The 1,153,433-nt window shown below is 45.6% G+C and overlaps 3 protein-coding genes and 1 long non-coding RNA gene across 4 annotated transcripts in view; 2 read left to right on the top strand and 2 right to left on the bottom strand.

The window, feature by feature from the left end:
• Positions 1-347,799, top strand: part of MAP1B (microtubule associated protein 1B) — a 474,660-nt gene extending 126,861 nt beyond the window's left edge. Inside the window, exons 3-7 of the mRNA XM_078675281.1 lie at positions 164,676-164,758; positions 282,087-282,227; positions 298,777-304,693; positions 334,404-334,642; positions 342,339-347,799. Of these exons, the coding sequence (XP_078531407.1) occupies positions 164,676-164,758; positions 282,087-282,227; positions 298,777-304,693; positions 334,404-334,642; positions 342,339-342,494 (6,536 nt within the window). The 3' untranslated portion in view covers positions 342,495-347,799. The remainder of the gene's footprint in view (positions 1-164,675; positions 164,759-282,086; positions 282,228-298,776; positions 304,694-334,403; positions 334,643-342,338) is intronic.
• LOC144819442 (uncharacterized) lies at positions 20,248-21,025 on the bottom strand. The gene is made up of 5 exons (XR_013607372.1): positions 20,939-21,025; positions 20,823-20,847; positions 20,712-20,738; positions 20,544-20,605; positions 20,248-20,455 (listed from the first exon to the last, which is right to left on the bottom strand). It is a non-coding gene; the product is annotated as an uncharacterized LOC144819442 (long non-coding RNA).
• Positions 347,800-418,449: 70,650 nt separating the features above from the next.
• On the bottom strand, positions 418,450-749,545 carry MRPS27 (mitochondrial ribosomal protein S27). Its single transcript, XM_078675280.1, has 11 exons — positions 749,426-749,545; positions 696,277-696,354; positions 660,596-660,666; positions 655,939-655,997; positions 580,067-580,181; positions 577,856-577,934; positions 544,434-544,549; positions 532,678-532,780; positions 500,391-500,533; positions 476,688-476,855; positions 418,450-418,873 (listed from the first exon to the last, which is right to left on the bottom strand). Exons 1-11 carry the CDS (start codon positions 749,508-749,510, stop codon positions 418,625-418,627), a joined length of 1,266 nt encoding a protein of 421 aa, XP_078531406.1. The 5' UTR covers positions 749,511-749,545; the 3' UTR covers positions 418,450-418,624.
• A 119-nt stretch (positions 749,546-749,664) lies between these two features.
• PTCD2 (pentatricopeptide repeat domain 2) lies at positions 749,665-1,030,668 on the top strand. Its single transcript, XM_078675279.1, has 10 exons — positions 749,665-749,850; positions 767,809-767,901; positions 810,479-810,608; positions 861,766-861,883; positions 910,094-910,172; positions 918,607-918,698; positions 919,317-919,430; positions 933,063-933,137; positions 966,170-966,283; positions 1,029,062-1,030,668. The coding sequence occupies exons 1-10, from the start codon at positions 749,748-749,750 to the stop codon at positions 1,029,284-1,029,286; spliced, it is 1,143 nt and encodes a 380-aa protein (XP_078531405.1). The 5' UTR covers positions 749,665-749,747; the 3' UTR covers positions 1,029,287-1,030,668.
• The last annotated feature ends 122,765 nt before the right edge of the window (positions 1,030,669-1,153,433 follow it).

The following is a 1,153,433-nucleotide window of genomic DNA, read 5'->3' as shown; positions in this document are numbered from 1 at the left end:
GTGCATCCTAGCTTGTTGTCTGGTGACGAGCAAATACCACACTTATTGGCACGCACAGGAAACAAAGAAACTGAGCCCCATGTCAAAATCAGGTCACAAAGCAATATTTGAAAAAATTATCTGTTCATTTAATAAACTGAATAATTTACTTTCATGTACGTGTGATGTACGAAGTCGATACAAGTCCTTTTGTGGGAGAAACCAATTATTTTAACAGCGTTACTTGCTTTCATTTAATGAATTTTTATTTTAAATCAATACTTTCTGCTCCACTTCAAAGCTCAAACTGTGACATCGCGCTCACAATAAAGGTTTCCAGATCTCCAGGCATACCACACAAATGCAATGCGCCGACAATACCGTCTAATATAGTTCATGGGTTCCGGCAACATCGTCCCCTTCAAAATGAGATTACAGACCAGAATACCCGGTACTTGCGTCGGGGGTGTTTAAAAATAAAGCTCGAAGATGATTTATTTATCCTTCCTTGCTCCCGGGGACGGCGCGGATTAACTCGAAGCCGCATCCTGCCTCGCTCGAGCCCCCAGAGGGAACGGAGCAGCCATTAAGTGGTCGAGAGTGGGGGGCATCAAATATTCATGTCCCCGCGCGAGCCCGAGCCGCCGCCCTTTAATCTTTGCCCTTCTTGGGTCACAGATCAGCTTCATCTCCTGAAAGGACAATTTGGGAAAGTGTCGTCCCCTGAGGGGAAAATTTGAATTTGCATCAACAGATATGTATGATGGCTCGCTGCGGCATGAGGAATTTAGAAGAATGAAATTATTTAGTGTCAAGGTTCAACTAAACAGGTCATAAACACTGCTTAATTGTGAGATACTGTTGAATGTCTAAGAGTCATCTCTTTCTGGCAATGGGCCAAGGAGCCCTTTCACTAGATAATTTGTTAGATGACGGTGGCTTTGCAGTGTGGTAGTTTCGATTTACTCTCTCAGAATGTTTTCTTAGCATCCTATCATAACAAGCATTGGTAAATCCAATAGGATTGGCTTTAATGTGCTAACACAAGCATTGTTAGCACATTAGAGTGACATACACGGATGAGAGTCAGCAGAATTGAACAGAGAGGGGTATAGTTGTAAAGTAGTCCATTATGTAGTTCAAAGCATGTACTGAAGTGGAAGTGGAAGGATACACCCAATCAGTAGCATTAGTTGTGAGATGAATACTGCAGGGAGCTCCGACAAGACATGATTGAGAAGGTATCACCTTAGGGGGCCCCTGCAAGGCATTATGCATAGAAAATTGCCCACCCGCACCGCGGGGGCTGCAGGGGTGCCTGTTATGCCCCTGGCCAATGGCTGGAAGAGGCTGGTTGAAGAACTTCAACGATTGAATGGTGTGGACATAAAGTCCACTCTATGCATATTGTTTGCAATGGGCCTGCCAGGCTTAGTAAGAGAGTACCCATTCAAAGAGAACTCAGCACCATCATTGAAGCAACACCTGCAGGCTGGTGATAGGGATTTGATGGATGCTATTGAATTGTTGGTGAATTCAAGACGGACATACCCTGATTTGCACGGGGCAAGCCCAAAGAAAATCTGCCTGACTGCATTGTTTTTGTTTTGCATTGTTGTGTTCATTTTTTGTTATATTGTTGCTGTGTTGTTGTTTCGTTGGTGTGTTATATTCTATTGTGGTTGTTTTAATGTTATGTGCAGTTCTATTATGTTCAGTTGTGTTTTTTTATTTTGTTTCTATGTTTTTTTATCATGTTGTTTGTTTGTGGTGTTGCTATTATCTTTTATAATTATTGTTTTACTTTTTTATTAAAAATCAGCCCATTTCATTAAAATTCAAGTGGAAAAGAAATATGGCCCTGGTAACCTCCATTTGTTGTGCACTCAAGTTTAATATTACAAAAATGGGCCTTTAAACTTGTAAGTGGATTTGCTCACGTTGTATAACTCCACTTTGGTGTAATATTACCTGAAAGAATTACTCCGCTGGAAAATTGTGCCATTCCGTTGCAAGGCTTTCTGCCCACGTAGTTGAGTATCCATTAAATTATTTATTCCTCAATTTGAATCGTAGGGCGCCAACATGTTACCAGTGCATCTCTGTAGCACATGTCGAAAAGGAGTCGGATACACAGTAAATTATTAGCCGTAATGTCTGTATAGGTACAAGGATTTCATTTTAGAGATAGAAACGGGTGAGTGCTTAATAATGAGGCAGTACAAGGTGTTTGTTTCTTTCTTGTGGGTAATTTGACTCTTGCTAATGTGTGGGTATTACAAATCTTTGGCAGGAACATTGTATCCCTGGATATAACAGGAGTAAATCCCTACCCAGGGTATGAATGCAGAGGGAATATCCCCTCAAATAGTGGTATTGGAGACGTTTCTCCAAGGTGGAAACGATTTTCCTCAAAGAAAATTAATAAAATCAAAAAACTAGCAAAAGAAAATGCATTTTACTGCAACAATTTTTCGCATGTGCTTGTGTGCAATTTCCATAATTGTTTCTGCAAAAATGCTGTGCCAAAGGAGGAACTTGTTTTGCACACTGACAGTTACACCCTCCCATGGGTACTGTTGGAATAATATAAGAACTAAAAAAAAATATTGTTGACGTCAGTGTAGTAGGGTGTAGTAGGGACACATTTCCAATTTCCTTTGTCAATTGGACCCACAATTGCTATTGCCAATGATAATAAAATGCCCTGCCCTATGTGCACAACGTTCAGTTCGATAATTAGCCTAAAACCCTGACTCCCCGTGCCTTAAAACAGCACTTTCCAATAGCAGGTCATGTGATCTGGGCCCTAATTTCGCATTGGTCGCATCTCTCGGCGTTGGTGCAAGTGAACCAGAGCTCTTCCAGAGGGTGACAGGATGTGAAAAGCGGATCCCTCGAGACTGGAAAGGGATGATGACATTGACTGCCACGTGTGAATGCCTCAGATGATAGGATGGCTTGAGAGCTGCCTAAAGCTAATGTCGTTTTTCTAGCCTCGGTCTTGGCATGTGTGATGTGCTGCAGATTGACTTGAATAATGCAATCTGCTAAGTAATGCTTTTAGCACTAACCAAAACGAGAAATTGACATGCGATTGAGGTAAGCGCAGCGTAGCGCGCGCCTCAGATGATAAAAGGCTCACTGGAGTGATCCCCTTCAACCCTGCTTTTGCCACCACTGCCCCTTTATTCTCTTTTTCCCTACGCATTTTGATTGCTTCCCTTTCAGTTTTTTCTCCCTTTTGGTTTTCTTGCTCATCTAGTATTTGTACTCTGCACTTTCTCTTCGTACCTTGGTCAACAGGGACATATGTTTTTGCTGGTGCTCCACATCTTATTGGGGGCTACAATTGCGAATTCATTTCGAGATTTCACGATTATCCAAGAAATACATTGAGAGAGCATTCCTTTCTTTGGACCTCTCACCACGTAGTAACTCATGAGACAGCTCACCCTCTAGGCTTTATTTTATCCTCACTCCTTGTGCCCAAAAAGCCAGTGCAACCATGTGAAAAGGCTGCTTCCCATTACTCTTGTGCTAACAAAATAGGGCTCCTGTAAAGTCGGTGCCACAGCTTACGTCATAGTTGTCCAACTTGGATCCATGTGGATCAAGTCCATGCCAGATCTTCTCGTTTCCACAGAAGATACATTTACATACAGTTCATCCTTATGGTTCTTGTTTTACTAGTCAGTGGTTCTCCTAAAAACATGGCATACATCTGGCCCGTCATAGCCTATGTTGGATACCAATGGCATAGTCAAACATCCCATTGTCAGCTTTTTGGGGGAAGGATGGGGCACAATGTGATTTAAATATGTATATCACATTGTGCCCTATAAATATATAGATATATATATATATATATTCACTGAAAAAACCATAGGTTAGAGACCATATATAGTTAGCTGGACATTTTATTGACATAAAACCAATGAAATTCCATATATAGTTAGTTGCACTAACTATATATCGCGCACCCGCAATCCACTGCTGATGATGTCACATATTACATCATTCATGACATGGTCAGTGACATCACTGATGACATCACTGATGACATCTCAAATGACATCATGACACACCAATACCAGTTACTACATACGCACTCACTGATTCCTACGTCTACACACACATTCACTCATTCACCCATACAATCACTCATACATACAGTCACTCATTATTACAACACTATCATATGCACTCATACACCTATGCAGACACTCACACACTGCCACTCATCCATGGAGTTACTCACACACCTAGTCAGTCCTGTAAAGAATCAATCACACTTCGATTTCCTCATCTATACAGTTAAACACAGAACACCATACTTTTTCACACATATACTAACACATACTTACTCTCTTATACAATCACTGATACAAGTACACATTGATATGCACAGAGTCACACACCTCCCAGCCAGCCACACACACACTCAGTCTTTCATACATCCACTCATTCTTCAATATGTAAAACATATTTAAACTTTACAAAAACACACAGACACTAGATGATGTCATCAGTGATGTCATCAGTCATGTCATTTGAGATGTTATCAGTGATGTCACTGACCATGTCATGAATGATGTAATATGTGACATCATCAGCAGTGGATTGCGGGTGCGCGATATATAGTTAGTGCAACTAACTATATATGGAATTTCATGGGTTTTATGTCAATAAAATGTCCAGCTAACTATATATGGTCTCTAACCTATGGTTTTTTCAGTGAATTTTCAAGGTTTTGTAAATGCAAATTCCTAACTATATATGGTCTATAACCTATGGTTTTTTCAGTGAATTTCATTGGTTTTTTAAAAGCTAATATCTATATCTGTAAAATATATTCTTTATTACGTGACGTTTCACGTAGCCACGTGAGACGCCTCATGACGCGTCGCATAACCGTGACGTATCGGCTCTGCAGCGCAAACAAAACCCGTAACGTAAGCACACCGGAGCACGCTTACAGATATATATATTTTTTTTAACCTTAATTAGACAAAATCCACATGTGCACATATCTTGAGGCCTTGCAAAGGCACATCAAACAAACAGTCCCTACAATTTTTCAAAGTTTTCTTGATAATCTATTCCATTATTTTTTTTTTTTTACTGTTTCTCTTGTTACGCTTACCGGGACGCTACCCGGTACGCGAACCGGACGCTCCAAAAACACAAGATGGCGGACTCCCGTTACGCTGCCAGTTAGCTGCCCGGTTCGCGTACCGGGACGCGCCTCTATGGCGAAAAATCACAAAAAAAATGTTTTGCCCCGCGGGGCACTTTAATATCCCCCTCATCAATCCTAGGGGGTCAGGAGGGGTCTACCTTGTCCCCTTTCCTTCATTTCCCCCTTCGTTTTTCACCCCATCTTGTCTCTCGATCCTACCGAGAGACAAGATGGCGGCCGCTCCGGACTGTTTAGAATGTTGACAGACACCGGAGAGCCAATCAGCTTCGCTTCGCGAAGTTCCGTTACGCGGCAGGTACGCGAACCGGGGCGCTGCCCGGAGCGCGCTTACAGATATATATATTTTTTTGAACGTTAATTTCTCAAAATCCACTGGAACACATATATTGAGACCTAGCAAAGGCACATCGGGCTACCAGTCCCTACAATTTTGCCAAGTTTCGTGGAAATCCATTCAGCCGTTCGAGCTAAAAGTGAGGCCAACCGCCCTATGGAAAATTGCATGGGAAAAACGCGTTTTGGGACCCCCCTTTTTTCTCGGCCCCCCCTTGACGAAACCCCCCCAAATTTTCAGGGGCTGCTCAGAAACAAAATGTTCCATTTTCCTGAAAATTGCAGCCAATTCCGTCCTCAAACTCCAAAGTTATTCGACATAGAATTTTCAAAAATCCCATAGAGAAAAAATCCTAACTATATATACCTACTGGCGACCGCCAGTAGGTAATATCATTATATATATATATATATATATATATATATATATATATATATATATATATATATATATATATATTAGAATTTTCAAAAATCCCATAGAGAAAAAATCCTATGTCTAATAACTTTGGCGTTTGTGGACGGAATTGGCTGAAATTTTCAGGAAAATGGCACATTTTGTTTCTGAGCAGCCCCTGAAAATTGGGGGGGGGTTCGTCCAGGGGGGGTCGAGAAAAAAGGGGGGTCCCAAAACGTGTTTTTAACATTGAGTTTTCCATAGGGCGGTTGGCCTCACTTTTAGCCCGAACGGCTGAATGGATTTGCACGAAACTTGGCAAAATTGTAGGGACTGGTAGCCCGATGTGCCTTTTGTAGGTCTCAATATATGTGCTACAGTGGATTTTGAGAAATTAACGTTTAAAAAAAGATATATATCTGTAACAGCGGACCGGGCAGTGCTCCAGTACGCGTACTTTTCGCGCAACGGAGCATTGTGAAGCGAAGCTGTTGGTTCTCCGGCGTCTGTAAACATTCCAAACAGTCCGTAGCGGCCGCCATCTTGTCTCTCGGTAGGATCGAGAGACAAGAGGAGGCCAAAGCGAAGGGGCAAATGACCATAAGGGGGCATAGTAGATCCTCGCTGACCCCCTAGGTTTGATGTGGAGGTTTTAAAAGGGCCCCGCGGGGCAAAAAAAAATAATAATAATAATAATCGAACGGCTGAATGGATTTGCACGAAACTTGGTAAAATATTAGGGACTGGTAGCCCGATGTGCCTTTGCTAGGCCTCAATATATGTGCTCCAGTGGATTTTGAGAAATTAACGTTCAAAAAAAGATATATATCTGTAACAGCGCTCCGCTTCGCGTAACGGAGGTTTGTGAAGCTGATTGGTTCTCCGGCGTCTGTAAACATTGCAAACAGTCCGTAGCGGCCGCCATCTTGTCTCTCGGTAGGATCGAGAGACAAGAGGAGGCCAAAGCGAAGGGGCAAATGACCATAAGGGGGCATAGTAGATCCTCCTTGACCTCTTAGGTTTGATGTGGAGGTTTTAAAAGGGCCCCGCGAGGCAAAAAAAAAAAAAAATAATAATAATCGAACGGCTGAATGGATTTGCACGAAACTTGGCAAAATTGTAGGGACTGGTAGTCCGATGTGCCTTTGCTAGGTCTCAATATATGTGCTCCAGTGGATTTTGAGAAATTAACGTTCAAAAAAAGATATATATCTGTAACAGCGCTCCGCTTCGCGGAGATAAAATTATATCTGTATTACCTAGCTGTTGCTAACACCAGTTAGCGACGGCTAGTAGGAGATAGCGACCATCTTGGGCCCCACTTTGCATGTGAGTGATATTTATCACTAATGACATGCAAAGTGGGCATGCCAAGATGTTAGCGACTGGAAACAGTCGCTAACATCGCTATCTCCTATTATCAACTTTTGGAAATATTCGCGATAAGCGCGAATATCTCCAAAAGCTAGCACCTGCCCTGAGCAGTTCTAAGGCATGTTATCCAATGGGAGGTGGATAACATGGCTAAGAGCATTAGCTCGGTAATGCATGAATATCGCTGAGTTTTCAGCGATATTAATGCATTGCGGTCGTTTTTTATCGTATTTGCGATAAACCTTGATAATAGCAAGGTTTATCTGCGATAATTTCTGACGATGCTTAGCGGTAAAAAAATCGTTGCTAAGCATCGTTAGGGATAAATATCGCTTAACTTTGGTAATATGCCCCAACGTCTGTTAACGTTCGATTCGAAGGAAATCAGGAAGTGTTGAAAAACATTGTCTGCGCCATCTTGCCTTTTTTCAAATGCCACACTTTTGTCGTGCACGGCAGTCATTTTAGATGCCTTGACCAGACCCACACTGTGCACGCTGTCGATCCTTAGCATGACTCCCCACCCTCGCAAGCATCTCCCCCAGGCAGTGGTCACCCCCGCTCTCTGTCTTATGCATGGGTAATAAACCACCCCCCATCTGCGCTGCTCTTCCCTGAGAATCACACCCTGTGCCCGCCCGACACCTCCCTTTCGCCCTATTCACTACCGCACCCTCTGACACTCCTTTTCCTCTGTGTCCGATTGTCCAGGCCGGTCCTAGGGTATCAGCTAGCCCTGCAGATGTAGTTTATGGCCCCAGCTGTAAAGAATCACCCCTCTTCAAAGGAGTTATAGTAGATCAAGGCCCACACTCGATGAGATCCGTCACAGCAGACGCGTTCCTATTATCTGAAAACCATCCTGTATTGTGATTGGGGAGGGGACCGAGCCTGAAGCGGAAGATTCCAGGGATGACTCTTTGTACATCAAAGTTTTTACAATTATGTGTCACATTAAAAATATATAGCACTCCAACAAAGTAGTAAGATTATAAAACTTTAATAACTTATAAATATATACAAGAAAACAAAAACAGTAATAACATATAAACATTTTTAGGGAAAAACAACGAAGTAGCGGTCGGCTGTGCGAATAGTCCCAACGCAGCACAACGTCTAGATTACTGGCGTGGGGCGTCGCGGGGGTGGGTCATCAGTAGCAAACTGTTGTGCGAATAGTTCCAAGGCAGCAGAACGATGGCACCAAGGTGATGTCCAGTAAGTTGCCGCACTGGTTTTGGTATCCTACAATGCTGCTCCGAATAACGGCGTGGGGCGCCCCGGGGGAGGCGGCGTGAACGGGCCTCTCCAGGTGGAGTGTCATCTGTTGTACTGGGGCGCCCCTTTACCGTTTCAGTTGCCATTCAGTCCGTTTTTGGTCCACTGTGTCAAAAGCCGCAATTCAGCTGAGTTGCGCCCACTCTTGCGGTGCAGCGATGGGCGGCTGTCACAGGACTCTCAAAATGGCGGCAGGCTCTTTCCTTTTTGGGCCTGGTCCACTGAAATGGCCCTGGGACACCTTGGAAATCGGACGCTTGTCTGCTAGGTCTTGGACTCCATTCTCGAAAGCGTCCCCTCCGCCTTGAGGATTTATCAAAAGTTTTGGGGGCCCCCGACTCCTGTAGGCTTCTGGTGGGGAGCGGTTGCCATGATTGCTCGCGGAATGACCACGACGGAGCTACGAGATGGTGGTGCTCTCATGCTGAAGCCAGCTTCAGTCTGAAACATCCAGAAACAAGGTGGGGCTTTCATCGTTTGGGAAAAAAAAAAAGTTTTCATCCAATGAAAAGTGTTGTTTTTAGGTCATATGATCAAGCCTTCCATCATTAGGAAACCAAAAGTAAACTGAACCAATGAAAAGTTTTATAAACAAGTCACATGACCTGTTATGCGGCATAGGGTATAAAATGCGGAGAAAATACGTTGGCACGTGAGGCGGCGTCAGTAGCTGACCGATGTGCGAATAGGCCGAAGGCAATACAACGCGCCAAGATCCGGATGGCACCGAGGTGGTGTCCAGCAAGTTGCAGCACTGGTGTGGCCATCCTACAATGCTGAAAGTCGGCGTGGGGCGCCCCGTTGGCCTGTGAGTTTGCGTCAGTAGCGGACCGATGTGCGAATAGGCCGAAGGCAGCACAACGCGCCAAGATCCGGATGGCACCGAGGTGGTGTCTAGTAAGTTGCCGCACTGGTGTGGCCATCCTACAATGTTGAAAGTCGGCGTGGGGCGCCCCGTTGGCCTGTGAGATGGCGGCAGTAGCGGACCGATGTGCGAATGGGGCCAAAGGCAGCGCAACAATATTTTCGGAATAGAAGACACCACAAGGTGCTGAGATGCCAAGATCCGGATGGCACCGAGGTGGTGTCTAGCAAGTTGTGGCACTGGTGTGGCCATCCTACAATGGTAAAAGTCGGCGTGGGGCGCCCTGTTGGCCTGTGAGATGGTGTCAGTAGCGGACTGATGTGCGAATGGGGCCAAAGGCAGCGCAACAATATTTTCTGACTGACACCACAAGGCGCTGAGATGCCAAGATCCGGATGGCACCGAGGTGATGTCTAAGTTGCGGACCGATGTGCGAATGGGGTCAAAGGCAGCGCAACAATATTTTCTGTATGGAAGATACCACTAGGCGTTGAGATGCCAAGATCCGGATGGCACCGAGGTGATGTCTAGCAAGTTGCTGTACTGGTGTGGCCATCCTACAATGGTAAAAGTCGGCGTGGGGCGCCCTGTTGGCTTGTGAGATGGTGTCAGTTGCAGACCGATGTGCGAATGGGGCCAAAGGCAGCGCAACAATATTTTCTGTATGGAAGATACCACTAGGCGTTGAGATGCCAAGATCCGGATGGCACCGAGGTGATGTCTAGCAAGTTGCTGTACTGGTGTGGTCATCCTACAATGCTGAAACTCGGCGTGGGGCGCCCTATTAGCCTGTGAGATGGTGTCAGTAGCGGACCGATGTGTGAATGGGGCAAAGGTAGCGCAAGAATATTTTCTGAATAGAAGACACCACAAGGCGCTGAGATGCCAAGATCCGGATGGCACCGAGGTGGTGTCTAGTAAGGTGCACTGGTGTGGTCATCCTACAATGCTGAAACTCGGCGTGGGGCGCCCCATTAGTCTGTGAGATGGCGTCAGTAGCGGACCGATGTGCGAATAGGCCGAAGGCAGCACAACGCGCCAAGATCCGGATGTCACCATGGTGGTTTCATAGTTGAGAGGCACTTCATCTGCAGTGGGGCGCCGAGATCCGGATGGCACCGAGGTGATGTCTAGCAAGTTGCTGTACTGGTGTGGTCATCCTACAATGCTGAAACTCTGCGTGGGGCGCCCCATTAGCCTGTGAGATGGCGTCAGTAGCGGACCGATGTGCGAATAGGTTGAAGGCAGCACAACGCGCCAAGATCCGGATGTCACCGTGGTGGTTTCATAGTTGAGAGGCACTTCATCTGCAGTGGGGCGCCGAGATCCGGATGGCACCGAGGTGATGTCTAGCAAGTTGCTGTACTGGTGTGGTCATCCTACAATGCTGAAACTCGGCGTGGGGCGCCCCATTAGCCTGTGAGATGGCGTCAGTAGCGGACCGATGTGCGACTAGGCCGAAGGCAGCACAACGCGCCAAGATCCGGATGTCACCGTGGTGGTTTCATAGTTGAGAGGCACTTCATCTGCAGTGGGGCGCCGAGATCCGGATGGCACCGAGGTGATGTCTAGCAAGTTGCTGTACTGGTGTGGTCATCCTACAATGCTGAAACTCGGCGTGGGGCGCCCCATTAGCCTGTGAGATGGCGTCAGTAGCGGACCGATGTGCGAATGGGGCCAAAGGCAGCGCAACAATATTTTCTGGAGAGAAGACACCAAAAGGCGCTGAGATTCCAAGATCCGGATGGCACCGAGGTGGTGTCTAGCAAGCTATGCAGTTGAGTTGTGTGCGCACTTGCGGCGAATAGGTCGAAGGCAGCATAACAATGTTTTCTGAATAGAAGACACCACAAGGCGTTGAGATTCGGTTACCACCGAGGTGATGTCTAGCAAGTTGCCGCACTGGTGTGGCCATCCTACAATACTGCTCCGAATAACGGCGTGGGGTGCCTGAAGGGGGGGGGGGGGGGAGGCGGCGTGAACGGGCCTTCCTAGGTGGAGGCTCGTCTGCTGTAGTGGGGCGCCCCTTTACCGTTTCAGTTGCCATTCAGCTGAGTTTCGGCTGCTCTTGATGCTACAGCGACAGGCGGCTGCAACAGGACTCTCAAAATGGCGGCCTGTTCTTTGGATTTGGGCCTGGTCCACTAAAATGGCCCTTGGACACCTTAGAACTCGGACGCTCGATTTTCTTTTCCTTTCCTGTACATGCAAAGAAAGGTAAATGCCCGGTACGTTATACGCTTCATCTGCCACGATGAACTCTCCAGAGGAACCGAAAAAAAATATAGTTATGGTAACTATACCATGCATCGTCATATGGAGAGGTGGCACCAATTAATTATAGTGCTGCATAAAAGAGAGATTTGGAGGAGAACCCCTGACCTGCTAGTACATTCATCAAAGAAGTGGCACTGACAGCATCAGAGGCAAGGGAAACGGTCCCAAATATTTAGAAGAACTTTGGAAAGATTAAAATGACATGTTTAGATTGTGGCAAATTAATTTCATGTGGACAGATGAGTGTTACTCTAATAAATACAGCATATGAACATCATCATAGTCGATGGTTGGTAGAGACATTTGGACTATATCCTGGACCTGCCCGTCCTCGCCCAAAATGGCGCCGGAATAAATGGGACTCGTAACTCCTTGTTGTGTACTGGTTGCAGAACCTTGAAATCACGAGATACGTATGCAGTTTTGAAGCACATGGCGGGCGGGGACGAGAATTGATTGAATATTTTGACATCCCTATTGATATTAAGTTCTGATGTGTTATTGATTACTGTACTATTGAAAGTTCGAATTAACGTCACCCATGGTACTTGCCCGCAAATGTATATCTAGATAATTTTATTGTAACTGGCCCTGTCGTATTTTAATTATAAAATGTACGTCCACCGATTCCGTAACTGTTAGACACCTTAGTTCTTGCAACCTAATGGCCCGCCCGTTACGTTCCTCTACAGTGTAAATGTCTACTCATCATATACGATTACAGTTTGCTCCGTGGCCGGCCCACGTGGTTATAGGCTCGTATTTGTATAATGAAATTTTCACAATAAAGGTTTTTAAAAGAAAACATGGTAGTAGTATATACATTGGTAAAGTTTTTAATAATAGTCACTGTTTTAGAATCATTAAAAGGCAAGTGAAATAAAGCAGACCAATTACATGAAGGGTAAAAGGTATAATACGAAGGAACGCAGTAAAGATAAATGGTCAAGGGCTGTTGTGTTTTCTATTCCTGCAACATAAAGTGATCGATAAGAATCTCATATTCAGGCGTATCGGCGACTAAGACAGCAGGTCGACCCTCTTTTGCTCAACGGCTCCGTCATGGGACGAAGAAACGCTCTTTTTCTCGAAAAAATAATATATTTTACTTGCAGGACAGTTGTAAATTTTCCGGGAAAGTACATTAGCCTGGAACATTATAACATATATTTAAGAAAAAATAATGTTCGGAAGTAATAAAAAGCGTAATTTTTAGGTCATATGACCAAGCCTTTCACCATTAGAATAAGAAAAGTAAAATGAACCAATGAAAAGTTTTATTAACAAGTCACATGACTTGTTATGCTTACGTTACGCGCTGCGCGCCCCGGATGACTTCCGGATGCGCTAACGCGGCACGTCATATGACGCATTACGCGACAACGCAGGTCCAGAATATAGTCAAAATGTCTCCACCAACCAGCGGTTGGAACACAACCCCTTTCAGCAGGCTAAATAGTTCTGTTAAATGACAACAGAAGGGACAGGCAACAAGAAACATCAGTCAAAGAGGGGAGGGCTAGTTCTTCTCTACCGGGTTACATTGGGGCGCTACCGGAACTGATCGAATTGGTAGTCTACAGTGTTTCTGGATGTTTCAGACTGAAGCTGGGGTTAGCATGAGAGCAGTACCATTTCGTAGCTCCGTCGTGGCCATTCCGCAACCAATCATGGCAGCCGCTCTTTATCGTTATTTTGGGCGGGGTGGGTGGCGGAGCCGAGCTGTTTTGCAGCCATCATTGTGTGGAGTTCAGTTCATTTCACTAGTTTTGTATTTGTCATGAGGGGTTGTTCCTAATGTTTCTATTTTAGCGAGGTCAAAAAGAGATCCCGTTAGTGGCCTACTGATTTTGCTCGATTCCTTTTCTTTTTTTTTTACACGATTTTTCGTTATCTGCAAAGACTAAACAGAGTATTGCGGCTCTGTGTTTGTTTGTAAATAGAGAATGAACCAAAGAGAACCAATTCTAAAACAGTAAATACTTGGATAACAATCAATCAAATGGAGAGAGAAGCAGACACGAAGTATTACAACGGGGGCAAAGGCCTGCGTTAACTGCCCTTCACTATGTGCAAAGAGAGAGTACTCCTAATAGAAATGAGGGGGGGGGGCACCATTCAAAGCAGATCAGTGTGCATAAACACGAAAATGTTTTCACTTACCACGTACTTGACATTCGACAGCTTATGATATTTGCTATTAAAAAACCATTGAAATTCACTGAAAAAACCATAGGTTATAGACCATATATAGTTAGGAATTAGCATTTACAAAACCTTGAAAATTCACTGAAAAAACCATAGGTTATAGACCATATATAGTTAGGAATTAGCATTTAAAAAACCTTATTTTACTCACACAAAACCATTGAAATTCCATATATAGTTAGTTGCACTAACTATATATCGCGCACCCGCAATCCACTGCTGATGATGTCACATATTACATCATTCATGACATGGTCAGTGACATCACTGATGACATCACTGATGACATCTCAAATGACATCACTGATGACATCTCATTTGACATCAATGACCACATCACTGATGATATCATTCATGTGACAATACAATGCATCTCCTCACATTTTAATATAACCTCTGTTTCACCCAGTGTTAAATACAGAGTATAATTTTTGAAACCATTGACACACCAATACTAGTTACTACATACGCACTCACTGATTCCTACGTCTACACACACATTCACTCATTCACCCATACAATCATTCATACATACAATCACTCATCTTTACAACACTATCATATGCACTCATACACCTATACAGACCCTCACACTCTGCCACTCATCCATGGAGTTACTCACACACCTAGTCAGTCCTGTAAAGAATCAATCACACTTCCATTTTCTTGTCTATACAGTTAAACATAGAGCACCTTACATTTTCAAACATATACTAACACATACTTACTTTCTTATACAATCATTGATACAAGTACACATTGATCTGCACAGAGTCACACACCTCCCAGCCAGCCACACACACACTCAGTCTCCCATACAAATACTTGGACAATCAATCAATAACCCATATAGTTAATCATATAGCTACTGATCAACACATGCAGCAGTTTACAGAACAACAGACATAATGATGCACAAATTAAGACAGTTTAGTCACTAACCCATGCACTCAGTGAGACACATTTAATCACTCACTCATACATTCAGTCACGCACCTACTAAATCCTTCGTCCAGACACTTATACATCTACTCATTCTTCAATATGTAAAACATATTTAAACTTTACAGAAACACACAGTCAATGGATGATGTCATCAGTGATGTCACTGACCATGCCATGAATGATGTAATATGTGACATCATCAGCAGTGGATTGCGGGTGCGCGATATATAGTTAGTGCAACTAACTATATATGGAATTTCAATGGTTTTGTGTGAGTAAAATAAGGTTTTTTAAATGCTAATTCCTAACTATATATGGTCTATACCCTATGGTTTTTTCAGTGAATATATATATATATATATCCCAACGAAGAGTTGAGCCCTCGATAGGAAGCAGCCACTTGATCGGAAATTTGCATCCATTTCTTTTAGGGAACAGCTGCAGCAGGAGACGCAGAAGAAACAGTCATCCTCTTTCCTTAGCCAGACCGGTTTCGGGAATGTAATCCCGTTCTCAATGGCTTCTGCATACCGTGAAGATTCATCATGCACTGAAATGTCCAGGAGCAGTTGACCACTTACAAGCGGACACCCAGAATAGCATTTTCACCTGCGCACATGGGTTTTACTCATTTATTCACTAACTGCCACAATGTTGAGCTCACATGAGGCGAAAGGGTATGCACTACAAGACCCAGAAATCTAGTTTATTTGACCACGCCCTGGAGGCAGGCGTTATAATTCAAGAGTGCATACTGCATCAGCATTGTCGAGCAGAAGCCATTGAAGAAGGGATAGACTCCCGAAACCGGTCTGGCTGAACATGAACTGAAGGTGGCTGTCTTCTCTGCGTCTCCTGTTTGCAGCTGCTCCTTAAAGAAATGGATTCAAATGTTATCAATCCTGTGGCTTCTTCCACCAAGGGCTTAAACTTTGTGTTGGTATATATATGGGCAGCGTGACCAAGGGCTTTTTTGGCCCGAAACGCGTCGCTGGTTCTGTTGTTGTCTTAAAAATAAATTACCATCTTGCTGACTCTGCTGGTCCGGTCCTCATTCTTTGCTGGCGTGGAGGCGGTGTCTGCGAGCGCAGAGCGAGCTGAGGAGGAGCTTTGTCTTCATATATATATATATATATATATATATATATATATATATATATATATATATATATATATATATATATATATATATATATATATATATATACATATATATATATATATATATATATATATATATATATACATACACACATACATACATACATACACACAGAGAAAGGCTTTTGCTGAAACACATCAGTGCGTATGAATCTGCTGAAATAAACAGTGTAATTTACATTCTACCTGGAGTGCCTGCCCATTTTTTGGTTTTGGCCGATTGAAGTTGAAAAAAATGTATATATATTAAAATCCTTAAACAAACGAATAAAAGGAAAAATGAAAACATACGTAATGTATCAACTGGGTATGTGTTTGATGAAATCTCCAGTGGCAGCTCGCAAAGGGCGTGCTGCGGGGTGGTGAGGTGGTGCGGGGGAGGGGCAGGGTGGGGGGGTAGTAAACTCGGACATACGACGGAACGGAGGAACGTAATAATTACTTACCTCCGTTCCTTCGTATGTCCCACTTTACTGCACCCCACACCCTGCCCCACCACCTCATAGCACGCCCTATGCGAGCCACCACTGGAAATCTCTGATCTAGGCTTGCCAACACTCAACCAAAAGCCTAAAATCAGACTTCCAAAAAAGCTTATACTCCACCTAGTGTAATACAATCATCTCTGGCTGTGAACCTGTTGGAGTTGGGGGTGAGGGTCTTCATATAAGAATTTGGAGCAATTAAAGTAGGAGGTACATGTTTATTTTCACATATATGAATAGCTGTAAAACTTTGTGGTGTAAGAATATTTTTTAAATGGCTGTAGGTGCATAGTTGTGTCTACGATTCACAGGAGGCCCATTTTTTATGGATGAGTGAGGGGTACCCTGTTGCAAAAGACAGAAGAGCAGAATATGAAAGGTGCGTGGTACTAAAGGTAGAGTACATTGGTGTTTGTATTTTTTATACGTGGGATTGGTTGTATTGGAATCAGCAATCATTACATATGGATGGGAGGGTCTGATTTGGCTTCACTGGGCGTACGTGTAGGGTGTGGTATGCTGGTGATTCCCTATCCTGGCACCTTAAGGTGTTGGTCCGATGTACTTCTATAGACTGGCGTTGAGGTGATAGTACTCGAATACATATTGTTTGAATGTTGTGCTTTCAGATGTGTCAGGTTGTGCATACTGGAAGCTGTCATCATTGTGCGCAGGAGACATTCCTTCTAATGTCTGTGCATCTTCCAGAAAGGATGTGGAGCTGGGTGCAGGTTTTGGTGCATTCTTCAGTCTAGCACTTTATCAGGTCACTTTGGCTGGCGAGTGTGACTGGGTGTTGGGCATGTTTGGGTGCTGGCTGCACCTTTGTGGGTGTCCTTTGACTGTATTTTCCTTGTGGGTGAATGTGCATTGTTTATGGAGGATGGAGAAGGAATGAGAGTTCACCTTGTTGTTTATGAGTCACTGCTGTATTAGTTTGACATTTGTCCTGCTGAGATTGATTAGCCAAATATGATCCAAACCGGTTTAGGATAATGCCAACAATGCCCTTGTGCTCTTTGAGAATGCTGATGAGATTGGAATGGTAGAATTTATTGAAATCCACACATAAGTCCAGGAAAACATGAAGACAAGAGTTTCCAAAGCCAAGAATGCATGAAGCATCATAGCGACTAGGAGTAAGGTGGTGTCTGTAGTACAACCCAGTCTGTATCCTGATTGTAATTCATCTAAAAGTTCATTGTAAATGATATGTTCTTTAAGTTGGGAATCAACACAACTTTCCATGACTATAGCCAAAAAAGGAAACCATGAGACGGGCCAAAAAATATTAATATCTACAGCATCAGAGTTTCTGCATCACAAGCGAGACGAGTGAATGTAAGGCAACCCTGCAACTCACCTCATACAAAACAGAGCAAAATGGAAAAGTCCTTTGAATTTCAGTCATGTATCTGTGGATTGACTTTTGACACTGGCATTTTTTAATAGAATTGGAACCTTTCTAAAAGAGTGGTCAGTGTATTTTACGTTATCATCAAAGAACTGATCAAATATTCCACATTTGGTGCCAGGATTCTCAACAGAGGGAGGGGATTAGAGAGATTATAGGTCAATTGTATGGATACAAAGAGTTGTATGAGTCATTATTCGCAGGGTCTATTCATAATTTGATATAAGTTGCTTGGCATTGATAATATTTTCATATTAGGTGACCTAGCTGTTTTAGGGCTGCTGGGTTGGAGAAAGAGTGTGGGTCTCCACTATTTCTCCACCTCTCTTAGATATTAAGTTTCATCATAGAGATCCTTAGAAAACCAAGTAACAGAGAGTTGTTTTTACTTTTTGGAGGTGCTAGATTGTCAACAAGTTCATTCAAGCACACCTTTTATTAGGTAGGTCTGTGTTGACATGATGCTATCGAAGGGAGCTACATCTAGATCATCAAGTATAAGGTGATAATTTTCAAAATAAAAGAAGTAAAGGTTCTGGATGAAGGAAAAGAGAGGAAGGCTGGTGTGCCGATGTGGAGCAAATGTAGTAGAGAGGCAAGAATGAGAGGGGAAAGTTCAAGATGCGAGATAACTTGATTAAGAGAGATAGGAATGGACCTATAAGAGTAGGGATTTTGGGTGTTGTGGAGAGATAAAAGTGATGTAACTCTGGACACATATTGAAAATCTGTCGCTTTCCCTAGGGATGTTGCCTCATACTTTATAGACTGAGCAGGGTATATCCTTATTGCAAAGCTCTCCAAATGTTCAACATGACAAAAATGAACATTTCTGTGGGAATGCCATGGAAAGTGCATGGGGATTTATTTGGCCTATCTAATTACGGGGTCGCTTTTTCTATGCACGTTGTAACTGTGTGATGATGCAGACAAATGATGAACCCTGCACCATCCTGGACCAAGACATGGTCTTCCCATTGGTGCATCTGACATTCAAATTGACATTGAGTGTGATCAGCCAAGAGGTACACCATTACAAAATCTTAAGGCCGTTTTGAGGCGCATGTTGCCAGACTGTTCCTCCTCCTTCCTGTGTAAATTGTGTAAAATCCTGGAAGCAGACATTACGGGGCATATTACCAACAAATAGCGATAATTATCGCTAAGTAGGGTTAGCGGCAATATTTTTATCACCGTTTTTTATCGCTGAGCTAACTTGCTATTAGCAAGGTTTCTCTGAAAAGCGATAAAAATCCAGGCGATAGCAGCGAAATGCGTGAATATCGCTGTGAATACAGCGATTTTCAAGCATTAGCGACTAAATGCTCCTAGCCATGTTATCCACCTCCCATTGGATAACATGGCTAAGAACTGGTCTGGGCAGGTGTTAGTATTTGGAGATATTCGCGCTTAGCGCAAATATTTCCAACGCTACGCCTGCCTTGCTAATAGGCGATAGTGACGTAAGCGACTGCTGTCAGTCGCTAACGGGTTGGGTACTCCCACTTTGCATGTCATTAGCGATAAATATCGCTGACATGCAAAGCGGGCCCCAAACCGCTCGCTATCACCTACAAGCTGTCACTAACTGCTGCTAGCGACAGCTTGTTAATAGGGCAATAGAATTATCGCCGCTTAGTGGCCGAAAACGGCCGCTAATGCGGCGATATTCGCCTATCGCCCTCCTTGGTAATATGCCTCTACATTTTTAGTACTGCTTCAGCTCCCATTGGTGTAAGCCAGGATTTGATCTTGTGTGCACTGCTAACTAGGGCTGCTGCTATTACTCCTGTGGCAGCCATGACATGACACTCAGTTACATCTTCAATTGCTGTAGAATGAGAGCATCAGGTGTCATGCCTGTGTCTGCAATGTATAGAGAAGTGAAAGATGATTTAACCAGTAAAGATTTTTTACACATTAGTCAGTGTTTTTAGGGTTTCTTCAGAGGGCTCACTCTCAGTCCAGGATGGATTATATGAGGTAGCGGTGAATGAGAAGCCAACAGTGTTCATTACTCAGAAACATCCTCAGTGTTTTGCCTAGATTTTTAACAAATTTTGCTGGCCCTTCTTTTATATCCCTGTCCTAATTCCTGAGTACTAGGGTTATTGGGTGTGTGAGGAGCACTCCGTTGTATTCCAATTCTATTGTTTTAATCCACTGGTGCTGTGATTATTAAGGATAGTCCCTCCTTTGTGTTAAATAGTCAGTTATGATGGGTGTACTTGCCCATCTAATCACGCACTGTTCACTTGGTGCTCCGCACCTTAATCACACTTATTGCTGCTTATTCAATCTAATCACCACTCTTTACTGTTGCTGCTAATTATTTTAATTCCACATTACATTTCACCTTTTCTCATGGTATATTATATTTTGTATTCAAACAGTATTCATTTACAACAATTTCATTTCAAAAGAAACATTATTTCTCAAATTCTTCATTTCTGCGTTACATTATAATGTGATCATAAAGCTTTTGTTGAGAACAATGCATTTCGGCACCTTACTGGTACCTTCATCAAGGGTCAATCTGTAAAAAATAAAATTTCAAAATGTAAGTGTTCGTGTATTGTTGTCCATGGGAGCTGATGTTAATGTGTTTTGTGTTTGGTCCATACCTGATTGAAACAACCTCTCAGAATGATGTAACCACGTCAATATCACACTATCCGCTATTTTTCTGTCAAAAAAATGATAAGAACTAATTTGTAACAATTCCTTGTTTAAATAAGTGATAACTTTTCGTTATAACTACTCTCTGCCAGAAACACAATAATAAAACGTACCTTTCTCTGATTTCCGCACTTATACCACTGCGAAAACAAATTAAACGATCTTAGTTAACATTTCCTTCTCTACTATGTTACCTCCAAAGCGCTGCTTTCATGTATGCATACCTCGTTATCTTGTCTTGAATCTCATCTGAAAATATACCAGAGAGATTCTGTCATTATCTCAGACCCCCGCATTAAATCATTATCACCACTGAATAACACCCCGTCACTTTCCGTACCTGTATCCACAACCGTTACTCATCGAAAGAAAAACCGCTGCCCAGAGTCAGACATTACCGATCTCCGCCTAACGCCGCCATCAGTGCACGTATTATAAAACCCGACGTGGTAATACGAAATAAACATAGGACTATAAACATAGCTACTTCTGCCGATCATCTCCACTACTTTGGGCGCCATCTTGGCATGGTGAATCATTGGAAAAACTTGTTTGTGAGCCCGTGTATGTTCACTATCTCCTTCATAAGATACCTCACAACCATGATAGTGAACCAATCCTCTTATGAACTAAACATCAGTAAACACATCGTGCTTACAAAACATACTAATTTATTCTGCTTAACGAGTCACAAAAGGAATATACTTCCTACTATGCCAAGATCTTAATTCCTCTTACTAATGTCCACTGACATCATTAGCCGGTTAAACAGCTGTAGTTGTAAAATACATTTGCTAATGTGTTTTTAGTACTGTGTGCAATGTGTTGTGCTATAGTGTGTTATTGATGACATTGTTATTTAATCAATACAAATACTTCAGAGACATATTGTAATACCTATAGCTATACAAATATTGATACAGTCCATGTTAATAAATTCTTGAAATATATATTACCCTTCCTAATGCCGGCATCTTAAGTTCTCCCCAATTGGTTATAAGATAGTCCCTGTGCATGACCATGACGTTATTTAACGAGCTGCTACTCATATTATTCATACTTCCTCATGAGTGTTTACAGGAAACATGATAAATCATATTTATCATTGAGCCCCTTGAGGGACATCGTGTTAAGGTACTTCATTCAATATAATTCTCGTAACAGTTTTTGGTGAACAAAAAGTCAACGAACATGTGGCAGATACGGATACTTACCTAGTGTTACCGTCAGATCCTATTGTGAAGCTTCAAAAAATGCTTGATGGCATGTTGCAGGCAGCTAAAGAAAATGAATGGATTGATGATCAAACACAAGCATACTTGACAACAAAATATCCAAGATGCCCGAAACTTTACATGATCCCTAAGGTTCATAAACACCTGACCAACCCACCATTCAGACCTATCGTCTCGGGGTGTGGGTCAATCGGTCGATATTTGGATTTTTTTTTACAAAAATTTGTACAACAATGGGGTTCCTACACAAGGGACACAACGGATTTTTTGAACAAACTTTTATGGATTCAACAAGGATTTCAGAGCCATTGGATTATGTGCACCATAGATGTGGTGGCTCTATATACGTCCATACCGCATGAGGCAGGTCTTGAATCAGTAGAATGGGCGCTATTAAAAATGGGAGATCTATCAACCAATAAAGTATTCTTGTTACAAATTCTTAAATGTTGTCTTCACAATAGCTATTTCCTATGGAATGATAAGTATTACGCACAACTGACTGGAACTTCGATGGGCTTTGCAGGGGCCCCTGCTTATGCAAATACATTTATGGCCCAATTCGAGGCACAGAATGTGATGAACTCAGAACACTGGCAACATGTAAAAATGTATTGTCGATTTATTGATGATATTTTTCTCATCTGGGATGACACACCTGAGTTATTGGAACAGCTCATCAGGACAATGAACCAGATAGATCCGAGAATACAATTCACCCATAAAATAGACAGATATAACATGGATTTTTTGGATGTGAGGATCATCAAAACAGCGAGTGGATTCATTACAGAATTATATTCTAAGCCAACAGATCGAAACAATGCTCTTAATTATACCAGTTTCCATCCAAAGAGCTTGATTAAAAATCTTCCTGCCTCACAATTCATAAGGATAAAACGAATTTGTTCTGATCTACAAACGTGTCAAAACACAATCCGTAAACAGGCACAAAAATATGAGGAAAGAGGATATCCACCACTGGAACTGGAAGAGCACATAGAGAAGGTCATGAAAATGGATAGACTGGAATTACTCAAACCAAGAAGCAAAACATCAAAAGAAAGAATGGTTTTTGTAACTAAATACACAACCCAATCGAAAAGAATCAAAAGAATCATTAACACAAGGTGGGAGTTGTTATCATCGGAATCTGACTTTAAAGAACTATTCAAGGAACTACCCTTACATGCCTACACAAGAGGACCAAATCTAAGGGAGAGACTAAAACAGACACAATTGACATTACCAATAATGACACACAAAGGGACGATCAGATGTCACAATTGTACGAACTGTAATAACATTATCGTTGGAAACACATGTACCCATCCAACTACAGGAAAACAAATAAACTTGAGACACACTAGTGACTGTAATACACAGAATGTTGTATATGGTATCAAATGCCCGTGTGGCAAAATATATGTTGGAAAGACAGAGCGTAAGGTGAAAACAAGAATAACGGAGCATAAGAGCAGGATCCGCAATGTGAATTTAACATCACCATTAGCTTACCATTGGAGAGAAGCAAAACACACTATTTCCCAGCTACGTTTCTTCATAATAGAACAAGTACCAATCAGGCCAGGCATTGACAATCACCAAAAACTGTTACAACGAGAATTATATTGGATCAAGTACCTTAACACGATGTCCCCCAAGGGTCTCAATGATAAATACGATTTATCATGTTTCCTGTAAACACTCATGAGGAAGTATGAATAATATGAGTAGCAGCTAGTTAAATAACGTCATGGTCATGCACAGGGACTATCTTATAACCAATTGGGGAGAACTTAAGATGCCGGCATTAGGAAGGGTAATATATATTTCAAGAATTTATTAACATGGACTGTATCAATATTTGTATAGCTATAGGTATTACAATATGTCTCTGAAGTATTTGTATTGATTAAATAACAATGTCATCAATAACACACTATAGCACAACACATTGCACACAGTACTAAAAACACATTAGCAAATGTATTTTACAACTACAGCTGTTTAACCGGTTAATGATGTCAGTGGACATTAGTAAGAGGAATTAAGATCTTGGCATAGTAGGAAGTATATTCGTTTTGTGACTCGTTAAGCAGAATAAATTAGTATGTTTTGTAAGCACGATGTGTTTACTGATGTTTAGTTCATAAGAGGATTGGTTCACTATCATGGTTGTGAGGTATCTTATGAAGGAGATAGTGAACATACACGGGATCACAAACCAGTTTTTCCAATAATTCACCATGCCAAGATGGCGCCCAAAGTAGTGGAGATGATCGGCAGAAGTAGCTATGTTTATAGTCCTATGTTTATTTCGTATTACCACGTCGGGTTTTATAATACATGCACTGATGGCGGCGTTAGGCGGAGATCGGTAATGTCTGACTCTGGGCAGCGGTTTTTCTTTCGATGAGTAACGGTTGTGGATACAGGTACGGAAAGTGACGGGGTGTTATTCAGTGGTGATAGTGATTTAATGCGGGGGTCTGAGATAATGACACAGAATCTCTCTGGTATATTTTCAGATGAGATTCAAGACAAGATAACGAGGTATGCATACATGAAAGCAGCGCTTTGGAGGTAACATAGTAGAGAAGGAAATGTTAACTAAGATCGTTTAATTTGTTTTCGCAGTGGTATAAGTTCGGAAATCATAGAAAGGTACGTTTTATTAATGTGTTTCTGGCAGAGAGTAGTCATAACGAAAAGTTATCACTTATTTAAACAAGGAATTGTTACAAATGAGTTCTTATCATTTTTTTGACAGAAAAATAGCGGATAGTGTGATATTGACGTGGTTACATCATTCTGAGAGGTTGTTTCAATCAGGTATGGACCAAACAGTGGCGGTGCGTCCATGGGGGGCGTTGGGGCGTTGCCCCACTAGCCATGGACGACCGTCACTGTGACATGCATTATAACAGTAAAGTTTTACAAACACTTTTTAAAAATAAATCACAGCGCACTGACTCGGCGCTACCGGCCCGGGACAAGCCCGAAAGAATCGGGCATTGCTTACGAAGTGGGCCGTGGGGGGCGGGGCTGCAGCAGAGTGAGTGACAGCACACAGCACAGGCGGCAGCCAGAGCACTGAGTATAGCCGTAGCGTAAGCACTAGCAGCTGCAGCTGGGTGACACTGACCACGCATGTGACAGCCAGGAGTCATCAGATTTTAGACTTGCCTGCGCATGCGTACATGCATAAAACCTTCCCCCCCACATCCCTCCATTGCACTGAGACACAGGCAGGGACCCGGGCCCCGGTCTCATTATGGGCATATTTTATCCTGCTCGAGGCCAATCCTGGCGCAGTGGCGCTGTTAAGGCTGCGCCAGGATTGGCTGACTGACAACACTGGTACAGCAGGGATGGTGCCGCGCTTGGGTGTTGGCTGCTCAGCACAGTGTGGCCAATCACATATGGCTATATCAAGCCATGTCGAGGTGATTGGCCATTTCTGTAAGCTGCAGTCACGTCATTGCGTGTGGCGCACCCTGCCACAACAACGAAAAGTGATAGTGAAAGTAGTTGAGTCAGTCAGAGAGCGCGTGGCTCTAGTGACTCGTCGTGACTTGTTGTGCCAGTGTGCCTACAGACGGACGGACCCGGACGGAATTATATTGCACTGGCCTGCCTGGGTATGCTAATTTTATGCTTCTCTTTTAGATTCTTTATATAGTGGGGAAATATCGTCGATAAATATAAGCAGTTGGCTGCCCAGCAATACTTGGTTGTTTTGACCCTGACCCCTTGCCCCGGCCTCAGCACGCCTTGCTTCGCTTGCGGTGAGAGATCTGACAGTACTTGCAGGCTGCAGCGGCATCTTTTCTCTGACCCCTGGCCCTAACTCTTTTCTGTAGTTCCGGACCGGTGCTCTCCCTGGGTGGCAGGACTGAGAGGGAAATGGTCGCCATCGTTCTGGTTAGTGTCGACAAGCTTGTCTTTGAAGTACACGTTCCAATTCCAAATGCACCCCCTTCTAGCTAGTGATGAAACTCTCACAAGCTCCTGACGGTCTGACCCCGGCTAATGAATTTCCGATGGCTGCAACTGAACAGGCCTCAATCATGGAGGTAGCTGCTAGCCTGCTCAGTCTGTGTATATTAACCTCTGATAATACCCTGAGGTCAGGGTGCCCAATGCTGCAGTACTGTCTAATTATGGAGGTGGCTACAATGCAGCTGTCTAGTTGCTCACTGTGCCACATTGGATTCAAGCCCCTGGTGCTGTGGTGAGTAATAGAACGACTAAACTCAGATCTCTTAACTGGGGCCGAGGGGCTAAACATTTCAGCACTCAATCTTTTTCCATGTACTAGTATCGTTGGCATTTCAACTTCCAGCACTGTAAAGCATAAACCTGCCGATGCCTGTCTTGTGCTGATATATTCAGCAATCGGAAGTATATTTGCCATTGCCATCCATAGCATGTAGGAGACTCAAACACTTAAAAAGAAGATTACTAACTTATTTGTATTAATAAAAGGTGCGTATATATGCCTTTGTAAATACAGCAGTGATGTTTGTAGTAATAGAAAGCTGCTAGCTTACATATGAGAAAATAAATTAAATCTAATGCAAAAGGGAACTATATCTGACCAATGTATCATGGAAGATCAGGACCAAAACAAATGCTGCTTAGAGGTTCAGGGTCATTGCAGTCAATTAATTGCATGAATTTAATTCAGGCTGTCTTGGAAGCTCAAGGTGGAGGAGTGGTGTTTGCTTGTGGTGGTTGTTTTTTTCACCCGAAGCTGTACCGGATGTGTTTAGTCAAGTCTATTATAATGAATGTCGATCTTGGAGGCTTTAGTTTGTAGGAATTCTTCAAAGATGGCCTTTTATCATTCTTATGAGTGTTCGTTTGTAGGACCCTAAACAGATCATGACGCATCTCTGATGTATTGATGTCTTTTCATGATCTGGTGCTTGTTTACTTGAGCATAGTGACTGTTACCTGCAGCATAAAAGTAGTTTGGCCGGAAAAATGTTTACATTTACAAGTAAATGTGTTTTAGAAAACAGGGGACCCCTACAGTAATAGGTTTGCTATATGTAGGGAAACAGAATTATTTTGGGAAACGAACTATATAGCAAACAAACAATTTATAAATGCCATCTCTCTCACGAAAAAGTATTAAATAGTGGAATAGACATAAACCATGGCGACCAGATTTTTGCTATATTCTCAATGTGATGACACAATTTGATATTGATGTACAAAAAGATTCTTTTTATTCATTGATTCATTTGATTAAATCGTTGCATCAGATAGTTCTATATTATATAATGTATTCATTTACAGGTTTGATAATAATGTGAGTGACAATAAATTCATAATATGAGATTCACAAAAAGCAAAACAGAAAGAAACCACATAGACATAATTACAACAAGTCACACTGGACCGGTCAGAGTTCTAAGGTAGTAGGCAAAGCGGTTGATTTTGACTAAGCGCGTTTCGGCAAATTGCCTTCATCAGGTGACCGTCATTCGCACAACAAACTGGACAACAACACAAGATGTTTCAAGTATCAAGTTGATAGAAATCAAATATTATTTATGTATTTTCTGCGGTATGGATGTATTGCTTCTGTTTGTATTAATAAACTTTAAGACCAACCCATGTTAAATATGAGGGCCAAATCCTATAGACTGGATGCACGGTTAGCGATATTTAATCGGTTGATTTCATCAGGAAGACAGAATGGTGAGTTTCATGACATATGCCTTGAAAGAAGTTGAGGCTTAGAGCGTATTGATATTTTAGTAGAGACAAAGAAGATGCTTGACGATTTATATATTTTTTCTTCCTGCACAGCAAACACCCTCAAGAAGATATGGGACGCTTGTAATGAGCACAGCTAGGTAGTATTCTGGAATTTTGATGAAAGGTTTTTTATAGTAGTTCTTCTCCTAGTCTTGAACCGGCATGGGTCAGGTTTTATAGGGAAATCGAGTCTTATAGATGCACCGCGATGTACGATTTGTGGCAATCCTGCATGTGCTCCTATGCAGACAGCGGTCAAATCTTGTAAGGAAACCGGGCGTGTGGCATGCACGTTTGTAGGACCCTAAACAGATCATGACGCATCTCTGATGTATTGTTACTTGAGCATAGTGACTGTCACCTGCAGCATAAAAGTACTTTGGCCGGGAAAATGTTTACATTTACAAGTAAAGCCCTGTGTTCTCAGACTTAGTTAATAAAGTTATATATAGGTAGCACACTGGACTCGGGCCACTCGGCAATAAGTGGCAATGATGCCATGTACAGGTACCCCCTCCACTGTGCTTGTACACTTGTTCAGAGTGTCTCAGATAAGAGCATCCTACTAAGCTGATGCAATGCACTCTCAATAGGGTGCCGTCTTTTGTCCCAGACCCTCACGACTCACCAAGGAATAGGATATACACTAATTTGCATCCACCATCACATGGAAACAGAGGCAAAACACAGGCCCGCCCTGCAGACTCTGCTGTGCAGGAATCCCCTTCAGGAAGAAATATATCATCCCAAGGCCTAAGCATATCTTAGAGACATGGGAGTCTCAGTGGATCCTGCATTCTGCTGAGGGAATCATTTTGCATTTTGCCACTGCACGGAAACACTCATCTCCTGGTGGTTTTGTTGGGGGGGGGGGCACTGTCGTGCTGCTCCTCACTACCGGTCTCTGGGTCTTCATTGGTTCGTGCTGTGGCTGGGAGGGTGTGGCATTTTTACTGGTGATCCACAAAATGGCTGCCAAGGTTTGAGAGTGTTGTGAAAGGTGCCGCCGGACTCACAGCTGCCACAGGAGGATCCTAAAACATCCCAAGGGGAGCTGCCGCTCCTGCGATATTGTGTAGGAACTGCTGTCAGGCTTTCCAGGGGTTCCTGCTCTCTGACCATCTCCTGGTGGGTGGGTGTTGGTTGGTCATCATAGCAAAGAGTGGAGTAGGCACATGCTGAGAAGCACAGGAGGTTGGGGTGCAAGGAGTAGCCCTAGGCTAGGTGGTAGCCTGCTAGTCAAGTTACCCAATAATGTGGGTTCTTCTCCTGGTGGGGTCATTTATGTATCCACTCAATTTACAATAAACCCTCTCCTAATCTACTGGCGTTGTCTGCATATTTCTACATGCCAATTTACATCAACACACGCTAGTTTCTGATAGCAACGCTGTCCTTGAATGACAAGTCTCAGATTACCAACCGCACTCTACCGCTGTTCAGAGTAGTGTTCTCGCACTCTCAGACTTGCTGTAGCACAATAATGGAAAAACAGTCACAATCCCCAGAGACTGGCAGTCAGTCACACACTACCGGCTGCCCTCTCAAACTTCTGGGAGCCCTCTCACGCCCCTCACAGATTACCACGCGACACTCAACAGCACTCTAACCAGTCCTCACAAAGTAGCAGCACAGCATCAAGGCACTCTTGAATGAATTGTGAATTTCTGCATTTATTGTGGATGGGTGAGTGAGTGAATGCATGAATGAGTCCGGAGGATGAATAGATGCATGAGAGTGACTGAGTATATGGATCATTAGTGATTAAGTACATGGATGGACGGATGAATGTCTTGATGGGTGGAAGCTGCAGTGAAAGCCAAATCTAATGATTTTGGCAATGCTTCTTTTTCATTGGTTTCCCATTTAGGAACGCAGACACTTCCATTAATGAAGGTGCAAACACTGCCAGTTAAGCTGTTTGCACGACCAGGTCTCATTGTACGTGCGAAACACTGGCATCCTTGGGTGCTTTCACTTAGTGATTCACTAACCTCTTCCTCAGCACTTCTCGGCCCAGGGAGGTCTGTGCTCGATATATGTTCTAATCTCAACCACTGCTGACTTCTAGCCATGTGATGTGTCGTCACCCTTTGCCCCAGTGTGCTGTCACTACTGCCTTGCAATCATGTGGTTTAAGGGCTAGAGCGGCCGACTTGGCAACTGGCGAACCATCTCCGAGTCTGTCAACAGGCTCAAACAATTTTTGTGATTCTGGGCAAATCACTTAATCTCCCTCTACCTAAAAAGAAAATAGGGACCTGTCTGTCTGTAATGCAACTGGTGCTCATGTAAAGGTCTCTGAGTCTGATACCTGCTGGTCGAGTTCGCTCTGTGTAAAACTGCAAAAAAAAAAAGGGCATCCTAACTTCTGTAACAATTATTTTATGCTCTATGAGTAGGTGAGTCGTGAGTGGAGTGCCATATACAACCAACCCACCCATTTTAGATCTCTAGCTGTTACCAGTGGCTGCCCTCCATTTATTGTGTTGATTCAATTACTCCTGGTATGTTAAGTGTACATTATTTATGCAATAGTTTCTAATCTTAGGTATATTTCCTATGATGAGAGTATTCACTGGAGGCCAGTACATTAGTATGTACAGTAAAGCAGGGTTTTAGATTCCTCTCTAACATTATGCTTAGGATTCTCGCTGTTCTGTGGTCATTCCTTGGCAGTCCAAAAGTCTAGTCTGACCCATTCCTTCATTGTGTTCAGTGGATTGAATTCTCATTCATTATGCTGTATGGGTGACATGCGTTCTTGTTGCTGGCACAAGCGAATTAAATGTCAGATTTTCTCAGTTGTGGACTTAAGGCTGAGAATGTATTGCTATTACGTTCGTTTCTTGTGAGAAGTCTGCCATGATAAACATCTCGTAATGTTCTAATAAAGGGGGCTCTTCATTTATTAGCATCATAGAGTATTTATGTGGCCTGTTGGTGTCTCAGATGGCTTTGCCGTATCTGTCCTCTATCTCGGTGGAGGGGATTAGGGAGGCTATCTCATGCGGAGTGATAACAGGCTGAAATCGCCTCGAGGTGCCCCACTGCACTGCCCAGGGATGGGTGTTTCGAGCCATGACGCACTTTCAAATCAGAAAAACAGTACTAGCCAGCAGCAGCACATTTTTCAGCTTTTATCATTTACAATGCTTTCTATGTCATTTAAGGTGCGCAGAAAGCAACTGTTTTCTACACTACAAAATTCTGATTATTAAAATTTGTTATGACCAAGACTTCTTAAGGTCTAGTAAACAGTTACTTTTTGGTCCGTGGAATTTGAATGCGCATCAACTGTATTGTGGAAACACATTTGGATTTGCAATATTTAAATTTGCCTGCAGTGTAAATTGTTAGTTATGTTTGTATGTCAGTAGTAATTGTGTGGTCCATTATTAGGGCAAGGCCACATCCTATAAACAATGTTTTGGTCCACCGTCTAAAGCATTTGAATTTTCCAGCACTATTACCTGTCATGAAGCTCTGTGGTTATACTGAATAAGCAGCTACCTATGTTATATGACATCTCTTTAATAATGTAATACCTGCACTTTAACAATTGCTTTATTAACCTTCCTGCTTTCTCAAATTTGCTTGAAATTCACCATTTTTCCACGATTTTTTCAAACTTTTCCCAGGGGGAATTCCCCCCGAACCCTCCTTAGGGGGTTCGGGCGCGCTCGCTACGCTCGCTCGCTACGGTGCAGTATCATTAGCATTTTACGGCTCACCACTTTCAAATGTCACCAGCCGCCACTGGGACAAAACACAAAACACATTAACATCAGCTCCCATGGACAACAATACACGAACACTTACATTTTGAAATTTTATTTTTTACAGATTGGCCCCTGATGAAGGTACCAGTAAGGTGCCGAAATGCATTGGGCTCAACAAAAGCTTTATGATCACATTATAATGTAACGCAGAAATGAAGAATTTGTGAAATAATGTTTCTTTTGAAATTAAATTGTTGTAAATGAATACTGTTTGAATACAGAATATAATATACCATGAGAAAAGGTGAAATTTAATGTGGAATTAAAATAATTAGCGGCAACAGTAAAGAGTGGTGATTAGATTGAATAAGCAGCAATAAGTGTGATTAAGGTGCGGAGCACCAAGTGAACAGTGCGTGATTAGATGGGCAAGTACACCCATCATAACTGACTAATTCCTGAGTAAGCATCCATCCCTCAATCTGTACAAAGTGGTTTGAAGCTGACTGTGGGCTGCGGAAGAGCTATGCAGTTTTCAATAGAATGCACAAATGCTGTAAGACAATATTGATGGTTGTAATTCATGAAATAGTTAGCATTTGCCTGGGGTAGGCAGCTACTCTTCTCAAAGTATAGGCTATCAAAAGTTGACAGTTTGCATCCTTCTTGTTCTGGCTGCAGGCATCAGAAGATACAGATAGATGTCCCATGGATCACTCCATGCATTCCCGAATTCTGCATTCACACCATGCCATGCCACTGTTGGTGGCATCGTTGCCTCGATTCCTTAATGGAAAGGGGTTAGTTACAATGGCGTGCATTGCAAATGCCGGGGACGAGGTCTGCTCACCAAAGCAGGTCTCCATTCCAGCATTTGCTACTTTTCTCAAGGATCCACAGCCTTACTTCATTGATATTCATGAGGTGGGTGGATTGCGACATTTTGTGAAAAGGTCCTTTGATGTGTGAGGTATGTGAGTATTACTCACACTGCAAGAGGTGATGCTGGTCACATCACAATGCAATCCTCTTTTGAACTTCAGGTCCCAGAATTTTTATCTCATCCAAAGACTTACATTCGGTGACATAGGCTGTTGGGATTTCTCAGTGTGGACAGGATATAGGAATGCACCGACATCTCCTCGTTTCTCTTAAAGCTCTCATGCATTTTTGCTGCCTGGCTAGTGATTGGAGGCTGCATGATTTACCTCATCCCTCAAATCTTGTGTGCTCTCCAACAGAGATGGCGGCGCCCTCTATGTTTATTGCTTTTTTGCTATTATACTAAAATATCATTATTCAATATAGGTATAATAAAAATGCCAACCCTTGCTTAACGCAAGTGTCATGGAGCAATCCTGATGCAGGCAGTCGATCTGTCTGATGGTGGGCCCATAGAGACGCCTGCATCAGCCATCACAGAGATCGTCCAGAGGTGGCGAAACCTCAGCCCTGGCCTAGGAGAACTGCCACACCTCAGGCCCGCCTCATTTCTGATAAGGTGGAGCATCAACCATACGTGTAGCCCCTGGCTATTTAAGCTAAAGTCTTGCAGCACCCAGGGCTATCCGGCATTCATCCTGTCGCCTCACCCTCTCTCATTTTATCACAGGGCTGGGGCTTGATCAGGACCCTCAGTGACCCCACCTCACCTTGTGATGAGATGTTAGAAGATGGGGGTGAGAAAAGCAAGAGGCTGTATAGCACATTTGCCGCACAGGCTTCAATATTCAGTTTCCTGCTTCAACGTCTGAGGCAGGTGGGAGCACAAGCAGGTGAGAAACGATGACCTGACACAAGCTGCTGAAAGTAATTTTAAACAATTGTCAAATTTGTGGGTGTAGGTGAGATAGAATGTGTGTGTGAGCATGTGTGTGAGTATGTGTGTGTGTGAAAGAAAATAAGAGTGACAGGGGAGTGCTTAAGAGTGAGTGGCAGTAAGTGACAGTGAGTGTAATTGTGAGGGAGAATGAGTGAGTCAGAGTGAGTGAGACTGTGAGAATGCGAATAAATGAATGCGAATGAGTGTGAAATAGATTGAGGGAGTGAGAATGTGAATGAGTGAGTGAGTGAGCGCAAGGGAGTATGAGTGAGTGTGTGTCAATTTACTGCACTTTCCAATCTGGTGCTGGCACTGGAATACTAGAGGAAATTCTGTGCATATGAGGTACTGTGGGAAAATGCTGTAGCTGGCACACAGAAGCTAGTGCTAAGCATAAGGTACACCCAGTGCTTGATTTCAGCCGGTGATGCCCGGTGCTCGGCACCGGCACTTAATTGTCAACACCAGTGCTTATGACAGTGGGCCACATGGTGGCGCTGTTTGTCAAATTTACAGAAGAGCAGAACAACAGTTGTATATTAATTCAATATATAACAAATCCACCTGACAATCCCATTATGCCATAGAAAAGTTGTCAAATCTTTTAGCATGTTTGTTTTATCATACTTTCCTAGAATCAACTAACAAATTCCACTAGTTGTTCATAATGTGGAATGTTCTCTCATATTTCAAATCACTAGGTATCAGAAATACATATATAAGTGAATAGTATGAACTCATCAAGCCTATGTATGATATGTATGTATGAAAAGAGGGATGAATGCAATATGTATGTGTACCATTGTGCTCACTTCCTATTATGAAATGTATATATTGAACTATATTTAATGAAAAGATTAAATAATAAAAGACATTTTTGTATTTTTCTAACCTAGAGTGTCAGCCTGTCTCTTTCTTAAGTATACTGTTTATATCATGTTTATTTAAATATGTTTTGAAGTTGCCCTAGGAATTTCACAGTATTAATTCAATATACATAAAAAATGGCTAATATCTGCAGCCTAAGCCATTCATATAGCTTTCGGGCCTGGTTAGTCTGAACCTCACACTTGTAGGAGTGTGATGCTTTGTAGTTGTGTTGGTGCAGGCATTGGCAGCGCTGGCCGGTGCGATGGGTAGTGCAAGTTGCAATCAGCTCCTGATGACAGAGCACGGAGTACACCTGTGACAAAATGCTGGCGTACTAAAGGTAATTCTTGATGTAAGGGGCACCCACGTCAAAATGCTGCCACTGGCATTTTGGACATAAGTCTTAGAATAAGTGTCACCTATGGCCCAATGCTGGTGCTGGCAAATCGTTGGTAATTTTTGACAAAAGGGGCACCTGTGGGAAAATGCTGGTGCTGGCTCACTAGAGATAGTTCTTTGGTACATGGGACAACCATGGCAAAATGTTTGCACTGACATTTTAGAAAAAGTTTTTGGCATAAGAGACCCCCTTGGCAAATTACTGGCACTGGCTTACTGGAGGTAATCCTTGGTTTTAGCGAAGATCAATGAAGGTGTATGGGGAGGTGTAGGCAACTGGTTTGTTGCTCAAGAAGCACCACTGACCAATAGGGGCACCCATGACAAATGCTGGCCCTGGGACAATGGACGTTATTGCTGACATAAGCACCCACTGCACTTTTGGGAAAAGTGATGTCAACTTCAAGGGAAGTGTCATGCTTCATTGACCTTTGAATAAATGGATGTAAAGATCTTGCTTTTGAATGCCCTATTCCTTTTATTTTCTTTACATTTTCTTGGAGAGGAGAACCCCCTTGGAACTTTATGGGAGAAGTGGAACTCACTTTACTGTCTCACTGGAATTCAGAGCAAGTATGAGGCGGCTCATGGTCAGAGCAAGTAGTACCCCACTTTCAAAGCTCACCAGCCACCAATGCAGTGTCCACTACTTCTGAATGGAAAAAGGGCACTTATTAGGACTGTGTGCTTGGCTCGCACACCCACTCATTGATGTCAACACTAAATCTGCTGGTGGATGCAGGCTTTCAGTTGCACAACTTCCAAAGCAATAATATATGTTGTTTCTGGTCTCGCCATGTCTTCTAACTCAGAATGTCATGCTTTATAAAAAAGTGTTTATTTGAAATATATTTCAACCAGAGATTTTTATTTTCAGTTATTACCACTAAAACCTACTCAATGATCACAAGTTAAAGAATTGTGTTGTGTCACAGCAGTAGATGGGATGATGTACTGTGTTGAAGTGAAAAGCCAGGTACAGGATAGCACTCACATCAGGTTTTTCAGGGCAAATTTAATACAGGTCTAGTCAATTTTTGATCTGGCCTGACAGCTCAGCTGTGTGTGGCCTGTTGTTATGAACAGAATAGTAATACTGTACTATGCATATCAAGTAGGAGTATTCCTCTCTTACCTCATGCTATTGGCTGTTTGCTGTTGCCTTTTATAGTTCACTTGAATTGCCATGCATTAGAAACCATTTTACAAATCATTTCATCTTAAATTCTATATCTTATAGATACATTGAATACGGCAAGCAATTTTTTTCATTTTGCTTTTTCACTGCAGCAGTCATTTTGTAATATTTTAGTCAGAGCTCAAAATGCAAGCCAGACCAAATAGCTTTGTCAATGTATGTTGAAGATGCACAGACCTCCCCCTCAACCCCCAGGATGTAGCAGTCTGGTTTGCAAAATTTTGCAGCCTCAAAATAAATAAATTGAGACACGAAAAATCAAACCTTGTGGTGTTTTAGCGACAGGCACTAAGCTTTCCTGTCACAGAAATACGGTGGCACAAAAGTTAAGCCCGCAAAACAGCATTGCACAGCATGAGAAAAACTGGGAAGACGAATATTTGGTGCCAGATTAAAATTTTAAAGCTGGGGTCTTTGGCAGCACCCTGCAGTTTAGCTTCCCATCATCAAATACTTTACCCTCCCCCGACCTAAATTAAGGCGGGAGGAGGGTGGAGGGGGCTAAAGTACCAGCTCCCGCCAGCACCATGTATTTCTCATCGGCCAATTGTGCCTGCTGGTGTTGCAGGGGGTAGAAGCGGGGTGGGGATAGAGGCAGAAAGTATGTGTCACAGGGAGTGGGGGGGCAAGAAGGAGGTGGAGTGGTGGTGGGGGAACAAGGGGAAGGGCAGGAGGCAGAGGAGGGAGGTTCCATCGAGGAAGACAGCCGGGGTGGGGGATGCTGAGTAGGATGAGTGCCACGGGGGAGGTGGCCAGAACATTGACATTCCTACTGATGCCAGGTCTCCTGCAGTCTTTTCCTCATGGTTGTAACTTGTGTGTGTTTACAGGAAGCGATGCCATGATGCCAAGATGTCATGCAGCAAGAGGATGAAAAAAAACACCTCTCTGCTGCCCAGTCTTCTTTAATAAGTCCAGCGCAGCAGCAGAGCACCAATAAAAGGAAGGTTGATGCGACCTGATCTGGAATAAAGGTCGACCGCGCATTGCGCTGTCGAAACTATATATGCCTACCGAGGCGGGGTGACTGGCTGTTCCCAACATGGAGCTGTATTATCTGGCGGCGCAAATGCAGTGGGTGTCAGGATGGCTGGGTGGCAAGAACATGGGAGACACCGCCACGGATACCGCTGTCTGGTCCCAGTTGCAGATCCAAGTGCTGTTTCACCCACTGACCCGGACTCCCCGCCCCTCGCAGCTGTATCTTGCGGTAGCGCGCAGATGTTTCCTGCGCTGCTTGCGACTCACCCGGACAACAGTGCCATATGCCCCGATACTCCCCCTACTGGGCACCCCGACTGCGACGGGGGCACTGACGGTTGTAAGGCTTGACAGCTGGACCACTGCGGGAGTGGAAACGCTGGGGGACCTGTACTCCGATGGCGCCCTCCTCCCCTTTGCCAGACTTGTGGAGGACACATCTCTCCCAGCTGGACAGTTCCTATTGCACGCGTCCCTCATCCACACGCTGACTGCCGCCTGGGGTGACATGTCTGATGAGCTGCCCATACATCATTTTATACAATACCTTCACGTTATGAGCAATGGCACACACATAAATCACTGGCTAGCACAAGCTCTCCTCCATCACGCTACCACACGAACCGTACTTTACTACCATACTTGGCACGCCCTTATGGTGGTGATCCCCCCTTGTCTACTTAGCTTGCAGGCGGACCGCACACTATAATCTCCAGCCTACCTGCCCACTCGATCGCTACTGACACAATGATACTGCATTTCCCTCCCTGAACACATGGCTATATCTACCCGCACTCCCCCTACCTTTAAAGTGTACTTCCCAAGTTATTGTTTTGAAGTTTATTGGCGCACTGGTCCTGCGCCCCCTTTTGACCAGGTTCTTTGAAGTTAGTTACTGTACACACTGCACCATGGGGCCTTTGAGAGTAGCAGCCATAGCCGAGGTGATTCTAGCTGAACTCCAATACAGGCATTCGCCACTCCCATTTGGAAGGATAAGCTGTGTAGGTACTCGCTCACAGACACACCTAGGATGCCGCGCAGCCTCATCTTCTACTACCACTGCCCCGCACCCTCTTGGAGGGCAGACCTAGCTGACAATTTTCCGCGAGGCACACATGTGTAAAAACGGGCCACTATCCATCTGACGTAGTTGATGAGTGCTATAATAACACTATGCTTATAGGTTCACATAAAAAAGAGAAAAGCTCACAGACCTATACCTCAAAATTCCTAAATGTTTGGATGATTGTGCAGTACTGAAATGGACCTATTCACGCCGCCGAACCTCAGGGTTGTCGACCTTGAGGCTGTGTTCGTCTACTAATAACTCTACAGTTACAGATATACGCGGCTGGCCCTGATGGGTTGTAAGCTGAATGCTGTGTATAATGCACGTTGACTAATAAAGGTTTTAAAAAAGAAAAATAAATAAATAAATAAATAAAAGGAAGGTTGAGCCAAGAGTTTCTTCGGAATTTTGCATGGACTTTGTTAAAATAAAAAATCGTGGGATTTTTACGAACGACCCAATTTTTAGATATTTTTTTGCAAATAGTGAAATCACAAAATCCTTGAGGCTCTGGATATAAGCATCATTCTACACACGCACTGCAAAACGTGTTGAGCTTCATAGAGAGTTTTTCTCTGCTATTTAACAATGAAATAGATTGGTATGCACAGAGATTTTCCACCGACAAACAAATAAAATTTATTTTTTCTAATCTATCAAGGTCTCACTAAGTTTTGGAAATGTTTGTGTTATGACACAAAATCATGCATTTTTCTTATGTTATCTCAGTTTAATGAGTCTCTGGAAAAAGCGAATGGATATTTCGCATGCTGAACAAAGAGTGATTCAGTGTACTTGCACTCTGGGTTTATATGAAGCAAACATTTATTTTAATTTCCGAAAGCTGAAAGTGTATTCTGGGACTGGAATTATGAACGCTTAGTATGGTTATTTCAGTACAACATGATTGCCACCAATGTCACTGCTTGGAAGCAGGAGCGTAGTCTGTTGTAGCACCAGTCTTAACTTAGTTATATTTAATGCCGTCTCCAACATTTAGGTTTTGTGTGGGTACCTTGATGTATGGTATGCTTTCTCATGCACATCACAGGCTGAAGTGCAGTGGCAGATGGGGAGCTTGAACAGATGAAACAGTAGTGAGTCAGCCTGGTAATTCTGCAAGTATACCCCTGCACTCCACACAGTAAACATACAACCATGCATGCAGAATCCATTAATGCGCCAGGACCGGTCCTGCAGAAAACACCACACGTGCTGCAGTCTACTGAGTCTGTGGGTTCTGACCCAGTCACATCAAAGTCTGCTGCACCTATGCATTTCACATTTACTCCTGACTTGCTTTGTCTCCTGTCGTTGCTGGGGATGGCACAGCGAGATCTAGGTCTGCAGAGGCCCATGAGCCTTCTCATGCCTGTGGCACTACAAGTGATCCTCAAAGTGGGGGGTGGGGCAGTATCTTCATGAGCTGGCAGACTGACTATGGAACAAGACAAACAGCACTTGAAGAGCCCCAGAGGTGATCAGTAGAGCTGCCCCCCTTGCAGTAGACCCTCACTCTTAGGACAATAAAGTAAACTAGGCAGCAATCATCCTCCATGAATTGTGGCGCAAGGTTGGCGATGAGTGAAGGGGCGGGGGGGCTACAGTCTGACATTACTGCATCAGAGGGAAAGCATGCATCTCCCAAGGAGTTCAAGTTCAAGTTCAGGCATTTGTATAGCGCACTACTCACCCAGAGGGTCTCAAGGCGCTAGGGGGAGGGGTACATTATTTGTCGAATAGCCAGGTTTTGAGCTCTTTTCTGAAGGAGATGTGGTTCTGAGTAAGGCGGAGGTGGGTTGGGAGTGAGTTCCAGGTCTTGGCAGCCAGGAAGGAGAAGGATCTGCCACCCATGGTGGATTTCCGGATACGCGGGACTGCGGCGAGGGCTTGATTGGACGATCTTAGTTGACGGGTGGGTTTGTAGAAGGACAGTCGAGTGTTGAGGCATTCGGGTCCTAGATTGTAGAGGGCCTTGTGTGCGTGGGTGAGAAGGCGGAATGTAATTCTTTTGCTGACGGGAAGCCAGTGGAGGTCTTTTAGATGTCCGGTGATGTGATCTTGGCGCGGGATGTCTAGTATGAGTCTAGCTGACGCGTTTTGGATGCGCTGGAGTTTTTTCTGTAGTTTTGTTACATACATGCAGTTACTGCTTCACTGTCCACAGACCAGGGGTGAATTATTCAAGGCGTCTATCAATAATAGAAACAAGCCAAAGGCTCCAGATTCTAAGATGTAGTCTAATTAAGGAAAAGCTCAATTGTAAGTTTAAAGTGCCAAAAGCAATCAGAGAGAGAGAGGGGCGGAGGAATAGAATGCTGGCTGCTGCCTGAAAGAAAGGAGGTGAGTCAATGTCAAAACCAAAGGTAGTGCTTAAGAAAACAACAGAGATCATTGAAACAGCTGGGTACTGCAGCAGGAGTAGCCTTTTGCGTACGTGGGAGATAAGAGCAACAATAAAACAATATTTTGAGATGCAAAGAACACACAAAAACCCTCTGAATGCTGGGGGAAAGGTGTAGAAAGATAGTGAGTGATGAGGAACGGAAAGGACTGAGGTGCATTTACGGGTCAGTAGAATACCAGCAACTGAATAACCACAGGTAAATGTTCGAGCCTGATTAGAAAGAAGCCTCCTGCAGGTTTTTATGAGCTGGTTTTACACAAAAAGGGTTTAATAAATAAGATTGATTTCTTCTTGTATATTTTCTTTATATTAAATCTTCTGTATCTAGGATATGGAGTGATATAGAGTGTGTTTTGGGGCCCCAAGCAGTTAAGATTGGAATCTGTGACATGTACTTGACAAAGAAAAATGGCTTATATAAGGCTCTGATTTTGGAAAAGGGGGGTGGTGATGGACAGAGTTTCTGAATGATGCAGAATACTCTTACCAAGTCAAGAGATCATGGTTTTAATCCATCACCGTTTTTTAGCTCACTGCACCATCCCAGCTCAGAACCTGGCTATATGCAAATTAGTCTGTTCCTGTCCCAGTGCATGATGGGAACAGGGCAAACCAAACTACCAAGCCAATTCTTATACTGGGAAGGAAACAAGCTCCCGGTTTTTTTTTTATATAAGGCTCTGAACATGAAGACGGTCGTCTGTTTCGGTCATTACTCCTTCACCAAACTGCGAATTAAGCTACGTATGGACTAAATCGACAGTCATCAAGAACTAATATCAGAGGGTGATATCCCGTTTTAACGAGTAATGAATGGATACGCCTCAAGACAAATGTGTTTTTCATTGTCTTCAAATCACTGATAAAATTGCATTACAAAACAATACCAGTAGATACTCTAAGAATCGCAAAGCCGGGAGCGATAGAGAAAGTGAGTCAGGTAGACTTTATCTATACACCTATATAAGCAGACTCAATCCAAATATAAATATATTCATTTAAATTAGAATATATAGGTATTTGCAGTTCTTAATTAGGATGTGTTTCGTTTTTTCCTTTACGGCTTAATGATATGAAATGGTAGCTTGGCATCTGAATGAAAATTGTTCTATGATGGGCGAAGCGGTTGGAAATTAGAATAAGTACTAACATTGTCCCTGTGCACCATTGACACGTTGAAGACAGTATAGTCAATTTAGATCATATAAGGGGAGCACATTCAGTGAAGTAATGCACTGAGTTGTAATAAGGCATTAACAACACACTATGAAATTGAATGCACTAGTGTATGTGCACAAAATCAAAATGATATAAACAAGTATTGGCAAAGCAACTTGGTCTGAGTTTAGTTGCAAGTGCATTTTGCTTTGTCAATTATTGTTTTACTGTGGCTTTTATAAAACATTTTTGTGGTAGCGGCTGGGCCCTGACCAGTATTAAAATATTTTTTGAAAAAAATAAATTTGTTTTTGTTTTCAAAAGCATACATTGCCATAGTTGTCGCTGCCACTGAAGGGGCTACTTTGTGTGCGGATGTGCTCCAATGAAATGTTAGAATGCCATCACTCACTGTGAATCATCCAATGTCTGAAGTGAGCTGATCCATTGCCACATGCTGTATGCTCTAGTGGGAAGGACAAAAATGTGAATTGCACAACAGCAGACCAATGATTGAAGAGGGCTGGCTGAAGGCCCTATAAGTATATTAGGTATATGTAATGGGCGTGGCTTGGCCGCCAACGAGAATGGACGTGTGAGCCCTACCCTACGCTCCATACCTGCCTTCCCTCTTTATCCTGATAATCATTATTCTGGTGTCCCTATCGGCTTGAGACTGGTCACTTACCCAGCCGTGGACGTCGAGGATCGACCCGGAGCAGCGGGGCCAGCTCGGCGGCTGTGACACGGCACGCCGCGGACGGACTCCTGTGGGCGGCGCAGGCCATCTTTCTGCGGCCTGTGCACCCGGCCTCATCCCCGGCCTCGATTAGTTGGCTGCCCGCCTGGTGGTGGGGGCCGGCCGGACTCGGGTGGCGGCAGGGGGTCGGAGCCCCGACTCTGCAGCCGACATACGTGGTACCCGGTGGAGCCTTGCACCTCCCACTGCTGCTGAGGCCCGGCGGACATGGCCGCGGTGGAGCAGCGCACTCGGCGCTTTTCCGCCCGTGATCCTCGCCGGACCGACATCTGGGACCTGGAGGTTGCGTGCGCCCCCGGACCTGCCTGGCTCTACCGTGACCCTGTGGGGGCGAATTGCCTGGACTGATTGGCTGGCCTGTGGTGCTGGTGGGCCCGAGCGACTGCGGGGGACCTGGAGAGATGGCGCTGCGGGCTCCTGTGGTGGCGTAGACCATCTGCCGCGACGTGCGGTGCCGCGCTCCTCTCCCCGGTCTGGGGGCTGCGGTGTGGGCTTGCCGACTGCTGCTGACGGGAGACGCTGGAGCTCTGGTGGAGTACCCGGGGGCCTGGCGGGGCCTGGTCCTGGGGACGGCCGCTTACTGAGGAGTGAGAGCGCTAGCGCCTGCTGGCTGGGGCCCGCCGCTGCACGCCCGGACGCCCCCGCTTCGGTGAGGGGGGCAGCTCGGCCTTGGAACTTTCTTGAAGCGTCTGCCCTGGGCTGCACAGCGCTCCTAGTCGGATGTGAGAGCGGGATCCTGGCCCTGGGGGACCGCGGCGGCGCTGCTGCGTGCACGACCCGGGAGGCGAACCTTGGTTCGTGGGACTGAGCTCTTGCCCACCAGCTCGGCGAGGGCCCCTGGTGGATCTGCCTCGGGGAGTGCCCCACACCCGCTGACTGAACGCCGTGACTCGGCTGCCACCATGGGGAAGCGTCAGAAGCCGCCTCCTGCCCCTGCGGAGGACTCATCGGGAGGTCGGGACCCTGCCCCGTCCGGTGACTCGACGGCGGGCCTTCCTCAGAGCCAACTGGATCAGATCCTACAATCCATCACCGACACGAGAGAGGCCTTACATCACGACATCGCTCAGGTGTCCACGAACTTGGGGCTCCTGCGTGCGGACCACGGCAAACTGGCAGACCGGGTCAAACAAACTGAGGCTCGGTTGGACGTGCTGGAGCCCTCTCACAAGGCGTCTGAGGCCTCCCCGGGAGATCTGCAGCAACGGGTACAATTGCTTGAAAAGAGGGCGGAGGATGCAGAGGGACGCAATCGCCACAACAATATATGCGTGGTGGGCCTGCCTGAAAAAATTGAAGGTACTGACATGTTGGGCTACCTTGAAACCTGGCTCCGAGACGTGGTTGTCCAGGAGGGCCTGACGCCATTTTACACGCTGGAGCGAGCTCACCGCGTGCCGGCCCGCCCTCCTGCTGTTGGTCGGCCTCCTCGGCCGGTGGTGGCGCGCCTCTTGCACTTCAGGGACCGGGACATTATTTTACAGAGGGCGTGGGCACTGGGGCCCTACCGAGTGGACAATGCCCAAGTTTCCATCTACCCGGATTATTCCCTTGAGGTCCAGAGGCTGCGCTCCAACTTCCTGGTGGTCAAGAAGGCTCTCCGTGAGGAAGGTATCCGTTACTCTCTTTTGTTCCCGGCCCGTCTGCGGATCATGATGGAGGGCAACTCCTCCTTCTACAATTCTCCTGAAGAGGTGTGGGACTGGCTGGAACTGTACAGGGCCGGTGCGGACGCTCATCTGACACTTAGGGAGACGCGGGACGCCGCGCCGAAACCTCGACGACACAGGAGAACTAGGAGGCGGCCGACGGCTGCTCGGACTCCCTCCGTGTCACAAACTGAGCCGGAGCGCAAGGAGGCCCTCAGGGCAGTCTCTACCATGTCCAGGACAGCAGAGTCAATGTCGCCTGTGGAGTCGGGCTCCCGCAGGGGCTCTGAGGATGGGACGTCGGAGGGATCGGGCGGTGGTGGCCCTGCGCCGCCTCATGTCACTCCTGGGACTGCAGACGGCTTGCTTGACGAATGACCCCTGTACCCCCCCCTAATGTGGTATTGTAAATGCTGATATGGTTCATGCGAATAAGGTGGGGATGGGACTGTCTACCCCGGGCTGGCTGAGGGTTGTTGGGCTGATACCCTGTACACTCCGTGGCTCCTGCCACTAACACAGGATGGATGTGGGACACCTAGGGAGTAATGGGGGAGGCCGGGTTAACGGTATGTGTGGGCTCGCTGTCTGTGGGACGTGGTGCCGACCCCCCCGATCTCACACTTATTGTGAGACTCTGGTAGTTACCAGAGGCTGGTACATTGGGACTTCTGCATTTGGATGGGTTTCTGCGTTTTAGTGCCTATTCTGGGGGTGGGCGGGATGAGGGTTTGTTGGGTTGTTTCGGGACTCAGGTTTTGGGGTACTGTTAGTGCGCCTGGAGCTTTTTCAATATCTAGAATTGTATTGGCTTTTTTGAATGGGGACCCTACCTGAGCTGAAATGTGTGACTTGGAATATACGGGGACTGAACTCCATGCTGAAACGTCATAAAGTGAATGCCTATCTTGTTCGCAGGGGGATCCAGGTGGCTTTCCTGCAAGAAACGCATATTGACCAGACGGAGGGGCGGGCTTTGCAGCGTAGGTGGAGGGGACAGCTGTTTTTTACCACGTACTCTGCCTTTGCACGGGGGGTTTTAATTTGGGTGAGAGCAGGGGTTCCATTCCAGCCCTTGGTGACAGTGGTAGATCCCGAGGGGAGATTTGTGGCTGTGCAGGGCCGACTGGATGGGAGCGATTTGACACTTTGCAGCGTTTATGTCCCGAATGTAGAGCAGCCGGCCTTTTTCACGCGCTTATCGGGGAAACTGGCGGCAGTTTTAGCTAACACGGTTATGCTTGGAGGGGATTTTAACTCGGTGTTAGATGTGGAATTAGATAGATCACACCCACCATTAGTGCAGTCGGCGGCTCATAGGCTGCCGAAGAGCAGGCGAGAGTGGCAGGATAGATGGGGCCTGGTCGATACATGGCGCACACAACACCCTGTTGAGAGGGACTTTTCCTTTTATTCCCCCCGCATGCTCTGCATGTTCGACTTGACAGCATTCTCTGCTCGCCGGACGCTCAGTGTTTGGTCCGCCACAGCAAGTACTTGGCTAAAACGATATCTGACCATAACCCTTGTCTGGTGGTGGTCCAGTGGACTCAACAGCGCCAAGCTATCCCCACGTGGCGGCTGAACCCGCTGGCGTTGGAGGATGCGGCTTTTAAGGCTGATGTGCGAACTGGGGTGGAAAACTACTTCACTGCGAATGAGAACACGGCGTCGAGCAGGGCTCTGGAGTGGGACGCCTTTAAGGCGGTAATTCGGGAAGTTTGTATCTCTGCTACCGCGGGGGCCCGCAAGACCCTCCTGCAGGATCTTGCACTGAGTGAGGATCGCTTGCGCACGGAGGAGCGTACTAGTCATGTAGATCCTGAAGCTCACGGGGCTGTTTCGGCCGCGCGTGAGGTAGTTGCGTTGCAGATGGAGAAGCTCCGCTGCTTTGATTACAAGGAGTTTCTTGTTAGGGCTCATGCTGAACGTGACTAGGTGGGCTCCCTACTGGCCTGGCTAGCCAATTCTGGGACTCGTGGTACTCCAATTGTGGCTTTGGCTACTCCGGAAGGGCGCCTGGTCTACACTCAGTCGGAGATCAACGCCCAGTTCTTCACATACTATGAGCACCTCTATAGGAGCACGATACCGAGTGCACCTGCGGAGCTTGATGATTTCTTGCTTGCGGCACGGCTTCCCCAGCTCGATCCGGACCATGTGGACCACTTGGGCAGGGAGATCACTGACGGGGAGCTACGTGCAGCTATCAAACACATGGCTCGCCGCAAAACCCCTGGCATGGATGGTTTGCCAATTGAGTTTTACGCGACTTATGCGGATGTGTTGCTCCCGCGGTTACAGGCTGTTTACCGGGAGGCCTGGGATACCGGGGCTTTACCTACGATTGCTCGTGCGGCTTTAGTGATACCCTTACTGAAGCGTGGGGGCGACGCCAGCTCCCGCTCAGCCTATCGCCCGCTTTCCATGCTCACCGCGGACTATAAGATCCTGAGTAAGGTCCTCGCGACGCGGCTTCTTGCGCATATGCGAGCATTGGTACACCCCAATCAGGCGGGCTTCATTCCCCAACGCACCACTGCCACCTGTGTGCGTCGACTGCTTCGAGTCATGGGGGGCGATGTTGGAGGCCTCCCGGAGGCCGCTGTACTTTCGATTGACATCGAGAAGGCCTTTGACAGCGTGGAGTGGCCATACCTGCTCCGTGTACTGGAGGCTTTTGGACTAGGTGAGCGGTTTGTGAAGTGGACTGCCTTGCTTTACACTGCAGCCACAGCTCGAGTCAAGACGGGTGCTACGATCTCAGCTGCATACCGGGTTGGTCGGGGGACGCGCCAGGGATGCTCCTTGTCCCCTCTCTTATTCGCGCTGGCCATTGAGCCACTTGCGGCTCACGACCGGATGGGCCGGGCTTATGAAGGTCTGTCGCTGAGAGGTGAGTCCCATTACATTTCCCTCTATGCAGATGACTTGTTGATGTTTCTGGCGGACACCGGCAGTTCGCTTCGTGGTGCCAGGAGCTTGCTCCTTGACTTTGGCCGCCTCTCGGGACAGCGAGTCAATTGGGGAAAGTCTTGTCTTTTCCCGATAACACCGAAGGAGGACGAATCCCAGCCGGAGGGGGACCTTCGCTGGGAATACCATTGCCTCCCCTACCTGGGCACGCGTATCTATCATTCCTCCCTGGCTCTGTTGGAGGGTAACATTAATAGAGCGATCAGGAATCTGCAGGGCTCCATGGGCTTCTGGCGGACGCTGCCCTTGTCGGTCGCGGGGCGGGTGGCGTTACTGAAAATGGTGGCGCTCCCCCGCTTACTGTATCTGTTCCGCACCCTACCACTCTGGGTTCCAGCGACGGTTTTCCGCAGACTCCGTTCTTTAACCTCGGGGTTCATCTGGGGATCGGGTAGGCGTCGCGTTGCGCTGACCACTTTGATGCGACCTAGAGCGGATGGCTGGCTGGCAGTCCCGGATTTCGAATGGTATTACCTAACGGCGCAACTACAATGGCTTACCCAGGCGGTAGCTCGGGAATTCCGAGGTCCGGAGGGGATGCAGGGCAGGCTGTTCCCCAGGCACATCATCTCTTTTATAATCCTGGGCCAGAAGCTGGACCTAACTCAGCTCACGCTTGAGGAGCGTACCCTCCGTAGCTGTTGGCTTCAATGCCACAGGCGCTCGGGTACCGCCCGCCCGTACGCCCCTGAAATTCCGTTGGGGATGTGCACGGCCCTCCCACATGGGGGAGACTGGTTGGCGCTGGCGGCCTGGGAGGAACTGGGACTGCATATGATTGGAGATCTCTACGGCGACGGTGCGCTGCTCACATTCCAAGAGTTGCATGACTCTTATGACCTCCCGAGAGGGGACTACTTGCTCCACGCCGCTCTGGTGGCCAGTATTCAGAAGCATTGGAAGGGGGGGCTCGCCGAGCCACCGACATCAGCGGGCTGCCAGTACGTGGTCATGTCGGCCGGTACGCTCAAGGCCTTTACTTGCCTCTATCGGAGGCTCACGACTGCAACCCTACTGCCCATGGATGGCTTACGAGCCAAATGGGAACGCGATGTGGGGCAACCGATCCCCGAGACAATGTGGCCGCAGTTAGTGCGCCGCGCCTGGAAGGGCACCAGGAATGCCAGGTTCCAGTTGGTCCAGTTCTTTACGCTGCACCGCGCGTACCTGACGCCCGTTAAGATTTCGCAATATTTTGCGGGCGCATCGTCGCTCTGTCCGCGATGTGGGACAACCGGGGCCGACTTTGCACACATGTTTTGGTCCTGTGGTGGGTTGACTGGTTACTGGTTACTGGGGAGCAGTGCTGGCTTGCCTGAATGCTCTCACGGAGCGGCAGATAGTGGTGGATATGGGCACCTGCTTGTTGCTGTGGTTCCCTCACCCCCCGCACACGAGTCACTAGCAAGTTCTATGATTTGGGCCTGATTTTAGCCAAAAGGGAGATCACCATGCACTGGAAATCCAACCAGGGTCCCAGCTACCTGCGATGGAGGGCCACTCTTCAGCGCTGGGCGAGAGCTGAGTGCACACTTAGAATGCAACAGGCCAGGCGATTGGACAACGACAAAGCCCTGGATGTAGCCAGAGCATGGGAGGCCTTGGTGGCGGCGCTCCACCGACCGGAGGGTAGCTCAAGTGAGGGAGAGGAAGGGGCGGCAGCGCAGGACTGACACTCTAGAGGGTAACCTGCTTCCAAGGACACACATAACTAACACACACATGGCATAGGCACCGGGGTGTCGGTCTCCCCGTCGCGTTTGATTGTATCTGGCGGCAAACTGGAGGGAGAATTTCCGCTGGGAATATGCTTACTTGGGAGAGGCGGAGGGCGCACTGACAAGGGTGGGGAGAGTGGAGGGAGGGGAAGTTTGTAGGTTTGTTCTGTAAATGGCATACATTACGAAATGCAATATTATCCTGGATTGCCAATACTTGGCATGTCATCCTGCTACATGTATCATTGTCATTTTGGATTTGATTGCCAATAAAAATTGTTTTTACAAAAAAAAAAGTATATTAGGTATATGTATATAATTGTAATAAAATCAAAAGGTGGTGGCTCAGCCAGAGCTAACAAGACATTATAAAGGTCCTAAACCTGTTTGGTAGCATATATTGGACCCATTGGTGTGTGCAGTGCCATTTGATAGGAACATAACATACATGCGCATAGAAACCAAGGGTTCCTCATTACAGCGGATGATCAATTAGTCTATATTTGACTGATTTCAAATTACAATTATCACATCACAAAAAAAAACAATCGAATCTAGTCAATAGTGATATATGCTGAGACCTGTTCTGCTTTTGTCTGGTCTTGTTTGCCGTAGAGTGAAAGGGGATAGATTGGCAAGCAACAAACTTGTAGCCACAAGAAAGATGAAATTTAATTAAAGTATAGAATACGATAGGTTCCATTACAAATACATCTTCACTTGAATTTCAAGCAATATTGAAATTTAGACACTGAGGAATAATAATACTGTGGAATTTGTCTATTTCTCAAGTAAGCAGAAACACACAATCATAATTAAACGGTGACTTTAAAAGTATATAAGCCCTTCAAACAACAATGAAATGTATTGCTTCTTGAATAGTTAAACAGGTCCATGGTCCTAGGTTGGAACATGGTCTACCAGGGCATAGTTTATCAGTGAGTATTTATGCAGCCACGCTTTCTGGGAGGATAAAGAGAGTCCCGAGTTTGGTTCCCGCTCTACCAGAGATTCCTTTAGATCACTATCTCTACTTTATCTCTACTTTACTATTATCTGCTATGATCTTAGATTTGTTTGGCTTTTTTCAACCATACCATATAGTTTATGTGTGGTACATTATATAACAAAATTAGATTCTAGCATAACACTTTTACAGGTTTGGCTGGTGGTGGCACCAAACTCTCATCTTCATTCTACCTTTCCTCTGTGTCACTTGGGTGACCTTCGTCACACAGACATCACAGGCACAACATTGACTTTGAGGTCTGGTCCCTACAGCAAGCAGCCTTATGCTCTGAGCACACTGCCAATCCTTGGGAGGTCTTTAGAGTGATATGTGTTATCTGACAGTGCAAACGGCGCTTGAGGGCAGGCTCTCGTCTTCTGATCTCTGATGTAGCGAAAAGAAAGCGTTGTGCCGCATTGATAGTGAACTAGGACAGCCGCGTTAATCCAGGCCACTAAGCTAGTGTAATACCAGCACAGCAGATAAAACCAATAGAAAGGGCAGCATAGGGACAGAAAATGAAAGAGGCAGAATTGTTGTTACATTCTTTTACTGCCATACATTTCAACAGAAAAATGGTTCCTTGAGCTGTGGCGTAAAGGACAGTGATGGGAGTGATGGAATGGTAAAAGAGCCTATAGTGTCTTGTTATAATATTTTAATATAAAATATACACACATATATTTAAATATATTTTTACATTCTCTCTCTTTCATTCCCTCTCTCTCTCTCTCTCTCCAACTATCAACCGAAAACTGATGGAAAAATCCTCTGCCATTGGAATGAAGAAAATATTTTACATTTTTTGTGAAAACTCGCTTCCAGTTCTTTTTGTTTCCTTTGTGACTATTTTCTCTTTCAATTTTCTGATCCACTTGTATCTTCTGAATCCTTCCACAGACATATTAATAAGCCTCTAGAGATTAAAAAGATTGACATTGTGATTTACCTCTGGCAGACGTACCTAGCGTTTACTGGCATCCTCAGTCCTTGGGGTGAGTGGTATGAATGACTAGCTCTTAAAATGTCACTTTACCCGCAATCCGCCCCCACTGTCGCAGAACTGCTTATCTCACACACAAACGTAATTAGAATCCTTTTTAAAACCTGCGCCATAGGCAGCATGCAAATTCCATCTCTGTGGTGTGCATAGCTGGTGGGGGACATTAATATTCAGGCTCAAAGCCTGTCTTCAAATCTGGTTTTGGACTCCAAGGCATTTTCGCACTGAGGGCGATGCGTTACGCGGGGCACGCGTGGCCTATATTTTCACATTAGCGCACTGTAATGAGCTGAGCAGCGACTGCTGCGTTTGTTTCCCGCCAATATGCTTTCAAGCTAAATCAATGTTTATTCCTCAGCACTTCTGAAGAGGATGCGGTCTGAAAAGGAGCAAACGCCTACTCTGCATTCATTCCAGCTTGTCTTTGCTCTGGGCCTCCTTCCCAGAGCTAATCAAGAAACAATGCCGCCATCTTGTTTGGCGGGAGCACGAGGAGCGCAGTGAATAGGCTTGGGAAAGCTCAATCGACTCTTTTATCTTCTTAATATTGTTGACACTGCCTCATTTATGGTAATGGGATCATTCTGACTGAGGCAGGAGTCCATTTCTTCTGATATGACATGAGCTGGTAACCTTTGAGAAGAATGTGATGGTTGGGAGGTATCCCAGCATGTTTCATAAAAACAAGCTGACAACCTCCAGAGGTTAACGCCATAAGCTGCAAAACCTCACGCTGTGCATGTTTCAAATCTACATACTTATATGGATGTTGAGAGCAAATAGAAACAAAAATCTTACTTTGATGGCTCCATTGCTTACACAATATGTTTGAAACACATTCAATGTGTATATGTTGAGTTATGTCTATAATACGTCTATAACCTATAACAGAATATGTTTAGAGTTCATAAAGGATGGCATGTAAGGCATGGCCAGCAGCCCACGAGAGATGAGGTCTCGTGATCGATGACCAATGACCTGCATTTCTACTGCTCACCCGAGGCAGGAAGCCATCTTATTGTGGCAGAACTGTTCCTAACTTGCACTTCTACTTGAGTCAAAGATAACCCGAGGAAATGCACAGTGGCTGCCGCTTTTCTGAAGGTTTCATGGCTCCTGTGGTTCTATGGCATGAGTTTGGCATAGTTACTGATGGCCATCTGATGCTGACATTCCCATCTTGCTTGCAGCCCTAAATGCTGCCTGGTTTTTGTGGTGTTGTGCGGAAAGGGAAGCTGACCATACTTAAATCCCCTCTGCATCGATCCGACTGGTGGTGTAGGCAAACCACCCTGCGGTGACGGAAGTAGTGGAAAGGACAGATGGACCTGATTGAGGTAATGACTGTACTGATGCTACTGGTGATGCCCCAATTCACAGCCCTCCTGCATGAACCACCCTCCCCACTGACACCCTGAATTGACCCCCTGACACCCTGGACTGTGACCCGTAGCATATTCTACATTCTATCAGCAATTCATGGTACTCAGGGGAGAGCAGTGGTGTCAACTTGGCATCAGGGAAGAGACTGACCCAAGCCTCTCCTGCATTGGTCTGCGTGCCAATGTTAGCCTACGGCATCCCTGCTCTGGCAGTGTTTAGCAATGAATATGGGTCATGCCAGTTTTGCAAACTAATGATTTCCTGCAGTCCCTTCTACTATTCGTTGATGCTGGGTAAAGTAGATTTTTAGAATGGCCTAGGTGAGGGTCACCCTTGATAACATGATGCTTTCCTCCTTGCTGATTTCCCACCTAACTTGGACTAATTAATTACACCTCATCCTTTTTGCATGACAACTGTGGCTAAACTGAGGATCCACCCATCCATAGCAACAATCTTCACCGCAGTAGACCCAGATATATACATTGGAACTTTGAGAATCGTCTTTGAAAATTGATCATGCATAGTTTCTAAAGTCAAATCTCAGTGATCCCAGATTTCACTCTTATAACTTTGTTCAGCAAATACTTTCTGTTCAGGCAGGGGGAGGCAATGGCAATCATCCACCGCACGGGCACCACATTTGTGGAAAATACAGATTTGTATTCCATGGTTGCTGGGTTTTCTGGTTGATCGTGTGCGTCTTGATGAAAGTCAGACCAAGGCATCCATAGCATCTTTTTTCAAGCCACGGAAGACGTGTGGCACCAGCTGATATTTCATATACCGCCTCTAAACGCTTCTGGGCTACATTCCAATACAAGGAGCATCTGGAAGTTCAAATCAAACAAGCAGAATAACTGGGAGAAAATACGCATTCCCATAGACCCAAAAACACTAAGGGCTATATTTAAGTAACACAGAGCAGAAAGTCACCGTGCTGAGCTGCGTTACAGTAAAAGGGCAGGACTGTGCCATATTTATCACAATAAGGCACATTCCTGCCTCACACCAGCGCTGATGCACAATAGGCTGCCTATCACCAATGCAATTTTGTCTAAGACAACAGGAGTGTAACCCATAAACCAAGTTCAGATTAGGGTAGGTACATGAACCAAACAACAATATATCAACTGGTGTAGTTATGGAGGACGGTTAGGTATGTAAGTTAAAAAACTTTACACGATAGGACAAACCAGGAGACTCTTGGTAGATTTTTAGAATGTGCATACAGCATCATATATTTGAGGTCAAAAAATTAATAATTACATAAATAAACAAACGGTTATGACAGCACTGTACTCTAAAAATGCGTGAACAACCCGAATTTACCTTGGTGCTTGAACTTGAAAGTGACACACAAAGTTGTGACGTAAGTGACAATTGGTGATCAGCGAAAGAGAACGGTGCGAAATGTGAGCAATAATATACAGTGAATCAGGTGGTTCCAGACATAAATGTACGGTTGACAAAAGAATTGAGAACGATTTTGTTGGAACCACAGAGGTTGCGGCTTTTCAGTCACGCTGAAGGGTCGACGGCGTTTCGATCCAGTGACTCTGGATCATCATCAGGACATGGTTGTCAATTTATCGCAGTGCTTGCGGAGGCGTGGGAGCCCGCTTCAAGAATCCTTCGAGGGGGCGAAGGCCGCAGTGTAAGGCAGGTCGGCAGATTCCTCGGAGAAGCGGGGTCAGTTCAGGCGTGTCCGGACGGAGCATCGGCGGCGGGAGGGCACTGTGGAGTGCTAGCTGGGTTCCAGGCTTGGGAGGCACTCAGTGGTGCACCGCCACTGTCGTGTGCGGTATGCAGGAGCTTGAATTGGGGTGACCGCCACGTTCATGTGCGGATCGTCAGCTATTTCTCTTCGTTATGCCTCCTTATCTTTTTGGCCCATTCCCAGGTCTATCAGCAATGGTAAATCTGGGAATACATCAAAATCTATGGGTGTTGCCTGTGAACACCCATGCAACTCCCATGGAATGCCTCCCTGGGGCAGAGTAACACAATGCAGCGATATGAACTGTGTTGCGTTGCGTTACTCCAGATTTACCAAGTCACTTAGGGCCACGCAAAGTGGCCTTGGGTGGCTTGATAAATCACATTTTGGGGGTGCGTCACGCATGCATTACATTGCATGGTGCAAAAGCAACTCAACCCCTACATAAATATGGCCCTAAGAACATGAAATAAAGTCAAATGATATGACATATGTCGGAGTGCGTTTCCCAGTCAGATAAGGATGAAGAACTAAATCATTTTCCACCACTTCAAACTAAATCCTGTCCCTGGAATGTGATCGTCGATGAAGGGCTGTTTGTCAGAAGGATTACTTGTCTCATCAGTCTTGATACGTTGTTCTTCAAAGCCCATTAAATATTCCTAAAATCATCACGATTTGTAATGGAAACAGTGCTTTATTACTGGAGAGGCTGTCTGGTCAGGACCCACTTACTGTCTGACCACATTAGGATCTCTCTTGTACATGATACATTTCTAGGACTCCTTCAGGCTCAAGTCATGATCTGATGGCTGAGTCGTGAGAAGCTGAAGCTGTTGATACTACAGTGAAATGACATCTCGCAATCATCTGGTTTCACATCTCATAACCCAGCAGCTACTGCCCTGTTATCACACTTGGATGAGTGTTTAATGTTTTATCTTTTCGCCAACTATGGCTTGCCATCGCTTTCCCTGGAAATGACAATTGGACATTAAATACTTCCATAAATGGGATTACCGTTCATAATGCCGGAGAGAAGATTATTCATTCCAAGCATCAGCACTAAACAGACGGAAACACCATGGAATGAGGCAGCCTCAGTCTGGACCTTCTGCGGGGCAGAATCTCTATGTTCTTCCTTGAACACCCTTTCCTATCTCGGCAGAGCTGGTCTTTCACCTGTAGTCCTTGGCATAGCAGGAGTGTATAATACAAAAGTGTCTGGCTGATTGTGCTGCACCGAAGTAGAACAACCAGCTGATGAACTGTGCCGCAGGAGCAAAAGAGTGAGCGTCAATTATTCGATTCTCTGATCTTCTCTTGACTTCAGGCAAAAAGTTGTTTCAAGCAATGGCCACTGAAGCAGAGAAACTGATCTGGTATATGTATGTAAGCAACCAAACTCATCGACTGATGGACGTCGATTCGCAAAAGCATTTATCAGCTTGGAAAGAAGTGCTATTGGAGGCACTCTTTTACATACGGTACTCTTACATGCCTTTGTGACTCTGCCCCAAAACATCCAACTCCGTATTTGTAAAAGTGCAAATCAGGCATAATCCTTTCTATTTATACTAAGTGGAAATTAATATTCCTTAAATAATCCTATTTTATTCTAATTTTACAAGTTTTTGGGGTCAATTCACAGTCATGTAAGAGTACATAAAAGAATACTACAAGGTGCTACTTTATGTACTCCAAAAGGCCTTTGTGAACTGCCTTGTGTGCACTGTAGGATTTAGAAATTGTCCACATTTTGTACATTGCACGTTTTCACACTTTTCCTGTGGTTTTGTTTTCTCCCTCATTACAAGCGGAGAACTTCACTTTCAGCCGTCTCAAGTTTCTGTGCAACACTACTGCTGCTACCATTATTACTACTACTATTACTACTACTAATAATAATAATATTAATAAACAATAATATGAAGAAGAAGCTTTAAGCAGTGCCTGCTAGCACTTTTGCCTCTTTGTAGCACTATAAATAAAAGTTATTATATACACTGGATCTAATGGTACTCAATTTGTTGCTGATTGAAGGATGAAAAGGTGCTGAGATTGATACTTGTGTCCTGCAGGTCACACTCAGATGTCAGCGGTGACCGCTCCACTCACTCAGCCATCTGACCCAGTCATGCACCTTTTGATGACTTCTCCTGAACCATCATTGAAGACCCTATAAAAGTGAGACTGAGTGTCTCAAGGCAAGTGGCATAGTATCTTGTTGGCAAAAAGCCAAGACAGGACCTGACACTGAGCACCCTGCCACCTGTATCAACCCTCTTAGCAAGAGCTCAAGTTCAAAGTAAATCTTACTTCCAGAATCACTCTCAACTTTCCTAGGTAAATGAGGCAAGAGCTCCCCTAACCCCACACTCTTGCTCCCTGCCCTGCCAGTGTAATTCTGGACAGAAGGATATGCTTTAGAGAGGAGGTCATGAGCATGGAAGCTGATGATATTGGAATGTGGTTGCTTCCTCTGCTTCTTCGCCCATATTTGCTTCCCAGGCATTGCAAGATTGCAGCCATATGGAAACTGTGATTTCTCTTTTGTCAACCTGAGTCTATTTTTTGTTTCTGATTGCACACATTGTTCCCAAGAAGATAATTACTGAACAATGCAACCAAATAGCTTCAAACATGTACTCTGAACATGTCATACCTTTCATCAGCCTCTTTGACAGGTACTTCTAAAAGTGCTATATGCTGGATTACAAAACAAGTTTGCGAAGCTGAGGTGTCATCCCGGTACACTGTCACAATGATCATGCATCTGACTACTTAGGGACGCCGCAAATTAACCCTAAAAATTCAGGGGCATATCTATCAAAAAGTCACACAGCAGAATGCAGCACACATAGAAAGTAGAATAAACTAGGAGAAATACATATATTTCTCCCCATTACACCCCCTCCCCCCCAGGTATGCGTAGCATTTTGGCCATTCCCAGGTCTACCAGTAATGGTAAATCTGGGAATGCACCAAAATCCATGGGGTGTTATGTGGGTACACTCATGCAAACCCCATCAAACTCCTCCCTGGGCAGAGTAACGCAACACAGCGAATTGCGCTGCGTTGTGGTACTCCAGGTTTATCAACCCACTCAGGGCCATACAATGCGGCCTTGTGTGTCTTGATAAATCCAACTTATGCGTTTTGTTACTCTTGTGCCTCGTTGCATGGCACAAGAGCAACTCATTGATAAATTTGGCTCTCTGTGTATGTTTTCCGCAGTCCTGCGGACTCATAAAGATGATGCAAGCTAGTGCCTCGAGATGTTAGAAATATAAATGGAGTCATCATCAACTTTATCAGCAGGCATGCTCTTCACGAACAACCCTGACTGGAACTGACAACAAGAGATAAATGCAAGGTTATTGTCTGCAACCCAACCCTCTGGCCTTTCGAGTGTACTTAAGACATCAAGTTCCACACTCTTAAATTACAGTGTGAATCACTCAGACTGGTTCTTCGCAAAGGGCATGAATGCGAGGGTGACAGGAGATTATGTAACTGACTTTACCCCAATACCACAAGCCTTTGTGAGTTTCACTGCAAGAGCATATCCTGCTCAAAGATACGCCAATGTGTTGTGTGACTGGTCACTCAGTCTGGTGGCCATTTCCTACAGTTCTAATTCTATTTTCATTTTATTACCACCCTCATTTTCTCCATCGTTTAACTAAGATACTCTTTTAGTATGAATGCTAATTCTATTTGTCATACTCCTGGTGTGAATATCGCATTTATTTGCTCAGTACCTGATATTTATTTTCTTTGGGCTGCTGCATTCCAGAGACCCCGGGTCCCGCAATCATTGTTTCAGCATAAGACTGAGACTGCCCCAAGTCCTCAAGAGGGAGACATACTACTATACTTCTACTACTACTAGTAATAATTATACCAATAATATATGGGATAAAGTACCCCTTGCCATCTATTATAAAGACATTGCAAGTCACAGGGGAGAACCATGACCATAGAGAGTTCCTTTATAAGGTCATGGAACTCTGAGCTAACTTGCAATCTTCTTTTAACGTACAACAGAAGGTATATTATTCCTTCTAATACCTTATCCTCTGTAGTTATGTTGTATTATAATGCTAGGTAATCCTTTCCTTGTTCAACAGCATCTGTTTGGCTTGTGTTGCCATATGGATTACAGGGCCTTCTTTGATTACCCCATTTTTTCTTTATACGTGTACAGCATCCCATTGCTTCTATGGCTGAAATGGTGTTCTGTAGCTGCCTGTACGTTTTAGTCTTTATTACAATTATTAATTTGCACACCTGTCTCCAAACAAACCACCAGGCACTATGTATCATAACGAAATAACTATAGTTCGCTAGTCATTACACATAACAAGAAAATATCTCCCACACAGGTTCAAAACAAAAGCAACAACTATACAACCACGTACCCTCTACGCTATAGCTTGCTATTCGTGTTGGTAAGGATTTTAGTGCCCTACATAGAGGCAGTAGGCGCTATACAAATCCTACAATACAATCTCAATTACGAGAAAGAATGTTGGGTGCTATATAATAACATGTTCCTACCCTATAGGACCTAGGCCCCTTTAAAGCAACCTGACATAATAGCTTCATTCGAACGGATGTTGCTTAAGTGTGCGAATAACGCTTCCCCTAGTGCAGAAATATCTATCATACATTAGATTAAAACTAATGTTTTCCTCGTCTCTCCAGTCCCCCACACCGAATTCTAATCAACTGCTTTCGAGTCCGTTTTCTCTACGTCTAAAAATGGTGTCATGTTGCCAGCGATGATCTACTTGGAAGTGATAAACCATCGCCTCATCAAAGCTCACTTCCCTGATTAGCTCCTCCGAGGAGCGCGAGCGCAGCAATTTGTTCAAGAGCGCGACCGGAAGGGGCGGGCCGGTGTAGTGACCTTCTTAGAATAACAATTTCCACTATATAGTAGTTGAAGTATTTATTCGAGAATAAGTAGTTCAGGAGAAAAAGTGCATGCAGCAGCTCAGGCAGGTAACAGAAGAAAGACAGATAACATTCTTATAATCACCAGAGTGAATTACATTCCATTCTATTGCATAATACAATTCTAACTGCATTTAAAGAAACATGCAATCACCACACATCCCCCTTCTATAAACAGCTAAAAACAAATAATCACAAATTTACAAACGCACAAAATCATTAAATTTACTTGGAGTACGAATTGGTCTTCCAAAGCTACTTGACTTAATAGCTCCAGCATTGTGTAATTCATCTGCAGCCGGAACATGAGTGATTTCTGCTGCAGGAATTTCCGGTACTTGAGTGGAACTAAAAGTGGAGATAACAGGACCAGAAATAGCACCACCCGTTGTACATAAGTCAGGAACGGAGAGCTCAGGACTACCAGTGGCCATTTTAGCATCCAATGTAATAACACCTGGCACAGCCGCACATTGGGAGGCAACTGACACACCCTGCTCATCCCCTTCCTCAAAATTTGATAGAGCATTTAACCACCAATAATCTCTACAACAATCATCAATCTTTTCTGAGTTAAAACTAGATTTTGACAGAGCTATACGACTCATGTAATGTATACTACCATCCTCTAATTAAACAGTATTCTTCATGACCTTGGTGATTAGCTTAGGATCTGAAAATCTAGGTTTTAACTTCCCAGATTTCTTTCCAGATTTAACTCTGGCCCACTGCCCAACTCTCACAGAAACTTCTTTAGTACCATGTTTGCTATCAAAGAATTCTTTATTTTTCGCCTGGGAGTTGCTAATGGACAGCTTAACTTGATCCACATCCCAATCATACCTTTTACTTCTACCAATTAATCCGGGATTGATTTTGCAATGAGGAAATTGTTGTAGTCTTCCTTTTACCTGCTGCACTCTCCTTTCAATAGTTCTCTGCCTACCTGCTCAACTTGTAATGAGGTCATGTAGAATGTTGGAGTGGATTTGTATGAGTGGAGTGTCAGTTGATCTGGATGGCTGAGCAGCCAGGAGGCTGCTCCTGGTGGGGCATTTATAACAACTTAAAGGGCACTTAATGAACTTACCATCTTCCTGTAACTTAAGAATAAACGTACTTGATGTAACTACAAGACCCAGACTACGCATCATCTTTCATTACAATACTGGCGACGAGTTGGAGAACCTATGTGATATACATTGAATGGACTTGTACATATGAAACAGAAGATACACAAGCAAAGAAAGAAACTGAAACTGCTGAAACTGAAGAAACATTAGAAAAAGAAGAAGCGCATGAAGAAAAAGCAAACTGACAGTCCACATGCCCCACCAGTGACCAAAGACCGGTCGGCCTCAACGTGGACATGCCAGTTTTGTTGAACTTGGGTGAGTGTTAATTTACCCAAATGTGTGATTTTACCAATTGAATTTACTGGACTGGGATGACTATTCCCTAATGTGATCAGACAACCTGCAAACCTTGACGTTCATTTAATGTGTGAAGAAGCTGACTGGGAAAGTGCAGCATTGTTTTTTTTTTAATGAGTTAAACTCTACACAACTTGGATTTTGAAGATCTACCTTTTACTTTTCGGACTGAGTCGAGCGTGTTTGCTACCACCTGCTATTTAAAATTTAATGACTTTCACATAAAGATTGTCCCGCTTTCCGTTGAATTTGACCTGAAACCTGAGGAAACCGTCTGGCTGTGAGTATTTTACTTGTGACAAGTAACAGCAGACAGCGAGTTTTCCCTTCTCAGTTTCACATATAGGCAATTTGCGGCATGGGTGTGCGGCTGAGTGTGCGGCTGAAACGGCGGTAGCGTTCAAATGGGAAACACACGGAGTAGATCCAACCTGGCAGGCGGCAGCTGATGAGTCTACACTTCACGTTACGAATGATTTAAGCGGACTGACTGCGACTGTGGAAACAAAGTCTGGGGGCTGAGTGACTTCTCGTAACGTATTTTGAGACATTTGTTTAGGCTAATGTACATTACATGTTCACCAACTCACCGTATGTGGCGCCTGTGACGGTTAGGACGGTTGGCCGGCAGAGCTCTTCTTTCTTCCCTTGCTGGTGCACGACTGATGACGTAACTCGAATTCTCCGACGTGTTGGTGAAGGCTGTGACGTCGGATGGCTGCAGTGTCTCGAAGGGTCATCATTCAAAAGCACAAAACGAGGCCCATCTCCCGTAGAAAATGACGCTGAACGACGCTATGGCGGCCATCTTAGCACCTTGGGAAGGATCTCATTGTTTGACTGAGGATCACGACGTTAAAGATTGTTCATCAAAGGCTCGCATAAGGTTAATTTGGATTTGGTTGTCATCAATGCGGCGCATATAGTTAATAAGAATTCGTTGTCATCACAGCGATAGTGGCACTACTACAATGGAAACTCTGAATCTGACAAATACTTTCAGGACTCTGGGTAAGAAACCTCGAGTGGATTTTCGGATGAGGTATCACTCATCTATGGAAGGGACTTTCGAATGAGGTATCGCTCATCTACCTAGACTACGGTGACCACGTTTTTTGTTTTAAATTGTTATGTTAATAATACTTAGTGTTTTACATCTGCAATTTCACTACATTGTATTGGGGGCATGTTACTGTTGTTGGTTTGTTTGTAACCTTGAAGTGTGTTTTGCAGGAATTGTGTTGTTTTGCGGAGGACGTCGCGAATCTTCCCGTATTTACAACATTCCTTACTTGAGACAGCTCACAGGAACATGAGACATTCTTATTTTTGCTGGTCATTAGTAGTTTTTTTTGTCTCTTGTTTCCTGGAGTGGTGTTAGTAAGTGTGAGTTGCGTTTCTTTGACTCAGTTGGAGTGTCCCTTATACAGTTGAACGTGTGTGTCATAAGTTTAAAGATTTTCCTAAACTTAGTTTGTCGTGGGTTTTAATTAATCCACATATTGTTTTCCTTGGATTTACTTTCCCAAAATCAGTTTACCTTAGGTCTAAAGAAACCTATCAGATGTTTGCCGTGGCCATGGCGTTTTTCCATGATTTGTTTCCTTTGGGTTTGTATTTCCAAAATTTTGTCTATCTTGGGATTAGTTGTTCCCATAATTTGTTTTCCTTTGGGTGTAGGAATACCCAAGATTGGTTGCCGTTGAGTTAGTGTTACTCATAACTTGCTTATCTTGAGTTCAAGTGACTCATATATCGTTTGCTTTGAGTTAGAATAACTCATGATGTGTTCCTTTGTTTGTTTTGGATTTACAGTTACCCATAGTTTTTTTTTTATGGGTGTTGGCTCTGTCATGTGGCGTTTAGGTACACCGTGTGGTGTGTTGTTTTGGAAACGCAGTATGTAGTTTTGTTTATATCTTTTTACCTTGCTTTCCTTGATTTCCTTATTTAATCAGAGAATAGGGTGTATTACATGTTTTGTAGTACATCCTCTTTTCTGCCATTTGTGTATATTACCATCTCTATACAATTTTTGAGTAAGGGGGTAGGATGTGTAGTATGTTTTATTTCATAGCGTTATCAAGGAGTAGGATGAGTTATATGGCATGTATTTATTTCATACAATTTTCCTTACTCTTATTTGTTGTTCCGCTACACATCTTTCTATGCTCAAATGTGTGTCTAACAGCTTCACACTTTCTGTTTGTTCTTTCATATTATAATGAGGGAGATGTGTTGTAGTCTTCCTTTTACCTGCTGCACTCTCCTTTCAATAGTTCTCTGCCTACCTGCTCAACTTGTAATGAGGTCATGTAGAATGTTGGAGTGGATTTGTATGAGTGGAGTGTCAGTTGATCTGGATGGCTGAGCAGCCAGGAGGCTGCTCCTGGTGGGGCATTTATAACAACTTAAAGGGCACTTAATGAACTTACCATCTTCCTGTAACTTAAGAATAAACGTACTTGATGTAACTACAAGACCCAGACTACGCATCATCTTTCATTACAATAGAAATCTTCCCCGCATTAAACCAAAAGGACTCTCACCAACAGTGTCATGAATAGTTATTCTATAAGACCAAATAAGTTTGTTAAGTTCATCGTCAAAATTCTTATTAGCTCTCTTTGCCAATTGCAGAACTCCCTTTATAACTCTATTCACCCTCTCAACGACAGAATTACCCCTGGGATGATACACTGCCGTAAATTTTTGTTAAAATACCAATATTATTCAAGAAAATTCTCATTACATCAGACTTGAATTGAACGCCATTGTCCGTCAAAATTGATGCCGGAAAACCCTCTCTTAAAAAACACTTTTCCAGGAAATCAATTACAGTTTTTGTGTCAACTTTTAAAACCACCTCAATTTCTGACCATCTTGAAAAAAGGTCAACCAATACTAAAATGTACTTACAAGATCCATCCTGCGAACACACAGGTCCTAGAATATCCAAAGCAACACAATCCCAAGGTAAATTCGGGCACCCTAGAGATGATAAAGGAGGATTTAGCGTCTTTTGGGTTTTGTCCGCACTTTCACAATCGATACATGCGCGTACCTTTCTTTCTATATCCAAGTCAATCCTTGGCCACCAATACAAAACATTTATATTTCTCTTGGTGCGAGAGATTCCTGGATGTCCCTCGTGGCCTATATCAATAATTTGATCTCTTACACCAGAAGGAGGTACAATTTTTCCTCCCCTGCAAACAAAATCCTTCTCAATGCTTAATTCATCTCGCACCTCCCAAAATGACCTCAATTTCGGATCAATTTTTGCTTCATTGGACCACCCATTAGTGATTTTGTCCTTTATTGAATGCAAAATCTCATCTTTCTGGTATTCCTTTTCCCAGATTTGTCTAGAAAGACCAGGAATGTCGTCAAAAACACCCTCTACGCTGTAATCCTTCCATGGATCATTGTCTATTTCCTTAAGTGGTAATGAAAATCTGCTTAGAAAATCAGCTATCACATTCTTCGCGCCAGTAACATACTGCACATCATAAACAAAGTCTTGTAACCTCATTGACAATCTGGCAATTCTAGCAAATGTTTATCCCAAACTCATCGCCAAATCTGTAGTGACCTTCTTAGAATAACAATTTCCACGATATAGTAGTTGAAGTATTTATTCGAGAATAAGTAGTTCAGGAGAAAAAGTGCATGCAGCCACTCAGGCAGGTAACAGAAGAAAGACAGATAACATTCTTATAAACACCGGAGTGAATTACATTCCATTCTTTTACATAATACAATTCTAACTGCATTTAAAGAAACATGCAATCACCACAGCCGGCGTGGCTGACAAGAGGATGACAAGCAGCACTTCAGCAGGGGAGGCAGTTCCACTCTGACCCGTCCATCTTAAACGCAGTGGCCAGGAGACCTGCTGCTTTTGTGGAAATAAAAGGCCATGGAGCAGACTTTCTTGCACCTGCTCTTCCGCGAGCAGCGACCTGTGAGTGGGCAGTATGTCTACTTACCGTGAACGGAATATCTATTGTTATTCTTCAAAATCACCTTAGCATGCGCCAGTAACCTTTATTTGTGGCCTCTCGTTAATAGTTTGAGTTTATCCTCGTGACATCGCAGGAACTAACCGTAATGTGTATTGATTCTTGTGCCTGCCAATAAGGCCAGAGTGGGCTGTAAAGTGTGGGCTGCCTCTTTCTTGCCTGGCCATTATTACTTAACGTAAATGCTAAGGATTTACCTTCTGAAGCATGTTTAGAATATGAAACTCCTAGTATAAAGGCTGCTGCTGAACGCTTCCTCACAGTGTTTAATTTGTAATATGATAAATGCTGGCCCAAAGATCTGCTGATAAGCCCATGACCCGTGTAAGTGCAACTAAGGGCCTAATTATGATGGCGTCGGTCGGACTACCGACAGACCATCGGTGGCGGTCCAACCGCCAACAGCTCTTTGGTCCGACCGCCGTATCACGTTACTGGTGGTTGGACCTACAGCTGATGGACGCAACACCGCCACAGTGTGGTTGGAGAAGCTTCCCAGAATGGCGACGGTGCTGAGGCAGGCACCACCATCTGGATTACCGTAGCTCATTCGGACAACCTTTTCATGGTGCGGACCACGCCATGAAAAGGTTGTCAGAAAGGCAGTAGAGTGGGCCCTCAGCAGGGCACCCGGGAGTCAGAGCCCGTAGCAACATGTGCCTGGGGGCACATGTAGTGGCCCCCTACCATAACACTATTGTGTGTGGACCATGTGCCATGCACGACATGGTGCATGGCACACGGTGCAGTGGCGTTCTGATGGCGCTGCACGGCGGAGGCATCTGCTGCAGCATATTCGTATGGCTGCAGCATGCCCCCGCCATGGTACCCGCAACTTTTGACTGCCAGCCTGGTGGTCAAATTGAAATACTGCGGTCAGACCGCTGCATGCTTGTTGGTGATCTCCTGACCACCGCAAGAGCAGCCGGCGGTCTGACCGCCGGTTATCGTAATCGGGTCCTTGTGTCACAGCTCCGAATACCCATGCTGCGCAGTCTTGCATCCACCTCATGCATCTTTAATCCACTGCCAGACACTCCCTGCCCTTCTAGCTCACTCTTACAGGTTCCTTTTTTCTCCCTTCATGACAGTTTCTCAGTCTTTCTCTTCCTTACTCTTTTCACTTCTGTTTGTTTTTCCCTCTCTTGCTCTCGGGAAGCACTTCTTTGGTTGAACCACAGCACCTGCCACTACACATCTTAATTAAAAATCCTTCTTCTGGAGACATTATGGCTAAAACTATGCTCGACCTTGCAATGATCTCAGTGGACTCAACCTCGAGTATATGCTTTTATATTGTTGAACCTGTTCTCTTCTGAAGCGCTCCAAATTACCGCTGGGCCATGTTGACACTATATATAACCACAAAAATAAATAACGCATCCCCAATAACATTACATCAAGTGACTCTAGGCCTCTGGTCAAGTAAGCCTCCTTCTATTGTCCCTTCTCTTCTGTTCAAAACAACTCTACTATCACTGGATCTCTCATTCTACAATGAATAATGTATCCTGTCACTGCACACCTCTGGCTAACAGCCATTACTGCAAAAACACGGTTTGGGCAATTTCACGTCCTGCTCCTCTCAATGTATATCTCCACCAAATTACTCTTCTTGACACAGAAGAATTCTGGAAAGCAACTCTTCCTGTCAATAGACCATAGCTGGCATTGCATGCACCTGGGCAACTGTTCTTACTGCTTCTTCAGTGGTCAGGTGCCTATGCTACAGATAGCTCTAAGTGGCCGTCCACCATTTCAGTCACAGCATCCCTACGTCCAGCACTCTATATGTTGGCACCTACCTCTGCCAACTGTCATTCTTGATGGAGACTTCAAGATCTTACTACCGCTGCATTCATTTTGCCTTCTTCGCAGTAACTGCCACGGCAGCTAGGGTGACTACCTAACTCCAGGCGATTACAAACACTGGCGTCTAGTCACAAGGTATTTACACACACATTTACTCTTCAATACTGTCATTCACACACCAACTAACTTCAGTCAATATATACAGAAAATAGCCACTCACTCACCCATACATCAACTCACACCCCCAGTCAGTTGCTCATACAGTCATTAAGATACCCATTCATTCACCCGTACAGTATTACAGAAGCACTTATGCACCCAAAATGCTACTCACACTGCCATCAACTCACCCATACACCATTGAAACACCCACTCACTCACCAATGCACCCATTCACACAGTATCTAACTACCCCACACAGATACTGACACACCAACTTAAACACCCTTACCACCACTGACACACCCATACAAACTAGCATACATACAGTAACACAACCACTCATATATTATATATTAGAAGTAGTGAAACTGATTAGTAGTACATCTAGGGCCCGATGTAGGTTATTCCAATTTACCGACCCTTAAATACCGAATCATACCGATTCGGTATTTAAGAGTCGGTAAATTGGAAGTAGGCAGATGTAGGTAATTTTTATTTTAAAATTACCGAATCTGTACGATTCGGTATTTACCGAATCGGTAAATACCGAATCGTTATTTCTCATTGATTCCTATGGGCCTTGAAGCCCATAGGAATCAACGGGAAATACCGAATCGGTATTTATCGATTCGTTAAATACCGAATCCTGGCAGGGGGAACGGGGTGTCACTTTGACACCCTGTAGCATCCCAATGTCAGGCTTGTGTGCCATGTGGCACACATACATGCCCTAAGGGCATGTCTGTGTGTCACATGGCATAGGTGTACATGCACAGATGTGCATGTACACCTGAATTCGTTATTTACCATGCAATAGTATTACATGGTAAATAACGAATTCTTAGGGGCCTGTGGCACTGGTGAAAGCGCCACCTACATCTGCATTTACAGATTCGGTATTTTTACCGAGTCTGTATTTACCAATTCGGTAATTTTACCGATTCGGTAAATACAGATTCGGTAAAAATACAGAATCGGTAAAAACATGCCCCCCTACATTGGAAAAGGCATTTACCGGTCGGTAACGGCCGAATTCGGCCATTACCGACCGGTAAATGCCTACCTACATCGGGCCCCTAGTATCCTAATTTAAGTTTGTAGTACCCTACTATATATATTTAACAATCATAAAAATTTACAAAATAATCACACTCACTGATGATATCATCAGTGATGTCATTTGAGATGTCACAGACGATGTCACGAATTATGTAATATGCAATGTCATGAGCAGTGCATTGCTGGGGCATAAGTTATACTTAGGTCAGGTAACTATAATTGCTGAATTTCTTTGGTTTTGTACGAGTGAGATCTGAGCCTAATTCTAACATCCCTGCAACCCTAATATTTTTCTGTGAATTTCTAAGGTTTTTTCAATTCTATTTCCTAACCATATCGACCCTGTGACCTATTTTTTTTCAGTGAGTGGGTCTGTGAGTGAATACATGAGTCTCTGACTAAGTCGGTGCATGAGTGTCTGAGTGAGTCTGTGAGTGGGTGTGTGACTATCTGAGTGGATCTGTGAATATGTGTGTGACTAAGCGGGTCTGTGAGTGAGTGCATGAGTCTTGAGTGGGCCTGTGAGTGGGTGTCTGACTCTCTAAATGAGTCTTGAGTGCGTGTATGGCTGTCTGAGTGGGTCCATGGCTGGGTGCGTGAGTCTTAGAATAGTGAGTTCCTGAATCTCTGAGTGGGTCTGTGAGTGGGTCCATGAGTCTTTAAGTGCATCTGTGAGTGGGTGTCTGAGTCTCTGAGTGGGTATCTGACTGGGTGAGTCAGTGTCTGAGTGGGTTTATGAATTGGTTCATTAGTGTATGAGTGCAACCATGAGTGGGTGCATGAGTCCCTCAATGTGTCTGTGAGTGGGTGCGTGAGTGTCTTAATGGGTCCTGAATGGGTGCATAACTGTCTCAATGGGCCTATGAGTGGGTGTGTGAGTCTCTAAATGGGTCTTCAGTGAGTGTATGCCTGTATGAGCGTGTCCATGAGTAGGTGCATGACTCTCTAATTGGGTGTGTAAGTGGGTGCATGAGTGTCAAAATGGATCTTCAGAAGGTGTATGGTTATCTGACTGAGTGTTTGAATGGGAGTCTGAGTGGGTCTGTGAGTAAAAGTCAGGGTGTCTGTGTGGGTTTACGACTTCCTCCATAAGCGTGTGAGGCAGTCTGTGAGTGAGTGCATGAGTGTCTGAGTGGGTCTGTAAGTGTATGCATGAGTCTCTAAGTGAGTCTGTGAGTGGGTGTTTGAGGCCGTGAGTGGGTCTGTAAGTGCGTACGAGTCTCTAAAGTGTTGTGTGAGTGAGTGCATGAGGCTCTGAGTGGGTCTGTGAGTGAGTGCATGAATCTCTGAGTGGGTCTGCGAGTGGGTCTGTGACTATCTGAGTGGGTCGGTGGGTGGGTACATGAGCCTCTGAGTGGGTCTTTGAGTGCGTGCATGTGTGTCTAAGTGGGTCTGTGAGTGGGTGCATAAGTGTCTCAGTGGGTCTATGAATGGGTGCACAAGTCTCTGAGTGAGTCTGTGAGTGAGTACATGAGTTTCTTAGAGGGTCTCTGAGTGAATGCATGAGTCTCTGGGTGGGAGTGGGAGTCTGAGTGGGATTGTGAGTGGGTGCATGAGTCTGTGTGGGTCTGTCAGTGGGTGTGTGACTGTTTTAGTGGGTCTGTGCATGGGTGCCTGACTGAGTGGGTCTGTGAGTGTGTGCATCAGTGTCTAAATAGTTCTTGAGTGGCTGTATTGCTGCCTCAGGGGTCCATTGGTGGGTGTGTGAGCCTCTCAGTGGGTCTATGAGTGGGTAAAGGAGTGTTTCAGTGGGTCTGTGAGTGGGTGTGTGAGTCTCGGAGTGGTCTCTGAGTGGGTTAGTGACTGTCGGAGTGGTTCTCTCAGTGTGTGTGTCTCTGAGTGGGTGCATGCGACTCTGAGTGAGTGTATGAGTGTCTTAGTGGGTCTGTAAGTGGGAGGATAAGTCTGTGAGTAGCACATAAGCACACAAAGTAGCTCTCTTAGGTGTCAGGACTACTATGGACATTAGCATTTTGAGGTAAAAATGTTTTTGCTTTTATCCAATGCTTTTTTCAGATTGAGGAGGGCCTGGAAGCCATCCAAACAATAACGTTTTGCAAAAAGCATGACAAAAAAACAAGCATTGACAAATTCAACAGGCTAGAGGCCAACACCAGACCTGTTGGCTTTGTCAGTGCTTTTTCAAGTCTAGCATTTGTCAAGACCTTCGGATTTTATTGATATTATATGTATAATATACTCACTTATAGTGACTTTCAGCCAGGTCTTCTAATCTGTTGCACTGTTGCTATGTCCTTCACATTTTTCCGCTGCCAACTTTAGCAGTGGGTCAGCTCACTACAGCATTTGGCTTACTTCAATGTGTGACTTCATTCTGCCCCTTCACAAGGAGATCAATTAAGTACCAGTGACTACTATAGTAATGTGTGCTTTTTGAGACCAGAAAAACCAAAAGACTAGTGGTGAAAGCCATGCTTGGCTTTGCCAACTCTTGTTTGTATTTTATCTCTGAGTAAGATACTTCAGCCTCCCTCACCGGTCCCTGTCCTGTCACTCTCCATCATTCTGTGCTGGCCTCAGAGTTGACCACTGCTGTGGTTGAATCTACAACCATGACCTCGCCCTCCTTCCTTTACTCCTAAAGCTAGATAGTTCATTCATTTCTCCTGCTTTATGTGAGTTGGGGAGATTTCTTTGGAGCAAAAGTAAACCTTTTCGTGGTAACAACTGGGCTGGTAGTACATTAACTTCATCAAAAGCTGCAGCATTATGGAGCTAGCGCAAATGGCCTCAAGGAGAGGCCAGGCTGCAAAAGGGGCACTGTTAGGGGAAAGACAGCTTTCACATGTCAACATATTATTTTGCCTGCGGGACTGAAAATCCATGCACTAGAGCTGGGTGTCAATAGATACCTTCCGTGAACCTTGTGTGTGGGCTGGAAACCGAGTCCGATGGTGCACAGTCCTGGTGTGTGTGTACGTGTACAAGCCAGACTATGCAGTGAACCTCTGTGCGGATTCCTCCGGCCGTGTGCTTTTGTGTTTGAAGCACACACGCTGTTATAGTTGTCTAGTGTAACATTGCCGTCTGTGAGAAGATTGTGTTAACGGGATCGCAGCGGTCAGGAGGAACACAGTCACGCAAATAGCTGGTGGATGTAGAAAATGTGCCATCGTCTGCCAAACTATAAACGTTATATTTTCACTAAATATTGGAGGTATCTCTCAAGTGTCTCCCATGCGTGATTAAGAGATGTAAAGACAATTTGCATTAAATTAGAAACAGATTTGTGTCTTTGCTCATCGGTACATCTCAAAGGACTGTCAGTTGATTGTAGCCCCCTGTTTGAAGGACACTGCCTGTCCTTTCCTTTCCTTGTGCAGCAGTGCCTGTGACTTTGCATCAAGCCCTCTGCCGCAGAAGTGTCAATCAAGGAACTTCTCAGTCCCAGGAGGGCACAGAGGACCTTCGGTCGTCCCTCGTAGCGCCTGAGGTGCCTGGGATGGGGGAAAGCGCTAACAGGCCGCAGTAGTTACAGCTGGTAGCATCATAATGAATCGGGTCCGCATGGGATGCAGACGCAGAATTTGAAATATGATGTTGGAGCCCGCATGAGATGTCAGTAGAAGGCGAAGGTCAGGTGATGGGTGCCCTCGCGCACTGCTCATTTGAGAGCAGAATTGAAGTCCTTTCCATGTGCTGAGGCGCGGTAGGACCGTGCATTGGTAAAATGTCCCCAGTCAGTATAATGTATTGACAAAGCACTGCACTGGATGCGGCCATTTGCAGACTCCTGTCACTGTGCATGACATCCGCCCTTCTTTCTCCATTTCTTTCTGTCATGGCCTCCCAGAGGTGCCTCGCCAGATAAAGGATTACACTGAAGACAGGTACTTGGTTGCCTTTTCTTTTGTTTAGAATCACCAGTTTTTACAGCAGCTGAAGGGCTGAAGGGCACAGAGGGGAGAGCTCGTCCTCCGTGCTCCTCGTGGTCACAGTTCAAAGGTCCTTCCTTTGTCCAGTCACCCCTACTTCCTGTCCCGCCCAGAGAAGGCCGTGACCACTGAAGAGGGCGATTCAAGTGTCCCCAGGGTACTGATGCCATCAATGTGTCATTTGAACACAACATTTCTCCCCCAATTAAATGAGTTTGTGTAACTATATAAATAACTGCTGAGGGTCGATTCATCTTAAGCTTGCTCTTTGAGCCTCACCAGATTATTTCTGGTTCTTGCTGCACATCGAACAGGCTTCTGTCTTGTTCTCCAAACGTGATGTTCTGGGGTGTTCTTTGGGGGTTTACTGTCATCATCCCATCATTGCTGGCTGTAATCAGGTTCTGACCCACTGATTACTTGAAACGGTAGACTCAGGTAATAGGCGTCCGATGTTCTCAGTTGTTCTCGTTTTGCTAGCACCCAGTTTCCTTCTATGAGGGTTGATTCTTTGACTCTCCTCCTTCGATCAGCATGCTCCTTCGTCTTGTCCTTTTGTCGCTGATCTTGACAGCATACTTACTTCAGTGTCACTTTGGGCTTCTCCTAGCTTCTTCTGCTACACTTTCTCCGGTGTCCAATTTGGTATACGGAGGTGCACTTCGCATCTCAGCATGAGTGCTGACTGACACTTTCCTGCAGTGGTCTCTGGAGTGTTCTGGTAGGCTCTGACGACTGTGTTGAGAGTCTGGTGAAGTGGTGTCCTGGCAACTTCCACTTATTGCTCATTCTTCGTTAGTATTGTCATGAATCTTTCAACCATGCTGTTCGCTTGAGACCAGCGTGGTGTTGATCTTCCGATGTATGAAGTACAAGTGTGCTGCAAACTTTGCAAATTCTTGTCCATTGAATGGTGGTCCATTGTCTGGTGTAATAGTTTCAGGAATGCCCCAGGTGGCAAATATTTTGTTGAGCAATTGCGGCTGGCATGGATAGGGGTTGTCGGGGCAGAGTGCAGGTGGGCGGGTAAAGAAAAATAAAATAAAACTTGCATCCTCTCTGTGTCTCTCCTCGTTGTTCCTTGTCGTCGACCCTCTGCTCCGGCCAAAACAGGAAGCACCCAGACTCCCCATAGCCAATCACAATGCTGCAATACGGCGTTGTGATTGTCTGAGTGCCGTGGTTTGACATTCAGCCGGGGAATGGGAGCCTGGGCATGTTCCCCACCCAGGCTGTAATGCAGCCTGGGTGGAGAACATGCAAAGTGCGTATGACTGTTTGGCCGGCCAAGCATTCCTGCCCCTGCTCTGAAAGGAGAGCAGCCCCGCCCCCAAAGCTGCCCCAGCAGGAACAAATAAAGTGATAATAACAGTGAGTTGTTATTATTATTTTTTTTTTTCCACTGCTGAAAGTAGTGGGGCGATGCTCCTCAGCCTTAGCGGAGCAGCCACCACTGTTGTTGAGAGCTGGAACTACCATTGATGCATGGGTTGCCGACCGCTGGTTTACCAGTGGAAACTTTGAGTATTCATCCATGACTGCCATAAGATATTTCATCAACGTTAAGGTTCAAAGAAATTGAAAGTGATCTGGTTCCGGATGATGTCAGGTAGCTCAGACAGTGGGGTCAGAGCTTTTTTCTACACAGGTTACTTTCAATGTATGGCATTCCTTCAGTGTTTTCCCAACAATTTGATCTAGCTCTTCAAACCACACTCGTTGTCTAACGCTTTCTTGGTGGATAGGAGCTTCGATCACAGCCATGCGTTATGTCAAGATCTTGATGATGCAGATGCTTCAGGATAACGATTCGACAACTGGTCACTAATAGTTCTTCACTCACTTGTTTGAAAGTTACTAGTTCCTACAGTTAACTTCACCATCACATTCAGGAGTCTCTGTTTACTGCTGTTTATGTTGATTTACTCTTCTTATCACCTCACTCAGTGTGGGGTCAGTTTACATTGCTTTGATCATACTGTCAATAGAAACAGATGGCGCTTATGCTCACCACAAAGTTGAGGTACTCTTATGTAAGAGCGATTCACTTTTGTGAGTGTTAGTGTATATTGAGGCTTGTAATGTGCTGACTTTTGGTTCTTTCTCAGCATGTGTTTATGACTTGTGTACTCTTGTAACAGGATGCCCCACTGTTAATTTTTAAGGTGTTACTTTTGCTTTGGTGGTTGCCAAATATTGTTGGTGCTGTCTGATGATAGTGATTTACTTGCTGTAGATTAATTGGTGTTAATATTTGCTTTCCTAAGTCAACAAAAAAAGAGAGGTCTGTGGTAAAACAGTAACCACTTGCAGTAGCAAAGAAATTGGGAGAAAATTCAGTACCTGACCCAACTTAAGTAGGTAAGAAAGCCCTCACACATCGACCTGGTCGGTGTCATGCTTCATCATCGGGCCCCACCAAAAAGGTCTAATACCTTTTTGGTGTGCTGCGACGCCAGAATTACTGCGGAGCAGGTTTCGTGAAGTAGACGTGCAGTGAGAATACTTAAAAGTGTCTAATGAGTATCAAAAAACGTATTTTAATATTAGATCCCTCAGACACAGTTAAAAGTTATGTGATTGGAATGATAGCCAAGTGCAAAGGTTTGGTTAATTCCAATTATTCTTAATATCAGTCGACCTGTTTCAGCCTATGAAACGGTGTTAATTTACCAGGCATTCTTCAGGACTCATGTTGTTTAATAAACCCTGGTGGTATGAGCGCTCTAAGGCTCACCCTTACCTAGGGACGTGTGAGTGAAAAGAAAATAGAAAAGGTGAAAAAGTGCAAAAAAAGGGAAGAGCGGTTGCTCATTCCCAGTCACTCCTGAATTAGGAGGATTGCCGCACCTAAGGAGAAAGAGGGGACAAACATACATAAAAGACAAAACACACAGTTAAGTTGTTGGTCTAAAATGTACATCGTTGGTGCTCCAAACAAGTGGGAGAATAGTGGATGGCGTATAAACAATATAGTTATCACCAACCTTCATACCCCTATAGGAGATGCCAGTTGTACGTAAGGGTGACGTGAACTAGAAGTGTATTAAAAGCAACAAGGAGTTAAAGTAGTTTAAAAACACCAGAGTAATCTACTCCTATGGTGGGATCAATGGACCAAACGGTCGGTGACCCCACCCATCACCTAATGAACAGAAGTTGGTAAAACGTCTCACTTTTCAATTAGATGCAAAATGCACCATGGGTCACAGGAGGGGGGTGGAGGCTTACTTGGCACACCCTGTCGGATAAACAACAAATACAATCCACGAAGTGGCAGGTTACAGATTAGGCTATCACCCAAGGTACTTATCTTGGAAACGTCGTGAAAATGCGTGGGTAGATGATGTGAACCTACGCCCTCAAAGCCCGACACCCGTGTGGCACCTAGCTGTTCCTCAGACTGGACCCCGAAGACAGAGATCGGGCTGCTTGCAGTGTTTATGAAGAGGCGCCGCGTAACTCGGTCTTGGTCCGGGTTGGGCGTGGTGCGTAAAAATATTTGCTTTCCTACATGCTTGGCTCTCCCTTTCTAGTTCTGAGTAGGCTTTTTCTACGTCTGCCCAGACTTCTGCTTGCATAGGATGAAATCATTCACTTGTTGATGTTGAGCCAGAATAGCAAATAGCCCAATGGGACAGGTATCCACCATGATTTACATGCACAGTTGTAGGCTGATGCATGACATTTTATCAGCACTGCTGGCTCTTCTTTTGATTTCCTGAATTGCTTGGTTACAATCAGCATTCCATGTGAATTTTTTTCATTGTTTTGTGAGGACGCTCAACTGTGGGCTGATGGTGGTGTAATCAGGATACTTTCACTGTAGTTGAAGAAATTCATGCTGTATCTGATGAGCCTCTAATGGCTTCTTGGAAAATTTCTGCAGCTGGCAATACCCTAAATCTGATCCTTTTATACCAAAGTAATCTGAGATATGTGTTCATTCTAGTGATATATTGAGACTCTTTATCAGGTTCAAGTTCATGGCAACCTTTCTTGAGCAGCATACTCATGTCATTGATGTGAGCTGCAGAAGGTTGTTCTCTCTCATAGTCACGCAGTCTTACTTTACTCACTGAGTTTCTCTTTGGTACCATGACTGGGATCTGGCCCTTTCAGTTCCTCTATGATGTAATCTCTGAGGAGATCATGAAGTTCCTCTTCAAACACCTCTTCAAACTGGAAGGAAATGTTGCATTGGTGCTGAGCAATTGGTCTGACGTTTGTGTTTATGTAAAGTCTTAGTCAGTGAAAACACAGGTATTGTTGAGCAAGTAGTATTTCATAATAAATTGTGTACTGGATAGCTACTAGCTTTATTTAGTTATTCTGTTGTGCAAAAAGGGAGTAGCCACTCCACAGGAACAGGTCCATCCATGATGTGCATCAGGTGTGTAACACAGTGACCTGCAGCCGCTGCAGTACAGGGCCAAGCCTAACCCTTCAGGGGTCACCCACCTCTTTGTTGTCAATTGTGCAACACTCAGCGCAAGACCTAAGAATACATGTGAGATATTGGAGGCTCAAGCCCCTTATCACATTCTGCAGGGGGACCCCATAATTTTGCATTACTCCACTGATGCACATGTCCATCTTCATCATTCTATCTTTGTTGGGGATCCTTGTCCTGAATTTTCCAAATTATCGTAGAAGTTTGTGAGCTACCCAAGTTAAGTCTGTCACATCTGTTTGTCATAGCCTTGGTCGAGGTTTCATCCTGTGATATTTTGCAGCACATATTTAGTTTAGGGCCACTCCACTGTTAATGACGAATATTACATGACGATTTACCATTTTCAGATCAACTATGGGGCATTTTCTTTTCCGTTAATATGCGTGCAGACCATGGGCACCTACTCTTCGCAGTCCCATAAGCATGAGGATGTGCCTCTGTCCGGTCCGGACTGGGAACCAAAACCGGCCCTGGCAAAGTGCTCGGCCGGCCCCCTCCCCCCGGGCTTGGGGGTGCCGCCGAGCGCTTTGCTAGTGCCGGTTTTCGGCTGATTTTGTTGCAGGGCCGATTTTGCAGCTCGGCCATGTAACAAAACAGCCCCCAGGGGCTCAAAACCGGCCCCCAACCCGTGCGGCGCACCGGGGGATTGCCTGGTGCCCGCTACGGCCAGTCCGGGCCTGGCCTCTGTATGAGCTTTGTGATATTGGCCATGACTGTCTTGAGGTAGAGATCCTCTGGAAGTGGCGCACCATTTGGAATTGCTGCTTATTTGTCTCACAGCTCCAGGATAAAACTGGTGTTTCTTGTCTTGTTTTTGCTTTGTTTGTTTAAGGAGTTTTTTCATTCCCCTCTACAGACTAGCCTGTAAAGATTGTCCTTGCGGCATTGATGGCATGTATGCCCTATTGCTGGACGTCTCCCTGTGTGGAAATATGATTGCCAACATCCGTAGCATTCCTTTGTTTCTTTGTGATGACGATTCGTGTGTGTTGATTTCAATTCCTGCTCACAAAGATACCTGTCACTGGACCTCAACCTTCTTTTGTGATCTTTATGTGTTTTTTCAGTTCTCATTCATGTAAGTGGAATGCTTGATCTCTTTTTTCCACTTATCTGGCCTCATTTGTGTTTGATTATAGCTCCTCATCATCATTGATGCAAGTTATCTGCTATATTTTTTCTAGGCTGCAGCTTGTCTTTAGCAGTATGTGCCGCAAGCATTCCGATAGGCATTTGGTTTTGGATTTCCTCCCTGGCCATCACCTACCCTTCCGGTCTTTGGGTCGACTTTCCCTTTTATCTCTTATTCTATCTTCCCCCTCGTACACTCCCTTCTCACTCCCCCCTCTCCTCCTTCCCTCTCTACTTATCTTGCCCAGAGTACACATGATCTCTACCCTGACAGCGGAGTCCAAGCATTTTGTCCAACGCCCGGTGGAGCTGCTAAGTTCAGCTCATGAGGAGATCGGCCATGGTTCATATCCTGACTGTCACCTGCCCAGCCGGACCATGGGCACAGTTTCTCCCCTTCTCCCTGTCTCTCCCACCCCCCCACACCCTCATCGTATTTCTGGCGCTCTGCTTTCTCCTCGTCACCTTTCTTTCCAGCTGTCGGACTAATTCCCATTGGAGCTTCCTAGAGAGCTATAGAGGAGACTGGCTTTGGATTGTCTCCCTGGCTGTCACCTGCCCACTCGGTCTTTGGGCTGACTTTCCCTTTATCTCTTTTCTGTCTTCCCCCTCGTCCTTTCCCTTCTCACTCCACCTCTCCCCTTTCCCTCTCTATTTGTTTCTCCGGACATTGGACTCAGTTCTTCCCTGACATTCTCTGCTATGGCTCCTTCCTCCCCTCCTTTTCTATAAATTCTCTCAACCTCGTTGTTTGTATACTGTACCTTACTACGCTATTGTAATTGATGTAATTTGTAACGCAACATTCCTCTTTTATAGCGCTCTGATACCTACGGGTCTAGCAAGTGCTTTATAATCCTTTTGATGTACCTTCTAATGCAACGTTCCCCTGGTTATGCGCTCTGATACCTCCGGGTCTAGATAGCGCTGTATAACCTTCGCAAATAAAATAAACTAAAAACAGTTTTTTCCTGAACGCTGAGACCTGTGCAACATGGCTGATGACCGATGGAGCTGCTTGACAGCTAATGAGGAGATTGGCCTTGGTTTCCCGCTTGACCGTCACCTACCCAGCCAGACATTTGGCATTGTTCCTCCTCGTCTCCCCGCTATTACTCCTTCCTCCCCTTTCTCCTACAAAATATTGAAACATTGTTTATGTGTTCTGTGCCTTACTATGCTCTTGTATCTGATGTAACTTGTAAAACAACAATCCTAAATGTAAAGCGCTCTGACACCCTCTTGGGTCAAGTTCGCGCTATATAAAACCTAATAAATAAATAAATAAAAATACATAAATAAAATGGCTCTATGATGTGCAGATGAGTGATGTCTTCATCAGTGAATTTGTCAAACCTGCAATAATTGATTTAGCCTTTTGAGGAACATGATATAATCATCCATTAACTACCCTCTTTCTGGTGAGGCAAGGTTGAAGGTACATATTTAGCAATCTACAGATTTCTTTGGAATGCATTTGTCATGTATTTCCTCACACACAATGATGCAGTTTGATGTTTTGCGACAGGAAGGTCCTTGTTTGTCTTGCAGATACCTTTACCCACCAGTTTCTCCATGGTGAGTAACTTCTGTGCGTTGTCTTTTTCTCTATTTGCTTCTTTGAGGTTGTCCAGATTGTCTTGCCATTCTGTGTGTCCAAAGTTACTGCTGGACGTTATTAGAAAGAAACTGGTGCTCGGAGGTACACATTTGGGCATTCTACTGTTTTCCTCTCAGGGTTTTTGTCTGTTTCCTTTGTACATTCCTTGAAATGTTCTCTTTAGTTCTATAATTGTCTGTTTTAGGCTACTTAGGTTCTTTGTTTATTTTCACCTTATTTGAGTGTTGTCCCTACGTTTCTGTGATTCACAGCCACAATTAACTTGTTTTTTGGACAACCTTTTAGCTTGTCTGATAGCCTGATTTAAAATGGCGTTCCCTCATATATGTTTATGGCAGATATTTTCAAGTTTGGGGATCTCGGGTAGGCATCACGCTCCACCCAGGAGGAGCATTTATTATGTTTCTTGGGAACGGAGATAAACACTGTAAAAACAGCAAAACAGATTGGCAGTGAGCCACTCTGTAATGGCCATAAGTAACATCATTTGTCTCTCATGCCCTGGCATGGAGTAGATGTTAAAGTGTTGTGTGGACCAAAAGAATCCTCAAAGGCCCCTTCCTATGTCTGTTAAAGCATCACACTGTGCATACAATACAGCCCTAGGAGCACTATGGCGTTTGTTGAGGTGTAGTTCCCAATTTTCACCACATGATATCTCTTGGTGAGGAAAGAGTTAAATCAACCCAGGACCTGCAACCCAATAGTCCATGCTTTAAATAACTACTGGACTAAAATCACTTTGAAAATAAAACAGCAAGTAGTAAAAATGTACTTGTTGCTTGTGAAACTTTTGAAACGCCTCTGAAAAGAAATCTTGCCTTTAACTTGATCAGCCGCAGATGTAATTTCTAAAGCATGATCTGGCGAAGAAGCCCATGAAGGCTTCACAATATATGTCTCACTTGATTAGATCAAAATTAAATTCACAAATGTTACATAGCGGCAATAATTGCACTGTGCAGATTGCAGCTACTGCAGTCATGCTGTTTTTAATCATTTTATAGTTTCAATCATTGCAAACTGACAGTTCTCAATTACAATGAAGGCAGTTGCTTGAGTAAGAATAATTCTCTTTCCTTAATGAAATGAAACTTATTCCAGGAGAGAATTCTGTTTGTTAATTAAATGATACCTTGGCAGCGAGATGATCATTTTGGTTCCCCAATGCATCAATTCCTTGCAGTGGGGCTGTTCTTGAATGTAGATCCAGTTGTGAAACAATCACTTCAAAAGACACATTAGTAACACGTGCACCCCAAGATTTGTGCGCTGTGTCTTTACGTGGATCCCAAAATCTACACAGTATCTTGGACGTATCTCCACACTGCAGTCAAGGTGTTACATCCAAGTTACTGTGGCCAGTCACGTAACTCGCACATGCACTTCCTGCAGGGACTGAGGAGAAGGATCACAAAGTACACGTTTGAAAGATGAATCAATTTACCCCGATCGACCCACTGGCACCACACGGATTGTACTCAAGTTTCTATCGATAAGTGCGGTTGGGGAGGGCACCTAAACTCTTCCCTGACAGGCTGAGGACGCATTTCATCATGAGCCGCATGTGCTCCGTGATTGCTGGCGTGTCCCTGACATCACTGTGGATGTGCCCTCTACCCTCAGCCACTCTCTGTAGTCCTCATTTATGTTTAGATATATTACAAGGATTGCAAAGGTATATCCTGAATACATTCAGAACATTTCATGTTCTAGTAGCCCGCTTTAAGTTCAGTCTATCTGGCTGTTTGTTGAGTCTATTACCTCCTCTTCCGTCTTCCTGGATGCAGTCCTTATGGAGGACTGGGAGTAATGAAGATTACCGGTAAATAACCGGGCGATCCATCATACCTGCAGCTAACATGGCGTGTCTGGCATGAGAAGGCAAGGGTGAGACTGGAGCTCTTGAGGGACAAAGAAGTCATTCTTTGAAACTCCCTGCAGGTGCTGGCTGGAGCTTGTTGTATCTCCATGGTTGGAGTAATCCAGAAGCCAGTGGCATTGCTCATGTTCGCAGGGTAACGCCGATTGTTTACTATTTTTATGCTGCAACCTGTCTCTGTTTGGTTGTATACGTCTATTAATGTCTGGTCTAGTTAAAAAAAAATCTCGAACCTAATGCTGGAGACACTTAGCTGCATTCCAATAATAAAGTAGAAAAGAGGCAGGCGTTACGGGGCATTGCTTGCACCACTCCCTCCCCAGGGTGGCATGCTTCCCCCTGCCTCTCCAGAGATACATGCATAATGTGGAGAGCACAAGCAGGAGTCAAGATCTGTGGGAGTTCAACCAGCCCATGAGATGCTGTTCACTGCGTCTTGCATTTACCTGTTGATATCCATCACAAAGTGGTTCAGTGAGTACAGGTGAGTGACATCCAGGCAGTTGGATTTTCATGAATGCAAATGTTGAATTAAGAGATATCGTGATTTGGGGGAGTCATTGCACACAGGGGTGCATGTATTCATATTTTATCGTTTATGGGTTGGTAGGGGTATTGGGTGATAAGGTTGATTTTAGAGTTATGGGGTGGAGAAGGGTATAGGGTGGTAAGGACATTTACGGTTTAGGGGTGGGGAGAGGTATAGGTTAGGAAGATTAAAAAAGGGGGGAATAGGGGGTTGAGCGGTCTGCCCCAATAAACAAAAAAATTGAAATTTAAAATTAAAAAAAAGAATGGAGTCACAATTACTAATAATATATATTTAGATATATGTTATATGTATATGTGTATATATATATATATATATATATATATATATATATATATATATATATATATATATATATATATATATAATAAAAAAAAAATTCTCTGGACCGTGATTACAGCCTCGCCTTAAGGGAAGCACAAGAGAGGTTTGAGGATAGAGGGTACAACAAGGAACTCCTCAAACAAGCAAAAACTAAAGCCTCTGGGGTCAATAGGAGGGATCTCCTAACTCCGAAGGTGAAAGAGAAGGCACCCGACGAGGTGCGAATGATTACAGAATTCAGCACCAAATCGTCAGATGTGGTTAACATCTTCCAAAAACACTGGCACATACTAACTGCTGACAAAACGCTGAAAAACAATCTGCCAAAGAGACCCCTGATAACTTACAGGAGGTGTCCTTCGTTGGCAGACCACCTGGTCCACAGCCATTTTAAATCATCGGTCCAACCCATCAAGGTGACAAACATAGTTGGTTTCTTTCCGTGTCTTAAATGTAAGGCTTGCAAATTCAGTAGCAAAGCACAGGAGTATCCCAATAGAACAGGGGAGAAAAGACCCAACATCAAAATCAAACAGTTGCTCAATTGTAACTCTGAGTATACTGTATATTGCCTAACCTGTCCCTGCAAGCTGCGATACATCGGCAGCACAATAAAACCAGCAAAACTAAGAATTCTTGAGCACATGCGGGCTATTACAAATAAAGATAAGTCTTACCCCGTTGCCCGCCACTTCGCTGAGCACCATCAAAGTAAATGGGAAAAACTTAGTTTTTATTGCATGGATCAGGTACCCAAATTAGAACGAGGAGGGGACAGGGAAAAATCCCTTCGAGTACTAGAGTCAAAGTATATTATCAGTCTTAAAACCATGACTCCTTGGGGGCTAAATAACAATGAAGAACTTTGGGTCCATTTGTAAGTCCGGTACTTCAGGTATCAGTGAAAAACATCTACTTGCTTTGCCAATCTGTATATAGAGAAAAAGTGTTTTCAAACAGAAGCAAATTTGTCCTTACTAGAACTGTCTGTATTGCTTATTGAATTGCCCATTCAGGGCGTGATAAAGACACTGCTGCACTTTAATGAATGAGGAAAAAATCGAAAATGAAAGAAATATATCCTCTCAGTGCTACTAAACTCAATATAGCAAAAAGTTATTCTCGCTGTGTATATCAACAAAATGAATTCTTGTACATAGAATGGTTAATCCATATGTTTTTAATCACGCACTATGCACTTTTCACTGCACTCGCCACTTTCAAGCCGACAATGTGAATGCAATTTGCACGTTACAAGATGGCCACTGTAATTTTGCAGAGTTGTTGTCCTTCTTTTATGTTTATTAATGTGAATAGGACAATTGGCTTTATAAATGGCGACTTTAACCATACACTGTGTTACACTGACGAAGCCTGCGAAGGCGAAACGCGTCTGTAAGGGGTGAGGGGGGTTGGTGCTATTAAATTTTGAAACCGGATACCAGTGTGCCTGCCTTCTTATTTCTGCAACCCATAAGATTGGACACAGAAACGTGCGTTTATATATATATATATATACATGTGTATGCATATGTGGGTTTCACTTATCTTACCATATACTTACCTTGCGGTGTAAAGGCATGTGTGATAAAGGTATATGTGTGGTAAAGTCACACATTGTAACGGCCTTGTGTTGTAAAGGGAATGTGTGGTAAGTCATGCATGGTAAAGGCATGTGTGGTAAAAATATGTGTGGTAAAGTCATAAATTCCATCACAAGATAGTAAGACTTCAGGTCCTGGACATCAGTTAGGTTAACCATGGGTAGCAGCATCTGCCCCTGGTTTGCCCGTGTATAGCTGTGGCACTGGCCTGACTCCTGATCTCAGGAACTTCGAAAGCAGCAGCAGAAGAGCAAGTAACCATGTCTCTAGACCGCCATGTTTACTTTCAGCAGTTTCTTTCCTTGCTTTCTCCCTAACCCCATAGCTACACATTGGAAGCTGCTGGGACCAAGAATGGGACAAAGGGGCATCCCAGTGAAGTCCTCAGTGGTCAAGAGTCAGCGATCTTAGTTATCTGACAGATTATCTATGTAAAAAATATAGAGCAGATGGAATATTGTGTCAAAATATTGAGAACCTAAATATCGAGAATGTATGTGCAGGTAGGTAAGTATATATTTACTATTCCTAACTCCACATCTACGTACCTTGAAGCTATATCCACCCTCACTGTACATATATATGGAGTTAAGAATAGTAAAACTTTGTATACCTATAGAAACTTACCTTCAAGATATTTTTGCCCTCGATATTCTTGATGCAATAGTTTGTCTACACAATATTGTTTCTTCAATATTTTGTACATTGATTTGAGCTCGTTTATACCCAATAATAGGGAGTATCATGTGAGATGAACTGCAGTGGCTTTCAGCTGCGCGACTGCTTAGCAATTAAGACGTATCTACCAGTGGCGTAACATTGGCCCCCACAGTCACTGCGGTGCGGGGGGGGGGCTGACCTCCAGGGGCCCCCTCCGGCACAGTGCACGGGCTCCTGGCCTGAGAGCTCCTGACTGGGTACTTTGCAGGGGGGCCCCCTCAAGTTTCGTCACACCACTGGTATCTTCACCTTGCTTTCTATGTGTTATGTCAAATTGTATTCTTATATATCTGCCTCATGGCTGCTGGCCCTCGTCGGTGTGATGGCTTTTTTGGTTTCCTGAGCTGTTTGCCCTTCATCTTTTCATCGTCTCGCGCACCACCCGCCATTGGCCGCGTGAAATGCCAGAGTCAGCAATATCTAGGCCAGCGGCTGCAGCAATCAAGCATAGCAAGTGCAACTCAGGAAGGCTGGCTGCGGCAGGCGTGACTCATGCAGAAGGGCAGACAGGCCAAGCAACAGCCCTGGGACTGCGCGTGGGAGCCATGGACACGCTGGAAGCTTCCAGGAACGCAGCTGGGAGCCAGCGTGAAGGTGACGGGCAACTCAACACAAGGGCAAATATTGATGTCTTTATCCCCCAGCCATGACAGGATGACTTATTATGTTTGGAGACACTTGAGCCTCTGACACATCATTTATTCATTTATTTAGCAATCATGCATGCTGCAGATACACTGTCGTTTACCGCAGAGCATGAAACGAGATATAAACAACACAGTTTGCAGAAAAAGAAATGCATGGGGCCGACGAGTTGAACCAGGTAGGGAAGATTACATTCCTCTATTGCTGATCCTAGGAGCTGGAAGGTTCATTAGGGAGTTGAATAATTCCATTTCCAGAGTTTCCTGAGAACATGAACTTCAGATCCCAGGGAGGGACTATGGGTGTTCCATCGTCTTGGACCACGGACTCGATGGGACATGTCTATGGCCCACATTTATCATACGTTTTACTGGTCGCAAATGGCCCGATTCGTATGTATGAATTCCAATATGTAATTCACTAACATGTTACCGAATCGCAATATGGAATTGCGAATACATACCAATTTGTTATTAGGAAGGAACTTGTTTAGGGCGTCACTTCCTAATACTGAATCGCAGCCGTATGTAGGAATGTTTTGCGAACAAACTCGAGTTGCACAATATTCACATTTTAGCACCTACTTCAAGCAGGTGGCATCCCATTCGCAAACGGGACCCCTTCCCCTTTGTGAATGTTCATAAAAATGTTCTTTAAGAGCAGGCAGTGGTCCCACGGACCACCGCCTCCTCTTAGAAATTGAAAAGAAAACTTTTCGTTTTTCTTTTTTAATCACAACCCGTGATTTCTTAAAGGAAAATGGGCTGCATTTATTTTTAATTGTTGCTTTATTTACAAGCAATCCCAGACATGATGGTCTGCTGACCCCAGCAGGTCATTATCCCTGTGATTTTAGCGCTTCCTAATGGGTCGCAAATTGCGGCCTGCCTCATTAATAATAATGAGTTAGTTAGTTTTGCGACCCATTAGGAAACGCTAAATGAAACTCATGGAGTTTCATACATTCAAAAAGCGATTACCGAATTGCGATTCACAGAGAATCGCAATTAGGCAATAGTCATTTGAAATAATGATATATGTGGCACTATATGTTTCGACCATTTGATCGATCGTTGCTGGGTCAGGTTAGCAGCCGATGAACTTGGGTTTCTTTTTTTTGGGGGGGGCAACAGTTCTTTATTGGTATTTAATGGCACTGTCTGCACAGAACACGATACAGTATAACAGGAAATAGTAAATGTACATATATTGTCAGAGGTACAGTAGAGAAGTACAGTCACTCAGTATGCAGAACGCAGTCTCCACCCAGTGCCATAATTAGGGGCACCTCAGCTAAAGAGAAAGGGACCAGGACTGCCTGGGAGCTGAGGTTTCTGGGAAGAAGGCAACAAGAGACATCAAGGACAGTAAACACGATAGTGCTGCTGTAGGGAAGGGAACAGCTTGTTCCTTGTGGGTATTGGGCCGCCTTATGCTTGGCTCTTGTGGTAAAGCTGAGGATGATGCATTGTCTCTTACCTCATTGTGCTGTGCCATGTGACAGGCATTCTTTTTCTCTTCCCTGCCATCTTGCTGAGCTCCTCTGCAGGCACTCAGTACAGTGAATAGTGATGAAGTGGAATTTTAATCTGTCAGATTCCCCGTAGAAGCCACTGTCGGCTTCATGAAGGAAACAGCCTCCAGCCCCACATGATGCTAATGAGATGGCGGCTGATAAAAATGCCTTAATTGCCAGGCATTATTAGTAGTTTAAGGAAGATTGAGTTTTAATTGTGCCTAATGATGCTGTATGCCAAGGTCGTGGTGACCTTTTAAAAAGAATTAGGATTAAAAAACGAATGTGCTGACATTGTGGCTGGACAACAGAAGCCCCCGGAGAGAGGCTTAGTAATGAAAAATCACCGGTCTGACGTTTGACCGCCCTGTGAAGCGTTTTGTAGAATGGTCTCAACCCTCTGACCTTCAGCTTGCAACAACAAGCACTGGCAAAGGCAATAGGACGTGCTTTAATGTGCCAACTCATGTAAACAAATGCATTCACAAATGTTGTTTACACAACGTGTTTGCCAATGTCAGGTAAAAATAGCAAAAACGATTGCTCTCTGCAGTGAATGCATAATAAAGAATTGAATTTGACAAACCACATGATAAATGAACATACTATTCAGACATAAAATAGTCCCTCAAGCATCCCACAGGAAGGACTTCCTGGAAGGTGGAATGGTACTCCAAATAGCTCACAGCATGAGGGGAGAGAGTGTTTCGCCTCTAGGTGGCGCCAAAGCTCATCTGCATATTTTAAAGAATTGAGAAAAATTAATCTTCCTAACAGCTGCGATGTCACAAAAGACTTAAAAAAATGTTTTTGAGAATTTTTCATGCTCACATCAAGAAGGATGTTAATTGCAAAGTAAAGGGGATCTATAGATCAGTGAAACACACAAAAAGTGAGGAGAGGAATTCTTGCAATGCGTCTAACCACTGGCAATCACTAGGGGTAGCATCCCAACCCATCATTCTTTTACTCACCATGCCACCTCAGTTTGGACCAAGCCATATGCAAATCAGTCCTGACCTTGCTCCTCGTGGGACGGCCAGGCCAGGTCTTCCATGAACAATAACACAACTGAGCCAGGAGTGGTTATGCCCCAGTTATGGGCTCATCAGCCAGGTGCAGGTTCGTTCTAGTGGCACAGTAAGCGCTAGACCCACGTCTAGGCATACCCATGCTACTTAGGGCAGTACATGAAACGCACAAAAGGTGATGGGAGGAATGCTTGAAATTCATCTCAGCACTGGCAATCGCTCGGAGTAGCATTTGAAACCATAATTCATTTACCCACCATGCCACCTCAGTTTGAACTCAGCCATATGCAAATCCTTGACCCTGCTCCTCATGGGAACAGTCCAGCCCAAACTGCCAAGCCAGGTCGTCCCTGAACCAGATCAGAAGCAACCCAGGACCAGTTTCGCTCTAGTTATGGGCTCATCAGCTGGGTACAGCTTGGTTCCAGTGGTATGGTGAGCTTGGGACCCATGTCCGGGCATGTACTGCCCCAAGAGGCATTGGTGTTCCAAGACAAACTGACTTCCATCCTGCCTGTAGCTCTTTACAACTTTAAATGTGTGACCAAGCCATGGGGCAGGACACCCTCGGACAGCTGCCATAGCCTGGTTTTGAAATTCACTCTCCTGCCAGTATTTTGTATTTATACTTTAAGGCAATCTCTTTGCATCTTTTATCATCCGTTGCAGCAGACCATACATAGAGTGATTTACTAGGAGGCAACAATTTCCCTGAAACCTGAAACCGTTCTGCTCCTGTTCTAGGCTATTTCGTCCATGTGGCTTTATCGACTGCCAGACGAGAACCCGCCTCTCTTCTAGGGTCCTCCTCCCCTTCCTTCCTCCCACCATGCTCTTATTGGATGTGCAATGCAGCAGTCACGGAACAGGGACAGATGGGATTTCTACTGGTGCAGGGACAGAGAAACGTAGTATCACTGTGGATGTGACACCTCATGTTGGACAGGAGATGACCCTTAAAGTCCGTCACGTTCTACGTTGCCTTCCACCACTAACTCTTACAGGCTGTCACATCCTTTCCTGTTTAAAATGCAAACCTGTCTGGCTCATCATAAGGTTGTTAACTGGATTGGGGGGCTCTAGGTGAGGAAGAGGTGTGGCGCCGCGGCCAGGGCGACTGACGCTGGAATCTGGGGACCACGGTTCGATCCCCGGCTCTGGCGGCAGGTTAGCCCAGCACCATGTGACTCTGGGCAATAGCTCGCTTAATCTTCCCGACGGCCCCCAGCGCCTAGAGACCCTTACGGGTGATTGTGCGCTTTACAAATGTGGACTTTACTTTACTTTTACTTTAGGTGGCGCCGGACTGGAATGGCGGACTTGGTGCGAAGCTCCCGCCGGGTCGGGCGCATTAACGAACATAATCCTCATCCTGCCTGTTAATATCCTGCTATCTTCACACCAACTGATGTGGGACCGTGTGGAGCACTAGCGGTGTGAATCTCAGCCCGAGGTGAGGTCCGCTGTGGGAGTTTTCCGTGGCGGAGCTGGGAGCGGAGTGCCACTAGCGACGGCTCTGGAGATCTGGGGCGGCTGTGCTGCTAACGCAAGGCCGAGGACTTTGGGCCTAACTACCCTGCTGCTGATACGGGCGGCGGAAACGCTGGCCGAGACTGCGTCTTCTGGCCTAATACTTCCCCACCAGCCCCAGCCTCTGACACGGCAGGCAGCAGGACTGAATTGCCCTGCCTCACCGGTGATTTCAGTGGAGGTACGGACCCTGGGGCTGACTGTGGCCCCCTCGAGCACGGCCTGAGGAGGTGTGGAGGAAGCAGCATGGCAGGCCGGCGATAGCGGGGACACACGGAGTGAGTTATCACGGGCGTGGTGGTCTACAGTTCCCTCTACACGCCGCCGCGGAGAGGCTTCCCCCCTGGGGGCTTGCGGGAGGCGCCCCTACCCAATCCGCCATTTTGTGGGTCACCCTGGACAGACGATTGCTGACCACTCAGCCGCGCATGGGGGCCTGGCGCGCTGCTTGACTGCACCGCGTGGACACTACTGAGGTGCTGTGCGCCCACGCGGACTGGACGGGCAGACTTACTTTGGATGCGGCTGCTGGGCCTGTCACCGCACTAACTGCGCAGGTGGACGAAGCCGCCATTTTGTTTGCCCGGGCCGGAATCTGCACGGCCTGGGGTGCCTGCAGTGCTGAGGACTTGAGGGCCACTACCCCACATTTGCATCCCTCGCTGCTACCCTGCAGACACTGTATTGCGTGAGGGGAGTAACTGCTGATACTGTCGGTGCCGCACACATCTGAAGCTGGCCTTGTTTTTCTCGGAGCGGCCTGTATTGTGTGCTGGGCACGCAGGACACCCTTTGAGACGAACGCTGCCCTCCCCTCTTCCACCCTCCTGAGTTGGACGACAGGGACTCGGGCTGGGCCTGGCTGCTGCGATGGGCAAGACAGACCCCCGGCAGTCGAAGTTGCCGTTTGATACTCGACGGACACCTGGGTCGGTCTAACGAAGCCAGAGTGATGACGACCCCCCAGAGGCGCGGGATGCCAGTTGGAAGGAATTGCTGGTAAACATGCAGCAGAGCCTCTCTTCCATAGACTCTAAGATAGACACGATGTCCCTGCGCCTAGACAACGTGGTAGCGAAACTGGATGGCCACGAGGAGCGGTTGAAAAGGGCTGAGCAGAGGGTGTCTGATCTCGAAGATGGGGCGAGCACTAGTAGGCAACACATATCACAGATGGACAAGCTACTCAAGGTCATCTCTGATAAAAATGAGGAGTTAGAATCCCGCTCGCGGAGGAACAACGTCCAAATGCTAGGACTGGCAGAGACGACCAACACGGGGAGGTTGGAGGACTTTATGGAGTGCCTATTGTTTGACCTCTTTGGCAAGGACTCCTTCTCCGCGCAGTTTGTGATAGAGCGTGCTCACCGCTCCTTGGCCACCAGGCACCCCCCCTGGTGCTTCTCCACGCCCAATAATTATGAGGTTCCTCAACTACCGCGATCGGGACACGCTGCTCCGCCTGGCGAGAGAGAAGGGGGATGTAAAGTACGAAAATACTACGCTATCCTTTTACCCCGACTTCACGCAGGCGGTGCAGGAGGCACGCAGGAAGTTTATCATGGTAAAGAAGCAGCTCCAGTCCCGCAGCATTCAATACGCCATGCTGTATCCCGCCAGGCTACGGATCCACCACAGAGGCCGGCAGCACATCTTTATTACGCCACAACAAGCGGAGGCCTTTTTCAGTAAGGACCGGCGCTCCGCTTCCCAGGAAGCAGAGGCTAGACGGCGATCAAGATCCCACTCTCCATTGTCTGACCCATCCTGAACTACGCTGCTTGTGGCAGCCCACACCAGGGCGAACATGGAACTGACTACAACTTGGTGATGTATGATTGTTGCTGTTTTTGTGAAGGCACATACTGTGCCCGGCCACTCGCCCTCGTCCCGTCAGATCGAACTCTGTAGTCCGGAGGTTGTGGATGGGTGCAATATGAGAGGCGGAGTGGTACTGGCGGGAGCCCCTGGCGACCCCCGATCTAGGGCATTACCCCTGGGAGATTTATTCTTGTATTGGTTCTTTCTAAGCCAATGTTGACCCTAGGTCTTCTGGGTGTTTACGGGGGGGGGGGATGTTTATTCCTGGCATGTTCGGGCGGCCGGAGTGGGTGGGAATGTGGGGAACAGGGCACACGTTCATGATACAATGAAGCGTTCTGAGTCAATGTTTTTTTTTTCTTCTTTCTTTCGAATAGCATTGTGACAGACCTGAAGTCAACTTTATGACCATGGACAATCGAGGTACAGGGGACTCAGGCATTAACGTAGTCGCTTGGAATGTGCGAGGGCTTAATGATCCTAGAAAACGAAGGCAGGTACTGGGCTACTTGGACAGGCAACACATTAGTATTGTTTTATTGCAGGAATCCCACTTGGCGAGGGGCAGCACCCTCAATTCGCATTTTTTTTTTTTTAAAGAATAAAATAAAATAAAAAGGTTGTGAACTGGATTATTTTTTAATGTTAATCTTTTTTCTGTATTCCTTCTAAAGAGAGAAAAGGTACCCCCCCTTTTAGCTTCTGTGGATGGTAAGCACGAAGAGAATAAATGCACATAGCACACTTTCGAAAGCTTCATCAGGACTGAAAATATTGGGGAGAATTCACAATCATAGAACGTGCTCCCAAAAGTGAAATGTGCCTGGTTCACAGAAGTATAAATTGCAGGTGTTAGTGCCAATGACTTACCACTTTCATATTTATACTTCAGTTAAAACAAAATGTTGCAACCAGGGGAAGTGCTTACGAAGTTACCTCAGAGGTGGTGCTGCACATCTTGAGCCACGCAAATAAAGGGGCAAAATCTCAAAATCAGGTTTACTGTTGCAGCAAACAGAAGCACGAGTTTTGCTCCTGTTTTGCGTCATATTAAAACAAGTACTTTGGTTTCAACGGGTAGAAAGACACCTTGAAAACTCTGATAAAACAATTGTAGGGTTTTTTAACTTATTTTTTCCCAAATGAAGAAATGACCCATCACCTTAGAAGCCCACCTTTGTAACTGATAGGAAAAATATAACTTTTTCAGTTCCCATTTAGGAAGAATGTGAAAAAAGTCATGCTTTGTGTCATGTCATGTTTAAGTCTGGAATTAAACATCGGAAAACCTAATAAGGGATTCCACTCCAGGTACCTTGGCAGTTTATAGGTTCTCTTCCCAAAATGTTGCAGCAAAGCGTGTGGCCAAAATGTTCAGTAATTCACTAATTTAACTCATTCAAATGGAAGTTATTCGGCAAAAACCTAAATATGAGCGTGGGAATAATTTACACAAGAATACATTATTGAAATGTCCTTAATCTGCAATCTGCGTCAAAAGTGTTATGATGAATTAAACATTGTGGACTACAGTACGGTAGTAACAGTACCACCCACCTGCAGTACCAGGGTTGAGAGGATTACAAAAACAAACCCCTCGCCCCCCTCCCCCCGCCCGGTGGGTGTGGGAAAAGTATGAGTTGTCCATTTTACCACCTGGCTGATCTTTTGCACCCAGGAGCACTAGGCACATGTCACCACTGCCTAAGGCGGTACTGTGTGCTCCCCATGCCGCTGTCAAGAGGGTCTCTGGAGCATCCTCCCTGAGGGTGATGGACAAAGACTCCTAGTAGGACCCCTCAACATTGCACCGCTACCCACATGTCACTACTGCCTAGAGAGTACTGTGTGCTCCCCTTGCCGCTGTCAAGAAGATCTCTGGAGCATCCTCCCTGAGGGTGATGGACAAGACTCCTAGTAGGACCCCTCATTACTGCATTGCTACCCACATTTAGGCCAGCCAAACAGATGCAGATATTGTGTTCCCAACAGAAGCAGCCCATAAAATGCATCTGACAATGGTGCTAAAGTGTGATTCGCATGCGCCAGAAGCTAAGGAATTCTCTCATAATAATCCTTACCCACCACCAAGGACTGTCGGTAACTGGCTGACAACAGCGGGTCTCGCCAATCAGTGCGGGAACTTTCATGGTGTTGTGTTACTTTACTCGGGTAGTGGGCCAAGCTACTCAACATTTAGACAATCTAGCCCCGTTTGCAACAGGCACCTGATTCTGGTTTTGCTGATAACGGTACATTGACGCAGCGGCGTAGCGTGGGTTGCCAGCGCCCGGGGCAAGGCAAATGTTGCACCCCCTAACCCGTAGACTGTTAGCACTTCCTCAATGACCGGACAATCATCTACTAGTACATTTTACTTTTCTTTTCCAATTTTATGCCCCTAAGGAATTTTGCACCGGTGCAACCGCCCCTGTGGCCCCGCCCACTTTACACCACTGTATTGACGAGCATTTTACTATTGACACTACAACACTTGTTTCTTAGTGGGACACGTTCATTTCTCTTGAATGTCTAGCTACTTCAGTGGTCATGCAGCCAGAGTTGGACTCCCTCCAGCAGCGGGGAGTTCAGCTTGAAGCCTTTGTGCATAATCTCTTCACACATGGGTCTTCGTCGTCGGTTTGTTTGTGCTGCCTCTGCGGGTGTTATTTCTGATCCCATTTAGAAAGAAGCACTCTGTGAGGGTCACAGAACAGCAGGAAAATAGCACTACCCGTTAAATGCAGATTTCCTGGACTAGACAGAACATCACTTTCAAGCGATGGTGACTGGACCAGGTCGTTAAGTCATTCTCCTCATTAGCCCCTTTGAAAGGAATCAATAACACTTTACTTTCGCCCTTGTGATCTTGTCCCATTTCTAAGGGGGCAATTGTGCAGAAAATACTGAGAATCAACATGGAGTCGCCCTCCACTGACATTTACCCTTCATTCATATTTACTCCGAAAAATAAAGTGTATTGAGCACCGTCTCTTTCAAGAGGTGACTGCGGTGTACGTGTCCAAGCTATGTAGAAACTAGCGATCACTTAGCGGCATACGAGAACCAGCCTTGCTTCTCCAAAGAGGGAGTCTCTGTTTATCCCTCTGATGAACTTTGCCATTTGTCTGTGAACAACGTACTTTGGGCATTATATCAAGGACAGTGTTAAAATTATTGCCGGTTTAGCGGCAGAAAGCTGCAGCTAAACCGGCGATAATGGGCTTGATAATATGCCCTGGAGAATTCCAATAGAAGCCCATGTTCACACCAGAACATGGACTTCTATTGGAATTCTCAAGGGCATATTATCAAGCCCGAGTGGCAGTTTCTGCCTGGCTAGGGCCTCGCCTCAGCCAACCAGAACGTGGCAGTTCCAACAGCTACGCAAAAACTGCTGAATGGAATCCTACCAAATTTGTCAGGAAGCTAGATCTTGGTCCACAGATTGTGTTTATTGGGACTTGATGTAAATCCTTTCAGTATATTTTGGGGAAATAAAGGTTTAAAAATATTTGTATGTATGGACGATTGGGTCCGCAAGTGTCTTATTGAGAGTCTTGCGGGAGTGCCAAATTAAAAATAGAGCATTCTGATTGCCCCAGTGAGCTTTTTATTCCTTGGGCCATCTTTCTTCCATGGGAGTCAGACTGCAGCAGTAGCGAGTGCACTAATTGGATGCCAGCTACATGAGAAAAATGTGTCTGGCAGCCATTACAGGAATCAGGGCTTAATCCCCTGTCCTGAATAAAAAAAGAAGATTATACATGGAATACCATAGGGCTCCCTAGACCCTTTGGTGGGGACCCAGGGGGACCCCTAGGAGGCCATAATTTAAAAGAAAATGCAATTTTTGCAGCAAGCTTGCAGGACTCCTGTGGGATCGCAGTAAAAAAATGGTGGCTTGGGGCCCCACTCTTCAATTAAGGGAAGGGGCATGTGGCCCCCATAAATATACACACCCTGGGAGAAGAGGTCCCTGGCGTCCTAAATGGGCTGGTGAGGTGGGCCCTACTGACGCTCTTCTCCCAATATTACTCAACCCAAGGGGATGCAGTCCCCGGGGCTCAAGAAGTCTCTGGGGTGTGGGCCATGCAGCCCCCTCCCCCTTTAAAAAAAAAGGCAGTGGGTTATGGGGTCCATAGCCCCCAACCCCCTTTTTTTTTTTTTATTATATTTGGTCTCAGAAGATGGGGGTCCCCGGGCCCTATTTTTATATCTGGACAGCAGAGTTTGAGAGACTCTCGTGAAAGTCTTTCTAACCGAATTAAAAAATAGAGTGTTCTAATTGACCCAGGGAGCTGTTTTCCCTTGGACCAATTTGAGTCAAACTCCTGCTGGAGCAGCAGTATGCTTGGCTGCCATTACAGGACTCAGTGACTTAGTACCTGTCGTGGAGTTGAAAAAGATAATAATACAAGGGGGCAGGGTAGGGATACCCTGCCCCCCTAGGCCCAGTTGGGGGAACCAAAATATTTAAAAAAAAATTGGTTTTCCTGCGATCCTGCCGGTCTCCTGAGGGATCACAGGAAAAAATAATCAAAATGACGGCCAGCAATTTTATAAATATATTTAGGGAGGGGGCATCAGTAGGGCCCTCCTCCCTAAGCCCATTTTTGGGGCCTAAGGACCCTATCCCCCTGGGCCGGGTACTTTAAGTAAGGGATGGGGACGCTCAGTCCCTCTCCCTAAGCCTCTGTGGGCCCTGGGGACTCCATTCCCCAGCGCCACGCTTAACATTAAGCCTCGTGCCCCCCCCTCCTCCCTTTTTTATTATATTTGGCCCCTAGGATGGGGTCAATGGGTCCAAGAAGGCTCTGTAAGGTGGGGCGGGACAACTTTCCAGTAATATTGAATTTGGCCTCCGGGAATGGGGACCCTGGAGCCAAATAAAGCTTGAGGAGGGGGCAGCGTGGCCCCCACCAGTTTTTATGGATTTTGACTCCGGGGAATGAGGTCACCAGGGCCTAATAAGGCTCGGGGAGGGAGGCCGCACAGCCCCCTCCTCTCAATATATGTGTTGCTTGGTGTGTGCCCTGGGTGGGTACCTGGGCACCTACCTATATTTATGACAGGCCTTAGGGATTTGGGTACCTGGCGCCACAATTGGCTCAAAAGAAAGAGGCCGCGTCGCCCCCTCCCCGTCCCTTCAAAGTAAAGTGTTTTCACCGGGGGAAGGGGTCACTATGGAAAATGCAGGTCTGTGAGTTGTCCCCTTCCAGGGTAAAGATTACAAAGTGATGGATAAAATACAATTTTGGCAAAGGCTTGTCTATGGGCACATTCCAATGTAGGAACTGCAGGCATATTCCTAACTTCCACTGTATAAAATGTAGGTTCTATGGATCCATGCCATGTTAGAGCATTGGTGTCCAACCTAGGTCTAGGAGCGTCTGATTTTTATATTTACTACATTTTATTTTAAGAGAATATTCTGAATATCTGCCATGTATTTGGCCTTTTATGCCAACTTTTGACACCCCTGTAATTGAGACTAAAATTGGAGAATAAAGATCTGCCACCGAAAATGTACATCTAAAGATACATGTCACAGTAGATATAGCAAGGCCAATACCTCCATTATAAAAAAAAGGTGGTCTAAAACTAAATGTTATGATAGGGACGTAAAGGTCAGGGTTAACCCATATAACAGAAAATGCAGCCTTGAGGATACATATCACAGTAGAGCCTGCACATCCAGCTCTGACATTTAACACAGAAAATGAGGGTTTGTATGCAAAATGTGACAGAGGGGCCTGCACATCGAAGGCTGACATTCATCACAGAAAATGCAGATTTGTGAATACATGCCACTGTGGAACCTGCACATCCAGCTCTGACATTCAATACAAAAAATGCAGGTTTGTGAATACATATCACTGTGGAACCTGCACATCCAGCTCTGATATTTAACACAGAAAATGAGGGTTTGTGGACACATGTCCCAGTGGAGCCTGCACATCCAACTCTGATATTTAATACAGAAAATGCAGGTTTGTGAATACATATCACTGTGGAACCTGCACATCCAGCTCTGACATTTAACACAGAAAATGAGGGTTTGTGGATACATGTCACAGTGCAGCCTGTACATCGAAGGCTGACATTCATCACAGAAAATGCAGATTTGTGAATACATGTCACGGTGGAACCTGCACATCCAGCTCTGACATTTAACACCGAAAATGAGGGTCTGTGGATACATGTCACAGTGGAGCCTGCACATCCAGCTCTGATAATTAACAAGGAAAATGAGGGTTTGTGGATACATTTCACAGTGGAGCCTGCACGTCGATGGGTGACATTCATCACATAAAATGCAGGTTTGTGAATACATGTAAATTTGGAACCTGCACATCCAGCTCTGACAGTCAACACAGAAAATTAGGGTATGTGAATACATGTCACTGTAAAACCTGCACATCTAATGCTGAAATTCATCACAGAAAATGCAGGATTGTGGATACATATCGCCGTGGAATGTGCACATCCAAGGCTGACATTGATCACAGAAAATGCAAGTTTGTGCTTATATATCTCTGTGGAATGTGCACATCCAAGACTGACATTGATCACAGAAAATGCAGGTTTGTGGATACATATCAGTGAGGGAATGTGCACATCCAAGGTTGACATAGATAACAAAAAATGCAGGTTTGTGGATCATACCACTGTGGATGTGCACATCCAAGACTGACATTCATCACAGAAAATGCAGACCTGTGGATACATATAACTGTGGAGCCTGTACATCCAGCTGTGACATTCAACACAGAAAATGAGGGTTTGTGGATTCATGTCCCCCTGAAATCTGCACATCCAGCGTCAGGGTTCATTGAAGAAACTGAAGGTCTGTGGGTGCATGTTACTTTGAAACCTGCAAAGCCAGGGATAACCTCTACAATTTAAAGTGTGAATCTACACTGTTGACACTACAAGATCACACACTGATTTAGTTTTCTCTTTTAAACTGTTGGTATTTCGAGTGTAAAATAGCACGCTTAGTCTGCAGCTGTTCTGTAACGCACGGCTGTCACGCTGACTTGAAACTGACATCAGGAAGCTTTTATGAACGCCTTGTAAGATGTTACAACTCAAAAATATCCACAAATGTTAAGTGCTCAGTGACAAACATGGAAAGTTCTCATTAAAGTTTGAGCGCGTGCGTGGCCCTGAAAACATCACCAGATGCATGGAGTAAACATGCGAAAGGTGGCCTGGAGAGACAGAGCAAGAGTGTAACGAACTAGGGGGCATATTACCAAGGGTGGCGATAGGCAATTATTGCCGGTTTAGCGGCCGTTATCGGCCGCTAAGCGGCGATAATTCTATCGCTCTATTAGCAAGCTGTCGCTAACTGATGTTAGCGACGGCATTTAGGCGATAGCGAGCGGTTTGGGGCCCGCTTTGCATGTCAGCGATATTTATCGCTAATGACATACAAAGTGGGCGTATCCAACCTGTTAGCGACTGAAAGCAGTCGCTAACGTCGCTATCGCCTATTAGCAAGGCAGGCGTAGCGATGGAAATATTCCCGCTATCGCCAAAAACCAACGCCTGTTCAGACCATTTCTTAGCCATGTTATCCACCTCCCATTGGAATACATGGCTAAGAGCATTTCGTCGCTAATGCATGAATATCGCTGTATTCTCAGCGATATTCACGCATTTCCCCGCTATCGCTGGATATTTTAGCACAATGGAGAAAAACGTTGCTAATAACATGTTTTCTCCGCTAACATATCCAGCGATAGGCAGCGATAAAAAAATCGTCGCTAAGCCCATTTAGCGATAAATATTGCTACTTGTTGGTAATATGCCCCACAGAATTCTGGTTTATATAATAAATAAGTAGAAATCATCTTCACCGTCATTACTGCAACGAAAATCTCAGTAAAAATGTCATTTAAGACACTCAGAAAGATGCGTTCCTGCGCCAACTCCGAAAGCACGCACCTACCTCCTCTCCAAAAGTGAAACTAAATTGCAGTAATCTTACCACCGAGTCTATCAAATGTCCAGGGGCTCTGGAAACAGCAGCAAGTCAGCAAACTAGGTGCAGGGTAAATTTAAAGGGGCAGCACGCCACATACAACTGCACACTGTTGAAAGTATGGGCATAGGGGGGAAAGGGTTAACGGACCTGCACATGCCTCCGCCCAAGTATACAGAGGCAGGCAACGGGTGGGTGATGGTGGTGGGGAGGGGGGGTTCGCAGTACGAGGTCTTGGCATTGGCCGCCTTACACGTAGAAACCCACAGCTCCATTTGTGTTAGGATGGTGAGGGGGGGGGGCTCCTAACTCGAGGAGGGATGGAAAAAGCCCAAAACATAAAGAGGCAACGATGGAAGGGAAAATAAGGCGGGCATGATATAAATAATATAAATACAGTCCAAAACATGATACATTGTCTGTGAAGCGGATGCCGTGCTGATACACGAGCAGAGGGAAATTAAATAAAAAATGAGTTTGCAGCAACAAACATATATATTTTTTTTCAGTAATGCCACACGTAACAGGGCAGTCGCCTGGGAGGGTCCAAAACGCCAAGAGGTGGGAATAATTTAGCAGATCCACCAAACATAAGCAGGTGTTTAAGACGGGCACTAACAGAAGCCAATAGAGAAGATGGGAGGTTTTTGCATTACTTATACCGGATATAGCATGCCTCGTAGAGCAGCGCATGCACACAGCGCTAGGCTCAACTTAAAAAGCACGCTTTCTGGACCAATATTTGTCTTTCTGCCACATTTGTTGTAAATTCATTCAGGTGTTTGGAATGTAGCTGTGTCTAAAGTTCCAATGGAAAAATGAATGTGGAAAAAGCCTATTCAGAATTTTCTCGCCCCCTGCTTGAGGGATCACCTAAAAATATTCCATGCACAAACTAGACAAAAAGAGCATTTTTACAGAAATGTTCCTGAAAATTCATCAAACTGCCCAAAGTATTAGCAAAACAAAAAAAAACAATCCTAACTCGAACTTCCCAGAAGTGACCACTACTGATATATACATACATTCTCTATGGGTGGGTGTAGCTCTTATGGGTGTGAGACACTGTGTAAATCTGTCTCAACTCCTGCAAAATTTCATGCTGGAAGAGCACATTCCGCTGAATAAAAATGACCATTGATATGGCTACAAAAAATACGTTTCAGCAATGCTTGAGCCTTGTTAACCATTTTAAAAGGCTTGTGCAAAAAAAGTAAACATCGAAAGGGGACTATCATTCCACCAACAAACTGACAATAAATTGTACTATGGAATATCAAGGTTAGGAATAATGTGATGCAATAATATCATGGACAGACTATAGAGACAAAATATAAAAAGGTAAGTGCATGTAGAGGAAGTATAGATTTACTGGTCTTGACTCCACATCTTTGCACCTTCAAGATATATGTATTGTCAAAGTACACATATGTGGTGTTAGGCATAGAAAATCTATACTTACTTACCTTTCAATATTTTGTCCTTTGAAATTGTATCCATGATATTTGGTGAATATCATGATATTGCGTAGGTACACCAAAACAAACATAGAACAAAATACACAGTTCATTTAGAAAGAGAGAAATTCCTTGTAGTTCAGCTGATCTGTAGTCATCTCTGTGTCTAGTATGACCCCTACATTTCTCTCTATAAACTGTTTTAACTTAAAATGAGTATAGTTATTCATAATTCACAAAAGGAAAGGGAGGTAGAGGTTATTGTCATCTGGGTCCGCCCTCCTTAGTGTATACTCCAAATGAAACCCGAGGTCTCAGATTTAAGGACCCAGTCTAAGTGAAAGGCTCCCAATCTACATGATCAGAAATGGCCTTCAGGAAAGAAAAAATTCTTTCTTGAGTCCCCTCACTCACCACGGTTTCCCCACGGTGGCATGCTTCATCATTGGGGCAATCCCAGTTCGAACTGGGGCGTGCTACGACTTGCGGAAACTACGTAGGAGCACTTAAAATGGAAGACTATGTGTGGTGCACAGTGTGGTGGAGTGGGTTAAAGTGATTAAAAATACCTTGCTAGTGAGCTAAAATACTTTATTATCGCTCCTAGGTTGGTATATCTAAAAGGGGGTGTTACACAGAAAAACCTAACTATAATGGGTAGGAGTTCAGTGTAAGATCAACATGTTTCGAGCCTACCCCTAGCTCTTCATCAGGACCACACAGAACCAGCCCTGTGTTTGCCTCTCCTATTAAACCTAAAGGTGGAAATGAAATATTAAATCAACAAAACGCTGCAACTAATAAAGCATGCGTGGTTATACATACGATCACTATGTCACGTAGTGTATCTGTAACAGTAAAAAAGAAAATGGTTAGAGAACAACCCCCTCTCTCTTGTGGAGTAGGTGGGTACACATTTAAATGTACTTCCATGCTGGTGAGGTGCTCCTTAATGGGGCGTGCAGTCGTCTAGGTTCAGAGCGTGGTTGCAACTTAAAAGGTATAAACATGCCCAGCAAATGTACTGCATGGTGTATGGTTTTATCTTTAAAAACACACAACATATATGAGGTGACTAACACACGACACACATACAGACAGGAACACAGCGTAATATTGGGCTATAAGCACATACTTAGTTGTGAGCTGGACTGTGCTTCATGGACTCGCGGAGGCGGTGTTTCCCTGAGAAATTATCTGCCAGTATGAGGAAAAAACGGGTAGGAAATCGTTAGCATTTGAGAAACCCCCGGGTAGTCGATACAGACATCTGTCCTGTTATCTGGTTCCTGTGGAGGCAACTGTCATTTACTTCAAGGTAGGAAAAACCACATTCGGACACCTATTCGTCTCCCCGTTGGACCGCATCTTAGCGTGTCTCCGGCGGGGGACGGAATAAATGCTTCTGTGGTCTCGCATCGAGGTCTTCAAGCACTAGACCGCGGGAGTAGTTTCAAAATGGCCACTGCTGATGGCAATGGTGGCGGCCATGATGGTAGGATACGCGAGTGGGTTCCGCGGTATCCTAATGCAATACCCTGTATTTAGTTGGTGTGTGATGACGTATTGTTGACAAATACAACAACTTATTAAGAAATGTAGGTTAAAATTGCGTAGGTTAAAATTTGAAAAATACAGATGAGCACATTCACTCGGTGTAGAGAGCAAATTATGTCTGCCTTGATATTGTAGCCCCATGGGGGTGCGGATTTTACCCAGCGAATGTTATGATGTATCACTGGAGTTAGTGACACGTGGATGGATAGAGAGTGTTTCCCTCAGTGTCGTGGCATAAAACAGATGACAACACTCGCAGTGTGTGGTGAGCGAATGATGTCATAGGATGGGGTTCATCCTAGTTCTGTCTGGATAATGAAGGCACGTGGTGGTGTGGATATAAAACAGGGATTTCACATGTGTTCATTCCCTCTGTGTCGTGACATCCAGCCTGTCATTATTAAAGGTGGTAAATTTAGTCAAAAATGTGTATGTATACAGTTACAGTGAGTACATGAGGTATCTGCCCCCACCTAAGAGGTGAAAATACCTATGGTAGACTTATCTGTGGGTCTGACAAATTGTAGCTTGAGTATACCATTTAGCAAAACTGGTCCCAGGGGATGTCATCGTTAAGGCCCTGGGCGTGAGTACGAAGTTTGAAAACCCAACGTTGTTCTTTCTCATGTAACTTTTTCTCTAGGTTATCTTTATTTTTGATGTTTTCTAGTACCACCCACCTCATATCATTAGGAGTGTGTTGTTTCTCGAGGAAGTGGGTAGTCATTCTCGTGGTGGTACACTTGCAGCGTATGTTACTCCAGTGTTCCACTATCCGGGTGCTGACTTTCCTGGTAGTCATCCCTACGTAGGCCGGTGGCCGACGCGAGCACAGAGTGGGTTAAAATAAAAATTAATTACCTACAATGTCCTAATGCCTTTTTCAGCATACTGACATAGGAATAGTAAATGCAATCGTGTTAGAACAATGTTGAGAATCAGTTTCTGTTTTCATATGATATCAGAGAAGTGCATGCTTGCAGCATGGTGTTTTTTAGGAGTTGATACTCAAACACATGCACACAGACATAGACACACACACACATTCTGATATATACACACACACACACACAAACATACAAATGTGGGGTAGAGGTATGAGGGAATGGGCTGGTATACAAGTATTATGATATAAGCATAGGTAGAGGTACTAAGGTACAAGCAGGGTGATGCTTCTCAGGATTGTTTTTGTGCAGATGTCCCTTCCTGCAAAAAAAAAAAATAATAATACTGTTTACAACGCAGGCACCTGTGCACCGTGGTACAAGGGTGTCTCAGTTGGCTCTTGGCAGCACTCAGTGCACCAGTGCAGACAGAGAGCAGGAATATATCATATATTAGTATATATATGCTCTCTCCGTTTGATGCAGTGCAGTAAGGAGCCTTGCTGCGGTGTGTCAAATCTTCGTAAACCTGGCCTCCAGTCTAATTTGAATACCAGGCACCAGCTGTCACTCTCTCTGGACCTGAATCCAGCAGCTAGTAAGTGCACTTGTAGATAGAAGCAGTCTATTCACTGGTCTGTAATCCCCCCTTCCCCTCGAATGCACAAGACTGCCAGTAGTTATTTTTATATTTATATTCCTACCAAGAGAGAGATCACCAAACGTAGTACCAGAGCTTAATATGTGCATGTGGATGGTACCAGTACTTATTTCTGGGAACCGAGGGCTTGTTAGTTATCATCAGACTTTGACTAAGAGCAATAGACAGAAAGGCAGAACAGGGCGAACGAATGACGGAGACATAGATATGAAAACAGTGGCAGGGGGAAAGAAGAGATATAAAATAAGCTGCAAACGTGAAATAATGAGACAGGCAGAGAAAGGTGGTGGAAGAAAGAGACATGAGATGGTATTAAGCCTCGTTATTACTATTAACCATTTTAAAGATACTCAATTTAGTGACTTCAGGAGGACAGTAGGCAGAGTTGGTACTTTCCATCATTTGAGTTTGCAACTTGCAGACAGCAAACTATATCTGCGGCTTACCTGCAGTGGGTTTGTGAATATGTGTGCAGAGTCCAATGCTACCGCCTGGATTTGGTACTAAGGGCTGAGCAGATGTCATTCTGCCCACGGTGGCACAGTGTGGTACTTCTCTTGTAGTCGAGAGTAGCCGAGACTACCAGCCTGTGTCCAGTCCGCATTCAGCAGCGTGCTTTCTTTGATAGTACAGCCTCTGGTGATCCTCTAGCAGTGTGCCGATCTATTCATAGCTTGGAGATTAATATTTAAAAACTGAATGATGCTCTTAAAGAAACCTCTTTCGAAGGAAGAGCAGTTCCCTGAAGCAAATATAATTCACTGCTTCACAACACTGAAGATGGGTCAAAATTTTGGAATCTGGTACACCCAAGACAGAGTAATGGGCTGATTTAGACTTTGGTGGACAGAGTGCCCTCCGTCGAGGTGGTGAAGATCTCAAGGGACCTCCATCCACCAAAACTAGAGCGGTCTGTCAGACTGACAGCTCTTAAGAATGTCCTTTCAATTTTGTAAAGGTTTGATGGATGGCGCCATCAACAAGGACGGCTGCCCATTCAATTTTTACATAGTTTTCATTATTCCAAAGCAAACTCCCAAAGTATGATTTTGTTTTTGAAAAAAAATGTATGACCCCCCACACCATGGGAGCCCCACCATAGGAGACTCCTCCCGTGGTGTGGGGGTCATTATTTTTTTTTTTACTGTCCCTTACCTGGCGAATAGCGAAAAAAGTAATCCAATCACGCATTCTAAATTTGGTGGGTAGCCAGATAGCTAACCGCTGATGCCCATACTGTGTGGGGCCGTCATAAGAGTATGTCGGCGATAGTGTTGGAGTTGACATATTGTTCATTATTTTCAGTCCTTTTCATGGGAACCACATAAAGTGGTGGACACTCAGTTAACAATTCATCCATTATTTCATCCCCATAATCATTATTTATTTGAAGCTCTTTATCGGCATTAATTCCCTTCTCCTGTATCTGGTGCTTTACCTTTTTATCCTCACTTGCTTTCTCTCTTGCTGTCTTCTCCCACAGGCTTAAGGCCTCAAATTGTGCAGCTTTAGATGGGTCTTTATTTCACATAACACTTCCCTTAATTTTTCAATAATTTGCAATTCAAAAGTCCCATCTTTTGGAAACCTCAAAGCACCTTCTTTTTCAGTAATCTTGCACCATTGGTGAACCCACATACATGTATTTTGTCCCACATTGGTAGACATAAAATGCACAGGTGTTCCTTCAGGAGCATCACCAATAAAAAATAAATGTTTCACTTTACCTCCTAACAGCTTCTTTAAACCTTCAAACAGTTTCATTTTTGCAATAGTTCAATGCAATTTATTTTCTCCAAAGCTGTCAGTCTCAATGTTAGTCAGTTTTACACCTACCACTGACCCTCCACAAAATCTTACTGAAATATTTTCTTAATCAATAACTCTGTTAGTAACAACATAAATACATTCGCTACTCTGTCTGTTGTGCTAAATAAAGGATAGATGTATATTCACTGCGAGTAACACATTCCGCTTACCCTTCACAAAGTAAGACTTTCCGTTTACTCTTCAAACACTACAGGTAAATCCCTTCCGCTTACCTTTCACTCAAGCTCAGAAGAACCTGCTACTCCTTTGGACTTATCCTTCAGGATATATCTTAGTCCAAAGTTTCACCAGCGAACCCTTTTGCTGTCAATCAAGCTCAGAAGAACCTGCTACTCCTTTGGACTTATCCTTCAGGATATATCTTAGGCCAAAGTTTCACCAGTGAACTCTTTGCTATCAATCACTCACACAGAAAATAGTCCCTAATTTAACACTGCCAGCCCTACCTAGCTTCTCAGTGCTATTCCAACAGACAAGTAACCTCAGTGCAGTGTGGCTTCCATTTACCACCCGCTATTCCTTCCCGGGATTCCACAGGTGTGCATACCTGCGTGTTCCAGACAACATTGAACAAGACACTAACTTAACATGAAGAGTTAAAACATGTAATCAATAACCAAAAAAGTATGTCCTATGAAATTACCAATATAATCAATAACACCATCAATTCAAAATGAGCAAAATTTCACCAACAGCAAAAATCATTACTATTTTCAACACTTCAAAAATACATGCTAGCATATTAACAACATTTCACAACCCTATTGATACTCACACCACTTCTTTCATCACCTGCCAGTACTGCTTTGCCAGTCTTCAGGTTCTGAGCATTGGAGTCAGGAATCAGGACTTGGGACATTTATCTAACTTGGGCAATTATTTAATTTCCCTTCTTAAGGTCAATGATCCATTAGTTGAGTAGTTGATGGTGAAATCAATAATTACTAATCACCAAAGTAATCAATAATAACCATCCTCTGCTACCAAAAACTGATGGAGAGGGTAATTTCTTCTGGTAGTTTCTCAATGCAAAACCCTCATGCTGCCTCTAATTTACCGCTCAAAAGGTGTTGGGCCCTTCACACCATGTATTACCTTCAGGAGACTTTAAATAAAGATGAACAGTGAAAATACAATTATTATTGTAAGCCAAAAAAGAGAGTTGTTGATTATTTTAAAGGGTTTTATTTTCTAGTCAAAAGTTAATTTTTCTCTGACCCTTTATTCATTAGTAAAATATCAATCAGGTTACAGAATTTGGAAAACAGGAAAAATATCAATAATACAGAACACATTACAGTCTGCATATAAGCATTACATGTACTTATGAAAATGTGGCGCAAAAGTCTTAAAAGTTTCTAAGAAAAATAGTCTTGCAAAGCTAATCAATAATTAAATAGTTTGCAAAAAATCTCCCATTAAGAGAAATAAATGCATAAATCAAATAAATCTTTTTAGACCTAATTAATTAGTCAAAGCATAAACTTAAAGTTTAGCATCTAATTCTAAAGAGCCTTTCTATCTGTTGCTGCTCATGTGCATCTCCGTGTCTAAAGAGCAAAAAGGAGGGAGACAGCCCGCCCTTCACAAGACCTCAAAGGAATGTGGCCTGATGTGCCAAGATATTACGTGGAAGCAAGAAACCTCCCCCTGAATCTCCTCGGACGCACCTCCCATTCAGCAATCTCCCGGGACGTTTCTCGTACCTAACCCATAGAAGCCAGCTGAGCTGAGAAAAAAAGAAAAGCCAGCCCCCATCCAGAGAGGACAGTATTTATACCCTAATTATTGGCAGAGTACACAAAGATGTAGCATCTTTCAGGAGAACCTTCACGTGATTGGTCAGTCATGATGGCATGAGGTCACAATACCCTGACTCATTCTAAAATCCTGACTTCACCAGTTTAACAAAAGAAGCATACATGAATAACTACATTTATAAACATTTGCAACATTTACTAGGAAAAATGTTTCATTCTAATTCTCTTTCCTTCCTTCCACAGCGTAGTCAGATGGACACTTTTAACTAACACTGGTACATTGGCAGAATCACAAGAATGTATAGTTTAAGATGTCCTTGACTTCTTGTCATGAGGAAAGCTGCCACAGTCTGCGCATGCTCCCTTCTCATTAAATTGCAAGCCATAGCCTTGATGGATTCACAGGCAGCCATGTTTTGTGTAGGCCCCAAAAATAAAAAAACACAAAGATAATATTAATTTCATGTAAATCAGCCCATTATGTTTCCCAAGTGCATTATTAATTCACACACATTATAAAAAGAGGTGTTATTAACTGAAAATGTTTATCAAAATATGCAACAAGTCAAAGTCCTTTAAGACAGGAATAATAAATCTAGATTACATGGATGAGCTGGGAAGAGAGAAACACATTCTATTAATCCTCAAAGGTAAAAAGGCCACTTTTTCTCTACATTGCAAAAGAAACACATGTTAATTCAGCAAAAGCATTTTCAGGCCTCATTTTCATGTTTTTCATGTGCCATGTTTTTAACCTGCACCAAAATGTGCGTGGCAATTTAAATGCAGCCTGTCTGTAGCACAAAAATAAAACAATGCCTGACTGCAGATGAAATCTGCTCCATCATGCCCACCTCTAAATCAGGCTGCAGGCTGTGACTTTGAGGTGAAAGGTACTCCACCACCTTTGCAACGGTGTACCCTGCCACCACAATCTAAATCAGTCCCTGATGGGAAAACATTGCCATCAGAAAGAAAGCATTTCCCAGCCCAGCCAGACACCTACGGTTTCTGAATCTGGTTATCTAAGCCTTCGAGTTGTGGATGTCTATAGGAGCGGATACATTAGAAACATATTTGCAAACGTTTCTTAAAAAGTTCATACAGTTGATTATTTTATTATTATCAAAAATTCTAAAATATAAGCCCCTGTTGCTTTCTACAATGCCTGACAGAATATGAACATTTACTCAGGCCAAAGACAATGAATTCATTGCTTTTGGATTTAAACATTCTTAGAGCAATTTGGTAGTGTTAAGTGCTCAGATTGAGACATAACGATCATATACATTTTTTCCTTGTCAAATGGGATATTTGACATAAAAACAAAACATGTTCTTCAATCTCTACGGTGTTATTACACATAGTACAGAATCCACTGTACGAGAGTGCCAATTACTGATAAAACTAATAATGGGTAAAATACCAAATCTAAACATAATAAACATACATTTATTGTAAGATGAAAACTTATCATCCATGTAGGGTTCAAAATTGGGGACGGGCTTAAGGTCAATAACAGATTCAGAAAGACAACCACTCTTTGATGTGTAGCGGCACTTTTCTAAAATGTAATTCCAATACGCTAATTTTAGTCTCTCCTTGGAGGAGTCATTGATCGGTAATAGATCGTGCCACAAGACATCCAGAGCCAGGGGGCAGAACCATGTTTTACATGTTGTAGCCAGGGTTTAGTAGAAGCACTGTCTATGCACATTATCTCAAGTAGGCCTTTTCTGTAGGGGTCCGGCTCAGTGGCTGATCCCAATCTAAGCCATCTAAGGATAGGAAGATGTTCTATTCTATTTAGAGCAGTGTCAAAGAAAAGGGTCAGAATGACATTGCTTTTCGGAAGACTGAAGTAAGATATAACAAAGTTGTTTACCCTCAATGTCATTTCACTGGGATTGGCCATTTCCCAAATTTCAGCTTCGTGCAGTGCTGCGGCATGGGTCGATCATCTATAGACCTGAATGGCAGAAGACACTGGTCTATATAGTGCTGATAGTGCATTTTAAGTACCAGTGCAGCTCTATGGTGCACTATCAAATTGCTCTACTCTAATTGTGGGCTGCATTATAGTGTGTTGGCTACCTTTATGCTTAAATAATGAAATTCGGCAAATGTTTCTAGTGTAATCTGTAAGTGTGCCCCCATCTTCAATTCACCCCTGTAGGACGTGTGCAGGTTGAGAACTACATACTTCGCCTTTGAAGTATTTATTCCCAGACCCCTCAAGTCAAATAAATCAATAAATCTATTTAAAAGGTTCTGAAAGCTGCTGGGGTTCAGGTTCTAAATATTCACAAAGTATCTTGGCAAAAGAAAGTGCTGAAATGTTTTTGCCACCTAATTTGGGGAAATCGTTGACAATCATTTAGGTTGCCAAGGCATCACTGATAGTCAAATAAAACAGGGACGGGGCTAACACACAGCCTGGCGTACACTGCTGAGGATAGGTACACGGCTGCTCTGCTCTCCATGCCCGCCCCAATGTACTTTTGCATAATTGTGATCATGGAGTCTTATTAGGGTAGTCAACAAGTGAGGTCGGACACCCATAGACTTCAAGGCTTCCCACAACTTAGGTCTGGAAACTAGATCGAACGCAGCCCTCAAATCAACGAATGCCACATATAAGTGCTGCTTGTTTAATGTAATATATTTCCATGATAGTCCATGGTAATGACCCTCGCTTTAAAGCCAGCTTCCATACTCATAATTGCCTTTGCCATTTCGCTCTATAGTGTTCAAAGAGAACTATTTGTGCACAAGATTCCAAATGATCTCTTGTGGATTAGAGCTAATGTGGAGAGTGTACTAAATAAAATGTCACTTTCATTTTAGTTTTTTTTCACATGCAGCTTCAGAATCCTCATGATTTAATCATGGAAGCAACTAAGAGCTCGAGGAAGAAGCTGTCCTGACTGTCAGGCGCAAGGCTCAGAGATAATGGTCGCCAAATCGGCGCGATTAAAGTGCATTTGTGTGAACGTGCTGCATGCTGACTGGCACCATGAAAGTACAGCTTGATAGCTTTTCACATCACAGGTCAATTTCATGTATTTCTTATGCAGGAAATGACGTTCCCTGTCCTGACTTCACAACCTATTATACAAGCTAGCATGTTTACATAAAAGGTTGACTGTGTCAGGGAGCTCTGAAACAAATTTGCTCTAAAGGGATTACATCATCCCTCTTGAAGGACACCAACGCTTTACCTTCTCAGTACAAAATGGACTGAAAGACTAACATTTCCCCCAAAAATTGTAATGAAATAGAAAACAAATGTCAGCTCTGAATTTCTTGTTTTATTATGAGTGTATCCGTACTGAACTTCCAATATATTCCAAGAAATAGAATGAAGAACTTGATCAGCCATTACTCCAAATCCTTACTCCAAGCCCGGGTCTTCCTCATCACAGACATAGAACACTCGTCCTAGAGACGGGCATCTTGATGCCCTTTTAATAATTCCCTTTTTCTTTTACAAAACATGTTCTTCCTTTACTCTTATTGTCAAGGGTTTCCATACAGGGTTAAATGAAGGGGATTAGGCTCAAGTCCTAGCCAGAACCTTCATTTGGCTGGCCTCCTTCTCACTCACACACATCCCATGCATCTGTAGACCCAGAGGATGTGCTTTCTCGCACCGCACGCCCAAAGTCGAGAACGACCTCAACTGTACATCAGAGCCATCTCCTCATTCCTTGAGTTCTGGAAGTAACTGAAGGCATGATTCTTTACATAGTCTTCAGACTCAACCAGCTCAGTCGCATCCTTATTTAGTATCTGGATACCCTCCCATGGGAGACGTGGTCTACAAATTGACATAACATAACATGACATAACATAAAGAGTGTAAATATTGGGTCAAATGAAAGAGGAATCTGATTCCAAGAAGAGAACAAGGAAAAAAAATATACTGCCTGGTGTGGCAGTATTTGGTTTCAGATGGACTGGATATATTGGCTCAAGTGAAAGATACATTCTGGTTAAATAGTTAGAAAATAGGATTTGAGTGGGGATAATTATGAGCTCAATTGGAGTGGTTGCACGGGCTCAAGTGAAGATGGAGTCATGGACGCAACTAAAGGGGAATGTGGCCACAAATGAGAGGCTTAATGGCTCAAATGACTTGAGAATATCAGCACAAGTGAACTTGGAATCTGAATTCAAATATAAGGGAAAGATACCTTCTATGCGGAGTGAACATGGGTTCAAATGGTGGAATTATATAGACTTTGGGAGGGGCACATTGGTTAATTTGTAAACAAATATGTGCCTAAGGCCCTGCTCAGAAGGCGGTGGCTGGTACTATTAAATGTTGTTGCACCAAATACCCAGGCTTGTAGTCTTGAATCCAGCTCATGCCTCTTTAATCCACTACCAGACAGCCCTTGACCCTTTATCTTACTCTTGCGGGTTCCTTGTTACATTTTTTCCGTCTTTGTCTACCTCTGTCTTTCCAACCTTTTGTGTTTTCTCTCTCTGTCTGAAGCAGAAAAATCAGTGCAGGTCCCCAAAAATGAGTGCCTATGGGCCCCACTGGCGACCACTGTCTCAAATTAAGCACTGGAGGAAAAGTCAAGTGATTGAGTACATAGAGTCCCATGTAGGGGTATACATACTCCAGTAAGGAATGAATATAAGCTAAAGTAGACAAGGGATTGACACTTAAGTGATGGATGAGTATGGGCGCAAGTGGAGGGCATATATGGCCTCATGAGGAGGAGTCTCAAGATGGTGAAATTAAGGTGGCGAATAGTAATTCATGAATTAATTACTATTCAATTTATATATGATTGGAGGTAGGATATGGACTTCAGGTGAAGGGCAATATAGATCCTTAGGAGGGAGAATATGGCCTCAAATGAAAGAGACATAAACGAATAGCATATGTTACCACACCTGCTAAAATAATGCGTGCCCTAACAACGCAATCAATACCACGACTGTGTCGTTACCATGAGTTCCATTTCTACACAAGTCCTTACAACGGCTTGCTTTAGGGAAGCAATGGACTCTGGAATTGTTTAAATTCCTATTCCACCTCCAGTTATTGTATCAGTAGGGAAGGTGGACTGAAAATCTAACACCAGTCCAACACCGCATTCCCTACATCAAGTTGTTGTAATGACTTCAGTTGTAATGGATCTCGTGGTAACATCACAGTCGTACTACCGACTGCACTGTAAAGGCACTACGTTGTAATGCCTGCGTTGTAATCGACGTTTCCCCTTATAAACAGAAGTGTTATGGATGTAAGGTCTCAAATGAGGGTCAACAAAAAGAGAATCACTGCTTATGTGGACATGCAATATAGGATCATGGGCACCAGCACAATGGTCTTGTTAAAGGGAATTATAGAGCTCGCATGGATGTGGGCACGGAGGCTAATGTTGGCGAATACTGGATAAAACAGAGTGGGAATAGGAGCTTCACTAAAGTGGGATATGATTTTAAGTACTGGAGAAATATGGGTTCCGGTAGAAGGGGAATTTGGGAGAAGCAACAATCCCCCAAATCAAGTTGATGGTAATCTGGCTCTAGGTGAGGAGAGTCTGGCCTGGGAGGAGTACTATTGCTTCAGGTGGGTGATGAATATAGGCTCAAGTGCAGTGGAGAATGTGGGGTCAAACTGTTTAAATTGCCTTATGTCTAGAGAGATTCACACTTAAGCAGCCACAATATAGCAATGGGAGCCATGTCCTCTCCTGGTGCAGCGGCATTTCGCGTGCTGCAAAACTGGCAGGTGTATGACTACTGTGCAGCATGGCTAAAGCATGCTATGTTGGTTTATCCTATACACATAAGGACTGTGTAGAAGATGGCGATGAGAAGCTAAAGGGCAAATTACTTACTTGCAAACTTCGTTTACTCTACGTCATGGCCTTCCTTATGACAATCCCGAGTGATTGTGTTGTCTAAGGCTCCAATGCCCACATTTCCTTTTGTAAGACCCAAATCCTTTTGGCTTCTTTCTTTCACTATTGTGTTGTAAACGTATTTACCATGTTTTTCCTGTCCCCCCATGGAGACCTCATTCCCATAACATTGTCATTCAGAGTGTGAATGGGCAAAACCCGTGCCCACCAGAATCTTCCATCTTGTATCTGTGAACTCCAAACTATCCTGGCTGATCGCAGTTTGTGTGCTCTTCCACTACTATTCAGGTCATCAGACAACATTTAATCAAACCCCAGGCTGCAGTTCTTGTGGCTTCTGTTTTGAGGTTACCAGATAACTGCATGTGCGTTCTTTCTAGAAATTACTGTTTTCAGCTCCCTTGGTCCAATTAGTTGTCCTGAAATAAACCAACACTGTAACCTCCTCAATGCATTAGGATGTGAAAGGAAAATCATGTCCCTGATGACTAGGAGCAATCTAGCAAGCCACTTTCATTCCCCTGTGACCCTAGCTTGTAGCTACCCATCCTAGCGCCCTGGTGAACCTTGGGTGGTAAAAAGGAGCCCATTGGGTAGAACAAATGTGAATGCATGCTACAACTGCTGCTTAAACTAAAACTAAGCTTGTATTTCTGCCATAAAAACGTTGACCATCTAAATACAATGTTTGGGGTCTCGGACAATTGTTCCCAGTTCCAGCACTCCTTGCATGGAGGGCGCAGGCCGTGGTGCTGAGGAGAGGAGCCCCCTCCATCTCGCGGCCTCGTCCGAGGAGAGCCGGAGCTCGAGCCACCGCGGCTGCAGGTGCCCCTATGAAGCAATAACCTACAAATGAGGCCCTCTGGGGCCCGAGCCTCGGGGGCGGCGGCCGCGCACGGGGGCGCGCACTGTTTATTGCCAAGGTGATGGTTTTTTCTCTTGAAGGCAGAATAATATTGCTTTTAAGTTAAACGCTCCTTCGAGCGCCTCCAAGGCGCCACGCCATAGCGTTTCTTTGTTCTAACAAACGAGTCGTGTCGTCTGCACGAATGTCCAATTACTGGAAAATGTTTTATCACACACTGAACCCGCGCACGCGGTGTGCTGGCACCAGCGACGTCTTTACAAACGGCTTCGCTGTGCTTTGTCGGCATCTTACTAAGGAAAGTCCAGGAGTGCCCGGCTGGCAGGCTGTTGGCCTTATATTTACATGGACAGACGGGTGATATATTCCATGACTGAACGTCTGTCACTCTTTCCTGTCAGCCTAGGAGTAACGCAGAGCCACTGTGTGCATGTGCGGGACAACTAGCCAACAAACCAGATACACAAGGGACTCGGAAACTTGCCATTTAATGTGTTAGAACGATCAAGAGATTATATTCTTATCTGGGCTGCAGGCGCCATATATATGGCAGACAAGACCAGGGGGCTAGCGCCATATGGCACAAGAAAGGTGAATCCTCTCAACAGCGTTAAAAGGGTTTATGCAGCACCTTATATACATTACATATATACCTGTCCTTTCTTTCACAGATTTTCAGGAGACCGTGTCAGCATATCAATTAAGATTTTAAGTAGGTTACCCATTTGGGTTTAATAAATGTTAAATGGGGAAAGCTTTTTTTTCTCTGGTTGTTGGTTTTCTTATCCATTTAAATCTGTGGGCTCCAGACCATTTTCTGGGGTGTGAGTAACAGCGAGGAAGAACAGTCCATATTTGGTGAAATATAGGCACTCCTCGTCGTCCAGAGCAGTGCAGAATGGGCACCATTTTGGACCTTTAGATATACACCTACAGGCGAATACTAGAAAAACAATGGTGTATATGTTTTCACCTTACGAAAGGACACATTTTTTTCGTGGCTAGGGCTGATCTAGCCAGCTCGGACCCAACAGCAGATATTAGAAAGCTCTAGATTTTATGAGATTAATGGCACAGCCTTATGGATTTTTCAGAAAATCGTCCTTGGAGGCATTTCTTGCGACAAACCAAAGGTCACTGGGTTTGACATTGGAGTCGCCCTCGCCTTCCCCATCGGTTCTTGTGATGAATGTGCAGGCGACTTGCGCCTGATGCGGGGACTCAACCTTTTACCATGATGAAAGGCATAAACGCGCGCCGCCACCTTCCCGGTAAAGCTGCCATTTATGAAAAGGCTTTGGGTGCCTCTGTGGGTGAGAGCCCGAGCTGAGGGGGTATTGAAACGCTGCGCAACCCTTTCCTTTCACATCCTATGGTGACACGCCTGGCTTACCGCTAAAGCCACAGTGTAAAGCCTGTGAAGAGTGAACATGCTATCCTGGCGTACGGGGAATTAAAGGCAAAGTACAACAAGCAGTGGCAAAGCCAATAGGTCTCACGTACGTGAGGGCTTGCCTTTTTCGATGCTTGTAGCTAGGTTGTGCAGCAGCAGAGCTGCTGTGCAGCATGGCTAAAAATTAAAAAGAAGAACTATGGCACAGCCAATGATCGCACTTTTAAGGTCGAAATCTACCAGACAGTGCAGCTGTCTGGTTTGGTAACGACATCTTGGGGACATTTGGAAAGCTTTCCTGGGAATGCATTACTATTATTTTTTGTAACTCACATTTGCTTGCTTTCTATTTGCTGGCTCTATTTGTTTTAGGCTGTCCAGCTTGAGTTTGTCCCTTCCCTTGCCCAAACCTTATTTAATGTATTTTTCCACCAGTACTGGATTTCTGTATAAAGACCTTGAAATCTTCTTCTTATCTCATCACATTTGCTTTGCAATCAAAGATAGAGGCCATATGTCAGGCTCTGTTTTCCAGGGAGCTTGGTTTTCATGTATCTTTCTCTGACTTCAAAGTGAGAGGATTTATGTGACAATCATGCTGGCTACTGAAGGGTGCTGGAGGGAAGGCTGTATGGTGATATTTTATAGCACACGACAAAATTTAAATGTCTGTAAATAAACTGTGCTAAAATTTCAGAATGTGGACAGCACAAATGAAGCACATTTTTGGGTAATTCTGAAGTGTGGAGGAAACAAATATTTTAATACAATCAAAATAATTCAACGCGCTAGGTGATGACCTTTGTTAGAAATTGGGTTTCTACTTGGCAGAGGTTTGCATCATGTTGAAGTAGGGACCACAATCCTAGTTAGGGTAAGTCAGCTATACAACTTAAATTAACCTGTGCTCCCCCTCTGGTAGCTTGGCACAGAGCACTAAGGCTTAATTTAAGAGGCACTGTGTAAAGTAGTTGTGCAACACTTAAATTACAGTAATACAGTGAAAACATCACAAAAAAGACTCTAACCAGTTTAGGAAAATAGAGAATATGTATCTGAGTATAAAAAGACCAATTAGTAGAACTCGAGATATGAATTTTTAAAGATCAAATCCAAAAACAGTGCTTAGAAGTCAATAACGCTAAACTGTTACTTGAGGTCGTGCTAGACTAATCCACTCTATACTACTCTTATCTACTCTGCACCACTGCACTCTACACCACTCTACTCTATTTATTTATTTATTTATGGGCTTGTATCGCGCTAGAATCAACTCCCGAAGGAGTATCTCTGCGCCCAAAATACGCCAGTGACAAAAAGGGAGGAAGAATAGCCAGTCATGAGAAAAGAAAGCTAGTGGAAAGGTTCAATGCCATGTTACATTTTAAACAGAAAAGTTTTCAACTTTTTTCTAAAGATCAAATGATCTGGACATTGCCTCAACAGAAATGGGAGCTTATTCCACAGTACAGGCCCAACCACTGATAGAGCTTTGTCACCCTGCCTTGCCTTTCTAATCCTAGGAACTCGCAGGAGCAGCTGATCGCTCGACCTGAGGGTGCGGGCACTGTAACATGTAATGACACTGTAATCTACTGTGCACCACTCTACTCTACACCACTGCATTCTACACCTCTACACTGTGGGACACTCCGCTCCATGCCACTCTACTCTGCAACACTGCTCTCTACACCACTGCATTCCACACTGATGCACTCAATGCCACTCTACTATACACCACTGCACCCTTCAACAGTCTTCTCTGCTACACTGCACTCACTACACTGCACTCTATGCCACTGCACCGTATGTCACTGCACTCTACACCACTGCACTCTACTCTGCCCCGCTCTAATCTGGTCACTCTACACCAATGCACTCTATGCCACTACACTCTACGCCACTCTACTCTGCATCACTTCCCTCTATGCCACTCTACCCTATCCTGCACCATACCACTCTACTCTGCAGCACTCCACGCTATGCCACTCTATTCTGCAGCACTGCAATCTCTCCCACTGAACTTTACACAACTCTATTCTGCACCACTGCACTCTATGCCACCTCACTCTACTCTGCACCACTCTACGCCACTCTACTGCACCTGGCTCTTCGACTGCACCACAGTGCCTTGTGACAGATCTGCAGCCAGCCTACCCTCCCTCCCCTCCCCCAGCGCCATGAGACCCTCACGGGTGAGTAGTCACGCTTTACAAGCCACCTGATTGATTCATTGCCACTTCACTGTACTATGCACCACTCTACGCCACTCTACTGCACCATGCACTATACCACCAAAGCCCTGTAAGGCACTACACTCTGTCATTCCACTTTACGCCACTATAATCTAATGTAATATACTGCACTCTATGACACTGCACTCTACGGCTTTCTCCTGTACTCTGCACACCTCTACTCTATGCACCACTGCACTATTCGCCACTGCATCCTATATCACTTTAATCTACACCACTCTATTCGGTAGCATTCCTACTCTACTCCACTCCACTGTATGCCACTCAACTCTGCAACACTCTGCCCTCTACGCCAATGCACTCTATGCCACTGCATTCTACCCGGCACCACTCCACTCTGTGCCACTTTACTCCACTCTGAAACAATGTATGCTATGCCACTCTACTCCACTCTGCACCACTCCATGCTACACAACTGCAGTCTACGCCACTGGACTATACGCTGCACCACTCTACACCACTCTACTCTGTACCACTCTACTCCACTGTGCTCTACGCCAATGCACTCTACACCACTTTACTAAAAATCACTGCACTCTACGCCACAACACTCTACACCAACCACTCTGCACCACTGAACTCTACGCCACTATACTCTTCTCTGCAACACTTTACGCCACTGCTCTGTATGCTACTGCATGCTATGCCACTGTATGCTATGCCACTCTATACCATTGCACTCTACATCACCACACTCTGCACCACTCTATTGTGCACTGCTCTACAATACACCACTGCTCTCTACACCACTTTACTTTGCACCACTCTACTCTGCACCACTGTACTCTGCACCAATACACTCTATGCCACTGCACTATACGACACTCTACTCTGCAAGACTGCACTCTCTGCCATTTCACTCAATGCCACTCTACTCTGCACCACTGCATTCTATTCCACTGCACTCTGTGCCAATGCACTCTACACCACTCTGATCTATTCTGTACCTCTGCACTCTACACCATTGTACTCTACGCCGCTGCATTCTATGGTACTCTACTCTACACCTCCACACTCTACTCTGCACCACTCCACTCTGTGCCACTTTATTCAACTCTGAAACACTCTACCCCACTCTACATCACTGCACTCTATGCCACTTTACTCCACTCTCTGCCACTCCACTGTACCCCATTGAACTCATTCACTCAAATCTGCTCTGCACCACTCTACTCTACACCACCCTATTCTACGTCACTGTACTTTACGTCAATGCAGCCTAGACAACTTTACTCAAAATCAATGCATTCTATACCACTGCACTCTACGGCAATCTATTCTGCACCAATGCACTTTACTCTAGGCCACTCTACGACACTCCACTCTACAACACTCTAGTCCATTCTATGTCACTCTGTGACACTATTCCACTCTGATACTCTACTCAACTCCATCTTTGCCACTCAATTCCACTTTACTCCACTCTATTCTATAATACACTACTCCCCTTTGCTCCACTTTACTTCTCCACTCTATGCCACTTGACTCTACAACACTCTACTCCACTTTATGCCATCCCACTGTCCCACACTACTTCACTCTATGCCATTCCACTCTATAAAACTCTACGCAACACACTGTACGCCACCCTACTCTGTTCTACACCACTCTACGACATTCTATGCCGCTCCACTCTACAACACTTTACTCCACTCTGACACTCAACTCTACTCTATGTCCTTCCACTCTATGACATTCTACTCCTTCCATGTCACTCTACACCACTCCACTCCATGACACTCTAAATCACTCTACTCAACTGTACTCTACGCAGTTCTATTCTACTACATGCCACGCCACAAATTTCTTCGCCACTCCATAACACTCCACGATACTCCAATTTATGACACTACACTCCATGCCACTCTCCTTTACCTCACTAACGTTTAGCCATGCTGAACAGCAGCCATGCTGGTGTACAACTTGGTTAAATTGTATTTGCAAACCAACAAGACCTATTGGCTTTGTCAATGCTTGTTTTTGTTGCCGCATGAGGCAGGGCAAAGCAGTAGACAACACTGAGGGAGGTTGTGTGGGGGGAACACAGACAATGGAGCGTGTGGGAAAAAAAGAGATACGGTGTAGCTTGCGCTGGCCACGTCACAGCTCTTTTTTCCGTTATAGCTGGTGGTGGGAGCACCAACACAGACATCCAAAGGAGGGCGGTGGCCGGGGCAACATGGATAATGGGGAAGGGCCAAAGCAGGTGCAAGGTGAAGTGATAATTTGATATAGCTGCAGCGTATTCTTTCTTAAAATAAAATGCAGAGCCATATTATGCCACCTAAGAGAGAAGAGAAGCTGCATGAAAAATAAAAAACACAATTTTCAAAGGTAAGCATATTACTACAAACATATTAAAAATGAAAAGTAATAATGGATCGACCAGACTTTGCTGCTTCAAATGTTTCAAAACTGTGCCACTATAATATGGGAGTGGGGATTAAGACCCAGAAAGATGTATTTTAATTCTTGAAATAATGTTCAAGGCACTAATGAAGTTTACAGCACTGTACCTCGACACAAGGTGCAGATAGAAATATTGAAGTTTATATTGTGAACAAGAATTACAGTCTAAAAATACAGATGGGAGTGGCATTTAGCAAGTATCTTTAGATAGTCAGGCTCGGCAATAGATGCCGTTCATGTAAGATCTTACAAAAGTGCTGCTGGACTTCCCTTTGAAGGGGATTTGATGGGGCAAGATTGTTCAACGTTAGGTGTCTTTCAAAAGCGTTCAAATTGGTCAGAGCGTGGTTTTTCAGGACTTTGTTTCTGCCAGAAATGAGGAGTTTTTCTGGCAACTGTTTGGGTTTGTTCGGGTGGATAGCCTTGTGGGTGATGCATGCAGTCTTAAACGTTGACCGATGTTCTAATCTAAGCCAACCTAGGGGGGTGAGTACGGGTGTAGAGACTGTACAAGCTGCAGCATCGAAGACCGCTTTGAGGGGAGCTAGGTTAGACTAGTTCAGACCAGTAAGTAGAGCATAATTACACTTTACATGTGAGGTGACTGAACATTATGGTAGTCTATAGATAAGATAACCAAGCTGTACCACAGTGGCTTAATGAACCTTGAGGGGGCCCCCCTGCAGGGTACGTAAATCGTAAATCGTAAATTATACGTTCTTATATAGCGCCTTTCACCGTAAGGTCTCAAGGCGCTTGCTTTGGGAACCCGTCCTGGTTTTTCCCTGTGAGATAACCCCTACTGGGCATCCCCAAGGTGAAAGCCAGGCATCCCATCGCAGTGGGGCCGTTGTGGAGACTAAGCAAGCTATTGCCCAGAGTTGCAGAGTGTGAACCCATGATTCGAGTAGGCGCCGAGGCGAGATTTATCGAGTCCGTGGACATTTTTTAGCTCAAGACCCTGCCGCGTTGGGAATTGAACCCAGGTCCCGGGTCTGACCTCTGCGTCCGGGTCTGCCTCCTCTAACCGGTGAGCCACACTTCTCGTGTGAAGGGGCCCACTCAGGACTCAATCTAGAACTCCCCAGCAGAAGTGCGGTGCTGATGGGGCCCCCTGGAGGGTGAGGGCCCCCCACACCGCGGGTGCTGCAGGGGCCTGTGTTACGCCCCTGCTGTACCATAGTCTATATGCAGGTCAGCTGCAGTTATGTGATTCTGCATTTTCTGCTTAATCACGTATTTGCAACGTTTGCCACAGAATCCTTCATCCAGTAGCGGCTAGTGTCAGGAAAATGAGGCAACTTGGGGAGTGGTCTGTAACAAACAAAAAAAGAAGAAAAAACAAGCATTGAAAATGCAATAGGTCTCGCAATAGAAGAGTTTAACATTTTTCGTTTTGCAAATGGATGAGTGGCGTTGCGTGGATGAGTGGCGTTGCGTGGATGAGTGGCGTTGCGTGGATGAGTGGTGTTGCGTGGATGAGTGGCGTTGTTTGTGTGAGTGGCGTTGTTTGTGTGAGTGGCGTTGAGTGGCGTTGCGTGGTTGAGTGGCGTTGCGTGGGTGAGTGGCGTTGCGTGGGTGAGTGGCGTTGCGTGTGTGAGTGGCGTTGCGTGTGTGAGTGGCGTTGTGTGTGTGTGAGTGGCGTTGTGTGTGTGAGTGGCATTGCGTGGTTGAGTGTCTCGTCTTCATAAACGTTGGACAGAGTAGCGGATTGCCTCGTTGACAAAGGCCACATAAATTAGACAAACGGAAATCCAGGTAAGCACACACTGACACGGGAACTGAACAGAAAAAGACAAGCATGCACATGCATTAAAGGACATACACACAAGCCTATGAAAACACATACAATGCTAAACTAAAGCACTAGTTAGTCAGATGAGACGTTATGCAAACCTTCTTTACACAGTAATCCCGCACCAAAATTAAATAGCAGGGCTAGATTTTCCTAGAGGTTAGAGAAGCTATGTGGCCTTTAATTGAGATAGATGGCCGCGTATGACAACTCCATGTTTGTTCTGGAGTGGTTTATTGTCCCAGGAGAGCCGCAGAGTCTCATGTGAAGCAGAGGCTTGAGGAGTGTCCGCATTTTGGCAGCCCCTTTATAACAAGCATGAGATGGGACCCGAAAACACTGGAATGAGAAGGGGCTGAAAGGAGCTAGTGACAGAGTTCAACTGGAGGAGAGGTGGGCAAAAACAATGAAAAGGTGGACAAGGGAGGAGAGAAGGAAAGGTGACAGAGAACTGCTGGAGGAGCAAAGAGGAGAAAAGAAATGCGACACGGCGGGCAGGGGAGGGGGCGGAGCGGGTAAAAAAAAAAACAAGACGGAGGGAAAGGCAGATAAGGGGAGGGGGAGCAGACGGTTGGCAGTGTCCTCGGCTCTGAAGTAAGTGTTTCTTAGCACATGTGTTTGCAGGGATGCCTATCATCAGGAGAAAGGGGTCGGAGGAGGCGAGGATCGGCCGTAAGCATGTGTGCTTTCTGAAAAACAAAAATGTTAGGGGACGGCTGGGGGGGAGGGGTAAGGATAAGCTGAAAACACAAGCTGCAATCACTTGTGTTTTCAGCCGATCCACGTTTAGTTTGCAAAGCAACTAACGAGGATCAGCTGAAAAAACAAGCACTTGCAAACTAAAGTAGGATCAGGTAAGTTAAGTGAAATAAAAGGGTGGCAAATAAATGTTTGGATTTTTGTAACGTGGTAATAATTCAGCCCAAAACGGCTGCAAGGCTGAAAGATGAAGCCGAGGCACTTATGTGAAGTGCTTGTAAGCCTGTGAAGTGAACAAACAGCGCAACGAGGGTTAGGTGGGAGATAAAAAACAAAACAAAGTGAGGCTGCAGGCATGAAGGTTTGAGACCCGGCATAGGCTCAACAACCTGGGAGTGTGGGCAAATCATTCGGTCAGCACGGAGCATGATGGCTTTATTGAGGGAGGCCCCCTGCGGCAGGGTAAAACCCCCGCTGGTGGCATATCACTCGGTCAGCATGGAGCATGTTAGCTTTATTGAAGGAGCCCCCCCGCTGCATGGCAAAACCACCCGCTGCTGTGACCGCATGCATACGCAACGCAGTGTAGGCGGAGGAAAAAAGCAACACGAGGTCTGGTGTTGAAAAAGCGAAAGAGCCGTAGGCGACATGGTAAAAAATACAAGCAACATGAGGTCTGGTGTGGGGAAAAGAAAAAGAGCCATAACACACTGATACAATGCCTGGTGTTGGAAAAGCGGAAGCGCCGTAACACACTGATATAATGTGCGGTGTTGGAAAAGCAAAAGCGTTGTAAGATGTAGTAGCACACACGCAAAATGAAACCCCGCAATTTGCCAAACTGTAAGCAGCTGTAAAAGCGAAAGCGCTGTAAGACGGAGGGAAAGGCAGATAAGGGGAGGGGGGAGGAGAAATGCGACACGGCGGGCAGGGGAGGGGGCGGAGCGGGGAGAGGGTGTGAAAACAGCAGGGGCCTGGAGTGCGGCTGAGGGAACTGATGTGCACGCGCTTTTAAGCTCAATGCACATGCGCATTGAGCTTAAAAGTCACGGGCACTGCAAGGAATCGCCACGATTCCTTGCAAGTTAGTTAAAGAGTGGTTAAGCCCCAATAGTCTCGCAAGCTCGATGCGCATGCGCATCGACAGGCGAGACCTAAAAACGTACCTGCCGGTCTTCTGCACACTGCTCTGCTTGCAGATCTTCTGCTCTAGGCAACGCTCCCAGCCTCCCCTATAGCAAATCCAGATGCTGCTCTCATACCCATACCAATCCCGACATCTGCAGTGTTAGGATTGGGCGTAGCGGACTTGTTTTGCGCTCCATCAGGAGCTGTGAGCCTGTGCCTGCTGTCTCTCTACCCAGCAACACAGCTGGGTTTAAGAGATGTCAGTGCGCATGATCGTGGGTCGTCCTAAGATGGACGGCCAACCCGTCATGTGCCCGCCACTTCTCCTCCCCCTGTTGCAGTGCTGTGGCCCTGCACCCCAAGACTCGGCCACAGGATGAAAAATAAATGACCTGCATTTAGATCATTTTATTTTTTGTTTGTCTCTGCGGGCAGCGGGGCGACGATCCTCTGCCATAGCGGAGGAGCCGCCGCTGCCTGCATCTGGTTTATATTTTGCAGAATTCACCCAAACTATTTGTTTTTAGCTCAAATGGGTCAAAAGTTACCAAACAAAGAGTGCCACATGTAACGCTCCACTGTGGCAGGTCTCTTGCAAAGATTGACAAGTCAACCTTGAGGAACCGGTTGCTGTATTGAGGTGTTCAGCTGGTCCTAATGATGTGCAACTTTACACAGAGAGTATTAATAGTTTTTTAAATGAGAAAATAATGAAATAATACAACAGATTGTGCCACATTTTCTTTTCACGTAGTTTGTTCCTCGACTGCTGTATCATTCAAGAGTCCTGTCTATACATAACATGAGTAAATAATTTACTGTGCACAAAAGTATAAAATGGTGAGCTTCATAAAATTCAGTTGTTGGCTTCTTATGCACCCAGGCCAAAGGCATACTGAGGTTGCACATGTATCAGCAGCAGCATGAGTGGGTGCAAGCAGGGACCATGTCTCACCGTAAAACATAAAATGCTCAAGGCCTACGCATGCAATTGGCACATACCTTTGATTGTATTTTAACTCTGCATGGGCGCTGGATGAAAGCATATTTAATTGAATTGCATTTGTAAACCTGGTCTTTGCAGCAGGGATGGTTTTAGCACTAGTGCTGCCTCGTGCGACAATATCGGCACTCCCCCTCCTCATGACCTTCTCGCAAAAGTGCCCCTCATCTCTCCATAGCCCCTTTCTCACATACATTTCATTTGTTTTAAAGTGCTCGTAAAGGCTGGTTTCACTAATTCACTCAGCTATCCACATAAAATACAGATCTATTCTTTGCAGCAGGCATATTAACCCTTTGCGCTACTTTATAGAGAGTCAAAACTGCCACTAGACAATACTCTGATCTCTCTCTTCAGCAGGAACATTAATCACAAGAGTTATCTTGACATTTTTATTGCTGCCTGAAAGCTGGAGGCACATGGCACTCTACAGCAGGTGCTGTTAAATCATAAGTTATTGCTTGACACAGCGCCCCCTCTGAGGTCAGTGCCCACTCCCCTCCAGGTCAGCACCCAGTGCAGCCGCACCAGTCACACTGCCCTAAATGTGACTTGCCACTAAATAGATATAGTAGCCCTGACGTAGATGTGTGCTCTCATACACCCCAGGATCACACGGTGTCTTTACTTCAGGGGAAGGGCCTAAAGTAGTGCTTGCTTTAATTTGCAGGGGCTTTTCTGCAGTCCGTTGACCTGGGGAAGGTTGCGGGTGTTGCGGTAAACAGGAGTTTGCCCAGGGATCGGTAAAGAAGCGCCCAACGAACAAACCGCCAGACACTACTCTAAAAGCTGCTGAAATCAAAAGGAGTAAGCAAGAAGGCATCACCTTCATGTATAGTTAATGGAAGAAAACATTGTTGCTCAATGTCAGAAGTGTTTCTAGATGTGATGGTGCCCAAAGTAATACATCACAAGTAAGTAAAGTCCACATTTGTAAAGCGCACAATCACCCGTAAGGGTCTCTAGGCGCTGGGGGCCGTCGGGAAGATTAAGCGAGCTATTGCCCAGAGTCACATGGTGCTGGGCTAACCTGCCGCCGGAGCCGGGGATCGAACCGTGGTCCCCAGATTCCAGCGTCAGTCGCCCTGGCCGCGGCGCCACACCTCTCCCTCAAGATAGCGCAAACATCACTGCATAAAGATGAGGGCAAACAGGCTCTTACTCCCTTATTCATCCTGTTTTCCTAATTCTCCCATCCCAGACTACTCCACGGGCTCGCCGCTCCTCCCCTCTCCCATCCCGGACTACTCCAGGGGCTCGCCACGACCCCCTCTGTTCGAAATGTGTGACCCAGATGATTCTAGAAGTTATGGACTATTAGCATCATTCAGGGTTCGATTGGGATTGAAAATCGACCCGGGCACGCAAAAAAAAAATCGGCCCACATTTGCATAATCACTCCTCAGTCAAATCACTGCTTTGGCATAATCTTATAAAAAAAACAAGTGAGGCCACTTCTACTCACGCCCCCTGCCCCCTCAGTATGTGCACACATTAAGGGGCCGGCCAGCCAGACAAAGGGAGTGACACCTGTGCCTGTTGCAAAACGGAGGTAATGACGCCCATCTGCCTATAGAAAGGCCACTCAGACACCCACTGGGCCAGTGGCTGATTGAACAATAGAGACAGCGCTCAAATGACCCCCCCAGACTGCTCAAAAAAGCAGCCCACAGCAGAACTCGGACACCGGCCCCTCGGGCATTGCCCGAATGCCGGCGTTACCAATCCGACGCTGGCGTCATTGGATGTTGAGGCTGAATTGTATGCCCATGCTTGTTTCTGGTCCAGGGAAGACCTGGCTTGGCAGTTCGGGCTGGACTGTTCCCATGAAGCACAGGGTCAAGACTGATTTGCATATAGCTGGGTCTGAACTGGGGTGGCGATGTGAACTAAAGAATGATGAAGGATTCAACCCAGATCTGTGACTGGGGGTGTGTCTGAAAAGTTTCAGCACTCCTTCCATCATCTCCTTGTGTTTGCATTCAGTGGTGTTACCCCAATCTTTTGGTTTTGCTGATGCTTCTAGCCTTTGCTGTTACCAATCGGAAAAAAAGAAAAAGAAATACTTGTTTGCCAATACAAACAACATCAACTAAAAAAAAATGCTCTATGAAACGTGTGCATGAAGCATTACCCTTTCACACTTATGCATGACACTTAAGTGCTGATAGCGGTTGGGGCAGGGGAGGGAGCAGTGGAGGAACTGGTGGTTGGAGGGGTGGACACATTAAAAAAAAACAACACTGGGTGGTGCGGGGAATCAACAAACAAGCCGGGACTGGGAAGGGAGAGTATTTTAGCTGGTAATGTACACACAAGGAAGATAATAAGAAAACACATGCACTAGCATGGGGTGATGAACGAAGAAGAACAAAGTAGTTACCAGAATGTAAGCAGTGGAAGAATCCAAGTCATCGAATCAAACGGATGGTAAGAAAAGCAATGTTTCAGGGGATGGACAAACACAGAAAGAGAAAGGGAAACGATTCAATAGGAAGCAAGCAGATGAGATGTACGAAAAAAAGCCAATCAGTGGTAAGCAGCGGATTGAGCCAAAGCCAACTGTAAGTATTGGTATTGGCTAGAAAGCGAGGAAGGCACCTGCTGCCACCCCAGCTGGAGCAAGCAGCACCAGAGGCAAAGGAAAGCGTCCCTTGTGAAACCGCAGAAGGGCACCCCAAACTGTGTGCACCCTCTGTGCAGCAATCCAAATGTCTAGCGCGTGCCAGCACTCACGACTCACAATCTCTCACTATATTTCCCCTAACAGAAACTTCTTTACATGCCTGCACACGCCCAATTCTGTGTATACTTCACACATCGTCCTGTACCCTTATGACATAGAGGTATGCACACTCTTTCTCCCCTGCACACTTCATAGTTTTGCAGCCAGAAAGCCACATATTTTATAGATTTGATGTAAACATTATTCTAACAAGGGGGCTATTTATCTTATGCATGATATATTTATGTACTGTATTAACCCGCTGAGCTATCTTACTGAAATTAGAAGCTTGGATGTGCCTGTTAAATTGACTCTGCCTCAGCATTGCAAGCCTTTCAGAGCATCTGGCGTATTGCGCCATCTTTCCGTGGTCACAGACAAATCGCTTTAAGGAGGCAGTGTTAATGAATGGTTGCACTTGTCAATGATAACTTTAAAAAATATTTAAATTCTATTAAAAGGTTAAGTTTGATCTCATCAACAAACATTCACTCCTTCCTATTTCAGTTTATTTTAATGAATCGAATAGTTCACAACGCTTTAACAATGTCGTTGTGTTCACCTTGGCCTTGTGGGTTGATGTATCACTAGACAGGTCTGTGGTAATTGGCCTTGGCGCCGCTCAGTCTTTAATCCTTATGAGGTCGGTAAAATGACCACCACTGAATTAACACACAGAACCAGTTATCACCACTAACGCACTAAATGTGCCGTGTAGTAATACAGTTCCAAAGTAGCTCTCTTCGCAACATCCTCTCACATTCACTCAGTATGACTTTGTAAGCTGTCATCGCCTTGCATTCTGGGATCCGTAGTTTTTCTGTTTCCAAGTGTCAAGTACAAGTCACTATGTAGCAGGTGGCATTGGCTGATAGGTCATGAATGGCTTGGAAGCCTTGTTTGCGTCAATATGCTCACAATTTCTAAGTTCCATTCTCATCCATCGACAGTTTCTTTTCTGTGTACTTCGTGGCGTTGATGCGCAGGCCCTCCCCCTTCACGGTTCATCACACTTCACCCCCAAAGAAAAGCCTCATGTCTTTGTTCCCTTTGCTGTCACATAAAGGAAAGGTGAGCCACAGCTGACTGTACATGTGAAAGGCTCGGGCAGCAGCACACAGGCGGTGGGGGGATGCGGTTGAGTTACCGTGTCCAAACCAGGATGGAAAATGCGAATTGCAACAAAAGTGGTTAATTGAAGGGGGGATGTAGCCATCTATGTGGCATACCATACCATACCACACCACATCATACCATACCACACCACACCACAGCATACCATACCATACCATACCGTGCAATAGCATCCCATTCCATGCACAACCATACTATGCAACAACAGGCCATACCATACCACACTACACAATAACAGGCCATACACCATACTATACCACACCACATCATACCATACCATACTATACCATACCACACCATACCATACCACACCACATCATACCATACTATACCACACCACATCATACCATACCATACTATACCATACCACATCATACCATACCACACCACATCATACCATACCATACCACACCACATCATACCATACCATACTATACCATACCACATCATACCATACCACACCACATCATACCATACCATACCACACCACATCATACCATACCATACTATACCATACCACATCATACCATACCACACCACATCATACCATACCATACCACACCACATCATACCATACCATACTATACCATACCACATCATACCATACCACACCACATCATACCATACCATACCACACCACATCATACCATACCATACTATACCATACCATACCATACCACACCACATCATACCATACCATACTATACCATACCACATCATACCATACCACACCACATCATACCATACCATACCACACCACATCATACCATACCACACCACACCACATCATACCATACCATACTATACCATACCATACCACATCATACCATACCACACCACATCATACCATACTATACCACACCACATCATACCATACCATACTATACCATACCACATCATACCATACCACACCACATCATACCATACCATACCATACCACACCACATCATACCATACCATACCACACCACATCATACCATACCATACTATACCATACCACATCATACCATACCACACCACATCATACCATACCATACCACACCACATCATACCATACCATACTATACCATACCACATCATACCATACCATACCACACCACACCACATCATACCATACCATACTATACCATACCACATCATACCATACCACACCACATCATACCATACCACACCACACCACATCATACCATACCATACTATACCATACCACATCATACCATACCACACCACATCATACCATACCATACCACACCACATCATACCATACCATACTATACCATACCACATCATACCATACCACACCACATCATACCATACCATACTATACCATACCACATCATACCATACCACACCACATCATACCATACCATACCACACCACATCATACCATACCACACCACACCACATCATACCATACCATACTATACCATACCACATCATACCATACCACACCACATCATACCATACTATACCACACCACATCATACCATACCATACTATACCATACCACATCATACCATACCACACCACATCATACCATACCATACCATACCACACCACATCATACCATACCATACCACACCACATCATACCATACCATACTATACCATACCACATCATACCATACCACACCACATCATACCATACCATACCACACCACATCATACCATACCACACCACATCATACCATACCATACCACACCACATCATACCATACCATACTATACCATACCACATCATACCATACCATACCACACCACATCATACCATACCATACCACACCACATCCTACCATACCATACTATACCATACCACATCATACCATACCATACCACACCACACCACATCATACCATACCATACCATACCACACCACAGCATACCATACCATACCGTACCGTGCAATAGCATCCCATTCCATGCACAACCATACTATGCAACAACAGGCCATACCATACCACACTACACAACGACATCTCATTCCATACCATCTATGTGACAGGACATACCATACTATACAATTAAAATACATACCTTACTATACACGGACAGGCCATATCATACCGTAATATACAATGACAGGCCACTCCACACCATACAACAGGCCATACACCATACCATGCCATACAATGACAGGCTATACTATACTGTAATATACCATACCAAACTATAGAATACAATGACTAGCCATACCATACCATACTATAAAATGACAGGCAATACCATACCAAACTATACACCGTAACTAAATGACAATGACAAAGCCAATCGATCTCGCACATGTGAGACTTATTGGCTTTGCCAATGCTTCTTTACACCTGTGCGCACTTGTCATAAAATCATGCTATTTCGCTAGTAGCAATGTTTCGCTCATGTAAGATGACACACATCCCAAGGACATCAGTGCTGTACTGTCCGGTTTGCATCATCAGCCCGCGCTGCCCAGCTTTTACAATGTGACTGAACATTGAGGGTAAACGGCACGCCTTGTGCTGCCAAATTTTGATGATTATGCCCTCAGCTGCAGCTACTCTTGACTGAAGGAAAAAGACGGAACAATATTCAAAATAAAAGCTTCACTCTGCGTAGCCTGTGAAGTGCGGCATGGCCAGAGGTGCACTGCTGTTCCCGCCGCAGCCGACGAGCAGCCGCGGGTGTGCAGACGCTTCACGTCCCTGTGAGGAGCCCGCACACCCCCCGGGGGCGGAGGGGGCGCCACCTCTGCGCCGGGTCCCAGCGGAATATCTGCACTTTTATTCTGGAGCGCGCGGGTGCTGGTGAGGCGCAGCTAATCCCCACAGCTGCGGAGACTGGCTGCCCTTGGCGCGCGCGATAAAACAGACTGGGGAGGACGGTGTGTTTCTGCAGACGACTGGGAGCGACCAGGAAAGGTTGTTAAAGAGCACATACATCAGGGCACAAGTCGGGGTACCACGCGGGTGGACGGCATCCCCCCACTTATTTTCCAGGGTTTTCCAGGGTGGACGCCGTCCACCCTGCTCAATCAAAACGCCGTCTACCCTTCCCAAATAGGAGCGCGCACAAAGTCCACAAAGAATGCATTTCCGGGTGTCTGGCTGAATCTTCTCGGACTGCCGCCGGTCACCATGCCCCAAATGGCCCATCATCCCCTAATGAGAAAAGATTAGCGGGTACCTGGAAGTCAAACGGGGGAGGAGGGGGGAGGGGGATGTGCTCTCAGTGAGAAAGCAGTTTCAGAAAAATTAGCGATCACTGTTGACAAGTCTCGCAGGTGACCTTCCGAAACTAAAACGTGATCACATCCATGTTCCTTATTCTTTTGCCACAGCCATCTGCTAACTGATTTAATGTGTGCCTCGCCAGACAATAAAAGGAGCAGTACTGCATCTATTTCGACATCGCCACCAAAGGTCGAGTATTTCCAAGAATTACATTTTTAATTTTACATCTTTAACACCCAGAAAATAAACTCCGCTTTCAGAAAAAGAAAAAGAAAAATATTGTGAAAAGTATCAGACGTGTTTTAGAGTAACAATGCAGCAGGATTGTTATTTCTGCCGTCGCATATGCGGCCCTCTATTCAGCTAGAAGTAGTGTTGGGGGGAAAGTCCTCTATCCCATTTAATTTTATAGGTGATGGGGTGGCATGGTTTAGAATGCAGGGGGCCAGAGCCATAATTCCAGCTATTCCGTTTGACCAAAGTATGTGATTGTGGGCAGAACCAGGGCGTAACACCAGCTTCTCCCCATAGTGTGTACATTTGGGCATAAGAGGGTCCATTCCCTTGTTTGTAAAAATGTGAGCATTTAAATGCAGCTTATCTGTAAACAAAGAAAATCTCAAAACGCATGTTAATTTTAAAATAATTCACTCATCACCTTGATGCTCACAGAGGCGATATTTCTAAAGGGGTCGACAGCTATCTGTGTGGGCCCCTTGAAGATACAGGGCTCTTGCCTCAGATATAGCGCCTCTTGTTGGTATGTTTGCTCCAGTGCTATGCAGTGTCCAGCGGGAGCAGTGCTGTTACGGGGGGTGAGGGGGGGGGTTGGGGTTTCTACAGTAGTATCGAAGTAAACTTCAACAGAAGCAATGTGAGAGAGCAACTGAAATTATGCGATGGTGACCAAATTATGCGGCAGGGCTAAGTTATGCGACAAGGAAACACAGGAATGTTGGTGATGGTGCCTTGGAAAGTGAACCATTGAGAAGTGCAAGAGCCTCCCCACTGGGCAGATTATTGTTTAGTTGTTAACCGTGACAAAGGCTGTAGAGGGGGCTCGAGGCTGGAGAACATGGCGGCCGCAGGCTAGTGCGGTGCGCGCGCTGATCATCTGAGCTCCTCTGGCATGGGAAGCACTCCTCTCCGCTCTGAGTGAGGATCGGGGGTTTTTGAGCTCCCACTGCTCCCGCTGCTTTCTGCTTTGTTTCCCCCTACCTGACTCGGCGCAATGACTTAAACGCCGGACCGATTGCCATCGGACTGGGACTGCGGAGTAAGGTAGGAGGCTGCCGGGACCCCTTCGTTAGACCAGGTCCGCTCCGGAGACATCGGAGGAGTCACTGCCCTGTCGCACCCCCGACCCCACCCCCCTCCCCAGTCTCCCTGCGCCCATCGACTGCCGCTGAAGCTAGGACGGGGAGCGGAGACGGTGACGGAATAGCGGAAGGTGAGGATAGGACTGCCGGCTTGTTTCTCCCTCGCCTGGTCAGTCGGTGCACCTCGGATGTGTCTCGCCCTGCCTTCCAGCAGCTCTCCGCCCCCTCAGAGTTCGTGGAGCAGAGCAGCCGTGGAGCTTCGCCGGGGGCGCTCGGCGCGAGGTCTGCTTAGAGGCAGACTTGAATGTGTGGGCTCCGGAGGCACAGTGGTTCAGCTGCTACAGAAGCAGTCTGAGCCCATCAGCAAGCCCCAGGCGCAAGTTGGTGCAGGCTTAACAACACACAATACCTGCAACAGTAAGGAGCCGTGGGGGGGGCGCTCTTCGCTTTTTGAGGGATCAGGGAAATCTGGACTTGGCAATAGTAAGTGCAACTCATTAGGGGTGGCAAGTAATCTTAACTCTGTAGTTAACAATCTAAAAGAAATTAAACGGGTTAGCCAGGCTTTACTACAGCTACCAGAACCCCCTTCTTTAGAGACGGTGTCTCATATAACAGCAGCAATTGAGTCTTCTGTCCCCGCTCCAGCCCTTCCTCCCGTCTCCTCTGCAAGCAATTCTTCAAGCGAGCTTGCCCCTTCTAGTCTTCCAGCTCTACCAAAAGAGAAAGAGAAAGAGAAAAAGAAATTCAGTCAGAAACCTAAATTAACAGCTACAAAAACAGCTATAAAACCGAAAGCCAAAGGGAGGGGAAACAAAAGAGTCAGTAAAAGTAGCCAAGAAGGGGCTAAGACTCTAGGTCCAACTAACAGCGCTGTGAACATTACCCCCTCTTTACGCTCTTTTTTTAAAGTCCTGCCTCAAGTTCTGGATCTAAGCCCAGTTAATAACCAGGAAGAGAGCCTTGAGACCCCTCTGGGTATTGATATTCCCTCAGCGGGTTCACTCCCACTAACAGAAATGGATGATCCATCACCGCCCGCTCTGCCACAGTCAGTGGAGGCTAATACTCCATGCAATGTTGAAGGAGAGGCCCTAAACACTTTACCATCAGGCTCTGCAAAGGCTTCAGGGGGGAGAGAGGAGGAAGGGGAGGTCGGTATCATAACTCATACCACGACCGAGTTGGCATTGGCAGCGTTGGCAGCTTCAATCGCGTCAATGAGAGAAGAAATTCGTAGTGACTTTTTGGTCTCCAAAGCTAACCAAAACGACATTCGCTCATCTTGTGAAGCTCTGGAAAGGAAAGTAGATGGCTTGGGTGAAAGAACGGAGGCATTGGAGAGCACAGTTGGAGCGGTAAAAGCCAATCTAGAAGCAGCTGTGTCAAAAATTCACAACCTACGCAAGGAGGGAGATGCGGTAAAAGAAAGAATGGAAACATTAGAGAATTTCTCTCGTAGAAACAACCTGCGTCTTCTCAAAATACCGGAGGGGAAAGAAGGCGGGGACATTAAGAGTTTCGTTGTAAAACTTTTGAAGGAAGCTTTGGATCTCGAGGAGACAGTAGAAGTGTTGGAGAAAGACATCCAAAGGATCCATCGTGACCCATTCCGTCTTAACGCGGGCAGGTCTAAACCCCGAAAAATCCTTGTCAACTTCCTGACTTATACCTTAAAGGAGAAAATTCTCAATACTGCACTAAAACTTAAAACTACAAAATGCTCTGAATTCCCTTTCGATATCCGCTCTGATTTATCCAAGGCTACACTTGATAGGCAGTGGGAGTTGGGACAGAAGATGGATAGTTTTAGAACAGCTGGTGCAACAGTCCAGATGAGATTCCCGGCCTATTTACGCATCATGTATAATAACAAGATGTACAATGTTAGAACACCACTTGAGGCAGATGAGCTCCTGGAGACTATTCAGAACCACTCGCAGGGCAAATTTTGAATGACTAGGTCCCCCCCCCGCCTCAGTGTACTTGTTCTTACTCAACAGGATTAACAATGCAATTAATTAAGTAGGAGCTGTACGAGCTTTTGGGGTGAGGGAGGGGGGAAGAACGAGGAATAGAGGGGGAAAAATACACATATAAAATAAAAAAAATAAAAAAGAGGAGGAAATAGGATAAAAAAAAATATATATATATAAAAAAAAAATATATATATAAGGGAAAGAAAGGGAAAAAAAAAGAAGAAAAGGAAAGTAAGGGGGAAAAGAAGGAACGGAGGAGAAAAAAAAAAGGGGGAAGAAAAGGGAAAGGAATTTTAATGGAGGAAAAAAAATAAATAAATAAATAAATAAATAAATAAATAAATAAAGTAAATAAATAAATTGCACTATTTCACAAAACAACCCTTTTCTGTAGCTAAACAAATGATCAAATGGATAAATCTGGAGAAAGTGAGTAACAAATCATTAGGGGGAAAGTGGGATGGTGATGGTGATGGTGATCATGCACGACAGTATAATGTTTCTTCACAGATAATTTTAAGGAGTGCAACCCCGTGCCGAGAGTAGAGCTCAGATCGGCGCAAACCGGCCTTTCAACTGGCCGGAGTAAGTATGGAGGGGTTCTCCAGATGGGTGGGGGGGGGGGGGACACAAAAGCATAAAAATTCAAAATTATCCTCAGAAACTTGGCCCTTTAAAACAGATTTTTCTTTTTTACAGTCCAATCGCCTTAGATACAATAACTAAAAGAAACAAAGTAATAAATACTAAATCAGGTGGAATGGAAGTGAGCAAAGGGAAGGAGAAATGACATCGATATCCTTTTTATCTTGGAACGTGAATGGTTTGCGCGTGCAGGGGAGAAGAGAACGCATCTTTCAATATTTGCGCGACTCCCCGGCGCAGATCATCATCATTCAAGAATCGCATCTTTTAAAAAACGAGGCAGATGCAATTTTAAAAAAGCAAAAATGGATAGACGTATTCTTAAGCACTGACCATAATGCAAATATAAGAGGAATTCTCTTAATCTGCAAAAAACCAGCTAACGTGCGGATCCTTGAATTCAGAGAGGACAAATCTGGAAGATGGCTCATAGTCAACCTCTCTATACATGAGCAGAAATACACTTTAGTCGGATATTATGGTCCTAACTCCGATGATCCATCTTTTTTGGAGACAATAAGGAACGATTTAATAACCACCTCTGATCCCATAATCTGGACAGGGGACTTTAACGTTATTTTGAACCCCAAACTTGATAAAATCACCAATAGTAGCAGATATAGGGGTCAACCCCCCTCAAAATCTAGACAGACTATAATATGGAGGACTTGGGTCTCGCAGATTTATGGAGAGAAAGAGCCGGCTCTAAACCAGGGGTATCTTATAGGAATCTAAAGTATAAACATACTTCACGAATAGATTTTGCCCTGTTTAGTTACTGTCTCCAAAACTCTATAGCTAGTATTAAGTATATACCCTCTCACTTATCCGACCACTCAGCCCTCTCTTTCACCTTAATACTTCAAACTTATAAAAAACATCCCTCCTGGACATTTGATCGAACTATTCTTTTGGTCCCGGAAGAAGTAACATATCTCAACTTCGAAGCTAGGATGTTTTTAGATAGCAATTTGCACTCAACCTCCCTTGCCTTAGTATGGGAAACTCTGAAGGCTTACCTGAGAGGTTGCATTACCAACAGAGCCTCCTTTAGGAGGAAAAACTATCTAGCCAAAATCAAAAACCTAGAACAGGAGCTGGAGATAATTGAACAAAGGCTTAGGGGCACAACTGGCTCATTACAAGATCAAAAAAATATGTCAGGCCTCAAGAGTCAGATAGAAGGTATCCTACAAGAAAGGGTTTCAAAAAAATGGGAGGCGAGTAAACTCTCCAATTTTGAATTCGGAGAAACCGCAGGGAAGATTTTAGCCTGGAGGGTCAAAGCAGACCAAGCAAAAAACCACATAAGAGGGATCATGGTAGCGGGGGAAAATCAGCTTAGGTCATCAGATGTAGGAATTAGTTCTGCCTTTACGCAGTTTTTTGCGGAAATATATAGGGATGATATCAAAGAGGACCAACAGGCGAGGAAGTCATGGCTGGATAAGATCCCTCTTCCACACTTATCGCAAGCACAAAGTGAGGCATTGGAAATGGACATCTCAGAGACAGAGGTTAAAAAGACTCTATCCGCACTAAAACATGGCAAGGCTACAGGTCCTGACGGACTCCCCGGAGAACTGTATAGAGCCTTGGCCGATATTATTGTCCCTACTCTGACGGCCCTTTTCAACGGTATTCTGAAGGACGGTAATGACCCACCTCAATCATGGAGCGAGGCAACTATAGTCTTGATTTTAAAACCTGGGAAAGACCCAACATTATGTGGGTCCTACCGGCCAATATCATTATTAAATAATGACTACAAAATATATGCTTCTATTTTAGCAGCTAGATTGGGAGCAGTAATGGGGAAAATAATCCATCAAGACCAAAAGGGATTCATTAAAGGGCGTCAGCTTTCTGACCTAACATACGATCTAGTGGGGGCAATTGACATCGCCTCAGCTTTTTCTATCCCACTGGCAACCCTCACCCTAGACGCAGCTAAAGCTTTTGACAGGGTAAATTGGCCCTATTTAAACGATGTTTTAAAAAAGTTCAACTTAGGGGAGAAACTCTGTCGAACAATAAAACTTATATATAAATCACCAACAGCACGGCTTCTAATAAATGGTAAGCTGTCTGAATTGTTCAAGATCTCTAGAGGCACAAGACAGGGCTGCCCGCTTTCCCCCCTCCTCTTTAACCTTTACATAGAACCGTTTGCGGAAGTTCTCAGATGAGAAGACTCTATTCCATCTTTTAGGTTCGGGGAGTGGGAAAAGCGAGTAGCCTTGTACGCAGATGACATCTTGGTCTTTACTTCAGACCCGGAGATTGCTCTACCAGTAGTCATCGATAGAGCCGCAGATTTTGGACGTATCTCGGGCTATGAGATAAACGCCTCTAAAACAGATATTATGGCATGGAACATACCCGACCTACGCTCAAATACATCAAATGCTATGAGATATTTGGGAATTCAGATAGTGCAAGATATCGCACAAATCGCCCAAGTCAATCTTGAGAGAATCCTTAAGGAAATTAAAAAATCTTTGAATTCTTGGTCTAATCTCCCACTAACTATCCTAGGCAGAGTAAGCCTGCTAAAGATGTCAATTCTTCCCAAGTTTACCTTCTTATTTAATACGATCCCCCTCGCATTTGATAAAACAGCGTTAGAGAAATGCCAGAGAGAGATTAACTCCTTCGTTTGGGGATACAAGTCAGCAAGGATATCCTGGAAAAAGCTGAGGAGGAGGAGGGAAAAGGGGGGCCTATCCCTACCTGACTTACAATACTATGCGTGGGCATTCCAACTATCCCATTCAAGAATGCTCTTAAAAGTACCATCTAATACTTCAATAGGCCTCATGTTCATGGCAATGCTGATCGGTGCTGGCCTACCAACTAATGGCTATATGTTTAAGTTTGGAGAACAGAAATACTTCAAGAAAGTTAAATTAAAAATTCTTATGTCCCAAGCGAAACTATGGGCACAGATAAGGAGGAACCTGGGTTTGTCATACTACTCCAACCTTGCGCCCATCTGGGAATCACCAGGGCTCCCTTCCTGCTGGGATGATAGGCTTACTATCCCGTTGAGATCAGGAGGGATACTAACATGGGGAGATGTGTTGACAGGTAACTCTCTGAGGCCCTGGGAGGATTTGCGAGAGCAGCGGGGGATAGAGCTCTCGAGGTTTAAATACCTACAATTAGATAGCTGGGCTAAGGCAACAAACAGGTCTGGGGCATCATTAGGGAAGTATAGCATCACCGAGGAGAAATTGGTAGCGCAACCTGCAGGGGGTAAAGAGGTCTCGAAATGGTACTGGTGCCTGCTAGAAGAGATAGACGGAGATTTCACCCTCCCGGAACAACTATGGGGCTCAGATCTGGGGGCCCAGAGCATCTAAATCTGGCAGAACTCCTGTACCCTATTATATAAATGTGTCAAACCCGCATGGCTCAGACGCAATCATTTTTTTACAATTCACCGTGCATATTTTACACCGCTAAAACTTTCCAAATTCATCCCAGGGAAGAAATGCAATAAATGTGGCCATATTGCAGCCTCAGATGTCCACATGTTCAAAGAATGCCCCAACATATTACAATTCTGGAATGAAGTTAAAGCAACTCTGGACTCCATTCTTAATACTTCGATCTCCATCACACTTTCCTTGATCATATTTGGATGGGACAACAACATAAAGGGCCACGCTAGGACATTTTTGTTTTTTGCCATACTGCTTGCAAGAAGAGAGATATGCAAAGTTTGGATTGAAAACTCAGCACCATCCCACGCTAACTGGCTGTCGTCTCTCTATGCAACCTCTAAAACTGATTTGAGGAGAACAGGCGGCGAGCGTAGCCGCATCTTTTGGGACGTTCTGGTTCACTGGAGACAATGACCGGGGGTTTTTTTTATTTTTTTATTTTTTATTTTTTTTTTTTCCCCGGTCCTATGATTATGCCTTGAAACTCCAAGAACTAGGCCTCCCCCCAGACGGCTCAGAATGGCTAGTTCAACTGAATAAAATTTCAAGTTCGGAGTTTTTTCCCACGATACTCTTCGAGCCATCTTCTTGCCGAATTCCACCTAATAGAGCATAGGATGCAGAGGAAACTCTGCACCTGGATAGAGTGGCTGGCAGTTGAAGGCTAAATAAGAGGTGGCCAGGCAAATGAGGATAAAAAAAAAAAAAAAAAAGGCTGTAGAGGGGTTACTTTGGGCCAGGGGGTTGGCTTTGTCCTTGTTGGTAATCAGGAGATTCTCACTAGCAATATTGTGGCACCAGTGTGGTCGTCCTGGAAGAGATAATTCTGGTTTTGGAGTTGGTGCACACTGCTTTCTCAATGATTTTTCAGATCAACGATGGCTGTATTTTCTTGTGCCCATTTTATCTGTATTTATCCATTTTTATTTTGTGCTTTGCATATAAATGAGGTTGTCAAACTGTACATTTCCATATTTATTTATCTGATAGGCGAGCACTCATACTTTGCTGTTTGGCGAGTTTTAGCTATTAAGCTGGCAAATATTACATAACAATACATCCACTGTAAATACTAGCATTATACCATAAATGTATGTTGATATATGCCTTTATTTAAAGAAATGTCCTCCTGTTTTTTATTTACATGCTGTCCAACTGTTGGCCTATAATTTATGAAAGACAGCACAGAGAGTCACTTAAAAGTACGACAGTTTTCTGTATTTATCCACTTTTACAAATAAATGTAGACCGTAAACACATTGTTTTCTGTCTGTATTTATCTGTAAAAACTGGGAGCCTTACACATAAGCATCCTTTACAAGCGCGTAACAAAGCTTGAGGAACTGTATCTTTTTCTTTTCTCTTGACCAATGCTCCTCTGCACATCATACATGGCCTTTCCAATTGACTTTCCTCTTAGTTCCCTTGTGGAATTGTTGTTAGGGCAAGGAAGCATGGATGTTTCTAAGTTTAGGGTTAAAAATGATCACTTTTGCAAGGTCTCCATGTATTCATTAAAGGCAAACTGCTGTGTCGCCAACATCCAAAAGCGCTTTAACCTCTTCAAATATAAACATTTGGGTGCTCAAGATTGATGGACATCTATGGAATGCCTCAGAATCGTTTCTAAGGAATGAATGACGGTGACAGCAGGATGCCACCATTCCTTCAACTATGAAAATGCTGACAGTTGCCTAATGTGGAATCTTTTATTTACACTACAGCTACAGTATCTTGGGAGCCATCCTATTCAACAGATCTCCCTGCCTTGCATTTGTCCTGCTCACACCTGTCGTGATGTCACTTCCTGTCGTGATGTCACTTCCTGTCGTGATGTCACTTCCTGTCGTGAAGTCACTTCCTGTTGTGATGTCACTTCCTGTGACCACGCCTAACTTGGAGAGTCCCCCCACTTCTTTTTTTAGGACTTGTGCCCTGACATACATTACTAAATATTGTGAAATATTAGGCAAATGCTGGCGTGTCTTGCCTCCAAACACTCCTCGTGCAGCAGACAGCAAGGCAAGTCACTGGGCCTGTGAAAAAAGAACACGTCAAACTAACTGGACTTTCTTCTTCCAGGAAATGACTAGTGTGCTTGGCCAATGGGATGCAAGTCTGCCTTGGCTGTGGCGGATCAGTTGATGTGATGTTATAGCGCTTGTGAAAGCTGGGGGTGAACTGGAATACCAAGTGGCGTGGAAGAAAACGTGCCTTCTGGCCAAACTCTGGGATGCACAACCAGAGGTATTGCAAGTGGGCGTTTGCTGGTTGGTGGGTTGAGGCCAGAAGCTGAAATCGATTTCCGCTGTGCATGTTCAAGGCCCTTGGCAGCAGGATTGGTGGCCCACTGGGCAGGACCTGTGATCAATCCTTGCTTTGCAAGACCAAAGGCAGTGCAGAGCAGTGGCGGCTAGCATCTACGGGGAATGGGGGGCGCACACGCAAATATTAATATAAAAAAACTTGCCTGGACCTCCGTCCTCTGCTCCTGACCTCTTCTCAGGAACTGGATGCTGTGCGGGCACCAATCCTGGCGCTGCTTGTGGCAGGTGAGACGGAAAAACAAGCAGGCAACTCGATGTGATCCTCAAGTAGATTTATTGGTGCAGAAGTTGACCCACGATCAAGGACTTGTCTGGATGCTCCCAGGAGCACAGCCAACTCCCAACAGCTGGGTTGGCGTTCCAAGAACCATCCAGCTTGTTCTAAAGAACATGGAATCAATATCAAATATACACAACACACGGCACATGACCTCAGATAATACATGAAAGCATAACATTAAATAAGAAGGAAATAACACAGTATCCCAGCATACCACATCACCCTCCCCCATAAATGAAACAAAGGATGCATGTCCAAAAGTCACTTCGAATCGATACACAACATATTCCTTGTATTTGCCAGGTACTCTTGCCACCCAAGAAGAACGAGTTGTCACCGCTCCCTGGAGAGGTGGAACACTAGTAGGTGAAATTGAGGGAGTCAGAAGAATAGAAGGATTGGGTGCACCACAACCAGGTTGACTTTCAGAATCATGTGGAACAACGTCTGTAGATAACATGGACTCAAAATTATCAGAAGGTGGGCAAGTTTGATTGTAAATAATAGCTTGACTCTTAGAAATTGATTCAAACTGTTCTTGTTCCTCCAACCTCTACCCTAAAGTAAAACAGAGGCAGCACCAGCCTTGATGAATGGCGAGTTATATTGAGATTCACCCTTTACCACTCTTATGATTTCTTTATAAGAACAAAATCATTCTCTTTGATGTCAACATTACGTGTCTTAAACCTTTTATCATACCAACTTTTTTGTTTGTTTTGTTTGAGTAAAACTCTTTGTCCTATGTTTGAAGTAGAGACCTTGGTGCAATTTGATTTCTGACCAGAAATCAATCTGAGTCAACTGGTAATGAGCTCAGACTTCGCATTTCTACCCCTTAAGCAGGTAAAAGGAGCCACCCCAGAAGTAGTGTGGGGAGTAGTTAAGTAGCTACAAATTTGGTCTTCTTTTTACTCAACAACATTCAATCTCGCCAAAAGGGCTGTTTGAATACCTTCTTTGAGAATGGAATTAGCCTACTCCACAAGACTATTAAAAGAGGGTCTATAAAGGGCCACTTTAAGGTGAGAGATGTCCAAATTAGTTTTGAACTGATTCATTTCTTTCCACAAAAAATGAGTGCCATTGTCAGTAACCAGGGATTGGAGACATCCTTCAATGAAAAATATTTTCTTGAGAAAATCAATGACAGTTTTCGTGCTGGACGTATTGACAAATTAATAGTATATCCATTTGGAGAAGTAGTCCACAAAATCTTTTATTGTAGGGTGACAAATTGAATGGTCCAGAGAAATCCAAAGTCACTTTGATTCAGGGACCTGAGGGTAAAGGAACTGGATGAAGCGTTTTAATGCTAGGAATCCAATGCTTATCAGATACTAGACATTGTGGACACTTATAATAAAACTAGTAACCATTTTGTAAATGCCTGGTCACCAAAAGAATTGTTCGACCCTTTTACAAGTGAAGGAAATGCCTAGGGGATCCACTGTGAGCTGATGAAATCATGCACTCACGCAAACTAAAGGGTGGAATAAATAAACTACTACGCATGCAAATGTGCCCCATATATGATATTTCTGCAGCCACGCTGGCAAAACTGCCTATTTCCTCCAATAGCAGTTTACCAGGGGGCCAACCATGTTTGTTGAAATTGATTACTTTTTGTAAATTTTCATATTGTGCAGAAGCAGTATTTCGCTCTTCTGAAAGGACGCCTTCACAAGCATGCAAAACATTTACCATAGCCACAACACATTCTCCAACATCAGCCTCACAAATTATTGCGGGATAAACAGTCGGCGGTGACATTTTTACCACCTTGTACATATTTTACACAGATGGGAAATTCTTGCAATTTTGATAGCAATCTGAATAGGTGTGAGGATGCCTTGCCAAGACTATTGCCACTTAACAAATAGACTAAGGGTTTGTGAGCGGTGAATAAGTCAAAAGAAGTGCCCCAGACATAAGTTCTAAACTTATCCACCACCCAAACACAAGTGAGTGCCTCACGCTCAAAGGTACTGTAGTTGACTTCTGCAGGAGCAAGTGTGCATGATACGCATGCAATGGTATTTCCACAGCCATCAACAATTTGTCTAAAAACCGCTCCAATTCCTTTAATACTAGCGTCATCCATAATAAAAGATTTTCCTTTAAGTTTAAAGGACTGAAGGGCAGGGGCATTCAACACCAAAACTTTAATTTTCACCAAATACCTGATCAGTTTGAGGCGTCCAAGTAAACGTAACTCCTTTTTTCAACAATGCACGTACAGGTTGCACTTGTAAGGCATACCCTGAGGTGAAACGTGCAATATATTTGCCAAAGCCTAGAAATGATCTTAGGGTGTCCTTATCTGTAGGAGCTGGAGCTGCCCTAACGGCTTGCACATTGCAAGCCTTTGGTTCGACTTGTTGCACAAACATTTTGCATTTGTCCATCTTGACAGTCATACCATGTTTACCCAAAATCTCAAATACCCTGTTGAGAAGAGGCATGTGTTCCTCTTCTCTTTTAGTATATACCAAAATATTGTCTTGGAAAGCTTGAACATGTGGTACATCACAAAATATAGTATCCATCTTTCTTTGAAAGACACTTGCGGCTTACGCAAGTCCAAATGGCAGTCTTAAATATTTAAATGCTCCAGAGGGAGTCAAAAAGGTGGTTAACCGGTATCTGCAAATCAAACATGCTATTCTTGCGGCGGTCTCGGATCTTGCGAACCTCCCTATGACTTCTCCCCTTGAAGACAGACTGCTATCGGAACCTCTCCCAGAGAAGGCCATTTCCCTCACTTACCGTAAATTATGCAATAATCTCCCTGACCCCTTTCAATCTCTGCGTTCAAAATGGGAAGCAGACTTGGGCCCTTTAGAAGAGGAAGATTGGCGCTCGGCCTTAATGTCCCCAAGAGAATCGGCTATCTGCCATAGATTTAGGCTGATCCAATTGAAGGTGTTACACAGAGCATATATGTCTGCCCTCACCTTGGCAAGGATTGTCCGACGCCCTGACACCCTGTGTCTGCGTGGATGTGGCCTCCCTGGTACCTTCTACCACGTTTTGTGGGATTGCCCGCGGTGGTGCAACAGTTTTGGGATGGAGCGATCCGAAAAATGAGTAGCTCCCTAGGGAAACCGCTCTTGCTGACACCCAAGGAATGTGTTCTTAACATCTGGGGGGCCAATGACCTGACTGACCCTGAGCTGCAATGGGCGGCATTAGGCTTCTTGTTGATAAAGCGCTCGATACCGATGAAATGGGGCTCGCCGGACAAAATATTGGTGGTGAGCTGGGTGGCTGAAATGGATCGCTGCATGATCGCTGAAAAGACAGTATACAAGATTCGTGGATGCTCCAAACTGTGGGACAAAAAATGGGGGCCCTGGAATGTTTATCGAGGGGAGCTATGTGATTCTCCTACAGTTGAATTGGCCATGTCCCGAGATGGCCATATGGGAGGGCCTATGCTGTGAACATGTAATTATATTTGATATCTGTGTGATTCGCTGAGAGAAGTAGTGCTTGCGACTGTTTCCTGACTCTGCTTGCCTTGTTTTAGTTTAAAAAACAAAAACCAGGTTGTTATGGTATCCTTATGTGGATTGCTAGTTCTGCGCTTATCTTATTTTGCTACGCCGCCGGACCTCAGGGTTGTCGGCTGAAGGGCTGTGTTGCTTGACGTGGTTATGCTTACATCTGCCGGCCCCTGGGTTGTAGGCATTGAAATGTGTTTTCCAGAACTGAAAATAAAGTTTAAAAAAAATATTCAAAAAAAGGTGGTTAAGGACTGGGACTCTGGACTTAGGGGCACTTGATGGTATTTGAATGGAGGTCAATGGTAGAGAAAAATGTTGCCCATTTATATTTGCTTTCATTTCTTGTATGTGTGGAAAAGGGTGACAGTAGGGCAGCGAAATGTCCAGAGCCGCCTAGTTCCGCAGGGCACCAGAAACTTTCCATCATCTCACTCCTGGTACCAATATGTGGCTGTGTGAGACTGAAAAACAAGCAGGCAACTCCTTGTGATCCTCAAGTAGATTCATTGGTGCAGAAGATGACCAAGGACATGTCTGGATGCTCCCAGGAACACAGTCAATTTACAACAGCTGAGCTCACGTTGCATGAACCATCCAGCTCGTTCCAAAAAATATGGAATCAATATCAAATGTACACAAGACAAGGCACATGACCTCAGATAATACATGAAAGCATAAAATGAAATAAGAAGGAAATTACACAGTATCTCAGCATACCACATCGCTCCCATGCTGTAAGAGCAGTGCCCTAATTGGAGGGAGTTACAAAACAACGGGGTAATCCCAGACACTAGGACCTGGGTAATGTACAGTACAAGAGAAAATGGCCCCAGTGTATACAAACTTTAAAATGACATTTAGATATCAACAAAAGGGGGTGGTGATGGACAGAGTATCTGGGTTAATCAGAACACTCCTACCCAGTCAACAGATCAGGGCTTGATCCATCACCGTTTTTTAGCTCACTGCACCATCCCAGTTCAGAACCTGGCTACATGCAAATTAGTCTGTCCCTGGCCCAGTGCATCATGGGAACAGGGCAGACCAAACTACCAAGCCAATTCTTCACTGGAAAGGAAACAAGCTTCCGGGGACCGGTTTCTGGCATTACAGCCGTCTTCGGCCCGGCTTGCTTGAATCCTGATGGTGCAGTGAGCAAGGGACACATGTCTGAGCATACCCTTCCACACTCATGGTGGACAAAATATTTACAAAAGGGGGTGGTGATGGACAGAGTATCTGGGTTAATCAGTACACTCCTACCCAGTCAACAGATCAGGGCTTGATCCATCACCGTTTTTTAGCTCACTGCACCATCCCAGTTCAGAACCTGGCTATATGCAAATTAGTCTGTCCCTGGCCCAGTGCATCATGGGAACAGGACAGACCAAACTACCAAGCCAATTCTTCACTGGAAAGGAAACAAGCTTCCGGGGACCGGTTTCTGGCATTACAGCCGTCTTCGGCCCGGCTTGCTTGAATCCTGATGGTGCAGTGAGCAAGGGACTCATGTCTGAGCATACCCTTCCACACTCATGGTGGCCAAAATATTTACAAAAGGGGGGTGGTGATGGACAGAGTATCTGGGTTAATCAGAACACTCCTACCCAGTCAACAGATCAGGGCTTGATCCATCACCGTTTTTTAGCTCACTGCACCATCCCAGTTCAGAACCTGGCTATATGCAAATTAGTCTGTCCCTGGCCCAGTGCATCATGGGAACAGGGCAGACCAAACTACCAAGCCAATTCTTCACTGGAAAGGAAACAAGCTTCCGGGGACCGGTTTCTGGCATTACAGCCGTCTTCGGCCCGGCTTGCTTGAATCCTGATGGTGCAGTGAGCAAGGGACTCATGTCTGAGCATACCCTTCCACACTCATGGTGGCCAAAATATTTACAAAAGGGGGGTGGTGATGGACAGAGTATCTGGGTTAATCAGAACACTCCTACCCAGTCAACAGATCAGGGCTTGATCCATCACCGTTTTTTAGCTCACTGCACCATCCCAGTTCAGAACCTGGCTATATGCAAATTAGTCTGTCCCTGGCCCAGTGCATCATGGGAACAGGGCAGACCAAACTACCAAGCCAATTCTTCACTGGAAAGGAAACAAGCTTCCGGGGACCGGTTTCTGGCATTACAGCCGTCTTCGGCCCGGCTTGCTTGAATCCTGATGGTGCAGTGAGCAAGGGACTCATGTCTGAGCATACCCTTCCACACTCATGGTGGCCAAAATATTTACAAAAGGGGGTGGTGATGGACAGAGTATCTGGGTTAATCAGAACACTCCTACCCAGTCAACAGATCAGGGCTTGATCCATCACCGTTTTAGCTAAAAAACGGTGATGGATCAAGCCCTGATCTTTGGACTGGGTAAGAGTGGTCTGCTTAATTCAGGCACTCTGTTCATCACCACCCCCTTTTCTGAATCAATTTGTCCACCATAAGCGTGGAAGGGTATACTCAGATGTGAGTCCCTTGCTCATTGCACCATCAGGATTCAAGCAAGCCGGGCCGACGACGCCTGAAATGACAGAAACCGGTCCCCGGAAGCTTGTTTCCTTCCCAGTATAAGAATTGGCTTGGTAGTTTGGTTTGCCCTGTTCCCATCATGCACTGGGACAGGAACAGACTAATTTGCATATAGCCAAGTTCTGAGCTGGGATGGTGCAGTGAGCTAAAAAACGGTGATGGATCAAGCCCTGATCTTTGGACTGGGTAAGAGCGGTCTGCTTAATTCAGGCACTCTGTTCATCACCACCCCCTTTTCTGAATCATTTTGTCCACCATAAGCGTGGAAGGGTATACTCAGATGTGAGTCCCTTGCTCATTGCACCATCAGGATTCAAGCAAGCCGGGCCGACGACGCCTGAAATGGCAGAAACCGGTCCCCAGAAGCTTGTTTCCTTCCCAGTATAACAATTGGCTTGGTAGTTTGGTTTGCCCTGTTCCCATCATGCACTGGGACAGGAACAGACTAATTTGCATATAGCCAAGTTCTGAGCTGGGATGGTGCAGTGAGCTAAAAAACGGTGATGGATCAAGCCCTGATCTTTGGACTGGGTAAGAGTGGTCTGCTTAATTCAGGCACTCTGTTCATCACCACCCCCTTTTCTGAATCATTTTGTCCACCATAAGCGTGGAAGGGTATACTCAGATGTGAGTCCCTTGCTCATTGCACCATCAGGATTCAAGCAAGCCGGGCCGACGACGCCTGAAATGGCAGAAACCGGTCCCCGGAAGCTTGTTTCCTTCCCAGTATAAGAATTGGCTTGGTAGTTTGGTTTGCCCTGTTCCCATCATGCACTGGGACAGGAACAGACTAATTTGCATATAGCCAAGTTCTGAGCTGGGATGGTGCAGTGAGCTAAAAAACGGTGATGGATCAAGCCCTGATCTTTGGACTGGGTAAGAGTGGTCTGCTTAATTCAGGCACTCTGTTCATCACCACCCCCTTTTCTGAATCATTTAGATATCAACAACACCTGTTTAAGTCAATTACAGACGATAGTGATCACGTTAAAATATGTTATTTCATGCTGAACATTAGGTTTATTATGTTCAAAATTATCACATTTGTTGAATACAATCATGAGGAGATGCCCCAGAGGGGAGGAAGGGGAAAGTGCAACAATGTGCAAGTGTGAAGGTAAGTGAGAGAGGGAGGGCAGTGACCAATATGTACATCCAAACCAGAGAAGGCCAATCATAGCCGTATCAAAGGCTAACCTATTTACAGAACCTTAAACATAGGAGAACATTGTGAATCTATCACTGTTGTCCAAGAAGGGTCACTCAAAATAAAGCCGTCGACGTTTCGACCCAGGGTTAATTGTAGGCAAGTGGGGTCCTTACAGTAGGGTCTTCATCAGGACCAAACCGGGGGCACCTACAGATAATTAAAGGTCCCCTGGGTCGAATCGTCGAGGGCTTTATTTTGTGTGAACCTTCTTGGACTACAGTGATAGATTCACTGTGTTCTCTTATGTTTAAGGTTCTGTAAATAGCAATGCAGCCGGCAGCTTCAGGTTTGTTTTTTTCCTTTTCAATTATTAACGCCCCCCCACCCCCCTCCCCGCGCTCACCCGCCCACCACCTCTTCATTGTTTTGCCCACCACTGGAAGTACCCTGTTCACCAAACTTACCCACTCTATTTTGAGCAGACGGACTGTTATGTTTCACTACACCACCAGCCTGACAGAGTTAGGCTGTCGGTGTAGGTGCATTTGGGTTGGATGGTCTGATGCATGTTTTTCAGTTCAAGACCCTTAGGGAAACCCTGGTGGTCCCACACTGAAAAACTAGAAAAAAATTCTCCCACTTTATGGGAGAACATTCTCAGAGTGTTAGGGTTATTTATTTTTTCAAAAACAAACTCTCACTTTGGGAGTCAAACAAGTTTCATGAGTGGCTGCTTGAAACATGGTGGCCACTTATCCAAATTTCAGTGGCTTTAAAGGCGGACCCATGATGCGTGGTTCCCTTGATGTTTTCACAAACAGAAAACTTTTATTTTTGTAAGGCAGCAATCGTTCCTTTAAGTAACACGGGCGGACTTTTACAAACAAAAATTCCATTTAGGAATGCAAACACGTGAATGGTGTCCTGTTTCCCCTTGCAGGCCACAATCACTGTGTTTGTTGCTAATCACAGGGGAATGTAAACTGCAACCTTCCCATTTCATATTAATGAGACAGGTTGCTCGCAAAGAGTAATTTGCAACCACTTTTTGAGAAAGACTCTTGGACATCTGACCAATACATGTAGGATCATTTGTGTGGTTATCAAGATACTGTTGGTATGGCAACGTTACATCTCTGCCCTACTTGAAGGGATGCGTTGAGAAATACATTTGAATGTGAATTTTCTAGCTCAGAAATCCAAGACATATGGTTAACCCTTCCCAGCGACTGAGTGGTATCAGGTTCTGAACCACCCTCCAAACAGACTCAACCCAGCTGCCTGGGTACATGGTGACCCAAGGTAACATATGGCAACAGACTTCGAGGGAGCAGACTTTCCAGGAACATGCCCATACTTCGAATACAGTTCTCACGAATGCGCTCATGAACAATAATCTGGTGGCTGGGTGTCTCTGACTGTCAGATCTCATCCGCGTCGATCCAAAAGAGCCAGAGCTGGTCTTTCTCAGTGCCAGGCACATCTCAAAGGGACAGTTCCAAACATTTCAGATTTCTTTATGGTCCAGGGTCTCACATTCGCTATACCATTCCACGTGACATTTCAGAAGTCTTATCATTATGCATACGTAAACCACTGATTGGAAGAGAAACACTGTGTATCCCTAGATCCGTCCTATCCAGAGTTGCATTAGTCTAGACATGCGTAGCAGGCTTTTAAATCGCTTGATTACATAATACAGAGGGACGTAATCTCTTTATTCAGAGGAACGTTGCCCAATGAAGCACTGCAGAGTACCCAGACTGAATCTATACCAGCCGCTGCACATTCTGCCACAGGCTACTTTGAGGTGTCTGAGTGATCATTGCACAATGAAGTTCAATACTCATGGTGTCATGGACATCAAGCTTCGAGAGCTGCTGTCTGAGCCCCCCGGCATTCGTACCACCAGCCATGAAAGTGATGTGACTGCGCTCTTCAGCCATGGACAATTCTCAATCCACCCGAGAGCTCGGTTAGTGAATGTGCCTCTCGTATCTTCTCATTTACAAATGCACCCCGTATGTCCATGCGAACAGGGGCATCAAGACAACCTTAGCAAATGTTCAGATGGAACTCATTTTAAGAAAACAAGTATTAGTTCACAGACGTTTCTGCACAGAATTAATCAATTAAACAACTTTTTAAAATGACATCAGTGCTATTTATGAGTAGAGAAGGAAAGATTCAGCGCAGCCAGTATTTTAAACAACTGCAGTTCAGCCGAACCGAGTTTATTTAGAGCAAAGAATAGTAATTTGGCCACATATATGTGAGTGCTTCTCAAGGAAAGTGAGTGGACCCCAGGTGAAAAGAAAAACCAAAACCAAGTTTGAAGACAATAAGGTGGGGTACAAGTATACACATATAAAGTATATTGGTTGCTTTACAACGAGACAGCAGTATTTTCCATTCAGTGCAATTCTGGAAAGGACACATTAAATCACTGTATCACATTTCAAGGAAACCATCTGTCTTTGTACATTTGTCGACAATGTTTCAACCCTTTGGCAAATAATGAGGGTCTCATCAGGACTGAGATGCCTGGGGTTGGCTGAGGAAATAGAGGCCCAGACTGGGAATGGAGGACCAATCGGTAATGGATCTTGATGGATCAATTTCTAATGTCAGTGGGTGGGGCAGCAGTCCCCTATTATATCCCTTAATTGAGGAGGAGTAACTTTAGTGGGCTCTCTTTAGAAGTGGAGAGATATTGTGTGCCAGAGGATAGCATATCATCTAACTATCATCAGAAGACGAACCAATCAGTGAATGCTGCCACGCAGACTGACATGCTTTTCTGTGGGAGTACGGCTGTTATGTGTATCCTCAAAGCCTGGCCTCGCTGAGAAACTCCCTTTAATACTATGGCTAGGCCAAATATGCAGTAACTTTAATGAACGTGTTTTGGTCCAGGTGGTCATCGCAGGGGTGTAGCACAGGTGGCGTCCTATGATGCCACGGATTCTAGAGGTCTGAAGAGGGCTCCACTCGATTTCCCATCTCAATGTGTCTACCTCTTCTCTACCACCCCAAAAATGCAAATTATTTTCCTATTCTCTGCCTTAAACACATTTGTGTATAAAGAAAGCCCCCTTACTATCAGTTATTTCTGTTACTTTCGGATGGTCTATCACCCCTCCAAGACAGAACCTGCTTTTTCTCAGGATCTGGACAATCTAACCCTAGCACTGCTCCTAAATATCAAGAGAACCATAACCCCAACTCTAATGTTAAACTTAAACACAACCCTATACCAAACCCTAAATTATCCACAGTGCTAAATCATACCCTTATCCCGCCTCTACCTTACCCCTAAATGTATCTAGTTATATGTGTATTAAGGTTTTTTAAAGCACTGTGCCTCACTTTTCAGCTTCTGTCGACCACTAACAGGAAATTAAATTCAGCTTAACGATTAGAAGGGGAAGTTAAATTTCAATCGGATAGTGAAAGTAACCGTGACTGATATTTTTAGAATGCCATCAACTGAACTGTACATCAAGAGTTCTGTTGAAGGAAAGTCTGAAACGTTTAGTTTTCAGGAGTGTCCTAAACTTCATGTGGTAAAGTTCAGCTCACAGGTTGTGATTTAGGGTATTCTGGAGTCTCAGCTCCTCAGCCCAAGTACTCTCTTCCTGAAGGTTGGGTGATTAGATGTGCAAAGATTGAGTGAAGGTCTCTGGTCTTGATGTATTGACGTGTGAGTTTCTGCAGGTATTCCGTACTTTTGCCCCAGTATGCTTTATCGGTGGAGTACAAGACCATTATCTTGGTGTCCACTGGAAGCCAGGGGAGTGCTTCAAGGTCTGGCTTGATATGGCCCCACTTACAAAGGTTAAGGCACATTCTGGCCACCTGGTTCTGAAGTCTTCAGTCTGGCAATGAGTGTTTGTGTAGGAGATCAGGCTAAAGTGGGAGGAATTCCTGGAGGCGGTAGAGCTCCAGTTCATACACTGTGCTCCTGTGTTTACTACCGGCGAAAAGATGAACTTGATATCAAAAAGAATTCAGACGCTCCTCAATTTTGGTGAAGTAGATGGGGTCAATTTAAGGCCTGCAGGCTAGTCAAAGGGATATGACATGAGCCCCATTCATGCTCTAGAAACTCTCCTCCGTTAATGCAACCCACGGTTCATGGACGAGGAAATGCTGGTGGGAATCTCTAGACCGTTTTCAATATGAAACAGGACTGTGTATCGTTAACATAAATCTTGAAGATTACACAGTACTGCTTGAGGAGGTGTGCCTGGAACTTTATCATTTACATTTTTCTTGACATTAGTGGTGTTACAATGGGTTTCTTCATAATGATGCCTTCATTTTCACAAGATGCCCAAGACCAATGATAACCCCCTATGACCTTAACAACATACATGATGATAATATAGGCCCCTAGGCCATAAAAGCTACTGGTCTGGTTGCATTGTGGTTCAGGAGCTTCCAAATCCCATGATTGACAGATGTCTTCGTTGCCAGATCTTGCAACCAAGGGGTGTGGAAAACTCTTAATTTCGGGGAAAAAGAGAGAGAGAGGGAGACAGAGAGAGAGATACAATTAATTAGATGACCAGAAGTGGTAGTTTCCAGCACCCAACCGTATGAAATGTATTCTTGCCCTGAAGCTGTAAAGTACAGAAGGTGACCTCCAAACATCCAGAGTTGCCATATTTGTCATAGTCAGAAGAGGTGTGATTTGTTGAATGTGTAGTATAGATTTTAGCCTGACCTGTTGACATCATTTTGAAGTAGCACATATACAGGATGAGTCGCTAGACCTTGAGGACTTGCCCAATGGTCCTCATGGTATAGGGAATATACATATATATATATATATACATATATATATATATATATATATATATATATATATATATATATATATATATATATATATATATATATATATATATATATATATATATATATATATATATATATATATATATGATGTAGCCTTACGGCTAGAGGTCGACCTTGAAGCTGGGGAACCCGGTTCGAGTCTTGGCAGTGACGCTAAACATCCTATGATTCTGGGCAAATCACTCAATCTCCGCGTGCCTAACAAAACTGACTGTGTCCTTCTGTAACGAAACTGGTGCTTTGTAAAGCGCTTTGATACCCAATGTCTCGGGTCTAGTTTGTGCTTTATAAAACTCTAAAAAGAAAAAAAATTACCCTGGTGCCTCATTTGTGTCCCAGCTTGATTACTTCCTTCCATTCAAGCTGATCTCCAAGCAGTTTAAGGCTTAGGAAAGGGAACATTAGGGATGCACGCTTTAGACCTCTATCTGTATTTCAGTCATGCAGATAATATGGGGTTGCACTGCCCTCTAATGAGAGTTGAAACTGGAACTCAAACTTCCTTTTCGTGCCTCATAGCAGTGCAGAACATTTTGGGCTGTGTTTTTTTTTTGCAAGCATTGGAACAAAGCACCAAATGGAATCCTGTGTAAGCCATTCCTGCCCTGAGTGTATCTTCATGTTCTACTCTTGCAAAGTAGGTCGTCCTGATACACACTACAGCAACAAATGCGCCTGGACTAATCTGTGCATGGAATCACCGGAACCGGTGAGGAGTATAATCTGGTCATTGGCCAAGATAGGATAGCATGTTCTGGAGACTCCAATTCCCACTGAATTATTTCCTCTACTGACTGTGAGGATGAAGGCCACCTTGTGCTGGACTCTGGAGCCACTGTAACACCAGTACATGGGGTGGGCCCGGCGAATCCAGTTCAAGAAAGTTCAAGGCAGCAAGGCCAGCCACGTGTCACTCAGCAATTCAGAGGGAATCACATGACCCTTGCTAGCGAAGCCACCCCTTTTCTTTCATTTCAGAAAAAGAAAGGGTATGACTCCTCCGAAGTGGCATCTGAGCCTTCCATGTAGCTTTTCTTCCTGAGTGTGAGCTGCTCACACTTGCATGCAGAGGTCCCCACTTTCAAAGAACAAAATCACTGTTTACCTGCTGTGTGTGGCTTCTGGGCTGTGAGCGTCCGCTCGCACAACCAGTTTGAGTCAGTATTTACTTCCAATTTTCCTAAAAAGCTAATCAAATGTCCTATGTGTCTGACACGTGGTGCCCAATCTTGGAACCATAACAGGCCGCCCTCACTGACCACAGCTGATGTTTGCGTGTAGTTCTCAACGCGTGGCTCACTTGCAGCCACGCTCAAAGTCTACGCATGGTTCACATGCAGCCATGTTCACAGTCTACGCTTCTTCCGTACTTCACTGCAGGAAGCGAGCCAAACTCAACAACACAGCACCTCAACATAGTATCTTCTGCTGACTTGCTACAAAGGATCAACTTATCTTCTTACCTCGGGCCCCTCCCCCCCGGGTTTCCGGGGAGGTAGTGTAATGCAGGTCTGCACTCTCTCAAATTGTCCCCCTTGCTCAGCCCCCTCAGATGGTGGTGTATGTTTGGCCTAAGATGCAAATCAAGCAAGAAGTCCTCTGTCCAGTGGGCCAGGAAAAAAATTAGAGGGGTGAAGGGGAGAGGAAAAATCTAGGGGATGCCTTAGCTCCTCAGCAGTAGAAGATGTGTTTTTTATTTAAATTAAATTTAGCAGTAATAGTTCTTGTCATGGCGGTGTGTACAGCGTATTAGCAAAGGACGTAATGACGTAGAGCATAGTGAAGGTGATGGTGGTAAAGAAGAGAGGTAGCAGGGTGTTGGTACGAAGTTAAAGAGAGTAAGGAGGATACAGATAGGCCGTCTTGAATGGTCACAAATGACAGGCTGGCGAAACCAGTGTTTTTTACCCAGCGGCTCGCAGACCTGCCACATTGCTCATTGTCATGTTTTTTGCTCTATTATTCTATTGTAAATCATTGTTATGGGGGGGGATTGGTTTCATGAAAGCAAATCTAGACAGCAACACCCCCAATGCATTATTTTAATAACTGAAAGTGCAGAACTAAAAATATGGTAGTCTGGCGATATGAAAGAAGGCACAACAGCTCATGCTGTTGTTTTAGCGGGTGTGGTTCATACAAAGTGACCAGGCAGAAGCATTTAGGTAAGGAATTGTAAGGCAGCACGCTGGTTCTTCAGAATAATCTAGTAAACGTATAAAATTCTATATTGTCATGAATCCATTACATTTTTACCTACTTCTATATTTAATAGGTAGGTACCTGTGCCCTTTTAGGACTCTTGCGTTAAGCATTTACAAATTGAAGTATAATAGTAATTAATTTTTTTTAAAAAAGTCACCACATATTGTTTGTAGTTCTCAGGATTTGGTCACATTGCCAGAGCCTGCTCTTTGGCGGTACGACCGGTGCAGCCGCACCTGGTGCTGACCTCTGGGGCGGTGTCTGTGTTTAGAAATAACTTATGGGTTTAAAAGCGCCCACTGTACAGTATGGCAGAGGGTTAATGTGCCTGCTGCATAGAACCTGCACCATCCAGTTCACAGGATTGTATGTTATGTGGATAGCTCAGTGGGTTACTGCTTTTGACACAGAGATCCTTTTACTTGCAATTCATAAGTTACAATCCTAATATAGTATACGGAGCCATAAACTGACATCAAAGAGCTACATGCAAACTGTATGTTATATGTTAGAACGTTATGTTTATCATGGTTTTTTTCCCAGTCTTTCATTGCCCTAATGTTGCTAAAAAGGTTTTGTTTGGGTGAAAGCGCATTTTTATTAGTAAAGGCAACCCCAACCACTGTGTATGTTTTAAATAAAGACTTTGTGCCTCTCCAGATCAACTTCTCTTAAAATATGCTGCCTCATGGCATGGATGACACGTGATTCCTACGCCTTGTAATCCTCACTGTCTTCAGTCCTTCATTTGCAAAAAACATAAGTGCCAGGGCTCTTGCCAGGAGGCCACCACACATTGCCCCTGCCATGCTGCCAATGATAGTAACAAAACAACTACCAACCATCACACTGTTACGAGTGAGCAATTCGGACTGTTTCAGGGACCCAAAGCTATAAGAATGGTTTGAGAATTTCGAATGTATTTTGAGTTAATAATTAGCTGTTGTTGTGGTCATCTCTAAATTAACTAGACAGCGCCACCTTGTGGCAGACTGTTACAGGCCCCGGTGCTGACAATTAAGGGCCCGTGATGAGCAAGGGAACCACTGGCTCAAAGTAAGCACTGATTGTCTTTTGTAACATTTCATATAGACTGATTTACACACATATGATTCATTGTCTGCATAATGTGTGTGTGATGTAAAGTGTTCTGACACTGTACACTGGTAAGCGTAGTGCTATAAAACAGATAAATGCATGTGAGAGGGGCTGTAGAGAGACGAGTGGCACTGTTGGAGGTTCATAGTGAAGGAATATGTGGAGAAGGTGGTCATTGTGTGTGGGGGGGCACCAAAAAAGATTGTTGCACCTGGCGCCACCAGCTCTAAAGCCGGCCCTGCGTGTTGCATTATGTCATCTATCAAACAAACATTAGCAAAGCCAATAGGTCTCATCTATGAAAGAGCTATTTGCTTTGCCAATGTTTTAGGCTTATAGTACACTGGCGTGGCTGCTGTTTTAGTAAAGCTAAAAGTTACTGGCTTAGAGGAGAGTGGCTTGGAGTGTTGTAGAGTGGAATGGCTTTAAAAAAAAATTACATCTGTAGTTTTTCAATAGTACGAAATGAAGTATTCGGGTGATGGGCACAACACAAATATGGCTGTCATATATATGTAAACACATTTTAAAAAAGTGTTTCAGGTACTTAAATACAAGCTTTTGCCACAATTAGGTGCTATGTCCCTCTGCTACGTATTTACTCAGTGTTTTAACATTGCCTCCCATATGTGGACACTCTATTGCTCTACATGTGATTTTTATATTGTGCACGAAAGTTAATAATCAACTGCATACGCAATGGTCTCTGTTCTCACCCTCTCCGCTACTCCCCATGCTTAGGCACACTGGCACTAACCACACCTTGCTTCATCATCTTATTCAAACCCCACACACCTCACTCAACTTATACAATAGTCCAAACTTCAAAAATATATATTTGTGGCTCTAGCATAACCTAAAAGGTTGGTGCAAAAGCAAGCATTGCGGAGTGCAAGGAAAATGGCCAGCACCTCAGTTACTTCAATAGGAAGAGTTTGGTTGATTGAAGTTCTTTCCACAGCTTAGGCGAAAGGCGACTGGCCATCCCCCAACTGCAAGCTTTATTTATCCTGGGGACCTGGAGAAGAAAATGATGTGAGGATCTCAGGATCTCTGTAGACATTAGTGCTTTATATTGTTATCATAGTCCGATGGGGTGTTCTTGTAGTAGACTTTATGAGTAAGACAGATAGTCTTAACCGGATTATTTGGTCCAAGGACGGGCAATGAAGCTTTAGCAGAGGCAGCCCCCAACGTGGGCATAGGAGGCCGGCGCCATAACCAACGCCGGGCCCCCGCACCACCCAGAACCGGTTTTTCTCTTGGCGCCAAAAGCGCCCCCCAGAGCGGGATAGCACCCCCCCCCGCCTCCCCCCCAGCAGCGGCTGAGAATGGCACCAACACCCTAACCAATGGGGCCCCCACATTCTTACTTAATAATTTAAAATAATTGAAAATATTCTGCAGCCTAGCATCTTGAGCTGCCGGTAAGCCTAAATTTAAGGAATCAATAGTGACATTGTGCTATGTGCCTTAAATAACCCAAAGCAGGAGATAACAACGGAGAAAATATGATGGGGGAAGGAAGGACAGATTCTCATGAAAAATCACACTCAATAAATGGACCTTTGCCATGGGGATTGGTGGGTCACACATGGATGAAGGCTGTGAACGGTTGCTCCAGTGAAGTTTCTCTACAGAAAAATAAGAGCTCTGGCTGTCAGTGTTAAGGTTTAGGACGATGGGGTCCATCAGTTTCTGAACAGTGTCCAGGCAATCATGCAAGTTGGCTCAGAGATCCAGTGCTTTTTGTTTCTAATGGGCCAGGATTTGCGTATTATCCATATACGTAAATACTTGGCATCCATATAATAATAATAATAACCTGGAATTTGTAAAGCGCACAGCTATCTCCAAAGTGGTTTCCTGGCACTGGGGGCCCTCAGAAAGATTAAGCGAGCTATTGCCCAGAGTCACATGGTGCTGGGCTGCCGCCGGCACAGGGGATCGAACCGTAAACCCCGTGGTCCGAAGTCAGGCACCCTGGCCGCTGCGCCACACCTCTTCCATATGAGTGGATAAGGCTCAGCAGAGGTTGAACACAGATTGAACTGTTCTTAGCCCCCCCTCCAATGTTCAGACCTATTTGCGGAACTGTCCTGTTTACAGAAAGTAGCACTCATGGAGAAATACAAGGAGAGGTAGTGTGAGAAGGCTTTGCTTCCTTGGAAGGGATGAACCCATGTCTAAAATAAATAAAACCAGCAAATAGGAAGTCAGAAAATGTGAGTTACAAAATAAAAAGCCAATGGTAAGCAGTGGGCGGAGCGTGCTGCCAGGGAAGCTTTCTGAAAGTCCCCAAGATGGCTCTCTGGTGGGCTTCGACCTAAAAAGAGGAAAGGGGATTCATTTTAACTAAACCTTTCCAGTTTTTTTGTAGTCTATTTGGGATCTGATGCAGTGTGTGGTACACCATACGAGATATTGTTTCTGTTCCTCTGTATGTGCAGCAGGCCGCAGGACACACCGCAGCTCGTCCGGGTGCTGCAGGGCCTCGTCGTCTGTAGAACGCGTCCAATTACTGGCGCTCGGGCTCCCAGACAACGCTCAAGAGCGGGGCCCGCGGCCAGGAATCCACCAAGTGACAAGCGTCGCGGCCCTGCTAGGATTCTCTGGTGCTCGGTCTGCAAATGGCGGCTAATTGCCTTCAGCAGAGAGCAAATTAAAGGTTATGCGTGAAAGCGCGTTCACTTCAGCGCAGTGGCGCCTTGTGGCTTTATATAATACGAATTTTTTTTGTCCAGTAATATAGATTTTTAGGTACTGCGCACAATTAAAAGTAGCAATTAAGGTAGCCTGGACCCCCGCTTAATATACGCAGCTTGTTTTTTGGTGGACAAGAGAGGGCAGCAATAAAAAGTGTATTTATACATTTGTGCTTGTCTCTTGGAAATGATGTGTGAAAACGTTAGTGTTGTACTGCTCGTACGAGAGTACTGGCCCTTTAAGTTTGTTTTTCACATTCGGGATGTCCAGGGCTTGATATAGAAGTATAAAAGTGCACGTACTCCTCGTTCCAAAAGACCTGTTTGCTGCTGAGAATTGCCAGTACTCTCCGATTAAAAGCATTGGAGCGCGGCTGAGAAGTGCCGGTACTCTCCGATTAAAAGCATTGGAGCGCGGCTGAGAAGTGCCGGTACTCTCCGATTAAAGGCATTGGAGCGCGGCTGAGAAGTGCCGGCACTCTCCGATTAAAAGCATTGGAGCGCGGCTGAGAAGTGCCGGTACTCTCCGATTAAAGGCATTGGAGCGCGGCTGAGAAGTGCCGGCACTCTCCGATTAAAAGCATTGGAGCGCGGCTGAGAAGTGCCGGTACTCTCCGATTAAAGGCATTGGAGCGCGGCTGAGAAGCGCCGGTACTCTCCGATTAAAGGCATTGGAGCGCGGCTGAGAAGCGCCGGTACTCTCCGATTAAAGGCATTGGAGCGCGGCTGAGAAGCGCCGGTACTCTCCGATTAAAGGCATTGGAGCGCGGCTGAGAAGCGCCGGTACTCTCCGATTAAAAGCATTGGAGCGCGGCTGAGAAGCGCCGGTACTCTCCGATTAAAGGCATTGGAGCGCGGCTGAGAAGCGCCGGTACTCTCCGATTAAAAGCATTGGAGCGCGGCTGAGAAGTGCCGGTACTCTCCGATTAAAGGCATTGGAGCGCGGCTGAGAAGTGCCGGCACTCTCCGATTAAAAGCATTGGAGCGCGGCTGAGAAGCGCCGGTACTCTCCGATTAAAGGCATTGGAGCGCGGCTGAGAAGTGCCGGCACTCTCCGATTAAAAGCATTGGAGCGCGGCTGAGAATCGCCGGTACTCTCCGATTAAAGGCATTGGAGCGCGGCTGAGAAGTGCCGGCACTCTCCGATTAAAAGCATCGGAGTGCGGCTGAGAAGTGCCGGCACTCTCCGATTAAAAGCATTGGAGCGCGGCTGAGAAGTGCCGGTACTCTCCGATTAAAGGCATTGGAGCGCGGCTGAGAAGTGCCAGCACTCTCCGATTAAAAGCATTGGAGCGCGGCTGAGAAGCGCCGGTACTCTCCGATTAAAGGCATTGGAGCGCGGCTGAGAAGCGCCGGTACTCTCCGATTAAAGGCATTGGAGCGCGGCTGAGAAGCGCCGGTACTCTCCGATTAAAGGCATTGGAGCGCGGCTGAGAAGTGCCGGCACTCTCCGATTAAAAGCATTGGAGCGCGGCTGAGAAGCGCCGGTACTCTCCGATTAAAGGCATTGGAGCGCGGCTGAGAAGCGCCGGTACTCTCCGATTAAAGGCATTGGAGCGCGGCTGAGAAGTGCCGGCACTCTCCGATTAAAAGCATTGGAGCGCGGCTGAGAAGCGCCGGTACTCTCCGATTAAAGGCATTGGAGCGCGGCTGAGAAGTGCCGGCACTCTCCGATTAAAAGCATTGGAGCGCGGCTGAGAAGCGCCGGTACTCTCCGATTAAAGGCATTGGAGCGCGGCTGAGAAGCGCCGGTACTCTCCGATTAAAGGCATTGGAGCGCGGCTGAGAAGCGCCGGTACTCTCCGATTAAAAGCATCGGAGTGCGGCTGAGAAGTGCCGGCACTCTCCGATTAAAAGCATTGGAGCGCGGCTGAGAAGTGCCGGTACTCTCCGATTAAAGGCATTGGAGCGCGGCTGAGAAGTGCCGGCACTCTCCGATTAAAAGCATTGGAGCGCGGCTGAGAAGCGCCGGTACTCTCCGATTAAAGGCATTGGAGCGCAGCTGAGAAGCGCCGGTACTCTCCGATTAAAGGCATTGGAGCGCGGCTGAGAAGCGCCGGTACTCTCCGATTAAAAGCATCGGAGTGCGGCTGAGAAGTGCCGGCACGATCCCTTCCAAAATAGAGTGCAGGTGGTGAGTAGCTGATCGCACCTGCCGTTTGACGCACTGGTCACAGGAATGGAAAAGATTGTTCCTGTGCTCATGAACCGTGCAAGTATGTTCGGCACTCCAGACTGAAGCACTTCCCATCCAATAAAGTTATTGTGGCCCTATGCTTGTAATTTGGCGCTACCTAGTGCTAGAGCAGCAAAGCTACTACTTTATTTCACCTTCTGGAAGTGCTCGTCCTGCTTTCCTTTTGAAAAGCCTATTCTAGGTCTGGCAAAGCCAACCTGTGTTGAATACACAAAGGGTAGGCTTTGTGCCTGCTCCCTTCAAACCATTGGCTTGCTTGGATGAGCCTCCCTCAGCCACTGACTTGAGACATTGTCAGTCACATCTTGGATCAGCCAAGTGGAGGATTTTAGTCTCACAGTCAGGCTGTGTGTCTGTTTGGTGTAACCATTCGCCTCCTCAGAAGCTCTTCCACTGGAATGCTTGAGAGATTTTCTTACATTTGAAAACTACCCCCCAACATCATACTTTTTGTCACATTCAGTTCTTTATCTCCTGCCTGCAATGCATTCAAAAATCAGTTATTCTTTAAACAAATTTTCACTGAAGTCACATTGGTTCACTTTACAGCAAAGCAAATTAATTAGCAGGGACGCCAAAGGGTTGTTCCTGTAATGGTTTCCAATCGAAGAATGACCTTTTGGTGTCCATGGTAACCACATTTAGCAGCAAAGCTACCAGTAAGATTCAGCATGTCCAGCAGCCCCCTTCTCCTGCCGCTGGCCTTCGGCGAAATGCAAATTCAGAGATACAGCTGGCTGTGCCAGAATGAATATATATTACTTTTCATTGAAAACGCCAGTCAAATCTATTGGCTTGTATAATGCTTGCCTTTTCTACAGGCCACCAGTGCTCCCATATGCCCAAAAGCAGACACATGAGGTAGGTTGTGCCTCCCATCCTGGTTCCTAAGTGGGTGTGGACGTAGGACCTGAAAGCGTGTAGATCCTGGAAGTGGCTGACAGCTGAAAGACCATGCCGGGCAGTGCGAAGGACAGATTTGTCGATGAGGCACCGTAAGCATATGTACAAGGGCACCCCACCCTTGGTTGCATCACACCACAGGGAGGATCCTCAGAGGCTTCTAGGCACTGTGTGACCCTCCCAAATGCTGCACTCTATGTACTCCACTGTCCACTTGATGCATATTCAGTGTCCTGCCAGTAGAAAATGCAGCTCCTGCAGTGTTAACTGGCACCACGTGCATTTGTGAATGAAACGCTGTTTTTTTCTGAGATGCATCACAGGTACCTTTTACACTGTGTATCGGGCCCCTGCGTGCAGGGTCCACGCACCTTCAGTTCTACATTCTCTTTCAAAACCCAGGACTACGTGGACCATGTCGATGCTTTACAAATCATTCTGGTATGCTATGGATGACTAATGTCTCCACTATTGTGCCCCTCAGCTCATGCCACAGTAGGAAGGACCCCCCTTAAGAACACACCAGTTCACAATAGAAACATTTAATGCAGTTATAAATAGAAATCTGAATGAATCTCTCAGAAGGAAGACATCTGCTGTGGATTGAAACATTTTGGTTTTGTGGTTTGTGCGTGGCGAGGAATGCAAGCATGACCAGTTAACGCATGGCATTTCATTGTGTCATTCGTGCATGATCGGAAAGGAACATATGTCCTCACAGTGGCCCTGGTAGGATCAGGCATTGTCTTAAAACACAGTAGTGTCTGGCTTAAAGAACTCACTTTTTTGTTTTTTTAATTATTATATAATTCTATATACAGGAAACATCAAATGTATCCTGTGAGGAGTAAGTCACCACAGGTAAAAAAAAAACATCACTTTCGTTACTCGTTCTGGACACGAGAATCATCCCACCATTATTCTAAACATTTCCAGAAATGGTGGCAATTATCGGCGTGATCAGTTCTCAGAGAAAAGGTTTAAATGTTGCTGATCTTTGGCAATGACGTATGTATCTGTTGATTCTGATCCTTGGCAACGTGATGGAAGTGCCTGGGCAGATCCTGTCAGTATACCATAGAGAAAAGGCAAGCATGAAATAGATGGGATTTTAGCAAACTCCTTATGAAGAGGGCTGCATAAATGAAGCCAAGAACAAATGCAGGAGGGGACTCACCGCTCCTCAGAATGACAACAACTCAAGGACCATCACCAAACCACAGCATGTTAGGAGAAATGGAAGAACGTGTAAACATGAATGGAACGAAACCAGAACTTCAGTGACAAGCAACACACCCACATTAGAATGGATTTAAGCATACATCTCAGTGCTTCCTTTGAATGTTTTTTATGCCTGGGTGTGAAATTCTGCTCCACTTGTGAGTTTTTCTCACTTTGTGCTCCGCGTAGAGCATGGAGCTCCCAAAAACTCATTTGAGTTACGTTGAAGAGCGAGGAAAATCTTACTCCAGATCACTTCCCAGCAAGATTATCCAACACGGGCAGTCGCAAATGGTCGCTACCACCCATGTTGAGAAACCTTCCATTCGCGTTGAGGAAGCTGCTGTTCAAGTAAAATATCTACTCGAGTCACAGAAAAATGCAGCGCCGTCTTGTGCTGCATGTGGTGCCGTGCGCTCTGTATAACACAAGGTGCTAAAAATCTGCAAAAACGGCACGATGTAACGCACAGAGTTTTGGGGTACTTTGCGGAGTTCTGCAAACTCCGCCCAGGCCTAATGATTTTCAGATATTCACTGACCAACTAAACGGACAGGTTAAAAATGCAGCACTTGATGCAGGAGAGCCTAATGAATGTTGGAGACAACACAAACTAGTTGGTTAACAGAGGTCACAGAGTTGTTTAGCAGGTGGGAATGAGGTGCTCAAAAAGTCCTAGGCATGGATTGCCTGAAGAACAGTTGAATATCATTAACAAACCTAGACTACTAATGGCTTCAAACTGGCTTTCAGAGAATGTGTTTAGTACACAGGTTGGCGCTTGTGTGTCTGATCCGTGCTGTCCTTACTATATCAAAGCCAAAAACTTTGTGCACCTCACTTTATCCAGATGTATCTATGAGCTACACGACCCTTCTCTTTAAGCTATAAAATGTAAAACAAAATAAAGTGCAAATCTTTAAAAGGCTGTCATATTTATCTGCAACTAATGGCTCGGTTGTAATCGAAATGGTGCTCCTTTAACTTATAGGATAGTATTTTTGCTTGTTTTGACCTTGAAATTATAATTAATGGTGCTCAGTTCAATTTATTGGGTCATGCATGGTTAATAAGACCTGTAACATGTTTAAAAGGACAGAATAAAACCATGTTGATAAAGTTAATTAACAGCATCACTTAGAAAAGAAGAATCCTGTGACATATTAAAAATAGAAGTTCCATTTAAGTCTTTAGAGTAAGGCCCAGAGACTGTTTTGAGTTTTTGTGCAAACAGCAATGATTCATAAGGTGCAGTTTTGTACTGAGTACTTGAACTTGGCCTTGCATAATCGTGGTCCCAAAGTTCGCAAAATGTAGGTTTATATGAAGTAAGGTCATCAAACCCTGGCCATGTTTGGGCAGTATTTCATGTTATCAGTTCATCAGTCTGTTAGGTATCTGGCTTTTTGCTTTATATGGTTGTGACGTCCTATGTGCAAACCGCAGTCAGGGTCTAATGTACAAATTTATACTGATATTAGTCAGATTAGAGTTCGACACTCACTTGAGCCCAACCCAGAGCATATCAAGTTCTTTGTGCAAGCTGAGATAGTTGTCTGTATGGCATTCTGTGCTAGGTGAGGGGTATCTTTGTTTCTTGCTATATTCGTCGCTCAGTTGCGTGGAGGCCGTTGGTTCTCACACTTTGCACACAGGTTGATTTCGTGAGAGATGTCCACATGATGGTCAGTGGCTGGGAGTGAATAGTCGATCTTCTTTTCAAACAATAACGATTATTAAAGGTGAATTGCACATTGAAAAGGATATTTTGACATTGTCTCCCAGTTATTGGTGCACCATGAAAATCTTAAGGAGACATTACAACTTTTGAAGATCAGTCAAACGTAGGGACAAGTGAATTCCTGCTTTTAAAAGGTAGATAAAGCCCAATTTGTTATTAAAGATGACATTGGTATTTTCACCTATTTATGATATGTGACCAATGAAAAGTTTCCAGATTAGTTTGCTTTTTTTAAAACTTCTACACACAAATTCACCATTTTCTTTCTATATCTCCAGGTCAGAAAATTCTCCACCACCGCAGTGACGTCCTAGAAACTGTTGTCCTCATCAACCCATCAGATGAAGCGGTCAGCACCGAGGTAGGTCACCCATTCTCCTTGGCCCTTAACACCATGCATTTTGCAAATCAGCTCATAAACACTGAATGTCTTTTGAGGATAAGGTCCCACAAACGTCCACATCTCTCCCCAGAATCAGTAGCTTCACGCACACTAGTTGCAGGCCTTCTGCAGCTTGAATGAGTTCTTATGCGTGGCAGATGGGGCTTCTGTTCAGAAATGCAGGCATCCCACCCCAACTCACAGGCAATCCATGGCCTTAGAATCCTCATCCTCAGTATCCTCAATATAACCATACAGTTTTGGATTTACTTTCCATAATAGTAATGGCCTGCTCTAGGGGCTCTTTTCTGGCACCCCTTAGTAGTTTTAATGTGCTACCTCTTTGTTAATTCCAAATGATAGGCAGGTAAATGTAAATTTATTTCAATCAACTTGCGGTTAGTAAAGTTCAGAAAGATGGGTGGGATTCATTCAGATTCATGCTCTGTGTGAGGCACTACAGAGGTTTGAGGTTCATCTTTTACTGGACGTTAAGGTGATGTGGACTCACTTCCCTGCTCTCAGGGACCACCGCCTCAGCCAGACTCTGTCATGACAGCAACATCCCCAGTCATACAGGAGCCATGTTACTTGGTTCCTAGGGTACTAGAGACGCGAGAAGCGGTCTCCAGTTCCTAGAGAAGACACCAGTTACTCATGGTGGGAAATGGATTTCTGGAAGGAAACCAGCAAAAGGCACCATGATGAGACTGAGACTGATCCTCGAGTGTATGAGCTGCCCCATCAGTCTCATTCTGCTGAACAAAGCCTGCCCTCAGATGACATTTTCAGACTTTATTAAACCAAGCTGTAGCGGCTACCCGAAAGGCTCCTGAAGGGTCTCCTACATCCCAAAGATGCAGTCTGGAAGCTTCTCCTGATCCAGATACAGAAGTATCCGTGATGAGGATCAACATCGTAATTCAAAGTTAAAAGAAGTGACCTGAAGGGTAAAAGGTGGGATGGGTAGGGACGAGGTAGGGAAGTGGGAACAATGATAATGGAAATGTGTATTGATTGTTAGCAAATCATCGTGCTTACCAGCCCACTAAATACCTGTGCAATGTTTTATTTTGTCATCAATAAAAAGTTTTGAACAAAAAAAAGTTACCTGTGTAACTCCCATTGCATATTGCTTTAAGACACGTTCTGGACAGACCGCTAGAATGTGGAGAAGACTATAGATTATCTTGCAGATGTCCTCTGACTAACTTCCAAGAAGACTTTTCATCTGTTTTTCAGGTAGATTCCCTAATGGCTGGCCTCGCCTCTCAAGTAACTATTATATCAAAAGATGTCTCACCGGCTGATGCGTTGATAAGAAGGTAGATGGGGCCATTAATCATCCTTTGTGGCCAGAGCCAACTCTTAGGCAACATGCACAGCGCAAACTCTCTTGAGTGATTATTAAGTGCAAGCTGAAGAAATGCATCAGGGCATGGATTGGTCCTCCCATATATCTATTATTGAACAGCAGGCCTGATTTCTTTCAGACATTTACTGGGATTGCCTTTGCGCTGCTGCTTCTGGTTCCACAGTGGCTGCTAGGAGGTGCATTTGAATCAAAGACTGGAAGGTAAACAGCTCTCAGAAAGCTCTACTAAGTCTCCTGCCTTTCATTGGATCAAAGGCGTTTGGTTCGCACCTTGAAGAATTGGTAAACAAATCTATGGCGGACTTCAAGTTGTCGACTCCAAACCCCTTCCGAGAAGAGGTAAAGCACATGAATTTCACAGCTAGTTTGATTACCCCACCCTCCCCCCAGCCATCTAAGAGTGCAGTCACCCCTTTCATGGCCAGGGAGGCACATATGTTGATAAGTACCAGTCCCAGCCTGTCGTCACCACTCTCCCCCAGTGATTCTTATCACAGATGTCAACAGCAGGGCATAGGGATCCATTCTGGGAAGGGCCTCGTCCAATTGGAGAAAATATGGCGTCCTCCAAGCTCTCCTCTTCTCTACTCGTGTAATTAAGGGTCGAGGTGTAGGAGCCCGCATAGACAACCAACTGGTAAGGGCTCATGTCAATCACCTGAGGGGAACAAGGATTTCTAGTGCAGATTTTCCAGCACAGGTGATATAGACCTGGGCGGAATCCAGTCTTCTTCCCCTATCAGTGATTACCTACTGGGGATGGAGAATGGGCTTTTGCATCCCTTAAGCCTGATTTTTCCATCCTCAGTGTCCCTCAGTCTGTTCCATGTCTATTTGAAGTGTTCGGGTCCCGTTGGCTAGCGCTATTTGCCTCAGTTCAGGACGCTCTTCTTCCCAACTTCTGTTCTCTAGATCCTTCTCAGGGAGTGTTGGGGATCAATGCAATGTCTATTGCTTGGACCAGACATCTCCTGTAATCCTTTCCTCTTTTTACCATTTTGGGCAGGGTCCTTTGGAAAATCAGGGATGAATAAGCAGTGGTTCTGTTGATAGCCCTGTTTTAGCCTCAGGGACCCTAGTTCCCTCCACTTTACCAGCTCTCAGTTCAGGATTGAGCTAGGGGTTAGGAAAATAAGTGGCTAAAGTTACAACCCCTGGATAGTTAATCAGAAATGGCTTTGTGTATTAAGCAATGTATGCACTAGAAAATCCTTAACATCTTCAAAAGGGACTGGTGGCATTTTTAAACTCTGTGTTCCTCCAGATTGTGACCCAACCAGCGTTCTCAATTGTATCTTGGATGGTTTTCTTTTAGGACTAACATTTTCTACCTGCAATCCTCCCACACATTTCTGTGCTATTGCAGACTTTGTATGGGTGATGCTGTTGCAACCTCCTTTGGTTAAAGTCAGATTTTGAGTTCTGTTCAGATATGAAATTGTTTGCAGTGTTTCGAGTCTGTATATATTTAATTTTTTTTTGCATTTAGTGGGTATTTTTAGCTTGGGTACAGCCTCATGATGTAAAGGCTAGAACAATGAAAATAGGCGAGTAGGAAATGCTCCGATTACTCAACAGTAGGATTATTTACTCCGACTCCTAGTCTTTCTCGTCACAGACCTAGGTTCCCCCCAGCCCTTAATTTATAATTGAATAGGTCCCGGTGCCAAAAGATCTGCTCAGAACCCTGCAACAGGCACTATTAAATGCCAGCTCACCAAATACCAAGGCTGCATAGCCTTGAATCCACCCCAGGCGTCTTTTATCACCGCCAGACACTCCCTGCCCATTTATCTCTCTTTAGCTGGTTCGTTCTTTGTCCCTTTGTCACAGATGTTCCGTCTTTCTCTTCCTCTTTCTTTCCACTTTGTGTGTTTTTCCCTCTCTTGGTCTCGGGAAATGACTGCAGAGAGAAAAGAAGTCCTGTTCTCAAAAAATGAGTGCCAGTGGCCACCATCGGTAATAACAGGCTCAAATTAAGCACTGGTTTAAAAAGGGAAGAGAAGACCACTGGATACTGATATAAGCGTTATATTCTGGAATAGATTAGGGTGGATTCCTGTTTATAGTGCACAGGAAAGGGTAGAGTAATTACAGGTATCTTACCAGTCAAAACAGTTTTAGAATTATTTTTACTTTTAATTATAGATATTATAGGTAAAGCCTGTGTGTGTGTGTGTGTGTGTGTGTGTGTGTGTGTGTGTGTGTATATATATATATATATATATATATATATATATATATATATATATATATATATATAAATATCCAAAAACAAAAGCACCCAACAGTTGGAGGCCCACACGTTTCAAGTTAAATCTTTAATTCATCCAGGTTGCATCGCACATCAGCATGGTAGGAACAGCTAATTTTGCCATAAATTTCTGCGACTCGTTTCGGGCGTCCATCAGCCCTTGTTCACAGGTATGGCTTATATGAAATTCAGCAGCGAAGCAAGTGAGTCAATTATAGTATTCCTTCACACGTCCCGCCCCTTGGGCGTGTCCACGCATTGCATATTGGTCTTTGTAGTTCTTTCTCAATTTTACCTATAGTAGGTGCCACTGCCCAGTTTTCAAAGTTTTCAAAGCCATACCTGTGAACAAGGGCGAATGGACGCCCGAAACGCGTCGGAGAAATTTATGGCAAAATTAGCTGTTCCTACCATGCTGATGCTGCGATGCAACCTGGCTGAATTAAAGAGTTAACTCGAAACGTGTGGGCCTCCAACTGCTGGGTCCTTTAGTTTATATATATATATATATATATATATATATATATATATATATATATATATCGATACACGCTCGCTTTTTCAAAAGAAAGCAGACGGCACTCCAAACTGGTGGTGTTTTCGTGGATTTATTGGCAGACCCCCTACCCCATAAGCAGACAAACGCGTTTCGCCGTAAAACGGCTTCCTCAGTGTCAAAGTGAATAAACATGTACGCCATTTTATCTCCACCTCTTCATTTACATCAAAAGAGGACTAAGCCGAAAATTGATTAGAATTATGGCAGACATCTTGTAATATGCAAGTCTTATTTTTTAGCGTTAATACACGGAAAATTGGCGATTCATAAAGTGCTCGTGCATTTAAAAACAAAGGAAAAAACGGAGGAAAAAATCCCCCATATGGATTGATTGTTAAATACTTGACTTGCTTAGACAGAGAAAAATTATGCATGTAGTAAAGACCATTACTTCATATATATACACACATTGTTTTTCCTAGCGTATCAAGAAAACAATTTTTTTGCATTCTTTTTATAAGAAGATGTTAAGAGTAAGTATAAAGTGCAACAAATAATGCTGATATTTTATATAACACTTTGTACCGATCATCACATAATTTGACATTTCTATGTAATGAGTGTCCATCAGCGATCTATTTAAGTACACCGTGTGTTTTCAAAGTCTTTCTCTGTGTAGTTATATTGACTACGTGCAAGTCACTTTTTTCATTGTGCCCTGGATGGGCATATTTTCTTGTTCCTTTACAACATCTAGCCCTGTATGGGCATAGGCCTCCCTGGTTCAATTGTAATGATTTCATAATCAATTATACATAAGAGCATTGGGGAGAGGTAGCAGAAAGTTAGTGTCCTGATTTCGTATCAGATGTTGCCTCTTAATTTTTATACAGTTGACCTCGCTATAATTTTAATCCAGGTGTACCCAGAGTTCTTCATCATTATTTAGACCCACCGGCTTCATAGTTTGGAGGTCGATGATGTATCTCGACTCCATAGCCCTCAAAGTTCTGATCTTATCCCCACCCTTTCCTGTTTCTCCAACTGATCTATCAGATAGAAGGACAGTAAGTCTCTGTTGCTGTTATGGTGGGTTTCGAAGTGGCGTGCCACTGGGTAGTTCTTATCCTTATTGGTGATGGCACGCATGTGCTCTAGGATGCGCTTTTTTGCTGGATTGATCGTACTTCCAACGTACCTCTTGGAGCACGGGCAAACAAGACAATATACAACAAATTCTGAATTGCAGTTCAAAAATTTATTGATAATTCTTGTCGGTCGGGGGTCATTGGGTCTACCCTCGTATTTAGTCTTCTTCTGACTGTATTTACATGCTTTACAATGCATGCAGGGGTAGAAACCCTGGATTGAAAATATATATATATATATATATATATATATATATATATATATATATATATATATATATATATATATATATATATATATGAGAGAGAGAGAGAGACCTCATGATACAAGGTGTCTGATAAGGAAGACTAGGCAGAATACTAAAGATTAGCAGTAAATAATGGGGGCATGGTCCTGCCCTCTATTGAGTCTAATACTAGCATTCAGGAAACCAAGGGATCTACAGCCAGATGGAATGTCTTATATGCTACTCTGAGCAGTAAAGGTAATTCTGGAGAACTCGTTACTAAGGCATATCCCACCAGAGCTGAGGTAGCATCTGTGGCCAAACACATGCTTCTCCTTTAGAAATCAGCAATATGGCATTTTCCTGTTATGAACACTACTCTCTGAAGGTCAGAGCCAGTTTCACTCAGGTGATCTATCACAACCTCTTTAGTTGAAGCCTTTCATGCACTGTAGGGATGCACAAATGCATTGTCATGTGGTACATGCTTCCGAGTGTTTGTGAATCACGCTTTGCTGTATGACCGACCATTTCTTATATTCAATTATGAGTCCAGTGCCGAAATGGGATCCAAAAGTAGCCCTGCAAAAAATGTTTAACCCAGCTTGCTTTTACTCTCCTATTTTTCCCCTCCCTCCCCCAACTCTCTCCTTTATCCTCTCTCCCTTTCCCATCTCTACACTCTACTCTTTCTACAGGCTCCGCTATGCCCTCTGCTGGTTCCCTGACAGAATATTGATACCTAAAATATCCCCATACCACAATATCGAGTTATAAATATAGATGTCACAAAAAATCAACATCCTATATTTATAATGGTAAGCACAAAAATATCGCAAACAAATATCGGTCATAAATATAGTTGTACAAAATATTGTTTATATATATATAAAATAAAATATAAAAAAATAAATATATTAAATAATAAAAGTAATTACAAAAAAGTCGATTTAATATACATTTTAACCAATATAACAAACAAACCTAAACTAAAAAAGTTAAACACACATATATAATAATATATATATTTACTTTAAAACAATTAATAAACTTTTTTACATGTATTTTATAATTTTAAATTATATAAAAATGTAACAAATAAGTGTATGTATACATATGCCAATAACATAAAATCTATTTGAAAACAGTTTATTATAAATTAAAACATTAAACTATTTAAAATTCTTTAACCTTAAATTTCCCACTCCAGACAGTGCAACAGTAAGGAAACTGTTGGATAGTAGAGGGGTAAAAATTACTATTCCCGCTCCAGTGAGTGCAATAGTAAGGAAAGTGTTGGATAGCGGAGGGATAACATTTACTATTCCCACTCCAATGAGTGCAACAGTCGGAAAGTGCTGGATAGCGGAGAGGTAAAAATTACTATTCCCACTCCAGCAAGTGCAACAGTAGGAAAAGTGTTGGATAGCGGAGGGATAATATTTTCTATTCCCACTCCAGTCAGTGCAACAGTAAGGAAAGTGTGGGATAGCAGAGGGGTAAAAAGTACTATTCCTACTCCAATGAGTGCAACAGTATGGAAAGTGTTGGATAGCGGAGGGGTAAACATTACTATTCCCACTCCAATGAGTGCAACAGTCGGAAAGTGCTGGATAGCGGAGAGGTAAAAATTACTATTCCCACTCCAGCAAGTGCAACAGTAGGAAAAGTGTTGGATAGCGGAGGGATAATATTTTCTATTCCCACTCCAGTCAGTGCAACAGTAAGGAAAGTGTGGGATAGCAGAGGGGTAAAAAGTACTATTCCTACTCCAATGAGTGCAACAGTATGGAAAGTGTTGGATAGCGGAGGGGTAAACATTACAATTCCCACTCCAATGAGTGCAACGGTAGGGAAAGTGTTGGATAGCAGAGGGGTAAGAATTACTATTCCCACTCAGGGGCAGCCTTAGGCATGTGCAAGCTGTGCACCTGCACAGGGCCGCCAAACCCCAGGGACCGCCACTCCAATATATATCCTTAATATAATAATCCTCTGAGGATGGATACATATTTGAGTGGCGGCCCCTGGCAGGGATTTGGCGGCCTCCGACTCTGTTCCACTTCCAAACACCCTGCTCCCCCGGCCTCTTCACTGGCCTCCGCGCCTGAGTTCCTCCGGCGGCCCCCTACCTATGCTCCCTGCCCAGGGCCGCCATGAGCCTAAAGCCGCCCCTGTCCCTCTCCAGTCAGTGCAGCAGTAGGGAAAGTGTTGGATAGCGGAGGGGTAAAATGACTATTCCCACTCCAGTGAGTGCAAGAGTTGGGAAAGTGTTGGATAGCGGAGGGTAAAATGTATTCCCACTCCAGTCAGTTCAAAATTAAAAACAAACAAAATGTCAACAACTCCAAAACATATTTTAAGAACAAAATACACAAAAAAATAAATACATATGTTAAAAATTAAGATACAAAAATATTTAATAAAAAATAACATGAAAATAAAAACATTATAATGTGACAAATACCTACAAATATTATATTGAATAAAATAAAACATTTCAAATAAATATTTTTATTTAGGAATTATTTATGAACAAAAACATCAATTATTACATACATGTAGTTTAATTACTTCCTACCCTATAACACCACACAATTCACACGCACATCTAAATAAAAAGAAAATGTACTTCCATAATTAACATAATGAATTGTCAATTAAAGAAAGATTTAATTAAAAACAAATTAAAACACATACAAATTAATTATTTTCCCACCCTTTACCCCTATAATCCCCACAACCCACACCTATAACTAATTTGTAAAAAACGAATTACACAATTTAAATTGTTTTTCAATACAGCAACTAATAGTTTTTAACAACTACGGTAATCAGAATGTAAGTAAAATTAATGTAATCCACACCCCTTACCCCTATAAACCAAAACCTATGCATGAAAAGAATGAAACAATTACCCTAATTAATGATCAATTAATTAATATTAACTGTCAACTAAGTATTAATGATTTAAAAATAAAATGACTTCCCACCCTTTACCCCTATAAACCCCACAACCTGCACCTAAAATTAATTACACAATTTACATATTTAATTAATTAATATGAATTAACAACTAATTATTACTTAATTAAAAATGAATAACTTCCCACCTTTTACCTCTATAAACCCAAAATACATGCCCCCCAAAAATATAATTAAACGATTAACAAAATTATTTATCAATCATTCATTATTAATTATCAACAAATTATTACTTAATTAAAAATAAAATATTTCCCACCCTTTACCCCTACATACCCCACATCTCGCAAATAAAAAAATGGCACAATTACCATACTTAATGACAAATGAATTCATTAATGTTTATTAAAAACCAATTAATAATTAGTTACAAATACATTACTGCCAACCTTATATCCCTAAAAAGCCCATAACCCACACATAAAATTTACAAAAAAATTAACACAATTAACACTGTAAAATCTCATTAAATAAATATTAATAAATAAAAATAATCATTAATTTATTATAATTAAATTACTTCTCACCCAATTCCTCTATAAACCCACAACCCGCTGCAGAACTAAAAAACGCAAAATGTAATTAAAATAAAATTAATAACTACTAAAAATGTAACACATATACTAAAAACGTTATCAATACTTATACAAAAAATATATATCACATACATTTAAAATATATACTAAAATACATAACACTAATTAAAAAATCGATATTTTAAACAACCATTTTTGCTAACAATATGAATGACTTCTATATTTTTTTAAACGATATTTCTTACCTTAAATTCAATATTCTTGACCACGATATACTTGATGTCGCTATTTCTGTGTCACGATATTTACAACTCGTTATTGGTGTAGATCGACATTTACAACTCAATATTTGTCTAAATACCCCTTCTGCCATAAGCCTTAAAAAAGTCCAAAAACTCCCTCCAATTGTTCCAGTCCACCCTCGGGCTCGGGTTGAATGCCCAACATCAGAAATGGCCAGTACAGCCCTGTATGAGTCTGAACCGAAACCGAATGGACCTACAGGAATATAGCTGTGATCAAAATCTGTAACCTACTTTTCCTATCACCAGTAGCAGAAAGTGGGGATTATTTAATTGGGCAGCCAGCAAACTAAAACATTAAATCCTGCTGGGGGAGGGATCACACTGCCAACCTCTCAGCATCACTTCTCCCAAATGCATACTTGTTATTGTGGATCATAGTAGTTTCAGGCGCACACAAGTGGAAAGTGTTCAACCTCAGTGTTATTAGCATAGCATAAGCTTGCATCCCTGGACACGTGCTTCTTGGCGGGTGCCAGACATCCGCAGAGAGTAGCGACTATGTTTGAAGAGCTTGAAATGCTGGGCAGGTGGGCACTGTGAGAATCTGGCAGTGTCCGGAATTAGAACTGGTTGGCAGAATAAGAAGCACACATTGGTGGTGAAAGGGCGAGATTTTGATCGATACCTTATATCTATTGATCCAAACCTCGATCTGGTCGACTGAACCTTTATTGCCTGTCTTGAAAGGAAACAGTACACCTATCTGCAAATTAGTTCACCCAAGAAAGGACTCTACTCTCAAAGATCACGGACAACTTCTAGGTTTCAAAAGTTTATTGTAAAGATATAATGAGCTGCAAATACAAGCATCTCAGAATGAGATTCACGAGATACACAGGTCCAATTACATACATGTGCTCTCGAAAAGCCCTCAGACGAGCAACAGAAATCACTAACACAAGTTCTAAAAATAGCAAAGCTATCAGCATAGACGCATATCTCTCCTTCATTTAGGTTGGAGGAAAACAAACACAGGTTAGGCGTCCCTACCCTGTTCTAGATGGTATCCCTACTTAACCAAGTCCCAACCTAACAAAGGTGTCAGCAATGAATGACCCCCAAGGGAAGTCACCCACTCTAAGTCTCTTGGTGAAAACCTAAAGTTCTCCAGTCATGACCCCTCACTGCCTACCCATCCGCTCTCTAAAGGGTCCTCAGGTCTCTGCTCTAACTCCACCCAGGGGTGCTGTCCCTAATACAAAACAGTCAACAACATTTGAGACGCCCCTTGCGAAACGCCTCTCACGTGGTGCAACTTCAGGCTTTTTCCATGATGCTTTGTATTGGGCCTCAGACGTTAGAGTTGACCTTGCTTCTCAGTCTCTTCTCCGGCCCGCTGATACCCCTTAAACATTCCAGAACCCTCCTCCATGTCTGGGCCGTCTACTGAACAGGCCTCTATTCATTCACTTATAATTGGATCCCCCCTTTCCTGTTGCAGACAGATATCTGCCGCCAAGAACCCAACTCTCATAGACTTCTAAAAAGGCTTGCAACATTTCTCAGCCCAGACATGTACGTATAAATCAATGCTAAAACATTTCAGGCCTACAATATTTCACATTATGATTATAGCATTCAATTTCTTCATTTAATTAAAGCATGTTAAAACTCTTATTCTATTATTTAGAAAACATTACTCTAAATCATGGCCCATTAATGCAATGACCAAAACGTTAAACAATCTGTGTCGTGAAAAGAAACACCTTCCCTTTTAGCTCCAGCTCTGGCCCTGAGGCCTACCACGTTCTGCGTTTTATCCCAGACCATCTTATATGTTAACAGCTACACGACATAGATTCAAAATAATCACGTCTACTAAAATCATATAATGTCACGCATTTCTGTATTAATTCCACTTCTACTTAAATCTCTATATTAGCTATACATTTAGAATATAATTTCAGATACTATTAGCACTCATGGCATTTCTCTTCATGAATTATGCTCTCTATAGGTAAGTGTGATGTACTCATATATTTATATCAGTTTGCGCTCTCTCAGTTCCCCCCTTTGATGACCTCTCGGGGTCATCACTAACATTTAAACTGCAGTTATTGCTGGCATTCTCTGCGCTTCCAGAGCTCTCAGGCTCCTGTACTGATTATCTTGTATGGCAGCCAATCTCTGCAACTGTTCTCTTTGGGCCCTTTCTGACCTTCTTGCTCTGTACCATTTGAATACCCTCACCAATCCCCACAATATTATCCCACAGATCAATATTATGATGATAGGCTTTAGGATATACCAAATAAAGCTTTTGCCTAAGGTGGAAAACCACCCTCCAACTGTACTCATTCCGTGGCCCACCTTTTCCCAGACATTTTCTCTACTCAAGTCTTCGATCTCTTTGTGTATATTAGTTATGTTCTTAATAACTTTCTCAAGGGGTTTTGAAAGGTCTGGAATGTAAGTGCAACATTCCTGAACCTTCAAAGCCTTACAGACTCCGCCCTCTTTTGCTAATAAGACATCTAATGCAAGCCGATTTTGAAGAACCATAGCCCTTATCGATTGCATCTCTCCTTCTACCAGCATTAAGGACTGAGCAGTGCTGGCAGACAACCTGTCGACAACTGTTGCCAATCGTCTAATTTTAACATCATTAAGGATTATTCCCAAAAGAGGGAACATAGCTCCAAAGACATCTCCAACCATTTCTGCATCGCCTAAATCCCTCCTTCCCCTCGATGATGTCTGGCCCTCTATGATCAATAAGTCTTGTGCATGATATATTTTGGGGAAGACAATTGCCAAGTAACATGATCCATACCAGTTGTCAGGTAGTCTCACGTAAGCATTTCTTCCACATACAAAATACACATTTGGAATCACTTGCATTCCCTTCAGGAAATCCTTAGTGTAGTACTCTAAATTAAAAGCATGTTCACAGTCAACTTCACCCACGTATACATTTTCATAATACGTTTTGGCTCGGTGAAGACATAACTTTCCTCTCTGCGCTTTATCTAAAGCTATTGGACCACTACTACCCTTTCTCTTGTGTGACTTCTCTTCCTCGGTCCAATCTAATTTCCCTTGTCCTGATTTTTTCAAAATCTTTTGTCTCCTGTAACGATCATCCACCTGCCCTATGAACTTTTTCTCGACTTCTGACACCTTGCATGTCAGATTATTTCTACGGGCATGTGAAGTATCTAAGGTAATCCAAGGAATGAAGAACTTGGCCAATCTGTCTTCACTCTTCCAGTAATCCCATTTATTCATCTGCTTATAATTCGGGACTTCTGGCAACACAGAATCATAATTGGAGAAATAGTATTCAAAACTATCTCTCTCATAAAATATACTAAGCAATAAGCTACATGTAATGCCATATGTCAGAGGGAGGTGATGATATCGAATTCCTTCATCTACAGACGCAGGCAACTGCATGCAGACGTAGCAATCCTTAACCTCCATGGCATCCACGTATTCATACAAAAGTTTAGCATAAGCATTTGACCTAAAGTCTCCTTGGGACTCGTCTACATGTAACCTGCGGGCTTCTGCAGCCAATAACGCTTTCTCTTGAGTGTTTTCCCTTTTCTCACCTGCAACAGTGGGTGTAAGTGTTACTACAGAATTCGCATCAGTTACCTTTACCTCTTCCTCATGTCCCTTTACATAAGAAATTGTTACCACTAAAGCTATTAATATTATCACTCCTACTATTAGTGTACCTATTATACATTTAGCTCTGCGGTTCGGGGTGCCGGCCTCCATTTCGTCAGACAATCTAGCTTTTCCCTTTCTCTTTGCAAAAAAAGTTCTTTTCCTCTCGTTCCTTTACAGTCTCTTTCAATCCTTTTTTGTCTTTAGAATCCACACAGCTGGAGGCTGACAGCCTTTTTCGCAAAAAGTCCTTTCACAGTTCAAAAGACAACCCTAGCCCTTCTCCATCCACTCAAGGGGTTCCCTAAAATTCTCTGCTTCCTGGGCGCTAGGTAATCTTCTTTCCTTCTGCTTGCTTTATTTACAAAGTCCTTTAACAATCGACTATTAGATTTGTAGTTGCAGCTTCAATAGCATAGTTCAATATTTCCATGCGAAGAGTATGCTCTTCATGTGCTGTTATCGTGGTACCAAAGTCGGGGAATTTCAATTCTGTAAGAAACATGTGTTTTAACTTGCTGAGGCGGGGAGGTCTGGGGAGCACGAATGTTAGTGACCCTTCTTGTTCGACACCGGGTACCAACAGTTGTATTTCCACGGTGATAATGGGCTCAGAACTGGACACCACCACCGCTCGGATCCTCCCTGTCTCCGGTTTCACAGACATTTGTCGCCAGATATGTCCACTCAGGTGTGGAGTATCTTCTGTTAGGCACACGCACTCTTCTTGACCTTCTTCGGTCTGGTGCTTCAGCGCCCTGAGCACCTTCTTCTGGGTCTGAGTCTTCTGATATCGGAGGAAGGGTTGCTTCTGGAGTTGACCTCAGGCTAGAACTTCTTCTTTGCGGCCAATTTGCTTCTCCACGTGCCCTTCTACTCCTTCTCCTTCTGGTCTGTTCTCGCTCTCTTTCAGACCTGTCAGGGTCAGACTCGTACTCCCAGCTGTCTTCTCCTTCTGTAGCGTCTTCTGTTTCGCTGTTGTACTGACCGTCCTCAGCTTGGTCAGACTCGTTCCCTGCTTCCACTGGCACCTCTACAGCTTGGCTAGCCCCCTCTATGGCTTCTTGGTCCTCTGCTGGACGTCCATCCGAGAGAGGAGCTGTTTCCAGAGGTGCTGGAACCCTTTTCGTATGCGACGCGTGTATCCAGTTGGGCAGGCCTCCCACCTTTACAGCTGTACTTGTGATCAGGATGACCTGGTAGGGCCCACGCCAACGAATATCCAAGCAGCTTCTTCTCACATGTTTCTTCACCAGGACCCAGTCCCCAGGATACAGGTCATGGCAAGGGGCCTGGCACGCTGGAACCTCTGCAGCCTGCACCTGAAGGGACACAGAACGCATGGCGTCAGACAGCCCCTTACAATAGTCCAGGATCATATCATCTGTGATATTTAACAGTGCAGTAGCTGGAATAGATGGCAGTCTCATTGCTCTCCCCATTAACACCTCATGTGGTGACAACCCTGTTCTTCTGTCTGGGGTACTACGAAGGCTCATGAGTACTAATGGCAGGGCGTCAGGCCAATTCAGGGTCGTTGAGGAGCAAACTTTCGCTATTCTGGACTTGATCGTGCCATTAATTTGTTCCACAATTCCTGAGGCTTCTGGTCGGTAACTGCAATGGAGCTTTTGGTCTATATTCAGTGCAACACAAATCATCTTCACAAGCTCGCTGTTAAAATGTGTTCCCCTATCTGATTCCAAAAAGGCCGGCACCCCGAACCGAGGGATAAGTTCTCTAAGCAGTAACTTAGCCACTGTGAGGGTGTCGCACCTACGTGTAGGGTATGCCTCAACCCATCTGGAGAACACACAAACAACCACCAGGACATAGCGGAGGCGGTTGCATCTTGGCATTTCAATGAAATCTATCTGCATTCTGTTGAATGGACCTCCAGACCTTCCTATGTGACTTAGTGCAACTGGTGTTCTTTTCCCTACATTCAGCTGCTGGCAGGTCACACAACGCTGGCACACTGCTTCTGCTGCTATTCTAAACTTAGGATTGTACCAAGTCTGTCTAAACACTCTCAGCATAGCATCTCTCCCTAAGTGTACTGGACCATGTATGAGTCTAGCCATTGGACTCACCATCTCATTGGGCAACACTGCTCTGCCGTCTGCTGAGACCCAAAAATGAGTCTCACCCATTACACATCCTGCCTTTACCCATGTTTCCTTTTCTGAATCAGGAGCATTTTCTTGCATGGTTGACAATTCATCCCAAGTATCAACAGTTTCCAGTATCATGGCTAATTCAGTTCTTACATTTATTCCACCCACATCCACCTCTGTGAAAGAGTAACCTTGTTCTGCGCAATACCGCGCAACTTCATCAGCATATCTATTGCCTTTTGAAACAAAGTCCTCATTTTTGGTATGTGCGATGCACTTTACAACTGCGATACTTGCTGGACATTGCAATGCTTCTAACAACAAGCGCACAAACTCTCCATTGCGAATGGGAGAGCCTGAAGAAGTCATGAACCCTCTTTGAGACCATAACTGCCCGTAATCATGAACTACCCCAAACCCGTATTGGCTATCGGTGTAGATGGTGACTCGAATTTGATTGCCTGCTAAGCAAGCACGTGTTAGGGCAATAATCTCGGCTACCTGAGCGGAGTTTACTCCTTCCAGGCACCCTGCTTCCACAACTCCTTCAATTGTACAAACAGCATAAGCTGCTCTCAACTGCCCAACTTCGTCTCTTACACATGAGCCATCGACAAAGAAAACTTCGTCTGGGTCGGTCAGTGGCTCATCTACGATGTCGGGTCTGGGTTTGGTGCATAGTTCAGTCACATCGAGACAGTCATGGTCTGTATATTCATCATCATCATCAATATCATTTGGAAGTGGCATTAAGGTAGCAGGATTCAAAACAGAGCATCTCTTGAGGGTCACGTTCTCTGCAGCAAGAATAACTTGCTCATAGCGCGTGAGCCTGCTATTGGTCAGATGCTGTGTTTTGGTCCTGGTCATCAACAGTTCAACAGAATGTGGCACGCACACCTCTAACGGGTGCCCCATGACGATATTTTCACATCTCTCAATGCTGACACCCGTTGCAGCAACGGATTTGAGACATCCGGGCAACGCTGCGGCTACTGGGTCTAAAGTAGCCGAGAAATAAGCAACTGGTCTACGGGCATTCCCATGGATTTGGACCAACACAGACAACGCACAACCTTCTCTCTCACAACAGTAAAGAAAGAATTGTTTATTGTAATCAGGCATTCCCAATGCCGGAGCACGACACAGGTCCTCTCTCAGCTGTAAGAATGCCATCAAACAGTCTTTGTCCCATGGTACCGGATCACTCACCTCTTTGTGCGTCAGTTTTTGCAAGGGCTTTGCTTTCAGTGAAAAGTTCACGATCCACTGTCGGCAATAACCCACCATCCCTAGGAACATCCTGACCTCTCTCTGTGTCTGAGGCGCGTTCATTTTCATGATCGCCTCTATCCTGTCTGGTGACACCTTTCGTTTGCCTTTCTCAATTCTGTGTCCCAAGTACTGTACTTCTGTCAGGCAGTACTGCAATTTTCCCGGGGACACCTTGTGCCCATTGGCAGCTAGGTGATTTAACAAAGCAATGGAGTCTTCCCTGCAAGCTTCTTCTGTTTCTGACGCCACAAGGAGGTCGTCTATGTACTGGACCAGAACTGACTTCTGGGGCAGCACTAGACTTTCAAGATTTTTCTTCAGAAGCTGGTTAAAGATCGATGGACTCTCTGTATACCCCTGAGGGATACGACACCATGTTAGGACGCGATTTTCCAGCTTAAATGCGAAAAGAAAATGGCTATCTTCGTCCAAAGGGATCGAAAAGAAAGCCTGACAAAGATCTATCACAGTGAACCACTCAGCTTGGAATGGAATCTGAAACAGTATCACTGATGGATTCGGTACCACTGGACAACATGAAACGACTATGTTATTAATCTTTCGAAGGTCCTGCACTATCCGAAATTTCCCATTTGGTTTCTGCAGACCCATAATCGGGGAGTTACATGGACTACCCACGATTTCTTTCAGTATTCCCTGTTTAATCATGGACTCGATCACGGGTTTTATGCCTGCAATCGTTTCTGGAGTCAGTTTATACTGGGGTGTTCTTGGGAACTCAGCATGCGGTTTCACTACAATTTTCACTGGGTCCACCCCTTTGACCAATCCAATCTCTTCCCCAGTGAAATCCCATACCTCTGATGCCACTGTCTCTCTCAAATCCCAGGGAAGCTCGTCTACTGTCAAAGTAGGGTACAGCTCCACACATATTCTTGAGTTTGCAACTTTGAAATCTGCATCATCATCATTAGTCAATACCTCCACTCCCTGGGGTGTACAATATATAGTACAATTCAATTTGCACAACAGGTCTCTTCCTAGCAGACACACAGGGCTTGAATCGCAAACCACAAATTGGTGCTCATCGCTGTACTTCCCTATTTTCACCTGTACCGGTTCTGTCAATTGGCTGGTTATTCTCCTGTTTGCGACCCCTACCACCTGTATGGTCTCTCCAGACATGGGCAGGTCTGGAACTGCAGCTGATCTGATCGTGGATCTAGTGGCTCCTGTGTCCACCAGAAATGTCGTAGGGCACCCTGCTACTTCTGCTTCAACATAGGGTCCCCTCTGATCTACCTCTAGGGCTGCCCCAAGGGTGCAGTCTTCTCTTTCCACTCTCTGTCCGGTTAATGGGTCCACATAATAGCATTCTTCACCTTCCACAAACAGGGGCATTTGTCTATAGGTCTTACCCATACTCCCTACTCGAGGAGGTTGCGGGAACTGGGCTCGGGGAGGAGCCCCCCCCCCTTTGAGCACCTTTCCTTGGTATGGCGTCGCCCCTCTCATAGGTGCGCTCTGAACCTCTTCCTCCTCTATCTCTTGCTCTCCGATCTCCACATTGTAAGGGCACTCGCGTTTCCAATGCCCCAACTCGTTGCACTGGTGACACCTAGTCGTTTTCTTCAAGGTAGCTATGTCTACTCTGGGTCTAAAGGTAGTACTCTCCTCATTACCCTTGTTCTGACTGTACTGCTTCTTACCTCCTGTACCTGTCCCTTGCTGCTGTTGTTGCGGTCCCCCCTTTCCTGCTGCCTGCAATTGTACCACCATCAGCTTCTCTTTTAGTTTCTTAGCCTTGGAGTCTACCTCATCACAGCAGTACCTGGCATATCTCAGTATTTCATCTAGGGGTCTACTTTGCCAACAAATCGAGTGTTGCTGAATCATTAAACTAATATCCGGTCTCAGTCCCAGGACGAACTTGGACACGAATTGCCCTATGTCCTTTGGATCCATTACATCCAAGCCGCTATACTGTTTAAACGCCTTCAGCAATCTCTCGTAATATTCATGGACTGTCTCTTTGGGTTCCTGTCTCGTTCTGTCTATTCTGACCCAATCTATGTCTTGCATAGGCACTTTTTCTTTCAGCCAAGTCATCACTCTCTCGAATTTTGCCATCACGATCTCGGACGGCCCATTAGTCCTAGCATCTCTCTCTGGCTCCGTTGTGGGCCACTCAGCGCTAACCTTGCATGCTGTCCACAGATCCCCTGGTACTACAATGTCAAACAGCGTGTTCAGATCTATCCATAGGACTTTTGAGATCTTTACAAACCTCTCGACTTGCTTGTACCACTCCACGGGGCTCTCTCGTAACTTGGGGAAAGATGTGGTAAAAGCAGCTAAATCTCCCCTACTCCAAGGGACATGTACATAGCTCCCATTGGCAACTTCACGCAAAGGGTAAGCTTCTATTCCCTGCTGTCCTGGTGTTATACCAATCATGCTTCTTCTGCCGGTCCCTTTCTTGGACCACCTCTCTTCCCATTTATCTAGTGCCCTCCATGTCCTTATTCCAGTAATCAATTCCCTTATGTGTGTTTTCAGCCCAATCGTTCTCCTCTCATCTAGATCCCGATCTGAGTAATGTAGCCTGTGGTTACCCTGTAATGCTTTGGTTCTTGACAAGTCCACCATATATTTGCCTGCTAGTTCGACTAACTTCTCATGGACTGCTCTCGCCTTTCGTGTGATGTCCTTTGCCATATACAGTATTTCATCCTGTTCATACATTTCCATTCTTTCCAAAGGCAGGGTACCATCTACCATGTCATCCAGATCTGACCTTAAGCTGGAGACATCAAGTCTCTTGGCTTTTATCTCAGCTCGCAATATGTCTTTTGAAGGGGGCTCACTGGTCTCCCTACCATCCCAACTTCGAGCTCTGCGTTTGGGCTCGGGAGAATTAATGGGTGGCCTCCCTTGCTCCCATCTCTCCAGGTCCCATGCTCGGCCATCCGATCTTGGAAGGTGATGGAACACGGGCCTTTTATCCCTACTCTCTCTCTGCCTATTCTCGTCTTCTTCTCTCCTCTCACCGCACATCTCTCTGTTATTTTCCCTCTGGTCGGTACACTCCCTTTGCCTCGTATCGCTCAGTATCCGATACGATCCTTCCTGGTTCCCCATATTCCCTGGGCTGCGCTCATTTCTGTCATCACAGGGACTATGGTGCGACCTCTCACAACTCCCATTCTGTTCTCTGGTGCCAGGCACACAGTGTGGACACTTAAAGCTGTTCCTGTACTCTTGCGCTCTCCTCTCCCCTTCACTGAGTATTGGGCACGCCACCCCTCCATTCCCGGGGCCCCCGTTTTCCAGGTCTGTTCTACCTCCATTCCGGGCCCAATGGGTGACTCCCCTACTCCCTCTACAGTCCCACTCCGGGCTACTCTCCCCAGCCCCGCAGTGAGTTCGTGCTCTGCTGTCCTGACTTTCTCTTTCTGCTTCCGCAGCATTGATGCACTTTTGAGCCTTCACTGCCTCATCCCACTGCTTCATGTACTCATTTAGTTCTTGAAAGGATTTTCGTCCAGATCCCCTCAGATCCATTGGCCATCTAGGGCCCCCAGGATCTCCTCCTGGGTCCCCTGCTGTGTGCATCGGGGTACTCCACTCTCTGGGTATCGGCATCTGACTTGGGGAATTAGTGGTATCGTTCCTCCTTGCCTGCTCTGCTCTTTCTCTGTCTTTCCGCTTCCGTTCTTCCCCTTTTGCTCTCTCTTGGTCATATATCGATATTATAGGACCTATGGTAACAGGTACCTGTAGTGCATCTGGTAATGGGTAGGATGTGGCACTTTCCGTTTCCGGCGCTCTTTGTACCACAAACCTACCGACTACCTGTTGCACCTGACTAGGCTGGAACAACTCTTTCTTTGGCTCAGGATCCCACTGTGAACTGGGAAGCGGTCTATGCTCTCCTGCAATGCCCCCCTTTTCTCCTTCAGTATTCTCGACCTCTCCCCCTGCTCTATTATACGGGGGTGGCCTGTCTGTCAGTAATCTGTTTATCAGGCTGTCCTCTGTTTCGCTCTCATCATCTTCTTCTAGGGGGCTTTTATTTACTGGCGCCTCTAACACTGGGTACAGTTTATTTATTTCCAAATTATGCACTCTCCATCTTTTAGCATCCGCATCCCACCTGGCATCCTGTACTGCCCTTACCGAGCGTTTCACCCTTTCTTGTCGTCTGTTCATATTCCTTTCATGCGCTGCCCTAAGCCATGCTTCAAGGGCTTCAAACTGGGTTGGTCTAGGCAAGGGTCTCTTTGAGGTCATGACTGATTTCAATCGATGTAACACCTCTAATCTGAACGTCCCGTACTTCGGGAACGTCAGTTCCTCGTTTCCTTCAGTAATCTTACTCCACTCTGATATCCAAAGGATCGTATGCAACCCAACATTTACTGCCATATAACGAGCTGGCGTACCCTCCGGCGGGGCTTCTTCCCCTTCATACGATCCTCTCCTCTCTTTCTTAAACAGCGCTTTCAACCATTTAAAACACTTCATAATTATGCGCACAAAATCCAGCCTCGCTACTCTGTTTACTTCCTGGTGACACTCCACCAATCCTGTCGCGGCTTTTCTAGCTTGGCCTATCACAGCGCGGTCTTTCTCCTGTTGGCCAATCACGTCGCGACCCTGTATGACGTGTTCGCTAGCTGGCCTATCACAGCGCGGTCTTTCTCCGGTCAGCCAATCACTGCGCGACACCACCTGACGTCTCTTTTCTCCGCTTCGCAGCAGCACCCCTCCTTTCTCAACTCGTCTCCCGGTTATGCATGCGTCCCATTCATACACTGAAAAATGACTACTTCCGACCAAGCGGTCACTTCTCTCGACTGTACGTCCACAGTCTATCTGTAATTGTCAACACAACTGACGAGATGTCTATCGTCTCTCTGATAGGTTACTTACACACACAGTAACTTCCGACCAGCGTCCGTTACTCACGCACTCACTCTTACGTTCCCCCTATCTCGGTCTCTCGGGCGATCAATGGTACCTCATGACCCCCTTCACACTAGTTGACAATTACTCTGGGTGTCCGATACACCCGAACCACTTAAGCTCTCCTTGAACTTAAGATTTCCACCGGTTGCGCGCGCTCACAACCTGTTCCACAGTCACTCTACAAACATTCAACTCCGCCAGACATTACAACATAGATACAATACAAAAACACCGCAATCTAACACGCATAACCCTTTATACTCACTCTCAACCGATACTGCTGCTTTTTCTGTCTCACGTCATCCGGATCTTCATCTGCGGGCTGTTCTTCCGATCATCGATTTCTAGGGGCCTTGGGGTAAGCTAACCTGGCCTAGGTCACCGTCCTCAAGAAGGCAACCATCCTCTATAGCTACCAACTGAAAGGGCGAGATTTTGATCGATACCTTATATCTATTGATCCAAACCTCGATCTGGTCGACTGAACCTTTATTGCCTGTCTTGAAAGGAAACAGTACACCTATCTGCAAATTAGTTCACCCAAGAAAGGACTCTACTCTCAAAGATCACGGACAACTTCTAGGTTTCAAAAGTTTATTGTAAAGATATAATGAGCTGCAAATACAAGCATCTCAGAATGAGATTCACGAGATACACAGGTCCAATTACATACATGTGCTCTCGAAAAGCCCTCAGACGAGCAACAGAAATCACTAACACAAGTTCTAAAAATAGCAAAGCTATCAGCATAGACGCATATCTCTCCTTCATTTAGGTTGGAGGAAAACAAACACAGGTTAGGCGTCCCTACCCTGTTCTAGATGGTATCCCTACTTAACCAAGTCCCAACCTAACAAAGGTGTCAGCAATGAATGACCCCCAAGGGAAGTCACCCACTCTAAGTCTCTTGGTGAAAACCTAAAGTTCTCCAGTCATGACCCCTCACTGCCTACCCATCCGCTCTCTAAAGGGTCCTCAGGTCTCTGCTCTAACTCCACCCAGGGGTGCTGTCCCTAATACAAAACAGTCAACAACATTTGAGACGCCCCTTGCGAAACGCCTCTCACGTGGTGCAACTTCAGGCTTTTTCCATGATGCTTTGTATTGGGCCTCAGACGTTAGAGTTGACCTTGCTTCTCAGTCTCTTCTCCGGCCCGCTGATACCCCTTAAACATTCCAGAACCCTCCTCCATGTCTGGGCCGTCTACTGAACAGGCCTCTATTCATTCACTTATAATTGGATCCCCCCTTTCCTGTTGCAGACAGATATCTGCCGCCAAGAACCCAACTCTCATAGACTTCTAAAAAGGCTTGCAACATTTCTCAGCCCAGACATGTACGTATAAATCAATGCTAAAACATTTCAGGCCTACAATATTTCACATTATGATTATAGCATTCAATTTCTTCATTTAATTAAAGCATGTTAAAACTCTTATTCTATTATTTAGAAAACATTACTCTAAATCATGGCCCATTAATGCAATGACCAAAACGTTAAACAATCTGTGTCGTGAAAAGAAACACCTTCCCTTTTAGCTCCAGCTCTGGCCCTGAGGCCTACCACGTTCTGCGTTTTATCCCAGACCATCTTATATGTTAACAGCTACACGACATAGATTCAAAATAATCACGTCTACTAAAATCATATAATGTCACGCATTTCTGTATTAATTCCACTTCTACTTAAATCTCTATATTAGCTATACATTTAGAATATAATTTCAGATACTATTAGCACTCATGGCATTTCTCTTCATGAATTATGCTCTCTATAGGTAAGTGTGATGTACTCATATATTTATATCAGTTTGCGCTCTCTCAGTGGGCAGAGTGAGAGACAAGCTTTAGTGTAGAAAGTAGGCTTGATGTGCATTATGGGAAGCAGGTGTTGGTGTGCTCTGTTGTTGGCTGCCACGAAGGGGCAGAGTCAGCGGTCACTTGTCAGTGTAAGATGCGGGCACTGGTGTGGAGTATAAGCACCTGACACATGTGAGTACCGCATGGAGATGGTCTGATGGGGAGCATGATAACCTTGCTGCAGTGGGATTTACACTGAGTTCACACAGGCGGGCTGTGTGTGGTGCTGGCACTTGGGAGTGTAAGCTCTAGGCACTGATAGGACGTGTGAGGAGCCTGGTGCCTGCTCTTAACTATTCATCAATAGTGGACCCTCACATTGATACCCACTCCGCACTGCCTATCAGTGGACTTATGTGGGCAGCATATGAAGGAAGGATTGACAGATACAGGCACTAGCTGGCACTGTGAATGATTGGTATCAGTGGACAGAGTGAGGGACCTGTTAGCTGTGTGGAAATCAGGCTCTTGTGTGGACTATAAGCAGCTGACACCTCTGAGTGATGTGTGGAAATGGTGCTGAAGGGCAACTTGAGCAGCTTGCATTAGTGGTTTGTATGATGAACTAACACAGGTGTGTAGTGTGAGCAATGGTTGGCAGTATATGCAAAGGTGCTGCTACGCAGTGAGGAGCAGTGAGGCACTGGTAACCCATGCCCTTGAGCGATCAAACGTGTGTCTTTCACAAGAAGCAAATGTACTATTGATGTTCACAAAGTGAAGTGTTGTGCAATGCAGGAAGACTGGCAGACATCAAGGAGTTTGAAGTTGATATTGTTAAACGAATACAATCCTCTCCTCCCTGGAAAACACCAATATTGTGAAGATACAAAAGGCGAGCCTGACTAGTGTTCCCCTTTATATTAGGGGGAACTTCAGGTTACTGTCTTTTGCCTTCTGACCTAGCTCTATTAAGTTCCCTTGCATTCAGTGCTCGGGGGACTCTTTCACTTCAGTGCCTTAACTGGTTAAACACAAACAGTTCAGCCCTTCTGCGTTTGTTAGCAGCGTTTTACATTTTACATTCACAAATGCAGCTTGCCTGAACATATGAACATATGAGAGTGTGTGTGTGTGAGAGATAGAGAGAGAGAGAGATTGTGTGTATGTGTGTTTAATAGATCAGCAGGTGTATTCCACTATCGTTGATGGAGTTAACTTACTTGAAGTGCTGTTTGTACCGGTAAATCCATCTTTCTTAGCACCCCTTAATTCTAGTGTATTGCTAGAACCAATTTTGGTAAACTTTCTAATGCTGTTTATTACCATCTCCTATTGTCTCACCTTGGAAGTGCTTGCGCTGTCTCTTGAGACATGCTGTATCTACTGTGTGGGCTTTGAGCACGCCCATCCATTTTTATTCATTCCTTCATGTGCCCTTGTTTTCATTGGTGCATATTTTACATTTGTCCCTCCTTTCATTGTTTAGGTTATGCTTTGGAGACTAGCCCTTTAACATGGATCCTTTCACTATCAGTATTTGCCCTGGCGTACTCAGCCGAGAGCTGTAGATCATGTCCTTATCTTGTTGTCCATTGTCTTTGGTGTCACAAGTGCTTTTTCACCCTGAGGCTATGTTTTTTTCGATCCTATAAAATTTTTGATTTCATTAGCTCAAATGTCCAAATCTTAAATAATATACTCACTTAATGGAAGTGTAGTTTAAGAAGATGGTCTACAGTAGCATCAACCTATTTACATTGTGCTTTTGACAGTGTGATTATTTGGATGCGATTAAAGAGGTAAACATGCTGCTATTGCTCGACTCTATGAAAATGGAAGTGCAGCATCACTGCAGCACCAGCACATCATCCTTCAGCGCCACCACAGCATCACTCAGCAACACCTCAACACCATCGAAGCATCTCCTCAGCATCACTCAACACCACCAGAACACCACCTCAGCATCAGCACAGCAACACCTCAGCATCAGTGCACCACCATCAGCACAGTACCACCTCAGCACCATCACATCACCACTTCAGCAGCAATTCAGCACCAAAACAGCACCACTTCAGTATTAGTGCGGCACCACCTCAGCACCAGTATAGCATCACCTGAGCACTAGGGCAGCACTAACTCAGCACCACCTGAGCACCAGCACATCATCACCAAAGCATCACTCAGCACCAACTCAGCATTAACCAGCACCACCTCAGAATCATTCAACACCACCTGAGCACCACCTCCGCACAAGCACACCACCACTTCAGCACAACCTCAGTATCACTCCACACCACCTCAGCACCAGTGCAACACCACTTTAGCACCAGTACAGCATCAGTGCAACACCACCTCTGCATCACCGCAGCACCAGCCAGCATCAGCACAGCACTACCTGAGCATCAGCACAGCACCACCTCCTCAACATTGTACTACCACCAGTGCAGGACCAACTCAGTATCAGCACAGCGCCACCTCAGCACCAGCGCAGCACCACATCACCAGTGCAGCACCACCTCACCATCTGCACAGCACTATCTCAGCATCAGGACAGCACCACCTCAGCACCACCTGAGCACTAGCACAGAATCACCTCAGCATGACTCAGAACCACCTCAGCATCACTCAGCACCACCTCAGCATCACTCAGCACCACCTTTGTATCACTCATCATCACCACACCACCACCTTAGCATCAGCATAGCACGATCACAGCATCAACACAGCAATATCTCCTCATCAATGCACCACCACCAGTGCAGCACCACCGCAGCACCAGCGCAGCACCACCTCAGTTCCACCTCAACATCAGCACTGTACCATCTCAGCATCATCACTGTACTATCTCAGCATCATCACAGCACCACCTCTGCATCAGTGCACAACCACCAGTGCAGCACCACCTCAGAATCAGCCCAGCACCATCTCACTGTCACTCTGCTGTCACTCTGCACTCACTGTCACTCTGCTGTCACTCTGCACTCACTGTCACTCTGCTGTCACTCTGCACTCACTGTCACTCTGCTGTCACTCTGCACTCTGCTGTCACTCTGCACTCTGCTGTCACTCTGCACTCACTGTCACTCTGCACTCACTGTCACTCTGCACTCACTGTCACTCTGCACTCACTGTCACTCTGCACTCACTCTGCACTCTGCACTCACTCTGCACTCACTGTCACTCTGCACTCACTGTCACTCTGCACTCACTGTCACTCTGCACTCACTGTCACTCTGCACTCACTGTCACTCTGCACTCACTCTGCACTCACTGTCACTCTGCACTCACTGTCACTCTGCACTCACTGTCACTCTGCACTCACTGTCACTCTGCTGTCACTCTGCACTCACTGTCACTCTGCTGTCACTCTGCACTCACTGTCACTCTGCTGTCACTCTGCACTCACTGTCACTCTGCTGTCACTCTGCACTCACTGTCACTCTGCTGTCACTCTGCACTCACTGTCACTCTGCTGTCACTCTGCACTCTGCTGTCACTCTGCACTCACTGTCACTCTGCACTCACTGTCACTCTGCACTCACTGTCACTCTGCACTCACTCTGCACTCACTGTCACTCTGCACTCACTGTCACTCTGCACTCACTGTCACTCTGCACCCCCACTCTGCACCCCCACTCTGCACACCCACTCTGCACACCCACTCTGCACACCCACTCTGCACCGCCACTCGCCACTCTGCACCGCCACTCTGCACCGCCACTCTGCACCGCCACTCTGCACCGCCACTCTGCACTCTGCACCGCCACTCTGCACCGCCGCACTGCCACTCTGCACCGCCACTCTGCAACGCCACTCTGCAACGCCACTCTGCACCGCCACTCTGCACCGCCACTCTGCAACACCACTCTGGCAGACATCAAGGAGTTTGAAGTTGATATTGTTAAACGAATACAATCCTCTCCTCCCTGGAAAACACCAATATTGTGAAGATACAAAAGGCGAGCCTGACTAGTGTTCCCCTTTATATTAGGGGGAACTTCAGGTTACCCTTGCATTGTACTGTCTTTTGCCTTCTGACCTAGGTCTATTAAGTTCCCTTGCATTCAGTGCTCGGGGGACTCTTTCACTTCAGTGCCTTAACTGGTTAAACACAAACAGTTCAGCCCTTCTGCGTTTGTTAGCAGCGTTTTACATTTTACATTCACAAATGCAGCTTGCCTGAACATATGAACATATGAGAGTGTGTGTGTGTGAGAGATAGAGAGAGAGATTGTGTGTATGTGTGTTTAATAGATCAGAAGGTGTATTCCACTATCGTTGATGGAGTTAACTTACTTGAAGTGCTGTTTGTACCGGTAAATCCATCTTTCTTAGCACCCCTTAATTCTAGTGTATTGCTAGAACCAATTTTGGTAAACTTTCTAATGCTGTTTATTACCATCTCCTATTATGTCTCACCTTGGAAGTGCTTGCGCTGTCTCTTGAGACATGCTGTATCTACTGTGTGGGCTTTGAGCACGCCCATCCATTTTTATTCATTCCTTCATGTGCCCTTGTTTTCATTGGTGCATATTTTACATTTGTCCCTCCTTTCACTGTTTAGGTTATGCTTTGGAGACTAGCCCTTTAACATGGATCCTTTCACTATCAGTATTTGCCCTGGCGTACTCAGCCGAGAGCTGTAGATCATGTCCTTATCTTGTTGTCCATTGTCTTTGGTGTCACAAGTGCTTTTTCACCCTGAGGCTATGTTTTTTTCGATCCTATAACATTTTTGATTTCATTAGCTCAAATGTCCAAATCTTAAATAATATACTCACTTAATGGAAGTGTAGTTTAAGAAGATGGTCTACAGTAGCATCAACCTATTTACATTGTGCTTTTGACAGTGTGATTATTTGGATGCGATTAAAGAGGTAAACATGCTGCTATTGCTCGACTCTATGAAAATGGAAGTGCAGCATCACTGCAGCACCAGCACATCATCCTTCAGCGCCACCACAGCATCACTCAGCAACACCTCAACACCATCGAAGCATCTCCTCAGCATCACTCAACACCACCAGAACACCACCTCAGCATCAGCACAGCAACACCTCAGCATCAGTGCACCACCATCAGCACAGTACCACCTCAGCACCATCACATCACCACTTCAGCAGCAATTCAGCACCAAAACAGCACCACTTCAGTATTAGTGCGGCACCACCTCAGCACCAGTATAGCATCACCTGAGCACTAGGGCAGCACTAACTCAGCACCACCTGAGCACCAGCACATCATCACTCTGCACTCACTGTCACTCTGCACTCACTGTCACTCAGCACTCACTCTGCACTCACTGTCACTCTGCACTCACTGTCACTCTGCACTCACTGTCACTCTGCTGTCACTCTGCACTCACTGTCACTCTGCTGTCACTCTGCACTCACTGTCACTCTGCTGTCACTCTGCACTCACTGTCACTCTGCTGTCACTCTGCACTCACTGTCACTCTGCTGTCACTCTGCACTCACTGTCACTCTGCTGTCACTCTGCACTCACTGTCACTCTGCTGTCACTCTGCACTCACTGTCACTCTGCACTCACTGTCACTCTGCACTCACTGTCACTCTGCACTCACTCTGCACTCACTGTCACTCTGCACTCACTGTCACTCTGCACTCACTGTCACTCTGCACTCACTGTCACTCTGCACTCACTGTCACTCTGCACCCCCACTCTGCACCCCCACTCTGCAGACCCACTCTGCACCCCCACTCTGCACACCCACTCTGCACACCCACTCGCCACTCTGCACCGCCACTCTGCACCGCCACTCTGCACCGCCACTCTGCACCGCCACTCTGCACCGCCACTCTGCACCGCCACTCTGCACTCTGCACCGCCACTCTGCACCGCCGCACCGCCACTCTGCACCGCCGCACCGCCACTCTGCAACGCCACTCTGCACTCTGCACCGCCACTCTGCACCGCCACTCTGCAACACCACTCTGCACTCTGCACCGCCACGGCACCGCCACTCTGCACCGCCACTCTGCACCGCCACTCTGCACCGCCACTCTGCACTGCCACTCTGCACCGCCACTCTGCACTCTGCACCGCCACTCTGCACCGCCACTCTGCACCGCCACTCTGCACTGCCACTCTGCACCACCGCAACGCCACTCTGCACCGCCACTCTGCACCGCCACTCTGCACCGCCACTCTGCACTCTGCACCGCCACTCTGCACCGCCGCACTGCCACTCTGCACCGCCACTCTGCACCGCCACTCTGCAACGCCACTCTGCACTCTGCACCGCCACTCTGCACCGCCACTCTGCAACACCACTCTGCACTCTGCACCGCCACGGCACCGCCACTCTGCACCGCCACTCTGCACTCTGCACTACCACTCTGCACCGCCACTCTGCACCGCCACTCTGCACCGCCACTCTGCACCGCCACTCTGCACCGCCACTCTGCACCACTGCACCAACATTGCACTGCACCGCCACTCTGCACCGCCACTCTGCACCACTGCACCAACATTGCACTGCACCGCCACTCTGCACCGCCACTCTGCACCGCCACTCTGCACCGCCACTCTGCACCGCCACTCTGCACTCTGCACCGCCACTCTGCACCGCCACTCTGCACCCCCACTCTGCACCGCCACTCTGCACCGCCACTCTGCACCCCCACTCTGCACCGCCACTCTGCACCGCCACTCGGCACCGCCACTCGGCACCGCCACTCGGCACCGCCTCTCTGCACTCTGCACCGCCACTCTGCACCGCCACTCTGCACCGCCACTCTGCACCGCCACTCTGCACTCTGCACCGCCACTCTGCACCCCCACTCTGCACCCCCACTCTGCACCCCCACTCTGCACTCTGCACCGCCACTCTGCACTCTGCACCGCCACTCTGCACCGCCACTCTGCACCGCCACTCTGCACCGCCACTCTGCACCGCCACTCTGCACTCTGCACCGCCACTCTGCACCCCCACTCTGCACCCCCACTCTGCACCCCCACTCTGCACCCCCACTCTGCACTCTGCACCGCCACTCTGCACCCCCACTCTGCACCCCCACTCTGCACTCTGCACCGCCACTCTGCACCGCCACTCTGCACCACCACTCTGCACCGCCACTCTGCACCGCCACTCTGCACCGCCACTCTGCACCGCCACTCTGCACCGCCACTCTGCACCGCCACTCTGCACCGCCGCACCGCCACGCCGCACCGCCACTCTGCACCGCCACTTTGCACCGCCACTCTGCACCGCTGCACCGCCACTCTGCACCGCCACTCTGCACCGCCACTCTGCACCGCCACTCTGCACCGCCACTCTGCGCCGCCACTCTGCGCCGCCGCACCGCCACTCTGCACCGCCACTCTGCGCCGCCACTCTGCGCCGCCACTCTGCGCCGCCACTCTGCGCCGCCACTCTGCGCCGCCACTCTGCGCCGCCACTCTGCACCGCCACTCTGCACCGCCACTCTGCACCGCCACTCTGCACTCTGCACCGCCACTCTGCACCGCCACTCTGCACTCTGCACCGCCACTCTGCACCGCCACTCTGCACTCTGCACCGCCACTCTGCACCGCCACTCTGCACCGCCACTCTGCACCGCCACTCTGCACCGCCACTCTGCACCGCCACTCTGCACTCTGCACCGCCACTCTGCACCCCCACTCTGCACCCCCACTCTGCACCCCCACTCTGCACTCTGCACCGCCACTCTGCACTCTGCACCGCCACTCTGCACCGCCACTCTGCACCGCCACTCTGCACCGCCACTCTGCACCGCCACTCTGCACTCTGCACCGCCACTCTGCACCCCCACTCTGCACTCTGCACCGCCACTCTGCACCGCCACTCTGCACCCCCACTCTGCACCCCCACTCTGCACCCCCACTCTGCACCCCCACTCTGCACTCTGCACCGCCACTCTGCACCGCCACTCTGCACCGCCACTCTGCACTCTGCACCACCACTCTGCACCGCCACTCTGCACCGCCGCACCGCCACTCTGCACCGCCACTCTGCAACACCACTCTGCACTCTGCACCGCCACGGCACCGCCACTCTGCACCGCCACTCTGCACCGCCACTCTGCACCGCCACTCTGCACTGCCACTCTGCACCGCCACTCTGCACTCTGCACCGCCACTCTGCACCGCCACTCTGCACCGCCACTCTGCACTGCCACTCTGCACCACCGCAACGCCACTCTGCACCGCCACTCTGCACCGCCACTCTGCACCGCCACTCTGCACCGCCACTCTGCACTCTGCACCGCCACTCTGCACCGCCGCACTGCCACTCTGCACCGCCACTCTGCACCGCCACTCTGCAACGCCACTCTGCACTCTGCACCGCCACTCTGCACCGCCACTCTGCAACACCACTCTGCACTCTGCACCGCCACGGCACCGCCACTCTGCACCGCCACTCTGCACTCTGCACTACCACTCTGCACCGCCACTCTGCACCGCCACTCTGCACCGCCACTCTGCACCGCCACTCTGCACCACTGCACCAACATTGCACTGCACCGCCACTCTGCACCGCCACTCTGCACCACTGCACCAACATTGCACTGCACCGCCACTCTGCACCGCCACTCTGCACCGCCACTCTGCACCGCCACTCTGCACCGCCACTCTGCACTCTGCACCGCCACTCTGCACCGCCACTCTGCACCCCCACTCTGCACCGCCACTCTGCACCGCCACTCTGCACCCCCACTCTGCACCGCCACTCGGCACCGCCACTCGGCACCGCCACTCGGCACCGCCACTCGGCACCGCCTCTCTGCACTCTGCACCGCCACTCTGCACCGCCACTCTGCACCGCCACTCTGCACCGCCACTCTGCACTCTGCACCGCCACTCTGCACCCCCACTCTGCACCCCCACTCTGCACCCCCACTCTGCACTCTGCACCGCCACTCTGCACTCTGCACCGCCACTCTGCACCGCCACTCTGCACCGCCACTCTGCACCGCCACTCTGCACCGCCACTCTGCACTCTGCACCGCCACTCTGCACCCCCACTCTGCACCCCCACTCTGCACCCCCACTCTGCACCCCCACTCTGCACTCTGCACCGCCACTCTGCACCCCCACTCTGCACCCCCACTCTGCACTCTGCACCGCCACTCTGCACCGCCACTCTGCACCACCACTCTGCACCACCACTCTGCACCGCCACTCTGCACCGCCACTCTGCACCGCCACTCTGCACCGCCACTCTGCACCGCCACTCTGCACCGCCGCACCGCCACGCCGCACCGCCACTCTGCACCGCCACTTTGCACCGCCACTCTGCACCGCTGCACCGCCACTCTGCACCGCCACTCTGCACCGCCACTCTGCACCGCCACTCTGCGCCGCCACTCTGCGCCGCCACTCTGCGCCGCCACTCTGCGCCGCCACTCTGCGCCGCCACTCTGCGCCGCCACTCTGCGCCGCCACTCTGCGCCGCCACTCTGCACCGCCACTCTGCACCGCCACTCTGCACCGCCACTCTGCACTCTGCACCGCCACTCTGCACCGCCACTCTGCACTCTGCACCGCCACTCTGCACCGCCACTCTGCACTCTGCACCGCCACTCTGCACTCTGCACCGCCACTCTGCACCGCCACTCTGCACCGCCACTCTGCACCGCCACTCTGCACCGCCACTCTGCACTCTGCACCCCCACTCTGCACCCCCACTCTGCACCCCCACTCTGCACTCTGCACCGCCACTCTGCACCGCCACTCTGCACCGCCACTCTGCACTCTGCACCACCACTCTGCACCGCCACTCTGCACCGCCGCACCGCCACTCTGCACCGCCACTCTGCACCGCCACTCTGCACCGCCACTCTGCACTCTGCACCGCCACTCTGCACCGCCACTCTGCACTCTGCACCGCCACTCTGCACCGCCACTCTGCACCGCCACTCTGCACCGCCACTCTGCACCGCCACTCTGCACCGCCACTCTGCACTCTGCACCGCCACTCTGCACCCCCACTCTGCACCCCCACTCTGCACCCCCACTCTGCACTCTGCACCGCCACTCTGCACTCTGCACCGCCACTCTGCACCGCCACTCTGCACCGCCACTCTGCACCGCCACTCTGCACCGCCACTCTGCACTCTGCACCGCCACTCTGCACCCCCACTCTGCACTCTGCACCGCCACTCTGCACCGCCACTCTGCACCCCCACTCTGCACCCCCACTCTGCACCCCCACTCTGCACCCCCACTCTGCACTCTGCACCGCCACTCTGCACCCCCACTCTGCACCCCCACTCTGCACTCTGCACCGCCACTCTGCACCACCACTCTGCACCACCACTCTGCACCACCACTCTACACCGCCACTCTGCACCGCCACTCTGCACCGCCACTCTGCACCGCCACTCTGCACTCTGCACCGCCACTCTGCACCGCCGCACCGCCACTCTGCACTGCCACTCTGCACCGCTGCACCGCCACTCTGCACCGCTGCACCGCCACTCTGCACCGCCACTCTGCACCGCCACTCTGCACCGCCACTCTGCGCCGCCACTCTGCGCCGCCACTCTGCGCCGCCGCACCGCCACTCTGCACCGCCACTCTGCGCCGCCACTCTGCACCCCCACTCTGCACCGCCACTCTGCACCGCCACTCTGCACCGCCACTCTGCACTCTGCACCGCCACTCTGTACTGCCACTCTGCACTCTGCACCGCCACTCTGCACCGCCACTCTGCACTCTGCACCGCCACTCTGCACTCTGCACCGCCACTCTGCACCGCCACTTTGCACCGCCACTCTGCACCGCCACTCTGCACCGCCACTCTGCACTCTGCACCGCCACTCTGCACCGCCACTCTGCACCGCCACTCTGCACCGCCACTCTGCACTCTGCACCCCCACTCTGCACCCCCACTCTGCACCCCCACTCTGCACTCTGCACCGCCACTCTGCACCGCCACTCTGCACTCTGCACCACCACTCTGCACCGCCACTCTGCACCGCCGCACCGCCACTCTGCACCGCCACTCTGCACCGCCACTCTGCACCGCCACTCTGCACCGCCACTCGCCACTCTGCACCGCCACTCTGCACTCTGCACCGCCACTCTGCACCGCCACTCTGCACCGCCACTCTGCACCGCCACTCTGCACCGCCACTCTGCACCGCCACTCTGCACCGCCACTCTGCACTCTGCACCGCCACTCTGCACTCTGCACCGCCACTCTGCACCGCCACTCTGCACCGCCACTCTGCACCGCCACTTTGCACCGCCACTCTGCACCGCCACTCTGCACCGCCACTCTGCACCGCCACTCTGCACCGCCACTCTGCACCGCCACTCTGCACGCCACTCTGCACCGCCACTCTGCACCGCCACTCTGCACCGCCACTCTGCACCGCCACTCTGCACTCTGCACCGCCATTCTGCACCGCCACTCTGCACCGCCGCACCGCCACTCTGCACCGCCACTCTGCACCGCCACTCTGCGCCGCCACTCTGCGCCGCCACTCTGCGCCGCCACTCTGCGCCACCACTCTGCGCCGCCACTCTGCACCGCCACTCTGCACCGCCACTCTGCACTCTGCACCGCCACTCTGCACCGCCACTCTGCACTCTGCACCGCCACTCTGCACCGCCCCTCTGCACCGCCACTCTGCACTCTGCACCGCCACTCTGCACCGCCACTCTGCACTCTGCACCGCCGCACCGCCACTCTGCACCGCCACTCTGCACCGCCACTCTGCACCGCCGCTCTGCCCCGCCACTCTGCACTCTGCACCGCCACTCTGCACCCCCACTCTGCATCGGGTATTACTAGTAGCGGAGAGGAGAGAGTGCAACCAGCGATGGCAAGAAAATAGGAGGGGCGGGGGGAGAGTAGAAAAGAAGGGAGGAGGTGAGACGAACTAAGAAAGGAATGAATTGCACACTTAGGATGGCGAGTCTCTTTATACAAGCTGCAGCCAAAGTGCAAAAAAGGTATGTCAAGGATTTACAACGAAGTGCAACATTAAAACACACACAATGTGTTCACAGCCTGTGTTTTTTGCAAAGTTCGGTCTTGGCCTCAATTACGAAACCAAAAAAAACAAATATAGCTTGGAGTTGCAGTTCGGTGTACCTTACCTGAACTTTGAAATAAGAGTTGCGTGTGGAAGCCCAGTCTGAACTGGAACAGTTTAGATCAGCAAGGGGTGTGTTCCATCATGGTGAGGATCCGAGTTTGTGATCCGGATGAGTGAGGCTGATGAAGCCCTTTCCCGGCCTGGCATGCAGCAGCTGCGCGCTGAGCGCTGCTGAATGGTGAACGCGCCCGGCCATCTGGATTCACTTACGGAGGCACCCTGACAGCTCCTAATTATAATTAATGTACTTCTTTGCGCGAGCACGAACGAAAAATGCCCAAGATGGCGGAACAAAACTACATTTACCCTATCACTTCAAGCCTAATAAAACGACAACACAACGAAGACGAATCACTGGCCAGATGACAGAACACGCTAAGGAATGTGTGGAATTTGTCTCGCCAAAGCCCTAGGAGATACTTTTTTTTCTCTTCTTTAACATTAGGATCTCGAAACTCCTCCCACTTTCAGTGGGGAGGAGTCCGAGCCCTAAAAATGTGATGCCAAACTTGGAGCTTTGTTTGAATCTATGTGAGCATATGTAATTGCACCTAAAATCAGAGTTCAGGCACTTTCAGTCTGACTAGAGGCATTGAGAATGTTCTCTTAGGCCAGTCTTCTCAACAGTGCCTGCAGCCTAATTGCCTGCACTTTAAAACCGGAAGCTGCAAACCCAATATGGTTTCCAGACTGTAGCTGGTCCCTCTTGTGTATTTGGTACAGTCTCGCTCTTTGTGCTTGGGAAACCAATGGTTATGGGCAGTAGTCTCAGAACTGTAAGGTCCTGTACACGGACCTGTAATGATTGCCCGGGGGACGTAGACAGAAAAGTGAGCGTGTCCTTCGGGCTATCCGGTGGTTGCTATTAAGGTCCCGCAAGGTTGCACTAGAGATGGTGATTGTACAGGGGGTTAGTTTGCAGGACAAGACAAGTGCATTAGAATCAGCTTCAACAAGATGGTTTGTGCAGGGGAAGGGTCTCTGGTAAGTAGGAGCACTGCCTCTCACGACTCACTACTGATTTTCCTGAGACTTACTATCTAAATGAGTCAATAGTAACTTCTGCGATACCACAGTAGCACAGTCACCACAGACTAATTATGATTCTGGTGCTGATGAACAACCCATGACTGGTAATCATGCTGGTGCTTTACAGTACTAGCTTATAGCACACAAAAGAGCCTCTTTTAATTTACCTTTGAAGATTCCATTGAATGTATATGCTAACAGAACCCAAATCTCTGCAACTGAATTAGCATTTCTCTCTCCCATGACAACAGTGACTCCCATGTGTGCAGATATACTGCATGTTATGGTAAAGGCGATCAATTTCGAATTTTGGGCTGAGGTAACTACTTAAAGCCATGAAGATTTGACAACATAATGCATAAGGAGCACAGCATGTGCTGCTTTTAATGTGTCATTGTTACCTTTCAAATATGGGCCATCTACAAAATGGACATTGTTGGGCTGATTCAGACGTTCATCCTTAAAGTCTGATTTTGGCTATATGCATATTTTCATGACATTTAGACACTCATATCCAGTTTCATCACAAACCAATTCATTTGCTGACACTTCTGTGAAGTTAGGGTCAAAGGTCATTGGGAAAAACATTACAGACCTTTGAAAACATTCAAGTTTTTGAATAGACAATTAGAGAGTGCAGCCCTCCCTCTCACTGAAAATTGGTCTATTTTCTTTCAAATAAACTTGCATTCCTTGTGCTGGGGCACAACATGTTTTCTCTTTCAACTCTAGGAATGCTTTTGTGCAATTGTTGTCCAATGGAAGCGGATCAGACACATCTTTGTGTGTCAGCCTCAGTAAAGGCTTAGCCACTAGGGAAAGGTTTGGTAACCACTTTCTACAGCAGCTAACCATTCCCAAAAATATCCTGACTTCTTCCTGAATTTGAGGTGGATTCAACTGGTGAATTATTTCCACCCTCTCTGGTGACACCTTTCTACCTCCCTGTCCAATTTTGTGTCCCAGGTATTCATCTTCTTTTTGACAGTATTCCTAACTATTCTCATGCAATGGCAATGTGAAATGAACTTGACAAAAATCAATAACAGTAAGCCATTCTTCAGCACATGGAATGTGAAAAAATATATTGGCTGGATTCGGTACCACAGGGCAACATGGAAAAATTATGCTATTAATCTCCTGCACTAATCTGTTCTTTTTATTTAGTTTCTATGAACCTGTGATCAGAAAGTTATATAAACCTCCAATCAATTCCATCAAACATATTTTACTCAGTTTATCTCAAATTATTGATAACATTTCTGCAACTGATGGTGTTCCTGAATACATGTCTTTTGGTTCTAATTTTAATAAAATATGTTCTGCACATTTTATTAATCTGGCAATTCTCTGTGAACTCTCTTATTTCTGAGTTTATTATTTCTTTCAAATCAGAAGGTAATTTTTCAACAGTCTTCTCTGAAAACAATGCTACAGCTGTCTCTTGTTGGACCATTTTAAAATGTACATCCTCATCAGGAATCTGAAAATTAACATTATCTGGTGTACAGTAATTTGTGCTGTTTAATTTACAAAACAATTGTTTTCCTGCTACTAGACCTGAGTTACAAACAACAATTTGGCAATTTTCCTCAAATGGGCCTATTTTTGGTGCAAATTTTTCTAAAACTGGGTTTGTAATTTCTTTGTTTAAAACTCCTGCAACTAAGTCTACTGCTTTCACAATGGACTTGGTAAATTCAGAATTGTGAGGGTAAAACTCTCATTTTCAAACACAGCAACCTGTTGGGCTGGGCTCTGGTTTTGTCTCTGGAAATAATTCACATTTGCTCTGGACAACTTATTTAAATTAATTTTAGCATTTTCCATATGTTGTGGGACCATCTGTGCTTGAAAAATTCCTGCCATTGGTACCTGTTTCTGAACTGACATTTGCATTTGCTTAACTAGCATATTTTGCATCTGCATTTCTCTATATTTAAATTATATTTCTTCTTCCAATGCTCAAACCTGTTATAAAGATGGCAAAAGGACACATTTTCCAGCAGTACAACATCCATACCTGAATTTGCACAAACCAAAACACCTTTACTTCTATCCTGTGTTACACCAAATTTTCCTTGAGCACTTTTTACCTCTGCTTGTGAAACACACCCCTGTACCACACTTTTATTCTCTGCAAACAACTGATTCTGAAAACTTTTATGTGCAAACCTTCTTTGTATCATCATATGTATTTCTTCAAACACTTTTGGATTCATTCCCTGTCTGGCAAAACAGTACCCTTCATCCTTCAGATGGCCATCTATCAGCTTCCTTTGCAAACCAACCAATATTTGCTGTGCGTGCACACTGATCTGACCAGAGAATATTAAACCAATAACCAACTGAGTCACAAAGAATCTTATGCTAGTGGCATTAGGACATTCTCTACCACTGTGTTGCTGAAACATTGCAACACACACTTTCGAAAAACTCACGATTCACTCCTTTTAGCTCCTGTTTTGTTCTTTTAATCTGTACCCAATTAACATTTTTTGCAGGCACTCTGCCCTTCAGGAAAGTAATCACTGCTATGTTTTTCTCCATAACAACAGAAAATAATGGTGCATTCATGCAAACCCTTTTCATTGTCTTATCACCTGGCCTTTGCACAACAACTTTAGATTCAAACCACAATTTAGTCTGCATGGCAATGTTAAAGAACATTTCCAAATTAATGCACAACTCTTTTAAAATGTCAACAAACTCATCAACTCGTGGGTACCACAGCATAAATGTGTCTCTCAATTGTGGGAATGTGTTCAGAATTGCTGCAAGTTCACCTTTATTCTGTTGCCCATGCACGTGCACTTCTCCTACCTTTTCTCTCAATGAGTAAGCAAAAGCTTCTCCCTCATCCTGTTTATTATTTTCCCTAACAAAGTCTGGTGGTTTCTTTTTCTTCTCATGTTTTCTTGCCCATTTGTCTCCTAATTTCTCAAACCCATTGCATTTGAAAACATATTTTATGAATTCTGCAATGTGCAAATGCATTCATCATCCATATGTACCCTAAATCTTTTCTGAAATGGAAAACTTCCTGAAACACCAAATTCATAACGTTGAGCCAAATCTGGCAGTCCATTATGTGTAGTTAATGCACATGCAGCTGTTTCCTTACTCCGGGAAATTAATTATTTTTCCTGACACTGGTTCACATTTTCATTATTTAAACAGCAGGGACTATTAATTTCTTCATGTTCAAGTGTTGAATTTAAAACATTAAGCTGTCTCTCTTTTTCAGGGTCTGGTTTAATATGTTCCCCTATGTTCTCTATCTTTTTAATCACTTCTGCTTCCTCAAAGCAGGTTTCAAGAATCCCATTTTCAAATATATTCATTTTATCCTGGGCTGCAGATGTTGTAAACACCAGTTTCCCCCAACCTTTCAGTGCTTTTACTGTCTGGGGTAATTTCTGTTCAGTAATCTGTTAATTCTGAATTTCTGAAATAAACCCTGCCATAATCACTGATTCTGCAGCTCTTTGAACCTTTTGAGTAGGGACCATATTAATTGGGACAGTCATAGTTTTTCTAGGCATTATCTGTGCATCTGCAGTTTGTAATTCTTGGACTGAATCAGGCACATTTAAAGCAGTAACACCTGGAGGTATCACTGCATCTGGTGCTTTACCTTTTTATCCTCACTTGCTTTGTCTCTTGCTGTCTTTTCCCACATGTTTAAAGCCTCAAATTGTGCAGCTTTAGATGGTGTCCTTATTTCACATAACACTTCCCTTAATTTTTCAATGATTTGCAATTCAAAAGTACCATCTTTTGGAAACCTCAAAGAATTCTCCTTTTCAGTAATCTTGCACCATTGGTGAACCTACATACATGCATTTTGTACCAAATTGGTAGACATAAAATGCACTGGTGTTCCTTCAGGAGCATCACCAATAAAAAACAAATTTTTCACTTTACCTCCCAACTTTTTCTTTAAACCTTCAAACAATTTCATTTTTGCAATAGTTCAATGCAATTTCTTTTCTCTAATGCTGTCAGTCTCAATTTCAGTCAGTTTTACTCCTACCACTGACCCTCCACAAAATCTTACTGCAATATTTTTCTGAGTTTTCTTAATCAAAATTCTGTTAGTAACAACATAAAATCATTTGCTACTCTGTCTGTTCCGCTAAATAAAGGATAGATTTATTTTCACTGCGAGTAACACATTCCGCTTACTCTTCACAAAGTAAGAACTTCTGTTTACTCTTCAAACACTGCAGGTAAATCATTTCCACTTACCCTTCACTCAAGCTCAGAAGAACCTGCTACTCCTTCATGTTACCCTTTCTAGGTGACATAACACCAAAGTTTCCCCAGCGAACTCTTTTGCTATCAATCACTCTCACTTTAACACAGGAAATAGTTCCTAATTTAACACTACCAGCCCTACCTAGCTTCTCAGTGCCATTCCAACAGACAAGTAACCTCAGAGCAGTGTGGCTTCCATTTACCACCCGCCAATCCTTCCTGGGATTCCACATGTGTGCATACCTGTTTTTCCAGACAACATAGAACAAGACACTAACTTACTTAACATGAAGAGTTAAAACATGTAATCAATAACCAATAAATCATGTCCTATGAAATTACCAATATAATCAATAAACCATCAATTCAAAATTAGCAACATTTCACCAACAATCAAAATCCTTACTATTTTCAACACTTTAAAAATACATCTTTGCACATTGACAACTTTTCACAACCCTATTGATAATCACACAACTCCAGCAATCACCTTCTTGCATCACCTTCCAGTACTGCTTTGCCAGTCTTCAGGTTCTGAGCATTGGAGTCAGGAATCATGACTTGGACATTTATCTAACTTGGGCAATTATTTTACTTCCCTCTTAAGGTCAATGATCCATTAGTTGAATAGTTGATGGTGAAATCAATAGTTCTTAATCACCAAATTAATCAATAATAACCATCCTCTGCTTACCAGAAACTGATGCAGCGGTAATTTTCACGGTAATTTCTCAATGCAAAACCCTCATCTACCTCTATTTACCGCTGAAAAGGTGTTGGGCCCTTGACACCATGTATTACCTTCAGGAGACTTTACATAAACATTACCAGTCAAAATTACAATTATTATTTAAGGCAATAAAGAGAGCTGTTGAGTATTTTAAAGGGTCTTATTTTCTAGTTAAAAGTTAATTTTTCTCTGACCCTTTATTCATTACTAAAATATCAATCAGGTTACTGAATTTGGAAAACAGGAAAAATAGCATTAATACAGAACATATTACAGTCTGCATATAAGCATTACATGTAGAAAAGAAAATGTGGTGCAAATTGTCAGTCAAAACTCTTAAAGAGTTTTTAAGAAAAATAAGTCTTGCAAGGCTAATTAATAATTAATAATTTACAAAAATCTCCCATTAAGAGAAATAAATGCATAAGACAAATAAATCTTTTCAAAACTAATTAATTAGTCAAAAGTATAAACTAAGAATTTTAGCATCTAAACCTGTTCTAATCAGCTGCACTCTCTGCTCTGGTGATGCTCAATCTGTCTCTCTCTCTCTCCATGATCTGAGAGGAGCTGCTCCTTGAAAGCGCCCCCTCTTTCACGAGACCTTAAAGGAATGTGGCGTACCGAGCCAAAAATATGACGTGCAAGGACTTCTCTAAAAAAATATGAGCAAGAAACCTCCCCTCTCTCGGACGCAAATCTCCTCCCGGGCTCTCCCGCGACATTTCTCGTACCTAACCCATATGAATGAAACAGAGTCTAAAGAGCCTATGCCAAAAGCCTAATGAGCCCAAAAAAGCCAACCACGCCTCCAAAGAGGTCATTATTTATACTCTAATTCTTGGCAGACTACACAAAATGTTGCATTTTCAGAAAAGCTTGTACCTGATTGGTCAGCCACGATGGCAAGAGGTCTCATCATCCTGATCTTATTACAAAATCCTAACCATACCAGTTTTAACAAAGGAAGCGTTAATGATTTAATACATTTTATATGATTTTGCAACATTTACTAGGAAAAAATATTTCAGTCTAATTTTCCTTCCTGTCATATCGTAGGCAGGTTTGATTCTTTAACTAACACTGGTACATTGGCACAGTCACAAGAATGTACAGTTCACAGTGGCCTTGACTCCTTCTGTTCTTGAGGCAAGCTGGTACAATCTGTGCATGCTCTCCTCTCTTTAATGCAAGTCACAGCCTTGCTGGATTCACAGGCGGACATATTTTCTTAGGCCCAATAACAAAACAAACACAAAAGAGTATTAACTTTATGTAAAACAGCTCATTATGTTTTCCCAACCCCATACTAATATCCTTTATAAAAGATTTACTGGCAAAACTATTAGTTTAAAGCAGCTTTTCCTATTATTTGTGCTCAACATGCAAAAAAATGTGCAATGTACAACATAGCATTATTATGCATTAGTGTAAATTTTAAAAGCGCACACATACTCATAGCAACATGCTTTAATGTTTTAGCTAGCTTTTCATGCAAAAAAGCATTTAGCCCCATGTGTAGTGTTTGGTGCATTTGTTAATTAACACACATTATAAAAAGAGGTGTTTTAAACTGAAATATTTATCTAAATATGCAACAAGCCAAAGTCTCTTAAGACAGGGACAGGGGTATAGATAAGGAAAAATGAGCTGAGAAGAGAGAACACATTCTATGGTTATTCTTCACAACTAAAAAGGCCACTTAAATCACAAGTTTTTCTCTACACTGCAAAAATACATGTTAATTCAGCAAAAGCATTTCAGACTGACTAGGCCTCATTTCATATCTCATGTGCCATTTGTTTTAACTTGCACCAAAATGTGCGTGTCAATTTAAATGCAGTCTGTTTGAAGTACAAAAATAAAGCAATGCCTGACTGCAGATGAAATCTGCTCCATCACTGGGAAAAAAGCAGTGAATGCAAGCGGTAAAACCGGACGAGATTGAGAGTCTGGAAGAATACATGGATCAAGACAGATGTAGAGGCCATACATTAACTGTACATGGTAAAGGAAACTGTATAAAGGTGAACGCTTCAAACCGAGTATCCATACATGGCCATCTGATCATGGTCCTTATTGAACCGGAGCAACAGTAATTATGAAGGCACTGAATCAGTTCCTTACTCTTTGCTTCCAAAAGTGTCAAACACTGTAATCAAATTATTAGAATTTTGCAACATATCACCCAAGTCGCTGAAGGGACTTTTCACTACACATTGCAAGCGAAGTGTAGGTCAATTGTTTGCGATCTGGCACACTTCTGAGATGCAGAATGCTGGAATGATGAGTATTCTCAATGTATTCACATTGCAATGAACTTTCAAACCTGTGAACTGGTTAGCATGCTTGAAGAATTGTAATGTCTCGTTGGTAGAGTAAGGTGCTTCAAAGGTGAAATGCTCTCTCGAAGCAAAGACCATAGTGCGTAGGAAAGAGGCATTTTACATGAGAAAGAATGTGGAAGAGGATAAAAGGCAGGGTAAAAGGTCCCAAAAAATGTTTTCCCCTGTTCTAGCCCCATAAAAATCAAACCAGCCTGATGCCTTACACATCTGGTTTGGCATGTGACTGCCCTATTGAACCACCAAGAGAGAAAGACACCAATGCCTGCTGTTCATTACCTTGTGACTGAGGTTAATGTTCTTTTTCCATGTATGTATATATTGATATTTATTTAGTGCCTAACTAGCTGAGTAGCAATGGTGCACTTTACATTACCTGGTGGGATGTTGGAAGACAATCTCAAGATTGTGCATATCAAGTGGGGGTTCATATAAATGACACCAGTATATTTTGTATATTTAAAATGGAATTTCACATATTTACATTTTTATGTACCGGCAAAATTGGCGATTCGCCTAAAATTAGGCAATTTTCAGTAGAGCAAATGCTAGGATTCGTACCCAAGCCCCCAAGTTCCAAAGATGGTATGTTAGCAGTTTCAAAGTTAGCATGTTGGAAACTAGTCTACGTCTCCTCCCAATCTAGCTTCAAAACTAGATCCCAATTCGGGATACCTCATTTACTATTATACCCAGCTACGAGGTACATTACAACATTCTCCAAATGTTTTAGCCTGAGCAACAAAACTTTACAATTTGGATTCTCCAACACAGCCAAGGTATTCCAGTACAGAGAGATCCTTGCAGGCCTGATTGTAGCTATCATTGTGATATCCTGGTGGATGCCAAACTGGTAGGCAAAATGACAAGCAGCATTCAATGGGCTTAAGTGGAGGGGGAAGGCTTCCTATTCATAAGCAGTAATGTGAACTCTTCAAATTGAAATACATTTTTTAGGATGTCAATTTTTAGGTGAGAACATGGTCCCTGACACAAAAGAAGGTGGAGACCTTTAAGTCGCGACCGAACACCATACAGCTACACCACCCACAAGAACACCACCCGCAGACACCACCAACTCATCAGGACCGCCAAGAGGACCGCCTTCAAGGACCGCATAGACAGTAACGCACACAACAGCAAAGAGCTCTTCAACATCGTGAAAGAACTCTCCAACCCCAGCTCCAACACCAACGACATTCCACCATCACAAGACCTGTGCGACTCACTGGCCACCTTCTTTCACCGTAAGATCACAGACATCCACGACAGCTTCGACTCCGACACCCCCACATCCACCACCGAGACCACCCCCCCTGCGACCAACACCCGCACCAGTCGCCTGACCGCCTGGTCCAACGTCAGCAACGAAGACACCATCAAGACCATGAACTCCATCTACTCCGGATCCCCATCTGACCCGTGCCCTCACCACGTTTTCAACAAAGCCAGCACAGCTATCGCACCCCATCTCCAGAAAACAATCAACATCTCCTTCAAGACAGCAACCTTCCCAGAGAGCTGGAAGCACGCCGAGATCAACGCCCTACTGAAGAAACCCAAGGCGGACCCCAACGACCTCAAGAACTTCCGGCCCATCTCCCTGCTCCCCTTCCCGGTGAAAGTCACGGAGAAGATCGTCAACAGACAGCTGACCCGCTACCTCGAAGACAACAACATCCTGGACCCATCCCAGTCCGGCGTCCGCAGCAACCACAGCACCGAGAACGCCCTCATCGCCGTCACCGACGACATCAGGATCCTTGTGGACAAAGGAGAAACAGCCGCCCTCATCCTTCTGGACCTATCAGCAGCCTTCGACACGGTCTGCTACAGCACCCTAACAGCACGCCTCCATGACGCCGGAATCCAAGAGAAGGCCTTGGCCTGGACCACATCCTTCCTCTCTGGCAGAACCCAGAGCGTCCACCTCCCACCCTTCCGCTCCAAAACCACTGAGATCATCTGCGGCGTTCCACAGGGATCATCCCTTAGCCCGACCCTGTTCAATATCTACATGGCTCCACTCACCCACGTCGCACGACAACATAGCCTCAACATCATCTCCTACGCCGACGACACCCAGCTATCATATCCCTCACCGAAGACCCCCACACCGCCAAAACCAACCTCCACAGAGGAATGAAGGCCGTTGCCGAATGGATGAAGGACAGCAGGCTGAAGCTGAGTTCTGACTAGATGGAGGTCCTCATCCTTGGCCCCACCCCCTCAGCCTGGGACGACTCCTGGTGGCCTACATCGCTAGGAACAGCCCCAGAACCCTCCGACCATGCACGCAATCTGGGGGTCATCCTCGACTCCGCCCTCTCCATGACCAAGCAGGTCAACGCCGTCTACGCCTCCTGCTTCAATACCCTCCGAAAGGCCGCACGATCTTCAAATGGATCCCCTCCGACACGAGAAAACCAGTCACCCAGGCCCTCGTCACCAGCAGACTGGATTACGGGAACGCCCTTTCCGCAGGAACAACAACCAAGCTCCTGAGACGGCTGCAACGCATCCAGAACGCCTCGGCAAGACTGATCTTCGATATCCCCGACGCGGCCACATCACACCACACCTGAGAAGCCTGCATTGGCTCCCCGTCAACAACAGGATCACCTTCAAACTCCTCATCCATGCACACAAAGCTCTACACAACGCCGGGCCAGCATACCGCAACGACCGACTCAGCTTCTACACCCCCACCCACAGCCTCCGCTCTACCAACCTCGCCCTCGCCACAGTCCCTCGCATCCGGAAAACCACCGCCGGCGGCAGATCCTTCTACTACCTCGCCGCCAAGACCTGGAACACTCTCCCTACAAGCCTACGACAGACCCAGGACTTGCTGGCCTTCAGAAGACTTCTCAAGACCAGGCTTTTCGATCAGTAGCAGCTCCCCCTCCCCTCACCCCCCACCCCCAGCGCCTGGAGACCCTCACAGGTAGGTAGCGCGCTTTACAAATGAAATGATTGATTGATTGAAGTCTGCTGCAGCACTACAATCCATGTCAGAGGTGACTGGTTTATTTGTCATGGTCAACGACTGAGGCCGCATTATCTACAACAGAAGGTTTGGAAGAGTTGGTACAGGAATGTAACCTGCATGGTGTACAGTCGTGTTCCCATGCCCTGAGTGCCCAATTGCAAGTATCTGGTATACAGTTTTTTGGGTTTAGCCCCTCCTTCACTCTGATCAAGTGTGTGCACATAGGCCTAGGCATGCCCCTTAATGAGAGTGAGGTCCTGGGGCTGTCCTGCACCTAGAAGGGTGGACCAAGCATTCCTTTCCTTACAGGAACTACTGTCCCTATAAATGGTCTAGCATGGAGAGTGGTTGTGGCAGTGCACTGAGGGGCACATTTACTAAAGTTTCATGCAACGCATCTCAGCAAGCAAAGTTGCTGAGTTGCGTGAAAGGGAGAAAGAAGAAATGCTCCATATTTACAAATATATTGAGCATTTCTGCTCTTTTCTTGTACTGGTACAGTGTGTGCAGTTTAGCGACAATCCAGGCACCCTCTCGCCATAGTGAAACGGTGCCTGTGTTTCAGGCAGGATTGCTTTTGTGCAGGAAGGCATTTGTGCATATGGGGACTGACAAATGAAATGAACACACAAATAATACAGTTGCCATACCCCAGTGCAGCATTCAATTAAATTGCCTGTCTTGTGTAGTATTGAGGTTTTAGTGTATCAAATTACCTTTTTTTTAACAAAGTAAAGCACTGCGTTTGACAACCCATTATTGTGCTGTTGAGTGATTGTTGAATTCTGAGCAACATGAACCCCACACTATCTCCCTTAGAAGGCTGAGACTGATCGCCGTGGCTATCGCTGACAGTCAAGTGTTGAAGGGGTTGCGCTTGGCCGAGTTTGTAGAGCCATAGTAAGTAAGGTCCCGGCACACCAGAGTCAAACAATCCCAGCCTCACATCTGAGGCCAAATAGCCCCTGCTTGTCTTGAGGTCCATCCAAACAGAGTCTGGCAGTCAACCTATACAGCAATTACATATATTGACCATCTCAGACCAACTGAACCAGCAGATTCTGTGGGGCATTGCAGTTTCCACGTGTACCTTCAAGGCACTAATTTTCACGTTTCCACCGCACACTGTGTCGAAGACCTAACCTCCCAGTCTCAGCCTGTAAGACACCACTTTGCATAGAGAAGTGCATTTTCCAACTACAGGAGCATTTGTTCCAGGTAGCATACACGTTGTGTGCACAATGAGACACTTAAAAGAAGCTACTCAATCTCAAGAAGCTGTAGAATAGGGGAGGCCGGTGAATGAAGAATCAAAATCTCCTCCCATTTCACTAGAGGATACTCGAAGTGGTGTACAGAATGATGACTGCCCCAAGAAAGACATTGCAGCCACCCTAAATGGCATATTGAGGAAAGTGATGCAGACTTTGTCACTCCAAACCCAACTGGAATCTTGATTGCACTCTACAACAGGGGCGGCTGGTGACATTTGAAAGTGGTGGGGCGTAAACTAATTTGCATATTGCACCGCAGCGAGCGCAGCGAGCGAGCGCAGCGAGCGAGCCCGAACCACCTTGCATTCATCCATACATCATTCATGCATCCACCCATCCATCCATCCACCCACCCACCCATCCATCCACCAATTCTGCATCCATCCTGCATCCATCATTCATTCATGCATCCACCCATCCTGCATCCATCATTCATGTATTTTTATGACCATATAACTTGCACACAGCTTGTCAGTGTTTAATACCAGTCTCGAACCTTGTACTCCAGCACCAATGATACATGATTAATATTAATTGTTTTTAAAAACATGTATTTATTCGACACCAATTTCACACCTTAGTCGGAACATCATTTTTATTTGTTTTTTAAAATATCTATTTATTTAACACCAAAGTAAGTCATGTATACATTTTTATGGTTCGATAAGAGGTTCGAACCTGGTTTCCAAGCACCAAAGTCGGCCGTGCTATCCGTCAGGGGTTATGTAACCGGGCTATGTAGTGACCAGCCAATCCTGCGCCAGGATTGGCTGGGGGGGCACCATGACTCCTCGCCCAGTCGCCCTGTGTAACCCCGGGGGCTGCGGCCCGCCCCCTGGTCCTCTCTCTAAGGGGGAATTCACAAGAAAACGATCTGCGCATGCGCGGGCATGTTTGTGCCCAAAAATACACTTGCGCAGCTGCAGCAGCCCGATCCTTCCCCCCCCCCCCTGCGCACTCCGGGAAGGTCGGGTGTCTCCCGGTTTCCCGGCCGGCAGATAGCGCGATTTTTTAAAATAATTGTGTTTGGCTTCTAGTGACGACGTGGTGGGTCCATGGGGCTTAGTGGGGCTTCGCCCCCACGCCCCAATGGACGCACCGCGCCTGCTCTACAATGTACATTATGAATGAACACTCATATCAGATGGACTTCTGCTGAAGAGTACCAGGAAGGCCGAACTCAAGGGCACTGCCTCTAGATCACTTGGAGTAGTCAAGACCAAAAGTAGATTTGGAGGAAATGTATTGTTCCTTGATCTGTTCAGGCGAGTAGAGGGACTAGTTGTCAAGTGCACTGCCTCACAGTGGAGCGGGCCACTTGCTGCAGTCATCACAGATAAAACATCTGCAATGCCCAGGGCCAGTGGCGAATTTGGAAGCCTTCCTGAAGGATGTTAAATGTTAATGGTAATTGATGATTAAATAAAATATTCTGAGATAGATAGAGATTCTTGATTCCACCTTAGCTGATGAGGTTATTTCAAAACTTTAACCATTCATGGTCACCTGTTGCCTTCTCAATGAACTTCAAAAGTGGCCATGCATCACCATGCCAAGGGACTGCCATTGTTAAATATCTGAAGTACTTCAACTTGAAAGACCTGGCGTCATCAGCACATGCGCTGCTCTCGCCATGCGAGCTCTTCTTGCAATCAATACAGTTTGCTTTTTGCTCTGCTCATAATTTTTATTGGTGCGCGTCAGTTTGCGTCAACATTTATGGTACACAGGGTGTTATGATTGTCCCGGAGGCTATTTTGTCCTTCCTGGTTACCACACTGTCCACTTTTTTCCACGCCCACCCGGATTGGATCGTTTACTTGCGGCTTCACACACTGTCCTGTATAAGGCCGTAAGCACTCTTTTATTTTCATTTTGAGTGCGGTCTGCTTTGGCTGCGTTTGTTTCATGTATTCGCGCACACTCCGGAATTGTTATCATTGATGGCATCGCTTTGGAAACGGGACGGTTGCATCTTTCTCGATGCTTGATGACAAGTGTGTCTTGTGCTGGGGTATTGAAGCGCACGCAAGTGTATGAATATTGCAATCCAACAAGTACAAGGCTGCTACTTTCCACAAATCCACAGCAGTGTGTAAACACACAGAGGGACGCCGGTGCGCTGACAACTCAAACTCGTTGCTGTGCACACGTGTGTCCCGATCCTTCACATATACAGTCATGTACACACGCTGTGTAGGATGCTCCTTGCAACTGCCAAGTCTTGGGGCACATACACCAGTGACAAGCCTCGTGCACACCCGGCGTGAGCTGTTCACATATGTGCCCCGATCCTTCACATATACAGTCATGTACACACGCTGTGTAGGATGCTCCTTGCAACTGCCAAGTCTTGGGGCAAATACACCAGTGCCAAACCTCGTGCACACCCGGCGTGTGCTGTTCCTTAGCAGCAGCAAAATGCTGTTCCCTGAAAAACTGCACAGCAGTGTGTACACCCAAGTGTACTGTTTCTTAACAACATCTGCAAACAACTGCTGTCAACACACCCCGGAAGTGTTGCTTCTCAACAAATGCAAGGGCGTATTGTCAACAGACCCAGTATATTATGTTCTGTACCAACTCGGTCTTGCATGCGCACAGAGACAGAACCGCCCATAATGATACACAGACACACACACACACTTAGGTTGTGATCAGGCCCGGTTCTAGAGGGGGGGCCGGGTGGGCCCGGCCCACCCAAACATGAGCCTGGCCCACCCAAACAGGAGCTTTGGCCCTCGCAGTGAGGGCTTGAAGGCAGGCGCGCAAGGGCATTGACCTCAAAGTGTGTCTGCGTGGGTACGCCCGGGCTGAGACAGCTTCCTGGCGCGCACACACACAGACAGTTTTAAAGATTATCGCAGCCTGCACCCGAGTATTTCACAGGTCTTCAAAAGACCATTGACATGTTAACGAGGCTTTGTTTCTTTTTTCACCCCTCCATCCCTTCATCTCCACATGGCAAAGGCAACATATCCTTACTTTGACAACGTAGTGACCTTTGCCTACTCTACTGTTCAGCTGCGTGGATATTTCTTTTTCTATGCAGCAGGAGAAAATACCTTTGTTTATTCATATTCAGCTTTCCTGACCCCCAAAGCTGCTTATCACATCAGGCTGCCTGTGACACAAAGTTTGACTATACTATTATTTTTTCTTTTTTAAATCTGCGCAGGCCCAGGACACATACTTGTGTGAGCTTCATTTAAATTGTTTTTATCATTATCATGGCCGATGCAGGACAACAATAAGACAATACCAAATGCCCAGATAACGCTGGTGATTAATGATCCTGCTGCAGAGAGCGAGTTAGTAGTTTGTAAATGCAGATGAACTGTATTTTAGGTGGAAGCTCAGTGGGTTACTGCCTTTGTCACAGAGATTCTTGTGTTACTTGCAGTTCAGAGGTTATAATCCTAACATAGGACAGTGACCAATGAACTGTCACCAAAGAGCAGAATACAGACCTGATTGGTATAGTCAGAACTTGACTTTTTTTTTGTTTTGTGATATAGTTAGAACTTCTTCAATCTTTCATTATTCTAATGTTGCTGTTTCTTACCTCTCTTCTACCCATTCCGTATGAGTTCATGTCTTGCTCTCCTTCTTGCATATTCCCACCTTTCACCTAGCTTCTTCCTCTCCCCCTCCTCCTTTCTTTTCTGTCTTTTCCCTTTTTTCCTTTCTTCTCTCTTCTTCTTCTCTCTCCTTTTCTTTCTTATCCTCATTGATGTTTTTGAAATTTTTCTTACCTCTAGTGCCTTTTGTCTTAACCGATTATCACTTACATTATCGTATGGCTTTCTTTGTATTTTTTTTTCTTTTTGCTAAAACCCAATAAAAATGTCTTAAACTAAAAAAAAAATAAAAAGAGTTCGCCTGAGCAGATATATATTTTTATTAGTAAATCCAACCCCCAAGCACTGGAGTACTCTTTAAATCCTAAGGTTGTGTTTCCCCAGACCAAACCCTCTTAAACATACTGCCCACCAGTATGGATGATGTGTGATTTATACACTTTGTAATCCTCATTGGCTTATGGAACATTTCCTATAGACTGATTCATTGTCTCTGTATAATGTATGCATGATGTAAAGTACTGACACACTACACTGATATGAGTAGCACTATAGAACAAATGAAATGCATATGAGAGAGGGGCTACGTAAAAATGAGGGGCACTGTTGGAGGGTGGCAGTGTTGGAATCCGAGGAAGCAGTCATGGGGTGGAGGGGTGGAGGGGGGTGATAGGGAGAGATAAGGGGTACTGATAGAGGGTGGTTGTGAGGGAGTCTGAGGAGGAGGTTATGAGGGAGATGGGCTACAGAGCGATGAGGGGCACTGGTGGAGGGTGGTAGTGAGGAATTTGAGGAGGAGGTCATGAGGGGGAGGGGCTATGGGGAGCACTTGTGGTGTGTGGCAGTGAGGAAATCCGAGGAGGTCGTCAATGGGGGATGGAGGGATGAGGGGCACTGTTGGAAGGTGGTAGTAAATGTATTTACGGAGAAAGAGGTTATTGGTGCAGCTCCAAAAAAGACTTTCGCAACAGCGCTGAGCCGGCCCTGTCATGGCCTTTCTGTTTTGTTTATTTAATTAGCAGTTGGGTCATAACGGCTACTGTGGAACATACTTTAAAGTGCAGGCTAATTATATTTACTGCTATATTCAATGTTTTAAGTTTGAAGGTGATTTTACTAATGTTTTTACCAGGAAAAATTAAAGTGGAGCCTCGATGGTGCCTGATATGGGGCTGGGGCCCAAGTTCAGCTGTGAGATAAGGTGCACTGGAGAGGTGTAGTGTATAATCAAGCCCGTAAGGGAGTGCGTTGCAGAGTTCGGGGTCAGGTGGAGGCAGTAGTGAAGAGGGATTCACCCTGAAGGCTCGCACAGAGGGAGCCTTAGAAGTGTCACTTGCCTGATACTCCCATCTCAGAAACCTCCTCTTCCCATCAAAGGAACATTACATGGAAAAAACACTTTTTGAGAGTGTTACTAGTTAGAAAGAGATTTGGAAAAGAGTGCATTTTACTGGGCCTTGTAAGACTAAGAAGAGATAAAGGAGGGCCCGGACGCAGGCCTGCCCAGACATATATGCGACAAATCGAGCCCGCAGTGGCCCACCCAAATGCACCCTTGGCCCACCCAAACAAAAATTCCTGGAGCCGGGCCTGGTTGTGATGCTCATTACCCACTCTTGTACACACAAACAAACAGAGGCGCACACAGGATATGGCGCTTCTTAACAAATGAAGAGATGTAGTTGTACACACAATGGTGTTTGTGCCTTAACTCGAAAGAATTGTACAAACGCCACTAAGTGCTTCTCCCAAACAAATACAAAACCCTGCACACGCACGCTGATGCACGTGCATAGACACACTTGCAGACCCACATACATACACATACTTTGTGCTGCTCATTGACCCTAAAAAGCTTCGATGCACACGCACACACAGAGGCACAAACACTACGTGCTGCGTCTTACAAACAAAAAAGGCCTTGTGTTGCACTCACAATACTACGCTGCCCTTAACTTGAAAACAATGTACACACACAGATGTGCACTGCTTCTTAACAACTGCAATGCTTTGCTGTGCACAATAGAGTGAGTGCCCTTCTTCTTGCCTACAGGGCTCTGCTGTACACACCCCATGGGTGCAGCCATGAGCCTTGTGCTGGGCCTAGCACTGTGAAGCAATGTGTGAGTGCAGGAGCCGCAGCGTCCCTTACACACACAGCACCTCACAGCCCTCCTCTCTTCGCACAGTGCCGCTCAGCCCTCCTCGGCACAGCGCCTCGCAGCTCTCCCCTTTTTAGGCACAGCGCCTCGCCACTCTCCTGCACCTATAGTTTTTGGCCACAAAGTCTGTAATTCTGTTACAAATCAGATTTACCCATTTCTCTAGTTTTAAACCAAGGCTAATCCACCGTGTATCATTTCTTTGAGCATAAAAAAATGCAACACTGCCTTCAAAAACCCTTAAAGGAAAGAGACCATATCTAGTGATAAATCTGGAAGAGGATGTAGCTTAACAGTTAGGGCGGTGGACTTTATATCTGGGGGACCGGGTTCCAGTTTCGGCAACAACGCTATGCTTTTTTGCATCCTACATATGCTACTCGAAAACAATGTACACTACACACACAGATGAGCACTGCATCTTAACAAATGCAATGCATTGCTGTGCACAATAGAGTGAGTGCCCTTCTTCTTGGCTACAAAGCCCTGCTGTGCACACCCCGTGGGTGCAGCCATGAGCCGTGCGCTGGGCCTAGCGCTGTGAAGCCATGTGTGATTGCAGGAGCCGCAGCGTCCCTTGCACGCACAGCACCTCTTAGCCCTCCTCTCTTCAGCACAGCGCCTCTTAGCCCTCCTGGGCACAGCGCCTCACGGCGCTCCCATTTTAGGCACAGCGCCTCGGAGCTGTATATATATATATATATATATACACACAAGTAATGCAATTACATATAAATGCATAAATACATATATATGCATATAAGTGTATATAAAATTATCTAAACACATATATGCAGGTGCATATATATATATATATACTTTCTCCCAATCCTGACGGCGGCGAACAATCAGGCACAGACTCCGTGATGTACTGGCAAAAAGTATTTAATAATCCACGCAAGCCAAGACGCGTTTCAACGGCGAACCGCCTTGGTCTCATATATATATATATATATATATATATATATATATATATATATATATATATATATATATATAGGTATATATAGTTAGGATTTTTTCTCTATGGGATTTTTGAAAATTCTATGTCTAATAACTTTGGCGTTTGTGGACGGAATTGGCTGAAATTTTCAGGACAATGGCACATTTTGTTTCTGAGCAGCCCCTGAAAATTTTGGGGGGGTTCGTCAAGGGGGGGCCGAGAAAAAAGGGGGGTCCCAAAACGCGTTTTTCCCATGTTAATTTCCATAGGGCGGTTGGCCTCACTTTTAGCCCGAACGGCTGAATGGATTTGCACGAAACTTGGCAAAATTGTAGGGACTGGTAGCCCGATGTGCCTTTTGTAGGTCTCAATATATGTGCTCCAGTGGATTTTGAGAAATTAACGTTTAAAAAAAGATATATATCTGTAACAGCGGACTGGGCAGCGGCCCAGGACGCGGACTTTTCGCGCAACGGAGCTTTGTGAAGCGAAGCTGATTGGTTCTCCGGCGTCTGTCAACATTCCAAACAGTCCGTAGCGGCCGCCATCTTGTCTCTCGGTAGGATCGAGAGACAAGAGGAGGTCAAAACAAAGGGGGAAATAATTATAAGGGGGCATAGTAGATCCTCGCTGACCCCCTAGGTTTGATGTGGAGGTTTTAAAAGGGCCCCGCGGGGCAAAAAAAAATAATAATAATAATAATCGAACGGCTGAATGGATTTGCACGAAACTTGGCAAAATATTAGGGACTGGTAGCCCGATGTGCCTTTGCTAGGTCTCAATATATGTGCTCCAGTGGATTTTGAGAAATTAACGTTCAAAAAAAGATATATATCTGTAACAGCGCTCCGCTTCGCGTAACGGAGGTTTGCGAAGCTGATTGGTCATTCTGTCACTGGGCTATAGTTGGGCTACATCTGGCTGATATTTGGGCTACATTTGTTTTTTTGTGTGTCTGGCGGCCATCTTTGGGCTACATTGGGCTACATTGGGCTTCATTGGGCTACATTCGGCTAATTAGCAAATAGCTCATCGCAAACTAGGAATGGTAAAGAATCGCTATTTATTCCTTAAAGTTCGCTATTTAGGAAATGCAAAAAACTTTGATGATACATATGGCGGTTCATCTCTAACAAGATAAGAAGCATAGGGATACATTTATGATGACTGGCGCATCACCAGGGATGTGTTAGTCATTCTGTGCCGCTGTTCCGTCACCTATGGTGTGCTGCATTTACAATGCGGCGCATCATGGGGCAAAAACAGCACAGATGCGTGATGTATCTGTGCCGTAAAGGTGGCGCATTGCTGGAGTTGTATCGCAAGTGTGATGAAGCTCCAGCAAGGGTCGGGGGTGCCCCTGTCGCAGGGCTTCTGTTCTCACACAGAACTGTGGACAGAGGATTGGAACCTCGGCGAATGCATTGCTGGAGTTGTATCGCAAGTGTGATGAAGCTCCAGCAAGGGTCGGGGGTGCCCCTGTCGCAGGGTTTCTGTTCTCACACAGAACTGTGGACAGAGGATTGGAACCTCGGCGAATTAGGGTGTCCCAAAACTCACGTTAGTAATCAAAAACTCCTTAGCAAGCTAGGTACAGTGTCACATTGGATATAACAAACTCTCAATGTTTAGACAATCCAGAATATGAACTTATAGTACCTCAGGATACGTGGAACTCATGAACAGTCGGTCGTTATAGATTTCTTAGAAACCAGAACATGGAGTTAAGAAGAACAGATGTGTATTTGAAATGTTTATTTACTAATGCCGTCTTCTCAGGCGTAGTACCTTAGATAATAAAAGTACACATATTATCAGTAGCAAAATTACCAGCATAGTTACTAGTACATAAAAAGCGAATGGTGATAGTATGTTAACATGCTGTAAATGAATAAGAGTTAGCAACACTTATAAGCAGCCGCGGGCCGTGGAGGGAGTTACGGTGAGGCAGGGAGGCGGGGAGGGGGAGAAGCAGGGTGGAGAATACAAGTACACATATTATCAGTAGCAAAATTACCAGCATAGTTACTAGTACATAAAAAGCGAATGGTGACAGTATGTTAACATGCTGTAAATGAATAAGAGTTAGCAACACTTATAAGCAGCCGCGGGCCGTGGAGGGAGTTACGGTGGGGCAGGGAGGCGGGGAGGGGGAGGGGCAAGGTAGAGAGGGCTCCACCCTGCTTCTCCCCCTCCCCGCCTCCCTGCCCCATCGTAACTTCCTCCACGGCCCGCGGCTGCTTATATCTCACCCTCCCTAATACACATATTATATTATTTGCTAAGAAGGTCTCTTTGTGTTGGTTTAGGGCGTGCCCATACTTTAGTGTCTTAGATTTGAAGGAATCACATCAGCATACACCAGCTCTCTCTTCATGTGAACCGCATCAACTGTTGTGTATGTGTGTTCGGCAAAGCAATATAAAACCCGCCTCATGCCCAGAATTGGCAGAAGTTGCACTTATGTTATGAGTATGAAGTCGTGGAGATCAGACCTCATAACAATTCTGTATCGTGTTGTTCTTGAAACTTTAGCACTCGCTGTACAGATATAGTTTAACAAGTAAAGCAGATAGTAGACCAATAACATATTATTCTCATGTAAACCACGATGAACTACTAGGTGGAAAGCTAAAGCAACAACTAAGTGTCTTGTGCAGAAGTTGCAAAAAAGGAAAAATGGCGTTTAAACCGGTAATGAGCCCATGCTAACTTAACACGGTGTAAAGATATCCAGGACCTAGATGACACCTCCCCATGATCCGGAAACGAACTGAATAAGATAATAGAAGTGCCATCTCATGAGAGCAGATTGCAAGTTTATATGTGGACGGTCCGCAAGGTAAAGCATTAAAAACTAGGAAAATTTAATGCTAAAGAAAAATAAAACAGCCAAGTACTTTATCGAGTCTTAAGCCAATAGGCAAGGTAAATAATAAAAACTTGACAAATAAGTCAATGAATTGTCAATGAAATGCTAGTACTCAGCATATCAAACATGAAAAAGGTCTATGACATAACTGTGTATGCAAAATAAGCTGCAACAGCCTCCAATAGGAAGTCACCGTCTTCATCCGAAAACAGTTCAGCCATCCAATTTAAAAGCGGAAAAGAACATACGTGCTCTCCCAGCACCGGATCCTCTATCACCATCAGAGGACAGCTCGGTGGGTTTTCAAGAAAGCTCTGTTCCAAGAAAGACTGTGCTGCCGCCAGTAAATTCCAGGGACCAAGTAGTCCATGCATCAATGCCACAGCCATAATCCTTTCGCCAGGACAAACCAACTCGTGAGTAATGATAGGAGTCATCAGCTGATTAAAGTCGACGTCAGGAGAAACCGGTCCGCAGAGACACAAATCAATGGCCCAATCGAAATCACAGGTCAGGCAGTGAAATACAGGCTGGACACAGGTGAAGTAGGAGAATCGAAAAGATAATCCATATGCCGTGCTTAATATCGCCAACGGCATTGTGCCATAATATTCTAGCATGCGATTGCGGAACAGTGTCAGCAGCTGCAGGGTGGGAGGTTGCATAGGAGGGACATCCATATTTAAAAATGTAAAAAAGCACAAGAGCGTCCGCTGGTAATGCAAGTAAAAATGCCAATCCACGAACCAGAGTGGAGAAAATGGAATGAAAGGAAGCAGGGATGACTCCAAAGATTTTCTCAAATGAAGTCACGAGACCACTGGTAACAACTTTAAAAAAGTGCGCCAGGGACTTTGTGGAGGATGCGTTAAAGATAGTCGGAAACATGTTGCTGAAATTGAAAGGCAAATCTTAATTGAAAAGGGTGTGCACCTCTGTACGGGTGTTCGCTATGTGAAGTACGAAAGTTTCACGGGCCGAACTCAAGGCCACCTCTCTCTGAGACAAAAGAGCTCTTATTCTTGCCATGCCGTTGAAACGTGTCCCAAGGTTGGTATTTGTGGCCAGATTGAAAACTCCCTATGTTCATGTGTGGGAGGAAATAGAACATTTCTGCAGCAAATAACCCGTTCACTTACTGTTACGATAAAAGGAATACTTTTAATTAACTCAGAACAATCTTCATTATTGAGCATCAAATAACTACCATTTTCCAACAACTTGAACGTGGGGATGATAGCAGGAACTGGCGTGCCTTGCAACACGCAAGCCATATTTGGTCGGTGTTTGTTGCATGAACCGTGTAACTGTATGTGCCTACACATTAGTGAATGATCTGGCGTCTCAGTGCATTCCTCTCCATTCAGATAAACTTCTTGATCATCTTTGAAACATCTGTATGTGTATGGAAGCGACCAGACCTCATGAAGAAAAGCACTACCTAAAGGTTCATAACGACCTATTGGTATATATTTCATACAATTTGAAAACTTATATAAAGCAAAAGGCAGCGTTATTAAACCGTGGATAAGGCATGTTGCCAAAAAACCCGCAATCCTCTGCTGATGATGTCACTGAGCATGTCATGAATGATGTAATATGTGACATCATCAGCAGTGGATTACGGGTAATAGTATCTCTAGTTTACTCCCCTATAGCTGTCTTTCTTTTAACATAAGTGTCTGTTTCCTTCCCTTATACTTACTGTTTTTGGTTCGCTTCCGGTTCGCGTACCGGCGAGCGAACTGGGAAGCGAACTAAGAGAAATAGAGGTTGGCACAGTTCCAAATATTGTACCAATTTTTTAATAACGGGGAGGTAGTTCTGAAAAGAACTTTTTTTTTTATTTTTCTGAACATTTTTTTACTGTTTTTGAATTTTTCGGAACAGTTTTATATTTTTTTGGGTTTTTCTTGGAGGGGGCAATGAAAACGATTCATTGTAAAGGGCTCAACAGGAGCAACAAAACAAAAAAAAGAAGTATTTATTATTTTGGGCGTTTCGTACAAACTTGCATATGATAGTCAATAGCTCTGTTGATCAGAGTGATGCTTTTTCCTCCGTAGGAAATGAATCCATCGCAAAATACGCAGATGTGTTTTACATCACCAAATCTCATTTGTATATTTGGCACCATCTCCCTACCCTCTGGTCCCGTTACTTCCGGTACAACAGATCTTCTGGCCATAATAGGGAGATTATCTAGGTCGTTCCGAAACTGTGCAGCACTGTAGTTGTTAGGATGCCACCTAGTCATATGGCGATGCATTGTGTAGTTTCCGAAACTGTATTTTTTGTCGGTCCCTCTGGACAGTCTATCTTGACATATAAGGCAAGTTACGTATCTTGCATTTACTTTTTTCTGACCTTTGGGAATTTAAAAAAATTGCCAAATGAAGTTTTCTTTCCGGTGAGACGTCCTGGGCTGCTCAGGCAAAAACTGCCTCTCTTCGTGCTCGTCCTCCTGTTCCTCTTCTTCTTCTTCTTGTTGAATTATAACTTGAGCAGGTGGTCCACTCTTCCTTGGATGTGGTGGAGGTGGTGGGGAAGCACCAGCTGAAGCTACTAAAGAAGCCATTGCTCAGTGATCACAAAGGGTCTTTCTCTCACAATGATGAAAGTCAGAGTGAGGAAAGAAGGAGGGATTTTCATCATTTGGGAAAAACAAGAGTTCTCAACCAATCAAAAGTGTTCATTTTAGATTATATGACCTAGTCTTACATCATTAGGAAACCAAAAGTGAAATGAACCAATGAAAAGTGTTATTACCAAGTCACATGACTTGCTGTGTTTACGTTAAGCGCTTTGCAGGGCCTCCCGGTTTGCTTCCAGAAACCTGCGCTTTGCGACTCGCTTCGCGTACCAGTTCGCTAACGTAGTACGTCATATGACGTATCACGCGACAACGTGAAACGTCATGCGGACGGGAGGCGTCACGATGTTGTTTTGTAACGCGGCACTTGCGGTAAAGAAACGTTTACCGGCTCGCGGTCTATTTCGCGGCATCAAGGTCAGCTAACGGGAAGCTTCCCGATTTGCGAAGCGGGAACGAAGAAAAAAAAATATTTTAAAAAAAAATTATTCATAAACATATAAAATATATTTTTGGATTTAAAGAAGAATACATTTTACAGCTACAGATATTAGCTGTTAAAAAACCAATGAAATTCACAGAAAAAACCATAGGTTATGGACCATATATAGTTAGGAATTAGCATTTACAAAACCTTGAAAATTCACTGAAAAAACCATAGGTTATAGACCATATATAGTTAGGAATTAGCATTTACAAAACCTTGAAAAAACACTGAAAAAACTATAGGTTATAGACCATATATAGTTAGGAATTAGCATTTAAAAAACCTTATTTTACTCACACAAAACCATTGAAATTCCATATATAGTTAGTTGCACTAACTATATATCGCGCACCCGCAATCCACTGCTGATCATGTCACATATTACATCATTCATGACATGGTCAGTGACATCACTGATGACATCTCAAATGACATCACTGATGACATCACTGATGACATCTCAAATGACATCACTGATGACATCACTGATGACATCTCAAATGACATCACTGATGACATCACTGATGACATCTCATTTGACATTACTGATCACATCACTGATGACATCATTCATGTGATAATACGATAAACCTCTTCAGACTCTAATATAACCTTAGATACACTCAGTGTAAACAGACACTCATAGACTGTCACTCATCCATGGAGTTACTCAGACACTTAGTCAGTCATGCAAAGAATCAATCACACCTCCATTTCCTCAACTATACAGTTATACACACCTTACTTATTCAAACATATACTAAAACATATTTACTCACTTATACAATCCTGGATACAAGTTCACAATGATCCATACAGCCACTCACACATTCACTGGCTCTTATGCACAGTTATTTATATATGGTAACTCTCACATGTACTGTGTTTTACATATGTACTTACTTTGACATGTAGCACTGAGATATCCATTCACTCACCAATACACTCATGCACACAGTCAACCGCCCATACAGCTGTTTCCACATGCACTTTTGAACCCATACATCCAGTCAATCAACTGCTCACACATCTATGCAGAGAGTCATACACCTCCCAGCCACCCACACACACACTCAGTCTCCCATACAAATGCTTGGGCAACCAATCAATAACCCATACAGTTAATCATATAGCTAATGATCAACACATGCAGCAGTTTACAGAACAACAGACATAATGATGCACAAATTAAGACAGTTTAGTCACTAACCCATGCACTCAGTGAGACACATTTAATCAGTCACTCATACAGTCAGCCATGCCCCTACTAAATCCTTCATCAAGACACTTATACATCCATTCATTCTTCAATATGTAAGACATATTTTAACTTTACAGAATTATACAGTCACTGGATGACGTCATCAGTGATCTCATCAGTGATGTCATTTGAGATGTCATCAGTGATGTCATCAGTGATGTCACTGACCATGTCATGAATGATGTAATATGTGACATGATCAGCAGTGGATTGCGGGTGCGCGATATATAGTTAGTGCAACTAACTATATATGGAATTTCAATGGTTTTGTGTGAGTAAAATAAGGTTTTTTAAATGCTAATTCCTAACTATATATGGTCTATAACCTATGGTTTTTTCAGTGAATATATATATATATATGATTACATGCTTATCAACATACATAGCTACCAAGACACATATATATATGGATGCATATTTATACGCATGTATATATATATGCATACATAAAATGCATACACATACATATACAGCTGTATGTACCTACATCTATGCATATATATATTTACAAATATAATATACAATATAATACTATACAATACTATTAGCAAAGCAAATGGCTTTAACTTAATAAAAGGTGAGACCTGTTGCATTTTCAATGCTTGTTTGGTAAGCACCCTCTCGTCTGCACAATTGTTGGCATTTTATTCTAATCGTTGTCCACTGGGGCCAAGAGTCCTGTGTGGGTGTATGTTGAGCTCTAAGAATAAAATCAAAATATCATATCATGCCACTGATGAGAACTCTAAGAAGTCATCCTTGGAATGATTCAAGATGTATCGAACCACAGCTTATTCCATCACAGGGTACGTTCCTATTTCCATGTTCCCTGTGAGAATACTTACAGACTCTATTACTCAGCATCCCTCTTGGTGTCCTTGACCTCTCGTGCCTCCTTCTGTACTGGCAAGGTGGACCCAAAAGGACCCGTAGGCCATAGACAGGCGACGAGCAGCAATGTGCTGCCTTTACGGCACAGATGCGTCACACATCTGTGCAGTTTGTGCCCCATGGTGCACCGCATTGTAAATGAGGCGCATCCATGGTGGCTGAGACATGGCGCACAATAACTGGCGCATCCCTGCTGATATGCAGAGATGCGAAATTTATTGTAAATCTGCCCCATAAAATTGTTGCTTCACCACTGTACTCGACGAGGAACTAAATATTGCGAATTAGAAGAGTTTGCTGGGGCTCCGGTGCCGGGGAACTATGGGTTTATTTACAAGGCTGTTGCACCGCCTGTACATCAATTCTTCCCATATTAAAAGTGACGCACCAGAAGTGCAACAGGCTTGTAAATAAGTCCCTTCGTTCTAGTCATTGAGTGTGTGTGCTATATCATTATTAAGGGCTCTGTGCGTGCGCTGCGTGGCAACGGCGTGTCAATATGCTCTTGCATACTAGTTTTTTCTTTACCATAAATGTTCCTTATTGGGATTCCACCCCTTGCACCCCTCACCACCTTGGACTCAATCTGCACTTTAAATTAAATTCATAAATACTATAAATAACTTAATGAATAACTTTGCACGTTTCATTTCAAAGCTGACGCCAGTGAGGGGTAAACCAATTGGAATTTGCTTGTGCCTGTGACAACAAATGTATTGGCAATCAGAAACACTTCAGCCTCGTATGCAAACAAACAGACTGATGAAAGAAAGGCGTGCATCTGCAGGTGGGCAGATTAAATGACCCGGCGCACAGTGCTGAGCTGTGCTTGGTGCAGCCGAAATGGGAGCACCTGGGGCTGTGTTACATACAGGGTTCACTGTCCCACTCTGTGCTGCAGTGCACTAGTAACTGAAGTACCATGCTCAGATTGAGAGAGTACACAGTGCACTGTTCGCAGGGCGGGCACAAACTCACTCCTGCACTGGACACAAAGCATTAATGAAATGCGCACCAGCAGTTTGAAGCAGCCACTCTGCTTTGTACTGAGGTAGCAGATCCGTCCTCATGTTTAAAGGGTCCGAGATTGAGATTCCCCTGCAGATGGGTCCAGTGAGTTATTGCCACGCCTGTAGGATAATGGTGGATCCCTGTGTTCTCTTCACAAGTGGTACACTTGAGGGGCACGCTAGCTGTGCGCCAACTCTATGTGGAGCGTAGTCCGAGCGCCTCCTCACAGCCTCCCTGCCTGTAGTGTACACCTGTGTCTCTAATATGCCAACAACACAAAGGCTAAAGATTCCCTCATTTGCATGGGTCCTGCCCCCTTACAAATGAGGTCACACTCTGGGGGGATCGAGCCACCGCTCAATGTGTGCATACTACAGAAGAGGTCCCACAAGCATCTACAGCCTTCTTTTCAGGACGTAGATACTTATGCAGAAGCAGAATGCAACTCCTCACCACCCACACTGGAACCAGCAGCCATGAGGAAAACTCCAAGACAAACCACCACAAGTGTTGGGGGAGGGGGCTAGGAAGGGGTCTCCAGGGAACTGATCCTTTTAAACATGAAGATCGCTTTATTGGTGTCCTCAGGGGGCAATATAGCTACTCGCTTGGATTAAAAAGAATGAAGTATCTTTCCACTCTGAATCCTTTGGAATGGCAACTGAGATGGTAAGCCGGGAGGGGTGAGATGACTATTCCTCTGAAGGTTTTTGTGGTGGGGGAAATGATGGGGGACGAAGCTGAGCTGAAGCCCTGTAAAGGTGACCACTGTTAATTCAGTATCGGAACACACAAAGAAACAATAATACTTTGATATTGTCTTTTTCACAAAGCAACCTTTTCCTTGAAATGCACAACCCCTACACACCTGCAAGGTCTGCGTACTCTCTTTCGGTTCTAGAGCGCGAGGTCCATAATGAGTCTCAGCTGCTCTCTTGGCTATTGTCCACAGCATTGGGGTTTTACTTCTGACCAAGTGATTACAAGACCTCTGCAACTTCAACATGACTGGAAAAAAACTCATACTTTGTATTCTCCCATGAAAAAAATACTCGAAAAAACATGAGTTTTAAACGTGCTTTAGTCCTGCAATGCAAAGTCTCTCTGCAAAGGAAATAAGCACACAATGTGTAACCACCATCTCTACAGTACACCCATGTATTTGGCGAATTTCATATAGTTCTTTACTTTCTTGTTCTGTGGATTCCTCCTGAGTGCTGACCCTCTAAAACATCTTTTGTCTGCGTGATTCCAGGTTGGTCCTCACGCTAGGTCGATGAGGAAGCAATCAATAGCTTCCTGAAGACGTCTAAAGTCAGAAGTCACTGCAAGCACTAATCCTCGAGCACAACTGCTCGTCAGCCACCACTGGGCAAAATCCTTTTTGGCTGCAGGTTGGAGGAAAGGCGTGGCTGCCTTTTATTGGCTGTTAGCTTTGAGAAGAGACACAAACGCACTTTATACATTAAGTTACTATTGATTATTATTGGGCACGATATGTATTTGCCTCAAATATAGTTTCTTTTAAAGGACTGCTCAGTACCTCTTTGTACTCCCTGGGGTGGCGAGTGTAGCCTATGGTGTAGCAGCCTAAGGCCAGGCCTTGGAGGGAGGAAGTTGACACTTCTCTAACAAGCACTTGCAATGCAATAGGTCTCGCATTTGCTTGAGTTAGAGCATTTGGAGTTTTAAATGATAACGTCTTTAACCCATGTGTTATGGAGTGTATGTCAGTGGTACATAGTGGACTTGGTGGATTTTACATGTTAGTTGTGGAATTGTGTGACGTGGAATTGTGTGGTGCAGTGGGTTTGTGTAGGGGAATTATGTGGCATGAGGTGGGAGATCGTTCCGCCACCTCGCTGCCAAGACCTTGCACACCCTCCCCATCCACCTACCGCAGACCCAAGACCTGCTGACCTTCAGAAAACTCCTCAAGACCTGGCTTTTCGAGCAGTAGCAGCATTCCCCACCCCAGCGCCTTGAGACCCTCATGGGTGAGTAGTGCGCTTTACAAATGATATGATTGATTGATTGATTGATGTGCAGTGGAATTGTGTGTTAAGGAGTGTGATTATGTGGAGTGGGATTGTGTGTTATGGAGTGTAATTAGCTTAAGAACTGATGGTGTGGGAAAAAATTCTCTGGTCATTAACTAGCCCCCCAGATACCACCATTATCTGTGACTGGGAATAAACCCAAGAATGCATATACCTATTAGTGGGGAGGGTGATGACTGGGATTCAAGAGGACCAGCGCTATAGTACAGTGACCAATGGTACACTGACGAATGCAGGCAGAATACAGCTGGTTACAAATAGCACAGAGGAAGAGGGTACATATTACAGAAACATTCAAGATTAAGAACACAGTTCTTGAAAATTTTAATGACATCCTCACCTGGGTGTGAGTGCAGGGTGTAAGAGCTGAATTTCCCAAGTGGCATACACAAACACCACAATCTATACATAACCATTATATATAGACAATACATATGATTATAGAAACTGGTCATTATTCAGGAACCAACAACTGCTCCTCGATAACCGAACAAAGGTACAAAGCAGTGATGATTGCCTGTGGAGTTGGTGGTGGGCGCAGGCCTTTGGTGGAGCCTGGGAGGGTCCGATTCCATGCTCGGGTGGCTGCCGGAGGAACTGCTGCTGCTCTATGTATAGGAGCAGTAGGCAAGGGTACTGCCCCACAGAAGGAACATCCATGCCAGTGCCCGGCGAGGGCCATTGTAAAAGTTAAAGCACCTTTGGCCAATTGCATGCTGTCTTTGTAAAAAAAGACGCAAGCAAAGGCCAATAGCTTGGGCCAAAAGGAAAAGCACAGGCACTAGCATGTGCGATTCCTAGTGCTGTTTTGAAACCCCCTACAAGAGGTCTCTCCCTGCCCGAGCACTGCTGCGCACTGCAACGCTAGGCGTGAGACCTGAAAAGGACACTGGGCATACCAAAAGCAGAATCGCGTGCACGTTGCACCCCAGGGCAATTTGTATATGTTGGACTTTGGCCCTTAGGGCAGGTTCACCCCTAGACTTTTTGCGTGAAATGGTGACCTGGCAATGGTGATTTTTGGGATTCTGCGCACTTTCACTGTGTCCCAGTGGAAAGTGCGTGCGCACTCTGAGTGCATGTGCTGAGCTAGGCCTGCCCGCCCATAGGAATGCATGGGGAATGTATGTGTCCCTGGTAGTTCCTGATGCGTGGGGTGTACAGGCTTGAGTCTGGTATGTGTGAACTCGTGTGAGTGAATGCTGCGCAACGGTGTATGCAGCATGTATGTGTCTAGTAGGGAAGCGCCATTTCTAGACATGGCTGTACGTGTGCTGTGAGGGTGCTGGCGTGTGATTGGCTGGAGCTGGCTGGCATGCCAGGCTCCAGGAAGTCTGGATGGGTCTGCCCGGTGGTGAGTGGGAGATCTGCATGAGTAATGTGTGGGAGGAGTGTACCTGTGTCCTGGATGGGCTGGGTTTTCCCCACACAATGCTGGCTCCGCCCCCCTGTGGTGTGTCTAATGACCCAAGCCCTGCCAGTGAATAGAGAGGGTGGTTGAGGTAAACAGAGTACTCAAGAACCAGCTGCGACTGGTTCCGCCCCCACTCTACACCCTCAGACAAAGGAATGCACTGTATAAAAATGGGGCTGTGTCCCCACTGAAGTTGTTCTCTTCCAGGATCCTGAGGGGGCTGCTGCTGCTGGGCCAGAGGACCGCCACTTGGGGTGTCTCCCTGCCTGGAGACCCAGTGTGCTGGCTCTGGGCCCAGCTTTGCCCCTTTGCCTGCCTACAAGGACTTTGCTGGGTCCTTGCCTGATTTATAGCGCTAGGAGCGCTTGGCTTTTCCCTCTAGCGCTTGAGAGCGCTTTGTTTCGTCCTAGCGCTGGGAGCGCTGTGGTTTGTGCCCCCCTAGCGCTTGAGAGCGCTTTATATAGACCACGAGGCGCTTGGGAGCGCTTTTGTAAGGCAGGTGCCCACCCTGCATTTTGCCTGCTCTAGCGGCTGCCCCCGCCGCATATTTGCGTGATTTATTTCATCGGGAGCTCACCCCGTGTGGAAGTCACCGCCGCAGCCCAGGAACCCTGCCGGGCCGCCGCGCTGCCTACGGCGACCCGGAAGTCCCGCCTCTACACCATCAGGGCCGCGCTGCCATTGGCGGCCCCGAACCGGAAGTCAGGCGGAACAGGCGGAAGTCGACAGGAGCCTACCCTGCGCTCCGGTCCCAGGAAGTGCTGCGAGAGGAGCCGGGCAGCTGCCGAGGCAGGCGGGGCTCCGGTGCCGGAAGGAGAGCCCCGCGCTGCAGCCGAGAGGACAGAGGAAGCCGGAAGCTGCCGGGAGCCGACCCCGGGATCCGGTGAGTGAGGAGGGAGAGCGGCGCCTGCCTTCCCAGCCCAAGAGCCGCCGCAGCACGACCGGGACCAGAGTGGAGCTCCCCGGTGTGGGAGAAGAGTCCAGCACTCCAGGAAGAAGTCGCCCGGTAAGTGGAGCCGGGCCTGGGGGGACTCCGTCGGTACAGACGAAGGGAGGAGGGCGTCGGGGCACATTGCCGGTGCCCGCCCCTCCCCCCTGTGCCATCCGGGTTGCAGGAACCTACCTGGGGGCATTGTGGGTATCTCGAGCCCGTCAAGGCTCCAACGTGAGTGCCGCCATTGTGGGAGAGCCCTGAGAGGCTCCCGGGGCCTGTTAGTGATCTCGAGCCCCCAGAGGGGGGACTCCAACGACGGGCTGCCTTGTTCTTTAGAGCCTGCGAGGCTCGGGCGCACTTTGGCATAATTCGAGCGCAGAGAGGCTCCTGAGTGCCCACATTGTGTTTCAGAGCCCAGAGAGGCTCAGAGGAGGCATTTGGTAGCGTGAAGAGCCCAGCGAGGCTCAAGGGGAAACAAGTGCTTTGTGCAGAGCCTGAGAGGCTCCAACGTTGTCCCCCCCCTAGCCTCGCTTCCCAGCTGCCCAGCACTTTGTGGGCAGTTGCCACGTTTAGGCCCTGACATTGGGACACAGGGACTGCCACAGGTGGTGGCGAATGTGGATTTTGCGCTATTGTGTTGCTGTTCCTTGCACCTCTGAATGTATTGTTATGCGTCATGTGCCTTTTACACCTCTGAATGAATGTTATGCATTGCATCATGTGTTTTCCTCTTACACCCCTACAGGTATTGTAATACATAGGTGGTTGTTTTCTCCCTAGTACAGGTGGTGCTAGTGAGATCCTGGTTACCAGTAATTACTGGTTGTGCGCTCTATTGTTATATTGTGTGCTATTTTGTGCTAAAGTAATTTTACTTTCTGAAAGTGCTACTTCTGATTCCTGACAGTGGTCCAGGTGGCCCTGTCTTGTACATATCCCCTGTAAATTCTGCCCGTGCCTCTGGCACATTGTAAAGTGTGTGTTTTATCTAATGTGTTTTGGTGTAATACAAAGGCTATTTTTATATAACCTTGTGTGGAGTTTCCTTTGTGGTGGGCCTTTGGTTGTTGTTGCTGGGGTGCGTGCGCAAATACTTAGCCTACATCGCCTCCAAGTTTAGCCTTGCTGCTCGCGCCACGTTACCTAGAGGGTGAGTAGGGGTTATCTTGGCGTGTAACTCCCTTGCCCTGACTTGGGTGTGGTGGTCTCTGACTGACTTTGGCGAAAGCCCTGGCCAGCCGGGGATCCCATTTCCAACATTGGCGGCAAGCGGTGGGATAAGGATTTGTGTTTGCGTTGTACCACAGTAGCGGCTGGCCGCACTACAAAACTCTGCATTTTAGATGACCACATTTTAGGGGATTGTATTGTTTTTGAAATTCCATTGTTTCTTCTCCTGAAGAGTGTCATTTGATTGTGTTCAGTACATTTGTCCCCCGCCCTGCTTCCAGAGTTTGGTACCTGTGTCGCTTTTGGTCAGGTTGAGAAGTCAGGGGTGGTAGAAACTGCCTTACCGATCCGAGGGGAGGGTGTGTGTGGATGAATGGTTTGTTTTCCTGGACGCATGAGTATGAGTTCTCTTTGATAAGGAGATTGTTGAAGTTTTGGAATTGTGTCCTCTTACTTCAGATTGTTAAGTCCCCTGTGTTGCACGTGTCTGTGAGCATCTTGCCAAGATGGAGTCTGCTTTTAATGTCTGGGGTCTGTTTTTGCATGAACTGAGAGAGTTTTGCGAAGAGAGAGACATTGAAGTGAATGAGTCAGACACCCAGTCCCAACTTAGGGGTAACCTGATCCAATGGCAGAAGGATGACTGGGAGCGTGAGCACAGTGCGGAGAGGGCCCGGGTCTCACACCATGAGGGTGGTGGGTCAGAGGGGAGCCCTGAAGAGTCTGAGGAGGAGGAAGATGATAGCACAGGGACGCCAGCAGATAGTGAGGACCCCATAGGTAGGGAGTCCCTTGCTGGGTCCAGCGTAGGAGGCAGCGCCTCATCCCTTTCCCTGTCCCCAGAGGAGCTGGAAGATAGGAGGAGAGAAAGGGAGCACCAGCTGGCTTTAGAGAGGCTCAGGTTGGAGCATGCCCAGGCTATGGCACAGCTGGGCATTAGAAAGCAACAGCTGGAGGTTAAGAAGCAACAGCTAGAGACCGAGAGGGTCTTAGCGCAGGAAAGGATAGAGGAGGCTGAGAGGGCCTCCACCAGAGGCGAAGTAGCTCTGGAGGGTAGACTATCCCCTGCGTGCAGTGTTGAGTTTCTGGATCCCCCAGGGAGGGTTGGGTCCAGTGGTGGCAGCTATTTAAATCTCAGTCTAGAAAGTCCCAGTTCCCAGAGTATGGTTCCTGTTTCCCCAGAGGAGGAGAATAGGTTGAGGTTTAGGAACCTTAGGAAACCGTCTCATCAGTCTTGGGTAGACTTTGAGGATGACTGTTGTGGAACACTGTGGGCTTGGGTAGAGGTTCACACTGACTCTGATTTTGAAGTCTTGTTTGATCTTATAGTCAAAGAGCAGGTGCTCAGTGGTTGTTCGCCAGAGTTGCGCCAACACCTGTTGCAAGTTGGATTTACTGATACAGAGTTACTGGCAAGGGAAGCCGACCGCTGGGAAAGGGCCAGAGGTTCTCTAGGGTCATTGGTGAGTGACTCCAAAAGTAGTGGTTCAGGGATCTTCCAGCCCAGCGTGGTGGAAGAGGCTCAGTGTAGCCCAGCTAGGTCCCAGTATAGTGAGGAGGGTGTAGGGGCTCACTGCCTGGCTCAGTGGAGCAGGAGTGAGGGGGAGACCGAGGTTCCCCAGACGCCCGAAGCCCTGCCTCAGGACTTGGATGGTTTCTTGAGGGAACACCAGGTTGGGGACCTAGGCTGTCCTGTTAGTCCACTTGAGGAAGATCTCCTAGTGAGTAGAGGACCTGGAGCGTCTGTAACCAGAGCTCCTGTGGTTCTAGAGTCTGGCAGTACCGCTCCGATAGGGAGGGTACAGGAGTCCAGAGTGAGGAGTGATTGGGGGAGTTCCCCAGTGGCTGGACCAGTGGGTCAGGGACTACCCAGTTGGGCTAGGTTCCCGTGTAGTGACCATGGTGACACCACTTCTGGTCTGGGGGATCGTCACGCACTGTCAGGTGGACAGAGGGCGGGAGATCTGCGCCAGACAGACAGTCACACGACACATGGGCCATGTGTCAGCCTCAGGGAGATTGTGTGTGAGTCCCCAGAAGTCCTGGAGTGCCAGGCAATTGTTCCACCGAAGGTTTTAGACCAGAGGTTGGAAGGCCAGGTTCAGGATCAGCCTGACCTGAAGGGTAGGACAACTGTAACCAGTGTCCTGACCGGTTCTTCTTCCAGAGGAACTTCTCCAGGTGGGAGAGGGCAGACCTCTGGAAGGGGGTGCAGAGGGTGGGAGAGCCCACCTCTGACCCCGGTGCAACCTGAATGGATAAGTCCTGGGTTGGAATGGCGTTCTAGGGGTACCCCTCGCAGAGGGAGGAGGAACCCTAGGAGAAGAGGTAGGGGGAGGAGAGCCTTCCCCGAGACTCCTGGTCCGCCTGAGGTTGTAGGCCTTAGGCTGGAGAACCAGTGGCAGTCTAGTCCTGCCTTGCAGACAGGAAGAGTGGAGAATGGCTCCTATTTGCCAGGGGTTACTACCCCCCGCTCTGCGAATTGGCATGGACCAGTGGCACCTGGGTGGCCCAGGGCCTGGTCCTGGCCGCGGACAACTTGGGAGTACCAGTGGGGTAGCCCAGTTGGTCCAGACAGTGTGTTTAGAAGGAATCCCATGGGTTCACCGTGGCGTAGAACAGGAGGGTGTCCCTGCAGTTGTGGGCCCGCGTCCGTGTTCTATCGCCCCAAGCAGGGAAGTCCATCACGGTGGTGATTGGTCTCCCCTGCGTTTTGGCTGGAAGGGGGTTATGTTGGACTTTGGCCCTTAGGGCAGGTTCACCCCTAGACTTTTTGCGTGAAATGGTGACCTGGCAATGGTGATTTTTGGGATTCTGCGCACTTTCACTGTGTCCCAGTGGAAAGTGCGTGCGCACTCTGAGTGCATGTGCTGAGCTAGGCCTGCCCGCCCATAGGAATGCATGGGGAATGTATGTGTCCCTGGTAGTTCCTGATGCGTGGGGTGTACAGGCTTGAGTCTGGTATGTGTGAACTCGTGTGAGTGAATGCTGCGCAACGGTGTATGCAGCATGTATGTGTCTAGTAGGGAAGCGCCATTTCTAGACATGGCTGTACGTGTGCTGTGAGGGTGCTGGCGTGTGATTGGCTGGAGCTGGCTGGCATGCCAGGCTCCAGGAAGTCTGGATGGGTCTGCCCGGTGGTGAGTGGGAGATCTGCATGAGTAATGTGTGGGAGGAGTGTACCTGTGTCCTGGATGGGCTGGGTTTTCCCCACACAATGCTGGCTCCGCCCCCCTGTGGTGTGTCTAATGACCCAAGCCCTGCCAGTGAATAGAGAGGGTGGTTGAGGTAAACAGAGTACTCAAGAACCAGCTGCGACTGGTTCCGCCCCCACTCTACACCCTCAGACAAAGGAATGCACTGTATAAAAATGGGGCTGTGTCCCCACTGAAGTTGTTCTCTTCCAGGATCCTGAGGGGGCTGCTGCTGCTGGGCCAGAGGACCGCCACTTGGGGTGTCTCCCTGCCTGGAGACCCAGTGTGCTGGCTCTGGGCCCAGCTTTGCCCCTTTGCCTGCCTACAAGGACTTTGCTGGGTCCTTGCCTGATTTATAGCGCTAGGAGCGCTTGGCTTTTCCCTCTAGCGCTTGAGAGCGCTTTGTTTCGTCCTAGCGCTGGGAGCGCTGTGGTTTGTGCCCCCCTAGCGCTTGAGAGCGCTTTATATAGACCACGAGGCGCTTGGGAGCGCTTTTGTAAGGCAGGTGCCCACCCTGCATTTTGCCTGCTCTAGCGGCTGCCCCCGCCGCATATTTGCGTGATTTATTTCATCGGGAGCTCACCCCGTGTGGAAGTCACCGCCGCAGCCCAGGAACCCTGCCGGGCCGCCGCGCTGCCTACGGCGACCCGGAAGTCCCGCCTCTACACCATCAGGGCCGCGCTGCCATTGGCGGCCCCGAACCGGAAGTCAGGCGGAACAGGCGGAAGTCGACAGGAGCCTACCCTGCGCTCCGGTCCCAGGAAGTGCTGCGAGAGGAGCCGGGCAGCTGCCGAGGCAGGCGGGGCTCCGGTGCCGGAAGGAGAGCCCCGCGCTGCAGCCGAGAGGACAGAGGAAGCCGGAAGCTGCCGGGAGCCGACCCCGGGATCCGGTGAGTGAGGAGGGAGAGCGGCGCCTGCCTTCCCAGCCCAAGAGCCGCCGCAGCACGACCGGGACCAGAGTGGAGCTCCCCGGTGTGGGAGAAGAGTCCAGCACTCCAGGAAGAAGTCGCCCGGTAAGTGGAGCCGGGCCTGGGGGGACTCCGTCGGTACAGACGAAGGGAGGAGGGCGTCGGGGCACATTGCCGGTGCCCGCCCCTCCCCCCTGTGCCATCCGGGTTGCAGGAACCTACCTGGGGGCATTGTGGGTATCTCGAGCCCGTCAAGGCTCCAACGTGAGTGCCGCCATTGTGGGAGAGCCCTGAGAGGCTCCCGGGGCCTGTTAGTGATCTCGAGCCCCCAGAGGGGGGACTCCAACGACGGGCTGCCTTGTTCTTTAGAGCCTGCGAGGCTCGGGCGCACTTTGGCATAATTCGAGCGCAGAGAGGCTCCTGAGTGCCCACATTGTGTTTCAGAGCCCAGAGAGGCTCAGAGGAGGCATTTGGTAGCGTGAAGAGCCCAGCGAGGCTCAAGGGGAAACAAGTGCTTTGTGCAGAGCCTGAGAGGCTCCAACGTTGTCCCCCCCCTAGCCTCGCTTCCCAGCTGCCCAGCACTTTGTGGGCAGTTGCCACGTTTAGGCCCTGACATTGGGACACAGGGACTGCCACAGGTGGTGGCGAATGTGGATTTTGCGCTATTGTGTTGCTGTTCCTTGCACCTCTGAATGTATTGTTATGCGTCATGTGCCTTTTACACCTCTGAATGAATGTTATGCATTGCATCATGTGTTTTCCTCTTACACCCCTACAGGTATTGTAATACATAGGTGGTTGTTTTCTCCCTAGTACAGGTGGTGCTAGTGAGATCCTGGTTACCAGTAATTACTGGTTGTGCGCTCTATTGTTATATTGTGTGCTATTTTGTGCTAAAGTAATTTTACTTTCTGAAAGTGCTACTTCTGATTCCTGACAGTGGTCCAGGTGGCCCTGTCTTGTACATATCCCCTGTAAATTCTGCCCGTGCCTCTGGCACATTGTAAAGTGTGTGTTTTATCTAATGTGTTTTGGTGTAATACAAAGGCTATTTTTATATAACCTTGTGTGGAGTTTCCTTTGTGGTGGGCCTTTGGTTGTTGTTGCTGGGGTGCGTGCGCAAATACTTAGCCTACATCGCCTCCAAGTTTAGCCTTGCTGCTCGCGCCACGTTACCTAGAGGGTGAGTAGGGGTTATCTTGGCGTGTAACTCCCTTGCCCTGACTTGGGTGTGGTGGTCTCTGACTGACTTTGGCGAAAGCCCTGGCCAGCCGGGGATCCCATTTCCAACAGTATAAAACAGGCCCTTTTGCAGAGAAGGACTGTTTACAAGAATACTAAAGCAAATGTCCTCTCCCGACTGCAGACGTGAAGTCCTGAGTTTGTGTCTGTGCTGGGAAGAGCGAGTCCAGTAGTTAAATATGGAACACAGGCATCCGTGTGCCACTCTGTTTTTCACTGCCAGTGGACTGGTATGCCTTCTGAGAGCATTCTGGGACCTGCATTCCCCGATGGTCGGGTGCAATATCCCTCCCCGCCCCCCTCCCCCTGTGGGTTGATGCTTGGTGGTCCCTACTCTCCTCCCTCAGCCACTAAAAAGAGGCAGTCGTGTGCATCATTTTAGGTAGTCCACAGTTAGTGCTCTTCCCATGAGCCTGTTCTCCCCTGAGCTCAAGTCGGTAATCAAGTGCAGCTCAAGCCTAAAGGCATGTCTTTATTTGCATGGGCTGCCCTCCCATACCGGTATGCGCCCTTGTCACTGCGGGTGCAAATTGTGCCCCTGAACAATGGGTGTTACAGAAAGAGCTGCACAAGTGTCTGCAGCCGGTTTTGTAACATGAAGGATCCCAGGATGCTTGTTTCCGGTCCAGGGAAGACATGGCTTAGCAGTTCGGGCTGGACTGTTCCCATGAGGCACAGGGTCAGACTGATTTGCATATGGCCATGTCTGAACTGGGGTGGTGGAGTGAGCTAAAGAATGGTGATGGATCAAACCCAGATCAGTTGAGTGGGAGTGAGTGTTTGATTTGCTCAAACGCTCTGTCCATCATCCCCTATGGTATCGCTTTGTTCGACCGGAGTTGGCAGGGTATGCCCAGATGTGGGTCCGTTGCTCACTTTGCCACTGGATTCAAGATAGCCTGGCTGATGAGGGTTATGAACCTGAAACCGGTCCCAGAATGCTTGTTTCCAGTCCAGGGAAGACATGGCTTAGCAGTTCGGGCTGGACCGTTCCCATGAGGCCCAGGGTCAGACTGATTTTCATATGGCCATGCCTGAACTGGGGTGGTGGAGTGAACTAAAGAATGGTGATGGATTAAACCCAGATTAGTTGACTGGGGTTGAGTGTTTGATTTGCTCAAACGCTCCGTCTATCATCCCCTTTGGTATCGCTTTGTTTTGTAACATGGGCAGGGACACTGGCAAAAGCGAGCGCAAATGCCCATTGCACCTCTCTGCCTCTTCATCTGTGCACACGGGCCTACGTAGTCTTCAAAACATTGAAGTCATCCGTGATAGTACCACCTTTACAGGGTTTGCCCTCTTTGTAATCAGTTTGCTCTGTGAGGTGACCTAGGAAAGTGTTCTGTCCCCTTTTAGAGAAGCCACCTTATTTTTAAGGTAAAAAGCTAGTGTGTAGTAGGCCCACACTCGAATTGTTTATTATTATGGCTTTTTATATTGTGAAATCTGAAGCGTGTGTTTTTATGGTGCAAGGATATGTGCATTGGGAAATGCAGACAAATGGATGGTATTTATTGATTGATATGAGTAGAACGCAGCCGAAGATGCGTGGCAGCTGCTGACGGTGCATCCGCGCAGCGCGTGCCGCGTCGGGGCGCGTGGCCGGTCCTGGACGGCCATTGGCCTGTGGGGCTGGCGTCTCATGTTTCCAGAGGCTGACAGGCCCGGCGCAGCGCCCTCCGCACCCAGGAGACTCCCGTCTCTGAGGCCGGAGCGTCTTCTCCCACAGCAGCAGCATGTGCACGGCGGCTCTTTGTCTGCTCGCCGCGGAGACGCCGTCTGAGGGGCGCAACACGGCTCTTCTCGCAGGTCTGTCTCCATCTTTCACTTCTTGCATTCGGCTCCGCGCGGTGTTGTGTTTCTTATTGACGCTTGTTTGTAATCCCTGCCAGGTGGTTGTTAGCTTTGGGTTTTAGTAGGTTTCTTTTTTTTTAAGTGTGGCTGTATCCTTGTTTGGCTTTTGACAGATTTTGCAGCTTGCCCGACTGTCAGGCTCGCAGCGCTGTGCTTTCAATGCAGTGTGTGGTCAGGCGGGCGTCATGTGAACTGCGAGTGTGCCATAAAATGAGTTATCCTCCTCCTTGGGGATTATTACAGAGGCCCCGTGTATTTCTCAGGAGTGAGTCGTTGGCGGTGCCAGCATGTGACTGGCCTGCGCGCAGTAACTGCTAGGAAGATGTCTCCAGAGTGGACTTGCTGTTGTAAGATAACCGAATGTTAATGACGCAGTTTTTGTTAACATAGACCAGGCGTGTTGAAGGGTTATGTGTATCATGAACCTGAATACTGATGTGTATTCAAGCACGGGCAGTATATGGGTGGGGAAAGGGATGCACTTCCCGTGATGGATTCAGGATGGCCATGGCCCCACCCAGGGGCGTGGCCGTCCACCGTGCAGCAGGTGCAGTGACAGTGTGACCCTAGTTATGGATGTCCTTTACCACCCAACCACAGTGCCGGGAGGCATTTTCCTTGATTGCATTGTTTCTGTGCGTGTTCATCAAGGTCACGATGTGTGCAGTCAGTGACCCCCCCCCCCCCCACACACAATGACCCTCACCTTCCCCTGAGGGCTCCCCAGCCTCCTATGCACTTACCCGGCCTGTGGACCCCAGCAGCGAAGCGGCCATTTGAGGCTTTGTTGCCCCTGCAGGGTTTTGCAAGGAGGGGTCAGGAAAGAAAATATTAACCTTTGATCCATGGTGATAACACTTCACTGTGGCTGTCTGAAACCTGCTTTGTCTCAGTGATCTCTATAGCCAGGGCTTTAAGTGAGATGAAAAAATTGATAGGACTCTCAAAGGGGCGTGGCCGGTGTAATAAAGGGCGCGCCTTAAAAATACGAAAGCTAAAAATCTGTGCTTTGCATAGCGTGCCGCCCTCCTGATATTTTACTATTTCTGTCATTGTAAGTCAGGACTATTGGCTTTGCCAATGGTTGTTAGTTGAATAGAAAGAAAAATCAGCAACTATGGCTGCGTTGTATATAATATTGAAAATGCTTCAGTTTTGAAATCATGGGAATGTGAAAGAACTTTACCGAGTTTCTTTGAAGTCAAAGGCAGTGAAGACTGGTGCTGCTGCTGAGTTAAGATTTTTCATTCACCCTGAATGGAGAGCCATATAGGGACCAGTCTCAGCAGCTGCTTTTGAGAAGTACCGGTGCTGAGCCCACTTAAAGCCCAGTCTATATGCTCATACTTGTATCATATCATTCATATAGCACATGCAACCGACTGGCGTGGTTACTTCCGTACATAGGGGCAGATTTTCAAGCCCCTTGCGCCACTTTTGCGTCAATTTTCCCATGTTAAAAATGACGCAGAGGTGGCCTTGTAAATATGCACCATAATGTCCGAGTGCGGAGTATAGAGGAGGTACTGCATCTCTTCATACCGACTTGATACTTCATGACGGATTAAACATGCAAATGACTTCATACTTGACCCCTGGTATGTATTTTAAAATAAATGCAATAATCGTAACCACTGATTAGTAGAGCAAATTATCACGAATAGGACAATATAGGTGCTCTATTTTGTAGCAAGGTCATGTTTTGAGTTCGATTTCCTGGGGTGTGGCAGATCTTTAGCTGTGTCTGGTGAGGGAAACGCGACATTGAAATAAATGGTCTCTGAGATTTCTGACTTAAAAAAAGCATCGTTTTTTCATAAGAATGTTACAGAAATATAACTGCAGTAGTTTTGGAGAATGTTTGCATTCCAAAGAGGTCTTTGCTAGGTAAAAGAGGCCATCATCTGCTCACTGCATTCTTAACGGTGCATTTCTAACAGGGAATCAGGTGGCCCCTATTGCAAGGCCAGCAATACACATAAAACACAAAGTCGGAGCTGGATTATTCCAGATGCTTCTCTCATTCCATGTGTCCTCCGTTCATGCGCTCTGGGCACAGATGGCCAATTCACAAACGTTTTTCTGTGAGTAGTGCCTTCCTCTAGAGCTAGCTGGGTCGCCGCCTGTGATCCACTAGAGTAGACGTGCTTTGTATTTAATTGTGTATCTTACCTTACTACACTGTAGTGTAAAAACTTTCACTGGAGTGCAGGCCCGGACTGGCAAGGCCGGGCACCGGGCAATCCCCCGGTCGGCTGCCAGGGGTGGGGGCCGGTTTTGTTGCTGGGGGCCGATTTTTGGTCTGGCGAAAGTTCACTCACAGTAATCACTCATTACCCCTCGTGTCTCCTGGTTCCGCGCTCCATAAGGGCATAAAAAAAGCACATCTATCACCAATCTCTGCGGAGTGGATTCGGTACTTCAATGATCCATAAAAATAATGCGTTGGAGAACCAACTGTGCAACGTTTAATAGGGGCATGCGCAGCGCGCAGACGTCTCTGCTGCCGTGGCTCGCGCAATAAAACGTGCGCGTGACCCATGAGCCCAGGGCAGGTTGAGAGGAGCAATCCAGACCTCAACCAGAGTCTGTCTAAAACGAGTTGAGGTTAGGCAGCAGGCAGCCCCCCATAATTTAATTATTTCTAGCCCTGGGCTCTGCCTGTCCATGCTGCCGCCCGCCGCAATCAGATTCCTCATGGCAATGTGGACCGGGCGGGCCGGGATTAAACAAAAGGTATAGCACCCCCGCCCCCTGCCCCCACGCAGCGCTGTCCCGATTACTCAGACGAGGCTTCTAATACTCTTCTTGTACCTGTGCAAAGTCGGCCTGTGCATCGGAGCTACAAGTGAAAGGCAGCCCTGCATAAAGGTACCATCATTCTGTGCTGTGTGATATCTTTTTGGCTTCCCGTGAAGCTGGCAAGCAGGAGCAGCAGAGGCACGGAGATGAAATAGCAAACGAGGCCACTGCATGTACTTCGACTTTCTCATAAGGTATGACATAAGGTATGACACTGTCAAATACATTTGTTATTACAGTGATGAATATGATTTGAGGAAACGGCCCTGGGGTTAACAGGCACAGCCTGTAAGTAAGAAAAGACAGGGATAGGAAGTTATCTCTTTTAAAATCAAGTACATTTTTTAAAAAGAGTAATTTAACTGGGTAAGGAAAAAATACTAATTCCCGGCCCAGGCCCAGGGTCTTGGCCTATACCTTTTTGTTTAACCCCCGGCCCTGTTCGGTGCAGGCAGCACAGCGCACTTCTAGCGCCCTGGCCCCCTGAGTGTGACTTCACTCATTTCAGAATAAAGCTGAAATCTGTGAGCTCAATCATTTCAGTGCAGCTACTTCTGCATGATTATGATTTCAGCGAGTTGCCTCTTTCTCCATTTTAAATATTTTGTCATAAATATATTGGGAAACGTCACGCTACTGTGCTGATTAAAGACTGTAGCGTTGATAAATATCGCACCGTGATCACCGTTTGTCTGGGAACTAAAATCAACCCTGGCAAATATGTTTAAATCAATTGCACCGGGCCAGGGGCCGCAGAGTTAGCTTGAGCAACATTTTCCGGAAAGTTTGGGTGGGTTCTCCACAATAAAAATGGGCATCGTGATGTTTTACAATAAACTTTGTTGTTCACCTTAAATGGATAAAAATATACAGAATTTGTAGCCAGATCTGTAGAGAAGCCTATGACGTTTTCCAAAAGTGCAGAGTCCACTACTTTATTACATGGGAGCTATATTTATCCAAAGCAGGAAGTCTCGTGTGAGTGTACCATTGAGAAAATAAAAGTGACAGGTGAAATTGAACTGAATTCATAGAAGGCAAATGTTAATGGCCCAGGAGATGCCATCCCCGTTTGATGCAGTGTTTCCTAATGAATATATTATACAACATCCTACACTGAAAGAATCAGCACGAGTTTTAAATTGTGTCAGGACACAAGGCCCATCAGTGCACCTGTGCCTAAAGAGAGCATAGTCACCTTTGCGTTAATAATATGATCCCAAACATGCCAGCGTTTCAGAGGCTCCCACCTGTCAGGCTTGATCCCCAAGCTGATGAGAAGGGGACATATCAAACTAGATTAAATTAAACCATAAAATAGTTTGAGCTTGCTGCAAAACACTTCGTAAATCAATGTATCTGTGAAGGTGTACTGTAAATTGCACCAGTTGGTTTATTTATATTCTGAATGTTTGTGTTAGCCGTCCATGAAGTAGTGGATGATTTTATTAGTGTCTATCAGAGCTAGAATCTTCAAATGATACTGTAAAATGTATCGTTTAATTCATTGTTTTGCATACTGTCTCATGGATAGACCCACCTCCCTTCAACCTTTTGCCCTTTGTGGCAGTCAGGCTTACCTTCTTCCTTTGTTAACTCAGTGTAGTGCGAGCAGGATGTTCATGCGACAGTTGTTTGAATGTTCTCCCTCTGCCACCGCTCTATTGACATTTTACTGTTTGTAAGATGTGTTATTCACAATGGCATAGAGACAGATGCCTGATACACTTCTAAGTTCACACTCAGTATATTATTACAGCTGCAGATACCACACTTATCAAGGTTTTGTGTCACCCTTTTTTTGGAGTTGTATATAGCACAAACTCAACTTGAAGGTATCAGACTGCTTTACATGAGCACCAGTTGTGTTGCAGACATACACATTCATTTTGTTAGGCACGGGGAGATTATGTGATTTGCCCAGAATCACAGGATGCTGAGCAATGGCACTGGCAGCCCTTTGGTTCCTTCTCTCATGGCCCATGGGCCGCCGCCCCAGCAGTGCAGCACTGACCTCAAACATGATCTCATGTCAGATCCTGTATAAATGGGTTTTCTTTTTTGTCAGGTGGAGTTTGTGTGTGTGTCCAACTCCGAGCAGGGTCAGGCCAGCTGAAATATTCAGAGCCAGCAGGCAGGATATGTGTGCTGCTCCCTTTGGTGGCGCTGTGCTGCTTGACTCTTGGGGGCAGTAACTGGGGCGAAGGTTGGAGTCAGCAAATCTGCTTAAAATATATTTTTCAGCACGAGGCTTGTACTGAAAAATATATTTTAAGCAAACAACAGGGCTTTCTAGTGTGTTTTTTTTTGTTTAACACAACTGAGTCCTTTTGTTTTGTTTGCCACTGGTGTTGTTGCCACTGGCACTTGCCACTTAGGCTAACATGTACATTTCTGGGAGCACTCAGTGAGTTCCCTTGACACTGGCTCAGTTGGTTTGTGACCTCTATATTTTTTTTAACTGTCCGGATTTCAGTCCGCATTTTACATGAAAGGAGTTTGCGCTGCTAAAACCTGCACACTTTGGTGTTCAGCGGATGGTTCACTTCTAAAAGATGCAATCGGGCCACAGTGATGGTACAGTAGCTGCAGTTCCCAGTGTGCAGTCTGACAGAAGTTTTCGAAAGAGACTTGCTGTTTCATAATACCCAATTCTTGTGTGTTCTATGATGTTTTGTTTTCAATGTCTAAGGAACAGATTATCCAGCTGAATAGTATTAGTGTTGTTTGGCCTCAGAAAGCTGAAAAGGCTGGGTCTGCCTTGCATCGATTACAATCTGGAACAATTTAGCTGTACAGAGTTCTCTACAGAAGGCGCAGTGTTAGGCAAATTACATCACCAATCCTCTGATGACATCACAGAGTTGATCTCTGATCCCAGCCCAAGCCCTTCAACAGCCTCCTAGTCCTACTTGCACCTAAGGGCCCAGGGGAAGCAAGGGCAAGATGTGGAAGCTAGAACTGCTACCTCACACGGTGTGAGTGTGTTTTTATTGGCTCCCTTCACATGGTCACCCGGGAAAGAGCTATTCTCATAGTGCTGGACAAGGTGAGCTGGAAACCTTTGCACAGAGCAGCCTTGGAGAAGTGTGGCTCACTGGTTAGAGGAGGCAGACCTAGAAGCAGAGGTCAGCCCGGGACCAGGGTTCAATTCCCGGCTCGGCGGGGTCTTGAGTCCTAAAATGTCCATGGACTCGACAATTCTCGCTCCGGTGCCTACTCGATTCACGGGTTCACACTCTGCAACTCTGGGCAATAGCTTGCTTAATCTCCCCTCGCGGCGGGATGCCTGGCTTTCACCTTGCGGATACCCTGCCGGGGTTATCTCACAGGGGAATACCAGGACGGGTTCCCTAAGCAAGTGCTTAGAGACCACTTGGTGATTTGCGCTATATAGATTCCTGTACATTTACATTTACATTTACATTCCAGCTTGTGTGTGGAGGCTCTGCATTGCTGCAGTCCATAAAGCAGGTTGCAAGCAACCTCCCTAGGAAATTTGTGGTAGCCTCTGAAGCTTTTGCTAGAGTTTTTAGGGTAGAGAGAGGTGTGGCTCTCAGGCTACTTGCTAGCCATACCTCTTCTTGTTTATCCCCCTTCTCCTCCTCTCTCTTTTATAGTAAAACGTTTTTAAAGTCTTCCGGTATGGGGCACTTCACACACTAATAGGCCCTTTAAAACATTCCTTAGTTTCTATTTCTGCTCCTGCCTTCTTCATTACCTCTGGTGCAGGGTTAGAAACCAACAAAGGCAGTGTCACACCATGAGTACCCAAGGGCAAGCCAGGGGTGGGAGCTGCTACTCCTGACCAATGGCCACCCCTGACTGAGTTTCATTCTTACCATCCAGAGTCTCTGAGATAAGGTACTTGTATTAATTCAACTGAAAACGTATGGTGGAGATCAGCATTTGCTATATAATAATCAATGACACCATTCAAATCATTGTGTTTTGTGCTTAAATACAAAGTTCATAACAGCAAATCTCCCAGTGACTGCCATGCAGCAAATGAACTCGAGTTCTGAATAGTGTTTAATTACCAGCACTGCATTTAAGATTTAATAATACTGTGCTTTCCAAGTTAATTGGCATACATCTTAATTAAGTGACTTTAAGCTTAAGCATATATTCTGCATGCGAATTTCATAAAGTTACTTGATTGGCTCATCTGAAAAAAATGCAATTGAAGATGTGAAAGGAGATGTATTATAATCAACAGTTAAGGCTCTCTGTTTAACCCCTTCGACGCTCATGACGAGCTGGGCTCGTCATGAGGTAGCCTCCTCGCACGCTCATGACGAGCCCAGCTCGTCATGTAAAGTGCGGTTTTAAAAAACTCAGCACAGGAGCGGAATTTCGCTAGCGCGCATGCGGTTAAATAAAGGCAGGAAGGCGTGGAATTGCAAGTGAACATTGTCAGAGCCTTTCTCGCACAGCCTTTGGGTACTAAGGCATTGTAGCACACAGAGCATAGAAGAAAAACAATTGGGGGCCAGACGAGGAACAAATTGTGCTGCAGTGATAAGACACTGTGACTTAAGAATGATGGGTGGTTCTGGTGTACAATAACACATGGATATTATTTTTAAAACATGGCACATGGTTTAATAGACTTAATATTCAAATTGAGAATGTTGCCAATTTTGTACATATTCTTTCCAGCTCCCAATTTAAAGTTGTATGGAGAAGAAAGCTTTACATTAACCACCAAAAACACTACATCTATTATTACAAAGGGGAGTAGGTCAGGCTTCAGTATGGTTCAAGTAAGAGGGTAGAACTGATTATATGCTCAAGGTCTGTTGGGTGCTTTGTTTCTACAACTGTATTAACGATGTATAATGATTTAACAAGGATGGCATGAGTAATTTTTATTAGATTTAACACACAGATCTAGAAATATCTGCTTTATAAGGGCGCCTGAGTAGTTCTTCTGTGCACCAAATATATGTTGGACTCGGGCTGCCACTTTCTGGTAAAAAAAAAACCCATAAATTAAGACACTCTGTCATATTTTCGTCACGGACTGAAAAATAATGTAAGTAATTAATCCCATGATTGAACTTGGAAAGGACACTAACTGATGATAAATGCCTGCATTCTAAACTGCATCCTTTTCATCAGGTACCCAACGAGATATAGAAGGAAGCTATCTCAGAAAAAGTCCCAGCACCATTAGCACATGTAAAATGTTTTTTAGATACATATTCATACTGACTACTGAGACTTTGTTAGATAAATCCTTGTCGGCCTCAGATTCATCCAAATTAAAATCCAGTTTGATCTGCTTTATTACATCAAAAAAAGGCCATTTTTGTTTGCTCTTAGGGCTCAGTGAACTTTCCCACCACTAACCAGTGCTAAAGTGCTTGCACTTTCCTTTTAAACATGGTAAACTTGGCTTACACCGAATTGGCAAGTTCAACACCCCAAACTCCCCCTAGAAGTGGTTGATCACTGCGCTTTCTTGCTACACACCATGTGGGGGCTAGTCTCACTTTTACTTTGTTCTCTCTGATTCACAAAGTGTGTCTATTTTTGGTGCTCTCTGAAACAAAGTCTATGGGTACATATGACTGGGTGGGTAACCTGGTGCTCCTTAAGGTCATCATCTATTATTTACTGTGCTTTGAAAGTTGATACAATTGAATACGTAATGAAAAATGTGCTGTAAAATTCACCATTTTGGTCTGTCGTTTTCCAAAATTTTCTTGGGGGAAGAACCCCCCCAAACCCCCCTAGTAGCTGTCTGGCTCACGCGCCGGACGGGGGCTGGTCTGACAAAATTTGCCAGGGCTGCTTTCAGTTCCCAGTCCGGCCCTGCTGGAGTGTCTGAAAATGCATTTGTTTATTTGTCATGGAGCTCCCCACGTATTACTATTTTGGAAAATGGCTGTAATTTGGGAAAACATTAAGGTTCTCATAACACAGTCCCTAAATGTGGGTGTGGTCATTTCTCACCCATGCAGTTAACAAAACTGGCGGTTCCTTTTACTCTTGAGGTGTGGAATCAATAGAGATTCCGGGCTGAATCCTGATATTCCGCTTTGTGATGAGGAATTACTGGGGACATCAGAAATTGCTGGTCTGATTCCTCTGGAAATTCCTCATTCTCCACCTCTGTTTCTTCTGGAGATAATTATCCCACTGGGAATGACAGGCCTCTCCTACGGACAGTGGCAAAGTGTTTCCTTTATGGGTTCTGCTGCAGGGCAGGACTGGCCCAGTAGGGTACTGAGGTTATAGGGGGGAAGCTTTCAGGACTGGAGGGGTTGAGGGAGCTTCAGCACTGAAAGCAGCAGCCCTTCATTACTAATCCATCTGCAGCCTGCTATCTTGGCTTTGACCCCAGCACCAGCCGAGTGCGGCCTACTCCACTTAAGCCAGAGTAGACACAGAGGGCCTGGCCACAGCCGCAGACCACTCAAGGCAACAGCACTCTCCACAGGGGTATTAAATAGTATACAAGCTACCTATGCTAGCTGATGGTTCATCTGCAGCCGTGCTGTAGAACCCAATGGCAGTTTCTTCCCTGGTGTTGGACAGCTGGTGGCAATGCAGGATTAGTCAACCTTAGAAGCATCTGAAGAGCCAGCAGTGCTGCCATCTGCCTGCGTTGCTGATCGACGACCCCAAATCAGCCAGCTGAGGCCATACAAACCACCTTCTGCAGATCTGTGACCAATGACTCATCTGCCCTGGGGCACAGCCACCATTGTAGGTGTGGTATCCCTGAAGTCTGGTTGTTGAGGAGGGTCTGAAGATGAAAGCTTGCAATGATTTTTTACATATCATGACACTTTGAAAACATGAATGGTCCATGTGAGCTTCACATACAACGGTGGATTTTGGTCAGTGCCATTGATGATTTATGCACTTGGGCAAAGTAGAAACAGGAATGGGTAATGCATGCTTGGATGCAATGTTCATAGTACCAGGCAGTGTGGTTTTACATGAAATGGCAATATGGAAACTGGAATGGCAATGCAGTTCCCTGGTAGGGAAATGTGTGCTTTATATAGTCTGGTCAGTGTGTATACTAGCATGGCAATGGCTACGTTAAATACTTGTGCAATGTGGATTTCAGCTCAGTGGTGTGTGCTGTGTGGTGGTCGTGCAGGTAGTGGCATTGACAATGATGGCAAACACCTCTACTTGTGTTGAGAGTTAACCTGTAAGATCAGCTACCTTTGAGTAGTAATTATCCTGCACCAGTCCTACCACCCTCAGCAAAGGGAGTCCACCATTATTTTCATGTAGGTCTTTACTCATCTACTCATCCTGATATGTCGGGGACTCCGGCCATCAGAGGTCCAGCCTGTTGTGAAGTCCCGGAGCACTTTGCAAGCCAGCAGTCCTCTGCCTCCGCTAAACACAAACACACTAAAGGCTAACTGAGCAGAAGCAGTGCAACACAATACACAACAGTTGTGGTTTATTGTTTGTGAGAGCCTGCCCAGAGGTGGACTAGGGATTAAACCCCACAGTCTTTCCCTTTCGAAGATTACAACCAGTCTTTCACTACCGAGTGAGAGGCCTAAGGAGACTGCCAATCCACTGGACCATCATTTCCCTCCCATGTTTTACCAACTTGTATTGGCTCCTTTGAGGACACAGTGATGTTGGTGAAGACTCTTTTGACCAGCGCTGCGGCCTGTGACCGTCTTGTCCGTACTGACCAATATACATCCTGTTTAAGCCTCATTTTCTATTTTCTCTCAGCCCTCTGAGGCAAGCCCAGAGCTGGAAAATAGCATTTGGTGCTTCACGAAAATTACAAAGAAGTAATACGTTTGGCAATCGGGTATATTTGCAGACAGATCAGTGCCTCTGAAAGGGCAGTAGCAGGGCAGGGGTGGAGTCTGCCAATCAACAGTGCTGTTCTTTTCAGAAGGTCCAGCCTCTCCATCAATCTCCTGATGTCCACTAAAGGTTAGTTATCTCCGCCCTGGTCTCCCTTCCTGCACACGTGGAAACTTAATTGGATTTGTAGACGTCCAGAACTAGCAGGACCCAGCGAGTTATAAATGATCATGGACCGCCTACCTAACAGCATCACCAGCCCGGCGGTGCTTGAGATGCTGCGGAGAGCAGAAATGAATGAGAAGTGAGTTGGGTGGGTCGGAATGAGTACATCTTGTAAGCCTCCTCCCTTAGTGAAGCAATTGCCTTTCTCAGCAGCCAGTCATTAAAAGCCTTGCCTTTCTCACCTCAGTCCCATAAAAAGGATATCTCTTAGTTATTCTCATCCCTGCCAGGCTTGTACCTTCAAAGACAGTATATGTCAGTGCACCCTATCATCAGTGGCGCTGGAACAAGTTTCAGAGCAGGGGTGCTGCCACTGATTTTATATCAGTGGAGTCATAGGGATTGTAATGAATCCAAGCGTCACACAAAGAACAAGTGTAGCGAGTGTGCCACACCCCTTCAGCAGGACAGTGGTAAGGGTGCAGTATGTAGCTGGTGGTGCATTTGTAGCACTGGTGAGGCTGCACACTCATTTATAGGCCGCACATTTTCCGTTGAAATGGCCACTAAATTTGCATGGACCTACAGTTTTACCTGCAGAACTATATGGTACACAACTGAAAATCGTGTTTCAGCTAATAATTATCATTGCACATCACCAATTAAAATGTCTCGATTTGTTTTGATCCTATTAAGATCTGTTTCCATCACACTTCACAATTTACCTAAAAATGTACTTCATTTATGCTTTCTTAATTGCTGATATAATTTGAAATCTGTATAGTTTATCTACAGGTATTTACATTTTGTTGTGTTAGAAAGAAACGACATCTTTCAGTAACCCTGCACTCATTTCAGAGAAAGAAAAGTGAACACCAGTTTCCTTGATAAAAGCATAAGCAACAATTTGTCAGAAAACAGAGCCTGACATTTGACCTGTCTTTCAATGCACAGCAAATGGGACAAGATAAACACAAAACAAATTTAAAGGTGTATTTATTGCCTATTCACTTCTGAACTCCAGCATGGCTATTTGCTCCCCCCGCCCCCCTTCCAGCGTATACGCTTATCAGGGCCTTATAGCGGACTGTGGAAAAGATATCTAAGAGAAAATATACTGATGTTGGACTGTTTGAGAATATATAACACAAGGAAATAAGACCCAGTAGAGAAAAGTCCCCATTGTCCCCTCTATAAAATAGTGGAGGTGGTGCACCCCTTCTCTGGCTCCCTTCTCCACGTGGCCCTAGATTTCAAACAAGAAACATGCTAAATTAGGAATTTTCCGTCCTCCTGTTATGTTGAATTTCTGCAAAGTGAGTCGTATTTCATTCATTCAATTATAAATACAGGCTAATCTGGAAATGTTCACTCTATTTCTATGTAGTTCAAATTTCAATAAAAAGTTTAGAAAAAAATAATTCAGGGTAACCAACACTGGAGTTCTGTTCGAAATCCAACACACAGGGATAGATAAGGAGTCTGAAGGCACAACACTCTCTGCTCCTCTATTATCCAGCCTTCTGCCAGAAAGAAATGTTCAGTGCAGTGAAGTCATGTTACCCAAGAATCTGTGTGGGTCTTGTTGACAAGACGGCGCTGCCCTAATTACTTGCCTATTCCAGCATGAGGGCCTCGGTAATAAAATATCAATTTCTAAGGGACTCGGGCTGGTTCGTGTTACAAAAAACTGTGAATACGGGAATGCATCATTTCAATGGAGAAACCATATTCATTCACTGTCTGCTTGTCGAACTCTCCCACAGAGCATATAAGTTATGTGATTCTATGAAAGCGTGTCATACACGCCCAAGAGCAAATCAACAAGAAACAGGGCCTGCTCACAGAATCTGATAGACTAATAAGGCCATATATCCACCCTATTGCCTCATAGCGAGTTGATAAAACTGATTCCCTAAAAATGAAATTTGGAAATATGTGTGGAGTTCCTGCAAACCCTCTTAAAATAAAAAAACTAAATGTTGGGAGACAGGCAGAGAGCACAGGAGAATAACAGGAGCTCTGTGAAGAGAAACCCATTGCAACAATCAGACTTGCATAGCTTTTCAGCAATAAATGTTGTAATGCTTTTGCTTACTAGCACGATGCACTAATCTAGAGTGCAGCTGGTAGTGCAGACCCAACCTGACCGAGTCGAACATCTTTACTATTTGTTAGTTTCAGTTTGAACTGGAGAGCCACAGTAGCCACATCACGTCTGGCTGAGGTAGGGGCCATCTTAGAGTCAGAGGGGCATATTTATGAGAGGGTTGCGTCACGTTTGCACCACGCAAAGTGGTACATGTGTGACGCAAGCCTCTAAGTGTAATTTATGAAGCTACTTTGAATGGCTTCAAAAATTTGGAGAAAGGCAACGCAGCACAAATCGCTGTATTGCCTTACTCTATGCAAGGGTGATAGGTGTTCCATGAGCGTTGCCATGGGGATTCCCACACAACTTCCATGGTTTTGATGCATTCCCAGATTTACAAGGACTTTTAAACATGGGAATGCTCCAAAATCTTAACGAGGAAAATTATCTTTATTTCTCCTCGTTTTGTCCTCTTTCTAAGTATGCTTCATTCTGAAGCATTTTCAAAAGGGGGTGGTGATGGACAGAGTATCTGAGTTAATCAGAACACTCCTACCCAGTCAACAGATCAGGGCTTGACCCATCACCGTTTTTTAGCTCACTGCACCATCCCAGTTCAGAACCTGGCTATATGCAAATTAGTCTGTCCCTGGCCCAGTGCATCATGGGAACAGGGCAGACCAAACTACCAAGCCAATTCTTCACTGGAAAGGAAACAAGCTTCCGGGGACCGGTTTCTGGCATTACAGCCGTCTTTGGCCCGGCTTGCTTGAATCCTGATGGTGCAGTGAGCAAGGGACTCATGTCTGAGCATACCCTTCCACACTCATGGTGGCCAAAACATTTTCAAAAGGGGGTGGTGATGGACAGAGTATCTGAGTTAATCAGAACACTCCTAACCAGTCAACAGATCAGGGCTTGATCCATCACCGTTTTTTAGCTCACTGCACCATCCCAGTTCAGAACCTGGCTATATGCAAATTAGTCTGTCCCTGGCCCAGTGCATCATGGGAACAGGGCAGACCAAACTACCAAGCCAATTCTTCACTGGAAAGGAAAAAAAGCTTCCGGGGACCGGTTTCTGGCATTACAGCCGTCTTCGGCCCGGCTTGCTTGAATCCTGATGGTGCAGTGAGCAAGGGACTCATGTCTGAGCATACCCTTCCACACTCATGGTGGCCAAAACATTTTCAAAAGGGGGTGGTGATGGACAGAGTATCTGAGTTAATCAGAACACTCCTACCCAGTCAACAGATCAGGGCTTGATCCATCACCGTTTTTCAGCTCACTGCACCATCCCAGTTCAGAACCTGGCTATATGCAAATTAGTCTGTCCCTGGCCCAGTGCATCATGGGAACAGGGCAGACCAAACTACCAAGCCAATTCTTCACTGGAAAGGAAACAAGCTTCCGGGGACCGGTTTCTGGCATTACAGCCGTCTTCGGCCCGGCTTGCTTGAATCCTGATGGTGCAGTGAGCAAGGAACTCATGTCTGAGCATACCCTTCCACACTCATGGTGGCCAAAACATTTTCAAAAGGGGGTGGTGATGGACAGAGTATCTGAGTTACTCAGAGCACTCCTACCCAGTCAACAGATCAGGGCTTGATCCATCACCGTTTTTTAGCTCACTGCACCATCCCAGTTCAAAACCTGGCTATATGCAAATTAGTCTGTCCCTGGCCCAGTGCATCATGGGAACAGGGCAGACCAAACTACCAAGCCAATTCTTCACTGGAAAGGAAACAAGCTTCCACCCCCATTTCTGAATCATTTTGTCCACCATAAGCGTGGAAGGGTATACTCAGATGTGAGTCCCTTGCTCATTGCACCATCAGGATTCAAGCAAGCCGGGCCGACGACGGCTGAAATGCCAGAAACCCGTCCCCGGAAGCTTGTTTCCTTCCCAGTATAAGAATTGGCTTGGTAGTTTGGTTTGCCCTGTTCCCATCATGCACTGGGACAGGAACAGACTAATTTGCATGTAGCCAGGTTCTGAGCTGAGATGGTGCAGTGAGCTAAAAAACGGTGATGGATCAAGCCCTGATCTTTGGACTGGGTAAGAGTGGTCTGCTTAATTCAGACACTCTGTTCATCACCACCCCCTTTTCTGAAGCATTCGGAAGCACACATAGAGGAAAAAGCATCACAGGAATGTTTTTGTGCAGAAAGGTGTTAGTTACTTCCTGTACAAAAACAATCCTGCATGCAACGGCGGTGGTGCAAAGGGGCCTGAGTTGGCGCTAGGCTGCCAAACGGCGCCACTGCGAGTGGAAAGGACAGGAATGTGCTGTATTGGATAAATATGGTGCATTCCTTCCCTTTCCCTGTGACGCAGGGCAGCGCAGGACGGTGACTTGCTGCGCTGCGCCACTAAACTCCTAAGTATGCTTCATATTGTCTATTAAGCATTTGCATACTGCAGCATTACCAGTGCTGCACGCGTCACTTTGTAATGGTGTACTCTAAGAGGAAGCAGTAGAGGAAATGTGGAGGGTTGCAAATTTGCATCAACAGCTGTAGATCCATGCATTACATTCCTAGTGCCGCTGGCGCTGCTCTGCACAGTGCACTGATAGAGCAGTACTGAGGACAAGGCGTAGGGCACACCCCTGCCCAGTACCTGCTGCTTTGGTTCAATGAAGTGTGTGCCCTGCCGGCTCTGGTGGTGGGTAACATGCACACATAGGCTTGTGGCGGCAGAGGCAACGGGGCGGAGGGCATGGTGCCCACCGTGCCTGGCTCCAGGAGAGGGGCCTCGTCTATTGTGCATGAGCGTAGGCCGTGCTCCCCAGGCTCCGCGGCGGGGGCAGTGAGCAGCGATGTCATTGATGACATCATGAATTACATCACCAGTGATCAACTGATGATTTAATGAGCCGTCACACTTTACTGGCCACGCGGGGTTAAGCTGCCCTCCCTTAGGGTGCAAATCTAAATGAATAATTGTCGAGTGAGTGAACATGTGACTGACAGTACACACATTTTGTGGCTCGTGTTATTTTCATTTCGGGAGGGACTGGGGAAGTGACGGCCTGTAGCCAGGGTCGGATTGGGATTAAAAATCGGCCCGGGCATGCTAACAAAAAAAAGTGGCCCACATTTGCATATTGCCTTCCCGCAAACCACTGCTTCTGCGACATATTATTTTTTAAAAAAAAGGGGTGGGGGGAGGTGTTAAAAAAATGCATGGATTACTTCACACTGGTGAAACACACCTGAAAACAAGTGAGGCCACTTCTGCTTAGGCCCCCTGCCTCCGCTCAGTATACACACATTAATTGGCCAGTCCAGTGAGAGAAATGAAGTGACACCTCTGCCCGGTGATAAAAGGGAGGAAATGGTCGCCCATCTGCCTCGAGAAAGGCCACTCAGGCACCCACTGGGCCGCTGGCTGCATCAAACCACACAGAAATCGCCCAAACCGGCCCCCAGGCTGCTCAAAAAAGCAGCCTCAGCAGGAATTCGGATACCGGCCCATCGGGCCCACATTACCAATCCAACGCTGCCTGTAGCTCCTCATCGGAACATCGTGCGCCCGGAGCCGCCTCGCGCCCAGTGTTTCAGGACGCGGCAGCTCTTTATTCAAGAGTGCTCAGGTGCCGCCAGGCCCGCAGCCCTGCAAATCTTCTTCAAAAGACGAGTCCTTGTTGCATCTGTACCTTTAATTACACTAAGGTTCCATAATGACATACTCTGTGTTCTACATTCTGTTACGAGTGTTGGCTGTCGTGTCATTCTGATCTATACCTGGACACGACAGCATCTTGTCTTTATACCTCTTCTTGTGGGACTTTTATAATATAGACTTTTATTAGGAATAAACACCTATCTATATCACTCCTGCTGCTTATGTTGTTCTTCTTTACAACATAATATGGCGACGATGGATTGGGATCCGAAATAAAAAAAAAATGTTTTGGATGGCAGTTGAGTTTAAAAGTCAACCCACCGAGAAGCAGAAAATTGAATAAAAAGAAGAAGGAGACATCTACTTCCATGGACATGCAAGTAATTTTTGCGGTAAGATTATTTTGCCAAAATTTAATACCTTGGATGTCTGAAGGATGTTAACTGCCTCTCTTTTTGAAATGGAGCAGGAATTCCAAAGCCCGGAGCCGCGTGAGATTGCAGCGTGTCATTGAAGCGCGTGCGTCTGCCTGCTACGCGTTGTTACTGAGATTCGCTTCTTGATTGTCAGCGCGTCATTGAGGAGAAGAGCTTGACAGAGTGCGCTACGCATTTGATGTCATCACGCATGGTCAAAGGACGTGACCCAACGCGGCGGCCATTTTATGGTGATTAGAAACATCGAAGGAAGCAATTTTTGCCGTTCTTCACGAAGGAAGGAGGAAAAAGGGCAATTTCAAGTAATTTGATGGTATTTTCAATTTATTTTCAAATCGGAAGCCAAAGGGAACAGTAACTAAACATTTGCCTTAAAAAAAAAAAAAAAAAAAAAATTTTAAACTATAAACTTTAATATACAAACAGTTTATTGAGAGTTATTTAGAGAATGTCTTATCAAATACAACCCTATCAAATTAATCCTTTTCTACAGAATGCTGGAAAACCACCAGTTAGGTGGGAACAGTGGCATAAGTCATTTGAGAGTTATCTCATTGCTATAGATGGGAAGAAATATTCTGATGAAAGAAAAAGGGCTGTGTTATATGGACTTCTCGGTGATGCAGGAAGAGAAATTTTTGATAACATTCCTGAAAGTGAACCACCAGCTGGGCAATTCATTCCTTGGGATGATTACACTGAAGCAGTAAAAAGGTTAGAAAAGAGATTTCATGAACAACCTAACATTATGGTGGGAAGACACAGTTTTAACAAAAGGAAACAGTTGCCAGAGGAAAGTATAGAAGACTATGTTTCTAACTTACGTATTTTGGCAGCTAAATGTGATTTTGGAGATATGTTAGACATCTATTTAAGAGATCAATTAGTGTTTCATTGTTTCTCAAAAAAAGTACAAGAACGTCTCTTAGCATGTAGAAATCCAACCTTAACGGAAGTGATTGACATTGCTATCGGAATAGAGAGATCTTCAGTGTCAACTAAAGTTATATCTGGAACAGATAATTCAGAGGCTGTATGTTCGGTAACCGACAGGATGAAAACTATGGACGTTAGAAAGGAAAAAAGTGCCACTTCTGCCAAGAAAAATTTGTCATGTTATCGTTGTGGGTCTAAGTCTCACTTTGCTAATAATCCAAAATGTCCTGCACATGGAAAAAAATGTGTTAAGTGTAAAAAAATAGGTCATCTTGAAAGTGCATGTAAAACTATTTTTAGAAATAGGAATGTTTCACAAACCAGTGTTAATGCTTTAGATGATATGGAGGATGAAATCAGTAACCTCGTAATTAATGTGAATCTAATTGATTCGGAAACTACATTTAAAGCACCCCTTGGTGAAGCATTTATTGCAGGTGTTAAATTGGAGGTTATGGCGGATTCTGGTTCGCCTATAACCATTGTTGATGAAATAACCTATGCTAATAACTCTTTTCCCACCAAGCTTTTGGTTCCAGATGTCAATCCGAAGGCTATAGGAGGTCATTACATCAACATAATAGGTTATTTCACAGGTTTGGTAGAACTACTTGGAAGAGAGATAACAACTAAAGTTTATGTTGTTGAGAAAGGTAAAGATATCATTGGTTGGCGCGATTTAGGAAGAATGGGTATCATGTTGAAACCCGGCAGCGATACACCCATTATTCTTGGAGATGTTCCTATTGCTTTTATGGAAGAATGCAAAGTGTCTGAAGATTCACATGATTTAGAGTCGATTCTTAAAAAGTACAAGGAAGTATTTGAAGACAGAATTGGATGTGTGAAAGGGGTGGAGCATGAAATTGTATTAAATAAAAATGCATCACCAGTGGTACATAAAGTTAGAAATGTACCGTTGAGCGTAAGAGAAGAACTGAAAGACCATTTAGATAGCTTGTGCAAGGATGGAGTGATTAAACCTACCAGCTCATCTGAGTGGGTTTCAGCTGTAGTTTTAGCAAAGAGGAAGAATGGAAAGTTGCGCATGTGTGCGGATTTACGTTCCCTAAACAAGAACATTTTAGTGGATTGCCATCCCTTACCATTGATTCAGGAGATGCTGATGGCTATAGGCGAATCTACTCATTTTTCTCTTATTGATCTAAAGTCAGCCTATCATCAGGTTGTTTTATCAGATAGGTCACAGGATCTTACCACGTTTGTAACCCCCTTTGGTGCCTTCAAATATACGAGACTCCCATTTGGATTAGCTTCTGCGGCCAGTGTGTTTCAGAAGCTAATGGACTCGTTGTTTGTAGACATCAAAGGGGTGCAAGCATTCCAGGATGACATCCTCATCTTTGGAAAAGGAGTTGAGGAACACAACAAAATTTTGAGAAAAGTTTTAAGCATCTTAAGTAAGAGGGGTATGACTGTATCGAAAGATAAGTGTAAGTTTTTAGTACAAGAGTTGGAATACTTAGGGCACTCTATCACTAAGGAAGGCATTAAGCCTAAACAGGATCTGATTGATTCTATTATGCTTGCACCAGCACCAGTTGATAAAGATTCACTAAGATCTTTTTTAGGACTTAGTGAGTACTATGCACGCTTTGTGCATGGTTATGCATTTGTAGTAGAACCACTCAGGTGTTTAACCAGGAAGAATGAGAAGTATGATTGGTCTTTAATTCATGAAGAAGCTTTCAAAAAAGTTAAAGAAATGATCAAGAATGCACCTGCATTAAAGCCTTTTACTTGTGGCATCAAGTGTATTGTCACAGTAGATGCCAGTTGTGTAGGTCTAGGTGGAGTATTAACACAGTTCGTGAATGGAAAGGAGAATACTATTGCTTTCATTTCTAGAAGTTTGAGTGTGGCGGAAGCAAATTATAGTACTATAGAACGGGAAGCTTTAGCCTGCTCTTGGGCAGTCGAAAAGTTCAGAAATTATCTATGGGGTACTTGTTTTGATCTTTTTACTGATCACAAACCGCTCATTTACTTGATGAATGGAAATGGTACTGGTCAAGCTACTTCGAGATTAGTCAGGATAATTTCAAAATTGCAAGAATATAATTTTGAAGTGAAACACATCTCTGGAGGAGCAAATTTTAGGGCGGATTGTTTGTCTAGGATTCCCTTAGTGAATCAGAATGAAAATTTAGACTCAAATGAGGAAGAATGTGTAGTTGTTTCTGCTTTGGATGCTTGTGACAATACTTTGGGATGTTTTACGGAGATTGACTGGTTGGAGGGTTATAAAAAAGATTCTCTTCTGTTAAAAGTCAAGGAATACATTAGAAAAGGTTGGCCACCATTGAGAAATCTTAGTAAAGTTTTGATTCCCTTCCAACAAGTTTCTTCCGAGCTTAGTCTAGAGAATGAATTCATCACCAGATGTGGGTTTTTTGTACCACCTGAAAATCTGAAAAAGGGTCTGGTGGAAAGAGCACACTCTGGACATCCTGGCATGTCTGGAACCAAGAAAATTTTGCGAAAATTTTATTGGTGGCCGTACATGGATTCTTTTGTAGATCAGTTTGTTAATTGTTGTCCGGAATGTCTTCTATCGGACAAGCATTGGAAGAGTAAAAAAGCAGTTACTTCTACCAATTTGTTGCCAGACCAAGCATGGGAAAAGTTGGCAATAGATTTTTCAGGACCCTATAATATTTTGGCAGAAGACATGAGATATTTAATAGTTTTGACTGATTATTATTCAAAATGGATATCCTATGATTTTGTGAGGTTCCCTAGTACAGAAATTGTGATTGATTTTTTGGAGAAAGTTTTTTGTGTGGATGGATTTCCCAAGAAATTAGTATCCGATAATGGCACACATTTTGTGTCAAAAAAGATGGTTGATTTTTTAAGTAAGCATAATATCAAGCATATTAAAAGTCCGTTGTATTTTCCAGCGGCTAATGGATTAGTTGAGAGGGCTAACAAATTTTTCAAAGAAGGGATACAAACAGCTCTATCTTCAGGCATGGATGTAAGGATACATATCAAAGAAAAGGTTTGGAGTTATTTAAACACTCCACATTCGGTAACAGGTTTCACACCTTTTTTCTTATTGAAAGGGAGAGATGCAAATGATATAAACAAACCTGTATTTCAAAAAGATATGACTGCTCTTAAAAAATTTGAGAGAGATGCTTCTTTTAGTTCTATTGATGAGTGTGTTAGAAAAAATTTTGAAAAAAAGTACAGATTACAGAATGTGGTTTCTCCTCTGAATGACTTGAAAATTGAAACAGGTGATTGGGTGATCATCAGAAAACCAAAGAAAGTTGTTAAAGGGGAGTCTAGGTATTCTATGCCTCAACAGGTGGTCAGAGTGTCTAATTCATCAGTGATGATTAAGAACAAAGGCTGGTGGAACAAAAGTGCTGTTATTAGGATTGAACCTTTTCAAAAAGACATTATCCATAAAAAATGGAAGAGAAAGGTTATTTGGACGATTCTTCTTTTTTGTGTTTTAAAGATATTTTAAATAAAGAACAATCCTTAGATTCAGGGTTGGAAAAGCGATTTTCCTTACAAGAGGGTGATGGTGTAGAACAGTCATCATTGGATTCACAAGTTTGTGAAACTAGTGATGAGTCTCATCACAATTTAGATAGAGGTGAAAATGATAATTCAGTTGTGGAAGGAAGTGTGAATAATGATTCAGTTTTAAATGAAAATTCGAATTCTTCAAGTTGTGTTTCAGATAATTTAATAGACAAAACTAATCTTTTTCCTGAAATTGGTTCTGATTTGAATGAAACCTATGCTAGAAGAAATACTGTATTACCGACAAAGTTTAAGGATTATTATTTGTATTAGTGTTAGTTATTTGTTTTTTTATTTTTCTTTTGTTTATGGAAAGGAGATGTTGCATCTGTACCTTTAATTACACTAAGGTTCCATAATGACATACTCTGTGTTCTACATTCTGTTACGAGTGTTGGCTGTCGTGTCATTCTGATCTATACCTGGACACGACAGCATCTTGTCTTTATACCTCTTCTTGTGGGACTTTTATAATATAGACTTTTATTAGGAATAAACACCTATCTATATCACTCCTGCTGCTTATGTTGTTCTTCTTTACAACAGTCCTCTCTCTTCTTCACAACAGCACTGCCATCCAAACACCGGGCCGTCACCAGCGCTTAGAAGAAAAAAGCACGTCTGTGAGGCGCGGCACTCACCCGCTTTACATTTGAGGATCGTGTTTGCACCCAGCTCCATCTCTGCTGCATAAATACATCCCAGCGGCAGCTGCATAATGAGCCCTGCCGGCTGCTGGCTCATCAGGCAGCCAGCTTGATGCCTCGCGGGAGGCAGGTTGGCGGGTGACCTTGGTACGAGGCTCCGGCAAAGAACCGACGAATGAGCTCCGCTCCCGTGGGCGGGGTGGAGACTGTGCCTTCTTCACAGTGTGCATCTCGCACAGCGTGGTTGGGCCTGCGCTGCTCCCACCGGGTGTACCTTTGCCTCAATTATTGGGTAAGGTAATGCATTTAAAGCAGGCCCGGTACTAGCAGGTGGGGGGGGAGGCAGGTGGACAAGCCCTCCCACGGGAGCCCCCTGGCCTTCCCACGGGAGCCCCCTGGCCTTCCTAAGGCCCATTTACAGGTGGAAAAAACGTATATATATTTTCTTAATGAGTCATGTGGACCCGCAACCTCGTTTTCTGAGCCTAATCGTTTAGCTTCCATGATAAAAACCAATGCTCTGGCCCCTTTAAGTGCCTCGTCTCGGGACAGGTGTAAAGTCTGTGTTGATGGCGGCGGTTAACACACACGTGTGACACATCTATTATATCAAACGAGGCCCAGGAGCTCCCATTACATTGTTAAGAGAGGACACATGGCCAGTGCCTCTAGGATGTTGTGATTCTGCGGATGTGGTGTTTTCCGCATAATTATGGATTGGCAGCACGTGCCACATTGTCCATCATCTTCTACATAATTTGCAGGTTTAAATAAAATAAAAATAATTCTAGCTTCAACAGGTCTAAAGTTACTAAAACACTACCATATTTGTTGCTGCGTAGTGGCAGGCCTTTTATCATGAAGAGGAAGGTCACCTCTCTTTTGCTCATTGCTTTATTGCTGTTAAATTGATAATAATGTGGTTAAACCCTTGCCCATACAGTTTCAACGTGTGAACATCGTGAATGATGCTTCAGAATATGCCACGCTAAACTGCTTAATTTGCCTTTTCTTGTTAGATAATCTAGTACACCCTGTCGCATAGTTTAGTTCTCCCTTGCCGGAAAACTACAAGAAAAGTAACTGAAAATATCCATACAATCAATTTATATCTTACTAGTGGTTTGTTTTGTTTTTATTTTAGATTGTTTTCTGTTGGTATTTATCTGTGGAAATCAGTTACATTTTCAACTGGAAGCCATAATCCAGGACTACAAGGGAGTTGAAAAAACTGGAGGGTCTCTCAAAGGGGCGTGGCCAATGTAATTAAGGGCGTGACTTAAAAACACTTAAGTAAAAAATCTGTGTTTAGCATAGTGTGCCGCCTGACTTGTATTTTGCTGTTTCTGTTATTGCATCCAGATATGATACAAGTAACATCATACCTACAGCAAGTCAGGACTATTGGCTTTGTCAATGGTTGTTAGTTGCACAAGATAAATAAGCAGTAACAATGGCTTGTATATAATATTGAAAAAGCTTCCACTGAAAGCCCTGATGACACCACAACAATGTTGCTGCTCCTGAGTTTCAAAAAGAGAAGGGAAATCCAGAGAGAAAATTACTCTTTAACCCCTCCCATGCTGGTGACGGAACCGCTCCGTCACCAGCCTCGGTCGCGCTGTGCTGGTGACGGAGCGGTTCTGTCACGGCCCGCTCAGCGTGCCTGGGCGGCGCTGATTTCACGCCTGCGCAGGACGTTCCATTGAGCGGGCGTGGCCGTGACAGAACCGTTCCGCCACAAGCACACCGCTCCGTCACGAGCATGGGAGCACCGAGCAGCCCCTCCTCCCCACGAAGGGGTTAAAGGATTTCCCTTCCCCTACAACGCTTACCTGGCATGACGTCATGCTGCAACTTCTCCGCTAGTGAGAAGTGAGCAGTGTGAGAAGGCACACATCCATGTGCCTGCTGTCACAGCAGTCCAGGAAAAAACGGACCGCCTGTGCCAGGACGCAAAACAGAGCCCGATTGAGACCCGTTTTGAGGCCCCTTTCAAAAGGTGCTCAGCAAGGGTGAGACCCTGCCCACTTAAAGCCCTCCCGTAATCACAGTCCAGCCATGCTCTTACATGGCCCTCCCAGGTCCTGAATCCTGCAGCCGGGCCTGATTTGAAGTACAGGAATATCACAGCTTCAGCTGCCTGTGTCCTGATTTTGCAAAAGCCGGGAACAGCGTTCCCCCGCCTCCCCCCAGCTGTGGCCTACAAAAAAATATCACTGCACTGCTGTTCGCTCAATGTTGTGTCGAGTCTAAAAAGCCGAGCCCGCTGCACTTAATGTTAGAAGTGCTCTTAGGGGACAGCGCAGAGTGTGTCTAGCGGCTCTCAAGTGAATAGTTTATTTGTTTCTTGAGAGTACCGAGAGACAGCGACACCGCATGTCTCAGCCTCGGATTCATCCTGCGAGACACACAGAATGCTGAGACCTGCCAGACACTGTTAATAGTGCATGTTAAAGGGCTGAATGGGACTCACAGGAGCTCCGTTGTAGTCCATAACCGTACTCACGTGTGACTTGTTGCATCTGTTTGTCTACTCATTTCGTGGTTGGCTAGCTTTAATTGTTTAGACCTGCCTGTTCAATCGTGGCCTCATGACTGCTGGAACCAGAGTATGCCTGAGCGTTGTTCCTCTGCGTCACCTCGATGGGCTATATCAATTATCTGCCATGGCACTGGCAGCCTGTGATCCAGTGTATTCCTGTGAGCTGCTGGTCTGTCACTGAAACCCAAACAAGAAGCAGAAACATTGCCTGGTCTGGTATAACACACCCACATGTACCTCTACTCCATACCACTCCACACATAAGCACAACTACATGACTGCAGCCACGCATGTACATGTCACTACTCGCTCTCAAACAAATCCCACAAAGGCACATTCACAATCCACTGGTTTCAACCAGACACAAAATTAAAATATTTTAAAGTGCATGTGTTCTATGCCTCACCCTCTTTCCTCCTTTACACAGTTGGGTGCAGTGTCCTAAGAAGGGACATTTTAGGGATTTTGGGGTGCCCTGGGACAAATATATTTTGGGGGCCCCTGTTCAGAACAGCTTTGATTTTGTGATCCAATTTCAGCTCTTTCATGCCCTCTTTGACCAGATGACCGATACTGCACTGGCACTCTGGACCACAACCTCTGTGTTTCTATCTATTAGTCAGGTATTGGGATGTGTTTTAAAAATCTTTTTTTAAATATTGAAATACAGTAGAAGCTCACTAATATTATTGCAAATAATTTTTGCAACCTTTCTCCTATGAAAGGACCTGTTTTGATCTAAAAATCTCTTTTTTTATAGATGTTGCATGGTGCTGAAAAACAGACATTTCTCAGCAGCGTGTGTGCAATAGACTCCCACACATCACTCATATCAGAAATAAATGAAAGGCAAATGGTGTTTCAAACAATCTATGTTTTGTTTTAAAGAATCATTCAAGGTCATCAGGTCAGGACTGTGTGGAGAACAGAGCTGAATCTATCATGGGACTCCTGAAGGCTGGGGCCTTGGGCCAGCGCCCACTTTGCTCATGCCTTAAAACGTCTCTGGACCCAAGTGCGGATCCCACTCTGGTCACTCAAGGCTTCCCACATATGTCACTCTGCATTCCAATACTGCGCTAATCATAAATCCCTCCCCCGGCCCAGGTATTAGGTGCTACTCATTGTTAATGTGCTTTTGGCACTTTAACAGGGGTATAAAGCACTACATAAATGGAACTGCAGCACAATCAATTGATGCTAGTTTGACAATAGAGCAGGGTAGCTAGTCCTCAGTGGGTGCAATGACCATGCAGCTGTGGCCTCGAAAATTGTGATGACACAATGCTGCTGGTCCCCGCCCACGACTGCACTCAGGCTTCATGGCCCCTCTTACTTCTACCTCTTCTCTTGGCGGATGAGATCTCTGCTCCTGGAAGCTGGGACTATCGATCCATGCTTACCTCTAAGAGGGCTCTCGGGTTCCCTGGAAGCTCTTTAGCTATCAATTAAATAGCAAGGCCAAAGAAAGTGATGTGGCAGCAGCTAGATATTGGTGATGTGTGCTACAAGGCAGGAAGTCATTTAGCATCTTAAAAAAGCTATGAGGCTTGTGCACGAGCGGGCAGCTTGCCTGGTACATCTGCTTCCAAGCAGAGAAAAAGGCATCGTCAACCATCAAGGATCTGACATAATGATTGGTGGAGAGGTCTGTGTGATAAGCATTCAAGCAGCTGGCACTGGCTGTCTCTGATCTCACATCCTATTATTTTGTGCTCTGGTGGCTTCACCAGCAACTGCTGTTGGACAAAAGAACCTTTTTATTCAGATTCACAAAGCAATACTCATATGTTTTTATCTCCTTCGAGTCATCTGCTTAAAAAGTAAGCATTAATTTCTTGAATAACAACTATCACCTCTCAATTAGTAAGATGAGAACTTCGCCCTGCCAGATCTGACATTGTTAGGATTGTCATGCTGGGGTGTGACTAGTCTTTCAGACAGTCGGGGCTTCTCTCTGTGGGCTGCAGGATGGAAACCTGCCTCCAGGGATTTAAGTGAGATGAAAAAACTGGCCGGTCTCTCAAAGGGGCGTGGCCGATGTAATTAATGCGTGGCTAAAAAAGTAAGCTAAAAATCTGTGCTGAGCTTATTGTCCCGCCCGACTGGTATTTTGCTTCTTCTGTCATTGCATCCAGATATAAAATGCAACAACTAAAATAACACCTACAAGCCAGGGAGGGCTATTGGCTTTGTCAATGGTTGTTAATTGCATAAGATAAATAAGCAACAACTAAGGCTTAGTTGTATATAAAATGCTCCAGTTCCGAGATGATGAGACTGTGAAAGAACTATACGGAGTCTCTTTAAAGTTACCTCAAAGGCAGTTACTGCTGTAGAGTTAAGTGTTTTTTTCACCCTAAGGGTGAGGGCAAAAAATGTGAGCACAATAGGGATTCGTCTCAGCACCTGCTTTAAAGAACTGCCGGTACTGAGCACCTCCAGGACCCGGCCCACTTAAAGCCTTGCCTGCTTCTATTTAGGGCTGAATGAGTTGCCATGGTCCAGGCCTGAAGGTTCTTAGCAGATATATTTGAAAAACTGCGCTATTTATTGCAAGTTTAGACACATATTTTCTAAAAATGCCTTTGGGGCACAATTCGTCCTCCTCCACTGAAGAGCGCAGACTAGCTCTCAACCAGGGCCGGACTGGCCATTGGGGGCACCGGGCATTTCTCCGGTGGGCCGCCAGGGTGGGGGCCAGTTTTGGGTCCCTGGGGGCTGTGTTGGTACCGGGAGTCGGGAAAATCGACCCCCTGTAACAAAATCGGTCGTAACCGGTCCTAGAAAACCGCTTGGGTGCACCCCCTCCACCCCAGGGGGGGCCCGGCCAAGCAATTTGCCAGGGTCGGTTTCGGTACCCAGTCCGGCCCTGCTCTCAACACTCATACCCAGATTGAATGAGGGGCTTCAAGGAACATTTTTATTGTTGTTTTGGACTTTGCCTGGCGACGGCCACCAAGGATATGTGTTTTTATTGACAGTAATTCCTGTTTCTTCCAAATCTGTGTTTCGGACGAGTCCTGACTCCTCAGTTGTATTGCTACTGGAGTCTTACTGACATAGCGCCAACCCAACCCAATAAACCTACTCAAAACTCTACACACCAAGTTAAAGAATGGGACTTTCAGCCTTACATATGAATTGTTTAAATAATTTTTTAAGCTTTTGTTCGTTCCCTTTTCTAGCGCCCTGGCCACACTCCCTCTTTCCTCCTACCCACAATGGACTTTTCCCAACGTTGTATATTTTTCTTTTACAGGGGAGAGGGAAGGCAGACCTCTATTCTCCCCATTTTCTCCAAAGGGGTAGGTGCCCCTTTCCCCTATAGCTCTCTGCGTCTTGTTGGCCTTCCTCTTTACCTTTCCCTCTTCAGATCCTTTGTAATCTGTCTGCCGACGCTACCCCTTTCTCGCAAACTGATGTCATTCTATTGAAAAAAAGCAGTCACTCCTTTGCGTGCTTTAAAGCAACTTCCTGTTATATGCGTGTATTTTGGGATATTTTTCGTATATGGGTTACACACAAATAGCAAGCTTTATCTTTTGCAAAAGACAAGTGCAGGAACGTGCACAGTAGCAAAAGCCGTTTTAACGCAAAGGATGCTTGCTATCGATCAGTTACTTACTCGGCGAGATGTACTCGATGTATAAACTCAGTCAATGAGTTCAACTTGAGAGTTCTAAGTCAAGGATAGTCAGGCACCATTGATCGGCTTGCAGCCAGGTGGACCCCAGCCAGGGGCGGATTGGATCGCAATTAGGCCCAGGCACTCCCAAAACAAGAATTTGCAATGCAATAGGTCTCGCATTTGCAAGAGTTTGAGCTATTGGCATTGTAAATGACAATGCCGATAGCTTTAACTCTCGTAAATGCAAGACCTATTGCATTGCAAATGCTATATTTGGAAAAGCGCCCCATGCTGCGCATTCACGTAAATGGTGGCCACACTCCTTTCTTTAGGCCTGGCTCAGCTGACATTAAAGTGAAAGCACGGTATGGGGCACTTTTACAAAAAAAAAATCCGTTTGTCAAGTTGACAAACAAATGCTTTATTTGTAAAAGTGCCCCATGCAGTGGTTTCACTTTAACAGCAGCTCTGCACCTTTGTTTAGGAAGCCGTGTCTAAAGAATGGGACATGGCCGATATTAAAGTAAATGCACCATATGGGGCGTTTGTAAACCAAAAACTGAACAATAGTAAGAAAAAAATGCGCCCGCTTTCGGGCTGCAAACAACAAGCTAATGGCAGGGCCCCCACTTTATCAGCGGGCGTGCCATGCTAGGAAAAAAAAGCATAGGGGGAGAGCGTGTCAAACCATTAACCAAATAGTGCTCAAAGGTTGTAATTAAAGCCTACCGAGTAACAATACTTGTAACAGGGGATGTCCTGGTGGGAGGTTACAAAATGAGATAAGGCGGCACTAAGGAGGGGACTGCTAAGCCTATTGACCAATGAAAAGCCACAGTTTACAAAGGGCAATGACACAAGCCAATGAAAAATATGGGCAGAGAGTGGGAGAGCTTCACGTCCATACCGGAATAGAGCATGCCTCACCTAAAACGTGGCCCACATTCCCAAATGGGGGGCTAGGGGGGCTCAATAAAACCACACAGCTGATACTGTTACTCCGGAAAGGGGGGGTTAGGTGAGAATGTGCCTCCCGCCTCCACGTCACATACCTAGGCTGCCCCGCTTCCACATCACTCACCTCTCTTGCCCCCCTCTATGTCACTCACCTGTACTGCCACGCCTCTACATCACTCATCTGTGCTTCCACACCTCCTGTGCCGCTCCACCTCCACGTCACTCATCCGTGCTGCTAGTACTGTTAAGGTATTTTTTCTCATCGCACAATTTGGGTGCATTGTCCTGCTCACTCCCTGCTACGATATTTTAGTAAAAGTAAAGTTAAGGTTTCACATTTCTTGCCTTTCAATCTTGATTGGCACATCATCACTAGTCCATCTCTATATCCCCCCACTCTTCATCCGTTTATCTTTTCATCTCTCTTGTATCTCTAGGTTTCTTCCCTTATCACTGTCTTTCTATCCTTATCTCCTTTTCTCTTTCTCAGTCAGTTTTTTTCTTTATGTTCTTTTGTCTCTTTCCATCTCTTCTAATTTAACCTCTTTTTCTCTCTCTCTTCCCCCTCCCCGTTTTTCCACTATCTCTTATATTTTCCTCTTTCTCTCGCAATATTCCTCTCTCTTTCTCGCCATTTCTCCCTCACACGCTTTCTAGCAGTCTGGCACTAGCAGAAACATGCTCTACTAAACTAAACGTGGCACACTGGAGCTAAACCAGAGGGATACCAAAGTGTTGGAAGACACAGTACCAGGCATATGCTCCCTGAGGGACTCGGACTGGTCGTGATGAATAAAGTAGTACCGAACAAGAGGCAACACCGGGCTCCAACCATTGCCTGAACTCCACAAGTGAAATACACACATTATGGGGTCAGAATTGTAAATCAGTGGTATAGGCAGACGCAAGACATCCCAGTACAGGAGGGAGAACTTTCCCGAATGAGCCAAAGCAATGCAGACCTTGGACTCTGGCGCTGCTCAGAATCTCACACAGACATACGTGTCACAAGTCAAGTATCAGACAAGAATATTCCGCATCTTCTGCTAATAAATGACAGTGTCATAAGGTGAAATAGAATGTTTGGTAATGCTATTTTACACGTTTTTTAAACGCCCCGTTATCACCAGTCTAGTATTGTTCGTTAGCGCTCTACAGTAATTTGAAGGGTATTATAGTGCCAGGGAGATTTTCCCAGTGCTCTAAGTTGCACAGCTGGAGGCATCCTTCCGTCCCTCTGATGGCCATGGGACCGCCACTTCTAATGTATTTTCCCTGCCTCAGCTTCCTGTATCCTTGGAGCCGCTGTTGGCAAATTCTGGAAGAGCAAAAATGTGCTGGCCCCAGATCTCGCCAATGCTTTTACAGAAGCCAGGCCAAGGCATTGGGCGTTTCACCAGGAGGCTAGAAAGGTGGGGGCCGGTTTTGAAATGGTGGGGGCCTTTTTTTCTTTTTTTTTACTGGGGGCCGGTTTTGCAGCGGTGCTGCAGCATCGGTCTCCATTAACAAAAGCAGCAGTTCTTCACATTTGTAGCCCCCCTCTGCCACCTCCTCCCCCACCGGGGGCTAGTCTGACACATTTGCTAGGGATGCTTAGTGTTCCCAGTCAGGCCCTGGCTGGCCTAAGCAGACACTGCGTCACTTCCCATACCTTCTGAGTCAGCCATGATCCCTGTCCCGTAAGGAGGTATATTCCCATTGACTATAAACTGGCAGACTTTGCACACCCAAAGAGCTCATCCCCTCCCTTTTCATCTCCCTGTCCAAGCACACAGAGCTGGCATGACTCATTCTGTAATCTGTTGAATATTCATTCTGCAGGACACAGAGTAGGGAGCTAGCAGAAGGCCTGGTTTTAATTAAATGAAGTTCCAGCTGCCATTCTAATGTCTAGTTCAATTTCCTTTGATTATGGTAAAATTTAAAATGGCAAAGGACCCATCTAGTCAGAGCACCATTTCCTGATTTATTTAAATCCTTGGTAAGGGGAAAGCTGGCTGCGGGGCACGCATTTGTTAAAAGCGATGCTAGTAGGCTCCTGCTGGTAATGATGGCAACCAACAATTCGGCAGCAGTGCTGTGATTGCAAGTCTGATCTGCCAGCCTCTTCCCCTCATCAATGCACATCTCATGCCTGCCAAGTCACGTGCTGTGCATGCATAAAGTGAGATTAGCAGAGGAATGTCATATAATGATATGTTGAAGAGCAGTGGACGACAGGCGTCTTTCGCTCATGAGAGCAGGAGAAGGAAGGAATGGTTTGCCCACTCTTAAGTGCACAATGACTGTTAGGTCTGCCCTCTCAGGCCGCCCAAACCAGTCATGCACACTTTCACTTTTCTCCATGGAGGCTGCATTATAGCCTGCATGGAGAACATGCCCAGGCCCCCAATCCCTGGTTGAGCGTCAAACCAGGACACTCAGAACCAATCACAACGCTGCATTGCTGTGCTTCCTGGTTCTTGAGGAAAGCAGGAGCAGAGAGGCGGGACCCGGGCGAGAAGGTAAGTTACATTTTTTTGGTTTGTGCATACTCGCGTGACCTCCCTGGTCCCTACCCGCGACGCTCCCCCACACCCACCCCGCCACCCGCGGGCCATGCCAGCTGCCACTGTTCTACTGTTCATCAATCATTTGTTGCTGCTTTCTAAGAGAAGAGAAGATATCCTGTTTTCAAGGTGAAAAGTTGAAAGACATGCAGGTCTGAATTTTGGAAATGATATGGTGGAGGTTGTACATTTCATGAATGGCAGATGTTCTGATTTAGGGTTGCATGTCATTTGGATACTAGTAAACGGACACTCCCAACCTTTTGAGAATTCAGATAAGAAGCTTAAGATACAAATAAAAAATGTTAGAGGCAAATATTGAGCACTGAGGCACACCAAAAGACATTTCAGTTTTGTCTGGGACATGAACACTAATCTTCCCTAACCGAGAGTGATTTATTAGGAAGAAGGTGAACCAACTCAAGACTTGGTGATAGAAGATACGTATTGGCCTATGATGATCAGTCATATTGAAAGTTGATGATAGATCGATGAGATTAAATAGGCAGGATTCCCCATCAGTCCACACACACTAACCCCAGCAATATTGCTGAGGGTGCGAACCAGAGGCACAGGGCCAAAGGGCGAGCCTGCCTCCACTATCTCATGAATACACAAAAGGGGGCTGCCCCTTGAATCAATTCCTAAGTGTATCTACAGAGTTCTGTAGAGATGCACTACCAGTGGGGGCATCTCATAAAAAGTTACGGACTGGCTTCCCACACCGCCCGATGTCATGCTTCATCATCGGCTGTCCTCGCCCTCTAAAAACTTGGCTTGATAGAGGGCGAGCATACACCTGGAGACAGGGATGCACTTCTAAATCTAAGTGATGGCTGTGGGGGAGTGATAAAAACCATTACATTGGTCCATGTGCTATGTTTATTCAAATGGTAAATGTATGGTGGTTAAAAACTAAGTGGACGGTGGTATGGGATATTATTCTCCCTTCACCGTATTAAATGCGGTCGACATGTTTCTGCTGAGGTGTCCCCGAAGGGTACGTAGCATTCTTCAGGACCTAAAAAAAGGGGCGGTGGAAGGGGGTGTATACCCTCTGTGTCCACTTCCTTTTAACTAGTGAAAATGGAAGGAAAATCCTGTCGCTAGATCAGGGGACGGGTTTGTGGTTAAAAACACTATGTAAATGGATATTTCCCGCTTGGTGTAGTACCACTAAGAGTAACTCTGTAGAGAAAGGAAAACAAAAACAAAGCATACAAACCAAACCGTGTGAGTATGTAAACAAATAGTTTATAAACATCATCCATCCCGCGTCAAACCTATAGCGCGCGTGGTGGTGTGAAGTGGTCTTTATGAGACACGTGGCAGGTGCAACGTGTACTCTTACCATTAAAAAATGGTTGCACGCCAACTCTTATCCTGTATTTCTACCCTAAACGCTCCATGGGAGGGCTGAGGTGGAAGGACCTACTTAGACTATCTGTAGGGAAAAAATACAAAAAATCACTACTGGTAGCTAAGAGTGAGTCAGCAGTATGCCGAAAGAACCAGGACCAAGGTCCCTAGTTAAAGCAAACATAACAAGGTGAAATCCAGAACTAATGGACTACCTATTCATTCAAGTGCTCACCAGCATTCCAAGAGGCATACTCTTACTGTCTAGTTTCAGTGCTTCCAGCCGTTATTCCCGGAGGCGTCCTCTCTGTCTCCCCGCTGATGGTGAATGGTGAGAAACAGAGGGTTTTTATACTACAGAGCAGTGACTAATTAGTGAACTAATCAGTGTTAATTGGGACCAATCAGGTGGGGCGATTACAGTCACGCCTCCCACCAGGCGGTCAGGCACCCCCGTAGAGGGACACAGGAAACTCACTTAACGGGCCCAATTAACACTAAGGTAGTGTTGGAGGCAGGTTTTGAGCAATCAGGTGGGGAGATATACAGTCACGCCTTCCACCAGGCGGTCAGGCAGCCCCGTAGAGGGACACAGGAAACACACTTAACGGGCCCAATTAACACTGATTCGTTCACTAATTAGTCACTTCTCTTTTGTATAAAAACCCTCTGTTTCTCACCATTCACCATCAGCGGGGAGACAGAGAGGACGCCTCAGGGAAGAACGGCTGGAAGCACTGAAACTAGGCAGTAAGAGTATTCCTGAAGGAATGCTGGTGTGAACTTGAATGAATAGGTGGTCCATTAGTTCTGGATTTCACCTTGTTATGTTTGCTTTACCTAGGGACCTTGGTCCTGGTTCTTTCTGCATACTGGTGACTCACCCTTAGCTACCAGTAGTGATTTTTTTGTATTTTTTACCCCTACAGAAAGTCTAAGTAGGTCCTTTCACCTCAGCCCTCCCATGGAGCGTTTAGGGTAGAAATACAGGGTAAGAGTTGGCTTGCAACCATTTTTTAATGGTAAGAGTACACGTTGCACCTGCCACGTGTCTCATAAAGACCACTTCACACCACCACGCGCGCTATAGGTTTGACGCGGGATGGATGATGTTTATAAACTATTTGTTTACATACTCACACGGTTTGGTTTGTATGCTTTGTTTTTGTTTTCCTTTCTCTACAGAGTTACTCTTATTGGTACTACATCAAGAGGGAAATATCCATTTACATAGTGTTTTTAACCACAAACCCCTCCCCTGATCTAGCGACAGGATTTTCCTTCCATTTTCACTAGTTAAAAGGAAGTAGAGACAGAGGGTATACACCCCCTTCACCTTCTCTTTTTTTAGGTCCTGAAGAATGCTACGTACCCTTCGGAGACACCTCAGCAGAAACATGTCGACCGCATTTAATATGGTGAATTGAGAATAATATCCCATACCACCGTCCACTTTTACCATACATTTACCATTTGAATAAACATAGCACATGGACTAATGTAATGGTTTTTAAATCACTTATCACTCCCCCACGGCCATCACTTAGATTTAGAAGTGCATCCCTGTCTCCAGGTGTATGCCCGCCCTCTATCAAACCAAGTTTTTAGAGGGCGACGACAGCCGATGATGGAGCATGACACCGGGCGGTGTGCGAGGCCAGTCCGTAACTTTTTATGAGATGCCCCCACTGGTAGTGCATCTCTACAGAACTCTATAGATACACTTAGGAATTGATTCCAGGGGCAGCCCACTTTTGAGGATTCCCCATCAATCATCATCCAGTATACAATGAACATTTTCCTATATATTTAGGATTGTGGTTTCTATTGTATTGCATTGCATATAGCACTTGCTACCCCTATGTGGGGAGCTGCAGTGCTTGCCTAAATGGGTAGCAGGCTACACTGTGTAGGGTGTGTGATTGGAAGGATTTTTTTTGTTTTGATCCTATCTACGAAGTGTTTCCATACCATGTGTGATGATCACTGAGATGCAGTTATCATGTTATGGGATGCAGTGTGCAGCACTGTGGTGGATGGTGAAGTACGAGGGACAGGTGTGCAGTTTTTTGGTTTTCAGTATGTTTGTAGCTTTAAACAACTCTGCAGGTCCCTCTATGGTATTTCTTATGATATAGTTTGCTTAGCTGGTTACTGAACTAGGTTGTCCAATCAGAGATTTTGTGTATATTGTGGTCCTAAGCTGGCATGGTTGGAGGGAGAGGGAAGTGGAAAGATCTGTTGGGATGTCCATTGTTATTATCATCCTATATCAGAGTGTCTTTGTGTGATGTAAAGAAGTGGGCAGATTGCATAAATATTTGGGACCCACAGTGGTGGAGTACATTAAATTAGCATGAATTGTCCAGCAGTGTATGATAGATCTCTTCAGTTAAATGTTTGTTCATTTGGTGATGTCTGTTTTTCTGGATTTTCAATGCTAGTGTTGGACAACCCTCGTAGCTGACTGATATGTCTTATGTGACTGTAAGAGGTTTAAGGTACAATTTGCTGCAGACCGCTGCTTATTATGGTCTTAGAATTTTAGTGAATCATAATTGTTATATATGCTAAAAACCACATTAATATTCAACCAACAGATGTTCTTTATTGATGTAGACTATTTCGATAAAGGCACACCTTTTAATGGTTTTCCCTGCACACGATTGGTTGTAAATGGGTGTGAATTCGGAGAGGAGATTGGGGGTTGAGATTAGATTTTTTTAAAAAGATGGGGTGCTTTGGCCAGTTTTGGGCAGATAGGGGAAGATGCTGTGAGAGAGGAAGGCATTGATGAAAGAACGCCATGCTTGATTGAAGAAGTCAGATTTTTTTTGATAGTGCCGGTAGGTAGTCTGTCCAAATAACAGTTGGTGAAGTTTAGGTATTTTATAATTCTGGTAAACTCATCTCTATGAATTAAGATGAGTGAATTCCAGTTTCTTGTAGATTGGAAATAGCACAAAATAGCCTGTTACAAAGTGAATTTTTGCCCATGAAGAATCTATTAGAGTGTTGCGAGGAGGTGTGATGTTGAAGAGACTGAAATGGAATAAGATTCTAACTGGATTAAATGAATTGGCAATTTGATTTTGGAAGAGGTTTGATTCAGTAGTGAAAACTGGCAATTTATATGCTGTTCGTAATGCTTTAGATAGTTCTCGTATTGGTAATGTGGAGAAGCCTAATTTTTGTTTCCACATTGATTATTAGTTTGTGAACGGGCTCTGTAAACAATGGTTGTCTTGTCATTTTCCTTTGAAGCAAGACAGGGGAGTCTCCTAATTCATAATGTTGTCGTCTTTATATGACAGCACTGCCAGTCAAGAGAGCTGGGTCATTGAGCTGGCAAAGGAGGCGAGCCACAAATGCAGCAGAAGTCGGAGGATTCCTGGAATGTGCACTTATTTTAATTGCACCCCTTTCTGTGGTGTGATGAGATGAGGTTAAAAATCATGTGATAATGGCAGCAAATCGCAGCCTTCCCGTATTGTCAGAAATACTTGAAATGTCCCTCCTTGTTCTTAGTTAATATATCCCAAACTCACAGTGCAACGTATGTGAGATGGTGTCCTTGATGACATGCAGGCAGCCCTCCTGACTAGCACGCATGCATCTTCTTCCCCTCTGCCTGTTGTGCCTTCTCCCTCTCCTCCTGTGCGTGCATGCGTGCTTGCATGTGTCTGGTAGTCTGTGTGTGTGGCAGTATGTGCATGAAGCTCTTACAGTGCCTTTGGGTGAGAGAGAAGCATCAAACACACAAAAGGTGATGGGTGGAATGCTTGCAATTAGTCTTACAATTGGAAATCGCTTGGGGTAGCATCCTAACCCATCGTGCCTTTGCCCACCATGCCACCTCAGTTTGGACCCAGCCATAAGCAAATTAGCCTTGAACCTGCTCCAGTTGGAAGAGTCGAGCCTGAACTGCCAGGCCTCGTTCTCCCTGAACCAGAACCCAAACAACCCAAGACCGGGTTCACCCTGATTGGGGCTCGTCAGACCGATGTATCTATGTTCCAGTGGCATAGTGAGTACGGGACCCACATCTGGGAATACCCTTCCCACGTAAGGCATTACATCAAACATACAAAAAAGTGATGTGAGGAATGCTTGCAATAAGTCTAACCACTGGCAATTGCTTAGGGTAGTTTTCCAACCCATAGTTCTTTTACCCACTTGACTGGAAAGTGGGCTTCCTTAACAGGCTCATAGTCTACTTTATTCATTTCTATGAATAACCTATACCGGTATGCTACAGCATTATCTGACACAATTTGTTCAGTAAAGTATTACCTGTAATCCAGAGTTAGACTTTCCCCTTGACATGCAGCCAAGCTTCATTTTTCATTTATGAGCAGTATATTAGAAGCACTTACTGTAAATGTCATAATCTAAGAATATAAATTCAGTCAGGCAAGGAAAGTGTATATAGCACGCTATCCAGCAGAGCCTTTGTTTGTGTATAAACCAATTAAGACTCATTAATCAGGGCTCCCAGGACATAAAGTGACTTTCCCAGAATACCTGGAGAACTATTGATCTTTCAGCTCTGTAACACTACAAATATTTTGCTCAAAAAGAAACGTATTCTCGGTTGAACACTAGATACAGCTAATGTATTTGTGGCTGGCTCACAAAGCGTTGTCTGTGAGTAGATATGTCTTGCTTCTGTTGTAAGTGATGATTTGCTAGTGAACTGCCTGTCTTAATCCACAAAGTATTTTAGTTGTGTCATACTTTAGACTCAGAATGTATAAGGTGTAAAATGTGCTCAGTCATTGACCTGATGTGCAAAGCTTGTCTTCCTTCTGGGTATCAAAGTTGAGACCCAAGATAGAAGAATATGAAACACTCGCAGAAAATACATTGTAAGTCAGTTCAATGGTTAAGAATTTCTTACTCTTGAACTTCTTTAGTAAGTCACACCTAATAATGGAGTAAGACACAACTACTCATAGAAAATGCTTTTTGAATCAGGATCATCAAACCCAGGAGTAATCCAGGCCTAATATGTGTATCCAGCCTAAACAGCACAAAAGGCTAATAATTTAAGTATAACAATTTAAGTATGTGTCATAATAAGATACCGGCTTCATCTGGGGCTGAATTGGAATACTGAGCAGGTTTGGAATATACCTTATTAACCTCTTCGCTGCCGGGCAAATTCCCCCGCGTCGCTGGGGGGGAGGGGAGGCACACGCAGCGCCACGGTGCTTGTGACGAGCTCAGCTCGTCATGCTGCACGGTGGCGCTGTGCTCATGACGAGCTGAGCTCGTCATGACTACGCCAGTTTTTCAGAACGCTCAACACAGCGGGGGAATTAGCCCTGCGTGTCATGACGAGCTCAGCTCGTAATCAGCACAGTGCACCCGTGCCTCATGACGAGCTAAGCTCGTCATGAGCACGGGAGGGGTTAAGTGCTACAATGTAAGGTAAAAGAAAACAGTCCTGTTCTAAATGTTAAAATTCCAGTTATTCTAGGATATGAGCTGCTCGGAAAAGAGATTAATATTGAAATTAAATCTGCCAAGAACATATTTAAACCTAATACATAAAATGAGAATTCTTTATATGTTATGGACTGTGATAGCAATAGTGACCTTAGCGTCTTCTTGTTTGTCAGTATACCCCTAAGTGACCATGACATAATTTAGACATTGGCCATCATGGGATAGCAGGATCCGATTATCGGGATATCCACATAAAATAAATTGAAAGACAATAATTTTAGATGGAAAATGTGTATGCATTGGTTATACTGAAAATGTGTCACAGATTGAAGTGGTGTGTCTATAAGACCACCTGTGTCGTCTACGAAGCTGTGCGCCTTAACCCCTTCCACGCTCATGACGAGCTCAGCTCGTCATGAGTTACGCCTGTCGTACGCTCTTGACAAGCTGAGCTCGTCATGAACCGCGGCTTTTTTAAAAAGTCAGCGCACAGCGGGAAAACCCGCAGCGCGCATGGGGTTAATAATACCAATATGTGGCAGTCAAGTTAAACTTCTCAAGTGGTCAACGTGCACTGGTATGGAATTGTAAGGTGGGATCCTAGTCTAGAATGAGTTATATTTGATAAACCGTGTCAAACTATTTCCCATGGAGCTGGTGATTCATAGTAACTTGCTAAATATATGTTGTTCAGTCACAGTGCACCTTCACAACAAGGATTTCTCAAAGGCATGTCTCTTTGTAGTATAAAGGTTCAGGTTTGTTAATTAATTAGTGTATTAGTTAATGGTGAGAGCTACAGCCAACTTGTGTTTCACCCCTTTTGATCACAATGCGCCTTCTACTTTTTCAACAAGGGGTGGTGATGGACAGAGTCTCTGAATTAAGCAGAATACTCTCACCCAGTCAAGAGATCAGGGCTAAATCCAACACCGTTTTTTAGCTCATTGCACCATCCCAGTTTCAGAACCTGGCTGTATGCAAATTAGTCTGTCCCTGGCCCAGTGCATCATGGGAACAGGGCAGACCAGACTACAAAAGCCAATTCTTACACTGGGAAGGAAACAAGCTTCCGGGGACCGGTTTCTGGCATTTCAGCCGTCTTCGGCCCGGCTTGCTTGAATCCTGATGGTGCAATGAGCAAGGGACTCACATCTGAGTATACCCTTCCATGCTTAGGGTGGACAAAAATATTTACAACAAGGGGTGGTGATGGACAGAGTCTCTGAATTAAGCAGAATACTCTCACCCAGTCAAGAGATCAGGGCTAAATCCAACACCGTTTTTTAGCTCATTGCACCATCCCAGTTTCAGAACCTGGCTGTATGCAAATTAGTCTGTCCCTGGCCCAGTGCATCATGGGAACAGGGCAGACCAGACTACAAAAGCCAATTCTTACACTGGGAAGGAAACAAGCTTCGGGGGACCGGTTTCTGGCATTTCAGCCGTCTTCGGCCCGGCTTGCTTGATTCCTGATGGTGCAATGAGCAAGGGACTCACATCTGAGTATACCCTTCCACGCTTGGGGTGGACAAAAATATTTACAACAAGGGGTGGTGATGGACAGAGTCTCTGAATTAAGCAGAATACTCTCACCCAGTCAAGAGATCAGGGCTAAATCCAACACCGTTTTTTAGCTCATTGCACCATCCCAGTTTCAGAACCTGGCTGTATGCAAATTAGTCTGTCCCTGGCCCAGTGCATCATGGGAACAGGGCAGACCAGACTAAAAAACGGTGATGGATCAAGCCCTGATCTGTTGACTGGGTAGGAGTGTTCTGATTAACTCAGATACTCTGTCCATCACCACTCCCTTTTTGAAATTATTCCACTTTTTCAAGGCTTTGTATCAGCGCGGGGGAAAAAACAGCAAAAGTAGTGTGTCCAATCTCAACCCATACGAGAGGTGGTAAATACCTGCTTTCACTACATCAGGAAGACATTAAAATCAATGCCACTAAATAGGTACATCTTGATGAATTTTCCCTATTTATTCCTGTCTACTCGAACATTAGACATGTTTGACACTTGGTTATTATGTCAATGAATTGTGCTCAACGTTGTGGGACGTTGTACTTGCACTCTTTAGCAATTTTGTATTTTATTACACAATACCACTGCTATAGCACTATTGGACGCCTCTGAATTGGCTTTCTTGCACATCCCTGATGCCCTTCTGGGCTTGGGACGTACTATATCAAATGATGTAAATATGAAATAAATTAAATGGGTTAAAAAATGACTGTTCTAAGGAAACAACATATGTCTAACAATTGAAACAGTTCGGTGTAATCCTGTGTTACTGAATTAAACAAAAGTTAATTTGGTATGTCTGCTTTTTTTTTTCTCCTTTGGTTTCCTTCTAGGTGCGCTTGATGATCACTGATGCCGCACGGCATAAGCTCCTGGTACTGACCGGACAATGCTTTGAAAACACGGGAGAGCTCATCCTTCAGTCAGGATCCTTCTCCTTCCAGAACTTCATTGACATCTTCACCGACCAGGAGGTTTGTTGTTAGATTCCCTACTACTGAGAGAATATGAGGCAATGTCTAGCCTGTAGACTACTGTCCATTGCTACTGAACCAGCATCTCTGCACCTGCCCTCATGGCCTGCATCTTTACCCCCTTCGATACGGCCGTCGCAAGTACTATCTCCGTAGTGATGCGCATGTCCGTTGGCTGACGCGGCCCCACCCACTCAATAAAACCACCACACCACGGCGGAATTGCCGCCGCGGTTAAGCGATTACGCATCACATCATTTAGCACATGGCTGTCTGCAGCAAAAAGTGTGCTCTGCATTCTACCTGACGTATTTTCATGTTGTTGCAAATAAAAAATAATGCATTAAGATTTATGTTGATCATCAATATATCACTCACCTGGGGTGGGATTGAAAATAATGTGCAGTCATATTTCTTGTTGGGGTAAGGCAGGGGTGTCGTAGATGGGACACATGGCCCGCATCCATTCCAGATTGTCAGTTTATCCACATAACGTAAACTTATGTACAGGGATTCAAAGCGGAACCCATTTACGCAGTGAATACCTAAGCCCAAAACCTGGCTTGGCACCGCCTCTTGTGGAGCCATGTTGGACACCCTCTGTAAAAGGTATCTGCCTACCTGCTTTGTAAAAATGTATACATATATACATTTCTTTTGCAACCTATCCTTTTTTGTGGTATTGTACAACTCCTACGGAGAGGTTGAAGTGCTTTGCAGACACAAGTGGATTTCTCATGAAACAACTCCATTTAACACAACTGGCAGTGTGACCAACTTATAATGGAACTTGAGCCAAGTTTAACTGGAGCATTGCAACACTACAACTTCTTATATTGTTTTAGTAAAAATCTTCACAATAATCTTCAAGTACTGCACACCTAGTCCCTAGGGACAAACCTAACAACACAAATTGGTCCCTCCCTGAAGTAAATTACTGTGATTTTTTCTCAAGCTGCACGGACGGCTCGGTTTCTTGGGTTGAAGGGCGGAGTGGCATGCATGGGTACACTTTGGGGGGCGGGTAAGTGGGGGGTTAGTTGAGCAGAGGGTGCTTGCGGGCTGCTGTTCAGAATGTCTCTCTCGAGATGTTTGCTGACCTGAAGGTTCTACGCATCACGTGACCGGCACCTGCTGTGGAAGGATCTAGACCTCTGCTTTATGGCCCCTGGTGAGACACCACAGGGAGGGCGAACTTTAAAAACGCCGAATTTCTCCCAATAACTGCTCTAAGGAGGACATCATAGGCACCTTTTTCCGACAGGATCCGAACAAGAATGGCTGCTGATTTTCAGGGCCACCTCCCTGTGAGGTGTAAAATCTGTCAGTTCGAAAGTGGAGTCCAGCATGAGGCCCAAACCTGCCTCCAACCAGACGCCATGCTCCATCATTCCATATGTGAGCACCTGCCAAACGGCATCAGGTATTTTAGTGTAGCATCTCAGTTTGTTTCCCGCCAAAATGGTAACTGTTCTGTGGATATTCCGCTAACAACCTGTCAGAAGAATCTTTGTCAGATATACCTATTTCTTACTTTTACAAGATGACGTTAAGCCATAAGTGGCTTAACGCCCCGTGTAAATAAGGCAAAGGACATAACGCCACCAAAACATCAGAAAACGTGATGTTCAGGTGGTGTTAACTCCGTTTAAATATGCCCCTAGGTTTCTGAATGCGCAGGAGACCTCACAACCTGCTGAGAAGCCACACATGGCACACATAGGGTAGACTGGGGATGTATTGCAAACACACCCTCTGTCCAATGAGCAGAGAGGAGAAGTGGGATTGGAAGGAAAGAGGAGTCAATAGAACTCATTCATGATCATGCACCCCAACTGACCTGTCGAAATCCCATACATGGATGGGGTTGAATCAACTATAGCAGGGTGATTTCTTTGTTGTGCAGATGAATGGACATCCAAAACAATAGTGCCAAGATTTTTCAAGATTCAAGAATGTTACCATACTGATGACATCAGCGGAAATTACACCACGTGACCTTTGGCCCGGTAACAGCAACACAAAAACATCACATGATATGAATGGGATCCAGCTTAGAAGAAATGGTTGTGTGATTCTGACCTAGATGACATCATAAGAGCACTGGGTCCAGACTTAACCTCACAAACACGTCATCACTGAACAACATAGCAGGACAGTGCTTTGCTGCCAGTGTGCAGTTGCAGCTGGTGATGGTTTGAAAGGGGTGGTGCTTACACACCCGCCTGAAAGTGCTCTGCGCGAGTGAACAATGTGATCAAGCCCAACTTACTTGAGAGGGGTGTAGCATCCGCCTCTCCCTGAGAAAATGTTGACAAAATGGGGCAAAGAAAGGCATAAATCTGCTAAAAACCCATAGGCAGGGAGACTGTAATTATCCCAATTGTACTGCCGCAGCGATTTTCACACATTTACGGTTTTCCTCATTTGACATATAATCCATTATCGGCCACATAATCTGAAGATTCTAACCCCCCAAAAATTGTTTCTAGCTCAAACAGTTCAAAAGTTACTAAAATTGCAGCGACATGTGTTGCTGCGCAGTGGAAGGCCCATTGCAAATCTGGACTGATCACCTTTCTGTTGATTATTCCTATATTTTGGTGTTAAACTGGTGCTAATGAGGTGCAACCAATGCCCAGACAGTGTTACTAAGTTTAAAAATGACAAATAAATACTATTACAAAATGTGCTGCATTATCACGCATAATTTGCCTTTTCGTGCCACATAATTTACTCAACTCTGCCTTATGATTTGGCCCTCTCCTGCCACATGATTCCAGTAGAAATGGCCAGAGGATGTAAAGCAACACTGATAAACTATTCTAGAGTTGTGCTAACCAAAGGGGACACTACATAGGGTGTTTGGGGTTCACCCGTTCCAGGAGAAATTTGGGACATTGGTGAAATTTACGGTGCATTTTCAGCTTCAATTTCACCCAAAAAAGTATTTCCATGTATCATGGATTTAACCCAGACCAGTGACCAGGGGTGACTGTTTGACAATATCCAACATTCCATCCATATCTTATTGTGTTTCTAAAGAATCACGGCTGTCGGTGTACAGTACCACACTCCCTCTTTACTTCTATAGCTGTAGGGTATTACAGGACTCGGGTGTAAAGTTCAAAAGAGGCAGGGAGATGAAATGGAGCCCCCAGGCAGCATTAGCCATCCCTCTGCGGTGGAAGCAGCACCCAAGTCTGCACAGGCGTACCGGGAATTCACTCTGCGCTGTCTACTGACAACTTTCAAACATATTACTGGTGTGGCTAAACGACAATTAAAAAGGAGGAAGCAGCTTAAATTGGCAATTAGAGTCCATGGCATTATGGGCAGGGCTGGACTGGCCATAGCGGGCACCGGGCAATCCCCCGGTGCGCTGCACGGGTGGGTGCCGGTCTTGGGCCCCTGGGGGGGCCGTTTTTGTTACAGGGCCGCTTTTGCGAAAACCGGCCCTGGCAAAGAGTTCGGCGGCCCATCCAACCCCGAGCACTTTGCCGGGGCCGGATGTGGTTTCCAGTCCGGCCCTGCGCATGCAAATGAACCCTGGAACAGCTTTCTCTGCATTGCAGCTGCAGGCTAATAAGAAATTAAACTGATACGCAGTGAAACAGGATTTCTCAGTATTGCTGTCGTTCGCCTGGAGCAACACAAATAGTATACACGAAAGAAAAAGTTACACAAAATGAATACATTTTATTAAGAAAATAACTACATTTAAAACAGCTTCCAAGCATTTGAAATGGGATAGATGGGTTATTCTTCATGTACATGCGATGGGATGAATGTGTCCTGGACCAGAAAAGTATTTTTTTCACTTTTCAAAACATATTGCATACACTGCTCTTGATAATAGAGAGGGGCGTACACCTCACTGTAATAATGTTCCAGCTTCCTCATGGCACCTCTGCCCCTCCCACTTCATCGCATTACTGTTCCTCCATCGTCATGTCACTGCTTTTCCACTTTCCCCAATGGACTACTGCTCCCCTTTTTCATTCTATCGTATCACCCTGGACCCAGTCCAGTCTACCCTATTCCACTGTACTTCAATGTGCCCCTATCTGCACCAAACTTCCCAATTCTAATGTACCCCACACAACCTACCCCAATCTACCTCACCCAATCTACCCACTCCAGTCTACCCCATCCATCCCACTCCAATCTACCCCACTCCAGTCTACCCCACTAAACGTCACATCAGCCTACATCAATCTACCCCACTCCAATGTACCTCAAGCTACCTCACTGCAATCTACCCCAATCTATCTCACTCCAATCTATCCCACTCTGATCTACCCCACTGCACCCCAATCTACCCCACCTAATATACTACAATTTACTCCACTCCACTCTATCCCACCTATCTACTGGACTCAAATCAATCTAACCCACTCCAGTCTACCCCATCTGCCTCACTCCAATCTACCCTATCTACCCCACTCTACCCCACAACAATCTATCTCAGTCTACCCCACTCCAGTTCACCACAATTTACCCACTCTAATCTACTCCACTCCAATCCTCCACAATCTACCCCACTCCAGTCTACAACACCCATCCTTCCCCCATCTACCCCAATTTGGCCCAATATACACCACCCCAATCTACCTCACTCTGCCCACCCCAATCTACCTCACCCCAATCTACCCCACCTCCATCTACCCGAATCTACCACACCCCAATCTACCACACACCCTGCCTACCCCTCCTCAATTTACCACACTCCAATCTACACCAGGCTACACCACCTAAATCTACCCCAACCTCCCCCCAATCTACACCACCCTAATCTATCACATCCAAACTACCTCTCTCTACCCTACACCAGTCTACTCCACTCCAGGCTACCCCATTCCAATCTCCCCCACTTCAGTCTAGCCCAAACTACCCCACTCAAATCTACCCCACCTCAATTTACCCCAACCTTCCCCACTCCAATCCACCAAACTCCAATCTACTCTGCTCGATTATATTCCACAACAATCTGCCCCACTCCAAACTAACGCAATCTATCCCTCTCCATTTTACCCCAATCTATCCCACTCCAATCTACCTCAACCTACCCTACTCCTATCTACTCCACTCCATCTACCACACTCCAATGTACACCACTCCTATTTACCACACTCCAATCTACCCTACCCAACCTATCAAAATCGACTCCAGTCCAACCTACACACCCAAATATACCCCACCCAATCTACCTTGCCCCAAATGACCCCAACCTGCCCCAGTGTACCCCATCCAGTTCTGCCCCAATCTCCCCCACCCCAAATGCCCACCACAATCTACCCTAATCCATCCCACCCCCAATCTACCCCAGTCTACCCACCCAAATCTACCCACTCCAATCTACCATACTCCAATCTACCCCACCCCACGCTACCCTGCTACACTCACTTTTAGCCATGCTGAACAGAATCCACACTGGTGTACAACGTAGCTAAAAACACATTGCCAAAACCATTAGCTCTCTCATAGGCAAAACCTATTGGCTTTGCATATGCTTGTTTAAGGTGATGCAGGCTGGAACCAGAAGAGACCCTCATGCACTGAAGACCTCCAGGGCCATTATAAGCCATTGGACCCGACACAGAACAGCAATATTGCACAACGGGTCAGAGGCATATAGGTTATTATATACCTATAGCAAAGCAGAGGCCTCAGTTTTGACTCAAGACCGTCTGTCTGCACTCCAGTCATTAGCTCTAGTAAGGGCCTTAGCCTATGGACTAATATTGATGACATAGCAGATGTTATTAGGAACTAAGGGCCTCATTTACTATATTTTGATGCACAGCAGCGCAGCAAGCCTTCCTGCTGTGCTGCTGTGTGTCAAAATAAGAGGGCAGGAATATGCTGTATCAAGATATGGCGCGTTGCTGTCCTTCTCCCCTGTGCCGGCGCACAAACAACAGCAGTGCACCAACGCAGACACTCTTGCGCCATGTTGCAAGGGTGTCTACGTTGCAGGAATGATTGTTGTTGTGCAGGAAGGGACACCTTCCTGCACAGCAACAATCCTTAATGGTGTTTAACTCCTTCTAAGTGTACTGCAGAATACACCACAGCAATAAAAGTATTTCTCCTTGTTGTGCCACTCTGGGGAGGCGTAGGATACTGACTCATTCCCAGGTTTACAACACTTTGTAAATCTAGAAATGTGTCAGGTTCCATGGATGTTGCGTGGGAACACCCATAGCAACACCCCTGGAACACCCCTTTCATGCAGAGTAATGTGTGAAAGGGGCCCATAATTAAAGGCCATGAAAAGTCACACTGGGGGGCTTTACTTAGTATAAAAAAGTGACGTACTGGCGGTGCAATGGGCTTGTAAATGAGTCCCCAAATTACTTAAATGCCTACACATACATACTACTTTACTACTTAATTTATTTTAATTAATAACAGAATTGATCTTCTTAACCGCATGCGTGCGGCGGCTTTTTTCGCGCTGCGCGCCTTTTTTTAAAAAGCCGCGTTACATGACGAGCTCAGCTCGTCATCAGCGTGCGAGCGGCGTAACTGATGACGAGCTCGTCATCAGCGCTTAAGTGGTTAATTACATCAGTATTCCAAAAATACTCTTATTATAAGCACTGGTAAGAAGAACCTGATATGAGAATCTCAAAAGATTACATTTGTTTGTGACGAGGTGCATGTACATATGCCGGGCACAAGTCCTAAAAAAAGAAGTGGGGGGTCGCTGTCACTGGAAGTGACGTCATGACAGGAAGTGACGCCACGACAGGAAGTGACGCCACGAAAGATGCAAGAGGCTGGAGCCGGGGGTTATTGGCACATTTGCCCTGGGCTCGGACACAGTGAGGGGGCTTGTAGAAGCAAGCGAAGAGGTGAGGGGGGTCTGCAGGAGGTGACGAGGAGAGGGCGCTGTTCTGGGATACAGTGAGAGGGGCTTGTACAAGCGAGTGATGGGATGGGGTGACGGGCACAGAGGAGGAGCGGGGGGGTCACGGGTTGCTTGCAGGGAGGCATCTATTGAAGACACAGTGCAACGTCAGACTGAGCTGCCCCTGTCTGACACCTCCTCCCCGCTCAAAAGCGAAGGTGAGCAGCATGCTGTGAGCTGCGATCTCGTCCCAGAGAGGCCAAAGAGTGAAGTCCAGCTGTTTGGCAGGGGGGACAGCATCCACCAGGAAAAATAAGTGGGGGAACCCCGTCCACCCGCATGGTACCCCGACTCGAGCCCTGTACATATGTTTAAAACGTAAGCAGTTTTTATCAAATGATCGAATAACTCATATTCTCACACCTTAAATGGGGTTTAACTCTCAGTATTGACTATTTCTTTGGTACAGTGTTTATTCCTCACTACCCTTACAGTCTTCCAACCTTTTTTACATGCACAGCGGTGCTGGGACCACTTTGAAGCATGTACTAGTGTCTTGTGAAGTGAAAAGAGAGAAACGGGCATGACTAAAATGTAAAGTTAATCGGTGCCCAAATTGACCTCTGGTCACTATGTTAGGTTTCAGAGAATCAGCAAGCGGCCAACCATGCAGAACAGATAGCATATAATGGGCAATTATTTGTATTTCAGGCTATTTTTTAAAGCAGATAACTGGCATTCTAAAAATTTGAAATTTTCAGTAATCTGTTTTAATGTATCCCGATAGGAGTGACATAGCCATGGCGTATATTATTAAAATAGGTTACTCTTTTATAAACAAATACCAATATTTGTTAAAACATGAATTTCACTTACTCTTTAAGGCAGTTAGGAGGACTACACGGACTGGCGTTGTGAAGTGTAATTGTGTTTAGACCATATCCCGGTTACACCCAACACAACCTTCCCCAGGCCACCTCCCAACAGTGTAAAGTTTTGCCCATTCAACTTTGTTGGGAAGTTTCGTTTTGTGATTTTTTTATCTCTAAAGTGTTTGTACCAAGCTATTCATGTCATGGCAGTCAGATGTCTCTTTTCTGATGCACTTTAAATGTTTTGAAGTCTGTGATAGAGACTCGTGTCATCATATAAAAAACTGAGCAGCGTTCTCAGAGTATCCCCATTCAAGCATTGAAATTCTTTATGAACAACATCATTTACTGGCCCTTTGGACAGAGAAAAAGCTCATATGAATATCTCAACACAGACACTTCAACTTGATTATAATACACAACCATTGTAGGGTTATTACAGCTATATTGAACATAAGAAGATTGTCAGTATCAATACAGCAGAAAAGAAATAGGTAGTTTAGAATAGCAGATTCTTTATGTTCAAACATAGGCCAAAGATTATCTGAGAAAACAATAGCTTAGATTAATATCAGCTTTTGAGCAATCCTTTTGTGACGTACTGGAGGCGAATTGCAAATCTCCATATTTACAAGGAGAGGAAAAGCCACTCTGCATGACTTTTGCTCTCCTTGTAAATAATTATTAATAACAAAATGGGTTTGGCTCTAATCAGTAAGGCTGAGCCTGATCAACTGAACAACAAAAAGAAATGCCAATACTGATACTCAATTCTGGAGAAATATTTGAAACCAGAATAAAGACCACAGTTCAATACTCGGGACTGCTATTCAATAGCTGTCTATTCAAAAATATTTTGCAATGCACGAATTTCAATTAGTGCTCAAATTCAAAACACATTTATTAAACAATAAAGGACATGAGGATACAAAAGGGAAAAATGAAATCTCATCCGTACTCTCATTCGTTAGTCATCAAACATATTACAGCCAACCTACTATCATCCAAGCATTCAAACAAAGTACTCCACACGACCTGGGGGGAATGATTTGAACCAGTTGGTGAAGTAATAGGTCTGCTACGAAATCTGAAAAATTCTGTAGTGTTCCAAGTCATACACTATTAATAATGCGGTTAAATCAGCGGAATTTTCATCATAGTTAACAACATTAAGTGTAAACACAACTCATAGTGCAGAACTAATAAGCATCAAGATGAAAATAGCAGACCCAAAGGCCTACGCGTTTCGAATCCCTTAGAATGGCAGGATTCTCTTCACGGCCAAACGTCTCTGCACTATGAGGGACGTGGCACAATATAGGTCTGTAGCATATTGGAGGAGGCTTTGGGTGACTCCCGAGCTAGCACACTATGTTATGGCCCTATTAGAAGTAAGGGACCTAGATGTTAACAGGCATATTGTGTGGTTTAGTCATGTCAAAAACATTATTTATGAGCTGGGAATGAGCCACTTATGGACCCTCCCAGCCGGAAGTATATTTCCAAGCAAACTCGTGCTTAAGGCAGCCTACTGGAAAATGGTTAACACGAGACGGCTTGCAGCTTCCTCCAGCTTAACTCTGTCTATTTTTTTTGTCGATATTAAACATGAACCCAAATATGAGATGTACTGGGATTTAATTACCTTAGTATGAGACAGGAAACTATTCCACCAGTTCAGATTGGGAACTCTACCGACTAATGTCTTTATTTCTAAGTGGTGTAATTCCAATGCAAACGAAACTCAAGTAAATGCCACTTTTGTCCGGATTGGTCCGAAACTCTTCAACACATTTTTCTTGGCTGCCCAGCATATAATGAAACCTATTTGTGGTAGTCTGGGTACTAGGTCTAGCAGCGAGGCCTTCAGAATATTTAAAACATCATTGGAAGGCCTCACTGTGATTGCAATAGCAAAGTTCCTGGGCTGGGTTTGGACTATCCGCTGGACTGAAAAGAGGTATAGGCCGATGTTTTTCTCACCTTGATATTACTGTCTTCATAACTAAGTACGATGCACTTTACTGTAAAAACTAATATTGTATGCTAGTCTAGGCCGTACTTTTTGGGTATGTTTTAGAGTCCTCTTATCGTATTTATTGTTTTAACAAGTTCACACTTTTTTACTAAGATGATTTAATATGATTTAGTGTCTAAAATTATGATGTATTGTTCTTATGGCCTCCTATATTTTATATGTTTTTAACTTTTGTGATTTTCATAAATCGAAATAAAGTTTATGAACTGAACTGATACAAAGATTCAAGGACGGTGAATCCACTAGCTCTCCAAAGGTTAAAGTGGTGCTCTGTCTGACCTTTGGAGTACTTTGCCATGCCATTTTTGAAGCCAGGACATGTACACAGTTAAAATAATTTTGCAATGCTTTATTGTAATCTATGAATCTTGATATTGACCAGAATCGTGAATGGTGGATCACTAATATTTTTTTCACAAGCCCTTAGGAGCGACACATGTTGACTTGTACATTAAACTAACTACATTTATTCATTTTAACATGGATTGATTACAAAAAACTATCCGCTTTCTACCTTTGTTGGGCCACATTATTCTATTGTAGGTCCTGGCTGTTAAACTTCGGAGCAGAAAACACATGAGTTCTATCAATCGCATTAGAATTTTTCATGAAACATGATTGACTAATGAACGGTTTGAATGATGCTTTTCCTCTACCTTGAAACGTGAAGATTTCCCCAAACTTGCAAGTTTTGTGCCGAGAGAAATAAAACACAGAGAAATGAGGAGATCCGATAACCATTGCTAGTACGGAAAGGGGTGTATAAAGGTACCCAGAGGCATGGAAAAGTTGTCCAAAAAATAACAATATCATATTTAAATGAGGATTATGTTGCTAATTCCAAATAATCGAAAGCATGCAGTTGCCATTTAATATTTGGAAACAGGAGCCCCTTCCCGTGCTAACTCATTTTAGTTAATTTGCAAAATGAACTACAAAAGTGATTAGACATAGAAAGCACCATTGCAGGCCTCATTGATGAGCAGATAGAGAGTGAGGGTGAAAGTACCCCAATGATTGACCTGTGTCTTTCTACTTTCACCCTCACTCTCTATCTTCCCATCAATGAGGCCTGCAATTGTGCTTTTTAAGTTTATTCACTTTTGTTGTTGTTAAATTTGCAAATTAACTAAAATTCGTTAGCTCAGGAAGGAGCTCCTGTTTCCAAATATCAAATGACTTTACAACGATATATATATATATATATATATATATATATATATATATATATATATATATACCAATTTTACCAATTAAAATACCAAGATTGTATAGTTAGGTTAAAATGTCAGTTGCAAGATAACATTTTGAACTACAATCAACACTGGAAATTCACCAGTTATAGTTGCCTCAAGTAACTGTAACTCATGCCCTGAAGTAACTTTGTGCCCCACCATGCACATCAATGATGTAATTTCAGATCTTATTAGGGATGTTATCAGAGCAATGTTATGAGTGATTTAATATGTAGGGCTATAAGTAGTGCATGGCAAGTGCGCAAGTTCACGGCACAAGTTATACAAGAGTCCACATCATGATTAAGGCTCCCGGTTTTATGGTATTTATTTTTTTGCCATTTCCGTCTGTATTTATCCATAATTATTTTTTGGGTATTTTTCTGTATTTATCCACATTAATGTTTGCCACAAGCAACAGACGACGCTACAGCTAGTATTTTACCACATTTATTTAAATTGACAATGCACACATGCGCTCAGTTGTTATTGGTCAACACAATACATTCATCTGAAAACTTTTCCATTGTAGTACAAGCACATGTGACTTTGAGGACATTGAGGCTCTTTCTAGTTTGTTAATGAAATGAAGACCACTGAAAACCCGTTCAATATTTCCAGGAGGTTTAAGTCTGGGGGAGGGGGCAAGGAGTGTGAGGGATGCCAGGTCAAGCAAGGGAGAGTCAGGTACCTATAACCACAACCCAACACGCAGAGGCTGACACACACAGACAAAGTACAGACAGGCATGAACTCAGTCTCACCCTATGCAAAAACAATCAGTCAGTGCACACTCAGGCACATAGAGAGGAACAGGGAGATACACCGACAGAAAGGACGAAGTATGAATGCAGGTTTCATGTCCACCTAATATTTAATCATTTGATGATGAACTTGGGTGGGCACAGAAGATCCTGGGCAGAGAGAGGGGGAAGTGGCGATGCTGACAGGCACACACTCATAGACCGTTTTTGAGCTGCCAGCCGACCCGAGTACTTCACAGGTCTTTAAAAGACCATTCACTTGTTAACATGGCTCGGGCCCCACTGAACCGCGGGGGCTTAATTGGGAGTTTTATATAGCGCTGGCTAGACCCGAGGGTATCAGAGCGCTTTACAAGACATAGGATTGATAGAAAAATTCAACAAAGTATAACAGGAAGTACTAACAACAATGCAACAACGTGTATGAATCTCAATGAGAAACAGACAATTCAACATTATCCATCATTTCTCTCCAACTTCCCAGTGGAGTGTACAGTGGTAAACCTCCATTATTGATCAATCTTTTTTTATAGCGCCTGCTGAAACTGAATGCGTCTGAGAGCTTCACATGAAATGTATAATTGGAGTAACTGGAGGAAAGCGATCAGCAGTTGGGACATTCTGTACACCCCAGGGCAGTCACCGAGCAGAAAAGCACAGATAAATTTCCTGCACATGGGGAGGGTGGGACAGTCCGTCCTGGATCCTGTATGGCAGTCAGGACAGCCTCAAGGGCCAAAGCAGGTTTTGGAGAAAACGCCTCTTCACTTTAAAATGGGGTGATTACATGAAATACGATATTAGAAAGTAATAAAGAGCGGGGTTTGATGAATATTTACTCCCCAAATCTACCTTTCAGAGTGTTGACCAGAAGTGATTTCTGAGGGAGATGGGGCAGGTCCTAGGTCAATGGGAAATATTTAACTGAAGATAGAAAGTGGCAATGACACCAGCCTACACTTCGAGGGTGCATAGAGAGGCTTGTTCAATTGTGCCCACTCCCAGACTAATATTCAGGGCACACTGCATGAACACATGCTGGTCGATGTTCCATTACATTGTGGACTCTACAACTCCCACATTAAGCATCTTAACACTACAGAAAAATAACAAAAAAGAAACCTATGAGACATCCCAACGCAAGCACCTTCCGGGGGTCATCAGTGGCCTCTGCCCACCCCAGCGCCTGGTGACCCAGACAGCCACGCTCTCTAAACAGACCACAGTCACGCGATCGGAATGTGGAGGGGGCTTCACAGTCACGCATAAGAATGTCCTAACTTCAGAGGTAGTGGGGGGGGGGAGTGTGGGGGGTCTTCACAGAGGAAATTCGTATTATTCAAAAGAATGCCAGGAACTGATGTGTAAATGAGCCTTGGTGTTTTAGCCTCAGGTTACGGGTTTCACAACAACATGAAAAGTCACAATCCTGCCGTGAATAGAAAGTCTAAATAAACACACACACATTCAATGAATATGCATACGCTGTGAGGCTTTTGTGTCAAGCTGAGGCAAGCGCACTAAGTGGTTGGGTTCCTGGAAAGTTTACCTCCGCCTCTTTCTGCCACTTGGAGCCTGTTAACCCTTTGCGCCCGCTTACCCCAGGGTTGTTCCATCAGCCTGGGTTCACCTCTTGCTGCTCTCTGCTTGTGCTCAGCCTCTGGTGGCTAATGTTACACCATTGCAGTGGGGAGGACAAGTGGTTTGAACAGGATGAGTGAGGTGACTTGCGCATGTGTAGTGAGTCGGACAACTGGGACGAAAGTGACGTCGGTGAGAAAGTTTACTGGGGATTAGATGGTTGAGCGGCTGCGAGAGGGATAAACAGGGCATGGCAAGGAAACTCTACACTGAAGCTCGGCAGCGCAACAAAATTTGCTAGTATTTTGCCGTTTCTAAATATAAATAGAGACAAAGGAAATATAGTTTTCTGTCTGTATTTATATGTAAAAATTCGTAAAAACGGAATTCTACAAAGAGCTGCAGTTCAACTAGTCGTTACTAGATGTCCCTCACGAGTCAAATGTAAAAGCATTGAAATTATTCTTACATCAAGCTGCAGTTCCACTAGTCGTTACTAGATGTCACTCACGAGTCAAATGCAAAAACATTGAAACCCTTTCATCAAGCATTTGCATTTGACTCCTGAGGGACATCTAGTAACCACCAGTTGAACTGCAGCTCTTTGTAGAATTATTTTGATTTTGTATACTATAATATTCACTGCCCACTGCTAATCTCATCCCATAATGCTTGGCAGGGCCTTTGGTTGGGATTGTTACTTTTTTGCCAATAACTGTTCTTGGGATGGTCCTAAGAGGATGGGACCACCACTGAATCATTTAACAAGATGTGCTTTTTGTTTTCAAGGCATCTGCTTGGTTCTCTCCCTAGTTTAGGGAGGATCCCAAAATCATCACCTCTCTCACTGCTTGCTAATTTTTCAGTTACACTTTTGTGAAAGTACTATATGCTCATTAGCATATTATTTATTGTTATCATACCTGGCACTGTGCAAGATGCCATTTGCAATTATTTCACAGTGCAGACAAGTACAAAGTGCCATCAGCTATGCTAAGCAGTACTATGTGTAGTTCAAAGTATACTATGTGCAGCTACGTGTAGTGCTGCGATGCAAACTACGCCCAGGGTAATATCACCATTGAATTTCAAATGTCATTAGGCTACACTCCTGACATGGTTCTAGAATGCAAATTCAGTCCCCCGTGGCTGAGCTGTAGAAAATCCTGGCTCTGTACTTTTTTCAGTGTCTATATTATTTTGTTGCAAATGACGGTCTCCTGATGAAGGCAATGGCTGAAACGCGCGTAGTGTTCCAACCCACCGCATTGCCAACTTCAATGATCTTTTGAACATCTAGTCATTTGAAGTGTTTTTTTGTTTATAGTTCTGTTGTTCTTCAATATTGTCCGATACATGTCAAATTAATTCAAAATGATATAAATGATATAAATGTTTTTTATGAATTGAGTGTTTATATATAAAAAAACTATGGGAAAAAATATATATGAAAAAAGAAATCAAAGGGAAAAAAATATATAAATAAATGAATATCATTTCTATATAAATTGTTTATTTATCGATTCTTTATCACTTTGCCATCTCTACTGCTTTACTATAAAGATTTACCCTATAGGAAATGGCACGAAAACTATAAAGTGTTTGCTACAACTTCTTTTTCTAATGGTGAAAATCCTGGCTCAGCCATCTAAATTTGGACACTTTGTGGATCAATCCTTTGGGATGCACTGGTGCTATTAAAAGCTTGGTAGAAATGAAATACTGGGCATATGTTAGGATCAAATCGGCTGGGTAAACAACAAGTGGATGACAGCCTATCTTGCCAAAAAACTGTCCAAATACATTCCCTCGTGTACTCTTTGTTCGGAAGGGAAAGGTTTTCTTGTGATCCCCCGTATTAAACAAACCAAAATGGGAGGCAGATCCTTTTCCTATCTTGCCCCCAAATTCTGGAATGATCTTCCCATGGACATCCGTTCTTCCCCTAACTATCTGATTTTCAGGAAAAAAACTAAAAACCTTTTTGTTCTAATCATGGTGCATTCCTCCACTGTCTACTACCCCCCTCTTAGCACTTTCCGAGCGCGGTGATACCCCATTTGGGGTGATTCAGGTGCTGTACAAATGACATGAATAAATAAATAAAATAATAAATACATCTTTATCCTTTAAATCTACCCTTTTATTTGAACCATATATGCACAACATTTTAACCTATGAAACCAAGAACCTTCACTTCTGCTTCAGGTAGGGATAATTCCGTTAAGATTGTTTACGGCAAAATGGTCGAATGAGCAACGATCTCTACACAGTTTGTAAAATCAGCAAGGAGATAGAGGACCACTAGATGTTGTTTTGTCCAAGTTACCAGGTACCTTGCAAAAGATGGATTATTTCTATCTGTGGTTCAGTGCATGAAAGATACTCCAGGTCAGTGCTCAGGATCTTTAAATAAAAAACTACTGACCTAATTGTATTCAAGCTGTCGGGGTTCCTGCAAGGGATTGGTTGCAAAGAAAGCAATTTATCTTGTAATAATAGAACACATGATTAGGGCACTTTCGATTTTTATATTGATTTTAGGATTTAAGACCTATTTTAAGCGCACTTATAAATCATTTTACATTCTCGTTTTATGTACTTGTTTGAATTGTTGCTGCTGTTTAATGGGGGTTGTCCCCCCAAAATAAACAATATACTACGATGAATGTAGTCAGAAAACTGGCTGAATCTGATGATCGCTAAGTCAAAATGTTTTTTTAACAGTGCACATCACACTATTGCTACTGCACTTTGCCACACATGTTAGCAGCAGAAATATTTTCGTCATCTGCTAAATAAACTTGAGTTTATCAAACTGAAAATGCAGTTTTAGCCAATAAATGCTGCATTTGAAGTTTACATCCAAATGGTACAAATCTCTGTTCATATGCTCATGGAAAAAGTCGCTTTTATGGAACATCTAAAAAACGACAAATGGATTTTCATACGTTAAGAAAAGAGACCTCGGAATATTCAATGCATAATGTGACACATGACTACTTACCGTTCAGTGTTATTCAGTGAATTTAGTAGTCTTTCCTGAAAATCGGAACTTAATGCTCCAATATATATGCCTGTATTTTCTGGGTAAAACAGAGTACACACTTCATGTGCAGAATGTGTGTAAGGATAGCCTTGTTTCTTTGTTATATTAAAATTAATGTGGTTCAATAAATAAAACACATTTTTTTGTTTTACAGATTGGTGAGTTACTGAGTACTACCCATCCTGCCAACAAAGCAAGTCTAACACTATTTTGCCCTGAGGAAGGAGACTGGAAAAACTCAAACTTAGATCGACATAACCTTCAAGATTTCATCAACATTAAACTTAACTCTGCTTCAATTCTACCTGAAATGGAAGGACTGTCAGAATTCACAGAGTATCTTTCAGAATCTGTTGAAGTACCTTCTCCTTTTGACATTTTAGAGCCCCCAACCTCTGGAGGATTTTTGAAACTCTCAAAGCCATGCTGTTATATTTTTCCAGGTGGGCGAGGTGACTCTGCATTGTTTGCAGTAAATGGCTTCAATATGCTTATCAATGGTGGATCCGAACGCAAGTCTTGCTTCTGGAAACTAATTCGGCACTTAGATAGAGTAGACTCTATTTTACTGACCCACATTGGTGATGATAACCTCCCTGGAATCAATAGCATGTTACAGCGAAAAATGGCTGAGTTGGAAGAGGAGCAGTCACAAGGCTCTACAACTAATAGTGATTGGACAAAAAATTTGATTTCACCTGATCTGGGTGTTGTTTTTCTTAATGTACCTGAGAATCTGAACAACCCAGAACCTAATTTTAGAATACGGAGAAGTCTAGAAGAAGCTTGTTTCACACTCCAGTATTTGAACAAGTTGTCTTTGAAGCCAGAACCACTCTTAAGAAATGTAGGAAATGTAATTGATCCACTTATTCTGTTTCAAAAAATGGGAGTGGGAAAACTTGAGATGTATGTGTTGAATCCGGTCAAAGGTAGCAAAGAAATGCAACAGTTTATGCAGCATTGGACTGGCACTAGTAAAGACAAAGGTGGATTGGTTCTGCCCAATGGCCAAGAAGTAGATATTCCACTCAACTACTTAACGTCCGTTTCATCACTGATTGTGTGGCATCCAGCTAATCCCACAGAAAAAATAATTCGAGTTCTCTTTCCAGGAAACACTACCCAATACAACATTCTGGAAGGACTAGAAAAACTGAAGCATTTAGATTTCCTTAAGCAACCAATAGTAACACAGAAAGATTTAAGTGACAGTGCACCAAGCCCAGCAGTGAAACAGGCAAAGCTTAAACATAGAGCGGACAGTAAGGAGAGCCTAAAAGCAGGCAATAAAACACCTGTCAGCAAGCCTGTCAAAAAGGATTCCAGAGAAGAAGCCCCTGAAATAATAACAATGAGCCAATCAGAAAAGCCCCCAAAAGTTGAAAACAAAGAAAAGCCAACGGTGAAGAAGGAAAGGCATACCAAATCTGAAACCAGGGCATTGGGAGTCGAAAAAGATGTAACAAGTAAGGAGGAAATACAACTAAAATCTGAAGCTGTTGAAAAGCAAAAGTCAGAGGTGAAACCAAAAGTTGTAAAGGAAAAACCAGTGAAACGTGAAATGAAGCCAAAAACAGAAGAGAAAAAAGAGGAAAAGGAAAAACAAAAGAAAGAAACAGTTAAAAAAGATGAAAAAACCCCAATTAAAAAAGAAGAAAAACCTAAAAAAGAAGTGAAAAAAGAGATTAAAAAAGAAGTGAAGAAAGAAATTAAAAAAGAAGTACCTCAAAAGGAGTCTAAAAAAGAGGAGAAGAAAGAAATAAAAAAAGAAGAAAAGGATTCCAAAAAAGAAGTAAAAAAAGTTCCAAAAGAATCCAAGAAAGTATTGACTTCCGCAACTGAAGTCAAGAAACCTTTGTTGAAACCAAAGACTCCGAAGAAAGAAGAACCTATTAAAAAAGAAAGTGCCAGCCCTGGAAAACCGAAAGAAAAGGTAAAAAGTAAGGTGACAAAGAAAGAGGTCAAGATCACTGGGAAAAAAGCAGCTGCTGCAGCACTGGGAACCACTGCTGCTACCGTGGCAGCAGCAGTTGCTACGGTAGCTGCATCCGGAAATACAGCAGAACATGAAGCAGAGCGATCGATGATGTCTTCACCAGAGGACTTAACAAAAGACTTTGAAGAGCTTAAGGCAGAAGAAGTTGTGGTGGTAGCAGAAACAAAACCTGCTTATCAGGACACAGACGCCGAAGTTCCAAATGAAACTCTGCAGAATGAAGCGTATGTTGTCATGAAGCCATCTCCAGATCTAGAGGAGCATGCCTATTCAACTGACGAGGGCATTACTACTACAGAGGCTGAGGGAGAGTGTGAGCAGACACCAGAAGAGCTTGAGCCTGAGGTTAGGCACAGGGTGGATGAAAACGAAAGATTTGAAGATGAAGGAACTGGCCTGGAAGAAACATCTGACACTGGAGACTTTGAGGAAAAGGCGGAGACAGAAGAAGTGGAAGAACAGGGTGAAGATATGGAAGAGAGGGCTTCACTGAGCACTGCAGAACAGCATGACACAGAGGAAGCTGTAGAAACTGGTGAAGCAGAAGAAACTGAGGAGGAAATTGAGACAGAAGCTGAGGAGTATGCTAAATTTAAAGAGAGCAAGCCTATTGAAAAATACGAATTTGAGACAGGGGATGAACGTGCAGAAGAGGATATGGATGAAACTGCTGAAAAGGAAGATGCTGAAGAGACAGAAGAAGAAGTGGATGATGACAAAACTCAAGAAGCAAAAGAAGAAGATGAAGAGATTGAAAAAGTGGAACATGAAGAGGACTTTGGCATGGTTATGGAAGGCAGATCTGCATTCATCGGTGGTGGCGAGGACAAGTATGGACTTTACATTACTTCTTCAGATAAGAAGGCTTCACCTCATTCCCCAACTATTGAACCAGCCTCCTCCATTCATTATGAAACATTCCCTGGTGGTTCTGAAAGTGAAGCCACTGCTTCAGATGAAGAAAACCGGGAAGACCAACCAGAAGAATACACTGCCACTTCAGGTTTTACCCATTCAACTATTGAAATTTCTAGTGAGCCAACTCCTATGGATGAAATGTCAACACCTCGGGATGTCATGAGCGATGAGACTAACAACGAGGAAAGTGATTCTCCATCTCAGGAATATGTCAATGTTACCAAGTATGAGTCCTCACTTTACCCTCAGGAATATGATAAAGGCAAAGTCTCTCAGCTTTCAAATGGCTTCAATGAGTTATCTGATGCTTCTAAATCTGATGCAACAGAGGGTAAAGATTACAATCCGTCGGCTTCTACAATATCACCACCTTCATCACTTGAAGAGGATAAGTATTGCAAGTCTGCCGTGAAAGGAATGTACATTGAAGATATGGAAGACAGAACTACCACAAAACTTGATATTAGAGACAATTATTCAGAGGCGCATTATGACAAAGATAGCCCAAATAAAAGCCCTGCACCTCCATCGCCAATTGCAAAAACACCTCTGAGTGAACGTAGCGTAAATTTTGACTTAACTCCAAATGAAATAAAAACATCTGATCTAGATGTTCTTTCTGCACTGCCTGATGACCTCCAAGAATCCCTTGCACAGGGTGCCAGCCCTGACGACAAAACATTAGAAGTGGCTTCCCCATCACAATCAGCCTCAGGGAGCGCAGGCCACACACCATTTCACCAGTCCCCAACTGATGAAAAGGTTGGCCAGATTGCTTCTGAAATCATGCAGAAGTCAGCTATTCCAGTTCTTTTTGAGTTTTGTGAGACCATAGAAAAGCCTGATAGTCCAAGAATAAGTCCAATGGATGAGCCTGTGCCAGATTCTGAATCTCCTATTGAGAAAGTTTTGTCTCCTTTGCGCAGTCCACCATTGATAGGTTCTGAAGTGTCTTATGAAACATATTTAAGTGCGGATGTAAAGTCTCCCTTTGGACACGCTGTTAGTTCTTCTGAAGAAAAGAATGAAAAGGGACTATCATTCAATGAGAAAAGTCCCATTTCTGAGCATGCACCAGAACGGCTGTCTCCAAATACCAAAAGCATTGATCACATGACAACTAAGGATGACTTTACTCTAAACACAACAGCACAAAACACCGGAACCCCAAACTCGCATTATTATAGTGCATTGGATGAAAGGAAATCTGCAGCAGAGTTTTCGCCAACACAGGTGGACATGCACCACTTTGGATACTTTAAGGAAGACACCAAAATGTCAATTTCTGAAGGAACAGCCTCTGACAAATCTGCAACTCCTGTGGATGAAGTTGTGGCTGAGGACACATTTTCTCACTTGGAAGGTGTTGCCTCAATTTCTACAGCATCTGTTGCCACCAGCTCATTCCTAGAACCAACCACTGATGATGTGTCTCCTTCTCTGCATGCAGAGGTTGGCTCCCCTCATTCAACAGAAGTTGACGATTCACTGTCAGTGTCTGTTGTGCAGACACCAACAACATTTCAAGAAACAGAAATGTCTCCATCTAAAGAAGACTGCCCAAGACCCATGTCAATTTCTCCGCCAGATTTTTCTCCTAAGGCTGGAACATCAAGAACACCAGTTCAAGATCAGAGATCCCCTGAGCAGTCAACAATGTCAGTAGAATTCAGCCAAGAATCACCAGAACAATCCTTGGCAATGGACTTCAGCCGTCAGTCGCCAGAGCATCCAATAGCAGGTGCTAATATGCTTCACATATCTGAGAATGGACCAACTGAAGTGGATTACAGCCCCTCTGAAATGCAGGAGTTAAATTTTGCACTGAAAGCATCACCAATTGGACAGGCTTTATATGGCCAAGAAAAAGATCGCACCGAGCTCATTTCGGGGTCCCACTTGGAGGCCTCCCCTTCGACATCATCTGCTCATACACCATCACAACTGGCTTCTCCGTTGAAGGAGGAATCTCTCTCAGATGTCATTCAGGATGCTGATATCCCGCTTTACTCACCAGGGGCAACTAAGTTGGTGCACAGTCCAGATGAAGAACCAGACCTGGCATTTGAGAAAACATCTTCCACCCACTCTCCTAGCTTACCAGAAGGGCCTTCAGCGATTAAAGAATCGGCTGGTGGCTACTCCTCACAGTCACCACCACTACATTTTTCCTCGGATCAATTTAGTTACCAAGCCTTAGAATCAAATGACATACTTCAAGAATCCTCCTCATTGCACGGCCAGGCGCCTTCATCCTATTCAGACAAATTAGACCGTAAGAAAAACGAAAGTGTGTCTGATGCTCTCAGTTATTCCAGTGAGACAGCATACAGATATTTCACACCTAAGAAGGACTCGTCTTCTGAAGCCCGCCAAGATGTGGATTTATGCCTCGTGTCAGCTTGTGAGTATAAGCATCCAAAAACCGAACTGTCTCCTTCTTTTATTAACCCTAATCCTCTGGAGTGGTTTGCAAGTGAAGAGTATTCCAAAGAGCAGGAGAAGCCGCTCACTCAAATGGGAGGAGCGCAGCCCCCATCTGGAGGGAAACATCAAGCACGCCAGTGTGACGAAACTCCTCCAACCTCAGTGAGCGAGTCTGCTCCCTCTCAGACCGATTCAGATGTTCCTCCTGGAACTGAAGAATGCCCGTCTATCACAGCTGATGCCAACATTGACTCAGAAGATGAATCAGAAACTATACCAACCGATAAGACTATAACGTACAAGCATATGGACCCTCCTCCAGTTCCAATGCACGACCCTAACCCTTCTCCTCGGCATCCTGATGTTTCCATGATAGACCCAGAAGCTTTGCCTCTGGATCAAAACTTAGGAAAACCAATGAAAAAAGACCCCAAAGAAAAGACAAAAACGAAAAAACAAGGAACCAAGACAAAATCTTCTTCCCCAGCAAGAAAAAGTGAAAGCAAGTCAAAGCAGTTGGCTGCCTCCTCAAAATTAGGTGGACTGAAGGATTCGTCAGAGAAATCTCCCAAAACCGCTTCTCCAAAAAAGAAAGATCCAATCGAGAAAACAGTCAAAAGCAGTACAGCTACAGAAGTAAAATCTTCTAGAGTTGAAGAGAAAGATAAGGAAACCAAGAATGCTGCCAACTCCACTACATCGAAATCTGCAAAGTCTGTCACAACAGGTAAGGAAGTTCAATGAATTAAAACACAATGATCACTCGGTAAACCACTGACACCCAGATTTCTGCTTCGTTTTATTTGAATTGTACATGAATATCCTATATTTTTTTTATGTGTGCTCTGACTTTCAAGCTCAATCATCGGATGCAAAATGCTAGTTGTTACTCTGAGCAATAAACCGTTTTGTTGAGCTCGGTTTTAGGAAAAAGAGCTGTGTTTCTCAGTGCTCTTTTCTCCATCTCTACTTCTCCATGAGAGATCACACAAGTTTACCATCAAAGGTGGTTCGTCACCAATCATAGCCTTTCGAATAGTTCCTGGAGGTTGCTAGTCTCATGCCATTGGGTTGTGCTCCATGTGACCTCAAGGACAAAGGAAGTCAGGACTCCAGCTGGACATACACCTCTACTTCCTGCAGGGAGCTGCGGCACAGGAAGTGAGTGAATAAAGGGCGACATCTAGAGGTTGAGGCCAGATACAGCACGCATAGTTGAAGTTAGATCGTCCAGTAATATGTCACACTGGTGTACCTGTGAGGAAAATACAGAAATAAAGTAACAGAATAGTACCTGTGCCTGGACCGCATTCCCTGAACTGATGTGGATGTGGCAGTTAGGCTGCAGGCAACACATGAAACCATATATTTAAAATATTCCCTTTTCAGATTACATATTATAGCAGAAGCCGTTACATTTTCAAACGAGGTGAGCCTCTTTAAGTTTCAACCCTGTCCTAGAGGAGAACTCCCATCATTCCCGTCACAACCTGCCGCGTTCCCCCCCCCCCCCATGTAGTGTTTTAAATCACGTTTTCATTGACATTTGTCCATTTTCCATCTGAAAGGCGTTTTTTTATCAGTTTTGCACAGTTTTTGAATTCAATTGTTGCAAATTTCTGCGAATCTGCTCATTTGACAGTGTTATGTCCTGCAGGAGTTAGAAAGATAGAGAACCTATAATACTGCAAAATAAGCAGGGTGGTTTGGAAAATAGATCCAGGCTCTAGATCCTCTTTAATGGCAGTGCAATTCAAGACATGATAGCTGAAACCGACTATTTCAGATAACTACGAGTAGTCCAGAGGTAATAGGCGAGGATTTAATCTCAGACCAAAAGACCTCTGGAGTATTACCCCTAACCTCACGTGCCGCAGAATTTCTTGGGAGTTCTTCAGATGAGACTCATAGCCACACCTCAGTACTGACTGTGTCATGCTTGGATACCACGTTAAGCTGTCAATCACATGGAAAGGAAAGGAAGGCTATTTTAGCACAGAGGTCTACAAGGAGCTCCCTCCTTTCCACAAACTTGAATTGTCTTTCCATGTCACTGAGAAGATTGTTCCAGTGAAAGTACATTAGGGTTCTCCAGCAAGAAACTCACAAGCAGAATGGTGACACGTCTCCTGGCTTTGAGATTCTCCCTGCGCACGCTGATGGTGTTGATTGGTTGAGGCAAACAGTGAGACACTAGTTTTCAGTAGTGTGCAGTGCATACGAGCAAATAGAGTTGGGAACAGTGGAAAGGCTGTGTTATTTGTGGGTTGCAGATGGGTTGAGGGGGTTTTACTCGGTTTGTTGCAGAGATGCAGAGAGGGGATTGGTGCCAAGTGGAGATGCCAAGAAAAATAAGGGATAGCAATATCCAAATCAGCTGAAAACCCCAGACGCAGTACAACAAATTCACTGCAAGTTGGTAATATATCCGCCATTTTTAAAAAACATATGTAGACCAGATCAGAGTGCAGGTGTGCACATCTGCACGATAACATTTCATACGTGCCACAGTATAGCTCTCAAATGAATGAAAGTTTTTTTTTTGTTGCTTTTTTGCCACATACCATTAAAACAAACCATATAAGCCAGTCAGCTGTGTATGTTTTCAATTTAATTCTTCCATTCAGGATTGTGACTGTCACACGTAACAGACAACGGACAAAGGTCTTTCTCATTGCTCATCTAACACTTGGCTCCAAAAGCTCACATTCTGTATGCTTTTTATTTGGCTTACAGGAACACCAGGCAAACACTTAATGGGTTAAATCATCATAATAATAACCCAAAACATTCTTAGACTCGAGTACCAGTTTACTGTGAGCAATAGCATGCCACGTTTTGATCTTTCTAGGAGCTTCTATCCCATGGAGAAAATGTGCCTAAAATTGGAGGATGTCGCATCCACTCTATCATGTATATGCTCTAAATAGAGCAGACAGGATATCAGCTAATTTGGAGTAGACGTCCCATCTGCCCCATTTCAAGTATATAACCATATGCACACTCTAAATAGGGAAGACAGAATATCTTGCAATTTTTGGTAGAGGTCCCACATCCGCTAAGCTCTAAATAACCAACACAGACTTTAGTTCAGCATTTTTACATTTAATTTGCCACAAAAAGGAGGACGTTAAAACCATTCAGTGGACGCGGCCACCCATAAACTTCCCCTCCAAAAACCCATCAAACTCACCCCTCCCCCCACACTGGGTCATTTGCATTCGTAAGAAGGAGACAGATACCCCTAGTCCCTTGGGGGCGCATTCGAGCTGAAGAATGAAAGGACAGGGAGGTCAGCCAGTCCCTGGGCAGGCAATGTCTGTGGGCATGTTGGTCCTCTGTAGCGCTCGTTGAGATAGCACTGGGTTTCACATTTTAAGGAAGAGGTTGGATTCATCTGCTAACTCGTAAGCTAACCAATCTTCATAGGTCGAGGTTGTAGTTTTGCCCCACAGGGAGAGGATAGTGTGTTTAGCTGCCAACATTTTGTGGAGGGGGTAGCCCTGCATCTGAGAAATGGCGAGAAAGACTTTGCCCCAGAAGTCAAGCCCACATAATAAGTAGGAGGAGATTGTGTCTGGGTGGGATCAATGGAGTGGAGTCTGGCAGGCGTCAGGTGCCATCAATACAGCAGCATACATAGGATCTCCCTTCCCTGGACGTGATTGGCAGAGTTGGTGGAGCAAGGTAAATTTCGCACCACTGTTTAGAGTCAAGTCTAATATTTGGGTCTTTTTCTTATTGCTTTTGGAAAGGCACTTTGCGCATGGTGGTGGAGAGTCGAAAATTTTATAAATCTGCAAGGCCAGGTAAAATTGTTATTAGTTGTGGAGGCATTGGAGGAATTCTTTTAATGGTGTTAGGGGCTTGTTAGAGCCTGCCCTAATAGTGGCGCATGTAATTGAGTGGCAGATTTGCATATAACAAAAGCGTTTAGACTCTGGAATGCCGTAGTTACCTATAAGAGTTTAAGTAGATCTCAGGGACTCCTCAGCATAAAAATCACAAATGCGGAAGCAGCCTTTAATCCTCCATAACTGGTAATCTCTCATGGACATATCTGGCGTGAATTCTGCATTGTCAACTATAGGGGAGTGGCGATAGGAAAGAGGTAAGACCCCCATCGAAGTAGAGTCGAGTTCCACATGGCAAGTGTGGTCCGTGTGACTTGGAAGACATACAGTAGACTACCTCTTGGGCATTTGGGAACCCACAGGACCTCTCCTATAGGTCTAGCTACCAGGTTTTATTATATGTGGCACCACTGTTTATCAGATTTCCCATTTGAGTTATTCAATCACATATCGGAGCTGTGAGGCCTGGTAGAACAGGGCAATATTCAGGGTTCCCAATCCACCATCTCTAATGCGCATCATAAAAGTCTTCACTGCTAGTTGGGATCGGCCCACCTGCCCAGACATATTACATACAGAGTGCCTGTGAGCAGGAGATGTCGTCCTTTGGAATATATAGTGGCATGGCCTGGAATAGGTTGAGGATACACGGTACCAATGCCATTTTAAGTGCTGAGATGCATCCTACCTAAGAAAGGGAGTGGTTCCTCCGTACAGCCAAAGACGTTGTAGACTTGCGAAGGAGATGGTCGAATTGAGTTGCATGCATACTTGTAGGTTAGGTGTGAGCTAGATGCTTAAATAGAGAACAGAGTCCGTGGCCTAAAAAAATTCGTGGTAGTATTCAGGAAGTCCATGAGTGTTTTCCCACCACAAGAACCAAGCCCTCAGACTTGGTCATATTGATTGTAAGGCCAGCCACCTCTCAAATTCATCGAGGAGGGGAACAAGTGCCAAGAGGGAACGCTGGGGTTGAGTGAGGGTCAAAAGTAGGTCATCCTCAAAGGCAGAGATACCTTAAATGTGTCACAGCGGAAGGATATACTGTGTATCAGTGGAATATCCCTGATTTTTTTGTAGAAGAGGCTCCAGGAAGACATCAAAGAGTAGAGGAGAAAGAGGGCAGCCCTGTCTCGTGCCTTAGGATACGGGCAAGGGGCTCGAGGCCTGGTGGTTAGCTCTCATTCCTAACTGTGAGAGAAGGGTAAAGCGCCGAGATCCATTCTCAAAAACAGGGACTCAGACGTATTTCTGTAAGGTAACATTATGTTCCAGTCTACCTTATCAAATGCCTTTTCAGCATTCAGGGAAAGGAGGATTGCTGCTCTGTCCGACCTGTTCAGTCTTGTCACTATTGGTGTGATTGGGGATGAACCCACTCTGGTTGGGGTGGATCAGAGCAGGAAGGAGTTTATCTAGCTGATTGTATCTTGGTGAGGAGCTTGAGATTTCAGTTACGTAGAGAAATCGGGCAGTATGAGGAGCAGAGTGTTGGTCCTTGCCCAGGTTGGAGATTAAAGCAATGGGCACCTCGGACATGCTGGCAGTCACTACTGCAATCTCTGTGAGGCCATTAAATAATGTAGTTAGAAAGGGTAGAAGTTGGCAAGCGAACCGTTTATGGAATTGTGCAGTGAAGCCGTCCAGGCCTGGGGCCTTAGAGACCTTAAGTAGAGCATTGGCATCTATTGTCTTGTGAGGAGTGACAAGGTGGTGTAAGTCCTCTGCCACATGTGCCGAGAGGCAGGAAAGAGTGACAGAGACATGGTAAGCGTAGTTTAACTCCGGGTACACTAGGGATGCAGTGTGCAATGAGTGGTGAAAGGAGCAAAAGGCTTGGAATTTGACGGGTTGGTGGTGTGTACAGTATCGGCTTCACCCATGATTTCTGCCAGGAGTTGCCTGGTTTGGTGTCTGCAGATTGTGGGCCAGTAGGACTCCTGGTTTGTTAGCTCCCCCCCTTGTGGAAATGGGTTACTAGTCTAGTGAGGAGGTAGTTTGCCCTATCTAGTTCTAGAGTGCAGAGTTGAACACAGACTGCCAAGACCTTCCTCCAGGGCTTATTTGAGAGGAAGCATTTGTGTTTTTGTTCGAGGTCCGTAAGGTCTGTGATGTATGAGGTTCTAGTGAGGTCCAATGCACATTTGAAGCTTGTGACTTCCTGATTGAAAGCCCCCACTCTGGAACACCGCAATCAAGGCGTCCCATACCACCCGTCTGTTCACCTCTCCATTATCATTGAGGAATATGTAGTCTTTGAGGGTGGAGCAAATCTTGTCCACCGCAACCAGGTAGCAAAGCAGGAAGTCATTCACGTGCCAGGAGCCCCCAGAGCGTGGGGGTTGAAAATGGCTTCAGTTGATCAATAACGACCACAGGGCTGTGGTCGGAAAGAGTCAGAGGAAGCTGGTCCACATCAAGGAGGTCACCCTCAAGTCTTCTATCCAGGAGAACAAGGTTGATCCTGACATATGTGTGGTGTGCTGCTGAGTAGTGCAGGTAATCTGTTGTCAAGGGGTGTAGTGTGAGCCATGCATCTAGTCTAGTCAGTCACACACAACTCTCCAAGGATAAGACCAGCGTTTCCCCATGCGGTGCTGTGATTCGTCTTGCAGTGCATTGGGGACCAGGTTGAATTTGCCACCCAATATTAGAGGCCACATGCAAAGGCCATGATGGGCTGTAGTGTAGAGTGCAGGAAGGTCTCTTGAGCACAGTTTGGAGCATACACAGAAGCAATGCCTACGGGCTGTCATCTCAGGTACCTATAACCACCACCCACCTAATCTCTTTGTCTCATTTATGGTTGTGTTCGGTTGAAGTGTAGGGATTGAGTGATGAGTATTGCTACCCCCACTTTTTCTAATGTTTGGATGAGGCGTGGTATTGGATTGGGAATTTGCGGGAGCGAAGTCTGTGTGGGTTGGCTGCACGAGATGGGTCTGGTGGAGCATGCAAATGGAAGTTCCCATTGTATGGAGCTCTCCCACGATGGTGAGCCATTTAGAGAGATTAAGACCCCAGGCAATGTATGTGACTACCTGTAGAGTGGAGGAGCAAATGGAAGTACAGTAAGGTTATGGTTGCATGTTGTTGGGATCCCATGATGGACTAAAGAGGTCAATGGAGTAGCTGGGACTGCCACTATATCACTACCTCCCCCCTCCCTAACTCCCAACCAAGAACTTCTAGAAAACCTGGAAACAACAAAACAGGAGGGAGCAAAATAACAAATCAAAGACATCCTGTCTGTGATGAGTCCATTGGATCTTACTACTGACCATGGTGAAGCTTTAAAAAGGGGATTCACTGGCTGTGATGACCAAGAACAATTTCCCGGTCTCCCTGCCCTGCACCAGAGTAGAAAAATAGGAATGCTGTAGGGAGGCCTACCCATCCATCAATCACAAAGAGACATGTACTCAGTCACTGGCCTTTGAGGCGTCATCGTCAGAGTAGCTCCAGAAACGGGGATTTACTGGATTCTATTTCACTGGGGCTAGGCTGGAGCCACTCCGCATGTCTTAAAATTGTTTGCCACCCATGGTCTCGCCCTTCTATTGGGAGCTCCAACTCTGCTGCCCCCATCTGCATCCCAGGGATGTGTTTTGCCTCCACAAATGTGGCCGGGGGTGGGCCTGACCAATTCCAGGTGAAAAGAATGTGGAACTGCAGCCCAGCAATATTTGGCTTTGTGGGTGATGAAGTCTGTAACTGGTTTGAAGGCGCACCATCTGGTCAGTGTAGCCAGTGAGAGATCCTGGAAAAGGAGTGGGGTGCAGTTAAAGGATATAGGGCTCCTTGTAGAGCTTTGAACATAATCAGTTCCTTGACGGTGAAGCAGTGGATGCGGGTGAAGACGTCTGGTCTAATTTTACTAGTGTAATGAAGGGTAATCACTCTGTGGGCGCTGCCTTTGAGTATGGGGTCACTTCCGGGTTGCTCCAGAATAGTGCATGAAGAGATCAGAGAAGAATTTGGAAAGTTCCACGCAAATAACAGTAGTTGGTACTCTACTGATGAGAATGTTATTACAGCAAAATACTCCCTGTAGGTAACTACTGCGTCCATCTCCTTTTCAAGGTTTTGACCCGAGGGTATCAGAGTGCTTTACATGGTAGGTAAACATATACAACAAAATAAACAGTGTGCATTAAAACATGAGTGTCATAAAATAAGGTATTTGAATGAGCTGGGGGGGTATAGGGATGGAGATCAATAGGGGGGGAGTGTCGAAATTCAGAGGGAGATGGGAGTGTAGAAAAGGGGAGAGGAAAGAAAGGCGGGGAAGTGGTTGACAGGAGGCGAGTGCCAGGGAGCAAGGAGTGAAGAGTGTCAGGCTTCAGTGAGATTACGTTCCCCAATATTTGTTGAGAAGGAGTATTTTGAGTCTTTTTTTCAAGAGGGGATAGTAGGGGTTGCATCGAAGATCTTTGGGGAGAGAGTTCCAGATCGTGGGAGGGTTCCCAGAAAAAGCACGAGATTGGGCTTTTTTGTGTTTGAGTCTAGGAGGGATTAGGGCAAGAGAGTTGGTGCTTCTCAGAGACCTGGAGCACCCAGCTTTTTGCAATTTCTCTGCCAGGTAGTAGGGGGTGCTTTGGTGAAGGGCTTTGTGCGTGATACATGCAATCTTGTAAAAGGATCTTCCTTCTATTGGGAGCCAATTGAGGTTTTTTAGGACCGGAGAAATGTGGTCGAATTTTTTACAATCGGAGATAAGTCTGGCGGCAAGGTTGAGAACAGATTTGAGCAGAGCTAGGTGGGCTTTAGGGGTGCCAGCGAGTGTGGCGTTACCATAGTCAATACGGGAAAGGACAAGCGATTGGACAACGGTTTTAAAGTCATCTGCTGGTATGAAAGGTTTGAGTTTTTTGAGGTGGTGGAGGGTGAAGAGGGCACCCTTGGCAGCATTTTTGATGTGTGGGATGAGATTCATGTTATGATCAATGCTGATGCCTAAGGATTTGACAGTATTCAAGGGGGAGAGGGAGCAGTTGAGAGCTGTTATCCAGAGGTGAATGGGAAGGGAGTTGTTTTTAGGAGTGAAAAGGATGATTTCAGTTTTTTTGGAACCAAGCTTGTATTTTAATCAGGGCCTCGTTGAGGTGAAGGATGTAATTGTGAGATTTAATCCTGTAGTATAGCTGGGTGTCGTCGGCATAGAGGTGGTAGGATATTTTAGCTTGTTTAAGGATGAGGGTGAGAGGTTCGATGAATAGGTTAAATAAGGTAGGGGAGAGGATGGAGCCTTGCGCAACACCAAGTGAGACAGGTTGAGGCTTGGAGAGGCAGTGGCTGAGCTTAATTTGTTGGGCTCTATTTTGAAGGAATGAGGAGAGCCATTTGAGTACGGTGCCCTCAAGACCGAAGCGGACTTCGAGGGTGTTAAGAAGGGTGGGATGGTGGACAGTATCAAAGGCAGCCGAGAGGTCAAGGAGGATTAGTAGAGAGGATTCACCTTTGTCTAAGGAGCGATGGATGTCATCAGTAATATTGAGCATGGCAGTTTCAGTACTGCATCCTTTTCTGAAACCAGATTGGAATACGTCTAGGATATTGAATGAGGCGATATGGTTATCTAGTTGGGTCAGGACACATTTTTCCAGGGCTTTTGAGAGGAAAGGCAGGTCAGGTTGCCATACATGAATTGACATATGATTTATAATTATGCAAATGAAATAGGATATGATTATTATATATCTTATGAAAAACTTCAATGAAAATAAATATACTATACATATTTTTTGAAAAATAGTCTCTTGAGTACTGTGAAATTAATGCTCATTTTTTGTGACGCATTTAAAAAATGTAAAATAAGGTTGAACGATTCCTTCAGGAAAAATTTTTCTATGATGTTATTGATTATACCCAGTTCCGTGGGAATATTGGGTTGCCCTATTATCTTTTGAATATACGCGCAGTGGTTTTGTTGAATTTATGTTCGTTGATTGTCTGCTGTATTGTAAATAGGTGGTATACAATTTCATGTGTTTGTTGTATTGTTTTGTATATATACGTATAACCTATCTTACCAATGTCTGAACTCGAAACACTAACCTATACAGACGAATATATCGCACGAATAGCGGGTGATCTTTCCTTATTAGGACATCAAACGGGCAACACAGGTCTGAGTACCCAACAGACAACAATAAGGAACAACTTAGAGAGATTACATAAAAAACTAATAAGAACTGAATTACACACAAAGTTTCTTACAGACTGTCTCAATAATAACATCATCCCAGTAGGGTTACAGGTACGAAATATTCCAGTGATTTTTGTAGAGGATGAAGACTTCAAAGTAGGATTCAGCTTCATATCAAGTAAATGCTCAAGAAGCTGGATGGTCTTGAGTATTGAGACTGCCTTAAAACATATAGATAGATTGAAAAAGGAAATAGCAGAGCTAGAAAAGCAGGTGTTAGAAGACACCAGTTCTACAGATAACCAGGAATTCCTAAAAAAACTAGAGGCTACTATTGCAGATTTTCAAAGAACTAATATACTAAAAAAGACAGAGAAGTTAGAGAAAGATATAAAGAATTATGCAAGAGACCGAACATATCCCTATTTAAAGAAGGATTTTTTTGCACATAATCAATCTAATTGGGCCACAAAACACACCAACTTTTCAGACACAGGGTCATCAAGCTCTGAAGATAATACTTGCAGAGATAATACCTCCAAGTACAGATTTGGTAGAGGACAGAACCCTTCTACTTTTTTAGGGAGAGGCCAGGCTCCACTGAGAGGACGTACCCGGAGGGGTTGGTACAGGAATCAATACACCCCGGGCTACCGACAAACGAGGAACAGCTATTGCGAATTACGACCAGTTACCTTCGTCTACATGTATAGACTCAGCAGACTTATGCAACTTCTGGATAGCTTGGTACATCGTCGGGGCATTATCTGGTATGAAAACGCAGCAACTAGATCCGATCAATTTACATACCCCACCTCTATCTGCCAGTATAATATCTATAACAAAGCGGTTCTGTAATGTCATAAGGCGATCCGCTTGAAGCTCAGCTGTAATATTACTAAGGGCACCTGCAGTCTCATTTATAGTGGCCTCAACCACTCTCGTAAGCTGACGAATATTCCTACTATTAGCCATCGGACCCCAAAAGGGCAAGAAACCCTTAAAGAAGTCTCCAACTTCTTGTGCGACAGTATCTTTCGCATCGATAATACCTCTACCAAATCTTGTCTTATGGTAGTTAAAAGCAGCTATGTATGTAGGGGGAAGCAAAAACGCTACATAACGTGCCCGAAAAATCAGACGGCAACCATGTATATGCTCTATCGTAACAAACAAAATACGTGCCTTTAGCTGGCACGAACGGAGGAGATTTCTGAGACGTATAAACGTATGTTGGAACACACACACTCTTACCAAGCTGAGCTCTCGGATTCTGACCATTACCTTGCAGACAAAGATGACCTTGGTGGGGTACAATCCAAATAGGAGGAGACCTTCGCTGTCTCTCTTTCTCCGTCAGACTAACACTATATGTCGTCTTATTCCAACTGACATATGCTCGCACCTCATCTTTGGGGATAGCGTAATACGCATCAATATCTCTAATCATATCAACTATTCCCCGTATCAAGGCATTATTACTCGCTTTGTCTTTGACAGAACGTACAGACGAGGCTTCATTCGCATAGATAAACATTGATTGGAGTGCCTTTTTCGCCTAATTGGAAAAAGGCAAAACCAAATATGGCATTCCCTTATCTGTCGTATGTGGCATAAGACCACACACCCCACAATTCGTGGTATTTATGACTAGCTGATGCTGATGCAACATCTGTATAAACGAGTTGTTCATAAATTCTGACCTTCGTGTCTGTTCATGTTCAGGCTACGTATGGAACTCATGTGGAGAAACAGTAGAAAAAGAAAGAGTAGGTTGAGAGGTAGATGTAAGCGGCAATTGTGTGACAATGAAAATCCAACCCACACAACTAACATAATATTCAAAAGCATAAGAAAACACATTATTAAAAAACATTTACTATGAACCAGGATACATATTCTTATTTTAGAATCAACTTTCCTAACACTTTTATCAGAATCAGAAAACTCCATCCTCTAGCGTGCTGCTCACGGTTATTCCCTTCTTCACTTAAGTGTGCGCCAAGATCGCACTAACGACCCTGAACCACAGACCTTGTGTCAATATGTGGCTCACCCCTTTAGGCTGTACCGCGACCCTGCAGCGGAGTCCAGATGGTGACTCGAAAAAGGAAAAAGCAAAAAAGTTTCCTGATCTGACAAGGTGTAAATTCACTATATAAAAAAAGAATTTTTATTAGTCCGTGAGAATAGGCTTTCTTGGCCTCAAATCGTAGCGTTCTTTATCAGGCACAGTCTGATCCTTGAACAGAAGATCCGGATTGGTGGTGTCGATCTTCAGATGAGGAGGCACAGCAGCTTGCAGAACATCATCATCCTCGCGTTCTGACCGTGTCCATGTCAAATGAGCATCACTAAAGGGCACGAATCTAGGGACTTTTTCACATTCAAAATCAGCTATACCATCCCTAACCCACTGATCATACGGTAAAGGCAAAGGACATTTTTTACAGTGGGTGGCATGCACCCAGTTCTTTTTGCCAGCTACTCTAACAGCGGTTCTAGTAACCAAATAAGGACCAGTCCATCTCGGTTCCAAATTCTTGGTACGCTGGAAGTTCTTGATGAGGATGTATTGTCCGGATTCAATTACGTGGCCTGGATCTGTAGTAGCTGTCGGCAAACTGTCATAGACCTGTTGGTGGAGAACACGTAATTTAGCAGTCAAGTCATGTAAGTAATCTACCAACATAGGGTACTCAATACTGCTGTATTCCTTAGGACGAGGCACACAACAAACATTCGCTGGACGACCAAAAACTATTTAGTATGGGCTAAGTTCCACACGAGAATGCAATCCTTGTTGACAAAAGAGCCAACGGCAAGGCATCCGGCCATGTAAGACCAGTGCTCGCTTGTACCTTAGCTAGTTTCAGCTTCAGGGTACCATTGTAGCATTCAACAAGTCCAGCAGACTGGGGGTGATTCGCTGCGTGGAACTTCTGCCTTATTCCCAAACCAGAGCATACTTTCTTCATGATTTGACCCACAAATTCACTCCCATTGTCCGACCATACAATTCTCGGCAATCCATACCTAGGGAAATACTCTTTCAACAAAACCTTGGCTGTAGACAAGGCAGTATTATCCTTTAGGGGGTAGGCCTCTATCCATCTGGAAAAGGCACAAACAACCACAAGGACATACTTCAGATTATTGCATCTTTCCATGTGAATGTAATCTAGCTGTATCACCTCAAACGGATACGTCGGAGGAGCAAAATGACCAGCTGGAGTTTGAGTTCCCTTACCAGGATTATACTGCAGACAAATCATGCAATGTTTCACCACATTTCAGAATTCCAGCATTCTGCCAAACTGGAGCCAACAACTTGCATATTCCCATCAAACTGATATGAGCCAATCCATGAGCCATTGTAACCACTGGGAGCACATACACATCTGGCAACAACCATCGCTGGTGCTCTGACAACTCAACGCAACATACATACGGCTCATCATGTCTTTCGCCGTTTCCTTCGCAACTTCATCCGCAAACGCATTCCCTCGACCAACATCGTCCACAACTTTCTTATGCGCACTACACTTCACAATTGCAATCTGCTTTGGGAGAGTGAGAGATCCCAAAAGTTCATTCACCAACTGCCCATGCTGAATTTTCGTACCATGCGAAGTGAGGAACCCACGCTCTCTCCACAAACGCCCAAAACTATGGGCAACACCAAACGCATACTGGCTATCGGTATAAACATTCACTCGCTTTCCTTCCGACAACACACACGCTCTAGTCAATGCAATCAACTCTGCTGCTTGCGCAGAATTCTGTGGTATGCGTGCTGTCTCAACAACTGTATGTAACGTTGTGATAGCATACGCTGGTGTCGTTTCACCATTCGGAAGCTTAAAACACGAACCATCTACCCACAGCGTACCATCAACATCCGTAAGGGGAGTATCTTTTAGATCAACTCTAGCTTTTGTTTCTTCCTCTGTACGAAGAAAACAATCATGCTGTTCTTGAGCATCCGTCTCTGTAGAGATCGGCAACAACGTAGCTGGATTCAACACATTACATCTTTTAATGTGAACATGGCTAGCCAACAGTGTCAACTCGCAACCTGAAAGACGTGCACTAGTAAGGTGCTGTGTCTTAGTCCTGTTTAACAAGGTATCCACTGCATGTGGGACCATCACAATCAACGTGTTATCCAATACCAAACCAGCACACTGTCGAATAGAAACAGCCGCTGCCGCTGTAGCTCTCAAACAACTCGCAATGCTTTAGCAACTGGGTCTAACGTTGCTGAAAAATACGCACATGGACGCTGCTTGTCCCCAAAAGGTTGTGTCAACACTAACAACGCACAACCTTCTCTCTCGTGCACGTACAACGTGAAAGGCTTACTATAGTCTGGAGTACTCAACACAGGAGCCGAACACAATGCATCACGTAATTCAGAAAAACTTTTCTGGCATTCGTCAGACCAAGGAAGAGGATACGGAGTATCTTTCAGAGTCAACGCTAACAAAGGTTTCGCTAACAGTGAAAAAGTGGGGATCCACTGCCTACAATACGATGTAATACCCAAAAAAGTACATACTTCTCTCTGTGTCGATGGTACACTCATAGTGTGGCTCACTGGTTAGAGGCGGCAGACCCGGGAGCAGAAGTCGGCCCGGGACCAGGGTTCAATTCCCGACGCGGCAGGGTCGTGGACTTGGGTCAGCGGACTCGATAATTCTCGCTTCGGTGCTTACTCTAGTCAGGGGTTCCACTCGGCAACTCTGGGCATTAGCTTGCCTAATCTCCACAACGGCCCCATCAATTCCGGGGATGCCTGGCTCCACCTTGGGGACTCCCAGCAGGGACCATCCCACAGGGAAAGCCAGGACGGGTTCCCCAGAGTTATACAGCGCCAGGAAACCTACGGACGGGTAGCAGTGCGCTTTACAAGCTCAAATACATTTACATTTACAAATACATTTACATTTGCGCAATCGCTTGAATACGTTCTGGGGTCAATCTCCTTCCCTCCTTCGACAAGAGATGACCTAAGAAGGTCACTTCTTGGCGGCAATATTGCAACTTTGAAGGTGACACTTTATGATGAAGGTCAGACAAATACCGCAACAACGAAAGAGTAGCCTCTTTACAAATCTTTTTGTCATCAGCAGTAATCAACAAATCATCGACTTACTGAATAAGAGTAGAACCAACAGGTAACACAAAACCATCAAGCTGAGTTTTCAACGCTTGACTATAGATGGAGGGACTTTCACAATAACCTTGGGGAGCTCTCTTAAACCGGAAGCTTCGGCCTCCTAATGAGAAGCCAAAAATATCTCTACTCTTCTCAGCAATAGGAATACTGAAGAAAGCATTCTTCAAGTCGATAACCGAAAACCAAGCTGCCGAAGCAGGAATCAGAGTCAACAAAGCAGTGATATCAGGGACCACAGGAAACTGTGGCACGACAAACTTGTTGACCTCTCGAAGGTCGATCACAAACCGGTACACAGGTGGCTGAGAAGCATCTGTATGTTTAAGGACAGGCAAAACCGGGCTGTTACACACGTTACCTCTCGTTTCCTCAACTACACCCTTCTCAACCAGATCATAGACAATCGCTAAAAGGGCTCTCTCACCATCACTCGAGATTTTATATTGTGGTATACGAGGTAGCTTAGCATTCGACTTGAGGGTAACAACATACGGTGGAATCTGCAAAAGACCAACATCATTTGGACCTGTAGCCCAAAGCGTATCAGGAAGCAAACGCAATTTCAGTGGCAGACAATCCTTAGACAAATACATTGGAGAAATCACTTTCTTACCAGAAGGAGAACAATGCAATGTCACATACAATCTTTTCAGCAAGTCCAAACCCAACAGATTCTCACCACAACCAGTCGTTAGAATAAGTGGAGCTTCCAATTCACAAGGGCCAATGGAAAGGGGCAAAGGACTAGAAACCGGATTACGAACTGGGTCGCCTGAAAATCCTACGGAAACATTGGTCAAGCCAGACAAAGGTGCACCAGGAAGTTTAGAGTGCATAATAGAACTCTTTGTCGCACCAGTATCCAAAAGAAAAGGTTCTACCACACCTGATGTAATCACTTCAACATAAGGTCCACTCTGATCTACTGGAACTGACACTACTCCCTTACTTTGTCCTTGGCTGTCCTAGCTATCATTATAACCAGAACTCTCACCTTCGACATAGTAATCCTCAACATAATACTGGGCAGACTGACCACTCGGGACATTCTGTCTGTCAAAATAATTCGCAGAATTCTGTAGGGAAGAGGAATGCTCATTCTGGGGAATCACACCACGTCCCCTACCCCTAGGAGCTTGCTGAAAACCACCACGACCTCTTTGACCAGACACACCATTCGCACGCTGTAACAAAGCCGGGCAACTATTCTTGTAATGACCTTCCTCTCTACAATAAGCACACTGATTAGGGCCAGGAAAGAATCGCTGAACATAAGGCTCAGGCTTCTGTAACAATCTCTGAAATTGCGGAGGTTGCTGAAACTGAGGCTGATTCTGACGAGGCGGATAAGCTTGCTGCAAAAGAACTTTCGTCTTTAAATCTTTCGTTTTCTTCTCCGCTTTATCCTTCTCATCTTTATCCCTGTTCTCGTAATATTGGGCAGTAGCCAATATCTGGGCCGACGAAGAAACAGCCCATGAACTCTCAGAGTCCTTCAGCTTATTAGAAAGTTTGGGAAGCAAATTAAAGACAAATTTGTCCACGAACAACCTCTGACCACCTTCCGTACTCATGTCCTGACCACTGTGATCGATAAACGTCTCTTCGAACCTAGTGAAGAAATCAGACACACTCTCGTCTTTCTTCTGCTTGCATGCTGCTAACTTATCCCTATTCACTCGTAAAGCAGGCATCATTGTTTTCATCAAATTAATAATTCTACCTGGCAATTCTGAAACTAAAGGTTCAGGCTTAGAACCTCCCTCCTATCTACCATCTGCAGCAACAATATTCGCCCAAGTATCACCTAATTCTCCAGCATGATTCTCAGGACGAATCTTCGCCCACAAAGGTTGCGGAACTACATTACCCATCAACATATCAATGTCAGCTAAATTCATAACACACGCTTCAACTGTCTGGGACAACTCCTTGTAATAACCAGCAGGATTCTTACGAGGGTCAGGTAAGGTCTGCTTAAGAGCCAAGACCTCTGCTCTCTTCCAAGGGACATGTACCCATACTCGCTGAAAATGAGCCTGTACGGCAACAATATTAAGACCAGCATCGGCCTGAACTGCTTCCTTCCATACAGGAGGAACTTCTCTCATCGGATACTGTTTAACTTTCCTCCTAACGAAGGAATCAGGTTCGTACAATGTCTGAGGCGGAAGTCTAGACCTGAAAACAAGTATCGTCTCTACTGCATCTATAACATCAGATTCCACTACTGTCCCTCTAGCAAATTCGGACTGAACATCAAGTAATTCCTGCGGAATCAAACCCAAGTCATTATTTTCCCATTCCTGACGCAGAAACATACACATTACATCAAAAACATACCTTTGCCCAGGCGGTTCCCATTGAAAGAAAACATCCATAATCGATTGCAAATTATACCTAGAGGCATTTGAAATCCATCTACGAGCCAATAAATCCAACACAGCCCGTTCTTCGGGACTGGGAAGCTGACTACGACTCTGCTTACGTTCCGAAACAGGAGTCATATTCAATGATCCAAGCAATGGAGTCAACAAATTAGAAACAGTTTCTGTCATTCGTTTTCGAACAGAAGGAGAAGAAGCAGACATAAGAACAGGAGAATAAGTATTTTGAGGCAAAGAAGGTGTAGGTATAAAAACAGTCAGAGTCGAAGATGCAGAAGTAGAAAGCAAAGAAGTTTGAGGCAAAGCTGGTAGCAAAGATGGCGACCCTAGAGCGGGTTGCGCAGGAGGAGGCAAAACCATCTGTGGAGTACCGGGTGGCTGACCAACAGCAGGAGGTTGAACAACAAAGGGTGGAACAACCAGTGGTAATGGAGGGGCAGTAGCACCCTGCACATAAGGAGGTGGCAATCTCAACAAATGAGAGATCAAAGGATCTTTTTCAAGATCTTCAATCGCTTTCGGAGGCGAAGACGGCAAGGCCGGATAACATTTATCTATGGCCATGCAACGCTGCCTATCTAAAACTTCACTCGCTTGCTCCTCTCCATCATCCCTATACTGCCTAGCAGCTTGTAGTACTGACATATTCTTATCTTTCCTATCTCTTTTAGCTTGTTTAATTTCTCTCTGTTTGGCTTCCTTTCGCCAAAGGCGGAAAGAGTCAAACATTGCCGGCCGGGCTTTCTTCTTGAACAGCGCAACTTCCAGATTATCTAAAATATTTGCTTCAAAACTACCATATTGGGGCCATCGTAGAACACCATCTCGTTTAGTATAGCGGATCCATACTTCATTATAAGTAATAGGACCCACTCCGTGTTTTTAATAGAGCTCATAAGTCGGAGTTCCAACCGGAGGTATCGGACACGAGTCCTCCAATCGGGAATCTCTGTTGCAACCACAACTAAACCATTTCCTAATTTTGCTAAGACCAGGCATCTTAAAGCTCACTAATCTAGCTTCAAACTTCAAGGGGTTATCGACTATCGATACACTCGCAAATATACGAGCCCCTCGGCTTCGATTACTGCAGCAGTCGAATCAAACCAAACCAAGAACCAAACAAATTCGTGGGAGCAACCCACTTATACTTAACCAAAATATCTGTTACGCCACCAGAAGACCATTTATCGTCTTGCTCTACAAAGCATCTATCGAGGGTCCGAGACAGGGCGACAGTCAGGGCAGCAGTCCTTCGTAGCCGTCGGAAAGCGGGAAGCCTCGCAGAAAACACCTTCGGTCCACGTCGACATGCAGGGGTTGATGAAGTGGCGGCCTTCCTCCAGAATTTCCTCACGTGGCTCCTCACAATCCTCGGGCTTGGACCGGTACCGCTGAAATGGCCCCACGTTGGGCGGCAACTGAAGAACCGTGTCTTTCAGAACCGGCGGCGTCAGGGACACGCCCGAAGTCTTCTGGTTCCCCTGTCCTGGCCAACAGAGACACGGAATACTTCTAGGTGGCGTCCGAGATAAAATTTATTAGCTGCAGCTAGTAACAGTGAACCAAGCAATACAACACGGTGTACAACTCAGGAGACTGCTCAACTTTCATAGAGCAAGACACTACTTTTTATGCTGTTTTCAATTCATTACGAATGCACCCCCATTGCGGCAAATTCTGACCAATAGAAACACATTTCTATACATTATCACATTCCAAAAAGCTCACTTTACATTGTACCAACCCCACAAGTTAATTATTAGGACTGTCCCAAATTCGATTACCAAAAGCCGGACAAACCCATAATTGAAAGCACTACCCATGTAATGAAAAGACATAAAGAAAAGAGCAATTCAGATGTAGTGTAGGATAAGATATGTGCAAGAAAGTAAAGGCTAACGATATCCTGAACAATGATTGCAATTACAGACAAGCTCGGCTAAAGAAACCAGTTTCGTGGAAGGGTCAGTTTCAGGTGAAGGGGTCAGCATCTTACAGTTCACTCACAAATCGAAAATGCCCACGTTAAACTTTACATTGACAACGAGGCCCATGCAACTTCGTTCGTTCGTTTATCCCTATGGCCTACGTGAGGGCAACACAAAATGGAGTTGCAAACAACGTAAAACAAAATGGAGTCCAGTTCCAAAAACCACGGAACCTCAAGATAATACCCCTGGGGGCAATCTACCAATAATGGCCAATGCATTTAGGGTAACAACTGATACTAATTGTAACTTGGAGGTGGTACCAATTTTCAACCTATCTACATACATATTAAGTAAAAACGAAATAGATGTCTTGAGCTATGGTTTGTCATTTGTACCGACAAGTAGAAACGACCGGTTTAATATACAGGTGGAAATGTACAAGTTATTCAGAATAATACGATTGAAATATTTTTTTAACAAAAGTCCCCTACCAATACAGAAACCAGTCACAGGATTCCGTTGCCCTTCTACATTCTACCCGGCAACCAACCTGATGCCTAAATAATTAATTACCTTTGAAAACGTGGTTCTAACCGAGATTGAACAAATGTTCGACAAGAGGAAGTATGTTAAATACAACTTCTCGAAGGACGAACATGGGACTCTAAAACACCTTGCCAGTCGGGATGAAATAGTGATTAAACCAGCCGACAAGGGTGGTAGTATCATCGTGCAGGACAAAGTTGACTATGATCAAGAAGCACTAAGACAACTACAAAATAACTTGCATTACAAAAAACTATTAAGAGACCCAACAGACAACATCAGAACAAGTATTGTAGGTCTCACTAGACAAGGACTAGATGGTGGGTGGTTAAGTCAAAAAGAATTTGACTATCTTAATAAAAAAGATTATTCTATTCCGGCGTTTTACACACTGCTGAAAGTGCATAAAGACAATAAAAAAAACCCTGGAAGACCTATTGCGGCTGGTTGCCAATCAATTTTACAACCACTTGCTGAGCATGTGGATCACTTTATCAAACCAGAAGTGTTATTGACAAAATCATACACCAGGGATAGTACAAGCGTGATCAATTGCCTAGAAGGAAAATCATATAACAACCATATAAATGTCCTGGTCACCATGGACATAGAAAGATATGATTATTATATATCTTATGAAAAACGTCAATGAAAATAAATATACTATACATATTTTTTATAAAATAGTCTCTTGAGTACTGTGAAATTAATGCTCATTTTTTGTGACGCATTTTAAAAATTTTAAATAAGGTTGAACGATTCCTTCAGGAAAAAATGTTCTATGATGTTATAGGTTAGAGATGGGGCGTAGGTTGTTAAGGTCGTTAGGGTCAGCGGAGGTGTTTTTGAGGATGGGGGAGATTTGGCCTAGCTGAAGGGAGGCGGGAACACAGACCGTGGAAAGAGAAGAATTGATTATGTTGGTCCAAACCGGAGCAATGACATGTTTGAGTTCTTGGACCAGGTGTGCGGGAAGAGGATCTTTAGTGTGAGAGGAGGGTTTGAGTATAGAGATGATATTGGTGACAGCGGTTTCGGAGATAGAGGAGAATTCGCTCCAGGAGGCATAATTTTTAGCATGGTGGTTCGTGACAGTGGAGACAAGTTGAGGGCGAACAGTGAGGGATTTAGATGGAATTTGAGGTGGGGTGGAAGAGGATGAACTAGTGTTAGGGATGTTATGGGGGGAGTTGATTGAGGGGAGGTTGGGGTGGGAGAGGGGTGGAGGCGAAGGCGAGTTCAATCGAGTTGACTTTATTAGAAAAGAAGCTGGCGATTTATTCACATCGTTCAACAGACGCTAGCATTTTGGGGGGGCCGGAGCATGTTTGCTTTTTAACAATGTTAAATAGTTCTCTGGGGCGGTTTCTGGCCTGATCTAGTTTGGACCGGAGATAGGAGGCTTTTTCATTAAAAAATGTGTTTTTTGTATAGGGCTCTGGCCTTTCTGAGGAGGGCCAGATTGCCAGCAGAGGGATGGTTCCTCCAGGTCCATTCTGATTGTCTGAGGGCCCGTCTTTCATTATTGAGGTCAGAATTGAACCAGGATTTGGCGGAAAGTTTTTGGTTGTTTGATTTTGATTTCGGCAATTTGGTCAAGAGCTTCAGTAATAGAATTATTGTAATGGTCGGTTAGGTCTTTAGTACTGTGGGAGAGAGGGGCGAAGAGTAAGTGAGTTTTAATTGTGGATTCCAATTCGCCCGGCAGAATAAGGTGAAGTTTACGAGTAGGTTTCAGAGGTAGACTGCCGATGGCGCGTAATGGAGCAATTCAGGGTGAAGAGGATGAGGTGTTGGTCGGACCAGTCAACAGGAAGAATGTTAGCGAGGAAGGCCAGATCCTTGCAAGTCAGAATCGCATCAAGGGTGGCACCTTTGGCATGAGTTGTGGATTTGCAGAGTTGAGTCAGGTCAGTGATGACCATGATGCCGTTAAATAGGGAGACTGCGGGGTCCTCATTTTTATTCCTGTGGATGTTGTAGTCCCCAAGAAAGAGATTTTTAGAGTGGGAAAGTGATGCTTGGGTAATAAGATCAGACATCTCTCCAGTACAGGCGATAGAATTGCCAGGAGGGTGGTAGATAGTGTGAAGCCTAATCGAGGGGGAGCCAAGAATGTTGATGTCAGCGCCTAGGTACTCAAATGTGGAAGGGTCTTGCACCTGGACTGTTGAAAGATTAAGATCTTCTTTAAAGATTAGGGCAAGGCCACCTCCTATTTGCTCACTTCTATCTTTCTTGATGATGGAATAACCAGGGGGGATTAGCAGGTCGAGGATAGGGGTGGAGTGAGGGCTGAGGCAGGTTTCAGTAAGGAATGCTATGTCAATGTTATCGCGGAAAATGGTTTCCGCAATCTCAGTCGCGTGGCAGGAGGCGGATTGGCAGTTAATCAGCATGCACGAGGGGTGGGGGGTTGGGCAGTTTGGAGGGGGGACGGGGGTGATACGTCTGAGTTGTCGGGGGGGTCTAGGTGACGCCGGAAGTAGAGGGAGTCTGCTTGTACCAACGAGAACTGGAATAGTGGACTGATGGTTAAGGGGAGTGGAGGGAAAGGATGGTGATGGAGAGACAAGAGCGCTAGTATGAGAGTTAACTTCTAGGGCTGTCGTGCAGGTGTCAGGCTGTGGAGGGGGGCGTGATGGTATAGAAGGGGGGATGATTTTGGTAGTTTTAGTGGGTTCGGATAGGGTAGAGCCGTTTAGGGGGAGGGGTGGGCAGGGGGAATGTTAGTGTTGGTAGCAGCGCCAGGTGGAGTGTGGGTGTTGGCAAAAATGTCATGTCGGCAGTTTGTAGGGGGGTTGAGGGGAGGGGTGTTGGAGTGTATAGAACAGGGGATGGTGTAATGTGAAGGGATCGATGTGGGGGCATGAACCAAGGAGTGGGCTTTGGTGAGGAGTGAGACTTCAGTTCTAAGGGAGGTGAGTTCAATGGCAAGGGATGATAGGAGAAGTTCAACTTTAAGGAGTGATTGGGTAAGAAATGAGGAATGAAGTGGCTCAATAGTGTTAATGAAGTTAGAGGGGTTAGAGTGGTCTAAGGGTCGGAGATAGAAGGGGGGCCGGGGTAATAGCCTGGGGGAGGGAGGACACCAGAGTTGTGGTGAGGGGGAGGATCGTCATTGGGGAGAGCGGGGGCACAGGAGATAGACGGGGGTGGGGTGTTCAAATTGGGTGGAAGGATTGGAGATAGGAACAGGGAGATAGAGGGGTGTGGCGTCTGGTGTCATTTGGGTTGCATGAGAGAATGAGGGAGTGTGGGAGGGAGGAATCGGAGGGAGGGACATGGGAAGTAATAAGGGGCTAAGGGGAGACGTTAAGCGGGGAGGGTGAGGGAGAAGTGCATCAGAGGGTGGGCTGAGGTGGAATTCAGAGGGAGATGTGGGTGTAAAAGAAACTACGTTATTAGTATGAGGGGAGAGTCCGGGTAGGAGAGGAGGTTGGGCTCAAGAGTGGGCAAGTTTGTGAGGGGGGAAAGGAGGGCTTGGGGGGGTTGGGCGTTGGGGGTAGTGGGGGAGTTGGGGGCACTAGTGGACAGAAGAGGTAGGGAATCGATAACACAGATGGGGGGGCGTGAGCTGTAAGACCGGAAGTAAAGAGGGGGGGTGGAGGAAACAGTGGATAGTGATGGACCCCGGGGTTGGGGTGAGTTAGAGAGAAGAGACAGGGGGGCAGGGAAGAGGAGAGAGGTGAAGGGTCGCATGGTGGAAGGGGTGATAGGGGAGCGTTTGTGGGTTGTAAAAGGAGTTGTGAAAGAGCATGAAAGTGGAGTTCAAAGATGTATAGGTGGATTTCGGAGGCTTGGATGAGAATGTTACCAGACTTGAAGATGGAAATATCTATTTCACCCGTAAAGGCTGCAGATGGGTTGGTGGAGAGTTTCAGACCGTAAGGGATCTTGCGGGAGGTGGTGATAGGAAGGTGTTGAAGAAAGAGGCTTTTCCATTTAGAAGGGCACTTGGACAAGAAGATGTAGTTGGTGGTGACGGAGGAGTTGATGGAGTTGATAGTGCTATCTATTAGACAGTGGTTATCTTAGATAGCTATTTCATCATGTTTCTAGTCTCCGTGTAGTCATAACAGTGATCTAGTAGCTATTCTCCAGGACCAATATCTACCTAATCTACATAGTGATTGGATTTTAATGTATGGGTTCATTGATTATCTCCCAATCACACATACCTTGGTTTCAGTATTGATTTGTGATTTATTGAGCAATGACCCAAATTGGGTAAAAATTCATGCCTCCTCGAGTTGTGCACAATAGCACGTCGTTTGTGTGAATTTGATCAGGACCGGTTCTCTGGACGACCTACCTTTTGTGGGCTAATTAGATTATTTGGAGCACGTATGCTGGACCTCGCTGCGCTCTAAATCCCTCCCTTTGTTAGATATAAAAACAAATGCTCCATGGGCAGCGAACCCAGGGGGGGGGATTTAACTATTATCAAGTTTTGGGCCAGCAGCCCACGTGGCACGTGGGGGCCCAAGTTTTTTTGTTGGTTTTTTTGGGACAAATATGGGAATTTCACTGGCAATTTTATAAAACGCACTGACTTTTTACAAAACTGCAGATTTAATGGGTTTTTTTGCAAATCGCAAAATCCTGGAGGGTCTGTCTGCTCAATGGACAAACCAAGACAACTTACTAGGAATCTGATGAATAGTCACTCAATTATAAATCTGAGTTATCCATTGTCACCAACAATTTGGAAGAAGGTAGTTCTGTAGCACATTGTCATTCGTAACCAATGAAATCTTGGATAGATGCAACCTTTCATTGTGTAGGGCATAGTTTATGATTTATAGCAACCATATGGCATGAACAGCTGGATTGGTTGTATCCACACAGGAACTTGGTAGCATATATATTTAAGAAGCGATTTGAGCTAACACCATCAAAAAACAATAATAAGCTACAATGACCACATTCACAATTGCACATCACAAGGATGTCCAAGAACTAACATACATCGGGCTATTCACTAAGACATTTTGGAATAGGTAAAGTAATACTCCTATCATTTTTTTACATACTTGTACATGCCATTGGGAAGCAACACCAAACCTTCTAATATGGGAATAATATGGCAATATTCTGGGAATATTTATGTACAGTTAGTACAAACAGAGAAGACTGTGGCCTCGCTGCAGTTTTAGGGATTCTAACATGTCCGGGCCGATTTGCAAAGACTACGTAAGAGAGTATTCATGTAGCATTATTTCCCATATTCATAAATGCTTTTGTGACTCCCACCCAAAGTGTCCAGAAAAAGTGGAGTTGCAGATTTTGTTCCAAGTTCACCTTTGTTCAGACACACTCCTGAAGCCACAGATGGGCTAATGAGAGGTTTAACAGCTAGTGGTACCAGAATAGGCAGCTGACCGATTCCCACCCCCAGTACAGAGCCCTACCTTGGCTTTAAAAGGTATTTCAGAGAATTCTGCACCACCTACCTTCAATTTACTGCAGTGAAGCTTAACTCCTCCAGTAACAACTTTCTGAATCAATTAATATTCTATATTCCGTGTCAGTTTAATTGCCTTACGAATTTTATAATCGTTCTGTATTTTTCTTAAGTGCACCTTTGAGTTTTTATTTATTGAACCTGTAACTGGTTATTACTTAAGGACCCCCACATTAAGAGTTTCATCTATCATATCACAATTGCCATCTCCTACTAGTCTGGTTCTCCTTGTTAGGCCTGCATGAGCAGGATTGTTTTTTTACTTAAAAGTACTGTCCAAGGCAACTTGTTATAAGATGAAGATTTACTGCCTCATGCTTAAAAAACAGTTCCTACTTATGACTTAAACCCTTTGGAGATCCTTTGTACCCCACAGTGAAAGTAGGCATTCCACCTCACATGGACTGTGTTACCACCTTATGAGAGCTCAGGTGTTCTCCAGCCTGCTTCCCAGCTATGTATATAGCCAGTTTCAGGTGGGTAAGTTAATAAAATGATGCTCCAACACGTGCCCCTGCTCTGTTGTCTACTACAGGCCTTGTCAAAAAGTATTCCTGTTAAGACTGACCGATGATGTGAAATCCTGGTCCTCCACTCCCGTTTCCTTTACTTTTCAAATCAGATCTGCGATATCTGCACCTCCTCCCCAGCTAAGGTGTGTCTCCACTCCATATAAAGTGCCTTGAAAGAAGTCAAGATAGAAATGGGTCCACATGCTCTCAAAACTTTAGCACACAGTAATGAGTATGCTACAGAGTTACTTAATTTTAAATGTCAGCAGACACTTGCAGGGGCATAGCTTCAGGGGGTTATTTGAGGTGTGGCACCACCAAATAAAGGCATTCTTGCTTTGTTAGTTGGGTCTGGATGTCCTGGGTTGGGTTTGCTATCTCTGTGTGGGTTTCTCTTCGTGAGCCAAGAATGAAAGACAAAACAGTGACCTTTGATGTGAACAGGAGAGAGAGAAAAAGAGAGCCAGTGAAACAGATATCCATATGGTGGCTGAATTTCATAATGTGAAGCAAGATAAATTGGAATCAATACTGGCTTCCCTATTTGTCCAAATTGTGTGATCCTCAGCAAATATTTTACTTCAGAGCCTTTTTTTCTTTATTATAACATATAAGCACAATTTTAAATACTTGAATTCAGGATGTGCACTACACAAGCACCTCTTATATGTGTTGTAGTATGCTCTGGTGCTATAAACCAAAGCACGCAGCAGCTGACCAAGGTTTCGCACATCAACTTTGTCTGTTTCAAAGATATTTAGTGGTGCTGCTACTCTCACCATCCGCTGCCAAGGATGTATATCAAAGCAATAGAATAAAAGAGTAGAGAGGCGCACTCAATGAAGTCAGTAATACAAAGAGTCCATTAAATATGTAGATCTTCTGTTCTTTTCTTAAATATATTCTTTATTTTCTTTCACATACAACGGCACAGCCAACGCGTTTCATTCCCATTCGTGCCTAGGGAATTTCATCAGGGCATATACTAAATAGTCAGGTCGATACGGTAGTCCTAGATGAGGTTGCTCCTAGGAAGCTGGTGTAGGAGAATGATCACAGTAGACCACGACGTATTCCTGAAAAGGCTTGACACTCAATTCCAAATGGAATGGTGGTTCGAGTTCCCCGAGTTAGCTGAGATGTACAACTTTGGAGAGTCAAGGTGTATATTGATCCTGGACCCCTTAAGGGAACTGCAAGGCGGAGGAGGGTCCGCGCGCTCGGGAAGATAACCGGCGTGTATAGTGGTTGTATTCGCGTTATTACGAAACGGTACCTCTGATATGGTCTCCGTTCTCCGCCGCTCCTCCTCATGGATTAATATTAATCCGTTCTCCGCCGCTCCTCCTCATGGATTAATATTAATCCATGAGGAGGAGCGGCGGAGAACGGAGACCATATCAGAGGTACCGTTTCGTAATAACGCGAATACAACCACTATACACGCCGGTTATCTTCCCGAGCGCGCGGACCCCCCTCCGCCTTGCAGTTCCCTTAAGGGGTCCAGGATCAATATACACCTTGACTCTCCAAAGTTGTACATCTCAGCTAACTCTGGAAACTCGAACCACCATTCCATTTGGAATTGAGTGTCAAGCCTTTTCAGGAATACGTCGTGGTCTACTGTGATCATTCTCCTACACCAGCTTCCTAGGAGCAACCTCATCTAGGACTACCGTATCGACCTGACTATTTAGTATATGCCCTGATGAAATTCCCTAGGCACGAATGGGAATGAAACGCGTTGGCTGTGCCGTTGTATGTGAAAGAAAATAAAGAATATATTTAAGAAAAGAACAGAAGATCTACATATTTAATGGACTCTTTGTATTACTGACTTCATTGAGTGCGCCTCTCTACTCTTTTATTCTATGCTCTGGTGCTACTTCATCTATAATATAAAAAAAAATATTCCACATTTAGGGTTTACATGACTACATACTTGCCTCTTAATTCACTAATAGCATTGCTGTCACGAATGCTTCTAAAAATGATCACTTAATACATGTCTGCAAAAACAGTGATAAAATCGAATGTACTAAGTCGAAACGCTTCCGCATGTTAAAGAAATAACATTTTTGACGTTTGAAGAAATGATGTAATATTTTTACATTATATTTGTTGCACAATATACATGCCAAACGTTTAAATGGCTTTTCACTTGCATGGACTATTACAGCCAAGGCAGACTAATGGTTCGGCTCATCCTATTAATTGTCTGCACTCCCTTCTCTATTTGTGACTCAGGCTCAGTATATGTGGCCATCAATCACTCGATAAAATAATTTGTAAAAGGTGAGGATGTAAACATGGAACCCTGCCCTCATGCACCAATTTGACAACTCTACAATCAAGGCTTCTGGTTGCAGAGCTGAATAAGAGTGTGTGCAGTGAAAATACTTTAAAATAAGTGATCCCAGGGCTGGGATCTCCAGGCCATTGTGTTGTACGTAACCATAGACATGAGTTCCTATGGAGAACTACGAGGCCCAGGTGGGCCGGGCAGGGACGTAGCTTCAGTGGGGATGTTTGGGGTGTGACACCCCTCAAATGCATTCTTGGTTTGGTAGTTGTATCTGAGGACCATGAGACAGGTCTGCTATGTCTGTGTTGGTTTCCCTCATTGTTCTCATTTCGCTAAGGCTGTTCGAACTATTCCAGTTTTTGGATCGAGATCCTAAATATACATAGTGACCGGTTTACTAAAAAAGTAGTAATCTGCACCCACAGAAGTGCTCCTTGAATGAATGCAAATGTACTACTTTTTGAAATTCACAAACATTGGTAGGAGTAGGCTTGGAACGCTGCTCCAGTCTCCAGTTTCAAGGTATACTACTGGCAGTATTGGGATGAATGCTTGCAAATAGTCTAACAAGTGGCATTTGCTTGGGGTAGCATTCCAACCTACTGTTTTTGCCCACTGTACCACTCTGGATGGATGCCCACCTAATGAAAATCTATACTGACACTTTTCCTCATGGAAACAGTCCATCTCTAACCTTGGTCATCTCACCCCTCCACTCTGTAGCCCACTGCTATTTTAGTTGGGAAATTTGAGATTCACATCCCTCGAATTGCACTGACTAAGCTATGTCTCTGGAAACCTGCCTTTTTGTGTATTTTTGGTCATGTGGCGCTGAATGCCGGCATCTTATTTGCCATGAAGCCCCCATGCTCCAGCATTAAAGAGAATGCTGAACTTGTATAAAAGCTGTAACATTGGAAAATAAGGCATGTATGCCCTCCCTCCTCCTGCCACTGTGTTTTAGTCAAACACTGCAGCTCTTAGAATACCCAAGATAAGGCCATCGTTAATGTGGATTTGGCATAAGATAGCGCAGTGCAGCAAGATACGTTGCCCTACGCCAAGTGAAAGGGCAGAAATTCACCATATTTATGCAACACAAGTGTATTCCTGTCCTTTCCCCCTGCACTGGCATCGTTTCAGCAGCCTAGTACCAGTGCAGGCACCCTTGCACCATTGTGCAAGGGCGCCTGCGTTGTGGGCAGGATTTTTTTGGCGCAGGAAGGGGCAACTTCCTGCACAGAAACAATCCTAAGAGACAATTTCTTCTTTCTATATGTGCTGCAGAATGCATCACACATAGAAAGTGGAAAAAAGAGGAGAAAAAAAGATATTTCTGCTCCTAACGCCACAGGGAGCTGTAAGGATTTGGTTCTTCCCCAGGTTTACATGCTCTTGAAAATCTGGGGGCAGAGTCAAAATCCATGGGTGTTGCGTGTTGAAACCACTGCAAAGCCTCCCGAGTTTGCGCTGCCTTGCCTTATTCCATATCTGAGGCCATTCAAAGCCACACATAGCGTCTTTGCATGGCACTCATAGATATGAATTTGCAATTTGTGCCACCGGAGCGTCACAAAAAGTGACGCTTCAGAGGTGCAAGGGGCTCGTAAATATGCCCTTAAGTGTTTTTTCTTAGATGAAGGATTGGCCCTTCACCACAATGTGATGCTCAATTATAACCCCCCAGTGGAAATTCCAATTAACCAGTCAAACTTGGTTTCTAATGCAAGAATCTGCTGGCATGCCTGTGTTTGGGCATCTACTCAACTGCCATTGCCAAAATCCAGTGGATGCTAGTTGCAATTGGGTGAAGACATTGTCATCTGACTTGGTCTCTTGGTTTCAGTTGGTATTTTTATTCTCTGACATATGTAGTTCGTTGAATTAACTGCTGCTACGTCATAGCAGTGAATTACTGGGTTTACCATCCAATGATTGGCTCTCTACACTTGCCACAAATAACGGACAGACCATTTGTATAGCTCACACTATACCAAGTTGTCTCTAGGCGCTGAGCACATTCACAAGCATCTAACTGTATATTTTATGGTAATGTCTTCATTATGGAAACGAAAATTCATTGTTTTTTGTTTATATTTCAGGAACCGGAAGTAGTAAATCGGCAAAAGTAGCAGCTGTGCCTCCTGGACCTCCTGTGTATCTGGACCTTGTTTATATTCCGAATCACAGTAGTGACAAAACTGTTGATGTTGAGTTTTTCAAGAGGGTGAGGTCGTCCTATTATGTGGTGAGCGGTAATGACGCAGCAGCAAATGAGCCCAACAGAGCCGTTCTGGATGCTCTTTTAGAAGGCAAAGCCCAATGGGGGAGCAATATGCAGGTACGTATTTCCGGTTATGAATAACGCTCTTCAGATGAAAGGAAACAAAAATAACTAAAAACTCTGGTATAAAGAGAAAGTTCACAAAATAATTAAATGGTAAACGAGAAAGATAATACTGAGAAAAATGTATTTCGTACAGCAGAATGAAATAATATCACACCTTTGATCAATACTTCACAAATGACAGAGACTCTTGCATTCGTGCACCCATAACCCGCTCACCCCCGGTGAATGGTTTGTTATTGCGCATTTGGGCTGCTAAGCGCTGCTGCGTTCCATGATTCCAGAAACCCGAGTGGGCAGAAATCTTTCCTAAATCAGTTTACTACCAGAAATCACAGTACAGAATTGATGTAATCTGTATTGACAGTTTGTTAAAAAGCTCCATTCCCAAGACAAGTGTTCTGGAAGCTGGACATCCCTTGTTGAGATCCCCAGGATCTTTTTTTCAATTTCAAAGTACTTTATTGATTTTCAAGAAGAACAATACAAAGAATAATACTGTAACAGGGTTAGCATATCATGTGTGTAAGGTAAAAATATCACGTCTAGAAACATAAAGTGAGGTTATTACGCCTATGAGAATATCAAGAGACGAAAGTGATCAATAGAGAAAGAAGAAAGACAGGCAGAAAGGAAAAGGAGAAGAGAAGGAGGAAAAGAAAAGGAGGGACAAAGGCTAGTCGAGCGATAACATATGCTTCCAAAATTCTATGCAAATGTTGGCACAAGAGCAGTACGGAGGGATCAAAATTGATGGACAGTTCACATCAATCAGTAGTTTGTGTATAGATTATGTAAGAAAGATTACATACTAACGGATCTGTAATGTAAAGAGACAGTAAAATAATTTTTAAATTGTCATCTACTATTGACCATGACACATACTTCCCTAGACTCCATGTCAGAGAGTCACCTTTCTCTCAACCTGGGTCAATGGCTACAACCAAAACTTACATCTGATGTAACTCAAGAATTCAGCACTCTCCCACCATCTAAAGTTTGCAGCGATGAAACAATACCCTACAGTTTAACTCGTTGGATAACTTTTTGTAGTTTACTTCCCTTGAAAGGAAAGATGGGATGCATTGAGGAAAGTGCCACCCAATAATATTAGGGGGATCATTTTCACAACTTTGTAAAAATGTCCTTCCAACCTCTCTCACCAATCCCTGGGGCAGGGAAGCAGAGAGGGCTGTTGCTTGAGATAGAAACTTTTATTGAGGTGAGAGTGCATTGACAGGCTGTGCCTCTTACCTCTCTGTAACTAATTACATTCAGTTAGGACTCACAAGTTAATTCTATATGCTGCTGGAATAAGCAGCTAGGCAACCAGAGTGTTGAGACACAGTGATGTATCAAACAAACATAAGAGCAGTACCATCAGGATTGGATCAAAGAGCAGTCTGAGTGGGATGACTACAAAAGAATAAGAAGAGAGTCCTTCTTTTATTTATAAAACCCCTCACTCACCAACCTGGTTGGTGACATGCTTCATCATCGGGGTCCACCCTGATAGCCGAGTGCAATCAGGGTGTGCTTCGACACCTGGATCACAGTGGAGCTGGTACTTGTGTGAGTGGTGTAAAAAAAGCGTTAAAAATTGTCCTGGTATAACTTATGTGAAATACAAATTTATTATCAAGCTACTGGACAATATTAAAAGAAGGTGTATGGATACAATAAGGTATGTTATGACCAAGTGTATCTCTATGTGATAGGTCTACATGTTTCAACCCGTTGATGGAAAATACCGGGTTTTCTTCAGGACCGTCCAGGGTACTAGGAGTACTCTCCATTCACCTTTATGAATTTATTCCTTTACTCTCCCACTTGTTTATTTATATGAGACACAGTGATGGCCACTGCCTAGCCAGTGGGTTAATGAAGGAAGAAATTAAAACTTTTTGACTTGAAAGCAGAGAAACACAACTTATTAAGGAAGCAATTTGGTTGTTATTCCATAATATAGTGTTCTGACTAGCAGAGGCTTGCTAATTCTTTTTCATTCTAGAAGTAACTGTACTAACAAGGAAACAGTACCTGCTAATACTAGCACTGTTACTGTCTAAGTTTGGCAACCTGGGTGTTGCACTTCGAGGATGCACGCCGCTAGGGATACATAGGAGGCAGGTATATACAGAAACAGGAACTTTATTAAAGAACAAGTAAGGGAACCCCACCAGGAGCTGGGTCACCAGGCACTAAAGTACACTCAACACAGTCTTCGCTGTGGCTTTAGACCTGCCCAATATTGCCTTCCAGTGTTGTGCTGATAAATAGGAACGTTTAGAACTGTCTACCAGTTTTGGTTTGTTGTCATAGTTGTGGATTCTACAGTTTGCAAAAGTATTGACGCCTCCTGAAAGGAAACCGGTAATAATTTCTTTGCTAGAATAGTCTCTGAGCAATTTAGTTCAACACCCACAAAGAGTACACAGAAGATTCTGGCATATTGATACTTAACTAGAGGAAAGACCATACACTACTCTGTCTGCTCGTTGGATCACAGTTGCTTTCTGGAGATGATCCCTTTAATGACATTAGTTTCACACATTCTAAGATGATGATATGAAACAACGAAAACTGGATGCAAGCTGTCAATTTTTGTTGTTGGACAAGAGCATTGCTCAAGTAGGATCACATGTAGCACCACTGATGATGAGGATAATTATTTAAAGAAATAATAATAATAATTCTTAGTATTTATAGTGGCAAATACCACACATGTGCGGGTTCCACCCTCTGTAGACAACAGTTGTGTTTATTACCTGTTGTAAGGTACTCAATTTAGCTATCTTGAAAGGATGAAAGTCTGAATCTGCCTTGCGATAAGATAAGTGCTGATAGAATGTAATGAATAGGTACTTGTGGAAGGTGCCACAGATGATGATGCCCCCAAAGTAGTGTCTGACCTTTCTGTTGCAATCTGAGCTGTAGAAATGGGTCTCCTAGCCCTGTGAGCTAAGCCTCTTACCGGTGGTTCTACTTTCTCTTTCCCCTGCCCTGAGGAAGAGGTGCTTTCCTTTCTTCTAACTGAAATGTCATTGATTCCATGGCTTGCTGTATTCCGAATGTAGCACAACCTGTACAACTCACTTAGGTCAGTGTAGAAAACTTAAAGTTTTGCGTTCACCTGTGCTCCTATACAAGAGGCTAGTAAGAAAAGAGGGGCCCCTTTATGCCAAAGGAGTAGGGCACTGTACAGTGGAAAAAGAGAAAGTTCCTTTGGGCGGAATAATATTTACCATACGTCATATGATCAGCACACTACATACAAGCCAGGCATTGCACTTATCCAACTCACTTACCCATGTTACAGAAGATTGAACCATATGAAGATAGGAAATGAACAATATAAGCAAAATTTTTAAGTTACAAAATAATTTATTAATCATAAAAATTCACCAATAAAATAAAACAAACAATCAACGTACATGATCCCTCACAGTGAATATAAACAGCAATGTTTGTTAGAAGGCTGTTGCATGAAACAAACACAGTAAAAAGAGAGTAAAAATAACAGACAAACACAATATGTCTTTGGAATTTACACATCAGTCATAAAACAATGTCTAAAGCATGGAACTTAGTATATTATAGTTGGTACTCATAGACCATGCCTGTGTAGACAGATTGTGTACTAGACTAGGCGTTGACTCGTTTCGATGGATGAATATGTCCATCTTTTTCAAGACCAGTGGATTAACTTTCTGTAATTGTTAAAAAGTTTTATGAAATCATCTATGGGGACCTAGGTTAGTGTTGCTGAATTTCAAACTGGTATCCTGCACAAAAACATTAAGTAGGCCTCTGCGTAAAATTAAGCAAATCTTACATCAGATTATTTTTTAGTAGTCTCAACTATTTCCAACAGAATCTATTTAACTTCTGTCTTAACTATACTCATTTGATGCTAGCCCTAACCTGTAAAGGTTCTCATTTGTTCGTCTAGATTGGATTGCTCAGATGCATTGTAGTGGTAAAAATCACAAAACAAAAAACAATGGCTATAGAAACATTGGCAAATTATTTCGTTTCCAAACAACATTTAGCATTTACTACTTCTACGAAATATACAAATCAAATGTGCACCAGTTTGAACAAGGGAGAGTTTCCAATAAATGAAACTAGATACTTCGTTGTTTCAAAGACTGTAAATCAATTCCAATGATATGACAAGTTGCTGTCATTGATTTCATAAAACAACTTTGCAGTGTAGAACATTTACTCCTGATGGACAACGGAGAAACAGCGGCCCTCATCCTCCTAGACCTCTCCGCGGCATTCGACACTATCTGCCACCGCACCCTAGTGCAGCGCCTCAGCAACGTCGGAATTCAGGAGAAGGCACTGGAATGGATCGTCTCCTTCCTCGACGGAAGAACACAGAGAGTCCGTCTACCACCGTACAAGTCAGAGGCCACCGAAGTCATCTGCGGCGTCCCTCAAGGATCCTCGCTGAGCCCCACCCTCTTCAACGTCTACATGAGCCCCCTCGCGCCCATCGCACGCCAACACAACCTGAACATCATCTCCTACGCCGATGACACCCAGCTGATCCTCTCCCTGACCAACGACCCCGCCGCTTCCAGAGCCAACCTTCACGAAGGGATGAAAGATGTAGCCGAGTGGATGATGACCAGCCGCCTGAAACTGAACTCAGACAAGACGGAAGTCCTCATCCTGGGCTCCTCGCCCTCCGCCTGGGACGACTCGTGGTGGCCCCCCGCCCTGGGCACCGCACCCACACCGACAGACCACGCACGCAACCTGGGCTTCATCCTGGACTCCTCCCTCTCCATGACCAGACAAGTCAACGCCGTCTCCTCGTCATGCTTCAACATCCTGCGCATGCTACGGAAGATCTTCCGGTGGATCCCCACCGAGACCAGGAAGACGGTCACCCAGGCCCTCGTCACCAGCCGACTGGACTACGGCAACGCCCTCTACGCCGGAACCACTGCCAAGCTCCAGAAGAGACTCCAGCGGATCCAGAACGCCTCAGCCAGACTCATCCTCGACATCCCCCGACGCAGCCACATCTCCGGACATCTGAGAGACCTGCACTGGCTCCCCGTCAACAAGAGAATCACCTTCCGTCTCCTCACCCACGCACACAAAGCCCTACACGATCAAGGCCCGAGCTACCTCAACAACCGCATCAACTTCTACGCTCCCAAACGCCACCTCCGATCAGCCAGTCACGCCCTCGCCGCCGTCCCCCGCATCCGAAGAACGACAACAGGAGGAAGGTCCTTCTCCCACCTGGCCGCCAAGACCTGGAACTCCCTCCCGACCGACCTGCGCCTGACCCAAGACCACCTCTCCTTCAGGAAGAAACTCAAGACCTGGCTGTTCGAGCAGTAGCAGCACCCCCCCCCCCCAAGCGCCTTGAGACCCTCTGGGTAAGTAGTGCGCTCTATAAATGTCCTTGATTGATTGATTGATTTACTTCACTAGCTCCGTATCTGGCATAGTATAAGACATGTATCACCCATCCCATTGTAATATTTTATTGGAGACAGTAGACTTACATTCATTTACATATTATTGATTCTTCTAGCCTGAGGGCACATATTTGCTATGATCATTTGCTTTGAGAAGAAACATATGTCCTCTGCCTCTGATAAGCGATCAATGGGAGTTCAAACATGCAGGTGTGTTTAAGAGTGTTGGAAGTTTGCACTTTCTGAAGGTTTTGCCTTTTTGCTGAAACCTACTTTTGCTGGCTTTGGGACTCTGTGCACTTTCCCTTGCTAACCAGTGGTAACGTGCTTGTAGTCCTCCTTTCCACATGGTAGAATTGTAATACACCGTATTGGGTTATTTAATTAGCCTGTAAATTGAAAGCTTCCAGTGGACTATAGCTCTCAATGTGCCATTCAGTACAGTGGCACTGTATGTCATCAGGCCGAACATTGTAGCTTGTGCATGCACTATTTAAACTGCAAACTCAATCTGTCAAAATAACCTCTTTTGACAGGCCTAAAACTTCCTTTTATATGTTTGTCTCCCTTAGGTGGGCCTTTTTACCCATAAGGCAAGATGCAAAGTATTTTAAATTGGGACATGTGAAAGTTTCATGTTTAACATGTCCTTTCAGCAACTAGCACTTCAAACCTATTTTCACTGTAGCAAGGCTGGCTGCACCATAAGCACACACTGGGATGCAATATTAGTACTGTATCTCGGGGATGGGACTGGGTAGAAAAATCATTAAACAACTATTTTTAATAGTTATTTTAAAAAATCCAATTCAATTCTAAATATTACGGAAAAGAAACTTTTAGAAAGTTACCTTAACCCTGCCTGAAATCCATGGATGCCAGCCAGCAATTACCATCTGAATAAGCATGAATGAGGTGTGAACTTGCTCCCAGACGTCACAATAGGCTGACCTGAATGGGTAGAAATTGCCATTCTGAACCTGATAGAATATGCATGCAGGGCCTGTAAGGAATCTTTTTGACATGAAAGTTTAAAATCATGCTTTATTGTCACCTCCTGCTTGACAGTTCTGCTGGGGTTTTCATATGAAACTTGGGATGTACTTCAAAGAGGCCTCCCCTGTTATAGGCAAATGCTAGCTAAAACTTGGGCAGGTCCCTTCTTTGGTCTACCCAACCAGACAGGACCCACGCACAGTGTACCTCTTTTTGACATTACTGTGTGAAAGCCTGTTTGACTGGTCTGTTGGGTTTACATACAACATTTTGGGCACACTTCAAAGGAAGGAAACAAGATGCATTTTGTAAGAGTCTACTCTCTGGTTGCTGAAAACTCAGGTTTTGCTCTACCAGACTTCTGTCTCTGAGGTTGCTGTCGGTACAGGACCTGCCTCCACTGGATTTTAGTATTAGATGTGGAAGGGCACCAGAATTACCATACTACAATCCCCAAACCTACCCCAACCCTCAGAGCCGAAGTTGAATGTGGCCAAAACTTCCAGCCATCTTGAAACCTGGTTGGTGTATCTGACCTGCGGATCCACTGCGGTCAGCGTCAAATTGCACAGAGGTCCGGGTCTACTGCAACATTTTACTATCATTGGCAATTCATGCTTCTTGGAGTTATTTTAACCTAAATACTTTATCACATTTTACTCTATTTTCCGAATTAATTTTGAGATTTTAATTGTTTTGCATTTTAATTAAATGTTTTGCTCTGCATAAGTTAAACCGGTCTGCTGTGTGCCACAGCTTCCAGGGGGTTGAGCTCCGGTTTATTTAGTGACTTTAGTGGTTCACCCTGTAACAGAGTGTGATTATTAGTTTAGGTTTGTGCATACCCCCCTCAACTAATAACCCAATGTCATACATAGAGGGTTATGACATTGTCTTCAGGAATGCACATAGTCTGACTCAGCAATGGGAATGAAAGGAAAAAGGAGAACGCAGCCAGTTTGCTGTGCTCAACCTCAAACATTGTCATTGATGGTTTAATTTTGGCAAAAGCGTAAAATACATCTGTCATTATCAGTTGTTGATCAAAACGCTATTTGATTAATTCAATCACATTCCTTTAATTTACCAAAGTTTGTGCGAAAGCTTTAATTTTTTATACTATTTTCTTTCCACAGAAACATTCGTAAATGTATTTTGTTAATCCCTACAACTGATTAAAAAATGTAAGTGTATCAATTTGAAATAACTACCTTTGTGAAAGATCTTTTGTTTTCTCTACTTTGCAGGTGACGCTGATTCCGACACATGACTCCGAAGTGATGAGGGAATGGTACCAAGACACTCATGAGAAGCAGCAGGACCTCAACATAATGGTGCTCGCTAGCAGCAGCACCGTTGTTATGCAAGATGAATCATTCCCTGCTTGTAAGATTGAACTGTAAGAAGAAACACATCAACCATCCACCTGCAACATTGAACTTTGTTTCCAGAAATCAGCTAGTTTATGAAAACATCCTTTTCTAAATACACAATCAACCTGATTCTACTGCTGGTCATGGACTTATATACCTGCCAAATGCTAAGCCGTCTGATGGTGGCGAAAGTCACTCATGGTTCCTCAGTCTTTGCTCTGCGCTGATGCGCGTAACGTGGAGCCCACTATAGGGTTCACATTGCTGCTGAATTGCAAATGATCAAGGTTCATCAATGCTGAAAATTTGGAAGCCATGCACTAACAAACCCCCACGGACCTGAGACTATCCGACTGACAGTATAAGAGCGAGAGAGAGGGTGGGAGGGCAGAAGGAGACTAGAGAGTAGGCATATATTCATTTAACAGCACTAGATATGTAGAAGATGCCACATGTACGTGAAAGCCAATTTTAATTTTGATTGGGCCGAGCTGTTGTGGAAAAGTCTTCATTTTTCGAAGCATGGTTGGTTGAAAATAGGAATTTCGGAAGGGACATTAGCTCTAAAATGGCATTAGACGCCGGCTGCTTAAACTTGAACTATGTTGATTGATGTCACCAACAATACTGATCGTAGGCTGAAGCATGCACGTAGTTGAACCCTTTTTTTTTTAGAAACCTCATATTATTCTTTCACCATGCTAAATCAAATGTTTGTCTAAGGCATGCTCCCAATGACGGATCACGAAACCCAACCTAAATTGTCCAGCCCCTGCATGTGTAAACGCTCTATCATGAGAACCAGTTCATAGAAGCAAAATACCAAAGCAGTTGGGAGTACTTACAGTAGACATTTTGCCTTAGAAAGTCACTTGAATGTACAAAGATTCTTGATGCACTTATTTTTTTAATGTGAGATGGCAAGGGTGCAAACCAACAGTTTAGAAACACGGGTGCACCAGTAAGAGACTTGTGTGTGTGTGTGCATGTGCTTATTTGATTGGTTTATCCATGTCATGCTACAGTATGGGTCATTTAACACTACAGCGGTGCATTTGGTCAGCTGAGAAAAAGCAACAGAGCTCTTCTACAGCAAATGGCAGAATGGTAGGAAATACATTTTAAGAGTTTCTATTTTAACTTTTTTATTTTTACTGTTTTAATTTAATTTTTCTTTCATTGATATAGGCTGAAAAGTTGTAATATATGAGGGATATTTTTTACGTCTGATTATTATTTTAAAAGGTAATTTTTTATTTGCTGTTGAGCTTTTTATGCATCCTTTTTCTGATCTGGCAATTGTTTTTATTTACAAGCGCATCGATGGGTAATCCATTTTTGTGAAATTGGATATCATGTCATACAGCCAGATTAATTTAAAAAGTACAAAAAATATTCAGCCATTGATTATGGCAAGAAAAGGGATTGAGGTCTAGGTTGCTGGTCAGAGCAGTAAGATTTTGTTCAAGACATTGTTTTAGAAGGATTTGTTAAGGAAACATTCTTACACCTTGTGGGATTTCTTATATACTTTGTTGCCTAAGGTAGAGAATATAAGAAATGATTTGATTAATGCAATGCATACTATGAACCTAATCCAGAAGAGAGTCATATATAAGTAGGGTGAGTGTTCTCATTCCTAAAACATGACACAGATGGGGATATTATGGCCCAGAGGAAATCTGCTGTATGGCCTCAATTTTAACTACAGTCTGATAGGTGTCAATATAGCACTAAAGGAAGACAAGCTCCAAGCATATGGAGGTTTACTTTCTGAACAGCACTGAAGTAGTTTACATTTGTAAATTCTAACTCGTAAATGGTAACCTTGTTTTTTTAACGTATTTAATTAATTTCTTTAATTTAACATTTCTAGTTTTTTTCTAAATATTCACAATCATATGTTTGCACTATGAATGTTTCCAAAGTGTTTTTTTGTATTGTACTTTTACAAACAATGTCCTGGAAGTTTGGAGTTGTTTGAATTATTTAATGCTGTGAATTATACTTCTGAATGGTGATTAGATGAAAACATGTTTACTTTTAATTTTGTTAGGAGTCATATTTATTGCTTTATCTTTAAAAGCACCAAAACCTTTTGCCGTGACAGAATCATACATAGTTTCATTTAGTTAGGTCACTTGTTATTTTTAAATTCATTTATGTTGAATTTGCATTTTTTTTAAATAGAACTGCCAAGATTTTGAAATGAGTAGGTTCCAAGGAATCTTATTGAACATGTTACCATTTCCGGCCTCCTTTGAATTAGAATGCTAAAGTGAAAAACATTTTCATGAATCTAGAAAATATATACATCAATGGTATTAGGCAAACTTTTCATAAGACCTACCACTGCAAGCCAGTTTCTGCTGCTGTCGCGTTCAAAGTATCGGTATCCAGGCAGTGTAAAGAACCCACAAAGTTATCTCTGAAATTATTTTGAAGTCAGCAGTTAGACATCAATCAAAAACAATCTAAATATTGCTGACCCAAAAAATGTTTGTCTAAATTATATTTCAAATTCAAATTTGCAATTGTATGTATTTATACTAGTTAGTTAAAACCATTGCATAAAACACCATGTTAAAAGCAAAATATTTAATAATGTATGCTTCTAATGGCAGTGGTTGGTGAACGATATACAGCTGCCAACGTTTACTGACAACATAGTCACTATCAAGTATTAAAAATGTAATGCCTGACGTGCACGAATTCGCTCATATGAGTCTTAAAACATTGTTCAATGTTAATGCAATATTGCAGCTTACTGTTTTGCATGTGTGCTGCTAACATAGGTGGAGCAAAAACGTATTATACGCAGTCTCCTAATGATGCATATTTCAGGCGTACATTCTTGTTGTGTTACCAGTGAATACAAACACATCAGTTCGACAAATAATGGGGCAAGATGGTGCCATTTATAAGCTTTTGAATTTGCACAGATCACTTTATAAGAAGGCTGTGAGACTTTAAAAGATTATAACATGATGTCCAATTAAAGGAATAAACCCCTGTACTTCTGTATGTTTATATTGGACTAATACGGCAACAATCATACCCTTCGAGTAAGTCTTGCACTCATACATTCACACATACATTAACAACTGAATTGTTAAATATATTCTGTGCAATAGCACTCTATCAAGCTTCCAGCTCCACATAGAATAAATAAACTAATCAAAAGACAAACCATGCATATTGGTATGCATTGATCTGTATGGTGCCCAATTACCTTGTCCATACTATGAAGTCACACATCTCCGGTTACATATATTGAGCCACTAATGAGTACGTATACAGCTACTTTCACAAACCAATGAACACCCCTGAAAATGCTGTTGATTTTAATTTAGGAACATAAAGGAATAAAATTCTTAAGAAAAGTCAACGAGCCATCTTTGTCTGCCAAGTATAGAATGTTAGTGTTAGTGATTAAATGGTTTTATCTATGGAAGTGCACATCTTATGTAGTATTTCAGCATCTAGTTTCAGATCCCGAACACTGAATATTGGTGTATTTGTAAATAGTGATTAGACATGCCACAGTATTTTGAAATTTAACTTTTATTATAGCACAGCTCCACCAAATGATGTTAGAGTGCTCTACAGTGAACCGTTAGAAATATATCTGACCTTAAAGAACAAAGGGATGCATGAGATGTTAGAAAGTTATTATCGAAATTTCCTAGACTCCGATCCAAGTTTTAAAAAAACACAGAAAAAAGGAGTCTTTGTGAAATTTCCTGAACAAAAGAAGGGAGGGTTAATAAGTTCTTCTGTGGACTGGCACTGAGTTCCGCAAGCTAGTTGAAGTGCCAATAAAAGACGGAGTTAAGAGCAATGGGCACTTCTGCTTGATATACATGGGGGCAGGTCTGGGACTATGGTGCCTCTTCACGTTATTGCTATTATTAATCAGCATGTTTCTTGTGACTTTCATTGCCTAAAATCTACATAGAGTTAAAATATACAGAAAGGCAGATGGTGACATTGAATACATAATAGAAATATTCATCACTTCCTTGCAACAACTGCCAACTTAGAACTGGTAACAAACTTAAAATGTGAAATAAAATCAATATTTAACTAGGTTCATTAGGATGGATTTCCAGATTTTAGTAATTGAAATAAAACAATGTGAATTAACTAGAAAAGCAACTGACCCATGTGTGCCAGAGCCTGTTGCAAACTTATATGGCAATTTAAGCATTTCAGTTTCTCTTTGTCTTGTTAAAAATGGTAATTACTTATAAGAGGCTGAGCCAAAATTAAAATTTTGAACCAAATACAAATACGTTTATCAATCAAGGAAGTGACGTGCTTAGTTTATTTCATTGTGGAGCATGGAAGATAGTCTAGATAGCGCACGAGAATCATCCTAAAATGAGGAAAAGGGTTTAGTTGCAAAACTAATCTTCATTACAAGCTCCCTAAAAGAATATAACACTGAATTTCACGAGGTACAGTACATATCTTGAAATGGTCTACACTAGCTCCAACAGGATGCGAACTTTGTGAAGCGCAGTTGACCAATGTTATATTGTAACTTTACCCAGAAATGTCAGTTTTAGTGGCCTTATTGTTTCTGAAATGCTGTCATATGCATGCCAGTCTACAATCAGTAGTCACCGAACACAGTCATCAGCCACATTTGTGATGGAAAATAATGCCTGACTGTAGCATCTGGAATAGCATGTCTGAGTGAGAGTGCGATTGTATAATGGAATTTGTCAAAACACAGATGAACAAAGCCACAGAAGAAGAAGAAATAGTGCAACACGGTTACCATGTCAGGCTGATCAAATGTATCTAATGCTTAAATAATTTGTTTAACTGTTAAAAAAATATATATTATGCGAACAAAAAAACGCCGACCAAGACGTTTTGAACAGGAAGAACGCTTCTCTGCACTGCTCCAGCTTCAGGCTCCCGACTGCAGGAGCTGCGCGTAGCCTTCAAACAAGCCTGAGTGTTGTAAATCACCAGATCACATTGGCAGCTGTGAAGTATGCTTTAACACTTTTGCATGCATCCATGTATCTTGCCACGTATGGAAAGGAAGAGTCTTGTTGCTGGCCGAGAAGCACCTCACAGTCCTCTCTCTTGTTCTGAATGGTGTTTGTGTCAGTCTGCAGCTGTGTATGGTATTATGTCTTATAACCTTGCATCACCTTTAGTCTACCAAGTCATATCTAATGTAGAGAAATAGTTTCCAGTGAGAGTATTATGTAGTGCTTTTATGATATTTGTGTGCAATACCCCTCTCCCATGGAGGGTATTTGATGTTACGGAAACAACCCCAGTTCCACAATAAAATACTCAAGTGGTAAAACGACTATATTGTGAGGCTTTTTTATCTGTGCATGCATGAATGTTCTCTCAACTGACCCAGAAGAATCTGTTGAACTACCAGATGGTACCACAAAACGCAACCAGGAGATGGTACAACGCCAAATAACCAGAAATGCTTCCTTAATACACTTTGAACACACCTACCATAGTATCTGAGGGGCTACGTTTGTTAGTGAAGTCCTCATGCAAACAAATGTGTTCAGTTGTAGGTTGTTAGTAAAGTGTATCTGCCAAATTTCATATTACCCATCGTTCCCACACTTATCCCGAAAAAAATGATGCTCCACTTGTGTGGGTGGGCCTACCGCCTACAATAGGACACAGCACAAAATGCAACATGGACACATCAATATTTTTCACTCAAAACAAATCATTTTTTTGCATTTTGGACAACTGTGTATTTTGGGCCATAGCTCAGTCTTCACCCTAGAAAACCTACCAAATGTTCACATGTGTGGATCTCACAAGTTTTTCTTACTCAGAACACTTGCAAATCTCAAACTTTGGCTATAAACACACATTTTCCTTATTTCTGAAAGGAAAAGACTTTGCAGGGATCCACAAATGTCCTACCATCCAGCGTTCTAACAAGTCTCCAAATAAAAATGGTATCTCACTTGTGTTGGAGTGACAGGAGCCTACAACAGGAAAGGGCCCAAAACTCAACATGGACACATTAAATGTTTCGACTCAAACCAACCCTTTTTTTGCAACTTGGGTTCCTGGGATTTTGGCCCGGCTCACCCGGCACCTTGGGAAACCTACCAAACCTGCACATTTCTGAACACTAGACGCCCGAAGGAGTCCAGGGCCATGTGACTTGTGGGAATCTCTCAAGGTGTACTTACCCAAAAGCCTTCACAAACATCAAACTTTGGCTAAAACCATGCATTTTACTCACATACCTGAGAGGGAAAGTTTCAGATTTGCCGGGATCCACAAATGTCCTGCTACCTAGGGTTCCGATGTCTCTCCCATTAAAAATGGCATCCCACTTCTATTGGTGATTCTAGTGGCAACAAACGAAAAGGCCACAAAACGCATCATAGACACATGAAAACCAACCCATTTTTGCAATTTGGTTAGCTGAGGATTATCGGCCGTAGTTCAACGAGCACCGAGGGAAACCTAACAAATCTGAAAATGTATTAAAACTAAACACCCGGGGGGATGTCTAGGGTGGTGTGACTTGCATGGCTCTCCAGAAGTTTTCTAACCAAGAAGCCCTTTCAAACGTCAAACTTTGGCTAAAAACACACATTTTCCTCTGGTCCAAATAACTTAGCTACCTCTATCACTTATCCCTCCAAAAATCATTTTATGGCCTTGTGTGTCTCAGGCTCTTAGCTCACCCACACAAGTGGGGTACCATTTTTTATGAGGAGACATGGGGGATGTTGGGTGGTAGTAAATATTTGGATTGATAAACAAAAACTGTACATTGAGTCCTGGGATGCACAAACTTTATTCACGTTTTTTTTTTAAAGAATTTCTTTATTCAAGTCTTCTTCAAAATTCGCTGTTTTTCAATGTAGCCAACGCATTTTGCTTTTTTACTAGAGACTTCTTCAGAGCAGGGCTTATTCCGTTGGTAATGCCTAATGATCACATCACATAAATCATATATTTTTCTCAGTCTCCAAGTATCTGTAGTCAATGGACATCTATTCAAGATATTTGTATACATTTTGCTTTTTCCATATGATCAATATGGCTTAATTCCAAGTGTCTCTTATTGCTGTATAGGAATCCCGCTCACCAGGCCAGGGGCTAATTTTCTAATGCACATGTATCAAGCCTATGTTGGCATCTAAGATCGTACAAATGGTGAGCAGCGCCTTGTGTGTGTGTACAAGTGGTTCAAAAACCGTTCGTACACACAACGCGCTGCTTGGAAAATATATAGATCCCCACAGAGGTTTTCAATGGCTGCTGGGTAGTAAAACCATGTGACATTCATGTAAATCACACCACCTTGGAACCCCCACACTCACCAGGTGTCTGGTTTAAAAAATATTGCGGGTTGAACTACAGAGTGCTCTGCGGTGTATGTCACATCCCTCGTTATGTGCAGTGCTATAACTGTAAAGCACTTGGCAAACAGCATAACTACAATTTTTTGACAGAGGACGAACATTGCAAGCAGGCCTCAAATATGACCCATGTGTATAGTGCTGGATTCATGTTCTGTGTGTCTCTCGGACCTTAATTACCGGCCTTCTACCTATGTGATATATCTATGACCGCATTCATAGGCTACGCTTTTCCTACCTGTCCTGACTAATACAGTATATATGCAAAGTGAACATTTAGTAACACCTACTGTGGAAGCCACCTGAGGCTTAGGGAGGTGTGTCTTTCATGTACCTTTAGCGCACTCGCTGTGCTAAATCCAACTCCTTTCAGTTTGTAGATGTAAGTTTGGGGGTGTCCGATGATGCCTTCGGGACTTGGCATACATTTCTCTAACTGCGTGAGGATATCTACCTTTGAAACTAAGATAACCATGCTGGGGAAGACTATCTAAGTTTCCTATAGAGCACTTCAAAAACATCTAAGAGCTTTAGGTTTTGCCACACAGGGTACACATTGACAGCGTAGTGCATGTTCAGATCATTGTTATGTGCAGTGCTGTGAATGTAATGCACTTGTTATACAGCGAACAGAACGTCTACCACATTCTGAGGGCAGATGAAGGTATCAAGCAGGTCATAAAGAAGACCAAGATGTGAATGACAGCTTGCCTAATGAAGTAGTGGCCTATGGAAGGTATGTATCCATGAACAGCTATTAAAGGGTATGTACTATTACTAGGGCAGCTCCACTTCTGTCAGTTTACCAAAACTTACAAGCTCCTGCAAGAATCCTTTGCGGCAAAATAAAAGTGTACCACATTCCACAGTGTCAGCTTTTTACAGCTCACTGAACAACTCAACTCCTGTATAAAGGTTATAACCTTTATGAAGGGGTGATTGGACAAGCTCCCATACAATCTTTGCAGTAATTCCTAGCATGGAAGGCCAACCTACAGGATTTAGAGCAGAGTTCATCCCTGTATATATTCTCAGTCTGTATACATAACCAGTACAGCTCTCCCACATGTGCATATTGATGCCATAATAAACTCTTTTGTTTAGTATGTATTACCTGAACAACAGTCACTTTTTATACAGGATTAAGGACTCATCAAAGTCTATATTCTTTCCAGGAGTATACATCTCTGGAAACTTGACAGACACATTTTCCATGACAGGCCACATTTTTAACAACCTGTCATAGTCTGGATGCTCCTGGGGCAGAGATTGGCGGTAACAATCTGGCCTTTCTCGACCTCATGATCAATGCCACTCCAACTGGTTTACAATCAGAACTATACAAAAAGCCCATGTCCAGGAACTCCCTCTTGGCTTATGACAGTCATCACCCTAAGTCATTACGGGATAATTTGCCATTTGGGCAATTCCTGCGAGTCCAAAGAAATTGCTCCACTGGCACAGCCTTTAAGATGCACTCTACGGCACTTAAGACTCAACTCATCAATAGGAAATACCCTCCTCGCCTGGTACATCGAGCCATGAAACGGGCTAGTAACAACAGCCGAGCAGCAATACTGGAACCAACTCCCCCGAAACCACCACTGGAAAGACTTACTTTTGTACACACCTTTGGCACATTATCAAACAATATCAAAAAAGCAGTAAAGAAACGTTGGTCGATCTTGAACTCAGGACCCCATTCGATCCAACAGCCGTTGTTCTCCTTCAAGAGAGGTCCTAATTTGAGAGACCGAATGGTCCATACTAGACCACGTGATGAGACCCCTAGAGCAGTGGGCACTTTATGGGACCTCCCTCCAGTATCCGGCCATCATCCATGTGGCACATGTCAATCATGTGCTCAAACGTCGAAAACTACAGAAATTGACATCGGTACATCTAGACCCTGGAGGCAAGTGAGATTTACTAATTGCAACAGCGATAAATTAATTTACTTGATCACCTGCCCCTGCGGCCTCAGATACGTAGGGATGACTACTCGCAAGATCAAGGTGAGGCTGTCTGAACACAGAAGTACCATCAACTGTAAGAGGCAGGCAACAAGACTTACCACTCATTTCATCACCTTGAATCACTCACCGACGTCATTCAAATGGACGGTACTAGAGAAACCGTTCATTCCGTCCCACGTCACAAATGTGAGCAATTTCCTGCTTAAGAAAGAGCAAAAATGGGTTTTGACCCTTGGCACTGATCGTACAGGTTTGAACGATGACATACCCTGGTCTTCGTTCTGATACAACTACCTGATTAATATTCTGCTGTGTGACCAAGATTTAAATAAATATTTAAATGTGCTAATAATCGTATTCTGAAATTTTCTTTTCAGTGGTTAATCCAGTATCACAGAGTAAAATGCTACCTTTTTGGTGACCTTTTAACCTCTGGGGGACACCTATTACCATTTAAAGTCGCAGAGGGGCTTAGGTTAGCTCTATTACTAACAGTGCGCAGACTCGACCCTGGCAAACACTGTAGTTCGGTGTTTATTTACCAACCATCTCCATAACAACGCGGGGGCTGCCCGCTATTGGTCGAATCCCTCTAGCGCTGACCCAATCCCTGCCCGCTATAGACCGAATCCCTCTAGCGCTGACCCTATCACAGCGCGGTTGGCATCACTAACGCGTGACGCGGCATCCTCGCGCATCACGTGGTTATATTGGGCCAATTAGACACAACTAGACAAAATAGCGAGTAAACAGACTGCCGGCACCTCCCCAGACGGCACAGATGCCGCGTTGGAGTACCGACGGAGAGGTAAGGCTTCCGTGAGTGCATTGAGCACGCTTTCTTTTGTTGCTGGCACCCATATTACTACAGGGCGCAGCATCCCCCTTTTGACAATATACACAGAGCGATAATGTGGCGAAATGGTTCCACTTCACGCGGCATCGCTAAAATACTGGTATTTGTTTCGGGGCTCTTTAATCAATAAAGGGATTACCGCTACTGCACGTATTCATGCAAGTGGTAGCACTGCCTGAGGGCATATGTTCAGCAGCAGCACAATATCCCCTTATTACATACAGTATGCTGAGAGCAGGCTTAATACTATGGAATAATCCCATGTTTACAACTGGAAATCCAGATGGACACATGGCTGAATAGGCTGAGAACGGGTATGACATCAATTGTACCGTTCTGCTGTGTCACACAAGCACACCACCATACTCTTGTGTGCCCTAGCCTTAAACTATGACAGTATGTCTCGGCGACGAATGAATGAATCTTTTGTTGACATTTTGGTGAGTGATTCAGCTGTTGGATTTATTCACCTTTTTCAGAGCGGTGCTTCACCTATGTCCTGAGCCGCAGCCAGGTGGGGTGAGATCTTTACTTCTTACAAATCAGGTAAGAAGTAGTCTGTGAAATTTGTAAAAGTTTCAAATTCTAATAAAATGGGATGACACTAGTAGAATACAGTGTGTAGTGGTTGTATGTCCTGGATATAGACCTCACCAATGTTGAGAATGATCGATGGTGGACAAGGTAGTTTACTGTTGGACAGGTGGTGGGTGATGTACTTATGCCATGCATTTCTTTTTCAGTTGAACACTGAATTCGTAAGAGGTATCGGAACGAGTACACCTAGAAGGTCAGGTGACATTTAAAACAATAACTAAATCGTTCCATGTACTCTTCTTTTTATAGAACACAAACCTTCTCACTATAGGTTTTTTTTTTGTTTTTTTGTTTTTTTGTTTGCAGTAGCGTCATTTCTGGGTCCTGAAGAAAGCAAGGCCAGAGGGCCACTTATTGCTGAAACATGTCGACCACGTTCCACCGCTAGACAGTTTATAAATTTCCCCTGTCTTGGCTATTTTTTAACCTTGGTGTCGGGAGCTACACTTTAATAAAACATTTTTGCTCCTCAAACCAATTTTACTCACTTTCCTTATTACTCTTGGTATTACTTTTTCGTAGCACTGCACTCTTTTTTTTACCCCGTCAGCCACGTTGTGAGTACATATCTCTCTAACTTTCAACAACCATGCCCTGACCAACAGGAGGGTTAGTCCTTCTCTGTTGGAGAAAATAACAGGTGCGTTGTCTGTCCTCGGAGCCCCATATGATGAAGGGCGGTTCCGAGTGGTGACTGATGGGTGCCAGAGACCGGACGTAAACCTGACCTGGCTGTTATAACTTTCACTGTTTGGCTTTTTGGTAACCACCCCTGTTCATAGTAATCACCTGTAGGAATCTGACCCTCTGATACTCTTTTGTGATAAATGCTCCTGGGGCAATGCATCAGAATTATCATTAATATGCAGTGTGCTCTGCAATATAAGAAACCTATCTCTGCTCATGACCGGCGGGAAGTTAAGTAGTGCCCAAACCATGCTAGTGGACAGGTAGGACTGCACACTTATAGGCATATTTACAATGCCCCAGCTGCACTTTTATACCACTGGAGCATCACTTTTGTGATGCTCCAGCGGCACTGTGGTCCGGCCCATATTTACAAGGCCATGTAAAGCCACCAGGCTTTTGATGGCCTTGTTAATATGGCCCCTTATGACGCATTACTCTGCAAGAAAGGGGTGTTCCATAAGTGTTGCTGTGGGTGTTCCCATGCACCACTGTGGTCTGCCCATATTTATAAGGCCATGCAAAGCTACAAGGCTTTTCATGGCCCTGTTAATATGGCCCCTTTTGACGCATTACTCTGCAAGAAAGGGGTGTTCCATAGGTGTTGCTGTGGGTGATCCCACACAACATCCATGGAATCTGACATTCCCAGATTTACAAGGCTTCGTGGAAATGCGTCAGATTCTAACGCCTCCCCAGAAGAGGTGTGAAAGTGGCACAACCGAGGAGAAATATCTTTATGTCCCCTTGTTGTTTGCTCTTTGTATGTGAGCTGCATTCAGCAGCACACACAGAAGAAGGAAAACACCAACAATTATTGTTTTTGTGCAGGAAAGTGTCCCTTACACAAACTATCATTCCGGCAGTGCAGGCACCATGGTGCAAGGGTGTCTGCGTTGGCACTAGGCAGCCAATCCTTCAGGAAAACCCTTAAAACACACTTGTATGCGAAAGTACGCTGATCTGCCCTGAGCCCGTGCTAATAAAGTGTCAGTCATGAGCGCTACGAGGCCTCCGGGTAGATAGCGCTATACAAGTGTAATTTAATAATAATAATAATAATAATTGTGCGCCAGCGTAGAAAAAGGACAGGGAAGCGACGTATTGCTGTAAATATGATGCATCCCTGTATTTTTCTAAACACACAGATCAAGGCAGCAAGATGGCTTGCAGTGCCACGCTGCGTAATTTTCTAGTAAATATACCCCATAGTTTGTGCAATATCACTATGTTGAGCATATGGCAAACATTTTTTCAACTCCCCAAGTGATGTGCAAGTCCACCATTGTGCCCTACAATGAGGCCTCAGAGTACCGCCATGCTCCCGCAGAAATTGTCTGGCACACAAATTTGTTTGGGGCACAATTTCCTCAAGGAAGTCATCATCCAGCAAGAGATGGATGTATCAACAGGTAAAAGCCTTCTGTATAGACTTTACACACCCAGAGTGTGCAGTGAATGGGGGAATTTGGGGAGCTGCCAAGGGAGCAAGCACTTGGTCTGTGCTTGCCGCTGCATGTTACTGTTCTCTGGATTGGGCTACCCTTCTACTGCCTCTCCACTGCACAGACCATGTTCCTCAAAATCACTGGAAGACAAATCATCAAATTCAACTCCGCTGACTGAAAAATCCCTTTTAGATTCTGCTTCATGTTTTACTCCCTCTAATGCGGTCTCAGTATCTGATCCTACCTCAGAGCAGTCCTTTATCACTCAAGGTAGTGCCTGGGTAAGAGAGAGCGAGAGCGAGCGAGAGAGAGAGAGAGAGAGAGAGACAACTCACTCTCTGCTTCCAAGCTGAGTGGTCGCTCCCCTGCTGCTGCTGCTGAGGTATCGTTTCTGCAGCGCTTAAGCCCTGACCTGGTCTGCATTTACAATTACTGCCTGCTGTGTGCCCTCATTACGCTGCTTGCTGGAACTGCCGCTTTGGCATTTTAATTATTGTATTTACCGATTTGCCGATTCTAAGTGCGTTTGTGCTAGCGTGACTCTGTTGCTCATTGTGTGTTCACCTCGCCGCTTTATCTCTTCAGCATTCGTTTGCCCCCTAGCGCTCCTGCCGCCCTGACCCCCCCACCTCCATTTTGTTGTTGTTGTCGTCGTCCTTTGCCCGCCCCGCCTCCCAGCTGAAGCGCCCTCGCCCCTCCCCCCCACCTTCCATTTATGGCCAATGCCCCCACGCGCAGCGTCCACGCGCTACGTACACGCCGAAGGTGCGCCAAAGGTAAGCCCGTCTACGCCCGTCCGCGCCTGGACCGCGCCCAACGCCAGACCCCCTGCCCCTCGCGCTCCCCAGCCCTCCCGCGCTACCTACGATGCCGCCACCCTTCTAGCCCTTAACCCCGGTCGCGCTCCCAACTGCGTCCAAGCCGCTCCTGGACGCACCCATGGACCGTTCTCCTGCTACTCCTGCAAATTTAGCGGTACTGACAACATCTCCGCTCCAACCGCACCACAGATCCCCGACCGCAACCACCTACAATGCATCCTTCTCAACACCCGCTCGGTCCACAGGCACGCCATTGACCTTTGGAACCTACTAGACACCATCTCTCCTGACGTCGCCTTCCTAACGGAAACATGGATGAACGCTTCCTCCGCCCCTGACATCGCCATCGCTATCCCTGAGGACTATAAGATCACACGCAAGGATCGCACCGACCATACAGGAGGTGGAATCGCTATCGTCCATAAGAAAACAATCCGCATTTCAACCAGCTCTGATGCCAACCTCGCCAACTCTGAACACCTTCACTTCCAGATCCACATCGACCCCAAGACCACACTCAGAGGCACCCTCCTCTACAGACCACCAGGACCCCGCGCAAAATTCAGTGAAGACATCACGGACTTCATCACCCCACACGCGCTCCCCTCCAAAGACTACATCCTTCTGGGAGACCTCAACTTCCACCTTGAAAAGAGCAACGACCGCAACACCGCCACCCTCCTAGACAACCTCGCCAACCTCGGACTTAAACAACTGGTCACTTCCCCCACCCACATCGCAGGTCACACCCTCGACCCCATCTTCACCTCCAGCAACCATGTCTCCTTCAGCCACACTACAGATCTCCTCTGGACTGACCACAGCTGCGTTCACTTCACATACAACAAGCCGAAACCCATCATCCACCTCCAACCAACTCTACAAAGAAACTGGAACAAAATCACCATCGACCAGATCTCCTCATCGCTCCTTCTAAACCCCCCAGCCCTCTCTTCTAATGCCAACGAAGCCGCCTCCAACCTCACCCTTTGGCTATCCAACACCGCCGACACCTTGGCACCACTGAAAAAACGCCATCACAAACTTGGCAACAAGAAGGCCTCATGGTTCAACGATGACCTCAAGAAATCCAAGAAACTGTGCCGCTCCCTTGAAAAGACCTGGAAGAAAGACCCATCCACCAGCAACAAGGATGCCTTCAAAAGCGCCATTCGTACTCACCACCAACTGATCCGAAAAGCCAAGAAAACATCATTCAAGGATCGACTTGACAACAACGCCCACAACAGCAAGGAACTATTCAACATCGTCAAGGAATTTTCCAACCCCTCGGCCAACTCCAACGACATCACCCCCTCTCAAACCCTCTGCGACTCCCTAGCCTCTTTTTTCCACAACAAGATTGCTGACATCCACAACAGCTTTGACAACCAACCCGGAAGCCAACCCACCCTACCATCAGCTGACCATCCTCCCCCCGTTAACACCCTCAACGCCTGGAACCCAATCTCCACTGAGGACACCATCCGCCTGATGAATTCAATCCACTCTGGATCCCCCACAGACCCATGCCCCCACCACATCTTCAACAAAGCAGACTCCGTCATAGCTCCGCACCTCCGAGACATCATCAACTGCTCCTTCAACTCCGCTACCTTCCCAGAAGATTGGAAACACGCTGAACTCACCGCCCTTCTGAAAAAACCAACAGCGGACCCCACCGAACTCAAAAACTACCGCCCCATCTCGCTTCTCCCATTCCCGGCCAAAGTCATCGAGAAAGCTGTCAACAACCAGCTCGCCACCTTCCTCGAAGCCAACAAATCCCTCGACTCCTCACAGTCCGGCTTCCGAGCCAAACACAGCACTGAGACCGCCCTCATCGCAGCAACAGACGACATTCGAACTCTACTGGACAATGGAGACACAGTCGCCCTCATCCTCCTCGACCTCTCCGCAGCCTTCGACACAGTCTGCCACAGCACCCTTTTACAACGCCTCAGAAACATCGGAATCCAAGGAAAAGCACTGGAATGGATAACCTCGTTCCTCACCGGAAGAACCCAGAGAGTCCGCCTCCCACCATTCAAGTCCGAGGCCTCTGAAATCATCTGCGGCGTACCACAAGGATCCTCACTCAGCCCCACCCTCTTCAACGTATACATGAGCCCCCTCGCGGCCATCGCCCGCCAACACAACCTCAACATCATCTCCTACGCGGATGACACTCAACTGATCCTATCTCTCACCAAGGACCCCAGCACCGCTAAAACTAACCTACACGAAGGAATGAAAGAAGTCGCCGAATGGATGAAACAAAGCCGTCTGAAACTGAACTCAGATAAAACAGAAGTCCTCATCTTAGGTAAATCCCCCTCTGCATGGGACAACTCCTGGTGGCCGGAAGCCCTCGGAAATGCACCCATCCCGACAGACCACGCACGGAACCTTGGCGTCATCCTGGATTCTTCACTCTCAATGAACAGACAAGTCAGCGCCGTATCCTCTTCCTGCTTTAACATTCTTCGCATGCTCAGAAAAACCTTTCGCTGGATCCCCTCCGAAACAAGGAAAACAGTCACCCACGCTCTAGTCACGAGCCGACTGGACTACGGAAACACCCTCTACGCAGGTACCACCGCTAAACTCCAGAAGAAACTACAACGAATCCAAAACGCCTCAGCCAGGCTCATATTAGACATCCCACGCAACGAACACATCTCTGGTCACCTTAAAGACCTCCACTGGCTACCCGTCAATAAGAGGATCACTTTCCGACTGCTTACCCACGCACACAAATCACTCTACGACATCGGACCCGATTGCCTCAACTCTCGACTTTCCTTCTACTCCCCCTCCCGCCAACTTCGCTCTTCCAGCCAAGCCTTCGCCACTGTACCTCGCATCAACAAGACCACCATGGGAGGCAGATCCTTCTCATACCTGGCTGCCAAAACATGGAACTCACTCCCCGCTTACCTTCGCCTCACCCAGAATCACCTTGCGTTCAGAAAGCTGCTCAAAACGTGGATATTTGACAAATAATCCACCTCCCCTTCCTAAGCGCCTTGAAACCCTCTGGGTATGTAGTGCGCTATATAAATGGTATGACTTGACTTGACAGAGAGAGAGAGAAAGAGAGAGAGAGAGAGAGAGAGAGAGAGAGAGCGAGAGAGAGGTCATCAATACATTAAGTAAAAAAAATCAGTCAAGTAAGCCTAACGCAAACGCTTCTTAAAACGTTCTGAAGAGATCCACCTCACTGATGTACAAGTGAGCAATGTACCGCAGGTGCTAGTACAGATGATGTAGCAGCAAATTATTCATAAAAACAGTCATCATCAAGGTAATATCACACTACAGTGTTTGAGCATGCAATGACTGTTTAAATACCAGCATTACTTCAACAAGAGAAATAACTCGCAAAGGGCCAGTGCAGTGAAACAGCACTTCAGTCATAGAATGGATTTCCAGGGTGGACCTAGTGGGGGCGTACCAGGGATGGGAGCAGAGCCCCTCGGTGAAGTCCCTGGATGACTGAGCCTGTTAAATGCAATGGAGACAAATTTAGTCAGATAGATATTTTGAGAGGTATTGTCTGGATTGAAGGCTGCAACAATGGCCTGCCAACAAGTATAAACTCCCAATTTGTTCCAATTTGCACTCATCCAACAAGGCTGGGCAGAGGCACACAACATGTTTGAGAGATTCGTCACACTGTCCACAGCTGCTATAGAATTTCCCTTCATGCGGCGACACCAGCTGGCAAGGTGCTTCAAGAATGGCCACTCCCCCAACCTAAGGGCGATAAATCTTGCCTTTAGATAATTAGAATGTGTACAGACAAGATATGGGGGGATGCTGGCTGGTACGTATTAACTGCCCAAGCATGCTTACGCTTGGCTAGGATGGCTCTGTCAGAGTGGTATGATCAGAGGTGGACATTTTCTAGTACCAAATTTGAATGCTGATTGACTCAGAATGATGGCCCAAAGTTCATTCACCTTTAAAAGGTGCTAACAGTCCTCGAGGAAGAGATGGTGCACTTGACTTGACCCACCAGAGCTACTTTCAGTCCATATCAATTCCTTCAAAAGCCAGCCCTAGCTCCCAGCAGTTTATTACACAGGTTGAGGTAGGCACTAGCGCCAGCTGATCGGAAAGACCCAGTTTCAACCTAATCTGGGCAGTGGATGAGAACTTTCGCAGCCTGAGAACACATTTATATATTCATGTGATGAGTTTGTTTAATAAACTGCTGTCCTTGCCTAGTAAGATTTCACTAGCATTTGTAAATGATGGGGAAGGTTTGGCCCTCCTAACTTCTAGCAGGGAAGAAAGGCTTGGCCGGATTAGTGATTTAGATAAGGTCACCTTGAGGGTCAGGGTCTTTGCTTCAAATCCTTACATTGCCTGATAAAGGCGCCCCTGGCATCAATATGTACCCCCAGGTACATGTATGATTGTTCCACCACAATCTTGTTGCTGTTGTAAAGCTAGCAACCTCACTGGTACTTTTTCCTACCAAACGTAACTACCTTAGTTTTTTGCAAATTCACCTCCAGATTATTAATAGTTGTGGAGGTATGTGCAGATGGTTTAGTAGGCATTGTAACCCTACTGTTGTGGAACTAAATAGAGCAAGGTCATCAGCAAACAAGAGGTTACTGATCTGTATGCCACCAATCTTGGGGGTGGGAGGTGAATGTTGATGGAGTCGAGGGATTGTGACTAGTTGTCAATGAACACATTAAAAAGTAGGGGGGCTGACATGAACCCTTGCTTTACACCCTGTGAGGTGGTGATTTTCCAGTACAGATGGGCACCCCTAGTTTAATGCAAAACCAGATGTTGGGTTGGAGTGTAAATGGATACTGGGCTCCCGGGGTTTTGAGGGAATTCCCCACTTCTTCATTTTGGACCAGGGAACCCCCCTTGGTACTGAGTCAAATGTAACCTTGAAGTCAACAAAACAGCAGTGCAGCAAGGAGTGTGAAGATGTTGCCATGTCTGTCTAGATTGATATTGCTAACAGGCTGATTAATGTACCAGATTTTGCTGTAAAACCTTTTTGGTTCCTTGGGATAAGCCCCTTCGATTCCACCCACAGCCGTAGATCCTCCAGCGAGCAGGCTGGTGTAGTGTTTGTCCTCATTTTCAAGGAGCGCAATCAACCTGTATTTACTCGCATCTGATCTAGAGCCCCCTTTATAAATGGGATGGATTATCGTCTGACGACAGGATTCTGGTTTAATTGCCCTCCTCAGGCAATAATCAAAGAACATAGAGAGTCATCCTCCCCAAAACGGGATATCCTGTTTAAAAAGGACCTGAGGCAAGCCACTGGGCCCTGAGGGCCCGTCCTTCCTTGTCTTCGATATTACATGGACGAGCCAACTTGTCAGGGGGAACATTTCCATGGCTGGGGAAAGCAAGTCTTCTTGATCATGGTGCAGGATGTGAGTGGAAATTACACTTAGACGTTGAATGCCCCTGTCCAACAGTCACATTTCTTGCTTGTCAAAAAAATGCTTGGGGAGGAAGAATGGTCATTCCAATTCGATGATATTCACACATCGTGGACCACTGGTTATGTTAATTTGTCTAATCACTAGTGCCCAATAACTCCTGGAATTTGGAATCTTACTTTCACATAAGAGAGTTGCCCAGAAGTGTTGTAGACATTTTTGCTTCTCTTAAAAAATTGCCTGTCTTTAGGTTTTCTGCGCCAACTTAAAATACAGCAATCAACTCCTTCGCTCCAGGATACTTCCAAATGACACTCAGGGCCCTGGTATGGGCTTTCTTTAGATCCTAAATCTATGTTGTTGCTACAATTGGCTTAGAGGAACTGGGCCATCAAGCTGGTCAAGAAAATTTGAAGAGCAGACGAGTGATGACGCTCGAGCATGCTGTAATTGGAGGCCCATTACCTGCCCCAACTCCAACTATGAGTCATGATGGTATCACTAACAGTGTCATTCCAATTAAGGCGCTTAAGGTCTCAGCTGGTATTCCTTCACAAATAATCCTGCGGAAGCGAGATATGATGAGCTGGTGTTTATGGTGATGATCTGGGGAAGATTATCACTCTCTATACTTGTAGCAATACTATAGCTTTCACCAGAGCCTGACTAATGCCGGCTTCTGATGCGCTTCATCGTTCCTCTAGATGACTTCTCTCTCCCAAGAAACCTGCCCAGCAGCTTTTGGCTTACTGCGATTCAGAGCGATCTTTCTTGTACCTTGCAGGAACCCCTGGGACTTCCAACCCTCCCTTCCAGCCGAGGCGTCCCAGGTCTTACTCGATCTGTTCCGGGAACCTGTCCAACCACCAATTATTGTCAGTTGCGATACGCCGCCACTGCCACATAAATAACAGTAACCTGGTCCTGATGATGGCCTAAACACTTCTACAGGCCGAAACGCAATCGATTTTTACAGCGAAAATTGTGGCGCTATTTTCTCCAGGGTACCCTACTTGACTCCTTTTATATATAGTATCATTTATTGTTTGGGTATCCCAACTATGTAAATCTCACTCCCACTTATTCTTTGTTGCGCCCTACCTGTCGCTGTTCATACTTCCTCACGTGACACTTGCGCCGTCACAATTTTTCACAAGCACTTGTGCACAGTATTCCAGAGGTTACATGCCATTCAATGTATCGCAGTGTCACCCTTCCATATGTTTGAATATATGAAGCTAAATATGACAAATATATGCATTTACTAAAGTACATTCTATGTTGCCAAAATCTTTGTCTGCCTGGTTTTGTCTTGCTCTCCTTCCGTTCTCAGCAATTAATTGTGCTGCCTGAAATTGACCTTTAATTAGCACCCCTGGAGACATTGTTGCATGTTACAGATGTTCGACCTAGTCTCTTTAGGGTGTATGGGCTACCTCCTGTAGTCTGATACTGCTTTCTACTGAAGAAAGCATATTCATATTACAGATCGTATAATCAAGGTAGGAGCAAGTTTTTCCATGGGTTCTTGTCCAGTTCGGTAGTATTTCTTACGGAAACCAACCGTTCAATACTTAATAGCCTATACTATTAAGTTGCAGAACCAAGAGTTCGGATAAGGTGCTTAGTGAACAACCACTTGGCCTGGATTGTTCAATGATGTTCTGCAAGCTCTCTGGAAGAGACCCATCAAAATCCTTGTGATGATCTTGGAAGTGGTTTGTGTTAAAGTCCCCGGTTGTAACACAATCTGCCTGGGGGTAGTCCTTAACTAATTTGCATAGGATCAGTATTAAACGATTGAGTTCTGACCTCTTTTACCTCGTACAGGGATTGATGTAAACATTGATCAGCAGGAGGGGGTGCTGTAATCTCCAATTGATAATTTCGATTCCTATCAACAAGCTCTCTTGTAACGTTAATAGATCGGTATTCCTTAGCAATTTAACTGAGGTGTATATAGATAAACCGCCTTTTGACCTCCCATACTTGTGCTGTCTAAGAGCTGGCTTCCAGTGCTAATTGAAACCTTTTATCAGACAATTGAGCTCAGCCCATGTTTACTGCAGAGCTAAGATATCATGACCATTTAGAAACGTGATTAGATTGGGAGACGGTAATTTCTGCATAAGGCCATTAATGTTCTACAAGCAAAGGATAGCAAAAGTGGCTTGGAGCATATGGGTGCCCTGGGGCCTGTTCAGTCAATACTTCTGAAAGACAGAACTGTGGGCAGTCAATTCGAATCATTCCTTAGGGGATTGGTGTCTGCCACTCTTTGTTCGCTGAAAATTGTAACGGCACCACCCTGGGCATTTTTTTAAGATTGAAGAAGGTTTCTTCCTATTAGTCTTTATAGGGGGTCTGTGGTTTCACCAACACAGCTGGATAACCAGTTGCTTTGAATGGTCTGATCTTAATGCTCCATGTGTTCAATGTCTACATTCCAGATAGCACTGATGAGGCAAGAGTAGGTGAAGTAAACGTTGGTAATGTAGCTTCCGAGGTTTGAAAACCCTTAGGGGGGAGAAATTCAATTGACACTCTATCACATGACTCCAAGTCACTCATCCCAGGAATGGCCTTCAGTATCCTTAAAATGTTCCCCTTATTTAAAATGCCATGTGGTCCTTGCTATTCTTCACCCGGAATGAGCAATAGTTTTAAAGATTGTGATACTGCTTCCTGCGGTGAGCCATAGGACCTGGCTGGACACCAATACAATTCTCTGATGGATCCCCACCTGTGAGCAGTGAGGGGAGCTCGATTCTTTTTTTGGTTCCACATGGGGATTCGTTGGTCCGAGGGTTTTTATAAGCATTACTTCCAGGCCCGGGCAGAGTTGCTGTTGACTAGGGTGGAGGGCCTAGATAGTTCAGGACGAAAGTCATGGTTGGTCAGCTGCCCGTTTTCACTCGGGCCCGCACTAGTAGTCCTTGATGTTGCATGCATCTTGTTGCCTTAGCCATTGACTCTGCCCATTGCTGGGAGGGCCTTGTGGTGCGTTAGTGCCAGCAGAATCTGGGCCATCTTGGTGGATCTGAGATGGATTTTGGAATGACGGTTGAGGTCTTCTTTGCTCGCCATTAAGTGGAGCAGGTTCTGTTTTTTTTACTTATGAACAGCAGAAACAGGTTGCGAGTTGCGGAAGAGGGGCCCCTAGTTGTCTTGTTTCCTATTTTTCTGACTCTTTTTCTTTGCCTCTTATGGAGAGGATGTGATGCCGGAGTTAATCGGTGACCATGTTTCCAAGGACTGGCTTGATCGCTGGGGTAGGAGCTTTTGTTATAGGCGGTGAGGATGGTGCCCGACAGTTCTAGATTCATGGTTATTAACTAAATGTTTGTATTATTGGGGGGGCATGTTGACTGTAGTTCATCTGAGGCAATTGTTCCAGGGGGACAGTCAGCGCTGTTGTGGGTCCAGATGATAGCAGCATCAACAGCTGCCAAGGGACTGGACATCGAATGGGGAACATCTGGCTCCAGGCCAGAACTAGAGTGCACATCTGATGTTTTACCGTTGTGGGTCACAGATATTTGTTGGAGGGTTATACATGTGTGTTGTTGGCTTTGGCCGCAGCCACCAGGAAGTCCCTTAATTTCCGTCATGACAGCATTAAGAAACATCCGAAGTAAAGTCAGGCTGCCTATGAAGGGAGAACAGCAGCACACAGACTGCACAAGATTGGTGGTTCATTGTGCTCTACGGATCACTTTATTTAGATTGTCAACCTAGTTGTCTGCCCCTGCCGTGAAAACAGCTAATGAGTTCAGGAGCTCCACTTGTATATCTAATTCATCTGAATGATAATTTAAGGCATAGGCAGGGTTTGTAGTGTTTGCAAGAGTTGTGACCAAATTGTGCTGGGGGAAGCTGTAGTTATGTCAGGAGCAGATTTATCTTACAGGGCCAGGACTTTGAGTGGACTCGATAAGGAAGAAGGCAGTTCCAAAAGGGATTGATAATTTAATTCCATGCCACCAGATCTGTGAACACAGTTTTCTGAACTATCCAAGTTGGGTGGTTTTGTAGGTGAAAGTAATATTATATTTCTTTCTGGAGCCCTAGTCCACTGGGCAGCCGGTGGACTGATGATGTGGTCCACACCGGTTTCATGCATTGGATCTGGCAGAGGGCCAGCTGTTGGATTTAAGTAGCCTCTGGTTTGGAAGCTTTGCACGCCCTGATGAACAGGCTCCGAAGAGAAAAGAACAGCTTCTGAGGGAACAAGAGAGGAGTCTCTTATTTCAACTGTTGGTGAACAATTATAAGGGGTTATGGCGCCCAGGGGGACAACTGTTGGCCAGACTGCTGGTTTGCAGAAGCTCAGAAAGTTCTTTCTTGGGCTCTGCCAGCTGGGCTCCAACACCCTCGCCCACCAAGCTGCTTATGGTCCCACTGCAATCAGGAACCGGCAGAACTGACAAGGGAGAATTTTAAGGTCGAAATTTAAACATCAGAGGCCTTTTCTTCGACTGCACCGGACTAAGTTGAGTGGGGAGATCACCCTCGCATCCTGTGGTTACGCCTGCTCTATCTACTGTAGAGGATTTTTAAAAATAATCCTGGAGGGTTGTCACACAGGGGCCTGGAGTGCCAACCACTCTACTGCTGTGTAAAGGAGTGGTGAGAATATGACCAGAGGCTGTGGTTGGTTCTGAACATTTCAAGATCATAGGAACAGTATCTAATACAGGAGACTAAGGCGGTATAGACGGTAAAGAGCATTGTTGAGTGGGCTCCGGGTGCTGATGGAAGATATTTCCCAATCCCGCGGGGAGTCTCCACACTGCTCAACTGGTTCTTCCTGAGCCATGGGTCAGTTGGGGGCTCCTTTCTCGTCTTGCCTGACCTTATAGCTCCCGAGGGCAGGGACTTGCCTCTAATAGCACTGTCTTGCCTTCCCTCTGCGGTGGTCTTCAACTAGATACAAGTGAAGAGAATGAGTACGCTATCTTTAGCAAACTGGGGTGCCTTGTCCAATTCTTTGAAGACAAATGGGCACAGTGTTCTCAAAATGCACTTACGGCGGCCAGCTTGCTTAATGCTGCCTGTTGTTGTATAAGAAAAGAGGACTGTCTATTTATTTTTTATTTTTTTAATTTTTCAATACCTTTATTGTTATCGTCAATGTGTACACAGCTATTCAGCCAACAACCCGGAGGCAGGCAGCTTAATTGCATTGCATTATACCTTCGATATGTGCATATGACGTACACTTGTGCAAGTTTTCAACATATGTTCAGAACTTGTTAACCAACAGAAAGAATCGTAAGCGAGTGTCGCAAATCAGCGAGCAGTACTCCGAATGAATATACATGGATACAACTTCATTCATCCGCTGTACAATATGGCTGGTCGTACACCACGGACCCCACTCTCACACTCCTCAGTCTGACCCCTCCCGCACCCCTCAGTCACTGTCATTCCCCTCCGCCCTAGCCAGCCAGTCCACCAATGGCTGCCAAATGTCTGCCGGCCTGGAGCGCATTGGCATCATTTCCCAATAGGCAGTTAGTTGGTCTTTGCAGTACATTGCAGATTTTACCCAACTTGATATTTTCGGCGGAGCCCTTTGCTTCCAGTGAATTGCTATTTGTCGCTTGGCCAGCAATAACAGAAGAGCTACCAGTCTCCGGGACGTGCTTGGTATTGGCATTACAAATCCCAGGAGTGCCACAAGCGGGTCTGGGTCTATGGGTGTTTCCACTATCTGCACTATGCTACGGAAGACTATCTCCCAAAATCTGTGGATTGGTCCACATTCCCAGGCTAGATGATAGAACGTAGCCTCCCTCACACCACATCTCCAGCAAGAGGCATCTGCCTGCAGACCCATTTTAACTAATTGCTTGGGTGTGCGGTACGTTCTGTGTAAGTTGTTGAAGTGTATGAGCCGCAACCTATAGTTGAGCGAGAGGTGTTCAAGTTGTGTGCAGCAAAATGTCCATTGTTTTTCCGTAATACTAATACCTGCCTCTGCCTCCCAAAGCACCCGTGAGTCAATGTGCGGGACAGGCGTTGCGTTCTGTGTAGCCCTATATATGCGTGTTATCAACTTATGTGAGGAGGCGTTCGAGAGTATGTCCTCCAGGGCCGCTAGTGATGGTGGGGCCTCAGGGAAGACCGGGTACCTGTGTTTGCACGCAGCCCGTAGTTGATAGTATAGAAGTAGTTCTGAGGCCGTCGGGTCAGTCGACTCAATCATATCCTGTAGTGTGATGAAAATGTCATCTGGGTACAGGTCGCCTGCTACTTTTAGACGACATTCGTGCGCTCTACGTACTACTGCCGCGACCGTTAGAGGTCCCAGCAATGGGTTGCCCTCCAATGGCATGCTCGGGGCATATAGTTCACTTACACCTGCCCTTTTTGCAATACCCGTCCACGCCCATCGCACCACCTCTACAGTATCAATGTCCTCTTGGGACCGTTTGTATTTCTTATATGCCGCTGCCTTAAGGGGGCAGGGGGCCGCCACGTCAGTCTCTATCGCCACGTGCGGTTGATAAGGGATCGGGTGGTGCCAGTAGTGTAGGTATTGGGCCTGCGCCCTGTATGCATATAGCTCAAAATCCGGAGCTGCCAGACCTCCCTGGTGGAATGGAAGTGTAAGAAGATTCCAGGCCACTCTAGGCTGTCTGCCCGCCCAGACCAATTCGATTATAGCAGACCTAAGAAGGCGAAAAAACGCCATAGTTAAGGGCAAGGGTATGTTTATAAATAAGTAAAGAAATTTGGGAACCACCACCATTTTGGCGATAGCAATGCGGCCCGTCAGCGATAGCGGGAGAGTCTTCCATTTCTTAACCTTGCCCTCAAGCCAATCCATTGCCACACCGAAATTTGATAGCCAGATGTCCTGGATAGAGCGGCTAATTATGATTCCTAGGTATTTGACTTCATCTGCTACCCAATCTATCGGGAATTCAGTGTGGAATTTATTTGTGCCGTCCGTTAATGGCAGCATAGTCGATTTCGACCAGTTTATGTTTATACCGGTGAGTCCACTGTACCGTATCACCTCTCTCATCAGCGGGTCAAAGTTCTCTGCCGGATTCATCATGTAAATTGTTATATCGTCGGCATACATGGATATGAGCAGGCCGCGCGACGTAAAGCCAATGCTTCGCTGAGTATGATGTTGACGCATGCGTGCCGCAAGTGGTTCAGTTGCAATAGCGAACAACAATGGCGACAGCGGACACCCTTGTCTAGTCCCTCTTGTAATAGGGATAGGAGCCGAGATCTGTCCATTTACCCGAACTCTAGTGGTCGGGTTGTTGTATAATATGCTGATGCGTTTGGCGAACAGCGGACTGAAACCCATACGGGTAAAAAGGGTAAGCAGAAACTTCCACTCGAGAGAATTGAATGCTTTTGTCGCACCCAGTAGCGCGGCTGCGGCCTGCACCTTGGGATCTAGATAGTGCAAAAGTCCAAACAGTACCCTCAAATTATGTGAAGTGGACCGCTCCAGGACAAATCCCGATTGGTCGGAGAGCGCTATTTGCGGCAGCATGTACTTAAGGCGGTCCGCAAGCAGCTTTGCATACATTTTAGCATCTATATTTATTAGCGAAAGTGGGCGATAGGAGTCCGGATTAGTGGGGTCCTTATCGGGTTTGAGCAGTGTGATTATCATAGCTTTGCGCATCGATCGTGGGAGTATACCTGATTCTACTGCTTCCTCAAAGACTCTGTACAGTCTGGGTACTAGGATGTCCGCATATTCTTCATAGAAGTCTGCGGTTAGCCCGTGGGGGCCCGCGCTTTACCCGGAGGCAGGCTAGCTATTATTGCTCTGATGTCGTCTTGTGTGAACGGCAGGTCCATGTACTGTCTGGCCCCATTGTTGAACCACGCTAAGGCTATTGTGTCTAAATAGTCCGTAAGTGTCTGGTCGTCCGGCGTCACCCTGGATGTGTACAGTGCCCTGTAGTAATCAGTCATGACTTTAAGTATGGCGTGGGGTTCCCTGACAATGTCACCTCCCTCATCCTTGAGTTCCAAGACATAGTCCATCCCTCTCGGCGGTCGAAGCATGTTCGCCAGTGTCCGTCCAGCCCGGTCGCCCTTCCCATATCTTCTAGCTTGACTATCCTTGGCCAGAAAAGCCACTTCCCTATCTGCCTCTTCCTGGTATTGATTAAGTTTCATTCTAAAATCAGCCCGAATCCTATCTGTCGGCGCTTCAGTTAATAGAGTTTCAAGCGCAGCCAGTTCAGTTTCTAGTTTATTTAAAGTGTCTCTTATGGATCTAAGTACCCCAGTTTTCAGCGACATGCAGTACCCTCTCATCACCACCTTGCACGCCTCCCATATTGTGCCCGGGGAGTCCACTGAACCGTCATTTAGCTCAAAGTATTCCTCTAACTTTTCTCTTAGATCTTGCTTGAATACCTGATCCCGAAGCGCCCGGGAAGGGAATCTCCAGCTGAATGGTTGGACATACTGCGATGGGGTAGTCAGCGTCAGGCAGACCGGGGCATGGTCAGAAAGTGATCGTGGCAGGTGTGTTACCTCAAGTGTTAAGGCATGGATGTCCCTGGATAGAAACCAGTAGTCCAGTCTGGACCATGCAGCCCTATGTAACGTTAAGCATGTACCCTCCCGGGCCTCGGGGTGTAGTACCCTCCATGAATCTACCAAGTGTGCATCAGTCATGATATCACCCAGCGCCTCAGCTGCCCTAGGGTGGTGTTCTCTGGCCGCCCCCTGTCTATCCATGGTGTCCGACAGTACTACATTATAACCCCCCCCCAGATAATCGCGGCCGGGCCCCGAGTCTGAATCTTATGCCATATATCACAGTAGAAATCAGGATTGTCGTCATTAGGGCCATAGACATTCACCAACACCATTCTCATGCCACACAGCGTCCAACCAAAAGTATGAATCTGTCATCAACTTCTTGTACCACCTCAAACGTTTTCCAATTTAGACCCCGTTTAACCATTATCGCCACCCCACGTGAGTAGTTAGAATACGATGTGTGTACAACCTCACCCCATCTACCGTGTCTGAGCAAGGTAGTAGCATTGGCAGTCAAGTGAGTCTCTTGCAGGAAGCATATGTCTATATCTTTTTCTGAGTAAGAAAGCTTGCACCAATCTGGCCTTCCGTCTATCATTCATGCCTCGTACATTCCAAGTTAAGCATTTCATTTGCTTCACGGTTGCATTGTTAAAACGTATATTCCTCGTATCGCAACATATCTATACATCGTCCCATATTCCTGTATCCATGCGAACAGCGTGGCAAACCCCAACAAAGTTCCGGTCCTCAACATGTCCAACCAGCCACAGCACACTGCATAACATCGTTGCCGACCAGGCAACCCCTGCTGTCAAGTATCCAGCGCAGTGCAGTTATTCGCTTTATACGATTCGTCGCTTACAATCAAACATATATCAACAGAGCGTCCCAACCTTGAGTCATCACAATTCCCACCCGCTCCAACCCCCCCAATCAGGTTGTGCAATCCCCTCCCTCCCGAACAACAGAACCTCATCATAAGTCTTCGTCAATAACAAAGCAATGGGAATCATCCCTTGGGGTACGCAGGTTGGTCTCCTACTAACCCTGTACTTTTGCCAGGGCGATCGAGCGCTGGCCTGGATGCGACCGCTCAAGGACTCGCCACCCTCATGTGTATACCCGAGCTTGGTAACTTATCTGCATATGGCGAAACCACAGTGCGTCCTTGCCACCTGCAGGCAGTCTCCGTATGGACACAGTGCATTTACTGTAGCTCACCACCAAAATTCACTCAACGTCGCATAGTCTCTCCTGCATTTCTGGCTCCTCGGAGTGTGTCTGGTTTTTCCTCATCTCGTGCCAGTTGTTTAGCATATTGCAATGCCGCTTTTGCGTCCACGAAGAAAGACGGTCTGCCTGGACCCTGCACCCTCAGCTTCGCAGGGTAGATAGGCGAGTACTTAGTTCCGATTTGCTGGAATATCTTCTTAGCCGGTACGAATTCTCTCCTGGCTGCCTGGACCTGCATGGTGAAATCTGGAAATATTGAGATGTGGTTGCCCTGATATTGCAGATCTTTCGTGTCCCTCGCCATGCGCAATATGGTGTCCCGGTCTCTATAGTTCAAAATGCGCACTATAATGGGCCTGGGTGGTGCACCTGGTTTGGGTTTGGGACCAAGGGTCCTATGTGCCCTTTCCACTAGGAATATCTGTGAGAGCCTTGATCCAAAAAGTTCAGTCATCATTCCCTCCACATACAGTTCCATGCTTGTAATATTTGTCGATTCCGCCACGCCTGTGATTCGGACGTTGTTGCGTCTCGAGCGTGCCTCCAAATCTTCGTTCTTTTGCTGGATTAGCGCCAGTACCATGTCCATGCCGCGTAATTTCTTGTCCATATCAGTGTGGCTCTCTTCCGTTTCAGTTACTCTCGTTTCTAGCACTCCCACTCTCCCCTCCTGTTTGTCCATGCGTCTGGTGATGCTGTCCATGCGGGCGGCCAAGTCGTCCATCTTGTGATCTATGCCCTGCAAGCTCGTTTTCAGTTCCTGGAACATAGATTTTATGTCTGCAGCCTGCGAGCCCCTCTGGTCTTCCTTCGACACGTCGTCTTCTTGCTATTCTTGTCCAGCAGTTTTCTGTTTGGTCTTGTCGAAGGTGAGCCTTGGCTGCCTCGTGTCCGGCTTGCCCATTGTCGCTTATAGTCGCCGCGTACAGGCAGGTGTGACGGTGCCGCAGCATTATATAGCCAATATCTCGTGTCTACAAATGTCCCCACACTTTGTCGCCGATATTCCCAACAGCAATGGATTGTGCGCCAAATCTCCAGCAGGGTTCTTCCACGCCGTGTCCACCTCGCCCGAAACCGTCAGTTGTGTAAACGTGTACTTGGTGTGAGTCCAGGGCTGTCCCCTGTCGCAGGCGTTCCCCTTCGTGGGTGCTCGTAGCCGTCCTCACCTCTCCAAATGTCACAGACCCCCCAGCATGCCAAAGGACTCACAGGCCTTCCCAATAGTTTTTCTCGCTGGGACGGGTGCAGGTCAAAATGGCCGTTCACGCCTTTCTGCGTTTACTTGTCCCTTTATCCCATGCACCGCGGGCAAGCGCTCCAGGTCGCAGCAGCCTCCACCTCTGGTCACTCTTGCGTCGCATTATCACGGTCTGCCGCTTGTGTTGTGGCCTCAGGGCAGTAGCCGACGGCCTCAAGTATCTCCTCGCTAAGGGTTGGCAGCTTGCATTCAGTCCCCTTCAGCTACACCGGCGACGCCATCATGGCCGCCCGATCTCACAACTCCTAGGGTCCGGTGCAGACGCAATGCCTCAGCGCTAACGTTTCCGGCCAGTACGAGGCTCAGTAGCATACAGTGTCCATCCGTTTGGGTCCAACCCAGGTCGCTCGCCAGTAGCCCCACCAGATCCCTGCACGCGCCTTGATCACTTATCTGTAGTGGCTCGCCTGATTTCTTGTGGCGCGATGCAGCGCAGGGTCTCCTCCGCCTGTTACGACTCCCCAGTGGCAGCGCTTCTCGTACCTCAGCCCGCCAGTGTCATCATCAGTTGGGTTCGCGCTAATGGTACCTGGGTACAGGCCCCACCCGTCTGGCACTTCGGACTTCCGCGGCGTAGCGCTGCTCCCTTCCGGGCTGAGGAATCACGCAAGCTCCCGGCTTCCGCACGTTAACCAGGCCTCTGCTCAGCTCATGGTCAGCCTGTGATTTCTGCACTCCAGCTGGCGTTACGAGTCACAATTTCCCGCCGGGCAGCACATATGCCTCTGCACTTACTCCCGGGGTCGTAAGGTCCGAGACTGCACACCAGAATCGCCGATAAAGGCCGGATTAATGAGCTCGATCGGCGGAGCTGCGAGTTCAGGCAGCCATTCTGCTTCGCAGCCAAGCCACGCCCCGAGGACTGTCTATTTTTGACTATAGGCAACAAGCAGCTTAGCATGAGGAAGAGCTGGATAAGTATTGTAGAGTAATCGCTGCGGGTCCTGTGATAAAAAGCCTCCTGGAAACAAGCCGGTGCTGGCCACCATCCCCACGTGCAAGCCGCACCAGCCTAAAGCTGGCTACTTCTGCACAGCAGAAGGTCAAGCTGGCGAGTCAGGCTTCAAGCACCAACCATGGATACAGAAATCATGTGGAGGAGATCTTCTGGCTTCTTCTGGGCTACCGGGTTGCCAGCAACCAACCAGCATACTCCCGCAGAGCCTTGATCAGCAGACTCCCGCAGAGCCACGAGCCCCAACAGACAGGTGAACACGCTGGTGGTGCAGTGCAAAAAACACTGCACTGCAATGCTGGCTCGCTCACTTTGCCCATAGAGCCCCTGAGCTTACTGCAAGCCACAGGTATGAGCAGAAAAAACAACAACTTTGGGCTGTGGTCCGAAGCAGTCACTCGAAATCCGAGGGACCGAGCCAAGTGTACTGCCCGCGCCGAAGACCGAAACCACGCTGCACCTCCCTCTTTCCTGCAGCCTGCGGCTTGCACAGCGCGTGACATCAACACAACATAGAGGAAGTATAAATGAAAGGCGAATGAGTGATCATCTGGGAGGAGGATCACTATTAGCAAACCAGATAGCTAAACAACCATTTGCAAATCCAATATGCCTGACCTCCAGTGCCAGCCTTTTGCCTTTATCAATGCATGTTATGTTTTGTCATGGCATTAGCAAAACTGTATTGTTGGGGAGAGCTGCTGGGCCATTGACAGTATAAATTAAATTGTCTGAAATCAAAATTCTGGCTTTTATCTCAAGAAGCACACATTGTTATAGTAGCCTCTGGAACTGAAGAGTCCTAGTTTGTGTGCAGAAACGTTCCTTGTGAAAAGGCAGAATGCCATCACTCAGAGTGAAGTGGGCTGACCCATTGTCCCATGCTGTATGCTTACATTGTTGGAAAAAAGATGTGAATGACACAACAACAGATCAATGGATGAAGAGTGCTGGCTTCAAGTCCTTATAACTATTTCATTTCTATATAATTTTAGTAAAATCAAAAAGTCAATAAGAAGACACAACATAGCAAACACATCGATAAGCACTTGACCAAACTCAAGTTTCACCCTTTTGTAACTCACTTCACTCATTTCATTCAACTTACTCAAAAGATATATTTTTTGGGAAAAACGAATGCTAAATAACAAAACCTACCCACTTACTTGGACTGTTAAAATAAGCTGTTTTACCCAGATGTGAAAAAATGGCTCTAAATATAGAGCCTTCACACACATAAAAATTCTATCAACTATATAATTATAAGTGCATACACGTGCTCCATCATAACTAAGGTATCCACTTATCACATCGCAACCGCCTTATATACAGAGCTCCTTTCTTCTCTTGCACAATTCGAAGCCTAGGATGCTTCTGTGACTTCTTAGATATAGTCTCAACATTTGAATGAAACTCCATTCCTTCAACATGATTCATACTAATTTTCACTCTCCTCTCACTATAATCTCCAATACAATTACGCTCTGCATCAATCAATTTACAAACACTTCTCTCATGTTTGCCATTAGTCTTTGAATTACAAAATATAACAGACTGTTATAAGAACTTAATCTTACAACTTCAGACATTTCAGATATAAAAAAACATTATAATCTATATTGTATTCTCCTAGAAATACCTGACGCATAAGGAAAAAGTAAACACTAAATAAGCCATTTGACAAAGGTAACTGGGTATAGGATACTCCTGAAACATAAGTAGGCAGGTGTGTGCAGATTAAGGAATTAGAAATATTCATTATATTATTATACTCATCATGCATATTTGCATAAGTATTTTCCCCAATGCTTCTATTAAATCTAGTTCTAAAATCTTATTTGCTATTTCTAGTTCTGTTATTTAATTTTGTAGTATTTAAATGAATTGAAGCATGTCCGACAAGGAAGTATAAATTGGCCAAGATTCTAATTAGTACTGTTAAATTAAAAATCATAAAACTATTTTTAGAGCCAAGCAAAATCTGTCTTTACACGAAGCCATCTTCTTTCATTGAAAACAGTCTCCTAATAAAATCTCAGTCTCAAAAACAAAGTACAAAATTGAATAATTCTTCAAAAATGGGCATTTATCGAAAATAGTCCTTTAATCAACAAATATTGTGAGCATTAGCAAAATAGTCCATTAGAAATATTCATGCAGGAAATAAAATAGATACGGGCATATAATTCAGCAACTCAGATATTCCCAAAATACAGGCAGGCATGGGAAACAGCTAATGTGGCACACAATTCTGTTCAAATGTTCACAAAAATTATGCGGGAAAGAAATAAAGTTCAAGTTAATTGTTCACAAAGCCTATGGGGACACAATACTATCTACACTATCATCAGCTGGATACCAAAGTAGGTACACAATTATATTTCTAAAATGAGGGCATACTCTCAATATGCTGGCAAATCAAACATTCTTTTCTAAGAGCTATGCAGGCACGCAAAAAAAAATACTAGACTTTTCTAGATGCTAAAAAAATCAGTTCCATGACTTCAACAGGAAATCAGTCATGTTGTTTACCTTCATTCTCAGTTCATATTTCAATTTATGGTGGATCTTCAAAGATAAATCGAAAAACTCTTAGCTCAATGTCTCTTTCCTCTGGTTCAGTCTTTGTTAGATATGCCCATTCAGGAGCTGTATACTTCTTGTTTGACACTTCTAGTCTTGTTGATCTTCTGACTTCAGGCCTTTCAATCTCTTTGCCATTTAGATCTGTTACTGCTTCAGCTGACTACCCTTCATGGCTCTATAGACTTTTGAACGTTTGTAATGCTTTGTCTCTTTCTCACACCTTCAGAAGAATCAGCTTGTATCAAGTTTTCATCTTCAGTTACATTTGCTTCTTGATTTGCACAACTTATAACTGGAACACTTTGATTTGTTCTTGAGGTTTGATTGTCTTCTTGATGACAGCTTTGTGTGCAGGCAGAGGTGTGCATGAGAGCATCAATTCTTGCACTTCGATTTTTTAAAGTTAGATTTTGTTATTCTTGTTGTTGTGCTTGTTGTACTCTTTGTTATTCTTGAAGTCTTTGTTCTCCTCCCTCTGGATCCAAATCAGCAGCTTGTGGCACTGCTTCTTCATCTGTAGTCCATACTCTTTTTGTGTTGAGATGTGTGGATATGATACAGCAAACTTCACAGCAGAGTTCGACACCAATATGACTTCATAGGGCTCCTTCCACTGAGGCTCCAGGCAGATCTTTTGAACATTTTTCTTCACCACAACTCAGTCCCCAGGTTCTAGGTCATAGCAGGGCTGGTTAGTTTCTGAGATATACTTTGTATCACCTGGTGAGAGATTGAGTGTACCAAATCAGTACCACCTTTGCAGTAATCAAGAACCAGATCATCAGTAATATTCGCAAGAGCAGCTACAGGACTACCAGGAATCATCATGGCTCTCTCCATTAACACTTCATGTAGTGCTAAACCTCTGCTTTATTTGAGGTTCTCCTCATGTTGATTAGAACTAGAGGAACAGCATCTGAAAATTCTATGACATTCAAGAGCACATTTTAGTCTGCTTTGCTTTTATCGCACTGTTCGCTCTATCCACTGCACCTAATGCTTTGAGATGGTAACTAAAATGGTACTTTAGGTTTATTTTCATTGCTATATTGTCTCTGTGACACATGTTGTTTACACACAGTTGGCTTACAACCTGCTCATAGTTTACAAATTGCTAGCTTCAAAATTGCTCTAATTTCCTTTGTACCCATTTGTCACGACATGCAAGTGTTTTATCTTCTTCTTGTGGTTGGCCCTCCCCTGAAGCAAGGATCAAGTACTTGTGTCCATCCATTGCTCTGGAGTTTTTGAACTACTTTTTTTGTGTTCAAGCACTCCATATGAGTATTTGTGTTTCAGCCCCTACCCTGTACTCCATGCCATTGCACTCTACTCTGCACCACTCTTCTCTACACCATTTCACTCTACTCTGCACCCCTCTACTCCACTCTACGTAACTGCATTCTATTTGGCACCCCTCTACTTTATGCCACTGCACTCTACGCTACTGCACTCTACTCAGCACAGTTCTATGCTACAGTATTCAACACCATTGCACTTCATGTGACTCTGCTCTTCTCTGCACTGCTGCACTCCACACCACTCTTCTCTTCTCTGCACCACTCTACATCCCTACACTCTATACCACTCTATGCTGCTGCACCACTATATACCAGAGCACTCTACCCAGCTGCACCACTGCACTCTACACCACTGCACACTACGCCACTCTGTTCTTCTCTGCACCATGCTATGCCCCCCACTCTACGGCACTGCACTCTATGCTACTCTACTACATGATACTGCCCTCTACTCTGCACCACTCTATGCCACTGTACTCTACTCTGCACCACTCTATGCCACTGCACTTCACGCCACTCAGCTCCTTTCTACACCACTGTACTCCAATGCATGTCACTCTGCTCTTCTCTGCATCACTCTACGTCACATGCCATTGCACTCTGTGCCACTGCACCAGTCTACTTTGCACTCCCCTTACACCACTCTAATCTGCGCCAATGAACTCTACGCAACTCTATGTTGCACTACTCTACTCTATGCCACTGCACTCTTCGCCACTCTACTCTGCACTACTCTATGGCACTGAGCTCTATACCCCTCTACTCTGCACAACACTCTACACCACTGCACTCTTGTCCACTCTACTTTATTTTGCACCACTGCACTCTACCCCACTCTGATCTACTCTGCACCACTGCAGTCTATGCCACTCTACTCTATTCTCCGCTACTCCACTCTATGCCACTGCACTCTACACTGTACCAATGTACTCTGCAGCACTTTACTCGGTGCCACTGCACTCTAGGCAACTGTACTCTAATCTTCACCATTGTACTCTACGCCACTAAACTCTACACCACTGTACTCTATGTCTCTCTAATCTACTTTTTGCCACTGCAATATGCACCACTCTACTCTGCAACACTGCACTCTACCTTGCACTACTCTGCGCCACTAAGCCACTCTACTCTGCACCATTCTACTCTATGCCACTGCACTCTAAGCAAATGCACCCTGTGTCACTGCACTCTACTCTATTGCACTCTACACCACTCTACTCTGCACTACTCTACTCTATGCCACTGGACTCTACACCACACTACTCTGCACTGTACACCACTGTACCCCACTGCACTGTACTCCACATCACTCGTCAGTGAACTATATGCCACTCCACACTATTCTAAGCCACTCTGTGCCACTCCACCCTGTGCCGCTCTATGCCTCTCTAATATATGTCACTCCACATAGTGTCACTCTACCCCATTCCACACAGTGCTACACTACACCACTCCAAGCCACTCTATGCTAATCCATACCACTCTATGTCATGCCAAACCGCTCCACTGTAGTCTACCCCACACACAGTACGCCACTCTACTAAGCTCTGCTCTATGCCAATCCACTCCACACCACTGCACTCTACTCTAGGCCAGTCCACTCTCGGTCACGCCACTCTACTCAATGACACTCCATTCTACGCCACCCCAAGCCACTGTACTTCACTACACACCACTCCACTCCACTCCACTCCACCCCACCCCTCTACTCCACTCCACTCCACTCTGCCATACAACATGAAGAAAAGACATTGGCAAAGCCAATAGCTCATGCTTTCAGGACAGGAAACCTGTTAGCTTTGCCTATGCTTGTTTAAGTGAGCTCCCCATATGATTGTAAAGAAGTAGGCAGGCCAAATCTAGGGATAAAATGCATCAGTAAAGCTTGACTACATTGAGTGCGTCACAACGCCTTGTCGAGTATGCCTCCCGACAAGGCAAACAAATGACCACTCAGATGCATGTAAGGCCATTGGAAAATGGCATTTCTACAAAATCTACTTGTAGGCTTGTAAAATGACCTTCTGAATTTCCTGCATTACTTATAATCACCTGTATTTTACTATCAACACTGACTTGCTGACAGGCTACAGACCTTTGACACAGGTTTTCAGCTGTGTTTCTAAAGTGAGGATTAAACTAATACTTTTTGAATGTGGCTAGCACTCCATAATGTCCCATTTGTAGGTCTGTGCATGCATCTTGCCATCTACAGTAGCACTGAATCTGCCAACATGCATCTACATTTAACCTCCACAAATCATCTGTATCTTGAGCACATCCCACTTTCTCCCAACATTTCTTTCATGCCTGACACCTGACTTTGCAAGTGTCTGAGTTTGTCCAAAGTTTGAACTGCCATTGATAAAAAGTAATATACAAGTTCCACTTCTATTTAATAATCCTCACCCAGTACTAAGGTACCAGGCACAAGAACACAGCATTTTGCAACCTCATCTAAAAAGTTGTTGCCTAATGAAACCATGTCATCTCCTCTCTTGCACACAGCGCATTTCGCAACAGCAATTTTCTTTGGAAATTTTAGAGCTTCCAATAAATCCAAACTTGGTAGGACATTCTTCATTGGCAGGCCATCGATGTCATGAAACCCCGCTGGTACCACAATTGGCCAAAATCGTGAACCACATCATAACCATACTGGCTATCGGTGTAGATAATAACACTCCATTTATTGATCATGCAGCATGCTCTTGGAATGGCAATCAGTTATGCTACTTTTGTTGAAGTTACATTACACAAGTATATTGTGATGTTTAAACTTCATATGCTACTCGAACAATTCCATGATGATCGCTCTCTTTTTTTTTTTAACATATGTTTATTGGTATTTCCAATGCCTATTCATAGATATACAGGATTTCTGTAAACCAGTCATTACATCTAGTTACGTTATTGCGGAAACATTGAGGAGAGGAGTTGGCCTAACGGCTAGGGCGGACAACCTTGAATCTGGGGAACTGGGTTCGAGTCTCGGCAATGACGCTGAACATCCTGTGATTCTTGGCAAATCACTTAATCTCCCAGTGCCTAACAAAAATGAATGTGTCCTCATATAATGCAACTGGTGCTATGTAAAGCGACCTGAAACCGGATTTGGGTCAAGTTCGCGCTATATAAAACTCTATAAAATAAATAAAATTTAAATAAAAATTATTTGTGACTTGGTGACAAGTAGGTACTCAAAACTCTATTTCCAGCGCCATTCAATGATAGTGTCCAATTAATACCTACAGCGTAAGATAGGCTGACTGGGGCCAGTCGTGTCTTGTAACCTCTTGTATGTTATTGACCTAGTGGAAGTCCACATTGTGCTTACATTTATATAACAGCAGCAGTGTATGAAAATTATCAACAAACTAAAAAGAAATAATCAACTGTGAGGTGTGCAAAACCTATTTCCGCAGGTGGGTATCTCAGCTCTGTAATGTTTGGAGGGGCAGTGGGTGTTCAAACCCTGGGCAAGTGGGGTTTGGTCGATGATGATTCCATGATGATCTCTCAGACAAGAACCATCCACAAATAGAATTACATCAGTCAACAAAAGTGGCACATATTCAATGTCTGGTCTTGTCTTGTTGCATAAGGTAGTCACATCAATACAGCCATGCTCAAAGTCATCAAATCCATCATCAGCTTTCACAGCTTCTTTCTTTGACAAAGGCAGGAGTGTGGCAGGATTCAGGGCACTACATCTTTTAAATGAAATATTCTCTCCTGCCAACATGATCTGTTCACGGCTTCTTGTGAGATGCTGAGTGAGTTTACAAGCAAGCAATGTATGACTATTTAACCAACACAATAAGTGTATATCCCATTACAATTGTCTCACTCTGTACCATTGCCAAAGCAGTAGCTGCAATGTTCTTTAAACAACCAAGCAAAGCAGCTGCTACCGGATCTAGTGTTGCAGAAAAGTATGCAATTAGTCTTTTTGTGGAACCATACTTTTGGGTAAGAACAAAAAGTGCACAGCGTTCCTTTTTGTAAACAAGATAACCAAAATTATTTCTCATAATCAGGCATTCTTACAGTTGGAGCTACGCACAGACACTGTTTGAGCTCCAGAAAGGCTTTCATATATTCATCATCCAAGGGCACTGGCTCACCAACATCATTGTGTGCCAGTCCATGCAGCAATCAAAGAAAAATTTAGAATCCACTGACAACAGTAGACAACCATTCATACAAATATCATCACTTCTTTCTGTGTCGTTTGTAGGTTCATTTTCAGGTTACAGAAATGTGTTTTTGGGACACCTTCCTCATTCCCTTTTCAATTTGGTGTCCCAAATAAATGATGTTTTGCATTTGAATAGGAGACACTTTACGCCCATTTGTAGCCAAATAATGTAATAAGCAATTGTATGCAATTGTTTAAAGCTTACAGCCTTCTGTTGTTTTGACTGCAATCGTCAACATACTGCACTGGTACTGAGATACAATGCAACTTTAACCCTTCCAAACTTTGCTTGAGTTTGGGCAAAACAATTTGGGGGCTTTCTGTATACCTTTGTGGGATCCTACACCAAAAAAGAACTTTCATCTTTAAATCTAAACACAAAAAGATACAGACTATACTTGTGAAGAGGGATGGAGAAATATGCCTGGCATAACTCAATTACTGTGAACCATTTTGAATAAACTGCAATTTGAAACATAATCACTGCTGGATTTGGTACACAGGACAACATGGAATCACTGTATCATATATTCTGTGCAAATCCTGTTGTATTCTCTGATTGCCACTCAGGTTCTTCAAGCCAATTATAGGTGAATTACATAGAGTTCCTAGAACTACGTTTAAAATAACCGGTTTGATCCCTTTTTTCAATGACCGGTGCAATCCCCTCCTCAGTGTCACAAATAAGCCTATATTGAGGAGTATGGGGATAAACTGCTTTCGGTTTTACCGTGATCTGCACTTGCTCTGCACTTTTCAGCAACCCAATTTCTTTTCCTGTAAAACCTCCTTCTTCACAGTGTGCCTTACATATGGAGGTCAATCCTCTGTTGCGAGAACTGGGAACAATTTAACCTTTATCTCTTGTGATTTGTTTTCAAAGTCCATGTAGTCATCTTTTGTTTGAATTCCAACACCATTTGGTGTGCAGTAAATCACGAAATGCAACTTGTGCAAAAGAAAATTACAGAACAAATTCACTGGACTTGTCTCGATAATTATGAATTCATGGTTATTAACATATGAACCAATTTTAACTGTGACATTTGTGGACAAGTTATTTGTCACTCATTTATTTGAAATGCCTACAACTTCAGCTTATTTTCCTAAGGGGGTAGGGTGTAAAACCTCCACTGGTCTTACCCAAGATCTGGCAGCACCTGTAATGATTAAAAGTGATTCTGGGTGGCCATTTATTTCTCCTTCAACCAAAGGACCATTCCTGGTTTCCCTCTAGATCTGCTCCAAGCATACAATCCTCCCTCCTCTAGTAGGCAGTCTGAGTGTATCCGCAAATTGCAGAAAATCAAACCATGACATCATCAAATGCTTCACAGGCCCCACGTCATGGGTTTCGCCCACAGTAGTCGTACCAAAAAAGGACAGTAGCAGAGCCGTGTGCATTTGTGTTGATGGGGGTAATCCTTGCTCAACACAATGGGCATCCGAATGCTCAGAGACATATCGAGGCCTATGCCAGTCAAAGTCTGTCTCAAACAGAACATGCCTACTCTCAGCCAGAGAAGGAGAGTCTGGCTGTAGTGTGGGTCTGCAAACATTTTTATGTATTCCTCTACGGAAAATAATTCACTGTCCTCATGGATTGCCAGACGTTGCTTGCAATTTATGAAATGCGAAGGTTAAGATGCCCCCTCGCACTGAGAGGTGGGGGTTAAGACAGTAGGAGCCTAGCCCGCAACCATGATGGCCGCCTGATTCCTCGGCTCCGTCGACCCTCTTGCCTTTCTCCCGTATTCCGCCCTATCCTGCTGGTGATCCTGATTTTGAGTGGCGACGTCGGAATCGGGAGGCGACCCCGGTTCTCCCGGTGTGCTTTCCTGTTCGGTCCCCGCAGTGGAAGTGACGAGGCGCCCTCGCCTCCTCCTGGTGCTCCGCGGCGGTGTCCGGGTCTTTGTTCTCCGAGTGCGGACAGCCCTGAACTCAACGACAGCGGCCATTGTTGGCGAGACGGAGCCGGTCGGCGAAACGTGGTTGCCGCACTGTGTTTTCCGCATCTTGGTTCGCCGCTTCAGAGGCTTTGTGAACCGCCGCAGAGAGGGATACATTGTATCGTCTCCCCAGCCCCCGGACGGCTCAGCTCACTACTTTGTCTCCCCGAGCGCTGTGGTGGGCGCCATTTTGCTGACTACGTTCGGCACCTGATTGTGAGGATCCTGGGCTCCTACTTACGACACGGACGCCAGTCCACGCCACTTTGACACCGTGTGGGAATGGAGTGTGCTACCCCTGTGCCCCCGGACTGGTTGTGCTACGATGAGTGCTGGCGGGGTGATCAACTACTTGCTGGGGGTGATGGCAGCCAGCTTCCGGGACTACTACGCGTTTGTGCGCCCCATGCTCAGGGGACTGCTGCATCCTCTCTCCCCGAGGCTCCAATGTCGATTGGTGACGTTTTGGGCGCTCTAGGCACGCTGAGAACTGCCCTACGTATTGCTGCCCGGGATTTGGGGGACCAGCTGGACGCGGCTCTGTCTGTAGTACCCATGCCTGTCGGTGACTGCCCTCTAGTGCGGGACGCTGCGCCACACCCTGTGCTTGACTACTGTGGTTTTTCTGCCCCGGTCGCCACGGAAGCGTTGAGGGTGCGAGACCCTGCTCCTGCTGAGGTGCTGGCTGGAATATCCTTGGAGAGGTCTGATGTTTGTGGAGCTGTGAAATGGCTGGGAAATCGTCACCGGGTACCACGTATAGCGACTCCTTTTGGGACTACTGGCGTGCCTCGTTGCCTTACCCTGGAGCGGTTGCTACTGCTTGGACTGGCCGACCTTGGAGGATCGCTACTGTGCGCTTCTTCCTGTACCGCTGCTCCTCGCATGGCTATGTGTCGGATGGACTTTGGTGGGCGGCGTCCTACCTTGCTGTGGTCACCTTGTTCGCTCACTTCATCCAGGATGACTACTATGAAACTGGACTATGTCACTACACCGGACCGCGGGGGGGAGGGTTGAGGGTGTCTCCTCTCATGTCAGGATTGTTGTTGCTCGCACTGCTGGGATGCTGATGGATAGCCGGGGATATTGAACATTCGTCTTGTATCGGTACCGGGGTCTAGGGACGGGCGGCCCGAGTAATACATGCTGGGAGCTGGTCTATTTCTCTCCTCCTCCACTCTTTATATTTTTCCTTACTGTGGGGCAGTTCCGGGGCGACAGGCACGCTGTTAGTGGTCTTGGCCGTAGCCATTACAGGGGTGCAGGGTGGTGGGTGTGGGGGGGGGTTTGTTATTTTAGTTTGTTTTGTTCTATGGTCTCTATCGCTCTTTTCCGGCTTGGGAGGGTTCTTTCCTCTTCGTAGGGTTGGCTGTTTCTGGGTCTTGCACCTTTTCTCTTCCTGTGTCTAGACGAATCTTTGTTTCCTGTTCTTAGGGGTGGGCACTCTGGGATTGTAATTGGAACTGTCGCTTTTTGTAATGCTGCTTATTGTCCGGTCTTATTGTTGCGGTGGCTTAGCCCATATAGTTGCGGTATTTATAGCCTAATTTCGATTGTACATGGGGTACGCCCCTCTTGCTGCGTTTCTTTTGTGTCCCTTTATGTAAGGTGTGTAGTCCTTCCTGTTGCAGCCCCCTCGCTTCATCTAAACTTAAAAACGAAAACCTCCTATCCTGTGTTGCGCACCCCGTAGTCCCTTCTGGCGTACTTTGCAATATCCTGATTGTTTATTGGCCTGCTGTTCTCCTGTTTTTATCACCTGTCTTTGCGGCCGGCCGTGATGGTTGTGGGCTTGCGCATGTATCTCCTACTTTTATCTGAATAAAGGTTTTCAAAAAAAAAAAGACTGCAGGAGTATGACTACGAGATCATGCACAAACTGGGGAAGGATCTAAACCCGGCAGATTACTTTTCACAATTGCCTCTATCTCATCACAATTGGACTTCAAGGACAGCTGAAGCATATCTCAACTTTCTTGTGAGATCCAGCACGCCAGTGACAGTCTGTTAAACAAATCATTGCTGCCATCAATGCAGATAAAGACATGACCATAATCAATGAACATATTACCACACGCTCAAGGAGGAGAAGCACCGGCCCCCTTGCCGATTTTGTTGAATTCCAAAAGTTCAAAAATGTACGAGATGAGTTTGCAGTCACCTGAGAAGGTGTAATACTGCGAGGATCAAGAATCGTCATACAAGACAGTGGGTGATCGAGCTGGCCCATGAAGGGCATCATGATATCATAGCCACCAAAAGAGCCTTAAGAGATTGAGTGTGGTTCCCTCAGCTAGATGAGCGAGTCGAGAAAGGGCCGAAGGTGTGCCACATTTGCAACTGTATTAAGCAGCACCCAGTGACAACGTTTGACCTTCCTGCAGATGCTTGAGCAAGGGTTGCAGTTGACTTTTTGGGCCTTTGGGAAATGGACACCATCTCATGGTAGTAATAAACAAATATTCATGTTTTCCTTTGGTGGAACACCCATCTTCGACAACCCATGACAAAGTCATAGAATGGCTTGATGACATCTTTCCAACATGGGGTATCCCTGAAATCCTCAAATCTGATTATGTCCTGCCCATTAACAGCAAAGAGTTCAAAGAATTTCTTGTCCGAGTCAACGTCAAACACCAAAAGAGTACACTCCTCTGGCTTCGAGCAAATGGTGTAGTTAAACGATTCATGGGTACCCTCAACAGTGTCATTCAACGAATGGCCATAAAGGGAATTGATCTGAACCAAGCCATGTGCCTGGCCCTCCAGGCCTATCGATCAAATCCTCACTCCACAACTGGTGAGAGTCCAGCCGCCTGTCTATATGGGAAAGCCATCAAAACAAAACTAGCTCAATAGACCCTGGATCGATCAGTGAATATTGACATGGTTCGAGACACAGATGTGACTCAAAAAAGGAAAACTAAACCATATGCAGGTAAGCCCAGCAGACAAAGGAGACTGGGTACTGGTTAAGCAGAGACTAAGAGGGAAAGCAGGCACTCCTTTTGCAGCTGATCCTTTACAGGTGGTGGTGTGCAAGGGACATATAGTGACAACATATCGTCTTGGACAGTTTATAACTTGGATCACATCACATTTTAAACACCTAATGCAACACTTGTCGCGTCCTGACACCATACGTGGGGCTACCAAGCCAGAAGGTCCGGCTCTGTTGCTGTTGCCCGGTGAGGGTGGACCTCGATCACCTTGGATCACCCGAGCCAGCAGACAAGTGCTAGCCCCTCACCCACAATTCAAGGAAATGTAATTTTATTGATGCCTGGCACTTTTATTTAATAAAGGGGGAGATGTAGCATTTTGACGCACTAGGAACCTCGTGGTTCTGTAGTGTAGTTCCTATATTCCCAATAGGCTCTGCGCATTGGAATAATATATCCTGCAGCTTAGACATAGGACTGAGGTCTACTAGGTCTCTGCCGAATATATTAGACTTAATTGTGAGTGCCAGCTACCTTAGAGGTCACTAGAAACTTTCTCGAATAAACAAGAAGGGATTAGTTTCTGACAACCATATAACATGACAACTTTGTTTCCCCAGAATGAAACGTATCTCTAGAGTCGCGGAAACAATAGACAGCTATTTCACTCAGTCAGATGTTCATGCTTCGTTTCACCAGAGTTTCTTAGAAATAGAGAGGCAGGCGTTTTCAATAAAAGTATTTATTGAACAGTCTTATTTCTAAAGCATAAGAAATGCACTGCTACAATTGAAATGCTAGTTAAAAAGTATAATGCATTTAATACGAATAGTATTATAAAATAGTACTGTAAAAGCATGATATGGTTTCTAAGCCATAAACATAGAATACATAAAATGCATAAAATACATACAGTGATAAAATAGTGGCTACAAGTACTCAACTGGTGCATCTAAAATACGCCTACCCCGGTGTACCTAACCTAAGTCTAGTACGAGGGAGGAGTAAGTGTGGTGTAGCTTAATTCTAGTAATTTTCTGCCAAGAATCTGTTCCAAGAATTCTCTAAGGGTCTAATCAACTCCGTACCTTGGTTTTAGAATGATAGAGGTCTTGTATCTCTCTCTCAGGACTCGATCTACCAGCAACCCGCAAGAGTAGCCTGGAAACACCTGAGCTGGATTTCTCGGCAAGAGAAAAGACAGCGTCTTCTCAGTGCGTCAGTTGGAGGGTCGGCTTCCTTTGGAACTTGCAGCAGCAGGGCATCGGGCAAGTAGTTAGTCGATCTGCTCCTAAACCACTGTGTGTTTGACTGGGCAAATGTAGGCATATTTATACTTTGAAGGTGCCGAGTTTGACGTAAGATTGGACATAATATCGTCACTAGTGTCTCAGTTCCTTGAAAACTCATGGAGTTCTTGGATAAATTAGTATTCAAGCTGGGGGAAGTCCCTGACTGCTGAAGGAGGGTTTTTCCAAGAAATCGTTGTGGATTTTCAGAACTAGTGGAAGTAGCCATGCCGTATTTGGACTGCATAGGCAAAGTCTAAATATGGTTATGATTTCTATGCCTATATAAGGATAGGGTGATTTATACCTATATATGGGCATGAATCGGGAAAATTGCACTAGGGTCCTAGATTCCCACATAACACCCACCCCACGATTATTAAGTTCAATAATACCTAAGCACTGAACATATCTAAAGCAAAGTGTTCACAATCCCACCCCAAAATACAAAAATGCATTTGAATAGGTTTGTTCACATGAAATGAGTATATACTGCATGCAATAGTTATTGGCGTCATCTGAAATCAAGCATAAATCATGAGCATATATTCTATCATTAAATAAAGCGATAGTACATTCATCAATTGATACCTGAAATCTGTCCCATAGCATAAGTTTTTAACTGTGTTTGTATTCGAGGTTGAAGCCAAATATTGTCATATAGGAAGTTCAAACACAAAATCTTGTTCTCTAAGAATAGTTCTACTTTAAGCAGATTACTCTGTGCCAAAAGGAGGGCCGGACTGGGAACCAAAACTGGCCCTGGCAAAGTGCTTGGCCGCCCCCCCCCCTCCCCCGGGCGGGAGGGGGGCGAGCGCTTTGCCAGGGCCGCTTTTCAACCAATTTTGTTACAGGGCCGATTTTGCAGCTATGCTGCAAAACCGGCTCTGCAACAAAAACGGCCCCCAGGGCCCAAAACCGGCCCCCACCCTTGCGGCCGACCGGGGGATTGCCCGGTGCCCACAACGGCCAGTCCGGGCCTGGCCAAATGTTCTATTTTGGAAAAAGTTCAAATTAGTGTATTGTTTTGAAAAAAATGAAGGCCGAATTGCAGAGTTCAGGAAACGCTGTGTGAAATAATCAAAAGTTATTCTCAGGATTTACAGGAGAAAACATCAGATTGTCTAGGCTCGCAAAGAAACCGTCTACTGTGGTAGGTGATAGTGGAACCACTTCTGTTAGCAGATCAAAAGTGCAGAAGTGTGGATCATCGCCGTCAGCGTTTGATGCATTAACAATGTCCGTAGTAGATGGTACCTGGATGCCTGTAGTTTCTCGTATCTCACCCTCAGTTAGACTTGCCGGTGAGACCTCAATGAATGCCGTCATCAGAATTGGCAGCCGTTGGGGGCAACACGATGCATGAGCCGTTACTGGACCTAGCAAAGCATCAACATCCGATGGAAGTACTGATGGAAGTGTAAGACAAATGTCCAACACGCATTCCTGTCCGCAGAGCAGGCAGCGAAGAACAGGTAAGATGCAATCTTGCCAGATTGGTCTGAACGATAGATACCATGTTGTGCTCAGATCTCTTAAACGAGCCAAGCCAAGAATCTGTGAAATCCTTTCACAATATCTCATTGCAAGGAGGCATTGTTCCATGGTAGTTTCGGTGTTGCTGGTGACCGGACTTGCCCTATCGCAGCAGAAGAAATAAAAATAAAATTCCTGCTACTAGTCCCAAGATGAGAGGCAGGCCGCCGAACACAGTGTGCATGAAGTTTGGAAAAATGCAGAGGACTGCTTCAAATGGTGTTAACAGTCCCGAAAAAATCGACTTAAATACATGTGCGATGCCGCTGGTATCAGACATGTTTAAGATTTGACTTAACATTTCTGCGAAATGTACTGGGCAGTTTGTTGATAATAATGCATGTATCTCTGCTGAAGACCTTGCTACTTGCAGATCATACGTTTCTCTAGACGAGGTCGGTGGCACATTTTTTTGTAAAAGAATGGCTTTCATTCTGCTTAAAGTATCAATTTGTATAGAAGAGATATTCAGTGAAGGTCATAAAGCCGTCTCCCTTTCTGTCTCGCTTTTTGGATACAATACTTGCATACAACAAGTGACCGTGGATGACACAGTTAGGAGATAACTTTTTCCTGGCAACATGCCACAACAGCTGTGATCAGTCAGCATAACATAGCTGCCATTGGATAGCTGCCTGAAAATTGGTACTATCGCTGTGGAGGGGGATCCGTGCAGGTGACATGAGAGGTTATTTGCAGAACCGTCGCAGGCTCCGTGCAAATTAATACCCTGGCACAGAAGTGTACCACTCAGTGAGTTTTTACAATTCTTTCCACTAAGGAATACTTCATGTTCCCTATTCCAACATCTGTGTGTGTATGGTCAAACCCAGGTCAACTTAATGTATTCTTTACCCAACCTTTCATAGAGGCCCTCTGGTATATGCTCTAATAAAAGAGAGAGGGACCCCAACACCAAAGGGATAAGGTTCCACAGTTGACACACGTCAAAATGTAATTCCCTTTGGGCGAATTATCATGGAAAGGCAAATTCTTACCAGTATGCAAATATACACTCAACAATCAAATGATATCAAACCATAACACGGAAGCAATACAAAAAATGTTAAAAACGTCTTAAGTGAAAACACAATAATAAAAGTAGATCTGCACAGTTTATTACCATACACTATAGTTTGTTAAAAATGGGAAACATACACAAAACGGAACATTATATACACAATACATCCAACATTACAATAAAAAAGGAGGTACAGGTGAAGGGCTAAATTCCGACCAAATTACAGAATTTTCCTTAATTTATTTTCCCAGTATTACTCCTTGGAGTAATACTGGGAAAATAAATTAATTGTTATTACTCCAAGGTACCAGTTCCATGGTTTTGTTGCATAGTCCTTTTTTTCTTACTGCAGGTTCATCAAAGGTGATAAGTCTTTCAGTTTGAACCTCTTGAATTGTAGCAAGATTTGGTCGTCTGCTACTTCTCGGGAGTCCACTGGGCCTACTACTTATTATCGGCCACATGTTGTGGTTTGACCAGGTCGATGGATACAACTCTGTTCTCCCTTTTACCACCAAGGGGCGGTAGTACTACTGATCTTGTTCCTAGGATTGCCAAGACAGGTACTGCTTTTCTGTAAGAAGGCCCAAATTCCTTCTTCACCGATTTTCTCTCTGACCAGATCCCCAATCTTTGGAATCCAGACAGGCCTTGCTGGGACAGGTGGTCTGTCTTCAGTGGGCGTTTGCTTCTGTATTGAAATTTCTACTTCGAAATTAAGCTAGTCCCCCCCTGCCAGATTAGCTAAGGTTAAAAACCCACCCAGAGTAATTAGAAAATGGAAAAGTGTAGAAGGGAAGGTTTTGGAAAATGTGCTAAGTTCCTCAATGGCGCCTCTCCCAGTTGAGGTGGAAGAAGCTGCCACAAACTACACGAACTGGCTTGAGGCAGCTTGTCTTCACATAGCACCTCCTAAAACATACCATTCTACATGTCTAAGTCCTTCAGCCCCCTGGTTCTCGGAGCAGATCAGGGACCATAAAATTAGCTGTAAAAGACTTGAAAGAACATGGCCGAAAAACTATAAAGAGGAGGATAGAAAGCTACTCAACGCTGAGCTGAGAGAGTACAAACTGACGATCCAAAAAGCGAAACACGACTACTTCTCTATACGCATTAAGGAACCCAGCAACTCCTCCAAGGAACTCTTCCAGACAGTTTCATCCCTGGTAGCCCCCAAGCCAGCAGAGATTACCCCAAGCCATGAACTCTGCGAAGACCTAGCCAAGTTCTTCCAGACAAGGTAAGAAAGATATTCCTTCCGTTAGACAAGCAAGTTATAACGGGGTCCCTGACACCAATAAGGAAAGAAACAGTATTAATATGACGCTACCCAATTTTGCCCCGACCAATGAGGAGGAGGTCGCGAACAGACTATTAAGGATAAAATCGGGATCCCCATCAGACCCCTGCCCAGCCACGGTGGCTAAATTAGCCCCCGCTGCCATGGCCGCTGGTCTCACCCCACTGTTCAACGCTATGTTGGACAAAGGTGAATTTCCATCACGATGGAAACAAGCCTCCATACTCCCTCTACTCAAAAAACCGAACCTTGACATAACCGATTTGAATAACTTCCGACCTATTGCCAGACTACCCCTTCCAGCGAAAATTATGGAGGGTATCTTAAACACTCAGTTGAGTGCCTTCCTGAGAGCTGGTCAATGTTTAGATCCTTCACAGCACGGATTCAGGGCGGGTCATAGCACCGAATCCGCACTGACCAAATCGGTAGAGAACATAAGATCTATAATGGATACAGGAGGCAGAGCTGCTCCGATCCTGCTAGACTTGTCCGCGGCCTTCGACACGGTCCACCATAAACTTTTAGTGGACCGGTTGAGGGCTTGTGGGATACAAGGAAAGGCCCTTAAAATTCTGCATGCCTTCCTATCCGGAAGGACTCAGAAGGTAGCTCTAGGCACCTTTGAGTCCGACCCTTTTGTACTCCCTTGTGGTGTCCCTCAGGGGTCTTCCCTGAGCCCTACCCTTTTTAATGTTTACGTTTCTACCCTTGCGCCAGTGATCAGATCCTTTGGCTTCCAGTTAACATCTTACGCAGATGACACTCAGATAGTGGTGTCACTGCTACCGGGTGAAACAGACTACACAGCAGATAGATTCAGAGGCTGTATGCGTGAAGTTAGTACTTGGATGGCAGGAAACTGCCTAAAACTGAATTCAGCGAAAACTGAAGTTTTGCTATTTGGAGCCAGAGATAACTTCCGGTCCCCTCGTTGGTGGCCAGAGGAAATGGGGATTCCTCCGGTACCGGTCATGAAAGTTAAAAACCTGGGCGTCCTGATGGATGACTCCTTATCCTTCAGGCCCCAAATAAATGCCCTCTCTTCAACCATCCATTTTATGCTTAAAACAATACGGAAAGTTCTGCCGGTTCTTGCAGAAGAGCACAAAAAGACAGTGGTTACTAGTCTAGTGATATCTCGCCTGGACTACTGCAACAGTCTGCTCTTAAACGCACAACAGGGAATTCTCAATAAACTCCAAATTCTGCAAAATGCAGCTGCCCGTTTGATCACAGGAGCCTCTGAACGTGACTCGGTGGCTCGGGACCTGGTGATGCTACACTGGCTCCCAGTCCGGAAAAGAATAATATTTAAATCACTTTGCATAGTCTTCAAAGCACTCAATGGTTTGGGCCCTCAGTGCATGACTATGCTTTTCCACTGGTACAAACCAGTAAGAGCCCTTAGATCGGCTGAGCAATGGCTGGTGGTAGTCCCCAGAGCCAGGAAAGCTCGTTGGGGGGGTAGGAGCTTCTCCTTGGGAGCGGCTAAAGCATGGAATGCTCTGCCGCTCAGCCTCAGACAGACGCAGGACCTCCTATCTTTCAGAAGAGCTTTAAAGACCTGGATTTTTACAAACTAACTTCCTCTGATGTAACACATGCATTCTTAGTCATACAGCGCCAGGACACCTCCGGGTAACAGTGCGCTTTACAAATGTGAAAAATAAATAAATAAAAAATAAATATTGTATTACTCAGACTTCTTCTTGTTTCATTTAAGTCCTGTAAAACAGTCAAACAATCTTTGACATCAAAGGGTTTTTGGTCCACCACTGAAGTCTGACAATCGAGGTCTTCGATTATCATTCTAGTACCAAACATTAGTTCAAACGGAGTGACTCCACCCAGAGAACTTCTTGGCAGATTGTTAAGACTACGTTGGACTCTTATTAGATGTTTGACCCACCCATCACCCGAACCTAATACCTTAGCTGTTATGGATTGCTTTATGTCACGTTTTTTTCTTTCCACTACCGCATTACCCTCAGGATGGAAGGGACTAGAATACCGCAATGCAACGCCCAAGCTAGCCATGGCCTCCTTGTAAGCTCTAGAGCTAAACGCAGGACCCTGGTCAGAATGTAGCGTGCCAATTGTGTATGTGCCGATAAAGACTCGCAAATCCTTTATAACAGTTCTGGCTTCAGCTGAGCGCTGGGGACTTATCCAAATAAATCTGGTGCAGGAATCCACTGTGACCATGATATATTTATAGTTACCATCCCTCTGTAAGGGACCACAGTGGTCCAGATAAACACACGCTAATGGTTTGTAAGGAACTAGAAGGGGCGTCTGTGTAGGTCGCTTTACTGTAGAAACTTTCATTTTTTGGCACATTTCACATTCTAGAACATAGTTTCTAGTTTGTTTCCTCATGCGAGGCCACCAATATCTCTGTTTTAATAAAGATACCGTGGCGGAAACTCCTGCGTGTGCAGAAGCGAGCCCTTCATGTGCTGCTAAGATTAGTCCAACCTATGTTCCATGTTTGGAATTGCCCTATCCCCCACTCCAGGGATTCGAGCAAAAGGAACATTATTCGCATCAGTTATATATGAGTACTTTATTGGGAAGCCTTTCGGGAGTGTCTTACCACTGTCTTTAACTGAAGTAGTGACAGCTTGCATTAGTTCGCTGTCTATTTTAGTTTTTGATTGAGTGATCGCAGCTACGGAAGCCGTTTGCACAGCTGCCTTCGCGGCTTCATCAGCCAATGAATTCCCTGCAACGTGAACGCCATCACGCTGATGACTCAGTGCATGAATCACGTGAGTCTTTTGTAGTTCTTTCTGTAAAAGAACTACTTGTTCCCAAAGCGTGTTATGCTTAATTGAGCCACCTTTTGCATCTTTGAAACAATTTTTAAGCCAGTTCTGTAGATTGTAAGACTGGACACAGTAATATGAATTGCACACTATTAGTGTGGGGAATTCGCGATCGGTATTTTCAAGCGCCATCTTGAAAGCCTGTAGTTCAGCTCGCTGAGCTATACAGTCTCCGAGTGATTGAGTTTTAGTGACCATAGGTCTGAATTTACCTTCGCGCCAACAACCTTTAACAATCGCGCACGCAGCACTATAAGCTTGTTTACCCCCAATTGCGGGCTGTGCTGATCCGTCTGTATATATTATACAGCTGTAATGTTCTAGAGGCAGAATTTCGGTCGGCAGAGGACATTCGTATTCGTATTGTAGGAATTCGTGTGCATTCAAGTAGGGGTCAAAAACATATTCAACGTTTGTTGCAGCAAGAGAGTTAACCCATTGTATCCATCTTGGATGTAAAGCCTTTGCATATGGAATGCTTGCTTTTGTCACTGCCTCTAAGGCAGGTACAGGTGTAACGATCATTATGCGTTTACCCTGCGCGAGAGCTCTCTCCTTTGCTACTGCAGTTTGAACTGCTGTCAGAATTTTTTCTGTTGAAGTGAATTTCATTTCAGCTTGTGTGTACAAGTGTGATTTGTATGCTATTGGTACCTTTTCCCCTTCATTAAAGGTTAGGTATGTGAATCCGCATTTCCCTGGGATGACACGGATCACGAGATTGAGCGCATTGTTGCGTGTATCTAATTGTTTTTGTTAACATGTCTGTTTGTACGGAACGCAAAATTTCTGTATGTTTCTGAGACCAATTTGTTGGTTTGAAATCAGGTTTGATTAGTTCGTAGAGAGGTTTAACCCTTTCTGTGTAATTTAGAACATAAGTTCTTCCAAAATTCAGGAAACCTAGAATTGACTACGTTTTTCAGCGTCTTTGGAGGTTGAAGCAGCGCACATTTCTCTAGAAAGTTTGCTGCCAGGCTTTTGCCTTCACTTGATAACTCGTATCCTAAGAATAGGACGTTGAGGTGGGCAATTCGTGATTTCTTAAACTTGAATTTATACCCTTCAGAAGCGAACCCAAGTCTTATGGTGTACACTCTTTTCAAGTGCGCGTCCAAATCATCATCTGTAACATAGATGTCATCGACATAAGATAATACCTCATCATCGTACATTTGTAGTATTTCTGTTACTCTGGCTGAAAATAACCCTGGACTATTCTTGAATCCCTGGGGGAGACGGCAAAATTGTTCATGTGTCCCCAAGATTGAGAAAGCGGTCAAGTGCCTACTTTCCGATGCAATGTTTTGACAGAAAAACCCATTTGAAACGTCTCATGTGGTTTTATATTTTTTGCGCACGATGTTATTCATCAGTGCTGCACTATGTGAATTTTGTACTGCAAAAGTTTTGCAACATGAGTTTAGGTGTCTGTAATCCAAAACTAGACGATATGAATTGTCTGGCTTGGAGACAGGAAACAAAGGATTGTTCATTTGTGAGGTGCATGTTTCAATCACCCCTTGATATTCAAGTTGATCTAAGATCTCCCTGACTTGTTGTTTAGCTTCTTGCTTGACTGGATACTGCCTCTGTGCAGTAGGTTGATTTTTTAACTGGATTTTGTGGTGAGGAGAGTCCTCATCCCATCCTACGTGATTTTTATATAATGCTGGGGCTTGAGCTACTGCCCATTTCCTGGCATATGTATATTTTTTAATGAATTGGAATGTGATTTGAGAAGGCTGGCATAATTATCTCTTCGCCGTGTGGGCACTCCCTAACAAGTGCAGGTGGCCAGTCTCTTTCAGCTAGAAGTATGTCATAACCCTTGGAAAGCTTGTCCCAAAAGAGAGCTTTTAATTTTCTAGTTATGTCCCCCTGCATCCGGAGTGTCACTTCATATAACTTGTGGGGTACACTAACCCTGGTGTCGGCAGTTTCAACCTGAATGCATTCATTCAAGTCCACGGTCTCCAGATGATCCATCAGGATCTTGCGAACTATGGTTACTTCTGCTGCGCTGTCTAGCATTGTCTGAGCCCATTCCCCGTTCTTGAGTTGTGTCCTCAGAATCCTCGGCATGTCTGATCTTTATGCTTGCTACCTTCTTTTGGGAAAATTGAGCTTTTTTACATTGGTGAACAGGTTCTTTGTCTTTGGACTTGATGCGTTCTTCTTTGTGTTCTGACCGTCCTCTTCTGTCCGATTTCTGCGAGGAAGTCTGAAAAGATCGAGAGGGACGTGTGTCAATTCAAAATTCAAAAATACTTTATTCGGATTTCAACAAATCCATAAAAGCGACATAATTAAAAGTACATTTAAAATTACAAAAACTTTCACAAGTAGTTAAAGACTGCAAAAAAAAGCATACAAGCATAAATGTAAACAATCAGTGTATTCCGATTACTAAAGTGCAGTCCAATTTACTAAACTGCAAAGGCATTGGGAACTGTGCGGCGCATAAACATTTCAAGGTGATTCCATCGATTTGCGTGTAGAAGAAATAACTTTCAAAAATGAACTTACACGGAAGATCAATTCATCGTTTTCTAGTTTTAAAAGCATAGAGTAGGATTGAGTCAGGGAAACTGGTCTGTGTTTTTTAAAATATGGGGCTAAAAACCATTTAATATATTTCATATAAAATTTACAGTTAAAAAAGAAATGTAAGTCATTTTGTCTGCTGAATCCATCACAGGGACAGGGGCATGGCGTGTTTCCAGAGGTCATCATACTATGGCCCATAGGAAAGCAAAGTGAGTATTTTATAGTCCCAGCTCTCAGGCGATATAATAACGATCTTTCCCAATTAGTCAATGGAAGTCTTAGGTATAGAGGAATTTGTTGTGGAGATGAGTCATTATTTACGTTATTCACATATGACTTAACAGTTTGTTTTTGCAATTCTTCCTCCAACCTCTTTTTCCTATAAAGGGCATAGAGTTCAAATTGTACATCCTTTTTATCTGTACTCTTAATATGAGAAGGATCGTTGATAAGATGGATTTTGCCTATGCTGTTTAGGCTTTCTTGTGTTGCCCGAAGCCACGGGATACTCATACCTTTGTCGCAAGCTAAACACTCCGCCACAATTTCCTGAGTTAGGGTAGCGCGGTCATTGGCCCAAATGGCCAGCCAAAATAGTGCAGGCCGTGTAGCGATAAAATCAGTTATATAGGGCAAGTTGAGTTCAGCATGGCAGATGTACCCGGATGAGGAGATTGGGGCTCCAAGTAGTTTCCTGCATAACCGATTCTCTTCTGTCTGCAGGCTGGGTGCTTTCACTATCCCCCAAATCTCCGCACCATAGGTTGCTACCGGGGCACATTGCAGTCTGTATATCTTCACAATTGCATTAGTTGTTTCAGTCCTCTTTGGCCGTGGAAGGGAAATAATTGAGTTTATGGCCTTTGAGAACTTGCCTGTGGCGTGGGCGAGATGCCCACTCCACAGGCCGTTCGCAGCAAAGACCATACCTAAATAAGGAAATGTTTTTGTAGAGTACAACTTATCTTGTCCTATAGAAATGGAATTAAGATGTTTTGCCCCTGGCCCGCAGGCCATAATAAACGATTTTTTAAAATTCACTTTCAGATCCAAATTCCCCATAAAATGTGCAAAATTCTTGACCAGAGTACGTAGGGCGTTTGGTGTTAGGCCCATAATCACCGCATCGTCGGCGTACAGAAGTGCGGGTAACAATCTCCCTTGAATTCTCGGGGCGTCAGTGGTCGTTTTTTTCAGGGAATCGCTCAGTCCGTTTATATAAATGATGAACAGCAGGGGTGCTAAGACGCACCCCTGTTGGACGCCTCTTTCAACCTTGATTGCCCCTGAGATCTCACCCTCCATGCCAATCCGTACCTGTGCTTTAGTGTCTGCATGTAAATAAGCCAGGAAATGCACCAAAGGTTCGTCAAGGCCATAAGAGAGGAGAGTCGCCCACAGTTTTGACCTGTTCACTAAGTCGAATGCGGACGACAAATCCATAAATGCTAGGTAAATAGGTGAAACCCTAGCTATGGTGTATTTGCCAATTATGAGGTTGAGGTTCAGGCATTGTTCAGTTGTTCCAACCTTACTTCTGAAGCCCATTTGGCATCTGTCCATCACCCCTGATTCTTCGGCCCAGTCATTCACTCTGTTATACAACACCCGACCCAAAATTTTCAAGGTGTTGTCCAAGAGCGAAATGGGCCTGTAATTTGCAGGGTCAGATCTTTCACCTTTTTTGTAAATGGGGACTATTATGCTTGTTGACCAGGTGTCAGGAATAGGGACCAACGGCAAACAATTGAAAACATTGACCAAAATGGGTCCCCAAAATTCCGGCTTGTGTTTAATTAGGTCGATTGGGAAGCCATCCGGGCCAGGCGCCTTGTTCCCGAGGCTTTGATTAATAGCCAAGATAACCTCTCCCTGGGTTATGTCTAGTGAAGTCAGTTTGCCAGGGCTATAACCATCTGTAGAAGCAACAGGGTTGGCGTATATTTCGGAGAAGTGTTGTTCCCATTGCTGGCTTGAAATGGTGCAGCTAATTGGTGATAACTGTTTTCCCATGTCCCGCATCTTCCTTACAGCAGGCCAAAAGGTAGCGCTATTTCCCACAGCAGCTGAAACAGTTAATTCCTTCCAATGTTCTTCCACGTGTGTCATTATTTTGATATCTATCAGGTTTTCTTAACCCCTTCCATGCTCATGACGAGCTGAGCTCGTCATGAGGCACACTGGAGCTGCGCTTATGACGAGCTGAGCTTGTCATGAACAATGGGATTTCTCCATCAACAGCACAGGAGGGGAAAAGTCATAGCAGCCAAGGTGTTAAAGTATCCCTATTTCTGAGGTTGTACCTCTTTTCAGAGGGCTCCCTTTGGGGAGACCTAACTCCTCGTTAAGGAGATCGTCCTCTGGACTAAGAACGCTTCTCTCTAGGAAGTGCCTGTTTACTGTTTTCCCACTTCTTTTTAGGAGTAGTGAGATTATTTTTTATAAAAGTTGTTTCAGGATTCTCTGTTAGTTGTGGTTTTAGTGGTTTCCCACCCAAACTATCCCTACCTAGTTCTTCATAGGATTTTTCAATAATTCTGGCAAGATCATAAGGTTGCTCAGTAAAGTCTGTTTCTTTTAATTTCTGGCGGATTGCCACTGATGCTGCTTCACCTTTAATGTTGGCTAATAGTATAGCCGAGACCTGTTTAAAATCTTTCAGTAATTTCATACCGAGATATAAAGCCGGTTCGGGACCGTATTCATTTTGAATCTGTCTTAGAACGTCTGGTATTACCGCCATGGACGGAAAACAATGTGTTTTAGTATAGATTGAAGCAAAGACTGTACCCCAAGTGTCACAGTCCTCTATGTGTGGTGCAATCCCCAAAGGTGAACAGATTGTCAGAATCCTGTGTTTCTCATGAGGCGTACTATCGGGAAATACTGCCTCTATTTGAGTAATTGTGCTAACCAGAACGGAATTTGTAGTCATTTTGCTGGTAGTTTACCAATGACTGACTGTATAGTCTGTGGTGTGATTTTGTTTGTGTTCCCCTGGTGAGGGGTGTGCTGTGGAATTCTTACGGCTGGTTTGGCTGTTAATATCCGCATGACATATTGAACCAATTGTCTATGTATTTTAATTAATTGTTTTAGCTGAGCTAACATTTCTGCATCTGACATCCTTTCAATGTCTGGATGTGGTGTATAGCTGGCTAGTACGGGCCATGTTGTTCCTGGTCTACCTAGTGGACCGAGCCTGGTAATGTGATTTTTATGTTTTAGGGCGCCTTTAAACCAGAGCGGATGCTCTTGGTAAGTTAATGGAATTTCAATGTCCTCGAAAGGAACGTATTCCGCTGGAGGTTCCTCTGCTTTGTAGTAGTGGAACTCACGTGTTCCCGCATTAGCTGCTGGAAACTGAATCCATGAATAGAATACCTCTGTCTGCCGATATTCATGTGCCTCTATGTCAAAGATTACTCTGCCACCTCTTGCTGATACTCCATTATTTATCAGTTTGCAAGTTATACTTTTCCTTACATTTACCGGGAGCAGTATAGCATCCGTGTCATTTTCTAGGATCTCAGCGTCATCTAAGATCGCTTGAGCTGCTGCTGCAGCTAATTCTTTGTCAGTAACCATTATTTTTACTGATTGAAGAGTTTGCAGAACAAGTTTCAAGGAAACAATGATTAGGTGCAAAATATGTTGGAACACTGTATCCTTCAACGTTGTATAAACCGAAAACTAATACATAGGATTTTTTGTCCTACTCAGTTTTGGCGGATACTATCCTTTTCACCCACTCCACACGTCTCTTGGAGTTTTTTACGGGAGAAAAGGGGTCTGTGTGAAAAGCATGACTGAGTTACTCTAGTATCTAGCGTTAAATTATCGCCTTACCAAACGTTGGGCGCCATGTAGTGTAGTTCCTATATTCCCAATAGGCTCTGCGCATTCGAATAATATATCCTGCAGCTAAGACGTAGGACTGAGGTCTACTAGGTCTCTGCCGAATATATTAGACTTAATTGTGAGTGCCAGCTAGCTCAGAGGTCACTAGAAACTTTCTCGAATAAACAAGAAGGGATTAGTTTCTGACAACCATATAACATGACAACTTTGTTTCCCCAGAATGAAACGTATCTCTAGAGTAGCGGAAACAATAGAGAGCTATTTCACTCAGTCAGATGTGCATGCTTCGTTTCACCAGTGTTGCTTAGAAATAGAGAGTCAGCGTTTTCAATAAAAGTATTTATTGAACAGTCTTATTTCTTAAGCATAAGAAATGCACTGCTACAATTGAAATGCTAGTTAAGAAGTATAATGCATATAATGCGAATAGTATTATAAAATAGTACTGTAAAAGCATGATATGGTTTCTAAGCCATAAACATAGAATACATAAAATGCATAAAATACATACAGTGATAAAATAGTGGCTAAAAGTACTCAACTGGTGCTTCTAAAATGCGCCTACCCCTGTGTACCTAACCTATGTTTAGTACGAGGGAGGAGTAAGTGTGGTGTAGCTTAAGTCTAGTAATTTTCTGCCAAGAATCTGTTCCAAGAATTCTCTAAGGGTCTAATCAGCTCGGTACCTTGGTTTTAGAATGATAGAGGTCTTGTATCTCTCTCTCAGGACTCGCTCTCCCAGCAACCCGCAAGGGTAGCCTGGAAACACCGGAGCTGGATTTCTCGGCAAGAGAAAAGACAGCGTCTTCTCAGTGCGTCAGTTGGAGGGTCGGCTTCCTACGGCACTTGCAGCAGCAGGGCGTCGGGCAAGTAGTTAGCCGATCTGCTCCTAAACCACCGTGTGTTTGACTGGGCAAATGTAGGCATATTTATACTTTGAAGGTGCCGAGTTTGACATAAGATTGGACATAATATCGTCACTAGTGTCTCAGTTCCTTGAAAACTCCAGGAGTTCTTGGATAAATTAGTATTCAAGCAGGGGGAAGTCCCTGACTGCTGAAGGCTGGTTTTTCCAAGAAATCGTTGTGGATTCTCGAAATTTAGTGGAAGTAGCCATGCCGTATTTGGGCTGCACAGGCTAAGACTAAATAAGGCAATGATTCCTATGCCTATATAAGGACTGGGTGATTTATACCTATATATGGGCATGAATCGGGAAAATTACACTAGGGTCCTAGATTCCCACATAACAGTTCTGGGCACACTCTGAAGAGGAAATACATAATATGTGGGGAGGTATTAGGGTGTGGTTAATGTGAAGTATGATGTAATGCACAGAGTGTGAGTGTATGGTGAAGAATAAAGTAATGCTTGAAAGTAGCTTCCGTGTGGCGTAATTAATCGGCATGCTCCTGGGCTGGGGAAGATGCTACACATCCTATTCTCTGCCATCTTATTTTTCTGCATAGAAGGCACCATTTGTAATGCATTTTGAATGCTATTAGGATAAATCTGCGAATTTGATTCCAGTGACCTTCCTTCACAAAAATATGGCAGGCTCCTGATTTCACTTGAACATTGTTAGAATTCTTATCAATAATATTGCCATTATTGATAGTAAATAAAACGAAAAAAAAAGTGGCTGAGAAACATTCTTTCAAATAGTTGATGAAGGACCTTTAAAAGGACCATTGCAGATGGTGTGCATTTTGTGCAAGGTGAAAGTAGTGATAGTGGTAGAAGTAGAGGTTGTTTGCATCATGACAATCACTACAATATTGTGCAAAGGCAATGATCTCCTCTAACGATTTTACTTGCCTGCAGTATATGCGCACTGATCTCTGGGCGCAATCCCAACACCTTCTTTTGCTGGATCATCAACTTCACTGTGCTGCTTGTAAATCTACATCAAGCTCTCATAATAAGCATTCAATCACCTGAGTTTTGCATCACTCTTACCATTTATGACCAATTGACTTGTTTCTGGGAAGCCTTAGCTTGCAAATGCTCATTAACTTGTTAATGTTTATCCATGACTGTCGAGAGAGTTTATTACTTGGAACAACACTCATGACACTGTAGAGTCAAAATGTGCAAGCTGTAGACCTGGGTTTTTTAGTATTCCTGACGAAATGACAATACCACATCCACAGCTGCAGGTTAATGGATAGTTAACAACATTAGTGGTCTAACCGGGTTATGTGCTCTGCCTGTCAAAATACGCCAAAACACAATTATTCAAAGCTCAATTGACTGTGTTGTTTATCAGAGTTCTGGGACATCAAGAAGGTCAAATGTTTTATATTGATGGCAGGACCAGCTGTTCTAATCTTGTGTCAAAAATGGAAGTTTGAGCGCTCTCTAAATTGGATGCGGTGTCTCTGAGAAATAAATCACCGAGTGGATCATATATGGGGCCAAAGGGTCAGACAGAGTAGTAAGGAACTTTCTCTGGTCCACGTTTGGCACATATATGTTAATCAGAGCTACGTCGCGTCCCTCTAGTTGGCCAGTGACTATCACATATCTACCTTCTGGATCTAGCAGGTCACCATATGCTGGAAATGGACACCCGCCAAAATTAGCACCCCTCAGGCGTAGGCTGAGTACGTAGTATAATAAACCTGACCTCTCCATCGCCTTTGTAATACAGCTCCCTCTTTAGCAGTTATATGCGTCTCCTGCAGCAATGCCACTTGTATACCCCTCTTATTTAGGAATGAAAACACCATGTACCTTTTAGTCATAGTGTGCATTGCCCTGATATTCCATCAGAGTATTTTGTAATTCAAGGGGGCAGCCATCGCGCTGCTTGAATATTACTCCAAGTTCTAACCTGGCTCCACAGCGATCCTCTCCATGGTTTCACAACTCTAATGTGGACTTTCACCCATATTAACGGCGAGGTGTGACTCGTGGTTCCCCTATTAACTAATAAACAATCATAATCCCAACTCTCTCTCCTCAGGAAAAGCAGGCACCACCCCCTCCCCCATCCAAGGCACACAATGGGTCATTCTTTTGAACTAATTTACAAAGCCTGTAACATGGAAAAAGAAAGCATTGCTATCAGCCGTTGAACTTCACAGATGTACTAGATTTTCCAAATATTTGTATGCATGAACTTAGGAGTAGCAAGCAGCAGATAATGAAATTAGGGGAGGCTGAAAAGATGCTTATATTATTGTCATGTGTACTGGCGCACCACATTTCCAATTTCTTTATCCTGACTTCAGTGGCGTAACGAAACTTGAGGGGGCACCCCTGCAAAGCACATGTAGGGGGCCCCCATCCCGCGGCGGCTCGGCCCACCACCTACCACTGTGCCCTACCACCCAGAAACCTAGGCAAGGAGGCAGGAGCTAAAGAACAGAGCCAAGAAGACCGGGGATGGAGCGGTCTTCAATGTATAGTATTGTTATATTTATAGAGGGCCTACTACCCCTATGTGGAGCACTGAAGCACTTGCGTACATGAGTAGCAAGCTACAATATGTGTAGGGTGTGTGGTTGGAGGGGCGTTGATTTTGTTTTGATGCTATGTTGGAAGTGTTCTCATTCTATGTTGTGCATGAGGACCACTGAATGGGGTGCATGCAGCTTATTGTGCAATAGGATGCAGCGCTTAGCAATGGCTTACGAGGTGAGAGATATGCACACTATTTTGTTTTTCATCTCTCTGCAGGTCCCTTTATGGTATCTATTTTGTTCAAATCCCACGTTGGTGATTACTGCACAGAGTCATCCATTCTGAAAATACTGTGCCTACTGTTTAAAATTAATGGGCCCGAGTGGGCATAGATTAAAGAGTACACAGTGAGTGATGCAACAGTGTGAGAGTAGGGTACGAGGAGCAACTGCAGGGTGAGTGAGGTGACCATATGTAAGTTCAGAGTTGGACGAAAGAATGCATTGTTAGTGATGGCTTTATTTGAGTGAGATTGCAGATTGAGAAGTGAGAGGGACAGGTGAGTGAAGTGTGACATGAGTGCAGGGTGAGGTACAGGGTGAACAGCGAAAGTCACAAGTGCACTGTGAGTGCAGAGTGATGACTGAGTGCAGGGTGAGCGGGTGAATGGTGGTCAGTGTGAGTGCATTGTGATTGCTGTGAGTGCAGGGTGAATGTAAAAGTTAAGGGCGAGAATGAGGAGTGAGTTGTCTGAATGCAGGGTGCATTCCCGAACACTTGAAGTAACTCAGCAGGTTATTGACGGAGGCGTAGGGTTTCAGGTATAAATTAAACTATTGTTATTCTGGCATTAATAGGGATAGAGGGTTAGGAAATAATGTGCTGATTGTGCAACAAACTTCCAGTCTTATGATTAGGGTTGCCAGCTCATTATTTTGATGCCCCTACAGGACAAAAATAAGCATCACCTAAAGCCGTGTTTTCAGCACTTATCTGTGCATACTTTGAACAGCAAATATAAATAGAAAACACTTTTGATTGTGTTCTAGGGATGCCTGAATGATCCATGACTGATAATTAAAGGGAGGGAACAAAGACAGAAATGTCACATTACAAATGAATACATACATTTTTATTTATAACCCTGTTTAGTGTCAAGACGACCCTACTTTATATTCCTTTTCATGAAATGCATTCTCAAACTACATCAGTAAAGGTTAATTTCAAATGTAAGGAATAAGCAGAGTGGGGGCCCAGCAGGTACTGGAATCAGGGAAAAAAAACGACGTCTCGGTAACCAGTTTACAAAGGTATGTAAATATGCAAATGGTCTCTCGCCTCGAGGCAGGTGCCTTCAACCCCCTTGCATCTAGGCCTGGTACCTTTACCCTAATCAACAACCTTTGATACTGTCTATCATCAGACACAACTACTGTGACTTGAGAAGCTGGACCTATAAATAAATGATCACCTCCCACCTCAGCGACAGCTAAAGCTTTGTATCTAAATCAATATTTACCTCAGCTGCTCTGTGGCATCCCACAAGCGTCACTCGTTTCACCAGTCTTGTTCAACCTCTACCTTACCAGATCAATCAACCTCACTTGCTATAACTATGCAGATGACATGTAGATTATTTTAAAACTAGGAGACCCTACAAGAGTCAATAGTCAGATGTTCGGTCTTTAAGGCACTTTATAGTTCCATAGAGACCTTCAAGGGGAAGGCACACAGTAGCTACAAGTGAAATTCCAATGATACAGAAAAGGACACTACTGTTGAAACTAGCACCTCAACTCATCACATCTGCTAATTAAAAAAAGGCCACTGGTGGAGCTACATTCTCAATACAGGTGGAAAACACTCGACCTCCTTGCCAGCAAAGATACAAAATCTTCAAGTCCACCGTAATTTCAGGAAGGAAGTAAAACCCTGTTTCTTCCAAAGATAAAAACCACAATAAATAGGTCCCCTGACTTCAAAACAAATTAACAGAATAGAAGAGAACACTTCAGTCAAGCATTCCGAAAGTCACAGAAACACCACCATTAGATTGCACGAGGGGTGGCTGCACACCGCGTAGGGTACATGAGAATAGTTCTCAGGTAGCACTGGAGTCAACACAGTTTGATTCTATCACTGTTGAGTGTAATATTTGCAGGCTGGATGCTAATTATACCCTCTCAGTGATGCCAAAATGTCACAGGATCGTAACCATTGCACTGCCAGTTGCAGGCTGAATGGCAAGTATACGGATAGCACATGGTGAGAAATCACTTGTAGTCCAGCTAAGTATTACCATAACAGATTGGAACTGCAATTGGACACTGCCTGGAAACCACCACCAATCCACTCAATAGCAAAGAGGACATGTGCCTAATGAGTGAAGAGATCTGCCATATGTGGCTGCCATTATAGCCTTTACAGCCGCCACATTGGCCCTCTGCGCTATATTATAATGAGGCAAAACTGTGACGGGAAAAATATATTTCTCATCGGCCAAATTCTTAACCACAAGAATTATCTTACGGTTTCTTTTGCCACACACAGGCTCTCGGGTACCAGCAGGAATCACATCTTGCCAGCCAACAGAGACCAAACACCTAATCCAGTTACCGAAGCAAACACCCATCTCCAGTAACATACCCGTTGAGCCACACTTAATTCAATGAGAAGTACACTCTCCTTCACTGACAGAAACATCACCCTGTAGCGTTGTCAACATAACCAATCTCCTTCACAAACAAACACACCCCATGAATAACACAGTCCCACTCCTTCAATTTCAGGACCACCAACTTCTTCGTTAATAGTGCCTCTCCCTCCATCACCTTCAGTGACAGAAATTCATTCCTTTAGTAGCGAAAAACCACTTTCACAAGCGAGAGCCAGATTTTTTGTGAGAGGAACCTCCATTGACTTCCAGTTAGCAGACTTCAGATCCTGTTTCCCAGCCTAGTGTGAAATACAAGGACCATACCCATCCTCCAGTGAAAGACCCAAGCCCCTTCTTTACCTATCCAATGAGAGCATTGTACCCAGTGCGTGAAATGGAAAAATAGAAGTGCAGGTACCCTGTACCAGAGTACCTGTTTGTTTCAGAGAAGTGCCAGTACTCTCCAACTAAAGCTATTTCCCTTCTCTTGAAAAGTGCAGGTACTCTCCCTCTCAAAATAAAAAAGTGCCAATACTCAGTACTGGCCCATTTAAAGCACTGATCGTACCCCAAACCGCCCCTACCTTACTGAGAGTATGTACTGATGAGAGGCCAGACCTCTGCTCCGTGATATTGTATTGTATTTGCATTTATATAGAGCTTACTACACCTGACGAGGCGTCAAAGCTATTTATCGGCGAGTACCACGCTACTCTGGAACTTATAACGAATTAGTGGTGAATTAGTATAGTGAAATATGAGAGTAATTTGAGTGGTGAATATGTTAGTCAGTTATTTGGATAGAGAAAGATAGTGGAGGGTTAGAAGAGGGAAACGGTTTGTATTCATATAGTGCTTGCTGCCTCTCATGAGGTGTTGACGCGCTTTTTGGTGAGTAGCACGCTACCCCGGAACCCAAACAAGGTGGAGACAGACACAGACCACACACACACACACACACACACACACAAGAACTCTCATGCACATGCCATCAAGGGCCGGTCACAGACGTTATAACAGGCTTTTAGACCCTCATCCACATACAACACCGGACATTGTGTGTCAGGCCTTCATCACTCACACACAACCTCATGCAATTGGCAATTAAGTGTATTATTCCGCCTTCCAGGAACTCCTTCCATTGGAATGTATGACGGGCAATTTTACATCTGAAAAGTATACTTCAATGTCTCACTATTTGCCACATTTAGTTCTTTATCTTCTATAAGTGTTCTGTACGGAAAGCCACTATTTATTGCTGTTTCCCCCACCTTTGGTAAACCCACTAGGTCAACAGAATTTGTGCATGAAAAGCATGCAGGATCATTTGTGCATGCTTACATTTGCTTTCATTAGCTCAGGTAAGCCTTACCTAATGGCTTTTGCAGGTGTGTTTTTCTCTCTCTCCTTTGTCAAACAATCACTACTCAGAAGGAAGGCTTGAGGTTGTACTTCGAGACTTTTTTTTTTCCAAGGATGACCCAAGCCTCTGTGTCCTGCTTCTCACAGACATGAAACCAGACTGTGCATTAGGCCTCTCACAGACATGAAACCAGAATGTGCATTAGGCCTCTCACAGACATAACTGGGGGCTGTATTAGGACTTTCAAAGGTGGTATGTCTGAATTTCGAGTTTTAAATATTGTGTCACCAAAATGTTGTAGCAAATACATAAGTGTAAGTCCAAATAAGTAAGTATAGCATTACTTTTCTTAACTCCACTTCTAAGTACCTTGAACTCACTTGCCTTACACCCACCCACTCCATCTGTACAATCTCCCCTCGCTACCTGCACAGCCATCCATCTCCAGCTATGCACTCACTGCCCTTTAGATAGTCACCCCTCTAGCTGCACAGCCACTCCACACATAGTTCAATCACCCTCTCTTGCTGTATATTCACCCCCTCTCTTTCTGTTTCCCCCATATTTTATTTTACAATCACCTCTCTCCTGCTTCAGTCCGCCTTCTCTTGCTGCAGTCACCGCTCTCTAGCTGCTCAGTCACCCCCATTGGTGCACAGTCACCAATCTCTTACGGCACAATCACACTTTCATTTTTTTTACAGCCCCCCACTTCTTGCTTCCCAGTCACCCCTCCCTTGCAGTGCATTCCCCCATCTCTAGCTGTACAGTCAGTCCTCTCTCCTCTGTATGCACAGTCACTCCTCTTTCTTCCCAGTCACCCTTCTCTAGCTCCCACTCTGCAAATTCACCCCCACAGGCTCTTGCACAGAGTGCAGTTACAGTCATAAACACATTTGCACGCACATGCTTACACACAAAGCACATACATACACACACACGTTTTTAGATGCCTGCCAACATTTTCGAACAGGGCAGTGGAAGATTTTGAAAATAAAATCATGGTAACCGATTTTCTTCTCTGACTACTATTGAAGCAGAAGCAATTTTAGGAAGGAGACAGGTAAAATAAAGCCTGTTTGCCTTTAAAATCTAGTCTCCCGCCTGAAACGGGTCTATTATGAAGCATGCGTTTAGTAGGTAATTTCATAACTATGTCTTCAGTCCATCATAACTACCTCTATCGCCCTCCGGCCATGTTCGCACTAGACAAACCACATAATTAAATCACAGAATTCCCCTGTGTATTCTCTTGAATTCGCATAACCTCAAGAGTGTTTTACTAGTTGCGATTTGCTTTAGAACTTCAAAAAACGTTTTCGTATTGATGATAGGCTGGCTCCTAGGATGCTGCTCTGCTAATGCAGCCTCATACAAACAGGGGGTGGCGCTCCTCATTAGTGCTGTGCCAAACACAAAACAAATATCACCTTACTGGTGCAGGTCCAGGGTTCCGCATTGCTCAGCCTGAGATGGGCATCCTCTAATTATGAGCGACCCAGGGACCTTATTCTCCACTGGCTCCAAATGTTCTCCTATGTGATTGGTCACGAGTACTCTAACTTTTGGACAGGCCTTATTTGTAGCTGTTCCTGGTTTCCACATTGGTCCAGACTCTCTTGGGGGCAGGACAGTAGCATTCAGCAGGGCCGCCATAGGTAGCGCTTTCGCGCTATGGATGATTGACAGCCCGGCTCTGCTGAGTTTGGGAGCTACGTAATTGTTTAATTGGCAGCGGCCCGCAGTCTAAATTTTGCGCACTCAAGGCAAAATAAAGCCCAAGTTTCTAGGAAAAGTATTGCCCATTTGTGCGGGGAAATAGCCCAACCTGGCAACACTGCGAAGAGAGCCGGCTGCCGACCGAGGTGTCACCATTGATTAATTAAGAGGCGGGGCCCAGGCGTGCATACCAGCCCCTTAATTAATGACAAGAAGATGCTTTGGCATGCCCTGCGTGTGGCGCACCACCATTTAATCAATGAGGCGGCCGCCTGCGCACCATTAAGCTTGCTAGCTCCACTGAGAGTGAGGGGGGCAGGGGCCCCTGGAGCGCGGGGCCCCGCCGCACCGCGGGGGCTGTGGGCGCCTGTGTTACGTCCCTGCCTGACTTGAATTACACATTCAAACAGTAGCCATTTGTGAAAGTATGGAATCCATGCCATGTTGCTGTTTGCAGATACCGATTAAGGTGGTACTACAAAAAAAATGCCATTGGAACCATACTCTTGGTGAAGTTTGCATATGCCCCTAAAGTGAACGGTCAAGTGAATGGTGTCTGTAGGAAAGTGCCCCATTGTGACATGGTCACCCCCACTTTTTGCCACTGGTACAGATGTTTATCGACTGATGTGCACTGGGTCCTGCTAACCAGGCCCCAGTGCCAGTGCTCTTGCCCTAAAATAAACTACATGTTCAATTGTAAAACCAATTGACAAGGACTTTAGCACCCCTATAAGTCCCTAGAAAATGGTACCCCTGGTACCCCTGGTAGCTAGGACAATAGAGTCCCCCAGGGCTGCAGCATCTATTGTGCCACCCTGAAGGACCCACACCCAAATCCATGCAGACTGCCACTGTAGCTGCGTGGAATCTTGCAAACCATTGTGAAAACAAGTCATGATATCCACACTGCTAGCTAGCGCGGTAGGAGTGCTGTCTAGTGCTCTGCCCCGCCCGCCCCTGCCTGCATCCAAAAACCCCTGTTTCCGTCATTCGCGCTGATTGCTAGTGCGGTAGGAGTGCTGTCCTGAGGCGGAAAGCCGGGACTGTTTTTATCTTGTAAAATAACTGCTGCTAATTGTAGAAATACAGATTGCGTGTATTTTACATTGTCCCACTGTGTGTTTTTAACTTGTACTTGCACTTAGCAGGGCGCGAACCCCGCGTTCCCGCCTCACCGGTCCCTCCATCTTGAGTGAGGGGGACGAGCTGGGCGAGCACTCTAGTGCTCTGCCCCGCCCGCCCCTGCCTGTATAAAATGTCACCCGGCTCTAGGGAGCGCAGCGGGCGCGCCGGACGCGCGCCGAAGCCGCGCCAAAGCCAAGCCCGTCTGCGCCCGTCCGCGACCGGACACGGCCAAGGGCCACTACCCCATGCCATGTGAACCGCATAAGATGGAGTCGGAACGAGCTTGCAAAACTATCCACCGCCACATGTAATCCCGGCCTCCACACTATAGACATAGGGGAGGAAACAGGCTGCAGATATTGTCAATTTCGATGTATAACGTCAATAGTTGATACCCGGGACTGTTCTATCCTGTCCTGTGGCTTACTCAATGTGAGATCACTACGACGTCATAAATTCGACATCCATGACCTACTAGTGGATAGACAACTGGACCTGGTATTCCTCACGGAAACGTGGCTGGATGGTCAATCCGACCCTGACATCATTCAGGCATTACCAGAAGAATACCTGATGATGAGGTTGGATAGACCTGATGGCAGAGGAGGAGGTATAGCCATTGCTTTTAAACAGGAGCTGGCCTGCCAACTGGAACAAGTACACATGGCAGACTGCGAGGCGGGTGTTTTCACCATAAAAATCAATGGGGCACCACGGTGAAGGGTTATTTAATCTACCGTCCTCCAGGCCCCCTTGCAAGGTTTAAAAGCAACTTGATAGAGTGTGTCACTGAGATTGCGCTGAGGAGAGATAAGTTCCTATTACTAGGAGACTTAAATATGCATCTAGAGGATCAGATGGACAAAGGAGTAATGGAGTTTCGCCAAGAACTTCAGGCCCTACAACTAGAGCTAAAGGGCCAGCTCCCAACACATCGGCATGATCACCTGCTTGACCCTGTGTTTGCGAACTGGGAGGAAGTCACAACAGCTCCCCCTGTGCCTCTCCCCTGGACTGACCATTTCCTGGTACCTTTTGAAATTTCCCTCCCAAAACACAAGCTGATAGACCCCACTCCCCTCAACTATCCCAGGCGTAACTGGGCCAGGTTTTCCCTGCCTGACTTCAATGAAGCTCTTATGGCAGAGGGCCCCCCTGGAGGTGACGATGCGGACTCGGCCAATAAACTGCTTAACATCCGCATCACGGCGGCTCTGGATCAGACGGCCCCTCTGGGCCGGCCGAAGGTGGGCGGTCGCAAACAGAGAACAGCACCCTGGTTCAACGAGGAACTACGGAGTGCCAAGAAGAACTGTAAGCGAGCAGAAAGGCAGTGGAGGACAGCCTTTGACAGCCAAGCTAGAGAAAAATATCTCACTAATAGACGAACATATCACAATCTAATTAGGAGAGCAAAAACGGCCTACTATGCCGACAGGATTATGGGTGCAGAAAATTCAGCTAAGGAATTATTCTGTGTCTATAAATTCCTGGCTGTCCCCAAGTCCTCGTCCGGGTCAGAGGATCACTCTGTTGCTGCATGCAATCGCATTGCAGACTATTTCGGCGATAAAGTCTCGAAAATCTACTCTGCCTTCCCAACCCAACCCGTGGCGGGGGGGGAGACTGAAACATCAGTTAGAGAGGATGAGGGACAAAGTATGCTGCTTAACTTCTCCACCCCACCAACAGAAGACCTGATCAAAATCTGCAAGTCAATAAAGTCAGGCTCCCCACGGGATCCAGCATCTCCTAAACGGCTGGGGGACAGCTTGACGATACTAGAACCATACATCAGGCATCTGCTGGATGTCTCTTTTAAATCCAGCAGTATGCCCATGGAATGGAAACAAGCTGTGGTGCTCCCCCTCTGTAAAAAGCCAAACATCAGCTTTGAAAAGCTGGAGAATCTGCGCCCCATCTCCCTTCTACCCTACTTCTCGAAAGTGGCGGAGAAGGTGGCTAATTTGCAGTTAACGCAATTTGTAGAGAATTCGAATCTTCTACATCCCACCCAGTTTGGATTCCGGCCTCGGCGCTTCTCATGGCATCTGAAACCATTAGGCAGGGCGTCGACGAGGGCCAAACAATGGCCCTGATCCTACTTGACCTTAGCGCTGCGTTCGACACTGTAGCTCATTCCATCTTGCTACAGTGTCTGAACAAAGGAGGGGTAAGAGGTGCAGCCCTAAAATGGATCCAGTCGTTTCTATCTGGCCGGGGTTTCCAAGTCAGGCTAGATGACTGCTACTCCGAGCGAGTTGCTCTAGACCAGGGGGTCCCGCAGGGCTCGTCTCTGAGCCCAACCCTTTTTAATCTTTATGTCGCCCCGGTTGCCACCATAGTGGAGAGTCACGGCTTGCGCATGGTGTCGTACGCTGACGACACGCAGCTGGTCATCTCCCTATCGCAGGCGCCCGGTCTTGCGGCAGACATCTTCAGAGCATGCATGCAAGATCTAGCTGCCTGGATGTCTGCCAACTGTCTCAAGCTCAACGGAAGCAAGACTGAGGTGCTGGTGGTAGGGGGAGACCGTGCGGCCTGGACGTCAGCGTGGTGGCCACCTTGCCTAGGACCTACACCTATCCCCTGCCAAGAGGCGAGGAACCTCGGTGTTTGGTTCGATTCCAACCTTACCTTCGGACCCCAAGTCAACCGTGTGGTTGGCTCTTGCTTTGGGACCCTCAAGACCCTTAGGAAGGTCTTGGAGCTCCTGCCCATTAAAGCCCGCCAAACACTCGTGCATGCACTAGTCACGTCCAAAATGGACTACGGCAACCTGCTCTACCTGGGGACCCTCGAGAAGAACTTAAACCGCCTGCAGGTTTTACAAAACGCCGCAGCCCGGCTGGTTCTTAGACTGCCCAGAAGATCAGCATCTAAAACCGCGCTCCGTACACTACACTGGCTCCCAGTGAGAAATAGGGTGGAATTCAAAGCACTCTGCACATGTCACCGGATTGTCAATGGCAGGGCACCTCTCCCCCTACAAAATCTCTTGACGCAATACGAGCCTTTGCGATCCCTTAGATCTTCTGGCACAAGACGCTTGTCCATTCCCAAGGTGTCCAAAGCTAGGATGGGTGGCAGGTCCTTTAGGTACCTGGCGGCATCCAGTTGGAATAAACTCCCCGTGGCATTATGCTTGGAATCCTCAGAGCCCATTTTCAGAGCAAAACTAAAAACTTTTCTTTACGCCCAGTAGTGGTCCACCTTTACAGCTCTTCTGCAAGCGCTAGCACTACAGCGCGGGGACACGCCGTCTGGCGTCACCATGCGCTCTACAAAACTCCCTATTATTATTATTATTATTACTGCATGCAATATATGTAAGTCACCTCTACAGCAGACCAAAAGGAATGGTGCATTCTAGTACATGTGGGGCCACATCTGCATGAGCAGATCTGCCTCTGTGATGCTTAGTTCCAGTGCTAGATAGTGCAAGTGATATGGGAGCCATTTAAATATATGTGCTGGGCAATGGCCATTACGAGTTGACCAGCTACATACTGGCTTCACTGAAAATAACAGTGTTTTATATCAAACACCTCGTCTTATCAAATCCATACTGAAGCCAGTTTCGGATTTGTCCTGACATTCACCCAGAGGGCACCTTAGAGGTGCCCCCTGAATCTACTGGTCTCTTAGTGCGCTGGTTGACTGGTATCGTTCAGCCTGCCACCACAGACAAGTTTCTGACAGCTCGCAGGTGACAGCTCATACTCTCGGAGGTCAGAAACAATGCCTGCCTTGGAGGAAGGTGTTCACACCACCTCCAGCATGATGGCTAGTGATTTAGCATATCAAGGCCAAAGGCTTCGAAGCCTCTACCGCCTTTGATATACGACCCCGGCTTCCCCCAAACCTGGGTGATGCCGCCCCTGCTCTGAGGCCCATTTGGCACCAGGGCATGCAGGAAAATTAGCTACTCAGAAGGCGTGTTCACTCTGAGGCTAGTCACACCCTTAAGGTGGGCTATCTGAAGTGGACAGAAGAAGGTTTCGATCATCTTGTTTTTAGTGGAACTAGGAACTCTGGGTCAGGTAATCATATAGGGGGTGTGGAAACCCCAGGGGTAAGTAGCCCTTAACACCTCTACATTCAGTATTTAGATAGCCCACTGACACCAGGAACTCAGATGTGTCTAATGGGAACAGAAAGAGGACCAGCTGCCAGCACTTCCCCAAACAGTCAGCATCTCCCTTCAAGTGGAAAAGCCACTTCCCTGCAGTCTGCAGGTACCGACCGCATTCATCGGGTTCACTGAGGAAGCAGCAACCCAGGAAAAGGACTTTGCGGCTCCCAGAGGTCAGACCCAGGTCCCCGGCGAGTTTCGAGCTGCTAGACCCTCCAGGAGCCCCCAAGCACCAATACCCTGGATTTCAGAACCCTTGCAGCAGCCAAGGCTTGCTACACGGACCCTGACAAGACCGACCCACCGATGAGGGACATCAGCATCACCAATGCCAACCCTGAGAGTGGCCCTGCTGACCTGTTTGCCCCCATCATCAGGTCGACCCCAAGAAGCAAGAGCCTTCAACGCAAGGGACCTGCCGGACACAGCAGCTCTGCAACCGAGCCCCACAGCCCGAGTCTGAGCCAATTGACGGTGTACCCTTGCTCCAGAGACCCTCAAAAGTCAAGATCCCCCCCCCCCCCTTGGATTCTGCTGGACTTGTCTCCAAGTCCCCACTTGCAGCCTTTTGATTGTTACAGGTTTTCAGACACACCAGGGCAAGTAAAACCAAACTGCTAGTGGTTCTATAGACCTTGGCCCCTAAGCACCTTAATCCAAGAGATCAACCCTAACAACCGTTTGTAAGTATACCTATGCAGTGTAAGTTTCTTTAATAGGAGAACATTAGCGACTTTGAGGCTCTTGCCTCAAATCTGACAGCTTTTCCTATTCTACTGTTTTTCTGTAAAAACAATAACTCCTAAAATACTTACCTGATTCCAATGATCTTGGTGTCTAAGTTAATATAAAAATACGTTACCTTTCTTAAGTGGTCTCGTATTTCTTCTCGAGTGTGTGTCTCATTTACTGACTCTGTGTGCACAACATATTCTCTAATAAGCCTAAAGCTGCTCGACCACACTACCACAAAATAGAGCACTTTGGGATTCTTAAAGCAAGCTCTTGTGACCTGACGTTTCTGCACAGTGTACCTAATTTTTGTACACTATATAGAAATTCAGTTTCCTACAGACTCCACACTTAATTATGGAACAATTCAATACTGGCTGTGATCTACTGAAAGATTCCTTGGCATGACTTATAAAGGACTGGGTGAAATAAATTACTGATAAGACATTATGGTCCTGTCAAAAAGGATTCGAGACACTGTTTAGTATTAAGACTGCAGAGATCTTTGTGCTGGAGAAAAAGGGACCTGAAAGAAAATATGCAGAATTACGGAGAGTTTGATTTAAAATTATGTAGTACAGTTAAGAATCAATCGGGGATTGAAGAAATTATGGAGGATTTCCTCTCAGAAAATGATTGAAAACATTTATTAAAACATGCTCCTTTCTTGTTTTGCAAAAGCCCTCTCCTGAGTGATTCAATTTAATTGTGGGGTTTGATTTAATCAGGACTGCCCATAAGCAAAACATTGGCCAACCATCATCCTTCCCATCAGCCCTTACGTTTGATGGAGGTTCTATTACTAAAGTAATCTCTTCATAGGCATAGCAAAATGAGTTGTCAAATTCCTCCATGGCCCAAAAACTCAGCTGTCCATCTGACAGGATGAAGACATAAGCATTATCATTTCTTGAATATTTTGAGTGCGTCTCTAAAGAAGGTTAAGTTTAAGATTTCCTGACTGGAAATACAGACACTCATTACACAAAGGAGTCACATTTTTGTTCTGCCTGCAGGGTTAATACCTGGCAGAAGGTCCCATCCAATATAGAAAAAGATCTCTCCTGATGACCATCCAGATGGTGAGAAACGTCTGCCAACAGACTTTCCCACTAAGAACCATGGATAAGCAGGAGACTGATTAAGTGAGGCCTGATTGTATTAAGCCTTGCAACCTACAAATGGCAGCACAGTACACAAACTCTGAACTTCATACTGTGAGGTCATATACCGTCTACACTTAGAGCAGCATTCTAATGGAATATATATGCGCAGTATATGCAAGGGGTGCTGGTAGATGGGATATATATGCGCAGTATCTGCAAGGAGTGCTGGTGGGTCTCTCTAAGACCAACCAGCATCTGTGGTGATAATAAGGTACCCCATCAACCCTTGAGGAGGGTGGGAGGGAGGCAGATGGATATCCTCCTCCTCGGGGGAGAACCACAGGCATGTAAAGAATAACTGCCTGATGTACCCATGCAATTCAGATCTCTGCTCTAATGACCACGAACTGCTTCACATCAACCTAATCAGCCTCATCTATCCATCATGGTTGAAGGTGCTTCAAAATCCAAAATATTTCATGGAAAATGAACTTTCACCATCACTGAGATACGAAATTCCTGACAACCCATTTAAATCTCCTTGGAAATACTTTATGTTTCAGCACTACCTGACCTCCCCCGGTATTTGGCTGAAACATGTCAGGGCCTCCATGGTATGAGACTAGAAAAGACCCTTTAGCTTCTAAGTTACTAGACTGCATTATGCTGCTAGGTTAGTAAATGTGGATGAGTCTTGGAGCCTACAGCAAGCTACAGCTTCTCGAACAGCTAACCAGTGCCTTAAATGGCTCTATGGGTTCTAGAAAGAAGACAGTGCCTGGAGTGAAGGCTTTTGGGAACAAAGCTATAACTATATTTTGGCTAGAAAACAACATCCTACAACTTCCTAGAGAAATACAAGATCCTTCCAAAGGTCTGGCAGAAACCTCGGAGGCCTATCTGGAAAGGAAGTAAACAGGTTACAAGTGTGGACATGGTGCCGGAGATCTGGAAATCTTAGGTAACACACTAATATTTAAAGCTAATCTTCTGAGGCCGTATAAGGGACCCAGAAGGAGCTGTAGCAAAGGCGTCGAGCTAAAGAAAAACATCCATGTAATCCATTCATATTACACATCTTATATTATTTCGATTTATTTAATGCCACATAAAAAACGATAAACACGTATACTCAAACACACATGCACACTTAAGGAATTGAAGACATGAAACCTCTTTTTAAGGAAAAGGTGTGTTATCTTTATTTATCTACAGGTAATTCTAATGCAAACAAGAACATTGTATTGGATATATCCCATGAAGGGTGCAAACAACTGTATATAAATAGGTATATACCAACAGACAGTTTAATGTTTAGAAAAAATGGACAACCTCAAGTTGAGTACAGGAGCTATGCTGTTTGAGTCAATCCTTTAGCAGCAAGCCTGGCTTCTTGCTCCCGTTTGGCTATTTCTCTCATCTCTTTTTCTCTCTCAATCATTTTTGCCTGCTCTATACTCCAATCTTTCATGCTCTGCTCATAGGCTGCAATGTCTTTCGCCTCAGCTGCAGGCAGTTTTTCTTGCACAAGATGGTTGATGCAGGTTAGAAGACTCTCAGATTCAATTTTCCCGGATGAACACAGCTTAGAAGATAGTTCCTGAGAAGGGAGAGTGAAACAAAGAAACAAAAATAAATACAAATCAGAGAACTTATATATAAAGATGAAACTAGAAGATCATTTAACAGTCATAGTTTCTCACACAACTAAAATAGTTCAACCGTACTGTTAAATTATGCTGCAAAGCACTTGAATTGAGAAGAACTCTTTGCCTTTTAGGTTTCATGCCAGGCAACTAGTTTTAATTATTTTACCAACAATGGACAAAGTTAAATACAAAAATATAATGCAACAACTCCCAACTAGCCAGCTTTTGAAGAAACTAAAATGACATTGTCTGTAAATAAAGGACAGTAACCTGGTAGAGACTCTGTCTAGCTACAGATTCCTTACTCATGCTTTCTGAGCATTCTCCTATGTGCGCCAGTAGGTGCTGCCATTGGTGATGCACCTGTGTCATAGGCATTGTCCGCGCCGGAAGTGACGTGCAGGGTGCCAATATAGGTGCAACCTCAGATCGCTGACTTAAGTTTCATGACTACTTTCCATGCCAGGAGCACGGAGCTATACTGAGATAATGTGACCAGTGTGCGAAAGTGAAGTACTCACAGACCTTTTTGGAAGGAAGCTGCATTTTGTAGTGCAGGGTGGATCGATAAGGAATCTGTGGCTAGATAGAGTCTGCAGACTTCCTACCTTATATTAGATACTAGCAATACCTCCCCAGAAGAGTGTCTACAAACTGTTTAAACTAGAATGTCCAGGAAGACCGAAAAGGGTGAAATGTTCATCAGACCTGACTGTATCCAGAAAAGGCACCCCACAGACTAACACAGTGGTTGCATCCTTGGCTCTGGTAAAATGAGCCTTCAAGCTATCAAGGGGTTGCTTCTTGGCCAGGGCATAACCTATCTTGATACAGAGTACACTTCATCTAGAGATGGTTAATTTCCGTACTGCTTTCTCTTTTTTTGTTAGCTCCAGCAAAGCTAACAAAAAGTTGATCATCCACCAGGATATCCCATGTGGTCATTGTGGGCCCAGCTGGTCCTGATCTTCTTCAGAACAGGGGTAGAAAGTGGTATTGGCGTGAAGGCGTACAGGAGTACTCAGCTCCACTTGAGATGAAATGCATCTCTGAGCGACAGTCGCTTTGGAAATTCCAAAGCGTAGAAGTGCTGGCATTGCGGATTCTCGTCAGTTGCAAAGAGATGTAGCAGGTTCTTCCCAATCGTTGACGAGGCCTTCGACCACCTCAGGATGAAGATGCCTTTTGTGATATGCGAGGCGCTGGCGGGTGACTTAGGGTGCCCTGCGGTTTAGGGCTCCAGCCAGGTGCTGTACGACCACGAAAATGTCTTCATGTACCAGCCATGCTTAGAGGTGCAGAGCTCCTGGCTCCGGGTCAAGGACCCCACTCTGCCCTATCTGTTGCAGTACCACATGGCAGCAGTGTTACCTGTGAATACCTGAACCAGCCTCCCCTTGATGGATAGGAAGAAGGCTTTCATTGCCAAGCGTACTGCCCTCAACTTCAACATGTTGATGTGGGGTTGAGACTGTGCCGGAGACCAGAGTCCGCTGATATCCACCTCTTCCAAATGGCCACTCCAACCGAGAGGGGACGCATCTGTGATCACTGTGATTTTCGAGTGGCGAAATGAGAGGAGTCTCTGCCACTGATCCAATCTTTGTTTGTCAGCCACCACTGCAGGTCTTTTGCATTTCCCTCCAATATCCGGACCAGATCAGAAAGATTTTCCTTATGCTGAATCCGGTCCCACCGCATCCAAGCATATTCCAACAGGCATGCTTTACCAGCAGGATGCAGGAAACCATGAGAACCAGAGGCCTTAGAGTTAGTCTTACATTTGAATCATAGCCTGGATTGTTGTGAATCTATCTAGGACCCTAATCAAGATATCCCTGATTCATGCCCTTATGTGGTTATAATAAAACATATCCTTACAAAGGCATAAGAATCATGTCCATATTTAGTCATAGCCAATGCAGTCCAAATACGGCAAGGCTACTCCCATAGACTCCTAGAAAGTACAACGCGTTCTTTAAACAAACCAAGCCTCCAGCAGCCCGGGAATTCCCCCTGCTTTTGTTTTTGATTTGCACAAGAACTCCTGGAGTCCAGAAAGAACTGTTAGTTCTTAGTGACGTCTTATGTCCAACCTTACGTCAAACCCGGCACATTCCAGGTATAAATATACTAATGTTGCCTTAAGCAAACACACGGTGGTTTGGAGCAGAGCGGCTATCTACTTGCCCGACGCCCAGCTGATGCGAGAGCCGAAGGAAGCCGACCCTCCCATTTGACGCACTGAGAGAGACGCTGTCTTTCCTCCTGCCGAGAAATCCAGCTACGGTGTTTCCAGTCACCCTTGCGGGTTGCTGGGAGATCGAGTCCTGAGAGAGAGATACAAGACCTCCTTCATTCTAGAACCAAGGTACGGAGCGGATTAAACCCCTTGAGAGAATTCTTGATTCAGATTCTTGGCAAAAACCAACTTATCTTAAACTGCAACTTACTTACTCCTTCCCACGTATTAGGCTTAGGTCAGGTACACCAGGGTAGGCGTATCTTAGAAGCACCAGTTGAGTACGTTAGTCAATGTTTTTATGTATGTATATATTTTATCCGTTTTAAAGTATCATATGGCTAAGAAACCATATCAATGCTTTTACAGTATTATTTCATAATACTCCTTTTACTGTACGCACTTTACTTCATGATAAGTATTGCAATTGTGGCAACTCATTTCTCTTGCATGAGAAAGAAGAGAGCTCAATAAATAACAACTTTTATTGAAAACGCCCTTCTCTCTATTTCTCTGCACTCTGGTGAAACTAAGCATGCACGATTGACTGAGTGAAATAGCTGTCTATTGTTTTCACACAACTCTAGAGATATACTCTTTATTCTGAGGGAGCAAAGTTGTCATGTTTATGCGGTTGTCAGAAACTAATCCCTTCTTGTCTAAATCAGGAAGGTTAACTCTTTCCTGAACATTCGAGAAAGTTTCTAGTGACCTCTGAGCTATCTGGCAAACCTAATTAAGTCTAACATAGTCAGTAGAGACGTAGATGAACTCAGTCTTACGTCTAAACTGGTGTTTATGTTATTCCAATGCGCAGAGCCTATTGGGAATATAGGAACTACACTAGAGGATATCCTGAACTCACTTCTCTGGAGGATAGGGGCAGAAGTGTACTGTGTCCAGGATAGCTCAGATGAAAGAGAGCATCTGAGCGGGAGTCAGGTGTGACTTCACCACACTCATAGGGATTCCCAGCAAAATCAGGCGGTCGTCCATAGACTGGATGTGGGTGATGACTGTCTGAGGCGAGCTTGCTTTTAACAACCAGTTGTCCAGTTAGGGAAACACTAGAACCTCTAACCTCAGCAGGTAGGCACCAACAACCATCATCACTTTCATAAACACCCAAAGAACGCTGGTAAGTCGGAAAGAGAGCACAGCAAACTGGAAATACTCGACCCAGCATGAACAGCAGGTAACGTCTGTTAGGATGGGCATATGGAAATATGTGCCCTGCAAATCCAGCATCACCATACACTCTCTGTCATCCAAGGCAGACAAACCCTGAGCCAGAGTGAGCATTTTTAACTTTTCCTTTTTTCAGGAAGTAGTTGAGAGGGTTTACGTCTAGAACAGGACGGCGGCCTCATCCTTTATTTTCGGAAATTAGCAGGAATAGCAACCACAACCTACTTCTGATATTGGCATCTTCTCTATAGCTCCTAATGCCAAGACTGGCCTCCCTGTTGCAGGAGAAAAAGGTGGCCCCCGTCAGCCAATCTGAGGTGGCAAGGGCAGTGGAGTTTATTGTTTGCCACTGAGGCAGGTAGTGACAGATCCTACAGCCAGCGAGCTTCTCATTATGTTGCGGGGGGGCATACTAAAGTGGCTTTGAGGTTGCGGCTGCTGGGGCGTGGCAGACTAGGTAGACCTCTGGCCATGGGTCTCAGAAGATCTGTGAGAGCCACAGACACAAAAGCCTGATGGCCGGGATGGCTAGGGGGAAAGAACGCCACTGGTAGCCCTTACTTTAGCCATGGAAGAACCAAACGGTGGGGTGTGGCTGTCACAGGGCCAAGGTGACAACCTAGCAGGGACCATGCTATCCTTGAAATGCTCAAGCGCTAAATCTGCTTTGTCATCAAACAGGCGAGTGCCATCAAAGGACATGTCCTTGAAAAGCCAGTCGATCTCAGCCAGATGTGGCCTCTAAGTGCCACTGACAATGCAAACGCTGTGCTAAGAGAGTCGGTTGTATCCAGTCCGCAACATTTGGTGAACTTTGCTGCATGCCTGACATCAACAATTGCTTGGGAGAGTATCGTTCGGGCCTTCTCTGAAACCATGAGCAGCACTTGCGTAGCCGAATCCCATACCATATGGGAGTATTGGCTCAATAAACATGCAGTGTTCACAGACAGCAGTGCAAGGCTGGTGGAAGAGAAAATCCTCAAAAGTTTCGAGATTCTTGGGATTCCCTATCCGGTGGTGTGGTAAGGAATGCTTCAGGGTTAACTTAGGTTATAGAAGCTTGGACCACCAGGCTCTTGGGGGGTATTGTGCTAGTTATAGAAGGCTGGGTTCCTGGGCGCAGGGCAATGATGGGCGACAATGATCCAGTGCACGGAAGCACCTGTGTAGGGCTTGGCCCAAGCCCGGAGCAGGACATCGGAGAGGGCTTCATTAAAGGGGAGTAGAAGTTCTGAAAGGGATACCCCGGGTTGAAGCACCTCTGCCAAGACTTTGGTCTTGACCTCTACTGAGGGCAGCGAGAGCCTGAGGACCTCAGTCGCCTATTTCATCAACCTTGCAAAGGAGGCCCGCTTTCCTCTGTAGCCACAGTAGGGGAGGAGACCAGTGTCTGATGAGCTATTCAGACCACTAGCATCAGCCAGTTCCTCATACCAGTTTTCCTCGGCCACAGTCTCTTCTAGAGGTTTGGGATAACTATAGGGATTCTCAGATCCCCGCCAATCATAATCATCACAGGGTCTTTCAGGAAAAGAATGCCCTGTCTCAGAATCAAACTGTCTGGGTCCAACTGACGTAGATTCAACTCAATACTGGAGTCAGGAATTACGATGGGAGCAGTACCAGGAACGGCGTCACTAGAACGAGCCCCGGTGGAGGTCATGGATTCGCGACTGGGGCTGGACCGGATCCATAGGGCCTGATTGGCACCAAGGGTGAACCTGCCAGCATAAACACAGTTAGGGCACCTCTCTGACCCAGGAGGCTTGAAGGAGCTAAAAATTGAGATGCATGGCCGCATGAAATTCTTTAAGTTGGGCGGAGGTCGCTGTTGCAAACTCGGGGAGGTGCGGAGCAGACCCAGGCTCAGGCTCCATGGGGACGTGGGAGCAGATCCTTGACTTGTGGCATAGTTCCTGCAACTCGTCTGGTGACTTGGAAAAGCACGGAGAAGTAAAAAAACACCTTGACTTGTTTGACTTACCCGACGAAGTCCGGGATTGCGACAATGACCAGCGAGAACGACTCCGAGAGTGTCTGGGTCTGTAAATGTGCGGAGTCATGTGCAAACAACTAGTGCCTCCCACAATCTATCATTCCACGCGCACAAATCCTTCTGCGCCTTGGTTCTCAGAACAACTCAGGGACCACAAAGTTCTTTGTAAGAAACTGGAAAGAACCTGGCGGAAGTACTACAGGGAGGAGGACAAAAAACTACTTAATGCAGAATTAAGGGTTTACAAGGAGATGATTCGCATGGCCAAATGTGCGTTTTTCACTAAACGCATTAAAGAAGCAAGCAACTCCCCCCAGGAATTATTTCATACAGTGTCCTCCTTGGCAATCCCCAAACCAGTGGAGATATCCCCAAGTCGGCAGTTGTGCGAGGACCTGGTAAAATTCTTTCTGGGCAAAGTGGAAAAGATCTTCTACCCCTTAGATAACCAAATCAAGACAAACGCCTTTAAAACAACTGTCTCTATAACAAGTCTTGAGACCGATAGTAACCTGGAAAGACTGCTCAACTTTGCCCCAATTAAGGAAGATGAGGTAGTAATCCGGCTACAGAAGATAAAATCTGGCTACCCCCGGGACCCTTGTCCAGCCACCATTGCCAGATTAGCCTCCCCTACCATTGCCTCAACACTCACTCCTATTTTTAATGTCATGCTTGAAGGTGGGGAGTTTCCAACTCAATGGAAACATGCGTCCATCCTGCCCCTCCTAAAAAAATCCAATCTAGACATAACTGACCTGAACAACTATAGACCGATTGCTAGGTTACCCCTCCCAGCTAAAATCATGGAGAGTATTTTAAATACACAGCTGAGCACCTTCCTGGGGACAGGTGAATGTCTAGACCCATCTCAGCATGGATTTCGAGCTGGGCACAGCACAGAATCGGCGCTGATTAAATCAGCCGAGGACATAAGAACAGTGATGGACGCAGGTGGCAGAGCGGCGCTGATCCTCCAAGACCTGTCCGCGGCCTTCGATACGGTCCACCACAAGTTATTGGTGGACCGATTGGGGGCCTGTGGGATCCAAGGTAAGGCACTTAAAATCTTGCAAGCCTTTCTATCTGATAGGACCCAGACAGTGACCCTGGGGGATTTTGAATCAGACCCATTCGTGCTCACCTGTGGAGTGCCACAAGGGTCCTCTTTGAGCCCGACCCTTTTTAACGTGTATGTTTCCACCCTCGCCCCAATTATTAGATCCTTTGGTTTTAATCTTACATCCTACGCTGACGACACACAGATTGTGGTGTCGCTGCTTCCGGGTGAAATAGAGAGCACGGCAGACAGGTTCAGAAGCTGTATGCGGGAGATCAGTATCTGGATGGCAGCAAACTGCCTAAAGCTCAATTCAGCAAAAACCGAAGTATTGTTGTTTGGGTCCAGTGACAACTTCTGGTCCCCGCGCTGGTGGCCAGAGGAAATGGGGGATCCCCCCTCCCCGGTTCCAAAGGTCAAAAACCTGGGAGTAATAATGGACAACTCACTGTCCTTCAGGCCACATATTAATGCTCTGTCCTCCACTACCCATTATGTGCTGAAAACTATTCGTAAAGTCCTACCGTTCCTCGCGGACGAACACAGGAGAACAGTAGTCACCGGACTGGTGATGTCCCGGCTAGACTATTGTAACAGCTTGCTGCTGCATGCCCAAAAGGGGCTGTTAAATAAACTTCAAATTCTGCAGAATGCAGCAGCTTGTTTGATAACGGACACGCCCAAGTTTACATCAGTAGCCCTAGACCCGGTGAAGCTACACTGGCTCCCAGTACGCAAGAGAATAATTTTTAAAACACTCTGCGTATCTTTTAAGGCTTTGCACGGACTAGGCCCCCAATGCATGATGAAACTTTTCCAATGGTACAAGCCCATAAGAACCTTAAGATCCGCAGAGCAGGAACTGGTGGTAATGCCAAGAATTAGGAAAGCCCGATGGGGAGGCAGGAGTTTCTCCATGGGAGCAGCGAAGACTTGGAATGCGCTGCCTCTGAGCCTTAGGCAGCTTCCAGACCTCCTTTCGTTTAGGAAAGCTCTTAAAACATGGCTCTTCACACATTAACGCTCCAGTTCACACGCACTAGTAATTATTCCAGCGCCAGGACACCTCTGGGTAACAGTGCGCTTTAGAAATGTCAAAAATAAATAAATAAATGAGTGACTAGGAGCTTCATAGCTCGCTCCTGGATAACCTTTGGATGCCTGGTCTTGTACTCCGTGCAGGCACTGAAGATGTGATCAGGCTCCAGACACCAAAGGCAAACCAAGTTGTGGTCTGTCACAGACATTTGCCTTGACAGGGACCAACTGCTTAAATCCCAGTTTGTTCAGTGACATCTTCCAAAGAAGATTGGAAAAAAGTCAACTGGTTGAAATGTCGACAAAAGGATGAAAACAATCCAGTCAAAAAAATGACTGAAGGAGGTCAATCCAGATCCGCGCTGACGGAACTGAGGTCAGCGTGCTGGGGTGGCACCTATATAGGCACCGTGCATGTCACTTCTGCCGGAGAGAATGCCTAAAGAGCCAATTGGCACCTCTTACCGGCGCACAAAGGGGACTGATCAGAAAAGTTTAAAGATCCAGTCTGACAACTGGGTAATGTACTATGGTAAGGAATCTGCAGCTAGAAGTCTCTATCATATAATGTATTTTAATACCTTTAGCACGCTATACTTTTATTAAATATGAATGTTAATAGTTTGACAAACAATATAAAGTACTGTGCCAATAAATTTTAAAAGCAGCATTTGGGTTACAATTTTCCATTTCTGAGCTGAACATGCCCCTATTTTGAACTTCCTCACCTTATAAGACTTGTGCAAAATCATAAAACTAACTATGACAGACACAAGGCTCAATGCGTAATGTTCGTAGGTGTCACCAGAGGACTTAAAAACTGGATTTCAGAGTCTGATAGGGAAATGCTGATTTGAAGAATAGAAAGCCCTCATACCGATGTTGACTTTAGTAAGCCAGAGTATGGGTTAGGAAAGGAGGAGTGTGCTCTTGGGGGAAGCAGGTGGGAGACACAATCCTGCACACATCCACACAGTTGGAGCTTCTCCCTGGAAACACATGTAAAAGAGCTCCTACAAAATGTAGGAGTGTATCAAATTATATACTGCTGTTTTTGGGAGAGTATTGGGAGGATGGGGTTGATGTAAGCAGACACTTTCCAGATTTTTTGGCCTTAATCTTTGAAAAAGGTGGCCATTGTTCAAAGAATGTTTTAGCTAGGCTGAGGGTAGCTGGCAGTAGAAGGCCAAACCACATAAGATATTAGGTAAACAGTTGCAAACAGAGGTGAACAGAGAATCAATAAATCCCAAGTTTAAAGCAAACTTGCTTGAACGAAAACTCTTACCTAGTTCCACTGGCAAGCTTTATCAAAAGTTTGCTACTCACCATGATCAAATTATTTATAAAAAGCATGCTCCCGGGGGGGGGGGCGTGGCTAGCAGCCGAGCATGGCGGCCGCTTAACAGGGAAGCTCCAGGAGTGAGGCGGCATCCCACGACAATCCGGCACATTTATCCGTATAAAACACGTCTCTGGAAGGGCGAGCCGTGTACAGCAGGGAGAGACTGAGAGCTGCAGGACACCGGGATAAGAGAAGTCGGGACTCCGTATGGTAAGGCCTTGCTGCGGCCACGGACAACGGACTATCCTACTGGAGCAGGCCGGGCGGAAGTGGAGGTGCGGCGGGACCGGGGCGCCGGAAGTCATCGCTGAAAGTGAAACCGCGATGTTATTGAGGTCGGAGGGGCGCAAACACACACCCGGCACCCAGGCGGGAGATTAGAGGAGGAGGCAGACTGTGACCGGGACCCAGCGGGCAGCCAAGAGAAAACGCAGCGGCAGGACGATAAAGGGCCAGAAGAAGGAGCGCTGCGCAATTCGTGCCGATTGAGAAGGAGGACCCAGCGGGCAACCGGTAAGCGGCAGGGGGAAGCGATCGTGCTGCTGGTCCTCCCGCAATAGCCCTTCGGCAGGTAGCGGCGAGGAACGACGTGTGGAGGCCGACTGCAGTGGGAAAGTAGTGTTCCACAGCCAACGTGCTGGCGCAGGGGGCCAAGAACATAACTGACCCCAGTTGGACTAGACTTGAACTGAATCAGGATTGCGCCAGCCACAAATTAGGGGGGCCTGCAACCACACTTCTCTAACAGCGCGAGCAGTGGGGAAGTGAAAGAAGAAGCCAACAGTGTGACTTCCTGGTCCTGCGGGGAGGCGAAGGCACATTGGAAGATACGCAGGCAGCAGAGGCCATAGTGCTGATAGCACGGTAACAAGATCGCATTCCTGGTCGCCCCTTCTTGCGGGTACTCGCCCCCCCCCCCACGACTCTGCGGGAGAAGCACTGGATAGCACGGCACCGCTACATGAACGAGATACGTCCAGCGGCACGCTTTCTGTAGGCCTTACCCAGGCCCAGTAGAGACAGCTCCCCCAAGTCCAGCGCTGGCTGCCGAGGATCAACAGACGACCCGGAGGCTACGGTCAGATCGGAGAAAAGGCGGATCACAGGAGGACCCTCAAGAAACGGTGAAAGTGCAACGCAGAAGAGGGACAGACTCTGGTATAAACATGACCGGCAGGGGCTCAAAGCACAACTCGACGCAGGCCAAACTCGACAAGTTCGCCTATGACAGGAACAATTAGCAGCAAGTGGAATCCCGGAATTCAACGGGGAAGACGCCGGAAGGTGAAGGAGCGAAAAAGGCAACGCTGGAAGATGTGATGCGAGCCCTGGCTCAGGTACAAGCTATAGTGGGAACTACAGCCACGGAGGTTACATTGATCAGAGCGGACTTTAAAAAAATGAATGAGAGAGTGAAACAGGTAGAAGTGGTAACGAAATCCCTGGTGGAAGACGTTTCTGACCTGCAAGTGGAGATGGAGAAGATGGCGGCTGAAAACAAATCCCTGAGGGACAAGAGGGACAAGATGGACGATCAGGAAGGACGCTCGAGGAGGAACAACATCCGAATACTGGGAGTTCCGGAATCAGAAGGAAAGGGCGCCATGGACCTCTACGTGGAGGAGCTGATCAAGACACACCTGAACCCCAAGGGACTCTCACACTTTTTCTCGGTGGAGCTCCACCGAGACCGATCCTTGCGAGACTCTTTAATTTTCGTGACCGGGACACAATACTACAGGCGGCGAGAGCGTCTCCAGCCGTCCAAATCCAAAATTCAACGGTTGCCTTCTTCCCGGACTATACAGCCGAAGTGGCGCGCAGAAGGAGAACGTTCCTGGAGGCAAAGAGGGCACTGCGGGCAAAAGAACTATCTTACTCCATTCTATTCCCGGCGCGGCTTCGGGTAGTGGCGGAGGACAAAGTCTGGTTCTTTGATACACCGGAGGCGGCGCAGGACTGGCTGGAGGGCTGGAGGACCCCAGGGCAACCCCGCCGACAGCACAACGGCACCCGGAACCACCGAGAGGACAGCCAGACGCGATCCCAGAGGTCAGGGAGAGGCGGGCAACATAAGTCACCAACACACGGCTCCCTGGGAGCAGAAGGGGGTGTAGAATCCTAAAGTTCCGGTGATACAAGAAAGTGCAACAATTTAGGTATTACTGCCGGTTGGGTGCGCTTGGACACTGGCCTGGGGAGCACGAAGGAGAGCAGGGATGCCGCCTGCTCAGGAGGACACCCCACCCCAGCGCGCAAGTAAACTGTTAAAGGGATGGGTTAAGCACTCTGCTAAGTTGGGGAGGCGGGTGGTTGAAAGCCCGGTAAGCAGGGAGGCAGGGAGGGGGTTTTGTTTGTTAGTTTTAGAAGTTCCACAAGTAAGGTTGACTATCACAATGTTAGTAATGCACCATATGGGGCATACTAAAGGCGGGTGCGCCCAGGGAGTAGGACCTGGTATGCACTACTTTAGACATCGGATCGGCGGTACACGACCACATTACACTTACACCTGAGGGGGGTTCGATGAGATCACGGGTAGAGCCTCTCAGACTCATGACCTGGAATGTGAGAGGGCTGGGAGACAAGATAAAGAGGGGGTTGGTGATAAATGAGGTGAGGAGGCAGGGACCGGCTTTGGTCCTTCTTCAGGAAACGCACCTCACCAGAAGTGCAGTCAAGGCCCTAGACAGGAAAGGATATAGAATGGCGATACATTCAGAATTCACCACGGGCACGGATATCTTAGTTAAGAAATCGGCACAGTTCATCATATTAAGCACCAAGGTAGACACACAGGGATGCTTCGCAGCGCTCCAGGGGCAGTGGGAGGGGAGGTTCCTGAATGTGGTGTCAGTATACATCCCCCCGGCAATACACTCAGTAATGCTACCAGCGTTGGGAGATTTTCTACTAAGCCTGCCCGAAGGAGACATAATACTAGGAGGGGATTTCAACGCCACGGTAGACACCCAGATGGATAGGTTCCCGGAACTACCTCCGACTGGGGGGCCTTCCCGATTTCAGAGCTTCCTGACAGCGTTGGGGTTAGTTGACCTATGGAGACATACGCATCCATCCGCGAGGCAGTATACACATCATTCAGCGGTCCATAGTAGCTTGTCGCGGATTGACTACTTCCTTGCGCTGGGGGGCGGGTTGCGACATGTAGACAATGTCGAGATACACCCCAGGGGGATATCGGGTCACTCCCCGGTTAAACTCACAATGTCCACACAGGAGAAAACGCGCAGGAGAATCTACCCGGTTCATGCCATGTACCTCAAGATCCCCAAGGTGCGAAAAGCACTCAAACTGGCGACTTCCCATTACTTTGTTGAGAACTCAGGGTCAGTACAGTCCCCTACTATCCTGTGGGAGGCATATAAGACTGTGTTGAGGGGACAGGCGATAACGTCCATTACGGGGCACAAAAGAGAACGACAGAGTGAACTGGCGTTGCTGGAGCTTGCTCTGCACGAGGCAACGGTGGCACACGAGACAAATCCGACGCCTGCCACGTCCCATGACCTGATTCTGAGGCAACAACAGTATCGGCAACACCTGAAGCAACAGTCAGTCACTCAGATAACAGAAACGACACATAGAATCTATGACATAGGGGACAAGGCAGGGAAAATGCTGGCTTGGTTAGATAAGAGGAGAGGGAGTGCCAGGGGTATACAACGAATTAGTGATAGACATGGGATAGAACACACAAGCCCCGAGAAGATAGTCGAGACATTGGCGGAATATTTCCAGGGAGTGTACACCTCGGATAATGTAGTAACGGCGGAGATGGCTCGGGCGGTGCTGGGACACATCCCCATGCAGACACTGATGCCGGAGGCGGACGCGGAGCTACAGGAGGACCTCACGGTGGAGGAAATACAGAGGGCGATCCACGCAGTGAGGAAGGGTAAGGCCTCCGGACCAAATGGTGTTCCGATAGAATGGTACCAGGCCGCGTCGGAGGGACTCGGTGGGCCTTGTTGGCAATGTATACGGATAGTCTGGAAAGGGCTGAACTTCCGTTGGATCAGCGGACGGTCTCCATTGTTGCGATCCCCAAACCCGGAAAACCGCCTAGGGAATGCACGTCATACCGCCCAATCTCCCTCCTCAACGCCGAGGTTAAAATCTTGGCTAAACTCCTTGCCACGCGGTTGATATCACACCTCCCGCAACTCATATACCCCGATCACTCCGGTTTCATGCCGCACAGAAACACTGCTCTTAACCTGCGCAGAGCGCATGGAGTGCTGGCCAGGGCAGCATCATTGTCAGAACCGGCGGTTGTCATGGCCCTTGACGCGAAGATGGCGTTCGACATGGTGGAGTGGCACTATCTATTTGAGGTACTGACGCACATGGGGTTTGGCCCCAAGTTCGTTGCCTGGGTCCGGCTACTCTACAACAGGTGATAGCGAACGGCCATCTTTCCCGAACATTTCTCCTGGAGCGAGGGACCCGTCAGGGCTGCCCGCTGTCGCCGCTGCTCTTTGCGATCGCACTGGAACCATTGGCGACTATGATACGCTCTACCCCACTACTGAAAGGGATCACCTGGACTGAGGGGTGGGAGGACCGCCTATCGCTGTATGCGGACGATATGCTGGTGTACCTGACGGAACCGGAGCGCAGTATACCGGCACTATTGGCGCTCAGCGATGAACAGGGAAGAGTATCGGGCTACACTCTCAACTGGGCGAAGTCGGAGATATATGTCCTGCAAGGCCCGCCCCCCACACTGCACGAGGACTGCCCCCTGAAGATGGCGGGGTCCTCTTTTCGCTATCTGGGTATGCATGTCACCAGGGACCCAAATGAATTCTTTCAGAAGAACCTAGCGCCGCCGTTGGAGCGATTGAAGCAAGATGTTAAATTCTGGGCAGCGCTGCCGCTGACATTGCTAGGCAGAGCCGCTCTTTACAAGATGATGTCTCTGCCCCGCTTTTTGTATATCCTAGAAAACACACCCTACCCTGTACCACCGGGATACTTCAGGCGGGTGTCTGGGTTGATGGCAGGTCTCATGTGGAACAATCGTCCGGCACGCATTGTGCAAGCAAAATTGCATAGGGGGTGGTATGATGGAGGAATTGCGTTGCCAAACCTGCAACTGTACTATTGAGCCGCCCAACTGAAACCCATCAACCAATGGATACATACACCTCAGGAAGACCCGGCATATAGGGCAGATAGGGCGCAATTGGGTACAAACAGCTTGTTGGCGCCTCTCTATGATAGGCGTAGGGTGCACACACTCAAGGGACCCACGAAACTCAGTGTCGTTGTGGCACACAGCACAGATAAAACTGGGATGGAACGGGAGACTCACTAAACTCACCCCATTATGGGATACGCGGGCACTGGGTACTCTGAGACGCAGTAAGGGATTCACACTCTTGGACAATATTGGACTATCTTCAGTAGGAGATTTATGGGAGAATGGCAGAGTAATACCCTTCAAACAACTAAGACAATGGTACGAGTTGGGGCAGACGGAACTGTTTAGATATGTACAAGTGAGGCACGCGTTACTATCTGTTATCCAGCGCGACACGCAGATCCCAGAAGCATCTCCCCTGGAAGATCGTCTTCTCACAGACTGCATGCAGGAAAGGGCAACGTCGCTCAAATACCGTAAATTACTTAATAATCTGCCAGACCCGACAGTAAAACTGAGAGACAAGTGGGTGGAAGACATCGGAGAGGTAGATGAGTCCGAATGGAATGAAGCGTTAGGGTCACCTAAGGAGGTGGGCATATCATCTAAATTTAGGCTGGTACAGCTCAAGATTCTGCACAGGGTGTACTATACGAGGGCGATGTTACACACAATACAGAGGGCGCAGCATCCATATTGTCTTCGTGGATGCGGGGAGGAGGGAACACTGTTTCACACTATTTGGGAGTGTCCTCGCATTCAGGAATTTTGGAGGCAAATAATGCGTACTATATCGCAAGTATTGGAGGTATCCCTGGTCCCTGAACCGAGGAAATGCTTGCTCAATATATGGGTACCCAACGACCTCACCAGGTACGGGCAGCAATGGTCCACGATAGGCATGATAGTAGCAAAGCGCGACATAGCACAAAAATGGGGAGCGGTACAAACCCCCACACTGACACAATGGAGCACAAACATGGACAGGGTCATGATAATTGAGAGGGCAGTATACACTACCAGAGCGTGCCCGCGTAAATGGAACAAGTTATGGACCCCGTGGAATGTATACAGGGGGGAAATATATGAATCCCTGGAGGAGGACGAAGGTCTGTCGTCAGATGAGGAGGGGGAGGAAGACTAAAGAACTAGATAGTGAAGGGAAGTGGGAATTCTAGAGATTGACTACAGGCAGGAACAGGGAGGGGAGGGGAGGGAGGACGGAGTAGCGTGTACATTCCGATTGCTGAACTATCCTGCATACTTGGGAAGGACTAAGGTAATGGCAGACGGTGTGATCGCGGAACTACTCTCTCAAAACAGACGTTTGAATAATGTGCCGGTGTATCAAGGGAAACGCACCTGACACTTGTATGCCTTATGACAGATTGTGGTAACTTCTTATTTGAACTGTTTCAGTTATAAAATATAAAAATCAGACCTATCTAAATCCTTAGGTGAAATGGGACCTGTATGCACATATTGACGTAAAACGCCGCCGTACCCCCGGGATGTCGGCACTTGGGCTGTGTAACTCAGAAAATAATGCACTCATGAGGTAAAATGGCGGCTGGCCCCGGGGTTGTAGGCCAGAAGCTGTGTATAAGTTTGATGGTAAAATAAAGGTCTTTGAAGAAAAAAGAAAAAAAAAAGCATGCTCCCTAGGGAGCTCCTTGTGTGGGAATATAAGTAACTATATTGCAAGAAGTTACATCAGGAGTCGTTTCTTTGAGAAAAGTATATTGGGAGTACCTTTACATTGTGGTTCTTTACAATATATTGCCCTTACATTGCAGATAAGGTGGTATGTATTAATTCTAATCTCATAGATAGAAACACACACACACAATATACATACATAAATATGTATATGTTTTCATATGTATGCTTTAATTCTAAACATTAATGTAATTTTGACTTAAATGTAATAATAGTTTTTCAATGTCATTATTATTTTTTAACTTAATTTAATTACATTTTTTAATTTATCCAACCCTGAGGATTGTGTTTTAGGCAGCACAGATGGTGGTCGAGCTTTAGATTGTCTATTGCAGGCCAACAAAATCCAAAGACATCCCACCTGACAGCATAATTTCACACACCCCGTGGCTTCCCTCAGTTATTGTGACACCCCTGTAGACCGTCACACCCCAACCGGGGCTCAGGCTGAGGCGTCTGCACCCTAAACGGCAGCTCCACAGCGCTGAGCTCAACATGGTGGTTGCTGGCGGTGAGGTGTAGCGACCACTGGAGACTGAGCTCATCGGTACCCTACCTTCACGCGATGAGAAGGGCGCACGGCGAGTGGCTTCAAAGCCGCCATACACAAAGGGGTGAGGCCTGCGATGGGGCGCCTGACGGCGCTGTTGCCAGCAGCTCCCGCTGGCAATGGGGCTTGCCCTCGGGGAGCCAGATAGGCGGCTGCCGTGACTCAGACGGGCAGGGCACGGCACAACATGACCCCAGATGACCTACTCCTGCAGTAGACCCTCCTCTTAAAGATGGACACTGACCTCGTGGGGCGATGTACTACCCTGTGCAGTTGATGGTGCAGGATGATCAGCAGCCTGGGGCTTTCCTGCGCCCCTCCTGCACTCTAGCTTACCTGACTCTGGGCTCTCCTTGGGACTGAATGGCAGCCCTGTATTCCCTGGGATGATTCATGATTGCCTGCCCAGCTGGGGTTGTGCTTTATGGAGAAGACCTTGCCTGTTCTGGGGCACACACAGGATCCGTGCCACTTGGTTGTGTGATGGTACGACGCATCTCACAACAAAGCATGCATGAACGACAAGGTCTCAACCACGACCGCATCTTTACCACACATGCCTTTACCACGCATGCCTTCACCACTGAATTTCATGGCAAATACATGGTTGGTAAAGGGACATGTGTGGTAATGATCACACCCCTGCCCCCAGGCCTGAAAACTGTCTGTTTTTCCTCGCTCCAAACGGAGCCCTAAAAATTTACCCCACGCCCTAAAAATTACCCTGACCCCAGCCCCCTGCCCTGAGACCTAAAAACTGTCCCCCACACCTGTAAACTACCCCGACCCAGCCCCATCCCCTCAGGCCTAAAGCTGCCCCCAGCCCTGAAAACTACACTTTCCCCGCCCGAGCCCTAAAACGACCTTGACCTCGCACCCCCTGCCGTATATATATATATATATATATATATATATATATAAATTCACTTAAAAAACATAGGTTCTCAGGCCTTATATAGTTAGGAATTAGCATTTAAAAAACCTTTAAAATTCACTCAAAAAACTATAAGTTTTAGGGGTGTTATAGTTAGCTGGACATTTCACTCATGCAAAACCATTGAAATTGCTCCTATAGAGTTAGTTGTACTGACTATATTTCGCGCACCCTAAATCCACTGCTGATGATGTCACATATTACATCATTAATGACATGGTCAGTGACATCACTGATGACATCTCAAATTACATCACTGATGACATCATCCAGTGAATGTGGTTTGCTTCGTTAACCCCTTCAGCGCTGATGACAAAGCCAGCTCGTCATGGGCGTTACCTGCGCTACGCGCATGACGAGCTGGCTTTGTCACGTAATGCGGGTTTTTGGAAAATCCAGCGCGCAGCGGGAAAACCCGCTAGCGCGCATGCGGTTATTTAAATATGCATTATATATATAGCAATTTGCATTGAAGAATGAGTGGATATATAAAAATAAATATTTGGATGGAGCATTTACTAGCAGTGTAATTGACTGTTTACTTGACCAATTTATAGTGTCTCACTAAATATAGTGGATAGTGACTAAACTGTTTGAATATCTGTACCACTTTGTCAGTTGTTGTGTAAACTGGTTCTCCAGTTGGTTACTAGCTATGTGAAAGTCTATATTAGTTATTGATTAGTTAACTGAGTATTTGTATGGGAGAGTGAATGTGTGTGTGCTTCGGTAGGGGGTGTGTGACTGCCCAAAGATGTGTGAATAGTTGATTCACTAGATATATGAAGTTAAAACTACATGTTCTAACATTTGTTTGGGTGAGTGAATATATTCATGGGTGTGGTGATGAGCAAATATATTTCTCAATGGTACATGTCCAACAAACTAGAAAAACAAAAGGCAGTGTATGTGTCAGTTGTTGTATATAAATAAGTATACATAAGACTCAATGATTGTGTGAGTGACTGTATGGATAACTTTATACTTGTAATAATGATTTTTATAATTCACTAAGTATGACTTACTATCTAAATGAATAGATGAAGTTGTGTTTGTAGAAGTGTGTAGCTAAGTAAATATGTAAGTATGATCCATTGTTTGCATAAGTGAGTAGGATGACTTCATATGTGAATAGGATGTGTGCTGGTGTGTAATGTCGATTTAGGTGTATAAGTATTTTGGATAGTGTTCTATTGTTCATTGACAGCATGCATGAGTGAATCTACAGGTAAGTGATTAGATGTGTGTACGCATCTATGAATCACTGAGTGGGTTTTTAGATACTTGTATTGCTGTAACAATGGATTCAAATATGATACTCTGTATTTTACAAAGAGTGATGAAAGATTTTACTAGTGTATGAAAAGGTGTATGCGATTGTCACGTGGATGATGTCATCAGTGATGTCATCAGTGATGTCATTTGAGGTGTCATCAGTGATGTCACTGACCATGTCATGAATGATGTAATATGTGACTTCATCAGCAGTGGATTGCGGGTGTGCGAAATATAGTTAGTACAACTAACTATATAGGAGCAATTTCAATGGTTTTGTATGAGTGAAATGTCCAGCTAACTATAACACCGCTAAAACGTATAGTTTTTTGAGTGAATTTTAAAGGTTTTTTAAATGCTAATTCCTAACTATATAAGGCCTGAAACCTATGGTTTTTTCAGTGAATTTCAAAGGTTTTTTAAATGCTAGTTCCTAACTATATAACGCCTGAAACCTATGGTTTTTTCAGTGAATTTGCAAGGTTTTTTAAATGCTAATTCCTAACTATATAAGGCCTGAAACCTATGGTTTTTTCAGTGAATTTCAAAGGTTTTTTAATGCTAATTCCTAACTATATAAGACCTGAAAGCCCACCAGGAATCTCCAGTATGCGCCAGGGGACTGCATTGCAGAGAGATGTAATGAAGCCACGCCCCTTTTTACACCTCTCTGCAACGCAGCCCCCGGGCGTGTTTGCAGAGGGGGAACTAATTCCCCTTGCATACTGGGGGTCCCTGGGGGCCAACTAGCCCACCAGGAGCCTCCAGTATGCGCCAGGGGGCTGCATTGCAGAGAGGTGTAATGAGGCCACACCCTTTTTTACACCTCTCTGCAACGCAGCCCCCGTGCATGTTTGAAGAGGGGGAACTAATTCCCCTTGCATACTGGGGGTCCCTGGGGGCCAACTAGCCCACCTGGTACATCCAGTATGCGCCAGGGGGCTGCATTGCACAGAGGTGTAATGAGGCTATGCCCCTTTTTACACCTCTGTGTAATGCAGCCCACTGGCGCGTTTGCAGAGGAGGGACTAATTCCCCTTGCATACTGGGGGTCCCTGGGTCATATCTGCCCAAACGCCGATATTCCGAACGATTGAAAATGACTTTTCTTGAGAAACATTTGGATTTGGATTATCATGTCCTAAATTTTGGAATTTTTGAAAGAATGACTTTGAGGATGCTATAAATTACTCAAGTCTGCCCGAATTGTGTGGGTACAATTGATACCTAGTCACTTTGAATAAGAATGTACTTGCGTCTCGTCTAACATTTGGAAGAAATATCTAGTTATATGACAACAGGATACCGACATAACTTGAAGGAAATAAGAATGCCCTGAAGAAGTTCTGTTGTACAGAACGAAACGCGTCGGCTGGCTGTGGTACATAAACTTAAGGAAAATAAAAGCATTTGAATATACACCAAGATTCAGCGCTTCAATAAGGACTCTAAGTGATATGATTTGATTGGACTTCTTGTGCAAGTGGTGCTGTGCCAAACTTTGGAATATTCTCCACTACTCTCTACTACTTACTCTCTACTACTCCACTACTCTCTAATACTGACTCTCTACTACTGACTCTCTACTACTCATTCTCTACTACTCTACTACTCTCTCTCTAGTACTCACTCCCTCCTACTCACTATCTACTACTCTCTACTACTCACTCTCTCCTACTCTCTACTACTCACTCTACTACTCTCTCTCTACTACTCACTCTTTACTACTCACTCTCTACTACTCTCTACTACTCACTCTCTACTACTCACTCTCTACTACTCACTCTACTACTCACTCTACTACTCACTCTACTACTCACTCTCTACTATTCTCTCTCTCTGCTACTCACTCTCTACCACTCACTCTCTACTACTCTCTACTACTCACTCTCTACTACTCTCTACTACTCACTCTACTGCTCTCTACTACTCACTCTCTACTACTCACTCAACTACTTACTCTCTACTACTCTCTACTACTCACTCTCTACTACTCTCTACTACTCACTCTCTGCTACTCTCTCTACTGCTCTCTACTACTCACTGTCTACTCTCTATTACTCACTCTCTACTCTCTACCTCTCTCTACTTCTCTCTCTACTAGTCTCTACCTCTACACCTCTACCTCTCTCTACACGCACACATTTACACATATATATATATGCATATATATGCATATGCATTTATATATATGTATGTGTATATATATATACATATATAAACATATATAATCTGCATATTTATATAAATACAAATATAAATGCATGCATACATATACATATATGCATACATATGCATGTTATTTACATGAAAGTTTTAAAAACACTAATAAAAGCAAAGCTAAAAAGCCACCTCATTAGAAACAGAATGGCTTTAACTTAAACGAGGGCGAGATCTACTGCATTTTCAATGCTTGTTTACTTTGGTTCCATCAAGAAGGCATTCAGGTGTGTCACACATTTGCCATAAATTCTGAATGTTAGCACTCTAGTTGCTCATTAGATCACTGTAGTAAAGCTACTGCTCACCAGGGAAGTCTGCTGCTGGTATTCAAAGTGCATGTTTCAGTCTGCATGTCAGAATTTTTTTAATGAAATAGAAGAGGATTTGAGAAGTCACTCAAAATGTGCCCTAATTTTTCTTTCTGAAGCACTAATCATACTTTCTATGGCAAAATGAACCCCCTCATTTTGTTCCTTTTTAAATTAAATGTTTTCAGACTTACCACTTCATTCCAATCAAGATGGCTTCTGGTGTGCCATACTTTAGTCATAAGTAAGACTGTTAGCGCTCTAGTTGTTCTTTAGAACAATCTGGGACATTCTGTCATTGGGCTATACTTGGGCTTCATCTGGGTGATATTTGGGCTACATTTGGGCTCGTTTGTCTCTGGTGGCCATCTTGGGAGACTGCATGTCAGAATTTTTTAATGAAATAGAAGAGGATTTGAGAAGTCACTCAAGCCCTGATCTTTGGACTGGGTAAGAGTGGTCTGCTTAATTCAGACACTCTGTTCATCACCACCCCCTTTTCTGAATCGTTTTTGGCCACTATAGGTGTGGCAGGGTATACTCAGACATGAGTCCCTTGCTCACTGCTCCATCAGGATTCAAGCAAGCCGGGCCGAAGAGGCTGAAATGCCAGAAACCGGTCCCCGGTAGCTTGTCTCCTTTCTGGTGAAGAATTGGCTTGGTAGTTTGGTCTGCCCTGTTCCCATGATGCACTGGGCCAGGGACAGACTAATTTGCATATAGCCAGGTTCTGAGCTGGGATGGGGCAGTGAGCTAAATAACGGTGATGGATCAAGCCCTGATCTTTGGACTGGGTAAGAGTGGTCTGCTTAATTCAGACACTCTGTTCATCACCACCCCCTTTTCTGAATCGTTTTTGGCCACTATAGGGGTGGCAGGGTATACTCAGACATGAGTCCCTTGCTCACTGCTCCATCAGGATTCAAGCAAGCCGGGCCGACGAGGCTGAAATGCCAGAAACCGGTCCCCGGTAGCTTGTCTCCTTTCTGGTGAAGAATTGGCTTGGTAGTTTGGTCTGCCCTGTTCCCATGATGCACTGGGCCAGGGACAGACTAATTTGCATATAGCCAGGTTCTGAGCTGGGATGGGGCAGTGAGCTAAATAACGGTGATGGATCAAGCCCTGATCTTTGGACTGGGTAAGAGTGGTCTGCTTAATTCAGACACTCTGTTCATCACCACCCCCTTTTCTGAATCGTTTTTGGCCACTATAGGTGTGGCAGGGTATACTCAGACATGAGTCCCTTGCTGACTGCTCCATCAGGATTCAAGCAAGCCGGGCCGACGAGGCTGAAATGCCAGGAACTGGTCCCCGGTAGCTTGTCTCCTTTCTGGTGAAGAATTGGCTTGGTAGTTTGGTCTTCCCTGTTCCCATGATGCACTGGGCCAGGGACAGACTAATTTGCATATAGCCAGGTTCTGAGCTGGGATGGGGCAGTGAGCTAAATAACGGTGATGGATCAAGCCCTGATCTTTGGACTGGGTAAGAGTGGTCTGCTTAATTCAGACACTCTGTTCATCACCACCCCCTTTTCTGAATCGTTTTTGGCCACTATAGGTGTGGCAGGGTATACTCAGACATGAGTCCCTTGCTCACTGCTCCATCAGGATTCAAGCAAGCCGGGCCGACGAGGCTGAAATGCCAGAAACCGGTCCCCGGTAGCTTGTCTCCTTTCTGGTGAAGAATTGGCTTGGTAGTTTGGTCTGCCCTGTTCCCATGATGCACTGGGCCAGGGACAGACTAATTTGCATATAGCCAGGTTCTGAGCTGGAATGGGGCAGTGAGCTAAATAACGGTGATGGATCAAGCCCTGATCTTTGGACTGGGTAAGAGTGGTCTGCTTAATTCAGACACTCTGTTCATCACTACCCCCTTTTCTGAATCATACTTTAGTCATAAGTAAGACTGTTAGCGCTCTAGTTGCTCTTTAGAACACTCTGGGACATTCTGTCATTGGGCTATACTTGGGCTACATCTGGGTGATATTTGGGCTACATTTGGGCTCGTTTGTCTCTGGTGGCCATCTTGGGAGACTGCATGTCAGAATGTTTTAATGAAATAGAAGAGGATTTGAGAAGTCACTCAAAATGTGCCCTAATTTTTCTTTCTGCAGCACTAATCATACTTTCTATGGCAAAATATACCCCCTCATTTTGTTCCTTTTTAAATTAAATGTTTTAAGAGTTACCACTTTATTCCAATCAAGATGGCTTCAGGTGTGCCATACCTTTGTAATAAGTAGGACTTTTAGCGCTCTAGTTGTTCTTTAGAACATTCTAGGAGGCTGCAGTAGAACACAAAGGAATCAACTGACAGTCTCTGTCCTTGTTGGATGTACATGTTTTACTGAGAATGTCAGACTTCATTCTCACATGACTGAGAAAGATAATGTGAATTTACAGAAAATATACTTTCAGTTTAGCTTATAGATCCCCTTCCAAACCACTGTGGGAAAAGCATGAGATAATTGTTTTCTTTCAAACATGATTCATGATATCCCAGCAGAAGGCTTTTTCACATGGTAAAATCACCTTAGAACACACCACAATTCCTAAAATGAGTATGGTACCATCAACAAATGATTTATAATGTAACTAATGTCCTAAAACCTTCTATTAACTACAATGCCTTTTAATGAGGTGCGATCATGTATATTGGTCCCAAGATGGCTGCCAACACTTCTTGGATGAAGTGCTGACAGCCAATCAGATCTCACGTGTACCCCGCGATTTTTCCCCCCAAAACAAATGTTTTTTGGGCCTGGGGGGTCCTTGTGGGACCCCCTGAGCAGGCCTAGGGGGTCATGGTGCTTCTACCCTGCCCCCTTTTTGAGTTCTACACGTTTGTTTTCTGCTTTCCTGTACCTCAGTCTACCGAGGTACAAGATGGCTGTCAACAATTTCTGTTTTGGAGTGTAGACAGACATTGGCAGCCAATCAGAATGCAGCTCGTACTCGGGAAGGTACAGAGTACAGTAAGCTTATATAGATACATACATTTTTTCAAATTCAAATTTCTCAACAACTACTGGAGGGATTTCCACCATTTAAACAAAAGGCTGTACTGCGTACCAGTCACTACCATTTTGCCAAGTTTGGTGTAATTCCGTTCAGCGGTTCAGGCTGTAGCCGTGTCTAATCGTCCTATGGAAAATAACATGGGCAAAACACGTTTTGGGACCCCCCTTTTTTCTCAGCCCCCACTTGATGAATCCCCCCAAAACTTTCAGGGAAGGAGCGGAGCGGGCCATCTTCTTTGAGAAATTCACGGAGATTCATCAACCGGCGCCAAAGTTATTCCCAATAGAATGTTGCGGATTTCCTATGGAAACTAGTATATATATATATATATATATATATATATATATATATATATATATATATATAATAAATATATATATAATAAATATATAATATATATATATATATATATATATATATATATATATATATATATATATATATATATATATATATCCGTACCTGTGTGCTGAAGGCGAAGAGCGAGGTGCATAAGCGACGGAGATATATATATATATATATATATATATATATATCAATTCAATTCCTGACATTCTCCTTCCAGGTCAGTAAACACACGAACTCCTCTGCTGAAGAAATGCTTTTTAATGCAGATTAATATATATATATATATACCTACACACACATATATATTAATAGCAGTCACCAGTAGGTAGTTATAGATAAGACCATGCTTCCATAGGTAGAGCGTTTTTTGACTTGCCTATATCTTTGGTGTCAGTTGACGAATCTTCAAGCAATTTTCCAAATAAGTGCCCTGGTGATTCTTCTTGTAAATGGAAAGTTCTGGGTGATTCGGTAAGCGGGGATACAGAAAAAGGTGGGGGAGTCAAAAAACATATGTTTCCAATGCTAATTCCCATAGGAATTTTAGACACGCCTAGAGCCCAAACCGCTGAACGGAATTACACCAAATTTGGCAGACAGTGACCTTTTTGTGAAATGGTGTAAATCTGTTCAGTAGTTTTGTAGATATTAAATGAAATTCAAATGTGTATATGTAAGGATGTGACTGCTCCGCGAACCCTCCCTATCTCGTGCTGAAATCTGATTAGCTACCAACACCTCAACCAGGAAGTGTTGGGAGCCATCTTGAGACTCTACTTAAGCCAATTCCATGAAAAAACGTAAAAAATTATTATTATTATTTATTTTTTTTAAACAAAATGGGGCAAGGTAGGAATTCTGACCCCTAAGCTCTGGTTCTCTGACAGGGCCAAAAAGCACCTTTTTTAAAAATAAAAATTTTGCAGCGAAAACACGACAGAGCTGCAAATACACGGCCAATAAAAGCACGGTGCTTTTTTTTTTTTTAATACAGCCCCCGGGGGCATTTTTTAAATAAAGGAGGGCGGCATATAGGACCACCTTCCTAAGGCTCATTTTTCTCCGGGACCACCACCTCCCCAGGGCTAAAGAAAGCTTAATGTCACCCCCGCTCCCAGGGAAACGACCTTCTCAGGGCTAAATAACACCCACAAATAAGCCCCCCACAGCGGGATTACTAAGACCTCGTCAGAGGCCCAGCCCCATTTCTCAACCACTCTGTAAAGAGGCCTCCTGGCACACTACTGGTTGGGGATGAAGTCTCCTTGACTGCTGAGGGCCAAGAATCCCTACTGTCACAAGTAGGTCCCCCCACAGGGAGATTGCTCAGACCTCGTCGGAGGCCCCACCTATCGCCGTATTAAAGCGAGATACTTTGGCGGAGACCTATTGGCCTATTTCTATCCATTTCCTTCGTTTTTGACCTTGAGGACTTGAATAGCCAACACTGAGGTTCACGGAGCATCTCAGGAGTTTAATAAAGAATCCTTCTGTTACAGATCATCCGTACTCGGACTGCAAGCGACTACTTCACTGTTTGGAGCCTGTAGTATACTCAAACAAGGGGCCGCTATAACTTAAGTCAAGAACGTTCTCAACCGGTTCATGGACTTCTATCCACTCACACTCTATCACAACCACTTAAAACCTACACAGACACTCATACATTCACTGAGACACTCATGCACTCACTCACACACTTAGTGTAAAGGTTAGTGAAAAAACCTTACAAATTCACTTAAAAAAAACAAGGTTACAGGGATTTTATAGTTAGGAAATAAAAAATTTAAAAACATAGAAATTCACTGAAAAACACAAAGGTTACAGAGACTTTATAGTTAGGCTCAGATTTCACTTGTACAAAACCAGTGAAATGTGGCAGTTATAGTCACCTGAGCTAAGTATAATTGTAATTGACTTTTATATAGCGCTAATCACCGGCAGGTCTCTAATCGCTTCAGAGGGGATAGCCAGAGGTCGTGGGCAGATGTAGAGCCCCACAGTATGGTGAGATTAGACAGTATCCAGTACCTCCCTAAACGCACAAGTTACTACTTGTGTAACAATATATCTGTAAAAAACATTAGTTAGTGATAGATTCCATACCTTAGAATATCCCCAGGCATCAGACTGGATACGGAAAGTTTTACTAGCAGTACATCTGCGCGACAGTAGGTGGCGTTGTGGGGCTCCGTGTCACCTGCTGGTGTCATAAGCACCGAGATGACGTCACAGTGACTACTTAGGCACCACCCATGCGAGCGGACGTCCGTTCTGTACACGACTTTCCACTACAGGAACGCAGAGCCATGCAAGAAACTGACCACTGGTGCTTAAGAAACTAGGGCCCTAAAAGGGATGTTCCTAACCCTAGAAATCCGTTTGCAGAACGGGGAGGATGGGTGGGGCGGTAAGGAATCTATCACTAACAAATGTCTCTTACAGATATATTGTTACACAAGTAGTAACTTGTGCGTTTAGGGAGGTACTGGATACTGTCTAATCTCACCATACTGTGGGGCTCTACATCTGCCCACGACCTCTGGCTATCCCCTCTATCGTTGCACACGTGGTAACATGTGCATCTGAAAGGGACACGTTAGTGAAAGATTCCTTACCTTAGAATAGATACCCCAGCAATACCAACCCCGGTGGTGAGTCTGCGAACAAGATCACACCAGAAAGTCACGGAGAACAGACCAGCCAAAGAAGTCGTCTCTCCGGACTTGGCTGTCAAGGCAATAATGCTTGGTAAAGGTATGCAGCGAGGCCCTGACAGATATCCTGCAAAGGGACTTTCCGTCCCAGAGCCATAGTGGCTGCTGTAGCCAGAGTAGAATGGGAAGGCAGCCCCACAGGAGGTTCCTTCTTAGCCAAGGAGTAGCAGGCTTTGATGCAGAGAACGACCCCCCCGAGAGATGGTTCGTCCTTTCCTGGCGCCCACGTAGCCAACAAAGAGTTGGTTATCAACCCGGAACTGTTGAGTGTGCTTCAGATAGAACGAGAGCGTACGTTTTGGGTCCAGACTGTGGAGCCGCTCTTCCTCCTTTGAAGGATGCGGAGGCAGAAAGAAGGTGGGCAAAGTGATGGTCTGCCCGATGTGGAAGGTCGTGACAACCTTTGGCAAGAAACAAGGACGGGTCCTTAAAACCACCTTGTCCGGATGAACAGAAAGGAAAGGAGGTTTAGAAGATGGAGCATGGAGCTCACTCACCCCTCTGGCAGAGGTGATAGCAACCAGGAAAGCAGTGTTTAAGGTGAGTAGACGTAAAGGATAATTGTGAAGCGGCTCAAAGGTAGCGCACATCAAATAAGTCAACCCAAGATTCAAGTCCCACTGAGGCATTATAAAGGGGACCGGAGGGAACGTGTGTGTAATGCGCTTCAAGAAACGACTAACAACAGGAGACTTGAAAAGAGAAGGCTGATCTGGAAGCTGTAAAAAGGAAGAAATGGCCGAGAGATAGCCCTTGATAGTGCCCAGAGCAGAGCCCTGCTGGGCCAGAGAAAGGAGGAACAGAAGAACCTCAGAAAGAGGGGCAGAAAGGGGATCCACAGTCTTCGCTGTGCACCATGCCACAAATTTGTTCCACCTGCAGGCGTATACTGTTTTAGTGGAGGAACGCCTGGCTGCCAAAATGACATCACATACTTCAGGAGGTAGATCGAAAGCAGTCAACTGTCACCGCTCAACCCCCAAGCATGGAGATGGAGGCTGGACAGGTTCGGGTGGAGGACCGTCCCCTGCTGCTGTGACAGAAGATCCTCCCGAAGAGGCAGTCGGAGTGGGGGATCGATCGCCATGCTGAATAGCTCGGGATACCAGTATCTTAGTGCCCAATCCGGAGCCACAAGGATGACTTGAGCCTGGTCGCGCAGAATCTTCTACAGCACTCTGGGCAAAAGTGGTATAGGCGGAAAGGCGTACAATAGACCGCAACTCCACTCGCAATGAAAAGCGTCGCCTAGCCATGGAAATTCCAACGCACAGAACTGATGACATTGCGCGTTCTCTTCAGTGGCGAATAGATCTAACGAAGGCTCTCCCCACTGCTGAAAGAGACCTTGCGCCACGTCCGAGTTCAGACGCCATTCGTGATCCATCAAGCACCGGCCGCCGTGTTTGTACGCCCAGGCGTTCAGAAAACTTGCCAGGTGTTGAACCACCAAGGTAATGCCTTGATGTTCCAGCCATGTCCAGAGGCGCAGAGCCTCCTGACATAGGGTCCAGGACCCCACTCTGCCCCGTTTGTTGCAATACCACATGGCGGTGGTGTTGTCTGTGAACTCCTGCACTACACTTCCCCGGATAGAGGGAAGGAATGCCTTCAGTGCAAGTCGGATCGCCCGAAGCTCCAAAAGGTTGATATGGAGCCGGGACTCTGCCGGAGACCAGAGGCCTCTGATCCCTGCCTCTCCCAAGTGGCCTCCCCATCCCAGGAGGGACGCATCTGTCACTACTGTGTGCTCTGGTTGGGGAAGGGAGAGGGATCTGCCATGACCAAATCGCGATTCGTGAGCCACCACCTCAATTGCCGTGCAGTGCCCTCCGAGATCTGGACATGATCGGACAGGTTGCCCTGATGCTGCGCCCACTGGCACTTCAGGTCCGACTGGAGAGCCTGCATATGCCATATGGCATGTTGCACTAGCAGGATGCAGGAGGCCATAAGCCCCAGGAGCCGGAGGGTCATCCTGACTGAAACCAGGGATAGAGGCTGGAAGATCGGAATCATAGCCTGAATATCTCGGACTCGCTGCTCGGGAGGATAGACTCGAAACTGCGTCGAATCTAGAACCGCTCCGATGAAGGGGAGCTGCTGAGAGGGACTCAGGTGCGACTTCGGCACGTTGATGGAGAACCCCAGCAAATGCAGGAGGTCGGCTGTAGTCTGAAGGTGGGTGACAACTGCTTGGGGCGAGCCCGTCTTTAACAGCCAGTCGTCGAGGTAGGGGAAGACTGACACCCCTGACCTGCGCAGGTGAGCTGCGACCACCGCTATCACTTTCGTGAACACCCGAGGGGCGCTGGTAAGGCCGAAGGGGAGCACGGCAAACTGAAAATGCTCCTGGCCCTCCGTGAACCGCAGATAACGCCGGTGGGCTGGCAGGACGGGGATGTGAAAATATGCGTCCTGCAAGTCCAACGCTACCATCCAGTCTCGAGGGTCGAGGGCAGCCAGGACCTGAGCCAGAGTCAACATCTTCAACCTCTCCTCCCGGAGGAAGCGATTGACATTCCTGAGATCCAAGATGGGCCGCAAGCCCCCCTTGTCCTTCTTGGGGACCAGAAAGTAGTGGGAATAACAACCACGTCCTACTTCTGGCCCAGGAACGTGCTCGATGGCCCCCTTGGCCATGAGGACCATAACTTCCTGTTGGAGAAGCGCAAAGTGATCTCCGACATGCGGTGGAACTGAGCTAGCATGGTCGGGGGGTAGACTGGAAAGGGAGTAACCCCTCCGGATGAGTTGCAGCACCCACTTGTCGGAAGGGACAGAACGCCAATGGGGAAGGTGATGCCGAATCCTGCCTCCCACTGGCGTGGGGTGCGACCTGAAGCTCAGACTAGGAAGGCTTTGAGGTGGACTTCGCGGGGAGAAGGTGGACTGACCCTCACGCCGGCCCCTGGAGCCACCTCGGCGGCCTCCACGTCCATGGCCATGCTGAGTTTGGTTCTGTGCAGGCTTTTGACTGAACGAGCGGGCAGGAGCGCCCCTTCCATGGCCACAAAAGGAATGAAAAGTAGAGGTGGCCGGGCGCGTGGCGGAAAGGCCCAAGGACTTGGCTGTAGCACGAGAGTCCTTAAAACGCTCAAGCGCACTGTCGGCCTTATCACCAAACAGGCGAGTGCCATCAAAGGGCAAGTCCATGAGCGAGCTCTGGACGTCCAGGTAGAACCCGGTAGATCTCAAACAGGCATGGCAACGATGTGCGACAGTCGTGGAAATTGCCCTACCGAGGGAGCCCACGGTGTCTATGCCACAACGAATGGCGAACCTAGCCGCGTCCTTACCCTCGGCCACAGCCTGGGACAGGTCAGCCGGGACCTCCTCCGGGCACTGAGGTAACACTTGAGCAACGGTATTCCACACTGCGTGGGAGTAGCAGCACAACAGTCATGCGGTGTTCACCAACCGCTGCCCCAGGCTGGCCGAAGAGAACAACCGCTTGCCGAACTGCTCCCCTTCTTAGAGTCCTTATCCGCCGGAGCCGTGGGAAAGGCACTCTGGGACGTCGACGCTTGAATGACCAGACTCTCAGGCGTGGGGTGAGTATTCAGAAAGGAAGGGTTCACCCGGCACCTTATCCACAGGGGCCCCTGTGGCTGGCCGCGACCAAGTGCCCACAAGATGTCAATGAGGGTGTCATTAAAGGGCAGTAGTGGCTTCGATGAAGTGGACGCCGACTGGAGCACCTCAGTGAGGAGATTAGTCTTGAGGGCCACCGTGGGGAGATCAAGGTTAAGGACCTTAGCTGCCCGGCGGACCCCGGATCAAAGGAGACGTCAAGGCCGCCGGCCTCCTCCAAGTCGTCCGCCCAGTCTTGCTTAGAGTCACACTGACAAGCAAGAGGGTCCTCGGACCCCTCCCAGTTGTCCTCTACCTCCGCAGTATGTGGCACAGACCGCAGCGGCGGGGCAGGGATCGGGGAAGGAACCGGCGCTGTGTCCCAATTCAGATCCCAGGCAGGGGCAAAATCGTCCGGGAACCAGGGCATAGGCGTAACCAACGGCATTCACTGCGGTGCCGCAGGCGGAGCCGAGGGTGGTGCTGGGGCTGAAGCCGGCAGCATGGGACATCGTGGCGCCGTGGCCGGAGACAGCGGCTCAGGAATCTGCGGTGCCAGGGCCGGATCTGCCAGAGGAGTCAACAGACTAACAGGATCCTAACACGGGACCGCGGGGCCCGAAGGCGCACCGGCGGGAGCCCAAGGCCTAAACAGGCGATCCATGGCAGCAGGAAACTCTTGCACCTGTGCGGGAGTCGCCGACGGACCTGAGTAAGGCGGGTAGGCCGCGGGACTCCCAGGCTCCTAATGGAGCCACAGAATCGGAACCCCTGTCCCCCTCGTCCGCATCCAAGGACCGACGGGGGGACGTCTGAGAGCCACAAAGCATCTTCGACTTCTTTTTGTGTTGTCTCTTACCCGAATCCGAGGGTGAACACTTGGAGCCCGACGAGCAGTGATGATGGCCCCGCAAGCGTTCCCGAGAACGGCCCCTGGGCCTGTAACGGTGCTGGGATGAGTGCCAAACTTCAAGGCTTTTGGGGCAATGGCCGACAGTCCAGACAGGACTGGGAGTCGCGGTCGCGCTCCAGGCAGTAGAGACAGACGTCGTGGGGGTCCGCCACGACATATTGCGATGGCAGGCCCCGCAGGACTTAAAACCAGGCATCCCTACTCGCACCAGAGAAGACCAACAAGAGACAAAAGTTCCAAAAGGATAGTCAAATGGCTACTAAGGTACAAACTCTAACCGGATCTGTGCTTACGGGTGCAGAAAAAGAAAGAACTAACGTCAGCGCACATGGGTGGTGCCTAAGTAGTCTCTGTGACATCATCTCGGCGCTTACGCTGCCAGCAACGGACGCGGAGCTGCACGACACCACCTACTGACACGCAGAGGTACTGCTAGCAAAACTTTCCGGATCCAGTCTGACGCCTGGGGATATTCTAAGGTAAGGAATCTATCACTAACGTGTCTCTTTCAGATAGGAGCGTTTTGAGTTGTTTCCTGAATGGGAGGAGGGCCGGTTCTTTATGCAGGTGGTCGGTCAGCTGGTTCCAGATTTGTGGGAGTAGTACGGTAAAAGCTCTACCCCACTTAGATGCAGTATTGCATATAAGGATGGCCAGGTGGCAGGCCTCAGAGGACCGCAGTATGCGTCCAGGGACATAGTTCTTCAGGCGTTCCTTAATATAGGCCGGGGCTTTGCCATAGATTGCTTTATGGGCAATGCAAAGGCCTTTACACTTTACTCTCTGCTTGATGGGGAGCCAGTGGAGTTTGCACAGCAGAGGGGAGGCCTGAGCCCGTCTAGGTAACCTAAAGATTAGCCTAGCTGCATTGTTAAGTACTACCTGAAGTTTATTGATGAGCTTTTGGGGGAGGCCTATATACAATGCATTTCCGTAGTCCAGTTTGGAGAAAATTGTGGCTGACACAATCATTTGCAGGGAGGCAGTTGAAAGGAGGGGGACAAGCTTCCGTAACTGTCTTAGAAGCCCTATACATGTGCCTACCACAGTAGTGACTTGTTTAACCATGGAGAGCTCGTGGTCCAATTTGATGCCTAGGCTTTTCACGGCAATGGCTGGGGTGGGGGTGGCACCCAGCCCCTTGTGGCCAGAAATGATTGCTCGACGGATTGCCTTTGGAAGGGATGACAAGGACTTCTGTTTTCTCCGGGTTCATTTTTTAATGAGTTTGCGGTCATCCAGTTTACAGTGAATCTGAGAATATTTTGTGCCTTTTCCTGGGCATAAGTGGAGTTGTCAATCCGGAAAATGAGCGGGGTGTCGTCTGCGTAATTGAAGACACAACAGTCCATATGGGCATGGTCTGTCACCAGGGGCAGTAGGTAAATATTAAAGAGTAGCAGGGAAAGTGCAGAGCCCTGGGGGACGCCACAGGTGAGGTCACCATTGTCCAATACTCATTCCCCCAACTGAATCCTCTGGGACCGCCCTGTTAAAAAGGATTCTAGGCACTGGTGTGCCGACCCCTGCATACCTAAGGCTGTTAGCCGATCCAGTAACTGGTTATGGTTGACTGTATCGAACGCCGCTGATAGATCTTATAAAATCAGGGCGCTTGGTTGTTTTTTATCAGCCATGGTTCTGAGGTTGTCTAAGACAGAAAGCATCACCAGCTCTGTGCTATGGTGTGCCCTAAAGCCCGCTTGTTGTGTTTGGAGTAGTTAGTGCTCCTCCAAAAAAAAGTGAGAGAGTTTTAAGAACGTGTTGCTCTACCACTTTCGCTAAGAAGGGGATCTGGGAAATAGGCCTATAGTTCTTAAGACTGGCAGCATCATCTCCCAGTTTCTTTAGAAGGGGGATTACTATGGCTTCCTTCAGGTTAGAGAGTAGGTGGCCGGTCACCAGGGAATTGGTCAATAGTGACAGAAACTGGTTTACCAGGCCAGGAAAGCCCATTCGGAAAATCACCGGGGGTCAGGGGTCAGCAGGGGAACCTGATTTATTACAATTCATTAGTTGTGTCAGTGGTGTGGGATCCAATAAAGGGAAAGCAGTGAGTTGGCTGCCAGAGGGTGGGGAGACCTGGTATTGAGCTATACAGTTCTGGTTGGTAGGAGTATTATCGATCTCAAGGATGATATCCCTGACTTTTTGCAGAAAGTAGGACTGGAAGGTATTTCAGTCGATAGAAGCATCTATAGTTTTCACTTCGGATTTTTGGCTGAGCTCTTTCAATATTTTGAAGGTCTCTTGCTGCTTATTAGGAGGGATGGTATTCGGCCTTCCTGTCAATAACGGATTTTTTATATAGGGTAAGTTGGAATTTATATGTTGCCAGCTTCTCTGGTTCACAGGTTTTCCGCCATTGCCTCTCGGCATGGCGGAGGCTTTTGTTTAGTACCCTCAGTGTCTCATTAAATCAGGGAGCCCCCTTCCCTTTGTTTTTCACTCTGATTGTTCTCTCCGGGGCTATTTTGTCTATGACTCTGCGTAAAATGTTATTCAGGCTTTGCGCTCCTGGTCTAAGATTCCCGATTTGAACGAGGGTGTCTGGGGTGACCTAAGTAGGGTCGCTACTATTTTATCGGCCTCAATTTTCTTTCAGTTGCGTACCATACTTCACTCTGGGGGTCGTTGTAGCAGTTGGCCGTCCATTGGGACCCAGCAGCTTAGAAGCGCGTAGTCCGACCAAGCACAGGGGCTGATGTCTATTAGGCTGGCCCATGGACGCGAGGTCCAGATGAGATCGAGGGTGTGCCCTTTCAGGTGGGTGGGGGCATTTACTAGTTGGTGGAGCCCCATTGCGCGCATTCCGATCTCAAACTGGCTAACGGGCATCTCTTTCGGGGCGGTGTCCCAGTGCTAATTAAAATCACCTGTTACAAATGTCGTTTGTACCGAGAGCAGAGGTCAGTGACAATTTCCATAAATAGTTTGTTGAAGCTAGGAGTTGACCGTGGGGGGGCGGTAAGCGACCAACATTAGCAGGCAGGATATTTTAAATGGGATTTTAAACCCTAATATGTCAGGAAGGTCGATGCTCTCTGCCACTATTTTCGTGGCCTTTATCAGTTTATTAAAGATGATAGCTACTCCCCCTCCCCGAGCAGTTCCTTGTCTATTTTGCCAGAGAGCATCGAAGTTCCCTGGAAGGGCGGCGATGATGTCAGGGACTGAGGTATCACCTAACCAGGTTTCAGTGAGAGCTAAGATGCCTAGCTCTCCATCCTGGAGGAGTGAAAAAACTTCCAGGTGATGCTTCTGTAGAGATCGAGTATTTAGGACTGCCACTTTCAGGCCAGATGGATTGCTAGGTGTGGTGCTGATATTGGGGGGTGCATCCGGAATTTTAGAGAGATTACACCTCAACAGGTTTTCAGCTCTCAGCTTGTCTATCACTGTTTCATTGAGGCCATGACTGCCTACAGCAAGTGTGTGCAGGTCTGCCTTGGAGTAAGTCCGACATGGGGTTCTGGCCCCAGGCCCCTGGTTGGGCTTAGAGGGGCTTGCCTTTGGCCCGCATTCGGCGCGCCAGCAGGCGGGTTGAGGCAGGCATCAGCTTTTTATGGGGAAGGTGAGCAGTTAGACTGCTGACCTCCGCCGTGTTGAGCCGGAAGTATGCTAATAGCACTCCCTGTATGCATCCGTTCCCTCCACAACAAACGGAATCTTCCGAGGTGGCCCGGGGAACACGCAAGTCAGCAATGTTGCAGGTAAGAAAGTAAGGTAATGGCAGTGGTTAAAAAGGATATCAATCCAGAGGGTGTCTAAGTGTGCTAAAAACAACAACAAAACAACAACAAAGTTACGACCCAGCAATGCACTGCTTATAACTTCACATATTATATCACTCATGGCATGGTCAGTAACATCACTGATGACATCACTGAACTGATGACAACATCCAGTGAGTGTAAGTATTTTAAAGAGTACATGATTGTTAAACATGTATACTAAGGTACTACAAAAGTTAAAGTAGTATACTAAGTGAACAACTAATGAGTGATACTACTTCTGATATATGTTATACGAGTGGCTGTGTGTCTGTATGTATCCTTGTGCGTATGGGTGTGTGAGTGGCTGTATGGGTGTATAAGTGGGCGTGTGAGTGGCTGTGTGGGTGAGTGAGATGCTTTGTGAGTGGCTGTATTGGTGAGTGAGTGGGTGTGTAGGTGGCTGAATACACAGATGTGTGAGTGCTTGTATGGATGTGTGAATGGGTATACAAGAGGTGGTGGGAGTGAGTGTGTGAGGGCTTGTATGGGTCAGTGAGTGGCTGTGTTGAGATGCTGATTGGGTGAGTACATGGTTGTGTGAATGACTAGGTAAATAAGTGGGTGTGTGAGTAGCTGTGTGGGTGAGTGTGTGGTTATGTGACTGGGTGTATGGGTGAGTAACTGGATGTATGATTGACTGCATGGGTGAGAGAATAGTTGTGTGAGTGGCTGTACGAGTGAGTGAGTGGATGTGTGAGCGGCTTTATGGAGGAGTGAGTGTGTGAGTACTGGTATTGGTCTGCGAATGGGTATGTGAGTATTTGTGTAGGTGTGTGAGTGGGTGTACAAGAGGTTGTATGGGGTGTGAGTAGGTGTGACTGGTTCTATGGATGATGTCATCACTGATGTCATCCGTGACGTCATCAGTGATGTAATATGTGAGGTCATAAGCAGCGCATTGCTCGGCGTACGTTATAGTTAGCTCAAGGAACTGTAACTTGCTGAATTTCACTGGTTTTGTAGAAGTGAAATCTGAGACTAACTATGACATTCCTATAACCTTTGTTTTCCTCAGTGAATTTCAAACGTTTTTTAAATTCTATTTCCAAACTATAACGACCCTGTAACCTTTGGTTTTTAAGTGAATTTCTATTTTAAATAGTAGCCGTGTCTGTAGAATGCTGGAGAAAGGGGGCGGGCATCTGACCAGCTCTCAGGAATCCTGCTGTTTCGAACTTACTGGAGGTAACAGAAGGGCTTCTGGGCCCCTAAGAACACACAGCATCCAAGAGGACTTCATCTCCCAACCAGCAGTGCACCAGGAGGCGCACTAGCAGAGTGGTAGAGAAAGGGGGCGTGGCCTCTGAAGACCTCTCAGCAATTCAGCTGTGTGGGAGTCAAAGGAGGTAACAGGAGGGCTTGTTTGCCACCAAGGAACCTCAGCACCCAAGGGAACCTCAGCACCCAAGGGGACTTCATCCCCCAACGAGCAGTGCGCCAGGAAGCGCATTTGCAGTGTGGTGGTGAAAGGGGACATGACCTCCGAAGATCTCTCAGCAATCCTGCTGCGTGGGACTTACTGGAGGTAACAGGAGGGCTTGTTGGCCTCCAAGTACCCTCAGGAGCCGAGGGAACTTCTTCCCCCAAACAGAAGACGCATTTGCAGAGTGGTGGTGAAAGGAGGAGTGGCGTCCACAACATGCCGGCCTTTTTTTCTTTTATAATTTATTTATTTAGGGAGGGGGCTGCATGGCCCCCCTTCCCTGGGCAAATTTTAGCCCCGAGGACCCATCTCGGTGCCAAGCCTATTTGAAATGGGGTAGGGGGTCAGCGTGGCCCCATATCGGCCCCAGCCCTTTAACAAAAAAAGTTGTAAATTGATTTAAAGGGAGGGGTGCCGAGAGCCCCCCTTTCCATGGTCGATTTCGGCCCTGGGGAATCCATCCACCAGGCATGGGCACTTAAAAAAAATGTTTTGGCAAAATGTAAAAGACGGGGGGTGAGCTGCCCCTCTCCTAGGCTGATTTCGGCCCCGGGGGCCCATCCCCTGGGTCCCGGCCTCTAGTGTGGTGCCCTGGTCCCACCCAGGGCACCCATTTAGCAATGTTGAGTACCGAGGGGGGAGCCTCAAAGCCCCCGTGGTCCCTGCCGGCTCACCGGCTCCTCCTGAGTAAACCGGTATTGTTTTAAGAAAAAGGGAGCTGCTTACATACAGCTCCCTCACTGTCAAAGCAATTGTGCTCCGCTTGCTCAAAGCGGAGCACTGTTTTCTTTGGCAGGATAGCAGTAAAGTGGCATGGCGAGCACAGGACCTAAGTCAGCGCCACCTGATTCAAGCAAGCGTGGCTGAGGGAGGACCTGGCTTGGCAGTTCAGGCTGGACTGTTCCCATTAGGAGCAGGGTCAAGACTAATTTACATATGGCTGGGTCTAAACTGGAAAGGCGTGGCTTGCAAAAAAACAATGTATTTTTATTTAACCTGTTAACCGCTGCCGTTTTTTCGCGGCAGTGCGGCCGTTTTAAAGAACGGGCGGGGCTGCGTCGGCCGTTGAACGTGCGCGGCAGCAGCCAGGTAGTGCTCCGAACGGCCGACGGCAGCACTTAACGGGTTAACCCAGATCTGTGACTCGGGTGAATGTTTGATTTGTCCAGCATTCCATCCATCGTCTGTTCTTTTTGCACTTAATAAATGGTGCCAGCACCACGGAACTGATGATGATGGCTGCAGTGAATGCAGGCGGTGAAGTGACAAACCTACCTTTCACATAGTCTTGGATGATGATGGGTGCTGATTAAGGATCTATATGGAGATGGAGAAACCTTGGTTGCCTGGCCGGTTCAGCAAGGTGTGAGCGTGAAGAAACCAAGATGGCAGACATTAGCAAAGAATATACATAGGTAAAGTCAGACTTGCATAGGATAAAGCAGAGAGTAAAGTCTGATGAGAGCCCACTGACTGCAGATACTGGCAGAGACGGACCAGCTCACAACCAGAACAATCTGGCGCACAGAAGCGTAAACCACAGGCCTCATGCCTAAATGTGAGGACCTTGAAAAACAGGTCCTCATGGCACAATATTAAGATCCGTAATTTACATACGGTTACTGAAGGGGAGGATATAAAATGCAGAAGTAGAAAGCAGACTGTTAAACAAGAGAAAGTGAGGTGACATAGCGGTCAAAATGCCCAGTTATCCTCCTGAGGAAAAGGTCATGAAGCAGGTTAATCTTGGTGACAGTGAGGTCTTACTGTTTCAGGATTTGTTGGCAGCCACACTTCAGAGGAGAAATGAATATGATCATGGGGTGAGAGAACGAAAACTCCAGGCCCTTACTAATAAACAAAACCGCTTCCCAGTGGATAACGCATGCACTGTCAGAAGGTAAGACCTAAAAAAAGGGGGAAGGAGACAGTTTCTTAAGATATACTAACTTGGTTACACAAGGAGGTTGCTTCTGGTAGGGGAGGATGCTCTACTCTGTGGAAGGCATTAGCCACTTCTGCTGCAGTAGGAACCAACTTAGGTGCCCGAGTGAGAACACAGGAGCAAGCCTGGTAATAGCGTTTGGAGTTTTGCCTTTGAGGTTGTTGTTAAAAGGAGCATTGAATTTAATTAGCGTGTACCCATGTCTACCTCTTTTCAGTTAACAGTAGCATTAAGTGCTGTGCAAATATAGGTCCAATTCAAACCGCTATCTCTTAATGTGAGGGATCTGAATTCCTCCAATAAATGAAAAGGGGTTGGAGGTATCCTAGGGTGCAGGATCCGGATGCGGTCTTCCACCCAGATACTCACTTCCAATGGGGGTTTAGTTCCATAGGAAAGTTAGAGAGTAACATATTCAGTACTGGGTATGTTCAACGATTAAAAAAGCGAGGTGTCTTTTTTTGACAAGCGAGACATCGAAGTGTGCTGCTAGAAGATTAAAAAAGACTAGTGGCCATATTACACATATGGCATATTTTCCTTGATTGTGCAAGGGGCATCATTTAAAATGTGCGCCTGACACAATCAAGGAAAATGCGCTGTATTAGGGTTAATGCGCTGCCCCAGCACATTTCTGTGAAAAACAGAGCAGCTGCTTTGAAGCCGCTCTGTGTTTTCACAGTGCAGGTGGCAACCCGCCTGCACTCTGAAGGGGGATTAGAGATCCCTTTCAGGAGGGTGCAGTCAGTGACTGCACCTGCCAGCAAGGGGATGTCTGGGGGGATCCATTGGGCTGCAATCAGTGCACTCCAGAGGGCTGCGATCATGGGGCACACTGACAGTGTGTCACCTTATAGTTGGTGCACTGTCAGTGCGCCTCCTGAGAGCTTCTTTGCCTTTGCGCCCACATCTGTAATACAGGGCGGGTGCAGAGGCAAAGAGATTCCCTCATTTGCATGGGGCACACCCCAAGGTAAATGAGGGGACGCATTCTGAAGATGGATCTGGTGCTTTATGTACGCCAGCGCTATTGGTATTACAGAAGGGGCTTCACTAGCATCTGCTGCCCCTTCTGTAATACCAAAGTGCCACGGGGGCACACAGTGCAGGTGCAAATACCCCTTGTGCCCCCAGGGCTCTTGTATAATACAGCCCCAGGAAGGTAGATACAATAGGGTGTCTCTGGACATGAAAGGAGAACCTTTATACTACCAAATATAATGCCCAAATGTTTCTCAGGAGGACTCCTTTCTATGCAAGGTGATAAAGATGGTGATCGCAGATGCAGCTGGGCTTTTAGGACTATGGGGACGTTAACGTAGGTTGGAACGCTGAGGTGGAAAGATCACGCTGCAACACCAATAGATCAATACCAATTTTGAAGCACCAAAAGGCGTTACTAAGGAACAGGGACTAATATATAGTCGGAGGAACTTCCATCTAGAGGACCAATATTACTGCTTGTACTCCAAAGTCGATACCTTTTACACAAGAATAGACTACATATGTATCTTGTAGGCTCTGTTGCATAGGGTCAATAGAGTGAGCATAGCAGAGATGTCAATCTTGGACCATGCCCAAGTGGGAGGCAGCAAGGCCTGACATTTTGATAGACAACATAGCTGAACTAGTGCAGGCAATTCAAAGCTATTTCACCCAGAACAACATAAAGCATACTTCAATTGCTGTTTTCTTGGATGCCTTTAAGAAAATGGTTAGAGTGGTGGCAACAGCTCTGACTGTGAGGACCAAAAGGCAGAAGCAGCTTGTGGATGAACGATTAGTTGTAGATGTTAAGGAGGAGAAGTGGGAACACAAGCATAGGCATGCGTTGGCACGGCATAGACAGCAGGCCCAACTAAAAGCCCAACTGCAGGTATGAAATCTTTTTATGAACCTGGTAATAAGGATAGCAGGTTACAGGCTTTGTGGTTATTGGCACAAATAGAAAAGATGTACATATCCTGATTAAGAAACACTGCAGATGAGATACTGGAAGAGAAAAAAGGGAACGAGAGCTGTTCCAAGCCCTCTACCAATGGCTTTACTTCTGGGAGCAAACAGATCTATGGGAATGACTGACCTCTCTGTGGATGAAATGGCTATGGGCCGACAGGGTCAGGGAACTGGACATGCCAAATGAACCCCAAGAAACACAACAAGCAATTAGTAGCTTAATACCAAACAAGTATTCAAAATTAAATGGCTTTATTGCACAGTTTGATAATACTTTTACGTGGAAAGTAGGTAGATGATAGCAAGTCCTACAGAGGCACAATTTGGTTGTTAAGATCTTCACCACTGGCCCAACAGGGGTTCCCCTACCTGGTTGGTCATATCAATCTGGGGCAGGCAGGCTCAGGGTAATATTTGGAAAGTGGCCCACTTACTTGAAAAGATAAAAGTAAAATACATTTTAGCTCTGATAATGGATTTAGAAGCTGAAAGGTTTTTGATATGGTTTGCTGATATTTCCTGGAGGCTGTCATATGGAAGGTGGGCTAGGGTGGTTGATGATGGCCAATAACCAGGCTCCAGAAGCACACATTAAAATTAAGGGGAGCAGTTCCAGACAATTGGAAAGACACGGGGAAGGCGTCATTCAAGACGTGGTTCAACTGGATCACCTTCCTACGCGGAGCAGACACCATGACATCAAACCAAACAGCACCGACACACACGAGACCAGAAATGTGGCTATCCCTGGACAACTACCTGTCCTCACACAAGCCCCCTTAGACCACACACAGACCACCATCGCACAACCTATGCGATGCAGACGGGCAAGCCTGCCCATACCCAACAGAACGCGCACTAGTGTTCCTCCATCTCCCTACTCCCCTCTCTCTCCTCTTCTCAATCTCCTTTCCAGTCTCCTAGGGGCGCATCTTCGCACCCCAGTAACGTCATATATAATCATACGAACGTTATATGCATGCCCTACAAGCCGTTTGTAACCCCACCGGCATATAAATGCTATGACAACTCTTGCTCTGCTTTGACAACTCTTGCTCTCCCCCTAGGGGACTGAGTCTTTATCCCTGTATACTGTACCTTGTAAATACCTCAATAAAAATTATTGGAAATGTAAAAAAAAATGTAAGGGGAGCAGTGGGGGTGGGGTGTGAAAGTCTGCGTAAAGTTTTGGTTTTTATCTGCATTTCTCTATATACAAATTGTACCCAATGATATTGTCATTTTTGGTAATTTGTCAGTATCTTGTCTCATAATGGTATATTGCAGGCAATTGCCCAAGTGGTACTATAAAAATCCCAATAAAATATGTTTAACATTTTTTTTTAAGGGGAGGCTTATCTGACAGGATGACATTACAGGGAGACACTAAGCAGGGCTGCCCGTCGCATGTTCTTTTTGCCTTGGTTATAGAGCCCTTCAAAGCGCTGGTTCAGGAGTGTCCAAAGGTTAAAGGTGCGGTTTGGTGAGCTGGAGCACAAAAATAGCTTATTTGCTGAAAACGTCCAACTTACCCATGACTGAGCTGGGTACCTAGATTCCAACAATCTTAGAGACTGTGAGTGACTGAAAAGGATTACATGGATGAGAAAATCTAGGAGGTTAGTACATGATACTATCCAAACTTAGACTTTAAATCACTGCCAGATTCGCCAATTCCAAGGGGAGTACAGAATCTATTGGTGGCAGAGATTTTGCATCAGCTCCCACCGTCAATATGGTGATATAGTAAGGCAAGAAAGGGAGCTGACCTCAAGGCATGCCATGACAAGGTGGTGGTGGTGGTGGCCGAGGACAAAGGAAGATGGGAAGACTGCAGGTTCTGGATTCATGGAGAAAAGGTCAGCATTCACTGCCATCAAGGAATCTTTGGGGAGGAAGGATGCCGAGCCAGATTTTACACACATCAGAACTTCAATTAAAGGAGGAGCCTAGAAGTACCAACAGGAACTCCACTAGAACCAGTGGAGGAAGGTCCCTACTTCTAATAACTTAGCACAGCGTCCAGAAGAGTGGGGTTATCCTTCTTGGGGCATGAGGTTATGTCTATCTTCCAATTGCCCCTCACACCATCCATTCAAACTCCCACTTCTCCCCAGCTATGGCAGGAAAGTCCTTTTTTAGGTTTCGCCTGGCGTTTACTGCGCAAGCAGTATCGCGCAGGTGAAAACTTTTGTAAACAAGTATGGAGCTTTCTCCCGCCTCTGTCTTCCATTGGCTAGCTTCATAAATGGAGGCTAGCCATTGGAAGACAGATCTGCCCATCATTGCCGGAGAAGATCCGTGGGCGTTCCCGTGATTTTTACTCATCCCACCCCTTTCCCTACGTCATGCGGCGGTGGACGTGTGTGGGCGTGTTTTTTTTTTTTTCTCGGTCATGTTTTTCTCTTTTTCGGAGTGTCTTCTGTTGGAGTGGACTGCGAATTTTAAGTTCCCAGGAAGTTCTGTGTATTTGCGATCCGATCAGGTAAGCAGCCTTTTGTTTCAAATATCTATTACCTTTGTACGTCTATCTCGCCTCATGTTTCTCCCTGTCTGTCTGTTTCGGCATGTTTACATTGTTTTTGTGCTAATGCTAAGTTTTTGCGTGTCTCTGTGCTACGTCTTGCCGTCAGCCGTACGTCTTTCCGTGGTGTTGTCTCTGTTCCCCCGTCTCATGTCCTTTTCGACCTGCCCCGTGCTGTTACTGTCTAGCGCCTAGCAGGGTAAGTCTTTGCGTGTCTCTGTGCTAAGTCTTTGCGTGTGTTGGTGCTGTTGTCTGTCTCCGTGGTGTTGTCTCTGTTCCCCCCGTCTCATGTCCTTTTCGACCTGCCCCGTGCTGTTACTGTCCAGCGCCTAGCAGGGTAAGTCTTTGCGTGTCTCTGTGCTAAGTCTTTGCGTGTGTTGATGCTGTTGTCTGTCTCCGTGGTGTTGTCTCTGTTCCCCCCTCTCATGTCCTTTTCGACCTGCCCTGTGCTGTTACTGTCCAGCGCCTAGCACTTTAAGTCTTTGCGTGTCTCTGTGCTAAGTCTTTGCGTGTGTTGGTGCTGTTGTCTGTCTCCGTGGTGTTGTCTCTGTTCCCCCCGTCTCAGGTCCTTTTCGACCTGCCTCTAAGTATATGTGTGTGTGACTCTGGGTGTGTGTGTGACTGGGTGTGTGTCTTTATGTGGCTCTAGGTGTGTGTGTATGTGGCTCTGGGTGTGTATGTGAGTGTGTGTCTCTGTGTGTGTGTGTGTGTGTATGTGTTGCCGCATTGTGTGTGTGTGGCTCGAGGTGTGTGTGTAGTAGTAATTGCTGTCTGCTAAGCTCATCCGTAGGGTACAATAAGTCTCACATTTGCAAGAAATTATGCTAATAGCAATGTAAATGACAATGCCATTTATTTATCTATTTTCAAAAGCCACACATAAAGACAAATTTGGTCATTTACAAGGACAATCGCTCAAACTTTTCAAAAGGCGAAACCATTGCATTGTAAATGCTTGTTGTACAGTGGAAGGAGGGATGCCTTCAGGCAGGTATGGCTCCAGGCAGCCAATGTCAAGTCTTTCAAAGAATTCAGGGTAGAAGACACTGACAGGCTGCAGTACTTGCAGCTAAAACATTGGGTGTTGAACCCTTCCAACAAGGACATGGCCATCAGGCCTCCTAATGATTTTGAAAAGCTCATGACTAGTTTTGATGGGTCTAGCAGACGGATATCTTGAGTATATGCCGTAGTCGTGAGCTGTAAGGTATGACCGCCATGGAAATGAAAAGAGAAATAGGAGAGGGATGTCGGCAGGCTTGTTGAGATGATGAGTGGCAAGATATGAGGGGAGATGGTCATAGATTTTTTTAAGAGCATCCTTTATATAATGATGTTATATTAATTAATATAGTATTGTTTTTTGACTCTACATCGCTGCACCCATTTTACTCAGAGGCTCAAGGGAAGTGTTGGGGGTGTAGTAAGGAGACAGGATCAATGCTACACCTTAGGGAGTGCAAGAACATTAAACGTTTCTGACAAGAAATACTCGAGCAAGTGGGGAAGAGTCGGGATATCCTTTCTCAGTTGAATCTTGTATGGCTCAGTTACAGATCCGGCCTACCAACAGGAAATGTTTAACTAGAGCCCATAAAATCTTAATAGCTTGCATGCTGAGAGCAGCACGAAGGATAGTTGCTTTACAAAGGAAGCAAGCGGTTCAGCCAAAGGAGGTAATGTGGACCTACGGGCTGTGGCAGACACTTTTTCTGGAGACTGAATAAATACAACAAAGGGTTACCCCAATAATTATCTTTAGGTTCGGTGATAAGACCATTATCTCACAAAAAGTTCCTGCTTCACCTGTATTCCTTCAGTTCCTGAACAAATCAATCGATAATCACTGACATACTAAAAATATACTTTAAAAAAAAATATATTCATTTCTTAACTAGTCGCAAATGTAAAAATATTTTCAGTTGTTATAACATTTTCATTTCAAATGTATAGTCAACAATACATATCATACATTATAGTTCTATTTTACAATTTAAGGTACAAAATGCAATCCATTAGTCACAACCCCTAAAACAAATCTAAAACCCTCACAAACATTAATCAGGACACCTCATACATACTCATAAGCACTCATTCACAGTATCCCGAACCGCTCCTTCAACACCACAATGAGGAGATTGTCATTTATATCATCTACAATTGCTGGATAGTGGTATGGGACTTAGAACCGGTCCAAACCTTTCATGTAACTTGAAGCAACAATGGAAATGTTCAATAAATGTGGGCCCCATTGGTGCAGTACCTGATGGACATCTTCAGGGAATTATACCAACCCCGCCCCCCGCTTAGACTTGGGGTGAGGCAACTATTTCAATTCAATTCAAAAGTGCTTTATTCGAGTATTACTCATAAAAGCAGACAAACAAACACATAATAAAAATACAATTAAATTGCAGAATCGAATATGACTTAAGCACAATACATATTAAAAAACAGTTAAAATTCATTTCATCCAGTATATATAGACCAAAAGTGCAAAGTTCATATAATAAAAACAGATTAAAACAGATAAGACACCTCGCATGGGGAACAGAGAGTAGATAATCTAGCAATCTCTGTTCAACTAACCAGAGAGTAGTTACCCTACTAGCAATCTCTGCCTAATTACCCACGCCCACCCCAGAAACTTTGCGGTCGCTATTGTAATCCAATTTAAGGAGGTAGTTTTTATTATGCGTAGAGCTACCATGCTGCTTTTAGTACCCAGATTTCTAGACATAGGAGCCAACCAAACACGTCTGGGAACAGAATATGCATAGCAAGAAAACAGAAAGTGACCCAACGTTTCCTTTCCTTCCCCGCAGACTGGGCATATAGCTTGGCCTCCATCTCTCCATTTTGCAGTTAAATTACATAGAGGTAGAGAGCCAGCCCTCATTTGAAAAAACAGTTTCCTGTCCATGGGTTTCGTTATTAGATCCCAATAGATTTCGTACATGGGAAAAAGCTTTGCTTCAAGAAAAATAACCGTCATAGACCCATGGTTGTTACTAAGAAGACTCCTGTTTTCTACCTGTTCCCAGAAAAGATTTTTTATAAATGTCTTAGATGGGAAGGACGACCCAGTTGGGTCGGACCACAGTTCAGTTAACCCTAGTTCACCTAATGCTGCTTTTAAAGATCTGAACCATCTAATTTTATGAAATCGGTCTGCTTTGATGACATCAGCAAACCCTGCTGCATATTGTGACAACTCAGGGGTGGTCCAGATTCTACGCCAATATAATATTGGACGAAGTTTGCACATTACCGATATTTCTTTCCTACCGAGATCATATCTAAGAGGCAAAAGGGGACTACTCTGTGGGGTACCTGTTAATTTCCGAAGGAAATTATTTTCTGAGACCTGTAGGTCCTGAAGATTTTCTTGTCCCCACATCTCAGCCCCATACAAAGCTGACCCTATGGCCTTTGCCTCATATATGATCAAAGGAGGTTTGATTGGTTTAGTCAAAGATTTAAAATGCTCCTTAATGATGGTACCAGCCAGTTGTTTATGTCTTAAGACTGCGATGTTTATATGTTGGTTCCATCTGTTGTCGTTTGAAATATGAATCCCCAGGTAGGTAAAAGAATTTACTAATTCGAGGCAACGCCCACTCATGGTTATTTTAGATTTAAAATTTCTACAAGGATTAAAAGCCATGAGTTTTGTTTTATCTGCGTTTACCTCCAAGCCATGATCGCTACAAAATTTATCAAAGATTACCAATGCCTTTTGGAGACCGCTAGGGGATTTTGATAAAATTAGGGTGTCGTCTGCAAACATTAAAATAGGAACTTTTGCACCTGCAAGGGAGGGAGCATCCACAGCCTGGGATTGCATGCGCGCAACGACTCCATTGATAAAAAGAGTGAAGAGTGTTGGTGCCATTGAGCAACCCTGTCGAACTCCTCTGGCGACTGGAAAATCAATGGTATCGTTGCCATAACCACCCCATTGGATTTTAGCGTAAGTGCCCTCATGGAGTCTCATAATCAAAGTTAAAATAATCTTTGGGACCCCTAAAGCTGCAAGCACCTCCCACAATTTTGCCCTTGGCACCAGGTCGAATGCAGCCCGTAGGTCAACAAACGCTGCGTACAGACTGCAACCTCCCAGAACCACGGTCCTCCATTGTATCAATTGAAAACGGAAGACCTGGTCCACAGTGCTAGTTGCTCTGCGAAACCCAGCCTGGAAAGGAGATAAAACATTCTGCTCCTCAGCCCAATCTAACAAGTAGTTAATAATTACACGCCCAACAACTTTTTGAACCGTGTCAATTAAGCTAATTGGGCGGTAATTACAAGGTTGGGCACGATCTCCCTTTTTATATACTGGAATAATAACAGCACCACGCCATGATACCGGGATTTCTGCGCCCCTGGCAATATGATTCAATAAAAGGCAGATGTATTTACTCCACCTGTCGGTGTCATTTAAAAAGACATCCGCAGGGACTCCGTCTATACCCGGGGCTCGGCCAGGGTGAACTGATTTCAGGGCAGACAGTACTTCACTCTGCACAAAGATGTCATCATCTGCATACAGGTAAGTTAGGCTTAAGCTGTTAAAAAATTGGTCCCTGGAGGAGTACTGCTCACTGAAGAATTTAACCCACGCATCATGGGAGACGTTGTTATTGGGAGCTTCTGGAGGCCTGTCATGACCCCATTTGACAATGTGCCAAAAAAGTCTAGAATGTTTACGGTCACTTGCACACTTTAGCTTCTGCCAGTGATCTTCGTCCCATTCTCTTTTAGCCCTTACAATACAATTTTTGTAGTGCTTCCTAGCAGAACGAATCCCATCCAAATTATTACTTTTAATTGCAGCTCCAAGGTTTAATCTTGCCATCCTACAGGCTGGATTATACCATTTTGCTGATTTGTATGGGCAGACCCTCTTATTATTCGCAGGTTTCAAGAAGAAGCCTTTAACTTCCTTAAAGAGAGTCGTGTGTGCATTAGTAATGTCCTCATTGCCCTGGGAACACCCGTCTACATTCTCCAATGCCATGATGGCCTTGTCTGCCGCTGCACTTATTTTTACAAGGATCTGCTGATCTGCCTTAACACCTGCCCACCTTAACCTACGCATATTATTGGATGGAAGAATCATTGGGGGCACAAGTTCATCACAGGGGTTTAGGGCAATTTCATTAAATCTCCACCATTTGTGCGAAACACATAGAGGATCGTGATCGCTTTCTGGCCTGGCTATTACTACCATGTCGTTGAGAGATGACCATAATGTCATACTACAAATGACATAGTCGATACGACTTTTATTACGCCCGTTGTTAAAAGTCATGGCAGGAGCACGGTCTGATTTAGTTCGACCATTCAGGGCTCGAAGCCCGTGCTCCAAACACATTGCGTTCAAGCCTAATATGTCAGGCGTCCAGCGAGTTATTGGCGGAGATTCTAATGTGGGGATATTCCAGAGCTTATCTTCCTCTGCTCCAAGAGGAGAGTCACCAGTGATAAGGGGTTCGAATGTGCGATTTAAATCGCCTGCAATTAGAATGTTTTTACCTGCAGAATGAGTCTCAAGAAAATTAAAAAGACTCAAAAGAACCTCTGATTTACCTTTCCTGCCACCTCTAACATAGATATTATAAATATCTATGGTGATGGATAAATCACTGGTCAGTCTGATAAGCTGAATGTCTTTATGGTCAAGCTCCACACATTTTACAATAGCTTTTAGAGACTGCCTAATCCATATAGTAAGACCCCCCATCGGCCGCCCTTTAAGGCCCTTAGTAGCAGGAACATGAAAATTTATATACCCCAGAGCGAAGATAGGGTCACACGCCCAAGTCTCTTGAAAGATACATAGATCATATTTGTTAATGAATCCAAACCAGTCAGCGCAATCCATCCTGGAACATAGTCCAGCCACGTTCCAGGACAAGAGCTTCCCTGAGTTAGATGTCATAAGAGAGCAAGGGTTTATGATAATCTCATGACTCTCCCTACCACCAGAGTTCTGCACACTGTTATTTTCCTTGGGGGGTGCTACTAAAACCTCAACGGAATTCCCCCGAGTACAATCTTTAGTAACATTGCCAACCCTATTAGTGATACCTCCATCACAAACAGACAAAAACAAGGAATTACAGCTAGGTGGTTGTCAATCGCAAGCATTTAAGTTCGATAATGCAGAGAAGCGGTTTTCCAACCCCAATCCCCAATCCACTGAAGCAACATCCTTCCTCCCCCTCTTTGTCACAATGTTCCATTTAGTTCTTAAAATACTAGGATTTGGACCGCTTCCCTTTCTTGGGTAAAAGAAGTCCAAAGTCAGTGGGACAATTGAGGTTGATCTCCGTTGTGGTGGGAAAATGTTAGGCAAGATATTAGGTAAAACCCCTGGGTCGGAAAAATGTAGAACAACACACTCCCCCTTATACTTTTTCGCTCTGTCCCCAATCCACTGTACCCTTCTTGCTTTAACAAGCTCTTCTGAAAGTTGCTGCTTACCCCAGGGAGAAATAGCCATATTATTGGTCAACCAAGATAGGGATTTATTAATTAAGGAAGATGTTGTTTCCCTCTCATCTTGGGCCAATGGTGGAACGTTGGCAAGAACAAGTACTAGTGGGGAAGCTTCAACTACAAGCTCGAAAGATCCTTTTACCACAGCTTGGTCATCAGTATCAGGAACTGGGAAAAAGACGTTAGAAGCTTCACCAGCCGGAACACCCTGGGTACCAACTGAGGATTTGAGACAGAGGTAGAAATTAATCCACTGCCCTCAGTTATGTCTGGTTTACTTAGGATGGCCTCAATCCTAGTAGAAACATTTTCTGGGATTTTATCTATCTCACCCACAGTTTCTTTTAATAGACCTTCTAACCGGCTAACCTCGGATGTTAACTTATCTATTTTGCTGACCAGAGGTTTAACCACACCTTTGATCTTGTTATCAATCAGAGCCAGCAGTCTGTTGAATTGGGCATTAGAAAGTATAAGAGAAGCCTCATTGGTCAAATCAAGCTCCTCTTCCTCTGAGTGTTTCCTAGGGGGGTTTGCTACTCTGTTCTTAGCTGACCTTAAACCCTCCCGTTTCCCCGAAACTAAAGTGGGAGCTGAAGGGGAGATTAAGGGTTCACTAGTATTAGTTATCTCTACCAGTGCTTCATTAATGCTGCGGTCTACAATTCCAGCGACAATACCACTGGGCTGAATAATACTGGTATCAGGAGCAGGATCAAGCATTTCACCATTAGAGCAACTGTTAATCTGAAGGCCAAAAGGATCATCTAAATCAATATCAGCGAGAGAGGGTTGGGTGGTTAGATCTATTCCCAGGGAAGATCTCCTATCACTGTTGATTCTTTCAACAACCTGCACAAGATAATTCTCAATAGAGTTACTAGGAGTAACTAACTTTTTAGGCGGCATGTTTATATATGCGCACAACTTCTACAATATACACTTGTAAGAATCACCAAATTGCAAGAATAATTGACACAGCGTTTAACAGCAACACCAATAAAGGGACCTGGCCCAACCCAACCTTGTCCAACCTCGGACGGCCTCAGACGGCCCGCCCTTTGTCCGGGCTTCGTCCGGGCGTCCCGCGCGCGTCCTCGCGGGACGAGGGACCTGTCAACGCTTTATGCGCCGCCTGGCGCGCTGTTCCTCGTCGTAGGCGCCTCCCCCTGGAGGCTGCTGGGAGGTGTAGTTGACCGGCGGAGCCAAGCCCGGCCGGTCAACAGGAGGTACGGTTTGGCGGAGCAAAGCCCGGCCGCTGTGCCAGCAAGTTCAGGCAGGTAGAAATCCTCGCTATTCTGGCCGCAGGAGTAGATGACAGACAAGGGACTCGGCCCCTGCCAACGCTTTATGCGCCGCCTGGCGCGCTGTTCCTCGTCGTAGGCGCCTCCCCCTGGAGGCTGCTGGGAGGTGTAGTTGACCGGCGGAGCCAAGCCCGGCCGGTCAACAGGAGGTACGGTTTGGCGGAGCAAAGCCCGGCCGCTGTGCCAGCAAGTTCAGGCAGGTAGAAATCCTCGCTATTCTGGCCGCAGGAGTAGATGACAGACAAGGGACTCGGCCCCTGCCAACGCTTTATGCGCCGCCTGGCGCGCTGTTCCTCGTCGTAGGCGCCTCCCCCTGGAGGCTGCTGGGAGGTGTAGTTGACCGGTGGAGCCAAGCCCGGCCGGTCAACAGGAGGTACGGTTTGGCGGAGCAAAGCCCGGCCGCTGTGCCAGCAAGTTCAGGCAGGTAGAAATCCTCGCTATTCTGGCCGCAGGAGTAGATGACAGACAACTATTTCAGCAAAGAGCAAAGAAGGGCTCATGCAGGGGGAATGTGACCACGTGGGTATAGGTGCCTGGGGCCCCAGATGCCTCAGGTGTGCTCTCCTGCCTCGCTTGCTACCTTACTTTTTGTTTTATCTGCTTTTTGTTCTGTTTCCTTGTGTGTTATTAAACCTGTTTTTTGCTTTGGTTCTGTGGGGTGCTGCTCACACATCAAAACTTCCAACCTTGCTGACTACATTATTTTACTTTTTAGTTTCACCTGCATTTTGCTCTGCTTGCTTTATTTTACCTGTTTTTTGCTTGTTTTACCCGCTTTTTGATTTTGTTCTGTAGAGTGCTGCTCACACGGCACAACGTATTGTCATTTTCAACCCCATCTCCCGAGCTCCCCCTCCCCAAAACCTACTTAAGGGCGGCAGCACGCAGCAACCACGCCATAGGCAAGCCTATCTGAGCCCGTCCATGCCTGGACTGCACCAATGCCAAAAATCCTGGTCCCACCACCACCCACAGCCACTCCTCCATGTAACTACATCGCCTGAACCACAGGCGCGGAGAAGCCTACTGCTTCCACTCCGCACCCAACACCAGAGTCAGGCCCTTCTCATGCTCACATTGCCAATTCTCATCTCACCCACACCCGAGCACCCTGCACCATACCCGTCCATCACCATCACGCACCTACCATTAACCACTCCCATACACCCAACAGCCACCACCAACCACTCGCATGCATGCTACTCAACAACCGCTAACCTCAACAAATATGCCACTGAGGTTTGGATCCTCATCCACACACATGCACCAGAACTTGCTTTCCTTATGGAAACAGGGCTTAGCCCATCATCTGCTCCGGACATCTCCTACACCATCCCAACAGGATACAAGGTCCTGCACTAGGACAGACCTTCAAAGCCTGGAGGAGGCATCACAATAATTCACAAAGTCAATATAAATTGCACTGCCAACAATGATCCAGATATCACCTTCATACAGCACATCCACTTCAAGATCCGGATGGACCGCAAGTCAACCACTAAGAGAGTCCTCACCTACCTAAAGAACTCTTCACGATCATCAAAGAATTCACTCAACCCGCAGCCACATCAAACCCCATCACCCTATCGCAAGACCTCTGCAATTTACTCTCAGATTTCTTCCATGACAACAACATATACAAGAATTTCGATCCTTCACCTCTTCCCACAACCCTTCCTCATTCAACGGCCCTCGCCGCTGGAGCCCCAAGACTCTCCAACTGAATGCCAGTCTTTGTGAGCCTTCTGCCCGCTCCCACTTTTCCAGCATCTCTGAAACCTTCCATCTCTCTAGAAAGCCTTTGGAGAGCATTGTTAGTGGGGCTGACACCACTTTCCCAAGTTTGTTAAATATAGTATTTTAGGATCTTTTTAATTGGAGGGCAATACCAAAAATGTACCAGAAGAACAAAAACGTGGGTCACAGGTCCACTCATTTGTGAAAGGAGCACCAAACCTGCACCTTTGTCACATTGAAAAAGTATTTGGGCTGGTACGTTTAGGATTGCTTTGGCAAGGGAATGGTTGGATGAGAAGGAGGATAGCTTTGGTCGCCGCTGCCTAAAGCGGAAGCACAGCTTAGGGTACCACATCCCAGGGGGCCTCAGACTAACAGGGGAGGCAAGGATTTGTCAGAAAAAAATGTGTTTAGACCTGAATGCATGTAGGTCTTAAGTCAACAAGGAGGATACAGTCTTCAGTGAAGAAATGAAAATGTATGCAGTAGAGTAGAATGTGGCCTGTTTAGTCAGTTTAAAAACTACTAGGCACAGCCTTCACGATATACGTAACAAGAGGCTATATGAAAGGAATTACAATAAATGACCCGACATTGTCTGAGCAGCAGCTATGCTCAATATGTAAGAGGATTCATTCCAAGCAGGGCACCTAGATGCTTAAGAGGAGGCTGGGCTGTCCACTTTGGTAGTAGCGTCAGCGGGAGCCTTGACACAAATAGTCACTCTTTGGAAGCCAAATGACTGGCGCAGCAATCTTAAAAGTTTCAGTAACTGATTTTTTTTAACTAAAAATAAAATACCATTCTCCTGCATGCCAAAACGTGAAAGAGGAAGCTATTCAAAAGAACAGGGTCATCCTCCTTCTGCTCAGGTAGCGACACTTCAATATTTACTTTTCCCGGTTACATTTGCAGTTATAAAACCACCTGAAGCCAGTGGTGTCTCCGCCAGTGTGGCACTAAATTAAGCAGAAGGGTAACTGGAGGTAAAGACGGACTATCACTTCCACCTGTAAGACCCGCTGTGATGACCATGTGCCGGCTAAAAATACAAAGATGGGGAAAGCAAAGTGGGTCTCGAGTAAGAAAAAAAAATTGCCACAGGCCAAGGGAACAACAAGGTGGAGCATGAAAGGTAGGCGGTGAGAGACACTTAGAGGGTTCAGATAACTGACCAGGGTACGCTGACACGGACTTCAAGAACTATGCATCTCAACACAGCTTCCTGGGAAAATTGTAAAGACCATTAAGAGATGCCAGGCGCCAATGCCTGTTGTGACTCTGGGGCACTTCTCTAATATGGCCCCAGGTCCTCAGCTTTTTTGTGGAATGGCAGATGTGGAAGCACTTCTTTCACGTACACTAGTTGCGCCAGACACATACTAACTTAAAAATAATAGCTGTCAAAAAAAGGACTGCATTTATATCTCAATGCTTTCTGACTTAGTTCTAGGATAAATTCCAGAACAGTTAATTTGCATGCAAGCCGTGAGTTGTTCCTCGCACACCTTGTGAACTGCACTTTTTCAGTTAACCACATAAAGCAACTTGTTTTATTTAAGTGATAACAGGTGACAGAACTCTAGTTAATTAACCATATGGATAGCCACGTGCTATTTTGAGGTATCCCAAGAAGAAAATGTTGTAGTGCTAGCCAGCTACAATTCAACACATGGCTTTGCTGTCGCAATCACATTGGTGGGTCAGCTTCAGAGTCAGTAAAGTCATGCCCTCTACAATGTTTCCTTGATTAAATTATGAGATGTCCGTGAATATCGAATCCAGCAGCTAGTAATGTGCTAGATCAGGGATTTGGCTGGCTTAACTGGAATATGCTAAATTTGTCCCGGTGTAATTTGCCAACACCAGGACACAGTCAGTAGCGCCCACACATTGTCTGCTTCCTGTTGAAAGCAGCAACTTGCAGGAAGTGAAAGGACTTTCGCATTTTCATTTCTAGCCAGGACCTAAACAAAATCCTGATTTAAAGGGCCATCAGCTCTCCTTTTGTTCAAGTATCATCCTGGGTGGGAGCCATTTAGAAATTAACACCTAGACACCAATGAAAAGAAGGGAAACAATGCAAAGCCTACATGTTAGAGATATGCTTGGACTGTAAGAATGTCAGCTATATCTGTCTGCATTTTTAATTACACAAATAACGATTTAAATAGCACATATTCATTTTTTTTAATGTAATTATTTTATATCCCTACTGATTCTAATGTAGGATGTCAGAGCGCTTTACGTACAGCTAAAGATGACCAAATTATGTGGCAGGGATAATTAAATAATGTGGCAGGAAAAGGCAAATTATGCGGCATAATGAGGCACATTTTGGAATTGTATTACTTCCTTATTTTGTCATTTTCACGCATGGTAACACTGGGCAGTGGCGGCTCCTCCATTAAGGCGGAGGAGCGTAGCCCAACTTCTCTCTGAGCAGTGCAAAAAGGAAAAATAAAATGATAACACAATGTTATTATCATTTTATTTTTCAGTACTGAGCCAGTTTAAGGTGAGCCAGAGCTGAGCTGTCATCACAAAGCAGGGAGGACGGGTGGTGGGCACCATAAGTGCGCATTCCAGTTTGGTCGGCCATCTTAAGACGACCAAAACTGACATGCACACTTAGCATTTCTCCATCCGGCTATGTTGCACAGCTGGGTGGAGAAAAGTCCAAGGCACTGTCTGAGCGGCAACCACAACGCTGCTGTGACAGCAGCATTTTGATTGGCTGAGGGGAGACTGGGAGCCTGTTGCTGTTGGGACAGAAGCAGAAGAAGACGGAGGAGGGGCGGCAGCCGGGAGGTAAGTGATCTTTTCTTTTTTTCACCCCCGCTTCACCACCTCTGTTCCGTACAGCCACCACTGTGTCTGGGCAAAGGTTTCACCCCAATAGTACCAGCTTAACACACAAATACAGCATTAGGCAATTGAAAGGACACAAGCCAACCTTTGCAAAGGGTCTTCCACTGCGTTGCAGCCAAGTTTTTATTAGCTTATGATCCATTTGAGTTATAACATTTTTTTAAATAAAATATGCAGATTATGTGGCGAATAAGACAAATCCATAAGTATGTGGAAAATGCAACAGCCGCGAAATCGCATAAATCCAGTGGCCTTGACTATGGGCTAAAAGTGATTGGTCCAGAGGAAAACAAACTCATGGTTTGAAACGTAATAGTGTTTGTGATTATCTGTACTAATAAAACTTTATTGCTACCATAAACGAACCCTTTTGAGCAATCACTGGATAATGACAGATTGAGAAAAAATTCAAGTTTCTAAATCCACGCCTTGTAGTTTGCATGCTGCTCCTCTATTCCGGTTCTTAGCTCACTGTGCTATATAAGGAGGATTGCAATTTATGAAAGTAACAAAATGATCTCTGTGTCAAAAGTAGTAATCCATTTACCAATCTACATAAGAGACGAATCTGTGATCTGCATGTTGCAAAATGTGCTTTGCAGCAGGAAGATTCACCCCGTATGCTACTTTGCATCAAAACTGTGACTAGACAAAACACAGCTTTCTTTAGTGAGTGAATTAGCCACCAGAGTTATTTTGCCATTATTATTACAGTGTAAAATGTAGCCCGTTTGTGTCCAATTGAGCCAGAACAGTTTTACTGTCATTGTTGCCCTTGCTGCCAATTTCTTTGCAGTAGTGTTTTTTTTAAATAAATGTATACACTGACTGTTAGACTCTGCTAGTCGTGACTCCCTCCCCTCTCAGCTGTCAGTGCCACACCCCTTTACCCCCAACTTTGGGGTGCCCGGAGTAAAGTGTGTCCAGGTCCAGCAGTGACTGTCCCTGGTTTCACTTCTGAACACGGAGATTATAAGGATGACAATTAATAGCGCAGCAAAATGTTATAATGTCAAGTTTCTTACAGTTAACACAAATTGACAGTCAAGCCCACACCACTAGCTACGGTGTTGCTAGGCGCTACAACACTGGATGGCAAATTAAGGCACATCAATCATGTTGTCATCTAGGTGAGTCGTCAAACCAGGCATGAGGGAAGGAAGATTATGGCTTAAAAAAAGTGAATACGACAAGCTCTCCGTTTCCCTTCCCTATGTATATAGAGATAACTCGAACGACTAGTCTCCTATGTGACTTTTAGAGTATATCCATGTGTATCCCTTCCCTATGTATATAGAGATAACTCTAATCACTAGTATATGTAGTAGACCTTTGTACTATCTACCATTCCTATGTGACTCTTAGAGCATATCCAGTCATATCCCCTCCCTATGTATATAGAGATAACTCTAATCACTAGAATATGCAGTAGTCCGCTATGCTCTCTACCATTCCTATGTGACTCTTAGAGTATATCCAGTCTTATCCCTTCCCTATGTATATAGAGATAACTCTAATCACTAGTATATGCAGTGGTCCGCTGTGCTCTCTACCATTCCTATGTGACTCTTGAGTATATCCATTCGTATCCCTTCTCTATGTATATAGAGATAACTCTAATCACTAGTAAATGCCGTAGTCCGCTGTGCTCTCTACCATTCCTATGTGACTCTTAGAGTATATCCATTTGTATCTCCTCCTTGTGTGACTTTACCTCTTGTACATTTGCAATTTGTTCTGTTTTTATCCTTTATGTAACGCATGTAATCCTAAATCCTTATGTTTTCAACTGGTTCTTACGTAAAGCGCTCTGACACCTTCGGGTAAATTTCGCGCTATATAAAATCGCACAAATAAATAAATAAAAATAAAATTAAAGTGGCGATCTGACCAGACAGGTTTTGGGGCCTGCAGTGAAAATCCACTCTCGTGAAGAGGGCTCTTATCTGTCAGCAGGATGTCCGAGAGTCTGATGCAAGTACAGTCCCAGAGGGCGAACAAACACAGATGGCCTTGTCCTCTTCAGGCTCATTTCCTGTTGGAGGTAATGTAATTACATGACGTCAGCCTAGTAACAGCACGCACGCGCACACGGCCTACCTTGAACCGGTGGCAGTACTCGGGCAGCCGGGGGCGCTCGGTGTCTTCCTCGGCCGGCTCCGGGTCCTGCTTCTCGCCGGTCGGTGATTCGTGCTCGGCCGTGTCCGGCGGCTGCGGGTCCGCCGGTGCCGAGGCCGCAGCGTCCAGCACGCTCCCCAGGACAACCACCTGAAGAACAAACACAAAGATGAATAATGGCCACCTGCTTCCTGGCACCCACCAACGCCATCCCCAGCAAACAGGCTGAGAACCAAAGAGGGATATATTAAAGCGCCGCGCACTGAGGCGGGCTCGGAGGCATGAGGACCAGGGAAAGAAAACTGTGAAGCAGAGCCTGCACTTCCGGTTATCTGAGACCAGCCCTATGCACCCCTGCACAAACGGACCCGTGCACAGCACTGCCCCACTGCGTGTCCCACCGCTGCCTCCCGCTTTCACACTACCCAGAATGCTGCTGCCAGCCCCTTAATGCCTCTTATATGTGTCACCGCCTCGTTTGCATGGCCCACTCACTCCAATAGTTCAAACACCTCGTTTTAGGCAATGCCTTGAACCCCATTCGTTCTCCTGCTCCTCCTTGGCTCTTCTCTGCAGCTCCTCTCTCCTCTCATTCCGAGCCTCTTCGGTCATCTTCACAGGATGTCTGGCAGCTTCCCCTCTCCCCCCACCCCTCCATCGCTTATTCTGCTCCTCTGCCTCGAAACTCCTGGCCTTTCAGAAGTCTCCACTTTGACTTTGGCAACTCCCGTCCTCTGAAGCTTAAGAACTGATCCCAAAACTTCCCCTCATGCTTTCCTGTACGGGCCTAGCTTTGCTCGCCAACACTGCTGCTTACCATGAAACCATGAACACATGAACACACCCACTGTGTAAGAAGGCAGGTGTTCTGGGCGAGTTCACAACTACTGCTGAAGCAGAGGGTGAGATTCTCACGCAGGACTGTTTCTGGGGAGCCCTTCTAAAACTATAATATTAGGGACACTGACTATGTACAAGATATCTTTTCTGTCCGCCCTGGAAAGGTTGCGTGGCACTGCTGTGGTGTCTATTGATAATATAAAGAAACCCCTCTTATGATACATTCTTGTGTCTCATATGTAATCTGCATATTTCACTACTGTTTTTTGTTCATGCAACATAAAAATTGAGAAGCTATGACATTCGGTAACCTATTTTTTTTAATTTCAGGAAACATGTTCAAAAAATTATCAACAAAAAAATATACACACACTTTTCTCTATCATGTCTCTCTTCTGTGTGGAAGCTCGTCAGGTTCACAATTGCCAAATTTCAAACAATGTTTGAAAACCAGAATTTATTTATTTAAACAATGAATTGAGGTAAAAACATGTTGTTCCACAAAATGAAACTATTCTAAATATCTCAATCAATCACCTAGCAAGGTGGTTCAGCTCTTCAACCACTATCCTTACCCATGAACCAGTGTAGGGATAACAAGGCAACACTAGAAGATTCACTTCTTTCACATTTCTCCCGCAAGAACAATAGCATTCATCCGGTTTAGAGTTACTGCATCAATTCCCTAGATGAATAGGAGCTGACCACAATGACCAGAAACAAGCGTTCACACGTAGCACCACTGTTTTAGACTGTGCTTCTACATTGCATAAGGCCTGTCAAATCCTGAGGGCCATTTTACTCCTGGCATTACATTAGATTTTTTAGCTATACCTGATCAGCTCAGGTGATCATCAATTTTACCAGGTTCAAGTAAGCATTCACCCTGTTTAGTTACATTAGAGATTATCCCATACATCTTAGTTTACCCTCATAATCATAATACAGATATTTCAAATCTAATGCTCATCATTAATTCTCCAGCATTAACGCTCTTCTTCCTGGCCATCAGTCTTTCGGATATATTGAAGTTATAGTAGCTTGTTCATGCACTATTATTAATAATGTAGTTTATGCATTACAGAGTTTAATGATCCTGGTTACCCTGTATTACTTTCCACTTTCTCTGAAATGACTGTAATGTGGACGACTAGCAGAGTCTATGTCTAACACAGGATATGTAGGAGCTGTAAAAAAACTTTACTGCAGCACTTTACCAGTAAAAGCATGAATATTTCATGCAGGAAAAAGCCACTGCCGTCCCTGACCTCACAGCCATCATCAAACAGCATAAGCCCAACATGGGAGTCTTATGACTGATCACCATGCAAGGCACCAATTGAGGTTCAAGTATGAACCGACACCAAAGTGCTCATTATAAGGGACCTCGTTTTAGGAAGCATACTTGAAATAGCACAACAGTGAGCAGCATTGGAACTTATACGGTACTAAGCAGCACACATATTACACTGAAAAAAGTGTTAAATCCAGTTGCACAACGATTAAGGCCTGAGGATACATTGAGATAATTGGACAATCTGTACATTCAGCCTTTAGATTCCTTTGTCTTAAAATACCACGCATGGAAAAACACATTACTGCTATTTTTTGTAAAATCAAATTTCTTTCCTGTTGTAAATATGACTTTTGTTTCCATCTCTAACTTCCAACACCTTAAGATGGAGAAAATCTGATCGTGATCGATCGGGGGGAGAGAGTGGGGGGAGGGAGAGGGCGGGGGAGGATCCACGTGCATTTCAGTGCCTTCATCATTGTAATAAGATATCACGTCCCATTGGTACATTCAGGGCTTTAAGTGGGGGAAGGGCTGTGGGGGGCTGAGCCCCCCCAGTTTTTTGGGGGGTCTCGAAAGGGGGCTTTAGGGGGCTCTATTTTCGGGCCTCAAAGGTCAAAGGTAGGGTGAGCAGACGTCCTGGTTTTTGTTTGGTGTTACTAGTGTGGGTAACATGTCTTGATAGTGAAATACTGCCAATTTGGTTTTACACTATTGAAAGGCTATCTTGCCCATAGGATAACATGGGGAAATGCTGTGTGACATGTTTACCTACAGTTGCTGTGATTGCTGAGGAAGGGACTGTCTGTTGTGTGCTGTGTCCCCCTAACTTGAAGAGGAGCTGTGCTGTGTGCTTTGCCCCTCAGAAGCCTGCCTGTCTCCAAGGGCCTAAGAAGAGCTGGGAACTCAGGGATAAAAAAGTTCTCCAGCACCCACCCTTCCAGCTGCTGTGTGGGTCTCTGCGCTGTGCCTTCGTGAAGATGCCCCCCCTGTAAAATCTGTCTCGGTGTGCTCATCGGCACACAGCTGGGGCGTAAGGTAATGAGGTCTGCTCTGCCTCAAACGTGATCTGCCCCAGGATCTAGTCCCTCGCGTTCTGTGTGAGCGGATTAACGCACCACTGAGGAACTTTGGAGCACCTACTTTGCCCCCGAGCGCTGTGTGCGCATTGACTCACCTGCTGCCTCTCGAGCTGTGTTGTGTGCCCGAGGCCGGGTTCGCCACTCTGAGAAGGAGCCGTGAAAACACTCTGCCAGTATTCACCACCACCGGCCCGGGATCGTCATTTCCAAGCCACGCTCGGATTGGTCACAGCAACAAGGATTTCCCCCAGCAAAGCAGAGGTTCGTCAGGTGGAGCTACGTTGCGTTTGGAGAGGCGCGAGGCATCCCCTAGCAACCGGGGTTCTCTCACGCTCGTCATCGAGGAAAGGAGCTGCCTGAACCTGAGGACGAGGCGCGTCCCACCGGCGAAAGCAGTTTCTTCGGAGATCAGCGCGGACCGCAGAGCCCCCTTCACATCCTTAGGTAACCGGTAACTGGAGTTTGCACACGGGGGGAGATTATGATCACACACGCTACCGGCAGGCCAGCCTTCTCTTTACAGGTCGCCCTGTTGCTACTTACGCGTCAGTGGCATAACGAAACTTGAGGGGGCCCCCCTGCAAAGTACCTGGAGGGGGCCCCCTGTGACCACACTCAGGAGCTTGGGGAGCCCGCATCGTGGGGGCTGCGGGGGGCCTTTGTTACACCACTGGGGTAGATTCATATTCAAGGCTTCTGGACTTTAGCCCAATAGCTGCCTTCGCTTTCCAGTTTATAATTCAGTTCACATCTGGTTGGCAGCCCTCGCAGTTGCTCATTGTCGCCCTCTCTATTTCTTGGGTCACCGTTAGCACCTCTCCTGCCATGCCCCTTTGTAGTGCTGCTTCTTACCAACTTTGCTTGGTGGGTCTTACAAGTGTGTTTGCAGCAGTGCGCCGGGTCCTTCAGTCAGATTCCTGGCACGCCCCCGGGTCACTGTTGTACCATTCACTGCTGAAACCAGTACGACTTGTTTCATAAGGAATCTATTCCTTGTTATATGCCAAGTATTATCTGTACAGCACATGCCCTCAGTCCTACAGCCAGTCAGCTTTCCTCCCCTTGTAACACCAAGATAGGAGATGCTGTCTCTTGAAACAGAGCTGTGCAAAGGAGGTGGGCCCCAGTTCGCCATTGCTCTTCTGGTCCCCTTCCCTGGTTCTCTAAAGACAGAGGGATTCTCTTTCTCACCTGATTTCTGGGCCTGTTGACCTTTTCCATCCTGTTCACCTGTTGGCACTTTCCATCCTGTGCATTAGTGCAGAGATTGAGGGATGGCACGGGCTTTCAGTGGGTTCATGATTCCGAAACTTGACAGCAATTCATGTTAGAATTATTCCCATCACCTGGTTGATTGTTGCGGCTGACTCCCTAAATGCAGCGGCTACGCCCAGTTGTGGGTAAATGTAAATGTAAATGTCATGGTACTTATAGAGCGCACTGTCACCAGACGGTCACCTTGCGGTGTCGCCTATGCGGTTTCCTGGCGCTGATACTCATACCGCTGTGGAACCCCTCCTGGCTTTCCCTGTGAAGTGTCCACTCCTGGGCACCCCCAGGGTGAAGCCAGGCATCCTTAGCGCTGTTGGGGCCGGTGTGGAGGCTAAGCAAGCTATTGCCCAGAGTTGCAGTGTGGGGCCCGTGATTAGAATAGGCACCGAGGCGAGAATTAACAGGTCCGAGGAAATTGAGCCCGAGACCCCGCCGAGGCAGAAATCGAACCCTGGTCCCTAGCCAGAACTCTGCATCAGGGTCTGCCGCTCTAACCATTGAGCCACACTCCTCCACGCTCAATTGTCATAGGAACCAAGCTATACCTCTCTGATGAGACCTAAGTACGTTCTGCTGATCCCATCTCTAGTTACACATTAGTTGTCCCAACTAATCCATTGTAGTGTAATAAGAAGGTGTTTTACAGTTGTGATATATGGGAAAACGCTACTTTGGGTGATTCTGTGACTGGATGCGACTTCATGATTTTCTTAAGCACACAATGCTAGTTATCTTGATTTAGACTACGCCCCTACTTGGATAGGCCACACCTCTTTAAGAAATGTGCCACGCCCCTTTTAGAGCACCCCCAGTTTTTTTCCCCACTTAAAGCGCTGCATGTGAATAAGATAGTACAATGATTTTTTTCATTTTAGATATGATAGTGAGAACCCCATTTTTTCTGTATTGCTGGGGAGAGCCCAATCTCCGCTATCAAATGACTGTAAAATGCAGCATCTCAAATGGAGTAAAGGTGCATTTCTTGTAATAGTATGAAATCACCTTTTAATTCATTACAGTAGTCCGCTATCGTTTTGCATTTGACAGGGTGATTCAGGCCCTTGGTGTTTAGTGAGAGTATTCTAAGGGACGAGGATATTATGGATCTGTATGTTGAGATGGGTGTGCAAAATAGATATACACAAAATATATGGGGTAGTGTTGCTTCCGTCCCTGTGTATAAGCATGCATTGGAGTGTGAGTCAAAGTGAGAGATAGGATGTACGCGTAGTTAATACATGGGTGAAAGACATTGATAAAGACAATGTCGCTAGCAAAAGTAGGATACCATCTATTGAAGTAATGTAATGTGGTAGTTCCGCAATATTGTGTAATGTGAGGGAAGAGAAAGAACAAAGTTAAAAGGGATTGAGAAAGAAGAGTAGAGACACAAATGGCAACAAAAACCCCCCAAAGAAACCCATAATCAGCATCCACCCCCCACTTTGCCCCAGAAATGCGGCAACCTCACATTTCCCCACCCTTTAACTAGTTGGGATGCGGTGGTCCACGAGTAGACCAACCCTAATACCGTAAATCCCACCCAGATCCACTAAATAAGAACTTATGCGGCTCAGGTAGAAAAGTACAAAGCTTAATACCACCTTTTGCCCAAAAGCAACAACTTTAGTAAATTCTGCCTATAACAGCAACTGTAAACACAACTATCAATCTGGTTATTAATGAAGAAAACATGGAGTGTTCTAATCCAGAGGGGAATAAAGCATGGTATACAGTCTCTGCAAACAACATGGGGAAAAAGCCTGTATAACCAGTAAGATATTTGCTAACAACATCGACGTAGGGAAAAAGCTGGACAAGCAAAAGAAACAGGAGGGGAGTGGGGGGCATCCTTGCCAGTAGCTACGTTACCATGTCTGAACGAGTTGAAGAGTTTATGAATTATTGCAAGTCAACTGGGTCAGTAAAGATCATTGTTTTCCCCTTGAATACAATGTGGAACTTGGCAGGACATGCAACAGTGAAGGGGATGGAGAGATCTCTCAATGACTGACAGATGGCCAAAAAGCCTTTCCGAACGGATACTGTTTCTTTAGAGTAATCCTGAGCAATAGTTATCTTGGAACTATTCCATTGTATGTGCTGGATTTTTCTTATGTGGGAAAGGATCCTTTCGGTGTGATGATAACCAACGCATGTGTCTGAAGATTATCATTCTCGGGTTTGGAGAGGTGTTGCCAGGGTTGAATTGTTGCTTGCCCATAGGTCCCTCTCTATTTCAAAGTCTTTTTCAAATGTGATCCCAAGGGTACGTGGTATCCAGTATTCCAGAAATTCAGCACAAGAATTTGCGTCACCTTCCACATTCTCAGGAAGACCAAAGTTCTGCAGGTTGCCTCTATGACTGCGGTCTTCAAGCTCAGATAGCTCTCTCGCGTTCACCTTATGGGTTGTCATATCCGCATGTTTCTTCCCTGAAATGGAGGAGTCCTCAAAGGCACTGATTCGGGATTCCACTTCAGTGATTCTGCTTGCCAAGCCCTTAAGATTGTAGAGCAATGTCTGTATGTCTTGATGCACATAGTCAGTGTTGGTCTTGGTGTCTTGCGCTAGATCATGCAGAGCGCCAAGTCCTTGTAGTATAATAGCCAAGATTGCATTTGAGTCAGTTTTGGGCTTAACTGGTGAGTTCGGTAATGGTAGCTCTGCCTTTGTACGTTTCAGGGTGGGTTGGTATCTTTAGTGTTTCTTATATATTTAGACTCTTTACTTCAGTGATCTGCTATTATAAGTGATCATGAGGACAGACAATGTGAAGGTTCCAGCAGAGAGGGTTAACAAAGGCTGTGCAAAGCATACACTATAGCAGAGACTCTCATGAACTATTGCCCAGGTGAGTTGGCACGTAGTGGTGCGGGCAGCCCCGGGAAAGGGATCTATCAATATATGCCTGGAAGGACGCAGCCAATAAATCATCAAAAGCATTCTGTGGGATGTTTAATGACATCGCCAGAATTGGCTCATTTAAGGTGTTAAAAGACTTCTGGGGTCCGAAGGATGGATGTGGACAGGTCACCAAGCCCCCAGTGTTGCCCTCGCAGAGATCACGAGCATAGGAGGTAAGAGCCGGTAGCCGCGATGAAAGCACAGGTGACTTGTGTCAGCCGTCTGCACAGTGGTCGCAGTGTTGTTTACCAGGGAGGATAAGGTGGGGTCCTCTACTTAGGTCCGGTGTTAAAAACGGGAATCCTGCAGGATTCTTATAGCTGTCTACATGGCTGTAGTCCCCGGCAGTCATTGCAAGCATCGACAGCGCCTATGGTGGTCGCCTTTTTGTTTTTGCCCGGGTACAGGGGGGAGGCAGGGAAAAGCTGTTGGAATCCTCTGTATGTGGGGAAATTGGTGAGTTGTTAGTGTGGGCTTGAAAAGTACATATCTTCCCCTTGCAGTGATAGTCCTTATCATCCGGCAAAGGTGTGTGGGTCCAATGAAAGCAGGGATCGGGTGCGGAACAGTTGGATCAGGTTGGTATGGCGCTCCGACGCAGACCACACCCCCCTAAGGCGTGTTGGGCCCATAAAAGCAGAGATTGGGTGCAGAGCAGTCGGATCAGGCTGCCATTACGCTCAGATGCAGACCACGCTCCCTGAAAATCCGAAATTCTTAATTTTATTATACCATCAGGCCGCCTACAGCATTGAACGCATTTACACCATTGGCACTGGCCAAGGCATCAAATAGATACTTAAGTCTAACTATTTCTATCTCTATTTCAGACTGGATGGGACTTAACCAGCGCTGTATGAAATTTCAGATCTTCTCAGATCTCTCGCAATGGAAGGGACTGTTTGTGTCATGGATGGCCAGAATTAATGTTTGTAAAATGAATATTCTTCCCCACCTCCATTGCCTGTTCCTGTTTTGGGTCCATTTTGGGCTGTAGTGCAAGAAGTTGGCCTGGCATATGATGTCCACTATTCTAGTGGGCACCTTGCACCAGTCCAAACGACCCTTATTGATTGTAGGTTTAAAGTCAACCTTTATAGAAAGCTATCCTAGTGGTAGCTGTGGAGAGCAGCCTTCAGGCTAAGACTTAGAGGCGAGTTAAGCTAGTTGTTTTACCAATTATAATCTCTTGAATAATCAAATGAAAGCACACCACACAAGGTATATATCAAATATATATGTATTTATTCTAAACACAACCCCTCTGGACTCTTCTATGAGGTGAGAGGTAAAAGTACAATACAAGGAACTTAATTAGCATACTATAAGTTGCACAGTATACGTTATGCCTAGGGGCCTCACAAACCATATACTAAAATAGTGGTATAAGAACCACGTGAGAGTTAGAAAGCAGGTCTAGGGCCTGTAGAACCGCTGGGGCTACCTATAACCACCCAAGGTTAGGATGCAGGAGGCCCATGGGCGACGCGTGCAGTGTCGAAACACAGCCGCGGATCACCATTGACTTTCTATGGAGAACGAACAAGTTACAATTTTAAAGATTAAGGGCACTTAGAGGTGAATTACGATGGAACCCTTTTAGACTAGGACACTTTGAGAGTCAAGACCCATGGGAGCACGGGAGCACTCGTGTTACCTCACCCAGGGAAGCCGGGTGCATAGGTGTCTTTTGGTGTCGGGTTACGTCGTTCATTCCTATGAGGAACTGCGAAGAAATGCTGCAGGCGACCAGAGGAAAAGTGTCCAGGTGGATCAAAGGGTGGATCGGAGATGTGAAGAACCTGAAAGCAGAGGGGACAACAGAGTCTGGGTCACTAGCCAGTGACTAGGATGGCGAGGAGAAGATGCCAGCCGATGTCGGGTGATTTGAGGTGAAAGAGGTGAAGCTTGACTCTTCAGACACAAGGACCAAGAGGTGTCGACGATGACCAGGAGCTGGATTCGAGCTGTCCCACTAAGGATCTAGCTGACTGAGGTGTCGGAATCCGGATTGGACCCAACAAGCCTTGGCAACAGCAACCCACGCAAGATGACAAGATTGGCTTCGGTGCAGACGAGCAAGGTCTGAGGGACTCCTCCTTAGGAGAGGAGTGGGAGCACATCTGGAGCAACCAGGAAAGCTCAAGAAACAAAGGATTGGCATTCGTGGGGACTCACTAGCCAACGGACTAGGAACCGCTAAGGCGCCTCGAGCTGCGGTGAAGAAAGGGGACTCACGGGTCACTCTTGGAGTGCTGGCCTCTGTACTTCGGTGCAAAAGGAGCTCGTGGCAAGGGCTTCAAATAACCCAATGCACAACTTCTGGATACCTCGGGAAGTAGGTGCAGTTGCAAAAATGCAGGATGTCCAGGAGTTCCGCTACCACGTCTCTCGTGTCAGCTACGGGTCTCAGCTTTGCTGGGAGCTCAGGTCAGCTTCAGAGATGTCTGGAAGTTCGTGTCCTGTGTCGCAGATTCTTCGGGATCCGGTGGGAGCCTCGAAAATGCAGACCGACAAAGATGCAGTTGGTGCTTGTCTGAACAGGGTGGCCTCCTGGAAAATGCATGGAGCACCTTGTGTGCCCCAGGCAGTGTCTGAAAAGAATTTACTGAATGCAACCCACCCTGCCCCAATACACTAAAGCCTGTCTGGGGAGGTGCTAGCACCTCCCTGGACAGGAAACCTATTGTCCAGGCCTCCCCTGCCGGAGTTTCGTCCAGCAGCAGGAGGGCAGACTCGTGTCTGTGGCAGCAGCATCCATTTTGTGATGCTGGGGCTCTGTTTAACTTTAACCGGGTTTACCAGTAAGTACATGTCTTCTCCCTCTAGAAGGGTGGAATGCTACCCCCGCCGCCAGAACTGGCGAGGGGGGGCGGTAGTATTCCAAAGTGTTTGACACCTTACAAGACATGTTTTGATAAAGCCAAACCAAAGTTAACATTAACCGCAAGGATTATAATGCACTTAGGAGTATATGGTATGGCTATATCATAGAACAGCTATAAGGAGATGGTTCCGAAAGATGCAGAGGGGCTCAGCTCATGCTAGGGCATCCTCTCGCACAAAACCAAGCACTCTGCCTCCAGGATTGTCAAGGCCTGCCATAGGAGTGACTTATAGGTTACTATGTGTATATATATAAAGGTAGTTATAGGTACACTATATCTAAGTAAGGGGTGCTTACACCACCTTACCCAGGCTTCAAGTGCAGACCTGTGGTGTCAGTTTGGAAGGCTAACCAGGGGTGGCACAATACATGCTCCAGCCCCTGGTAGGCCTCTGGGGTCCCTATGCCCTGGGTACCTAAGGTACCATATACAGGGGCTCACAAGGGTGACCCAGTAACCAATCTGGTATGTACTTAAAGTACATGGTATCAATTTAGAGAGAGAACAGCTAGGCTGTGGGCCTGATTAGCAGGGCCACAGCCATACTAAAGTCGAAAAAAACGTAAAACACAGCAAAAAGTGGGGGTAACCATAGGAAGCAGACCCTACTCTCCTACATGTAGTAACTGTACAAGTGTACTCGGTGAAAAGATGTAAGAATACTCTTTTGAGTATGGGTTGCCATTCCTCCCTAACCCTTCCCTGAGCATCCCTTAACCGCTCCCTATTGCCCCCAACCCTCTTCCCTTCTTTTTATTCCAAGGTATTCCCCATTGTCGAGCCGCAGCCATGTGTCTCCTACATTTATTTCTAAAACATATTCCTATGGGTGTTGAAACTCTGCACATATAGGTATAGAAGAGAATGAGGCATAACCTCCGCAAGTAGGTTTGTGAATATCATTTTATATGTTTTGTAGTACTCCAAAATGCTGTTTGTGAACGGACCCCACACAGTTTAGCACTGAACAAGAGCATTGACTGGTAATTTGGTTCTAGTGAAGTAATCATTCCTGGTTGGAAGCACCATGCTGATATAATTAGAAACAGTAATGCAATGCACCCCATTTAGAGGAAATTGTTTTTAGTACAGTTTTTTACTCAATTTACATAGTTCGCAAAAGACAAAAAATTAGACTAGGTTCAAATTGCAATAAAATCAAACAACTGCAACAGCAGCTATGCCGCAAAATGTAAAAGCTCTTGGGGAAGTCCAAGTGAGATTCAAAGTTAAGTAATAAATACAACCATTGTCGCAAGTATTATTCAGGAAAAACAGCAAGGAATACGGAGTACATGTCCATTGCAACTTTCTTCATTACCACACAGCTGTCATCTGCTGCAGGCTGATGAGATTTGGAGCTAGTGAAAGTATATCAGAACCAGTTTTAGGTTTTCTCATAAGGGTAGGCCTTCATGGCAAAGGCATTAATTTCTGTTCTCGAGACAGCTCTAGTTTAAGATTTCCGTGAACATACAATGTGGCGTACATGTTAACACCCCTGTGCATGATGGGGCTGCAGCAGGCGGACTGTCCTCCAAGGTTTAGGTACAAAACCGTATACTTTTAGGAAGTGTAGTATTTTAAAACGGCTCAAGAAACAAAATAAGTAGCTCAGTACTAGGACATCGCTTTATGGACATCCAATGAGGATAATGGTTAAGAGAATGTCTGCAAAACTGGAACAAGAAGAACACAGTGAATACCAGGTCAGGATACCAGCTTTAAATGAGAGTTACTATTGCTTTTCCAAAACCTGAAGCCATCAGAACAATGTCTGAAACGAAATGCTATCTGCTGAAGGAGGTAAAGCTCTTGGGAGCCAGGCAAGCCTGCTTTGGCAAACGAGTCAAGACCACACCCCTACCCAGCAGTTAGATACTAATTCTCAGTATCAAAGACAGTGCTGTGTTCTCTAAAGGAAAGATTTTACAGTGTGTAGACTATGTAAGATCTTCCAGTGCGCTGCTTGCCTTTTTCAGAGCAGGACTTGCTTGAGAGACCTGTGCTGTGTGACCAAATGTGGAGATGTCCTCAGATGGCATCAATTTGGTAAGTTTCCTAGGTCCACCGGGCTTCCGGAGTTCTTGAAGTGACTTTTTACAAATATTCTTTCCCTTCATGCATTCATTTTGAAACAGACAGAACATGTCTTGGAAAGAAACGGTGATCATGGTGGTGCCTAAACCCGGCTGCCCTCTGGAAGTATTACAGACAAATGACCCTTATGATTGTAGAGGCAAAAGTGCTAGCCTAAGCGCTAGATACTAGAGTATTAGACCCCTTGATACAGCCTGACTAAAATGGTTTTGTGTCGGGGCACTCTACTAATATCATCACCTTCATAATGTATTAGCCCTAACACATAGGCTGCAGGGTTCTCTATAAACATAGAAATTGCATGTTTCGTACGGGATTACTGGTTCGAAAAATGAATTTGGCGCTACATTGCAAATGTTAGACCTGGCACCATTGGCGTGGGTCTCCCTTCCATTTTTTCGCTGTTGTCTCCTCTGTTTTTGCTGGTATTAGATGCTTTGGGCGCTGTGCCACTGCCATTCAGTGCCACAGTGCAAATGCTCCCTGTGTAAATATGACTGTGAATTGGTATATCCCTGATTGGCTTATTTGGTTTACCTGTTAGTCCCTAGTAGTGTGGCCTGTGCGTGCTCAGGGCTGGTAACCCAAATGCTGCTGGTGGGCCTGCAGCGCTGGTTTGCGCCACCCACAGAAGTAGCTTGTAAAGTGTACCTCAGACCTGCCACTGCAGTGTCTGCGCGCAGTCCAGAACTGCCATCTTGGCTGTGAAGTGCCCACACTTCCCAGCCCCTGACCCTTCCCTTAGCCTCATGTCAGTCACCCCTGTGGTAGGTGCCTTGTGTGCGTAAGGTAGGACATGGCTTGATATGTGTAGCATGTCCTGGTAGTGAATCCCTCTCCATTTTGTTTTTCACTGCTGCAAGGCTACCTGTTCTCCCTAGGCTAGAATGGGCAGACTGGCTATTACATCTTATAGTCCTATCTGACTCAGGGAACATGGTAGAAATTCGAATTTAGTATGCCTGAGCTCAGAATAAGAAAATGCATCTTCTAGTGAAGTTGGTTTTAATATTCTATGTTTGAAAATACCACTTTTATAAAGTAGGTATTTTCTTGCCTAAGCCTCCAGTGTGCTCAGCTGTTATGTGTATTAGCTGTCTGGGTTTAGAGGGGCAAGGCAGGCAGAGTCAGACCTGGGTTGAATAGAGAAATCTGCATTGAGTACTAGGGAGGGGTAGCTCCTTGTCCTGAATAGGGCTGTGCCTGGCAAGGTGTGCTGGCTCCACCTCCTACTGTGAATCTGATGGCAGATCCCCTCTTTCTGAAAGGAAGGATGTAGCCTGGTAAACAAAGTGCTCCAGGCCTGAGCAGAACTGGTTCTGACTGGGTTCAGTGACTAGAGACTTTTGAGAACAAAGACTTTTGGGGTATAAATATCTGTGCCCAAACCCCTGATTTTTGTATTGCTCCTGGATGTCAAGAGGAACCTCTGCCCGTGTTACTGAAGGAATCTGCAGGAGAGGACGGTCCTTGTGCTTGTGTGCTGTTTCTTGGATTGGCCTGCAGTAATTCCCCTTGGACTTGGAAGAAGAGGGAAAAGGACTTTTGAGAGACTTTTATTTTTGCTAAGCAATCACCCAAGGGCTAGAAGAGAGCTAGCCTCCTGCTGGAGTCACAGGCACATCTGATTTCCCACCAGCCTCCTGATTCCTCCCAGCGAGGATTTCTATCTGCAGGTGAGGCCCCTGTGAGTTCCAGGGCCTCTAGTTCTACTACAGAGAAGAGAGAGCTGGAAATCGTCACTAACGCCGTTTGCGAGCCGCTGCAGCTGAAGAGCGTAAGAAAAATCCACGCGCTGCTGCTGCAGAGCGCTCGCAAACCAAAGATCATCGCATTGCACATTTGCGGGCCTCAAAGTGCTCGCTAACCCCAGAGATCATCGCATCGCACGTTTGCGGGCTTTTCGAAGGCTCGCTGACCCTGGATCATCGCATAAGATCATCGAAGGGCGGACGCCGAGCGTCCGCCATTTTCCTTGCATAGCCCCCCGGATCGTCGCTCCCTCGCGGCAAGGATTCAACGCATTGCTGGCCTAGCGTGAGGAAATCGGCCACTTTGTCCCGCACGCACCCGAAGCCCGGCGCATCATCCTCCCTTGCAGCAAGGATTCAACGCATCGCCGGACTAGCGTGGGGAAAATCATCGCTACAGCTCCTTTGCAACATTTTGTTGGTTTTCCTAGTAAAAGGGTCGCAGAGACCACTGCTTTGAACTGAACCCCTATTTGAACACTTTAAACTCTTTTTCCAGCTTTTCAAGAGTACCCCCCTTTTCCAGAATTGTGGCTTTTTACCGTTATTGGTCTTGTGTTAAGTCTATATATAAAGATACTTATTTTTTATAACTACTTGTGTGGTGTCTCTTTGTAGTGTCCTACACTGTGTTACTGTGTATGATCATAAATGCTTTACACACTGCCTCTGAGATAAGCCTAACTGCTCGTGCTACGTTTCCACAGGGTTGAGCAGGGGTTATCAAAGGGTGTAGCCTCCTTACTCTGACTTAGGAAGATGGGTCCCTACTTGGACTGTGGCCAGCCACTGCCAACTAGAGACCCCCCATTTCTAACATTGGTGGCAGCGGTGGGATCTGGACTTGCATTTGTGATCGCATACAGTAATTATAGTGTACACTACTAGTGAGTGCAGACCATAACGCAACCGCATACATTTTTGAGGTTTTTGATTCTATTTTTGATTGATATCGCTAGTTATTTCTACAATGGTCAAGCCCAGATCCAGTGCCTCGGAGGATCTCTCCTGGGAAAAAGACAGAATAGATACCTACAATGCCAAGCAGCTCAAGTTCTTTTGCAAACAATTCACAGTCCCTATCACAGGCCTCACTAAGAGAGAGGAGTTTTACAAAGCCCTGAAGGCCTGGCTAGAAGCCAGGGATGCTCCTAAGAATGTGGGAGGGCCTGGGGAGGAGGGAGAGAATGTGGGAGAGCAGCAGGTGGAAGTAGTAGATTTGGTTGGTAAAAAAGCGCTGTCTAGCCCGGGCACAAGTGTGTCCTCAAGGGGTCTGTCTCCAGAGGAGATGGAGGACAGGGAGAGATAGGCGGCATAATATGGAGATGGCTAGGCTCAAGATTGAAGGTCAGAGGGACCAAGAGAACAAAAAGTTAGAATTTGAGATGAAGAAGATGACATTTGAACATGAGAGAGTATTCAGGTAGTTGGAGATCAAGGCCAAGAGTATAGAGATCTCCCCCTCTGGTGGCAGCATACCTGTAGTGCATACTGAGAGTAGAGTGTATATACACAAAGAGGTTATTAAGGATTTCCACAAAAGTGAAGATATTGGACAGTGGTTTGCAGCATATGAGTTAGCTATGGTGTCCCACCGGGTCCCTGAGAAGGATTGGGGAGCGGGGTTGTGGGGGCGCTTTGTTAGTGAGGGGAGGGATACCTTGTTGGACCTACCCCAGGAAAGTAGAATGGTTTATGCCCACATGAAGGAGGCTTTGATGACCCGCTATGGTTTAACCCTTGAAATGTATAGGCAGATGTTCAGGACCTGCAAGAAGTTAGAGGGTACCACGTGGGTTGAATAAGTGTCTTTTTTTTTGCAGAGCAATGGAGCGCTGGGTAAAAGGTAGCAAAGTAGAAACTTTTGAGCAACTGTATGATTTGATTGCGTGGGAGCATTTATCTAGTAACTGTTTTCCTGAGCTACGACAGCACCTGATTGATTGCAGGCTAACTAACCCTAGGAAGCTTGCTGAGGAGGCGGACCGCTGGGTGAGCACCAGGGTTCGCAAGGGTCCAGTGGGAGACTTCGCCAAAGGTGGGAAGAGTCCCCAGCAGAGAAGTGGGGGGGGGGGGGGAAACCAAGGGAGTTTCCAAGAGGGCTCCCAAGGAATTCCCAAGGGAACCAAGCAGTGGTATCCCAGCCTCCCCAAGAGCAGAGGTCAGTGCCCCGGACAGGTAGGCCTGTTCAGAGAGGGCCCTTTTCTTGTTTCAAGTGTGGTGAAGCGGGCCACCGGTATTTTGATCCCCAGTGTCCCCTGAGGGACCAACCTGCACCAACCCGTGCACTGCCAGCTTGCTAGTGTAGCCCTGGGAGAGGAAGAGATGGGTGCCCCGGAAGGGTGGGATCCCGTAGAATTGACCCTTGTTTCATTAGGAGACTTTGAGATGGTCCCTATACCCGCACTGCCTGAGAACACTAAGAAGTACAGGCAGTGGGTGACCATCAAAGGCCAGAGAGTAGAGGCTCTAAGGGACACAGGAGCCAGTGTAACTGCTGTCCGCTCCCGGTTGGTGTCCAAAGAGCAGGTTGTCCCTCATGCATTCTACCCTGTAGTGTCAGCAGACAACTCAGAGAGCCAATGTGAAGTGGCTCAGGTTTCCTTTGAGTGGGGGTGGGGTCTCAGGAACTCTTCAGGTGGCTGTGAGGCCCGCATGCCTGCAGACTGTCTGTTGGGCAATGATTTAGAGAGGTCTCCGTGGGCTACGGTGGAGAGAAGAGCTCATTTGCAAATGTTGGGTCTGCCTGAGTGGGCGTGTGCTACCACCAGGTCCATGACAGCTAAGGAGGGTGTTGAGAAGGATTTGGAGCCTGAGAGTAGGGAGGGGGCAGCGGGCATGGGAAGCCGGCCCCCTTGGTTCCCGCGGCCTAGGAGGGAGCAGACCGCAAGGGGGATGCCCAGGAGCCTACCGGGGAGCAGAGTACCAACCTGGGGGACCTACCTGAGCTGACCCCCCGGCAGCAGGAAGGAGGGCCCACCAGGGAAGAGTTTTGTGAGCAGCAAAGAGTTTGTCCTTCTCTTGAGGGTCTGCGGCGACAAGTCGCAGCCTAGGCAGCAGGTGACCAGTCTGGTTCACATCTGATTTATTGGGAGAACGGTCTCCTGTATAGCAAGCCTAAGGCTGCTGAGCTGGGGTCAGCCCGGGTGCTGGTGGTGCCCGCCTGCTTCAGAGCCTTCCTAATGGGGTTGGCTCATAACATTCCATTGGCAGGGCATCTGGGGCAGACCAAGACCGTTGAAAGGCTGGTCACCCACTTTTATTGACCCCAGAGCCGCAAGAGTTCAGACACTCATTGCAGGACATGTGAGACTTGCCAGGCAAGTGGGAAGAGTGGGGGGAAGATCAAGGCCCCACTCCAGCCCTTTCCAGTTGTTAGTACCCCATTCGAGCGAGTGGGCATTGATATTGTGGGGCCTCTGGATCCCAGGACAGCCATGGGCAACAGGTTTGTCCTGGTGGACCATGCCACCCAGTACCCTGAAGCCATCCAACTCAGGACGGTGACGGCCCCCGTGGTGGGGCGTGCACTGATGGGGATTTTCTCCCGCGTGAGGTTCCCCGGAGAGGTGGTGTCTGACAGGGGGACCAATTTCATCTCCCAGTACATGAAGTCCCTGTGGAAGGAGTGTGGGGTAACATATAAGTTCACCACTCCTTACCACCCCCAAGGAAATGGTCTGGTTGAAAGGTTCAACCGGACCTTGAAGGGCATGATTATGGGCCTAGAGGAGCCCCTGAGGCGTAAGTGGGACGTCCTCTTGTCATGCTTGTTGTTTGCCTACCGTGAGGTGCCACAGAAGTCCTTAGGGTTCAGTCCCTTTGAACTGCTCTATGGCCATCCGGTGAGAGGGCCTCTGAGTTTGGTCAAGGAAGGCTGGGAGTAATCTCCCAGGAAACCTCCCCTAGATGTATTCAACTACATCTTGGCTTTCAGGAATCAGACTCGGCGTTTCAGAAAAATTGCTAAGGCAAATCTGGAAGCCAGCCAGGAGGAAATGAAATGCTGGCACGACCAGAACACCACTCTGGTTGAGTTTCAACCTGGACAGAAGGTTTGGGTACTGGCCCCAGTGGAGCCTGGTGCGCTCCAAGATAAGTGGACCGGTCCCTTTGAGGAGGTGGAGCGCAAAAGTCCAGTTACCTACTTGATGGACTTTCAGTCTCCCAGGAACCCATTGCGGGTCCTGCATGTGAAACGCCTGAAGCCCCACTTTGCGAGGTCTGAAGTGGGCATGCTTCTTGCCCCAGATGCTGGAATGGAGGAGGAGAGTGAGCCTCTTCCTGACCTCCTGTGTGCATTAGAGAAGGCTGGGTCAGTGGAGGGTGTCGTCCTCTCCACCACACTGACCCCTGAGCAGCAGAGAGATTGTCACCAGCTGTTGGGACAATTTTCTGATTTGTTTTCCCTGGTGCCTGGTGTCACTGAGTGGTGCGTCCATGATGTGGACACCGGGGACAGTCCTCCTGTCAAGCACAAGGCTTACCGAGTGACTGACCGGGTCAGGGCCTACATTAAGGAGGAGGTCTCTAAAATGTTTGCCTTAGGGGTGATTGAGTCCTCTAGCAGCCCATGGTCCAGCCCCGTGGTCTTGGTACCAAAAGCTGCCGTGCCTGGTACCACCCCTGAATTCAGATTCTGTGTGGACTACCGAGGTCTCAATTCGGTCACGAAGACTGACGCGCACCCCATCCCCAGAGCTGATGAGCTCATAGATCGGTTGGGGGCTGCCCGGTACCTCAGCACGTTTGATCTAACATCTGGGTACTGGCAGATTGCCTTGACTGATGGGGCCAAAGAGAGGTCAGCATTCTCCACACCAGATGGGCACTACCAGTTTTGTGGGATGCCCTTTGTAATGAAGAATGCACCTGCCACCTTTCAGAGGTTGGTCAACCAGGTGTTGGCTGGGCTGGAGGATTTCAGTGCTGCCTACCTGGATGACATTGCAGTGTTTAGTTCCTCTTGGGAGGACCACTTGCGCCATCTCTGGGAAGTGTTGATGGCGCTGCGCAGACCAGGCCTCACAATCAAGGCCAGTAAGTGCCAGATTGGGCAGGGTTCTGTGGTGTATTTGGGACACCAGGTGGGGAGTGGCCAGGTGGCACCCCTACAGCCCAACACTGAAACCACCCTGGCATGGGAGCCCCCCAGGACCCAGACCCAGGTGAGAGCCTTCCTAGGTCTCACGGGTTATTACAGGAGGTTTGTCAAGGGGTATGGCAACATTGTTGCCCCCTTCACTGAGCTGACTTCCAAGAAGCAGCCAAAGATTGTGAATTGGACTGACACCTGTCAGAAAGCTTTTGATGCCTTCATGACTGCCATGTGTACAGCACCCGTCCTCCAGGCAGCCAATTTTGCTAAAGAATTTCTTGTCCAGACAGACGCTTCAGAGCATGGGGTGGGGGCTGTTCTGTCACAGATCAATGAGGAGGGCTGGGACCAACCTGTAGCCTTCATCAGTAGGAGGTTACTTCTCCGGGAACAGAGGTGGAGTGCAATTGAACGTGAGGCATTTGCTGTGGTCTAGCCGCTGAAGAAGCTGAGACCATACCTGTTTGGGACTCACTTCCGGGTTCAGACAGACCACAGGCCCCTCAGATGGTTGATGCAGATGAGGGGTGAGAATCCCAAGTTGTTGAGGTGGTCCATTTCCCTACAGGGTATGGACTTCACGGTGGAACACCGCCCTGGCACAGAACACGCCAATGCTGATGGTCTGTCCAGATTTTTCCGCCTTAGTGAAGAGAACCCCCAAGGAGATGGGTAGTTCTCCCCACATTTCATCTGGGGGGGGGGGGACACGTGTTAGACTTGGCACCATTGGCGTGGGTCTCCCTTCCATTTTTTCGCTGTTGTCTTGCAGCAAGGATTCAACGCATCGCCGGACTAGCGTGGGGAAAATCATCGCTACAGCTCCTTTGCAACATTTTGTTGGTTTTCCTAGTAAAAGGGTCGCAGAGACCACTGCTTTGAACTGAACCCCTATTTGAACACTTTAAACTCTTTTTCCAGCTTTTCAAGAGTACCCCCCTTTTCCAGAATTGTGGCTTTTTACCGTTATTGGTCTTGTTTTAAGTCTATATATAAAGATACTTATTTTTTATAACTACTTGTGTGGTGTCCCTTTGTAGTGTCCTACACTGTGTTACTGTGTATGATCATAAATGCTTTACACACTGCCTCTGAGATAAGCCTAACTGCTCGTGCTACGTTACCACAGGGTTGAGCAGGGGTTATCAAAGGGTGTAGCCCCCTTACTCTGACTTAGGAAGAAGGGTCCCTACTTGGACTGTGGCTAGCCCCTGCCAACTAGAGACCCCCATTTCCAACAGCAAACACATCTCTGACTTCTGTGTAAGGCACCAATACCAAGGACTCACACAAACAGGACATGAACTTGGCACGAGGAAGCGATATCCTTTGTCGACCTTGTACTTTGTCTTGGTCATCAAGCCACTTTTTTTTGGATCAGATGAGTCAGGCAGACAGAGTGAATTGGTTGACGGAACAAATATCATTATATAGATATAATCCTATTGTCTACCTCAGTAACCCAAAGCTGGCCATGTGCCTGACTAATGTTAATTCTGGACAGGTTTGAGGAATATTTAAGTATCCTCTTGAAATAGTTGAAATCTGAAATATATCGGCTGCATGGGGAATAACTAAATTCTGCTTGGACACAAGCAATGTGCATTGAGATGGATGGATTTTTATATCTTGGGTGTGCATTACTAGAACAAAACCTTATTTTTCTGGTAAAGGAACATTTCACTTTACTAGATTCTCTAAAGCACAGTTTGGATCACCCTTGGAATCACTTTCTGTGACGTTCATAGTGAGAACGGCATTAGTTAAAGAGGTATATTTCTCAAGGTTTTAGCCCCTTCGGAACTGGTTGTATCAAATTATACCTTTTTTTCTGAACATTAGGTGTCCTTGCTTTGTGCCTTTTAAGGGGCTATTCAATTCCAAGAATAAGAATCTGACCTATAAATCACTTTTCCATGGGGACAGAAAATATTGTGGCAAACTACTGTGTATCCCACTTAATGGTTATAAATTATTTGATCTTTGGAGCAAGTCCTCCAATTTCTAGGTTAGAACTGTGAGCGACGGGACATGCATCACCCATATGCTTCACTTTCATTATCAATGGTATCAACCAATATATCTCTGGGCAACATAAAACGTGTTTATATTGTGGCAAGAAACACTAAACACTCTTGGAAGAGTAAACTGATCCAGGAGACACCATAATGGGATGGTGTTAGAGTATACCTCTTAGGCAGGTATCTGCTTAGCTGGGTTTTAGGAGCAAGGAAACCCTGGGATACCAGAACTGGGAGACAGACACTGCTGTGAAATAATTCTCAGACGTACAGTTTCTGCTAGGCCATTACAAGAACCAGTTATATTTAAAAAATCTTGTATCTCGCTCTTTCACCTCATATTGTGTTATATTAGTGTACCGTGGTAAGGTACAAAAAGGCTCCACACTGGTTCCAGGAGATAAGGTTTATTAGTTGTCTCCACTACTCCACATCACAAACAGCTTGCTTGCCTCACAAGAACAAACCCAACATTCTAAGGCAAGCTCACAGTCCAAACCGTAGGAACATTCTAAGATTCTAAGGGGAGAAGAAATGTACCAAATGGGTAAATAACCAGGTTACAACACATCTTTCCCCGAAAGAATAACAAGCTTGAGTTTACAAAGGAGACTCTTACTTTAAAGGTGATGACAAGAAAAGAGTGAGACCCCAAGGCTGGGGTCAAACCACAGGAGAGGGAGGAAACCCAGAACAGAAGGAAAGAAGAAAAACACAGAACAAAAAGAAAAGACCATGGAAAACAAACAAGTTCATGTGTTCATTGCGTAGTCCTTGTGCCATGCAGGCCCTTTGATTTGCAGTCTAGAGTTTTTATTTCTCCCATGGTCACTGCTCCCGCTTGGTCTGAGGAGCTCCACTGCAGGGCAAAGACTGAGAGTTATGGTGAACCAGTATGTCCATACTCCAACACTGCCCATTGTCCATTATGGCCACATTCTGTTTAGTGGTAGCAATACGCATGGGTTCCAAAAATTTAGACTCACCACTGGCACGACCCATCCTTTCTTTTTACACACACTCAGTCATCAGCTGGCCACAGTTGACATTTAGTGCTATGCTTGACATTATAATAACTCTTACACCTTGCTTGGTGAAGAGGGATTTTGTATTTAGCAATTGATGATTCATGCTTTATTATGTCTTCCCCTCCCAAACAAGCTGGGAAGAGTTTGGTACTGGGTTTCCTGCCCTTCAAAGTTGAGAAAGGAGATACACCTGTTACAGAGCTGGGAGTGGTATGGTATGCCCACAACATTTCTTGTATAGCATTCTCAACCTCCAAGTGATTTATACTAGCTAATTGGATGCACTCTTTAAGCATACGATTGACTCTCTCTACTAACCATTGGCTTGGGGACAGTACAGAGCAGTTTTGAGATGAATTATGTTGAGATGAAATAGGAAATCCGCCCTTGCCGATTACGTCAATTGCACCCCATGGTCAGTAACTAATGTGGTAGGGATGCCTTCCCTTGGATGGTCTTTCATCTCATATTGCAAAGACTGATCCCTCCCAGACTTCCCCCATGGAAGGCAAGCTAACTAATCAAGTGCCAGGCTATCCCAACATCTTCTCAATATATAAATCCTTACTTTTTAAGACACATGCTTTCATAGTTAAGGGCCTAGGAAGGAGTCATCAGAGCTTTATCAGACAAAAGTAGGAGTGCATTAGGGGCTCCCATCGAGGTAGCAACTTTCTCCTGTGTAGGTTAGAGCAGCTTAGTTATCTACCTTGAATATACTAATATACTACAATAGAAAGCTTCTATGGGTTATGGCATGTGAATACTCCTCCGATCACTTACTGTATCACTTGGAAGAAGGCAGATTATCTGCACATGGTCTAGGGTTGCAAAATTATAAAGTGTTTTGGGGTCATGGTGGGAAATATCCTCTCAGGCATTCTAGGATGGAGACTCACTGCCAAAATTGCTCGATGAAATGTTTTCGAGGACAATGTGGGTACACTAGTGCATTTATTAAGCGTTGGGCCATCCCAAGAGGTATGAGAATATTTGGAGTACATGGCCATCACATTTTGGATTAACAAATATTTGGTTGTTGAGAGGTGGCTCTCTGATAAGAGATAAGCACTGAAACTGAATTATAGCCTTAAAACTATTATTTACTTCTCTTCAATTTGGATTTGGATTGGCTATATTTTATGGTATATTTTTTGATTGTTATCAGGTCGGTATTGCACATCAATATTGGCCAGAATGTTGAAAGTGCTGCTTAATTCAAAACAAAAAAAGCCTGGACAAGCCAGAGATGGGATGCAGGTTAAAGAGAAGCATGAGAATCCATAATAAGATCACATGTTTGGCAGCTGTAATGATCAAATTCTGGCCTGCAGTAAGAGGCATATTAATTATATGCGTACTCACACTTGAAGTTAACAATGACAAGCTTTAATTAGTACTTACTGCTTCCTTGCATAGTTTCAAGTCTCCAGGTAATGTTAAAACTTTCTCCATCACTTGTAAAGCTCGGTCCAAGTAGCCTGGGTTCCACATCAAAGGCATTTGGTGGTATACAGCACGCAAACCTTTGGAAATTTCCACTTTCCCTGCAAATGACAACAAAATACCATTTCATTTACCTTAAAAGATGATTTGCCAATTGTAGACACCAAGTGACCTTATGAGTTTCCACACTATCAAATGAAACATAATAAACAAAACATATGTGTAGAATACACAATAGAAGTAAAAAAAAGTATGTTTCTTTTCTAGGATTCAAATCTTTTTTATTGAGTTTTATATCATATTAACAACAGCTGCCACCTACATCCAATGGCCGGTGGGGAATAGCAACCATTGTGAAAGTAAATACCTCAACAGGGAAAAGGGGCATGAGGGGTTGAGAGAGAAGGGGAAGAACGCATTCAACAGCCGAGAATAAAAGGCCCCTTTAGAGGGATGTACGAGGCCAGCGACTGTATAACATTCACATTCCATTTACTCTGCCATTTGTAGTGCCCGAGTGAGGTGGAGTACCCGCAAGCATTTCAGACAGGTTAGTTCAACAAATTCAGTCGCTAAAAATGTTATAGTGGAGTCCCATGTTTTGTCAAAGTGTGGTAGGGTGTGTGTAACACTAGCTGTGAGTGTCTCCATACCCGCGAGATCCCATATTTTATATAGCCAATCCAATCGGGACTACGTCAGTGCCCCAATGAGATAACAGGAGCTGTTTAGCTGCACCCAACGCTAAGGTAATAGCTTTCCCACGGCAGAATCTTAGGGGATAGGGTAAAGCATTAGGCAGACCCAGTAATATTCAACTTGGAAATCTGGGTAATTCAGTCTCATAGAAGGTATTGATCTCGGACAGGACTGCTGCCCAGAACTGCTGGATTTTAGGGCAGTCCGACAGTTAAGTGGGTCAGAGTGCCTTCCTGAACACAACAATGCCAGCAATGTGGATCACCACCGGCCTTCCAGCGAGCCACTTATGCTGGGGTGTAGTACCAATACTGAGCAATTTTGAAGAACATCTCTTTACCCGCCTTGTATGAGGAGGCCCTTTGGACAATATTCTACCATTCTTTGAGGGAGAATTCACGCTCACATTCAGATTCCCACCTGTGCTGGAGTTTTTGTATGGTGATGTGGTGTTGTGAGAAACGAGTATATGTCTGAGAGTAGACGTTTATCTGACTGGCGAGTAATAAACCAATTTTCAAAGTCTGCCAGGGGTCTACTAGCCTGTGGATACACCTGGGGTTGTGTGACCCAGTTTCAAAGGGCGAGGTATTGCCAGTAAGGGTCCTGGGGTATGCCGTATCCAGTGCAGAGCAAGGTGAATTCCATCACCCCAATTCGTCAAAAAGGTCCCCATCCGCTTACAATTGGCTTCTTGCCATTTAATGAATCCTTCACCCTTCAGTGCCGGGGGGGAAGGCATGGTGGCCGATGAGTGGAGTCAATGGTGATGTTGGTGTGGAATGGTGACTTGCAACTTGTACCCTGTCCCATACACCCACCGTAGCCCTCGGTACTAGGGAGATATATACTTCATCAGGCCGATGTTTCTTTGGCAGCCAAGGGACTTTCCAAATATGGATCCCTACCACTGCACAATCGATAAAGCCCCAGTGTTGCTCAGACTCCATGCAATACCATTCTACCATGTAGCGCAATTGAGCTGCCTGGTAGTATCTTTGCAGATGGGGGACTCCCAGCCCTCCATCCTTCTGTTTGAGGTATGTCTGGTGCCTGGCCATGCGGGGTCTTTAGCCTGACCAATCTCCAATAAGGTGCTACAGTTAGTGAGAGTCGATGTAGGGGGTCGCAGTGGTAGTATCTGCATAATGTACAAGATTTGAGGGATTAGGATCATTTTTACCGCCGCCAGCCTGCCAAGCGAGGACAGTGTGTGTTTCTTCCAGGCCGCGAGTTCCGACCTCGCAATAGCGAGCAAGGAGGTGTAGCTGTCCCTGGATGTACGTTCCAGTGTGGGAAAACTCTGTATTCCCAGGTACGACACCCCTTCGAAGGGAAACAGAGTGGTCAGGTGTGTTTTGTCCTCACCTGGAATAGTCAGGCTGAGAGCCTGTGTCTTCTGGAGATTAGCTTTAAAGCCGGACACCGCCCGAACTCTGCCGTGGCTTGCAGCAAGGGAGGCACAGAGAGGAACGGCTGAGTCAGAATTAATAGCACGTTGTCAGTGTAAAGTGAGATTTTATGCTCCCTGTCCCCCATGCGGATCCCAGTGATGTCAGCCTGTTGCTGAATTCACTCTGCAAATGGCTGCATGTACAGCGTAAATAACAGGGGTGATAAGGGGCATCCCTGTCGCGTTCCACGCGAGACTTGAATGGTGTTGGATGATGTTCCGTTCACGCGGACCTCTGCTACTAGAGAGGTGAAATTACATAGTATCCACTTCCGGAGTCTCTGTCCCAGCCACAATCTAGCTAGCACTGCTTGTAGGTAGGGCCAGTGTACTGTGTCAAAGGCTTTCTCTGCATCTATTGACAAGAGTAGGGCTGGTATTTGACCTATCAAGGAGGTGGCACAGCCTCTGGGTGCCATCACTACAACTACTCTTGGGAATGTTTCTATGTAAGAACCAAATCTGAAGGCTTGAAGTGTTCTACAGCCGCAAAGGGAAATTTTAGGGTATTACATGAGTACTATGAAAAGTAAGTCATCCCCTTTCGAATTTCAACGTGCCCCGTTGTGGGTTGCACACAGTTATTAAAGCAATAGACCAAATGTTTTTTGGGCTTTTTGCATCTTGTAGCCAACTGCAACAAAAAATGCTCATCGAATGTTACTGAAAAGTAACATTAAAATCTGCGCGTGCTGTCCACAATGGAGAAGGTGAGACACAAGGTGATACACTTTTTCCTCCAACCATGAGTGTGTTTTTGGTACGAACGCTTGTGATAAGCAGCTTGTTGCTGCTGCCATCGGTTTTTCTAAGATATTCTGAACTGAAACTGACAATGTTGCACCTTGCACCCCCTATCGCAACCCTTACCCATCCGTTATGCCACACGCAGATCCCTTACTGGGCACAGCCCATGTTGGGCCTTAACATTTAATTACACACTGGAGCTGCCACTTTGGAAGCGGAGGGTCAGGGATACGCACTGACTACTTAGATCCTGTTGCCCTGGGAATGAAGAGGGCCAGAGCACCTCTTAACCCACTGGCAGAGTAAGGTGAGAGCCCTGTCGTCTCAGTCCTCCCACAAGCCTAAACACGTTATGAGAGACCACTGGCGCTCCATTAGCTCTCTCTCTTTTCAACAACCTCTGCAACTTTGGGCTCTACAGAGTTATATATTGATGAATGAGAGAGAACAGCAAGGTCCGCCTGTTCCTGCAGTCACCTGGGTAGACCTCTGAGAACACATGGAACAGACTGCCACCCGTCCAGAGACCACAGCAATCAATAGGTTAAATGTGTACATGACTGACAGAAGTGGCTTTGCCAATGCACACAGCGGAGCTATCTCTCTGACGCACACAGCAAACTACAGCTCACTTATCCCAAACTGCAGTTTTCCCTCACTTGCCACAGACAGCATACAGATACAGAGGAGAGTACAGAGGAGAGCTATCCCTTATTGATTACAGACAGTAAAGCTATGCACTGGTTCCCTGCTCTAGCTCTGCATACCTGTCTGTTTGATTATCTGCCTATCTGTTGACTTGTCTGTATCCATCCATCTATGCAAGGACCTCTTGGGACATACTGCCTCAGCCAATGTCTCTTCAGTAGAAAAGGGAGTAAGAACAGGGCACCTGGAGGGAAGGGTACCCTAGACAACTGTGGTAGGGCCGAGAAAATAAGGTTGGAAAGTATGAAGTAGCAGAAGCAGAGGCTCGAACACTGAACAACTGTGTATCGGGGAACACAAGACACAACAAAGGAACGCTGCATTCAAGAACAAAAACAGGGCAAGAAAAAGGGACAGAAATGGCTTACCTGAAAAAGAAACAGGGGAGCATTTATCAATGGCAGCAGATTTTCATTAGAACAGAAACAAGAAACCCCAGATGACCACACACAATGCACTAACAGACTGAGTAATGTGACCACATACATTGTTGGGAATGGCACAAGACCCATTGCACCTTATAAAAATCAATGGTGGGTGGTCAGAACACCTGAACCACTCCTCCAACCTATCTTGTAGGAAAAATGTAGGTCATAAATCTGATCCATTCTGGCTAGGCTGGAGATCTATCCCAACCTCCAATGTAACACTAGCTTAGAGAAAGCCCACCACTTAAAACCACAAGCACCCTCTCACACATTGAAAGACAGACACACCTAAGTCCCACAGAGGCCCTCTATTGGGTAAGCCAGCCCAAGAGAAGGAAATCTTCAAGAGGGCAAGTTGATGATCGTTGGGCTATCCAAAGACCTGCAACAAAACATTTGTAAATGTAGAGTTGCTAAAAAGATTCAAAATAATAAAGGTTGACATATGCATACCATTGTCTTCCACTCCTTTAGATGGCAGCACATCCAGCGGTGTGGATCTAGGCTACATTTGAATAAGATGCTGCTGAGGTGTTTCAGTTACATGGCTAGGATTAAACACTTTCACAAGCCCAGGGTAAAACAGCCTTAGGTACAGTGAAGGCAGTTTGGGACTTGCCTATCCAGCCTAGCCTTTTCAAAGTTTTGTTTGTTTTTCTTGGTCTCTATATTGATGGTTAAGGTGACAGTGAATAAGGATCATTGAGAGATAACAACACTGCTTTGGCTATTCCAGGTATGGGCGACTACACTTTTGGAGATGTCATTTCATTGTTCCCTTTTCTCCAAAAATAACTACCAGGATATCTCCCTTTTCTCTAAGATTACAAGTGATTTTGAGTAGTAGAGGGGCTGGCTTCATCTCTTACGAGAGAACGCAAAATGCCCAAGCTAATGTGAAAGAAGTTTCAGTTGTATTAGGGAAATGGATTCAAAGATAATATTATACTTTCTCCTTGTATTTCTTCAGCATCAGTTTTATGACAAACATACCCAACTACATGTCACATGGAACTTCTAAGAAAAAAAACCAATCTCATAGCCAATCATCATACTATCTCCTCAAGAGGCTCCATAACTTTCCGTGCCCCCTCTTTCTCCACATGAGAGCCATCATGGAATCCTGGTTATGATAGTTAACTAGCTTAATCAAAATAGAATATCATTAGTATCCAGAAGTAGCGCACCCATAACATATCAAAAGCTAAAAGAAACATTACCATCAAATCCCATGCACAATGTTTCCAATACATTTATAAAATTGGTTAGGCGAGAAGCAGCTGCTTATAGGGAATAAGGATACCTCTGCAAAGAGGCAAATCTCCACTCAATATTCTAAATCCATATAGGGTGGGTAACAAATTATGCGACAGCCAGAGCAAAGGATAATCCTCACCTCGGTGTCCTGAATAGAACCAAAACATCCCTTTGTGTTAATTAGAACCACAGATGAGGAGTATTCTAGCTCAAAGCTTATTTACCACCAGCAAGGCCACGTCCACAATGGGTTTAAAGTAAAACCTCTTAAAGGTAGAAACTGAAAATCAGTCTGCTGCATTCATTATGTGTTCCAATCATACCCCAAAAGCAGAATATTTAGATACCATAGTTCCCCCAGCTGCGTGGGACACAACATTTTTAATATTGATACCAGCTTCGTGAATCAATTATCTCTCTATTGTAGGAGAGGAAACCGCCTTAAACGGTCTCTTCAAAGAAATCAAGAGTATCTTTTACCATGAGTCCGATCCTCCTACGTCATACTCTCAAAGGCATTGATTTATCCCAGCCTGGGCAACTTCAAAGGATGCTGGGGAAGAAGTTACACTGGAATGTGATTTTATTTCTCCTAGACAAGTTAAATGGGACACCTTCTGGAGTAAACATCCTATGATATGTCTAGCGGCCTAACATCTGACACCCTTCAGAACGTCACTAGGTACAAAGACATTGCTAATGTACTTGAAATTTCGCTCTGGGAAATGTATCTACCTGCGTGCCAGGACCAGAACAATTTCAGCACTCTATTCTAGTCCCATCACTCTGAGTATGTAGGCTCAGGTGGCAGGGAGAGACAAATGCCCCTAAAAAGTTCCTGACCATGGAATGCTTCACTACTGAGGTTCTCTCTAGTGGAATGTACCCAGTTGATATGGATTATGTTACTGAAGCATTTGTCTGTGGCATGTAGTGCTGTAGATTCACATGCTCTGCATACTCCTGCCATCTGATGTTGGGCTCAGACGTTTGCAACCTGTTTTTTTTAAAGAAGTCTTTCGACTCACAAGCTATTGAGACTCCGCCTCTCTGTGGCAATGTGAATGGTCATCGGCTCCATTGCTGGATTGTTTTTTGCACATTGTATGAGAATGCTCGATTGCCAGATCTGTTTTCCCGTATGCGTGAGATGTGTGCAAGCAAGAGTTCAGACAAGCAGAGGTCTCTGGAAGTTTGTGAATGCAGATGTAATTGTTGAGGTACGGGGGGCAGCCAGTGTTATTTAGTGCCTTCGTAAGTGTGAAGGAGGAATTTGAATTGTGCTCATTTATGTATGAAGAGCCAGTGGAGCTCTTCAAATGTGGAGTGCTGCATGGTAGGTTGAAAGTGATTCTAGCTGCAGAGTTCTAAATGGTCTGCAGCCATCTGGTGAATTTTTTTGTCGATCCTAGCATAAAGAGCATTCTCTTAGTCCAGCTTGCTTGTGACCGGGGTGTGTGTGACGTTTTTCCAGGTGCTGTTTGGAAGTCATTTGAAACTCTTCCTCTGCATCTTCATGTATGGATTAATGAGGTGTTGATTTGGGCAGTCATGTTGAGGTTAAGGTTGATGACAATCCCAAGTGTCTGGAGTGGAGACCCCTACCACACCATTTGTTCCTGGGAGATATGCAATTGGTAGCACAACTTAAGTCTTTAGGCAGAAGCACCAGAGGTTTATGGCCAGTTCTGTCGGGACCTTCCATCTGGTTCCACCTACATGGTTGAGGTAGCATACCACCAAGATATTGTTTTTTTTTAATTTATTTTTTTTAAAAACCTTTATTCGAGCAAGCAAAGGAAATTACAAGAATGGGCCTACAACCTCACGGGCTGGCCGCTAATAGTAAGGCACAATGAAAGAGGCAGAAAATCACTCCCGTGGTCAGGCACAAATCAGGTACCAAGCATTACTCCAAACATAGTACAGAGCATATTAATTTTCTGTTTTATACATAAAAACAACAAAAACTGAAAAAAGGCGAATGCACAGTAATCAAGGTCAGCCCAAATAGCGGAGGGGATGGCCAAGAATCAGGAGAACATAGCACGAACCATGGGACTCTGACAGGGCCGGGGGGGGGGGGGAGCAGCGGGGAGAACCGGAAAATCACAGAACAGTATGAAAAGGTTTCGGGAACGCCAGCCTAGGGAGATAGGGTAACATCAGTAGTGTCAACCATGGGAGGGGTACAGATATCCCCACGATATTCATTCCACTGGCCCCAAATCTTCGTCCACGCCCTGGGTCTGCCCCTGGCCACATATACGGTCTTCTCACGAAACATGGACCAGTCCATGTTATCCTCCCATTTCGAGACCTCAGGGGGTCTGGACGCGCCCCAGAGTTGCGCAATATCCCGTTTTGCAATCATATATCCCAGGGTAGCCCATCTGGTCTGGGCAACAGAGTAGTCAGTGGGTTCCCACACATTCAACAGACACCTTCGCGTCTCCGGCCGCAGGGCCACACCAGTCACAGCCGTCATCACCGCAAGCACATCAGTCCAGTAGGTCGCCACCACTGGGCACTCCCAAAGAATATGTAAAAAAGTAGCACTCGACCCACAACCACGCTTACATAACCCATCTGGGGAAAAGCCCATTGTCACCAAACGCGGACCAGTGACATATACTCGATGGAGGATTTTAAGTTGAACCAAACGGAGACGGGCAGGGATGGCTACCTCTTTCGGAGAAGAGAGTGCCGACTGCCAATCCTCATCGTCCAATTCCATCCCATCGCCGACCCAAACCTCCCGAAGTCGGACCAATAAGTCCGCCCGATTATTGATCAGTTTTTTATAAATCAGGGAGATGGTGCTATCAGGCAGGTGGCCATCAAGGATACGATCTTCGAGGGGGGAAGACTCGGGCAGGTTCTCATCAGGAGTGAGGACTGAGGCGAGGGCGTGTCGGACCTGCAGATAGCGAAAAAACTCTCTACCATTCAAACCGTATTCCGCCTGAAGGGTCTGGAATGACTTCACACTCCCCTTCGAGCAGACATCACCCACCTTACATATCCCAATCATGTCCCAGCGGTCGAAGCCCTTAGTAGACCAGAGACACCCCAAACGTTCAGAGGCATAAAGCGGCGTCGCAAGTGTCATTTGATCCTCCCATCCCAAACTCACATTCGCGGCTCGCCACACAGAGACTGCAATCCTGGACGGGCCCACGAGATGGCGCCCGGCCGATCTAGAATAAAGCGCTCTATTAAAGTCCCCACCCGGCAGCTGGAGTCTATCCATCTCAAAAGCAGGATTACGACCCGGTGAAAACATCACGTGATTAATGGCAGACAACTGGGAAGCCCAATAATATCTCTTGATGTCGGGGAGCGCCATGCCCCCGTCATACCAAGGGACGGTGAGTTTCGCAAGGGCAATACGTGGACGCCCGTCCCAGATCAATTGCCGTTGAAGACTCTCGATCTCCCGGAAATAGGTCTTGGGGATGTCGTCATAGGAGTTCTGGAGTGCATAAAGGAACCGCGGCAAGGACATCATTTTAAACAGAGCCGCCCTGCCCAGAGGAGACAAAGGGAGCTTACGCCAACGGGCCACGTCCAGTCGCAATCTAAGCAACGGGGGGAGGAGATTACGCTCAAAGCGGAGTGAGGAGTCCAACGTAATGAAGATCCCTAAATACTTGAAGCCGGACTGGACCACCTGGATAGGAAGTCTGCTCGGCAATGGGGGCAAAACACCCGAAAGAACATACACGCAGGACTTGGCCCAATTAATAACGAGGCCTGAGTTGGCACCAAATGAAGCAAGAACATCCAATAAAACAGTGAGAGATTTACGCGGGGAGGTGAGATATAAAAGAATGTCATCTCCCTAGGCTGGCGTTCCCGAAACCTTTTCATACTGTTCTGTGATTTTCCGGTTCTCCCCGCTGCTCCCCCCCCCCCCCCCCGGCCCTGTCAGAGTCCCAAAGGCAAGCCCGTCTGCGCCCGTCCGCGACCGGACGGGACCAGGGGCCACCCCCCCTGTGCAGGGTGGACCAGAGGGCAGCCAACCTATACGGTACGATACAGCCGCATTAAAAAGTCTTATGTGGCCTATTAGTGATGCCTGTAGGCACTCCATTCATCCTCATTCCACCAAGGGAACCTGTTCCCAATGTGAATTTACATTCTCTGGTCAGGAGGGTCAACCCCACCCTGCTAAAACCTACAAAATGCTTCTTTTAAATTGTCGCTCACTAACCAAACACGCCCTGCAAATGTCCATCCTGTTAGAGGAAAATGACCCCGATGTAATGTTTTTAACAGAGACATGGCTGAAAGATGCCTCTGACATGGATATTACCTCTATTTTACAAATGGGATACACGTTACAAAGGCAAGATAGACCAGAAGGCAGAGGAGGTGGCTTAGCCATTCTGTTAAAAAACCACTACCTCTGTAGGACTTCATCGGCCGCTATATCTAACTGCGAAAGTATGCTCTTTACTTTGGACTTCTCACCCACAATCTCATTCTCTGGTGTCCTTATTTACCGCCCCCCCAACCAAATGGGTGAATTTATTGAATCACTCCAATCTAAGACAGCCGACCTAGTGGTCAGTAGACCCTATTTCTCGATATTAGGAGACATAAATATTCATTTAGATGACCCAAACAACTCCACGGCTGGGGCATTTCTGGACAATCTGGCAGCTCTTCAGATCGTGCAGAAGGGCTTTGAACCCACTCATGAAAAGGGCCATCTCCTTGATGGGGTGCTTAGTAATGATCACAGACTGGTAGTCGGGAGTCCGCTGCCTCTCACATGGACAGACCACTATTTAATACCCATACAGTGGACTCCAGCTATGTCATTACAGCCCTCACCCCGCACAATCCTACAAGGGAGGGACTGGTCCAAAATTTCCTCTGATCAATGGGCCAACCTGCTCTCCTTGTCCCCTCCTCCTAATGAGACAGATCCCGCATTGCAATACGAGAACTACTACAACTGGCTGTGCACAGCCCTGGACTCTATTGCACCTATCAAGGCCCTGAGAGAAAAAACTAAATCCAAGGATTCGCCTTGGTATACTCCTCAACTCAAAGAACAAAAAAGAGTGTGCAGGAAACTTGAAAGAAATTGGAGGATTTCCCATAGCAATATAGATAAAACTGCACATCTTGAAGCTATCAAACAATACAAAGCAGAAATTAGATGCACTAAAACATCATATTTTGAGGAAAAAATTAAAATCGCCTCCAACTCGTCTAGAGAAATCTTTCGGATAGCCAAGTTTCTGATTGATACTCCCCTGACCCTGCCTGACCCGAGTAAAGCTCAGGCTCGCTGTGATAGTCAAGCTGAATACTTCCACAGCAAAATACAGAAAATTGCTTCTGGTTTCAAACCACCTAACTTAGGTCAGGACATAGGAATCAATTCATCTAATTCCAGCACTCCAAAATTAGAAGAATTCCCACTGTTGGAGACCAACTCACTTGGGGCCATCATGTCAAAAATAAAATCCGGATCTCCTGTGGACCCTGCTCCCCCCTGCCAGTTAATAACAATTGGAAATACCATCAAACCAGTTATTCTTAACATTTTAAATGCCTCCATTACCACAGGCCGAGTGCCCACAGCGTGGAAATGCGCCCAAGTTAAGGCTCTATTGAAAAAGCCCACTCTAGATCCTGAGGATATGGCCAATTACCGGCCTATTTCTCTCCTTCCATGGGTCAGTAAACTCTTGGAAAGACATATCAATACGTCTATCACCCAATTTTTAGAAGACTATCATCTTCTCCATGACTCCCAAGCCGGCTTTCGTCCCAAATTGGGAACTGAGGCGGCTCTTTTGGCGGTAACTGAGTTGGCCAGGAAACAAATGGATCAAGGCGGCACTACAGCAATCTTGCTGCTCGACCTTAGTGCCGCTTTCGACACTGTCAACACCAGCATTCTTCTTCACCGCCTCTATAAACTAAGAATCTCAGGGAAGGCTATGGACTGGCTCCAGTCTTTTCTGGAGAATCGCTCATTTAAGGTTGTAGAGGGCACTACCCATTCAAAATGTTGGCCCTTGGATCAAGGTGTGCCCCAGGGCTCGGCCTTGAGTCCAACACTTTTTAATATTTATATGCAGCCTTTGGCTGATATAGTGCACTCATTCGGCCTTGACATAGTCACATACGCCGATGATACGCAATTAGTCGTATCTATGAATCAGGCGGACCCATCCTCTTCAAATTTAAGCAACTGTCTAGTAGCGATTGCTCAGTGGATGGCTATCTCGCATTTAAAATTAAATGGCGAGAAAACGGAGCTCCTGATGTTAGGCAACTCAGCTATTCCCTGCCCTCTCACGGACTGGCCCCTGTGTATGGGGCCCCCGCCACAACCCAAGCCCCATATAAAGAGCCTAGGCATTTGGTTGGACACTAACCTTAACTTTCTGCAGCAAGCGACTACTCTGTCCGCCATGTGCTTTGGGCTCATGCGTATGCTGAGAAAGGTGTTACCACTTCTCCCTTTTGAAGCCCGCAGAATAATGGTGCAAGCCATTATTCTGTCCCGCCTGGCTACGGGAACTCCCTATACTTAGGGGCTCCTACCTCCACAATAAGGAAGCTGCAGGTGACTCAAAATGCTGCAGCCCGCCTTTTATTGGGCCTCAACAAACGGCAATCAGGTACCATGGCCCTGAGGAAGCTGCACTGGCTTCCTATAAAAGCCAGAGTGTTGTTCAAATCCCTGTGTTTCATGCACAAAGCCATGCGAAAGACCGCCCCCACTATGATCTGCTCTTTAGCAGAACCTTACCTCCCTCACAGATCCTTGCGTTCAAGCACTGCCTTTCTAGCTACTGTCAATAAGATCAGACGTACTAGATGGGGTGGACGCTCCTTTTCCTGGAATGCTGCTAAGGAATGGAACTCTTTGCCCACCCTCCTCCGCAGTGAACCGAACCTTTTAAAATTTCGAAAGAACTTGAAAACCTATTTGTTCATCTAAATTCTCCTCCTCTTTCTGTAGTATGAAGGTACTTAGCGCTACGAGGCCTCCGGGTTGTTTGCGCTTTATAAAACTCGGTTAATAATAATAATAATAATAAAGTGAGACTCGGTCCTCAAAATCCGGTGACCAACGAATCCCTTTAAGCGAAGGCTCCCATCGAAGCCATGCAGCCAACGGTTCCAGGGCAAGTGCAAAAAGCAACGGAGACAAGGGGCAACCCTGACGGGTTCCCCTGCCAAGGTCGAAAGGGGCCGAAACTCTACCGTTTACCACCACTTGTGCTAAGGGTTCAGCATATAATAACTTCACCCAACCGATAAACTCAGGCCCGAACCCAAATTTCTCAAGAGCCGCCCAAAGATAAGGCCATTCCACAGTGTCAAAAGCCATCGAGGCATCCAACGAAGCCAAAATGGCCGGCTCCGTCAGAAGCCCCGCCCTCGCAATCGCACCGTGGAGACGACGTAAGTTAAGAGCCGTGTTGCGATGCGGGATAAATCCGGATTGATCTGGATGGACCAAGTCATTAACGACCGTCAGGAGGCGGGTCGCTAGGAGCTTAGCCAATACCTTGGGCTCAACATTCAGCAGGGATATGGGTCTATAAGATGAACAAAGGTCCCGCGGTTTGCCATCCTTGGGGATGACAACTATTGTAGCCAAACGCTGATCATAGGGGAGAATACCCCGTTCCCGGGATTCCAGAAACATATCACGAAGATAGGGCGCCACTCTGTCGGGACGTAGCTTGTACAGTTCAATTGGCAACCCGTTCGGGCCCAAGGCTTTGCCCGAACGGAGTGATTGGATGGCAGTAGCAATCTCGTCAATAGTAAAGGGGGATTCCAACGCTATACGATCTAAATCGGAAAAACTGGGCAAAGCTATATCGCGCAACAGAAGGCGAGAGTCAGCCACATCCCTCACAGACACAGGGGTATAAACCACACGAAAATACTCAGCAAAACATTCAACTATTCCACTCGGGTCCGTCACACTCGCACCATTCGATGATTGAATCACGGGCACCACACGATTAGCTCTCTCCTTCTTATCCAACCATGCCAGTAGCTTCCCCGCTTTGTCCCCCACATCATACAAACGACCCTGTTGCTCCCGGAACATCAATTTGGCAGCATCCGTGACCATAGACTTATAGGCAAATTGTTTCAGACCCAGGGCGTGGAGTTTCGGAGATGTGACACCAGAATCCAAAGCAGCCTCCAGTTCAGAAATCTCACTCTCAAGGTCCACCACCTCCCGATTCCTCGCCTTCTTAGCTTCAACAATAAGGGAGAGGGCCTGCCCACGAATCACCGTCTTAAAGGCCTCCCACAGGGACACCGCGGAGGAAACCGACCCCTCGTTATCCAGAAAATATGTGTCCAAAGACTTAATCAAAAGGCTGCGGGTCTCGGGGGAGGTAAGGTACCATGGATTGATAGGAGCCACCCGGCCCACTGCCTCCACTCCAATCTCAAAACGGAGCCAGAGCGGAGAGTGGTCAGAAATGCCCCTGGGGAGGTGTACAATCTCACGCACCGCTGGCGACTGTGCCGCAGGCATCAGGAAATAATCCAGTCTAGACAGACTCCCATGGGCCCCAGAGTGGAAAGTGTATTGAAGCTGAGTGGGATGCATAAGCCTCCAGCAATCCACCAAGCCAAACGTGTCCAAGAACCCACCCAACCACTGTTGGGCCGCAGGAGTATCTCTAGGGGGGTGGCGGTCGTGTAAACCGGAGAACACAGAATTAAAATCACCTGCCAGAAAGAGAGTACTATCAGGGAGGTCCAACAACACACGGCCCAAATCGGAAAAGGTAGAAGTCTGCAGGCCGGGGGGCACATAAACAGTAAATAAGGAGAGAGTACGACCCTCATAGCGACCCACAAGGACAGCATATCGCCCCCGATCGTCTAGAACCACATCATCAATAGCTAGGGGGAGGGAAGCCCGAACAAGGATACCCACACCCCTAGAACCCGAGGTAAACCCCGAATGCGCTGCGAGGCGATAGCCCCACCTATTCATCGCATGACAAGTATTGCCCACCAAATGAGTCTCCTGCAAGAAAACAATATCTGGAGATAAACGTCGTATACATTTCAACACCACACTCCGTTTGATACGATCCCCCAGACCGTTAACGTTCCACGAAACAAATCTCAACCCGCTACCCCCATCCCACCCAGCAACGCCAAAACCCCCCATCAATGAGCATGACACAAGAAACATCATCAAATACAGGATAGAGTCGCCTTGAAAACAAAACACACAAACAACGAACTTCCCAACCACCCACCCCCAACAGACAAAAGAACACCCCCCACCCTGCACCCCTGCAAAAAGCTAAAAAGCCACCCCAACCTGCAGTGTGCCTGTCGCCCAAGAACCCCCAGTCTACACAAAGACCCCGGAGGAGGAAAGGCTCCGTCCCACCCGCCACCCCGAGCAAGACCAATAACGAGGAAAAACACACAACAAATCACATAAACAGTAGAGGCACGTAGGCATACAATCCTGGAAAGAGTTACTCAAAACAAGGCCCCAGGCGTAGACGAAATGTTCAGCTCTCCACACCACCTTCAGCACCGCCCGGGTGGGCAGTGGACTCAGTCTCAGGAGGTCGGTCAGGCAGAGAGTCCAGCCAGTCATTCACAGCATCCGGCCGATCAAAGAAAAAGGTTCGGTCATTGTACTCAACCCGCAGCCTAGTCGGAAAAAGCATAGCGTAGCGCAGCCCCAAGTCCCTAAGACGCTTCTTGGCACCACGAAATCCCAATCGCTGCTTCTGGACCTGTTGGGAAAAGTCCGGATAAAAGTTCACTGTGGCATTCTCAAAGGCCACCGGGCCCTTCACACGAGATGCTTGCAGGATAGCGTCCCGATCCCTATAGTGGAAAAGCTTTGCAACAATAGGCCTCGGCGGGGCACCTGGCTTACCCTGGCCCCCCGGAACACGATGTGCACGCTCCACTGTGAAAAATTTACTCAGTCCAGATGGAGAGAGGTGGTTTTGGATCAGGTCCTCAACTAGGAGATCAACCGAGTGGGGTTCTGGATTCTCCGGAACACCAACCACGCGAACATTACAGCGACGTGCCCTGTTTTCAAAGTCTTCCAAGCGCCGGGTCATGAAATCGTTCACCCTACGGAGATTGCCAATCTCCGTCTGTATCTCCGAGACGTCTGCCGTGAGGCTGGATGACTTGAGGTCCAATGACTTCACCTTCTCATTGGTTTTCGAGAGATCGGCTCGAATTAAGTTCACATCAATGGCCACGGTGTCAATTTTGTGGGCCAAAGTTTCATATTGTTGGCCTATCGTCTCCCTCATGCCAGAAATGGCGCCCATGATGTCTTGCAGGGAAGGCTCCGTTGACGTGTCCACGGTGTGGTCAGACGCGCTGGGACCGGGCAGGGCAGCTCCGGGGGATCCCTTCGAGTGGGTATAACGGTCCATAACGTTAGATTGGATCGGACCCCCGCGCAGAGGCGTCTTCGTCTTCCGTGTCTCTCGGTCCCCTCTGCCCGCCATTTTGGAGACTGCGTCACAAGGAGATTCACCAGGTTCAACGGACCGGGCACCAGAAAGTGAGGCCTCGGGACCCAAGGGCCGCAACTAGGGTACCACTAGGATAGAGCCAGCCAAATAGGAGAAAAGGCCAGCCAAAGGCCCGACAGCCGTCTCGTGCCCCGGACCCAGCCCTGGCCAGACTCTCTTGCCGATGTCTCAGTCTGAGGCAGAATCGAAACCGAAACTTAAGAGGGGGACCCTCAAGTCCAATCCCCCTGCCGTTGTTGTTCAACTCCAAGACGGCCACTGAGCCTCACCCAGTCCCGGGCGCACCTCAAGGGCGGAGCCCAAAAGTTCGAATCACCGTAACTCCGGCACCCGGTGTCGAAATCAAATTCTGAAAGGTCCAGATAGATCAGCCCAACGTCCTCTACATAAATCCTCGTGAAAAAAATCAGGATTAGTTCAGGATATTATGCCGGGAGCGGCGGGGGTACGGGGAGCGCTGTGCTCACGCGGCCATCTCGGATGCCCGCCAAGCTCCTCCACCAAGATATTGTTGATCTACAGCTCTACACTACATTGCACTTTCCCGTTAGTCCACCACTTGACTGCAAAGGATCTTGCTAGGAGTTCCAGGCAGTTCATATACAGACCCAGTTCCTGTTCTAACCATTTTCCTCTAGTAGACAAACCTCTTTATCTTATGTCGTAGCCCTGTATACTGGTGTCAGACTATCACTAAGCGTGGATTGGAACGGACAATGATTATACCATTCCACATTTCTATAGTGGAAGAGGTGTGGCGCCGCGGCCAGGGCGACTGACTCCGGAATCTGGGGTTCACGGTTCGATCCCCGGCACCTTCGGCAGATTAGCCCGGCACCATGTGACTATGGGCAATAGCTTGCTTAATCTTCCCGACGGCCCCCAGCGCCTAGAGACCCTAACGGTGATTGTGCGCTTTACAAATGTGGATATTGTTATGTGTTAGCTACCAGCTATTATCCTCTTTGGCTTTACATGACAGAGGTACCATCTCTGAATAAGAGTGCCTTCAGCCTCCATAAGGCCCTGTGATGGAGTGACTTGGGAAAGTTGATGTTTAGGAATGACAAATTGATGACAAAATAAGACTTACCAATCATGCGATCTGTCGCAGCGAGGGACTGGCCTTGAATAGGAACCTCCTTAATTTCTGATCTATCCTTGCCACCTTCTTCGATGGGAGACTGATGCTTTATTTTACTGATTCTATAATGAAACCTAGAAATGTTAAATTTTGAGAGGAATTGTCAACGTCTTGGTCCTATTCATGATGTATTACAGTTCCTCCAACAGAGAGACCGTAGTTCGCAGCTCGTTGCTTAGCCTCTTGGGGCATCGATCCATTAGCACAATATTATCTAGATGTATGATGAGATGTAGCCTCTGAGGAACTCCATCACCAATTTTAGGATCTTTGTAAAGCACCAGGGCTCCAAACAAAGCCAGAAAAGAGAGAGTCATGAATTCAAACACATGCTGTCTCCAGATGAACTGCAGAAACCTGCAGTACTGTCTGAAGATGGGGACGCATCTCTCAGGTCCAAAAGCACCACACAATCCACTTGTCTCAGAATGCCCCTGAGTTGATGTATGGCCTCCATCTTAAAGTAGCGAAACACTGAGCAGTTGTTGAATTCTCTGAGATTTATCATCAGTCCTTGGCCATTGTCCTAGTGTTCTTCAAGGAAAAGATTGATAAGGAAACCCCAGGGACGCAAAAATGTTCAGGATATGGCCAGCTTCTCTGCCAGGTCTGCACCTATCAATCTATCAGGAGAGATTCTCTTTTGGAGAAAACCAGAGGCAGCGGACGACCAAAATAGCTAGGAGACCCACAGAACACTATATTGAAATCTCCAATGGTGTGCAGTACCCATTCAGCTGAGGTAATCATCTGCCAATAATGCACACATTTTGCCTGCATGCCTCCTACTCTTACATAGGAAGAAGGTTGCGTACTTACCAGAAAACCTTCCTGCATTGAAGTTGGTTCTACCCAATTCTCTCGCCATTTTTTCTATTCCGACGGCTTTTTTGGGGGGGGGGGGGGAGAGGGTTAGAGAATTCTCCAAAGCAGGTCGGATCCTGCCCTGCTCTCTTTTGGAGAACCTGCCTCCTTGAGGGGCTTGATTGTGGAAGAGACTGGTCCACTGCCCCTTGCCTCATCTGGCCACAAAGAAAAGCTTGGGGGCAAAACTCATTTTAATGGACGCACGCAGGTGGCTTGTCCAAAGATGTAATGGTTGAGACGAAGTAACCCAACTATTTTAGGAAAGGTTTGCTGTAAAGTTCTCTGGATACGATGAGCCCCATCTAAGAAGAGGCCAAGTTCCCCAACTTTGGATCTACTTTAAAGAGAAAAGACCTGTGGCTCTCAGTAGAAATTGCTCAATTGGTGTTTCCTAAAATGTTGATGGCTCTTTGGGCCCAACCGGACAGAAACTCTCTGGGAAGATTGCTGAACTTGACTCCTTGGCCTCCTGAGTCATGTTCAATATCTATCTCAGGGGTCCTGCCTCATTTAGGGGCATGTCTTGGCCAGACTGCCATGAGCGGTTGATACCCTTTTTGGGAGCCTTGACGTATTTGGCCAAAAAGTTGGCAAAGTTGCTATGAATATTGGGGATCACTGAAACCTACCCTTCCAGAGTTGAATGTGGCCACTCCACCCAAAGAAAATTTCAATCTTCCTTGTCTAGTGGTTTTCTGAGGCAATAGGCTAAATAGGGGGATTCTTTGTCCACCGGGACTCACACTCTGGACCGACGATGATATATATCCTCCGGATCCAACATGTCTGATGGAAAGCAAGTGTATTGTCTTCAGTGTTTTGTTTTAAATTCGTGAAATTTGATTTGGGCTGCCGTGGGCTTGTCACCTCTTCCTCCCCTTCTGACTGTTTGTGAGTCGTAGCCAAAATTGTGATCCCCATCATCAGGATGGAGCTGCGTAGAGGCAGGGCAAGTGGAATTCCCTGTAGCCTCTGCACCCTTACTATCGGGCCCCTTGCCAGAGAAGTCCTCTCTGGATAGGAAGGCCAAAAGCGAATCAAAGTGTCCCCGTCCATGGCTTGCTCCTTTAGGTGCTTAGATTTTGCCTTAATAAGGAGATGTGGTAGCACATACATTTTAGGAGTCAATATTGTTTACTGTATCCGTCACAAAACAGGATTTTTATGGCTCAATTCACAGCTTCAATCCCTGAGGGGCAGATATACCCCTAGACCCCATAGAGCACCTTATACCTAAACTAATCAAATATGGATAGGTAGTACACAAGCTATAGTATACACCTAAAAAAGATGACTGCCTGGTGGATCAGGAGGCAGACGTCATGGTTAGTACTTAATTTGTTGGTTCTGTGAGTGTACTGGACAAGAGGGATTTTTTTGTCACTGCAAAGGGTCAACAGACAATGATGGCAGAGGGCACAAGAAGGCCCACTGTAGATGCCAAGTGAGTCTGAAAGTGGAGGAGGGCGAGTGAAGAAGTACACGGAGTAGAGTGGAATTAATAAAATTATAGCCTGTGGCAGAGGTAAATTGGAAGAAAGAAAGGTTCATTATTGTGGAATTACATTTTCATAAGGAAACGTAATACTTTGTAACGTTATGCTGGATTAGAATGAAAGGAGGGAGGATAAAGATTACAGGAAGGGTGAGGAAAAGAGAGGAGAGGTTTACTGGGGTCTTGTAACATTCTCTGATTTAAGTTCAATTAATACAGGCAATGGCTCTTGCAAGAGATGAAAGTGTTTTAGCTGGTGGGGCCTCTGGTGGTCTCATATTTTACGTCTGGTGCTTGCCAAGGCCTTTTAAATTTACTACAGTTATATGTATAATAACCTTATAAGGGCGTTCGGATAGCCCTCTCCATCCATTGGGCCCATTGATCTCTTATTGTGTCATCCATATTTGTATTTTGCCTACTCTAGCATAGAGCGTGGGGGCGATGGGTCAGCCCTCTTCAGCTATTGATTAACTTCAATGTGTGTGGTGGCATTCTTCCCTTTCACACGAGCACATCCACACACAAAGTAGTTCCTTTCAGTGGCATTTACTATTATCAGTGTGTGCTTTCTGAGACCAAAATAGTTTTGCTTTTTTAGCCAATACTTTCTTTAAATTGATGAGGACGCAACAGCTTCCTGGCACTAACATTTTCTAGAAATCCATGACACAACATAGATTGACAAAGCCAAAAGGCTGGCAGCCAATGCCCAACCTAATGGCCTAGCTATTGGTCGTTCTGAATAGATTTCAATCCCCACCCTAAGACGGGCAGGGTCACGGCTTCTTGCTAGTAGGTGACCCACATGGGATCAGTGATCAACTTGGCATTATACAACGCACATTCTCTGCGATAAGGAAGGGAACTTGCCTCGAAAGAAAACAAGGCTATTGTCAAGATGACTAGCCACACTGCAGTCAAAATCGTCTCAATCTGATGTAATCACTCTTTAAACATGTATCTAATTTCCTAGCTAGCGTCAGGCTTCAAAGGGATCAATATTGGGGACAACTCCAATTTAAGTCTCGTTCAGTGTCTGGTCTCTGCTTCATTTAAGGCGGTGAAACCACTACGTTTCTGGGGTAGAGGACCTAACTGGCTCTCAGACTTGAGACCTTAGAGCTGGAAGCCCAAGTGTCACAGACGGCCGGATCACAGTGGAAGAAGACATTTCAGTTTAGGGGAGGAGCTTGCGCCACTGACTCCCAGGGCCCATTCTTTCAAGTTTGTTTCTTAAGAATTGAAAATAATGTTGAGTGGCTTGCAGCAATATAGTGGGTGTCCTGGAACTCAGTTCTAATGCACCGGTACTCAGTTCTGCTGCATCGGCAGATGATCTTTCGGCAAAGAGCGCCTCACTGACACAGCAGGGACCTCTAACTTGGGGGGCATCCCTCTGATAGAGGGGAGGGGGGGGGAGGGGGCAGAAGATGAAACTCTGGTGGCCCAGTGGACCTGCCGACCCACCTAACCAGCAATACCCTACCCCCTAAGAGGTTACACTTGGGGGCAGCAGAAATGTCTGGTTAAAAATAAAATGTCTGGGAGGGGGGCCACAAAGTGTGAACGTATTCCCCTTCCTTGCACAGAATGAACAGTATGCAATTCGCAGACAGGGTTATTGAGCAGCGGATACATTTAGCCGTCCGCAGTGCTGCAGGCCAGGCCGCGGCCACAGACATCTCGCATGGAGGTCAGCGCCGTTAATGCTCGCTAGTTCCAGGAAGCATTACTGGCAGTGCGCTGCTCTTATGCAATGAGTGTCAAAGTCACGGGGTGATTGGCACGTGGTTCACACAGGCAGACGCTAAATGTGTTTCCGGAAGAGCGACGCCTTCGGCCATTTCATCTAGAGTTGCAGGCCACGATGTGGAGCGAGAATCAATATCTGCGTCGGGGTCAGACGTGGAGGTCATTGGTCAGCTCTGTGCATATGCCTGCCTTCAAAGGGCATTCCAACCTCCCTGTCTGTTCAGACAGATCGTTCTGTTTGACTGGAACAGTCAGACGAAATCATCATCTTTAGGATGTCATGGGCAAATCTGTGTGTGCCTCATCCGTCCGCGCGCCACCACAGGCTTCTTTGCACCCTCGACCGTCCGCAACCCGGACCGCTCTACGGAAACTATGTAGCACGGAGGCCTTTAAACCATCATTGCCATGACAGCAGGGCTTTAAGTGGGCTGGGTCTCACTGGTGCTGAGCACCGTCAGTTTTTTTAAGGGAGGCCTTGAAACAGGTCTTTATCGGGCTCTGTTTTGCGTCCTGGCACAGGCGGTCCGTTTTTTCCCCGACTGCAGTGACAGCAGGCACATCTTGTGCACGTGCTCACACTGCTCACTTCTCACTAGTGGAGACGTTACGGCATGACGTCATGCCAGGTGAGCGTTGTATGGGAAGGGATTAGGGAAATCCTTTAAAGAGTCATGTTCTCTTTGGATTCCCCTTCACTTTTTGAAGCTCAGGAGCAGCAACATTGTTGTGGTGTCACCCGGGCTTTAAGTGCAAGCTTTTCAATATTATATACAAACCATAGTTGCTGCTTATTTATCTTATGCAGTTAACGACCATTGACAAAGCCATTAGTACTGACTTGTTGTAGGTATGATGTTACTTGTTGTAACATATATCTGCATGCAATGACAGAAACAGTAAAATACAAGTCCGGTGGCACACTATGCTAAGCACAGGTTTTTGTCTCGGGTGTTTTTAAGCCATGCCCTTTATTACATTGCCCACACCCCTTTGAGACCTCCCCAGTTGTTTTTCCCCACTTAAAGCCCTGCATGATGTTTATCACATTAAAGAGGAATATATTCTGTGAACCCAGTCATTCCAGCAACAGTGAACAGGGTCGGACTAGGACAGAAAATAGGCACTGGCACCCAAATAAAAGTGTCCCCCATTTGTGCATTAAATAGCTTAAAAAGTGCTTCTTGCTTGTAAAGGCATGACGTGTTCTCTTGGAACGCTTCCACTCTATGGAACTCCCTCCCCATCACAATTCGGGCGGTGACCCACCATCTCGAATTCACGACGAAACTAAACACCTGGTTCTTCCGGCACTTGTAGTAAGACTGGATATATATATAGTTGTGGCTTAGAGCGCTGGGACGTCTTCGGGTAGCCATGCGCTATATCAAGAATGCATAATAATAATAATAAGTAAGTGTATGGGAGACAGCGTGGATATCAGCTTATGACAGGCAATGCGTGTTTTAATATCAAAGAAAGCAACAGTAAAACCGTCCCAGAAGACCATAAAACAAGCCTACAAACAGCCGAGTGACGGCCTGCACTGTGCCTGTCACTGCCTATCTATAGGCCTGTCCGACTCCCAACAGGGAAACTGACAGGACCCCCGAGAAAACGCAGAAACTACAGTCTATTCCACCTTTTCACAACCATCGTCACGAGCGCCCGTGTTCATGTCGTGGCGACAGCTCTTCACTTGACGAAAAGATACTGAAAAGAAATATATTTGCCTCCGACACCTATCCGTTACTTCTCCTGCCTGTCACTTCTCCTGCCTTTCACTTCTCCTGCTTGTCACTTCTCCTGCCCTGTCACTTCTCCTGCCCTGTCACTTCTCCTGCCCTGTCACTTCTCCTGCCCTGTCACTTCTCCTGCCCTGTCACTTCTCCTGTCCGGTCACCTCTCCTGCCCTAGTACCTCTCCTTTCCTGCCGCCTCTTCTGTCCGGTCACTGCTCCTGCCCAGTTTACTCTGTGTACAACATTGACAAATTACACAAGGTGTCAAGTTCCCCACATTACTCTGTCTGGGGAAAGCTCCTCTGTAATCACCAACTCTGATCTCACTGGCACTTGATATGCTAAAGGCAGAGGGCGGGCGCATTGTCATTCGAAAGGGGATAATCTGCCTCATTCGGAATGACAATGGGCCTGCCCTTGGTCTGTGCGAGCTCAGGGAGGGGCGGGGGCTGCTGCAGCCTAGAGTTCAACAGAGAGCAGCCCATGGAATCTGAATGAAAAAAAGTTATCTTTAAGTAGGACTATTCTTGCCGTCCCGGGATGCTTTTTTGAAAGTAAGAAGTAGGGGAACGGACTGAAATATTTTTTAGAAGTAGGGGCACGACCCGCCCTTCCGTTCCCGCCCACTTTTACCACTGGACACACCGTACATCATCGGCAATAGTTGTGAACATTAGGCGAGTGGAAAATAAGCCAAATAAAGGCTTAACACCCAGGGCCAAGAGGCACCATTATGAGCATTCAGCCTTTTTTGATAGGCACCCGCACACTTAGATCCCGGGTACTTCCAGCACGGTGCTAGTAGGCCAGGAGCTCGCAGCTGCTGCTCTTACAAGAGGGGCTCTAATCATCCACGCATCAGGGGCGGCTCTAGGCTCATGGTGGCCCTGGGCAGAGAGCGTAGGTAGGGGGCCCCGGAAGAGGGGTCCGGGTGGGGTGGAGTGAGGAGGCCAGTGAAGAGGGGGGGGTCAGGGTGTTTGGAAGTGGAACAGAGCCGCAGGCCGCCAAATCCCTCCCAGAGGCCGCCATGCAAATATGTATCCATCCTCAGAGGATTATTATATTAAGGATATATATTGGCGTGGCGGCCCCTGGGGTTTGGTGGCCCTGTGCAGGTGCACAGCTTGCACATGCCTAAGGCCGCCCCTGCACGCATGCACGAGCCCTCTGGAAGTGCCTGCACTCTATGCTTACCATGAAACCCTTACTCACCCATATACACGACCCCAAATGTCTGACTCCACTGCTCTCACTTGAGGCCTCGAGCCGTTGCCAGACGTGCTTGCGTGTGACGCTGGCTGGGCGTGTATAAATACCAGCACCTCATCGCACACGCGAGAAATGCTTTCACAAGTGCACCAGTGACAGACGGGCACGACAGAAGGGGAGCCTGAACACCGAGCACCCGCAGTAGGGGATGTGAAGTTGTAAGGGAAGATTAGGGAAACAGTACAAGGCATGAACCGTTGTTTATCATGAACGAAAACTAATTTTGTGACCCAATAGCTCACATTACTTCACACGAGCTCTCAGTACAGAAGCTCGATTCGCCATTATGATATCCAAGGCAGCCTGGAAAACTCCCCTGGATGAACACTGCAGGCCATTCTAACATTTTTAATGCCCCCCGTGCTCTCTTAAACACTTACAGCCTACCAGCCCATGGCCTCTCCGTCGCCAGGACTTTGGCTAGTGTTTGGAGGAGAAGCAATGCCTACTCTCGGGGTCAAATTTACAGTGTGGTTTGTGGCCGAGTGCCTCACTGGTGGGGGCAGGGTCAGTGGGAGAGGGTGGCGGGACTAAAGCAAAAAAAAAGTGACCATTAGGTTGAACACAGGCCCCTGCAGCGGACGCCTTCGTCTACTGAGCCACCAGACCCGGCATACACACATCTCTCTCTTTCTTTCTCTCTCTCTCTCTCTCTCTGTCTCCCTCTCTCTCTCTCTCTCTCCCTGTCTCCCTCTGTCTCACTCACTCTGTCTGTCTCCCTCCCTCTCTCTCTCTTCCTCTGTCTCCGTCTGTCTCCCTCCCTCTGTCTCCCTCTGTCTTTCTCCCTCCCTCTGTCGCCCTCCTCCCTCTGTCTCCCTCCCTCTGTCTCCCTCCCTCTGTCTCCCTCTCTCTGTCTCCCTCTCTCTGTCTCCCTCTCTCTGTCTCCCTCTCTCTGTCTCCCACACTGTCTCCCTCCCTCCGTCTTCCTCTGTCTGTCTCGGTCTCCCTCCCTCTATCTCCCTTCCTCTATCTCCCTCCCTCCCTCTGTCTCCGCCTCTCTCTGTCTCCTTCTGTTTCCCTCTCTGTCTCCCGCCCTCTCCCTCTGTCACCCTCTGTTTCCCTTCCTCTGTCTCCCTCTCCTTCTCTGTCTCTCTGCCTTTCTATCTCTGTCTCTGCCTCTATCTATGTCTGTCTCTATCTGTCCCTGCCTCTATCTCATCTACTGAGCCACCAGACCCGGCATACACACATCTCTCTCTATCTGTCCCTGCCTCTATCTCTGTCTCATCTCTGTCTCTCTCTGTCTCTCTCTCTGTCTCTATCGCTCTCTACCTCTGTCTCTGCCTCTGTCAGTCTGTCCCTGCCTCTATCTGTCTTTGCCAGTCGGTCCATGTCTCTGCCTCTGTCTACCCCTGCTTCGGTCTGCCCCTGCCTCTATCTGTCTCTGTCTCTATCTGTCTCTGTCTCTATCTGTCTCTGTCTCCATCTGCCAGTCTGTCCCTTTCTGTCTCTGCCTATCTCTGTCTGTTTCTGTCTCTGTGCCTCGGGCAGTGCATATGTACTGTGTCTACACGTACCAGTCACCAGCCCAGAAACAGCCCCCCCACTCCCCCCTCTCCCTGTGTAATGTAAAAGCCAGCGGGTTTTCTCTCTGAATTTGCTGCTTTGCAGGGTTTGTGTCCCACCAGTGGGCCTGTGATCACATCTGTCACTGGCTTTAATTCTGACTCTCACCCCGAGCAGTCAGATCAAAGCCCCCCTTTGTGCCAGTCACCCGAGTAACTTCACAGATCTTTAAAAGACCATTTACATGTTAATGAGGCCTTGTTGTATTTGACCTCTTCTTAGCGCCTTTGCATCTCCACTCGGACTATCCCTGGAATCGCCCGGCCCCCATAGAGCAGCAACCAGCGGTGTTTGCAGACACTTAAAAAATAAATAAATAAATAACACAGGTACGATGTCTGCATGGTCCGCAAATTAAGGCTTGCCGGGCCGTACTATGAGTACCCGTGCCATAGGCACATATGCACTACAGACGCTTCCATTACATAGTATGCATACGTGCGATTCGCCCCTTACAAAAAACACCCAATCCCCACATCTGTCACAGCATTGACTAAACAACAGCCACTGTTGTTGGTCCATGGCGTAGACTTTATTTCACATAAAAGTGTTCATTATCCTCTTGATCATTTATACCGCCTAATGACAATCACTTAATTAGACCTTCAAACAATTACATGATATAGCAAGGATGCAAGATATGCAGGACATTAGGAGCGCGGAAACTGGCTTTACATTCACATAAATATTGCATTATCCATCAAAACACCCTCATTGTGTATAATACACAGTGCTCGCTGTGCCAGCAGGCCCCAACTTGCACAGGCCCCTGGGTATTCCCCCCACGGGCATCCAACAGCATAGTAGTGTCACATGGACCAGGAGACATTCGTAGCAACTATACCAACCTTTATCCCAGAGGCCAATACCACACCAGGGCGCTGTATAACAGATTGCCCCACTGGGGTTCTTAATCACAGGTGCTCCACCAAAGTCCTTTTTACACGGGCATCTCGGGTAGGGCAAGAGAGTCCTGTTCCACCAGCAGGTCAGTCCCACCTCCCGCCAGCCTGAAGCCCCCACTGAATGCTCTCCCTGTCCAAGGGTTAGTCATTCCATAAAAAACAAGTCCATATCTCCTGCTGCCTTTCCTGCCAAGGACCCTGCCACATGGCGGGAAGCTCACTGGCGCACTCGCCCTCCCCTTCCCCTTCCCTTAATTTGGCCGCAGTTTACCTGGTCAATGGGCCCTAGAATAGTCTGGACGAATGGCTCCTGGCGCTTGGGAGACAAGTGCACCCCATTTTTTGTGGTAGAGCTCAGCCTCTGATACCTAAATCAACTTATGCCTGATCGTGCGCATTGGTGAGCCCGTCAAGATTTTGGAGACAGGGTGGTTCAACTTAAGTCGTTAACTGCCTGAATGGGAGCACCCATACGCCATACCTGTCGTGGTATTACCTCTGACCACAGAATGATAGTAGATGGCAACAGAGTCCGTTCCCGAGACAGCGTGGAGAATAAAGCCTCCTTTACTTCTCTCCGTCCATAGGGAATCATGTCATTGCCCCCTGCATGAAAAATAAGGACATTCGGGTTGGGCACTTTACCGATTTCGATAGCCTTTCGCAAGTGATCAAGGAGGTATTTTAACCGCAGCCCGCCAATGCCCACCCAGTGATGCCTGAATCCAGCCCCCAACTGTGCCCTTTCCAATTCTGAACCGCAAAAACGATGCACCGCTCGGCATACAAAAGAATGACCACACCAACATACTTGGGTCTGCGGACGCCACACCGCTGCAGGGGAAGAAAGACAAAAGGGGGGGGAGGAGTTACTAAAAGGCCATACAGCGGGGGAGAGTAGTAGTAGCGCCAAGAACACCCACCCTACTTATGCCAAATGAGGTCTCACATACCGCTCAAAGCACGACAACTGAAAACTCGCCCACCCTTTTGATCGCATCTGGTAACAAACCCATAGCCGCTTCGGTTGTTGCCGCCCCAATGCAGAAGGAATGGGAAGTGAACTGCAATGGCTCCTCGCCCAGTAGGGTCAGGGAGCATTGGTATATGTGTGTAAACTGGAATCTAGTCAGCGGGGAGCCATCAGCATGCACCAACAGACTCGCTTCTCCACCCTCTGGCTGCATCTGTAGGGATCCCTTTGTCAGACCGACCAGACAATAGGGAGCCCCCGGAGCAGCACGCAAATATACCCACGCCCCTTTACCCAGCAGGTCTGTCTTAAATTTCTTAACTCTGACCTGTAAGGTGTCCCCTGTTACTATCAAATCCGACACATGGATCCCTGCCCAGGGACCCCCTTTTGATAGCACTAGGAGTTCAGAAATTCTGAATGCCCCAAAAAAGGCAAGCAAATAAGCTAGGCTGAACAAGCACACCTCATAGGATGATATGCAGACCTGGGGTAATATCCCCAAAATATGGGACAACCTATCCACGTTAATAGGCCTCCTGCTGTCATCTACCACTGGGGCTAAACGCTCCCATCCCTTCATGGCCCGACGCACCCTAGGGTCATTGGTCGGGTCAGCTACCCCTTCCAGCCCTGCGAAGAAGGCAATGGCTGATAACTGTCTGTGTGCTAATGACAATGATATTACCAGATCCCCGCTGCTTAACCAAGAATGGCAGTACCCCTTGCGGTGTAACATGGCTATCCACCCCAAGGGGATCTAAAGAGGCCACATACTCCTGCCATGCATGCTCGTACATACGCTTAGTTTTGGGGGCCAATGAAGCCACTATCAATACGGGAGCAACGGGGCACCAAGCTTCCACAATTCTTTGGGAAATTCTGTCTTCTTCCGGTCTGCACGAGGCCACCGCACTCGGAATTCTGTCAACTTAGAACGTGACAGGGCATCAGCTACAGCATTGCCAACACCTGGCATATGCCTAGCAGTAAAGTAAACATTACGCGTGAGGCAGAAAAGGATGAGCTCCTTCAGCAAACGAAGCAGCAGGGAGCATTTTGCAGTCTGATTATTGATCACTAACTCTGCAGACATGCTGTCTGACCAAAACACTATTCTTTTGTTAACTAATATAGGCCCCCAAATGTGCAACACTATCATGATCGGAAATAGCTCTAGGAATGTCACATTGCGAGTCAGCCCGGAGGACACCCACATCGTTGGCCAATGTTTCATGCACCAACTAGTGCCACAGACAGCACCGAACCCTACGCTGCCTGCTGCGTCCATATAGAGCTCGATCTCCGCATTTGATTGTGCTGGTTGCTACCACAGCAGGGTACCAATAAAATTGGACAAGAACCCCTTCCAGGTGTGCAGATCCTCCCTTACCTCAGAAGATAATCTAATGTGATGGTGTTTTCCCTGCAATCCAGCCATAGCCCTCGCAATGTTCCTGGAAAAGGCCCTGCCCATGGGTATCACCCTAAGCGCAAAATTTAGCTGCACCACTAACACCTGCAGTTGATGTAAGGTAACCTTCTTAGCAGTTAGACAGGAGTCAATGGAAACCCTGAATACTGAGACTTTCTCCTGCAGGAGCCTACACACCCCAGCTACCGTATCAATCTCAATACCCAGGAAAGTCATGCAAGTGGCAGGACCCTCCGTCTAATCATCCGCCAAGGGAAGTCCTAAGGACTAAGCTGATTGTCGGAAGTCCAGCAGGGCCTTCTCACAAGCTGCTGAGCCCGAAGAGCCCAAAACAGAAAGTTGTGCAGGTAGTGCACTATGTCCTGTGTCTGCACCAAGTCTTTAACCGTCCACTCCAGGAAACAACTGAAAGCCTTGAGGTCAGAGCAAGCGATAGAACACCCCATTGGTATGCATAGATCAACAAAGAAGCACCCTTCGAATGTAAAATTCAGCAAACGATTGTTGTCTGGATGTACCGGTAAAAGGCGAAAGGCGGCCTCAATATCAGATTTTGTCATCAAGGCCCCTTTGCCCAACCCCTGCAGCGCGTGGATAGCAGTGTCAAAGGTAGTGTACCGAACTGCACAAAGACCGGGATCCAGCATGTCATTGACTGATGGTCCTGGCGGGAAAGATAGGTGCTGCCGATTGGCCTTCGGTAGTCTCTGGAGGTGACAAAGAGGAAGGTCCTGGTCCTGTTCGATCTTTTATCCGTGTCTGGGAAGCCTTGCGCACCCTGATGATGTCACCGACCCCCGCTCTTCCAGGAACTGCTTCCGGGGCACCAAACAGAAGAACGTAGCTCCCGCCCGAGATGCAACTAAGGGCGCCACTCCCCGAGGTGCGGGTGGCACCGACTCAGTTTTTCCTATGCAACAATAATAACATAAAATAATGCAAAGTCAAATGTAAACATATTCTGTGCATCACGTAACATAAATGGAACGGACAGTCTTAAAGAGATTAATCCACTCTAGAAACAGAAATTACTGCTCATCCTGACAAGGAGAACGGTTAGACACAATGATTTTGTTAAAAAAACCTTGACCATTCCATGTGCAGCATCTTATTGAATAGTGATTTAACTTATTTGCACGTTTTGACCTCAGTTAGAAGGGTGAAAGACAGACAGATGAGACAGAGCTAGCCAATATAATAATTAAACCGATTCTGTATCTCAGGTTCTAATTTAAAATAATGTTTGAGAACAGAAAAAACACAGCTTGGCATCGCACACATACACAACACAATGCAAGAACACTAGCACATTTCAACAGGGAATATAATACTGAGACTCAATACCTCGATTCAACATAAGATAGAGGGTCACGAAAATAAAACACAAGAACAGCCCTCAATGATCAGGAAAACCATTCCATAATACCGGAGCAGAGATAGTGGTGTGTGGTCAGAGCTCCCAAATACTTATAGCTACCCCACAAAATATGATACATTCTCTGGTCCTGTAGATGAGCCACTGGAAATCATCAAGAAATAATGCAAGGCGAGCCTACCAAAAGGGCAAGTGCCAGCAACAAACTACAGAGGAAACAACTCTATGGTGAACAACCCTGGGCACTCTCTCCGCAGCCTCAGGAGCGTGTGACATAAGAAATTTACAGGGCCACTCTGGTTCAGAACTCATGTAAACACTACCTTCAGGTTTTAGCCTCAGTCTTGTGGTGAACGATAGGGGGACACCGTACACTCTGGAAAAAAAAACTATCTTTGGTATCCTCAGTTCCTGCCTCCCCAACAATATTGCCTGGGTTAGGGTGAGGGACTTATGAGCCATCACTCCAGAAAAGGAAAGGGCAGACTTCCTGGCTGCAGCCCAGGTCCCCATTTTCCTCTGTCAATGCGACCAGTATTGTGCGCTCCCTCAACTTTCTTCCAAAAGAGCCTGATGACCCTAAATCCTCAACCTGGCAGCAAAATCAGTCCCATGTCTTCTTGCTGCAAAACGTGTCTTGTCTCTTTTCAATTTTCGAAGGGGGGGGGGGTCCAAAGCATTCCGAGATAGGTGCTCCAAGTCGCATTCATCAGGGACACCATCATCTTCCCTTCAGAAAGTACCTTACCACCAGTTTCATGTTCCTCGTGGTGCTCATCAAGTGTCCCTTTGATGCAAAGACATTAGGAGTGAGGAAATCATGTTTCTCTTTTTCTCCCCTTAATTTATTTACCTTCAGCAACATAACATCACTGTTTGTAAAGAAAACGGAATACCCGCTCTTCAGCAATAAGAGAAGTTTTTGGTTGCCCACAGCCATCAACGCCTTTATCCCTCTGTGTTGCAGCCAGAATTTAATCAGAAGACATAGTGCTGAGATTGCAGAATGGAGTCGCTCGCACTGTCGCCTCAGCTCTTCCTGTCACCACAATCCGCCTGGCACTGCGAGACACCTCTCTGTGCTGGTATTCCAAATGGCCAGAGACTCTCTTATGGCAGTGATTTTTCTTTGCCTCCAGTCATGTCGATTACCAGCGTGCCACTACTATAATGATATAATTGCAGTCATAGGAAAGGGTGTAGAACTCCAATCATCCAGGTCAAGCATGGGTGTCTCCGTGCTCTGGCAGATAATTATCACGTGGTCCTCCATTTCAACCATTCAGAACATCTTAGAGCCAGACTTACTCTAAAACTCAGCATTGTATACAGCTTCAGAAGGGGAGCTGTGCCACAGATATTGAGAATGACAGCCATCTTAGTGTGTGGCTGGCTCCACCCTCAAGCACAATATTTGGTAAGGTACAGCTGTACCGGACATGAATCAGTACAATCCCACAGCAGACAGATTGTGGTCACTTCAGAACCAGAGGTGGTGGAAAATTAGACAAATAAAAACCTATCTGGATCAAATGGGAAGGGGTGGGAGAGCGAGCTACAAGAAGGGTATTGCAAAACTAAAGTACAACAATCGGACTATGGTTTGTGGTTATTTCTCGAAAAGATCAGTGCTAATGAGTGATTCAGTCTTAACGACCTTCTTGCTCAAATTTTAGGAAAAGGGAAGCGGCAATCATTTAGATGTTCTATGAGCATTTTCTGGAGGAATGTGATTACTTCATAGTAGCCAGGCATGTCGAGATCTAGCCCAGGCCTTCAAACATGGTCCTAAAGACAATTTCCGAAACGAGAGCTTTGACAGTATGTGACTTAGAAATGGTTTAAAAAGAAAACAAAAATTAAAGTTTTTGCTCTGTAACTTACCAAGGAAAGCAAGTCCATACAGTTGGGAGCTATAACCAACTGTATTTTCCTGTTCCAGGCCCGCGAGAAACAAAGATGCTCCAATATTCCTCTCATCTTCCCACTGAAATATGTGTAAAAGAAGAGAAAAGAGCTAAGCACATGCAATGCACGATTATAAAGAACACTCAGAGTATAAACTCTGCATAAGCTTTACTTAGGCTTGTTTTCAGGAGCAAAAGGGGAGTACATATGGGACAACCTGATGGAAAGAAAAACCACTACTTAGCTGTTAAACCAGTTCTCAGTCGTGGTTACCTCCGTTAAATTGATAAACCTTAATATAGTTCTGCAAACATGAAGGACGAAGGACGAAATTCAGGAGAGAGAAAACAGTATTTTCGGTAACAAAACAAACAGTGACTCTTCTTTACATAATGTTAAAGAAAAAATATGAAGACAAATACCAGAATATGAAAATGGACTAGAAAGCAGAAGCACTGAAGCTTAAACATTTTTTATTTTGCTCTCATTAAAAGAGAAACAATGAAAGGGAAATGTTGACATAGACAAAACCCTTCCCATAAAGCAACAATTGCCCAGTGGCAGCTCCTCAGCTAAGACGGAGGAGCGTCGATCCACTGAACAAAAGGAAAACTGAAATGATAATAACTGCTGTTATTATCATTTTAGCTTTCCTATTTCATAACTGGTGGGCGGGGCGGGCCAGAGCGGGCCAGAGCAGGGGGAGGAGTGGTTTACATTTCCTAAGTGCGTAGGACTGCTTGGCCGACCCTCTTGGGCCGGCCAAATAGTCCTGCGCACTTTGCATCTTCCCCACCAGGCTGCACATGCAAAGTCTCCCGTTTCCCGTCTGAGCACCGAACCACGGCACTTAGACCAATCACAACGATGCATTGCAGCGTTGTGATTCTCTCAGGGGAGCTTGGGAGCCCGGGTGCTTCCTGTTTCTGGCCGGGACTTCAGCAAGGGAAGGAAGATGACAGAGGATGGAGGAGAGGCAGCGGGCGGCCGTTACAGGTAAGTGTTTTTTTTATTTAGTTTTTTTGTAATCTCTACCTCTCTCCCTCCCCCCACCACACCACTCGAGTCTGGTAGCAGCCGCTACTGTAATTGCTCAGTGGCATTAAGGCAATAATGACAACCATATCGTGCATCGAAGCATGCCACACAGTGGTAGTTGATCCTCGAGTTTCTTTTAACAAACTAGTTAAGGGAAAAAGATGACATTAAAAAACTGCTTCTAATCCCATGGTTCTAATAGGAAAGATTGTGAGCTGGTTCTGAAATTAACGAATAGACCCATCACGGAGAATACTTTTCATCTTCATCAGGGATCTTCTTTAATATTCAAAAACATTAGACAAAAATAGCAAGTTGATCCCTTCAAAAGGGGGGGGGGGGGCAGAGTAATGGGAACATTTCCCAGGATAGATTGAACAACTTTAGCATGTAGTTAGTAAGTAAACACGGATACCTGCAAGACAGATTCTGAAGAAGAGATTCATGAACTAGAGTCATGCTATCTTAATAACGAACTCTTCTCTCTGCCCTCCTCCAAATTATAGTCTTGAAAAATCAAGGTGATGTACCTCATCTACAGATCTTTTAGTCACTGTACACATCAGAATCCAAGGAGCTGATCTGCGGAGACCCTCAGGATTCATCACTCAGGCTAACCCTGTTCAACATCATTTCTTCAGAACAGCCTTTGCCACTCAGTCAACAGAAAGGCTATGTTATGCTTTTATTGAAAGCCGCAATTTGAGAAGGAAGACGTTCATGTAAATAGTAAAACATCGACCCTGCCTTTGTACAAAGACTTGTCTAAAACAAATAAACACCTTGTGATTTGTAAAATGGAGGCCACAAATGTATACATTGCTCCTTCCACTCCCTATTACCTAAAGTGATAAAAACATACAAAACAAACATTTAAGTGAACAAAAAAATTGTCTGTCACTCCAGAGGAGTCCCTCCAGACAAACGGAGCAGTCACTTAACTGGCTACGGCAGCACCTCTGGCCGTCCACGTGAACTTTCAGAGTATTTTGAGGGAAAGATCCACTGCTCTACACTTAGGTTTTGTAAACAAAGGACAAATCGATTTATTTTGGGAGCCAAAAACAGGATTTAATCTTCTCTCTGAAGATGAAACAAGCATTTGCAATGCAATCGGTCTCGCCTTTGCGAACTTATGTGCATTTAGCTCTGCAGCACATTAGCCTGGGTGCTGAAACAACTACTGCTCTTTAACATGGAGGGAAAGTAAGCACTAAACTGCGTGACACGTCGGTATGGGACCACATGGAGAGAAATATTGCCTTTCAGCGGGAAATGGTATAGTCCAAAGCTCTGTTTTTAATATATAATCAGGGCCTTCGATGGTCATATTACTGAAAATACAAGATTTGAAAAAAATATTGTCTGTGGAAGACAAATTCTATGGACTGGAATCTAGAGAATGCTAAAGTGATTCCGGTATTTTACTGACTTCTGTTGGTTGTTTTCTATTAAGAAAGTTAAATAGAGGCAGTTGCCAGACAATTTAAAAAAAGAAAGTCCCTCAGCAGAAAGCAATTCTGGTATTTTAATTACCTCTGCTGGTTATTTTTCATCAAGACAGTTAAATATAGGCAGTTGAACAGAAAACAAGTCCCTAAGTGGAAGCAGACAAGTCCTAGCGCTAATCTCCAGAGCCCATAAAGTACATACACATATAAGTATATAATAAGTATATACTAAAGTATATACAAGAGGTCTCGAATGCTAGACCTAAATAAAATAAGTATATACTAAAGAATATACAAGAGGTCTCGAATGCTCGGGCTAAAAAAACAACTGTTCTACTCTGTACCGATAAATTCTTAACCACAAAATTGAAAAGAGAACTCAGAGGAACATGAAGGCACTTCAACACTCAATTGGTCTAATGAGCCGAAAAAAATGATTCTGGAAAACACGTAAAGTATAGATATACATTCACTTTGGTGGTGGACTGTTCCCATAGCATGGAAAAACTCAGTTAAACCACACCAGGCTCCTCTTCTTGTTCCAAGAAGAATTCATGTCCGCACCTATAGAAATATATGGAGCCATTCTGCCACCTATTTCAAGTGGGGGCTGGGGGGGTACGCTCAGCTGTACAAACTAGAGGCTGCCATTTGCCAGCAATTGTTAACTGACATTCTGTGGCACAGAAATTGAGCATTTATGTTCGATGGGCACAGTAATTACAAAATACATAGCCTTAGAGTATATATTGGTAAATTCAACAGCCATTTAATGGCCAATATTTCTATCAAAATATGTCTATTATATGGCCATTCATTATACCTCCAGCTACAGGATCTATGAGAGAATATATTATTGCTGATACGACTTCTAATTTACAATATTTGTGCTATAGAAATATTCTTTCGATAGAACTGACTTCTACAGTGGCACAAACATATTCCTCTTCACTTGAGCATTTACATAGTACTAAACAACCGATGGCCTGGTTGTCAAAATAATTGCTACAATCCATTAACATATCCCATTTAGAACCAGCACGGCAAACTCAGGGGTCATCGCTCCCAATTCCAAATAAAAGTGGTAACCTCTCAGTTAAGTGCTTAATTTGAGCCGGTGGAATCCACCAGCACTCATCTTTTCTTATCAGACATTATAAAAAAGCAAAGAGGGGAAAACACACAAATGGCAAGAAGAAAGAAGAGAAGATGGAAAAACCACCCACAAGGGAGAAAGTAGGAGCCAGCCAGGGTGAGACGAAGGGAAAGGGAGTGTCTGGCATGAGGTGGATTCTGGACTAAACAGTCTTGGTTTTCGGCAAGGGCAGTGCCGATTAAACCCTGTGGGGGTCCCAAGTCAGTCGAAATTTCGGACCCTCTCGCAAATGATCTCCTAATACCCAATGCACCGGATATTTATTTACAAACTGGCAGCTGCCAGAAGATTAGCTTTTAAGAGACAAACTGAAATGTCAATGTCAATGTCAAATGCTCTTGTATAGCGCACTTATCACCAAAGAGGTCTCAAGGCGCTCTGCAGAAAAAAGGCATTAACCTACCGAAGTGGAGATACATACGGGGAGACCTTTATTTAGGAAAAAGCCACGCTTTCAATCCTCTTCGGAATTCTAGATGATTGGATAGGGACAGGAGATGAGTAGGTAACTTATTCCATAGCCGGGGAGCCACGTATGAGAAGGACCTGCAACCATGCCTAGATGTCCGTACTCTGGGCTGGGACAGCAGGAACTTAGAACTAGAACGAAGAGCTCTAGCCGGGGTATACCAAGCTAATTTTTCTATTAGATAGGAAGGACCAATACCATGGAGAAGTTTATGGGTTAAGCTCAGGATTTTAAATTGACATCTCTAGCGCACAGGAAGCCAGTGCAGTTTCCTAAGAGTAGGTTTAGAGGCAGACCTCGGAGGCAGGCCCAGCACTAGTCTTGCCGCCGCATTCTGAATAGTTTGTAATTTTGTCAGCAGATTCTCGTTAATGGATGCAAACATGGCATTTCCATAATCGAGCCTACTGACAATCAGTCCCTGGACCAGCGGCTTTCTAGCTTCAGTTGGGAGCCATTTAAAAATACTGCGCAGTTGTCGCAGGATCCCAAAACAAGTCCCAGCGACCTGGTATACGTGAGCCTTCATAGAGAGATCCCCGTCAAGCATAATCCCTAGATCTCTTACAGTTTCTTTAGGCTCGGGGCAAGGCCCTAGATCACGAGGCCACCAGTCCTGAGACCAGAAGGTCTTAGCCTTGCCGAATAGTAAGATTTTGGTCTTTAGCATGTTATCACTCATCCAGCTTTTAATATGGGTCATACATTGTTTAAAGCTGGAACAGGTTTCCTGGAGATTGGGTTTACAGGTAATAAGTACCTGTGAATCATCTGCATAAGACACGGTGGAGAAGCCGTAAGATTTTATAATATGGGCCAGAGGACGGAGATAAAGATTAAACAATAAGGGACTAAGGATGGATCCCTGCGGGACCCCTATGGAGAGAGAAATAGTGGCAGATGCGTGAGAGTTCATCCTGATGTAAGAGCGACGTTCCCTAAGATAGTCTACGAACCAAGCCAGAGCATTGCCTCTGACACCAACCTCCCACAGACGATGTTTCAAAATGTTGTGGGAGATGGTGTCAAAGGCAGCGGAGAGATCCAATAATACCAGAATGGCTGATTCGCTCCTATCCAAGGAGAGTCGGATATTATCCACTACTTCTATTACTGCGGTTTCCGTATCATGAGCGGCACGGAAGCCTGACTGTGACGGGTCAAGAAGTGCATGGGTTTCAATGTAAGAGGACACACGTTTATTTACCAAATATTCGAGAACTTTACCAAAAAAAGGTAATAACGAAATTGGTCTGTAGTTGGAGAAAACAGAGGGGTCACTCTTAGGCTTTTTAAGGATTGGCCTGACTTGCGCCTCCTTCCAGCTACTAGGGAAGGAAGCACTCTCAAAGGAAGCATTAAAAACGCTGGTCAGATCGTCGGCCAGCAATGGGAATAATTCACTGCACTTACGGGGAAGCAGAGGATCATTAGGAGACCCTGATTTAATTTTTTTAAGTGCGGATAACACTTCTTCTGGGTTAGTGGGCTCCAATTGTATCATGGATGGAAAATCCATATTGTCAGAGGCGAGCTCAAGATTAAAGATAGCCTCCTCATTTGCAACCAAGCTTTGTGGGGCGGAGGGAAATGAGGAATATATTAACTGGATCTTACTATGCAAATAGGAAGCCAGTGAGCTCACCCATTCTGGCGAGGGGTCAAATTTGGATTGCTCAACCTGCGGGGTAGTAAACTCCTTAACTATATTGTACAATTCTTTACTGGATTGAGATGCCTTGTGTATTCTTTGCGTGATGTAGAGAGATTTTGCTGCCTTTATATGTTTCGTATATTCAGAATGAATTGATTTATACTTCATGCGGTCTTGGGGTGTTCTAGACTTCCGCCACAGCCTCTCCGCCGATCTACAATCAGTTTTCTCACGTCTCAAAGCCTCAGTAAACCAAGGAGAAGCCATTCTTTTCAAATTTACTTTGCTTTCCGGGATAATTTCGACAAGCGTGTTTCTAATGGATGACTAATTGCGTGGCCATTATTCCAACATCATTAAGATTGTTGTCCAGAGGCTTAAAATGCATCTTGTACGCCTCTGGGGTCAATTTATACCAAGGTCGAATAAGCATAGATTCTTTACGATCGGTGATCTGTGGCCTTGAAGGAATGGGAAGTTTAAAATTTATTAGAAAATGATCCGTCCAGATCATCTGCAAAGGAGGGTCACAATGTAAATCAATCATATTAGTAAATACTAGATCCAATAAATGACCGGCAAGATGAGTAGATCCTTGAACCCGCTGAGTTAATCCCAGAGTTTCTAATGTTGAAATTAGGTGACAAGAATCCCCATTGTGTGGAAGCTCTGCATGGTGATTAAAATCGCCTAGTAAGATGAAGTTATCTGTGGCCAACACGTGGGAGGCTAGGGTATCCAGCAGATTATTAGCAAATTCAGACTTACCTCCCGGGGGTCTGTAAACCAGGGCTGCTCTGCCTAACACCGTCATATTATATTTTATGTTAATTATTAGTATTTCCAGCAAATCGCTGGAGAGCGAGTCGAGGTGTGTGATCTCTACTGGGGTCTTCGCGGCTACTGCGAGGCCTCCCCCTCGTTTACCCACTCTATCAAGCCTGATCAGATGATATTCACTGATGATATGTGAATCTGATGTCTCTGGTTTATGTACTAAGTTGTATTTTGATCTGTTGTGGCAGGGCCCTTCAAAAGAGTGGGGCCCATAGGCCGGTGCCTACTTTGCCCTTTTTGGTACTTGTGCAACTGGGCTCGCAGACATTTAATAACACCAACCACCATCTTTTGAGCCATGCTTTGGGAACCGGCACTCATTATGTTACAAATTAAGCACTGCCTCAATTACACATATCAAAACCAAATGGGATGATGGACGGAGTGTTGAACATTGCAAGCACTCACCCCCAGTCAACTGATCTGGGTTTAATTCATGATCATTCTTTAGCTCACTCCGACACCCCAGTTCAGACATGGCCATATGTAAATCAGACTGACCCTGTGCCTCATAGGAACAGTCCAGCCCGAACTGCCAAGCCATGTCTTCCCTGGACAGGAAACAAGAATCCTGGGACAGGTTTTGGGTTCATAACACTCATCAGCCAGGCTATCTTGAATTCAGCGGTAAAGTGAGCAAGGGACCCACGTCTGGGCATAACCTGCCAACTTAGGGCAAACAAAGCAAAACCAAAGGGGATGATGGAAGGAGTGTTGAACATTGCAAGCACTCACCCTCAGTCAACTGATCTGGGTTTAATCCATCATCATTCTTTAGCTCACTCCGCCATCCCAGTTCAGACATGGCCATATGCAAATCAGTCTGACCCTGTGCCTCATGGGAACAGTCCAGCCCGAACTGCCAAGCTATGTCTTCCCTATACCGGAAACAAGCATCCTGGGACCGGTTTCGGAGGTCATAACCCTCATCAGCCAAGCTATCTTGAATCCAGTGGCATAGTGAGCATGGAACCCACGTCTGGGCATCCCACTCCCTACCCGCAAGGAAAGACTACCTCGGAGGTTTGGCAGATTTCCAGTACCTGAGGAGGTTGTGGAACTTAGCGCTGGCAGCACGTGCCGCCCCTGGGGCAAGGGGGTCAGGTGTCCTCCAGCCTTCACTTGACTGGGACTGGTGCCGGAAGGCTACTGCTAATCATGGTTAGAGATGGGCCACTGCAGCCTGAGCAGACAAAAACTAAGATGGAGAGATTTACGTCCATGGCTCCCGAAGGGCAAGGAGTCCATCCCTGCCCCCCCTCCAAGCGGCAGGGGGGCCAGAATCTCCCCGACCTTACTGCTATTCTTCAGGCTATTCAGGATTCAAGAGAGGCTTTGAAGAATAAGGTGGGAGAGGTTTGGATCGACATCTCTCTCTGGCACCAAGATCTTCAGAATGTAGCCCACTGGGTCGCAGAGGCAGAGCCCCATGTTTTCACTGTGTAAGACGAGGTAGCCACACTTAAGAAACAGGTCTCCAAATTACTTTCCTCTACTGTGGTCCTGGAGGCACACGCGGAGGATGTAGAAAGCAGATTGCGCAGGAATTACTGAAGATGTGTTGGGTTCGCAGACAACATGGAGGCCTCAGATGCTGAGAAATTTCTGGAGAACTGGCTGCGGTCCTGGCTCCCCACCTCCTTAATCTATTTGAGGTGTCGGGGAGGATGGGAGCTTGCCTCCAGACCGTAACCATGTGATTATAGTGGTTATCCCTAGGGAGGGGATACTGCTGAAGAGTAAAATTCTGGCCAAGATCCTGGTGACTTGACTTCTAGGGTGATATCAGTCTTGATACATCCTGCTCAGGCAGGATTCATACCAGGTTGGGCAACATGGTTAAACCTTCGGCGGCTGCAGTTGTGACTAGACAATGTCAAAGCAGACAGAAAAACCTAGAGTGATACTGTCTGTAGACACTGAGAAAGCATTCAACAACCTTCGGTTGACCAGGACTGGCTTCCGATATTTGAACATACACAGTATGATTTAAGTGAAGCGCTTACTTTAGGTAAAGTCCTTAGCGTTTTCTGGGCAGATGCAGAGAGATGGCGCACGCTTTCCTTGAACCGAATTTGCAGGGCCGCCCTGTACAAAATAATCACCCTACCCAAACTGCTAGAAGTGTAACAAAACACCCCATTTTCCATCCCAAACAGCTTTCAGCCTCAATAAAACACTCCTATCTTTGTTCTGGGCTGGGGCACCCCTGGAGTGGGTCGGCAGATGGTGTACTGCTCAGTCTACAGTGGGGGCCAAGCATTACCTGACATGCAAGCATATCATAGGGCTGCCAGCTACAAATCATTAGTACATGGAGGTATAGCCCATTGTCTAATTGGCATATAGGGTGGAGAGGGCAGCAATAGGGATGAGGACTCATGTCCACTACATACATGGGAAACAGCACAGGCAGGCCCTGCTCAAGCCTACCAGGACTAAGTTAGGGGCTAGGGATGAGACTACAAGGTACCTGGGCTGAAAGGGGAGAGGCACACACTTGTTCAACGTGAGCATGCTTACTGGCTTCCACAATTGGGAAAGGATTGGTATAGAGACAGTGGAGGGATGTGCTAGCGGGGGAGAGCTTAAGTCGTTTCTGGTAATCCCGCGGGAAAATGCCCTGGCTCCTTCACAGCAATTCTGATGCATGAAGCTCTCCCATGCCTTGAGAGTAGAGGGGCTCATAGGGGAGGAATTCCCAGAGGGTAGCCCCCTGGAGACCTGGGAAAAGAACTTACTCATAAGGCGGTGTCTCAGTTATGCCATGTTATCCTTAATAATATCCTGGTCAACCTTGGTAAACTCCGGGAATGGTTGGAGTCTTTATGTTGGGTCCCTAGAGAATATTGACTGTGATACCCACTAGGCTGCGATTAATATAATTCAACATCCTACACCGGTCCTACTACAACAGTTTCCTTTTGCACAAGATGGGGAGAGCTGACAGTATTGTAGGTCTCCAGGTGCAGGGTGGCAGTGGGTACCTTCTTACATACGGTTTAGGACTACCTCAGAGTGAGTCCTCTTTGGGGAGAAGTTGTTACCGGACTGGAAATGTTAATGGCAGTAAATCTCCCAAGGACACCCCAGTTGATGATCCTAGGCATACTTTGGTAATACCGAAGCATGTAGATATCCCTCGGATGCAATTGGTATTCTGCATGCTGAAGTTCATTGTGGCAAAAACAGATGTGGCCAGATTATGGGGTCGGGATCAGACCCCCATGAGAGCCGAACTGATGGTGGGAATGAATAGATTCATAGAGGTGGAGCGGGTAGTGTATGAAAGTAGTGGATGCCTAAAAGTTTCAAAAAGTGTGGGTAAAGTGAGGAGCATATCATGGTTTGACAGAGGATATGACTGTCGCAGTAGAGGAGGATCTCACTTCGCGAGAGGAGCAGGGAAGACTTAGATGGGCACGGGTGAGTAACGTGGAGTTGAGTGTCAACAGTGTGTGCAAGTTTAACTGTTATTGTACCATTTTAGAAATTAAAATAATAAAAAGATATTCATTAAAAAATCCCTGAGAGAATCTTCTGGGTAAAAGAGGTTAAGGCCCTAATGGTAGCATGCTTGAGAGAGGGATGCATAACCCAAAGGTGTAATTGAAAATATTGCTAATAGCGTAATATTTCCTACACTTGTCCAACAATTTTATTTCCCCATATCCCTGGTAAAAACATATCGGAGATGGCCTGTCATTCCCCTTCTACCTAAAATGTATAATTATCTCCCTGCACAGCTGTGGAAAAGTCTGGGTTTGCATTGTTGTCTTTTTCTGGTTATCTTTCCTTTTTCTGTCCTTTTCTCTTTCTTTTTGTCTTTCTCACCTTTCTTCTCCTTCTTTCGCTCTATTTCTTAATCTGTTTCTTTCGCTCACTTCCTCTCATGCCTGGTGATTTTGTTGCTTTGCTTCTTTCTTTTCATCATATTTCTCTCCTTTCCTTCCCTCACTCCTCTCATCCTTTTCCCTTATTTCTTTTATGTCGCTTCTTTTCTTTGGTCAATCTTTCTTTCCACTTTTCTGTGCATTTTTGCTTTTTTGTCTTTCATGTGTTCTGTTTCTGGTCTCCTATGCTCTTCGTTTCCTTTTCTTCTCTCCTTTGTTAACCTTTTCTGCTTCTTCCCTCCTTGATCCATATGATTAATTTCTCGGTTTCTCCTCTTCCTTAATTTCCTTCTTTCCTCTCCTTTCTAGATTAATTTCATCTCCTTCCCATCTTCCCTGGATTTTCGCCTCTCAGTCCTCCTCCCACCCTTTTTAACTTCTCTCTTTTGTCCCCTTTTTTCTTTCTTTCATTTTTTACTTCTTTCCACGCATTCTGCTTTAATTTACTTCTTCATTTCGTTCTCGCGGTTGTCTTTTTCTTTCTTTCTTCTCTGCCTTTTTCTTTTGTTAAGTGTACTTAACACTCTAAAGCAATCTTTTAATTAACGAACTGAACTGGTCTTTCATCTTTGCCTTAGAGCGCTACTCACAAGTATGGGGATGGCCACTGAGATGTTAAGTTGTAGAGCGCTTGTAGAGATATTAACTTCTAGAGCCCTATAAAGTTTGCATGGACTTAATTGTGCATCATTAAGGCACTACCAGCTTCTGGACCTCAAATAATGAACTTTATGGCAAATAGACAGATAATGGAGTCTTTAGGGCCCTATTGGCCACTGAAAGTAGTGCCATTCGAATGACAACGAGGCAATAAGCCCCAGTGAGACACTCAACGTTCAATGCTGGTTCAGAAAACGACAGGGTGCAAAACTGGTCCTTGGGGACCACACAGGTAAACCTTTCCTGCCATTAATGGTGTATGCTAACTGCAGCAGCACTACATTTTTGTGCTGGTATCAAATACATATATTATAAAGTGGTAGGGTAAACTTGAGCACACTGGGACATGGAGCTGGCAGCTACAAAATGCTTCCAGACCGCGCCAATACAAGTTGATACAGCCTGCTAAGAAAGCATTCTGATTCGCTGATTAGCTATCTATTCCAGGTACTCGTTGGGGATATTTCTTGCCTAGTAAAAAAAACTGGGTATTTAAAATGTAACTTATGAATAAAGACTTTCTTGACTATGGATATATTCATAATTTGTCAGCCATTTTTAATTCAAGATTTACCTTAAGACTAGGCTTGCCTTCGAGGTATTTAAGCCAGGCATAGAAAGAAAGAAGCTGTGTAGAAACCTCATCAAAACTTTCCTGAAGCATTATCTCTGTTACCACTAAAACAGCATCTAGAAAGACATAAAAGAGAAATAAATAAAACACAAATGAACATTTAAACAGAATGTTAAATAGACTGTATTCCTAACATAACAATTATAAGGCAAGATTATATTGCTAAGCAAACAAACCTGAATACTGCTTGGAAATCTGAAACCAGACTCATGAGACAGATGCTTAGGAAAATTCACAAGTGAACAAGTGTAACAATTAAATATACAAACAGTGAACAATTATTAAAAGCGTAAAAACTGCAAGGATATAAAATATACATATAACTGTAGTGTAGCGTCTTTCTAGCCGGGGTACTCGCCAATGATTATGCCACACAAGGAGCTTGGTATCACACACCTTTATTCGTCTGCGTGTAACTGCAAACTCAACATTCTAAAGCAGCCTTCACTGTAATACACTCAATTCATCGCATCATAGCTCTACAGAGTTCATTAGGAGTCAGAAGGGTTTCATCGCTGTTAACTCGCAAGACACTACATCTCCCCTTCTGTTAAACTAAAACTTGCCAACTTTGCAAAAGATATACACATATATATTTAAATCTCTTCATTTCATCTCTTTGGCGCTGTACTTGTTTGACCTGAACATATTGAGCGAAGTTGAGACCTGACACCAGCATGATCAAAGAGCTGATGGGATAATGAGAAGGCAGCAGCAGTCACTGGTGCTTCAGAGTCAGTCTCTTCTTCACCTTGGAGATCTGGTGAACTATGAATCAAACGCTGAAAGTGAGTAGAGTTTCTGGAAATAGACTTACCAGGGCACTGGGCAGTCACCATATGTCCTTTGGTCGATATTACTTGGAAAGGTTCAGCATCACAGTGAGCATCAGATTTTCTTTTCCGTATCTGCCATGTTTTTCGCATGTTATCTTCGGTCAACAAATGTTTTCATCTTTTGTTTCTTAACCAAGTCCCTTGCATGAGCTGCAGTCTCATCTCTTTCTCTTTGATTGGTCCACTGGGGTATCTTGGTTGTCATTGCTCTCCCGAACAACAATGTTGCCGGACTCTCACCGTTTGTAAATTGAGCTTTCCAGGTGTAGCATGCTGCACAGCTTTCTTTAGCGTACTCATAAATCTTTCAACCTTGGCCTGCGGCCACAGAGGGGTGCTCTAAGAAGTCTTTGAACTCGCGACTATTAAAAGGCGGACCATTTTCAGATTTTGGTATGGCTGTTAGACCCCATGTTGCAAAGACGCCATCCAGTTTCTCAATTACTTTTTCTTGAGTGGTGGATGAGAGATCCTCGATGAATGGAAATCGCAAGTATTCATCCACAATCACCATCAGTTGATGTCCCTTGTCAATGGGACTGAAAAAGTCAATGGCTATTCTTTCCATGCATGCTTCGGGAGTTCTGACATGTCTAGGTGTGTTGAATAACTTTTGTAGATAGGCATTGCATAGATGACAGGCCTTTAATTCCTACTTAACTTACTCATTGAGATATGGAAACCATACTTGGTCTTGCAGAGCTCATTTTGCAGTAACGATTCCCCTATGTCCTTTGTGGACCCCTTGAATAATTTTCTGCTGCAGACTCTCCGGAATCAAGATTCTCGAACCTCGCAATATAACTCCCTCTTGAGGTATGAACCGTTCATCTTTGGCATTTCTGCATTTTTGATATTCACCCTCACTGGTGAGTGGTCGAATGTGCTAGTTCCAGAACTGATCTGTAATTATATCTTTCAACTTTAGCATGTCACTATCATGGCTTGTGGCATGGAAAATCAGGGCTAAAGAAATGGCAACTGGTGTGTTTGATTTTACGATGAAGTTGATATAAACTTCGGCTGACTTGGATAGAGTGCCTTGACCTTGAATAGTAGCAGAGTTCTGAACATTTGCCGGCCGATGAACAATGTTATACTTGTACTCTTGTAGCCGTAGTCCCCAACTTTCAAAGCAAGGAGGCATCTTGGCCTTTGGATTGCCAAATATTGTTAGTAAAGCTTGATGATCAGCTACCAGCATAACAGGCTTTCAGTACTGGAAATACGCGGAAGGGTTCACGCGCCCATACCATGGGTAAACTTTCTTTTTCAGGTTGTGAGTAACTGGTTCTGGTTGGGACAAACTCGTACTAGCATACGCCACAATATGCCTTCTAGCATGGGGGTGTCCGCTGTACTGTGCAAGGATAGCACCTAACCCCACTGGGCTAGCATCAACAACAACCTCTGTATGGAGTTATAGATCAAAATGAGCCAATTCAGTAGCATTCTCAATGGCTTGTTTGAGTTTCTTAAAAATTGTTATCACATTCATGGGCACACTTAAATGAAACATTCTTTTTTGTCAACTCTCTCTATGGAAGACTTTCAGTGGCAAAGTCTCCTTTACATCTAGAACAGTAGCTGGCCATGCCAAGAAATGAACGCACAATGGAAACATCTTGTGGGTGATCAGCATTTGACAGCACTTGTACTTTAGGAGGATGTAGTGTCAAAAAAGATAAGGCCAAAGAATATTATCTTTGTCTTATGAAATTCACATTTGTTTGCATTCCAAGTTAATCATGCTTCATCAAGTAAACAACATAGTTGTGTAACAGCTTTATCATGTTCTTTTTGTGTAGCTCCAAAAACAAATATGTCATAGCTGTAATTGAATGCATTCATGACAGGCTGTATGATATGTTGAATGACGTCTTAGTGAAATAGGCCAACATGCGTAGAAAAGGTTGTAACATACCTGCAATCTTCTTCAAGTTCCAACTGATGATAATCTATGTTTAAATCAAGGCAAGACAACCTGGATATCGTTCTCATACAATTGCCTTGCTTGTCTGACGCATGTCAACGCATATGCATGCTGCTCCTTCATTGTCCTTTTTGGGCGCTACCACTACCACTACCACGATGGGAGAAACCCATGGCATTGGACCAGTAGAACGTTCAATGATATCATGTACAAGAAACGCCTTCGTGTGGAAACGAAAATCCACATCTAAAACATGACTTCTTTTTACGTGGAGACATCACCTTGGGTCTTTCAGCCTTTTGCTTTGACTTGCTTTTCACACTCATGACTGATTCCTTCGTGAAGCCTCTGGCCTCCATGTCAGCTGCTTGTCAATGGGCACGCTCCTCAGCTCTCGCAGCCATCAACACTTATTCCAGGCTCAAAGTATCTCTCAGCATTTGCTGTATGACTGAATCAGACAAGCATCCATCAATGACCCAGAAACGCATGGCCTCTTCAACATTAAATTAATTGAACTTACAGTGTTTGAGGAGTGTGTCAAGTCTCTTTATAAATTTATCGATGTTTTCAACAACTTTCTGTCCTTCTTGACTGAAAATATATCTTTCATAGTCAATTGGATTGCACTTGAGATTCAACGTTTCTTTAATCTGACGGTATGTGATTTCTTTGTCAGTTTGTGGCATTTTTTTTAGGATTTAATTTACGCCATCAACAGCAAGGTGTATCATTGAAATATTCAAATATCTCTTTCCACATAGTCCATCGGTCAGCAATATTTAGCTTTTTTGGTGGTATCGAACGATGATGGTTTCAAGGAAGAGGCAGTATTGTAGATCAGTGTGGAACTTGCTGAGGCTGGGCATGGTGGAATTTCGGCCACTGCTTATAGCTCATTTGCTCTGAGACCCTTGACATGCTATCTTCCGGATCATCCAAGATGATAACTAGAATTGTGATTTTCTTTTTGGTCTCCATCGGAACAACCACCTGTCACTATTTCGAACACTTCACTGACTTTCACACTTCAGGATCTGTGGAGTTGTTCTGAGGCCCACCCAGCGCCTTTGGTGGCTGGCCTCTTCAGGTATGGATGGCTCCAGAAGCACAACCTCAGGCAATTCTCCTTGGGCTTCTTTGCCTGGTGCTGCGGTATGAAGACTCTCTTTAATTACTTCTGCTAAGCAGACAACCGTTTACTTGCATCTAAGCCGCTTTGCTTTGGGCACTTCTATGCACTTGCTTACACCTGGTTTATCTCTGCCTCTCAGCACTTGTAATTGCAGTGTTACTTTGCTCTTGGCTATCGCTTTGTACTTTTTGACACCAGGTTGATTTCGGCTTGGCAGCACTTGTAATTGCAGTGTTATCTTGGGCTTGGCTGTCGCTGTGCACTTTTTTGACACCAGGTTGATCTCTGCTTAGCAGCACTTGTAATAGCAGCATTATCACGCCGTACTGTTAATGGTTCTATGTTGCGTGGTACCTTTTTGTATGACTTTACCAATAGCTTCTCGACCAACATCATGTAGATTCTCTGTAACTGTCTTCGTTTTCAACTGCTTCACAGCGACTGGAACTGCACTTTGACCCCACATGCATTCAGTATTGATTTGGTACTTCAACGAGGGCACACGTGGCACTCACAAGTAGTTTGCTTGGACCAACTGCATTTCTATGTGAGAGCACTGTCAAGCTTTGGGTTCGGTATTCCCTATCTCCCTGCCATTTATAGCGTCCTCCCAGCCGGGGTACCAGTCAATGACTACGCGACATATGGAGCTTGGGATCACATGTTTTTATTCATCTGCGTGTAACTGAAAACTCAACGTTCTAAAGCAGCCTTCACTGCAATACACTCTATTCATTGCGTCATAGCTCTATGGAGCTCATTAGGAGCCAAAATGGTTCCCTCATTGTTAACTCTCAAGACACTACAAGTAGGAAGTAATAAGAAAACAAGTTACTAACCTGTATCTTTGGTTCCATGCGTGTATCATTCCCTGTTGTTGAATGGAAGTCCCCGGTATACATAAAATAGCATCAGAAACCATCACCAAAACAGAACCCTAGGCCTAGGCCCATTCTTGTTTTGCAACTTATCCACCTCTTTTGCTCAGAACCTCAGATTTTCGTAGCCGGTGTGTAACCACACCACTGAAAAAGCTAGAAGCTGCGCTTTCCCAGGGGTGGAGGGTGTGTCGCATAGTAATCTATGACAGTTTCCAATACTGGAGAACCAAAGTTACAGGGAAATAACTTGTTTTCTTACTCCAATATTGGAACTGTCATAGATTCCCATGCTTGTATCAGAGTAGCTAGCAGTTATCAGCACATTCTTAGAACCATGACCATTATAAAACCAAGAACAAAGCAATAGCATATTCACCATAATGACAATATTAATGGTCAATAATATACATAGAAACTTTAGAAAATATAAACACATGAGGTTCTAAAAATGTGCAAGAGCTGAAAAAACAGTAACAGGAGGGATGAAAGGGTAAGCTCACCACTACTGAAATAAGTTCTTCAGGACAGCCTGGCCGACTGCTGTGTCGTTCTGCGTTGCCGAATCCAGGCAGTAATGCCTTGTAAACGTATAGGTACTGCACCAGGTCGTCGCCCTGCAGATCTCTCGGATAGGAACTCAGGCAAAGAGGGCTGTCAAAGAAGAAATAGACCTCATGGATGAGCATGAACCCGACCTTCCGGGGACTTACCCGCTGTTCTGTGACAATACTGGATATCGCTGGTAATCCAACGAGCAATCTCTTCCTTGGAAAGAGGAAAGCCCATACGAGGGTCACTAAAGGACACAAATAGTTGAGAAGACTTCCTGAAGTCCTTAGTACGTTGGAGATAGAATTTTAAGCACCTCTGAATAGCCAGTGCTTTTTCTGCCGGAGTAGCTGGGTGAGGGAAAAAGGTTTTAAGTATAACTGGCTCATTCAAATGAAAGTCTGAAGGTACTTTCGGTATGAACTTTGGGTTGGTACGCAGTATCACTGTACCCTTTTTGAACTGGAGAAAAGGTTCCTGAATGGTGAGAGCCTGCAATTCACCCACACGTCTAGCCGAAGTCAAGGATAGCAGAAGAGCTACCTTCCAGAAGAGGAATTTCAAATCCACCCTGTGAATAGGTTCGAAAGGAGGCTTAATGAGTTGGACGAGAACCAAGTTAAAATGCCAAAGAGGAGGAGGAGGTTTGACTGGAGGGAAAACTCTGAAAAGTCCCTTGAGAAACTGTTTAAGTATCCGTCACGACCAGAGAGAAGGACCTGAAGATGCGCGTCTGAAGTGTGAGATGGCTTAAAGATGCACCTTAATGGAAGAGTGAGCCAGTTCCGATTTTGCCAATGAAAGAATGTATGAAAGAACTTCATGCGGTTCAGACTTAAAAGGATGGACACCCTTTTTGCTGGCACCAAATGTAGAAACGCTTCTACTTCAACTTGCATGTCTTGTTGGTACTTGGGGCTCGTGCCTGAGAGAGAACCTCTCTACATTCTGTTGAAAGGGTCAACCCAAGAAATTCTTGCTGCTCAGGAGCCTTGCTGAGAGCTGCAGTGATCGCAGCTCCGGGTGCCAGACTTGGCCCTGGGACATCGCCAGCAGCGAAGGAATCGGCTGCATGGAAGTGGAATTATTATTATTATTATTATTATGGAAGTGGAAGGTCCAGGGAGAGAAGGTGCCATGCAGGAGCTATCAGAATCTTCTTGCAGGGTTCCGCTTTGAGCTTCCTCAGAAGCCTTGGGATCAGAGGAATGGGGGGAAAAGTGTAAACAAATGCGGCTGACCAGGCCATCGAAAGCGCATTCCCCAACGATCCTGGATGGTGAAGCCTGCTTGCGTAAAATCTGCATTTCTTGTTCTCTGGCGTGGCAAAGCAATCTATGGAAGGCCTGCCCCACCTGCGAAAGACCTTCTAAAGAGTGGCGTGGTCCAGTTCCCATTCGTGGCTGACCGGTTTCAGTCTGAGCAGCATGTCCGCTGCTTTGTTGAGAATGCCTGGAAGGTGCTCCGCCTTGAGTGATACCCCCTGCTGGATTGCCCATTCCCAGATTGTCTAGGCTTCTTGAGACAAAAGTCGAGATCTGGTGCCGCCTTCCTTTTTAGGGCTCGGCCTCCGCCCACGTAAGTGGGAGGAGTTTCGAGATCCTAATGTTAAAGAAGAGAAAAAAAAAGTATCTCCTAGGGCTTTGGCGAGACAAATTCCACACATTCCTTAGTGTGTTATGTCATCTGGCCAGTGATTCGTCTTCGTTGTGGTGTCGTTTTAATAGCCTTGAAGTGATAGGGTAAATGTAGTTTTCGTCCGCCATGTTGGGCATTTTTCGTTCGTGTGCGTGCAAAGAAGTACATTAATTATAATTAGGAGCTGTCAGGGTGCCTCCGTAAGTGAATCCAGATGGCCGGGCGCGTTCACCATTCAGCAGCGCTCAGCGCGCAGCTGCTCCATGCCAGGCCGGGAAAGGGCTTCATTAGTTCAAGAACAAGAGTCTGACGTTCTGTCATGGGCTGTTCTTTTAATCTCAGTTTCATTTTTTTTTCTGGAATGGTCCGTGGCCGGTGTGAATGGAATTGTTCTCTCGAGTTTATAATGTGTTTCTTTGCAGCAGCTTTTGTTTTCGGAGCTGAGGTAATGAATAGCAAGCTGGCAGGCAGCGCCTTTTAGAACTGTTTGCTTTCTGGGCAGAGTCCTGCAGTGGTGTTGAACTTCAGCATAGTCTGACAGGCTGCTGTATTGTTTGTATTTTCCCATACCGCCTGCGTCAACTTTTTTCCACACACGAATTTCCAACAGTTTTGTTCTCTCTGAATAATGCGCCTTGTTACTTCCTTCAGACAGCAAGCAGAGTTTTAAAGGAATGATTCAAGGAGCCCGTCAGTTGTTGACACAACGAAAGGTGAGGTAACTGTTTGCTTGCAGTTACGGACCTTCGTTTAGGGTTTTTATTGGTATTGTTTTTCCTAATGGGATTGGTGTTTGCGAGAAAATTGACTGCCCACAGCTGCGCTTGTAAGACGCGCCTGGCAAAGCGTGTCACGAGGGCTGCGTGGGGCTGATACAGATGCTCGCGCCCTATCAACATTGGGGACTGTATATTGACCGTCGTGCTGAAAGGCGGAGCAGCAGAAGTAGATTTCCGTTCTTGACTTAAATTCTATTCTTCCGAGCTCTGGGAGAAACCCCGAATGGAATCTAGGTATCCTGCTAGTTGCAGCGTTTGCGCGATGGCAAAAGAGTGTGCTAAGTTTTATTGTTTTTATTTTTTATAAAGTAAAGAACATTGGTAGGAAAGTTTGTAGAACTCCCCAAGTCTAGCAACTCGGAACACATACTTTGATTATGTCGTTTTTAGAACAGTCTGCCAAAGAATTCATTTCACAACTTGTAAATGCAGTTTGAGAGTTGAGACTGCAGTTTGAGAGTGCAGTTTGAGAGTTGAGAGTGCAGTTTGAGAGTGCAGAGTGCAGTTTGAGAGTGCAGAATCAGACTGCAGTTTTGAGAGTGCAGTTTGAGAGTGCAGTTTGAGAGTGCAGTTTGAGAGTGCAGTTTGAGAGTGCAGTTTGAGTGTGCAGTTTGAGTGCAGTTTGAGAGTGCAGTTTGAGAGTGCAGTTTGAGAGTGCAGTGTGGGAGTGCAGTGTGGGAGTGCAGTGTGGGAGTGCAGTGTGGGAGTGCAGTGTGGGAGTGCAGTTTGAGAGTTGAGAGTGCAGTTTGAGAGTTGAGAGTGCAGTTTGAGAGTTGAGAGTGCAGATTGAGAGTGCAGTTTGAGAGTGCAGTTTGAGAGTGCAGTTTGAGAGTGCAGTTTGAGAGTGCAGTTTTAGAGTGCAGTATGAGAGTGCAGTATGAGAGTGCAGATTGAGAGTGCAGTTTGAGAGTGCAGTTTGAGAGTGCAGAATCAGAGTGCAGAATCAGAGTGCAGAGTGCAGATTGCAGTTTGAGAGTGCAGTTTGAGAGTGCAGTTTGAGAGTGCAGAGTGCAGATTGAGAGTGCAGATTGAGAGTGCAGATTGAGAGTGCATTTTTAGAGTGCAGTTTGAGAGTGCAGAGTGGCAGTGAGTGCAGACTGAGTGCAGAGTGACAGCGAGTGCAGACTGAGTGCAGAGTGACAGTGAGTGCAGACTGAGTGCAGAGTGACAATGAGTGCAGAGTGACAGTGAGTGCAGAGTGAGTGCAGAGTGAGTGCAGAGGGAGTGCAGAGTGAGTGCAGAGTGAGTGCAGAGTGAGTGCAGAGTGGCAGTGAGTGCAGAGTGGCAGTGAGTGCAGAGTGGCAGTAAGTGCAGAGTGGCAGTGAGTGCAGAGTGGCAGTGAGTGCAGAGTGGCAGTGAGTGCAGAGTGGCAGTAAGTGCAGAGTGGCAGTGAGTGCAGAGTGGCAGTGAGTGCAGAGTGGCAGTGAGTGCAGAGTGGCAGTGAGTGCAGAGTGGCAGTGAGTGCAGAGTGACAGTGAGTGCAGAGTGACAGTGAGTGCAGACTGACAGTGAGTGCAGACTGACAGTGAGTGCAGACTGACAGTGAGTGCAGACTGACAGTGAGTGCAGAGTGACTGTAGAGTGAGTGCAGAGTGAGTGCAGACTGACAGTGAGTGCAGAGTGACTGTAGAGTGAGTGCAGAGTGAGTGCAGAGTGAGTGCAGAGTGACAGTGAGTGCAGAGTGGCAGTGAGTGCAGAGTGGCAGTGAGTGCAGAGTGGCAGTGAGTGCAGAGTGGCAGTGAGTGCAGAGTGACAGTGAGTGCAGACTGACAGTGAGTGCAGACTGACAGTGAGTGCAGACTGACAGTGAGTGCAGAGTGACTGTAGAGTGAGTGCAGAGTGAGTGCAGACTGACAGTGAGTGCAGAGTGACTGTAGAGTGAGTGCAGAGTGAGTGCAGAGTGACAATGAGTGCAGAGTGACAGTGAGTGCAGAGTGGCAGTGAGTGCAGAGTGGCAGTGAGTGCAGAGTGGCAGTGAGTGCAGAGTGGCAGTGAGTGCAGAGTGGCAGTGAGTGCAGAGTGGCAGTGAGTGCAGAGTGACAGTGAGTGCAGACTGACAGTGAGTGCAGAGTGACTGTAGAGTGAGTGCAGACTGACAGTGAGTGCAGAGTGAGTGCAGAGTGGCAGTGAGTGCAGAGTGGCAGTAAGTGCAGAGTGGCAGTGAGTGCAGAGTGACAGTGAGTGCAGAGTGAGTGCAGAGTGACAGTGAGTGCAGAGTGAGTGCAGAGTGACAGTGAGTGCAGAGTGACAGTGAGTGCAGAGTGACAGTGAGTGCAGAGTGACAGTGAGTGCAGAGTGACAGTGAGTGCAGAGTGGCAGTGAGTGCAGAGTGACAGTGAGTGCAGAGTGACAGTGAGTGCAGAGTGACTGTAGAGTGCAGAGTGACAGTGAGTGCAGAGTGGCAGTGAGTGCAGAGTGACAGTGAGTGCAGAGTGACTGCAGAGACAGTGTGTCAGGGTGCACATTGTGTGAGTGTGCAGAATGAGTGTGCAGGGTAAACAGTGTGTGACTATGCAGGGTGACATTGGGAGTGTGCGGGTGAGCAGTGTGTGAATGTGTAGGGGCAGTGTGTGAGTGTGCAGAAAACACCACACACACATACACCACACACACATAACGCACACACAAACCACACACCTCAGTCTCTCAACACCACACACTTGTCACCACTCAACACAACACACTCACCACCACACTCACTCCCCAGGCTCACCCCCACAGACTCACCACAACACACTCACCAGCACACAGAAAACAACACACACAACAACACACCCCCAGCCGTCAATGAATGCTTTCACCATGCACAAACACCAACAACCATCATCCATCTGTGCACGCTTTTACCAAGCACACACCCACCAGCCGTCAGTGCACCCTTCCACCAGGCACACACACCTCCAGCCGGCAGTGCACTTTTCCACCAAGCAATCGCAGTATGGTACACTTTACTTTTAAACATATTCATATAAAGCACAGCATGCCACCATTGGTAAAATTACAATTCAACCAAGATACTTCCACTACACACCACATGCACACACTCCATAACACATGGCAAAAAGACATTGGCATTTACAATGCCATTAGCTCAAACTCAAATAAATCCGAGCCCGATTGCATTTCTAATGCTTGTTTATATAATGCATGGCCGTCGTATTGTTTGTATGTATTAGAACTGCAGACTGCTGTATTCGCGGAAGAAAAGCATGCAAGGCCAGGTGAATTGCTCTGCGCTCCAGCAGACTAATATGTAGAAGACGATATTGGGGTAGCCAACGGCCGCATACATGAAAGTCTTGCAAGACTGCTCCTCAGCCCTCCAACGAGGCATCTGTAGTTATTATCTGAAGACCAGGGGCGATCCTGAAGGAAAGACCCTGAGAAATGTTTTCCTCACTCGTCCACCATGATGCGGCATCCCCTCATGGCCACGGTAACTGAGACCTTGTTGTCGAAGGATCCGTCGACTTGGCACCACTGCAAGTCCAACCCCTCCTGGAGAGGATGCATCCGTAACCTGCAGTGAGGGATCAGAGGGATGGAGGAGGAAATGGACCGTAGGAGGGACTTGTAGAGGCAAACTGAAAGTGACTGTCTTTTAAATAGCAGACGGGCCATGACCATCAGCTTTTCTTGCCTCTCCAGGGTTGGAAAAGCTTTGTTGATGGACGTGTCCGGAATGGCTCCCAGAAATCTGGCTGTTCTGGATGGAGAGAGAGATTACTTTGTGTTGAGAGTTAGTCCGAGATTGTCGAACAGGCGTGTGCACGCTATGACTACATTTTTTGCTGCATGCTTGGTAGGAGCCTTCAGCAACCAGTCATCCAGGTACGGGAAGTCCTGATGCTGTTGTTTTCGTAGAAAAACTGCTACCGGAGCTAACACTTTTGTAAAGATCGGCGGAGCAGACAGGAGTCCAAAAAGATAGGACCTTGAACTGAAACTGGCTCTTGGCTACTGTGAAGCGTAGAAACCTCCTGTGAGCTGGATGTATGGGTACGTGAAAATAAGCATCCTCTAGATCCAATGTGGCCATGTAATCCCCTGAGTTGAGAAGACGAAGGAAGTCCTGCAGAGAAACCATCCGAAATGATTGCTTGATGAGATAGGTGTTGAGCTCCCTCAGATCTAGACTAGGACGCCACTTTTCTAAAGTCTTCCGGACCAGGAAGAACCGGGAGCAGAAACCCTTTCCCGCTGGGAGATAGGGACTGGTTCGATTGCTCCTTTGAGGAGCATTTGATGGACTTCCAATCGTAGAAGACGGAGATGTTTAGACACACTGGTGCGAGTGGGCATGGAAGGTGGTGCTTGGACAAACTCCAGAGTATGGCCGCATTGAATGATCTTCAGCACCCAACAGTCGGATGTTATTCGTTGCCAGTTGTGGAGGTAATGAGATATTCTGCCTCCCATTGATGTTACAGGAGGAGAAGGGACAATACTAAGAGCTAGCAAGCCGCTATTGACGCTTCGAGGAATTTCTCCCCTGGTGTCATTGTCTTACTCTGTTTGACGATCTAGAGAAAGAAGAGGATTGATTTTGCCGCTGGTTATAACTCGGCCGGTAAGATTGCGAATTAGATTCATATGAGGAATACCATTTTTGCTGGTACCCTCCTCTATATGTAGCATTACCTCTCCCTCTGGGTCCACGGAAGGGGACCTTGCGGTATTTGCAGAGTCCCTAAGGATTTTGCGGTCTCTGTGTCTTTTTTTTATGTCCTGGAGCGCATCATTAATATGTTTCCCAAAGAGCGCTTTCCCATCAAAGGGAAGATCCAACATCTTGTTCTGGACCTCAGGACGGAACCATGTAGCCCGCAGCCAGCCTTGACGGCGGACAGCAGCGCCCGCAAGGGAGAGGAACACAATTGTTGTAATGTCCATTGCACAGTCAATCACTTCAGCCGACGTTACTTCTCCTTCCAGAAGAATCTTCTTAGTCTCTTTTTTCGCATCTTCAGGTAATTGGTCCAGATATGGGGAGAGATCGCACCACATCTGGCGGTCATAGCAACCAAGTATCGCTAAGGCGTTAGCAGCCCTGACCAACAGACTGGACATGGACGAAAACCTCTTGCCCGCGTTATCCAGGCGTCTGCCCTCTTTATCTGGAGGTGTCGTGAGGGGAGCTGAAGGATTTCTCGACTTTCTCTGGGCAGCCTGAGTAATGACAGAGTCCGGTTTAGGCAGGCTGACCGAGCAGGCCGAACTATCGTCTGGAGCCTTATATTTCTTCTAAAGGTGAGTGTGAGCGGGTCAGAGAAAAACAAGGACACAGGTACTTTGCTTAAGTGGGGTTTTATTAGGCTTAACAGTTTCTTTCGTCTTGAGCTTCGTCGATAATAGGGAAGTGAGAACTCCGGCTCTTCTTCCGGTGTTTGGCTTCCTATCGGACCCCGGCGTCTCCTCTCCAGGATGTCGCAGTCTCGGGATGTCCGTGTCCACAAAAGATAACAAAACAAATGTAGCCTGGTTAGCAGGTGATTCTGTTTGTTATTACACACAGGGATAGGGAGTGGGGAGTCACGCGTTGCTATACAAGTTCAACTCGGCTGAGTGATGGTCGTGCTCGGGAAGGCGGGCATGGGAGGGGTAGTGCGGGATGAGTCAGGAGTGTTTGTTGAAAGGGGTTACTGTTTTACAGTTTCCTCCCCGCCCAGCCTAGCCCACTATACGTGAGCGTACCTGAGCTAGCCACACTTCTACTGAAGTGTGGCTGGGCGGCTGGTGGGGACGATGGCCTCCTGGCTCCTCTGGACTCAGGGTCAGGATCCTCAGGTGACTTGCTCCTCCTCCGGAGCTCGGCAGTCGTTCCTCTTCCTCCCGTCTCGTCTCGCTAGTCTCCTCCGCTGCTCCACGCTCTCCGTCTCCAGGTGATGAACACACTGCTCCAATCGGGTTTCCTGAATTTACGTCGTCCTCGTAGGTGACGTCAGTAAACGGGGCTGGGACTCCTGCAAACTCCGCCCAGTTAAAGTAGCAGGGCTACATTTCTTTGGCAGGTACGTACATCGGAGCCTTTATAGGTGGTGGTTGCTGTGGGGAAAGAGACGAGGAGGTGCAGGTAAATGACATACAGGGTGATAACTGTCCCATAAGGTTGTCTGGCAGTCCCTCCTTGTCACAGCGAGGCAAAACTGGAATTATCGTAGCAGGATTCTTCATCACCTTCAACCCCTCATCCCAGATGTGACCCACAATAGGGAGAGAGCGAACTGCTTTCCTGTGAGGCGCTTTGAAGTCATAGAGGAAGCATTCAGACTGCACTGTGTCCATGGGCAGCTCAAACCTCTTTGCGGCCCTCTCCATCAAATTATGGAAACCACCTATGTCTGCAGGGGGGACTCAACAGGTGCTGGTGCAGGAGAAGACGGATCAGGAATGACAGTCATCCCACTCTGCGTCTGGATCTGGTATTGCGCCAGTGCCCTGTCCTCATCAGAGTTGTCATCGTGAACAAGGGACACTACATGTGGTGCTTCCTGAGCCATAAGCATTGGTTGAGGCGTTGGCAATTAGGGGGTAGCAGACTGAGCAGGAAGAACAGCAGCACCTGGTACCACAACTGGAACTGAAGGTTGCTCTGCAAATCTCCTTCTATAGCCACAAGCATAGATTGCAAGTCCGCTAGTAAGGAGGAAGGCATGGAGACTATCTCCTGCTGGTAGTCCTCTTGACAATCTGAGGAAGTATCATAGTGCTGCTCCTCCCCGTAATCCCCCTCAGAGTCTGTGTCCTGACACTTGACGTGTAATTTAGAAGGGCTATTCGCATAGGCAAAAGGACCATCATCTTCTTCAGATCCCTCTTCTTCCAGGAGGAGTGCCGGAGATAGAGGAGTCACCCTCCTGGGTGTTGTCATGTCAGGCGTAATTTGGTGCTTTTTGAGAGAAATCGTAATTTTTTCCACCGTCGACGAGGTCGTTGACGGGGCCGTCAATGGAGCAGTCTATGACGATGAAAGAATCGTCGACTATAAAATGGACGCCATCGACGTAGTCGTAGACGTCGTAGCCATCGTCACCCTCGTCGTCAACACCATCGACGACGACACAGGTACCGGCATCGAAGTCATCGACGCGGAACTCTGAAACAGTGCCAGGGAAGATGAAATGCCAGAGATGAATGAGAAGACTGTACCTTTGATGATTTTGTAGACGGAGTCATTGACAGCGTCGTCGAACGAGTGAACTTTTTTCACAGATTTTACCTCAGAAGATAGTGAGGAGGGCTTCTTGAAAGTCTTTGGAGCCGCTGGAGGAGAAGCTGGAGGAACAGAGCTGGATTTCCTCTCAGATAGTACTCCTTTTGACAGTCCTTCCCCTCCCCTTTATACCTTGGTGAGGAGATTCACCAGGACTACGCCCTTCAGACCCATGAGAGGTCTTTTTTAAGGCCTTACCAGGACGTTCTTCAGAAGGTGAAGGGGAGGCTCTACCCCTTTTTACAGACCTTCTGGATGATGTAGCAGAGGATGCCTCATCACTGTCACTGGAGACTGGTTCCTTCCTTGACTTTAGCTTCTGGAGCCAGGTCAAAAGACGCCCCTCACGGCCTCGCAGAGTCTTTGTAGGAAAAGTTAGGCATATTTTACAGTCTGCTGCCTTATGGTCTGGGTACAGACAGTAAATACAATCCTTGTGCTTGTCCTCCACATATAACCTCTTCTTAGCACAAGTAGCACAGGCTTTGAAGAGGACCTTCTTCTCCCTATCAGGCACCATGAAGCAGTTGTTGAAGAAAAACAGGTGAAAAAACTGTAGAAATAAAGTTAACAGGAAAAAACTGAGCAGAGCTCAGTGGAGACTCCCTAGCACAATGTGCAGTAGAAATCTGAGGTTCTGAGCTTCTCTCAGGAGGTTTCTATGGGGTGAAGTTAATCTGATTGGTTGTTCATTTTTTTTGGTCTCTTTTACAAAATGTGGTGAATAGGTTGCAAAACAAGAATGAGCCTAGGCCTAGGTTCTGTTTTGATGATGGTTTCTATTGCTATTTTATGTATACCGGGGACTCACATTTTGACGACGGGGAATGATACAAGCATGGGAATCTATGTAAGTTCCAATACTGGAGTAAGGAAAATGCTACTTACCAGTATGCATCTGTTCTTGGCATGTAGAGCTGGAGAGTTCTACACTTTGCATTAGATCGCCACCTGATGTTGGGCTCGGATGATTGCATGTTGTTGTAGTCTTGGAAAAAGTCTTTTGTAGTCACGAGATAGGTGACTCCTCCCTTGATAGCGAGCATGGGCATCGGCTCCATCCTTAGATTGTTTTTCGCCATGATGGGAAATGATGGAGTTAGTAGAAATAAAGAAGGGATGTCCATGTGTATATCTAATTAAGATGAAACTGGAACAGATACAGGTCCTGGGGAGGCGGGAGGGCGTGTAGAACTCTGCAGCTCTACATGCCAAGAACAGATGCATACTGGTAAGTATCATTTTCAGTTTGAGGCATCTGAGCTGCAGATTCTACACTTTGCATCGATTGTGCAGCAGTGTCTCCCCTAGTGGAGGTCACCTGTATCCGTTGCAGGAGTTTGAAAGAGAGTTTTTAGGACAGCTTGGCCTACTGCAGCTTGCTGCTTGGCTTGCACATCAACACAGTAGTGTTTAGTGAAGGTGTGTTTTGTAGACCATGTTGCTGCCTTCCCCTGTCTTCTAGGGGAATGTTCCCTAAGAAAGCCATGGAGGCTCCTAGTTTGTGTGTGGAGTGCGCTCTAGAAGAAACTGGTAATGTAATGTACGTTTTGCTTTTTGATAGCATATTTGTATGCATTTTACAATCCACCTTGCAATTCCAGCTTTAGAGATGGGGTTGCCCTTATGTGGTGGAGAGAAAGCTACAAACAGTTGCTTTGTTTTGCGAAAGGATTTGGCCCTATCTTTATAATAGAGAAGAGCTCTTTTAACGTCTAGGCTAGGGTGTGTAGAGCTCTTTCTGCTACAGAGTCTGGGTTTTGGAAAAACACGGGTAACTCTACAGATTGGTTTAAATGAAACGGAGTAGTGACTTTTGGAAGGAATTTAGGATTTGTTCTGAGAACTACTTTATTACAGTGTAATTGTAAAAAAGGTTCTTGTATAGTGAAAGCTTGAATCTCACTAACTCTCCTAAGAGAGGTAATAGCTTCTAGAAAAGCTGTTTTCCATGTGCGGAATTGCAGTTCACATTTGTGTAGAGGTTCAAAAGGTGGTTCCATGAGCCTTGTAAGAACAATGTTTAGGTTCCGCACTGGAGAGGGTGGTAACCTGGGAGGAATGATTCTTTTTAATCCTTCCATAAATGCTTTAATAGCAGGCACTTTAAATAAAGACAGATGTTGTCTATTTTGTAAATATGCTGCAATTGCTGCCAGATGTAGCCGTATAGATGAATATGCCAAGTTACATCTTTGTAGATGTAGAAGGTAGCAAATGATATTTTGGATGGAAGCATCTAGGGGATCAATTTGGTTATTGTTGCAGTAAATGGCAAATCTTTTCCATTTAGCAGCATAGCAAGCTCTAGTAGTAGGTCTACTGGATTCTTTAATGATATTGATACAGTCTGGTGGTAGGTTAAGATAACCAAACTCCAAGACCTCAGGGGCCAGATCACCAGATTCAGTTTGCTTGGGTCTGGATGTCTGATGTCTCCATGGTTTTGCGTTAGCAGGGATGTGTCAGACGTAGTTTTTGGTGTGGAACTAGAGATAGTTCTAGCAGTGCTGTATACCACGGTTGGCATGCCCATGTGGGAGCTACTAAAATCAGTTTGAGCGACTGTTGCCGTAGCTTGCGCACTATTAGTGGCGGAAAAGCATACACAAATCTGCCTGACCAGTTCATCCATATCGCATTGCCCTTGGACAGCGGGTGTGGAAACCTGGCGACGAAGGTTGGGCATTTTGCGTTTTTGTGTGTGGTGAACAGATCTATGTCTGGATGACCCCACTTGTGAAAGAATGGTAGAAGAACTTGCGGATGTAGTTCCCATTCGTGAATTTGTTGAGTCTGTCGACTTAACAGATCTGATATCTAATTGTGAACTCCTGGAAGGTGTTCTGCTAACAGATATATGTTTTGTGGAATGGCCCATCTCCAAATGTTCTGTGCAAGCTGGGACAGCTGTAGAGAGTGTGTCTCCCCCCCCCCCTGTTTTTGTATATAGTACATGGCTGTCATGCTGTCTGACCAGATTAAGACAGCTTTGTTTTGTACTTGGAAAGTTTTGAGCGCTAAGAATATTGCTAGCAGCTCTAGGTGATTGATATGGAACGATCTTTGTTGAATGGTCCATTGCCCTTGAGTTGTATGATGTAGGAGATGAGCTACCCATCCTGTGAGAGATGCGTCAGCTGTAAGTACTATTTGTGGAAAGGATCGAGGAACGGCCGCCCTTTTGTCAAGTTTTTGGTGTTCCACCACTGCAGAGAGCGATGTGTGCGGCTGTCCAGCAACACCAGGTCTGTTAGTTGTTCTTGAGCCTGATTCCACTGTTGTGGTAGACGTTCCTGTAACGGACGCATTTGCAGTCTTGCATATGGTACAATAAAGATGCAAGATGCCATCATGCCTATTAGTCTCATGAACACTCTGGCTGATAGAGAGTGTTGATATTGAAACTTTGTGACTAAGGCTTGAATGCTCTGTATCCTTGCTGGATTGGGATACGCTAGAGCTGTAGACGTACATGAGAGGGCTGTAGGTGCGACTTGGTGTAGTTGATTGCGAACCCTAAGGCGTGCAATGTTTGAATTGTCTAAGATGTGTGTTGGACACACTGATTGAATGACTTGGCTTTTATGAGCCAATCTCTAGATATGGGAAGACATGCATCTGTTGTCTTCTGAGATGTTCTGCTACTACTGCTAGGCACTTTGTGAACACTTTTGGTGCAGTTGTTACCCCGAATGGAAGGACTTTGAATTGATAATGCTGTCCCTCTAGTGCAAACCTCAGATACTTCCTGTGAGAAGGATGTATAGGAATGTGGAAGTAGGCGTCTTTTAGATCTAGTGTTGTAAGAAAGTCGCCTTGTTGCAGCAATGGGAGCACTTGTTGTAAAGTGATCATATGAAAAGGTTCTGAGTGTATATAGTGATTGAGGGGCCTGAGGTCGAGAATTGGTCTTAATGTCCCGTCCTTTTTTGGGTATTAGAAAATACAGCGAGTAAACCCCTGTTCCTTGATGTTGTAAAGGAATTGCGTCCTATTGAAGAAGTGATAGGACTTCTTGTTTGAGTAGTGTAAGATGTTCTGCAGACATTGGACCCTGCCTGGGTGGTATGTGTGGAGGGGTAGCTGTAAGTTCGAGGCAGTAGCCCAGTAGCCTTACTGGATAATTTGTCTTACCCACCTGCCTGTTGTTATGGAATTCCAGACAGGTAGGAACTGTGTTAGTCTGCCCCCCACAGGAGTCGAGTGCTGTTGGGGGAGCAGAGGGAAGTCACTGTTTTGTGGTGGAAGAGGTCCGATTATTGTTGTTACCTCGACCTCTTCCTTTATTGTTGTTGCCTCTATAGCCTTCTCTAAAATATCCTTTACTGGAGGATGTCTGTGTATTGGATTTGAAGTAAGCTGTATTTTCTGCTCCAGTCTGTTTGGAGCTTCCTCTATAGAAAGAGCGACGAAAGGAGCCTCTAGCTTGTGTGGATTGCAAATCTCCCATAGATTTGGCTGTATCGGTGTCTTTCTTCATTTTCTCAAGTGCTGTGTCTACCTCTGGTCCAAACAATTGATGTTGGTTGAATGGCTGATTTAAGATGGTAGTTTGCAATTCCTGCTTAAATCCTGAAATGCTTAGCCACGCATGAAGTCCAAGTAGGACACTAGTGTTTACAGCTCTAGATGCAGTGTCTGCTACATCAAGTGCGCACTTGATTGAGGCATTTGAAATTAACTTGCCTTCTTGTATAAGGTAATTTGCCTGCGCTTTATATTGGTCAGGTAGATGTTGTAGTACGGTCTCTAACTGATCATAGTGAGCCCTCTCATATCTTGCAAGGAGGGCTTGTGTGTTAGCTATACGCCATGTGTTGCTAGCTTGTGCCGCTATCCTTTTGCCTGAAGCATCTATCAACTTAGATTCTTATCAGGGGGTGGTGCTTCACCTGATCTCTGTGAGTTTGCTCTTTTTCTAGCATTTGATACGACTAGGGAATCTAAGGGTAGCTGTCCTTTAATGTAGGCAGCATCCCCAGGAGCAGGCCGGTACTTTTTTTCAATTCTAGGGTTTAGAATCCTAGCCCGTACAGGATCTTTAAATACTTCTGGAGCATGTTTGATGACCCCTTTAATCATAGGCAGAATTTGAACAGACCTTTGCGATTGTTTAAACGTATCGAATAAGAAATCTTCCTCTGCCTCATCTGAATGCATGGTGACCCCATGATAGATGGCAGCCATATTCAGTAAGTGCCCAAAACTAATATTGTCTTCTGGGGGAGAAGGTTTTGATGGATATGAATGTGGGTCAGGAATATCTGGCACATATTGTGGGTTTGGGTATTCCCAATCTGGATCATCAATAGGGTAGGGAAAAGGCTCATCTGGGTCTACCCCTCCCCCTATGCTATACTCATCATCATTAGGAGGTGTATGTGGTGAAGAATGAGGAGGAACGTTTTCGGGAGAATTTTGAGGTGAAATGTTAAGAGGAACAGGAGATGAAGGAGAAGGAAGTATAGGAGAAGAAGGGTGCATAGCAGATGTGGCAGAGTCCTTCTTCTTGACAGGCACTGCAGGTGTAGGTGCTGTGTCTGACTTCCTCTTCCTGTGTGGTGTAGTGCAGTGTTTCCCAAACTGGGGTCCGCGGACCCCCAGGGGTCCATGACACATTCCCAGGGGGTCCGTATGAAACAGTTGTAAAAGCACAGAAAAGTTTCTTGTATAATTAGCAGCTTTCCAGCAACAATAAAAGTGTCAAGATAATACCAGTGATTAATGTACCTGCTGGATGAGGAGAGTTTTGTTCAGTGGCAGCTTTGACTTAATTAATGTAGCACAGAGGGTTAATGTGCCTAGCGCAAAGAACGTGTAACATGCATTTTAAAAAGCAGTATTATATGTGCATAGGTTCGTGGTTACTGCTTTTGTCACAGAGATTATTTCGTTACTGCGCACTTCATAAGTGACAATCGTAATGTAGCAGAGGGACCTATAAACTGTCATCAAATAGCTGCTTGCAAACTGCATGGTACCAGTTAGTAACTTATGCTTTTTCCCAGTTTTTCACTATCCTGATGCTGCTAGAAAGATTTATTTGGGTGGAAATACATTTTAAATGTTTAAGTCAGTGCTAGCCACTTTGTTATGTTCTGAATCCTGAGTTTGTGCTTTTTCAGACCAAGCACTCTTTAAACATTTTATATACACACTGATTTACATGTATGATTGAATGTCTCTATATGTGTGTGATGTAAAGTGCTCTGACATCCTACAATGGTATGAGAGGTGCTATAAAATAAAATGAAATACATGTGACAGAGGGGCTATTACTTCAATATAAAATACTAAGGGCCAGATGTACGATCTGTTTTTATATGCGCAAACGGGTTTGCGAATCCGTTTCTGCATGCAAAAACCTATTGGGCAATGTACATTGCCTATTTTGCGAGTCGCAATTTGTTTGCGACTCGCTAAACAGGTTTCGCAACTTGCTATTTGGAAGGGGCATTCCCTTCCAAATAGCGAGTCTCAAAACCATGTACAAATGTTTTGCGGTCACAAAACACTCGCAATTACCACCTACTTCAAGTAGATGGTAATGCATTCGCAAATGGGAAGGGGTCCCCAGGGGACCCCTTCCCCTTTGCAAATGCATGCAAAAAATTTTTTAAGTGCAGGCAGTGGTCCCAGGCACCTCTGCCTGCCCTTAAAAAACGTTTTTTTTTAATTTTTTTTTTTTTTAAATGGATGGTAAACGGGGTAAATTTTTTAAAAAACTGCTTTATTTAAAAGCAGTCCCAGACATGGTGGCCTGCAGAGCCCAGCAGGCCACTATACCTGGGAGGGCTGTCATACCCAATGGGTTCGCAAATTGCGAGAGGATCATTAATAATAATGAAGTTCGCAATTTCCGACCCCATTGGGAATCCCAAACAGTGTTAAACACACTGTTGTACATTTCATTTAGCGACTCGCAATTTGCCAAACGCAATGTGTTGCCAATTGCGAGGCGCTAAATGAAATGGTCGTACATCTGGCCCCAAAATCCTTAGTACTTTGAGTACTTGTCTTGTGTGCACACGTGTGTATTTTGTTCGAATTACTGTTTTAATATTTGAAATTTAACTCCTACAAATTTCTTGAGGGTCCCCGGCTTCCAGTGGTGACTCAGGAGTCAAAAGTTTGAGAACCCCTGGTGTAGTGGATACATGACCTGTCTTGGGTCAATGTAAATCTTCTTTTGTAGAGGATCAGGTTGGAAAAGGTCTTCTCCTTGTGGAACCTTTGCCGGCGCCGATTTTTTCATTTTTTCGGTTCCGGGCGTGGTTGATGCTTGTCTTTAGCCTTAGGAGTTGTTACTGTGTCCTTTGGCGTAGATTTCGGCACCGAAGGTATTGTCTTTGGATTCGTAGGCTATTTCGAGGGCTTGAGCGCATCGGAATCAGGCCTTGCAGGTTTCGGTACCGAAGATATTGGCTTCGGAGTAGAAGATGGTTTCGTCGGCCTCGAGGCGTCAGACGCTGGCTTTATAGTTTTGTCTTTAGAAGTCGACGGTTTTGGCGCCAGGACTTCTTTCGGTTCGGTGCCGAGGGAGCTGGTGGGATCGGCACGTGCGGCTTGCTTGGTAAGGAGCTACCAGAAGGCTTGAGTATTTTCCTTGGAGCCGGGCTCGATGGCAGGGCTTTCAAAGTGTTTTTTTTGGTCGCAACTGGGCCCCGGAGGCGGAGTGTTGACCTTGGGTGCTGGGTATGGGGCAGGGGCAGTAGTACTCACGCGCTGACCCTATGGTATGGAGTCGTCTGCCCCGGATACGATTTGGAGATCGTTTAAATCTTCTTCGAGGACGAGCGGAACTTCTTCGTCGAAGATATCCACCAGTTCCGGACCTGATCTCAGCATGTCGTGTCGTCGGGCCCTCCAATCTCGAATGGTCTTCTTGGATCGTAAGGATGCACAAGCTGTACAGCTGGATTCGTCGTGTTCTGGCACTAAGCACAGGTTACAGACCTTGTGATGGTCACTGTGTGGAAACTTTGCTCCACACCCGGGGCATCTTTTAAATGGCGTCCTTTCCATGAGGTTAAGGCCTCCGGGCGTGGATAGGCCCAAATCGACAACCGGAATAGAGTTGATGGAGTCGAGTTGACGTTTATCGATATCGAAAGTAGTTTGGTGAAGTTTGAATACGTTTTTACTTGTCGAAGTACTTGAAAAGTAGATTTCAAACCGGAGCGGAAAAGTTTCATCCGAACCCAGTGGCGGAAAAAAACAATCTAAGGATAGAGCTGATGCCTATGCGCACTATCGTCCAAGGGAGGAGTCACCTATCTCGTGACTACAAAAGACTTCTTCCAAGACGACAACAACATGCAATCATCCGAGCCCAACACCGGGTGGCGATCTAATGCAAAGTGTAGAATCTGCAACTCATATGCCTCGAACATATATATATATATATAACATTCAAGTGCGTATAGTGCAATAAGTTATTATTTCCAGTGTGAGTGTTCAGAGGCAATTAATGATACAGATAAAGTTTAAAGTGGGTCGGGATACCTCGGTTAAGTCATGATAATCCACAATATTGCACATGCCATGGAGCAGCAGGTCACCTTCCACCCTTTTCTGGTCCTTTATGGGTCATGAGTGGGTGACAGCATAGCACCTGTCAGCCTTACATTTCAATTAAAAGTACCCTACACCTTTTGGCAAGCTGGAGAGGGGAAGGGTATACACTACGCCCTTAGCTCCATGCAAAGCAGCACGGGAAGCAATACGACCACTAATGCCACATACTTGGTGTGGATTATGCTGAACATCTTGCCCTCTCCAAGAAAATTAAAAACAAAAACTGCCAATGTTGGCCAACAGCACGATAATGCTTGCAGGAGCAAAGCATGCTTCCACAGAGAGTCGTTGCAAAGGACAGACAACAGAGGGGCTGCAGGATACAGGAGTGGCACACAGAGAAACAGCATAGGGCGAACCAGGATGGCACAGGAGATGCAACGAGATGCAACTAGGAAGTGCAACAAACAAGATTTAAGGCTGGTGTAGGCACACAGAGAGCCCCATAGATCAGAGATGACGCCACGAAGAGAGTCTGCAAGGAAGAGTGGAGGGGGGAGACAGTCGGACAGACAGTATCTTGAGAACCGTAGTGGGCATACAGAGGGGCTGCAGGGAGTGGAAGGCTACACAGCAGGGCATCAGGACAGGTGGGAGCACATTGAGGGACTGCTGTTGATTGAGGGGTAACACAGAGGGGCAAGCATGGGTGGCATAGGGCTACAGGCACATAGATAGTCTATAGGGAGCTGACAGCATATGGAGAGCAGACAAGGGACATATACAGCAGACGCAGAGGGGGCAGGGTAACGGGGGTCTACAGATGTAAGGCAGAGAGACACAGAGTGTCTGCATGGGAAAAACAGTGGTTCCTAGAGGGAGGGGCACTTAGCAGCGCCAATGCAGGTGGAGGGTAAGCAGATGACGGCCGGGGGACAGTGGCGCACAGAGAGGGCCAGCATTGGTGGGAAAGGACAGCACGCATGCTGCAAGGAGGTACAAAGCACTCTTAAGGATTGCGGGGACGTCATATGTCAACACATCAACCACCACAAGTCCACACATCAAACATAATAGGACACCATACCCACATCATATGTCCAAACAACGGACATCATGTGTCAACACTCCCACTACACTATTCCAGTACCCACTATTACGCCATCAAATACATCAACACAACCCCCATCATGCATCTGGCTATCCGACTTCATATAAAACACGACGAAAGCAAAGAAACACTGAAAAATTTAATTCCTTTAAAACTGAAATTGAAAGGGATTTAAAGTTGACTAAAATATTAACAGTGGCTCGGCCATAAAAACTACAACATTATGCTCCAGATGACTGAGTCTCAGTGAGCCCAAATGCACTTTAACTGATTTAGATTTGTGCCAGTGAGGGGCTGCAGAGTATATTTGTGGGGCCTGAACGGAAGTTCTGTCCCTTCCTGAGGATAGCTGATTGGGTGCTTTCTGTAGCCCCCTGTGGATTGAAGCGTCCGTGCACAAGGCACGCCGCTAACAGTGTAAGTAGATGGGTTCAGAAGCTCTGGTCAGTCTTACGCGGAAATTGCCATTTTTAATGTTTCTTTATTTTGTTACTCAAATTTAAATTGAATCTTTCTCTTGTATGATTGTTTGGGGGTTGCACAATCTTATTAAGAAGTAAACAGTCAAATAAACTCGCCAAAGTGCCAGACAGGAAATCATTAGGTCAAGTTAGTGGTAGTGTAGACGTTCTTAAGGTGGGAAAGGGAAATGATTGTATTAAGAACTATTGTAAATCAAAAGGTGTTTCCTGGGCTAACCATGAGTTTTCAAAAGGTTGTTTCTTCCCCTGGTGAGTGAGTTAGCAGCACATGCCCACAAAGCGCTGGAACCGAAGATAGTAATTCATGGCACAAATTAGTCCAGAACTTGCATCAGCATCTAATAAGACAGACTGCCTAACAACAACTGAGCCTGTGTTGTTAAACCTCGGTTTTACCACCACCTAAAATAGACTTGCTCATTTTTTTTAATGTAACAAATTGGATTATTGGTTGCTAGGGGTGAGAACTCACTTCAAATATTAATCAACCAGGTCCACTTTAGGGAGATGCTACCTAAGCAGCGCACCTGGCGCTGAGCTTGAGGGAGGTGGGAACTTTGTTTAGAATTAACTAATGAATTTAAGCACTTGCAGCAGAGTTCCTTGTGTGTACAGCACTTGTCAGGCAACAATAAACATGTCAAGACAACTCTGGTGATTAAGGATCCTGCTGGAGAGGGATTGAGTTTTGTCTAGTGACAGTTTGACTCAGTAGAGCGGAGGGTTAATATGCCTGCTACAAAGAATGTGTACTATGCAGATGGCTGAATTGTATTTTATGTGGATAGCTCAGTGGGTTACTGCTTTTGCCATAGAGATCCTTTTGTCACTTACAGTTCATAAGTTACAATCCTGATGTAAAACAGTGACCTATGAACTGTCAGCAAAGAGCTGCATGCCAACAGCGTGGTATCGGTTAGAACGTTGTTTTTTCCTCAACCTTTCATGATCCTAGTTTTACTAAAAAGGGTTTGTTTGGGTAGAAATACATTCTTATTATTAAGTCAACTTCAACACTGTGGTATGTTTTAAATCCTGGGTTTGTGATTCTTCAGACCAAACTCTCTTAAAATATACTACCTACTAATATGGATGACATTTGATACCTACACCTTGTACTCCTCATTGTTTTATGTAACATTTCCTATAGACTGATGACACACAAGCCATTGTATCTGTATAATGTGTGCATGATGTAAAGTGCTTTGAAACCCTAAACTGGTATGAACATTATAAAACAAATGAAATACATGCGAGAGAAGGGGCTATGGAGAGATGATGGGCACTGTTGGAGGGTGGTAATGAGGGAATCTGTGGAGAAAGGGATCATTAGAGGGGTGCCAAAAAAGACTGCAGCACAGGACGCCATCAGCACTGATGATCACAATCCTTTTTAGGCTGAACCACAAAAGTCACTAAAAAAACCTTTGCTTAACTCTACGATAGCCTGGCACAAAAGCACTCAGGCTTAACTTAGAGGCAATGTGGAAAGTATTCCTAAATCAATTTTTTAAAAATAGAGAAGATGTTAAGAAATATAGCACCAAACAAAACTAACAAACAAAAATCCAATCAGTAGACCTGGAGTTATGGTTTTTTAAAGTTTTAGGTCAAATTAGCGCAAAAAAGGTGTGAAGCGCAAACTGTGAGTATCTAATTGTGCCGGACTATGACAAAATCAAAGATTCAGGCTGACTGCGATGGAGCACGTGTAAGGACTGGATCATGTTTGGTCTGGGAGTTGTACCTTTGTCCTTGATGTGATGCTGCGATGCGAGGCTGTGCATCAAGTCTTTCGAACTGCCGATCAGGAGCTGTGAGACTCCACGTCAGATTCGGTGAAACCTACAATCAGGAGCTGCGAGGAGCTGTGAGTCAAGGCCTCGAGTCGTCCTGATTTGCATCCAGTGAAGCCGCTGATCCTGAGATGCAAGGTGCCTTTGTTGTGATGCCCTGCATCGTTCTGCACTGTGCTGCACCTGATCTGGTGAAATCTTTAGTTGAGCAGGGCCCAGGACCTTAATGACAGCACTTAGGGGTCAGGACTCAATCCCACAGAGGCCATCAGAAGAGACCAAGTCAGGTCCAGTTGGGACAGGTCAGATGGATAGCAGCAAGAGCCTCTGGAAGCTTGTTGTGACACAGTAGCTCAAACAGGAGGTCAGCCAACTGACCCTTGGAGTCACTTCTGGAGACCTGGGTTCAAGGCAGTAGGTCCAGTCTTCCTTGTTCAGACAACAGAGCAGTCCTTCTTTGGAATTTTCCCAGGTTCAGGAGTGTTCTGATTTCAGGTCCTGATGGGGGCACTTGTATAGCTTTGCAACATTTAAGTCCCCTCTGGGAGAGCTAACAATTGTATTTAAAATTATGTTTTACATTGATAAGTAATAGTTATTACGAAGATGAGTATGTATGGAAAGGTTTGCGGGAGATTTTAATACAAACATTTTTGCACTTAATTAAGCTTACGGAAAACAAATAAGTCAGGGGCCACGGCATTCAAACACCAAGTCTAACAACATAAAAATCCGACATGCATGGTAAACAATTACTACTTGAAACAGCTAAATTGATAAGTTGCGTGATTTTAAATAAGAGAAGAAAGAGTGATGTTCCAATTGCAATTATGTGGAAAAATTCGAAAGGGGGTTCAGCCATAGACTACGTAATTATTGCTTCTGGTCTATTTTAATTAGCTACAATTGCAATTATGTGGAAACATTCAAAAGGGGGTTCAGCCATAGACTACGTAATTATTGCTTCTGGTCTATTTTAATTAGCTACAATTGCAATTATGTGGAAACATTCAAAAGGGGGTTCAGCCATAGACTACGTAATTATTGCTTCTGGTCTATTTTAATTAGCTACAATTGCAATTATGTGGAAACATTCAAAAGGGGGTTCAGCCATAGACTACGTAATTATTGCTTCTGGTCTATTTTCATTAGCTCCACTTATGACAATAGTTTTGACAGATTTGAGTGAGCATAATTAAATTCTCTGCTCATTGGATCGGTGAATACCTTTTTCACAATACAAGACATGCCCGAAGAAGTATTAATCACAAAATGTAATGGTAGGGTATAGTGGAGACAACACTCACTAATGCTTTTAAATTTGTAAAATCGATGGAAATAGATTATGTGTATTTTTAAGGGAAATTTTACTGAATTATGATCAACTAATTTAATGCCTTTTTGAAAGCACTTCCAAACACAAAGTTTCAAGCAATTATACTAGAGACTTGACCACATCTGGAATTGCTGCATCTAAATCGAAGAAAGAAATAATTCTTTGCAGGACTCTAAATAAATTGATTCGTTATCAGATTTTGGAGAATAGAGATATGTATGCTTTAGCAAGCGTTTTCATAATACCAGACGAGTGGCCAGAGAAATAAAAAAGCAAAGTGTGATGGCTGTTGGCTAGTGTAAGGACAGCAAATAACAATGGAAGGGAGAAGGGGTTGAAATATTACTGCAACAATTTCTGGGACAATGTTTCAAAAGTCTAGAGTTCCTATTCCGGAGTGAGACATATGTATGTAAAGCGCTCTGATATCTGTAAGGATCTTGTTCCCGCTAGACAAAACTCTGAAAAATATCCCAGAAAAGGGATGAAATCATTTACAGAGGCAGGGATTTCAAAATTGCTCCACGTAAGATGTGATTCTTGTCCCCTCGTATGATTACAAAAAGTATTAGAAGAGCAGGCTTGCCTGTTACAATATTAAAACAGCATTCGGAAGTTTTCTAACAGTTATAATGAGGGTATAACATTCTTGTAATGGTGGCATAATAACGCCCAGCCCAAGAAGGACTTCAAAACGCAACCTGAAAATATAGCTTCTTGTTTTTCCTGTATATTTACGTTCTACTCAAGGTACTACATTCCTGCCATAAATTTCCCCCACATTCGGGTGGAAAGAAAATCGACATCCTGCTTTATGCAGACGATGTTCAGATCATGGATCTGACTCCTACTGATCTGAAGTGAGCTCTTGCAAAACTTATTTCTTATGCATCTTGGCATTAACTAAAGGTCAATAGAAGGAAAATTAAGTTTGTGATTTTTCATAAACATCAAAAGAGTAATAATTATTGGTGACATCAGAACGGAGTAGGATTGGAAACAATGTCTAATTAAAGGTGTTAGGCTATTGTAGTGGAAGATGGTCTTATGGTCTTAAATCTACTTGACACTTCGAAAGATTTTTCTTTACAAATGATATATTCGGCGTTATAGTTAACTGGCAATGAATTTAAGGATGGTGGAGTGATATTCATTTTAGAGAGGGATATTAAACATTGCTAAAACACGGGAAATAGTTCATATGGATGCAGAATTTAAGATAGCTCGCTTCTCTAATCATGAGCTGCGAAGGTTTATGATAAAGCTTCGAACACATGGTCTCTGAGGTACAACTATGCACAACGGCTTGGCAAATGTTATGAAGATTCTATGTGCTAGACTTGCATTAGTGGATCCAGGATCTTAAACATGTATTGTTTGTCCTGACTTCGCCGCCTTCCAATGCCGATATTTAGGCATCTCATTTATTAGTAATAATGTACACACTGCAGCGGACTTTCTTAATTTTACATATATACGGATTATGTTTTATGAAGCTATACATTCATTTGTTTGATAGAATTGTCGTGATCTACATCAAACTTAAATAAATAAAAGTCATGAAATTCTCAAGTCAACCTTAACTCAAACCTAGAGGATTCAGTTTTGTCAAAGATACACATCCTTCTAACAAAAAATTACGTTTCGCAATATAAATGATTATTAACTACATTTTACGCCAACACAACCACCATCATCATATACATGTCTAAAAATCCAACATGTGAACCCACCAGAGTAAGCTGCTGCACCCACCTTCATACAGTGTATCCAGTGACTATCATATGCATACCACCACACATATTGCATGGCTGCACCAGCATACACACACTCACTCCCTATTAGAAAAGCAATTGAAAAGGAGTTTTTTTACACTGCTTATAAATTGGGTCTTGTATGCCTATTCCGCATGTAATTTTCAAAAAGCAAAGTATTTCCATCCAAGTTTGATATTGGAAAGTTGTTTGAAGGTCGGTAAAAGGTGAGTAGAGGAATTTTTCCTTTTAAACTCCTAGAGCAAAAATCAGAAACCTTCTGTTCAAAAGTTGTAACCAGTAGGTTTGGGGAAGAGGAGTAGGTACAAGGTAACACTGTGCTTGGGTGACCAGACGTCCCGGATTTCCCCGGACAGTCCCCGTTTTTGAAGAAGTGTCCCCGTGTTCCGACACTTTTCTCCAATTTGTACAAATGTCCCGTGTTTTGGGTAGTGCCTGGGTTATGCCCAGGGTTTTTAAGGGAAGGGCGGGTGAACCAGCACGTTAATCACAGTGTTGTGCAGACTCACATTTCGACCGGCTCTCTTAGAAACGGGGACAGAGTTCAATTCTTTAAACTCTCCTGCTGTGCTGCTTCGCCTCATTTAAGCAGCACAGCAGAATTTAATGAGGTGTTAATCCGGGCTGCAGAGGCCATAGGGCAAGTCCAGGCCCACCAGCAGCCAGACCCTGGAGCTGTTCCCAGTATGGGCGGTAAAGTAATGAAGTAAAGTGAAAATATTTTTATTAAAGAACATATATATATATAATATATATATATATAATATTTTATATATATATATATTTATATATATTTGTATATAAGAAGCCCTGAGACCTATTAGGACATTTAGTCCTATTTCTATGTCTGTGCCCGTCCAGGTTTTTCATTCTGAAAATCTGGTCACCCTATGCTGTGCACGGCTGATAGCCATATCCCGGTTAATTTTGCGATAACGGAAGTGGGTGCAGATTGTGGCTGAAGGCAACATCCTGTGCCCATGGGACACATCTGATTGCCATGTGAGGTACAGTCTGAGGGAAAAGGGGTTTTAGCTATGGGCCTTCTCTTATCCCAGAACTTGCTATACATTGGTCAAATGTGTATCTGTGGCACTCTTTCTTCTCTATCGGCCCTAATAGCAAAGCAGTTCAACGTGGGTAAAGTAAAAAAACATAAAATACGATTTGCAAGTTTAAAGTCCCAAGACTGATTCAGAAAATAGGGAATGGTGGAACTTTACACCCACAAAGGGCATTTTTGAATGTAGAAATACTGTCAATAAGGAATGTTGTCATTCCCAATGTGTTATGGGTGCAGGCTCTGGCCTTAAGACAGGTCCCGCATTCATCAGATCTACCCCTAATTACCACTGAGCATTCCCCTCAACTATATCCAGTGACCTACAGGTGTTGTAAGTTGTGACTGCCCTTTGGAAAGACGCTGCAATGAAGACCTTTGCCACAAAAGTCCCCTGGGTGTGCACTTCTGCTTTGCTCGGTGAGCTCTAGATGAAAAGCCATGCACTCAAGGTCTGTTTTTAACATCACTTCACCAAGAGATCAATATATTTATGCTTTAGCGATGCTCAGTGCATTCTAGGCTCAGGGTCTGGCCTTCAGACAGACCCGGCCTTCACTGCCTGCTCAGCACATTAAGCATCACGTCTGAGGTCATCAGCAGCACATCGGGGGCTCACATGGTTATGTTTTTTTATTTCAAGGTATTTTATTAAGAATTTTACACATACATTTTAAGCATCGCTCTTCATGGGGTAGCATCCACAGCTGGTTGTACCTGCTTGCAGTACAGGTTACAATATAGATGATCGGATGCCCCCCTTCCTTCCTTCTGGTCCTACTATAGGAGTGAAGGTAAGTGAAAAGATGGAAAGTTCCCATTATTGACGTGGGTCATATTTAATTTCTGCATAGTAACAACAATGCTCCATCAGCTGAGGTTGTTTAGTGGAATGTCTATATATTTGTACAACTCATTTAAATCTCATCTTCCATTTAAGAAAGTATTTTCTGGGAACATCTTGGGGTTTTCGCATCATGTACTTTGGCCCCAGTGATATCCGAGCAAGGCAAGGCCTGATGCTATCTCTTGAGCCCTTTCACTGTACCCCAGAGCCCACAGCTCATAGCACTAGTCAATGCACAGCAGAATCTGGGAAAAACGCATGCACTCCAGCTTACCACAGGGCATGGGTGAAATCCATGCACTGTGTGCACTACACTCAGGTCATGGTTCCCAGCAGTATACTAGTCATGCTATTACCATTAATGACTGAACACAGGACTTGACTAATGAGGATTTCCTGGTCATATACATACAGATTATGGTCACCGGTACAAGTACAATGCCCATAATGTACTTGTGCCACAGGACATGCTCTGCACAAATGACATGCACCACTTGGCCATAGACCATAATCTGTGTATACAACACACCTGCATCACATTGTGCACAATACGTGACTGCAAGCACAGTCAAGGCGCATCCTTACAAAGCCCATAAAATTAGCTGAAGAAGCTCATGGAGGGGTGGGATATTTCTTGAAATGTCCTCTTCCTGCTTCAATAAAAACTTTTCAAATTCCATAAACATAAAGGGGCTCAGCAGAAGACCGTGCTCTATTCAAACTGGACTTATTAGTGATACCCTTGGTGATGATATATTTAATGCATCACTGATGTGGCAGACCACGCCCACTTTATGTTCTAAAGACGGTACATTAAAGTAATAAGCGGTTTGTTTGATGACATCACACGTGATGTCTTTAATAATGCCATTCATGATATTATGTATGAGGCCAGGAGCATTTCATGGGGGAACGATGTAGCACAAGCGAGTGTCCAGAAACAAAGAACCTGGAAATGTAATACTTCACTGTTGCAAGGACTTCTTACAATATATAGTTTTTTATGAAGATATCCAGGAGTGCGCATGACACTTTAAAGAACGAAGGCGCACTGAAAGTGAATAGCTAAGGTAGGATGATTCACTTGGGAAGGCTTAATGGTTCTTAATTATTCAAGAAACACATTCTCTGCAGGACGAAGAGAACAGAGCCGCATTACTTTGCCTTAACTGCACGTCTGAGAAAAAAAAGCAGTAGTAAATGAAATATCTTTCTCAGAATAAAGGAGATACTTTCAGTGAATGAGTGAATAACATTTAAATTACTACTTATATGATTATTTTAAACAGCATTTAGAGAAACAACATTGTAATAGTCAAGCACGGTATTCAGAATGACTGCAGTAGATTTGGCATTGGCAACTATGTTACTCTGGCTGTTTTCCATTGTAAAGGCTGCAATTAAGAAAGTGTTTCTAAGCATCACTAATCAAAAATAAAAATAAGTGTAGTTGTGTGCGTTTTGTTCTTACCTTTATAATTTTCACTCTTTATAAAAGAATCCAGCAGCAAATTGAAAGTAAAGTTATCTGGGAAAAGTCCATATTGTACCTGTAAAAGTTATAGTTCACACTTAAAAGCAGTACACGTGTCGATCAGCAATTACATCAAAAATGTTTTCAAATAATCAGTGAATGAAACAAAATACTATGAGCACGATTTAGAGGTGGGTGGTAAGTGAAAACCCTCCTGTTACTGGTGGAAGTCCTGAATCCAGAGCAGATTCACTAGTCAAATTTTCTCTACCAGAAGAATAAACTGGTGCAAGAAACTATAGGCTTGATTTAGTGATGGGGTATGCTTGCCGCCAAAATAACTGTCGGCCCACCAGATTTAAATTTGGGTGGACCACTGGTGTAACCACAGCGGAGACTACTCCATCTTTACAATTCTTACTCCCCTCTGACGGCCTAATGGAGTAAGGACCATCGGAGACTGACCTCTATGTGGGCGTATGGGCGTACCAACAGGTCAGTTTTCTTCACTGCCTGTCACAGCCAGGAAAACCCTTGCAGTATGGGGCAGTGAAAGCGGTCTAAAGCTTTCCTCACCATGGGCGATCACTCCCATAGCAAGGGGGGCATTTTTCTTTTACCTTCAAAAATAAACACCCGCTTACGGATTTTCTTTTTGGAAAAATAAAGAAGTAAGCCGGACGGCTCTGTCATGTTGATGGAGCCGTGCGTCAAACTTAAATAAGCAATGACAGGAACCGCCGTGAAAGCGCCTCCTGCCAATGCTTTAGAAATGATCGACGGCTTGGTGGTCATTTCTGAATTTGGCAGACGGGGGACTTTGTCAGGGCACCTAAGTCACTTATTCCATAGGCCTGACAGAGTATGGCCGTCAATATATAGATGAGGCTCTATTTCAGTTGCTTCTCCTCCAGAATAAGCACTTCATCTACAAAGAGTATTTTCCATTACCAGCCAACTCTAAATCAGTAATGATGTTTGTATTTGTTGATACCTTTCAACATCATGTTGTAGAGAAGTGTGGCTCAATGGTTAGAGCGGCAGACCCTGATGCAGTAGTCTGGCCCGGACCAGGGTTCAATTCCCGCCTCGGCGGGTCTCATGCTCAATTTCCTCAGACCTGATAATTCTCGCTTCGGTGCCTATTCTAATCATGAGTCCCACTCTGCACCTCTGGGCAATAGCTTGCTTAATCTCTACAACGGCCCCAACAACGCTGAGGATGCCTGGCTTCACCTTGGGGGTGCCCAGGAGTAGGCTCCTCACAGGGAAAGGCCAGGAAGGGTTCCTTGGTGGTATTCGTACAAGCGCCGAGATGCCTAAGGGTAGTCGTGCGCTATACAAGTGCGTAATCATTTCATTTCATGTTGCATTACTGATGTGATCACTAAATATACACATTAAAAAGGTCATCTCTAGGGCTCTTTTGGAAAAAAAGAATATTTTATTTTTAACTCTGTATAATCTAGCTACAAAATTTGAAACTCCCTAGGAAGTGGTGGCATATGAGCGAATCAGACATTCTGACTGACAAAAAACAAATGGTTACTAACACCTTAGGAGCTAGTAAACAAACCTCCCCAGTGCTGCGCTGTCCATTATCCAGTGCTGAACTGGACGTCCAGCGGTCGCACGCAGCACTGGGGAGGTAGTGCCCGTGACGACCGTTGGCCGACGGCAGCACCTAAAGGGCTAATATTCTATTCAATATTGATGTGGACGTCCGGCAATTTACAATTTGCAGTAAGAGTGCTCATTACTCAGGTCAAGCATCTTAAGTTAAGCTATATGACATCAATAAACAAGGACCCACTGTATTCGAAATAAAGCAAATCATCCTTGTTATAAAGAGCTGAATGCAAAACGCCAACACCATTGCACTATGAAGATTATGTTGGCTTGTCCTGTAAAAACTATTTGAGATGATCATAATAGATTTAACTATTTACGGATGTACTTTGATTAAGTGGAACCTCTTAAACCATGACAGAAAATCACTATAAACTGGAACTTTCCATTGACCGGATCTTTGAAATTCGGAAAAACACAGAAAATTCCCACCCAAACAGAAATCTATTTCTGTCTATTCTATCCTACATCATTTATAACCAATAAAATATGTGGGCATTATCATGCAGTTTACAGTACATTTGAATTAATGTTTAACAAACTCATCAGTGGGAATCTATTTTTCTCTAAAATTCTAACCTTATTTCGTAACACATACAATGCTTTGTCCTCAGCACCATATTTGAGACAATGTCGAATCCAGCTGTGGATGGTCCAGTCTCTCAAGTAAAAGCAATTTGGACTATGGCGAAACCTGAAACACAGACAAAAGAAAAACATATGTGATAACCATTGAACCTGCAAGTGAAACACATACACACAAACAGTTCTATACTGGCAATGTTTATCAGCCATTTAAAACGCAGATTATTTAAAATGTATGATTGCTAGATAATATAATGCTCAAATATATTGCTGTTAAATAAACAGTGCCTGAGTGACAAATAGACTTACCCCACCAAATACGCCTAAATTACAAATACGTAATAAAGTGTGATTTGGGAAATTAAAAGAGCCAAGTTATATGTATGTGTCTATTTTGAACACGTGTATATTACAAATGGGTGTGAAAAAGTTGGCGCATCAGAGGTAGCACATTGAAATAAGTGAATTTGCCCGATAAAATGAGAACCATGGAGCAGGGTCTAAGAAGTGACTAAGAGAAGGCTATGCAATTGACATTGCTGGCTATCAACTAGGCAAATGACACATCGCATTTGGCAATTTCCAAAATAAAAGGCACAGATTTGTTTAAATTACCATAGGTCATTGCTCGCAACAATATTAGGTAGGTATAGGTAGCCAAGTTACAAGTTCGCATTCTGTGTTTCGGTTTCATCATTAATGCAAGAATAGCCCAAGTCTGCTTACATCTTATTGTCAATAGGCTCCTCACACGGAAGTTTCCGGCTGCTCATTATTTTCATAAGCCTTTAATCAGTGATGCTGCCATACCCAAAGGGGAGACTTAACCGGACATTCATTAAATGCTTTCCTATTCTCTGGCCTTGATCCAGTCTTATTATGACTGGTAATCAGAGCTTTTTGGGGAACAATATTAAGTATGGATACCTGGATCTCTCCAACGTTAGGGAACATTTTAAATCACCAAATTAAAGACGTTCTTTATTGTTGGAGTATTGTACAGTTGCATGCACGGTTCATGGTATATTGACATGCCTGAGTGTTAGATCCTTATAGCACTACTTATGTGGCTTCTCGTGCCATGGGTTCGAGTTTAGGTTCGTTCAAAATGTGTGTCTACCGGTCAAGAAGGAAACAGTAATGAGATTACTTATAGGATTTTATTCCATAAAGCTGCGAGAATAGGTCCGCTCCCCTTCACACTTCGGAGTTCACACTGGGCTCTGGATCCCCTGGGGGTTCCTTGACAGCCTATTTAATCCGCTTAGAGCCAATGCTTCCTGCAACAGTAATAAGTAAGCAAAAAGGGTATAGCTCTTATTAGGTTTGGCTTATTAGCACAGCTGCCTGCATGACCAGTGGCCACCAAATATTTTGAATACGCCTTGAGAGGGCATTTGAGATAAGTGTTTTTCTCTTACTTCATGCTATTGGTTATTTGGTTTATCATTCCGCCTTCAAGGAAGTGCTTTCATTGGGATGCATGAGGGACTATTTTTCATTTGAAAAGTACACTCAATCATCAAGTTGTTTGCCACATTTAATTATTTATACCCTATGCTCCTTCTATACAGAAACCAACTATTTCTTCTGCAGCATTGGCAAAGCAAATAGGTCTGGATAATTGTGCATGTAACTCCGGAAAAACACGTATGCATACCAGAGTTTGCACGAATTAGCTCAATAAAGCTAGCTCTATTTGCTTTCCTAATGCTTGGATCATTTATGTTCATCTAAGGAGCGGAACATGACACTACATCTAGTATCATTTATTTCATTACTTCCGCTAATAACAGGCTTCACAAAGCTAGAAAATAATGAACACGAGGAAATACCATAATGTAGGGCCCGATTTAGAGTTTGGTGGGCAGGGTACTCCGTCGCAAACAAGACTGTTCCTTTCATTGTACAGAAGTGACCGCTGACTCACCAGTCATCTCTGAATTTGGCCTCCACCTTCCGACGAACACCACTCCGCCTCTCAGACCCTACTTCAGTCGCAATGCCGAACACTCTTTTGATCCCTTGTTCAACCATTGCTCCCTAGAATACCAGACTGATACATAGTTTAAGCCCTCTAACTCTTAGGAACAGAAACCATTTCTCTTAGTTGATGTTCATTCACAACAGAGCAAACTGTAGTATACTGCCTCTTCATCAAAGTGGAAAAACAGGGAGGACATTTTAAAGTCCTGTACCTCCATTTTAATTTAATCCTACTTTTTTCTATACGTTTCTCATGCTGTAGAAGACATTTTTCCCAAGTGTTTTTATAAAAAGCAAAAGGGCTGCTACTAAACATGTCATTGAAATAACCAGCCAACTCGGAATGGTAAAACAAAAAGGTTTTCTTTAAAAGGTCTACTTCGAATTAGATATTCATTGCTTCAAAATGGCTTAGTTTCATAATATTACATTCAAAATGAGGCATAATTGTAGTGCTTAATTTGTAAAAATGTAAGTGCCAGGGCCTTTCTCAGGAGGCCGTGCAGCTTGCGTCAACCATTGCCCATGCAGCGCTGCCAATGACAGTAATAACACAATTACCAACCATCACACTCCAACAATTGTAACAATTGAGTCTATTCCGGGCATCCAAAAGTTATCAGATTAGTGCGCGTGCCAGTTATCATGAATTTTTAATGCATATTGAATAATTAAAAACTGTTGTTGTGCTCATCTCAAAATTAGACAGCGCCGCCATGTGATGGACAGTCATTAGTCCTGGTGTTGAGAATTAAGTGCCGGTGCCCAGTACCAGAAACCACAGGCTCAAATTAAGCACTGCTTGATTGCTCTTAAACTAACTTCTCATTATAAAGACTGTATTGTGTCTGCACAGATTTCTACACTATCTCTGGAATACCTTTAGCAAACTCTGATTTACAGAACACGCGTATCCTAGCTTTATGATTTCATTCCACATATACTGCTGAACCCACTATGTATTCGTACTGGATTACATATCCTGCAAAGTGCTTGAAAATTGCAGACCTTTAACAAATGCATAGTTGTGCACATGTCCCAGACATTATTTCATTCAACTTTATTTCTTTATTCATGATCACTGTTTAAGTCTCATTGTATAAGAAATATAATACATAGATAGCTCAGTTGACACTGCAAAACTTTCTTAAAAATGAACGTCAGGTAAGCATTGGCCCAAGTCTTTAGGATAAACTCAGCTGTTTCCCTCCTAGAGTAGTTAAAGTCACTCAGGTCTCAATACCAAGTACACAATAGAGAGGAACCGTTCAGTATCACCGTGGCCTCACGGAGACCTCACCAGGATATGCATGAAATGCAAACAACCTAGGACAATCGAATTCTATGACAGGACCGGAGGCGAGGATTATGATCATCTTTCTTGACTTTAATGAAAGCAGCCATTCACTGTTAAACAAAATAAAACCACTATTCCCATGAACCATAGGGAATAATAACGCAAGAAACATAGAGTGTCCATGGATAAACAGTCCTCCTCCAATGCACCAATCACAGGGATACTGGGAGTATGTAGTCCTCTGTTACTCTCCATTCCTCCTCTTTCTTCGCTGCTTGCGGCCTGATAAGTGCTTCTTTTTTCCTCTCCTCATAACTTGTAGGCATTTGTGCTGTTGTAATCAAGAATAATTTGGTCTCTGATGTGGTATTCCATATCTCTGACCTGTTAAGGGTTCTTAGAACCTAGAGCGTCATGAGGGAATGTTAACAGTGGGATAGCGGTTGCTGTGGAGAGTGGATGCTGCCATTTGCTGTTCTCTCTTGTGGATGTTAAGCTGTTCCTATTTACCAATAAATCAACTGGAAATCTACTTCTGTGTGAACCCCATTTCTACATATATATTGGCGACGATCGGGAGCATTCTTCAGAGGATTTCCTGATTTAAGACATTAAGAAACAGCGCTCACTTCAATTTCCGCCTCTTTTTCAAAGAAAAAGGAAAATAAAGAAACTGATAGCATCGAGACTCTGCCTACATCAACCCACTCAGTAACGTATACATTTATTTTACCTGATATCTGGTTTCTAGATGGTCTAGTCCCGTAGTTGTCACCGAGGTTTTTAGTAAAGCTGTCAGAGTGGAAGGTGGGAAAATTTGGAATTTTCGACGTATTTCCTTGTACAAACCTAATTCTTCTCCGTCCTCAGTTCGTCAATCCAATTCAGAACTCTCTGAACACCCATGTATTATTGATAATGATTCTTGCTTTTCAGGTACTCATGAAGCGTTTGATCATCTTTCCCATCGAATTGATGATTCATGTCATAACAGTTCAACCAATATTGGTTCTTTACTTGACAATGTTCAGGAAAATGTTGCATTTGAAAATGTATCTAGCCTTCTTTTCAAGACAATGCTACTCCTCATGTTTGTCCTAGTTCTCCTCAATCTCCAAATGTCTCCCGCAGGAGTTCTCGAGTGAAGTTTTTTCCAAAGAAATGTAGAGATTTTGTTCGTTATTATTTTTTTTATTTTTTTTTATTTTTGTTAAAGGGGGGAGGTGTGTGGTATTCCATATCTCTGACCTGTTAAGGGTTCTTAGAACCTAAAGCGTCATGAGGGAATGTTAACAGTGGGATAGCGGTTGCTGTGGAGAGTGGATGCTGCCATTTGCTGTTCTCTCTTGTGGATGTTAAGCTGTTCCTATTTACCAATAAATCAACTGGAAATCTACTTCTGTGTGAACCCCATTTCTACATTTGACTCGCGGTAGCGTGCTCACGCTCCTCTTAATTTTATTACTGTTGTGCCCCTTGATGTTCTGTGGCAGTTTACTTTTAGCGTTATTGTGTGGCGCTCGCCGCTTCGGCGCTTCTTTGTGTATAGTGGCCCGTTTCTGCAGTGTTTCCGTCTGAAGTATCTTGTTGGTTTTAGCGAGGTAACCGCTACTCTGTTCCCTGTGTAGAGCCGTGGGAGCACTCTCACTCCCTAACAGCTCGTACTGTGGTGCTGGCTCGCGGCGCTCCCTCCGGCGCTAGATGGCGCCTGGGCGCGTTCCTCACTCGACGTGCGTCTCCCGGCAGTCCGTGCTTTCCTTTGGCAGAATCGCATTGCCGATCTGAGCTGTTGCCTGCCTCTACGCCTGAGTGGTCTGTTCCTTTCGTGAGGCAGTTATTTACTTTGCTCACGCCCCCGCGAACGCTCGCACATCGACGCAAGTCAGTCCCTGCCATTAGGCAGAGTTATCTAGGTGTTTTTTTCCCTCCTCAGGGGTCAATATTAACTTAGACCTTCATCTCACGCCCTCTGGGAGAGTTAGTATTAGGACATTGCTCATTGGCAGGCTGCCCTTTGTTCTCAATGCCCCAGGGCTGATTGTCCCAGGGTTTGCACCCACGTTTAACGCGAGCACTGCCCGCACCTGATCTAGGCTGATACCCAGCCCCCAGTAATTGTGAAGTCACCCCTCTACACGATTTCCCACTTACCTGTGTGGCCCTCCGCCTTCCTGGTAGCATGGCAGTATACAATGAAGAGCCCTACCAGGATGATCAGTGGGAGGTGGATCCCCTCACTGCCCTTCAATGGGATGAGGACTTCTATGACGCCGTAGACAAGTCTATCCACAAGGCAGTGGAGCAGGCTATGGTACCGCTACAGGACTGCCTGTCTCGCAAAATTGAGCAGGCTTGTGAGAAACTGGCCAAGGCGGCACAGGCTCTCCCAGTTTCCTCGCCCGGTGCTGGCAGAAAGCCCGCCGAGTCTCAGCCTCCACCTGCTAAACGCCCTAGAGACTCCGAAGTGGATGGGGACGCTTTTTACCGCCTTAAGCGGACGTTCCTAGCGAGCAATCTCAAACCAGTGTCACCCCCTTCGCCAGGGGACACAGATAGTGATGCGGACGATGAGGCTGGCTGGCACCTGGCCCATCCGGACCCCGTTCCAGATGCTCAGAATCTGTGTGCGGACATGCTAGACCCTGATGATGTCCTACACCCCCGTTCCTCCAACTGGGCCCCCTCAGAGAAAGTGGCTCAGTACGTCGCCAGCAGAATCAGCCGGCCGTTAGAGGCCACAGCAAGGAACTGTCTCAGGGCGGGGAAGGTGGAAGCTACCCCGGAGATTGACCCCCGTATGGCGAAGTTTCTCAGTTTGTTAAGGACCCCAAGAGGGGTATTGACAGATCCTGGCACGCTTGTCAGGACAAGCTCCTCGATGCCCTGGGCCCCATTAAAAAAATATTAGATATGGCGGAGGAGGCCAATGTGTCACGCTCTCCGATATCCCCCGATAACCTCTTGTCCTGGGTCCAATGCGTGTTGGTTTTCTTAGGAAACGCCAACTGCGCGCTTTCCACGGAAAGGCATTGGAGCTTGTTGATCAAGGTGGCCCCAAACTCGAGGACTTGGCCGACTCGGAATCGGGGCCTGTGGCTCAGGGTTGTCTCTATGGAGAACCCTTTATCAAGGAGCTGGGAATATTCGTCAGTATGTTCACCTCCCTAGCCCAGTCCTCCATTAGGAAGGTCTTCCGCCGTAGTGTTTTGGAGGGGGCAGACGAGGCAGGGGCCGCTTGTCTGGCCGTCCAAATCAGGGCCGAGGGCAAGGCTCCGGCAACGACCAAGACCAAGCAAGATTCAGAACCTTCTATCCGACCTGAGGACGTCGAGGGAAAGGCAAAGGCGGTCGAGGCAACTGAGCCTCCAATTCTTCCGGTGAGTGTTCTCCCTTCTTCCATTTTAAAAGTGGGGGGCCGTCTGGCATGTTTTTTCCAGGCCTCGACTTCTGTCACAGGAGACGCTTGGGTGTTGCAAACCGTCCAAGGGTTTCATATAGAGTTCCAAGGGGAGCCCTTGCAACCGGTCCCTCAGCGCCCTCTCACCTTCTCGGCCGCCGGCGTGATGCTAGTCGACCAGGAGGTCTTCTTGTTGCTCGACAAGGAGGCGATCGTGGAGACACTCCCTCATCACCGTGGTTTTCTCAGCAATTTGTTCTTGGTGGACAAATCGGACGGACCAAAACGACCGGTCATAAACCTCCGAGAGTTCAATGGGTGGCTCGTGTATAGCCACTTCAAGATGGAAGGAATCCATCTATTATGCGACCTCCTCAGACCCAATGAGTGGATGGCGCGCCTCGACCTTAAAGACGCCTATCTCATGATACCCATTTTCACTCCTCACAAGCAGTTCCTGCAGTTCCCCTGGCGTGACAAGGTGTACGAGTTCACCACTCTTGCGTTCGGTCTATCCTCCATTCCTTGGTGTTTCACCAAGGTTCTTCAGCCGGTGATCGAATGCCTGAGGGCGTCCGGTATGCGTTCTATAGTATACCTGGATGATATCCTGCTCATGGCACAGTGCCCCCAGGCCTTATCGTGCCAGCGTCAATCTGCGATCACCCTTCTTCAGAGCTTGGGCTTCATTATCAACAAAGCGAAATCCACTCTGGTTCCGGCCCAGAAGGTGGTGTTTCCGGGCCCGTTATCGTTATCGAGTCCGACGCCAGCAGGTCTGGCTGGGGCGCGCGGTGTGGAGAGTTCACTACAGGACGTGTGTGGTCTCCTCAGGAGCAACGGCTCCACATCAACTGCTTAGAGCTCTTAGCGGGCTCCTTCGGGATCAGGTGCTGTATCAAGGACTCGGTCAGGTCTTGCGTTCTCCTCAAGATGGACAACATATCTGCAGTCCACTATGTCAACTATCTAAGGGGTACCCGATCGCGGGCTCTATCCGACCTTGCAGCGAACTTCTGGCAGTACTGCCTGGATCATCACGTCTCGGTGACAGCGGAATACCTCCCGGGTCAAGACAACCAGGTTGCGGTTTTTCACTTGCAGCATTTTCAGGACGTGAGCCAGTGAAAGCTCTATCCGGGTGTGTTCGCGGACCTCCAGCACCTCTGGGGCCCGTTCTTGGTGGACCTTTTTGACTCCCGTTTGGATTTCCATCTTCCCCGGTTCTTCAGCTGGAAGCCGGATCCTCTGGCGACTGGCACAGATGCATTTCTGCGGAACTGGAGGGAGGAGGCGGGTTACGCCTTTCCCCCGGTCGCCATGCTGACCAGGGTCTCGGCCCATGTGCGACGGCAGACGTGGTACTGATTTCGCCGATTTGGAGTTCTCAAACGTGGTTTCCGGTTCTTTTGGAACTTTCGTCGGATTTTCCAATCCTACTCCCCCGCTACCCGACTCTTCTCCTCAATCCCGACTGAGCTCCTCATCCACTAATCGCTCAGGGGTCCCTTGCCCTGATGGCGTGGCGGATTACCGGGGACGATAGGCAGACCCAGGCCTTTCGGGAGCAGCTGAGAAGTTCATGTCGAAAGCCTGGGCCGATAGTACGGTCAAGAGGTACCACTCCTCTTGGAGACGATAGGTTCGTTGGTATATGTGATGGACTCTCGATCCCGTGGCAGCAGATGTGACTTTGTTCCTAAATTTCTTGCCCACATTGGCGGAGGACGGGTTGGCCTATAGAACCATTAATACCTTTCGGTCGGCCATCTCTGCTGTTCATTCCTTGGTGGATGGTTCTCCCGTGGGTGAGCATCCTCTGGTCGGTAGCCTCCTTGGGGGCATTTGACTCTCGCTGCCTCCGGAACCTTGCTATTCCCAGTTGTGGGATGTCAATCAGGTCTTGAACCTGTTTCTGTCATGGCAACTGAACCATTACCTGTCCAGGAAGGAACTTTCACCCAAGCTGGCCATGCTTCTTCGCCTTATATTGTGCAGGCAAGTTTCGGACGTCTGAGCACTGAACATCTCCGGCAGGGTCTTCTCCTCCTCCGGGGTCACCTTCACGATCCGGAGGCGGACGAAGTGTGGGACAACTTCTATTTCATACCCGACCTTTCCAGCTCTGTGTTGTATCTTGCCTCAAGGCTTACGAGGAGATGTCAGAGGAATTCCTTCCTCCTGGGAGCGTCAATTGCTCATCGCCCTCAAGAAACCCCATAAGGCCGTCTCCTCCCCCACGGTAGCCCGTTGGGTGCGGTGGGTGATGCAGGAGGCTGGGATCAATCTCCGGGTCTTTGATGCCCATTCTACTAGGGGGGCCATGATCTCTAAAGCATTTACCCTGGGAGCGCGTCTGGAAGACATTCTCAATGCAGCAGATTGGTGTTCGGACTCCACCTTTAAAAGGTTCTATTTTAAGCCGGTGCTAGATATGGCACACTTGGTGGTTAGTAAGCTTTAAACAAGCATAATCCTCGCCTCCGGTCCTGACATAGAATGAAAAATTTCCTAGTGAACGTAAAGGAAAGTTTCAATTCTATTAAGGACTCAGAGGCGGGGATTATCCCACCTAGGGTACTAGTTGCATTGTTACCTTCCCGCCCTCGTAATGGGGTAAGTAACTGGTTTTCAGGTTTCTTGCTGTTCTCTTGAGTAAGCATGGTATGTTATGGTGTCTTCTTTCTCCTATAGGGTTAAACCTTAGCCTCTACAATCGCTTATAATGTGTCTCTTGACTGTAGGCGACTCTGGCAAACAGGATTTGTGAGGATCTGGGATTGGCTGGACTAAAGCGACGAAAGAGGGGGAATGGAGAGTAACAGAGGACTACATATTTCCAGGAGCCCTGTGCTTGGTGCATTCGAGGAGGACTGCTTATCCATGGACACTCTATTCTTGCGTTATTATCCCCTTGGGTTCATGGGAATAGTGGTTTTATTTTGTTTAACTTTGAATGGCTGCTTTCATTAAAGTGAAGAAAGATGAGTGTAATCCTCGCTTCCGAGTCCTTAATAGAATAGAAACTTTCTGTTACGTTAGCTAGGAAATTTTTCATTACACAAACCTACTTTCAGAGTCATACGTGCAAAGATGATCTAAGCGCATATCTGGCCTCATGCCACACCCAAATCTTCCCACAAAGAGCACCTGTCCGCTATGCACCTCCCCAACCACACATGCAGCGACATCTTCCAGTCACTCCCAGAAAAGGTAGCAGTGCTACAATGCCACAATAAAAGCAATTGCCAGGCATAAAATATGTTCCCACATTTTATATGCTTAAAGATTTTGTGCAGATCTAGAGTTTAAAATTCGCCATTCAGTATGAATGAAAGAGATTTTTGTAGCGTGCACTAACCACCCACTCTTTGTTGTCCCAATACTGAAAAAAAAGCAATATAAAGCCCAGAAATAATGTAAATTAGAATATTGGAATATTGAGAGCTACACTGAAAACAATGGAGTGTTCCGGGCTTTTAATGACCGGTAGAAGCCTGGAGCTCTAACATTCCAATGTTTGTTCACAAAAGGCCTCATGGAGCCTGAGGGAATTTCAATCCCTTCAGGCCCAGTGAGGCCTTTGTTTTACAAATTAGAACATTTTGCCCTCTAGGGACAGATTGTTCCAATAGCCTTAGTGCCCTCTGTAGTGGACTCTACTGGCCATTAATGTCCCACTCCCTTGTTAAAGGCACTCGCCTTCGGCACGGGCTTTTAAAGCAGCAGCAAGCCTTTAATGGCCGGTAGAGCATGCTACGGCGGTCTCTAAGGCTATATCAGAAATAAAATGCCAGTTTTGAGTTTCTTGTATAAGGCAGAAACAGATATAGCATGACCATGTTCTCCAAGGAGCGACTTCTGATGCGTAGTGGTCAAATATGAGAAACAGTGTCTGCCTCGTCTACCATGTCGGATACGGGGAATTCTGAGTCATTTAGTCCCATCTGACCTTAAAGACCTACCAGGGGAATACTGATGCACTAAGTTACGAAGGTACTTGGAACCAGAATTATTCAAAGCTCTAAAAGGAAGCACCTTAGATTTAAACAAAACCCTTTTCTGAATAGGGAGCCTGTGGTATCCAGCTTTTTTAACAGCTTCAGCGGATGTTTACCACGGTTCCACGTCAGGCACTTCTTGATGTTCCACCTGAATGTTCCAAGGTTCTAAAAGTGTTCCTTGTTTTGAAATTCTGACAGATGACTGAAGACTGTGGCTTAGGTGCAGAAGTTTCAGATGAGGACCTGCAGGACATTATGCAAATTACAAGGAAAGCTTGTGCGAAAAGTAGTTAGTATGAAAGGGGCATTTCAGCAAGTGCTGTAGATGTGTGAGTAAAGAGGCCAAGGTCTCTTAGATAGTTAAATTAGATGTAATCAAAGTAGCAAATATTGAGTATAATTGGACGAAATCCCACCCCAATAATGTTATTAAAATAAACTAAGAACCTGTTGATGTTATAATGGAATCATTGCTCCAGTTAACATCGATTTCTAATGATGTATAGGACCAGCAGTTTAGAGGGGTGGTAGGGTTGGTATACCCTAACATGATCCTTCGAGATTATGAGGTAAACCTATTGAGATTTTGGGCTACATTGATATAGATACCCAAAGTAGGAGATAGCACACTTAGTTGGTCACATCAGAGTGTCATGGGCATATCTCTTGATCAAGACTGATAAATTAGGATGCCTAAAACAAATCAGGTCCTAAAATTTGACTGAAGGCAGGTTCTGTATCAATTGAAGGCAAAGTTAGAGGGTAGCCCTTCAGTGTGAGAGAAGGGGTGAAAAAAATACTGACTGATTTAGATCACACTGGGAAATGCAAGGAAGGGTTAGTGCTGTAGTTGTGATGCATGAGGCCTCATGTGTTCGGTGTCTGTGCATTGATTTAAGGGCTATGAATAAATGTGTGGCTGGGGATAGTTTTCCCTTGCCAAGTTTTTCTGAAATGGTGTCATCTTTGGCTGGTGCGATGCTCTTCATAACACTAGACAGCACTAGCACTAGACAGCACTACCCTATCATCAGATTACGCTGGACATCAAATCAAAATATTTAACTGCTTTTATCACCCATTTGGCACTTTACAACTTGCCAAAAGGCCATTTGGATTATTGTCAGCCTCATTATTCCAACTGGCGATGTGCAATTCGTTGGAGGGCATTCTTGGCATACACTTCTATGAACAGGACATTCTGGTAAAATCAAGCTTGAGCTTGATGATAGAGTGAGGCAGGTACTTGAGGTGTTGCAAAAGAATAGTTTGATGGTGCAAAAGAAAAAGCGCACATTTGGTAGTTAGGAAATAGAAAATTTATGACATATGATCAATGCTGATGGGACGAAACCTAAAGCACAAGTTACTTACCTTCGGTAACAATATATCTGTAAGAAACAGTAGTTAGTATTAGATTCCTTACCTTAGAATATCCCCAGGCATCAGTCTGGATCCGAAAACTTTTGCGTAGCAGTACCCCTGCGCGTCGGTAGGCGTCGTCTGCGGCTCCACGTCGGTCGTCGGCGCCGGAGATGACGTCGCCGGAGTACTTAGACGTTGCCTTCGCGCGCTGACGTCAGTTGTTCTGTTCAGGCAGCAGTGTCTAGCAAACGTGTGCAGCGAGGCCCACGTAGCTGCCTGACAGATGTCCTGCAAGTGGACTCCCCGACCCAGGGCAGTAGTAGCCGCCGTGACCCGAGTGGAATGGGCACACAGCCCCACAAGAGGCTCCTTTTTAACCAGAGAATAACAAGGCTTGATGCAAAAGACGACCCATCGAGAAATGGTTAGTTTGTGCACCGCCCGACATTTCTTAGCGCCCACGTAACCAACAAAGAGTTGGTCATCCACCCGGAACTGGCGTGTGCGATACAGATTGTATGAGAGCGCACGTTTTGGGTCCAGACGGTGGAGCCTCTCTTCCTCTTTCGAAGGATGCGGAGGCGGAAAGAAGGTGGGCAAGGTGATGGACTGCCCAATGTGGAAGGCTGTGACTACCTTGGGCAGGAAAGAGGGTCGTGTCCGCAACACAACTTTGTCCGGATGGACAGAAAGGAAAGGAGGTTGTGAAGAAAGGGCCTGGAGCTCACTCACTCTCCTGGCAGAGGTGATGGCAACCAGGAATGCAGTCTTGAGAGTAAGAAGACGAAGAGGACAGTTATGAAGTGGCTCGAAGGGAGCGCACATCAGATAAGTCAGAACAAGGTACAAGTCCCACTGCGGCATCACGAAAGGAACAGGGGGAAACATATGAGTGATGCCCTTCAAGAACCTATTTACAACCAGGGACTTGAACAAAGAGGGCTGATCAGGTAGCCTTAAGAAGGCGGAAATGGGAGAGAGGTAGCCCTTAATAGTGCCCAGAGCAGAGCCCTGCTGTGCAAGAGAAAGAAGAAAGAGGAGAACCTCAGAGAGGGGGGCAGATAGTGGATCCACAGCCTTTGCTGTGAACCAAGCCACACATTTTTTCACCTGTAGCCATATACCGATTTTGTGGAGGGACGCCTGACTGCCAGAATTACATCGCAGACTTCAGGAGGCAAGTCAAATGGCCTCAACTGTCACCGCTCAATCTCCACGCATGGAGGTGGAGACTGGACAGGTTCGGGTGGAGGACCGTCCCCTGCTGCTGCGACAGAAGGTGCTCCTGAAGAGGCAGACGAATCGGGGGATCGACTGACATGCTGAGTAGCTCGGGATACCAGTATCTTCGTGCCCAGTCTGGAGCCACAAGGATGACTTGGGCCTGGTCGCGCCTGATCTTCTTCAGCACTCTGGGCAGAAGTGGTATAGGCGGAAAGGCATACAACAGACCGCAACTCCACTCATGACGAAAAGCGTCTCCGAGCGAGTGCTGCCTTGGAAATTCCAACGTGCAGAACTGATGACATTGCGCGTTCTCTTCTGTGGTGAATAGATCTAACCAAGGCTCTACCCACTGCTGAAAGAGACCTTGCGCCACGTCCGAGTTCAGACACCATTCGTGATCCATCATGCGCCGACGGCTGAGTTTGTCCGCCCTGGCGTTCAGGGAACCTGCCAGGTGTTGAACCACCAGGGTCACGCCCTGATGTTCCAGCCACTGTCAGAGGCGCAGAGCCTCCTGGCATAGGGTCCACGACCCCACCCCGCCCGCCCTGTTTGTTGGAGTACCACATGGCGGTGGTGTTGTCCGTGAACACCTGCACTACACTCCCCCGAACAGAGGGGAGGAATGCTTTCAGTGCAAGCCGGATCGCCCGCAGCTCCAAAAGGTTGATGTGGAGCCGCGACTGCGCCAGAGACCAGAGGCCTCTGATCTCTGCCTCTCCCATGTGGCCCCCCCAGCCCAGGAGGGACGCATCGGTCACAACTACGTGCTCCGGTTGGAGTAGGGAGAGGGATCTGCCGCTGACCCAATCGCGGTCCGTGAGCCACCACTGCAACTGTCTTGCAGTGCCCTCCGAGATAAAGACGTCGGACAAGTTGCCCTGATGCTGGGCCCACTGAAACTTCAGGTCCCACTGCAGAGCCCGCATCCGCCACCTGGCGTGATGCACCAGAAGGATGTAGGAGGCCATCAGCCCCAGAAGCCGCAGCATCAACCTGACCGAGACTCGGGATAAAGGCTGAAAGATCGGAATCAGAGCCTGAATATCCTGAACCCGCTGTTTGGGAGGATAAACCCGAAACTGCGCCGAGTCTAGAACCGCTCCGATGAAGAGGAGCTTCTGAGAGGGGCACAGGTGTGACTTTGGCACATTGATGGAGAACCCCAGCAGGTGCAGGAGGTCGGCCGTACTCTGGAGGTGGCTGACAACTGTCTGGGGCGAGCCCGCCTTCAACAACCAGTCGTCGAGGTAGGGGAAGAATGAAACTCCTAACTTGCACAGATGAGCTGCGACCACCGCCATCACTTTCGTGAACACACGTGGGGCGCTGGTAAATGCAGAAGGGGCTCACGGTAAACTAAAAGTGCTCGTGGCCTACCGTGAACCGCAGGTAACGCCAGTGGGCCGGCAGGACGGGGATGTGAAGATAAGCGTCCTGCAAGTCCAACGCTACCATCCAGTCTCCAGGGTCTAGGGCAGCTAAGACCTGAGCCAATGTCAGCATCTTGAACTTCTCCTTCCGGAGGAAGCCGTTGACGTTCCGCAGGTCCAAGATAGGGTGTGGGAACCAGAAAGTAGTGGGAGTAATAACCACACCCTACTTCTGGCCCAGGGACGCGCTCGATGTCCTCCTTGGCCAAGAGGGCCGTAACTTCCTCTTGCAGAAGCTTCAAGTGATCCCCCGACACGCGATGGTACTGCGGTGGCATGGCTGGAGGGGTCGCCTCGAAGGGGAGGGAGTAGCCCCTTCGGACGATTTACAGCACCCACCTGTCCGATGTGATGGTGCGCCAGTGGAGGAGGTGATGGCAAACCCTGCCCCCCACTGGCGTCAAATGGGCCTGAAAGCTCGAACTAGGAGGGCTTTGAGGCAGATGCGGGGGTGGGGGTGGACTGGCCTCGCCCCTGTTCCCGGGCACCGCCACGGCGGTTACCACGTCTGCCACAGCGCTGAATGTTAATCTGCGGCCCGTGGCTGGCAGGACATGTGGGGGCGCCCCTTCCTTGGCCACGAAAGGAGCGAAAGTCAGCAGTTTGCTGGCGCGGGCCGACAAGCCCAAGGACTTGGCCGCAGCCCTGGAGTCCTTAAAGCGCTCAAGCGCACTGCCTGCCTTGTCGCCAAAAAAGCGACGGCCATCAAACGACATGTCCATAAGAGTGATCTGGACATCAGCCGAATAGTTGGCGGACCTCAGCCAGGTGTGGCGGCGAACCGGCACCGTCGTTGCAATCGCCCTGCCTAGCGAGTCCGTTGTATCCATGCCACATCGGATGGAATACCGTGCTGCATCTCGATCCTCCGCAAGGGCTTGGGTGAGTTTAGCCCGGGCCTCCTCCGGGCATTGTGGCAGCACGTCCGCGACAGTGTCCCACAGAGAGTGGGCGTAACTGCCCAAAAAGGCACGTGGTGTTGACTGACCTCAACCCCAAACTCAGTGAGGAGAACACCTTTTTACCATATTGTTCGTACCTTTTGGATTCCCGATCAGGAGGAGCTGTCGGGAATGCGGTCTGGGAGTTAGAGGCCTGGATGTCCAGGCTCTCGGGGGTGGGGTGGGTGGACAGGAAACTAGGGTCGCCCGGAGCAGGGCGGTGGCGTCTGGTCACGTTCCTATCAACAGGGGGACCTGTAGCAGGCCTGGACCGAGTTCCAAAAGAACGTCAGTTAAGGCGTCATTAAACGGCAGTAGATGCTCTGAAGAGCTTGCCTGCGGTTTAAGGACCTCAGTGAGGAGGTTAGTCCTCACGGCCGCGACAGGGAGTTCAAGAACCAAGGCCTTGGCCGCCCTCGTCAGCACCACACTATAGGCAGCCCCCTCCTCCGTAGCCACGGTAGGAGGAGAGACAAAACCAGTGTTGGGCAAAGTGTCCAAACCACTGGCCTCCCCTAGCTCACCTGCCCAGTCCTGATAAGGCTGGCACTCCTGTGCCAGAGGGTCTCGGACCCCTACCAATCCGCCTCGTCCTCCATCTCCTGGTACTCAGGTTCAAATGATGGGGCTGGATCAGAGAAGAAATGTTCTTCTCTCGACGTCTAATGCGGTCGATCGATGCCGTTTCGACGTCGGAACAGGATTGAGGGGGGGGATCGGGGACGACGACGTCTGGGGACGGCGTCGGGGGCGACAACCTGGGGGTCAACGCCGGCAGAGGGGTCGTGAAGTCGACCAGCGGCGACCGGGATCCGGACCTGGATCCAGTGGGGCCCTAAGTCGTCGGGACCGAAGTCGCCGACGGCGCCGGGGCTGAAGCACCCAACGGCGCCGGGGCCGAAGCCGCCTGCCCTCTAGGGCCACCAGACGAACCCTCGGGCCCGAAGGCACATCAGTAGGGCCCGTCGACGGAGATTGATTCCTCATGGCCACAAGGAATGCGTCGATCTCCTCCGGCGTCGCGTTCAGCCCAGGGACTGCCGGGTATGGAGCTGGCTGCGGCGGAGCCGTGTGAATGGTGTCGCCCGAACCCCCGCATCGCGCGAGCGTCGGGGGGAGTCAGAAGAGCGGTGTCGCCTCTTCGACTTCTTGTGCGTCTTACCGGAGGACTTGGAGCCCGACCAGTGGTGTCGACTTGCCGAGCTGTGATGAGTCCGGCCCCGTGACCGATCCCTCGACCTCCTCCTGGACCGGGACCTCGAGCGGCGTGGGGCCGACTGCCGGAGCTCGAGGTGCTTACGGGACCGCTCCCGCCTAGCTTTCGACGTCAAGGCCCGGCAGTCGGGGCACGACTTGTCATCATGGTCGGGCCCCAGGCAATGCAGGCACCGGCGATGGGGGTCGGTATCCGACATCAGTCGGTTGCAGTCGGCGCAGGGTTTGAACCCGAGCATCCCTACCGGCACCGATGGAGTTGCCCGACTCGAAAACAGATCAAAAAGATCGAAAAAGTTTAGTCGAAAAATGACTAAGGGTACCACTTTTTTCCGGATCGGCGCTTGCTGGCGCGGAAAAAAGAAGAACTGACGTCAGCGGGCGAGGGCGGCGTCTAAGTACTCCGGCGACGTCATCCCAGCGCCAACGACGGACGCGGAGCCGCAGACGACGCCTACCGACGCGCAGGGGTACTCCTACGAAAAACTTTCCGGATCCAGACTGACGCCTGGGGATATTCTAAGGTAAGGAATCGAATACTAACCTGTTTCTTTTAGATACTGAAATGGTCAAAATCATAAATGATTTTAAGGACAATGATTTGAAGCGTTACTGGATTGCCAAAGTTGAGCTAGGTTTGGAGTGGAAAATGGTAGTTCACAGAGAAAGGCCGAGTCCTCCTATATCGTCTTGGGGGAGGTTACTGGTCTTTGTGCATAATGATCGTCAAGGCATTAAGAAGACTAAACGAAAGCTTTGATGGGATTATTGATGAATAAATTGTTTTCTTAATTAGCTTTGAAGCAGGGAAGGCTTCCCCTGTAGTCTACTTATGGATAAAGGGTCTGAAATGGTATAACAGAACATGGAAGATTTTCTGAACAAGGAGCTATTTTGCATAAGAAATGCACAATATATCACGCAGAGTGTAACGGCATGGATGAGCATTTTTATAAAACTACATAGCTAGGGATTGTGACATAGTGTAGAGAGAAAAGAACACAAAGTAGTTAGTGGCATATATAATGACACTACAAGCCATCACCTGAAAGGTTTCTTTTGAATTACTTAAAGGAAAGAAGGACAATATCTGACTTTCTCCATGATGGTGGAAGGGTAAAAAAGACAAGACTGCTGTAGGATGCTTATGATTTGAGAACTCAGGAAGTGTTTAAGTTGAATGAGAGGAAATCTTATTATAATTTAAGCAAAGCTGTTTGTGATCCTTGTGTGGTGGAAGCGGACATGGTAGTTGTAAAGCTTTCGACTGCAAAACCATTATCTTCCTTTTCGGTACCCAGGACAATGGTTAAGTTATCAGACGATGGGTGCATATGGAACATGAATTGTATGTCTTTGTGTGGTTATTATTGTGGCTGTTATGATCCACTGTTCTGTTTTGAAGTATTTCATGCTAATCTTGGTTTTCTTGAAGGTTCCATCTGTTTTCCAAGGTTCAGAAGGTGTTGCTTTTTTTTATACTGACATTTAATTTAAGACCGTGACAGAGCTGCAGAATAAAGGAGTTACTGAATCCATACCCATCCTGCGTATGCTTCCTCATTTAGATTTCACAGAGCCAATGAATCTTCCTTAAATGAGAAGAAATAGATTATTGTCTAGATAAGTTCAAAATAACTCAGACCACAGCATTTTGAAGAGTGTATATGCAATAAACGAGATATTTTGGGAACTCTATTAGAGTAAATACCCGTTATGAAATCTATCCATAATCCTGTCATGAACTACTTTTTTATGGATCCAGGGAGTCGACTATCAATCGCCTGAAATTTTTCAGTCAACAAAAACAAATGGTTGAGAGAGTAGCTACCTGGAGCCTAGAGATTAGATCTCAGTCAAATTAAATTCCAAAGTTTCTAGCCAATTTAGAGGAAGCAGGTAGACTAAGCTGATCTTGATTGTCAGGCTCCTAAATTGATGAACATATTGAACTAGGCTTGTCAAAAATTAGCATCTCTGTTTTTTCAGAATTAATCTTAACTGGTAAAATTATGTAAATCTGAAAAATCACCACCACTATAGGATGGCAAATTTGTTCTTAATTAAAGGAACCACATATGTTTGTTTCTACGATAAATAGACTATAGTAGATCTAATGAATTGGTTTAAGAGCGGACATAATAGAAGCTTAATGAAATCTCAACACAAGATAGAAGGCTGCAGAAAAGTATTTACAAAAGAGGAAATTTCTTGAAGCAAATTGGAAGTGGCTAATTCATCTATGTTATAGGTAGCACTAGGTTTCTTTATGAGGCAGTGGTAGTTTTCTAGAGCTGATCTGTATATCTGTTCAGAACGTTAGTCAGGTTTCATTCTCCCCCGTTGTCCACAGCAATTCATGAGTACTTTTGTTTAAATACAGGAGCAGTGAGCTTGCACGCTACACTGTAGCATGCATGCCTGTGATAAGAGGTGTATGTATCTACAAGCAGGCAGGGGTAAATAAACTATCTGTACACAACTTTGAATGGTGGAGGATAAGTTAAAACAGCTGGGGATAGAGTGGTCCTGCACCCCGATGTAGATCTAAAGACAGAAAAGCACTCTACATTGCTACCATGCAGGAAAACAGCGGACAGGGAAGCAAATATTCTGGGACGGGGTAGGGTGCCGGCTCAATAATATGGTGAAGGGAGTTACCCAGTAAAACTCTGGCATGGCTGCTGTAGGCGAACACAAAAAACAATACAATTCCCAGTGTCAGAGATGAAAACTGGGAGCTCAGATTGGCAATGGATGAGGTTGCCTAAGTTTTCAATCGTTACAACTCTGACCCATGTACCTCCAAGATGCAATTTACTGACACAGGTCTCTGAATATCTACAGTATTTAATAATGGCGTGGCAAGAACAAGGCGACTAGTTGCCAATTAATGGACCCATATAATTAGAAGATGCCTCAGAGGCTGTCAAAGGTACAGCCACTAGTAAAGCCCCTGGGTCAGAATGCCTCACTGCCAAATTCTATAAGGCTTTCAGCGAGACCCCTCTCTCCACGTCTCCTTGAGGTCTATAATGAGGCCATAACAGATAACTGCCTACCGCCATTGATGAGGGAAGCCATAATTATCACTTTGTTGAACCCTGAGAATGATCCGCAATCTATCAAATCCTATCACCCTCTACCCCTCCTCATTATTGACAGTAAGATATTTGCTTACATTATTGCAAAGCAACTTGTAAGATTTATTAAGGGCCTAGTACTGCCCAATCCGACCGGGTGTGTGCCAGTCATATCCACCACACACAATCTTCGTCTACTCTTCACCCTGATGCATCAAGTTAAATCACACATTCCCATTGCAGGAGTATTGTTGGATGCAAAAAGGCTTTTGATTCTGCTGAGAGGCCTTTTTAGGTCGAGCCTAGCGCAGCGCGCATGTGCTGCTCCAGGAGAGGGCCTTTAGGAATTGGTCTGCACTTTTCAAGCATGAGTGCTTGTGGCGGCATCCACCTTGCGGGAGAGGGCAGCGACGCGGCCACGTTAATTACAAACAGATGGCCCCTGCGCGCCGCTGCTTGCTCCCGCCGGGTGGATGCCGCAACAAGCACGAGTGTTGAAAAGTGCAGACCACTTGTTTTCGCTGGTATGTAGTGTGATCTTTTCATGCTGTTCGGACATAGTGGCTTTCCATTGCGCTCTATGATGTGCTGCTGCATTCTGTGAAGTACTCCGCCTAGGAGGACAAAAACAATTTGTTTTGGGTAGGGCAGCACGATAGTGCAACATCACAGTCCCATATATTTGAACAAAGCCCTCAAAATGTATTGGGGACAGACCGCATTTTATGTTGCTAATGAATGCGAAGATTTTGTTCACCTCATTAGCAAACTTCAGCTTGCTCAGAACTGATTGTCTCACACAATATACCAACATCAAGCAGCAGGTCCAAATTAACCTTCCCCCATCCCACTACAGTGATGAGCTATTAGTAAGAGAGGTTTGTTAAAAATTCATAACGTGGCCTGCAGACTTTTGCCAAAATCTCTTCCATGGTAGTGTATCAGGAGATAAAACTTGGTTAAAAGTCCCTGCTCCTTCCACATCTAGTTTTCAAAAATAAATAAATATGCAGGCTTGCTAGTTTACTGGTTATTATTGTTAATATATGCTTTCTTTTAGTCACATGGGTCAGCAAACACGTTGTGACATTTTATCTGACGCCTGAATCAGGCATTCTTAATATATTGATTCCGTATGTGCATTTCGGCACGTTCTCTAGAGATAACAGAAAGTGCACTACTTTTAAATGTGTCGCTTGTTTCAGGCTTCCAAGAGAAGCCATATGGGCTTCAAGGTTTAGAAAATGAACTTTTGACTGCGATTTTCATAATTTATATGCTTTAACATTTTATTTCAAACTGGAGTGTCTGGTCGTGGCATTTCTGACATTCTGCTGTTGTTTTGTTTATACTGAATGTTTTAATTATTATTCCTTTAACATGTTTTGTTACATAATGTCATATTGATTTATTTACAATTTCAGCTGGATGTTTTCCTTATAGGTAAATCGCTTTCACACTACCCCAATTTCTTTTCTCTATTTACTGATTCATACTAGTTTGGCACAAAAAAAGGTGTCATACGAGCGTGCATACATCTGTGCATAGGTAATTACATTAGCGTGTGATTATGAAAATATTCTTTTGGCAAGCCATGACGCATTTTCTTTTTTCTTTTGGCCAATGATGCACAACATTGGCAAAAAATACTTGTTGCCGATTCTATACAACATTGCCCAAAAGCAAAACCATTAGTCCTCAAAGGCGAGGCCTATTGGCGTTGCCAATGCTTGTTTACATACAGTCTTGTATCAAATAGGCCGAGGGTATACTCTATTAAGCACGACCCCTCTATTATATATGTCCCCTGGGCCTCAAACGGTATCACACGATATCGAAGATTTTCAGAAAAATAGAGCTATTTGTTATAAGAAGTACACAGTATATCACCCAGAAGGTTATGGCTTAATGGGTAAAGAGTTTCCCTGTATGGCTCTGATATTATTTGGATTGCAGCAATACTGTTTTATGGTACTTAAATGGACAGAGAACTACTGCAAACTCATCCAGAAAGGGTAAGGCTGGCCAACTGATATATAATAACATTAAAAAACAAAACAACGTACGAACAGCTTTATGAGTGGGGCTAGAAACTAACTGCAAAATGTAAAGCATATACAAAAACTAAGACAGTGGTAGAGGATGGATGTTAATTTAATTACGTTTACACAATCCTATATGCCAATATAACTATAAGTCCGGTCATAAATGCTCAATAACTAACACTCCGTGCCACTACCTATGTTCTAACTGCTCAGACGTATATACAATGCACACTGTTCCACAGAAGAAAAATGGACCTTTCAAATGAAGCTCAATTTGAAACTTTTTTCGGATTAAGAATGCATAATTCACAGACACGCACACCCAATATGGTACTACTTTCAGCACATATGATAAATCGTAGTACATAAGGAACGACTTCAGAATCAGATGCATACTTTCTACCCTCTGAATCCGAATATTTGCTCCTAAATGGAATGCTCACCATCAAAATACAATATCAGATATTGAACATAGACGTCTCTCCGTTACTTAGTATTTGCTCCCATTACAAATCTCCTGTTTCATCAAGAATTGCAAACACTGGAACAGAACCCTCAGACAGTGCATCTCACCATCTCTCTCTACATGATAACAAGAATCCTATTTATAGATCCAGGCCTCGTCTGAGTGCCAACATTGTGACCGAGATCTTCCATTAACAGCTTACCATGGATACCGGTCACACCACTCACTGTGCTGCAAAAACGTCGATTCAATTTAGGAAAGGGCTGAGGACTCGCCTCCTTAATGAACACTGCATCACAATGCTTTAGCTGTCCACAACCCAGCTGCCTTACCTATCATTTGTTGACTTTATGCTGCCTTATCCATCACTTCTTGACTTTATACTGCCTTACCTAGCACTTGTTGACTTTATGCTGCCTTATCCATCACTTGTTGACTTTATACTGCCTTTACCTATCACTTCTTGACTTTATGCTGCCTTATCCATCACTTGTTCACTTTATACTGCCTTACCTATCACTTGTTGACTTTGTGCTGCCTTATCCATCACTTGTTGACTTGATGCTGCCTTACCTATCACTGGTTGACTTTATGCTGCCTTACCCATCACTTGTTGACTTAATGCTGGCTTACCTATCACTGGTTGACTGATGCTGCTTTACCTATCACTTGTTGACTTAATGCTGCCTTACTCATCACGTGTCGACTTAATGCTGCCTTACCTATCACTTGTTGACTTTATTCTGCCTTATCCATCACTTGTTGACTTTATACTGCCTTACCTATCACTTGCTGACTTTATGCTGCCTTACCTATCACTTGTTGACTTTATGCTGCCTTACCTATCACTTGCTGACTTTATGCTGCCTTACCTATTACATGTTGACTTTATGCTGCTTACCTATCACTTGTTGACTTTTTGCTGGTCTTCGACCCTGTATAGCGGTCCTCTCTCTATTGGCTAGGTTTGTATTATAGAACTACCATATACATAACAAACATATATTATTTCACAATTTAAGAGTTCAAAGTTCAGAGATTTGTAAGATATTCAGTACTAAAATGAGCTCTACTCATAGCGGTAAACAATGGACACATATTCAACAAGGTTTCTGACTACTATTATAATGAATGGGACACGTTTTAAAGTACCTTATGCCCTAGAGGCATATCAGTATCCAGGCATAGATAACTACTGATCTCCATAGGAAGCATCCTCTTTAAGAAGTGTAGCTGCTGGCTTCTAAAACCAGTTTTCTGATGCTCAAGTGATCTCCTCTGGTGAGCCAGCTGAATTGTTTAGCATGCAAATATTATCGTAAAAGTTGCTTTACCAATGTTTACTGACTTTCATGGTCATGGGAATAAGTATAAAAAGCGAGGCCTGGTTGGGAAATGTAGGATTGTTTTTTAAATGCCTGGCTTCCTTCTGTTGTAAGCCAGTTTCACTTCGTGTTTTATTGAACGAGTTATTTATACCTTTAGTAAGGTGGTGTCAGGCAGGGAGGGGTGATTGGGTGTCAGGAAAACAATCAGACATGTTCTGATTGTCCAGTCCATCTTGGCTGGGTAGTGGGGACTGTAGCTCTATCTGATGCTTGCGTTTTGGTGTCTCTTGGTGGAGATAAAGATCACAGGCATAATGGAAGACAAAAGTATTTGGACTTTAGTTCTCGCCTAACTTATACATCCGTGCAGAGGAAGAGAAAGGGTAATTTGAATGGTGGAGCACTATGTATGCAGGAATCTTTCCCCAAAACATTTGTGTAACCATATGATGGATGCAGCGCTTTTTTCTGGATTGCGCTGGGTGCACCTTTCAAAAATTTGCGCCCAGGGCAATCGGGGAAAATGCGCTGCATTATGGTGAATGAGCTGCCCCCAGGGCAGCCGCAATCTCGTGCTGCCCTGGAGGCAAACATTCATGTGAAAATGGAGCATCTGCTTTAAAGCCGCTCCCTATTTTCACAGTGCAGGTGGCAATCTGCCTGCACTTTTACCCAGGGCTCGAGTCGGGGTACCACGCGGGTGGACGGCGTCCCCCTACTTATTTTACCCGGAGCTCGATAACTGGAGCAAATGGAGCCACACACTCATTCTTTGGACTCTCTGTGGCGAGATCGGAGCCCATTCAGAACGCTGCTCACGCGCTGACTTCTCTGATGCAATCGCATCTAAGGGGTGAGCGAGGGGAGGCAATCAGTCTGATGGTGCAAGCCACCTTTCGTGACGTCACTTCATGTGGCGATGTCAGCGTCCCCCCCACTTCTTTTTTTAGGACTTGTGCCCTGCTTTTACCGGAGATTACAGATCCCCTTGCAGGCAGGTACAGTCAGCGACTGCACTCGCCTACAGGGGGATGACTGAGGGGTCCATGGGATCCTCTTTTACCCCTCCAAAGGGCTGCCATCAGGGGGCGCTTCTTCGTCTCTGTTCCGCCACCTGTAATACGGTGCGAGCACAGAGGTAAAGGGATTACCTCATTTGCATGGGTCCAAGCCCTCATGCAAATGAGGGAACGCCCTCTTGAGGAAGCACTGGCACTGTATGTGCGCCAGCACTTTCAGTATTACAGAAGAGGAGCACAAGCGTCTGCGGCCCCTTCTGTAACAGAAAAGTGCCACGGGGGCATGCAAAGTGGGCGCAGACACCTGTTGCGCCCCCAGGGCACCTCTATAATACAGGACCAGATGTGCAATGTCGCTGGCACCAATCATTCTTTGTACGTAAAGTAAATTGCAATCAATAGCGATGAAGGTAACAAAAAGCTCTAAAAAATCATGGCTTTTTCATGACCATGACCGCTAGAGTATAGAAAATCCATTGTGATGTTCAAGAGAGTACTTCAATTTTTTGCGACACAATAGGTTGAAGCCTTAATGGAAGTCGAGCACCAAGACATTTTGTTAGACACAGAAGCTGAGTGGAGTAGAGACGACCAAATTGAGGGTCTCATTCATACAACCTTAGGAAGAGCTGGTGGTTTTGTAAAGACTGATGGTCAGCATCAGGTTTTTAAGTAGGTGATTGATTATACAGGTCAAGGCACTGAACCTTCTAAAAGTGGTGTGCAGGAACTAAATGAAGCAGAAAAGGATGGTTATGCATAAAGCACAGTGACATTTTGAAATAATGGCACATTTTTTTAGCTTAACTAAATTTCAAGCATCAAAGCATTTGGAATTACACAAAATGTGTACAGATGTGCGATCAGTGAACACAGGTATCTTATGACTCAGAAGCATAAATCTGGGCTGTTCTGGATCACACAACTTTAAGATGCACCCGAGAGGCTGAAAAGATACAAACATCCATGCTCGCCACGCACTGCAGTCACCGCTTGAGACTAGAGCTGCAAGGAGAGTGAGACTGTGCAGATGCTGGCAGTGGCAGCCCGAAGGCAGCCTCCCCCGTCTCTGGCTGAAGCACTGGAGCTTCCATCCGAACGAGCAAGCCTCCTGAACATTTATCCGATTAGCACAGCCACCGCCCTTTTCAGAGGTCCCCCCACCCTCTGCCACCAGAGCCCATCCTTCTGCATTGTTCAGTCTGACCGAAGGCAACAGGCACTGAAACGAAGAGAAGAGTCCGCTCCATTATGTCTGCTGTATTACGGCTTTTACAGTCCCGCCATGAGCCGCCAGCAAGGAATTGAAACACACTTTCTGTATTCTCCATTTTAATATCAATTAACCGTAACAGACATTTAAAGGGGCGCTCCGGAGTGGAACTAAAAAAGAATACTTTAAAAATACCACCGCGCATCCTCTTTGTCAGCCTCCTGCGCCTTGCCAAATGCGTTATGTATTTCCTGCGCGCTGAGAGGCGCCTCCCCTGCGAGTTTCACCAATAAATTTGGCAGACTTTCACTTGTTTTGTTTTTCGTTTGGTCATAAAATGTGGCTCTTCTTGCAGCTCACTAGGAACATCTGGGAGCTTTTGCTGCGCCGCTGAGATTACAGACCAAGAAGCAGAGTAATTGAAAATCTCTATACATGCTACAAGCAAACATCAATCTGGAAACACCAAGAGGTACATTCTGCAGTAGAAAAAGAGGGAATAATATTTTACTATTACTTCAATTGGAATGAGGACTATATAAGGAGTAAGAAAGCGAATCTGCAGTTGTCCCATAAGAGACGTGAGAAGGTTATATGATTTTGGTTTTCTATGCATTTTGCATTTCTAGCACTATAACAGAAAGAATAAAGCAACAAGCAACAGAGTACTGGTCAATGCATAGAAAGCAAGCAGTTGCAATGCAATAGGTCTTGCATTACTGATAGTTTGAGGTATTGGCTTTGCAAATAATAATGCAACGCCAATAGATCATACTTTCAGTAATGCATGACCTAGTGCACTGCAAATGATTGCATAGTGAGCCAGGAACCAGCATTGTATGTCTCACTGCAGTACCGCAAGCTGCTCCTAGAGGTCCCTAGTGAATGCAAGGCACCAGCACTGCATGTCTCTGTGCAGAATCGCAAGCTGCTCCTAGAGGCCCCTAGTGAATGCACGGCACCAGCACTGCATGTCTCTGTGCAGAATCGCAAGCTGCTCCTAGAGGTCCCTAGTGAATGCAAGGCACCAGCACTGCATGTCTCTGTGCAGAATCGCAAGCTGCTCCTAGAGGTCCCTAGTGAATGCACGGCACCAGCACTGCATGTTTGTGCAGAATCGCAAGCTGCTCCTAGAGGTCCCTAGTGAATGCAAGGCACCAGCACTGCATGTCTCTGTGCAGTACCACAGGCTGCTCCTAGAGGTCCCTAGTGAATGCACGGCACCAGCACTGCATGTCTCTGTGCCGAATCGCAAGCTGCTCCTAGAGGTCCCTAGTGAATGCAAGGCACCAGCACTGCATGTCTCTGTGCAGTACCACAGGCTGCTCCTAGAGGTCCCTAGTGAATGCAAGGCACCAGCACTGCATGTCTCTGTGCCGAATCGCAAGCTGCTCCTAGAGGTCCCTAGTGAATGCAAGGCACCAGCACTGCATGTCTCTGTGCAGTACCACAGGCTGCTCCTAGAGGTCCCTAGTGAATGCAAGGCACCAGCACTGCATGTCTCTGTGCCGAAACGCAAGCTGCTCCTAGAGGTCCCTAGTGAATGCAAGGCACCAGCACTGCATGTCTCTGTGCAGTACTGCAAGCTGTTCCTAGTGAGCAAGTCACTAGCACTGCTTGCCCAGGTGCAGCACCACAAGCTGCTCCTAGAGGTCCCTAGTGAATGCAAGGCACCAGCACTGCATGTCTCTGTGCAGAATCGCAAGCTGCTCCTAGAGGTCCCTAGTGAATGCAAGGCACCAGCACTGCATGTCTGTGCAGAATCGCAAGCTGCTCCTAGAGGTCCCTAGTGAATGCAAGGCACCAGCACTGCATGTCTCTGTGCAGAATCGCAAGCTGCTCCTAGAGGTCCCTAGTGAATGCACGGCACCAGCACTGCATGTCTCTGTGCAGAATCGCAAGCTGCTCCTAGAGGTCCCTAGTGAATGCAAGGCACCAGCACTGCATGTCTCTGTGCAGAATCGCAAGCTGCTCCTAGAGGCCCCTAGTGAATGCACGGCACCAGCACTGCATGTCTATGCAGAATCGCAAGCTGCTCCTAGAGGTCCCTAGTGAATGCACGGCACCAGCACTGCATGTCTATGCAGAATCGCAAGCTGCTCCTAGAGGTCCCTAGTGAATGCAAGGCACCAGCACTGCATGTCTGTGCAGAATCGCAAGCTGCTCCTAGAGGTCCCTAGTGAATGCAAGGCATCAGCACTGCATGTCTGTGCAGAATCGCAAGCTGCTCCTAGAGGCCCCTAGTGAATGCACGGCACCAGCACTGCATGTCTCTGTGCAGAATCGCAAGCTGCTCCTAGAGGTCCCTAGTGAATGCAAGGCATCAGCACTGCATGTCTGTGCAGAATCGCAAGCTGCTCCTAGAGGCCCCTAGTGAATGCACGGCACCAGCACTGCATGTCTCTGTGCAGTACCGCAAGCTGTTCCTAGTGAGCAAGTCACTAGCACTGCTTGCCCAGGTGCAGCACCGCAAGCTGCTCCTAGAGGTCCCTAGTGAGCATCATAAACTTTACAGATATGATAAATCCACCATATCCCATAATGCACTGCATGCAAGACAGTACCACAGTACATTCAAATAGCTATGTCCGTATATACAATTAGTAGCTTTGAAATGGGACAAAATAATTATATTAATTCCAGATTAGGATAAATTGTACTCTAAGCAGAGCTGCTGAAGGGAAACTTATAGAAGGTCTAATATAAATGTGAGATGTGGTAGGTGCAGTACTGCAAGCTGCTCCTAGACGTCACTAGTGAGCAAGGCACCAGCACTGACAGTACCGCAAGCAGCTCCTAGAGGTCCCTAGTGAGCAATGCACCAGCACTGCATGTCTTGATACAGTATCGCAAGCTGGTCCTAGAGGCCCAATTAGTTGATTTGAAATGTGACAAAATTATTATTATATTCATTCAGGTACAGTACCGCAAGCTGCGCCTAGAGGTCCCTAGTGAGCATCATAAACTTTGAAGATATGGTAAATTCACCCAACCCATAATGCATTGCATGCAATATATAAAATTAGTAGCTTTGACATGTGACAAAAGAATTATTACATTAATTCCGGATTAGGTGGGGGGAGGGGGGCTACAGAGCACTTTTCAATAAAAGAGTATAAGGATGGAACAGACAAAATAATGATGAGATTAAGTAGAACAGATAGAGATATATGGACAAATAGCAAGTCAGATAGCGCAGCTGGGAAAATTATTATAATACAGATATAGGTGTCAAGTTAGTATCATGGAATGTTTGTGGCCTCAATGACCGACAAAAAAGACAAAGGATTTCTATTATATTAAAACATATGAATGCAGATTTTATACTTTTACAGGAATCGCATATAATGGTCTCACAAGAATATCTGTTGGAACAGCTAGGATTTCACGTACTAATATGTTCAAAGCAAGGTGCTAAAAATAGAGGGGTCGCTGTATTAGCAAAGAATAAAAATTTGATCACTAGGAAAAAAATGGGAGATCAGTGGGGGAGATGGGCATTAGTTGAATGTTTCCTGGAGGGGGAATGGACTACTATTGGTGTGGTATATGGCTCTACTGAAGATGACCCCGAGATTTTTGAATTTTTAGATACGGAACTTGCAGTTTGGGCTCCTAGAGTGATCATTGCTGGAGATTTTAATATCAATGGGTCAGATGGGCTCGGGGTTGGCTCATTTGGTAAATATAAGGGTAGGAAAAAAAGGGTATACCGGGCACTGCTCAGTTTGGTAACGAATAATGGGCTTACAGATGTGTGGGGGAAAATTAGGTCAAACGAGAAAGGGTTCACTTATTATTCACACCCACATCGAATATGTGTAAGGCTGGATTATTTCTATATTTCTTCTGCATTACTTTCTAGAGCTTCTATTGATAGACTTCCACGCATATTTAGTGACCACAATCCGCTTATTTTAACTCTAGCACTATCTACCGAGAGAAGAAAAGAAAGGATCTGGACTTTTGAAAGGGCATTATTACAAGATGATAAATATATTCATCATATGAAAGAATGGATCAAAGATTTTTTTGAGATCAATGGGGGTAGTTCGACAGTAGGGATGGTTTGGGATGCCTTTAAGGCAGCGGCACGTGGTGAGACAGTAAGCTTTAGTAGTTTTAAACGTAAGCTGGAGCAACTTAGAAATATGGAAATGTTTATTGCAATCTTGGAAGCTGAGGAAGAATTACATCAATGCGTGTTAGCAGGGGCTGAATTGGAAAATATACTAAATAAACTTTTAAGAGCGAAAATGAAGGCAGAAGAAGATATTGCAACAAGGGCAGCTGGAATTTTCACTATTAAAAGAGAGAAATGTTATGAATTCAGCGAAAGAATTGGGCGAACGCTGGCTATTCGTACTAGGCAAAAAGCGGCTCTAGGATCAGTAAGGGAAATTAGAGACACCACAGGCACCCTGCGCACAGATTCTGAAGAAATACGAGAAGTATTTAGAAATTTTTATGAGACACTCTATGATGATAGGCAGGTTAGTGATTTAGGGGAAATAAACGACTACTTAAATGAAATTTCGCTTGATAGTTTGACGGAAGAGGAGGCAGAAATGTTGGAAGACCCGGTAGACCTGGAAGGAATAAAAAAAGCGATCACGCATCTCCCTTCAGGGAAAGCCGCAGGTCCAGATCAACTAACAATTGAATTTTATAAGGTATTTTGGGACGTGTTGGCTGAAGATATGGCTATAGTTATGAAAACAGCACAGATGGGGATATCCATACCAGGGAGCTGGGGGGGAGCAGAAATTGTAATAATACTTAAAAAAGGGAAACCTGCTACTGAACCAGGGTCTTTTAGGCCGATCACTTTAATGAATGCGGACACGAAAATTTATTCAAAGGTGTTGGCCATAAGATTTGCCAAAGTAATAGCAAATCTAGTTTCAGACAATCAACACGGATTTATACCAGGCAGGGGCACCACCCATCATGTGCGTAAGGTAATTACTTTGTTTGACGCAGCAGAAGTCGCAGGGGACCCGATGGCTGTTATGTTGTTGGATGCTGAGAAAGCTTTCGATCGGGTCTCCTGGGACTATCTTTGGCAGGTTTTAAGTAAAACAGGGTTTAGAGCAGGATTTATAAAAGCAATCCAAACATTGTACACTGCCCCAGAAGCATCTATACGGGTCAATTCAGGATCCACGCGTACCTTTAAGGTTAGGCGAGGAACACGGCAGGGTTGTCCCTGCTCACCGCTTTTGTTCGCGATGTACATGGACCCTCTGATACGCAAAATAGAGTTGAACGAGAGAATTACTCCACTAGATACACGTATGGGCCAGTGCAAGATACTTGCATATGCTGATGATGTTGCAGTGATTACATCGGAACCCACGGAGGCGATAAGGGAGGTAGAGATGGAGGCCGGAAGATTTGGGAAAATCTCAGGGTATGCGTTAAATATTGCCAAGACACAGATAATTAAAAACCAGCAAGTAGATTGCTCTGATAACCGGGTAGCTCAGTCAGGAGTGTATTTGGGAGTGATTATCACTGCTGACCTGGATATATTAGTGGAAAAAAACATCACACCAATAATAGCTAAAGTAAAGAAAGAATTGGATAGGCTTGATAATCTACATTTGACAATGGTGGGTCGTACCAATATTATAAAAATGCTGATTCTGCCCAAATTTTTATATATATTCAGAAGTATTCCATTACTATTTGAAGGTAAATGGTTTAAGAGCTGTGAACATATAATTAATAGGTTCTTATGGGCGAAGGGGAAAACTAGGAGAGCCTTGCGATATATGACACTTCCTCGAGAAAGGGGAGGATGGTCTGTCCCAGATCTAAACACTATTACTGGGCGGCGGCTTTCCAGTGTATGGCTGGCCTCCTAGGAGGAGCAGAGGTAGAAGGACAAGACAAATTAGGTACGCTAGCTATATATGGTCTGGTCATGGGGGCAGAAACTCAAAACATTTTATTGAAGTTTACAGAACCTAGTTATTTTAAAAGGACTAGATTTAAGACACTTCAAGCTGCATATACGGTATGGAAAGCGTTTGCTAAGAAATCAGGACTAGGGAAATATAATTTTTACACAAGAATGAATAGCAATCCCACCTTCCCAGATGAGATATTTAATCATTCAGCTTTTGATGAATGGGGGAGGAAGGGAATAATTATGATTGGTAATATGCTTGGTCCACAGGGATTGCTGCAATTTTCAGAACTGCAGGCTATATATGATTTGGATACGAGACATTTTTTAAAATATTTGCAAGTCAGAAGGGGGGGACCTGCTGGATTTGGTAAAAACCCAATTATGGAAATTATTCAGAGGGGTGTTGACTGTACGATTAAAAAAATATATTCTGAACTTATAAAATCCAAACAAGACGATATGGAAAAATGGGCAGAGAAGTGGGCAAACAGTCTAGATATTGGGGATGAAATGTTTTATCAGTCATTGGAGCTGGGGCAACAAACGCTCTGTTCAGCCTCATTACAGGCACAACATTATAAAACCCTTTACCATTTGTATTATACACCTGCAAAAATAGCACAATGGGGAGGGACAGCAGGTAGTACATGTTTTAGATGTGGAAGCCCAGTGGCAGATTTATTGCATATCTTTGCTTTATGCCCTCATCTACAAACAGCAAAAACAGAAATCGGAAATTTTATAAGTATCTTACTAGGAAAAGAGATATTGCTAACCCCATCATTAATACTCTTGGGAGTAAGTAATGAAGATACGCAAATAAATGGCAAGAGATTTATTTTCGTGGCTATGGCAGCTTTGAGACTATCTATAGCCATGGCATGGTTGGACCCTTTGCCACCAACTTATTCACAGTGGTTGGGTAAATTATTATCAATATACAATTTAGAAACTGCAATATATGCCAGAAGGGGGAAAAGGGGAATAAATTGGGAAAGCAGATTTGGGAACCTATTACATTATGGAAGGAAGGAACTACTTGTTAAAGTAGATGCTATGATTTGATTGGTTGAGGTTTCTCTCTTTACTTATATTATTTTGTTTAAATATTATTCCTTGGTCTTTATCTTATCTCTAATATTTATTTTTAAGTTGCAACATATCTTATTTAACATTTCGATCTTGACTGTCTAATTAATGGTTGATAAATTTACAAAAATACGATTCAGCAATGCAATGAAGGTAATTGCAATGTATTAGTCTGTAGTAATTGAGAATGATTTGTCTTTCCTTTGTATAAAAATAAGTGCTCTGTACATGTATACATGGGGAAAAATCTTTAATAAAAATACTTTAAAAAAAAAATTCCGGATTAGGTTGTACTCTGTGTGGAGCTGATGAAGGGACATTTATAGAAGGTCTAATATAAATGTGAGATGTGCTAGCGAGTAAAGTAACCACTGCCAACCTTGTTTAGGACCAAGTGAGTGTCCTGTCTGAAGGCCTTTGAGAAAATAGTGCCTTGAGGTTGTAATTAAAACCTAGGGGGTAACAACACATGTCATAGAGGGTGTCCTCGTGGGAGGTTACAAAAAGAGACAGAGAGATACTACGGAGGAACTACAAAGCCTATTGACCAATGAAAAGCCACCATTTACAAAGGACGGGGACAGGAGCCAATTAAAAAGATGGGCGGGAAGTTGGCAGAGCTTTATGCACATATCCTGACTACAGCGTGTCTCGAAGAGACAGCGCAAGAGCTCCCTAGGCGAGAACTAAATATTAGGACTGGATGTCCTGTATATGGCTGACATGTGAAGACTTAAGACCTTTGTAAATGGCGAGACTATCACATATGATTGTCTTTTACATAGACACATACTTAGGAAAGAACCTTGTACATTCAAAAACACGTTGGCAGAACAATTTCAAGGCAGGTGAATGTCGCTGAAAAGCTGGTAGGGATTTTCATGGGTCTCAATGGCCCCTTTTTGTTAGATCCGACATTCATTTTTAGCCACATCTGAGAGCCACTGGCAGACTCACTAATGTTGGAGTAGCCCTCACATACCCTCACATTTCAGGAGCTATGACCAACACCCTCCTGTCTGAAGATCCTTCACTGAAATCGTCACATCTGATTCCCTCTAGACATTTGTGTGAAAGGGACTCTCACCAATACCCCACCTCCACACCCACACTCATAAATCTGAGGGGTCCTACCATAATTCTCAAGTCGAGACCCTCACATCTGAGGAACCTTGACTGAGACCATCACACCTGAAGAGCCTAACACCCTCACATCAAGGACAGTCAGACCAGGAGTCCAACAAGCAGGGGGTGTGAACCTCCTAACCCCTGCCCAGGGACATATTGTTTACGGTTCAAGGAAAATAAACCAGTATTTCAATATTATCCGCGGGACAAGTAGGCTCAAACCTGAAATCCCTTTGCTGCAAGCTCACGGACAGCATTACAGTTATGGTAAAAGGGGATTTCCCACTGCCAAGGCACAACAGGTATAAACAGGGGTAAGCTGTTCAAATTTTTTATTTATGATTCTTAAAAAGGAAAGTCTTTCCTGTTGCGATGACTGATTTATTGCAGTACAGTTGGTTTGCATTAGTGACATAGTGACTCCACATTAAAATGAATGCATCTTTGCAAAATCTAATAATATGCGTCTACTGCTAATGATATCAGAATGTTCGTTGATTATCTGCAGATTTAGTTGAGCTAAAAGAGCTCCCAGAATCTCACAGCATTCTCTGAAAACCTCAAATATCAACCTTATTTTGTAAATATACCTTGGGTGCAACAGCTTCAAAACAATGCAAGCTAGTTTCAAATTAAAATCCATTCAACTTAAATTCGGATCAAGTTTATAGGCACCTATTGCGAAATTCTTAAATTCCGGTGTATATACTTTTCCCAATGCTTGACTTCCGCAGTATATAACATTTCATAAAGGTATCAGAAAAATAAAATGTGTTTGATTCATGCCAATATTTCTAAAATGGTGGGTAAAAAATAGCGTACTGGAATGCGACATCGGCTAATTGCCAGTGGCTGAGATTAAGCGTTCCATCCATCACTTGTTTGTATATTTCAGTCAATATTTTTGTGGCAATATTCTTTCCAGTCAGAGTTTAGAATTTAGTAATCACAAGCTGGTGGACACGTGCTCAATGATTTTTCTATAGTACTCTGCATATAAAAATCTATGCTTCTTCGCTAGAGTATGTAAAATGCTCCTTTTCTCATATACTATGAAGATTCTCAGATACCACTGAACTGCAGGCTCTGATTTTATAAGAGTCTGAAGGGAAATATAGCAGTTTCTCCTACCACTAGGCCATAAGTACGTAACTAGAATCACATTCAATAATTATCCATACGCGGTAATGAATGATTTATAAATGTTAAAGTTAAACCAGATTTAAGGCAAAACACTTTAAATCTGTAAAAAACAAAGAAAAATATTTGTGGGAGAGCGATACAAAGCAATGAAGACGGAGATGAGGGAACTGGAAAAGGCATACTGGGATGGAGACAAGGGGAAATATTAGGGGACAGATGGGAAAGCCGCCCTTCCTCTTTATTTGTACTTTCATTTTAGTTGGAAAGGAATGAAAAAAGTAAACCATGATCCATCAACGTACTTAAAACATATAAGCCATAAGTATTTCGTAAGAAGTACTACATTAAAAAACTCATTCAGTAGAGAGAGCGCATAGGAAGGCTTTATCAAAAGACTGCTGACACCAGAAGTGAAACTTAAGCAGGAGAAAAGTTCTAGTTAGAAATGTTGCGACGTTCACAATCAGAAGGGTTTCAACTGGGGGTTCCAGATGTTTTGCACATGGAGTTAATCGATGCACGACTGATGGGGAACAGCGTTTACAACGCAACTTTTACCACGCAGTACCTTTATCACGCGACTTGCGCTGGGGGGCACTTTAGGATAGGAAATAGTTTAATTTACTATCCAAAACCTTCCCTACTATCCACGGGGACTGGAGTTGGAATAGTAAATTAAACTATTCACTATCCAGCGCCCCCCAACGCAAGTCGTTGTAACGACTTGCGTTGTAAAACCTGCATGGTAAAGGGATGCGTTGTAAAAGCATGCGTAGTAACGACATACACCCACGACTGATGTACTAGGAGTGACTCAAGACGTGCCGGACATGCCTTCTAAGGAATACGAGCCACATTAACTGGATCAAGTGTTTTTAGAGATGGCGGGTGTAACACAATGAGACACTGGAAACCTCATTGAAATTATAAGAATTAAACACATATCAAGGATTTGAAGCAAAAACACATTTGAAAAAGGATGTAAAATCATTTTGGCAAGCCGCTCTACCATCCGCCATTGTGTTGCTACTTATGACTGCATAGAAGCTATAGAATATGGAGCAAAGACACAAAATGAAGAGCTAGTTAATAAAATCAACTTAAGCTTGCTTAGAAATGGGGACATGAAAGTATAGCTGAGAATTGAAAAAGCAATCCATGGTTTTGCAAGGGGTACAACACTGGGAGACAAGAGAACAGCAAGAAGTGGCAAGCTACAGTGCCAGATTGAATAAACAGTAGAGCTTTGGCAGAGAACAATACTCAAGACTTTAGTGCTGCTGGAGTTGAATTTACCTTCTGTCCAGCAGATTAGACATACAGACAAGGACCATGTTCCGCCACTCCTTTCTCTTAGTTAAGCAGCAGTGAAGACTCCTACACTAGAAAATACAGTGGATTCATCAATAGAGTTTAGAAAGTTTGTCAATTTTCAGTCTGCTATATAGAGGTTTACTTAAATTGGTCTTCAGCATTAACTTATCCCAACACGATGGGCCTTCATCAAATGCCTTTAACAACCTTCTTTGTTTTTCTTATTAAGGAGTGTCTGCTGACAAGGACTGCAGAAGCCTAACCCGGCAACTCCTATTTCCTTTAACAACCACAAATTATTTAAAGAACCAATATCCTTGGACTGTTATTATCCCATTTCCTTTAAGCATGTCCACATTTCTTTATTTGTCTTCACACACTCTCCTTTATTTCAATAACGTTAAACCCCGAAAAATCAAGAAGACCTAAATTTGGCTGAGACGTAGAGGAAAGAAACAACTTTGTAGCATTTAGGGATTCATGAAGTAACACTGTTATTTTTAAGTGTTTTATTTTGATGAGCTTGGCATCTGGTTATGAACAGATTCTGTCATTTTACCAAATTAACCAAATTACAGATATAATCATGATATCATTTAATAAATTAATATGAACATCTTCAATAACGTTCTCCAAACAAACATTTTATAAATTAGAAAATATTTGGGCTTGTTACAGAAACTCGCCGAAGTCAGTTTTGCATAACAATGATCTTAACTCCCACCAGGATCTGCTAATGCTATTACAATGATGGAATGGTTTCTTTCCGCCTTGCTGGAGGCAGAAAAAAGAATATTCAAACTAATGCCGTACATTAGACTATCCTTAGACACAATAAGCTTAGAATGAATCAGAAAAGGCCCAGCAACAGCCATTCACAGGACCAAATTCACAAAGCATTTCACCAACACCAGTTGAACTTCAGAACACAAAATTGCAGTGGCGGTTCCATAATATGAGCGCCAGGGCTCCACCATGCCCCACCCACTATTTATTTCCTTTCATTTTTACATACAGAATGTGGATATAATACATTATGAGATCACTTGGCTCCTCGCTCTAAGCAAGTCAGGAAGTTTTTAAGGCAAATGCGCTGTTATGCACTGGACACTGAGGGAACCCTGGTAAAAGTCCAAAGCAGGAATTAACACTCCACGATCAACTACATTACAATGTGGTAACAAGCCAAGTGTGATCCGAGACAGATGGCTTTTCTCCACCACCTTGAAAAAATAGAGACAAACATGTTATATATGGAATGAAGAGCTTCTACATTATATGGCGGCTGCTTTGCAGTACCACAAGGAAAAGCAACTATGGCCAATCTTTGGACACTAGATACGTCAGATAATCCATGGCTCAGAAAATTTCCATTCTGTGACTCTGCTGGGATATTCATTGCATGAAGCCTTTGCTGCAGACTGCCACATATTGCAAAAATGTAGAGCGTGCACCTGTGCTCATCCACTTGTTCTTTTGCTGATTCTGTCCCTGCATAATTCATTCAAAGTCAATAGTACTGCATCACTGTGCAGTTCTGTTGTTGCTCCAGGGTAGCAACAAATATAACCCTGCACAGGAGGAATGTAGGGTCATTCCATTCCAGGAAGCCAGCTGGACCTGTGCCTCTCTTCAAACAAGACTGAGAATCTATAAGAGTCCCACAGATCATATGTCTCTCGTTGATTGTTCATTTAACATCTTTGCCTTCCAGGCTTTCAGAAATACGAGTCATTTCATTTAAGCCCCAATCTGTACCTCGTTGCCTGGAAGAATCCCAAGCTTTCTAAAATGGTGGTGGAGGAGGGTTAACAACAAGGTAGAAAGCTTTACAAAACTGCACTGAGGGATACAATTGATCCACAGCCGTTATATGTATACGTTCAGGAAAAAGACACAACATTCAAATTAAGTATGTCCTTAAGCGGTATCCCAGAGAGAGACATTGCCTTTACTGCGTAAAGAGACCATATCACTTCTCCTACTCACCGAACAACAGGGTCTACCTCACATTATTTCTGAAAAAATGTTTTGTTTCAAAAGAAGACCCACACGCATGTAAAACCAGCCCCTTTCATTTCACACGCCAAGTGTGCTCAACTAGGAGGTGAAAAAATGCAAAACTGACTTGTTACAAACTCCTGGCTGGATAATTAAAGGTCTTGTAAGCTCACAGGTTAATTGGTATGATAACAAAGCTGGATAATTAAATAACAAGCTTTTGTGTTAAACCTGTTAAACCATTCTGTATTCTAGGCTCAAACCACATAATGCACTTAGTGTAATGACTGTAGGCTTGATTCACAAAGCCCACCATTTTCTCCCAATAGGCTGTTGTAACATTCGGAGCGAATTCTTACTTTTAGGGATTCTCAGAGGATACCAGGAGTACTCCAGGGAATATATGACAGAGCTAAATTTCCCAGATTACTCCAATACATAGCATTTACAAAAGCATGTGTTAAATGTGCTCGCTTAAAATGTATGCAAAAGTGTATGATACAGTGTTAATGAATATTAGAGAATGTTTCTGCTATGCTTCGATTAAATACGGGGGTTACTGGTTGAAGCCTCACCTTTGCCACCATGGGAAATGTGAACACTACTTATTTTGACAGGTGCGGATTTAAACAGGTTTCCAGGGTGGGAAACTGTCTTCAAGTGGAAAGCAAACACTCGTGATTTAACGAGTTTGTTTATTCGCCTGGTTTTGCAAGCTGCCTCGCTCAGCAATGGCCAGAATCCTGCACCTTACCATAAACTGACGGATATGGTAGTCCCACCATATTTGCGCATTCATAAGTGCACCTTACATATGCAAAATTCTATCCGTTTTGGGAACTCAAGTTTTACATTTGCAAAGTGTTCATTTTGTAATGGTTGCTGCTGAACTTTGAACTTGGTGGGGCGCAAGTAGCAAGCATGCATTACTACAACAAGAAGGCTTGACCAAGTGCGGGTCTCCCCCAGGAAAAGGCGTCTGGTAGACTTCCACCTTAAAAGGAGAGGTAATTAAGCAACCCTGTCAAATATCAAAGTTGTTCCACAAGACGGACACCAGAGCCCAACTTTTCTAGCCCTGGGCCTTCTTTTTAAAAATCAGTGTTTTCTGGTGTGCTAGTCCAATAGGTTTAAATCAAAACTGTACAACCCAGAATAAACAGAGGTGCTTCCTTTGTCACAGTGGACTAACTCCAAAAACAAAACGATATCTTAACAGAAGTCATGTAGAAATGTGCAGCTTTTTGGCCACAAAACATGGTTTTTGATCTAAGCGTTTTTTTGGGAGGGGAGTTTGTGCCAAAAATTCCCAAATATTGATCGCAGAGACCTAGTTTACAGAGTAGTAATTCGCTACAACAAAATAAGCGCACATATTCTGACTGGATTGTCATGCTGTTAGTTAGAAGCTAAGAGCCAGATGTACGACCATTCTGTTTTGCGGGTCGCAAATTGCAGTTTTTTGCGATTTGCAATTCTCAACCAAATTTGGGACCACTGCCGGCTCTGAAAAAATGTTGGCGCCCTATTCACAAAGGGGAAGAGGTCCCTAGGTCACCCCTTCCATTTTGTGAATGGCTGCGATTGTTTTGCGACCGCATTTTCGGTTGGACATTTTACTTTAGTCAATAGTGTTTAGAGTAGTGGTTTAGAAGAGACAAGTCTATCTTCTGAAAACTCCACTGGGTGATAAGTGAGTGTTGTAGTTGATAAGGTTACAGTGAGCTCTCTGCTGTACGTCTCTCACCTGTCTACTTTTCTTATTTAAAAAAAAAAATCAAATGGCATTTTATGAAGCATATTGGAGTTTACTTTGCTGGATGATGTCATCAGTGATGTCATTTGAGTAATGTAATATGTAAGGTCATAAGCAGTGCATTGCGATAGCGTGAGTTACAGTTAGCTCAGATAACAATAACTGCTGAATTTCTTTGGTTCTGAACCTAACTATAACGTTCCTGTAACCTTCATTTTTCCAGTGAATTTCCAAGGTTTTTAATGCTGTTTCCTACCTATAACGTGCCTATAACCATGAGTTTTTTAGTGAATTTTACAGTTTAAAAAAATATATAAATTGTACTACAATTTGACCTATATGTTCAATTTACTAATATACATTTTCACAAGTTTTTAAATCCATTTTATTCACACACTCATTCTTAGTATATATTTTAAAACAAAAAATTAAGGAAAGGTTACTTATGTAATCTTTCTATAAATGGAATGTACCAAGTCTTTCTTTTTTTTTAACTTCATTTTATGGAAACACAGATCCATTCTCAACCAAAAGCACACATTCATTAATACTAAAACATCAACACATTTAATACAAACATACGCTATTGCAATTTCTGTAAGTGTATCACTGTGGTGGTGTGAGTGACTGTGTGGGTGTGTGAGTTGCTATGTGGGTGTGTGGGTTGCTATGTGGGTGTGTAAGTGGCTATGTGGGTGTGTAAGTGGCTATATATGTTATGTTAATAACAATTTCTTAAGCGCACGTACATCCTTGGGTTTCTTGGCGCTGTAGGTTCATGACACTAGACACAAATCTTAAGCATAGGCCTGTTGGAAGAGCCACGTTTTTAAAGACTTTCGAAAAGCCAGAAGATCATTGCTCTGTCTAATACAAAGTGGAAGAGCATTCCAGAGAGAGGCAGCCAGGTGGTGAAAGCAGCTGCCACCCTGGCGCTTCTTCTTAAATGAAGAGACATTTGCAAGCTTTAGATGTGTAGAGCGTAGATTGCGCTGAGGTGTATAGTTAGTGATGGACTGCCTGATGAAGATAGGGCCATTATCATGGAGCGCCCTGAAGGTGATGCACCCTGCTTTAAAAGCAATTTGCTGGGCTACTGGCAGCCAGTGAAGTTTTTCCAGCCCGGCTCTAATTGATTGCCACTTTGGTTGCTTCCAGATGAGCCTTGCCGCCTGGTTTTGAACCATCTGGAGGCGTTTTAATAGGCCAATCGGAAGACCCAAGTAGAGACTGTTGGAGAAGTCTAGCCGGGAGAGGACAAGGGCGATCACTACTTGAATGAGTGCCGAGTGTGTTAGAAGGTGGGCAATTTTCCCGATCTTCCTGAGTTGAAAGAAACTGGAGGAAACCGCCATTCCTACCTGTCCTTTAAGAGATAGATCCTCATTGAGTATTATCCCCAAGCTTTTGACTGATTGAGTCTTTGTAGGTGGAATTCCCATATCAGTTGGCCAAAACTGATGACCCCAGCTCAGTCCACTTTCCCCAGGCAAGATCAATTCTGTCTTGCCTGGGTTAAGTTTAAGATGGTTTAATGTCATCCATCTCTGTATATGTGACATTAGAGCTGAGCATTCGGCGGCCGAATTCGGGAATTTAGGGGGATGATTAACTGAAGATCATCAGCGTAGTTGTATATTGTAAGTTTGTAATTTTTTAAAGAGTAAATAAGTGGGCGAAGATAAAGGTTAAATAATAAAGGGGAAAGTGACGAGCCTTGAGGAACACCACAGCTAGATGACATCTTGGAGGCTGTAAAAGAACCTAGTCTCACTGACTGTGTGCGATTTGTAATGAAGGAGGCAATCCAGTTCAATGCGGAGCCGCTGAGGCCGGCCTGCTCGACACGGTTGATCAGAATATTATAGTCAACCGTGTCGAACGCGGCCGACAAGTCCAGGACCACCAGGGCCTGATGGATACCCTTATCAGCATTAGATCTTAACGTGTCCTGGACGGCCAAAATGACAGTTTCCGTTGAGTGAGATGGTCGGAATCCCGCTTGGTTAGGTTCTAAGTATTCCGAACTTTCAATAAAATTAGAAAGACACCTGGATACATGTGCCTCCAGGAGTTTAGAGAAAAAAGGGAGAAAGGAGATCGGCCTATAGTTGGCTAAAACTAGGGGGTCGGCTCCAGGTTTTTTCAGTAATGGGATCACCGTGGCGTTTTTGAACTTATCAGGAACCTTACCCTGTCCAAGTGATTCATTCAGAAGAGGAAGAATTCCTGATGGAATAGCGAAACACACCTCCTTCAAGATATGGGGGGGGCAGCTATCAAAAGGCGAACCCGACTTGACGCGCATAAGAAGTTCTGCGAAGATCTTCTCATCAATAGGAGGTAGAGTGTCTAGAGTAGCTGGGTTATAATAGATATCTTCAATAGGATCCCCTCCAGGGAGATTTTGAATATTCTTTTTTATGTTGGCAATTTTATCTATAAAGAAGTTGTTTAAAGAATCACAAAGCTCCTGCGAAGACGTCATAGGAAGCGAAGTTCTTTCGCTATTACACAGGTCATTTACAATATTGAAAGTGTCTTTGGTTTTATTTTGAGAGTTTAAAATTTTCGCGGAGAAATAATTGATTTTACTTTGGAGAATAATCTTCAGATAATTTCTGCGAGCCGCAGTATATTCCTCCTTATCTTGGGGTTTATATTTTGCTCTCCACTTTCTCTCTTTCTGACGTACCTCGAGTTTTAAATTCTTGAGATCCAAGGTGAACCACTTATGAGCATCCCTAGTGCTTGCCCGTGTAAATTTTGTTAAGGGCACATGGGAGTCCGTAGCCTTTAAGAGCCAGTGTGAGATCTCCTCTTCCATATAGGTGTGTGAGTGCTGTGTGAGTGTGTAGGTGGGTATGTGAGTAGGTGTTTGAGTGGCTGTGTGGGTTTGTGAGTGGTTTTGCAGGTGTGTGAGTGGCTGCATGGGTGTGTGAGTGATTGTGTGGGTGTGTGGGTGTGTATAATGTACATTTGATTCTAAATTATTGCTAACTTTTGACAAAGATAATAGGTCTGCTTTATATATGTTAATATGCCGACCCCTTCATAAAGCCAATAGGCCCACTTTTTATATTTTGGTGTGCTGATCCTATGAGAAACTCAGTGGGTCTGACTTACCTAAAATGGAACCTTTTACATTGTAACATCAAAATCCGCCGTGCCTGTCAGCGGGGTTTTGGGTGCTAATGGGGGGTTTAGCGCCTGAGGGGATAAGGCGCAGGGGCTGCCTGCCGGCCTTCTGTGGCAAGGTGTAGGGTGCCAGTGTGAAGTTGGTAACCCCAACCCAACGCTGTGCACATTGATGGACCTCTATCTTACTTTATGTTAGAAAAACATAGAATTTCACAACAAAAACAAAAATCAAAGTTTAAAGTGACGTTATAGTTAGGAATTGTAATTATATCTTACTTTACATTAACAAAAAAAAACTTAGAAATTCACTGACAAAACCAAAGATTAAAGCAATTATATATTTAGGTGAAAATGGCAGTTAAATCATACCGTTTTAAACAAAACCATTAAACTTCACCAGTACCTTAAAGTAACTATAACTCGCCCCCTTCCCATGCACTGCTAATTATTTCCCATATTACATCGTTCTTGACAAGTTTTATAACATTATTGATAACATTATTGCAATATCGGAAATGGCGTCATTGATGAAAACACTGTGCGTGGCGGGGGCGTGATGGCCTGGGGAGGCCCTGCTTCCTTCCCACCCCTTTGCACTGTCCTCCATGCCATGGAAACCTGTAATGTTGAGTACACATTAGCATTGCTCAAGCTAGCGTTGCCTCATGGCAGTGTATTCCAGCAACCCAGGGAACATCGAATGCTTCCCCAATAAAGGTGATTCAACATGTTGTGAACATTCAGAAGTCTTGGATGTCTATTTAAAATCCAACTTTATTCAATATTTCAATACAAAGGAGTTGTCCATTCAGCCTAGCCAACGCGTTTCGTCCCTTTAGGACTTCATCGGGATTGTGTATGACATTAGTATCAAATTAGTGAATGGTATATGATCTTCTCCTCAATCCAGTGTTCTTCTCGGAGAAACTTCATGGTTTTGGGTGGTACATTACCCTCTGTTCTATCTTCCGTTAGAGCCGCTGCTGCAGGAACAGGTGTCGTTGGTGACAGTGGAACGGCGGCCGGACCGAGCTGTGCATGCTCCTTTTCTGATGGAAGATAGAACAGGGGGACATACAAGACTCCTGAATGATCACAACGTGTTAAATCATCCATATTGGATTTCCTTGGAATAGTACACACTTGTTGATTAATAGTTATTAAATCCAAGCTCCTTTTCAGTTTATGAAATTGTTGTAACAAATGTGTTATCTGAGCTGCACTATATGGTGACGTAGCAGTATAATAATCAGTTACTGGCCTCTTGCTTTAATAATAATAATGAAGCTACAGTAAGTAATTTTTCAAGTTTTGCACTCTTGAATTTATTAGTATTTGATCAGCAGAACGGCATTGCTACTTCAAGTGGTGGTGGGAATAATTCAAAACGACAACATTTACTTCTTTCAAATGACAGCATCATTTTACAAATCTAATTGCATATATTCCATTCTTTCTGCAAGAAGACTTCTTATTCTTCTTGTATTATATCACCCTATTTCATTTCATATTGAACAGCCCTCAAACTAGAGCACGTTTATTGATATTGAAACTACTTCATGGAAGAGGCATGATACACTAGGTTTCTCATGCAGAGTCAAAGGAAACAATTCATAATCTTGTACCAAGGCCAAATCATATTTTGAATCCCTATTGCTTATAGCTTGTTGCTTATCATATATTCCATGAGAGAAAGTCTATTTATAACATTCCATGCCTGTTGAGTTTTTAGCACATGTAAAAAAGATTGGAAGTTTGTTATAAAAATATAGCTTTGTATTGCTCGTGTTTCTTTCTGTAATCTTCACAATTGTACATGCTGGTGATGTCAAGTCTGACACTGTATATAATGTTTTATTCAACATTCTGAGATCACCATCAATTATTATAAGTAAACTGTTAAAATTAATGCCAAGTTCCCGGATTCCTTCAGCTACCTCTTTGGCAGACCTATGATATTTTTTGCATCAGTGCCTTGAATGCAAGAGTTATCAGATCTCTTTTGGATCTCTTCTTTTAAGGATCTGCAAGAAAGTTAGTTACATTCATATTTTTCTTGAATAATTCAATGTATTGTTTAACCACAGCTAAAGGGTGTTCTTTAGACCATTCTTAACAAAGTTTCCCTACGCTGTATGTTTTAACTTGCACCGGACTATTCTGCTTGCTTCTTTGCTAGGGGATTGTGTGAAAAGTTGGCCTGGCATATGCTGTCCACTAGTTATAGTGGGCACCTTGCACCAGTCCAAACAACCCCTTAGAGGTGATAGGTTAAAGAAAACCTTTATTGAAAGCTATCCTAGTGGTAGCTATGGAGAACAGCCTTCAGGGTAAGTCTTGAAGGAATGTACAGCAGTTTGTTTTACCAGTCTATAATCTCGTGAATGACCAAATGAAAGGAGAACCACACCAGGTATATATATAAAATATATGTATTTATTCTAAACACACCCTACTAGTCTCTTTATGAGGCTAGAGGTCAAGACATATAAGTTACACTTAATAGCACACAGTAAATTAGCACAATATACTTTGAGCCCTAGGGGTGTACCAAACCATATATTAAGAAAGTGGTATAAGAACCACGACTTGACTAGACACAAAGCCTAGAGCCTGTAGAATCGCTGGGACCACAAGGAACCACCCAAGGTAGTGACACAGGGGATCCAGGGGGGACGTGTGCAGTGTGAGAACACAGTTGCAAATCACCGTTAGCTTCTATGGGGAAAGTTGCAGATGGAAGTTTAAAGATAAAGGACACTTGGAAGAGGACTTTGAGCAAGCCCCTTTAGACTTAAGGGGTTCTAGGGCCAACATCCACGGGAGCACCGGAGTACTTGAGTTACCTCACCCAAGGAAGCCAGGTGCATAGGTGTCTTTTCGTGTCGGGAATTGTTGTGATTTCAATGGCGATCTGCTGCAAAGTGCTGCTGCTGTCGAAGAAGAAAGTGTCCGGGGTGATCCAAGCCTGGATTGGAGAGGAGAAGACCCTGAAAGCAGAGGGGACAGAGTCTGGGTCACTAACCAGTGACCAGGAACACGATAAACGAGTGCCCACTGATGTCGTTTGATTTCAGGTTGAAGAGTGAAGCGTGACTCTTCAGCCACGAGGACCAGGAGGTGTCGACGACGACCTGGATCTGGAATTGAGCTGTCGCATGAAGGATGTCGAGTGCTGCGGTGTCGTTGCCCGGATTGGACCCAACAAGCCTTGGCAACAGCAACCTACGCAGGAAGTCAAAAGATGCTTTGGTGTAGACCAGCAAGGTCCGAGGGACTCACCACGCGGTAGAGAGTCAGGGCACGTCTGGAGCAACCAGAGAAGCCCAAGGAAAATCAGAGTTGCCTTCACAGAGACCCACCAGTCGACGGACCAGGGATCGCGAAGGGGCCTTAAGCGGAAACTCACAGAGCTGGCTCATGGAAGACTTGTGGAGTGTAGGCCAGCAATCTTTAGTGCAAAATGTGCTCAGGGCTTGGGCTACACGTAACCCAAAGCACAGCCTCAAAGAACGTTGAGAAGCTGATGCATTTGCAAATGTGCACGGTGTCCAGGAGATCCGGTTCCACGTCACTCACGATGGCTGCGGGTCTCAGCTTTGCTGGGGACTCGGGTCGGCCTCTGAGAAGTCTGGAAATCCACCTCCCGGGCTGCAATTACTTCGTTGTCCGGCTGGAGCTTCAGCGGTGCAGACCAGCAAATGCTTCATTGGTGCCTGCCAAGCAGGGGAGTAACTCCTTTACTCCAAGGGAGATTCTTCAGTCATCTAGTTGTGTAGATTGCTAAAGTTCCAGGATATCTGTAGCAGAGTTTTGTCCAGGTGTAATCTAAAGTCCTGTAGTCAGGGGTTCCTTTCTTATACCCAAGGAAGGGGTTGGACATACTCTGGGGACCTACCTATGGGAGGGTTTGGAAAGAGGGGTGGCTACGCCCATTTCCTTTCTCCAGTTTCGCTCCACAGCAGGGGCTGGTAGCCCCTGCAACCGGTTTGAACTGGGCTATGCACAGAGACACCAAATGTGCCCCCAGTGCAGACTTCAAAGCACTCTAAGAGTGCACCCACTGAGCCCCAATCCACTAAGGCCTGTCTTAGAGGTGGTTACACCTCCCTGTGACAGGAAACCTATTGTCCAGGCCTCCCCTGCTGGAGTTTCATCTAGCAGCAGGAGGCCAGACTCGTGTCTGTGGCTGCAGCATCCATTTTGTGATGCGAGGGCTCTTTTAAACTGCTACCGGGTATACCGGTCTGTACATGTCTCTCCCTCTAGAAGGGTGGAATTCTATCCCCGCCACCAGCACTGACAGGGGGTGGGGGTAGGATTTCAAAGTCTTTTACACCAAACACATGTTTCCGTGAAGTAATTCCAAAGTTAGCATTTACCGCAAGGTTATAATTCACTTAAGAGTATATGGTCTGGCTACATCACAGAACAGCCCCAGAGAATAGGTTCCGAAGGCTGCAGAGGGGGCCTGCTCATACATGGGCACCCTCTCACACAAAACCCAGCAGCCTGCCTTCAGGAATGATAAGGCCTGCCATAGGGGTGACTGATAGGTGTATTTGTGTAGTGATTTAAGGTAGATAAAGGTAACCTATATCTAAGTAAGGAGTGCATGCACCACCCTACCCAGGCAGCAGCAGTCCTGTGGTGTCATTTTGGAAGGCTTCCCAGGGGTGGCATAATACATGCTTCAGCCCCTGGTAGGCCTCTGGGGTACCTATGCCCTTAGTACCTAGTGTACCATACACTAGAGACTCACAAGGGTACCCAGTACCCAAACTGGAGTGTACCTGTAGTACATGGAATCAATTTAGAGAGGAAGCAGCTAGGCTGGGGTCCAGAACAGAAGGGCCCCAGCCAGACTGAAGTCGAAAAACAGTGAAGAATCAGCAAAAAGTGGGGGTAACCATAAGAGCAGATCCTACTCTCCTACACATTGCAACTGCTTTGGCGAGCTTTTATGATACCACACTATGATTTTTTTTTTAACGACTTTGTTCAACATTTTCAGTCGCCAGATACAGAATTCACCATAAAACACAGATACCGTAGTACATGCAGCGTATCAAGGATAAATCATCTGCTCATTACAGCTGGCAGCATAACCCTGCGCTCCGTTTTATGAAGAATCCAAATGCACACACCTATGGCTTCTTTGCACAATTAAAGCATCCATTTATTAGTAACGTAACATTCTACTCCAATTCGAATTCCAATATGGGAATAAGTTTCATGAGACACTATAGGCTAAAATGCCTAGTATTTGAGAAATCAAAACAAGCAAGTAACCTTCACTGTTCTTCTTTCTGGCAGATACACTATTCACAGGGAATGGGAAATACATCTCTGGGAGAAAAGATGTCTTGTCAAAATCACCAATTTGCCCCCAAATAAGGTGATATACAGAGGATGCAAAGACAAAGCTTGTATATCCCTGACAACTTAGCTTGGAGATGGTCAATGTGTTGGTTTTCACACTAGCCCATAAACTTAACTTAACCTAATGGCTGGAATAGGTAGACTTGGTAGAAGAGCAGCGAGCCACCAGGATCATATCCACCACTTCCAATAGCAGATTAAATACACTCAGTTGATTCTGCTCGCTCTCCACTTATGTAGTGTAGATTGTGGTGGCTCAGGTGTAAAACCCTTTCTTGTTGCTAGGACAGCAAGTCTTTCTGAAGAAATTGCCAGAGAAAAGGAGAGACGTCAGATTTAGCAGTTCAACGTACCAAACTCCGGGGCAATAACGATGAACTGAGCCTTGTCACTCCTGACCTTCTTCAGAACATGAGGAATCCGCATTAGTGGCAGAAATGGATAGAAGAGGCCAGAGACCTACTGTAGATGAAACGTGTCGCTCAGTAAATCCTGACGAGAAAACACAATAATGCAAAGTTGAGTCACCAAACTTTCATGGCATTACTGAAAAGAATATCCAAGGCATACCCCACTGGGCAAACACATATGACCCGCCTCTGGGTGGAGATACCACTTGTGATTGACAAGAGGACCCCTCCTGAGCCTGCATACTCTAATGTTGAGAGAGCCCACCAAGTCACTAACTGTCAACACTATCTTGTGAATGTCTAGCCACTGGCAAAACCTCAGCACCCCCAAGTCTGGTATATATGACCCTACCGCACCCTGCTTATTACAGTACTATATAGCAATCATATTGTTCCTCAGAAAATCTGAACAGACCTGCACCTCATTGTAGTCAGAAAGGCTTTAGGGCAAGTCGGATGGCAGCAGCTTCACGAGGTTGGTCTGGTTATTCTGCTTCTCACCTTGGGAACACCTTCTATCACCTACTTGGTGAGTAGCATCTGAACTTCTTTGGTTAGTATAGCAGCATGGTCCACCGACACATGGCCACCAACTGGAGGAATGTTGGGAGGTGCGGACAAAAAGGTGAGGGTATATCCAAATTGAACAACTTGCAGGACCCATTAGTCGGAGGTAATTGCGCACCAGATATATAGACAAACTTCAATTTAGCTCTGTACCTGCCACAGATGACAGTTGGAAGGGAAAATAAAGCAGCTTGATGGCAGCCACAGCAGTCGAAAAGGAGGCGGACGAGGGGGAGGAGGAGGAGGACAGTAACATCTGCTAGTGGCCAGGGTCTCTGCCATCACCTCACCTTTTGGAGCTGCAAAAAGGTTAGGTGGGCTTCTGTAGAGGCTGGAAGTGCAGCCTCCATCAGTAAGTCAAGCTCCAGAATTGCCAGCACTGTTGGCAGAATTCACGGGCAGGAAAGTTCAGCCAGAGCAAGTGGGCCATGGCCCGACTATCCTTAACCACTCCAGGGCGGAGTCTGCTTTCTCGCTGAAGAGCCGGGAGCTGCAAATGGCATTATTTATTTTATTTAAAGTGTTTAAAAGTGCAAACATAAACCAAGAGATCAGAGCAATGTACATAGAAAATTCCACCCCGTTACAAAACAAGTATAGCCTGAAGAAAAAATGTTTGTCGTCCGTGATCATTCTATGGAGGCTCAATCACGAGGGTCATGGTTAAGAGGGTGTCGGGCGATCCCTGGGAAAACCCTGGTCTCAGTCGTTAAGGTAGGAATCCGTTTAGTAGCAACCTTTTAATCTCTTTCCTGAAAGTTACAGTTAATGGGTTTTCTCAAAACTCAGTTGGGAGAGAGTTCCAGATACTTGGGGTGGACTCCGAGAAGGTGCAGGAGTAAGTCTTTTTTTTTCTGAATCTTGGGAGTTTCAGCCGTAGGGAATCGGCACTCCTTCGGGAGTAGCTACCTTCTGAGATCGTGAGCTTTTGTTTGAGGTACATTGGTGAACCATTTTGCAGGTCTTTGCGTGTTAGGCAAGCAATTTTCTGCTGGATCCTTGCTTCGTAACAGAGTCAGTGGAGAGACCTCAGAGATGTTGTGACATGGTCAAAATATTTTTTTTTTGTTCTCAGTGTTGCCATTTCATTAAGGGTCTCCTTGAGTGGAGCTGTTTGAGATGTCGGAAAACACACCAGGGTTGCACTACCAAAGTCCAGTCTAAATACAACTAGGGATTGCACTGTCATTTTTAAATCAGGAAGGAGGGTGAATGGCTTCAGCTTTCTTCGCAGGTTGAGTTGGTGAACTGACCTATGAGTGGATGCGCATATGTATTCCCGCATGTTGAGCTTTTCAACCAGGATGATTCGGAGAGATTTCATTGATTCGATGATGGATTCGATTATGGCTAGTTTGCATTTGAGGGTGTCTAACTGGTTGATCAATTCTGAAATGGGGGTGGAGCAGCTGGGTGGGGAGAGAAGGAGGAATTCTGTTTTCAGGGCAATGCTGATTCTCATATGTCTAGTTAGACCAGTATTATTGTTGAATCCTAAGAATTTTCAATTCAGGTAGCCCAACCCTATTTGCCTATTCGAAACAATCTTGCAACCCGGAAAATCGGATAGTCACCCTATCATTTGCATCAATGCATTGAGTGATTATTTAGGTCATGAAAATACCATCAGTTCATCTTACGGACTTTACTTTTAATATTTGTATTTCGATGTTTGAATCTTTTTAGTCTTCGTACTTTTCTCAATGATGTTCAACAACCATTCCAGCACCAGCTCAAACAGCATGGTTTGTTAAGGGGGATGCTGGCAGTTTGTAATGTGCCCTTACCGCCTAGGGGCTTACTAGTAAAAAATAATTCAACAATACTCCTGCTGACACAAGTTGTGAAATACAGATACATCACCTTAACCCTTTTTTAGGAGTGAATCCTCAACACTGATCCATCAAGGGTTGTGAATTAGTGCTTGATTTGGACATAAAAACATGTAAGTGCAGGAGTCTACAGCTTTTTTCCGGGAGCCTACCACAGGGGTTGCCAAATACCATAACAATCTTGATTTGATTCGATCTTATGCCCCTGTCGTCCACTATTTGGCATTTCCTGCTTGTTTCTCTCCCTCTTGCAGGTTCTTTTTCATTAGTGCTTTTTCTCTTTGTCACTGTCTTCCAACCTTTTCCTTAGTCTTTTTCTCACTCTTTTTCCCCGTACTTTTATATAGCGCGAACTTGAACCGAAGGTATCAGGTATCAGAGCGCTTTACACAGGCACCAGTTGCGCTACATGAGGACACATTCATTTTTGTTAGGCACGGGGAGATTAAGTGATTTGCCCAGAATCACAGGATGTTGCGCGTCCTTGCAGAGACTCGAAACAGGTTCCACAGATTTGAGGTTGACTGCCCTACCAGTTAGGCCACATCCTCTCCCTCTTGGTCTGGGTCAAAGTCTGATGATGAAAAATAAGTCTTGGTACCAAAAAATGGGTGTAGGTGCCCACCATCTGCAGCAATCACACAAATATTACGGATAGGTAAAAGTACTACATCAGTGAAAAGGGAGCTTTATGTAGTAGTTGCAATTATTACAAAGAAACAAGCAGAGTCAAGAGAAGGAGGAATGTGTGGAAGTGGCCAGCACGGGGTTTGGAACTCAGCCCCAAAAACAATGAATAAAATTAGGTGTCCCTCCAGAATTATTAGGAATACACACAGCAGAATTGTAAAAGTTATATTTTGGAATCAATGTGCTTGATTTTCGATGCTTGATATTTCGGTTGCCTCTTGATGACCTACGTTGCGCAAATCTAACTTGTGACTCTGAGAGTAAGGGCGCATATTGCCCATTATTTGCAAGACCTTTGCCGAAAATGTTGAGTTCTGCATTTATTAGGGGGACACGTCTACCACTGTTCACGCTGCCGCCTCTGTCAGGGTTTGTTTGGCCTCTGAGAAGCGCCACAGTACATTATTTCATTACCTGAAATACATTGCCACTGGGTGAAGCATTGGGTGTTACATTTCCCCGTCCTAACTAATCCTGAGAAAAGTGGAGGGGGTAAATGAAATGAGACAATCTTAAAAGTACTTGCTTTCAAAATCAATGTAAAGGCACAGCTGTATGCTCACAAAATTGCACTGAAAAGCTGAAAGTGCTAGCTTAAAGGAAGTCCAAAGGTAACTACTACTTGAACTCCCACTAGTCTTTGTAAAATGAAAAGAAGGTGATTACGCAGTGAGAACAACTGTGAGGCCCGGCTGTAGATGAGGGCTCTTTCAGTGCACACACCTTAAAAATTGTGGAGACTAGATTACCTCGCAGTTCCACACAGAGTTTTATTTTATTTCGACTTCCAGTCAATTATGATAATTAACATTTCTGACAAATAGACAGTAGCCCCCCTCTTCCTGAGTTCAGAAGTGTGAACACATTTTAAAAATATGAATCTTTCAAGATCTATATACTATTTTCTAGCTTATTAACTATGTCCAGCACACATAACCCATGACTGTGAATGAGACAAACATGATCCTTTATTTTAAAAGATCACTCTCAAACACCACTTGATCGGGAAGCTTAGCAGATGCTCAACTGAGGAAAGTAAAACATGTGGTTCTCATGTTTTCAGCTGCAATGTAGTAATGGGCAATCGAGTAGGCGTTTCTAAGCCGCTCAATGGAAATCCTAGAACCCATTACAATAAAAAGAATAAAGAGGCACCTGGATCACCTTCTTGTAAAAGGTACAGAGGTTTGAATGCTGGAATGAGGAAACGTCCAACAAGGGCTCAACATTGAGCGGCTGAAAGTTAATCTTCAATGCATGAGCAAAATGAGTTCATTTGGAGTGAAGTAGCATTTATTTCTTTAAAAATCCTTCACATCCTTATTCGTGCTATAACTATAAATAATCAGCACTACAAATAAATTATTGTAAACAAGCATTCTGTTTTTTCTTGTGAGGTGGTATACTTCTAGAATGTTTCAGGGTACACATCCAAGATGGCACCTATCATTCACACCGCTTTGTTCCAAATGGAAATGTGTTTTTCTCCAGGAAACTCCACAGTAAGTCAGGAATAAAGAAACACTACTCACAAAAAAACTTTCTGAATAGCCCCTAAAAGTCTGAGTCTGGAGTGGATAGTCCTAGAAACTGTGTTGTGTGATTTCAATGTGGATCTAATCAGTCGCTGAAGCACTGTTTATGTAGTGACGTGACACTTCTGACCTATCAGGCTAATGGAAATCAACAAGCCTTTTCCTCAAGGTTGGCTGAATTCCGTTGCCAAATAGTTAACACCAAACATAACAGGAATTAACAACGGAAATGCTGGGCCATAAATGCAGAAATGGAATGAAGTTAGATCTGTTTAAAATGAAGAGTAAAAGTGGCTCCTTGGTATTTCCTATAAAATACAAAGCTTTTCCTAAGTGTGTTTCCATGTCCATTATTATAAACCAAGGTTTGTAGAAAGGAGTTTGCTCTACTTTGCTGGGCCCAGAAGTCTCAACAGCAATAGTGAGCAATGATTTGCTTCCCAAACTCCCTTTTGTGAAATCTCATTCACCATGATTTACAAATGAGATGCTGCAAATTTTGAGTTCGGAAACCGCATGTGCCAAAGTGGCGAGATGCCATCTTTTCCCAGGTGCTGGAGGAGAGGAGATGGAATCGGCCATCTGTAAGGGATAGTGCCTCCGCGATCCCTGCCGCGCCTGAAGACTGGCGTCCATATGGCCACGCATCCTTCCCCGCACTTCATCACTGAGCTTCATTATTAGGCTGCATGGCACTCTCCAGACGCGCTGCAAGCCACCACAAACAGGATATCAATGCTCAGCTTCAGGTGTTATTCAAAGCCCGCCATGCACGAGCCAAGCCAACCAGGCTCCATCTCGCTGGAGGAGCGACATCAGATGCGGTGTATAAAGGGCACGCCCTCAGGAACTGCAACAACTGTTACCCATGCTCGCAACCACACTGAAAAGAAAGCCAGAGCAAGAGCAGGACACAAAATGAAGGAGCAAACCAAGACAAAGGAGGATCCTAGATCTGCTCCTAGAGATGGATGGCTTCACCATAGCTGGCAAGTCTTTAGCTAGTTTACAGGTAACATCCCCAGGTTTTTAGAGCGTCCTTGTACGACATTTCAATACATTATGTGTGACACTAGTGCAAGCAAAACAATAGGAAAGTCAGGCATTATCACTTTGCTGCTGTCTACTGGTCTAGAAATGGCATAAAGCACTGAAACGGCCTTGAAGTGTTTTGCAAAGAGGTCTTGGTTAATAGCCGGGATTGGCTAAAGATGTCAGTTATGTCTTGGATTACGACTTCCATATCCTGCCCCACTACTTGCATTGACTGATGATGAACAGTCCAGAAAGTCCCCTTTCCTCCCCAAAATATTTTAGTTCTTTTATATTCTGATTGGAGCAGGAAGCAAACATTGACACCATGGTATGCGCGTGAGAGCACGGGAATATCTGGATTATTCTGGTCTTTGCACTGTGTGTATGTATATCGAAGTATGGTACGTCGCTTACTAAAAATTCCATTACTTATTATTAAAGTTCTTAGGTTCTGTATGTTTTCCTTGCGATATAGCCAGAAAAAAAGACTTGTTTAAAAACGTATAATTTATAAACTCATTGACAAGTGGAGCAGCAGAGCGTGGAGTGGACTTCTTACGGTGCATGGCATTCATGATGGCTGTATTTGCATTCTTAACTACATCGACCAAGGCGAAGGCCTTTAATGTTCATGCCGTGGAAGCAAAACTGTGTGATTTATTAGCCCAAATACCTCCGCGCCTGTCTGATCTTAATTTAAAAAAAAAAATAACAATAAAGATAATAATTGCTACGGACCTCGTCTGAAGACCACTGGCACTTGCGTCATCCATTGCCTCAGTTAGCGCTGTCAACAACAGTACCAACACAACTACTAACCGTCTAACCATCACACTGCCATAAGTGTGACATTTCCTACTATTCCAGTTTCGCAAATCTATGATAATGGCTTAGGCGATAGGTAAAGTCATTTTTATGTATATTGAATTAATAGACACCTGCTGTTGTGCTTGTAGCCAAATTAGACAAACAGCGCCATCATGTGGCAGACTGTCAATAGTGCTGGTGTAGCCAATTCAGTAGCATTGTGAGCACTGGAAACCACTGGCTCAAATTAAGCCATGGCTCTTGTCCCTTTCAAGCAGTTGAGGAAGAAAGTGAGAGCAGTTATTTGCTCTCAATTTAGCTCTGCCAAGTAATATTCCATCATTGCGGGATGTGGATATAACACTAACTTGCGTTACATTAACCCAAGATGCGTGGCACTTGGAAGGGCTGATTCAGGCCATAAATATGACCTGAAGCCATTATTGTTCGGCCTCTCTGGTGTGACGTAGCTTTGACTTGTTGCAAGAAATGCCCTAGTTTGGTAGCTGCGTTATTCCTCCTTCCCTATTTTTCCGGGGTGCTGGTTAGATGTAGAGCTGCGGGGTTACCTTTTCTAGATAGAGGTGGACTAAGAAAATGTTCCTAAGGGGAAAGGAGCTTTCTTGGCGACATGTTTTTATTTATTCAAGGTCTGTTAACTTTGCGTTTTACAATTCTTCAAACTAAACCGTTTAGACAAAGAAAGGATAATCATTTGTGTTTCTCCGCCTGTTCTCCAAAGAGCTTTTCAAGCTTTCTGACAAGATACTAACTACCACGATGCATGAGTAAGGGATATGATTTTTTTCTTCGCTCTGCATTTTCTTCTTTAAAAAGCAGGCTAATGATCAGCGTTACAGGATGTGATCAACTCAGCAAAATGAGAAGACTGCTGTGGTGAGCGGTTGCCATGGAGACCGAGTAATAAGATTTTCTCTGCTGTCTCCTCAGTCCCCAAGCAGCCATTTAATGCAGTCTGAGGTACGCCCTGCACATCTATTAATGACACGGCTCCATTGTTCCCGAAAGGAGGCAGGCTGCAGCGGCAGTCAGCCAGGCACGGTACATGCCCTGCGCTCCATGCTTTATAAGGCCTGAAAGGTACACGCTTTCACCCAAAAATACCGCCTTCCATTAAAAAAAATTACATTTGCAAACTTTCCCCTCGCGTGCTCTTTACCCACTTCCAAAATAGAAAGCAATCATGAAAACGGTACCACACCATCTCTGCGGCCCTACCCACAAATATACAGCTGCATCGCGAGGATGTGTAGTTTGCACTGTTTTTAAAAGTTGTTTTATAACACGTCACACAAAGACAACGCCAAGAGGCCTGCTAATATATTTCTATAGTAATGCATCCTTTGGCGATGAACTTCCAGGAGCCCAGGGCTACAGTGGACTTTGGGGAGAGGATGTGGTCTGAAGGCTACATTGCTGACTTTGGTGTTGGAAACCAAGGTTCTAGCCTCGGGGTCTCATCCACATACATGCCAATAGACCCGATTCAGGCGGGAGACTACTGATTATTCAAGCCAAAAATGACCTTATTTTAGCTGTCTCCCGCCAGAAATTGCACTTTCTACAATAGACGTCAAAGGGGAATTTTCATTCTCCCGATTTTTAATTTAAATCTCCCACTTCCCTATCCTAAAATGTATGCATCCACATCCTGTGATTCTGGGCAAATCACTTATTCTCCCCGTGCCTGAACGCGTCCTGGTGTAACGTAACCGGTGCTCACGTAAAGGGCTCCTCCAATACCTTCGGCTCGAGTACGCGCTATATAAATCTGCATAACATATATATCATAGCTGCCAAGGTTTCAGATGGCCATGTGTGACATTTTATAATTTTGGTGTCATTATGAGTGATATTTCAACCAAAATGAGTGACACTTTTTCTCGAACAAAATCAAGTAATAAATACAAGGGAAACATATACATATTAGAAATTACCCCCATTTGAGCAACAAGAAACTAAGAAAATGTTAAAACTGCTGCAAATCACAGAAGCGGAAACTAGTGCCCTTGAAAACTGATCGTAATGTTAGGAATATGCAATGCAACATTTGGTACAGTCAATAGCTTTCAACAGGGATATTTAACCCCTCTGTGCGAAATCACTGTTACCTTTTCTCCAGTAAAGTTACAACACTACCGTGCAGCACCTAGGCTGGGAAAAATAAAAAATAGTGCATCTGCCGAAGTCCTTGAGAGAAATATCTATGTCTGCTCAGCCGGCTGCATACTCTCTCACCAGCTGCACAGTATCGAAATCAGTCTGTACCCAGTCTTGACTGCGGAGGACCTCTGAATGAAAAACTGGCCACTGAGATGCATATTTATGTTTTGTGCATTAATGGGAACCTTTATATCTGAATTAGAGATGTTTCAAGCCTTCATGGTTTGTTTCTGTTAAACAATTACTTTGATTGGATTTGTCGTTCCCTGCTAGGCGTGTATGAGAGGCGTGCCTGCCCTAAACACGACCTGCTCCCGGACTCAGAACAGTGTTCAGGTGTTCTAATGTTACCAGGCGACATCCAGAATTTCTAGGGGCCCGGACTGAGGCAGGAAATAAACATCGGAAAGCACTAGAAATGCGAGCGCACACGAAGAAGTTTTTTTAAGATGCAATTTATAATTATAGTTAAGATTTCCTGCTCTCCCATGCACTTACTGAAAAATCATGATCTTCACTGGCAGGGCCGGTCCTAGGATATGCGGGGCCCCGGGCAGAATAGGAACATGTGAGGCCCCTAAGCAGAGACCACGCGGAATCGGATCGGGCCGGCTAAAGAAAGGTTTTTTGGGGTTTTTTTTATAATCAAAATTAAACCAAACTGTACACCCTCGACTGGTTTTTGTCAATGGTTGTTAGCTGTTTAAGCTAAATGAGCAACTACAATACATTATTTTCCTTTCACCTTGTTGCGATGACCAATAAGTAGCTCTTTCACACATATTTGCATAAAATCACAACTGGAATGCAGGACCATTGCTCTTTGTGCTCTGCAGAGAGGCCATATTTTGAATGAGCATGTAATCTGAACACCTTTTTGACCCACATACAGGCATAATGTGAAAGTTGTACTGCCTTCATCCTCAACTCTGAAGTGCTCAACTGTAGCCTGTTATAAACACCTGGAGGCGACAGTACAAAGGGTGCATCATCCAAGAGTAATATGCTGTGAAATGAAATACAGAAACACGCATGCTGAAAATAGCTAGCACTCTTGAGGAAAGCAAGATTAATTAAAGCATGTGAAATATAAACAGGAATAAAATCACTGCATTGTTTTATCCTAACATCAGGACCACTGGAATTATGTGGCAGGGTGAGTAAATTATGCAGCATGAAAATGCAAATTAAGCGGCATAATCCGGCACATTTTGAAATAGTATTACTTCATTTTTTTGCCATTTTTAAACTTGGTAACACTGTTTGGGAACCGGTTGCACCCCATTAGTACCAATTTAACACCCAAATTTAACCGTGAGAAATAGGAAGTTGACTATTCCAGCTTTTCAAAGGGCCATCCCACATGCGCAAGACGTTTTGCTGCGTTTTTAGTAACGTTTGAACTGTTTGAGATAGAAAGCAATTTTGTTGTTAAAATCTGTAGATTATGCAGCAGATAATGGATCATGTGGCAAATGCGTCAAATGCATAATTGTGCAGAAATCGCTGCACAATCGCATTATTCCAGTGGCCCTGCCTAACATGCAGCATCAGACTGGGAAAGAAAATAGGCCCCAGTACCAAAATAAAAGGGGCCCCCATTAGTGAGTTAGTTAGCTAGAAAAGTGTCTCATGTTTGCAAACTAGGGCAGTTTTAAACTTGTACAGCCCTGCTGTATAAGTTTTTGTAAGGTATGGAACTAGACTGCACTGATTTTAGTTTTCTGCAGGCAATAAAAGCTTTCATATCATGAAAATCAACAGTAAAAACTGTCTCACCTGACCATAAAGCAGGTCAACAACTAGCCAAAAAAACGGCCAACATACTGACCTGACAGCAGGGCTTTAAGTGGGATGAAAAAACGAGGGGGGTCTTTCAAAGGCGCAATGCTAATGTAGTTAAGGGAGTGGCTTAAAAACATGTAAGCTATATAAATCTGTACTTAGCATAGTGCACCGCCCAACTGGTATTTTGCTGCTTCTGTCATTGCCTCCAGATAAATATTACGACAAGTAACATTACACCTAAAACAAGCCAGTACTATTGGCTTTGTCAGTGATTATCAGTTGCATATGATAAATAAGCAACATCTATGGCTTCCTTGTATATAATATCGAACATGCTCCAGTTCTGACATGATGAGACTGTGAAAGAACTATAACAAGTGTTGTTGAAGTTGCATTAAAGGCAGCAGAGAGTTGTGCTGCTGCAAAGTTAAGATTTGTGTTTTCACTGAGGGTGACTGCAAATATGGAGAGCGGCCTGTCTCATCACCTGCTTTTCTGAACTTTCATTTGTTTTGCAGACACTAGATTAATGTTTTTGCAGGAAAAGTTAAGGCCCCTTTTCAATGTCCATATTAATTTAATACCAGGTTTTAGACTCGAGTAACCCAGCAGACTTTAAACTCTGCTCCATCCACTTTTGCATGCTGATACTGCTCCTCTGCATGCACCTCTTTTTTGTCCTTGCCATACTCACACCTATCTGCTCCACCCCCCCCCCCCCTCCCCCCTCCTGTTATTCACTCCCTGGGCCCTTTCCACTTGTCCTAGGTGAGGAGTTTCCATTGTGATGCGCCGCCATTCTTTTGCTCTGCGCCCAGCAGGATATTCTGCCTTTCATTCATACAGGGGCAGGGCGCACTTCCCAGGCAAGGTCACTTTAATTAACTTTCTAATCACTGTCATCGACATGCAGATGCAGCCATTAGGCTCTCAGAGACAGGAATGCAGGGGAGAGTGATAAAAAAAGAAGAAATGTAATCTCTTAGGGGTCCCCTGGGCCTCGGAACTCTGGAGTCCTTAAAGGCGCGAGGCCCCAAGGCTGCCAGCAGGCGCGGGGGCCCTGGGCAGCTGCCCATGCTGCCCATGCCTAGCGCCGGCCCTGCTCACTGGGCACCTGAGCCTGGCTGGGGGTGGCGAGGCCCAATGCGCTGGGTGAAGGTCCTGGTTGTGTCAGATATTAGGGCTGCCACTGTCATGCCATTAATCATGCTGCACCCAATCTCACTGCAACTGGCCCCCGGAGCTGCAGCCTCGATGATACTGATTCGTGAGACAGCAGCTCTGGCCCGGTCTGTGGCCGAGTGGTGCAGGTGTGATCCGATTCCAGATTGGATTCCTAAGCAATGCCGACGGCGGAAATCCAGCACCTCATCCCCAGGCACGCACCCCGCTGCAGTGAGAGCGGCGAGGTCAGAGCAGCTGCGCAATTGAACTTCGAAAAGCGCGGCTGGCAGCAGGAGGACGGACCCTGACTCAAGGTAGCTATTGTATCTTGCTGTCAGTCAAGAGTCTACCATTGGGCACTAGACTGTAGTGACGTCAGTCTAAATTCGGCGCCACGTGAGTCGGCCCCCAGTGTATGCCTAAAATTACATTGTGGCAGCAGGCCCGGTTCTAGCAGGTGAGCCGGGTGGGCCAGGCCCACCCAAACCTGGGCCTGGCCCACCCAAACAGGAGCCTTGGCCCTCGCAGTGAGGGTTTCAAGGCAGGCGCGCAAAGGCATTGGGTTCAGAGTTGTCTGTGTGTGTGTGCGCCCGGGCTGAGACAGTTCCCGTGCGAATACACACACACACACAGACAGTTTTAAAGATTATCGCAGCCACACCCGAGTACATTACAGGTCCTTAAAAGACCATTTACATGTTAACGAGGCTTTGTTTATTTTTTTCACCCCTTTATCTCCACTGGCGAAAGGCGACAACGGTCACCTTTGCCTCTTGTTCTGCTGTGTGGATTTTTAGGTCTCGCCTGTCAATGCGCATGCGCATTGAGCGGAGCGAGACTATAGGGGCTTAAACAGACTTTAACTAGACTGGCGATTTGATGAAGTGCATGTGAGCTTTTAGCTCAATGCGCAAGCGCAATGAGTTAAAATGCGCGTGCACAGCATCAAATCGCCAGTCTTCGCCATCTGTTCCCCAGCTTGGTGCCGCCAGCACCTCCCCTCTCAGCCTTGCTCGCATTTCTCCTCCCCCTCCCCAGCCGCCAGCACCTCCCTTCTCTCTCCCTGCAGTTTCACGGACTTTCACTTTCACGGCCGCAGGCCGTGTCTCTCTCTTTTTTTTTTTTTTACTTTAAACACAACCCCGGGCTTGTTTTGTATGCGGCTCCCTTACAACTGAAAGATAGCACCTTGTAACTGACGGAACGTCCGTTTGCGCTCGATAAGACAAACTACAAATATTGCGGAACACTGACAATAAAACGGCACAGCCTACTATCACCCTCCAGTGCAATGCAATACTGTTTACATACAGTGCTTCAAACACAGAAACAATGTTCCAAACTGTAAATAGTGCATAAAGGGCATGTTGATTTGCGTTGGTCAATGCTAATTTCATCTCGAGAAAGGCGCGCTTGAATTCACTTCGGCACAACCCTGCTGTCCGCGACAGTCAGGCTGCTGCCAGTGCCAGCAAGCAACGCAAAAAGCACAATCCAGCATTGCATTCACAAAAGCCATCCGACCATCTGGGAAAGATGAGCAAGTGCTTACATGGCCGCCATATGGCCATCCGCAGCTCGAGTTTCACAACGTGTCACGCTGCTGGCAAAGGGGAAGCTGAGGCAGGAAGACTGCCACAAATCAAACACGACGAGTCAGCCATTCGCGCGCTTCCAAACACGGGCACCTTTCACTTCCGTTCTGCACACAGACGCCACTTCTTACAAAGTATTACAAAAATACAGAGGTTTATTTTTATATTAGCGACCAGTGCATCTGAAGGCAGCACCATCTGACCAAAGGGCAAATAATGTCAAAAGCAACCACACGTGGTGCCGATTACAGGCAAAGGTCAAGTGTATAATATAATAGCACTTGGCGTCGAGGCCGGCGCTGTTGCCGACAGGCTAGGACTGCAATCCCTTTGTCCGAGTGCTTATGGCAGAACACTGGAGAACGCAGGGGACACGGGGGAGGTTGACGAGGGGACGGGGGGGGGGTTGACGAGGGAAGGGGGAGGCCAAGGGAGGGGGGCTTTATAAATAAGGCCAGTGCCAACATCGATGTTTTAATAACCGTGGTCAACGGCAGTGTGCAACAGTTACATTTTTTTCTTTTATTAGGAGGTAAAATGGATGCACCAGTATTTATAGAACTGCAAGATAAGCAAAGTCAAAGTCAATAGCGGTGGACAACCATCACGGAACGATATTTTCTATACTTCCACAATAGACACATACTGTATACTCTTAGATACATATGTGGAGTACAGACCATGTGCATTTATGTTCTGTAAATATAACCTGGCAGTGCTTTCCTTACACAAACCACTAGGAAAATACAAATTAATCCTTTCTGCACCGAAGGGCTACGGAAATAATAAAATCTTCCCTCTCTGTAGTGGTGTACACTAGTTTTCTTTCTCACCCATGGTTTTCCTACAAAAGCGTCCAGAAAAAAAAATGATGCCAACAAACACAGTGTTCATGTGTAACACAATTCTGGAGCGGATTGATTCTAGCCGAAAGCGGAAACTTCTTGGATGGCTTTGAAATTCAATGAATTATGATGCTGGTCAGTAAGCCCCCGACCAGAAACAGACTTTACCTAGACTGCTGTGCCCGTGCGCTTTTAGGTCAATGCGCAAGCGCATTGACCTAAAATGCGCGTGCACAGCATCAAATCGCCAGCCATCTGTTCTCCAGCAGCTCTTCCCGCTCCGCCCCACAAGCTTCCCCCAGCGTGCGCTCTGCCTCAGCCGCACTCCTCCCACACCTTTGAAGTGAAGCTTAGCTTCACTTTAAAGGCCCCAGCTGCTTCACCCTCATCGCCACTCTCCCCGCTCCGCCCCCTGCTGCGGCCGTGTCGCATTTCTCCTCCCCCCTCCCCACAGCAATGCCCTCCGTCTTGTTTCATTGTAGCTTGTTTACTTCCTGCTTGTGCTGTCACACTAAGCAGCCGCTATGTTTTTTCAGCAGTGGATTTAATAAGGGTAACATTTGGATTTGTATTTGGTTCAATTGTATAATTTTAGCTGATGCAGAAGGGACGCCTTTAGTTAGCGATCATCAGTACGGCTGGTATCAGAAAATGACCGATGCAGCAATTGGGACACAAGATTCTGTAGTCCCGTTCCATGTGAGCGAGACTAGTTATGTCAGACTGCAAGCACAGTTTTGTCTTGCTATTCTGTAGGTGCTCTTGGAAGGTTTGTTATCTCAATCCGGTAGCCTGCCAGCTCCCTATATTGGACCACAGAACCACTCTGCTCTAAGGCTGGCTTTGCAAAGTAGGTGAGTTAAAAGTAGGTGAGTTAATGAGGTGTTGTCCCACTCAAGTTCAGGGGAAGTCGTTCCAATACACCAAGATGCCACCAAAGGCCAACAAGCATTGAAAATGCAATAGGTCTCGCAATAGAAAAGTTTGACCTTTTGGTGTTGCAAATGTAAATTTTTTTTGTTTATATTTTTTCAAATTATAAAAGTATTAATTTTGTTTTTTGTAAAGTGAATAGTTATAAATCTACCAAATGTTACATTTATAGCATTAGTAAAGTTACATGTTTAGTTTTGTCCTTTTTTACATGTATTGATGTGCAAACTCACAATTTTGTGTAAAATTTTATAAATAAAGTATAGTGACCTAATGTTATTTTTAATTTTTAATGGTAAATGTTTTTACATGTAAAAAAGGACAAAACTAAACATGTAACTTTACTAATGCTATAAATGTAACATTTGGTAGATTTATAACCATTCACTTTACAAAAAACAAAATTAATACTTTTACAATTTGAAAAAATATAAACAATTTTTTTTTTTACATTTGCAACACCAAAAGGTCAAACTTTTCTATGGCGAGACCTATTGCATTTTCAATGCTTGTTCTCTTTCGGTGCAGTGCAGGAGAAAAGAAGATTGTTTATTCCTATTCACCTTTCCTGATCCCTGCAGCTGCTTATCACATCAGGCTGTGACACAAGTTTTGACTAATGGAGTAGTAGGTAAGAGGATGTGTTACTATTTGTTTTTCTTTTTTTAAATCTGCACAGGCCCAGCAGGACGCATGCTTCTTTTGTGCTCCATTTGAACAGTTTTTATCATTATCTTGGCCGATGCACGACAACAACAAGACAATACAAAATGCCCAAATAAAGTTGGCGATTAATGACCCTGCTGGAGAGCAATCATTTGTCTGTTAGTAGTTTTTAAATGCAGATGAACTGTATTTTTTGTGGATAGCTCAGTAGGTTAATGCCTTTGTCACTGCGATCCTTGTGTGTTACTTGCAGTTCAGAAGTTACAATCCTAACTTAGGACAGTGACCAATGAACTGTCACCAAAGAGCTGCATACAAACATGAATGGTATAGTTTTGTGATATGTCCTCGCTATATAAAACTTTATAAATAAATAGTTAGAACTTCCTTTGTCTTTCATTATTCTAATGTTGCTAAAATGAGTATTTTTGGGCAGATATACATTTTTATCAGTAAAGCTGACCCCCATGGAATAATCTTTAAATCCTACTGATCCACGCCACCAAGAAAACCGCATTCAAGGAACGACTGGACAACAACGCACACAACAGCAAGGAACTCTTCAACATCGTGAAAGAGCTCTCCAACCCCAACGCCGGAAACAACGACATCACCCCTTCGCAAGACCTCTGCAACTCCCTCGCCTCCTACTTCCACAACAAGATCGCGGACATACACAACAGCTTCAGCACTCAACCGACGCACGCCACGACCGAACCACCGCCCCCCACAACCACCCTCCGCGCCTGGACCTCGATCAGCACCGAAGACACCGTCCACACGATGAACTCCATCCACTCCGGATCTCCGACAGACCCCTGCCCTCACCACGTCTTCAACAAGGCCGAGGCTATCATCGCACCCCACCTACAGGACATCATCAACACCTCCTTTGACACCGCGACCTTCCCGGAGAGCTGGAAGCACGCCGAACTCAGCGCTCTACTCAAGAAACCATCAGCCGACCCCACCGACCTCAAGAACTACCGCCCCATCTCGCTGCTCCCTTTTCCGGCAAAAGTCATCGAGAAGACCGTCAACAAGCAGCTGGCCGCCTTCCTCGAGACGAACGGTTCCCTCGACCTCTCGCAGTCTGGCTTCCGGGCCAACCACAGCACCGAGACCACCCTGATCGCAGCTACCGATGACATCCAAGCCCTGCTCGATAACGGAGAAACAGCGGCCCTCATCCTCCTGGACCTCTCCGCGGCCTTCGACACTGTCTGCCACCGTACCCTAGTACAGCGCCTCAGCAACGTCGGAATCCAGGAGAAGGCACTGGAGTGGATCATCTCCTTCCTCGCCGGAAGGACACAGAGAGTCCGCCTCCCCCGTTCAGATCAGAAGCTACCGAAGTCATCTGCGGCGTTCCTCAAGGCTCCTCGCTCAGCCCAACACTCTTCAACGTCTACATGAGCCCCCTCGCAGCCATCGCACGCCAGCACAACCTCAACATCATCTCCTACGCCGACGACACCCAGCTGATCCTCTCCCTCACCAACGACCCCGCCACCGCCAGAGCCAATCTGCACGAAGGGATGACAGACGTAGCCATATGGATGTCGAACAGCCGCCTGAAACTGAACTCGGACAAGACGGAAGTCCTCATCCTGGGATCATCACCCTCCGCCTGGGACGACTCCTGGTGGCCCCCCGCCCTGGGCAGCGCACCCAAGCCCACAGACCACGCACGCAACCTGGGCTTCATCCTGGACTCCTCCCTCTCCATGTCCAGACAAGTCAACGCCGTCTCCTCGTCGTGCTTCAACATCCTGCGTATGCTACGTAAGATCTTCCGATGGATCCCCACCGAGACCAGGAAGACGGTCACCCAGGCCCTCGTCACCAGCCGTCTGGACTACGGCAACTCCCTCTACGCCGGAACCACCGCCAAGCTCCAGAAAAAACTCCAGCGGATCCAGAACACCTCAGCACGACTCATCCTGGACATCCCCCGCCGCAGCCACATCTCCGGACACCTGAGAGACCTGCACTGGCTCCCAGTCAACAAAAGAATCACCTTCCGGCTCCTCACCCACGCACACAAAGCCCTACACAACCAAGGCCCAGGATACCTCAACAGCCGCCTCAACTTCTACGCTCCCAAACGCCAGCTTCGATCGACCAGCCACGCCCTCGCCGCCGTCCCCCGCATCCGAAGAGCCACCACAGGAGGAAGGTCCTTCTCCTACCTGGCCGCCAAGACTTGGAACTCCCTTCCGACCCACCTCCGCCAGACCCAGGACCACCTCGACTTCAGGAAGCAGCTCAAGACCTGGCTGTTCGAGCAGTAGCGGACCCCCTCCCCCCAGCGCCTTGAGACCCCCCGGGTGAGTAGTGCGCTATATAAATGCCTTGATTTATTGATTGATTGATTGATTGATTGATTGTTTCCACCGACCAAACCCTCTTAAAATATACTGCCTACCAGTATGGATGACATGTGATTCATACACTTTGTAATCCTCATTGGCTTATGTGACATTCCCTGTAGACTGATTTACATACTTGTATGATTCATTGTCTCTGTATAATGTATACGTGGTGTAAAGTACTGACACACACTACACTGATATTAGTAGTGCTATTCAACAAATGAAATGCATATGAGAGAGGGGCTACGTAAAGATGAGGGGCACTGGTGGAGGGTTGTAGTGAGGGAATCCGAGGAGGAGGTAGTGGGAGGGGCTATGGAGCGATGAGGGGCACTGTTGGAGGGTGGCAGTGAGGGAATCCGAGGAAGAGGTCATGGGGTGGGAGGGTGCTAGGGAGAGATAAGGGGCACTGGTAGAGGTGGTAGTGAGGGAGTCTGAGGAGGAGGTCATGGTGGGAGGGGCTACAGAGAGATGAGGGGCACTGGTGGAGGGTGGCGGTGAGGGAGTCCGAGGAGGATGTCAATAGGGGGAGGGGCTATGGAGCGATGAATGGCACTGTTGGAGGGTGGTAGTTAGGGAATCAGAGGAAGAGGCCAAGGGGTGAAGGGGGGAGCTAGGGAGAGATAAGGGGCACTGAGGGAGGGTGGTAGTAAAGGTATGTACGGAGAAAGAGGTTATTGGTGTGGCGCCCAATAAAACCTTCGCATCAGCGCTAAAGCCGGCCCTGTCATGGCCTTTCTGTTTTGTTTATTTAATTAGCAGTAAGGTCATAAGGGCTACTGTGGAACATACTTTAAAAGTGAGTGCTAATTATATTTACTGCTATATTAAATGTTTTAAGTTTGAAGGTGATTTTACTAATGTTTTTACTGGGAAAAATGAAAGTGGAGCCCGATGGTGCCTGATATGAGGTTGGGGCCCAAGGTCAGCTGTGAGATAAGGTGCACTGGAGAGGAGTAGTGGATAATCAAGCTTGTAAGGGAGTGCGTTGCAGAGTCCGGGGTCAGGTGGAGGTAGTAATGAAGAGGGATTCTCCCTGAAGGCTCGCACAGAGGGAGCCCGAGAAGTATCACTTGCCTGATACTCCCACCTCAGAAACCTCCTCTTCCCATCAAAGGAACATTACATGGAAAAAACACTTTTTGAGTGATAATATTTAGGAAGAGACTTGGAAAAGAGTGAGTTTTACTGGGCCTTGTAAGACTTAGAAGAGATAAAGGAGGGCCCTGACGCAGGCCTGCCCAGACAGATATGCAACATATCGAGCCCGCAGTGGCCCACCCAAATGCTCCCTTGGCCCACCCAAATACAAATTCCTGGAGCCGGGCCTGTGTGGCAGTCAGTTCTTGTAGAGCTGCAAGCAGATTTAGCCAGCCTCTGCCTACCAGGAGCAGTGCGCACGGCGCGGAGAGGCACCTCAGTCCATCATATGTGCATTATAGCAGCGCTCCACGTGGCAGCTGAGGAGGCGCTATAATGCGTGACAATGCATTTCAGTGCGGTGATGCCGATCACCACACTGAAATGCGTTAGTGTCACACGTGAAGCGTGATACTTGGCAGGACTGATATATATATTTTTTAATGTGGCTCAAGATGGCTGCCGGCGTCCATTAACTATAGCATCCATACCCTCGTCCTGCCCCGAATGCGATGAGGCACATGGCCTGGACGTGTCACCCTTGGTGGGATCCTGGGAAGAGGAGGTGGTGACGGGCTCAAACAGGCAACGAAAATACCTCTCAGATAAGGACACATCCCTGCTGAGCGTTGCGCCCAAGCCTCACGGGAGAAAATGCCTCACAGATCTCAAACCTGGGCCTTCCAGGTCCTGGCCGAAGAACTCCGATTATACAGGACAGCCTTGGGAGTGGGCGGGGATCATATGAAATCGGCTGATCGATAATCCATTAGTCCATAATGAGGGAGGGAGGGTGCCGGTGTGGCAAATGTGCAGGGGTGTAGGGATGGGGGCTCCACTGGGCCCTTGGAATCCAACTCCCCAAACCCAGCGCAGTGGAAGTAGGAAGGGCTCTGCCACCGAGACTCGCCCAAGCCGACAAAAGGCGGCAGAAATCGGGGGCGCAGGGACTTCCGGGGCACGAACGTATGGATATCCGTGTGCCTCCACTATGCAAACTCAACCGAACTATGTGCAGGAGCCGTTATTTCTATAGCATCTTTCGCATCAGAATGCCTAAAAATCAAGGATTGGTGACATTAGGACAATGTGTTTTATTATTACAGAATCAGTCATTGCTAAAGGAAGTCCAAGGCCACCAGAAACATTGTTCCCACAGAAATATTGCTGACAGAATGCTGTTTCGGGCTCGATGTGTGCCACCTAAAATGATAGCAACTTTGAAAATATAAATGGTTTCCTGTGAGAAGTAATGCTGATTAGACACACCCCCTGTGGGATATGGCCGATCCGGAGTAAGTGCACGGATTACGGTGCGCCTCAGACAGACGGTGCTCGGTAATTGCCAGTTTGAAGGCTCTGTGGACCCCGCACCTGCTAATTAAATGTTTGAACCCCGGAAGAGGGGCGCTGGCGCCTTCCATCAATCAGAGGTCCATAATGTAGACTGTTAATCGAACACAAATTGAGAACAGTTCAACGCCACAATACAGAGTACACTATAAAAAATAACATTATTACGTTTTTGTAGTTGAAATGCTGGAAAACACCAGGCTGGGAGGAGACTGAAAATGTCCTTTAATGATTCATCACAATATTCTAAGATAAGAAATGCACGCAGTCAGGATATTTAGCCTGGAACATTATGCGTAGTTATCTAGATACAATCTCCTCATAGCATGGGCGCACAATCAAGTCTGCCCATAAAGCACAGAAATAATTAATATAATAATATAACAAAAAGGAGCCCCATAATATTAATGGCACGCGCATTACAAGGGCAAAAATAAATTATGCATCAAATTATGTCACGAGCACATTATCTAAATTGTATGCCATGGCGGACAACTTATCACTGCGTTATAAGTAATTAATCTTATTACTGGGCCAAGTGATGTGGGCGGGCCCCAGAATATATCATATAGTTCCCTTTCTAAGGTAAGTGTCAGGAGAGACACGCCTTAGAAAGCGCACCAAGAGGCACATGCCAAGGCATTTGGGAGATCAGACATATATTTTTTATGTAGGAGTTTTACATTGTACTAAACATAGCCTCATAATTACTTCCGAGGGCTGTACAGATCGGATTGCAAGTTCAAGATTCTAAGGGAGTGCCAACCTGGCAATGCAGGGGTGACCACTATGCAATATTCCTTAGTTACTACCTGCAAGCTAGTGGTATGATAATGAGCACTAGCCTACACTGAAGCCACTTCTTTATCCAATCGTGTCTTGAAGAGTTCAGTATTCCAGAGCTTTTTGAAATGGAGGTGACTGGGTGCTTGCTTTCAGACTGGAATGTAAAATGTTCCAGAGTTTGAGGGCATTTAATCCCAGAGATCTGTTTGGTGTTGTTTCTTTGATCGTGCATTCTTGGAAAAGGTGTACGTTGACTGTTCGTAGGTTCCTGATGGTGGTGTAGTGTGGTGCTAGGCTTTCAAGATATCTGGATCCTTCGTCTTAAGAAGTCTTGTGAATGGTATAGGGCATCTTGGATTTTATCCTTGACTCCACCGGGAGTCACTGGGGTGCTTTTAGACTAATTGCCGGGGTCACGTTTCAGAAAATGAAGGCATAATGTGGCTGCTTCAGGTTGTATCATTTTAGTTTCAGTGAGCTTTATTGGGAGCCAGTGTTGATAATACTCCCATATTCCAGAGGGCCTGGTACTAAGGATCTAAGGATCTATCTGGTCAGCGCTACTGCCAGAAAGTGAGTTTCTTGAAGAAAGTTGAAATCTCATACTTTTGACCTACTGCACTGAGTTGTTGTCAGTGGAATAGATTGGTATGGAAAATGATCCCCACATTCCCAGCTTTTTCCTCGTCTTATGGGGGTCTGACTAGGTTTGAATGAAAGTCAAAGTGGAGAGGGTCCTGAAGTTCGAGGTTTTTAGGTGAGCATTTTCAGGTAATTTTGTCATGGAATTTCCATACGAAACAGAGACCAAATATTTGTTGACAGCCTGGATAGGGTGCCCAAAAATAGGCCATTTAAGAGGCGTTACTGCACAGGAACAGTAGGAAAACCTCCTTCAGAAAGTAGGTATTAGATACAAAATTAAAAGCAATTAGAAGAAAAGACAGAGATGATGCATAATTTTCTCCAACAAGCTTGGCAAGATGCAATGGAGGCACAAAGGTTAAGCAGAAAGTGTTTATCTGGTGTAAGTTAGCAAGATTCCAAAGGGTACGTCAACACCGAGGGGAAGGCTGCATAAGTGCGCATTATCATCACGTGTGCCCTCACTAATAATAGTTTCAACCAACATTTCTAATAATTTAAATATCTAGGAAAAAAACGAGTGTTAAATGGTTTCTTTCCAAATATGAAAAACAAGCATTTGTCAGTAATCTTGTTCCCAGTGACCCATTTAGCAGTTACTTCGGGCAGAGGGAGTATCCCCATTCTGAAGATGATAACCAGTTTTAGAAAATGGTGCAGCTTGATTAAACTGAAATACCTTTCTCTTGCCTCACATTTCAATCTTAAAATGCACTACGATTAATTACTCCTCTAGACCTTTTCCCATTCATAGATATATCAATGTCAATTTCATTGTTTAGTTAATAAAAAACATAACAATTTGTGCCCATACAATATTAAAATAGCCATCCAAATACAAAAATTGCTAAAATTAAGAACCATATATAACTGTCCCATTAAAATTGCTTCTATGAGTGTAAGCCCCACAACAAAGAGAAAGGAGGGAGTAGAAATTAGTTTTTGTGGAGCTCATGAGCTGAAAGTGCATGAGCAAGAGGAGATGCTGCGACAGAGTGCTTAGTATTAAAGTGCATACTCAAAAGATTGGCGTGCTTCGCAAGGAAAGCTACAGGCTGCTAAGTCTGAGGACACTAGTTAGTAATCGTGCCGGACCATTCAACTCAGACTAGACCCTTCACCTCACTGTACCCACGTGAAAAGAAAGGGTCCCTTAAACTAAAGTGCATAAGTGGCAAAAGCAGCAAAGAAAAAGTGCTTCATTTAGTGCGTAAAGTTGGTTAGCTTACAGCTATCACCTTGATAATGCCTCTAAAGACTGCAGTGTTGTAAGCTTTAAAGAGTGTTTCCCAGATCTCCCCGCCGATTTACAGGACAAAGTGCTTCCTGTAGAGCAGAAAGTGGAATCTCTTGACAGCAGGCACCTAAGTGTAACCACAGAAAAGCACAGGGATTGCAAGATCAAAGCCCCCCCTGGAGAAAAGGCGACGCCAGACACAAAGGACACAAGGTGGAAAAGGGTAGTTAAAAGCCAGAATTAGCAACTAGTCATCCCAAACCTATGTACTCTAAGTAGAGCAAGGAGGTAGCAATTCATGTTGATGATTTCCCCTCTCTTGCATCCCATGCCACAATTAGACCATGCAATAGTCCTACCAGCTATTGGGTAAAGCTATTTCAACAAACCTCTCTGTAGGTCTTTAGCCATTTTCAAAACGATTTTTGAGTTATTGTGTCTTGTTCTGACCAGAAATGCCTTAGACCACAGGACTGAAGAGACGTCTGGTAACCCTGCTACCCCCTTCAACTTACCTTTATAATGTATCAGAGTTGAAATCAACCTGATCTTACTTAAACTAGAGTTAGCTTAAGGGCTGCCTCACAATCTATTCCAGGTTCAAAGGGCAGTTAGATTGATTATCAGTATTCCCCAGTAGATGCTTTAAGAATTGCTACTCTTTTGTTGTTCAAGTTTATACTTCAGCCCAGTATGAGCTTGCTGGTCACACTTGACCTTTATAACAATGCTAAGATTGGCCCCAAGGTGCTACTTAATTCTACAGTCCTGTCTTTTACTTGGCCGAGTACAGAAACTGGTCGCACAGATCATCTGCTGGATGTAGGGGAACCGGGATTCAGGTGTAGCATTCAGCAGAAACTTCAAAACAGGGATCTGAACAAGAGACAATATCAAGTGGTTTCTGAATCAGGGTACACAGCAGGTAACTGCCATAAGACCCAAGAAGTAAAGGATAAACTCAATGTCCTTCCAAGGTAGGTTGAGGGGACAGTGTGGACGAGTATGCGGGGGTGGGGGCATGGGGGGAGCATCCAACCACAATGTAACTAAACTTGCAAACTTCAAATGATCTCAGCAACTCCTCAACCTCCCGGATGCTACAGTATTTCTTAGGTAGTTTTTAACAAGGTGGCTGCAAAGTCCTCATGGCAGCTCACTCATTTAAGAAAACCTTCAGGCGGGCTTCAGCACTCTGGTCCTTGCTCTTTTTCCTCCTTGACAGCGACTGGCTCCTCTCTACACAGGGTGGTTCAGCTTGCTTTTCTTCCAGGGCAGGTTGGAGCAAAAGGCCTTTTAAGAGGCTAATTCCCGTCCTTCAAGGAGAACCGCAACCTGCTCCTGGTTAATGCCTCTCTATGCCAGATCAACACAGACTGTGGAATCCAAATCTTTTATAAATGTATTTATCCTCCTTAAGGGGCAATGAAGGAAAGCCAGGGCCTACTACAGTTCAAACTACTTTCATAAAATAAACACTGCTCAAATCTGCATAGGGCACGTCTTTCTGGGCCTCATAGAGATTGGATCGGGCTGGCATCAAATTGGACAGAGAACAAGGGAGGAAGTTTTGGCCAGTGAAAAATGAGATCTTTTTAGATGGGGCCTCTCCTTTGATAAGTAATGCTTAAAAGTGCGGAGGGGGATGGTTGGTCAGGTAAGGCAGTTATTTGCTACTAGGCAGATGTGCAAGATCCGACAAGAAAACCCAAACCAACCAGGACCCAGGAGGGACAGGGATCATGGGACAGCTGCAAGCAGCGCGTTACATTCTTCAGGAAGACAGAGACAATCTGAATGGGAACCACCATTTAGTGTAGGCACCAAATATGTCAGTTTTATGAACCCATTCACTTTAACCAAGCTCAGCCAGCCACGCACACGCAAGTGCATCATTCCACACATGTGGCACATAACACATTGGGCAGTGAGGCTCCAGTTACTAGGGGGGCAGGGGGGTTAGGCTAATAGTAACTACAGAGATTTTACAGGAGTTGCTGGTAGAAAATGTCTTTCCTGGAGTACAGAAAAAGACCAATGCCCGTGTTAAAATCAGCTTCCGGTCTCATCTAGTACTGGTTAACCCCTTCGACGCTCATGACGAGCTGGGCTCGTCATGAGGTAGCCTCCTCGCACGCTCATGACGAGCCCAGCTCGTCACGTAACATGCGAATCCGCAAAATCCAGCGTACGGGCGGAAATCATGCCGCACGCATGCGGTTAAGGAGGCAGTAATTTGACCCCGTCCAAAAGAAAGGTGCTCCGGGTGCTTCTCCAGACTACAAAGACAAGTGTTCTGTGGTCAATGTAAGGATAATTGTGGAGAAGTAAAATAGAGCTAGATTGGCACAGCCTTCCTTGTCAAGGGATGAACTTTAACTCTACATACGGTTTTATTGTCTCGAAATGCTGTTTTGAAGAGCTTGTGATCATATGTAGGTATAAAGCATCGGATACATCACCCCCAACAGTGGAGTTTTTCTCCATTCCGCTTTCATGCTGTGCCTTTCCCTCCTTATTATGGCCGAGGCACGTCCAGAAAAGGCGTATTTGGTGACATTTGATTTATTTCTCATGTATGCAGTACAACGTAATCTTTACCTCATCACATAAGGATGGGAAAACTTGATACTGAATACTTTTATTTCTAAAAAATAATGTTGCAAGCATATGCAATAGTATAAGGTGGCAAGTTGTCGCCAGATCATACTGAACTACTTTCATTGCTAAACCTCTCTCCTACTATTTAGGTAAGGAGGGTATTCTAGTTAATTGCTCTATATAAATAATTTTTTTGTACTAAAAGATTAGGCTAATTTTTTTGCAGTTTTAAATAGCGCAAACTCGACCCGAGCACTTTACCTGAGCACCAGTTGCCTTACACAAGGATACATTCATGTGTTTTTTTGGTAGGCATGGAATGAATAAGTGATTAGTTCAGAATCACAGGATGTTGAGCCGACGCAGAGACTGAAACCTGGTTCCCCCAACCAGTCGTCAGATCTAGCCGTTACACCACATCCTCTCCCCTGTCGGTCTGCATTTCTAACAATAGCTCCATTTTACGATTTGCATGACAAAATTGAAACAACATTTTAAGAATCCTATTTTTTTTTTAAATATCCATATAGTAAAACTAGGTCTGTCCATGAGGGAGTACATAACTCATGAGAACTTTAACATTATTCATCATAATATGGAATTATGTTATTACACATCAAAAAACGATCACAATGTGCTTAAAATGATCTATCATATATTTTATAGACTTTAAAGCGTAAGTGGACTGTCCAAACAAATTATCTAGTAAGCATGAGTATATAGTAAGGACTGTAGTTATTCATCATATGTGTAGTCATTGGAAGATTAAAAAAGAAAATCTCTCTTACTTGTACAGATAGTATTCTGCTTGGTCTATTTCTTCTTGTGCGGAAATGCTGTCGACAAACTGAGAAAGGACAAAAATGAGTTTAAACAGAGCCATGCAACCCTCCTATGATGATACAAGTGGATCTAGCCTGAAACTTAAGAACATGAATCTATCATCCAGTATTGGCCATACATTACAGTTCAGTACCCACATTAAATCTAAACCCTCTGTGTGAAGGCATGAGTGACAAGGATAGTTGATCTCATTATGCTGAGAACATCAGGCAGTCTAAAGGCCAGCAGAACCATCAGAACTTGACATGGATAAACTAGTTTGAAGCGTGGAAACAGAGAAGCGCTGGAGGGGAAACTGGCATGATATGTATGATGAAATGCTGTTTTTGTTTTCATTAATACCGTTTGACCAAAGCTGTACTTCCATTAGCAGACACGGTCTCATTCTCACCTGGATATTGTTCCACGTGTGGTATGTGGTGGAGATTATCAATGGGATCAATAAAGCTATCCGTGGGAATCCTTTCTTGGAGGGGTGTATAAAAAAAAGTCATCGTTCATGGTTGCACTCTGATCTATCAAAACAGTTCTTGGTAGAATTAAGCCAGGTAGATATTCTATCAGCATAGATGTTTTTTCGTTGACTGACATAAAGCAATTCAGTAGACCTTTAATTATTAAAGAATAAAAAATGCTGTTTTTTGCAAATTAAACATATCTGCACAGTTAATTTTACAAACAAGTTCGTAAAAATCCTTTCGTTAAAATGGCATTTGATTTATTGTGATGACTTCACGTTTAGGATTTCACAGGGCCATTCATAAACCAAGAAACAAATGGCAAGGCAACGAGGCTTGAGTTCTTTGCATTAACCCGGTATTATGTGGTTCATGAATCAGACACAGTGGAAAACGGTCTCATTTCCCACAAATACAGATTTCACAAATTGAAACAATATTTTCAGACAGGTTGGTGTATCATGCTTGAGGATGTTTAGGATATCATAAACTTTTCATAAACCATAGTGCCAAATTAAACATAGTCTGTAAACCAACATATGGTCAATATCATTTTCGATTTTCTAACCAGAAAACTTGTAACACTGATCATGATCAGTTGCAGTTTTTAAACCGGTAACCTCAACAGGCAAACTTATTAAAAACATGAGCAAAGAAATATGGTGACTACAAAACGACAAATACAAAAAAAAAAATCAATGACAAAAGTATTAACTTAATAATCAGAAAACTTAAGATAAAACTCGAAACAACAATTTGATTGGCAAGGATGCTTTATTTGCACCACTTGGAACGTAGCACACCCACGGTAAAACCTGAAAGAAGGAGGCGTGGATTTGGTGTACGTTAGGGTGCTTGTGATGACAAACAACTATTTCATATCTATATTTTTTTTGTAATTCATGCCTTACCATAAGATACTTTTAAAATAGTTTTTTAAAGATTACATAAGAAATGCAAATACACGTATGGATGGATATCTTCTATCTTTAAGAGAAAAAGAGAACAAGCAATGAGAAGAAATCAAATTAATACCACTGCACAATTAGTGGGCAATTTTAGCCAATTACTGAATTATACATCCTAACTTTCCACGATGACACACATTCTTAAGCAATAGAACATAGTTAAAAGAATATTCACAACAACACTTCTGCTGTATAGCTTCTTACTCGCGATGATGATGTTGCATAAAAAAGTAACAACCTCATGAACCTGTTTCACGAACACCCACTTATATGAGTAACGCAGGGCAGGGGAGAGTTATTATTTGCAGGTACCATAACTCGGGGTAATTCACTGTTTTAGACTTTGCCTTATAATATCACTTTAACTGTATTTTCCTTTTAGGTCTCGCCTAGACAGCATATGCGTTGTCTCTTCAAGACCTTCTGTTTTCTATCAGTGGGCTGAGAGATCACCCATATTACCAATGGTTGGCTTCATTGTCACTTCTGTGCTTGATCCGCTCCCTTGGAGCATGGACGCATCATGTGTGTCCTTCCACTGCTCCTTTTTTAAGCACTACTTTTCGTTTGAATAAAGCATTCCTGCCTTCGTGAGGCAGCTGACAGGGATACCACCCAGGTGTTGGTGCTTCTTGACCTTTCGGCGGCATTTGACATGGTCAACCATGATATTCTGGTGGACCGTGTCAAGGCCGCAGGCCTCTAAGGCCCTGCACGGAACTGGAGTATTTTGTTTCTGAACGACCGATCGCAGGGGGTCAGACTCTCCACCTTCTGCTCCCCTAAGGTCAGCCTGAATTGTGGTGTTCCTCAGGATCATCCTTGTCACCCTACCTTTTCAATCTATACATTTGTCCACTGGTGCATGCCTTGAACCAAATGAAGGTCAAAGACTACAATTACGCAGACAATCTGCAACTGATCTTTACTATAGACAACTCCCTGGAATGTGAAACTTTTTTTCCGAAACACAATGTTATTTATTCAGGATTGAATGAATGACAATAAGCTCAAGCTGAGATTGTCATTACCAGAAACAAACATGACCCGTGGAGGTCCACATTTTGGCCTGCCACAATAGGCTCTCCTTCTTTGCCCAAGTAATCACTTAAGGGCCTTGGAGTACTGATTGATGCCAACTTGTCTATGAAACCTCAAATAGGGGGCTGTAATCTCTTCCTGTTTCCTACAATGCTGCAAAATTTGAAAGCTCAGTAAACTGCTTTCCTTCGAGGCTCTCACTCAGGCTATTATTGCATTGGTCACCTCAAAGTTAGATTATGCTAACTATCTTTACTTGGGCCTTCCTAAGGGTCTGAACCGAAGGCTCCAACTGGTCCTAAATCAGTCAGCCAGGCTACTGTACCAACAACCTCGAAACTGTCATATTACCCCCCTGCTGAGGAAACTGCCCTGGCTGCCTGTAATACAGCGCTCCATCTTCAAGGCTGGTTGCCCTTTTTTTAAATCATTACACACTGGTAGTCTCATCTTCATCTCTGCTTGCATACTAAAATACACCACCACTCACAACCTGAGGTCTATGCATTCAAAGTTTGTTCTTATCATTCCTACTGTAAAAATAAAGACACTCAGCAGTTCTAGATTTTCGGTACTTGGCCCCCGCATCTGGAATGCCCTGCCATCTGAAATCAGGTCCACCCTGTCATACTGTGTTCAGGAAACTCCTATAGACCTGGCTTTCCAGGCTCGCTTATAAGTAAAGATCAGTTGTGTGCTATGTTCCAGTTACCATATCGCCATGAAACCGTTTTCAGTGTATGTGCGCTCTGGAAATATACGTAACATAACATGTTACGTGCCAGAGTGCGTCATTTCAGCCGGCTCCTTCGCACACTTTTCCGTTCCCAGTGCTGGGTTGCCCCGCCTGCCCTCCCTCCTTCTGTTGTCATGCTGCCTTGTCCACATCCTCCCTCCTTCTGTTGGCATGCTGCCTTGTTAGTGCTGGCTTTCTGTTGTCCTTGTTGGCCTGCTCCTGCACGCCCTCCTCTAGCCTGTGTTGGTTTGTCCCCACCTTCCCTCCCGTTGCCTATGCTGTCTTACCCGGAACGTCCCTCTTGTTGGCTGAATTGCCCTGCTCCCTCCCTACCTTAGTCTGAGCTTGCTTGCCCCCATCCTGTATCCGGTTGGCTGTGCTGGAATGGCAATACCCTCATGCCCATTGTCTGTGCTGCCCTGCCTCACCTTCTCTTCTGTTGTCCATGTTGCCCTACCCTGCCTCAACCTCTCTCCCATCGTTCATGTTGCCCTGCTCCCACTCTCCTTCCCGTTGTCAGTGTAAACTGTCCAACCTCTGTCCCTCCCGTTGTAAGTGTCGCTCTCCTACCACCCTCTCTCCTGCTGTCCTGCTACACCTGCCCTCCAGACGTCTGTGTTTCTCTGCTCCTACCCGCATAAAAAAAGTGATATGATGCGGAGATCGAGGCTGCTTCATAGTACCTCCCACTCCTTGCGTTGTGCCTCCCACCTACCACCTACCACCCCCACCCGTCATAAGAAAAAAAACTATTACGCGGACACCGCTGGCAATGTCAGAGCGCTGTTTTTACCCACACTCGCTCTCCGTGTTGCCTCATGCCCGCCCTCCCTCTCACCAGCAAAAAAGAACGGAAAAGTGCTATGATGAAGCCACCATTGGCCGCATCACACTGCTTTAAAAACATTTTTTTTTTACTTTCAGCCTCCCTGGTTTACAAAATGGCGAAAAGCATTTCAAAAAGACAATTGGTCCTTGACTATGCTTGTTTATTTTCTGAGAATATTTGGTTTTGCATTCTAACTATAATGTCGCTTTAAGTCTAGTTTTTCATGAAAATTCTAACATTTTTTTGAACAATAATTCATTTTATCGCGTAAAGGTAACGTAACAGTCTTTTAAAAAAGTATTTTCAGAATTCATCTGAAACATTTGAGATGCATTCTACAGTCTACTGAGCCAGTCATAGTTTGTGCATTTCTTTCCAGTACAAACATGTGTGAATCCCAGCTTTCCGGTTTCAAAAAACTGTGTGATCTTGGCAAGATTAGGTTTATGATCCTCTATCAAAGCTCCCTGACTTGTCTAACAGGAGAGAGTGCACAGAGTTTGCAGTGAGTGTGCACTACACAAAAGAAAGCACTCATTTATTAATCAGGACTCATGATCCTTTTCTTACCCGAGATATAGTCAAAGAGCTGACCGGGAGCTTTTTCTCATAGGTTCTGTCCATTAGCATGGCAAGGTCAGCTGTGAAAACACATAACAGATCAGAAACACAGCATTTATTATAACAAAAAAAATATTCAGTAGATGTACGAACTGGCATACCACAAAAAACATTGTTCTGATGGATGCTCTCCTGCCTAAAGATCAAGACACCATCAGTCACACTACTAAGTAGACCAATATATTTGTTTTATCAATTGACTTTACCTAGGATTCATAAGAATTACTTAAAAGTCTAACCAATTCCTCATTGAATAACCAGGCGCGATAAATTCAGACAGTTTGAAATATTAATAGTGAACATTCCTATAAAACATATAAATGGCAGATTGTGCACCACTGAAATGCCAAAAACACAACCTCATAATACACCAACTTGCATAACGGGTGGGCCTGTGCTCAGCTGACCGTACATTGATCACACAGTTTCCTGTGACTACTAAATTCAATGTAAAAGTGTTCATCTGGGTCAATTTTTAGGTCTAGATTGACAGACAAGCTGTCACCATACCTTATGTGATCAACCTATAAAACAGTTTTCTGGAGTACTACAGAGAGGGGGTTTGCTCCACCCACATGTTAGTGGACCGGAGTACATACCTTGACTGGGCAGAAGAAGTGTGCTTCCACAGAAAAAAGTGCTTCCCCATGATTATTTTGTTTGTTAATCCAGCTGACTGCTTGCAGCAAACACGCATACAGTACCAAGCTTACAAAGTGATACAGCTAGTCCTTTTGGTGTGTGCGCACGCGCACACACACAAACACCATTGCAATGCTGTTTAAGTTTCTTAGAAAAGTAGATAATTTACAGGGTTTGTTTTTCTCTGGCAGCAATAGAGATGGAAGGAGGTTAGTCATGAGGAATGTACTGATTTTTTGCAATCCCAGGAACTTCTGCATCTGTTTCCGTCATCAGAATTAGACTTCAGAGAGACTTATGGGATGTCCAAGGGTACACTAATTTTCATGCATTTTTAGGTCCTGGTTTGACAGCACAGCTGGCGCTTGACCTTATGTGACCAACAAAAAAGAGCTTTCACAGTACCACTGAGAAAAGGACTTAAGCTCCCTGCACATGTTGATTTGCCAAAGTCCTTCCACTAAAAAGAGGGCTTGTATGCACTATGTGGCTTATAACAAAGCTAATAACGCAATACATCATGACTGACACGGTGGCAAGCCAATGATCATGGCTATAGGCCTCACATAGTCAATGCAAAAAGTATATGTTAAAGTCAATAAGCATTTATGGGTGGATTGTTATTACTCTATATTAAAGCCTACAGATGTAGGGTAGTTCTCTTTTATTCTCAATGGATAGGTTGATATGATATAATGGCGGATGTGAATAGATGCTTTAAGTCATGGTTGGTGCGCTAGTTTTTTTCTACCCGGACCGAGGGTCCTAGATGTAATATTTTGTCCATGGAGGATGGCGCTGAACGCGTTTGTAATCTGGAGCGGGACAGTGCCTAAACAGTTATCAAGTCAGTAAATGGAACAACTAGCTCATTGGGTGGATTTTATAGTATTGACAAAATAAATACAAATTCGGTTAAAGTGGAGTGATATACTTCAAGTATACTGAGAGTTCACATTTGTATTCACACAGTAGTACGAGGGATAGAGTGATAGTCAGTGAATTTCTGGCATGTTGGATCTCGTCAAGTTGAGATATTTTGCTTAGATATTGATCCTGTTGATTTAAGTTTTCCAAGATAGAGTTAGCAAGTTATTGAATTAATTGCTCCAATCTGTATGCCCACACTTGGGGCTTTTAACTATGGTAAGAGATTCAGTTAGAACACTGATTTATTATATATGTTTCTTAAGACACTGAGCACTCTACACAGCCTCGTGTTTTTAGCATAATCATAAACCCTAAAGCTGCTCTATGTCCCCAGAGCTCAGTAGGAGTAATATTTGTTCCCTTTCATTTCAATAATTGAAAACACCTTGAACCTGTCGGAGTTAAATTTCTCTTCTATTGATGATGCAGAGGTAGGAGTAACTATTCAGGAAAGCAAAACCTATTGTGATATAAATTATACTATTGCAATGATCCGTCCATACTTTTAGATTGATTGCTTGTGATGCTAACTGCTGTCTTGAATCGTTTGGATTGAAACCCTATGGACATTGAGCATTTATAAAAGATTTAGGTTTTGGAACTTTCGTAGCATCAACTTATAAATACTCTTTTCATGCAGTAGCACCTTTAAGTATTCAAAACACAATGGTGAAGGAAAACGAGTTATGGGGAATCTGAATGTTGTCTCTCTTTTTTTAATCTGTTCCTTTTCATTTCGCTCTTTCATCTTTTTGCTTTTCATCCTTCCTAAATTCGCAGGATTGCAAACATTTCACAATAGTGAATTTGATAACTTCTAAAGTAGTAATGGATTCAATAGTGCCTTTCTTTCACAAATATTATTATGAACAGCATGGTGTCTTGCTTTGTACTCTATGATGAAACTGTGTCTTTTATATTACTCTATCTATTTTTGTCAATTTATTAATTGTACCACCTATTTGGACTGTAAGGTGGTCTATTCAATGACAGGTTTTGAATAAATTCCACAAGTAGAATATGTTTTTTGAAATGCTCTACCTTGTTATTTGTTTTATCCCTTTATGTTTTATTCCGTCTTTTATCTACTTGATACTGGTTTTGGTCGCTTTGTGTTTGTTGCATGTGGCAACATTATAATTTATTTTACACTATACTCAGTTAATTTATTGGCCCTGATAAAGCAATATAACTTTATAAATAAATAAATAAACAATATAGTCGCAAAACACGTGTTGGTTTTTGTTTTATTTCATATGAGAATGGCTGACCTCTTGGAATAATAAAAACTATTAAGACCTATCTAAATAAGAATTAACCCTTTGTTAACAACTAAAATGGACACTGAACAGAAGACATCACATTAGTAATCATTACTTAATCCTCAGACCTCAAATATTGTCTGTTTTTGTTATTTCTCTGTATTAAACATCTATACATTGGTATTTAGTTTAATGAAATCTCACAAATTACCTTTGCAGGGAATGGTTTAGGTGTTGGCTACACCTTGTGTCAAACCCTAGGGGTAGAAGATTTGCAGTGTAATAATTCCTGCTAGACTTTCTTCGTAATGCCTGAGGCTCCGCAGTCTACCAGGATCTTACAATAAAAACATAATTAAATAATACACCAATATGTAAATATATATATATATACACACAGAGATATATAAAGTGTCAGCTGTCTTTTGCTATTAGTGTCCTTTACATTCTGATCCATCCATGACAGCAGTGGGGTAATAGTTCTGTCTATAGCAAGTCATAGCAAGGAGAAGGAGAAACGAACAAGAAACAAAGTGAACTGGACCCAGAACTATGAAACTTAAAAACAAGTTTATGTGGGTTGGTCCCACATTTAGATGCTCTATCCTGTTGCCTGCATCCATATGAAACAAATGCTAAATGCCCCACTTTTTTGCTGCCCACAGCTAACTGTTTAATGGGGCACCTCACGCCTGGCAGAGTGGCCTCATCTATTTCAGCCCTGTATGAGCTATGAAAGAGGTGCCTGTACGTGGCTGGGAGGTGTAATGTCTTGTGAGTTTGAAGTGACACTTTTGGCACAAGAGGGACTCCGTAGACTGATTACGTGAACCTTCGAATGTTGGGAAGGGAAGACAGGTTTAGAATGTTGAGTTTGCATTTACACGAAAATCACCCTCCGTGTGAAGCGCAGTCATTTAATAGTTTCCGGGCTGGAGAGAACGTTACTGGAGGGAGGGCCGGTAGCACAGGAGGGGTCCTGAACAATGCAACTTCAGGGACAAGTTCACCTTTAGAGATGCTAATAGGCAATGGGTACAGCTACAGTTATACAACCCTGAATATGTGAACGAAAACTATGCTAGGGCATATCTTGGGAATACACTTTTAGTGTTTATTTCTTGCATATATATTGTCTGATCAGGTGGCAGGGCCAGAGAATAATATTTCTCCTCGATCAAACCGTTTGGTAATGCTGGAGATCCGAGATTGTAATTTAGAACGGTTTGTTCTAAAGGCTATAACTTTAGCACCATATTACATACCACCCCTTCCCCGAAGGACTATCCAGTTCAGTTTTTTTTCTTTCCAAAAGCTTATCAACAGCTCTTAGAATTATTCTAAATACTCTCAACCGTGGACAAAATTGGAGCAGAGGAATAAGTTAGATGATGATTGGTAAAAAGCACACAATTTGGCCAAATTGAGAGGCCGAGATTAAAAACATGCATTGGCAAAGCCTATATTTCTCGCCATTTGTAATGAGACGTAGAGCCACTGGCAAGAATTTTCATATTTACTTTAATTTACTATTCCAAGGTGGCCAAATAACATTTTGGAACGGTTAATGAAAAAATTAAGGTTTCCACAGGAGGCTGCGTAAACTGAAAGAAGCCACTGGACAGATAGATCTGTTTGGTTGTTAAGCTTCTTCATAAGAATGTACAAAACATATAGCAGGAGGATGGGCAGGGGAGCACCGTCATTCCGTGTAATGGTGGTTTCAAAGCATATAGCATGTTATGTCATGCCATGTTGGGTTGGCTTTCAGACATATGTTGTATTATGAGGTCTTTCAAAGTATACGTTATGATGGCTTTGATAGCATATGTTATTTTATTTTGGTTTTCAAAGAATATGTTATGTTATGTAGCTTTTCAAACATCATGGTGGCTTCCAAAGCATATTAAATGTATGTTATACTTCACGGTGGCTTTAAAAGCACAGGTTATCTGTGTTTTCAAAACATATGTTTTGTAGGCTTTTAAAGCACGTACTACTGCATTATCCAGTTGATCAGCTCTTTCCGACTGACAGCCTCACTCACCCCTATCTCTACTACTCTGTGGAGGAACAACAAACTCTTGTGGTTTCTGATACATTTAATGAGCATGTGTGCTGGACCTTAGCTGGACGCTCCTTATCCCTTCTTATTCTCGTTGACCTGCAATGCCAGCCAGGGTCGTGTTCCTTCCCTAAATGCCTCCCTTTCTTGACTTCTGGGAGCAGATACTCTCCACTCTCCCACTGGCAATCCGGAAGCACAACAACTGCAAGCATGAGCAAGTTCCATGCTTTTGCTGTTTTGGCATTCAGAGGTCCTCTCTTCATCAGCGGGCTCCTCTTGGTTAACACCTGCCAGCCCAACTTCCCCACACACAAATAATTCCAGTTAAAAAGACATTTGAAGTAGCATTTATGCAGAGGAATCTAGTAGGTATCTCCTCCTGAAGGAACCAGGTACAAAGGTCATGCTGACACAACTGCCAGCCCACAGAGCCCAGTTAGAGAAATACAAAAAGAACAATTGATGGACAGAATGCTGAGAAAAGTCAAACATTCACCCCAGTACAGAGATTTGGTCCTAAATCCATTGATATTTTGCTCCCTATGCCATTTCAGTTCAAACCCAGCCATATGCAAATCAGTCTTGACCCTGCACACCATTGGAACAGTCCAGACCGAACTGCCAGGCCAGGCCCTATGTGGGCCGAAACAAGCATCCTAGGACCGTTTTATGGGTATCACCCATCATCAGCCAGGTTAGTTTGACCCCAGTGGCATGGAGAGCACGGGACCCGCATCTGGGCATACCCGTTCCATTCCAGGTGACAAATGCAAAAGGTTCAAAGGAAAATGTTCCACAGCGGATCAAGCAACCAGCACCTCTAATTTCCAACGTCCCTTAAAATAGGCAGTCTTGTTGTGCTGACAACCTCCAGGACCTCCTGCGGTTCGGTCCCACTGGAATTCCAGATAGAAACTCTGGAGAAGAGTGGAGGCAGCACCAAGCACGAAGTAAAACAGGACCAGAGTTGTATCAAAAAATATATTTTTCTTTTTATTTTCGTATTTTCAAAGTGCATAGGACAGCCAACGCGTTTCGCTCCCCAACCGTGAGAGCTTCGTCAGGGCTGAAAACAACGTGAAATAATACACATATATTAATGACATATACTGACATAAAACAATCACAGCAAAAAAACATACAAGTTTTAAAAACATCAGATCAGGCTTTCGAAAGGACGACACAACACCTAAGGAGACCACAATAACGATCCTACTATCTTGAGGGCATATTGCAAAAGATTCCAATATTGGGTTTACACTTCTATTCCCAATATTGGAATCTTTTGCACTAGGTGAGGAGACAAGGAATTTCTAGTCTCCCCCTTCTGTCAATCTAAATTTCCAGACTGACACCAGTGTTTAGGGTTGTCCAATATGAAGAGTCTATTGTGTTTATTGTTTGATTCTCTGGTCTCCTACCTCCTAGTCCCGTTTAGGGGTCTAGGCTGATTAGACATTGTTCTATTTCACTGCATAGTAATGATGACATCATATTTTAGGTGTTTCTCATCTGGAGGATTTATTAATTCCACCCCTATCTCTATATTTAATTTATTCTGATTAGATATTGTTTTTCCGTAGTTTATAGTATTGACGAATTCATATTTTAGGTGTCTCTCATTTGAGGACACAATAATTCTGCTGTTATCTTTACATTAATATATCCTGTCCTCTGTTATTCCAGCATTTCTATCATCACATTGGCCAGCTCCTTTGTCAACTTTATTGCGCTACAGCAAGACTAACCATCCAGTACTTTTGGTGAGAAATACAATGTACACATTCTCGAATAAATGGGCCTAGTCGTTTGCGTATTTTTTAGAACTGGTTATCATTCCATATCTTTCTTAGTATTATTTAAATGCATTATTTACTTTTATTCCTCTCTAGCTCCTTTTCCCCCCCGCTTTTCCTTTGAACTCTGCCCCACCCCACTCTTCTCACTGACCCACTTTTTAAAAATCCTAGACGCAATACATGGTTATATATTATTTCGCCTTACAATGTGATTACTGTATTTACCATGTTGTACCATCATTGCTGTATGTATATCTCGAATTGGGGTAATATGCCCTCAAGATAGTAGGATTGTTATTGTGGTCTCCTTAGGTGTTGTGTCGTCCTTTCGAAAGCCTGATCTGATGTTTTTAAAACTTGTATGTTTTTTTGTTGTGATTGTTTTATGTCAGTATATGTCATTAATATATGTGTATTATTTCACGTTGTTTTCAGCCCTAACGAAGCTCCCACGGTTGGGGAGCGAAACGCGTTGGCTGTCCCATGCACTTTGAAAATACGAAAATAAAAAGAAAAATATATTTTTTGATACAACTCTGGTCCTGTTTTACTTCGTGCTTGGTGCTGCCTCCACTCTTCTCCAAAGACAAAGGCAAAACGAACAATTGAAGGACAGAATGCTGAGCAATGTCAAACATTCACTCCAGTACAGAGGTCTCGGCCTAAATCCCTCATTTATTTGCTCTCCATGCCATTCCAGTTTAAACCCAGCCATATGCAAATTAGTCTTGACCCTGCTCCCCATTGCACCAGTCCAGAATGAAACTGCCCGGCCAGGCCCTCCCTAGCCCCGAAACAAGCACCCTAGGACCAGTTTCGGGGTTTCACCCCTCATCAACCAGTAAAGCTTGACTCCAATGGCAATCCTATAATCACAAAAGGCATGCACACTGCATTATCAGTGTTGTCCAAGGCCATGGAAAATAGAAGCCTCTGCTCGGCCATATCCACCCAGGCGAAGCACAATGTGCATTGAGTCCTAAACAGTGACCCACGTCTCACTTAGATGTAAATCAAGGCAAGAGGAGTGAAGGGGCTGGAGGCATTCCTGAGGATGCACTGAAGGAACTACAAAGGATGAAAGTCTGACACCATCACCCACAGGATCACTTTGCAGGGTGCAGGAGGGAAAGGAACATAAAAAGTACTCCACAAGAGATATGGCGACAGACACACACACACATTCTTCCAGTTGAAAAGACCTCTGCAGTAGCCTTTACACAGAGGAATCTAGTAGGTATCTCCTCCTGAAGGAACCAGGGGGAAAGGACATGCTGCCACCACTGCCGGCCCACATAGCCCAGTTAAAGAAGCCAGTAGACTTTATCTGAAAGCGAACTCCAGGTTTGCAATCCAGTTAACAGAGATGACCCTAAATGAGCTCATCATTATTGAACTCGCTGGGATAAAATAACAAAAAAAGACAGAAACCTAAAGCGACAACAGGGCATGGTAGCACAGTTCTCCTGTGTCTCACAGGATACTTTGCATATCAACACACGGAAACAGTACATAAGCCATGGTGCCTTCAAGCCCCTCACTCCCAAGATGCTGCTCAGAACAACGTATGTACTGAGCTGTTGTGAACCCCTGAACTGTCGCGTCTACCTGAAAAAAATCTTTACATCTGAGGATGCTACTTCCACCATTAACGATTTGTGGCCAGCAGATGCCATCCTAAATCTCGTTCTTGCATAACTTCACTACCAGATACTCCCTGCTTATTTACTACTGTATTACTAGCATGTTCCAGTGGCCGAGGCCCGTCACCAACCTCTGAATAGATTACTCAAATCTCTTCTGTAATTTACACCAATGGGAAGAAGAGAAGAGCAGTCAAGCTGAGGAACCCTGCTTAAATACACAAAAGGCTCTCAGTGTCCAGTTGCTACAGTAGTTTGAGAAATGTCCCGAGACCCTGGGATGGAGACGTTTTCGGTCGTGCAAATGATTTCATGCATGGGTCAGAGGAAGCTGCAGTGGCTGAGGTGATCACAATGAGAAAGACAGTTTTCAGGGTCAGGAGATGTAGGGGACAGCTGTGCAACGGCTCAAAAGGGGCACAAATAAAGAAAGTAAGGACCAAAGTAAGGTTCCACTGTACCGTCATGAAAGGCTTTGGAGGAAACATATGAACAAAACATTTGAGGAAAGTAATCACAACAGCTGATTTGAACAAGCATGGCTGCTCCGGTACCCATAAACAGGCAGAAAGGGCCAAAAGGTAACCTGATAGCTTGGGCTGCAATGGGTCTGTGGTACGGAAGCAACACCAAGCATCAAACCTGCCTCATCATCCAGCATAAGCAGATTCTACAAAATATGTTGAAAGCCACCTGCCTGCCAGGATGACATCCGCTGCTTTGAGAGGTAGACTGAATGCAGTCAACTGCCACAGCTCAATCTCCACTATCCGAGATGTAGATTGCGCAGGCCAGGGTGCAAGACCAAGCGTTGATGCTGTGACAGATGATTCTCTCAAAGAGGCAGCATGACCGGAGAACAGATGCTCATGCCCACTTGTCACGTATACCGCACTATTCTGGCCCAATCCAAAGCCACAAGGAATACTTGGGCATGGTTGTTTCTGATCTGCTTCAGAACTTGGGGCAGGAGAAGTAGCAATGGGTAGGCATACAAGAGGCCTGTGCTCTTCATTAGGTGGAATGAGTCTCCACAACTACGCCTTCTTGGGGATTACCATGTACAAAAGTGTTGAAACTGCACATTCTCTACAGTGGCAAATAAATCAAGGCAGGGTTCTCCCCATGGCTAGAAGACTTGTCAGTGCGAGGACACCCTGTGAATATTAGATGAAACTACCACTATCCACAATTTTATCTCGCCGAATCGAGCGATTTTTACATTCTCGACAATAGAATGACACAGATCCTTCACTAGAAGCGTGAAAGCGTTTGATATTCTCTTACCATGTTGACCCTACGCCTTGAGAAAGCCCCAGCTTACGGGCCACAGGGGGCGAAACAAGTTTTGGCTGTGCCTCACAAAAGTTTCTTTACCATGATCGTTCCTGACCTCAAATACATTTTGGAGCAACCAAGAGAAGATACGAGTTTCCAACTTCATTTCTCATCTAGCACTAAACTAGATTCCGATTTTGGCCTACACCGAACTTTTCCACAACAACCACTTGCCCTGGGGTACTTCTTTCTATACTACCAGGCTCTCAGGAGCAGGAGGTTGTGTGAGAAAGGCAGTGTGACCCAGAAAAATTCTGGGGTGAAGTGCCACCACTCTGTGCACAGGTACATGTATCCCAAGTGCTCATGGGGGTGTCAAATCGGGGCTTCGTTGAACGGTATTAGTGCTTCAGAGGGGGTTTGTATGGGCTGAAGCACTTCTTTGAGGAGGTTGGTTTTTTCCTAAATGGAAGGTAACTGTAAATCAAGCACTCCACTGCCCGTCTAATGACCACGGTGAATGAGGCGGACTCTTCTATAGATGAGCAAGCGGGAGAACCAAACACCATGTCAGAGGAAGTGCCCGGCCCACTGGTCACTAGTAGGTCCATATATAAATTGCAATAATCATATTGTGGGGAAAAGTCGTCCCCTCTATCACCATCATCACCAAATGTTTGTTGGCTCTCATCAGAGCATGATACACTGAGTTGGAGGAGCACTGGGGGCCAGCTCCTGGGAAAAGGCATGGTCTTATCAGAGTAAGATTGAATTGGGGCTGGGTGCGTCAGGACGGTGACAGCATGTGGCTTCGACCAAGGTAGAGATAGATTCAGTTTGAAGTAGGACGGGCATGGAGTTGGCTCCGAAACCGGAGCTGAACCCGAGGCAGGTTCAAGACGGCACAGAGGGTGAACCATCGGCTGACTGGAGGATTCTACAGTTTTGTGGGGTCTGAAGGCGCACCAAAGGAGACCAGCAGAGTGCCAAAGATGTGGAGCATGGCCTCCTAAAAGCTTAAACCTGTTGTGGCATCGCTGACGGACCTGGGAATTCAGGGTATATTGGAATATGCTACGGAATCGACTCCTCAGTAGGGGACAGAGCACAAGACAAGGGGGCACCTTGGCATCCTCATGACTCAAATGATAAGTGGGAGGCTGGGACAAGGCCCACTTGGACTTCTTGTGCTTCATTTTTTAATTGGACTTACCGGAGAGCGGGGAACGAGTCAGTGTCCTTGACTGTGAGCATGAGTCGACATTGCATGATTTCCTGAGGTGCCCAGCTTTGTACAGCTTGGATTCGTGGTTGCAGATCGCGTGGTTAAGATTCATCAGGCACACTCCCCGCAAGACTTGAAATTGTGGATTGAACCCAAACAAACATCTCGTTGGGATGTGGTTACAGACATTTGTTTGCAACAGTCCCTACATGACTTAAACCCCGTAGTTTTAGGAGAAAACATATTCCCTTCAGCACTGGAAATAAACTTTAAAGAGAAAAGAGCTTGTCAATTGAAAAGAAAAAGTAGGAGCTAGCTCTGGATGAATGTAAGAAGGCTAAGAAAGAAAGTAAATGTCCTCGGCGCACTTGGATTGTACCGATATGTGGCTCCAGATGTCACTTATAAGGCAGAGTATAGTCAAAGTGGAGCTGCACAGCGAGACCTACTGCAGCACAAATTCTATGCTGAAAAATCTTCCAGATGTGGTCTGCTGCCTAGGGATGTTCTAAAGGTGAGGAATCTGCGGACAGACGTTTCCACTAGAACTGAAAACTACAATACACAACATTGAATTTGTCTCAAAAACCTCTTCAAAAGTGCAATAAATCTATGCATCATTCAGAAAAGAACATAAGTCCATTCTCTTTCAGAAAACTTGGTCACAGACCGCCCTAGCCCTACTACTAACTCTTTCTACTAATTATCCTCAAAATCCGAGACCAGTGACCAAAAGACAGGTGCTCCAAAAAGCACAAAACCATCAGGCACCTCACTGTTGATCTCTAACTTTATATACATTTTAGAGCCTACCTTGTCCGTGGGGGACACAAAGATACTTCTATCAATGGTTTCACAAAATACATTGAAATTAAAAAGCACAGAAGTAAAGTATTACAATGTACATTCAAATCATTACATTGCGTTTTTAAGCATCCTTTCCCAGAAGCCATAGATCTATGCAATGCTCCAACTGATGTGATTAAGGGCCGTGCTGCCACCTGGCGGTGATAAAGTAGAGAGCGGTTCTTTCATAAGGCTCGGAATTGAACTTGTGGTCTCCGCATGCAATCATCAGTTTGATGTTGTGTTACAAACAGAAGAGATCACTGAAGTCGGTGACGTTCCAATCAGTATTTAAGTGTTGGGGATACCATACGCCTGCATTACTGAGTTTACTTATTATCAAATAATACCAAAAGTTAGGAGTTTCCTTCTCCCTCTTTAATTTGAACACTTGACTTTTAACATTGGAGAGCCACAACTGAAATCTAAGAATGACTTTCGGAGGCAGAAAAGTAAGCTGATGATTAAACAATTTGCCATCATTATTTTAGCTGGTTCCAGAGACTGCCTTAGCCGCAGTTGTAAGCTTCATTTAAAACAGGAGTGCGGATTCAATGCCAGCAGGGAGCTGCGACAGGGAGGAGAACTGCAGCTCCTGCATGCTGAGCCGTGCCGCAATCTGACTTGTCCTCCCCGCAGCGCGTGCCGGTATACAGCTCAGAGTTCAAAAATACAACGAAAAGGCAGCCCGCAGCAGTCGAAGTTATGTTACTTTCTGTAACGGCCATGTGTACTTCACGTTCACTCATTACTACGGATCCCGTGTTACTCTCTTAATATTGGTCCAGTTCCCTGCAGATCTGGGCGAGCAGTGATTAGAGACCTCTGCAGGTTAGAGGAAGGGATGTTTTCTAAACCAAAGCATCCTCAGCATAACCTTACTATACAGGAAAAGGCGGCAGTTGGGGATCTTGTACAGGTTCCCGGTATTATCAGTAAGGAAGCAGACAAAGGGGGTAACATAGTGGTAAGGAACAAGATAGACTACATTCAGGAAACACTTCTACAAGTGCTGGCAATCAGACTTACATCAAATTGCGTCATAACCCCTTGTCAGAGGTGAACTAAATCATAGAACAAAAACCAGGACACGGCGGGATTTCTGCCTTATCATGTGTTTGGAATTTAAATACTTGTTAAATCAGTATCTTAATTCCCCATGCAAATACATTTTGCAAAAAGTACACAAGCCTGGGTTATTTCCCCCCCAGAAAGACCAACTATGACGCCAATGGAATGCATATATATTTGGAACCTTTGGTACAAACCCTTCGAACATATATACAGGGCACTAATGATTTTTTTTTTTTTAACAAACTGGTTGACATCATCTGGTCAGAGGAACTGACATTTTGTAACCTTAGATGTCTGCTCTCTAACACAAGGGTCTAATAGCACTACAGCAATTCCTATTGTGGAGGGATGCAACACTATTAGAACACACGAACATGCTAGTGGACACGGTCTCCATTATTTTAAAGAACAGTGCATTTTAACATAATGGACAGTGGTTTCTTCAATCCTGGAGGGTAGCAATGGGTTCCACATTTTCTCTTTTTTACCAACCTATATATATACGTCAGCTGGTTTTAAAAGTCACACATTTGGACCCATGGTCGCTTTGACACCATCTGGTCAGAGGAACTGACATTTTGTAACCTTAGATGTCTGCTCTCTAACACAAGGGTCTAATAGCACTACAGCAATTCCTATTGTGGAGGGATGCAACACTATTAGAACACACTAACATGCTTGTGGACACGGTCTCCATTATTTTAAAGAACAGTGCATTTTAACATAATGGACAGTGGTTTCTTCAATCCTGGAGGGTAGCAATGGGTTCCACATTTTCTCTTTTTTACCAACCTATATATATATATACGTCAGCTGGTTTTAAAAGTCACACATTTGGACCCATGGTCGCTTTGACACCATCTGGTCAGAGGAACTGACATTTTGTAACCTTAGATGTCTGCTCTCTAACACAAGGGTCTAATAGCACTACAGCAATTCCTATTGTGGAGGGATGCAACACTATTAGAACACACTAACATGCTTGTGGACACGGTCTCCATTATTTTAAAGAACAGTGCATTTTAACATAATGGCCAGTGGTTTCTTCAATCCTAGAGGGTGGCAATGGGTTCCACATTTTCTCTTTTTACCAACCTATATATATACACGTCAGCTGGTTTTAAAAGTCGCACATATGGACCCATGGTCGCTTTGACATGACAGAGCATATCCTCCTACACTGGGAAAGATTCATTGATGAGGATATTTTAATTTGGACAAAAGTAAGGACTTCTTTCTAGACTTTATTCACTATCTTAATGTTAGCACCTTCAATATTTTATTAACCCTATAAATAAAATGTGTTTTATGGGTGTGGAAGGGAACACAATTGCATCAAAAAACATAGAAAACGTACGGCATGTAATTCTATATTACATGCACTAGTACACATTCTATCTCGCCGATCCACTCCATTCCCTATGGGGGCTAACATTTTTGACCTGGAACTGATGAAACTGGAAGAAAGGTTTTTGACAAGAGAATACCAAAGAAGGTGCTATATATGGCACAACAGAGAATTATTAAGAAAAAGCAGGGTGCATTACTCATGAGCAGACCCAAACGTAACAATCAAGAGAAACATCTATCATTCATAACACCATATAGTTGTCACAGTGCACTTATAAATGGAATACTACATAGACATTAGCATGACTTACTCTAGATAATACCCTTTCAGCGATCTTACCACAAAAGCCTCAGTTACGCATAGCAGAGGCACAACCTTACGTAGCATGCTTTGTCATAGCATGTTACAATCACAGACAACAAATATAACACCTACCTGGTTGACAGTATCACCACACTTGGTTTGTATAAATCTGGATTTTGCAACATATACCAATATGCATTAGGCAAAACTACCTGTTTTCAAAATAATAGTAGCAAAAAATACTATTTGAAACAATCCCTAAACTGCAATACCAATTATATAGTTTACTGTATTATCTGTCAATGCAATCTAATACATGTGGGTAGCACCATACGCTTTTTGAAAGAAAGAATACAAGAGCATGTTAGGGCAGCAGAAATTGAGCTAATAACCATCCCCTTGCAACTCATTAGAACATGAAAAATAACATTAGTGAAAGTTGAAGAATTTGTTTTTGTGGTGTTGCCTGCATGAAACCTCATCCTAGAGGGGTAATAGACCAATGGCCCAATGCAAGCTGTGGATAGGTTGGATGTTGAGATTGAGATCTGTGAATAAATGCCTCAATTAGAATTGAGAACTACATGTATATCTAACAGACTGAAAATAATCGTACCAAAGTAACTTATAAGATAAAATATACGTAGCTGTATATTATGTATGAGCAACTTACCGTTGGCAATGTAGTTTGTTTGTATTCCATTCTTGATTATTACATACGTTTAGATTGGGCTGTATTATACCGAACATGAATTGTATAGCATGTGTATGTATATTCAGATGTATAATGTGGCTAAAAATATTGCAGCATTTAATAATGGCAATATGAATATACTGTATAATTTATATTGTGAGATGTATACATGTTTGTGTAAATAATTATTAATATTCTTTCACATATAGAACTTTACTAATTGGGGACTGTGTTCTCACAAGAATCACTTGTTTCTTATTGATTTTATCTGCCTAACCATATTTCCTGGTACACCTGCAGCTAATGCCTAAACTTTGCTTTTTGCCCCTGTAGGTTTTTATTTACGTGCATGTCCATTTGTAAGCTTTACATTTGGAAACAGATGCTAATTTCAAGCATGTGTTCTCGTGGCAAATCGAAGGGCCTGATTACGAGCTCGGTGGATGGGATACTCAGTCACAAACCTGACAAATATCCCGTCCACTGTATTACAAGTTCCATAGGATATAAAGCTTGGTGTGCTCCAGTGTCTAGAATTCTTAAAAGTAAAACAAATATTGGCAAAGGTAATAGGTCGTGCCTGAGATATCGGAGTGCAGACCTATTGGCTTTGCCAATGCTTTCTTTCCCAGATGGCTGTCACAACCCCCACTCCACTCCACCACCCCTGGGCCATCTTGGAATAATTTTTCATAAAGTAAAAGAAAAACAATTCCAAGGTGAGACCAAAATGCTCCTTGGGCAGAACAATTGCAAATGCAAGAATAGAGAGAAAAGCCGCATTATCAGGAGCAGACAACGAAGAACGAAAAGATGGCCAACAAATTGTGAAAGAGCACTGCAAGAGCTTAAGAGTACAAAAGGAGCACTAAAAGTCTGTTTCATTTCTTTATTTTGGACTGGATGGTTGGTTGCCCTTTTCTCAGTCAGACCAGACTGCTTTCTATATATACTTTGCAATCCAAGTCTGCAATTATTATGTGATATGTTTTTAAAGACAAAAAAAACGATGGGCATGGCCAAGATGGCGGCGAGGTAGGTCGCTCTGCTCCGTCGCTCCTGGCAGCCACCAGCCTGAGAGCCCCATCCAAACTGAATCCATACGCTAAAGCGGAGGCTAAAGACCCGTAACCTTCGCACTGGGTGTCCCTGTGAGAGCGGAGCTGGCCTATTCCTCTGCAAGGGCCCGGTACCGGGGGAATTGATGAAGCAGCCTGAGAAAGATGGCAGCCACAACTCGAAGGGCAGCGGGCGGCGAGCAGCGACGGAGGCGGGTATTGACAAGGCTGTTGCTGGAGCCTGGGTGTCGTTCGGTCCCCGCCAGGCGTGAGCTGCGTGCTCACCAGATACTCCAGACCAAGAAGGCTAGAGCGGAACCCCTGCCCTGGGGTACCCAAGACGGAGGAGACGGTTGGTTCCTCTGCGAGGGCCCAGGTGGGGCAGCGGAGCAGCCTGCGAGGGCTGGCGGCTGCGAGACTCGGCGCCGTCAGATAAGGAAGAGGCCAGATTGGTGGCCACCAACGGATGCTCCAGACCACTCGATCTAACACAAACACTGAGAACATCCCCATGTATACCCCAGTGCAGGAGAGCGTCGCTGTGGCTGCGGGCCTATGCCTGCCCTGAGGTGAGGAGCGCGTCTGTCGAGCGGCCCCTTGGGGCATGGGAGGACTCCTGAGCGGACAGGCACGGCGAAGGTGGGGGTAGACGAGGGAGAGAGAATGTTGCGCTACACACCACGCTGGGTCTTAAAGTAAGAAAGGTCCAAAAGTTGAGGTCACACAGGAAAAGAGCAGCACGAGATCCACTCCCGGAATAAACCCAGCATACTTATCAGTTAACAGCATCCTGGAGGACATATGCCCACATACCCAGAGGGGAAGCCACAGAGCCCTCTGACCTAACGCGGTGAACGGCAGCCGTCTCCGGTAGCCGCCCTTGGATCAGATGGACAGAGGGGCCCACAGGGTGAAGTTGCCCGCGCAGCCGCAGGAGAAAGCGGCTCTGAGGGTCCTCAGTGCGGCTAATGGTTGACAAACAACAGAGGTCTGCTGGGGAGCCTGGGACCCGACCGGACCTCACGAACACATCCAACAGTAGGTCCACGTGTGGTTTTTCACACCCGCCAGCTGCGAAAGGGACAGCCTGGGCCTCCCCACCCTATACTATACCTACAAGATGAAGCAGAACCCCGCCTGCGGCTCAGAAGCAACATCCCGGAGGGTAGGGGCAGTACCAAAACCGGGACTCAAATATCCAGTGCATGGAGAAACACCTCATTGTACCAGAGTGAGAAATAGCCGGAGGTACCAGCTGAGCTCCGACAACAAACCCTAGCACACTCAGATAAACATAGCACGAGAGAGAAGAGGGGGCTCTGCAAGATTAACCTAGTGACTGAAGAGACAGCTGGCGTAGACATATGACACGGAGCCCGATCATGCCCACCAGTAGAGTGAAGAAGGACATCCTCAAGCATATGCTAACGCGGCCTTCCGGCACTGGTCGCGGATGAGCCAGTGACCCGCGCATTCCTAGAGTCACTGTTCACAACGCTCCAAGAGGACTTGCAGACTGTCAAGAAAGATCTCACTCAAGAAACAAGGAGACCAGAAGGGATGTGGATGCCCTCGGGGAACGAGTTGCAGCACTGGAAGATAAAGGAGAAGGCCAGGACACAGAGATGGAGACATTGCAGCAAGAAGTGCTCCGACTCCGGGACCAGCATATCGACTGGCAAGCCTATCTAGAAGATCTTGAGAATCGGTTCCGAAGAAACAATGTTCGGATACGAGGAGTGGTGACAAAAGCGGAGGGAGGAGACATCTTTGGCTTTGTAAGGGACCTCTTTAATCATAAACTTTGCAACCCTCCTGGTACAGAGCTCAAGCTGGGCAGAGCACACAGAGTATGCCCCCCTCGCTCTGACAGAGCCCCCCCAGTGGACATTTACACTTGTGTACATAACTTCTAAATCAAAGAGGAAATACTGGGCAAAGCAGAGACAATGCATCCTGTAACATTCAGAGACCAAACCTCTACTTTGTATCAGGACCTTGCCTCACTTACGTTACAGAAACAAAGATAATTCTACCCGGTTACCACACACCTAAGCGAGTAGGATATCGCTTACTCTTGGGGCCACCCCTTCAGACTTATCGTCCACTGGGGTGCTAAACTCCAACAGCCGTACACCCTATCCGAGATCTGCCGATTACTGGGACTAGAACTGCATGTGGAGTCCTGTAGTAGAGGAGCCTCGTACCAGCACAGAAGGAGCAACAGACAAGATGGCCGTGACAAAGACGCCAACATACCCCGAGAAAACTAAGTCAGGAGGAAATAGCGAAAGGCACACAGGAAGTACTGGAGTCTACTCCTGCGGCATTGGCAAAAATGGAGGATGTATGAGCTTACCAAGTGGGCTGTGGTCCCACAGAGAGCCTGAAGGCGGGCGGCGGGTGGGGAAGGCGTCCGAAGATTGGCCACACTATAGACCCCAATCTCACTTCCTGGCGCAAGGCTGAAGGGCTGTACTTGAACTTTTTATTAGTTAATCTGGTTTATTTTTCTATTGGGGTTAGTAAGTGTTATTGTTGGGGTCCTTCATTTACCACACAATCACACCCAGATGCACACCATGAGAGCCCAGGGGATTATCCTGTGCAGAGGTAGAAAACAGACGGGGCAATTGAATCCAGGGATTTATTTCACAGACATACCGACTACTCAAAAGAATGCAATCCACTTATCTTAGAATTCTCACCCTCAATCTGAAGGGACTCATTAACCTAATAAAGTGCAAAGCAATAATATCATATCTAGAAAGCACGAAGGCAGACATCTGTCTCCTCCAGGAAACACATCTCCTAGTCAGAGACTGCCACAGGCTCATAGGCTGTGTGTTCCCCACCCAATTGTTCTCTTCATGCTCTACCAAAACTGAGGGGGTGGCTATTTTAGTGTCCAGAACTTTTAGAGGCAAAGTGATGCAAAAAGAGGCCAATATCAAGGGGAGACTCCTTGCTTATAAATCCATGCTGGGGGGCTACGCTTTGATCATAGGCTCGATGTATGAAACTGAAAGAGGGACAAGAGAAATTCCTCTATGTGGCACTGTCAGAGGCAATGGCTACTGATGAACGTAAAATAGTATTGGGAGGGGGATCTCAACAACACCCTAGATAGGTCAGCCCTACGATATGGCGAAACAGGCGCTCTGTCCGCTGAAGGCCAGACCTGGTTGAGGGAGTTGGGCCTGATAGATCTCCGGAAGGCATCCCATCCCCAGGCCAGGGAATGCTCTTTTTTTTCTAATGCTCACAAAACATACGCCAGGCTAGACTATCTTCTTGGCACCAAAGACATTCATTCACTTGCAGTGGACACAGAAATTCTCACAGCAACACTCTCAGATCATGCAGGGGTGGCGATCACACTCTCATTCCCACCAATAAAGCGCCCCTTTAGACAGTGGCGTAAGAGAGACACGCTTTTACAATGCCCTGCAGTAGTGACACAAATTTAGTGAGCTATAGAGGACTATCTTTTGCACAATGACATCAGAGACATGCATGGCAACCCTGTGAGAGGCGCTTAAAACCGTAGTCGGGGGTGAATTTATTGCGATATCTGCTGAGGATAATGCACTCGGAAAGATAAAAGAGAGGGCCTCTCTCAGCGAATAAGGGAACTAGGGCTCATCCATCAGAGGACGGGGGCCCTCAGAATATGGCGCCAACTTTCGGCGCTTTGATCCCAATTAGCGGCGATCGACTTAAACCGGGCTGAGTACGCTGCCGTTCGGTCAGGCCACACCTTTTACGTGGGGGGGAGACAGATGTGGCCGCCTCTCAGCACACAAACTACGCGAATGTCGGCAGAGTCAGGAGATTGAGGCGATACACGTCCAGGAAGAGGCCCTAGTTTCGGAGGACACTAAAATAGTGGGGGGCTTTCATGATTTCTATGTGCAGCTATACTCGGGCCAAACGCTAGACAGTGCCGAGATCAAACAATACTTGCTAAACGTGCAACCCGCCGCCCTGACCCCAGAGCAATCCGAACACCTAGATGGAGAAATCCGTATTGACGAGGTCATTGTGGCAATCTCCCGGTTAAAACCAGCAAAATCCTCAGGTCCAGATGGCTTCACGTCAGCCTTCTATAAAATGTTTTGCCCAGTAGCGGTGCCACTCCTGAATCGACTGTTTAACAGATTTGCGGAGCAGGGTGCGATCCCAACCTCGATGCTAGAGGCAGCAATTATAATCATCCCCAAGCCGGGGAAGGACAAATCATACCGTAGCTCGTTCCGACCTATCTCACTCTTGAATGTGGGCCTGAAACTATTTACCGGAATACTAGCCCATAGGCTGAGCACCTACATGCCTGCCCTGGTGGACCCAGACCAGGCAGGCTTCATCCCCCAGAGACAGACAAGCGACAATACAAAACAGGTTCCCCACATTATCGAGAAAGAGTCCAGAGCATCAGGCAAGTATATGCTCCTGACCATAGATGCCGACAAGGCTTTGACAGGGTGCATTTGCCCTACCTTGAGCAGGTACTGATCCACTCTGCTATGGGGGTGAGGATGAGGACCCAGATATTAAACTGTTATCGCCTTCCAACCACAACAGGTAGACCTACATCTGCTCCATTTCAGATAGGCAGAGGCACAAGGCAAAGGTGTCCTCTTTCGCCTCCGTTATTCGCGTTATATAGAGAACCACTAGCGCAGAGAATTCAAACTCACCCACGTGTCTCTGGCGTGCCATTTGGAGGGGACAAACACACCATAAGTCTTTATGCAGATGACGTCCTGGTAACGCTTGACAACCCGGAGTCTTCCCTAGATGCTTTTCTCGAGGAATTGGACCGTTTTGGCAGGGCATCGGGGTTCAAAGTAAATGTAGGGAAATCCGTGGCACTCAACCTCTCCATCCCAACCTCAAACGGTGGAACGATTTCAGAACTAACACCCTATTCAGCTGCCGCAAAGCACTATTCCCTACCTGGGGGTACAATCAGCATCAACCACACACAGGCCACGGCTGCCATCAACTACCGTAATCTCCATAGGCAAATCCGCACTGACATCCAAAGGTGGAAAGATGATCCGATCTCGTGGCTGGGCAGAGTAACTGCTATTAAAAGGATGGTTCTTCCTAGGATCCTCTATTTATTCCAGACTCTCCCCCTGCAGCTACCCTCCTGCATGATCCATAAGTTGCAGACTGAGATTCTACTGTTCATTTGGCAAAGTCGGAAACTACGAATGAAAAAAGCCATTAGCTTCTTCCCACCAAACGAGGGAGGGCTGGGGATTCCCAATCTCCAATTATATTGTCAAGCAGCGCAAATGAGATACCTCGTAGAGTGGAACAGGGCTGAATCTGAGAAGCACTGCCTATTCCAGGATAGGGCAGTGGCGGTGCATCACTACTGAAGGTACCCTTCCTCAAGAAACCACACCGGCCACAGAACTTATATTTGTCCCCCATAAAGCAGTCAACAATGGTGGCATGGGATCAGACCAACACTAGACATAATTTGACTACCTTTCTATCCCCCTTGACCCCACTTTTTGACAACCCGGAGCTTGAGTCCGGGATGGGCGAGGCCAGATTCATGCAGTGACATGGCTCAGAATGCCGCACAATAGGTAATCTCTTTGATAAGGAAGGGATACTCTCCTTCCTATGAGTTAAAGCAGACTTTGGAATTCCGGAAACAGAGAGTCTACGATACCTACAACTCCATCACTGGGCATCACAGCCACAAAATAGGCTCAAGGCGCAAAGATACCTTACCCAATATGAAAAATGGCTCCTATCAAAGTCCTTAGACAAGAAGATAATTTCAGAGCTATATGCCCTGCTGAACAAGCGAAATTAACACACTTACAATGCGGGATGAGTAAGGTGAGAAAAGGACGAAGGGAGGACACTGAGCGACAAAGAATGAGAAGGAATATATTATAGAGCCAAACACACATCCAGTAACACAGCCCTGACAGAAACATTAACAAAAGGTATTCACTTAATGGTATTATTCCCCAATGCGAATACACAAGGTTAACCCCACACAGAGTGCAGAGTGTTGGCAGGGGTCAGGGAATGCTAGTGCATGTCCTATGGGAATGCCAACTCCTACAGCATTACTGGACCCAAATAATAGATGAAATTGATGTGCACCTAGATACCTAACTACCTAGATTCCCTGTATAGGTACTCCTAGGGGTCCCAAACCCACTCACATACCCCCTGAAGTCAAGAAGAGGGCGTTTGATTGGAATGGCCCTGGGTGAAGCCATGCTGAACATACCCACTGGGGGACACCACAGATTCTCACACACACGGGCTGGCTCCAAAGGTTATGGCACATTTTCGGAATGGAAAAGATCACACTTGCGGTGTCCAGGCAGGGCTCAACATTCCAGGAGCTGTGGCAGGCTTTCCTGTCTCTGCTTGCACAAGAATTAAGAGAACTTACCTGCCCCAAATACTTATGTCTGCGGAGTCTGCCCTAGGCTTCCGCATTCCTAATCCTGGAGCAGAATTAATTTGCAGTATCACTAACACTGGATCCCAACCGATCATACATAAGTAAATGGAGGGAGGATGGAGGGAGGGAAAAGCTGGGGGTAAGTTTACCAAGTTGACACCTGCATGTATGTTATAGCATGAAGAGCTTTGTACAGCCCAATAAAAAGCAAAGTCTGCTGTTGGCAATGTTTGTCTGATTTAGTAGAATTCAATACAAAGAGTCTATCTATAACTATTAAGACATAAACCCTATCACATGGTTGCTAAGGAGACTGTTGGTGTGGTGTGAAACAGTCCTGTTGATCTGGGAGTGCTTTGTCAACTATATGGCTTTGATCCTAAACTGTGTATATGAAAGTGGAAGTGGAGTATCTAGTGTGTGTTATCTGTGATTCCATTGGTCGGTGTGATTGGAATAATATTTGCACCATTACTGTTGGGTGAAAGTGATGGTGAATGTCCTACTAAAGTCAACTATGGGGCATACTGGAGGAGTATTGTGTGGTTGTGATGAGAAGTTTCTATAATCCAATTGTAAGGGTGTGTAATATGTCTTTGGTTTGGGTGATATGTGCACTCTAAAAGAAATGAGCTACTCTACAAAACTAGAAATGCTTCATACATATATGTGATGGTAAGTGGGGCCATCTGAAGGGTGAGCAGTCACTCCAATAGAGAAAACAGGTAGGCAAAGTAGGCCAACAAGGTACAATTGTGAAGTCTTAGGATTACTGTTGCATGGCATGGCTTGTCACAAGTGCTCACTCCCACCCCATCCACCTCTGGTCCTGGGCATTACTGGATACCCCTTATATCATTGGCTTAAATCAGTGCCACTCAAACTGTGTTGTCCACACTGAGTAACAGGAGTCATGCTGCCCTAGATTCAAATGGTTACATGCGTGCTGCCCAGTTGTCAACAACCCATCACCAACAAAGTCAATCCTGTCCCCAGGCAGACATCCCTCAATCAGTGACCATATTCCACATGTGAGTGGCAGACTGCAGTGGTATTCAAGGATCTACACCTGGTTTTGTAGATCTACTTCAGGATTGAAGGATCCTGCAGTCAATAAAAGCCACACCCAAGGCGCCTGCAGTCAATAAAAGCCACACCCAAGGTGTGGCCAGGGACTTCGCATTCCTCCCTCCTGATATGAGGAAGCCTCTACTTAGGATCTGCTCTTCACCTGCGTTTCTGGCTCCCCAATCAAGAGTATCTTCAAGCCAGATGTCAAAAATATTGTACCTGTTTGAGGCACTTGAAATTTCATCTGCAACAGTCCCTCAAAGATTATTCTTGTATCCTTAGAATGATTTAACCTCTCCCAGTGCTGTCTTCAAATGCCTCAGGTTAGTTATAGCTACGGGGAGCTTGCTATTACTTGTTTGGGCTCTGGGCCTCTGTACTATCCCCTGAACCAACTTAAACAAAGAAGTACCATAACAACTGTTTCTTGGGCCGCTGCAATGTTATATTTGGAGCTGTGGAGCATTAAAAAATGCTAAAGGACAGGAGAACAAGAACAATCTCATGACAATTCATTTTGGTCCAACAAGATAAAGGTATTGTGCCACTGATTAGTTTAATGTTTACCAAAGTGCATCAGCCACTACAGTAAATCTTGTTTACGCGTTAATTTCCTGTAAAATGGTACCATTTATGTGAAATCCATTGTAAACGGAAAAGACTGTGTGTGTTTTAAGTTGATGTAAGCACAGAGACTAACTGTAGTCTTGTGTTTTGTACAGTACAAAAAAGCTGGCACTCGCAAGGGACTGCATACAACCCAAGAGGACCTCCAACCAAGGAGTTGTGGGACTACAAACTGATAGCAACTCTTGTGTGCCTTCTCTCATATCCCTATCTCCCTTCCACCCTCTTCGCTCTCTTTGCAGAGTGCAGTCTTGGATGCCTTCAGCACTTTCAATGGGGAAGGAGACTGGTGGGTTACAAGAAACATTCAGATCTTAGTGGTGACTTATGTCTGACACTGCATACTTACACAAATTTAAGTTCAGCAGGCAAAAAACACTGTTTTTTGATTTGCACATGGTTTAGAGACAGCAATGTATACTCTGTAGTGTAGGAGAAAAGTGAGGTATACTTAGGGAACCAATGCATACAAAGCCCTGCACGACGAAGGACCAGCATTCATCAACAAATGAAAGACTGTCCACCAACCAGCCAGAGCCCTGCGATCCGCCTCCCTTTTCCTCACAGACACCCCCTTGGATTCGCCAATCCAACTGCATAGTATGCTTCTTCTCCCACATGGTGATCAAATCCTGGAACTATGATTCTCCTGCACCTCAGGAATGCTGCATTGCTCCGGGAATTTGGAAAAGGGCTCAAGGAAACAGCTACCAACTCCAGCGCCTTGAGACCCTCACAACTGATTGGCCGCACTTCTTAATACTGATTTATTGATTGATTGATTGATTGATTGATGCAAGACAAGCAGCACAGAACACTGCAGGCTCCACAACTATCTGTGCATAGTGCCAGATGTGCGAAAGCAAACAGTACAAAAACTCAGTGTAAAACAAGTAGTTCAACTATGGTCTAAAGGTTATTATGAGAGAGCATGGGTGCAGAAGTAGGGGGGTGAGAGCAGCAGACATTTTCTATTAGTAATAGTTCATCTGGTGGAACAAGCTCAGTGGATTCAGAGGTACCTGTTTTAGTGCCCTCTGCAAACCACACAAAGCAGTTGTTCCCTGAGCACCACACTCCCAACACATTTCACCTGCTATCGCCTGTCCAGTGCAGGCAGACAGTGTCTCCTTTGAAAAAGAGAATATCCTGTCTCCCTTTCCAGCCCAGGCTGTGTAGTATGAATGTTACAAAGCCCATCACTTCCTCCCTTTCATCTTACTTCCCTTGCACCTTTTCACTGCCTCTGCTTTCTTTAGAAATCTTTTCTTTTGATATCCCGTTTGACACCTGCAAAAGCATGAAAGGCGGAGCCATACCCTACTGGAATTCTCAATTGTGACTTTCATGTAGCACTTAGTTCTCTAGAGAGTGCAGCATAAGATAAGCAATCTTTCCAGTCCAAGCAGAAATATACATCTACATAATGGCATTCTGTAGATCTGATCAAACATTGAAAAAAAGTGTAAAGAGCTTATGTCCAGCACTAGGTGGTCTCTAAATGATAGTTACCTTAATATCATTACACAAGTAACTATTATAAAAATCCTGCAAGAGGCACCTAAAAAAATCTAGAATGCAATTTCATATTCTCAAAAAAGACCACTTCGTCAGGATGATATACCAATGTTAAGCCTTATATTATACTCATTCTCATTCGAAAAGGTAAGGCGCTTGATGAGTTCATCAATGGTGCTAGTCTAAAGCTTCACTGTATCTTCCCAAAAGGAACATTTTGTCTTCAGTGTTATACAGATCCTCATTCCAAGCATAACTTTTTTCAAACCATCACATGAAAATATTTGTATATGAAGGCGCACAGCAAGAACCCAAAGCAGTCCCTCTCCTTCGGTGGTACAACTGGTCTTGATAAAGAAAAATAAATTGTTTAGGAGTACAAATTTAGTCACATCAATAAGCATCTGTATATGTTGCTAATAACCGGCTTATCTCATATACAAAAACTTTCTAATGCTTTGATGCCCTGATCATGAGCAATAATCATATGTAAACTCTACTCATCTATAGTAATATATCGCTGGTGATGATTACAAATATTTATGAGGTACTAACCCTAAGATTCTCTCCCGGTTTTATGGTATTTATTTTTTTGCCATTTCCGTCTGTATTTATCCATATTTATTTTTGGGGTATTTTTTCTGTATTTATCCACATTTATTTTTGCCACAAGTAAAAGACGACGCTACAGCTAGTATTTTTCCACATTTATTTAAATTGACAATGCACACATGCGCTCACAATGTGAACCACTCACCCCCAGTACAGCGATATGGGCCTAAATCCATTGTTTTATTGCTCACTATTCCCATTCCATTCCAGATTGAACCAAGCTATATGCAACAAGCATTTACAATGCAATGGTCTCGGCATTGTTAAACTTAGAACTATTGGCATTGCTCATGACAGGGACGGGTCAATAGATACTTTTATAGATACAGCAAGGTCCACATTTACTAAAGGTTTGTGCAAGAGATCTTGTGACACAAGTAGCAGAGTAAATCAATTTTTGCATGAAAAACGCCAATGCAGTCAGGCACAGGCAATCGGTATTATGGTATATTGCCTGAAGTACCTATTTGTACTGGGGGGTTTTCCCTGAATCACGCATCTTCCATGTCTGATGTCTGTGCTGCTGTCTAAAAATAGGAATGTGTACTGGAGGATGTACAGGGAGTATACGGTAGGCATGGCTGGCTCACTTAGTGTATGTGCAAAATGGAGTGAGGAATAGGAAGCGGCGTCACTGAGGCTGCTCTGTATAACCCGCGGCTCGCCGTGGCACACATACTGCGCAGTGATGTCGGGGTGTGAATGGGGGACTACGAAAGGGCTGTCACCGAGGATGATGAAGACACTTCTTCAGTAACTTGTCAGATCGATGTGGTCACTTGCACTCTCTGTACACGTTTGTCACCGGAACAGGGGGCTTTAGAAAGGGCTGACCCTGAGGTTAGTGAAGGCATCTCTCCTGGGGCTTGCACTTCGTTGTGAATTACTTTCACTCAACCCTCGTGCGCCAGCCTCCAGGCGCAGCGCGCAGTAATGAAGAGGCAGAGCAGCGAGTGTTCGGGAGGTGGGGGCAAAGGCGGTGCTGTCTCTAAGGCTGGTGAAGACATCTCGTCGGTCCCACGTTAGTTAGCCCGTTGGAGGTCTCTTGCTCTCTATGCAGACGTCTCTCGCGTGCCACTGCGCAGTGATGGAGAAGCAGGAATCTGTGTGCGTTGGGTGGAGGGGTGAGTGGCGAGACATTTCTTCGAGTCACTTTGAGAGGAGGGGCGCAGCATCCTTTGTGCTGGAGCGGGGCACTGGCGGAGAGTGAAGAAACACAATGCCGCAGACTCCTCCATCGCCGCTGCCATCTCGCTGCATCAGTACCGCCGAGCCGAGGGCTCCAGACCGCACCCCATCCAGAGATGTGCAGAACGCAAACGGCGTTTCACATCACTGCACGCTCGTCTCCCTTTGTCATTGTATTTTATTTTACAATAGGCAAATACAAGTTCGTAAAAGCTCTTGTGCGTGTGTAAGGAAGATCAGATCGTGTTACTAACATATAAAAACAGGAAATAGGTTCCATTGTAGAACTTCCTTTTTGTTGCTTTTGTTAGCGGTTCTTCTTGTTTTTTTAATGTTCTGTTCAAACCTGTGAAAGGTGGTAAAAAACACGTTAGAGCTCTTTAAACGATAGCCAATCCTCGTCTGTAAGCCTGCCTCCGCCTCTCCCGCACTCAGTCTCCTCTTTAGCAGCGCCGCGCGCTGGTATGCAGACTCCCCCTGCATTCCAGCAGGCGCGCGCCGCGATCCGGGCTGCATTAGCACTGTGGAGACAAGACCTGGCCGCGCGCACAACGTTATCCTATGGGGAAACACTGCGCGCGGCCAGGTCTTGTCTCACTTCGGTGTTCTCAGACTGCTGAGACGCCGACAATAGTTCTCTGGCGAGAACGCGCTTTCAGCGCGTTACTAGCCGAGACCTAAAAACGTCTAGACTCTGCTCCCCATGGGAGCAGTCCAGCCCGAACTGCCAGGTCAGGTCTTCCCCGAACCGGAAACAAACATCCTGTGACTGGTTTCGGGGTATGAACTCTCAGCAGCCAGGATAGCTTGAGACTGGTGGCATGGTGAGCACGGAACCCACGTCTGGGCAAGACGGATATGGCTGGGTCTAAACTAAGTTGGTACGCTGAACAAAAGAATGATGAGTTGGGATGCTACTCGGAGCGAATGCTACTGGGTACACAAATTCCAAGCATTCTTCCCACCACTTTTTGCTTGTTTCGTGTTAAAATGAACAAACAGCAAAATAATATTGCCAGAACATTTTACTTTGTGGCATCGTTCACATCTTCCTGATGATGTAATTTAGTCAACCTTGCTGTATATTTGGTGCTCAACTGCTGCATAATTCTAAAACACCTGTTCACAACAGAGTACACAAAACCACCCTTTTTAGCAATGCATACTTAATATTGCAGGCTAGCTAACAAACGACTCATTAATGCAGCGGCTTGTGTGGCACATCTTACTGTTCATCCCACTATATAAACACCGGTACACTACTGCAGCCTATGTGAAAGAGTGAGATGATTGCTTTTCTGAGTGACTCAGATTGAGCCAAAACACCCTACCACGAGCCTCCTCCGAACAAATATGGGTATATCAAGTATCCCACTAACTAAATCTTTCTATTATGTATAACACATGACAAAAGCTTGAAATACCTAAAAAATATAAAGAAATAAAAAAAATCAGATCTAAAACGATGATCTGAATCATAAAATCGGGCTCAGCTGACATGTGCTCCATTTTTACCCTGTGCACACTAACCCCAGCCATACTTCTATTTCTCACTCAGTGCACACAAGGCTAGAACTTCGCCATGAGGATTAGTGGAAATGCAACTGACCTTCATCCTTCCTTCTACATTGTCTGGCCAGGGTCAATAGAGGGCTCGATTAGCAGAAACCTTCAAGTCCTTGAAACCCATTAGTTTGTTTACGATCGCAGACAGCAGCAGCCACCAGTGATAAAGCAAAATCACAGATATCATCTTTGCTTTCAACAACATAGCAGATGCAGCACGAGAGTGGGGGTTGTACACAGAAGAAACACTGGTACATCAAAAGGTCTGATCTGCATTAGGAGTCCTCACCAAATTTGAAAAGTGTCTGCTGCAGCGATAAAACAAAAACACACTGCTTTCTGTATACAATGCAACTCTGAGGTAAAGACTGTAATGTGTGAAGATGCACTGTACTTTTGAGATGAAAACACTCCCTCATGTATTCATGTCCTGGGACAGGAGGAGTCAGGGCATTGGGGGAGGCTACGCCATGGGGTGAAACAATAAAGCCTCGTTAACAAGTAAATGGTCTTTCAAAATACTGGCTGTGAAGTACCCGGGTGCGGCGGCTGTGTGCGCGCCCGGGAAGGAATTTCCAGAAGCAGGAAGGGGGCTTAGCTGGATTCGAGCAGGGCGGTGTAGCAACATTTTCTAGTATTTTTCCATTTCTACATATAAATACAGACAAAGGAAATATAGATTTCCATCTGTATTCATATGTAAAAATCCGTAAAAACTGAAAACCGGGAGCACCAAACAACATAGACACCAGAAGTCTGAACACCTACAAACTAATATGATTTAGGTATTAACAAATTCATTTCCAGTCTCTCTCACACTGGAATAGGTTGGAAATTTACTACTTACAAAAGCAGGAGTAAAACGAATTGAAGGGTGGGAAATAAGGGTATGCACTGCAGGTACATTTGCAATTACTCATCAGAAGTTAAATATGTTCATGTAAAAATGGAATTCACAAGTTTCTGGAGTATGGTTTCTAGGCCTACTTCTGTAAACTCTTGTGAATTTCTGAAAGTCGGAAATCTGCACCAATGCAAGAATACATACTTGCTGGTGAACTTTTGCTTCTTTATCTAAGAATCAGAATCTAATTTATTTTCATGTTGCCCGCAATGGTTTTAAATCGATTCTTCAATATTACTCTTTTTTTTTGTAACTGGCATGTGTCAAACACCTTTTACTATAGGATTCCTCTGAGAAATGGTATTCAAAGTTGCTCAATAATTTAACAAATCAATTTTTCATGTGGCATTTTTTAAATGTACATTTTATTTTGAAAGCAAACTATAACAAATGTTGTTTTCGCGCGTATGCACATATTTGCATATATCCTGGGAATATTTTGAGGGCAATATAAATAGTTTCAAGCTGTTTAATTTTGCAAACTTGTGTATGTTTTTATACTGGACCCCCTCTCAGTAATGCAAGCAAACTCAATGCATATCTTTAGTGTGCTCTCTCTGACAGTGAAGGCTTTACATTAATGATTCATACATAGAAGATTAAACAACTTACACATATCAGGCTCTACGCATCCTCAGGACAGATACAAGGCCACTAATAGCATGTGCAATGGCCAAATTCCTGGGGAGATTTAGGTTCATTAGGAGGCAGAAGCTAAAATGAATTGAGCATATCATCTGATTAAGTATTACTTTTCATAAAGTGTTTAGTTTGCACCTGATGTCTTATGATCATGGTATTTTATGACCCATGTACATACTATAGAGAACTGAGCTACTTTGCACTTCTAACAATTATGCACCAGCACTTTTTGTATTTTCTTTGTGCTTTTAGCTTGTATGGTTTTAATACCTCGTAAGCCAGCTTTTTTAATTTGCTTATATGCCATAACGGCTCGGGTTATAATATGCTTGTTGTTGTATGAATAATATAATCTATTTTGGCTTACAATTTTATCATGTAAAATTTTGTTTTATTTACCAGACTTTTGTACGCCTATGCACTTTGATGGTCTTAACGACCGAATAAAGTTAATGATGATGATGATGATGATGACATATGAATATAAGCCTTGCCTTAGTAGCAAACGATATTCTTTCACAGATCCATACTGTTGTACTATAAACTGTCAGCCAAAAAGTTTGTTTTGCCCAGTGGCGTAGGAAGGAGGGTGCTGTGGGTGCGGGCCGCCCCGGATGGCTTCATTGAGGGAGTGACAAAATGGCAAAAATATGTGTTTTAAGCCGGGGGTAACAAGAAATTTTCTGCACCGGGTACCACCTGACCTTGCAACGCCACTGGTTTTGCCGGGGTTAGAACTACTTCTTTAGTGAACAAAATAAACGTGGAGACTTGTTCTTGATGTCAAACAGCATTTCCTGGAGGTGGGCTGATAGGAATTCCACACTCCTGAATACCTAATGTTTTTTACTTTAAGTCACAAATAAAGCAATCCGCTAGATGAGAGGAGGAAACACTTTGACATTTTAAAGTGATTTATCTGTTCCCCGAGGTTTTAAAGAGTTCATGTTGTGCCTCATAAATTACACATTTGTTTACCTATTTTAAAACTAGGAGTGTGGATAGTGTTATTAATGGTTTTGAAATAGACATACTCCACTAAAGTGACATTTCTTGACTATTCAGGCTGCTGTGTTTGAATCCAACTCACTCTGCAATAAACATATGGATAAATATTTGATGAATTCAACAAATATTGGCTCCTGTGAGAAGTTGGCCTGATATATGATGCTCACTAGTTCTAGTGATCACCTTGTATCAGTCCAAACAACCCTTATGGTGATTGGTTGTAAGTCAACCTTATAGACCAGCTATCCTAATGGTAGCATGGACAAAGCAGTCTTAGGCTAAACTCTTTTGGCATGTGAAGCCAGCTGTTTTACCACAATATAACCCCTTGAATACCAGATGAAAGGACACCACACAGGTTGTTATGAAAATAAACAGTATATTTATTAATAACAACACCTCTGAACTCTTTATGAGGTCAGAGGGCTAAGCACATGACAATCTCTTACGAAAAATACGACAAGTTGCACAAAATTACAATGGTGCCCTAGGGGCACGACAAACCATATACTAAGTAAGTGGAATGTGAAAGTCGATAAAAGGAATGGAGCTGTCCAGAGGCTGTAGGATCGTTGGGACCACGCTACACTAACCCTAGGTAAGTAATAGGAGGCCCACGGAACGCGTGTGCAGAGTGTGAACTCACACGTGAGATGCGTAACAACATCTATGGACAGTACAGTTCAAGTTAAAAGGTAAGTACGGACAATCCTGACTAGGTAGGACTAAAACGACTGTGGAACTGGACACTAGGACAGTTAAACTACCCTTGAGCACCGAAATGCTCTCGTTACCTCACCCACGGGCTGCGGGTGCGTAGGTGTCAAAGTGTGTCGGGTTCTCGCGTTGAAGTCTATGGAGCCTGGAAGAAAAGATGCTGCAGGCGACCAGGAGGAAGATGTCCGGTGCGATCCAAGGGTGGATCGGTGAAGAAGAGGACCTGAAAGCAGAGGGGACAGTGTTCAAAGTCACTAGCCAGTGACCGGTGTGGAACCAGGTAGGAACCAGATGCTTTCCTCGCGATTAGGTGAAGAGTGGACGCTTGACTCTGCAGCCACGAGGACCAGGAGGTGTCTTCGACGACCAGGATGGAGGCACGAGCTGTCCCACGCAGGCTCTCGCTGTCGGCGCTGTCGGATCCGGGATTGGAGTCAACAGGCCTTGGCAAAGGCAACCCACGCGGTGAGTGGAAAAGACGTCTGGTGCGGACTAGGGGAGTCCGGGGTGCCCCTCTTTTGGAAGGGAGCAAGGGCCAATCTGGAGCAACCTGACCAGCAGCAAGGATTCAAAGGTTCGTCGTCTAGGAGGCCACTAGCCAGCCGGCAAGTGACCAGACAAAGCGTCGAGCAGCAAACAAGCAGAAGGGCCCCACGCAGATCTCGTGGAAGCTGGAGGGCTGATCTTCGGTGCAGGGGCTGCTCGGAACTGGGGCTTCTCAATCCCCAAAGCACTTGGTCGAGTTTACCTCGGGAGTCGTGCTGGAAGCGAAGTGCAGGTTCTTTCAAGATGGCCGGTCCCACGTGTCTCGTCGCACCCACGGGTCTCAGCTTTGCTGCAGATGTGAGTTGAGGTCAGAGAGGTCTGGGAATCCGGGTCTCGTCGGGCTCTGAAGTCTGGATCCTCGAGGGAAGGCGACAAAGGGAAGCCGCTGGACGCTTGATGGTGCCTGCAGTTGCAGGGTGGACACTCCTTGCCCACAAGGGAGATTCTTCAGTCTTCTGTGGAGCAGAACGTCGAAGTCCAGAGTTTCTTCTTGTAAAGTTGTTCAGGGTAATCTAATTTGGAATGGGACCAGCTCCTACCTTTATTCTCCTAAAGGGGGCTGCACTACTGACTAGGTCCCTCCCCTGGGTGGGACCAGGAAGGGGGGTGGTAACACCCCCTATCCTTTGTCCGGTTTCCCGCCAGAGCTGGGGCTGGAGTGCCCCAGCAACTGGTTTGAACCGGTGTATGCACAGGGCACCTTGTGTGCCCCAGGCATGTCTCATTCCTTTCATGCCTGTCCTACCCAATACACAAAATCCTGTCTGGGGTGGTGCTAGCACCTCCCAAGGCAGGAAACCCTTTGTCCAAGCCTCCCTCGCTGGAAGGACTTCCAGCAGCAGGAGGTCAGACTTGTGTCTGTGGTGGCAGCATCCATTTTGTGATGCCAAGGCTCGAGTTAACTTTAACCGGGGTTTTCAGTTGCATACATGCCGTGCCCCTCTAGAAGGGTGGAATGCTACCCCCGTCGCCAGAATTGGCGAGGGGGTAGTATTCCAATTCGTATGACACCTTACTCGACATGTTTTGATAATGTTATACCAGAGTTAGCATTTAACCGCAAGGTTGATAATGCACTTAAGAGTATATGGTATAGCGTTATCATGGAACAGCTATTAGGACTTGGTTCCGCAAGCTGCAGACGGGCTCAGCTCATGCCAGAGCACCATCTCACATAATTCCAAGCACTCTGCCTTCAGGATTGATAAGGCCTGCCATAGGAGTGACTGATAGGAGTATATGTGTCCATTTTAGGGTTAGATATAGGTATACTATATCTACAGCAAAGGGTGATTACACCACCTTGCCCCAGCTGTCGTGCAGCCAGTTGTGTCAGTTTTAGATGGCCAGCCAGGGGTGGCATAATACATGCTTCAGCCCCTGGTAGGCCCTGAGTGCACCTATGCCCTGGGTACCTAAGGTACACTGTACAGGGACTGATAAGGTGACCCAGTATCCAATTAGATATGTACCTAAGGTACATGGAATCCATTTTTAACAGAGAGAGCAGGAAGCCTGGGGTCCTGAATAGCAGGATCCCAGGGCAACTAAGTCAAAAACCAGCAAAACACTAGGAAAAAAGTTGGGGGCAACCATAGTCAGATATCCACCTTCCTACAGCTCCTACTTAATGAGGTCTCATTTTGGGATAGTATGCTGCCTAACATCTATGAATTATTGAGAACAGGACAATTAATTTAGAGCAAGACTTTGATATTCAAAAACGTGCTTAATAATTTCCCCCAAGCTTTATAATGTACAGATCAAAATAATGGTCTCACCTGTTGTTTTTATTAAAAGTCAAAATGTTATTAGTTTTGAGCTACAAAGTGCCTCCACATACATCATCTTTGTGTTATCAGAGTTGTAAAGATGGTTGTCCACCCACCCCGTGATTATCGTTTTCCAGCACTTGAGTATTTGGCAAGATAATCATCACACTATCAGTGAGGTAGTTTAACCTAAAGCTTTTTCTATTGCTCTAAGACTAACTAAAGTAACTTAAATTCCCCTGCAAAATATTTGAATGCACTCCACTAGACAGAGCAAGAGTCATCTCAATGGCAGGGATAGAAAGGATTTCTTATAAAAATGTTTCAAAATGAGAGGACCATTATGAAAGCCATCAGTACATGGAAAAGACACAGAAACATCTGGTCTTATATGTCCTATCTCAGTTAAATGACGATCTCTGGAACTGACGTAGGTGAATAGATTGGTGGAGGTGACTGTCGATTTACTAAGAACTGCTCTTTATACTACAACGTTGTTACTTGCTTCAGGTTGCCTCTCTATCTCATTATCACATATATGTTAACATATCTTTAAAAAGCAATGCCCTTCCACTTGGGATATACAGCTTATGTGCTTAGCAAGGCAAAAGGGGCAGATGAACATCTTTCTCAATACCAGGGTGCTACCGAAGGTCGACCATCCCTTACAGAACAGAGCAGATTATATTTCTACATAAATCAGCAACTAATTTTATCAAGGAAGAAACTAGACCACCCAAAAAGGACCACATATTTCCAAATATCTTTATCATCTTCTGCCCCTCAATCATTTATCTAACATTTTTTGTATAGCAAAGCAAGCAACAGCACCTACCTAAATTATGGAGATCCTTTTCTCTTTCCTCCCATCTGAGAGGATCACCATATGCAGACGACAGAAGAAAACGTTTGCCTAAAAGCACAATAAAAAGAAGTTAGTTGCAATTAATGTTTCACACAAAGCAAGCATTGACATGCAGTACTTCAAGCAATCACAACATGAAACTAAGCTGGGTATTTCTGTCAACTGGCTTTCCTATAAGAAGCTTGGCATATTTGTCAGGTAAGTTAAGATGTTTAGTTTACAGAGATTTTATTTATTCTTTTATATTTTTATAAATGATTTAATGTATTTACTTAGAACTGGACTACAGACGCCTTCTCCAATAAATGACATACACTTAGGGCTCTGGGTCTGCCCCATTACCATTATTGGACAGCTTGGTTGCTTATCTAACTTCCCTGCTTACTAGTGGATGCCTCTCTTCCCTGTCTTTGTGTGTGGCATGTCCAGGAACATTGGGGCATCACGCTATTCTGATGGTTTAATGTATATCCTGCCTCTGGACACTGTGCCTCTAGAATACCAGCGGGTATAGTTTGTATCTGATAAGAACACTGAGTCATCACACTTTTGTTTATCTTTTACATCCCTTGTGAACAGAATGCAATCCTTTTGTAACTGTTTTCCAAGCAGGAGGCTTTTTAGGTTTCGCCTCGCCGAAAGTTTTGTTTACATGTATGGGGCTTCGTCCCGCCTCTCTGTCCCATTGGCTAGCTCCATAAATGGAGGCTAGCCATTGGAACAGAGATGCGTCACTCATTCCCCGAGCAGATTCGTGGGTGTTCCCGCGATTTTTACTCATCCCGCCCCCTTGCTTTCGTCATGAGGCAGTGGGCAGTGTTTTTTTTTGGTTTTTTTTTAAGCTTTCTTTTCGCCATTTTGTAAGTGTTGTTTTCAGGGGTGGGTTGCGCGATGTCCCGCTGTCCGTTCCCGCCCCCCCTCCCACTGTCCGTGTGCCTGTTCCTGCCCCCTTCCCGCTGTCCGTGTGCCCGTTCCCGCCCCCCCTCCCGCTGTCCGTTCCCGCCCCCCCTCCCGCTGTCCGTGTGCCCGTAGGTGCATCCCCACCTCTCACCCCGCTATGCCCCATCAGTCCTTTTGTTTTTTGTCTGCCGCTTTCCTTTCGGGTTATGCTTTATATGTTCGGCTTATCTTTTCTTTTTCTGACAGCCTTTTTAGAAGCATTCTGCAAGGACGTACACACTTTTTTAATTTTTGGGAACGTGAAATGAACGGATAACCATGGCATGGCGCGTGTGTGCAGCGTGAACGGTCTAAAATGAGGCTCTAAACCAGCACTTAACGCGTTTCTAAATATACCACTTTCCTATCTCTGGCGAAAAACGCCTTGCTCCTTGAAGTGTTTTCTAAGCGCTGCAATCCGTGGGGAATGCCCTCTGTCTCTCTTTACGGTACTATCCCCGGAGTTTCACTTTTGCTCGAGTTTGGGGCCTCATGGCCGATTGTCTGTGTCCTCCCCGGGCCCAGTGGGGAGCGCCTGCCCCGGAAGGGATCGTGTCTGGGACGGCGCTGGTGTCTCCGATTTCAGTGCTGGATTTCTCTTCACTGCTCAGTGCACATCTGCACTCCGGGCTCCCCTCGAGCTCTGTAAACCGAGGAGGGAGTTTCCTGCCGAACAGTCCTGACATCACTGGAAGAAATGTCAGCTCTCGAGGCTCTGACGTGCGCTGGAGCCCCTCGCCAGGGCCCCTACAGCCACTTCTATTGCAAGTTGCCGAGGGCAACTCGTCAAGGGGGCGTCCAGTGAATTGTGCCACTATACTTAGGGTGGCAACCTCGACTGTGTTAAAGTAGTTGGGTCAATGAAGTAAACAAAACTACTATACCCACAGTGCATTAGGTTGTCACACAAAAGCACAGGACTGGAGGCGATGACATGGAGTAGCCATTACATCTGATTACAATTAGATGATATAATAGCAAGTCGTTACTTACAGTACTTATAAACGCCATGTGTGACATGAACCGGTATATAAACGAGCATTGGCAAATCCAATAGGTCTCGTCTTTTGGCCCTGTTGGCTGTACCAATGCTTTTTAGTGCTGATGTACACGTGTACGCGCATTTCCCCAGGGGTTGAAAGTATATGGTCTATGATGTGGCTGGGCCGCATTGATGGCAGCAGGATATGGGTCGAGGAGAGATGGATGTAAGGTGGGCGTAGGTGGAGCTAAGCATGTAAATGGTGTGGACTGCAAGTCGTGGTGTGGCTCTGGGTGTGTGTGTGTGGCTCTGGGTGTGTGTGTGTGTGGTAGTAATTGCTGTCTGATGAGCTCGTCTCACATTTGCGAGAGATTAAGCTAATGGCAATGTAAATGACAATGCCATTTATTTATCTGTTTTCAAAACCAACACATAAATACAAAATTTGTCATTTACAATGCCAATAGCTCAAACTTTTCCAAAGGCGAAACCATTGCATTGTAAATGCTTGTTTATGTTTTTGAGAGGACTCAAGGTGGGAGCCTGACCTTAAGGAGGCCGTTCAGCACCACCGGCTCCAGTCTTGTTAATAATAGAACACAGAGAACCACGCCCTATCAGCTCGTAGGGTCTCATTCAGTTGGAAGGGATTATTTCATTCAAGTACAAAGTGCACATTTTCCTTTTCTTAAAGTATTCCTGGTAAGTAATCTATTTGGACCTTTTTTGTTATTGTTTAATAAACATCTTGTGGTGTAACTCTTAACAATCGGTATCACTTCAATATGGTAAACTCTGTTGACAGGGATTGTACATTCCCGCAGGCCAGGTGCCGGTTTCACTTATCTTGCAGCTGTTGCCAGTGTAGAGAAGGTGTAAGCATTCACTAGGTTCCAGAACAGGTGCACAGAGCCCACATGTTGCATGAAAGTCCATGCCTTGGCATATAAAATCAGCATTTATGCCACTGAGGGAGGAGTGAACTGCTGCAAATGTAATGCAAATGGACTGCCGAAGAAGATGGGAGTTAACATACGGGGGACGGTTCTCTTAGAAAATCCCTGCATGCAACTCCCTAAGAAAGGCTCGCATCACAGTTACTTGCAGCAGTGACAAAAAAACTCGGTATTGTTAGTGGTGTATAGTTCCCCCCTCGGTGACTACATGGAGACCATACTTGCCACTCACCCTGGTGCTTTGCAGCGCCTTTTAAATCAATGAAACGTCCATCGAGTACATCACCTTGTAGATCATTCGATGTGCCTTTTATGTCCACTAAAAGGCAAGGCTTTCAATAGAATTGTGCTTAGAATGTGCAATTAAAAAAAGAGGTCTGTTTCATTTGTACCATCTAATCAAATTCATGGTATTGATGGGAAGGTTCATTGCAAAAGAATGTTTGGCAAAAAAATCGTTTTCATTTTTTATAAAGAGGTATCTAAGACATAACAATGTTTTTCTTTACATAATATAAGGATACAAAAGTTCCTTAAAAGATACGTGTGTACAGTGCTAGTGAGTGGAGAATCAGCACATTTAGCAAAACACTGAACAGCGTGGCTCACTTTGTACTAGTGTTGGGCTACGGAGCACATACTTCCACTCGCTGTATGGTGCAAAGTGCAATGTCTTTCTGTCAGATCAGCTCAACGCAAACCACGGTGTATGGAGAGAATACCTATAGACTGGTCTATGTATGGTGTATGCCAACAGCACGCTCACTGCATACAGGTGGAAGCTGGAAGTGTGACATGCGTTTCCTTGGCATGTCACACGGTGTGGTGATGGCAACTGTTCTTACAATAATAAACACAATTTATAAACTTGAATCCACCACCAGACAATTATCTGCAGAGTAATTTGTCCCGGCCGGAGCCTCGCAGCAGCTCATTACAATGAACTCTGCATGGAGCACTTTTGCTTCCAGTGCTCTTAATGTTTGCTTGTGCACATTTTACCCTTTCCTGCACGGCAACAGGCCGCATAGCACTGGGTCGACGTTACCAGGCCACCACTTCTAGGCTTTGGAAGATGCTTATTATCACTTCACATTCTTTCGACCCGAGCAGCTGCCATAGAGTACTACAAAAACATGCTATTTCTGGTCTCCTTATGCCTTCTAACAACTATTAGAGGCACAGCACGTAAACTGCATACACCCCTTGTGTTTCAAAGGATATTAATATTACATTTTGAGAGCAATCAGATTTGTATTTGCTTTGAAACTTTAAAACAATACATATTAATTCACAAAGCCTTCGTTTCAATACGTTTGTCAAAAACATCACTACAAAAACTATTAAACCGTCAAGGCAAGCCCTACTGGCTTTATCAGTGTTAGCTTCACTTCGCATTTAGCCCATGCTTTACCTTGAGCTCTTCCCCAGTTGTTTGAGTGACCTCTGCATGCTCGATTTATACTGCCCTCTGACTCCTTACAAAGTTTATTTAAATATATGTATCTATATATTTTTTACAAAGGCATGGCAGGCAGCAAAGTGCTGCAAGGCCACTAGCTGCCTTTACTAGAACTGTTTTTTTGTGCTTTGCCGGTCTTGTGTGCTCTATTTGTACCCCCATACAAACCCAAGGTTCATTTCCTCTTTTTATGTTACCCACGCATTCCATTTTTCTCCCCTTCCGGTTCCTCAAATGATCCCCAACACCCTCCCCGTCCCTCTTTCATTTTTTATTTAATTTTCAATTATTTTTAATGAGGGCATCATCTTTTTGTTGCACTCACTCGCACTTTTTAACCCAGTCTACCATGGCCATCCACAAGGTTAGGTCGCAAAACGTAAACAAGCATTTACAATGCAATGGTTTCACCTTTGGAAAAGTTTGAGCTATCGGCATTGTAAATGACAACATTTGTATTTATGTGTTGGTTTTGAAAACAGATAAATAAATGGCATTGTTATTTACATTGCCATTAGCTTAATCTCTCGCAAATCTGAGACCTATTGCATTTCATTTTGCTGCCTGTGCAAGAAAAGTGCGGGGTGCAGGACGAGATACAACAGGATGCAGGAATCCGGTGGGGTGGTGAGCACTGGTCAGGGCTGAGGTGCACTGACTGAGCTGTGTGCAGTGGTGAGCGCTTGATGCTGGTGGTCAGGTCTGAGGTGCAAAGATAGCTGTGTGCAGTGGTGAGCACTGGTCAAGGCTGAGGTGCACTGACAGCGGTCTCTGTTTTAAACACAGTTCACTACCTGAAAAACATGGCTACAAAAGACAACTTATGCTTTTCCCAAAAGGTGGTATTGACAGCCCGGGGGTTGAAACATTACAGCTACCTGCTGCTGATAAGTATCACGTGACCACGGGCCTCCAGGATACAGTGCCAAGTGAAAGATGTTTGTTTACCAGTACTGTGCATTCTGGGAGTTATGGTCCTGCTGACTTCGGGTTGACCAATGGAGCCACTGAAAGAAATGCGTTGCTCTAACGCCTGATGCGTTGTACTTGGCAGGGCTGATGCATGCGGTAGGGTCAGCTCTAGGTAGATACGCCCCTGCCCCTACTCGCATTGTTCTGTAGCACCTCCTGCTTCGAAATGCCACAGCGCAATTCCTTGACGTGCAGTACAGAGCCAATCACAGCTTTCGCTGGAGCCCAGCACTGCCACGCCAGAGTGCTACTGCTACACAGGACTGGGACACCCATGAGGCCAACTCTTCACCCTCCCTCCCAGCTCCCCCCTCATGAAAAGTCGCATCTCACCCACTGGCGTATCTTCGTCTAGTGTCTGCCTGCCCTGGCAGGCTTCTACCATACAGATCTCCCATTGGACGTCCCCTTGAAGGGGAGGGGGTGGGGGGTTGCAGATGCAAATATTTCACTGAGAGGCAGCCGCGTTAGTGACAGGCCTCCATATCGGCTTCCAAACACCATTCATTACCCACCCCTCCCATCCTGCCACCACCCGAGGGCGTCACTGATAGCGATCGGATCCCACCGCTCCCCTCATTAAAGTGCTTGTCAACATCCAAGTGCTCCCAGAGATTAACCCCAGGAAGGAAATGAGGATGTAGCGCAGTGAGCCCCGGCTGCTTCAGGCCAGGCTGGGGCCGAGGGCGAGTCTGCAGTGAAAGTGGGCCCGGTGAGCCGCTCTGCCACCCCCGAGGCTAGCTGGGGGCTGCTCTGCCCACACCAAGGGTGAGGCCAGAGAGAGGGCTGTATTTACATTCCTGGCACACCAGGACCGGAACAGAAGTCTGGTGGATTTCCCATTGCAGCGGAGAAGGGATCCCTCACGTTTGTCTCCTAGCTGCAGCCGCCATGTTCAGAAAGTTTCTAACTGAGGCTGGTGGGAGAATCCCGTCTTCTGTGCAAAAGAGCGCCGCATAAGGTTTCCAAAGGAATCTGACGAGCAGTGAATACTGCGAAATCCGTTTTGCATAATATATGACTCAAAGGAAATGAAAAGTAAAACAATGAAATGAGACTATCCGAATTCCCGGATGCACCTGCGCCCGGTAAATCGGGTGAGAGGTGCTGCCACACACCTGTAGGATTACTGGCCGCGAGCACATCCTAGGAGCGCCACACTTACGCCACAACAACGCTCTCGTGATGTATAGCAAATGCATTGCAGCCTCTGGGAGTCTTACTCACGAGAGCATTGTTGTGGCGTAAGAGTGGCGCTCCTCGGATGTGCTCGCGGCCAGGGATCCTACAGGTGTGTGGCAGCATCTCTCACCCGATTTACCGGGCGCAGGTGCATCAGGGAATTCGGATAGTCGCATTTCATTGTTTTACTTTTCATTTCCTTTGAGTCATATATTCTGCAAAACGGATTTCGCAGTATTCATTCACTGCTCTTCAGATTCGTTCATATACTCACTTTTTTGGAAAGTGGCATCAGTGTGCTGCGCATCCACGGGCTGGGGGGTGCCAGTTTAAAAATGGGCCTTGCGGTGAATGACGTCACAATACTTCACAAAATCCACGCAGATGCCATGAGGAATATCCCAGGAGGCCAGAGGATGGCAGTTTGAAATGGACCTTCCGGTGTATGACGTCGCAATACTTCGCAAAACCCACGCAGACGTCACACAGAGGCAGTGCTTGAAATGGAAAAATAAAAGTGCAGGTACTCTGTAACAGAGTGCCTGCTTGTTTCTGAGAAGTGCTGGTGAAGTGCCGGTGCTCTCCAATTAAAAGTATTACATTTCTCTTGAGAAGTGCCAGTACTATCCCTCTAAAAATAAAAAAAAGTGCCGGTACTCAGTACCGTATAGTACCGGCCCATTTAAAGCACTGCACGGAGGAATATCCCAGTAGGCCTTTAAATGGCAATTTGAAACGGGCCCTCTGGTGGATGTCACAATACTACTTCTCAAAACCCACGCAGACGTCACGCATCCTAGGAAGGCTGCCATTGGAGCTTGAGATTGTGCAGGACTGAGTGAACAGAACACTGACTGGGCCCTTGAACAAGTAGAGGGTGGGAGGTCCTTTACAGGCAGCCACCTCACACAGAGGTGCTGTGGTCAAATGCATCCTGGTACTTGCAGTAATGCCAGCAGAGGGGCGGCTGCACTATAGAGGCCAGCCAGTAATGCGAGATTACTGTTCGTAGGGTAAAATGGGGATTTGGAAAGACCTGTGTAACTAGTTTCTGCTCAATCCTTTGCCTTATGACCTGTGGTCAATACTATTTCCTGCAGGGGCACGGTGTCCTGCTGTCTGAGTGCGGATCCCAGGGCCTGGTGTGAAGAAATCCAGGGCTCTTTCAGCTGTGACGACGAGTCTGGGCACAGACGGCCCCACAGCTTTGAAGACGCCGCGCGTCTGCCAGGCCCGTGCAGCTCTCACGGGAGCCCGGCGGGCACAGCAGACAGGCCTTGCCTGCTTCCCAAAGGACTCATGACGGCTCAGGACAGACCTCAGCCTTCCGAAGGACCCCCGCAGCGGAGACGGCTCCCCAGCTTTCCATAGGACAGGCCTGGCCACCTTTTCCAATTACCCCAAGCAGGACTAGGCAGGAGTCACCAGAGGACGACACGTGTGCTATTCACAAGAAGCCCGGACACTTTCAGGCCGGATTTACTGAAATGTGTAGTAGTCTTTCGATGCAATAAAATAAGCAAAGTCATGTCTCTAACCTCCACTGCTGAAAAATCAGAAGTCCGAAGCCCTTGAAAACTGAAAAGGACACACCTTCAAAAGGTGGCAACGTGAATGACAGCACGCACACCTATATGCGACAGAGTAGACACACTCTGCTTCTGTCAAGGCCTTAAACTTGGGTGCCCTCGGATTAGGGTGAGGGTGTTTTCCCCTTAGGGCCACTCCTATAGGTAGAAGAACGCACGTTCTGACTGATTAAGGGAACGGGTGCGACAGCCTTCTTTGCAGATCACTGAAGAATGTTTCTGTATCGAGGCGTCAAACACATGAATGCATCTTGGCAGGTTACTCTTAAGAATCAAAGGCACCGCAATGCACCCGAGTCAAAACGCGTTAAAAAAAATATCTGATTGATAACAGGTTCCACACAACTGCCCATGTATTTACACCGGAATACTTGACTGAGCTGGCGTGGCTTAACCTGAAAACTAACGATCTGTTGCGACTGTGTCGGGATAGAAAAGTGTTTACCCGAAACTCGTTCGCTTCTAAAAGAGCACAGACTGCAAAGTTATAGAAATAAGCAATAAATAAAAAAATATATGAAAAAGCAATATGCAGCGTTACGAAGGTAGGACGTAGTGCCGCAAGAATATTTAATTTAATTAGGGTAACATAAAAGAGGGAGGGCAATGTAAGAAGCCTGATATGGATATTATACCCGCACCAAAGTGCCCTCTATAGCGCAGTTGCTGAATGACAGCTTTCATGCAAGAGGGAGGAGCAAAATTCTTACCCGTTGCAAGGTTGCCATGCTTGCAGTAACTGCTGAGCAAACTACAGGACCTTCTGATTAGAGCAGCCATGGTTTCTTCCTGGTGACCTCCGATTTACGAACCTATCCTCAGACTCTCCTATCACAAACGAAGGAGGGTGAAACATAATAGTAAGTGGCGTGTAGAGTATCCAACCAAGTATCTCCGAACCGAAATAGCACCCAATAAGCGTTTACGTTCGTATCTGCGCCCGGTGAATGGTGAAGGGTTGAAGCAAGTCCCGGACTTTTCTTGGCGGAGATAGGTCGTAATTAGTACGGCTCCCGCCTTACTAGATCCCCGCCCTATCCCGCAGCATGCATGTTACTTATAAGTTATCGAGCAAGCATCTGTGCTAGCAGCATATAGGGTGGCCATGTTGGTAAATCTGGTTACCGTAAACACTTCTGGTGGGCGAGAGAATTGTTGTAGGACACTTTAAAAAAACAAGTCAGGTCCCGGGCCGGCAGCCAATCACAGCGCGGCCCGGGAAATGACATCACGGGGTGTCCCGGGCCGGCAGCCAATCACAGCGCGGCCCGGGGAATGACGTCACGTAGGGGTGTCCCAGCCGGCAGCCAATCACAGCGCGGCCCGGGACACACGGCAACAAGGGGCGGGACTTAAAAAAAGAGTCAGAAACGCCCACGATTCGCGTTCTGACCGGGAAAGAGTGATGGACAACCGTGTCTTCCAATGGCTAGCCTCCATTTATGGAGCTAGCCAATGGAAGAAGGGGCGGTTTCAAATCCCCACTATTGAGAAAACATTAGATTTCACCGTGGGCGGAGCAACTGCTACGCAGTTGCTACGGCCAGGGCGAAACCTAAAAATGGCTGTGAAGCGTCACAATAAAGGTGCACATATCTGCAGCAATGTTGGAATGAGATTTCTTTAATAAAAGTAATTGCCAGCCATGCACGCACATGTGCTACAGCCCTTCTTTGCATTCATAAAAAAGCATTGGCAAGACCAATAGTTTGGCCTCTTGCATCAAAACTTGTTTTGTCTATTTAGTCCACATTTGCAGCTCCATTTACAAGAAGCACAGACACAGTCACAACAGCTGACTTTAAAAAGAGAAAGCTTTAATTTGTTGAGTAATGTAGTTGGTGTAACAAAGAGCAAACATGCTCATAGTGATGGGGATAGCAAGGGACATTTTAAACTACAATGATAAGAAGAGTTTTCACATTTAAAGCCATAAAAGAACTGAAGACTAATTAGTCTGCAGTATTGTTGCAGGTAGGGAAACAAATAGACTACATTGGCCAGATATATGTCTCACACAATATACATTAATATTCCAACAAAAGAACTTCCAGGAAATATTTCACAACGTCTGAATAATGATTCTAAACAAACGCTGGCCCCGCAGATGCAAACTGCACCATTGTTTATTTTCTCTTTGAAGGTTTCCATGTTAAACAATCTTCCCTTTATTATTGTAAGCACAGACCAAAGAGTGGCACATCCGACAGAAAAATGCAGATAAAAATATTCATTGTTCTTTCTACATATAACATAACAAGGTGTGCAGGGTTTAACAGCCAAATATCCCTTAAACAGACCTAAAAGATATATAGACAAAACTCCTAGGGCTCTCATAAGGAGATTGCATTAAAAGGTCCAAATGTCATTAGGATATCTAGACAGAATAGTCCTGGAAAATCATTGTTACTTTCGAACACAAAGGATTATTTTATGAGATGTGGCATAAGGTTTGTGGAACTTCTGTACTTTTTATAGGAGGGCTGTTGTATGAAGCTGTGAAAAAGAAAGGAAAGTAGTAGCCTATCTGGCACAAACACAGCTTTGAAGTAACCCTCCTCTACAATGGCATTCAGGGGCATAAATAATCTAACAGAGAAAAGGGCATGAACAGTGGTTTATTTGGAAGAAGAGGTGGAATAATCTTGGCTTATATTAAAGACACAAGAGAAAAAGCCAAGAAACCAATAGACTAAGTCAGAAAATTAAACAGAATACTTACCAAGTAGAGATTAAAACAGAAGTCCACATACCATTACATTGGCAAAATAACAAGGACTTGACAGTTCCACATGGTGACTGATTTACAAGCAACCTACCTCATAAAGCTAAGCAAAAGTCTTTCTGGATAAATGGGCTATAATTATCAGCAAATGTTACTTGCAACTAATTTTTCTAGCCTAGCAGAACTCTCTAAATTAAAAAAGACACTAGAATCAGAAATAGAAAGTCTGAGTCAAATTTATTTTGCAGATAAACAAGGATGAGTGGACTAAAACATTAAAAGCCATTACAAAAGGATTGGGATCTGCAAACGAGAAAATTACGATCATAAATTGCAGTGGTGGCTGATCTTTGAAACTGGTAAGGCTTAATCTTTGCACTGAATTGAGTGAGGGAGCCCAAATTCTTCTAGAAGGGCTCCGGGGGACACACGTGTCAACATTTTGTCGTGGAACACCCTCCTGTGTACCAGTTTCTGTCAATAAGTACATAAAGCATGGCAGGCCAGGAATCTGCCAATGATTGCATCTATATGTCATCGGTAACCCACATCTTATATATTACCACTAGTTCGCCAAGCTCAGAATTTTTTCATGGTTGCCCGTCAACCCACACCCCCTACGCCCCAAAATGGCGGCCCCCCCCATGCAAGAAATTGTTGCCAGTGTGCCGTGGACTAACATTTTACACCAGGAGTCCTGAATCTCACACACATTCACTCATTGATTCACCTATACTATCACCCAGGCATCTTGAAGCGACTGCACACGTTGCATGGGAAACAAGCATTTGCAAAGCAATAGGTCTCGCATTTGCTAGAGTTAGAGCTATTGGCAGCGTAAATGACAATGTATTTTACCTATGTGCTTTCCTTTACCATGCAGTGGCCTTTGGTACCTTATAAATGTTTAGCAATGCAGTATATTATCCTGGATGCTGTGCCGCCAGGGATTGAATAGCTATACAATTACTACACACTGGGTCATGCCATCTGATTCAGGAATTTAAGCAGTTAGCTGAATGAAGTCAAGTGACACAGTTTATTTAGCCAGGCCACTGATACTCAAAATATAGCCCGTGTGTCGCTGGCAGCCGTCATGACCTTTACATGCGGTCCCACTCAGGTTCCTTGGCGCTGAATAATATTCAACTGCTAAAAGAATTGCCAATCTCCATATTGTAAGGGGAAAATTATAAAACATGGAGTTTTCAAACTTTGGACAGAAGAAAGTGCGCAGGGATCATTATCAGTGTTCTAAAATCAGGAGCTCGAAAAAATAATCATGAAAGAGGATATGGTAGCAACCACCTACTGCTGAGTGACTACCTCACCGGGCCCAAAAATAAATGTGTCCATCTGTAATGCAGGTGGTGCTCCTGTAAAGCGCTCCGATAGCCCCGGGTCAAGTTGCCGCTACATAGAACTGTAGGGACAGCACGGACAGGGTAAAAAGGAGGAGGGAAGACTCGCCTTGCAGATCCCGGTGCCCAGTGCATTTATCGTCCGCCTGTACAGCCTCCAACCTAGAAAACAATTACTATGTGAGGGAGTAGAGAAACCATACCGGAGGACCAGTGACTGCGAGGCAGAATGGGGGTGCCATCAGGTGCCAGGAAGGGAATCCGGGGTTGCTCTTTGAGGGAGATAGCTACTCAGGGGCTGTAAACACTAATTAGGGTGTGTTTCCAACCCATGCCCCGACAGTGGCTGCTCCGGGGGCCCATGGAGGGTAGCAGTGGGGAGTGCCCAGTAACGGCTCACACAGACCCAGGCCCCAACACTGGCTGCTCCGGGGGCTGCGGAGCGGGGTCCCCAGTACCTGCTCACGCAGATCCAGGCCTTGGCACTGACGCGGGGACACCTCATCCGCTGTTTGTCGACGAAACTTTATTTCCAGTTCGATGAATAGACAGTCATCCTGAACATACTACTTAAGAGAAAATATACATTCTGCCCAAGAGAGACCACCCAATGCTATTGTGGGCCCCCACCCGGTGCTGAAGCCTCCGGTGTTCCACATTCGTACCTTGTTGGGCCCGCACGGTACCAAGTAATGAACTCACTGACACCAGGCGGTGCTCTCCCCTCACTTCAGTCCATAGGCCTGTCACTCACTGACAGCCTCTGTGCACAATACTATTGCGTCGTGGGCCGGGCACTTCGACACCGAGCTGTGCTCTCCGTTCACTTCAGGCCGCAGGCCTGGCTCAATGGTGTATTCTCCCAGTACTTCGACCCTGTGGGCCTTGCACTCAAGGGCGCCAGGCTGGGTTCTCTCAGAGATTCGGCCTCGTGGGCCTGACGCACTGACAGAAGCTTCTGCTCACCCATACTTTCCCTTATTGACCATAGACCCTCAGGTCCCATAAAGCAGAATGTCTTTAGCTATCATCTTGATCCGTATCGGTGACACGGGGCGGGGCTACCTACCGATATGCTTTTATACAACTAACAGTGACGGCACAACATGTATTGTTTTCTAATGCTTCTAATAATGTGTCCTAATAGCATATACCTTAGTGGTACTCATTTTTATGAATCTCTTAAGGATGAAAGACTACATTCTTTAGTGCCAATATCGGCCCACTCACCAGCCCTCTCGCAGCAACATGCATGTCGCATAAATAAGCAGACAAGACAACTTTTTGTTGGAGAAAAATAGCTGCAGGTTTATTAGCATACACATATGCCAACATGGTGGGTTATCTTACAGGCGATCCAAAGGCAAGCCGCCCCTCACGGCCTACCACCTGATGGGCCAATTTGCATTGTGCCCTTAGCCACTGAGTAACTGTTCAAAAATAGTCTCGCCCGAGAGATGCCCCGCAACCTCGCGCGCAGGCTTTGGCCAGTTTGAAATCGAGAGGTTTTGTCCTCAAAATTTCAGGCGAAGGCGCTGCATCCCCATAATGTGTCAAACTTGGAAGAAGGAAGGGAGAGGCGGGGCTCCTTGAAGGCGCTTGTTTGAGCTCAGCCTGTTTCGTTAAACAATAGCGTTGCTAACGCTGCCGCGCGCTCACCCACACCGAGAGATGAGCATCCAGACACAATGTATATACCATTAATTCAGACCGCTCCTTCAGGTACCTTCTGGCTACGGTTTCAGACGATAATAAGATAACAGTTTAAATTTTCTTATTCAGCAAGGCAGTGGACCTGCAGAATTAGGCACACCCTATCCACATCACAGTTCCTAGCTCTGTTTTTCGACTTTTCCCACCTTAATAAAGTTTTTCATTTTTGTCTCAACACCTACATTACAGACTCTCACTGTTCACTGTTTACCAGTGTCTGAAATTTGTTAAGTTTAATGACAACTCGTTGCCTACAAGTCTGCTAAAAACATGAAACGTTTGATCAAATTTAGTGCTAGGCAAGCAAACCTGAAGGCGACAAAACAACTGCATCATTCAGTAAACAAATTAACGAGTTTCTCTCTATTCTGAATTTATTTTGAAGGTTTTATATAGCGCGAACCAGACTCTTGTGAGTATCAGAGCGCTTTACATGACAAGCAGAAATATATACAGTATATATATTATGATATAGTGAATCACCCAATAAGTAAGTACTAGATACATCTAGATCAAGAAAAGGCAGTGCGATGTTAGTGCAAAATGGTAAAGATAAACAGAAGGACTAATATAAGCGAAGAAAAGCAAGTAACATAGTACAGTGAATAGAATAAAGTGTTCACGTGGATTGAGCCATGAATATAGGTTTCACTTCTCTTTTGAAGGAAGCCAAGGAAGGGTTCATTCTATTTTCACTGGGGAGAGCGTTCCATATCCTTGGAGCCATATCGGAGAAGGACCGGTTATACGTTTTTTTCTTGGCAAATCGTTGAGGTTATAGGAGAAGAGTCTTGGCACTCCTGGAAGCTCTGCTGCCCGCTGAGAGCACCCGTTTCTGAGCTAGGTATTGTGGGCCGTTGTGGTAGAGAGCCTTGTGAGTCATACAAGCAATTTTTAAATGAATTCTGGCTTCAAACGGTACCCAGTTGTGGGCTCTCAGGTCTGGGGATATGTGGGCATTTCTCTTAGAGCCTGTGATGAGTCTCGCAGCTGAGTTGATCGTGGCTCTTAGCGGGGCTGTTGAAGATCTCGGGAGTCCGCATAAGGTTACTGCTCCGTATTCCAAGCGAGGGATAACTAAGGCTTGAACTGCTTGTTTGAAATCGAAGGCGGGCAGATAGGGTTCAGTTTTTGCAGGGTCTTTAGGTGGAAGTTGGCTCCCTTTGTTGAGGCGCTGATGTGTTTCAGCATCTTGAGGTTATTGTCCAGCGTTACCCCTAGAGATTTAGCTGAGTCGACTATGAGCGGTTGACCATTGAGAGCTGTTAGGTGCTTCATCCAGTCTGTGATAGTTTGAGTTTTGTTAGGGGGGGCGATTACAAGGAATTCCGTTTTGAGGGAGTTAAGTTTCAAGTGGTTTTCGGCCCGCCAGATTTGGGTTTTTTGTAGTGTGGAGTTGAGTGATTTGATGTCTTCCAGAGAGTGAATTTTGATGTACATTTGGGTATCATCAGCATACATGTCGAATTGCATCTTGGAGAGGCTGAGAAGATCAGTGAGGGGTTCCATGAAAAGGTTGAAAAGGGTGGGAGAGAGGGATGAGCCTTGAGGAACTCCCAGAGTGACAGACGAGGGGAAGACGAGGGGAAGGACAGGGATTGGTTGACCTTGAATCTTTGGGATCAGTTTTGGAGGAAAGAGGCAAACCAGTTAAATACAGTTCCAGATAAACCCATTCTGTGTATCAAGAGATTCAGCAGGTTGTCGTGTTTGACGGTGTCAAATGCTGATGACAGGTCGAGTAGGATTAGCAGACAGGCTTCATTTTGGTTGAGGATTTTTAGAGCGTCATCTAATACATGTGTCATGGCTGATTCTGTGCAGTGACCTGTTCTGAAACCAGGTTGAAATTGGTTCAGCAGGTTGAAACGATCAATGTGACTGTTCAGTTGTATGTTGACGCATTTTTCCAGGAGTTTAGCTAACATAGGATGTTGGAGATCGGGCGATAGTTATTAGGGTCCGCTGTGGGTTTCTTTAGGATAGGCGAGACCTGCCCCGTTTTCAAGGTGTATGGAATGGATCCTTGAAGAAGGGAAGTATTAATGATCATGGTCCAGAGGGGTAGTAAGAGAGGAGTGAAGTCTTTTATGTAGTTTGCTGGGAGCGGGTCTGTGAAGTGATTGGATGGTTTCAGCGCGTTTAGCGTTTTTAATATGGTATCTTCACTGTAAGTGTTGAAGTGGGACCATGATGCATTGTTTTTTAGTTTAAATAGCGGGAGATCATTAGCTGATGCAGTAGCAAGGGACAGCGATGGGCTCTCTTTCAGGCCCGAGATGGATATAAGGTCCTTGAGTAGATCTGATTTAATGGATTCTGTCTTAGAGGCAAAGAAGGAGGCAAATTCATCAAGTGGGAGTAGCGAGTGGGTTGGTGTTAAGGACCTTGGTAGGCTCTTGGTTTGGGCTTTGATAAGATCGAAGAGTTTTTTGGGGCGGTTCTTGGCTAGGTCAAGTTGAGACATGAAGAAATCAGTTTTACATTTTCAGATTTTTCTAAAGTAAGTGTTCCTGGAGGTTCCGAGAAGTTTGAGGAGGTCAGTTGAGGGTGTAGCTCTCCAGCGTAGTTCGATTATTCTAAGAGAGCGTCTATCATCATTTAGCCTCCCATCATACCATGGTTGGGAATCTTTAGAGGAGGTTCTCTTCAGTTGCAATGGGGCAAGTTTGTCTAGGAGGTTGTTCATGGAGTGAAAGTAGTGATGTCAGCTCCTGAACATCAGCTAGGTCTTCCGGTGGACAAAGAAGGTTTTAGTTATCTAGGGCTGTGAGGTCAGATCTTACGTTTTTAAGGTTTCTCTTTCAGATCTTGGTTCTCAGGGGTTGAGTAGGGAGTCGAGTAATGGTTTCCGAGATTTGGAATGTAATGATATGATGGTCAGTCCAGTCGCAATGGAGTATCGAGTCGAGCTCGGTAGATTCCGCTTTGGATATTATTAGGCCGAGAGTTGCACCCTTGTGTTGGGCTGTTACATTGTTGGATGAGATTGAGGTCTGTGAGGAAGGCTTTGAGGCTGTTTACCCCTGGGTCGTTCTGGTCGTCCCAGTGAAGGTTGAAATCCCCGAAGAAAAACTGTTTAGATTGTTGGTTGTCATTTGAAGCTAGAATGTCCATGAAGTGTTCTATGAAAGTGAGGTTATCTCCCGGAGGATGGTAGAAGGCGTGAAGAGAGCAGATTTGTTTGTTGTTGTTGCCGATGTTTAAGCATAGGTATTCGCACGATGATAAAGCAGGGGCATTGGCATTGGTCGCTGTTAGGCCGATCTGGTGTATGCAGGCTATCCCACCGCCAAGCCTGTCAGCTATGTCGAGTCTTGTTATGTTATTGTTAGGGGGTAGCAAGATGGCCATGATGGGAGTAGAAGTTTCCTTTAGCCATGTTTCTGTTAGGATCATAATGTCTGGTTTGTTTGTGATAAGTAGGTCAGCTATATCGGCTGCATGTCTGGAGGCGGACCTGCAATTAAGGAGGATACAGCTTAACTGTGGTTGGGAGATGATTGCGGTGGGTTCAGCAGTAATGGGGATTCTAGTGAGGTTATTTTCTCCAATGCCTCTGGGATTGAGTCTGGTGGCTCTATGAGTGTTGAGCAGAATGGTAGGTATTCTGGGGTCTGTAGGCGGGTTAACTGGACTGACTGAAAGTTCCGCGCTCTGAGGAAGATGAGGCTGCTCGTAAGAGCGGAGGAGGGCCCCTAGATCTGAGTCAGATAGAGGGTTTGACCCCCTGATAGGGCGGGAAGTGGCGTTAGGGAATGGGATTGTGCTCCAACGTGGAGAGCCGTGAGCTTGGGAGATTGCAGAAGGACGATGGATGCGACTATAGATCTTGGGGGAGGGGAACGGATTGTGTTCCTGTTTAACGCAAGTGGACTTTGGTTTGTTGTAAGATAAGGTTGTGAAGGGTACGGATGTCCAATTTGACTTGTTGGAGGAATAGTAATATCAAGTCAAGTCTGGTATCGGGCGTGATAGTTTCATTATAAGGAGGGTGCACAGATGGAGTAGACTGAGTAGTGGCTTCTATAGATACTGGAATGTCCAGAGTGGGGGTCTGGTCAAGTCTGAAGTCAGGCGAGATAGTTTCAATATTGGAAGGGTGGACAGGGGGAGTAGACTGTGTAGAGGTTTCTGTAGATACGGGAGTGTCTAGAGCAGTGGGGGTAAGGGTGGGGCTGAGGGGGCATAGGGAGGAGCTGAGAGTGGAGGGGAGGGTGATATATGGGGAGCGGGGTGAGTAGTTTGGGTGGTGTCCCTGCTGGGATCCAGAGGGGAGTTAGAGGGGGAGTTAAGCTGATGGGAGGAGCTGGTAGAGAAGGTGGAGGTAAGGAGAGAAGGAGGGGGCGAAAGTGTATGGTGAGGAGGGAAAGTGTAGGGTGAGGAGGGAAAGTGGAGGTAAGGGGAAAAGGAGGGGGCGAAAGTGAATGGTGAGGAGGGGAGGTGGGCTCCAGTGTGGAATTGGCGGGGCTGATGAGTAGGAGGTGGGAACTGAGAGTAGAGGAGGGGGGGCATGGAGGGTGTGAATGTGCCAGGTGGGGAGGGAAAGTGGGTGGATTGGTAATGTGACTGAGTGAGAGGGTTGTGAGGTGAAAGGGTTGTTGGGTGGGATGCCAACGGCATCTGAAAGTGTTGTTGGGGAGGAAGGGGTCTGGGAATTCAGATTGACCTCGGGATCAGAATGGGAGTTGCAGATATTAGCGCGCATGGAAGGAGAGGAGGGGCTTGTTAGAGAGACTCTCTCTTTAATGAGCGGAAAAATTTGATCAATCAAGTTGAGATTGTGGTTGTTGGATTGGATTAGGTTGACACCATTATGATAGATATTCATGGTGGCAGCTGCGTTGAAGAATAGGGAGGGGAGGATAGATAAGGCGAAGCCGTGCACGGTTTTCTTCATGTTAGAGACCTTAAAGAGAGTGAAAAAGGCTTTTCTCCATTGAGCTCTTCTTTTAGTGTAGAATATGATGTCGTTCTTAATGAGCCCATTGTTCATTGAGAAGTAAGGGTCAGAGATAGGGGTTTCCGGATGAGACTTTAATAAGTTGTGTTTGAAGTCTTTGGCTGCTTTTTTTGAGAGGCGCAGAGGGTATGTGATGGAGTAGGTGCATTTGCCGGAGCGCTCCATAGTGTGGGTGTCACGGAATCAGGGAGGAAGGTCCGATGAGAGGCAGTCTAGGTAGTCTAGGCTGAGTGTGCTCTTAGAGGGGACCGTTTAACATGGTAATTAGAGGAGGAGGAGAGACCAGCTAGGGGAGGGAAGCGGCCCTAACAGGGGTAGAATGAGGGTTGAGATAGAAGCTGCCCACGGAGAGGTGAAGGTGACTTTGTATGAAAGGTAGGATAGTCCAAGAGGGCTATATGGAAACACTGGTTAGAGTGGATCTGGAATTGTAGTCCTTTTTCTATTTCAGGCGTAGTAGTCCTTTTTCTTTTTCAGGAGAGATTCGGAGTGGTAGCCCTTTTTTTGTGATATTTGGTTGTGGCCAATTTAAACACGCTCCTCATGTTTCTACAATAAAATAAAGTGCTCTTGAAAAAACTGACCATCAATAAGCGAGGGCTTTAAGAAGTTGGAGGCTTGGGGAGAGGCCGGTATGGGTACTGACTGACCTGTGACAGGAGGCGAGACACGGCAGGTCAAGTTCTGCAGCTCCAGTTGTCCAATGCAATGCTGTGAAGCACTGCAACGCTTGGAGGACAAAGTGAAAGCATTTGGATTGCTGCTGTAAACAGATACACAGTGTATATCGTTTACCCACGCTGTGAAGTCATTAGAGCTCACGACTCTCATGATGACCTGGTGAATATGTGACGTTTTTCCGCATACAAATACCCCGCATACCATCACTCCGCAAAAATTATTCCGCCTAATATTATTATTATGGTAAAACGCTGCCCTGCCTTTCTCCCTCCCACATAAGCTGCCTCCTTTAGCACTCGGCGATTGACGGGTAGTCCCGGGCATACAGGACTGAAACCCTAAGCGCCCAGGGCTATGTTACAAAGTGATTTTGGGGGTGTAGTGGGTGCGGATTGATGAGCAACCATGACAAAATTCTGCACTTGGCGCACTAGTAGTACTATATAAGTTGTGGGTCACCAATGACATTTAGATGCAATCATTGGCAAATTTCTGGAGTGGCATGTTTTATGTCATTATTTACATAAACTGGTACATAGGAGGGTGTTGCATGACAAAATGTTGATACTTGTATTCCCCGGAACCCCTCTAGAAGAATTTGGGCTACGTCACTCCAATTCAGTGCAAATATTACGCCCCACCAGTTTCAAAGATCACCAGCTGCCCTTGCAGTACGATTAAAGTCAAGGGAACAATAAACAAGTGGTTAAAGGTTTTATGAAACAAACTCCCTGTGGCACCCACCCTACTTAAGTTGATTAAATGGGAGGGGTTCCTAATGACTCGGAGTGATAGGTGGAGCAGTGACTAAGGAAGAGAATGTTTGGTGGCACCAAAAATCAATGTAGCTCATTCTGATGAGGTTCCTCCCTGCCTTGTGTTGGAAAACCAGGATAGATAGCATTTCACTTTACAAATGGTATAATCAATCAATCATTGATAGATATATTTATTGAAGCATGTTAGTCTGCAAAATTAACCGGGCTGCATGTGGCTTTTATTCTGATCCAACCAAGAGTTTGGGTTAGCTGCGCAGCACTGAATACTAAAAGCAAAATTCTTAGCCTACAGCCTCAAAGCCAAGGAGGCAAGTTAACAAATGTCTTGGAAGTGATAAACAACCCAGCAACAAACTGGCACAAATATCTAATTCATGCCCTCGTGACATGTTAAATCTGGGCAAGCAGCCTGCCAGTGCCCGAGACTGTCAAACTGCTGATCAAACAAGCAAGGCTAATATCAACGAAACATGTCGTACAACTTAAGGCGTGAAAACAATTGGCTCAACGTTGTACGAGCCAGGGTCCCTACCATCCTACCTTTCCCTTCCTCTCAACGTGAGCATGAAACGGCAGCTAATGGGACTGCGATTTGGGTTAATCCCTTTGAAATCCTATTGGTACGATCGAAGGAACCTGGATGACTCTTGCAGAAAGGGTCATCTCTGCTCAAAGGGAGAGGAATCACGGACACATGTATTCTGTATTTGTGATGAGTTGCTCTGGCTAAGGAATTTCTGACTGCGGCTGGTATGGTGGATTTTAAATGTTAGGACTTGTTGAGGCGCTGTAGAAGCCTGTCTGAGAGGCGAATCAGCTCAGCTAGCTGCCCATTTTGTCAAATTTATGAAATCGCTAGCCACTTGACTTGCCTTACTCCAGGCCCCTGATCCGCCTCCATGCTGAACGCCACATACCTATAATGATTAACTCGGCAGGGTTGTGAAGGCTTGTCGACTAACCCTACCCTCAATTGGATTATGAACAGAGGTTGAAGGGGGATACATGGAGCCTTTAGCCTGAGGTGGAAATGATTGCTCACTATTTATACTTTTCTAAGTATTTGATTTTAACTTGCTACTCTTTTGTATTATGCCTTTATATAATTCGTATTTTTATATGCTTTTTTTTATTCCCTAATTATTTGTGTAATAAGCTCAGGAACTGATGTTTCTGGTGGGCAACAAAGACAGACTTTGGACAGATATGTCTACATTTTCTATGATAAACATGCAACCATACACATGCAACGAAGACACTATTAGGAAATAGTCACTCTTTCCCTTCTAGCATTAAGAGATGACTCTTTGGGTATATTTAAAACTCCTGGAGTGAGGTGCAAGCTCAAGTTACTGTTGAAAGTGAGTTCCTGTAGAGCAGTTCTAGATGATGGCGAGATCAAAATGTAGATGTAGTGCCTAGAGGGTTCATTGATGTTAGAAAATATAGTTTGATGTTCAATATTTTGGGAGTGTATGTTTAATTATGTAACTTTTTAAGTAGCTTTGGAAATTGTAATCGTTTAAAGTTTTCATCAGGGGGCCTGGCCAAGATGGCGGCAGAGTAGGGCGCCTTTCCTCGTCTCACCTGCCCGTACCCGGCCCAGTACACCAGCATAGCCAAGACCGTCTCGAGAAGACGGCACATACAACCAACCCCATCTAAAAACCCAGGGCACCAGAGCTGAGCAGCAGGAGGCACGGGGGACCGGGTGCAGGACCCCGAACAGCATCTGAATCGCAGCTGGCAGCACTAGCGGGGCCAGCGAAGAAGCCTGTGACACACAACCAGACTGGAGCCCAAACAGTGGAGAAGGCAGCGGGAGCAGACATCAGACTGATGTTGGACTGCGACAGGCCAGAGAGGTCTGCAGCCGTGGGCTGGTGGAGTCGTCTACAACCGCCTGGAGTAGAGCATGTGCACTGGAGCCAGGCTCAATCAGAGAATCACTGGTTATTCCAGTACAGGGTGGTGACCAGCACATCACTCTTGAAAGTTCCCCTTCTCAAGAAAATGTATAGCCCCCGGAATCTTTACATGTCCTCCATCACACAGGTGACTATGATAGCATGGGACCGGGCCACTGTTCGATGTAGACTGATTTCCTTTCCCTCACCCATGACCCCACTATTGAACATCCCGGACTTCGGACCGGGTATGGAACCAGGGACTTTTGGGAGATGGCGGTAGTCAAACTGTCGCTCAAAGGAGCACTTATTCGATGAGGAAGGACAGCTCTCTTTTACCCAAATGCACACAGATTACAGCCTCCCTGAAACTGAATGCCTCCATTATATGTATTAGATAATGCACCCACATTGTAGGGCTAACGCACAGCGCCACCTCACCCAGTACGAGAAATGACTGATCCCTAAAATATCGGATAAAAGACTTATATCCGAGATATATGCATTTCTGAACCAAAGTAATAAACACATATACAAAGCCAACGGGCTAGATGGGAAAAGGACCTGGGGAGACAGCTTAGTGACAGAGAATGGGAAGATATATATTACACAGCCAGGTACATAGCCAGCAATGTAGCCCTCACCGAAACACTCACCAAAGTAGTTACGTATTGGTAGTATACTCCTGTACGCCTACATAGTCAACCCAGCTCGGAGCAGAGCCTGTTGGTGGTGGTGTGGGGCGCAAGGGACCCTGGTCCACCTATTGTGCGACTGCCTGCGGCTACTATAATACTGGTCACAGGTACTCCATGATATAGATCTACATCTTAATACATGATTGCCAAGATTTCCTGCTTATACACTCAGGGGGCTGCCCAACCCATTAACGTACCACTAAAGGTCCAGGCATGGGATAGAGATCGGCTTGGCACTAGAAGCAGCTATCCAGAATATTCTTCTGCACTAGGGCACTTCGCAGAGACCCACCCACACTGGATTGCTCCAAAGACTATGGCACATCCTAGGTATGGAAAAGATTTCGCTCACACTTACCAATCAGGACGCCTCCTTCGGGTACCTATGGCGCCCTTATCTGTTATTGCTTGCACAATACTTCCGGTAACTGACATGCCCTAAGTAACCCTGCCCGAGAATAACGGAGACGGACACGCAGTCCCAACTGAATCACCAGGCAGTAAGAAACGGTTGTGGTCAGCAAACGCTTGTTTAACAATATGAAGTGAGTGGGGGGAGGTGAGGGCGGGTTAGGGAAGGGATATGTTTGCCACGCTATTGCTTTTCTAGATAGGATTGCTTTGAGGAGCGACCCCTCGGGTTTTTGAGAGGTCAATGTTACTGATATTGGCACTGTATTGAAAAACTAATAAAAAGATTTGAACCATAAAGTTTTCATCAATAAACAACTATGCCATTTTAAAATATAGCTTACCTTGATGTGGTAATGCTTAAAAGCTGAAGGATAGGCAGAGATAAAGACTGTGAGATAAGGGTTGCCTGGGGTGATCTGCTTAATTCAAATAGTACAGTTGTTTATATTAGAGCAATTTATTTCTCTGCTCACTGTTAAATTACGGATATGGAAAACCACTACCAGTTAAGGGGAGTCAGCGAGGGTGGCAGAGAATCTGCTATGATAATTCAGACCAGACTCAGGGGGACTGGTCTCTATTCATTCTTTCATCTCTCCAAGTCAGATGTATGGTTGCAAGTCAGAATACAAAAATATCAACATCCGAAAATATAACCGAAAAATCTATACAACCAGAATATTGAGCGGTAAAGCATATTTTGGTAAGTACAGATTTACTATCCTTAACTCCATAGCTATATACCTTTTTTTTTAAACAGATTTTATTAACGCTTTTTCAAAAACAGCATAGTAGGTCAGCAATTCACAACATAGCATTCAGTATGTGTTCATTCAACATATTTACTAATGATGACAAATAGGAATGCTCCTTAATAATAGCTCATGTTGGATCCACAACACCTCCTTATCCCCCCACCTTACCCATGAGTCGCAAATGTAATGATTGTGTCTTGGTTGCAGGGATGCAGTCATGGCAAGCAGTTTGGGTGCATTCGTAGTGTGTTGCCACGCAGAGGCAGTGTATTTGTCTGTGGGATCTGTCTGACATGGGAACTATCCAGATAATGTTGGTTCTGGCGGTGCATATGTGTCAGGGGGTGGGCCCTATGGGTCTACTCCGTCCTCCTCTTGGGCCTCCTCCTCCAGGCGCTCTAAGTCATGCATGAGGGTCTCCAAGGCTATGGCCATCTTAAGGTTTGCTGGCCCCCTTTAGCCTCCCTCATCAATATTCACCCCTCACATCCGCCTATTTCAGGAGTTCTTTTCTCCAGGTGGTCAGATTAGGGCCTCTTGTGGCTTTCCAATTCATAGTTATCTAGCGCTTCGCCAGCACGAATGCCAGGTCCTGGAACTTACTGGTCACTTTGGTTTTGGTCGTATGGGGGAAACCCTCCCAATAGACAGCGTGCTGGGGAGCAGGGGATCTCCCTATCAACGACCTCATCCATAGTTGGTACCACCCCCTCCCTCGAAGTATCCTCGTAGTTGGGTGCAAGTCCAGAACATGTGTATAATATGTGCTTGTGCTTTGCCTCATCGTGGGCAGGCAGCTTCTTCTGTTTGGAAAGATCTGTGAATGTGCTCAGGCGTCAGATAGGCTCGGTGAAAATGTAGTAATTTATCCGCTTGAATTGTGCATTTCTGAATAGCTTGGGTATTCCAGCAAGGATATTGTCCCAGTCCTTCATTGGGATTGGTGTGTCTTAGTCCTCTTCCCACTGGAAGCGGAGTGCCTCCAGCAGACGTAGACTGTCCACATGGAGCACTCTGTACAGGCAGGATACTGCTTTGATAGTTCCTACTGACAGGGCTTAATATATAGCAAAGGTACATATATGTGAAGTTAAATAAATAAAAAATAAAATAATATACACACACACACACACACACACTTATCTCTATGTACTTTCCTGTGCGATATTCTTACAGTTGATACTCTGATCACAATGTTTTTGTGTTTCAATGTTTAACCCCTTCAGTGCGGGCCACGTTCAGCGGACGACGCGTGCACTACCTTGGTAGTGCTGCGCATGTTTGTTGACCGTTCCGGCCCCGCCCGCGCAATAGAACGTTCCGCATTAGCGCGGAACGTTCAGCGCAGCAGAGGGGTTAAAAGTGAGTCTGAGGTATATATATAACTATTCAGACCCACAGGAATGAGGCTGCACAATGTCATTGTGATACTGGTGTTTTTTAATCGCTCACCAACAACGCGTTTCAGCCATATATTTCCAATTTCATTACACAGAATTGGCATTCTTTAAAATCAGGTGGAGACAAATTGGTGAAACATTTACATTATTATTTTTATGTTCTCTCAATGGGTCTTTACTTGATTTTACATATTATTAATCATGTGCATGATTCTGAGAATCTGCATACTTGCAATAGGTATTACAGCATTGTGAGCATTAGCGATACAATTTGCATGCCTGCATAACTTTTCTATTTCCAAGAATATGTATGCTGTAGGACGGGCAGCTCAGATCGTATCCTGGGAAATAGAATTGATTATATTTAATTTTATAATTTTTACGTGTCACCAATTTGTCTCCACCTGATTTTAAAGAATGCCAATTATATGTAATAAAATTGGAAGTATACCTTTTCCTATCGCAATGTATTCATGCACGGAAATGCAAAGTAACTCTTTCATGTCCAACATGACGTACAACGGTTAAAAATGTCTGCCTGGTAACACTCTGCCAACTTGACAAAGGCTGTTTTACAGCTGAAACGCGTTGTTGTTGGTGAGCGATTAAAAAACACCTGTATCACAAGGACAGTGTGCCGCCTCATTCCTGTGGGTCTGAATAGTTCTTTACATATTGTGGTTACAGCTACCACGGCAGGCACCGGCACCTTGGGCAGGCGTGCAGTGTTCAGCGGACACTTCTTCGATATATATATATATATATATATATATATATATATATATATATATATATATATATTTTGCTGGCTTTGTCTCCGTAACATCCAGATTTCTCTTCCAGAAAAAGAGGAACACGGACCCAAGGTTTCTGGTGCATGAATACATGTATTTGCTGCCCCGCACCGCCGCCATTACGCGTTTCGAACTCTCGAAGTCCTTCATCACAAGATATATATATATACACACATATATATACACACATATTTCACACCCAACCAATATTTCAGATTGCAAAAGAAGAGAAAAAAGATAGTTCATTCTCTTTTTTGGAATGTCCACAGCATGAATAAATTCTGCTAACACTGGGAATATCCTAACCCTTATTAAAAGATGTGATATTAATGTGATAATGCTTCAAATTTCTCAACTTTTCAGCTGCACAACGAAAGATTTGAAAATGATTTGGAAATGACGGTTAATGTACATCATATTTTGCTCACTCATTCAAGAGGTTTAAACAGATTAGAATTATGTTTCACGGGTAACTGATAGCACAGCAAACATTGTTGCAGTCCTGTCAAGTATAGCGCTTCAGGTGTGACTAACACATTTCAGTGCAGTGACCCGCATACCCGCACTGAAATGCATTGTCACGCATTTATAGCGCCTCCTCTCCATGACAAAGCCTGCTAAATGAGCACCACACGGAGAGAAAAGCTCTTAACTGGCAGCGCGTCTATGCACTGCTTGCAGCAGTGTTGGTTGGGGGCTGGCTCGCTCAGAGGGGTCTGGACCTGCTACAAATTTAACTTTCACATCATCGCGGCAAGTCGAGATTCACTGATTGACGACATCACGAGAGTCAGTAAACTCGAGCGCTAATTTGTCCAATCGCAGCGTGAGGGCGGGGGGCACAGTTTAAAAGTTTAGCAGTCTAAGTCACTGTGCAGCCGCCGGGAGCCTGCCGCTCGCACCACGTTGTTTTCGTGCCGGCCCAAATCGGGGCCTAGCGTGCGTAATGGGTGCCTCACCCTCAGGTACCTCAGCACTGCTGGTACCACCCTCCAGTACCTGAGCGCTGCTTGCAGCGCGTTGTGCTGCGGTATCATTGAAACTGCTGCGACTGGAGCCGACCACCACCGTTCCAATCCATGCCCTATACAGCCAGGCCTCCTGACCCTCGGACTTATGCTGGCCGGTGTTTGCCTCGGCCGGGAGTCGTTGCGGCTTTAAGGACGAGGCAGCCTGCAATTGCCGCTAAACAAGTAGTGAGTGCCTGTTTGTTGATATTGGATAATTAGTCACAGTGGACTGGCGTTTCCAGTCGGTGCAATAAATGACAGTCAGCGCGGCTGCACATACATCAGAGAGGTAGCACTAGGTCTGTAACATCCTTCTGGTGTGTTCGCTGGTGTCACTGTCTGCGAGTGCGGGGCTGGGCAGATGAACATTATTTTCAGGCAGGGAATAAATACACTGATGTGCAAGCAGAAGGTCTGCACTTTCTCACTACCAAATTGCGTGGCTTTCCATAGCTGTGTGTCTTGTGCAGGCTTGTAGCATTCACAACACAGAAGCACAAGCCTAAAATCACACACAACTGCAAAAAAAATAGTTCCTGAGCTACAGTTCAGAGCATTCATTTAATATGTTGCAAAGGAGGTTTGTGATATTTGTACAATTTTAATTATCTTTACATAGGCATGAGTATCAGAAATGTAAGCCATTTAATCATTATTTCTTACTGCTGTAGCTGAAATGGGTGTAATTTCTGATATTTACGTTTCCCCATTCTTCATAGTGTGATTTTGCGCGCAAGATTGTGTCACTCAGTCGTTAAAATGTCGCTCATAATTTCTCTGAAATTATGAAACTGTCACACATAACAATCTGAAACCTTGGCAGTTGTTGGACGGGATTAATTAGCTCAATTCATTTTTGCACAATTATTTTGCATGTTTTATTAAAAAAATTGAGTTTGAATTGGTACTTACGCCAGATATCAACTTGTTATTGCATACAATTAAATGTAATTAATAAAGCTAAAATTGAAAATCAAGAGTAAATGTAATTGCCAGCAGTGATTCATTGAAAGAATTGGTCATAGTATCGTGCATGGTATTTTTATTATGATATTAGGAGTCGCAGAGAACGTGACACCTCCCTGCCCTCCCTCCAAACTACTGAGATGGTACAGAGGAGTGGTGCCTTTCGCAAAGCCTGAAGAGGCAACTGAAACTGATGTGTTTTAACAACTTGTGCCAAAGGGTTACAAATCTAACCACAGAGTGAGACTTAGTGTTTCCGCCTTATTAACAAGAATTCTACCTGAAATAAAGGGAGATGGATTAATGTAAAAGGTGAAGCTAAGACTATAAATCATGTTTTTGTAGATATTTTGACCAACTGAATTCTTTGGTGATGTAACATTAAAGATACCCTTCTCCCCTGGACAGTGCAATGTATTACTATACCGAAGGGAGGTTAGACAGAGAAGAGAGGGACCAACCTGACGGCTGGGAGTAGACATAGAATATATGCATGCAGCAATATGATCAGGTCTATGCCTATACGATTAGGGTTTTATGGAGTAGGGAATATACATTTTAGTGTTCAGCACGTTTGTCAATCATGATTTATTCATATTTTGTGTTTACTACGACAGCTTTTTGGTGTAGTTCAGAGTGAAAATATTCTCATACATATTCAGTCACTGCCACATTAAACTAACAATTACACTGGCTGGAAAGGTGAGAAAATGAAGCATTTTGGTTTAAAGCCGTTATATTTATTAGATGCAGCCATTTGCTTGACTGTAATTACGTTATATTTTTGCGAGATGTATGGACTTTCTTCCTTTGAATATAAATACATTAGATGAACTATATATTTTTGGCGTAATGTGTGTTCATACTATGACTGACTCCCCACTACTCTTAATGTATTTGCATATCAATGCCATATTATTGCACTGGCTGGGTCAGGCCTGGTCTAGAAACGTACTCAACTTCAGCAACAGAAACTGCAGTCCCACCAGTACTGTCTACTAAATGGCAGTGCTCGGGATGAACTTATAAGTGGCCCCTTGCTTACAAAGTCTTCCTGGAATTTTAAAGGTAGGCCTGTTTCCATCCTGTTGACTCCAGTGTTTGGGTCTCCACTGTCCAACTACAGGATTGCAGGCAGTACACTTCCACTGTCTGGGAAGTTGACCTCATCATCCATCTTGTGCAATGGTAAACCAGAGGCAACCAAAATAGATCCCACTAGCCCAATACACACTCACACAGAAACCTTCTACCATACATGTGCTACACACGCACCGCACATACACACCCACTCGACATACTGTGATGTATTCCTATAGGTTCTGTATCGATTCCCCTATTCATGACCCTGTTCTGGTTAATACTTAACTAGCAGCCGACCCACGGTGAAAAAAACCGTTATCTGATTAAGCCACACCACGGCACAGAAACGTGTTATCTGATTAGGTAATAACGCATGCCATCTAATTAGACAAGCACTATTCCTCCAGCCCCTGATAAGGCATACGGAGTTCTCAAAACAAATCAAACCTATGACAACCTGGGAAAATCCCTGCGGCCATTGTTTTGATTTCACCGAGAACTTCAGCAAAAGAATGTGCGAACAAGCCCGTTCGTATGACATCCTTATTGACGTATCCATGTCCATCCTTACGCCAATCTCGACACCTTACAGGTATAAATATTACCGACATTGCCTTAAGCAAACACACGCGGTGGTGACGAGATCGGAGCAGCGAGACGTGCTGAGGAGCCCAGCAGAGAGCGAAGTCCACACGCGCTGCCCCGCCTTCCTGACGCGCTGAGAACGAGACGCTGTTTTTCTCCTGCCGAGAAATCCAGCTCCGGCGCTTCCAAGCAGCCCTCGCAGGCAGCTGGAATATCAAGATCAGAGACGAGAGATACCAGCCCTCAACCATTCTAGATCTCAGGTACAGAACTGAACAACCCCTTGCAGAGAATTCTTGAGTCAGTCACTTGGCAAAACAAACTTAACTTAAACTGCTACTTATCTACTCCCGCCCACGTATTAGGCTTAGGTCAGGTACACTGGGGTAGGCGTGGTTAGAAGCACCAGTTGAGTACGATTAGTCAATGTATATATGTATATATCTATTTTATCGATTTTAAATATCATATGGCTTAGAAACCATATCAATGCTTCTGCAGTATTATTTTATACTTCTGCTTTTATTGTATGCACTTTACTTAACCATAAGTATCGCAATAATATCGATCCATTTCTCTTGTACGAGAAAAGAGACTGATCAATAAATACCATCTTTTATTGAACACGCCCGTCTCTTCCTTTTCTCTACAAACTGGTGAAACTAAGAATGCACGTACTGACTGAGTAAAATAAGTTGTCTTTTGTTTTCACACGACTCTAGAGATACACTCTTGATTGGGGGAGAGCAAAGTTGTCATGTTCTATGGTTGTCAGAAACTAAATCCCTTCTTGTCTATCCAGGGAAGTTAAACTCCTCCTTGTCTATTCGAGAAAGTTTCTAGTGAACTCTGAGCTAGCTGGCAAAACCAAAATCTTTAAGTCTAATATCGTCAGTAGAAGACCTAGTTAACCTCTGCCCTAGGTCTATACTATTGAAGATATTATTCCAATGCGCAGAGCCGATTGGGATAATAGGAACTACACTACAATACACACAGAATGTCAGTACAAGGTTCTGGGTCTGAACTTCACACGTGAGAGGTCAGTACATTTCACTCTTTGGCATAGGAAAAGGTATGGTCACATTATAAATCATGAAATATGGTACACTACTAACACCGCTTTACATGATGCACTCAGGATAGGAACAATAATCCATCGTCTTTTACTACAGTTCCTTAAACTCTCACTGCCAAGGACAGACCTAAACCTCTGGGCTCATGCTAGATTAGCATAATGTCAGGGTTCAAATAAAAATCAGGATACCAGTTTCACATGCAGTTGGGTTCTCAAGGCAGGGGATTCTTTGGTTTGCCAGGCAAGGGGTATTACTGTCACAACAGCCTACCTTCCCCTGATCCCCCACCCCCAGTTCAGACTACCCAGAACCTTACTGGTTGAGACGTCTGGCCATCTGTTGAGCAAAACTTGCAGGAAAGCCCACCTGCATCCTCATGTTTCTTTGGGGCCTTCTGCTCTACTGAGAGAGCTAGATCTTGTAACAATACAGACCATCTCAGCAACCTGGCAATCTCGCCCTTCATTTCCATCCATCACTTGTGAGGTTTGTAATCTTTCTTGAGCACAAACATCAACAAGTAAGGCAGGAACCTCCTCAAAGCCTGCCATAGCACAAATAATTATTTTTCAAGGGATACTCAGCTCTGTTGCCTAGGAAGCAGTCTGAGGCTGATATAGGCCACTGGAAGTTCTCTACCCTTGTCACCATCCAGTCAGTACCACTCCAATTCTTTTATCTGAGGTTAAGTCTGTAGAATAAAGGGCGGGCCATCGCATGCACAATCAACACAGAGTTTTTTAAAAATCTGTTTATTATTTTCAACCACAATCAACTTACATGATGATCAAATATACCAATGCATGCTCTTCGATCTCTCTTAGGCAGTGGTAAAAGCATAATACATGTGATAACACAATCAGCATATTAGGCAGGATGAGTAATGTCCAATCGCTAAGTAACAGCTAAGTAGTTCCAATAGTCTAATGCTATCACCAGAATACACAACTGCATTGTAGGTATGTATGTGCTGCAGAGCCATATATTAATAAATCAAACTATCCCACCCTCCCACATCCCACCCTCAACTCACCCGCTCCCAGCGGCGTGTCATTTACTACAGTGTAACATATCGCTATACTATACTATACTGGATCAGTACTAGTTAAACGGGATGCACAGTCAGCACAGATACATTGTAAAGAGTTGTCTTAGGGTACTCAAAGGCCTTCTGACACTCAGCCGTCTAGAATACTTTCTTAGACTGCTTCTTTATATCAGGACTGTGATGGGTGCAGCTACTGTGCCATAGTTGGCCACAAAGTTGCTGTATTAGCCAGAGTCTTAAAAATGGTTTCACTTTGGTCTTAGTAGTACAACATCCCACCCCAACAGACTGAATTTTCGCATCCAATTGGTGGATATTCCAGTTGTGAACTTGATGACCACTGTAGATTTCAGAGGACTGCCCCACATGCACTAGATTGCCTTGATGGTCAGTTTCTGTCTTTGCATCCTGACCAATACTTGTTCTATGTGCCTCAGAGGTCTTTCAACGAACTGCTAAAGATGGCAATGTTGTCAATGTACACCAAGCACAACTCTTCCAGCTCTGAGAAAACATAGTTCACAAAGAGCTGAAAAGTGGTAGGAGCATTCATAAGCCCAAAAGGCATGACCCTAAACTAGTACAATTCCGCTGGCATAGAGAATGCAGTCTTGGCACTAGGTGCTAACTCGATCTGCACTATAGCCAATGGTTACCTCAATGATATTCACCCAGATAGCACCCAGCTTGTTCTACTAGCTCATAAACTCTGATGATCAGGTTTGTGTTGGTCTTGGTCACCTCTTTGAGGGAGCGGTACACAAAAGCACAAGTCTCTGGAGCCTTGCTTGAGAACGAATACCACTAAACCAAGCCAAAGATCACTGGAATGCTCGATCACCCCTCAGTTTAACATCCCTGCAACCTCCACCGAATTGCACTCCTGGACTTAGGCTGGCATTCTCTAAGACTTGCTCTTCACTTGCAAATTATCCCTATATCTATGCATGTACACAGACAGGTGTCAACCCTGGAGGGAGCAAAAGGAGATGGCATTATCATCCCAGCATTTCTCTACACTGTCTTTTCTGATGATGGAAGTAGTTCAGGGGCAATCAGTACAGCAGCCACAGAACCATACATCACATCACTATGCAGTAGATCAGAAAGCGGCTAAATGTCTTCCTTAACCTCACCTGTCTCATCGTCATGGTGTTTACTCTGGAATCCCTCTGTTCTATTGTGGCATGTGTCCACCAAGTAGTTTACCTCAGAAACCTTCTGCACTACGTTCTACGACGCACATAATTTATCCTTCGAAGCTCTTGGACAAATGGTTTTCAGCACCAACACCTCTTGGTACTACATGAGCGCAGTTTTTGGGTGATTTAATTATCAGCTCTCGGCTCAACTGAAGGTTTTTCTTTGCCTGACTCCTTTACTGCTTCATGAATTTCCTGAGGCAGGCCAATCACATAGTTCAGTACATCCTTCTGAAAGGTCTCCAAAATATATTCCCACCCTTCTGTGGCTAAGTTGATCAGACCAACCACCAGGAGCCCAAATAGAAGTTCAAAGCGATTGAACACAAATCCTTTCTGTTGAATGTATCCATAGGTGAACCAGGGCTAAGTCATAAAGGGTATGTCAGGAGGAGATTCACTTTCTACTGAGGTTCCCTGTTAAAGGTCCCATATTCATCTTAAGGGTCTTGTAAAACCTTCCCACCAACCCATGCTCTGTGAAGAAGTAATACGTCATACAAGGTCACTCTGCCACCTCTTTCATGTAAGGAGATAAAGTCTGTTCCACTGTCTTAGGAAATACAACCCATGAAAAGATCCCTATGAGTGATTTAGCTACTTATCTTGCTCCTCAAAAGGTAATGCTTCTGGATTCCTGGTGGCATGATATATCACAACTAAGATATATTTCTTTCCTGATAGTGAGGGGGTTAAATGGACTAATGTTGTCAATTCTCATCTGCTCAAACAGATCACCTACCACTGGCACGAACGGTGCCGTGGGTTTATTTCCACAGGTTCCACTAAATTGGAAAGTAGGATCTGTTCTACAGCATCTCTCTGTATCTCTGCACGTCACTGGCCAGTAGCACACAATTCAATTTGTGCCTGAGAGAATTGTTCACAGATACATACTCCAGCAGAAAACAAACCCTGCCACTCTGACAGGGACCAGACTCCAATACCATGTCTGCAGGGGCAATGGGTGCCATGGCCTGTGCCTTCTCAGAATCTGTTCTGATCTGCTTACTACGTTTCTCTGGACCTTACAAATCTAGGACAGTTCCTGGTCAACATAGCTGACAATCTAAGTCAAAGAAGGATTCTAGTCCTGGGATTAATACATGGGCAATCAGATCACTACACAAGGCACATCTAATACCATGCTTCTCTCTCACCCCTAACACTGATCATGGGCAATTAATCATCGAATGCTACATCAACTCAGGCAATGGGGTACTCCATGATTTTCCCAATGGCTACCAAACCTATGTCATTGGCATCAGGGAGCATCTCCTAAAGTTTGAGATATTTCCCTCAAACATAGCTCTTAATATCTTCCTCCAACCAATAGTCGCTGCCAACAACAACAAAAAAAAACATGATAGTTGGATGGATGTGCTTAAGACCTTCTGCATCTCTTTCCAAAATGTCCATGATACTAGGATGAGTACAACAGGGCCCTCTTGGGTCCCTTCACTCAAAAACAACACACTTGCTATCATAAGTGTAGATGGACGGGGGCGTGGCCAGCCAGCAAACATGGTGGACGTGCCCGAGTAATACTCCGTCCAACGATCCCCTAATTATCCTCCACTTACCCTGCAGAGGTGTTCACTTGTGCCTGTGTTGTCGGAGCCGGTGAGGGGGCACAGCGGGGAGCCTGTGGAGCCTGGCGGATGTCGGCTCGGGGCTGCGGTGACCAGAGGCGGGCGAAGGAACCGAGACCCGCGCCGGAGAGGCGCGAAAATCGTCCCGGGGCCTGGCGGCCGTTAACTGAGCTGGATACCGCTGTGTTCGGGACCCCGCCGCCCTGTGAGTCCCGCCGAGAGCCCGGTGCTGCCGGGAGGAGTGCACAGAGAAGGCGACGGGCATCCGGGTGAGACAGCGTGAGCTGAAGACGGGGCGGCCCCTGCGGCCTGCGGAGACTGGGACCTGGCGCCTCCCCCTGGAGCCCTGAGTTAGTGGGGCCTTGTGGATGCACCGACTGCGGGGCGGCCGGCGCGAGTGATCACCGGACACTGTTGAGTGGCCCACACAGTGAGGAGCGGGGCTCGGGGTGACAGGGTGGAGCCCCATGGAGGAGGCGCCGCATAGTGAAGGGGGCAGCCCTGAGGCGCTACGACGGTGATCGCGGGGTCCAGAGGCCTTGGACGGAGGACTGAGTGTCCGGATGCTGCACGCTGCAATTTGGGACTACCTCACTGCTCCCGCCCAGTCAGCCTGTGGAGCCCGGGGCCCAGTGCTCGGCCTGATTCGCGCTGGGGGAGCCAGGTTTGAAGCTGCCTTGGGGGTGATTGCGAGGAGAGGCCGCCTGGACAGGTGGCGGCGGCCAGGGGGGTGCGTCCCTGGGCTGGTCGTGACCTGGCGATACCCTGACCGGCACAGTGGAGGAGCAAGGCGGTGTGTGGGTTGCGGTGGCAACGGTGGCAGCCCGTCGCTGTAAGCCACGTTTGGAGCCCCACTCGGCGCGACCCCTTGGAGCACGCCGTGTACCTGCAGCCTGACATACCGAGGCCTGGGCGCCATCTTGGTCTTGGTGCAGGCGACATCTTAGCTGCTGCTACTTCCGGAGGGGCTCGCATTCGGCGAGTGATCTACGCCACACACGGGGAAGGAGCCGGGCGTCAAGGGCTGGACTAGGGGACTTGAAGCCCTGCACTGTGACGTCGTGGGACTCCCCCTGCCTGGGGGCATTTGGGCGATGCTGGCGCACCTTGCTGAGGAGGGGGCGCGGACACGGAGGCTCTCAGTGAAGGCAGGGGTGCTGCTCTGCTGATTGAAGATTACTGTAGGCGCCCCTGGGGTCGGCGTTCGATATTTGGTGCTGCGGCCCTGACGGAACAGGCGCCCAGTGCACGTGGACTACGTACCTTGTCGCAACTGGTGCCACTGGTCTGGTGAAGCGGCTTCCCGTACGCGACCCGGGCATCACGTTCAGCAGACCTGGCTCTCGAGGAGGTCTCAACGTTCTACAGGGACAGCAGGTACTCGGGATAGTGCGGGGCGCGCCGAGCCCATATTCCCATGCGCCCGAGACCCCTAGAGCCTAGGTACGCGTCAAGGGCAAGAGTCACTTCTTGCTAAGGCGACACACTCGCAAGAATCCCCGGAGCCAGGGCGGACGGTGCACTCCCCTCAGAGACAGACGACACGACGCCTGGCAGAGATAGCCAGTTTCTTTGCACGGCCTCCTCCCGCCGCCGCCGCCGCGGCGACGGATTCAGGTGCCGTGGTTCTTGCTCTATTACCTGGCGGCGCGGCACAGCGCGTGGATGCCTACGGCGCAGTAACTGGCGATGGGCAGGCTCAGGGATAAATCCCAAACCAAGCAGCAACCGGCGGGCGATTTGGGCTCCGTGCAGGAGCACAGGCAAGTCAGCATGGAGCCGGCGGCAACCCTGGCAGCCAAAACGGACTCTGTTCTGGCGGCAGTGGAGCGCATTGGAACCACTTTGGAGCAAACTAAAGTGTCCCTAGAAGCCCGGATAGACAAGGTCACCTCTGACTTCACCCTGCTGCATGCGGACCACCGCAAGCTGTCGGACACTGTCGCTACGCAACGGCAATCGATCCAAGAACTGCAACCTGTGGTGCAAAATCACAGTTCCGCACTGCAAGATTTGACTGACAGGGTTCACATGCTAGAGGACCACATTGAGGACGCGGAAGGGCGCTCTCGACGCAGTAACGTCCGGGTGGTTGGATTACCGGAGGGGGGAGAGGGGAAGGACCCGGAGCTGTATACCGAGAATTTGCTGCGGGAGCTCTTGCCTCGGGGGACGCTCTCCCCACACTTTGTGGTAGAGAGAGCACATAGAGTGCCAACACAGGCTCCGCGACCTGGAGCACGGCCCCACCCATTCCTTTTCAAGCTTCTCAACTACCGTGACCGTGAGGTGGTGCTTCGTGAAACCAGAAAGCTGGGTGATCTCAAAGTGGGGAATAGTCGAGTAATGTTTTTCCCAGACAATACGGCAGCGGTGCAGAGCAGGCGAAGCACATACATGGCCGTGAAGAGTCAGCTGAGAGACCTGGGTCTACCTTATTCCTTGCGGTTCCCCTCCCGCCTCCGTGTGACCTCTAAAGACGGGGCCCGCTTCTTCGATACTCCATCGGACGTCTGGGACTGGCTGGAGGAGACCGGACAATGGTCAGGAACGAGGCCCTCGGGCCCGGAGGAAGGCGGATGGCAGGTGCAGCGGTCAAGGAGGCGAAGAAGGAGGGGGGCTCGTCGTGGTACGGGTCAGGGCCAGGTTGCTCCTAGCCTGGAGAAGATGCGACTAGATCGACAAGAGGCACTTGAAGTGGTTGCGACACTGGGAGTGGTGAACTCTGATGTCCGGTCGGATACTCGACCGCACAGTGACTTGGACATGAGCGGTTCGACTTCCCCATCCACGGTGCTCTCGGAAGATATGGGCATGCCCGTTGTGACGCCCCAGACGGCTGACCAGATTGTGTGACTGTACAATGGACTTCGGTGGCCAGGCAGGAGCTCTTGTCTCTGACTGTTCTCTTACCTATATCCTTCTACTGATGTTGTTTTGCGCATTTCTGCTATGTACTGCGCGACTGTGCAGTTTAGTGCATGCAGGCGGTTTCCTGGGCTCGTGATTCAGCGGCGCGGCGATCACTACACGTGGGGCTCCCCTATCGGGGCTTGTACCGACTCCACGCGCTTCCCACCCTAACACTCCTTGAGCACCTCTGGGACACTTGGGGGTCCGAGATAGGGGCGCAGCATGGTTTGATTGTTGGCTGCGCATATAACCATTGCACTGGGTTCACACAACACCAAGCAGTAGTTTCATTTTTGGTTTGGACGTATGCCCAGTTGGGAACTCGCCTATTTTGTTACACTGTTTGTAACTGTTCACATGTTTCAGACGCGACGCACAGACTCCCCCCCTCCTTAGTGGCCTGAGGCGCTCCCCTGGCCCCGGTTGGGAGGGCTATGTCCTGACACATGACGCACACTAACATCATGACGTGGAACATCCGCGGTATGCACACCTCATCACGTCGCTACTCGGTCTTCTCCTATCTACAGCGACACGCGGTGGGGATTGCTCTTCTCCAGGAGACGCACATGACCCAAGCAGAATTGGACAGGCTCCGCAGGCGCTGGAGGGGCAACTCTATGGTACGAGCTTTTCTGCACATGCGCGCGGTGCACTGATTTGGGTGAGGGCGGGTGTCCCATTCATTTGTACAGAGGCTCAGGTGGACCCAGAGGGGAGGTACTCCTTAGTGCGGGGGCGACTGAATGGTCAGGAAGTCCTGTGGGGATCCCTATACGCTCCTAACACGGATCAGCTCTCCTTCCTAGCGAGCTTAAACCACATCCTTCATCCGTACGCTGGGCTCCCCTGGTTAATTGCCGGGGACTTTAACCTGATACTAGATGCAACCCTAGACAGATCCTTTCTTCCCCTCCGGGCCACAACGGTAATGTCGAATGCACAGGCGTTCGGGGACTGGCTCTCACACTGGGGGGTATATGATTTATGGCGAGTGCAGCACCCTTTAGATAAAATATACTCCTACTACTCGGCAGTCCACGATCAGCTGGGAGGCGGATCGGCCGCCTGTACCCACGTGGAGGCTGCAGCCTGCCGCGCTCGAGGATACTGAGTTCCGCTCTTCGCTGAGCACAGCCCTCCTAGCCTACTTCGAAGACAACGCGGGGACGGCGAGAGACCCCATGGTGGAATGGGATGCGCACAAAGCAGCCATTCGTGGGCACTGCATGGGCGCCACGTGGAACATCCGTAAAACTTTGTCTGCTTCCCTGGCGCGCCTGGAGTCTGAGCTCCTGCGGTACGAGAGGGAGGGTGAGGGGGTTGGGGGGCACTCCGTGGTAAACATGCGGCCCTCATGGAGCAGCTAAGATGCCACAACTACGCGGCGCATACGGCCAGAACACATGCCAGGGCAGACAGTGCGGGTCGGCTGCTGGCCTGGTTAATCCAAAAGGCGGGCCGCGGTGTCCCGATAGGAGCCATCTGCACAAGGGGAGGGGAGATGGTTTACACGCAGCGCGAAATACATCAAGCCCTGACTGATCACTACAAGCAGTTATACATGGCCCACGGCACTGGCCCCAGACACATGCTGGATGAGTTTCAAGACGCTGTTACTTTGCCCGTGGCCACAGCGGAGCACAGGGAGGCACTTGATGCCCCCCTAGCGCTGGAGGAATTGGGAGACGCGATTCAAGCCTTAGCGATGGGGAAAACCCCAGGCCCAGATGGCCTGCCAGCCTAATACTACAAGGCACACAGGGAAATTTTGGCGCCCCTACTCCTACAGCTGTATAACACAGCGATTGACGCAGGCTCGTTCCCCCCGTCAATGCGAGAAGCATTCCTGGTATCCCTGCCCAAACCGGATAGAGACCCTACAGTCTTGGGTTCCTATCGGCCGTTGGCAATGCTCAACGTAGACTATAAAATCTTTGCAAAACTACTTGCAGAGAGTTTAGCGCCAGTGGTCCCCCACTTAATCAATTCAGATCAAAATGGGTTTGTGCCAGCGAGGTCCACGTCTCTGAACCTTAGGAGGTACTTCAGGGTAGTCCCGGAGGCAACGAGGAAATGGCCACGGGCAGGATGCCTGGTGTTAGACCTGGAAAAGGCCTTTGACTGCCTGGAGTGGGGCTACCTGTCGGTGGTTCTAGAGGGATTCGAGCTGAATGCGGGTTTCTTGCAGATGGTAGACCTCCTATATCGAAATCCAGTAGTCCGCGTACGCTTGGGACCATATGTCTCGGAGGCAGTGGCGGTGGGCAGGGGCACTCGGCAGGGGTGTCCTCTGTCCCCACTGCTGTTTGCACTGGCCATGGAGCCTCTGGCTGCGGCCATGAGGCAGACCATGGGAGACGGCATTCCCCGGGTGATGCTACCCATCAGGTATCATTATATGCTGATGACCTGTTGGTGTTTGTGAGGGACGTGGGATGCATACCGGAACAACTGACCCAACTGCTGAGTCGCTTTGCAGCTGTCTCAGGGCTGCGGGTGAATGCTGGCAAGTCTTGCCTCTATGCATTTGGAAGCGGGGTGGACGACCCGGGGTACTGCCTTGACGGCACGAGAGTCCAATGGAAGGCTGACACCTTTAAGTATTTGGGGATTCAGATTTACCATCAGCCGGCTGATTTATTTGACAGAAATTTGAGCCGGGCGGTGGCAGCGGTCAGATCTCAGATATGTTTCTGGTCCACGCTCCCGTTGATGCCCACGGGCAGAGTGGCCCTTGCTAAAATGGTTATGCTCCCCCGCCTCCTATACTATTTTGTTAACCTTCCCCTATTTATACCAACCTCCTTCTTCTCCACACTAAACAAGGTCCTACGAGACTTTATCTGGGGCGCGTCCCGACACCGGCTGGCCCTAGGGAAACTGTTCCTACCTACGAACAGGGGTGGATTAGCTGCTCCCTGTTTTGAACACTACTATTTGGCCGCGCAGCTCCAATGGATTGCCCGCTGGCTGGCAGATAGGGGGAGAGACGACACCGCCACTGGAGAGCCGCCATACACTCTGGAGCGTGTCACGAAGCTCTTTCACCCACTGGCGGCGCCTGAGCGACCCGCCCCGCTGCTGTTGGCGGTAGCGTACAAATGCTTCCGCAGAGCACTGTTCCTCACGAGAAAGATGCCTCCCTATGCACCTGCGATACCCTTGGAGGGCTCACCGGGCGGAGAGGGTGTCCTCACATGCCCCATGTTAGAACAGTGGCAGGAGGCAGACGTACAGACCCTAGGTGACCTCTACAGGGATGGCACACTGACGCCTTATGAGACGCTGGTCTCTGGCGATGGGCTTCCCCCAGGGGGTTCCTACTGCATCGCTCGCTAATAGCGAGAATGACGGCCAGGTGGAGAGATGTCACGGCGGAGCCTGAGCAACATCTAACCATGCAATATCTTCACGTTATGGGCAGGGGCAGGCACCTGGTCAGGTGGTTCTCCGCGTCCCTGCGGACACACACGGAGCTCAGTTTGGCCCCACTTCGAGGCAAATGAGAACAGGATCTGGGACGGGCACTCGCCGATAAAGAATGGGAGAAAATCCTGAAAAGTCCGGTGCACATCCCCAGAAACATGCGCTTTCGTCAGATTCAGCTCTATGTTGTTCATAGGGCCTATAAGAAAAACCAAAGGTGATGATGGACGGAGCATTGACAATACAAACACTCACCCCCAGTCAACTGATCTGGGTGAGTGTTTGTATTGTCAACGCTCCGTCCATCACCACCTTTGGTTTTTCTTTGTTCGCCCTAAGTTGGCAGGGTATGCTCAGACGCGAGTCCCTTCCTCACTTTGCCACTGGAGTCAAGCAAGCCCGGCTGAAGACGGCTGTAATGCCAGAAACCGGTCCTGGGAAGCTTGGTTCCGGTCCAGGGAAGACATGGCTTGGCAGTTCGGGCTGGACTGTTCCCATGAGGCACAGGGTCAGACTGATTTGCATATGGCCAAGTCTGAACTGGGGTGGCGGAGTGAGCTAAAGAACGGTGATGGATTAAACCCAGATCAGTTGACTGGGGGTGAGTGTTTGTATTGTCAATGCTCCGTCCATCACCACCTTTGGTTTTTCTTTGTTCATAGGGCCTATCTCACACCTGCATTAATAAATAAGTATTTTCATAGATCTGACGCGTCCTGCCCCAGGTGCGGGGATGTGGGAGCAGATCTTCTCCATCTCTTGTGGAAATGTCCCGGGCTGGGTACTTACTGGAGTGACATCAGTGAGCTGCTCAGGAACTGCACTGGGCGTACTATCCCTTTTAACTGGCCTGAATACCTTCTACACCACTTCCAGAGGCCGCCCAAAGACAAGGTGTCGTCCCGGTTCCTAGACCTGGGGATAGTGGTGGCAACGCGCCTTCTCACGAGGAGATGGAAAGCGCAGGACCCGCCTGGCGTGCGGGCGTGTACCTCCTCCTTCCAGGCATGGGCCCGAGCAGAGTGGACTGCCATGCGCAGGGAGGAAACGGTGGGGCTTCGCAAGTAACCGATGGCAGAGCGCTGGGAGCACATGCTTAACGCCCTACAGCCACCAGAAAGTAGCGCGGATGCGGGGGCTGCACGGGATTAGATAAGCACTACGGGGTTGGAGTAGACCGCGAGATGTTTCCATGTCTGGACATTGCGCATACTGCCCCGCTGCGATGTACAGGCTTATCATATAAGAACAATTGTGGCTGGGGGGTGCGCGTGCGTGTGGTGGGCCAGGGGGGAGAGGAAAGAGATAAACATGAATGTATGTCTGTGCTCATGTCGCTGTTCGTTTTGCATTTTCTTTTTATTCTATAGTTGTTACAAAACATCATCTCTGTATTTAGGTCTGGGATAAGCAGACTTCTTACATTGCAGTTAGCCCCAGACGCTTACCCTTAATTGATGAAATACCTATATGCAATGTTGTGGTGCCTAATTGATATGTTATTCTACAGTCGACTGAATTTTTGACATCACCAAGTGAATGAGTTATATGAAATGCTGCACCTATTGTGCTGTTAAATCTCTAAATGCTAATAAACAGATTTGACAAAAAAAAATGAGTGTAGATGGACTATTACACCTGACAGTCTCTTTTGTAAGGCCTCTCCTTGTGATATCAATAGCAAGTAATCACTTTAAGTGTTAAAAAACTTTCCAGTTTTCTCTTCTCCTTGTATTTCTGACTTGGAATCGAATTCCTTTTTTGCTTGTATCCTCATCTCCTTTGGAAATGACCCAGGTTTTAGACATCCACAATACAGTACGGGCCAAAAAGCAGTAGAAATGTCACTTTTTAGTAATGGTTTTTCAGCAAAAGAGGTGGAAAATGCTATTACTCAGGGCATTTGCCATACAGTGCCTGGGCTAGATGGGGTGCCTTTGGATTTGTTTAAGGCTAATACAAGTCTTTGGGTCCCACTACTACCAAATGTTATTAGAGCAGCTATTGTTGGCCTTTTGCCTGGTTCTTGGAGTGAGGTAATAGTGGTTCTGGTTTTTAAAAAAGGGAACAAAAATGACCAAGCCTGTTGCAGACCGATTTCATTGACTGACTCTATTATAAATGTTTTAGGAAGAGTCCTCCTGGTTCAATTAGAAGATTGGGCAGCCGACAATCATGTATTGTCAAGGGTCCAGTATGGTTTTTGGCCAGGATTGGGCACCACAGAGCAATGCCTCAATTTGTCCCTGTATGTTAGTAAGTACACTAGATCCGTGAAGAGTTCTTTACATCTTGCCTTTATAGACCTATCAAGCGCTTTCGACACTGTCAATCGGGACAAGCTGTGGCCATGATGGGCATCATGGGAGTAGAGGAATTACTTGGCACCTTATTACGTAGATTACACTCCAAGACCACAGTGAGGATTTGGTACGGCCCAAATGATGATAACAACGAAATCCATACCATCAATGAAATGAGTCCTGCAGGGTGTACTTTGGCACCTCTTTTCTTTCTTATTTATACGAATGGTTTAGTGCCCCACTTGACTTTTTTTATACATGGGGTGTGGAATTTATTAAAATATCTACTTGTCCATGGAGCAGGTTGATTTCTAAATCTACTTGTCCTGTAACAAAGTCCTCTTGTCCCTTTGGTGCCATATAGTGCGGCGACAAATTATGGCAGCAATCTTATAAGAGCTCTGATATGGCCTCTCTGATTATGCCAGGGCTCATACCATAGCAGTGCTTGAATACTTGGAATCCCCTTATGTTGCCATGTTTCCGCAGATCTGCATCCTGGGGCTGAAGGTAGTATTAAGTAATAGTTCCAGGGTTAGAATGCTCTTTTGAGTCTGTGCAAACCTAATAACTTGCATGATTTAAGGGTTTTCAACAACTCTTCTCTAACTTTTTCCCATATTGAGAAATGCTGGAAATGTATTCCTGACAATGGCAGATGTAAACCTTCTTCCACAGTTGGGGAAAAAAGTGGTTGGAAAGAAAGTGAACTTGCAAACACTCAGATTTTCGTACGAGCAAATCTACACATGCACATTTGCTCATGCTAAAATGCAGTTGACAAATATTTCTAGGAGTACTATTTCTTGTTCTACTTCTGTAAATTGTTGGGAATTCACGAAAGGTGTATAGCTGCACATAATGCAACGACATATACCATGGGTGCCCTTTTGAAACTTTCTTTAATAATTGGGCCGCTAATTTGGTCTGTCATTGACCCTCACCTTTTGTGTTTATTAAAATTCTCTCTCTCTCTCTGTATCGGCTGGCTTCAATGTGAGTGACAGCATTCTGCTCTTTCACAAGGAGCATTTCGGCACACAAAGTAGTTTTGTTCACTGACAGTAACTACTGTGGCAGTGTGTGCTTTTTGAGACCAAAAACAAATTTGGCTTTTGCCAATGTTTGTTATAATGGCGAGGGCCTGGCAGCTCCCACACCAATAAGGTTTTACAAAAACCATGCCAACAAAACAATTCACACATTGACAAAACTAAAAAGCTGAACACCAATTTCATGCCTACTGGCGTTGCCAATGCTGGTTTATTTTTGTTTCCCATAATCTTATTGCAACTGGTTACACTGATTTTCCATTATAAATATTTTCGGGAAATACTAGCATACATCATTACATGTTACTAAATGATGCTACAAAGAAATGGTACCTGAAATTTTACAGTAGTTTAGCTAAAAAAAATTTTGCCGGCTTTCATTTTTTTTATGAACATTTTATTTTGAAAGCACAGAATCATCAATCTTGCTTTCAAGCTTCTGCAACTATTTGTATCAAATCAGAGAGCATTCCGGGAGCATTATACATATGTACAAGACTGGCCCTCAGGCCTCAAGGGTAGAGAGGTACTCCCACAACAAAAAGTATCCAACACAACAACAAAATATATAAAGAATAATGAATAGGCACAGTTCTCAAAATGAGGAATGAGGACGTGCTACTACCACTATTGGGAGCACAACCTCTTTGTTAATTTACCATCACACACTCTAATAGTGTCATGCTTTATCATCTGGTCACCCTGGCTCCTAAAGGCCAGGGTGGGCTCAACCGTGTTCCAGGGAACTCTCATGAGAAATGGCCAGAGGGGGGGTTTAAAGATGAAAAAACACCATCCACTCCTGGTATCCCTTTAATAAGGAGGGAGGGTAGTTATTAAAAAGAAAGGATAGGGAATTCCCATGATACAATGGTCCTATGACCCTATATCTGCCAACATGTTTCAGCCAGTGACTGGCCCTATGGGTCCATGGCTTTCATCAGGGCACAAATGTGTATAATATCCCTCCCTGAAGGTATCAGAAAAAAGTTGTTTATTTAAAAATTCTCTGAACAACACACATACTTAACGCTTAATGGATATACTGATCCTTGAGGAGGCGTTCCCATTTCTAGATTGTTCAACCAAATTGTGGTGGACTAACCGCCTCTCACGAGTGCAGAGAGGAGGGGTGGTCTTGTAGTCAAACAGTCTTCAAAGATCCCGACCCCGCTCTGCTACCAAATCGGTTCTGCAACTCCGGCGTGAGCATTATACATAGCCTCACATTGCTTAACTTTGAAAACGTATGTATACATTTTTATACTGGAACCACTGTCAGTAGTGACGTCAGAGCTTACAAAATGTACTTAGAGCACTCACCCTAATAATAAAGGCTTTTATTTAATGAACCATAAATACAAGTTTGAACAGTATTAACATATGGACACAAATATTAGCTTAATTGCAGACAGTGCCCTTCCCTGGTCCATAATGTGGTACTGCAAACTGGCAGCCAAAGGGTTTGTGCTGCAGGGGGTTGGGCCTACTTGGCCCAAGGACAAAATACACATGAAAATCTGTTGCCCTTGACCCCAAACAATATGTCCTGGGCATCAGACCATAGGAATTCCACATCCCTGTATACTCAAATGTATTCGTTTTTATCAAGCAAACAAATAGACACGACTGTTCATGATAATGGATCACCCCTGTTTGACACCGACCACATCTACTATGCCAGGCTGTCATTCCTTTCTATACAGTAGGAACACGTGGCAATCCTGCAGTAAGACCAAAGTTGTAGTTCTCCATATCCCACCCTCGTCCCTTTAATCCAACAGTCCCAGCCATTTACCCCACACCAGTTTATATTTGGCCGGACAACCCCTTGTCTCATATACAGGTTGTTCTTGTGCAGCGCACTAGTCCAGTCCTCCCCCCCCACTGGGTGATTGTAGGGGGGGTTGGGTCCTTCCATCTGGTCACTTTGACCCTCTTGGCCACCTTAGTTGCCGTGCCCAGAAATGTTTTGTCTGCTCTGGAGCCTTCAATGCCATCCAAGACCCCCAGAGGTAGAACTTGGGGTGCGAGTGGAACCTCCCATCCCAGAACCCTACTCAATTCACCAACCACCTCCGCCCAGTATTTCGATACAATAGCACAGGACCAGGTCATGTGATAGAAGTCTGCGGATTCTTCCATACATCGTATGTACCTTGGGGTTGGAAGACATCCTGCTCGCTCTAGCCTGACTGGGGTGAGGTATGCAGAATGAAGATAGTAGATTTGGATCAATCTCAGCAGAGTTGAGATAGAGATTACCCAGGGGGGGCCATAAAGGCATCTCTCCAATTCATTCTGGCATTCCTCCCGGTCCCTAGCATTGAGCACTTTTATCCTGGTTCCCCTCATAGAACCGGGGTTCTCACCCTGTACGCGATCAGGGTGATCAGAGGGGTGAGATGGGGCCTTCTTCCGCCCCAGATGTGCCGAGGCGGTCTTCAATCCATCTGAGGCACCCGCTGCAGCCACTATGATTCACACTTGCACCTAGGCCAGCTCGTCCGGTGGGAGCTGGCCACCAGATCTGGGTTTTTGGTGGGACAACAGGTAAAGGGGGGTAACGCCACCCGACCGCCCCGCTGCTCCTACCGTCTCATCATGTCCGGATATCCCCACCGCCACAAGACAGGTGTTGTCCGACATCGGCTTCAGCCGTCCCTGCTGCTCCTCACCTGCAGGGACAGTGATTCAGGAGTGTCAAGGCTCTGGGCGGACTGCTGCTTCTCCAGCCCCCTCATTGCGAAACCTACAGTGGTGAGGCCCATCACCTCTTCTCTTCTGGGGGCCGAAGTTTCGGGTGGCAGGTTCTGCACCTACTGGTCAGTTTTCCTTCAGGGCTCTTCGTCCACCCAGCTCCTCCTTGGGCCTTGCCGCTCCGCTGCGGAGGGGGCCCTCGCTGTCTCCAGACCACGGCAGTTCTCAGCTGTGACGTCCTTTCTCCGAAGGCAGGCGGGCGGCCGCCCGGTGCCACAGCTCCCCCCGCCATTTACTCTCTGATTTCTCGCTACGTGTCCGAGGGTCAGGCGACCAGGTTGACTTGTGTCACCGATATTCAGAGCGGGCGGGATAGGCTCCGGTCAGACTTCGTTCTATCGCTCCCGATAGGCCAGGTGCGGCTCGCACTGTCTCCAGGCCAGAGTTCACCACAGCCTGGGCACTGCCATTTTGCGCCTGGGCCCCGTTGTCTCTCCGCTTCGGCCGCCTGGCTACTCGGTCGCAACGGTGGCTCGGGACAACCCAGTACCGTGCCAGGGCACTCAAGGAGACAACACCAGCTCCTTGTCTTTGGGTTGGGTGTGAGCAGATGACGGAGGGGTCCGGAGCACTCTCAAGGTGCGACCCCTATCTTGACACTCGTGGCCACCAGTGCCCTACTAGTTGAAGGAAAAATTTGACTATCCCAAAGTTGGGAGTGAATTTATCCCTACACTATTATATGCGTACAATGCTGTCCTAATAGCTAGGACAGCAAACAGTTTACAGAAATCTCTTGATGCCTTTGGAGTTTTTATGGAATCTCTGGACGTAAAAGTGAACCATAAAAAATTATATATTTTGGTGTGCAGTCCCAAGAGAACTAAGTCCAAAATATTTGAGGTACAGGGCATGGTGGTCGAGAAAGTTCCAAGCTTCCCCTACTTGGGAATAGTTTTTAATTACTCACAAAACACAAAGAATGCCAGGGTCTCAAAATGCTCTAACTAATTTAACACTCATCAAGTAGTGTAAAAAGAAAGATATATAAATGTGTGTATGTGTTATAGAGAGAAAAGAGAATAGACCCATCAGCCCACCCATTGGCGGAATCTCATCATCTGGGGTTTTTTTAGAGACTGGTACCATCCAGATGTCCCACTCAATGGTATTGTGGGTTTACTGGTATGGAGTCTACCAGTGAGAGAAAGAAGAAGATGTCCCAGCTGGTGGGTCAGAAGTTGCAGTGCATAAGGAGTGTAGTAACATAAAAGGAATAGTGATTAAAATTGCCTGATGTGATGCCAGAAACAACATTTTAATAAGGTGGTCATCATAACGACAAGGTTAAAAGCAAACAAAGTGGTGATAGGATGACAACAAATATTACTATCAGAAAGAGGTCTATGTGGTCAACATGTTTCAGCTGTCTTGGGATCTTCTACTGCCACTAAGAGCTATAGAGACCACCAGAGCTATGTAGGCTCTTTTCTGTTTTGCTACCCATCTGGGTCATAAACCTGTTAAAGAGATGATTAACTTATATAAAGCAAAATGCCTTATGATTGCCTCTTACGGGGCAGGAGTCGGGCTACAGTAATTGCTCCAAGCTCGAGGTGGTAGAGAAGGCTTTTATCAAAAGGCTTTTATCAGTACCCAAAGGTTTATCTACGTCCTTCTGCCACCACGAATTGGGCTTAGGACACATTGAAGACAAGCTTCATTTGGCTCCCTTACTGCTATGGGCAAAGATCTGGCTTACCCCAGAATTAGAATTTACAAAGTCCATTATTCTAGATCGTCTTTTATCCAAAATGTATTTTATTCCCTGGTTCAGTTATCTTAAACGTACATTTCAGGAATTGGACCTAGCTTATTTTTATCTCAATACTTCTAATCTACCCCAGCAAGCAACATCTATTCTTAAAACAGCTTATGAAAATAGAGTGTGTGCAAAGCATTTACAGTTGCTGAATCAGCAGAGTTCTTTAAGTCATCTGACTGAGGGTGAGTTAGTTACGGAACCTTAACCATCTCTTAGTTTATTTACAAACCCCCAACATAGATTTAATCGGTCTAGGTTCTGCTTGTCCTTAATTCATTTTCTGGTCGCCTTCACGCAGCAGAGGATGGGCAAATATTCTTCCATTGTGCCCATGTCATAACATGACAAAATAAAGCACTCTGCGCTTTACTTTGTTTTGTGCCCTGTATAAGACAGAGAGAGAGAGAGAGAGAGTTTTGTTACCTCTATTGAGGGCTCATCTCTTATATTGAAGGTTTTGGGTTTCTCCTTTCTCTGGATTCTCCTGCTATCTGTTACTGTGTCCTCGATTTTATTAAAGGAATGATAACAGTCAGAAAGAGTTATGGATTAGAGGGAGAGTTTGTGTTTTAAATCCGTATTATATATAATTTTGTAATTATTTATTTTTCAGAATATCTTACGGGACAACTGTTTTAACCAAAATGATAATGTATTTTCATATAAATCGTACTAATTGTGAAACTGATGTCTGTTTAACTGCAATTTTTATGATTCATATATGAAATTGAATAAAGCTTGTTTGACTTGACTGGACCCTGGCCCTTACCCGCAGTTTGGAACCAGTCTGTTGAGAATTATTCTCTCCCTTTGGTTTAAATTCATGCTGTTCCAGAATAAAAAGGAATACCTATCCTTATGTCTACTCTCGTTTGTTGTGGATTTGAAGCTTATTGGTGCATCATTCCAAAGTAAACTCAAATCTCTGTTCCGGTCTTTTGTTAACCCCTTTAGCTAACCACTTGTCAAGCAACATTGCAAACTTCTCTGGATCCTTTTCTGTCAAGTCTTACAAGATTAAACCAAGTTTCTAAGAGAAAACCATCCGCTCTCTTGCTGGCTTTAAAAATCTGAAAGTATGGAATTGTCTTCAGCCCAAACCATCCAATCATAGCTTCCTTCGTTGCTCAGAGCTCATTTCATCAGATACAGGCATTCCCCCAATGACTTCTGTACCTTCAAAGGCAAACAAGCCATTAAAGGGGTAGACCTAGAGACACATCAGGCAAAGTCTAGGCTCAACAAGAAATTTACAAACTCACAAAATATCCTGGCTTTCCACATACAATTTACAAGCTCTTTTGGAACATTGGTTGGTCCTGTATTGCTAAAGATGGAATCGCCTTTCCCAGTTGTAGCTGTCTCTGTTGCTCTTTTGTTAGTACGAGTTTTTTTCTTCGGTAAGGCTAGCACCTCTCTCTCTTCCTTTTTTATACCTTTATTTCTACCTCTCCACTCGACCCCTTTTACTTTCCTCACAGGCTCATTCCACCTGTCTCTAAAACCTCTGTTTCTCTTGTTTCTGGCGAGCTGAACTCAAATTTGCCATCTCAAATGCCTTGGCTTTCTCCTCTTCCTCAGCTTTTGGAGTGCCAACAGCAAGCTCAGGATCTCAGTCAGTCATAATCCACCATCATGGTAATATCTCCTGAAATTGGTTCCAGTAGACCAATTGAAATGAGAAATGGGGTCTCGGTGGGGTGGGGGGGATTATCTTCAGTAAACAAATGGACACACTCGGTGTATTTGAGGAAAACCCCTGGGCTAAGGGACTAAGAGAGGCTGAATCACTCCCTTCAATGTTTCAATAATAGCACCCTCTCTAGAGTCCATCACAGTTACTTCCTTATGACATTTTCTCTAAATACTCCTCAACAAAGCAAACAAAAATATCCCTATTGTTGGTTCCAGAAGCCTTGCACATTCTCTCCAAATAGATCGACATCTAATCCCACCAACTTTGTATCTTCCACTGTGTTGTCTAGGTAATGCTGTGCTTAACGTGGACTTCTTGTTCGATTGAAGACAGCTGGAACTTGCAGATCTCACACCGCTTGCCACCAATTGTCAGACGCCGTTCAGGGGCTCTAGGGCAGGTAGGGGCTACTGGGCCCCAATCATGATGGTTAAGGTTGTTTTCAATTGATGTTCTGGGGTTTGTCCTATTATGGTTATGCAAACTGGACCAAGTAAAACCCCTTCTGCACTGGACTCACAGGGCCGCAAGGGCAGGCAATCGACAGGCGTCTCAAGTAGGTGTGGGGTAACAAAAACTCAGAACTCAATAGTAAACCTACAGATATAATACCTCAGTGCCCAACCAAAGGCTTACAGTTTAGGTAAGAAGAATGCACTTTAATCACACACCAGAACTAACAATTCCACAATTCAAATGGATTAATAAACACTGGATTCTTGTCCTTATTACAGTGTTCACCGAGTGCCACACTGATATTCCCATACTCTCTGCCTGCCCCAGAAACCCTATTGGGTATTGTTCCTGATATATTGTGGGCAGAGGCATGAATAGTCACAGGACTTTTACCCCTGCAGTTTAGGCGCACAACTCAGTTTGCACGCTCGATATCAACTTGGACAGAAAGGCTCAAGTCCTCATGCTTAATTTCTCAGTGAGTATCCAAGTCTCTTATTCCAATTGCAGGCCAAACCCTAAATTAATATTGTTATTCATCAATGTGTCCTATGACTCATTTATTCAATCTCATCTATCGGCTCTAAAAGTCATCGACTATGTTTACCACTCTCTGATGCAGACTAATCAGGCTACACTACAAAACAGTGTACGAAAAATGTATTGCTGAGATGCCCAATGTGATCAACTGAGCTATCACCCACTGAGAGAACGTTTCCTGAAATTTGGAGTGGTCAGAGAAGGACTCCTGGTGTTTGTGATCAGAGACTAAAAAAGTTGCTAAATTCTTTAAGAAAATTCAAATTATTAAAGTAAATTAGTTGAACAAGAATGTAATTTATAGTACCAAAACAACATTTTTATTCAAATTGATTTCGTTTCAACTCTTGACATGAACAACATTTGCAAAACGTGTATTATATATGAAATCTCATTATTACAAATTCTGAAAAATAACATGCCACACAATACTAAATGAATGCTTTCCTGAATCTGAACAAGAGTTATTAAAAATAAAAATACAATTTAACAGTTGCCGCTACTTTGGTAATAGAGGTTACAAGAATGGGCAAGTATACACACAGCATCATGAGCAATGTGAACGAACGGATTTAAAGCAGTGCCACAAATAATGGTACACAAATAAGCATAGTCGTGCAATGTTACAAAGTGGAAGCAGATAATCCAGAGCTCTACAAAACATGAACTCAAAGAAAAACAAGTTTGTACTCTAGACTATGGGTGGGCAAAAATACAAGAGTCCGCAGATAAACAAACAAGCACTGTCAAAACCAATCAGTGTGTCCTCGCCTGCCTCTTTGTCAATGTTTGTTTTGCCTTGGTTTAAAAAACAAAACATTGTTTGGAGAGCTGCCCAGCCTTCGCCAACATTATTTTTTTAAAGTGTTATTTGTTTTAAAAAATATACATTGCAACAGAAGTCCCTGAAACAGAAAGGAAATACATTGTGTGAGTGTGCTTGCTCCTTATTAAACAGCAGAACGGTGCCACTCACTGTGAAGTCAGCCAATGGCTGAAGTGGATTGTCCGTTGCTCTATGCTATAGTGGGCAGAAGAATGTGAATGACACACTAGACCCATTAAGAGGGCTGACACATAGCCTATAGAAATACATTATAAGCACGCACACTGAAACTAAAATGAAAAGGTGTTGGGAAATGTCAGAGCTAAATAGAACATAAATAAAACAACGTGAGAACTCTTTTTCAGCAATTACAAACTAAAACAAACAGAAATGCACTCTTTTCTCAATAAAGCAGCTCAGCAGGACAAGGGCATTGGGATCATTTCATCGGTCTCCTATGCAATGGACAGGAGTCGCGCAGAGGTCGTTTTTGGTCACCCAGTAGGCACAGTGGCTGCTTGTGGTGAACCGAAGTCCGTTACCTGCACACAGAGGATGAGGGGCTGCTAATGCAGCAAAAGCACCCCGGCTTGACAGCCAGCACCGCCGCATCATGGAGGCCGCCATCTTGGAATGTACTAAGTGCCCACGTGACAACGAAGGTGCAGGCTACTTTTCTGAAATTCACGTGGGAACTTTAAAGACACATATAAAGTAGCTGCACGGCTTGCGTTTGGAACAGTATAGCGGACGCAGTTATCAAATACAAAAAGGGATTACAGGCGAGCAGTTAGTCCGCGCTCTCACGTGTCCCAGTCCACCCCCCTGAAAACAGTATTGAGTTAGTCCGCCCAGGGGGGCAGAATGGCGGCTGCACGGTGGGCGTGCGGCAGCCGTCGGGCGCTGCTGGGGTGCGGGAGTGGCACCTCGGAGGTCAAGGACAGTTGTTGGAGGCGGCCGCATGGAGGTAACAAGTGGACAGTGAAGTGTTAGTTGCGTTGTTAATCCGTGACCTTTCACACTGCAAAGTTTGAAGAAACGTTTTTGTAAACCATTTGGTATGGTGAAAGCATCGACGGATAGCCCGGTTACTCCTTCTGTGACTCCACCTTTTCAGTTTTGTTTGCTATGGAACTCTGCACGGTGTGTGCACTTGTTGGACTGGACCATGCTCACAATTTCTGTAATATTTGCTCAGGAGTAGCGAAGGCTCAAATGCTGTTGGGAACTTGGGACTGACCTAGTGCTGAATCTGTGTCCACTACTCGGTGTGTTAACTGCCAAATGGCAACAGCGATACTAAACCGAGGCGCCTTATGTACTGGGTCGCCAGGCGCGTTTGCACTGTGTACCGTGTGCTTTAAATGGAAATATAGTAGTGCAGGTACTTACTAATCAGAGTGTCTGTTTGCTCATGAGAAGTAACAAAAACACAGGGAGAGGAGGGTCCTAGGGGAAGTTTACCGACCTCAAAACTGCTATAACCCCTAATTACGTCAATACACCAACACAAGATAGCAGTAAGTCAAAACAACAAAATATGTAACTTAAGTATGTATCTGGATATAAATTTCAAAACAAGTGATAGAGAAGTTCTACCTTGTGGAACATCATCTATGTACGAGTTCCCATCAGTCAACTCACGAGACCGCCCTTCATCATTTGGGGACCGTCACGTTTCAGAAAATCAAGTATCCACAATAGATTGGCAGATGTTATAAGCCTAATCTATATCAAACATAAGAGGTAAGCGTGTCTGTGGATGACTGAGTAGCAGTGCAAAAGAAAAAGTGAGAGTGAATCAGTGAACAAAAAGAAAAGTAATTGTTAAGATTGGGTAGTGACAGGGGAAAAAAGACATTTATTCTGTACCCCTTCAGTCCCAAAGTATAAAAATCAGTGCAATAGTAGTATAACAAAATAACTACTAGGGAGTATCTTAGGTCGACATGTTTCTGCAGACTGTTGGAGCCAGGTGGTCTCCCGCTGCTTCTTCAAGACCATTACATGCTACTGCTTTAAAAAGAGAAATTAATATCACCTTAGACGTGATCTGTTACCATCTTCCTGACTTCATGGTACAATCATCCAAGGTGGGAAAACAGATACATACAGAAGAAACAAAAGAAACACACATGGCACTATTATTATATGCCTGAATCATAAAACTAATACAATTCCATTCACTGGCTGAAATACTGACAGCCACTACTGACAGTTTGAACTTATCATAGCCTTGCCCTGCTCACTCACCTTATTGGCAGGAAGGAATAACCCCACCTCACCTGGCTTCAGCTCAGGTACATGGAGCACCGCTCTGGCGGAGGGATTAAAAATGTATTTACACTGAGGAAATACAACACCATTAGACTGCAGTGATTGATCTGTCTGTAACAACCAACCAGTCAGCACCAAATATTTTCCATAAATCAAAATGTTGTCAAATAATTTCGGTAATTGTCGCCAAATCTGTATTGTGACAATTTGCTAGTTAAAATACAGTCCTCACGAGCGGGATTGTTGGTGTTTAAAACAACTGCTCGTTCACACAACACTCACCGTCCCTTTAAATGACATCATTCATGAGTATATAGCTTGCCATGCTCTACTCAAGTTGTCACTAACATCATGTAAACGAGCACGCTCTCGTTATGTTTAAATTAAAGTTATTAGATCGTAGTAACTCTTAAGCTCAGTTAGACTGGGCTACTCAATCGGCGTCCTCGCGCAACCCCACCCATCGGCGAAGGCATACAAACTGATAGGCCTACTACGCGCTATGTCAGCAAATTGCCAATCGACCATCGAAGAAGACGTACTGAGTGACAAACCCGCTGCATACTAACCTCTCCGTCGGTACCCCGGAAGTCCCTCTGCATACTAACCTCTCCGTCGGTACCCCGGACGTCCCTCTGGGCTGTCTATTGGGGAGGTACCGACGCAAAGAGGAATCACCATTTTGATTGTTTCCGAGGGCGGTGTTGCCACAGCGTGTGACGTCATCAAAGCGAGCCACTCTCGGAGAGCCGGGTAATGTAGTTCCACGGGCCGGCATTGTAGTTTTCGCCGGAGAAAAGTGCTTTATTCGCAACGATGGTAGACTAATTCATGTTACAAGTCATGATGATTAGACCTGATGATTAAACGGTCGTACAGTCGCCACAGGTCATGACTCCAGGGCTATATATATATATATATATATATATATATATATATATATATATATATATATATATATATATACTATATAAAGGGACGGTGAGTGTTGTGTGAACGAGCAGTTGTTTTAAACACCAACAATCCCGCTTGTGAGGACTGTATTTTAACTAGCAAATTGTCACAATACAGATTATTTGGCGACAATTAACGAAATTATTTGACAACATTTTGATTTATGGAAAATATTTGGTGCTGACTGGTTGGTTGTTACAGACCGATCAATCACTGCAGTCTAATGGTGTTGTATTTCCTCAGTGTAAATACATTTTTATTCCCTCCGCCAGAGCGGTGCTCCATGTACCTGAGCTGAATCCAGGTGAGGTGGGGTTATTCCTTCCTGCCAATAAGGTGAGTGAGCAGGGCAAGGCTATGATAAGTTCAAACTGTCAGTAGTGGTTGTCAGTATTTCAGCCAGTGAATGGAATTGTATTAGTTTTATGATTCAGGCATATAATAATAGTGCCATGTGTGTTCCTTTTGTTTCTTCTGTATGTATCTGTTTTCCCACCTTGGATGATTGTCCCATGAAGTCAGGAAGATGGTAACAGATCACGTCTAAGGTGATATTAATTTCTCTTTTTAAAGCAGTAGCATGTAATGGTCCTGAAGAAGCAGCGGGAGACCACCTGGCTCCAACAGTCTGCAGAAACATGTCGACCTAAGATACTCCCTAGTAGTTATTTTGTTATACTACTTTTGCACTGATTTTTATACTTTGGGACTGAAGGGGTACAGAATAAATGTCTTTTTTCCCCTGTCACTACCCAATCTTAACAATTACTTTTCTTTTTGTTCACTGATTCACTCTCACTTTTTCTTTTGCACTGCTACTCAGTCATCCACAGACACGCTTACCTCTTATGTTTGATATAGATTAGGCTTATAACATCTGCCAATCTATTGTGGATACTTGATTTTCTGAAACGTGACGGTCCCCAAATGATGAAGGGCGGTCTCGTGAGTTGACTGATGGGAACTCGTACACTTAGATGATGTTCCACAAGGTAGAACTTCTCTATCACTTGTTTTGAAATTTATATCCAGATACATACTTAAGTTACATATTTTCTTGTTTTGACTTACTGCTATCTTGTGTTGGTGTGCTCATGAGAAGTGCCTGTTTTTCTTTTCCATTAATTGTATTGCAGAAGTACTGAGAAGTGCAAGTCCTCTCCCTTTCATATTAAAGAATCGCAGGTAGTCCGTACCGGACAGTACCTGCCCATTTTAAGCGCTGACTGTATCCTATAACTTTATGCAAATCGTTGGAATTGGCATGTCCTGTTGAAGGAACGGCATCAACAAGCCGCATCAAATATGTAACAAGTATACTGTGGTTAAAGAGATGCTTGTAAATACTCGGCCGTTTGAGTATACTTTTACCCCTTGCATAGAATTCCCAAAACATTCAGTACTGTGTCTGGAAAGCTGCACTAGTACCAGCTTTCGGGCTAGGTGTAAAGAAGCGATGGAGTCAACAAATATATAAAAATATTTATTTAAATGCCATAAAACGACCCACTGGTGCAAGAGCCAAAGCGTCCAGCTCTAGCCAACTCCAATCGTTTCTGCCACAAATCAAACGTAGGCTCTAACATCAGTGAATTCTAAGTTATCAAACATTACATCAGTGAATTCTACATAACATAGTTCAATTCCAATGACATAGATAATTCCATGTTATTCAATAAACATAAGACAGAAAGGATACGATTACCACATGCATGTTTTTTTTATTTTTTTTTATAAAAACGAATCACTCTAGAATATAATCATCAAACTTCTTTGCAACTCTGGTGCTTCTCTTTTGTAACACGAGATTACCCTCATCAGAAGAACCCGGTAGAATACTTCCACGGTAGGTTCAACCTGATGATCCTCGGGATTGTTGTTACTTCCACTGGAACTTTCAGCAACCATACCACAACTAGTGAACCAGGAGCAGGAATACACTTTACTCCATTCTCCTCTAACTACACACCAGCATCCACAGCCTATTCCTGTCCAAACAAACATTCCTACCCAAGTTTGAGTACAACTATACAGCTTTTGTTCCACCAACCCTTATCCTTTAGTAAAACAGCAGAATCAGTCACTCTCTCCACTTTGAAAGGAACAGTGAACTTAGACGAACCCTTACACTTTAATGAGGTTTTGATAACACACACCCAATCACCTACTTCAACATTTCTGCTTTTAGCCTTATGACAGGTGTCATGATAAGATTTCCATAAATGCGAGAATCAGTTATGTTACTTCTGGCTTTAGCAATGCAAGACTCTAAAGTGTCAACTTTGGCACTCTTTCCAAAAATAGGTCTCAAGAACGTTTTGACTTGCCTACTTCTCATCAAAAAGTAAGGAGTCACTCCAGTGTAGGCATTTGGAGTAATACGATAACTCCAAACCTTTTCTTTCAAAAAATCAAAAACCTCAAGTTTGCTCTCTAATGCAGTCTGGATCCCTTCTTTAATGAACCTGTTGGTCCTCTCCACTTGACCATTGGCCCTAGGACCATACAACGGTGCCCTCTCAGAATGAACACTAAATCTTAGAAAAAAAGTAACATTTTTGTAGACACAAATTGCACTCCGTTATCTGACATAAGAATCACAGGTGCTCCTTCAATTCTGAAGATGTTCTAAAAAGAAAATAACTTCATCAGTATTGGGATGTTCAACAAACGTGTAATACATCCATTTTGAATAATTGTCAAGGACAACAATCAAAAATCTACTTTCTCTGCCTAAACAATCATACGGTCCTGAGAAATCAATGGAAACTTTCTCCCAAGGTCCCATAGGAGCATCCTGAACAGACAAAGGCTCAGTGGAAATTTTCCAATGTTTGTTATCCGTAAATTCTACATGACATAGATCAATTTCAATGACATAGATAACTCCATGTTCTTTAATAAACATAAAAATGCAGAGAAAGGATACGATTGCCACACTAGGGTAAGCACCACCAGGGGCGCAACTAAACCCGGATTTCGGGGGGGGGGGGGGGAGGCTTTAACACTGGTGGCGCCATGTGCGACAATGTCTGTTGGCTCCCCTCCACCTCGCCAATGACCACCTCTGCCGCGGATTCCCTCGCTAGCACCCATTAACAGTTCCCCTCAAGTCTCCATACACTGTTTCTCAGATTCATTTCGTTTTTTAGCACCACTCATTCTAGTGTGAGGTGTCTGAGCGCTTTACACCACACACACACAGAGGCAAACATATGTGTTTAATCAGTGTATAGGAAATATTACATCAGACAAGATTACAAGGTGTAGTGGCATGTCCGCGATACTGGTAGCCAATATAGTTTGAGTCCTTATTCTGGAAAAGCATACATTCCGATTTTAAAATGTGGCATCATTTTTAGGGGTTCTCTTTAACAATAAGAATTGTTTTCTACCCAAATGAACCCTTTTGGCAAGATTAGGATAATGAAAGATTGGGCAAAAAAACCATATAGCTCTAATATATATACCTTGCAGTTTGCATGCAGCTCTTTGACAGTTAATGTCTCAATATTCTATATTAGGATTTTGACTTATAAATGACAAGTAACAAAAGGAGCTCTCTAATAGAAGCAGTAAGCCACTGACATGTTTACATTATATGCACTTTATCTGCTTGGTACAAGTTCTTAGCAGCAAGCATTTTAACCCTCTGCGCTACCTTAGGATGAGACAAAACTTCCACAAGACAAACATTCAGTCTCTTTCCAGGAAGACAAGTAATGACAGGAGTTATCTTGACGTTTTAATTGATGCCTGAAAATTGCTGATGGCCAGGAACGTAGTAGCAGGTCCTTTCAAAATGAGAATATACTTGCAAAAATGATGCCCCCACCCAAAGTCAGCGCTCGGTAAAGTGGCACCGATCGTACCGACCTAGAGCTGGCCTTGGAGGGGGGACTGCTAACACTCACAGCCTGGGCCAGTAGCGCTGGTTGAGCCTGGTGTGACAGTTATTATTGGCACCCCCTCCCCATGACCTTCTCTCTGATTTCCCTCACTACCACTCTCCAACACTGCGCATCATCTCTCTATAACCTCTGACAATTTTTTTGATAACGCTTCTTATATTTCGATTACACTCATTTCTGTGATCTACATGGTACACATTCTTTGCAGCAGGAACATTAACCCTCCGCGCTACTTTATGATGAGTCTAAACTGTCACTAGAAAAAATTCGATCTCTCACCAGTAGGAACATTAATCACCAGAGTTATCTTGACATTTTTATTGTTGCTTGAAAACTACTGGATGCACAAGAAAGTTCATGTGCTTTTAAACCAAAAGTAATTTTTAAGTACAGTGCCCTCCACCAAAGTCAGCACCAGGTGATCGCCAAAAAGTCGGCCCTGCTCAAAGCAATGGGGCAGGACAAACATTTCTAGAAATGAGGGTGGAGCTAACCTCATAGCCATTATATGAGGAAAAAGAGTTGACAAAGTGTGCAGTTTAAACATACTGGACAAACCTGATAGTATTTCACACATATCTTTGTAGATTTTACACTGTACCTCATTGCAAGTCCATACAAATGCTTCTGACCTACTGTTGGCTGAAGGTACAGTTTTAGTTTACCCAATGAGATGTAAAGTATTCATGGGTAAGGCAACCCCTATGTACAGGTATTGGAATATTTCACTTAGTAGCAGTGCGCAATTTGAGCCGGTCGGAGCCCGCTGGCACTAATTTTCAGGGTTCCACACACAGTTTCCTCCTCATCAGACTCTGTTATAGAACAAAAGAGAGAGAACCCACAAGTGGAACAGGAGAAAGATGGCAAAATTGTGACCAAGGAATAAAGCAAGGATGTAAAATAACCTGCAAAACCAAAAAAAAGCACAGGGAGTGCCCGGTGGTGGTTGAAAGTGGCACACGTTAGATTTACATTGAGTCAGTCTTGGTATTTGGCTCTCACAACATTTGAAATTGCTGGGTACAGGCTCCTAAGCAAGACTTTGGGCCATGGCATTTATTATTTTACATATTCAGTACTGCTTAGTGGGTTACCACAAGGGCCGGACTGGGAACCAAAACCGTCCCTGGCAAAGTACTCGGCCGGCCCCCGGGGGGGAGGGGAGGTTGGGAGTGCGACCAAGCTCTTTGCCGGGGCCCAAAACTGGCCACACCCTTGCGGCGCACCGGGGGGTTGCCTGGTGCCCACAGCGGCCAGTCCGGCCCTGGTTACCACACGTTACGTATGTGACTGTTAAGTCACAGATTTAGTTCCAAAAATACCATTAATTCATTCTGGGTTAATTGTGTGCAATGAGTTGGCAATATTGCTGCCTGTAAATGCACTGCCATACACCTGTGTTACACTAAATAGAAATACAATAGTTACTGTTACTGTGTCACATTGAGTAGTTCCCATATCGAAAGCATATTAAGTCACATCCATGCAGGAATGCACCAGGCTGTTATTGACAAACTGGCAAGAAAAGTTGGCTTGTAGGGAGTATTATGGGCAGAGGTGCCAGCCCCAATGGTAATGGTCTAGTTAGAATACAGATGTAAAGTTTTTTGTTTAGGAAGATTGGGAAAAATTCCCAGTAGAGATGAAAAGAATCAAAGGCAAGGGAGAGGTCAAGGATGGGTATTCTGGTTCTCCATTTGAATCTTTTGCAGTGTTTGTCATCTCGTGTGGATGTCAGGGCTGCTTTTGTGCCACAGCCATACCAGAATCTGTTTTGGTAATCTGAGCGAAGGTTGCTTTCTCAGCTGAATGTAGATACTTGTCTTGAAGCCGCTCTTTCAGTCTTTTTGGCTAGAAACAGTTGTTATTAACCAGAAGTTACAAGGAGCCTTTCTTTGAATCCCTCTTTGATTTAGGGAGTTCTTTTGGGAATAGACCTTTAGCCAATGAGTTGGTCTTATTTCTGGCTGGATTGACTGCAGAGCTATTGCAGGAAGGTAGGGGCTGCTTTCATGGTTACCCCTACTTTTCTGCTGGTGTCAGTATGTTTTTGTGACTAGTCTGGCTGGGATTCTGTTATTCAGGACCCCAGACACTATACTTCCTCCCTAAATTTGCTATGGTAAGTACTTTGGTACCTCCACAATTGGCTACTGGTGTACCCTTGTAAGTCCCTAGTATATGGTACTAAGGTACCCAGGGCATAGGTACACCAGGGATCTCTCATGGGCTGCAGCATGTATTATGCCACCCATGAAAGACCACTCAAAACTGTGACTACAGGCCTGCGATAGCATCCTGTGTAAGCTGGTGCTAGCATCACTTATGACAGATATAAGTTTCCTTATATATGATGTCACTACACTAAAAACCTATAGGTCACCCCTCAGGCAGGCCTTTCAATCCTGAAGGCAGGGTGCTGGGTTATAAGTGCGAGGTTGCCCTTGCATGAGCAGGACACCCCCCCACAAACCCCTGAGTCAATTCTCCAGTCCCTGTAAGTGTGGTTAGCCATTTTAATACATATAGTGGACATCAGTCATTACGAGATGTCAAACTATATTGTGGCTGCACTTAAACCGGTCATATTGGGATCATACCCCAACACTGATTCCATTGTTGGAACTGCAACAGCGACTTTCCCATTGACTTCTATTGAGTATGCAGCTGTGTTCCCACTCTGCACACAGCCTCAGTGGGGTTCCTGGTTACTTAACTTGGGTGGTTCCTTGGGTCCTCAGTTCTTCCGAGTCTCCTGGGCCAAGTCCCAACTTCGGTTGCAGTTTGCATTCAAATTTCCTAGTATAGTGTTTGGCCTCCCCCTGGAGACAATTGTTTATTGTGCTTACCTACCTCTTGCAATTGGAGCATTGTTTTGTATTTGTATTGATATCTCCGGCTAGGATATATACCAATGTGTTAGTGAGTGTTGTGTAATATACATATTTTTATAACTACACTGTGTGGTTCTTTTTTTGTTTAACCTACACTACATCATTAGATCTAGTAAAATAAGCTGCTTAACAGTCCTGGATTAATCCTAAAGCCTGCTGTCTGCAGCTACCACTTAGAGAGCTTTCTACGGTTGTCTAAGACCACTAAAACCACCATAAGGGATGTTTAGATTAGTGCAAAGTGCTTCACTTAAATGAGTGTACACCATATACTAAGCCAGCCTCCTACACCTAGCAATAAGGATATTCTTGCAGATATGAACAGGACATGGGCCTGCCGATGATCATGCTGGCCTCCAAGTTTTTGCAGCATTGATGAAATACTGTGTGGTCGTGAGGCTAAAGGTTGTGGTTGTTTTCATGACTTGTTTTCTAGTAAACTGTACACCACTGCTTGCGTTGTGATTGAGCAATGGAGAGGGAAGCAGGAGGTCTAAAATGATTTGAAGGGTTGGAAGCAATGCAGGTGTGCCAGGCACACAGCATAGGCAAGGGGTGAGACCTTCTACTACGCAGTAAAGGCATCTGGATGTCCAAAGTCCCTGCCGCTTCAAGTTCTGTGGTTGGAGGAACCTTTTTTCTGTGAATTCTTTTAGCAGGTCTGTTTTTGTGACCTTGAGGTCCATCATCCGATCTCTCATTTCAGATCTCCTGCCTCATGTTAAGGTCTCTTAACCACTGTCTACTCTTTAGGCCACAGTTCAGCTTTCCAGGACATAGGGCAGGTTATACTAAAGTAAGGTACGCATCAGGTCTCATGGTGTTCCTGGCTCCAGTCAGGTTTTCCTGCTACCTACTCCTGGGTTATTCCGCAGAAGAAAAGAAAATTAAACCTCCATGCTGCTCACCATATAAAGGTTGAGCAGTGGTGTTTGCTGTACAGACATGGGCAATTATTGGAAAGCATATATAGCGAGTGCAATGATTTCACACTTAAGCCCAAATATGCATCAGTTTAGTATCCATGCAATGACACATTTAATGGAGTCAACTAAACATGTACGAAATGAACACATACTAAGTGAGCCAGTATTAATTTAGGAAAAATATAATGTTGCGTGATTATGCCCTACTGGAATGGATACATATTCTGACAGGACAACTGTGCACTACCTAACTCCTGGTAGTCACTGGCATCCACTTAATAAGATTTCAATGAATCAAAGTCAGAGTGGGTGCAGATAGGAACTGTGCAAGATTATTGGCAATAATTGAAAACAATGTAATTTTTGAATAAAGCAGAGTGTAATAAAACCACTGCACTGCTTCTGGATAATGACTAAAACCCTGCAACCATTGACATAACTCCATGCATCAGTCTGGAAAAGTTAAGATACTTGTATAGTCTTGCGATTCTTTTTTTTATTTAAAACACCTTAGATAACACATGCTTCAGAGTTTAACTTTTTAGGTCTGGATGCACATCGCATCAGTCACCTGACCATATGTGATCAACAGAAAAAAAAGCTTCAAGAAAACTTGCCCTGCTGCTTCTGCTATACCTGCATTGACTTTAATTAAACATAATGAAAACATATTTTGTATACACTATCAAAAATAATAATATATAGCCTTGTCAATGTTTGTTGCAGAATGATGTGAATGAAAAGTGGACTTCCTTAAAAAGCTGTACAAGGTTTATATTTGGTTTCACATGTGGCTCAAACAGTTACCGTATTGCAAATGAATGAATCCACTTTCTAACCTGTATTATCACAGCATCCATCTGAACTTATGAAATGCTTGACTTCTTCGGCAACCATAGATTTTATCCAGTAGCACTTTGCATTTTGGGATTTTCAGAACCAATTTACAATACAAAAAAACCTGGATGTCCCGGAATGAAGTATTGTGGTGAATGGAAAGTCGGGACTGACTGAAGGTGTCACACAATCCTCAATCCAGCACCCTACCTCTCAGCCCTAATCTTCCTCCTTGTGCCATCTCAAATTCTCAGCCAATTCTTCCCTCTTGCACCAGCCCCGTTGTTTCAGGTGGAATTAAGTAGGCATCTAGTGCTACAGAAAAAGCAGGTATTCTGTGAGTGGCTTTGTAGAAATATGTGTATATTCATGAGTTGTGTAATTTTTATATTTGCAGAGTAAGTGGAGTGCTCCTTTACGTGCCGAGTGATAGTGAATAGTATGAGTGGTGCAAGTGTAGGGTGAAAAATGTGCCAATGTGAGTGTCTGGTGAGCTGAATGAATGCAATGTGAGAGGAGGGCCCATGTAAGTGTCAGGTGAGAGGATGTGTTTTGCAGAGTGAGAGGAGTGAGTGCTGGGTGGTGTAAGCAGTGTAAATGCAGGGTGAGTAGTGTACTTCTGTGTGGTGCAGTGGTAGCGGCAAGAGTGAAGGATGATCTGTGAGAGCGACTGGTGAATGCATGGTGAGAAGAGTTAGTACAGGGTGATGGTATCCCTATGAGTTCCGGCAGACTATTGATTCTGTGTGCAGCCAGGGTGAACAGAGTCCCTACATGAGTGCAAGTTGAGAGGAGGGAGTGCAGGGTGACTCCAGGGCAAGTGATGTGCTTGTTTGCGTGGTGTGAGTGTAGGGTGAGTCATGAGCCCATGTGAGTAAAGAGAGAGCTGTCTGAGTGACAGGAGTGCATGGTGTGCAGTGCAACAATGCGAGAGTGGGGTGAGAGGAGTGACTGCAGGGTGAGTGATGTGCCCATATAAGTTTGGGTGCAGGTGAAAGTGTAGAGTCAAACAAATGAATGCATGGTTAATGATGGGCTTGTTTGAGTGAGATTGCAGAATGAGCAGTGAGAGTGACAGGTGAGTGAAGTGTCACACAAGTACAGGGTGAGTAGTGTGCTTGTGTGACTGAAGGGTGAATACAGGATGAACAGCGCAAGTGCATGGTAAGGGGTGTGAGTGCAGTGTGATCACTGTGAGCGGTGTGCTCATGTGACCGCAGGATAAGTGGAGGGAGAACAGCGTGGGTTCATGGTGAGTGGCATGAGTGCAATGTAGTTGCTGTGAGAGGTGTGCTTGTGTGTGCCCAGGGTAAGAGGAGGATGAACTGTGTAAATGCAGGGTAACAGCGTGTGCGTGGTGAGCAGTGTGAGTGCAGTATGATTGCTGGGAATGTAAGGTGAGCAGTGAAAGTAAAAGCTGAGTTGTGTCATGTGTGGGTGGGGAGAGTGGTGTGCTTGTGTGAGTACAGTGTAGGAGGAGGGTGAATGGCGTGAGTGCATGGAGAACAGTGTGGTCACTGTGAGTGCAGGGTGAATGTGAAAGTGAAGGGTGAGCTATTGCTATTATGACAACCATTAGGGATTGAGGGTGGAGGAAATAAATAATGTGCTGATCCTGCAACAAACTTTCAGTCTCATGATTAGGGTTGCCAGCTCAGTATTTTGATGTCCCAGCCAGTGCAAAAATATGCAAAATCACCTAAAGCCAGTATTTTTAGCACTGATCTGTGCATACTTCAAACATCAAATATAAATAGAAATCACTTTAAATCTGTTCTAGGGCTGAATTAATCATCCACAACTAATAATTAAATGAAACAAAGATAGAAAAGTAATGTTACAAATGAATGCATGCATTTGTATTTACAGTCTTTTTTTAGGGTCCAGGCGAGGCTCTTGAAGCAACAAATGGCTGGTATTTTTCTTTTGGAAAGGTGGCAGCCCTACTGTGAAATGGTAAAAGTAAAGTGGAGAGCCAGGGTGTACTGGAACAAGGGAGAAAAAAGCCTTTCTAACTAGTTCACAAAGGCATATAGATGGTGTTTTAAAGACCTGTGAAAAATTCTTGTGATGGAGATAAGACACTTCCCAGCCTATACCACGGCAGCGCAAGCTGCTGCTGCCCAGGCTAATACACAGGACAGAGGGTGCTAAAACCCTTTTGTCCAGCTGGCCGTTGCGAGCCTGACTACCCCAGTTATGTTATCCTGCTTAGACCCAACAAATATCCAACTAAACTGCAGATTGGTAAAATCGCTGACGGTGGCTGATCAAAAAATGCCAAAAATATCAAAAAATGCTCCACAAAGCCCACTGCCGCAAGCTGATTAGCAGATGGGCAAAAGTATGCAGCCGAACCTTAATAAGGATGCCTACCAGCAGCAGAGGGATAAATCTTGCAATAGGCAGATTCAATTTGAACGATGCGACAAATGGGCAAGCACTGCTGGAGCAAAGAAAATTTGAGACAAGCACTTTACAGCACTCAGCGACACAAAGACTTTCCTTAACTAGCACAACTTAACTGTGATTTTAAACTGTAATGAATTCTCCTTTTTTGGCTTTTAATTGATTTTAACAATGATGTTTAAGAAATTTCTTAGAGTCACTATTGCAATGGTTTTAATGAACTATGCAAAAATAAATGAACTTAAACCCAGTCCATGTAATCACAGATACTATTTCCAGGCCATGGCTTTGATGTGAAAACCTATTGCATTCTGGGTGTTGTCATCTTGGTTTGCTTCCATTGAGCCAGTAATTTGTGGGCTGAGCCCCCAGGACTGGCAATAGTGACTGTGATGACCTGGAATGAGGTGTTCACCCTATTTCCTGCTAAATGTCACCACAGTAATGCATTTTTGACTTTTATGTGGTGATACTGAATTTGGTGCCTATATTTCTGTAAGTGCTGTCAGAGGCCTAGGGTTGGACCACTTACAGCATTGAGCAGATGTCTCCCGCTAAGCTCCAAAGATGATTCACTACCAGTACACATTATATGTACATAGTTTATAAAATAACTCTTAATGAACTATCATGGTTAGTCACAACAACCCACTGACTATGATGTACTGTTTAGTTTCTCATTAAATGTGTCTTTGCTGTATTCCTTCTGCCTATGGTTGCTTTGTTCAGCCTTGATGGAGATTCGGTGGTAGTGTGGGCGTGCTGTCTCTTATATATAATTTACATAACAGTGGCACCCAGTTTGCTGGAGTGAAATTGACCTCAAGAACCGTGAGGTAGTATGTCTCTAGAGACCAGATTCAAAGCTCTCAGAATGTAGGTACAAAACTGCATTAAAAACACCTGATTACGTCCCAAAGGTGCAGCAAACCAGTAGTGAATCGGACAGCATTCCTGTTAGAAACCCAAAAGTCTCTGGCTCACCCACAAATTCTAGGGTTTATATTGCCAATGTCGCCATAAACAAATTATGGAAACTACGTCAGCATGGTGCGAGCAAAAGTATAATTATTTTAGCAAATCAAATTTCACTATTTTAAAATGTCATATAAACCTACCATGTTGGCACTATCCCCTAATTTAAATATATTAAACGCTTTCTGACCTAATGTAATTGAAAGTGGCTGAACAAATGTGTTATAGTAAACAATGGAAAGACTCAAGGTTGTACAGTCTTCAGCGAGTAGGCAGGATGAGCTTTGAAAGAAACAAATATGCTCCCACTATAGTTTTGTGAGAAGAGCAATCCTTACCAAATAAACAGTGCACATTTTGCTGAGAAATGAAAACACACAATGAACATTAAGAACAAACAGCCATATTTTATAGATGTAGTTCAGGCCTACTTTAGTGTAAGCTAGAAAAACACATTAAAACACAGCATAACAATTTCATTTCAATAGCGATAGCTCCATGTTAATAGGTATATAATTCAAAATGTCGAATAACTTCCACAGTGGGCAAGCAAAGCCTGAGATGTCCTTACTTGTTGACTGGGCAGTCATTTCTTCTGCCTCGTCAGCTATGTTCGCACAAGCTGTTTGCCCATGTCAATGAAGACTAATGAGCAATTTTAGGCTGCATTGAGCCTGCTGGCTCAAGAATTGTAAACTTTGTGTTGCCGGGGTTTTAAAAGATGAGCATAGGAATAAGAGCTTCCTGGTGCACTTTATTAGTTCAGGCATGCATGACATCATGTATGAACTTTCAGAACTGACTGCGCTTTCAAATGTTTGAAAGCCAGTTTCATTACATACTTTGAACCCCGAAACAAATGGACATGCTACAACTGCTGAATGGTGCAAAGTGTTTCTTCAAACTTGACCTCCACAAGATTTATCATCAGCTGCGGATTGAAGAGTCATCCAGGTATATTACCGCTTTTTTCATGCATTTGGCCTTTTCAGATACGTAAGCCTCAATGTATTCCATGAGAAAACACGTCTGGTCATTTAAGGCACCGGGGGTTGATTACTCATGGGTGATCGGGTGCAAGGCCTGGCCAAAGGCCATCCTCTGTGGGGGTTGCCTGCCCGTGGGGATTGGGTCCAGGGTCTGAACATGCGCAGCAGGATTGGAAATGAAGTGTGTCATTAAAAAAAGAAGGAATTTGCTTGGGAACAAGAGTTAAAAACTGATGTATGGTTCTGGATCAAATGTGCAAAACTAGTGAAATTTGATAGGTGTGGTTAGCAGTGCACACAACTCACACCACAACATTTCATCCGCCACGTTCAAAACTCCATGTCCTAACGGCACAGAATCAAAAAAGAGCTATCAAGCAAATAACATGGTGGGTGGCACGAGTTGTTGTGTGTGTTGCTAACCAGAAATGGTGTATTTCAGAGATTCTGCGTGTTTGAGCCTGAACCATAACTTAAAAAAATGTTTTCATTAAAAAAAGATATTATTGCATTCCAATTTGCAGTGCTTAGCAGCATTTCAGTGCACTTGTAGAACTGTAGCTCTTAACTGTTGGGTTGTTGTAATGTTTGAGGCTAGTGGGGTTGTTCTGCTCAAGTTGTTGGTATTCTTACTTCTTAGAAGGTTGTTTAGGGTTGTGTTGTTGGTAGAAGATTAATATACCTACAGGTAGTTTTAGGATTTAACATTTAGTTGCTTCTGGTCGGTTGTAAGAATTGCACAGTTTTAAGATTTTACAGTTTTAAAGCGTTTTTAGGATTGTATCTGTATAAACAGGCTAAAGATTATTTCACTGAAATGACGTGTAAGGATAGGTGCCCTTGAAATCTGTCACAGGGCTGTGATGAAAGCTCTTTGTGTACTCTTGGATCAATAGCACTAGGTATGTGAGCTCATGAGTGGAAAGCTACAGAGCTCAATGGTATAAACTGCAGGACTGTGTTGTGGGGAGTTAACGTCTGCCAGGAGAAAACTGAGAAGCTTTTCTAATGTGGTACTCCTCCAATATTATTCTGTCAGGTAAATAAGGTAAGTTAGTGTTGCCTTACTACCAGCTGTTGGCCAGGAGCAGATGATCAGCCTGTCTTCCGTGAAGTGGATTTTGCAGCAGTAAAGATAGACATAACAATTATGCATAACAAGCTTTTAGTTGTGTAATGCATGGTACTGACTAACCAGCCAGTAGAAATGCATCCAGGTATCAGAGTCTTAAATAGTATGTACCTACTTATAGATTTCCTGGCTAGAACTGACCCACAAACATGAGGTGAAAGCTGATTTTATAGATCCACTCAGTGTGCTGTTGTGGAGGGAACATGACAGCCAAAAAGCTGTTAAGTTCTGTAAGGTTCATGATGGGAATAGTAGGATTCCCTTTTTTGTTTTTCTGGAATGTTTTTATGAGTTGATGGTGTGATGCAATCTCAACAACCGTGATCATTTCAATTAGTCAACAGTGGAGCCTACATTCTGTGCACCTTAGTAAGTAAGTTTTGTTTAGGTTTTCATTGCACTGTGGGCCCCAAGTACCAGCAGATCTAGTGTGGTGAAAGTATAACTTCTCTGTAGCTGCAGTCTTGGAGTTGTTCAGCAGTGCTTGTGGCTCCCAAGGATCTCTTCCTTTAAGACTCTTTTTTTGAGCGTCAGCCCTCAGAGGAGCACCCAGGCAGCCTGCATAAGTTTACCGGGTTATTGTTTAAAACACGTTTGAAAAGCAGCTTGGGGAATACAAAGGATGGAGACTGGTAGAACAGTAGGAGAGAGATACTAATCAATGTTCACTGCAAGGATAAGAGGTAACCTGTAGCCAAAGATGTTTTCTTGTAGTTTGCAAAATCTGGCAGCGAAAGCCCCATAACTATGCATGTGTAGCGAGGTGGCCTACAGAACTGACACCCAAGCTTGCTCCTGTGCTAGTGGGACATACCTATTATTCGTATGTCATGAGTGTGGCATTCCTATGGCCTAACACCCAAGACATTTTGTTTAGGGTCAAAGGCTACAAGTTTTTCTGTATGGGCAAGTAGGCCCAACGTCACTGCAGCAGAAATTCTTTGATATATGGATGTTTCAAAGAGAATTGCCTGCCATTTAAGGCAACATTTAAATCTGTTTGCATAAGTTGCTCAAACTTGTATACGTAATTCATTAATTCTAAGACGATTTTTAGTAGGATGAGCGTTTAAAGGAAATACAGTTAGCCGTGAGCTCAGCTTGCCCACATGTTTGCAAATTGTAACAGGTTGAGGTTTCATATAATCCTTCCGGAGTCTTCCCGGATTACATGCAGAAGCATGAACGTAAGATTGATTATTTATTGCAAAACAAAACATACACAAAAATTGTGAATTAAATTTTTTTTTCCTAAACTATTGTGCAACATTCAGTACAGTTTCTCTGAAGCATCATTTAGTAAAACATACATGACTGCCATTGGACAGTAATTGTTCGGTGGATGTAGACTGCGGAGCTCTCAACTCACGCATCCATCTTTCTCTGACATTAAAACATTCCCCCTCCCTTATGCGAGTTTTATTGTAACTCTTAACAATGGCGCACAACATGTTTCTGGATGCTCTCCAGAACTGAGGTTTGGCAGTTAGATAAAGGATTGTAATTCACATTAAGAAATCCTTACTATATGAATCATAAGCTTCCTTGAACGATTTGCACATATTGCACTGGGTATTATTGCATCTCACTCATGTGTCTCGGTCTTATTGTTTTCCAGCAATGCGCTACCTACTGACAGATGATGTACTACGACTGCAAGAGTTTCAAGAGAAGAAAGTAACAATTGCCTATCAAATTTACGGTAACAAAGGTAAGCACTGATTACTGTCCTGAAACGTATATCTTTGCTCATTCAAGAGACCAGTCTTCAATTAAATATATATAAAAATCATCACTTTCCCCTGATTGTTCCCCAATTATTAAGTACAGTACTTCTACACACAGCTTTTATTACTTTTCTCACTTGCTCACAACAATAGCCTAGACACTCATAAAGCTCGTATTTATTTGTTTGGGTCAGACTGAAGTCCTCTTTTCAGAGAGGCTAGCAACTACAGCTTATGGAAAGAGCGGGAATGTGCTAACACGGACGCACCACTTACATAAGAACACTGGCATCAAATGAGCCCAGTACTCTTAATTTCCACTGTCCCCACATTGGCTGTTTCCACCTCCTATCAACCGACAAGACAAGTCAGATCATAAAAACTAAGAGTACGATCAGACCAAAGCTAATCTCAACTAAATGTGTCCTTAGTCACATGCAGCTTACTTGGCTCTTGAACTAGGTTTTATGGGTTTTTTCAGGGTCACCAGAAGGGCTTCAGGTTCCACTTAGGAAGGACTATCGCATCCCAACACATCCCTTGTATGGCTTAATGCTTGCGCTGTTTACTGGAACTGTCTGAATACTCCATTGTGCCTTTTTTGTATGCTTGAAGGGTCTCGGAGAGCTTTGCAATGGCTGTAAAGTGCAGTGTTAGCACTCTGTGAAACACCTAATCATTCAAACCATGAGTTAGTTTTCTTTTGACATTTTGACACTCACTTAAAATATCCATAAAACCCATCATTGAAACATATAGTTTGAAGTATAAGTGTAATTCATAGATGCATTCTTGCCCCGTCCCAATCAGTTGGGAGCACCTTGTCATAGTGATAAGGACATCAATATGCCTCAGTCTCTGTAGGACATAGTGAGTCAGCCTAACACCCTTTTATTGGACCTCAGATTGCATTTATCTTCTGATAATGGACGCGGTACTCCTATGGACTGTGCTTGCTTTACTTGGGGATAATGAAATATTTTCTAAAACGTCACTTGAAGCAGATGGAAAAAACCTGGTTCCTGCAAAGACCCAGATCTCCATTTCTAACAATCCTTTTTTTGGTGTCATGTTTGGCAAAAGTTAGCAGCTGTCTCTTTAGTTGGAGTTAGCCAAGACTCTTTCTGTTACCACTGTTCAGGGCGCCATCACATCCCGCATTTTTACATTGTCTACTATAGGCCATTTTGAACTAAAAATGCCTTTGATCACATGCCAGTGCCATCTTGTTTTCAATGTACCAGTGCTGGGAAGGAATATAATTACATCAATGTAGATAGGCAACGCTGGGGGTTGAGCAGACCTGGATATTAGAGGTTCCCTTTATAGCAAATCCTACCCCAGTAAGACTGCTTCTACCTCTTTATCCATTGTTTATTATATTCCTCAGATGGTAGATGCCATAAAAAGTATATTTGTAGCATGCTTTTTACAGCCTTCTCCTACCCATGCCAGAGTTCCACTAGGTTCTACTCCAAGGGTGAGGCTATTGTGTCTTTTCTTCAGTTTTCCTCTGATCAAATCGTTGTACCATTATTTGTTCTGAGTTCAAAATATTTTATTGAATTTTCATAATAATTAACACAAACGGACAATACAGAAACATTATTCATAAGCAAAAATACCTAATCAAAATATGAAATTTACAAAAACTGTGAAATACAATGATTTAATTGGCGGAGGTGAAACCTGCTGCCTCCTTTTAGTATGATTAGTATTTTTATTATCCTTTTTTTATATTAGGATAAAAAAAAATGTAAAATATAGAAAGAATGGGAAGAAATATAAGGCAGCAGTGAAGAAATCCTTATTAGAGCTGTTGCAGCAGCTAGAATGGGCTATGGGAGTGGCTAGGCCCAAGCCAGGCCCTTTCCTGAAGGATTGCTCCGCCCTCCTGACTGACAAGTCTGGCTGTACCTGAAGGAAGAAAAACGCCACTTTCGCCGACCAAAAACGCCAGAAATCACCTCACTCCACAGGCACTGGTGAAAATAAGTCAGCGACCTCATTTTCGCCGAAATACTGACAAGAAATCGGTGTTTATTATGGAAAAACGGGCGAGAGAGTGCCAGAGCTCACTAGGAAGCAGCCATCTTGCGTCGCGCGCGTCTCCATTATTTGTTATGATCCAGATATTATAAGCACCATGTGCCACAGATAAGGAACTTTAATGAATGTGAAATAATTTATATATTAATATATACAAAGCCGTGGCAGTGGGCCCAGAATCTGAGAGGCAGATCTGCATGATTTGAAAGCTGTGTTCCAGGCCACCGCCTTTATGCTCTGCTGTGAATCATTTGTCAAAGATGTTGAGGTGTAGCTTTCATCAGCCTAAGGAATCTCAGAAGAATGTACCCCCCCCACCCCCCCGCTCAACTGGCTATCAGGATGACTGAACCCTAGAAATCACCATAAAGCTACTCTGTTCATGTATCTCGAAGCATCCATTTCCTCCATGTTCACACTAAGAGAAATGTGAGTATGGGGTTGATCCAATAGGTAAATGTGTAGCAATTCAATGAAGGAGTATATTCCGCTTACTGCCTGAAATGGACATTAGAGCATCTCTCTTGTTTTTAAAAACAAACTTTCAGTCTTGATTTCGGATCAAAGAATCCATTTCTGGATCGGCTCAAGAGAGTATAAAAGGCAGAGGTTGTCTCTATTGCCCTCAAGAATTTTAAGAATACATTCCAAATACCTAAAATCAGGGAAATGTTTGTGTCTTCCCAAAATGCAGCTTCGGTGGATGCAGTCTCTGTTACCCTTGGAAGTAGAAAGGATCTTATTTCACAGCCACAGTCCGTTCTATATGGATACTAATGCCTCAGTGTGGGAAGTAAGAGATTCGATTACCACAGTGGCATGATAATGCATCAATGAAACGGGGGTGGTGAAACAGGTACAAGGTCTTTCCGTGTGACAAGAGAATCAGATCATCAGTGAAGGCTAGGAAGTGCCTGTATTTTGCATTTAGACGACTCATCAGTTTCAGTGGTGTGTAAGTTGCAGCAGCCGGTAGAGCTCAATCACTGTGTGATGCATAGTCGATGCCATTCTTCAAACAATGTAGCAGCCATAGTCGTAATTGTAAACTGAATAAGTCTTACATGAGAGAGAAGCACCAGCTGCCATATTTACTGGTCCCCTGCCACGATGAAGAATTCACTTGCTTTGGAAGATCAATATTGTGGCTGTCTTGCTGTTATCAAGTCATCTCCAAAGGAGTCGTGGGACTGGAACTCTACATTTTCTAGTTCACTAATGCCTGTTCTGTATTACTTGGTGTCAAACAATATCTAGTGCGGCATTTCAAGATGCCAGGTTGTTTCAATATATTTTTCGTCAGCCTTTCACCTTAACTCCATATTTACCTCTATTTAATCCCTTCTATTGCTACTTATTTTTTTCATATTTGTATTTTTTTTATTGCAGAGTTTTTATATAGCCCGAACTTGACCCGTACGTATCCGGTATCAGGGCACTTTACATGAGGCCCAGTTGCATTGCATGAGGATACATTCATTTATGTTAAGCACGGGGAGATTATCAATCAATCAATTCTTTATTCGGATAAAGGGAAATACCCATAAAAGTACAGAATAAAAATCAAGACAGTACATACCTAAATAGGATATTATAAAAGTGAGTCCGCAAATCCGATGGACATATTAATATAGCTACAGAATAAATTATATACAGGGTACAATATTCAATTCATCAAAACAATCCTACGACAATCAGACCTAGAATTTAGCTAAAAGATTCGGTAAAGATGATAAATAAAAAGGCAATATTTCAAGTTTTAACAGCAAAAAAGTTTTTCTTTTTCTTTTAAAAAGCGGATACTTCAGCACATGGGAACCACATATAGGTTAATTCAGATACCGGGCATATAACCAAAAAGCTTTCTTACTCTGTATTCATAGTGGCACAGGAACTAACTGCCAATCTCAAAAAAGTACTGACACGGAATGTTAAGTTGTCCCCGTTGAGCATAACAATTTCCCTATATGCTTCCCTAAAATCAATAATGTCATGAGACTTAAAATAGGGGATCAAAAACTGCTTACTATATACTTGATAAAAGTTACAGAAAAATAGAAAATGTGACATGGATTGGCTCCCACTATTACCACAAGGGCAAATCGTTTTCTCAAGATTAGAATTGAAGCCCAAGGGAAAGCAAAGTAGATATTTTAGGGTGCCAGCCCTGAGGCGAAAGAGCAAGCTTCGTTCCCAGCGAGTAATCGCCCTTAGGAGATAAGTAGCTGGAAATTTTTTGGGGGAGACATCTGCACCTAGAATGCTTATATACCGGGCAACCGAGGGCTTCAAATTTTCACGCTCACGTCTTAGTTTACCATAGTATGCATACAAGTTCCCCTGAACGGTCTTTTTATTGAAACCTGCCATATTTCCTGGGTCAGTAAAAAGATGTGACAAATTTACGATACTCAGGCTGGTCTTCACAGCCGCCAAACAGGGTATGTCTCCTCCCTTGTTGCAATTAAGACAATCAACTATAATATCTCTCGTTAGCGTTGCTGCTGGGTTTTGCCAAACTTTCATCCAGAGGATCACTGGGCGGGTTCTGATGTAGTCCTCAATGAATGGTATTTTTTACTCATGATGGCAAACGAATGAGGAAGAACTTATTGGTGCCCCCAAGACCTTCCGACAAAATCTATTCTCTTCTGTCTGAATGTTATTACAATTTACATAGCCCCAAATTTCTGCTCCATATGTTGCGGTGGGTAGGCACTGAGTTTTGTATATTTTCAACAGAGGGAGCACTACCTCAGTTCTACTTGGTTGTGGTAAACACAAGATCGAATTGGTAGCTTTTAAAAATTTGCTCCTACTATGTGCCAGGTGAGCAGCCCAGGAGCCATTATCCGAAAATACCAATCCCAGATATGGTAAAGTGCGTGTGCATATTAATTTTTCGGAACCACAATGAATTACATTTGCACAGTGTTTTTTAGGTCCGCAACTCATTAAAAACGTTTAAAAAAAAATTGTGCAAAGATCTAGCTTATTCATAAAATCTACAAAGCCCCCAACTAAAGTGCGCAGTGCATTAGGTGTGCGGCCCATTAGTACCGCATCATCTGCGTAGAACAGAGCGCGTAACACTTTGCCATTAATCATTGGGACGTCCTTAGTTAGTTTGGACAGATCATTATTCAACTCGTTGATGTATAAAATGAAAAGAAGGGGGGCCAGTACGCATCCTTGCCTGACCCCTCTGCCAATCAAGATATTCCCTGATACTGCCCCGTCCCTACTGATCCTTACCCCGGCACCCAGGTCCCTGTGTAAATAGGCCAAAAAATATACTAAAGCTTCGTCCAACCCGTACTTTAAAAGACATTGCCAAAGGCGTGATCTATTCACAAAATCGAATGCTGAGGTGAGGTCCATGAAGGCCAGGTAAACTGGGGACTGGCGAGCAATGGTATATTTACCAATGGTCAGATTTAAATTAAGGCATTGCTCTACAGTTCCCAGTCTACTTCTGAACCCCAACTGGCATTTATCCAAAATACACTCATCCTCAGCCCAACTCCTGATCTTATTAAATAACACCCGCCCAAGTATCTTTAAGGTGTTGTCGATCAATGAAATTGGTCTATAGTAGCTAGGGTTGGACCTATCTCCTATTTTGAAAATGGGGACTATAATGCTAGATGACCATGTGCTGGGGATATGGGAATCTATTAAGTTATTAAAAACATTAAGCAATAGCGGAGCCCAGAATTCTGGTTTGTACTTAATAAGGTCAATATAAAGCCCACCTGGACCAGGGGCCTTATTGCCTAAGCTTTGGTCAATCGCATCCTCGTCTTCAGTTAAGGATATCTGAACTAGTTTAGCGGCATTGAGATCAATATGGAATTCATCATGAGCAAGAGCTGCATATATTTTGGAAAAATTAGCTACCCAAGCTTCACTTGGTATATTACAGCTCAGGGGGTTATATTGTGACCTGTACATCTCATATTTCTGACCAATTGCCAAAAACCCTTTGTGTTAAGTTTGCTGCACTGGCCAAATCATCCCATTGACCTCATCTTTCCTTTGTTTAACCATTTGATTATATCTTTTCCTCAATGATCTAACAAAACTTACATCCCTTGGTGTTGAGGTCAAAGCGGCACGGAGCTCTCGGTTAGCCCTTGAGCAATCGCTGTTGAACCACTTAATATCATGATTATTAGAGGTCATGGGTTTTGAAATAAGTTGTTTAATGCCTGTGCATAGATGTACAAAGGCTACTACTACCTCAAGGTTGACATCCATGGGCGACAAACAAGTGTCAATGAGAGGTCAATAAGACTGTACTATTATCATCATCTTTCCAGATAATTCTTAAATTGTCGGTCGAGGGTGTTCTATTGCGAGCTCCTGGTTCTACAGAAAAATTTGCTCGAGGGATGACCCTAAACATTACCAAAATTGGATTATGATCCCCAAATACAGTGGGTATGACCTCCGCTTTAACTAAAATATCCTCCAATGTAGCTGATATAAAAATATAATCAATTATTGAAGCGCAGCCACGACCTCTAAACGTTGGTATTAGATGGTTATCTCTTTTGTTTATGGCTGTAATGTCCATTACATTTAATAAATCATGATTCAACAAATAATCAGACAATTCCATCCCACTTTTGCACAAATTTATATGTGGTGCATGAGCTGTTTCTAATATATTTGTCCCTGAAATCTTGACATTAAAATCTCCTCCCAAACAGATTCCAGCAAAGGTAGGATTCCCTAATGGAGTTTGTATGTCTGTCACAAAGTTAAAAAGATTAGCAATAATCGTATTTGGTATATTTATAAAATCATTATTATTAAAGTTGATAAAGCAAATGGAAGCCCCCCGTGTATATATCAAAGCCTGAAAATGTAAACTATTGGTAGGGATATATTTGATACTACCGCCTGATAAAGTATTGACCCATATAGATAGGCCACCCGATGGTCGGCCATGTACAGGAATTGGTGCACATATATTAAAACACTGAAAACCCTCAAGATATAGATCTCCTGTAGCCCAGGTCTCCTGGAACATTAAGATATCGATTTTTTTTTTTTACCAGATTGACCCAGTCCTCATTATTTACTTTCGAAGCCAAACCTGCAACATTCCAGCTTAATACCTGCAAGTTATGATTGAAAGACTCGCAGGCATCGCTAACCAAGGGGGCTAACACTGGTATTGTAGGAACTAGTTCGGTGGGCGAGAATGTGGGGGGCTCAGAGACGTCGCTTGCCAAAGAGGCTATCGCCAGTGTGGTATGGACTAGTTCAGTAGGCAAAAATATGGGGAGCAGTCAATCCAGTGTGTCTAAGTCAGAAAGAGGGGTGAACCTATTTTGTGTCGAAAACGGGAAGGTGACTGGAAAGTTATCAAAGCTATTAGGTTTATAAAAAATAGCCTAGAGGCAAAGACCAGATATCAGTGGGGAAGGAATTATTAAACTCCCTTACACTTAGTATGGCTTTTACCAGAACTGGCCGACGGAAATTAACAACAACAGTCTCCTTCAATAGTCTCCTTTGAAGGGCCAACCCTGCGCACCATCAGGATATCATTGATGTTTTGCATAGCGAACCTCTTATGTTTTGCCAGCCAGCTGGCAATCTTATTACGTAATTGGTCCCAAGACTCTGGCTGATTTTTCCTTAAGTGGGGAACCCCTGCTAAAACCAGGACATAAGGGCAGGTCTCAAGTGGTAAGTTTAAAACGTCTTTTCCTAATTCGACAGGCCTGCTATCATTTTTACTTTGGGCGATGGTTATATTCTGAGACTTTTGACTTTGGCTTGAGCAAGTGTTATATTTGCAGGACGAATACTGGGAATAGAGGCGGCTCGTCGGCTAGGTGAACGTGATGTATTTGAAGTGCCTGAGTGCAAGTTATTACAGTGATCAACAGAACTCTCAGTGACAGTACAAATCCCATGTAGCCCATTTGGCATAGATTGCACAGTGAATACATTTGGTTTTTACACATTGGAAATGCAACATTTGAGCACTTTTGAGCCTTTGATTTGTCAGACGAGTTGGGTGCATCAATATGGAAACTGGACTAACTAAAAAGTGATTCTAAACGGTCCAGACGCTTCCAGAGTAAGGCAACATTTTTGTCAACAAGTTCCTTTACACGCTCAGACAGTGTCTACAATAATGTCAATAGCAGTATCTCCCAGAGTAAAATTGCCAAGAAATGGTAATGTAGACTCTGTCTGTGTTTGGGTGCGAGTTAAATGATTAGCCATCAAAGGCACCTTTGGAACGGCAGGGGTGACAACAGTCACTGTTTCAGTCATTGTGCCTGCTGTGGCCGCTATGGACTCTGGACCTTGGATCCATGTACTTAAGACGGTGCTCTGTGGTTTTGAACGAGGTGGCTGTTTCTTCTTTGGGGAATTAGGCTTAGTCGTCTTCCTTTTCTTTTTTGCTCCGGCAATTCCTGAGTCAGTCACACTAACACCTGTATCCCTGTATGAAATACTGTTAACAGTGATTGTATTTGCCCTTTGGTCCGCAATTGGTTTAATAACCTTAAGGCTCAGTTTGTTTCTTTCCCAGTTCTACTTGAGTGTCATCGTCATCTTCATCCACAACTGAGGGGGTTAGTTGAGGAATTGAGGGCCCCAGGAACATACGCCTTTCAGTTAACTCGATTTCAGTGCTGACAATATTAACAACCCTCTCCAACATATTATCTATTGAGTCGGAGGCACGCGTGCTAGATGTTGATTTAGCCATTATACCAAGGTAGACACAGCCCTAGAACTTCCCACTCACGACCGATAGATGTTACAGATGATAATGGACGTCAGAGGGGTGGCCCAGCCCGGCCTACTCTCTCACCGACGGTCGCGGACAGGCCCGCCCTTGGCCCGGGCACTGCCCGCGCGCGTCCCGCGCTGCGGGAGCTTCAGATAACTTTAATAGGCGCCTCCAGGCGCAGCGATGACGGCGGCTTGCACCGGGTGCCGCAAGCGTTGCTGGGGAGTGTAGTACTTTCTCAACAAAACAAAGTGCCAGTACTGCGATATGAGTTCATACGTTTCAAATGCACAATGACTTTAAACAATTGTCGCATAAACACAAACCAGAATGTGTCTGTCTTAATCTTTTTAATTTTTTCTATATATTCACAAATATTTTATCATTTTCAAAAAAGTTCTCTAAATTAGACAACACAAGGGGAGAGGGAAATATATTAAAAGGTATTCTCGAAGTAGTGATGTGTGAAGAAAAAGGCTAAAGACAACGAGCACTAGAAAAAATTATTTCGAAAAAGAGAAATGGGCGTCAATCATACAACTCATTTGCCATCTGTCATTTATTCTGTGAAACTGTCATGCACAAACATCTTGTACTCAAGGGTAAACATACAAAAATGGAAATAAAGACAAAGGGAAAGAAGCATTTGCAATGTAATAGGTCTCGCATTTACATGAGTTTGAGCTTTTGGCATTGTAAATGACAATGTCTTTTATTTATGTTTTGGTTTGTAAAACAAATAAAAGGCATTATCATTTGCAATGCTAATAGCTTAAACTCTCGCAAATGCGAGACCTATTGCATTGCAAATGCTTGTTTTACTCTGCCACTTTTTTTTTTAAAGGTACATGGCGGTCTTCGCATAACACGCATATAGCCGGCGCGCATCAGAACTTTTGATCAACACGCTGATCCTTTATTTCGGGGATACTTTACTCTCGATTTACCAGATAATGTGGAGTGGAATTTTTGGAAGTCCCTAGATCAGATCCAATTATTAGAATCCAATACAACGAGGTAAATCTCTGTAAATCTTCTAGCGGCCTGATTAGATGTGGTTCATTATATTCCAACCAATGCGTAAACAGGGGTTTACGCATGGGTCGGAATATAACGAACCACTCAATCATAGGAGTGGTTTGTTATATTCTGACCAATGCGTAAACAGGGGTTTACGCACGGGTCGGAATACTACGAGCCACTCATAATCATAGGAGTGGTTCTTTATATTCTGACAAATGCGTAAACAGGGGTTTACAGACGGGTTGGAATATAATGAGCCACTCATAATCAGGCTCCTAGAAGATCAAGGCACAGTCATCAAATCTACCTACCTACAAAGTACCCGAACAGGCAATTACCAAACAACAGGTTTAGCTTCTGTACAGACATTGCAATGCAATTAACTCATAGACACGATATGCATACACAAATTATCTCCGTAGGGAATCTAACCACCTTGCATTTCAGAAACCGCTAATGACCTGGCTCGTCTCATAAGGGTCTCTCCCCCTCTAGCTTCCGCTGCAGAGCTGGGATGCCTCAGACCCTTCTTCAATTGTTTGTGTTTTACTGTTTAGAGCAGCTGCCAGCTGCGGGTCTTTCTCTTAGACTACACTTTATGGAGGTAGTTCTTTCGCTAGGGACACTGTGTGCTCTAGTCTGCACCACTGAATCTCCTGGGGAGGTATTGGGTTCAGTTTCCTTTGAGTCTAGGGTCACCCACCTTCACTTTGGCCCTTTAGGGCTCTCTACAGATGTACCCTTGGCACACTGTTTGCCTATATGTGAGTTTGAACTAACAAGCAACATTATTCTGATATGGCAGGCACAGCACGATATTGTACTGTTTTGACAGCCCTCTACCACTTCAGTTTTTGAAGTGAGGGGCGGATGATTCAGCCCCCCTCTTCCTCCTTCCCCCTTCCCACCATTGGCTACCTTTCTTTGGGTTCATTTGGGGATCATTATCAGAGATCACTTTGATGGATCTTTATAAATAGACATCAGCTCGGTCGACTATTTCGCGCTTGCAAACACTTGCGCTATGGTTAAATAAAGCACCTTTATTTTTGAACTAGTTCAAACTACAAAGATGGCCGTAATGATGTCATCTTGTAGTTCTTGGATTGTGACATCACTCTGTAGTTCAATCGAATCCCGCGAGAGTACGTGATACTCCGCCCCTATCTCCTTTATAAGCTTCCTGTGGGCAGCCATTTGTTGCCTTCCACCAAGCTCGGGTCCTGCGATGAGACAACGCCGGACAGGTTAGTGGCTCATTAGGATTTATTCTTGGCCTTTTTTCTTTTGGGGTGGCATAGACTGGTTCACCTATGTTTCTGGGATATGAGACCAGGCTTGGTCTGTCAAACTTTTGCTAGCCTAGATCTAAACCTGCTACAGTTTAGCTCCATCCTATTTAGGACACTCATATTTAGAGGAAAGCTTTTTACATTAAGTGATGGATCTTGGGAACCTGGGACTTTTATGGGCTCTGTGACTTATTCCACCCTTAGGATTTTTTGTGGCTCTGTGAAGCTTGACTGTTATAGGGGCTATATTATGTATTGGAGGGAGAGATAGAGTAGTACTGTCCACCCTTCCGTTCATTACCCCTTCCTTGCCTTCACAGAGCGGGGCCTCCTTCTTCCTGAGCTGGGTTCCAGGAGAGGTGAGGTACACTCCCTGTACTATTCAGGTGAGTAACATTAGTAAAATAAATTGGCTTAATTAGTAGAAGCCAGTGCCAGGTCTTTCCTGTTTTGATAGGACTTACTACAATTTATTTCTTGTTTCTTGTTAACAGATGTAAGAGACACCGTTTGGTACAGAGGAACACGATTTTGGACTATTTATGTATATCCTTTACAGATTGTCGTTACGTTCACTTTATGTATGCAGTAGCTAATGCTTAGAACTCTGGCCCTGAAGAAAGCCATGGTATCTTGTCCCTACCGGCTGAAACATGTTGGCCTTGTAAATGCAGTTATATGTTTAGACTGCTTCCTCTGCATTGTTCTTGTTTGTTTGAGGGAAAGGACAAATTACATTAGAGTTTTTCGCCTATTGATCCTTTTACCCCTTGTTTTAAACTCACACATCTTTTGATTTTTGCACTGCACTCGATCCCATCTTTATCATTTGTTCATGGGTACCTTAGCGATTGATGGTGCGACCCAATTGAGTAAGGGCGATGGATGGGTCTCATTGATCAAGAGACATACCACCCCATTTTTGGATGACCAAATGAGAACATTTGATCTACATACCTATTTGATGGGAATCCAACACATCTCTGTACGGGTCTTACCAACAATCTCAGTAGGTCCTTCGACATGTTTGTCCTGGCACACATTCAGATATAGAGACTTATGTAGCTCTATTAGCGCCTAACTCACTTATGTAGGAGTTTTGCAGCAGCTCGGAGTACTTGAAGCTCCGTTATAGACCCCCGGTTCTTTTGTTGTTAGGATTACAGTTAGGGGGATACGAACTGGGCAGGTCTTTAAATTTCCCTCAGACCCTTCTTCAATTGTTTGTGTTTTACTTTTAATGCCTACGGGTAGCCATGCGCTTTATTAAAGCCTACTTCATTTCATTTCAGCACATAGATAACACACAAGTTCACGCATGAAGACAGAGCAACACATATAAATGCATCCATGGCCGCACAGAGGGCAGCACCTGGAAGCAGCCATGCACACAAACCAACATTAATGCACACAGAAGAGAAACATACAGGCTCTCATGCACACACTTGGGCAGGCATACATGCACCCATAAAGGAAAAAGATGTGTTGAGAACTGCACACCATGGATAACACTATGTTGGACAACGTGAAGAGTAAATCTGCACATTTTTCAACAAGTGCGTGCTACGCAGTATTTGAGGGCTGCCAGTCCCTCATGTATACATGAATGTAACTGTTTAGTCAAGCTGCATGGCCTAACGCAACCAAGTGCACATCAAAATGAATTTGTGTCTGTCTTCACAAAATTAATTTTGAATATGTTAACCAATGCTAATACACACTGCGATACAAACAACAAAATTCCAAATGAAATGTCTCAATATCTTTTCATTCTGAATTTCAAACATTTAAGTTTGTAGAAACATAGTTTTGTAAATACAAATAAGTTGGTATCATGGATTTCTGATACACGGACACAGGAATACAGAACAACAAAAGTGGTGGTATAATCAGGGTTACTGTTGCGTTTGAAAGTAACATGCATTTCGGGACAATTACATCCCTTCTTCAGGGGCCACTGAAATAAAAACAAAGAACAATATTTGTATAAATGGTCATCCGAACTGAATAACGTGGCACACTCACAAGTTGGAGCCAAGTGGCACAACCATGCACGTTTTCGCTGGAAAATGCCATTTCTTTTTTTTTTTTGCTCCTGAAATTCCACGCAAAAATCTGATTAATGTGCACAGTGACATTTTGAAGGTAGAGCATATCTGTCAACTTGCCACGTGCCAAGAAGACAATTTTCAGCAATTCCTGATTTCAGCACTAAAGATACTGGTTGAAAGGCAAGCTCGTGACAATGGGATCAGTTGACGGCAAAACTGAGACCTTTCAAAGAAAGATGTCCACTGACACCTGATGTTAGTGGGAACTCAAAATGAAAAGCCGTTGCTGCTTCTGAAAGGATTTCTCGCGTAACGTGCCACCGAGCTCCCCGGATGCGCACACGAGCAAGGCGTTCCTGCTCACAGCTTGCAATGCATGAAGCCTGTTCCAAATGTCACGGCTCGGGTTTAGTTTTTTTTGCATCGGAGACATTTCCCCAAGTGGAATTACTTTAAGTGCTTCCGCATACCTGAAAAATATGCACTGTGAGTGTGAATGTACCTGATCAGTGAGGTCATCATTTTAGGAAACTCGGTGACTTGCAAACAAAAAGAGCCAACGTGTTACCCACAATTGCATTCCTGCAATCGCAGACGATTGAGCCACCCAAAAAAGAAAACATTAATTGTAACATAATGTATGCATTATTGAAGAACAGAATGTTCGGCAGGTCACTTAACTTTGGCGCGTGCAGTGGAAGCACCAGTCAGGCGCCCAGATACGCTAAATCTTCCACATGCCTTCAAATCAGTCCTCAGTGGTTTTAAATTCTATCTGTTGATCAAACGTAACGCACAACTTCAAGGACAGGGAGAAGAAACAAGGAAGTCAGGCATCCTTGGCCGTGACATGGGCGGAGCCTGTGACGCGGCCGGAAGAGGCCGGTGTTGCGCGTCGATGCGGGGCTCCCATAAGGAAGAGAGAGCCCTGCGGTACCGTTGGGAAATGCAGAGAAGTCCCGGGTCCCAGGAGGGGGCCCGGGTGAAGTGGAGAGGCGGGGTGTGTTTCGGCATCGCACAGCAGCCCGGTGAGTGGGGCCCGCTAGTGCGCTTAGGCATGGAAAGTGGAGTGTGAGGGGGGATGTGTGCGCGCGTGTGTATGTGTGTCTGTGTGCGCGCGTGTGTATGTGGGTCTGTGTGTGCATGTGTGGCTGTGTGTCTGTGTGTGCGTGTGTGGCTGTTGCGTGTGTGTGCCTGCCTGCGTGTGCATGTGTGTATGTGTGTGTTCAGGGAATCTGAGGCAGGGGATGTGCACGGCGCCGTGCGCGCCCACGAGGAGAAATCGGCGCTCGTGCCCATCCCCTGTCTCAGATTCCCAAGAGATTGACAACAATAGTTGTCGAGCTAGATGCATGCTACGCATGCGCACTCTAGCTCGACCTAAAAAGAATTTGGCAAGAAAAAGAGCGTGAATAGCCTCACCAAGGTTCAGCAGAACCTATTATTATTATTATATGTGGTGGGGTACTAATATTGTTTTTTAATTTATTTCTAATGACAACAGATTAGTCATCTACAAGGCCATCGAAACCTTTTTACAATCTAGATGTTTAACAAAAACATTGTCACAAGATTGGCCTTGCAATCAAAAGAGTGTTGACGCGTTTCGAAGCCCCTTAGTTGTGGGGATTCTCCACAGGACCTTGGAGGGTTCAGTCCTGTGAAAGATAAAACAACAATCCTTACTATCCTAACTCCTGAGTGGAACCTTCAACTTTAAAACGGACAAGCATAACCAAAAATGTTACCTTGTCTTCTTAGCATTCTTTTTAATGCTCTTGTTTTCAATGGTAAAGGGTCGAATGTCACAACTTCCTACGGACTATGGCACCCATCGTGTGCTGTTGACAAAATGAAACTATGAAGTAATCCACAAGCTAAAGCGTATATATAGAGCTATAAATAAGAGTAAGAGAGCTATAAATGAGAATGGCAATTACCTTTTCAAGGCAATGATTTCCGCATGGGGCTAGTTTTTTGGCTCGCTGGTTTCCTTAAAACCCGGTTCCTGCATGACACAGAGGGAGAGAAACGGGGAAAAGGAATGTATCAATAATTGCCGTCTAAGGTGAGGGAGCTCGCGTTCGATTAGCAGCCTATTGCGTGCCTTCCCTACTAATCTAAATGCCCATATGGTGCCTATTTTCCTCAACCCACACTAGAGGAGGAATGGGCTGATTTTGCAACGCTCCCGTTTCTTAGTTATGCGTTGTCTCGGAATGTTTTCGGAAGCCTACCTAGTTCAGAAGCGGGTCTCCTCTTCCTGGCGCGGCGTCTCTGTCTGCCGTCGCACTTTGGGATCCTCGTTTCCCAGCGTATGATATATGACGTATTTGTTGGCACTAAGTGCTCTGGGAATTGTAGTCGTTTCTGTAAGAGTATTTTAAAGTAGTGAGAACTTTTTCCTCGTATTTTCAAGGCCAGGGTTATCTCTCTTGTTGGTGATGGCCCTTATCTTTATAACGCAAGTGGAAAACTACATGGCGGGAGTGCCTCCCCTCCATGCAGAGACTATGTTTTTTAAGATCGTTGAAAAGCCTGCTGGGCAATGTAGTCCATGAAATTGTGGCTGCTTGCAAGATGTTCCATTAATGACTGAGGCCCTATGTTGAGTGCTTGCAAGTGGATGGCTTTCGTGTGTGGGATACCATTAAGGGTGTGATAGAACTCCGTATTATAGATGGTACAGTTCAGACATCTCATTTAATCCTGTGACTGCAGAATTTATATTTCAGAATCAGAGTTGCCTCTCGTGAAGATAATTTCTTCTCCAGGTCACCTCCTCTTGTGTCGGGTTCTACCTTGGAGATAACTGTCCATTTTAGATCATTCTCTGTGTGTGAATGGTCAATCCAGTGTTGCACAAGTGGTGCAGTGAGGATGATTTTCTTAATTCGCGTTTTGTGCTGGTTGATCCGCTGTCTGACCTCTTGGCTAGTTTTGCCTATGTAGAGCCTGTTGCAAGGGCATAAGATGCCATAAATGACATACTTTGTCTTGCAATTCGTAAATTTTGAATGTTTCCATGAAATGCCATTATGTTGGAACAGATCTCCTTCTATCATCAGGGAACAACATACGCATGTTCCACATTGATGGTGGCCTGTGATAGGCGGTAAATTCAAGTATTCTCTGAGTGATGGAGGCTTTTGTTTTGGCATTGCTGCTCTGACTATGTGGTTTGCCACACTTTTATCTTTCTTGAATGCAAAAAGCGGTAGTTCCACTAATTGTCCATCCAAATCCTTGACCAAGTGCCAATTCTTGCATATTTCTTTTTTTAGCCAATTAGATGTTGGGCAAAATGTTGATACACACACTATTCTGTTTTGGTCATTTTTTGCTTTTTTCGTTAGGAGGGTATCTCTTGGTGTCCACCACGCTCTTTTGAGCGCACGTTTCAGTAGTTTTGCTGGGTAGCCACGGAGTAGTAGCCTCTCTCTTAGGGCATTGGCATGAAACATATATTCATCCTTGAAAGTACAGTTTCTGCGTATGCGCAAAAATTGGCCCAGTGGTAAATTTTCTTAGAGGCTTCTCGGGTGGTAGCTTGAAAAGTGTAACGCTTTGTTACGGTCCGTCTCCTTTTTGTATAGAGTGGTGACCAAAATCCCATCTGTGCAATATACTTCCACATCCAAAAATGGTAATCGATATTTTGAATGCTGGACACTGAATTTTATATGTTCAGTCCGGTTATTGAGCCACTGGTGGAACGCCAATAATTGTTCCTCCGTTCCTGACCAAGTGAAAAAAATATCATCCATGTATCGGAGCCACCCTCCGATCCATTGTACATAGGGATTGTTCTCATAGATGAATTTGTCCTCAAATTGGCTCATAAATAGCACTGCCAATTCTGGGGCGAAAGGACAGCCCATCGCCACGCCACGAATCTGAAAAAATAAGTCATCCTTAAATTTAAAGAAGTTCCTTTTTAGAGCTAGTTTGGCCAGATCAAGAATGAATTCGGTGGGCACCTTCATCGGTCTTTCTCTCATGTTCAGAAAAAACCTTAGTACCTCCAGTCCCTCTTCCTGGGGAGTGTAGTACAGCACTCCTCAGGTCCCCCTAGGTCCCGGGTTTGGCCTTTAGAAAGAGCGTGCCCCCACCGGAGGGCAAAGCGGCAAGCAGCAGCAACAATCGGGCTTCCCGTGCTGCGGGAGCCCCAGGGAACTTAAATAGGCGCCTCCAGGCGTAGCGATGATGGCGGCTTGCAACGGGTGCCGCAAGCGATGCTGGGGAGTGTAGTACAGCACTCCTCAGGTCCCCCTAGGTCCCGACGTTGGCCTTTAGAAAGAGCGTGCCCCCACCGCAGGGCAAAGCGGCAAGCAGCTGCAACAATCGGGCAGTTTCAATTACCACCCAATTCAGGTCCACAAAAGGGAGAAAAGTATTTGCAGTATCGCCTGGGCAAAGTCTGTCATAAAAGCTGTGCAGATGTCAGCCAGCCTGTAACTCACTGCCTGTGCACATACTCCAACACGGGGAGATTAAGTGAATGCCCAAAATCACAGGATGTTGTGCGTCCTTGCCGAGACTCGAACCTGGTTCCCCATGTTTGAGATTGACCGCCCTAGCCATTAGGCCACACCCTATCTTTACTCCTTTCATCTTTTTATCCTTTAATGTAATCTTCCTTTCTTTCACCTCTTTCTGCTTTTCATCATGTCTTTTATTTTGGTCATGTCCTCCTTTCTTTCATGTATTTTATACTTTATATACTTTTCTCCTCACTAATGTCCTCCTTTCTCTCATCTTTTCTATTTTCTTCAGGGATCAGTCCATTCTTTCTTTTTATCTTTTCTCGTTAAGTTCTTTAATGCTTTCTCCTTTCCATTATTTTTTGCCTTTCATTTTTTATCCTATTAATTGATCATTATATGTTTAACTCTTCCTTGCTCCACTTCTCTATCTCACTTGATTTTCTTTCTAATTTGCAGCATTGTCTGTCTATCTCTCAATCATTGCATTTGTCCCCTTAGGCATATTACAACCCTCCACACTTCAGCTCCCTAATGTTATTTTTTCCACATTTATTTATGCTCTTCTGTTTTGAGATCTAGGTTCCAATCAAAGTTTGATGCGATAGATAACTGCAAGAGCTGACCTAGTGGGACGCTTCGCTGCAGGTGCAGGACCTTCATGACAGCCTTGCTCTTGTGCTTTGTATGTTTTGTGTGTCTCAAGGAAGATTACTATGCTGCTGCCCTTGCTGTGCTCTTCAATTTCATGTGTGATGGGAGCATATTGATAGGGGAATTGCTTTGGTCTTATTAAAGGTGGCTCAGAGACCCTGGAGGACCAGTGGTAAAGCAACACTACAAACAACTGTAACGTAAATGGGAAATCAGCAAAGGGGAAGTGGAAACAGATGCCTTCAAAGCCGCCCAGGCGAAGTACCACCAGCTCACCTGAGAAATCAAGGGAAGGCCAAAGTAGGATGAATACACTGCAGCTCTAACAGCAGCAAAGAAATCTTTACAATCATCAAAAGCTTCACCACAGCTGTCGCCAGAAACATCAACCCATCACAAGATCTGTGCAATCTTATACAGCAACTTGCCCCTGCACCGGACCACCCTAGCCATCTCCACAAGTCATCCAGTGGCGAAGGAAGTCAACACAATTCCCACATGGGACACCATTAGCACAGAGAAAACCACAACAATCATGAAGAATTCACCCCGGGGCCTCAGCGGAGCCCTGCACCCTCCATGCCTTTGACCAAGGAGGAATTCCCATCACGAGGCCCACACCCCTATCCTCAACACCTCCATCAGCACAGCCACCTTCTGATTACCATAGAAATGGACAGCTGTCAACATCCTCCTAAAGAAATCCTTGGCTAACTTGACCAAACTCTCCAATTACCAACTAATAACCCTCCTTCCCTAGCACACCAGAGTCCTAGAATATGCAATTAACAAGCGCATCTCTGACCTCCTTGCCAAACACCAACTTCTTAGCACCACACACTTAGGATTCAGATCAAACCACAGCATGGAAACAGCCTTTATAGCAGCAACGGATTGTGAGACGTTGGCCTGGTATATGATGTTCACTATTCTAGTGAGCACCTTGCACCAGTCCAAACAACCCTTATGGTGATGGTTGTAAAGTCGACCTTATAGACCAGCTATCCTAGGGGTAGCATGGACAAAAGCAGTCTTAGGCTAAACTCAAGAGGGCATGTGAAGTCAGCTGTTTTACCATATGCAATCCTTTTAATACCAAATGAAAGGACACCACACGGGTTATATATTCAAAATATATATGTATTTATTTCTAAATCAATCCTCTGAACTCTTTGAGAACAGAAGTACAAGCGCATAACAAGTAACTTAATATACCATACAATAAGTTGCACAAATATGGATATGCCCTGGTGGCCCACTAAACCATATACTAACATAGTGGTATAAGAACCACGTCACGAACAGTTGAAAGGCCTAGCGCCTAGGGAATCGCTGGGGCTACACTGTGCTAACAGTAGTTAGGGAGCATGAGGCCCACGGGATGCGGGTGCAGAGTCTAAATGCACACGCGTGCACACATAGAAGTCAATGGGTGCGTAAAGTTAGAAAGTTAAAGGTTTAGGAGTCTTCCGACTGGACTAGAAGCTAACCACTCGAAACTAGGACACTAGGAGAGTTAATCTTCACAGGAGCACCGCAGTACTCGCGTTACCTTACCCACAGGAAGCGGGTGCATAGGTCCCAAAGTGTGTCGGGTTTCGTCATGGAGTTCTATGGAGCCTTGGAGAAAAGATGCTGCAGGCGACCAGGAGAGAAGAGTCCAGTTGGATCCAAGGGCGGATCGAGGATGAAGAGTACCTGAAAGCAGAGGGGACAGAGTCTGGGTCACTAGCCAGTGACCAGGATGGAACCAGGAAGGAACCAGGCGATGTCGGGAAGCAATCAGGTGATGTCGTGTAGCTTGTCTCCGCTGCCACGTGGACCAAGAGGTGTAGACGACAACCAGGTGTTGGGCACGGACTGTCCCACGAAGGATCTCGCTGTCGGCTTCCGGATCGGTATCAACAAGCCTTGGCAAATGCAACCCACGCAGGATTCGAAGAGGGCTTCTTACTCAGGCCAGCAAGGACGGAGGGGCTTCTCCTTCGCAGGGAAGCAAGGGCCAGTCTGGAGCAACCAGACCAGCGGTGTAGATTTTGGGTTTCGTCGTCACAGAGGCCACTAGCCAACGGGCAAGTCACCGGAGAGACGCGTCGAGCAGGAAAATGCAAAAGGGCACCACGCAGCACTCGATGAGTGTGGAGAGGTGATCTTTGGTGCAGTGGGTGCTCGGGGCTTGGGCTTCTCAATCCCCAATGCACAACTTCGAGGGTGCCTCAGAAGTTGCACGGAAAGCGTTTCACTGGCCTTCCAAGATGGCCGGTCCCACGTCTCGCGTCGCCACCACGGGTCTCAGCTTTGCTGTGGCTGTGGATCGGGCTGAAGGAAGTCTGGAAGTCCGTGTCTTGTCAGGCTCTGTGTTCGGGCTCCGGCGGGAGCAACGACAAAGCAAACCGTTGAGCGCTTGATGGTGCCTGCTTGCACAGGGTGGTCACTCCTTGACCACAAGGGAGATTCTTCAGTCTTCTACGTCGAGTAGGATGTCGAAGGTCCAGAGTTTCGTATCAGTTTGTCAGGATAAATCTAAAGTCTTGGAACTCATCTCCTACCTTTATACCAAATCTAGGGGCTGAATTACCTGCTAGGTCCCTCCTATGGGTGGGACCCAGGAAGGGGGTGGTTACACCCCTTTCCCTTTGTCCAGTTTCGCGCCAGAGCTGGGGCTGGAGTGCCCCAGCACCGGTTTGAACTGGACTATGCATGGGACACCTTGTGTGCCCCAGGCAGTGTCTCATTTCATTCAGCCCTCCCTGCCCCAACACACTATAGCCTGTCTGGAGTGGTGCTAGCACCTCCCTGTGACAGGAAACCTATTGTCCAAGCCTCCCTCGCTGGAAGGACTCCCAGCAGCAGGAGGTCAGACTTGTGTCTGTGGCAGCAGCGTCCATTTTGTGATGCTGAGGCTCTGGTTAACTTTAACCGGGATTAATGGAAGTAACATGTCTTCTCCCTCTAGAAGGGTGGAATGCTACCCCCGTCGCCAGAACTGGCGAGGGGGTAGTATTCCAAAACATACGACACCTTACACGACATGTTTTGATAAAGCCAAACCAAAGTTAGCATCTGACCGCATGGTTCATAATGCACTTAAGAGTATATGGTATGGCAATATCCTAGAACAGCTATAAGGACATGGTTCCGAAAGCTGCAGACAGGCTCAGCTCATGCTAGAGCACCATCTCACATAAAACCAAGCACTCTGCCTTCAGGATTGTTAAGGCCTGCCATAGGAGTGACTTATAGGTGTATATGTGTCTAGATATAAGGTTAGATATAGGAATACTATATCTAAGCAAGGGGTGATTACACGACCTTGCCCCAGCTGAGTGATCAGCCAGTTGTCAGTTTGGATGGCCAGCCAGGGGTGGCAAACGATATGCTGCAGCCCCTGGTAGGCCTTGGGTGCACCTATGCCCTGGGTACCTATAGTACACTGTACAGGGACTCATAAGAGTGAACCAATATCCAATTAGGTATGTACCTAAGCTACATGGAGTCCATTTTATTGAGAGAGCAGATAGCCTGGGGCCCTTAGTAGCAGGATCCCAGGCCAACTAAGTCGAAAACCAGCTAAACACAAGGCAAAAATTCTGGGGTAACCATAGTCCGGTATCCACCTTCCTACACGGATGACATCAGGATGATCCTCGACAGGGGAGGAACCGCAAGCCCAAATCCTTTTAGACCTATCAGCAGCCTTCAGCACCATCTCCCACCCCATCCTAATCCAACGACTCCACAAAGCATGTATCGAGGTACACCCCCTCGAATGGATCTGCTCCTTCCTCACCGGAAGAACCCAAATCAGCAAGATGCCCCCCCTCCTCCTTCAACACATCTATGATACACAAGATCTTATTTGCGGAGTCGCGCAGGGCCTCTCACTCAGTCCATCACTCTTCAGCTTCAACATGACTTCACTGACTGGCGTCATATGAGCTCACAACATAAACATCTGCTCTTACACTGACAAAATGCAATTGATACTGTTCCTTTCGAACAAAACACCCAACACCAGGAGCAAGTTCACCACATGCATGACAGAAGTAGCCAACTGGATGAAATCCAATTGCTTTAAATTGAACTCGGACAAGACTGAGGTTGTAGTCTTATGCAAGAACACCTCGCAATGGGACTCCACCAGGTGGCCCATATACCTTGTACCTACCCCCATGTCCTGCTCACAATAAACCTAGGAATCATCAAAGACCTCAAACTGGGCATGACTGCCAAGACAACACAGTGGTCTTGGCCTGCTACAACACACTAAGAATGCTGACGAAAATCTTCAAGTGTCTTCAAGTGTGACAATGCCAGGAAGACGATCACCCAAGCCCTTATCACCACCTGACTAGACTATGAAAACACCCTGTATGCAGGGATTACCAACCGGCTCACTAAAAGACTACAGACGGGCCAAAGCTCAGTAACCAGACTAGTCCTCCACTTTCCCCATCAAGCCCACATCACACCACACCTTAGAGAGCCCCACTGGCCCACAAGAGCGCACTCTTCAATCTCCACATCCACACCTACAAAGCTCTAAACAAAACTCACTGTGCCTACCTGAACAGCTGCATTCACTTCCAGCAACCTTCCCGACACCCCCGCTCTGCCAATCTCTGACTAGCACACATTCCATGCATATACAAAAGTAAAGCATGGGGCTGCGCCATCTTGTACCTGGCCCCTAAAGCCTGAAATGACCTTCCATAGCATTTCAAAGCCCATTTCTCTCTTCCTGACTTCACCATTTAATTTCTTGAAATTAAATGGTGAGAAGACCGAGGATTTAATATTCGGAAACAATTTGGACATTTGGTCCAGTAAGTGGTGGCCGGACTCTCTAGGCAATTGCCCAATCCCTGTCTCCCACGGGAAAAATTTAGGAGTCCTAGTGGACAATTCCTTTTCTTTAAGCCTACAGATTAACAGGACAGTGTCTACTTGTTTTGGGTTAATCAGAATTATTAGGAATATTTCTCAGTTCCTATCATTTGCTTCCTGCAAACAAGCTGTCATCGCTTTAATAATGTCCAGACTGGACTATTATAATGCCCTCTATTTGGGTATTAATAAGGGACTGGTGCGAATCCTGCAGCTGGTGCAGAATGCCGCTGCCAGGTTGGTAATGGACTTGCCAAAATACCACTCAGTCTCGGCTTCTCTTTCCACACTGCACTGGCATCCGTCGGACAGCAGAATTCTTTTCGAATCCCTCTGTTTGACTCACAATGCCTACTATGGTTTGTGCCCTGACTGTATCAGATCCATGTTCCAGCGCTATGCTCCCACTAGGGAGCTCAGGTCGGCGAGAAAACGCCTCCTCATAGTACCAAGCTTCAAAAAGGTGAAATGGGGAGATGGAGCCTTCTTGTCTGCCGCAGCTAGGGTGTGGAATTTCCTCCCGGAGAAAATCTCTGGGCAGGTGTCACATTCCCTCTTTCGCAAAGCCTTAAAGACCTGGTTGTTTACAACTACCCCTGTCTGAGCGCGTTCCCTCCTGTCTGCACATCGTCCTGCTACAGCGCCTTGATGCCCTTGGACTAAGTTAGCGCTCTATAAATGTTATATTCATTCATTCATTCACTTTTGCAAGAAGCTGAAGATCTGGCTATTTGAGTAAGCCCCTAGGTCTAGCCTCTCACACCTGCTACAGAGTGCTTAGATACCCTCACAAGTGATTAGTATGCTATTAAATCATTTATAACAACATTGAGGGAGCTTGAAATCACATTGAAACAATGCTTGATGGCTTTGATGATTAGCTAGATGGCTTTAAAAATGCAGCATAATAGTTGAATTCTTATAGTACCCCTCACTGTGTGAGGATCAGTGAGATTTTAGTTTAGGACTTCAGTTGTGTGCTCTTTCTTTTATTAGTTCTTGCTAGCTCATTTTCTGGCAGGTCATTCTTAGTTGCACCATGATGTTAATGTTAGGTTTTGTGTTCTTTCACAGCACTTTCACGGCACTCAACTGCTCTAAAACAGAATGTGAGGAGCGTTGTTGTATGGCGTTTTAGGATCCGAGCGAAATTTCCCGATTCATGCTCTTGTATAGGTACAATTCACATTGCCCTAATATAGGCATAGAAATCGTACCCATATTTAGACATAGCCCATGCAGTCCAAGTACAGGTATGGCTACTTCCACCCGTTCCAAAAAGCCACAAAGATTTCTTGGAAAAATAGGCTTAAGCAGTCAGGGACATCCCCTTGCTTGAATATCGATTTGTCCAAGAACTCATGGAGTTTTCAGAGAACTACTATTCCGTTGGGTTCTTTGATGGTGTTATTATGCCCGACTTTACGTCAAACCAGGCACTTTCGAGGTATGAATATGCCTACACTTGGCCTAGCAAACACACGGTGGTTCGGAGCAGCTCGACTATCTACTTGCCCAACGCAGCTCGCTACAGCAAGTGTCGAAGGAAGCTGACCCTCCAGCTGATTCACTGATCGAGAAGCTGTCCTTTCTCTCGCTGAGAATCCAGCTCCAGTGTTTCCAAGCTCCCCTCGGGGGGTGTTGGGAAATCGAGTCCCGAGATAAGAGATACCAGACCTCCTTCATTCTAAACTAAGGTATGGAGCTGATTAGACCCTAAGAGAAATCTTGGATACATTCTTGGCAAAGAAAACTAAACCTATGCTACACCACACTTACTTCTTCCCTCCTACTAGACTTAGGTTAGGTACATTGGGGTAGGCGTATTTTAGAAGCACCAGTTGAGTACTTTTGGCCTTTGTTATTTATGTATGTATTTATCTATGGTTTAGAAATCATACAATGCTTTTACAGTATTATTTTATAATACTCGTCACGCTGTACGCATTATACTTTGCAGCCAGTCTTACGATTGTAGCAGTTGACTTTACTTGCATGAGAAAGAAGACTGTTCAATAAATCCTTTTATTGAAAACGCCAGTCTCTCTATTTCTCTGCACTTCTGATGAAACGAAGCATGCACAATTGACTGAGTAAAATATTTATCTATTGTTTCCACGACTCTGAAGATACGTTTATTCTTGGGGAAACAAAGTTGTCATGGTTACGCGGTTGTCCGAAACAAATCCCTTCTTGTTTATTCGAGAATGTTTCTAGTGACCTCTGAGCTAGCTGGCACTCACAATTAAGTTTAATATACTCGATAGAGACCTAGTAGACATAAGTCCTACGTCAAATCTATAGGATATATTATTCCAATGCGCATAGTCTATTGGGAATATAGGAACTACACTACGTGGCTCCCAACGTTTGGTAAGGCACTAATTTAACGCTAGATACTAGAGTAACTCAGTCGTGCTCTTCACAGAGGCCCCTTTTCCCCTTAAAATACTCCAATAGACATCTGGAGTGGGCAAAAGGATAAAATATCCACCATAACTGAGTAGGACGAAAATCCTATGTATTAGTTTTTGGTTTGTTCAACGTTGAAGGATAGCCTGTTCCAAAATATTGTGCACCTTATCTTTGTTTCCTTGAAACTTGCTCTGCAAACTTTCAGCCAACAATATGACTGAAAACGAGACCGGTGGAGCTGCAGGAACTGCAGCCCTACCGGGCTTAGACGTTATAGGTTTCCAACAAAATGACCCGGATGCTATAATCATCCCGGAAAACGTAAGGAAAACCATCACGATAAAGCTTATAACAAATGGCCTATCACCAAGAGGTGGTAGGGTAATTTTTGTCATAGAGGCACATGAATATCGGCAGACAGAGGTATTCTATTCATGGATTTTCTTCCCCGAAGCAAATCCAGTATCACATGTGTTTCACTTCTACAAAGTAGAGGAACATCCTATGGAATACACTCCTTTCGAGGATGTTGAAGTTCCGCTAACATACCAAGAGCATGCGCTCTGGTTTAAAGGCGCCCTACAACATAAAAATCACATTACCAGGCTTGGTCCACTAGGTAGACCAGGAGCAACATGGTCGGTATTAGCCAGCTATACACCACATCCTGACATTGAAGAAATGACGGATGCGGACTATTAGTTCAACTAAAACAACTAATCAAAATACATAGACAATTGGTTCAATATGTCATGCGGACTCTAACAGTCCAACCTCCTATAAGGATTCCACAACAAACCCCTTACCAGGGGAACACAAGTAAAATCACACCACAGACTATACAATCAGTCATTGGTAAACTACCCGCAAAAAGGGAACAAATTTCATTCTGGATAGCTCAAAAAATTACTCAAATCAAGGCAGTATTTCCAGATACTACCCCTCATGAGAAACACAGAATTCTAACAATCTTTTTTACCAATGGGGATCGCACCACACCTGGAGGACTGTGACACTTGGGGTACAGTCTTTGCTGCAATCTACACAAAAACACATGGTGTTCCGTCTATGGTTTTTATACCAGATGTCCTGAAATAGGTTCAAAAGGAATACGGGGCAGAGCCTGCTTTAAATCTGGGTATGAAATTACTGAGAGATTTCAAACAGGTCTCAGCTATAATATTAGCTAATATTAAAGGTGAGGCAGCATCCGTGGCAATCCGCCAAAATTAAGAGAATTTGATGTAACTGAGCAACCATATGAACTGGCCAGAATAATTGAAAAATCCTATGAAGAACTAGGGAGAGATAGTTTGGGTGGGAAACCAGTTAAACCCCAACTAACAGTCCTGAAAAGGTCTTTTTTAAGAATACCCTCACTGTTCCTAAAAAGAAGTGGGAGAATACTAAACAAACTTCTAAAGAGAAGCGGTCTCAATCCCGAGGTAGGTCTCCTCAAAAGTAGCCCTCTGAAAAGTGGTATAACCTCAGGAATAGGGATAATTTGAAAAGACCTGATAGATATCAAGATACTGATACACATTCCTCTCGTACCTTTCAGACTTCCTCACAGAAATCGAAAACAAGAGGACGGTCAAAACACAAGGAAGAACGAGTGAAGTCCAAAGACGATCAACACGTTCCAAAAAATAAGATAACCCAATTCACCAAAAAGAAGGTAGCAGGTCTAAAAATCAGACATGCCGAGGATCTTGAGGACATCACTCAAGAACGGAGAGTGGGCCCAGACAATGCTGGACAGTGCAGCAGAAGTCACCATGGCTCGCAAGATCTTGAAGGATCATCTGGAGACAGTGGACTTGAATGAGTATATCCTTGTTGAAACTGCCGATACCAGGTTTAGTGTACCCCATAAGTTATATGAAGTAACGCTCCGGATGGAGGAGGACATAACTAGGAAAGTAAGAGCACTCTTTTGGTAGAAGCTCTCTAAGGGTTATGACATTCTTCTAGCTGAAAAAGAATGGCCACTAAAACTTCGTTAGGGAGTGCCCACATGGCGAAGACATCATTATGCCAGCCTTCTCCAATCATATTCCAATTCATTTAAAATACACCTATGCCAGAAAATGGGCTGTAGCCTAGGCTCCAGCATTATATAAAAATCATGTAGGATGGGATGAGGATTCTCCTCACCATAAAATCCAGTTAAAAACTTAACCAACTGCACAAAGGCAGTATCCAGTAAAGCAAGAAGCTAAAAAACAGGTCAGGGAGATATTAGATCAACTTGAATGCCAAGGGGTGATTGAAACATGCACCTCGTCAATGAACAATCCTTTGTTTCCTGTCTCCAAACCATACAGTACATATCGTCTAGTTTTGGACTACAGACATTTAAACTCTTGTTGCAAAACCTTTGCAGTACCAAAAGCACATAGTGGAGCACTAATGAATAACATTGTGCGTAAAAAATATAAAACCACATTAGATATTTCTAACGGTTTCTTCTGTCAAAACATTGCACCTGAAAGCAGGTACTTGACCGCTTACTCAATTATGGGGACAACATGTCACTTCTGTCGTCTTCCCCCAGGGATTCAAGAATAGTCCGGAGTTATTTTCAGGTAGAGTAACAGTTACTACAAACGTATGATGATGAGGCATTATCTTATGTCAATGACCTCTATCTAACAGACGATGACTTGGACAGGCACGTGAACAGAGTGAATACCATAATACTTGGATTCGCCTTTGAAGGGTATGAATTCAACTTTAAGAAATCCAGAATTGCCCACCTCAATGTCCTTTTTCTAGGATACGAGTTATCAAGTGAAGGCAAAAGCCTGGCAGCAAACTTTTTAGAAAAATGTGCGCTGCTCCAACCTCCAAAAACGCTAAAAAACATAGTCAATTCTAGGTTTCCTAAATTTCGGAAGAACTTACATTCTAAATTACACAGAAAGGTTTAAACCTCTCTACGAATTGATCAAACCTGATTTCAAAACTACTAATTGGACTCAAAAACACACAGAAATTTTGCGTTCAGTGCAAACAGACATGTTAGCAACAACACATTTACAGACACGTGTAAAAATACGCAACCTTGTAATCTGAATCATTCCAGGAAGATGCGGATTCACGTACTTAACCTTTAATGAAGGAGAAAAAGTATCAATTGCGTATAAATCAAACTTGTACACACAAGCTGTAATGAAATTCACTTCACCAGCAAAAATTCTGACAGCAGTTCAAACTGCAGTAGCAAAAAAGAGTTCTCGCGCAGGGTAAACGCATAATGGTCGTTACTCCTGTACCGGCCTTAGAGGCAGTGACAAAAGCAAGCATTTCGAATGCAAAGGCTTTACATCCAAGTTGGATACAATGGGTTAACTCTCTTGCTGCAACAGACGTTGAATACGTTTTTGACCCCTACTTGAAAACTCAAGAATTTCTACAATATGAACAAGAATGTCCTCTGCCCACTGAGATCCTGCCTCTAGAACAGTACGAATGTATAATTTATACAGACGGATCAGCACAGCCCGCAATTGGGGTAAACAAGCTTATAGTGCTGCGTGTGCGATTGTTAAAAGTCGCTGGCACAATGGTAAATTCCGACCTATAGTCACAAAAACGCAATCTCTCGGAGATTGTACAACTCAGCCAGCTGAACTACAAGCATTCAAGATGGCGCTTGAAAATACTGATAGCGAATTCCCCACACTCATAGTGTGCGATTCGTATTACTGCGTTCAATCTTACAATGAATACTTGCGGAATTGGATTCAAAACGGTTTCAAAGATGCAAAAGGTGGCACAATCAAGCACATGTTGCTTTGGGAACAAGTAGTTCAATTACAGAAAACTACAAAAGACTCACGTGATCCATATACTGAGTCATCAGCGTGATGGCGTTCACGTTGCAGGGAATTCATTGGCTGATAAAGCAGCGAAGGCAGCTGTGCAAACTGCTTCCGTAGCTGCAATCACTCGTTCTAAAACAAAAATAGACAGCGAAATAATGCAGGCTGTCGCCGCTTCCAACAAAGACAGCGGTAAAACGTTACCAAAAGGCTTTCCACTCAAATACTCGTATATAACTGATGCAAATAATGTTCCTTTTGCTCGAATCCCTGGAGTGGGGGATAGAGTAATTCCAAACATGGAACATAGATTAGGACTAATCTTAGCAGCACATGAAGGGCTCCCCTCTGCACATGCAGGTGTTTCCGCCACAGTAACATTATTAAAACAAAGATACTGGTGGCCACGCATGAGGAAACGGACCAGAAACTATGTTTTGGAATGTGAAATCTGCCAAAAGATGAAGGTTTCAACAGTGAAACGCCTGGCACAGATGCCCCTTTTAATTTCAGATAAACCATTAGCGTGTGTTTACCTGGACCACTGTGGTCCCTTACAGAGGGATGGTAACTATAAATATATCATGGTCGCAGTGGATTCATGCTCCAGATTCATTTGGATGTGGGCTCAGCACTCGGCTGACGCCCGAACTGTTATAAAAGATTTGCAAGTCTTTATCAGCACATACGCAGTCGGCACGCTACATTCTGACCAGAGTCCTGCGTTTAGCTCCTAAGCTTACAAGGAGGCCATGGCCTATCTGGGCGTTACATTGCTGTATTCTAGTCATTCCATCCTGAGGGAAATTCTGTAGTGGAGAGAAAAAAACGGGACATAAAGCACTCTATAACAGCTAGGGTATTAGGCTCAGGTGACGGGTGGGTCAAACATCTAATAAGTGTCCAACGTAGTTTAACTAATCTGCCAAGAAATTCTCCGGGTGGAATCACTCCATATGAAATCCTTTTTGGTACTAGAATGATTGTCCAGGATCTTGATCGTCACACTTCTGTGGTAGAACAAAAACCTTTTGATATCAAAGACCGTTTGGCTGTTTTGCAGGACTTAAATAAATTAAGGAGAAGTCAAAGCAACACATTACAGAAGCCAGCGACCACTGAAGGGGAACTACCCGTCCCAGCAAGGCCTGCCTGGATTCCAAAGATTGGGGATCTAGTCAGAGAAAAGATTGCGGACAAGAAGGAATTTGGGTCTTCTTACAGACAACCAGTACCTGTGCTAGAAATCCACGGATCAAGAACAGTGTTACTGCCGTCCGTTGCTGGAAGAAAGGAGAACAGGTCCGTATCCATCAACCTGGTAAAACCACATCATGTGGCCAATCATAAGTAGTAGGGCCAGTACACTCCAAAGATGTAGCAGACGACCAAATCTTGCTACTATCCAAGAAGTTCAAACTGAGAGACTCATAACCTTTGAGGAATCTGCAGTACGAAAAGAAGGACTAAGCCATAAAGCCATGGAACTTGTGCCTCTTGAGACCCAAATAACAGTTTGTCAAGAAACTCCTGTCTACAATGATGTAGCATCTGACTATACTAATATGACAAGGGATCCAGTAGCTCCAGTGATTTCAAGTAATCCTGATGCAATACCTACCATTGACAGAACTGCCTCTGGATACTTCATTAACTTTGATACGTTTTCCGAGGATCCCAGTGAGCCTGAAACGACGCCAGCAAATAAAACTTTTAAAGAACAAGTAACAGAACTTTTTCAGCAACTTGAAAAAACGTATCTAGTTTCACCATGGGTTGAACTTTAGATTGTGCTAGGCATACTTTTTCTCCTACTTTGGCTAATCCTTGTATTAAGTTTGGGAATGCTTATAAATGAGATATAGTAAAATGGACACAGCAAGTAAGAACATCAACTTACTCCTCAAGCCACACAAATCATCTCATCGTGAACAAAGAGACTTGACATCAGTGAACATCACAGCGTTCCTATACCTGGTGGTATAGCATGGAACAGAACTGATTATGACATCTTTGGCCCCGCAGAGCTGTTGAAGATTTCACATCAATTCAAGGTTTCCTTGAGTGACTTTGTTTCACCCAGCACATTTTCTGATGATTGGGACTTTGAGACTGTTAATAATATGATGTCAGACTTAGAGATGTTTGCAAAATTTACAAAACATGAATACTTAGAAGGTTCATCAGATTATGAACAAATGTACTGTTATAATAACTATGGTCCTCATTATTTGCATAAATCTGCAAACCCTAGAAATGTTTATACTTTCAATCAATGGGAACACTGTCCAACGCCACCAAAGGGTAGCTCAAAAACATTCTATGAACAATTTCCATACTTCTCAGGTTTTAATGTCTCAAATCTGGAAGCATTTTACTTTAAAAATGTTAATAAGACAGGAATGAAAAGTATGTTGACTAATACTAAGCAATCCTATTCTGCAGCCTTTTATGCCCAGCTGTCCTCATTAGGTTTTGACTTTTGGAGTGACCACATTGAAACAAAAACTGTCTGGGGCACAAAAGACTGGCAGGTGCAGGGAATAGAAGCTTTATTTCGAGCCTGCATTATCCCTGAACAAATAATGTTTTTAAACAACACTGTGCAACAGACATCCTGTCTTGGTTTAGCCAAGATAAAAGATTTGAACAAACCGTCTACACCTGCACCTACACCTGAAAGCAAAAACACTTCAGAAGGAGGGGTCGACGTAAAAACAATTCTACTTAAAAACAGAACTCATCCGGATTGGAAGAAATGGTTTATCTGGCCCACAGACACAAACAACTGTCAAGATAGATTCCTGAATAAGACACAAAGGTTTACATTCACTAGGCCAGATCCAAGATATGTCCAGAGACAACATCCAGGGATAGTAACAACATACAGTGTAGGAAAACTGTGCCTTGACTGGCTACAAAAATCCACACTAACGGAGGTAAAACAACACTTCTCTTTCCTTAAAGATGGCGTTGATTTAAGGGACTTCTTACAAGGTCCTGCGAAACTGCGTCATAAACGTTTTATATACGCTGGTGTATATGCCATTTATAATGAAGCTTGGAAAGCAACACAAGCATAGACTGCAGAACGAATACGAGAAATTGATTGTATTAATTTAGAGAAAGCTCTCTCTGTAGTTGACAATGGGTTAACGACTCTGTCATCCAGAATTTAGTGTTTGGACAGCATAGTATCCTCTGCCATAGACATAATGGGACAGGACTTGCTCATGCTACAGCATGGACAGTCACAATTGCGTTCTATAATGCTACTAGGCTGGACGTTACAAAATCTTTATTCTGGATAAGTGCCATGGCGTCTAATCAACACCACGTCATTATTTTCTGTATTTAACCTTACAGATAAACAAATCACTTTTGCACAAAGAGGAGCAGACTATACGGTGCTGAGCATTGAGAAACTGGAAAGATTACCATTAACTGTTTCGGAGAAACCTGCAACAGAATGGCTAATACACGGAACAATCTCTCTGCCTGTCACAATTTCCGATTTTCAATATTGTTTGAAACATATACCAGCTGGCGTATATGAACGGTTGGGTAAAGAATACATCAAGTCAACCAGGGAATTACCATATACACATGGATGTTGGAGTGGTGGAAAAGAGGTATTTCTTAGTGGTACAAACTGCAAAAGCACACTAAGTGGTACACTTTTATGTCAGGGTATTAATCTACATGGAGCCTGCGATGGTTCTTCGACCAACTTATCCTGCCACCTGCTAGGTTCTCCAGCTTCAGTGATAGATTCCATTTTTAGGCAGCTTTCTAACGGAAGCTATATTATGTTGAATGATCACAGCTGCTGTGGCATGTTGCCAGGAATAGCCTATCTCGTAACTGTGTCAGCCAGGGTCACTTGTTGTATGCATGTATTGTTTCCTAAAAGTAAGACAGACAGGGAGTTGCCGATATGGCCTTCACTGAACATCTCTTCTATACGAATTAATACTTTAAGCAGAATGAAAGCCATTCTTTTACAAAAAACTGTGCCACTGGCCTCGTCCAAAGAGACCTATGAACTACAAGTTGCAACGTCCTCTGCAGAGATACGTGCCCTTTTATTGACAAACTGCCCTGTACATTTCGTAGAAATGTTAGGTCGTATCTTAAACATGTCTGATACCAGTGGTATTGTACATGTATTTAAGACAGTTTTTTTCGGGACTGTTAGCACCTTTTGAAGCAATCCTCGGCATATTTCCAAACTTCGTGCACTCTGTGTTCGGCGGCCTGCCTTTCATTTTGGGACTCGTAGCAGGAATATTATTATTGTTCCTTCTGCTCCGATATGGCAAGTCCGGTCACCAGCGACACCCAGATTACCATAGAGAACACTCTCTTGGCAATGAAGTGTCCTGAGCGTATGATACAGATTTTGGGCTTGGCTCGTTTAAGAGATCTGAATACCACGTGGTTTTTTATCATTCCGACCAATCTGGCAAGATTGCATCTTACCTGTTCTATGATGCCTGCTATGTGGAGAAGAAGGTGTGTTGGACATCTGTCTAACACTCCCATCAGTCCTGTCAACGGATGTTGATACTTTGCTTGCTTCGGTAACGGCCCATGCACTGTGTTGTCCCCAGCGGCCACCAATCCTGATGACGGCATTCGTTGAGGTCTCACAGACACAATCTGCTGACGGTGAGATACGTGGATCGACAGGCACACAGGTTCCATCTCCATCCTCTTCGAACATTGCTAATGCGGCTAACGCTGACGGCGATGCTTCACATTTTTGTGCAATCGGTTTACTTAACGAAGTGGTCCAAACTTTCACCTACTGTGGTAGAAAAATTCTTTACCAGCTTAGAAGATTTGATGTTTTCTCCAAACAACGAGAATGACTTTTGAAATTAGCACACAGTGTTCTATGGGACTCTGTATTCGACCTTCATTTTTCAAAACAAAACTTCTAACTTTAAAACTCTATTTTTCTATGATTTGACTTTTTCCAAAATTTAACTTTTTTTGGCACGAAGTAATCTGCTGAAAGTAGAACTATTCATAGAGAACAAGAATTCTTTGAATACTTCCAAGAGACAATATTTTGACCTTGTCCCCAACCAAAACATTTTATATATTCCGTCATGGAATGGTCTCGACTTTTCTGCTGTATTCAAGAGCCATTTCATAAATGTAATTTCATGATTCATTTGGATAGCATTTCCAATATCATACTGTATGCTTTGAATGAAAACATTGCTTTTAAAATGCGTACAGCACAAATGCTCATTTTCGTGTACAACCATTTTTTAATGCATTTTATATATTTTGGGTGGGGTTGTACACATCATGCTTTAGGTATGTTTTAAATGCTTAGAATTTAGTAATGTCAAACATAATAAAGTGGAATGGGTGTTGTATTGCATTTTAGGATCCGAGCGAAATTTCCCGATTCATGCCCTTATATAGGTACAATTCACATTGCCCTAATATAGGCAAAGAAATCATACCCATATTTAGACCTAGCCCATGCAGTCCAAATACAGGCATGGCTGCTTCCACCCGTTCCCAAAAGCCACACCAATTTCTTGGAAAAATCGGCTTAAACAGTCAGGGACATCCACTTGCTTGAATATTGATTTGTCCAAGAACTCATGGAGTTTTCAAAGAACTACCATTCCCTTGGGGTTCTTTGATGACGACATTATGCCCGACTTTACGTCAAACTAGGCAACTTCGAGGTATAAATATGCCTACACTTGCCCTAGTAAACACACAATGGTTCGGAGCAGCTCGACTATCTACTTGCCCGACGCAGCTAGCTACAGCAAGTGCTGAAGGAAGCCGACCCTCCAGCTGACGCACTGATCGAGAAGCTGTCCTTTCTCTCGCTGAGAATCCAGCTCCAGTGTTTCCAAGCTCCCCTCGGGGGGTGTTGAGAAATCGAGTCCCGAGATGAGATACCAGACCTCCTTCATTCTAAACTAAGGTATGGAGCTGATTAGACCCTAAGAGAAATCTTGGATAGGTTCTTGGCAAAGAAAACTAAACCTATGCTACACCACACTTACTTCTTCCGTCGTACTAGACTTAGGTTAGATACATTGGGGTAGGCGTATTTTAGAAGCACCAGTTGAGTACTTTTGGCCTTTGTTATTTATGTATGTATTTATCTATGGTTTAGAAATCATACAATGCTTTTACAGTATTATTTTATAATACTCGTCACGCTGTACGCATTATACTTTGCAGCCAGTCTTACGATTGTAGCAGTTGACTTTACTTGCATGAGAAAGAAGACTGTTCAATAAATCCTTTTATTGAAAACGCCAGTCTCTCTATTTCTCTGCACTTCTGATGAAACGAAGCATGCACAATTGACTGAGTAAAATATCTATCTATTGTTTCCACGACTCTGAAGATACGTTTATTCTTGGGGAAACAAAGTTGTCATGTTTACGCGGTTGTCCGAAACCAATCCCTTCTTGTTTATTCGAGAAAGTTTCTAGTGACCTCTGAGCTAGCTGGTACTCACAATTAAGTTTAATATACTCGATAGAGACCTAGTAGACAGAAGTCCTACGTCAAATCTATAGGATATATTATTCCAATGCGTAGAGCCTATTGGGAATATAGGAACTACGCTACAGCGTGGCCAAGATGGCGGCCGGCTAGGACGCGCTTTCCTGATCACTTCTAGCTGCCGGCAACCTAAGCATAAAACAAGCTTGCTGGCTCCTTTCTGTGACCCCTGGGAGTAGCTAAGAGCTGCTGAGAGCGGGGGCGCCGGTGGAGGACCGTGGAGACTGGGCGGGTCCCCGGGTACGGAGTCCTGACTCAGACGAGAGGTGTGGCCTGCTGCGGAGGGTGATTGTGGCCTTTGGACTGCGGCGGTCCCCTGGAGGTTAGGGCGGGCATGCCCTAAGCGGTAGACGAGAGGGCCTCGGTGTGAAACTAGCGCAGAACTCTGATTGCAGAGGATGGGGTCCCACCAGAACAGGCTCATCGCGATCGAGTGACCAGAAGTTCTGTTTGGGCTGCGGCGGCGGAACGCTTGAAGGCTGGGTCTGCTGATTAAAGGCCTGGAGCGGTGGGATCGTGAGACACGCCTAAAGCTCCGTTGGGTCCCTACTGCTGCTTAGGGGATGCATCGGTTCTTCTCCGTGGCGGGGGGTGATGCATCGGTTTCTTACTGCGCTTCTGTGGCGATGCGACCAGCAGTGCCATGATTTGATGAAGATCCAGTACAATGAAACAAAATGGCGTCTTCTTCTTGATGTGACAACGATACGTGCACGCCCGACGGCCGTGCAGCGACTCAACGATTCCTCTGAGCTGCGACACGCTTCTACGGTGATGCGACGGCGTCTGCTGCGACGGCGACACTCTTCTCCGGTGATGCGAAGTGCTTCGGGTGATGCGATGGCGGCAGCGGCGGCACGCTTCTCCGGTGTTGCGGCGGCATCTGCTGCGACAGCGACACTCTTCTCCGGTGATTAATGAAAGCACAAAGGGTATGGGATAACAAATGACTGTAACTATCCCCTAATCAGGTTACAGTTATGGATTTAGGTGCCAGGGATCAGAGATGCAATACCCTTACATCCCCTATGGAACACTCCATATAAAACAATTTAGTACACTCAATAAGCCAGCACTCCAACAAATAATATAAATTCTTATGACAAACACATTTTCTGAGAGAAACCAGCAGGTCGTGGTGTAACTGTTTTATTCAATGTTCTTTTCTTTAAAAATTACGACACGGAGAAGCCAACGCGTTTCGTCCTTACGGACTTCTTCAGGGCGAGATTATTCTTGTAATATCCTTTTTAAAGATTCTACTTCTCCCTGTCGTAATTTTTAAAGAAAAGAACATTGAATAAGGAAGTTACACCACGACCTGCTGTTTTCTCTCTGAAAATTTGTTTGTCATAAGAATTTATATTATTTGTTGGAGTGTTGGATTATTGTGTGTACTAAACTCTTTTCTGGTGATGCGACAACAACGGCTTCAGTGGCGACACGCTTCTTCGTCTTGAGTCGCACTACCAGCGACACTCAGTCTCTCAAAAGGCCCAGATCAACAGCAGGCACTTCAATTCCCAGCAAGGTAAGGCAGGGGAGCTGGTTGGTGAAGTCTGTTGTCCCTGAGACTTTAGCAGGAGGCAAGCTCTATCTCAAGCCCTTGGAGATCCTTTACAAGTTTATTTGAAAGTAGTACAAAGTCCTTACTCCTTTCTTTGGCAGTCAGGCAACCACGTCAGGCCAATCCCCCAAACAGCACTCAGCTTAGGGATAGCCTCTTCCTCAATTCCTCTGGTTCTTCTCCTCAGCAAAGGTTCTTCTTGTTTACCAAAAGTGATCTAATTCTCTGGGGTCTGGGTCCCCCTTTTTATACACAGTTTCTCTTTGTTCTCTGAAGGCAGAGAGGCCTTTGCCTAGTCCAAACTAGTTCTGGTCAGTCCTGGAGCACTCTGTTAACTTGCCTCCTTCTTTCCTTTCACAGTGCAGGGCAGGGACATCAGACTCACCACAGGAGGTGGAGCCAGCATTGTGGAGTGAAGGCACAGCCCAAGTTAGGTCCCAGGCGCAACTCCTCCCACCCATCTGCATGTAGATCTCTCTATTCAGCCCTCTGCTGACTCACCCTGTCTTCTGGAATCCCCAGCCCCTGTCACTCGAATTCCAGACAAGGCATACACAACCTAGCAGAGGCAGGCCTTTCTAACAGTGGTATTTTCAAACCCACAATGTTAAAACCACCTTCAGGCATACTAAAATCGAATTTCTGCCTGATTCCCTGAGTCAGTTAGGATTATACGATGTAATAATCAAACTGCTCATTCTGGCCTATGGGGAACAGTTAGCCTTGCAATAGTGAAAAACGAAAATGGTTGTAATTCACTATTAGGACATGCCACACACATCAGGGCTTGTCTTACCTTATACGTACAATGCACCCTGCCCTTGGGCCTACCATAGGGGTGTCTGATATGAAGAAAAGGGAAGTTTTAGGGACTGGCAAGTGGGCGCACTTGCCCAATAAGCATGGCAGTGCCACACTGCACACAGGCTCTGCAATGGCAGACCTGAGACACATTTTACTAGGCTTCTTCTGTGAGTGGCACAACCAGTGCTGCAAGCTCACCAGCAGGGTTTGGATTTACAAGCCCTGGGCACAGTCACTGCACTGTACTAGGGTCTGACAAGTAAACCAAGTCCGCCAATCATGGAGTCACTAATCCATACATCAATTTACCATAGGGAGCACCTGCACTGTGGCACTGGACAACATTGGCACAGTGCCCAAAGCATCTAACACCAGCAAAAAGACATGCGGCCACAGCAAAAAATGGAAGGGAGACCCACTCCAAGGTTCCAGGTCTAACACGCAATAAAACTTTTTGTGTGAATCTAATTTCCTGCTTGACTAGGTACAGCATTTTACCAGCATAGGAAATTAATCAGTCGTCATCAACATCATCATGTCTTTGATATAATGTTGCTGTCATGTACATTTTGGAGTACCATGTCTACAGGTAGAATTCCCTCTTAGCCTCAGTTATGTGATCAGATAACTGGAAAAGCTATATTCGACTAACCATGGCGGATGGCATGTGAGTTGTGAAGGAGTATGCCTCCTAGGTTAGGTTTGTTCCTTGGTCATACGACAAAAAACAAATCACACTAGCAATACTTCAGACAAGCTTTATAGCACTGTCACCTTCATTGTTAACTGGACATTTAAATTCTCTATTGTTCTGAATATTTTAGACCTAAGATGAAACTTAAAATGTCTTTGCGTCTATTGTTAAGTTGCTTGCAGATGAATGTCCTTAAAATCTTGCTTAATGATTTGACGTCCTCTGGTGGGCCAAAGGACGTTGTTTGGGTCATGACCTAGCTGAACTCGCTAGTAGCTATCTGTAAGTATTGGGGATATTCTCCTAATTGCATAGCAAAAGTCTTTGACATTTCTATGGTGGCATTCTCTCCAAATTGTATTAGGCTAATTGTGCACTTTATGAGAGCCATTCTTTCTTCATTTCTCGCAAGCTTGTATTTTTAAATCACATTTGACTGGTTTGCCTACTGGTGAATCTTTTTTTGTTCTTTATTATCTATAACAGTGGTTGCCTTTTTAAGTCAACCAAGTATGCCTTTCCTATGGCCTAGCAGTAGGCACAAAATTAAGAGAACACATTGCACATCTTAAGAGTGTTTCCCATTATCATATCATGAATGTGCTTGAACTTTTTTCGTACACTTTAGAGCTTCCAAGGTGTTAAAGCTAAACAGTTGTCCTTCTGCACAGTTTTTACAATATTCTTTCCAGGGTCTTCCTATGCTTTCTACTCGAGACTTGCATATGCTGAATTTAAATGTTTCTTCATATAGAGTGCTGGGGAACCAGAGACCAGGATAATATCTCATGGAAGTTGCAGAAGTGCTGCTTCTATCACGGGTTGACTCCTGTGTATCTAGTTACATGTTGGTCTGGCAAATTCCATCCAATGTTTGTTGGCCAATTTCATTTATTGAGAAAGATAAGATGTCTTCTTTTCCTACAGCACTTTGAAGTGTTTTTTTTATTCTGTTACTTTTTTTAACGTATACTTTATAAACCAGCATTAGCAAAGCAGACCGCTTGGCAGTCACATAAAGACTTATTGATTTTGTCAATGCTTGTTTAGTTTAATCAACCCGCCCGTCCTTTTGATTATTTCCTCCCCTGCCCTCTCCACTGTTGTCTACAGCTCCTAGCTGTCTGTTGGCGAAGATCTGTTGACTTCCACAACAGACAGCAAGGTATGTAGTGCACCCTCACCAATTCTGCATCAAAATCTTTTGGCGTTTTGGTATTGACTGTGCCAATGCTTGTTTTCTGTTGCATTATTCACGTGTTATTCATCTCATCTGTAACCGATTGTGCTTAAAGAACAGCACCATGCGTGCACTGAGGTGCTGTCTTTGCATTGTTGGCTTCCAATCTGAGGAGCCGTCACTCTGGTCCTACTGTTCGTGTTTTGGGCTTGTGCAGAAGACCTCGTTTGGTAATATTAACACACTGCAGGCCACACCACCGGGCTGTATTTCCGACTACTCAGAGATAGTAAGTAATCCCTCACCACTTTATCCATTGTGAAGTTCACCAGGATCAAAAGGCAGAAAAGGCACCAGCTGTGTGCAACGCCAGCCTCCATTTGAAACCAAGCCTTTTAGTGAGCATATTTAGTGAAAGTTTCATCATATGACCGAACGCAAAGTGAATTTGAAGAGAAATGGAAGGAAAACACTGCTCTTCCTTTGACAGAGAGTAAAGAACAGTTGTTACATTTTTGTTTTCCGAAACCTGTGTTAGGAAAGCTGATTTCACAGCATTCTTTAGTGCTGTTACTCTGGATTTCTCTGGTGCCTCTCTGGCAGGTGGCTTTGCTCAAACTTGACATGGCTTTGTGTCTCGATGGTTCCAACTCTGCTGTGTTCTCAGGCGGAATTATGATGATTTCTGACCCTCGCAAGGGCTTGTGTTGACCCTTTCCCATGTAATCTTACAGTATTGTCTTATATAACAATGCTGCCACAATTATTTGGCGATTTCTTATGAAATTAACAGGTATACAATTAATTCTTATTGTGCTTTTGCACTGAAAAACGAACTAGATATTAGTAAGCACGAAATTATAATATTCTACTACTTAGCTGTCCTTGTAATTGTTACATTTCACTCCTGCAGACCTCGTTCAGTGTTCACAGTTCCGAGCTTACTGACCAGTGACTAGTGTAAAGCTGGTTAGGTTGCAGGTTGCGCGGGTGACATTGCCCGCGTTAACATTTGCTCATCTTGTCCACAAGTTGTATGGGCACTCCTGGTTTTCCACAGATACAGAAGCCCATAATGATGGGTCACCTTTCACTTGAACGAATATGACTGGTGGAATTATGAAGGCAAGAGTTTAAATGTATGTTAGAAAATTAATAGGTGTATTTTTATCATACAAAATCTACACACACACACACACACACTCACACTCACTCTCACTCACTCACTCTCTCACACTCTCTCTCTTTTCTGGGTCGTAGACAGTCATCAATAATGAAGCAGGTACAGTAGCACTGAGCCAGAGATCTGCGAAACCCTAATATCTTTTACTACTCAATACGGGGGGTTTCAGTAGGGAGCTAAAGCATTATATAGAAATACTTAAACTTTGATTTTGTTAATTGATCCTTTTTGTTCTAAAAAGGCTTTTAATAAAACACTCCATGAGGCATGATTCTCTTAAAGTAACCGGTCGCACTTGCACAAGTGAACCATGACTGCATACTGAGCTTAAATGGAATTTCATATAGAACAAGTGGTATACGCATTATTTGAGGGAAAGATATAGATATTGAAATGACAGATAAGAATCATTATGAATGAATAAATATTTGAGTGTCCATCTTTGGATGCATGACAACATGACGTACTATGATTAACACAAATTACCCATATGAGGAAAACAGTCTTTGAATGGAAATTATGTTTAGAGCCCTTCAAGGAAAGTGTAAACAATATACAATCTATTACCCTGAGGAAGCCCCATTATAGCAGCTAAACTCATGTTGGCTGTACCCCGTAGAATCAGCTACACTGTGGAATAATGGTCTTTCTGTAATAACTATGAAAGAAACCATCAAGAACATACTATGAATGTTAATATGTAAGATTCATCTTCATCATATGGACTGTCATTATAGGGTGATTTTATGAGTGGACTTTAAGAGAATCTTGCATTATGTAAGGTTTATTCAAAGGTGTTTTTGAATAAAAAGGATCAATAAATACATCTGAGTTTAAATATTTATTTGTAATGCTTTAGCTCGCTACTGAGAACTATTGTATTTTGTAAGATGTATTCTAAAAAGGATAGTGACTTACTGGGTTAAGCAGTGGGGGGCCTATACTGTCAGTTAACCCAACCCCACTTTACTTGTTGCTCTTTCACTACGCAGCCAAGGGCAGTTTGGACCAAATCTATGTGCTTTCATTAAGGCCAATAGCAGATTTGCTGCACCAGTGATAATTTTAGTGGGCTGAGTCTAAAATTGTTTGCAGTTCACAGCTAACAAACTTTTTCTTTTCTCTTGCAGATCTGTACTTTAGGAGAATCGAAGACAAATTAAAGAAAAATGAGCTTGTCCACAAAGATGAGCTCAAAAAGTTTCTTCATTTGTGCCAGACTGCTGCTGATGTAGAATTGGCCAAAACACTTATTTACAGGTACTCTCTCATTTGATTTACTTTTTTAATTGGTAACCCAAATGTAACTTGAAATCGCTTAAATAGTAAGATTACAAAAGAGGTTACTAGCATAATCAGCTGAGATTTATGAAATTATATAAGGAGAGCTCAATGTCAATTTATCTGCAGGGGAGTAAACTTAAGATCTGTTGTGAGAGGACAGTTTCAGGCATTTTATGAATTGGTTTTAGAATGTTATTTTCTTTATGAAGGAAGGAAGTGAATCCAACTAGAGGACCTTAAGCATGAATTGATTTGTTATCAAAGTGTTTGTGGCGAAACAGTGTTAGATGGCCAGGCTTAGAAGTCCTGTCCGTCACAAAGGCCAAAGCAGTGTGAGATAAAATGGAGCTTAGCTACGAAAAGTCTTATGCACAAGACAGAAAGACTTCAACTTCCTCCTTTGTTTGAACAGAGCCAATGAAGTGTCATCAAAGCAGGAGTAACTTGGTTAGTTTGATTCAGACAAATGCTAGCTGCATCGTTCGGTCTTCTGTGCCATTTAGCCATGGGTTGAGGGAAGTGCCTAACATGTATTCTTTCACAGTAGTATATTCTGCAGCTCACAAATTCAAGGTCAAATGAAGTTCTTTGAGGAAGAATCCGGATCAAAGGAAAGTTATGTAAATGGCAGAAGGCATTTTTTGGCGCATTGTCCACTTGAGTGGTAATGGAAAAATTAGCATTGAGACTTTCACATAAGTAGCGTACAGTTTGAGAAAGAGTTGGTGGGGACCAATGGAAAAATGCCAATCCAATATGAGTATCCAAAAAAGCGAAACTTTCGTCATATAGGAGGAAAGACACAGAACTTTAAGCTGCATCCAAATTAGACACTATCCAGACCTTCCATGACTTTTAGCCGTGCTTTTGAGATTATTGGAGAGTTTGGTGTGAATTTGAGTGTCACTCATATGATGGCCTAAGTTGTAGCCCTCAAAAATATTTGTAAAAAAAATATAGTGATGTTAAAGAGGATTAGAGAAAAGGCCAATTTTTGAATGACCCCACAGGTGACATTGGTTGAACACTTAAAAAAAGGCCAAGTTTGCATGGTGTGATCTGCTGGCCAGAAACCCGGAAAACCATTTGAGTAGATCTTCCGGGATGTTGAAGATTGAGGTCTTATTTTCTTTACACGGGTGCAACCAAGAAGAGGAAGACTCCCAGGAGGTTGTGCTTTTCCACATTAGCTGAATGTTGGGTGATCACCACAGACTCTGATAATTCATCCGGAAAAACAGGAGATTGGGCAATGGTTTGTAAGAGCGATTTCATCCCGATTGGGTGTCTTCAAGTTGTGGAATACTCAAAGCATTTTAAGAAAACCATCATGTTCCTAGCTTTGTCCCCTCATCAAAATAATTTCTCTATTTAGGAACCCAGAGATCATGATGTTTGGTATTGGAATATGAGCAATTTTTTGCAATTCCCTACGTTTAGTCTTGTGTTCATCACAGGAGCTTGCATTTGTGAGTGATAGAGTGGAAATTCACAAAGACAGTCTTGACCGGTGTTGGGCCTGACCCTTTTTGCAGGGTCACCCCAGATTTTTGCCTTCCTCTGCCTTCCCTTTATTGGACCAATTTGTATGCCTTTTAGGTCTCTATGCTCTTTTGCCCTGCTAATCAGTGGTAAAGTGCTTGTGTTCCCCCCTTTAAACAAGGTAAGATTGTCCCAACCTCATTAGTACGTTTAATTTACATGTAAGTCCCTAGTATGTGATACTGTATGTACCCAAGGCTCTGTAAGTGAAATGCACCTAGGGGGCTGCAGCACCCAATGTGCCATCCAATCAAGTAACCATTTTAAAACATGTCTCCAGCTTGTCGCTTTATCATGTAGTGCAGTTTTAAACTGCCATTTCGACCTGCAAAAAGAAACTTTTTGCCAGGCCTCAAACTTCCTTTTCAATACGTCGCCCTAAGTTAGACTCCAACAACTCATTGGGCAGGGTGCATGGCAATTAAAAGTAGGACACATAGGTTTAAGTTTTACATGCCCTGACAGTGAAGAACTCCCAAAGATAATTTTCACTGTTATAAGGCTATTTCTCCCATAGAGTAACACTGGATTACCTTATTACATTTCATAACTGCTAACATTGGGTTGGGAGCAGATAGAGAAATTATGTTTACATTCCAATGAATTGTAATTTAAAATCCTCTTTAATGGCAAAGTCGCATTTTAAGTTACATTTTGGATAATTACACTTTTTTAAATTATCCTTTTTTGTCCAAATCAACTGTGCCTTTCTGCCAGTGTGCTGGGACACATGCCTGTGAGTGAGCAACATGGGACCAAAGAAAGCATGGATCTTTCTGACAGGAAGACTGGGGAGGAGTTGTCCTCTGCCCCGATTACACTTCAAAGAGCTCTGCCTGGAGCAAACACAAAGGAACATTACACCAGGTCTGTACTACCTTTTGTCACCCTAGCTTTGAACCAAACCCAGGGAAAGGGGAAGAACTGACCAGAACCAACGGCTGGAACCAGGTATAAAAATGGGACCTTCAGAAACATTCATCAGAACACTCTTGCGGTAGATTCAAAAGGACTGCCATGCTGCCTGAGGAAGAGGGATTGCCCTGCTGACTGAAGAAAGGGTTGGATCTGCTTGCCTAGAACCTAGGCTACCCAGAATGACTCTGTGTTCAGTTGCCTGGCCTCCTGTTTGAGTTACAGACTCGCGGGAGGCTGCCAGGTACTTTCCTTGTAGAAGGCCAGTACCAACTGGACCTGCCTGAGCCCTGCTGCTGGCCTCTGCTGGAGTAAGTCCTGATCCCCAAGATGAGCGCCCCATGTCCTTGACTGGCATCAGAGCATACATCTCCCTGTCTAACTGAAGGTTCCATCAGATCCGACATGAAGTGACTCGGGGTGTGGGGAACTAAGTCTGAATCAAAGGCTCCATTGCAACAGCCGCCAAGCGACGCAATGCCTCACAGGCCATGCCGCACTTATCCTGTCTGAAAGCTGCACCAGATCTAACGCAGAGTGATGCCATGCCCCACTGATGCCAAACTAAGGTTGCATCGGATTTGCAAATTCTCTTTAGGCAGCCGAAAGCTACATCGCCCCCAATGCAAAGCAACGCCGCACAGACCTTGCATCTAGGACTTAATGCACCACTTCCAGCAGGCCGATCTCCGTGCTTCACCAAGCGTGCACTCCATTGCGGTCAACTTCAACTTCTGACTTTGATTTTACCTAATGTAAGAATTAGGCAGATTAGACCTCATAGGATCCTCCTCATTACCTATCAAGAATCTACAAATTGGCTCCATTGCAGTATTCTCTGTCTGGCTATGTAGTCAGCCTCACCATCAAATTGAATGATATGGCACAAATAGGGAGTGCTGAATGAGCATACAAACTGAACATTATAATTTGTGCGTGGAGTCATAGCGAAAGAAATGTGCACATATGTGTGTATTTATAATGTGTGTGTGTGATATATGCTCCGGCAATTCTCCACGACTTGCTTGCGCCCACAGGATTGACAGACTGTTTAAACGATGCTCCAAAGAAAGTTTATTGCTGTTCCATAAACACCGTATGCGTTTCTGCCGCTGCCCTACAGCCTTTATTAAATAAATGCAGCGCTGCCATTTTACCTGTTTATTCATTGCACTTCGTCATGGAAATAGACATGCTACAAAGTGATTGATACATTCACAGTGCCTAAATTGTTTTATATGTCCTTCAATTCATTCAATGTTCTTAGAAACAAAACTCTTAATTTTCTACATGAAGTATAATATAATTTCATTAAATTGCATTGCACATTGATTAATTCATAATGTTTCAATATACTTTTCAGTGAGAACATCTTTTTGGATTGCATTGTACTGAGCAGACACGGAAAACAAAATGCAAACCATACATTAAAGTACATATTCTTTACTTTTTATAAATCATCATCGGTCATGTACTCACTCTTATAATAATTAGGACCATAGTGGGCTAACGCTCAAGCCGTTAAACGGTTTATCACATTCATTTTTCACAGGTATAGCGGTTGGGGGACGGCTTCTTTGACCACAATATGCATTGCAATGCAAGAAGTGAACAAATGAATGATATATTATCCACTCTAAAAAAAAAATATATATATATATATATATTCACTGAAAAAACCATAGGTTATAGACCATATATAGTTAGGAATTAGCATTTACAAAACCTTGAAAATTCACTGAAAAAACCATAGGTTATAGACCATATATAGTTAGGAATTAGCATTTATAAAACCTTATTTTACTCGCACAAAACCATTGAAATTCGCATATATAGTTAGTTGGACTAATTATATATTTCGCGCACCCGCAATCCACTGCTGATGACGTCACATATTACATCATTCATGACATGGTCAGTGACATCACTGATGACATCACTGATGACCTCTCAAATGACATCACTGATGACATCACTGATAACAACATCCAGTGACTGTATGTTTCTGTAAAGTTTAAATATGTCTTACATATTGAAGAATGAGTGGATGTATAAGTGTCTGGATGAAGGATTTAGTAGGTGCATGACTGACTGTATGAGTGAGTGATTAAATGTGTCTCACTGAGTGCATGGGTTAGTGACTAAACTGTCTTAATTTGTGCATCCTTATGTCTGTTGTTCTGTAAACTGCTGCATGTGTTGATCAGTAGCTATATGAGTAACTATATGGGTTATTGATTGGTTGCCCAAGTATTTGTATGGGAGACTGACTGAGTGTGTGTGTGGGTGGTTGGGAGGTGTATGACTCTGTGCATAGATGTGTGAGCAGTTGATTCACTAGATGTATGGGTTCAAAAGTGCATGTGGAAACAGCTGTATGGGCGGTTGACTGTGTGCATGAGTGTAAAACACAGTATATGTGAGAGTTGACATATAAATAACTGTGCATAAGAGCCAGTGAATGTATGAGTGGCTGTATGGATCATTCTGAAATTGTATCAGGGATTGTATAAGAGATTAATTTGTGTTAGTATCTGTTTGAATAAGTAAGGTGTGTATAACTGTATAGTTGAGGAAATGGAGGTGTGATTGATTCTCTGCATGACTGACTAGGTGTGTGAGGACCTTCAGAAAGTTCAGTGCGGGGTTCCCCAAGGTTCCTCTCTGTCACCCCTTTTGTTTAATCTTTACATTTCTCCTTTGATTTTTGCACTACAGGAAATGGATGTCGACGTATATAATTACGCGGACGACCTCCAACTTGTGTTCAATCTTTCCCCTTCCTCTGCCTCCATTCTAAATTTTCAGTCTATTATGATTTTTATCCGGGACTGGATGAACCACAACCATTTGAAACTCAATCCAGACAAGACCGAGTTGGTGTTGACGGGTGGTTCATCCAGTCCCTGGTCTTCACTTTTTTGGCCCCCGTCCCTTGGTCCCTCCCCTGTCCCCTCTACCTCAGTCAAAACATTAGGCATCAAACTTAACTCTGACCTCACCCTTCACTCCCAGGTTAGCGCCGTGGTGTCTTCTTCCTTTCTGTCACTCCGCATTATACGCAAGGTATCCCGTTTTTTTTCAGTTGAAGCCCTGAAATCTATCATCTTGGCAATGGTCATCTCCCGCCTGGATCACTGCAACGCCCTATATGCTGGTTTACCTGCATATAGTCTAAGGCGTTTGCAGTTGATACAGAACCAGGCGGCACGGCTGGTGCTCAACCTCCCCAAGTTTCATCATGTAACTCCCATCCTTAAATCCCTTCACTGGCTCCCTGTCCGGGAACGTGTCCAGTTTAAGCTTGCGTCTATCGTTTGCCAAACACGACTGGGCACGGCTCCGGCCTTCATTACCTCAGAGATAGTTCCCTACGTTCCTACTAGGCCACTACGCTCAGCCTCGCAAGCCTTTTTGACAGTCCCTCGCTTTCGAAGGAAAAAATGGGGAGGCTCAAAGTTCTCCACCCTCGCACCAACCTTATGGAATTCCCTGCCTTTAGAGCTTAGGTCCACTCCCCTCTACCCCCAATTCCGAAAAAAGCTCAAAACCCATTTGTTCACTAAAGCCTTTAGCTAGATCTCTCGTCACTCTGTCCCCCTTCCTTTTTCCCCTCCCTTTCCTACCCCTTGAGGTTGTATGTTAGCGCCATGAAACCGTTGGTGAAAGTGCGCTCTATAAATAATTTTAAAGTAAAGTAACTCCATGGATGAGTGACAGTCTGTGAGTGTCTGTTTACACTGAGTGTATATAAGGTTATATTAGAGTCTGAAGAAGTTCATTTTATTATCACATGAATGATATCAGTGATGTGATCAGTCATGTCAAATGAGATGTCATCAGTGATGTCATCAGTGATGTTATTTGACATGTCATCAGTGATGTCATCAGTGATGTCATTTGAGATGTCATCAGTGATGTCATCAGTGATGTCATTTGAGATGTCATCAGTGATGTCATCAGTGATGTCACTGACCATGTCATGAATGATGTAATATGTGACGTCATCAGCAGTGGATTGCGGGTGCGCGAAATATATAATTAGTCCAACTAACTATATATGCGAATTTCAATGGTTTTGTGTGAGTAAAATAAGGTTTTATAAATGCTAATTCCTAACTATATATGGTCTATAACCTATGTTTTTTTCAGTGAATTTTCAAGGTTTTGTAAATGCTAATTCCTAATTATATATGGTCTATAACCTATGGTTTTTTCAGTGAATTTCAATGGTTTTGTAAATGCTAATTCCTAACTATATATGGTCTATGACCTATGGTTTTTTCAGTGAATTTCAATGGTTTTGTAAATGCTAATTCCTAACTATATATGGTCTATAACCTATGGTTTTTTTCAGTGAATTTCATAGGTTTTTTAATAGCAAATATCTATATGTATGAAAGTAATAATTTTTATTAGAAATTTTAAAATGTGTAAATATTTTTTTTTTATTATTTGCCCCGGTACGCGCCCCGGGGCGCTCCCGGGGCACGTACCGGTGAACGTACGGGTGAGCGCCCCGGGGCGCGTACCGGGGAGCGTCCCGTGAGCGCTTTTCCCGCGAACGAAAACAACATCATGACGTTTCGCGTAGTCGCGTGATGCGCCGCGTAAACGTGACGCATCGCGTAACCGTGTGATGCGTTTCTTCGGCGCGCTCCGTAAACGTACCCTGAAGCGCTCCGTGGCGCGACCCGGAGCGCACAACGTAAGCGCTCCGGTGCGCGTAGCGTAAGCGCGTCGGGACATGTGACCTGAAAATAACACTTTTCATTGGTTCTCAACTTTTTTTTTTTACAAATGATGAAAGCCCCCTCTTTTTTCCTCATTCTTACTTTTTTCTTTGAGAAAGCAAGAGCTATTTGTGAGACATGGCTTCAGTAGTAGCTGCAGCTGGTGCACCCCCCCCCACCACCACCACCACCACCCAAAAAGAAAGGTCCACCACCCCAGATCCTTCCAGGAGTTGAAGAGGAGGAAGAAGATGATGAGGACCAACAAACCAGAACATACTTGCCTGAAGAACCAAGACAAAGCCATGTCAAAGTTCATTATATATGGCAGTATTTTTCCATCCCTGCTGGGCAAAAAAAAGTGAATGCCCCGAAGGTGACATGCTTAATTTGCAACGAGGTCATGTCCAGGGGCAACCCAAATAAAAAATATTCATTTGGGAACTACACAATGATCCGCCACATGCAGAGGTGGCACCCTAACAATCTGGCACAAGCTGAGGTACGGGATCTGGCTCAGAAAAAAAGAGACCATCAGGCCAGCACCTCCTCAGGTGAATCTTCAGTTGCAGCACCAGAAGGGCGCGAAACAGTACCAAATATACAAAAAAAAAATGGTGTAGTAAAAATGGCCTGCATTTTTTGCGGAAATACCCTACGGGGAACTAAGCATTCACCTTATTAATGATTCCATCGACAACCACAACTGCAGCAAGAGAAGAAAGCAGTAGTTTTTTTTTTTTTTTTTTTTTTGCTCCTCTCGAGCCTCTGTTAATTCCCAGTTTTTTGTTTCTTGTTTTTTGTTGAGCCCATTATAATGGCTGTTTTTCGTTGTTTCCCCCCCAAAATACCAAAAAAAACATAAAATTGTTCAAAAAAACAAAAAATGTTCAGAAAAATTAAAAAAAATATATAAAAAAGCAAAAACATTAAAAAAGTTCTTTTCAGAACTACCTCCCATTTAAAAAAAATTACTAACATTTTTAGCACTCTTGACTTCATTTTTCTCATTGGTGCGCTTCCCGGTACGCGCACCGGTAAGCGCTCCGTTAGCGCACTAAAAAAAAAAAATAAACAAGAGAAGGAGAGCATTAGATGTAGAATAAGAATAAGTGAGAGAAGCACAGTAAAAATACAGAAGTGAGGTAGATTGAGAAAATGTTAGTGATGGGTGATAACAAACTACATTTTTTTAGTCATACTTACCATATAATAAATGTAACTTTAATTTTTTTTTACTACAGTTGGTATCTGTCAAAGAGAGAAAGAAAATAGAAGTTATTTTTAGTTAAATATGTATTTTAAATTAAAAGATACATATGAAGAGCTAAAAAAACAAATAGAATGAGAGCCAATTACTAAGAGTAAGGCATATAGATTCACTCACAGAGAGGAAGAGAAGAACAGAGAAATGAACTGAAGGTAAGAAAGATGCTAAAAGAATGTGAGTTGGCAAAACTAAATCAGGAAACAGTAGTAATTAAAAAGATAATGACCGAGACGGAAAGGAGTCTAAGGATGCATTTAGAAGAATGAGGAATAGAAGATAACTGAGAGTAAGTGAAGAACAGTCACAGAGTGAAGGGATGAAGGGAGAGAGGATAATATACAACGATTGAGGGAAATGGAGTCAGGAAGTTAGTAGACAGACACGCTAAGAGAAAAACTAAGTGAGTTGGAGTACAATGAGTGAGAAAAGGAAATGAGTAAGAGAGCAAAAAATGGAAAGAGAGGAGAAGACGACTAAAACAGTGGTACTGAAAGAAAATAATTTGGTGATGAAAGTAAAGAGAAGGACATTGAAAGAAAGGAAATGAGGGATAGTAATGGAACCAGAGTAAAAGAAATGGGATGAAGAACGATGAGAGAGGAGCAGTGAAGTTGTTGTAAAAGAAGTGATAGAAGGTAGATAAACACAAGTGAAAATAACACAAGTAGAGTCAGGCACTCAGCACAGAGAAGTAGTGAACGAAAAAAAGAGAGAAGAGGTCAAAAGTAAGAAGCAAACAAAGATAAGTGAGGTAGAGTGGATGTCAGAGAATGGGAATACAATTTAATTTACACAATCCAAAGTACACAATAATTTCTACAACATGTTACATAGTTTATTTTTGCTGTTCTCAGAATATATTGAATTTCACTTAAAGCAGTGAGTTCAAATTACTCATCATATGACAGCGGGAAAAAAAAAACACAATCCAAAAGATTGTGTTTTAAAAAAACCCTTAGAGACTGACAAATGACAAATGTACACTAATCTTGATTGACTTACTTTTCCTTGAGGCCAAATAGTATATCATGGACGTCCTTTTCTCGTTGCAAAATACTTTGCTGTTCAGTAAAAAATCCATTTCATCGACTTTCTAGAAGAAAAACTCAAAGAACATCTGAAATATTTTCAATATTTTTATATTCTCATTTTTTTCAGTCGTGACTCTTTACTCATTCCTGCACCTTTCCATTTGGCCAAATAGTGTCAGATGTATGAGTATATATCAGTACTCCTCCCGTCTTCATAGGCCAATTACCTTTACCTAAATTTTGGCTGTAAAAACACTAGGTATGAATTTATAAAGCCATAAGGCAAACGTTGTTTGAAAGTCAAATGAGTGTCGTTACATTGACTCCAACCTTTAGAAGTTTTTAAATAGCATGTGTAATGCCCTGATGATGTAGAAGGACCATCATGAAAAATAATAGCTACAGTTGTAAATGTTCTTCCTGATATCGATAGCTGAGAAGCCACGAAATTTTTAATAGAAGTTGTCAATTTAGTTCCATCAGGTCTACATCGTTGGAACATTAAAATGACATATTGACCATAATTTTGAAGAAATAATGTGGACAGCATTGCAGACTTACATTGGGTACACACCATATTGTGATCAGCTGCTTTAACTAGATTATTAAAAGGCACTGATGTGCAGTCTGGTAAAATCAAATATATAAATCTTTCAGAGTCTATTCTAGTACTACTTGATGAAGCACAGTTATCACAGTCATGTTGCCATTGATAAGAAAGGCTAAAAAGATTTTTTATATCTACTCCTTGATCTTCCAATACATCAAACATATACATTAAAAATTCCTGACAATCCTGCTGAATATTCTGTGAAAATTGATTTTGACCTGAACAAATGTCTACAAGATTTCTAATTTCTGAAACACTTTCTATTTTTCCTGTATCAGTACTACATTTCTCTAACACAGAATTCAATAAACAGCACAATGTTTGTTCCCGATTTTCGACAATCTGTTTTTGTAAATTTTGAAGAAAAAAACAACATTAACTACTACATTAGCATAGCAGTTGACACCAGAACTGTTTTCAAACTGAAATCCAGCAACATCTTCAACAGAATCCTTTTTGTTTCTCTTTACAATTACACTTTTATCTACTTTATGCCTTTTTGCTGATACCTCACTGCAATTACTCTCATTTCTTCTTTTTCGGCCTACCACACGTTTTTCAAACAGAGGATATTGAGGCAAATGTGGAGCATACTCTCTTCTTAACCTATTGTATTCTTTAACACAATCTAGATCTGCACAAATCTTTGTTTCATCACACTCAATCAAGTACAATCCTGATAAAGTTCTGACTCGTGATAATGCCACATATGCCATACCCTCTTTAAACACAGAACTTCCAATGTTCACCAAAGCACTATCTACACTTAAACCTTGAGACTTATGAATTGTCACCGCATATGCCAAACGAATAGGAAACTGTTTTCGGCGAACATATAAGTCTTTCACAAGCAAAAATCTAGCTGAACAACGACAAATTTGTTCTATTTCATCAATGCCATCAAATTTAATTTTTAAAATTTCAATTGCATCTCTATTTTTGTAATTCACAAAACCAACAACATGACCCATTGCTCCATTTACCAGACCTCTTTCAACATCTAAATTCCTTCTCAAAATGATACGACAATTTAAACACACATTCAGAGTCTTTTCAAAACCAGCAGTTTTAGATATAGTCTTCTCTAATGAATCCAATTTTGATTTCAAATTTTCAGACAAAATAATTGTTGCTCCCATATGTTCTATTTTATCAATAGCTTCCAGTTTCACTATCTCTTCATTTTCTAACTGTAACATTTTGTTGTTGAACATGGAACATTCTTTCAGAGTTGGCATCAAACATATGCCAGATTTCTTCTCGTTTAATTTTTAAAAAAATATTCTCTGGAAGAATGTTTTCATTTGGGTACAAATTTGAAATTAATCGTCCATGTAAAGCTTCTTTCCCTTGCTCACTTAGTTTTCCGATTCTTACATCTTGTAGAATATTTTTATAATCTTCATCCTTTGCCTGCCGCATATTTTGAAACAGTTCTGCATATTTGAAGTTTAACCATATATTAATGTTTCCGATGCTTCCTAGGCACTTCCTGGTATCTTCATGCGTGAGCATTTTGAACACAGGTTGTCCTTTCACTGGAGTGAGCTGCAGAAGATCTCCAAAAACAATAATATGTTTTCCTCCGAATAAAAAATCATAGTCTGTTCTAAGAATTTCTTGCATTCTCAAATGCACAAAAGCAAGCATGATATTTGACACCATGTTTACTTCATCAATGATAAGAAGTTTCATTTTCTTCAGGACTCTTGAAACTTCGGAACACGCATCTCCTGATAGCTTGTGATACTCCAATTTGTTATCATGCTGCACTGGCAGCATCAGTAAACGATGTAAAGTAATCCCTTTAATGTTATGTGCTGCCAGCCCAGTTGGAGCAGTAACAACACAAGACAGCGGTGATTTAGTCCATTTCTGCAGATAAGTTGCAATGGCTTTAATCAGAAAACTTTTTCCAGTTCCCGCTTCTCCGCTCACGTACAGTAGTAGAGCCTTAAATGATGTACATGAGCACTCTTTTTTTCTCATGACTAAATCCATGTTCAATCTGTTCTGTGACTTCGTCATATATCTGTTTCTGCTCAAGGTTTAGTTGTTTCACCAAATCTTCTAAGTTAACTTCATCATCTTGAGCTTGCTCCATAGCTCTTTCCACCTCATTTATTTTAACCCCGCGAAAAATAAAAAATATTTTTTTTTGTTTTGTTCTATATGGGCCTCCTAACACCCCCTCAGAAAACCTAGGGGGTCAAGCAGTGCCTACGATGCCCCCTTATACCCATTCCCAACGTTGTTTGTGCTCCATTTTCTGACTGAAATGTACCGAAACACAAAATGGACGACTCTCGTAGCGCTGCCGGTACGCGTACCGGGGCGCGCACCGGGAAGCGCTCTAAAAATATTAAAAGTTAATTTACATCAAAACCACTGGAGACACTTTCACCAAATATAGAGTAGCTCATACTACATACCAATCCCTACCATTTTCCCAAATTCGATAGAATTCCATTGAGCCATTTAACCTGTATACCTCTCTAAATACCCTGAGGTAAATTACTTCACAAAAACACATCTGAAGTGTTAGAATTGACAACCAATTAAAATGTTACTTTCAATTTCCACTTTTTTTACCTGACATTTGATTGGTTATGTACCTGAATATATATAAAGAAAGAGAGGGAAACACAGCCATTTTGACTACTACTTCCTGAAGAACATTTCAAGAGCATTTTCACTCAGAACTTCAACTGCTTTCTCAAAGGTAAATTATTATTTTGAAAACTGAAGTATGTTGTGCACTTTAAGTTAATTTGGAAAACTTTCTCTGATAGTTATATACTATCCCTCTGTAATAGTTATAGATTGAGATAGACTTCTCTATTATAGTTATGGATGGAGTTAGGCTTGTCTTGTATAATTATGAATTTACTTAGGCTTCATCACATATATTTTTTTATATTTCTACTTCCAGTCTGATACCATACACTGCCCAAAGATAACTTCACTGTTAAAAAATCCAAACTACCTGTCTGAACTTAACCCAACAGTGCCCTATATCTACTAATATATTTATTTGTTATGCAAATTTCAGCACGAAAATGGAAGGACAACAAAAATTTCCTTTGAAATTGTCCTACAGAGCAACAATGACGAAATTATAGAACCCAATGATAACTTCGAATTCATGGATGAATCAAGGGACTATGAACTACTACAATGTGTAGAAGCAGTGGATTTGCTCATTCAAAATGAGGACATTTCTGACAGTGAAATGATAGAAGTTATGGTTAATTTAGAAAAAGAATCTGAAAAATAAATTTATATTTAATAATTCTATAATTGTTTGAGACATTATTCATTTGTATATGTAATTCTTAAAGTAGTACCAAATTGATTATAATGTAAGATCAGACTTATAGTATACTGTGCAACTTTTTTATGCTACATAGTAATTTTGCTCATAGATACTTCCTTTCTCCCAATATATTATCTCCAATGTGTATTTGACATCTCTTTTTTCATCTCCTGCCTCCATGTTGTTTCTGCTTTCCTGACAGACTATGATATGGATTCCATATACCACAATAACTTCTGTAACAACATGCAAATTATCTACAGAGGAAACGGTGTACATTAAATTTAAGACTCCGCATTGGTACCTACATGTTGGTACTTAAAACACCCAAACAACACAACAACTCTATTCAGAGCTACCCTACCTCTAAGCACTTTAAATTATTATTTTAGTGTTTCACTGAGTTTTCCCCATGTATGTGGCGGGGAGGTGTGTGTGGGGGATGTGTGGGGTGTGTCTGTGAGGTGTGTGTATTTCTGAGGGAGGATGAGATGTATAGGCGTGTGGGGTATGTGGGTGTGGGTGGGGATCTGGGTGTGTAAGGTAGGTGTGTGGGGTGTTGGGTGTGTGAGGTGTGTGTGGGGTGTGTGTGGGTGTGGGGGATATGTGTGTAGGATGGTTGTGCATGTGTGGGATGTGTGAGCGTGTCTGTGAGGTGTGCGTGTTTGTGTTTGTGTGGGGGGGGGAGGTGTGTCTGTGGGATGTGTGAGGTGTGTCTGTGAGGTATCTGTGTGTGCGTGTGAGTGTGGTGGGGGGTGAGGTGTGTGTGTGTGGGATGTGTGTGTGTGTGGATGTGTAAGGTGTCGGTGTGGGGTGTTTGGGTGAGGGTGGAGGTGTGCGTGTGTGAGGTGTGTGTGGGTGTGGGTGTGTGGGGTTGTGTGCATGTGGGTGTGTGTGGGACACACTTGTAGGTACCTAAAACAGCCACAGAACCCAAAAGCTCGTTTCAGAGCTACCCTACCTGTAATCACTCAAAATGATTATTTTATTATTTATTATTATGATTATATAATTTTTTCACTATTTTTAATTATGGTACGCTCCCCGGTACGCGCACCGGTGCGCGTACCGTGCGCTCCCCCCGCGAAAAACAGATATTTTTTATTTATTTTTTGCCCCGCGGGACATTTTAATGGCCCCCACATCAAACCTAGGTGGTCAGGGGGGTCTACCCTGCCCCTTTTTGCTCATTTCCCCCTTTGATTTTGCCACCTCTTGTGTCTCAATCCTGCCGAGACACAAGATGGCGGCCGCTGCGGACTCTTTCGAATGTTTACAGACACCCGAGAACCAATCAGCTTCCCGTGCGCAAGTCGCGTTGCGCGCCCGGTACGCGTACCGGGGCGCGCTTACAGATATATATATATTTTTTTGAACCTAAATTACTTAAAATCCTCTGGAGCACATATCTTGAGACATAGCAAAGGCACATCGGGCTACCAGTCCCTACAATTTTGCCAAGTTTGGTGAAAATCCATTCAGCCGTTCGGGCTAAAACTGCGACAGACCGCCCTATGGAAATTAACATGGGAAAAACACGTTTTGGGACCCCCCTTTTATCTCGGCCCCCGTTTGACGAATCCCCCCCAAACTTTCAGGGAAGGAGCGGAGCGCCGCGAGGCAAAGTTGCTGAAAATTCAGCCTGATTGCTCAACCGGCGCCAAAGTTATTCCAAATAGAATGTTGCGATTTCCCTATGGAAATCGATCCTAACTATATATACCTACTGGCGACCGCCAGTAGGTAATATATATATATATATATATATATATCAACATCCGCCCTCCAGCAGTGTGGAAGGAAAGAGCCAACAAGCAGGGAAATACAGGTGAGGCTATTTTATTGGCAACTGTACAGCATAGGTATGATGCATTTCGGACTCTGCCTTCTTCAGATACCTCTAGCTGCTGCGCCTCATGTTCGTCTTGCCGAAATTCGAAAGTCCGCGTTATTTAAAACGGTATGTTCAACAGCTCCTCCCAACCATGTGATCATTCGCCCTGTTGGAGATAATGAAAAACTTCAACACCCAGAATGCAATGTGCCTGAGATGGCGTGATGTGGGAAACTGCAGTTCATTCTGGTAGTTTGTAGACGTGTTGAACTCGGCAAAATGAATGAGGTCGCTTTTTGAAAACCTGGCCCCTCGAGTCCCTGCATAACGTTCCAACCCTCAGGACGCTGACACGCTGAGTCAATATATATATAATTCCAATATGGTTGTGATGAATGCAGTTATAAACAAAAGTGTGTAAATGCTCTTCACTGTTCAATTCATTGGGGAACTTAGAATCCTGGTTTAATATGTACATCGTTTCCAACTGGCTTAATGCTTTGATTCGATCACACCCTCGCTTGTTCAATGGGACTGTATCAATCACAAACAATGTCATCAGTGACTCACTGCTTTTGTGGACCTCGGCGGAGTGTCTCGCAACTGGGTAAGTATTGTCTGCTTTGGAAATGGCTTGCATTTGCTGCAATACACGTTTGTGAGCCTGCTGTACCATGTTACCCACGTATCTTAAATTGCAGCTAGACGTCAGCACATATACTGCATGATCCCTTTTGTAGTTGAAGATTCCTTTGCTCTTCACTGGTCTCTCACTCAAAGGTTTGTGTGATAGTCGCTGGTGTTGATAACAATAGAGAGCACACAGTGTTGTTTAAATGCCCCTCACACACCAACAGGCCCCTTGGTGTCATGCTTCATCATCGGGGCCTTCGCACCCCTCTACGGGATGCGGCGTGCTACGACTGACGACTACGTAGGAGCACTTAATAGTGGACTATGTGAGGGTGTGTGTTTTTTCAGAGAATGTGAGTGAGATGAGGTGAGAAAAGTGAGTTAAAAAATACCTGGCACGTGGGATAAAAAATTTTTTTTATTATGTCCCCGGCTGGTATTATTAAAAGGTGCAGAGTGAGGTTGATGGTATACGTACTAGGGTATATCAACCATTTTAAAGTGTCAACATGTTTCGAAGCATGACACCAAGGGGCCTGTTGGTGTGTGAGGGGCATTTAAACAACACTGTGTGCTCCCCATCATTTTAGGGATCACCACCACCTCTTGAGTGGATTCCACTTTGTTTAATCATATTGCCAAGGGAGAACGAATCCACTTGCTCTCTCTCTCTCCCCCCTTTTTGGTTATATATAAGTTGATAACAATAGTACACGCCCTGCATTTAGAGCACTTTTGGAAGGCCATTCTACCTGAAAGCCTGTTTTTAGATATGGTAATTTCAGGTTTGGTTTTCACCAAGGTGTCCCTCATTGACACCACTCTGCGATATTTGACATGTTAATTTCTGGGCACCAATCCCCACATTACAGGGGCAGAGCGTACATTGTGCCAGTTTCTCCTGACTAATTTTCTCAATTCATTACCCTGCTTACTGTAGGTAAGTCTCCCAGCCCCTTTCTCTTGTTTCTTCTTAGGGTTGGAAAGAATATGCTCCCTAGTTAATGTGTTGACTTTGTTTTGTGTTTTCTTTAGTATTTTACCATTGTACCCTCTTAGTTTGAACCTGCTAATCATTTCATTTTGACAAAATGTCGGTGTTCAAACTACAGTTAGGATTGGCCTGGAGCATTTCTCCATATGGAGATATATATATATATATAATATCTCTGAAAAAGCAAAGGATAAAGTGACATAGGTGAAAATGTTAATATTAAAGCATACTATTTTAAACCCAAAAAACCTGAAATCCACCTGTTATATATAACTGAAGTGATTATAACTCATGCCCCTGCCATGCAGTGTTGTCGCCAATGATGTCATGTCAGAAGTTGGACTGATGGTATCAATGATGGTATCGAATGACATGAGTGACCCTCCCCACTAAACAATACAGCCTCCTACTATGAGGTTCTAGTTAGGGATGCTGCTTACCAAAATTTACCAAATGCATAAAGAGCCTGTTGAAGAGGATTTCCTCTTTGAAACTGTATCCTCTGCCATTCACTCCATACAGTAATCTGCCCATGCTGAAAGGGGTGCTCAAGCCCACTTGTGACATCTTCAAGGAACCTGTCAAGGCCTGGGTTATTACCCCACGGGTTGACCAGAAATAGAAAGCTGTCCCTTCAGATCCCATTTATGTTAGGGGCCAACTCCCACCAGATTCCTTAGTGGTTCATACTGCTCGTAAGTGAGCAAATGCTCTGGGCACCGGCGATGCAACTCCGCCGGACAAAGATAGCAAAAGGGTTAATGTGGCTGATAAGCTCGTTGCAGCACAGTCTGCCAACCACTGCCACATTGCCAATTCCATTGGTCTGCTGTTTAGGTAGGACCGTCACGCTGGGATGAAGTGGAGGAGCTCCTCCAACATCTCTCAGAGGAGCACTGTAAGGGAGAACGTGCGATGGTCACAGAAGGCAAACTGATTTCCAATACAATAATCAGGTGTGCCCTGGACTCTGTGGACATTGCTGCTCGAGGGATTAATTCCAGCATTCTCCTGGCTCTGTGTCTCCAGCTTCAAGCTGGGTGTTCAACAGCATCTCTTCAACCTGCCTTTTAACGGGGAACAGCTATTTGGGACTTGGGTTGACCAGATGCTTGAGAAAATTAAGGGATACAGAGATGGCAAAAGCCATGTGCATCCTGCAGATGCCTACCCTCCATGGGTCCTTTTCGCTGCTCAGCATATCACAGAGGCTCCAAGACCACCTCCCCCAAAGCCTCTATGTCCTTTCAACAGTAGCCTGCCCAATAAACCTCCTCAAGAGGCTACTCAGAAGTGCCTACAGTGGATACGGTGCCAAATGAAGAGGTAAAGGTAACTCCCCCAAAGGAGCTGCCCCAGCCAAACAAAGACTTGCCACTCCTCCCCCTTGACCACACAACACCTGTCGGGGGATGGCTTCAGATGTACTTCTCCGCTTGGCAACACATCACCTCAGACCAGTTAGTGTTCAACATCATTCAGCTTGGTTACTGACTTGAGCCTCTCTCCACACCGTCCAACATACCACCCCGTAGACATGTCCTCACCCCAGAACACCAACACCTACTGCAGGAAGAGGTCCAAGTGATCCTTCTCAAGGGGGCCATGAAGCTTGTGCCACAATATATACAGGGCGCAGGGATTTGCTCCCTCTACTTCCTCATTCTCCAAAAGGACTGGTCATTTGGACTCCTTCTGGACCTCAGGCCCCTGAACGAGTACATCCTGTCAGAACACTTCCCTCTTCAGAAGGTCATTCCACTGCTACAGCAAGGCGACTTCATGGCTGGACTCGACCTTAAAGATGCCTACTTCCACATACCGATTGATCTGGTGCATTGGTGCTACCTCTGGTTTGTGGTAAGTGGTCAACACCACCAGTTCAAAGTGCTGTCCATTAGGGTCACTACCGCTCCTCAAGTTTTTATTAAATGCCTTGCAGGAGTAGCAGTGCACCTGCGAAGACGTGGCATCAATGAAGTCCAATACCTGGACGGTTGGGTGAGAAAGACCACAAAGCAACAGTAGTGCCGTGTTCGCACTCAAGCCACAATACACCTCCTTCATGAACTGGGCTTTAGCATCAGCGCTGTAAAGACCCTTCTTCAGCCCCTTCAAATTCGACCTCATTTGGGAGCCATACTCCATGCAGAGGTCGGAAAAGTCAATCCCAGACCAGCAAGAGTCCAGTCCTTCCATGAGTTGCTCCCTCTTTTTCAGCCGAGTCAACAGGTCACAGTCTGAACAGTCAATGGCTTCCTACACATGATAGCCTACTGTATCACCATAGTACCCCATGCAGGATTGCACATGTGCCTGTTGCAGGAATGCTTATTGCATCAGTGGTTTCAGGTGGAGGATCATTGGGAAGAACTTGTGTTGCTCAGCTGCCTTTAGCATCGCTCTCTTCAGTGGAACACCAGCAGCTGTTGCAGGGGCAGCCCTTGATAGACCCAGTTCTGCAGAGCACCATTTTTCAGTGGGTGGGTGGGTGGGGGGCACCTTTACAAAACCGGACTGCCCAGGATCAGTGGGATCCCAGTCACAGGGGCCTCCTAGAGTTGTTACCTGTCTATCTAGCCCTCATGGCCTTCCTTCCCCACATATGGGCAAGGTAGTCCTTGTCTGGACGGACAACATGACAGCCATGTATTGCATAGTTTAGCAGGGAGGCAATCCAGTTTCAACTCTCTCTGCTCGGTTACTCCATCTGGCGCTGGGCTCTCCCCCACAGGATCCACTGCTAGCGGAATACCTACCAGGGTGGATACCGACATTGCCAACCTTCTCAGGAAGATGTAGTAACAAATCTACAGGTGTGAACTCCATCCCAGGAGTCCTACTCCGGTAATTTCTCAGTTGGGGTTTCCAGACGTGGACCTCCTCGTCAAAGCAGAAAATGCAAGATGCCCAAACTTCCCCTCCAGATACCCACAGTCCATGGTAATGCGCTGTGGATGAACTGGTCAGGGATATTTGCCTATGCTTTTCCACCTACATTCCATTTTTGGTTCAGAAGCTGCATCAAACCCCTCTCACCCTCATCCCGGTGACCCCTACTTGGGCCAGATAAACCTGCTTCTCCACTCTCATCAAGCGTTCTGTGGTTGAGAGGCGTGGCCAGCCAGCCAACATGGCGGACGTGCTCAGCTAGAGCTCCGTCGCTGAGACCCCTACATTATCCTGAACATTGTCCTTAAAAGCGACCCTGCGCCTGTGAATCGCTGTGCGGGTGCGGGAGGTGACCACTGCGCCTACCTGCAGGCGAGGTCGCCCCAACTCTCCGCTGCTCCTGCCACTCCCGCATCGCTTTGCCGGTTGCCCGCTGCCTCCTTGGACGCCCCAGCCGCCGCTGGGCCGCCACTTTTTCCCGCTGCCGCTGACTCCCGGCGGACACGCCCCCCAGCTGATCCGCCCTCCCGGCTCCTCACTTATGATGCCCACTCCCACGCTCAGCGGGCGCGCCGATTGTGCGCCGAAGGCGCGCCAAAGGTAAGCCCGTCTGCGCCCAGTGCGAGGACCCCTGGCCCCCGCCGATGCAAGACGCCCCGACTGACCTACGACGCCGCCGTCCTCAACGCACTCAACACCGGCCGGATCCCTGGTTGCTACCGAGCCACCCCGAGACGCTCACACGGACCCTTCAGCTGCCACTCCTGCAAGTACTCCTGCATCCGGACCCGCACGGCACCCGCACCCGCCAACCCGAAATCCAGCAGCAACCACCTCAAGTGCATCCTCCTCAACACCCGATCCGTCCACAGACATGCCGTGGAACTATGGAACCTGCTCGACACAACATCACCAGACATCGCCTTCCTCATAGAAACATGGATGAACGCCTCCTCAGCACCCGACATCGCCATCGCCATCCTGGACGGATACAAGATCACCCGGAGGGACTGCGTCAATCAGACCGGAGGAGGCATCGCCATCATCCACAGGAACACCATCCATGTCACGACCATCATCGACGACACCTTCAAAGCCGCCGAAAACCTGCACTTCCAGATCCACACCGACCCCAAGACCACCCTCAGAGGCACCCTCATCTACAGACCCCCGGGACCACGTACACAATTCAGCGAAGACATCGCCGACTTCATCAGCCCGCACGCCCTCCCCTCCGCTGACTACATCCTCCTCGGGGACCTCAACTTCCACCTGGAGAACAACAACGACCACAACACCACCACCTTACTGGGCAACCTCGCCAACCTCGGTCTCAAGCAGCTGGTGACCACCCCCACCCACTACGCCGGACACACGCTCGACCCCGTCTTCTCCTCTAGCAAGGACATCGCCTTCAGCCACGCCACCGGACTCCACTGGACGGACCACAGCTGCGTCCACTTCAGCTTCAAAAAGAACACGATCCACCACCACCAGCAACAGGTTGCACGCAGAAGCTGGAACAAGATCACAGCCGACCAGCTTGTCGCATCCCTGAGCCAGGACCCCCCCCGCCAGCTCAGCGAACCCCAGCCAGGCCGCCAACAACCCCACGAAGTGGATCAGCAACTGCGCAGACGACTTTGCCCCACTGAGGACCCCGCCCAGCAGACCCGGCAGTAAGAAAGCACCATGGTTCACCGACGAACTCAAGAGCTCCAAGAAGAACTGCCGAACCCTCGAGAGAGCCTGGCGCAGAGACCCAACACCAGACAACATGACCACCCTCAAGCTCGCCACCCGAAAACACCACCAACTGATCCACACCACCAAGAAAACCGCATTCAAGGAACAACTAGACAACAACGCACACAACAGCAAAGAACTCTTCAAAATCGTCAAAGAGCTCTCCAACCCCAGCGCCGGAAACAACGACATCACCCCATCGCAAGACCTCTGCAACTCCCTCGCCTCCTACTTCCACAACTAGATCGCAGATATACACAACAGCTTCAGCACACAGTCAACGCTCCCCACGACCGCACCTGCTCTCTCCACCACCACCCTCCGCGCCTGGACCCCGATCAACACCGAAGAAACCCTTCGCACGATGAACTCCATCCACTCCGGATCTCCAACCGACCCCTGCCCTCACCACGTCTTCAACAAGGCCGACTCCATCATCGCACCCCACCTACGAGACATCAACAGCTCCTTCGCCACCGCAACCTTCCCGGAGAGCTGGAAGCACGCCGAACTCAGCGCTCTACTGAAGAAACCATCAGCGGACCCCACCGAACTCAAAAACTACTGCTCCATCTCGCTTCTCCCGTTTCCGGCCAAAGTCATCGAGAAGACCGTCAACAAGCAGCTGGCCGCCTTCCTCGAGACAAATGGATCCCTCGACCCCTCCCAGTCTGGCTTCCGGGCCAACCACAGCACCGAGACCGCCCTCATTGCCGCCACTGACGACATCCGAGCCCTGCTCGACAACGGGGAAACAGCGGCCCTCATCCTCCTGGACCTCTCAGCTGCGTTCGACACCGTCTGCCACCGCACCCTAATACAGCGCCTCAGCAACGTCGGAATCCAAGAGAAGGCACTAGAATGGGTCACCTCCTTCCTCGCAGGAAGGACACAGAGAGTCCGCCTCCCCCCGTTCAAATCATAGGCCACCAAAGTCATCTGCGGAGTCCCCCAGGGTTCATCGCTCAGCCCCACCCTCTTCAATGTCTACATGAGCCCCCTTGCGGCCATCGCACGCCAGCACAACCTCAACATCGTCTCTTACGCCGACGACACCCAGCTGATCCTCTCCCTCACCAACGACCCCGACACCGCCAGAGCCAACCTACACGAAGGGATGAAAGACGTAGCCGAGTGGATGATGAACAGCCGCCTGAAACTGAACTCGGACAAGACGGAAGTCCTTATCCTGGGATCTTCGCCCTCCGCCTGGGACGACTCCTGGTGGCCCCCCGCCCTGGGCAGCGCACCCAAACCAACGGACCACGCACGAAACCTGGGCTTCATCCTGGACTCCTCCCTCTCCATGACCAGACAAGTCAACGCCGTTTCCTCGTCATGCTTCAACACCCTGCGCATGCTACGCAAGATCTACCGGTGGATCCCCACCGAGACTAGGAAGACGGTCACCCAGGCCCTCGTCACCAGCCGACTGGACTACGGCAACTCCCTCTACGCCGGAACCACTGCCAAACTCCAGAAGAGACTCCAGCGGATCCAGAACGCCTCAGCAAGACTCATCCTGGACATCCCCCGACACAGCCACATCTCCGGACACCTGAGAGACCTGCACTGGCTCCCGATCAACAAGAGAATCACGTTCCGACTCCTCACCCAAAGCCCTGCACAACCAAGGCCCAGGATACCTCAACAATCGACTCAACTTCTACACTCCGACTTGCCAGCTCGATCGACCAACCACGCCCTCGCCGCCGTCCCCCGCATCCGAAGAGCCACCACAGGAGGAAGGTCCTTCTCCTACCTGGCAGCCAAGACATGGAACTCCCTCCCCACCCACCTTCGCCTCACCCAGGACCACCTCTCCTTCAGGAAGCAGCTCAAGACCTGGCTGTTCGAACAGTAGCGGACCCCCCAAGCGCCTTGAGACCCTCTGGGTGAGTAGTGCGCTATATAAATGCCTTGATTGATTGATTGAGGCGGTGCGGAGCCTGGGAATACCGACAGCACACCGACCGATGCTGCAGCGGCGAAGATCGGCGCAGCACAAAAGTGACGCGACCCTCCAGTAGAACAGCGCGAAAACCCCCTGAGACCAGGCGACCGTTAGTAAGCCCGGAGCCGTCACTGGAGTGAAGCGAGGTGCTGGGTGCCTGTCTCTGCCCGGGCGCCCCGTTTCCTGGTGAAGGCGCGTCGTTTGTAGGACTGGTGGGCTCTGTGACCCAAAGCTGCTGGCGGCCGCTAGAGGAGCGAGGACGCTGGAGCAAGGACTGAAGCGGGTCTGGGGATAAGTGGCTGTGGCCAGAGCGGCCGAGAGTTGGAGCCGGCAACGGAGAGAGGGCGGACCGGAGGTGAGGAGACCTGGAGTACTGCAACGCTGCCCCTCAGCACCAGAGGCCTGCGGGGTTTTAAGGACTTGCCCGACCGGAGCGCTGCAGCCCTGGGAGAGACAGACGACTGCAGCATGTGACGCTGCTACAGGCCGGTGAGGAGCGGGACCCGGGGCGGACTGGGGAGGCCCTGCGTAGACGCTGGCGCAAGAGGCCTGAGGTGCCTGGAGTTGCTGCGGCAGAGCTGAGGGATTTACAGGGACGGGTGGTAATGAGCAGAGCCCTACCGGGACCACGCTGCTAAGAGAGGCGATGCCTTCGGAGCCCTGCCTACCGCCGGAAAACTCAGTGATTGCACGCAGGCAGAACTGTTCAAGCACTGGGGCCCTGTAATGGGAGAAAAGCCCCACCAGTGAATGGACACAGATAACATTGTCCGCATAGGCACATTAAAGGCAATACGCTTGGCGCTTACTGGCAGTGAGACCCTGGAGACCAAGCTAGCACGAAGAGCAACAGCCGGTGAGGGAATCAAATTGGCGCAGGGACCCCGGATTGCGACACACTCAGGCGTCCCTTAGGTGCTGAGATACAAGGGATGTGACAGCACGCCCGGACCTGCGGAGGACTAGGCACCATATTGAGTCAAGGGTCGCCACTCCCGTCTCCACAGTTGAGAAGCCCCTCCAGCAGCGTGTGCAAAGGAGGCACCAGAAGTCTGCGCCCTGAACTGGACTACCGCGCCTGAAGGCATCTCGGCCGCATAACACAGAGGCACTAACACGAGAAAGGTGCGGTTTGTTGGCGTGGGGAACTGTGTGCGGCGTCCAAAGAAGAGAGTTAGGGAGCCCCTCCTAAAGCAAAAGGGGGCAGCGGAGCCGCCGCGAGAGACGCCTGCGGTGCGGACCAGAGGCGCCAGTCACATAGACACCGCTGAGTAGCCGCCTGGCGGGGATAGGAGACACCGCACTATGGTTAGGGCTGCAGAGGAACGGGCGCGGGACCCCTTTCCTAACTCTTACGTGGTGACCTGTCACAAGGGAGCTAATCGTTGGGGACCAACGTGGATGCCTACCGCTTAACAACTGGCAATGGGCAGACTCAGAGACAAATCCCAACAGCTGAGGCACGCGACTGAAGACCCTGGCTCGCCTCGCGGTCACCAAAGCGGAAATATGGGGCTGACTGAAGCCCTGGCTGCCAAGATGGATACTGTACTGGCGGCGGTGGAACGCATTGGAAGCACCCTTGAACAAACCAAAGCGTCGCTGGAGTCCCGGATCGATAAGGTCACCTCAGACTTTACCCTCCTGCATGCTGACCATCGCAAACTGACGGAGTCAGTTGCCACACAGCGTCAATCACTTCAGGAGCTGCAACCGGTGGTGCAGACGCATACCTCAGCGCTTCAGGATATCATGGACAGAATGCATGTGCTGGATGACCGCATTGAGGATGTGGAAGGGCGGTCTCGGCGCAATAACGTACGGGTGGTTGGCCTGCCGGAGGGCGAAGAGGGGAGAGACCCGGAGCGGTTCACAGAGTTGGTTGCAGGAGTTCTTACCCCTGGGGGTGCTGTCCCCGCACTTCGCAGTCGAAAGAGCGCACAGGGTGCCAGCGCAGGCTCCCAGGCCTGGAGCCCGACCTCGCCCGTTCCTCTTTAAGCTCCTAAACTACCGCGACCGAGATGTGGTGCTACGCGAGACTAGGAAACTAGAAGAACTTGCAGTGCGAAACAGCCGCGTGAAGCTCTTTCCAGACTACACGGCAGCAGTGCAGAGGCGGAGGAACACATACATGGCAGTGAAAAAGAAATTGAGGGAGCTCGAGTTGCCCTACTCTCTTCCCCCCTCGCCTCCACTTGATCTCAAAAGACGGCACCCGATTCTTCGATGCTCCATCGGATGTCTGGGACTGGTTAGAAGAGACAGGTCAGTCGACAGGGGCGCGGCCCACGGGCTCAGAAGACGGTTGATGGCAGGAGCAGCACTCGAGTAAACGTCGGAGGAGGGGGGGCCGCCGCGTCCGGGGCCCTGCTGCACCCAGCCCGGAGAAGCTAAGAATGGAACAACAAGATGCGCTTGATGCGGTTGCGACCTTGGGAGTGGTGAACGAGGCTGGCCGCATGGACTCCCAGCTGCGCAGGGACCTGGACACCAGCGGCCCCTCATCCCCGTCCACGTGATCTCTGAGGACATGAACATGCCAGTGGTGACGCCCCAAACGGCTGACCAACTCATGTGACTGATTAGTGGTCCACGAAAGCCCAGTAGGGGCCTCTATCCATGAGTACACTGTTCATTGTATCCTTTATATATTGGCGATGTACGTGATGCTGTATGCGAAGGGAGGGGGGGGGGTTTCCTGGGACCCAAGCGCATGCTGTTACAAGCCGTTACTTGGCCAGATAGGTGTGAGAGCGGCTGCTGCTCCGGTGAGGACAGCACTGGACACTTGCCCGGCTCCTGGGCTCCGCCTCCGCAGGCCCGCACCGGCCCTATGCGCTTGCCCGCACTAGATTCCCTTTTGCGCTTTTTGATAGCTCAGGGGTCTGCGATTGGGGCAGGGTTTGATTAGGTTGTTGGCAACACACTCACCCAGACGGCCACTGCGCTGACCTCCCACCTCTACTGAGGGTGGATCTTTCGGAAGTTTGGACGAACTCCCCATTGGGCCTCGCCCTTTTAGTTACAATGTTCTTTTTAGTTGTTTCCAGTTTAGTATGCGGCACATTGACACTCCCCTCTCCTGTGGCTGCCCGCTGGCCCCCCGAGAGGCGCTCCCCTGGCAACGAGAGGGCTCGACCTATGCAGACACATGACGCACACTAATATACTGACATGGAATATCCGCGGTATGCACACACCGTCGCGGCGCTACTCAGTCTTCTCATACCTGCAGCGACATGGGGTGGGGATTGCCCTTCTCCAAGAGACGCACATGACACAGGTCGAGCTTGATAAGCTCTGCAGGCGCTGGCGGGGACAAATTTATGGTCCCACCTTTTCTGCAAACGCGCGCGGCACGTTGATATGGGTGAGAGCAGGTGTCCCATTCATTTGCAAGGATGCGAAAGTGGATCCAAAGGGAAGGTATTGCCTACTGCGAGAAAGGTTAAATGGTCAGGAAATCCTGTTAGGATCACTCTATGCCCCAAACTCGGACCAGCCCTCTTTCCTAGCGGCACTGAATCCAGTCCTACACTCATACTCTGGCCTCCCTGGTTGCTAGGTGGGGACTTTAACATGGTGCTGGACGTAAGGCTGGACCGCTCCTTTCCCCCACTCCGAGCCACGACGGTGACATCCAATGCGCAAGCGGTTAGAGACTGGCTTGCACACTGGGAGACACAAGACCTATGGCGCGTGCAGCACCCCGTGGACAAAGTGTACTCATACTACTCCTCAGTGCATGACCTGCATGTCCGGTTGGACCGGATAATTGGCACCCAGTTGCTGCTCCCCTTGCTAGCCGAATCGAAATACTTAGGGAGAACGCATTCTGATAATAACCCGCTATGGCTTAGACTTAGTTGGGAGGCGGACTGCTCACCTGTGCCTACGTGGAGGCTGCAACCTGCAGCGCTTGAGGATCCCGAGTTCCGTTCCTCATTGGGCACCGCTGTCCTTGACTACTTTGAGCTTAACGAGGGGTCTGCAAGCAGCGCTGCGATGGAATGGGATGCACACAAGGTAGCCATCCGGGAGCATTGCATGGGAGCCTCATGGAACATACGCAAAACATTGTCCACCTCACTTACGCGATTGGAAAATGAGCTCCTACAGTACAAGAGGGAAGGCGAGGGGACCGGGGTACACGCACACACGCTGAGTGACCTGTGCGCTAAACATGCAACTCTCATGGAACAGCTGCGGTGTCATAACTACGCGGCGCACACAGCTCAAACACACGCCAGGGCAGATAAGGTGGGCCGGCTACTAGCATGGTTGATACAAAGGGAAAGTCGAGGTGCCTCAATAGGAGCTCTTCACTCGGCGGAGGGGGAGGTGGTATACACGCAGCGTGAGATACACCGTGCCTTGGTTAGACACTACGCACAATTGTACGGGACTCGCGGAACCGGTTCCGGACGTGCGCTAGAAACCTTTTTAGATTCGGTCACCTTGCCTGTGGTCTCAGAGGAGCATCAGGGCGCCCTTAACGCACCCCTCGCACTGGAGGAGGTGGGTGACGCGATCCAGGCTCTGGCAACCGGGAAGACACCGGGGCCCGATGGTCTGCCTACCGAATACTATAAAGCCTACAGACACACCCTGGCGCCCTTACTCCTCCGCATGTATAACGAAGCAATTGATAAGGGCACACTCCCCCCGTCCATGCAGGAGGCTTTCCTGGTCTCATTACCTAAGCCGGATAGGGATCCAACAGCGCTGGGCTCATACAGGCCATTGGCAATGCTCAATGTCGACTATAAAATCCTGGCAAAGCTACTTGCTGAAAGGCTAGCGCCGGTGGTTTCGCACCTCATACATACTGATCAAAACTGGTTTGTGCCGGCAAGGTCAACATCCTTGAATCTTAGGCGGTTCTTTCGAATAGCGTCTGAGGCACCAAAGAAATGGCCCAGAGCGGGATGCCTACTGCTCGACCTGGAAAAGGCTTTTGACTGTCTGGAATGGGGATATTTAGCCAAGGTGCTGATGAGCTTTGAGTTTGACGTGGGCTTCCTACAAATGGTTAACCTCCTCTACAACAACCCTGTAGTGCGTGTGCGGCTGGGCCCTTACATCTCCGAGGCGATGGCGGTGGGCAGGGGCACTAGGCAAGGTTGTCCCCTGTCGCCCCTACTGTTTGCACTGATGATAGAGCCTCTGGCGGCGGCACTGCGACAGACCCTAGATGTGGGAATCCCTCTGGGAGACGCAACGCATCAGGTTTCTCTCTACGCCGACGACCTGCTGGTATTTATACGAGATGGGAACTGCATACCGAAACAGCTGACCCAGCTGCTGAGTAAGTTTGCAGAAATCTCGGGACTCCGGGTAAACGTATACAAATCCTGTTTATACGCGTTCGATAGTGGGGTGGGAGACCCGGGATACTGCCTGGGGGGCACTAGAGTCCAATGGAAGGCTGATACTTTTAAGTACCTGGGGATCCAGATCTATCGCCAACCAGATGACCTGTTCGACGGAAATCTGGGACGGGCGGTGGCAGCGCTCAGATCCCAGATAAGCGTTTGTTCCACGCTTCCGTTGACAGTCATGGGCAGAGTAGCCCTTGCCAAAATGGTCATGCTTCCCAGGCTCCTCTACTATTTTGTCAACTTGCCGTTATTCATTCCGGACCCCTTCTTCTCTAAACTCAACGTGGTCCTACAGGACTTCATCTGGGGCACGTCCCGGCATTGATTAGCGCTGGTGAAACTCTTTCTGCCAACGGACAAGGGAGGGCTAGCCGCCCCCTGTTTTGAGCACTACTACCTGGCCGCGCAACTACAATGGATTGCCCGCTAGTTGGCAGATAAGGGTCGGGAAGACACTGCTACTACCAAGCCGCCGTACTCTTTGTGCCGTGTCACCAAGCTCTTTCACCCGCTGACGGCGCCCGAGAAGCCCCCTCCGCTGTTGCTGGCGGTGGCGTACAAGTGCTTCCGTAGGGCCTTGTTCCTCACTCGAAAGATGCTCCCGTACGCGCCTGCTGTACCCTTGGAGGGCTCTCCAGGGGGAGGGGGGGCTATCACGCACCCCATGTTGGAGCAGTGGAGAGAGGCTGACATTCAGACCCTGGGCGATCTTTTCAGGGATGGAGCACTAGTGGCATATGAGACGCTGATATCTGAGGACGGGCTACCTCCTGGGGGGGTTCCTGCTACATCGCTCACTCGTAGCAAAGATGGTGGCTAGATGGGGGGACATGACGACAGATCCAGAGCAACATTTAACCGTACAATACCTGCACGTTATGGGGAGGGGTAGGCACCTGGTCCGCTGGTTTGCCGCATCGCTAAGGGCCCACACAGAGACCAGCCTGGCTCCGCTCAGGGGCGAGTGGGAACGAGATTTGAAACGGGCGCTGACTGATAAGGAATGGGAGAGATTTCTCAAGAGTCCGGTGCGCATTCCCCGAAACATGCGCTTTCGCCAGATACAACTTTTATTGTTCATAAGGCCTACCTTACACCTGAGCTCATCGACAGATACTTCCACCGCTCCGACGCATCCTGCCCCAGATGCGATGAATTATACGCAGGCATTATCCACCTCTTATGGAACTGCCCTAGACTGGGTGATTACTGGACCACGATATGTGGAATGCTTGAGGTGTGCACGGGTCGCACCATTCCCTTTAGCTGGCCTGAGTACCTCTTACACCACTTCAAGAGGTCACCCAAAGACAAAGCATCTTCCCGCTTCTTAGACCTGGGGTTGGTGGTGGCAAAGCGCCTCCTTACGAAACGGTGGAAAGCGCGCAAACCACCTGCTGCGCAGGCGTGGGTCTCCTCCCTTCAGGCGTGGGCTCGGGCGGAATGGATCGCCATAGGGAAGGAGGAAACGACGGGGCTCCGAAAAACACCTATGGCGGAACAATGGGAGCGCATGCTCAATGCCCTACGGCTGCCGGGGGGGCTAGCGATTCTGATGCAGAAGTGACCTAGGTCAATAGCCTGAAGGGTTGGCACGTACCGTGGGATACTTCACTGTCCGGATACCCTGTCACACAGTCTACCAGCCTTCGGGCACGCACGTCTGCGATACACACTCACTCACGGATGATGTTGCACACACGGGAGGGCGCCGGGTGGGGAGGGGGAAGGAGGATCAGCAAGCATGAATGTATATGTTTTGCCGCTACTATTCAAGTTCTTTTTGTATAATTGTTAGATAAATGTCATTTCTGGGCGCGAGTCCATAGTAAAAGGATCCACCCCACAAGCATGCTACTGTACAAGACTGAGCTAACAGATAGATATGAATCAAGGTTGGGGGTGCCGGACTAGGCCCTATCCGTAACAGTCAGTTCTGAGCGCAGGCTCTTCGCTTAAACGACATTGTTGGCGCGGCTACATGATTTCACTCTGTACTGATATGTGATGATTGAATGTTGAGACGGCGGGCCGTAATGAGATGATAAACTTCTCAGTATCTGTATTGTACCTCGAAAATATGAAATGCTAATAAAAAAGATTTGACAAAAAAAAATCAAGCGTTATGTGGTTCTGCGCAAGAGGCTCCCATGCACACCAGACCTTCTCACGCAGAACCATAGCGAAATAAGGCACCCAGAACACAAGAGGCTCAACCTTGCTCTCCCTCCTCAGTGTATAAACATTCTTAGGGAAGCAGGCAGACCCACAACTCGTGCCTTTCTAAACTGCCAAATGGAAAGGTTTGTCTGCTACTGCCTTTCAAATCAGATTGAACCCTTGCAGCCACAGTTCACACCCTCGTTTGTTACCTACTGCACCTCCAAACCTGTTGTAGAATTCACCTCCATTCAGCTGCACTTGGCAGCTGTGGCTGCTTATCTCCAGCATGGGCAACATCTTTTAAAGAAGGGCTCAAGAGTCATTCCTTTCCGGGTGCCACTGGCCGCAGTGGGCAATCTTAATAGTGCCCTCACCAGACTTATGGGTCCCCCCTTTGAGGCCCTCCAATCATGTCCCTTGCAATTTCTCTCTTGGAAAGTAGCTTTCCTAGAAGCCACTACCTCACTTAGACGTGGTTAATACAATCTTTATTTGGATATAAAAAATAACATCCTTAAAAGAGACACCAACAACGATGCACAATGTAAAAGACAAATTTAAAAACTAGCAGCACATAAGCAGCGACAGGTAGGTACTGGTCCAAAACGTTATACATCTCCCCTTTGTAAGCAATCCAAATGGTGTTAAACTAGCTTTAGTAGGGAAAAAAGTTGTTGTACCAGTAATTGGCAGTAATGAGCTCGTGAACCAACAACTGCTAACAATATTTACAAATATTAAAAAATGAATACAAATAGAAATAGCAGCAACAGTTCAATAGCAACAGGTTGTAGGAAAATGCAATGGTAAAAAGGGTTTTTTAACAGTTTAAAAATCTTGCAATTTGATTTAGGTTATCGACAGGAGGCGGTATACATGGCGAATGTAGATTGTGAGGCCTATGTTTAAGGCTGTGTTTTCTGGGCTTAGGGCCGCGATAATTGCTTGCCTGCAAGACCGAATTCCCAGCCTGTTCAACTCCGCTTTCAGTTTGAGTCTGCGCAGTGACGTAAATGCTGGGCAGAGACAGATCACATGCTCCATTGTTTCGACCGTTCTTCCGCACCCTCTGCACCATAGTACGTCGGACGTACCGCGCTTAGACGTGTTAGGGAGCTCCAGACTTTAACCTTGGAAAAACCTTTTTTTCATGTTTATAAAGGTAGAGTGGTCCTTTGCACCAGCCCTAATTTTCTTCCTAAGGTGGTCTTGTTCCACCTTAACCAGTCTATAGAACTCCTAGGTTTTTCCAACAACCTGACTCTGTGGCAGAAATGGCTCTTCATACCTTAGATGTCAAACAAGCCTTAATGTACTATGTGGACAGAAAGAAGCCCTTTAAAAAAACCTCAAACTGTTGCTTTTTCTGAACCACACAAAGGGAAGGCCTTATCAAAATCAAGTATAGCCAGGTGGATAATGAAATGCATCTAAACCAGTTACACAAAAGTTAAGAGTTTTGCTTGCTCCTCCTAGGGCCCACTCTACCAGAAAGAAATGGTCCTTTCTGTCCTTCCTTGGGAACCACCCAATAGTGGGCATTTGTAAAGCAGCTGCTTGGTTTACACTGCACACTTTCACTGAATATTACTGTGTGTACATATTAGCCCGCCAACAAACAAATGTTGGTCAGGCTGTACTTTGTACCCTCTTTCAGTCTTCTGCAACATCCACAGGCCGAGGAACAGCTTAGGAAAGGACTGCTTTACAGTCTATGCACAGCATGTGAATCTGCAGCCACACATGCTTTGAACAGAAAATATTACTTACCTTAAAAGCATCTGTAGTAGTATGTAGTGCTGTAGATTAAATTGCACCCACCCTCCTCCCCGGACGCCTCCGGTTGTTGCAGTTATCACATCTTCTTGCCTCTCTTTTATGGTCTTCTTTCTCTATCCTGTATTGTTTTGCTTCAGTTTCATCCTCACCTGCTGTGTGGAAAACAATCTAATAATGAAGCTGATGACAATGCGCATTGCCAGCAAGAGGTGGAGTCACAGTACCTTGACTCCATAAGAATTATTCAAAGAAAAACAACTTGCACACTTCCAGGCCTAATAATAGATGGCAGGTGTATGCACAGCATGTCAATCTAGAGCACAACATGACACAAACAGATGCTTACAGGGTAAGTAACATTTTCTTTTTGGTATTTTGGCCCATAGGGGGAGGGCTCCTTCTGAGGTCCCCCCCCCCAACACACTCCCCAGCTTAGGGGGCTAGAGTAGCCTTACCCTGCCCCCTGTGTTTTTTACGTTTTTTCCACCTATGACACAGAGACTCCAAGTCCTAAAATGGCTGCCAAACATCATTGTAGATGTTGACAGCAACAAGTCAGATATTTTGATCTTCCATTCCTGAGATATTCCCCCATCTCTAGATATCTACAAACTTAAACCTTACTGTGTCAAAAAATACTGAATAGATGTACACCAAATTTCAAAAAGCACACTTTCTGGGTAAAGATCTAGCTTTCTGATAAATTTGATGTAATTCTGTTCTACCGTTTTGGCTGTAGTGCTGTTCAAAATGTCTATTGAAAATTGCATGAGAAAAACGTGTTTGGGAACACCCTTTTATCTCTGCCTCTGCTTGACAGATCATACTGAAACCTTCCAGGAAGGAGCCAAGGTGGATGAATCCTTTGTTTTTGTGTGGAAAGTTTTGTGAAGATTTGTCATATGGCGCAAAAGTTATTAGCAGACCAAAAACGACATTTTCTTTTTTAAATTTTTTTTTTATTGACAACACGACCATGAAAAACAGATACAAAACATTTTCGGGAGGAGGACTGAAAATAACAACATAGCTGCAGAATGGATAGGTCAAAAATGAATCTAGATAATGTAAAACAATCATCGAGGAACAGGAGCAACAATACAAGGATAAAACAGTAAGAAAACAAAAATGCAATCAAATGGTACGATCTTAAATACACCTTAGATACATAATCATTTAAAAGAAATTACCCCAGATTTTTTCAAATTTCCTAAGGGACCGGACCCCTTTTAGCTTTGTCAGAGCTGCCTCCATGGAATATATTTCATTAACCAATGACCACCACTCCATAATATGAGGTGGTTGCGGGGAGATCCAAGCACGGGCAATGGTTAATTTGGCACATGAAAGTAATATAGTAACTAGGTCCTGCTGAGGGAGAGATACGGAATGTATATCTAACAGTACCGATATAGCTGACAGAGGTGGTGATTTACCTAGTTCTATTTTCATCGCCTTATCAAAAGCAGCCCAAAACTCCTTTAGAGCCGGACAAGAAAAGAACATATGTTGTAAATCAGCCCCATCTAAATCACATTTCGGACATTTGGTGCGATCACAATATGAAGCATTTGTGGACCATTTAGATATTACCTCCGGTGTAAAATAGAGGAGACAGGTGGTTTTAAATTGCTGTAGCCTTAAGCTTGATGATTGAACGAGATTATTTAGGTTGGAAAGAGAAAAAGCAATCTGTTTAGATGTAATGTTACATCCAATCCTCAAGCTCCATTTCTCAGCTAGTCTCGTGCAAACGACTGCCTTGTGAGCGTTGAGGCGCTTATAGCCTTCGCTAATTAGAGATTTTGTTTTTGATGAATAAAAACAGTCCCAGATGTCCGAATCTACAACTTCAAAAATTTTCATTTTATTCCAGAAAATCATGAATTAGTATATACTGAAACCTCATTGTGTCGGTCAATTTATATACATTTTTAAGTGCCCCGAAATCTAGAAAGCCCTGTGAGCCATAAAGGTCCCCCTAGTGTTGTAATACCATGAGCAGACCATATACTTGCTCTGCCATCATTAAAAATCCCGGGAAGACCCGGATTTCCCCAAAGCCGTAATTTAGCATGAAAAAAAGAAGTGTTGCAAAAGGTCAGGATATTGAACCAAATTTTAGCCGTATCTCGAGCAGTCTTAAATTTGACCTTTTTGTAGTAGTTCGGTCGTTTAGCCTTAGGAGGAACATTCTGGAGTCTGAATTTAGCATCAAGGTATGAAAAAAAAGTTGAGTATCCGAGTTCAACAAAGAACGTAGACGGCTTATAAAGGTAGCCCAGTAATATATTTTAAAATCCGGGAAATTAAGTCCCTCTGTATCTAGTGAGCCCTTTAGTAACGTCAATGATCTGCGCACTTTCTTGTACCCCCAAATAAAGCTACTAAATATCCCGTCTAGTTTATTAAAAAAAAGATTGTTGAGCGCTAGAGGTATAGAACGAAATAAATAAAGAAATTTAGGGAGTGCATTCATTTTAATCAAATTAATTCTACTGATGATATTTAGAGGGAGTTTATGCCATTTCTTAAGTAGCCCGATAGTTGCTTTTAATAAAACATAATTTATTGAAATAACGTCCCTGGTTTTAGATGAAATTTTAACCCCTAAATAATTAGCGACCTTACAAATTCCAATGATGGTAACCTGTGGTTTGTAGTTTACTACAATTTGTGTTTTATTGATATTTAATTTCTATCCAGAGACGGCTCCGAATCTGCTGGCCTTTATTGTAATACCCTATAATGCCTCTACTATATCCGTAGAATAAATAGCGATGTCGTCTGCATACGCAGTGATTTTAAGGGAGTGCAGACCAGAACTAAATGGTAAGATTCGAGATTGTAGCTGAAGAGCAGATAAGAAAGGTTCCATTGATAAGGCAAACAGCAGGGGTGATAATGGACACCCCTGCCGGGTGCCCCGGGAAATAGCAAAAGTAGAAGAAGTCAGCCCTGCGTAACTAACACTTGCTACAGGCCTATCATATAAGGATCTTAGCCAAGTTATGAACTGACCTCTGAGTCCATTAAAGGACAGGACAGACCAGAGATAGTCCCACCCAACTCGGTCGAAAGCCTTCTCGGCATCCAGTAAGATCATACTGAGTGGGGTGGATCTGGTCTTTGCTATGTCAAAAGCAGTTATTGCAGTGTTTATGTGGGCCGTAGTGTCCCTACCCATTACAAAGCCATATTGTTGGGTATTAACAATTTTTGGAATAAATGGAGCTAAGTGGTTAGCTAAAATTTTTGCAAAGATTTTGGCATTGGTGTTGATCAGTGAGATGGGTCTATATGACCCACACTCATCTGCCGGTTTGCCTTTTTTTAAAAAAAGAAAACCATTTTCGCGATATTCCAGGAGCTAGGTGCCTTACCATTTGAACCTACATATTGAATAACTTGAGAGAAGAGAGAAATTAGTTCCTCTATACACAATTTGTAGAGCTCGCCTGGAATGGTATCTTCCCCTGCTGCTTTCCCCATTGGTAGTGAAAGGATAGCTTGTCTAATTTCTAACAAAGTAATCTGTTCAGATAGTTGATCTAACCCAGGTATGTTGAATTTCTCTTTGATGTTACTGTCCAGATAATCTAAAATCTTCTCTATATTAGGTTGATTTTCCGGCGTATATAGCAAGTTATAAAATTCCGCAAATTGGGCAAGAATCTGTGCTGGCTGATCATATATAATATTATTGGAGCCCTTGATATTTTTAATCAGGGTATGTGCCCTATCATCAGCTACTTTATAAGCCAGAAATTTCCCGATCTTGTCTCCGCCCTCGTAATAAGAAATTTTCAATTTATGTAGTTTGGCACTTCTTCTCTCAAAAAAAGTTGTTTTTAAATTTGATTTTAGACGCCCAAGTGTTAGTCCGATTTCAAAAATATTAGATGAACCAGCTCTTAAAGCATCAGCCAAAAATAGTTCATGTGCCAAGATATTAGAGATTAGTTTTGTATTAGCATTACGACGTTCGGAATTTTGTCTAAGAACATATTGTTGAGTGAACCCTCTAATGCTGGCCTTGCACGCATCCCATATAATTGTACAAGAAGTCGAGTCGAGATTAAAAATGATAAATTCACAGAGGTGTAATTTAAGCTGTGTTATGTAATCTTCGTCCAATAATAAGTGACGTGGGAAGGAAAATATTCTGGGTGTTGCATGAGTTTGTAGATTATTAAACATAAGTGCGATTGGATTATGATCTGAAGTAACCCGGGGGCAAATCTCCATGGAGCTAGTAGATAATATGTTGTCAGAAGCCCAAGCCATATCGATACGGGAGCAGAGTTTGTGTGGTGCTGAGTAATAAGTATAACCGGGCACCTTTGGGTAGATGGAGCGCCAAATATCCCTAATGTTGTGTAACCTACCAATTTCCAAAATAGCGTCCCGGACTTTGCGCATACGCTGGAAGGCGCCCTGTCTAGTGGTGTCTAACTGATAGTCCATAATACAATTAAAATCCCCCATAAGAATTAGTTTCCCCTCCCATCCCAACAATACTGTGTTTACTTGGTCTAATACTAGGGATTCATCAGTGTTAGGCCCAGAAATCGCACATAGTACATATTTATGATTGCCCATAGATCGTTGTGCTATGGCCCATCGGCCATTTTTGTCCGAAGTCGTTTTAAGTGTTTCTGCCCTAAGTCTCTTATCTTTAAGAATAGCCACTCCTCTAATTGAAGCCTGTAATGTGGAGCTAATTATGACATCATAACCAATTTGGTTGAGTAACTTCCTATCCTTAAAGGCAATATGTGTCTCTGAAAGAAAAATAAAGTGTGGATCATACAGTCTGAGCTCTTCAGAGACAAGTCGTCTTTTATTCTTGTTGTTCAGGCCTGCGACGTTCCAGGCCAAACATTTTAACTTATACATTTCAAAACATAAAGTATACCAGTTCTACCACTCTGCTCCCCACAGAAACAGAAATAGCCTCTTCCCGTCATATTCCAAGCTATATCATGTCGTGTTGTTATTTCTAAAGTTTTCTCCCTGGGACCACCCCCCTCCGGAAAGCCCCGACCCCACCCCCCTCCCCTTGTCCCTCTCCCCTCTAGGAGAAGGAACCCCCCCTGAAACATGCTGCCGCTGAAGAGGCAGCTGCAGAGAGAAGCAGCCGAGAGCTATCCAACGTCCCTCAATTTTTCCAAAAATAAGAGGGAAAAAAAGAAAAAACAAAGAAAAACAAAAACAAAGAAATAACGGAGGAAGAGAAGGAAGTAGACAGAAAAAGATAAATGAAGTAAGATTCCAGCACGAACTCCCTAGTTCCCCTAAACCCAGTGTCTGAGTCTATGCATAAGCCCTCAATTGTTGAGGGAGTAAGAGAAAAAAGTTAACGTAAGACATCAACCATGTTTGGATAGTGCAATCTCTGCCTCCTTCTCATCTGTGAAAAAATAAGTGTGATTCCCTTTAATAACCTTGAGGCGAGCCGGCTCCTGTAGAACCACTTGCCCCCCTATGGATTTGAAAGGATCAATAAGTTTCTTTAACTTCCACCTCCTATCCATGGTTGCTTTGCTCAGGTCGGATCGTACAAAGAAGGACAAATAATCAATGGTTACTGGGGAGTTTGGCCGTGCTTTCAGGGAAACTGCCTGCCTTAAGAGGAAGTTGCCAAAATGGATAAGGATAGGCCTGGGGTATTTACTTTCCCTATTCCTTAACACGAGAGGAAGGCGATGGGCCCTCTGGACCTGTGAGTCCCAGTCCCAGTCCACTAAGTCCGGAAAGGCCTTGGGCAATAGGTTTAAAAGGTAAGCCCGTGGGTCTGATCCTTCGACTCCTTCCGGAATACCGAAAAGTCTCAAGTTCGAACGTCGGTGGCGATTTTCTAAATCTTCCACTTTCAGCTGAAAGGCTGTGATATGGGCATCATGTTGACTCAAGGTGGATTCCGTACGGGCCGAGTCCTCCTCTATATGTACCACCCTCTGTTGGAGCTCGTCGATGTCCTGTGATATCCCCCCCTAATTTGGAATTCATCTCTGATAAAGAGTTCTGCAATTTGTTATTATCCTCCCGCAGCTGCAAAAAGTGATCTTGAGCTTCCAGACGTTGATTAGTTAAGGTTTGCAGGATAATATCAAGAGGAGAGGAAACAGGAGTAGATTCAGATTCTCCGGAGATAGCCCGCAGTGAAGTTGTAGTAGCTATGTCAGAGACCGCACTTGATGTTGGAGAGAGTAAGGGGGATGAGCCCGGGTGGATTGGAATAGCTGTGGAGGTATTAAATCCTGAGGTGGGGTCTGCTGAAGTAGATTCTACAACACCTGAAGAAGGGTGGCTGGAGTCAAGCTCCAGAACTGTAGGAGGGAGAAGCGGATTAACGATCAGGGGCGAAGGAATAATATTTGTGGAATGCCGAAGATTAGTGCTATCATTCCCACAGTCCCTGGGAAGAGGATCCATAGATGCAGTAGAATTATTTATCGAAGAGTCAAATATAGGTGGGCTTGTACCTGACAACCGAAGAGTCATATTTTTTACTAACCCCTTAGCCTGTATTCATTTCCTGAGGGGGATTTTTTCTGTGAGGTGAGCCTTCTTCGGTGCAGAAACTGAAATTATACTTGGAAGCCCCTCAGTAGGGCCAGTTCTCCCTTTTTTACTCTTCAACTTGGCTTTAGGTTTTGCTTTCTCCCTTCGAGCGGCCAAAAACTTGGCAGTGTCTGAGGAGGAACCGGCGGTGGAATTGACATTTTCCTCATCGTCTTCCACTTCTTCATAGTCTTCATTAGAGCCCTCTCCGCCCCCTTCCTCTACCCCCTCAGGGAGAGAAACAGATACGTCAGTACCAACCAGTGTGTCTCCTGTGTCTATTGACCCCCCTGTTTCTTCTTCCAGAATCCTGCCAGATTCAGTATTAGTGTCCCTCTGGAGCACGCCAGGATTAGTCTCTCGTAAGCCCCCAGATACATTGATCTCAGCTTCTTCTAGCATCTGAGTACTGGGAGGGCTGGAAGTTAAGGTAGTTATAGTAGAAGAAGGTGTCGTGTCTACTGAGGCAACATTGTTAATGCCGGTGTGAACGAAAGGAACTTTGTTGCCATCATTGCCTGAGCTGAAGCCGGCACTCTTCCCACTATTGCAGTCATTATTCGCCACAGTTAAGGCGCTTCCTGAACTGCCCGCATGAGAGCCAGAGAGACCTCTCCTGCTTTCCCCATTCAATGGCGTAACATCAGAAATAACCAGAACGGGAGGGCGCAAGAGTGGCTTACCGGTTCCAGGTGGTGGCGCGGGTAGGCTCGTTGTAATCTTTATGGCAATGGGTGAAGAAACCACCGGAGCAACCAGGGCAGCAGGAATGGTCGTCGCTGATTTGAGTGCCGGTAAAGCCGGGGGGACTGCTGCAGATTCCACGGCAGCAGCTTTAGCGGCGCGAGTGGCTCTGGGCACATTTTTTGGAGCCATATTCTCTAGTAAGTCCCGGCCCGTAACTCCTGCGGTCACAAACACACCATTGAAGGCAGCGGGAGCCAAAGACACCCGTCCGCGCCGCACCAGCAGCCCAGACGTGCCGAGCACCGATCCGCGGGCCAGTAGCAGGATCGTATACCTCACAAGCTGTGAGGAGGTGCACGCCAGGCAAAGCCGCAACATTCGGCTCCGTTCCAAGTTGCAATAACTCCGCCGGGACTACCAGGACCAGAGGTCAGGAGCGCCCCTGAAGCCACGGCACACCGCAACACTGCAACAGCAAGGACAGGCGGATCACCAATCCCGATCCCGATTCAAGCAGGTTTGTCCGGTTCAAAATTTTCTCTTTTAGAATCGCCAAACTGCGTGAAACATATTCGATCCTCAGGTTATTTTCTCCCCCTTCTTAAAGTCACTAAGTGAGGTGAGACGGTGGGAGCTCCTAATAGGCTGCTGCTCTACGACGCCCTCACTCCGCCATTTTCTATGGTATCCTGCTATACTTGAAAGCAAAAACAAAGAAGCTTCACTCCTGGGGGATTCAAAATCATGTTGTTTTAATTAGCATCAGCAACTTAACCGCAACGCCACCAATACATTTCAACCATTACGGTCTAGCTCATGGTACCTGAGTTTGTTTAAAAATTACATACTGCACTCACATGTCTTTTATGCCCAGACATTCTGGTACTCGTAGTCTGAATAATGTTAACCTTCAGATCAGTGCTGTATTTGCACGTGTTGCTCGTGAAATGAAAGACATCCTTTGGAGATCTAATCAGTCGTTAAACATAGAGGAGTCTCGGCATTAGTCCCTTTAGCACAACGGTAATGTTACAATAAACTGCAGCCCTCCTCCCCATTTTGAATTTTCCTGATTTCACTTCAAACGGTACATGCGTGTAATGTAACACCTTTCACCAGCAATACTCCAGTTCACAAAGATGGTAATTTATAATTCACCAGTCTCTCTGATTAGGCACTCGTAATTGTCATTCTTGCCATGGTGAAACATGAGGCCCCTGGACACCAAACCATTATGGCTTGTCGTCGATATGAAAGGTAACACACACTCGCCATGTTCCATGAGGCTGTTTTATTTCTTTATGCATTTAGAAAGTTTTATATAGCGTGAAACATGACCCTAGCGGGTATCCGAGCGCTTTACAATTGATCAGAGAGCAGAGACAAATAGAACCAATAATATCATAGTCTAGATTAGAAAAATGCAAGATATGGTAGCACCATAGATAAGGGAGGGTACAAGTTGTACAACACATTGTCAGGAGCAAAAGGTCCAAACAAAACACTAACATTGAGCAGTAGTCATGGGAGTGATTGAGTACCATAAAAGGGACGAAGAGAGGAGATCCTAGAATCTATGGCAGAAATGTGTTTATAAGTAGAGCTTTAACTTCTTTCTTGAAAGATGCAGTTGCAGGAATCAGTCTGATATCAGGGGACAAGGCGAGGAGATTGCTTTTGGCATTTTACCAGTTGCAGAGGTTCCCAAGACAAGGTGGAAGTCCGTGCCTATCCGGGCTGTAGCAGTCTTGCAGTGTGTAGTACACACGTGACTATTAGTATCGCTTGTTTGGCACTGGACCAATTTGATTCTTCAAAAGCTCCTTTCATGCCGGGCTCAAGCACTACATAAATCCATGAAACAATGCAGTCGAAAAGTGGTGCGCTCTAACTGCTGGTGCAGTCATTGGGATATGACCACTATCCCCGAAATATCTTCAGAGACAAGTGAAGTGATACTAATCGTTACATGGGTACTACACACAGGAAGACTACCGCCATGATCTCCTCATGGGAGACGTGAGCGTATGTCCTGGGCTAATTTACCTTTCATTTATTTATTTATTTATTTTGAAAGTTTTATATAGCGCGAACAAGATCTTTGCAGATATCAGAGCGCTTCACAGACAAGGGAACAGCGTGTGGGTAAACTAGCAATTGGGGTGGGGAAGATACAAGTGGGAGCATAGTCATCAAGATACATCAATAATGATACAAGTGCAATATAGTCGATAGCGTAAACACTCAGGCAGGTCAATAACATGCGTCATACAAAAATGCAAAAAAGTTTAGTATAACTGAATGGTGCACAGTCTGTGAATAACATTCCCAGTCATAATTCAAGTGTATTTAGCCATGAGGATAGCCTTTACTTCTCTCTTAAAAAGCATGGTAGAGGAGATGAGTCTGATTTCAGGGGGGAGTGAGTTCCAGATCCTGGGTGCCATTCCTGAGAAGGAGCGTTTATACGTTTTTTCTTTGCGGAATCTTTGGGGCTTTAGCAGAAGGTTGTTTGTGCCTCTGGTGTTCCTAGAGCCTCCGGAAATCGTCAGCTTTTGGGCGAGGTATCCGGGTGAGCTCAGGTGGACAGCCTTGTGCGTGATGCAGGCGATTTTCAGATGAATTCTGGCTTCAAAAGGCAGCCAGTTCAGGGCTCTCAGGTCAGGGGAAATGTGTGAGTGTTTTCTTGAACCGGTGATGAGTCTCGCTGCAGCGTTTAGAGAAGCTCTTATGGGTGCCGTGGTAGTTGGGGGGAGACCGCAGAGGGCGATGCTGCCGTAATCTATTCGAGGGATGACTAGAGCTTGTACTGCAGTTTGGAAATCTTTGGCTGGAAGGAAGGGTTTGAGTTTCCTTAGGGTATTGATCTGATAGTTCGCCCCTTTAGTTGCTTTGTTGATGTGTTCCTGCATGTTGAGGTTGGTGTCAAGTGTTATTCCTAGAGATTTTGCTGAGTCCACAATGATGGGCTGAACATTGAGTGCGGTTAGGTGTTTAAGCCAGATTTGAGTGCTAGTGATCTTCGCAGGAGGTGAGATCAAGAGGAACTCTGTTTTAAGAGCAGTGAGCTTGAGGTGATTAGCGGCCAACCATGATTGGGTGCTTCTGATCGTTGAGTTCAAGAGCATAATGTCTTTGGGTGATTGTACTTTGAGATAAAGTTGAGTGTCATCGGCGTACATGTGGAATTGGACATTGGATGCTTGTAGCAAGGTGGTGAGAGGTTCCATAACTAGGTTAAACAAAGTTGGGGATAGGGAGGATCCTTGTGGGACGCCTAGCGTTACCGGTATTGGAGAAGACATCAAATTGTTGCTCTTGAATTTCTGCGTTCTGTTGTGTAGAAAGGACGTGAACCACTTGAGCACAGTTCCAGATATACCCATTCTTGAGTTTAATAGGTCAAGTAAGTTCTCATGTTTGACGGTGTCAAATGCAGAGGAGAGATCAAGAAGGATCAGGAGGCAGGTATCGTTTTGATCTAGGATTTGAAGGGCGTCGTCAATTATGTGTATCATAGCAGTTTCTGTACTGTGGTCCGCTCTGAAGCCTGATTGATGAGTGTTGAGTAGCTCAAACTGATTAATGTGTCTAGCCAATTGAGTTTGTGCGCATTTTTCTAGCAATTTGGCAAGAGTCGGAATGTTGGTAATGGGACGGTAATTATTTAGATCAGAGGGGTCGGCAGTAGGTTTCTTTAGTAGAGGTGTGACTTGTCCCACTTTCAGGGAGTCGGGGATGGTCCCTTGTTGAAGTGAGCTGTTGATAATTTTAGTCCAAAGTGGGAGGAGCGACGGGGTAAGGTCTTTGACAGCGTTGGCAGGAAGGGGGTCCGTGGGGTGGTTGGCTGGTTTCACCGTACTGAGCAGTCTACCAATTTCTTCTTCCGAGTAGGTGGCAAAAGATGACCACGTAGCATTGTTTTTTGGTTCAGTGGGTGCTGTGCAGAGGGGTTTGGGGTAGAGACTTGCGTCAATGAGGAGATCATTCTTTATGTTGTCTGTTTTTTGGGTAAAGAAGGAAGCGAAGTCTTCACAGGAGGGTGCAACGCCCAGAGTACTGAGTGATTGGGGTTGTTCCTTGGATTGTGTTCTGATTAGCTCAAACAGCTTTCTCGGCCTATTTTTGGCATGGTCGAGCTGACAGCTGAAGAAGTCTGATTTTGAGCGTTTTATTTTCCTGAAGTAGGCATTTCTCTTTTTCTTCAGCGTTTTTAAGTGCAGTGCAGAGGGAGCAGATCTCCAGGTGCGCTCTGCCATTCTCATGGCCCGTCTATCATCATTGAGACTCCCGTTGTACCAGGGATTGGATATTTTTGTGGATGCTCTTTTTAGCTGCAGTGGTGCAGCTTCATTAACTAAGGCGGTCATAGCGTTGAGATAGTGATCCGTCAAGGATTGGACATCCGTCATGCCAGTGGGAGGAAGTAATATATTGCAGCTGTTGGGGGGTAGAGAGTTTGGGTTGAGTTTTTTCAGGTCTCTTTTCCAGACTTTGGGCTTGACGGATTGAGCCGGGTTAGCTTTGACTTTTTCATTGATGAAGAACGTGACAATGTGATGATCTGACCAGTCACAGGGTTTGATAGATTCTAGTTGGATAGAGTTTTCTTTGGAGATGATAAGGTCGATGGTAGAGCCTTTCTCGTGGGTCGGGCTGTTACATATTTGGGTGAGGTCAAGGGCGTCGAGGAAGTTTTTAAGACTGTTTACCACCGCGTCATTCTGATCGTTCCAGTGAAGGTTGAAGTCACCAAGGTATATTTGTGTGAGTTGTCGCCCTGAATTGGTTGTGATCAAATCCATAATTTGTTGCGAGAAAGTGAAGTTGTCCCCAGGTGGGTGGTAGATGCCGTGGAGAGAGCAAATCGGTTTGCCTGCACTGCTAATATCGAGGCACATGTATTCATAGGAGGTTGGGGAGGGTAGGGAGGGAGAAATTACTTTTGTGACAGAGAGGTTACTTCTGTGTATACAAGCGATTCCCCCACCTTTTTGATCAACCCTGTCTAATCTGGTGATGTGGTAGTTGGGGGGAACCAGTATGTCCAATATGGGTGTAGAAGATTCATTTAGCCAGGTTTCAGTCATGACGATGAGGTCAATGTCCAGTGATAAGATGAGATCAGCGATTGCAGAGGAATGTCTAGAGGCCGATCTGCAGTTGAGGAGGGTGCATTTGAGACGGGGTGTGTCGTGGGTGGAAGAGGCTTCGAGAGAGAGGGGGACTTTTCTCAGGTTACTAAGGATAGAGATTCTGTTGTTTTGTGTGGGGGGTCTAAGGGGATTTGGATGAATCGTTGGAATGGTGCGGAGGGTGGCGGGTATGTTGTTAAGGGGAGCTGGGCCGTAGGAGCGGAGGAGGAAGATTGTATCGAGGTCCGATAGTGTGTTGCAGGTGCGATGGGGACGGTTTTCCCGATTGCGAACAGGGATTGAGGTCCAGGGCGGGGGGCGTTGAATGTGAGAGTCAGTCGCCCAAGTGGAGGTCCTGTTAGGCAAGGTGGTGCTGGTGAAGGCGGGTGAGGGGTGTCTGGGTTGTGTGGAGAGTAATTGATGATGTGGATGTCTTGCTTGAGGAGGGCGGTGGGTGAGGAGTGACTGGAATACGAGCAGAGTAGTTGTTTGATGATGTGGATGTCTTCTTTGAGCTGGAGGAGGGAGGCCATAACGTAGTCTCGTGTGGGATTTGTGTTGGTGGTGGGTATTGGAGTGTTGGGGGAGGATGTCATATTATGGAGGAGGGTATTGGTGGTGGGTGGAGAGTGCATGGTGGAGGATGGGCGTATGTCATTAGTGGTGGGGGCGCATGTAGGGTAGTAGGGGGTGAGAATAGGGGGGTGAGTGTGGATGTAGGTGGTTCTCTTTTGCGGAGTTGCAGTGATAGGGGCGTGCTCAGTGTGGCTAGTTAATGTGTGGAAGAGGGGGCTGAGAGTGGGGGGGGATAAAGGGTGGGGATTGTCTGTTGGCGTGTCAGTCTGGTGCTGAACTCGGTTAGGCGGATTGTGAGTGGGAGCTGTGGTGTTATGGATGGAAAGACTGGGAATGTGGGCTGGTGAAGGGGGGGAGGGGGTACGGTTGGTGTATATGGGTGACAGATCTATGTCTGTGATTGGGGGGTGTGAGGTATCCACCATAGGTGTGTGTATGACTAAGGTGCTAGTGCTATAGGAGAGGTGTGAGTCCTTTTGAAGCTGAGGTATGCTAGAGGCGTTGTTGCTGGGGGCTGTGATGACCGGGGAGAGCGGAATGGGAGTGGAATGAGTGGAGGTCAGGGTGTTGGTGGGACGGGAGGGGGTGCGGCTGGTGTATGTCGGGGAGAGATCTAAGTCTGTTATTGAGGAGTGTGAAGTCGTTACAGTAGGTGGGTGGATGACGACGGTGCCGGTGGTGGGGGAAAGGTGCGTGTCGTTTAGGGACTGAGCTGTGTTGGAATCGTTGTGGTTGGGGGCCGTGAGGTCCAGGGTGGTCGTACTCAGTTGGGTCCGCGCATTGGAGAGGTGCTGTAAGAAAGTGTGAAACAGGTTATCTAGTAGATCCAGGTTCCTGTCTGTGGATTGGATTAGGACGATCCCGTTGTTATAGATAGTGATGGAGGTTCTGCCTGGGAAGAGTTGGGATGGTGTTATGGAGAGTGTTTGTCCATGAGCGGATTTCCTGGAATTGGATACGGTGAGTAAAGAGAGGAACGTTTTTCTCCATTGAGCTCTGCGTGCGGTGTGGAAGATGATATCAATGTTTACGGCACCATTGACCGGTGAGTGGTAGGTGTCTGCAAAGGGTATTTCAGGGTGGGACCTCAGTAAGTTGTGTTTAAAGCGTTTAGCGGCTTTTTTGGTGAGTGCGGGTGGGTAGTTGATTCTGTATGTGTGCTTGCCGATGAGCTCCATGTTGGGGTGACGGAGTCGGTAGGGGTGGGAGGGTGCTCAGTAATCACCGGCTGCATGAAATGAAAGTGACACTTGCGGGCAGCCAAAGTGTATGCGGTAGTAGTCACTGCAGATAGGGATAAGATCTAAGATCTGTTGTGGGTGCGTAATGCCCAGATGTAGGGTATACACTAATGATAAACTGGGGCAGAATACAAACAAATACCCTAATACCCAATTGAATGTAACAACAGTGGCATTGATGAGCAGCCAGAGTATATGAGGTAGTAATTGGTGCAGAAAGGAATGAGACTTGAAATGGGAGCAGGTTACATAAGTGTACCCGGTCAATATGTGCAATTAATCAGTGCAATACATTGAAATCGCAGTAGGTTACAAACAAGTACGGCATAGAATTTCGATATAATACTGATGATAAACTAGACTTAAATACCAGTGTATATAGTAAGATACCTAAAATCAAAGGTGACAATAGTGAATAGTCAACAATGGGTGTTTCTAAATAAATGAGGTGCCTGAATCAGTGGCAAGAGAAGGTGCCCCAGAAGTTATATGCTATGTAACAATAGTGAGTAGTCAAAGATAGATGAGGTATATGAGTCAGTAGCCAAATACAATTACAACCAAAAATTATATGAGACCTGAAGTGTCACTAGTGTGCAGCCCCAATATATGGGGTAGCATTTGGTGCATAGGGTGATGAAAAAGTGGGATGTGCAGTACAAATGAGGTGTAATAGTCCGTAGCCAGAATACTGAGTAGTCATATAGTGTCACATAGTAGTCATAGTGAGTAGTCAATAACAAATGAGGTGCATGAGTCAGTAGACAAAAATACAGTTGCAACCCAATTATACGAGACCAAAAGTGCCCCTAGTGAGCAGCCAAAATATGGGGTAGCAATCGGCGCATACTGGTAAGGAAAAAGTGGAATGTGCAGGATACAATTAGGAATAGAGACATATAATACCACTGTACAAGGTAGACACCCTATCTTCGTCTGACGTGTAAACCTATGTTGTATATAAATGAGGTAACATCGGTGCATTACAGGTGAGGACAGAGTGATATGTGCAAGCTCCAGCTAGGAATATACAGCCCCTGTGAATAAAATACTACTGTAAACATATATTATAGTAACATGAAGTATAGTAACATTTAATATCACTGTAGAAGGGTAGACACTCGGTCCTTAGGAATGACTAGCGAAAATAAAATACAGCTGTAGCCACTCAGTCCTGAGGAATGACTAGCGTAGTAAAATACCACTATAGACATATAGTGTAATAACATATAGTATGGAACATGTGATACCACTGCAGAAGGGCATAAAGTATAGTATAGTGACGTGTAATACCACTATAGACAGGCAGACACTCATTCCTGAGGAGTGATTAGTCCATGATGGTCGCCCAGGCTAGACAGTCTAAGATCGCCGAACCGTTATGGGAGATATGGGAGTTAGTCCTCTGTCTGCTGCTATTACTTTGCGCACAGGAAGGACAGTTTCACTTTCCATTAGAGCAAGCCCTGTTCATAGCATGTTGGGAAGGAGGCTTATCTCTACTTCTGGCAGTCTTGTGTGGGGGAGTTGAGCTGGGAGCCTCGTGGACATCGGAGGCATGAGGGGGATTTATTACTACAGCTTTATGGCCCCAGCCATTTTGAACAAAGGAGATAGCTTAGAGAAAGTGAGCAGGCGGGTGGGGTGAAATAAATACCTTATGTGCAGTCTGCACCATGAGCCTGTTAGGTTTGTCAACAACGTTTTGCATTTGTAGTCCTTAATCAGAGGGTGAACAAGTCTGGATGGGGGCCACTCTCAGCCCATGGAAGTCCCTGTCACCTCCAGCCTCCACTAATCCGGCGACCATCCCAGTTCCTTCCGGTCCCGTCAGCCTCCTGATTCTCACTCCACGCAATGCTCACTCTTCACACTTGCCATTCTCATTCCTCACCATTCTCTCTCCCGCCTGCCTCCTGTTTCTCACTCCTCAGAGCAGCGGTGCCAGTAGCGACTCAGCAGGCTCCCGCTGCTTTAGGCTGTGGGCCGGTCACCGCAGCCCTCGACTCAGCCGCTGTTTCTATCTCTGGCGGGGCGAGCTCTCTCTGCCCACCGAGGCCGCCGTTGCTCACTGCTGTGTAGCCGGCGGATCTGCACTTCAGTTGTTCCCCGCTGGTCACAGCTGCCGTGGAGCGGACGGGGGGGGGGCCAAACTCAGCTCCTGATGCCGCCGTGAGATCGAAGCGCGGGACAATCCGCAATGCCGGCTCAGCAGGCTCCCCGGAGCTTCAACTGCGCCGCGATGTCTGGAAGACACGGCTCCAGTGGCAGGTTGCAGGGCTCCGCAGGCGTCAGACACCGGTGAGGAGTGCCGGCTCAGCAGGCTCCCGGTACCTCAGGGTCCCGCCACCTCCCTCTGGTCAGTGGGCAATCCGGGCAAACGGACGCGATGAGGCTCAGCAGGCTCCCGGTTCCTCAGGGTCCCGCCACCTTCCTCTGGTCAGTGGGCAATCCGGGCAAACGGTCGCGATGAGGCTCAGCAGGCTCCCGCGGTCGCGATGAGGGTGCGCGAGGGCTTGTGTCCAGTGGCGGCTCAGCAGGCTCCTGCAGCTTCTGGCTCCAACCTCCGTGAGTCGGGTCAGCGGACCACTCGGGCACTCGGGCAATCCAGTTACTCGGGCAATCCAGTTACTCGGGCAATCCAGTTACATGTTGTTCCAGTTACTTTTGCTCCAGTTACTTTTCTGCGACGGGCTGGTGGGTGCTATCAGGGATAAAGCCCGGTATGGGATCCCCAACACTGGGAGCTCTTCACGGGAGCTCCTACCAGGCGGCCATCTTGCCCTTCATCATAACGCTGCTACCTTTCAAATGATTTATTATTCCGCAGATCTGGGTTCTGGGTCTTCACGGGGCAATTTTGGTATATTAGCACTTGTAATCACCAACAAAAGAGACAGGGAACCGAGAAGTGTCTGTGAATGGAAGTAGTGTTGTTGAAATAATTGAGGACAAAGCACCCTTTGCCGAAATGCAAACTCTGAGAGATCAAGCAAATGCCAGGAGTGTTGTAGCACGAACTGTTCAGAACACCAGCACTGTGCTATAAGGAATATTAATGCACCCCTTTGAGCTGTTAGACGATTAATAATATGTATGAGTTGTGTTTTGCTGTATAGTTTACCAATAACTGCAAATCCAGTAATTGCTTTCTGGTACAATATTAATTGGACGAACCACAAGTTCCAGAATGCCTGTCCATGTTTAAAAGACATGAAAGCACAAACTAAAATCGTGAACAAGACTAATATATGGACAAACTGCATTGGTAGCATTTGGTGGAATGCTGTTGATTTATCAAATACATTTGGAAGCACAGCCCCCGGGAGTGCAGCGTCATTATTCTCTGTTTCTGCATTATTTTGGGGACTGTGGTCATAGCCCAAATGACTGCACCAGCAGTTAGAGCACGCCGCTTCCACGGCGCTTTGCTACATGATATAGTGTGGGCTTTTATTGCACAAAGTGAAATTGCAGATATGAGACCTATGAAGTATTAAAAATATTTCACTGGTTCCTGTAGAATTAGTTTAATCTTCATGACCACTCTGCACATCTTTACGGTTGTCTGTTTAAGCTAAATTGTATTTATGAATGGTTAAGAAAACACGAACATCCTAATTTCAATCATTGCTATCTTTCAGCTGCATTTAGCATAGAACAGCTTAAAAAGTCTTTCTTCTACAGACACAATTCTTTATTCAGCATATATCAAAGGGTGTTTTTATTGTGCAATTGTACACTCTCAACACCTTAATTATGTTTTTATCTTTTTATGGCCGAGCAGTGTAGTCCAACATCTCACAATATCCATTTCTCCATTTGAAAAAGAACGCCTTTTGCAAACTGACTGCCCCAAAATAAATCTGTAATATACAAAAAACTATTGTTATATGATCCTGCTTTTATGTGTTGCCATTTTAGAGTTCACCACACATTTCCAAATCACTTGGTCTTTGGCCTTATGGTTTATGATGTCACCAGAACTCCTGAGTGGTATATATTGTACGATATTGCATGGTTACTCGTTATTTATCCAACACATATGTAATATACATGGATATGCCTCTTATGTGTGCTTGGTTTTGTCCTTCTGCAAATCGTTTACATATCTGTTTGTGATTCACTTCTTAGGTACCATTCAGAGAACATAAGTAGGACGTATGGCGAGTTTAAATTTGGGCCCCTATTTATTAGGTTATGCTATGAGTTGGATCTGCCTGAAATTGCATTGGAACTAATCAAGGATCAGGTATGTATCTTGTTTAAATAGTTGCCACTGCTGGGTGCATGTACCTACACTAGCCAGTTACTCTCTTCACCATAATTGTTACTCATAATTTTACCTAGGTCTCAATGTAACCAGGTTGGGGTCTTGGGGAGCTAAAGTGTAGATACTCACAAACATTTTCCGAGGGGCTGCAAAGTATGGTCTGTGGTGAGCCAGAGGGCTGCATTGAAGCTAGCAGGACGGGAGTGGGGCTTTGTGGGCGGTTAGATGTTGCAGGCTACTTTATTATATTCTTTTCCTTTACTCTAGTTCGCTTTTACATAAAAGCTTCCCCATTTATTGAACATCTTTCTAAATGTTAGTGCTCTCTGAAGTAAACAGCAGCCCAGTGCTGCTGTTAAACTGGGGCCACATGTGAAGGTCAGGAGGGTCACAGGCGGCCCCCGGGCCGTACTTTGAGTATCGCTGATCTAAAGACTCCTGCTTTTAATAATTTTATCTGAACAAGAACAATTGCATCTCAGCAGTTCAGTTCAAGTTCAAAAGACCTTTATTCGAATTTCATAAAATTCATAAAAGTACCGTGATTAAAAAACAACAATTTATTTGTATTATACATTAGTTCAAAAGATTTCATAATAATAATAAAAGTACAATACAATTATACAATTTTGAGGCTAAATTCAGGGATTTTCCATCGTTTTGCGCACTCTTGTTATCAATCTCAGAAAAGTACTAGTACGGAAAATTAGTTCATCTGAATCCAGCGAAACCAGCATTCTATAGGACTCCTTAAGTGTCAGTGGTCTATATTTCTTAAACTACGGAGTTAAAAACCATTTAATATATCTCACATAAAATTTGCAAAAGAATAGGAAATGCAAATCATCCTGTAAGCTGACACCATCGCTCGGGCAAGGTTTATAATCAGAACTTTGACAATAACCCAAGGGAAAAGACAACAAAAATGTTACTGAACCCACCCCTAAACGAAACAATAATGATCTCTCCCAGCTAGTCATGGGTAGGGAGAGATAAGGCGGGAGTGGATGCCTACACAATTCATTTCCCAAGTATTTTGCGACAGTTGATTTTGATGATTCTCTTTCCATCCTTTCGGAATTATAAAGTGCATACAGTGCATTTCTGACCTTTATCCTTGGACTCGATCCTGGTTGGGTCTGAGAATAAATTGCCTCTGTCCACGGCACACAATGTTTTAAAAACTCCCGAGAGCCAAGGAATCTCCATACCATGATCACAATTTAAACAGTCTTTTATAATATTTTGTGTGAGGATGGCTGAATCATTTCTCCAGACTCTTATCCAAAACAGTGCTGGTCTTGCTCTAATAAAATCACTAACATACGGGAGATTTAATTCATTGTGGCAGATATAATCAGAGGATGAGATTGGAGCGCCCAGTATTTTCCTGCAAAAGCGGCTTTCTTCCCATTGAATGCATGAGCTACCTCCAAATCCCCAGACCTCCGCTCCGTAAGAGGCAACGGGTAAACACTGTAGTTTAAAAAAATTTAAAATAGCTCTAGTGGCACCTATTTTTTTCGGGCGGGGCAAGCTCAATATGGAATTGGTGGCTTTCGAGAACTTGCTCGTGGCATGGGCCAAATGCCCACTCCACGAGCCGTTCGCAGCGAAAACCACTCCTAAATAGGGAAATGTGGGCACAGATTCAAGTTTATCTGTACCTATCTGTATAGTGTTGAGCTTCCTTTTCCCTGGGCCACAAGACATTATGAAGGATTTTTTAAAATTTACCCGCAGATCCAATTCCTCCATAAAATGAACAAAACTCTGGACAAGAAGGCGGAGGGCATTAGGTGTGCGGGCCATAAGCACCGCATCATCTGCGTATAAAAGTGCTGGTAGCGGTTTCCCTAAAATTGTTGGGACATCGCTGGTGACTTTCCTTAGGCTGGTAGATAGACCATTAATATAAATGATAAACAGCAGGGGTGCTAAAACGCACCCCTGTCTCACCCCCCTACCAATGTCAATTGCTCCAGAGACTTCGCCGCCCAACCCAATTCTGACTCGAGCTTTCGAGTCAGTATGGAGATAGGCCAGGAAGCCAACAAGAGCCTCATCTAGCCCATAGTTCAGTAGGATTGTCCAGAGTTTGGATCTATTCACCAGATCGAGAGCGGATGAAAGATCCATAAAAGCAAGGTAGGTGGGGGACGATCGGGCAATACTATACTTATCGATTATTAATTTGAGATTTAAGCATTGCTCCACTGTCCCCACCCCGCTCCGGAATCCCATCTGGCATGGGTCCAGTAAATGTATGTCTTCAGTCCATTCAAGTACTCTGTTATAAATTACTCGTCCCAGGATTTTTAAAGTGTTGTCCAGAAGGGAGATCGGACGATAGTTAGCCGGTTCCGACCTATCTCCCTTTTTGAAGATTGGGACGATAGTACTAGTTGCCCACGTGATGGGCATGGCTGCTGTTGGTAAACTATTAAAGACATTTAGGAGGATTGGAACCCATAAATCCAAATTATGTTTAATAATGTCAATGGGCAGACCATCAGGCTCTCGTTTATAGCTATTTTTACTTCGTGGGCCTCAATCTGTAGACCGCACAGTTGCAATTGTCCAGCGATTGGGGTCGACATTTCCTCAGGCGGTACAGCATAAATATTTGAGAAATGGGTCTCCCAAGCACTGCTGGTTATATTACAGCTAGTCATTGTAACCACCTTGCCCATTTCCCTTGTTTTCCTGACCGCAGACCAGAAGGGTCCGCTGCCCCCCAAATTAGCGCTGGTCACTAGTGATTCCCATTGTTCAGATAATAGGGTAGCCTTTCTGTCCGCTATTTTGGTTTTATACTGTTTCCTGGCTATTTGGATAGTCATTTTACATCTAGGTTTAGTGTTGAGTGCCCTTCTTAATTCTTTATTCGCAAGTGAACAGGCTGAGTCAAACCACCTAGGTTCTTTGTCTTCCCTAGGTAGTGGGACTGACAGAAGAGTTTTTATAGTTGAACACAGTTTTTCAAAATCAGCAATTATCCTACGATGGTTGCCGTCCATGGATAGGCAGGATTTAATTAAGTACGGGTGTTTAGTTTGTACACTATCCAGAATTGCCCCGCTATCGACCCCCCTCCATTTTAATCTCAGTCCATCGATTGAAGGTGTAATATCCCTTGCACCAATTAGATTCGTATAAACCGGGCTGGGGGCAAGATTCAGAGTTACCACAATTGGATTGTGGTCGCTGAATGATGTCACCACCACAGTTGACTTTACTATACAATCTATTAAGTGGGGCGACATAAAGATATAGTCAATGGTAGAGCTACTGTCCCTTCCTATGAACGTTGGGGCGTTGGGTGCGCTGAGACTATAATTTGTTGACATAGCATCCCCAAGAGCAAATTCAGTCAGTATGCTAGATAGTTCAATGCCCCTCCGTTCAGCCTGATCTAAGTAAGTCTTATCCTTACTTCCATTAGTCTTTGAAATCTTTGCGTTAAAATCGCCCCCGATTAGGATCCCTGATCCTATATCAATTAGAGGGCTAAATTCCAGATTATGGAGGACCTTTGATAAAGCCTCAAAATTCTTATTCGGTACACAGTAAAAATCATTATTATAAAAATTAAATAAATCCTGGTCTTTGACTTTAGCTTATATTCAAGGATTTAAATATTCGGATTCCCGGTGGACAGGTCTCTGATTGAACCACCAGCCAAAATCCTAATCCCAATGAACAGACCACCCACTGCTCGACCAAAACTAGGTTTGGATGATGTTATACTAAAACAGTGGTAGCCCTCTATGTTCAAGTTCCCAACAGCCCACGTTTCCTGAAACATGACAATATCTATACCCTCAATTATCTTAGCCCATAAGGGGTCTGAGAGTCTAGATTCCAATCCTGCCACATTCCAGCTAAGAATTGATAACCCGGAATTGCTCCGATGTATAGTGGGTTTATTCCCAGCACTCCTCATTGTATTTACGCCGTATTCAAGTGGCATGGGCATTTTGTGTTCATATTTGGGCAAAGAGATGGCAGTATGATCATCATGAGCCAGTAAATCCTGAGTATCATTATTAGCTGACATTATTGGTGATTGTTCCTCAATGATGTTATTAGTTACTAGTGGGCCGCTATTATCAAGCACATCATCAGCTAAACTATTCAGAGTTACTCTCTCTGCGGCTGATGGTGTGTGTCCCTTGTTACCATTATCTGTAGCTAAACTTCTGTTATTATTACCATCCATTGTAACCAGTCAATCCTGCTCATCTAAGTTAGAAAAATAATCGAACCGATTATAAGTTGGGATATTGAATAGAGGCCTGATTTCATTTGGTTGCATATATTGATTTGGGGTAAATGCTGAATATGACCTTTCCCTATGGTCATATTGGGGCATTATTGGGAGCTGAGGGTATTGCAAAGGGTATGCTGTCGTTGTGGCCTGGTTTCGCCACGTAGGTCCATTCAGGTGATTAGGATCTTGGTTCACAGAAAAAAGGGGAGACTTGGTCCTAGCACTAAAATTCAGATCCTGGTTAAAAGTGGCGAGGTTAATCGCCATGTTTGACTTAGGGGTGATCAGATGTCTATAAAAGTAACCCAGTGGGAGCAAGGTGGTATTAAATTCCCATGGTGAGGGTAATGGAGCGCTAGCCAATGTTTTTTGGGCCCATTGGGGGTTCTTGAAATTTATGGTTAAGCAATCCCCCTCGAATGTTTTGCGTAGTGGGCCAATCCAACCTACTCTCTGGGTATGGATAATCTCCCTTGCCCCTTCCATGGGGAAATTGCAATTTGCCAGCAGTTATGATGGGCTGAGCTACGATTTTATGTCAGGATAGTGAAGATCTCTGGCGAGGTGGCCAAATCGGTACAGTTAAATTTGCATCATTGAGATCTAATCTCATTAGCCAATCTCCTTCTCCTTAACGCATTTTATTAATTTATTTAGAAAGTTTTCTATAGCGCGAACATGACCACGAGGGTATCCGATCGCTTTACAGTTTATACATCAAGAGGGATATAGGCAGTCAAAACAGAACCAACAAAACGAAAGAATCACAGTCTTGTAAAGCCAGGCATTCTCGGGAGCCCTGGCAGCTGGGCCACAAATCTGCGAGGGTGACCGCAATATCCTACGGAATAGCAATTCTGATGCAGGAATTCCTTCATCAAGAACACTTTGATTTCCTTTTTGAAGAGGACAGAAGAAGGATTCACCCTGACTTCTGGGGGCATCTCCTAATAAAGGAATTCCCTCCATCTTGAAGTGGTGATATCCAACCCACTCATTCAATTCCTTTAGATTTATCACTGGTCACATACCCTTGTCTTTCTTCTCGACCAGGAGTATATTGCTGATGAAACCTAGACTACCATCTCTGACCTCCTGAATGGCCTCTTTTGCCAATACATACTCTACCTCTTGTGTCACCAACTTTGAATCTGCCTCTGAGAATCTTATCTCCCAAGACTTCCTTGTCTGAACTGGGGTATCCATAAACTCCAGTTTGTATCCCTTGACAGTTTCTAAAACATAGGGATCCTGTGTCACCAGCCTCCCGTTCCCACAAAACTGGGTCAACCTGCCTCCCACCTTCATAGAGGTATCTGAAACTTTTACCTGCTGATATTCCTCTTAGTTTCTTATCTCCTCTGTAAGACTAGCCAATAAATCTTTGTTTCTGGGGGTAGAAACCTTAGTAGGATCCAAAGCCTGTCAGGCTGAACCATGTCCCAAGTATGGTCTTGATGTAGGTTGTCTTCAGCTGAGGAACCAACCCTACGTTCTCCCCTCTCTACCTATAACCCTGTCCTGAAACACCTTTTTAATATCCTTTTGGGACTTTTATATGGAGCTAAACACCACGACATATTTGGCCATACCTGTGATAAAATCATCTCTGAAGAGGGGGTCCCTGCGAGGATGGACCATCTTATTTGCCAGTTAAATCAGTTTTGGATTGATCTTAAGGAGTATACACGTCCTTCTCTCATCAGAAAGAGCAGTGCTAGCTTTGCCGAAGAGCTAAATGGCTCTCTGGACACACTACTGTAATTTTTTGGCATCAACTGGAATCTCCTGAAGATTGCCACCCTCTGCCATTTCAAAAATTTTAGTCAGGGGACCAATCCCGTCCAACAGACAGCCCTGGCAGGATTTCAAGCCTCTATCTAGGCCCTTGCTCTGGTCTTTCTCGCTCCTATTAATAAACACCACTACTTTGGCATCCAAATCTGGGTTCATAATAAACTTATTAGGAAGAGAAGGGCGTGGGCATTCGAATCGCAGCCGAGATCTCACCTCCTTAGGTATCTCCCTTCTTAACCAGAAGGAGATGTATTCAGCTGCATGGTGAGACAGTGCCCATAAAGGGGATAGAGGGAATTTTATTGAAAGGGGGTCGAACATTTATTTCCCCCAAATGATCATCTATGTCCATCTTTGACCCTGAGGCCTTAGATGCCTCCTTAGGATGTTCCTTTTTTCCTGACATCTATACCCTCATGGTCTGAGTCCAATTCTGAGGAGTAAGAGAGATCGTTTTCTGGTTCTGAAGCCTCATCATTATCAATGGTTACAAGAACATCCGGTCTTTATCTTGCCCATCCACAGTGCCAGAAGCACTAATCCTGTCATCAGCACCATCAAATGTCAGATTTTCCCCTGCTTCCTTTGCTTTCTTTCTTTTATTATTATGGTCGTCACTTGAAGCTCTTTTCCTTTGGGTCTTACCTACCAATCCTGATTGTTCAGCTGTTATTGAAACCTTTTGTTTCTTAGAAAGTGCTTCAGATCTCTTGTTGATGGTGTCATTTAGCAAATCCATCAACTTTCCCAGTGCTGTATTTACCATACCCTCTAATTTCTAGTCTTTCTTCTAACCGATCCTCTGAAATCTGTGCCACACTTCAAAATTCTTAAGTAGTATTAAGGTAGGTAACAATCTAGTATCCGGTATTTAAATAGCTAAAAGCTTAAATTGTATTGGGACAAGAAATAACTCTCCTCAAGAAGCAGTGCATATATCTTAGGAACTGCCAAAAGTCCTTGCAATTGTCGTTCAAATGATGCCCAGACCAACAAAATGACTGTTTCACTTATTAGGGATACAAGTATCCCAATCTTACAACATTCCCCTGATGAGAGGAAGTACTTTCGTGCAGGAAGTATGCTTCGGCTTGTTGCCCCCAATCGGTGCTTTTCAGCTTATGCTGAGAAGCGCCGCCCCGAATAGCAAAGCTGAAGAGCTCTGCGGGGACAATCAGTGCGGTGGCTTGATCTGATTTGCTGCTCCGAAGGATTATGAAGGATGCGGGCGGCAGCTCGGCAGAGAACTGGCGCATTTCCCGGTAATGGTGGTGACCGCTCAAGATAGCTGAAGATGCCTCCGATGCACGTACGCTCTGTAGCGCCACGCACATGCCCAACAAGGCCTCATTTTGTAAAGGGGTTCGATCAACCACCCCCTGGTGAAATTAAAGACCCACCTAGATTGTAGAGGATGGCGAAGATCGCCTCAAGACACGAATGCAGAACACCAGGGGCGCATTCTCTCGCCCGCAGTGAGTACAATTAAACTCGAAAGATAGTAAGTATAAAGGAAATCAAAAAATTAATCTTAGTCTCAATGTCATTGATAACATCCAGATGTTCTGCCCACAAGGCTGTGAAAAATCTACGTTCTTGTCCACACGAACGTTATCTTTTATATACTCTCAGATAACTCAAAAGCTGCAGTGGTTCTCCAGGAACGAAGCATTGACAAGGAACGGGCAGTCTATTAATATCTTCTCAATTTGCAAATCAGCAGGAACCTTGAATTTTCATAAACTGGCCAGTTTCATGAAACTCCAACGTAAAAAGCTGTCGGTACCAATGTGGACTGAAGCTAGAAATGTCTTTACAATTTAAGTGAGGTCTAAATGTTTGCTGTATGTATCACTTGTTCCATTTTCTGCCTCCTGTGTAGTTGCCTATTACGAATCAATTAATGGTGCGATCTCTGTTTTTCTTAAGTTTGAATTTTAAATTGCATGACTAGGACCCAAAAGCTAATTGCTTCATGTCCATTTACGACAGTACAACCCTTTGCTAATCTCAGACAAGAAAGCATTTTTACAAGGAACTCTTTGAGGTTACCAACACCCAAAAAGTGCTGCTTTATTGTGTTTTATAATCTGTAACCCTTGAACAACCAGTATTATTAACTCTGCAATGGGGTTTGTCTTTTTTTTAAGAACATTATGGGATCCACTCTAAAAACTTGAATCGACTGACAGTAAAGCTAGTAATTAACACAAATGTTGAAGGCAAAACAAAATCTATTTCGCCCCAGCAACCGAACACTTTAGCCTGTTCCTCCGAAAGACTTGGGCAGCTGCCCTTTCACCGATCAGACACTTTAGGTGGATATGCTGGCTAGCTCCTGTAGCTCCAATATGCTGATTAGCTCCAATAGGTCCAATGGAAAGCTGCCTTTTTTACTTGCTCCTCGCTGAGGTAATAAAACCCAAGCCCGGGCTTTATCTCCTTGTCCACAGGGCTTAACAGGCAGCATTTCGTAAGGTGACATTACATTCGAACACCTTAATCAGTGCAACGGTGCATTTAAACCCTGATACGGGTCCCAAGTAGCTAAAGCTGCCTCCTTTTCCTCCTGGTGCCTTTGTCGCACGAGGGCCTAACATAGTTTCACCCAGGGCCTGTTTGTGTATCCCACAGACCACTGATGTCATTGAATCTTAAGCACCACATTTGTGTGATCATTCTAAACCCCTGGGACGTGCAAACCCTAACTCGCACTGAAAACCAATCCCTAGGACAATAACGTTTTACTTGTGGGAAATAGCAGCCACATTTGGAGTGCACCTAGCAGTTGTCATTGGCTGCAACTCCAATAGTGAATTATAATTCAACATTACCTTTATGCCGGATGCAATTGCTATGGAGGAGCAGGTGACATTGATTGAAGGAAAGTGACAGCTGATTGTATATAAGTGGGCTGTGAAGTGCAAGCAGCCGATCCCTTTACTGCACCGCAGCTGTGTCCCCTGCCTCTTAGTATCAATACTTTTGAGAAGGACAGTGAACCTGTTTTCTTTGGGTAACAGTAAATGATTCTGGGCAAATCACTTAATCTCCTCATGCCTAACAATAATGAAAGCGTCCTTCTGTAATGCAATTGGTGCTCATGTAAAGCGCTTTGATACCCGACACCTTCGGTCAAGTTTGCGCTATATAAAACACCCAAAAAATGGTACAAAAACACTTAAGGGCTTTCCAGGGCGAGAAGTGTTGACAGGCAGATAACTGCCCAGCAAAGGAGAAGGCAGGATGCAAAGTTAGATTGAGGCTAAGGGAAGTGAAACTCATGCTTCATAGGCTATTTCTTGGAGAAGGCCAATGGAGACTTGAAGCCTAGTCGGGATGGGTTTGAGTTAACGCTGCAGAGAGCATACGGTTCTGGACATAGTCTACAGTAGACAAGGTGAGGGCAGATGCTGCGGCAATTACAGAAAAGCCCTCTACACCCCCACACACACCCTCCCCTCCGACACCAGAGGTGTTAAGGAACTAGACAGATTAGACTGGGGCATCATTACCTGCCTCTGTGCTCCTGTGGAAATAGCCACCGCACAAATAGTGTTTAAATCGGTGAAACCTTTGTTGTTTGTTGGTGTTGCTCTTGGAGCATAGCCATTTCCTTTTCAGAGTTCAGTACAGTTTATTTTCTGGGGATTACATGTTCAGCAGTAAACCATTTGGTGTTTTGTGTCTATTCTGACGGAGAACGTGTTAACGGCTTCTGAAGTCCATAACGATCGTTATTTACCGGTTCCATATTTCCTGTTGAGGTTGCACATGGGTGTGATTTCTACTAGGAGTACAGAGTCTACAAATATGATGAGTCTCCGCACAGATGCGTGTGGATTGGTTAGGAATACTAAGAATGGTGAGCATATGCATTAGAGGATGTGATGGCTTTGTGCTCTGCCAGGCTGTTGTTTACAGGTGTTTATAGTTCTAGGACTTCCTTCCCGAAGATTACCAAAGTGCTGTAACCATTTGTTCCAGGTTGAGTGTTAATTTAAAAGTGTTATGAATAGAGTCTCTAGTTTCTCAAAGAATTTATTACATTCCCCCTTGGATAGCGATCAATGCTTAATTTGGCCACAGGTGGTGGGAACCAACAGGCTTGTTTTAAGGACCAGGACTTGTGTTTTTTATCATCAAACTTTGTCCCAGAGCTACAGTGAGAAAGAAGCCAGAGAAAGGTAAGAAAACAGTGACAAAGAGAGAAACTGCAAGAGCGAGATTAAGAACCAGTAAGTGTAGGGTGAATGAATGTGGGTCTGGCAATAATATAGTTTTGTGTGTGTGAGACAGAGTATACTGGAGTATAGAGGATTCATCATTTGATTCTATTTCTATGCATCTGTGGAGTATCTTTTATGGGTGTGCTATGGTTTCAGGTTTAAATGGGGGTCATATTCTTCGCCAAATCCTGATTCGTTGATCAGTATATCTTGTCAAAGAAGCTGTGTCGAGTTAGTCATATATACTATCTGTGATGCCAAAGGATCTGTAAGTTGTGAGAAGGAATGATACTGAGTCTGGCTTGTGCTCATTTGGGAGATTCAGACCGATGTTTTTATATCGGTGAGGGAGGCGAACGGAGGTTTGGTGATGTTTAATTCATACAGCGATGTTATAATTTATTTTTTGTTGTAGCTGCCTAATTCTGGGTTTGTGATTCCTGAAAGTTTAGCATGTATGCATGTTAAATGATTGGTGGTGGGGAATGTTCATGATGGTGTTTAAGGATTAATAAGGGCTATTTGTGAGTGGGTGTTGCACGAAGGAAAGGAACTGCAATTCTGCCTTTTCAGTTTGATATTGCGCCTTTTGATTTTGTACCTTGTGGCTTTTGGTTTTCACCCTGCTGGTACAGTTGATTAGTTTATTTAGGTCTCCTGAAATGCTACCCATGTTTTTCATTTTGTGAGGGTTCTAGGCGGATGTCTGTGCCGTTTGCTGGTAGAGGTTGTTCTAGTTTGTGACTGTTCTAGAAGGCGGTGTCTGTGGTTGAGGGATGCGTATGCCATGTTTGGCTAGCGCCATTTGTTGAGGTGTAGCACCATTGTCCCGTATGTTACAGGTAGACTGCGAGTGTTAAGGTAATATTGACTTGTGTGGAATATTTTTTCAGAATGTGCAAAGACGTGCTTGGATATGTTTTTTAGATTTAGTGATGAGTTGTTGATGGGTGTATTAGTTGAGTGAAGTCATGTGACAGAAGGCTTTGGATGTAGTTCGGCTGATGTGCATCTTAATCTGTGGTTCGAAAGGTATTTGTGTGTTTAGATTGGGGTGTAGTCTTGGAGTATGGATGTTCAGTGCATGTATGTGTGTACGTGTTAGAGTAAAGGAGAGAGACTGCTCTTTATCTGGCATTGTGTGTGTTGTGGGCTGTATGGTGCAGCAGGTTGTGCCTGGTATGAGTTTATCTGATCAGTGGCAAAAAGTGTGAGAAATGGGACTGTTTTGGGTCAGGAGAATAGTTGAGAGCTTATTGTAAGAAGGTGAGTGTTTGAGAGGTGCCTGGAAGTGATGTTGCAGGATGCTGTACAGTCATTTGGCTTTCTGTGTAGGAGTAGTAGAAGGTAGTTTTTGCCTGTGTATGTAGTATTGGGTTTATACAGATTATGGTGGCTAGAATAGCGTGTCTTGGATGAAGGTTTTATTAATTTAAATGGAGATTGCGGTAGTGAGTGTAGAAACAGTAGATTCCTGGTAAAACAAAATTACAACAAATTGATCCTTATTTTTTTGTAAACAAAGAAAAGCATGTGATAGACCTTTAATGCTGGTATATTGCAGGAACTGTCTTAATTAGGGCAGCATATCCACGTGTATGTTTAATACGTACATTTCCGTTAATTCTCACCGGTGTAGGTCCCAGAGTTGATCCAGTACAGGTTTTTTACAAACTTGGGTACAAGGATACAACAATACCTGATATTTTTTCTTTTGTATATACAGTTACAGTTAGTTAATGCTGTGTGTGTGGCAAATAAAAGTATTAATTGAGGTATTACAAATCTCTGGATAATACCCTGGGAAGTCACAGGGATTTAGTGGATCTCTGATCGCATTACTCAAAGCGTGCAAGATGTCATACCACTGGTTGGCTATGGAGTGTTTTCTTGACTCTTTGGCCTCTTCTCCTACGTAGAGCCATATTTTCTGCTTCTGCTCATCCAAGGGTAGCTCTAAGGCATATAGTGACTGTTCTGGAAGCATTAGCCTTCCATCTCATTGTCACAGGCCTTTGAGCTAGTACCAGGGATAGGCCTTGGAATATGGTTTCTGCTTTGTTTTTGAGAGCTTGAAGAACCCAAGAATGCAGCTCTCCAAGTGACATAGACCACCAATGTCCATTATCTCATGTAGTTTGTTAGTTACATGTACTCATATATCACATTATGAAGGGGCAGGCCTGCATCATATGCGTGAACCTGGCTTTCGGAATGTGGTATTTAGGGGAGTGACTTGCTGCGGGGAATAATCTGTTGATTTTAATCGTGGTTAGGTTAGCTCTGTGCATCAAGTTATAGTATATGCATTTGAATTGGACAGTAAATGATTGCATATGTATAAACTAAGTCCTGTTCCGACTCGTTGTCATGAAAAGCTTGACCTATGCCCATCTTCCATTGCTCTCTAAGATTCAGTAGGTATGCTCCTTTGTGGGGCTGAGTTGCTTTACGTAGCCAGCTAACCAGTCTTCTGCCACTGCCTTGGCTTGCTGGATTCAAGCAAGCCTGGCTGAAGACGGCTGTAATGCCAGAAACCAGTCCTAGGAAGCTTGTTTCCGGTCCAGGGAAGGCATGGCTTGGCAGTTCGGGCTGGACTGTTCCCATGAGGCACAGGGTCAGACTGATTTGCATACGGCCATGTCTGAACTGTGGTGGCAGAGTGGGCTCAGCCCTCCACAGGGCTTGGTCGCCCCACTCACTGCTGCCGCTCCTGCCTGCCTTTGCCGCCTCCTGCCTGCAGATTCCTTCGCCCGCTGCCCGCTGCTCCTGGGAATTTCCCGCTGCTCCTGGGAATTTCCCGCTGCTCCTGGGAATTGCCCGCTGCTTCTTGGAATATCCCGCCGCTGCCTCCCTGCGGCCCCGCCCCCCTGTGATTCCATTCGCCGCCCCGCTCCCGCCACCCAGCTGCTCCTCCCTCCCGGCTCCTTACTTATGACGCCCCCAGAGCGACCGCGCAGCGGACGCGGGCAGCGGGAGCGCCGATTGAGCGCCGAAGGTGCGCCACAGGTAAGCCCGTCTGTGCCTGGCCCGCGTCCAGTGCCAGGACCCCTGGCCCTCCCCGCCGAGGCAAGACGACCCGACTGACCTACGATGCAGCCACTCTCAACGTACTCAATGCCGGCCGGACCCACGCCTGCTGCCGAGCCACCCCGAGACGCACCCACGGACCCTTCACCTGCTGCACCTGCAAGTTCTCCTGCCACCGAACCTGCCCCGCACCCGCCAAGACAAACACCAGCAGCAACCACCTCAAGTGCATCCTGATCAACACCCGCTCCGTCCACAGACACGCCGTGGAACTCTGGAACCTCCTCGACGCTACATCACCGGACGTCGCCTTCCTCACGGAAACCTGGATGAACGCCTCCTCTGCACCCGCCATCGCCATCCCGGACGGGTACAAGATCATTAGGAGGGACCGCATCAACCAGACCGGAGGTGGCATCGCCATCGTCCACAGGAACACCATCCGCATCACGACCGACGCCAACGACTCCTTCGCCGCAGCCGAACATCTCCATTTCCAGATTCACACCGACCCTAAGACGACCCTCAGAGGCGCCCTCGTCTACAGACCCCCGGGACCACGCACACAATTCAGCGAAGACATCACAGACTTCATCAGCCCGCACGCCCTCCCCTCCACCGACTACATCCTTCTCGGGGACCTCAACTTCCACCTGGAGAACAACAAGGACCGCAACACCACCGCCCTGCTGGAAAACCTCGCCAACCTCGGACTCAAGCAACTGGTCAACACCCCCACCCACTACGCCGGCCACACGCTTGATCCCGTCTTCTCTTCCAGCAAGTACATCACCTTCAGCCACGCCACCGGACTCCACTGGACCGACCACAGCTGCGTCCACTTCAGCTTCAAAAGATCCACGACCCACCACCACCCGCAACAGGTACCTCACAGGAATTGGAGCAAGATCACCGCAGACCAGCTCACCACCTCCCTCAGCCAGAGCCCACCCGCCAACACAACGGACCCCAACGAAGCAGCCCGCAACTTCACACAGTGGCTGACCGCCTGCGCCGACGACCTCGCGCCACTAAAGAACCCTCCCAGCAGACCCAGAAGAAAGCAGGCATCCTGGTTCACCGACGACCTCAAGGACTCCAAGAAGACCTGCCGCACCCTCGAGAAAGCCTGGCTCCTCGACCGGACCACCGACAACATGACCGCCCTCAAACACGCTACCCGCAAGCACCACCAGCTCATCCGCACCACCAAGAAGAAGTCCCTGAAGGAACGACTGGACAACAACGCCCACGACAGCAAAGAGCTCTTTACTATCGTCAAGGAGTTCTCCAACCCCAGCACTGGCACCAACGACATCATTCCGTCACAAGACCTCTGCGACTCCTTCGCCTCGTTCTTCCACCGATCGCCGACATCCACAACAGCTTCGGCGCCCCACCCACACACCCAACCGTCGAACCAACTCCCCCCACAGCCACCCTTCGCACCTGGACCACGGTGACCACCGAAGACACAGCCCGCACGATGAACACGATCCACTCCGGATCACCGACGGACCCCTGCCCACACCACGTCTTCAACAAGGCCGACTCCACCATCGCACCCCAACTCCGGAACATCAACGCCTCCTTCAACACCGCCACCTTCCCGGAGAGCTGGAAGCACGCCGAGATCGGCGCCCTCCTGAAGAAACCTACAGCGGACCCCACCGATCTCAAAAACTTCCGTCCCATCTCGCTCCTCCCTTTTCCTGCTAAAGTCATCGAGAAGATCGTCAACAGACAGCTGACCGCCTTCCTCGAGACGAACGGATCCCTCGACCCCTCGCAGTCCGGCTTCAGAGCCAACCACAGCACCGAGACCGCCCTCATCGCAGCCACCGACGACATCCGGACCCTGCTCGACAAGGGGGAAACAGTGGCCCTCATCCTCCTGGACCTCTCCGCTGCGTTCGACACGGTCTGCCACCGCACCCTAGTCCAGCGCCTCAGCAACATCGGTATCTAAGAGAAGGCACTGGAGTGGATCATCTCGTTCCCCGCCGGAAGAACACAAAGAGTCCGCCTCCCCCCGTTTCGCTCCGAGGCCACCGAAGTCATCTGCGGCGTCCAGCAAGGATCTTCACTCAGCCCCACCCTCTTCAACATCTACATGAAACCTCTCGCAGCCATCGCACGCCAGCACAACCTCCACATCATCTCTTACGCCGACGACACCCAGCTGATCCTCTCCCTCACCAGAGACCCCGACACCGCCAGAACCTGCCTACACGAAGGGATGAAAAACGTCGCCGAGTGGATGAAGGACAGCCGCCTGAAACTGAACTCTGACAAGACGGAAGTCCTCATCCTGGGATCTTCGCCCTCCGCCTGGGACGACTCCTGGTGGCCCCCAGCCCTGGGCACCGCACCCAAGCCAACCGACCACGCACGCAACCTGGGCTTCATCCTGGACCCCTCCCTCTCGATGACCAGACAAGTCAACGCCGTCTCCTCATCGTGCTTCAACACCCTGCGTATGCTTCGCAAGATCTTCCGCTGGATCCCGACCGAGACCAGGAAGACTGTCACCCAGGCACTCGTCACCAGCCGACTGGACTACGGAAACGCCCTCAACGCCGGAACCACAGCCAAGCTACAGAAAAGACTCCAGCGCATCCAGAACGCCTCCGCCCGACTCATCCTGGATGTCCCCCGACGCAGCCACATCTCCAGCCACCTGAGGAACCTGCACTGGCTCCCCGTCGACAAGAGGATCACGTTCCGGCTCCTCACCCACGCACACAAGTCTCTCCACGACCTGGGCCCCAAGTACCTCAACGACCGCCTGACCTTCTACACGCCCACCCGCCAGCTACGGTCCACCAGCCTCGCCCTGGCAGCCGTACCACGCATCCGAAGAGCCACCGCCGGAGGAAGATCCTTCTCTTACCTGGCTGCCAAGACTTGGAACTCCCTCCCCATCCACCTTCGGCTGACCCAGGACCATCTCGCCTTCAGGAAACAACTCAAGACCTGGCTGTTGGAGCAGTAGCATACCCCTCCCCCCGAAGCGCCTTGAGACCCTCCCGGGTGAGTAGTGCGCTATACAAATGGCATGATTGATTGATTGATTGATTGAATAATGGTGATGGATTAAACACAGATCTGTTGACTGGGTGTGAGTTTTTGATTGGTTCAGATGCTCCTTCCATCACCACCCCCTTTTGTACCGCTTTGTTCACCATAAGTTGGCAGGGTATGCTCAGACGTGAGTCCCTTGCTCACTTTGCCACTGGATTCAAGCAAGCTTGGCTGAAGACGGCTGTAATGCCAGAAACCGGTCCTAGGAAGCTTGTTTCCGGTCCAGGGAAGGCATGGCTTGGCAGTTCGGGCTGGACTGTTCCCATGAGGCGCAGGGTCAGACTGATTTGCATATGGCCATGTCTGAACTGGGGTGGCAGAGTGGGCTAAAGAACGGTGATGGTTTCAACCCAGATCTGCTGACTGGGTGTGAGTTTTTGATTGGTTCAGATGCTCCGTCCATCACCACCCCCTTTTGTACTGCTTGGCTTATATTAGAGCATGTGTTTGTGGATTTTCTTCCAATTTATTTCAAAATTCTCTAAGGGTATTATCCACGATCTGTGTGTTAGAAATTGCCCTCTGAGAATGTTGTACTCTAGAACCAATGTTTTAAATGCAGACAAGTAAGCAACTTGGAAATATTTACCCATAGTTGAGAGACCCACCCCTTCCCAGTGGCATTGCTCCTTGGTAGTGAGGTGACCTCAATGATTGGGAATACTCTCCAGAGCAACAGAGAGGGCATATTGAGTGACCTGTTTAATAATTATAAGGCTTCTTTATGTGATCACAGTAGAGGAGGAAGAGCTTGTATGCAAGTCTACTTGCAGGTGAAATTGCATGGTACTGATTTCTTGTGGAAGCTGCAAAACAGCCATTGGCAGGCACACTGCTGCTACACAGCCAGGTACCAGTGCTTAAAATTGAGGGACTTCAATCTCCACTGCAGAATTGGAAATCTCAATTTAGCTAACATGATTCTGGGTCTGCCCGAGTTCCAAATAAAGTGTCCTAGCATTGTGTCTAAGGGCCTGATTTAGATCTTGACGGGACTCCCATCACCCCTCCAGGTAACATTGCAACCTTTCACCTATATTCTTCCCTACATTACATACATAACGGTTCTTAGGGACTGACCTTTTACCTAGATACAACACTGCATTCAGAATTCGGGTTTTCCCTAGTTCAAATCTCATACATTATGCACAAGGTTTCTCAGAAGCACAGCAGAACTACAATCTCCTGTATAGTATCTCTGTATAAAGTTCAGGCCCGACATCATCCTTTAGCCCGACACAGTAACACAGCAAGGTGGGACCCCTGGGGAGACCTATGGGTATATATACATCGCCTCTCGCTTTAGAAAGACAGAGGAGACCCTGACTTCCCGGCTGACACACTGACCAGAGTCGCTGAGGTTCTTGGATGCAGACGCTCCAGCTCGCAGTGGTCGAACATTACTCGCGGGGTGTCCAACTGGAGACCAGGACGGGGTCCCATATTCTCTAATTCTCAGATAATGGGGTTGATTAGATCCTAGAGGGATTCTTGGCATAACACCTACATAGATGCTAGGTACATTTAGGTAGTTAGGAAGGCATCATCGGAGTAATCACTTTTTATCATGTATTTTATATACTTGTATATATTCATGATTACTACAAAATGGTAGAACTGTACCATCCTTTAACTTTCGTAGTACTGCTAATCATGTACCTCAGCTACTGTCTAATGGTTGTTACAGCTCATCTATTCTACATTAGAATAACAACTGTACAATAAATTCCATGTCAAGACCGGTGGTGAGCATTATGTTATTCTTTCTCCACTTTATTGAATAGCAGCCATTTAAAGAAACTGGTAAAAAAAACTACCATTCCCATCAACCATAGGAAATGAGACCAAGTTAGAGTCCATGCACAGAGTGTCCTTGTGAATCCGCCAATCACAGGGCTTCAGTTACATCATAGTCCTCTATTAGCCTCTATTCCCCCGCTTTCTTCGCTGCTTGCAGCCAGATAAGTGCTTCCTTATTTCTCTCAGAAATTCTGGAATGTTCCTTGCCTTTATGGCTTTATGGCTTATGCCTTTATGTGGAGAAGTGTGGCTCAATGGTTAGAGAAGGCAGACCTTGATACAGAGCTCTGGCCAGGGACCAGGGTTCGATTCCCGCCTCGGCGGGTCTCCGGCTCATTAATTCCCCTGACTGGATATTCTCGCCTCAGTGCCTGTTCTGATCATGGGTCCCACGCTGCAACTCTGGGCAATAGCTTGCTTAGTCTCCACAACGGCCCCAAAAGCGCTGGGATGCCTGGCTGCACCTGGGGGGTGCCCAGGAGTGGACATTTCCCAGGAAAGCCAGGAAGGGTTCCTAAGCGGTATACAGACAGCGCCGGGACACCGCCGGTGGAGGTAGCTGTGCGCTTTACAAATTCCGACATTTATTTATTTATTTTTCTTAACAAATGTTCTTTACCTCATATAATGTTTCACCTTAACTGTGTGTTTCACGGATTTGGGTATATCGGTGCTTAGTTGCCGTCGGCATATTATAATGCGTTTCTGAACCTATTTGGTCTGTTTTCATGTCCTTGCTCAAACACACTTGGTGGGTGGTCACACACCGCTGCGTGCCCAATCCGGACATATTTCCTTGACGTTCTTTTTTTTCTCAGGCTTCCCTTCTCTGGGATTTCCCGTGAGTGCACCTGCTACTCGGGTCCTCTCATTCCAGCTGTGGGAGCGCCTGAGCTCCCTAACGGCTGTAGACACTGGTGCCAGGCTCGTTCTTCCTGGCGGTATGGACACCTATCAGGCTACTTATCAGGATGATCAGTGGGAGGAGGATCCCCTATCTGTCCTACCATGGGACGATACATTTTATGATGCTGTAGACAACTCTATCCACACTGCGGTCGCGCATGACATGGCCCCTTTGGAAGACCGCCTGTCCCACAAGATAGATCAAGCCTGTGAAAGGCTGGCCAGAGCAGCGAATACCACGCCAACCTCTATCCCACCCAGGGACTCTTTGGCTGACACCCAGCCTCCACCACCTAAACACCCCCAAGACACCGGTGTTGACGCAGACACGTTTGAACGGCTTAAACAGGCATTCTTGGCCTGTACTCAACCACCTGCACCCTCCTTCGACCCGGGCGCCGATTACCAAGGTGCTGCTGATGATGACGCCGGCCCATCTTGTCCCTGGCGCCCCTCCCGCCCATCCCCGGACCCCAGCGACCCAGGCCTCTGTGCCGATATGCTTGACCCGGACGACATTTTACACCTGCGGTTTTCAGACTGGGCTACTTCAGAAAAGGTTGCTCAATATGTTGCCAGCCGCATTTGTCGGCCTTTAGAACCGGGCGCGCGCAATTGCCTCCGGGTGGAGTGCCACCGTCCTTCCTTAGAGGGTAAGGTAGCTGCCACTCCTGATATATAGACCCTTGCATGGCCACCTTCTTACAATAGTTTGTTAAAGACCCCAAGAAGGGTATAGACAGTTCCTGGCGAGCTTGCCAGGACAAGCTCTTAGACGCTTTGGATCCCTTCACTAAAATATTTGACATGGCGCAGGAGACCAAGTCCTCCGATTCCCTAATCTCCCACGAGCACCTTTCTTCCTGGGCACAGCGGGCAGTTGTTTTTCTAGGGAATGTCAACTGCGCCCTGTCCACTGAGCGACAACAGTCCCTACTTATAAAAGTAGACCCCAAACTAGGGGACCTCACTGACTTGGAGGTGGGCCCGGTCGCCCAGGACGGCCTTTTTGGGGAACCCTCTATAAAGGAACTTGAGCGCTTTGTCAATACTTTTACATCCCTGGACAAGGCTCAGTCCTCTATCCAAAAAGTTTTTCACCCACGGGTTTTCCGTGGGGCCGGACCAGGAAGGGGCCGCTTGTCCCACTGTCCCTATAACCACAGGGGACAAGGCTCCTACCAAGGCCTACTACCAGGATCAAGCCAGATTTGGGAACTTCTACCCAACCAGAGGTCGCCGCGGCAAGGATAGAGGCGGCAGAGGAGGTGGTACCTCCAACTCTTCCGGTGAGTGTTCTCCATTCTAAAAGTGGGGGGCCTTCTGGCGCGTTTTTTCCAGGCTTGGACTCCCATCATGGGGGACGCCTGGGTTTTACAGATGATAGAGGTTTCATATAGAGTCCCACAGGACCCGTCGCAACCCGCCTGGCCGCGCCATCTTTGTTTTTCATCGGCAGACACCGCGTTGGTAGACCAAGAAGTACGCCTTAAACACCTTCACACTGATCAATGCGTGCATAGAGTGAACATACGTGTAGCGAAATCATCACATAGCTGGGCTCCCACTCTGTCGTGGATTCTTTAAAAAAAATCTGTGGTGTCTTTACAGTATGATCTAAGATCTACGACACATGGGGATAAAAAATAATCCAAGAAATTTGAGGTATTTTCTAAAAGACCATTGGTCAAGGAGACAATTGGCCTCCCTGGTGGCTTGGTGGGGTGCCTGTGCACCTTGGGATTGCGAGTGCACACAGCATGGTGCGGGGTGAAGCAGAAATATTGTGAGAATTATCACATATGTTTTCAAAGGCGTGTGTATTTATGAAAACTTTCCACTGCACTGTATCAGTGCATTCAAATCTCAGTTGAGCACTTTATATGTCCATTATGACGTTGTCTATTGCGTATTGAAAATGCTGTCTGAGCTACATCCGGGTAACTTGACAAAGGCATTTACGCTAAAAGGCGTCGTTTACAAGAACTAAAGCTCTCACTTTACTTGGATGGTGTGCCGCTTCATTCCTTTGTGGTTTGGACTTTTTTTCATGAATTGTGGCTTTTCGCTACCGCAGCAGGCACGGATTGGAAGGCGTGCAGCTTTCAGCGAAACCTGACTTTGGAAATATATATATATGTATATTACCTACTGGCGGTCGCCAGTAGGTAGTTATAGTTAGGACCTAGTTTCCATAGGAAATCCGCAACATTCTATTGGGAATAACTTTGGCGCCGGTGGACGAATCTTCGCGAATTTCTCAAAGAAGATGGCCCGCTCCGCTCCACTCCTTCCCTGAAAGTTTGGGGGGGATTTGTCGGGGCCGAGATAAACGGGGGGTCCCAAAACGTGTTTTCCCCATGTTAATTTCCATAGGGCGGTTGGACTCACTTTTAGCCCGAACGGCTGAATGGATTTCCACCAAACTTGGCAAAATTGTAGGGACTGGTAGCCCGATGTGCCTTTGCTATGTCTCAAGATATGTGCTCCAGTGGATTTTGAGTCATTTAGGTTAAAAAATATATATATATCTATAAGCGCGCACCGGGGCGCGTAACAGCGTGTAACGCGAGTTCACGAGCGGAAAGCTGATTGGTTCTCGGGTGTCTGTGAACATTCCAAACAGTCCGGAGCGGCCGCCATCTTGTGTCTCGGTAGGATCGAGACACAAGAGGTGGCAAAAACAAAGGGGGAAATGACCAAAAGGGGACAGGGTAGACCCCCCCTGACCACCTAGGTTTGATGTGGGGGCCATAAAAGGGCCCCACGGGGCAACTTTTTTTTTTTCGATTTACGCGGGGGGAGCGCCCGGTACGCGCACCGGGGAGCGTACCGGGGAACGTACCATGGAGAAAAAAGAATGGCAGAGTTTTTAAAATATGTAGCATTTTTTTATAAATTGGAGGTAGTTCTAAAAAGAACTGTTTTTTTAATTCTTTTTGTTATTTTATATTTCTTTTATTGGTTTTTTAACATTTTTTACTTTTTTTGGCTTTTATGAACAATTGTATATTTTTTTTGTATTTTTTATGGGGACAAACAAAAAACAGGGAATTGTAAACGGCTCAACTGGAGCAAAAAAAAACAGGAAAAAAATTAAGGTTTCTTTGGGCACTTGTGGTTGTCACCAGCAAGGTTGATGAGATTAATACTTTGCTCACCATAAGTAATTGTTTTTCCACAAAATATACAAACGATTTTGTATCCACCAAACTTAGTTTGTATGTTTGGGACCATCTCCCTTGCCTCTGGACCCGATGGAGTGGGTTCTTTGCTTGTTGAGGTTCTGGAAGACGATTGGGGAAGGTTTCTGCACAGTTCTCACCTCTGCTGCAGAATAGTTATTGGGGTGCAATCGTTGCATGTGGCGAATCATTGTGTGATTCCCAAATGAATATTTTTGGCAGGGTTCCCCCTGGATAGTACAGCGCCACAGATGAGACAGGTCACCTTTGCAGCGTTTACCTTCTTTGCACCCCTTGAGAATTTATAAAACTCCCATATAAAGTGCTCCTTAGGTTTATATGGGGGATTGTCTTCAGGCAGGAACTGCCTTCTCTCATCCTCATCCTCCTCCTCCTCTTGTTCACCACCAATGTGATGTTGTGGTGGTCCTTGTGGTGGTGGTGGTGGTGGTGGTGCAGATGCTCCAGCTGCTGCTGCTACTGTAGCCATTTCTCTATCAATAGAAGCAGGTCTTCCTCACTCAAAGAACAAAGTGAGAATGAGGAAAAAAGGTGGGGGCTTTCATCATTTGGAAAACAAAACTGTTATGAACCAATGAAAGTGTTATTTTCAGGTCACATGACCCGACGCGCTTACGCTACGCGCCCCGGTGCGCGCCCGGTGGCGCTTACGTTGCGCGATCGTATGCGCTTGGGCGCTTCCGGGTGCGCTTACGCCGTGCGTCATAAGACGCATCACGCGGCTACGCGATACGTCACGATGATGTTTTCGTTTGTGGTAATGGCGCTAACGGGACGCTCACCGGTACGCGCACCGGGGCGTGCCATAACACTGCGCTTACCCGTGCGTTCACCGGTACGCGCAAGGGAGGGCACCAAGGCAAAAAAATAAATTAAAAAAGGGAAAAATATACATAAAATAGAATTATATAAATATACAATATAAAATTCATTATAAAAAATATTATATTTCATACCTATAGAGATTTGCTATTAACAAACTTTTGAAATTCACTGAAAAAAAATAGGTTTGAGGCCCTATATATAGATAGGAATTAGCATTTACAAAACCTATGAAATTCACTGAAAAAAGCATAGGTTTCACACCAGTTATAGTTAGGAATTAGCATTTAAAAAACCTATGAAATTCACTGAAAAACCATAGGTTTCACACCAGTTATAGTTAGGAATTAGCGTTTAAAAAACCTATTAAATTCACTGAAAAAACCATAGGTTTCACACCAGTTATAGTTAGCTGGAAATTTTACTCGCATAAAACCATTGAAATTCCCACGTTATAGTTAGTTGGACTCACTATAACTTGCGCGTGCAATGCACTTCTGAGGACGTCCCATATTACATCACTCATGACATGGTCAGTGACATCACTCATGACATCACTGATGACACCATCCTTGTGACAGTGACAGACCTCCTTTCACTGTAATGTAACCCTTGAAACACATATTCAAAAATAGAAACTAACATTTTCAAAAAAATGAAGATACCCATACTAGTTACAACAACCAATTCAATAATTCCACCATTTATATACACATGCACTCATTCACCAACAGTTCTATATAGTCACTCATACATATACTCACTCATCATATATAGTGGTACACCTATACATCCTGTTACACACCGACAGTCATCCAAAAGTTACTCTCACACATGCAAGTAAACTATTGAGCATCTATTTATTTGTATAAACAGCTATACACACACTACCACCTTACTTCTAATGAAACTTACACATACTTACTCTCTTTAAAAATCACTTATAGAAACACATACTTATTTAAACAGGAACTCTTACAATCTCTTACTCTCACATATACTCACTTATATACATCAATATTCACATATACTAGATTAAAACATATGTAGTTACTGATAAAGACACTAGTGAGACAGTCATTCACTCACTAACACACACATATACACTCATCCACCCATACAGTCCTGCACATATGCTGTCTTCAAAACACATACAAAGAGAGAGTCAGTCATTCATGCATCTATGTGCTAAGTAATACCCCCACCAAACCATACAAACACTCATACTGATACTAAGAAAAACATCTAATAACCCATATACATACTCATGTAGCTACTCACCAACCCATGCAGCCACTTATACACAAAGTGAAACACTAATACATATATTTAAATATTTAAACATTACTCACTAATATATGTATTCACTAAGATACACTTAATAAGCCAGTTAACCAATCAATTAAAAAAAAAAAATCCATGTAAACACTTATTTAAACATTTATTCTTCCATCAACTTTTACATATACATATGTAACACATATTTATTTTTCAGAAAGACACACATTCACTGGATGGTGTCATCAGTGATGTCACTGACCATGTCATGAGTGATGTAATATGTGACGTCATCAGCAGTGCATTGCACGCGCAAGTTATAGTGAGTCCAACTCTTTGTATTAGGTTGATACTGTTACGTTTTAAACTCATAAGTTTTATAAATGTACATTGTTAATATAACTATATAGCATGAATGATTTTTAAAAAAAAAATGTTTTTATGATTTGTTATAAATCGAAATAAAGACTTTAAAACCTGAACCTGAGTCCAACTAACTATAACGTGGAAATTTCAATGGTTTTATGCAAGTAAAATTTCCAGCTAACTATAACTGGTGTGAAACCTATGGTTTTTTCAGTGAATTTAATAGGTTTTTTAAACGCTAATTCCTAACTATAACTGGTGTGAAACCTATGTTTTTTTAGTTAATATATATATGTTCGAGGCATGTGGGCTGCTGAATTCATATCTATAGCATAGATCGCCGCCTAGTGTTGGGTCCAGATGATTGCACATTGTTGTCCTGGAAGAGTCTTCGAAGTATCACGAGATAGGTGGCTCCTCCCCTGGACTACAGTGCGCATGGGCATCGACTCCATCCCCAGATTGTTTTTTTCCGCCGTTGGGTTCGGATGCATATTTGATCACTCCAGTTCGAATTTGATAAAAACTTTCTTTTCGGCCCACAGGCCTTCCTATATCGTCGGTATTGTCTTGTGTTCGGTGCCGAGCTCTGTTCCGGCTCAGTTCCCGAGTCGGACAGCCAGAGGAGTCGCGTGGCTCTTCGGTGCTCGAGGCCCAGTCAACGCAACAAGACTTATTCGACAAACCATCATGGAACGGAGCCCGTTCAAGAGGTGCCCCGTGTGCAACTCCAAGTATCCCCACATCGACGTCCACCCGGTGTGCAACAAGTGCCTGTCGCCGGATCACGATGAAGCCAACTGTATGGCTTGTTCTCGTTTTCGCTCCAAGAAGACGATTCGACTTCGGCGCATGGCGCGCCAGGAGGCCCAGCAGACGGCACCTGATCCGGTGAACATTTTCGATACCGAGGGAGAAGAAGCAGACGAGCAGGAAGTTCAAGAGCCGATTTCCATTCCAGCAGCAGAGAATGACTCCAACTACGACGCAGACGTAAAAATGCTCGATACAGAAGACGTCGTCGACGAGGTAGGAGACGACGATGGGGCCTATGGGGCCACGGAAGATAGCTCAGGCGAAGAGCTATGCCCCGTTCGGACATTGACTAAGGCTCAGGTCGAGGGATCGCCACATGGCCTTACCCAAGATCTTACACCTAAATCCACGGTCTCGCCTCCGGGCCCGACTACGGACACTTCTGCGGAGTCTCCATTAGTCAAATCGAAACCGAAAGAGAAGGCTTCCGTCTCGAGCGAAGCTTCTACGGAGCCGCCATTGGTCAAATCGAAACCAAAGGTACAAACTTCGGTCTCCTCAAAACCGAAAGTGATCGAGGCGCCATCGAAACAGAGAACGTCTGTCGCATTGGTCGGCTCCACGTCTTCGGACATGTCGGTGCAGACGAAGCCAAAGAAGGTTGTGGACTCAGTGAAGTAGCTCAAGGGCGTCGAGCCAAAGACTGGGGCACCGAAAGCGCTTGCCAAAGCCGCCGACCCGAAGCCGTCGGCGCCAAAGGCCGTCGACACAGTCAAGGGACTCAGAGCTCCAAAAGCTGTCGATCCTACCCGTCGGTCCGAAAAGGCCAAGTGTACTGCTACCCTCGAGTCACTGCATGGTAGTGGCTCAAGAGCACCTGTTGAGTCAACGAAACCGTCCGCATCCTTCACGAAGCAGGTGTCGGACTCGTTGCAGCGCATTAAGGACAAGGCTTCCGCGGTCGATCCGAGGGATACTTCCACACCGAAGCCAGCCGCCAAACCGCAAAAGTCGACGGCGCCGATTCAATTCACGCTGCCGCCGAAAGTGGCGCCGAAGGCGTTCGCGCCCAAGCCGGTCGTCGAGCCGTCCATGACAGTCTCCACCGGGCCGAAGCCCACCCCTGCTGTTGTAGGCACGAAACATCGACAACCCCTACTCGAGGACCAGTCGGAACAGTTTATCGACGCCAACACCGGTAAACTTTCCATTTACAAGCGCAAGATCACACCAGCACAGCCTATGGAGTCCTACACAATTCCTCTAAAGAATAAAAAGGATTCCACAGATTCCCCAGTTCTTGTTGAACTGATTACTCCACGTGCTCAGGTCACTGCTCCAATCTCGCCCACTTACTCCGATGTGGAGGCTGGGGAAGGTGACTACGAGGACTACAACTACCCTGCCGACACTGATCCTGAAGATCAGCATGACACATGGGCAGATGCTGCAAACCCGGGGGATCCACAAACTTTCCCGGACACTCAATTGTATGCTGTCAAAACCTCCCCTACTGAGGATTCTGCGGCATTTAATGCGCTTATTGAGAGGGCAGCCAAGAATCATGACGTCCAGCTTCATGCTGACCCTATTGAAGTAGACTTTTTGTTTGACCCCTTTTCCTCCTCTGAAAAGACCGTTAAGACTCTGCCAATGCTGACAGGTGTCTTGAAACATGCTGCAGACATTTTTAAAGATCCCACACGAGCCAGGGTTATAAACCCCAGAATTGAAAAAAAATACAAACCAGCACCTGGCGACCCTACCTACATCAAGGGCCAGTTGCCATTGGACTCTCTAGTTGTTTCTAATGCCAGGAAGAGGGCAAATTCACAAACTACTGGTGATGCTCCTCCCCCTGACAAGGAATCTAAAGTGCTAGAAGCATCAGGGAAGAGGGTGGCGGCTCAGGCGGCCAATATCTGGCGCATTTCTAATACGCAGGCACTCTTGGCCAGGTATGACAGGGCACATTACGATACACTTGAGACCCTGTTACAACACTTGCCAGATGAATATAAGGAGGCAGCCGAGATGCTCATTCAGGAAGGGAAACTCATCTCAAATGCTTCTATTAAGTGTGCACTGGACGCTGCGGACACCGCGGCCAGGGCCATCAACACCAGTGTAATGTTGCAGCGTCAGGCCTGGCTCAGGATCTCCGGTTTCAAACCGGAGATACAAACCACCATCCTAAATCAACCTGTGAACCCTGATCACTTATTTGGACCTGAGGTGGACACCACCCTGGAAAAAATTAAAAAGGACACCGAGACTGTAAAGTCTATGGGGGCTCTCCAGTCCCAGCAGTTCAGGGGTAGCACTTTTCGTCGCTTAAGCAATAGAGGTGTTTCCAGAGGCCAAATGTCCCAGCAAACACAGTACACTAAAAGTGGTGCGCAAACCTCATACAACAAACAGAGCAGAGGTGGCTATCGCGGAAACGGCGCCAAGGGCAGAGGTCGTGGAAACAGCTCCCGATCCTCCGCCACCAACAAACAGTGACGCCTTGTCACTGCCCCCGACCATACAACACCAGTCGGGGGGAGACTCCAGCAGTTCCTGCCAGTCTGGAAATCAATCACCACAGACAGGTTGGTCAGAAAGCTTATCCAGTACGGTTATTGTCTGGAGTTAACATCCACTCCACCCAACATACCCCCAAAACACCGTCCTATGTCCACGGAGCATTTGCACTTATTGCAGCAAGAGGTGCTCGTCATGCTGCAAAAAGGGGCAATCGAGCTCGTTCCAGTGGAACAAAGAGGCTCGGGAGTGTACTCCCTGTACTTCTTGATCCCAAAGAAAGACGGGTCCCTCCGACCCATACTGGACCTCAGGCCCCTAAACCACTACATTCTCTCAGAACACTTTCATATGCTCACGCTGCAGCAGGTTCTTCCGTTGCTCAATCAGGGGGATTTCCTCGCAACATTAGATCTCAAGGATGCGTATTTTCACATTCCACTACATTCGTCACACAGAAAATACCTCAGATTCACCATTCAGAATCAGCATTACCAATTCAAAGTCCTCCCTTTCGGAGTGCCCACAGCTCCCAGGGTGTTCACAAAATGCCTGGCAACAGTGGCTGCGCACCTCAGGAGACAAAACGTTCACGTCTACCCTTATCTGGACGACTGGCTTGTCCAAGCGAAGTCGGCCCAGCAGTGCGCTGCCAACATGTCCCACACCATTCACCTTCTTCACGATCTGGGATTCTCACTGAATTATCCAAAGTCACACCTCCAGCCCGCCCATATGCGGCAGTATCTGGGCGCGACGATAGACACTCTGGCAGCCACAGCGCAGCCAAATTCTGTGAGAATCAACAGCATTCAATTGCTGATACAGAAATTCAGACCGCAACACTCGCTTCCAGCACGAGTGTTCATGCAGTTGATAGGCATGATGGCCTCCTGCATCTTCATAGTCCCGCACGCGAGACTACATATGCGTCCGCTTCAAGAGTGCTTAGCGCGTCAGTGGAATCAGGCTCACGGGCAGTTAAAAGACCTAGTGTTGGTGACCGGTCGTGCATACAACTCTCTGCATTGGTGGAATCCACACAACCTTTGCAAAGGCCGACCGTTCCAGGAGCCTGTCCCACAGATCATCCTGACGACGGACGCTTCTCTCCATGGTTGGGGAGCTCATGTACTCCACTACACAGTGCAGGGACTATGGACTACACAGCAAAAGAAGATGCACATCAACCACCTAGAGCTGATGGCAATCTTCATGGCAATAAAGGCATTCAAGGTACATCTGTGCAACAAAGTCGTGTTGATTCGGACGGACAACATGACGGCCATGTACTACATTCAGAAGCAGGGAGGGACGCACTCTCCACAGTTGTCTCATCTGGCTTAGAGCATGTGGAAGTGGGCCATTCAGAGGAACATCTTCCTCATGGCGGAACACCTCCCAGGCAAGGACAATCAGATGGCGGATCTGCTCAGCAGGTACAGCCACCAAATGCACGAGTGGGAGATACATCCATCAGTACTCCACCCGTACTTCCAGCAGTGGGGTCATCCAGAGATAGACCTGTTCGCCACAAAGGAAAACGCCAAATGCCAAAGCTTTGCCGCCAGATTCCCGCATCCACAGTCGCAGGGCAATGCGATATGGATGAACTGGTCAGGCAAATTTGCGTACGCTTTTCCCCCAGCACCTCTAATACCGCTGGTGGCACGAAAGCTAAAGCAACACTCAATGATGCTCATCCTAGTTGCTCCAACGTGGGCACGCCAACCTTGGTACACCACGTTTCTAGAACTTTCCGTGGTACCGCATCAAAGGCTGCACCTCACACCCAGACTTTTGACGCAGAGCCATGGCGATATTCAGCACCCAGATCCGCAACAGCTCAACCTGGCGATCTGGCCCCTGAGGTCTTAGAGTTTGGCTACCTCAACTTGCCTCCTGACTGCATGGATATCATTCGGGAGGCAAGGAAGCCCACTACCAGGGCATGCTATGCAGCAAAATGGAAGCAGTTTGTCATTTATTGCGTGGAACACAATATTGACCCGCTTGACGCGTCCACGCACAACATCATTTGTTATCTGTTACATCTTTACAAATGCAATCTGGCATATGCTTCCATTCGAATACATTTATCCGCCATAGCGGCTTATCTCCAAAACAGGCAGCATCTCTCCCTTTTCAAAGTGCCTGCCATTAAAGCCTTTCTAGAGGGGCTCAAACGAGTCATTCCTCCCAGGACCCCGCCTGCTCCTGAATGGAATTTTAATGTGGTCGTCACCCGGCTGATGGGCCCACCTTTCGAGCCTCTACATTCATGCGAGCTTCAGTTCTTAACATGGAAAGTGGCTTTCCTGATAGCCATTACGTCACTGTGACGTGTTAGTGAGCTCCAGGCGCTCACTGTACATGAGCCGTTCATACAAATTCACTCCAACCGGGTAGTGCTGAGCACTAACCCTAAATTTCTTCCAAAGGTGGTTTCACAGTTCCATGTCAATCAGACTATTGAACTGCCTGTGTTCTTCCAAAATCCTGAGACAGTGGCAGAAAGAATGCTCCACACTCTTGACGTCAAAAGGGCTTTGATGTACTACGTTGATAGGACCAAAGATTTTAGGAAGACGAAACAACTCTTTGTTGCCTTTTCCGCACAACACAAAGGCAACCCCATTTCCAAAGCAGTTATAGCCAGGTGGATCGTTAAGTGTATTCAAATTTGCTATCAAAAAGCTAAGCGCACTTTAACAATCCCCCCAGGAGCCCACTCCACCCGCAAGTTGGGGGCCTCCATATCTTTCCTTGGAAATATCCCTTTAGAAGACATTTGTAGAGCAGCCACATGGTCTACCCCACACACATTTACAAAACACTACTGTGTAGATGTGCACTCCAAGCAGCTGTAGGGCAGGCTGTTCTAAAAACACTTTTCCAGACGTCTGCAGCTGGCACAGGCGGCCGCCGCTAATGGAGGGACTGCTGTATATTCTATGCTATAGATATGAATTCAGCAGCCCACATGCCTCGAACTGAATATGCTACTTACCAGTATACATCTGTTCTTGGCATGTAGGGCTGCTGACATTCATATCGCCCACCCTCCTCCCCAGCGCCTGTAGCGGCTGCAGAATTTACACTTACTCTTAGCATGGTCATCGCTCACACTGTTACACTCCATCTTCGCCACAATGGCTAAAAACAATCTGGGGATGGAGTCGATGCCCATGCGCACTGTAGTCCAGGGGAGGAGCCACCTATCTCGTGATACTTCGAAGACTCTTCCAGGACAACAATGTGCAATCATCCGGACCCAACACTAGGCGGCGATCTATGCTATAGATATGAATGTCAGCAGCCCTACATGCCAAGAACAGATGCATACTGGTAAGTAGCATATTCAATATATAGATAGATAGATAGATAGATAGATAGATAGATAGATAGATAGATAGATAGATATAATATGTGTGTATGGTTTATACTTACCTGTAAAATACTTAAATTTTTGTGATAAAGGTATATTTGTGGTAAGTAGTTGTAAAGACACATTAGTTGATCAGGCGTTTTCATAATGGCAGGTTGTGGTTCCATCATACATCCATTTATTAACCCTCCCTCCTGACAAAGCCATGAGTGACACAAAGTGTACGAACTGTCAGGTGTCCCTTATGTCATGGCCAATATTCTCGAAAATAAATAAACAAAGGTTCGGTAGCGCCGCTGCTAAAGTTAAAGCGGACCGCACTGGCAAATTACATAAATAAAGAAACATGTCCGCTATAGTTAAAGCAGATCACAATGAAAATTAAACAAATAAATAAGCGCGGTCACTACAGTTACAGCAGACCCGCAGCCATTACTATTAAAAATATAAAAGTGGGCTGTGTGCTGCCTTGTAGGAAAGCACGTTGTGGGTGGAATAGTGGAAGATCATTAACTCCTTAACTGCGGTGCAAATTCCGCCGCGGTGCAAGAGTTCTAAAGAGTGGGCGTGGCGGCGTCGGCCAACGGACGCCCGCAGCACTACCGAGGTGGTGCTCGCGACGGCCGTTGGCTGACGCCCGCACGCAACGAGTTAAAGTAAATAGTGCTCACAGACTAGGTAAAGCATACTGTGTAACAAGACAAGTAAAAAGTCCAGTTCTATGGGAGGTTACAAATGCAGACAAGGCGTTACCAAGGAAGGACTACAAATCCTATTTATGAATCAAAAGCAATGATTTCGAAAGGACAGTAACAGAAGCCAATAAAAAAGATGGGCGGGAAATGGGAGGAGCTTCTATTCCATACCTGAATACAGCATGCCTCACAGAGCAGCGCAGGCCAGTCTCAACCTGATACAAAAAAGAGGGCCTACCTCTATGTTGTGTCCACAAGGGCCTTTCCTATCAGTTATCACAGGATGAGTTGCCTCATAAACGTTTGATTAAAAACACTATTACCAAATGGATGGTACTCCATGTCTCAAAATCTGAAGGATGAATAGCTATCCTGTTTGAACTTCAACTTGTGACACCCAGATACAACCGGCACAGTGACCAACTAAGCTTGCTTAGATGTAACGAACGAGGATTGGGGACTGGGGGGGACCAGCCCTTTCAAAGCAGAGCACAAATCACATCACCACCTCTCATCCTTCTAAGGCCAATAAAAAAGTACTGTGTCAATAGGTAATAACCAATGTTACTATTCTAAGTTCTTTGAAACTCACGCCACGGTATAAAGTGCTATAAATTGAAAGGCAATAAGTGACTAATCCGATACTTGGATTGGAATGTGTGACTTTCAGGTTTTATACAAATTAACGCAGGAAATGCATGACCTCTCAACCCCTCTACCCATTACTCCACAGCCTCTCCCAAACTAAAGTTCGAACCAGATGTAGGTCAGGAAAATAATGATGCACAGGGTAGAGTAAACCATGTTGTAACTACACTTTGAATCATAAGACGTTTAATTAAAATGTGAGAATGGTAGCAATTGAGGATCAAAGCTTTAATAACGCGCAGGTAGTCCGAGATTCTTCTTTCTCACAGAGCATGAAAACAATTGAAGAGATTTGTGTTCAGGTACATAGACAGCAGGTAGCCTAAAGCGGCCTGGCTCATAGACTGCACACCTGCCCATGAGCTGTGCCAAAGCGCCGATGTGCTCCGATTCCAGCCCAGTCTTTGCACTCTGTTGCAAAGATCCAAAGTGGTGCAAATGCTGAATGGTCCCTTTCTTGAGGAGAGGTGGGGGGTCTAAGACAAGTTGGGGACCAATTCACAAAGACATTTTCGTTGGAATACATACTTTTACTGCCAAAAATGACTGCATTTGGCATGCAGTTTTTAACAAAAGGCTACTTAGCAGGTGTGAATGTTTTTACTACTGCCTAATTGTATGCCATAGGGCGTGCAATAACACATTCGCAAACACCTTCAAATGGGCATAACCACGCGTGGTTTTCCTGGAGATTTTGTGAACATCTGCGGGTTTGTGAGCATCGAATACTTCTCTGCAACCTTCTGGGAAGTGGTGAGAGATTTCTCTAGCAAAGTACTACAGTAGACTTTTCCAGAGTGGGGTGGGGGCAAAAACCCGCCAAACTTAATGGGATTGTAGGTGAAGGTGTATCTGAAAGAGACACGTTAGTGATAGATTCCTTACCTTAGAATATCCCCAGGCGTCAGACTGGATCCGGAAAATTTTACGTAGCAATACCCCTGCGCGCCGGCAGGCGTCGTCCGCGGCTCCGCATCCGTCGTCGGCGCCGGAATGACGTAGTCGGAGTACTTAGATGCCGCCCATGCGCGCTGACGTCAGTTCTTCTTTTTTCGCGCCAGGTAGCGCAGATCCGGAGAAGCTCTACCCCTTAGTCATTTTTTGACGAAACTTTTTTTTTGATCTTTTGATCATTGCTCTTTTCGAGTCTTCGACTCCGACGGTGCCGGTAGGGATGACCGGGTTTAAACCCTGTTCCAAGTGCGACCGACTGATAACGGTTACCGACCCCCATCGCCGGTGCCTGAAGTGTTTAGGCCTCGACCACGACGACCGCACCAGCTCTGACTGCCAGGCCCTGACGTCGAAGGCTAGGCGGGAGCGGTCTCGCAAGCGGCTTGAGCTCCGGCAGTCGGCCCCGCGCCACTCAAGGTCCCGGTCCCACGGGAGGTCGAGGGACCGGTCGCGGGGTCGGAGTCCTCGCAGCTCCGGGAGTGGACATCGGTCGTCGGGATCCAAGTCCTCAGGTAAGAGGCATGAGAGGTCGGAGAGGCATCATCGTTCCTCCGACGCTCGCACGATGCGGCCGGGGGTTCGGGTGACACCACCCGCGCGGCTCCGACTGAGTCGCAGGCATCGCCGCCTGCCCCACACCTTCGGGTCCCTGGGCATGACGCGACGCCGGAGGAGGTCGAGCGGTACCTCATGGCCATGAGGTCCCTCCCTTCTCAGCCGGGTCCCGTGGCGCCTCCGGGCCCAACGGCCCCGGCTGGAGGCCCTAGCGGGTCGGGTGCTCCGGCCCCGACGCCGTCGGGTGCTTCGGCCCCGGCGACTTCGGTCCTGGATCCGCTTCCGGATCCGGGTCGTCGCCGGTCGACCTCACCGGCGCCGGCCCCGCGGGTGTCACCCCCGGCGCCCCCTGTGGACGCCTCCCCAATGTTCCCTTCGGTCCGACTCTGGCGCCGGAGCAGCGCCGCTGGGCGCCGCTTCCGACGGCCTTTGGAGATTTTTATTTCCATGAGGAGGCCCCGTCTGTTGACCCTGTTCTACAGGAGATGGGTGACGAGGGTGATTGGGAGGGGTCCGAGGACCCTCTGGCACAGGAGTGCCAGTCTCAAGAGGACTGGGATTATGAGCTTGGGGAGGCCAGAGGTATTGACACTTCGCCAGACACTGGACTTGTCTCCCCTCCCACCGTGGCTATGGAGGAGGGGGCTGCTTACAGTGTAGTGTTGACGAGGGCGGCCAAGGCCTTAAACCTTGAGCTCCCCGTCAAGCCGTGAGGACTAACCTCCTCACTGAGGTCCTTAAACCGCAGGCAAGCTCCAGTGAGCCTCTGCTGCCGTTTAATGGGGCCCTGTGTGACGTTCTGGTGGGCACTTGGTCCAAGCCCCCCACAGGTCCGCCTGTGCATAGGAACGTGGCCAGACGCTACCGCCCGGCTCCGGGCAAGCCTTGTTTTTTGTCCACCCATCCCACCCCCGAGAGTCTGGTCATCCAGGCCTCTACTTCCCAGACCGCATTCCCGACTGCCCCGCCTGATCGGGAATCCAAGAGGTACGAACAGTTCGGGAAGAAGGTGTTCTCGTCCCTGAGTTTGGGACTGCGGTCTGTCAATACCGCATGCCTCGTGGGCCGCTACACCCACACCCTGTGGGACACGGTCGCGAACGTGCTGCCACAATGTCCGGAGGGTCGAGATGCAGAGCGATGTTCCATCCGGTGTGGGCTGGATACCACGGACTCACTGGGCAGGGCGATGGCAACGACGGTGGCGGGTCGCGCCACGCCTGGTTGAGGACCGCCAACTTTTCGGCCGATGTCCAGTCCACTCCTCTGGACATGCCGTTCGATGGCCGTCGCCTCTTTGGCGACAAAGGCAGACCATGTGCTTGAGCGTTTTAAGGACTCCAGGGCTACGGCCAAGTCCTTGGGCCTCTCGGCCTCACGCCAGCAATCGGGTGCCTTTCACTCCTTTCGTGGCCACGGAAGGGGCATCCCCACACGAGCTGCCAGCCACACACCGCAGAATGTTCAACCGCGCGGTGGTGGCCGTGGAAACCGCCGTAGCGGCGGTCGGGGACAACGGCGAGGCCAGTCCACACCTCCCTCCGCAGCACCTGCCTCAAAACCTTCCTAGTCCGTGTTTTCAGGCCCATGTGACGCCAGTGGGTGGCAGGGTTCGCCATCACCTCCTCCACTGGCGCAGTGTCACGTCGGACAGGTGGGTGCTGCAAATCGTCCGAAGGGGCTACTCCCTCCCCTTCGAGGCGTCCCCTCCAGGCAAGCCACCGCAATTCCACCGCGTGTCGGGGGATCACTTGCAACTTCTGCAAGAGGAATTCACGGCCCTCTTGGCCAAGGGGGCCATCGAGCGCGTTCCTGGGCCAGAAGTAGGGTGTGGTTGTTACTCCCACTACTTTCTGGTACCCAAGAAGGGCAAAGGGGGCCTACGCCCTATCTTGGACCTACGGAACGTCAACGGCTTCCTCCGGAAGGAGAAGTTCAAGATGCTGACTTTGGCTCAGGTCTTAGCTGCCCTGGACCCCGGAGACTGGATGGTAGCGTTGGACTTGCAGGACCCTTACTTTCATATCCCCGTCCTGCCGGCCCACCGGCATTACCTGCGGTTCACGGTAGGCCACGAGCACTTTCAGTTTACCGTGCTCCCCTTTGGCCTTACCAGAGCCCCACGGGTGTTCACGAAGGTGATGGCGATGGTCGCAGCTCATCTGCGCAGGTTATGGGGTGGCAGTCTTCCCCTACCTCGACAACTGGTTGTTGAAGGCGGGCTCGCCCCAGACAGTCGTCTGCCACCTCCAGACTACGGCCGACCTCCTGCACTTGCTGGGGTTCTCCATCAATGTGCCGAAATCGCACCTGTGTCCCTCTCAGAAGCTCCTCTTCATCGGAGCGGTTCTAGACTCGGCGCAGTTTCGGGTTTATCCTCCCGAACAGCGGGTTCGGGATATTCAGGCTCTGATTCCGATCTTTCAGCCTTTATCCCGAGTCTCGGTCAGGTTGACGCTGCGGCTTCTGGGGCTGATGGCCTCCTGCATCCTTCTGGTGCATCACGCCCGGTTACGGATGCGGGCTCTGCAGTGGGACCTGAAGTTTCAGTGGGCCCAGCATCAGGGCAACCTGTCCGATCATGTCTTGATCTCGGAGGGCACTGCGAGACAGTTGCAGTGGTGGCTCACGGACCGCGATTGGGTCAGTGGCAGATCCCTCTCCCTACCCCACCCGGAGCACGTGGTTGTGATGGACGCGTCCCTCCAGGGCTGGAGAGGCCACATGGGAGAGGTGGAGATCAGAGGCCTCTGGTCTCCGGCGGAGTCCCAGCTCCATATCAACTTTTTGGAGCTGCGGGCGATCCGTCTTGCACTGAAAGCCTTCCTCCCCTCTGTCCGGGAGTGTAATGCAGGTGTTCACGGACAACACCACCACCATGTGGTACTGCTACAAACAGGGCGGGGTGGGGTCGTGGACCCTATGCCAGGAGGCTCTGCGCCTCTGGCAGTGGCTGGAACATCAGGGCGTGAACCTGGTGGTTCAACACCTGGCAGGATCGCTGAACGCCAGGGTGGACGAACTCCGCCGTCGGCGCATGATGGATCACGAATGGCGTCTGAACTCTGACGTGGCGCAAGGCCTCTTTCAGCAATGGGGAGAGCATTGGTTAGATCTATTCGCCACAGAAGAGAACACGCAATGTCATCAGTTCTGCGCGTTGGAATTTCCAAGGCGGCACTCGCTCGGAGACGCTTTTCGTCGTGAGTGGAGTTGCGGTCTATTGTACGCCTTTCCGCCTATACCACTTCTGCCCAGAGTGCTGAAGAAGATCAGGCGCGACCGGGCCCAGGTTGTCCTTGTGGCTCGAGACTGGGCGCGAAGATACTGGTATCCCGAGCTACTCAGCATGTCAGTCGATCCCCCGATTCGTCTGCCTCTTCGGGAGGACCTTCTGTCGCAGCAGCAGGGGACGGTTCTCCACCCGAACCTGTCCAGTCTCCACCTACAAGCTTGGAGATTAAGGGCGGCAGTTGAGGCCATTTGACCTGCCTCCCGAAGTCTGTAATGTCATTCTGGCAGCCAGGCGTCCATCCAGAAAGTCGGTATACGCCTGCAGGTGGAACAGATTTGTTGCATGGTGCACAGCAAAGGCTGTGGATCCACTCTCTGCCCCTTTTTCTGAGGTTCTCCTCTTCCTTCTCTCTCTTGCCCAGCAGGGCTCTGCTCTGGGCACTATCAAGGGCTACCTTTCTGCCCTTTCCGCCTTCTTAAGGCTACCTGATCAGCCTTCTTTGTTCAAGTCCCCTATTGTAAATAGGTTTTTGAAGGCCATCACATACATGTTCCCTCCTGTTCCTTTCGTGATGCCCCAGTGGGATTTGAACATTGTTCTTACTTACCTTATGTGTGCTCCCTTTGAGCCGCTCCATAACTTTCCTCTCCGTCTTCTTACTTTGAAGACTGCTTTCCTGGTTGCCATCACCTCTGCCAGGAGAGTGAGTGAGCTCCAGGCTCTTTCTTCCACACCTCCTTTCCTCTCTGTTCATCCGGACAAGGTTGTGTTGCGGACGAGACCTTCTTTCCTGCCCAAGGTTGTCACGGCCTTCCACATCGGGCAGTCCATTACTTTGCCCACCTTCTTTCCGCCTCCGCATCCCTCGAAAGAGGAAGAGAGGCTCCACCGTCTGGACCCAAAACGTGCGCTCTCTTACTATCTAGATCTCACACGCCAGTTCCGGGTGGATGACCAACTCTTTGTTGGTTACGTGGGCGCTAAGAAGGGAAAGGCGGTGCACAAGCGGACCATCTCCCGGTGGATCATCTTGTGTATCCAAGCATGTTACTCCTTGGCTAAGAAGGAGCCCCCTGTTGGATTGAGGGCTCATTCCACTCGGGCAACGACGACTACCACTGCCCAGGGCCGGGGAGTGCCCTTGCAGGACATTTGCCAGGCAGCTACGTGGGCCTCGCTGCATATTTTTGAAAGACACTACTGCCTGGACAGCCAAGTCCGGAGGGATGGCTTCTTTGGCCGTTCCGTCCTCCAGGACTTTCTGGTGTGATTATTGGTTCGCAGACCCACCACCGGGGTTGGTATTGCTGGGGTATCTATTCTAAGGTAAGGAATCTATCACTAACGTGTCTCTTTCAGATGCACAAGTTACTACTTGTGTAACGATCTGTAAGAGACATTAGTTAGTGATAGATTCCTTACCGACCCACCCATCCTCCCCGTTCTGTGAACCGATATCTAGGGTTAAGGTCATCCCCTTTCAGGGCCCTAGTTTCATGGCACCAGTGTTGGTTCTATCATGGCTCTGCATATCTGGCGCAGAAAAGCTGTGTATCAGAACTGACGTCAGCGCGCATGGGCGGCGTCTAAGTACTCCGACGACGTCATTCCGGCGCTAACGACGCCGACGACGGACGCGGAGCCACGAACGACGCCTGCCGGCGCGCAGTGGTATTGCTACGCAAAATTTTCCGGATCCAGTCTGACGCCTGGGGATATTCTAAGGTAAGGAATCTATCACTAACTAATGTCCCTTACAGATATATCGTTACACAAGTAGCAACTTGTGCTTCACCACCAAGAAAAATTTTATAATAAAAAAATGCCAATTGACCGAGACCTGTCTTTTCCTAGTGTGGAGTTGTTTTTCCCCAGTACAGTGATGTCCAGTGTTTACATCTCAACTCTGTGGACATAGCAACTCAGTAAAGTGACCCACGACACTCCCAGTAGCGCACCTGGAAACCTGCCTCTAAGTGCTGTATTCTAGGCGTGCTGCGGCCACTGCTTTTAGCAGAAATTAGCAAACTTATATCCGAAATACTACTGCAACTAAAGATTTACGGTTCTTTCTTTGAATCGGGTTCCTTCAGCTCACGAAACGCAATATCCAATACGGGGGTGAGGGTACAGTTGGTCGGAAAAGGAATTGAATGAATGCATGCGTGAATGAACTGAGTATTTGTATAGCACTGTGAACGTAATTGTTTCGATGCCCAAATTGCATGTGGGCCATAGATACAAGCATCTGTAATGCAATGCGAGACTTGAGCTATTGGCATTGTTAAATGACAATATCTATTATTTGAGTGTTCTCTTTTAAAACCTTAATAAAAGGCATTTTCATTTACAATGCAAATAGCTTAAACTCTCACAAATACGAGACCTATTGCATTACAAATGCTTGTTATGTGCTTAGTGGGGACTGGATGAAGCCACGCATTTCCAGCCTGTCCAGGCAGAAACCAGGAAAGGGGAATTGTTTTGAAAGCGATTAAGCGGTCTTTGGAGCCAGAGAAAGGCTACAGCTGTTTCTTCCAGCTCCCCCTCTCCGTACCAACCGTGTGTGCCCAAACATAGGCAGAGAGAGTGACCGCTCTGCCTGGCCTAGTGCTGTAAGGCCAGAGGCAGGCATGGGCAGGGAGCTCAGTCAGGCTTGCTCTCTCTGAAGGCTGAGCTGGGAGGAGGGGACGGATGATTACATTTAAAAAAAAACATCAACGCTTGTACTGGGCTGCTTGGAAAGTGAAAGCGCCATGGTGCAATGAATGCTGCAGGAAAGCATGTTGTGCCTGCAGTAGGAGAAATGTATTAAAGAAAGTAGTGCTTACATACTAAATAAGACATACAGTGTAACAACCGAACTAAAATGGCCAGTCCTCATGGGAGGTTACAAATGAAGACAAGGCGGTACTAAGGAAGGACTAACAAGCCTATAAACCAATCGGAAGCCAGCATTTACGAAGGACTATGACCAGTATGAGTGAAAAGTGGGCGGGCTTCACATCTATACTCCAATACAGCATGCCTCACAGTACAGTGCATGCGCTCCCCAGGCTCGAACTAAAAAAAAAAAGCAAGGTACATAGGGAAGCTGAGGGACTGCAGGACAACATATGCTAACATCACTGGCTTTTTCAGTGGTGAAAAGTATGGCTACTGTGATCCTGAGTGCAGTGAGGATGTGGTGAGTGAGTTGGGAGGTAGAGTCAAATATGTCACTAAAAAGATCAAAATATTACAAAAAATTTTTTATCTTTCTTTATCCGGTAACTGCATATAAAATAATGCACACCTTAAATGAAATGAAAATGCAAGTTTGAAAAAAATCAGTGATAAATACAATGCATCATGTCATGAAACCTTTGTAATGTTATCACTGCAGATTTATGTGTGTGCAACTAGAAGCCCATATAACGGAATTCTGTTTGGTTCAGCAGGGAATAGTGACTTGTGTATTTTTACTGCTGGGAGGTCTCTGCCGATCACAGAAAGCGCTGTGGCTAAAACCTCTTTTCATCAAAAAGGCTGCCGTCCAGTCAAAGAAGCTCTGAGCTAAGCTTTGAGTGATGAAGATGCACAAATCTTGTTTACCACAGCAACCCACCTCTTGCAACATACTATTGCTGGTCCTGCACAGCCTTATGTTTTAAGTTGACAATAACATTATACTTTGTTTTATAGCTTTTATGAATTGCTTGTATTAGTTTTTCTTAGTAATATATATTGATTTTACTGTTTTTGGGCAATAGTGTGTGAAAATTGGACTACACTAATAATCTGTATCACGGTTCAACTTTGAGATTACTACAAAGAATTCAGAACGCTGCCGCTAGACTCCTCCTACAGGTATTGCCACAAGCACACATCTCTCTTTAATGACGCTACATTGATTACCAGTTGCCATAAGATCCTCATTCAACTGCTTTGTATCACACACAGAGCAATACACAACAAAGAACCTCTCTTCATCAGGAAGAAAATCAACAAATACATAAAACAAACCTCTGCTCAAAAATGGCTTTCTGCCTCATAATAACTACATACAAGACAACAAACACGGATGGAAACACTTTCTCTGTTCAAGCAGCCAAAGTATGAAATTCCTTACATGCAAATATAATATCCGCAGACCGCCATCTCCACTTCAGATGATTAATCAAGATCTGGCTCTTTCTCACGACAGCTAAACTCACAACTCAAGAATGTACCATAATAATATACTCCGACATGACAAACTATAGACTACTAATGGTATGAAAAAGAACTGTTGTTATACAAGTACGCGTCATTGTACTTTGAACTACGCCTCTGGTTCTAAGCAGATATGTTTATATAAGGGAAAACTTGTTAAAGACACCACAGGATACATGTGTATATCAGACCGTGATAAAGAATTATTGCTTCTATATTTATGTATATATGTGTTTATTGCAGTTATTTGAAAGCCTAAAAAATGTAACCCATGATAAATGTGGATAGCAGACCATGATATATTGCCTTTCAATGTACATATAGGTATTTATTTAGAGAGGTTTAATCAAGCAAATAAAACCTTACCAAGCATCATGTGTGTGTATATGTGTTTATGTACAAATTATCTATATTTTGTTATTTAAAAAAAAAAAATGCCACCCCTACTCCCTCGGACTCATCCCAAACCTTCTGACTACTATGAACTCCCAAACATCATTTTGTCGTTCACTTCTCCTGTTTAACCATGCCACCCAACTAACAAGCACACATGACCATTACTTGCAAAAACAACTCAATACTTCCCCTTTTCAAATCTACTTCTATCATTCTAACCCTATCCCAAACTCTATTAGACACACAAGAAATCAAGAGCAAAATCCAAACACAAGCTAATGCAGAAGGAAAAACAAATAAAAAACATTGTACCAAGTATTAATCTTGGATTCTGGAGTAGCCTGCTACTCACCTAAAGAAGTGCTTCAATGCCTCGTCAGGGGTCGTAAGCACTATATAAATACGCTTACAATTTAAGTGAAAATAAAGAGAACTATGATTTCTTTATAACAATTTTCCTGTGTTGTGGGTTCCAATTTGTGAATGGGGCATCTGAAGAGCATGAGTTTTGACTAGTTTTGAATACTCCATGGGTTTTGGCTACAAAAGCACACAGCATATCAGCAGGATTTCAGTACTGCCAAATCCGCAGTTTCTCGGCTCCATTTACAGATTGGGAATTGGTAATTGTGAAAAGGTGAGTCACTGCCATCTGTCAGTAGGCACTCATTACTGACAACCAACTACCAAGTGATTGCTGTGTTTAGTGCCGATGAAGGTACGCTCAGTATTAAAACAGTCCTTACTATGTCGATTTTCTTTTGTTCGCATTGTGGACAGATCCGGGAGAAAAAACAATCAAAGATCCCAGGTGCAGACTGAAATTTTTATGCGAGTCAGGGCCAAAGTTTGTTTTTCAGAATAAAAACCCTGTTTTGTTGGTGTTCTTTTTCAGAACTTAGAAAGAATGTTGAGTTTGCTGTAACCTCCGTTGTGATGGTTGACTGAAAATAAGGTACATGGTCTGCCGTAAGGCAAAACGATGCAGGATCTCTTCTGCCTCATCGAGTTCTCTAGCCAACTGCCCCCTAGGCATTCTCTTCTATAATTATCTATTAACCTGTGATGGGGACACTAGGAGGTCTGCAACACCTATTCACGTGTTCAGTGACTGCTTAGAAAATTAAATAATATTAACAGATTGATAAAGTGCATCTAAATAAAGAAGCAACATGTATTCCGAAAACTCTAAAAACGTTCTGTAAATGTGAATGAGTTTGGAATTGAATAAATGGGAAAAGTAAGTTTGCATCCTTGGGTTGAATCATGGGAGTAGTGCAAGTACATCAAACAGAAAATAGTATGGACGATGGAAGTCACCTCTGAATTTAGAAAATCTCCAGCTTTCCACTAAAATTAAAAATATAGATTTTTGGTTTTATATTTGTTTGTGAATTAAAACATATTTTTTATCATAAGTTCAACAGGGTATGAGCGGCAATATATAAATACACAAAGTAAAACATAAGTATGTACAGGCAAAAAAAGGAAGGAATTCCACGTTGTTGTATGTAATCTGAAGGTTTCTTTTATTACAGATGCCCTTGAATTTCTCAATTAGACAGCCAACGCGTTTCGCCCAGACAAGGGCTACTTCAGGGCTGTAATACCATACAACATTTACAAAATTAAAATCCAGACGTGACGGCAGGTACAAATTGAATGCAGGATAATTAGTGACTTGTATTGACAGTGTTGGCGGTGAGAATAGACTCAGGATAAAGTGTGGGACAAGACAGAAAATCTGGTGGGGGAGGAGAGTACATTCAAGAATAAGTAAAGAGACCAATGTGGTTGATGGCGATGGAAAAGTGAAGATTGATTAAACGCGTAAAGGTGATCAAAACAAGCGCGGATTGGTGCAGCTAAGGTTCAAATAAGTTTATGGATAAGACGGACAGAAAAAGGGCTGAAACTGTGTGCCTTGTAGTCGTAGTGTGCTTACCGATATCTAATGTAGTAAGTTCTCCAAGGTTAGTAGAACGAGGTCTGAATGATCATCAAGTCCACGTCGGGACAATTGGTGAAAAAGGAATTAAACCTAGGCAATTCAAAGGAAAGGTATCAATAAGTAATTACCATCAGTACATAATGCTGGTTTGAATATGTGTAGTTGGTCAAACTGACCTCAAAGTGGAAGCGAATGTGTTCCAACTGTTTTTCAGGACTGAAATATCTGCCTCAGTGAAGTGGTCCGCAGTGTAGGCAAAGAGTATCTATAAAATGAGTGATTTAGAAACATTAATTAATGGGAAGCGGGCCTTACAAGGTTGGTAAGACAGTGTAACTAGTGAGCTACATATAAATCCCTCCAGTGAGTTGGAGTCTGTCCATGCTAGAGAAAACTAGGCTTAGGCAATCAAAGCTATGAATATACTCAGCCTGTGTCCGAAAAGAGAGCGCTAGAACTGAATCTGTCCAAGGTAAGTAGTCGGCTTTGCTAGCAGCTGGTACACCCGGCTGCCTTCTTTTATATATAAACAATATTTATCATCTGTGTATTTGAGGAATGGTTGTTTCTATTTTTTGGTATATTGTTTTGCGATTGAAGTCATCAAATGTGCTCAGGCCTGAGTCCTTCGCTTCCATTAATGGTTTATTCATGGTCTTCAGATTCCAGAAATTACTACATTGGGGTTCACAGATGTGAAAGAGTTAATATCTACTGATCTAACTCTAATGCGCCAAGATCTGCAAATTGCTACAAGTACAGCTTTCTGCTCAGATTCTCAGAATTGCTAGCCTGAAAAATTGAATGTTTACATATTTTCTCTCTATAAATTAAGAAACGAAAGTAAGATGCCCGGGCAAATTATGTTGTCATGCCCAGTCCCTTATCTGTAAAGTTAACAAACGACCATAGGCAATTCTGTTTGCAGTGTGCACTAAACAAAAGAAATCAACACCAGCGAACACACTTGTTACATGAGAAACCCCTACAAGAGCACAGTTTTACTCCCTCTGAAAATCATAGGCTGGATGTTCACTTTAATTGCAGTTCCCCTGCTACCCAGCTAAGCGGTATGTGGCTACAACACTTATTCATATGTTAGGATACTTAGCACTTATTTTATCTACATACTGTTATTTGATTCTGATAGAGACTGTTAGTTATAGATTCCTTTCTCTAGAGTTTCCCCCAGGTGTCAGTCTGGATCGGGAGATTTTTTCTTCAGCAGTACCCCTAAGCATGCATTGGTGGCGTCGGTCGGCCCCGCGTCCATCGTCGATGTGAATGACTCTGATGCTGCTGGGCTTCATGGCCTCCTGCTGGTGGATCATGCCAGATGGCTTAGGCGGGCTCTGCAGTGGGACCTGAAGTTCCAGTAGGCACGGCATCAGGGGAATCTTTCAGACTACGTCAAGATCTCGGAGGAAACTACGTACCAATTGCAGTGGTGGCTCACGAACCAAGATTGGGTCAGAGCCAGATCCCTCTCCATTCCCCAATCAGATCTGAAAGTGGTGACTGATGCGTCACTTATGGCACTGGGCGTTCACATGAGAGTGACAGAGATCAGAAGCGTCTGGTCTCCAGTGGAGTCCGGCCTCCATATTGACCTTTTGGAGCTTCAGGCAATCAGACTGGCACTGAAGGCACTCCTTCCCTCTCTCGGGGGGGAAAGTGGTGCATGTGTTGACTGGCTGACAACACCACCGCAATGTGGTACTGCAACAAACAGGGTGGAGTGGGGTCGGATCGTGGACCTTTTGTCAAGAGGCTCTCCACCTTAGGAAATTACTGGAACATCAGGAAATAACTCTGGTGGTTCAACTCCTGGCAGGCTCCCTGGACACCATTGCGGACTAACTCGGCCATCGGTGCTTAGTTGATCACAAATGGCACCTCCATTCTGAGGTGACGCAAGGCCTCTTTCAGAGGAGGGGGGAAAGCCTTGGTTAGATCGGTTTGCCTCCAATGAGAACGTTCAATTTCAGGAGTTTTGCACATTGAAGTTTCTACGGCGGCGCTCACTCGGCGACGCTTTTCATCGCGAGTGGAGCTACGGCCTTCTGTATGCCTTTCCGCCTGTACTACTACTGCCCAGAGTGCTCAATAAGATCAAGCGCGACCGGGTTCCAGTCACTCTTGTAGCTCCGGACTGCACATGAAGAGTCTGGTACCCCGACCTTCTGAGCATCGATCCTTCAATCAGACTGCACCTTTGGTAGGATCTTCAGTCGCAGCATCAAGGGACAGTTCTTCACCTGAACCTGTCCAGTCTCCACCTCCTTGCGTGGAGATTGAGCAGGAGTATTTGTCAGCTTTTGACCTCATGCCCGAAGCCTGTTATGTTATCTTGGCAGCCAGGCATCCACTAAAATGGTATATGCCTGTAGTTGGAACAAATTGGTGGAATTGTGCACAGCAAAGGCTGTGGACCCCCTCTCTGCTCCTCTATCTGAGGTCCTTTTGTATATTCTTTCCTTGGCCCAGCAGGGATCTGCTTTGGGAACTCTTAAAGGATATCTTGCAGCCATCGCTGATTTTCTTCGGTTTCCAAATCAACCTTGGTTTTACTAATCTGTTCCCTCCATCTCATTTTGTAATGCCCCAATGGGACTTAAATCTGGTTCTCACCTTTTTTATGTGTGCTTCATTTGTGCCTCTTCATAATTGTGCCCTGAGGTTTCTGCTCTCAAAAAATCCCTTTGTTGTTGCCATCACTTCTGCTCTCAGGGTGAGCGAGCTGCAGGCCTTATCTTCTAAGCACCCATTTTGGTCTGTCTATCCAGATAAAGTGGTGCTTCGGATCAAGCCTTCATTCCTTCCTAAGGTCGTCACGCCTTTTCATGTGGGACAATCTAACACTCTGTTCTTGTTTTATCTACCTTCGCATCCCTCCAAGGAGGAGGAGAGACTCCACTGGCTCGACCTAACGCATGCAGTGTCTTTTTATCTTGATCGCACAAAAGACTTCCAGATGGATGATCAATTTTTCGTCGGCTATGTGGGTGCCAAGAAAGGCCTGGCTGTTCAGAAACGGACCATCTCCCGATGGGTTGTCCTTGGCATCAAAATATGCTGTGCTTTCACAAAGAAGGGCCCTCCAATGGGGTTGCGTGCTCATTCCACCAGAGCAACGTCGGCGACCACAGCATTAGAGCATGGAGTTCCAATCCTTGACATCTGTCTGGCAGCAACATGGGCATCCTTGAACACGTTTACCAGACACTACTGCCTGGATAGCCAAGTCCGGTGGGATGGGTACTTTGCCCGTTCGATCCTCCAGGACTTTCTGGTTTGATCTTGGTTTGCAAACTCTGCTCTAGGGATGGTATTGCTGGGGTGTCTATTCTAAGATAAGGAATCTACTGCTTCGGTAACAATGTATCTGGTAGAGACGTATGTTAGTTTTAGTTTCTTACAGCTCGACCCATCCTCCCCGCTCTGCAAACCTATTTCTAGAGATAGAGACTCCCCTAAAGGGCTCTTGTTTCGAAGCGCCAGTGGTCAGTGTCTTTCAAGGCTCTGCGATTATGGCGTGGGAAGTCATGTTAAGAACTGACGTCCGCGCGCAAGTAACATATGTCTCTACCAAATACATTGATACCGAAGGTATGTAACTTCTTCATATAACACATTTTTGTTTGGTACTCCAATTATTATGTACAAAGTCAATTTCTTGTTCCTTATTTAATATTTGTCTGAGATATTTGCTTTTTCTGTGGTGTGAATTAAATGTCAAGGAGTCATATACTTTGCTATGTAATTATGTGCTGTAGAGTTTGCCATAATTTAATGTCATCTCTTAAAAACAAACAAATGAAGGGAGTGATGAGATTTATTCAGAATATGTCGATTTTTAGATGGATAAAAGTTTGTTTGAAATTCAGAGTATCAAATACACTGTTGTGCGAATTTCCAGAATAAACATAGATGAGTCATATGCTTGTGCTTAATTATTAAGAATATATTGTGTGTTAAAAATCACTGGACATGATGAAAGGCCTGTTTCTTTTTAAATGAAATTAATTGAAGTACATGTATCATGCTTGTTTGCCTTCCCTCCTAAAATCAGTTTTGTTGTTGTTTTGTTTGGAGCCCAGACTTTGAATGGTTTCTTTTGCGACAGTACATCGTTCAACATTTTGATGGACATGTTATTTACAAAAGGTCTTTACGAAAGTGAGTACTTACATATTATTCTACACCCTTTGTTTCTAAAAGAAATCCTTGCTATCTTTTCATTTTGGTTACAGCTGAATTGTAAAATAGTTTGAAAGGAACAATTAATACGTGTAGAGATGGAACAAAGGCATAAAATGAATACTGGAAACATACATAAATATACCTGCTGATGCCAAGCTTAAAGGGTTGGCGCTATTGGAAATGTAAAAGAAAAGCCCAATCTAACTGTGCAACTCAGACTTAAATGTTTCCATCCAGAATTAGTTAAGGAGAATTTTTGATAGTTTTGTATGTCTTATGTGATGTTTCATTCAACCACTTCAGCCGCCTCATGAGTACTGCAAGAAGGCGCACTGATGAACATGGATGCCAGCTGCGGCCTTGCAGTGACCCAGCCAGCATAGAAAGGTTAAGCACTACTCCGACGCATGTTTCGGTTTCAATAAGATAGCGTCCGAGTTGGAGTTGCTTCCTCGCGATGACAAAAGGTTCATAAAAAAACGATCTGTCTACTATTCAATGTAGATACATGTAAATCCCATGCATGTGACCTAGGACAGAAAAAACAAGGAGCATCTATATTTAGTAATGGATAAAATGATCCAAATAACCATCAGTGTGTTAATCCAATTTTCTTTTGAAGTTAAGCAGTGTAAGTGTATCTGTGAAATTAAGCCAGCATGCACCTTGATGCTTGATTTTGTCTTTCCTGCTGTATATTTTGTAGTGTCCAGTTAAACTGTGAATAGGGCTGCAGTCATACTAGGATCCCACACCAGCCAGATCCTTAAGAATAAACAATGGGATAAAACGCACATCAAGCTCTCACCCTCACATTCGATCACTAAATTGTTTTGGCCAGTAGAAGATATTTGGCAGACAGAACATCTCCTCCAAAATGAGAAATAGGGCAAATCTGAATAAGACTTCAATACGGAGTACAGAGAAACAGCAGAATCCCTCAATCCACTTGCAACTTGACTTGATTCAAATGAGATAACTAGTTGCAAGAAAGGATTGAAAGAAGGTCTCAGGATGATAAAGCTCTGTCTCCTTTGAAAAATCAGAAAGGCTTATGATGATGTCTTGAATATGACGTCTTTTCTGTTCTGGGTATTACTCTTCTTGAATTAAAAGTATCAATCACTCAAGAGTGAATATGTGTGTAGAATGCTCATTTAGGGTGTAATATTCTGTTCTTCAAAGTGAAAATCAAGATTGCTTGAATACATTTTCGTAATTAATCTAAACGCTGCCTGTTCAACTTATTTGCTATTGATTTCTGAAGAGTTTCTAGATGGTTTATAACTGCGTGCCTCATTTATTGTTTATTCTGAGACTTTCAAAAAAAATAAAATGGTATAAAAGCTGAACACAAAGATTAAAGAGTTAGAGGGGAATCTTCACTCCATGTGACAACTGGACAGGCCGTGCAGAATCAAATCACCCATTATGACTGAAGGCTACCAGGAAGGTAGTCACTTAGCTTTCGTTCGCTGAACTTATGAGTGCATCTGGCCTCGCACAACAAGAGTGCAGGACTTGATATTATGTTGCAAAGAATGCCTTATTGTTAAGATATGCTGATGTGAACCATCTCTGAATCTAGAAATGCGATTTATTTACTGCTGTGGTCGAATTAACTAGTGCTTTGAAGGAGCAGAATGGAGATGATATTATTATAAATATGTTACAAAATAATTTTCTAATCTCTCTAAACCCTTCCAACAAAAACCACCCTAGGGGTTTAATAGGACTCTTACCCACTAGGGTCAAGAGTGGCATGTTTTATGTTAGAGTCCATGTCCACATACCTAGTGTGTCTGGACAATCTCAACATTGAGAACAAAGGGAGATCTTTGGTTGTTATGAGGGATCCTAAAATTAAAATTGTCTGAGGTGCCCAGAAATGTATTTTTTTCAGGGTCACATTGACAAGGAGGAAAACAGGTGGGGACACTCAGTGAGAGTGTTATCTCTTGTGTCCCAGGCTCAACAGGTTTTAGCCAACACACCTGCACATCCACAGGTTCATTGGCATTCGTTAGGACCTATTGAGGATCATGTGCAGATTCCTGTCTCACAGCCTTTAACACACTCTTTGTGAGAATATTTGTTGTGAGAAACTTATCCACAATTTTCAAGCATGACATACATACCAACCTATCATGTTATCTATATTTTAGTTCATCTGTGGGTATGACACCAATTGTGTTGGAGTTTTGCTTTTTGTTCACACTTTTGATGAATGTTCCTACTCCAATTTCATTTGTCTTTATTGTAGTTGCAATTCATATTGTGTGCACTAGAACAGTGTTTGAGTTTAACCCCTCCCATGCTCATGACGAGCTCAACTCGTCATGAGGCACGGTTGCGCTGTGCTCATGACGAGCTGAGCTCGTCGTGACCGCCGTGGCGCTCACACGCGGGGATAATTCCCCTGCTGTGCTGAATGTTCCACGAAAACGGGTGTGGTCATGACGAGCTCATCTCGTCATGAGCACAGCGCCACCGTGCTGCATGACGAGCCGAGCTCGACATGAGCACCGGGGCGCTGCGCGCGCCCCTCCTCCCCCCCGCAGCACAGCGGGGGAATTACCCCCACGGCGAAGCGGTTAAAATCTTAAAGATGTCTCCTTCATGTTCTAGTGTTCTGACTGTATGAGACTAAGTATGAGTGCGTCACAGTGAGATTGAGTAGGACTGAGTTGAATCAGGGAGGACGAGGGAGTTATAGGGAGGCTCAGGGAAACTATGTGGGAATGAGTGAGACTAAATGGGAGTAAGTGAGTCGGAGCGAGACTAATTGAGACTGAGTCAGCCAGAGTGAGGTTGTGTGATTCAGAGGAAGATTGTGTGAGTCAGAATGAGTGTGACTGGTTGATTATGAGTGAGTCATAGTGAAATGGAGTGATTTGGAATGAGTGGGACTGAGTGAATCTGGAAGAACGAGTGAGTCATGGGGAGACTCAAAAAAACTAGGTGAGAATGAGTGTGGCTGAGTGGGAGGTGAGTGCGTCAGAGTGAGACTGAGTGAGTCAGATTGAGACTGAGTGAAACCGTGTGGGACTTAAGTCAATCAGAAGGACTGACTGAGTGGGTGGGACTGAGTGAGAGTAACTGAGAATGAGTGAGACTGAGTGGGTCAAAGTGAGATTGAGTCCGATTGCATGAGTCAGTGAAACTGACCGAGAGTAAGTAACAGTGACTGCGAAGGAGAGTAAATGACTAAGACCAAGTGGGAATGAGGGAGAGATTAAGAGTAAGTGCAAGTGAGTGTGTGTGATTGCCCTCCCACCCCAAGTCCACCTGCACCCCAACTCCACCTGAACCCTCCAAGTAAATGAGTCAGTCTCGCTCACTGTAATTCAAGCCAAGTATTACGCTTCACCACTTTAATGTTCACCAGTCTCCACTGCTCAAAAGTAAATTCAGCCCAGAAATCTTTGGTTATACAATCTCTTAAAGAAAGAGTGAAAAGGGTGGATCCTTCAATAGATTTGAGTAAATAAATACATTATATTCAAGAGACTTAGTTTGAGTCACAAAAAGTCTCCTCTGACTTTGATGAAATATCCAACTTACTTGGTAGTAGAAACAGTGTCACTTGCAGCCTTATTCAGTACCGATATCAATCTGTCCTTTTTAGACCAGATGTTTCAAAACAAACTGGTCAACAGAGATGGGAATTCTGGCAGTTAATTCCTAGATTCAAGAACTTATGCTATTCTCAGCACCCCTCTATATTGAATATCCTTATTATCAGCGCCCCAAATTTATATTTTCAGCACCAGAGGCAGAAAAATGTAGCAGATTATTATGGGAACTGATAAAATAAGGCAAAGAATTAGATTAATAAACAATAAATACTGAAATACTTATATGATTATAAAATACTTGGATATATTTTTCATTTTTTTTATGGAATGCCCTGCAGGAGGAACAAACCCACACGTTTTTTTCTGGGGATGTGGCGGGGGTCAGGGTGGGAGACAAGTTTGAAGGGTGAAGAGTGAGGACTTGTAATGGATACCGAGTGGGGGCTTTTGGTGTAGCTAAGGGTGGTTAGAAGAGAAGAAAATGATGGAAGATCTTTATGTAGTGGAGGAAAAGGGAATGAAATATAGGGACAACACATTCAGTTACAGAGAGTGGTTAAACCATTCAGTTGGATCATGAAATGTTAACAAACTGTTTCGTAGTAAGAATAAACCGTGGGCAGTTTTCTCTAGAAGATCAGCTTTAATCTTGGTAATAACTAATGTCGCATACATATGGCAGATGGGTACCATACAGACTTCAAAATGGTATAAAAAAAATATTAACAGTCATGTCAGTTATTGGTTCCAATAGTGATGATCTCAATATATTTCAATCATTAGAAATATAAAAAATGAAGTATCTATATATGACCGCTACAGACTAGAATTTAGCTCCGGAATTGATAGATAGACCTACTAAAAGATACCATAATCCACTGCCTTAAAAGATGCAGTTAAATTCTTAATAAAGAATCTTGACTTGTTTGATCTTTATAGGAATAAGGACTCTGATAATGCAGGCTACACTTTTTTGTATGCTATAAATCTTTGTCTCTAGTTGAGTTTTTGCCATATTTCCAATTATGTGATGATCACATTATATTTACATAATCGTATATTCATTAGCAGGCCTTGCCACTTAACCTTTGATGCGTTCCCATGAAGGGCACAGACTGTTTGAATCCTATTGAGACAAAAAAAACAGGACTACATTGAACTAAGTGCTTGATTGCTGCACACATTACATATATGTGACTCATATAAAGTCCTCTTCAGAGGAATAATAAACAAATACACAATAAGAAACCAAATAAATAAGGCAGAAAGATCCAGCTTGACTTCAGAGAAAAGGGAGAGAAATGGAAAAGGTTAATACAGACTATTACAAAAGAAGGATTTAAGAAGTATGTTGCATCATTAAAGAATGGGAAGGTATCTGGACCAAATACCCTGCCCGCAAAACTATGTATGGAACTGTCTAATGGAATACATCACAATAGCACACCAAGGCATCTTCCAAGGAGTTTTATCTAATTTCATAGTAAAAGATTTCTTTGTCTGTTCTTATTAAAATGGGTAAGGACCCCACTCAATGTTCTTCATATAGACCCGTACCACTTTCCAATATTGACAGCAGAATCAAACACTAATATACTTGCTAAAAGAATACTAAGGTATGAACATTATTCACCAAGATCAGCAGAGCTTTGTAAGAGGATGTAACATAAGCCAGTAATTGTTAGATTCTTATCTTTCTAGATTCCTCCATTGTAATCTTTTGTGTCATGCTAGCCTATGTAGGGACAGCCTTTGATTTAGTACAGTGGTCTCTGGGAGTCCGTGACTAGATTTAAATATCTCACTCTTTTATCAAAGCAGTACTAGACTTATACCAGAGCCTGACGGTTTACTTCGTTATAAATGGTGATCCAAATAAGGAGTTCCAGTCACACAATTTTTTAAGTTGTGGGCATCAACTCAGAAACTTTAAACTGTGTGCGAACGATTTATTAGTTATTACCTCAGTCCCAGAATCCACAAATTACATTTTAGATACTTTAATAATGTGCTGGAAGGTTTCAGAGTATACAATCGATATCGTGAAATCCGAGGCTATGTTGTGGAACATTCCACCCAACAGGATGTCCCAACTTCCCACTTTAGTTGGGATTAGAGAACAAGTCAAATATCCTGGCCTGCCAAATCCCAATTAAATGGAACCGTTTTATCAGGATAGTTACCTAAATAAATGGGCAGAGGCTATGCAGCAATTGGATCGGAGTCTGAATCCTCAGAAATCAATTATTGATAGTCAACTACACATTGAAATGATTATTCTGGCCAAATAGCTTTTTATTTCAGCATCTACCCATGTATATTCCAGACTCTCTTTTTTTGTGGTCAGATTAGGAAGATAAACAGATTGTTTTATTTGGTAAAAAAAAAACTTCCCTAATCTTCAGGTAAACATTATTATAGATGTATAGAGAAAGCAACCTGAGCCGTCCAAACTTAGTATTACTACTGGGCTCTGGATTGCTGGGTACTCACTATTTGTTTGAAACCATATAGATATGACTATGCACAGTTGCCTCCCTCAAGGAAATTGTTTTCCCTAGCCCACATATGGCTTTTTAACTAAATGCAACAGTGAAACTAAAAAAATAGTTAAGAATACTGCAGTGTCTCGCACTTCTTTGGCGCAATAGACAATTACAAAAAATGAAATATCCAAAATTTCCTTTGCAGACAGTACTTTGGAATTAGAATAAATTTGCCTTACTACAGATCTCTGCTCAGTCCAAAATCCAGAGACAATTATTTAGTTACCGATGTGTTGGATGAATTGCAGACTTTCAATACATTTCAGTGGGTAAGGGAAGAGACATGCAATTTTTTTCATTATTACTATATTATAGGATGAAAGTGATGATCACCCGTCATCAGATCTGTGGTTCATGGGGAATCCTGTTTTTAGTGCAGTATATTCTTTTGAGCATCGTTCTGTATTAAACAATTATGTAAACATGTGAAATACAGGCAGACTGACTGGACCTAAAAAGTAATAATTTGATGGTCTACTAAAGACATTAGTGCTAATAATGAACTATGGATAGAAATTGTATTTCTGATAGATGGAACCTTTTCTTGAGTACAATATTGCTGACAGTCTTTTATAATGCTGCATCGTTTATATTAGGCACAAAAAAAACTGCCAAGAATGTATCCTAATGCTATGCACCGATACCCAGGGTGTAGGAAACAGATCATGCACATGTTTTATCTGTGTCCAGCATTATCATAATTTTGGTCACAGATCAGCAGAATACTAGCTAATATCTCTGATGAGTGGATAACATGTGATCTGATTCTGTGTCCATTCGGGGGCAAAAGGGCAATCTGATGACCCACCAATAACTATCCAAGGTTGAAGAACAGAATTTTGTTAACCAAATAGATTTGTAAATAGCAGACCATGAGTAATATACAAATGCTGTTTGCTACTCAACCTGGTTCCAGACTGTTATCCCCTCTCCCTACTACTACTTGCTCCAACGAGACCCTATTGTCACATACCAGGGGAGGGAATGTGAAATGCCCTGGAGTGCAACTCCCTTCAAAAACTAAATTCTTCCCTCTCTTCGCTTCTCTGCAAGCACAAGCCTCAGCCCAAAGCTCCTGAACTTTCCTCTAATCTGGCCTGGCTCTGAATATTTACAGGCTATGATCGTACTCCCTAATCATGTGGAGATACCTGCCTGAGACATCTATGAGAAAGTCCACTCTTCCCTCCCCATGGGTAGCATTCCACCACCAGTAAAATGTTTATCATCATGAACCTTCTAAAATACATATTCCAAGATGTTAAATTAATGTGCCCCCGTACAACTGCAGCAGGATCTGTGATCTTTCAAATCTTAAACATCTGCATTGTGCAATAGTAGGTGCTCTTAGACCCCACTCATTCATGTATGGTGTCTAGCTGAAAATACAATTGCTTGGTTCCTAGCATTTCTCGTCTACTGCAGTGCTCAGTCCACGGTTGCCACTGTCACCATCTGTTTCTGCTTCTTTGGCTCTGAATCTGACCTGGGAACAGAAACCATTTATTTATGTGATTCCAATCCTTCCTATCTAACCAGGCCTACTCTACCACTTTAGTGTTTCTTGACCTGTACTGTCATTGTTCACTGTGGCATCCACTAGGGTTCTGCTATCTTGTAGCTGTTTAACATGTCTCTCATTCCAGTAGCACATTTCGCTAGGGCATAACCAGTTCACTTCGATTGCCTTGCAAGTTCTTTCAATGCACGATAAGTCGACCTAAATTAATGACTCCAAATCTAAAATCTTTCTCCTAGCAAAAGCTTTGGTATATTGACCCTCCTTCTCTTTTCAATTTTCATGGAACCAGTTATCACTTGACGGAAATCTCGCCACTTCCTCAACTTAGTATCATTGTGGCCGCTGCCATCTTCAAACTGGAAACCCTGCAAAGCATCATCCTTTCCCCTATGTCCGATAATTGCTACTGTTCTATTTAGTGGCTTGGCCAATGCACACTATTTCAATGGATTCTTTCACCATTTGACTGTAAACCTCAGTGCTGCAACTATTGAAATGCACGGGTTGAGTGTTGGCCACTGACAGTTCAGTGGATGAGAAATTACCCACTGGCGTTCAGCACCATGAAGAGTTTAACGTACTATTATGTATTTTCAGTAATACTTAAGTATTTTGGATTACGATAAATGGTATTGTTTACTTTTACAGTCACAAAATGCCATGTACATTCAGGAAGATGCTGTACAATCGATTGCAATTGAAGTAGTACAATATTAGCATGCACAACACATTGCCTAAATGACTAATGCTCCTTCTCTGTTCAGGTGCTTTGGAGGTGCTAATGGAAATGAGGAGACAAAAAATTAAATTCAGCAGAGAATCATACATACTTGGATTCGCAATCTGCTACAAGCTGGTAAGTGCAGGTCTACTCACGAAACGCAAGTCAATGGTTTGGAAAGCAAACATTTGTAAGGATTTGTACAAAAAGCTTCTGGATTTTGGTGGTGCAAATACCAAATAAGATGGTTAATAAACCTTTTCCAAAATGTGCTACAGTAACTCTCATGTAACACTTCTGAGTTAGAGGATAATCACTGCTCCTGTATAATTTACAAAGATGTTGCTTTTGGAAATGCAAAAGCCTTAACTTTAGATAGGTATATAATTTTCCTTGGAGATCAAATTGCTTGAAGAACTATAGTTTAATATTGTGTGCAGTTGTGCAGAATATTTTATAGCCACCCTACTGAATTGGCACATATAGAGCTATTCAGTTAAAAACAAATGAAAACAGTTCTCTTCCCACCAGTCCTTAGTCACCAACATTAAGGATTCCAACATGCCCCTTTGTTTTATGTGTGGTTTAAGAGCTTCAATACAACACTCACCAAATGTCCCCTTTGAACAACTTTTAGGCTTAGCTGCTATAGCCATGCTTTCACTAATGTAGCAAATATGATGGCATATCTTTTATCTGCATCTTTTTTATTTAAACATGTGATTACCCTTTGTACATTTTTCTTAATTTCAGAATAGGCAAGAATCGCGCTCGCTCTGTGGCTTGCTGCTGGATGAAATAGACATGAAAGCGGAACATATACCAAGGCAAGCGTTCTGCTTTGCTGCTGCACTGGCACTTAAACGGGTATAATCTGGTTCTCTCTTTATTTTATTATAAATGTATGAAAACCAATAGGTCTTGTCTTTATGAGAGCTTTTGGCTTTGTCATTGTCCTTTAGCCATGTTTTAAGGCGGTGCATGGCATGGCTGCTGTCTAGAATAGCTGTAAGTTAGAAAACATAAAGTTCTATGATACAGGCAACACTTTCCATGTTATAGAGCTTTTTTACCTGGTGGGACCGTAGGGGGTAAACAAAATGTGGGACGGGACATGACAGCAACAACAGGGGAGTGGTAGCAACAACAGGGGTGTAGGTGGAGGAGAGGGAAAGCAACAATGCGGGATGGTGGAATGGGGGGGGGCAGGCAACACAGTGAAAGGGGGATGGGAAAGACGTTGGCAAGCAACAATGCAGGACAGGAAGGACATTGGCAGTCAACACAGTGAGAAGGACGGACAAACACTGCAGGAGGGGAGCAAGCAGCAATGTTGAAAGGACAAGGCAAGCAACAAGGAAGGAGGGCCGGGTGCAAGTAAAAGAAACTTTAGTATACTTTATTTGGGCAATAGCCATAAAAGCAGATAAAAAAATACATTAAAACAGTACAACCATTGCATCTTTAAAATCATAGCATATAAGGTGTTTAGATGCACACAGGAAAATATAAAGCTAGCAGCATGTCAAAGGAAAACATGAATAGTGTTTGAAACATGAGCTTGAGAGCCACATTTATAACTCACAGACAACATGTAATTCATAAAGTTGCAACCAGTTGCACTCTACAACCATCACAAGCACATAAGTCCCGGGCCCTAGACCGGCTCAGACAGAGCAGCCCTTTTGTGTCTATATCTTCACTTACATTAAAGATAACGGGAGACAGCAAATACAATTGGCCCGGCAGTGTCTGACCTTAATATCCTTTTACAGTTTTAAAGTCCCGTATGCCCATATTACGACACAGCAGCAAAATCCATTTCCTTCTGTGTGCATGATAGAACAAACAGAAATACAGGGTACGATCTACAATTTCCTCAACCTCAGGACAAAAAAAAGACAACTCTGCTCTAATTCGGCACAGGGGTAATTCCACTTTGCAGTTAATGTACAGAGTGGCAAGGTCCTAACGCGAAACTTAATATAGAGTGATCCACCAACTGGAGGCTCAATAGGATTGATGTGCGTTAACAGATGATAGATGTCTTTAAATTCCATAAAAGCCGAGGTCAGGGCCCCTTCCCCTCCCCTCCCTCCCTCCCCTCCACCCCACCATCCTTCCCTCCCCTTTCCCCCCTCTCCCTCCCCACCGGTCCTGTGGGATCCACCATCTGCATGTCTCCAATACAGCTCCTTAAGCATGAACTTGGACGAGCCCATATATTCTCACCCCCAATCTCTACTAAACAATGTTTGATATACCCCAGCGGGATTCTAGCAGCCCCAGGGAGTTTTGGGATTTCTTTTAGGCCCAACCAACAGGGCAATAAGTCCACTGAGCACCAGATCCTCCTCTAGTACAGCAAGGGTCTGATTCTTACTCTGTGGACATGGGGTCGGATGCCAAGTTCCAGCAGAGTGACACGAGTGGGGTGCTGGAAGGGATATTGGCGTGGAGTCTTATAAAATGATTCTCCGTCAATTCCATGTCATTGACTTTGTGCCCCCAGAGTTCCCCACCATAAAAGGACCCCCCCCCAAAGCTTATAAATTGTAGATTATGTGAAATGCTGGGTTTGTCAGTCGAAAGCTAAAACCCTTACATTTCCTCGAAACGCCACCAATATAGTGTTCTAGTCTAAGTTTGCATTTTTGGATCAGGGGAGACCAATCAAAATGCTCATTCGGGGTAAACCCTGGATATGCAAATGTACGGACCCTCTCCAATGGAAACCTGTTAGGGACTGGGTGCGACCTGGTCGTATGACAAGGATTCAATACCATATATTGAGTTGTGTTGAGGTGGATCTCTGAGCCCTTTCTGTCTGCAGAAGACACTGAACTGGCCCAACCGATTTGAATGTCCATTGGGGATTTCGAGACCAGCAAGGTGTCATCTGCAAACAGGAGTGCTGGGACCTTCCTGTTAGACAGACACGGGGCATGGTGCTTGCACTGCTCCAATACAGTCACCAAATCATTAATGCATAACAAAAACAAGGGAGAAGCTAAAACACATCCCTGTCTTATACCCCGGGACACTGGAATGGGATCTGTCAGCTCCTCAGCAGGACCACACCTAACCGGTGCTTAATTGTCCCGGTGTAATCTCCTGAACACATCAATCAAATATTTTGGAACACCCATGTCAGTCAGAACCTTCCACAAGGCCACCCTAGCGATAGGTCAAACGCCAACCGACAAAAATTGCATAGAGACACCACCCAGTAGCGTACTTCAAGTAAATTAGTTGCAATTGAAGCACTTGATCGGTGGTACTGGTCACAGCCCTGAACCCAGCTGCAAGGGGGTCAACACTCCTACGTCTTTCATCCAAGCTTGCAATCTGCTCAACAAGATTCGACTACCGCGCTTCTTTGACCTGTCTGTGAGTCTAATAGGGTGAAATTGGACGGAGCGGACCTAATGCACTTTTTATAAATTGGGACAATTTCAGTCCCTTACCAGGTCTGCTGCATGGCGAGACCATTCATAAGATAATTAAAATGAAAGGCAAGATATGGTTTTCAAACCCTCTCAACTTTAAACCGTTCCCCAAGTTCCTTACCTTTTTCCCCCTGGGGTAATCCAATCAATAGCCACGGCCAGGGGCGTAGCTTGGTCAATACGATTGGGGGGATGAAATTCTGATTTTCCAACAATCAGGCTTGCACATAATATTTCAGTACATTATACGATAAGCAGGGTGCATGAGAGGAACCTAAGGGGCAATAGGATTGGTAGGCGTACTTATAGAGAACCACAATATTTTGTAAAATATCCAATATTTTGAGGAGTTTCAAAATAGTGTGTGTGTGTGCATTTATGTCTGTGAGTGTAAACATCCCTGGTGAATTCTGACTGACATCTCTCAATACAAGACTGAAAGCATCTGTACCCAACTATTTATTGGAAAATCTATTTATTCCCTGCCCCCCCCCCCCCCCCCCCTCCCTGAACATACAGCCCTGGATCCGGCAACTTGACTCACAATCAGTCTGATGGATCAGAACAACCACAGACGGGCACTGGTTGATTGGCCTTCCTCAACCTGTTTCACTGAGGCTGCCAGACCACCTAGAGGACTGGACAAGGTCACAGCAAGTGCCCTGCTGGCAGAACTCATTGCAATTCCAGCAGGTGGTGGTAGGGCTAGCTCATTCAACCCCACATGACATGCGTACAGACCTGTGAAGTGATAAACCAAAGCTGCAGCTGCTATATTACTACATAACAGGGCTGGAAAATCTAGGCCCTTATTAGCCACTATTTACCAAAAGGAGTGGTGAACTTTTCCCTTAGTTTACTACCAATAATGCCTCCCATTTGGCCACTTCATGATCTCTGTTGGCTATATCCAATATAGCTTTATAGGAAGCTGTAGCTTCCTGGTTTGCAGCTCTAGTCCCACCTTTAATAGCAGCCATTAGGGCCCGTCTGGATAACCGGCATGCCTTGGTATACCTTTTGGACTCATGAGCCCGTTTTAGGAGCGTCCTAGCCTCTACCATAAAGAGCTCTTTTAAGGAGCAAAACAAGGAATTCTGGATGGCAGTGTAATCCTCTAATGAGGACACTGAGGGGGAACTCCGTCCAAGAGCAAGTATTGCTTCCAAAGCTGTAGCAATAACCTTGTACAGCTGTGCCTGAATGATTGAGGTGGCAGTGGTAGCACTCCATTGGCAGTACACATAGGTGACTAGTTGGAAGTAGCCTCCTATCAAATTGTTCAACATCTTGAGAAGGTCTGCTAAGGCCCAGTGAACTCAAGGAGAGGTCCAGGGCATTGTGACTGCTGCCCTGCATAGAGGCTGCCTCCATGTCAATTACTTGCAACCACAGCCTGATGTCCATCAATATGTAATCTATATGGCTGGTGCCACCCTGACGATTGAAGGTGACTTCCCCCTCTTTGTCTGATAGGGTTCTTCATTACAGGCTCTCAAGCCATTATTAAGATTAAAAGCGTTTAGTTGCAGGGCTGCGGCAGACGATTTAAGCGTAAGCTCAGAGTTTGCCCATGCTTCATCATCCTCCCCAATAAGTGTCGGTGGCAATACAGAGGGGTTCACAATTATAATTAAAATACCCACCACAATCCCAAAAACACCAACTGGGAGAGATGAGAGGTGCACATCAATTATTGCGCATTAATTATGTCAATGACAGCTTTGTAAGTACAAACCAGGGTGGTTCTCAACCAGATTGCAAGGCCCACCCGGTGGCCTACCTTTCCCAGAGAAACGAGCAGGCTGATCAAAGCTAGGAAACCCAGACCAGAAAGGGGGCGTAACTGCCCAGGTTTCCTGGTATATATATATAAACTACATTGATCGACAATGTCACACCATTCAGCATATGCCAGTTCGTTTTTAATAACGTCAAGGTTCCAGGAAACAAGCTTAGTAGGGGAAGCTGCCTAAAGGGCACGATCACAGCCAGTGTAGACACGAGGGGCAACAGATGCAAAACATTTACTACTATTAGGTGCATAGGGCTTCAGCATATGATCATGGAGGAGGCTAGAAACTCGAGATGGAGATGAGGTGGGTGTCACAACTACATGATGCGCAGAAGCCAAAGAGCCAATTTAGGCCTCCCTGGTACTCGAAATCCCAGAATTTAAGGCTAGAACAAGTCAATCATTGGCATCCAAACCTGAGATTGGCAAAAATCTGTTAAAGGTGGAGATGCTAGGGGCACCTACTAGTTCTGTCGATGGTTCACATCCTCCCCCCACCCCCTCTGCAAGTCAGCCAGATCAGCTCAGTGGACTAGGTAGACTGGGTTTATAGAAATAGTCCAGCAGGACAATGCTAATGCTATGCAACCAAACCTGGACCTGAATTTAGGCAGGCAGTGACCCAAACCTAGATTCCTACAATTAATGGCCATGCAGTCCCCCTCAGATGATTTCAGTGAGTGGCCAATCCACCCACTACTCCTCACCATTAATGTCTTTATACTCTGGTATGGAAAATGCAGTATTCTGTGAGAGCCAATGGCAGACTTTGTTTTTTAGTGCTAGGTACGATTCCTCCATGTCCGCTGGTAAAGGCGATACTCATACCAAAACTGCTACATAAGTGCAACATTTGGGTGGCTGTTCCAGGGACTGCTCTGTTCGTGCCTGATGGGGCACAGTAATGCCACCCTCAGGCCTCATATGCCCATGTTCGGCAGTTGCCCGACTAGAAGGGAGAATAGTCACTGGCCCTATTGCTGGAGATGGTAAATGTTCGATGGAGGCAGTTAGTTCTGCAGTGGTCAAGCACGTCTGGTCAGCGTTGCAGTTGTCAATGGAGGTGCTAGAACCAGCACTGGTAGGTGCCTGTGTTAATGAATGGGAATAAATTGCTGGTGGAAACACATGTCTCAAAGTGCAACTAGTGGAAGGACGTATACTGAACAAGAAAGCAATACTTAAGCCTTGCTCTATTGGAAGGATAAACACATAAAGAGAAAGTGTAGCCGGCATGCACTGAGCAAAGAGAAAATAAAATGAAATAAGCCTCCTGTAAGTAAACAAAAATGTCTTGCAAGTGATAGCATATGCGCTATCTCAGGCGAGTCTAAAACGATGGACTTGAAAAATTATCCCCATCCACCAAGTGCTAATAACATCCGCATTCGATCTCAATCTCCGCATGCCTTTACCGTGGCAGCTCCTCCGCTAAGGCGGATGAGCATCGCCCCATTGCTTTGCAGCAGTGAAAAAAGGAAACATAAAATGACAATAAATCGGTTATTATAATTTTATGTTTTCCTACTGCTGCAGGTTTGCGGGTAGGGTGGAGCTGGGCTGCTCCGATGACAGAAGAGCAAGGTGAGGAGTCGGTTGCCCACTCCAAGTACGCATGAATGTTTGGCCTGGCCAGCCCTTTTGGGCCGGCCAAACGTTCATGTGCACTTTGCATGTTATCAACCCAGGCTGCATTACAGCCTGTGTGGAGAACATGCCCAGGCTCCCTTTCCCTGGCTGAGCACCGAACCATGGTCCTCAGACCAACCACAGCGCTGCATTACCATTACCATTACCATTCCCGTTCCGGTCCCAGGGGAGAGACGGTGAAGGAGAGATGGAGGAGATGCGATCAGGTATGTTTTTCTTTCACTTTTTAAACCCCCATAACCCCGCCCTTATCCTTGCCGGCCGCCACAGACCTTTACACTGGAAAAGCAGCCAATTTAAGTATGACTAGATCACTGAAAAGTTGTCTTAGGTTCCATGGATAAATAGCTTCTCAAACACCCTCTAGTAAGGGCACTTGGCACCCAATCTCAAATTGACCATCAAAAGTTGAACATGATGCCTTCCAGCTAAACAAAATTCGTAATAAGTCAGGCCAGTGTGTTAATAGCTTTGCTACATAATCAGCACATTCTAGCCTCACTGTTATTATTGCGCCATACCCCGCTATCCCCCAAAAACAGGATAATCCCCAATATGAATAATGTATTTGTGCATGTAGATTTGTGGGAGTTTCTCACCTACAGATTTGGTTCAAATATCTTGCGGTTAAAATTACAAACACACCGTGAAGGAGGGTAGTCCAATGGGAAAAGTGTGACCTACAAAGACTAGCATCCTAGGGTAGTTGCCTGAAGTGTGTGGACTAAGACTATCCTTTTCAAAATACGGTCACAACTTCCCTCATAAAGAGTGTATGCAATCTGGGAATGAAGGGAAAAGATGGAAATAAGTAGAGGATGAGCAAACCACAAACTATGGCCCCTTCATTGGGAAGCAGGAGCAAAACCAGGCACCGGAATGCTTTACATTGGTTTGCTTAAAATGTGTTGCAGTTCTTTAGGACAAACCAGAAGAGAGACCTTTGTAGGGAGAAAAGCCTGTAGTGAGGGGAACCGCAAGTAGTCCACTATGACGTAGATATCTGGACTAAGTACCCCTTACTGCTGCAACGAGACCTTGGTCAGCATGTTTTCTATGTAAACCATCAACATGTCTTTGCCCAACACAACTGGAAGACAACACGAGGACCAAAACAATAGCTGGTCGTGCAAAGTCCTGAGAGCAAATCACTGAAATAGGCTGAATTGTCTACAAGGGTCTCTGAAAACAGTCATCTCCATTGCACAGCACTCGGACAGCCCCTGAACCCACCACTGATGAATCCCTAATCCCTAAATCCTGAGAATGAGCGACTTCTGATTAGCTAGCTGTGTGAAATCCCTGGCTAGCAAGCTTCAGTGATATTCCTGTCTACTTTGCTTCTGCCAGTGTGCGACGTCCTCCAAGGGCATGCAGAATTATGCTTCTTTTGTGTTACTCTCCTTGTAAAAAATATGGAATTGGTCTAGCAGTAGGACTCTGTGAATGAACAAATGAAAATCCAATGTTTCAACATCTAAATTAGGATATAAATATAAACCTAGTCCTCTAGATCAAGACACCATGACTCCCCGGCTGGAAGAGTGCTGTTATCCATTGAAATGTCCATTGTGAAATGTCTTCCACACATAGTGTTCTTATTCAGACAATTTAGTATACCATCTGTATTATTTTACTGTGGCCAGTAGAAAATGTCTGTTTCTAGTACCCTGTACGTCACAGGGTATTGCCTTCAGGCAGGATTTCTTGTAAATAGCAGTGGAATGAAACCTGAATCTCTGGCAACAATAAGTATTCTTCCAGTATTATGGCTTTATTATTTTCAGAGCCAGTCAAACCGGTTCCGAGAGCGTTCAGGCCTGCACAAATTGTTAAAGCCCCTTTCCCTCACCACATTAGCTGTTTCTGAGGCCCTTCCTTACCAGGTTTCCTTGTCCCTTCCCTAAAATGTTGCGATTGACCCTGCCTCTGCTTGATAAAGTGAGGACTCTTGGAGGGCTGCTTGAAAATGAGGACTAGGGAAAGCTGGGTTTTGTTGTCTCCGAAGTGCCTGCTACTTCGTTTTGTGCTTTGCTTTTTTTTTGGGGGTGGGGGAGGAGGAGGGGGATCTGTCAAATATGTATAGTTTTGCAAGTTTTCAGGAAAACTACACTCAAGTGCGTGAAATGCAAAATCAGCATTTGGTGCAGTGAAGTGCATCTCTGCATCCATTTTGAACGTGGAGACTTTTGTGCCCAAAATAGCTGCAAGATCAACTGCTTGCGTTCTGGTCATTCACATTGTTGAGATGTACTTTTATTACATTTTTGCAATAAATGGCAAGTGCAATGCAAAATTACTCCAAGTACATGAGATTACGACGGTGTAACCGTTTTGTCTGACCCTGCTTTACTTTTTAGGTCGAGGACCGAAGGCTGCGCTTGCGCAGTCTCGGGTGGGAGATTTAATGATTTGTATTATGGGGCTTGAACCCGCCTCTCTCTTCCATTGGCTGGCTTCCTAAACGGAGGCCAGCCATTGGATGAGAGGGGCGTCACTCCAATCAAGCCCTGTCTCTTTCGGATTCGGGGACGTGTTTTTTGCGTTCTTTCGCCCTGTGACGTCATCCGTCACTCAGAACGCAAAAAACACGCCCCCGATTCAGACTTGCCTTCTGCCCCCTGATTGTGAACGCGCGGCCACTCTTAGAAGGCTCCGCCCATCTCGCCCTGCCGCTGCTGTGGCGGAAGTGTCAATTGCATGTGCAACAGAAGTAGCATGCTTTTTTTGTTCCATTATTGTGCATTTTATTTAGAGTATGGCTCACCTCTAGCAATCTCAGACTTCCCCGCCAGTCACGCCCCCGATTCCGACTTGCCTTCTGCCCCCTGATTGTGAACGCGCGGCCACTCTTAGCAGGCTCCGCCCATTTCGCCCATCTCGCCCTGCCGCTGCTGCTGTGGCGGAAGTGCCGCCCGTTTGTTTTCGTTGTTTGTGTTTTCTTCTTTCGCCGGTGATTTGGAAGGGACTGCAGGCCAAGCAGAAGCGAGCCGGCTTCCCCCAACCGATGTCAGACGGGTGACAAGCTTGTTGGAGGAGGTCGGGAGTGCCTGGAGAAAGGGATCCCGTCGGCCTCAGAAAGAAGCAACAGTACCGGCTTGTGAGCGTCCCGGACATTTGCCACAGGCGGTGACGTCAAACAAGGAGCCACCCCGGCAGGTAAAGCTCCAGGTGCTCGGGCGGTAGGCCAGTTGCCAGATCAGCTGATGAGCACCGAGATCAATACAGAGATCCAAGTTAACCATGCCTGGGTAGTTTATCTGGCTCGGCTCTTCCTCTGTGCAGTATGGTACTTGTAGTCCTGTTTATGCCATTGTAGCTCCAGGGCTCTGCCTCCAAGTGACAGAATGTATAGCTAAAAACTGTTCTGTCAATTGCATGTGCAACAGAAGTAGCACGCTTATTTTGTTCCATTATTGTGCATTTTATTTAGAGTATGGCTCACCTCTAGCAATCTCAGACTACCCCGCCAGTTACAAGTGGCACTCTCACACCTGAATTTTCTGAGCACAGTGTCCTCCCCCTGTACTTTTGCTTTCTTTTTCTATATTCAGCGCTACACGTACTGGAATGCAAAGATGAAAACTGAATTGTACCATAATAGGGACTCTCGGTTTTCTACTGGTGCATTAAGAATAAATACAGGCGGAAGACGATGTTACCATATTTGTTTTTTTTTTTTTAAATAAATTGACCGATACTAACATTAGTTTAAGAGATTGTCGGCACGGTCAACCGTGACGGGCTGTCTCTGTACGGATTGAAAAAGCAATGGTTAAAAAAATAATACCGTTTCCTAAAATAACTGACGAGATGCACATGTTCAGATTACAATGCTATAGTGCTGAAACCTGAAACATATTCAATAGTGAGTGGGCTTTTATTAGCTAAATGTGAAAATACCCTAGGTGCGACTTCCATTTCTTCTCATAATGCAGCATAAGCAAAACGAAACAAATGTGAGGTCAACAACAAATAAATATAGATTAGTAGATTAGGAAATGTTTAAAAATACACATTATAAATGTGTGAGCCTTAATTATAAAGTTTTAGACACACCTGACACATAAGTTGAGTTTCTCAAATGTAACGTTTACTAGTCTTGTGATTGTGCCATCACCCGGCCACACACTGACATCAGCCTGCAGCCAACCCCGAACGTTGGACTTTACCATGCTCTTTTACCAGCGGACATGTGACTTTAAGTCACATGGATGTCATGCCCCAGGGCTAAGCTTTCAGGTAACACTGTTGCACTCTTTGCAGGAGTCTTTGTCACTAGTCCTCTATAAACGCCAAATGCATCTGATTATAGAACCAACCTAACATGTTTCTTAAATCCTTTCATCCCACCCAGTGCACAGCTTGTCACTGAAGCCATGCATATTTAATCTTTGTTGCTTGCCATGTAGTTGTCAAACAATGCTTTCCAGTGGTACAGACACTTTGGCCTAGCAACGGACACCTGTTCACCCTGTGGAAAGAAATACATAGTCAACTCCCGTGGCCCACATGCCTAGGTTCAGAGGACACTACATCCACTTCACACTACTGGTCATATGGGCTGTACGATAATGAAGTGCTACTTAAAGTGCAAGTGTACCGAACCCATTCAGTAAGGGGGAGGGGGTTGGTAATTGTCATTAATATAGAGCACGTTCTCCATCAAGTCCCCTTTTTAGGTCGAGGACCATCGCACTGCGTAGCAGTGGGCGGAGCGGAAGATTTTATGTTTCTGTGTGTGTGTGTGTGTGGTACTTTATGGATAGCTTTTTTTGTAGGTGGCTCTATGTGTGGATAGCTTTTTTGTGGGTGGCTCTATGTGTGGGTGGCTCTGTCTGTGTGAGGGTGGCTCTGTGTAGGTGTCTCTATGTGAATGACTGTGTGGGTGGCTCTATGTGTGTGTGGGTGGCTTTGTGTGTGTGGCTCTGTGTGGGTGTAAATGCAATAGGTCATGCATTTGCGAGCGATTAAGCTATTGGCATTGTAAATGACAATGCCATTTATTTAACGATTAAGCTCTTGGCAATGTAAATGACAGTGCCATTTATTTATGATTAAAAAAAAAAAATCATGAGCAATGCCAATAGCTCTACCTTTAATAACGCCGAGACCATTGCATTGTAAATGCTTGTTTTTGTTTCTTTTTCTTAATGCTTTGCCTGATGGAATCCAGATTCTGCCTTCATCAAGGGTGATAAGCGAGCCCTGAATTGTTGCCTCTTAATTTCTTCAGGCCATTCCAGTCAGGTCTCCGGCTGCCAAGTTTGTACAGTCAGACAGTGATACTAGTGGAAGAGCTGATCAATGCTGCTTGGTTTATAGCCTTCATTTTCAAAGAAAAAATCCTGATTGGAGATGAATACTCTTTCTTTTCAGAGTTGGTAAATAAAAAATCTACCCTCATATTCTTAGTTTTATTATAAATACATACATAAATGTTTCCCTCTTCATACAGACCAAAACAATAAATAAAATTCATTTAAAAATAAAAACCATTTTGTAGGTCCCATTTAATTAATGTACATTTCTGTAATAGTTTTATTTATCGAGTCAATATTATTTTTGGCTTCAATGCTCTATCACATTACTTTGCCTTATGCGGTAAATGTTATCAGCTCCTTGATGGTTTGCTGCCTTTTGTCGTTGCTAAGACCTCTTGTCCTTTTGCCGTTGCTAAGACCTCGCGGTACAAAAGGGGGTGGTGAAGGAGGGAGCATCTGATCCAATCAAACACTCACACACATTCAACAGATCTGGGTTTAATCCATCACCGTTCTTTAGCCCACTCTGCCACCCCAGTTCAGACATGGCCATATGCAAATCAGCCTGACCCTGTGCCTCATGGGAACAGTCCAGCCCGAACTGCCAAGCCATGCCTTCCCTGGACCGGATTCAAGCTTCCTACGACCGGTTTCTGGCATTTCAGCCGTCTTCAGCCAGGCTTGCTTGAATCCAAATCCAAAAATAATGCCAAATGTGCACGAGGTGTGTAGTCAGTGGAGAGAGGTGGATCACAAGAAGCGATGCTGGACTTCACTGGAAGCAGAATTCATGAATTCCTGGTGAGGGAGTGGAGAAGTATGCACTGCCTGAACATCCAGCACAGCACACCTTAGTGACCAAGTTTGCCAAAACAAAATCGCAGGCCCCTATTCTGCTAAGGAAGGTACTGTACATGTGCCTACGAGAAACCTTGACAAGCTCCTGCCAACTGCTCACATGGCACAATATTGCTCGTGAGTCAATGGGAAAGCCGCTATAACATGTACTTTTGATAGCCCTTGTGTCTCCCTCGGGCTGCTCTTGTGTCCTAACCATGTCAGTATGGGTTTTCCACCCCAGTTAAAACTCATGGTTACTCCATGCTCACCGGGATAGAGACGGGCAATCCAGGGAGTGTCACCCTGCACTCTGCTGTATTTTTTCTTTTGACTCCATGGAAACAGTGATTTATATGACTGGACCATCTGCCTGTGTATATACACCCTCCTCCGACATTGCCCATGGAGCAAACCATCTAGGCTCACGCTGGTCTTTCTTTGCTGGGCCATGTGGTGTTCTTCCAGCAGAGGCCTTGCATCAGCTCTGAAGTATATGTTCAACACCAGATTACTCAGAAGGAAAGACTAGGAGAATAAATAAAAAGTGACTTTCATGTAGTACCTACAGAGCTTGCATCATTGAGCCAGACAAATATGTGGTTAAGGTAGTCCTGTGGGGTCATCCGCAGAGCTGTAGGGGTTATATTTAGTTTAGGCAGTGGCTGGGTTTCACAAAATGTGAACTCATCTCACAGAGTAATGATTGAGACAGTTAAGAGGATGCCTTCTGATATCGGGTGACTGCTTAGCTAAAAACGCATGTATACGCTTATGAAATGTTTACTTGACAGAAATAGGCAATGTAATCTCAGTTCCTGAATGCTCAGGAGAGGTTGCTTGTGCTTGTAAAAGTTAGGTCTATCACCCATAATTTGAAACAATTAGCATTACCTTAAGGTTGAAAGCACATAGATATACACCAACGGTTGGTGTTAAACTGTACCTGCAGATAGATCATTCACTGAGTATAATGACAGAGTTCATTTAGCTGTCTACATTTTAGCATTTCTTTGAAATCACTGGCAGATAGAATGAAAATCCACAATTTTGGCATATATGGATATTAAAAGAAGCATCTTTAAAACCAATAATCAATGCTTTTTGATGTTTTTGCAATTAGTTTGATATTTTGTTTCCATACATGATCCATAGCTGATGTAACACATTGTAACTTTTCCTTTTGCCTGGCACTTCGGAATTGTTACCAGAAAAGGTGGTTAGCAATGTGCAAGTTTCAAAGTAAGTTACTGCAAATCTGATGCTCGTGGCATATTTTGTGTCTATTAATGAGGGTTTCGCATTTTAGCTGGTTGCATGCTTGTGGACAGGTCAATAATGCTATAGAATATTTGTTCATAGGCAGCTGCACCTTAAGACAGCAGTCACTTTTGTAATATCTACTCTGTTTGCCATAAATGTATCAATTGCGGCCCTTTCTATGTCTGTCATAATCACTGTGATAGGTGATTAATTTGACTTTTTCTCTTGTGTTTTCTCTCAGAATAATATTGCGAAGGCCAAATCCATATTTTCACGCATCATGAACACAGACAGCAGAATATGTAATAATCTTAATGTGAGTATGTTGCTTAAGCTTTTCTTTGTTCAGCCTAGCCAAGTTCTAGTGTAGTTCTCTTGATCCAAGGATTTTGTTGCTGTATAGTTTATAAGTCAATGCCATTTTGTACTAACCACTGGTTACCAACTGTCCTGTGCGTCACATTGCATTGTGGGTACATACGTGCCAATGTACGTTTTGTAAAAAATTTTAAATATTTTTTTTGATTTCCTTTTTATTTTTTTATTTTATTTGAACCAAGACAGTACATTGGATGCACATCATTTCATAATAAAAAGAGAGAGTAGGAACCAGAAGAAGAATAATAGCAAGAATAAAGAAAAGAAATAAAAGAAAAACAAATCTATAGGTGTATTTCCACATACATAAAAAGGTACAAAGGCAGGAAGAAATGGTATCAGTACAATGCGGCATGAATAAAAGGTTTGCAGCAAAAGAGAGAGAAACATTTTTAACTAACTCTCATGGTAGGATTTATGCCTTCCCGCCATAGCAATATAGGATCCCAAATAGCCTCGCCTAATTTCCTAGCTTTCAATCCTCTGGTAGCATAAATCGATGTCTCGTAGTTACAAACCGCTAGGAAGCGAGCCAGCCACATTTGGAAAGTAGGGGGGGCAGAATCTTTCCAACAAGCTGAGATAATTATTCTAAGTATAGCTGTACCAATAAAAACAAGTCTTTTTTCGTTTCTGGTAAATGTTAAGGACCCATCAAAACCCATTAAATATAAGCAGTCAGATTCGGGTAGTCTATGCCCGAATATGACAGACCAATAATCTGCAATCATACTTTTTACTAAATCAAGCTTACCACAGCTACTAAACATGTGAATATTATCCGCCGGACCTATTGCACATCTAGGACAAAGGTCATTTTCTCTTTTCCCCCAGGTAAATAATTTAAGTGGGTTATAATACAAACTAAACACAGTTTTATATAGCTGGGCTTTAAGATTGCTGGACATGAGCAGGCGATTAGATAGTTCTATACATTTATACAAATCAACATCAGGGTTTTCAAGTTTCACCACCCAGTTTAATTCTGTTTTCTCTAGATCATCACGAATTTCGCGCATAAGGGTATCATAGAGGGTGCCGATTCTTGTATTAGGTCTATTCAGCAGATCAAATAATTGAATATTGGAGAGATCTAAGGTTGCAACATTGGATTTAAGTTTAGTAAATAATTGAGCATACTTAAGAAAATCACCGTTGGGCAGATTATATTTCGCTTTTAAGTCAGAAAAGGAAGTTTCAGTCTCATTAATCAAGAAATCGTGAACCGTTAAGATACCCATGAGTTTCCATTTTCTAGCTGTAGCATCTAACCCAATGTTAGAGGTGATAGAGGAATGCCACAAAGGTGTATATCTGGTGAGCTTACTAATTTGCATATGTTTGAGGATTCTCTTCCAAACTTTAAAAGCATTAGTGATAGTTGTAAGTTGTCGAAATTGTCTATAATAGGAGGTATCTGTGTAGCGAAGAAACAAGCCGTCAGCATTCCTCCCCAAAAGTAGCTCATAAATAGAGGGAATGGAGTCAGTGACGCTGTGGCCACAATCGCTTTTAGTTTTAATCAGAGGGGTAAAGATCTGCATAAAGGCAGACCAATGATACAGAATTGTGTTAGGGATAGCTAAACCTCCTCTATCTAATGGTAAGGACATTCATTTATGAGACCTCCTGATCTTGCCATTTTGCCAGATGAACTTTGACATAAGTGAGTTTATTGTTTTCAAAATCTTATCAATGGCTAAGGGGATAGCCCTAAAGAAATAGAGAAATCTTGGTAAGACATTCATTTTTAAGAAGTTAGCTCTCCCTATAATAGTAAGATATAGGCTGTTCACGCGATCAAGATCCTTTTTAATTCTATCTATGAGAGGGTCGAAATTAGTTTTAACAATAGTTTTAACGTCTGGACTGATCATAACTCCCAGATATGTGGCATTATTGGTCACCCTGGGGTCATTGCAGACTATGTTGTTGCAAAAAGGCGCAATCGAGCTCGTGCCAGTGGAGGAGGAAGGCACAGGAGTGTATTCCCTGTACTTCCTTATCCCAAAGAAGGACGGATCTCTCAGACCCATTCTGGATCTACGTCCCCTAAACCTGTATATACTGTCAGAACATTTCCATATGCTCACACTGCAACAGATTCTTCCCTTATTAAACCAGGGGGACTTCTTAGCAACCTTAGACCTCAAGGATGCTTATTTTCACATACCACTACACCCGTCCCACAGAAAATACCTCAGGTTCACTATCCAAGGCAAACATTATCAGTTCAAAGTCCTACCCTTCGGAGTCACCACAGCCCCAAGGGTGTTTACAAAGTGTCTGGCGACAGTAGCGGCGCACCTCAGGAGGCAGGGCATCCATGTCTACCCCTACCTGGACGACTGGCTCGTTCAAGCCAAGTCAGAACAACAGTGTGCCGCGGACATGTCAACTACCATTCACCTCCTTCACGATCTAGGTTTCTCGTTGAACTACCCAAAGTCGCACCTTCAACCGGCGCATGTCCGGCAGTTTCTAGGCGCGACGATCAATACCCTAACAGCCGTGGCTCAACCAAACCAAGTCAGGATAGACAGCATGCAGTCTCTGATCCAGAAGTTCAGATCACAACACTCACTTCCAGCGAGAGTGTTCATGCAGTTGATAGGCATGATGGCCTCCTGCATCTTCATAGTCCCTCACGCACGGCTACATATGCGCCCGCTCCAGGAGTGCTTAGCAAATCAGTGGACACAGGCTCAGGGACAATTAACAGACCTAGTGTTGGTTACCAGTCGGGCATACGACTCTCTGCATTGGTGGACTCCACACAACCTTTGCAAGGGCCGACTGTTCCAGGAGCCAGTGCCACAGATTACCCTGACAACGGACGCATCTCTCCAGGGATGGGGAGCTCATCTGCTCAATTACACTGTGCAGGGACTATTGACGACGCAGCAACAGAAGATGCACATCAACTATCTGGAACTGATGGCAATCTTCATGGCACTCAAGTCCTTCATTGTACATCTGTGCAACAAGGTAGTGTTGGTCCGGACGGACAACATGACCGCGATGTACTACATTCAAAAGCAGGGGGGCACCCACTCGCCACAGCTGTCTCATCTGGCTCAGGGCATGTGGAAGTGGGCCATTCAGAGGAACATCTTCCTCATGGCAGAACACCTCCCGGGCAAGGACAATCTAATGGCGGATCTGCTCAGCAGACACAGCCATCAAATGCACGAGTGGGAGTTACACCCATCTGTACTCCACCCGTACTTCCAGCAGTGGGGTCATCCGGAGATAGACCTGTTTGCAACAAAAGAAAACGCAAAATGCCAACACTTTGCCGCCAGGTTCCCTCACCCACAGTCGCAGGGGAATGCGATATGGATGAACTGGTCAGGCAAATTTGCGTACGCTTTTCCGCCAGCCCCTCTGATACCGCTGGTGGCAAGAAAGCTAAGGCAGCACGCGATGACTCTCATCCTAGTTGCTCCAACGTGGGCGCGCCAAGCATGGTACACCACGTTCCTCGAACTCTCAGTGGTGCCGCATCAAAGACTGCGCCTCACGCCCAGACTTTTGACGCAGAACCATGGAGAAATTCAGCATCCAGATCCGCAACAGCTCAACCTGGCGATCTGGCTCCTGAAGTCCTAGAGTTCGGATACCTTAACTTACCTCCAGAATGCATGAACATCATCAAGGAGGCAAGGAAGCCAACTACCAGAGCATGCTATGCTGCAAAATGGAAGCGTTTTGTCATTTACTGTACGGCTAATGACATCACCCCGCTAGATGCATCTATCCCTAACATCATTTGTTATCTGCTACATCTGTACAAGTGCAATCTAGCGTACACTTCCATTCGGATACATCTATCCGCCATCGCAGCATATCTTCAGAATAGGCAGCACCTCTCTGTCTTCAGAGTGCCGGCCATCAAAGCTTTCCTTGAAGGTCTGAAACGAGTCATTCCCCCAAGAACACCGCCAGCTCCGGTGTGGAACCTCAATGTGGTCCTCACCAGACTGATGGGACCACCATTTGAACCACTGCACTCGTGTGAACTCCAGTTCCTAACGTGGAAAGTGGCTTTCCTAATTGCTATTACGTCACTGAGGCGTGTTAGTGAGCTGCAAGCGCTCACAATCCAAGAGCCATTCATTCAGATTCATCCAAATAGGGTAGTACTACGTACTAACCCCAAATTCCTTCCGAAGGTGGTGTCACAGTTTCATCTCAACCAAACTATTGACTTACCGGCATTCTTCCAAAACCCACAAACGGTGGCGGAAAGAATGCTCCATACGTTAGACGTACGGAGGGCGTTGATGTACTACATTGACAGAACACAACACTTTAGGAAAACTAAACAACTTTTTGTTGCCTTCTCACCACAACACAAAGGCAACCCTATTTCCAAAGCAGGAATAGCCAGGTGGATTGTTAAGTGCATCCAAATATGTTATCAAAAGGCCAAGCGCACTTTAACGATACCCCCAAGGGCGCACTCCACACGCAAATTGGGGGCATCCATGGCTTTCCTAGGAAACATTCCTTTAGAGGATATTTGCAGAGCAGCCACGTGGATTACACCACATACCTTTACAAAACACTACTGTGTTGATGTACATTCCAAGCAGCAAGCTGCTGTAGGACAGGCTGTTCTCAAGACACTTTTTCAAGTTTCTGCAGCTGGCACGGGCAACCGCCGCTGATGGAGGGACTGCTATGTATTCTATGCTAAGATATGAATTTAGCAGCCCACATGCCTCGAACTGAATATGCTACTTACCAGTATGCATCTGTTCTTGGCATGTAGGGCTGCTAACATTCATATCGCCCACCCTCCTCCCCGGTGCCTGTCGCAGCTGCAGATATACTATTGTATTCAATCATTAGCATGGACATCCTTTACACTTTTCACTCCATCTTCTGCCACAATGGCGAAAAACAATCTGAGGATGGAGCCGATGCCCATGCGCACTGTAGTCCAGGGGAGGAGCCACCTATCTCAGGATACTTCGAAGACTCTTCCAGGACAACAATGTGCGATCATCCGGACCCAACACTAGGCGGCGATCTAATGCTAAGATATGAATGTTAGCAGCCCTACATGCCAAGAACAGATGCATACTGGTAAGTAGCATATTCATTTCCCCTTATTAAGGGAATACCCCGAGAATTTACCATATTCGGTGGTAAGGTTTTCAATGGTGATAATAGCCTCAGAAGGATCAGGAGTGACAATAGCTATATCGTCTGCGTAGGCCAATACTTTTGTTTGGTATTGGCCACAGACCACGGGTTTAATTGAACGAGACTCTAAGCATTTTAAAATTAAAGGATTAATATATAATGCAAATAATATAGGGGAGCAAGGACACCCCTGTCTGGTGCCCCTAGATATGCTAATCTGACCAGAAACTGATCCGGGTAGTTGAATCTTAGCTTTAGGGGAGTAATACATGCTTTTAATTGATTTTATACATTTGGGGCCAAAGTTAAGGTGAGACATAACCGCCCATAAAAAAGACCAAGAAACGCGGTCAAAGGCCTTTTCGGCATCTAACAGGATCATTAACATCCGGCCGCCCGTAGCAGACATGGAATCAAACAAAGTAATAACTCTGTTAATATGGTTGGTGGTACCTTTCCCTGGGATGAAACCATGTTGCCACGGGGAGACCAAATGTTCAATGACCCTGCTCAACCTAACAGCCATCACCTTAGCGTATAATTTAGAGTCCGAATTAATTAATGAAATTGGACGGTAAGAAGTAACTAGTTCCGGAGGTTTTCCTTTCTTTGGAAAGACGACAATATTAGCTTTGTTCCAAGATTCGGGAGGTATCCCGTTGAATTGAATGCCTAAAAATAGATCATGGAGAAGCGGCCCTAGCTGGTGAGACAGGATTTTATATAAGTCCATAGGAATTTTATCGGGGCCTGCAGCCTTGCCGGAAGCCATAAGTGATAGGGCTGTGAGCACCTCCTCTATTGTAATTTCTTTTTCTAGGTCTCTACGAGAAACATAATCAAGATGTTTTCCAGCATTTGGAAAATTAAGTAAATTATGTAGATAAGTAGAGGAGTCGCTTTCAGTATACCTGGCGTCTTCAGCATATAGTTTCTGGTAATATAATCGGAATTGTTTGGCAATGTCATCAGTTTGGGTATAAACCTGTCCGCTGTCCTGAATAGAAGTAATATTTTTAGAAGTGATCTTCTGCCGAGTGCGAAGTGCTAATTGTCGACCGACTTTTTCTCCACTCTCATAAACGTCCTTTCTGTGCACTCTATACGTTTGGGCCGCGTTCTGACTAAGATTGTGATTAAGATCTGTTTTTAAGGCGATAACCTGATACATCTCCTGTTTGGCATCCAAACCTCTTGATATTTGTACGATATGTTGTTGCTCAGCAATCTCTAAAGCTTGCATCTTTAAATTAAAATCTTTAAGTATCTGCTTTCTGGCATAATTCTGAAAGCTAATAGTTTCACCTCTAAGGGAGGCTTTAAAGCTATCCCATACTGTATTCCTCGATGCGCTATATCGATTAGCCCCAAAGAATTGCGTAGTCCAAAGTTTTATATGAGAGATATATTGGGAATTAGCCAGCAGTTTGCGGTCAAATGTCCAAGATCTGCGTTGACTGGTGGGGTCGGGTATATTTGTTAAGAAAATGAGGGAATTGTGATCCGAAATAATTTTTGGATATTTGCTAATTGAAGAGTGTGCTAGAAATTCATGTGATACGAAGAAATAATCAATCCTGACGTGTTTTTGATGGGGGTTCGAGAAATAAGTATACCCAGGGTCATCTTTATTAGAATGATACCAAAAATCAACTAACCCTAAACTACTGGTCAGTCTGGCTAGTGCCTTAAAAACCTTGGGTTTACGACCTGTGTAACTCTGCTGAAATGGAGTTACATCATGTTGTACTTTAAGAGATATGTTGAGATCCCCACAGATGATAAGTGGGCCTTGCCAAGTTGGGAGCTCTGTCTCTAGAAAGTCAAGAACAGCTGGGTCATCTTGATTAGAACCGTAGATAGTGCAAATTGAAATTCCCGAAGCCAGTTTAGCCACCGCCCATCTACCATGGGAATCTGACATATGCCGAACTGCTATCCCAAGATGAGATTTTGCCAGAATCGCTACACCCCTTATATTTGAAGTTTGTGATGAAGTTGTTAAAACATTGTAACCTCTTAATCTCAGCAAAGATCTTTTAGCCCAGGGTATATGCGTCTCCTGAAGACATAGGACATCGACAGGGTTTAATCGGACAAGTTCAGACAAAAGAGAACGTTTACTGGTAGTCAGTAGCCCCCCTACATTCAGTGTTTGGACCGTAAGTTTACCCATTGTCAAAGCTGTGTGTTTGATGACGTGAAATACCTATGCATATTTGATTATAGAAACTATCTCTCGGCATCTTCTTCTGTTTAGAATTTATTTTATAATAGTTCATAGAAACTCTGCATCCTTTTATCTGGCCTGGTTCATTTTTTTTTGTTTTTAATGCACCCCCCCTCAGAACCCCCCCCTACCCTACCCTCCCTACCCAACCCTCCCCCCACAACCCCCCCCCAAAACAAGAGGCATTCAGACTCAACCAGAGTCTGGGTGATGAGGAGCAGAGCGATACCTGAGCTACGACTTCATGTTAACATACTATATAGAATCCAAACAGGATCACATAAATAGGGAGCAAGCCTAGTATAACATTGAAAACTAACAACTCAAACGAGATGGAGGCTGTAAGGTTGCAATACTCTAATCTATTTACTGTATCCCATCTAGGTAAGCTTTGGCCTTAATCTCTGAGGTAAAAAAGACAGTCTGCCCAGCATGTATAATTTTTAATTTGGCAGGATTGTTCAGATAGGCCTGGGCTCCTTTATCCTGAAAAGGCTTGATCAATGAGCGTAAACGCCATCTTCGCTCTACAGTAGCATGACAGTAATCAGGCCTAGTAAAAAAAGAACAATCTTTAAACTTCAATCTGCGATCCGGTCTAGCTTTCTCTGCAATAATCTGCCGCAACAAAAAATTCCCAAAATAAACTAAGATGGCACGCGGATAGGCACCAGGTTTAGAGGGTATTTTAAAAGGAACTCGATGTGCACGTTGTATCTCCAAGTCTAAGTTCCAGTCCTTAAGTTCAGGCATTGTGTCTCTAAACAACTGTACTACAAATGACCGGATGTTCTCGTCCTCAATTTTTTCGGGAACTCCCAAAATGCGTAAATTGCTGCGGCGTTGTCGATTCTCGAAATCCTCGAGCTTCCATTTCATGTCTGATAGTTCAGCGTCTTGTAATTTGATTTTTTCAGTGTTAGCCATCACCTCGTTCTCGTTAGAGAGCACTCTTGATTCAATCTCGGTTACTCTCTCTCCAAATGCAGTACAGGTCTTAGTAAGCTTTCTGACAACCCCCTGGACCTTACGTAGTGCAGTTCTAGATTTTTTGCTTTCAAGGGTGGTCTCTTCTCTATGGGCTGCAATTGCTTTCAAAATAGTCTCCACTGCTGCCGCCGAAGAGAGCTTGTGGGACTCAGGATGATGAGAGTCATGAGCAGGGGAGAGAGGCAGCTTCGGTGGAGGACGGTGACCCTCTGTGCATCTAAGTAGCGGTCTGGAGTTTGCACCTGGTTTTGTGAGGACAGTATTAGATTTAGTTTGAGAGTGATCTTCATTGGTGCCTTCAGAAGAGCTACAAATGTATTCTGATTCCTGTCCCTCCACCAAATCAGAAGAGAGCTCAGGGTCTGATTCAGAGTCGAGTTCTAGTGAACCATCCGTTTCAATCTCAACCCCTGCTTCATCAGAAAATGAGTAGAATTCAGAAAGTTCTTTATCCCCGTCTGTGGTTATGCGTACTTCTCGCACTACGGTGACTGGTGACTCAAGATCAGGGATAGCAGGGGGTAAAGAGGACTCTAGAGCTATATTTAGCGAGCTGGGATTACTTAGTACAGTGCTCGTGTTAGAATTCGTTGATGTAAGGACTGTCATAGAAACGTTTATATCCTCTGAATGTGTCGAAACTTGGCCCTTATCTTGAGTGACTGGCTCATCTTGAAGCTCTCCCCCCAAAATATTGGCACTTTCACCTGAAAAAGACATACAGAGCTCCACAACGTCTTGTTCATTTTGCTCGTTTGGCTCCAATCTTAGAGAGTTAGAGGAACCCCCCAGTTCGTTCCTAGCGGTATCAGCCACACTCAACACAGTCAGAGGAACAGAGCCAATACTCACAGTTTGTGTGATCGGTGGAGGAGGTTGAGGTGGTGAGGTGGAGAGCTGAGCTGCTGTTACCTGTTGAAAAGGCGAATTAACATTCAAGGGCTCAATCCCGGTAGGTGTAGTTGATAGATTCATGTTAAGAGAACCTTGTTTGCGCCTCAGTAGTTCAATAACTGATCCCCCTGGAGAAGGCTGGGTTAGGGGGGTCAGTTTCCTTCTGGCAGCAAGAGCCTCGTGTCTCGGGGATCCCTCCGAAGGTAAAGGCTTCTTTGTTTTGCCCTTGCGCCGCCCAGCTGAAGCAGAAGCACATTCAGATCCAGCTCCTTCCTTTCGAATCCGTTCCGATTCTTCCCTGACTGTTCGTGTTGCCTTAGCGAGCCTTGTACGAGCGGCAGCCGAGGAGACCACTGAGGCCGTCTTTGGGGGCATATCGGATCGTTTCTGATCCAAGTTAGTGAAAAACGAGTCTTGCAATAACTCTCCACGCGTTGCCGATTCTGGCTGGGCTGGAGCAGGCAAACAACAGATGAGAAAGGTTTCCTGAGCACTCACTGGGCGAGCTAGCGTGCAAGAAACGAGATGAGCCCAGAGCGTGTTTGAAGGTAGAGCGATGCCGAGGGATTTGGTACAGGCGTGCTTAAGGCAGGTAACAAAAGAACTCTGCTGTGTCACTGCCGCGCAAAACACGCAGATTGAGGAGTCCTTCAGAGGCTCATTTAGCATACTTTTGAGTTATTTGTCAGCAGCCGATCCGTTTGCTGAAACTTGGGTACGTTTTATATTTTGCGTTAAAACGTAACGCTTGTGCCGAGGAGAGTGAGGAAATTCTTCCGTAGAGATTATTCCATAAATGAAAAAACCGCCGAGATCGCGGTAGAAATCATGGTGATCCAAGCGGGCTTCTGGAGCTCAGGTATGCTGCTGCTGCTAGCGGTTTAGATCAAACCGCCATCTTGCCTCACGTTTTGTAAATTTTGTAGGAGATCTCTTACCATTTACAGTTTAAGCAAAGTAATACATAACCATTGACGGTGCCATCAGGTCTGGTCATAACTGAACCACCTCTTCATTTATTGATGAGTTTAGCCACTCAGCTTGTCAATATACATGCAGTCTATTGCTCAACCTTGACTCTTTTATCCATTCAGTCCCTTACTGACTCATTCTTACGTTCAAAGTTTTCCAGTAAGGTGGATGTGATGGAGTTTTATAAAGAGGTCAGCACACTTTCTCCCCAGACCTTACGTAATACATAAGTAGGAGTGCTAAGTGGAGTTTCTACTGTAGAAACAAAATTATGCAGTCATCGGATTTTCCTTTTGCATTTATTAATTTGCCATCCACAATAAAATACACACACAAACTGAGAAAGTATATGCAAGATAAATTAAAAGAATAGTAGAAAAAAGAGCAACTCCCCCTGCCTAAGAGCAGAAACTATCTGGAAATGGTAACTGTAATGTATTTTAAAGTTCCAACATAGCAACAACTTGTAGAAGCAATGCTTCAGCCAATTAGAAGCAGTAAAACGGTACACAATCCAAAATACCATTCGAAGATGGCCGCTCATTAATCCTCAAATTTGGGCGTATGTCTTGGAATCGTAATGTGTATTATTATTGTACTGATCCTGAATGAGCAACATAATCCATCTAAATGTGCAGCCATTCTGGAATGGTAGAACAGTCCTGTTGTACAATGTCTTTCCAAAAGAGCTGCTTGTTTTAGAAGCAGCGACCTTGCAGGATGTGGCAATCTCCAGATGAAATGGGAGCAAGTGGTTGGATAGCACTGCTTGGGAGCACTGCCTCGGAAGAAGAAGATGAAATAAAATGGCCTCTATAAAAAAAGAGAAACTGGTAAGGCCAACCAGCCATAGCACTGGTGTGCACTTAGACAGATAGACACACATGATCAGGCAAAACCCAGTCACTCAAAGAACAAAAGCTAATTGTTGAAGCATGTTTTCCCGTTGTGTCAGTGGTGTACTCTGTCATGTGGAAGCAAAATTTGAATCACACAAGTACAGATGATTGACAGAAGAGGGCGGACACAAAACAATCTATGTATTTTAATGTTTGTGTAATATTTGTTATTAATTTTTTCTTTTACCAAATCCAGTCAGACAACTAAATCTGTCAGGCCCTCCTAAGCAAGTTTAGCACGGATTATTACAGTGCAAATCTTCTACCTCCAGAGTTTGTCAGATGAGTGGTAATTCATATCAAGATCTTTGCCTGTTGCAGTAATCTGTGAAATTCCATTTATCATATTTGTTTACAGGCTTTAACACTGTGTGGGAACAGTTCCCTCTTAAAGACGAATTAGCTTTAACTTATGCTTTTCACAGTAAATAGGTCAGGCCTACTGGCTTGGTCATAACTTTTTATTAACAAGTCAGACCTATGGCATCTTACAAAAACTCTTTCCAATACCCAATCAAGCCTTTATCTTTGGCTTGTCTCCATAATCCACTCCGTTCTGCTATAGGCCACGTAAGCTATTCCAGAAGGCTTATATCTGACTTACAGTCATAATATAAAAAATATAAGCCCATTTATAGTTAGCAAAACAATATACAAACCCAGTTAAGAGACCCTAACAACTCATACTCTCCTTCTCGGTCAAGACCCAGAAATAAGTTCTCCGCCTGCATGACTGAAGTCGCTACCTGGCTGAAAGCCAACTATTTCTAGCTCAACACTGACAAGACAGAAGTAGTGATCCTAGGCCAGAACACCTAACCATGGTACTTAAACTGGTGGTCGGCTTAACTCAGACCCAGGACCCTGGCCAGGAACCTCGGAATAATCAACAGCAAACTTAACATTATTGCACAAGACAACACCGTCATTGCATCCTGCTGCCACACCCTTAAGATGCTGAGGAATGTCTTCAAATAGCTCCCAAGAAGCACAAGAAAAATTGTCACTGGCACCCTAGTCACCAGCAAGTAGAACTATGGGAACTCCATCTACACCGGGATCACCAAGCAACTCACTAGAAGACTAAAGACTATCCAGAACTTGGCAGACAGATACATCCTCAATCTCCCCTACAGAATTCATATTACATGATACCTCATGGAAATGTACTGGCTACTGATACACAAACACACTTAATTTATACTCCTCACCTTCAAGGTCCTCGACAACTCTGGCCCCAACTACCTGAACAGTTGCATGTCTTTCCATCAACCATTCAGACACCTCCAACGGACTCCTACTCGCTAACATCCCACACATACACAGAAGAAGACCAGGAGGACGAGCATTCGCTTACATTGCTCCTCAAGTGTGGAACGACTTTCCTCTCCTCATCAGAGTCTCTTACTCTCTTTTTGAATTCCGTAAGAAGCTGAAGACCTGGCTTTTCAGTTTAGCAACCTACCAGTAGTCGGGCTAGGCACACACACCTACTCTGTGCCAGGACACCCATGCTGGTGATAGTGCTCTTTACAAATACACATAACTTTATCACAGTGCATCTCCTCTATCCCAAGACTTTGCAACAGGGACTTCCCAACACTAAAACTCCTGCCTCCAATGAGAAATGAGTGAGATTCCATTTAAGAAAATACTTGTCTGAACCTTTAACAGAACGTAATACCATTTAACATGTATTTTTCATAATAAATAAGTCAGGCCTATTGCCTTTTTCATAACTTTTTGAATAATAACCAGATCAGACCAATGGCATCTGACATAACCTTTTCCAATGAACCAGTCCTGTCTATAGCTGGTATCATTTGCCTTTCACCATAAAGAACTTAGACCTACTGCTTAAGGTTTCCCACAAGGCACTATTGTTTAGACTATCGTAAAATTACAAATATTACAGTTTGCAAAGTAATATACAGCCTCTTGTATAAGGGTTAATATGGGTTATCTGTCTCCAAATGTTCTACCCCGGGGTTTATCAGAGCCGGTGACCGACAACAAAATCTTTGCCTGCAGAAGTAATATTTGATATTCCATATAACAAAATACCTGACTATAGGTTTTAACACATTGTAATAACAATGCACTATTAAAAGGCCTTTAAAAAAATGTTTTTCACCTGCAATATGTTAGGCCCACTGCCTTTTGTGTAATGTTTCAAAGACCCTCAGTATCTAACATAACAGTTTCCATAGAACACAACTTGCCAAAAGACTTCACCATTGACTTCTCTGCATAACCAACTAGGTATGCTATACTGCACATATGCTTTTCAATAAGACAACCAGACGGTCTGCAGTCTTAAAATGACACACACATACAATATCACAGTTGGCAAAACAGCACACAACCCTTCCTAAGATGGCCTACTAAACAAACTCACAGGGCAAACCCCAGAATCTGTCGAGGTTGTGGCCACCAACACTAAAACTTGCTACTACAATAATCTGTCAGGTTCCCTGTAACAAAATCTTAGTAGTATGTGTGGCATACTCCTGCAATCCACTTTTGGGCCTGGGTGCTTGTCATTGGTTTTCTTTGAAGACGTGTGAGTCAGAAGACCTGCTGTGACTCCTCCTTTGGAGCTGAGTACATCAGCACACAGGTTCCAGCTCAGATTGTTTTCTTTCGCCATTAGGCCTGGATGTTCTGTACTCTGCTCCAAAGTTGAAGCATTATACGCACCAGATAACTTTCTTTTTCTGTTCCATTTCAGAATTTACGGCTCCCTTTTCCACTCCAGTGACAAAAACAGCAATATTGGAATCAAACGTTTTGTCAGAATCAACCTTTGAAGTCAAACATACCTCTCTTAATCAGAAGGGGGAAAGGATCACTTGTCCTGCTTAAACCTTGGGTTTACAGGTCGAGGAACTGGTATCTCCCAACAAATATGACCCTCATACACGTGTATGTTGGTAACTTCTCTTAAGCGGTATATACTGTGTCCCCGCTTTGATACACGTGCGTGCGTAATCATTGGATCATTTTTTGTATTGTGCACCCTCCACCAGGAGGTTTTGCCTTAGGTTTAAGACAGTAGTGATCGTGGAAAGTGGGGGGTCTAGTGGTGGTGTCGTTATTAAAAAGTCCGGACAGCCAGAAAAAGGCAATTTAATAAATCTGGATTCGGACTATAGATAAAATTCTTGGTGCACTCTTCGAATTGGTAAGGGATTCAAGTGCACTATGTATAAGGTTTAAAAAGAGGTCAACATGTTTCAGCCTTTGGTAGTCAGAGGATCTATAGGCTTCCTCGGGGAGTTAGGCCTTACTTAGTGCCTTCTACTCGGTCCTGGCAGCATGTGCTGACTCTGCCTGTCATCACCCGGAACTCATCCGGGTGATGACAGGCAGAGTCAGCACATGCTGCCAGGACCGAGTAGAAGGCACTAAGTAAGGCCTCTCTCGACCAGCCTAACTCCCCGAGGAAGCAATTTTCCGAAAAATTAAGGTACAATGAAGCCTTAACTCACGAAGAATCAGGTCAATAACCCTTTATTCTTCTCACAATTTTTCACTACGATTTTCTCACCCCCATTGGTCCTGACGAAAGCCTATAGATCCTCTGACTACCAAAGGCTGAAACATGTTGACCTCTTTTTAAACCTTATACATAGTGCACTTGAGTCCCTTACCAATTCGAAGAGTGCACCAAGAAGTTTATCTATAGTCCGAATCCAGATTTATTAAATTGCCTTTTTCTGGCTGTCCGGACTTTTTAATAACGACACCACCACTAGACCCCCCACTTTCCACGATCACTACTGTCTTAAACCTAAGGCAAAACCTCCTGGTGGAGGGTGCACAATACAAAAAATGATCCAATGATTACGCACGCACGTGTATCAAAGCGGGGACACAGTATATACCGCTTAAGAGAAGTTACCAACATACACGTGTATGAGGGTCATATTTGTTGGGAGATACCAGTTCCTCGACCTGTAAACCCAAGGTTTAAGCAGGACAAGTGATCCTTTCCCCCTTCTGATTAAGAGAGTAAACTACGGAGACTGAAAGGATTTTCACTCTGCCTCCCCCATCCCTATGATTATACACGTCAAACATACCTCACCACACCTTGGTCTCGACTCGCTTCTTACCTTCGAGGTCGGTCACGGTTTTGCTCGATGATGAAACTAGGACGACCGAATGAAACACTCTCCGTTGCATTTCTCTCCTAGGTGCAATGCAAAATACGCTTGGGTTGACCACCACGAGGTCTGCAATCTCGGCCTCTCCCTGGACAGCAGAGAATCCTCCTACTACACTTGCCTATCGTTCTTTTGTAAAAAAAAAAAAAAATGTCAGACACAGGAGAAAGAGAAAGAAAGTGGGTGTAGTACAAGATGCGGGGCCGAGAGTCATCAACAAAGGCTAAAGAGCCCTTGCTGAGGAGGAAGGCGCTGGCCCTTAGGCCAGATGCAAGAAGAATCTGAAGCCATCTTCTCTGAGGCCTCTGTCGTTGAGAAAGACTTTGAATTCCTCATGCCAGCACCACAGCAGGAGCCAGTTTTGGGGCAAAATAACAGGGTCCATCAACGGCTGCAGCTCAAGATCATTCTTGAACCCCTAAGCTACCACTCGTAGAGGCATAGTGCTGCTCCCACCAGAGTTCAGCATTCAGTCCAGAGCTGGGAGAAAAAAAAAAGCCCCCGTTGATCCAGCTTATTTTCGAGGGGATCATTATCCCAGATTCATTGTTATTGCACACTGCTCATCAGAGGGCCTCACCACAGGGGATACTCCTCCCACTGAGGAAGAATCAAAAAAGATGATTCTGCATGAAAAAGGGTAGCCTTTCGGCAGTCACACACTGGCGAATTGCCAACTCTGTAGGCCTCCTCTTAGATGCAATCAGTACCACTGACAGGAGATGGAGGCGGACATAAAGCATCTTCTTGAGGCTCACCACAAAATGGGTCAAGAGCTGATTGCAGATGACAGAATAATTAATAGCACTAATCTAGGTTGTGACCTTGATGCAGCAGATACAGTGGTTAGAAGGCTCAACACTAGTGTCCCTCATAGACCTTCTGAGCTGAGGGTCTCCGGGTTTAAGCAGAGGTTCAGCAACCCTGTTAGTGTACCTTTTGATGGTGTGCATCTGTTCGGCACTCAGGTTTATCAGATGCCCAAGACAACCAAAAAGGATACATACATAGCAAAGTCTACAGGTGCCCTTCAAGCTCCCATTTCAAAGTCTGCTTTTCACAAGCGCAAAAACAACAGTTGATGGACAGAATGCAGAACAATGTCATACATTCACCCCAGTACAGAGATCTGGGCCTAAATCCATCATTTATTTGCTCACCATGCCATTCCAGTTTGACCCCAGCCAAATGCAAATCAGTTTAGACCCTGTGCCTCATGGGAACAGTCCAGCCCGAACTGCCACTGGACTGGAAACCAGCATCCTGAGCAAAATAATGATTGGTTTAACCCAGATCTTTTGACTGGGGGTGAATTTTTTTGATTTTGTTCTGCATTCCGTCCATCAATTGTGTGTCTTTTGCTTTTCACAAGCAGCACACCTGGGAAGGGAACAAGCCAGCAGGCTCCGCCTAGAGTTCCTCTTCTCAGCAACAGCTGTAGCAACAACCCTTTCAGGACCCTCAGCCGCCTAGCTGTTTTCAAAAGGAGGCTGCTGAGGAAAGGGGCAGGGAAAGGGTAGGGGTGGCTGTGCAAGGGACTCCTTTGCTGCAAAGCAATGGCTCCCCTTCCCTTTCTCCGATCACAGTACACCAGTCAGGGGAAGAATAAACACTCTTCATGTCACTTTGGAAAGCATTAAATCAGATCAATGGTTCCTTTCCATTGTGCGGGAAGTGCAGTGCCTCAGAATTGACACACCCCCTCCAAACCTCCTGCACCACCATCAAGTACTGTGTTCAGACCAACTTCGTCTCCTAGAAGATGAGGTGCATGTGGTCCTTTCAAAGGACACCATGGAACCCTTACCTTAACACAAGCAGAGGTGTACTCCCTGCTTATCCCCATAGCTTACTGATCCTCGGCATCCAACCACTGAACAATTTCATCTCTTCTGCATACTTTTACATGGTCGTGTTACAAGATGTCATCCCCTTGCTACACCAAGGTGACATAGCAGCATTGGATCTGAAAGACACATACTTTCACATCCCTATACACCCAGCACACCACCAGTACCTTTGTTTTGTGGCAAGTGGAAATGCTACCAGTTCAAGGTTTTACCTTCTAGGGTTTCTGCAGCCCCTAGGGTATTTACAAAGTGTCTAACAGTCATTACAGCCTATCAGCACTGAAATGTTATTCTTGTGTTTCTATACTTAAACGATTGGCTGATAAAGAGCAGCAGCAACCAACAGTGTGTAACATACACTCCGCAGTCAGTGTCTCTACTTCACAATCTAGATTTACCATTAATTCGAAAGTTGCATCTCCAGCCCTTCCTAAGCCCGTTCCTGAATGCCGAAACGTGCTTAAAATACCCAACCAACAGAGGGAAATGGCATTCTAACAGCTGCTGCCTCTTTTTCACACAGACCTTCCCATCACTGTCTGCATCGTAATGAAACTGTTGGGAATGATGGCTTTGTATATAATTATTGTACCACGTGCAGGTTGGCACAAGTGGAAGGATCTAGTGTTCGTAACAGCCAGGGCCCAGCATTCTCTCCATTGCTGGAACAGCATCAACCTGCTGCTCAGCACAGCCTTTCTAGACCCCCTCCTACAGGTGACCTTCACAACAGATGTATCTCTTGTGGGTTGACTAGCTCACCTCAACCAGATGACAATTCATGATTTTGGGACTCCTCAACACTAGGTTCATCATATCAATTACCTGAAACTTTTAGCCATCGCATGATTTTTCTCCCAAATACAGGGAAAACAGTACTTATAAAGACAAGACAACATGATGGCCATGTTCTACATTCACACCACTCCCCACAGGTTGTTCTACTGGCACAGGAGATCTGGCATTTGGCAGGTCGCCACATCATTCACCTGTTGGTGGAGCATCTACCGATAATGCAGAACGATTTTGCGGAATTGCTTAGCAGGATGCACCAATAGGTACACGTGAGGTAACTCCACCCACTTCCAACGATGGCGAACTCCAACAATCGACCTGTTTGTCTCACTTGAAAACACAAAATGCTAAAGCTTCACCGCCATGTACTTGGTGGGTAAGGAAGTTGAAAAAAGCGTCCATGTCTCTCATCCTAGTTGTGCCAGCCTGGGTCCTTGAGATGTCAGTCCCACAAGAAGCTTCCAATCAGGCCAGACCTTTTCGCTCCGCATTAAGTTCAACTCAGACACCCAGACCTTAAACACCTCAATCGAGCTATTTGGCACTTGGGTTCCTAGAGTTTGACTAGAGTTTGACTACCTTAACCTCCCACTGGAATGCATGGCTATTGTACAAGAGGCCAGAAAACTCCCTTCTTGTGCCTGTTAGGCATCTAAATTGAAATAGTTCTTCCTCTACTGTATTGCTAAACCGCTGGACCCTTTTACAGTCCCGTGCAGGAGTTCGTTTTCTACAGTGTACACCTCTACAAGTCTAGCTTACATTTCCATGCACCTATAGCTATCTGTTGATGAAACTGTGTTGATTATCATTATCATATACCAATACCTGACCAATTGGATCATGCATTAGTCCAGTTTAAATGATTCCTTGGGGAACACTGTTCTTTATGATCTTATTACCCTTGTTTTTTGGAATGCTGGGTGCCCAGTACTTTTGATGCATTTGTACAGGGCAGGGCATAATAGTGTCACCTTGGATTTCTTTTTGGAGATACTAAGGTGAAGGTGACTCCTTCTGTAGCCAAGTGGCCAACTCACAGCCTTCTCAGAACGAATCCTGCAAGCGCATGCTGCAAGGGTCTCCTAGTTTTGTAGGAAAAAGCCAAATCATAAAAAAATGTCCAGACTGAATTACAGGAAAAGATAACAAATCTCCTAAGCAGGACAACTCAATGATGACTGGAAACTATTGGGAAGTCCTGACAGAACTAAGTAAGGACTTGAGATAACTGGATCCGTATGCAAACCAACAACAAACCAGAGGAAAAAAAGGAAAAATGATGGGTACAAAATTTAGTTACAGTGTTGAGATACCCTCTTGCAAAATGAAACTCATACATTGTGACTCAAGGTTTCAATACCAGCAGTTTAAGTATTGTCATCCGTCAGAAAATATATGGCCAGGTACCTAAAGTCAACCTTTAGGATTGGACTCTCCTAAAATGTGCTGCATTGTAAAGCATTTTTTAGCCACCTTCTTAATTTGCGCATTCCTCTAGATTCCTACCCAAATGGTTATCTCATGACAGGACATCATTCTACAAGTCACATAGCCCACACCAACCCAAAAAAATGCTGCTCTTCTACTATTAGTGGCATAGACAGAACCGGTTATCCATATAAAAATATGTCGCTGTTGGAAATTAAGGCACTAGTTGAGGGTGATAAAACCCTACTTATTTATTTATTTTATTTATTTATTATTTATATGGCGCACGAATCATCCCTAAGGGGATCTCCCGGCGCCTGAACAGCAGGCAATATAATGCAGTGTTATTCATTTAAAATAACCAGGTTTTTAGGTGCAACCACAATTCTTGCCGGAGTGAAACGCAAGAAAACCCCAAACTAACATGTGCTCAATCCTCTGGTTGCTTGGCACAAAGCTCTTAAGTGGCTGGCACAATCAGTTGCTGCAGGCTTACTAGTAACATTTATTTTACAGGCCCTGGGTACATATAGTACCACTTGACTAGCGCCTTACAAATAAATGAAAAGTGCCAGTTGGTTATAAGCCAATTTCACTGTGTGTAAAGAAGAAAGCAGAAGCACTTTAGTACTAGTTAGCAGTGGTAAAGTACACACCGTCAGAAAATCCAACAAAAATGTGTTCAGCGAAAAGGAGGGTGAAGGCAAAATGTTTGGGGATGACCCTGCAGTCCAACAATGGCTAGTTACCAGTGAGTATTGTCTCAACTTAGAGGCAATGTATAACGTATTTCTGCAGCACTTCAAACAGTAATAAAGTGAGAACACAACAGAAGTAAAATTGAGTAATTACTTGACACAGAAACCCCAAAAATCCAATTAGTAGACCCGGGGATATGCAATTTTAAAGATTTAGGTAAAAAATAGTGCTTAAAAACACAAAGCGCCAACTATGGTTATCTGGTCAAGCTGGACCAGAACAAAGTCACAAATTCAGGCCGACCTAGATGAAACGCGGGCGGGATACAGGGACTAAGTTAGGCCCACTGAACAAAGTACTTTAAATCCTGGTTGTGGGGCATTGCGAGATTCCGCATTGAAGTTGTGTTGAGCAACGGTGGTTCTGGGGAGCTGCGGGTTGCGATGCGGAGTCCTGCATCGAGGATGCATCGCACAGTGGCCGTTCCAAAAAGCTGTAGGTCTGCTATCAGAAGTGCAGCATCGAGGATGCATAGTGCAGCTGTGGTTCTAAGGGGCTGCAGGGCTGCAATGCAATGTCCTGCATAGAGGATGCGCTGTGGTGCGGCTCTTGTGAGGTGCAGTGGGGCCCTGAATCAGGGATACATTGGGCAACAGCAGTTCCAATACAAAGCTGCAAAGAGATGCGCTGTGTCAGGTGTGCTGTAGTCCAGAGCTGAGCTGTCACTTTCAGGGCCCCTTCCAAGGGTCCAGGACTGGGCGGGGGCAGCTCTTGGGGGCTGGACTCGCAGACGGCAAACTCCAGGTGCAGGGTACAAGATGGTTGGAGCCTTTCCTGACCTTGGGGCTCTGATCAGGAAGCCAGCTGTTGGAGTCACCCTGATGATGGTCCTTGGTTCAAGATGCAGGTTCAGTCCTTCTTACTCGGCAGGCAAAATAGCAGAGCAGCACATCAGTCCTTCTGTGTCTTCCACAGGTCTAGAAGTGTACTGAAGAGTTGGGTCTTAGGGTAAAATATTTATACTTGATGCCAGCTTTGAAGTAGAAGTTTTTAGAAGGGTCTACCCCCAGAGCTGAGTTGAATTTCCTTCGTCCCCGCCTTGCCAGTTGTGAGTGTGCTGAGGCAGAAGCTTTATGATGTGCAAGTGTGGTAGGTGACAACTCCACCACATCAAGTCAGAGATGTCCCATCCTGCCAACACCTATTCCCCCTTTGTCTCACTGTCTGGGAGCAATACACACATACCAACTGCCAGCTACACCTAGTTATGGGACCCAGGATTAACCCTGGGCGTAGTGGGGCTCCGCGGAGCTACGCGGAGAGGGCGAGAAGCTACGCCCACTCCCGCACTCCGCGTAGCCCCACTACGCACCTCCCTCCCGCTCTCCCCTACATACATTATTTAAGGAATTACAGTGATTAAAACAATATTAAAGCACTTACCTTTTCCGGGGCTCGTCCGGGGCTCCCTCTTTGAATAGCGTCCTTTCCTGGATACCAATGCGCATGCGCGGGCGGCCGCACATGCGCATTTCTCCCGAGAAATGCTCATGCGCGGGCTGCCGCGCATGCGCATTTGTTTCCAGGAAAAGGACGCTATTCAAAGAGGGAGCCCCGGACGAGCCCCGGACAAGGTAAGTGCTTTAATATTGTTTTAATCACTGTAATAGCTTAAATAATGTATCTAGGGGAGGGCGGGAGGGAGGCGGGTGGCGGCCGACTCGGCTACGCCCACGGAGTGGGCGTAGTGTTCCCGGCTACGCTGTCTACGCAAAATGCGTAGAAGGCAACACTACGCCTACTCCGTGGGCGTAGCCGAATCGGGCGCCCACCCTTACCCAGGATACAGGCACTAAATGGTTGGGGCAAGAAAATGGCAACTTCCTAAAAGTGGAATTTTCAGAATTATGACTTCAAATCTAACTGTATCATTAAAGAGGGTTTTCATTTATCATTCTTTGGAGACGAAACTTGACATTCCTACCTGCTTCCAATTGAACGATATCATTAAATAAATGTAAAAAGGACCCCAATGTTATCCTATGGGAAACGTAGGCCATGCAGTAGTGAAAAGACATTTTCCCTACCGGGACATATAAAAGTTAAACGTACATGTTCAACTTTTTAAATACACTGCACCCCACCAGATGGGTTGTTTAGGGGTTTACCGTAGGGGTGACATATATATTAAAAAGGAAGGTTTGGCTTGGTAAAAGGGTTATTTTGCCAGGTTGAAATGGCAATTTAGACTGCACACACACTCTGCTACTACAGGCCTGAGACATGTTTAAAAGGCTACTTTACTTATTTATTTATTTTCGTAATTTGTATTGCGCGACAAATACCCAGAGGTGTCTCTGCGCATTTAGAGCTTCAAGGGGCAAGACCCAGCTGATGGAATCATTGATCAAATAACCAGGTTTTCAAGGATCTGCGAAAGGCCATGAGAGTGGGACAGGTTTTGATAGCTATGGGTAGAGAGTTCCAGAGTCTGGCAGTTGCCACCAGGAAACGTCTGTCTCCCCAGGTAGAGGTTCTAGTACGGGGAACAGGTAGTACGAAGGTGGAGGCTGATCGCAGCGATCTTTTGGGGGCATAGATCCTAAAGGCGTTTCTAAGGAAATTAGGCCCTTTCTCGTGTATGGCCTTGTAGGCGATACCGAGTGCCTTGAACTTAATTCTACTCCTGACTCGTAGCCAAAGGAGGTGGCGTATGGCCAAGGAGGTTGCATGATGTTTAGGGATGCCAAGAAGGACCCTTGCTGCCGCGTTTTGAACCGACTGCAGTTTGTTTAGAATTTGTTCTTGTGAATTAAGGAAGAGGGCGTTGCTGTAATCCATTTTGGAGAAGACCAGGGTGGTAACCAATGTTTTCCCTGCTGAGGCTGGGAGGTATGGAAGTAGTTTTTTAATTTTTCCTCAGCATGAAAAAAGCGGATGAGACCACTGTGTTGACATGATGTTTAAAAGATAACTTGTCAAACATGACTCCCAGGGGGGGCGTGGCTACGCGAGCGGAGATGGCGGTCGCAGCTTGCTAGAGCTCCCGCCGGCCCGCCGATTATCCGACGAATTATCCTGTCCCCAAACCCACAAACCCACTCCCGGATAGCGACGGATGTTTCTACAGGCGCCGGGTGTCATCCGGTGGGCTCAGGGGTGATCTCGTGCCCCCGGACAGAACCGAGCAGAGAGGGGCGAGGTGCGGCCTGGTGGTCGCGGAGCAGCCGGGGCCTCGATTTTGGCGACGCGACAGGGTGCGCTGCCTGGCCCGGGAGCGGCCGCGGTGTTGGCTGTCCCTGAGGCCGTGATACTTCGGACGATCCTTCACCCGGGGCCAGGCTGGGCCGGAGAGAGGCACAGGCGCCACGAGTGGACTGTGGCAGCGGAGGCGGCCTGGTGACCTGGCGCAGCCGGGACCTCAATTTTCGCGGCCTCGTGTCGGGCCGGGGCCGGCGGCCTAGAGGAGTGACTGGTATCCCCTGGAGACCCTGATTGGAGGCGGCCAGACGTAGGGCGACCGGCCCGGCGAGCAGCAACTGTGAGTAGTGGCCCTCCCCGGCCCCCCCCCCCCACCCCCCGGGCCCACTATTCCGCGACATTATTGGCTTAGCAGTGCAGGACGCTGGGAGTCCTCGCACCTCCTGACAAGCAACGTGGGCCACGGGGGGGCCCTGGTCAGCGGCGGCTGGGGGGGCTGTTCCTGGGGGAAGTGGCTGAAGCCTGCCCCCCCCCTCTAATTCTCAACTGCCACCGGACCTTACCGGAGAGGCTTCCTTCGGGTCTCCCTGACTGTGGACCGGCGACCCTAGTGGCCCTCATCCACCCGGGCGAACATGACCAGGGGAGGTGGTGGATCCACCAAGCAGGTGACCATCGACAAATTTACTGGCCCCGGTGGGGGCCCTGGATCATCGGGGGGTGGTCCATCAGGAGGAGGACCGGACAATACAGCCCTTATGGCGGCTATAACTCAGTCGCGAGACATGCTGGACGCAAAGATAGGGGCGGTTGGCGCAGACGTAACCCTGTTGCGCCAGGATCTTAGGAACGCAGTGGCACGAATCACGGAGGCCGAGTCCAGGGTATCAGTGGTGGAAGAAGATGTAGGTGCCCTGAAGAAGAGAATGGCGGCGATGGAGGACGCGCAGCGGACCACAGCGCTCCGGGTGGAGGATGCTGAAGGGCGGGCACGGCGTAACAACCTCCGTTTTCTCGGCTTTCCAGAGAACTGTGCCAAAGGCAACATGGAGCAGTTTCTCACACAGTGGCTGGAATCATGGATGCCCCCGGGGTCGCTGTCTACCTGCTTTGTTATCGAAAGAGCACACCGCGCCCTGACACAGAGGCCGCCTGAGGGCGAGCGGCCTAGGGCGGTGATCGCTAGGCTGTTAAATTACCACGACAGGGACGCTATACTGAGGGAAGCCAGATCCAAGGAAACCCTCCTGTTTGAAAGTCAAAAGATCATGATTTTCCCTGATTACACTAGACTTGTGCAGCGACGGCGCCAGTCTTTTGTGGCGGCTAAGGCCAAGCTGAGAGGTCTTAAGCTACAATACTCCCTGCTGTACCCGGCGCGCCTGAGGGTGATATTCCAGTCACGGACATTGTTTTTTGATACCCCGGAAGACCTTTTCAAGTGGACGGATGAAACAGTGCGGGTCAGACCGAATCCTCAGCCAGGACTTCATCCAGGCACCCCTGAGGGTTCACCGCGGGCGCAAAGAGACCGAACGACACAGAATGGGCGGTCCAAACGCTCTAAATCACGCAGGCGTGCGGCCTCGGTGGATGGCTCACTGGACGCTGGCAGACCAGAGGACTCGGAGCAGTCGGGAACAGATCACTGAAGTCTCCGGAGCCTCGGCTCCCATTTATTGCTAGAAATGCTGAGACTCCGGGCTGGGTGCGCTGAGTCGCTTGTGACCTGTGCACTACTGATCACTGTGCAGCTCTGAGATAGTACTGTTTTGCTCTCCTGATTGGGGGGAGAGTTCTTGGGTGGGTTTGGGACTTGGGGACTGCGATATAAGGGCTACCACCCCCCTAGTTGTGAGTGGGATGTCAAGGGGAGGGGGGTGTGTTTATGGTTTTTCTGCTTGGGATGTTGGGATCCATTGGTGTGGGTGGGCCCGGGCCCTCGGTTTTGGGCTCGAGACTACCCATGCCGCGACAGGTACTTCATAGTTCATTGAGGTATAGGGTGGGGGGAGGCGGGATGCGGGCGGTCGGGGTTGCGACTGCTGAGTTGGGGGAGGGATCTGTTGCAGTTCATGGGACGAAGGGGTTGATAGTTTTTCTCGGGGTAGTTAGCGTAATGCATGTGTGTACCAAAATGATGCTTTGTGTGGTGTGTGGCGGGTGGTGCGGGCCTGGGGGGCTTTTATGGTGGACTCCGATTGACTATGGCTGAATCGATCGACCGACTCCCTGTGGACTTTATGCGGGTGGTTACGTGGAATGTCAGAGGATTGTTGGACAAGATTAAACGGGGGGCGGTGTTGCGATGGGGGAAGAGGGAAGCGGCAGATGTATTACTACTTCAAGAGACTCACATGATGGGCACTAAGGCACTGGGCCTACAGAGATTTGGATATCAGCAGGTCTTCCACGCGGGGTTCTCCAGAGGATCCAGGGGAGTGGCTATACTGATACACCGCAGGGTGGCGTATGTGCACGAGAAGCAGTGGGTGGATCCTCAGGGCCGCTACCTGTTTGTTAAAGGCATGGTGGGCACGGAGCCGGTGGTGTTTGGAAGTGTGTACGCCCCCCCTCCCCTGCAGTGGGCCCTGGCTGAGCGGCTGTTTGCGGTATGGGAGGATATCTCTGGATCACTGGCAGTGGTTGGGGGTGATTGGAATGACGTGATGGACGTGAGTGTGGATCGCCGGAGACGTCAGGAGGTGACTGGCACCACCCCCCCCTCCCTTCCGCCCACCAGATTGCATGCCATGAGTGAGGGGCTAGGCTGGGTGGATGCTTGGCGACATATGCACCCTGTAACCCAAGACTATACGTATGTTTCGGCAGTGCATGGCTCGTTCTCGCGGTTGGACTATATGTTTTTGCCTGGAGAATATTTGTGTAGGGTGAAGGGCGCTGACATCTTGCCAAGGGGCCTGTCCGACCACTCCCCGGTTTCGGTTAAAATAGATCTCCATCGGAAACGGCAGCCGTTTAGATGGAGGATGTCCTCGTGGCATCTCCTTAAACCGGCTTACGCTAAGCACTTACGAGAGACTATTGACCATTATTGGCGGGAGAACCTAGTGGAGGGTGCCGATGTAGGTGTGGTGTGGGAGGCTATGAAACCTACTATACGGGGAGTCGATATTGCATGGTGCTCGGCGGCCCGTCGACAGCGACGAGAACAAACTGCGGAGGCTGCTGCCCGAGTAGCGACCCTCGAACATGAACACAGTACCGGTGGTGATGGGGTGGATCTGCGGCTGCTCCTGCAGGCACAGCAATCATATGCGTCCCTATTGCTAGACGAAGCCAAACAGGCGTGGCTCGCCACCAGAAGTAGGGTGTATCAATGGGGGGACAAGTCGTGTTCCATGCTCCATAGATTGTGCCAACACAATTTCCAGCCCCTCGCACTACCGGGTCTCACGAACGACAACGGAGACGTTCTAACCGACCCAAACGAATTGGCGGCAAGCTTCGCCACGTACTTTACAGACCAGTATGCCCCACGTGACCAATTGCCTGAGGGCGACTTAGCCCGTTTCTTCGAGGAGTTCCCACCGGTGCCGGTGTCGGACGAGACCAGGGAGGCCCTGGATGCACCCCTCACGGCGGAGGAACTGGGAGACGCGTTGGGGCAACTCAACGCCGGTAAGGCCCCTGGACCAAACGGCTACCCGTGCGAGTTTTTTAAAAGATTCCATGTGCAGCTGGGATCGCACTACCGCCGAGCGCTGGAAGCGGCCCGTACCCGGGGTCTACTGCCACCGGACTGGCGCCATGCGGAAATAGTGGTCTTTCAGAAGCCTGGCAGGCCCCCAGATAGCCATGATTCCTATAGGCCCATCTCCTTAATCAATACTGAGGCTAAGATACTGGCCAAGGCCCTAGCGAACCGTTTGGCTCCACACATTACTGCCTTAGTCCATTCTGACCAGGCAGGCTTTATGCCCCGAAGGGCGACGCGACACAATATCAGGCGTGCGCAGGCGGCGATCGACGCTGTTGGAGCCCTGGGGGGCCAGGCGGCGTTGTTGCTGGCCGATATCAACAAGGCCTTCGACTCGGTTGGCTGGTCCTACCTATTTACTTTGCTATCTTGGCTCAACTTAGGCCCGGTCTTCCTCTCCTATATAAAGCTCCTCTACACTGATGTTACAGCCTCGGTGCGGGTCGCCGGGGCGGTGTCAGAGACATTCCGCATAGGCCGAGGGACCAGGCAGGGCTGCCCGCTCTCCCCCTATCTTTTTGCGCTGGCCATGGAGCCCTTGGCGGCGAGAGTGCGCCAGGATGCACAGATACGGGGCTTTGTATGGAACACTACCCTGTCGGACAAGATCGCGCTATACGCGGATGATGTCCTCTTTTTCCTCACTGATTTGCAACGCTCGGGCCCACGTGTCTTGGAGATCATGCACCACTTTGGAGAGGCCTCGGGCTTGTATCTCAATATCCACAAGTCCACCCTGTGGGTGCTATCAGGAGACCCGGTGACAGACCCTTGGGCCTCGGGATTGCGAGTGGCCACGAATGGGCTGAAATACCTCGGAGTGTTTCTCTCGGACTCGGCTGACACTGCCTGGGACCGTAACCTGCAGCCCGTCTGGGAACGAGTTCAGTCGGACGTCAAAACTTGGTCTCGAATGCCCCTGACAATCTTTGGCCGATCTGCCATTTTCAAGATGGTTGCGCTCCCGCGCCTACTCTACCAGTTGCAAAACCATCCGTATCCTATTCCACCTCGGTGGTTCAAACAGGTCAACTCAGTGCTGGGCCGCTTTCTCTGGGCGGGAGGCCCTGCTCGGGTGGCATTGCGCACATGCTTTCTATCCACCTACTGTGGAGGCCTGGCCACCTCGGATCTGCAGTCGTACTACCAGGCCGCTCACCTCCTTATTCTGAACGAATGGTGGTACTGTGACGGTGGGGACCCGGCCTATGCCCTAGAGCGTGCTTTGATGGGCGATAACTCGCTCCATACCATCCTATACTCACCCCGACTGCGTACCTCGCTGCCAAGGGTTACCAGACTCGTGTTTGCTATATGGCGACAGGCCTTGCGTCGCGTGGGCTGGTGGGGCCGACTGACCGCTGAAACACCTTTATGGCGGAACGGCATGCTACCTGAACTCTCTAAATTGCCAGGCTTCGATGGCTGGGATGCGATAGGTATCTCGCAGCTAGGTCAAGTGATGTCTGGTACGTCGCTCAAATCCTTTCAGGCCCTTAGTGCCGAATTTGATATGCCCCAATCTCAATTTTTCCGGTACCTTCAGTTCCGACATGCACTGACGCCCAGCATTGCCAACCTTGACTCACTCCCTGACTTTAGCCCGATCGAGGCGAAGGTCTTCATGGGTGATCTTGGGGACAAAAAAGTATCGCGCATTTATCAAACCATGGTCACCCACTGCTCCCCTACTCTTCTCTCACTGAAGGCGACTTGGGAAGTTGACCTCGGCCCCTTGGACGAAGACGACTGGCGAGAGGCCTTGGAATCCCCGAGGGGGGCGGCTATCGCAATGCGATTCCGACTCATCCAATTCAAAATTCTCCATAGGGCATACTATACCCGAGAGCGTCTGTGGAAGGCGGGCCTGATTGGGTCCCCGGAATGTCTGCGGTGTGGGGCTGAGGTGGGTACGCTACTTCATACACTGTGGTCGTGCCCTAGGCTGGTTGGCTTCTGGAGGGGTGTTTGGGGCTGTCTGTCTGAGGTGTTGGGCTGGACCCTCCCCCGTACTCACCGTCTGGGTCTGTTGCACGTCCTGGAAGGGGTTGGTGGCAATATTTATAAGCGGCACCTGCTCCTACTGGGGCTGGTGGTGGCTAAAAGGGACCTGGCCCGAGCGTGGAAGAATGTGCGCCCCCCCCCCCTGACTGCATGGAAGGCTGGTATGGACTTCTGTATGGGCCTGGAGAGACCTATATTTGAGGCGCGAGGATGCCCCCGCAAACACTTTAAGATTTGGAAGAGGTGGGCAGACTATAGAGATCTAACACTGGACCCTCCAGTGGAGCCTGAGGAGGACCTCTAGCCCCGTACTGGCTGGCAGGGCCCATGTCCACGCACATTACCCACGTCATTATCTTACATCGTTACGGTTAGTACACACATGCATGGGGTTCGGGTGGGTTCCGGGTGGGATCGGGGAGTTGGGTGGGTAGGTAGCAATATAAGGTGAAGGTGGGGTGACTGTTTTCCGGTATCCTTAATTGCATCATCTCCTTGCTTGGACACTTGGTTAAGTGCTGTGATTGTATCGTAATGTTTGGTGGTGTAGTCCTGACTGTGGGCTGCCACTATATTTCATATGCTCATCTTCACCAATAAACTAGTTGTGAAAAAAAAACATGACTCCCAGGTTTCTGACCTTGGCAACCGGGACTGGGGGGGTCCCATTTGCTTTGGCCACCAAATGGGAGACCAGTCGGGAGAGAGGTTGCCAAAGGTCATCACCTCGGTCTTATCCGAATTAAGTTTCAAGCAGTTCCTTGACATCCAGGAGCAGATGGCTAGCATCCCCTCCTGGAATCTCGAGGCAACTGCTGGTCCATTCTTATGTACGGCCAAGACCAACTGGGTGTCGTCTGCATAGGTGGTTAGAGACAGCCCGTGTGCCTTTATGACCCTCGCCAAGTCCGCTACATATATATTAAATAATGTAGGACTTAACGAGGAGCCTTGGGGCACCCCGCAGGGTAAGGTGAAGAAGGGTGAGTAAAACTCCCCCAACCTAACCGCCTGCGTGCGGTTGGCCAAGAAGGATGCGAGAAGGTTTTTGGCCAGATAGTTAACCCCCAGAGATGCGACACGGTCGATCAGTATAGAATGATCGACCGTGTCGAAGGCGGCAGACAGATCTAAAAGTATAAGGACTGCCGCCCTACCTTGGTCTAAAATGGCCCTAATTTCATCAGAGGCCTTTATGGGGGCGGTTTCTGTGCCGTGGCCCTTCCTGAAACCAAATTGCGTGTCATCCAGGAGTTGATGCCTGTCGATGAGCTGCTGATTTATCAGAGATTCCACGATTTTGGCAGGAAAAGGGAGACAAGCAATAGGTCTATAATTGGCTGACTCTCCCGGGTCAAGAGAGGGTTTTTTTAGCAGTGGTCTGATAACTGCTCTTTTCCATATATCTGGGTAAATCCCGGTCTGGAAGATGGAATTACAGATATCCGTCAGAGGAGGCGTGATGACCTCTGATATAGAGTTGGATATTGAGGATGGGCATGGGTCCAGGGGGGAGCCTGACCTGATGGCGGTGGTGAGTTTACTAATTTCTTGTGCTGAAACCGCTTGGAAGACAGAGAAGGTAGATTTTGGTGAAGGAGACAGGGAATGGGCTGCGGAAATTTCAGGTCATTTGGGAGGGGAGAAGGTGGAGTATATTTTAGTAACCTTGGATGCGAAGAAGATGGCTACAGAGTTACAAAGATCTTGTGTTGCCTCGATGGAGGGGTCTGCGGGGGGATTAGAGAGTGAGTTAACAACTTGGAACAACTTCCTGGCTGAATTCTGAGCAGACTCAATTTGAGATGAAAAGTAGGCGCTCTTGTGTGTAACAATAGATCTTTTGTATATTGCCAAGGCGTTTTTATAAGTAAGCTTCGCTATGGGGCAATACTGTCTTCGCCAGTGTCTCTCGAGGTTCCTACAGTACTGTCTATGAAGTCTGAGGTCCTCGGTAAACCATGGCGCGGATGGCACTGCGCGATTGGGAAAAAGACGTTTGGTCGGGACTAACTGATTGCCCGCCTCCAGGATCCATTCTTGATACCTTATGGACCCTAAATTTGGGTCGGGGGATGCCCTATAGCGGGCGTTATTAAGGGTGGCAGAGAAAAGTGGGATATCAAGGTTCTTCCACACTCTGGTATTTTTGGGAACGTGTGTTTTAGGCTGAAGAGGGTTAGGGTTATGAACTGGTATGGTAAAGACAACTGCGAAGTGGTCTGACCATACTAGCGGGAGAACTTTGATCAGCGAGATGTCCTGGTTGTTAGTGAATAATCCATCAAGATTGTGTCCTGCTTGATGGGTAGGGCCAGCTGACTAATTGACGAAGTCCCACTGACTGGAGATCGGCAATTAAATGGGTAGTGTCTTTATCGCCTATAGCTTCTAGGTGAAAATTAAAATCTCCGAGAATAGTTAAGTCACTGGGTTCTAGAGAAAGTTCTGTAAAATGGTCTAAAGAAGCAAGAAAGTGTGTGTGAGGACCGGGGGGACGATATAGCAGAATGCCTTTAAAGGCTTGATTGTGGTTAAGGGATATGGAATAAGCCAGAGCCTCACAGTCAGCATGCTGGATAGGTTCTATCGTAACAGAATATATGACTTTATAAATGATGGCTAGGCCGCCTCCCCTGCCTACCGCTCTGTCAAGTCTTGCCACACAGAAACCGTCAGGGGTGGCCGCGCAAAAATCTGGACCAGAGGCCGCATCCCCCCATGATTCTGTGATGAAAAGAATTTCTAGTTCCTGGTCCATGATGCACTCCCTGATTTCCAGATGGTGTTTGGGAAGGGAGCGAGCATTGATCAGTGCCATGCGGTAAGGTGGTCTATACTCCTGGGTCTTAGGAGGGAGATTGATGAGTGAGAGGGGAGAGTGGATTGTAAAACCGCAGCCTGGGCAACTTTTGGGGGCTGACGTGCGAAAAATAGGGAGAGGTAGTGTTATACACCGTTGAGTATTCTTACCAGTGTTAAGGTCCTTTAGATGTTTCGAGGAGTAACGCAGATGAGTGCCAATAATGTGGGTAATCCCAGGACCAGGGGATATGGCCCTGGGCCCGGTTCTGGCGCGAACAAGCGCAGACGGGCTTGCCTTAGGCGCGCCTGCGGCACGCCCGCTACGCGTCCTGGGGGGCATCCGGTTTTTATGCCGATGGTGGTGAGCAGCTAAACTGCTAACCTCGGCGCAAACCGGAAGTGTAGTTTTCACACTTCCTGTTAGGCGATCTATCCCTCCACACTATCTGAATGATCAGTGGTGGACCGGGGAACACGCCTATCAGAGCACAAAGTAAGTTCTCAAATCAAAATACTTTTAGTGATATGGCAAAATAAATGTGACATTGTTAAAAACCGCTAGGGCGCTTTTAAGTACAAGTCCGTTGGCGATTTAAAACAGGTATTAACACAAGTGAATAATACTTCGAAGTAATACTTAAGAGGGTGGCACAATCAGTTGCTGCAGGCCTACTAGTAACATTTATTTTACTGGCCCTGGGTACATGTAGTACCACTTTACTAGGGCCAGCCATACAAATAAATAATAAGTGCCAATTGGGTATAAGCCGATTTCACTGTGTGTAAAGAAGAGAGCAGAAGCACTTTAGCACTAGTTAGCAGTTGTAAAGGGCACACAATCCTAAAATCCAACAAAAATGTGTTCAGCAAAAAGGAGGGTGAAGGCTAAAAGTTTGGGGATGACCCTGCAGAGAGTGCCTAGGCCAACAATGGCTAGTTACCAATAAGTATTGTCTATCTTAGCTGATTTGTATGTCGTTAGGGTCTTAAAGCAAGACTTTAGAAGCACATAATATAACATTAGGACAGGAACGCTCACCTGCTTGAGTGGAAATGACAGCTGCTCACTGGGAGCGAGTACACAGGCATGCAGAAACATTCAAAGAGACTTTTAGAAGATTAAATGCACTGACCAGCATTAATTGCATTCTTTCAGATTCTCATTCAGACTGAGGCAGGCGCAATGGTAGATGTCTTGCAATTACTGGAGGTAGCTCAAGAAACCGTAGCTCCACACTTTGTGAAGAGACCAGAGATTTCCGAAGAGGTGGTAAGTTAGTCTTGAAATGTTTGCATTGTTCATCACCAGCCGATTAAAACACCCAACAATACTAGTAACTGTAGAACTAAGTGTATTCAAAGTAATGTGGAGACCTAAAAATCACCGTAGTGTATATTGCTGTTATTAACTATACTCAGGTTCACAAGTTTATTGTGCTACATTCTTTGAGGTTAACATTGTATATTTCTCTTGGATATCAAGTGCAGATGAATCAATGTAGAACAAAGGTTGAAACTGTGTAAATAATGTAGAATCTGTTGATGGGATAAAAAGGATATTGCGCTATTGGCATGGACACAGGCACTCAATTTTCTGCTTCCTGTGCAAGCATGCAGAGAATTAAAGGGGCAGATTGACAACAAAGACATTGACAGAATGATCAATACAACTGAAGGATAACCCTATGTGAAAGAGTAGTTAGGCATGAGACAAAAGCAGAACAACTTCAGTCCAACTAACAGATCCCTACCCATAACGTTAACACATATATATAGTTCCGCTGAAAATGTTCTCAAGTACCTATAACTTGTGCCATCTAAAGAAACTAAAGCTTATCATCGAAAATGTCATGAATGATATAAAATGTATGGTAATAAGCCGTGCATGGTGAGCGTACAAGTTATAGTTACTTGAGATAACTATAACTGGTCAATATCAGCGGTTTTGTTAGTTTAAAACATTACGATTTAATTGTAATTTTTACCTAAATAGAGCTTACCTTTAACCTTTTGAATTTTTAGTGGATTTCTAAGGTTGTTTTCAATGTAAAGTAAGGTATTTTTATAATTCCTTACTAGAACGTCACTTTCTTTGCTTTTTTCAGTGAATGTCCGTGTTTTTTTAACGGAAAGTAAGATGTAGGTCACCATGCGTGGTGTGGGGTTGGTCTCGCAGGGCTGGCTGCAACCCCCTGTGGGCACCAAACCAACCTGTGCCTAACCCCTCACCACCACGTTCATCTGAGTATGTCATATAACAATATAAAATACATCATTTTAAGTACGGCTACTAGCTGTGTCAAAAGGTCTGAACACCAAAATATAACAGGCGGGCTAGTTGGCTTTATCAAAGGATCAGCACATTAACATGTATAAAGCAATCCTATTGGCCTTGTCAAAAAGTCACCTATAACTATGATCAAATGTATATTTAATCAATTCAAACAATGCAATATTTAATAATAGTTATTATTGCAAAATATTTTCGGTAAAGTATTATTTAAAAAACACATTTAAAATCCGTTTTAGGCTTTTTTTTAAAAATCATTTGTCGGACCATGAAGTGCAGCCATACAACCTACCAGAAGGGGTCCGTGCACTCCAGCTGAAGAGCAGGCATCTACAGCTTGGAGTGCTTTTACAATATGATAAAAATATGACTCCTGGGGTGATGGATTCAATGGCACAGGAGATGTGTTTATTATTTTTAATTTTGTATGTTGCTGGGGACTGCTGTGCTCCTATACGACATGCTTCTACCGACAATTACGAATGTGAAAACCTCATTGGAACCCAAAACACCCTGACCTTGGAAATTCAGCTTTTGAGAGTGCATCACAAGAAACTCATAGAATGAATGGAATCCAGTGAGTCAGCATTAGCAACAATGTGGCCTTCTGTGGCTGAGATGAAATCACAATTTAAGGACCTGCAAAGCGAAGTGAGCTTCATTTGGGTGAAATCAGAAGATACTGATGGCCGATCAAGGTATAACATGCGAATTATAGGACTCCCAGAGGAGGCAGAGGGGCCCAGCATGGAGTTGTTCCTTGAGGACTGGTTAATGAACACAGTGTTAGAGGGGAAGCATTCGACCTTCTTCTCTGTGAAACCAGCCCACAGAGTACCGAACAGAATGCCTCACCTGGCCAGTTGTTGCAAGACTGTTAAACTGCTGGGATAGAGATTGTATCCTGCAGGACTTTAGGAACAAGGGCCCCTGGCACGTGGAAAATGAAAGGTGACCAAATACCCAGATTATAAAATGAAAGTCCAGAAGTGACAAAGATCGTTCATGAGGTCAAAAGGAGACTTTGTCAGTTGGGCATCAGATATTCTCTCATGTTTACCACCAAACTTCGGATGCTGAGAAAACGGTCTTCTTCACAATACTGGCAGAAGCCTGGGAGTGGTTGGAATCCAATGGTAGGCTACCTCGACGACTTTTCATGTATTGGAGAGTGGATAGTTGATGCAGAAAACTTGACAGCGCCCCCAACAGAGGTGCAAGGGGCAGGCCAACAAAGGAACAGGCAGCAAGAGAAAGAGCCATGGTGGTAGCAGAGGTGGAAATACACAGCAGCCCCGACACACAGATCTGCAGCAGAGCTCCGTAGACAGCGGATATATTGCCTTGGAGGACATTGAATTGGAACTGAGGGCTAGCTGGGTTGTTATGTAATGTTGTGCAGCTTTGTCGAGCACTCTTTTGTCCAGGAGGGGTATGCTGGCGCTGACCAGGTGCGAGTCTAGCCACATTAATGGGCTGATATGCTTGAACTTGATATATGACTCTGGTTCATTATATGCCTATGGTATGTAAGACATATTGAATAATCCTATTTCGCATTTGGAACATAAAATAAGGGAGGCAGGGGGAAGGCAAGGCAAGGGAAGCAGCGGGCGATGCACACAGTATCATGGAGCTTAGAAAGGAACACATAGACCTCTTTAATAGATCAGGATGGCTGGATTACAGGGAATACATATCCCGTCAGCAAGGGAAGGGAGATAAATCGGGGGACTGCTGGCCTGGATCTTGCGTACTTACACACCTAGAAGTCCGATAGGAGCCATTATATCTCCAAGAGGTGAGACGTTCAACACACAAGCAGACATTAATAGCAATTTTGCGCAATACTATGGTGACCTATACACAGCCAGAGATGTGGCGGAAGGGCCTTTGTTGCATTCTTGTAAAGATATGATGCCCATTCCATGCATACATCTGCTACAGTAGCTTACCTTGGATGAACTGCTCACAATAGATGAGGTTCAGGCGCAATTGATCATATGGCACATAAGAAAACCATGGGTACAGATGGATTCCCTGTGGAGTTCTATGCCACAATAAAACTAAACTGGCTTCAGAATTTCCCCAGCTTTTCAAAGACGCTGAAGATGCTGGGAACCTGCCTGAGACATTGAGAGAGGCACTGATAGAGGTTCCCCCTAAACAGGGTTGGGACCCGCTTGATGTGTATTCCTCTAGACTGCTGTCACTTATTAATGAGGATTCCAAAATTCTTGGAAACGTGTTAGCCAATAGACTCTGGTAATTGAAACTCTGGTTCAAAAGAATGGTTTTATATCTGGTAGTAACACATTTCTAAACCTGAGACAATTATTTTGACTCTTGGATGTAACCCTCGAACGATGACCCTCCCACCTGCCAATGTGACATTGACATAGAAAAAGCATGTGACACCCTAGAATCACCCTACTTGATGAAAGTGTTGAAAAGAATGGGGTTGGCTTTGTAAATTAGGAACTGGATAGGAATTGCCTGGTCTGTTGGCTTAGTGGACTAATGTGTCCACTGTAGGGACCTGTGTTCGACATCAGGGTCACCGGTTAAAATCCTGGCAGGTCCACTCAGCTTTTCATTCTACTGAAGTTGATAAAATGAGTACCATTAAGTTGGATAACAATAAACATCTGTTTTTTTAGTACCAAGATACCCTTGGGTGCACGTGCGCTTTACAAATACACATGTTATGTTATTCCAATCCGAAGACCACAGTCCGTATGGGAAGAATCATCACTGACTCATTACATGTAGGTAGGTCGGGGCATCAGTTAGGGGTTTCCCTTATCTCCAATAATATATTTGACTATGGAACCTTTGGTGGGCCTATTCAGACAAAGGGGTTCCGATTGGGGATAGCAAGTAATAGTGCCTGGGAGATTATCTTGCTCTTCGCAATGACGTACTTGTTTGTTTGAGGAATGTACAGTGTGCTCTCCCCTGGAGGATGGAGGTGCTGAATTAGATTGGTACGGTATCTGGGCTAAAGCTCAATTGGGCTAAATGTGCTTGTTCCCACATAGACAATTGACAGAGGGAGCACGAGAAGGCAATGAGCAGAGTGGAAATAGCAAAGATGTTGGTGATGCCCAGATGATTGTATCACTTCTCTGTCCTTGCAGTGAGGGATTCTTCAAAGATCTCAATAATTTATTATCCAATCTCAAATGGGGGACAGGTAGAAAAACAGTAGCCCTGCACAAAGTATATAATTACTTGGACAATAGATTATAGAGAGAAGATCCATTATGAGTTCAATCATACAGCAGCACAGCTGCAATGGCCTATGAGATGGCTATTAAGTACTCCTAACCCACAGAGGACAGGAATTATACAGGAGCTCGCGGGACACCACTTTAATGGTTGATGGGGCCACTGGATAGGACTACACTAGCAAATACCGGTGATGGGTGCAATCTGTTTCAGACTTTTTAAAATCGAAGTATCGTCCCCAAAAAGGAACCATAGATTGAGTACCCATAGGACAAGTCACCCGAATAAAGATTCAAGTTCAGCATAAAAAAAAGCTTTGTCTGGAAAAGAAACTAAAAAAATAGAAACTCACTCCTGATAGAGAACGTGATAACAACCATCTATTTGCCATGCAGTACTCCAGTCTTCACCTTGGCTTGGTTCAATGTCAGGAATTGGTGGTAAGTAAAATCATTTAAGTGTTGCTCAAGGTATTTATTAAAGTTGGGAGCAATACATGTCATTATTTGGACGAAAACACTTCTCAGTCCTACAGCAGAGGCCTTGGAAACCATACTGCACATGCGGATCTAGTGACTGCCGTCCTCTACTTTCCTTCTGGTGTGTAATGCTCAACCTGAGATTAAAGCCTCAAACCTTAAATGAGAAACAAAATGGTTGTGCATGCCTAAATTGCCCTCTCCATATTGCATAGAATTAATACTGTGCCACCTCCTTCAAATCTAAGGTGCAGGGATGAGTGGAACATTTTCTTCAAACTCCTTTGAAGCACCATTCCTACAAACTTGGAATGGTGCAGTAAATAAAAGCCAAACACCTACTAAAACTTAACGTTCTCTGCCAATCCATTGTGGTAAAGGTGCAAGGACTAGAAAGCCGCATTGGATGGATATATATATATAACAGAACTGCTAAGAGGCCAATACACCCGGATGGGCAGGAATGCTGTGTGTGCACCCTGAGAGCGTAAGAGCTCATTGTTTATCCATTTACCTTACACGGCTGCTCTTGGCCGTGCGGAGGATCACCATTTCCGGTTGTAAGAAGATGATACTGCAACGCGGAAAAGTCGTGGCTCAGAACTGTTCTCTGCCGCTCGATTTGACGTTCCAGAAGAATAAAGGCAGCTTTGTTTCCCTAACCCCTTCCTACTCAAGGATATTAATTGCGGATAATTGTGTATGAGAGCCAGGACCCTACTTAAGGAATATTACACTCACCCCATGGACTACAATTACCAACATGCCCGAAAAGCCACGCCCACTTAGGGTGTTGCGATCTAATAAAATAATTGATTGCAAAGGTGAAGTGATGCCTGCCTCCTTACTGAGACCCCATGAAGAAGAAGCGGAGTGGCCTCGAAACGTGTCTGGTCATGAAACAAATTTTTTAGGTGGAATGGCAACAGAACTGCTAAGAGGCCAATTAACCCGGATGGGCAGGAATGCTGTGTGTGCCCCCCGAGAGCGCAAGAGCTCATTGTTTATCCATATAAATATAGTGGGGCCTCAAATGTCCTGCCAATTTCTTTATCTCCGAACTTCTGGACTGATCGCAGCCACGGCAAAGTTCCAAAGCGCCGCGCAGCCTCTCTTTTTTGTCGAGACGGTGCATTCTTTCACGGCAGAGCTGCCGTGTAATTTGTGTTTTCCAATGGCCCGAAAAGAGAGGCTGCGCGGCGCTTTGGAACTTTGCCGTAGCTGCGATCAGTCCAGAAGTTCGGAGATAAAGAAATCGGCAGGACATTTGAGGCCCCACTGGAGGGGGAGAAATGCTCTTTAATTAAGGTTTGCACAAACTCACTATGAAGACAACTACTTTCCAATTGGGGACTCGTTGTCCCAACATGCAACGTACTATACACAAGCACTGCGCAGGACCCACGGGGGGTCTCCGCATGTAATTAAAAGCAGCAATTGGAAGCATCTGTGTGAGCCTGAGCTGCCCATGAGGAAGAGGCTGTGTCCTCGAAACACGTTGGGCGGAAAATGTTACCTGAAATGAAGGTGCCGGTTCTCCGTGAACAATAAAAGCCGGTTGGCTTTAAACTGCTGGGAGTGCGTTCTTTGAAGCTTTCGGGCCATTGGAAAACATATATATAAATATATATATATATATTTCACACACTCCTGGTCGCGCTTCCTTCTGAAAAACCAGAGTCGGAGCCCAATTGTTTTACGATGCTGTCAGTTTATTGGCAGAGCAAAACCCAACGCGTTTCAAGATCCACCGATCTCTTGCTCACGGGTGGGGCTATGCTGGTACTGACCTTTACTTAAAGGGACATGGTGTTTACAATTAGTGCACGTGTGTATAGACATAAAGGAAATACCACATATGCTCAGTCTGTTCATTGTAAATCACGTTTCATGTAAACAATTATACCACTCCTCACAGACATATGGGAATAAATGGGGAAGCCACATATTATACATATACTCCAAGCTATAAACACAATGGTTATATTCCGAGGACAAATGATCATTTTGCCCATATAACATGCGCACCTGCGCAAACCATAATGTCCGGTTCTGTGTTATTATCACACAAGTCCCCGATTCTAGATTGGATTATTATTATTTTGCCCCAGTGGGCTAAAGTTCATCAATTAAATCAGTATTGGCTTCCAATGATGCCCATGTGGGCGGTAGTGTCTCCCATATCCTGTAAAGGAAAAAAGAAACAGAACTGTAGCAATATTCTGGGATATTTACATTTAAAATTTGTGCAAAATTTTTTTTTTAAAAACAATTTAAAATTTGAACTTCAGATACCAAAGAAGCAGCAGCCTGTTCTACATCAAAGAAAAACCGTACTCTATGTTTGGAGGTGAATGGCTAGCTCCTCACCCAGATTGTGTCCAGTGGGCTGCAAGGTATTGTACATTATAATGTATTTTGATTCCAACTTGCGTAGCTCTAGCCACCTGTTCCCTCCCCTCTCATTAAGTTCAACGCTGTCCAATACACAAAATTTCATCAAATTTGGATTTTTGTTGTGTACCCGTGCAAAATGCCTCGCTACAGGGTATTGCTGATTTTCGTTTCTTATTGCTCTCTGATGCTCTAGAATTCTTAACTTTGCCTGTTTTGTAGTGCAGCCTATGTAAAATTTCTTACACGGACACTCTAGAGCATAGACCACATACTGTGTAGTGCAGCTAAGATGTTTGGTGATTTTATGGGCACTTCTGTCTTTGGATAGTTCAATCGTTTTTCGAGTACAACTGTGTTTACAGGCTTTGCATCTATGACATGGAAAAAAGCCTTGAATAGAATTAGTTTTTTTACTCTCTTTTATCAAAGTACTGCTCAAAGTATCTCTCAGGGATTTTGCTTTCCTGTAAGTCAATGAGGGAATATCATGGATTGCCTCTTTGACATCGTTGTCCAATTTCAGTGTCTCCCAGTACTTAGTAAGGCTTTTACGAAGTTTCCAAGATTGGCTATTATAAGTCGTAATAAACCATACCTTCTCATCCTTTTTACGTTCTTTGGGGATTAATAGATCTTTCCTGTCCATTGTACTGACTTTGGTCACTGCTTGTTGTATAATTTTATCACTGTACCCCCTCTCTGAGAATCGCTGCACCATAATCTCGCTCTCTTCCAGAAAGCCTTCGTCAGAGCTACAATTTCTCTTGGCCCTTATTAGTTCACCCAAGGGAATACTTCGTATCAGACTTTGGGGGTGGCTACTCCCTGCATGAAGCAGGCTATTTCCAGCCGTCAGTTTCCGAAATAGAGTACTTGTGAGTTTACCACCTTTGACTGTTAGTTTGACGTCTAGGAATTCCAATTGATCTTTGCTGATTACACTCGTGAATTTAAGATTCAGAGAGTTGTTATTCAGATTTGCTTCAAATTCGTGTATTTGGTCCAAAGTGCCTTCCCAAACACAGAAAATATCGTCTATGTACCGTTTCCAGAGGATGACGTGGGCACTGTAGTGGGCGATCTTCCTCACCACTAGCTCCTCCCACCAGCCTAGATATAAACAAGCCAGGCTGGGGGAAAAACAAGTGCCCATCGCCACCCCCCGGATCTGTTTATACATGGATTTATTGAAGATGAAAAAGTTGTTCTTCATACATTCCCAAATCATGTCAAGTAACATGTGGGTGTGTGATAGAAGGGAAACAGATCTATTCCTGAGATAGAATTCACATGCTTCTACCCCTAACTCCTGTGGGATACTGGTATACAGACTAGCCACATCAAAGCTAACTAGCCAATATTGAGGGCTCCACACAACATCCTTAATGATACCCAAAAAATCAGATGAATCCCTGACATATGAGGGTAACTCACTCACATAGGGCTGTAGAAAATGATCCACATACCTGCTGGTTTTTTCATAAAGGCTACCCACCGACGAAACAATAGGTCTGCCGGGGGGTGCCTTCAAGTTCTTATGTAACTTAGGGAGAAAATATAAAGCCGGTACTTTCGGATATTTTACCTGAAGATGGTTAAACTCATCATCCTCAAGTATGCCTCTGGCTTTCCAGTCACACAATTTCTCGTCATAGGTACTTCTGGATACATTGTAGTCCTCTCTAGTTGCTTTCATATAACTTTGTGCATCAGATAATTGCATCAACCCCTCTTTCAGGTACATATCAATGGGCCATAGCACCACATTCCCACCCTTGTCGCTATTTTTTATCACCACATCTACCCAACCTTCCATCTCTTTCAGTGCAAGAAACTGTTTTTTGTTAAGGTTCCAGTTAGTTTTGGGCTTCATTCTGTCCAAACGTCTCATTTCTTTTATCATTCCACGTTCAAAGCTATCAATGTAGCTGTTTGTAATTTGAGGAACAAACACAGATTTTGGTTTAAAACCACTACTACTGGTCATATGTATTGTGTCCTCAGTGTCAACCAAGTTCAAAACAGCATTGTCAATCACATCATCACAGCCCGCCAATAATTGTACAGATTGTAGCAGTTCTGCGTCATTGACACTTAAAGTACTTGGTTTCTCTATCATTGGATCTTTCCTAAGTCGTGGTTTATTGGCAAACCATTTCCGCAATTTCAACTTGCGTGTGAAACAAAAAAGATCAATGCGAGCACTAGTGAAATTAAATGTTGAAGTTGGACAGAATGAAAGCCCTCTGGAAAGTACTTCAATTTGTGTAGGTGTTAAAGTGCAATTAGAGAGATTTACCACTGTCATGGAGTTTATATTTTCGCCGCCTTGCCTCTGGTTACCACTCCTGTTGTACTTTGCGCCGCTTCGGATGATTTGCTGCCTCTTCCGCGACCTCCTCTGCCGCCTCTTCCACGCCCTTTTGTTGGAGTGCCTGTCTGGCGTTCCTTGGTCATCAGGGCTACTTCCTTTAAAATTAATTCTTTTACTGGAATTTGTTCCAGAGGCTCAGAAACATCACTCTCAATTGAGCCGGTATCATCTTCCAACGTTACATTTTCATTTGGAATAGTTGCCCCAGGATTAGGTAACATTGTCTTGTTTCCGGGTGTAGTGTGACTTTTCACAGTAGATTTTTTTGCGGCATCCCTGATTACTTCGTACCGCTTGGCAAAAGTCAAAATCTGGCCCTTGCTGTAATCTACCTCATCACGGTAAAATGTGCGTTGTTTCTTCTCCTTAATTTCATCCTCAATTTTGTCAAGGCGTTTCTGCATTTTCTCCATTTCAGCAGAAAATTCACTCTCAGCATAATAATCGAATCTAGAATCGGGGACTTGTGTGATAATAACACAGAACCGGACATTATGGTTTGCGCAGGTGCGCATGTTATATGGGCAAAATGATCATTTGTCCTCGGAATATAACCATTGTGTTTATAGCTTGGAGTATATGTATAATATGTGGCTTCCCCATTTATTCCCATATGTCTGTGAGGAGTGGTATAATTGTTTACATGAAACGTGATTTACAATGAACAGACTGAGCATATGTGGTATTTCCTTTATGTCTATACACACGTGCACTAATTGTAAACACCATGTCCCTTTAAGTAAAGGTCAGTACCAGCATAGCCCCACCCGTGAGCAAGAGATCGGTGGATCTTGAAACGCGTTGGGTTTTGCTCTGCCAATAAACTGACAGCATCGTAAAACAATTGGGCTCCGACTCTGGTTTTTCAGAAGGAAGCGCGACCAGCAGTGTGTGAAATAATAGGGGCTGGCGTACCCCGTCGTGAGCCCGCCGTGCAAAGAGGCTTTAGCACGCCAACTCTGTGTGTGCAATTTTGAAATAATTGCTTTTGCCCGCCTGATGTATGGCTGCACTTAACTTTGGGATTCGTAATGAAAACAACAGATGCAAGCTTTGAACTTACGAAAGCTGGTACTGATATCCGACAGGTTGTTATCGGGTCGGACTGAAGGTGAAGTTTAAAAACGATTTCCCGCCCCGGATTGGGTGAAAGTGACAGCCAGTAGTCAGGCTATAGGGAAGAATACGCTGCAACAACAACATACCGGCTGGTTTGTTGTGTCAAAGGAATGGCAGAATCAAGGAATAGTAGGTTTCAGACATGTTATAGTTAGGAATTAGCATTTAAAAAACCTTAGAAATTCACTAAACAAAACATAGGTTCTAGGAGTGTTAAAGTTAGCTGGACATTTCACTCGTATAAAACCATTGAAATTCCCCCATATAGGAATCTGCATTGAAGAATGAGTGGATGTATAAGTGTCCGAGCAGGTGACACTGATCTCCGCTTGAGGGAGGAGCTAACAAGAACTTAACCTGGATCAGGTGGGACAGAACTGTTTGGCGGCGCGATCATTTTCTGTTACATGCTGGGCGCTGAAGAGGCCACACGGCCGAAATGCATACGCCCGCGCCCCTTTGCCTTAACTGCAATAAAGAGTCTCCGAAGTATTCCCCCTATACGACCCCTGACTTTCTTTTGAAGGTGTTTAGGACATTTGTTGCATCGCGAGTCAGCGGCGTGCTACAGGGGCTCCTGCACGCAAGTTGGCTTGGTCCTCACTGGCGCAGTTGTGCTTTGACAAAACTTTCTTTGAATCCGAGTTATCGGATAGGACCAAGCTCACCACCACAAGCGGGAGGAACAGAAGCTGGTCGGAGTCATGGTACTCTGCCACGGGCGAGGCGCACTGCCGCACTTGCCCCCGTTGAAGAGACATACCGGAATGTGGCAGTGGTGCAGTTGGGGGACACAAGGAGCCTCGCTATTGTGGAAGGCATTGCGGTACATTGTGGGCGCGAGCAGCCAGATGGTCCTGCATTCTCCACACTTTGGCGGCGGTCCTGGCAACCTACGGCATTCTGGGATTGGTAGTTCGCCTTTCCAACGGAGGACTCGAGCAGGTGACACTGATCTCCGCTTGAGGGAGGAGCTAACAAGAACTTAACCTGGATCAAGTGGGACAGAACTGTTTGGCGGTGCGATCATTTTCTGTTACATGCTGGACGCTGAAGAGGCCACATGGCCGAAATGCATACGCCCGCGCCCCTTTCCCTTAACTGCAATAAAGAGTCTCCGAAGTATTCCCCCTATGCGGCCTCTGACTTTCTTTTGAAGGTGTTTGGGACATTTGTTGCATCGCGAGTCAGCGGCGTGCTACAGGGGCCCCTTCACGCAAGTTGGCTTGGTCCTCACTGGCGCAGTTGTGCTTCGGCAAAACTTTCTTTGAATCCGAGTTATCGGATAGGACCAAGCTCACCACCACAAGCGGGAGGAACAGAAGCGGGTCGGAGTCATGGTATTTTGCCACGGGCAAGGCGCACTGCCGCACTTGCCCCCGTTGAAGAGACATACCGGAATGTGGCGGTGGTGCAGTTGGGGGACACAAGGAGCCTCGCTATTGTGGAAGGCATTGCGGGACATTGTGGGAGCGAGCCGCCAGATGGTCCTGCCTTCTCCACACTTAGGCGGCGGTCCTGGCAACCTACGGCATGCTGGGATTGGTAGTTCGCCTTTCCAACGGAGGACTCGAGCAGGTGACACTGATCTCCGCTTGAGGGAGGAGCTAACAAGAACTTAACCTGGATCAGGTGGGACAGAACTCTTTGGCGGCGCGATCATTTTCTGTTACATGCTGGGCGCTGAAGAGCCACGCGGCCGAAATGCATACGCGCGCGCCCCCCTTGCCTTAACTGCAATAAAGAGTCTCCGAAGTATTCCCCCTATGCGGCCTCTGACTTTCTTTTGAAGGTGTTTTGGACACACATATATACACGGGGGGTCTCCGCATGTAATTAAAAGCAGCAATTGGAAGCATCTGTGTGAGCCTGAGCTGCCCATGAGGAAGAGGCTGTGTCCTCGAAACACGTTGGGCGGAAAATGTTACCTGAAATGAAGGTGCCGGTTCTCCATGAACAATAAAAGCCGGTTGGCTTTAAACTGCTGGGAGTGCGTTCTTTGAAGCTTTCGGGCCATTGGAAAATATATATATAATATATATTATATATATATATATATATATATATATATATATACCATAGGTTTCAGACATAGTTAGGAATTAGCATTTAAAAAACCTTAGAAATTCACTAAAAAAAACATAGGTTTTAGGGGTGTTAAAGAGTTAGCTGGACATTTCACTCGTATAAAACCATTGAAATTCCCCCATATAGGAATCTGCATTGAAGAATGAGTGGATGTATAAGTGTCTGAATGGATTTAGTAGCACTGTGATTGACTCTGTAACTGACTAACTTAAAGTGTCTCACTAAATATATGGGATAGTGATTAAACTATGTGAATATCTGTATCACTCTATCTCTTGTTGTGTAACCAACTACATAAGTTGATTACTAGCTATGTGAAAGTCTATATTAGTTATTGATTGGTTAAGTGAGAATGTGTATGGGATAGTGAATGAATGTCTGTGGTTGGGTGGGACGTGTATGACTGTCCAAAGTTGTGTAAATAGTTCATTTAGTAGGTATATGAGGTTAAGTGTGTATGTGGAAACAGTTGTTTGAGTGAGTGAATCTCTTTATGGGTGTGGTGATGAGTAAATCTATTTCTGAATGATATATGTCCAACAAACTAGAAATATAAAAGGCAGTGTATGGGACAGTTGTTGTATATAAATAATATACCTAAGACTCCTTGACTGTATGGATAACTGCATACTTGTAATAGTGATTTTATAGCACACTAAGTATGACTTACTAACTATATGAATAAATAAAATGGTGTTTGTGTAAGTGAGTAGCTTAGTAAATATAAGTATGATCAATTGTTTGCATAAGTGAGTTGGATGTCTGCATAAGTGAATAGGATGTGTGCTGGTGTGTAATGTTGATGTAGGTGTATAAGTATATTTAATAGTATTCTATTGATCTTTGTTAGCATGTATGACTTGTATACTTAAGTGTTTAGTTGTGTGTGTAGATGTAGGAATCACTAAGTGGGTTTTTAGAAACTTATATTGGTGTGTCAATGGTTTCAAACATGATACTCCATATTTTATAATGAGTGTTGAAAGGTTATGCTACTGTATGATGAGGTGTATCAGTTTGTCACATGGATGATGTCATCTGTGATGTCATTTGAGATGTCATCAGTGATGCCATCAGTGATGTCACTGACCATGTCATGAATGATGTAATATGTGACATCATCAGCAGTGGATTGCGGGCGCGCGAGTTATAGTTAGTACAACTAACTATAACGGGGGAATTTCAATGGTTTTATACAAGTGAAATGTCTAGCTAATTTGAACACCCCTAAAACCTATGGTTTTTTCAGTGAATTTTTAAGGTTTTTTAAATGCTAATTCCGAACTATAACATGTCTGAAACCTATGGTTTATTTTTAGAGATTTTATTTTTTGAATTACACTATACATTACATTACAAAATATACTTTCTCAGAATGAATTACTTTAGTTTAAATACTTTGCAAATAGGCAATAGACTTTTAAGTACCGTAGTTATAGTTGTTGCAATGGGCAACTCAATTTCAAACATAATGCAACATTGAGGTCAATGTGAATTTCTACTTAAATGCAATTAATCACTTTTTGGATTACTTTTCTAACCGCAGGACTGGTTTCAAATACAGTCCTGAGACATCACCTATAAACCGTTGAGTAAAAGGGTTTTGGTTACAGTAGTGATTTTTAAGGAATTTTACTGTATTTTAAAAAAAGATGACACTTAGAAACTTTTTCACATAGAATCACTAATGTTATCCTATGGGAGATAATTCACTTATCAGGTAAGTAGTGTTAACGTTACTTTTTCTTACTCAGTGGTGAATTCTGGTTCCAGCGCGGGTGCATCTCCTGTGCACAGTTGAAAGAATGCGTTTAAGTCATACAGGCAATTTTTAAGGAATATTTTTAGTTTGTGAAAATATACACTTAGAGATTTTTCTGTTGAGAACCAGACAATGGATTCCTATGGAAGGAAATACTAGTTACTGTTAAGTACGATTAGAATTACTTTTCAGGATCAGTACTGGGCTCAAAGAAGCAGCACCGAGGTCACTCCTGATAACAGGTGAGTAAATCAAAATTCGTAGTTCTGCTGATTTTATAGGAATTTTTTTTAGTTAAAAAACTCCACACTTAAAAGAATTTCCAAGTGAAACCAGTCAATGTTCGCCTATGGAAGGAAATTCAAGTAACTGGTAAGTACGGTTAGAATTACTTTTCATGATCAGTACTGGGCTCAAAGATGCAGCACTGACGTCTCTCCTGATAACAGGTGAGTAAATCCGAATTCGTAGATCAGCTGATTTTAGAGGAATATTTGTACGTTTCAAAAATCAACACTTAGAAACTTTGCTGCTGAAAACCACACAATGGATTCCTATAGAAGGAAATACAAGTTACTGGTAAGTACGCTTAGAATTACTTGTCAGGATCAGTGCTGGGCTAAAAGATGCAGCACTTGGTTCTCTCCTGATAACAGGTGAGTAAATCGGAATTCGTAGTTCGGCTGATTTTACAGGAATATTTGTACGTTTCAAAAATCAACACTTGGAAATTTTTCTGCTGAAAACCACACAATGCATTCCTATGGAAGGAAATGCAAGTTACTGTAATTACGCTTAGAATTACATTTCAGGGTCAGTGCTGGGCTAAAAGATACAGCACTAGGTTCTCTCCTTATAACAGGTGAGTAAATCGGAATTCATAGTTCGGCTGATTTTAGAGGAATATTTGTACAATGGTGAAGGTAGGGGGCGGGGCCTGAGGTGACAGGTGCGCAAACACGCCCTGTGGCGCGTTTTAAGTTGCGGGATTAAGTGCCCTTGAATCCTGAGCTCCCCTGGGGGCCAACTAGCCCACCAGGGACCTCTAGTATGCGCCAGGGAGCTGCGTTGCAGAGAGTTGTTCAAAGGCCACGCCCTTTTTTACAACATTCTGCAACGCAGCTCCGTGGCGCTTACTAGATGTACCTGGTGGGCTAGTTGGCCCCCAGGGACCCTCAGTATTGACAAGGAATTAATTCCCCAACTTAAACTGCGCCACATGGCGTGTTTGCACACATATGAACTCAGGCCCGCCCCCTCCTTTGGTTGGGGGGGACCCTGTGGGTCCTTGTGGGACCCCCTGAGCAGGCCTAGGGGTCAGGGTGTGTCAACCTGCTCCCTTTTCGCGTATTGCGACATTTGTTTTGGGTTTCTTGTGCCTCGGTCCTAACTAGAACTATATATATATATATATATATATATATATATATATATATATATATATATATATATATATATATATATATATATATATATATATATCCATTTTCACATCCTCCAAGAACACCGGACACTATAACTGCAGTGCAACACAGGGTCAGAGGTCTCCCTGCACTCCTCTATTCAGGTACACGCTACGCAACAGAGTCACGTCGATGCACTCCAATCCGAGACAAATTACCACAAAAATCCAAATGTGGTCCAAGGATTCTTTATTCAATTCATTGCAGCATGAAATCAGGCATATGGAACCGTAGCCCCAACGTGTTTCGGCGATAAACTCGCCTTGATCACGGCGAGTTTATCGCCGAAACGCGTCTCGGATTGGAGTGCATCGACGTGACTCTGTTGCGTAGCGTGTACCTGAATGAATATATATATACATATACATATACATATACATATATATATATATATATATATATATATATAACCTCTTCCAAAAGTCAATCTGTCAGGAAGAATTCAGGCAACAAACAATCTCAATATCCAGATTTAATCTGGATATTGAGATTGTTTGTTGCCTGAATTCTTCCTGAGAACGTACGAGATTGACTTTTGATTGGGATATTGAGTACCGGCACGCTCCGCCGGAGTGTACGCCACCCTTCGAGGATCCCAGCTTTCCAGTAGGAGCTACTCGCAAGTGTATATAATGCATTTCGGCAATTACTGCCTTCTTCAGATGCCGCTGCTACCAGCGTGTAGCTCCAACCTCGCCTTCAAATGTCCGGCGGCTCTCCCATTGGTGGGAGTACTCTCCACCCTTGATGACATCATCGCATACCAGCTGCAGCGTGGGAAACACTACAGCTCCTAGAGTTCTCCATGCCTGGGTAAGTATTGCGGGAGAGATGGAGGCTAGTTGAAATTAAATCCTAATGGACTATGCTCTACAGGGCAAGGCGTGAAGTGTCCAAATGGTAAGTCCTGGTTTGTTGTATGTCACAGGGCTTCCTCGGGTCCCCTTTCACGTCTCATCCTCTTGTGCGGGTGTCAGCCGTGCCGCGAGCTAAAATACAATGAAGATAGCTCCTCCTGTAATCACGAGCTGGTCCTGGCAGCAGCCCCTGCTTAGGCTCCCACTTGGGGCGGACTGGAGCTTTCCAATAACTTGGACGAAACGAAAACTTCCACTGCAGAGCCAGTGATGCTCCAGCCTACTTGCAAGACGGGGCCTCTTGTCGCGCCTCTGTCTGGCGCACTAACATCCACCAACACCCCTCCACTGTAAATATATATCAGGTACAATCTCTAACTCTTCAGAAAATAGCTTCTTGCCAATGGAGGCTGTTGCAATACCGCAAGTGCACACATGTATATCCTTGTTGTCTGTTCACCCCTCATTCTGCTTAGCGAAGTGAATCAATGCCTCCAAGGATTACACAAACTAAAGTTACTTTGTAATGTTCAATAGCCGGGGCACAATGGTACTGTTTAGGGTCGAGACTGTGAGAGCCTGCGCTAGCGCAGGCGTCTGACTTGCGAGACGTCATTTATAAACAAGCATTGAAAATGCAATAGGTCTCGCCTTTGATTAAGTTAAAGCCATTTGCTGTGCTATACAATACCATTAGCAAAGCAAATGGCTTTAACTTAATCAAAGACAAGACCTATTGCATTTTCAATGCTTGTTTTTGTTGTACATAGCACAACCTCGACCGGAAGATATTGGAGTGCTTTGCATGAACAAATGTTTTGTTTTTGAGGCACTGGGATTATAAGAAATTTGCCGACGATCACTGGATGTTGAGTTAAGGACGAGACTCCAACCTGGTTCCAAAGTCGGCAGTTTTAGCAATAACAACACATCCAAGGAAACTTAGTTGTGTTACCACGTCCTTAACTCAATATCTAGTGATCGTGGGCAAATTTCTTAAAATCCTAGTGCCTCAAAAACAAAATATGTGTTCATACAAAACGCTGTTGCATTGCAAATGCTTGTTTAAGTGTGCAACAACCATAAATGATAAGTTAAACACAGTTTGAATATTTCTCAGATGTAAAATCAAGAAACCTTATTAAATAGTCGAAATCACTATGATTTTTCTTTCCCTGCTCTTTAAAAAAACAGAAGCAATCTATATATCTTTGCCAATTTGTAATGCTCTTTGAGTCTCCATATTGTTGAGGCTTCCCTGTAAATTCTGGTTTAATCTGCCCGATGGGGGGAGAGAGAACATTCTTGCACATGAACACCATATGTTTACTCACCCGTTACACTATTTTCTGTTTCTGTAAAACAGGGGCAAACTGCTGAGCCACCTGTCTGGTCCGTTCTTTTATTTAAAACGTTTATTTTGTCAAAAGGTCGGTGCGTGCGTCAATCAGACCAGCTCGTTGGGATCCATGTCGCCACAATACACCATTTCTTGTTGCCGTGAGATTGTGCAAACATCGCACATGTTTTGTTTGAAGCTTTTTCTTTAACGTAAAGCATGTGTCACATGGAAGCGATTAGTTCGCGCTATATACAACAACAAAAAAACAAGAAGAAGGGAAGCAGAAATGAGCGCCTGGGAGGATATTCGGCAAAGGTAATGAGATGTCGAGGGATGAGCGAGATTTAGGGGATTGTAGGCTCCCATGATGTCTTTGTAGATGGCTCACGAAGAATAGCAGAGCGACTACGGAGAAATCTGTGATATGGGCAGGCTCTTCTGGCAGGATGGTAGAGCAGAGGGAAAGAAGAGGCAGGTAAGAAGACACAAGGAGCAGAGGGGAGCCCAGTTTCGAGAAAGCTAACGTGATATGGGGAGAATAAAGGGGTGCGGAATTGGAGGATGAGCTGCTCTGCGATTTCGAGTGATCGACTGAGTAAACAAGCGCGGTACCGCAAAGGCAGCCATGTGTTTATTTTCGCATCGCTCTTTCACTTTAAGTGAAAGCGCGATGCGAAAGTAAACACGTGGCTGACTTTTCAAAAGCCGAATGAGAAGAAAGAAGTGCGTAGGGACTAATGAAGGAGAGTGTGTCACGTTGCCAGTAAACTATCCAATCCCGGGTAAAAGGAGACAAGGCGGCAACAAAGGAGGGACTAAGAAGTCTCCTTTTCAATTGTGAGTCTGCGTTTTGCATGGAGGATGACTTCAGCGAATGAAGAAGATGGACCGGGCTTCAACTCCGCCCTTGAGAGCTTCGAAATCTGTATTGATTCCAAGAAGCACTCGTATGACGAGAGCAGCGCATGCACTGCTTTCGCCAGGCCGAGACCTAAAAGGGCTTTCCCGCCCACTGTTTACAATTTGTTGGCTTCCTGTTGCACTTCTTTAAAGTCTTCTTAATTGGCCAGTACTTTTCCTTCATATTTCTGAGCCGATTAAATCACTGAGGCAACCCCGTTTAGTCCCATTCGCCCATTACCCTATACGGTAAACTGGCAAGAATTTAAAAGTTGTGAAAAGACAATAAAAAATACTGTAATTACTGTTTTTTTGTTCTTGTCCTGATGAAGCCAGCCATTAACCTCACACGTGCTAAAATGTAATCAACCATTATTCGTCATTGCCTGTATATGTTGATTATCTAGCTCTGCTAAAAGGTGTCATTCTATAATGCTGTCTGTATGAATTTGCCTTACCATAATGATCTAGTAATAGTCAGACATCGCACCTTTTAGTTTTAGAGGCCATCAAGGATTTAAGAGATGTTTGTGATATGTCTGGATATGCCACTGTCATATCTGGTCAGAAAAACAGTTTTATTGGATTCTTGTATTTTTTTTTTAACACATTTTGGATTTGGATCTGGAGGGTGTGACTCTATTTGATAAATGCAAAATGTTGTGTACAGGACTTTGAAGATAATTTGTAATATCCACTAGGACACTAGTGGGCACTGTGATTCGAACATATGCATTTAAAAGTGATTCTTCTAGAGTTTAGTGCATACATTTTCAAATGCTGTTGCCTGTTTTGCTTTCGTGGTAAGTTATTAGGATTTCACAAAAATGAATAAATGACGACTCACTAAAACCTGGCACCAACTCTGAAACAAGAATCGAAGCACTACTGGAACCCAGTGTAACCACAGAGAGCAGCACTACTTGTGTCCACCTACTAGAGATGTTGCAAATGTTTTTTTCGAAATGGTCATTTTATACTCTGCCATGGCTGGCATATTTTCTTGGCACTAGTGTATCTTGGAAATGTTTAATTAATGATCATGGATTGGGATTTTGAGAAGCCTTTTCTTGATCTGACCTCCATCTTGGATTATTCCACTAAATAAATTTGGATTGTACAAAGCCTGTCTGGGTCACTTGCCTAATGCAACAGCTGTCCAGCATCTTTGTATCTGCTTGGAAAAACCCTCCCTTAGTGCCTGCCAAAAAAGCCATGGCTTGTGTGTCCCTCACACTCCATATATTGTCCTACTTTGTCATTATTTGACTCATGGTCAGTAAGTCAAAGTACACTTTATTCGATTTTTGAAAAATCATAAAAGGCACATACAATACATATACATTAAAATCAATAATTCATTTGTGTACAAAATCAGTGCAGGTCATGATTAGGCTGTTGTACATCGTATTTAGCACGTAAAATTAAAAATCTGTTAAAACGATACCATGTTTACAATAGGGTGTTCAGTGGAACACGTTTGTTCCTAATTCTAAAAGCTACCGCTAGAAAACTGGCAACGCTAAATGTAATGTAAATATTGCCCAACATCTGGAGGTAGATTAATGCGGGTCTGACTTGAATGAAGCCAGCCTCCCTCAAAACAGGTAACAGATGTTTTTTCCTGGCGGCACAATAAAACCCACAAAACATCATAAAATGCATGGTATCTTGTTTTGAAAAATTATCACACTCACAGGAAGGGGCGTCTTCTGGATTAGCCCATGATGGGTAACATCCTAAGGAAAAGTGAATCAAGTTAAACCTGAATCTTGCTAATAGAAATCTATGAAGAGGTCTTGTAACAAATTTCAGGTATGGTTCCAGGGCGGGAGAGGTAATTAACATAGTGTGTGCTCTTACAGATGGTTTCATTATTTCCTTCTCCTCTCTGTTAAGACGCGCCCTCTCTAGAAAATGGGCCTTGATCCATTTTACATCTTCTCTCCTGATGTTAGATGGAGATAAGAAAAGGGCCGGTCTACCTAGAACAGAAAATGTGTTTTTTAGGTACTTCAGCCAAGGTATTTTCATGGCATGGTCCAAAGAAATGACATCCTCCAGAATAAGATGGTTCAAAGTTAACTCTGAATTAAGCCATGTCTTTGCCCAGAGTAGGAGGGGTGCCAGGTTCAACTTATCTGCGATGTAAGGCAAACCCACTTCCTCGTGGATAGAAAAGGTAGGGGTGGAATTGGGGACTGAGAGCAATTGCCTGATTATCCCATTTTCTACCCTTTGGATTTTATCATGGGTAGCGTAGCCCCACAAGGCCGCCCCATAGGTGGCAATGGGAATACACTTGGTATTATAAACCTTTAAAAGCGCTTCCATCGGCCTGGCCCCCAACCTTTTTGTAAAACCCAACAGCGCAGATGTCGAACGGGCCAAGGATAGACTCTTCGCCTTTATCTGGGGAGCCCAGGACCCTTTTTCGTCAAAAAGGACCCCCAGGTAAGGGAAGACCGGGACCCTGGAGACCACCTCGCTGTTGCATGTGAAGCTTTTGGATCTAAGCTTTCCTCTCTGTTTACTCACTATCATGGAATGAGATTTTTTGGCGTTTACTCTCAAATCAAGATTTTCCATGAAGGAATCAAAACGATCCAGTAATGTCTGTAGGCCAATACCTGTGCGCGCAATCAGTACGGCGTCATCCGCGTATAGGAGGGCCGGGACCTGCAGTCCTCCCACACGCGGAACGTCTACCACCCCCTCCTCTAGATGTTTTCCCAACCCGTTTATGTAGATGGTGAAAAGGAGGGGGCCAGGATGCACCCCTGGCGGACCCCTTTCTCCGACCTAAAAGAGTCCGTACACCTCCCCTCATTTGTGACCCTTACCTTGGCAAATAGCTCCTGGTGCAAAGAGGCCATGAATGTGACCAGGGAAGGATCTATCCCCATCTCCAAAAGGATTGACCACAATTTGGACCTATTTACCAAGTCGAAGGCCGAGGAGAGGTCCATGAAAGCCAGATAAAGAGACCCCTCCCCGGCCACCGCGTATTTGGCAATTAACAGGTGCAAATTCAAACATTGGTCCAGAGTACCTCGTTTCTCTCTGAACCCATACTGTATATTTGAAAGCCCCCCACAGACCTCCAAATTTCCACTACGTTTAGACAATAAGACTCTGCCTAGAATTTTGATGGCAGAGTCAAGTAGGGAAATGGGTCTGTAACACCCCGGGTCCTCACGTTGTCCCTTTTTAAAAATTGGCACTATAATGGAGGTCACCCAAGTATTGGGGAACACGTTGTCATTTGCTGCCCTGATAACTTTGGTTAGTACCTGAGACCAAATTATCGGGGAGTGCCTGTATAGGTCTGCGGGTACACCATCGGGGCCGGGGGCCTTGTTTTTTTAGGTCTCCAGAATGGCCTTCAACACCTCCTCCTCAGAAAAATCTACCAGGGGAGACACCCGAGCTACCCTTGGGCCGCACGGGGCTGGGCTATTCCTGTCACCATAGACGTCTTTGAAATGGAGAACCCATTTCTCATCTGGAATAACGCAGTCAGTGGCTGCGTTATCTGCCCCGACAAAAAAAGGGTGGTTTATAATCTCCCAAAATTTCTTGCTGTCACGCAAGACGTCGATAGAGAGAAGTTTGTCCCATGCTTCACTTTTAATTTCTTCTTTTCTCCCCTTTAAGGTCAATTTATATTCCCTCCTTAAGTTGGCAATAAGAACCTTATCCCTCGGTGTGGCTTTTAACGCGCGCTTCAAGCCACTGTGAATTCGTGAGCAGTCGACGTCAAACCACTTAGATGTCCTAGGCAGTCTCTGGGTGGGCTTAACTATCAGGTCCCTCGATATTTGGGCACATATAGATTCAAAGGCCTGGGTGATTGTAGGGTTAGAGGCCTCTTGATTTAAACATGTCTCTGTATCCCTCGATTTTAGGCAGAAGGGTTGCCATAAAATCGTCTGGGACCACCTTGCCCCTCTTGAGCCGCCTACCCTGATCAGTAGGCACAAGTGCCGCCTGCACATGGGGGCGGCCCAAACGCTCACGTTTAAGGTCTCCCCAACATAACGCTAATAAGACAGGATTGTGGTCACTATAGGGTGAGGAAATGGTCCTATAGGATTTCACCTTGGTGTTTAGCCCAGGGGTGGTGAATATATAGTCAATTATAGATCCTTGAGCCGTACCTTTATAAGTGGGGACTCTATCCCCCCCACCTGTGTTAAAAGATTCATAAAGGTTAAAGCTAGCCAACAGTACTTCCAGCGCTTCACCTGATTTTGTGTGTTCGAAGTGGGGAATAGACGCCCCTAAAGGGCCCACATGTTCACCTGTATGACAGGGAAGGTTACATAAATGGATGTTAAAATCACCCAACACGATGAGCTGAAAAGCAGTGTGCTTATTAAGACTGAAGTTATATAAAAATTTCTCTAGGGGTGCAATGTGATCAATGTCCATTGCCCTCTCCCAGGAATTGTAAAAATTAATTAGTAGAATGGAACAAGTCGGTGAAACAGTCCATTCCACAATTAAAAGGTTAGGGGAGCCTGACTCTAGTTGCTTAAAAGACCCCGCTAGATGTAGAGAAAAGAGAAAAATAAGACCCCCCTTTGCTCTCCCCGCGGGACTGGATGTCGCTGGTACAAAGAAGCTAGCAACACCATCTAGCCAAGTGTTTGCTAAAATTTCCCAGGATTCTTGGATAGCTATCACATTAAAGGAAGAGATAAAATTGATCCATAAAGGATCTTCCCTTTTGGCTCTCAAGCCTGCACGTTCCAACTAATGAATTTGCATATGGCTTTGTCCTCCTCCTGCGAAGTCCCAACTGTGTGGGCGGGTGATGTGGTAGTGAATGTACTAGGGACTCATGGGTCATTCCCTGGTAATGAGCCTGTGTCTCTCGTGTTGCTAGCTTGTTATAACAATATGCACTAGAAGGAGGACTGAAAACTACCTCTTAAAGCTATAACATTCAGAGCTTTGCCTACCCTCTGTTGCATAAGTATCTGGGTGCAGAAGCAGCCACATTGCCTGCACTCAAATAAAAGTATGCCCATGCCTTCTTTCTGTAAATATGTCATACTAAAAATTGCTTCGGTCTCCCTCAGCAGTTCCACTGACCAAAACTCTTCGATTTTTCAGGTTTTTGTGTGCGACTTTATTAATCCTCACTCAGCCGTTCATGTGTCTACATAGAAGTATATCACTCAATTTTGTATTCGCCCTCATTAAATCCGGGAGGGCAACAAGTGTACCTAGAGGTCAACTCTCCCATAAATCAGGGTAGGATCTTTCTTAGTGATCAGTGTCTTCCTCTTTGGCCTTCATTGTTACGGGAGCCAGATTGGCTGTAACCTTAAGGACAATCTGATTAATACAAACTGAGGATTGGTATCTAAAGCTATCATTATTTTGTTATTATATTCAGATATGGTTTTATATGGTTATATAAAAGGAAGACTTTATGTGGCTTAACTTAGAGACAATGTGTAAAGTATTTGTGCAACACTTTAAAAAGTAAAACCATGACAACACATCACAAATAGAGCCCACAACAAATTTAGAAAATAGAGTATGTTTCAATAAAACAAGACCAAAACGACAAAAATCCAATTAGTAGAACTGCATATATTGAATTTTAAAGTTTATATTGAAAATAGCTCCTAAAAGTAGAAAGTGTCAACTGGAGAAATCTGGTCATGCCAGACTGGGGATAAAGTCACAAGTTCAGGGCGACCTTGATGGAATGTAAATGTAATCAAAGCAATGCATCAGATCCGATGTGCAATAAGGCTGCGGTGCTAGTTTCTATTGCCTCATCATTGGGTATTCCCTTGCAGGGCTTGCGATGCAAAATCCGCATCTGGAATGTGGCATGCAGCTGGCAATGCGTTGGTCCCGAGAAGCTGCGATGTTGCGATGTGGAGTCCGGTGTCTTTGTCGGGGCAGCTGTCGAGTGTAAGGACCTGGACTGTAGATACACCGCCAGGGTGATTCGCCAGTTCTGAGAGTTGCAGCGGGTGATGCAGTTATTTTGATATGTTTGTTCTGCTCGGGGATCGGCCGCTCAGCCAAGTAGATGATTTGGTTCTGCTCGGGTAATCGTCGCTCATTAGAGTTCCACTGACAAGCACCTTACGCCCACTTCCAAGGACCCAGGACTGCTGTGGCACCACTTGACAGGGCAGACTCCTAGACGGCAGAGCCCAGGTGTAGGTGCAGGTGCAAGATGGTTGGAAGCCTGTTATGTCACTGAGGCTTCAGATCAGGAGGCCAGCTAACTACCCCTTGGAGTCTCCAGCCCCCACAAAAAAACGCCCTCAATTCATCGGGACTCTAACCAACAACCTATTGGCCCAGGTGGACACATATAAATACTTGAGGGTACACCGTGATGGCCAGCTCAACTACAAGCAACACCTGGACCTAGGGCAAGCTAAAGCCAAACAGCTTCTATTTGCATTCAAAACCTTGCAGAAAGCTCAACAAATCACCTACTGAACGTCATAGCAGCAAAATTCCTGCCGTCCATTTCGTATGGGTCAGAAATTATCAACATAAAGGACTCGATCCCACGCCATATTTCACTAGCACAAATAAGACTGGAGCATGGATTAAAAAAATAGATACCAGCAAGACAAGGAGCACTGGTTAAATATTATTGGAGAATGCGGACAGCAAACGAAAACACTCTAGCCCATCATTGTTGGCAGGAGATTGAAAAACAATCCAGGTTAAGCAAGTCAGTACTTCCGGTCTTAAAAGTATCGCTTTCCGCACTAAGGCTAGACGTGGCCTGGCTCACAATCACAACCTATTCCGAGTTTAAACACGTAGTAAACAAAGTCATCAAGCAACAATCGCTATTAACAGACAAAGCTGCCTTGGCCCACAAATCGCATGCATGGGCTGTGCTGTCATCTTATAAAACGCTGCAACCTCAACCTTATCTGTTAGAACACTTTTCATATCAACACAAGCTGAACCTGACCCTATTGAGGCTGGGATATACCCCTCAAAAGACCTCACTCCAATATGTAAACGGACTTGTACAACAAAGGAGTGCCGCCTTTGTTGTCACAGAGAGGAGTCATTACTACATCCCTTATGCATCTGCGCTACTAAGCACTTGAAAAATCCTCCTTCAGGAAACACTGAGGAGTGAACAAATAAGGACCTGCAGAGCAGCCGTTTTAAAATGTCTTGAAGGCTCGTCCATTCAACTGTTTTGCAAAGCAGAATCTAGCGGCAAAAGAACTAGACAAGAATGACTGATGAAATGAACCAGACAATGCAGCATTGCCTTGTTCATCTATTTTAAACCCCGTAGTCCATATCCTCTCAGCACTAGCACTTTATTACACTTTGGAGAAGCATGTGAACATGTGTATAGTTCTAATCAACTTACCAAAAAAAGTTAACTCTACTCCATACAAATATAGTTGTAATTCATGTGTTCATTGTAATTTTAACTTGATCAATTGTTCTGCTGTTTCACCTACCAACGTTGTCTGTTCCACTCTTTTATGATTATAAAGAACTTAAATAAAAGTACTCATAATCACATGTTGTTTTGTTTGTTTTTTGCCACATCTATCACTTCTAAAAATGGTACTCATTTGTGAAGCTACCAAAGCTTCTTGTTCTCATCTATGCAGAGCAGATTCCGCTCCTACGTGAAAATATTCGAAAGGCTAATCAAGCCGGAAGAAGCTAGAATGTAATTCCTCAGTGGGTTGCTTTGTTGAGATTGAAGTAAACTTTGTCGCCACTAGATGGCCTCATGCGTGCAGATTTATAGATCGTTCTTTAATATTATTGTTCTGGTTGCGTTGAGCGAATGCGCTCTCGATGCACTTCTTCATCGTGTTGTTCGCAGCAGCTCTTCATTCTTACCTCTTGGTGTCTTTACTGATTCTGTGCCTGTGTGCAACTCTTCTGGGAACAGCACCTTTGCATTATTATATGTCTCAGTGGCTGCCATTTAGAAATAGAAACCGTAAACGTTCCTTTGTGCATGTTATTAAGAGAAATGCGTTTTATTTTCTCTAAACCCCAGGTGGTATAGGAAGGAAAGCTTTGTGCCGCTTTTGTTGCTGGGGGCCCCCGGTAACTAAAAAGCCTCCCAGGGGGTCTAAAACCGCCCTCACCCTGGCGGCCCACCGGGGAAACGCCCGGTGCCAGCTACAGACAGTCTGCCCTGTGACAGATGAGCTACACCCGTCTCCCTTCACGTCTGTACACATTGCTGTTTGTCCTTCCTGCCGTGATACTAAGGCGTCTAATCTTGTAGTATCAACTTCTAACAGCGTCTTAATATATGACTTCTAGTTGCGGTCTTTTGTTCTTGACTTAACTGAACCATTGCTTCCGTTTATTTGTAGAAATGTGTTGTAGCCAAATTCGTTGTATGTACTTCCTGTTTGGTGGAGTTTTCTTTCGTTGTCTGTTCCATCCATACATGATTACATAGAGCAGTAAGTGAACTCGCCTGTGGAAATGATTGAAAGCACAATAACAATTTGTAGTAGAATTACATACACGGAATTAAGCCATCTTGTTATCAATACTGTCCAAACCATTCGTGGGCTGTGTGCCTATATTCGTCTATTTCCTAATCATGAATGCAAAGTAGCTCATGTAACATGAGGCAACTTGCACCAGCTCAGATGTAGAGTATTTGTAGCTCAGATATAGAGTATTTGCAGTATGCTATCTTGAGGCAGCCCTCTGTACGGCAGTATTCTTAGAGCAGACGGTAAGGGAAGGATGCTTTTATGTATGTATGTATTTGAGCTTGTAAAGCGCACTACTACCCGTCCGTAGGTTTCCTGGCGCTGTATAACTCTGGGGAACCCGTCCTGGCTTTCCCTGTGGGATGGTCCCTGCTGGGAGTCCCCAAGGTGGAGCCAGGCATCCCCGGAGTTGATGGGGCCGTTGTGGAGTTTTGGCAAGCTAATGCCCAGAGTTGCCGAGTCGAACCCCTGATTAGAGTAAGCACCGAAGCGAGAATTATCGAGTCCGCTGACCCAAGTCCACGACCCTGCCGCGTCGGGAATTGAACCCTGGTCCCGGGCCGACTTCTGCTCCTGGGTCTGCAGCCTCTAACCAGTGAGCCACACCACTTCATAGTGGTCATTTCACAGATCCCCACGCAGTGACCCTACTGTTGTCCGAGCTGGGATCTCCCTGGCATCACTGATGCCAAAAGAGCCACTCAATCCTGTGAAGGGCTCTGCAAGGTAGGAGCATTCCCTAGTGCTTGTAGGTTAAAGGGGGGTGTACAAAACATCAAAATTTAAATGGACGAGCTTGGTGGTTGGTTCTACGCTACCAAAAACATGTTATCAAATCAGTTGCCCTTTAATCAATCCAGGCATCTCGTTTCACAACATCCAGGTCTCCCAACTTGTCAAATTCGAAAACTCCGAAGTCTGTCCTTGACTCCTAAGCGTTTGTGGAGCCACAGATTAATGGATTGACTGGCTTAATTCTTTGTACAGTAAATCATCTGAGATGTATTAGTGAATTAAGGACCCATGGGGTCCCTACTGCAGTGTTTCAGGGGTGGGCGGGGGTACAATCGATTCAAATCTTTAAACATAAGTTTATCACTATTGTTTCAAGACCTGTTGTATGCTTTGCTGATGAAAACTACCATCATACAGCTTTTGATGGGTCCTACCTGAACAATATGACACGATGTAACTAATGCCAGATTAATGACCTCTGTCTTGACAAATGCATTTTATGGAAAAAATACATTACCAGGCTGTCAAGTTATATTGTATTTCATTATTTATGAAGGAGTCATGTACTTCCTCCTGATTTTACCGCTCATCCTTCCTTACTCGCTTCCCTATTTCCTGTTAATTTGCCCTTCTGACCCTCTTCACCTCCTGTCCCCACTCTAAGTTTTTAAATGTCATTTTCCTTCTCCTGCCTGTCATCAACTCAGTACATTGTGTACTGCTGCCCCCACCCCCATCTTATTCCTATGTGCCCTTTGTAATAGAGAATTATAACCGCAGATTCCTCACTTTTGAATATACCTCCAAGCACCAGACTGGATCCAGAAAACTTTGAAGCTGTGCCCCTTCACTCTGAAAGCTCTTGCCTGAGGCTCCGGACCAACTCTGTCTGTGCCAGATGTGATGTGCGCAGGTCTACATATCCTCCACCCACGTGCGCTGACATAATTTTCTTTCTTTTTGTGGCAACAGACGCAGATTTAGAGCTAACCCTGGTGTCTTGGAGACTATTTTTCCTCACCATTCCCGATCTTGCTCCCACGAGCAGTCCCAAGAGTAGTCTTGTTAAGCCAAACCCCGGTGGGACTACAAAGATCAATAAATAACTTGGCATCCTATCTGAACTCAGAACAGCTAGAGATAAAGACAAAACAAAAATTGTTCGTCTGGTTGATAGCAGGAAATTAAAGTTCAAATGGAGGGTCAAGGGGGCCCATGTGGAAGAAAAAAGTTCATACAAATACTTGGGCGTAATAATCGGGCAGGGCACAAGCCACAAAGAACACAAAATGTCCCTCAAAGCAAAAACCCAGTCCCTGATCTACGCCTACAGATCCTTGCGCAGAAAACTTGACTGCCCTAACTATCTGCATTTGTTTTGTTTTTTTTGTTGTTTTTTAAAATTTTTATTGAAATTAAAACATAACAAACAACACAATACACTTCACAAGGCAAAAAGTCATTTTCGGGAAGCACGTAGGGACGGGGAGCAAGTCCAGTATTTATGCATACAGGATTTCAGTTATCAATTCCAAGGTGAGGTGGGGGCAGCAAGGAAACCATGCAATACATACATTTAAAGTGCGAAAACCAGGAATGTCATTTAGGGAGACAATGGGATATTAAGGGCAAAATCCTGAGGGGGAGTACATACATTCCCACGATAGGCATTCCATTGAGACCAAATTCTGCTCCACTTCTTAGGTCTGCCCCACGACAAGTACACCGTCTTTTCTCTGAACATGCACCAGTCCATATTCTCCTTCCATGCAGATATAGTGGGCAGTCTGTGGGAACCCCATAGTTGCGCAATGTCCCTTTTTGCAATCATGTTACCGAGGGTTGCCCAACAGATCTGTGCAGTATTATAATCATTCGGTTCCCATACATTAAGGAGACAGCGTCTGGCCTCAGGCAGGAGTGTAACCCCCGTAACCCTGTCCATGGTGGTATGTACTCGGGACCAAAACCTAACCACCTCAGGGCATTCCCACAGTATATGAAGGAAGGTGCCACTCATACCACATCCACGTTTACACAGACCATCCACCGAGTGCCCCATACGAACCAGACTCGGACCAGTGACATACACTCGATGTAGGATCTTGAGCTGGACGAACCGAAGGCGAGCAGGGATGGCCACCTCCTTAGGGGAGGACACGGCCATTTGCCAGTCCTCATCGTCAAGCTCCAACCCATCAGCAGTCCACAAGGCCCTAAGGCGCACAAGCAAGTCGACTCTGTTGTTAATGAGCTTTTTATAAATCAGCGAAATTGTGCTGTCAGGTACGTAGCCATCAAGGATACGGTCCTCCAAAGGCGAGGACTCGTGGATCTCCGTCCCCTTGGGGAAGGCAGACAACAAGGCATGCCGTACCCGGACATACCGAAAGAATTCATTATCGTCAAGCTCATATTCAATCTTTAGTGCCTCAAAAGTCTTAACATTCCCTTTGGACCAAAGATCATCAATCTTGCTTATACCTATCATGTCCCATTTAACAAAACCTTTCGACCGCCACAAATTGCCCAAACCATCCGAGTCATACAACGGAGTTGCACGGGACAACCTATCCCTCCAACCCAGAGCAGCATTTGCATCACGCCACACTCGCACAGCAATTTTAGTGGGCCCGGCCAAAGTCTTATAGGGTCCTTTAGAGTACAGCGCCCTGTTGAAATTTCCACCAGGCAAAAGACACTTATCCATTGCAAAGGCTGGCGTCAAACCGGGGGCATAGGTGACATGGTTAATAGCACTCAGTTGAGAGGCCCAGTAATAACGTCTGATGTCCGGGAGGGCAATACCGCCATCGTACCATGGAAGAGTGAGTTTGGAGAGGGCAATACGCGCACGCCCATCCCAAATCAGCCACCTCTGAAGGCCCTCCACTTCTCGAAAATAGCCAGGGGGAATTGGATCGTAAGAGTTCTGGAGAGCATATAAAAATCTGGGTAGCGACATCATCTTGAAGAGAGCCGCACGTCCCAAGGGTGACAGAGGGAGCCGGCGCCATCGAACAACATCAAGCTGGAGCCGCTGAAGGGGGGCTCGAAGGTTACGTCGTACCGAACGGCGGGATCCAAGGAAATGTAAATACCCAAATACTTGAAGCCGGACGTAGCTAACTGGATCGGGAATCTACTGGGCAACGGAGGAAGCTCTCCGGCCAAAACATAAACACAGGACTTGTTCCAATTGATGACAAGGCCCGAGTTCTTCCCGAAGGAGGTAAGGACGTCAAAAAGCACATTAAGGGACTTCCGAGGAGACGTAAGGTAAAGGAGGATATCATCCGCATAGAGCGAAACGCGGTCCTCAAAGTCAGGAGTCCACCGAATGCCCTTCAGCGAGGGCTCCCAGCGAAGCCATTCAGCTAACGGTTCCAAAGCAAGGGCAAAAAGCAATGGGGACAATGGACAGCCCTGCCTGGTACCTCGGCCAAGCGTGAAAGTGCCAGAGACCCTCCCGTTAACAACCACCTGGGCCAGCGGCCTTTCGTACAGAAGCTTGACCCAGGCGATGAATGTCGGACCGAACCCAAACATAGCGAGAGTAGCCCAAAGATACGGCCATTCGATGGTGTCAAAAGCCATAGTGGCATCAAGGGAAGCCAAAATGGCCGGCTCAGTCAGAGTCCCAGCTCTCGCGAGAACTCCATGGAGCCTCCGGAGGTTAAGGGCGGTGTTCCGGTGAGGAATAAAACCGTATTGGTCCGGATGAATCAAATCACCAATCACCCTAATGAAACGAGTGGCCAACAATTTAGCAAGTATTTTGGGTTCGGCATTAAGCAGCGAAATAGGCCTATACGAAGCACAACAATCGCGTGGTTTACCCTCCTTGTGAATCACAACTATAGTGGCCAGACGCTGATCGACGGGGAGGACACCAGAATCAAGGGCCTCAAGAAACATGCTCCTTAAGTGAGGCGCCAGTTTGTCTGGCCGCAGCTTATAGAGCTCAATAGGCAAGCCGTTGGGGCCCATGGCCTTACCCGATCGGAGGGCACGGATGGAGACTGCGACCTCGTCCACCGTGACAGGAGCATCCATTAAGGCCCTATCCTCATCAGAGAGGCAGGGCAAGGCAATATCGTGCAGCAAGAGCTGAGAGTCACGTTCATCCCTGTCACTGACCGAGGCATACACCATCTGGAAGTGGTCCACAAAACACCCAACAATACCCACTGGGTCAGAAACGCGCTCACCAGTCAACTTCTCAATCACAGGCACTACTCGATTCATTCTCTCTTTCTTATCCAACCATGCAATCAATTTACCCGCTTTGTCACCCACATCATAAATTCTACCTTGTTGCTCTCTATACATGACTTTCGCAGCATCAGTCACAAGGGCTCTATAGTCTGCCTGCTTCAAACTAAGGGAGTGCAATATAGCAGGGGAGACATCACCATCGAGATCGCTCTCAAGCACAGTAATTTCAGATTCGATGCGTGCAAGTTCTTCACATTTAGCCTTTTTAACAGCAGCAATCAATGACCATGAATACCCACGAACCACAGTCTTGAAAGCCTCCCACAATGAGATGGAGGAAGAAACAGACCCCACATTATCAGTAAAGTAACAGTCAGTAGCCTTCACCAGGGCGGAGCGGGTCGCAGGATTCCGAAGATACCACGGATTAATAGGAGCAACTCTACCTGCAGTACCCACCCCAGCCTCAACACTACACCAAAGGGGGGAATGATCAGAGATGCCCCTGGGAAGATGGCGGATCTCCCTAATGGAGGACAATTGCGATGCAGGCATAAGGAAATAATCAAGTCTGGAAAGGCTACCATGAGCCCCGGAATGGAACGTATATTGTAACTGTGTAGGATGCATGAGTCTCCAACCATCCGTTAACCCAAAGGTCTCAAGTAATTCACTGAGCCACATTTGGGATCTAGGCAAGTCCCGGGGGGGGGGGGGTGGGGGGGGGAAACGATCAGTAGTGCCGGAAACCACAGAGTTAAAGTCCCCGCCAAGAATCAGAAAACCGTCAGGCAGCCCCAGGAGAAGCCGCCCCAGGTCTGCAAAAGTAGTGGCCTGTAGGCCTGGAGGGACATATACGGTGACTACAGAGAGCGTCTTACCCTCCCATCTCCCAGAAAGCGCAGCATAGCGACCTCTATCATCAAGCATGATATCGTCGATTTCGAGGGGAAGAGAGGACCTAATCAGAACCCCCACCCTCTGGAGCCAGAGGTGAATCCGGCGTGTGCGACTAACAGATACCCACGTCTATTCAACGCTTGGCAAGCATTCCCAATTAAGTGCGTTTCTTGCAGTAGGACAATATCAGGGGAGTGGCGTCGAAGGAACTGCAGCACCACCCCTCGTTTTATTCTGTCTCCCAAACCATTGACATTCCAGGATTGCAGTCTCAACTCACTACCCCCCTTCCCAAGAAAGAACCAGCGCCCCGCCCCCCCGAAGCCCCGCAGGAGTAGGAGCTAAGCAAACAACACGGTGCCTTGTGAAGGAAACAAAGGAACAAACATACCCAACCCCCACCCCCCAACAAAATCCCGATACAACACCCCCCACCCTGCACCCCTGCATACGAACTAGAAACCACCCCAACTTGCAGTGTGCCTGTCGCCCAATCATTAAACTAATCTACACAAAGAACCCCAGGAGGAGGAAAAGTACCCTACACCCACGCCACCCCTGGACCCATCAAAAACAATAATAAAAGAACAAATAGCGCAACTCAGGTGAAAAACGATAAGGAATAGACGTCGGGAATCGCAATGTCACTCTTGATCCGACGCGCCCCCCTCGGCTCCACCGGGGTGCTCAGATCGATCATCCCTTTTCGGCAAAGAATCAAGCCAGTCACTGACACTGTCCGGACGGTCAAAGAAGAAAGTTCGTTCCCCATGTTCAATCCGAAGTCGAGCCGGAAACAGCATAGCATACTTGAGGCCCAGGTCTCGTAGCCGTTTCTTCACCCCCTGAAACCCCAGTCTCTGTCGCTGGACCTGAGGAGTAAAGTCCGGATAAAAGTTCACGGTGTTATTGTCGAACTTCAAGGGGCCATGCTTCCGAGATGCTTGGAGATTAGCGTCTCTATCCTGAAAATGGGAAAGCCTAGCTACAATTGGTCTCGGGGGGGCACCAGGCTGCACCTTCCCGCCCGGGAAACGGTATGCACGCTCAACCGCAAAGAACTTGCTGAGTCCGGCGTGAGCTAGATGATTCAGGACCAGGTCCTCCACAAGGAGATCGACAGCAGAATTATCAGGATTTTCCGGCACGCCAATGATGCGCAAGTTATTGCGCCTGGTCCTGTTGTCATGTTCCTCGAGTCGACGGGCCATCGAGTAGCGTGACGATCTCAGGTTGCCGATCTCAGTCTGTACGTCCGTGACATCAGCGATCAGGCTGGAGGTCTTTAAATCCAACTCTTTCACCCTCTCATTAGTTTTAGCCTTGTCCGCTCGAATCAGCGTGACATCCACCGCCACAGTGTCTATTTTAGAAGCAAGAGCCTCATATTGCTGTCCCATAGAGGCCTGCATGCTTGAAATGGCAGCCATGACTTCACGAAGAGAGACATCTGCGGGCGCGGTCGGGTCAGCCCTGGGGTCGTCAAGAATACGACCGGTACCACCGGGGGTTCCCATCGGTTAGGTGTATCTATCCATGACGTTAGTCTGGGTATGTCCCCCGCGGACCGGCGTCTTTGTCTTGCGCTTCTCCAGCTCTGGTTTGGTGGTCATATTGGAAGCTGTGCCCCGAAGGGGCCCCCTAGACCTGGTGAAAATGGCCGAACCTGGTGGGCCCAGTAAAGACAAGAAATGAGCCAAAAGATGAGTAAACGGCAGCAGAGCAGGGGGGCCAAAACCCCTCAGGAGAGGCAGAGGCCGACAGCAAGGCAAAGCCACGCCAAGTCCGGAATAGGTCTTAGAGAGCGTCAGCAACTCGGAGATCGTCGTGACAAACGAAACCGAAAGTGGGGATGGGGCCGACCGGGGAGGCTCCCTCCAGCCGTTGTTGTTCAACTACTCCCCGGCCAGTAAAACAGAGCACCCCGGCCACGTCCGGGGCAGGCCGGAAAAATGGAAGTCGATGTAAAAACAGCGCCCGACGTCCAAATTCAATTTTGAAAAGGATGTTGAGGTCCACAAGAGTTCGTCTTCAAAGGCCCATGTTCAAAATAAGGATATGTTAAGGATAGTTGCAGAAGGGCGGCACGGGTCTCGGGAGCCCTCTGCTCACGCGACCATCTTGGATGCCCGCGTAGCTCCTCCTCCCTATCTGCATTTGTTAAAAGACATGGCTGCACAAATCCAACCAAGTTTGTCATACGGTCTTGTTCCCTGGTGTGGCAAAGATTCGCATTTCCAGAACGAATTGCAGTCAAAAATCTATAAAGTAGTTTTTGCTTTGCCAAAATGTGCCTCGCCCGCCCAGGTAAGACTGGAATTTGGGCTTCAGGACCTCAAATACAGGGCAGTGAGCAACTTCATTAAATTCTGCCACTCCCTCTGGTTATCCGAAGTGGACACCTTAAACAGACTCTGCTGGGACGAAGTTAGGTCACAGAATGAGCAAGAAACCCCAAACTCTTGGGGGAGCTACCTGAGTACATCTTTGGCCACTTTGGAGCTCCAACCAGCATGGGACAACAAGATGGATCGAGCGTCCTTTAACAAAATAGTGAATGTCGCAAGTAAAAAGAAATCTTTATTGGAAGATAAACTTGCGCTCACAAAGAGACGGCATGCATGGACAGTCATTAACTCATACAGGTCTTCAAAGCCTCCAGTCTACTTATCTGCCCATTTTAGTTCCTATTTGAAGATGTGCCTTCTAAAGGTCAGGATGGGGGTGCACGTCTCCAAGGATTTATCCCCTTCTTGGCAGACAGTTTTTAACTTAGAATGTTGTCGCCTATGCGGATTTCAAAAGGAAACCTTGGCCCACTTGCTGTGCGCATGTCCAGCCATGCTAACCCAAAGGAGACAATACCTAAAGGCGACTTTTATCAACCTGAACATCCGCTCTAGCAGACAAGCAGTGATAAGCTGGCTGGAGGGTTCGTCATGCATCTTGTCTTGCCGAGGAGTTAAGTTTATGAGATTAGTCAACAGCTGCTTATTGCAGGCGGACGATCATTAATCATAATCGTATGTAACATATTCCATACTTTTAATTTGGTTGGTACTTAATTTTAACCCTTCTGTAACTTGATCTAAACATAGATTTAGAATGATTTTATAATAACAATTTTACACATTTGAAACGCGTGGGAGATAGAGCACAGATGTACATTTGTATACATGATATTTCTATCTGGTTGAGTAGATGAAATTCACTCATCTTATGAAGGGGTGGTATTGTGATGATTTTAATTAATCAAGCAATAAACATTAAACTTGAAACTTGAACTTGAGTAGTTGTTGATGTCGCACTCCTATAATAAGTTCAAGAAGATGTGATCTTAATAATAATAAGGGAGTTTTGTAAAGCGCCTGGTTACGCTCAGAAGCGTGTCCCCGCGCTAAGACAGAAGAACTCATGCAAGCAAGCCGCAGAGTCAGCTCGGTTTACCGTGTGTAGAGGTGTGTTTTTAGATTTTTCCTGAAACCGGATTCAGATGGCTCTAGGCGAAGGTTTAGAGGTAGGGCATTCCAGCTTTTCGCCACCAAGTAGCGAAAAGATCTACCTCCCATACGGGCCTTTCTTGTCCTAGGGACCTTTAATAGGCCACCATGGGAGGAGCGCAGAGCGCGCAAAGGCTCATACCTGGCAACCAGACTCTGGAGTAGTGCTGGTGCCTTCCCATTAAGGATTCGATGGCAGGTGCAAAGGGCCTTAAACTCGACCCTACTCTTCACTGGAAGCCAGTGAAGGGTTTGAAGGGCTACTTTAGAGGCCGATCTTTTGGGAAACTTCAGAATGAGGTGGGCTGCCGCATTCTGCAACACCTGGAGGCGATTTATTACCTTACTGGTTGCTCCCAGGTACAGCAAGTTGCCGTAGTCCAGGCGCGATGTGACGAGGGCATGCACCAGCGTCCTACGGGCAGACGTAGGAAGGAGATCTAAAACCTTCCGCAGATTTTTTAGGACGCTGAAGCAAACAACCACCACACGGCCTATCTGCGGTCCAAAGGACAGATCAGCATCAAGCCAAACTCCGAGGTTCCTAGCTTCCTGACAGGGAGTAGGAGCCTCGCCTAGGCAAGAGGGCCACCATGCCGACGACCACACAGATGGGTCCCCCCCACCACGAGCACCTCGGTCTTACTGCCATTTAATTTGAGGCAGTTGGTGGACATCCAGGTTGCCAACTCCTGCATGCAGGTTCTGAATCTGTCCACCACAAGACCGGGCGCACGCGAAAGGGAGATAACCAACTGTGTATCGCCGGCTTAGGATACTATGTGCAAACCATGGCCTTCCACAATTGAGGCCACTGGGGAGACATATAAATTTAATAGGGTGGGGCTCAGGGACGAGCCCTGGGGCACGCCCTGGCCCAAACAAATTTCCCTAGAATAACATTCGCCCTGGCGGACCTGAAAGCCTCTCCCCGTCAGGAAGGACTGGAACCATTCAAGTGCAGCACCCGATATTCCTCCTCTATTCAGACACTGTAGCAAGGTGGTATGAGCTACAGTGTCGAATGCTGCACTTCGTCCAGTAGGATGAGGGCCATGGTCTGCCCTTCATCCACCCTCTGGCGTAAGGTCTCCACAGCCATCAAAAGCGCTGATTCAGTTGAATGGTGGGGACGGAAACCAAACTGGGTGTCGTGCAGGAGGGCAGCCTTCTCCACGAAATCCATCAGTTGTACGTTGACTGTTTTTTCCGCCACTTTGGCCAGATAGGGCAGAAGGGAGATAGGTCGGAGGTTCTCCAACTTTTCGAAGCTGATGTTAGATTTCTTCCTAAGAGGTAGAACCACCGCCTGCTTCCAGTCTCTAGGCACGGTCTTAGTCCTAAATGACATGTCCAGTAGGTACCTGATGTAAGGTTCCAATACTGGCAGGCTATCGACTAGCCTTTTCGGCGTAGTGGGGTCCCGAGGGGAACCAGACTTGATAGATCTACAGATTTTTAGAAGGTCTTCCGGGGGCGGGGTGACGAGATTGGTCAATATGTGTCTATCCCCCCATTCCCTCGGGCTTTCCACGAACTCATTTCCTGCCATGGGGTGGCTAGGAAATGCCGAGTAAGTGTTAGCTACCTTCTTGGCAAAAAAGTTTGCGATCCTGTCACAAGATTCCACAGAACAGTCATCTGGGGCAATAGCTGGTTTCCCTCCCGAGAGAGTTTTGTAAAGCACAAAAAGCTCCTTCGTGGAGTTACCGGCTTCACTGATTCTGGTGGCATAGTGTGCAGCTTTGGACTTCCTAATTAGTCCATGATAGATTCGCCTCTCGGTGAGATAGATCTCCCTAGTTTCCTTAGAAAAGGCCTCTCGCCACTGCCTTTCAGCTCGCTTCAGTGCTGCTTTCGCAACCCTTAGCTCGTCACTGTACCACAAGGCTGTTTTTTGAGTGCGGCCACCCGATTTAGCGCGGGAGAGTGGGGCCGTGCAATCAAGCGCCTCCGTGATACGTTTGCAAAGGTTGGTATTAGCAGTGTCTGCATCATCCCCCCCTAGGACTCCCTCCTCTGATAAGTGCCGCACAGAATTTTGCCTGGGAGAAGGTGGCCCATCTCTGCCTAGAATGGTACAATGATGCTGGCACCAATAATCTTGCCCCAGGAATGCGTACAGAGAATGGAACCAGATGGTGATCCGACCAGGGGATAGGAATGGGAGTCATGGCTTCTACTTCCCCCCAGTTAACGAATATGGGGTCTAGCAAGTGTCCCAACTGGTGAGTGGGACCACCTACTATCTGATTCAATTGGACGGCTTTTAGCACCTGGCAGAGGTCCCTGGTAACATTGTCTGTGGGGTTATTCAGATGTAAATTAAGATCCCCCAGTACCAGGAATTTATCTCTGCGCTGCGCAGCGCAGCCTCCATAATGCCTTCTACCAGACTCTCCCCAAACCGGGCCATAGGGCCTGGGGGTCTATAGATTAGAAGGCCCTTGAGCGTAAAGCCTTCTTTTACTTTGATGGTAAAGTTCCCCGCCTCACTATCCAAAATGGGGGAATAATCCAGTTGACATCGTAGGCTTTGCCTAGCTACAATAGCGATGCCCCCTCCTCTACCTGTGGGTCTATCCTGCCTAAGCATAGTATAGCCCTCTGGTAGTGCTTCTAAGGCATCAGGGGTAGAGCCTTCATCCAGCCATGTCTCAGTGAGAAACACAAGATCCCACTGTTTTTCAGTGAGTAGATCGTAGAGATCTAGTTTGTGCTACCGCAGGGAACGTACGTTGAGCAGGCCACAGGCCAGGTTATGGTCTCCCGAGGCCACCTCTCTGCCTAGATCATAGGAGAAGTGGCAATGTTCACAGATCATATTATCCTCCACTCGCAGTTTATGCAAACATGTGTTGTCAGTGGTACTGCGGAAAGCCATCAGCTCCTGCCTACTCCACCGTATGTGTCCCACCCGAGGGACATAGGGTCTGGCCCTGGACCGCGTGCGATCGCGGATGGGTGCAGACGGGCTTGACTTAGGCGCGCCCGGGGAAAGCTCATTAATATAGAACGGTGGTGGGCGTGGCCTCAAAAAGTGGGCGTGGTCCGAGTTTCGAACGCGCGATGGCGGCAGCGCGGTTCCCCACCTGCAACAGCGCTAAGGTCCGCTGTGCGAGCGATTCTCCAGCTGCTTCTAGGGGAAAAGTGCTCAGAATAGGTGAAGGGTGAGTTTAAAACACACAAAATACAATTTCAATTTTTAAAACAACGAGCAGATTCTCCCGGCTTCCGCCTCAGGAGTGGTTCAATGTCTTTAGTCGTGCTAATGAGTCAGCGCGGCTTTATAGGTCTAGGGATAAATGGGCGTGGCCTCAAAAAGTGGGCGTGGCCCGAGTCTTGAACGCGCGATGACGGCAGCGCGGTTCCCCACCTGCAACAGCGCTAAGGTCCGCTGTGCGAGCGATTCTCCAGCTGCTTCCAGGGGAAAAGTGCTCAAAATAGGTGAAGGGTGAGTTTAAAACACACAAAATACAATTTCAATTTTTAAAACAACGAGCAGATTCTCCCGGCTTCCGCCTCAGGAGTAGTTCAATGTCTTTACGGGGCTCCAAGTCTCCTGAGAAGGTTCTGGGCCAGTAGGCCTGCTCCCAAAGCCATTTTCCAGCACAGGTCCCAGACTCCACTGTGAGCCAGCCTGCATTTTCCGGGCTTGGGCTGACTCCTTATCCACTCCAAGAGTTTATGGAGGCCATGATGCACTTGTTTGCTCAACCAACTCACTCTGGAGCACCTATGGAGCAGAGAGGCCTCCCTAGTGGGACTCAGCTGGCGGGACCTCCCTCTGCTAAGCCTGGCACTGATGCCGCTGCCGGCACCATCACCCATGCCTAAGGTTCACGGTGTGCCACAAGCATTGCCAGTTCGCTGTTCTTCTGTTTGGCCTTACCAGCGCCCCTCAGTGTTTTCATAGGGGCTGGCGGTAGTCGCAGATCATCTGTGGATGTCCGAGGTCCAGGTCTTCCCCTACCTCGACAAATGATTGTTGGCTTGCCCCAGGTGGTTGACAGCCACCTATAGACTACGACCAACCTCCTCCTATCGCTGGGTTCACTATAAACGTGCCAAAGTACACCTGACTCCTTCCTAGTTGCTCTCTTATATTGGAGCCAATCTGGTCACGGTGCACTTTTACACCTGTATCGCATAACATAGAGTCCAGGACATTGGATCTATGATCCCTATGTTTCAGCCTCTGTCCTGGATCTCAGTGATGTCTACTCTGAGGTTTCTGGGGCTGATGATCTCCTGCATGCTGCTGGTCAAGCACACCAGATGGCATATGCAGGCTCTGCAGTGGGATCTGAAGTCCCAGTGACAGTAACATCAAGGGGATTTCTTCACACTAGGCCAGATTTCAGAGGAGTCTGCAAAAGCCATTCTGTGGTAACTATAGGACCGCGATTTAGTCAGTGACAGACCGCTCTGTTCCCCACCCAGAGCTGACAGTGGTGACAGATGCATCGCTTACTGGCTGGGGCTGCCATCTGGGAGAGGTGTAGATCGGAGGCCTCTAGTCTCCGGCAAAGGCTCAACACCACATCAGCCAGTTGAAGTTACAAGCCATCCGATAGGCGTTGAACGTCTTCCTGTTATCCATTCAAGGGAGACTGGTTCAAGTATTTACAGACAACACCACGGCCATGTGGTATTGTAACAAGTAGGGCAGGGTGTCGCCCTGGCCCCTGTTCAAAGAGGCCCTGCCCCTCTGGGCTTGGCTGCAGCACCAACAGATTTTCCTGATTGTGCAGCACTAGCCTGGCTCCTTGAACGCCACAGTGGATGAACTCAGCCTTCAGTGCCTAGCAGATAACGAATGGCAGTTACACCCTGCGGTTACGCAAGGCCTCCTATGCAACTAGGAAGACCCATGGCTCGATCTGTTCGCTACTGTAGAGAATGCACAATGTTAGCACTTTTGCGAGTTAGAGTTTCTTGTGCGGCTCTCGCTGGGAGACACATTCCACATCAGGTGGAACTCGGGACTCCTGTAGCCCTTTCTGACGATACCTCTCGTGGCCAGAGTTCTGAAGGTCAAGACCACTAGGCCGAAGTCATCCTAGTAATGCCAGACTGGGCAAGGAGAGTTGGGTACCCCAAACTCATGAGTATCTATCCTCCAATCAGGATACCCCTTCGGGAGGAACTCCTGTTGCTGCAGCAGTAGGGAAGAATTTTGCACCCGAACCTTCACATGCTCCACCTCCGTGCCGAAGATTGAGCTGCAGCAGTTGAGGGCTTTTTACCTTCCTCCAAGGTTGTGGATGTTATTCTCGCAGCCAGGCTTCCATCTACCAAATGGGTATACTCCTACCATTAGGATAAGTTTATGGTTTGGTGTGGCACCAAGCAGGTCGACCCGCTTCATGCCTAGCTCTCTGAGGTTTGGTTGTTTACGATGTCCTTAGCCCAGTGAAGCCTTGATTTGGGTACAGTTATTTGGCAGCTATATGGCCGTTTTGAAGTTGCTGCACCAGCCATCTTTGTTTAAATCACCAGTGAGGCCTTTCTTCAAAGGGCTCCAGCATTTCTTTCCAATCTCCTTTTGTTATCCCCCAAGGGGCTTTATTTGATTTTGACCTTCCTCACGTGTTTTCCCTTTGAACCGATGCATAGCTGTCCACTCAGGTTGCTCTCCCTTAAGATTGTGTTCTTGGTGTCCCTCACATTTTCCCAGAGTGTGAGCAAGCTTCAGACTCTTTGTTTGGCTGCTCCCTACACTGCCTTCTGGCCAGACAAGCTGGTTCTCTGGACTCGTGTGTCCTCCTTTCCAAAGGTGATTATGTTGTTTCATATTGGCCAATCCATCTCCCTAATGATGATCTTTTCTCCACCTCACCCCTCTAAGGAGAGGAGCGTCTCCATTATTTGATTCCGAAGAGAGCACTGAACTTCCCGCAGAACACCAGTTGGTGGAAAGAGGTGCAGAAGTGGACCATCTCCTGTGGGACGTGCGCTGATTCAAGATCTTCTAAGCTTCAGCTAAAAAGCTGCCTCTAGAGGGCTCATTCAACCAGAGCAAAGGCTGCTACTACTGCATTGGCATGCTGTCCTGGACATCTCCCAGGCTGTGATGTGGAAGTGCCTCCAAAGCACTACTGTCTGGACAGTCTGGTCCGGTGTAACAGGCATTTTGCCCATTTGGTCTTATAGGACGTTTGATCTGAGCCAGTATCACAAACCCACCACCTAGAAGGTACTGCTCTGGTACCTATTCTAAGGTGAGGAATCTGAAGTTAGAAGCGTCTATCAGAAGTACAAGTTTGTTACCTTTGATAATGCCTTTTCTGGTAGAGACTATTTACTAACTGCAGATTCCTCACCAACCCTCCCATCCGCCCGATTTGTGAACTGGATTCTTTCACCTACAGAGATCCCATCTAGGAATCTGCACACTGGTCATGACCAATGTGATTTAGGCTCTGCGTCTGAGTCACAAAAGCAACTGATTTCAGCGTGAGTGGACGGCGCCTATAAAGGTCAATGCACATCACATCTGGCACTATTGATGTGGAGCAGCAGGTTCCACCTTCCAGTGCACAGGCGCACTGCCTAGAAGTTTTCTTGATCCAGTCTGATGTCTCGGGGAATACTTCAAGGTGAGGAATGTGTAGTTAGATATTCTCCACCACATAGTAAGTAACTGGTTTTTTTTGCTTTTACTTCTGCTCCCTCACCCTATCTCGTACCCTGGTCCTTCTTCCAGTATGTGTTGTGAAATACATAGAAAATAGAATGTCTTGTGGGTTTTTTTAGGGAAAAGAGTTTGTCCCAACATCCTCTTGTCATTGTTTTTTTTAAATAATTATTTTCACAGTTCATTATATTTTTTGAAATGGTTTAAAGGGATTCTATACTGGGACTGGTGTGTGTTTTGTCAAACATTATCAGGTTGTAGTCAAAACCGTTGTTCTGTAACTTACCAATTCACCAAGTTGGAGTTGCAACAGTTTTCATCAAACTAAAATTCTCCAACGTGGCCACAATAACTCTTTATATCTCATCTATACTCATAATGAGGCACCTTCATTTTGCACTGCCAATCTGTACAGAGTGGCATGTCATTTTAAATGTTTATCTTCACTTTAAAGTTCCATACTACCTGAAGGAGAGTTTAGAACCTAGATGTCACTAACCGCTTAAGGTCTATTCACTTTCTTTTAGACCACGTAGCAAATCAGTCTCCCATATTAGGTTACGGCACAGCTGAAAAATAGACATTGTTTCTAGCTTTTATCCTCTTGAGGTTGTCTTTAGCACTTGGATGCCCTTTGCACCGCACTTCCGTGGCCAGAGGCCATGACAGCTCAAGGGTAGAGACTGTTGACATTGGTTTCAAGTGTACCTCCACTCCTCCCTCCTCAGTGTGCCTCTGACCGCTCAGAGGTGGAGTCCTTGAGGCTAGCATATCCTCATGTCAAGGCAATGGAGGTGCCGAAATCGAGGCTGATTGCTTGCCAACAAGCTAGCCATCTCTCTAAATACTGACCAGCAGTGATCATTGGTCCGGGGCGCACAGTCCTGGCAGTACTGAGACCAAATCTATAAACTATTTAACACCTTTGAGGTTAGCAGGTACCTGCATGTAGTGCATTCATGTTGCTTCATTTGTTGAGCGTCTCTTGACTTGGTGTAGCTGTTGTGTACCAGTTCTGCTTCCCTTCCCGTTGGGAACTTCAGAAGGAATTTGTACCAGCAATATTAGTAAACATTTGTGTTAATTATAACTATGAAAGGCTTTTCCTTCATGTTTGCTGCTGGACTCTGTGTCTGCCAAAAGCAGCACGTGACCACCGATGGACTGCGTCTTCCCTTTGGTGTCAAGGAAATTCCCTGTGGGGACAAATCTGCACTTCCCTGAGATGAGACTCTCCTAGAACAAGGGCCGGGTGGACGCTCTCAGTGGGAGCCAGTGTGTTTACATCCTTCAATGAAGGGCATTATTGAAGCAGCTGAAACAGAAACCCCTAGCACCGTCGGAGCTGAGCATTGCTAACTTAAAGATCCTATTCATTTGTATGTTTGGGCAGTGCTGGTACCTTGTTGAAAGAACTAATTGGAAAGCCTGTTTAAAGAATGAATGACACACACAAAATGTAGACACTACTGATTTGCTTGTAGTTTCCCCATACAGCTGTTGGGCTCCAGCACATGCTAGTGGAATGAGGAATAACAGCAAGAATATTAACCAAGAAGGTAATAATAATTGTTATTTGTTTTAGACAGCTGAATAACAAGAGTCTTTACCAATTTTGTGAGCAGTGTAGGATGATCGGCTGAGTTGGACTGTCGCTTTTGAACATAAGACCTGTATGAGCCACGCAAACATTCAGCCCAGTGGCCTGTGGTCCTGCCAACAATAGATGAATAATAATAATAATAATAAAGAGTTTTATAGAGCGCGAACAGTTGCCTCACAAGGAGGTATCCCGGCGCTATAAGAACAGAACGGCCGTAGAAGTCATGTGGCATACTTAACGTTGTGGAGTGAAAAGCCAGGTTTTCAGCAGTCGTTTAAAACAGGCTTCTGAGGGGGCCTGTTGGAGAGCGGAAGGAAGAGAGTTCCATAGCCCCGCCACATTGGCCGAGAACGTTCTTCCGCCCAGCCGTGCCCTTCGCACTCGTGGGATCACAATCTTCACCTGCCCGTTGGAGCGGAGGGACCGAGACTGGTGATACCTGGGGAGTCTAACTTTCAGGTAGTTAGGGCAAGTGCCAAACAGGGACCTAAAGGCCAGCGTCAGGGTTTTGAACTTGACCCGGCTGGCCACTGGGAGCCAGTGCATTGCCCGTAGATGCGGAGAGACAGAGTGTTTGAAAGGAATGCACCTCAGCAGTCTCGCAGCCGCATTCTGTACCGTCTGAAGGCGCTGGATTAGATACCGTGGGAGGCCGAGATAGAGTCCGTTTGCGTAGTCCAGCCTCGATGTTATTGTAGCATGGACCACCATTTTACGGCACTCTACTGGTAGTAGTCTCAAGATCTTGCGTAGATTTCTCAACTTGGTGAGACAGCAACCAGCAACCTGCTGAATATGGGAAGCGAAGGAGAGGTTGCTATCCCATCGGACTCCCAAATTTTTCGCGCTCTGGCTCGGTGACGGAGGTGTTCCCATTTCCACCGGCCACCAAAGTTCTGCAGGGGGGGGCAACCCCTTGCCAAAGAAGATAACCTCGGTCTTCTCAGTATTCAATTTAAGTTTATTGGCGTTCATCCATCTGGCCACATCTCGGAGGCATCCCTTAAAAGTCGCAAAGGCCTCTTCCGACACCTCCGAGTATGGAAACACCAGCTGGGTGTCATCAGCATATGAGATTGCTTTGACCCCCCAGTTTGAAATAAGTGTGAACAGAGGAGCCAAATAAACATTAAATAGTAGCGGGCTTAGTGCCGACCCCTGGGGAACACCACATTTCAACTTGGAGGGTTTTGAGACAATCTGATCTAATGCCACCTTCTGTGTTCTTAGTGATAGGTACGACTGAATCCAGCTCAATGCTTGATCTTTTATCCCTATCTCAGCCAGCCGCTGGATGAGCCTAACATGATCTACCGAATCAAAGGCGGCCGATAGATCCAGGAGAACCAGCATAGCTGATTCCCCGGCATCCATTGACCACCTCACTGATTCCGCTACTTCAATCAGAGCCGTCTCCGTGCTAAAGCCCGGTCTAAAGCCCGATTGCGTCTCATGTAGGACAGCATTTTCTTCTATGAACGTATTCAACTGACGCTGTATTAACTTCTCCAGCATTTTCCCGGGGGCTGCTAGGAGAGAGATTGGCCGTAGGTTGCTCAAATCCAGCGGGTCTCCATTTGCTTTTTTTTTCAGTGGAAGGAGAGTGGCATGCTTCCAGGCGTCCGGGAATGATCCCGAGGTGATGGATCCATTCCAAATAGACTGCAGAGTGGGGGCCACGAAATCAGTGATAGATTTCCAGAGTTTTGGCGGGCAGGGGTCATCAGGAGCCCCCGATTTACATTTTTGGAGCTCCTTAAGGACTGCGTCAAGGTCAATCAGATGGAACTGCTCAAACACTACTACTGGCCCAGTTTTTACTACAGTGTCCGATCTCTCCGTCCTGACCTCCGGGCCAAAGGAGTCGTACACTTTTTGTATCTTGCACTCAAAGAACTCCGAAATGCTGGTACACAGTACCAAGGATGGGGAAACCTCTCTTTCTATACAAGTGGGTTTAAAAAAAGATTGCACCACTTTAAAAACTTCCTTGCTTGAGTGCTCTGCTTCTCGGATACTGGTAGCGAAGTAGGCTTTCTTAGCCTTTCTCACTGCCTTTTGTAGATTTTTTAGTGCAGCTTTATACAGGTCCCTTTCTGCGTCTTCATATCTTACTCTCCATAACCTCTCTAGTTTTTTGCATGCCTTCTTTTCAGCTCTGAGATCACCCGAGAACCAAGGGGCCGATGGAGACTCCCTATGTGAAATTACGCGTTTAGCGGGGGCTACTGAGTCCATCATGTTCTTAATCCAGTTGTTAAATATTAGCACGTTAGTATTGCTATCCGTAGTTAACACAGGTTTATTCAGGTCCAGAACCGGGCCCATGGCTGAAGGGGTTAGCTTACTCCAATGCCTTTTAATATAAGTGCATTTGGACCTAGCTGGCCTGGGCGTATCTATTTCCACCGAGAAAGGCACAAGAAAATGATCTGACCAAGTCAGTGGAATAGCCGGTTTTGCTTTTACAGTGTTCCCATTGCTGAAGATTAGATCTAGCGTATGGCCTGCTCTATGAGTAGGACCCTCATTACACAACGTCAGACTAGCAGTCAACAGTGTGGACCGTAATGTTTCCGCTAGAGAGCATTTATCCTTATCCACGTGAACATTAAAGTCCCCTAGTAGGAGGAAGTGAGGGTGTAAGAGTGAACTCTGCACAACCGTGTCCAGTAAAGATTCCAAGCTGGCAGTGGAGCCACCCGGGGGACGATAAACTAGTAACCCAGCCAGTGTGACCTGAGGACCTAGCTGGATACCAAAATGTATTCCTTCCGCTCCTGCTATCTGGAAAGGGGTTGATGAGGTAAGCGTGAAAGCTGCCTTAACTATCACCGCTACACCTCCCCCTGTCTTGCCCTCACCTCGATTAGCAAAACACATTTTGTACCCCTTAGGGACGGCTAATGCAATAGCCGTCAAGTTATCCTCCCGAAGCCAGGTCTCTGTTAGGAACAGAGCGTCCCACTCGTGATCCTCTAGGAGCGACCAGATGTCATCCGCGTGCTTAGGCAATGATCTGCAGTTTAAAAGGGCTGCTTTAAAACACACTGTCCTAAGCACTGCTGTTTTTCCAGGTAACACATCGCCATAGGCCCCTAATGAAAACCCGCAGCGCTCACAAGTCTTCGGTGAAGACCTAGACCCCAGCATCATCATGTGATCCTTGCAGCTTACATCCGTATTAAGCGCCCACAGTTCTGAGGGTGACCAAGTAATCCGGCCCATCTTCCTAACCTCCCGGGCAGCATGGCCGGCCGCGGTCGCAGTCTGGTCGCAGACGGGCGCAGACGGGCTTGCCTTAGGCGCGCCTTGAATCTAGTAGGTAGATAATAAAATATATATACGAACAATAAAACCTGGTCTAAAAGCACATTTTGCGTCGCAAAACACATACTGGAAACTTATTTGAAGCAGATAATCCATGATTTCAATGAAACATAATTTCTTGTGGGACACTTGCTATGACAGATGACATCTCTACCTCCCACTGGACACCACAACCTAGAGGAAGTAGCTATTGTGTGTTTATAAATTGTAGGAGCTATAGTAGGTACATCCAAGGCATTAATTCGACAAACAGCTATTTGTAGGATGTTTAAAAAAAAACTTAAGCCTATTCAATAATAACGATACAGAATTATTCAATAATAACAACATGGACTTCAGAATCGCCAGGTTCCAGGAAGGAGTGATTACTGCATGAGTAAACAGTCTGTTTTGAACAGTTAAAACCACAAAACAGGATATATATATATATATATATATATATATATATATATATATATATATATATATATATATATATATATATATATATATATATATATATATATATATATATTACCTACTGGCGATAGCCAGTAGGTATATATAGTTAGGGTTGTTTTCCATAGGGAAATCGCAACATTCTATTGGGAATAACTTTGGCGCCGGTTGAGGAATCTTCCTGAAATTTTCCTTAACTTTGCCTCGCGGCGCTCTGCTCCTTCCCTGAAAGTTTGGGGGGGATACGTCAAGTGGGGGCCGAGATAAAAGGGGGGTCCCAAAACGTGTTTTCCCCATGTTAATTTCCATAGGGCGGTTGGACTCACTTTTAGCCCGAACGGCTGAATGGTTTTCCACCAAACTTGGCAAAATTGTAGGGACTGGTAGCCCGATGTGCCTATGCTATGTCTCAAGATATGTGCTCCAGTGGTTTTTACGAAAATTAACTTTGAAAAAATATATATTGGGCTACATTGGGCTATATATATGTTAGAGCCCAAATGTAGCCCAATGTAGCCCAAAGATGGCCACCAGAGACAAAAAAAAACAAATGTAGCCCAAATATCAGCCAGATGTAGCCCAACTATAGCCCAATGACAGAATGTCCCAGAGTGTTCTAAAGAACAACTAGAACGCTAACAGTCTTACTTATGACAAAAGTATGGCACACCTGAAGTCATCTTGATTGGAATAAAGTGTTAACACTTAAAACATTTAATTTGCAAAGGAACACAATGTGGGGGTTCATTTTGCCATAGAAATTATGATTAGTGCTGAAGAAAGAAAATTAGGGCACATTTTGAGTGACTTCTCAAATCCTCTTATATTTCATTAAAAAAATTCTGATATGCAGTCTCCCAAGATGGCCACCAGAGACAAAAGAGCCCAAATGTAGCCCAAATATCAGCCAGATGTAGCCCAACTATAGCCCAATGACAGAATGTCCCAGGGTGTTCTAAAGAACAACTAGAACGCTAACAGTCTTACTTATGACAAAAGTATGGCACACCTGAAGTCATCTTGATTGGAATAAAGTGGTAACACTTAATACATTTAATTTGAAAAGGAACAAAATGAGGGTTTCATTTTGCCGTAGAAATTTTATTACCTACTGGCGATAGCCAGTAGGTATATATAGTTAGGATTGTTTTCCATAGGGAAATCGCAACATTCTATTGGGAATAACTTTGGCGCCGGTTGAGGAATCTTCCTGAAATTTTCCTTAACTTTGCCTCGCTCCGCTCCGCTCCGCTCCTTCCCTGAAAGTTTGGGGGGGATTCGTCAAGCGGGGGCCGAGATAAAAGGGGGGTCCCAAAACGTGTTTTCCCCATGTTAATTTCCATAGGGCGGTTGGACTCACTTTTAGCCCGAACGGCTGAATGGTTTTCCACCAAACTTGGCAAAATTGTAGGGACTGGTAGCCCGATGTGCCTTTGCTATGTCTCAAGATATGTGATCCAGTGGTTTTTACGAAAATTAACTTTGGAAAAATATATATTGGGCTACATTGGGCTATAAATATGTTAGAGCCCAAATGTAGCCCAATGTAGCCCAAAGATGGCCACCAGAGACAAAAAAAAATAAATGTATTTATTTATTTATGGTTTTTGTAAAGCGCGACACTCGTCCCATGGGACATCACGGCGCTGTAAATCAAAAGGAAACTGCTGAGGACTGAATTGGGGAGTTAGTTCTTAGGGAAAAGGTGAGTTTTTAATTTTTGGCGGAATTGAAGGTAATTTGTGGTGTGTCTGAGGTCTACGGGTAACTCATTCCATCTTTTGGCAGCCAGGTATGAGAAGGCGCGACCGCCAGTCCGTGCCTTGTAGATACGCTTAGATTTAGCCAGCGCCAGGTGGTTTGATCTTAGGTTTCTGTTGGGGATGTAGAACTCAATTTTCTCTTGGAGAATGATGGGGCCCGTTTTATGAAGGGCTCTGTGTGCATGACAGAGTAGTTTGAAGGTGGCCCTCTGACGCATTGGTAGCCAGTGAAGTCTTTTGAGGCATGCGGATGCCGAGTCTCGCCTACCTTTGTTACATACCAATTTGGCTGCCTGGTTCTGGAGGACCTGTAGGCGGGAGAACAGTTGTTCGTTCATCCCTTCGAACAGGGCATTGCCATAATCCAGGCGGCTGACTAAGAGGGCTTGAGTGACAGTACGTCGGCAGTCCAAGGGTATCCAGGCAAAAAATGTTGCCAGGAGTTTAGGTATTGCGAATCCTTTGCCCCAAAGTGAACGGATGTGGTCCTTCATGGACACGACATCGTCCATAATGATGCCAAGATTCCTGGCATGCTGTTTTGGGGTGGGAGCTGATCCCAGTGAGGGTGGCCACCATGTGGCGTTCCATGTGAGTTTAGCTCCTCCAAACAGAAGTATCTCTGATTTGCCGGCATTTAGCTTTAAGCAATGGTTGCGCATCCAGTCTGCCATTTCGGAGAGACAGCCGTGTAGCTTTTCTTTTGCTGTCTCTGAGCCCTCATTCATTTTCACCATCAGCTGTGTGTCGTCGGCATAGGAACATATGCCGATGCCCCACTTTCTCCCAATGTCCGCCAGAGATGAAACGTAGACATTGAAGAGAGTGGGGCTCAGCGAGGCCCCTTGTGGGACTCCACAGCTGATGGGGTAGGGTTTTGAATGGAATTGGCCCATGTGAACTGCTTGGCTGCGATTGCTGAGAAATGATTTAATCCAGCCTAGAGCTGTAGCTTGCACTCCTTTGCTTAGGAGGATGTTTAAAAGGCGGTCGTGTGACACCGTGTCAAACGCCGCTGACAGGTCGAGCAGTATCAGAGCCACAGATCCTCCTTGATCTGTGATGCATCTCACACTGTCCGATACTGCCAGCAGCGTTGCCTCGGTGCTATTGTTGGCTCTAAAGCCGGTCTGGGTGGGGTCCAGGAGTGAGTTGTCCTCCAGATATCAGGACAATTGTGTGTTAACCAGTTTCTCCAAAGCCTTGGAGAGGTAGGGGAGCTGGGAGATGGGCCTGTAATTCTCTGGATTGGTGATGTCGGATCCAGCTTTTTTCAGAAGGGGAGTCACGGATGCGTGTTTCCAAGTTTCAGGAAAAGACGCAGTGGTGAGCGATTGGTTAAAAAGTTTGGTAATGAAGGGGCAGAGCGTTGGTGCGATTGTGGAAAACACAAAGTGGGGGCATGGGTCCGCAGGAGAACCTGATTTAATTGTTTGTAGTACAGATAGTACCTCGGTTTCGGAGACCGGTTGAAAACTTGTTAGACATGGAAAATTGCCTGTGTTTTGTTGGAGATTGCTATTGTCTGATGCTAATGAGCTCTCGTCAGGGTTATCGTGCGAATTTGAGGAGTGTGGGGGGGGTGAAGGAGGAGTAAATTTTATTAATTTTGTCCATGAAGAAGGTGCTAATGCGTTCGCAAGCCTCAGTTGACGGGGAAAGGATTTGTGAGGTACTAGAGGGATTACTAAGTTCCTTTACAATTTTGAACAGTTCTTTTGTGGAGTTTTGATTATCAAGGATTCGTTGACTAAAGTAAACTTTTTTTGCGTCTCGGATGGCTGAGATGTATTGTTTCCGTTTAGTGACATAGTTTGCTCTGGTTTCCGAATCTTTTATTTGTCTCCATCGATGTTCGGTTTTTTGACATTCCCTTTTGAGGCTTTTAAGGAGAGGGGTGTACCATTTGTCCCTGGTGGCTGTTTTTTTCCTTAACACCCGCAGGGGCGCTAGTTTGTCTAGTGTTTGGCGAATTCCAGTTTCTAGGAGAGTGGCGTTGGTACAGATGGAGGCGTCGTCGCTAGGGATGATGTTTGTGTCAAGGAAATGGTTATGAAAGTTGGAGTCATTAGTGAGTCTCCAAGCTCTGTTGGTAATGGGTGAGGTGAATTTGGGATTCATGGGTTTACCGGGGAGTTTGAATGAGAAGGATATCATGGAGTGGTCAGACCAGGACAGGGGGAGGATTTCATTCATAATGGTCGACTCCATATTCGTAAAGAGGAGATCCAGGGTGTGCCCTGCTGAGTGCGTAGGACCCTCGACCCACTGTTTAAGCTGTAGGAGTTCCATGTCATATTTCAACTGAGCGGATCCGGGGGCAATCGTACTTTCGTAGTGGACGTTGAAATCTCCTATGACCATGTAGTTGTTACGTTTTAGGCAGGATGGTAGTAGTTGGTTTAATAGTTTGGCGCTAACACTGGTTTGTTGCCCTGGGGGGTTATAGACAACAGCACCGGCTAGTATAATAAGGCCCTCCAGAGAGATTTTGAATGGTAATGTTTCTAGTTCGGGGTAGATGGTTATCGTTTCCGTGAGGCATGTTAGGTGATCTCTGAAAATCACGGCAACTCCACCTCCTTTTTTGTTGCCTGGCCTGTTTTGTGTGATTATTTTGTATTCGGAGGGAAGGGCGTTAGCCAGATCTGGGGCACTGGAATCGGATAGCCAGGTTTCGGTAATAAAAACTAGGTCGGGGGTCATGGATATCAGCATATCCCAGATGTCCAGTGCATGTTTGGGTAGAGACCTGGCATTAAAGTATAAACATTTTAAATCCAGCAGATTATTAGTGGAAGATGAGTGATGTTCAATTGCGAGTTGTTCCATGCATGACCATCGACATGAGCGACAAGAGATAGGTCCATAGGCCAGACCAGGGCCCGTTTGGATACATGGGAAAGATCTGACACCCATGGTAGCTTTGTGAAGAGCTAATAGGTCGCCACGTGTATAGCGGGTAAGTTTGGCCCTGGGTGAGCTGGGTCCTGCAGGGGGTGTGGCCCCTAGTCCCGGTCGGTCGCGGACGGGCGCAGACGGGCTTGCCTTAGGCGCGCCTTCGGCGCGCAAACGTCGCGCCCGCTGCGCGACCGAGATTGACACATATTTTATACTGTTCTGGGGTTTGTGGGACAGGGGGGCGTGGCCTAAAGTGGGCGTGGCCTCCGCTCGTGGCGGGATGGCGCGAGGGGGAGAAGGCGTGTGACGTCAGCGCTGGCTCCGCTGACTACACGACCGTTTTGTCCGGTGAGTGAAGCTCTGCACAAGTAGTCTGTGGCATTCGTTTACACAAGTTATTCTGTGACTTCAGTTTACACAAGTATTCTGTGACTTCAAGGTTTAAAAGTTAAAGGTTTACAAATGCAAGTTATTTAGTGACACAAATGTTTAAAATTCAGTCGCCTTACTCCCGGCTTTCCGCCTCAGGAGTCAGTCCTTATCTTTGCTAAAATGCCCTAACACTGCGCTTTTAAGCGCGAGTGTTTGTTTGGGGGCGTGGCCTAAAGTGGGCGTGGCCTCCGCTCGTGGCGGGATGTCGCGAGGGGGAGAAGGCGTGTGACGTCAGCGCTGGCTCCGCTGACTACACGACCGTTTTGTCCGGTGAGTGAAGCTCTGCACAAGTAGTCTGTGGCATTCGTTTACACAAGTTATTCTGTGACTTCAGTTTACACAAGTATTCTGTGACTTCAAGGTTTAAAAGTTAAAGGTTTACAAATGCAAGTTATTTAGTGACACAAATAAATGTTTAAAATTCAGTCGCCTTACTCCCGGCTTTCCGCCTCAGGAGTCAGTCCTTATCTTTCTTTAAATGTAGCCCAAATATCAGCCAGATGTAGCCCAACTATAGCCCAATGACAGAATGTCCCAGAGTGTTCTAAAGAACAACTAGAGCGCTAACAGTGACAAAAGTATGGCACACCTGAAGTCATCTTGATTGGAATAAAGTGGTAACACTTAATACATTTAATTTGAAAAGGAACAAAATGAGGGGTTTCATTTTGCCGTAATAATTTTATATATATATATATATATATTCACTGAAAAAACCATAGGTTACACACCAGTTATAGTTAGGCATTAGCATTTAAAAACCTTTGAAATTCACTGAAAAAACCATAGGTTTCACACCAGTTATAGTTAGCTGGAAATTTTACTCGCATAAAACCATTGAAATCCCCACGTTATAGTTAGTTGGACTCACTATAACTTGCACGTCTGCAATGCACTGCTGATGACGTCACATATTACGTCACTCATGCATATATTTAAATATTTACACATTACTCGCTAATATATGTATTCACTAAGATACACTTAATAAGCCAGTTAACCAATCAATTTTTTTTTAAAAACACTGAAAAAACCATAGGTTTCAGGCCTTATATAGTTAGGAATTAGCATTTAAAAAACCTTTGAAATTCACTGAAAAAACCATAGGTTTCAGGCCTTATATAGTTAGGAATTAGCATTTAAAAAACCTTTGGAATTCACTGAAAAAACCATAGGTTTCAGGCCTTATATAGTTATTATTATTATTATTATTATTATGCGTTCTTATATAGCGCTCGATTACCCGTAGGCATCTCGGCGCTTGCCTTGGGAACCCGTCCTGGCTTCCCCAAGGTGAAAGCCAGGCATCCCGCCGCGGGGGGCCGTAGTGGAGATTAAGCAGGCTAATGCCCAGAGCTGCAGAGTGTGAACCCGTGATTCAAGTAGGCACCGAAACTAGAATTATCAAGTCCGTGGATATTTGAGCTCAAGACCCTGCCGCGTTGGGAATTGAACCCTGGTCCCGGGTCTGACCTCTGCTTCAGGGTCTGCCTCCTCTAACCAGTGAGCCACACTTCTCCACTAACCAGTGAGCCACACTTCTCCACCAACCAGTGAGCCACACTTCTCCACCATAGTTAGGAATCAGCATTTAAAAAAACCTTTGAAATTCACTGAAAAAAACATAGGTTGCAGGCCTTATATAGTTAGGAATTAGCATTTAAAAAAACCTTTGAAATTCACTGAAAAAACCATAGGTTTCAGGAGTTATATAGTTAGGAATTAGTTTTTTAAAAACCTTTGAAATTCACTCAAAAAACTATAGGTTTTAGTGGTGTTATAGTTAGCTGGACATTTTACTCATACAAAACCAATGAAATTGCTCCTATATAGTTAGTTGTACTAACTATATTTCGCGCACCTGCAATCCACTGCTGATGATGTCACATATTAGATCATTCATGACATGGTCAGTGACATCACTGATGACATCTCAAATGACATCACTGATGACATCATCCACGTGACAATCACATACACCTTTTCATACACTATTACAATTTTTCATCACTGTTTGTAAAATACAGAGTATCATATTTAAATCCATTGTCACAGCAATACAAGTATCTAAAAATCCACTCAGTGATTCATAGATGTATACACACATCTAAACACTTACCTATGGATTCACTCATACATGCTGTCAATGAACAATAGAACACTATCAAAAATACTTATACACCTATATCGACATTACACACCAGCACACACCCTATTCACATATGAAGTTATCCTACTCACTTATGCAAACAATGGATCATACTTACTTAGCTACACACTTATACAAACACCACTTCATAGTAAGTCATACTTAGTGTATTATAAAATCATTATTACAAGTATACAGTTATCCATATAGTCACTCACACAATCATTGAGTCTTATGTATACTTATTTATATACAACAACTGACACATACACGGCCTTTTATTTTTCTAGTTTGTTGGACATGTACCATTAAGAAATATATTTGCTCATCACCACACCCATAAAGATATTCACTCACCCAAACAACTGTTAGAACATGTAGTTTTAACTTCATATATCTACTGAGTCAACTATTCACACATCTTTGGACAGTCACACACCCCCCCACCGAACCACACACACTTTCACACTCCCATACAAATTCTCAGTTAACTAATCAATAACTAATATAGACTTTCACATAGCTAGTAACCAACTGTAGAATCAGTTTACACAACAACTGACACAGTGATACAGATATTCACACAGTTTAGTCACTATCCACTATATTTAGTGAGACATTATAAATTGGTCAAGTAAACAGTCAATTACACTGCTACTAAATCCTCCATCCAAATATTTATTTATATATATCCACTCATTCTTCAATGTAAATTGCTATATATATAATGCATATTTAAATAACGAAGCAAACCACATTCACTGGATGATGTCATCAGTGATGTCATTTGAGATGTCATCAGTGATGTCACTGACCATGTCATGAATGATCTAATATGTGACATCATCAGCAGTGGATTGCGGGTGCGCGAAATATAGTTAGTACAACTAACTATATAGGAGCAATTTCATTGGTTTTGTATGAGTAAAATGTCCAGCTAACTATAACACCACTAAAACTTATAGTTTTTTGAGTTAATTTCAAAGGTTTTTTAAAAACTAATTCCTAACTATATAACTCCTGAAACCTATGTTTTTTTCAGTGAATATATATATATAATCTTAGAAAGTCAGCAATAGTATATTTGGTGTATTCTATAGTTTGATACTGTTTTCAGTTATTGCCCGTTGTCAGGGCAGTAACCCTCACTGTTCAATAAAGTAGCAATATTAAAGTAACCGATTTAGTACAATAGCCTGCTTACCCATTGTTTTGGCCTTTATTCGGGCCTTATCCAGCTCCTGAAACCTCCTCCAGATGTTTACCACACAGACTTTCTACAGCAGACTGGAGACGGCCCCCGTGTTTTCTAAGCGGCTTTTCTGAAGATCCGTCAGGCTGAGATCTTGGGGACCTCCCGGGTCTCCGCTCCTGCAGGAAGAGCTCAGACCTCCAAAATGAAGTATAGGATGAGACTGATCTATCCTTTGGACGTAGCGCATTTGAGCTGGCAGTACTCGCCAACTCCTGGAAAGGCTCAGTCCTGTACTTGCCTCCAAGAACTTAGGGTACACTTGAAGAACCTAAAAGCTCTTGGATTATTGCCCTTCTCGATGCCAAGGCATATGCTAGAGGTTAGCGTGGCAGATAAATCTCTTCACCCCCTCTTTTACTCATGCTTTGCACCTTAATCTAATACATAAATACCAGTATTGCTTTCATTATTATGGCACACAACTAGGTCTGTGGCATCATGGGCAGAATGTTTCTTTCTATATTTTGCTAATTATTCTTCAGCAAAGGGCTACCCTGGAGCAAACTACATATGTAGGGAATCAACCCTGTTTTATTTCAAGTAACAGCAGGACGTGGGTCCAGGTAACATTGGCCGCGGCCATTATTGAGACAAGATTTACACAAATAAGGGATCAAAGCATGGTTATTGTTTGTCCTTCCTGCTTTTCAGTCTGTGTGGTTAAACCTGAGTTATGCCAAAGCACACGTGAGAGCATTTCTAAGACAATGTCTGGACATCATAAAAGTACTGTATACGATACAGACTGTTTTAGGCTACTCCTGTGTCGACTTCAGACATCCCTCTTTGATCTGGCAGACTATAACTGCAGAAGCAGACTTGTGCTTAGCAGTACAGTGACAAGTCAAAAATATATTTGTTTTAAAACCGAAACCTTAAAAACGGGTACAGGTAGCCTGGGTAAGGTTACATGATGAGAAAATATATAAGGTTTGAATATTTGCACTCAGTACTTATATTGTAATTATTTAATTAATCTGTATGAAAATCATTTAATAAATATATATTCATAAGTTAACGCTCAGTCAATAGAGAGGGTGGCAGCTATTGTTTGATCATCCCCGACAGTGTTTACCTTACTCCCTCGCGCGCCGAGACAGAACCCTAGCTGATCCAGAACTCACCTAGCCCTAATCTACCCTTACGGTTTCTTATACAATGCACACCAACGTGTTTGTGATTTTTCTTTCTAAGTTCATTGATAACGTCACATCTTTAGTACCCCTCGTCTAATAAACTAGTGATAATGGGAATTTTGAACTTTGGTTTAACATTTCTTGTTCCAGGTTTCCACCTGAGCTCCAACTCTAGCTCCTGTTTTCTAATACTTCAGGGAACCCTTAAAACTCGACTTTCTAGTTGGAGATGTTGCTTATGTTTGTTATCATCTCTCACACAGCATCAATATACTGTTTTGATGTGCATACCCTTAACCAAAACGAATAAACACAATATTGGATTTGTCTTGATTGGCAGTACCAACTCAACTGGAACAGAGTACTGTCGACTGAGGGAAAACCCCAACCTTCTGACTGAGCTGTTGGCCCTTACTGAGCTGTTGGTTAAGCCTCTCTCCTAGCGTATGTTGTGGCAAATGCTTTAAAATGAGATTAGGTGCAGTTCAACATATTATAAGGGTTATATTTATGAATGCTTAAATGTTTGAAACTCTACATTTTGAGTCTCTTTTTGCAAAACATGTTTGTTTTAGTTTTGCATTGCACTTGTAATGATACACTGTTCTTGGATGTGGGCATAAACATTTTTTAAGTGGTGTCCAAACATGGCTTCTGCACATACCAATTGATGTAGACTGCTGGAAAAGTAGATAGCTCCCAAAAGTATTTTAAGCAGTCCACTCTTTGGTAATAGCTTCATCGGCAAAGGAATCCACTGTCAATTTCATAAGTTCAAAGGATACAACTTGTCCGATATTTCTAGGCCTTTGATCATGCAACAGCCACCCCTTAGATTCTGGCCGCTGCAAGGAAAATTTACCAGCAGCATTAGTAGCAGATGCAGCAATGTTCTTACACATCCCCTCCCATAACTCTATACCACTTTCATTCACGCATTTAATTTTGTTATTTATTTAGAGGTTTTGCAAAGTGCTGTATGTCTCCTTTGGAATACATTAGAGCTCCAAGGTGCACAGGTAGCTTGATATTCATGTCCCATATTCTGCAGTTGCGACTAGTGTTCTTTGCAGAGTTCATTCGAATTTCTCTGTTCTGATAAGTTTTAGGAATCAATTGCAGTTGGGTACAGATCTCAGGATTGGGTTTAGATAATTCCACAATCTGGGGTATTATACTCCTACAGCTCTTCTTTTGTGTTTTGCCTCTTGGAAGAATGTTAATTAAACATATTAGCAGTCCAGTAAGAAAGGTTTCAGGTTCTGCAGGTTTTCTGGCCAGTGACCTTGTGCAGAAGACCTTCATCTTGACCCTTTTTCCATTGGAACCCAGTGAACTCCTTTGAGGGCCGATTTGTCATGGACATGTTAATGGAGGTTAAAGAACAATCTGACTGCCTGCCTCTAACCTTTAAAGCTTGGCAAGGACATGATTAAGGAGACCAGTTTTGTATAGTACAAAAGTCCAAGCATGCCAGGAAAAGTTACCTTTTAGCACCACTCTTTAAATTGTTAAATATATCGAGGATTTCTTTGTAGTGTGAATGGATTGGGATGTTGGCAGAGAAGATTTTCCAGTCTGTTGGCCCTGGAGTCGCTAATTATTTCAATTTTTATTTCAAGGATTCATTTGGGTCTTCACGTGATAGGCACTGAAAACTTTTCAGGACGTCTGGGGTGAACAGCTTCTGCTAGTTGTTGAAGATTTTCTATGTTTAATTGGATGCCTCAACAATGCTTTAATCAAAATAAGCTTATTTGGCCATCTGCATCGCTGTATGTTAACCTGTACTATGCTTCTTCTATTTGGTTGTTTCCTCTTCTGACCTAGACTTGCATCATTATCATTCCAGCTTGTGGTTGGTACATTTCAACGTAGCTAGTTTTCCACTGAAACACTTGTTGGTTGATTTGATTTGCAACTTGAGTTTTCTCATTTTGGCTGGCACTCAAATGTTTTGTGCAGTCAATACTTTCTGATGCAGATTGCCAATCAAGTTTTCAAGGTTGATCGAATTAGGTTGCTTGTATTGGACTGAACTGTAGGTTTCCCCTAACTTAATGTTTGTGATGTGATTAAAAGGGAGGATAAGCGAGCCGTTGCCGCTTTGAATGAAGGTTTTGTTTGACAGCTTCATAGGGACTAAAGAATGGTCAGACCATAGCTGCAGTTGCACCTCCATTTTGAGGTTGTCAGGTTGTGGTCCAGCCTAAGCTCCAGTGTTTGTCTGTCTTTGTGCTTAGACCACTCACCACATGCTGGCTGTTGGATTCAAGCATGTTAGTGAGGATGTCCATCATAGATTTTGAAGTCGGACTCCCAGCCTGTAATGATCTGCAGTTGAGGTGCCCTTTTGAGGAATCCAGAAAAGTAGAGTTGGATCCAAGTGGGCTGTGAACCACTGCTGTGATAATGAAACTCTTGGGATTGACAATGCGGCTGGCACCCAGGCCCTCAAATGAGAGTATGCTCAATCAAACATTTCCATGAGGTTCCGGTTGTGATAGCATATGTTAGTGCTACTCTCCACCCTTCTTTTACCCTCTGTTCTTGAGGATGATTTTACGGTTCATGAAATTTGAGAGTGGTTGCGGAATTCTATCCGAAACATGTCTGAGTGAAACTGTTACATAGTGGGCTTCAGAAAACAAATTGTGGGTATCCAGAGTATGCTTCAGGGTTGAATGCGCGATCATTAAACCTACTTTCAGATGAGTGCTCTAAACTGCTGGCACACAAGACTTGGTTACAGCACTAGTGCTCTCCAAGGATGATCTGGAGTATTGAATAGTACGGTGTGGACATCAGGATGATAAGTGGTGGAACATAATCTGTGTTGGAGGACAGTTGTTACGGTGCAGGGGGGTTCTATCATACACACTTGTCCATACTGTCTAATCACCCGCATCTTCTGTTGTCCACATTCACCAATTCACATTACTAAGCTATATACACCACATTTCAACATTGCTCACACTCCAAGGTGTTCACATACACGTAGTAAAAAAGTTTTGCTTACATCATTCACTCACTTTCAGTCTTTTACAGCATCCATCACTCGCAGGACCATTCTCATATCTCACAACATGCCCTGTCCACAAAACATACTACGCATCCAGCCTCTCAAAGATGGGCAGCATTGTTCACCACCACTGAGCCACCCACATGCTTGTATCAGCACTCACTGTCGGTCAGCCCTATGTGTCCTGTTAGACTTAAATCTGCAAGGGTTGTTGAGAACCCTGGGATGTAAATCTCCTGTACCTGAGTTGATACCTGTGATCTGTGAAATTAACATAACTTTACACCTACTTTGCTGTGTGCCTTTAACCTGTTGAATTGTCATATGAATGACGGCCGTACTGTCCAGCGACAATTGTTTTTTCCTTGTCCTTTGGATATACTCTGTCCCCTCACTTAGCACCCACCTATATTTGCATGAGCTTGCCCATGTGTTGTCTATTTCTTTGAGTCCCTTACCTGCCTTTGAGTTTTCTGTTTTTTTATTCAGTCATATACAGCCATTACAACAACCACGTAACGTAGGCTATGGTTCTGTAATCACAGGCTTTGCTGTGTGTTTTGACTATGTAAATTCTGTGGAAGTTCTCACAGTAAGGTCCATTGGTATCCATAACTCAGTTTGCAGTTTTCATGTGTTTGTGTTAGCCCAAGGCAATGTTAATCCTGCTTAGGTCTTTCCTCATGAAATAATGATTGGGACTGGAAAGAAGCATGGGTGGATACTTGCCCGGATTCCTTACCCATAGTCTTTATTGCACTGAATCAATTTCTTCGTCGCCTCAGGCACTACTGGTGCCAGTCTATAAAAGGTAAAAAAAAAATAATAATAATCCACCATTACTTGCCAGATGTGAAGTGACCAGTGGAGTGTTGTCAGTCGAGGCTGCAATTCTGGCCTGGTGCTTAGGTCATAAACTAGAGTGGGGGGGGCGCGGATTGATGGCACTCTTTGGGGTGTGTCTAGAGAAGGTTCAAAATATTTGTAATTGTCTGTGTCGTCTACATGTTAAGGAGTCAGACACCACCTGACTGCACTTAACTGACCCTGTGAAGGGGCATTACTTTACTTTAACTGTCGAAAGTCGCTCATAGGGAGATCTGATTTGAAGTATTTCTTTAAAGCAGCTAATCACCTTATATGAAATATATACCTTGAGTATTCCTGTTACTGCAGTATAATGTGGCTGCTGACTCCTCAGTGTATATCTTTTTGTTTCGTCCCCTTAGCTTGCTGCTGTCCGCGAGAAGGTGAATAATAACCCAACACAACTTGCCAGGTTTGAATCCGTGTACAGCAAGCTGCAAGCGTCAGGACAGATCAGCGCTCTCTCCCTGGATGACATGCTGTGCCAGACCCCTCACCAGAGAAAGCACCACCCTATACCACTAGAGCAAAGGAAGATAAACCCTCGGACGTTCAAGTCGCTCCAGTCCACCCTGCTCTCCGAATAGCCGACTCTGCGAGGGTAAATATTGCACTTTTGAAGTGAGCGTCATTACCTCCGGAAGAGGGCAAGCGGTCTCCAATGACCCAACTTTTTCCTGAATAATTTCGATCAAGGGTTTATGGAGAACCTTTTCAGACACTTCCTGTGGACAGTGAATGCTTGGTTGGAAGGTAACTCGAGAAGAGGAAAGTGGAAATTCTTGAAAAAAAAGAGCAAACCTGAATTGTTTTGATGCTGTGGCATTTTGGCTGTAGATGCTGGGATTTTAAAGCAATTCTAAATAATGCGTGTTCCTTTTTTGAGCAGAAATAGTTGTTCCATCAGCGGAGGTTGCCTATACCTACTGGACACCAGCCTGAATACATTGCTTCCCCGACGGTGCAAAGCAGCAGATTCTAAAAACATTTTAACGATTTAAAGAAGCAGACGTTTTCTGGCAGTGCTGCCTTTAACCCAACAAGGCATTAACAGGTCTCTTACCCCAAGGCATTTTTTTCTGTTGCAAACCAGAAGTAAATGCAAGAACTTTGTAAGTACTTTTAATCCAACCTGTTGATAGGTAGTGTTCTTTACTGCACCTAGTACCCACGGAATCCGACTAGTCCAAACCATTAATGTGAATTTTCCTTTCCTCTATCCTGAGACACCCCCTCAGTATTATGTCTATACTTATTGATTGCTGATGTGGTCAACCCAGAGCATTGGATCCATAAAATTCCTTTATTGGGTCAAGCATTGCTCAAGTAAGGCTTTCACTGTCAAACTTTTTTATTACAGTGTGCCTTAGACTGACCCTGCCTCTCTGTCTTTCTCTCCCAAAATCAAAAGAAAAGAAAAACACCATCTATTTATGTCTCACTAGTGAAATCCTATCTCGCCACATGGACTAGACATTCAGTGCCGACCTCCAGTCCCATGATTAAGATGCTTAAGTTGCAAAGCAGTGTCTCTGCAATATGGTCAAATAAAAAGTTGAATTTTCAGGTCTCGGTGCCACGGTTTGCAAGGTTATTCAAAAGTTCTCTTGTGATTTCTGAACCCAAGCAAGGGTAAAATACTACTTCTAATACAAACAACATGGGGAGTATACTGTGCTTATAAATTGAATTCACCTGAATTTGCACATTCTTTATACTTATAGGTCTATGTTGTCAAATGCGCACATTAGTAACATTTATTTTGAAAATGTCAGTTTGTTGCGCAAGAAGAGTAATCCTAATAAAAATATTTTCTCGAATTTTTTTCTGATCTCACTAAAAACGAAAAATCCTGGTAGTTTATCCATGCATTCCTGTAGTGATGGTTGTGATGTTGGTTGCAATGTCAATGTTTTATTTCTGAGGTTTTTATATCTTTGTCATTGATAAAAAAAATGAAATTGCCTGACCCATGATGCTCACTTCCCACCTAAAAAGACTAAAGTGGCATTTGTGTGCACTACGTGAGAAATGAATAGAAATTGGCAACGCCATTCAGAACATATTTCACATTCATCCACTGTCTGGAAATCTACAATTGCATTACATCTAAGAACGATAAATGAGGTAAAGTGCCTTAAACTATTTGGTTACCAGACTAGTGTTACTCATGGAAGTGGCATGCGGGTGAGTTCCGTTACAAGTAAACCTGAACTTCAATACTCCGAGATACCTGAATTTTCAACCCTAATGAAGTTTCAACCTTGCAGACAGATTCTTTGAAAAGCCACGCCTTATTTGCAGTGTTTCTGAATCATTGCAGAGAGGAAGGCACTGATGGCTTATTGTCTTTTGGGTTGTTAATAAAGGTAGAACCTGCTTTTATCAAGTAACCTATTAGACAAGACTTTGGAGAACAATTGCTTTGTATTTCTTTTATTGGAAGATAGAAGTCAGAGTTGTTTTAATAAATTATTTGAAAGACTGTACACATACTTGTTTTCATTATGCAGGCCTTTGTGGCAGACATCTGGTTTTGGCAGGGCAAGAGTATGACCAGCACACGTAGAAAAGCATGCACTCTAAATATAATATATACAAACGGTTGCTGTGATAGCGTTCTTGTTTCTATAGAAACAGAAAGAAGTGAAAATATGGCATGTTGAACCACTCTTGTTGCTTTATTCAGATTTGTAAATTCGAAAAGCAAAAACCCAAGGTTCTCCCATCCAACACATTACACTTGTTTTACGTTTTAATGTTTTTTTCTGTGAGCTTCTGTAGTCTGTAATTGTTTTTATGTTCCCACTAAGGCGCACAATTTGTAGAAGGAATATAAATGCGTACCGAAGGGAACAACATATATATGTTGGTAAACATTTGTATGTAAAATTATTTTTGATGCATACTTCTAACTGCAGGTTCTCACGTTAGAGTACTCCAGAGGCGCCATACTGGATCCAGACATTTTTCTCTTGCAATTCTCTTGTGCACTGGTTGGTGTCACCTTGTGACTCTACTGCCCCAGAAGTGACGGAGCACAGCTGCATTTCGTGACAGTAGAAAGCAAATGTCTATCACGGATCTGCACAAGGTGTCTCTCTGGTGTCTGGGCTCGTTAGTCAACTCAAAGGTGTGTGATAAATGTGCCCTCGTGCACCCAACAGGCGATCTGGGACTGAGAAGAGAAGCTGCATATTGCCGAACATAAGAAAAGGTTATGGCCCTAAGTCCTGCTCCGTGCCACAGGCTCGTGCTCCTGAGGCCGTTCCTGTGAGATCTACCTTTGTGGTAGACGTTCTCAGGTAAGTTCAAACATTAAAAAGAGAAGCATGTCCTAAAACCTTATCGCCAGTCTGTATCCAAAGAGAAGACACAAGGGCGTCCTGTGAGCCGGACTTCCACTGGGTCTCCAGTCGAGGCACAGGTTCCCCAACTGATCTTGGTATGCCCTGAATTTCCCAGCCCATTGGTGATGTCACAGCAGATTGAAACCTTTAAGGAGGCCATGCTGTAGATTTCTGGCACACTTGGGGCCCCAAGGAACCACAAGACCTTCGAAAATCTGTCTTGTGCTGTCTGACTCCTTGGGACCCACCCTGGGCTCCTACCGACTCCAGTACATAATTATTCTCTGGATCCAAGATCTACGTGTCCCCATACATGTTGGCGGCGGTGTCAACATTACTGGTGCCAGAAGATGATCCAGTGCGGATTCTCATGTCGGACACTGCAGCCTGAGCATGACTCTGAACCAGTTCCTTTACCTGGACAGACACACCAGCAGAGGCTCCATTATCTTTTTGACTCTGAACAACGTGCTCACTAGGATGGAGTTGATGGTTATAAGGAGGGATGTGGTTTTCTCCCCTCTTACTGCATAGATAACAACTTTTATATGGATTTAATAGAGGCCCTTGGGCTTTTTTTACTTTCCCTTAAACATGGTTTGACATGTCACTCGCACCTCCAATGGAAGAGTGCATATCATTCGCAGAAGTGGTCTGACTGGCAGCTAAGGTTCTGGATTTGCAGCTACCTTCTGTTAATACTAAAACAAATCTCCTTAAGGAATACCTTAACGATCACTTGGTCAAAGGCTTGTTCCAGCCCACGGGTGAATAAGCTGGTGACCAGGCTCCACTCACAACTCCTCCACATAGGTAGTCCCGCAGGATTGAGGTGTTTGGCAAACATATGTTCTCCTCTGCCATCCTGGCATTGCAGTCAGTAAATCATTTATTGTGTCTCTACACACATGCCAATGAGATCTTGCCGGTTGTCCTGAAAGATCCTTGACCTTTTTGGCTCCGTCAATTCATGGTGGGCAAGACATGGCCAAATATGTGATTTGTGCTGGCCTGATTCCCAAGGAAGGGTGGTTGACTCCAGAGTTACGCTCTGCTAACACGTGGATACGTTCCAAACAATTTTCTTGAGATGTACAACCCTCTCTCATGGATATGCCTTTCAATGGCTCACAACTTTTTCAGTGAAAAAGACGATTCTGCCTTAGACTGGTTTAAAGAATGTAGAGTCATGGAATGCTCCTCGGGTCTTTTGGCTCTTACCAAGTAGTTCCCACATTAATTCAAAAAGTTCAGTGGCTTCACCAAGATCTGGTATATAGACAAAGATAGACTCCTCAATCAATACAGCAGTCAACCAAGTCCTTTAGATGCCGTAAATGTGTGTTTGGCAGGAGCCACGCAGGTCAACATGGGCATCAGTTCTCCCAGTCTCTTGCCCTGCGACAACACCCACCAAGCCGCTTTAGTTTGTATTTAGTGATGCATACTCATCCTGCGAGGAGCAGGATTTAGCATTTCCTTCTACAGTGGCGATCCATCACGTCTGACAGATGGGTCCTACAAATTGTTCAGCATGGCTTTACCCTATTCTTTCTTTTTTTCTCCAAATCTTACACCCACACCAGAGTGTATTTCAGATGAGCACTTGTGCATTCTGCTATAGGAGGTGCAAGTATTTTCTGATGCTGCAGTTATACCTTGACTTGATCTTGAAATTTGTCATTTGTGGTTCCTTTGACCCGATGCATAGCTACTTGCTATGTGTCCACCCTTTAAAGACTTTCTTCCTGATTGCATTTACTTTAACCTGACGCAGGAATGAACTTCAGGCATGGTCAGTGCCACCGCCCTATACCACTTCCCTCGGACAGACTGATGCTGAGGACTCAGGCATCCTTTTTACCTAAGATGTGATGACCTACTTTGGGCAATTCATCACCCTTCCTTTACCCTGCCTCACTCCTTGAAAGAGGTTCATCAGTTGGACACCAAAAGCTTTACGCTTTTATATTGGTTGTACTGTGGAACAATGTGTGGACAATCCGCTTTTTGTGGGATTCTGCAGGGCAAAGAAAAAGAATGCTATGCATAGGAGGAATCTGTCAAGGTGGATTCTCCTATGCAGTAACATCTGCTACACACTGGCACAGAAGCATCTGCCGGAAAGTCTTGGAACCTTTTCTACCACAACTGCATTGGCACAAGGAGTTCCATTCTTTGACATTTGCCAGGCTGCAACGTGGTCAGAGGTGCATGCATTCAATGAGCATTACTTCCTTGACAACCAGGTCTGGCGAGAAGGGTACTTTGAAGAAAAATACGGATTCCCATCACTCACCAATACTGGTGACATGCTTCATCATCTGGGTCTCCTCTTCTTTAACCACACTGGTGGTTCTAAGGGCTGCAACCATATCAGAAGGATAGGGAGCCCGAGGATGTTTTGATCAAGTTCTAAAAATGATCCTACCCGATGAGAGTGATTGTCATATATGGGAACGATGTGCAGTGCGTGGGTGAAAAAGTGAGGTTAAAATTGAGATATGAGAGACCTAAACTTTATTGATGTATCTCATAATTCAAACTAAAAACAGTGCAAAGATAGTGTCAACAAATAACTAACTAGAGTATTATAGTGGTCGACATGTTTCAGCACGCTTGGTTAGAAGATCTAACCGTGCTTTCATCAGAACCCACCCAGGATTTGCTACTGCAACCAAATCAAAAGCAAAAAATGTGAGCAAAACAATATCTTCAATAATCATATAAAATAATGGTTGGAAACGATACAACCATAATCACCTATATCTTGGTGTGTCTTATCCTTCCTTTATGAGCATCCTATGACAGACGGTGTCTGCAAGGGAAAGTGAAATAAACATATATGTCTCAGCATAGTGACTATACAAATCATACAAGAACACACAATAATTCAAGGAAAATAATGGCTCTCTTAATCGCCAGCTATTGATCCCAACAAATAGGCCACAAGCTTCCAATTCTCACCTTGATGTTCAAAGGAAGCTGCCTCACCTTACCTGGCAACGGCTCAGGATAGGGGGGAGGCACTGCTCTAAAAGGTGGAAAGAAGAACAATAAACACGGATGTTATCCAGTATTAGGGGTGTCTTTCATAGATTCACATGCCTGAATCATTCCCCGTCGTCGAGACGGGAGCCTCCGGTATATAGAAAAGTAATGTCCTATAGTCATACATAAAGAGGAATAGGCCTAAGGGCCTAACCTTAGTAGCCTATCTTTGTCCTTATGCAAAAAGGACCAAACTCTTAGAGCCAGCCAATCAGCTATCACCTCCCTCTAGAACCTTCCTGGCAGGAGCCTCCGTCTCTCAGATTTTCTACCGCACGTTGTGCTAGGGAGTCTCCAACCTGAGTTCTCCTCAGGATCTCTTCAACTCCTACTTATTCACTGGTTAAAGTGAGTTCTTTCTCAAAATCTCGAACAGGGATTCTTCAGACTCTTCTCCTTGCAGTAAGTGATTTCTTTCTTCAAAATTCTAAAGGAATGTCTGAATCCCAGAAGAAAGCCCTTTTCAGGGCCTGCTCTTCATGTGGGAAGAAAAGGCTACATGTGGAGGACAAGCATGACCTGTGCTTATATTGCCTTTATCCTGACCACATCCCTAAAGACTGTAAGATATGTCGGTCTTTCCCTAACAAGACCTTGAGGGATAGAGATGGTCGACTGCTAATTTGGCTAGACAGGCTTAAACAAAGGGATAATGTGGAGTCCTCAGAGGGGAGCTTTTCCATGACCACGGAAGTCTCCCACAAGAGGCCAAGGGTGGAGTCCCCTGGCCCCTCAGACACTCCTCCTATGAAGGTACAAAAGAAATCTTCAGAGGCAAGATCGACAATATCTTCAGTGTCTGACAAAGGCTCTCATGCCTTTAAGAAGCCTATGCACTCATCCAGTAAGCCTGCGACATCTTCAACGCAGAAAAGAGTTATGACGCCATTTGCCGTCTCCACAACAACAACGACTGTGTCGACGACGACAGCGTCGTCTGTTTTCGCCTCGACGACGACCACTCCATCGTCGTCAGCGGGTAAACCTATTCCATCTATAATACTGCCGAAGCCGTCGTCGACTAAGACCTCGTCGACGACTAAGTTAGGCCCGTCGACGACGACACCGTCGACGAAGAACCCATCGACGATGAAGGTAGGCCCGTCGACGACGAGTCCGCCGTCGACGGGAGAATCGACGTCAAAGACGTCGACGAGGAATGAATCGTCGACGAGCGCGTCGTCGACGAGCACATCGTCGACGAAGAAAGTCTCGTCTACGGAAACACCGACGACGAAGATCATGCCGTCGACGACGGTACCGTCGACGGGAGGGTCGTCTACGGAATTCGACATTATTGAACCGTGGAAGAAGTACAAACTGATAGAAACGTCGTCTTGGACCCTACCACCGTCGACCACACCAGGGATGACAGCAGGGGCTCCTGCTAAAGGACCCGGGTCTGGCAAAGTGGCTAAAAAGCAGATAACGCCTGAAACGACGTCACCCAGCAAGGTGCAAAGCCATTTACCCACAGAGATTCTCCAGAGTGAAGAATCTGAAGAGGAACTTACAAATCAGGCTACTTCAATTTCAGACCTTCATGTGAAATGCCAAAGCACTGACGAACAACAGGAGGAAATGAGCTACCAGGAATACTCTTTCCAAGCTCATGTTCGTACAGAGGTTACCCCAATGGTGTGTCTTCCTGCTTCCATTGTGGATGACCTTAAACACCTTATCCGGGACTACAAGCAGCGTTTCCCGGAAGCACCGTCAACTGAGACAGGGGGCCCGACGCCTGCTAGAGATACACCAGCGGCAGCCCCAAGACAGACGCGGCCAACTTCTCAGACCTACCATGAGAAAGTTCCACCTCAGGTGGTAGATTCATCAGATGAGGAGGCTGAGGATATGGAAGAGGGTGAAGTCCAAGAGGATCGGACGGATCAGGAAGAAGACGAGGAGTATGTGGCACCTTCCCCAGCTTCACCCCAACCGCGCCAGTCAGACTCACCGCCAGTGGACATTGGCGGTTTCCATAAAATAATGGAACGGGCAGCTAAGCGCTTTCATATGGAGATGGAATCGACTGAAACCGAGTGCTTCTTATATGACTTTAAGGAGCAAACAAAGAAGATCACGAAATCGATCCCAATTATATACTTTCTCTGGGACCAGGGAAAGAAACTGATGATGACGCCGGCCTCTATACCTGCGGTGGTTCCACGCCTGGATAAAAAATACAAAGCTCCCACCAAGGCGGCAGCTTGCTTTAATGGACACCCGAACCCAGATTCGGTTGTAACCCAGGCAGCCCAAAAGAATTCTCGCAACCCTTCCTCCCCCTTGTCAGCCCCACCGGACAAGGAAGGAAGGAAGTTGGACACCATCGGGAAAAGGTTTACAACGACGTCAGCCATGACAATCAAGGTGGCCAACTCCATAGCCCTGTTAGGGCGTTATAATCGCCAGCTTTGGGAAGATATAGTCCCATATATAGCGGACCTGCCAGATACAGTTCAGGAGGAAGTCAAGGCACTGCTCTCGGAGGGTCAAACCTCGGCAGCTGAGATCATCGATTGTGCCATAGATGGAGCCATGACGGTTTTCGTCAATTAGCTGGGGCAGCAGTCCTGCGCCGTCAGGGCTGGCTTAAGGCAACATCATTCAGACAAGAAGTACAGACAAAGGTGCTGGACATGCCCTTCGACGGGCAACATCTCTTCGGAGCCAAAATTGATGAAGCGCTCCAGACAATCAAAAAAGACACTGATACGGCTAGAGCACTTGGTACTCTGCAAGCACGAAACCAGTCCTTTCGGGGTAACAGATCCAGGGGCCAGTCCTCCTACAGGGGGTCCTTTCAAAATAGATCCTCATATTCCTATCAGAATAAATCACAATACCAACAGAAGCAGCCACAAGGTCGTCAAACTTCGTACGGAAGATCAAACTTCCGAGGAAAGAACCAGAGGAGGGGCACTGGCGGACGCCTGTGACCAATTACTCCAGCCAGTCCAGCAACAATATCCCTCATTAAAGATTGGAGGAAAATTGACCCATTTCCTAAAAAATTGGCATCTCATCACCACAGATCGATGGGTACTCCAGTTAATAAGATTCGGCCATTCCCTGGAATTCACCACCATCCCACCTGCAACACCTCCCCGCAAACTTCCGCACAAACATCTACGACTACTGCTCCGAGAAATATCTGCGATGTTGAAGAAAGGAGCAATCGAGACAGTTCCATCGTCTCAAAGAGGGAGGGGCTTCTATTCCCGCTTCTTTCTTATACGCAAGAAGGAGAAAAAGTGGAGGCCCATATTAGACCTCAGAGCCCTCAACTCTTTCCCAAAGAGTCAGTCGTTCAGGATGGTGACAATCCAAGAAATATTGGGCGTACTAGAAAAAGGAGATTTCATGACATCCTTAGATCTCCAGGATGCCTACTACCACATCCCGATACTCAAGGGGCACAGAAAATTCCTAAGGTTCGAGGTGGCAGGACACCACTACCAGTTCAGAGTCCTACCGTTTGGCCTCAAATCCGCACCGCGGATTTTCACGAAGTGCCAGTCCCCTGTGGCAGCCTTTCTACGTCAAATGGGTCACCAGGTCTTCCCCTACCGCGACGACTGGCTGGTAAATATAATATAGGTAAATATAATATAGAAAAGTAATGTCCTATAGTCATACATAAAGAAGAATAGGCCTAAGGGCCTAACCTTAGTAGCCTATCTTTGTCCTTATGCAAAAAGGACCTAACTCTTAGAGCCAGCCAATCAGCTATCACCTCCCTCTAGAACCTTCCTGGCAGGAGCCTCCGTCTCTCAGATTTTCTACCGCACGTTGTGCTAGGGAGTCTCCAACCTGAGTTCTCCTCAGGATCTCTTCAACTCCTACTTATTCACTGGTTAAAGTGAGTTCTTTCTCAAAATCTCGAACAGGGATTCTTCAGACTCTTCTCCTTGCAGTAAGTGATTTCTTTCTTCAAAATTCTAAAGGAATGTCTGAATCCCAGAAGAAAGCCCTTTTCAGGGCCTGCTCTTCATGTGGGAAGAAAAGGCTACATGTGGAGGACAAGCATGACCTGTGCTTATATTGCCTTTATCCTGACCACATCCCTAAAGACTGTAAGATATGTCGGTCTTTCCCTAACAAGACCTTGAGGGATAGAGATGGTCGACTGCTAATTTGGCTGGACAGGCTTAAACAAAGGGATAATGTGGAGTCCTCAGAGGGGAGCTTTTCCATGACCACGGAAGTCTCCCACAAGAGGCCAAGGGTGGAGTCCCCTGGCCCCTCAGACACTCCTCCTATGAAGGTACAAAAGAAATCTTCAGAGGCAAGATCGACAATATCTTCAGTGTCTGACAAAGGCTCTCATGCCTTTAAGAAGCCTATGCACTCATCCAGTAAGCCTGCGACATCTTCAACGCAATGGTGTACCCCAATGGTGTGTCTTCCTGCTTCCATTGTGGATGACCTTAAACACCTTATCCGGGACTACAAGCAGCGTTTCCCGGAAGCACCGTCAACTGAGACAGGGGGCCCGACGCCTGCTAGAGATACACCAGCGGCAGCCCCAAGACAGACGCGGCCAACTTCTCAGACCTACCATGAGAAAGTTCCACCTCAGGTGGTAGATTCATCAGATGAGGAGGCTGAGGATATGGAAGAGGGTGAAGTCCAAGAGGATCGGACGGATCAGGAAGAAGACGAGGAGTATGTGGCACCTTCCCCAGCTTCACCCCAACCGCGCCAGTCAGACTCACCGCCAGTGGACATTGGCGGTTTCCATAAAATAATGGAACGGGCAGCTAAGCGCTTTCATATGGAGATGGAATCGACTGAAACCGAGTGCTTCTTATATGACTTTAAGGAGCAAACAAAGAAGATCACGAAATCGATCCCAATTATATACTTTCTCTGGGACCAGGGAAAGAAACTGATGATGACGCCGGCCTCTATACCTGCGGTGGTTCCACGCCTGGATAAAAAATACAAAGCTCCCACCAAGGCGGCAGCTTGCTTTAATGGACACCCGAACCCAGATTCGGTTGTAACCCAGGCAGCCCAAAAGAATTCTCGCAACCCTTCCTCCCCCTTGTCAGCCCCACCGGACAAGGAAGGAAGGAAGTTGGACACCATCGGGAAAAGGTTTACAACGACGTCAGCCATGACAATCAAGGTGGCCAACTCCATAGCCCTGTTAGGGCGTTATAATCGCCAGCTTTGGGAAGATATAGTCCCATATATAGCGGACCTGCCAGATACAGTTCAGGAGGAAGTCAAGGCACTGCTCTCGGAGGGTCAAACCTCGGCAGCTGAGATCATCGATTGTGCCATAGATGGAGCCATGACGGTTTTCGTCAATTAGCTGGGGCAGCAGTCCTGCGCCGTCAGGGCTGGCTTAAGGCAACATCATTCAGACAAGAAGTACAGACAAAGGTGCTGGACATGCCCTTCGACGGGCAACATCTCTTCGGAGCCAAAATTGATGAAGCGCTCCAGACAATCAAAAAAGACACTGATACGGCTAGAGCACTTGGTACTCTGCAAGCACGAAACCAGTCCTTTCGGGGTAACAGATCCAGGGGCCAGTCCTCCTACAGGGGGTCCTTTCAAAATAGATCCTCATATTCCTATCAGAATAAATCACAATACCAACAGAAGCAGCCACAAGGTCGTCAAACTTCGTACGGAAGATCAAACTTCCGAGGAAAGAACCAGAGGAGGGGCACTGGCGGACGCCTGTGACCAATTACTCCAGCCAGTCCAGCAACAATATCCCTCATTAAAGATTGGAGGAAAATTGACCCATTTCCTAAAAAATTGGCATCTCATCACCACAGATCGATGGGTACTCCAGTTAATAAGATTCGGCCATTCCCTGGAATTCACCACCATCCCACCTGCAACACCTCCCCGCAAACTTCCGCACAAACATCTACGACTACTGCTCCGAGAAATATCTGCGATGTTGAAGAAAGGAGCAATCGAGACAGTTCCATCGTCTCAAAGAGGGAGGGGCTTCTATTCCCGCTTCTTTCTTATACGCAAGAAGGAGAAAAAGTGGAGGCCCATATTAGACCTCAGAGCCCTCAACTCTTTCCCAAAGAGTCAGTCGTTCAGGATGGTGACAATCCAAGAAATATTGGGCGTACTAGAAAAAGGAGATTTCATGACATCCTTAGATCTCCAGGATGCCTACTACCACATCCCGATACTCAAGGGGCACAACAAATTCCTAAGGTTCGAGGTGGCAGGACACCACTACCAGTTCAGAGTCCTACCGTTTGGCCTCAAATCCGCACCGCGGATTTTCACGAAGTGCCAGTCCCCTGTGGCAGCCTTTCTACGTCAAATGGGTCACCAGGTCTTCCCCTACCGCGACGACTGGCTGGTAAAAGCACCCTCAGCGGCAGGCGCGACCGAATCCTCCAACGCCTGCACCAATCTCTTTCTGCAACTGGGATTAACCCTCAATCTCGAGAAATCCTGCATGACCCCAACCAGAAGCATCTCCTTCCTTTGGGCGACCTTGAACACAGAATGCGCAAAAGCATTTCCCTCAACGGAACGGAAACACAAGATCATATCTCTGGCCACGGCGGTGGCATTAAAAAAGTCCATACGAGTTCGAACTTAAAAATCACTCCTAGGCATGATGTCATCTTGTATACTCCTCATCCCGCACTGCAGACTCAGGATGCGCCCATTGCAAGAAGCCCTCACATGCCAATGGACTCAGAGTACAGGTTCTTTCGAAGACATAGTGAGGATAACACCACAAATGTCCAAGAACCTGCAATGGTGGATGAACCACAGGAATCTGTCTACCGGACTGCCATTCCTACTTCCGGCAGCGCCTTTGGTGATCACCACGGATGCATCCCTGGAAGGCTGGGGAGCTGTCCTACAGGACCTCCAAATAAGCGGCAAATGGACAGATCAGGAGAAGCAATTCCATATAAATCTTCTGGAACTGCGAGCTGTGTATCTCGCACTGAAGGCCTTTTTACCACGTATCCAGAACTCCCAGGTGCTCGTCAGAACGGACAACACCACAACGATGCACTATCTGAACAAACAGGGAGGAACGCGTTCGCTCACTCTATCACGCGAATCGCAGAAGATCTGGAACTGGCTTGTACTCCAGGGGATCACGCTCACAGCGGACTATGTCCCGGGCAAGGACAATACCATCGCGGACGCCCTCAGCAGACAGATGTCCCTCTCTCATGAATGGGAACTCGACCAGAGTACGTTGGATCAAGTATTCTCAGAATGGGGAGTCCCAAGAATCAACCTGTTTGCCACCAGGGAGAACGCCAAATGCCCAAGCTATGCAAGTTGGCGTCCCCAACCAAGGTCACTCGGAAATGCTCTTTCCATCGGTTGGTTCAGCGTATTTGCGTATGCTTTTCCACCATTCCCGATGATTCCCAGGGTCCTCAGGAAGATGAAGGCAGAGCCTTGTACCCTGATCCTAATTGCCCCGTTCTGGCCGAGGCAGCACTGGTTCTCGGATCTTCATCGCCTCTCCATCAGGACACCAATTCGTCTGAAGCAGCACCCGAACCTGCTGACGATGTCCAACGGACAGGTCCAACACCCGAACCTACAATCGCTCAGATTATCAGCCTGGCTCCTGAGCACAGAGAATTGTCATCTAGACATCCCGCAGGAATGTAGGGAAGTACTGGCAAAAGCAAGAGCGGACAGTACCAAAAGAACGTACTCTCTAAAGTGGAAACGATTCTGCATATGGTGTGTAGAGAAAGGACTGTCACCTCTCCATGTTACACCTGAACAGATATTGCCATATCTTCTGCACTTGGCACAGTCCGGATTGGCGCATGCGTCTATAAAGGTGCATTTGGCATCGATTTCACGATTCACCAGGTCTTCCAAGGCTCCGTCGCTTTGGTCCAGTAGACTTGTCAAGCAGTTCCTAAAAGGACTATATAGATCCTTCCCAAGGCCTAGAAGGGTCCCACCTACATGGCAACTCAATTTGGTCCTCACCCAACTCATGAAGCACCCTTTTGAGCCCATTCATCGAGCGCCCATCAAGTACATCTCATGGAAGGTAGCTCTGCTGCTCGCTCTAACATCTGCCAGGAGAGTCAGCGAGTTACAGGCTCTATCCATTCAGGAGCCATTCATGCAGTTTAAACAAGACAGAGTGGTGCTGAGGACAAATCCCAAGTTCATACCGAAAGTGCCTTCAGACTTTCACCTTAATGAACCGGTGGTTCTACGTTCCTACTTTGCAAACCCTACCACTGCAGCAGAAAGAACGCTACACTCCTTGGACCTCAAAAGGTGTATAAAGTTTTACCTAGACAAGACAAAGAGCTTCAGGAAGTCGTCACAGCTATTTGTGGCCTACAGTAGACCAAGGATGGGTCTGCCTCTAACGAAACAGAGCGTCTCCAGGTGGATCTCTTCAGCAATAGCATTCTGCCATGAGAAGGCCGGACGGCCGTTGAATGCTACTGTTCAAGCGCATTCCACCAGAGCAATGTCCACATCAGCAGCGCTGTTCGCTGGAGTGCCGATTCTGGACATATGCAGAGCAGCGACTTGGAAGTCACCGCACACATTCTCCAGACACTACTGCCTGGATGCTGAGCTTATGCAGGATGCTGCAGTGGGCCAGGCGGTGCTTCGACATCTATTCCAGTGAGGTGAGCCTTCCAACATCCCGCCATCTTGGTATGCACATCTCTTACTATTATATTATGTTGATGTATGCTAATGTTCACAGTCGCATGATAATGGGTGTATTATCTAACTGATTATATAGCATGATTACATCGGAAATGTGCATAATATATTGCTGACTACTCTGATTCAGGTATGTGAATCTATGAAAGACACCCCTAATACTGGATAAGAAACGCGTTACTTACCTGTAACAGCAGTTATCCAGTATTGGTGTCTTTCATAGATTCACATGCAACCCTCCCGCCTCCCCGGGAAGGACTCGCGTTCTCTCTAACTATATTACGCCTACCTAGCTTGGTGCGTACGAAAATCTGAGAGACTGAGGCTCCTGCCAGGAAGGTTCTAGAGGGAGGTGATAGCTGATTGGCTGGCTCTAAGAGTTTGGTCCTTTTTGCATAAGGACAAAGATAGGCTACTAAGGTTAGGCCCTTAGGCCTATTCTTCTTTATGTATGTCTATAGGACATTACTTTTCTATATACCGGAGGCTCCCGTCTCGACGACGGGGAATGATTCAGGCATGTGAATCTATGAAAGACACCAATACTGGATAACTGCTGTTACAGGTAAGTAACGTGTTTCTTTCTCCTGCCACCTTAAACATCATCTTAAAAGTGTTACACAGCCATATTCACATGTACTTTACGTCACTAATAAATCACTGAACAAAACACACATTAAGTACTCGACATTGTCATCCATGTTATTTCCATCTCTGTATAAACTAGTGATGGCACGATGAGGCCTTGATCTCAATACTCCTCATCCTTTTCACACAATATGTACAGTCCTGCACATAGTCAGCAGTGTCAAAGCACCTAAATCTCATAATGTGATCATCAATAATCAGGCCATATTTTGTAGCACTATGTAACACATAGCTAAGCAAAATAGTTCTCTTGTTAGACTTATTGCCATTTTTGTGGAAAATAGAAAAACGTGGGGAGCCTCAAAGTAACCAACCGCTCTGAGCAAGTTTTACCGATAGCCGATAATCACATTATTTATCAAAATGCCAGGTTCTTTTGCAATGCCTGCTGATATCACTGTACTGCTAACAAACAAGACTAGAAGCACCAAAAAACTCTGGCGGCGTGTATATTCAACGCGGTACCTCTGGACGTGCAACCAAGCCATCGGGAAGGTACCGGCATGCCAGAACCACTCATTTTTATGTTCAACAAGCTCCTCGTAACTCAAAACGCATTGCGCGGACGGTTGCATAACGTCATCTGAATGCGACTACGAGGCTGATGGGAAATGTAGTATAATTAGAGGCAATGTTAAAACAATCGTCCCATAGCAAACAACAATGATTTAACTTGTCCTTTGATAACAACTACTGTTCTAACGGCAGTAATAGTGCTTTAATCCCAGTAATCCCATGATGTCACCACAAATAGACACCACACGTGTTTTGATAAAATTAGTGTAATCTTTATATGAGCGTTTATAAGTTACGACCACCGATACAAAATCAACATAAAAGAATGGGTAGTATTCTTTGCGGTGGGTTGGTAGTTTTTAATCCCAGCCACCGCTCCTAACCAACAGTTAAGCTCACTTCTAAACGTTTCCAAAAGGTTAGGCCAATCGTATTGCTAGAATCGCACCCGTTGCAAAACGAAATAAATACTACAATGCGTAATGATATTCTCTTATACTGTGCAACAGAGAAACAACGCCATACGTAGTGCCACAATCATGTACTTTGCAATTGAAGAAATAATGCAATGCGTATTACCACCAGCATGCCCTGTACCAGGAAGAAACCAAGCAATGCGTCACGCTACAATCCTGTACAGTGCAATGAAGAAATAATACACTGCTCCACGTTATACTCAGATACTGTGCACTGAAGAAATAATGCAATGCACCACATTACAAATAAGGTAATATGCAAGGGAAAAAAAAACGCAGTGCGAAGCGCACCAAGCATGTAGTTCGTCAGACCCAAATGAGGTCAGGCGTCATACGACAGTTCGATAGTTTGTTAGCAGCAATAATGTAAAGTGTAATATGACAGTTATACGTGCTCCATTAACAGAGCCTCCGTTGTAGATCAAATGATGACACAAAAGTACTGCTACCCACTCCGGCCCTAGCACTACCCCTCCTTGGGTCAGCACTCGCCGGGATCCGAGTCTCAGCAAGGGCTCGCGCTGCTGACTGAAACGGGAGGCCGAGAGAGTGTCCCTCTGGGCCCGCAGCCCACCCCAGGTGTTAATCCACGTTACCGGGAGGGCACGACCCCACTCTCCTCCCAGACGTCAGCGACTTGGGCCTTGATCCAGAACTCCATCATGGGGTGCCGCGGACTCTGGCCGGGGGGCTCAGCTCTTCCGTGGCTGCCGGGCCGCTGCGAGTGACTCCGAAGGCCCAATGACTTGGCCCTCTTTCCGGCGGTCTCAGTCCCCCCCGAGAGCCGCCCTAAGCACTGTGGAGACTTTACTTCCAATTCGGTGCCCCACCTACTTAGGCACTCCTCACCAGCGCTGCACTTCGACACACACACACACACACCGCGTCCGAGACGGGCCTCTTCACTGGTGCTCACGACGATCCGGCGCTCTTCACCAACGCTCCACTTGCACCTCAACATGCACCCTGCGCGTTCGAGTCTCTCCTCTTCTCCAGGTGCACACAAGTCCAGGCGCTCTTCACCAATGCCCTGGCTGCACCACGACACACACTCTGCGCGTTCGAGTCTCACCTTTTCTTCCGGTGTACGCGATGTCCAGGCGCTCCTCACCAACGCCCTGGCTGCACCACAACACACACCCGGCGCGTCCGAGACTTACTTCGTCTGTTGGTGCCTATGAGGCCCAGGCGCTCTTCACCAATACCCAGGCTACACCACGACACGCACCCAGCGCGTCCGAGACTCACTTCTTCCGTTGGTGCACACGATGCCCCAGCTGTGCCTTGGCTGCACCCAGCGTGTCCGTGTCTTGCTTCTTCCTTTGGTGAACACGAGGCCCAGGCGCTCCTCACCAACACCCGTGCTGGACCACGACACGCACTCTGCACATCCGAGCCTCACCTCGTCTCTCCGTGCACACCACGACCAGGCGCTCCTCACCAAAGCCTTGGTCTGCACTTTCACACCCATCCAGCACATCCGAGACTTAGCTTACGCCTGCGTACCCACAATAACACAATACAACTTCTGAGGGTCTCAAGCTGCAAATGCATGCGCACACTGCATTGCTTGGGACTTCTCTGGAAACCTTTATGATCCTGTATTTCCAAACAGGGAGCCGGGCTCACATTGGGCCCTTGGGGGTTACAAGACATAGCACAAAGCACAGTCTTCTTCAAGCAGGGGGACCCAGCGCCTCCAAGCACAGTCCCAACAGCCTCTCCCTTAGTTAGAACAGCAAACTGCAGACCAGCCCCAGATCACGAAGCAAGGATTGGTCTTTCCACCACAGTCTCTTCCGTTGCTCCTTCTTTAGTAGAGGTTCCTCTTGACCACAGAATGGGTCCAAGCCTTTACAGTCTCAATCCATATCTGTTTTATTCCCACTTTCAGGGGTTTCAACTCTCCTAGTTATACCCCTTAATGTCTTTGAAGTTCGTATGTGCTTAGGGGTCCCTGATCCCTCCCTAAATCAGTTTTGGGTGTCGTCCTCCCAGTGTCACCTCTCTCCTTTTGATACTGAAGGTCTGGATCCTTAATCCCTCAGCATGAGATGGGTCAATTGGTTTATAGCACCAGCCCAGGCCTTTTCACCTCCCGTGCTTCTCCTCCCCCTACTCTCCAGATGCAGGGCAGCCTGGTGCCATCGCAACCCCTCCCTGGGTCAAGACCTCTCCCAGCTCCTCTCACCTTTCAGTTCCAGACAGACAATCCACATTTCAGAGACACACAGAAATGCTCAGAGCACAACACTCACCCACTTTCTAAAAGAGTGGTTTATGAACACAGTGACAAAACCACCTTCACAGAAAGATGTGTTGTAACACTGTGAGTTCATACATACTAAACTTCACCTTTCCATTATAAACTGACAGGAAACTAGGCTAACAAACACAAGACCCAGCCTCCCCTATTCTGTCCTATGGGCAGGATGACCTTTCAGCAGTGAAAAACGAAATGGAGAGTTTTTCACTGTCAAAACATAGCACACACCTCAGTATATGTTCTGCCTTTTACCTACACTGCAACCTGCCCAGGGGTTACCTAGGATCTACCACAGGGGTGGCCAACTTGTATGTAAAAGGAAAAGTCAGGCCTGACAAGTGGTTGCACTTGGCAGGACTACATGCTAACTTAGAATTCTGTGCGCAGGTCCTACACTGAAGGCCTGCGTTTCCTTCTCTGCGCGCCCTTGCAATACTAGCCCTTGCACTCACAGCGCACATCACTAGGGACTTTTACTAGTAAGGCAAACATACCAAACATAGCCACCCAATCACCATTAGATTTTAAACCGGAAACTCTTGCACTTTGACACTGATCAGCAGTGGCAAAGTACCCAAAGCATCAGGAAAACGGTCTAGGGGGAAAGCAAAAAGTTTAGGGAACTTTAGCCAAAAAGGCCAAGTCCTACAGCAAGGTTGTTCACTTAATGACAAGATTATATGGCGTTACGTCACTGTTCCCCAACCTTTTCTATGAGAGCTACTTCTGATCAATGAAAATAGTACCGTCCTACTATTGGCTTTGACATGTAGTAGTGATCACCAGTGGCGACTCAGTTTCAGGGGCTCCAGGGCCATGCCTCCCTGTCTCCTGTGAGGCTTCACATTCTGCATCTTCAGTCTTGAGTCATGACACTGCGCTTTTATTGTAGCAATGTTCATGAAAACATGACTTTTGCGTTTTCATGAACCCTTCCAGTGCGCAGGTGGGCCATCTTGGCCTCATCTCCTGGCTCCTTATCATAGGAGAAGGTGGCTGAGAGGACTGAGCCATAATCCAGCTCTGGGTGGGCGTAGTTGAACAACGGCCCTCTCAAACGGGCACAATCCATTTTATTTAGCAGACATACTAGGCATTCCTCGGCAGCACAGTTTGCTGCTAAAATGTGGCTGTTGGGGTTCACGTTAGTCCATCCCTGAGGCCAATTAGAAGCCATGCAGAGCAGCAGGGGCAGGATCCCATCTCTGTCCCAGCTTCTTAAAGGGCAGTGCTTCCAGTCATATCAAGAACCTGGGAGAGGGATTGAGGTGGGTCTTTCCCTTTTCAAACATACCTTTGCTGCTCTGGCTGGCTCCTCATAGGATACTATGGCTTGCTGGTTCCAATGTCTAGCACCAGGTTCCTGGCCTGCTGCAAAGGAAGCACAGTAAGTAAAAATAAAAGTTGTTTCTCTGTTCAGTGTTTGCATTTGAGCCTGTTTGCGAGTGTCAATGAGAGTGAAAGTGAGTGAGTCTGAGTTGGAGTGTGTATAAATAAGTGAAAGTGGGTACTGAGAAGTGAGTGAAGGAGTGTGTCTATGTTAGGAATGATTGGAGATTGTGAGGAGTGGAAGTGAGCTTGGTGTGTAGCTATCAATGTTGCAGCAGGTGCAGTTGTAGCACTGTCCAGAGCCACTGAGTGTGAAAGGTTGAGTGTTTGTGTAAATGTGTTTGTAAGTGCGAATGAGAACCAGTGAGTGAAAGTGAGACTGAGTGAGAGAATGTGAGTTAGAATGAGGGGGAATAGAGTAAATATGAAAGCGAGTGAGTATGAGTGGGGAACATTTTTTTAAAATTTGGGGAACTCCTGGCAGGTATTACGCTCTATCACTTTCAAAGATGAGCAGGCGCCACTCGTGATCACATCAGAGGCACTCCCATTAGTGACTGCACCTTGCTGGATTACTAGCAGTGGGCACCCAAATGCATGTCACAGAATTGAAATTGACTAATACAGTATCATGAAGGTACATAGATAGGGAGGGAGAGATTTACTATTCTAAACTCTACATCTGCGTACCTTAAAGATATACCTATATTTTCCGGATAAATTGATGCAGAGTTAATAATAAAAATAAAACTATACTAATCTATATATACTTACCTGCATGATATTGTGGTAGTCTGGATACAGTGTTTTGGCTGGACCATATATAAAATGTGATATTGTAGTAGAATTCCAACCATCCCTATGCATAAGATTGAGTCACTAACAGCAATGTCAGGAAAAGCTTTACCAATTTCAGCATATCTGTATCTCAGAGCACATGGTTTTCTATCACATATGCATTTTTTTTGTGAATTAATACACTCAAAGAAAATGTCTGTCTGAAAAAAAGTCATTTGTTTCCTCAAAAACAGATTTCATGCTTCCCTAGTACAAAGGTATCACATAAATTCTGCCCAGGCTTCACCAACGCGTGCTAGGGATGAGCACCATCTACCACCATAATACTAAGAATGCCTACCACTATGTCAGGCCTACAACTGTGCCATTGCTGACCATAATACTATGACCCCCACAACATGTCAGCTGTGGACATTATTAGTCCTGGGATTGGTACGATTTTGTGATACATGGCAACAATTAAGACAAGCATACTCAAAATATGGTAAGGATATGCCCAGCATATGTAAAGATTTATCATTATTATGCCAGTTCCAACGTTAGATTGGCAGCATCAGATACATATGATCACTGACACTAGGATGGCTTCCAGGAAGAGAAAATATCTTTCAATTTGGGGCACAATGCAATACACCTACCCAACACATGCATTAATGCACACATACGTACACATTTAAACAAACCAGACTATCACCTGTGTGTAGTGGTCTATATTTCCTCTTCCGCGGGGCTCAGAACGCACGCGACTTCATATCAAGAAGGACTCATGGGATTTGTAGTTGCATGTCCTTCTTACGCACTCCACTAACTTTGCAGGTCTTGGAACAATACAACCAAAGCTTTCCGGTTACACAGTGGAGCTGCATATAGGCACTACCCTCTGCACGTTTGCATCAGTTTCATGATTACACCAAAGCAAATAGAGGACACTGTTCCAAGGACGGGGGTGCAGAAACACACTTCTGGAAAACTTTGTTTGGTGTACAACAACAAGGAGCAGAACACCCGATGATGAAGTATGACACCCTTCGGGGTGTGTGAGGGCAACAGGAGGCAAGACTTGTTCCTCCCCCTGACTGATTAGTCCGTCCCACCTAGTATCCCCCTTTTTCTTAGTCTTTTTGCTTTTGCAAGCACATGGGTAACTTTCTGCACCCCGCCCTTGGAACAGCGTCCTCTATTTGTTTTGGCGTAATCATGTGGCGCATGGATATTGGACCATTAACTAGCTCCCAGGCCCCCCCCTTCCTTTTTTGATAGAGTAGTAGCACGGTGGCTCAGCCGAGGGACCTCATGTCTTTTCTATCCCTTCGGTTTTCATTTTCTTCTTCTCATACACGAGGCTTTCAGACCCTCTTTTTTAGGGGATAATGTTTGGAACACACTTCTGGAACACTTTGTTTGGTGTACATGTGGTGGCACACGTTTTTCCATCTACCAGCTCCCCGCTAAAAAAACAGGACTGAGTTATTCATGCAGTCTGAATATGTGTTAGGTATTAGTATTTACCATGGTCATAATCCATTAATATAAGTGGACATGCTCCGTTTTATTTAAGTTTGGCATTACAATTTTTATGGTATGATTATGGAATAGAGGGGTCCTTTACCCTAGAATAGAGAGTTCTCTTTACATACAAGTTTTACATACTAGTACACGCGGTTCCGGCGTAGACTGCTAAACACATACAGGCTCATGGCTCAGTTTATGTTATAGGCTGCCATGAAAACAAGCCTCCGATCGGTACACCAATGCACTGGGGATTCGTTTTCCCCATTCACGCATGAGCATTGCGGGCCAGATAGCACGCATGCGCTCCCTTTACAGGAATTATAAAGCGCACCGGAAAGAGGGACCGCCCAGGCACCTACGCTGTCTACTATATTTAGCCCACGTCCCGCTGCCAATAGTACATCATCGGCTGGCGGTTGAACGGCGTAGGTGTAAGGGTGAGGCACCTGAGAAGAACTGTGAGAATGCTTTGGGTATTGAGGACGAGGTAATGCAGTAACTTGCTCTCAGCATGACGATTACATCTTGGTATCTGTTTGCTCATGCCGTCCTCTGTCATATCTTTCCTATTAGGTGCGGGCGTCCAACTTTTACAGTCATTGGAGCGACTCTCCTTCTAATAGGAGGTAAGAACACTTTGACAGATGATTATCCTCATTTACAGAGCTATGTGTTATGACCTTCTGGGGATTAGTTTGTCTAGGGGATTCCCATGTGTGGTAATGCAGCGCATTACGGTGATTGATGTATTTCATCCTTTCCACTGCCTGGGCCCCCCTGTGATTTGGCCCGCCTTTAGACGCTCTTGGGCCGCCCCATATGTCCTGAGCTTATTAAGGAGACTATTAATCTCCTACTGGTCTTGTGCTTTTTGTCTTTTTCCTCTTCATTTTTCATTGGTACGTTGTGCACATGGTTGTTGCACACTATGTTGCATTAAGCTAGTCTAATACACATCCTTTGAATTCTCCATTTTTCTTTTCTGTCCTAGGTCTTGATCAGGAGCAGCGCAATGGCCCGCCCTGACATGTATTACTAGTTTTTCCTTTTATATTTTTTTCATGTGCACTTCACTATATCTTTGAATCCCAGTCTTGAAGAAGCGCCAATAACCCTTGCGGCAGCAGAGGCGCGAAACATGTTGACCATTTTACGTTATCTAGGTACTTTGTGCCTCTTGGGATTATACCCTATCTATGGGCTTGTATTCTGTGAAGGGTGTTAATACATTTAGCAACCTTTTTAGTGAAGAACTGTAATCTTCATTCTCAGGGAATACTTACTAATAAAAAGAACTTGGCACAGAAGCTGGAAATATGAAAAGACATCTTTATTAAATTTAATAAGTGAGGCCACGTCACACAGAAGCCGTAGCAACTGAATGAGGTAGTCTGAGGAATACAGAGAACAGAGGCCTTATATATATGTTCAGGGTTACAAAACTCAGCATAAAAGTAAGGGGCAGTCCTTGCTTTTGCAAGCATGCAAAATGCCTAACATTCCTTCTTACACAAGCCGGACAAACCCATAATAAAAGGACCACAACCCCTATCATAAACAGACCATATAAGAAGGAACAGAAAACAGATAAGGGGTGTGTGTGTGTGCATACCAAACTCTACAATGTCCTCTGCTTTGATCCTCAATCTTGATCAGCTAAAGGGCAGGAACTGGTTTAACAAGGTCAGGGTCAGTTCACTCGGGTCAAACAGGAGTCAGCACAAACTTAAGCTAAGGTCTACATGTCCTTAAAAGACTTGTTTCAGCCACAATCATGGCCTATGTGAGGGCAACCACAAAATGGCTGCCATACACAAAATGGAACCCACGGGTTCAGAATTCACTGAACCTCAGACCCTCCTTTTGCCCTTACATAGGCAATCACTCAGTCTGTATCTGAATCGATGTCAATATTATCCGTTATTCCCTTCACTAAGGCATTATTACTCGAATTATCTTTCATGGAAGGCAAGGGATAGACTTCGTTGGCATAAATAAACATCGTCTGATATGCCCATACAGACCCATTGTAACTAAATGACAGAACCAATTAGGGAATACCTCTATCTGTAGTATGTGGCATAAAACCACACACCCAACAATTTGTGGTGTTCATTACTAACTGGTGTTGATGCAGAAGCTGTACAAAGGAATTATTAGTAAACTCTGACCTAACCAGTTCATGTTCAGGTAAAGTATGGAAAGAATGCAAAGAAGTAGTAGTAGGAAGAGACATAGGTTGGGAGGTGGGTACCGATGTCAACTGGGTAGCAAAAACAATCCCACCCATCAGAGACAACATCATGCTTAAAAACACTAGAAAACGCGTTTTTAAGAACATATAGACAACAGGAGAAAGTAATGACCACTATTACAAACAAAATGTATCGTTTTTCACAACCCTAAGCAGAAAGCAAATCCTAAAATTATCTAGTAACATTTTTATGGCTCTATGGCTCCTATGCATTTCAGTAACTTATTATATGTTCAGGTGAAACAGTGGCGAGAGGTGAAAAGGGAATACTCTTCCACAGAGAATGGACTTTATTCTGCTTTTACTAAACAGAATACTACTTTAAAACAATGCCAGCAAAATAATGAGAATCAGTCTCGTTACATCCATTATATGCAATCGCACGGAAACCACTTGTGAAACCAACTATGCCCAGAGTCCGTTCAAAAGCCTCTCTGGCAGGCTTCTATTGTCCATCAAATCTTCTTTTGTTGTTTTCTTCCGCATGGGCCTCTTTATTCAGGCCTTTCATGTAAATGGTGCTTCTCAGTATCCGTTGGAGTGCCCTCCTGGCAAACACTCATAGCTCATTCGAAAGTCTCAATGTCTCAAGGCAGTGCACCAGTATCTCTCCTCTGCGGCAGACACTACAGATAGCATGATCTTCATTGATCATGAGCACAAATCATCTCGTGCAGACCCGGGACCATTCTCAGACTCCAACACTCATCATTCCGTGTCAGAGGACGCTCAGGCTGCTCTTTCATGGGCACAAGAATGGAGTGCCTTTTGCCAATCTTGGATCCTCCGTGGCACTGAACTTCCGTTGGAGCAAAGGAAAAGGGGGGGAGGGGGGTGTGTGGCCAAAACTCAGGCCAAGGGACTCAAGGGACTGCACACTGTCAGAGATTACCAGTACATGACAGGCGCTCTTTTGCACTGAAATTCTGGTTCTGTGATGTCCAATGCCGTCTGATGGAGCAAGTGCAATGCTTTAAACAGTTCATTGTATAACAAGGGGACTGAAAACAGGTGGCCTGCAATCTTCAAAGGAGTGGCTATACGCCATGGGACAATTCTGTGTTGAAATACACTGTCATTCTCAAAGGCAATACAAAAACAAAGGCAGTAGGCAAAACAGTGCCTCTAGGCTGTTCAATTGGGTTTCCGTGTGAGAGCATATGCTTCACCATCTAAGGGTAGATAGCGACATGGGAATTCTATCTGAATGGATGTCCTCACACATAGTGGCATCGTCTAATGGGGTAAACACATTTTATCTCAATGATTACATATAGGTGTTCCTAAATTCCTTATCTAGAACATCTCAAAAGAAAAATCGCATAATACAGATTATCAGGGAAAACAGTCTGGTTATACAAAAGGGAATTATACATAAGATGGGGGTCCATGGTACATTACTGCAATCTGAAAGTGTGAACCTGAATAATTCACCAACAATAAAGAAATGGGCTAACTGGTGAAAAGAATATGGAAAAGGGAAATGGAACTAGGACACAGCTAAAATCCCAATAACTAGGCACGATGCGCTTGGGTGATAGTCAGGCATGTGACACAATACCAAGAGTATGGGTGATGCACAAAAGGTCAAAATAATACACAAATTTAAACTCTACCACTGGTCGCTACAACATATACGGTAATCTCAGCTAATGTTCCAGTTCCTTCTTCAGGGAAAAATGAAACCTAGTTTCCTTTATGGTACAAGGCCATACACTACTTAGGAAGCAGAACAAAACTGACTAATGTAATATAAAAATTAGGTCACCATGCACAAAAGTCACAGATCTATAATTTATCCTTACGTCCAATTCAGGATACATCATTTTAGGGCTGCCTGTTCCTTAAGGGGAGGGGCAGTACGTGACTAACAGCATGTGACACACTTTGGTTCTGTATATCTCTTTTTTATTTTTCTTCAAATACCATTAAAGCCAAATTTGACATACACTGATGAAGTGTTGTCTGTTTTTCTGTGAAATTTAGTGTCAAAGCAAATCTGCCCAACTGTTTGCAGGATGTACATCGTCATGTATATCCCTTCACAACACAGGTAAACTTGTATAAGCAGCAACATAAAACAAAAACATGCAAAAAAAACGCACAAAACGGACATGTCAAGCCATCCGATATAATCACTGTATATCAAGCACAAAAAGCATAGACAAAACAATAGCATATATAAATGAGCGGTGACGCACAACACCAGGTCATGTACTAACAATATTCGGGCCTGCTTAATTTGTCAGGTTTAAAATCCTCACCCTCCTTTTGACAGCAAATCACCAGGTAGTGGAGATTTGGCTGTCAAATGCAACTTACTGTGTGTCACTTCTGACACACAGGACCAGCAGGAACAATTCATAGAAGGATAAAATGCAAGAATATGTAAAATGCACAAACATTTCTTTTCAAAGAAATTACGCAAAAACACCTCTTTTCAACCAACCAAACTCACGTGTCTTGTCAGCCTTAAAATCACCCAGAACAATCCATGAATGATCTGTGAGCAGAAGCAAAAAGAAAAAATACACAACACACAAAAGAGAGACATTTCTCATGACAGACATCAATTATAACTTTTAATCAGAAGACAAAACATGATACACATTAACAGACACAAAAAAAATTCCATTACTTAACTGTTACCATATTGTCAGTCAGCTTGCAACATGAAGCCCTTTTAACTTTCCAAAAGTAAAATTCTTTCACTGACACTCTGCGTGTCCCGTGCGCCAACACCCTTTGAGGCCCTGCTTTTCCAAGCAATCATTTCTCCATCTGTTTACACTTACTCCTAACTCCCACCTTACTGACCTTAAGGTCAAAATCTGCCTTGCGGGCTCCTCAGCCCTCTATCTCTTCCTCACTCTTTTTTTTTTTTTTTTTTTTTTTTTTTTTTTTTTTTAAAAACCTTTATTTGAGCAAGCAGAAACGTACAAGGATGGGCCTACAACCACACGGGCCAGCCGCTGAAAAGGAGTAGAGACATATCACATAAGCCCGCAGAGGTAACCGTCAATCAACAATGCAATACTCCACATTAAATACAGGACCAAAACAGGTTTTATATATATGAAAGAACAAACATACAAAAAGGCGAGAGTGTATCACTGAAGGTCAGCCCAAGGGACGCAAGGGGGGGACAGCAGCGGAGGTGCAGTAATAATATCCTAAGCACTAAGGAGTATGGAGCGGGGGGGGGGGGGGGGAGGGGGGCAGAGATCAGGAAGAAGAAGGGGGGGAAGAGCCGGTGACACCAGCTCAGTCCCTATATGAAGATTCCGGGAACGCTAGCCTAGGGAGATAGGGTAATCTCGATAGTGTCCACAAGGGGAGGAGTACAAATGTCGCCACGGTATTCGTTCCATTGACCCCACACCTTCACCCATGCCCTGGGTCTACCCCTGGCCACATAAACAGTTTTCTCACGGAACATGGACCAATCCATATTATCCTCCCATTGCGCGAGGGCAGGGGGCCTGGAGGCCCCCCAGAGTTGCGCAATATCTCGCTTCGCAATCATATAGCCCAGGGTGGCCCATCTAGTCTGTGCCACCGAATAGTCCGTGGGCTCCCAAACATTCAAAAGACAGCGACGAGGTTCCGGTCGCAAGGATATCCCCGTCACCACAGTAATCAGATCAAGCACGGCCACCCAATAAGCAGCCACCATCGGGCACTCCCAAAGAATATGCAGGAAAGTAGCACGCAAACCACATCCACGCTTACACAGTCCATCAGAGGAAAAGCCCATCACCATCAGTCGCGGTCCCGTCACGTACACCCGATGAAGGATCTTCAATTGGACCAGACGGAGTCGAGCCGGTATAGCCACCTCCTTCGGAGAGGAGAGGGCCGATTGCCAATCCTCATCATCAAGTTCCAACCCATCTCCCATCCACTGTTCCCGAAGTCGGGCCAATAAGTCAGTCCGATTGTTGATCAACTTTTTATAGATCAGGGAGATAGTGCTATCAGGAAGATGTCCGTCAAGGATACGGTCTTCAAGTGGGGAAGAGTCAGGCGGAATCTCACCAGGAGCAAACACCGAAACCAAAGCGTGCCTGATCTGTAAATAACGAAAGAATTCCCGACTACTCAGGCCATAGTCAGCCTGGAGGGCCTGAAACGGGCGCACAGAACCCTTAGAATATACATCCCCCACTTTAGAGATCCCAATCAAGTCCCAACGGTCAAAACCCTTGGAAGACCAAAGACCGCCCAGACGTTCTGAAGCATAAAGCGGCGTCGCCAACGTCAAGCGATCCTCCCAGCCCAGGCTCACATTCGCAGCACGCCACACTGTCAAAGCAGTCAAAGTAGGTCCCACAAGATGGCGCCCAGCGGAGCGAGAATAGAGTACTCTATTAAAGTCACCTCCCGGAAGCTGAAGTTTATCCATCTCAAACGCCGGATTACGACCCGGAGAGAACATAGCGTGATTAATAGCGGACAGATGGGAAGCCCAGTAGTATCTCTTAATATCGGGGAGCGCCATGCCCCCATCGTACCACGGGATAGAAAGTTTCGCGAGAGCAATGCGCGGTCGCCCATCCCAAATAAGTTGCCTCTGAAGGCTCTCAATCTCCCGAAAATAGGTCTTGGGGATAGGATCATAATAATTCTGGAGAGCGTAGAGAAACCGCGGTAGTGACATCATCTTAAACAGGGCCGCCTGACCCAGTGGAGACAGGGGAAGTTTGCGCCAGCGGGCAACGTCCAAACGGAGCCTAAGCAACGGGGGAAGGAGATTACGATCAAAACGAAGGGACGGATCCAAGGTAACGAAAACCCCCAAGTATTTGAAACCATCCCGGACCACCTGAAGAGGAAGTCTACTCGGCAACGGAGGCAAGATACCAGATAAAACGTATACACAGGATTTAGACCAGTTGATGACGAGGCCTGAGTTAGCACCAAAGGACGCAAGAACGTCAAATAAAACAGATAAAGACTTGCGAGGGGAAGTAAGATACAAGAGGATGTCGTCCGCATAAAGCGAGACGCGGTCTTCGAAGTCCGGGGCCCATCGAATACCTTTAAGGGACGGTTCCCAACGGAGCCAGGCCGCCAACGGTTCAAGAGCGAGCGCGAACAACAGAGGGGACAAGGGGCAACCCTGACGGGTACCCCTGCCCAAGGAGAAGGGGGTCGACACTCTACCGTTCACTACAACTTGCGCCAGAGGTTCCGCGTACAACAGTCTAACCCAGCTAATAAACTCGCACCCGAATCCAAATTTCTCAAGTGTCGCCCATAAATAGGGCCACTCCACAGTATCAAAGGCCATGGAGGCATCCAGGGACGCCAAAATGGCCGGTTCAGTCAAAAGCCCCGCCCTCGCCAGCGCGCCGTGGAGGCGACGTAAATTCAGAGCAGTGTTGCGATGCGGGATAAAGCCAGACTGATCCGGATGGACCAACTCCCCAAGAACCGAAAGGAGACGGGTCGCCAAAAGTTTAGCCAACACCTTAGGTTCAACATTTAATAGGGATATGGGCCTATACGAGGAACAGAGGTCACGCGGTTTACCCTCTTTGGGAATGACGACGATTGTCGCCAGACGCTGATCATAGGGAAGCATGTTCCGCTCACGAGATTCTAGAAACATGGCGCGGAGATACGGCGCCACCTTATCGGGGCATAATTTGTACAACTCAATAGGCAAACCGTTCGGGCCCAGTGCTTTGCCCGAACGGAGCGATCAAACTGCATTGGCTATCTCATCATTCGTAAAAGGGGAGTCCAAAGCAATACGGTCCAAGTCGGTGACACAGGGCAAAGTGATATCACGCAGAAGAAGGCGGGAGTCGGCAACATCCCTCACAGACACGGGAGCATATACCACACGGAAATATTCTGCAAAACGATCAACAATGGCGGTCGGATCAATCACATTCTCACCACTCGCAGACTGAATCACGGGCACCACACGATTAACTCTTTCTTTCTTGTCCAACCACGCTAGGAGTTTGCCCGCCTTGTCACCCACATCGTACAATCTGCCCTGCTGCTCACGAAACATCACCTTTGCAGCGTCAGTGACCAGAGATTTATATGCAAACTGTTTTAGACCCAGGGCATGGAGTTTGTCAGGCGTGACACCAGATTCCAACTCGTCCTCCAAAGCAGAGATCTCCCCCTCAAGGTCCACCACCTCCTTCCTCCCTGCCCTCTTAGCTTCAACAATCAAGGAAAGGGCCTGTCCACGAATCACAGTTTTAAAAGCTTCCCACAGGGACACAGCCGAAGAGACCGACCCCTCATTTTCCAGGAAATATGCATCCATGGACTTGAGCAAGAGGGTACGAGTCTCAGGGGAGGAAAGATACCAAGGGTTAATGGGAGCCACTCGGCCCGCCGCCTCTACCCCAACCTCGAAACGAAGCCAGAGCGGCGAGTGATCAGAAATACCCCTCGGCAAGTGTAAAATCTCACGAACCGCCGATGATTGGGCTGCGGGCATCAGGAAATAATCCAGCCGGGACAGACTGCCATGGGCCCCAGAATGGAAGGTGTATTGGAGCTGAGTAGGATGCAACAGTCGCCAGCAGTCCACAAGGCCAAAGGTATCTAAAAACCCACCCAACCACTGCTGAGCCTGCGGGGTATCTCTAGGGGGATGGCGATCGTGAAGGCCGGAAAGCACCGAATTAAAATCACCGGCAAGAAAGAGAGTGCTATCAGGGAGATCCAACAGAACACGGCCCAAGTCAGTAAAAGTAGAGGCCTGCAAACCCGGGGGAACATAAACATTGAAGAGAGATAGGGTGCGGCCTTCATATCTACCCACCAGGACAGTATATCTCCCACGGTCATCATGAATCACCTCATCGATAGCCAGGGGGAGGGAGGTTCGAACAAGAATACCCACACCCCTAGATCCGGAGGTAAACCCTGAGTGCGCCACAAGGCGGTAGCCCCATCTATTCATCGCATAACAAACATTACCAATCAAATGGGTTTCTTGCATGAAAACAATGTCCGGTGACAAACGTCGTATACATTTTAAGACCACACTGCGCTTAATACGATCTCCCAGGCCATTAACGTTCCAGGAAAGAAATTTCAACCCTCTACCCCCCATCCCAACCACCCGAGCCAAGACCCCTCGTCCATGAGCTAAACATCAGAAACAGCAGCAAACACAGGAGCAACTCGCCTTGAAAACAACACACAGAAAAGAAAAAACTTCCCAACCCCCCTCCCCCAAACTGAAGAGAAACACCCCCCACCCTGCACCCCTGCAAAAAGCTAAAGAGCCACCCCAACCTGCAGTGTGCCTGTCGCCCAAGAACCCCTATTCTACACAAAGACCCCGGAGGAGGAAAGGTCTCCGTTCCATCCACCCCCCGACCTCAGCAAGAACAAAAATAACAAACGAAAAGACAGAATGATCACAATGTAGAGGGACGCCGGCCAACACTCCTGAGAATGTATTCAAAATAAGACATAAGAGCCGAACAGTTAGATCTCCACACCACCTTCGGCACCGCCAGGGTGAGCGGCGGAGTCTGTCTCAGGAGGACAGTCAGGCAATGAGTCCAGCCAGTCATTAACAGCATCTGGCCGATCAAAGAAAAGGGTACGTTCATTGTATTCAACCCGGAGTCTAGTGGGAAAGAGCATGGCGTAACGTAGGCCCCGATCCCGGAGACGTTTCTTGGCACCACGAAACTCCATACGTTGTCTCTGAACCTGTTGGGAAAAGTCCGGGTAAAAGTTCACCGTAGCATTCTCAAAGGCCACCGGGCCCTTCACCCGCGAGGCCTGCAGGATAGCGTCCCGGTCTCTATAATGAAAAAGCTTCGCTACAATGGGTCTCGGCGGGGCTCCCGGCTTGACTTTGCCCCCTGGAACACGATGTGCACGTTCCACCGTGAAAAATTTTGTGAGACCAGAAGGGGCCAAATGGTTCAAGACCAGATCCTCAACCAGGAGATCCACCGAGTGGGGTTCAGGGTTTTCCGGTACACCAACCTCTTCCTCACTCTTAAGGCTGAAAAAAGACAAAAAACCTTCCCAACTCTTTCTAACCTGCAATAACCAACCCTATTTAAAACACATGATATATATATTACTCCTGTTAGGGGCTACAATTTATTTCTATACTTAGATTATTAAAACAGTTACTGTGACTAATTCGCAAAACATAATAACATAACATACCATCTTTAGAACAGATGTTTGCTATTACCCTATGCAATGGTACTCATTTCAGCAACATTAAATGAATCTCACTGGGCCATTTAAAAGCAAACCCCAAATGGGGACAGTCTGCAAATTTGTATTACACCTAAATGTATGCATTTACTGAAGCCTAAAGCACTTTAAAGCTATCATAAATGGCAAGGATGCTGTTTTAAATGGTCTATTTTACCCAAATTCGACTATGATGTTTGGGGCACTTAAAAATAAATATCCTATACTTGTGATACATATTAATCATCCTCAGAATGTTCTTTAGAAATTACAGAGATTTTTAATCAGACATATCCCATGTAAATCTTTAGAAAAATGAGTTTTGTACGCCTGCGCTAAGTGAAATTCCATATGCTAATGTTCTCATTATGCGGTATAGCACAACTTAAATTACATTTTAATGCTAGGATGTCATAGTATGAGCATTAAGCTTCATGAATAGTAAAAAAACGACTTTTGTAGCACTTATTTTTAATAATTATTTTTCATAATTAATAAAAAATAATAAACCCAATTATTTTTGATAATTCCACATATAAGAGCAAGCTGCATCCCTTGCCTATCATTTTTAGACGCATTCATTTATAAGCCCAAGCACAGACGCCTAACTTGAAACATGACAAAATGTTTGCGCCATTTGTTTCTTTCTAAAAAGGACAATTTTATTTAGCAACAGACCCAAGAATATGCTTACAAAATGTTGCTTAATAGACTGAAAACATCAAGAAAAACCACGAACAGACATTGAGCTCATTTCAGACATAAACAGAAAGGGGTCAAAACACTCAGGACACACAATAGAGCGCGCTTTAGCCATGCATCTCGTGAATAGCGCCATCGCTATGTACTTACAGAAGTTGCACTGATGGGAAACCCACATAGACATTTAAACACACATTTAACCCACAAATCAATACTCAGGACAGAAACCATGGACAGCCCACAGACTGTACTTAAACCAAACCATTTGTAAATACTAGTTGTAAGTCATATTTACAAGAAACGCTTCTCAATTGTGTTTCAAAAAGACTGCAAAAACAGCCCAACAGACTGATGTATGTCCAAGAAGCGAAAATACACTCAATTCACTAGCTTTGGCTAGCAGAACACCAAACAAAATTGCTCTGCATATCTTCCTTCATAACATTGCGCAGAACAAAGGATCCTTATATGTATTATGTCATATTTTAATTCCCTGAGGATACAAAATCACCAAGGAAGAAATATGTTTGTAAATCTAAACCTATTTAGATATTCCCTTTAGGGGGGCCGGCTAATTTACTTCACATCACGCTATGGTACCTTCCAAAAAAGCAACACATTTTTCATTGTGGCATGCCAAAAAATACGCAAGTATTATAATCAAAGTGGTGCTTAAGGTACTTTTCGTACGTGCACCGTTCAACTAAACCAAAGGGAGAAATATCTCCTCATTACCTGCCTACACAAATTGCAATTCGCATATCCAAACCTATACAAATCCAAAGTTGGCCAACACAAATTCGAAAGTTCCAAAGCTACAGTCCCAAATTTGCTAAGATCAGGCATTTTATAGCTCACTAATCTAGCTTCAAACTTCAAGGGGTTATCTCTACCAATACACTCGCAAATATACGAGCCCCTCGGCTTTGGTAATTTGCAGTAACCAAATCCAAAACCAAGAAACCAAACCCCTCGGCTTTGGTAATTGCAATAACCAAATCAAAACCAAGAAACCAAACAAAGTCGTGGGAGCGACCCACTTGTACTTCTTATTTTTACTAATCAAAAGGTTATCCAAATTCTAACTGTCAAGTTCTACATGACCTAACCGTCTTTTTTAGAATACTCACGCCAAAAAGGTTTTCAGTCAGGAGTGACATCATGTGGAGGATCAAAATCAGGAAGATCAGACTTATACTGGGCTGCAGAATCAAAGAATCTCCAGAATCCCTGTGCACAGAGTACCTCCTTAGTAGAATCCTGTTCTGTCCTCCTCAGTAGATTTCAGTCCTCTGACCAGATCACTCCCACAGAAAGTCACTTCTCTGATGAAGCCCACGTTGGCCGCGCCATTTGAAGAACTGTAATCTTCATTCTCAGGGAATACTTACTAATAAAAAGAACTTGGCACAGAAGCTGAAAATATGAAAAGACATCTTTATTAAATTTAATAAGTGAGGCTACGTCACACAGAAGCCGAAGCAACTGAATGAGGTAGTCTGAGGAATACAGAGAACAGAGGCCTTGTATATATGTTCAGGGTTACAAAACTCAGCATAAAAGTAAGGGGCAGTCCTTGCTTTTTCAAGCATGCAAAATGCCTAACATTCCTTCTTACACAAGCCGGACAAACCCATAATAAAAGGACCACAACCCATATCATAAACAGACCATAAAAGAAGGAACAGAAAACAGATAAGGGGTGTGTGTGTGCATACCAAACTCTACAATGTCCTTTGCTTTGATCCTCAATCTTGATCAGCTAAAGGGCAGGAACTGGTTTAACAAGGTCAGATTCAGGCAACAGGGTCAGTTCACTCAGGTCAAACAGGAGTCAGCACAAACTTAAGCTAAGGTCTACATGTCCTTAAAAGACTTGTTTCAGCCACAATCATGGCCTATGTGAGGGCAACCAAAAAATGGCTGCCATACACAAAATGGAACCCACGGGTTCAGAATTCACAGACCTCATTAGGTTACCCTTTGCCAGTTTTAAACCACTATGCACGTATATGGTTACCCTCATTAGGACCCACCCCCCACACACCCGCATGCACCATCTGGCATACCTCAAAAGAACTCCGATAAAGTGACCCTTTGGAGGACCCGTTGGGAATTACAGCGTCGGCCCCAACGAGGAGCAAAATGCCCGATGATGAAGCATGACACCCTTCGGGGTGTGTGAGGGCAACAGGAGGCAAGACTTGTTCTCCCCCATGACTGATGTGTCTGTCTCACCTAGGATCCCCCTTTTTCTTAGTCTTTATGCTTTCGCAAGCGCATGGGTGACTTTCTGCACCCCGCTCTTGAAATAGTGTCCTCTATTTGTTTTGGCCTTTCCAATATGTGTACATAATGTTTTCCTACACAGGGAGAAAGGACAATCTGAGGGAGCACAAAGCTGCACAGCTTAGCCAGAATATAGTGACTGTATGAGGAAATATAGAAGACTAAATTACACTAGTGGATAGAGGGCATAAAAGGATTTGACATATTCACAGTAAGAGATGCACTCATAACCTCATACTTGACAAACCAAAGACGTTCGTAGTTCCTTAAAAAGGATTATTTCATTTCTCAGAATAACAACTTCATTTAATACCATAATTGTTAAATATTTATATTTTTTACAGCTGCAACTGCTTTCCAACAGCCAGGAAGAGCTGTAGCAAAGGGATCTAATGTAGCCAAGAAGTTAGCAATAGGCTGTGTTACTTCACCATGCTTCTGAACTTTTTCGTGGCAAAATTAGAAAAACTCATTCTCATACATTCTGAGAGCTGGTGCGCCACAAAGATTTCCTCTGAGTTCCCAGAAGGCCTTCATGCATTTGCCATCAAATGGTACCGGATCCTTGATGTCACTGCGAGTAAGCCTCACTAAAAGTTTCGTAATTGGGGAAAACTTTGGAAACCACTGACAGAAGTAGCCAACTATTCCCAATACAATCCTCACTACCCTCTGGGTAGCTGGAGGATTCCTCTTGAGGGTTGCAGGAAGGCAGTCTTTGAATAGTTTCTTTGCCCCTTTCTCAATGTCGTGGCCAAGATAAATCACTTCTCTTTTCCAATAATGCATTTTTGTAGAAGAGAGCTTGCAACTATTGTCTGCATGGTGGTTCAGAAGTGCAATTAATTTTATGTTCGAGGCATGTGGGCTGCTAAATTCATATCTTAGCATTAGATCGCCGCCTAGTGTTGGGCTCGGATGATTGCACATTGTTGTCCTGGAAGAGTCTTCGAAGTATCCTGAGATAGGTGGCTCCTCCCCTGGACTACAGTGCGCATGGGCATCGGCTCCATCCCCAGATTGTTTTTTTCCGCCATTGGGTTCGGATGTGGTCTCGACGTCTTACTGTCGGAACCAAGTAAAACTATCTTTTACCGGCCAAAAGGCCTCGATTTTCTTGCGTCGGTATTGTCTGCGCTCGGTCTCGAGTCTTCCGTCTCTTGAAGCCGGAATAAGCGGAGTTTTCTTCGCTTTCTAAACTTTGAGGCCTTCTCATCGCGACACGACAGCAAGCCTTTACGGACATGGAGCGGAGCCCGTTTAAGTACTGCCCGCTCTGTGGGTCCAAGTACCCACACATCGATCTACACCCCGTGTGTAACAAGTGCCTTTCACCGGACCACGACGACGGCAAGTGCAAGGCCTGTGCACAGTTCCGCTCCAAGAAAACTCTCAAGCTTCGGCACGCGGTGCGCTTGGAAGCTAGGCAAGCGGCCCCAGATCCGGAGAACATCTTCGGCGACCCGGAAGAAGAGGTCCAGGGTCACCTTCTACAAATCTCCCCATCACAGACGGAGGTCGAGGCGGATCCGGGAGACGACGACGGAGTCGCGGGTCAGGTCCTCGAATACGTCGAAGAGGTAGGAGACGACGATGAGATTTATGGGGCCGCGGCGGATAGCTCTGCGGACGAGCTCTGCCCCGAAGGTTACGAGGATACCGACCGGGACACGGGATCGCCTGTCGGCCTTACCCAGGACCCGTTGCCGCAAGCCACAGCCCCGCCTTCGGGCCCGGCTACGGACTCACTTGCTGGGCACGCTGTTTCGAAACCGAAACTGAAACCGTCGGGGTCGTCAACACCTAAAATGGCCGACCCGAAATCGAAACTGAAACCAAAGGACTCGAGTGTCCCTAAGATGGCTGCCGTGCCTGTGAAGAAGTCGGTGCCCGTCACCCCGTCGGCTCCGTCGACCTCCGGTCCGCAGAAGCCGAGGAAGTCTGTCGATTCCGATGCTCCGAAATCGATACCGACGCCCGAGGAAGGGGCCCCCAAGAAAGATGGTCGGCACGGATCAGCGGCTCCGGCGCCGTCCAAGCCCGCCAAGGTCGGCTCCAAAGAGGCTACGCACAAGAAGTCTGCGCCCCGGCCTCAAGATTCGGAGGTGCCGAAGACGGTTTCCGCGCCCAAAACGCACAAGGCCCGCGAGGACGTCGGATCCGAGGGACCGCTCAAAGCATCCTTGTCGGCGACGAAACCCACTGGCAGTGTACCGTCCCCCATTGCGGAGTCACTGCAGAGAATCAGGGAGAAAGCCTTTGCTCCATCGGCTCCGATGCCATCACCGCAGCCGCAAAAGGACGCTCCGGCTAAGCCTTCTGGGAAACTCCTCTTTCTCTTGCCACCTAAGGAGGCGCCGAAAGCGTTTTCGACGAAATCGGCTCCGAAACAGGGTTCCTCGCTGCCTGACCCTCTTCCACGTCGTGTACTCGAATCGGAAGACGATTCAGAGCATTTCATTGATGCTGCCACCGGCAAGCTGACACTCTATAAACGGAAGATCACTTCGGAGCCGGTGGACCCCTACGTCATCCCGTTGAAAAAGAAGAGGGTGCCCCTTGACGCCTCAGGCCTCACGGAACCGATTCAGCCTCCTCCAAGACGGAGCCCTACTCCCTCCCCAGAACACTCTGTGGGTGAGGAATATGATGAGGATGAACAGTACAATTTCCCTATCGATGAACCTGATGTACAACCAGATTCTTACGACGACACTGGTGACCGGAACACCCAAGGTGTGGGCCAAGACCCGCAGACCTTTAATGCACGTGCATCCCCGACTGAGGACTCAGCAGGATTTCATGCACTAATTGAACGGGCGGCGGCCAATCATGATGTGGACATGCATGCCGACCCGGTTGAGGAAGACTTCCTTTTTGACACCTTTGCCATATCTGAAAGGACAGTAAAGACACTTCCTATGCTGAAAGGCGTTCTCAAACATGCTGGGGACATTTTTAAGGAGCCTACGAGGGCGAGAGTGGTCAACCCTCGCATTGAAAAGAAGTACAGGCCTGCACCTGCGGACCCCGTCTACATCCGGGGACAATTGCCACTGGACTCTCTTGTGGTTGCCAATGCCAGAAAACGTGCCAACTCCCAGACAACGGGTGAAGCTCCTCCCCCGGATAAGGAGTCCAAAGTGCTTGAGGCAGGAGGCAAAAGAGTGGCTGCACAGGCGGCAAACTTTTGGCGCATCGCAAATACACAGGCGCTCCTGGCGCGTTATGATAGGGCGCACTACGACACCCTAGAACAGGTTATACAACACCTGCCCCCACAGTTCCAAGAAGGCACCAAAATGCTTATTGAGGAAGGAAAGCTAATATCAAACGCAGCCATCAAGTGTGCACTTGACGCTGCGGACACAGCTGCTAGGGCTATCAACACTAGCGTTATGCTGAGAAGACAAGCCTGGCTCCGCATCTCAGGGTTTAAGCAGGATATTCAGACAACAATTCTGAATCAGCCAGTCAATCCTGATAGTCTGTTTGGTCCGGATGTTGACACCACCCTAGAGAAAATAAAGAAGGACACGGAAACTGCTAAGTCTATGGGGGCCCTGCAGTCCCAACAGTTTCGTGGCAGCAATTTTCGTCGCTCAGGTGCACGTGGAGTCACCAGAGGACAGATGGGTCAACAATCCCAGTTCTCCAAAGGTGGGGCGCAATCCTCGTTCACTAAACAGAACAAGGGAGGTTATAGGAATAACAGCAACAGAGGTCGCGGCAGAGGAAACAACAGCTCCCGCACCTCTACTCCAAGCAAACAGTGACTTTCTGTCACTGCCCCCCGACCACCTAACACCTGTCGGGGGGAGACTGCAGCAGTTCCTGCCCGTCTGGAGAAACATCACCACAGACAGGTGGGTGCGACAACTAATCCAGTATGGTTATTGCCTAGAGCTGAAATCCACTCCACCCAACATCCCACCGAGGCAAAGGCCTATGTCCGCAGAGCACTTGCACTTATTGCAGCAGGAAGTGGTGGCGATGCTGCAAAAAGGCGCAATCGAGCTCGTGCCGGTGGGGGAGGAAGGCACAGGGGTATATTCCCTGTACTTCCTTATTCCAAAGAAGGACGGTTCTCTCAGGCCCATTCTCGATCTACGTCCCCTCAACCTGTACATACTGTCAGAGCATTTCCATATGCTTACACTGCAGCAGATTCTTCCCTTGCTAAACCAGGGAGACTTCTTAGCGACCTTAGATCTCAAGGATGCTTATTTCCACATTCCACTACACCCGTCACACAGGAAATACCTAAGGTTCACTATTCAAGGCAGGCACTACCAGTTCAAAGTCCTACCCTTCGGAGTCACTACGGCCCCGAGGGTGTTCACCAAGTGTCTAGCGACAGTGGCGGCGCACCTCAGGAGGCAGAATATCCATGTCTACCCCTACCTAGACGACTGGCTCGTACAAGCCAAGTCAGAGCAACAGTGCGCCGCAGACATGTCGACTACAATTCACCTTCTTCACGATCTGGGTTTCTCCCTAAATTACCCAAAATCGCATCTTCAGCCGGCACATGTCCGGCAGTTCCTGGGTGCTACGATCAACACCCTGACAGCCATGGCTCAGCCAAACCAAGTCAGAATCGACAGCATTCAGTCACTGATCCAACGATTCCGTCCAAGACACTCCCTGCCAGCGAGAGTGTTCATGCAGTTGATTGGCATGATGGCCTCCTGCATCTTCATAGTCCCTCACGCACGGTGCATATGCGCCCGCTCCAGGAGTGCTTAGCGAATCAGTGGACACAGGCTCGTGGGCAATTGACAGACCTAGTGTTGGTTACCAGTCGGGCATACGACTCTCTGCATTGGTGGACTCCACACAACCTTTGCAAGGGCCGACTGTTCCACGAGCCCGTGCCGCAGATTGTCCTGACGACGGACGCATCTCTCCAGGGATGGGGAGCACATGTGCTCACTTACACAGTGCAGGGACTATGGACGACGCAGCAACAGAAGATGCACATCAACTATCTGGAACTGATGGCAATCTTCATGGCGCTCAAGTCCTTCATTGTACATCTGAGCAACAAGGTCGTGCTAGTCCGGACGGACAACATGACCGCGATGTACTACATTCAGAAACAGGGGGGCACCCACTCGCCACAGCTGTCTCATCTGGCTCAGAGCATGTGGAAGTGGGCCATTCAGAGGAACATTTTCCTCATGGCAGAACACCTCCCGGGCAAGGACAATCAGATGGCGGATCTGCTCAGCAGATACAGCCATCAGATGCACGAGTGGGAGATACACCCTTCTGTTCTCCACCCGTTCTTCCAGCAGTGGGGTCATCCGGAGATAGACCTGTTCGCAACAAAGGAGAACGCAAAATGCCGACTCTTTGCCGCCAGGTTCCCTCACCCACAGTCGCAGGGGAATGCGATATGGATGAACTGGTCAGGCAAATTTGCATACGCTTTTCCGCCAGCCCCTCTAATACCGCTGGTCGCAAGAAAGCTAAGGCAGCACTCCATGACTCTCGTCCTGGTTGCTCCAACGTGGGCACGACAAGCTTGGTACACCACGTTCCTCGAACTCTCAGTGGTGCCGCACCAAAGACTGCGCCTCACGCCCAGTCTTTTGACGCAGAACCATGGAGACATTCAGCATCCAGATCCACGACAGCTCAACCTGGCGATCTGGCTCCTGAAGTCCTAGAGTTTGGATACCTTAACCTACCTCCAGAATGCATGAGTATCATCAAGGAGGCGAGGAAACCAACTACTAGAGCATGCTATGCTGCTAAGTGGAAGCGTTTTGTCATCTACTGTACGTCCAATGACATCAACCCACTAGATGCATCTATTCCCAACATCATCTGCTATCTGTTACATCTCTACAAGTGCAATCTGGCGTACACTTCCATTAGGATACATCTCTCAGCCATAGCGGCTTATCTTCAGAACAGGAAGCACCTCTCTGTCTTCAGAGTGCCCGCCATTAGAGCCTTCCTTGAAGGTCTGAAGAGAGTCATTCCCCCAAGAACACCACCAGCTCCGGTGTGGAACCTCAACGTCGTTCTCACCAGACTGATGGGGCCACCATTTGAGCCACTGCACTCGTGTGAGCTCCAATTCCTTACGTGGAAAGTGGCCTTTCTGATAGCTATTACGTCTCTGAGGCGTGTCAGTGAGCTGCAAGCGCTCACCATACAAGAGCCGTTCATTCAAATTCACCCAAATAGGGTAGTGCTACGCACTAACCCTAAATTCCTTCCTAAGGTGGTGTCACAGTTTCATCTTAACCAAACTATTGACTTACCAGCATTCTTTCAAAACCCGCAAACGGTGGCGGAAAGAATGCTCCATACCTTAGATGTACGGAGGGCGTTGATGTACTACATAGACAGAACACAACCCTTTAGAAAGACAAAACAACTCTTTGTTGCCTTCGCACCACAACACAAAGGCAACCCAATTTCCAAAGCAGGGATAGCCAGGTGGATTGTTAAGTGCATCCAGATATGTTATCAAAAAGCCAAGCGCACTTTAACAATACCCCCCAGAGCGCACTCCACACGCAAACTGGGGGCATCCATGGCTTTCCTAGGGAACATTCCTTTAGAGGATATTTGCAGAGCAGCCACGTGGGTCACACCACATACCTTCACAAAACACTACTGTGTTGATGTGCATTCCAAGCAGCAAGCAGCTGTAGGACAGGCTGTTCTCAAGACACTTTTTCAGGTTTCTGCAGCTGGCACGGGCAACCGCCGCTGATGGAGGGACTGCTATGTATTCTATGCTAAGATATGAATTTAGCAGCCCACATGCCTCGAACTGAATATGCTACTTACCAGTATGCATCTGTTCTTGGCATGTAGGGCTGCTAACATTCATATCGCCCGCCCTCCTCCCCGGTGCCTGTCGCAGCTGCAGATATACTATTGTATTTATTCATTAGCATGGACATCCTTTACACTTTCACTCCATCTCCTGCCACAATGGCGAAAAACAATCTGGGGATGGAGCCGATGCCCATGCGCACTGTAGTCCAGGGGAGGAGCCACCTATCTCAGGATACTTCGAAGACTCTTCCAGGACAACAATGTGCAATCATCCGAGCCCAACACTAGGCGGCGATCTAATGCTAAGATATGAATGTTAGCAGCCCTACATGCCAAGAACAGATGCATACTGGTAAGTAGCATATTCATTACAATCTTCTTTTGTCTTTGATGCCACCAAAAGGTCATCAAAATACTGCACTAGCACTGAGTCACAGAGTAGCTGCAATCCTTCCAAATCTTTCTTTAGGATCTGATTAAAGATTAAGGGATTTTCTATATAACCGTGTGGAAATCAACACCAAATCAGAACTCTAGTTTGGAACTGAAATGCTAAAAGAAATTGGCTATTCTCATTTAATTCAGTAGCATGTGCAAGCAACAGGTGCTTGAAAATACTAACAAAGCTATAGGCCCTCTCTAAGAACAGTGCCATTTAGAAATATACAAATCCACATCCTGCTGCATATAATGTCAGGCAGAAATATAAACAAAGAATAAACATGACACAGCATCTATTTTGGACAAGATAGCGCAGGACGGATGCATTTGAACCGCAGACTTAGGTGGTGGATATTATCCTTTCTGCCAGATCCCCTTTCATAAAGCCCGTCTACGCTGGCCACTTAGACAATTTTGTTGCTGTGTGTTAACCATGATGTCAGCCTCTTACGAACCAAACTTTCCAACATTCTTTTGTTTGTTCTCTCCTTAGCCCAGAAAAGTATTGTCATTGGTACAGTGATGGTTACTTACCAGTCGTTTTGACATTTCTGTGTTTACCAGACTAACTAACCCTCATTGTTGAAGTCACCAGATGTGATTTCTTTCATTAAAGGTTTGACACGTTTCCCCCAAAAACATTTGCAATGCCCGAGTGGGATCCTAACCTGATCTTGACAGTCCTTATTTGCATGCCCTTTGAGCCAAAGCACAGCTGCTCCTCAAGGCTCTTGATGCAGAAAAAAGTTTTCCTTATTGTTATCATGTCAGCACACAGTGTGAGTGAGCTGAAGGCGCTGCTTGTGTAACTGCCTTACACTACCTTCTTTCTGACAATATTAATGTTGAGGAACCGGGCTGCTTTCCTCCCTAAAGTTATGACATACTTCCATGTTGGCAAATCAGTCACCTACCCTGAATCATTCTGTTGTACATAAATAAGCTGGAATAAGCGTTTATCTTCGTGTGAAGTTTAATCTCAGGAGAACCCCAAACGATCCCTGCCAGATGCAGCTGGCTCAACTGTCACTGCCCGACCAGAAATGACATCACCCACATAGAACATCAAGTACATTATAGATGAGCGTCACCCAGCCTAGCAGGAAACGCTCTAATACAGTATAACATATCTCCCCATCTTGCATTTCAGTAAAATGAAAACAACTTAAGAAAAGAGAAAAGAAAAGAAAGAAAGAAAGAAATAACTTGGCCTGACGAACCACCAAGGAAATAATGCTACACAGTTGGTTCACCAGATTACATATCAGACAACCTAATCACGAAAAAATCTCGCAAGACAGTGGCAATAAAATCCCTCAGGTACGCTGGTGCTCTTCTTTCCCCCACCTCCCTCAAAACACGAGATGAACCCAACAACCCATCTCCTCCTCTTCCATCACCTCCTTCCCCAACCAACCCATCAAGCACACACCTGTTTAAACCACCAACAACACCACCTTTCGTAAATTCATCATCTGCATCCAAGGCGACAACCCAGACAAATCAGTCTGCACCTCCAAACCCACCTTGGATTTTCCATTCTTCCTTTGATACAAAGCAACACGCCTCAAATTCGATGTCTGGCCGTTCATCAACATGACACAATTTCCACCAACGGCTTTAACTTTAAATGGGCCTCTGAACTTCTTCAAATAATTAGTGTTAAAACCAGGCTTAACCTTCACCCAATCACCCATATTAAAGAACAACTTTTCACCTTTCCCTTCAGACAAAGTATTTTGCATACATTGAGACCCAGAGCTAACCCGCATCCATGATGGAAGTAACTTTGTACCAGCTGCCCTTCCACGCATCATTTCAAAAGGACTTGCACCCATACTAATGCTTAATGTTGTCCTAGAAGCCCACAACATTTCACTTACAGAAGCAACCACAGAGAGTCCAGAACTATGTGCCAACTGCATAGTACCCTTCACCATTCTATTTAAGCGTTCCACCAACCCATTTCCTTGTGGGTTGTATAATGAACAACAGGAGTGTTTGACACCAACAGATTCCAAGAACACTTTCATCTCAGAAGACGTTAACTGCGTGCCATTATCAGACAAAATAACTGATAGAAAACCTTCTCTTTTGAACACCTCAGTCAAAACAACAATAGTAGCAGTAGTGGTAACTGAACTCATAAAGGCTACTTCAATCCACTTAGACTTAACATCAACTAACACCAACGCATATTTCTGACTCTGTGGCAAAAATGTAAATGGACCAATAAAGTCCAAACAGACTTTCTCCCACACTCTGTCTGCTGCGGCTTTTTAGAGGCACCCAAACCTACCCTCAATCTCTTCTCAGACTCCCTGCAAGCCAAACACTGCTCCACCCAATCCTTTACTTCTACATCCATGTTCGGCCAACAATAATTCCCCTTCAATCTCTTCACCGTCAATGTTTGTCCTAGATGCCCCTAATGAGCCAAACGAATTAATCTAGAACGCAATCCAACAGGTGGAACAAATTTGTCATTCCGCATAACAATACCATCCCCAGTCACAGACCGCTCATCCACAATTTTCACAAATGGTCTGACACCCACTGGTAGGCTGCTCTCTCTCCGAGTACCATTTTTGATCATTCGCACCACACCACTCAAAACACCATCCTCCTCCATATGTTTATACCAAGTATTCTTTTGAATGGCATTTGCATATGCCTCCAAAGCATCGTCAACATTCGCCACAACTTCTTCCGTTGGTAAATCCACTACCAATCCTTGTTTGTCAGGTAAACACAACAAACCGTCCGCCACCCTGTTACGCCACCCTCGCACATATTCAAGCTTACAATCAAACTCCTGTAATTTCACAGCCAACCTGGCCAGTCGCCCAGAACAATTCTTAATCCCTCCCGGACCCAGAACCTTTAACAAAGGTTTATGGTCCGTTCGCAATGTAAATGGACTTCCCCATAAAAAATACTCTAAAGTAGTTGGTTGCCCAAGCTGCTGCCAAAGCCTCCCTTTCTATCACTGCATAATTTCTTTCAACCTAAGTCTATGATCTGGACGCAAAAGCAACAGTTTTCTTCTCTTTGCCATGTCTTTGTGCGAAAACCGCGGCAATCCCAACAGCACTGGCATCCACTGTCACATTAAACTACTTACCTACGCAGATGACACCCAGATGGTAGTGTCTCTCAGTCAGCAAAGCCACCACTCCCCTGATCTTTACACCTGTCTCGGAGAAATATCTAAATGGATGGATAGATCCCATCTGAAGCTAAACAGCGGAAAGAAGGAGATCATGATCCTGGGCAACCCATCACATTACCGTCCCGAGTCCCTATGGCCCCCTTGTATGGGACCTCCCCCAACTCCTAAGAGTGAAATCAAGAGCTTGGGGATTTGGTTGGATGAAGGCCTTACCTTCTCCTCCCAAGCCCGGAAAACAGCGGGTACCTGTTATGGTCTCCTACGGTCCTCTAGGAAAATATTACCACTGTTGCCACCCCAACTCAAAAACTCCTGATCCAAGGTCTAATATTGTCTCGCTTGGACTATGGAAACGCCTTGTACCTTGGAGCCCCCAAAAAAGTGGTCTCACAACTCCAGGTCGTGCAAAACACGGCGGCCTGCCTACTTACGGGCATGCGTAGCCACTGCTCAGCCAAACCTTCCCTCAAAGCCCTTCATTGGCTACCCATTCAACAAAGAGTGCATTTTAAGGCCTTGTGTACCACACACAAAATTTTGCACAAAAAAGCCCCCCCAATTTTGAATGAGCTTATCACCCCCCACATATCCAATAGAGGCCTCCGATCATCCCACCTCCACCTCACCTCAGTACCCAGAATCAAGAGAGCCCGCTCCGGCGGCCGTCTTTTTTTCCTACAACGCTTTCAAATTATGGAATGCTCTCCCACTGGATATTAGGGCTCAACCGAACCTGCTCTCTTTTCGTAAACTCTTAAAGACATGGCTGTTTCCCTAACTCACTTCCCCCCCCCCCCTCTTCTTTTTCACTAGCGCTGGGACGCATACGGGCAGCCATGCGCTTTACATATCTGTAAACATAAACATACACTCAATGCCAGACTTAAATGGAGTTAACACCCCAGCATGTGTAATATCATGTTTAATCAGGTCAAAGGCTTTCTGCTGTTGTACCTCCCAAACAAACCTTCTTCCACGTCTCAACAAATCTCTCAGTGGCTCAGTCTTTTGTGCAAAATCAAACACAAATTTGGCATAATATTCGACAAGACCCATAAATGATCTTAAGGTATCTCTGTCATGTGGAGTTTGGGCATTAACAATTGCACTAACCACATTTTCCTTTGGTTTAATTCCCTCACTGGTGACCAAATGACCTAAATACTCTACTTCTCTGGTGAAAAACTTACATTTCTTCCTTCGCAACGTCAACCCTGCTTTGGCTATACATCCTAAAACTTTTGCTAAAGACAGATTATGTTCTTCATTTGCTCCGAACACCAAAACATCATCTTGCAAAACAACTGCTTTCTTCACACCTGCAAGAATTGTGGACATCAACCGTTGAAATACACTCGCAGCCGAATATAAACCGAATGGAAGCCCTACAAAACGGGAAGGTTCCCTCGCCAGTGATAAATGAAGTTAAATGTCTAGGCTGCGAAGCTAACATGACTTGATGTTATGCATTCCGCATATCTAGTTTCGAAAAAAACCTTGCACCATTCAGCATCAATACCAATTCATTAATGTTCGGGAGTGGAAATTTGTCCATGATTACATTCTCTTTTAATCTTCTTAAGTCCACACAAAATGTGAGTGAGCCATCTGCTTTCTTAGTTATGACTACTGGAGATAACCAATCCGTCGCTTCAACAGGTTCTATCACTCTGTCATCCAACAACTGTTTAATGATTTCTCTGACCTTTCCTCTAGCAGCCATGGGAACCCTCCTCGCTACATGTTTCACCGTAACAGAATTTTTCTCAACTTTATTTCATGTTCATACTCTTTGAATTGACCCAATCTAGGCTCAAAGACGGCCTTGTGGTGTTCCAAAATATCATCCAAGCTCACATTATCAACAGCCAACACAGGAGCATCTGATCTTGGATCCACCTTTATACCCATATCAAATTGGTGTGGCCAACCCAAAATGGGTGGACCATCCTCAGCCACATACAGCTTCCCTTGGGTAGCTCTTCCTTGAAATCTAATGTCGGCGTCCAAACATCCCAGGACACTTATGTCATTGCCTTGGTAAGACTTTAAAACGACATCCGACGAAGATAAAGATGTTTCCGGCCAAGTCTCTTTAAATAGTACAAGTGGAATGATGGTGTAGAGTGATCCGGTATCAACCATCAATGAAACTTTCCTGCCATTAATTTCAGAATCTGCTTTAGGACGCACTCTCCTCCGCTCGTCTCCTGCGACTTTTGCAACTTATTCTCCTCCATCAACAACTATCACCCTATATGAGGTTTGTGCTTCTTCCACAGCATTCACTTTAATTGCTTGCTGTTTGCACATTCTTGCCAGATGACCTCTCTTTCCACACTTTAGGCAGTCTTTTCCTTCAGCAAAGCATTGTTTTGAATCAGCTAAATGGTAGCTACTCCCGCATCTGGTACACTGCTTGACAACGTTTTTTCCAGACACTTTACTCCATTGCCTCTGATATTTATTCTTTCCACTGGCAACATAACTGCTCTGAATTTTACTCTTTACTGCATTAATTGCGTCAGTGTCCTCTTCCAAAGCTACTTCATCATTATCTTTCACTTTGTTCGAGGTGATCTTCATTTCCCTCATACATTTTTCTGACTCCTCCACAACTTTTGCAATGGCTATAGCATCCTTGAGTGTTGGATTGCTAGCCGCCCAGAGTCTCTCGAGTCTTTTTGCAAGCACACTGAACAATCAGTTGGTCCCTTATCATTTCTTCTTGCATCTGTCCAAATTCACACTTCGCCGAAAGTTCTCTTAACCTTACAACAAAATCCTCTATACTTTCATTCGCACGTTGAGGTTGTGTATAGAACTTGTGTTGCCTCATCACCACGTTAACTTGCTTTGCAAATTTCTTTTGTAATCTCAACACTGCTTCTTTATACACATCCTCCATTGCTCCTCCTTGTGCATTGCCTTCTGGTGGCAAATATTTAAAAATATGCTGCCCTTCCTTTCCCAATGACCCTAAAAGCAAGGCCTTCTTTCTAACTGGAGGAAATCTTGTGCCATCCAACGCTATCAGGTAATTTTCAAAGCTCTCTATCCACTCCTCCCATTCAATGGATGGCTCTCCAGGTGACATTAAAAAGGGTGGTGGAACAGCAATTGCATTGCTAACATTCATTTCCATTTACCACCACCAGGTGGCAGCAAACTCCACTATAGACTTTCCTTCAGTGGTAAACTCGAATGCCTCAGCAGTGATTTTCCTCAACCAATAAGAATGTACGTTGCTCCTCTTTTTTGTTTGACCAATAGGAAAGTGCTTTGCTTTTTTATTTCACTAGAGATCAAGCTCACTCACGAAGAACATGCTCTGCACACACAGTAAGTTATTCCAGATTTATTTTATATTCTCGCGCTTTATTGTCTCTGATGCGCGGCTGTACAGCCCTCCTGTGGTCTCGCTGTTGATGCGTTGCCTCACACTGCGCTCTAACTGCTTAATGCGCTGGTTCGCGCTGCGCTCCGACCTCAGTAAACAGCTGATTTTCTTTTGTGTGAACACCAGGATCCTACCCTAAATCATTCACTCTGTATCATCCCTCAAAAACAGAAGGAGAGGCTCTATTGCTTTAATCCAAAGACGATGCCGAGCTTTTAAATTGACCAGAATGTAAACTATCACCTCTTAGTTGGCTTCTCAAGTGTGAAGAAGTACAGAACAATGCAAAACAAGACCCTGTGAAGGTGTATAATCCTCTAAATTAAAATCTGCTACACACTGGCACAAGAAACAGCTCTCTGAGGGCCTGATAGCTCATTCCAACAGAGCAGAGGCTGCTACAATGACATTGGCCCTGGGGGTGCCTCTTCTTGATATCTGTCAGGCTGCAAGGTAGGCTTTGCTGCATGCGTTTATGGTGCACCACTGCCTTGACAGCCAAATCCAACAAGAAGTTCACTTTGCTTGCTTTGTCTTGCTAGAGTTTTTTAACTGAGTCCACTCCCCATACCCTACTTCTTTTAGGAGTTCCTAACATGGTATCTATTCTAAAAGTGAGGAATCTGAGGTTAGAATTGGCTCTCAGAAGAACAAGTTACTTACCTTTGGTTATGCTCTCTATGATGGATACTGTTAGACCTGGCACCATTGTCGTGGGTCTTCATTCCTCTTTTTTGATGGATTGCCTCCTCTGTTTTTTTATGTTTGCTGGTTTAGACGCTTTGGGCACTGCGCCACTGCCGTCCAGTGCGCAGTGCAAGTGCTACCTGAGTAAAGTAATGTTTTTTCTTGATTCCATGATTGGTGTATTTGGTTAACTGTCAGACCCTCCTATCGTGCACCAAGGGTGCCCGGAGCCTGTAATTCAAAAGCTACTGGTGGGCTTGCAGCACCGGTTGTGCCATCCGCCGCAGTAGCTCGTTAAATATGACTCGGGCCTGCCACCGCAGAGCGCCGTACGCAGCCTGTGCCGCTGTGTGACTCGGCGAGTGCAACCACTTGCCGGTCTGTGAACCTTTCCTCTGCGACATGTTGGTCTCCCCTCCAGAAGGCCTTCGGACAGGGTGCATTGTACATCGGAGGCAGGTTATGCCCTTAAGTGTGTGGCTTGACCTGTTAGTGAATTACACCTGAGCGCGTTTTTCACTATTGCAAGGCTACCTGTTCCCTGTAGGCCAGACTGGGCAGTTTCAAATGTAGCACCCTATAATCCTAACTGACCCAAGGAACCAGGTAGAGAATCGAATTTAGTATGCCTGAACTCAGAATGATAAGATGAATCTTTTAGGAAAGTTGATTTTAACATTCTGCGTTTGAAAATACTCCTTTTAGAAAGACGGTATTTTCTTGCCTTACCATCCAGTATGCTTCTTCTAGCGTGTGTATTGTGTGTCTGGGTTTGCGAGTGAGAGGGCTGGGGGGACTCCAGGAGGTAGGACGCAACGGCACTAGGTTGATCGTCCTGAGAGTGGTGGAGAGGAGTAGGTACCTGGGTCTGAACAGAGCTGGGCCATCTCCCACAACGTCGGCTCCACTCCCCATGGTAAGTCTGAAGACCCTGGCCCGCCCGACAAAGGAAGAGAACACACACTGGCAGAGTGCACCTGAAACCGGTTCTGGCCAGGCAAAGGACCCCCTGCCGTCAGAGGACAAATGATTTATGAGTATAAATACTGGGGCCTGGATCCCAGATCTTTAGAATCACTTTGGGAACGAACAAGACAACCCTCTGCCGAGGAAGAGCACCTGGAGACCGCAGGAGTTGTACTGCCCCTCTGCCAGAGCGCTGTAGTGGGTTGGCCTGTGGTGGTGTCTCTTGTGCCAAGGAGAGGTAGAAAGACCAAGGAAGAAACCTTCATCATCTTGCCAAACATTCTCCAAGGGCTAGAGCGAGCTAGCCTCCTGTTTGAACACTCAGTGATACCAACGACTTCACCTCTTCTATTTGAGCGGAGCTCGAACTGTGGTTTCAGCTGCTACAGAGGAACCCCTGCAACTCCAGTCAGCTAACGACGCCGCTTTCTGCAACGAGACTGTGAGCGCTGCTCCGACTCGCCCCGTAGACCGACGCCTGCCGCTGTACTGCAACCAACTCCGAGATCATCATCTGGACGGAGCCGATCATCGACAAGAGTGACCGAGCACTCATTGACACAAAGACATCAGCAACGACCGGTGGTGCCGGCACTGCCGTAACGTCACCTACTCTCCGGTACCGAAGCCACCCCCTGTTTGCATCCGCATTCCAGGCCCTACCGCAACGCTTTCCCCTGAAACAAGGAACCGACGCTACCCTGTGCCACACGACATCACAGCTCCCTAACGCCGGGAAGAGCCTTTGTTTGTTTTTCTAGAGGTACAATCCCGTGAGAGTCGAGGTGTGACTCCGGGCCCTACGCTGTGCTCCTCGCCGGCGGCCTGTACCCCAAGAACTCTGTTGTGCGTTGAAGTGATAACTCCAGTTGGGGTTATCCGTTGCCAGAGACACTTGAAGCTAAAGCCTACTTTAAAGAAACCGTAAAGCATATTCATACTGTTTATTTTTGTCGTTAAGTTCTTGTGATAAATATATAAAGCTGACTTATTTTTTTATGCATCCCGGTGTGGTGTCCGTTTGTAGTGGTTCATCTATATTACTGAATGTGTTCACAAATGCTTAACACACTGCCTCTGAGATAAGCCTGTCTGCTCGTGCCAAGCTACCAAGAGGGTGAGCAGGGGTTATCTTCAGCGTGTAACTCCCTTGCCCTGACGTAGACGAAGGGTCCCTATTTGACAAAGGTGCATACCGTTGCCAACTAGAGACCCCAGGATCTAAAAGATACTGTAACTACAAATTTCTCACTGCCCTCCCACCTCCCTTTTCTGTAGAATTTCCTCTTTAACATCTAAGATGCTCTCAAGTTAGAGATCAGCACATTGTCACCAATACTTGTTCTACACTCCAAATCCTAGGGTGCTGAAAGGGACAGGATACTGAAGTCAGTTTGCAGTGCTGGGGTTAATATTTGACTCTACTCTGTCACTTTCAGGCTTTAATGTTTTAACATCACTTGTAAGGGCCTGTGTTGTCATATCTTCCACTACTCATCACCACCTCTTCTGCTCCTAGCACTGCACCCAAACCAGGACTGTCCTGAACTAACGGTAAAAACTGGTAAATACACCTTCTACTGTTTTAGGTTTGGGTCAGACATCTGTCTGTCTCTCCATAAGTCACGGGATCGGTGTATGTCAATTGTCACACATCTGTATATCTACCCAGGTTCCCATTTTGCTTAATTATCCACTGTGATATTCTTTGTCACTTTTCTTAAAACTATGACATGACTGTAAGCACAATATGTTTCTTGTTGCCAAGTTATTAACATTCATGAGAGGACCTGTGTGCTTGTTTTATTGGGTATCCAACATGTCACCATACCTTAAGAATGTATGTGTTTGAATGTCTTATGACTGTGTATATATGCATCTTTTGTCAGCCTAATGTTCACATTGTGACTTACACCACAGGTGATATTAGGGAACATCCTGGCAGCTGCAATTTACGTCTCTTTCACCCATCTATCAGATAAGTCTATGAACATCTTACATCTGCTATTATATAGCCTCATTTTTTACTTTCTTTGTATCTTTTATGTGAATGTTGTTTCAAATCTCTGCTGTTTTGTTTGTGATTTATTTGTTATGAAGTGGTGTTTAGCAATCATGTATGTCTCAGTGGATTTACATCATTGGTGTCAAATACCACTGTAATTCTTTGGTTCATAACTTTGTAACTCCTTTTTCATCTTAATCTTCTCTCCTGCTGCTGGATCAGAGTATACCTTACCACCACGTTTTCACAGACACTGGTGTAGCAGCTGACATAAAAAGTTCCATCCACAAAGGAAGCAGCCATGGTTCTTTTGGTATAGTTACATGTCAGTGTAAGTTAAATTATTACTTCTTTCGCAAATCTACTGGGAAGCATGTATGACGTAATGAGCACAAACTTTATTGGATGCATTTCAACTTTCTTCCTCTTTGTCCTGCAGGTACTGGGCATGACAATTATGCTGCATCAACCACAAGTGGATCACATTAGGTAATCTCAGCAGAAAATCTTTGGCGCCTTCAAGCAGCTATTTCGCCAGCTGCCACTGCAGAAGAAGAGAAGGAGGAGAAGGACATTGTTTGCCCCCACACCAAAGCCAACAGCCAACCACTTCAAAGCCAGCAATCTTTCTTCTTCCGAGGCCTCTCTTGAGGGTTGCCAGTCCCCAGCCACCGGCTACCCTCCATCCCCCTAATACAATATAGTAATTCTCTGGATGATGGACAATCAGCTGGTCAGGTCAGACAGCCATACATAAAAGGGGTTTTGACAAGTCCAAACCTTGTCCTCTGGCAAGATCAGGTTTCCAATAGCACTCCACTGTGTGGTAGGATATTTGTGGTCAACTCCGTATGAGATAGCAGACCACCTTAAGGACTCCCTTAGATGGGTGAAAAGCATATGCATGCCTTCCATAACACTATGAAAGGTTACCAAGATGTGGCAAAGCTGCACCATGGAAATCCTAGGTTTTTTGAGGGAAGAGAATGTAAGGCAACGTGTCTTAACCAAGAAGATGGAAGAGGCAATAACAAACATGTACTAGTTCAAACTGCTGGGCAAAGGCTCCCAGAAATCTTGAAGTCAATGTACTTGCAGCAGGCACAATCACACCACTTAGTCCATAGCTAGAAGCACAACCAGTAATGGTGAAACCTCCCCATTCCCCAATTCACTTCACTACTCTCTTAGCACATCAGTCATTCTAACACACATTTAAACTCACTTGCGTGCGCCATGCGCAAATGCAAATTTGTAAAAATCTAACCAGCGAGTACTTTTTCAATGTAAAACATTACAATACTTAACCTAAACTGCGTAAGTATTTATGGATTTGCCTATACACTTCACAGTCATGTCAGACAATTGCATAATAGTACATGCACAGCTATCTATAGCAGAAATTTCCACAATACACCAAAGACTTTTCATCTAGATTTTGTATGCTACTAACCTAAAATATATTGTTTAATTTTTTTTATATGAATATAGTGTGGTCCTTGAGATGGTGCAAATTTTTTTTAAAACTATTTCTATTGGGTATAAAAATAGACCAATATAATAAGAAAAGTCTTACCTAACAAGTCCAAAAACATAGTTAGAAAAGTCCATACGGTGCACTTTACCTGATGCCTGAAACAGCCCTATTCATTGAGATTCCTCTGTGGACAGAGAGGGTTTTTGAGATCTCCACTGCCTTACAGTCAGAAAGTGGATTACCTTAAAGCTACTTTGCATGGTCTTCTGGGCACTTCATCACGGAGCATCAAAGCATCTTAATTCTCTCTTTAAATGGTATCTGCCTCGCAGATCCCTCAGATCCTCTTCCCTCAGAAAGGTGATTTTTTCTCAGTTATCGCAAAGTTAGATTGGGACTGAGGTCGTTCCCTTTCGGTTACAGCACCAAAATTGTGGAATATGCTGTCTATCCATATTGCAGAGACAGATTATTTTTCTTTGTTTAGGAAAAATCTGAAAACATGGCTCTTCAGAATTCTTGACCTTGGGTTTGAGGCTTTGTAGGGACGGTCACTCTTTGGCTCAGCGCTTTGACACCTTTGGGTTTAGTGTGATTTACAAATATGTTTTTCATTTCATATGTTAAAATGAAAGTCAGCAATCCAAATCATCAATAAAGTCACTCCCTTAACCCAAATGGGGCATCAGAACCATGGGCCAAATGTACGAACAATCAATTTGGCGAAAGTGATTGCAAATTGAACAGTAACTTCTACTGAATCAATTCTGATTTTGCAAACAAACCTATGTACAAATAGGTTGAGTCACGATATCACCATTCATACTGGATCGCAATCCAACCTACCTCATTAATCTGCATGAGTTAGGTCACAAATTGCAACCCACTACGATTGTCTACAGTCACAGGGAAGGTGGCCTGCTGCGCTCACCAGACCACCATGTTTGTGATTGCATTTCAATATAGTAATATTTTTTTTTAATGCAGCCACGTCCCAACCTCTTCCCCTTTGTGAATGGTCCGTAGTCAGTAAAATATTAATGTTTTGCAACTGGACTTTGATCGCAAAGCATGAATACATTGCATTACGAATCGCTATTTGGAGCACCTTGAACATCACCCCTTCATAATAGCAATTTGGTATATAGTTGCAAACCCAAATTGCAAATCGATAAACAGTGAGTGACCTTGGTGGAAGGGATTAGAGAGAAGTGTGCAGGGAGTATAACCTTGTCTCCAAGGACAAGAATCATCGATCTGTAAAAACAAAAAATATGGGTTATAAAGAAGGATGCCAAGAAAGAAATTACATATTTAAATGTATCAGCTATTTAGGATGGCATCAACCAGTAAACATTCTGACTTTTCTAGATTTCTTTGAGCAGCAGTAATTGCACTGTGAATAACTAACACCATGATCATATAATGTGAATATTTAATGTGTTATATACATCGCCATTTCTAAAATATATGGCTCAATGTAAATTTTATCTGGAAGGGAAACACCAGTTCCAGGGATGTGCTTGCTCTTTTGTACTTGAAGAGAAGAAAACGGGGGGGGGGCCGCTGGTACCATGCACTATTTCCGGGTTCTTGGAAAAGAACCCGGTGAATAGTGCATGGTACCAGCGGGCCGCCCACTGTTTTCTTCTCTTTAGGCATAAGGCATCCGTGTTGACAGCGGAAGCAGTACCATAGCACCTTTGATAAGTTTTTTAGATAACTTTATCATATAGCAATCTACATTAGGTGTGCACCTTTAACCATTTCTACTGCTCTTTTGTACTACCATGTAACAAATCGGAGCAATGTGCGCCTCGATATAGAGTGGATTTAATTTATATATTTATGTGATTTTATGTAGCATAGACATGGCCTGGAGGCATCAAAGCGCTAACAAGAGAACAGTTACAACAATCACAGTGTAAATAAATTAGGGATCCAACCTAGGAAGAGTTAAAAGCAGGTAATTGTGAGTAAGTGGGAGATAAGCTGTGCACGAGTGCTGTTCTTAAACAATCAGTACAGGCAGTGGCATAGGAAGGAGGGTGTGGTGGGTACGAGCCGCCCCCGGTGTCATCTCTGAGGGGGGAGACAAAATGTCACTGAGCAGGGTGACAAGATGGCAAAATTCTGTTCACCCAGCCCTCACCTGCCATCTTCAATGTGGCACCATTGTGGGGCAGCAATCCGTGGATTCGCCAGCAACTCCCCCCCCCTCCCCCCCCTTCAAGGAGTCCCACCGCAGTGTGGCAAACGCAGGTACTGCCTCGGGCTGTCTCAGGTCTAGCTATGCCACTGGGTACAGGAGTATATTTGAGATATAACATCGGAAAAATGTGGGCAGATATTGGAGAGCAAGTGGGAACTAAAGAAATTTGACCCACGTGTTTTTCAAAAAGAAAAGCTTTGAGATCTTTGTGCAGTTAGCATGGCAAGTAGTCATATTAAGGGAGGAATTTCCAATATTCTTGTTGGACTTCCAGAGAATGACTGGTTCATGAACGCTGTTGTTTGAAGGTTGGGTCTCCAGGAGAAGAGATTGGGCGTTCCTTGAATCCATTTTTGCACCTAAAAATGCTTAGGGCGCTATTCACAGAGCTAACTTACGACAGAATCCTAAACTTACTACTCATGGTATTCACAGAATGCACTTACGACTGTCCTAAGTTTACGTTTGCACTCGGGACGGAATTTCCGCACCCGGAGTGTAAGCTCCACACCCAGAGTGGAAGCTCCACCCCGGAGCGGAATTTCCACCATCGGGCCGGGATCTGCGATTCCGGGCCAGAATACCCACAATCTGGTGTAATTGACTATTTCTGATGCATTGTGGGTATTCCGGCCTGGAAGCGGCGATTCCAGCCCGATGGTGGAGCTTCCACTATGGGGGTGGAGCTTCCACTCCGGGGGTGGAGCTTACACTCCGGGTGCGGAGCTTACACTTCGGGTGCGGAAATATCCTGGCCCGAGTCGGATGTAAACTTTGAACAGTCGTAAGTGCATTCTGTGAATACCATGAGTAGTAAGTTTAGGATTTTGTCGTAAATTATTTCTGTGAATCAGGCCCTTAGTTTTCCAGTTAGGTACGTGTGTGAAGAGGAGTGCAGTTCTCTGAGTGGCATAGATGATTTTAAATTGGGTTTTCGCCTCTATAGTTAGCTATTGGGGGTTAGCAGGATATGAAGGATGTGGTGAGATTTTGTGTGACGGGTAACAAAGCAGACTGCAGCATATAGGACTGCTCTGAGCAAACCTAACTTTGGGAATGCCCGAGAGGAGAGTGATTCCATAGTCCAGTCTGAAAAGAACAAGCACCTGTACAGCTGATTTTAGGTACTTTTCTGCAATGAGTTGCCTGATTCCCTAAAGCAGCCTTAGTGGGAACTGGGTGCTCTTGGCCATGACTGCAATATGATTCTGGAGCTTGCGTTGATTGTCAAGGGTGAAGCCAAAGACTTTACAGTCTGCACTACGGAAGGTTGGCATCTCAAGGCAGGTAAAAATCAACCCATTCTTGCATAAATTGAGCAGCTTTCTTCTGAGATGTAAGAGGAATTCTGTTTTTGCATGGTTTAGTTTGAGGTGGTGATATGCCATCCTGACTGAATTATTACTAAGGTGTTGGATAGGAGGGTGATGCTATCCGAGGTTGCAACCTTCAGGTATATTTGGGTATTGTCAGCGTAAGGTGGAAGAGAATCCCAAAGTTCCTACGTGTCACACAGAGAGGTTCAGGACAGAAATTGAATAGGGTTGGAGAGAGGGTTGAGTCTTGGAGAAACCCTTGCTGTAGGCAATTACCTTTGATACAGAGTTCCCAATTGTCATTACTTTTGAACAATTTGTCAAACCAAGGTGGGCAAGTTAAGGGCTGCACCTTTAATTCCCATCAGGATGTTTATCAGAGCCTGGTGGTTGACTGGGTCAAGTGTAGGGGAGAGGTTGAGGAGAATAATAAGACAAGAATTCCCAATGTCAAGAATGCGGAGACTGTCATCCACATTCTGCAGAATTGCTGTCTCTGTGCTGTCACACTTTCTGGAGCCAGTTTGAGAGTATTGAGGAGGTTGTTTAAACTCCTGTGAAGCTTTAACGAAGAATATTCCAGCTAGGCAGAAAACAGCAGCTACCATGAATTACTTGACCTATAAAATTAGTGTAACAATTGGGTAAGGTTAGGTATTGCACACAGAGAACTGTAAAGCTTGAGGAAAATAACTACACTTCGAACTATAAACCCTGGACATAGCTCCCAAAACATAACAAGAAATCAAAATAAGCATGTTTCATAGATCTCATTTAGAAACGTTGTTTTTATGTTTTAGAGTGGTTTCCAAGAGTAGTGGTACAGAGCCAATGGATTTCAGAATGCTTGCCACCTTAAACAATTCCAGTGAGTTAAAGTCCCTCAGTGATATCTTAATCTCCACGCTCCTGCTTATTCTCCAATTCCTCCCACTGCCCATCCTCCTCCACCATAACATCAAATGGCCCCTACCACACTGATTGACTTGAGGAGACAGCCATGTCAATATCCCACCACACAACTGCAATCCCATCAAATGGGGTAGCCATGCCTCTCCATTCCCCTCAAACTCAATAAATACAGGACACATCAATCACAAATAACCCAGGCCAAAAAAGGAAGAAGTAATAGCAAATTATAATGAAGGCTTAAAAATGCCTCAGAAGTAAAAAAGTTTAAAGACAAAAGGTCTCAGAAAACAACACTTAAAATAGAAACACACTTAAAAACCAGCAAACTAATAAGAAAAATAAACAACCCAAAAGAAAAAAGCCTTATTTAAGCTAAAAGAAAGTAAAAGTTCTCTTAAAGAAACAAAAACATTCCCTTTCCTAACAATAGATACACAAAACAAGCATTTTAGTACGGAAACACACCAAAATAAATACTTTCATAACAGAAACGCAGCCAAGAAAAGAAGTGCTGCCAAAGCCAAAAGATGAGATTAAAACAGTCATGTTGGTCTATTCACGGGTAAGGATCCTAATTTTCCTTTTTTAATTTTTACATAGACGGAAATCATCTAATCCCTTACTCTACTTGTTTCTAAAACAATCCTTTTGTTCTTTTTTAAAGTTTAACACGCTGTCATTAAGACATCCAGACCAATGAATCTGCCAACGGGGAACAAGAACATTTAAAACAATTGGTAATGTCCTTCCATTCAGCCTGTCGGTGCAAGGATTAAAATGTCCTTTCCATTCACCTTCCATCCTGATTAACACCACTGGACTCCACTGACTGTTCTGTTTTGGTGAAGGTAGACCGAGACGAATGTGTTTGTTTAACAAAATAGCCTTATTGATTACTCTTGTCGTGTTCCTATCAAGGGCTTCATAGATCAAGTGGTTTCTGTTTTATTGCAGGTATTACTTAACTACCTTCTCAGCCCCAGACTCGGGCGCTCTGCAGATTGGTGGGCAGTGTGAGTGACCACTTCCTGCCATGGAGGGCTTCATTCCCGTGGTGTTAATTCAGCACCTTTTCCCTGCGCTTTGATACTCGCAGCACTCGGATACCTCTGAGGTTTACTGCCAAAGAAATGCAATTAGAATTTTTTTTTTTTTTTTACAAAACGACCATAAAACATTCTCAGATTGTGTACCGGTACTTTGTATTGTACGAGACTAAGCAGGTATCCATAGGCTTTTGGCACATGGAACAAAAAAACATAAGTGTACGCAGATGAAGTGATAAAATATAATGAAAATGTCATTACAATTAAATACCAATAAAGCAGAAGCCTTACTCCTATTCATTGCATAAACACTACTGTAAACATTATTAATGTAGCACAAAAATAAATGTTACAGTTTCATACATGCCAACATTTTAGAAGAGAAAAGTGGGAGGATAGACAAATAGATCAGAAAGAGTTATTGATACATTAAGAGATTAAGGAACAAAGATGGGATAAAGAATTAAATGGTGATCCATCCTTCTGTGAATATGCCACAACGTAGAAGAGAAGACAAAGCTGAAAGGGCATCTTAGTCAAGGATTTATTCATATGTTTCAGAAATGTTCTATTGTTGGAAACTCCAACTATATATGTATGTATGTATATGGTATTGCTCCAGCGCAAACCTAGCCATAAGACAGCGCAGCACTGTACATGGTCGAAAACAATCAGAAAGTCAACAACTGAGAGGAAGCTTGGTTGTACACGTTTAATGCATTGTGATGTACATGTTTAATGCACTGTGATGTAGGGATCTTTAAAGAGTCGAGTCTTCAACTGTTGCCTAAATTGGACCAGCGTTGGGTCGGTGCTGATGGACACAGAATGTTGTTCCATATCTGGTTGCATAGGTGGAAATGGATTGCTGGCTTGCTTTTTTATTTTTATATTTCTTATTCTGTAGTCTGATAGTTTCCTGGCTTTCGGTGTGCCAAGAACCTCCAGGAACAGCGAGCTTGTCTGCAAAATAAGAGGGGGTGCTGGTCAAGAGGGCTTTGTAAATGACACAGCTGGGTTTGAAGATGGTGCGGGCAGTAAGAGAAGCCAATGGAGTTCCATCAGGATGGGGGTGATGTGATCATATTTCTTCAGGCCCTGGATAGAATGTTCTGGGGCATGTAGGATGCCCCTAAGGGGAGCCACTGTGGAGCCTGGGAGGACAAAGAGTAGGGCACTGCCACTATGCAGATGCAACAGTATGGGTGCTTGAACAGCAGTGAAGTCACTTTCTGCAAGAAACGGTTTGACTTTCTTTAGAAGAGAGGGTAGATAACAGGTCTGCTTTGTTTCTTTCCGGCAGTGTGTTCCTACTGGATGAGATTGGTGTTCTGAGCATATGTGAGTGACCTAGCATTTGGTGACAGCTAGGATTTCGAAGCCGATAAGATTCATGTCTTTGAGTCAGTTTTAACTTTATTGTTTTTGACAGAGAATAAGAATTTTGTCCTGGTTGGGTTGAATTTCAGGGAGGCGCAGGGCACCCATAACTGGATGATGTGCAAGCAGTGTTTGTGACATTGGAAGTTTGTTGTGAAGGAGACTTCCGAGTAGGTTGTGTATCATTGGCATATAGGCAGATCTTGATACTGTTATCTCTCAGTAGAGTAATAAGTGGCTCCTTGGAAAAGTTGAAGATGACCGGAGATAGTATGGAACCCTGGGGCACTCTACTTGAATAGGTTTCTTTTGTGACATGTAGGTGCCTATGTGAACACACTAGTATTCGTTGGAAAGGTAGGAGGCAAACTAGTGAAGGCATTGCATATGAATCTCTTTCAAGAGTTCAGGGTGCAAATGATGGTGGGATGATCAACTGTAGAAGTCTATAGGGAGTAAAGTAGCGTTCTCTGAACTGCCGATGATCTGAAGCCAGACTGGTAGTCATGCAGGAGATGGTTAGAATTGATGTGAACTTGGTGTTGAACATAGACTAGTTTTTTTTAATGACCTTCCCGGTAAATGGTAGATTAGTGATGGGTCGGTAGTTGGCGAGGTAATCAGCGTCTACTGTAGGTGGCTTTAGGGGTGGGAAGATGTGTCCTGTCTTGGGAGCTTCTGGGAAGACGCCAATGATAAGATGGGGTAAGAGAGCATTCCCAGAGAGAGCTTTGATGCAGGATGATGGGAAGACAGACATCATGTTCATAAGAAGTGACTTTAAGGAAGTTGAGTAAGTGAGATCTGGGAGAGGTAGGACTTTGAAGGCTAGCCATTGCAGAATTCTACAATAATGGGTGGGTGTAACAGATGAATCAGGCTTGGTGTTATTGATGTGCTGTTGAGTCGTCTGCATTTTTTAACTGAAGAAGAGGTTGGTGACATTGCACTTTTCTGTGACTTTATGAATAGTTGGTTCTGGCAGGGTGTTGATGCTGTGCTTGACTGTATTGAACAGTATTCTGATTCAGATGGTAGCTTCATTGATAGTATTGGTATTGTACTTTGCTTTGGCTGATGTGATGAGCTATCTTTGTATTATGTGGAGGAACTTCATTATCAAGTTTTGTTTTTCTTCCATTATTATTTCTGTCTTTAGAATACATGGGTGCTGAAGCCTTTGGGTTATACTTGCATGTCGTAACTAGCACATGGATGTTCACCTATCATTCCAAAAAATTGTTGAAGTTGTTTATAATGATGTTAACATCAGAGGTGGATTTGACAAGGTTGGAGATGAGTTCAAGAATTAGGTTGTCTATGGAGAAGTGTTTAAAGGCTATGAAAATTCAGTCTTCTCTTTTGTGTTGAGAAGGGTAGTTGTTCTGTAGGGAATAACATTAATATGGAGAAGTAGAGAAGAGTTTGGTGCAAAAGTGTACAGTAGATAAAAGTGTGAGAGGAAGTGCTGTAGTTCCGAAATGTAAAGTTGAGGAGGCTTGTCATCATAGTAGGAACAGATAACTTTGTTGGTGAGCGATAACAAATTTGTTTTAGTGTAAAACAGTTGTTGGAAATGGCCCTTTCTAGAGTGCTTTCCCTCAACTTTTTTGCTTTTATCCTTCTCAGTTTCCCACTGCTCTGGATGCTAGCCTTAGGATGCGTGCATTTTTGGCACTGCTGTGCAGTGTCAAAGCTCTGAACTCATCATGTACATACTGTTGATCGGTGTATATATGATTTGCTGATTCAAGTTAGCTGTAAGTCCCCTGGCATGGGGTAAGACCTATACCAGGGACATGTAACTCAAATGTGCCTCCATGAGCCTGCCGCGTTGGTGGTGCCATTCATGGAGGTAGCTCATTAATTGTGCCACAGTTTTGCCCTGGTGAGGCCTGTGTGCATGGGTTACTGTTACACGGGTTGGCATGTAAAAAGCTACGTGGCATGTTCTGCATGTCTTCTGCTATATCGAAGTTCTCCCTAGTGATTGGGTGCGGTGTTGAGAAGAGGTTGAGCGGGTATGTGTTACCTGCAAGAGTCATGAATGACACGGGTTGGTGTGTTCAGTACGATGGGGCTTGCTTGTCGCATTGGATTAGCACAGGAAGTGGCGGAGACAGGTGAAAGCGATCGTGGTTGGGACAAGGAGCGTCCTGACATACACCCTCCTCTCGCTGTGCAAGAGGAGTGTGTGCACAAAGGTCAGCAGCCATCTGAGGTGCCGGGACGAGAGGAGGTTGAGGAGTGCGGGGGAAGCTTGCAGATTCTGAGAGACTTGTGCTTACAACCAAGGGAACCTGTACTTGCTTGTGATCCAGAGCATGCGGTGTCCAACGGGTGTTGGGGGAACCTGACCCGAGAGCTGAGAATGTCTTTGGCCTCCAGATCGGGAGGACGACTGTGCATGACATAGCGGCCTCTCCTTGAAGTTGTTGGCTTCCTCTCCTTGGACCCATTACACAGGGTGCTTTGTTTTGGAAATAACGAGACAAGACCCGAGGGGTTTGTGTGCCTTGTGGGCATCTGCAGCTGACTGCCGGGTGTCTACGGCAGGTCACACCTTCGCTTGAGGGGAACACATTTCTCCAGATGACGAGTGCACAAGCTTCCTGGGTAACAACCGTTTGTCTATGGGCGGGGGTGGGGGGATAGCGATCCCGCACTTCTGCAGGTGCTGTCGGGCGCCTGGAGGTCTAATCCAGATGGATACTGTTTCTTTCTATGTTAGGTGGTTCTGACTGTCTAGTCAACAGGGCACCAGCAGGGACAACGTGTATTGTTGGCTGGTGGGATTGAGAGACTGAGGGCTGGGTCATGAGGTTTAGTCAGAGATTGGTGACTGTTTGATCTTTCTGCAGTGGGAAAGCCTGACAATTGGATATAACTGTGAAGTGTATATACAAAGTTTGTTTTGTTTTGATTTCCACAGAGGTGTTTGATAATTGCTTATAACTGTAGAGTGTATATACAATGTGTATCTCATTTTGATTGTAGTGTGTGTGTAACATAAAGACAAGTGTTTTATATGTATGGTATAGAGTCTTTTTGTGGAGTACAAAGGGTGTTGCGAGGGGGTGTGCTGTGCCAACACTTTACATTCAAACCCTGAGGATACGCCTCACTGCTCAGTGCCAAGCTACCAGACGGTATGCACAGATCAACGAACAAGTGTATCATACTCATTGTATTTGGAACAGTGGGTTGTGACTGGCTGAGATGTGTCTCAACCAGCCCGAAATTGCTGGGTCTAACAACAGTAAATTATAGAATACATTGTGTGTATAGCTTCCTGTTTATTTTGTAAGGATTATGCCATGTATAATTTGCATTGTGTATATGTCTTTAGGACATAGTGTTTATTGTGATACCAACTGTATCTGTCATGGCTGCCCAAATCCACAGTGGTACAAAAGGGGGTGGTGATGGACGGAGCATCTGAACCAATCAAACACTCACACCCAGTCAACAGATCTTAGTTCAATCCATCACCGCTCTTTAGCCCACTCTGCCACCCCAGTTCAGACATGGTCATATGCAAATCAGTCTGACCCTGTGCCTCATGGGAACAGCCCAGCCCGAACTGCCAAACCATGCCTTCCCTGGACTGGAAACCAGCTTCGAGGACCGGTTTCGGGCATTTCAGCCGTCTTCAGCCCGGCTTGCTTGAATCCAGTGGCAAAGTGACCAAGGGACTCACGTCTGAGCATACCCTGCCAACTTATGGCGAACAAAGTGGTACAAAAGGGGGTGGTGATGGACGAAGCATCGGAACCAATCAAACACTCACACCCAGTCAACAGATCTGGGTTTAATCCATCACCGTTCTTTAGCCCACTCTGCCACCCCAGTTCAGACATGGCCATATGTAAATCAGTCTGACCCTGTACCTCATGGGAACAGTCCAGCCTGAACAGCCAAGCCATGCCTTCCCTGGACCGGAAACAAGCTTACCGAGGACCGGTTTCTGGCATTTCAGCCATCTTCAGCCCGGCTTGCTTGAATCCAGTGGGAAAGTGAACGGTGATGGATTAAACCCAGATCTGTTGACTGGGTGTGAGTGTTTGATTGGTTCAGATGCTCCGTCCATCACCACCCCCTTTTGTACCACTTTGCCCAAATCCACAGACATCCGTGACACACAAATACACAGAGACAGCCCGGGATCCCCAGCAAACATCAACACTGTACCCCTGGGAATGTCCCCAGGGGTACAGTGTTGATGTTTGCTGGGGATCCTGGGCTGTTTGGGAGGGACACAATAAACACAGAAGCTTGAGACCTTTTTGGTCCGTGGCTGTGGTACGGGCCAATGATGGCATATAGATTGGTGGAGGGAGTTCTGGGCCTCAATGCCAATTTGATTCTTTGTGGCATGTACTAGGGGGTGACCTAGTTAGGACACCCCCCGCGCCGCACGGCCACCAGCTGCTGCGTGTGCCTCCCGCCGCCTGCCTCGCTGCCCCGGCCGCCGCTGTGTGACCACGCCCCCTGCCACCGAGCGGCGTGGTCTCCCACGGCGCTGCCCCTCGACACTGTAGCTTCTTCTTTTATATTTACTGTTTTTTTGTTGTAAATCCTGCCTGTGTGCCTGTTCTGCCCCCGTAGCGCGTAGCCCCTTTGCACTGTTTGTTTTTCTTGTATTTACTGCTCTTTGTTGTAATTCTCGCCTGTTGCCCCCGTCTCCTCCCTACCCGCCTCCCGCTTCCCGCCACCGCCGCTGACCACGCCCCCTTTCTCTTCTGTACCCTCCCCGCTTCCGCCTCCCAGCTGCCCCGCCCTCCCTCGCACTTTGCCATATATGGCGACCGTGCGAACGCGCAGCGGTCACGCGCAGCGGGCGCGCCGATTGTCGCCGAAGGCGCGCCAAAGGTAAGCCCGTCTGCGCCCGTCCGCGCCTGGAACGCGCCCAGTGCCAGGACCCCTGGCCCCCACCGACGGAAGACGACCCGACTGTCCTACAACGCCACCGAACTCATCGCACTCAACACCGGCGAAATCCCTGGATGCTACCGAGCTACCCCGAAGCACACCCACGGACCCTTCAGCTGTAACGCCTGCAAGTTCACATGCATCCGGACCTGCCCCACACCAGCAGCCGCCAAGCCGATCACCAGCAGCAACCACCTCAAGTGCATCCTGATCAACACCCGCTCCGTCCACAGGCACGCCATCGAACTCTGTAACCTCCTCGACACCACAGCTCCAGACGTCGCCTTCCTCACGGAAACCTGGATGAACGACTCCTCAGCGCCCGACATAGCCATCGCCATCCCGGACGGCTACAAGATTATCCGGAGGGACCGCGTCAACCAGACAGGAGGAGGCATCGCCATCATCCACAGGGACACCATCCACATCACAACTAACGCCGACGACACCCTGAAAACCGCCGAACACCTACACTTCCAGATCCGCACCGACCCGAGAACCACCCTCAGAGGCACCCTGATCTACCGACCCCCGGGACCACGCACACAATTTAGCGAGGACATCGCCGACTTCGTCAGCCCGCATGCCCTCCCCTCCGCCGACTACATCCTCCTGGGGGACCTCAACTTCCACCTGGAGAACAACAACGACCGCAACACCATCACCCTGCTCGACAACCTCGCCAACCTCGGACTCAAGCAACTGGTATCCACCCCCACCCACCTCGCCGGACACACACTCGACGCCATCTTCTCATCCAGCAAACACATCGCCTTCAGCCACGCCACTGGAGTCAACTGGACGGACCACAGCTGTGTCCACTTCACCTTCAGAAGAACGACGATCCACCACCACCAGCAACCGGTTGCTCGAAGAAGCTGGAACAAGATCACAGCCGTCCAGCTCGCCGCTTCCCTGAGCCAGCACCCCCCCGCCAGCTCAGCGAACCCCAGCCAGGCCGCCGACAACCTCACGAAGTGGATCATCAACTGCGCGGACGAACTCGCATCACTGAGGACCCCGACCAGCAGACCCGGCAGCAAGAAGGCCCCTTGGTTCACTGACGAACTCCAGAGCTCCAAGAAGAACTGCCGAACCCACGAGAAAGCCTGGAGAAGGGAACCAACACCGGACAACATGACCGCCCTCAAGCTTGCAACCCGGAAACACCATCAACTCATCCGCGCCACTAAGAAAAATGCATTCAAGGACCGGCTGGACAACAACGCACACAACAGCAAGGAACTCTTCAACATCGTGAAAGAGCTCTCCAACCCCAACGCCGGAAACAACGACATCACCCCATCACAAGACCTCTGCAACTCCCTCGCCGCCTACTTCCACAACAAGATCGCGGACATACACAACAGCTTCAGCACTCACCCGACGCACGCCACAACCGAACCACCGCCCCCCACCACCACCCTCCGCACCTGGACTCCGATCAGCACCGAAGACACCATCCACATGATGAACTCCATCCACTCCGGATCTCCGACCGACCCCTGCCCTCACCACGTCTTCAACAAGGCCGACGCAGTCATCGCACCCCACCTGCGGGACATCATCAACACCTCCTTCGACACCGCCACCTTCCCGGAGAGCTGGAAGCACGCCGAACTCAGCGCCCTACTAAAGAAACCTACAGCGGACCCCACCGAACTCAAGAATTACCGCCCCATCTCGCTCCTCCCGTTCCCAGCCAAAGTCATTGAGAAGACCGTCAACAAGCAGCTGGCCGCCTTCCTCGAGACGAATGGATCCCTCGACCCCTCACAGTCTGGCTTCCGAGCCAACCACAGCACCGAGACCGCCCTCATCGCTGCCACCGATGACATCCGAGCCCTGATGGACAACGGGGAAACAGCGGCCCTCATCCTCCTAGACCTCTCCGCGGCTTTCGACACTGTCTGCCACCGCACCCTAATGCAGCGCCTCAGCAACGTCGGAATCCAGGAGAAAGCACTGGAATGGATCATCTCCTTCCTCGACGGAAGAACACAGAGAGTCCGCCTACCACCTTACAAGTCAGAGGCCACCGGAGTCATCTGCGGCGTCCCTCAAGGATCCTCGCTGAGCCCCACCCTCTTCAACGTCTACATGAGCCCCCTCGCAGCCATCGCACGCCAACACAACCTCAACATCATCTCCTACGCCGACGACACCCAACTGATCTTCTCCCTGACCAGCGACCCCGCCGCCGCCAGTGCCAGCCTTCACGAAGGGATGAAAGACGTAGCCGAGTGGATGACGACCAGCCGCCTGAAACTGAACTCAGACAAGACGGAAGTCCTCATCCTGGGTTCCTCGCCCTCCGCCTGGGACGACTCCTGGTGGCCCCCCGCCCTGGGCAGCGCACCCAAACCGACAGACCACGCACGCAACCTGGGCTTCATCTTGGACTCCTCCCTCACCATGACCAGACAAGTAAACGCCGTCTCCTCGTCATGTTTCAACATCCTGCGCATGCTACGGAAGATCTTCCGGTGGATCCCCACCGAGACAAGGAAGACGGTCACCCAGGCCCTCGTCACCAGCCGACTGGACTACGGCAACGCACTCTACGCCGGAACCACCGCCAAGCTCCAGAAGAGACTCCAGCGGATCCAGAACGCCTCAGCCAGACACATCCTCGACATCCCAACACACAGCCACATCTCCGGACATCTGAGAGACCTGCATTGGCTCCCCGTCAACAAAAGAATCACCTTCCGCCTCCTCACCCACGCACACAAAGCCCTACACGACCAAGGCCCCAGCTACCTCAACAACCGCATCAACTTCCACGTTCCCAAACAACAGCTCCGTTCAGCCAGCCACGCCCTCGCCGCCGTCCCCCGCATCCGGAGAACGACAGCAGGAGGAAGGTCCTTCCCCTACCTGGCCGCCAAGACCTGGAACTCCCTTCCGACCGACCTGCGCCTGACCCAAGACCACCTCTCCTTCAGGAAGAAGCTCAAGACCTGGCTGTTCGAGCAGTAGCAGCACTCCCCCCCCCCCCCCCCCCCCCCCTAGCGCCTTGAGACCCTCCGGGTAAGTAGTGCGCTATATAAATGTCTTTGATTGATTGATTGATTACTTGTTATTTGGGAGAAGAGCAGTGTCTGCTCCTATTTCAGCGGCTTCTATTCTCACGTGAGCCGCTCCCACAAGATTTGGGAAATCTCACAAGAGTTTGAAACTTGCGAAAACGAGAGCGATTGGAGGTGCGGTCCCCTATAAAATGCCACGGTCATCTAACTCATGTGCCTACTATTCAGGGCTTACCTATAGGCGTGGTTGAGTCCTGGGAGTGTTCCTGTCTCTCTTGGCTCCTTGTCTCCAGTGGCAGTCTCTTCCCTCGACGCCTCAGATCCAGTCAAGCAGCATTGGCGTTCTCGAGCTGCAGTCCTCTCCTGTCATGATATCCGAAAAAAAGAAACAAGTACAACAGCATTCCGTTCTGTAAATGTTCTGGTAATGCGTAAGTGTGCAGCACAGCAAACAAACTTACTGTTCTATGGAGGGCTCACCCTTACATTTGTACTTGATTTAGAAGTCCCTTAATTGCCTAGTTGAGATAAGCTCCTCCAAGTTCTGCAAAGACACAACTTGAGTAAGTGATAGAAACGTGCAGGAATTATCCAAGAGAGATAAGTGCCTCCAATTCTAAGTAGAGTACTGTGCACTATCAGTGCTATCATTGACCATTAGGACATAGTTGGACAGGTAAAGCCAATTACCCTTGAATCCACTGTAGTGGTGAGGTTACAAGGAATAGCAAGAATTCCTGCCTACAAAACCTCAACCCACGTACTCTTTTATCCCACGCAAGGTATTTGATAGGGAATGGATGGGTAACAGTAATGGGAATCAGGGCATCAGATAACCTTTGTTCTCTCCTGCCAGGGATTCCCACTCTTCCACAACTCCCGACTCACTGGCAAGCGGGAATGGAGCAGTAAGATCAGTCATTACTAGATTCAGAAGTGGGGTTAGTTTGATCAAGGGGATACCAAACACATGAACATTCTAATACTCTTGCTCATTAGACACTCCCCCCCGACTGACCCGAAGCCTCAACTGACACAGAGAGCAGCACATACGAAGAAGTCTTAATTTCTCCTCTTAAATCCCATTCCGCTTTTCCCCTAGTGGTTGATAGATTCCCAAGTCACCTCTTGGTGTTGGGTCTTGTTAATCTGGGGGAGGAGTTGGGAGCTAATTCTGAAACTTCATCACATGGTCATAAAGGTTAGTGCTCATACCCTGACAGTATCTTGCAATATAACATGTGTATTTGTAAAGCGCACGTTCGCCCCTAACAGGGTATCTTGGCGCTGAATAACAGATGTTTATTGTTACCCAACTCAATGGTACTCATTTTGTCAATCTCAGATGGATGAAAGGTTGAGTGGACCTGCCAGGATTTGAACCTGTGACCATGACGTTGAACACAGGCTCCTGCAGAGGATGCATTAGTCCACTGAGCCACCAGACCCAGAATATTTGTCCTTGTAAGAATAGTTCCTGTATTTCATTGGAATGGTACATACGTGTAGTACTGCATGTGATATTTTTGAGAATGTCACCTTCAATGGCATTGAATTTGCATTCTATCTTTTCTTTTACCTAGTGATTCAATTCCATATTCATACTCTTTCCTCTGTGCTATAATGTTAATTTTTGTATCAACAGTTAGGAGTTGGACTAACTCATGAAAGAATGCCTGGGATTGTGGTAGGGTAAACCTATTTGGAATAAATCTATGCGTCCCCAGACACTGCAGCTTGTTAGTCCAGAAAGGACCAGATTCAAGGGGACTCTAAGGCTTGAATGTTCAGGAACCTACCGGAAGATATAGTCTCTGATTCACTCTATGTGTAGGATACCATTTTAAAGGTGTTTGAAGGGACCAGTAGTTTCTTGGTGGGCAGTAAGTGGTGGGCAGTGTCATCGCTAAGGGTTGTGAACCCTTTGGGCAAGTTGCTGGGCACTGAGGGGAGATTCGATGACAAAAGGGGATTCTTCCCACATATAGGACCCACAGCCATTGTCTTATGCCTTTGCATTTTCCATCAAGAGATCACTGGCTCTGTCCGATACTTGGACCAGAGGAGCATATCATTCCCTCACCTGCCCACAATGTAAGTTGAATATGTTTCTAAAGATCACTACTACAGAGTTGAGGTGCCTGAGTCCAGAATGGGGTCGAAGGAGAACTGTTACCTCACTACATTATATGAGCCAAGAGAATGACAAGTGAGAAAGGAACAAAACAAGTCTATGTGTACCATGAAAGTACACATGCAAATCTTTCTAGAGAGCTGTGGCTATGTTTACTTCATTTTGCCCAGCAGTCAGGGGTTGTAAATAAACTTCATGAGTATGGCGCCCAGACAACTTGTGAGTATGGCCTGTGAGTTACATCGTAGAAGGTGCTTTGGACTCAAATCCAGAATGAAACTCTTAAATTCGTATGAAGTATTGCCATGTCACTATAGCATACCTCCAGAACCACTTTATGCGCCAGCACCTGTGCAGCTTATCATCAATCAGATAAACACAGAGAGAGATACCACTGGAGGGGGTCACAGTGTAACCAACTGTGAGTAAAGAAAGGGTTGCAAATATATCACACCAAATAATTTTGATATGAAAACCTATGGCATCTCCAAAACTACTTAAACTAAACTCCATGGCTATGCAATACACTTAAGCAGCAGGGGCGGCTCCTCTGTTATGTTGAAGGAGCATTGTTCTATTGCTGAAAATCAGCAAATGAAAAAATAAAATGATAATAAGGCTATTTTATTATCATTTTATTTTTCACTTACTCCGACTCAGCCGAGTCCAGGGAGGGGTGGACCATGCGTCGGCAGCAGCCAGGCCCAGGGAGGAGGAATGGTAGGTGCACTGTCAGTACGCATGTCGGTTTGGCCAGCTGTCTTAGGTCGGCCAAACCGACATGCACACTTACATTTTTCCAATCCTGCTGTCACACAGGCTCCCTGTCCTTGAGTGGCATTGCAGCCCACTCATACCAATCTGGGCTCTTTTCTCATGCATGAGAGCAGCGTCTAGATTGGTTGGAGAGGGGAGCTGAGCAGAGCACCGAGTCAGCTGGAGCAGAGAAGCATCAAGGAGGCGTCCGGGAGCAGCAGGTAAGTTCTTTTTTAAAAATTATTATTACCCCCACCAGTTCTCACCACCCTCCGACCCCGGCAAGGTTTAGTGGCAGCAGCCGCCACTGTTAAGTGGTCTCTCAGCTATGAGAGACCTCAGAATGAACATTTCTGATAATCTCAGTTACAATCCTGTGAGGCTGCATCAGACAGAATTTCCATGAGTTTGAAGTAGGAAATCTTGTCAAACGCCATTTTTATATGTAAAACTTTGACAAATAATGAACAATTCCATAGCTGATAGAACATTATTATAAAGCAACTGCCTGAAAAGGCTTGATCAGTTGTATCTACTCCTGTTTCACCCTGGCTATCTGAATCATTTATTCATGATTCCATTGAATTTAAAAATAATTTGTCATGTAGTGTCTGGTACAAACAAAGGAGCACCGGGACTACTTGATGAAAGGAAAATTTGCCTGACCTTCCAGAAACAGAAGCAGTGCTTTGAACTCCATTCTGGCGGAGTATGTGATCTGTAAGGCTTGGTGGTCGATGGTCTTGAAGTCTGCTGAGAGATCGAGGACAAAATGGAAATAAGTTAAGAATTTCCCATGGGAAAACATTTCAGATGAAAACAATCATTGGCAAAGCTAATAGGTCTAGTGTTGGCCACCAGCCTTTTAGATTTGTTATGTTTTTTGAAAAACGTGCCCTCATCAATTTTAAATAAAATGGCTAAAAGAATAACTGCATTACAGCCTGTATGGAGAACATGCCCAGCCTCCCATTCTATGGCTGAGCGCCGATCCCCGGTGCTCAGACCAATAACAACACTGCATTGCAGCATTTTGATTGGCTATCTGTAGGCTGGGAGCCGGGTGCATCCTACTTCCTGCCCTGAAAGCGGGGAAGAGGACCGAGAGGAGGTGGTGGCAATGGCGGACAGCAGTGGCAGACAGGTAAGTATGTATTTTTTTTTTAACTTCATCCCGTCTTCCCCCCAGTGAACTCACCCGCCAAATTCAAATACCGGTCACCACTGAATCAACATATACATGAAAAAGAGTGTTGCGGCCATCCTTGAGGTCTAATATATCAGGGCACTTACCTGGAAGGACCTAATTTCCCAAGGGCCCCATCATTATCTGCTTTCATTCGTTTGGTTGGAAGACTGATTTGTGCTAAGATTATCCATTGGAAACTTCTTCTTGTTGGAGTACCATCAGCTTTCATATAGACTTGGAATGCTTCCTAAAAGGTGGTATTGTCCGGGATCAACTTTACTGAACTAAAATTATGTTGTTTACTTGGAGTGATAATCTCTCATTCCTTCTAAAGGCTTTCAACTATGCATTGATTTGACTTTCTGAACGTTTTGTGGACTGCCATTAGTATTATTCAAGGTAGTTGAAGGGTTAGTTTGCAAGCATATATCATCACTCAGAAGCGTTAGACCTTAGACTGATATATTCCATCGTATGTTGCGGTGAACCATTTATATTCACAAGCATCCGTAGCAGCTGACTGCTACACAACTCTAAAAAGTATCATATACATTATGTTATAGTTCATTTCAGGTCAATAAGTACTTATGCTGTCGGCTTAGTCGCTTTAGATGTCTAACTCATGAGACAAATCCATACCAGACCCAAGAGAGGGCGGTACGCAAAAATATGTGTTTTTCCCAATTCCTCTCTTTGTGTACTCGGGAGTGGCTTTTAGCTTCCATAGAGTACAAGGCGGAGAGGATGTAGCCTTACAGTTAGAGCTGTTGACCTCAAAGCTGGGGAACCGGGTTCGAGTCTCTGCAATGATGCACTACATCCTGTGATTCTGGGCAAATCACATACTCTCCCCGTGCCTAACAAAAATTAATGTGTCCATCTGTAACAAAACTGGGGCTCGTGTTAAGCGCTCTGATACCTGATGTCTCAGGTCTAGTTTGCGCTTTCTAAACCTCTAAAGGAAATTTTAAAAAAGGTGGTTGAAACAGAGCAGCACCGAAGTCCAGACATACCTTTATGGGAATTGTAATTCTGACAGAAAACCTCTGTAAGTTAGTATATTATACATACCAAGTGTATACTTATTCATAAAATTATAGTAAAATCAAAAGGTCTTGGCTAACATCAGATCTAAAGAGAAACATAATTAGAGCATTTAATTATGGAAAAGTCGTGGCACAAAGTCATAAATCAAGGTATGGTATGGTATATTTTATTATGTAATCAGTCATTCATTCTTTCATTTCTGATTTGTTGTATAGTTGTTGGACCCCAATTACTCAATTTAAAACAATCCCCTTTGATAGTTACAATTTCGGAGAAGGTTAAACTTCTCCATAATAACTATCCCGTCCAATACCATTCTATGTTAAAGATAATATAAGACAAAATGGGAGAATTTGTTAAGCAAAAATTATCTCATGGTGCTAAAATCAAAAAATTCAACAGCAACAGCTTAGATGGAAAAAATGCATGTCGAGGCTAATCATGCTGGGAGGAGTAGTGTTTTAAAGCATTTTGAAAAGTAAGGCTAGATTAAAATTTTCTTTAACTCCGCCGGTAGTATATTCCGGACTGTAACAGCTAGTATAGAAGAAGCCCAGCTCCTGCTCAGACTGCCTGAAATGTTGGGACGGAGAACTGATGTAGGGATATTGATCTCTAGGGATCTTGGAGGCTGGTAATACATTGAAAACAGTAGAACTAGAGAATTCATGACCTCAAAATCCTGCTGCCTTTGAATTGGTAGCCGGTCCAATGCTAGAATGCCCAGGGGCAAATATTCCCAATGTCTCAAGCCCCCAACCATTCTCCCTGCTGGTTTTAGTAATGTTCAGTCGCAGTTAATGTTGAATAACAGCTGACATCTTTAAACTTCAAAATTCAGAGTTGGAGAACGTATCACTATCTCATCTCACAACCAATAGGCTACAGCTAGCACATAGTGTCTGAGTTTGGGATGCATGCTCCATCCTCAACGTTGAGGGATTTAAAGTTGTAGTCAAAGAAATTTGGCCATATTTCACATCCAACTTCAATACCGTACTTGCAAGGTTGTTTAAGCTGATGTTAGACCTCAATGAAGAAACACAGCTGTTGGAGTTTTCTCTGTTCTCTTTGGATACTTTTGGATGTTGTATATGTTTATTTTATTTGTATTTTCCACTCTTGAAACTAATTAGCCACAGAATGCAGTTCGAAATGAATCTCAGAACAGGTGAGATCCATGGAGAAGATGTTTTATTTTTCCAATAACAATCATTCAGCCTAGAGTTGCTAATGGTATGGAACAAGGGGTGCCATTTTCAAAGATTTAAGAGCACTTCCATGCTACTTAGTTATGCAAACTTGTGAGTTTGATCACTCTGTGTTTTAAAAATCGAATTCTCCATATAACAGGATTGACATCAGGTGGTAAAATATTGAGATTTAAATGAGTACTTCATCTCCTGCAATGTAGCTTTAGGGTAGAGAATAGGTTGCAATAAATGTAAGATTAGAGGGTTTAACTGGTTCCTAGTGGAGTCATGGTGTGCAGGTGTCCAGGAAATCAGCACCCCTTATATGTCGCTCAATTTAATAAACTTCAAAAGCTATGCCCAACTGGCCCTGTCCACCATCCCATGGATCTGCAAGACCACGGCTGGAGGAAGATCCTTCTACCACCTTGCTGTGAAGACCTGGAACTCCCTGCCTCTGCACCTCAGGCAAACACAATTGCTGCCGCAAATTCACGAAGGACCTCAAGACCTGGCTCTTTGACTAACCGCAGACCCACTCCACTCTGTGCCTTGAGACCCTCACGGGTGAGTAGTTGCTCTATATAAGATTACTGACTGATTGATTAATTACTTTTACCCAGGTTCAAAAGAAGAAGCTGTGATAAAGAAAAGCTGTCTGAACATACTTCACAGCACTGCTAGGGTCTACGTACTCCTGACCCATTATCTGATCACAAAGTAACTACCTGATTTTCACAAAATCTCCTGCAACCAATCTGTTGAAAGAAACCTGCAACCACTGCCCAGTACCATGGGATGCCCATCTGGAGGAATGATACTCAAGGAATGAGCTCACAGCCAGGCAGGTTTCTTAGCGTTCTCAACCAGAAGCATGTAGCCTTCTTCCTTTCCGTATCTCCCTGCACAATTGCCGCCATCGCTGCCTTTTAAGACTCGTGCGCCTACTTTCTGTGCTCCAACCACCACAACAGGCATATGTTCAGCGACCACCACCCATGCTATTTAGGATTTGAATTTGCACTTTACTCTTTCACAGTTACATACACAATGCTTGATACGGCCTATCACGGCATGTTCTGAAGAAACTTACACAGGTGAATAATTTGTGGGATTCTGTATATCTTAGAAACTGGATAACCCCATTATTAATCAAGGAGCAATATAACAAAAAGGATGTTTACTTTCTCAACCTTAATTTTGGAGACTGAAAACTACAACTGACTATAATACGATGCATTATTAAATCATTTAACTACTTCAAAACAAACTGCCTCTTTTCAGAAAAAATGTGTATCAGTAGTGACTGTGAAAATGTGCAAGCAACGAAGAATCTAGACTTTTGTTTCATACAGGATAACATTACCACTAACCACCAGGTTTAAGCCAAATATTAGGACAGAAGAAGAAACTAAGAGGAACCGGTGATCACTTCCTTACCAACAGCAGAATGACAGAAACTGAGAACTGTGATGGAATGGAAAGGTGTATAAATGGAAATGTAAAGACCACAGTACTAAACGTTTCAGGGGAAGTTTAGGTCACAAAAGACGCATCCCACTGCACACATTTTCATTTTGTTTTAGTAAAAGGAGAACCGGGTTTCTACAAGTGACAACCTGGCTTAACCATATCACGAAGTTAATTTCTATCCGTTTTTTTGAGTTCCTCTTTTAGCTGTTGCCTATTGTTTAGGGTCTAATGCACAAAGCCATTTGCACATTTAAGTTCAACTGGCATGCACAAATGAGTCACTTTTCAAGTGCAAGGTATCCACGTAGGTAACCCTGCCCTCCTCAACCTTTTATTCATACATAATATTACACATTGATGATGTAATATTGTGTGCAAGTAAATCGCACTCAACGTGTGGTAAATAAACGTCCAATGAGGAATTTCTATGGACTGATTAGAAAAAGCCACAAACTTGAGAGTGTGTGGATATTCTCAAACCTTTCTTTCACCCACTCCCACCATAGAAATGGTCATAGATTTATTGCTACAAAGGAGTAAATCTCATGCTAAGATGTAAATTCCTTTCCACACCCACCAAATATGAGTTTAGGATAATGGTTTATCCAGTGGAATTATTACCATATGAAGTAAAAAATACACTGCTTAGCGGAAATGGCATTTCCTCATGTGCGTTATGTACAATGGCGCTTGTGGTAATGCCTCTGCATGGTCGCAATTGCATATTTACTAAGGACCTGGTTTAGAGTTTAGTGAACAGGGTACTCCATCAGAAACATGTTGGAGTACCCTGTCTGCCAAACCTCTTGGTCCGCCCGCCCTATTTAGAGTCAGCAGACCGCTGTCTGCGGTACCTCCGTTGGCTCCGTCGTCAGTAAGGTAACTCTTGTGGCCTGATGGAGTGCTGGTCTCACCACCCACCCTTTTTGGCCTGAAAATATGGTGGCCCTTTTTTCTGTCAAGGCAGAAAAAGGTCAATGGCCAACAAGGGAATACATTGTAGAAAAATATTTGGGAATGATTTACTTGAATTATCTGCCCAAAACAGTTGCAGAAGAAACTAAATTAAAACAGAACTGTAAATATAGTTGACAGAGGAGTTAATCCTACAAAACAAGCGCATGCAAAATTTAGATAGAAGACAACTCCTAGTATTCAATATATATAATTCCGGGCTACAAATCACATAATTCCATACAAACATTAACCTTGTAAATCAGATCAAATTCTATGTCTAAATGGTAAAATCAAAGATTAATGTATGTTGAGTCCACTCCAATTGATATCCGAAGTCCGGCAAGACAGAACCACAGAAGGAGTAAGGATGTCCCCAGATTTAAGACGTAGGCCCTCATTATGAATTGGCATAGTAAGTTATGGCCCCTCTGCAATTACCTCTTAGCATAGGTATGGTAATTATACGTTTGTGCGAGTATACGTCTGTCAGTAGACCGCTCCAGGCATGAGCAACCTCCAATTGTCGGAAACCTTTCACTTTTCCTCACATTTAACCTATTTTTTTTTTTTATCTCCCTACCATTTTGTGACATCTAGGCCCTTTGGGTTTTTCCAAGTCCTAGAACTTTTTTCACCTGGCCAACACCAACGTTGTGTCCAATAAACTGCTTGTATCTCCATTGGCCCTGGTGAATAATCCCAGCAAACATATTCCTGGGGTATTCAAAAATTCATGTTCTGTAGCTCCGTAGCTGTGTTCTGTAGGACCCCCTTCCAATATTATCGTAGCGTTTGGCAGCTCCATATCAGATGATTGAATTCAGCCCCTATTTATTTGCATCTGAGAAATCCAGCAGTTGCTGTAGGAAGCATACCATTTATTCATTTAAGTCTCATGTAAACATTGTGCATGTAGTAATATTGAATGAATTTGAACATGCCTTATGGTAAATCCTGGGGGCGTTATATAGTACATTAATCCAATCTCCCTCCCTCAACAAATATCCCATATCCTCCAAACAATTTCTCACATTGCAGTCAACACTTTTTTGGGATTGCATTATAATGCAACCAGGTGATGTGTGAGGACTTCCCATCACATGTTTGTGTATGTCTAGGAGCAGGCTGGTATAACATGAATACAGTGCATAATGTGATGGATTAAAAAATATAATAAATCACTCAGTGGATTTTTTCTGTATAACACATACTATTATGATTGCCACATAACATTATCTAGAGCAATATCAGTGTAACACAAATTCATGAGTTAAAAATGGCCTTTTGCAGGGATTGGGGGAGCAAAGTGAGTCTGGCAGTATCAAGACGCTATAGAGGGGGTTGCCCGATGTATGCCATCTGCAAAGACGATTTACAAAGACAGGGGCTGCCCTTGGAAATTTCAGAAAATCTGGGGAGCATGTATGATGCACTGTAGCCAGGGGCGTAACACAGGCCCACGCATCTCCCGCAGTGCGGGGGGCCCTCAAGCTCAAGGGGGCCCCCTCAGCGCTGCAATTCGGCCTGAGAGCTCCTAATAGAGTCCAGAGGGGGCCCCTCCACGTACCTGGCAGGGGCCCCCCTCAATTATCGTTACGCCACTGACTGTAGCCTGAAAAATCTGGGTGAGAATGACGAATCCCTTCCCCCCTCAAATGGTTCCATCATCCCCCCCTCCCTCCTGCCCTGCAGGGGCTGTGTGAAGCTAAGTATGACCGTTGCATTTGGTTGGAAACAAATAAGTAGAAGCTACGAAATGCCCATTGGTTAGAAGAGACTACATACCTGTACTGTATATGTCACTGCGCTGTGAACACAACTAGCTTGGTAATTCTGGTGTTGATTTGCCACGGCCAGTGCTTCACCACCTCAAACCTCCTGAGTATGCCCCCACCCACCTAGATGGTGGTCACATGGAGGTGAAGGTGTGGTGATTATAGATTTGACACATGGTATAAAGGTTGGAAAATGATCCATTATTTATATTCAAATGCCTGTCAAAGTGAAAACATTAAATATGAAGGCCACAGTATTCCACACCATTGTTCATCAGATTAGCAATAAACTTTTATTTTCTGAACAAATGATGGCGCTCACAGCAGAGAATCCAGTTATGTTTCAAATAACATCTTCCTGGAGAACTTTAACCCTTACAGGAGAGATGTGTTCTTCTTTCTGCTCAAGAACTACTTGAAACTATTCTTATCAGATTTTACACATGTGAAAGGATGGTTCTTAAATGAATTAAAAAAACGCTGTTATTGACTGCCAAACACCCACACCAGAGGACCGGTTGTACCACTTCCTTATACCTTTCTCTCTCATACGCACCAAAGCATCAACCTGAGGTCTGATGAAAAACGGAAGGTTTGGCCCGATACATAAGCAAAACAAACTTGTCTACCTTATAAAATAATCGTATCTCAAAGATAACAAATCACTCACGAAAGTTGGCAGCAAACTCAACCAGCGATAGCTACAATGCAGCCTCAACAGAGGTTGTAGATAAACTTGCCCCAACAGAGCAAAAAAGTTATAGGAATTCCAACTCTAATCAATGATATTAAAATTAATTATTTGAAAAGCCAAATACTCTTGATCAAACTCTTATGGCTTTAAAACCTTTCTGAGTGGAATCCTAGATGTCTACATAAAAATTACAAACGAGTACAAAATCAATATCTTTTGGGGCCAAAACAACTTTTCTTAAAAAGGAGTTTAATTTCACGAAACAATCTTCCCAGGATGCAATTAAACACTGTCAAAAGTCCACCCAGCCTCAAGCTCTCATGATTTCTACATTACTAAAGAGAACTTCTCCCACTTCTTTGACAACAAAATAAAATAGATATATTTTATTTTCTTCACGTTATTTAATAGGTACACAACAAAAGACCTTAAACAACAAACCATCAAATGTATGTATACCTTTTAATGAGATAATGCAAACTGACTTGGTTCTGCCATCAACAGTCTCAGGCAATCTTTTCATTTTGATGATCCTTTCCTAGAAAAGATTGTGAAGACACGTTTGTCCTTCACTCCTTCCCTGACTAAAGTTAGCAACACCTCCCTGAGACAAGGGGGTTCCTTAACTGCTATTAAATTGGATAGGCATCTTCTCAAAAAGTCGGTAGCAGACCTCAAAGACATAAATTACTTCTACCTTCTTTCAACCTTCCCTTTGTAGCAAAACACTTAAAGTTCAGTTAGGATGCAGCTAAAAATTCGCTGAAGATATAACTAGAATGAGAATTACCCCTCGCGAGTTAGGTCCTTTGGCACTACAGAAAAGGTGGTGCTGCAAAGAATGGATAAATGTACATTTTACACGAAGAAGAGTCCTGCCTTCTTATTTTTCTTGACTGTTGGCTATGTTTGACACAGTCAATGATGTATCCCTCCTAAAAATCTAGGATGAATGTATTGGGGAAGAGGGTCAGTTCTGACATGGCATTTGAATCATACCTTGTCAGTCACTCTAACCAAGGGACATTGATGAATCCTCTCTCTCTCTTCAACAAGTTGTTCCACAAGGTTCCATTATTTCCTAAGCACACTTCCATATGTACATGGATCTCCTCTGCTCTCGCCTGAGGATATCCAACCTCTCTTGTCATCCATACAACATTGAGCTGTATATTAAAATTCCATCGCTCAAGGTCTTTGCTAAACCTACATCAGACAATCTAGACTACATCAGACAATCTATACTAGGTCTAATTTAAACAAGACCCAAATAATCCCACTCAAGAGGCATCTTGTACTACCAGGCATTGTGAACAGATTGCTAATATTAATCTAGAAAATGGTCCACAATTTGAGAAATGGGGCATTGAATCAAGGAAATGTGATGACAATCAATACCTAACTTTATTAATTCCGAAGCATGTGTCAAAGAGCACTGCTCTGTTTAACCCCACGACAAGTGAAACATGCTGAGGGCACATCAAGGTCTTAAAAGGAGCCATAGGTCCATTATTCATTCCTGCATTGTCCTCTGGGATCAAAGTTACAAGTTGTAACTCGGCTTACGAGTCTGCGAGAAATTAAAGAAAAATCCAGTATTTAGCGATGACTGGGCTTGGCTTCTGAAAATTCTCCCTAAAGGGAAAACTGGAGTGCATGAATGTTGCCTAAATAGCTCGATCAATACAAACAAATCTATTAATATTTGTTCATGGAACACTCATGGCCTGGTAACTCTTCCTTAAGATCAAGATAAGGTAACTTTTATACAGATTTGTGCAGTTCTAATGTTTCAGGAAACCTGGAATATGTGTAAAGAACCGTTAATTGGATATCAGGAGTATGCAAACCTTGCATCCCTTTTGTCTGCCTATGGTCATGCAAGAGGTGGGCTATTTACCTATGTGTCATTGGACCTGGATATTAAGCACTATAAAATTGATTTTCAATTAGCATGGCTGTTATGTATTAAAATAGATTTTAAAAAACAACAATATTCTTAAATGTTTATCTAAGCACAAAGAGAACAGTTAAGATATCCCAATGTACTGAGCTTTGGGAAATAGTCAATCCCTGTCACTATGTTAATTATTTCAGGAGACTTCAACACGCATGTGATCTCTGAAAATCGAGCTGACAAACCACGTAGATGTGTCATTCTCAGCTAAATAAATATAATCTTATGTTATTACAGGATGTTAACCAAAATAATATTGAGAGCATTCCAACATTTAAAAACTCACGGCAACATTCTATTATTGACTACATCATTATTTCAAAGGATCTTGTATCCTCTCTCTCTGAATATCAAGTGACCCCCAGAGTAGAAAGTGATCATAATCCACAAACAATGACTCTTTTGCTAACAGCTGATCATCTGCCAGAGTCAGGTCCATGGTAACAGGATTAGCGGCTTACAATCTGAAAAAGCTAGTGTGGAACACAACAAAAGAAACAGAGATATGGGCATTTACAGAACCTGCAATAGAATCAGCACTATCCAAGAGCAGACAAGGGAAGTCAATGGTTGAAATCTGGCCCACTTCCGACCTGAAATACCATCAAGGGGATACACTACAAGGCCAAAAAATGTCAGGAACATTGAATTGTGACGAATTGTGTCTTTAAAATGTCAAAATAGTGCAATCTAAAACGCTTGGGAAGAATAGAAAAAAAAGAAATATGGAAAGCAAAGCATACATATTATGAAGGAATATGGACAAAGCTGCACATTGCCAGCAAACCGAACAATCTGAAAGCTTTCTGGGGTCTAATTAATAACTTTGAAAATTGCAGTAGAAGAGCCAACAGTGCCAACATCCCCGAATGACATATCCTTTATTAATAACCTATATGGAGCCTGCTTAATGACTTGGAACAATGGGCAGCGAAAGAAGAAATTATACCAATATTACAAACTGGTTTTTGTAGGGACCAGTCAACGATCACGAACTTGACTTCAATGGCCTTACTGGCAGAAAGTGCAAAGCATAAAAGGCAAAAGTTATGAATCTGTTTTGTATTTCTTAAGGCTGCTTTTGATTCCGTTCCTTGTAATTTACTTTGGGCAAAGTTATCTGCATGGGGCATTCCAAACCAACTGTTAGATATGATTATATTACTATATTCTAATACGTGGGTCCAGGTTAAAGTGGGGGATTGCAGTTGTACTACTTGCCGATTTGAAACACATAGTGGTCTCAAACAAGGTTGTGTCTTAGCCCCATGTCTTTTTAACCTTTTTATGGCTGATTTACCATCTTATTTTAAAAACGTTAATGCTCACTCGCTTATCCTTGCAGGACAAAATATAAAATATTTACAGTATGCAGATGACACTATATTGTTAAGTCCTACTGCTATAGGTTTACGAAGACTAATAGAATGCTTGAATACATATATTCTAGCTAATGGTTTATTGATGAATACAAAAAAAACTAAAATAATGATGATAGGCTCAACCAAATCAGATATGAGAGTAAGGAATATCAATGGGTTAAAGATTGAAACAATAAAACTTTATAAGTATTTAGGTATCACATTTGATGAAAGACTGTCTTTTAAACAGCATTTTATAAATTTAAAAGCAAAAGCTACTGCATAGCTTTTGCTTTTAGAAAGTTGAGAGACACGTTGGTATGTCTGAATCATGAGCATTTACTCAAGGTAATAAAATCAAAGCTGATTCCCTCCTTGGCTTATGGGTCAGTTTTTTTCAAGGTAAATACAAAACGATTCTTGATAATTTACAAATAAAATTTTATAAATTGGTCTTCAGGGTTCCAAGGAATGTCTGGCATGCCGACGTCAGATTGGAATTTGGTTTGAAAAGACAAAATTTAATAAGACAATCTGTCTTTTTAAAATCTATATACTCGTTCTTTTACTCTGACCCAGGCACACTTGAAAAGCATTGCTGGCAGGTAATAATGAGGCATGAGTATGCAAGTGGTTGGAGATCTTATCTAACGGAGAGCCTAAATAATTCTAAGTCTCAGCCCTTTCACCACATAGCTAGAAAAATGCTGCATTCAGACAGACATTAAATCAATCAGCCAACTTCCTATCGATTATATTGTGTCAGGCTCCAATTCCGATACTCCTCGGGGCCGTGAAGAAAGTCCTATACCCTCACCCACACGACGACCCTGAAGCCTGGGAATAAAACACAGGCCCCAGAAAAGTCCCGTGAGCGCGGGAAAGGAAGGGAACAGCGGGGAAGGAGATCTGAAATGACAAAGACAGGTGTTTAGAACAACCCCCCCCCTTTTGTCTCTACACGGATATCTATGCTCTATTCCTCTAAGTTAGTATGAGTGTAGTTATATCCCCCTACCTGAAAAAGAAAAGTATAGGTTCTTTAAATACAGGAGCACAGGCACAGGGGTTTACCAGGGGCTGTCACCAGCTAGAAGAAAACAAGGAACAACACACCATGAACCTATACCTTGTTTTGTGAAGGAGATTTATGCACTGGTTATCATAACGTACATACCACAATAGTTCTGTGTGCTAATATTGGTCACATGCTCCCTCTGATCAAGTACCCCCTGTTGAGTCTCCTCTAAACTGAAGGAAATAAAGTAATAACGTTGTGCAAGAAAATCATAAGAAATACGTGAGGTTAATTCACCATATCACACTCCTTCCATAAACAAAGAATAATGTTCACATTATTATAGTCTTTGCACTTCTTAAAGTACCCTGCGAGAAACTCGCCCGGCAATATGGTTCCAAATTGCCAAAGAAATCCCACAGGGGAATGAAGTGAGACTACAGGTAATAGAATACCAAGCAATAAGTCATCTCCCAATGTTTGTTTTGGCCGGGAAATATCGCTTTCCTCCTGCACAGAGAAAGCGAGTCTTCCTCTTCCAACAGGGGAAAACAAACAATAACGCTGCTGAGCAGGGAATCCAAACACACCAAAAAGTCTACACGCAGCCGCGTGTACTTCCGAAAGCAGGAAATCTGACACGCACTCGGTCCACTCCGAGAGCGCGTGCCAGCAAGAACACACAGTTTGTGCTCACGATTTCATCTGTTAAGCCCCTTCTTACCGACCAAACAAATCACACAGCAAGAATTATCGGCACCGTCTGTCTACTGCTGCCGGTATTTAGTTCCTGCATCAGCGGAGCTCACGTCACCACGCAGCGTTACCGCTAAGGTTCCTGGGTAACGTAGTCTTTGGGAATTAAGGGCTGTCTATACCACGCATCTCGCGGACAGCGGCACCACAGAGCGCCGATCGTGACATATTGAATAAGGAGGAATTTGCAAAACAAAGGCATGCCTGGTCAGTTGTTAATTCATTTAATACAATTTAAGCGACAACCTTATCTTATTTCCCATTTAAAATCGTTTATAAGAGATAAATTCTCATTGTTACTATTTGGGCGATAACCCACAAAGTATGGAATTCCCTCATGGGTACAAAATTGACCATCAAACAGTTGTAGATTATGCGTTTTTTATAATGAATCATTATTGCGTATTGTATCCATTTGTCCTTGATTGTTACAAGAAAGGGAAAGCCCTGTTAAAGTCCATCCTTAAAGAAAATGGGGTGAGAACATGTCACCAAGCAATTATTACCTGCCTTTCTGGAAAATCTCCTTGCTTGATTACACAGTTTGCAAAGTTTATTCTCGTTGCAGAAAAAAGATAACATCTGAGTGCCACCCCAGTATTAGGGGTAGTCAGTAACTGCTAATAATCTGCTTTGTTGATATTCTAATTGTTAATTGATGTTGTGAGACCTGAACAAGCTGATCGTCAATTGTAAAACCCCAAAAATTGGTCTTGAGATGCATGTATGGCTTAGGATCAAACATTGTATATGGTTCTAATTGACTGTAGTAATTAGTAATAGCTTTAAATATCAACTACTTAATCATCTTGGTGTAGGTTGATCCCTGAGAAACATTTTATTATTTTAAATAATAGTATAGAATGTTGTTTTAAGCAAGAAAGGCACTTTCTGAAGGAAATGTATAATGGCACCTTAACTATGGCACTTTTATTGAGAAGCTTAAAAAAGTAATGTAGTATTGGTAGTTTTATGGAAGATTTTATTATTATATACAAAGAAGCATTGTTGTATGTTGACCTCTGTGAAACACTCTATTTTCTTAAATTATAACATAGAACATTGTTTTAAGTAAGAATGGCACTTTTGGAAAGAAAATATATAATGGCACTCTATCTATGGCACTTTAATTCAGGATTTTAAAAAGTAATGTAGTATTAATAGTATTATGGAAGATGTTATAAATGTACAAAGATGTGTTGTTATAATAAGGAAAGACAAATGAATTGAAATATAATTTTATCTCCAAAACCATTATAAAATTTGTAATGAATTGTCATGCCTTGTCGTTTGAAGAAAACACAATTGTTCGACTGTTTATATAATCTTTTTTTTTTTTTACAAATTAATATATTTATAATACTCTTTGGTTGCAATGATTTTTATTAATCAACAATAAAGATTCTTCTTCCTACAGAGACTCATGGAAATGTTCAGTGCGGATATCACTTCACCATCTCAAACCTCCCTCTGTGCACACTTTTGAGTAACTTGAGTGCCACAAAATGAAGGGGTAGAACTAGAGGGGACGTTTCTTCCTGTTGCAACTTGTTGATATTCAAGAATATGGAAATTTGCACAGCTTGGCAAACATACATGAACTACCAGATGTTTCATCCAACGAACCTTTGCAAGGCACTGGGGTAAGTTGAAGGCATTACATATTTTTGCAGTAAATCTCAAATTCACTTTCAGAGTCACAGTGCATAATTCTTTCATTTAGACTGGAATATGTGAAGGTGGTTTGTGCATTCATACCCTTACGTGTTTGCTATTCATCTTCATTATGAACTAATGTTCACTGTTTAATTTACTACACACAGTCCAGTACTCTGCTGAGTGGAGGGACACGTATGCCACATAAAATTGGACAAATACAAAAACAAAGGTTGATAGACAGAATGCAGAACTATGTCATACATTCACCCCAGTACAGAGATCTGGGCCTAAATCCATAATTTTTTTGCTCACCATGCCGTTCCAGTTTGAACCCATCCATATGCAAATCAGTCTTGACCCTGTGCCTCATGGGAACAGTCCAGCCCGCACCGCCAAGCCAGATCCTCCCTGGACTGGAAACAAGAATCCTAGGACCGGTTTCGGGGTTTGACTCCTCTTCAGCCAGGATAGCTTGATTCCAGTGGCATGGAGAGCACAGGACTCACATCTGGGCATACCCGTCCCACTCGTGGTGACAAATGCAAAAACAAAGGTTGATGGACAGAATGCAGAACAATGTCATACATTCACTCCAGTACAGAGATCTGGGCCTAAATCCATAGTTTTTTTGCTCACCATGCCGTTCCAGTTTGAACCCATCCATATGCAAATCAGTCTTGACCCTGTGCATCATGGGAACAGTCCAGCCCGAACTGCCAAGCCAGGTCCTCCCTGGACTGGAAACATGCATCCAAGGACCGGTTTCGGGGTTTCACCCGTCTCCAGCCAGGATAGCACAGGACTCACGTTTGAGCATACCCGTCCCACTTAGGGTGACAAATGCAAAAACAACAGTTGCTCAGACGTGAGTCCCGTGCTCTCCAGGCCACTGGAATCAAGCTATCCTGACTGAAGAGGAGTGAAACCCCAAAGCCGGTCCTAGGATGCTTGTTTCCAGTCCAGGGAGGACCTGGCTTGGCAGTTCGGACTGGACTGTTCCCATGAGGCACAGGGTCAAGACTGATTTGCATATGGATGGGTTCAATCTGGAACGGCATGGTGAGCAAAAAAACTATGGATTTAGGCCCAGATCTCTGTACTGGGGTGAATGTATGACATTGTTCTGTATTCGGTCCATCAACCTTTGTTTTTGCATTTGTCACCTAACATTATAAACCTTCTTTCACTCCACTACGCTTTAACGCTAACATCACCGTTCTGCTGAATCTATCAGGTGCCAAGAGGGTTTTGTCATTGCTAACTCACACAACACTACATCTACACCCTTCTTAAATACAAAATTTAATTTTTTTACAAATATATGCCACCATAACTCCTCACTCTGATCACACGTCCTGACCATGTCTTCGGAAAGAGGGGACAGGCACTCGAAGTCTCCGTGATCTGTGCTGCTGATGAAGGCACAACAGCAGGCAGGGGTTCTCCAATTGTCCTTTAAGACCCAGTCTCTACATTGACATCAGCGCCTAATAAGCAATGAGTCATATGTTGGAAATGCAAGGAATCTCATGTGATAGGCTTTGCAGGACATTGGGCAGTCACCATGTGTCCTTTGCTGGTCACAACATGAAATGGCTCAGTATCGAAGGGAGCATCAGATTTTGGTGATTGGAATCAGCTTTGTGGCTTACAGGGATCTCTGGCTTTCACCGCAAGGCATCATAGCTCTCCATGAAGGAGATTCCTCTCTCCCCAAAGCCAGGATGTCTTTTGGTTGATGTTTCTGTAACTAAGATTTTATTTACATTGTGGAGTAGCTAACCACATGCATAACTCTACTTTTCTTTACCTGGGCTTGGGAACGGCCGTGGCGAAGTTACGGATGAGGCCTATGTAGGCCAAAACTAGTTTGGGGTTGCTTGTGTTCCGATCTGTAGAGAATGTGACCGGGCAGTTTGGACTGGATTGTTCCTATTGGAGAAGGATCAATGTTGATTTGTGTTTTTCAAATCCCTGTCTAGAGTAACATAGGAGGAAAAAAACATATAACAGGAATACGGCCCAAGCGATTGCCTCTTTCTAAGATTATTTCAAGTTTTATTTCTATTACCTTATTGTTTGTAGTCACATTCTACTCACTCGCACTCACTGTCTGAATTACTTGCTGGGTAAATCCACATATATTTCAAGGACAAATAACTTCGACTCACCTGCTCCAAATGATTTAAGGAGGTTTTGGAATCTGCGTGTTGTCCAGAAATATTGTAATGTTGTGCTTATTGAACCTTACAGCTCCAGCCCTCCTGGTGTGTTGAAGTGTAGCATTCCTGTCTGTGAAACTGTGGACTGCCCTGAGTAATGCTCAGATCCGTCATCCATTAGGTGTATCATGAGCCCTCTCTGACAATTTCTTAAGATCTGTTTAATGCTGAAGACAAGTTTCCGGACCCCACCAAAGTCAAAGGCAAGATCTGCTTAATTATCCAACACAGAAGCTATGTACCACAGAGGAAGGAAACCAGTGACAACTGCCACCCTGGAGCGCTCTTGCCTTCTACAGTCCAACATCAGAATGCTGCAGTCTGCCCTCAGCAGGTTCACTTGCATGAAATAAGTGTCAATGTTGCCTTCCAGTGTAGCCTATGAGAAGACTCTACACCTGTGTCATCATCTGTGTCAGCACTCAGTGGTCTATACTGTTATGGCTATGTATTTTTCTGAGCTTACCATTAGGTCACTGGTGATGAATGTATGTTCAATATTCTACCACTGAATGTTCGTCATGGAACCTAATCTGGTAGTTGGTGCTGGATCAAGGTCCGTGAGGGTTGTAATTTAATTACTCTAGAAAATAAACCCAGATTTCAACTTACCTGACTCAGGAAATCTTACTTTGTATCACTGGCGACGAGATAAAGCTTCAGGAATTCAACCCTACACGATATATAATTATTTTGGAACGGACTCACGCATTTAATGGAATTGCAGTTCCTAATTATCTCCGAGCCAATCTGTTTGATGTATTGTCCTTGGAGATGACGACAGGAAACTGGAAACCATCTGGCAAGTACCTCTGAGTGACTTCGTGTTGCGGAAGGTACGGGGGAAAGTGTTTGGTCTTGGCCTCTGATCCAAAAGAATCGATGTTGACAAGCCGATCTACCGAGTGGTACTGATGACGTCGGATTCTATTCAACTGTGACTCCAAGTGCATGCTGTGAGTAATACAACTAGACTGCTGTCTTTCTTCTTTTTCAACTTCACAGTTGCAGCACGTCATGATGTGGTGACGCTGACGGCCATTTTGAGATAATGAAATGTCTCAATATTGAATTGAATTGAATTGAATTGAATTGAAATTGTTCTTATATAGCGCATGGCTACCCGGGAGCATCCCAGCGCTTGGAGCCGCCGAAGCAGAGAAGCTGGTATTGTTCTAGTGTATTCTTAGTTATTAGGTTTCGGGAATAGCCATGTCTTCAATTTCCTGCGGAAGGTGAGGAGGTTAGGCTCTTTCCGCAGAAAGAGGGGCAGAGAATTCCAAAGTTTTGATGCATTGTAGGAGAAGAGGCGACCTCCAGATCGCGTCTTTCTGATTCTGGGAACTTCTGCCAAGTTGAGATCATTGGACCGCAGATTCCTGGCTATATTGTGGGGTCTAATAAGGTTGGCAAAGACTGGAGGACCCTTACCCTGAAGATTTTTATGGGCGATACAAAGGGCCTTAAAATGTATCCGTTCTTTTACCGGCAGCCAGTGAAGTGATCTTAGTGCTGGTTTAGCTGAGGAGCGATGGTTAGTGCCAGTCAGCATTCTCGCTGCTGAATTCTGGACTACCTGGAGCTTACAGATCACGGAGGCCGGGGCTCCCAGATAGATCGCATTTCCGTAGTCAAGCCTGGATAAGATCATGGCTTGGACTAGGATACTTTTGGCCTTATCCGGCAGCTGGGGCAGAATTTTATGTATAGATTATAACAGGCCAAACCAGGTGGCCGCTGTTTTCCTTGCTTGTACTTTGAACGAGAGATCCTCGTCTAACCAGAGTCCTAGACTTTTGATCTCCTTTTAGGAGTAGGCCCAGGGCCCATACAGGGGGGCCATAATGTAGCAGCATTAAAAAATGCTTGTCTGCCTAGCAGCATAAGTTCGGTCTTCTCACCGTTAAGTTTTAGGTGGGACTGGCTCATCCAATTGGCCACTTTCTCCAGACAGACACTTAGACTCGTTGGGGACAGCTCTGCTTGGCTCAGAGAGACAACGAGCTGCGTGTCGTCCGCATAGCTGACCAATTCGATCCCATAGGGAGCCACTATCTCCGCTAAAGGGGACATGTACACATTAAAAAGTGTGGGGCTGAGGGAAGAACCCTGAGGAACCCCACACTGCAGAGGTAGGGGAGAGGAATGGCAATCACCCTCAAACACCTTAAAATACCTTTCCTGCAGGAAGGATTCAAGCCATGCGAGGGCCTTTCCCGAGACTCCGAGTTTGTTTAGACGGGCCAAGAGGATGCGGTGATTCACCGTATCAAAGGCGGTGCTGAGGTCCAGGAGGATAATGGCCACATTGCCACCTGCGTCCAGAATCCTCCTGGACTCCTCAACCACCTTTACAAGCGCCGTCTCCGTCCCTTGCCCAGGGCGGAAGCCTGTTTAGGATGGATGGAGGAGATTAAAAGCTTTGAGAAAAGCGGACAGTTGGTGGTTCACAAATCTTTCCGCCAGTTTGCTGATGCATGGGAGAAGGGAGATAGGACGATAGTTGGACGAGTCTCCGGGGTCAAGATTAGTTTTTTTTATCAGTGGTTTGACCATGGCCAGCTTCCAGTCCCGTGGGACTATGCCTGCTTCAATCGAGAAATTAATCAAATTAATGATTGGTGTAATGATAATAGGCAGAGCTAATTTCTGGATGTTGACTGGAGTAGGATGGAGTGGCGAACCACTTTTTATTGCTTTGAGGAGAGGGAGAGCCAATTCCTCAGTAAGATGGGTGAAGGAAGAGAGCTTAAAAGCCTCTCCTAGAGAGGATGAATCAGCTAGCATTAGAGATTAGGAATTGAGAATAGGGGGAAGGGTCAAAAGAATCTTTTGAATTTTGGTCTGAAAAAAGGTTGCTAGTTCATCACATCTTGATCCAGTTACATTTGGAGTTGAAGGAGGGTCGGGAGCCTTCAGGAGAGATTTGACAATTCTAAAAATCTCTTTCGGTGCGTTAGGGGACGCAATAATTTTCTCTGCATAGAAGGCTGTCTTAGCCGCCTTTAGAGCAGATTTGTAGGAATTGATGGAGGCCCTATATTTAGTCTTCTTCTCCGAGCTGAAGTCTTTCCTCCATTGTCTCTCCTCACGTTTACAGCATTGTTTGAGTTCCCGAAGTTCCGGGCCAAGCCATGGATGATTGATTGAACCCCTCTTTTTTATTGTAGATTTCCTGGGAAGTACTGTGTCCAGAGAATGTTCTATCCAGAGATTGAACTCTGAATTCGCTGTGACGATGTCACGATTAGCCGAGGGCTGCGTGGACCTCAGTACTTCTGACCATTCACTCACATTAAGTTTGGGCCAGTGTCTTGCCTGCGTTCTGCAGAAGGGTTTGATCGGGCCAGGAAGGGGAGCATTCCAGGTGAATGGTATTACAGAGTGGGCAGACCACGGGACCGGTCTAAGGTCCTTGATGGTTAGATCTATGATATTAGAGAAGATTGGATCGAGAAGATGTCCCTTTGTATGGGTGGATTGCTGGCTTTTTAAAGCCATTTCACATGTTGCCAGGTCTTGGACCAGCTCCGTGGCTATTGTGTCTTGTGGATCATCAAAGTGCAAGTTCAGATCTCCTAATAGGGTGAAATTAGAAGCTGAACTAGCCAGGTTCACGACCGTTTCCAGTAGTGCCTTAGGGAATTGCCCTACAGATCCTGGGGGACGATACACCAGGAGACCCGTAAAAGAGGCTGACGGTGACAAGGGGATGGAAAAGTGAACATTTTCACAGTCGGAGAGTGGGCTGCCTAAAAATCGGCATACTAGATGTTCCATGAAGAGGATTGCAATCCCTCCTCCCACCTTCCCTGCTCTATCGATATGCTGGATCAGGTATCCTGGGGCAGAGCCTGGACAATATCTGGACCAGAGCTTGATCCCAGCCATGTTTCTGTAAGAAACAGTACATCAAGTGCCATGTCATGTAATAAGATTGAGATTTCTATGGCATGTTTGGGCAGGGATCTACAGTTCAATAATGCCAGATTAGGAGGAGCTCCGCTAGCAACCAAGATGGCCGCATAAGCTCCCGGCTCCGCCAACCTCCGCCAGTTGCTCACAAATCCTGACGATTATCCTGATTTCTCACTGGCCTCCCGTGCAGCTGATGTGTTCCTGACTCTAAAGGTGCAATCCCGGAATTTCTAGCTGCTTGAATAACGAAGATACGCCGTGTTCCATTCTCGGCCTAACCCAGAGTTGAAGCCGGGGCCTCGAGTTCTAACCCAGCCGGGTTGGAGTTGAATAACATCGGCCGCGGGACGTGGGTAGCGTCCGGTCTCCCGAAGTGGAGTGTTTCTTGTCCGCTTTGGATGGTGGATCGGTGGCAGTTTTCTCTCGCAGCTACGGCGGCGTGACGCATCGGTTGCTGTGGTCGGGGAGCCGCTGCCCGGAGGCCCCGTTGGGCTCCCGGGGTCGATGGGCTTGGTTCCTCGCTGGCGGCGACGGTGTTGAGATCGCGCTTTTGAGAGTGTTCACAGTTGTCATTGGATTTGCCTGTGCCTGGTGCCCCAGAGTAGTTGACCTCCGGGGTTCAGAGACCTGCTTGGTCGCTTCGTGAGGGGCGATGGAGCGGGTGGAATGTATACCGTCGCTGCATACTGTAATGGCCGCCATTGGGGAGCTCCATTCACAGGTCACCTCCATCATCCAGAGGATGGTCGTAACTGTCGATATCATCTGCCGGAGACCGGACTCCGACCCTTTGTTGGTTCTGGAACAAGCTGTTTTACCCGAGGAGCAAGAAGCGTCTGAGACGGAGGGCCCCGCGCTGAAGCCAGACTTGGTATCTTTTGTCGACCCCCGAACGACTGCTAGCAAGCCCCGGACTATCGAATCTACATCATGCCCTGTGTCGATACCGCCCCCGATGGACATGGATAATCTTATATTTCAGAGCGAGTTCTCCAGTGACTGTAGGATTGTTACCTCACCCTTTTTCTCCTGGATGGTTCAAATACGCTCTAGCGATTTATCTTTGGTGGACAGCGGACATCGTTTGACTCGTAGACTTTGTGTACTGTTATCCTGGCCTCAATCCTTCCGTACTGACTTTGAACTTTCTCAACATTTTGATACTCTCATTGGGATGGCGGATCGAGCGGACAGGGCTTGCATGAAAAATCGCAGTGGCCAGGGATGACTTTGACTGGATGGGTTTGAACAATGACTTCATTTGATACGGGATTTGTAACCTATACTAGCGCGGGAGTTGGGTGGTTTTTACAAGCTCCCCCCGTCTGATTTTAATAGTTGCATTTTATTATTCTGGATACGTGTAGGGGCGGGTTGCTACTGGCGGGGGGTAAGGGAGACCGGGGGCCGGTTTGATATTTCCTCCTCCACTCTTTCTTTTTCCTTCTTTTAGGTCTAGTTCCGGGGCGACAGGCACACTGCTAGTGGGGATGGGCCGTAGCCATTGCAGGGGTGCAGGGTGGGGGGATAGGGGAGGGGTTTGTTATTTTGCCTTAGTTTAGTTCAATGGCCTCTTTTTCTTTCCTTTTTCTTTTACGAGAGACGGGTTGTTTATCCTGTATTGATTTTCTTATGTATCGGGGTGTCCGATTTGTCTTCATTATCCTGAACTATGAGTGGGTGAGCCCTGCTGGCTGCTACTTCGCTGGATTGTTGATCGTACTTCTCCTTCTTGATGTACCGAATTAAATTGACATTGCATACTCCTTTGAATTGAATTTTCCACATTGATTTACTCGCTCACCTATCGCAATATTGTATTCTATGTATGACACCCGATATATGTAAATTTCTCTTGTTTTCTTCAATAAAACCCTTTAAAAATTTTTTTTTTTTTTTTTTTAAATGCCAGATTAAGCTTACACGCCTGTTTCCGACTGTTCTCCTCCGTCCGCTCCAGATGAAAGGAACAGTGTCTGCATCCTTGTTGATATTTCGCAAGGTTTAACGAGTGCCTACATACAGAGTTGATAGCACCTCTTAAATGCAGGAGGGAAGTGCGCGAATATATAAGAGGGGCTACAGTGACAGGAGCAGGGATCCTGGCCCCTGGCCCCGGACTGGCGCGGATGGGCGCAGACGGGCCCCCTGCGCGTCCAAGTATGCAAACTCATTATAATGAGGATAGGGAGGTCAGGTGTTATCCCCACAACTAGCCCACCGACCCTGCACCCACCCAAGATGGCGGCTCCGAAATTGCCCGGCCCTTCCCCGTGTTCCAGCAGCCCCAAATCGGCTGACAGGATGATCGGGAGGGTCGGGTGAGGAAGCGAGTGGTCGGGTGTGCACTTTTAACAGTCAGTGCAATGTTAAAATCAATGTCACGTACTTTTTAAAACAATGCAAAGCGTGGTCCTGGCTTCCGCCTCAGGACTCCTAAAGGTGCTGGCGAGTGAAGTGGCTCTCTATTTACGCCACTCGGCCAGGCGCTATCCCCACAACTAGCCCACCGACCCTGCACCCACCCAAGATGGCGGCTCCGAAATTGCCCGGCCCTTCCCCGTGTTCCAGCTCCCCCAAATCGGCTGACAGGATGATCGGGAGGGTCGGGTGAGGAAGCGAGCGCAGGGGGGCCTAATAGGCGCAGGTAGGAAGAATGGGGGAGAAATGTGCACTTTTAACAGTCAGTGCAATATTAAAATCAATGTCACGTACTTTTTAAAACAATGCAAAGCGCGGTCCCGGCTTCCACCTCAGGACTCCTAAAGGTGCTGGCGAGTGAAGTGGCTCTCTATTTACGCCACTCGGCCAGGCGCTATCCCCACAACTAGCCCACCGACCCTGCACCCACCCAAGATGGCGGCTCCGAAATTGCCCGGCCCTTCCCCGTGTTCCAGCAGCCCCAAATCGGCTGACAGGATGATCGGGAGGGTCGGTGAGGAAGCGAGCGCAGGGGGGCCTAATAGGCGCAGGTAGGAAGAATGCGGGAGAGATGTGCACTTTTAACAGTCAGTGCAATATTAAAATCAATGTCACATACTTTTTAAAACATTGCAAAGCGCAGTCCCGGCTTCCGCCTCAGGACTCCTAAAGGTGCTGGCGAGTGAAGTGGCTCTCTATTTACGCCACTCGGCCACGCGCTATCCCCACAACTAGCCCACCGACCCTGCACCCACCCCAGATGGCGGCTCCGAAATTGCCCGGCCCTTCCCCGTGTTCCAGCAGCCCCAAATCGGCTGACAGGATGATCGGGAGGGTCGGGTGAGGAAGCGAGCGCAGGGGGGCCTAATAGGCGCAGGTAGGAAGAATGCGGGAGAAATGTGCACTTTTAACAGTCAGTGCAATATTAAAATCAATGTCACATACTTTTTAAAACAATGCAAAGCGCGGTCCCGGCTTCCGCCTCAGGACTCCTAAAGGTGCTGGCGAGTGAAGTGGCTCTCTTTTTACGCCACTCGGCCAGGCGCTATCCCCACAACTAGTCCACCGACCCTGCACCCACCCAAGATGGCGGCTCCGAAATTGCCCGGCCCTTCCCCGTGTTCCAGCAGCCCCAAATCGGCTGACAGGATGATCGGGAGGGTCGGGTGAGGAAGCGAGCGCAGGGGGGCCTAATAGGCGCAGGTAGGAAGAATGCGGGAGAAATGTGCACTTTTAACAGTCAGTGCACAATTAAAATCAATGTCACATACTTTTTAAAACATTGCAAAGCGCAGTCCCGGCTTCTGACTCAGGACTCCTAAAGGTGCTGTCGAGTGAAGTGGCTCTCTATTTACGCCACTCTCACCAGGCGCTATCCCCACAACTAGCCCACCGACCCTGCACCCACCCAAGATGGAGGCTCCGAAATTGCCCGGCCCTTCCCCGTGTTCCAGCAGCCCCAAATCGGCTGACAGGATGATCGGGAGGGTCGGGTGAGGAAGCGAGCGCAGGGGGGCCTAATAGGCGCAGGTAGGAAGAATGCGGGAGAAATGTGCACTTTTAACAGTCAGTGCAATATTAAAATCAATGTCACGTACCTTTTAAAACAATGCAAAGCGCGGTCCCGGCTTCCGCTTTAGGACTCCTAAAGGTGCTGGCGAGTGAAGTGGCTCTCTATTTACGCCACTCGGCCAGGCGCTATCCCCACAACTAGCCCACCGACCCTGCACCCACGCAAGATGGCGGCTCCGAAATAGCTCGGCCCTTCCCCGTGTTCCAGCAGCCCCAAATCGGCTGACAGGATGATCGGGAGGGTCGGGTGAGAAAGCGAGCGCAGGGGGGTCTAATAGGCGCAGGTAGGAAGAATGCGGGAGAAATGTGCACTTTTAACAGTCAGTGCAATGTTAAAATCAATGTCACGTACTTTTTAAAACAATGCAAAGCGTGGTCCTAGCTTCCGCCTCAGGACTCCTAAAGGTGCTGGCGAGTGAAGTGGCTCTCTATTTACGCCACTCGGCCAGGCGCTATCCCCACAACTAGCCCACCGACCCTGCACCCACCCAAGATGGCGGCTCCGAAATTGCCCGGCCCTTCCCCGTGTTCCAGCTCCCCCAAATCGGCTGACAGGATGATCGGGAGGGTCGGGTGAGGAAGCGAGCGCAGGGGGGCCTAATAGGCGCAGGTAGGAAGAATGCGGCAGAAATGTGCACTTTTAACAGTCAGTGCAATATTAAAATCAATGTCATGTACTTTTTAAAACAATGCAAAGCGCGGTCCCGGCTTCCACCTCAGGACTCCTAAAGGTGCTGGCGAGTGAAGTGGCTCTCTATTTACGCCACTCGGCCAGGCGCTATCCCCACAACTAGCCCACCGACCCTGCACCCACCCAAGATGGCGGCTCCGAAATTGCCCGGCCCTTCCCCGTGTTCCAGCAGCCCCAAATCGGCTGACAGGATGATCGGGAGGGTCGGGTGAGGAAGCGAGCGCAGGGGGGCCTAATAGGCGCAGGTAGGAAGAATGCGGGAGAAATGTGCACTTTTAACAGTCAGTGCAATATTAAAATCAATGTCACATACTTTTTAAAACATTGCAAAGCGCAGTCCCGGCTTCCGCCTCAGGACTCCTAAAGGTGCTGGCGAGTGAAGTGGCTCTCTATTTACGCCACTCGGCCACGCGCTATCCCCACAACTAGCCCACCGACCCTGCACCCACCCCAGATGGCGGCTCCGAAATTGCCCGGCCCTTCCCCGTGTTCCAGCAGCCCCAAATCAGGTGACAGGATGATCGGGAGGGTCGGGTGAGGAAGCGAGCGCAGGGGGGCCTAATAGGCGCAGGTAGGAAGAATGCGGGAGAAATGTGCACTTTTAACAGTCAGTGCAATATTAAAATCAATGTCACATACTTTTTAAAACAATGCAAAGCGCGGTCCCGGCTTCCGCCTCAGGACTCCTAAAGGTGCTGGCGAGTGAAGTGGCTCTCTATTTACGCCACTCGGCCAGGCGCTATCCCCACAACTAGTCCACCGACCCTGCACCCACCCAAGATGGCGGCTCCGAAATTGCCCGGCCCTTCCCCGTGTTCCAGCAGCCCCAAATCGGCTGACAGGATGATCGGGAGGGTCGGGTGAGGAAGCGAGCGCAGGGGGGCCTAATAGGCGCAGGTAGGAAGAATGCGGGAGAAATGTGCACTTTTAACAGTCAGTGCAATATTAAAATCAATGTCACATACTTTTTAAAACATTGCAAAGCGCAGTCCCGGCTTCTGACTCAGGACTCCTAAAGGTGCTGGCGAGTGAAGTGGCTCTCTATTTACGCCACTCTCGCCAGGCGCTATCCCCACAACTAGCCCACCGACCCTGCACCCACCCAAGATGGCGGCTCCGAAATTGCCCGGCCCTTCCCCGTGTTCCAGCAGCCCCAAATCGGCTGACAGGATGAACGGGAGGGTCGGGTGAGGAAGCGAGCGCAGGGGGGCCTAATAGGCGCAGGTAGGAAGAATGCGGGAGAAATGTGCACTTTTAACAGTCAGTGCAATATTAAAATCAATGTCACATACTTTTTAAAACATTGCAAAGCACAGTCCCGGCTTCTGACTCAGGACTCCTAAAGGTGCTGGCGAGTGAAGTGGCTCTCTATTTACACCACTCTCGCCAGGCGCTATCCCCACAACTAGCCCACCGACCCTGCACCCACCCAAGATGGCGGCTCCGAAATTGCCCGGCCCTTCCCCGTGTTCCAGCAGCCCCAAATCGGCTGACAGGATGATCGGGAGGGTCGGGTGAGGAAGCGAGCGCAGGGGGGCCTAATAGGCGCAGGTAGGAAGAATGCGGGAGAAATGTGCACTTTTAACAGTCAGTGCAATATTAAAATCAATGTCACGTACTTTTTAAAACAATTCAAAGCGTGGTCCCGGCTTCCGCCTCAGGACTCCTAAAGGTGCTGGCGAGTGAAGTGGCTCTCTATTTACGCCACTCGGCCACGCGCTATCCCCACAACTAGCCCACCGACCCTGCACCCACCCCAGATGGCGGCTCCGAAATTGCCCCGCCCTTCCCTGTGTTCCAGCAGCCCCAAATCGGCTGACAGGATGATCGGGAGGGTCGGGTGAGGAAGCGAGCGCAGGGGGGCCTAATAGGCGCAGGTAGGAAGAATGCGGGAGAAATGTGCACTTTTAACAGTCAGTGCAATATTAAAATCAATGTCACGTACTTTTTAAAACAATGCAAAACGCGGTCCCGGCTTCCGCCTCAGGACTACTAAAGGTGCTAGCGAGTGAAGTGGCTCTCTATTTACGCCACTCGGCCAGGCGCTATCCCCACAACTAGCCCACCGACCCCGCACCCACCCCAGATGGCGGCTCCGAAATTGACCGGCCCTTCCCCGTGTTCCAGCAGCCCCAAATCGGCTGACAGGATGATCGGGAGGGTCGGGTGAGGAAGCGAGCGCAGGGGGGCCTAATAGGCGCAGGTAGGAAGAATGCGGGAGAAATGTGCACTTTTAACAGTCAGTGCAATATTAAAATCAATGTCACGTACTTTTTAAAACAATGCAAAGCGTGGTCCTGGCTTCCGCCTCAGCACTCCTAAAGGTGCTGGCGAGTGAAGTGGCTCTCTATTTACGCCACTCGGCCAGGCGCTATCCCCACAACTAGCCCACCGACCCTGCACCCACCCAAGATGGCGGCTCCGAAATTGCCCGGCCCTTCCCCGTGTTCCAGCAGCCCAAATCGGCTGACAGGATGATCGGGAGGGTCGGGTGAGGAAGCGAGCGCAGGGCGGCCTAATAGGCGCAGGTAGGAAGAATGCGGGAGAAATGTGCACTTTTAACAGTCAGTGCAATATTAAAATCAATGTCACGTACTTTTTAAAGCAATGCAAAGCGCGGTCCAGGCTTCCGCCTCAGGACTCCTAAAGGTGCTGGCGAGTGAAGTGGCTCTCTATTTACGCCACTCGGCCAGGCGCTATCCCCACAACTAGCCCACCGACCCTGCACCCACCCAAGATGGCGGCTCCGAAATTGCCCGGCCCTTCCTCGTGTTCCAGCAGCCCCAAATCGGCTGACAGGATGATCGGGAGGGTCGGGTGAGGAAGCGAGCGCAGGGGGGCCTAATAGGCGCAGGTAGGAAGAATGCGGGAGAAATGTGCACTTTTAACAGTCAGTGCAATATTAAAATCAATGTCACGTACTTTTTAAAACAATGCAAAGCGTGGTCCTGGCTTCCGCCTCAGCACTCCTAAAGGTGCTGGCGAGTGAAGTGGCTCTCTATTTACGCCACTCGGCCAGGCGCTATCCCCACAACTAGCCCACCGACCCTGCACCCACCCAAGATGGCGGCTCCGAAATTGCCCGGCCCTTCCCTGTGTTCCAGCAGCCCAAATCAGCTGACAGGATGATCGGGAGGGTCGGGTGAGGAAGCGAGCGCAGGGCGGCCTAATAGGCGCAGGTAGGAAGAATGCGGGAGAAATGTGCACTTTTAACAGTCAGTGCAATATTAAAATCAATGTCACATACTTTTTAAAACATTGCAAAGCGCAGTCCCGGCTTCTGACTCAGGACTCCTAAAGGTGCTGGCGAGTGAAGTGGCTCTCTATTTACGCCACTCTCGCCAGGCGCTATCCCCACAACTAGCCCACCGACCCTGCACCCACCCAAGATGGCGGCTCCGAAATTGCCCGGCCCTTCCCCGTGTTCCAGCAGCCCCAAATCGGCTGACAGGATGATCGGGAGGGTCGGGTGAGGAAGCGAGCGCAGGGGGGCCTAATAGGCGCAGGTAGGAAGAATGCGGGAGAAATGTGCACTTTTAACAGTCAGTGCAATATTAAAATCAATGTCACGTACTTTTTAAAACAATTCAAAGCGTGGTCCCGGCTTCCGCCTCAGGACTCCTAAAGGTGCTGGCGAGTGAAGTGGCTCTCTATTTACGCCACTCGGCCAGGCGCTATCCTGACAACTAGCCCACCGACCATGCACCCACCCAAGATGGCGGCTCCGAAATTGCCCGGCCCTTCCCCGTGTTTCAGCAGCCCCAAATCGGCTCTGACAGGATGATCGGGAGGGTCGGGTGAGGAAGCGAGCGCAGGGGGGCCTAATAGGCGCAGGTAGGAAGAATGCGGGAGAAATGTGCACTTTTAACAGTCAGTGCAATATTAAAATTAATGTCACGTACTTTTTAAAACAATTCAAAGCGTGGTCCCGGCTTCCGCCTCAGGACTCCTAAAGGTGCTGGCGAGTGAAGTGGCTCTCTATTTACGCCACTCGGCCAGGCGCTATCCTGACAACTAGCCCACCGACCATGCACCCACCCAAGATGGCGGCTTCAAAATTGCCCGGCCCTTCCCCGTGTTCCAGCAGCCCCAAATCGGCTCTGACAGGATGATCGGTAGGGTCGGGTGAGGAAGCGAGCGCAGGGGGGCCTAATAGGCGCAGGTAGGAAGAATGCGGGAGAAATGTGCACTTTTAACAGTCAGTGCAATATTAAAATCAATGTCACGTACTTTTTAAATTATTGCAAAGCGCGGTCCCGGCTTCCGACTCAGGACTCCTAAAGGTGCTGGCGAGTGAAGTGGCTCTCTATTTACGCCACTCGGCCAGGCGCTATCCCCACAACTAGCCCACCGACCCTGCACCCACCCAAGATGGCGGCTCCGAAATTGCCCGGCCCTTCCCCGTGTTCCAGCAGCCCCAAATCGGCTGACAGGATGATCGGGAGGGTCGGTGAGGAAGCCAGCGCAGGGGGGCCTAATAGGCGCAGGTAGGAAAAATGCGGGAGAAATGTGCACTTTTAACAGTCAGTGCAATATTAAAATCAATGTCACATACTTTTTAAAACAATGCAAAACGCGGTCCCGGCTTCCGCCTCAGGACTACTAAAGGTGCTGGCGAGTGAAGTGGCTCTCTATTTACGCCACTCGGCCACGCGCTATCCCCACAACTAGCCCACCGACCCTGCACCCACCCCAGATGGCGGCTCCGAAATTGCCCCGCCCTTCCCCGTGTTCCAGCAGCCCCAAATCGGCTGACAGGATGATCGGGAGGGTCGGGTGAGGAAGCGAGCGCAGGGGGGCCTAATAGGCGCAGGTAGGAAGAATGCGGGAGAAATGTGCACTTTTAACAGTCAGTGCAATATTAAAATCAATGTCACGTACTTTTTAAAACAATGCAAAACGCGGTCCCGGCTTCCGCCTCAGGACTACTAAAGGTGCTAGCGAGTGAAGTGGCTCTCTATTTACGCCACTCGGCCAGGCGCTATCCCCACAACTAGCCCACCGACCCCGCTCCCACCCCAGATGGCGGCTCCGAAATTGACCGGCCCTTCCCCGTGTTCCAGCAGCCCCAAATCGGCTGACAGGATGATCGGGAGGGTCGGGTGAGGAAGCGAGCGCAGGGGGGCCTAATAGGCGCAGGTAGGAAGAATGCGGGAGAAATGTGCACTTTTAACAGTCAGTGCAATATTAAAATCAATGTCACGTACTTTTTAAAACAATGCAAAGCGTGGTCCTGGCTTCCGCCTCAGCACTCCTAAAGGTGCTGGCGAGTGAAGTGGCTCTCTATTTACGCCACTCGGCCAGGCGCTATCCCCACAACTAGCCCACCGACCCTGCACCCACCCAAGATGGCGGCTCCGAAATTGCCCGGCCCTTCCCCGTGTTCCAGCAGCCCAAATCGGCTGACAGGATGATCGGGAGGGTCGGGTGAGGAAGCGAGCGCAGGGCGGCCTAATAGGCGCAGGTAGGAAGAATGCGGGAGAAATGTGCACTTTTAACAGTCAGTGCAATATTAAAATCAATGTCACGTACTTTTTAAAGCAATGCAAAGCGCGGTCCAGGCTTCCGCCTCAGGACTCCTAAAGGTGCTGGCGAGTGAAGTGGCTCTCTATTTACGCCACTCGGCCAGGCGCTATCCCCACAACTAGCCCACCGACCCTGCACCCACCCAAGATGGCGGCTCCGAAATTGCCCGGCCCTTCCCCGTGTTCCAGCAGCCCCAAATCGGCTGACAGGATGATCGGGAGGGTCGGGTGAGGAAGCGAGCGCAGGGGGGCCTAATAGGCGCAGGTAGGAAGAATGCGGGAGAAATGTGCACTTTTAACAGTCAGTGCAATATTAAAATCAATGTCACGTACTTTTTAAAACAATGCAAAGCGTGGTCCTGGCTTCCGCCTCAGCACTCCTAAAGGTGCTGGCGAGTGAAGTGGCTCTCTATTTATGCCACTCGGCCAGGCGCTATCCCCACAACTAGCCCACCGACCCTGCACCCACCCAAGATGGCGGCTCCGAAATTGCCCGGCCCTTCCCTGTGTTCCAGCAGCCCAAATCAGCTGACAGGATGATCGGGAGGGTCGGGTGAGGAAGCGAGCGCAGGGCGGCCTAATAGGCGCAGGTAGGAAGAATGCGGGAGAAATGTGCACTTTTAACAGTCAGTGCAATATTAAAATCAATGTCACATACTTTTTAAAACATTGCAAAGCGCAGTCCCGGCTTCTGACTCAGGACTCCTAAAGGTGCTGGCGAGTGAAGTGGCTCTCTATTTACGCCACTCTCGCAAGGCGCTATCCCCACAACTAGCCCACCGACCCTGCACCCACCCAAGATGGCGGCTCCGAAATTGCCCGGCCCTTCCCCGTGTTTCAGCAGCCCCAAATCGGCTCTGACAGGATGATCGGGAGGGTCGGGTGAGGAAGCGAGCGCAGGGGGGCCTAATAGGCGCAGGTAGGAAGAATGCGGGAGAAATGTGCACTTTTAACAGTCAGTGCAATATTAAAATCAATGTCACGTACTTTTTAAATTATTGCAAAGCGCGGTCCCGGCTTCCGACTCAGGACTCCTAAAGGTGCTGGCGTGTGAAGTGGCTCTCTATTTACGCCACTCGGCCAGGCGCTATCCCCACAACTAGCCCACCGACCCTGCACCCACCCAAGATGGCGGCTCCGAAATTGCCTGGCCCTTCCCCGTGTTCCAGCAGCCCCAAATCGGCTGACAGGATGATCGGGAGGGGAGGGTGAGGAAGCGAGCGCAGGGGGGCCTAATAGGCGCAGGTAGGAAGAATGCGGGAGAAATGTGCACTTTTAACAGTCAGTGCAATATTAAAATCAATGTCACGTACTTTTTAAAACAATGCAAAGCGTGGTCCTGGCTTCCGCCTCAGGACTCCTAAAGGTGCTGGCGAGTGAAGTGGTTCTGTATTTATGCCACTCGGCCAGGCGCTATCCCCACAACTAGCCCACCGACCCTGCACCCACCCAAGATGGTGGCTCCGAAATTGCCCGGCCCTTCCTCGTGTTCCAGCTCCCCCAAATCGGCTGACAGGATGATCGGGAGGGTCGGGTGAGGAAGCGTGCGCCGGGGGGCCTAATAGGCGCAGGTAGGAAGAATGCGGGAGAAATGTGCACTTTTAACAGTCAGTGCAATATTAAAATCAATGTCACGTACTTTTTAAAACAATGCAAAGCGCGGTCCCGGCTTCCGCCTCAGGACTCCTAAAGGTGCTGGCGAGTGAAGTGGCTCTCTATTTACGCCACTCGGCCAAGCGCTATCCCCACAACTAGCCCACCGACCCTGCACCCACCCAAGATGGCGGCTCCGAAATTGCCCGGCCCTTCCCCGTGTCCCAGCAGCCCCAAATCGGCTGACAGGATGATTGGGAGGGTCGGGTGAGGAAGCGAGCGCAGGGGGGCCTAATAGGCGCAGGTAGGAAGAATGCGGGAGAAATGTGCACTTTTAACAGTCAGTGCAATATTAAAATCAATGTCACGTACTTTTTAAAACAATTCAAAGCGTGGTCCCGGCTTCCGCCTCAGGACTCCTAAAGGTGCTGGCGAGTGAAGTGGCTCTCTATTTACGCCACTCGGCCAGGCGCTATCCTGACAACTAGCCCACCGACCATGCACCCACCCAAGATGGCGGCTCCGAAATTGCCCGGCCCTTCCCCGTGTTTCAGCAGCCCCAAATCGGCTCTGACAGGATGATCGGGAGGGTCGGGTGAGGAAGCGAGCGCAGGGGGGCCTAATAGGCGCAGGTAGGAAGAATGCGGGAGAAATGTGCACTTTTAACAGTCAGTGCAATATTAAAATCAATGTCACGTACTTTTAAAATTATTGCAAAGCGCGGTCCCGGCTTCCGACTCAGGACTCCTAAAGGTGCTGGCGTGTGAAGTGGCTCTCTATTTACGCCACTCGGCCAGGCGCTATCCCCACAAATAGCCCACCGACCCTGCACCCACCCAAGATGGCGGCTCCGAAATTGCCTGGCCCTTCCCCGTGTTCCAGCAGCCCCAAATCGGCTGACAGGATGATCGGGAGGGGAGGGTGAGGAAGCGAGCGCAGGGGGGCCTAATAGGCGCAGGTAGGAAGAATGCGGGAGAAATGTGCACTTTTAACAGTCAGTGCAATATTAAAATCAATGTCACGTACTTTTTAAAACAATGCAAAGCGTGGTCCTGGCTTCCGCCTCAGGACTCCTAAAGGTGCTGGCGAGTGAAGTGGTTCTGTATTTATGCCACTCGGCCAGGCGCTATCCCCACAACTAGCCCACCGACCCTGCACCCACCCAAGATGGTGGCTCCGAAATTGCCCGGCCCTTCCTCGTGTTCCAGCTCCCCCAAATCGGCTGACAGGATGATCGGGAGGGTCGGGTGAGGAAGCGTGCGCCGGGGGGCCTAATAGGCGCAGGTAGGAAGAATGCGGGAGAAATGTGCACTTTTAACAGTCAGTGCAATATTAAAATCAATGTCACGTACTTTTTAAAACAATGCAAAGCGCGGTCCCGGCTTCCGCCTCAGGACTCCTAAAGGTGCTGGCGAGTGAAGTGGCTCTCTATTTACGCCACTCGGCCAAGCGCTATCCCCACAACTAGCCCACCGACCCTGCACCCACCCAAGATGGCGGCTCCGAAATTGCCCGGCCCTTCCCCGTGTCCCAGCAGCCCCAAATCGGCTGACAGGATGATCGGGAGGGTCGGGTGAGGAAGCGAGCGCAGGGGGGCCTAATAGGCGCAGGTAGGAAGAATGCGGGAGAAATGTGCACTTTTAACAGTCAGTGCAATATTAAAATCAATGTCACGTACTTTTTAAAACAATTCAAAGCGTGGTCCCGGCTTCCGCCTCAGGACTCCTAAAGGTGCTGGCGAGTGAAGTGGCTCTCTATTTACGCCACTCGGCCAGGCGCTATCCCGACAACTAGCCCACCGACCCTGCACCCACCCAAGATGGCGGCTCCGAAATTGCCCGGCCCTTCCCCGTGTTCCAGCAGCCCCAAATCGGCTCTGACAGGATGATCGGGAGGGTCGGGTGAGGAAGCGAGCGCAGGGGGGCCTAATAGGCGCAGGTAGGAAGAATGCGGGAGAAATGTGCACTTTTAACAGTCAGTGCAATATTAAAATCAATGTCACGTACTTTTTAAATTATTGCAAAGCGCGGTCCCGGCTTCCGACTCAGGACTCCTAAAGGTGCTGGCGAGTGAAGTGGCTCTCTATTTACGCCACTCGGCCAGGCGCTATCCCCACAACTTGCCCACCGACCCTGCACCCACCCAAGATGGCGGCTCTGAAATTGCCCGGCCCTTCCCCGTGTTCCAGCAGCCCCAAATCGGCTGACAGGATGATCGGGAGGGTCGGTGAGGAAGCCAGCGCAGGGGGCCTAATAGGCGCAGGTAGGAAGAATGCGGGAGAAATGTGCACTTTTAACAGTCAGTGCAATATTAAAATCAATGTCACATACTTTTTAAAACAATGCAAAACGCGGTCCCGGCTTCCGCCTCAGGACTACTAAAGGTGCTGGCGAGTGAAGTGGCTCTCTATTTACTCCACTCGGCCACGCGCTATCCCCACAACTAGCCCACCGACCCTGCACCCACCCAAGATGGCGGCTCCGAAATTGCCCGGCCCTTCCCCGTGTTCCAGCAGCCCCAAATCGGCTGACAGGATGATCGGGAGGGTCGGGTGAGGAAGCGAGCGCAGGGGGGCCTAATAGGCGCAGGTAGGAAGAATGCGGGAGAAATGTGCACTTTTAACAGTCAGTGCAGTATTAAAATCAATGTCACGTACTTTTTAAAACAATGCAAAGCGTGGTCCTGGCTTCCGCCTCAGCACTCCTAAAGGTGCTGGCGAGTGAAGTGGCTCTCTATTTACACCACTCGGCCAGGCGCTATCCCCACAACTAGCCCACCGACCCTGCACCCACCCAAGATGGCAGCTCAGAAATTGCCCGGCCCTTCCCCGTGTTCCAGCAGCCCAAATCGGCTGACAGGATGATCGGGAGGGTCGGGTGAGGAAGCGAGCGCAGGGCGGCCTAATAGGCGCAGGTAGGAAGAATGCGGGAGAAATATGCACTTTTAACAGTCAGTGCAATATTAAAATAAATGTCACGTACTTTTTAAAACAATGCAAAGCGCGGTCCCGGCTTCCGCCTCAGGACTCCTAAAGTTGCTGGCGAGTGAAGTGGCTCTCTATTTACGCCACTCGGCCAGGCGCTATCCCCACAACTAGCCCACCGACCCTGCACCCACCCAAGATGGCGGCTCCGAAATTGCCCGGCCCTTCCCCGTGTTCCAGCAGCCCCAAATGGGCTGACAGGATGATCGGGAGGGGAGGGTGAGGAAGCGAGCGCAGGGGGGCCTAATAGGCGCAGGTAGGAAGAATGCGGGAGAAATGTGCACTTTTAACAGTCAGTGCAATATTAAAATCAATGTCACGTACTTTTTAAAACAATGCAAAGCGTGGTCCCGGCTTCCGCCTCAGGACTCCTAAAGGTGCTGGCGAGTGAAGTGGCTCTCTATTTACGCCACTCGGCCAGGGGCTATCCCGACAACTAGCCCACCGACCCTGCACCCACCCAAGATGGCGGCTCCGAAATTGCCCGGCCCTTCCCCGTGTTCCAGCAGCCCCAAATCGGCTGACAGGATGATCGGGAGGGTCGGGTGAGGAAGCGAGCGCAGGGGGGCCTAATAGGCGCAGGTAGGAAGAATGCGGGAGAAATGTGCACTTTTAACAGTCAGTGCCTTATTAAAATCAATGTCACGTACTTTTTAAAACATTGCAAAGCGCGGTCCCGGCTTCCGCCTCAGGACTCCTAAAGGTGCTGGCGAGTGAAGTGGCTCTCTATTTACGCCATTCGGCCAGGTGCTATTCCCACAACTAGCCCACCGACCCTGCACCCAACCAAGATGGCGGCTCCGATATTGCCCGGCCCTTCCCCGTGTTCCAGCAGCCCCAAATCGGCTGACAGGATGATCGGGAGGGTCGGGTGAGGAAGCGAGCACTGGGGGGCCTAATAGGCGCAGGTAGGAAGAATGCGGGAGAAATGTGCACTTTTAACAGTCAGTGCAATATTAAAATCAATGTCACGTACTTTTTAAAACAATGCAAAGCGTGGTCCCGGCTTCCGCGTCAGGATTCCTAAAGGTGCTGGCGAGTGAAGTGGCTCTCTATTTACGCCACTCGGCCAGGCGCTATCCCCACAACTAGCCCACCAATTCTGCACCCACCCAAGATGGCGGCTCTGAAATTGCCCGGCCCTTCCCCGTGTTCCAGCAGCCCCAAATCGGCTGACAGGATGATCGGGAGGGTCGGGTGAGGAAGCGAGCGCAGGGGGGCCTACTAGGCGCAGGTAGGAAGAATGCGGGAGAAATTTTCACTTTTAACAGTCAGTGCAATATTAAAATCAATGTCACGTACTTTTTAAAACAATGCAAAGCGCGGTCCCGGCTTCCGCCTCAGGACTCCTAAAGGTGCTGGCGAGTGAAGTGGCTCTCTATTCACGCCACTCGGCCAGGCGCTATCCCCACAACTAGTCACCGACCCTGAACCCACCCAAGATGGCGGCTCCGAAATTGCCCGGCCCTTCCCCGTGTTCCAGCAGCCCCAAATCGGCTGACAGGATGATCGGGAGGGTCGGGTGAGGAAGCGAGCGCAGGGGGGCCTAATAGGCGCAGGTAGGAAGAATGCGGGAGAAATGTGCACTTTTAACAGTCAGTGCAATATTAAAATCAATGTCACGTACTTTTTAAATTATTGCAAAGCGCGGTCCCGGCTTCCGACTCAGGACTCCTAAAGGTGCTGGCGAGTGAAGTGGCTCTCTATTTACGCCACTCGGCCAGGCGCTATCCCCACAACTAGCCCACCGACCCTGCACCCACCCAAGATGGCGGCTCCGAAATTGCCCGGCCCTTCCCCGTGTTCCAGCAGCCCCAAATCGGCTGACAGGATGATCGGGAGGGTCGGTGAGGAAGCCAGCGCAGGGGGGCCTAATAGGCGCAGGTAGGAAAAATGCGGGAGAAATGTGCACTTTTAACAGTCAGTGCAATATTAAAATCAATGTCACATACTTTTTAAAACAATGCAAAACGCGGTCCCGGCTTCCGCCTCAGGACTACTAAAGGTGCTGGCGAGTGAAGGGGCTCTCTATTTACGCCACTCGGCCACGCGCTATCCCCACAACTAGCCCACCGACCCTGCACCCACCCCAGATGGCGGCTCCGAAATTGCCCCGCCCTTCCCTGTGTTCCAGCAGCCCCAAATCGGCTGACAGGATGATCGGGAGGGTCGGGTGAGGAAGCGAGCGCAGGGGGGCCTAATAGGCGCAGGTAGGAAGAATGCGGGAGAAATGTGCACTTTTAACAGTCAGTGCAATATTAAAATCAATGTCACGTACTTTTTAAAACAATGCAAAACGCGGTCCCGGCTTCCGCCTCAGGACTACTAAAGGTGCTAGCGAGTGAAGTGGCTCTCTATTTACGCCACTCGGCCAGGCGCTATCCCCACAACTAGCCCACCGACCCCGCACCCACCCCAGATGGCGGCTCCGAAATTGACCGGCCCTTCCCCGTGTTCCAGCAGCCCCAAATCGGCTGACAGGATGATCGGGAGGGTCGGGTGAGGAAGCGAGCGCAGGGGGGCCTAATAGGCGCAGGTAGGAAGAATGCGGGAGAAATGTGCACTTTTAACAGTCAGTGCAATATTAAAATCAATGTCACGTACTTTTTAAAACAATGCAAAGCGTGGTCCTGGCTTCCGCCTCAGCACTCCTAAAGGTGCTGGCGAGTGAAGTGGCTCTCTATTTACGCCACTCGGCCAGGCGCTATCCCCACAACTAGCCCACCGACCCTGCACCCACCCAAGATGGCGGCTCCGAAATTGCCCGGCCCTTCCCCGTGTTCCAGCAGCCCAAATCGGCTGACAGGATGATCGGGAGGGTCGGGTGAGGAAGCGAGCGCAGGGCGGCCTAATAGGCGCAGGTAGGAAGAATGCGGGAGAAATGTGCACTTTTAACAGTCAGTGCAATATTAAAATCAATGTCACGTACTTTTTAAAGCAATGCAAAGCGCGGTCCAGGCTTCCGCCTCAGGACTCCTAAAGGTGCTGGCGAGTGAAGTGGCTCTCTATTTACGCCACTCGGCCAGGCGCTATCCCCACAACTAGCCCACCGACCCTGCACCCACCCAAGATGGCGGCTCCGAAATTGCCCGGCCCTTCCTCGTGTTCCAGCAGCCCCAAATCGGCTGACAGGATGATCGGGAGGGTCGGGTGAGGAAGCGAGCGCAGGGGGGCCTAATAGGCGCAGGTAGGAAGAATGCGGGAGAAATGTGCACTTTTAACAGTCAGTGCAATATTAAAATCAATGTCACGTACTTTTTAAAACAATGCAAAGCGTGGTCCTGGCTTCCGCCTCAGCACTCCTAAAGGTGCTGGCGAGTGAAGTGGCTCTCTATTTACGCCACTCGGCCAGGCGCTATCCCCACAACTAGCCCACCGACCCTGCACCCACCCAAGATGGCGGCTCCGAAATTGCCCGGCCCTTCCCTGTGTTCCAGCAGCCCAAATCAGCTGACAGGATGATCGGGAGGGTCGGGTGAGGAAGCGAGCGCAGGGCGGCCTAATAGGCGCAGGTAGGAAGAATGCGGGAGAAATGTGCACTTTTAACAGTCAGTGCAATATTAAAATCAATGTCACATACTTTTTAAAACATTGCAAAGCGCAGTCCCGGCTTCTGACTCAGGACTCCTAAAGGTGCTGGCGAGTGAAGTGGCTCTCTATTTACGCCACTCTCGCCAGGCGCTATCCCCACAACTAGCCCACCGACCCTGCACCCACCCAAGATGGCGGCTCCGAAATTGCCCGGCCCTTCCCCGTGTTCCAGCAGCCCCAAATCGGCTGACAGGATGATCGGGAGGGTCGGGTGAGGAAGCGAGCGCAGGGGGGCCTAATAGGCGCAGGTAGGAAGAATGCGGGAGAAATGTGCACTTTTAACAGTCAGTGCAATATTAAAATCAATGTCACGTACTTTTTAAAACAATTCAAAGCGTGGTCCCGGCTTCCGCCTCAGGACTCCTAAAGGTGCTGGCGAGTGAAGTGGCTCTCTATTTACGCCACTCGGCCAGGCGCTATCCTGACAACTAGCCCACCGACCATGCACCCACCCAAGATGGCGGCTCCGAAATTGCCCGGCCCTTCCCCGTGTTTCAGCAGCCCCAAATCGGCTCTGACAGGATGATCGGGAGGGTCGGGTGAGGAAGCGAGCGCAGGGGGGCCTAATAGGCGCAGGTAGGAAGAATGCGGGAGAAATGTGCACTTTTAACAGTCAGTGCAATATTAAAATCAATGTCACGTACTTTTTAAAACAATTCAAAGCGTGGTCCCGGCTTCCGCCTCAGGACTCCTAAAGGTGCTGGCGAGTGAAGTGGCTCTCTATTTACGCCACTCGGCCAGGCGCTATCCTGACAACTAGCCCACCGACCATGCACCCACCCAAGATGGCGGCTCCAAAATTGCCCGGCCCTTCCCCGTGTTCCAGCAGCCCCAAATCGGCTCTGACAGGATGATCGGGAGGGTCGGGTGAGGAAGCGAGCGCAGGGGGGCCTAATAGGCGCAGGTAGGAAGAATGCGGGAGAAATGTGCACTTTTAACAGTCAGTGCAATATTAAAATCAATGTCACGTACTTTTTAAATTATTGCAAAGCGCGGTCCCGGCTTCCGACTCAGGACTCCTAAAGGTGCTGGCGAGTGAAGTGGCTCTCTATTTACGCCACTCGGCCAGGCGCTATCCCCACAACTAGCCCACCGACCCTGCACCCACCCAAGATGGCGGCTCCGAAATTGCCCGGCCCTTCCCCGTGTTCCAGCAGCCCCAAATCGGCTGACAGGATGATCGGGAGGGTCGGTGAGGAAGCCAGCGCAGGGGGGCCTAATAGGCGCAGGTATGAAAAATGCGGGAGAAATGTGCACTTTTAACAGTCAGTGCAATATTAAAATCAATGTCACATACTTTTTAAAACAATGCAAAACGCGGTCCCGGCTTCCGCCTCAGGACTACTAAAGGTGCTGGCGAGTGAAGTGGCTCTCTATTTACGCCACTCGGCCACGCGCTATCCCCACAACTAGCCCACCGACCCTGCACCCACCCCAGATGGCGGCTCCGAAATTGCCCCGCCCTTCCCCGTGTTCCAGCAGCCCCAAATCGGCTGACAGGATGATCGGGAGGGTCGGGTGAGGAAGCGAGCGCAGGGGGGCCTAATAGGCGCAGGTAGGAAGAATGCGGGAGAAATGTGCACTTTTAACAGTCAGTGCAATATTAAAATCAATGTCACGTACTTTTTAAAACAATGCAAAACGCGGTCCCGGCTTCCGCCTCAGGACTACTAAAGGTGCTAGCGAGTGAAGTGGCTCTCTATTTACGCCACTCGGCCAGGCGCTATCCCCACAACTAGCCCACCGACCCCGCACCCACCCCAGATGGCGCCTCCGAAATTGACCGGCCCTTCCCCGTGTTCCAGCAGCCCCAAATCGGCTGACAGGATGATCGGGAGGGTCGGGTGAGGAAGCGAGCGCAGGGGGGCCTAATAGGCGCAGGTAGGAAGAATGCGGGAGAAATGTGCACTTTTAACAGTCAGTGCAATATTAAAATCAATGTCACGTACTTTTTAAAACAATGCAAAGCGTGGTCCTGGCTTCCGCCTCAGCACTCCTAAAGGTGCTGGCGAGTGAAGTGGCTCTCTATTTACGCCACTCGGCCAGGCGCTATCCCCACAACTAGCCCACCGACCCTGCACCCACCCAAGATGGCGGCTCCGAAATTGCCCGGCCCTTCCCCGTGTTCCAGCAGCCCCAAATCGGCTGACAGGATGATCGGGAGGGTCGGGTGAGGAAGCGAGCGCAGGGGGGCCTAATAGGCGCAGGTAGGAAGAATGCGGGAGAAATGTGCACTTTTAACAGTCAGTGCAATATTAAAATCAATGTCACGTACTTTTTAAAACAATGCAAAGCGTGGTCCTGGCTTCCGCCTCAGCACTCCTAAAGGTGCTGGCGAGTGAAGTGGCTCTCTATTTACGCCACTCGGCCAGGCGCTATCCCCACAACTAGCCCACCGACCCTGCACCCACCCAAGATGGCGGCTCCGAAATTGCCCGGCCCTTCCCTGTGTTCCAGCAGCCCAAATCAGCTGACAGGATGATCGGGAGGGTCGGGTGAGGAAGCGAGCGCAGGGCGGCCTAATAGGCGCAGGTAGGAAGAATGCGGGAGAAATGTGCACTTTTAACAGTCAGTGCAATATTAAAATCAATGTCACATACTTTTTAAAACATTGCAAAGCGCAGTCCCGGCTTCTGACTCAGGACTCCTAAAGGTGCTGGCGAGTGAAGTGGCTCTCTATTTACGCCACTCTCGCCAGGCGCTATCCCCACAACTAGCCCACCGACCCTGCACCCACCCAAGATGGCGGCTCCGAAATTGCCCGGCCCTTCCCCGTGTTCCAGCAGCCCCAAATCGGCTGACAGGATGATCGGGAGGGTCGGGTGAGGAAGCGAGCGCAGGGGGGCCTAATAGGCGCAGGTAGGAAGAATGCGGGAGAAATGTGCACTTTTAACAGTCAGTGCAATATTAAAATCAATGTCACGTACTTTTTAAAACAATTCAAAGCGTGGTCCCGGCTTCCGCCTCAGGACTCCTAAAGGTGCTGGCGAGTGAAGTGGCTCTCTATTTACGCCACTCGGCCAGGCGCTATCCTGACAACTAGCCCACCGACCATGCACCCACCCAAGATGGCGGCTCCGAAATTGCCCGGCCCTTCCCCGTGTTTCAGCAGCCCCAAATCGGCTCTGACAGGATGATCGGGAGGGTCGGGTGAGGAAGCGAGCGCAGGGGGGCCTAATAGGCGCAGGTAGGAAGAATGCGGGAGAAATGTGCACTTTTAACAGTCAGTGCAATATTAAAATCAATGTCACGTACTTTTTAAATTATTGCAAAGCGCGGTCCCGGCTTCCGACTCAGGACTCCTAAAGGTGCTGGCGAGTGAAGTGGCTCTCTATTTACGCCACTCGGCCAGGCGCTATCCCCACAACTAGCCCACCGACCCTGCACCCACCCAAGATGGCGGCTCCGAAATTGCCTGGCCCTTCCCCGTGTTCCAGCAGCCCCAAATCGGCTGACAGGATGATCGGGAGGGGAGGGTGAGGAAGCGAGCGCAGGGGGGCCTAATAGGCGCAGGTAGGAAGAATGCGGGAGAAATGTGCACTTTTAACAGTCAGTGCAATATTAAAATCAATGTCACGTACTTTTTAAAACAATGCAAAGCGTGGTCCTGGCTTCCGCCTCAGGACTCCTAAAGGTGCTGGCGAGTGAAGTGGTTCTGTATTTATGCCACTCGGCCAGGCGCTATCCCCACAACTAGCCCACCGACCCTGCACCCACCCAAGATGGTGGCTCCGAAATTGCCCGGCCCTTCCTCGTGTTCCAGCTCCCCCAAATCGGCTGACAGGATGATCGGGAGGGTCGGGTGAGGAAGCGTGCGCCGGGGGGCCTAATAGGCGCAGGTAGGAAGAATGCGGGAGAAATGTGCACTTTTAACAGTCAGTGCAATATTAAAATCAATGTCACGTACTTTTTAAAACAATGCAAAGCGCGGTCCCGGCTTCCGCCTCAGGACTCCTAAAGGTGCTGGCGAGTGAAGTGGCTCTCTATTTACGCCACTCGGCCAAGCGCTATCCCCACAACTAGCCCACCGACCCTGCACCCACCCAAGATGGCGGCTCCGAAATTGCCCGGCCCTTCCCCGTGTCCCAGCAGCCCCAAATCGGCTGACAGGATGATCGGGAGGGTCGGGTGAGGAAGCGAGCGCAGGGGGGCCTAATAGGCGCAGGTAGGAAGAATGCGGGAGAAATGTGCACTTTTAACAGTCAGTGCAATATTAAAATCAATGTCACGTACTTTTTAAAACAATTCAAAGCGTGGTCCCGGCTTCCGCCTCAGGACTCCTAAAGGTGCTGGCGAGTGAAGTGGCTCTCTATTTACGCCACTCGGCCAGGCGCTATCCCGACAACTAGCCCACCGACCCTGCACCCACCCAAGATGGCGGCTCCGAAATTGCCCGGCCCTTCCCCGTGTTCCAGCAGCCCCAAATCGGCTCTGACAGGATGATCGGGAGGGTCGGGTGAGGAAGCGAGCGCAGGGGGGCCTAATAGGCGCAGGTAGGAAGAATGCGGGAGAAATGTGCACTTTTAACAGTCAGTGCAATATTAAAATCAATGTCACGTACTTTTTAAATTATTGCAAAGCGCGGTCCTGGCTTCCGACTCAGGACTCCTAAAGGTGCTGGCGAGTGAAGTGGCTCTCTATTTACGCCACTCGGCCAGGCGCTATCCCCACAACTAGCCCACCGACCCTGCACCCACCCAAGATGGCGGCTCTGAAATTGCCCGGCCCTTCCCCGTGTTCCAGCAGCCCCAAATCGGCTGACAGGATGATCGGGAGGGTCGGTGAGGAAGCCAGCGCAGGGGGCCTAATAGGCGCAGGTAGGAAGAATGCGGGAGAAATGTGCACTTTTAACAGTCAGTGCAATATTAAAATCAATGTCACATACTTTTTAAAACAATGCAAAACGCGGTCCCGGCTTCCGCCTCAGGACTACTAAAGGTGCTGGCGAGTGAAGTGGCTCTCTATTTACTCCACTCGGCCACGCGCTATCCCCACAACTAGCCCACCGACCCTGCACCCACCCAAGATGGCGGCTCCGAAATTGCCCGGCCCTTCCCCGTGTTCCAGCAGCCCCAAATCGGCTGACAGGATGATCGGGAGGGTCGGGTGAGGAAGCGAGCGCAGGGGGGCCTAATAGGCGCAGGTAGGAAGAATGCGGGAGAAATGTGCACTTTTAACAGTCAGTGCAGTATTAAAATCAATGTCACGTACTTTTTAAAACAATGCAAAGCGTGGTCCTGGCTTCCGCCTCAGCACTCCTAAAGGTGCTGGCGAGTGAAGTGGCTCTCTATTTACACCACTCGGCCAGGCGCTATCCCCACAACTAGCCCACCGACCCTGCACCCACCCAAGATGGCAGCTCAGAAATTGCCCGGCCCTTCCCCGTGTTCCAGCAGCCCAAATCGGCTGACAGGATGATCGGGAGGGTCGGGTGAGGAAGCGAGCGCAGGGCGGCCTAATAGGCGCAGGTAGGAAGAATGCGGGAGAAATATGCACTTTTAACAGTCAGTGCAATATTAAAATAAATGTCACGTACTTTTTAAAACAATGCAAAGCGCGGTCCCGGCTTCCGCCTCAGGACTCCTAAAGTTGCTGGCGAGTGAAGTGGCTCTCTATTTACGCCACTCGGCCAGGCGCTATCCCCACAACTAGCCCACCGACCCTGCACCCACCCAAGATGGCGGCTCCGAAATTGCCCGGCCCTTCCCCGTGTTCCAGCAGCCCCAAATGGGCTGACAGGATGATCGGGAGGGGAGGGTGAGGAAGCGAGCGCAGGGGGGCCTAATAGGCGCAGGTAGGAAGAATGCGGGAGAAATGTGCACTTTTAACAGTCAGTGCAATATTAAAATCAATGTCACGTACTTTTTAAAACAATGCAAAGCGTGGTCCCGGCTTCCGCCTCAGGACTCCTAAAGGTGCTGGCGAGTGAAGTGGCTCTCTATTTACGCCACTCGGCCAGGGGCTATCCCGACAACTAGCCCACCGACCCTGCACCCACCCAAGATGGCGGCTCCGAAATTGCCCGGCCCTTCCCCGTGTTCCAGCAGCCCCAAATCGGCTGACAGGATGATCGGGAGGGTCGGGTGAGGAAGCGAGCGCAGGGGGGCCTAATAGGCGCAGGTAGGAAGAATGCGAGAGAAATGTGCACTTTTAACAGTCAGTGCCTTATTAAAATCAATGTCACGTACTTTTTAAAACATTGCAAAGCGCGGTCCCGGCTTCCGCCTCAGGACTCCTAAAGGTGCTGGCGAGTGAAGTGGCTCTCTATTTACGCCATTCGGCCAGGTGCTATTCCCACAACTAGCCCACCGACCCTGCACCCAACCAAGATGGCGGCTCCGATATTGCCCGGCCCTTCCCCGTGTTCCAGCAGCCCCAAATCGGCTGACAGGATGATCGGGAGGGTCGGGTGAGGACGCGAGCGCTGGGGGGCCTAATAGGCGCAGGTAGGAAGAATGCGGGAGAAATGTGCACTTTTAACAGTCAGTGCAATATTAAAATCAATGTCACGTACTTTTTAAAACAATGCAAAGCGTGGTCCCGGCTTCCGCGTCAGGATTCCTAAAGGTGCTGGCGAGTGAAGTGGCTCTCTATTTACGCCACTCGGCCAGGCGCTATCCCCACAACTAGCCCACCAATTCTGCACCCACCCAAGATGGCGGCTCTGAAATTGCCCGGCCCTTCCCCGTGTTCCAGCAGCCCCAAATCGGCTGACAGGATGATCGGGAGGGTCGGGTGAGGAAGCGAGCGCAGGGGGGCCTACTAGGCGCAGGTAGGAAGAATGCGGGAGAAATTTTCACTTTTAACAGTCAGTGCAATATTAAAATCAATGTCACGTACTTTTTAAAACAATGCAAAGCGCGGTCCCGGCTTCCGCCTCAGGACTCCTAAAGGTGCTGGCGAGTGAAGTGGCTCTCTATTCACGCCACTCGGCCAGGCGCTATCCCCACAACTAGTCACCGACCCTGAACCCACCCAAGATGGCGGCTCCGAAATTGCCCGGCCCTTCCCCGTGTTCCAGCAGCCCCAAATCGGCTGACAGGATGATCGGGAGGGTCGGGTGAGGAAGCGAGCGCAGGGGGGCCTAAAAGGCGCAGGTAGGAAGAATGCGGGAGAAATGTGCACTTTTAACAGTCAGTGCAATATTAAAATCAATGTCACGTACTTTTTGAAACAATGCAAAGCGCGGTCCCGGCTTCCGCCTCAGGACTCCTAAAGGTGCTGGCGAGTGAAGTGGCTCTCTATTTACGCCACTCGGCCAGGTGCTTCCCCACAACTAGCCCACCGACCCTGCACCCACCCAGGATGGCGACTCCGAAATTGCCCAGCCCTTCCCCGTGTTCCAGCAGCCCCAAATCGGCTGACAGGATGATCGGGAGGTTCGGGTGAGGAAGCGAGCGCAGGGGGGCCTAATAGGCGCAGGTAGGAAGAATGCGGGAGAAATGTGCACTTTTAGCAGTCAGTGCAATATTAAAATCAATGTCACGTACTTTTTAAAACAATGCAAAGCGCGGTCCCGGCTTCCGCCTCAGTACTCCTAAAGGTGCTGGCGAGTGAAGTGGCTCTCTATTTACGCCACTCGGCCAGGCGCTATCCCCACAACTAGCCCACCGACCCTGCATCCACCCAAGATGGTGGCTCCGAAATTGCCCGGCCCTTCCCCGTGTTCCAGCAGCCCCAAATCGGCTGACAGGATGATCGGGAGGGTCGGGTGAGGAAGCGAGCGCAGGGGGGCCTAATAGGAGCAGGTAGGAAGAATGCGGGAGAAATGTGCACTTTTAACAGTCAGTGCAATATTAAAATCGATGTCACGTACTTTTTAAAACAATGCAAAGCGTGGTCCCGGCTTCCGCCTCAGGACTCCTAAAGGTGCTGGCGAGTGAAGTGGCTCTCTATTTACGCCACTCGGCCAGGCGCTATCCCCTCAACTAGCCCACCAACCCTGCACCCACCCAAGATGGCGGCTCCCAAATTGCCCGGCCCTTCCCCGTGTTCCAGCAGCCCCAAATCGGCTGACAGGATGATCGGGAGGGTCGGGTGAGGAAGCGAGCGCAGGGGGGCCTAATAGGCGCAGGTAGGAAGAATGCGGGAGAAATGTGCACTTTTAACAGTCAGTGCAATATTAAAATCAATGTCACGTACTTTTTAAAACAATGCAAAGCGTGGTCCTGGCTTCCGCCTCAGCACTCCTAAAGGTGCTGGCGAGTGAAGTGGCTCTCTATTTACGCCACTCGGCCAGGCGCTATCCCCACAACTAGCCCACCGACCCTGCACCCACCCAAGATGGCGGCTCCGAAATTGCCCGGCCCTTCCCTGTGTTCCAGCAGCCCAAATCAGCTGACAGGATGATCGGGAGGGTCGGGTGAGGAAGCGAGCGCAGGGCGGCCTAATAGGCGCAGGTAGGAAGAATGCGGGAGAAATGTGCACTTTTAACAGTCAGTGCAATATTAAAATCAATGTCACATACTTTTTAAAACATTGCAAAGCGCAGTCCCGGCTTCTGACTCAGGACTCCTAAAGGTGCTGGCGAGTGAAGTGGCTCTCTATTTACGCCACTCTCGCCAGGCGCTATCCCCACAACTAGCCCACCGACCCTGCACCCACCCAAGATGGCGGCTCCGAAATTGCCCGGCCCTTCCCCGTGTTCCAGCAGCCCCAAATCGGCTGACAGGATGATCGGGAGGGTCGGGTGAGGAAGCGAGCGCAGGGGGGCCTAATAGGCGCAGGTAGGAAGAATGCGGGAGAAATGTGCACTTTTAACAGTCAGTGCAATATTAAAATCAATGTCACGTACTTTTTAAAACAATTCAAAGCGTGGTCCCGGCTTCCGCCTCAGGACTCCTAAAGGTGCTGGCGAGTGAAGTGGCTCTCTATTTACGCCACTCGGCCAGGCGCTATCCTGACAACTAGCCCACCGACCATGCACCCACCCAAGATGGCGGCTCCGAAATTGCCCGGCCCTTCCCCGTGTTTCAGCAGCCCCAAATCGGCTCTGACAGGATGATCGGGAGGGTCGGGTGAGGAAGCGAGCGCAGGGGGGCCTAATAGGCGCAGGTAGGAAAAATGCGGGAGAAATGTGCACTTTTAACAGTCAGTGCAATATTAAAATCAATGTCACGTACTTTTTAAATTATTGCAAAGCGCGGTCCCGGCTTCCGACTCAGGACTCCTAAAGGTGCTGGCGAGTGAAGTGGCTCTCTATTTACGCCACTCGGCCAGGCGCTATCCCCACAACTAGCCCACCGACCCTGCACCCACCCAAGATGGCGGCTCCGAAATTGCCCGGCCCTTCCCCGTGTTCCAGCAGCCCCAAATCGGCTGACAGGATGATCGGGAGGGGAGGGTGAGGAAGCGAGCGCAGGGGGGCCTAATAGGCGCAGGTAGGAAGAATGCGGGAGAAATGTGCACTTTTAACAGTCAGTGCAATATTAAAATCAATGTCACGTACTTTTTAAAACAATGCAAAGCGTGGTCCTGGCTTCCGCCTCAGGACTCCTAAAGGTGCTGGCGAGTGAAGTGGTTCTGTATTTATGCCACTCGGCCAGGCGCTATCCCCACAACTAGCCCACCGACCCTGCACCCACCCAAGATGGTGGCTCCGAAATTGCCCGGCCCTTCCTCGTGTTCCAGCTCCCCCAAATCGGCTGACAGGATGATCGGGAGGGTCGGGTGAGGAAGCGTGCGCCGGGGGGCCTAATATGCGCAGGTAGGAAGAATGCGGGAGAAATGTGCACTTTTAACAGTCAGTGCAATATTAAAATCAATGTCACGTACTTTTTAAAACAATGCAAAGCGCGGTCCCGGCTTCCGCCTCAGGACTCCTAAAGGTGCTGGCGAGTGAAGTGGCTCTCTATTTACGCCACTCGGCCAAGCGCTATCCCCACAACTAGCCCACCGACCCTGCACCCACCCAAGATGGCGGCTCCGAAATTGCCCGGCCCTTCCCCGTGTCCCAGCAGCCCCAAATCGGCTGACAGGATGATCGGGAGGGTCGGGTGAGGAAGCGAGCGCAGGGGGGCCTAATAGGCGCAGGTAGGAAGAATGCGGGAGAAATGTGCACTTTTAACAGTCAGTGCAATATTAAAATCAATGTCACGTACTTTTTAAAACAATTCAAAGCGTGGTCCCGGCTTCCGCCTCAGGACTCCTAAAGGTGCTGGCGAGTGAAGTGGCTCTCTATTTACGCCACTCGGCCAGGCGCTATCCCGACAACTAACCCACCGACCCTGCACCCACCCAAGATGGCGGCTCCGAAATTGCCCGGCCCTTCCCCGTGTTCCAGCAGCCCCAAATCGGCTCTGACAGGATGATCGGGAGGGTCGGGTGAGGAAGCGAGCGCAGGGGGGCCTAATAGGCGCAGGTAGGAAGAATGCGGGAGAAATGTGCACTTTTAACAGTCAGTGCAATATTAAAATCAATGTCACGTACTTTTTAAATTATTGCAAAGCGCGGTCCCGGCTTCCGACTCAGGACTCCTAAAGGTGCTGGCGAGTGAAGTGGCTCTCTATTTACGCCACTCGGCCAGGCGCTATCCCCACAACTAGCCCACCGACCCTGCACCCACCCAAGATGGCGGCTCTGAAATTGCCCGGCCCTTCCCCGTGTTCCAGCAGCCCCAAATCGGCTGACAGGATGATCGGGAGGGTCGGTGAGGAAGCCAGCGCAGGGGGCCTAATAGGCGCAGGTAGGAAGAATGCGGGAGAAATGTGCACTTTTAACAGTCAGTGCAATATTAAAATCAATGTCACATACTTTTTAAAACAATGCAAAACGCGGTCCCGGCTTCCGCCTCAGGACTACTAAAGGTGCTGGCGAGTGAAGTGGCTCTCTATTTACTCCACTCGGCCACGCGCTATCCCCACAACTAGCCCACCGACCCTGCACCCACCCAAGATGGCGGCTCCGAAATTGCCCGGCCCTTCCCCGTGTTCCAGCAGCCCCAAATCGGCTGACAGGATGATCGGGAGGGTCGGGTGAGGAAGCGAGCGCAGGGGGGCCTAATAGGCGCAGGTAGGAAGAATGCGGGAGAAATGTGCACTTTTAACAGTCAGTGCAATATTAAAATCAATGTCACGTACTTTTTAAAACAATGCAAAGCGTGGTCCTGGCTTCCGCCTCAGCACTCCTAAAGGTGCTGGCGAGTGAAGTGGCTCTCTATTTACACCACTCGGCCAGGCGCTATCCCCACAACTAGCCCACCGACCCTGCACCCACCCAAGATGGCAGCTCAGAAATTGCCCGGCCCTTCCCCGTGTTCCAGCAGCCCAAATCGGCTGACAGGATGATCGGGAGGGTCGGGTGAGGAAGCGAGCGCAGGGCGGCCTAATAGGCGCAGGTAGGAAGAATGCGGGAGAAATATGCACTTTTAACAGTCAGTGCAATATTAAAATAAATGTCACGTACTTTTTAAAACAATGCAAAGCGCGGTCCCGGCTTCCGCCTCAGGACTCCTAAAGTTGCTGGCGAGTGAAGTGGCTCTCTATTTACGCCACTCGGCCAGGCGCTATCCCCACAACTAGCCCACCGACCCTGCACCCACCCAAGATGGCGGCTCCGAAATTGCCCGGCCCTTCCCCGTGTTCCAGCAGCCCCAAATGGGCTGACAGGATGATCGGGAGGGGAGGGTGAGGAAGCGAGCGCAGGGGGGCCTAATAGGCGCAGGTAGGAAGAATGCGGGAGAAATGTGCACTTTTAACAGTCAGTGCAATATTAAAATCAATGTCACGTACTTTTTAAAACAATGCAAAGCGTGGTCCCGGCTTCCGCCTCAGGACTCCTAAAGGTGCTGGCGAGTGAAGTGGCTCTCTATTTACGCCACTCGGCCAGGGGCTATCCCGACAACTAGCCCACCGACCCTGCACCCACCCAAGATGGCGGCTCCGAAATTGCCCGGCCCTTCCCCGTGTTCCAGCAGCCCCAAATCGGCTGACAGGATGATCGGGAGGGTCGGGTGAGGAAGCGAGCGCAGGGGGGCCTAATAGGCCCAGGTAGGAAGAATGCGGGAGAAATGTGCACTTTTAACAGTCAGTGCCTTATTAAAATCAATGTCACGTACTTTTTAAAACATTGCAAAGCGCGGTCCCGGCTTCCGCCTCAGGACTCCTAAAGGTGCTGGCGAGTGAAGTGGCTCTCTATTTACGCCATTCGGCCAGGTGCTATTCCCACAACTAGCCCACCGACCCTGCACCCAACCAAGATGGCGGCTCCGATATTGCCCGGCCCTTCCCCGTGTTCCAGCAGCCCCAAATCGGCTGACGGGATGATCGGGAGGGTCGGGTGAGGAAGCGAGCGCTGGGGGGCCTAATAGGCGCAGGTAGGAAGAATGCGGGAGAAATGTGCACTTTTAACAGTCAGTGCAATATTAAAATCAATGTCACGTACTTTTTAAA

This window comes from Lissotriton helveticus, chromosome 2_1, assembly GCF_964261635.1.
Source record: "Lissotriton helveticus chromosome 2_1, aLisHel1.1, whole genome shotgun sequence".
NCBI classification, from domain to species: Eukaryota; Metazoa; Chordata; class Amphibia; order Caudata; family Salamandridae; genus Lissotriton; species Lissotriton helveticus.
This window is presented reverse-complemented; position numbering and strand designations above follow the sequence as displayed.

Excerpts from the sequence above, each read along its gene's own strand:
- MRPS27 (XM_078675280.1), bottom strand. The coding sequence starts at position 749,510 with ATGGCGGCCTCCATGATGCGGCGGTGCTGGCTGTCAAGCCGGGGTGCT. Across the intron at positions 532,781-544,433 it reads AAGGCAAGCCTAGTCTTAAG|TGGGAAGATGAGAGGAATAT; the intron begins GTAAATCTTGAA and ends CACATATTTCAG. Across the intron at positions 418,874-476,687 it reads AGTACTGCCACCGGTTCAAG|GAACTATCTTCTAAGCTGTG; the intron begins GTAGGCCGTGTG and ends CTCCCTTCTCAG.
- PTCD2 (XM_078675279.1), top strand. The coding sequence starts at position 749,748 with ATGGCGGCTGCACGGTGGGCGTGCGGCAGCCGTCGGGCGCTGCTGGGG. Across the intron at positions 767,902-810,478 it reads TCAAATTTACGGTAACAAAG|ATCTGTACTTTAGGAGAATC; the intron begins GTAAGCACTGAT and ends TTTCTCTTGCAG. Across the intron at positions 861,884-910,093 it reads TGGAACTAATCAAGGATCAG|ACTTTGAATGGTTTCTTTTG; the intron begins GTATGTATCTTG and ends TTTGGAGCCCAG.